The sequence below is a fragment of the Marmota monax genome, unplaced genomic scaffold, assembly GCF_021218885.2.
Source record: "Marmota monax isolate L192 unplaced genomic scaffold, Marmota_monax_Labrador192_F-V1.1 WCK01_AAM20220418_F8-fsc00112, whole genome shotgun sequence".
In the NCBI taxonomy this organism is placed as follows: Eukaryota; Metazoa; Chordata; class Mammalia; order Rodentia; family Sciuridae; genus Marmota; species Marmota monax.
This window is the reverse complement of record NW_026692073.1, coordinates 5,210,815-6,364,247: the sequence shown is the minus strand read 5'-3', so window position 1 is coordinate 6,364,247 and position 1,153,433 is coordinate 5,210,815. Positions and strand designations below refer to the sequence as shown.

At 35.8% G+C, this 1,153,433-nt stretch overlaps 5 protein-coding genes, 1 long non-coding RNA gene and 1 pseudogene across 10 annotated transcripts; 3 read left to right on the top strand and 4 right to left on the bottom strand.

Moving 5' to 3' along the window:
* Window positions 1-88,723: 88,723 nt before the first annotated feature.
* On the top strand, window positions 88,724-190,261 carry Prkg2 (protein kinase cGMP-dependent 2). Of its 2 annotated transcripts, none has more exons than XM_046458525.2 (19): window positions 88,724-88,886; window positions 99,602-100,075; window positions 118,349-118,515; window positions 121,654-121,767; window positions 123,151-123,256; window positions 126,811-126,874; window positions 134,062-134,139; window positions 135,937-136,031; window positions 138,789-138,857; window positions 142,881-142,979; window positions 144,540-144,606; window positions 146,541-146,677; window positions 148,237-148,326; window positions 150,320-150,461; window positions 170,187-170,350; window positions 174,610-174,732; window positions 175,644-175,706; window positions 186,036-186,102; window positions 187,621-190,261. In XM_046458525.2, exons 2-19 carry the CDS (start codon window positions 99,615-99,617, stop codon window positions 187,714-187,716), a joined length of 2,202 nt encoding a protein of 733 aa, XP_046314481.2. In that variant the 5' UTR covers window positions 88,724-88,886; window positions 99,602-99,614; the 3' UTR covers window positions 187,717-190,261. The 2 variants fall into 2 exon arrangements, with proteins under 2 accessions (XP_046314481.2, XP_046314499.1); XM_046458543.2 differs by having other exon boundaries at window positions 88,725-88,886; window positions 144,540-144,693.
* A 32,583-nt stretch (window positions 190,262-222,844) lies between these two features.
* Bmp3 (bone morphogenetic protein 3) lies at window positions 222,845-251,215 on the bottom strand. The gene is made up of 3 exons (XM_046459292.2): window positions 250,159-251,215; window positions 233,808-234,718; window positions 222,845-227,321 (listed from the first exon to the last, which is right to left on the bottom strand). The coding sequence occupies exons 1-3, from the start codon at window positions 250,517-250,519 to the stop codon at window positions 227,130-227,132; spliced, it is 1,464 nt and encodes a 487-aa protein (XP_046315248.1). The 5' UTR covers window positions 250,520-251,215; the 3' UTR covers window positions 222,845-227,129.
* Window positions 251,216-313,603: 62,388 nt separating this feature from the next.
* Cfap299 (cilia and flagella associated protein 299) lies at window positions 313,604-957,796 on the bottom strand. Of its 2 annotated transcripts, none has more exons than XM_058584388.1 (6): window positions 957,663-957,796; window positions 942,179-942,309; window positions 734,917-735,001; window positions 427,784-427,926; window positions 331,526-331,655; window positions 313,604-315,580 (listed from the first exon to the last, which is right to left on the bottom strand). In XM_058584388.1, exons 1-6 carry the CDS (start codon window positions 957,771-957,773, stop codon window positions 315,485-315,487), a joined length of 696 nt encoding a protein of 231 aa, XP_058440371.1. In that variant the 5' UTR covers window positions 957,774-957,796; the 3' UTR covers window positions 313,604-315,484. The 2 variants fall into 2 exon arrangements, with proteins under 2 accessions (XP_058440371.1, XP_058440370.1); XM_058584387.1 differs by having other exon boundaries at window positions 313,605-315,580; window positions 734,911-735,001.
* On the top strand, window positions 376,441-392,306 carry LOC124102320 (eukaryotic translation initiation factor 5B-like; annotated as a pseudogene).
* A 45,314-nt stretch (window positions 957,797-1,003,110) lies between the features above and the next one.
* On the bottom strand, window positions 1,003,111-1,023,967 carry Fgf5 (fibroblast growth factor 5). Of its 2 annotated transcripts, XM_046458493.2 has the most exons (3): window positions 1,023,131-1,023,967; window positions 1,015,117-1,015,220; window positions 1,003,111-1,004,624 (listed from the first exon to the last, which is right to left on the bottom strand). In XM_046458493.2, the coding sequence occupies exons 1-3, from the start codon at window positions 1,023,492-1,023,494 to the stop codon at window positions 1,004,277-1,004,279; spliced, it is 816 nt and encodes a 271-aa protein (XP_046314449.1). In that variant the 5' UTR covers window positions 1,023,495-1,023,967; the 3' UTR covers window positions 1,003,111-1,004,276. The 2 variants fall into 2 exon arrangements, with proteins under 2 accessions (XP_046314449.1, XP_058440368.1); XM_058584385.1 differs by lacking the exon at window positions 1,015,117-1,015,220 and having other exon boundaries at window positions 1,004,469-1,004,624.
* A 56,862-nt stretch (window positions 1,023,968-1,080,829) lies between these two features.
* On the bottom strand, window positions 1,080,830-1,088,609 carry Prdm8 (PR/SET domain 8). 2 transcript variants are annotated; one of them, XM_058584373.1, is made up of 5 exons: window positions 1,088,500-1,088,609; window positions 1,087,181-1,087,318; window positions 1,084,722-1,084,942; window positions 1,083,538-1,083,769; window positions 1,080,830-1,083,167 (listed from the first exon to the last, which is right to left on the bottom strand). In XM_058584373.1, exons 3-5 carry the CDS (start codon window positions 1,084,938-1,084,940, stop codon window positions 1,081,543-1,081,545), a joined length of 2,076 nt encoding a protein of 691 aa, XP_058440356.1. In that variant the 5' UTR covers window positions 1,084,941-1,084,942; window positions 1,087,181-1,087,318; window positions 1,088,500-1,088,609; the 3' UTR covers window positions 1,080,830-1,081,542. The 2 variants fall into 2 exon arrangements, with proteins under 2 accessions (XP_058440356.1, XP_046314440.1); XM_046458484.2 differs by lacking the exon at window positions 1,088,500-1,088,609 and having other exon boundaries at window positions 1,080,830-1,083,164; window positions 1,087,181-1,087,447.
* LOC131424783 (uncharacterized) lies at window positions 1,087,583-1,091,470 on the top strand. Its single transcript, XR_009228320.1, has 3 exons — window positions 1,087,583-1,087,775; window positions 1,088,695-1,088,801; window positions 1,091,016-1,091,470. It is a non-coding gene; the product is annotated as an uncharacterized LOC131424783 (long non-coding RNA).
* Window positions 1,091,471-1,153,433: the final 61,963 nt, after the last annotated feature.

The window sequence follows — 1,153,433 nt, the reverse complement described above, 5'->3', positions numbered from 1 at the left end:
GGCAAGGGAAAACACGACACAGGATTCTTCTTTCAGTAGTTTATTCAGGCCTTGTTTCATGTATCATCTTCTAGTGATCCCCCGCCGAGCGCCCAAGCACAGCCTAATAAAGCCTCCCGCATACCAATCCCAAGCTGCCACGTGGATCTCTCTCATAGGGTGGTAAGGGATTGCGCACCAACTCTCCAAAAAAGGAGTTGTTTATCACAGGCCACAGTGGAAGCTGGCGCCATCTTCTAATGGCGGCCACGGTCTATAAGAATGGCTTACCACAGCTATACCATTTTATATTCCCCCCAGCAGCGTATGCGTTCCAAGTTTTTCATATTCTCATCAATACTTCTTATTATCTGACAGCCCTGGTGGGAATAGAGTGGTATCTTGTAGTTTTGTTTACATTTCCCTGATAGCTAGTCATGGGAACATCTTTTTATATATTTAGTGATCATTTGCATATCTTAGATACATGTCTATTCAAATCATTGGTCCATTTTTAAATTTCATTATTTGTTTTTTTATCACTGAATTGTAATAATTTTTATATATTCTAGATACAAGCCTCTTATCAAGTTGATAATGCGTAAAACTTTTCTCCCATTTCATGGATTAACTTTTAACTCTCTTGATCAGATCCTGTTTTGATTTACTTTTGATGATATCCAGTTTATCTATTTATCTATTTTTATTTTGTTGTATTTTTGGAGTAGGGATAGATTTTTTTTCGAATTAGGAGAAAAACTGATTCGAAGTCCAAGTAACATTAGTTATTACTGCAAGATAAAGCATAAAATGAAGAACTGTTTCAGAGGATAAGTGCACAATGGATTTTACATTAGGATAAAAAGAAAAAGTAGAGAAACACAAAAGGTAGAAAAAGGGGTTGATAAGGGCTAAATATTGAAATAAGTTGCAATAATAGCTTGTTATCAGCAATATTTAGAGACCTTTTTCTTTGTTGTATAAATACATATCAGCAAAATATATCAATCAAATAATATATTTTATATTTGTACTTTTCTACATTTGAATTTTTCATGTTTGTCTAGAAATGTAAACAATTATGATTGTATTTTACCTTTTCCTTCAAAAAAATGGTATAGATCAGATGAGATGTCAATATATGTTTGTGTAAGATTTAATGATTCCTTTTAAACTACTTTTGTGTTTATATCCTTACTAAAATAGCACCTTGGTTTATATAGAAATCTTAAGCTTCCTTTGAGCATAATATAGTTTCCTTATGCAAAACAAGATATATGTATCTTCTACCTAATACACAATTAGATTTCCTTCCTGTTCTGTTGACAGGTATTTTATGAGTAACATCTGCAATATCCAGTAATCTGCTGCAAGAAATAGTGTTGATTTCATTAGAAAATAATTTGCCTTTCAAAAACATTTCTTCATATACTCCACACACTCTCTAATAATATAACTTAATAATATGTCATATAGGAAAATGCTAGGCATACCAAAGGAAAAACAAGAATATTCAATTCAATGTTGAAAGGAAAATTGGAAAAATTTATCTATGCTTTTTTCCCCATACATATATTTTTATATCATCATGGTGTTGGTGGTTGCTTTATATCTAGGCTTGTAGGTAGGTTTAATTTTATTTACTTGTCAAAATGAAATTTCGAAGTGTTGATGGGCTGTATAATGGAAATGTTAGGATGTTACAGACTCTAAATCATAGTTTTAAGCTCTTAATTAAAGGTTTAATTAAACTACTCCTATAGGGTAAAGATCTCTTTATTAAATGGTTTAAACTTATGCAAGCAATCACTATATTTAAGAACTCAGTTCAAGGATAACTGAAATAAACCAAGTTTAGGCCATTTTTTTTTACCTTTTCCATTTTCAATTTTTTTCTCTTTTAACTAATTCCAATCTTATTTTTATACACTTGTTTTTACTAGAGGTTCTTCTATGGCTGACTCTGCTTGTCTAATGTGAAACCCAAATCTTCCTAGAATCTGAGCCAGTTTCCCAGAACTCAGGATATTTTGGTAACTAAGTGACTTTATGATTTTTTTCCCCTCACACTTAGAAGACTTATTTTTTTCCAAAATTTAACTCTGTTCATGCCAGTTGTACCTGTTATAACTACATCATTCAGTTGGGAAATCAAAGAAGAAATGAGTACAAAGAGAAAAGTGTTTTTGTTTTAATGAAAATAAAATTAAAAATTTTGGGAAAGGGTCTAAAGTTGAGTCACTTTAAAATTAGTATTCGAGGTGAACAACAATAAACTTACATAAAAGTCAACAAAAATTAGCATTAAAAATATCAACCATAAAAGTTTGGAGAACAGACAACAAAATTAGAGATGTTTAAATTTGAATTAGAAAGCAGCCCAATTGTGTTCTTTCATACACTTATTCATTTATCCCACAAATGATTATCAACTACTAGACAGCTGCATAACTAGGATTGTGAAAACAAGTGAATCTCAGAACTTAAAATCTAGCAGGGAAAAAAAAACTATGTGAACATGTATATTGCAAGAAAAGTCATGATCATATCAAAGTATTTTTTTTAAGCCTGAACCTATTTAAATAAGCACATGTTATTGGCTCCCAAGGAACATTTAAGAGTAATTGCTTTTCTCCTCTGTTAATATAAAATGTGTTATAAAGTAAAATAGTTTAAAAAATATAAAGAAGAAAATAAAAATTATCTTCAATTCTACTACCCAGAGAATTATTATCAATTGTTTGGGGCTAATTTCCTTCTCAACTTCTGTCTCTCACTATATATATATATATATATATATATATACATACATATATATATATTTCTATATTAATTATGCTGTATCATTTTATGTATTATATTATTTAATACTAAAATCATATAATATATATACTTATACACAAAACCTTTTTCTTTCACCTTGTTGCAATCATTTTTCTCTCTTTAATAGTCCTTAAAAGGATTTACCAATAAAATGTCCAAATATTAAATTTTTTCAATATTAAATATCTATAATGAGTATAGTTAATCAATATTAGCTTTAAATAAAAATGTCAGCTCAGGATAAAATGTTTTTAAAAATGGGTGTCAAGTTTTAGAAATTCTTAGAAGTGTCAAGCATTCCAACTATTATATAGAAAAGTCTGCTGATATTTTCATTCCAATTGGCCTTTTTGAAGTAATCTGAGTCCCAATGACATGGCAAGATGTTACAGATTGAAGCAACTAACAGTATTAGAATTTAGGAAGGTGTTTCACTCCTATAAAATAAGTTAAATATACCATTGGAGAAAGGTCCTGCTGTAGATTAGTGCCCACCCCCTTCCTGGCATGTTCTCCTCCATCTTGCTAAAGAACAGCATCAAACACAGCAAAAATGGGGCTACCACAAAGGTCTGCTGCAAGACATCTGTGGAATGGGGCAGGATCCAGAATGAATTTGAGGTTCATTGGAGTTGGGGCAACCCATGGCCAGCAGTCTCACGTTTTGTCTCTCAGAAGGACTGCTCTGAATTTGCCCATCTGCCTGGAGTGTGCTGAGTGGAATTTAATCTGGTGATACTATTAGCACAGATAGCATTTCTGTGAGATAATGGAGGCATACTTGCTTTGAAAGGCTAAGTCCAATGCCTTGTGGCTTACTAATAAGGAGCAGACAGAACAGGGACTTTTTCTTTCGTGTTTCTTTATTCCATTTTCCTTTGTAACATTATCCTGTTCCACATGTGAAATTCACTGAGGCTTTGACCAGGGTTTTATCTGTGTCCATGAAGAAATAATGTGAGTCAGAGCCATGCAGATTCCAGGTAGGTTTAAAACAAGGCTCATCCTGCACTAGGGGCCTGCAGAGCTCTGGACCTGCCCCGACTCAGACACCCTGCACACTGGTATATGATACCACAATGAATTGGTGGGCTTTTAAAACCAGCTCAGCCCCCTTCAAGTCTCTTTCTGGGAATCCTCTGCCTCCTCTTCCTGGATCTCCTCCTTTTATCTTTGCTGCTCTTGACTTTGTTCTTTGTCTCCACCTCTGCCTGGAAACAGAAGCTCTAATTCTTCACTTGATTTCCTGATACTCTCTCCCCTGGATTTGTTCCATGGTCAGAGATGACTTCAGGGGTATGTGACCCAGGCAGTTGCAAAGGGCCCTGCACTAAAAATGTCCCTGAGCTTGCTTTACTGTTCTGCTGTTCCTGTTTTGAAATTTTTAATAATTTTTGAATAAGGATTCTATATTCTCATTTTGTACAGGACCCTATAAATTATGTAGCCTCTCCTCCTCTCTTTACATATGACTATGAGCCAACTCAACCCTCTTCCCCCTGCCAGTGTAAAACTCTGGAATACCAGCCTGGGCTAAGACCCTGCAAGAGAGGAGCTGCTCCCAGGAGACTGAGGTAGGTATTATATTATTTAATACTAAGATTATATTTTATACATACACATATGTATGTGTATATATATATATATATATATATATATATATGTGTGTGTGTGTGTGTGTGTGTGTGTGTGTGTGTGTGTGTATAGTCTTTCTCTCCTTGCTAGAATGGGCATGATTTTACCCATAAATGGAATCAATGGCATCAATTGTAGCCACCATGGGGACAGGAGGGGCTGAGATTGAATTTAATAAGATAATTTGAATTGAGTTGTTGGGAGCTAACACCAGCATAATCTTTCCTTCTCCCAGACAGTGTTTAATGAAGAATGAGGGAAGGAATGAGAGAAGCAGCCAGTAACATCCTCCACCTCCTCAGTCTGGGAGACCTAAAGGAAACCTGAGCTGGAATGGTAGAGACTGAAATTGGATGTGAGTTTGGAGTTATGTAGTTATAGGAAAAGATTAGGTTTTTACTTATTTAGTAGTGATTTTTATTGAATAATAATCAGGAGCATAATGAGGTAAAGAAGGAACAAGGTGAGAGAATGTCTTTAAAGAGACAGCATCAAAAGGAAAAAAAGTTGCTGGTTGCTTCTACATTGAATCCAGCTTATTTAATAAACTAAATTCAGGAGCATGTTGCCCCTGGAAAGATGAGTAGGCAGATCTTGAGGACATAACCCATGTAAAGCCCCAGAGCCTACCTACTCTTCTTATTCATGAGGTTAGCTCTGAAATAATGCAGGGCTAAATAGTCCTTCCTAATAAAATTGCTGCCACTTTTTGGTGTTTATTACATGCTTTATGAATAATATGATTGCAGTTTCACAATGAGGGATTCTCAATGATTATAGAAGAGGAAATTGTGTCTTAGAAAGATTAAAGTCATTGTATATTATAGTAGGTAAGTAGAGGAGCCACTCTGAAAACCAGTCCTCTCAAACTCCCCGAGCCCTGGACCACTATCTTACCCTGTTCATAAAGGAACTAAGAAACTGAGTTACTCAGATTTCAGCCTGCCTTTTCAGGCAGTGTTCCTTGCAGTAATACTCATATGAAAATCACAGAAATAGCCACATTTCCAACCAAACAAAAGCAATGATATAACTTTCTCACTCTTCTTGCCCTATTCGCTTGCTCTTTCATATTTATACATAAAACCCATGTATACATAACCTCCTCCTTTCTTGCTCTTTCACATTTATACATAAAAACCATAAAACAAGCAAACCGCCCCCCACCAAGTGATTAATTACACTAAAATTAAAATTTGACCATCTGTGTAGTTTTGAAAGTCCCATTCAGCTAAAAAAAGTAAAAAGAAAAAAGAAAAAAGTTCTTAGTCTAGTTTATTATCTTTATCAAATTTCAGATGGTGAAGGAAACAATGAGAATTTTTATTCTAAGACAAAAATATGATTGCTAAGAAAGCAGTACTCAGAGAAGGCTGTCCATGGTCAGCTGTGTCCTCAGAGTTCAAGACAACAGAATATAGCTAAGAGAACGGAAGCAGAATCTCAGAATTGCAATTAGAGAACTGTATCTGAGAGAGATCATGTAGCTGTCCAGAGCTTTCTCTTTCAATCTTGGCTTTGCAAGAGCTGGCATGAGATGTGAAAGAGGGAATACTTGAACCAGGAATCATATGGACCCAGAAAAATGTGAAGTAGTCTGATATGTATTAAAAATAAGGTCAGTGCAATCTCCCTCCAATCACAAGTCAAGTGCCAGAGACACCCAATGTAGGTATTTAAAAATAAGGACTCTGTCCAATTCTTAGACTGTGGTTGTAAAAAGGGTATGGACTTTTGAGAGTGGAAAGGCTACTCACCTTCCTATTCTTATGAATGACAGGGACAGTAGGGGGCCAGATGATGCAATAACTGTCCACCATCCTGGGAACCTTATAATTGTTTGTGATTCTCCCACAAACTTCAGGTTGCCTTGGCCAGAGAAAGGCAGCATCTTCAGAGCACTGAATAGGATTTAAAAAGTGACTTCTGATAGTTAGAGAAGAAGCGTATTTACCCTCCATCTATGACTGATACTTCACAGAATGTGGTGGGGGAAAAATTGTATTGATCAGAATTCCCTTAGAGCAGAGTAATGTGATTTTGAGAGAAAATCTTTAATTAGCCCTTTGATAGAGGGTGATATCCTAAGAGAGCTGCACAGTGAGGATCTGAACTAACCTTGCCTCAGAGAACTGTTGTGGGCCTAAATGAAACTCTGAAAGTAATGTCTGATGGGCAGTAAGGATGCTATCATGATTTTCTATTATTGTTTCCTCTCACATGTTGTTCAGAAAGAATCTTAAGACAAATGGTATTTCATCTGTATCTGCCATAGCCACCTTCTGTTTCTCTAATGAGGATAACATCTTCCCATCTCCAGACTCCCCATATCTGTTCTCTTTGTCATTCCCTATAGGACTACATGTGCACCTGCCTTCCTGTCAGTGCTCCACATTCATTGCAAGCAGGACAAAGTGTTATGGGTTGATTTGAAAATTTGAAAAGCCTAGACTTACCTTATTTTGTTCAGGTACCTCACCCTGTGTGAAACTGGCCCCCCCCCACATGACCCTACTCACATAGAAGCTAACACGTCCATCCTACCTACTTGCACCCTGATCACAATATCCTAGCTCTATGAAACTAACCCAAGAATGTTTTTCTGAGAATGTAATTTATGAGAAGATGACTATCTGACTCTTTTTATTTTTGGTAACTTTCCATTTGTATTAAATGTACTTGTGATTATAATTGCTTCTCCTGCCTGTTGCCCGCCACCCCCGCCCCTTCTTCCTTGTGATTTTAGGCCTTATAATCATTTTCCTATTCCCAATCAGGGTGGAGGGTTGCAGAACTGCTTGGTCTCTGTGCCCTTGACCCTGGTCAGCAATAAAGCTTTTGTCTTTACTTCCAAAGGACCTGGAGAATTATTTGGAAATTTGGGAATAGCACCTGAACAAAGGTGGCACATGAGGGCTGTTTTAGTCAACTTTTGTTGACTAAATATACAACCAAAATAACTGAGAGGAGAAAAAAGTTTATTTGGGCCTTATGGTTTCAGAGGTCTCAATCCATAGACAGCTGACTCCATTCTCTGGGTGGGGCAGCACATCATGGGGGAGGGGTCCAGCAGAAGAAAGCTGTCAGGATCATTAGCTTATGGCGGGGTCAGGAAGCAGAGGTGGTAGGGAAGAAGTCACAGGAAGAATAACCCTTCCAGGGAATGCCCCCAGTGACCTACCTCCTCTAGCCCTGACCCATCTTCCTAGTCACCACCCAATCATTCCATTCAAACCAGGATAGACTGATTAGGTCACAACTCTCATAAACTATATTCCTGCATTACCAGGAACTTTTAGAGGACACATTGTATCCAAGCCATCACAAGGGCCAAGAGGGAAATTGCAATTTAGCATTTCCTCCTTTATTTGGAACTTCAATATTTTTACTCTCAACCTTGAAATTGCTCCAATAATCACCACTTTTACAGAAAGAAGATTGTGTGAAATGTATGGTTCATCCCCAAGACTGAACTTATGTTTTCCTTGTTGTTGTTCCTGCTCCAGAGTTTAAGTGACATTTTTATAGCTCTTACCATCTTGTAGGATGATGTCTAGGGCACACCATTCTACTTGCCATGCTGCCCCACCCCTTTCCCCAGGAGGAATGAGGACCTCTAAGAGGAGCACTAGATGGAAGAGGAGTTTATATAATGTCCCTTCATCCCCTGAAAGGTGGCCCCTTTTGCTAAACCAAGGGATGGAAAGAGCAAGTGAAGAGTTGAGGGCTGATTTTCCTTAGCTCAGATCTAGAGGCCAGCTTCTCTCCTCACCTGCCCCTCTGCCCCTATAGAGCCTATACCCTCTCCCCAGCTGACGGTTAGCGATATCTCATGATGGTTTAGCTCAGTACAATTATGGAGGAAAGACTGAAATTTACTAATAAAAGAAAATCTGTGAAAACCAGTGTAGAATATGGGGAAGTACAAGTTTCATGAATGCCAAATGCACAAGTCAAAGCTTGGTCAAATATGGGAGAAGTTTCCTGCCAATGTATCCTGCAACAATGCAAACACACACAACACACAACTGGAATGTGGTGCTTGTCCTGGACCCACCACTTCTCTCATTTGCCTAACCTCATCCTAATAACACATTGTGCATGCTTGAAAATTTTTTGGAGCTCATTTCTTAATATTATTAGTGGGTCTTTTTAGTATAGTTGATTTATGGATTTATTAATTTTGTGTCCATGAAGTAATTTTCCATGAGCATTATTGTGCTTTGCAGGATCTAAGCAATATAAATATAGGGATTATTTTCCCCATGGACTTTAAACTATGAACAATGGAATAAAACAAAGGGGGAAAGCATGGTTTCTACTCTTAGTCTTTTTGTGTTGTTATAACCAAAATATCTAAAACTGGGTGCTTTATAAAGAAAGAAAGTTTATTTAGCCTAGATTGGGAGATGGAAAGTCCCACATCAGGCAGCCCTGACTGTCTGGTGAGGGCCTTCTGAATCCATCACAACCTGGCAAGTGACATGGATGACATCACACAGTGAGAGTGTGTGAGAGCAGCTGTGGCATGTGCTGCGATCACATGGCAAAGAGAAGAGGGTGAGCCAGGGAAGTCAAGCTTGCTGAGTAACAACCTGCTCTTTACTGACCAATCCAGGCCCTCCAGGGGGAGGACTTATACCTAATTACCTCTTAAGGTTGAGTTGCTATATGTCCACAAACTATATTCAAACCATAGCGTACTCCTTGCTTGACCTAAAATTGGCTATATGATGTTGGGTCAGTCAAGTAATCTCTCTGGGTCTCCATATCCTTCCTTGTAAAATAAAAAAGTGTTAAATTATGACCTAAGAGTCTTTAACTATAGTCCATTCATTACAATGGCTATGTCCTTTTTTCTTGTTCAAACATATAACTTGATATTTTAATTTAGTTTGTATTTTATGGCAGTGCTTATAATTAAATTCAGAATCTTCCCCTTTTTGAAAATGACTTTATTTTGTTTATTTATTTTTATGTGGTGCTGAGAATCTAAACCAGTGCCTCACATGTACGAGGCAAGTGCTTTGCCACCGAGCCATAACCACAGCCGGAATCTTCCCTCTGAGTGCACTCTTTCTCCCACCTCTTTTCTCTTGGAGTGGGGTTTGTAGTAGTTTACATTATTGCAGATGAATTTATAAAACAAGGGATTCAAAATCGGTCATGTCCTGATGTTTAAGTTATGCTTGCCTCATTGATTTCCTTCCTTCCTCTCTCTTCCTTCTGTCTCTACTCCTTTCCTTCTCTTTCCCCCATTGACTTTCAAGCTCTTTGATGGATTTCTGTGTGGAAGAGTGAACATAGGCAGCCTGACTACTCTTATGAATGACTTGCTTACAGAGTGGCCCTTGAATGGAGTCTGGGAACTTGGATTTGGGGAGAGTGTAAGCTACCCTAACTGGGAAGAATGACTCACTATCTAAACGGTAGAAATTACTTAGTTTACACAAAATACCTATTTTCCTTCTGGAAGTATAGAATTCTGTTAGGTACTAGGCAGAAGATGCTCATGGTCCTGTCCCCTAATAAAAATCCTGGGACATGGAGGCTCTAAGGAACTTTTCTGGGACACAGCATTCCACATGTGCTCTCAGAACTCGTTCTAGGAGAATGAAGCTGTATTTTGTGACTGTTGGAGAGGACTCTCAGCTCCTGTTTCCCTCCAGACCCTGTTGATTTTTCCTTTATTGATTTTGCTTTTTATCTTTTAGCTGTAATAAATCATAACTATCAGTATCATTGTATGGTGAGTCCTATGAGTCTTTCTAGGGAGATACTGAACCTGAGTATTGTCTTAAAAATCCCCAACCCAAGGTCTTTGAGATATTCCCTGTTCCCTGTACAGGCAATAATTTATCACAGAAATATTTTCAGTAAGAACAGGAAACTGTGCCCATATTATGCACTGACTTCAGTCCTGCATAAACCAAACAAGAAGGGTGGCCATGTTAATTGACCCAGATGGTAAAGATACCATTGCTTTTTTATCCAAATGTTCTCCTGAACTTAAAAACTATGTATGAGTGGTTTTCAACTTTATTTTTCAGCCACGGAATCCTTTGTGTATAGAGAAGCCCGATGGGAAGTCCAACATGTGAGACATTTCAAAGCAGGCTGCTTGGTTGAGGAAGCCCTCAGAGACTTGCCTACTATTTCCTCCCTTTCTGACACTAGCTAAGAAATGTGACTTGGAGATTACTTTTTAAAAAATGCATACCATTTGGCATTGCACCAGTTCACATCCTCACCAAAGTTGATAGATGGTAAAATGATTGCCTCATTTACTAGCAAACTTGTAAATGGAATGACAAAATTAGATTATGATAATATCACATTTATCTCTTAAATCAAGAAAACAAACCTGAGCATTAAAAGTCATAGTTGCCTTAGAAAACGGCGTAGCTGAGGTCTCCCTTCTGTTCCTGACTAATTTCAAGGAACTAATTATTTTTAAAGCATCTATTGTGAGAACACTGTACTTCATTATAATTTTTACAGACCAAAATTGTCACATTGTTGCAGAGTTGAGATTTGAATCTACCCCTGACTCTGCTACATTGTGTCCGTAACAGGTCATTTCTGTTGGACGCAGTGGTGCAGATTACTAAATTTCAAGTTCCTTTCTCTTGTGGTTGCTGAAGTCCTTTTATCTGAAGGAAGCCTGGTTTGGAAGGTCCCATTTCTAATGCACTGCAAAATAGATGGAGGGATTAGGGGAGAAACATATGGTTGTCCTTCCTCAAAGAGAGGCATTGAAATCAGCATGAGCATGTAGCCAAAAATACTTTCAATGGACCAATGGCCCCTGCTAATCTGAGCACACAGGAAATGTGCTTTAATTACCACTGGCCATAGTTATGCGAAAGATATTCTGCTATTTGTGACCGCTTCCTAGTTAGCTTGATGCCTTTGTTTAAAAAGACAAGTTGCATTCCTGATAGCTGCTTGTCAGCCTGAGTTTCCTAATTGTCTCCAGTTTTTCTGTTTCTTGAAGTTGCGCTTCAGTGAATCCTTAAAGCATTTCCTCTTCCCTCCCAGTTCCTGATTATCCCACTTCAACTTGCCCTACAACAGCTGCCTGGGATACAGCTGTCACCCTCCAGTGCACGAAAGGAGTCCAGCAGAACAGCATCACTGTGTACCTGGGCTTCACTCCAAGACCCTGGGGTGATACTGCTCTCCCTGGAGGAAGGAGGACTGAAGAATGAAGAAATCAGGACAAAGTTCACAGTTGTAAATACCCAATCCATCAGCAAGGAAGGTATGGTCCCAATAGGTGACACATATTTGAACAGCAGAGATAACATGTGCTCTTATTTTAATTCATTTCCTTTCCCAAATGGTGAGACAGTATGCGCTTCCCAACACTGGCTACCAAGCATGCTGGATTAAGGGAATTCTATTCCAGACAGAAAGAAGGTAGGGCACAGGAACCCAGTCAGCACTGCATGAGGGTGGGATTGTAGTCAACAGAAAAAGTATATATTTGCAAAGACCAAGAAGAAACAAACCAGATTCACTTTGGGTCCAGATTGAGCTCAGGAGGTCTGCAGAGAGATTTTATATGTAACATGTTACATTATTTTACATATAGATAAATTTATAGATACATATACATAAACATATATACATACAAATATACATACTGTGGATTAAACCCATGGGAGCTTTACAACTAAACTTCATTCCCAGTCCTTTTTTAAATTTTTTTTTATTTTGAGGGTCTTACCAAGTTGCTGAGGCTGGCCTCGAACTTGCAATCCTCCTCTTGTAAGCCTCCAGAGTCACTGGGATTTACCACTGGGCCCAGCTTGTGCAGAGATTATTAAAAAGATTATCAATTTAGTTACTATTTTGTATTTTAACACTTAAAATCTAAGAAATATGTATCCATTAATTATCTTTAATATTATTTATTTGTGTTTTGCATTGCTGGGTGTTAAACCAAAGCAAGTGGTCTACTGTATTTCATTGGCTCCATCAACTCTATATTTTTGGACTGAGGAAATCATCACTCTTAGATTTTTAAAAATTTGCCTAAGGTAATATCATTCATAAGTGGTAGACTCAGGATGTGAATTCCTCATGTCTATTAACTATGCCACATTGTGATCAAAACCTCATGTCTATTAACTATGCCACACTGTGATCAAAACCAGCACAGTGATACCAAGTTGCAGTTCCAAAATTGCAGTTACATCATGCTTAAATCATTGGTACCTGAGCAGAGAAGAGTTAACATAGCTGGCCTTACTACTAACTTATAAATGGCACCCTGTCTTTTCCCAGAAATTGGGCCTTGTATGTTTATTCTCTATCTTGGCTAAGGGAGGCATGTTCATGAATAGCATTTTTCAGCTTTTTGTCACTGTTACCAAAATATCTGACAAGAACAAGGTAGAGGAGGAAATATTTGGGCTCATGGTTTCAGAGGATTCTGTACAAGACTGGCTGGTTCCAAAGCAGAAGCATCATGGCAGAAGTGTATGGCAGAGGAAAGCTGCTTAGCTCATAGAGCCCAGAAGCAGAGAGGAGACAGGGAAGGTTCATCTGCAAACAAGATGAACCTTTACAGAGCATGCCCCCAGTGACCTGCTTTCTTCAACAGGATCCCACCTCCCAGTAGTCATGCAGCTATCAATTTGATGGATTAACCAATCCACTTGATAGATTAACCTATTGATGAGGTAAGAGCCCTCATGATCCAATCATTGACTAAAACCCACCTCTGACCTTTCCTGCATAGGGGACCAGGCTTTCAATACATTGCATATTCAAACCACAATAAGTACCAATCTGAAATCCAGAACTTATCTTGCTGACTTCTCTTCATGGCTCAACTCATGTACCACCTACTTTGCACACCTTCCAGAACCCCCAGATAAACCCTCCTCTACTAGGCACCCATACCATCTCCAGTATAATGTAACATATTATGTGCTCATATTATATCCTTCCCCCACTTTAACTGAACATGTCCAGAGGGTAGGGACATTTTCCACCCATCTTTGTATCCGTAATGCATAGCAAATGACTCTCCCATGGTCAGTACTTTAAGTGAATCATAGAAATGAAGTAAAAAAGAGATTAATGAATAGATACCAGAATATCAAGTAAAGTGTGGGGGTGGTTTTTTTAAAATTTTTAGTTATTTACCTTTTAGTGCTAACTAGAAGAGAATTTTTCACTCAGAATTATTGACTATTACAGTAATCATTGTCTTCAGTGATAGTTTAACAAGACAAGCACAGTATGTTATGGTTTTAATAACACTAATTAAGTGCTTCAAATGGACCTACGCCACCAGATATTAGAAAGAAAACAGTAGTTTCTCTAAGATATTTCTTCAAGCATTGTACTGTGGAAAACTGCTCAGGGCATTACATCAGGATGCCAAAATTCATGTTGAACATTCTTAAAGTGTTGCTATCTTTTTTCTTTATTTCCCCCTAATGTGGACACTGGAGAGACGGTGCTTTCTGAACCATGTCCCTTCATGTCTGCCCAGCGTGGCACCCACAAGGCTCAGGGCTGAGGTTGATCAACTCCACCTGTCTGATTGATATCTGAGCCCTGTGTAATTGTTACTACTTACTTCATTAGGCTGGGGACAAAATGTGATTGTACTTTTTGCATTTTTTTCCTAATTAATCTTTTTAGAGGAGGATTTTTCTTTTTATCAGGAAGTCCAGCATCACTTAATCTATCTTCCACTCCACTAACCAACAACCTTGAGGGTTTGGTTAATTTGGGAAAAGAGGCTGCAGTCAGCCTTGCTTCCAAGTGCCAAGTACAAAGACAACAAGAAAAGTGCATCAGTGCCCTGATACATTGCTTCTCACCACTGCTATCAGTTGTCTGATGGCTGTTGAATGGCTCACTGTCTGACCAGGGCTCACTGTGCCCTCTGTTTAGACTCCTAGGCTGAAGCTCCTTTTAGTTCACACCACATGACCAGTGGCTGTTACTCCAAGCTGAGTGCCTAGGCTAACCTGCACAGTGATTCTGGCTCCAGTTGAGCCCTGTGCTGGAACCACCAATTCCTGAGAAATTATACAGAATAAAGGTCATTAAAAGTACCTTCCTCTGGGCCATGTGGTGCCTTCATTGATCTTTCCTACCAGTATAGCTTCATCAAATGTTGGAGTCTGTAAACAAGTCAAAATAACACCTGGAATTTTGCCAGGGGAATGTTAAAGTTCGTAAACAAGTCTGGATGGTGCCTGGCAAAATGCCAGAGGGAGTGGTTTGAGAAGTAACAAAAGCGAGCCATTAAGTGTGGAGATTCCTTATTGGTTGACTGATGTATCTAGTTTATGCTAATTAGATAAGCTGTGTGGAATGTATAAATACTGCTCCTGTCCTGCAATGAACGGCTCCCTCTTCTGCTGTATCAATCTACACAAGTTGCTCGTCACCCCCTGGTTATTTTGCTGCAGCCGGACTGCGGCAATCAAAGCCTCTTGGCTCTCCAGGTTTTTTAAACTTACACTCTTAGGTAACTAGGGGTTATTTTCCTCCTTGCTTCCAAATCCTTAAGGCTCAATGTACAAGTAAATCATGCCCTTTCTTCAGGAATCCTTTTGGATTTTCAGGGTATTTTTCCAGAGGAACTTGTCTTGTTCTCTCCTGAGAGCAGCAGCCACTAACTTCAGTGCCATAAATAAATATAGTAGTACCCCTTATCCGCAGTTCTGTTGTTCAGAGTTTCAGTTACCCACAGGCAACTATGGTTCAAAACTTTAAATGGAAAATTTCAGAAATGTGTAACTCAGAATTTTTAAATTACATACTGTTCTGAGTGACATGATAAAATCTCATGTATATACCTGGAACAACCATCATCCCCTTGTTCAGTGCATCTATACCATAAGCACTACCAGCCAGTTGCTTGGTAACCATCACGGTTGGCATATGATTTATAGATTAAAAGCTGAGTTTCTACATCACTGTAGTACTTGCCAGTTTACTTTGTAATTGCAATTTTATTTTTATTGTATGTTTTGCAGTGTACAATGTGATGTTTAAATGTACCTGTATATAGTGAAATTATTGCTAAAGTCAAACAAATTTCCATCTCCTCACATAGTTATCTTTTTTGGTAGTAAGAATACCTGAAATCTATCTCTTGTCAAATGTTCTAGTATAGAATACAATATTACTAATTATAGTCCTCACTCTATGTATTAGATTTCTAGATTTATTCATCCTGTATAACTACAACTTTTTATTCTTTGACCTACATCTCCCATTTCCTCCCTGTCCACCCCTGGTAGCCATTATTTTACTCTGTTTCTATTTATCCAATTATTTTTGATTCCACATATAAATGAGATCATGTAGTGTGCTTCTTTTTGCTTTTGGCATATTTCATATATCAATGTCTTCCAGGTTCATCTGTGTTGTCACAAATAGCAGAATCTCTTTTTTTAAAGGCAGAATAGTATTCTATTGCAAAAATACCACATTTTCAATATCCATTCGTCTGTCAATAGACACTTGGGTTTCCATATTTTCGCTACTGTGAATAAAGCTGCAATGAATATGGGATCTCAGATACCTCTTCACGTCCTGCTTTCATTTCCTTTAAAATGAACCTCTCCAGAAGGATTCCTAAGTCATATGGTATTTTTATTTTTTTTTTGAGGAAACTTCATACTGTTTTCAATAATGGCTGCACAAATTTACATTCCCATCAACAGCTCACAAGGGTTCCCTTTGCCTTATAACCTTGCCCATACTTGCCATCTCACATCTTCTTTTTTTTTTTAATTTTTTATTGTTGGTTGTTCAAAACATTACAAATTTCTTGACATATCATATTCCACACTTTGCTTCAAGTGGGTTATGAACTCCCACCTTCACCACATACACAGATTGCAGAATCACATCAGTTACACATCCATTGATTTACATATTGCCATACTAGTGTCTGTTGTGCTGCGCTGCCTTTCCCATCCTCCACCATCCCCCCTACCCTCCTCTCCCCTCCCCTCGCCTCCTCTCTCTCTACCCTCTCCACTGTATAACCCTGAGGGTCTCCTTCCATTTCCATGCAATTTCCCTTCTCTCTCCCTTTCCCTCCCACCTCTCATCCCTGTTAAATGTTAATCTCCTTCTCATGCTCTTCGTCCCTACTCTGTTCTTAGTTACTCTCCTTATATCAAAGAAGACATTTGGCATTTGTTTTTTAGGGATTGGCTAGCTTCACTTAGCATAATCTGCTCTAATGCCATCCATTTCCCTGCAAGTTCTATGATTTTGTCATTTTTTAATGCAGAGTAATACTCCATTGTGTATAAATGCCACATTTTTTTTTATCCATTCGTCTATTGAAGGGCATCTAGGTTGGTTCCACAGTCTTGCTATTGTGAATTGTGCTGCTATGAACATCGATGTAGCAGTGTCCCTGTAGCATGCTCTTTTTAGGTCTTTAGGGAATAGACCAAGAAGGGGAATAGCTGGGTCAAATGGTGGCTCCATTCCCAGCTTTCCAAGAAATCTCCATACTGCTTTCCAAATTGGCCGCACCAATTTGCAGTCCCACCAGCAATGTACAAGTGTACCCTTTTCCCCACATCCTTGCCAGCACTTGTTGTTGTTTGACTTCATAATGGCTGCCAATCTTACTGGAGTGAGATGGTATCTTAGGGTGGTTTTGATTTGCATTTCTCTGACAGCTAGAGATGGTGAGCATTTTTTCATGTACTTGTTGATTGATTGTATGTCCTCCTCTGAGAAGTGTCTGTTCAGGTCCTTGGCCCATTTGTTGATTGGGTTGTTTGTTATTTTATTGTCTAATTTTTTGAGTTCTTTGTATACTCTGGATATTAGGGCTCTATCTGAAGTGTGAGGAGTAAATATTTGTTCCCAGGATGTAGGCTCTCTATTTACCTCTCTTATTGTTTCTTTTACTGAGAAAAAACTTTTTAGTTTGAGTAAGTCCCATTTGTTGATTCTAGTTATTAACTTTTGTGCTATGGGTGTCCTATTGAGGAATTTGGAGCCCGACCCCACAGTATGTAGATCGTAGCCAACTTTTTCTTCTATCAGACGGCGTGTCTCTGATTTGATATCAAGCTCCTTGATCCATTTTGAATTCACTTTTGTGCATGGCGAGAGAAAGGGATTCAGTTTCATTTTGTTGCATATGGATTTCCAGTTTTCCCAGCACCATTTGTTGAAGATGCTATCCTTCCTCCATTGCATGCTTTTAGCCCCTTTATCAAATATAAGATAGTTGTAGTTTTGTGGATTGGTTTCTGTGTCCTCTATTCTGTACCATTGGTCCACCCGCCTGTTTTGGTACCAGTACCATGCTGTTTTTGTTACTATTGCTCTGTAGTATAGTTTGAAGTCTGGTATCGCTATACCGCCTGATTCACACTTCCTGCTTAGCATTGTTTTTGCTATTCTGGGTCTTTTATTTTTCCATATGAATTTCATGATTGCTTTCTCTATTTCTACAAGAAATGCCGTTGGGATTTTGATTGGCATTGCATTAAACCTATAGAGAACTTTTGGTAATATCGCCATTTTGATGATGTTAGTTCTGCCTATCCATGAACAGGGTATATTTTTCCATCTTCTAAGATCTTCTTCTATTTCTCTCTTTAGGGTTCTGTAGTTTTCATTGTATAAGTCTTTCACCTCTTTTGTTAGGTTGATTCCCAAGTATTTTATTTTTTTTGAAGATATTGTGAATGGAGTGGTTGTCCTCATTTCCATTTCAGAGGATTTGTCGCTGATATACAGGAATGCCTTTGATTTATGCGTGTTGATTTTATATCCTGCCACTTTGCTGAATTCATTTATTAACTCTAATAGTTTCTTTGTAGAGCCTTTTGGGTCTGCTAGGTATAGAATCATGTCACCTGCAAATAGTGATAATTTATGTTCTTCTTTTCCTATTTTGATGCCTTTAATTTCTTTCATCTGTCTAATTGCTCTGGCCAGTGTTTCGAGAACTATGTTGAACAGAAGTGGAGAGAGAGGGCATCCCTGTCTTGTTCCAGATTTTAGAGGGAATGCCTTCAGTTTTTCTCCATTCAGAGTGATGCTAGCCTGAGGCTTAGCATAGATTGCTTTTACAATATTGAGGTATGTTCCTGTTATCCCTAGTTTTTCTAGAGTTTTGAACATAAAGGGATGCTGTACTTTGTCGAATGCTTTTTCTGCATCTATCGAGAGGATCATATGGTTCTTATTTTTAAGTCCATTGATGTGGTGAATAACATTTATTGATTTCCGTATATTGAACCAGCCTTGCATCCCAGGAATGAATCCTACTTGATCATGGTGTACAATTTTTTTGATATGTTTTTGTATCTGATTCGCCAGAATTTTATTGAGGATTTTTGCATCTAGGTTCGTTAGAGATATTGGTCTGTAGTTTTCTTTCTTTGAAGTGTCTTTGTCTGGTTTAGGTATCAGGGTGATGTTGGCCTCATAGAATGAATTTGGAAGTTCTCCCTCTTTTTCTATTTCCTGAAGTAGCTTAAAAGTATTGGTATTAGTTCTTCTTTAAAGGTTTTGTAAAACTCTGCTGTGTACCCATCCGGTCCTGGGCTTTTCTTAGTTGGTAGTCTTTTGATGGTTTCTTCTATTTCCTCAATTGATATTGGTCTGTTTAGGTTGTCTATATCCTCCTGACTCAATCTGGGCAGATCATATGACTTAAGAAATTTATCTATGCCTTCACTATCTTCTAATTTATTGGAGTATAAGGATTCAAAATAGTTTTTGATTATCTTCTGTATTTCTGAAGTGTCTGTTGTGATATTGCCTTTTTCATCCCGTATGTTAGTAATTTGAGTTCTCTCTCTTCTTCTCTTCGCTAGCATGGCTAAGGGTCTGTCGATTTTGTTTATTTTTTTCAAAGAACCAACTTTTAGTTTTGTCAATTTTTTCAATTGTTTCTTTTGTTTCAATTTCATTAATTTCAGCTCTGATTTTAATTATTTCTTGCCTTCTACTTCTTTTGCTATTGTTTTGCTCTTCTTTTTCAAGGATTTTGAGATGAAGTATGAGATCATTTATTTGTTGGTTTTTTCTTTTTTTAAGGAATGAACTCCAAGCAATGAATTTTCCTCTTAGAACTGCTTTCAATGTGTCCCATAGATTCCGATATGTTGTGTCTGTGTTTTCATTTATCTCTAAGAATTTTTTAATTTCCTCCTTGATGTCTTCTATAACCCATTGATCATTCAGTAACCTATTGTTCATTCTCCAAGTGATGTATGCTTTTTCCTTCCTTCTTTTATCGTTGATTTTCAGTTTCATTCCATTATGGTCAGAAAAGATGCATGGTATTATCTCTACTCCTTTATATTGTCTAAGAGTTTCCCTGTGACATAATATATGATCTATTTTTGAGAAGGATCCATGTGCTGCTGAGAAAAAAGTGTAACTGCTTGATGTTGGGTGGTATATTCTATATATGTCAATTAAGTCTAGGTTATTAATTGTGTTATTGAGTTCTATAGTTTCCTTATTCAACTTTTGTTTGGAAGATCTGTCCAGTGGCGAGAGAGGTGTGTTGAAGTCTCCCATGATTATGGTATGGTGGTCTATTAGACTCTTGAACTTGAGAAGAGTTTGTTTGATGAACATAGCTGCACCATTGTTTGGGGCATAAATATTTATGATTGTTATGTCTTGTTGGTGTATGGTTCCCTTAAGCAGTATGTAGTGTCCCTCTTTATCCCTTTTGATTAACTTTGGCTTGAAATCTATTTTATTTGATATGAGTATGGACACTCCTGCTTGTTTCCGAAGTCCATATGAGTGATATGATTTTTCCCAACCTTTCACCTTCAGCCTATGTATGTCTTTTCCTATCAAATGCGTCTCCTGTAGGCAGCATATCATTGGGTCTTGTTTTGTGATCCATTCTACTAGCCTGTGTCTCTTAATTGGTGAGTTTAAGCCATTAACATTTAGGGTTATTATTGAGATATGGGTTGTTCTTCCAGCCATATTTGTTTATTTCTGTTACTAAACATGGTTTGTTTTCCTCTTTGATTATTTCCCCCCCCCCTTTACTGTCCTACCTCCCACTGTTGGTTTTCATTGTTATTTTCCATTTCCTCTTCCTGTAATGTTTTGCCGAGGATGTTTTGAAGAGATGGTTTTCTAGCTGCGAATTCTTTAAACTTTTGTTTATCGTGGAAGGTTTTAATTTCATCTTCCATCCTGAAGCTTAATTTCGCTGGATACACAATTCTTGGTTGGAACTCATTTTCTTTCAGTGTTTGAAATATGTTATTCCAGGATCTTCTAGCTTTCAGAGTCTGTGTTGAAAGATCAGCTGTTATCCTGATTGGCTTACCCCTAAATGTAATCTGCTTCCTCTCTCTTGTAGCTTTTAAAATTCTCTCCTTATTCTGTATGTTGGGCATCTTCATTATAATGTGTCTAGGTGTGGATCTCTTATGATTTTGCACATTCGGCATCCTGTAGGCTTCCAGGATTTGGGATTCTGTCTCATTCTTCAAGTCTGGGAAGTTTTCTTGTATTATTTCATTGAATAGACTGCTCATTCCTTTGGTTTGGAGTTCTGTACCTTCCTGTATCCCAATGACTCTTAAGTTTGGTCTCTTAATGTTATCCCATATTTCTTGGATGTTCTGCTCATGGTTTCTTAACAGTCTTGCTGAGCTGTCTATGTTCTTTTCCAGTTGAAATACTTTGTCTTCATTGTCTGATGTTCTATCTTCTAAGTGTTCTACTCTGCTGGTAGTATTCTCCATTGAGTTTTTAAGTTGGTTTATTGCTTCCTGCATTTCTAGGATTTCTGTTTGTTTGTTTTTTATAACCTCTATCTCCCTGTATAGTTGATCCTTTGCTTCCTGGATTTGTTTGCGTAATTCATTGTCGAAGTGATCTTTCATTGTCTGATTTTGCTGTCTAATGTCTTCCTTGATACTCCAGATCATCTGAAGCATGTATATCCTGAATTCTTTATCTGACATTCCATCTGCTGCAGCTGTTACCTCTTCTAAAGTTGCGTTGACCTGCATTGCTTGTGGTCCTTTCTTTCCTTGTCTTTTCATACTGCTTGCGTTTCTTTCCTGCAGGTGCGGGCGGCGGCTCTGCTCTCTCCTTATTCCAATTGGGGTGTCGTGACTACCACGCTGGCAGGTCACTGCGCCTGTTCTGGGTGCTGGCGGCGGCTCTGTTCTGCCCCTACTCCAATTGGGGTGACGAGTGTACCACGCCGGCAGGCCACCGGGCCTGATCCGCTGGTCGGTTGCAGGTTTGCCTACCCTGCAGGCGCGGGCGGCGGCTCTGCTCTGCCCCTACTCCAAATGGGGTGTCCTGTCTGTCGTACAGGCAGGCCACTCGGCCTGTCCCGCTGGTCGGTCGCAGGTCTGCCCAAAACGGGTGGTGGCTCTGCTCTGCCCCTACTCCAATTGGGGTGTCGTGACTACCCCGCCGGCAGGTCGCTGGGCCTGTTCCTGGCACGGGTGGCGACTCTGCTCTGCCCCTACTCCAATTAGGGTGATGTGTGTACCACGCCGGCACGCTCCTGGGCCTGATCCGCCGGTCTGTCGCAGGTCTGCCTACCTTGCAGGAGCGAGCGGCGTCTCTGCCCTGCCCCTCCTACCACGCCTGCGGACCACTGGGCCTGATGTGCAGGTTGGTCACAGGTCTGCTCACCCTGTGGGCATGGGTGGCGGTTCCGCTCCGCCCCCACTCCAATTGGGGTCACGTGACCACCATACGGGCATGGCCTGATCAGGGCGTGGGCGAAGGATCTGCTCTGCCCCTACTCCAGTTGGGGTGACGTGTGTACCACGCTGGCAGGCCGCTGGGCCTGACCCGCCAGTCTGTCACAGGTCTGCTTACCTTGTAGGCGCGGGCAGCGGCTCTGCCCTGCCCCTCCTACCACGCCCGTGTACCACTGGGTCGCGGGTCTGCCCACCTTGCGGGAGCGAGTGGCGGCTCTGCTCCACCCCCTCTCCAATTGGGGTCACGCGATCACCACGCCGGCGAGCCACTGGGCCTGCTCCGGGCGCTGGCGGCGGCCCAGCTCCTCCCCTCTGGCTCGACGACAAATCGAGAGAGACTCGGGTGTCTGTGCCTCACCCCCCCTACCAGGAGACCCCATCTCTCATCTTCTTGATAAGAGCCATCCTAGAAACTCTGAAGTTAGCATTATTGCACTGTGGTTTTGATTAGTTAACTTTCTGAAAACTAGTAGCTTTCTCTTCCTGATGATTTGGGAGTTTGAACACCTTTTATTTGTTGGTTGTCTTGATGTCTTCTTTGGAACAATGTCTGTTCAAGTCTTTCCCCCAATTTTTGAATCAGGTTATTTGTCTCCTTGCTATTGAGTTGGATTATCAACTCCTTATCAGATACATGGTGTACAGATATTTTATCTGTAGGTTGCCTTGTCACTGGTTGTTTCTTTACTGTGCAGACTTTTAGTTTGACATAATCTTTGTTTTTTGCTTTTGTTGTTTAAGCCTTTTATGTGATATTAAAAAAAAAAAATCATTGTCAAGGCCACAGTTGATGAACTTTCCCCTCTGTTTTCTTCTAGGAGTTTTGCAGTTTCAGGTCTTATGTTTAAATCTAATCCATTTTGAACAGAATTTTTTTGGGTGAATATTGTAAGATAAATGTCCAATTTCACTCTTCTGCCCATGAACATCAAGTTTTCTCCTTGCTACTTTGTTTTCAGCTGTTTCCTGATGAGGAAATTCTCTAAGGATGTGTGTGTGTGTGTGTGTGTGTGTGTGTGTTGGGAGTGGGGCATCCTTAAGGGGATCAGAGTCCCTATGGAAGGTAAGGCTCCTGTGTACCTATTTAGGAATGTTAAAAAGAAAATAATTAGAAACCCTGGTGTATATTGTTCTATATTAATTGTACCTTTGGGTTTCCTTTCTCCCAAGTGGGATTTTTATGGAGGGCACTGTTCACCTGAGAGGGCTGGTCAGGAGGATTGTTGTACAGGTTGACTGTCCTTTATCTGGAATGCTTGGAACAGAGGTGTTTTGTGTTCTGATTTTTTGGGTTTTGGAATATTTGTGTATTCATATTGAGGTGTCTTGGGGATAGAACCCAAGCTTAAAATTCACTTGAGTAATATGCATAGCCCAAAGATAATGTAATATAATACTCTAAATAATTCTGTGTATGAGACAAAATTGGGGGGGTTGAGACAAAGTTTTATCATGTGAATTTCTCTACCTGTGGTGTTATGTCAGTGTTCTAAAAGTTTCAGATTTTGGAACATCTTAGATTTTGGATTTTGGATTAGGGATGCTCAACCTGTATTAAAGCCTCAGCTCAATAAAGGCCAAGGACAGAATCCCAGTGGTATTTCCATTCATTGGTACTGCAGTCACTGTAGTAACCACTTTAACTAACATAAAACACTGCAGCAGGAACATTACATATGTCATACATTATATCCCCTGTTTATTTTGAGATTACAGTAATCTTTGCATCAAAAATTTATCCATTTTTGGAACATAACTTTAAATAAGCTTAAGTCTAGCCTACTTTGGAACCATCCTAATATGGAGTAGGGTGAAAAGCAGAATAAGGTGGGGCACATATGTCTTATTTATTCATGAATTCAGAGGGGAGCTAGGAAAGCGCTGAGGCTGGATGGAAAGAAATAAAATTTGATTCCACTGGGTTGGTGACTGGTGACTGCAGAATTCTTACTTGACAAAAATCATAATCCATTTTAACATTTTGTTGGCAATTGACACCATCTTTGAAAAATATATACATATATATCCAAGTACATTTATCTTCTTTCATTTGGAATAGGCAACTTTTCCACTTCTAGATTCTTAACATCGCCTCTGTTTTCTGTAATTATGCAAAAATTACAAAAGCGAACAATGTTTACATTCTCAAATTCTGTCAGTACTCTGGGAGAGAATTCATCTCCCAGGGAGATTTCTGTTTATTTAAAGTCACTTAGAGCTTCCCTCCCAACAGCTTTTGGCTGATCCTGGGACTTCATTCCCTTGCCATCATGTTCATTCAAGCCTTTCAAGCTTAAAAAAATTGCTCCTCTTGGAGGGTTATAAAGTACTCTATATGGAATAGATAGATCATGCTTATTTACTGTCAGCATCAGTAGTGGTTGATAGATGAGGGTTTGTGCTATAATTAAATGCAGCCTTTAGATCATACCATCCAAGTGAAGGAGAGAACTAATATAAATATGCAAATGAAACTAGCCAAGAACATTTTTTTAATTGATCTAAATGAAGTGGTTTTGCATCTTAAATTATTTACAAACTCTAAGGGCCTCATTTTGCTCCTTTATAACCCAGCATAGACAAAGTGAATTTGCAAAAAAGTGGCACTATGGGAAGATCCTTAGATAATTGACTGTTAAAGAAAGTCTTAAGTCAAAAAAGTAATGAAAGATTTGAAATCCTAATAATGTTTAAAATATACTTTTAAAATGTGAATTGACATAATAATGTATATATTTTTGGGGAACAGTATGTGACGTTTCATTACAGGTGTACAATTGCAATGGACAGATCAGGGTAATTGATATATCCAGAACCTTGGTTATGGTGTATCCATAACTATCAGTAGTTTCATTTCTTTGTATTAGGAAAATCTGGAATTCTTCCGACTAGCTATTTTGAAATATACAATTAATTGCCATCAGGCATAGTTATCCTATTGTGCCATAGAACATTAGAAGATATTCTTCCTATCCAACTGCACCCTTTTACTCATTCACCATTCTCCATCCTCTCCTTTCCCTGTCCCCTAAGCCTTTCCAACCTCTGGTAACTATTATTCCTACCTTCTATGAAATCAATTATTTTAGCTTTCCCATGTAATGAAAACATGCAGTACCTGTTTTTCTGTGCCTGACTTATTTTAGTCAACATAATGTCTGTTAGACTCATAGATGATGGGATTTGTAGACGATGGGGTTTTATTCTTTTTTTGATGGGTGCATAATACTTCATCATGCAGTGTATATATACTACATCCATTCATGTATTGATCCATACCAAGGTTGATTCCATATCTTGGCTATTGTGAGTAATGATGCAGTAGATATAGTAATGTGAATATTTCTTCAACATACTAATTTCCTTTCTTTTGGATATATAACCAGGGGTGAAATGCTGGCTCATAGGGTAGTTCCATTTTTTGAAGAACTTCCATAGTGTGTTCCATAATGGCTGTACTAATTCACATTCTCACCATGAGGGATGCAAGAGGACACATGGCTACATTCTTGCCTGCATTTGTCATTTTTTTTTTTTTGTCTTTTTAATGATAGACATTCTAACTGGGAAGAGATATCTCCTTGTGGTTTTAATTTGCATCTTCCTGATGAATAGTCAGGTTGGGCATATATTTTTCCATGTATTTATTGGCCATTGGTGTGTCTTTTTTTTTTTTTTTTTTTGAGAAATGGTGATTGAGGTCATTTGTCCATTTTAAAAAATCAATTTAATTTTTTGCTGTTGTATTATTGCTATATATTCTAGATATTAATCCCTTCTGTGAAGAGTTAGCAAATATTTTCTCCCATCGAGTAGCTTTTCAGTCTGTTGATTATTTTCTTTGCTGGGCAGAACCTTCTTGGTTTAATATAATCAATCTCTTTTGTCAATTTTTGTTGCCTATACTTTGGGGATCATATATAAGAAATCTTTACCCAGACCAACATCCTAAAGCATTTACCCTATGTATTCTTCTGGTAGTTTCATAGCTTTGGGTCTTAGATTTAAGTCCCTGATCCATGTTTAGTTGATTTTTGTGTATGGTGACAGACAGGGGGGTCTAATTTCTTCTGAGTTTGGATATTCAGTTTTCCAGCATCATTTTAGAAGTAAAAGTCATAATTTTAAATTTTTCTTCAAACTCTTCTCTCCCACACTTCTCAGGAGACAGAACATCTCACCATAATGCTTTGTGAAGCTTTGCACTTCAAAGCCCCTCACTGGGACAGGCCCCTTCCAAGGCCCTGGAGGGAGCCCAAGCAGTGGACATGTGATTTTGTAAAATTTGCAGAAATGCAATATCCAACTGCAATCTGTTTAGGACTCTGTCTTGTTCTTCTTGATTTTTCTCTCTGCATATTAATTCTTGCCAGGTGACCCTTGAAGGATTGTGAGCATTTTGGGGAATCTTGAAATAAGAGTAGGTTTAATTAGGTTAGCATCTCTGGTGTTTACAGTCATTTGAATTATTCTAGTTTTTCTTCTCCGAAGGTGGTTTTCAGGTGGTTGTGTGCCACATAAAGAAGTGGGACCAGAGGCATATTGTGACATAATTAGTACCCAGCACTGGAAGCATGTGGGTGCTGGAGGAGAAACAAGGCTCAAACATGTAGATATTTGGTAGAAAATTATTTCAATCAGATGGGAAGAATTGTGAAGAGAGGATTTGGTTTTTTGATTCTTAGTCAAAATCAATGCAGTTTTGTACTGGGGACACACTCAATAATGCCATATACATAACCAACAACCCATTCCACAGTGTTGATAATTTCCAAAATAGAACTCATCAGAGGATTTATGTCTGTAGGACTTAATCTTGCAGCAGTTTGACAAACACTAAGAAGGACTGTGTGTGAGGTCATTTCTATAAAAATAAACAGGGTTTAGTCAGTCATGTTAGAAGGAAGAGTGAGTTACCTTTGAATTCTCCTTAGGTAATATTATTTAAAAAGCATGATCATCCAAAGAGGTAATAAAGGATTATGCAACCAACAATGTAAGGAAAAGCAATTATAGAGCTATGCAAACAGCTTTGAAGTCTTACTATTTTCTAGAATTCCGCAATGTTAGAAGTATTTTTCAGCTTCTTAAAATTTCTGATTTGTGGTGATTTGTTTTCTCATTCTGAACAGATTTTGCTTTGATACATAATTTTACATTTGCAGTTTTATCTTCTTCTTCTTAAAAGTTCCCCCACAAATCCAAAACATCTCTTTTCACCATATTTCAAAGTGATATATTCTTTTTCTTTCTCACAGACTAACACATTTCAAGTCTTATTTATTGAGAAGTTGTGATGTACAAAAGTATTTCAGAGCTATGGTTTTCCTTGGGGAAATTTGCTCAGCCTCCCTGGACTGACAATTCTTTATAAAATAGAAAGAACAGGCTGTCTCATAGGTTTGAGTTTAGGATTCAGTGTGGTCAAGTGACATACATATAAGTGGGTTCTAAATGATGAAGTCTATTTAGGCAGCCAGCCTGGTTCACAAGCTTTCAAACAAGGCCACCCTCTGCTTTATTCTCATTTTTGGGTCTCCTCATTTCCCCTCCTATAAAATTGAGGGGAAATGTATCCAACTTAAAGAATTGCTGTAGGCTTCAAAGAGGTGTATCTTCCTCATTATCCATTATCTATGTCAAATAATGTCTTTGAAGAACTATAGGAAGTTAAAGAAACCTTTTTAAATTAACTTGTTGCTTTTGACTAAAATGTATTATTATATTTGTAATTTCATTTGTTCAAGATTCGCTTATTCTACAGCCATGAATATTATACTGACTTTTTGTTATTGATGGTATTCTGATTTTTTGAGCTTGAGCATTATGAATAAGAAATACAGCATGCAGCTGAGTCTTGAATACTTCGTCACATCATTCTTACTAGGAAGGCACACCAGGTCAGAGAAACAATAGCAGGCACTGTTGAATTGTAGGGACTATATTGCATTGTATTATAGGGATCATAGACTTTGGTGAGATGAGTTAATAAAGCATCTTTATTTTCTATCAGATTAAAAACGCATAGAGTTTTTCTTATTCTTTCATAGCCCTTCATTTATTTCCAAAGAATAAGTTTAAATAAGAATAATCTAGAAAAATGGCTTTCCCAAATGTGTGCTCTTTTCCCTCCTTCTTACCCAGAAGGACAGTTTTCTCCTCACATATTTGAAATTTTTTTCCCTTACCTCCTGCATCTCAAATGGAGATAATTAGGGAAATTACCTTGGAGTCTAAATTTTGGGGATGCTTAGCATAGCTCCAGAGATCAGACAACAATATAGAGGCACAGGATTAAGAGGAGACTGACAAGATTTGCTGGCAATTAACAGAAGAAGATAGGAGATAGGAGATTATATATATAAAAATAAAATAAGCTCTTGAGTCTAGTTTCCTGGCAACAATGTTCTTTCATGCACATCTACAGTGTGTGTGGATTCTTTTTTTTTTTAACTGTGCATTTTCAACTTGAAGCTTCCCTTTGGTTCCAGTTACAATAGGTGCATAACAAACCACCCCTAATTTTGTAGTATAGATAAACCTTTTATCATGCTTATACATTTGGAGGGTCAGGGATTTTGACAGAGCACAGTAGGAATTTCTCTGCTTCATGATGTCTGGCCCTCAGCTGTAAGGGTGAAGACTTGAAGAGCTAAGGGCTGTAATCATCTGGAGACTTCTCCACTTACACGTCTGACTACTGGGTTGGGAGGACTCAAGTTTGGCTTCACCTGGAACTATTGACCAGAGTCTATTGTTGGCCATATGGCTTGGACTTTCTCAAAACACGGCAATCCATGGCAATTTAGTATTTCAATGGAGAGTGTGCCCATGAACCAGGGGAAGATGCAAGCCTTTTATGGCACACCCTCAGAAGTAACAAGTGTCCCTTCTGCTATCTATTTATCCAGGCACCCAGATTACAAGAAAGGGGACATAGACTCAACTTCTCAATTGAAGAGAAGTTTCAACCATGTTGTAAGACTGCCTCACTATACAAGTTTATCTTAACAACTAAGGATCAACAGCAAACAAACACAATTGTTTTTCCCTGGAAAATATATATCAAGAAAGAAATCTTGGTAAGAAAAGTGAGGTGAGATATCATACCATCTGTGAGAGGCAGTGTCCTATATTGAAAGGCTTTGTGCAGTGAGGAGGAATGAGCTGTTAATCTGTATTCGATGCTTGAGCTTTTCAACCTCCAGGATCAGTTTCCCCATGAAGGCTCATAAAATTTGTCAATCTTGTGTTTGGCATGAAGACCCAATGAGATAATTTGAAGACCAACATATTGCTTTTGTTAACATACCAGATCATCAAGATAAATCTGAGGCAAGGCAAAGATCAGAATTCAGCTGTCGCATAATACTCAGCTTGAATTGACTTAATGAATCACAGGTTACACCCAGAAGGGAAACTAACAATCTGACAGCACTGTGAAGGACAATTTTTGTGACTGGAATATATTTCACCTTTTAAAGATTCAAGTCACCCTTCAGGTCAATCCTGTATCATGGGCACATATCCAATTTATTTATAACACAACTGATAATAATATAACACCAAACATTCATTAAGAACCTACTCTATGTCAAGTATTATGCTAAGCACATTACATGGATCTGATCCTAACAACAGTACTATACTGTCTGCTTGTTAGTATAGGGAAACTGAAGGATATGGAGCTTATATACTTGGTGAAGTTCTAGAAGTTCATAAGGGAGATGGAGCTGGCATTTGAATCCAGTTTGTGTAATTATTACCTGATGATGCAAAGCTTTGTGTATTTAATAGCCCTTTTAGGATTGTGCCTACATAACACCAAATTAAATTCTGATTCAATCTAATTAATTTAATTTAATAAGTATGCATCAAAAACTCTTCAATCTAACTGAACTAATATTTAGTGAGGGATTAACATAAAGCAGGCACTGGCCTATAGAGCTGACAAGCTGAACACTTTACCTTTGAGGAGAGGTCAGTTTATTAGAAGAGAAGAACACATAAATAATTGTAGTACTCACTCATAAATTCCTACCTCATTTTAAGCTCTATGTTGATGTGATACTGGTTAGGAAAGCAAGGCAAACATAGACTCTGTCCTCAAAGATTTGTGATTTTTTTTTAAAGAGAGAGAGAGAGAAAGAATTTTTTAATATTTATTTTTAGTTTTCGGTGGACATCTTTATTTTATTTTTATGTGGTGCTAAGGATCGAACCCAGCGCCCTGCGCATGCCAGGTGAGCGTGCTACCACTTGAGCCACATCCCCAGCCCAATTTGTGATTTTTCTTGAAAAAGTTAATTCTGTGACCACAGTGTTGGCAGATATAAGTATCACTTGTAGGTACAGCTTTATGATTTCTGAGAATTATCAATGGTTTATTTAGATTCAAGAGAATGCCATTTGATGAAATGTCTCAATTTATTTTTGTATGTGAATGTGACCAGAACTGTTGGAAAAATTAGTGTGTTTGGTTTGTTTTGACAAAGGAACAGCTAACAATACTTGACTAGAGCCACTACTTAGAGTGATGTTAATGTACATATATTATCTTCAAATTTCAAAGTGATAATCACAGAAGAGGAAACTCAACTCTGGGAGCTGCCTCTGGATAGATAATCATTCCTATTACATTTTGATCCATCATCCATCCATGTATCCTTCTATCCATCTAAAATCCATCCCACTCCTGTGGAGTGTGGTACCATGTTGACGCCAGCTGCCAGTCAATTACTGAAGTTGGCTTATACGGGCTTGCAAGTGATGATTGTTAAATTTCCAGAATTTTCATAGTTTAAACATAAACACTAAAAAATTAAATTACATAAACTTAAAATTAGGGGAACTTTGTAAGTTAATAAATACTCAAAATATACCCCTTCTGAATTATTTTACTAAATTTCATACTTCTGTGCTCTTGAGGATAGAAATACTACAAAAAGTCCAATAAATAGTCCTACTCTGTATAGTAACCACTTTAACCATTTTTTAAATTTATTATAATTAGTTATACATGACAATAGAATGCATTTTGACATATTGTTCACAAATGGAGCACAACTTCTCATTCCTCTGGCTGTACATGGTAGAGTCACACTGGTAGTGTAATCATACATGTATATAGGGCAATAATATCCTTCTCATTCCACCATCCTTCCTATCCCCACACCCTCTCCCCTATCCTCACTCCCTTTCTGCACAATCCAAAGTTCTTTCATTCTTCCCTACATCCACCCACCCCCATTATGGATAAGTATCCTCTTATCAGAAACATTCAACCTTTGTTTTTTGGGGTTTGGCTTGTTTCGCTTAGCATGATATTCTCCAGCTCCATCCATTGACCTGCAAATGCCATCATTTTATTCTTCTTTAAGGCTGAGTAATATTCCACTGTGTATATGTACAATGTTTTCTTTATTCATTCATCTATTGAAGGGCATCTAGGTTGCTTCCACAGCTTAGGTATTGTGAATTGAGTTGCTATAAACATTGATGTGGCTTTGTTCCTGTAGTATGCTGATGTTAAGTCCTTTGGGTATAAACCAAGGAGTGGAATAGTTGGGTCAAATGGTGGTTCCATTCCAAGTTTTCTGAGGAATCTCCATACTGCTTTCCATAGTTAACCACTTTAATTTTTAACTGTTTCTTCTGATATTTGTTTCATGTTTAGAAGCACTATTATTACATTGCTTTTCATTGAATTGCCAATTTTCATCATTATCTATTAACTCCTAATATATAGATGAAAAAATTACTCTTTTAAACTCCGTCCTTTCTTTGACACCATCTTCTAACTAAATTTGTGACATAAGCATTTTTTAACAAACCTTTGATTGATGTTTATTTTATTGTTACTATGTGTAGCTTGTTAACTGTCAATGCGACCAGTGTACACTAAAACTCTTTTTTCATACAGCATTTCCCCTAAATTTAATAATTGATTCCTTGAATATTTTTTTTGTTTCATAATTCTCCCTATACTCATAAAATTTAGTTCAATAATTATTGACCATTATCACTGTTGTTGATCCTCTTACTATTCTCCATATAACCTAAATTATATTGAAATATTTTAGCATATTATCTATTTGAACAATCCATGTAGTTCTCCCTCCTGGAGCCTTTCAATCTTCCTCCAATTTTTTCTGGTTTCTCTCTCGGCTTGTATGCAGATGTCATCCTAAGACATATTTAGTCTCTTTTTGTGCTAGGAGCTGCTACGTTTAGAAAATATTTGTCTTCTTTCTTACTTAATTCTGCTGCTTTACTATATTATATCTACCAGTAGCTCCCTAATAGAGAGTGCATAAGAGAGATTTTATGAGACATCAAAATTCTTTATTCTACCACATTTGATTCTAGGATGTGAAAGAGACATTCTCCTGTCTTGGAACTCTGAGGCACTTCTTTGTCTTCTAGCAGCCAGTGTTGCTGGTGGGATGTCTGCTGTCTGTTCCCTAGTATTTGACCTTCTTTTCCTCTCTGCAAGTTTTTTGGTTCTTCTCTTTAGTCCTGATATTCTAAAATTTAAAAAATAACCTTCCCTTGTGTGTTTTTAAAAATTCAGTGAGCTGGGAATTCATCGAACTCTTTTATTTTTAGTAGGATTTATTAAAGAAGAGTTTCTTACCTTCCAACCATGTTATTCATTTTTATTATTTTTTAAAATTTGAGGAACCATACTTTTCAGTTTCCTAAAGGTTTTTTGAAATCACCTGTTTAAATGTATCAGGTGCCATGCTTAGTTGGATTTTTACTTACATCTACTTGAGACTTTTTTTATGATAGCAGATTATTTCTATACCATTTGTTTATTGGTGTGATATATATTCAGAATTAAATTTGCCCATCTATTTTGTTCTGCTCTTTAGTTTTCGTTCATTTTACTGAGTACTTGATGGGACTTTTCAAGCTGCAAATTGGTGTTTCAGAAATATACAGAATATTAAAACTTGTTAACTTCAAAACCTATGAACCAAAACATATTTTATTTTTTCATACCTTTCCTTCTAGCCCAATAGAATTAGAATAATGATGCTTATTGTGTATTTTATATTGTTTATTTGACATTCCATTGTGTTTGCTATAGGGAAACTGTCAAGGGCTTAATTTATTTAATTTCCTCCAGTTCTTGGTATTATTAGGCATTATGAAAATTATTTATTGAATGAATAGATAGTAGGATTAACCCCTCCAGAAATAGTTTTTTTTTAAATGACTTCTTGTTCCAAATTAACTTTTATTTGGGCAATATATGGTACAAGTACATTTGAAAATCTGACTTCTTGCCCTGCAACATTATGATCTACAGGACAGAAGATCACTGTAGTTGTGATCACTTCTAAGATTATATGTTTTTTAAAGGAGCTGCTTTTCTCACTTATTACAATAACAGAAAGATCCATTACTGGATATTTTTAAAACAAGAAATGGTTAAATGACACCACAGCATACAGTAAAGCCTAAGACCTTCCCAATTTATGTCCGCTTTGCTTTTTGAGGGGTTCCCTTTAATTTGCTTACTAAAGTGAATTTGAGATCCTATTTGATGTGAGCCTTAGCCAGCTCTCAGCTCATCCATGTCTCAATATTTCCAAGTACTCTCCTTTAAATATAATGCATAGCAAACATTTTTGAAAGGAGATCTCAAAACGATGCAGATTGGGCTTTTAGTGGATCCAAAGTGATAAGCTTGCAGAGTTTATTAAGGCTTATTACATGAAAGTTGTTGAGCACTGGTGACAAGGCAGATGCTAGACAAAGTTCCACTCAGTAACCTCCAGAGTTGACCTAAACAATTCTTTCACATGCCTTGCTCTTACTTTCTTTCACATTTTTTTTCTTCTTTCTTGTATAGATGGGAAGGGACAAATTAACCCCCATTTCAGCCTCTGACGATGTCTCCCTTGCTTTTCCTGACATTTGATGTACTCTCATTGGGTGATAAGGTGAGAGAAGGAAGTTGGCATTGAGGTAGGAGTAAGGTGAGTGGGTTGCATGTGTGCCAGTCTTCCAAAGAGTCAGCAGGAGCTCATGCTGGTCAACATATAGTTTAGTATATGTTAAAAATTTAAGTGAACATTACTGCCTTGGGATTGCCATCTGGTTCTAACACTAGACAAAAAGATCCTTGAGATTACAGAATCAATCACCATTCCTTCCTTCCTTCCTTCCTTTCCTTTAAACACTACTATGAGTCAGGCACCATTCTGATGAACAAAACAGGTGGGTGCACACTGACGAAGATAATGTAGACATCAGATATTTTATCTATCTAGTATTTTAGTAAGTGTTCAAGTGTTGTGAAGAAAAATAAAGCAGAGAAGATCATAGGGCATGCTGGACACCAGGAATGAAACTAGAGACTCCATTTAACCTACCAAGTCAGCATATCCAAGGGTGTGGGGAGTGGATATCTGAATTATAAACAAGCTTCCCCAAGGATCATGATGCATTTCAAAGTTTTCAGGTTACAGAAATAAATAAAATTCCTTGTGCTGCAAATGTCTCACAAGCAGAGAAAGAACATCTTTCTCCAAAATTTTCATAGATTTTGCTGTTCATTGAGGCTGTTTCTCTCCATTTAATTTTCCTTTGAACAATTGAACACTTCTTAGCAACCCATGCTTTTTCCTTAGCTCACATGCTGGTATCTAAGGGTTGGCTTTCAGAGGAGATAGTAAAGAATACTAGAAATCTAGTCTATAAGATAGCCTGATTGGTTTCAATAAAATAACCTAGAGAAGATGATACTTAAACAACTATAAATTACCATAACAAAATAATTAACTGTCATATTACTTTATTCAATTACATAGCAGTGCTTTTGTTTGGACATGAAGATTCAATTCAATTTCCTTTTGCTAAAAACATGCAGAGTCATAAATTTTTATTATCTTTATCTATGGAAACAGAACACTGTGAATGGCTGTAACATCGTAGGACCTGTTGACTAAACATTTAGACAAGGCAATAAATCTTGATGAACTTTGTCCAATGCTCTCATTAGTGGAAGATTTAAAACTGAAAAATAAGGCAAATGATTTAACAAATAACCCCTGCTCTTCAGAGGTAGAGGGATTGGAGCTTGTGATAAGGAAAAGCAAAGGAAACAGTTCTTTGTCTTCAGATTTTCTAAACAAACTCAGGTTTCTGTTGTAGTAGATCCTGGAGTCTTCACATGTTTGTGCAGGACATAAGAAAATACTCTCTTTCCTGACCTCTATGTGAGCCATGGGAAATGGCATAGAAATGAGGGCAGGAAATGAGTTGGACATTTCCCATTCGTTTTACAATTACAGCAAATTATTAATTTATTCCTTAAAATTATCATACACCAACATTGTTTTTATATTTGAAGCATATAACTTGAATTGGCTCCAATTTAACTTTGGCTGCAAGCAAAGAGGACATGTTGGGATTTAAATTGATGAAGCATATATATGCTTTTCTCTTCAGAGAGCCTGGTCCTTTTTGAATGATTCCTAATTTTGAAATTGCTGGTATTTAGTTAATGAGGTTAGGAAACTAAAAGTGAGAAGCATCTTAATATAGAGTTCTGAAGTTGGATTCAGAAAACCTCAGTTTTAATCCATGTTATTTCTAATTGCTTGTACATTCTTTTTGAACCTCTACTTTTCATTTGGGAAAAAAATGAGAATACTATATAAATCTCAGGACTGTTAGGAGTATTAAAATAAGTGCAAAATCAGCTGGCACAGTATCTACTATTGAGAACGTGCTCAACTGTGGTAGTTCAAATAATGTGATATGCATCATGTCTAATCCAAGGATCAGTGTACTTTACCTAGTCTGTAAAATTTTTATACCTGTAGGAGGAACTTTGAATGAGAGAATTTATTATCAGTGATTTTAGTGGAAATATTGCATGCTGTTTTGGATTCTTCATTTACTATCCATGATCATACAACAAAATCCAAGACCCTTTGCAGCAATATGCCACAAATATGCCATCAATGTGTTTTAATAATACTCTTCATAAAGTGAAGATATACTTCAAAAGATAACCCCAAGACTGTATCCTTGATTCTGTTGGTTCAGACAAAAAAAAATGCTGGTGGGTGTGTGGGAGTAGTTAGTGGAAGAAACGGAGGTGTGTGTGGCTGGGGAAGGGTTTGGAAAATTGGTCAGGATTCTCATTTTAAAGCCTTTATAAATATTTGAAGAACTGTAAGAGCACAGTGCCAACTTTGAGAACACAACTGTTCTTAGCTTAGAGGTTGTGAGCTAGTTGGGACCCTGCCCTGGGCAATAGCAGGTCTGCTGTCACTAGATGCTTTCGTCTCTGGCTGCCAGAGGATTTGTGACATCGGATCTGCAATTTATCTCCAAAGGCGTGCCAGATGGGCTCTAGATAGGACTTCTGGGGGACAACAGAGCATGTGTGTACTTTTTTGTTTCTCATAATACAGAAAATAAGCTTAATCCCTAGGACAGAACATCACTCAGCTTCATGTCCCCTATGTCAGACTCAGAAGAAACTGTTTGTAGTGTGAGGGCAACTTACAAATTGTTATTTGTACCAAGAATAGTGTCAGGGACTTTTTCATAAAATATAATTCCTTTATTAATTTTATGAAGAATTGAGCCAGTAAAGATATTTTAAAACTAGTCATTAAATATTTCAACAATCTTTTTCAATGTGAAATCTATAAATTCTAAGTAACTGGAAGAAGAAAATGACTTAGTGTGTTTCTAAGCAGTATATTATTCCCAAATCAAATAATTTCAAAAGTGTCACTATTATATTTGTATAGCTCATTTGTAGCATAGCGTTGTCCATACAGATTTGATTTTTAATTGTTCCTTAGAAGAATGTTAGATAGAATTGTGTTCTTTTTTGAAAATTTTGCCCTTGAGACTAGAATATAAGGTTATAGAATCACAGAACCAGTTTGTCTCAGGGCGTTTTTTTTTTTTTTTTCCCCTATAGGAAAGATAGTTCTATTCAATAAAACAAATTCTAAGCAATTTACTCCAATGGTACACAGGCTAAAGCACTGTGGGAAAGGTGAAGGGATTGGAAGGGGAAGCATACAGCAAAACCAAGGTCTGGACCCATGGCCTGACAGGCCCTTGGACTCCCTGGGGAAGGCAATGCCTAAATAGGATACAATTAAACCATAAAGCGAGGCAGTGTTGGAAAAATGTGCCAGAGAAATCATGAAGGCAGCAAGAGATCTAGGAATGGAAAGTCAGCCAGTCAGTCAGATTAGGCTCCTGGTGTAAGCAATGATCTCCTGAAGCCTTTGGGCAATACTTAAAAGTAAAGGAGAATGGACTGAAGCAGGTGGAAAGCGTGAGTTTTATAGACTTGAACTTGGCACAGCCACAACTCAAGGGCTTGACAATCGAGAACACCACAGAGGAAGTTCTCCTTAAGCTGTGCTTCACACTTGTGAGTCTCCCAGAAGCCTGACAAAAATCCCTTCATGTACCTAGATTGGGATCTGTTTTCTTTAAAGCTAAGTCTGTATTAATAATTAACTGAATAATACAGTGGTCCCCCCTCGCCCCCTCCTCTCTACTCACTACTAATAATAGGGTGAAAGATCACTCTGAGTCCAGCTCTTGAAAGTAAATATTCTAGGGCATGGGAATGAGATAGCAGGGTTGATTCTCATTTTCTTCCATGTCAGGTCTAAAAGCAAATGTGCAAATATCTGACATGGCAATAAAATGTGCATGAGGCAAAGATGAGCCCTGAGAGCACCCTTTAAAAATAAACAAATTAACCCAAGTTACTCTCAAAGTAAAATTGAAACCTCTCTGGATTCATCTCTAATTAAAAGAAGTTTCCTTAGACCAAATCTGGAAGAAATGCTTCCTCTCCCTCTCCCCGTCCCTCTCCCCCTTCCCCCTCCCCCTCCCCCCCCTCCTCCTTCTTCTTCCTTTTTTCCCCAGATCTGCGATCAGTAGAGTAAGACCTTTATTAGATACATTTCAGAGGTTGGCAAAAGTTTAAACAATCAGGTGATTTTGAGACTTGCCGGGTCCTTAAGAAGATGGTTTCTGCTCAAAGGTGCAGACAATGATCCCTTTCCTTCCAACTTAATATCTCTTGCCTTGACCTTGACTCAGGAAGAAGGTCACACACTGTTAGTATGAAGGAACATACAGCTGCATCATTCTGGAATAACAAAACAAGGTGACAATGGTCAAAGTCATTAGATAGCAACTGAACCTTTAAAAATTCCTTTTCAATATGCCACATCCTACATGGACAGAAACCTTTGAACAGAGAAGTCACCACTCCACATGCTTTGTTGTTACTACTCTGCATCTGGAACTTTCTGCTAAGCTTTCCTGCTTTTGCACATGATTTTTACTCTTCTACAACTTAAATTCATTCAGTACTTAAGAAGCCCATTCCATTTTACATTTGTATAGTACTTAGTATAGAGTAAAATAAAAATTGGAGAACTTTTCCTGCATTTAAACAAAACAGTTTTTCTGCAAATGAAGAAAAATTAATGAAATTCAGTGTTCTACTTGATTAAAATGAATATATAGAGAAATATTTATTTCACATGTGTGTGTGTATGTGTGTGTGTGTGTGAATTTAGAGATTGCCTTCAGGTGAATTACATTATCAAATTTTCAGTGTCATATTTTCCTCACAAAATTTTGTGTCACCATGAGGGAGTTGAAAGATGAAAAAGCAAGGAAAAGAAAGAGAAAGAAAATTTATGTCAGTAAGTTGCTGAAAGAAAAATCCATAGCTCACATCTGGTGGTTATGTGAACAAAAAAAAATCAAACCACTTATTCTCTCCTGTGGGTCATTGAAACAAATTGTTGAGAGCAGGATCTTATCTTGGTAAGAGGAAAATATATATTCTACACTTTAGGTAGAAGTTGAAAATGATAAATAATATGCCTGAGGAAGAAGTGGGAGAGATTTTGCTGCTTCAACGTGAAGAGGCCGTATGTTCATGCCATACAGATTGAGGTTGGGGGAGGCACAGGAGAGAAATTCCTCTAGTATCAGGGGCAAGACTCTTAACGACATTTACTGGCACACATAATGGTGAGACAAGTGTTGACTTTATGAACTCTGCTTCTTGGGGAGCATGACAGATATAGTATTTCTCCATATATTTGTCCCTCAACTTCTGTAAATTTATGTTCAAAGATTAATGATCCAACACATAATCTGCCAAAACAATGGATTTATTTTTTAAAGTCTTACTGGATGATTCTAATTTAAGTCATTTGCCTAAAAATCTAATTTGCAGTCTCATTTTGACTGTCAGCATAGAACCACTGGGTCATCACCACAGCTAAGGCCAATAAAGTCCTTTCCCTTTCTCTGCTTCCATGTCCACTGATCCCTTTGGGTTGTAGCCAGGCTGACCTATGGCCGATTCTCTCTGACATAATACTTGGTCAACAAACTAATGTTTCCATGTGTGAAACCTGTGACAATTCAAACCTCACCTGTTTGTATTAGATTAGCAATACATTAGAATTGTTAGTATGTTAGTGTTATTATACACTTCTATACTAGAGTATTAGAATGATAAGTAATACTAATAGTAATACTAATAGTAATACTATATTAGAATTATTAAGAATGCATTACTTATATATTAAGATATTTATAGTGTATTAGTTGTTCACTCAGCAAATAATATTTGAATACCCATTATTTTCCAGACATCGTTTTAGTCTTATGAACAAAGCCATTAACAAAGTAGACACAAATTCTTGTGAATGTAGAAGGTCACATTAAAAGGAAGCAAACAATAACTGTAATAAAATAAATAAATTAAACGGTTTCCAAAAGCTACGTAGAAATAAGTAGAACAAGATAAGGGAATCAGTAGGGCTGGTGGAGGGTATGGAGTGTAGTTTGTAGGTTTAAATAACCATCATCAAGAAATTGAGCTTTAAACAGGCTTTGAAGCGGTGAGGCCATTATCTGTGGGACAAGAGAGCCAGGTAGAAGGAATAGCCAGTGCAAAGACCCTAAAGCAAAGAGCCATTTGCTATTTAACAAACAGCAAGGAGGTTGCTATTGCAGGAGCAGAGGGAGCTAGGAGAGTGAGAGGAGGTCCAGTTCTAGAGCAGGAATTAGAAAAGGAGGGGGAGGTGCACAATGGGGAAGTAGATCCTGGGTGTCTTATAGGACATCATTAGGATCTGGTATCTTGCTATAAGGTTTTAACCAGGGAAATGATATAATCTATGCTGTGGAATGAATATGTTGTTCCCAAATTCATGTTGAGACCTAATTTCCACTGTGGTGGTATTAAGAGGGGGTAGCCTGTGGGGAAAGGGTTCACCTTCATGACAGGATTACTCATTTGAAGTACCCATATAGAACACAGTGAATTCTATTGAATGATTATAGAGGGCCCTGCAGTGCTCTCTACAGGGTGGTGTCCTTGGGGAGCTACTCTCTATCTGTTGGTAGCTCACAATGAATATGGCTGTAGCCACATTCCTTCACTCTCCTCTTGTTCATCTAGTTCTCATTGTATATTTGCTGTCTGTTATTTTTTGTTGATGTCCTTCTTTCTTTAACATTTAGGGAGAAGAAGAATGAAAAAATAACATTTGTTTAAGAACTGTAGAATTCAGCCCATGTAGTATTTTAAATGCATATAGTGGATTCACTAACATTTATGGAATGCTTACTATATACCAGACACCATGTTAAACACTTTTGTACAGATCATACATTTTATTTAATCCTCTCAACAATCATGTGAATATAGTAATTTTACCCCTTTTTACAGAGGAAAACATTGTGCACTCATAAAAGTTAAGTTACCTGCCCAGCATTATTTCCAAAGTAGCAGATCAGGAATCAAACTCAAGTTTGTGTGGGGCCCTTGGTATTTTGCTTAATTTTGTTTAATACTCAGTCTTTAATTGCCCAAAAGGTTGTGAGGGAAGAATCATTGTCCCTACATAAGTTAAACGAATTTCTAGTCAACTCTTGTTATTTTCTAGTATCAGTCATCCATTTGTATATGTGTGTAGACTTTTCCTAACTGGATTATTAGTTCCTAGCATAAAGAAAATTAAGTAAAGGCATATCTTAGAGACATTGTAGGTCCAGTTCTAGACCACTGAAATAGCAAATATTGTAAATTAAATGAGTCACACAATTTTGTTTTCCAGTGTACATAAAAGTTACATTTATACTGTATTTTAGTCTATTAGGTGTGCAATAGCTTTATGTCTAAAAATGTGCAGACCTTATTCTAAAAATATCGTTTAAAATGCTAACAATCATCTGAGCCTTTAGCAAGCTATAATTTTTTGCTGATAAAGGATTTTGCCTTGATGTTGATGGCTGCTTATGTGATCAAGATGGTGGTTGCTGAAGGTTGGGGTGACTGTGACAATTTCTTAAGAGAAGCAATGATGAAGTTTGCCTGATTAATTAAATCTTCATTTCATAAAATATTTCTATGCAGCATGCAATGCTGTTTGATAGCATCTTACCTACAATGAACATCTTCCAAAATTGGAGTCAATTCTCTCCTTTCTTACATTTCAATAGGATTCACAGCATCATCACCTGGAATAGATTTCATCTTGAGAAATTACTTTCCTCATTCATCCATAAGAAGCAACTCCTCATCTGTTAAGAATTTTATCATGAGATTGCAGCAATTCTGTTGAATCTTCAGCCTGTGCTTCTAATTCTAGTTCTCTTGCTACTTTCACCACATCTGCACATCTGCAGTTACTTCCTCTACTGAAGTGTTGAACTCTTTAAAATCATTTGAAGGGGTTGGAATCAACTTCATCCAAACTCCTTTTAGTGTTGATATTTTGATCTTCTTCAATGGATCACAAATGTTCTTAATGACTTCTAGAATGGTGAATCCTTTCCAAAAGGTTTTCAGATTGCTTTGCCCAGACGCATCAAAAAAAATTACTAGCTATGGAAGTTATAGCCTTATAAAAATGTATTTCTGACTTGAAAGTCAGAATTGCTCCTGGACCCATAGGCTGCAGAATGGACGTTGTATTAGCAGGCATGAAAACAACCTTGATCTCATTGTGCATTTCCATCAGAGCTCTTGGGTTACCAGGTGCACTGTCAATATTTCCAAGGAATCTTTCTGATCAGTAGTTCTTACCAGAAGATGTAAAATGTGGAGTAAGCCATATTGTATACTGATGTGATGTCGTCTAGATTTTGTTGTTCCTTTGGAGAGCTCATAAGTATTTAGAGCACAGATGCTGAACTTAATTGATAAATGTTGTGTGTGTTCTAATTCTTAAGGGCTCTAGGATTTTCAGAATGGCAAATTACCTTTGGTTTAAAGTCACAAGCTTCATTATCCCCTTACAAGAAAGGCAGGCATTGACTTCTCCTCACTAGCTATGAAAGTCCTAAATGATATCTTCTTCCAGTATAAGTTTTTTTTTTGTCTACATTAAAACCTGTGGTTGGCACAACTGCCTTCTTCGATGACCTCAGCCAGATCTGGATCACTGGCTGCGGCTTCCCCCATTGGCATCTCCTGCTTCACTTTGCACTTGTGGTTATGGATACGCTTCTCTCCTTAAGATCCATGAACCATCTGCTAGCTTTGGGCTTTTCTTCTGCAGCTTCTTAACCTCTCTCAGCCTTTGTAGAATTGAAGAAGGTCAATTAAGGCTTGGCCATGGTATTAGGCTTTAGTTTAAATGGATGTTGTGCCTGGTTTGATCTGTCAAGACTAGTAAATCTTTCTCCTTTTTTAGAAATAAATCTGTTTTGCTTTCTTCATTCATGTGTATTCTGGAGTAGTGATTTTAATTTCTACCAAGAGCTTTTAGTTTGCTTTCACAAGTTGACTTTTGGCACAAGAGGCTTGCTGTCAGCCTGTGTTGGGTTTTGACAGGCCTTCCACACTAAGCTTGATCGTTTCTACCATTTGGCTTAAAATGAGAGATGCCTGACTCATCTCTCACTTGAACACCTAGAGGCCCCTGCAGGGTTGTTAATTGGCCTAGTTTCAATATGCTGGTGTCACAGGGAATACAGAGGCCTGAGGAGAAGGAAGGAGAAAGTCAGTGGGTGGAACAGTTAGAACACACACAACATTTATCAATTAAGTTCAGCATCTTTTATGGGGCATGGTTATGGTGTCCCAAAATTACAACAATAACATCAAAGATCACTGATCCCATATCACCAAAGCAGAAATAATAAAAATTAAACATGATGTATTGCAAGAATTACCAAAATTTAATGCAGAGACATGAATTTAGCACATGCTGTTAGAAAAATGACATTGATCGACTTGTTTGATGCCCGGTTGCCACAAACCTCCAATTTGTAAAGAGCAAAATATCTGTGAAGTCCCATAAAGTACAGCAATAAAATGAGGGATGTCCATATACATGTAGTACCAAGTATGATGCTTGAGCATGGCTAGGGTTGAATAAAAGCTAGTTGACTGATTTTGTGCAGTGTTGTTTCATGAGATCATCTCATACTACGCATAGGGTCAGATTCTACTTCCGTGTGTGCTTCAGAAATGTTATTCACAACATATGTTTGTTACTTAATCTATTTCTATCTTGGTGTTTCTTCAATGACTCTTTCAGCTTTCACCCAGCAATTTTGTCTGCTATGACTCTTATAAGGAAGAAAACCACTCTTTTTTTCTAGAACATTTTTATTGTACTCCCACTTGGGCAGATAAAAATGAATCTGACATCAGACGTTGAATGACGGCAGTGTTCACATAGATGTACTCTTTCCATCTTTGCCAATCTCGTGAGATCTGTAAATTTATAGCACTCTGACTTCCTTCAAAATGTCCTGAAGGGGAGTCAGAGAGACCCAGACTGTCATTCTAGCCAGGTCAAGAAAACATGGACAGGTATCAGGGCTGATGTAAAGAGGAGGCACGGGCATCCTATCTCTTAACATGGGGTCAGCTCTCAGGGTGAGTTCCTGAAGAACATAGATCTTGTTAAGAGTGTGTGTCTCATACACAATAGTTCATGGATGTCATTTGAATATTCATTTATAGACCATGGGGATCTCTGATTCTGGAAAACAAATAAGCAAACAGCAATTGCAAGAAGATATTAGGAAGTGCATTCACCCATTACTTAATAAGGTATCTTCTTTTTCCTCCCCTCATTCTTCTCTTTGCTTAATCTATTTTAAGAACATTAATTTTTCTTCTCCTATCCTAGGGTCTATATTAGTCCACTTGGGTTTCCATAACAAAATCCCACAGACCCAATGGTTAAAATAACAGAAATGTATTTCTCATAGTTCTGGGGGCTGGAAAGTCCAAGATTAAGATGTCAATCAATTTGGTTATTAGTGCAGGTTCTCTTGAGTTTTAGATGGTCAACTTCTGGGTGGGTTCTCTCCTGGCTTTTCCTAAGTGTGTTCACATAATGGTCCCTTCTTCTGCTTCTAAGGACATTAAACCCATTTGATATAGATTAATTATTGTAGTTGAGGCACTATCTCCAAATGCAGTCTCATTGGGGTTTCAACCTATAACTTGGAGTGGAGGAGGAATAAGGAAGAGAAATCCTGAGGCCAGGTTTATCTTTGTGATTTATCTCAAGTCTAGGATTTGCTATTTATTGAATTACTGAATACAAAGTTTATCTGTAGAATATTGCTGCTACTAGTAATTATTTAGGAGTGATAGATCTATTTCTGGAATATTTCAGTTTTGCATTATTCCTATTTTAAGATGGAATGAACAATAAATTCAATGGTAAAAGCAGTTGCTTATTACTGACCATGGGCAACTGATTGCTACTATTTAGTGTGCCATCAGAAAACCTTATTTACAATTTAGAAGGTTCCTGAAAGGAGGAGAAAAATCCATTCTATTATTACTGCTATCAATAGAACAGAGAAAATCATTTTCGGATATTCTAATTTCATTACTTGAATAGATATTATATAGCAATATTCCAAACTAACTTATAATATCCATATTATTAAAACCACTAATGTTCTTTGTCTTATAAGACAGTCAAAATAAAATCATGCCATTGAGCTGTCAATGTTAAGAGGAAAAAAGTATTATTTATCCCTATTTAGATACTAACTTACTAACTTACTAACTTACATCTTTGCCTCACCTAAATCATCTATATGATTTTTACAGAGCACATTGGTTTTAGCCAATTCAGGAAAATCGCTGACCAATTTGATAAGAGGGAAAAAAAAGTTAAACCAGTTTTTTTGAATCAGAACACACGATAATGCCTATAGTCCTTATTATTCCGGAGTCCAACACATAAACTGTGATTTAAAAAGCGCATTTGGGAGATAGAATGCCAAAATCCGATGTTTTTGATAGAATCCTGGAAGGGGAAGGAACTTTAGAAATCTTCAAGTTTGACCCCTTCTGGGTGGTCAAGGCCATTGCTCCAGATGGAAGCCCCCAGAACCTGGACTACAAGGTGACTCCTTGTCTGTCAAGTCCTGTCAGGCTTCTCACCCATTCTAAGTTTAGATGACTTCCAATATGCACCACAACATTCTCTACTTAATAAAACATTGCCAAACAAGTAATGCCACAGACATTTCTTGACAAAATCATCTCAAACCCAGAGAAGTGTTTGATCTTTAAAGAGCACGAGAAGTAGCCATCCCTGAATATCCTAAGAACTGTGTGGGTGTGATGCCTGTAACACGTTAGATTTTTTTTTTTATTAAAAGATTTTAGTTAGAAAGAATTATAATTTTTTAAGTTTAAAGGATTTTCCTGAATGTCTTAAGTTTTGTTATTTTTTTTTTACTAGCTGTACTTCACCATCTCAACTGCTTTGCTTTACATTCCTTTCTTCAGTTTGTGAAATTGCTCTTCCTTCTCTCACTAGCCCTGAAGAATATCCTCTTATTAACCAGACAGTGATTAGTGAAGGTGAGAAAAGCCGTGTGTACCTGTGCATATGTCTCCAAAAAGCAACTAGTGAATCGTCACCATTCGATTTTGAAAGTTATAGAAATACAAGAATATATCTGTGTGTCATATTTTTAAACCAATATCACAGTCATTTCCTATTTCCAAGTGGCATGTGATGTGAGACAGCTGAAATGTTTCAAAAATAGGGAAAATATCTTAGAAAACACATGTATGTGAAACACATTTTGTGTTGAGTTTGATAAATAGCATGAGAGCTTGGCAGAGTCTGAATGATTTATTAGAGGGCTGTTATTTTTATGTAGCTGTATGCTCAAATCGGAGCATGAGAAATGGCTTGGTTTTCTCATGCAAAATGGTAGGATAAAAATGTGTTATTGAATTGAATTAATATAATAATAATACATATATGCATTTACATATATACGCAATATAACTATACACATACATATAAATACTAATCTACTTATACATGGAAATTTATATCACTGGCTAAAATAAGGGCAGTAGTTCGGTGATAGCTACACAGATGAATATGACAATGTATGAGAGAGGAAGTCATGTAAACATTTAAGCTACATTGGTTAGACAATGATCAGGGTTATGATAAGAGTCAGGACCTCTGCAATGGGTAAGGAGGCACTAAGATCAATGTTACCAAACAACATACCAACCCTCAAAACAGAATCAAACAAAACCAAATTATCTGTGTCTCCTTCCCAGTTCTTGTCTAGAAATTTTCATCAGCCCAGATAAGTACAACTCTTACAAGTTCTGAGCCTGGGTTTCAGAGCCAGAGTGTCTGGGATTAAATCCCTGCTCTGCCTCTTCTTGATTGTGGGATCTGCGAAAGTTACTTGACTTCTATTCCTTGGCATTGTCACAAGGGCTAAGTGAGTAAGTCTGGAGCATGTAAGTGACCCAGCTGAGGGTCAGCACGCAGGTGATGAGTGAATTTGGGGTACAGAGGAGGGAAAAGGAACTGTGTTTTTTGCTTTTCTGAAGAGTGATATTATTTTCTGATTTAAAGTCTAAAAAAAATAAAGTGAGAAAAACTACATTGATTAAACATCGTATCAAAAATTTCAAAATTAAAATGTCCTAGGAAATGTGAGCTCTGTGGACTTCATCGTAATAGCCTTTTCACAGAGGCTCCCTGGATTTTTATTGGACATGAAAATCCGTTTTCCAAATCAGATTACAGAGGATCAAATGAGGTAAAGTTGTCCTTTAGACTTTTCACTTCCTGCCTGGGGGTCACAAAAGAGAACCACCCTGCCTTTCCTCTATGTCATTCCTCCCCTCCCCCGCCATCCAGCCATGATCTCAGGTTAGTAGGGATCTTCAAGTGTTCAAACTGCTCCCTGAGAGAGTGGAAACTTTCAGAAACAGCATTTAGGTTATCATGGCAAAATACAATACGATGTTTTTTTTTAAGTACCTCTCAAAAAACTTTGTAAAAACTGCTTTCGTTTTACGCTGTCAATAAGACATCAGAGTGCTTACCTTTTGAGATTTTTCTAGAGTGCTCTGGAAAAATATAAGAAAACAATGACAAACTCTTAATAATTTCCAGATCAATATTTGCAGAACATTTGTGTTCAGGTCTTTAGGGCTGTCCGTAAAGACCTGGGTGGTCACTCTAAGCTATTCTAAAATGGTGGGGTGCTCAGTAATTTGGAACTGTAGGAATTGGGGGAAGAGTCTTTGCACCAAGGAATTGAAAGAATGAATCACCTAAAGGACAGAAATTGACTTTTGTAGTAAATAAGAAATTGTTTCTATGTCTCCAGGTCTGACTTTGTACTGCTAGTACCTTGGATTCCTTGAAGTCCCTGATTACCTGGGCAGGCTGGAAGTAAAGGGAAATAGCTATTTCCAGGAAAGGGGATTTATTTCCTTCAACCAATCAGTGACAGAAATTGGTGGAAAAATGCCCAGTTCCTTCACATCTCCAGGGATGACTCTGAGATGAGCATCCTAAATCAATGGTGAGAGCCCCGAAATAGGTTGAGGTCACCAATTGCCTACAGTGGTAACTGGTGCCACCATGCCCTCTTCTTGTCCAGGTACCACCTCCTGTCCAAATTACTTGCACTTGCATCTTATCTCAGGATTGGAGAAAACCAAACAAAGGCAACTCAATACAGCAAAATACTTTTGGAGAGGAGGAAGACACTTCATGTCAGAAGATGAAAAATGGCATTATCCCCAAATTTTCTTCGTTCACTCCAGGAAGAAACAAGTGGTTACAGATGGAAGTTAATTAATAGTATAACAAGTTTAAAATTTTTTTTAAATTTTTTTCATCTTTGCTGAGGTATGATTAACACACACACACATATATTTAAGATATACAATATAATATTTTGTTGAACATATATATTGTGAAATGATCATCACAACAAGCTAATTACCCCAGTACATGACCTTATATAATTACCCCTCCCCTTTTGTTGTGAAAGCACTTAGGATCTACTATTTTGGCAAACTTTAAGTATCTAACACATTTCTACTTACTATAGTTATCATGCTGTACAATAGATCTCCAGTATGTATTCTTCTTATAACTGAAAGCTTGTACCCTTTGACAAATAACTTCCCATGTTCCACCCATTCTAGCTCTTGGTAATCACTTTATTTATGAGTGTAATGTGTTTAGATTGCACATGTAAGTGATATCATGCAGTAATGTGTGTCTTGCTTATTTGACTTAGCACAATGTCTTCCAGGGTCATCGTGTGGATGAAAATGGCAGGATCAACTTTCTTTTATTTTATTTATTTTTATGTGGTGCTGAGGATTGAACCCAGCGCCTCGCACGTGCTAGGCAAGTGCTCTACCACTGAGCCACAACCCCAGCCCCAGGATCAACTTTCTTAAGGTCGAATAATATTCTATTATATATAGATTTCACATTTTCATACCTATATGCACATATTGATATCTATAGTTACATTTTCTTTATTTATTCATCCATTAACAGATACTTTAGTTGATTCCAAATCTTCATTATTTTGAATAATGCTTCGATAAACATGGGAGATGGGAACTGTTGGGAGTACTGACTTAATTTCCTTTGGATAGATATTTGTAAGTGGGATGGATGAACCTTATATAGTCCGATTTTTAAATTTTGAGGGGCCTTGGTAAACTGTCAATTTACATTCCCATGAACAGTGTACCAACCAACCAGGGTTCCTTTTTCTTCACATCTCACCAGCACTTGCTTTCTTTTGACTTTTTGATTATAGCAACTTAACAGTTGTAAAGTTATATTTCACTGTAGTTTTGATCTGCATTTTTTTGATGTTATAAAGATGTCAAGGGCCTTTTCATATACATGTTGGTCATTTATATATCTTCTTTGGAAGAATGTAAATTTAGTTCTTTGTCCATTTATTTATTGGTCTTTTTGTTTGTTTGTTTTCTATTTTGCTATACAGTGTATGAATTCTTTGTATAATTTGGACATGGGCCTCTTATCAGATACATGGTGTGCAAATATTTCTACTATTTCATAGGTTGCCTGTTAGGGTTTGAATCTCACATGCCCCTCCAAGCCCCATATGCTAAAGACTTAGTTGCCAGCCTGTGGTACTATTGGGTGGTAGTGGGACCTTTAGGAGTGGGACTGTGGGAGGAAGTAAGGTCACTGGGGCATGCCCTTGAAGAGGATATTCTCTTTCTTCCTTCCTAGCCACTGCAAGATGAGCAATTTCCTCCACCTTGCATTTCCACCATGATGTGCTGCTTTGCCATCACCCAGAAGCAATAAAGCCAAGTGAACTATGGACACAAACCTCTAAAACCATGAGCCAAAATAAACCTTTCCTCTTTTAAGTTGATTTATCTGAGGTATTTGTCACAGCAATGGAGATTCTGGCTAACATGCTGCTTTTACTGTTAATGTCCTTTATGGTGTGATGTTGTCCAACTTGTTGATTTTTACTTTTGTTGTGTGTGCTTTTGGCATTAAATCAAAAAAATTGTTGCCAAGGCCAATGTTAAGGGACTTTTTCTTAATGTATTTTTCTGAGATTTTTATGGTTTCATGTCTTATGCTTATCTTTAATCCATTTTGTGTTGACTTTGTATTTGGTATATGGATCCATTTATTTTTTCTTCTGCTTCTTTCTTTTCCTCCTCATCCTTCTCTTTTTCTTTCTCCTCCTCCTCTTCCTCCCCCACTTCCTCCTCCTTCTCCTCCTCCTTCATGTGGATATCAGTTTTTCCAGCACCATTTTTAAGGCCATCTAATTGCCTGTGCTTTCCTCCTTTGGTGAAGATTTGTTGACTCTATGTGTGTTTATTTTGATGTTTTCAATTCTGACTATTAGCCTTTATGTCTATTTTGATGCCAGTACCATATTGTTTGGATTACTATAACTTTGTAACATAATTTGAAATCAGGAAATATGATGTCTCCAGATTTGTTCTTCTTTCCCAATATTGCTTTAACTATTCAGGTTGTTTGTGATTCCATATGAATTTCAGGATTATTTCCCCTGTTTCTGTGAAAAATGCCTTTGGAATTTTGACAGGAATTGTATTGAATCCTATCAAAATGACTTTGGGTGAAATGGACATTGAAAATTTATCAGTTCTTCCAATCTTTGAACAAAGAATATCTTTCCATTTATTTCTCTTCAATTTCTTTCATCAATATTTTATAGTTCATAGAATACATCTTTCACTTCCTTGATTAAAATTATGCCTAAGCATTTTATTCTTTTTGATGCTATTACAAATAGGATTTTTAAAAATCTACAATCCTTTTAAATTTCTCTCTTTGGAACAAAAGGACTGACTTCCCCTAGGTGCCACTCACCTTCTCCCTTCCTTTTGTACCTAGTTGGCTCAGGGATGCTTCAGGCTGCCTGTCCATCAACTGGGGAAGCACATGTTGCTGCCTCTGTCTTGATACTATGTCCACTTGCCTTGAAGGACAGGTGTAGGTAGGACCCACAAGGATTTATGTGACTGAGAGAATAGGTTGCTGTTTACTTCTTTTGCTTCAGATCATCATGTCCCATCACATTTCCATGAGGTTCTGTGGCCTCTGTTCCCTGAAACCAGGGAGTTATAACAGACAGAGGAAGCTGGAGATGTCTTCCACTGCTCCTGAGTCAAACAGTCAAAAGTCTTATAGACCTGTCCCTGTATAGCAGCTCTGAAAAACCCAGTGTCTGGCAGGCAGAGTATCACCTATGTGTTCTTAGGATGAGGTTGTCTGAAGCTTCTTCACAGGCCTGCATAAATTTTCTTCTCTTAACCTCTCCCTGAGGTATCTGTTATTTGTCCATAAACAGAATGACAACATTGATTAGAAGGCACAGATGGCTGCCTGTGATGGTGTTTGGTTATGTCACTTCACTGTTTATTGACATTGTCACAGTGTAAAGAGAACTGTCACAAGTTTCAGTATTATCTCCTTGATTTCATGCAATTTGACAATTTTGTCTTTGTTCAGTGAGATAAAGAAAACATTTTTCCTCTTTTGGAACTATAGGGGAGGATGAAGAAGGCTATGCTCCTCTCTCCTCAGTATACTTATATCTAGGCCCCTCCCTCTTGTACTCCCTCATGTCACCTCCCTTGGAAAACTTTCCAAAGTACTCCACCTCCACATATGGCTTCCATTTGGAGTTCTAGGCAAGAAGATCATGTATGCCTGCTCAGGGTTTGTAGTGTTAGCCAGAGATGAGCAGATAGCCGAGGACCTGACAAAGGCCACAGAATTGCTTTTGGTTCCATGGGGAAAGGGGTAAAGTGGCCAGATCAAGACCTGAAGGAGCTGAGGAAAGTGTATGTGGGTACAGCATGGCAGGACCCTAGGCAAAAGACTCCTAGGAGAGAGAGGACAGTCATTCCAGTATTGCATTTATAAGGGATCTTAGTAAATAGCACCCCATTTCCTTCATAAACAAGTTGAGAAAAGAAATGAGAAAGATAAAAATGTAAATTTGGTTTCTGGTAGAACTACAAGAACATCATTTCTGTCATATACAAAGTATAGTTACCCCAAAACCCACATGGAAAGACCACATAGGGATAAGAGATAGGGTGATACCCAGATCCAGATGTGTGAATGAGTGAGACTGCAGCTGATTCTAATCCAAGCCACCGTCTGACTCTAGCCAGATGAGTGCTCATAGCCAAACCCTTTCCATGGTCTTGATTTGCAAAAACAATAAGTCCTGTTAAATGATTATTATTTTAGCTCATTAAGTTTTATAATAGTTTATTATACATCAATGGGTAATTGGAATCCTACTTTTTCATTTTGAAAAAAAGGTTAATTAACATCACTTATCAGATGGTACCTTCTGCAGTTACCATTAGCAAGTCCTCTGTGTGTAGGTGTGTGTGTGTTTACATGGGTATGTGTATATATGTGTGCTTAGATGTTTCCCATTTTAGTGCATCTTTTCTAAATTACCACTATTTTCTGTTTTATAAGCTTTCTAGCAAATAGCATCTACAACTGGCCTGAATATCTGCATTTCTAACAAGCTCCTAGGGGATGCTGATGCTTCAGGTCAGGGACCACACTTTGAGCAGGAAGGCATTAAACTATATTGCTTCAACTACTAGCTTCTGGGCTGGATCTGTCTGAGCAAGTTATAGGTCATGGTCCTCTTGGAATAACTAATCCTTGCTGCCTCACCAAACTGTACTATAGGGTTTACAATTAGATCATAACCTCTGATAACCATAAACCTGCCTTACATCAGAGGGCTTTTCAGGCTCTGCTTCCTCTAGGTCTGTTGGTTCTGTTACTTTCAACCCTCATGCCAGGCCAAGTTATAAGAAATGACGTCTCAGTGTGACATGGCTCTGAATTGTGGCCAATGTGTTGTTCTCCTGTTCCTGTAGGCGAGATATATTTAAAATAAAAAGAAAGGTTTGTGTTGATTAGGATTTTGAGGACTTTTTATAATTCTTAGAAATTACCAGATGTTTTAGGAAGTTGTAATTGAATTTTCCATAATCTTTCTTATAGGAGAAAGAACTTTATTATCAATATCCAAGTAGCCAATAATCACAACATTAGGTTTATATCCATTCTTTTTTCTTATTTTGATTTTTATATTTTGGTCCATTTTCTTAAAGCTAACATCTACATAGTCATGCATTCCTGATGTAGGTGTTAGTAGAGGGAAGCTGAGCAAGAATTTAAAACTATGGTATCAATTTAATACTTAAGAAATGACTCTTCTATACACCTGTGTTTGGCAATGGATTATGATAAAAAAGCAGGAAGGCAAATTTATAAGATACCAAGTCAAGCAGAGCTCCAGCTAGTCACCTAAATGTACAAAAGAAACAAGACTTCAAACCATCTCTGTTAGTCTAACCCAGACAATGTTGCAAACCTTGTAAGTTTAGCAGCTTGATCAATTGAAATAGCCTCCCCTGAAATGTCTGTAGTATGACAATAGCTACTATGCAATAAAGAATAAAAAGAAAGAAGGAAGAAAAGATATTTGACTAAATTGGGGGAATACTGAAGACAATTTGAATTCTTTCTTGAAGGATGTCCTAAGCCTCTAGGATATCAAGATGCAATATGAAGTCTCCAGAGGGAGTTAGCTACCGTATGCCTATATGTTTTTTAATTTCAAAATCTCATTTTGGTTTCTTTGTTTTCTGCTTGAATTTAGAAAACATTTGGCTTGGGAAAATTCTTTAAAATATGCAGCTTCCATTGCACATCTGGTGAAAAGTCTTATATATGTTGTCATTTCAAATGTCTTTATGACAGTCTGAGATGGGTGTAACATACTCAGTAGCAGTAGAATCAGGGACAAACTACAGGAGAGGTGTTACTATCCAAATCTAAATCAATTCAACTTTCAGAAGACATTCTTCTGACCATGCATATTAGTTGTCTATTGCTATTTCTACATAATAAATTGCCCTATTTAGCAACTTTAAACAAATGTTTTGGAGCTCACAGTTTTCTGTAGTTTGGGACCTTTGGGACAGCCTAGCCAGGTGGAGCTGGCTTAGGATCTTTCATAAAGTTAAACCCAAATTTTAGTCAAGGATACAGTTATATGAAGGCTTGGCTCTGGCTGGAGGATGTCTTCCAAAGGTATTCATATGGCTGTTGGCTGGAGGCCTCAGTTCTTTGCCAGATGGGCCTCTCCATAGGACTGCTCACAACATGACAGCCAGATTTCTCCAGAGCAAGCTATGGAAGAGAGATAAAGAATAAGCAGAAAATTGCTGTACCTTTTTATGTTGTTTCCATTTTTCTGCAATTATAAAAGAGTGCAATTAACTTGACAATGGAATATTTTTAGCACATTGTTTTTCTTCACATATGTTTTTAGAGCTAGAATTATTCTCATACTGCTATCATGACTCAAATATCATCTCCTCTGAGCGGTCTTATCCAACTTGTCTAAAATAGGCCCTTCTGTCACTGTTTATTCAATTACCCTATTCACTTTTTGTAATATTATCACTGCCTGAAATTATGATAAGCTCCATGAATACAAAGATTTTGCTTAACATTTTCCTGGAATCTAGAATAGTGCCTGGCATGTGGTATTTGCTTGATAAATATTTCACTAATAAATAAATGCATAGGAGTCTCTGCTTTACTCTGTCTCCCTGACATTGGTATTATCATTTAAAATAAATAGGTAACTAACTTATATTTTTGACTAAGAGAGTTATTTGCCAGATAGTTTGATATAACAATTCTTTATATATTGACTTATCACCTGCTACATATGTTACTGAGGCAAATTATTTCAAATGAATTTCTTTATCCAGGTCAGATCACTTGTAGTATAGACTTCCTGTTTCCAGATGATATGACAGAGCCTCATAGCTTGAATAAGTATGGCTGAAAGGATTCATTCTGTTCTTGGAAGTGTGGTTACAGCTTCTATTTGCAGAATGGGAGACTTTTGCTTGCTCTGAGTTTCCTGAGTCAGCCTAAGGTCTTTAAAAGCACATCCCCATTAGACAAATGTGACAAAGCTGGGGCTCATCATTTGAAGCTCCTTCAGGGAATCCTTAAAATAGTTCTCTTGCCCCATCCTGCCTGTGGCTGCCCTACTTTTGCTCACTATTATGAAAGTTCCCTGAGTGTCTGGTGGTCATCTGTTTTCCAAATGTTGTCAATTCCATAATGTCATGCCAAGATGAGTGTCACTTAACTGTTGTAGTCCCTAGCTGGCCATTTCCTGTTTAGTAGGTTCACAGGGAATGCTGTTGGGATGTTCAAGCAAGAAGTGAGCTCTCAATATATTCAGAGTTGGGTTTTAAGTTTTGAAGCCACAGTCTGTCTACGGGTATCTCAAACAGTTAACTTTCTTGGTTAGGTTTGCTTCTTTGTCTATCTTTGCAATATTGGATTGACAATTTTCTAACTCTCTGCAGGGGTTTTTTCCATCTTTACATGACTTTTTAAATATGGGTGGAGTCTCCTGGAACAGTTTAGATAATTAATTCCATCTATCTATGTATCTATTCATCTATTCATCCATCCATCTATGAAGAAGACAATGGATTATGGCGATAGAAAAAATGTGAGTAAATATGATATTGTAACTCTGACCTATATTTCTGTTGATCAGGGACTATATTTATTTCATGTACATAAAATGGGCTTAAAATGAAACCACTATAATATTGCCTTCTTCTATTTAATATAGCAGAAAAAGAGTAACATCTTTTATTTCATCTTTGTAGTAACGTTCTGGATTATAAAACAGGATGACTGGTGTCAGGTAGGGATGGACTAGAGAAAGAAAGAAGGTCTTCATGCTGTCATTTAATTGGGTTGACCTCATGCTGTTCACTGAACTCTATAAGGACATAATTGAAGTGTATAAATGTAGCACATCAAAATCAAAGTACACTTCTATAAAAGTTCTGTGTGAAAATTCAGAAAGTCTTTGTTTTGTTGTTTTTTTTTTTTTTAAATTGACTTGGCTTTAGTTCAACATATAATTGAATTTGGCCAGTGATAGAATCTTCTATTCACAGATGACTGCAAAATTGTTCTTGAATTGTTAATGTAGATGTGAAATTGAGGTCATGCTGTTAATTCTTTGTTGTTGTTGTTTTTGATTGAAAACAGTATGACTTTCTGGTATTTTCCTCTAAGAAAGAGCAATGTTAGTCATAATCTTTTTATTTCATTCTCTGAGAGAGCACCTTAATTGGGCCATGGTCATTTTCATCTCCACTTGGGCTATAGCTGAGGATCTGAATGTATGCAGAACATAACTTCAGAGGCCCCAGTGGAACACTTATTTCACAAACTACTAGCTGTAAAGGATCTCTGGGCTTCTGTGGCTTGCAACTAATATACCCTTCAATCAGCTCAGGGGACACAACACTTTTTCTTTTAATATAAGAATGTTACCAACTTTTTAATTTTGATCTTCTCTCTTTTACAGTGGTATAAACAACTGTGCCTCCTTGTGTGACTGACAAGCTAGTTCCTAGTACAGAAGAGTTCTGTGAGTACCCCGTACCATAGGGCCTTTGTAGACCACTATCAGTAAAGCCATACCAGAGACCTCTGTTTTAAACTATGCTACAGTTGGGGTCATTATGGCAAAAATCTGAAAGTAGCAGGACTATTGTTGTGTCTTTTAAAAAAATATATGACAGTTACTTACCATGGAATGTACAACTAGCTTCTTTGTCAACACTTCTCTGAAAGAAATGGACACTTTTCATATTCTATATTTCCACTTCATTTTTTCTCATTTGTACTTAAGTATTGTATTTGTTCTTTCTATACTATTTGAAATTGTTTGAGGGAAATCATACAGTAAAAAGTAATAGTCCAACAACATTTTTAAGTGAACAAATGGTAAAGATTGAATGGATCTTGACATCACATTTCACTTCAGTAGTTGTGTTCAGATGTCTTGTTCTGTCTCCAAAGAGCTGACTGTGCCAGTCTCTTCCTAATTCTACACTTAGTAGCATCACATCGGTTACTCAAAATTAACCACAGTAGGGTGTTTATGTCACAAATATTGGCAAATTATACATATGGTTTTTCTCCCATGTAAATGTTAAACATTTCTCAACACATTGATGCCTTCACTCAAGAAATAGAGAGAAGTAGGGCAAAGGCTAATCCTGAGAATCCCCAATAGAAAGTCTTTATGATTGGTGGGATTATAGCAGCTCCTGGTGTTGTGTGATGATCCATATAAACTAAGACTATGAAGTTTTGAGAAAATTGTTTTGAACAGGTGCAACAAAACAGGTTATCTAAGTGTATTTTTTTTTTCAAAATAACCAGTATAGGAAATGACGCACTTGTTCCTCTTAGTTGTCATTGCGCAAATCAGTTTGGAAGCCCCTTCTTGAAGTCAGTTTCAAGGAAATGTTTATGAAGTGTTTATAGTTTTAATATGTGATAATATGTAAAGTAGCTTCGTTTTTTTCACATTCCGATGCATGATATTCTCTGATTTCTCTCGGCCCCCATGCTGCTGTGATTCCCTGCAGGCTTGTACCCTCTGCAGTCTTCTGTAGTATCCATCATCTACTAAGTGTTGGTGGATGGGGACAGATCTAGTCCTGGCTGTCTCCAGGAGGCTTCTCCATACACTGCCTTTCCCAGAGTCCCACATTCCTTGGTTGAGGGGCACTGGGCAGATGATCCAGCCCAGTTCCTAAACAGATATGTAACCAAGGAGTGAAACACCAATCTCCACTTTCTGTAGTCACCTTAAACCTTACCGGAATTCCTGTGGGGCTGCCTTCTCTGGGGTTCAGGGAGGGAAGAAAAGTCCCCTCTTTTCAGTAGGGGGAGCTGCAGGAAGGAAGTAGTTTCTTTTTATAAAAAATAACAGTGCTCTGAAAATGAGCTCTCTCTAGCTCCCATTTCTCACCTTAAAATGTTGAGGGGTGGGAGGAGGGGGAGTAGAAATGCCTCATACTAACACCTCAAGCCCTCAAGTTGGTCTGAACACAACTTCTCACAGTTCTTTTAGGAACTTAGCACTTCCCCCCGCCTCAGTTGGGGCCATACTTGTTTAAAAAGGTTTTCTCATCCAGCACCTAATACCAAGAGTCCTGTTGCAAAAATAGATTTTTCTTTAACAGCTTTTATACTTGGGAATTCAGTGTGTGAAAAAAAAGTAGAGACAGTACAGCACACCGGACTTTTAAATGCTATAGCAGAAGAGTAAATGGTGAGTTTATGTGTGGAACGCGCCTGGGAAACCATGTGCATGGAGAAATTAGGATTCTCCTTTTTGTTCAGAGGCTCCTGGAGGTCTTTTCAGGGTTTCTTATATCTTATATCACTGTTCCCTCATTTTATCAATACTTCCTAATTTTTGGAGGAACACTCTATCGTATTTAAAAATCTTATCTTTTAGCACTCCTCTTGCTACTTGGAAAGAAAATGTGGAAGGTCAAGAAGAGGAGAAAAGCTTTGAGAAATTGTGTGATAAGTAACATCTAACTCATTTTTATCCCTTTGGGAGAATCATATTCATTTACCATACGCCACTGATTCAAAACAGATGGACCTGGCTTTAGAAAAAAATGGTAGGAATGTTAGAAATTTGGTTCCTATCATAATTTCTCCCTCTCGGTGAAGTCAGTATTGGCATCTGAGGGGATATGCATTTCACTTAGAACTAGTTGGAATTTGGAGCTGGGGTCAGTGGAGCTTCACTGTAGAATGACTAGAAAGGAAAGAACAGAAAAACAGGGAGATAAGACTAGTGTAGTTTCTGCAGATAGTAAAAACAAGGGCAGAGGAGATGGATTTGAGGGTCACCTGTATGAAAAGGCAGGATGACAGGGGCAGAGGGCACTGCTGGTAGGGAGGTGCTTAACTCTAGAGTCCCTGCAAACTCCAGTCAGTCCCTGGGAAATGCTGACACAGATAGAAGTATGATCGACTCTGAAATGCAAATCACTGTATAAATTATGAGAAACAAATAGAATAACTCATTATTCCAAGGTCTTGAAAGCATGCCTGATTAGTGTTCACTTTCTTTCCCTTCCTGCTCTTGATGGTGCTACCAGGTGGCACATAAAACACATTGTGTGAGTTTGGGTCAAAGCATCATTGTGACAACATTGTCTCAGCAGCATTTCCAGTGCAGGTAAAAGTTGAACTCAATGTGTGAAATGGCTGAGTGAGAAAAACAGCAGAGTCACAGGTCAGACTAGAAATAAAACTATAGCCCTACCTGGAGTTGAGAAGGACATGATAGCAGTCGAGTGTCCCTTAGGGAAGCAAGAGTAACTGTCGGTCCCTAACTATTGTCTCTAGAGATCAATCTATGAATCAGTGACCATGACTGTGAGAGGCAAGCTAAGCCTGTGAAGAATGTTGGGAAGTCATAAAAATAAGCAGGTGATGTGGGAGTCCAGGGATAATGAACCTTAGCATTTGGAACATGTTCAAGAATTAAATTCAATTTCTATCTAAGAAGGTCAGGATGCATAGGGCAATTAAAGAGCAGAGATAGGAAGGTGCCTCCTCTGGGAATGACTTGAGAGAGAGGTTGGGCTCTTGGGATCCTCTGCTAAATCATTAATTAAAAAAAAAAAAGGAGGGGAGGCTCTTCACATGTATTTGAGCCTTAATACCTAAATCAGAGGTCGGCTTTAAGAAGACTTTTCTGACTCCTTTCCTTAGGTATAAGGAAATAATGCATCATAACATTTCAGTACTGCAGAAAGCATTTGTTTATGTGGTGGACCTACAAGACACTCTTGAAAAAATTTTGATTAATTATCTTTGATAGTAATTTATTGTTTTCTGCCATTCACAACCCATTCCTCCTTCCTTTTCTTTTTTGATAAGTGTACCTTATTTTCTTTTGGGAGAATTATCTCTCTTCTATTGTGTATACAGTTTTGGTGGGGTTGCCAATCAGCATGTTTAGTCCTTCATTTGTTGAAAAGTAGATGCATAAACCACAGTGGTCATTTGGATGCAACTGGAACTCTATTTATTGAAACAGAAGGGGATTTATTAGCAGAGGACTAGGGTCCAGGAATTATTTGCAGAATGAAACTGCTCTGCAAAGAGAACAGTTTCCATCAGGAAGCTGAGGTTAGGGACCACATTGCCAACTTCTGTCTACCACTGCAACCATTGGCTCCAGGAATATGCATCTTAGCTGTGCTTAGGGGATTTGAATCATTGCCTCCATAGTCATGACATGTACCTACAATTTAGAAGATCCAGGCCATACCTCTCAAAACCTATTAAGCTAACGATTGGATTTGGGGACTTCAGTTAAAACTATTGCAGAAAAATCAAACACTTTGACATCATACTCTACATCAGAAATTGCAGAAGGAGCACAACAGTGGTCTCTGCCTCACATCTGCCCTCTGTTCTTACACAAAGGCATGTGATTATCTAACTATTAAGTACCTTGAGCATCCTCAGCTTCTTCCTGAATTAATGCATTAACTCTGCATGGAGAGCTGCCTGTGATTCACCAGGATGAAGAGCACTCCTGAAGTTCTAGTTTAGAGCTCAAAAGTCAAGGATATCTTCCGACATCATCTAAACCAACCTCTCCTTTCTTTCTAAGATGAAGAATTTCTAGTACAGAGAGGCACTAAGATCATTTCTTTTCTCATCAGACATATTCCTTGATTACTAACATTATAGGAATTCTTCTTGAAATAGTTCACTTATATAACAAGTACAATCCTTTTAACAGCATAGAAATATCCTTGGGGAAGAGAAAGTATATAAACAACTTTTTTGAAAAACTAATTTAGAGTAACATAGGTTTTAAATTACTGTCATTAGGTAAGAATTTTATTATAGGAATTGTAGCCAGACTTTTAAAAATCTTTAAACATCTTATTAGAAGTTTCTTTGATAAGGAAAATCATACTTGGTGGAAAGCTCTTGGGGTTTTGAGTCCTCAATGGAAAGGCTTTGGGGATTTTTAATGCAGCAATGATTTCTTTTTAAGATTTAAAACTATGATGGGCCTGTCAGTCAGGATCTTCTTAAATAAACGCTTTGCAAATGATCCAGCCACATTTTTATACCCTATGCAGATTCCAAAATGCACTCCCACAAAATGTCGTCTGATGAATAATATTTAACTATTTTTTTAAATAGGAGTGGGCCAAAGACTTTGAAAAACATCCTTAAGAAGCTTCATGGAACTTCCAATTTAGTGAATTTTAACAGCTGTTTCTGCCACTAGGCCTGTAAGTGGAACTTGATTTCCCTTGAGGCAATTCCATTAATTTGTTTTTATTATTTTAGGAGAGCTAATATGCTTTAGCTGGCTCAGTTCTAACACTAGGAATGGTGTGGGTGGTATGGCAATTCTGGTTCTAATCTGAGGGTTTTATACCCTATGTCTGAGGGTTTTCCCCGAAGACCACCCAGATGGGTGATGGGTCAAGAGCAAGCAGGGCTACAGTGTGAGTTGCACCACGTCGTGCCCATACCTCACCCAGGAAAGGGCATTCCTGCCAAGCTCTGGGGGGAAGTTCTCAGGAGACCTGGGCACTCAGCAGTTTCCAAGGTGATAAAAGAATGTTATTTCCCCTGAGCTTCAAATGTGCTAACCATCCCTCGTATTTATTCTCATACCTGTTAGAATGCACCTATTCAGAAGAGCTCTGTTCCATTTACAGCAGGCTTCAAGAGGATTGTGTAGTGGCTTCAGATATTTATTAGCAAGTTAAGTGGAATATCTGTCCTTCTGATTTCTCAGTGTTCTTCTATGTATAATATGTTCATATAAGATGAATGCATTTTGAAAAGAAGTATGCACTTACCAAATGTTTTCTTTTAGAGTGTGGTATAATATGAAACTTATCTAAAACATTATGGTTTATCTCCCTCTCTATACAATGAGTTTAAGTTCAGATTTTTAAAAAATTCTATTACCAAAGGTGGAGGGGAGATACTAAGACATTTTCTTGATTTTGAGCAGTTTGTAAAGTAGGCATTCTTTGATTGATTTATTTCAGAATTAATATTTCTGTCTATTTAAAAAATTTACATAATGTGGTCAGTTCTTTTGGACGAATTAATTTGTGAATTTTTTTTTACATAAGCAATCTAACAAGGATTAAATGTTCAAATTTGTCCAATTTGTTCTAAGGCCGTGGGTTTTGGAAGAGTATCAGGGAAGGAGTTAATTCATACAATCAGATGGACTCTGTGTGGGTTGTTTGCATCTTTGTCATAGTCATTGCTTTGTTTTGCCTGACTCATAAGATCAAGTTTTCAGAAGCCAATTTCTCTGCAATTGATTGAATTGTAAACAATTTCTCAGTGAGTAAAATAGCTATTTTCATTATTGTTCTCCTGTACATAACCCTAACTAAGTACATGTTTGATTATTATTGCTGAGTTTTGGAGTAGGCAGAGCTGCTAAGATGTGGACATGCCTAGAAAGTTTTAAAAGAAATTCTTTGCTGCTGATTTCCAAAATTGAACGTGTTCACTACAGGAAATATGGAAAATTCAACAAAGAATGAAGAAGAAAATAGAAACCACCCCAAATTTTACCTTTCAGAACCAGCCATTTGTAACATTCTATATTTTTTAAAATTTGCTATGTACATGTATATTTTAATTGTATAAATATATATAATTCTATGATCTATTTTTTCTTGTCTTTAATAGTTACTTATTTGTCCATCTGATGAATATTTATTAAGTGCCTTCAATTGCATATTTCTAAATGGTTACAAGGTATTCAACATGGTCTGTGTTTTAGTAACTTATAATCAGTAATGGATAGGAAAAGATGGCTTTTTTTTTCCTTTCTGTTATGTGTGCTTCTACTGATTCAGCTCAATGATCTATCTGAATTACCCTGAGCTGAATAGTTTCTAAAAAACTCACAAAAATCAGAAAGTATTATCATTGTCAATGAGTATATGATATATAAGCACTACTTTATATTAATCGCTTTTAATTTAAGGAATGGCTAACCATCATCACTGAATATGGAATGACCAAGACAATAAATAAATGTCTTATGGCAGAAACTTATTTTTTATAATTTCAATAACTCTAAATCATGAAATATTTTAAAAAATAATGAAAAATCATCATGACCACTTTTTCCTTTATATGCAAATAAATTCAACAAATACTTTGTTGAACACATCTAAGACATGGAGTGACAGAACACAGGATGAATATGAAATAATTCCTATTTAGAAGAGCCCACATGCCAGCCAGGAACTGGATCAGTCTTCCAGGCCTGCCATTACAATGCCACAGTCTGGGTGTTATTAAACAACAATACCAGTCTTAAACATCAGAATTTTATTTTCTCAAATTCTGGAGGCTAGACATCATGGATCAAGGGAATGGCTGACACAGTTTCTGGTGAGGGCTCTTTTGGTTTGCAGATGGCTGCCTTCTGACTGTATCCTTACAGGGCCTTTCCTCTGTGGATGCTAGAGGAGAGATCCCTGCAATCTCTTCCTCTTGTACAAGGACACTAGTATTATTGGATTGGGACCCTATTCTTATGATCTCCTTAAATCTAAATTACTTTCTCAAAGACCCTATCTCAATTACAGTCACATAGGAAGTTAAGTTTAACATAAGAATTTGGGGGAGGGCACACTTCAATTCATAACAAGGACCCAGTCATAAATATAATGATCTGATATTTAATTGGTGCTGTCATAGAGATATAAAGTGTTATCCTTGCTTAGAGTAATTATAGATTAATTGGGGCCTGGGGGTAGCTTCATAGCATTTTGGTTTGTCTTAGAATTCCCCAGGCTTAGGCCCTGATATGAGCATTCCCAGGCAAGAGATTCATTGAGGAAGTGTTCCCAGGGAAACTAGTGAGGAGATAGGAGAAACAGGTTGGGGAGAGGAAAGAAGACAAGCACAAGGGTGAGAGTCCAGGCAAAGCCCTGCAGAGGGTAGCTTCAACCTGATGTTGAACCCTATGATCTGAGTTCTATGTGCCTGAGTCAAAGAGGAGAGAGCTGGGTTTTTATATTCCTATAGCAGTCAGCCAGGGACTAAGGGCTGCCCTGGAGCTGGGTTGGGGTGAGGAGCAGGCCACAAACTCCCAGACCCTCTGAGCCCTGCTGCTGCATGCACAATGGATCCTGTAGTAGCAAGAAAGTCCACTGAAGAAAGTCATAGGTTGAAGCCATTAGAAGCAAAGCTGAGAGGCCAGGGACAGGCATACAGAAGCAGAAAAGGGATCTGAGAGCCTGGATGGAACACTAACTGTGTTCACTACGGTGTTGGACATCAAAAGGAAAAAAGTAACATTTCGACAGATTGGGAACATGTGGCTAGTGGCTCATTACTGGGCCATGCAGCTGGAAAACAAGTTCATGCTCAGAAAATGTTCAATTGAACAGCACTGTATTTAGATTGAAAATAGTATGGATGAAAATCATAGAATTGTGAAGGAAGAAATAATAAGGACAGAAGAAAGGTAGACTGCTGGAATATAGATTATGGTCAAATTGTAAAATAGTTTTGGAAGCCTTGATCCACTAATTACAGTATCTAAAAATAGGAGTTGTTCAATGGGATCTTATGATTTTGAGGACCCACCCTGAAAAAAGATATAAAAGTAGGCAGTATATGTGTTTGCCATTCATGCCAATACATATTGTCTCCATACCTGGCCTAATAGTGTGTCTCTGTGCATTTAACTGAAGACCTTTCCTCTTATTTGGTCTTCTGGCCTCTCTTTTCTTTGACTTTTTTCTCTAAACATTTCTCTATCACTTGTTCCACTGCCTCTTTGACATATCCAGACTTGAAGCTTTAATCTTAAACGTTTAGACTTCTTTCTAGAATTTTGAATCTCCTACCCTTTTTTAAAAATTAACTTTCTTCCTGTCATTGTCAATTATATATAAATCCCCAATTGTATATACAAAACATTGTATAATGAAAGGATGCAGACTAAGGCAAAATCAGGTTAATAGATGCAGAAGTCCTGAGCCCATTGGATGATCTTTGGGCAGAGTCCATGGGGGTATGGATAAATGAAAAAACCAAAACAGAAGGGGATATAATTAATGAAATAAGAAAACTCCAGGGACAAATTCTTTCAGCTTTCTTGATGATCACCTCTACTTTGAGTTCTAGGGAAAAGACTGTATTTCTCATCAACACTATCTGTAATAAAAGAGAAACCAAGGCTCCTATAAGTCCTGTTGTTCATGCTTCCTGTAGAGTAAAATCTTCATACACTCCATCCCACCAAACTATATTTTATTTTACATATGAATTATAAGAGAAGAAAATTATCAGATGCAAGCTTTAATCATGGATATTTAAAATTTTTAGTTTAAAAACATTTAATTATGGTAAAATATACATAATATGAAAACATATATGAAAATATGAAAACAACTATCTAGGTTATTTTTACCTGTAGGTAAAATTCAATTGGTAAGTACTTTTACATCATCATGCAAACAATATCCAGGACTCCTTTCATCTTGCAAAACTGAAACTCTATGCTAGTTAAACAGCAATTCTGAAATGCCACTCATCCCTTGACTACCACCATTCTACTTTCTGTCTCTATGAACTTGACTATATGAGGTACTTCATATAAGTAGAAGCATACCATATTTGTCTTTGTAACTGACTTATTTAATTTAGTATAATGTTCTCATGGTTCTTCCATATTGTAGCATGTGTCAGAATTTCCTTTATTTAAAAGGATGTGTAATATTCCACTTTATGTGTATGCAAATTTTATCCATTTATCCATTAATGGACATTTGAGCTGCTACCATCTTTCAGCTATTTTGAATAATGCTACTATGAAAATAAATCATGTAATTTTTACACAGATCTTCTAGATATATCCTTAGCTGGTATAAGTCATCATATTCTTCCACATTGCTTAAGATATAGATCCAATGGTCATGTTAATCAGAAAGCATATCAAGATATTTAAAACCATCAAATCCATTTGTTTGGAGGCAAGATTCCTTATTCAGATATTTCCATAATTTATTTGTTTTATTTATGTTCTATGTCCTGGACCCTAAAATCATAGTAATCATAATCCAGAGGCTATTTTCAATGACATTTTATATCTTGTTGCACTTTTATGTTACTATTAAGAGACAATTAAATTATATTCCATAGACTGTGATTTCTAAACCAGAAAACTAGTCTAGCACATAAAGGTATGATGCTTAATAAAGATTGAAATAAAAACTGATTATAGATAACATCTAATCCATCCAGAAAATTCACTTAATCAGGATTTACTAAGAATTCCAATGCTTATTGACCATATTGCAACTATAAAGAATTTTGCTTCAAAGGATGTGAACCCTTGACTTAATCGAATGTTGACAGACTAAAAATGGAAATGGCATTTGTGTGTGGTTAATTTGGGGAAGGATGTCCTCAGCCAGATGTAAGAACAACATGATTTCAAATAGGCCCTTTCAAGGCTGAATTTAACCCCAATACATTAGGTAAATCTTTTTAGAAAGATGAATTCCTCAGTCAATTCAGCCAAGTTTCACCAACCATAATTTAACTGTCATGAATGCCTTCTCTTAGGATTTTTGCTCCTTTTTTTGGATCTGTTAAATTGCATGGTGAGGTCTTTTTTGTACCACACATTCACTTGTGGTCCCAAGCCCACTGAAGGCCTTGCAGCAGGTCTATGTAGCTGATAAATAAGTTCACAAAACAGTCCCAGTAAACAGCAAAAAGTCCTGATTTACTAAGTGAAAGGGGTAATTTCAGCATGGGAGAAGGAATGTGTGATACTGTGTGAAGTAGTGATTATTCAGGCATCCAAATGAATCACTAGGGGGGAATGGGATTGGTCTTGTTAGTTTCATTAACCAAAAGTGAATTTCAGAATAACTTGAGTCACAACTTTATGTCTTTTAGACTCATCAAGGTAGTTGTGTTTGATCTGTAATTCCCTCTCCACCCTCCTCAAGGAGTGGTTATCATAATAGCCTGAATTTATACCTCTATGTTTAAACTCCCCAGTGTGAAGACTGCAGGGCTACCTTTCTATGGAAAAGGACTGTGTTTCCTATTTTTCTCAGCACTCTTTAAAAAGGAGCATGACAGACACAAAGGAACAAATGCAAAAATCCGAGTCTTCAGGCAAACCTTGTGACTGTGGCAGGCAGCTCCCGCAGCTTCCCACATGAAGACCCTTCCATGAGAGAGTAATATCTGTTCTCTCTCATTCCAGTTCCTTTCAGAGAGGTATAATTTTGTCACATGGGCACTGTCCACTAAACCAGCTAGAACAGACAGTGAGTTGTATGACTGTGTACATGGGCAAGGGACATGGGAGGAATTTGAGGCTGTGGTACACAGTGACCCCAAATGGGGAGAGATTTCCTGGAAACTGAACTTCAGCTGAAACCCAGGAGTTTAAAAAAAGTAAGAAAGTAAACGTCAGTTTATGCCACCGTAATAAGTTATTGACAGTGGATTAGAGCTAAAAAATTCATAATAATTATCTACATTTTCCTATCAACTATGTTTTCTTCATAATTTAATAATATCTCTACAGGGTTTTAAAATGGTTTCCTCAATGCTCATATTTATATGTATGAAAACAGAATATTGAAAAACAATATTAAATAGCTTGTTTGTCTACTTAGTTTATTTTCTTGCCTTCCTTTTTTTGGTTTCACAAATCTCAATGGAAACTCTGTCAACTAATTTGTCACATGATTCTTACTGACTTGAGAACTGCAAATGAAAGATAATTTACAAAGGATGAAACATACCATGTTTTTTCCCATCTTTTCTCTACTTTAAAATTGTATTCTTGCTTTTAAGAAAGAGCTGTTATTTCCTTCCTTCCTTCCTTCCTTCCTTCCTCCCCTTTGGCCAATGAAAAATGGAGCCATATGTGAGTCCTATCTTACATATTATCATATAATTCTTCTTAGAACATTTCAGAAGAAGGTAGGGGAACATGAAAAGTTATGGCAGAGACCTTTATTCAGCAGATCTGGATTCAAGTCCAGACTCTATTCTTTATCAGCTTTGTGATCTTGGGTAAATCTTTCTGCCTTTGTCTGTAACCCAAGGGTAATAATATCTGTCTTTCAAAGTTATTTTATGGATCACATGAGCTGATGGCTTGAAACATATAAATGTTATTAAAAGCAATGTGTGGCTTACAGAAGCACTTAAATTATGTTTCTTCTTGGGAGCTTTATCTATATCTTAAATAGCTAGTTGAGAACCAGTATAGAACAGTGGTTTAGACCAGTGTTGGAATCCTGATTCTGTCACCTACTAGACATATAACCAGGATCACCTGGCTGAGTATTTTTCTCTCTGTATCAAATGGGAGAACATAACCACCTCCCAGAATCACAGTGGTGATTAATAAAATCATTCTTTGAAGAGAATCTAGAGACTCTGAATAAATTATTCATGTCTATTTATCATATCAGTTCAAAACTTATAATCCCAGAATCGGAATTCATTTGCTTAATGTCTTTTGAGTTTACCTACCCTAAATCTTATTTGATAATGTTTGCTGAGTAAAGTCTTTTGCTCCTTAAGTCCTTTTCACCCAACAAAAGTAAGGTGTCCTTTAAAACCATCCTTATTTCACAATCGAGGGAACTATAACCCAAACAGGCTAAGTAGCTTTAGGAGCGACAACAGGGATTTGACATTCCCCATCTGGTCCAAGATGCCCATTACACTGTGCCTTAGTGGTCTGTGCATGTGAAAGCCTACCCACAGAGCACTCAATCCTGATGACTGTACTCTAGTTTTACACACAGAAGGCTACTACACTGTGTCTCCACCTTCGTGAGACGCTGCTTCACACAACGTGTACATCATTGTTCTAAGCCCCTAGCATACTTGGAAAATAAGTCATGTGGGAATTGTGACTAAGATGAATGAATCCCATATCCTCGCTTTTTCCTTTACTGCTGCTTCCTAGGAAGCCTTTGGATAGAGGAGGACACAGAAACCAGAAACCAGAAACCCCTTTACAACCCTGACTGTAGCTTGCTTGCCAGGGCACAGTGTGGCCTTTGGCAAGGAGTGTTTGTCCCTAAGTCTTAGTTTTCTCATTCATAAAATAGAGTCATAACACTTACTTAAAGGAGTATTGTGAGGAATAAAAAGATCATTATGTAAAGTGTCTCCCTCAGAGTAGATGCCTAATATTGATTCTTTCCATTTTGCATTTATTGGAATGTGTTCCAGTCACGTAAGCATTTTAACATTCTGTTTTTAAAATCCCTAAAAACCACAATTTCTCTGAATTTATCAGGATATCTGATGCCTAAAAAGGTTTTGAGGACACATAACTATTTAGTGATCTTTATATATCTAGCAATACAGGGAGTCATTGGGGATTTTGAGGCCCCAAAAGGTGATCTCATGACAAATACTCCCTGAAGATTATTTGGAATGTCTCAATAACTGGTTAGTGTAGCTAACAGCTACGTTTTTTACTAAAACTGTCAAAATAATTTTTGGGGGATTAATGTTCTCTATCCTGGTTGCTAAAATATAGTGATCACAAACTCAGGTTGTTTTTCAAATGTAGAAGCTGCTGTTATTGAAAATACATTTTATTTGTTTATTTGTTTTTAAATATACTGATGCTCAGTGACAAAGAAATATGATCTCAAACCTGTAGAACTTTGTTGAACAGAAAAGGCTGAGGAAACCTTGGGGAAGGGGATTCGTGGAGATTTTTGCAAGAATATACATCCATATCTCTTTAGTTTTGAAAGTTTTAGGGAAAACGTGTCTAATATGGTCTGGCACACAGACTTTCAGCTTGGGGGACTACAACAAGAAGTACTTCCTTGTTGCTTCTGGCAAAATCAAAGAAATCAGATTATGAAAGAGACTTCTGAGGGAGCGAAAGCTTTTCCAGGGTCAGAGGGAAGTACAGCAAAACTGGAGAATTCTCATGCTCTCCAAAGATGAAAGGGGAATTTGAAAAAAGAAAGAAAACTTCAGAAATGTTGTTCCACCACTGGAGATGAAAGAAAGAAAAAGTCCCCAGGCAGTGAAATGACAACTATCTGCTAAACCAACTTTCTCCATCTATGGACTATAAAAAGGTTAAAAAGCACAAAATAATTTCTGGACAACCCAATAATGTTGAGGTTAAGGCTCTTTTCTGGTATGGCCAATTTGCAAACATAGACATTGTCTAGGACTTAATCTGTATCCATAAACCAGATACACTTTGCATATTAATGAACTGAATTAAAGTCAAGTCGAAGCTAAAGGCTCCCTGGAACATAGGAAATGGCAGAAACTGATTTAAAGCCAATATAACAAGGAAAGCCATGTGAAGAACAAACAGTGTCAAAAATCTATCCATTTCCCAATACAACCACAAGGCCCTTAATATAGAGCTCAACATAGTGGGAAATCATGGTGGTAGTGTAGGCACAGTGACTTTTTATTTTTGGATCAAATCCAGGGCTTGGTGCATGCTAGGTGAGTACTTCACCACTGAGTTACATCCCCAGCCCACAGTGATACTTTTGAGAACAGATAATTTTTTTTCTGTGAATTTTGATGGAGCATCCCAAAGAAAAATAATTTCTGCAAAATAAAAAAATCTTCAAAAGAAAAATTAAACTACATGTAACAATGACTTAGGGTCATTTTAGGGTCTGAGTAATGTTCCTTTAAAAACAAAAACAAGCTGTATGTGGTGGCACATGCCTTTTATCCCAGAAACTCTGGAGGCTGGCACAGGATTGCAAGTTCAAAGTCAGCCTCAGCAATTTAGTGAGGCCTTAATCAACTTAGCAAGACCCTGGTTCAAAATTTTTAAAAAAGGGCTGGGGATGTGGCCCAATGGTAAAGCCCCACTGGGTTCAATACCCAGTACCAAAAGAAATAAAAAATCTTAATTCTCCCAGCATTTTTTCACAAATAGGTGCTCAGTTCTTCATGAAGGTGGACAATGAGAAGTATGCAGTACAGGCTTCTGAAGGATATTAATCCAGTTAGAATTTTTGAATGAGATTAATCCAGTTAGAATCATGAATTATTAGTTTCCCAGTATGAGGACAAGAAGACTAATTAACTCAGCTAGGATTTTGTAAAGTGCATTGTGGTCAAAAGTCTAATTGTGCTTAAATGTGTAAAAAATACAGAAAGAGGAAAATATGGAACTCAAGAGGAAAATATGGAGCTCTAAGTAAAGGCAAATTAACTAGCAAAACTTCCTGCCAGGTGGAAAAAATTGCTCACCATAGTGATAGTTGGCTAGGAGATTCATATGAGCTTTGAGATATTGCCAGAAACATTTGGATACCCTTTGAAATACTAAGTCAAATTTGATGACCAAACACATTTAACACTTTCTGTCAGAAAGTGAAGTTGTGCATCTCAATATTTACTCAGTTGTGGAAACACTTTTGACATGCATGAAATTTAACTTCACAGAACTAAGTTTATTCTGGTGAAAATATCAATATTCAGAGATGAAACATTCACATAAAATAAATAAACCATGTTTTTTTTCTGTCTATGTGAGGAAGCTAGTAGGTGTGCTTGATTTGATTTTCTTAGAAAATAGGTCATGTTAAACTTGGACAAGAACATACTTTAAAGAACACACTTTTGGCAGAGACATTGACTGACAAGCATTAAGTCTGTTTGATGAGATGATGGATGCACTTCCCAGAAGAACAACCTGAAGGAAAAAGTAAAACAGTTAAGGTAAATTACCTGCTACTCATCCTGGGGCACTAGAGGGGCAGGTGTGTTTTCAAGGAATGTGGATCTCAGTAGGTTTCCAGGTGGGCTGTATAGTTCTTGTAACTCAGTACTATCTGGAAAGTCCACAGTCTTAAAAACAAGTAAGTGTACTGAAGTTGAATAAATCTGGCTTTTTCCATTAAATTTGCTAGGTAATAAACTACTTTAGAAATTACTAACTTAACAGCTATTGATTTTGACTCTGCTTTTCACAGGTCAGAAGTCTGGCCTGGGCTTAGTTGGGCAGTTCTTGTCTTTGCTGATCTTGGGTGGTGTTATAGTCTGGACTGTATCCCTCTAATGCACTGACAAAATTATATGTTTATGTCCTAACTCCCAGTACCTCAGATTGCTATGATATGTGGAGATACAGTCTCACTGAAATAATTAAAATAAAGGTCTTAATCCAATATGGCTGGTGTCCACATGAAAGTAAATTTAAACAGTAACCTGAACAGAGGAAGATAATGGTGAAGATACAGGGAGGTGACCCTGGGAACCCTAAGGCAGATGTCTGTAAGCCAAGAAGAGAGGACTTCTTTCCTTCCCAGCCCCCAAAAGGAGCCCGCCTCCAAATGTGTGAGAAAACAAGTTTTTGTTGGCTCTGTCCAGGCTTTGGTGTGGTGTAGTCTTTGTTACATCAGCCCTAGGGAATGAGCAGAACTGGGCTCTCACATTCCTGCAGGCAGCCAGAGGGTTGGCCAGCCTGGCTGATTGTGAAGCTTCACAATCAATATCCAAATAATGAGTTGGTTACTGAACATCATAGATGGTGTTGAGTGTATTATATTCCCATGAACAAATGGGACATTTCAAGCAGATGCTAACACACAAGACTGGATCACTGATTAAAAAATGAAAGCAAAATCTCTGACTGGTTGTAGATATTAATTTTTATGGATAGAATTAAACAAAGGCATCATAGTAAATCATTACTTGTTGAAATCTGCCTTTTCCAAGCTTAGATCATTGAAAGCAGAGTTCACTTGTTTCACTTCAATACAACAGACTGTCTGGAACTTTCAATGGTACCTTTTAACGTGTCTCCAACAGATGGATGATTATTTAATTTACTTGTTGAATAAATATATGCTAAGAGTGTTATTACTTGTAAAGTTCCAGAGAAATAATAGTGAGCAATAGAGACTGATTTTCTCTTAGTAACGGAGCAAATATTAATAAGAGCTCACACAAAAATAATTAAAATTGTAAAAATATTTATGAATATAGCAGAAAGTGTGCAATAAAATATTGCTCACATAACAAGCATTCATGAATCGACTTATTAGCAGCTGGTTAATGTGCTGGGTACTGGCAATGCCAAGCGAGTGAGTCAGACACATCCTTTTCTTTATTTTAGCATGATAGACCAAAAGACCAATTAGTTAATGAATTAGAAACAAAGAGTTATGATCATTATAACTTGTGATAAGTATAATGAGAAAATATATGAGCCAAAAAAAAAGGATAAAAATAAAGTGGGGCTGTCTCTACAGGCCATGATCTAAGGCCTTGCAAAGAAGGTGCTATTTTAAGCCAAGATCTAAAGATGAAAGAAGTTATCATTTTAAGGTGAGGCCAACAATCTCCAAGCAGAGGAAACAGGAAATGCCAAGCCCCAAGGGGTGAAAGATCTTCATGTGACAAAGCAGGAAGAAATCTTAACTGAAAAATTGTCTCCAGTACTGTTGGAGGATCATGTGCCAGGTGGAGCAGGCACTAGATCATACAGTACTTGATAGGACAGGTAAAGAAACTTGGATTTTATTTTAATAAAATGGAAATCCATGGAAGGATTTTTACGAGATAGTGTCATGACCTATTACAGAAATAGTGAAGACTGATTGAGTAGTGAGACCAAGTTTAAAGTTGCTGCATTAGCCCAGGTAAAGGAGGATGATGGTCTAGACTAGGGCTATGGGATGAAAGGATAGAGGACAGATATTAGATTTTAATGGAAAGGCATGAAATAAAGTAGGAAGGGAAGGGAAAGCCCTAAGTTTTATATCTTGTGAGAATGTCAGTGAAGGGTTAAGAGAGAAGCTTTCCTCCACCCTGTAGAAGCAAGGCTGAATTAAGACCTAACCAAGCCTCACATTCTGAAAGGATTATTGCTCTCCTTTCCCCAGAAACACACACATCCCCAAGTGATTCAAAACCAAAACAGTGTTAAACCATAAAATGGGTATACACAAGTTCTACCGGATTCCATTTTTTTCCCACCACAACAGTATTTTTACTTTTGAACTTCAAACATCAAATCACCTTATGTGGTTCTGAGCATATACTGTGTGAAATCCAGAGCATATACTGAGTTTGTTTGATCAAGTGCATCCTCTTACAATGTCCCTAAAAAGCAAGTGTTCCAAGTGTTTTAAACCAGAACCAGGCTGCATCACAGACCTAGAGGCCAGATCCTGCAGAGATCACAAGTTCTTTGAGAACTGGGCCTTAAATGAAGAGCAAAGAAGGAGCTCTGATAGAATGTTGGAGAGCAAGAGGAGAGAAGGGAGTTCAGCTAGACACACACATCATAACCAGGTGGGAAGCAGTGTGGTTGGGTGACAGGTGTTGATGATGGTGCAGGAAAGTTCTCCATCAGTCAGAAGCCAGGTCAGAGGTTACCAGGTCAGTCTGATCAGAAAAGAAATAGCTTGCCTATTCTAGGTTCCTGCCCCCACAATACATTTATTTTTATACCATGTATCTATTTTGACTGGAGAAAAGCAGAGTTGAGAGTTACTTTGCTTGGTGAGAATAAAATGTCAAAGGCAATGCATCAGTCTCCTACTCTTTTCAAAGAACTAAAACATGTCAGCATTGTTATATTTGGAAATTCTCCCTTTGTTCAGACTTGATCTGTATGGCTTGCTTTAAAGATAATACTGTAGCTTCTCAGTGGCTTTTAACCAAGCACAATAAATTCTGACCTCACCTATAATAATTCAGTTTTGACTGTTCCAACTTACTTTTTTCTTTTTAGGTTCTAATTTTTCTTGACTTTCCTATTAGCTACCAGCTCCTCTTCAATATCTGAATTATCCAATTCCTTGGTTCACAGATTTTAACTTGAGATGCAAAAATACAATGTATGAAACAAACTATCTGCTCAGTCTGCTTGTGGGATGGAATTTAGATAGCTCCTACCCTAAAGGGTCTTGTAGGTGAATTGGAGAACTAGCTGTATTAAAATTGACACATGAAGGTTTTAGGACAAGGTTCTGAGGATTGAACCTAGGAGCACACTATCACTAATCTACACCCCAGCACCTCTCTTCTCCCTCTTTTTAAAATTTTGGGACAGGGTCTCACTAAGTTGCCCAGGATGGCCTTGAACTTGTGATCCTCCTGCCTCAGCCTCCTGAGTAGTTGGGATTATAGATATGCACCTCTGTGCCTGGCTACACATAGTGGTTTAAATTTAACAGGAGAAGTGTGAGAATACAGAAGTAGACAAGAAAAAGAAAGAGTAGTTAGTTGTGCACAGAAGTATTTAAAGAGGGCATTAAAGGGCAGGTGATTCCAGAAGAGCAGATGGGAAGGACAACTGAGGAGGAAGAAATACCAAGCACTTCATAAAGTTTCAAAACCCTTAAATATGCTGGGATAAACTGAGAAGGAGAAGAATCCTAGAGACAAGCAGGAGCAAAACATATAGGGTTTGTGGGTCATGTTATGGAGTTTGGACTTCATTTGGTAGGGAATGGCATGAGGAGAGTGAAAGGTCTTAGCATGAAAGCAATAAGATCAGGCTTTGCATTCTACAAAGTACACTTTGCTATAATGTTGGAGGCAAATAGACTTAGTTTGCTGCAACGGCAGTAGAGCAGTTCAGAGAGGCTAGGCAGAATTAAGCTACTGACAAGCTGGAATGGACGAGACTTGCTGACTGATATGAGACTTGGGTGAGGGGCAGGCATTGGGAAAGATTCCACATTTATGGTTTAGAAGACATCTAAATGGTATTGCTACCCACCAGAGGAGAAAATACAAGGTTGGTTGTGGGGGTGTGCACCAAGTTGAGAATAAAGGGGAAAATCAGTCCTTTGGGACATTTTGCATGTAGGGTGACTGCAGACTTTCTAAGAAAATATGGCAGCACAGTATGCTTGTAGAACTCCCTGGAAAAAATCAGTTTCTTATAAGTGTTTTTAATAAGGCTCATGCCTTTGTAATCCCTGCTTAATATCTTATATAGTATTATTCTGTTCATGCCTTCAGAATTCTGCATTTTCTTCTGTGCTTTCTGTCCTAATTTATGGTGACACATCCCACCCACTTAACCAAGCTCATCACCTCAGAGTCAGTATCAATTTATCTCTTATGAGTCACATCCAACAGGTCACTCAGAATGCTTTCTAATCATTCCCTCCTCTCCTCTCAAGTTCACAGTGCACCTACTGCCACATACACACATATCCTCAGACCTCCACAGACAATTTCTTTCTCCAGACTCTTGCAGTCATTTTCAGTTTGCCATTACTGCCCTTCATTTTTTCCTTGACCTTTGATATTCACACTATTGCCAGAGAAACCTTTCTGTAACACAAGTGTAATCACATTTCCTTGTTACTTGAAAACATCAGTGGCTCCTCAGTACCGACCTGGCCATGCAAAAACACATTGGTTTTTCATAATTTGTTTGAAGCCTATTTTCTGGACACAGGAAATTACTCCTCACTTTATAAATGATACCCCAATTGACATTAAATATTGCAATTCAAAGGCACTCTGTTAAACAGATTTTATGATTCTGTATGATTTCAGATAGGTTTTGGATAGGTGGAAAGAGTCTCAACCCACTCTGACCACTACCACTACCACCACCACCACCACCACCACCACCCTTAGTTAAATTCAGTTCCAAAATTAACTGAAGATTTACTGTTTGGGCTCAAATCATGTTCCTTCATCAGATATGTCAAAACCCTAACCCCTGGTACTTGTGAGTGTGACCTTGTTTGCAAAGGGTTCTTTGCAGTTGATTTGACATGAGGAGCATGATATGGGAGGATAGGGGCAGAAACTCTAATGAATCATAAGGAGTGAAACATTCAGCCATGAGGTAGACAGAATACATTTATTTATTTATTTATTTATTTTGGTATTGGGTATTGAACCGAGGGGCACTTAACAACTGAGCCACATCCCCAGCCTTCTTTTTTATATTTTACTTAGAGATCCTGTCTCACTGAGTTGCTTAGGGCCTTGCTAAGTTTTTGATAACTACACAATAAGAATGACAAGGATTGGTGGCCACCACCAGAAGCTAGGGAGAGGCAAAGATGGATTCTCCCCCTCTAGATTTTAGAGGGAACGTGGAACTGCCAACACTGTCAGACCTCTACCTTCTAGAACTATCAGGAAACATATTTCTGTTGTTTTAGGCAACAAATGTATGGTCCTTGGGCATAGCAGAACTAAGAAATTATACAGATGCCACATTTAGGGGGACAGACTGTGGCCACATGGCCTTCTCCAGGCTCAGGCTATCTAGTGGGGCAGCTGCTCCCCTGGCAGAGGTACCTCAGATTTGGCAAAAGTGCTACTATTGTACTTTTATGTGTAACCTTATAGTACCACCCCTGAAAAATTTACAATCTAGGCCCTTCTGTCAGAGAGAATATTTACAAACGTAGTACTCCTCTGGTTCTTAATGCAAATTTGATATTGGAAAAATCACGATTTCTAGAAGGGAAGAAATTTCAGTGTGTGCTCTGGTATCTCTGATTCATACACTTACTCCGATTCAGACACTTACTGCTTGGTCTCTTTTTTAGCTTTGTGATTTACTCTATCAAGGCGTTATGTTTTACTTTTTTCTAAGTGTTAAAAAGATTGATATTTAAATAAAAGCTATGGAATTCTGATCTTAATAAGGACTTCATGGTGTGTTACCATACTTTATCAAGTTTATTTCCTGGATATGCTGCAAATGTATGTTTGTTCTCACCTAGAATATATGTCCCATTCATTTCCACCTGGAAAACAGTATCTGTTTTCTAATGACAGCCAACATTGTGATGGGTATTGTACAGGTACGATCATGTTTCACAACCTTGATCACAATCCAGTGATTTAGGATTAGGGAGGTTAGAAAGTGACCACTGTATCAATGCTCCTGCTTCTTGGCTTCTTGCTGAGACAGGAATCTTTCTTAATACCTATCTCCTCACCACCAGATATGCACTTTCTCTCCAAAGTTTCTACAGAGCTCTACACTTAATTTTAATGTGACTTAGTATGTTTTAATTATTTATTTAGGTTTTCAGCCCACTGAGTTGAGTTTCACATGACATGTTTCTTCTTTGTATCTGTTTCAGTAATGGCACATAGTAGCATATGTTTGCTGAATGAATTACTGTATGCTGAACAAATCTATGCATGAATTATAGAATTACAGCATTTTCTCTTTTATTTGAAACTTCTAGAATGTAAGCAACTTGGCCTTATCAGTTTTGATTCCCCAGGATAAAAGCTTATTGGTCAAATGAATGATTTGGTGAATGAGTGAATACTTGAAGTATGCAGATTAGAAGCCCTGCATATGGCAGTGTGCTCTCTGTATTTTGCAAGGTATGGGAGCAAGTAATAAAAGATCAGACAAAGGCCTCAAGGTCTGTCTAAATCTCTCTTATCCACCAGTTGAGTTTAGCTAATACAGCTTTCCATATTGGTAAAATAAAAATATTAAAGAGAGAAACAATCCCCCACTCTTTCTTTGTGTAATTGTAAGCTAGATCTTGGGAAGTTAATTGAGGCATTGGCTGAAACTTGGAGCCGCAGTAGTAGTTGCTTTTGGGGGTCATCTATGTCACAGGAAGTAGTATGGGGGCTCATACCTAAGAGCAGTGGTTGTTAAAGTGTGGTTCAGGGACGCATAGGTGTCCCCAAGACCTCTTTAAGGCATCACAGATCAAAATGACTCTTATGTTAATAGAGACCCTACTTGTTATTTTTCATCTTATTCAGTGGCATTTCCCAGATACTGTGTCATATGTGCTATAACAACAGAGTGAAAATAGACATCATTATGCAATATCCAGATAGCTTCTATTATGCTAAACATTAAAGAGATTTGCAAAAAATATATATATAAAACAATGCTTCCTTTCACTATTTTTCTTTGAAAATATTTAGTTCTTATATTAATACATAATGGTTGTATAGTAATTATTTTTGAATGAATAAATATTTATAAAACTGTATGTTTTGACTTTGAAAATGATAAATATTGATAGATATAATATACATAAACAAGCATATTTTAGGGTCCTCAATAATTTTAAAATTGTAAAAGTCTTCTGAGACTAAAATTGTGAGAACCACTGAATTAGACAAATATAGACTCATGAGCTCTTTCAAACCCTGTGTCTTCTCTGGAAGCACCCCCTCCAAAAGGTTTCCTTCTTGCTGGAATAGAGGTTGGGTACAGAGGATAAGGGTGATTACTTACAGGGTTTAGGACATCCATCCACTCCTTTCTTGCCTCTAACCTACTCCCTTCCGAACAGAAGTTCTCTAGCTCTCCAGAAACCTGTAGCTAGAACCAGATATTTCAACTCGATTCTAAGGACAGATTCTGGTGTCCATTCTCCGTAGGACAAATCCCTTGAAGTATTCCTCTCCCAGAACCATGGGACCTCAGCTCCCACACAAAATCTGTTCAAGGGAAAGTCACTACAATCAGCTACCAGAGGGTATGCTAATTATGTAGTTTCTGAAATGTTCTCTCAATAAATGAGCCGTTTAGTAATGGGAAAAATAAAATAACTCTTAATTGTAGTTGTAGAATTTCTAATAAAAACTATAATTAAAAATGGATACACATTGTTACTTTTATTAAATTGCTAAATAGCTTAGAAATATTAATTTATCCATTCAAGAAATGTTTATTAACTACTTATTATGTGTTAGGTACACTTCATGAATGTTTATAAATACCCAGTCTAAAAGCTGTTGTATATTGTGTACTGGCCCCTGATAGTTAGTCACTAAATCTTGGCTCTCTGAAATAACCAAGACCAGGGCTAACTGTTCATAAAAATTTTATTTTATTAACATAGGAACCTCTCTTAAATGGAACATACTGGACAATTAAATTGGTAGTTTACTCCCAATTATGGTCTCCAAAGGGAAGCTAGGTGTATAAGATGCAAAGTCAGTAACAAATAAAACAAAGGAGAGCATCATGAAGCTTAGGTTAATCTGTAGTTATTCCCATTGGCAAGGTCACAAAATGGAAATAGTGGCTTTTGACAATATGCTAAGACTGAAGACCATGTAGTTGTGTTTTAGAGGCTTCCTCATGGGACATGCTGGCTTCTCATAGGTAGGAAATGATTTATTATTTGTTGTCTCTGAGCAGATGGTTCTGCCTGGCATTAGGTCATCAAATGAGCTCACTTAGTGGGGCACAGTTTACATGGACCAAGCAAAGTCTGAAAAATAATTTGACCCACCAAAGGATTGATACTAAACAGGATTCTCAATTACCCTTATTTCAGGGAGATACTGCTTACTGATTAAATGAAACCTTTGGTGTCTGGAGGACTTTCTGGGAGCAAGAATCGGTTACAGACAGTCTGAGTTTGGGAAATGATACAATTTTATATCTCCAATGAGGTCATAATGGATTTAGTTCCTCTTGAATGGTTATATGAAGAGAGAAATGAAATGTAGTTGAAGCCAGGTTTCTTCTGGGTAAATGCAAGGATGGGCAAATAATAAACCATATCTATATGGCATAATACTTTAAAAGTGTGGAATGAAAATAGATAATAACACTTAAATTATTTTCATTAACTTACCATTACTTTGGTTGTTAAATTGTCACTGCTTCTAATATATATTAGTATATAACAACATAAACAACATACAAAACAAACCAACAAGCAAAACACCAGCCACTATTAAAAAGCAGTTATGTCACTTTAGCTATTGCTAGATGGGCGTGAGCATTCTTTATAAATTGACAGCTAGGGCTTTCATTTATAGAAGTGTTGCAACATGGTATTTCTATTTGTTGGGATATGTGGCATCTGGGCATCAAAACAGCTAACCCATCTCTGGTTACTGAACACAAGGCTGTGCAGTGGGTTAAAGTATTTCCCAGCATTCATTGCATTCTGATTGGAAGCTATGGTTGAACAGAGTTTTTTTTTAAAAACATCATTCTTTTATTCATGGATATTCACAGAGTGATTACCATACAGAAAAGGTCATGTCTGCTGCCAGGAGTTTGTAGTTTGATATGGTCAGCTATATGCACATTGGATTATAAAACCCCTTGATAAACCTTGTGATATAGGTAAAGGAACCACCATATTCTAACACAGTGGAAACAGGCCTGGGAACAGAACCACAGCTTTGTGAGTGGGTATTTAGAGCCCAAGTATCTATCTCTCTTCTTTCTGTCTCTCAAACTCACCAAGCTCCTTCCTACTATTGCATTTGCTAATCCCTCTGCCCTCTGCTGGCAAGATCCTCCCCTATAGCATCCTGTTGTGGCTTTGCCTCATTTTCTCAGAGTTAAACATTCTCCTGTACTTATTTTATATCTTTTAAAAGATATACAGTTTGTGTGTTGTTTGTTTGTTTGTTTGTTTGTTTGTTTATTTATTTTTGCAGTACTGGGAATGGAACTTGGGGCACTCTACCACTGAACTACCATCCCCAGCTCTTTTGTTTTCTTTTGCGAGAGGGTCTCTCTAAATTGTGCAGGCTGGCCTTTGAACTTGCCATCTTCCTGTATGAGCCTCCCGAGTTGCTGGTATTACATGGGTATGCCACCATACGAGGCTTTGTGTATGTGTTTTTGAAAAATGAGTATTGATGTGTTTCATGCATGGTTGTTTCAATTAATGCAAAAGATATTGTGTCATATATACATATCTCATTGTATACATTTATCCACTAGAATACACACACATATATATTTATATTTGCTACTAAGGTTTGAACCCAGTGGTGCTTTACCACTGAGCCACATCCCTAACTCTTTTTATTTTTATTATTTTTTAAAATTTTAAAACAGGGTTTTGTAAGTTGCTGAAGTTGGCTTTAAACTTGCAATCCTCCTGTCTCAGCCTCCAGGGTAGCTGGGATTACAGGAGTGCCTGCTGCACCTGGTTTACACACTCTATTTTAAAGATACATAATTTTGCTTTTTAAATATCTAATCTGTTATTTCTGAGTTTTGTATAATTTTCTGTGCCATATATCCACAAATAATGTGTATACTCATCCTTTCAGAGATGGATACCCAGGTGGCCTATTTCCTTAATCCTAACAAAAAAGAAGTTGCAATAGCTGCAAGGACAATGTCCTTGTCCATGTCCCTTTGTGGATCTGTATGAGAATTTTACAGTATACTCAGAAGCAGAACTGCCAATGGACTGTACACATTTTTTAGTAAATCCTGCCAAATGATTGTCTAGAATGGCTTTACCAGGCTAATCCACAACCACTGACCCAGAATTTTAAGTTAATGATCCTAGGGTCTCTATCCACGTTGTCTAAATATTAGAAAGAGAAGGTGAGAAGTAGGCTCCCCAGGAAGAGTGTTGCATCTAGCTGCTGTAAGACATAGGATTGGAACTAGGTAGGATTGGAACTAGTTACCAAGACTACTATGTACTGCATACTAAACTGTAAAGGAGCAGAGTAAAGATAGGGAGGAAGTAAATAGAGGGTTAAGAAACTAGAGGTCCCTATGAGGTCAGAAACATATGAAAAGAAAGTGACTGAGAAAATAAGCTTGAAGAATGCAAGACTATAGTCACAGCCTATAAGATCTTATCTTAGCTTGGGTTCCCTAGGTAATGAGCCTGAATTCACATGCTAAAACTCTATTTAGGGTATGATCCTAGGGTTGCAGGGGCAAGTGAAAAAAAGGGAAATGAGAGAGAAGAGAAAAAGCAGATTTAGGGTGGCACTTCACCAAACTGTCTGCAGTTTCTCTAGAAAACAAAGCTGCCTGCTGAGTCATGATAGAGCAGCCATAGTACAGAACCATTGCATCTTTGAGCAGCTCCTGGGTGGGCAGGAAGGGTGAACAATTTACCTGTTGTCTTCTTCCTGGCTCCTGTCACTCAGTGGTCAAAGTCAACTCTACAGGGCATAATTTCATGTATTTCTGGGTTGTGTTTTGGGCCTTTCCAGGCAGCAGTTAGGGAAACCAGAATTTCTGTGGATTCAGTCAGGTCACCTCAGAGGCTAGAGCTACTGAGTCTTCCTTTATGTGGGTGTTACAAAGGCCCTGCTGGCCTGACCCTCAATCCAAAGAAGGTTGAGAATAATAATAGTATTAGCTGGGCTTTACAACAATGGGGAGAGCATGAGCCATTGCCAGGGTTTGTGGCTGAGAAGCTGAACAAAGGGATGAAATCTTGGGGGCAGGCAGGTCCAAGCTGATCTGGGGTGTATATACACCATTACTATCAGTAATGTTAATGGAAACTCCAGGTGTGATGGTGGAGGCTGAAGTTGAGTGAGATGTAGGTTATTTGATAGGGGAAGACTGAAGGGCTGAGAGGCAAAGTGTTAGATGGGTGGTCCATGTTACTTTGAAATAGCACAGAATGGTGGGATGCCAGAGGCAGTAAGCCTGGTGCATAGTTAGTATACACTGGCTATATTACTTAATGAACACCCATAACTAGAAAGAAAAATCACTTGCAGATCAAAGTCAATGCAGATAACCCCCCCCCAAAAAAAAACCCCAAAAAACCAAAACATTGTTTACACTTTGGTGTTTATAGTAAAATTTACTATTATCTTATTATTAGTTATGTAGATTATTAGTTAATAAATTAATTATTATTATTTCAAATAATTGTCTTATTCCAGAAGGAAACTCAACAACACTCTCCAAAATTTACAGAATTTCAGAAACATAATTCTTTCGGGTAATAAATCATGGCTCTCTATCACCTGGAGGATTTAACCTGCTGTGGGTGCTGGGAGAGATGAAACAAAGATGAATGAGATCCATGTCCCCCTGGTGTGCACAGTCCGGCAGGGGAGATAGGAAATTTAGATGGATAACAACAACATAAATGTAGAAAGTGATAAATAACCATAAGACTGGCTAAAATAAATGCAGTGGTGGAAGAGGGCAGGTTCTGGAGGAAGAACAGGCATCTGGAAGTAAAAACTAAAGCTACAAGAAAGAGACAGGAAGAGAAAAGGGTACGAGAGAAGGAAAAAAAGAGGAGGGAAGGAGAGGAGAAAAAGAGGAAGAATGGGAAAGAGACCAGGGAAAATTTAAATGGAGTGGAAGTAGAAGGAGAACAGGGAGAACCTTCAGGATGAGCATGAGTGAGAGACTGGCAATTTAAAATGTGGGGACACATGGAGGCTCTGGCTGTTGCCTGGAAAGGCTGGGAACCAGCTCAAATGTGTTAATGCCCAAGATGCTCACTCTCCTTCCTACCAGGAATCACTGGGGAGAATTTGGCAAATGAAAGTCCATTGGCCCCTTGGAAAGAGAAGAGAGGAACGGAGAAAAATCCCAATGCTGGACCTGGGAAATTATATAACATTAGTGATGAAATTTCACGAAGGAAACAGCCACCATATATATGGTTTTCTTTCAAGTCTCCTGTATCTTGGTAAACAGTTTTAAAATAAGAAAATGGAGACAGTAGAACAAAGGGTACATTAAATATATACATTAAATATATTTGTGTACATTAAATATGTGTGTGATACACATATACACACACATATGTATATTTATATATATTGTGTGTGTGAGGGGTCTTGCTGTGTTGCCCTGGCACGTTCTGGAGATAACATAGCAAACATAACAAATTCCCTGCTCTGAAGCTTAATAAGGAAGACAGACAAATTAACAAGCATTTGAAACTCAGAGCAGCATGTTACCTTGGGATCACAGAGGAGAGAACCACTATCAGTCAGTGGACTTCAGGGAAGTCGTAAATGGCACTGAGGTGAATAAAGGGACTATGGGCTTCAGTGAGGTAAGATAACATGAGAATTGTGGTGGATCAATTGGCCCAATTTCATAATCATATTAAGTGTTGCTGGAACCTGGATAGCAGAAGCACTAAAGGCAAATGGTATTTTTTTCCTGGGTCAGGATTTGACAAAGCCAATCAGAAAGAGGGGCACAATAACCAAAGACTTGAGCTTTTGTAGTTGAAATGGCTGCTCATGGGACCAGATAAGCAGGTCTGAAAAGAAGTGAGAGTACAGGAGAGAAGGGAACAAAGCCCAGGAGAGGGTGAGAAAACCTATGACTCACCAGGATGATAGTTTTGTCCCTCTCATGTTCCCAGGAAATCTGCTGATACATAGAGGGGAGCTTAGCTTGGAGGACTCTGAGCTGGAGTCCAAATGCTATGAGCCCAAGGCTGATCCTTTGGGCAAAGGTAGCTGACTGCAATTATGGAGCCTCTTGTGTGGAACTTTATCTGGAGAAAATAGGGCTATGGTAGATGAGCTTGAACAGAAATAAGCAATTCATGTGCTTAAAAAAAAAATCTAAATTCAGCATGGAAGCATTATGGAATCTGTTCCCAGCTCAGCCCAATGGATGCAGTTCCTTGTGAAAAAAACAACGTAGACAAAATAGGTATCTCTGTAAAACCCAGGAGCTGCTTGGGGACTTCTCTAATGGTTGTAAAACAGAGAAGATGATCCTTTCATCCTCCCCATCTCTCTGAACTTACACATCAGAAAACCTTAGTTTTCTGGTAATAAGGCTTAGCAGAGAGCAGGACACCAAGTGGAGCTGAGGTACTCCTAGTGGGAGAAGGTTTATTCATGAACCAATGCCCAGTGGCCCAAAGATACAGCCCAGAGGGAGCTTGGAGTGGGGCTGCTCAGTCAATGGCAGAGACAGGTCAATAGAGAATGGTTCTCATTCTCTACTGTACAGGCAGAAGAGCTTAAGCTTTTAGGCTCTGGAATGACATAGTTTAGTTCTGTAACTTACTAGCTGTGTGAATTTGGTCAACATATTTTAACTCTTTGAGCATGTTCCTGAGGTCCACTGCTTCCTCTAGTGGATGAAGTAAACGAGACATTTCATGCAGTCCTTTAACCCAGTCAGGCTTCAGAGAAGGAATTCCCTCTCTCTGATGGTGCCTCCTCATCCCTTGTCTCCTTCTCACTCATCTTAAGTTTAAATGTCATTTTCCCACCCTGGCGAAGGCATCCCTGAGCACTGTAGCAGACTCTAGGTTGCTACCCAAATTCTAACTACATCTTACTTGGTTTGAACATCTACTTCTCAAAGAATACAATCCTAAAGAGTCTGGGGACAAATCCTGAAGAACTTAACCAAACCAGTCATCATAAGCCCCTCTCTACTCCCAGCATTTAGGGGTGGGGGTGTGATTCAGTTTTGACTAATGTCAGGTGAGAAGTCTCAAGCTCCTGAGAAAGATTTCCCCACTCTTGTAAAGAGACACTCTCTGAACTGATGTGATTCTGCAATTTGTATACGGGGTAAAAATGGGAGTTCATAACCCACTTGAATCAAAGTGTGAAATATGATATATCAAGAACTTTGTAATGTTTTGAACAACCAACAATAAAAAAATTAAAAAAAAAAGAGAGAGACACTCTCTGTTACCTTCAGGCACTGTTCAGTTGCTCCAGCCATTCTGAGAGGTGGATGGGTGGCTCTGGACAGGGACAAAGCTGACAGGCTGGCTAACACAGGGGGAATAACGGAAACAGCCTGGGGCACTCCCTGACATTGCTGAATTGCTGAATTCACCAGGGAGAGCCTCCTGACCTTGGGCCTTCTTGGTCATATGAAACAATAAATTTCTTTATCATTGATGACGTTTTAAATTGGGTTAATTATTAATGGCAGCCTCCCACACTTAAATTATGACGCCATATTTTTTTCTCACATATTTTCCTTCATAGTGTTTATCACATGTATGTTTACTTTTATGTTTATTTGTCTAATGTCTGCTTCTCCACAAGATAGCAGATTCTAAATTAACAGAGGTGACAGTTAATTTTGTTACTATTGAATCCCCACTGGGCCTGAGACAGAGGAGTGGTTAAAAGCATTTTATTGGAAAAATTAATAAAAGACTAAAAAATGGTTACTAGCCTTCCTCCTCCTTTTTGGGTGATATGGTTGAGATGACAGTACAGAATTGCTGGGAGAAATGTGAATTCGCATACTCTGAGGGGTATGATCATAGGTGGCAGTCTGTACCCCATGAATGGCTTTCAAGTTTTCTCTCAATTAACAATAAGAAGTACATACTACATGTTGTCCCAGGGCGTGCGCGCGCGCGCGCGCGCGGGCGCGCACACACACACACACACACATATATATATATATTTAACTAAACTGAAAGATTTATAAAACATTTTTGCTCTTCCTATGTGTGACATACTCAGATATTTTATTGTACTTTTTCTAAAAAAAAAAAGATGCTAGCTTTGACTCAATACATCAAGTTTATGACTCATTAATTAGCAACCCACATTTCAAAAACAACCTGGATTAAATGAAATGTAAGAGCTTCAAAAATTCTCTGCCCCCCCCCCGTTTGTCATTAAATTGTTCACATGTTCACAAAACTTCAGTCCCTCAATTTACATGTCCTTTATTAGAAGGACATAGCAAAGACTTAATTATTTCCCCCTTTCTTGTGGAATTCTCTTTCGCCCCATGAATGTACAGATTCTGGCTTAAGTCCAGGAAAAAGTAGTTTGTATTTTTTTGCTTATTTTTCTCTAGTTTGCACAAAACAGAACTACATTCTTCTTCCTCTAAACTTAATGGCCCCATTCAACAAATTTCCCCAGGCCTCATTTCTATATACGTTTATGTATGCAATAGTGCATGCTGGTGTTACATGAGCCCCACTGCCACCGTGTGGTTTTAAACCCAAGGGAGTCGGGTTCTAACATTCTGGATGCTCATGGAGAATAGACCCTCACTGTACTTCCCATTCCTCAACATAGAAACTGCCCTTGTCCTCGGTAGATCTGCCAGTAGAATTCCTCTGGGCGCAGGAGGAAAAGGGGAAAAACCACATGGAGATCTCACAACTCCAGTCACGGCAAATAGAGCGGTGGGTGTATGTATATATTTAGAAAACCACAACGCACGCCTCAGGAAAAAACATGTACTCAAAAGGCGACGGCAGAGTATTAAATTAACTGCTTGAGTGATCAAGAAAGCTCCCTGTTAGAGACCTGCAGATGCAATTCCGGAGGTACAATCTCTGTCCCTTGAAACTCGGTTCACCCACTGCCCCTAGCGTCACGTGAACTGGCAAACTAACGCAAGTTATGGCTCCAGAGTTTGGGAAAAGCGCGTCGCCAATCTACTCTGGGGTCACACGTCTCCTAGAAGGGCACTGGTGTGACGGAAGAGAACAGGTCCAAGATGCGTACGCCTGTTTGCGCTCTGGGAGGGAAGGCATGATAGGGGGAGCCTGCAGAAACAGACTGGAGGGATGGGGGATAGGGAGGGAAGAAGAGACGAACCCCTCCCCCCGAACTTTCCTCTCCCCTCGTCCCACACACTTGAAATAGAAATAATAATAACAGAAATATGCTACAACCACGATGTTATCGCCCTACTTAAGTTGCCTGGCTGGATGCTATGGGGTATAAAGTGCGGACTGCGGCGGTTTCCACTGGCTTGTCTGGGGAGTAAAGGTTCGGGCTGGTGCGGGCGCGCGCGCCGATGACCCCACCTTTGGGGAAGCGGGCTCCCTGCGGCTCGGCGCAACAGCCCCGACTGACCCCCGCCCTCCTGCGTCCCTCCTCTCGCGCTTCCTCCCCCTCCTCCCCCCGCGCGCCGCCTCTGCACCGGCCCCCGCAGAGGAGCTGGGCGGCAGCACCGACGCCGCCGCAGCTCCTGCCCGCCGCGCGCTCGCCGCGTCCCCGGCTCACACGCAGTCCGAGCGGCGGCGCCCGCGGCCCTGTGCCCTCCTTGCGCAGGGTGCCGCCCGTGCTGGCTGAGCTGACCTGCGCTCGGCTCGGGCGCCGCAAGCGGCTGGGGAGGGCGGCGTGGGAGAGGACGCCGAGACACAGGGGCAGCCACACAGAGGTGACAAGCTGCGCACCTGGAAAGTTACCCGGCTGTCTGGTGAGGTTCGCGGGCTGCGGGGTTTGGGCACCGGCACTTGTGGGGAGATACGCGTGTGCATGCTGTGAGTGCGCTGCGCGGTGCGCGCCTCGTTCCCCACCCAGCCGGTCTCATGCTGGTGCTGACTGCGTGTAGACGTGTGCACGCGTTGCATTCACTCGGTGTGGCAGCGGTCGTTCGGTGTGGCACCTCGGTGTGGATCTCGGTGTGGATCTCCGTGTGGCAATAACAGCCTTCGCTGCTGTTTGGGCCTGGGGGCTTGACGATGCTGTCAGGGTGCTTTGCTTTCCTGAGCTCTTGGTCCCTCTTAGGAGACCAGCACTCAGGCAAGGACTTTTTTCCAAGTCCTTGTAAACTTGTGTGGGTGTCCTGTGTCACTCTGGGCACCCTGAGGCACTTGCACATCTCTGTATTTCCTGGTGAAGAAGAAACAAGAACAAACAGAAGAAAATAAGAAATCAGCCGTTTTGGGGAAGAGAAATGGGTGCAAGTCTGAGAAGAGCCATTGTGCAGATGCAGAGCAGGTTGGGTCCAGAGTTGAGAATACAAAGAAACAAGGCAGGAGGAGTAGTTAGGCAGAAAGGATGAAGCTCAGACAGATGCCTCGGTTTCCTGATCATCATGTTGTTCCTAGGGGCATTTTTTTTTTCTTAAATAAAGGAAGAGAGCAACATACACCTGCTCACCGCCACACCCCCATACATACTGTTCCTTAGGAATTGTCTCTTCTCTTTGCAAGTTTCTATTTAACTCATGGAGAAGGCGATCATCCCACATAACATGCAGCAGCTGTTGCCAGTATTCCTGTTTAGTTTTGCACAGGAGGGTATGAGCTGATATAGTGGAGAATTCTCTTTAGAAAATTAGAGACTGTCCTCTCTATTGGAATGCTGTGTAACTAAGAATAAGTGACATTCAAAGATGATGCCTCGAAACTGTATTGCGTTTCTCCCCTGCCTTGTCCCCACTTTTTTTTTTTTTTGTACTAGGGTTTGAACCTAGGGACACTTAACCACTGAGTCACATCCCTAGCCCTTTTTAATTTTTTTTTTTTAAATTTGAAACAGGGTCTAAATTGCATAGGGCCTTGTTAAGTTTCTGAGGTTGGCTTTGAACTTGCCATCCTTCTGCCTCAGCCTCCCTAGACCCTGGGATTACAGGCATGCGCACTGAGCCTGGCAGGAATGTTCCCCTTTTACATAAAATGTTGATCTCTGACACCCTGAAGTCAATAGAAGTGAGACCAATGAGAATTCACATAACAGTGAAGGCATGTGTTGCCTGGATATTGCGCAAGTCCTGTAATCCTATATTATCTGGCTTCCTTTGGATTATTTCTGTCAGTTATCCCTTCTTCTCCTATGTTTTAATTTTCTCTAATTTCAGTGGTTTATTATCCTGGGTTTATACATTCTCTAATTTCTATCCATGAACCATGATACCATCTTGAAGTCCCTACCCAGCATCAGCTGTTTCTGTGGTCCTTTGTAATAGTTTCTATCCTCACTCTTTCTCTCCCACAAATAATATTCATAGGTGTTACTAATATGTTCAGATACAGCAGTAGAGGCCTTCCTTTCTCTTTCCCCTGGGTGATCTAATCTGCTAATAGGACTTCAAGTCTTACTTCTGTGGAACAGTCTCTTACCTTGACTTTCATCTTTGTATCTTGGTAGACATTCCCACCTTGACAACCCACAGGCATCTAAAATTCAACATTATATAAATGCAGATCCATTAGTGTCTCCATAAAGTGTGTTCATTCTCCTTCCTGTAGTCAGTGTCATGATGGCTTGCTCACAGATGTGCTCTCCATGTCATGTTTGTCGTGTTTGAATGAGTGAAAAATGTAGAGTGGAAAGTGCTGCCTTCCTTCAACATTTCCAAGATCAAAACATTGGAATTATTTTGTCTTCCCTTATGTGCACACCCATTTATTTATGACATTGAGACTCAACCCTGCAGTGTTCCTCCTATCCTCTTCTTTGGATATTAAATTCTCTACATTCTTTCTCACTTTAATGAAAGCAAGAGCTACTTATCACATATCTTTAGTTTTTTTCCCAACCTCATATAGACTTATACACTCTTTCTCTCTTCATTACCAGTCTCCAAAGTTGAAGCACTTTGTCAACTTCAGCTTTTACATGTGTCAATTGCTACATAATTTTAGCTTCTCCATTTAAATTTTTTTTCTAGTGTCTTTTTATTTATTTATTTATTTTGGGTCCCAGGGATTGAACGCAGGGGCACTCAACCACTGAGCTATATCACCAGCCCTGTTTTGTATTTTATTTAGAGACAGGGTCTCACTGAGTTGCTTAGAGCCTCCCTTTTGCTGAGACTAGCCTTGAACTTGCAATCCTGTGTCAGCCTTCCAAGCCTCTGGAATTATAGGTGAGTGTCACTGTGCCCAGCTTGTCTCTATTACTGCTTATTAAACTCTTTTCTACCTTAAATTTCCACAGGTCCCTGAAACTGAGAATTGCCCAAATTAAACTAGAATCACATTCCTCTAGACTGTACCTCATTTTGTTTAATGCTATAACCTCTTACCCAGATGCCACATATGACCTTGCAAATCTTTCTTCTCTTTATTCCTATCACCACTTAAATTCTATGAGCTATCATCTCTGACCCACTCCTATGGAACTATATTTCTGTGTGTTTCCTATTTATCTGTCCATGTAGCTCCCCAAAATAACTGAATGGAATGCTACCAAATTTGGCAGTGAAAAATATAGGATATGTGACATTCATAAAATTCACTGTGAACATTCTGCTAGGAAGAGGGATACTTCAAAGATAATGTTGGGGGTAGATGAAACTTTGGTACAATAAGCCCATATGATTGTGTTCCAAGAGAAAATGTTTCTCCGCAGGATACTATGGACAGAAGAAACAAACAGCATGTTCAAAACTCAGCCAATAGTCACAAGTCATATGGACAGCAGATTTTAATTGTTGCATTGATAAAGAGTTTAGATGTTTCTTACAAGGGCAACTCTGTTTTCACTTCAGTTTTGAGGCATGAATTTATGTGTTCAATGATGGTTAATTATTTTCTAAAAGAACTATGGTGAGACAAGTTAATGGTAACACCACACTGATATGCATTAGTTTCATATATGCTTAGAATTTTATTTAGAAAGACAGTATTATCCACTCCTCTCATTTCAAGCTAAACGGCCCATATCACAAAGAAGGATCTTTTTTTCCTTTATGATTCATCAAAAAGAGGAAGCTGCAATTACCTGTAGCCATAACTTTAAGACATCCTTCTGATTACCATGGAGATGGTCCTTTTTTCCCCCAGTCAAGATGACCAAGTCATTAGAATAGGGTTGGGACTCTGAACCGGCCTTAGTCTGGTACTTATCACCTCTTCCTTGATTGGTGCAATGGCCTTATAGTCTGTCTTATTTCCTCTATGCTCATTTCACTCCATTCCATAATTATTTCCAAGAAAATTATATTTCTACAGGACAGATATGACCATATAACTTGAAAAAAAAAAAACTTGGCTTACATTAAAATCCACATCCCATAACATGGCATATGAAGTTTTAGTGTCTCCCTCCAGTATCTTGCTTTTTTAGATTCATTACTCATCACTTTCCTTCCACCCATCATGCATTTTATCCTGTTCCCTGAATGTACCATCAGCTTTCTTGCACTCATTTTTTAGTACATGTTCTTTTTTTAATTAATAGACTTTCTATTTTAAAGCAGTCTTAGTTTTATAAAAAAAAAATTGCTGAAAAGTACACAGAGTTCCTATATTCCCCCTCCACTGGCTTCCCCTGTTCTTAACATCTTGTAACAATGTGTTATATTTGTTACGATTGGTGAACCAATATTGACACATTACTATTAACTAAAGTGCATAGCTTATATTCGGGTTTATTCCTTGTATTGTACTCCATGGAGTTTTGACAAGTATGTAATGACATATATTTACCATCACAGTGTTACACAAAACAGTTTCACTGTCCGGAATATGCATTTTGTTCCATCTATTCATCTCTTCTTCCCTCTCCCAGCCTTGTGGCAACTTCTGATGTTTTTGCTGCTTATAAGTTTTGCATTTCCCAGAATGCCCTATAGTTGGAATCATACTATATGTAGGTTTTTAAGATTTGTTTTTAAAAATGTCTAGTAAGGCGTTTAAAGTTCCCCTATGTATTCTCATGGATATACTTTTTATTATTGTATAATATCCTACGTATGGCTGTACTACCATTTGTTTATTCCTTAACCCAAACTAAGGTCGTGATTGCTTCCAAGTTTCAGCAATTATGAATGAAACAGCTATAAACATTCATGTGCGGGTTTTGGTGAAGACATACATTTATTATTAGTTGGATAAAAACCAAGAAGTAGGATTAGCTTTGTAAGCAGCTGCCATCTTGTCTTCCAAAGTGGCTGTATCGTTTTACTTTCCCACCAGCAATGAATGAGTTTCTGCTGCTGCCTATCTTTGCCAGCAGTTGTTGTTGTTGGTGTTTGGGATTATAGCCATCCTAATCTGTGTATAGTAGTATCTTATTGTTCATTTTATTTTCAAATTTCTTCATGACATATGATGTTGAGCATCTTTTCATATGCTTATTTGCCATCTGGGAATCTTTGGTGAAGTGTCTGCTCAGATATTTTGCCCATTTTTTTTTTCAGTTGAGTTGTTAAGAATTTCTCCTATATTAGGTAGGTGTTTTGCAAGTGCTTTCTTCCAGTCTTAGTTTCTTGTTTTATCTTAATTCTTCTTTTTTTGCAGAAGAGAAATTTTTAATTTTAATAAATTCCAAATTATTAATTTCTCCTTTCCTGAATTGTTCTTTTAGATTTTTACCTAAAAAGTCATCACCAAACCCAAGCTCATCTAGATTTTGTACTATGTCTGTCTTCTAGGATTTTTATAGCTTTGTGTCTTATGTTTAGGTCTATGATCCACTTTGACCAAATTTTTGTAAAAGAAGTAAAGCCTCTCTCTAGACTTTTTTTTTTGGGGGGGGGGGGTGCGGATATGAATGTCTAGTTTTTCGAGTGTAATTTCTTAAAGACTACCCATTTTTCTCCACTGATTTGCTTTTGCTTCTTTTTCAGGTAACTGTATTCTTTGAGTCTCTTTCTGGGCCTTCTGTTCTGTTTGATTGAATCTATTTACCTGCTTCACCAGGCCCTTCACAGCCACTTTCACTTTTCATACTGTTTTTGACTATCGTAGCTTATACTAAGTATCTAAGTTAGGTAGTGGCTCACTAAGCAGCCCCGGAGGCTGAGACAGGAGGATCAGGTGTTCAAAGCCAGCCTCAGCAAAAGTGAGGTGCTAAGCAACTCAGTGAGACTCTGTCTCTAAATAGAATATAAAATAGGGCTAGGGATGTGGCTCAGTGGTTGAGTGCCCCTGAGTTCAATCCTCAGTTCCCACCCCCGCAAGCCCCCCACCCCCAAAAAAAGTTAGGTAGAGTCAGTTCTTTGACTTTGTTCTCCTATGAAATTGTGTTGATGTAGTACATTTTTTATCAATATGTTTTTCTACTAAGATGCATTATTTTGAAGGGTAAATCATGTTAGTAATAATAAAAGTGTCCAATATTAATTAAACAAGTACTGTATGCGAGATATTGTTGTGCTAAATTCTTATTGTGGTCTATCTCATTTAACCCCCAAATAACCTTAAATGATTTGCAACATTATTTTATCTGTATGTGCAACTATCAGTGTGTCTCTCTTCTGTGACTGGCTTGAAGCCCAGTACCTTGCCCCAGTGCATAGAAAAACCAAGTGAAAGTGCCTAGAATGGTGGCTCCATAGACTTAGTCAGCACTATACCAACTCCCATATTTACAGATAAACAAGTAGTTAGATGCATACATAAACCAGTGTGTGCATATGAGTGTATTTATATCAGACTCCAGATGGGTAGAGAAAGAAACAGATATTATTTAGATCAGAGCCAGGATTTTGGTTTCAAACTACTTTAGTGCTAGAGGTAAAAACAGACATGGAAGCCCAGTCCCTCCCCTATCTACTGCCAGGCATAAATGGGAGGGCAAGGGCCTTCTCAGGAGCTATCACTTTCCTTGGGTGTCTCCTCTTACCATTTGGTGGATTGCGTTTGCTAAATGGTGAGAAAATTAATGTGATAATAAAATTTCACAAAACTACAGTTTTGCTCTGTTCAGGCTATGTGTCACTACTCACCCGATTCCCCTTTCTCATTTCTGTTTTCAGAAGAATACTCCCTTCCCAGTGAACCAGATTTCTTTGTTACCTTCAAAGATAATTAAGTGGGACTGGGTGCAGTGGTGCATGCCTGTAAGCCCAGTGACTCTGGAGGCTGAGGCAGGAGGATGGCGTTGTTCAACTTAGCAAGACAGTGTCCCAAAATAAAAAGTATTGGGGATTTGGTTCAATGGTTAAGTGCTCCTGGGTTCAATTCTCCAGTACCAGAAAAAAAAGAAAAAGATAATTAGGTGGATCTTTTGATTTAAGAAGTTCACAGCACTATAAGAAAATAACTAGGGACTGTTCCATGAAAGAATGCAAAGCCCAAGGAGTCCTTGAAGTTCTGGAACAGGCTTGTCGTTTACAATGTTTTTTAGATTCCATGTTTTGATGGGGCTTGTTACCTAGGCTGTTGATATAGAATGGCATCTTTTCTCAGTGGAAGATGCAATCCAGCCAGATTCAAATTCCTCTTCTCCCAAAGTGATATTTGAATCATTAATGATTTTTTGCATGGAAGGCATCTTGTTTACTAGACTTCTGCCCCACCTGGAAATGATCACCCTGGGCTCTTCTCAAACCAGGACATTAATGCCTGTCTCTGGTCCCATAGTATTAAGAGAGCTTCTCTTTTCCTCATGTCTACTAGATGTCAGAAATTGCATCAGAGACTTTACAAATGCAATCTTCATAATAACTCTATGAGATGGATTCAAGGATATGCATTTTATAGAAAAGAAGACTAAATCAGAGATTCCAAGTAATGTATTTCTATTGGGAGAGGGCAGATTTTTTTGAACCTTGAGTAGCCTGATTGTATTGCTCATGTTAAATTTGGATTTTCATCTCTAAAGCCATTTCTTGTTACATCATGTACTGCCTTCTGAATGTAAGAATGATTTTAATAACCTGTAGTTGCTAGATTGATGAAGCAACATCCTGACGTTTAATTCACCTTGTGGCTAGCAATCCATATTTGAGAAATATCTGAGTGACTGATATAGGAAACAGAATGAATCTAATTAGATTTTATGAAGCCAGAGACTTGAAACCTTGGCTTCAGGGACAACAGAATTTAAGCAGGTAAACTAAATAAGAACTCAGACTAGTATTGAGCCACTTAGTAATTTACTTATCTCAAATTAGTAACTTGAAAGATGAGTTAGCTACTCTCATTTCACCCCTCTTTGAAATTCTAAATAGCTTGAAAGATTTGTACAGCTTCCAAACTGACTTCATTAAAACCAGAGAGTAGTTGGTGTTTGGGGAGAATTTAACACCCTCTACCTAATTGTGTTTCATGTTTGTAAAGTTATTGGATTGGCATAGATTTTTTTTTTAAATGTTATTCATAGAGAAAAAAAATGATTCTAAGCTGTTTAATATTTAGAATGCTAAAATTGTTTTCTCTGTCAAGTTTGACTGTAAATCCATAAAAGGATATGCCCCCAAACATGACACTTAGTTAGATCTTAGTAAACAATTGTGCCATGAATGAAGAATGAGTTGTTAGTTTAGTATTACATGTAAATGTGTTTATGCTGGCTTTTATTTTTTATACAGCATTTCCTTTGTCTTCGTATTCCTCCTTGGCCAAAGAATGCTTGTCCATGAACGAAAAAAAAAACTGTCTAAAAGATGCTTCACTGCTGCATGTTCAAAATTTGTGCAAATGTTAATTTAAGATACCTTTGAGAGCACCTTTTATATGCCTGTAATTTAGAATCTCATTTAAGTTTATTCTCATGTCCCAGTCTCACATCTTCTGATTGCTTATTCAAGATTTAACTATTTTCAGGGCCCCTTCTTTTGAATTCCAGTTTCCTCAACCTTTTAATATATTTTTTAATATATAAGAATAGTAAATGCTGCCAAGTGAACAAAAACGTAAAGGTTGAACCTGTCACATCACTACAACATATTGAGGCAATTCTTTGAAAGTTAATGTATTTCAATGACTATTGGGAACCCAGATTCTATGAGGGACAAAACTTGTCTGTCTTATTTTTTTGCTCTCTTTTTTAACATCGTTTTTTAATTTTTAATTTTAATTTGTTATATGTGACAATAGAATGGATTACAATTCACATTACACATATAGAGCACAATTTTTCATATCTCTGGTTGTACACAAATTAGAGTCACATCCTTCATGTCTTCACACCTATACCTAGGGTAATGATGACCATTGTATTCTACTGTTTTTTCCTACCCCTATGCCCCTTCCTTCTTCTCCCTCCCCTTTTCCTCTTTGCCCTATCTAGAGTTCATTTAATCCTCCTACCCCACTGCCCCCACTCCCAGCAGCATATTATGAACCAGCATCTTTAAATCAGAGAAGTCATTCAGCATTTGGTTTTTTGGGATTGGCTAATTTCACTTAGCACTATATTCTCCAGCTCCATCCATTTACCTGCAAATGCCATGATTTTATTCTCTTTTAATGCTGAATAATATTCCATTGTGTACATATGCCACATTCTCTTTATTCATTCATCTCCTGAAGGACATCTAGGTTGGCTCCACAGTTTAGCTATTGTGAATTGTGCTGCTATAATCTATTTCCTTATTTTAGATAACCAACAGTAATTCAGGCTTAGTTTATAAGTGTTACAATGCTTGGTTATGACTATAAAAAGTTGCATATTATGGCTATCCAAAATTGTACAAAAGTATGAAGTTTGACCAGGTACCTAAAAAGGTTTAAACCTATGGCAATTTTTTTTTTCAGTTTTAGTGGACACAACATCTTTATTTTATTTTATGTGGTGCTGAGGATCAAACCCAGCACCCCGTGCATGCCAGGCGAGCACGTTACCGCTTGAGCCACATCCCCAGCCCATATGGCAATTCTTCAGAGCATTATTTCCTAAACTTCATCTATTTGAGTTATACTTTTTGATTTTGTTCATATGTGCTTATTACCTACAGATGGTTTATTTTTATTTTCATTGAATTGGCTCAGTAAACCTAAAATAATGAATTTAGCCTCCACTGAAGTAATATAAATTTGTAATGCCAATAGTTTATATTTCTAATAAGTGTTAAAATAAATACATAGTTACTGAACTAAAAAAAAATCTCAATCAATTAAAATCATCCCTCATAACCCCTGATCTTCCTAATCACATCCTGAGACTCACTGGTTTAGTGATTGGTTTGGGGTTCACACTGAGCATATTCTTAGTGGGAGAAGGAGAGAACCTGGCACCATAGGTCATCAGTTTTTGGACACCTAACTTTAGGACAGAAAGTAAAAGATATAGAGGAATCCTCATGCCTCTGTTTACTTCTAAGGACCACAATCCAGAAGTTGTTAACAGTGAGCAGCAGTATTATTATTATTATTATTATTATTATTATCATCATCATTATTATTATTTTGTATTCGGGATTGAACCCGGGGGGGCTTAACCACTGAGCCACATCCCCAGCCCTTTTTTGTATTTTATTTAGAGACAGGGTCTCACTGAGTTGCTTAGGTCCTCACTACCTTGCTGAGGCTGGCTTTGAATTGCTGGGATTACAGGTGTGTGCCAGTATCGCTAATAAAGCCTCCATCTTGTGAGGAATGCAGATGTGTTGTATTCCTTTTTTAAAAAATTTTATGTATTCTAATTTGTTATGTATGACAGCAGGATGCAATTATGTTACACAAATAAAGCACAATTTTCCATGTCTCTGGTTGTACACAAAGTAGAGTCACACCATTCATGTTTTCATAAATGAACTTAGGATAATGATGTCCATCTCATTTCACAGTCTTACCTACCCCCACGCCCCCTCCCTTCCCCTCCCTCCCCTTTAACAGAGATATCCTTATTACATGAATGGATAAAGAAAATGTGGTATATATGCACAATGGAATATTACTCAGCATTAAAACAGAATAAAATCATGGCATTTGCAGGTAAATGGATGGAGTTGAAGAATATAATGCTAAGTGAAGTAAGCCAATCCCAAAAACCCAAATGCTGAATGTTTTCTCTGATATAAGGATGCTGATTGATAATGGGGATGGGGGGAGCATGGGAGGAATAGATGTGTTGTATTCTAAATTTGGGCAAGCCTTCTTACTGTAACCATGCAGGGAGCTGGAGAGTTGTGACATTCCCAAGCCTCTGACTCTGTGGCTGCTTCTTTGAATCTTATCTTTGCTGTGCTAACATCCAAATAGCAGTATTGTTGGGATGCTTTTGACAGCTATCCAGAGAACGCCCAAAGAGAACAACAGAATGCTTAGGTGCCATATTTGTGCTTGCAAAGGAAAGGGGAAGAGTGAACCCAAATGCCAGCTTCTCTTCTTAGAGGGATAAAGGAAACTATCACTAGCTTTGCTTCTGGATGCATGGGGACATTTGTTGCTCATTGAACGATGATGAATGCTGCGTGTTTCTATTTATGAAACAGAATGAGAGGGGTGGTAGGGACTGTTGGAAAATGAAACCTCACTTGGTTGTTCCTGATTCTGTGCCTCCTCGTCTCAGGTCCCTGAGCAACATGGGAAATGGTTCAGTGAAACCCAAACATTCCAAGCATCCAGATGGCCACACCGGGAATCTCAGCACTGATGCCCTGCGGAGCAAGGTGACGGAGCTGGAGAGAGAGCTGAGGAGGAAGGATGCTGAGATTCAAGAGCGGGAGTACCATTTGAAGGAGCTGCGGGAACAGCTGTCGAGACAGACCGTGGCCATTGCTGAGCTCACGGAGGAGCTCCAGAACAAGTGCATCCAGCTGAACAAGCTTCAGGATGTGGTGCATATGCAGGGAGGAAGCCCACTCCAGGCCTTTGTGGATAAAGTGCCTCTTGAGGTCCACCGGAAGACCTCGGGATTGGTCTCTCTCCATAGCAGAAGGGGAGCAAAGGCCGGGGTGTCTGCGGAGCCCACAACCCGAACCTATGACCTCAACAAGCCCCCTGAGTTTTCCTTTGAGAAAGCGAGAGTCAGAAAGGACTCCAGGTAAGAAGTTCCATGCCATTTTAACTCAGATGGCCTTAATGTTAAGAAGGACCAGAGTGATAACTATGAAGGCTTTTGAATGGTGAAGAGCATGTAAACTCTCAGATGTGGGGCTAGAGGGAATTCTCAAATGGTTTTGTTTTACAAAAGTATCTCTCATTAAGTAAAAATGTTCTTTAAAGCAAAAATTGCACTTTATGTGGACTTTGAGGTATAGAGATATAAATGCAGACATAATGAGTTGCTGAGTTTACTAAAAGCCCTTTCCATTATCTTACAATCCCTGGAGGAGTGAGGAGGTAGGTTTAGGAAGTCTATACTTCTTTTCTTTTAGAGTAGACCTAAAAATGTACACAAATCATAATAAAGTATGAATATGTATAGCAAAAACCACTTCTGAGTAGTTAAAAGGAGGCTGACTTCATTCATTCGCTATACAGTTTATGTTGAGCACTGTTCTCTGCCAGCCACTGTGTTGATTGCTTAAAATAAATATTCCCAGATCCTTTTTTGTGGAGGAGATTGTATACCCAGAAACAAATAAGAGATGTATAATTATTAATTGGGTTAATGTTGTGATGGAAACCAGCAGTATAATGGGTTGTGTTGAGGGTGAGGGGGAAAGGAAGGAAGCAGGAAAGAGGAGCAGAATTGTGGTGAAGGCCTGGTTGAGGTGGTGACCTTGAGCTGAAATACAAAGGTCAAAACCAACCAAGTAGAGACTAAATGGAAAGAACGTTTTAGGAAGAGGGGACAATTAAAAGCTAGAATGCATTTTAAAAGTTAGAATTTTTTTTCTCTTTAAAAATTTTTTAGTTAACATAATTGTGCATATTGATGGGGTACAGTGTGATATGTCAACACATGTATACCGCATGTACTGGTCAACTAAAGGTGATTAGCATTTCGATTTCTTTATCATTTATGTTTGGAGCAAAAATTAGAAATTTTAAAAGAACATATAAATATCACAACAGTCTTGTGTGTATATGAAAATATATATATATATATATATATATATATATATATATGCATGTATATATTTTTCTGGCTTAAGTTTGATTTTCCTGCCCAGGAAAGATTGATTACAAATATAAGTTAGGATTCTCCTTTTGCATGGTTTTTAAATAAGTAAATATTTATTAGCTGAAATGAGATCTTTTGCCTTACTATTGCTGTGGCTGAGCCTGAATCACTGTGGCAAAATGCAAGAGATTGTGAAATTAAATCAATTTTTAATTTTTTCATAGACACAAGTAATATAAATCAGAATAAAACTTTCAACCTAAGCAAATAAAAGATTGATTTTGACAACAAAATTACAAAGGGGGGTTTAACTCATCAATTTGTTGACAGCATTTGGTGGCATGTATGAAATTATTGATAAATATTTGTTAAGGAAACTAGTCATACTGGATTATTAATCATAATATTCTATGACTGAAAAATATGATTAATATTAGCTTTCAGGAAAGTTTTATTAAGCCAAATGTTTTATTATTAATTGGTTTAGAAAGATCTTATCTACTCTCCTTTAAAAGTAATACTTGTCTTAATGCTGTGTCTCTCACTTGTTTTTCAAAATTGAACAGCATCCCGTGTTACTTTTTGATATATCAGAGACATTTGAACTTATAGTAATATTGCATATTATTCATTATGCTACATATGTGTACATAAATATATTATGACTAGCAATATGCTTTCATATGTAGGACAATGTGTCAGAGACTTTAGTAGCAATTCATCTTCTTTGACCTTATCCTTACATAGGCTACTAGATTTCTCCTCTTGAATGAAGATTTTGTTCAATTACTTTGTTCAAAGAGTTATGCGTATTTTAAGACAAAATACCATTTTCTTGGTGCTAAATAATCTGAGATAAGCATATTTCTTTGAATTTCTTTATTAGCTCTTTTATAACCAGGCAAAGAAAATCAGTAATTACATGCTGTCAATTTCTGAGACAAACTGCATTCCTTTTCTTCTGTCTAGTGAGGGACACAGGAAAGACATCATAGCTTCTGAATAAGGATTATCAATGACTATTCTCACCCTAAAGGCAGACCACGTGGGTACCAGTCTATGTTGAGGTCAGAATGAGGAAATGAACTAATTTGTTTCTTAATGATTGGTCCTAAAAAGAGCAAACTAGATCATTCATGCCCTAAAACGTTTCATCTGCTTTCTCAGAGCCTTGTGCTTCTAAATTAAAAAAAAAAAAAAACAAAAAAAAAAACAGAATATGGAGTCATTCTGTTTTCATTGACCGATATGTACCACGCTTTCCCTTGAAAAAAGTATAACTATGTCTCTTGAAATAATTGCTTAAACACAGCTAATTTCATCAATTCAGAGACTGAATTTTTTCGTTTTTCATTTCTAACAATTTGTTTTTCATTTCCAAGAAGTTCTAATTCAGAAGAAAAACAAATGTAAAACTTGAATATTTTTAATATCTCTTTTATGCAATATATCAAAATTTTGTAAGGAACAATTTTCTAGAAGTTAGAGCATTAAGAAGATGGGAGCATCTTCCACCGCTAAAAGGATTATGCACTTTATGTAGTGGTTTAGCTACTCTATCAAGCAGGGCTTGCTAGATATTAGAGAATTTAAGAGCCTCAGTCAAAATGACTTCTCTGTTTATTCTTAGTTCTCATGATTTATTTGTCAAACTTTTTATAAACTTTACTAGCTGAATCTAAGATTAAATCTTGTTCCTACTACATATGTATCAACTACATTTTGGATAAAGTTTACCCTTCACACTGGGTAAATAGAAAGCCATTGGATGGAGTTTCAGTAATTTTGTCAAAAGGAATGAATGTCTCTAGTAAGTATTTATCACAGAGCAAGAAACTGAGGGGAGACTACCAAGTCTCCCACAATCAACAATTATTAGGGAAATATGAAGCCCTGATAGATGGCAGAGTATACAATTTGATGGAATGACAGATTCCAAATTTGAGGATTCAGATTCAGTAATTCACAAGAAACTCTAACTCATGAACATCAGTGTGTGATTTCCTGAGTCTCCTGTGATCAAATGTATTGTGAATGATGAGTAACATGCTTCAGCTTCAGGGCTGCCCCCAGCTCATCCCAGCTTTGTTGTCTGATACCCAACAAGTAGACAGTTAGTGTCCAAGGGAATAACTTAAACTGTGTACTTGTACCTCTGTTCTTTATAGAGAGGAACATATAATGGTACTTTAATGGTACTGGGGAATCTGGACATTTGTCTCACAAAATTCTCAGGTTCACTTTTTAGGATCTGGTTCTAAAGTAGTTCAGTGTTGTGCAGTTGAAACTTCTGCAGTGACAGAAATTTTCTGTAATCTGTATTCAAAAAGATGGTAGCCAAAACCCAAATTTGGCTACTAGGTAATTAAAAATTTGGCTGCTATAACTAGGGGACTGTATTTTTAATTTTAATTCATTGGAAAATTAAATACCCACATGTCTAATGACTGATGAACTAGATATTGCAATTCTAGACTATATGGTTTAGATGGCAACTGCTATGGCATGAAATGAGAATTATGATCTAGTGCAGTTTGGGTATACTTTATGGACAAAGTAAGACCAGTGTGAAATTTTATGAAGCCACAGAAAATAAGAATATGACTCTTAGATTGTGGTGGGCCCTAAATGGAATTGCTGGGAAGCTGCACTGGAATCTTCATAATCTTTTGTAGTGACTTGGCCTTGTGCCTGTGGACCATTTTAGATCATCAAAAGCATATAGCTGTGCAGACATGTAGCCTGTTTCTATTATAGGCACTCAGCTTTTTTGCATTATTATAAAATCACATGACAAGTCAGAGTACTAGCAAATATTCTGATCTCTGATTTAAATGTAATAAGGTGAACATCAGAAGACTTTAGAACTAGAAGAAAATTAAACATTATTTCATGCTACCCTCCTGGAGATTGCAGAAACAGGTGCAGGGGAGTTATAGAATACACCATGAAGGGTGGTAGAGCCAGAATTGGAATATAAGACTCCTGATTTTGAAACCAGTTCTCCTTCTCTGCAGTCCTGCTCTAGTGTTTTCAGATCTGCCTGCAAAAATGAAAAAAAAAAAGGCCTCTAGTCAGACCAGTTTGGACACCAGTCTACTTTTTGATGATATACCCAGTTGACTGGTAATAAGAACAATGGTGCTCCCTGCATCTTCCATGTGGAGCTGAGCTGAGCTGAGCTTGCCCTTTGCATAGTTGTCAACAAGAGCTGCAACCTCAGAGCTCTGACTGAGAGGAAAGGACATGGAGAATGGATTTGATCTATCTGATGGCCAAAACTGTGGTGTATATGGAAGGTCACATATGTGTCACGTATAGTGCTTCTTAAGGCTGAAGACTGGATATCAGTGGTAAAGAAGGACAGGGAGAAGAGCAGATAGCTTTTCTGTCCATCTCCAACCTGCCTTGAGCACGGAGACAACCACACATCCAGAGGTCAGACCTTTTACTGAAATTAAGTTTTCTGTTTATGTAGAGATATCGTTTAGCAAACTTCAGCACTGGCAGAGCAAAATTACAGGCTCATGCTGAATGTCTGGTGGAACACAGGAAAATTAATCAGAGACATCTGGCAAGTAGCTGTATGACTGTTCTTTTTTTTTTGCTAAGAATGCTTAAACTATCATTTGAAACTATTGTTCTTTCATGAAAAGGAAAGATAAAACAAAGACTTGCCATCTGACTTCAGATGTTGGCTCCAGTTTTAGGAAGGACAATTAGTTGTATTTGTCATTCCCGCCCCAGGAGCAGGATAGGTAAAAGTGGAAAATGCAAGTGAGTCACACATTTAAATAAGATGTGGAAAAGGAGTGAGGGAGAGTATGTTGTTATTATTTGTGCTCGTTTTCTAAAGCAGCACTGATAGTGCATTGGAGAAATGTGTTTCCTTTATTAAATAAGAAAGTTTCTATGGAAAGAAACAATATTTATACATCGCTAATCTGTGCTAGCCCATTCTGAATGCCTCACAGATATTGAGTCATATAATTCTCATGATAAACCTATAAGATAATAGATATCACCCCCCTTTAAATTTTTTTCTTTTGTAGTTGTAGTTGATCAGCATGCCCTTGTTTTATTTGTTTATTTTTGTATGTGCTGTTCAGGATCGAACCCAGAGCCTCACCTGTGGTAGGCAAGTGCTCTGCCACTGAGCCCCAGCCCCAGCTCCATTGTCCCCTTTTTATATATGAGAAAACTGAGACATGTCGAATTACATAACTTGTTTAAGGTTACACAGGTTTTAATTTTGGAACCAGAATTCAAAACCTGAAAACCTGCTATCAGGTTCTACTCTAACCAGTCCTATATAATTTTTTCAGAGATGAAAATTAGAGGAGGACTTTTCACATTTTAGTGGGAAAGACTTGGCACAAAAAATTAAATATGTAATTAGAAACAGATTTTTAAAAAATGCTGTGCTTAGAAACAACTGCCTACTATTATTTTTCCCTGAAAATTGTGCTTCCAGAAGTGCCGCTATGGTCTCAGTTTGCAAGTTGAGGGAAATTTTGCTGGGGGGAAGCTCTAGGATTTGTTGCCCATGAATTAGTAACTTACATGTTGCTGTATGAAAAGTTATATATCTTGTTTTGATAGAAATATTTTTAAGAGTATATGTACAGACTTATTGAATAGTCAAAAAATTGGTGCATGTACTTATAAATATTACAACCTTAACCTAAGTCTTTATTTATGTATTTATCCATTTGTTTATTTATTTATTTATGGGTACTGGGGATTAAACCCAGGGGCACTTTCCCACTGAGCTACATCCCCAATCTTTTTTTTCTTTTCTTTTTCTCTTTAGTGAGACAGGGTCTTATTAAGTTGCTAAGGGTCTCACTAAGTTACCAAGACTGGCCCTGAACTGGCAATCATCCTGCCCCAGCCTCCCGAGTCACTTGAGATTACAGGTGTTAGCCACTGTGCCTGGCTTAATCTGAGTTTTTAAAAAAGGAAAAAGAAAATGAAGCTCTGTACAAAGAATGAAAGAAGAAAAAGGTCCAATCTTGTGGTAATCTGATAGCTAGAAGCTATGGGTGAAGGAAGCTAAATGATATGTCTTGTGAAAGATAGATGTTTGAAAACAAACAGTTATTCTGTATAGCAATAATGTGTGTAGAGGCATTCAGATCCGAACTAGCTGTGGAGGGATGGGATGAGAAAGCTAAGTTATCAACTAATTATTAGACATTGATTGTTTCCCATCCATCATCTACTGGGGTTTTAGACTTGTGGAATGAGGTGGTGTTACTTTTCCATCTTACCTAAAGGGAGTCATTCATCAATGTGCTGAAGGTTGTAATGTGGACAGTTTGTGGAACCCGGTTTCCAGTGAGTCTGCCTGATGTCCAGTGTGTGTTCTCTACCACAGTGTACACATATCCAGACTGTGGAGCCTCCAGTGTGAATGGATGCCCTTGGGGTTGTGCAGCCGGGGTTGGGTGGGTGAGAGTTGCTGTTAAACTTCAAAGAAAGGGAGAAATCAAAAGTAGGGAGAAGTTAACAAGGTGGCTACAGTTGAGTGGCACCTGCCTTGTCATCTAAATGTGGTCCATTAAGCTTTGGCAGCCTTTGCAAGTGCTGGCATCTGGCCCCTCTCAATTCCTGCCTCTGCCCTTTCTTCTCTCGAGGAGTCAAAGGACACACTCAGCCTGCCCACCTCTTCCCTCTCTCAACCAGATGCTGTGCTTTGTTTATATCTGCCCTTTGCTCCTCAAAACTTCCAGTCTGTCACTAGGTGTTAGGAAATATGTTTAAGGAAGCCTCTGAAAACACTCAGGACTGATACCTCCCTGCTATGAATAGTCAGAAGTGCAGTTCTCCCTGTGGGCTACATTCCTAAAAGGACACTTTATGCTATTTTTATGCTGCAGAAAACCCATAGCAATTTTTAACCCTATAGCTTCAACTACTAGCTAGAAAGTCCAAGGTTCCCTTTACTCTTTCAGACTAACACATTCAGGTCAACATTTACCAAATATCGAATCAGCAGGCTCATTTTTAAATCTTATCTTTTTCCCCACTTCTTCCCTTTGTCTTCCTTGTCTCATTTTTTTTTCATTTATACTTTTATTTTTTTCCTTTCGAATCTTCCTCCATTCTCAGTATCAGAGCAACTCTGAAACTGATACTCACTTTATTTTGCTTGCTATCTTCTTAACTTTTAAGATATTAACAATAGTTTGTGAATCTGCTTGGCTCCATGGAAGTTTGGAATTGAGCAGTGCTGGCATCGTACCACTGTCTTGGAGGCCTGGGCAGGAGCTGCCAGCTCTCCTCATTTGTATCTTCTAAGTGTCCTCTGAGATGGGCTCCTATTTTCTGACCCAATTTTTGACTCAAAAACCTTCCATGCTATTCCAGATACTGCCTATTTCATTGCTAGATACCCAGAAAATACCATAACAGAAATAGTTGAGTTGAGAAGACAGCAGCCTTTATTCTGCTTGCGGTCAGGTCAGAAGGAAGCAGGGCCCCTGGCCTTTGCCTGCTCATAAGCTCTGCAGTTATGAGAACCTCCCTTCTTTCGATAAGTCAGCTCAGCTCCTGTCATCTGACTTTTTCTAGGGTTCAAACTACAATGAAATTCTCACAAAGGGGAAAAGATCTGAAGATTAGGATAAAACCGTTCAGGTTTTTAGACCCTTTGGGAGGATCTAAAGACCCTCATTGTGGAAGATACATTTCTTACAATTATTCTTTTAACTAAAACTGTTGCTTTACTTTAAAGTTTTACTCCAAATTAATTTGTCTTTAAAGTACTTGTTAGTTCAAGGTTTTTCAGCACAGTCTTGACAGTTTTTAATTTTTAAATATTTTTGTGAGATCTATACCCAGGAGTAGATGACCAGGGGATATTTTATATACATAATTTATACTAAAGCAGGATTGATCAAGCACCCACTAACTCCATTTAATCTTTCCAGAGTGATTTTTGTTGTTGTAGTTGCTATACCAAATCAATTTTGATTGGTAAATTTCAAGCAGCAGCTTTGATGGTCCTTTTGAGATTTACAGATCAAACTCTAGAAAATATGAGGGAAATAAAAAGCTGGAGCTTCGAGTCCCCTCTCTCCAGATGAGAAGAGGAAATAAAAGTGAGCAGAACAAGGCCCTATTTAAACTTCCTGGGAATAGAAACTCAGGGAAATCCAGATATAATAATTTTTTATTGCTGGGTAATAAATTACCACATGATTAGCAGCTTAAACAATGGACACCCACTATCTCAGAGTGTCTATGGATTGGGAGTCCAGGTATGCCTTATTTAGTTCACCTGCTTAGTCTCACAAAGCTGCAAGTCAAGGGTTTGGCTGGCTGTGTTACTTTCCAGAACTTTCTAGAGGGACAGGTCCTCTTCCTAGCTTCTGTTATTGTTGGCAGAATTAAGTTCCTGTGGTTGTAGGACAGCAGTCCCCATTTCTTTGGCTATCAGCTGGGGCGACTCTCGTCTTCTAGGGCTGCCCAGAATTTCTCCCCTAAGCCCTCTCAACACAGGGCAACTTCCTTCATCAAGACCAGCTGGGGAGCTGCTTGATATTTGGCTAAGACAGGTATTGTACTGGGGGTGGCCCTCCCATCACTGTTGCTACACTTCGTTGATGAGGACCATGTCACCGGCTTTGTCCCCACTCAAGGTGAAGAGGATATACAAGGATATGACTACAGGCATAGAGCTCATGGGGCCATCTTGGAATTCAAAAACACCGTACAAGGCTCTTTGGCTTCCATGAAGTGAGATTCCTTGGTTGAGAATGCTGGCTGTAGTGGTATGAAAAGTCCATGCATATGGACTTGAACATCTGTGTACTTCGCATCATTCTTCACAATAGCTAAAGATGGAAGCCACCCAATATTCACCAACAGATGAAGGGAGAAACATAATGCAGTATGTACATACAATGAGATATTACCCAGCCTTAAAAAGGAAGTTCTTGACCCATATACAACATAAACGAACCTTGAAGATGTTATATAAAGTGCAATAAGCCAGACTCAAAAAGGACAAATATTTTATGATTCCACATACATGAGATATGTAGAATAGTCAAATACATAGAGACTTGAGTCTCCATTCTAATGGAGGTTACCAGTGGCAAGAAGCAGGGAGGTAACAGAGTTAGTGTTTAATAAGTACAGGAATGGGAAGATAAGAAAAATAAGTACAGATGGCTGGTGGTGTTAGTTGCGGAACAATTAGAATATACTTAATGTTATTGAGCTGTTCAGTCAAAAATAAACTGTATATTTTAGGTATGAACATTTCATCAGGAAATTTTGAAAAAATGTCCAGAGTTTTAGGGATGACTTGACAGTGTATTCCCAAATACCCAGCCATGTTTCAGGATTTACATTAGGATGCTGAGAAGAAGAAGAGGAGAATAAGGATTTACTCATTTTTTGTACTTATTTGTAATATCACAAAGGAGAATAGGCTATGTCAAAATCCTGTGACAAACATTAATTAATTGTTGTTAATCGGTTATTATTACTTAGTATTAATTGATTGAGTTCTTGGTGAGTCATCAATTAAAGCATTTTCCCAGTTCAGTGCTGTGGAAATAGACAGAAGGGACAACTTCAAATTCCCTTGTGTTTTCTTGTTTACAGCTATATTTCTTAATAAATAATCACCAGGGGAATATTAAATAATACTGATGCTTAGGGAGTCTGGTTAAACAATATTCCCCTAGGGAGTTTGGTTAAATTGGTTTGAGGTGAGAGCCCAGGTGTATGGATTTATAAAACCACCATTGAGGACCCTTGTGTCATAGGAACAGCCCTCCCTGCAGCTGATTCTCAAAATATTTAGTTTGATGATCTAAGACCAGTACTAATTACTTACACTTAAAGGAATGATTTTCCATTTATACCAAGTTGCCATGCCACACAATGATGATTATGCATATCATTGAGTGTGTCAGATTAATTTCCTTGTAACTTTTGGTTGTTTTCAACATTTCATTATCAAACCCTGTTCTTTGATGCTCATGGGAATAGGATTATCTGCATAACCTTAAGAAAGAGAGAGAAATATTTGTTGTGAGCATGAAGTAACAGCAAACATGATTACATTACAACTGTGCTTGATCACATGGGCAATAGGTAAAAGAACTGACAGGAGTAAGTCATGCCTATTTTCTGATTATCCACAGAATGACCTCATCTTTCTCATGCTAGTTTCTTCATTTACAAATCTTTGCTTTCATTAGATATTTTTTTGTTGGTTTATCACTCATAAAATTTTATTGGGGGGAGGATAAGAAGTAAAGAGATACTTTGCCTGTTTATCATCTATTCCTTATTTATCAGGTGATTGACATTTTGGCTCAGATTCTTGTCCATTTACCGAGTTTATTTAAATAAAGAGAGAGAATTTGAATGTCCTTCAGCTTTCTTGATTTTGTTAAGTTCCTAATGTGTGCCAGGTACAGTTCTAGTTGTTCATCTTCTTAGGTAATAAAAAGATGCAGAAAGCATAGTTACATCCAGAGTTGAAGATCAGAATTTCTTCAGGAAATTAAACTTTCAGTCTTATGTGATTAATATTCTAAAAGACTGGCATTGGAAGGAAGAAGGGAATACTTTTTAAATGGCAGGATCAGGGAAACCTCCATAAAAGAGAAAATCTTGAGCTGTTTTGAGGGAGGAGTAGACTGCAGGGTGACAAGGTAGGTTGGCATGTTTGGGGACAGTTGTAGTTCAGTGGGCCTGGGAGTACTGAGCACAGGGAGACTGAACAAGCAGAGGGACTAAATTGTTAGGAGTTTTACCCACATTTCAAAGGATCTCCCTTGATGAAGACAGGTTTTAAGTAGAGAGAATAGAGTTTTTACAGCTGTACTAACACTGTTCTCAAGTTTCTGGTAACTTTCAGATTAATCAGTAATAGCTAACCCTTACTTAGGTAGTGTATATTATGTTTTAGGTGCTGTCTTTAGTGCTTTATGTTGTTAACTATTTTAATACTCTTTGAAATCCTGTGACCTGTGGACTATGTGTATTATTGTTTTATAACTGGAAGACTTAGAAGTTAAGTGACTAGCCTCAGGTTCCATGTTAGTATGTGACAGAACTTGGACTCAAACCCGAGCATTCCAGCTCCAGATCGTGTGCCTATATATAACAAATATATGTTATCCTGTGCTTTATACTTTTACATATAATCAAGCTATGAAATACCATACAAGTAAAGCTGCTACGTGCCCTTTGCTCACAAGAAATTCTTGATAGATATGAAAGAAGGCAGAGTCTCCTGGCCCCCAGCTTTGCACTGAGACTTATGCAAAGAAGGTTGCAAGATAACATGGTTTTACGTGACAGAAACAGAGAACCCAGACTGGTAAGATACCGGATGGAAAACAAAGATTGAGAGCCTCACACTACAGGAAATAGAAGTGAACTTTGACATCAGAAACTTTCTGAAATCAACTTAGGATGGGAATTTATTGCTTGAAGGAATGTTGATTATGTAAGTTGGGGGTATAAAAGGACTAAAACATAATTACTGATATTGCCTCTGATGGGTATGAATTTGAAATCCAGCTCTACTGGAGGAACTTTGAACTGAGTAGAGGGTCTTGGGAAGTGTCTCTCTGTTGCTTTGTGATTTCCAAAACTTTTCATGTCCCATTCTTTCCCCCAGAAAAAAAAAATCCTATAACTACTTCTAGTGCTAACTACTTAATACTATTATCATTATACTTAATACTATTAGTACATAGTAAGTATTTAGTGCCACATTTTCTAAGTTCAAGTGCTTAATATTCCTGTGAAGTAGGTATAATAACTGTGCCCAAGTCATAGATGAGAAATCTGGGATTCAGAAAAGTTAAGACACTTGTTCATGATCATGAAGCTAGGAAGTAGCAGAACTGAGATTTGAGCCTAGGATTTTTTACTCCCAAGCCATACACTTTAAAAAATATTTTATTGAAGTGTATCAATAATAAAATGAATACATCCATGTAACCCCCATCAAGAAATACATTACCAGAATCTCAGAAGTCTCCATCCCCCTTCCAAACTCTATCCATTATCCACACTGCTACTAGCTGTATTATTATTGCTCTAGACTACTTTGTTCATATTTTTGAACTTTATTTTAATAAAAATGTAGAGGATCTACTCTTCAGACTCTGGCTTCTTTTGTTTATATAGTGAGATTCATTTATGTACTTGTCCACAGCAGTGTCTTATGAATTATCATTACTGTATAATGTCAATTGTACAACTATATACAATTTATCAATTTTATTATTGATGGACATTTTGTTGCTTCTGGTGGTTAACTAGGATGGATAATGCTGCCATGAACATTTTTGCACACCTTTTGTTGCATTTATGTATGATTTACAGTAGTTATAAACCTAGAAGTGAAATAGCTGAGCAGTAGATTATTTCTAAGTTCAAACTTAACATACATTGCAAAATATTTTCCTAAGTTGTTGAAGAAATATTGCTACCATCAATAGCATTTGGCATCTTCAGTCTTTTTCACTGTTCTGGTGCATTTGTTGTGGTATGTCATTGTAGCTTTAGTTTGCTTTTCCTTACTAGTTAAGGAAAACTACTGTGAATAGTTCACAGTGTTATCTTTGACTGAAGCCTGTTTTTCCCTTCATAGTTCAGAAGGACAACTGTTGTTATACATAGGTATCTCTGTATGTGTAGGACAGTTTCTGGACCTTGAATTCTGTACCAAAGGTCTTTTTCTCCATTCTTGTGCCAATAATATATTCTCTTAATTATTTTGTTCTTGTAATTATTTCATTCTATTAATTATTTATATTTTAATGATTCTTGATATTCATTATCTGATTTTGTTGTTGTTCTTCAATTTTGTGAGGCTATTCTTGAGCCTTGTAGGTGTTTAACAATTTTAGAATCATCATATCAATTTCCATAGATGTTTTATCAGATAAGATTTCCCTCTATTCTTATCAGCTACAATATTTTAAATTTAAAAATAATTGCAGGTATTTAATTTTATCAACTATTTCTGCATTTAATTAGATATTCGTTTTTTCCTTCTTTAGTCTTTTCATGTGGTTAATTTCATTCATTAATTTTCATTCTGACCTAGAATATTTATTTTACCTACTTTTTCTTGATTTTGCTTTTGTATTTATGTTTTTAGGGAATTAACTTTCAGTTTTCTTTCTGTTAATTTGTTTTTTTATTATCAGGCTATTCAGGCACTATAGCATGAGTTGAGAAAAATCCTTCTTTTCTGTTTTCTTGAAAAGATCATGTAATATTAATATTATTTTTCATTAAATGCCTAGAAAATTTAATGGTAAAGTTCTCTGGATCTAGAATCTCTTCTTGGAGTAGTTTCATTTTAATTTAATTTCTTTACTGCCAATCAGATTTCCTATTTCTTCTTGCATTTTATTTATTATGCTGTATTTTTCTAGGGAATTTTTTCATATCATCTGAATTCTCAAAATAGTTGTTGATATTATTCATTCATTTTTTCACTTCTGTAATATCTATAGTAATGTCTTCTCATTTCCAGTATAAGTAATCATATTCTTTCCTCTCCCTTATCTTGCCAAGAATTTATCAGTTTTATTAATCTTTTCATAGAAATATTTTGGTACTGTGTGGATTTTCTTCATTGTATTATTCCTTATTTTATCATTCTGTGCATCTTTTTTGTTATTGCCCCCTCTTTCTCCTTCTTGGTGTCATTTGCCATTTTCTAACTTTTTAATAGGAACAGTTAGGTAATTTTATTTATAACTTTTTTCCTTTCTGTTATATCTACTTAATACTAAAAATTTCTAAGCATCATTTTTATTACATTTTATAAGTGTTGATATGTTATAGTTTACTACACTTTATTTCAAACATTACTTGATTTACCTGGTGATTTAATCTTTGACCAGTGGGGTCTTTAGAAATGTATTGTTCAATCATAAAAAATTGAGAATTTTATATTTTTTGTTATTGTTTCTAACTCATTCTACTATATTCAAAGAATATATTCCATATTATTTTGATCTTAAGAAATTCATTGAAACTTTATGGTTCTTTATGGATCACAGTATGGTCAATTTTCATGGAGGTGTATATACACTTGAAAAGAGTATATATTTCAAATATATTAAATATAGACTTTAAAAATATCAATTGGATCAGGAAATTAAGTAAAATTTGATAATCAGTTATTTAGATCATCTAGTTTCCAATGTCTGCTTATTTCTAGTTACTTGGAGATATTAAAATTTCCCAAAATTATTGTGGAAGATTAATCAAGTTCTTTTACTTTTGTCAAATTTGCTTTATATAGCTAACTAGGTGTATAGATAGAATATTTGCATATTCCTGGTGCTATCAATATGAAATATTACTATTTCTAGAAGTTTAATTTTTCATTAAGGTCTACCTTCCTGTAGCAAAAAAATTTTTCTCTTTAGTCAGTGCTTAATATATCTTTTTCCATTTTTTACTTTCAACTTTTCTATACTAGTATCTTTAAAGCACTTCTCTTTTAATTAACGTTCATTTGGTGTGTATTTTTTGTTTTATTTTGTCAGTTGGACAATCTTGTTCAATTTAGTTAGCTCATATTTAACACAAATATAAAATATTTGTGTTTAAATCTATTATCTTTCTATTTATTATCTATTTGTCGCACTTCTTCCATTTCTTTTCCTCTACTTTCTTGCCATTTTCTTGGGTTAAGCATATATTTTTCTATTGTATCTATTTTTTGCCTTTGTAGTTAAGCATTCTTTGACTAATATTATCACTCTAAATTATTTGTTCATTACTCTATTAAAGTTCTAATATAGATTAGTACCTTTATCAATTTCTGGACCTTCCTATTGTGTTAACTCCACTTATTGTCTCCCTCTCCTGCAGTTTTTGGCTATTTTCATTCATTTATTCATCATATATTTTAGACTCCACAACATATTGTAATTGCTCTTTCATAAAGACAGGCTGCCTTTAGTTACTCACATACTTCCTTTTTTCATTGCTTTTTCTTTTGCCAGTTTTCATCTGGGATCATATTCCTTCTATCTGGCGCTCTCCACTCTTACAAGTCTATTGCCAATGCAAAAACATTTTTGAAAGTGTCTACATTTTGCTTTCATTTCTGAAGGCTATTTTCACTTGGTAAAGATTTTGAAATAGGCTCTATGAAACACTTTGAAGATATTCTGTTGTGTTCTAGCTTCTGTTATTTCTTAAGGTAGATTTATTGGTGGTCATTTAAAGGCAATGTGTCTCTTCATTTCTTGTTGCTTTTTTGAGTTTTCTTTTTGTATTTTGTTTGCAGCAATATGGTGGGCCTAGATATGGTTTAATTGTATTTATTTGGTTTGGAATTTGTAGTACATCTTGTCTGTGGTTTGTCTTTTCACTGATTTAAGGAAATTCTTGAATATGATTCCCTACTATGTTGTTTTATCCCAATTATTTCCTTAGTGTCAGGGGCCCAGATTATAACATTTAATTACTCTGTCATGCCTCCTATGTCTCTTACTTTTTTGGGGGGGAGGGAGGTTGCTTTATTTCCATTCTGTATTCTCTCCAGTTTGCCTCATAGTTATATTATTATTCCTGTAATATTTAGTTTCTAATTCTTTCTACCTTTATCTTATTAGATTTTAAAGCCATTTATTGAGTTCTCAGCACCAGATACTAAATTTTTTAGTTTTAGAATTTCCACTTGATCTTTTAAAAAGACTCATGTTTCCTGTTCACATTCTTCATTTTGTCTTTGATTTTCTTAAACATACTGGTTATGGTTATATTGAAGTCTGTTCCCAATAAGTACAATATCTTATCTACTCTGGATCTAATTCTACTATTGTTTTTCCTCCTGGTCTTTAGACACTGGATCTTTTGGTCTGCTTGGTAATTTCTGATGTCATGTCAGATATTCCTCAGGGAAGAACTATAGAGGAAATTTGAGATTTTTGTGAGCTTCGTGCAGAAAAGATTTACCTTTGCTTCTGGCAGGCAATGGGGCTGGGGAAAATTATTTTAAACAAAATAGGGTTTTGGTTTTTGGTACTTGATTTACGGTTTGGTGCTAGACTGTTTTGATGAGTCTGGTTTGGCTAGTCCTTACCCCTAGGTCATAGCCCTTCATTGTCTCACCTGAAATCTTAGGTGTTGATCAGGGCCCCTCCTTCATCATGTGGCTTGAATGCCAGCTTTTGTTTTGCTTAAGGGGAGAAGAAATTAAATCAAATTAGAAGAGAAGACATGCTCCAAGCCTTAAGGTAAAGCTGGCAGTCTTAGAAGACAGGATACCAGCCTCCCATAGAAAGCATTTGTTTTGGGTACTAATGGTACTAGATGGGTAGAGTGGAGCTATGGTATGGGAAATGGTGGATACTAGATCATGGGATATATATATTTTCTTCTCTGGAAGAAATGGTATTTCATGGTACCTCCATGGAATGTTAACAGAAGTTAGACAAAATGAAGAAGTTAAAAAAGACACCAAGGTTTGGGAAATGTTGTTTTAAGCATATTTGTTTACTGCTAGACTTACTTGATTTTTTTTTAAGCGTGCTTGTATCTAAAACTGCTTAAACTCAGCACACTTTCCCATATAATGAAGCAGTGTTTCTTGGAACATACTTCTGGAAATTGGAATGTGTGGGCATCAAGGAAATATGTGACTGGAATATCATATACTATCGTGAAAAGGCCACAGAAGCATGAGCTTTTTATTTTTTGGTATTGACCAAAATTCTACCATTTGCACCAAGAAGATGATCTAGCAAAAGTTTTCACTCAGTATCTTTTAATTGAGTGAACTGTTGCTTTAGTGGATAAAAGAAAAATGGGACTAGGGTGAAATGAGAATGAAATTTGTTGGTCATTTTTTTTCCCCTAGGAAGATCCATCTGATAATATAGTACAAGAGGAACTGTAAGGAAAAGAGGGTAGACACTGAAAACCCGGATAAAGGTGTTAAATTTCTCTAGACCTGGGATTTGGTTTTGGACTATGGGGTCATCTTTGAAGATAAAAAATGAAATGGAGACTGGTGATACTTTGTTCAGGAAATCAACAACATTTGTTGGTTTTTTACATGGAAAGGAAGTTCTCAAGGTCTTGAATGAGCTTGGATGGCTCTGAGGATGATTGGGTCACTGTGGGGAAGAAGGACAGTCTATGCATGAGACCTCTTTCTGTTTCCTGCATGTAACCAAATGGTCTGCTGATGGGATCTGAAGACAGTGACTAATGCCATGAAGAAAAAGATCACTAGTTTTCAAACAGTAAATCTAGTGTTCAAAGCATTTGGATGAAATTTTTTTTTAAAAAAGCTATTTTAGAAAATTAGATAGTAAGTACATTGTGCAAAGATTCTGAAAGTTTCTAAAGCATTTTTCCTTCTAGTTCAATAATTATGTGATATCTACAAATAAAGTGTGTATGTGGGTTAAAACATTTCAAACTGATGATAATTGCTATTTTCAACTACCTTTTCCCCTCAATAGAAAGCAGAGTGTTCTAGAATGACCAAGCAAGTCTTGAATTTGGGGAATGACTAGGGTGTGACATTGCAAATATAGGTTCAGTCTAGATGTACTTAGAGTGGAATCTAAGGAAGTAAAGATTTTCACCATTACCCTCTATGTCTGATCAAATCTAAAGAGCCTCACAGGAGCCAATTCTCCTCAGAAGAGGCAGTGGGTGGAATGGAAACAGCATAGACTTCATCACAGACTTAGATTTAAAACATCCAAGGAATAAGTTGATTTTTACCTCTTAGTTTACTTCTCTATAAAACAGGAATAGCATTTACCTCATAGGATATTTGTGAGGATTAAATAAGATATAAATAAAGCTGTATGCATACAACAACGAATGAATACTGTGTTGTAGTCCCTTAACACAACTTCTTCATATTCACCAGACTTGCTTTTCATCTGAAAATTGTGTGCCTTTTGGTAGGGTTATTGAGAGATGCTACATGTGTGGTGATAGAACTAAAAATAATATTAAAATTCATGTAATAATAACTACCAGAAAAATATGGGAAATAATTTTGAAGAGTTTTACATGTAAGATATTAGGAATCATAAGGATGAGATATTTTGTGGGGCTAAAATTATTTGTGTTCTTGCAGGAAAAGTATTAAGTATATTGGTAATGATATGGAGAATCTGAATGAATTAAATCTAGATAGTAAAGCTTGGTTTTAATTAATAAAAAAAATAATTAATTGTAATTAACAATTCTTTCCCATTACACCAGTGAGAAGAAGCTCATTACAGATGCCCTTAATAAAAACCAGTTCCTGAAGAGACTGGATCCTCAGCAGATCAAAGACATGGTGGAATGCATGTATGGGAGAAACTACCAGCAAGGCAGTTACATTATTAAGCAAGGAGAACCAGGAAACCATATATTTGTGCTTGCAGGTGGGTTTTGCAGATTTTTTTTTCAGTTATCCTATAACAAATGTTTTGCTTATTGTCTTGTGTTTTTTTTGCAAATATTTATAAAAGTACAAAACCAGTTTCTCTATTTGTAGAAATCTAATAGGGTTCATGAAATGGCAACATTGTTAATCTAATCATCATGATGGCAATAGTTAATATTTACTGAATGCTTTCTATATATCTGACATTCTATTCAACACTCAGTTGGGAGGTCATGTTTCATTTTCTTACCAACCCTATAATGCAAGTGCTGTTATCTTTATGTTACTAACAGAGAATATGTCCCAGGAGGTTAAGTAAGTTATCCAAGGCCACACAGCTCATAAGTGGTGAAGGCAAAATGCAAATTTAGGCAATCTAACTTATGAAACATATTTTTAATTACAGTGCCACCTGCAAAAAAAAGTGCTTCCATTCAAAATACAGCTGCTTATGTTTAGTTTTAGATAATTATACCAGGAAAAAATATCGTGGTTTTGGAAATGATTTTGGCTATATACCAATGACTTCAAAGGATAATTTAGGTACATTTAACCAACAGACAAATCTGTAGAGTGCCTTACAGTAACAACTGGTGTTTTTAGAACTAATTAAATGGCTTCCTTTATCTGTGATCACTTGAACATGCATACATGCTAGAAAGTTATATAAGGACTACTCAAAAAAAATTTTAGATATAGAAGCGAGAAATTATCTGAGCAGGGATTATGGTTATTGGATGCCTTGTTAAATTCTGAATTGCCCCAAGCCTAGGAAAGAAAGTTAAATTGGTTTACCCAGATGGTGTGGTGAATTGAGATATGATGTGATCTATTTTATGTTGGAAGTTCTTGATAAGCTAAGCAGTTGCCTTTATTCGTATTTCCTTGGGGCCTTAGGTGTGGGACATAAGGTGCCTTTCTAAACAATCTAATAGTTATGTATTATTCTATTTATAATGTACAAAAGATCATTTTCATATACTTTGATTCTTTAAACATGCTACTTTTATAGTTATTTGTGTATTATTTGCCATATATTTTTATAGGCAGCTTTAAAGTCATATGGTCATTCCCAAGTAATAATTCTATTCAACTAATGCATTATAGCCTTAATTTAGTCAGTCTTTATTTTTTAAATTTTAAATTTTTTAATTTTTTAAAATATTTATTTACTTTCTTAGTTGTAGTTGGACACAATACCTTTATTTTATTTACATGTGGTGCTGAGGATCGAACCCAGGGTCTTGCACATGCTAGGCGGGCGCTCCACCGCTGAGCCACAACCCCAGCCCATAATTTTTTAAATTTGAATAATTTATTTAACCAAGTATATCTAAAGCAGCCTTCAGCTTTATAGGACAGGTGATCTGGAGCAATTTTTCTCTCATGCAACTTTTCTCTTGGGCATTTTACATCTGTTTTAGCCACACTAGAAAATTCTGGGAAGAGAAGATAGGTCATTAAGTAACAAATATTTGTGGAACTTGCTAGGAGAGCATGAGAAACTCATGTCAGCCCATCTTGTTCCTTGCCAGTTAACTCTGATGAAAAACTTGGGGAGGGAAGAGGTTGAACAGATGTCAGCATCTATGTTGCTATTGAGATCAGAGATATAGCACACATGGAAATGGAAATTGGATGTTTTTTTATTTGAATTAATTATGCTGTCATCTAAAGAATGATTTGCCTGGTTTAATTATCTGGTTGAGTAAATTAATTTGATGATTAAAAATCCCCCTTTGTAGAATATAGCATGAATAGCAAATAGTACAAGCATATTAACTTAGAAATTCGGTATTCCGTTTAAATTCTTCAGCATTCCTCAGGTCCCATGAACCATAACCAATTAGGGAAAAGGCTTAAAATGCACTAATATCTGTAATATCAACTGGACAGTTCCACTAAATGGCTTTGATAGAATAGAATTAGCTGTAATGGGAAATTATTACATTGCATATCTAATCTGTGGGATTTTGAACCAAAACAGAGATTGCTTTTTGTTTTTCTTATGAATTATAAGTTTTATCAGAATAAGAATCTTTGTCTCTTTTGTCCACTTTGTTGTTGTGGCATCTGAAACAGTTCCTGGAACAATGAAGGTACTCAGATCAGATTTGTTGAATGAAAGGATGGACAGAGATGACCCAGATCTACACAGTGGTAACTTAGAGAAAGAAACTAATACTTTAAGGGAAGGGACATTACCCTTTAAGAATTTGTGTATTTTTGGCTTATGAGTTTGGTTAGATAAGATTTCATGTGAAGAGGAAAGAGATGAGACCTGCCAGGGTAAAAGAATTGTGAATATCTCAGTTTTGCCTCTCCCTTCCTTTCATCTTTGCCTAAGTATAGACACGTGCCAAACACTCTTGCTAGTGACTTGCTTTTATGATTAATAGTTATTCCATTTAAATGCTGGAAAGGCTAGATAACAGGGAGGACCATGAAGCAACTTGTCCAAGGTCACGCAGCCAATAGTTTAGTAGAGCCAGGACCCAGAGCCAGGCAGTCCGACTGCAAGACAAGTGCTTATCAGGTATGACACACATCGTCCTTCTGTCACTGTGAACAACTGTTCTGTGTTTTCAACACCATGATGGTTGGATTCCTAATAAGAAATCAATTGTTTCATGTACTACAATTTGCATAAGGTAGTATAAACTTTAAACAAAACACTCACCATTCACCACTTCAGGGAAGGAGTTTTGTTAGAGTGATAGCAATCAATATTAGAAATGGCTGATGTAGTATTTCTTATGTGCTACCCATCATTCTATGTTCCTTCTTGATATTAACTTATTCTCATGACAAATATGTGAAATTATTATCTGGCTGAGTAACTTAATTTGATAATTAAAAATCCCCCTTTGTAGAATATAGCATGAATATTTCCCCATTGTTAATAATGGGAAATATTATTGATATCCCCATTATTGATAAGTAACTTCAGGCAGAAAAGGTACCTTTTTCAAGGTGAGTGGCAGTGCTGGTTTCAGCTGTATTTTTAACCACTGTATTACAATGACAATAATAAGATATCTTACCTGGATGCTTTTCATACATTTGGTTGTTGTTTAATTTACAAAATACATGTTGATTTTTATTATTTGTATCTGTCTTAAATTCTACTTGATAGAGGGTCGACTAGAGGTGTTCCAAGGAGAGAAATTGCTGTCATCCATCCCTATGTGGACCACATTTGGGGAACTAGCCATTTTATACAACTGTACCAGGACTGCCTCTGTGAAAGGTAACAGAAGATGAAATGATGTCTTTGAATTTTTGCGTGGTGCTAGAAGATTATCTTGTTAAGTCAGGTTTGCATGTTGGTCCAACCTTTGTCTTTTAGTTTCCCCTATATGCTCTTATTCATAGAAATGCTATGCCTATGATAGGATTTATATGGAAGCATTTCTCTAAACAATTCAAGTTAAAAGAACTTTTCTCTCAGGTACCTGTGTATACAATTGAAAAATGGCTTTAAACTAAATGATTCCAACATTTTAAAAATTGCCATTTCATCTTTTACTATGCAGACATCATTCAGAATGTTTGCTTTTTAGTTTCCATAAGGTTCTGATCAGAAAAATTAATCAAACCAAATTAATTAAATGAAAAAAATTAATCAAATGAAAAAAAATGTAAGTATCACAAAGGATAAAGAAATGAGAGTTTGCATGAATGACTTTTAGGATTTGTTTAAGTAGTTCTCCTACTGATTTTATTTTTACTGATTTTATTCATGCAATCTTGGATTTTCTTCAAAATTATTTAGATGTGGTGTATCTCAGTGTTTGAGACTGGGTTACATATATTAACATGCTGAGATATTTAATGAAAATGCAGACTCTGGGGCTCCACTCCAAATATGAAGAAGAATTTCTGGTCATGAGGCCCAGGAATCTATATTTTTAGGAAGAATATAATGGTAACTCTAATTCACTGTAAAGTTTGATAAACTGGATCTTTAGTTCCCGATCTATTTTGTAGGCTCTCATTACTCTATTTTTTAATCTTACAATTGTAATTTCATTTAAATTATTTTTAAAGCTGTTACTTCTACTCTACTTCTTTTTGGGATCTTATGCTTGCCTTTAATATCTTTCCTATTAAAACTGTTTTTTGTAAAAACTGTCTTTTGTAACTTCTTTAAAAATTATTCATAAGCATTTTATGTGAATAACTTCAGAGATCCTTGAAATATGTAGGCTTTTTTTGTGGCAACGAGATCTAAACAACATAAAAAGACACAAAAAACGTAAACATACACACAGAAATCCTTAACTTCAGTTTACCTGCTTGTGAATTCTTCACTCTCTAGGTTGGCCACAGGTTGACTGGCCTTCTCTAACATGTGTCCTGATGAGGTAGTGTGTAATTAGAAATTGCAAACTCATTTGAATATCATCTTAACCGAAAGATAATTAGAAAGCAGATCTTCCAATTCCAAATCATGGTACACTTCAGAGCCAAAATGATTTATAAAATTAGTATTTATTTTGATGCTTCCTTCCATTTGCATGTTTAAATAATGCATTTTCCAAGAAATGCAAATTCACCCTATTAACATTCTGGAAAGTTTTCTTGATGTGATGCTAAATAATGTTTTGTTATTTTCTCCATTTTTCTAAAGCTATTACCAATGTTAAAACATGGGCATTAGATCGAGAGGTTTTCCAGAACATAATGCGGAGGACAGCTCAAGCTAGAGATGAACAATACAGAAACTTCCTCAGAAGGTAAGAATAATACATTGGGAGAAAGTGCAGCCAATGAGGTAGCCATAATGTGGATATGACTGTTTTATCAGAATATTTACTTTAATATAGTTTCTCCCATTTTCCACATTATTAAACCAAGGAGAAAAAGTATTTCCTTGCAATTAATGCTAGTATCAGTAAAAAGTATTACATTTGATTCCCATTAGCTTTGTGTATTGATTTATTTCTCTTGCTAATTTTTCCCTTGTATTCATGGAACCATAGTGTATAATATAGAAAAATGTACAAAAAATCCTAAAATATTCAACAGAGTGTTCACTAGACTGAAAGATATATGAAATTTGAAAGAGACTAGCAAAAAGTTAACCCTTCTAATATTGCTTTGCTTAGAATAATATTAAAATTAATTTAATTTACTATCCTTGCTTTAAATGAGACATTCTTTTTTTTATTCACATAGCCACACTGTCTTCCAAATTATTACATTATTTGTAGGAAATTAACTTGCCAAAAACATTACTGTACTTATCGTGATGACATAGATCCTTGAAACATAAATCATTTTGTGAAATATTCTGTACCTCAATGACTTACTTGAATGCATCAATTTATAGAGAAACAAATATCTATGTAATTTAAAAAACCAGTTCCAAATTAGATAAAGTTTTTGAAAATCTAAGTTTCTTAAACTACTTTTGTATCATTTGTGAGAGTTTTGATAGTCTCTGAATCTGTAGTACGTTCTGTAATGAAATGTTACTTATAAGTGTTAATAATACATTGCATAGTTTCCAAAAATAAATTCTAAGTTCTTCTAAAGTACAGCATAGTGATTTCATCTTGCATTATAAGCCTTTGAAGTCAGTGATTTGGGGGCCTAGCATATACTGAGAGCTCAATAAATCCTGAAGGAACACATTGTTAATCAGTAGGATATTGCAAGTATCAGTTCTCATATAGAATTGTAGTGATTGACCCTTTCAAGGGCAGTAATGGCTCCTGGCAGAGGGGCGATAATGACAAGCAGGTGCCTTATCTGATAGCCAGCCAGTGCTTAGTCATCATTTTGTGGGATCTCCCTGAATATAGGTGATCTCCAGTCCAACAACTGAGTGACACGGGTCAGCATTTAAAGCTAATAAGCCACACTTATGCAAGAGCCAATAAAGGATACATAAATAACTAGTGCCCAAAGGTTATGTTTGAACATCTGAGATAAAACCTAAACCACTATATGCAGAGCAGTTAATTCTCCCCCAAGTCCAGTATGTTCCTAGTGGAAGGAGCTAAGATAATGTACTAAGATACATTCCTTCTTTCTTTCCTTCCTTTTGATACTTCATTCATTCTTTCAATTTATTTCCAGGTAGAAAATATTGTAAACTCAGATGGTAAATAAGATAAACCTGATGCCTGCCTTCATAGACATACTAATATTTCCCCTCATATCTATTTCCTCACCATACCCCTAAGGTGACAGACTTACTAATGTTATAGATCCCAGTTTGGACCAGAAGTTAAATTTTCATACTAAGTATGTGTTAATCAAAGACAAGTTCTGGTTATCCTTTTATCATTTCATCAAGAGGGAGACAAACTAGCAAAATATATTTTTCTTTGTTTCATAATGTACAGTAAGCTCTCTTTCTTCATTTCCATTTTTATTATAAAATCTGATATATAAGATATGTGGTCCTTATGTAAATTACAAAATATTATGACACTAGTCATTTGATGACTGGGAATATAGTCAGAGGAAATGAAATAACTTTGTCAGAGAGACATGTGCATTTCCATGTTCATTGAAGCACCTAAGTGTCCACCAACCAATGTACACATAAAAAAATGTGGTACACATGTGCCATGTAGCCATGAAAAAAGATGAAATTCTGTCATTTGTGACAACATGGCTGGAAATGAGGATCATTATGTTAAGTGAAATAGAAAAACAAGAACTACATGATCTCACTCATGGACTTAAGAGTTCATCTCATAAAGTTGAGAGTAGCATGGAGGTTTCCAGAGGCTAGAGAGGGTAGGAGAAGGGAGGGATAGGGAGAAGTGGATCAGTGGTACTAAGGTATAGGTAGATAGAAGCAAGAAGTTATGGTGTGCTGTTGCACAGTAGGCTGACTATACATAATGAGAATGGAATAAGTATTTCAGAAAGCTAGAAGAAGGGATTTTGAATGTTTTTAACCATAAATAAATAATAAATGAGAAGATAAATATTTTCCCCAACTTAAACATTGTACAATGTATATACATGTACTGAAATATCACAGAGTACCCATAAATTTGTAAAATTTTTATGTTTTTATATATTCATTAAAATTTTAAAAATTATAGCAGAATAAATGTCCATGAAACTATTGCCCAATATAAGGAAAAGAAAATTAGCAGCATCCTTGAATTTCTCATGTGCCTCTTTATATCATTTCCTCCTGAATCCTCTCTCCTTGAAAGTAATCTGCATTTGAAAGTTTAGTGATCATATCTTTGTTTTTGTTTTTTTTTTAATAGTTTTGCCTATGGCTTGAACTTTATGAAAATTGTGTTATTGTTGCAACTCAATTTTTCACTAAGATTCATTTCTCCTATTGTAGAGTTTTATTACTTGGCTCTAACACTGTGTAAATGTCTGTTCTACACTGAGGTTTCTTCAGTGTTTTGCAATTACAAAGGATTCAGGTGCAAACCTTCTTATACATGTGTCTTGGCCTGTGCCTCTGGTGTATGTGTGCAAAAAGTCATTCTAGAGCTCTCTGCCTTTACAAACTCAGATCCAATTGTGCATTTTTTGGAGTAGCATTATTTTTTTCCTGTAGGGGTGTCACATTTTAGATGGTAAGAATAATTTATTTTTCTTATAGGAATTATATTAACAGTCCTGAATTAAAATGGGCAAAATAAAAGAGAAATTTAAGAGAACAATTGAATCATGTTGATAGATTAATCATACTGAAATTTCTGATATTTTAAAATAGTAGTTTTCAGCATTCTACTTCTCTCTATATTGTTATCTGTAACAATGTTCCTATTACATGCCTCTGGCTACCATTGATTTTTGAAAGGACAACACAGTATGACTAGTAATCAAAGGGCATTTCAATGTTAATTCCCCTGTTCCTCTGAATTCAGTCTTTATTTAATCACAAGGTTTTGGATGAAAATCTGATCCTCCACTGGAAGCAGAACTCCTCACCCAAACTAATAGAAAAGATACTGAGATATGGAAAGGAACACATTTATAGATGCTATTCACTTTGAAAACCAAAAACGACAGTCATGTGATTTTTCCTCTGTTAGAATATAATTTTCCCCTTTATCTTACTATTTTTATTTATTTACTTATGAAATTATACATATCATATTATGTAATTTCTAATGTGTATAAAATTCTGTTATTTATGTGTTTTCTGTTATTTAAAGGTTTACCTTGGAGAACTAAGAGCATTATAATTTTTAAATAAATATAAAAACTTTAGAATCTATATAATGTATATTTGTATATTTATAGTTAAACTCAGAAAGATATTTATATTAAGGAAAGATTTGTTTTGATTTTGAAGTGTATCCTTGCTGAAGAATTTACCAGAAGATAAACTGACCAAGATCATTGACTGTTTGGAAGTGGTAAGACATTTAAAGTACATTTCATTAGAGTTTAGAATCTGGTTGTGTTATTAGCACTGTAAATGAATAAAAAGGAAAAGACAGTAGATCACTATTCTGTAGAGACCAGAAACATTTTTCTTTTGTGAAAACTTAGGCTAACTCATGCTGAAATAAGAGGCTGGGGAAGAGTTAGATTCTTTTGAAATGTATAAAAGGAAATTGGATTTGCATGTGTAAAGTGAAATTTGATTTACATATTTTAATCTTTTTAGTATATTTTATAAAACTAATCTGCCTTACTGAAGAGGCATTTGATTTTTGTGCAATTAACATCACAATCCCTTACAGAGTTTTCGTAGTAGAAAGGAGTCAGTGAGGCATAATTAGGAAATGGAGCACAGAAAGGGCATGTTGGTGCTTCTGGTGACAAGCCTCTGAATCAGACTATGAAACATTGTATACTTGAACACTCTAGGCCAGGAAAATACATTTTAAGAAACTGTACTCAAGAAGCACTTTACCTATATTAATGTCTGAAGGAAAACCGCATTTTGGAATGTATTCAAAACTCATTTTAGGCATCACCCAGATGGTTGGTTCCAGTCCAAGACTCTTCACGTCTTTTTGTGAATAATACTTCAATGACACATACCTTGGATGCTAATGATATGCATCTTATGAAAACCTCTTCGGATTTCAGAGATTAAAATTCAAAGCAAATAACCTCTCTAACTTTCTTGGGGGTCAATTTCATTGAAACTAAAGTGGGTTTTATGGAATTTAAAGGAGGTAGGGAATGGCAAAGAAGTCACATGTAGACTTTAAGCTTTAATAGAGCTGTTCTCAGTGGGAGGAATATAAAAAAGCCCTACAAGGCTGATTGTTGACAGATTCATGCCTCTGTCAATCACAATATGCAATGTAAAATAATATCTGTTGAGAAGGGAGTAGGGACCATTTCATCCTTAAGTGTAAGTGACACCAGTAATGTTTCCATGTACAATTCATGGAACCCATCCAGCAGTTTATCTGGGACAGACCGTGATGACACAATGCCTGGCCTTGTGTCCCCATGGGGGTCAGATATGAAGTCATTTTCAAGAAGACTGCTTATCCTGCATCTCTTGGGATTTCCCTAATGTAATATAAACCAATCACAGATGTTATAAATTAATAATTCATCCCAATTTCTGAGGATTTTTTTTTAAAGCTAGAGAGGCCCTATATTTTTTTGTTAACCAAGGAAATCTGTTTTTAATATAAAACTAATAGAGTAGAGTCACCAGAGGGGAATTCCATGCTGACAGCAAATATAAAAATTTAGTATCATTAAAATTAAATGGTAAATTAGACATATTTAAAACAGCCATAGGCAATAGCTACAGAACATATAGATAGGTACTCAAATCCAGTATTAATTAGCACACAATTCAAGTTTGAGTCTCATCTTTTAAAACACCTTAGAAAAGCTTTACCATATCTAAGCATTTGCAGAAAACAGCACGTTTTATAAAAGGCTCTTTATTCATTACCTGGCAAACAAATGTGTCTCTGTAATGTGTGAAAATTCTCAGATGCAAAAGCAATGAACAAGGGAGTAATGGAATCTCTTTAGCTCTCAGAAAAGCACATACCTTACCAGCATAGCTTGGACTAATGACCCGTCCACATGGTCCGACAATGATCTATTCCTAATGCACCCAAGTTATGACAGAGCGCCTGCTGAGTTCTAGGACCAGCTGTACCACAAACTGGTTTCATAATCCTTGAGAAAATAGAATCTGTCATGCTGTTTAGGAGTTGATAAAGGGAGTTTTTAATCCCCATGTATACGTGTTTGGGAGGGTGTTGGGTGGACATGGGGGTGGGTATCAGAACTTTCCATCAAGAAGCAGTTGGCCTGATGTGTTTAAGATGTAGACTGTTGAACACTGTTGAGTTTCCAGACCCAATGGCCCCCATTGTGCAGTGCTCCAATAGCATTTCTGACTCTAGCTTAAGTCACTCAGATCATTTGGTTCTGGAGGCAGACATTGCCATTAAGCCTTTCTTCATGTTCTCATGGGGGAATGAGTGGGAATAACAGTAACACACTCACTGAGGTGCTTAAGATCGTGAAGTCATAGAGCATGATACAGATTTGGGATGGAGATTAGTGATTAATGATGCTGGAAACCATAGTGTGACTATTCCCCCTGCCATTATGCAGGACTATACAGGAGAGGAAGGGGTTTCTCTTCATATTCACAGATCAGTCCAGAAGCGTGGGATTGACTGTGCTGTCTGAGTTACAAGCCCCGTGATGAATCATGAGGTCACCTCACTGTTTGTTACAGAGCTCTGGTATTTGACCTAGTGGCCTTTCACAAAGTCATCTTTCACAAAGTCACAGTTGAGAGGGGGTGAGTGGATTTAGAGTAGTGTGGAATGTTCTTATCCTTCCTTCTTCAGACTTTGGGGGCCCTTTGAAAGTTAAAAGGCAGGTTCCTGGGTAACATCCTTCACTTACTGAATCAGCAACTTTGATAGAGGCCCCCAAATTCACATTTTTAACTTTTAATGTTGCGATACTTATGCTTACTAAAGTTTGAGAAACACATATATGTTTATGACTAGAATACATGTATTCAAATTTCCCCAGTCTGCCACTTCATATAGGAATTTTCCATTTTTAATCATTTTTTTCAAAATTTAGTCTTTCTTTCTTAAAGTTCCTAATAACAGTTGGATAAGCCAGACAGTTTTCCTCATTTTAATTATTATATCCTGAGTCATAAGAAAGCTGAGATCATTGTGGATTTTGCCAGTTTATGGACTAGTGAGTTAAAGGTGGGGCTGCTGGGAGTTGTACAAAGTTCACCAGTCCAAAGTCTGGAGACTAGAGTTTGTGGTCCTTTCTCTGTCACTACCAGCTGTCCATTAATCATAATGAACATATGTAATGAAATTTCTAGCTATAGTGTCCTCTCATTACAAAACAAGAGGGTTGTGGACCACATCTTTATGGGCTCTTTCATTGTTTATATTACTGAATTCTATGTAGTTGACTTGCTCAAATAGAAATAATTTCTGCTGGTTTTTATTTTGTAGGATCTAGTTCCTTGGCAATAACAAACCAGGTGCCAAATTAATGCTGAATGGTTGATAGGGTCCAGCTGATCTAGATGTATTTCCTTTAATATTTCAAAGATCGTAACTATTGTACTTGGAAAAAATTACTAATTCTCTATGTACCCAAGTTTGTTTAAACTACTTATACTCAAACAACTGTAAGCAGTTTTTTAAACAAACTTGAGAAGTAGAGGCACCGAGGGTGTGCGTGTATGTGTGTGTGTGTGTGTGCATACTACATCTTGTTGTAAATCATCAATACTTAATTGTAATGAGATTTCTAGCTATAAACTATATACCCTAAGGAAGTCTAAAATGCTTCTTTTTCCATCACCTTTGAGTTTCTTCTGATTTTATATAGTATTTTTATGGCCACTATATTTAGACTTTTGCTAGATTATCATAGCATAAGCATTTTATGTACAGCAAAAATAAAATCTTTCCACCTTTGGCTGTTGCTGTTTGTATAGTTGTCTTGGGATCTCTACCTATTATTCTATCCTGAAATTAATTGATTTTTTTTCCACACACTAAGTACCTACTCTCCAGGCTTCTTGACATCTTCTTTTAAAACATCTTATTCAGACTGTGGGTCACGAATCATTGCTCGGTCATGAAATCAGTTTAGTGGGACCTTTAAAAAAAATCAGAGTAGTAAGTATCATTTTGAAAACCATGCTTTAGTTTCATATAAATGTATGTGTTCATGGTATTATGTGTGTATTGAGTGTATATGTAAAATATATTTCTTACTGAAGGTAAGAATGAAAAATGCTTGAAAACTTTGCTCTACAGGTCAGGGTCTATGGCTTCTTGGTCCTCTGAGGGACCCCTCTGCAGTGTAACCACAAGGACAATAACCACACTGTTTGCATTTCTCTTTTTGGTCTTGGTGACCACCCTGGCTTGACTGGCGACTCTCCCTGGTTGACAAACACTGGGCAGTCCGGCATCACAGCCAGTACTTACCACTGTATATTTTTGGTCTGACCTATTTCCACAGCCTTTTCTGATCTATGAAGTTACTGTCAATACACTGGAAGGTATTATTTATCTTCCTCCCATGGTTTAGGGTGACAAAGAATCATCCCTTGGAAAAATACCACGAGGAAATTTGTCCCTTAAGAAACAATGAAGCTCTATCTCAGGTATCCTTTCAAGCTTTTCACTTCAAACTTACCTGGTTGACAGGAGTTAAAGCTGCACCTCTGTATGTACCAAAGGCTTAATAATAATAGAAGAAAAGCCTAGCAGCACCTCAAAAATTCTCCGTGTCCTTCTGCTCCATGTGGGCAATGGAGACTGAGATTGGGATGTGGACAAGAGAGACTGAAGTGCAGACTATTAGAAATGAGAATATAAAACATGACTCCAGCAGTTTTATTAAAGAGAACTGAACATTAGTTCGATAAAGACGGCGGGACTGTGGGAATGAGGTCATCCATAAGGGTCATAGTCATTGCCATTTTAAATTTAAGCTTGTCTACAGTGAATGTTTGGGATAAATATAAAATGAAGAAGAATGAAGAGTTAGAGTAAGTAAACTGATGCAAAGAAATTTACAAAATGGCAGGGGGAATAGTCACACTATGGTTTCCATCATCATTAATCATTAATCAGACAAAAATTTTGGTCTGACAGGTGGATAAATACAATTCTGCCTCCTGTTCATTTGACAGTCTAGGGAAGATGGCCCTGTGGACTCCACATAGTCATTCAGGACCAGGCTCATGACTACAAAGTCCTTCTGGGTTATACCATTAAAACTGGGGGAAAGTAGGAAGATACATACATGAAAGGGTTCTTAGACCTTTTTGGAAAAAAAGGTATACATCACCTTTGTTTTGATTCTTTTAGATAGAAGTTAATTATATGGCTGCAACTAACAGCAGGAGTATAATTTATCTGGATAACCATATATTCCTGTGGAAGACTCTGATAACTACCTTGCACTCTTTTTATGGGAATTAACAGTCACCAGGTGCCTGTTCTGTACCAAACATTCCACCAGATATTTTAGTACACTATGTATCTATAGTAGATATACAATATTAATTTACAGACAAGGGAACTGAGGTCCAGAAGATACACTAACTAAGCAAACATTATCCTCCTCTTCCTTAACATGGCAATTACTAATCAAGCATTTGCCATGTTTAAGATTATTTTAGTACCTCAGAAAACGTTATCTTTCATTGGCTTATTATGGTAGGCAGAATGGTTCCCCCAATATCCAGACTCCAATCCCTGAAATGTGTAAATATGTCACATTATCTGGCAAAAGAGACTTTACACAGGTACTAAAGGTTTGGGACTTTAAAATAGGAGATTACCCTGGATGGGCGAGGTGGGGTGAATATAATTCCATGAGCCCCAGAAATCAGAGAATTTCTCTGACTAAAAGCAGAAGTGGAAATCTGAGAGATTTCTGGGGTAAGAACTGGACCTGTCATTGCTGGTTCTGAGATGTAGGGGCCCCAGACAGGGGGACAACAGAGGTCTCCTGGAGATAAGGGTAGCTTCCACAGATAGCCAGTGAGGAAATGGGGACCACATCCCCAAAATGAATTCTGACAATGACCCGAATGAGCATGAAAGCCAATTCCTCCCCTCGCCCCTGGCATCCAGAAAGGAACACAACTCTACAGACACTTTGATTTTATGCCATTTCTGAGCTATGCTGTGGCTGGACTTTCTGACCCACAGAACCTAAGATAATGAAAGGGTATCATTCTAAGCCACTAAATTTGTGGTCATTTGTTTTCACAGTAGCAGAAAACTAATGTACTTTTTTAAATCTTTGAAGGTAAATGTTCTTATTATAATTTTATGGATTGATGAAAGTAAAATTCAGGGTAGAACTAGGATTTGAGTCCAGATCTGTGTGGCTTCAAAATACTTTTCTACCCTAAAATATCATGCTTCTTTCTATGAAATGTTGAAATGTCTTGTAAGATGTACATTGTGCTATGAAAATAAAAGGTATGTTTATTAATATTAAACAGTATTAATAAATATTGATATTTATAAATATTAAAATTAATAAATAATATTTAACAGTAATAATAAATATTTAGCAATGTTTATTCCATACATGTAAGTTGAGTTTAAGAGTAAATGACCAGAAAGGTATTTAAAAAACAAACACAGAAGTTGTTAAGTTTGAAATTATTTTCAAGTCTAAAAAAAGAGACAGGGAGCTATTATGTGTTAATTATATCTTTTTAAAAATTTAAACAATCCCATTTTTGTTTGTATAAATAATTAAGAGATCCATTTTAGTTGTATGATTTCCAGACAAGATACAATTAAAGCAATATAGAGACAGACAGTTTAATCTATCTTTTGTTTTCTCGGGTACTGAATTGCTCTTTTGGTCTGACAGGTGGATAAATTACTTTTCCCTACCCAATAATTCTCCAATCACACAATCATCTATAAATAAAGGAGGCATTCATACATAAAAAGAAGTAGGTGGTCATTTGAGATTTCATGAAGATGGAACTACATTTAAAAATAGAATTTATGTGTAAAAAATTCCAGTATCTTTATGATCTTTTATGATGATGAATCTTTGGAAGTAATATGTATAACAGAGCGATTTAGTGTGTATGTGCAATCGTCCCAGCAGATGTTGCTCTCCAGGAAATTAGAAATTGAGGTTGATATTCCTAATACCCATTAAGGGTGTTATTTTCAATTTATTATGTGATTGTTTGCTCTTTTCTAAATCCTGGACCTCGTTTTCAGACTGTTACCCATCACTGTGCGGTTTGTATTTAGATTATGTAGGTGAAAGTGCACCAGTGCATAGAGATCGCTGCCCTGCTTTTGCGTCTCCATACCTGAAATTCAGTATTCCAGGTGAATTTTTTTTCTGTGAAATAAAACATACAAGTGCAAAAGTAAAGTAAAAGTCACCTCTTGTACAGTTTATAATGGCGATGTAAGAAAAACAGATACGGTAGGCCAAAATTTAGAGAAACAGGTGTGGAGACTCATTTCAGAAACCCAAAGAGTCCTGTTTCCCTGTGTCTTCCTTCAGTTGTAATTTCTGCTGGACCTCACATCCTCTTTCTTTCTCATTCCAATAGGAATACTACGACAAAGGCGATTACATCATTAGAGAGGGCGAGGAAGGGAGTACCTTTTTCATTTTGGCAAAAGGAAAGGTAAATATTAATTAAAGCTTACTTAAAATAAATTTTTTAAAAATTAATCATTTTGCCATAAATGCAGCAATATTCTGTACTGCAGCATAAGATAGTCTACATTGAATGCATTTGGCGCTTCCTCCAAAAGAATCTTCGGGGGTCTGCCTGAGGGCTGGGTTTGAAGGTGGGTGCCACAGGAAACTTACGATGGGTTCCAGGTGAGATAGTCTCCTTTTAGTGACCTTATGCAGGTCACTTGACTTTCTTTGGATCTTGATTCCTGGTGTACAGTAGCTGGATGGTTTCTGAGGTTGTTTCTAGCTATGAGTATGTGATTCTCAATCAGCTCCAGGGTCCAAGAACAGGGCTAGAACATTTTTCTAACAGATGTGACAGGTGGCAAGTGGAGGGGAATGAGCTCAGCAGCTGGGGGTGGCAGTGGTCAGGCATTAAACTATAGAACCAATAAACTTGGAACTTAAATTTGTATGCAGTAGCTGAAATTGACTTAGATGCTGATGAAAATTTTATTTTTATTTACTTTTTTATTTATATAATTGTGGATTTAAATTTATTTTTATTTATATATTTTATAATTTTATATTGTTGATTTATAATATTTATATAATTTTATTTATATATTACATATAAAATAGGTATTTTTCTTTACCTAACTCTGAATAGATAAACTGTTGTCAGTTGTTCCTATGCTGACTCTTAAGGTTTGTCAGAGACAAAAAGCATTTATGAAATACTGAAGGAATCAAATCTCTTGAGCCCCTGTGTCTGTCAGATATTTTGTGTATGTTCCCTCTTCCATGAAAGAGAGAATCGGGCACTGCCTTTTGTAAACTGGTTTGTGGGTGAACTTTGAACTGGGCCCCCAATGAAGAAAAAACATGAACAAAATAGTTTCAAACCTCTTATTCGTCAACAGTGAGAACCACATCTTAACTACTTCTCCCCTACTTGGACCTATGCTATGAAAGAATTATTGCTAATTAACATGTTGTACTTACTATCATTATTTTTAATTTTTTAAATTTATTGTAACATACATGAGTGTCAATCAAAAATTCTAATCAGCATGAAACAACATTTATTACTGTGTTGAATTAAAATAATTCTAGCCACAGATATGAAATATTAAAGTTTTGTTTGGCTGTGCTAGAGGGTTTTTACAGTTTCCTGGGCCATGGGTTCACTTGGAGATGCCCACAGAAGCTGTGAACCATTTCCAACCCACATTTTGTGTCCAGTTTTAGTAGGTACATAGGATTTGGCAAATCTGTGGACTCCTGACTTAGGACTCCTGATATTCAACCTTATTCGTTTTTTGTTTGTTTTTGTTGTTGTTTGTTTTGGTGGTACTGGGGATTGAACCCAGAGCCTCATGCATGTTAGGCAAGTGATCTACTATTGAGCTACATTCTCAGTCCTCAACTTTATTCTTGATTAATTTGTCAATTCTTTTTAAGCTTTCTGGAGTAACAAAAGTTCCCACAGGACCATTATTATTTCCTTTGAGAATGTCTTGGAAGGAATAACTAGATTCACTTTCAAAAATTAACTTTAGGAGGTAGGGTTTAAGTGGAGAATCTTCTTCTTTCAGAGGGTAGTCCTTTGTGTTAAACCACAGGATCACTCATATCCATCAAAATGAGCTGAGTGTAGTTAATTGTCTTACTACTGTAAAATTAAAGGAAAATCTTATCTTTTCCCCCTCATTTATCAAGTTTATCTAGGTCTGGAGAGTTTGCTGGAATGGATGTGTCTGATTCTCCCCCTCCTTTTTAATCGATTAACATTATTTAGGTTAAAGTCACTCAGAGTACTGAGGGCCACGATCAACCACAGCTGATTAAAACACTGCAAAAAGGAGAATACTTTGGGGAAAAAGCTCTGATCAGGTGAGCCCATGAATCTATATGCCATACCTACATACAATGCTTAGACTGTTTTCTATGTGAAACTAGTCATTTGAAGTTGTCCAATTGAGCCACCAAATTAATGGCCTCAGATATTCAGGAATTAAACAAAAATGTTAAACTGCCTTCTAAAATTATCAGCTCATTTTGCAAGTCTTTGAGCAACTCAAAATAGTGCATTTGAGATTTCTACCTGAACCTTCAGTCTTTGAGACATAAGTTGGTTTACTCTTGATATGATTTATGGAAGAAATATTTTTAATGGTTAATCGAATGACTTGGATACTATGTACTTCCTAAAACTCATAAAACCTCATGACTAAAGAAATATATTTTCCTAAATGTAAATAACTTCATAAAACCTCAAAGTTTGGGCAACATGATGTTTTGGAATTACATGTTTTTAAGTGAATATTTGGAATTACTGGGGAATCACTTAAAATTTATGTTATGACTTAATGCTTTTATTTCAAATTGGTGTTTGAAGGAATGGAATAGTATTTCTGTTCATTTACCTTCTTAATTTTGGTTTATAAATCCCCAGTTCTACTGATTTGTATGACAGATTTTACATAATTACAGAGCAAAGGAAGATATTACCTGAAGATAAATCTCATCATGAAGATTTTTTAAAAGAAAACCCAAGTATTAAAGCTTAATAAATTAGGTTATAGCTATTATGTAAGCAACTTAAAAGTAGAATTTAAAGCCAAGCTAAATTTTTCTTTCCCATTTTCTTGCTGGTAATGAACTTGATTCCCTAATAGGGAAATTATCTTTCTTTTGTGCACTATCATAATGTAATATCATTATCTAAGACTTCAATGTATTTGTTTTCAGCATTTATAGGCTATTTTGTCTCATACTTCTAAGCAAAATAGCTTAAAGCTTGAAAGTTCAAAGGCCTTTATAAATGTAGTATGGAGACAAAATAGTTCTTGAAAGGAAATGTGTCATCTATTTTTGTAAGACCTGGAGTGATTTATGCTATATGTTGTAGCCAGCCAATTATAGTGTTTTTCTATGGACAATATGGGAATTTATGTTTACTATGGACTCACAACTTACCAAGGTATTTGAAAGCATAAAGTTAAAACCAATGGGAAGGAAAGTGGAGACAAACATTATAACATTTTTGTGGGTTGCTGCTGACTGACTCAATTTTCCTTTTATTCTGTATATTTCCACAAGTTGACATTTAAAAGTCCCAGAAGTTCTTTCAGAATTTCGTATGCAAATATAAATCCATGACACTTACACAGTACTACGAAAGAAATATGAGTGTGTTTATGAACATTAATATTTGTAAAGTGTTTGCAGAGACTATTCTCAGTGCCAATGATGACACCAACGTGTGAAAGGAACACGATATCTCTTTCTCAGAACTCAGAGATCAAATAGCTGGTCCACAATCCAAGTTCGTGTCTGTGTCTGTTCTGTTTCTATATCTACCTGGCTCTGTCTCTACTACCTCTTTCTCTGCCTTCACTACCTCTATCTCTATCTCCACTACCTCTATCTCTATCTCCATCATCTCTCTTTATCTCTGTCTAAATCACATTCATACAAGTTGAGCAGAAACTGTCCTGCCTTTGACTTCAAAGTTCATGAAACTCAAGTGTCTTTACTGATGTCTTCTTTTTTTTTTGGGGGGGGGGGGTTATTTTTTTATTATTATTTTTTAAATTTTTATTGTTGGTTGTTCAAAACATTACATAGTTCTTGATATATCATATTTTCTCATAAAGATCCTTTAAAGGGATCTTGGTGGGATGGAAGATATGTCAGAATGTCTTTGGATATCAGCTAGGCAGAGGGCACTTCTTTGGAATGGTAGAGAGGGGCTGCCCAAGTTTTCTGTGTCCTACCACTAAGAAAGGTGAAGGAGATTTGTACAATACTATATTTGATGAAGTTGACAGGAGCAGTCCTAGTAAGGTATTCTACCATTTGCTGCTACTGGTAGGACATCTTATAAATCTCTGAGCACTGGGTTCCATGTGGGAGAACCTGTTTTCATTTTCTTTAATTTATAATGAATAGAGGGAGGAAAGAAATAAAAATAAATCTCTGAAGAATATTTGCCTGATGCTTAACAAGTTGATATTCATTAGAAAATTAAACTTACCATCAGGTCATATATGACTACTCATCATATCTAAGATATTGATTGTAAGGTATTACCTACTCTATTATGCACCATTAAGAAAGACGATACTGCTAATTATCCTATGACTCATCATTGATTTTCATATATAAATTGATTTCAGAGATTTTAATGGATTTTAATGTATAAATACACATTTTCATGATCTGATACTGAAAACAATTTTCTTGGGTTTTATTTTTGATGGTTTTCCCAATAAGTTTCTTTGATCAGTTCATTTCTGTTTTGCTTCCTTATTAATTAGTCTTCTTTGATCAGGGGAGAGCTCTTTTAGTTTAGCTATCACAAAGCTCAGAATGATATTCCACATGCCCTTGCAGTCAGCAATTCCTCTACATTCTCAGTGCAATTATCTTCTCCTCTGCATTCCTTGTGTAGATGACCTTTATTGGGATACATTTTAAATTCTTGTGGTTTTTCTTTTGGAACGGGATTGAGTATAAATTAAAATGTTTTTTCAAAAGTATAGTTTTGGGAAGATGCTTTCATACAAAGTAGCAGATTTCCTAATCAAATTGGTGGTTTTAATTTCTAACTGCAGTGGAAACTGACTTTCCTGCTTTTGTCTGCAGTGATGATGTCAGGTCAGCTAACATTATTGCTGAAGAAAATGATGTCGCTTGCCTGGTTATAGATCGAGAGTGAGTATCCTCATGTTTGAGAAGGCAGACTACTGCCACCTTTGAAGACTTGGCCTTCCCTTACTCCCAGGGCGGATCTGTTTTCTCATTCATCACCACTCGGAAATGCTAGCCAGTCCTCAGCTGCAAGTACATTCTATTAAAATTCATGAGAAGGAACAGGGCCTTCTGATCTGAATGTGTCTGTGGCAGTGGCAGATGCTGGCAGGCTAAATATTTTGTGTGCAGAGTTTGTACATAAATATCAGCAATTGACTGATTTAAATTCTGCATCTCCCAAAGAAATAAGTTTATTAGTGTTCTTATGGATGTTTTCCATACAACGTAGTGAACAATTTTGTGATTTATTTCTAAAATGCCTTTAGCAGTCAAAAACAGTTTTGAATAAATCCTCTCTCAATGTATAAAATAGTCATTAGCTATTTATATTTCCAAACAAATTTTAGTCATTTGTAAGCAATGTGTATCAATATTGATGTCTAAATATCTTGGATTATTTTTCAGAATAAGTTTTATTTTGTTTCACTCACTTCAAATCATACTTTATCCTGGCATCTTGGATCTCTCATTAACCATTTAAATATTTACTGATTAATTACAAGATACACTAAAGGAAATTCTAATATAGTAGAGCTAGATCATTATCCAAATAAAGTCATTGTGTAGTCAAAGAAATAGGTCAGACTCACATGAAATATTAACAAAAAACAGTAAATTTACAAGAGGCATATAGCCAACTTCTGATTGAATACAGCATTTATTGAACATAGAATCATAAAAATGTAGAGCTGGGAAGAACTTAAGAATGTTTAGAAACCTTTTTATCATGGAAATTTACAAACATTAAAAAATAGAATGGCATCAGAACTCTACAATTCAAGTTCAACAGTTATCAGTTCATATCTTATCTATACTCTTCACCACTCTGTGACATCTCCACACCATTTTTAAGCAAATTCCAAATATAAAATTGTTGCAAAAAATTGGGGGCACCTCTAAAAGCCAAGTATTGACTACAATAATATTAACATGTCTAAATAGTGACTATAATTTACATGGAATTATTTCAATTCTTTCCCTTACAGATAAGAAAAGCAAATCCAAAGTAGGTTAAAGAATTGTACCAACAATGCCATCTGTGACTGAGCAGGGGTTACTGCCCAGGTTTCCAGATTCATCTCAACTTTCTTTCTCCAGCACATTTGGCTCTCATAGCACCTGCTCAGAAAGAAAAGCAGTCCCTATGCAGTCAAATAGTTAAGAATTTATTTTATTTTTTTAAATATGGAAATGGAGCATAAAGAAATAATAGGATTTTTCTTAGCAAAGAAGAAATTTAAAATTCACCCCAGGTGAAGTAAAACTCCAGAGCAAAGGCAGACAGCTAGGAAGTGAAAAGTGTGTTCAGATAGCACTCTTTGAATGCCAACTCTTAAACGGAAAATGATTTGGTATATTGTCCTAATAATACATTGTTTTGTTTGAGTTCCTTAAAAATATGTGCATGTGCTGAATAGCAATAGCTGTATGGAATAAATGCTCTAAAATGTTAGCACAACAAAATCTGAAAGAAAGGAAGGACTTCTTTCCTTCATTATAATCTCATGTACCACACATGTATGTAATATCTTTTAATCCATGAAAAACATGCATTGACATTATATATTTTACAAATTACTTGCAAGCTTATAATTTTAGGATGTTTACTTTACATATATCATTGAGAGTCTATAACATACACTTGGCATAATGAAAGATAAAAAATTACATGGATTTACTCTGTGGGTGAGAGATGTTGACTATCTGGTATCGCTAGTTTCACCTATAACCTGGTTTTCTTGGGACAGTTAGGGTTATCCCAACATATTTATTATTGGTATCTCATTTCATTCTGGAAAGTATTTCAGTTTGGATAATAAATGTTAGGATCATCTTAGCTATGATTTGGAGTAGATTAAGACCCCACAACACTCCCATAGTCCACTGTTTTTACCCAAATCATACCATTATTCACACTTTGTTTTACTTACCATCTCTTGCTACTCTTTTGTAAGCTTCACGAATACAGAAACATGTAACTGCATTGCTGCTGCAGTTCCAGCATCTGATGTAGTCCTTGGCATGTGGGAAGTGCTCACCAGGTGGTGGCTCAATAGAGGGCATCATCCTTGCGATGAGATGCAGGCACGGAAAGTCTATGGATTCTTATTCTTTCCTTCCTAGTCCATGGTTTTAATACATGATTAGAATGATTATAGTGCAAGAAGAATTAGAATTTGAGGGTTTCCTGTTTTTAAAGTGTGATAAACCGTGAAATAACCCTGCTTTAAGATCTCTAAACAAATGGAAGGTGTATGGTGACACCACCATCATTAATTTTTGAGATAAATCCCAAAGGAGTTGGTTAGTTACTGTAACATCTGAATGAGTACAGGCTGTTTGTAAGTTACAGCTATAATGTTGCAGCTCTTGAAAGAGTGGTTTAAGATTAGGTAGGAAAGAACCTTTAGGAACCCATGACCCCAGTGTCACAACATGAAAAAAATAAGATTTGTTTATAACAATAGTCTAGTGGCAAGCAAAAAATTGGTAAAGGAAGAGTAAATTAAAGGAAAACAAAGTACAAGAAATATTTCCTTTATTTTATTGTTTCTTTATATATGACAGTAGAGTCCATTTTGATATAATTGTACAAGCATAAAATATATCTTATTGTAATTAAGACCCAGTCTTATGGATGTACATGATGGTGAGAGTCACTATGCTGTATTCATATATTCACATAGGAAAGTTATGTCAGAGGACTGGGGATATAGTTCAGTTGGTAGAGTGCTTGCCTCCAAACACAGGGCCCTGAGTTCAATCCCCAGCACAAGAAAGGGAAGGGAAGGGAAGGGAAGGGAAGGGAAGGGAGAAGTGTCAGATTCTTAACATTTCCTTTTTGTTTGAAAATTTCAATTATTAAGGAAGTTAGAAATTCCATAGCAATATTATTTTATGTCCCATTACTGTACATCAACAAAGGTCAGTTTATAGTAAAGGGTAGAAGAGAGTGGGGAGTACATCTGAGGAGAGGAATGAAAAATACCCATTCCAGTGTGTAACACATATTGACAAATGGAAATATTGATTGGCTGTCAGCAAAATGTGTACAGAGGCATTAAGTTGTGACACTGTATTATTGAGGTGTTACTGGTTTATTAGTTTTAGGTATGTTGAGGCCCATTTTATTCTTTTTATTCTATTGTGTACCAGACACTTAAAATGATACCACAATGGTGAAAGTGGGGTCTCTATCCTAATAATCACAAATCAAGGCAGATTGTTAGATACGGTATAGGGAAACTTTGGAAGGACATTCAATAAAACTATCCTTTCTCTTGTGAGGAAGGGGTTTCATTTTTCTCACAGACAGTGGAGTACGTAAGAATTTCTAAAGACCGTGAACTGGGACAGGGAGATTAGGTCAGGCACAGGACAAGGCTGTGGTCTATGAAGGATGAGTGAGGTCAACCAGATGAGCCTCAGACAGAGAACTATGAAATTCAGGTAAAAAGAAATTATGAAGGAATGCAAAATGGGGAGAATTATCAGAGACAAAGAACAAATAAATTTTGCCTTCGATTTTAAATTGTTACTTAATTAAGCAAAAGTATTAAAATCTGTAACCCCTATAAGCTATTGATTCAATAAACAGATCATGTAAGCTGTTTCTTCTCCACTGTCTTAAAACAAATGAAAAACTACTTGTTGGCAAACTAGAACTGCAAAGCAGAAAACAATAGAAATGCTGTCTCTTCTCACTGGTAGCCTCTTTAGCTTGCATGAACTCAAAAGCTCAGTTATAGAGCTTTCAGTAACTAGGCCACATGTTACAACAATGTTAATATTCCATAAATTATTGAAAAACAATTGACTCCATGGGTAACTATATACATATTCTTGCATGAGTTTAAGAAGAATGTCAAGTTACTTTGGTACTATTTTGCTTTATTTTATTCTATTTTATTTTATGTTATTCAGAACATTCAATCAAACTGTTGGGACATTTGAAGAACTCCAAAAATACCTGGAAGGGTATGTGGCGAACCTGAACCGTGATGATGAGAAAAGACATGCCAAGTAAGTGGGGGAACATCCTCCCAAGAGAGATCTGACTTGTTGGGAAGTCAGTAGATAAAGAAGAAGACATGGGAGTTCGATTGCCTACACAGTAAACAGTTAATGTGCCTTCACTAGAAACTTCTGGGGAGCTCTTTTTAATAATTCTTCCACAAACAAGATACTAGAATGTCACTAGAATGATGATTAGTTAAGTCTCTGAATAGTCAGCAGCTTTATTTTGCACAATGAATAGAAATTTTAGGGAGAAATTTCCTGGTAAAGGGAATTCTTTACGATGGTAACATCTCAAAAGGACATTTATACTAGATTACAGGTAAAGAGTAGGGTCATAGTTTATGTTTTTCAAAACGTAAGGGAGCTATTGCCTAGATAATTATATGTATGGAGGAGGAGTTGGGTAATAGGGATGTAGTAATAGGGATGAATTAATATTATTTGATAGAAAATCTACATTTTTAAATGATTTGTTGTTTTGTTTTTTGCTAAAACACTTCTTATGTTTCTTTGTTTATTTTTTGCTGTGTTGGGGATTGAACCCAGGGCCTCATGCATGCTAGGCAAGCTCTCTACCATTGAGCTGTACCCTCACCCCTTAAAACATTTTTTGAGTGAAAGCTTAAGCATATGTGCAGTAGATAGTGCTATTGAAACTGTATATTCAAAATTTCTAGAAGGCCGAGGTTGAGTTAAATTAGAGCATTCAATCAGTACCTAACAAGATTTTTTTTTTTTGCAAGGAATGCATTTGCAGTTTTTACACCAAAGGCCTATTGTACTAACAGCTTATGAATATATAACTGAGAGCAGTAAGTCTTAATTGAGGCATAAAATGGTTGTTTCCACAATTCTTAAGACATAAAGTGAGAAATGTACTTTTCACATTTCAAAAATCAATTTTTCTGGGTAAGCCATGGAAACTTCAATATCTGACAAAAGGAGCAAACTATGGCCAAGATCCTCAGTGTGGCATTGTCCTATATGTGCAACAAAGAGAATGGTTCTGTGGTTTTATTGCCTTCTATTCACTCCTTTTCTGGGTTGTTAATAGTTTTATTGTGGTATGTTTTAAATGCTATTCACTTTTATTTATTTATTTATTTTTGGTACTGGGAATTGAACTTGGGGGATTGAACCACTGAGCCACTTCCCCAATTTTCTTTTCTTTCTTTCTTTTTACTTTTTAATGAGACAGAGTCTCATGAAGTTGCTGAGGCTGGCCTGTAACTTGAGATCTTCCTGCCTCAGTCTCCCTAGTCACGGGGATTGCAGGCAAGTGACACTATGTCTGGCTAAAATTCATCAATTTTACCTTGATGATTCAATTCTGTTTTTGTCTATTTCTTGTTTTGTGCATATGAGGGTTTTTGGTTTGTATGTTCCATTGTTTTTCTTCCCAGATGTACCTGAATCTGATCCTATCAAAGTTGAGATAGCCTTCGAAGCAACCATAGGCAGTGTTGCGGGCAGTTGTAAGACTATTTAAGAGTGGAATTTATGAGAGGCATGGTGCCTGCCTGACTAAGGGTATGTGTGTAAAGTTTCACTTCTTTTGTTCAGGCGGTCCATGTCTAACTGGAAGCTGTCCAAAGCACTCTCTCTGGAGATGATTCAGCTGAAGGAGAAGGTGGCCAGATTTTCCTCATCATCCCCCTTCCAGAACCTTGAGATTATTGCAACACTGGGCGTTGGTGGGTTCGGAAGAGTTGAGCTTGTAAGGGGTTTACGTTTCAAGCATCTGAGAGAAGCCTGTTGACTTTTTTTGTTTTATATTCCAGCTTATCTCTGAGGATCATGTGAATTATTATTGCTATCTTAAATTTTGTTTTGAGCTGAAATTGAGAAAGTAAAATTTTGAATCTGCATATGGTATAGTGGCAGGTCTGTCTTAGTAACTTGTAGTAATGAGCTGTTATTTCCAGCTTCTTACATCAGATCCTTTAGTGAATTTGGTCTTGATGGTAATTATTGGAGAATGTACTAAGTAAGCATTCCCAAAGGCTGTAAAATGTAAAAACTGTATTTCCTAATGGCAAAATATGTATATATAGATATATATATAACCACAACACATGAGCTCTCTATACACAAAGGAAGAGAAGAATGTGTCCTGCAGAAATGCTATAGAAATGTGATCTTTAATATTATGGTTAGATCCCTTAGACAACTCCACTACCGTGTCTGTATTTGGCTTTCATTATCTTATTTTGGGTTGCCCCAAATTTTCCATCAGAAAAAAAGGAAATAAGATGAATGCAAAATGATGTTTGAAGAGCAGCCTTCTGCAGTGCTGAACAAACAGCTGGAAACTTACATCCTGATTTCAGTTGTGTCCTCCATATCACCACCTCTATGTGCTTAATAATCATCCTCCAAGTTGTAGAATAACAACAGATCTGGTATTCTGAGGAAACTGTAGAATGGAAATCTGTGACCTTTTTGGTTACATATGATTCCGAGCTCTTGGCAATTACCAAGCCCATCAGAATTTTAACAATGTACTGTGTATTGACATCTGGGTACTGTGCTGATGATGTCTCTGTCTGCCAGTTGGCCCTGGGCATGAACAGATCTGAAATCCTGCCAGGGACCCTGGATAACACACTTCACACCCAGTTCATACCTCATCTCTGACGAATGAGAGGGGAAATTGGTTTCTGAACAGAGGAAGAATATTCATGATGTCTCTTATGTCATATGAAGAGACAAGGGCAATATCCATCTGTAGTGTATTTTCCACCAAAGATCATGGCAAAAGGATTAAATTAGCAATGCTGAGATGTGTTTCCTCAGATAACAATTATTGAAGCAGTATTTCCCCCTGATTTAAAAGTTATAGGCAGTACCAATGGTAAACACAATAAAATATGGGAAGAAGCCATTTCTGTACAACCTCGTTACTTGTCCAGTATAGACCGTTTATGAAGTGTTAAACCTATCAGGAAAAATGTTTATTTTAAAATTTAGACTTTCCTCTTAAGGGAAAAGATTGATTTTATACCTAGAGTGGCACTTTCCAATAGACATTTCTATGATGATGGAAACGTCCTATATCTGTGCCATCCAGTCAGGTAGCCAGTAGGTGTATGTGGCGTTGAACTTTTGAAATGTGGCTATTGCAACTGAAGAACTGAAATTAAAATTTTAATTAATTTAAATTTAAATAACCTCATGTGATTACTAGCTACTGTACTGAATGGTGCAAATAGAGAACATGATTAAATTTGTTTTCCTTGGAAAATCAAAGAAATAAATATTAAGAAATAGGAATTTTTGGCCATTCTGGTCCAGGTTTTTTCTGTTACATGATCAAAAACAATTGATATCTAAAGATTAAGACTTCTAACCATGTTTTCTTACTTCAATACAAAATTTTAGAATCAGATATATGAACTACTTGAGAAATTGTGATGAAACTGAGTCCTAGAGACCTAAGTGGCTAAAAGCTTCCATTCTCTTTAAATGTGAAACAGGTTTAACTCTCAGTAATTATCATGTTTTAAACAGATATGGCAAATTATTGTTAAGTCAATGTTGAGGATTTTTCTATTTATTACATAGGTTAAAGTAAAAAATGAGAATGTTGCTTTTGCTATGAAGTGTATAAGGAAAAAGCACATAGTTGACACTAAGCAACAGGAGCACATCTACTCAGAGAAGAGGATTTTGGAAGAGCTGTGTTCTCCGTTCATTGTGAAGTAAGTGAGCCTTTGATCTCCCAGGACTTGGAGTTTTAGGCTCTTCTTTCGAATGTTTCCATATAAGAGGTCAGAAAGAAAAGGAGGAGACATTACTCTGAATTAGCCAATGAAATCTTGGATCAGAGTTTCCAGTTGTTTTTATTCTTACAAAAGCATGTTGTTTGTGTGTGTGAATACAAAATTACTGCAGAGTAACTTGAACTGATTATTTTATCCAGACCTATTGTAGAATTTGGAAATAGGGAATCAAGATGCTATAAGAAACCCCTCAGAGGGTGTTCTGATGTTGAATTTCTGTAGGAAGGGCACCGGAAGTTACCAAAGGAGAACATATCCTGGCCCTCAAATGCCTATGTGCCAAAGGAACCATTTTCTGATAGTTATTCTTTTTTCTGTAGCTATCCTCAGTGTTTGGAGGGGAATTTAAAATTATTCTAGGCCATAGCTCTCTTTACTTGTGAATTCATGGGTTAGTGATATTAAGCGAATTTATATTTTCTCTAAATGCCCCAAACTGTAGTTTTTGTGATTTCTGGGTGATAGACAGTGTCCGTATAATGAAGACAATTTGTACTTTTTGATCAAATACCCTGAGAAGATCTTTCTATTTATCCATATCCCTAGACCCATTTTTGCAAGGCTAAAAATTAAGTCTGAACTCAGGTAATATTAACAAAAATCATCCAATTACCTTTTATTATGCTCCCAGAATGCCCCTTTAAAATTAATATTTCACTAATGACCTATGATGACCAGCTTCAGGGAATGGATTAAGTTGTATTAAGTTTTTCATTTCTAGATCTTTGTGATATACCTGGCAAATAATAGGGCAATAATAATATACTAAGAATAAATATAAATGACAACATTTGTATAGTGAGAGATTAACATGCACCTCTTCTAAGCCAAAAATATAGGAGGAGGAAGTAGAAGAATCACAACATTTCCTTCACTGGTCCTTTAGGAGGATCAAATGAATATGAATAATTTTCAGTAAATATTTATCATCAACAATATATACAAATAATATATAGTCAAATGAATATATAATCTCTCTCTCTCTCTCTCTCTCTACATATATATATATATATATATAGATAGATAGATATAGATATAGATATAGATACAGATATAATTTTTTTCACTGAAAACCAGAGATCTGAGACTGCATAACTAATATGTGTCTGATCTGGGATTTTAGCCTGAGCCTCTTGGTTGAGCTCACTCTCTGAACCGCTTTGCTAGGTCTGCAGAATAATGAGCTGCTTTATTAAGAGGTATAGTCTTGCAGAGTAGATAAAACTTTTACAGTGAAATGGAAGACATTTCCTCTGTGGGCAGAGGGAAAGCAGTCTGAGTAAAGGGATCCATGAGCAAAAGCACAGCAGTAGGAAAGATGAAAGAAGCTTTGGCTAGAAGCCCAGTGTAGCTGCAGGACATTCGTATGGAGATGAGGGTCATCATTCAAAATGTTATTGAAGATAGTCTTAAGCGACTTTAAAGAGCTTTAAAAGCTATATTTCTAATCATAACCATGTTTTTATCTGTCTTTGCAGATTATATCGTACTTTTAAGGACAATAAATATGTGTACATGCTTCTGGAGGCCTGCTTAGGTGGGGAGCTATGGAGTATATTAAGGGACAGGTAATGAACAAGCATTATAAGCAAGAGCTTTCTTTACTCATGTCAGTCTAGGGATGTTGGATTTAGGAACATTTAAAGAGGCACAGAGGAAATGATTTGGAAATTATTATAAGAAAATGTTATCGCTTGATAAAGTATAGTAGGAATAGTCTATTAGCTGACATTGCAGTCATGTCATATGCACCCTGTGAAGTAGTCAGTTTTAGGCAGTAAAGAATCCCAGAGACGGAGAACTATCCAAGGTCTCATGGTGAGTACAGGGCAGAATCAGGGCATAAACTCAGATGTTTCTGATTCCCAAACTTAAAGAAATGGGGCCTGGTAGGGAGTCGTTAAGACCTCACAGAAAAAAAAAAAAAACAGTGTAAGATGTCAACAAAGGTTCAATTTTACTAAAGAGGTGGTTTCATGCACTCAAACCACAGATACATACTAAGCACCACCTCTGTAGAAGACTCCATAGCAGACAGTATGGAACTTTTCTAGATGATATAGAGTTTCTATCATAAAGAATAAAAAGTATTAACTGTTTTTCTGACACATCAAGAGTTCATTTGGGAAATTATATGATTTTTAAAACGTTTCATAAATATGAACACTAAATAGTAACAAAGAGGTTTGGCAAATTGTAATTAAATAGCAAATGAGTTTTGTAGACTGTCAGCTCAGAGGCGGGGAGGGAGAGAAATGCATGATGACAGAGGAAGGTTTTGAATTAAATTCTAAAGATGACAAAATCTTGGAAAGTCAGAGCAGCAGGAAAATACAAAGTAGAAAAGTTGACTTGGTACTAGGTCTCCTTATAGTTAATGAACAGAATTTCAGTAGGAAATAAGGGTAGTGAAAGAAAATGGAAAGGTAGGCTGGCATTAGATTGTGGAGGTTACTGCCCAGCAGACATTCTGACAGCCTTACCTGGGCCGTGGACCCCAACCCCGGCTACACTTACAATCATATGGGGGAACTTTTACAAGGAAAAATGCTGGGCCATAATGCCAGATGTTATGATTTCATTTCATCTGGGATGGTATCCAGTAATTTTTTTTTCATGCTTGTTAGACAATTCTAGTGTACATTCATGACTGAGAATCGCTGACCTTGGAACATATATTGTTGGATGGATTGGGGAAAACCTGGAAGGATGAGGAAACTTTAATGATGCTGCTGCAAAAACATTAGTCTTTGCTTCAACAGTGGAATATATATAGAAAATCTAAACCTACTTATGAAAGAGAGTTCCTACAACCTGTTAAGTACCATGCTCAATCCTAAAACCAACATTACTAATTAAGGAGTAAGCCCATTTTACTGCATAGATTCTGCATCTTAGAACAGTTAAACAACTTGCTCAAGGTATAGTGAGCAAAGGAAACAGGAATCAAATCCATTTTCTCTCACCCCAAAGCCATAGTCTTCTGATATACTAGGGGGTGAATCACCACCATGTTTAAAAAGATTCAGAGTATAATTTTGCTTCTCACTATGCTGGTACAAGGTAACTCTACTAAAAGATTGAGAGACATCAAACAAGAAGAGTTATGGCCCCTTTCTACCTGGGTTAGTATTGTGTGCTGTACCCACAGGAAATTAAAGTGACCACTTGAGCCATTCTTTAGTCAAGCAATAAATTGCTGAAGTCTCTTTTAAGCTCTCCACTGAGATAGTTGCATTTTCTCCAGAGTGTTCCACAGAGATCTAAAGAACTCGTTGTTTCCTTGGTTTTCTATTTTATATGTTCATGTATGATTATCAGAAACAAGTGCTTGGATAAAGATATTTTAACTTTAGTAAAGTTGTTTAGTTTGCCTCAAGTAACCTTCTCAATTTCTTTATCACCAGTAAACATCCTAATTTTATTGACAGTATAAAATACATTTTGATATTGACACAAAATATTTATATTACATATTTGTACTAATATAATAATTGAGACCTAGAACAGTAGAAAGGACATGTGTCCAGGATACTGAGAATGAAAATTATTTCATTGCAGAGGCAGCTTTGATGAAGCCACCTCCAAATTCTGTGTCGCTTGTGTGACAGAGGCATTTGATTACCTGCATCGACTAGGTATCATCTACAGAGACCTGAAGCCAGAAAACTTAATTCTAGATGCTGAGGGTTACCTGAAATTGGTAAGATAAGTTCTTTCATTTACAGAGTCACATGAGATATTTACAGAACAAAGTTGTGTTACAATTGCAATTTTCTTTTTAATTTTGGTACAGCTATTATTTTCACTATGGGGGATATGGCCTTTGAAGTTGGCACACTTAGTACTGGGAACACTGTTATGAGTACATTCTCTTTGTCCTGTGAATTTAATGTTCAACCATATTTATGACTCCTACTGAAGATTCTCATAATAGAATGCCCTTAATATTGTATTTTATTAGTATTTTTAAAATAATTTAACTAGGTTTTAATTTATTCATATAAGGACTGGCTATAAGAAATAATGAAAGAAGATAGTATATCACTTCTGCTCCAGGACACCTGCTGTCTATATAAGGAGAAAAGATAAACATAACTGTTGGTAGTCATTTTGAAATCTTTCCAGGCAATTCTAATGGGCAACCAGGATTGAAATCCTGTTAGACTACAGGCTTCTGAGGACAGAGACTCCCTTGCTGTCCATCTTTGTGGCCCATTGATGTCTAACAGGAACTTCCTTATATGTTACAGTAAAGAATAAAAGAAAAGTGAAACTGCTTTCAGTGAGAAACTACAATACATCTGGGTGGTGGTAACTGAGGAGAAGCCAAGGCACTTTGGACCTAAGAAGGAAACCCCACAGGGTGGGGAACCAAGGCTGAAGTTTTCTAGGTCTTGATAGTCTCTCAAAGACATTCAAACCATCTCTGAATATTAACAAAGATATCAAAAGTCACCCACCCGAGACCTTTTATATAAGGAAATAATAACATTATTTACTGAGCAGTTATATGTGTAAAGATACTATACTAACCTTTGACAATTAATCTGTTAACAATCTGTGAGACAAGCTTTATCACCAATACGTTATAGTTGTGAAATTCAGCCATAGGAATTAATTTTGTTATGTGTGATGGCGACACCATCTCTCCCCATGGTGAAGGAGGAAAAGAGAAGCCCTTTCATGTGATATTTGGCTGACTTCCAAGAGATATTTTGATCTAGTCAGGTTTTATTTTATCCATGAAAGACAGCTTTGAGAACTGGTGAGGTACTAACACAAGGCTTCAATCATTCTTATTTGTGATTCCTTCATTGGTTGTATCTCCTACAGCTCTTTAAGAAAAAGCTTTGGAGTATCCTAGAAGTAAAACCATCACAGGGCTTGAAGGCTCTTGTCCTTCTCAGAGCTGTTTTACAACAAAAATTGGTAGCATAATCAGTATTTATAATAATGAGTCTGTTCACCATTGTGTCCATTCTGCTAATTCATTTGCCAATGACCTAAACAAAGAGTAAGAACTAAAGCCTGCAGAGGTTAAAGAGTAAATGTTGAATGTTTCCATTTCTAGCTATATATTAATCTAGATATCCTGAAATCCTCTTTCTACAAAATGTCTTGATGAGTGGTGTTTAATAAGCTTTAATAAGTCTGAAAATACTAGGTGAGACATGGAAAGCAATGTTCCAACTGCATGATTGTTCACAGCACAGCATGGGAGTTCCCTGGGGCTGGCAATAGTGGGTGGTGGAGATCCAACACTGAAGCTGCCATCTTGTGTGCACCAGCAGCCTTGGGTCGCCTAGAGGTTTGATTTTAGTAGCTGTGTCTTCTGGGAACAGCAGACTAAGCTTTGGACCTGGGCAATGTGGGAAAGTTGAATCAGAGAACATTGTATAGAGCCAGGAATCACACAGATTAAACTCTAAGAGAAAAAGAAAATAAGAAACAAATATCAAATTTACAAAGACAGAGTACATGCAAGGAAACATGCTTTTCTCATTATTGGCTCTTGGTAGAGGCACAGGAAGGGTCTCGTCTAAGAATTCTTGGCCACAGGCTAGTCTTAATGGAGAGATTGGGGTCCAGTCTTCAAGGATGGAAAAATCCAAGTAAGAATCTAAATGAAAATAGATCCAGGTTGGTGGCATGCCCAAGTCCCAAGAACCAGTGTATATTCTCTTTGGAAGAATATACTTTTAACTCCAGTCACAAAGAACTCTTGTAGATAAAGTTCCAGGGAACATGAGCTCACATTTTAAAAATAATAAAATAAATGTATAAGGAGGAAAAAAGCTACCATGAGCATTAATTTTCCGAAACAAAAAGAGCAGAAGGAAACACATGAACTCCTCCTATATTGGAGTAACTAGGTACAGAATGTACAACGAATACATCTGATGTGTCTTGAAAATAAGAGTGGGATAAAAAATGAGTGAGGAGCAGATGTTTCCAAAAAAATATCCAACAGGTTTTTGGGGAAAAAAAACTAGCAAGTAAAGCATCTATTAATAAATTAAGAGTATAATAATTGAAATTAAATGTGCAATGGAAATTTTCATTAATGGTTGAATAGTTTGCACTGCACTGTCCTCTTGGTGAGATTAATTATGCATATAAACATGTATGAAGGCATTGGAGAACAATAAAAAGTAGATAATCAGACCTTGAAAAGGGGCAACACACTAGGTGAGATCCACAGTTAAACAATTTATAGCCAGGCTTGGTGCACAAGCCTATAATCCCAGCAGCTCAGGAGGCTGAGGCAGGAGGACAGAGAGTTCAAAGCCAGGCTCAGCAAAAGTGAAGCGCTAAGCAACTCAGTGAGACCCTGTTTCTTGTTTTTGTTTTTGTTTTTTAAATACAAAATAGGGCTGGGGATGTGGCTCAGAAATCTGAGAAGCCGGTTTTCAGAAATGGAGTTTTTTCTGAAATTCCCATGAAAATTCAGAATGTTTAGAAGTGTCAATAACTACTTTGTAAAATAATAAAATTGAAGAATTTATATTATCTGATATGAAGCCTTACTATAAATATAAAGCTGTAGTAATCAAAACACTATGGTACTGGTATAAAGATAGACAGATAACTCAGTCTAGTAGAATAATGTCCAGAGATAGATACACATAGTCAGCAAAAGAGGATATGTTAGTGTCTTCAGAAGGCATTGCTGAAACAACTGTAAAGCCGTAATAGCAAAAAAAAAAAAAAAAAAGAAAGAAAGAAAAAGAAAATGACCTGATTGTACCTCTTACTATATGTAAAAATTATTTCAAGATTGTTCATAGACCTATAAACCATTTAGAAAGTAAACATAATATGTATTTTCAAAACTTGGGATAAGCCGAGATTTCCTAGAACACAAATAATATTAATCTTAAAAGAAAAAAAAAGATGAATTGAATTTCATTAAAATTAAAAATTTCTAGCTGGGTGCAGTGGCACATGCCTGTAATCCCAGCAAGTTGTGAGGCTGAGGCAGGAGGATCACAAGTTTGAAATCAGCCTTAACAAACCTAGCAAGGACATAAGCAATTTGTAAGAACCTATCTCAAAATAAATGTAAAAAGGACTGGGGATGTGGCTCAGTGGTTAAGGGTCCCAGGTTCAGTCTCTGGTTCCCCTCCCAAAAAAGAGTAAAAAAACATTAAAAATTTATGATTGTGAAAATACATGGCCAAGAAAATGGATTATCATGTCATAAACTAGAAGAAAATATTTTCAATATATATTTAATTGACAAAAGGCTCACAGCCAGAATACATAAAGAACATCTACAAGTAAATAATAAAAACTTGAGCTACTGTATTTTAAAAATGGTCATGAACCTTGAAGAAACACTTTATAAAGGAAAGTATGAGCATGATCACTTAGCCATATCACTAATTATCAAGTAAATAAATATAAATTAAAACCACAAAGAAATACACTTCACACCTAGTAGAATTGTTATAATTAAAAAGATTGACAATATCAAGTGTTGGTAAGGATGGTCCCCTACACTTCTGATGGGGATAAAAACTGAAATCACAAAAGAACAGTTAGTTTCTCATGGAGCCAAACATACCTATTCTATGACAGAACATTCTACTTCTTAATATTTACCCAGGAAAACTGAAATCAGAGCTTCAGATATATTGGGAATCAATGCCCATAATAAGCTTATTCCTAACAGGCCCCATACAAGAAATAGCTCACATATCCATCATCAATTGTATGTATTTACATACAGTAGTACCTTCAGCAACAAAACTCAGTTTAGTGATAAAAAAGGAGTGAATTTCTGTAGGCAATAAAATGAATGAATTTTAAAAACTATGTTAATAAAAGAAGCCACACACATACATGATTACTATAAGAGTTGTATAGTATGTGTTAGAAAGCAATATAATAGATGTCTGTGGGAGGAGCATTTGATTGGGAAAAAGCATGAAGAAATTTTCTGAGATAATGGGAATGCCTGTATCCTGAATGTATATATGGTGGCTGTGGTTATATGAGTTTAATCTGCATGAATTGTATACCAAAGATGTGTGCATTTTATTACCTGTCAATTGTATTCAATTTGGAAAATGTCATGGAAAGGTTAAATAGTAGATGATTAGCACAAACAGAAAAATCAGGGAAATGAAAGAAAAAGTGATTTATATAGAATGTAGCATAGAGACATAATAGAAATAAAAGAAAGGAATGAAGAAACTTAGAAAAGTTTCTTTAAAAGTTTAATTGTACTCCCAGACAAAAATAATATAGAGAATGAGGGGAAAGCAATATTTCAATAAACCATGACTGAGATTTTTCCAGAAATCATAAAAAGACAGCAATCAGGTAAAGGAGTCCAAATTCCAGATCATATTTCTTCAAGCTCTTGTTTTGTTTAACAAGTCACTTCAAAACTTAATGACTTAACACAGCAATAGCCTTTTACAATCTCACAGTTTCTGCAGTTTGGGAATTTGGAAATGTTTAGCTAGGTGATTCTGACTCCAGGTCCCTCATGGAGTCTTGGTTAGATGTTGGCTGGGGCTGCCATCACCTGGAGGCTTGCACATCTGCTAGGGCTGGAGGATCAGTCCCAGTGTAACTCATTCATATGGCTGGCAAGTTGGTGCTGGATGTTGGCTGGAGGCCTTCATTCTCCAACAGGCCTCTTCACAGGACTGATTGAATGTTCTCATGGCATGGCAGCTAGTTTCTGTCAGAGTAAATCTTCCAAACACTGAGGAACTGCTACCTGCCTTTAAAACCTACTCTCAAGGTCATATACCAGCACTTCCACTGTATTCTGTTGGTCTGTTGTGGATGGGCATACCACTCATTACAAGGGGAAGTGGCTCACTGGGGTTCCCTTTGATGCTGGCTACGGTAGTAGTAAAAGTATAGAACTAAAACAGAGAGCATCTTAAAAGTCAACAAAAAGAAAGGGAAGTTTATGTAAACTGAAAGGAGCAAAGGAATAAAAATTGGACTCTCAGCAGAAATCTCACTAGTAATAATAGAAGTCATAAAGCAGTACAATATCTTTAACATTTTAAGTGAAATAACTAAAAACTTCATTTGTAAGCCCAGAAAACAAAGTTTAAAGATGTTTACTCCTGCACACAAAAGTTATGCTTAGGGGGCAGAAAAATGATCCTTCATGAAGGCTCTGGGATGCCACAGGGAGTGACGGCCATAGAGAAATGGTAAACATGTCACGTCATTTAAAAATTATGGTATAAATTAATAATCTTTGTAATATATACTATTAAAATGATAAAATATTAAATACCTGAAAACCAGTATCATATAAATAGAATGTGAGAGTAATTGAAATTGAAGCAAAAGGAGAAAAATGTCATTTTAATAGAAGGCAACAAAGAAGAAACAAATGAAGAAAACAGAGAAAGCACAAAATAATAAAGTAGGAAGACATCTAATATATGTAAATGCACTTAACTCTCCAGATAAAAATGATTGTCAGATAGATTTATAAAATAAAGATCAGCTTGATGGTGATTATAAGAGAGACACCTAAAATAGGAGGATGCAGAAAGGTTGAAATTAGGATAGGAAAAGATATTTCTGGGAAATATTAAACCAATTAAAATACAGGTTTCATCATGTTAATATCAGGGAAGGTGTATTCCTAGAGATAAAGGTGTAACGTTATGATAATGAAAGGCCCCTTTCAGCAAAATGATGTAAATATCCCAGTCTTTTATATACCTAATAAAATACTTCAAAAAATAAACAGCAGAATTTGGCAGAATAAAGAAATGTGAATAATTGTAGACTTTTTAATATGCCTGTCTCAGAAATTGCTTGTATATTTAGACACTAAGTCACTTAAGCTATAAAAAAAGTATATAACAAAATTAATAAATTTAATCTAATAGGGCTTGTAAAATATTCAATTCAGTGAGTGACTCAGCTGTCACTCATCAATAGGTAGAGAATGCACTTGAACAAAATTTGGTTTTCTACTGGGTCATTAAGCAAGTTTCAGCAAACAGCAGAAACAGACACTGTCTGTTAGCTGAAAGCCCAGCAGAGCTGAGCTGAGAGTTCCTGAGGGGGCTGCTGTAGGGATGGGTGGTAGGGTACCTGGTGACAGCACAGCAGTAATGCCATCTGGGTGATGGGCCCTGGGCAGTCCAGCCTTGGACAGAAATGTCTTTAAGGATGAAAGATGCCTTCTGAGAGTATCTTAGTCTCATTCTATTAACTCTTACAAGTAACATTTTCTTTTTTTTTTTTTTTTTTTTTTAATTTTTTTTATTGGTTGTTCAAAACATTATAAAGCTCTTCACATATCATATTTCATACATTAGATTCAAGTTGGTTATGAACTCCCAATTTTACCCCAAATACAGATTGCAGAATCACATCGGTTACACATCCACATTTTTACATAATGCCCTATTAGTAACTGTTGTATTCTGCTACCTTTCCTATCCTCTACCATCCCCCCTCCCTCCCCTCCCATCTTCTCTCTCTACCCCATCCACTGTAATTCATATCTCTCCTTGTTTATTTTCCCATTCCCCTCACAACCTCTTATATGTAATTTTGTATAACAATGAGGGTCTCCCTCCATTACCATGCAATTTCCCTTTTCTCTCCCTTTCCATCCCACCTCATGTATCTGTTTAATGTTAATCTTTTCTTCCTGCTCTTCCTCCCTGCTCTGTTCTTAGTTGCTCTCATTATATCAAAGAAGACATTTGGTATTTGTTTTTTAGGGATTGGCTAGCTTCACTAAGCATAATCTGCTCTAGTGCCATCCATTTCCCTGCAAATTCTATGATTTTGTCATTTTTTAGTGCTGCGTAATACTCCATGGTATATAAATGCCGCCCTAATATCCAGAGTATACAAAGAACTCAAAAAATTAAACAATAAGAAAACAAATAACCCAATCAACAAATGGGCCAAAGACCTGAACAGACACTTCTCAGAGGAGGACATACAATCAATCAACAAGTACATGAAAAAATGCTCACCATCTCTAGCAGTCAGAGAAATGCAAATCAAAACCACCCTAAGATACCATCTCACTCCAGTAAGATTGGCAGCCATTATGAAGACAAACAACAACAAGTGCTGGAGAGGATGTGGGGAAAAGGGTACTCTTGTACATTGCTGGTGGGACTGCAAACTGGTGCGGCCAATCTGGAAAACAGTATGGAGACTCCTGGGAAAGCTGGGAATGGAACCACCATTTGACCCAGCTATTGCCCTTCTTGGACTTTTCCCTGAAGACCTTAAAAGAGCATACTACAGGGATACTGCTACATCGATGTTCATAGCAGCACAATTCACAATTGCTAGACTGTGGAACCAACCCAGATGCCCTTCAATAGATGAATGGATAAAAAAAATGTGGCATTTATATACAAGTAACATTTTCATCCTTCTTCAGTTTCCTGCAGTGCGTAGGAGGGGTGAGAGACCTAATGGAAATATTTTTTTTTTCCATCAGTGATAAAACAGGAAAAGCTTGGGGCAAACTTTTCCTAAATAAGAGAAAAACCTGGATGTTGGAATTGTGTCTCTAGAAGGCTGTAGAAGTATACCCTTTTGTGATAATTACAGACAATGGGCTTATGGGGAGGGCTGAAGACCTTATTCCACTCTTTCTGCCCAAGTCATGATTGAGATTGGCTGCTTTATTCCTAAATGAATCCCCTCTGGGACCAAGCTGTCTTCATCAGAAACTGCAGGGGTGTAGATTAAGAATTAAAGAACTGTAGGACCATGAATACTCTCACATCATCATCTTTCACCTCCTGTCCTATCATTTCTTAAATCATCTTTCTCAACTTTCCAGGCCAAGGAGAGCTGATAAAGGCAATAGCATTTTTGAGTCCTTATTCTGGCTAGAATGAATGAATCAAGAACAGCATTAAGATGTAGGACAGTACATAAAATGTTTAAAGAAGACTTGCCTTGTTCTCAGTCCAGGCAGAGTATGTAATAGTTAACCCTCTTGCAGTTATTCAGGAGCAAACTTCATAGTAATCAAATAAATCTCAGCTGTCACTCACCAGTGAACATTTGTTGTGACTGTGGAATTAACTGCTGTGTATAATGCCCCTCAGCCAAAATGCAAAGTCTGCCCAGATGCTTTTGCACAGGGTGCACTAACAGAGCAGATTAGTTTTACTTATATTGAATATTATTACATAAGAAAGTATAGTATAAAGCATGTTAAATATTGATATCATTGCTCATTTTTATGATCTATCTGCTTCCTTCTAGCAATAGCCCCATGACAACAACTAAGAGAGTTAGCTGCTGGACTGAGCAGATTGATTAGCATGTAAGAATGAAGGAGGGACCTAGGAGGCAGCCCTTCCCTCACTCTCAAAATAGGCACAAGTAGTTCTTGTAAACTGACTCAGTGTATTTAAAGTAGAACTCAATAACAACAACAAACAGGAAGAAGCCACAAACAACACTCGAACTTGTCTTGGTGGAATTTTAAAGATAATGCGCAATGACTCAACAAGCAGTGAAGAAAACTTTAATGAATATTTAAAAACGACGCCCAAGGGAGAGTATACTATATATCAACATATATGGGCTGCAACAGCTACAATTATATTTAAAACCTTAACCATTTCAGCTAGGAAATAAGTACGGTTAAAAATCGATGAGCTTGGGGTTGAGGATTTATCTCCGTAGCAAAGTGCTTTCCCAGCACACACAAGGCCTGGGTTTTGTCCTCAGCCCTGGGGGTTGGGGGGATGAGGAGGGATGGAATCAGTGAGCTAAATATCCAGCTTAAGAAGATAAGAAAAAGACATAATATAAAAACAAAGAAAGGAACAAAATAAAGAGCATGAGTTAGTAAAACAGAAAATGATATATCAGCAAAATGACACAGCCAAAGCTGGTTTTCTGAAAAAGGTAGATTAAAATTAAAAAATCTGTGTGAATACTGTTCATAAAAAAGGCTATAAAATAAACACTTTTATGAATGAACATGATTACTTAAAGCAGAGATTTATGTGAGCCAGAAAACACTATATAGGAAATCTTAGGTTAAATGGAAAAGATGTACAAAATGCCTAACCAAACAAAAAGAAATAGAAAATCTGAGTGATCTTGTACCTTTGAAAAAGCAGTCACTTCAAAGACCTTTAATGTTAAAATTATGGATATCTTTCTAAAAATAGTAAGGGATAACTCTTATTTTATGGGGCTAGTTAATATGAACTTAATTCTCCAAAGAAATCTCCTAAAAATGACAAATTAATATACAGTCTTATTCATGAATTCAGAGCATAAATCAGGAGCAGAACATTAACAAACTGACTGATGCTGTGAATACAGATTCATAACAATTCGTCATACAAGGTTGGATACGTCCAGGAAATACAAAGCCATTGGGCCAGTTCCACACATAAGGAGCTTGATGTTGCCACTCTCACCTCGTGAGGAAAGAGCTGAACAGACTGAAAGAACAACTCTTCCTGGATCTGTAAGAGAGAGGAGAGAACACAGGGAAAACTAATGCTTCCCCTTCTGGAGAGAGAGTCATGGGAATACAGGGAGTGGCAGCTCACAGGAGCAAGGACTCCCCAGGGGAAACCTCCATGTGCTGCAGAAGGAAACCTTCACAGTAACCGATGAGTTGATCTGCAGAGTTCTAAACTCCAGCAACTGCGGAAGGTCTAGACATGGGCAGAAGGGCACACTTTTGTGAGTATTCCAGGAGCTGCACTAGATTCTCCCAGTAGATATCACAGGGGCAAAAATAGTTTTGATGGGTGCAATAGTAGACTGGACATAGTTAATTTAAAAATCTCTAAGTTCGAAGATATATAAAAAGAAATCTCCAAAACTGAAAAAACAGGAGAGAAAAAAAAAAGGCTGGGCAAAAAAATATTATATATATATAAATTACATTATATATATATATAATTATATCTCCAAGGACTGTGGAACAACTACAGAAGGGAGAATGCAAGCACAATGGAATGGGAACAGAAGGAGAAGACAGAGCACAAAAGGAATAGAAGTAATATTTGAAAGAGCAATGACTGAGAATTTATCTAAATTAATGTCAGTCACCACTTACATGTCCAGGAAGTGCAGAGCATATTATGCCTCTATATATAAGTGAAAAGAATGAAAGCAGTAATCCACACAGGGATGGAGAGTAATTAGGATTATTTTGTTAGCATACCTCTGAAGTGGTTTAGCATCATTTGGATACCTGAATGTAGACATTACCATGTCTGCTTACAGCACATGGAAGGAACCTAGAAATCGATAACAGAAAGATAACTGGAAAATCCCCAAACACATGGAGACTAAGCAACACACTTACAAATAACACATGGGTCTAATAGAAATATCAACAGAAATTTTAGAGTATTTTGAACTAAATGAAAATGAAAACACAGTTTATCAAAATTTCTGGAATGCAACCAGAGCAGAGTTGATAGAGAAGTCTCTAGCATTGAGTACTATATTAGGATCCAAAATACTTTCCTACTTTAGGAAACTAGGAAAAAAGCAAGTGAAATTCAAAGTAAGAGGAGAGAATAACTAATAATTTGTGCAGAAATTATTGAAATTGGTAACAAGAAATGGACAAAGAAAGTCAATGAAACCAACAGCTGATTCTTTGAAAAGATCAATAAAACCAGTACATCTCTAGCTGTAATACTTAGAAAAGAGAGAGACATAGAGGGAAGGCACAGATTACTAATATCAGAAATGAAAGAGTAATACAATGACAGAATTCATAGATATTAAAAGGATAATAAAGGACTGCTATGAATAGCTATATTTCTACAAATTTGATAACCTGGATGTAGTTAACTAATTCTTTGAAAGATAAAATCTCTTGAAAGTCAAAGAAGAAATAAAACAATCTGAAGAGGTTTATATCTATTAAAGAAATTGAATAAATAATCAATAATCTTTCAAATGAGAAAATATCAGGCTCAAATGGGTTACTGGTGAATTCCAGTCAACATTTGAAGAAGAAATTATACCAGTTCTCTATAGTGCTTTTCAGAAGATAAAGCAGAGGGAATTCTCCCTAATTCATTATTTCTTATTAGTGCATTATAATTATACATAATAGTGGATCTATTGTTGTATGTTTGTACATGCATACCCTTGCCCTAACATCAAAAGCAGACAAAGATTTTATAGGAAAAGAAAACTAGAGGGAAGATCTCTCCTAAACATAGCTGTAGAAGTCCACAACAAAATATTCGCAAATTGAATTCAACAATGTATAAAAATAATTATATACCAAAGTAAAATTAACTTTACCCCAGGAATGCAAGGTTTGGTTCAACATTTGAAAATCAATCAATGTAATCCATCACATCAACAGGATAAAATAAAAACTACACAATCATATCAATAAGTATAGAAAACTTAGACAAACTCTATCACAATAAGATTTGTTAAAAATTTCTCAGTAAACTACGAAAAGAGAGGAATTTCCTCAACTCAATATAACAAATATCTACAAAAACCCTACTTCTAACATTATACTGAATGGTGAGCTACTAGAAGCCTTTTCTCTATGATCAGAAAAAAATAAAGATGTCTCTTCTCATCCCTCCTTTTCAACATCCTACTGGAAGGCCTAGTTAATGTAACAAGAGAAGCAAATAGAAGATATGCAGAGTGGGAAGAAAGAAATAAAAATTTCTCTATTCACAGACAATATGATCATCCATGTAGAAAATCTGATAGAATGAGTAACAACAAAAAAATCTCTTGGAATCAGTAAGCAATTACAGCAAGGTCACAGAATATAAGGTTCATATACAAAACTCAATTGCTTTCCTAGATACTAACAGTGAACAAGTGGAATTTGAAATAAAAACACCATAGTATTTACATTAGCACTCCTGAAATGAAATATTTGGGTTTAAACATAAGAAAATGTGTAAATAATCTATATAAGCTAAACAACAAACCCTGCTGAAAGGAATATTTAGCTGTCCTAAATATATGGAGAGCTGTTTGTTGTTCATGAATAGGGATACTCTATATTCTTCACAGTACCAATTCTTCCCAACTTGATCTGAGATTCCTGGAAATCCTAATGAGAATCCCATCAAGTTACCTGATGGATAGTGACAAACTGATTCTAAAGTTTATGTGGGGAGGCAAAGACCCAGAATATCAACACAACATTGAAGAAAAATGTCAGAGGGCTGACAGTACCTGATGTAGCTCCAGTGAATAAGACAGTGAGATATTGATGGAGGAGTAGACAAAGAGAGCAATGGAACAGAACAGATGGCCCAGACATAGATCCACATAGACAGAGTCAACTGATCTTTGGCAAAGGAGCAAAGGCATACATAAAGCAGAGTCAGTCTTTTCAACAAATGTGCTGGAGTAGCTGTATATCCACATTCAAAAAAGGAATCTAGGCAGACCCTGTAACCTTCTACTCCCTTCACAAAAGTTAACTCAAAATGGATCATAGACATAAATATAAGACCCAAAGCCATAAAACTCCTAGAAAATAATATAAGAGAATAACTAGTTGGCTTTGTGTATGGTGATGACTTTTAAGACACATATCAAATGCCATGGCCTATGAGAGAAATCATTGTTTAGCTACACTTCATTTAAATAAAAAACTTGCTCTGTGAAAGAAAATGTCAAGAGAAGGAAAAGACAAGCCTCAGAAGTAGGAGAAAATATTTTTAAAAGACACATACAATAAAGGACTATTATTGAAATGTATAAAGTACATTTAAAATAAGAAGAAGAAAATTAAGAACTTTATTAAACAATGGGCAAAATACCTGCACAGACATCTCACCTCAGGAGATCTACAGATGGAAAACAAGCACATGAAAAGACGTGTACAATCTAAATCATTAGGGGTTTAAACATTAAAACAGCAAAATAACACTTCTCACCTTCTAGAGTGGTTACATCTGGAACACTGACAACACTAAGTGCTGGTGAGTATTGGAGTCATGACAGACATGCAAACGGCACACACACTTTGGTGGATGGTTTTCTGGTTTCTCAACAAAGTTAAACATACATCAACTATATCATTTAGTAATCCCAATCCTTGATATTTACTCAAAGGAGTTGAAAACCGATGTTCACTTCAACACCTTCATGCAAGTGTTTGTGGCAGTTTAATTCACAATTGCCAAATCTTGCAAGATGCCCTTCAGTAGGTAAATGGGTAGATGGCTGAATCCAGACAATGGAGTTTTATTCAATGCTAAAAGGCAATGAACTATCAAAACCATGACAATACATGGAGGGACCTTAAATGTATATTACAAAGTGAAAGAAAGTCCAATCTGGAAAGGCCACATAGTGTTTCATTTCAAATGTGTCACATTTTGTGAAAATCAAAACCACTGGAGACAGTGAAAACACCAGTGGTGGCCAAGTTTTGGGGTGTGGGAGAGAAATGAACACAACATATTTTGGGGGCAGTAAAAATACTTACATGATGTATAATGATTGACACATGAAATCATATGTTAGTTGAATGGAAAGTATGGACTTTGGGTGATGTGTCAAATGTACCACTCAAATGGGAGATGTTGACTATTGAAAGACTGTATGTGTGTGTGTTAGTAAGAAGTACATAAGAAATCTCTGCATCATTCCTCTTAATCTCACTGATTGTTCTAAAAGTCTTAAAAATTTTTTAAAAGCTCTGTTAAAGTAAACCACCACCATAACAGATTAAAGTAGAAAATCTATTATGTAATCACTTCATAGTTGCAGAGAAAATTTTGATACATTCAGTTATAATAAAATATCTTAGCTAACTAAAAATAAAAAGAAATTTAATGAACCAAATGAAATATACCTAACAAAATTTAGAGCAAGCACTGTACATCATGATTAAACATTTGAAGTATTCTCTTGAAATCAGTGATCTATGTACCCCAATTCAGTATTTTATTTACCATTGAACTAAGATAGAGATAAACTTAAAAGACAGATGGAAAATCAAAGGATAAAATCTACTAGTTGATAATAATTAACTATATAGAAATCCAAAGTGGAAAACAAATGTTAGAATTAATTAGAGAGTTTTTAGTGTGGTTGCAGCATGTAAAATTATTAATATAAAAAACATATTTTAAAAATACAAAAACAGTGTTATTTAAAAACCAGAAAAATAGTTGATAGAGCAAAAAAATGCCATTTATGAAAAAAAATCATAACCAAGACTAGCAAAAATGTGCAACAATTTTATTGAGAAACTTAGAAAAATCATATTTAAAAGATATTATAAGACTTAAATTAATAATTAATGTTGTTCATTCTCTCTTCTGGGCACAGAGCTAGACAATCCATTTCAGCCATTTTTCTGGGTAGTTGTGACCATGTGGCACATGTTAGCAAATCCATGTGTACTACTCACACACCTGGCCTGTAAAATTTCTGTGCAGTGGGTCTCTGTACTCTTTCTGGCTTGTTGCCAACAAACATAGCTGATTTGAAGTTAGCAGAGCCCTGAGATGGAAGGAGCCTGTCTCCCTAAATCACTGTTAGTGGAGATCTCCTCACTCCTCAGGAAAACCCAGAATGTAAGAAAGAAGTACATTAATATAGAGTTTAAGCTTTTATACCTTCTTTGAAATATTTAGTGCAGCAACTAGCATTATTTACCTAACTCAGAAGGATGCACTATATTTCAAAACAAACAGACTGAACATCCTAAAGATATCAGTACTCTGCAAGTTGATCCACAGATTTGATACACTTCCAGTGGAAATCCCAGCAGAGCTTTTCCTGAAAGTTTGGCAAGCTGGTTCTAAAATTTATGAAGAACACCCAAGGGCCAAGAATAGTAAGACATTTTTGAAGACAAAGAGAACAGGATGGAAGGAAATTGCTCCCTCAGATATGAAAGCTAATTATAATGCTATAGCTCAAACTAATTACTAGAGGAGGAAATACAAGTTAAAACCACAGTGATTTTGTACTCACAGATGGCAAAAAGGGAAATGTTTATATTATTAAATCATTGTGAGGATGTAGGGCAATTAGAATTTTTATACACTTCTGGTAGAGAGAGTAGCAATATAATATAATCCCTTTGGAAAATGTAGTTGGCAATATCTAATAAATTTGAAAATGCCATCACATCTTTGACCCAGCATCTCTACTGTCTTATACATATCTATTAGATAACATGGAAAACAATATCAGTAGAAGAATTTTGGAGTGGCATGTAGTTAGAAATAGCACAGATGTCCACCAACAGTAGAATGGATAAAAATCATTGTGTGTTAATTAAATGGTGTTATGATACAGCAGTGATAAAATGGACTTCAGGATGGATTAAATTAACAGATATAAATTTGACTGATAAAAAATGCAGTTTGCCCCAAAATAGATAAGATCTACCTATAGTTTAAAATATAAAAGTTTTGTCATACTTAGGTATATTAGATATGGGGCAAAATTAGAAATGAATGCAAGCAAGTGATAAGTGTAGATGTCAGGGGAATGATGACCTCTTGCCCATTGGGCAAAAGGACTCCCTAGGAGAAGCACGTGGACCTTCCATGTTGGCTTTCCTCTAGTTATTTAACTGGTGGGTGGTACAGGGAGTTTTATTCTCATGCTTTATAACTTGTATACATGTCACATTGTTTTATAAATAGACTTTATGTATATAAAGTATATATACTTGTTATCGTTCTCTTTTTAGTTTCTCTCTCTCGATATATACATATATATATATATATATATATAGATAGATAGATAGATAGATAGATAGATATAGTATTTCCTAACTTAAAAATAAAAATAATTATCAGCTCCAACAATATTCTGTTGCCAAGAAATTATTAGCTGTACTTAGTAAGTGACAGTTTTTCCCATCAGTGTGCTTAACATGGGCTACTGCTTCTCCTTTAAATACCTTCTACCTCCTCATCAATTTACCTGTACAAGGTTCCCTTAGAGCCTGGTTCAAGTCTCAGCTCATACAAGTACCCATGACCTTCCTAGACCTCATGCTGATTATATCTTATTGAAACCTTCCTAGACCTCATTCTTATTATATCTTATTGAAACCCATATGAGCAGTTATCTCTTCATTTTTTTTCTCACTAAACACAAGTTGAAAATCTGTTACAAATGCTGTAAGGTACAAAATGAATAGATACAATGTCTTTTCTTAAGGAGCTAGATTTACTCACACCCAATTGATGGTACTCCTACTAGGGATGTAATTGTGGAATATAAGCACTGTTAGAGATCCTTATGAGAGAGGAATTGGTTCTGTGATTCAAGAAAATCTTCAAAGAGCCTCAAAGAATTTTTCCAGTTTGCCTTTGTGCATGCAAATAATCCCTTTTTTGCCCACCTTCTGCTAAATACTCTGAGCATTTCAGCTGAATCTCCATACCCCATAAAGAACAGGCCATTGTTATGAACGATTCATCCACACATACCTTAGCCTCTCTCTAACTTGATGGAAATCACCTATTGTTTCCTATTTAGAGGATGGACAGACGTATCTGAAGGACATTGAATCAATTTTGGTTGTTGGCAGACAGGATGAACAGATTCCATTTTACCCTTGTCTAGACTTGGGTAAAAAAAAAAGTGCCCTAAAAATGCCACATAAATATTATTTTGGAATGTTATGTCTCCATGAATCATCTGGCTTAATTAGACTGGTCATTTTGTGTCCATATTTATGTGACTGAGAGAACCAGTATCTGACAGATTTTCTGACCTAGAGCGAAACTTCTGGGAACAAGCTCATACTTTTTGGACCCAGCTCCAGCAAGCCACAGTGCTAATTTTTCTGTTTCTCAATGATGCAGTCATGGCTACAGATTTGGAAGTATCTTAAAACCTTCTCATTTATTAAAGTCTTTAGATACTTAATGATTGTAAGCTTTTAGCTTAATTTAAGCCATGTTTAATAATAGAAATTTAATAGAGACAAGGAGAATCTGCAGTCTGGTTCTCTAGAGATTCTTCTTGAAAGCCTACTTTTGCTAGTAGAATGTGAGGGGAAAAAAAACAGGGGTCTATTTTCTTATTTTTTAGACTGATCCCTTTAAGATATAAGTCAGGCCATAGCATCATACATCTTTCCCTTAATCCTACAGTAACTCTTAGAAGAAAAATCCAAAGTTCTTTCTGTGGCTTACAAACCCACTCCAGAATCTGCCCTCACTTCCTGCATCTCTCCCTCTCCCACATTATGACCCAGCCACACTGGCCTTCTTCCCAGGCCTTGAACTTACCAATGCACGTTCCCATCTCAGAGCTTTCCTCCTGACAGAATCACTATTTACAGAACTCTCTCTAATTCCACTCAGATTTCTGCTCAAACCTGCTCAAATGCTTTCTCCTTAGCATGGTTTTTCTTGGTCACCTTATTTCAGATACAATTCATATTGCTCTCTGTGCCTAATTCTGCTGTATGTTTCTTTATAGCATATGTCACCATCTGACATTCTATGATCATCATGGCATTATATTTATAAGCTTGTTTTCTTTCTCTTTTTCTTAATATAAACTCTGCCAGAACTCTTTCTTTATCCTGGTACTTGGTATATGGTGATGCTCAATGAATGTTTATTAAACAAAAAAATTAAGTAACTTCCTTTTCATTGCCCAGATGGGATGGGGTAAAGAAAAGGTGGAGGCTTGTTTTAGAATCCATGGTGGTGTGAGACAGAGGGAGCTTGATTTTTATAGAAAACATACAGAATTTGACAGAAGATGTAGTCTTCTCTATTAGGCATGTAACTTTGGGTAGGTCTGAATGTCCGTTTCTTCTCACCAAATGAATTAAACCAAAGTTGATATGATTTAAGAAGATAAAGAAAGTGATGAGTTCATAAATCCTAAAAAAATTATGTAGTGATTACCACCTATGGCTCAATATGCAAATATGATAAAAGCAGAACCAGCAATTTAAAATATACCACCTTAGAGCCAGAAAACTTCTTTTAAATAGCTATTAAATATTCAGTCATTCTTTTTTTTTATAAAATAAACCACATACATACTTTTTGTTTAGATCATAAAAAATTTATTTTTAAGTTTAGAGTGATGAAAACTTTTCTTAAGCAGAAGCTAAAGGGAAATTAAATGCAATTAAAAAATGAGTTGAGAAGCAGTTATAAACCAATAAAACGTAATATTTCCACCTATTTGTGCATACAAATGCAGCTATAAATGTTGCTTTCTTATCTCTTAAATTTCAGTCTTTATAAAATTAGCTACAATTTTCATATTGGTTTCTTCTCTGAGGAGTAAGTAGATGTGCTGATCTCAGCTGGTTACAGGTTTTAATTCTATAATATCCCTAGTTATCTCCTACATATAATCTTTGTGAACTGTTCTGTGTGGATAAAAGAAAACAGTAAAAGCCTACTTTGAATTATGTTATGTAGATTCCCTTTTCCCAGTAAGGAAATTCTTGCTATTGTGGGATAATAACAAAGCGTGTGTAAGATGGTAACTTTCTAAGAAATTTAAGGTAAAATAAAGATTTTAAATATTTGAATAAGTAATGGGGCATGGATTTTATAACTCACTGGCTTACACTTTTTTAGATGAAGGCTGATTTTGATATGCTAACTTTGTTTATTTAATTCTTTAGAAAAGATTAATGCCATTTGAGATCATCCATGTATAATGAAGTTGTTAAAATGTGCATGTTACAGTCCAGGAACAATTGCCGTGCTGTTTACTTGAGGGAACTGGAACATGGTTTTGTTAAAATAGTATCTGTATATATTAGAGATGAAAACTATGTGCTAAGTACCCCTACACAGGTCTAACCAACTGTTTGTTGTACAGGGCGGGTTTGGTTTCAGTTACTTACACTGCCTCAATTCAGTGATGGGGCCTCTACAGCTCCAGCTTTCTTCCCTGTCTATTCTGTGCACAGAGTTAATTGAGCAGAAGCTAAGAGAGGTGGGAGAGCCCATTTTGAGAAGACAGAGAAGTGGGGGTACTGATTCTTTACCCTGTGAGAGTCCCTCCTTCCCTCTCTGGGACATTCTCAGAGTCATGGCCCAGCAATCTCTCTCCAACCCTATTCCCCCAACTGTTTGTATTTCCATGATGGAGCTTTCTGCACCCAGAGTTGTATCACTTCCCCTTTCTCATTTCTTCCCACTGAATACCACCATCATATTTAAATTTGCTTTTGGCACTGCTTGTTGGGAGCATATTACCAAAATTGAATTATCTTCTAAGGGTGATGAGAGTAGAGGTGCATGCAACTAGATTTATATCTGATCCTGCAAAGAAATATGTAACACAGAGAGAGAAGAGACAGAGACTGTGTGTGGTGTGTGTGTGTGTGCATGTGTGCACATAGGAAAGGGTGGGAGTGTAGAAAGATTTAGGAAGTTACTGGAAGACTTAAAGAGGAGCATAAGTTTTATAATCTCTGACATTTTCTTTGATTCCTTTCCAGGTTGACTTTGGATTTGCTAAAAAAATAGGTTCTGGACAGAAAACATGGACATTCTGTGGGACTCCAGAATATGTAGCTCCTGAGGTCATTCTCAACAAAGGGCATGACTTTAGTGTGGACTTTTGGTCCCTGGGAATTCTAGTGTATGAGCTCCTAACGGGCAAGTAAGTGTATACCTTCCAGTTTTATTTAGACACTTTATTTTAGAGAAATGCCAGAGTAACTCACTAATGATAATAATTTGTAATTCAGGAGTTTAAAATATTTATGAAACATCTTTATTAAGTATGTTGCCTTTTTCTCTTTATATTGTTTCAAATACAGTGAGGTTGTAAGCTTATAGCATGCCAGAAAAGATTCAGGAAGTTGAAAGAAAGGAGTATAGAATTGCTATGTTTTACCTAAAATGTCAAGGTACCTTATTGAAGATAACATTAAATATGGGAGGGCTTTCTTTGATGATCCAGCATTAGACTAAAAGAGGGAATGAATGTTTGTAATGAAAGTTTTGAGTGATTGTTATCATTTCCTCTTTTTAAAATTTGTTAAGAAGCTATTTTCCTAATTCAATTAAATTCATTGATCAAACAAACTAAATTTAGCCATATTCTTCCATCTTCCCAACATATCATTAACAAGAAATGCTAAGAGAAAGCCATACTGCTGGATTTAAATTCTCATCCTCTTGCCAACTCCTTTCTAGAGGTGTTAATGAACACAGACAAGACGCATCAGGGGTTTTAGCAGTTAAAATTGCATTGTAATTTCCAAAGAGATTAAAATACTATATTAATGAATTCAGGGTCCCAAATATTTAACACACATACACACATACAGACACATGCACATGCACATACATCATAGAATCTATGTGATATTTGCTCACATTTATAAAATGCTTCACAGTTTACAAAGCACTTATGTAAGCATTATCTAGTTTAGTCTTCATAAATTGGTATGGAAGATAAGGCAGGAATTTTTATTATTATTTTATGATTCAAGTTTTATTATGATTATTTTATGATTTGAATTTTATAGATTAGAAAACCAAGTGAGAAAGCTACCTGCTGAAGATCAGTAATTTAATCTCAAGTCTTCTGGTTCTAAATGAGGTGCACTTTTTGTCACACATGTGGCATTGTATCCATTTATGATGTAACATGTGGACACACACAGAATTCAAATCAGTTTTCTACCTCCTTTTCTCATTAAGTGATTGTATTATCCTTATAACAATTTATAACCAAATATTTCTCAATCTTAATTTCAGAGAGGATTCACATATGGAATGATTTAAGAAATACTGGGATAGGTCTATTGGGGGGTGGGATAGAAGTCTCAAACACTTACTTGAGAAAGAGAGCTTAGTGGAATCACAGAACCTTCTTGATTTTTTTTCCTGTGCTGTTGAACCACTGCTCTACCCTGCAGCCTTTCTTGAACTTTTTATACTATAAGCTTCAATATTAGCTTACCTGTGTCTACATTCAGCATTTTCTTTGAACATACTGGGCAAACAGATATGAAAGATGGTTTTATATTATCAGTAATCATTTTCAAATACTCATTGCTTTCAATTCTGAAAGAAAGAGGGGAAATTTTCCAGGGAGTCATTAAGAGAAGAACATTGTTTAAGGTTTGGGGCATAATGAATTTTATTTCAAGAGTTTGTTTCACCATCTTAGAAGTTTCAGCTGTATTTCTGAGAGATACAAGATGGTACCTGTAGGTGACTGGAGATATACATTTCAATCTTCAACAATTAGAATAAATTGTTACAAGAAATAGGGAAATAAAGTGAGAAAACAAGGAAGGAGGGAAATCCCACCACCTTGGAACTGCTTAAGTGGCCATGAACTGTCATGAACAAGTTGGGGAATTATTTTTGCAAACGTTTTTAGGGTAGGGCAAGAGAAAAGTAAATTTCAAATGCCCTGAACTCTAGAGAGGCAGGAGGTAAGCGAAAATGAAAAACATCTAAAGAATAAGACAAAACAAAATAATATAGTTGTAAATGTATGTATCTCTCTGTGTGTGTGTTTTTTTTTTGTGTGTGTGTATGTTTAAATATCCTACTAATGTTTTTTTTGTTTGTTTGTTTGTTTGTTTTCTGTCTCCTTCTCTTTACAAGTGAAAAACCTAGATTGTTTAAAAAAAAAAAAAAAAAAAAAAAAAACCTGGTACACCACCTTTGTTTCAAGTTTATTAACAAGGGTGGGGAACTCTCAGTATCAAAAGTTCTCCAGCATGGCTAAAATACAGCAGAGTAGCAGAAATCATCTTTAATTTTAAAAAATTAAATGGCATAACAGAATAGACATGAAATTATTTTTTAAGAGCAAAGTGGATTGTGAAATGTTATCTAATGTCAGTGATCAATTCTCAATTGTTTTTTTACTCATCTCAGCTGTAACTTTCCTTGAAATATTTCCTGCACAAGGATTCTAGGACCTTCCTCTTTCTCCTTATCCCACACTGGTGGCTTCTTCTCAGTCTCTATGGCTGGACACCTCCAATCTTTCCAACATCTCAACATTGGACCTTTTTAGCCCTCAACCTTTCTTTTATCTACCACTCCCTATGTGACATCATTACGTTCCATGGCCATAAATGCTATCTGATGACCACAAATCATACTTTCATCCCTAACTTCTTTCCTGAATACTAGACTCATAAATCCAACTGCCTGCTTAGCATCTCCATGTGGATGTTCAAAATTTAACCTTTGATTCCCTTCCTCATAACTTGCTCTGCACCCTCACTGTGTTAGTCAGTTTTCCATTGCTATGACAAAATACTTGAATAAACAACTTACAAGGAAGAAAAGTTTCTTTTGGCTCAGGTTTTCAGAGGCTTCAATTTAGGCACACTTGGACCTGTTACTCTGGCATGTGGTGACACAATACATCATGGCAGGTACATGTAGCTAAGGAGGCCTATTCACATCACGGGTTCTAGTAAGCTAAGAAAAAGGAGACCAGCATTTCAATATCCCTTCCAAGAGCATGCCCCCAGTGACCTCACTTCTTTCCAAAAGGCCCCACCTTTTAGAGTTTCCACCACCTTCCAATTGCACTATAGGCCGACAACTAATCCTTTAACACACAAGCCTTTGGGAGTGCATTTCGGTTCCAAATTACCAACTACCACCACAGCCTTTCTTCTTTTCGTGATCACAGCTCCACTTTATAGACATTTAAACCAAAATACTTCAACATCATTTTTGAATCCTTCTTTTCCTCCCACTCACCACCTTCATATTAGCAAATCTTATTGTCTTTACCACCTGTCTTAGTTCAGGCTGTTATAACAAGACACCATAAACTGGGTGGCTTAAACAGAAAACATGCATTTTTTATTGTTTTAGAGGTCTAAATTACCAGATCAGCATGCCGGCATGACAGAATTCTGATAAGGACTCTCTTAATGGGTATAGATTTCTAATTTCTCCTTTGATCCTGATATGGTGAAAAGATGGCCAGCCAGCATTCTGTCCTCCTCTTAGAAGGGCACTAATCTCATTTGTGAAGGCTCCACCCTTATGATTTAACTACTTCCATAGGCCCCACCTCCAACTACCATCACCTCGTAATTAGGGTTTCAACATATGAATTTTGGAGTGGTCACAGACACTCAGTTTATTTTATAGTCTAGATAGATCCAGAATCCAACCAGGTCTCACACCTTCAATACCATTGTCCTCTGCCAGGATAGCAGGCCTTCTTATTGACCCCACCCAAACCCCATCATAGTTTATTCTCCCTGCATTGAATAAAGCTAATTTCTTCATTAAATCACCAAATATATACATTTCCAGATCCTTATCATAGCCCAGTGGATCTACATGATGTTGCCTTCATCTCTTACATTCCTTAGCTGTTGACTCATGCCACCAGCCACACTGCCCACCTCACACCTCCAGAACACCCAGGCCTACTCCCGACACACGATCTTTGTTCTTCCTGTCTTAGAGCCTTCTGCCCACAGATTACAGTGTAGCTCATCCACTTCCTCTCTTCACTCATATTTCAGCTCAGGAGAGAGGCTTTTCCTATTCACTCTGTCTTAAAAAAAAAAAAAAAGCATCATCTCTCTCTCTGTCTCCTTTCCTTTAGGTTTTTTGTTTGTTTGTTTGTTTGTTTTTTAAGGATCATCACTAACTGACAGATTACCTGTGTGTGTGTGTGTGTGTGTGTGTGTGTGTGTGTGTGTGATTTAAATGATGTGAATTTAGTGAAATGATTTTCTAGCACATATCCAAATATGTGCTGTAAAATGACTAGGGGGACAGGGGAAGAGAGAGAGAGAGAGGAGGGAAGGAAGGAAAGAATGGAGGGAGGGAAGAAAAAAAGTAAGAGAGAAAGAAAGAAAAAAGAAGCCCTGGACTCTGGTCTTAGTGTGTCCTATTTTGGATTTTCCCTAGCCCACCCTTTTCTGGGGTTGATCAAATGATGACCTACAATTTGATTCTCAAAGGAATTGAAAAAATGGATTTTCCCAGAAAAATAACAAGAAGACCTGAAGATTTAATTCGTAGGCTTTGCAGGTGAGAGTGACCATAAGTATAACCCCTTGTTTTGGATTAAGTGTGAAGGCTTTCAGGTTCTCTCTTTATACATTTTTAAATTAGGTATACACTTACTTTTTAAAAATGTTGCTAATTACATTTAAAGAAAATTTTTTTTTCTGTTATGAAAACTAAGTTAGGAGTTTTGAATTTACCTCATGTGCTGTAGAATCCAGTAGCAATGTATACTTTAAAAAGATCCAAATTTCACAGATTATCTTCAGGAATCATCTTCATCTGTTACAGGGCAAAATAGAATCACAAACCTTGGGTTAAAAATAAAATTATTTATTTATAACCTGGTTGTTTTGAGAGAAAATTAGTAGTGTTGATGCCTTTTTTTCAACTTTTAATTTTTAAAAGGCATTCTTCTGATCTTACTTTAAATTACCCCGATTTTTTCTACTTAATACTAAAATCATTTATCAGAAATAGAGGGCTTCCAGCTTTTTTTGGTTAAGTTCCACTTTGTTGCTACTTTCTTTCTTTTTGTTTTGTGCACTTGAACTTTTTTTGAATCATTAAAATTTAGTAAATTTAGAACATGAAACCTAGCTGTGGTGGCCAGAGGAATTCCTGCCTGTTTCTAAGAAGATTCCAGCTTCAATGTAAATGATTCTCTGGAGCTTTCCCTGGTTTTCTCAGTTGAGTTGGCAAGATAGTACTTACTAAGTGTTTATTTATAGCTCCGTTAAAGAATTCATACAAATACATTCCTAACTAGTTCAACTGTGCCTCTTCCAGGAGGGCCACGTCTTTTTCATCTCCCTAAACTCAGGTGTCTGACCTACAGTAGGAACTTGATGGATACTGCTGAATGAATGAATGAATGAGACTCACTCAAGTATCATTACTGTAAATTCTCTTTTTTAAAAAAAATGTGCTTTCAGGCAAAATCCAACAGAAAGACTGGGAAATCTGAAGAATGGAATCAATGACATTAAGAAACACAGGTCAGTAGTTACTTTTTTGCCCAGAATAATATAGAAATTATGGGAATTTCTATATTGTGTAGATTTTCCATTTTTCCTGTGTGTGTGTGCAAGCGTGTGCGTGTGCAAACTTGGGGGGGTTGGTTTTGTTTTGTTTTTCCTCCTTTGTTTTGGGTGTGGTCAACCCAATCAATCTCAAGGAGATTTTTATACTGTTGGAAATTCATATTGAGAATAGATGAAGTTATAAAACAAGTAACAAAATCACATCTTCAGGTCATAGAAACTTAGCTTTGTACTCACTATTTTCATTGCTTTTTATGATGAACTTGGAGTCTATAAGGAAATTAAGTTCTGTTTTCAACACTGACTTTTTAAATAAAATAGACTATAATCATTACTGTCAATATTCAGGAGAAAGTGTTAGCTAAGTAGGTAGTAAAATAGCACCAACTTATGATGTTTTAACTTTATGATTGTGCAAAGTAACACACAGTCTGTAGAAGCCATATGATGAGTTTTGAATTTTGATCTTTTCTGGGGTTACAGATATGTGGTGTAATATACTCTAGTGATTTCTTGCAGCTGCCAGGCACAGCTCCTGGACAGTCACGTGATCATGAGGGCAAACAACCAATACTCCTTAAGGGACTGTGTTGGTAAGCTATAATGTTAAGTAGGGTAGGTATATTTTAATTTAGGATATTTTCAGGTTATAAAGGGCTTATTAATATGTAACTTCATAATATTTCATCTTATTCTCTTTCAGTTTTAATATGTTTAAATATAATTTTCCTTAGAATATTTCTCCAAATTCTCAAGTCTCATGTTGATTTTATTTATTTTGGTGAAGAACATAGATTTATGCAGAACTTCAAGCATCGAGTTCTCCTTGTGCTGTAATTTAACATGCAGTTAGATTTTTCAGTTCTATGAGTTTCTAAAAATGGTCTTCAGCGCCATTGATAACTTCCTTAAGACATCCTCTCTGATTTGATTAAATATTCAAATGTGGCCCTTCAAACCTGGAGGATTTCTGTTTATTCAGTCAGTACCTGGCTGTGTCCTGCAATCTTCAAGATGTTTTTACTTTGCTTATTATTTATAGATAGAAAATATCACTTATAAAAAAACATTGATAGGACTAAAATAATTTTGAGAATTTCATTAATTGAAAACCTTTGAATCCATTGATGCGGTCGCTGTTAGAAATGAAAACGACTCTCAATAATTTATTACTCTGTGGATTTTCCTTTCTTTTTCTTTTCTTCTTTTCATGCTGGGGATCGAACCCAGGGCCTTGTGCATGCGAAGCACACACTCCCCTACTGAGCTACACCCCCAGCCTTCTATAGAAATTTTCACTGAAGAGCTGGGGACACATCAAAACAGTGTGAAAATAAAAGGAGAGACATGGCTACCGATAAATAGAAACACTATTCATTTTCCTAAACAGTAGCAGTACAGCTTAAAAAAAAAAAATCCCCAAGCTGCCAGCCCTGCTCTATGTATTCATGAACTTACTTGAAATAAAGCCATGTATTCAGCATTCTAAACTCATATCAAGCTCTGCCTTAAGGAGGAAAGAGGGGAAGGAGAAAAAGCAGAATGAGGGAGAAATAAGAAAGATACATCTGCGAATTTTATAGACATCAAAATGCTTGTAGTATTTTCATGTTCTTTCTTGGATTGCCTTCAGTTGTAAAGCTCATTATTTAATCTTAGATTCCAATTTATCTTCTCCCTGCATTCCATGCTATTCTCACAGTTTCTTTTCTCATTATAAAATGACACATCAACACACCATTCACATGGCAGAAACAAGTGTCCCGTCAATTAAAGTGATTCTTTCAATATATTTTCTCCCTTTCTCTCATTAAAATGTCTTCAGGTTTGGCTCTGGGGTAATTGAGAACCAGAAATGATATAATTGTTAACTGCCTGCAGCTCTATCTTTTACTTATTTCCCCAAGTCCATTTAAATGTAGCTGCCAAATTGTGATTGGATGCACATGGAAGTTGATGGTAAAGAACTTCCTCCCCTGGGCATCTTAATAAAGAATTCTGAATTTTATTCCCTGTGGGGAATAATTTGCCTCTTTTTCCTAAGAGGCAAGGTGGTCTTTGCTGTGGGTAGATGTGAAGAAGTCAGAGTATAATGTGTAGAAAAGAGTTGACCAAAAAGATACACCAGGCTTACACAGTGCCTTCTGGAGAGAGCTTAAAACCATGATTTCATTCTATATTTCTGTTTTCATGCTGTTTTTATTGAAAGTTTGGTGGGGGTGGGGGGGGAGATCTCCATATTTTTCACCAAACAGAAGTGTTTTTCAACCTTCCCCAAGTCTCCAAGGTATACAGCTTTACTCCCCAGCATATTCTTAGAATATTAAGGAAAAAAAAAAGTCTGGCATTAGATTTTCCCTTTCTCTAAAGTAAAAGCTTCAATGCTCTTAGAGACCTATTCATGTAAGCATTTCATTTAAACACAATAGAGTTAAACATGGAATATTGTTATATGGATTTATTCATTCGGTGTTTAATTATCTTTTCCTAAAAAATTATTATAGAGCTCCTCTTTCCCATATTTACGAGCTAACTTATAAACGAGGCATCAATCACATCTCCCAACACCTATTTTTAAAAGAAGAATAATAGACTTGTAGGGTACTATTAAATTTTTTCTGATAAGAAGAGGAATAATTTGTTTCAAGTATTTTAAACATTGGTTTTACTTTTAAGAATAGCTTCTACAAGCCTTCTGAAAACAAAGAAGCAATTTATGTGCTCTTAATGCCAATATTTCCTTGGTGAATGTTTTTCACCCATGAGTACATGCTGGCATTTGCATTACTTAAAATGTGGTTAATATCAAAAGGCTAAGTATGAAGTGAATGTCCACTCATGTTAAGTAAACATTACCATAAGTCAAGTTGTAGCAAGTACTCTGTAAAAAACGTACAGTCTCTTTGATTGAGTAATGGTAATGATACAGTCTGAGTAGAATAATGGTAATGATTTTTATTAATGTTTGTGGAATACTTCTGGGTAGAGAGAATTAAAATACGTTAAATGTATTGTTACTGTATTTGGTGGCAAAAGAAAACAATCTACAGAACTATGTACCCAGAAATCTCTAAAAATGGAGCCTCTGTCTGTGGGAAGCAGTGAAGGGTGGATCCAGGAGAGAAATGTGGTTTCTGTTCAGAATTGCAGGGCAGCGGAGGGCGATGGAACTCCTGGTGATGCTGCCTGGAACTCAGTCTTTGGCTAGAGTTCCAGCAGCTTCTACTAAAATGGCACTTTGGTTTAGGAATGGCATCTGAAATGGAATGTACTAGCACTTGCCCTCTCTGTTTTTAGTTCCTACTCTTTTGCTAAACTTAGGCTTGGATTAGGAAATGTAGTCAAGGACTGAACCAGAATCAACTCTGGGGTCCAGAGAGACTGAGAAAGGTAGAAGCACTGACTTGGCTGATAGAAGAATATGACAGCCTCCTGAGAATCACCTTGCCTTCCATCTCACCTCACCACACCATCACTGCCTGACCATCCTGGTCCCCTGTGGTTATTCCCTACTTAGCCAGAATTGTCTTTTGAAAACTCGATTGCATCATTTTCTTACAACTTTGTAATGGCTTCTCATCACACTGAAAAATCAATTTCTTATTGTGCCCTAAAACACACTAATATGATCTGGCCTCTGGTTATTTCTCAATACCTTTTTTTTTTCTTTTTTTAGTTTTCTCTGCTCTCACCACATTTCAGTTCATTTCTGCCACTTCCTTCCATCTGGAAGGCCCTTGCCACAGATGTTCTTGTGGCTTCTTCACCCTTCTCTTCATTCTGGCCTTAATTCTAATAATGCTTTTTAAATACCACCCCAGGTAAAATCCTCTCCTCCTATTATTTCCTTTCCAGCCATCATTTGTTGCTGAAAGCTCGGTCCTTGTCCCCAGTGCCAATCCAAAATAAGGATATGGTTCTGAAAAAAAATGAAAAAGAAGGTTTATTGCTTTGTTAGTAAAGGAGAAACACAGGGGACTCCTGTCCCAAAGTCTGTGATTCTGCTCAACAGCAGGAACAGGGGACTTTTAAAGAGGTGATTCAAAGGCTACATTCCATTCCATGTGTTCTCTGTTGGAGTTATACTTCATTTGTTAATTTTGGAGACAGTCATTTCTGACATCTTCTGGTACCATCCCCAAAGTCTGGATTACTTCATTCCTATGGTGAGTGTGTACCCAAGGACAGATTAACTCTGTCTAGGAGGGGGAAGAAAGGTAACCCTGTTGCCCCAGAGATTAGGGAAGGGGAGAGACTAGGGAGGAGCAGGGAGAGAGGAAGTGAAAGAAATGTCCATTTAAAAAATGCTCTGCAGTGGCAGAGCAACAAGGGTTTTATTCAAAGCATAAAGTGGACCACTGTTACATTTCCCCACTGTCAATTTCTACATTCCATTTCTGTGGAAAAATGGGAGAGCACATCTCCAAACTGCTTCCTGCTGAAAGGGGGCAAAGTTGGGGTAAGTAACCCAAAGTACTTATTCTGTATCAGGTTGGCCGTGGACAGTTAAGGGCATTCAGCATCAGAGCAGTCCAGAGTTCCACAGTGGCAGATGGCAGGTAACTGGACATAGGGCAGAGATCATGCTAAGACACCAATAAACAATACAGCAAAGTATTACTTTTTTGTAAATAATTAGCACAAAAATACTTAGTATTTCAGCAAGTCTCTGAAAACCATGAGGATGGTATCACAATCTTATCAGTGAAAAGCAGATCAAGTTCATCAATGTAGGAGGTTAGGAAGATTTGTGGGTCTATGAAATCAGACTCAAATTAACTCAGGACAACTTTGCAACTCTTGTGATCATTATTATTAGGCACTGTCACACAAGAACCCTTTCTTTATAGCCTCCAGATTTACTTACTTTTGGTAGAGCTGACATAAGAGTACATCTTAAGTTACATTTTAAAAAAAACAAAACATTGTTTTTCCTTTTAAATGTCCATGTAGGACTGTGCTTTTAGTATATATTCTCCTGTCAGGTGTTTAAGACCAAGTTGGTCAAAACTAACCTTCTTCCTATCTCAATTAAGAGTCAGCTGAGATTCCTCAAAGATCACACTTGGGGACGTATGTGAAGCCTCCTGGCTCCTTTAGCTTTCCTCTACTAGTGGTGCCACCTGCCAGGATAAGTCAGGGTCCTGCTGACCATATGTGGCTTCTCTTGGAAGCACCAGGAACAGTTCCTTCTCCAGTGATCCTCCTCTTTGCAGAACTTACACTAGTTGGCTTCCTGTGCTCTAGGGTCCTGTCCATCTCCCTAATCAGCAGATCAGGTGACTCACCAGAGTTGCAGGGCCCAGAGAGGTCCCATCATTCTCTGCATCCTATCTGACCTTAGAGGGGCAAGGGCCAAAATATTGGCTGTTTTTGTCTTGGCCCTTTTTCTTCCTTGACTTTGGTCTTCAAGTTTTTGGTTTTTAACATCCAAAAAGCCAGTTTCACCAGTCTTAAAGAGGGAGTAACAGATTATAAGTTCAATATCTATAATTTTACATAGACTTCTTTCATTTAATTAGGGTTAGTATTAGTACTGGAAGTCATCATTATATACTATCTGTCCTGATGGTTTATCATCTCAAATTAACTCAGGTTTTTTAATTTTGTTTTTTTTTTTTTTTAGAAGCAGTACCTCTGCAAAACACTAACAGGCAACAGTTATAAAGTTTACAAGGAAAATACAAAGTGAAATTAACAAAGAAAAAAAACATATTCAGTTTGTGTAGAGCTATGAACCAAGAAAAGACTTTTATGATCTTGAACCTTTACTTAGTTATATATTATATCCCCTGTTTGAGATCACAGTAATCTTTACAATAAAATTCAATCTTTTGAACACAACTTTAAATGAGCTGAAATCTAGCCTATTTTGGAGCCATTCTAACATGGACTAAGGTGGGAAGCAGAGCCTTATCTCAGGTAAGGCAGAGCTCTTCACAAATAACACAATACAACATTACATCTGAAACATGAATCAAAGAAATGCTGAGAGAGTTTTTAACTTTCTTTTTGTGGAAAAAATGGCAGAATGCTTCCATGTTTTACAGTGTCACTTTTAAACAGATCAGGATCTCCTTGTTACCTTCCAAAAATGTATTTAAATTCCAATTTCAGTGTGAAGAGTAACACAAAATTTTATATATATAAAACTTATTGACAATAGGTTATTTTATCCAGCTATAGAACATCAAATGACATGAATAAATACCAACCAAATCCAAGACTTTTGGATACAAATCGAAGATTTTGCTACAGATTATTTTAGTTTGGATAACACCAAATTGGCAAAGTGCTCTCCTAAGCTTTACATTTAACCAAATTTAAAGTACAACTTAGAATCCAGAGTGGACAGTAACAATAATTACAGTCTGCATGGATTAACAAAAATCAAAAGATAGTTTTAAATCTCTTATACATTTAGGAAATAGTGTTAATGAATCAGAAACTGACTTGGTTGAAGCAAACAGATATAAGACAGGTCTTCAAATGACAGTGTGGCCATTCTATGTCAAACACAATGTATAAAAGAGAGCACTTATTGGTTATCTTGCCTGTAAACTTATATAAACTTTCATTTTATAAACTTTTACATTACACTCAGACAGATATAGTTCTCAGATGCATACATATACCTAGTAATGTTTTGAGTGTCAACAATAGTGTCATAATCTAAATAATAGTTTTTTGTTAAACCAGTTACAAAGTAATCATTTAAGAATTTAAAATAGGTACAGACCCTAATTCCTTTAAGGCTTAATTTCTCCAAGTAATAAAACCTAACAAATGTAAGAAAATTATCTCAATAGATAAGAACAAATCAATGTTTCAGATTTTGCTTCATATCATTACATTAAAGTTTAAATAACTTTGTATTAATTATAGCCAATTAAACACAAACATAAACATTATAAGATTTACCTTTTGCAAATCTTCTTCGACTTACTAAAACATTCACCACTACTTTATATCCTTAGTTTTTCTTTCATCTTGGACTTCAGCACAAAATATATTACTTTACCTATCAGACAAAATACTTTCTCATCCAGAAACATTTCTTTTACCTTCTAATTTTCCATACCTATAACTTTCTTTTCTCTTTTCTAGTTTTGAACCCTTCCTTAAATTCATATTCTGAAATGAACTATTTTAGTCAGTTTTTTGTTGCTGTGACTAAAAGATCTGACCAAAACAATTGTAGAGGAGGAAAAGTTTATTTAAAGGCTCATAGTTTCAGAGGTCTTAGTCCATAGAAGGCTGGCTCCATTCTTTGGGGCTTGAGGTGAGGCAGGACAACATGGAAGAAATGTGTGGCAGAGGGAAGCAGCTCACATTGTGATCAGAAAGTAGAGAAGGAGACTCTACTTGGCAGACAGAAATATATACCCAAAGCCCACTCCTCAATTCCCACCTCCTCCAGCCACACCCCACCACTGCAGTTACCACTCAGTTAATCCCTATCAGGGGATTAATTCACTGATTGAGTTAAGACTCTTACAAACCAATCATTTCTGAACCTTGTTACATTGTCTAACACTTGAGCTTTTGGGGGGATACCACATCTAAACCATAACACATACCTTATGAATGTTATCTGTGTATTTAATTTATACAACAAATTTTATCCTGGGAGGAGGTGGACAGTCCAGTGTATACTAATAAAAAAAAAAAAACAGGCTTAATCTTTTTCCTCATAGGTTGTATTTAAAAGGTTGGAACACAGGATTCTTTTGAGCCTGACCTGTTTCTGTTATCATTATCACAGTGTCATCAACTTTTAGTGAGTTCCCCACTGTCAGTTGTACCCAGAGGATCCTTTGGGACATTTTTGCTACACTAGGCATATTGATATACAATGCATCCTTTTCTTTGGTCTTCCTTGAAGATCTCTTTGCAGAGGATGCCTTCAAAACACAGGTTGGCCTTCTTTTATGTCTTTTTCTTATCTGGGTGCAGTTATTTATTCTGCCAGTCTCCCCAGCCATTTTAGTTTGATGGGCTACTATTATAGCAAGAATTGCTCTGCCCCAGTGATGAATATCCCCTGTCCAAATGGGGTGTTCTGTTAGATTTTAAAAGAGGAGACTAGTCCTGTCCCTAGGTCATAAACTGACAGTGCTGGAATCTACTGCACATTTTTTGTGGCCAGCAGCCTTCACCTCCCATGGGCAAAATAGGGCTGAAAGGAAGGGCAGTTTCTCTTTGGACATTTTTCTACAGCTCAGGCAGATTTTATGGGATTTTTTTACCCAGATTAGGGCTAGTGTCCTTGACCACATGAGATGATCTATGCCTGAAAAACAGTGTGGGGAGTGCCAGCACTGGGTGTCAAAGATTTAAATCTTTTTAAAACCCTTTTTCTGGTATCTTGCTCTCCTTGCACACCAGAAGCAGTGCCTTTGGGCACCTTCAACTTAGTTCCTGATGGTTCAGATCCCTATCATGCAACTGCATAAATGCCTGTATATACAGAATCTCTTTCATAAACTTTATCCCTGACAGACAAACTACAAAGTCAAGATTGTATAATAATCCAGAAAAACCATTAAAGGGCCAGTAAACTGTCTTTCTCTTAGTCTTACACCTGTAGGTGGCCCATTCAGTCAAGATCTCTCTACTCAAGAGACTACAGGTAAGATCAATGCAGCATGGCTCTTGTCTTAAAGGGCCAGTAATAGACCAAAAAATCAGACAGAAAAAAGGATCACCGAAACCAGGGCTGTCAGAATGGAACCTTTAAAATAGACAGACCCACACATACAAATTTCTTTCACTTACTTTACTTTTGACAGACCAACTTCAACTGTAAGATTGTATAATAATCCAGAAAGCTATTCAAAAGCCAGATCATTACAATAAAACATTATCATAGACTTATACCACTATCAGTCCTTTCTTCAACTCACTTTACCTCTGACAGACCAACTCCAGTTGCAAGATTGTACAATAAAGAAACACAGAGAGGAGCCCCAAAACCATGGCCGATAGATGGGAACCTTGAAATTGACCAGCCAAGATCTTTTCCAAGAGATTACCTGTAGAATCAATGTGGTACTGGCCAAGTCTTAAAAGAGGCAGTAGCAGATTCAAATAAAACAGATAAGCGGAGGGAATTCTCAATCCTAAGGCCAAGAAACAGATGAGAACCTAGAACAGATCAGAAGGGAGTACATATCCCTAGGTTCTAGAGTCCATTTTAACTGTGACTCCTACATCAGTGGCACCACAAATGTCCCCAGAAGGAAGGACCAGATGTTCCCACAAAAAATGAACCAAGTATATAAAATCAAGGGGCTCAGCATGCACAGCCGAAGACTTACCAAATGGCCAAAGTTGTTGACACTATCCTGAGTTCAGTTTCCTTCTTCTCAAAGTAGACCATGATGGAGCAACCTGTACTGTTTAGGGAGAGGAGATGGGAATTGCCTGAAGCAAAAGGAGCTTTGGCAGCTGGTGGGACATTCCTCTGGTCCCTCCCTTTACTCACAGGAATGGCTCCTCTGTTCAAACTCACAGGTCTCCTAACTCTCCTGAAGTTGACTCTCAACAAGTTCACCAACACCGTGACTCCTCAGCATGGAAGTGTTGGGTTCCTTAGAGAAGCAGGCCTGACCAAGAAAGCTGGAATGGTAGCTGCTCTCAGGTCCCATCTGGGTGGCCAAATTTGTTGCTAAAAGCTCAGTCCTTGTCCCTGATGCCAATCTGAAATAAGGACATGGTTTTGAGAAAAAGGAAATAGAAGGTTTATTGCTTTGCCAGCAAAGGTGAAACACAGGGGACTCCTGTCCCTATGTCTGTGATTTTGCCCATCATCAAGAACAGGGGGATTTTAAAGAGGTGATTCAAAGGCTAAAGAGTCAATGAGATCAATCATATAGTGGAAGCACTGAGCTTAGCTAGAAGCAAAGGCAGTTATTTCATGGTATAGGAAAAAAGGTAACACAGAATCTGGTGGGCATTGTGGAAAGGTTTTGTGTGTCTGTATATGTGTGTGTGTGTGTATCTTTTTTTTGTTGTTGTTGTTGTTTTGCTTCAGTTTTCTCACTGAAATAAGAAGCAGGGACATCTGGAGGATGAGAATTGGAAGATTCTGGAAATTTGGAGAGAGTATAAAGGGAAATCTGGATGATACTTGGGTTGTATTACCTTCTCACATGTATTTAATTTAGCCAGATCAAACAACCAGCATGGATTTTCCTCTGGCGGCTTGTAACTGCCCTGTTGCAGACAGATAGCTGGAAACGAAAGGAATTGACAAGTAATATCCCCCTTCTCATTTCTCAGGTGGTTAAATGGTTTTAATTGGGAAGGACTGAAAGCACGGAATCTCCCATCACCCTTACGAAGAGAGGTATGGTGTTTACTATATTACTTATTTTTTTCCTGAGGATTTATTTTTGTAAACAGATTTTAGGGGTGGGTGTGCATAGGCATGCACACACATGCGCACAGATACATAACAGTTTAGGTGGTTTTTGACAGTAATTTTGATCAGAGGGACTAACTACTGTTTCCTATTTGACCAGCATTAGCTGTCCTCTCAGGAACTGTTTACATGTCAGTGCCACCCAAGTCCCAAGGTACTCGATGTTCATCAGGCTAACAGATGGAATATCATTTCTGTAATAGTTACCTTTAAAATTTTGTATTGTATTTATATCATCTGGTGCTGCTGCATGCCATTAAAAATGTAATTATAACGGAATCCAGAAGAAGTATTTGTGCTATCACAGAAATTTCTGTTGTCACAGAAATTTTTAAAAATATGTTAAAATTCAAAGCACTTAATTATAAAGAAAGATAAATAATAAAGTTTAACAGCAAAAAAACCATTTTATATTAAGATGAATTTTATAGGAAAATGGAAATGGAGGGAGAAAAGTGATGTAATATTTCTGACTTTTAAAATTGGTTTATCAAACTTCAGTGATCACTAAAGTACAGTAGACTTGTTTAAAGGAGTAAAGTAACAATAACATTTTATCTGGAAATGACAATATTTACAACATACTAGAAATTGCATTCTCCACAACTATGAAAACTTACATGACAATTTAGTAATCAGTCTGCAAATGTGCAAAGAGAAATAGCCTTTCGCAATTGTTTCAGAGACAACACTAGCAAAATGATAACAGGGCATTAACCTGGGAAAGTCTTTCTTCCACCCAAGTCAGCTTATGTTCTGCTTCCTCTAGGACTACACTGTCCAAACTGCGTACTACTAGACAATGAATGATCCCCCCACCTGGCCCCCAAGCTCCAACACATTATGATGATCATTAACTATATTTTTAATGATATTTTAATCTGATTCATCAGTTGGGCACTGTATAATTTGTCTGAAAGAAAAGAATTAGAAACTACCTGATTTGCAAACTAATTTAGTGCCAGAGACATTTTATTCTTTCAACAGGATCACTAATATTTTGAATTGTCCCTTTGGCATCATGGATACCCGATAGGGATGAATTAACCATATGAAAATTCAAGATTGGCAAAAAACTTAAGTAGAAGAAAGACTCTGACAAACTTTGACTTTTACATATTTGCTTTTAAAATATTTTTCAATTTGATAAAATCATAGGTATTATTTCTGTTACTTTTTCTTTAGAAAGTAATTCCTCATGCCAGGTAGCAACTAATGAATATAAGCCACTGACCACCGATCATTTGCTTCTTAAGAAAAAAATCTCAGTAAGCTGAGACTGTGACTCAATGATGATATTTGGCCCATATTTTCTTAATGTGTTCTTTACAAGTGGTTGTGGCATTGAATTAGTGTTCAGGTAGAAAAAAGATCACCTGGGTGCAATAGCATGCTTAATCAACATTATTATTCTCACCTTTGTCGTAAAACTTTCTATATTAGCTCAGTGGACCTATAGATCACAGCTACTTTGACAAGTATCCTCCTGAAAAGGGAGTGCCTCCAGATGAGCTGTCCGGCTGGGATAAGGACTTCTAACAGAAGACAAGATGATTATTGCCTATACGGAAGAGGACAATAAGGATCAAAAATCTGACACTGATTATTTCTGTCTTCAAAGTATTACAATATCTTTTGGAAGACCATTAGGGAAAAGAAATCCCTGTGCAGGAGGTGGAGGAGAGTGGTATGGATGTGGTTCTGAATGATAATGTCTCATTTAGATGCTGTGAATTATTCATGTATTCCATTCTATGCTTGTGTCAAATGCTGAAGGCCATCCCCTGCCCCTTTTCCACAATCAAACCATTTTTGTTGAAGTAGCATAGTTTTCTCTGAAATCTACTGCTCCTTCCCAGTCATACTCTTCTCTTTTGAGTCATAATAAGGGCTTAACAAGGGCCTTGCCCTTGAGCAACTAAGTTCTGCAAGTAAGAGGAAGAATCTGAGTAAATTTTGGAAGATTTCCGCAGCTCTCAACAACTCTATGTAGGCATGGTGGCATCTTAAAAGGTGTTATGTAAAAATCTTGGTAATCAATAGTTCTTGACTTCTTTCAGCCTAGAAATACACAAATATGCTTCTGAAACTAGTCTGGAAACTGTGAGTGTGAGTATTAGAGAGTGATACTCCATAAAGTAAATAAGTCAATTTATCCATTATATTCTATTGAGAAACTTAGAAAAATTAAACAAAGCAAAACTATTTTTCTTTCTCCTGTGACCAGCTATGAATGATACCTCAGAGATTTTCAAAAACTCTGCTAAAAGTGGTTATAATTTATGGTTAAATGAGGACCTTTAGAAAGGTTTTATCTGCTAAAATGTTTTCACTACCAAAGTAGAAAATATATTAAAATGAAATCATGAAAGCTTTTCCTCCCTGTTAGAGATAAAGGAGAATATATTCCAATAGGTAAAGTTATGGACTCTTTGAAACTCTGAGCTATTTTGGTCAATTCTGTCAGTGTTGCTATTAATAAACCAAAAAGGGATAGAGTGGCTACCATTAATTTTTAATGAGAAACCTATTAGCAAATGTTGATGCTTTGCAATCTCTGAGGAGTTAATGACTCTTTTTAAAGACATTTGAGTCCTGGATGTGTTTATAATTACATGCCATTGAAGAAGTCATAGGATTTTAGAAGTAAAAGAATACCTACTACTGGTTGCAGTGGCTCCTGCCTGTAACACCAGTGACTTGTGAGGCTGAGGCAGGAGGATTGCAAGTTTGAGGCCAGTCTCAACAACTTAGCAAGACCCTGTCTCCACCAATTAAAAAAAATGTGCCTCAAAATAAAATAAAAATGAACCTAGGGATGTAGCTCAGTGGTAGAGTAACCCTGTGTTGTATCCCCAGTACTGCAAAAACAAAGCAAAATGAAATGAAAGAACACCTAGCATCTGGCCTCTTCCTGCCTCCTCCTGGAAATCTTCCAAATAATGATTAGAATATTTTCAATAATGTTGGATACTAGTATCTAAGAACATCACTAGTAAGTGAATGTTTATAGGGATTGACCATGATCACTTTATTTCCACTTTTTAAAATGGATGGGAAGCAGAGCTTTCTCTGTAGTTTTTTTTTTTTCTTTCAGTCTGACAGAGTGCAAATGATATCCAAATTCCAGCATTATTCAAGTTTCTGGTTATATTTTTATATTATAATAGTCTATGTGAAACACAACCTCCACCTGTTCTGCACACCTGTTTCATCATCCAGAGAAAGTCAGTTATATGCTTCCTGAAGACTTTAACCTGATAAGTGAGGCCCAATCCAAGAAAGTGCATCCTTAACAAATCAGATTTCCACACTTACAGTCCTTTTGCTGAACCAAAGAGTTTTTGTTTCCTGGAGTAGTATTTTTAAAGATTATGTATTGTACATAGAAAAACCATTTTTAATAGGATTAACATAACCTGCTTAAAGAATTTCTAAAGTTTTTAAAATATTTTTATTTGCATTTGGTTTGTATGTACTATATGTTTTTCCATGTATATATTTTAAAATTACCAACATATACAGGTAGAAAATTTATGTATTGGATGGATATTAAAACTGTACAGTTATAATAGCAATGATATTCTCAAAAGGAGATCAAATGATTGTAACTTAAAAAAACCCTAAGTATATATAGAGATAAAAACCTGTAAGACTACTACAGGTTTATTTTTCCTGTGGTTGGTCATATCATATGTAATTCCCTCATGTGATTTTATTGTGTTTTCTTTAGAGTACTTTATAAAGATGAGGATGTAAGAGATTGAACCATCCTATAATTCCAACTCCACTATTTCCTAGCTGGGTGACCTTGGGGAAATGATTTACTTTTTTGAGTACTAGCTTTCTCACTTGTAGAAAAAAGGCAAAGTAATATTTACTCTAGAAGCTTGCTTTGGGGATTATAAAAAGGTATGTAGAGTCCTTTGCCAGGTATCTGTGAAATAATCAATGTTGCATTGATGGGAGCTATGGTTACTGTCTCTGTGAAAATTAAAGGGGCCTTAATAACCAGTTAGTCCTGAACCTTGTGCATCATTGATGTCTGTATGCAAAATTGTACTGATTAAATCCCATATCTGTCCTTGCTTTTTCTTTGAAGTAAAGATGGTTATCAAACCTTAGTCTATAAAATGAAGGCTTAATCCTCACCAAAATGAAATGCTTTGTTAAGCTGACCTAAATTTTAATTTTTATAAATTAAAGACACATACACACACAGGGAAATACAGAAACTTATCTTCATATATAAACTCATCATATTTCTAACCACTAAATCATTCCTTATCTCTCTTTTCTAGGGTGTAAGGTTAACTTTTCATTCTGACACTTCTTCAATGGGAGCAACTTTTCATAATTGAAGTTTCTTAATCTTTTCTCTAGACATTAAAATGTCTGGGAGGAAGAGAATATCGTAATGAAAATAAAACTTAGAGTAAAAAAAAAAAATCTAGGTTTGAATTCAAGCTCTGCCCAGATTTGCATGACTTTGAACAATAAACCACATCTTTATTCATATAAAATTTGGAAATATACTTTTAAAGTTTTGGAACATTGGACCAGAAGATTATTACTAGCAGATCACTTGATAGTGATCATTTAGAAGTGTATCTACACATGTATTTCTTTTGGCACAAGAATAAATACTTTCTATTACTAGGCATGGTAATAGGAGCAATTACATTCATTATCTCATTTACATAAGATCCAAAAAAATTACAAACACACTGCCTATTGACTGCTCCAAAGCTAAATTTTGGCCTCAGATTCATTTCATTCACAGTTTAGCTGTGATGTTTTTGCTTGGCTTAGTCCCAGATACTATGACTACACCTCAAACAATCCCAACACTTAGTTTTCATTTTCCTAAATTGTTTGGGTCAGGATTTGGACAGAAAAAAGCAAGGATGGTTTGTCACACTGTACCACAATACCTGGGGTATCACATTGAAAGACGGAAAAGCAGGGAGGGAATGTGATTCAAAGACTGGGAGCTAGAACAATCCAAAGGCATGTTCGGGTATATAGTTAGTACCTGGACTGGGATTGCTCAATGACTAGGACTGTAACCTGGTTGCCATCACATGTCCTCTCCATAGCTTGGACTTCACATCATGGCCTCCTTAGAATAGTCAGACTCCTTTTGTGGCAGCATGGGGCTCCAAGAGCAAGTGTTCTAACCAGCAAAGCAGAAGTAGTATCCCATAGGAATTATCCTTTGTCATCTAAAGGTCACATAACATCACTTCTCCCTTGCTCTATGGGGGGAAACATAAATCAACCCAGATTACAGAGGAGGGAACATAGACTGGACTTCTTAGTGAAGAGTATGTCAAAGAACTTGCAAGCAAGTGTTAAAACTGCCACAGTCCACTTTCTTAGCCACACATTGTTTACATTCCTATGATCTTCAAAACAAATTTCATTTCATCCCAAGGGTCTCCATAAAAGCATCCATCCAATTCATATGTGAATGATGCTCCTTGGGTATCATTCCTTGGATATATCCCTTTAGGTCTGAAAACCTATTAAATAAGTAAGCAACTCAACTGCCCCACCACTCCCAAGATTGGTGAAAGGAGTAAGGGATAATTACAACAGATAACTTGCATTCAGAGCCTGGTAAAGGGAGGCACAAAGCAGCCACTAATCTGTCATAATTCTGAAATCTGGCCTGACACATGTTACCATTTCTCTGTTTGAGGCAAATTCCTGCCCACTGTGGATTGTTCTCACAGCTCTGGCTCCATCACCCAGAGTCTTGATTCCACCTTCTGAACTGTTCTTTCTTTTCCATAAGATATAGCCAGTATTTGCAACAGAGTAGACTTCCTAGTCATTCTCCTGCCTATAAAAATTGGATGACAGAAATGCTTCTTTCAAGTTTGCCTGTCCCTGTGTCTCTATTCCACACCAATTCATTTTCTTTAAAAAATTTTGTGAGTTTCCCATGAATGAATTCCTAATCTACTCCATTAGTTATAAGTCACAGACACAAATCTTTTCCATTAAAAATACTGTGAGAAAATTCTAAGATTCTTAGAAGTTCTATTAATTTTTTTAAAGAGAAGGTCTGCATAGCACTTACTTAAGCTTCGAAGATCTGTTTGGGAGGATGTGGTAGACAGCTTCAAAGCTGACATCTAATGATCCCTGCTTATGGTATGCATGCCCTTTATAGTCTCCCTCCCTTGAGTGATAGCTGAATCTCATGACTTTCTTCCAACAATAAGAATACAACAAAAGTGGTGGGCTGTCACTTCCCAAAATAGGTTACAAAGTCACTGTTTCTGTCCTTCCTACTAAGTTGTTAAGGAAAGAAGAACATAAAGTTTGGGGAAACAAGAACAAAGTAGACATACCAGAAAGATTGTATTCTTAAGGCAACATTGGTCTATGGGGAGAGATCAGAACCTATCAGTTCAAACTGGAATATCATTTGTCTTTCAGGTTTGCCAACATTAATCATATAGGTGACCTGCAAGATAAGCTGGTGTACCTTCACATATGCCTGATTTAGGATTTGAAGATGCTAAAGGAGCAATTTGGCTGGAGCTAGAAGAGTCATAGGTCTTGCTGTTGCTCTCCACCAACAAGGGGAACCCCTCAGATCAGCAACAAATACTGCTACTTTTGCAGGGTACAGGGGTGCATACCTGAAATCCCAGGGACTCTACCCCAGAAGTTGAGGCAGGAAGATGACAAATTGGAGGTCAGCTTCAGCAACTTAGCAAGACCCTGCCTCAAAATAAAACATAATATTAACAAAAAAGGGCTGGGGATGTAGCACAGTGGTAGTACACCCCAGTATTGCAAAATCATAATAGTGTAGCTGCTTTTCACATCTCTGCCTTACAGATCTTATGTAGAAATCTTCATGAAAAGGTTTAGCTCAAAAACTACTGAGAGGGGCTAGAGTTGTGGATCAGTGGTGAAGCACTTGCCTAGCATGTATGAGGCACTGGGTTTGATCCTCAGCACACATAAAAATAAACAAATAAAATAAAGGTATTGTGTCCATCTACAACTAAAAATTTATATAAATAAAGTTAAAACATAAATAAAATAAACAAATAAATAAACGGAGAAGGGAATTGTGGGAAACATATCTGGCTTAGTTAAATTAACACAGTACAAATTTGCTCCGTTTTGAAACTCATAATGCATAATGATTCTTATGTAGTTATTTAGTTTGTATTTTTAATTAATAAGATTTGCCTTTTCTCTTTCTACTCAATATTTATCAAAATGTATTTAGGGCTCAAGCCACATAGCTCAATAGAAAGTTGCAATCAGAATTCGTATCAGGTGATTTACAGGTAAGCTCTAAGCTGAATTAGATCCGGAGGCATTTTCAACTGTGGAAGGTCATAAAACCAATATTTTAAAAAATGTAATTGTTGGTTGTTAAATTGAAGATGTACAGTGAAAAGTAACATGAAATATGTTTTGGTAAGTATAAACTTCCTCAGTGAGGGAAAAACAGACATGCATTCAGGGGGGAAAGGAGAAGAAAATATGATGTGATAAAGAAAGAACACTGGCAATTCACCAGCTCTGGAGCCCAAGCACAGCAAATGGGACTTCCATTCTAAGTAGGTGGGAGAAAGCTAGGTGTCACCCTGGAACACGAGTTGACAAGGAGCCAAATCTCTAATCCTGCTATTTAAAATTCAAGGAGATCCTCAGATTGTAAATGGACCATAAAATGCATGATCTGGAACATTGCCCTCATCTGTATTTTGCTTAGACAGCCCTTTTAATGTCTTGTGTTCAGTTTTACATTTAGGAAGGATAGTCAAAATATTAAAGTATGCCAAGAAATACCTAAAAATTAGATCCATGAGTCAAAGCTAAAGAAAGTAAGTCAAAAAATATTTTAAATATGTTTTTTTCTTCGGCAAGGGGTGGGGGACACGGGACCAAAAAGAATAAGGGGAACCTCTTATTCAAACGGGTGATGAATGTGAAGAAAAATACACAATGCATGTCTTAATTGATTCACTCAATAATTATTACTTGAGCACTTATGTTCCAGCCCTTGTTTCAGGTTCTACAATATAGCAGAGAGACAAAAACAATAGTGCTACTATATACTCATATTTTTTAGACAAATGTGTTAACAATGATGATCTCTGTGTACTCTGATCATGAATACTTTTTTATCTCTATTTTTCTAAGTTTTATGCATTGAGTTTGTATTTTGCAGTGAAGAATGAAACCTCCTTTAAAAAATAAATTTGAGGTCCGAGGTTATGGCTCAGTGGTAGCACACTTGCCTATCATGCATGAGGCACTGGGTTCAATCCCCGGCACCACATAAAAATAAACAAATAAAATAAAGGTATTGTGTCCATCTACAACTAAAAAATTATATTAAAAAAATAAATTTGAATCGGAGGAGTAGCCTCACTATCAGAAAGGTCATTGGGGGAAAATAAAAGGAATGTTGAACATTTGTAAATTTCATTACATCAAATCTGTTCATAGGCATCTGACTGCTATAATCTCTCCCAGGCTGCTACAGCAGTAAGCACATTTACTTGAATCTTTGAGTTAAATTTTTATAGAATTTCTGATGACTCTTTACATGTAAGAATGCAAATTAAGTCTTCCACTTGATAGCAGCAGACGATTTGCTTCTTCGGGTACTTTAGGTTGTGTTTTTTTAAAAAATAATTAGTTTTGCTTCTGCCAGATTTCCTATGCCTAGTTTCTCCACCTTCTCCTTCATCCCTAGGCAAAGTAACTCCTGATATCAAATTCTGTCTACTGAATACATGTGAATAAATTAGTTAATTAATTAACTGACTTATTTTCTCAACTAATATTTGTGCAACTACTCTGTACAAATTGTCAGGCACAATTTCAGATGCTGGTGCTTAGCAGTAACTAAAATATGCATCCACAATAAGGCATATATTCTAATTGTCAGAGATTTATAGCAAATCGTTAAACAAAAGAAGGTTAACTCAACATAAAATGTGTGCATAGAAAAAAATTGAATAGTGTATGGTTTGGATATGAGGTATCCACCCAAAGCTCCTGTGTTAATGCAGGAATATTCAGAGGTGAATGTTTGGACTGTGAAAGTTATAATCTGATGAGTTCATTCTAGATTGGACCCATTGGGTGGAAACTATAGGCCAGTGGGGCCTGGCTGGAGGAAGGTCACTAGGGAGTGTGCCCTGGAAGGGTGCATCTTTCTTGTGGCCCCTTTCTCAATCTCTCTCTCTCTCTCCCCACTCTCTCTCTCCCCCATACACTCTCTCTCTCTCCTCCCCCTCCCTCCCTCCTTCCTTTCCCCTCTTCTCTCTCCCTCCCCCCTTTCTCTCTCTCTCTCTCCTTCCTGGCCACCATGAGGTCAGCAGTGCTCCTCCACTGTGTTTTTCCGCCATGATGTTCTGCCTCAGTGTGGTCCCAGAATGATGGACTTGGCTGATCATGAACTAAACACCCAAAACAATGAGGCAAAATAACTTTTCCAGCTCTAAGTTGTTCTTGTCAGGTTTTTTTGGTCACAGAGATGCAAAGTAGTTTAACACAAATAGTATCTGTAGCTTTTCTCATTCTCCTTTGAGCTTCCACCTCCAAGTTAGTGGGGGATAGGGAAGAGAGGGAGTTGAAAGTCTCAACCAGTTTAAAGTTGATCTGATCAAATACCTTAATCATTTCCTCCAGGAAAGAGCTTCTCAAATTTTGGTGGGTATCAAAGTTTTGCAGGGAAGTTGATAAACATATAAAAGTCCAGGCCCTATCCTGCTTGGAAAAGCCTGGGTTTCTGTGGGCTTTATTGACAATGCAGGTGAGTCTGATTAACCTCAAAGTGTGAGAACTACGAAATTTCTAGTCTTTCTTAGATAAAAATGCTTAGGCTCTCATTTAACATTTCTTCCAATTATATTCCTTCCCAAGACGCAGGAAGTATCCAGGCTCTAAGGCAAGATGTCTACTTGGTTGCTGTTTGGTCAATGTTTTTAGTCAAAGTCTATGGTTGGAGAAGCCCATCATATGCTCTCTGGTTGGGACAGGGCCTAAGGCTATTCTCAATGGCTCAGATTCTCCTTGGATTTTGCTGGCACTAGAGACATTTAAGATTTGACTATGGTCCTTTTTATCTCTAGCTAAGATTTGCTTTGCACAACCCAATCCTAAGCCTCCTGCTCCCTACTAAGGTAATCTCCTTTGATCATCTCCTACCAGAACCTCAGAGGGTACAAGTTCTGTTTTCACAACATAGGAGCCAAGGGGTATTAGGATAACTACAGCTCAAGACTTCCTACTGCCCAGTTGTGCAGGGACCCAAGGTTACTGTGCTGCTGTCTGCTCCAGGGAAGTTTGTGAGGAGCCACAAAATGGGAAAGAGGTTATTTCTTTCCCTCACTGTTTCTTTCCACAGCTCCTTGAAAGGGAAGTTTCTTTTCTTTCTGTTCTGTCAGGACTTCCCTTCTAAACCTAAAACTCTATGGTATTTTCCAGAAAGCCTGATCATCTAAAAGCTAAATGAGGAGATACAGGAATTTAGATAATACTTTCTCAGGATCAAAGCTTGGCCTTTGAATTTCAAAAGCTTAATGTCACCTAAAGCTTTCTCAGGGCAACCGCACTGCAATTAATCCTTGCTGGCAGGTAGATGATCTGGAAAAGAACCAAGATTTACTCTCAGAAAAAAACAAGATCATATTAATGACTTGAGGAGAATTATTTCTCTTTTGCAAAAATAAATAAACCAGAGACTTTCATCACAGTGATAAATGCTGTAATGCAATTAAACGGGATCTTAAGACAGAGCATGGCCAAGGAGCGGTGAACATTTTGAATAAATGGTAAGGAAATGCCTTCCCAAGAAGGTGACATTTGAGCTGAGACCTGAATATTGAGAAGGAAACAGGCTTGAGACGGTCTAGGAAAAGTAGTCCAGGCAGAGAAATCAAATGCAAAAGCAGCAGGGCATTAATGAATTTGGCATGTTGCAGGAAGAAAAAGCAGTCTTTTAAGTTTCTAGAATAGTGAGAGCTCAGAAAAGTCGACAGGTCCTGACTGTGAGAGTCTTGAAGGCCACAGTAAAGAGTCTGGTTTTTATCCTAAATAAAATATGAAGATATTTTTTTTTCCTTTTGGAGCATAGGAACTTGATCTGATTTATATTTTCGAATGATTACTCTGGTGGCTCTACTTTGGTGCACAGATCAGGGAATAAAGGAAACAGGCAGACCAGTTAGCAAGCAGTTGAGTTACTTAATTCAGGGGAAAACCAATGGGGGCAGGCTCAGCCTGGAGAGATGAGTGGGTCATGGACAAAGTGTAAGGATTAGACGGGGGCTGTGTTTGGAGAGAGAGGAAATAGGATTGAAAATGAAAGAAAGAGAGGATAAAAGCAAGGATGATTCTTAGGGATCTCAAGAGTCTAGGTGAGTAATTTTATGTATATGTGTATCCACGCACATATACACATGCACAAATATATGTATGGGTGTATATGTGTGTATAATATGTGTGTCTTTGTGTAACAGTGTATAAAATACCCTTTCCTCTTCTAATAACCATTTGCAGACTGTGGTTTCATCTATTTTCAGTTAGAGTTGCCAGATATCGGTAATTTCAACAGCATGAGGTTAAAAAAGAAAGAAAGAAAGAAAGAAAGAAAGAAAGCAAATTCTGCTTTTAAGCACTTACTTGGCAGGCAGCCTGCCAAGTGCTTTATATATCTTACCTCACTTTAGACTTGTGCAGTTATTGTTTCTACCTGTTAACATATGAGGAGACTTGACTCAGGAGGAAAAACAAACTAACACACTCCAAAATTATTGAACTAATGTTTTACAAGACATACTGTGTGTGCTATATTCACTGTTGATGAGAAAGGGTAATGTCATTACCTATGGCCACTTATGGTGGGGGCAAGAATTTTAAATTCTCATTGTTGTATTATCTATTTTCTGGATCAACGTTACATTAAAAAAGTCCTTGCCCTTTATGAATTAATGAATCAGAAGTATCAGCCATGATTTAAAAAAAAAAAAAAAAAAAAAACACCAATAAACATTGTACCAGGGCTGGGGGTGTGGCTCAAGTGGTAACACGCTTGACAGCCAAAGTATTTACATTATCTCCAAGTAATGTTATAAAAGTTTCAAATGATGGAGTGTGCCAACATGGGAGTGTCTTAAACTTAGCTTTTTATCTCTCTTTAGGTCAAATTCAATTTCTGCTACCTTTTAAGTTTTCATTTGAACAAACCTAGAGTTGGAGACACCAACTTGTATGTTATTTAGTCTATTATTATTATTTTTAAAATATTTATTTTTTAAATTTTAGTTGGACACAAGACCTTTGTTTTATTTATTTATTTATTTATTTAGTTAGTTAGTTAGTTATTTTTATGTGGTGCTGAGGATCAAACCCAGGGCCTTGCATGCACTGGGCAAGTGCTTTACCACTGAGCCACAACCCCAGCCCCTAGTCTATTATGTTTTTCATTGAAGTCTGATATTCATTTAACAAACATTTTTGATTACTTACACATACAATGACCCATAGAGCGACTGAAATCAAATACCAAGAATTTATTGGTTATAATTGTTTCCCAAGCTTCTGTGATTTTGAATTATGTATTCATGACTTGGCATTGTTTCAGGACACTTTTTATATTATGGAGGACTATTGGATATCACATAAAAAGAATCATTGTATAATGCTAAAGGAAGGGAAAATGTTAAAAACTTTAGGATTTCTTCAGATATTTTAAATATATTTGTGTAAAAAGAGAAAAAAAACAAAAGAACATAGCAGTGAATGTTGACCTCTGAGTGGCAGAAATATAGGTTATTTTCAATGTCTACTCCCTTCATTATATTTTTCTAAATTAGCCAAAATTTCTGCAATAAACATTTTGGTAATGAGCAATCTTCCTTCCTTCCTTCCTTCCTTCCTTCCTTCCTTCCTTCCTTCCTTCCTTCCTTCCTTCCTTCTTTCTTTCTTTCTTTCTTTTGTGGTAAGGTCATATAGAGGGTAGAACAGGAGATCTACCCTCCTAAATTTTTAAGTGGGTAATGGTGTTGCTAGCTATAAGCACAATGTTGCGTAGCAGATATCTAGAACTTACTCACTTTATATAACTGAAACTTTATAGCCGTTAAACAGCAACACCCCTTCCCCTGTCAGCCCAGGCTCAAGTAACCACCATTATGTTCTTTGTTTCTATAAGTCAAATTCATAGAGTATGAATCTATGAGTAATATGAGTAGAATCATGCAGTATATGTCCTTCTGTGACTGACTTATTTCACTTAACATAATATCTTTCAGGTTGGCACCTGTTGTCACATATGGCAATATTTTCTTCACTTATAAGGCTGAGTAATATTCCATTGTATGTACACATCACATTTTCTTTATCTATTCATCCACTGACAGACATTGAGGTTGTTTTCATATCTTTATTACTGTGAATAATGCATAATAACAGGAATGCAGATATCTCAGGTTTTAATTCCTTTCCATGTATACCTAGAAAAGAGATTTCTGGATCCTATGGTAATTCTATTTTTAATTTTTTGAGGAATTTTTGTACTGTTTTCCAGAGAAATTGCACCATTTTGTATTCCCATCAACAGTATACCAGGGTTCATATTTCTCCATATCTTCACACTTGTGATTTTATTTTATTTTATTTGTAATAGCCATCCTAGCAGGTTTGAGGTGTTATCTCATTGAGGTTTTGATTTCCATTTCCTGGTGATTAGTGAGATAGAACCTTTTTCATATACCTCTTAGCCATTTGTATATCTTCTTTGAAGAAATGACTATTCAAGTCCTTAACAATTTCTTCAATGGGTTATTAGTTTCATTTTCTATTAAGTTGTAGGATTCAAATAGCTAAAATCAGAAATGAAAAAATCAGATGATGCAACATGCCACAGAAATTAAGAGATCATTGTAAATAATTATGCATCAACAACTTGATAACCAAGAAAAATGGATAAATTACTAGAATTATACAACTTACCAAGATTGAATCATGAGGGAATAGAAAATTTGAGCAGATCAATAATAAAAAGGATATTGAATTAGTAATCAAAACCTCCCAATAAGGAAAGCCCTGAACCAAATAGCTTCACTAGTAATGCTACCAAACCTTTAAAGAAGAATTAATACTTGTCTTTTTCAAGCTCTTCCTAAAAAATTGAAGAGGGAATACTTCCAAACTAGTTTTGTGAGTCCAGCATTACCCTGGTGTCAAAACCAAGCATACCACAAGAAAAAGACAACTAGAGGCCAATACTTTGGTGAACATAAATGCAAAAATCTTCAACAAAATACTAACAATCCAAATCAGCAGCACATTAAAATGAGACCATGCACCATGGCCACATAGCACTTAATATCTGCAGAAATCCTGAAGTTTTTAACATTTTTCCTTCCCTTAGCATTATACAATGATGTATAATGCTAGGATGGATGCAAGGATGGATCAACCCACACAAAAGTTAATTAATATGAAACACCATGTCAATAGTACAAAGGATAAAAATCACATGATCATCTCAACAGATGAATAAAAGAATTTGATACAATTCAACACCCCTGGAGAGTAATGAAAAATAGAAGGAATTTATCTAAACATAATAAAGGACTCAAATGACAAGCCTGCAGCTTATATTATACTCAGTGGTGAAAAACCAAAACGTGTTTCTCTAAGATCAGGAACAACATAAAAAGCTCATTTATACCACTTAAATTCAATATAGTATTAGAAGTCCAGCCAGAGCAATTAGGTGAGAATAATACATAAACAGCATCCAAATTGAAAAGGAAGAAGTGAAATTATATCTGTTTGCAGATACATGAACTTATATTTAGAAAACCCTGGAGACTTCATAAAAACAGAAAAAAAATCTATTAGAATGAACAAATTCAGCAAAGTTGCTGTATATAAAATCAGGATATATGTTTATTAAGAATTGTAATGCAAAAAAAGAGTACATGTATAATGGCATAAGTTGGTGAGAACATACTTTATATATTAAAATTGTGCTGTATATGGGTAATAATGAGCATTGTAATGCATTCCACTATGTCATGTATTTAAAAAATAAAAAAAATCAGGATATAAAAAGCATTTTTATTTTTATACATTAAAGCAAACTATTCAAAAAAGAAATTAAGAAAACAATCATTTTCAATAACATCAAAAAGGGAATAAATTTGGAATAAATTTAACTAAGGAACTGAAAGATTTAAACACAGAAAAGTATAAAACATTGATAAAAAAATGAAAAAGACAAATGAACGGCAAGATGTCCCATGTCCATGAATGTCAAGATTTATTGTTAAAATGTCCATATTTTCTGAAGCACTTTACATAATTAGTGCAGTCCCTAACAAATTAACAGTGGTATTTTTTATAGAAATAGAAAACAATTATCCTGAATATTTCTGTGAAACTACAAAAGAATTGAATAGTTAAAGTAATCTTAACAAAGAAGAAAGACTAGAAGAAACACACTGCCTACTTTCAAATATGTTACAAAACTGCAATAGGTACAACATTATTGCTGCCACAAAAAAAAGACAGATTGACCAATAGAATAGAGTAGAGAGCCAAGAAATAAACTCGTATCTAAAAAGGCAACTGATACTCAGTAAGGGTTCTAACAATGTACAATAGGGAAAGATAGACTCTTCAATAAATTGTGTTGGAAAAAACTGGATATGTACGTGCAAAAAAATATGAAGTTTTTTATTTATTTCAAACACAAAAAAACATTCAAATGGATTAAGGGTTTCAACATAAGACCTGAAGCCATAAAACTCCTAGAGGAAAATAAGCCTTTATTTCTGGGATCTCTATTCTGCTCCATTGGTTAAAATGTCTGGTTTTATTTCAGTACCATACTGTTTACTTATTGTAGCTTAGTAATACATCTATAATCAGGACATGTGTTACCTCCAGCTTTTCTTCTTTTTCAAGATTACTTTGACTGTTTAGGTCTTTGCTAGTTTCATGTGATTTTTAGGATTATTGTTTCTATTTCTGTAATGTTGACCTTGGCAATGATTTCTTGGATTTGACACCAAAACACAGGCAACAAAAGAAAAAATTAACAAGGGAGGCAACAGCAAACTACAAAGCTTCTGCCCAACAAGTAAACAATCAACAGAGTAAAAAGGGAATTTGCAGACTGGGAAAAATTATTTCAACGATATAACTAATAAGGGGTTACTATTCAAAATAGTTAAGTGATACCAGCTGTTTTCTGCAGCTACTCTAACAATTTTCTTCAGTTGCGGGTTACATCATGTCTTTCTTATACAGCAGTCTCTAATACCTCCCTCTTATGAAATACATCTAGTACACAGACGCCAGTGAAGCTTGCAGAGTCCTCATTGATTAACTACACCTTTTCAACTGAAATTTAATTCTGCTTATTCCCAGCAAGGCTGGACCATCAAAGTCATCTTCCAATTTTCACATAGGGTTTTATTGATATTTTTGCTCCTGCGGGTTGCCTTCATGGTGTGCAAGTATGAAAATAAATGAACAAGATTTTTTTTTTTGCGGGGGGTGAGGGTGGGTACCGGGATTGAACTCAGGGGACCTTAACTACTGAGCCACACTCCCAGCCCTATTTTGTATTTTATTTAGAGACAGGGTCTGACTGAGTTGCTTAGTACCTCACCATTGCTGAGGCTGGCTTTGAACTGGTGATCCTCTTGCCTCAGCCACTGGGATTACAGGCGTGCACCACTATGCCTGGCAAGAAAAAAAAAATTGTTTTCTTATAAGCTAGAGAAATGACAAAATCTTGGTGTAAGTATGCAGCCTCTCCAAGGATGTTACTTTAGGCAGGGAGGATGGCTTATGCTTATGAAATAAATACTGGTTCATTTTACTCTATTTACACTTTCCTCTATCCTTTTCAGGAGTTGACTCATCTTTTATTTTTTTAAATATTTTTTTAGTTGTTGATAAAACGTTATTTTTACTTATTTATATGTGATGCTGAGAACCAAACCCAATACCTCACACATGCTAGGCAAGCACTCTACCACTGAGCCACAACCCAGCCCCTTGTCTTTCATTTTTAACAACCACATTAAAGTTTACCTCCACTGTTACTGTTAAATCAAATTCTTGGCATTCATATTTTCAACTTCTAATATATTAGATGTTTTTGCACATGCTGCTAAACATGTCTAAAACACGTTTCCTCATTTTTCATCCCCCAAATTCTGTTCTTCTTCCTACTTCTGTGGGAGAGCCAAAGAGCTACCAAACTCAATCTCCCTGGTCTATAAGGCCAAGTAGCCCATATAAAGATATAAATACAGGGTAATTCATTGAAGGGGAGTAGGTTAGTGTTAGGAGTCATTCAAAAGAGTGCTTAAGACCAGGCATGGTCGCTCACGCCTGTAATCCCAATGGCTCAGGAGGCTGAGACAGGAAGATTGCAAGTTCAAAGTCAGCAGCAAGGCACTAAGTATCTCAGTGACTTGTCTCTATATAAAATACAAAATAGGGCTGGGGATGTGACTCAGTGGTTGAGTGCACCTGAGTTCAATCCCTGTTACTAAAAAAAAAAAAAGAGTGCTTAAGATTTATTTCCCTTTCCTCAAAGCTACTGAATTTTCCTCTTCCTGTGGTTCCATAAATAGATGTATATGGAGATAAAAGCTAAATGAAAATATTCTGTATATTATATAACATTACTAGAACTTGAATATGGATTGAATACAGGATAACAGCATAGGAGGAAATCCAGGAATGATTCAGGTTTCTGGCTTGGACCATTGGGAGCAACACGCAAAGTTCCCTAATACAAGGAACAGAAAGAGAAGCAGATTTGGGGGAAAGAGAAGATTTAGTCATACATGTGTCATGTTCAAGTTGTTGTGAAAAAATAAATGGAGTGTCCATTGTGGGTTGAATTTTAAATCTGGAGTTCAAAGAAAAGACTTATTTTCCACTTATTTCTTTAACTTTATTATTTTTATCCGTTAGCCCCTTTGAATCACCAGTCCATCAATCTCTCCTGGTTTCACTTTTTTCCCCATAACTTGATTATTCACTTACACTCATGTTTTGTTTTACATTTATCACATTTATCGTTTTAATTTTCTTCTGTACCAACACAGCAGAATCCTAGAGTTGAAACAGTGTAGTTGTGTACTCAAGTCTTATACGTGGGCAGCCATGTGCACCAGAGAGAAACACTATATGCAAATTATTGACAGCTCATATTCCAAACCTAGCTGGGTTTTCAACACTTTTAGTTCAATATTTAGGACATTCACTCAATGTGTGTGTGTCTCTCTCTTCATTTTTCACAATTGTTCTATGAACTCCATTATACCTCTCAAGGCCTTTGGCACATCACCTCTCACAAATGACTTCACTTCCTATTTTATTTTTTGCATTGCCCCTATAACTGTAGCTCCAAATTCCCAACCTCCAGACCAGAGGTCTCTGAATGTACTCAACTGAATTTTCTAGTTACTACAAGCTCAGTTAAAAATTTAATGTCTAAAATAAAACAAGTGAACAAGCAAAAACCCTTTATATCTTCATTGTATCTCTTCCACTAACCAATATCCCTGTTCAGGTTAACACCATCTCTTGCATGAATTATTTACCTATTAAGGTTTTTCTCCTTGCCTCCAGCTCAGATTTCCATTGTTTTTCTTGTATTCCTGTTAGAACATTTTTTTCCCCAAAACACAAATTTAATAGGACAAAGCCATTTTGTCTAAATACATTTTTCTTAAAAGGACCTCATCCAAAGTAAACATTTTATGTTAAATTTTGTATAAAGCGTTTTTTTTCCTTTATTCATCAGAGAAGTACTTAGAGTTCTCAAAAGTACTGGGGGGGAAAAAGCACACAATGAAATAAAACTAGAATCAATAATAGAATAGCCCCCAAAAGCTCTTCAATAGGAAATTAGGTAATTTCTCTTAAATGATTGTATTTTAACAGGAAAAACAACACAAAAAATATATTATATGCCCAATTATGCAAATTTTAGACTCCAAGTTTTAAAAATAAGTTTACAATGTAAAATTTCATGATAGAAATAGACAAGAACATGAGAAATACATTTTAAAAACCCATATTTAGTCAAATAGAATTTAGAGGAAAACAGTTATTCTTATGTGCATTTATTAAAACACTAGAATATTTTTAAATAAGTGAACTCCATATTTACTTAACTTAAGATGCTAGAAAATACAAAGATTTGGGAGAAAATATTTTATTGAATAATACATAACCTAAAGAAATAAAAGAACTCTTACTTCAAACAGAAACTGATTTAAAAAAATAAAAACAACCATGAGAGAAAACTTATGTAAGGCAAATCAAGTAGAAAGAAACAAAACATAAATAAATGATACTAGAAAAAAAAATGTAGTCATTACAGATTTAGAATAATTTAAATGAGAAAACAAGTTACAAGTCCAGACTAAAAAGATAATTTCCAAGAGCATGTAAATCACTAAAATCTCAACTCATTTAGAGGAAGAATATCTAAATTAACTGAAGTGGAGTGCTAACTGCCCATCTCTACAAGGCAGTTAGTCCAGATAACATAATAGGATTCAGATAATCCCTATGAAACAAACTCTTCTTATACACTCCCAAAAATATTTCCCAATTCACTCTCTATAGCTAGTGTAAACTAGATACCCTAGTATAACATAACAAAAAACTATACCAATTTTATTTATAAAAACGAATGACACATGCATGATTAAATAACATAACAACAAATTAAATCCAAAGCTAAATGTTTTTGCCATATGTATGTTTGCCATGACCAGGTAAATTCAACCTTAGACTATTTAAATATATACTAATGTCATTTATAAGATAATTAGATTAATGGAAAATCATATTGATAGGACATTTTAAAATAATAAAACATAAGATCCATCCTGGAAAATTTTATTTACAATAGAAGCTAGATAGTTTTTAAATAAATTTGACAAATTGTTTCTAAAATTGATCTGGAATCGCATATGCTTAAGAACAGTCAAATATTTTAAAAATAAAACCTGAAATTACTGTTGTCTTGTGAAGAAATGTACAACTTTCAAATCACTCTTACCTGAACTATGAAATTTGATTTGAGACGTAGACGGGACCTGTATTGTTACCTCATGTTTAAGGCATCATTAAGTTCTTCCTGCCTTATTGAAATTGTCACCTGGTTGCTTTCTACTTTGTTTCCCTTTCCATCTATTCTCACTACTAAGAATAAGTCTCACGACTAAGCAATCCTGTTAAATATAGAACAGAAAATGTCACTTCCTTCCACAAAATCCTAAGAAAAATCCAAAATCATTCATTAAGTATAAAGCAATGGGCTTCTCTCCATTTTTGTTCCCTCCCTGGTTTCACCTCTCTCTCTCTCTCTCTCTCTCTCTCTCTCTCTCCATTCTAACTACATGGCCCTCCTTGATCTTAAACAGGTATTCTTTCACCTCAGGATCTCTTCCAGGAACTTAGTATTTACCTCCAGAAATTTACCTTCTTTGGGTTTTGACTTAAGCTCACCATCATAGAGTGTTTTTTTCCGGATGACCCTATTTAGAATTGTAAGTGTCCTGGTACTCCACCACTCTTCCTCATGTTACTATATCCCATAATGTTTATCTCTAATATGATAGACATTTTATTTATTTTGTTTATTTTCTGTCTCCTGTCCATGTAATTTTGGTGAGGACAAATTGTGGTATCTCCAGTGTCTAGAATAATATTTGGTATATCATAGGCACTCAGCAAATATCTCTTGGATGAATAAATGAATGCCTGGATTACAGATGTGGTAACCAAATTCAAAAGAGTTAATAGCTTCACTTGGTGTTCATAAAACTTCATTAAACCCTCCATCTTCTGATTCTGGAGTGCCATATGCTTTTCCAGCAGACAGCCTCATGCCTATGATACCCATATATTAAATTAAATTTTGGTTGTTATAACTTCATTTTCTTAAAATTTAAAAATGAACAGATTTTGTCTTCTCATGCAATAACCTTAGAATTTAGAGTATAGATCCGATTTGTAGATTTCACAAATAATCTCTCTTTAGGCTTTGATTGCTTTTTTTAAAATCAAAGATCTAACCTAAAACAAACCTTAAAATGTTTAAATTAGCATGTTAAAGTGCATATTCAATTCAGTTGTACAATATGCAAAATCCCATTTTATGAATGTAATGGAATACTAATAAACAGGTTATCCAGAAATACCCCAATTATAGAAAATTGAGGGATTATTAGTTTAAATTTTTATAAGAGACCATTAACAGTTTTCCATAGGACTAATGTTCACTTTTAGCTACAAGGTCCACTCTGTCTTCATACACTGTTGCCTGAGAATTTTAGTGTTTACTAGGGAATTAGGAAGAGAGAAAACAAATGTATTAGATCATTTTTCTACCTGAACTATATATGCTAAAAGGAAACATAAAGAGGTAGGTCACAACATCATATATATTTTTAAATGTCCAAGATATCTCCAGGGGACTTTCCTTTTAACCTGAGACCTTATTCTGTTTTGCAGGTCATACTTACAAACTTGTTAAAAGATTGGTCATTTTTCTAAGCCTGTCTTAAATGTCTCAATCATTCTCCAGTGAAGCTAGGTGAAGGTTGATTCAAGTGAGCCTTATAACATTTGTTATGAACTTGAGCTCTTTGGTGGGGATAATATTTAGACATGTTATAAATGTGGAAAATGATATTTTCTCTATTTCAAATGAGGATTTGTTTAATGTGACTAATGGAGAGCCTCTTGGTGAAGCTTAGGAAATTCATTTTTTTACAAGTGAAGCAGAATAATCTTGAATTTGAAAAAGCATGACTGCTCAGGGCTATAATTGCTATTTCTAGTTCCATCTCATTTTTCAGTCACATTTCACGTGTGTTTATATCTGATGGCTTTTCATGGGTTTTTCTCTTTGTTGTGAACTAATTATCCCTTTATTAAGCTCTTTAGGAGAATTTTGAAGTTGCATTTATATGTTTATAGAATACACTAATCTCTTCCTCTGTTTCTTATCTTTACCGGTTTTAAAGAGAGAAAGCAAGTGTATATCTATACATCAGATAGTTCTTTATTAGATGGGTTTGTTACAAATAGTGTGAATTTAAGAAACATTCAAAGCATAGAAAAAGACAGCAATTGGTAAATTTGCTGTGTCCTCTGTGAAAATAAACGGAACACTAAATAATGTGACAAAATGTATCTTGAATCTTCTTTATTGAAAAACATTTTAGCTGAACATAAGATGAAGTGAAATTCCATTCTAGATCCATTTGGCATTTAATCCTCTAGATTAAATTAAAAAAAAAATGAAACTATGTTTTGATGTTTCCTATTTGAGCATAGCAATATCTCTCCTGAGGCAAATGTGATAGCTCAGAATCTTTTTCAGGCTGAAATATCTAACTGAGGATAGGGTTGTACAGAATGCTCTTTCTTTGTAGAACAATAGATAATGAAGAAAGACAGGTTCAATGAACATCTAAAAGCAAGTTTAAAAAATTCCACTGAAGTGTCTCACAAATGAATAATTATGTCATGACAAAGAGAAACACAATGTTCTTGGTTTCCTGATCTCCTTTCTGGAATTGTACCCACGGAGAGGACTAAGCAGTGTGCCCACACAGTAAGGGCCACATTCTGCTTTGTCCCAGGGCTTTGGGGTCCATGCCACAGTCAGGATGTAATAAACCAGCCAGCTTGCCTCTCTTCAGGCTAAGAGCTGGACTCCCTCTAGTGGTCATGGTAGCAAACAGGGGTCTGGCTGCTTGACTGAAAATTAAACCAAAGCAAATTAGACTGGGACCGTTCTTAATATGTGGATGCTGTCAGAGAATCTGAGGGTGATTAAATAAAACACCCAATGCAGAGCTTCAGGGACCTTCCATATCAGGTCCTCTCTGATTCCTCCCTTTGGCCAGGACTGTTGGGGCTGAGCCCTTGGCAGGCTGGAGCGCTTTTGTTCAAATAAGTCAGGCTCAGAGATTGTTGTGTGTGGTACATTTTCTTTTATTGAAATCAAGGGAGGATAGTGAAAAGAGTACAGGGGAGAGTGTCAGGAGGACTGTCTCTGCTGTGTGACTTTGAGCAGGTCTTTGGGACTTCACCTTGATGGGACAGTTTCCTCCTGACTGAGTTGAGAGGATGGCACACAAAGCTTTCCTCCTGACAATCACTTAATACCTGCCAAGTGCCTGGCTGGGTGCTTTGTGGGGCTCCAGGATTTTCAAGTTCAAAGAAAGGGATAAAATTTTAGTGTAAACACCTAAAGTAAATTAGAGAAAGTGCTGAATTTCATAACCAGAAGCCACAATAGATTTACATACAGAAAACTGAGGATTCGATAGTTACTTCTGGATGGTAGGAATGAAGCAATGTCACAAATATCTGTCTTATCCATCCATAGCTCTATCTGTATCTGTATCTCTTCCTTCCATGTGCGTATGTATACATATAAATGTGTAGATAAATATCCAATGAAATAGAACCCATAATCAATAAGACAGACAACCACTTGGGGAAAGCATATGCAACATGACTGACAAACCTAAGTTTCATATTGTTAATGTTTAAAGAATTTAAAAAAATGAGCAACAAATATACCAACTCCTTAGTGGCAAAAAAAATTAAAAAAGAAACTAGAGAAAACCAAAAATATGTAACAAATACATTTACTAGCAATTACACCAATTAAATCAACTCTTTTTTTAAAAAAATATTTATTTCTTAGGTGTAGATGGACTCAACACAATGCCTTTATTTTTATGTGGTGCTGAGGATCGAACCCGGTCCCGTCGGTGCTAGGCGCTCGAGTGCTCTACCGCTGAGCCACAATCCCAGCCCCCAAATCAACTCTTAATTAATTAAATCAATATTAATTACTATTAATTATTCAATTCACTAAATCTAACTGTAAATAACAATACATTTCAAAATTATGCCTAAAGCAGCAAAGTTTAAAAAGTTTGATTATAGTTACTAGTATTCAATGAGCCATGTAGAAAATGAGCTCTTAGACACCAGTGAAGGGGATATATATATATATACATATATACGTTGGTAATCCGTCTGAAGCAAAGTTTGGCAATATGAATTAGACTCTGATTTCTCAGAAAGCTTAAAAGGAACTACCAGATGTGCAACTATGGAGTATCGTCCCTATTTATATAGATCATCGTTTATAAAAAAATATTTATAATATGTTACAGATAAAACACCTTACAAAAGAACATGTCCTATATACCATAGTTTTATTAAAATAGTAAACTATGTGTACATGTGAATTAACATGGAAGAATATACACAAGAATACAAATTGAAACATTACTGGTGTTTACCTGCTGAAATTAAAGGTAATTTTCACTTTAATTTTGTACCTTTTCCTGTGGTCTACATTTCCAGTGCTTATGATAAATTATTTTATTGGCAGATAAACCAATTAAGCAATTTTTATTGAGGATGGGAAAGCCTGAGCAAGTAGGGCACATTCCCATGACAATCTCTTAACTACATTCCCCATGATGTTTCCTAATCTTAAATTTTAATTTCCTGCTTCAGTTTATAGTACTGTAGAGCTAAATAAAGGGACTAACAAAAGAGAGGCTTCTTTTCACAGACCATAAAAGTTCTATCTCGCTGGTGACAAATTCTCTTTTCATACCCCTTAAGCACTCTATTAAGTATTCATGTGGGAGAAGGTAGAAAGGAAACTTATAAAGACACCAAGACCCTCTCTCGAAGGAATAGGCCAACAGAGAGCTTATATGGTCAGGACATATCCCTTCTGCTAGCAGTCAGCCTGCTAGGAGCCTGCATATGCTGTGGTCAAGTGTGAGAGCTGAAGAAATGGTTAGCAATAGTTAGACCTAGACAAGGATAGTGTGGGAATGACTGAGAAATACAGGATGAAGGGCTCAGTGAAATCCAGGGACCTCCTGAGATTACACTTGTAGTCCAGGTCCTGATTGTGTCCCCCCTAGAATTAGCATATTAACCTCAGCTTCTCTGTGGACAGTTTTTTTTTTTTTTCTATTCTTTAATATTGTTGTTAAACTCACTCTCTCTGCCTTACCAGTACAGCCACACCGACTTGTGCTTGAAACCTAGTGTTGCCGTCAGCATTATGTTATTTTAGTTGGGCAAGTAAATGAACTCTCTAAAATTTCAATTTTCTTATCTGGAGCAGGGATAAGATCATTTCGTTAAATTCTGGTGACGGATGAGGTGACATAAGTATAATGCCTTGCATATAGTCAGTGTTCCAGAAATGAAAATTCAGCCATTTCCTGAATATCAAAGCAGAGCAGGTATTAGCCTCCATTAGTCACAAGTTGGCTGACCAAATAACTTATAAAACAAACAAGACAACTTTTGACAGTGAAAAGGCATTGCTTTAGTTATGCCAAAGCAAAATGTAATCTGTAAGTGACCCTCAGAAAATTAAGATGGATGATCATTCTGCTGACAAGGTTCTTAATGTGATATCTTCAAGTGTACGTTTACAATGGTTAGTGCATCATTAGTAGTTCTGAATATGGATGATTTGTTTAGGGTTCATGGGTTTGGAGAATCTGACAATTCCCTGAGCACATAACTGTTGTGTACATATGTTGCATTGCTATTATTTGCATGATGGAGTCCCCGTGGTATGTTATTTACATCCCTGGTGCCTAACATATTGTACGTGGTCAATAAATGTTTAGTGAACTCATGAGTAGATGCCCTGAAACTAATAGTTTCAGCTGCCAGGAAATGGCCCCTGTGCTTTCTGTGTGGTTCCTGGCAGTGAGCCCAGCTTTCTAGCCATTGGATAATTGCACTCCAGTGGTCAGCCTAAGGCAGCAACAATCATCTCTGCTGCCTATTGGGTCAAGAATAGAAGTTGCTGGCTATTCACAATAGCCAAGTTATGGAACCAACCTAGGTGTCAGTCAACAGATGAATAGAGAAAGAAAATGTGGTATATATACATGGTAGAGTTTTATCAACCATTAAGAAGAATAAAATTATGTCATCTACAGGAAAATGGATGGAATTGGAGATTTTGTGCTGAGACAAGACAGCCTCCAAAAGTCAAGGGTCATACATTTTCTCTCATGTGAGGAAGCTAGAGAGAAGAAACAAAAGAGACCCCATGAAATTAGAAGTGAAACCAGTACTGTAGAGAAAGGGCATCAGAGGAGGGAGGAGGGAGAGAAAGGGGAGGTACAGGAGAATAAAATAGAGCAATTTGTGCTATATGTATGAATATATCACAATGAATCCCATTTTATGCATAATTATAATGAGCCAGTAAACATATTTTTTAAAAAAAAGGAAGAAGAAAGTTTGTTGATTGCTGCTGTCCACATCAGGTCCTGGGATTTTCTGAGGAAATAGGATACCACCTGGCTTTCTTGTTGTGCTGTAGAATCACTCTGCTTTGCTGGTCAGTCACATATGTGATCTACTAGGCTATAAGCCCCTTGAGCACAACAAGAAGACAGGCTTGTTTATGCAGTAAAGAAAAATAATAAATGGGAAGAGCATTTTAACTTTCTATGTAAATTTAGAAATTTCACCTTTTTTGCTCTTATTTTCTATAGCTATGGAATGAGAATGATAATAGTAACTTATAACAGTATGGCATCACACATTTTAGTCATCACCATAATGTATGAACATTAAGTCTATAAATTATACTGGCTATGCTATTAGCTTTGGGTTTGGAAGGCTTGGAGTTTGAATACAATTTTTATAACTGTTAAATCTTGAAAAAGTTGGTTAGCTTCTCCAAGTCTCAGATTCTGATGCTCTAATGATGAAACTAAAATGTTGGTATTGTCTATTGCTCAATAAATGAAAGCTATTATTAATATCATTACTCATATCTGAGGTTTTCTTAAGGTTTTAGAATTTTATGGGGTTTTTTGTTTTTATTATGTACAAAACATCTATAAAATAAGAATACCATTATCATTCTTATTTACAACTAGTAAACAAGGAAGATTTTTTCGATTTGGATTATTGGGAATTGACAGTGAATTGATAGATACAATATGTAGAAACCAATGCCAATCAAAAATTGCATAGTATTTTATGATGCACAAAGTATTTTTACAACCAAAAGATTCACAAAGCTTGAAATAAACTATGGATTGTTAGTATGTTTTCATTCATTACTGTGAATTGCATTTGTACCTTGCCATATTATTTGGGAGTTCCTGTGAACACTAAGAGCCATGTGTAACTCATTTACCTGGTTGATTTAAGAGGAGTTTGATAGTTTCCAAAAGTTTCCACTCTCTCTTTCTACACCAGAAAAACAGAATGCAGGTGCATCCGAGTGATTGAAGGGAGTTGAGGTAGATTTGTCGGGTATGGGGAATGTATTTGGAGAAAGGCTTTCTGTAGCTGTGTGTGTATGTGTGTGTGTGTGTGTGAGAGAGAGAGAGAGAGAGACTCACAAAGGCACAGGCACATCTGTGTGTCCCACACCACTTGGGAATGAGATAATGGGATGACTCAAGGGAGAAAGAAACCGAACAAAGATAATCACACCAACTCATTCTGCACTTCAGAAGAATCTTATAGCGAGTGCTTAGAACACTTAACTTTCTTTAGAAGGCTCTCATGTACTCAAACAGAATTTATGAACACTTCTCAACTTCAACACTGTATATCCACAAGTAATTACGTTATCTTCTTCTTGATCACATATCATTGCTCACAATTTCAATTTCAAAAACCTTACTTTATTAAATTTTCACTCAAAACTGTGTTGGAAGCAACAATGAATGATTCAGTTTTCATTTTTCCATTCATCTCTGTAGATGGAATACCAAGAAAAGAATCTAAGAGCATTCTACACACTTTGATTACCAAGATACATTTCATGATCTGTGAGTCCCATTCTAAGTGTCAGACACATTAACAATTCCAGTCAGTTGACAAAAATGTTTGCACCTTGTAAAGCTAAAGAACTCTTTTTTAAAAGGTTTAAAGGGTCATGAGTCCTTCAGGGAAAGGGATGGAGAAAACACAGCAAGAATATTCTCCTAGTTATGGAGACTGAAGACTTCCCCCTGAAAACTGTGGATTTCCTGGGCAGACACCCAGCTTCACATGGAGAAGCAGCTGGAGAGTCAAAAACTGACTGCTTTTGTCTAGTTTATACCCACAATTTTCTATTTAAGCCTAGGAAATAGCTACCTTCCTGACCTAGTTATTTTTAAATGTTTATTAATTATTTTGATAGCCACTTATCTATTTCTAATAAGGGGAGGCTGAAGAGAAATTTGGAGGAACATTTTATCTTTTTATATGATATAAATGTGTGCTATAATTTAAATCATGCTACTGTATAATATTATGACTTTCTTCTACAACATTTTACATGATTGTAACTAATGTCTTTGATGTGTTAAGTCATTTGCCTGTAGAAGAATTATTGAAGTGAGTTATGAAAAGAAGTTTAAATAATTGCTGATGAAAAACAGCAAGATGATTTGATGCTATTTAGTTAACTTGTTATGTTATCTTCTTTTGCTTTATCTGTCTGTCTTCCTATTTGTCCATCTACACATATTCTAGATATTCATAAAGAGCAAAAGATCAGTTTCTTGCAAAAGTGTACCCATGTGGATGAATTAGTAATAACTACAGGCAGATTTAGTATCATCATAATAAGTTGTTTAGAATCAAAGGAAAGACGTGTTGGGAGTTTTCTTCATCATGTAATGCTGGAATGAGCAGCACAGCTGTGTTTGAATGGTCATGAACATCTGTATTATAAACCACAGTTGAGTAAAAACTGGTCCCAGTGCCAGAAGAAATGACCTGAGGCAGCTTATACATCAGAGAGTGATTAACATATAATCTTAAAGAGTATGGGTTATAAATCTGTAATAGTTTTTCAATTTTTAGTCTGCCAGTAAGATGCTGAGACTTTTATCATCTGTTAGGGGTCACATACTGGCCAAGGATCTCCCTTTCGTAGAGTGTAACTGGTTCAGATAAAGAAAGCATGTTTTGCAAAGAGTCAAAGGGAAACTTCTTCCTGCTTACCCCTTAGGTCAGTGCTGTCCAAAACTCTCCATAGCAATGGAAATCTTTTATATCTGTGCAATCCAGTAAAGGTATTTATGTGTCACATGTGCTTTTGAGCACTTGAAATGTGTGGTTAGTTGCACTGAGGAACTGAATTTTTTATTTTATTCCTTATAACTAATTTGTAGTTAAATAGTCACATGTGGCTAGTGGCTATGGTATTAGTACAGAGCTTAGATTCAAACCCTTCCAACTTTTCTGTCCACTGAGGGAATTTTTCTGAGTTATTAGCATTATCAGATGCTAAATATTTAAATGCTAGGCCAAAAGTTAAGTTCAAACTCTCTGTCATTCAGACTACTAAAGAACTACTTATTTAGCATTCCTCTACTTTCTGCCACTGCTATTCATGTCCCCTCATGAATAAATTACTATTCAGGATCTCTTGTCTCAGGTAGTGGTCATGGTAACAATCTTCGAATTCTCAGTGGTTCAAACAGATATTTTTCTTTTCTTTCCTTTTTTTTTTAGTAAGAAATTTTCAGTCAAAATAAGTATTTGACATTAGTTGTAAAAGTACAAGACTTGGGTTGGGCCCAGTGGCACACACCTATGATCCCAGCGACTCAGGAGGCTGAGGCAAGAAGATTGCATGTTCAAAGTCAGCCTCAGCAACATAGGGAGGCCCTAAACAACTTAGTGAGGCCCTGTCTCAAAATAAAAAATAAAAAGGGCTGGGAATGTTGCTAGGTGGTTAAGCACCCAAGAGTTTAATCTCTGGTCCAAAAAAAAAAAAAAAAAGTATAGGATTTGGGCCTGTCATTTTTTCATAAATTCAACAGACAAAGAAATCTTTTCAATAAATAAATCTTCAGTGGTGCTGTGGTTTGGACAAATGCCCCTCAAAGGCATATGTGTTAAAGCCTTGGTCCCCGAAGTGACACTATGGGGTGGTATGGCTTAGTGAAAGGTACTTAGTCATTAGGGGCAGGCCCCTGAAGGGACCCCCAGTCTCTTCCTCTTTCCATTGCTTCTGTTTCTTGGCTCATGTGGTTAGGAGTTTGCTTCATGAGACACTTCCACTGTGATGTGCTTTGTCAGAGGCCTAAAGCAATGGGTCTACTCAGTGTTGGACCGGAACCTCCAGAACTGTGAGCCAAAATAACCCTTTTCTCTTTTAAGTTAACCATTTCAGCTATTTTATTATAGTAACAGGAAACTGACTGATGTAAATGGGTGGTAGTTTCCTTTTTCCATTTACTGTGTTTTTTCTCTATATTCTAACTCATTTGTAGACCATTGTCCTTATGTGTCTGATAATCACACTAGAGGTTAATGAGGTTTCTCTCAAACTCAAATTTTATTTCAGAAAACTGCATGAGAAAGATTAACAAAGTTTAAGATCCTTTAGGATTTTTAATTTAAATGAAATTTGCTTTTTTATTTAAATCAATATATGTACTTATATTTGAGTGACTTCTTTGTTCTTAAGGCATGAGGTCATTTCTTATGTGCCCAACAGGGTGTTCAAAATTAGGATGCATGGAGGACTCTACCATCTACAAGACAGAAATATTGCATCCAATGATGAATTGTATATCTCAGTTCTGTAGTTGGAGTGGGGTTGAATTTAAAAACATCCACTATGACACCTTGAAAGAGGAACTGGAAACCACTGTGACATTTGAAGCAACTAACTTCAAAATGTTCTAATATTAGTCTAAATCTGAAATCTCTCTTTGCGATATGTTGCTATCTCTTGGAAATGATAGGTGAGCTTCCAACCAAAGGCAATAGAAAGCTCAGCCCCAAAGAGTCTAGCTACTTCTTGATGCACTCCACCACCCACAGCCAGGCATGCCATCTACCTCTGCATTATAAAACCATGCAAAGATCACCCGCAGATCTGAGTCTTCTTATTCTTGCTATTGACAGCAGCATATAGACTCCAGATTCCATCCAATATTTGTCTATGTGATTGTTTCAGTTGCCAAAATGTTGATATTGTGTCATTAAATTCTTACATTTCTAACAAATGATTTCATGAAATTGCATACACTGGACTCATTTTTTTAAAATCCATATTTATTCATGTGTCTATATATAAGTGTTTAAAGTGATGGGAAATCTCCAGAAAGCAGGACCAAAGTTCTATAAACATCAAACTGTTTCTCCTAAGTAAGTCCATTTTAGGGAAAGCTCTGTCCCATGGTTCTTGGACATAAACGCCTCTCCTCTAGACCACTGCATTTCCATCTGGCCAGAGCCCCCATGAGGTAGGGGGCGATTTTGACTGTAACCTCATGGCAGTTTGCCAGTGTGCTAAGTCTGGCAATGTAGTTGGCTGATATTCTGAGCAAGGGGCTAGATCATGATCACACTTGCATCAAATTTTAGTGATGCTGTTGGCAGAGTGCTCTCTCTCTCTCTCTCTCTCTCTCTCCCTACCCCCTTCTTTCTCTCCCTCGCTATCCCTTGTTTGTGTGTGGAGTGGAGGGATCTGGGAGGAAGAGAACCTGAGGGATAAAAATACCTGCTACTCACTGATTTAACTTTTATGGAGACTGGAGTACTTATTATCTTCAGGGCATTTTTTTTTTAGTGCCTCAGAAAAAATGTGGACTAAACCCAAGTTGTCACCAATTAAAATCGACAACATTGACCAGAGAGGGAAAAGTAAAGGTTCACATTCTGACCTAGTGCATTATCAACAGCCTCTGATCATCTCTTGAACTGAGTTTGTTTCTTTACAGACAGTAGCTAAAACCCCAGACAATATAGGATTTGAACTTGAGGAAAACTAATGATGGATTTTCTTCCCACATTTTCTGATGGGCTTGGATAAAATAGGAAAAGTATCTTAGGGAACAAAAACAAAATAAAACAGAAACAGCAACTACCCGAAATGATTACTCATAGTGTTTGCTCTTTGGGGGTTCGTAATAAATGTTCATTTTAAAGAAAAAAGTGATAGGAGGCATTTTATATCACAATATATGTTATCAGAATCACTTTTACCCCATTCCTCCCTGTTCCATAAAGAGTGCTCAACTTCCACCCTATTCACTACGAGATTAAGTAGAAGATGCTTCCTTTCTCTTCTCTCACAGCTCTTCCTTATGGAAGAAGAAGTAATGATCCTGTTGGTGATGAGTGGAAATGGCTCATTCCTCCACTGATCCACATTTCTCAAGGAGGCTTGATGAGATTTAAAATTATGGTACCTGTATTCTTGGTCTGTGGGTGTCTGCAATCTTAATGAGATATAGGGAAGATCAGTATTTCCCCTATGGCAGGATTACAGGGAGTGTATGAATCCATTTTCCATTGCTAAAACAAAATAACCAAGGCTGGATAACGTATAAACAAAAGAGCTTTATTCATCTCACAGTTTTGGAGGTTTAATGTCCAAATTACATGGTGCTGGCTCTGGCAAGATACCTCCTGGTTGCATCACATCATGGCAGATGGCATTATGGTAAGAATGCATACAAGAGAGATCACATGGGGAGAAATAAGTCAGAGAGAGCAAGGAGGGACCAGTCTTGCTTTTAATAATAATCTCCTCATAAGAATTAATAAGGCTCCCTGGAGTACTACCTTAATCCCTTCCTCAGGCAACATCCTCAATGACTAATCCCCTTGTGTGAGGCTTTGCCTCTCAAAGGTCCTTCCTCCTCCCACTGTAACCACACATGCTGGGGACCAGGCTTCCCACATATGAGCCTTTGGACCCCCAACCTGTAGCAAGGGGCAAGGAGGAGGATCTTATTAATAACTTACTTCTAGTCTTCCCAGACAGGAACAAGAGTTCCCTGCACTCTTTAGGAGGAAACAGTATTGGAGCAACATTCTGTGCCCTTTTTCTTGATTAAGGACATTAGGAAATGGCAACTGAGAATACACAGGATAGCCTTTCTTTGGCTTTCCCCTTTTCAGAACTTTGTATTCAGAACTTATTTTTCCATCTTCCAAGAACTGAGATAACTAGTACAGCCTTCTCTACCATCCAAAGTCATCCTAAAAATTATCAGGGAAGTTCAACTCAGGAGGAAAGCCCTCAGATCCAAACACCAATCGAACATTGCCATTATTCAAGATTACTTTTTCTCCATCTCTTACACTTCTATTTTCCAAAGCTTCTGAGAACTCTGAGGGAAGATGAGATAATAACTCTGATAATTTTCTTTTTTAAAAAAAATTGTTCTTTTTAGATATACATAATAGTAGAGTGTATTTTGACATGTCATATTCCAATTTTTATCCCATTCTTGTGGTTATATATGCTGTGGAGTTACACTCGTCATGTATTCATGTATGAATTTGGGGAAGTTATGGCCGATTCATTCTACTGTTTTTCCCATTCCCATCCCCGCCCCTTTCCTTCATTCCCCTTTATCTAATCCAGTGAACTTCTATCAGCATCCACATATCAGAGAGAACATTTGGCCTTAAACCAAAGGCCGAATGTTCTCTCTGATGACTTTCTTTAAGCAGAGGCATCTGAGAGAAAATGGAAATGAATAGGTCAATCAAGGCAAATCTACCACTGAACTCCAGCCAGACAAACCTAGCATGGCTCTGACCTAGGATGGGTCAGTTATTGTCTTGGATCAGTAACAGGAGCATAATGCTTTCCATTACTCAGAGTCCAGTGAATACATTCCCGGAATATAAGTTCATTGAATGAATCAAATAGCTAACTTTATAGAACATTTACTTTGTGCCGTGAACAGTGACATGTTTCATGTGTGATAACTCAAGTAACCCTCACAAGACTATAGTTCAGGTTCTATGTTTTGTTCACATTTTACACATGAGAACAGAACAGGGAAACAGAGAGAGATTCAATAATTTGCCCAAGGTTGCACAGCTCACAATCAACAGGGTTTGAACTCAAATGCAAATTGTTTCGCTGCAAGCCTGAGTCTCTAACTCCCATAATATACTCTCGAATTAATAATAGGTAAAATTCAGATATTTTTAAAGTATTTTCACAACTAAAATGAGTGATAAATGTTTTAAATAGGGGTATGAATGGTAGAAGAGTCTCACAATTTCTTGATAGAATTGAGATAGAACCTACAATCTCCTTCTAAACTGAGAAAAGATGATCCAGTCTCCTGGACCTCTCTCCAGTTCTTATCACTTTCCCTTGTATCATGACTAATGTTGTTGTTTTCTTCCCCTAAGATGATCCTGATCCCCTAAGGTGATCAGAACAAAAGTGAGTTGTGAATTGTGATCTAATATGGATGTTTGGATCACAGAATCTGATATGCTAGAGCAAGAGGTGATTTTGAAGATCACCAAGTGAAAATAATGAATGCCAGGAGTCAAAAGATCTTAGAAAAGTGCACAAGCCCAGAACTTAGCATTGACTGGTATCTGGGGGTTGTACCAAATGCAACTGAAAAACAACTATAACTCAAACTCAATTTTAAAGATTATACCATAAGTCGTGCATGCTTGTGTGTCTGTGTGTTTGTTCAAAAGAGCAGCAGGTAAAAACTCACATTCATAAATTTTGAATGCTGTGGTTCTAAGTATATAATTTTACAAAATTATGCCTTTTCCTGTTGTACGTTTTCATTTCATTGGTCAATACTTACTTATTTTTAATTATAAACAGCTAACTTCCAGTTTCTGAGACTGTGGACAGTTTAGCTTTTGATGCTTTATATCATCAAGCTCATTTTCATCAACAAAAGTAGATGTTTGTACAATGTGGAATGTGTTTGTTAATACTAAATAACTTCTAGAATGATGTGGATGCAAAGTTCCAGATCTCAACCTTGAGCTGCACCATGCTTTCTAATAGCTATAGAGACCAATCCCAAGAGATATTTCAGGGAAATCCTCTGGCATGAAAAATAAGGCACTTATTGCAACAGTGACTCTTTTGGAAGTATTCATTCATTACAGATTGACCACCCTGATAAAATGAAGATCTCATCAATATTTCTCAAAGGCACACATCACTCTGGTGGTAACCAACAAAGTCAGGACTCAAACTCAAGACCTCAAAGATCATGCTGTATCCATAATGTTTCAAAGGGTTCCAATACCAATTTTTTGGTAGGTCGTCCTATAGCACTGTACATACTTAGCAGTTCAATTGAGGGCGTGTGTGTGTGTGTGTGTGTGTGTGTTTATTTGTTTGGTTGCAAATTATAAACATTGTTCCAAACCAATTTTAGTAAGAGTGGATACTTTGTTTTTATGAATAACTAATGTAATCCAAGGGTGGGAAGCAGAATTTATGAGACAATATAAAAAAATTGGAATATCATCATGAAAGAAGGCAGCTACTCTCTTTTATCTGCAAGGCCAAAGCTTTATCTATACCCAATTCATTCTTCAGTCTACAACTGGCTTCAAACTGTTCAATGTGTAGTGAAAAACAGGGCTTCCATCACCATCCCTGCTGTTAAATAACCTCCCAGCTTCACCATTACTGGTCCAGCTTCTGTCAGGTGCCCATCTTTGTTATGTGTCAAGGAACCCTTTCCTGTTGTGGCTGGGGGGAGACCAGTTTCTGAAGGGGGCATGATGGGTATAGACATCCAAACAGATGTCTATCAGCACAGGTCTGCATTTCCTCACTTGGAGAATGGAAACACTAGATAAGATAGTAATGATAATAAAAGGAAGGATTAATATTAACAAAGTTGTCATTCTGTTTTGGGCATTTGGTTACGTTATGCATGTGTGTTATCTCATTCAATCTTGTAAGGACCATATGAGGCAAGAATTTCATTGCCTCATTTTAAAATGAAATAATTGAAGCCATGAGAGGTTAAGGAATTTGCTCAAAATAATTTTTCAAAAATGTCTTGTAGTTTTGAAAAGTTATGATTTTTAATTAAGCACCACAGTTTGATAGAGATAGATTAAGACATTAAAATAATACAAAAGCATATTTTACTTTTAAACCTCTGTTCCTCTTTTCCTTAAAGAGAAATTGATAGCCTGAACAATAGCTCAGTGATCATATTAGTGACATTTAGATCCTTAGTCTAAAATGGACAGGACATGGTAATAAACATAATATTTAATATACAATATTAAATATTATATTATATAATACATAATAGCATAATATGTCCTCAATACAATAGAGGTTGAATGATGGCTATAAAGTCACCTGGAAAAAGTTACCAGTGAAATCTATTTCCATTGCTAAGAGACTTTCCAAGATCTTTCATTAGGTAGTAGTATCATCATATCAATTGCTACTTAAAATAATGGAATAAAATTATTGTTAAACAAAGTGAGTCCAACACCCAGAAAAAAAAACCCAAATCTCCAAGTACAAAATGTGGTAACAAAAGAAAAGAAAATATGAAACAATTCAAGTTTCATTTCTCAAATTAGAAAAACATAAGATATTTCTCGTTATGGGTATATATCAGTATTATTCCACAGGGCTAATCATGTCATGTTGATAGTAAGCTACCAGGCCCCATTCATGATACTATCTCAAAACGTTCAATTATGTGCCTAAGCAAATGACCCCTTTTCAAATGTAGCACAGTCTAAACCATGTAAGAAATACAGTCATTCTCAAAGAAGAGAAAGAAAAGGAGAAATATTCAGTTAAGCAATTTTTATTTCCATATGATATAATGAAAAGCTCTTCATTACTGGAGAAAAGTGATACAAATTCAGCAAAGCTTAGCACATCAGTAGTGAAGTGTCCTTCACAGTTTCACTGCAATACACCCTTTAAATGGATTTGACTAAAGAACCAAATTTCATGTTGCATCTAGGAACTATAGTAAAAAAAGATTTTTTTTCTCATTTTCTAATGATGAAAATTATAACCATTATAGGAAGGCAACAGTCATTAAATAAATTAAAAGCATCTTTAAAGTTTTTCCATATACATATAATATATATATATATTTTTTTAAATTGCCATTTACTGTACAAGCATTTCTCATCTAAAACATTTACAGAAACTAGTGTGAAAAGCTGAAGGGAAAGCTTCGTTTTCAGAAAAAGGGGATTATTTTATCACTTATTAACTACATTAAAATACAGCTCTCAAAGGAAGAAAAGTTATACAGAGAAGTCAGACTTACCCAAGATTTCTTATTTAATCACTTATTTAATCTTATACATTAAGTGTGCTGAAGCTATTCTCTAACCCAACCTTGATTCAACGAGAAGCCAATGTCCAGACATTACTTGTTAGCACAGAGAAAAGTGAAAGTAGCAAGATTAAACGGAATAGTATAGTTATATCTTAAAAATTATAAGATGGCTGATGATAGTATAACTCACATATGATTATCTATGAAAATATTAAATGGACAATGAGTCATACAGAAATATTAGGTAAAAATTTATCTTACTGAATAAATGATCCACAGTTAATATATAGCTAGGTGAATATAAAAATTAACCTGGAATACTGTAGTCCTGAGATCTGAGGAATCCAATCTTCCAGTTTAAGTTCTACAACCCCAATTCTGTAAATTGTATGTTATTTACATAGGTTACAATAAAGTATTCTTAAAATACTAATCAACATTGGCTGTCCCTTAATTGGAATTCCAGAGAACAGTTATTGAACAAAGAACTCCTTTATAAAATGACGGTGTGTATGTGTGGGGGGGGTGGGTTCCCACACTGCAGAATGGCTAGGGGAAGGTTGAGAGTGGAAGGGTTAAAGGGAAGAAGGAAAATAGGGAAAGAGAGAGAGAGAGATGCATGAATTTTAGGACATGGCATTTTGTAAATGTAATTTCTTTTCTCATCCATGCCAATTTTTTCTTTCTTTCTTTCTTTTTTTCTTTCTTTCTTTCTTTTTTTTTCTTTTTTCTTTTTTTGGAACAGGGGATTGAACTCAGGATCACTCAACCACTGAACCACATCCCCAGCCCTATTTGTATTTTATTTAGAGGTAGGGTCTCACTGAATTGCTTAGCGCCTCGCTTTTGCTGAGGCTGGCCTTGAACTTGCAATCCTCATGCTGCGGCCTCCTGAGTCACTGGGTTACAGGTGTGTGCCACCACACCCAGCAATCTTTCTTTATTCTTTGGGAATAAAACTTTTTCCATAGATAGCATAATATGTCCTCAATACAAAGGAGGTTGAATGATGGCTATAAAGTCACCTGGAAAAAGTTACCAGGGAAATCTATTTCCATTGCTACGAGACTTTCCAAGATCTTTCTTTAGGTAGTAGTATCATCATATCAATTGCTACTTACAATAAATTGTAATTAGTTGGTACTTAGAAATTTTTATTACTTAAAGTATTTTTTGGCCATTTGGTATTTAATCTATATTAAATACGCATTGATTCACATTAAGAAAGGCAACAGACTTTAATTTGTATATGAGGCTGAGAAGTGATACTAAAAATTGCCAGCCTTTTTCATCAATGCATCTGTAAGAAAAACTGTTAAGAATTTAATCAAATATACCAAGGAACAAGAAATTTTCTTTGTAAAAAGACAGTATGACCAGGAGATATGGCAGTGACACTCTGGTTCATTTCTGTCTTTAAAATTTGGCATTCAAATGTATAGGAACATTTTTTTTTGGGGAGGGGGTGAGAGGTACTGAGGATTGAACCCAGGGGCACTTAACCAGTGAGCCACATTCTCAGCCCATTTCATATATATATATATATATTTTAGACAGCATCTTGCTAAGTTGCTGAGGTTGGCTTTGAAGTTGAGATCCTCCTGCCTCAGCCTCCTGATCCACTGGGATTACAGCTGTGCACCATCACACCCAGTGATAAGAACAATTTTTATAAAGTAATTTCATCCCACATCTTGGTTTGAATCTTTAACTTTATGGTACCAGAACAACAACAACAACAACAAGGAAGTGAACTAGAGGAAACAGGGTTACTTAGACACCACAACTTCATTCATTTTTTAGACCTGTTATATCTCATTCAGAGTTAAAACACACCCACACCAGCTTTTGTATATTTCTAAAGTGGCAAAGAGCTTCTCTTCATATCCTTTTAATAGGTTCCAATAAAATACTACTTAGACTACAGAGAATGCCACACTGGTTTACCAACACTGAAGTGTGGGGATGTTCCTTCATCTGGCTAATGCACAGAGATACTTGCAGTGTTTTCACATCCATCACTATAGTCCCCTCAAGGAAGATGTGTACAGAATAGCTTATAATAAAAACCCAAACCTTCAGTGCCAATAGGACTTCCAGCTCAAGTGGTCAGTCTCTTCATTTTACCAGGGAGGACACAAGACACACAGTTAACTTGAACCTTCCACAAAATAGATAGATGCTCAATAAATATTTATTAGATGACTGAACCACCATAGATAGCTATTAGCAAAATTCCATGGCTTCTGATCCGGCACAGCTTCCAAAACAGACTAGTTATTTCTATTCACCAGGTAATACTCAACTAAGACAAGGACTAACCACAGATAAAACACTAACAACCATCTACAGCCTGAAATGGCTTCTTGTATCTCAAGCAAATATAGCAAGGGAAAGATTTATAAAACAATATTCTAGGACAAAAATGAGATAAAAGTATGTATGATAAATGGAAATGAAACAAAAACCAAATAGTATCTACATTTGACTCCTTTTCCTGGTGGATAAACTTTGTGAGCTTTGCTAAAGTGTAGATTCCATGACTGAGGCAAAGGCCCAAATTTGTGTGAAAAAGGTGCCCTTGATCCAGATGTGGTTGATGAATGATATTCAACCAACGTGAGAGTGTTGATAGTCAAGGTTTATGGGCAATTCCACAGGAAGGCAAGGCATTAACAAGCAAGTAAAATTCCAATGGCCTCAGGAAGAATTGTTGCTATTCTTGTGTTTTACAGGGAGTTTCTTTTTCTTTTCTTTTTCTCTTTTTGAGACAGGGTCTCACTAAGTTGCCCAGACTGGCCTCAAGCCTGCCATCCTCCTGCCTCAGCCACCCTCCTGAGTGTCTGGTATTGGTATACACCACAGCATCTAACAGGAAGGACTATAAAATTAATTTTAGAAAAGACATATAAGAAAGAAGTGCAAAAGATGAGTTGCATCTGGGATTTTTAAAAACTGAGCTGCTGACTCCCTTTTCTGGAAGGCAGAAAACTGAAAATGGCAATATTTCCAATATAATGGAGGATCCAATGGCAACTCTGTATATGCTCTTGAATTGCTCTACCATTTTAGTAAATTTCTCATACTAAAATGGTGCTTGCCAGAACATGAAACTGAAAAACAAGGAATCCTGTGTAGACTGAGTTACAGAGTCATATTAAGTACACTACCTATAGAGGACACAGACCCAGGCACATGTACACACACACACACACACACACACACACACACACACTCAGCATACCCTCACTTCAATGCACACAGTGACTTGTGTAAAGAAAACAAGGGTAAACAAGTGAAGAACTTCTAATATAAACATTAACATTGACTGGAATATTTAAAACATGTTGGGTTTTTTCAGAAATCTAAGGCAACAAGCCTACTTAAAAATATGAAATTACTGTTTCCCCTAAGTTGTTAGAATGAGTAGAGATAAATGATAAGCTACTGCTGTTTCTCCATTCTATTTTTAAAGCCCCTTACAAAAATAAATCAGAATGTTCTTTAACAGTTCTAAAAACAGTTTGATACTTTTCCTCATGTGATTTTTTTCAAAAGAAAGAAATATGTGTCCATATTTACTACAAATTTATTTTTAGTTACATTCAGGAACAAATGCAGTCCAGTTCTGCATGGTAGAAATCTTCAATCTATTTGCTCATTCTCTTTTGACTATAAAACAATCTTTTGGAACAAAATGCATTGGCAGTGCAAAAAAAAAAAAGTCCATAAAAATAAACTAATGATTGAATGAAGCATTCAAATGAGTTCTTTGCCAGGTTATCTGCAAGCACAAGACTCTACTGTCATGTTAGGATATACCTTAAGCACTACATTTTTATTTTCATCGAAGAATAAAATGCTGAGTGAGGACATCTTTTCTGGCACACAGCAAGGCTCAGGAATCCCAGGAACAACCCCCACAGCTCTCACTATGCTCTGGATGGTAGCGTGATTTGATGGTTTCAAAGACTAGAGAAAAGAAATGAGAGAACACATGTTAGGTGGAATGGTTATTCTACTCCTCATCACACAAAATGCCTATATAATGAATTTGTTTCAACAGTTTTGTAAAATCCTGACATAGTGTACTATGTCACATAGTGTGCTATGCCCAACTTCTGCTCCCCATTGCCCCGAAGTGATAGTCATTTGCTGAGAACCTGCTATATTCCAGGCATTTTATACAGACCACCTCTAATCCTTATAACAAAAACACTGTTTCTTACATTTTGCAGACTCAAAAAGCTTAAATGACCTGTCTGAAGTCAAATAGCTTATAAGTGGTAAGAATTTGAGCCCATTCTTTCAGCAGGAATCACTTAACTTCAAAGAATTTAATCCCCAACCATGGAATTGATATATCAGTGATGTTTTCAACAATAGGTTTGCAATAAAAAAAAAGTCTTTGTTGTTGTTCTTGACCCTACATTAATCATGAAGAACCCTAAAAAATACCCTATTTAACAGAGGTGCCTTAATGCCACTACTATAGTGATGTTTATGCATTGTTATCAAAATAAAACTAAGTGGGACAGAGGAGCATTAATTTCTTTACTAGTTGCCAGGAAAATGAATTGGATGGTGACTGTTTCATTAGTGTAATTATTCAACTTTCAGAAGTGCAAATTGAGGTTAAAAAATACCACTCCATTGGCCACTGGGGGTCACTGTTGCTCCATAGGTTTAGACTTGGTAGAGTTGTATTTTTAGGAGTAGATCTTGTCCTGTGGGAATAAACTAGAGGGTCCAAGGTCATCCCATGGATGTCAGACATTTGACCAAGGAAGCCTGGGTTAAATCTCTTCCCCGGGAAAATCCAAATGGGATCATTACCTTCCATGTGAAACATGTGGTTTTATTTAGAAAGCCCCATACAGCTCTGCTCTAACTCAAAGCATTGAAGGGAGGAGTCAGTTTTGCTAGCCCAGAGTGTTAGGTCCTGCAGGATGGCCAGAAGACCTCCATAAGAGATGCCATGCTTTCAACAGCACTTTTTCCCCCATGGTCTCCTTTGGGTGGGTGAAACTGGTTTTGTTTCAATCATATTTAAAAACAGAAATTTGGGGGTTAGGAATGAGGCTCAGTGGTAGAATGCTTGTGCTTGCATAGCATGTGTGAGGCCTTGGGTTTGATCCCCAGCAACACACACACACACACACACACACACACACACACACACAAAGAGAGAAGGGGGAGGGGAGAGGAATCTGGTAATTTGCCAGCCTTCAAGTCAGGAATAGGATTTAAGTCAAAACTCTCACTCTAATTTCAAGATTTTGAGCAATATTTCTTATGGCTTAGAGGCACCCCTGCCACAAAGAATTGGGATTTTAAATTCAAACTCCTAACTCCAACATGGGAAACTGGCACAAGTTACATAAAAGTCAAAGGAGAAGAAAATAATACAGAAAATCAGCATATTGTGGGGGGTGGGAAAGGATTCCTTTTGGCAGAGAAAGGGAAAATATTTTGTCTCATTGCACTTTTCAATTTCATTGTAAAAAAAAAAAGAGTCCATACATTTGACTTCAACTTATTGTGAATAAATATAAATAATTTAAAAATTAGTCTTAATTTTACTCTTACTTTCGAGGGACTTTATGTATAAGTTAAAAGGAGAAGTCAAGTTTCAATTCACTAGCTTGGACTGATTGCAAAACAGGGTTTCGCCCCTTAAGTGAAAAAAAAAAAAGTCCAGGCTATTCTACTTTGCATTTTGGGTGCTCTACATCATCAATAAAATATGTGAACCTCACCCAAATTGCAACCAGCATTGAACCATGGATGTCAATAGGCTTTGTTTGTTATCTTAGCAGTATCAGTAATTTCTAAAAAGAACTTTTGCAGACATACAATTTTCTCTATTGATTTAAAGTTATTCTGAAGACTCAATCATCCAAACAGCTTGTCATGAACCCCCAAAAGATTTTTAAAGCCAGATTTTCTAACATAATTCTATTATTGTTAATGTCTAATGATTCAATATTTACATTTTACACAAACTTGTTCTATTTAATTAGATCAGCCCTTGGGCAATAAATATGCTGCACATTGCTGTCCTCAGTGCCTAGAACACTGTATACTCTTGACACTGAAGAAATATTTGGTAAATAGATGAAATACTTACAGGAAACAGCATACCCTTCATTTTACCTATTTTTGTGGGAAAAAAAATTCAACACCAAAAATGAAAGGTTCTGCCGGAGATATGGAAAATATTCATGGGTGTTTCCTAGGAAAATTCCTATCCTTTTTCCCCCCCTTAACCTCCAACTCATAAATGATGGAGTCAGAAACTATGAGGGTATGAGTAGTCTCTAGTGAGCTCGCGGGAATTCAGCACAAGCCCTTGAATGGTGGTGGTGTTTTCTTATCAGAACCTCTCTGATTACTAGGGAGTTTCCCCTTTTTTCTTACTATGGAATCCTCTGATCAAGCTCCCCTTACCAGGAATAATTATGTCATGCACAAATGATCCATGCTGTAATTTTCTGGGGTGAAGCATATTGCCTGTTCACAGTTTTGGGTTTGTTTCTGAGTTCAAACTGTGTTACTCATGACTCTTTTTACTGAGATTGAGAAATGTTTCAGCCATAAATGCCAGCCTGTTCTCCTACAGTCACCAGTCTCTCTTTTAAATGAGGTTGAAACATGTCTTCGACATCAGGTCAGATAATTTTTTGCTTAAGAAACACAGCACATCACAATTCAATGTTTTTAGTGTTTATATTCATGACCAGACATTAGAATTGGAAAATTCAGGCAATTCATTGAGGATGTATGGTTTTGAACTAATTAATGTGAATTTTTTTCATATGGGATATTTGGTGCAACATATTTGGATTATTTGCTGCCTAGTTCTGTCTTTGCTATCCCTAGTTTTTGCATAATTCCTTGCAAAAGTAACTTCATTCCTCTAATCCTTGTTTGCTTCTTGGAGCTCTGTCAGCAACAATGGCTCAACCATTTTCATTTGAAATTTCTGTTTTCCATCTCTGCTAAGGTAGTGAGGGAGGCAAAGAACTTGGCTTTGGCTATGTTGGTATTTTTCATCTCATGGCAGAATTCCAAGAGTCTCTCTCTCTCTCTCTCTGGGAGAACAGATTGCCTATAAGGGCTAGAAATTGGAAAAATCCAAACTGCTCTGTCTGTGAATGAAATCTACAGTGGTCAGGTTGCACCTGCCAAGCTGTGTGTGATGTCCTCAAGTTGAATTTGATTACAAATACATTAGCAGGGGGAGAGTATGTCATCATCGGCTAGGAGCCTTCATTCCTGACCCAGACCTTGAGGTTTTGCTCCCCACTCTTCCAGTCCAGCCCACATGGGTGTGAGGGCCCAGAAACTATCTAATTGGAATCAGTGAAAGGGCAAAGCCTGGAATTTGGGAAAGGCAGAGCACAGCTGTTCTGAATTATGGAGCAGGTTGTCGACTTTAGCAGAAGAAGAGACCTGCCATATAGAGCGGGCTTTTGCTCAGGAGACCCAAAACAGGAGAGCAGCTGAGCAGTCTGGCCTGGGAGAACTTTTCTCTGGGGCAAAATGAATATCTAAAGTCTGAAGATTCTTTGGTGCCTCCATTACTGCACGTGTCATGCTGACCTAGTTGCAGACCCTCATTTTGTTCAGCTGGTCAGGCTGCGTTTCTATTTAAGTAGTTCTCTCTGGTTGCCATATTCGACACTATGCTGACAAGGGACATACTTGCCCCTTGCCCTTCCTTCGGCTTTATGTTTCCCATCCCTTGGTTACTGTACCATTGGAAGACTTAAAGGAAACCACTAGAAAGCTTTAAAAGTTAAGCATATCCACACAAGGTGATGAGAGATTGAAAACTCTTTGTAACAGCCAAACCTCCACTCTCCACTTGGCAAAAGGAAATATCAAGCTCAGAGAGAAAGCTCCATGCTTATCCCTGTTATGTCTCCCTGGAGCTCTGATGCCATTCCAAGTTTTGACAAATATTATGATGAGTCCAGATGCTGCAATGGATGCTCTCCTTATTCTATTACTCTCCTAAGGCACCTCACTGGAAGAGCTCACAGGCTGTTAAACCCGCAGGGAGAATCCTATTTTCAATCTTGTGATATTTGTAAAGGAACCTGAAATACAGAACTTTTTCTTGCTTTACAACTTTTATTTTCTTGCTCCCTTTCCCTACATAGTCTTTCTTCAGCACCCCCACACTTAATTTTCTGTTCTCCTCAGACTCTGCAATGGTCACTAATGATAACAACAATAACAGCAAATACTTATTGAGCACCTACTGCATGCAAGTTGCTCTACTATCTCATTTCCCCCATCTCATTTTTGTTATGAGGTACTATTATTACTATTTTTACCCATTTCCAAGATGATAAACTAACGTGTAGAGAGTTTGAGTAATTTATCTAAAGAACCATAGTTGGTAAATGGCAGAATCAAGATTCAAGCCAAAAGCATTTGCTTATCAATGTCACTACTCCAAGTACAATTTGTGAATCAGCAGCATTAGTATCATGCTGAAGCTTGTTAGATGTGCATAATCATGGACTCCAGCCCCAAACCCACTGGATCAGAGCCTACATATTTAAAAACCCCAGGCAGTTTGCAGACAAAGTAAGGTTTAAGAAGCCCTGTATGATTAAGCATGCATATTTAATTATTCTGCTATGTTAACATACTTCTTTCCTCAAATTTATCCTTTTTGTAACTAATCCCTTATTAGCTTTTAAATAATTATTCTTTAGATAACTGAGGACCATGGTGAAGCTCTTCTGGAGCAATACCAGGTTTAGGATGAGTAAAAGCAGGTGGCACCAACAGAAGAGAAAGACACAAGTGAGGAGAGTGGTGGAAGGCTGGAGGCTAAGACCCTTCTCCAGAGTTAGGGAATGAAAAGCAAACCAAAAAGAACATCTCAACATTCGTATGGCTTTCTGGAACCTGCCTGGAGTCAGGAGGGAGGGAAAAAACCTTCTTTTTCAGGTTACCCAAGTGACCTATTTATGAGGGTGAGAGAGATAGTTTAGAAAACCCTCAGCCTATCTAAAATCAGTCTTCCTGAACTTAACAGTAGAGGAATCCATTCTTGCCTCTGGATGCCACAAGGCAAGTCATATGGTAAAAGATTCTTCTCTGCTTGTGACAGGTGTCATGTTTGTTGTGTTTGTAAGTGTCATCTCTGGTGAATGGGTTTTTGTTTCATCAGAAAAATGTACTCCATGAATCTTTAGACAAGATAAGGTGCTTTTTATCACTGTAAATGTAGATAATCCTTACTTTGTATTGAGTTTACAAAACTTGATATCATTCAAAATCCTTGGGAAACATAAGGTCTTGGAAAATGTGAAAAGCTTATCTTTCTGAGATATCCTAACAAGAAAAACAGGATGTCAGTTAGCCCCTTTGTTTTTATGTGCATAGTACCCAGTGATCACAGGACTAGAAACATAAAAATGCTATCATAAAGGTTTATAAACAGAAATCAGTCACTCTTTGAGGTGAAGGATCTTATGTCCCCATTATCAAACTATAACAAAAATTGATTCAAGTATTTTAAAAAATCCACTTTTTTTCTCTGAATTCTATTCCTTGGGTCACTTCTCATTGTTTAATACAGATTCAGATTATTTGAAGCTAAGAATGAAAGCATGGCAAAAGCTGAACCGAAGGATGGAGGGTACCTCTCTATTTTACTATTTATACCATACATCGAAAGAGAACTGTCACTTGGACTTGCTGTGCAAAAAAGAGGTGAGTGTTGGAGAGACTTCTGAAAATATATTTGTCATAATACTCAGTAGTGATATGATAAAACGCAGTCCTAACTGAGTTTGGAAGAGTCAGATAATTTCTGAGAGGTTAAAATGGGTCTTGGAAGACATTTACAAAGTCATTATATTCTATTTTGCCTTATTTTTTGACATTTAGCAGAGAAGCAAATGAAATAAACATCTGGAAGATCAAATGAGGCCAGTTTACCTAGCCAAACCCTGATCTTAACCTCTGTAGGGACAACTCTTCTCAAGAGTAACTACTTATCAAAAAAAAAAAAAATGTTCTGCATCAGGGCATCAATCCCATTAGCTTGTCCTTTTGCTTCCACCATCTCTATGCATTCCATTTCCTGAACATCTCTCAAAGACCAGTCTTCTACCACCTGGGGTTTGATTATCATAGATAGGTATAGATAACTAGTTGAATATGCACCATGTTTGGAAGCAACACAAAAGGCATATTTTATGCATACATATTTTTCGTATTCTTCATATTCATTTTGACCTCATATTACTTTAACACCATTAAAGTAAAAACAAGCATAACCATATTACCTATTACACTTTAGAATGTAATAAATCAGGGTCCAGATGGATTCTGTAAATGAAAACATGCACTGACACAACATGCACCTTCAACTTAGTGTGGCTTTCTACTCTGTGGAAATAGAAAGAACAAGGCTAAAACAATGGCTACCTTTGGCATGGGGAACTGGCAGGCTCCGGAGCAATAATAAGCATCAAAAGACTTGGGGGAGATAATCCATTCACTCCAGCCAATATCCGCAAAGTCCACTTTAAGGTATCTCTTGGCACAATTCCGAGGTTCAACCCACTGCTTTCTTCTTGCCTTCTTCAAGGTCTGTTCATCAAACTGAAGCGTCTGACTCTTTTGGTGAGGTCCTTTTCTCTGTTTCTTCTTGTTCTTATTCTTCTCAGGAGGCTGAGTCTGAAGGGTCTTGTAAGGCTTCCTTTCTTCCCATACCCCTTCCTCCTGGTACTGATATTCTGCCCCAGGAAGCTCATTGTTCTGCAGAGGCAACAAGATACCTGTAGAGCGTTTCTTCCTTCGTTCCATAGAAAGGGCAGCTCTGATGTGGCTATCCAGTTTGGGAACAGCTCCAGTGGGGAAATTCCAATGTCCCTGTAAGCTTGACACTACACTTTCTGGCTCAGAAATGGCAACATCGTTGGCATACACCAAGATATAAGGCTCCGGAAAAGGAACCATCCTTTTTGGCAGTTGCTGTGCTTTGGGGGTCATGTTAAATCCTATGAGGAAGTCCTCATTTTCCTTGGCCTTCTTCAAGAGCTGAGTGATATCTTTAGATAGCCAAGACATGGTATCTCGATGAGGTTTGGCTATATCTACTGACAGATGACCCAGGAGTTGGCTTTGGTTTAGATTAGCTTGGAGGCTCCACGCAGAGAGTTCTATCTGAATGTGTTTTCTCTGAGCATGATGTGAGCATCTTGGGGACACTGGACAATTCCAACTGATGTTTACTAGCTCTCCAATATAGAAATACAGTGTGGCAGACAAAATGTTTTCAGACTTGGTTAGGGAAGTCAGATTAAAAATATGCAGTCCTTTGCTTTTAAGGTCTCCTAGGAAACAAAAAAGACAAAGAGTAAATAGAAGTAAATAAGACCTCAACCATGTGAAAAATTTTGACTCAAAATAAATCAGTGCCCGAAATATATGAGATAAAAGCCATAAAATTCTCCAATGAAAATAGAGGAGTAATTCTTCATGAACTTGGATTTGACAATGAATTCTGAGATATGACACTCAAATGTGAACAACAAAAGAAAACACATAGATATATCAATAAATAAATTTATAAATCAGATATAGTGAAATTCATTGAAATTAGTAACTTTTGCATCAAGGGACATAATCAAGAAAGTGAGAAGACAATCTTCAGAATGTTAACCATATATCTGACAAATCTAATATCCAGAACCTAGTACATAAGTGGCAGCTATAACTCAACCACAGTTATAACTCTGTATAAACCAATAAAACATGAGCAAAGGGCTTGGATAGGCACATCTCCAAAGAAGATATACAAATGGCCAACAGGCACATAAAAAGATACTCAAAAACATTAGTCATTAGGGTACTAGAAATCAAAACCACAATGTACTAGTTGAGACATACTAGTATGCTATAACAAACCAACCCTAAAACACCAGAGAGTCAGAGAGGATGTGGAAAAATTGCAACTTTTTCACTTTGTCAGTAGGGAGGTAAAATGGTTCAGTTGTTGTGGAAAACAATTCGATAGGTCCCCAAACATTTAACATAGAATTACCATATGATCCAGCAATTCTACTCCTAGACATATGCCTCCAAAACTGAAGATAGACACTCAACTGAGTATTTGTTTATAGCAGCACTATCACAATGACCAAAAGGTGGTAACAGCTCAATAGATCGTCAGTGGATAAACAGATAAGCAAAGTGTGGCATTTCCAAAAGATAGAATATTACTGTTATGAAAGAGAATGAATATCAATACATTCACAATGTAAATAGACCATGAAACATTATGCTAAATGAAATAAACTAGAGATGCAAAAGTTCACAAATTGTTTTGTTTCATTTATGTGATATATTCAAAATAGTAAAGTTCATAGAGACCATAGTGGTTGGTGTTTGCCAGGGACCAGAGGAAGGACCAAATGAGGAGAAACTCCTTATGGAGTTTAGAATTACAGAAATGTTTTGGAACTAGATGCGGCTGGTTGTTGCACAACACTGCGAAGGTATCAATTGCCACTTTATTGTTCTCTTAAAAAGTTAATTTCCTATTTTTGTGAATTTTACTTCAATTTAAAAAAAAATACAAACCAAAAAATTTATGCAAACTCTTGCTTTTGAGGGTTTCTAATAGGGGTGGGGAGTCACCAGGAGTAATTTTAAAAGCCAGAAAAAAAGTTTAAAGCAAAAAATAGTCACTTTTATGATTTGTTGTTTCCTTTACTGAAGCACCATAAATGTGTGAAAATGATAACACCATAGTAAACTTAGTGCAGGGGTGGGGTGGGGCAGAGCTGAGCATTCTAGAGATGATACAGATCTGCACATATAACTTTGACAAAGTACTGTAATAGCCTCCTATCTGAGGCACCCAGGCCTACTAGATACAAGCACAGGTTTAGAATTAGACTCACCTTGACTTAAGTGCTGGTTCAGGCACTTAATTAACTGGGGGAGCTATTGTTCTCATTCATAAAATAGAGATAATTTCTACCTCCCATGTCATCAAAATTAAATGAGATAAGTTTAAAGCATTTCAAAAAGGATCTAGTTAAGCGTTTCTTCTTTTTTATTTATATATGACAGCAGAATGCATTCCAATTCTTATTACACATATAGAGCACAATTTTTCATATCTCTGGTTGTATACATAGTATATTCTCACCAATTCGTGTCTTTATACCTGTACTTTGGATAATAATGATTATCACATTCCACCATCATTAATTACCCCATGCCCCCTTCCTTCCCCTCCAACTCCTCTGCTCTATCTATTCATCTATTCCTCCCATGCTCCCTCTCCCTATCCCACTATGAATCAGTCTCTTTATATCAAAGAAAACATTCGTCATTTGTTTTTTTTTTTGGAATTGGCTAACTTCACTTAGCATTATCTTCTCTAACTTCATCCATTTATGTGCAAATGCCATGATTTTATTTTCTTTTATTGCTGGGTATTATTCCATTCTTTATATATGCCACAGTTTCTTTATCCATTCATTTATTGAAGGGCATCTAGGTTGGCTCCACAGTTTAGCTATTGTGAATTGTGCTGCTATAAACATGGATGTGGCTGTGTCCCTGTAGTATGCTGATTTTAAGTACTTTGGGTATAGACCAAGGAGAGGGACAGTTAGGCATTTCTTAAATGTAAATCCTCCAGTGTAATTAATGCCACTATTCACAGTATTGTGGGGATTGTATCTCACACCTGCCTCACAAAATGTAGGGTGCAGGATATGTGTTGGATAGGCAGGGTGAAGTAACTTAATATTCAGAAAATATATTAAAAAATGAGCCACCCATTCAAAAATGTTTTTAAATTTTTTTCTTGTATAGTTTGTCTGAAATCTGATACTACATAAATTTTGAAGTTAAATTTCTATATGGCTCAACAACAACAACAAAAAGACTGAAATTGTTTACTTGTACTTCTAGTTCTTCATATCCAGAATAAGAGATAGTAGAGAGAAGGAGACAGATTTGTCAAGGCAGAACATGGCTCTTTCTCATGAGATCATCTAACAAGTTATTGGTAAAGCTGAGGTTAAAGAATGTCCAGTCCTGGGATTGGCCACCAAAACCGAGGCTTTTCTTCATGCACTTGTTCCATATACATACTTGTTTCAGAAACACACGCAATCATGAAATTATGTTCTTGATCAAAAACATGTTTCTGTAAAAACAAAACATTTTTATAAAGATGTGGAAACTTAAAATGAGTTCACTGAGTCCCCAAGCACAGAGGAAGTGCAATGGGAAACACATTTTACTCATTTTTAACATTGTGTGAAGCAAAAGAAGGAAACTGCCATTTGTGCACATTTGTATTATCCATGACACCAGGATAATATTTTGCAGACCTTTATAACAAAGCCATGGCATTGGAGTTGTTCAGAGACTCTGACCTTAATTCATCCCAGTCACCATAGCATATACTTTTACCCAAACTTCGTGTAGCAGAGGGAAGTTTAAAATGGAAGAAGAGAAGTCACTCTGTTCTAAGTTTGTGGCAATAGAACAGCTGCCAAACTTACTGGCAGTGAATGAATGAATTCCGAGGGACAAGGGTGGCAGAGTCTCATTGGGTAAACTAATCCTGCTCCTTTCCCCCACATTTTGCTTCAAAACATTTCCTTATTTCAGACTAGTTTCCCATCACCTTGTTACCTACTCTTGGTCAGCCTCCACCCCTGTGTCTAATCTTCAATATCTTCTCATGAAAATTCTCAGAATCTGTCACACCACCTGGTCCCACCACTCCCATTTCAGTTCAGGCCATGATTTTAAAGTTTAAGCCCTGTGACCCAGTACCTATTCCACTACACTCAATAGGGGTTCTCAGACAAATTACAAATACAAACAAATGTATTTTGTTCTCAGACAAATTACCTAAACAAAATCCCAGTCTGCTCCTCTATAAAATGAGCCCAGTAGTATCAACTGCAGAGTTGTTGTGAGGATTAATTAAATGAATGCAAGTAAAGTCCACATAGGAAAGCCTCCTTAAATGCTAGAACTGCACTGCCAGGATGATAGTGACCAGCTACTTCAGTTCAAAGTGAGGCGTGCTGTATACATGTAAAATGAACCCTGAGTTTCAAAGATTTGCTACAAAAATAAATGTACAGTATTTCAGAAATATATTTTATATTGAGTATGTATTAAAATGATAATATTTGAGTATATTGGATTAAATGTACTATATTATTAAAATTAATTGCTTTTGTTACTTTTTGCATTTTTAAATGTAGCTACTAAACTTTTAAAATTATATATGTGGCTCACATTTGTGGCTCCTATTAAATCTCTATTGGATGGTGGTGGTCTAGAATAACCACTAGTTTTATAGTCATATGGCCCAAAAGGAAATTTTTTAAAGCTTGTATTTCCAAAGGCAGTAAAGAATGAGGATTTTGCTCAACATGAATAAGCAAATAAAACAGTAAATTGGGCAAAAGATTCCTTTCTTGAAATGCAACATTCTTTCTTTATGAAGGACATATTAGATAAAGATAATCTTGGTGATTACTTTAAAAATTTCCCTCCAGCTGCAGTTAATCATTTCAATCTGCAACCGAAAGTCTAAGACCAACAAACTGCTCTATTCTAGAGCTAAAAGGGCCTTGTAACACAGAGATTATATACATAGTTTCCACTGTATTATTTGTGTATTACACACATAAACATACTACAACCAGCCATGAACAGAGACCAAAGCAAAATAAATGATTTACTTTAACAAACATGAGCTGAACATCCACCAGGTGCTAGAGCTGGGGCTAGATCATAGGGTTTCACAAATAGATGCTCCTATTCACGCACCCTGGTGAGAAAGAGGAACGTGAGTAATGTGCAGGTAGTTCTGCCACTTTAACACTAGCTGTCCAAGGTGTTAAGGATCTTGGAACAGAAGAGGAAGCACTTAACTTTGTCCAGATAGGGGACAGAAGAACACGTGGGGAAAAGTTGCCCTTTGAACCACACTAAAGATGAAGGCAGAAGGGAATGTTGGGAGGAGAAGGAAGGAAGGAACATGTTACAGCAGTGTCACAGCTGCTGTTATAGCAGCTGAAGATCTGGAAGCTTTTCCACAAGGAATATTGGCAACATTTTAAATATAAATTATAATAATGCTTAAAATTAACCCAGTTATATTGAATTCTAGCAAACAACTAAGCCAGCCAAATTCAGACAAGAAATGGCTAATTCACATCTAGCTTCTAACCAAAGGGGAGTTAAGTTATACCCAGCACTTGATGTCTTTGCTCTTGTCATTTCTGCTCAAATCAAGGAAAGTTCTCTTTCTGCCTACTCTAAATCCCTACTCTCCTTCCTGTTTTTAAAAAGTAAGCTTGAAGTAGCCACCTTCTATAAAGCATTCCTTCTTTGACCAATGCTTACTTTTTGTTTTCTCTGATTTTTAAGTTATTTAATTTCTGTGCAAGTCAATGCTCTTTCCTCAAAGCAACCAAATAAACATTTAGTGAACATTTACAATGGACAAATACAGCTTTAAGACAGCTGCATGGAATTTAGCAAGTTGGGTATGAGCAATAATTAAGAATGAGATAAATGCCTCCCTGAAATAGAAACACATGACAATAATATCTATTAAATGGCTTTCAGGCATTTTATATTTTTTTTAGATTTGTATATTAATTTAGCTTTTAAATAAGCATCTTCCTGTACTTAATAATGGGAATTTTGCTTTAGAGTTCTCTCTCTTCCCCCATGAGTTGTTGCAAAGATTTATCTACGCACACCGATAACTAAGTTTAAATACCAGTGAAAGAAAAATGCCTTAATGTTCACTTTTTTTTATTCATTTGAATTATTCAGATAATTATCTATTTGGAATGATTGAATAAAACATCAGGTATGTTTTCTGATTAATAAGAAAAAACTGATAATAATGATACTGGTAATGATAATATGAGAAAGAAAGGTGGGCTTCTTGATATTACCAAAAATAGTTTATGAATTATTTTTAGGCTCTGGATAGCCTAAAATTTTGAATACAAGATAATACTAATTATATGCTATTCCAATCTAAAAATATCTAGAGCAGCATGCCCAATTCTGGGTGTTTTCATCTTAACTGTTTTCTGATATGTCAAAAACAACCAGGAAAGTAATCAAGATGTAGAGAGGTCTAGAAACTCTTTCATAAGTTTGAGTTGAATAAATAAGAATAGATGACCTGGGGGTGGAACAGTTTAGCAAAGATATAAAATTATTGTGAATTATTGGAGGGACTTCAGAGAAAGCAGGATTTTTCTTTCTAGTGTCAAAGATAAGAATAAATCTAAAGGTGGCAATTGAAAGGAGGACAAATCCAGGTCAATGTAAGTCATGACTTCTGATTGTTTGACTCAACTTGGTAAGAATGGGAAAAAGTCCAGATTATTGCAGGAGGATTCCCTTGTGGTAGGATGCGGTGTGAAAAGTAAGCTACAGAATCCCTCAGCTCCTTTGCATGTAACATGGGGCTTTGTTTCCAGCTCTTCCCCAAGACAAATTTATGATGCCAAAATATAGCTACCAATAGGTGGTGCTATTTTCTAACTGTTTGCTGGCATTCCAACAAGCCCAATTTTCTTGCTGGGAAGATATCTATTGCAATCTAGTTAAGGTTTGCCATTGGCATTATAATCTTACATTCTGAATTTTCAGAATCATAATATCTGAGAATTGAAAGGGAGATTGGAAGTCAGGTGAGTTTCTGAACAAGCCAAACCTCCCTCTTGCTTGTTGGGACTCTGACCCACTTCTCTGTGGAAAACTTTTTCCTACCCCTTTCCAACTTGATAATATGGATTTGTTTGTTAAGGTAAAGCAAAGGCACCACCTCCCAAGGCAGGGTGGTCTTGACAATCCACTCTCTTGACTGGGACGCTGCCTCTATTATTTTAATTTGGTGTTGCTCCTTTCTAAAACCATAAAAACACCTTAAAGATGAGTTCCTGTTTTACATTAGATTCTCTAGCTCCCACAGTAGGTCCTGACCCTTAAGCAATATTCAATAAATGCTTCTTTTATGAACAGATTTAATTCAACCTATGCATTACAGAAACGCAAAAATGAAGGACCACAGAGTGAGTCAGCTGGTTACAATTGATTTCAGGTCACTGTCTATCTATGTAGATTTATGTAAGGAGTTTGACTGTTTAAAGGTAGAAGATTTATTTCTGTTTTTATCTGAAAACAGAGCACCTGCACCTGACAAGGGCAAGGATTCAGCTTAAGCAGCTGGGATCTGACCTGGGGACTCAAGACTGGCCATGCTATGCAGCAGTTCAGCCCCTCTCCAAGAGTAGCAAAGGCAGTGTCCAGGGAGTGGTGAGGGGAAGTTCACCTTTGTGCTGGCCCACACAGAATGAATTCAAAGGGAATTAGAACATACAATGGAAAGCTTTCTATGTAAAGTCTGATTTTAAAGCAAATAGATTAAATGAAATCTTGATGATTAGCTAAATCCCCAGGAAGCAGGGAAAACATTTTAGTCATACAGAAAATATGTAGCTAAGAACAGTTCCTTACTACCCCTCCCCCACAACTCCTTTGTCCAAACAAAGTTCAGCGGCCAGAACTGCCAGGGGTACCTAGGAAGAGGTTATATATACTCTACACCCGCTGCCACTGGCTGAATATATGCTCTGGATTTCTTAGCTGGGGCTGTAGTTTCTCTCTGCTACCTTCCACTTTCAGGAAGAGGGAGATGAAAAGGTCACAAAATTTTATTTTTCTTGCAGAGTCTGAATCAAAATGTCTTAAGTTTTATGAGAACTCCAAACAACCACTTTCTATGTCCAAAGTAAAAACATGGCCAAAGATGATATAATGTATGTTTTTCTAGAATAGTCAAATGTTCATTAATCAGTTTATCTGCTCTTAGCCTCCGCCCAGGGGCATTCCTAGACTGTGAGCTCTTGGAGGGCAGACTTGTGTCCTATAAATCTTTGAACTTCTAGTCCTTCACAGGGTCTGGAGTATTTACCTCCTGAAATAGGTGTGTATGTTCGTTTGTTGAATGAACAACTGTGCAAACTTACCAGATTCAAAAGTTTAACACCATAATGAAAAAATTTTCAAGTAGGTTCAAGTTCCTTAAGTTGGCAATAGCCTTTCTTCAGCTGTTTCCTTCCAGTTAATTAGAGATGAAGAATTATTAGATCAGTTGTATATAAAGTAAAATATGATCTCCATTTATATATAAATGATAATATGCCTCAGGGGAAATTCTTTCAAGACAAATTTGTTTCTTAAAGGACTCATTACCTGACAGCTTTTCGACTATCTCTTCTTATTTCATCTCTGAATATTGAATTCAACTCAACTGAGTTCAAGCTGCATGTCAAACTATGCCAGGTCTTCAGAATGTGACCATGAAATGAGATAGACTTCCTGCCCTCCAAGGACTTTGTTTGGAGGCCCCTGCTCACATCAGTCTTCTAGCAAATCTATTAGGTCACAAACTCTCTGCAGCTGTGAGTAAAGGGCAAGCAGTCTTGATTAACATACTTTGAAGCCTTCTCCAGGGCAAAAACTGTCATAAAGGCAGCAATATACCTTGCAAAACAAAAGAAGCTTACCATTACGTAAGTTAATAAACCATTTGTCCATGGAGACGCCCACTGAGGGCCAGGAATAGCACGCTAATCAATCCTAGATTTCGAATATGGGTTATGATGCAAAATACTCAAGACTCTAGGGATAGAAGCTTAGAGCAGTGTTTCTCAGACATGGATCAGAATCACTCTGCTGGCTTTTTAAAACGCAGATTTGCTGAGCCCTACTTCAGATTTAACTCAGAATTTTGGTGTGGGCTGGAAAATTTCAAATAAGATTCCAGGTGATTTTGATGCTGCTGATTCAGGGATCATATTATGATACTAAATAACTTCATGAAATCTCTGCAAAAGAGTACAACTCTGCTCCACTCCATCCCTGGGGTCCGGATAGTAACTTGTTGAAGGTAGGTTGGGAAAATCATAGATTATTTTACAAGATGCCTACCATCTCTTTATATTTACATTATCACTGCAAACAAACATATAGTATCAGCATTTGAGATGTGTTTAAGGCTTTGTGGGAAGCTAGAGGAAGACAATCTCTCAAAATATTAAGAATATCTTGTTTAGGGTTTTTTAACTTTTTTTAAAAAAAATCTTTATTTTTGTTTATTTATTTTTATGTGGTGCTGAGGATCTAACCCACTGCCTTACATGTGTGAGGCAAGTGCTCTGCCACTGAGCCCCAACCCCAGCCCGGTTTTTAAACTTTTGATGTATCTTTCTATTAACTTTCTCCAATGGGTTTCACCATTGTTCTATAAGAGACACAGTAGGTATGATTTAACCCACCTTATAGATGAAGAGGCTGATAATAGCAATAATCAAGGACTTTATTACAGCAGTTTAGCTAGGATCGGAATTTAAATCTCCCAATGCTCAGCCTTAGGTAACAAAAAAAATAAATAAATAAACTCTAATGATCTTTTTTTTTTAACTTGAAAACCATTCATCTTAACCTATATCTACCCACAACAATCACTCAATATAGTCTCTAGGATTAATTTCATGCAATTAAATTTTTTAAAAATCAAAGGAAAAGTAAATAAGAGTGTGTTGGACCTCAGCTGCTTTAATTATACAATGAAAGGCTGGACAAAGAACCTCGAATTTCTGAAGTTATTGGATGTAATTATTACATAGAAGGCATATTTGACAGTACCTTTTTTAGTAAAGTGAGATCATTTTGCTCAACACGTTCATTTATAGTGTTCCCAAATATAATCAAGGCATTTACCGTGCTTCTGTTAACAAAAGAAGATAGATCTTTAAAGGAGATCATTGAAGAAGTAAGTCAATAAACACACCATGGTAATTTCACTTTATGACCTACTTGCAGATGTTTTTAGATAAAGAGAAATCCTTGCCTTTAAAAATAGCACCACTGAAAGTGTGTGTTACCAGGGCACTTTATCTACAGCTTTATATGCCAATATGCCAAGACACAATTCCTACTAACATGTGAATAGACTAGCAATTTTATTGGTTGCTAAATATGTATGAGAAGTTTGGGGTAATACTGTCATCACTTATTACAGTCCAAAGTTGACATTATCCAACTTTAGCATGCATCAACTGATGCATATATCACTATATATATAACATATATGCCATATATAACATATATGCCAAGTTTTTATATCACTATGTAGATATTTCCATTTAAAAGTTCTATTATCACGGATTCATGACATTATCATAAAAATTGACTCAACTGAAAATTGACATAGGGAAAGCTCTATCTTAGACTATTTCTGATGCCAATTTCTTTCCACTACTACCACCAAAATAAAATTATTAAGATTACTGATTACAGCCGGTGCAGTGGCACATGCCTGTAATCCCAGCAGCTCCAGAGGCTGAGACAGGAGGATCAAAAGCCTTAGCAATGGTGAGGTGCTAAGCAACTCAGTGAACCTCTGTCTCTAAATAAGATACAAAATAGGGATGGGGATGTGGCTCAATGGTCAAGTGCCCCCTGAGTTCAATCCCTGGTACAAAAAAAAAAAAATACTGATTACTAGGATATGCATTTTTTTTTCTTTTGGTACTATGGATTGAACTGAAGGGCACTTTACTATTGAGATATATTCCCAACATTTTTTATTTTTTTGTTTTGAGACAGGGTCTCACTAAGTTGCTGAAGGTAGCCTTGAATTTGGGATCTTCCTGACTCAGCCTTCCCAGTCATTGGGATTACAGGTGTGTACCCCCTTGCTCAGTAGGATATACAAATTTAACAAATGAGAAAACCATCTAAATTTGGGGAGAAAATTTCTGTCTTATATTGTAGCACAAAAATCCTGACTAGTCAATAGAACATATATGCCAAGTTTTTCAAAGTTTTTTTATGAGGATTCTTGAGGGGTATAATTTTATTTTATCTATTAAATACAGCTAGTTCAGGGAATTATATAAGGGAGTTGATGGATGTCTTGAGCAAATGTGTCTTTCATATAGGTATTAATGATGGTAAAACATTAACAAAATGATATGTACAATCTCCCAGTGTATTTTTCTGCAAATAAAGTAGCTTTAAAACAAACAAACAAACAAAAAATAGGTACTTAATCATGTAGAAGAAGACAATAAAGAAAAGTTCATAAAGAGGCAGGGAAGATAAAATTTGGTGACAGAGAGACTCTAAAATTATATTCAGAGAGATTTTCAACATAAAAGCAGGAAGACGGTAAAATGTCAATTATAACCAAGTTCAAAAACTAACAATATACATAAGTATCATGAGATAGGTACTGAATGGGAAATGAGAATGAAGACGGGTTTCATTCATAGTAGTCACTGAACTTGGCATATCTTCTTTCTTGCTAAATTAGGAAGGTTTTATTTATTTATTTTTATGTCGTCCTGAGGATCAAACCCAGTGCCTCACACATGCTAGGCAAATGCTCTCCCACTGAGCCACAAACCTAGCCCTAAATTAGGAAGGTTTTAAACTAGTATTTTCCCAACTAGCAATCTTAGAACTAAAATTCTCCAAAATTCATGTAGAGAAGAATAAATTATCCTCTCTCCAAAAAGTGTGCCCCTCTTAAGGAGCCTCATTAGCATCTAAAGGCACTGAAAGGTCCCACAGCAAAGAAAACAGATCCCTTCTTCCAAATTTTTTGACCATGGAATCCAATTTTATGTAAGCACCTTTTAAGATCTTCCAGGGACCTCTTTTTGTGAAATTTTCTCCTAGAAAATTAGATCAGGTCAATAGAAATAACAGATTTTTTGATGAGCTCAGTATGTTTGAAAATTGTCTAGCAAATATATCATGATGCCCATTTATGCTTCCATTGAAGCAGGTGAACTTGTTTCCTTCAATGACTCTTCCAAAAACAAAATTCAACCATACCAAAATAGTTAGAAGTAGATTGGGCATGTAGGTGACTATTTATTTTGAAATCTGAACTCATTCAGTCAATTACTTGTGAACTTGTACTGCTTAGGTAAAATGTATGTAAACATCTTAATTCATTTTTAATTATGCATATATTTTATTATACAAATATTGAGTGAATTATTTGCTTGAATGAATTATCTGCTTATGGTTTTTATTTTTCATTGACCTTCATGGTCTCTTGGTTTCTCCAAGTGTGTCTAAATGTACTACAAAGCTAAATTTGAATTATTTTTTATGTGATTCATTCTCTTTCTCCTTTCCATCGAGCATGGATAATCAAGAATTCATGGTATTATGGATTTTTAAATGTCAGATATTATAAAGCTGTCTTGCCTATTACAGTAAAAACTTCATTAAAGGCTATCATGTATTCAAAGTGGTGTGTAATTCAAAGCAGCTGCACATCCAATTCCTCCACATGTACTATTGTCCTTTAAATAAAAACAACAGATAAAGTACTCTTTAGTTTCAAGCCTCATTTCTAGGTGCTAGGCATTTCAAGGTAAGTATATTCTAATAAAATAATTATAGTTGCTTATCATTAAAAGATATGATGCTTTCCTTGGTCCACATATTATACAGAAACAGCTCCTATTGTGTGATGATCCTTTTATCATATACTATTTTTCCAAATTCTTATATTTTCACCTTGCATTTCAGAAACATGTCAAAAATCTTGATTCTTCATTTTTAAAGTTTTTGCTTCCTAGTAGAAAAGAATCTTTCTTTCCTCATTGAAGGAAAATATTCACTTGTGGATCTGGGTTACTTCAATATCATTCTCTTTTATTCATGAAATATGTGTGATTTTAAAAAAGACAATGCATAACCACTGAAATGTAGTCTTTTTGTACTTGTATGTCATCGAAAGTGATAGTTTCCTAATAAGAACATATGTGCTTTAATTGGTTTTCCTAAAGAGGTTACATTTATGACCAAGAAAAATGAAATTAAGTTACTATGGGAATAAAGATAAAGTAAGTAACATAAATTATCTATCTTGAATGATCGTGATAGAAAAAAACATCATGTAAAAGCCAAGAACAAACTTAAATCAAGATTAAAACAGGCGAATTTCATATCCTTCTGTCCTCCTTCAAGATGATGTGTTTTATCAGGCCAAACGTCTCTGCCATCAATAATTTTGTAAATCAACTTTTACAAAGGGAAAGATAAAACCTCTCTTTATGTAAACTCTTACACGTCACAAAAAAAGCTTATAAGTGCTCCAAACTTACGGTTTTGGCACACCAGCTGCCTTGAGTTGAGGGAGGAGAACAGGGGTTAGCAGAAAGTGTATTTAGGATGGATGCCACCCACCATCAAGTAATGGTTTAAGTAGAAAGTAATCAGAGGGAGACCACAGCAGCTAAATTTCAACCAAAGATATTCTAGGTTTAGAACAATAAATAATTTTAATCAGGTATGTTCCAAAGAGCAAATAGGTCTCTAAGGCTATAACTCAGCCTGAATAAGCACTTGGAAAGTCTGCCGGATCAGCAGCCACTCCGTGTACATAGCACACCACCTGACTTTCCATTAAAATCTGGAACATCTTTGGTACAGAGAAGCCCATATGTTGTGAAACACTTTGAACTGAAAAACATATCTAATTTATTAATGCAGACAGCATCTTTCACCCACATCAGAACACAGGTCACAAGGTGAAGGGTGTCATGAAAATGCTAATATGGATGAAGCGAGAGGGACACACGTGAAAACCTTAGCACTTTTCTGGAGTCCTGCCTCATTACAGCCAGGACTGCCTTATAATAAAGTCTTTTCAGTGTGTTAGTAACTAAACACTCTTGGAAGGGGTCCAACATGAACCACCTCTCAAGGAGTCTCCAACCAGGTAACATGACACTTAAGCTTCCACAAAAACCAATGTCTACATTTGATGAATAAGTCATTAAGACAGTCTCTAGGATGCTAAAGGGATTACCTTTCTTATCAGGGCACACAGCCTTGTATATATGCTTCAAGCTTCAATTCATCATTTCAAGGGAATGTCTGGCCTCTGCATCAGAGTTTATCATTTGATGCTAGAAGACCACAGTGGGGCTGATAAGGGACACTAAAATTATAATGTGCAGAATGAATTGAAGCCCCAAAGTATACTGTGCCTGAGTTATTCAAATCCTTACACATAGTTCACCCAGTCTACAACAACAACAACAAAACTATACAATGTGTGTGAATGAAACAAACTCAAATTCTACCTCCAAACTTGTGGTTTATACTAAAAATGAAACTTGTCAATACAAAAAAATAAATTGTTTGTCTCTCCAGTGCCTCAGTTATTCCCTGGGCTTATAACAAAGAAAACAAATATCAACATAAGAGTTACTTGAGTATCTGCAGTATTGCCTCCTGCCTTGCCCACCCAACTTCCTTCTAATCCTTGTTTCTTCCACACTGCTCCTTCATTCAGCTCTTCCCCCAGAGATGCACTAAAGTAAACCCATCATTCACTGTCAGGACAGCTTCCTCAAGGATCTGGGGTGTTGTGGATAATGCAGGGCAGGTTTCTGTTTCCCTAGTGGAAGCGAGCTCCTTACAAGTCATGCTTATGGTTCTAAGAAGAAAGTAAAACCTGGTTCAGCTCAGCCTCTAGCTAAAGACTTCTGCATTAGAAAGCATAATTCACATTTATTGTAAATGTCATCATGCCTTTGAGCTCTAAAGTTTATTCACAGTTTCAACCTTGGACTTTCCTTGATGGATGTGTTAGTTTTCCTTTTTTTTTTTCCCCAGGAGTCCTACATATCAAAGTTGGGGAAAATGTATCAGAGCACTGAGGCATAGTTTCCTTTCTTGAAGATTCTTTGATGCTTCACTAAAGATGGCTTTGCATTCACGTTTTTCTTTATCATGAATGTAAGGAAGGAAAAATCCTAGTGCATCCTCAAAGCATATAAATAGGGTTTGGAAACTTTCCCTCAAGCCATTAGCACAAGAGGGGAAGACTGTTAGCATCTAAGTTATTCACTTCACCACAGGGGCTAAGCGAAGAAACCTTGTTAAGCCATGAATTTCAGTCTGCAGTGATCTGCGTTGAAAAATGGGATGAGCAGATTCTCGTGGGCAGATTCCAAGAGATGTTTAGGATCCGCAGCTGCTCCACCCCCAGCCCCCAACTCCTCCCAGAGTGGATGGTACAACTCCTATTTGCCCAGATGGGTTTTAAGTAATGTATACACTCAAGCACCTGGTTTTATTTGGGTGTTTGCCACGTAGGGACTATCAAGTAGAAAGTGTCAAATATAGTAACACAGAGGGCGCGAGGAGTTAAGAGCCCGTGCAAAATCTGGAGAAGCGAAAACCTAAAAGGCAAGGGGAAGGCGTCTAGTTCAAGTGCGCTTTACTCTCTGGGGCCCTTTCGGCTGGCATAAAATGGCATCTGCTTCTGGGTAAACACAGGTCGAGCCTAGCCCAAGGGAATTTCCCCTGACCAATTTAGGAATCTTCGGGATAAGGTCCCCTAGAAGTACTCCAGGCACCCAGAGCAGGAGGGCTACGCTGAGCATAAAATGTCGCCCCCAACCCCCTCTATTGCTCTGAGCTCTTCTCTAGACTCCCACTCACTTGGGATTATAAAACTGGGCTTATCTAGATTGCAGCTGGAGAAATGCGAAGTGTGACAGGACAAGGGACACAGAGGGCAGCTGCGAAGGGCGGGGAAAGGTCCCTAGGTAGCACTACAGAGCCAAGGGCTGACAAGGAAGCTGTGGAGGGGCCCTGGGAGAAAGCCAAAGAGCGAGCGACAGCAGGAAGGGGGCTCCCCTCGAGCACTCACCTGCTGCTCCCGCACGAAAGCTGCGAACTGTGTTGCCTTCGCGCAAGGGCTGAGGGCGCCGGGGCTGCGAGCTTCGTTGTCGGGAGCTTGGCTTCCGTGCCGCCTCCACTCTGCCACTGTCGCTGTACCTGTCATAGAGCCGCAGCATATGCTCCGACACCTTGTCAAGAGGCTGCAGCTCTGGGCCCGGGCCACCACCTGCCGTGCGGTCTCCTGGCATAGCTTGGTGGAGCTCGGGCAAATGTTGCTTCGGTCTCTCTCCCTGCACTAGGCTCACGCTGAAGAAGCCCAGCCACAGATAGAGCAGGATGCGCGCCCCAGCCATGGCGAGGTCCGGGTGCCGCGCGTCGGCTCGGTGCATCGCACGGGAACACTCCCAAGGCGCGAGGGGCCGGCGACAAGGCTGAGGGTTGAACTTCTAAGCCGCTGCGGTAAGGGCACTGGGAGCCCAGGGCACAGCTGGAACCGGACAGCGGCAAGCCCCACTTTCTGCGCTGATTGAGCGCGAACCCGCAGGTGGGCTCTTCTTGGGCAGCGACGCGGATCTCACCCGCGCAGGGCGCTGCAGGCGTTGTCTCCAATCCAACGCTGAGGAAGAGCTGTAGGTCGCCGCGTGTGTGGCCCGGGTGTTTTCAGGAGCTGCCTCTACCCTCCCTCCCCACTTTATTTTCGGGAACACCCGGCCAAAGCGGCTGCGCTGGGGACGCGGGTTAGAGCTGCCTTCAGCGCGTGCCGGAGCTGGGGTGGGAGCAGTGTTCTGGAGGGCGCTCACTAGCTCGCCTTTTCCAGGGACTGGAGGAGCCGCGGAACCGCCAGTCCGAGTTTTGAGTGTAAGTGCGTGGTGTGTGTGTGTGTGTGTGTGTGTGTGTGTGTGTGTGTGTGTGAGAGAGAGAGAGAGAGAGAGAGAGAGAGAGAGAGAGACTGAGACTCTGACTCTCTAACTTCGTTCCTTCTTCCTCTGACTGATCTGTTCAGTTCGCTGCCAATTTCGCCCTCTCCTTAGCCCTAGTAGGCACTCGGACCTGGCAGTAGCCAGGAGAGAAGTGAGGAGGGAAGTAACCAGTGAACCAGCAGGGGGAGGGAGAGAAGAGGAAGTAGGGTGGGGGTGCCTAGGGAGAGGAGGGAGAAGGTAGAGGAAGCAAAAGTAGGAGGGACTTTTTTTTTTTTTTTTTAATCTCTTGGAGAACAGTGGCCACATTCCCGCTAGCAAGAAGGCAGAGGAAAATAAAAGAGTTTCTTCCTGGGTTTTTAATCTTCTGACTCCGAACAGAATCGCGATGTGAATTCTGTTCTCATTTCCTTTCCTGGGCTTCTTGTGTCTGAAGCTATGGACCCTGCACCTGTGCCTCTTGGCCATAGCTACCTGTCATCCTGAGAGCTTCTCATCATAGCTCCCCTCTCCAGCTGCAAAAAAAAAAAAAAAAAAAAAAAAAAAAAAATCAGTGAGAGCCTATTCCTTGCTACAAACATGCTAATTCACCCACCCTCACCCCCCTATACTCCCTGGAGAGGTTTCCCTGCAGAATTGAGCAGTGGTGGTGACACTCAGGGCTTCTGGAAGATCCCAGAGTGCAAGCAGGCTCCTGGAGTTGCTAGCTTCCATATACTTGCTAATTCTCTATTTTTCTGGGGCTGTAAATGGAGATTAAACTACTACCCAATTTTTTACCCCACATGAATCATATCCTAGGTGCTTTTTTTAAAAAAAATGTTCCACTTGTACTATTTTCAAAGAATTTTCATGACAAAGCCCGTTTTACAGACTAAAAAACTAAGGCAAAATGATACACAATCAGTGTAGCATAGATGAGCTCTAAAATCAGGGAGTCTGACTTCTGGGCTCAGGCCCTTAATCACCACAGTATCAATAATAAAACTAGCATTTAAATTAAAGTTTAAAAGTACAACTGGTGGATCTTATGTTCTTGTCCTTGTTCCTGGCTAATGAAGTAAACTCTCCATGTCTCTTGCAGCTCCCTGCTCCCTCTGTGGGGCCTTGAATTTTATTGAAAATAAGATAGGCCCAAGGGTTACCTTGAGCTTCCAGAATCTCTGTTTCTTCTTTAATGGTGAATAACAGCGCATTCCTTTCAGAGTTTTGTTTGGATGACATTAGAAAGCAGTGTTAAAGTGACTGGCACACTGACTAGCCTTTACTAGGGGCTCAATCCCTTTTTATCCCAAATTTATCCCAAATGCAGACTATATTCTCCCCACTCAGTCACTTCTCATCCCCCTGTGGTTTGGATTTTGCCCTTAGCCACCCCAGGAACTGTTCTGCAGATAATAACACATGCTTCAAGTGTGTTTGAGAGGATTCAATGGGATCATGTGGGTGATCTTTGCCTGGCATAGAGAACATAATAGCTTTTGTGATTAATAATGAAGACCTAATTGCGAAATTCAATAGGCCCTGGAAACTCACTCCCTCTTTGATTTTTCCCTGTGAATCTTTAGTTGTGTTCCCTCCCCTTTCTGCTCTCTCAATTCTGTGAGCTGCCTTCCCTAATGTTTCTCACATCTTTATACTCTGCCCTGGGAGAATGACAAATCGAGAAGATTCTTCTCCGCTCCTGCTGTTGAGGTGGTCACCTCTGACCTTTCAATATATAATTCTGGGTCTCCTACAGCCCTAACCATCATTGTCAAAAGTTCATCCTATTCCCCTTTCAAAGTGTCCCTGAGACTTGCCTCCCTTAAACTCCTGTGTATACTTCTTTTGAGACATTTGTCACTCTGTTCTCAACATAATTCATTGTTTGTAGGAAGCTGTGTTGTGGGGCTGCAGACAACTGTGCATCCTCAGTGCCCACCTTCATCTCTTCCTAGTTCTGTATAGTCCTTTCTCAGTACCTTTACTTTCTCATTAGCATAGTGCCTCCAGCATTGCAAAAGCTTAAAGAGAGATAGTGGAGACCTGAGAGAATTATGTGTCAGTTTTTTTTTTTTTTCTAAAGAAGACATCAATTTTAGTGACCAGTCATTACATTCAGAATAAGCAAAGTAATGAGGTGATGTTAAGCATGTAGAATAATCTCTAGCAGGACTCTCAGCTGTAACTGCAAGATGGTATAAAGAGTCTGGATGTGGAAACCAGTTAACTGAAGATTGCATTTAGGAGCCAAATCCTAAACCTACAATGGCACATTTGCAACTAATACACCCAGGAAGATGGAGCAATGGTTGAAATGGATGAAGCCAGCAGCAGCATGACCAGCAATGCAAATAAACCTACTCATTCACAGCTGTCTGAGTGACCTTTTGGGGAATTGAATTGAAAGCAAATTGAACTGGGGAAAAAAAAAAACCCAAAATCAAAAATCCAGTCTCTAGTCTGTCAGAACACCTGGAGATGCCAGTTGAGATACTTTAAGAGAGAAGCACACAGAGTCTTAGATCTGGATGGATTAAATGGTTTCCGAATACTGGAATATTTAGAAGCCTCCTCCCTAAAGCAATTAATTAATGAGTAAATAAATCATAGGATTCAAAATTTTGGCTGAACATCAGATTTCTTTGATGCTCAGGACCCCTGAAAAGTGCAGCTTTTCAGAAAGAGTAACTTCAGAGATGAAGGTATTAGTAGTACAAGTGTCTTGTATCTAAATTCTCCAAAACATCTGATTAATGAATTAAAGTTGCTTTAATGTTTTAATAATAGAACTTTCCTATTTTATATTAGTGCTACTGTTACAAACAGCTATTAAACCATAGGACATACCTCACTCTCTTTTCCTAAACACAAGAAAAGTTAGAAAGACATGAGTTGAAAACAGCAGCAAACACAAATTTAGGATATTACTGGATTCTGTTAAGTTTAGCTCTACTTTTGTCAGCAAAATCCTCTGCGTATATGTTTCTGTGAATACTCTGTATCTTTATTTCCATGATTTACATTCATTGTCTAAAATCTTCTCACAAATGAGACCAAATTCTACTTATGTACAGGTGCTAATATATCACAATAAAACCTACTGTTATATATAATTATAACTTGCCAATAAAAATAAATTAAAAAAAAAACTTATAGAAATGCCAAGAACACCTTTCCTTTAATTACTATTGAATATTCATGTAAGCCTGAATTAGTAGTTGTGGGCGCTCTGGTTCCTTCTTATCTATTTCACTACTGCCTTGTTTGTTTCATTCATTCAATAAATATTTAGTAACTATTGTGATCTTGACATTTAATTTAGTATTGAGAATGTAGAGGTGGAATCATTTGGTCCCTTCCTCTGAACTTAAGCCTACTGGGGATATAGGAACATCTTCTTAATTAACTTAAGAAATCTTAATATAATTTTATCTGGCTGAGCAATTTTGTCTGCTAATCAGAGGAGGGAAGCTGTATGGAAGAGATAATACTTAAACTGAGGGGTAATAGTTTAAGCAGGTCATTTCCCGAGACTGTTCCAGATCAGATATTCCACACAGAGGAAGGGTATTATCCACAGAAGTGGGGGTCGTCTTTCTTTGGGGACCCTCTTCCAATTTCTACCAATCTTTCTTTTCACATGTTTTCTCAATTAATTCACTTGAGCCATGTACTTTGATTTGGTTATCAGGAATGTGACAATTGTTCTTTCTTTCTTTTTTTTTTTTTGGTACTGGGGACTGAGCCTAGGGGCACTTAACCACTGAGCCACATTCCTAGCCCTTTTTTGTACTGTTTTTAGAGACAGGGTCTCACTGAATTGCTAAGTGCCTCACTAAGTTGCTGAGGCTGGCTTTGAACTCATGATCCTCCTGCCTCAGCCTCCTGAGTCACTGGGATTCTAGGCATTTGCCACCATGCCCGGTGACAAATGACATTTCTAACCTTAATTTCTTTACAGAATTGCAGCTCCTTCATTTTGATGAGTTTATGGATTTGCTGTTGATATCATAAATTCAGAGCATTTGAAATAAAACTGATTATCCCTGCTTCCCAGTCTTATTCTGGGTTTCCAAGCTTTTATAAATGACACCATTATCCTTTCAGCCCTCCAGGTTCCTGTCTTAGACTCATATTCACTCTCTTTCCTCTGGCCTCCATCTGGAATCCATTGCTGTCACATAAAGGATGTTTCTTTGGTATTTTTCCCATCTGACCTCTTTATTTTTATGGTAACTTTTTTATTGAGGTACTAATTTGTTTTAATCTAGGTTAGTTTCATAATCTAAGTGGCTTCTAGTTCCTCCCCCACCAACTATATTTGATTTCTGTTGCCACATAACAAATCACCACAATCTTAGAGGCCTACAACAACACCCGTGTGTTTTTCCACAGTCTTGCAGGTTAACCATCCAGGTGGGCTCAACTGAGTTCTTGGCTCATAGCCAAGTAGTTGGCAAAGCAGTGGTCTTATCCAAAGGCTCTGGGTAGAAATCCTCTTCCAAACTCATTTCAGTTTTAGCAGTTCCTTACAGTCCTAGACCCGAGGTCTCATTTTCTTGGTGGCTGCTAGCTGAGGTCTGTTATTGGCTACTAGAAACCACCTATCATTTCTGCCATGTGATCCCCTCCATCTTCAAGTAGCAATGAAGAATGTCTTGCACATTGAATGTAATACTTTCTCTTTTTCCAGAAGGAGCCCCTGTCCTTTAAAAAAACCTTACCTAAGGTTAGGCTCATGAAGGAAAAACTTTTCTTTTTTATTTTTTTTAAACAGTTGGCTTTGCTAGACAATGTAAAGCTAATCACTCCAGTGATATCCACTCATTCCTTCAGCTTTTTCCCACACTCAGAATGGAGGGGATTGTACAAGATCCTAGGTTAGCAGGAGTCCTTTTAGAATCCTGCCTACCTCATGTATGGGGTTGCTAAGTTTATCCTCCTAGAACTTTGTCCATTCCTGCTATAAATTTTTCCCCCCAAAAGACAAGTAGCCATTTATTACCCACTAAATTTAAAAAAAAAATCAAAACAAGACCTCAGTTCAATACCTGTATCCTTTCATACTTTCCTCAAGCTAATATTTTGGTGTCCAGCTCTCTTTTTCCTCATATTGCAATGCTCCAGCCATACTACATGGTCTGGTTTCCTTCACTACCATTTTTATTTGCCTGGTTTAACCTCCTTAATACTCATCTGCAAATGCTACCTTTTCCATAAGTTATTCCTCATAGGTCCAATGGATTATGAATGCTTAATCCTTTATTGTGTTGCAGCATTTATTACTTATATTACTTAAGAGATTCTGTTATATGTTGTTTTTGTTTACTTTTATAAAGAGCTAACTGCTGCTTTAATAAACCCCAGCTCCCTCAGGCTTAGCAGCAATAGGAAAATAGCCACCTGGGGAGGAGTGGCCAGCCCTCTTTGATTCTTCTTCCCCAGACACTTTTCCTCTGTCCTTTCTCTGATTCCTAGTCCCATGATTTGAAAGACAGACATAAGAAGGTCTGGAAGAGAAATGTTCCAGAAACAGGAATAGCAGTTGGGAAGAACAACCTGCTCAGAGGTTTTAGCCAAAGGTTTGGTGCTATTTGCTCTCTGATCCATGAAGGAAAATAGGACAAAAATCTGAAGCATAGACTGAGGTTTGGGAGAGGCAGAAGTATCACTACATTAATTTATTTCTGTTCTGATGCAAAGACCCTCAAGACAACTATTGTTGTTCAACTTTTCCTCTCACTGCCTTCCCCAAATTTCCTTATATATCATTGCCTACTTAATAAATATTTGCTAAGCTGAATCCAATTGAATAGTGGTGAGCTAAAGGGGTGTTACAGCAGATATCTCCTGTCCCAAATCCCATTTCTCTATATAAATAAAATAAAAAAATATATTGAGAATCCTATGGAATAAAATAAATTGATTCAGCATTTTCTTATTTCCTGTTTTTAAAAATTTGCTTCAACTGTTTTTCAACTAAGATGTTCCTTAAAATTTTAATGATATGAAAATCATATCATATGATGACTAAACAAATATAATAAGGCATAAGAATTAGTCAGTTCCTTGAGGGCAGAAACTGTGTTTTATATATTTTTGTATCACCCATAGTCACAGGACTCAAACAAAACCAAAATTAGCATCTTAGGATATAGCTTCCACTCTCTCTTTTTCTCTGCCTTGGGTGTAGAATATTTCTGTGTTGATTATATCTTTATAATCATGCAGTATTTTGATTTTTTCTCTGCAATTAAAAATAAATTATTTAATGAGGGGAGTATATGCTATTATACTATGGTCTTTGTATGCTATTTTATATTTTCATAATTAACAAATCAGAACAGGGCGAACACTGTTTTTATGACTAATTAACATATCTGGTTTCCCATGCATTAATTAATTCCACTTTTACTAAAATTTTCTACTGATAATGGTGCTATGAGAATTTACCACTATGATATATATATCTTTTTCCCTTTGTGGAATGCCTGGAGTCATACTTGAATCACAGCATGTGACGGGTGTTCAGCTCGTCTTTTATTTGATACCAGGGATTGAACTCAGGGGCACTTGACCACTGAGCCACAGCACTAGCCCTATTTTGTATTTTATTTAGAGACAGGGTCTCACTGAGTTGCTTAGCGCCTGCTTTTGTTGAGGCTGGCTTTGAACTCGAGATCCTCCTGCCTCAGCCTTCTCAGCCCCTGGGATTACAGGCATGCACCTTCATGCCCAGTGTGACAGCTCATCTTGACAGTTTTCCTCTCACTGTCTGTTAACTCATTAATTGATTGAGACTTGGAAGGGCTCCTGAGGTGCTCTTCGTGTTCTTTCCCTCGTGAAGCTGACAGTCTCTGCTCTGTGGAGCTCTTCTCACCCTCCAAGTCGGTTTTCCTCCTTTAGTTCTTACAGGTGCCATTTTTTTTTTTTTCTTGGCAGTTGTGTTTAAATCCTCTGGCCTTAAAAAGACCTTCTTTTTACTAGCAAATTTTCAGATTATTCTCATTGGGTCTTATCAGCCATTGCTGTACAGTTATTTGAGTCTGACTTTTTAAAATTTATTTATTCTTTTTTGTAGTGCTGGGGATCAAACCCAGGGTGCTTTACCACCAAGCTACAGGCCCAGCCCTTTCTATTTTTCATTTTTGGCAGGGTCTCACTAAGTTGCCAGTGCTGGCCTTGAACTTGCCATCTTCCTGCCTCAGCCTCCATAGTCATTAGGATTATATGCCACTGAGCCCAGTTTAGAATCTGATTCTTGCCATTTGGGAAAAGTTACTACATTGAAAAAGTCTTTTCTTCTTAAAGCCCACCTTTTTCCATCTGATCACTTTGATGATTATTTTCTGAATTGAATTTCTAAGAGCATAACACGTAAATATTTCATGTCCTGGCAATTGTGCCTCACACAATTTAATGAACACTTCCGTTATATTTCTGTGTTCATTTCTTGAGTTATCATGCAGGGAAGACCCACAGGTAAGGAAGAGTTGGTAATGCTGAAGTACACAGCCTCCTTTTTAACTTCTCCCTCTTCCTGATTTCAGGTCCACTCTGCATCTCTCCTAAACTTCTAACACTTTCTTTTCTCGTCCCTCTTCTTTCCTATCAAACACAAATCTAAATGAAGGTCATAGGCATTGGGACTGTGGAGAGAAGTTACTGACCCTCCACTGCCTGGAGCTGAAAGTCCCATGAGGGAGGTGGATCTCATTTGTCACCTTGGCCACTCAGAGATCCATTCATCAGAAGGGATTCATTGCATCATTGCAAGCATCTGCCTTTTCACCCTGCAAATTTTCAGGTGGAGCTGGAAATCAGATGACCCATGTAAAGCCTTAACAGGATCAATTAAAGTTGGTTAGGCATAGTGACGAATGCTTTAAAAATACGGACAGATGGGAGTGTAGAAATGATAAATATCACCACTGGGGACTAATTTTATTCTTTACTTTTGCTTCAGGGTTTCCAGGTGTTTTTCTAGCTTTTCTTCCTTGAGGGAAGTCGTTTTAAACTGCCCCTGGATATCTGCCCATGGAAAAGCAAACAGCTTTCTTTGACCACAAATGATCACCTACCAACAACTCCTCCACCCTGTTTTTCAATTTTTGAACTCTGGGGTTAATTCTTGCCTTATAAAATTAAGATCAAGATTACTCTGGCAAGGAGCCAGTCCTGCAAACCAGTTCTTTTACTGGGCAATGAAGAGTGATTGCATAAATGCTACATAAATATTTCAAGTATCCATGTTGTCAATCCTGGTAACTATTGCTGAGCTGTAAACAGAGCTGCAGTGTCTGGATAGTGCTGGGGGAGCCGAGTAGGATTTGACCAGACAGGAATTAAAACAGAATGGAAGCTAACAGACCCTGAAGTAGGCAAGATTCAGGGTTATGGCTTCTTTGCTTTTGTAATCCCAAATTTACACTAAGTACGCAACATTTTTTTAATTGAATTGCATATTTTGAAAGAAGTGCAAATAGAAAGAGATTGATGTTTACCTGTATAGCTAGTTCAGCGTGTATTTTTGAGTTCTGAGGCATTGACAAAGAATAACCCCAAGGAACATCTTGCAGCCCTATGGAAGTTGTCCTTGTCTTAAAACACTCTAGAGCAAGTTTCTTGGTAATATGACACAAACCCAAACCAACATGTTAATCTTTTCCAGATCAGTAAACTTCAGATTTCATTTGATCACAAAGCCTTTCTACATGACTCCAGACCTTTATAATTTGATGTACCAACACGCAACAGGAAAATGACAATACAAATAGGCATTTGAGAACATTTACATCTCTATATGAAGCACAGCTTCTTTTTTTTTTTTAAAGAAAGAGTGAGGGAGAAAGAGCGATAGAGAATTTTTAATATTTATTTTTTTTTTAGTTTTCGGCGGACACAACATCTTTATTTGTATGTGGTGCTGAGGATCGAACCCGGGCCGCACGCATGCCAGGCGAACGCTCTACCGCTTGAGCCACATCCCCAGCCCAAGCACAGCTTCTTAAGAGCAAGAGTCATGCATGGGCCCAAAGAGCTCTTTGCCTAGAGTAGGTAATCTGTAAATACTCTTTAAAGAGTGAGGTGCAGTTAGTGAGACCCTAATTCTGTCACCTAAGATGACAGGAAGATGAAGAGAGTCCCCTCACCTCCTTTTTAATTGTAAATTAACCTGGCCCTACTCTATCATGTTGAGAGCAGAAATTTATTTTCCTTTTAACAAAAAGGCAGCAGCGCTTTTCTTTTAGTGATGAAATTATGGGTTACAAAATGTTTTCAGTATTTTTCTTCCTAAGTTCAGCGCTTGTTCATGATGCGAGTGTGATTGTCTTCTTGAAATCTCTTGAGTGACTCATGTCATAAAAGACAGGAAAGTGATCCGTAGCACACCTCAAGCCCTGACTTCCTACGCTTCCCTTGAATCATACATAGACTTGCTATTTGAAATTAATTCAGGAAATCAGATACAAGTCCCAACAAAGAGCAGTTTGCAGCCAGGCATCTTCCTGGTGGTTTCAAATCGTTCCGTTTCTCCCCACTCAGGTAGGAAGAGATTTTCAATGTTGTTGATCTCCTCTGAAAAGCTGTAGAAAATATCTGTCCTGCTAGGTGAAAGAAATCCCACCTGGTGGCAGTGTTTGGATTGTATTCCCAGCAAATGTTGGGAACACAGCTCCCTTACAAACACTAATGGGCTCAAAGAATGGAGGCGCAAAATGTTAGGGACCTTGCCTCCTAATATGAAGATGGCTCTGATAGAACCAGTCCAGGCCTGTTATCAGAAAGTTCTGGGCACAAAGGTGAATCCTTTCTTTCCACCTCTGTCCTTAAACAAAGCAAAACCTCAGTGTTCTGACTGACATAGTAGGAGAGGAACTTTCTCCCTGAGGATGGTCTCCAGGGAGGCAGAGTGCAGAGTGCATGGCCTGTGGGTAGTGCACTTGATGAGTTATGAGATGGGAGCAGTCTTTTCATCAGCAACTCAAAGAGCTTCTTTCTTTGACTCTTGACATTCAGCCAGGCTTCAAGAGCCCCCTAATAAAATGTAGATATCCCTGGGAAGGCTAACACCTTGAGCATTATCAACTGGTATCAGTTAACACCTTAAGGGAAACTTAGGAGTGTTGCCAAAGTGGGCAGAGAAAGAAAGGGGAAGGAGAAACGGTACCCATTATCAAGAATTGCTTACTTTACTATTTTGTCCAGGGTCAGCCCTGCCTAAGTTTGCAGAACAAGTGGACTCTGTCTTACCTCAGTGGCCTTGGACAAGTCCTTCAGCTATGCTAGTTGCTAGTTTACCTGTTAATTGGAGAGCATAATTATTCTTTATCTCGTGAAGGGTGTTGGGAGAATTTATGGTCTATAAAACATTTGAGATTTTTAGTGTGAGGCAGTTCATAAGTACAAAGTATTATTATTGGTTTGATTACAGGACTGTAAATGTGATATAGGTAGCATCATAATAGTGATGTTATGTAAAAGTACTTATCTCTAGCTCTACAGAGAGGTGGGGCTATTTGTATCTATTTACTAAGCCATAGTAGAAGAACTACTAAATATTGATAAATATAGATTAGGTCCTGATACAATGAAGATGTTGTTGGATTTTATTACCTAACACAGGTGTTTTATGGTATTTCTTATCTGAGAATAATATCCGAATGTGTAGCCAAGCCCCGATCAAAGTCAGTGTGGGTATTTTTTTTTTTTAATCCTGTGAAAATATGGAAAGGTCTTCTTTTGTTTCCGTAGATATTACTATTATCTTACTCTTCAATGGCAGGATGTACTCATATTCATGCTCTTTTAAAACTCTTACTGCTATGTGGCCCCTGTCTCTTTCCACACACAGAAGCAGAACTAGAATAGCCAATGGTGGCTTTTCACTTGATACTTGTCCAAGAATCTATAGTGATTCTCCAGAGATTCACATTCAATATTTGAATTCATCAGTCCAGAATTCAAGAGCTTCTACCAATCCAATCCATTAATTTCCATTTCCATTTTTCCATGAATTCAATACATTTGTCTAATCTGTTTGCCACTAATAGCCCCTCTTGAAGTGTAGATTCTATGGCACAAAGAGTTAGAGGGACATAGCAGATGTGAAGTAAAGTTGTTTAATGCATGAATAAATAATTTAATCCCTGAAATACTTTTCTTCATTCTCCCCTCTAATTTTTATTCTTTGAGTTTTCAAAATCTGGCTCAAAATTCAATTCATTTATGTAATCCTTTAATTCAGTGTACATATTATTAACTATCCGTTGAGTTGAGTACTTAATACCTCCTTGACCAAGCCCATCTGATTAGGGTTGTCCTTACATTTAGACTCCATATTTAAATTGAAAGTTAGCTCCTCTGATTTGCTGCTTTATAAAAATGAGTGTTCATGATTTAATGTATGCTTTATATATAAGAAAATGAGCTTAGGTATCAGAGCAGAACCCTGGATTTGCCCTTATCTCATTGCAATATTCTTAATTTAATTATCTCTTACTTGAGATAAGTACTTAGTTTTAATTATCTGAATTTCCCTAAGCCTTAGTTTCTCTATGTAATTCTTTCTCTCTTGCTCTCTCTTCAGTGCATTGCCAGGTTGTTTTCTTTTACTTCTGATTGGCTGGATAACTTGTGCCATAAATACTTGGAAGAATGATGAAAATCTTTGCAACACTCATTGTGTTACCTTTCACCAGGAAATTTGCTGCACAAAGAACTACTTTAATATAGTGTGACCAACTTGTCTTGATTAGCTCGGCACTATCTTGGTCTTAGCATATTCTGCACAACTTCTCTGTCCTGAGCAAACCAGAATGGTTGGTCACTATTTTAGCTGGGTTTTTCTAGGGAATTAAAACTACTAGGACACACACACACACACACACACACACACACACACACATGGGGGTGGGGGCGGAGATGGTGTATCCTTAATCTGAAAGTCAGAAGTCCAAAATGCTCCAAAATCCAAAACTTTTCGAGTGCAAACACGGCTCTCAAAAATTTTTCTATATTGCAGGTTTGAAACATAATTCCTTCTTCCTTTGAGAATCTCAGTCTTTGCTCTCAAAATGGAGCATTTCAGATATTGGATCTTCATATTCGGGATACTCAACCAGTAAAATCAATGCCAGGATTACAAAATATATATATATATATATATATATATATATATATACCTGTATTAGTCAGCTTTTTGTTCCTAGGACCAAAATACCTGCCAAGGACAACTTAGAGGAGGAAAAGTTTATTTTAGGCTGAAGCTTTCAGAGGTTCATTCCTATGTCAGCCACCTCCATTGCTCTGGCCTGAGGTGAGGCTGAGCATCATGGCTGAAGGATATGGCAGAGGAAAGCAGCTCACCTCATGGCAGCCAGGAAGGAGAGAGAGAGAGAGAGAGAGAGAGAGAGAGAGAGAGAGAGAGAAAGAGAGAGAGAGAAGGGAAGAAGGAGAGAGAGAGACAGAGAGACAGAGAGAGAGGAGAGAAGCTGCTACATGGAAGAGGAACCAACCCTTCAGGGAGTATCCCTCAGTGACCAACCTCCTCCAGCTATACCCCAACTGCCTACAGCCCATACAAAGTAGGATGGGCTGATTAGGTTACAGCTCTCACAATCCTATCATTTCACCTGAATGGATATTTCTTCATCAACACAGAAGATTCTTTTTTGGGGGGGGAACCCTATAACCAAACAGATACTTCAGATAAAAGATACTCAATGTATGTGTGTGTGTGTGTGTGTGTGTGTGTGTGTGTGTATGGAGAGAGATCCCAAGAGATTTATTTTAAGAATTTGGCTCATGAGACTATGGGGCTGGCAAGTCTGGGATTTTAGGACAGGCCGGCATGATGTGAGAAAACTCAAAAAGGATTTTCATATTGCAGTTTTGAAACATAATTTCTTCTTCCTATGAAAATCTCAGTCTTTGCTCTCAAGATCTTCAGCTGATTAGATGAGAGCCACCTATGTTTTGTCTCTTTAAAGACAACTGATTGTTAATGTCACTCACATACACAAACCCCTTTAGAGCAATATCTAGACTAGTGTTTGATGAAACAACTGGGCTCCATAGCGTAGCCAGATTGACACATAAAATTAACCATTCAATTTAGGAGACTTTCTTTAATGCCTCTTGAAAGTTTCGATGTCTATGATATGACAATCTTGAGAAAGTAATGGAAACAATATATTTCAATAAGAAATCTAAGACAAATATGGATATTCACAGTGTATTTTAAAGGATACAAGATTTGAAGATGAGCTTTGTTTATAAATTAGACATAAAATTGTGAATAGTACATTAGTTGCTCAAATAACTGCAGTTTTAACAAGACGGTTCTGATTAATCTGAAACTATATATAATGGTACAAGGTGAAAGGAGGACTGCATTTTATACTACTATGTATATCATCACTGTTAAATACAGGACCTGCAATGATGAACCCAAGAGCAGTTGGGGTGGAGGGGCCATTAAGAATACACCTGCTGGTGTTAAAGTGTTAAATTCAAATTTGGAATTTTCTCTTAATTCCTTAGAGAAACTCAGAAAGGTATTAATTTTATATGAGCCTCAGTTTACTTCTCTTAAAAAATGTGTGTTAAAATCTTTAAAAATATTTTTATTTTCAAATTTATTAAATATTTATTGTGTCTATACAAAGCAAATGTTCACATAAATAAAGTGAAATGTGATTAGATTATTTTTATAAAATTGACCCATAGCAATTTTCTTTTTTTTGAAAAGAAATTGTACTACCTAAACAGTACAATTGTAACCTACCATTCAATATTATTTTTATTGATCTATGATTAACATACAAGAAGTTACATGCACATATTTTATGTATACATCTTGAAGTAAGGATAAATATACATCTGTGAAACTGTTCCCCAAGGCAATGCCATAAATTTAATCAAAATCTCTACAAGTTTTTTCCCTTTTCTTCCTCCCTTCTCCCCTTCTTTTCTCTTTTGCTTTTTAAATAGTTGTAGATGGACATAATACCTTTATTTTATTTATTTATTTTCCTGTGGTGCTGCAGATCGAACTCAGTGCATCACATGTGCTAGGCAAGCACACTACCACTGAGCTACAACCCCAACCCCTTCTTTTATGCTGGGGGTTGAACCCAGAAATGCTTTACCATAAACTACATCCCCAGTACTTTTTATATTTTATTTTGAGACAAGTTTTCACTAAACCACTGGTAGTCTCTCTAGGTTGCTGAGGCTGGCCTTGAACTTGTGAGCCCCCTGCCTTATCCTTCCAAGTTGCTAGGATTACAGATGTATGCCATAGCGTCCAATATTTTAAGACCTATCCTCTTAACAAAATTTAAGGTTTAGATATGGTATTCTTAACTAGTACACCTTGTATACTATACACTATATACTAGGTCTTCTGGATTTAGTCATCTTGCATAGCTGGAACTATGTACTCTTCGATCAACACCTCTGGACTATACCTTGTCATAACATTGTCTGGGAGTACATACAATACTGTGTTCCTGGTTTTGTGTTTGATTCTGTGGGTCCTCAATGTGTGGAGGCTACAGAGAGGACAATAGGGAATTTAAGTAGTTAACATTGACTGCACACTTTCATATACTAAGATCTGTGCTGGTCACTTTATAAGCATTATTTATTTAAACATCAGATTAACTCAATTATGTGGTGATTGCTATTGTCTTCCTTTTATCAGTCAGATAATCAGTTTGGAGGGGTTAACTGATATTTCAAGGTTAAACAGCTAGTGAATGGTAGAATTGGCATTAGAACCCAGCCACTCAGATTCCAGAACCTATATACCTAATCCTTCTATCATGCAATTTGGAACAATGAATTAAGATTAAAATCCTTAGATGAGATTATATTTGAGTAATTATTGAGAAAGTACCTTCCCAGCTTGGGGTAAATTATGTAAGCTCTTGAAGGTCTCTATTTCCCTAAGAAATAATGGTAAGAATCACTACAACCACAAACCTTATTCCTCACAGATTCCATATTTGTAAATTCACCTACTTGCTAAAATGTATTTGTATCCCGGGACCCTCTTGCTGCCGTTTTTTTTTTTTTTTTTTTTTTTTTCATGCACAGAGGGGGGAAAATGTGAGTTTGCTGATGTGTGCATTCCCAGCTGAGGCTGACAAGGCCACTGTTTCAGCTCTCAGACTATAAACAGCTGTCCCTTTCACAGTCTATTAAGTGCCATGGTTTTCACATTTTTTTTGTGCTTTTGTTGGTGCATTTGCTACTTAAAACAGCCCCCGTGCTTGAAGTCTAGTTTCCAGAAAACTGTGATGTGCCTTTTGGAGAGGCTGCCTGTGTTAGGCAAGCTTCATTCAGGCATGACTTAGAGGGCTGTTGGCATTTAAGTTCAACATGAATGAACAGGCAATGTATATTAGATAAGGTATTTAAATAGCAACACAAATAAAACAAGGTTGTATATTGATTGCTTGACCAGAGACTCCTGGAAACCTAATCCTCTCTTTCCTGAGGATCAATGATTTAGTATTCACTAATTCAGTGTTTACGGTAGAACATAACTAAAGTAGAATTGGCTCTATCTCCTAAGGGTGAGAATTAAGATAATATACTTGGCACAAAATAGAAACTAAATTGTAGATGGTTTTGTTTTTCAGAACTATTATATAACTCTAATTTAGATATTGTTTCATGCAAATCTTGATATATTGTTCTAATATATTATTTCTAAAAGACACCTTTCAAAATACATTTTAGAAACAATATCTTAAAGAACTCAAAGAAAAAAAATTTGGAATGTGATTATAGGAGAATATAGAGTAAAAAATATTTTTTATGATATCCATTGTGAATCCTCATGTGCAGATAAATAGAATTATGGTATGGAATTGAGTAACTGCCATTCCAAAAGTTAATTTCCATCGCTCCTAATAATAAGAAGGAATTCTCCTAATCCTAAGAATGAAACATTGAAAAAAAAGAAGCTAATATAAGTTTACTTAATCAGAATCTTCTAAAAGCTCATACAATTGAATAGAATATTTTTTAGAAATATTTTTTAATTGTTGAAGGGCTAGTATTTTCGTCATTTATTTATATGTGGTGCTGAGAATCAAATCAAGTGCCTCACACATGCCTGAATGGAATCTTTTAATTTTTTTTAAGTTAAGATCATTAAAACCTTCTCAGTAATGAATCAATCAATCAATCAATAATAAAACATTGAAAAAACATGGAAGAAATCATGTGCATTGGAAAATCTTGATTTTATAAGTCACTATATTAAAATAGCCTTTATCTGTCCACATTTCTTAGATATCCATGTGGGAATGTGAACCTTGCTCAAGTCTTTTAAGCTTTTGTTACATTTCTTAAAAAAAATTTCTCCCAAAGAGGATAATTTCTTCATATCCTCAACTCTCTTATCCTTTTCTGAAAAAAAAAAAACCAAAAACTAAAAAGAAAGTTTCAGTTTAAGATTTGCAAGATTGGCTTCAAATTCCAACATTCAAATGCCAATCCAGTGGGTTCTTTTTTTTAATATTTATTTTTTAGTTGGACACAATACCTTTATTTATTTATTTTTATGTGGTGCTGAGGATCGAATCCAGGACCTCACACGTGCTAGGCAAGTGCTCTACCACTGAGCCACAACCCAGGCCCAATCCAGTGGGATTTAATGGCTGATGACTAGTTAGTCCCTCTTGGGAAAGGTCCTCAGCAGCTTTGTGTGGCAGACTCCTCCTGCTCAACCCTTGAGACTGAGCTTGGTTTTGACTTCTCCCCAAGTTTCTCTAGCCCAGAAAAGCCTGCCTGGTTTCCTGGTAGCATTCTCAATACACAGTTTTGTTTTGTTTTTCACTCTTACCACAGACATTGTTACCTTCTCTCTCTTCCCCACAGGGTTATGAACAATGCCTAGCCCAGAAAGGGTGTTCAAGAAAACTTGTTGAATGAATGAAAGAATGAATGTGTGCAGGTTCCCAGTTTAGTGTGTGTATTTAACTACAGCAAGGTGCCTATCACACTGATGAAGATATCTTCCACCAATTGTAAAACAGACCATCAGCTCTAATACAGCATATGTAGACATTAATGATCTTACTGATGAATTAAAGTTAAGTACCATTAAAGTCTAAGCCCCACTTTGACCTCAGTGCCTTGACATTTATCTGTGAACATTCTGGCATATTTTATCAGATATATCACTGGTTTGAGGAAAACTTGATGAATTTACTATTTTCTTGGTTTTTAGAATGATTAGGTCATTAATACTAGGGAGTCTTTTTTTTTTTTTTTTTTTTTTTTGGTACCGAGGATTGAACCTACAGGTGGTTTACCACTGAGCCACATCCCCAACCCTTTTTATTTTTATTTTGAGACAGGCTCTCACTAAGTTGCTTAAGGCCTTGCTAAATTGCTGAGACTGGTCTCAAACTTTTGATCCTCCTGCCTCAGCCTCCCAAATTCCTGGAATTACAGGAGTGCACCACCAACCCAGATTAGGGAGTCATTTTCTGTCACATGAACTTTCCAAACTAATCCCAGCATTTGCACTATGTCCTTCCTCTTTTATTCTCTGTCACTTACTATTTACTACTCTTGTCAGTTCTTAAGGCAAAGATCTTTTTTTGTTTGTTTACTTTATTCTCATTGACATCACCTCTAACCCAAATCTCTCTGTTCTCATAACTATGCTAATGCAGCTTTCTCAGGAAACAGTTTCCAAACCTTTCAAATTCTTGATTTTCCCTCCCATCCATCTGGTTTGGAAACAGCTAATGCATTCATCTTTATGCAGTACAAATTGATTCCGACTGTCTTCTGAGAAAACCACATTTAATGGCCTCTCATTGTCCATCTCATTAAGGATAAAAGGCCTGGGCACTTCATGGTAAGACATTTTGGGGAGGCTCATGAACGCTCTTTGCCATAAGTTGCCTGTAGCTGATGTTCTGCCCATCTTTGCTCACTGCTCTAACCTCGGGACCCAATGTAGCATTGGGTACATCAGTAAGCACTTACACATCATTTGGGGTTCAACAAATCAATTAGAAAAACTAATTTCATTGAACTTGGATTTCTAAATGAGATGTGGTTCTGTGATACTTCCTATTAAGGTACATGGACTCACATACAAAGGGATCTCTAAGAAGCATGGCATTGTGAACTTAGATGTATCTCTTCTTTCCATCCAACCTACATATGCTCAAGTTTCCTTGGCATTTTGCCTTTATATATTAAACTTTCCAGAAATAGCAAGAGTTCCTTGATGATGATTGTGTCTAAGTTTATAAGCTTTTCTCGATGTTTTTATTCATATTCCTGAGTACCTTGGGAATGGAGGAAGCCATGAACGAATAGGAGGTGTGATTACTTGGCTTTTGCTCATTTTTATCCAGGCCCATTGATAGTTAAGTCTTCAGCTTCATTTACCTTCATTCAGTGGGTAGAACAGGTGAGTGGGAAATCTCCCCAGCAAATGTGACCTCATTCCGCATGGCTGTCCTCTGCTGCATCTCTAGCGTTATTGCTCTTCTGCCCCAAGGCTGTGTCATTTACAATCCAGCTTTTATTGCAAGGCAAGGGACTATCTGGTCCTTATCTCAGCAGGTGCAGCATTATTTTACACCACAGCAGCAGGGATCAGATTTACCACTTTCGCTTTTACTGGGAAGCCGGCCTTCAGTCCTCACTATTCTGTCTGCTCCAACTGTTAAATCTTGAGAGTTCTTTCCTGGATGGTGACAAAGGCTGGGCTCAGCTGTGAATTTTTAATCAGCTCTCTAGGGACCTCCAGGCTGGCCTTTTTCTGCTTCTTTCTGGTCTTTTTATTACTGGTTCTTCTCTTCTTCCTGTCCTCCCTGCATGTTTGTGCTCTTGCCCAACATCTGCCCTTGGCCCAGGGGGCAATTTCCAGCTCTGGGTATTGTCTATATATTTTTAAACAACATCTCCCTCATGGTGGTAAATACACATTTGCATTTCAATAGCAATTCCTGGATATGTTTAAAAAATACCACCCACGTATAATGAATGGTTAACCTAGGAAATTCTGGTTCCCTTTGTTTTCTGCCTCCCCACCCCCACAAAATCCTCTACTCTCTCACACATTGGGAGCTGTGAATGCAAGTGAAGGTAAAGCAGCCATGCTTGGTGGCTTGTGCTTTTCACACTTCGAACTTGTGATGACTGTTCTTCAACTGAAGTTTCTCACCTTTTCCCCTGGGGCCTCTCCAGACTCTGTCTCATATAAACCACTCAGTGCTTGACTTTCAGAAGGAAGTTGTGAGACTCCTTGCTCTCACTCACACCTTCTCCAGACAAGTCCTCTGAGAGACTGTCCCCATCACAGAGATAGGTGACCCAGGACTCTCCAGTTCCTTCTCGTAGGGCAAAGCTCATACCTCCCTTTTCCGTTCTACCCCTAGCTTCATCCCACACCTGGGGCTTTGTACAAGTAGACTGAGAGAGAGAGAGACAGCTGGGGAAACCCATCAGCAGCTTATTTTTCTCAAGGAAATAAAGTGAAATAAAAATAACCTAATCTTTGCATATCATTTACAAATTTCTGAATACTCTCATTTGACAGTTACAACCCAGGGAGGATTATTAAATTATATTATTTTATAATCATTTTTCTAAAGAAGAAACTGATTTTCTTTAAAGGACTACCATTCTACCAGTGAACAAACAGACAAACCAACAAAATACACACCCCACAAATTACTCTGCAGATCCCATCCTCTGGTAGAACAGGAGCAAGCTCATTCATTTGTTCATTCATCTAAGCTAAAATTTCCTGAATCCTTTCCATGAACGAGGCTTAGTGTTGATTGCCTGACTGGGCTATGCTTGTGTTAGATGGTCTAAAGTTGTTCTATTGATATTTTAATAAACCTTTCTTTTTCTGCCTTTTAATGTATTGACTACTTCAGTTCTGTAAGTTGATTCTCACATGTTAAGTCATCTATTTTTCCCTTGTGGATAAATGGGAACTAGTTTTCTACAAGAATCAGGGGCTTTATAACTTTATTTTGTAAATTTTACTTTTTAAAGAATGAATGGATTCTTTGTTCCTCTCAGATTCTACTGCTCATATACATTTCTGTTTGAGTCAGGATTGAGGCTCAGAGTTTGAGATGTCTCAGTTCATAGATGGCCAACTCCATTGCTCTGGGCCCAAGATGAGGCAGCAAGCACATCATGGGAAAAGGGCAGAGAGGAGGAAAGCTGCTCCGCTCAAGGTAGGGGAGGAAGCTGAGAGAGTGAAAGAGGGGAAGGGACACAGGGAAGCTGCTCTGTTATAGAACACACCCCCAGGAACCCACCCCCTCCAGCCAGCCATGCCCCACCTACCTACAGTTACCACCCAGTTCATTCTAACAGGATGGGCTGAGCAGAGTACAGCTCTCACATTTCAATCACTTCACCGCTGAATAGTTCTATAGAAACACAGGCATTTGGGGAACACCTTGTATCAAAACCAGAAAAAACATTCATACATATTCTCTTAAGAATCAGAATTCTTAAAGTCTAATAAGATGTAGAATAAAATGTGTATGTGCCCTGTCTTATACTTGGGATAGGAAATTTTTATACATAACTCCCCAATAGACAACCGAATTGGTGGTTGTCTATTGGGGAGTTATGTATAAATGTTATGCACATATGCATTTTATTCTACAACATCTTATTAGACTTTAAAAATAAGAATTCTGATTCTTAAGAGAAGGTACCAATATTTAATAATAGACAAACCAAAATTGAGCCTAGAAAACCCATATGTCTTTGATGTGAGCCCTGAAATAATTTGGTCCTAGTATAATAGACTGTTCCATTCATTTTAATACATACAGAGACATATAATGATGATGTGATATTGCCATCCTGAGGGATTTTCCTTTATGAGCAATTAAGGAAAGAAAATATTGGCATTGCCTAGGACATGGGCAGGAATGTTTTCTCACATTGCAAAGGTTCTTATACAACATATGATAGTGATACATTATAAACTAAAAATAAGGTAAACAATGAAGCAATTTTCCAGAAATGGGTTAAATTATACTAACAAATCCATAGCACTAGTACAAAGTGAATATCCTTCCTATTCAATAGAGTCTAACTTTGTGTGTGTGTGTATGTGTGTGTGTATGTGTATGTGTGTATGTATGTATATGTGTGGTGCTGGGGATTGAACTCAGGGCCTTTAGTATCCTAAACATAGGCTCTAACACTGAGCTATACCTATTGACCTCCAATATCATTTTTGAGGTAAAATGGCAATATCTTTGTAAAGACTTCATCCAATGGTCTGCTAGATAGATTAATAGTTAGCTTAGATAAAATAGTTAAAATGAATTAACTTATGTTGCACAGTTAGTACGTAATGAGGTAATGAGGATTATTCTAAGAACTTTACATTTACGATCTTATTTAATTTTATTTTAACAACCTAATGGAGCAGGTATTATTAATACCCATTTTGCAGATGGGGAAATTAAGGCTCAGTGGGGTTAAATTATATCCACTGTTTCACTTAACTAGTAAGGCGGAAAACAATTGGGTCTTAGAAACATGAACTCTTGAAAGTTGTGCCTTCAAGTCCGAATTATATCAGATATATATTGAAAGGCCACGCTCAGGAAGCTCATTAATGGTAGAAGTAATTATTCTGACCATAGTTTTCAAACAAAAACTTAGGACACGCATTTTGATAAACAGAAATGTATTCTATATGGCACATAAAAGACATTCAATAATTTCATGAGGTAAAGAGGAAATGAGAATTGTCTGAATATCTTGAAAATTTTGTATTTATTCATGCCTTTTAAGGTGATAGCCAAAGACCTATGTATAAGACGTATGTTTGATATTCCTTCTTCATATAGTCAGAATTGTTGTGTACCTCTAAAATTCACAATGGACCTAATCCCCCAGTGTGACAGGATTAAGAGGATGGACTAAGCTATGAGGGCTCCACTCTTATGAATGTGGTTAGAAAAGAGGTTGAAGGAAGCTTCCTGGTCCCTTCTGCCATGTGATGATACAGCAGCAAAGTGCCATCTATGAATCAGGGAGTCTTTATCAGACACCGAATCTGCTAGTACCTTGATCTTGGACTTCCCATCTCCAGAGTTCTGAGGAATAAATTTTCACTATCTGTAAGTTACCCAATTTAAGATATGTTGTTATAATGGCCAGAATGGACTAACACACTCTTCTAGAATGAAAGATTTTTTGATGTGATGTTCTTTTACAAGGACTATTGGTGCCCAGCTCATAATTTACCTATAACACAACCATTTAATTTTTAAAAAAATTTGTTGTAATATTTGATTTCCTGGTGACATGTGAATTGATTGAATGCTGAACTTACTCAATAGACCAGGAAACCCCAAATTGTTCTCATTTCTCTTATAAAATGTTAATTAAGTTTTGATGCAACATTATACTATATTTTTCTAGCTCAATTAACATAAGTTGCTCAGAATTTTCTCCAAAATGAAATAGTATAGACTGGACCACCATTCCGCAACCAAATATACAATCAAAGCCAAGATGCATGTGGGAAGGAGAAAAATTCTTGTACCTAATTTGTTTATTGAGATAAGGCAACCATTTCAAGAAGAAACATTGTCTAATTCCAAACTCCAAGACCACATCTTCCTAAATCACATCTTTGGAAAATTCGAGCCACTGTGTCTCTCTATCTGAAAGGGACTCAGCAGCAATCTAGGTGAGTGCCCTGTGTGGACATTTCACGCTGTTGGGTGGGTAAAGTTTTCACAAAGAAGCAAAGCTTGGGTTTGGCCTGTTATCACTTGTTGGGTGGGTAAAGAAGCACAAAGAAGCAAAGCTTGGGTTTGGCCTGCTATCACTGGCAGACCATCCCTTCCACACTCTCCCTCAATGCCATGGATCTCCAAAGGAATTAGCTGAAAAGTACATTTCACAAGTATAATTAGCTTAATATTATGTTGTATACCATAAACATGTATAAGTTTTATTTGTCAGCAAAATAATTGGATACTCCAATAATAATGATAATGATGATGATGGTGATAATAATAAATCCTATTGGAACATAGTTTAGCATGGAAGCCATCTTCAGCATTGGCAGCAATGTGATAAAAGTAATATTATAAAATGCTAATTATAATATTAAGTTAATTAAAGGTCTCATGATTCAAAATTATTTATCAATAAAAATATCCATGCAAACATCAGCTGAGTGAGGTAACCAGAAGAGAGAAGAGATATATTTATAGGTGCCTATTCCACTCAGGTTTACATTCCCAGTGACTTTGTGTCTAGAATTTGCATCATATAATTTTAAAATAACCACTGAATGAGGGTTGGTATATGCTTATGCAAATATGAAAAGTGGATATTGAGAAATAATTTTATTTTTACAGATCATTCTATGTGTATATGTTACAAAATATAACATGGAGTCCACTGAACTTTTGTTAGATACATAGTCTTTTTTTCAATGTAAAGGTAAATTTCTCACCATCAAAGAATAAAACTGGCAAAAATAAGCACAAAAATATTCCTAGGAGCGGTAAAGCAGGGCAGCTGAGAGCATGGCCCAGGACCAACTGCACATGTTCAGATCCCAGCTCTACCGCCTTGGGCTGTTAGACACCACATGCTTATGTAATCTCCTTTTGCCTCAGTTTCTACACCTGTAAAACAAAGGCAAGGAACAAAATTTCTTTCATAGGGCTGTTGTGAAGATCAATACATATAACAGAAATCAAGTTCTTAGAATCTGGCACAAGATGTATCTAAGTGCTAGCTGTTGTCATTATCTATAAAACTGTGCCCTGCTGAAGAAATAGTCTGCAGGTGTGCAGTTAGTGGAGGTGATCAGAAGCAGGTCTCACTCTTATTGAGGTATCAAAGCTGAACTTTTCAGAAGCAAAAAACAAGAACAATAACCCAGTCAATGTTATTGCACCGGTGACTGATTAAAAGTGTACCAATGGGAGATTGGGGACAGCCAGAGGAGACAAAGAGCAAGAATTTATCAGTGTAAACTTAGACCTGGCCAGCTTACAGTGCACTGTGCAAACTGGTTGCCTTGCCAGATTTCAGCCCACTGTGGAAACATACATGATGACAGGTCTTCATTAATCCAAAACCTTTTCCACTTGCTCCATGCTTGCTCTCCATGTCTGCTTCTGAGAGGAGCTGTTTCTCGTGTCTTGGGAAAGAAATTGACAGGCTATTCAACCTGAGAATTACATTGTTTTTGGTATCTATATTTCTTGTTACAATTCTTTCTATATGTATTTCGGATTTATATCATTTTCTTAAACAGGCAATATAATATTTGCAAAAGTTCTCAAATTTAAATATGTAAAAAAAAATCACTAATTTTTTGAAAATCTAGATTCTTGCTTCCTCTTTTCTCATTACACACACACACACACACACACACACACACAGATAACGATTAGGAAGGTCTGCTCTGGGGTCCAAGAACAACAGCAGTGAATCTAATGCAGGTATTCTTTGGACTACACTAAATACTGAAATATTGGGGCAGATAAGTTTTGTCATTAGAGAGACCAGGGTTAAAAACCAAGCTCTGCTTCTTCGTAAAACCTGCATTAGTTTGGGCAAGTTAAACATTTCCAAACTTCAGTTTCCTTATCTCACAAGATGGAAGTAATGATGCTCTGCTTAAAATTCAACACTGTCAAGAAAAGTGTCTTTCATGTATGGCAATTATTATCTAATCAGCATGAGGCAGGCTGTCTGAGCCTGTTCATCTACAAGACAAGGGAAACACACATGAAAATACTCAAAGCTGTGAATGCGTAAATAGTGGCTCCTTTGGAGACTCTACCTTTCCTGGGTATTTACTTAAAGCATCTAAGCCACAGTGTATACTCAATGGATGTCAAGTCCTTCTCCCTTGCATCAATCCCTTGTTTTGAATTTCTAAGAAGGCCAAGCAAAATTCCAGAGCACACATGGATGGGTACATCACACTTTTTCCTATTTAGGGCAAATGACTCAAAAGCTGACATACTTTGGCTTTTTGAATCCTTGCATCCTAACTATGCACTTCAGAAAGTAAACCACAGCCTGCTGAGGCCTTATTTGTGTTATAGAGAGGTTGGGGTGCAAATGACCTGAAGACCATTTGGTCCAAATCCTGTCTAACATAAAGATGAAGAAACAGAGCCCTGGAGGCACTCAGAGCCAGGTGTCCATTCCTGTTTCTTGACTATTCTGTCACTCCTTTTCCAAAACAGGACTCTAGATGGAGGTGTCACAGCTACTCAGCATTCTGTAACACAAGCATGGTTCAGGAGTGGCGAGTCTCATGTAGGCTGGATTCTGTTCATTGTACAGGAATCAGCTGTTCGAGGGACTCCAGACAGCTTTGCTTTGCTTTCCAGATGAGAACCTGACAGAGTCCAGGCATGTTGGGTATTGCTGTGTACTGACAAATGGCTTGACAAATGGGGGATGTGAAGAGGGTGCTGGGAGAGGAGGCCAATTCTCCCCCTGGGAATACTTTAGGCCCAAAGCTAAGAGTTGCAAAATGACTCTTGAGTATGTGACTTTTTAAAAGCCTCATTTGATTTAACTGGAAGGGCTGTTTTTATTTTTTCCCCATGAGTTGTTTTCTATTTCTCGTGATTTACAATGGTAACTGTCAGAATTGGTCCTTGTTATTATAAAGGCTAAGTTAGAGAGTAATTTTAATGTTAAATTGTGTATCAGGCAAATTCATTATGGGAATAAGAGGGAATAAACCTTGTCAATTGCTTATAGTACTTATTTTATTCTTCTGTAAGACATTGGGGTCTGAGTTACATGCCTAAAAATTTGCTCCTTAATATTGATTTGTACGAACCAAAGGGAATCAAAATACAGCTTGGTATCCCAGAAATCAATGTTTTTTTTTATTCCAAACTTTTAATGGGATAGTTTTCTATGCTTCTGGGTAAATCTGTTTGGCTCTCACCACTCACTTGTATACATTCCATTAACAGATCCTGACTCTGACCACTGTTTAATGTGCTATGTAAGCAAACTACTTCCCTGAAAGTTCAGGATGAATTGTTTGATGTGTACCATTGGAAAAGTTATCATTCTATGACCTTAATAACTAACTAACTAACTAACTAACTAACTAAATAAATAAATAAAATAACACTAGAAGAAGGAATCAAGCAAGAAGGGAAGGAAGAATGAAAGTAAGGAAGGAATAAAGAAAAGGAGGGACAGAGGGAATTTGAGGCACAGAGAGGGTGGGGAATGGGGAATACAGAAGACCAGGCAGAAATCTGTTGCGTGACTAGATTAATGGACAAAGGAAAAATGTGAGTTTCTATAAAAGTGAGGGGTTAAGGTAAGTAGAGGAAGGATCATGTAAAAAGGCAAACAATTCTTGTGTTCTCTCTCTCTCTCTATGTGTTTTTGAGAATCATCACTATATACTACTAAAGATTTCTCCCCTGTTGGAGTCTTTTATTGAGGATCTGTGTATCATGTGGGTCTTGTGTTGTTTCTCTACTCCTGGTAGAAACAAAGGGATTGAGGGATGCATATGCTCATTTTCCCCAATTCAATAACTTGCTGATGCAGTCCAGAGAGTGTTCTCTAGCAAAAAGTAGTGGGATTTGTAATCTCATATATCAGACCAACAGCATATCTCTTCCATATCTCTACTGTGTGATCTTACACATTACTCTTTCTTCATCTGTGGAATGGAGATAATAATTGGCTGTCATAGTAGTGTGCTTGAGGGGCCAGCCCCTGCTTATGAGAGGCAGGTGCATATGTGTCCTCTAACTCCATTATTAGAGATGCCACAAGAGTAGCTTAAAATTGAAATATTAGTAGAGAAAAAATACTATAGAAATTAGTAAGTACTACAAATCAGGGCTTTTTTTTCTCCCAGAGAGGCTATTATTAAACTTTTATTATTTCATCTCTGCTTATGGATGAAATAAGATTATAAAAAGGAATCTATCATTTGTAGGGATGCAATATCTATTTGTCCTCACCTCAACCATTCCTATAGAATATATGTATCTAAAAACTTTTGATGTCTATATTCTTCTAGATAAAAACAGAACAACACTAGATATTTACTTGGAAACTCAATTTCATGTTCTAATCTCCATGCTTATTTTATCTGACTCAGTATTCTTCTGTTTCTCTCTCTACTTCAGTACTGTCCAAGAGTGTCTCTTTTCTTAAATTTTCATGACATCATGTCCAATGTAGTGTCCTATGAAGGTATTATTACAAAGAATTTTGATGAGCTTTTAAATGTGAATAGATAGTTCAATATCTTAAACGAACTGTGGTAAGAATTTCAAGTTTAAAGTAAGAACTATAACAAGTTTAATACATATTAAAAGTGGAAAAATAGTTCTATGAAGGAGATTACCTTTGTACTGATCTGTGAAATATAGTCGGACATCCTCGTGAGAAGGACAAGAGTAAAGGGTAAGATCGATGGATCGGGGAAGATTTAATTGCATGACAGAGGGTAGAAATCTGGGCTACAGCTGGAGAGGTCAGTCTCAGTGAGGGGTTGGAGAGACAGTTGGAAGGTCAGGCTAAGATGACATCTAGAAAGGCCCATGGAGGAGTGTTTACTTCATTTACTAGACAAGGGAAGGGCACTGGAGCATGAAATAATCAGAGATACCTGTTGGGAAGAATACTCTGGCAGTGTTAAAAATGACTTTGGAGCTAGATCCATGCCTGGCCACTGTGCATAAGGATGTTCTCTTCTAGGAATCAGGAAGGTCAAATGAAGCCATCCTGTATATGCCTGGTGCCAGGCCCCTGGCATAGAGCAGATCTCCAGAGGAGCTCTTTTCCTTTTCTAAATCTCCACTTTCTATTGTTGATTTTTCTTCCTACAATATGTGCATGTCTCACGTACAACTGGGAGCTGATAACATACAACTGGATGGAAAAGATGCCAGCAAACTATAGAAGCAGATGTAAACTGTTTTCCTTAAAAGGATTTAAGGATGAGAAGAAAGATTGCAGGAGTCAGATGGGCTATAGAAATACTGCTGTAGTATACACACTCTGATTCTCCAGATTTAAGTAATTAGCACATCTTGACCCGGTGAAAGCAGCCACCCAGCCTCTCCCTTTGAAGGGGCAGAGGTCATTGACAGCTGCTACTTGGGCCTTTGGAAGGGATATTCTTCTTGAGACCAGCTGGGGGAAATGGATCCCTGGGAAGAGTGGTCACTCAATGATGAGAGCTGTGTTCCTTTTTCCTGTAAACAGTGGACACCCTTGAAGGCCCATCTGCACTGTTCCGACACATTCTGCACCTGGGTTTTTGTTTTCCTTGCTGAAGAGCAGTTGCCTGGTGTGCTTCAGGAGTTCCCATCTGCCTCACAGACCCGCATGGAGCAATCAACCTCATGCTTTTTTTTTTTTTTTTTTTTTATCAGAGAACGAGAGACTGGTTCATTCCCACTCTAAAATAAAATCCCATCCCGACTCCAATTCTCAATATTATGAAAGTTTCAGTGGCAGAACCAGGTTGTAACAGACAATGAAAAAACTATATATTTACACAAAAACGTAGAAATGATATGCTTCTTGCCTGGTGATTTAATTAAAGTCTCATGATTTTTCAAACTCCAACTTTTGAATTTTTGGCAAACTGCTGTGCGCCTCTGAAAATTCCAAAACACTTTACATTTGTCACTTGGTGAGACATACTGAAATTTACATTTTTTTTTTAAGTTAAAAATGTAGGATGCCAAGACGCATTTGCCAATACCCCTTTTGAAAGCCAGGGAAACAAAAAGGCAGGGATTTCATGCATTCAAAAGCCTCTAAATCCTAATTTAGTCTACTCCCCCTTGCAGTGTCTCTCTGCAGGCTGTGCCTGCATGGTTTTGTCACACACAGAGCATTATGTCTTCCCCAGAAGGCAGCAGCATTTGACCGATAGTGCCCTTTTGCCCTTTCCTCAAGGAAGGGAAAGCCAAAGTGGTTTCTTGTCCTCCCTAGAAACTCAGCCTAGTAACTCTTCATCATGAGAATGTGTCTCCTCCGATCATTGGAAGTGGTTGAGCAAAGCTGGGACCCCACAAAAAGCTCAGGGCAATACAATTTAAAGCCAGTTATATTGTCCAAATAAACAATGGACTCCAAAATTTTTGCTAAGCCTTACCACTAGGTGGCAAATTCTCTAGTCCCAGGAAGGTTGATTGCTGTTCTCACTCTTTGGTTCTAATATAACATTGGCAGTAAAATGTGGAAATCTAATTATGCATCCTCCGCCATGACATAGTGAGGTCCACAGCACCTTTCCACAATGAAGAGAGTGTCACTGAAAAACAGGTTTTGACATTTACTGCCCAGTGTGCTTAGATGAGCAAACTAATTCCATGAAGTTAAGGATGACAGAAAGCTTCATTGTTATCAACAGAATCTTACTTAGTTTGCCTTTGTCCAAATATCTTTACCTTTAAAATGGGAATTAATATGTACCTCACAGTGTGTCATGAGGACATGTGAAATGACACTTTAAAGGGTACCTGGCAAGCCAGATGCAGTAGCCCACACCTGTCATCCCAGAGATTCAGAAGGCTGAGGCAGGAGGATCTCAAGTTTGAGGTCAGCCTCAGCAACTTAGTAGGACCCTGTATCCAAGTAAAAAAGGCTGGGGCTATGGCTTAGTGTTCCTGGGTTCAATCTCCTGTGCCTTAAGTAAATAAATAAATAAGTAGTAGCTGTCATAGACCAGTTCCTCAATAGGCATTTGTTCAGAGTGAACAAATCAGTCAATAATCAAAAACAGAAGTAGATCATTTTTCTGAAATGCCTTGAATTGAACATCACCTTGCCCACAGAAAGGGAAATATAAATTATTATAAAAGAAAACAGATAAGATCCTTTTATAAAACAACAAAAACAAAGAAAAATCCATTTATAATTTAAAATACACTCTTCCAAAAGTTTGTACTAAAGGGTGACTCACTGTCTGGAAATTCTATTAGACAAGATTGGATTATCACTTTAGGTCCTGGTTGAAGGGCCTAAATGCAAAGGAACATGGAAATTCACTCTTGGTAGATCATTTTTCCTTTGAGCTTTCTGTGGGCAAGGTGATATTATAGTTGTATATGATGGAAAATAAAGAGTAGAATGCTTCGGTAGTGTTGAGCTCTGAAATAAAAAAATAAAAATTTAGGTAATTATCAGTAAATCCATGTCTGAGTATTTTTAAATACTAAATAAGTCCACTCCATGCTTAAAAGAGCTTTCCTGGGCTACATTTAAATGTCAGCCAACCTGCTTCCAGGACCCCCAAGGTAAGAAGTTCTTATTCTACCATTAAAAAGCTATATAAGTGGAAAGAGTAGGGCATGTGCTAGACATACAGTCATTGAAAAAGTATTTTTCCAAATTCTATCTTTTAGATAGAGTTTAGATATTTACATTTTACTAAAAAAATTTATTAAAAATCAAACAAAGTACTGAATACTATTGTCCATGTATCTAAAAAGTGCATTTTCATTCACTTTGGATATGGTGTAATTACAGCATAGTGGGTTTTTTTTATGTATTTCAAGGTAAAGGCTCCTAAACACCTTCCAAGTGAGGCAAACTAGACATGGTTTTTGTTCCTTCATTCCTTTGATAAGAATATTCTATTCTATTTGACCAAGTCTACATTTGTACACCATCTTACATTTCTCCATGCAATATCCCTGCAAGATTGCTTCATTGCGAAAATGAAAAAGACATGACTAAAAGGCTATTTGTCTTCAGTAACACAGTTATTACGTACGTGTCCTCAGCTAAATCAGGATCTGAATGTAGGTCTTTAGACTACAAGGTCAATACTTCATAAGGCAATAGAAAAGGTGGTTTTTGAAAAAATGAATGTAGATATGAATTAAGTCAGTCTTAGTGACAAAGATGACTGCTTCTCAAATCCTATATTGATTCTAACTCTGGAAATAGTGAAAGAATTAGGCTGGAAAGGAAAAGAAAATATAGATATTTGGAATAAGAGATGACACAGAGAAAAGACAAAAGTAGAGGAAAAACTTCTATTCGGCATGGTGCTTGAAACTCTAGCCAGAGTAATTAGACAGAAGAAAGAAATTAAAGGGAAACAGATAGGAAAAGAAGGAAAATCATCCCTATTTGCTGACAACATGATTCTATATTTAGAAGACCAAAAACTTCACCAGAAAACTTCTAGAACTAATAAATGAATTCAGCAAAGTAGCAGAATATAAAATTAACACCCATAAATCAAATATCTTCCTGTACATCAGTGATGAAGCCACTGCAAGAGAAATTAGGAAAATTACTCCATTCACAATTTCCTCAAGAAAAATAAAGTATTTGGGAATCAATCTCACAAAAGAGGTGAAACACCTCTACAATGAAAACTACAGAACACTAAGGAAGGAAATTGAAGAAGACCTTAGAAGATGGAAAAATCTCTCATACTTTTGGATAGGCAGAATTAATATTGCCAATGTGGCCATACTACCAAGAATACTGTAAGATTTAATGCAATTCCTATTAAAATTCCAGTGATGTTCTTCATAGAAATAAAAAGAGTAGTCATGAAATTCATTTGGAAAAAAGTAAGAAGAAGAACCAGAGTAGCCAAAGCAATCCTTAGCAAGAAGAGTAAAGCAGGAAGCATCTCAATACTAGACCCTAATTTATACTACAGAACCACAGTAACAAAAATAGTATGGTATTTCACCAAAACAGACGTGAAGACGAACAGAACATAATATAAGACACAGACACAAACCCACATAAATCCAGTTATCTCATACTAGACAAAGGCTCTATGAACATACATTGGATAAAAGATACCTTTTTCAACAAATGGGGCTGGGAAAACTGGAAATTCATATGAAGTAGAATGAAACTGAACCCCTATCTCTCACCCTGAACAAAACTCAAAACTCAACTCAAAGTAGATCAAGGCCTAGGCATTAGATCAGAGACCCTGTGCCTACTAAAAGAAAAAGAAGGCCCAAATCACCATCATATTGGCTTAGGAACTGAATTCCTCAAGAAGACTCCTAAAATGCAAGAAATAAAATAAAAAATCAATATATGTGATTTTATCAAACTAATAAGCTTCTTCACAGCAAAGGAAACAATCAATAATGTGAAGAGAGAGCCTACAGAATGGGAGAGAATCTTTGCTACCTTTACCCAGCCATAAAGAAGAATAAATTAAGACATTTTTTGGTAAATAGATGGAACTAGAGATCTTGCAACATTAATTACCATAAATAAAGAGCACAAAAAATTTAACACCAAAACAAAACCAAACAAACAAAAAAACCCAATTAATAAATAGGCAAAGGAACTGGACAAGCACTTCACAGAAGAAGAAATTTGATCAGTCAACAAATATATGAAAATAATGTTTGACATCTCTAGCAATTAGAAAAATGCAAATTAAAACTACACTGAGATTTCATCTCCCTCCAATCAGAGTAACAACTATAAAAAATATAAGCAATAATAAGTGTTGTCAAAGTTGTGGGGGAAAAGTATACTCATACATTTCTGGTAGGACTGAAAATTGGTACAACCACTTTGGAAAGTAGCATATTCAAGATTCCTCAGAAAACTTGGAATAGAAACACTTTTGATCTAGTTATCCCACTCCTCTCTATATACCCAAAGGACTTAAAGTCAGCATACTATAGTTACACAGCCACATCAACGCTCATAGCAGCTCAATTCACAATAGCTAAGTTATGGAACCACATTAGATGCTCTTCAACAGATGAATGGGTAAAGAAAATGTGGTATATATACACAATGAAATATTAACTAGCCATAAAGAAGAATAAATTAAGGCATTTTCTGGTAAATAGATGGAAATAGAGACTATCATGCTAAGTTTAATAAGCCAATCCCAACAAACTGAAGGTCGAAAATTCTCTCTGATATGAGGATGCTGACATACAATAATGGGTAAAGGAAGGGAAGAATAAAAGTTCATTGGATTAGACAAAGGGGAATGAAGGGAAGGGATGGGGAATGAATAGGAAAGACAATAGAATGAATCAGCCATACCTTTTCCATATTCATATATGAATACATGACCTGTGTAGCTCTACATCATGTACAACCACAAGAATGGGAAGTTATACTCCATTTATGTATAATATGTCTAGAATACACTCTACTGTCATGTATATCCCAAAATAACAAATAAAATCCTCAACAACCATATATATCTTTAAGAGGTTCAATGTTATGAAACGAAACTAAAATAAATAACAAGTAGAGAAAAAATGGCAAGAAAAATGGGGAAAGAGTCATATCCACTTCAAGAGCACTTTGGAATCCGTTCCATACTCACAGACCCTAGGACATGTTTAGTTGCTTCTGTCCTATGCCTTCACAGAACACTGTATGTCTCCAATTATTGTATCTATTGCATTATATTATAGTTATTTGTTTAATCATTTCCTGTATTATTAAGTAGTTTGCATAGAGGTGGTTATATCTTTCATACCATTGAGGTTGGCATATAATATGTGCTTATTTGACATTTTTAGAACATAAATAAATAGGGAATAATATAAAATCTCAGACTGCTTGTATGCCTAGATTTTTGCCCACATCTATTCTACATGCAAGGAATCCTGAACCAGGACAGTTTGATTGAAAATGAATAAAAAAATAGATCTTTGTCAGGCATGGTAGCACATGCCTATAATCCCATTGGCTCAAGAGAGGCTGAGGCAGGAGGATTGCAGGTTCAAAGCCAGCCTCAGCAACTTAGAGAGGCTGTAAGCAACCTAGTGAGTCCCTATTTCAAAATAAAAAATAAAAATGCCTGGGGACATGGCTCAGTGGTTAAGTGCCATTGTGTCCAATCCTTGTTACCAAAAAAAAAAAAAAAAAAAAAACAAAAAACCAAAAAACAAACAAACAAAAATTCTTAAGGACTGGCCATTTAGATTGATTCAATATTTGCACTATTCGAATTGTAATGCAATCTAACTAGTACATGCAACTGTATTATAAAGCTGTAATTTTAAAAAACCGTAATGCGTATTGAGTTATTTTAATGAGTAAAGAGGACACATTTCTTTTTACTGAGTTCTGGAATTTTTTCTGAATGATCATTCATCATTGTTTCTTTATGGTAGAGTTTTGAAATTACATAATTGGACATAATTCATTATAGACTTCTATTAGAAAGTGGGTTCATTTCATAATACTGAATATGTTTGGCAATGGGAAGTTTATTTCTTTTTCGCTAATTTGATTATGAAGCCCCTGTTTCATTCTCCTATAATAATAATGGCTCTAATGTTTTTTGATCTGTGCCCGAGGTCATTTATACCTCAGAGCCTTTGTGCATCTTTTCTATCTTGTTTCATTTCCTGAGTTTCAGGACCACCTCTATTAAAATATTAGGTAATTAAATAAGAAAATAGAGAAGAAAAAATAGCTCTCTGGGGACAAAAACAGTTTCTTTAATTGAATTTTGTTATAACTTCTAAGAAATATTTGAACTTTATAGAACCCCAGGAAAAAAAATTAAGGGCTTATCCTTCTCCCTTGTATTTAAATTTTACTTAAGCTGGAAAATGGGCACCTGTTTTTAGACCACAAAAAATCACAAAATGCAACTATTCAAATAACTTGCATTGATTTCTTTGAAAAAAATGTTTAATACAGATCATGCTATGAATATCAAATTCAAATGAATAATTTTGTTTTTCCAAAGCTTAGCATTCCTTGAATTCTTTTGTAAAATACCAGTCCTACTCTATCTGATGAATAGTCCAGAAATGTTCCTAGTCTTTAAATTATGTTAAATTTGAATTACAAAACAGTTGTATATATGTGTGACCATGTGTGTATGAGTGTGTCTTCTTTTACATGCATTTGAGTTGTTAGAACATCTTTCAGAGGGCATCTTCTGGTTGTGTTTGAGAACATGGAGCCTGCTAAATGGAGGTAGAACAATGGCTAAGCTGGGAAAGGATCTGGGACCTGCCAAGAGATAACAGTAACCATTTGTAAACAATAGAATTTGGTCTAGTGTATTTTTCTTTTATATAGTGTATCAAAGTTAGCCTGTTTTTTGTTTGTTTGTTTGTTTGTTTGTTTTTGGTCTTTCTTTATCTACCACACACACCCGTTCCTCCTTTTACTTCTTCCCTTCTCTTTGCTATTTTACAGATTAATAATGCCATCTCTAGGTATTTAGTAAATACCTAGTTTAATGGGTTGGTTTGTTACCAACCAGTCCAAATGCAATAAGGGAAGACATGGATATACACTAAGGCCACATGGCTGAAGGAAGGGCAGTGTCCCTGGAGGCTGATGAAGTGATAGCCATCATGATTGACAGCCATTCCCATGAGAATGTGAGCCTCAGAAGATCCAAAGCCCTGTAACCACACTGCCTAGTCACTTCTTCCAATGTGAAGATTATTTTTGTATTGCCAAGTTTGAAAAACCTTATATATCCAGAAAATGAAGAGTCTCCCAGCCAATTTCTGAGCCATAAGTTGGACCTTACACAATAAACAATTAAGGCTGAGCACTGTGACACATGCTTGTAATCCCAGAGACCAAGGAGGCTGAGGCAGGTGGATTCCTAGATGAAGGAAAGCCTCAGCAACCCTAACAACTTGTCAAGAACCTGTCTCAAAATAAAACATAAAATAAAAAGGGTCTGGGGATGTGGCTTAATGGTTCAATCCCTGGTACTTAAACAAACAACCCTCCCCCCCCCAAAAAAAAAACACCCCAAATGAACAAACAAACAAGAAAGAATAAAGTGTGGTCCTATAATTTAAGGAATTTGGACTGAGAAGAAAAAAAGTTAATATCTCCATCATGTTATATTTTACAAGAAATTTAACACATGTTATTTCATAATTCTTAAGGAATATGTATTTATGACTGTCTTCTTTTTACAGATTAAGATATGCCTACTGATTGATGTCAGCCAATAGACCTCCTGTTGTTCTGACAGCACAGAAAATGTTTCTTGTTCTGACAGCACAGAAAATGTTTCTTGAACTATTATTTCATGTATAGTTTTAGAAATTCCAAATTGTAAAATATTCAAACATACGAAAAGTCTATAAAATTTTACACATGTATGTGTGTGTGTATCACTAAGTCAAATGAAATGGAATTTTTTCCTTGTATTTTAGTTTTCTCCTTTTTTTTAAAAAACTCTACAATGTAACACATTGTCCAAATTCCCAGATAAAACAACAGATATACATTTTAAAATGTTGTTCCAATTTCCCTTTATGTTATGCCCTCCTCCTGTTGGTAATTACTTCTATTAGCTTCTATTTTTCTGTTTATTACTTTTGTATCAGCAAAGAACATTTAATAAATGTTTAATGCTAGGGATATACCTTACCCTTTAACAGTGAAGCAGCCAGTAAAGACACACATGAATAATGAGATTGTTACAAGTTGTAATGAGTGCTTTGAATAAGATAAGAGTGTCTTGTTGAAAATTCTTTGATCCTCAGACAGTGGTTCCCAAACTTGAATGAGTACCAGAGCCACCATTTATTTTTTGTTTTAAGTCATACATTCATAGTGTAAAAACATATGCTGGGGCTGAGGTTGTGGCTCAGTGGTACAGCACTCACCTAACATGTGTGAGGCACTGGGTTAGATCCTCAGCACCACATAAAAATAAATAAATAAATGAATAAAATAAAATAAAGGAATTGTGTCCATCTATAACTAAAAAAAATGCTATAGAAAATTGTAAAGTAAAAAAAGCACATATATCCCCCAAATACCTTCCTCCAGAGATTGTGTGTGTGTGTGTTTTGCTCAAGATATTTTATATATAAATTCAAACATACTTATAGATACATATATAATATATAAATGTAATATTCTTATTATCTTGGAATTCCTATTAAGTCACTAAAAATCTAGAATAATAAGATGGGTACCAACAACTCTCCATATTATAAAGCAAGATATTAGACTGTCTATGTAGGGTATACGTACATGCCATGAAGCTTGTGTAGTCCTACTGGACTACTACTGTCCCCAGGCTAAAAGAAAAGACAATTTTGGGAAAGACAATTTTAGAGAAGATATTTATGTTTTATGAACTCCTTTTCTCAGTGTAAGAAACTTGGGGGATTGTTTTACAATTAGTACAAGTGGAAGAGAGGCCCTGAGAGACAGAATTAGAGATTTCTGTGTTGCTATAGTCTGGAGGGCACAGGGAGCAGTAACTGACTCATGCTCTGAAAGTCAAGGACAGGAGGGTCCTGAGAGACACCAGATAGTGTGAGCTGCAAGTGGCTGCTTTCTGAGGGAGAAGATGGAGGGTGAAGGCAAATGTAGGGGAAGTAGGAGGGATCATTTAAAAAGGGATCTCATTTCAGAAGATGGCTTGCAGGGGCCATGCAACCTCAGCAGAAGGCTGGGCCCTCTGAGTCCTAAGGCTGAGAAAATGACTTAAGCAGTCATCCAGAGGAGTGGCCAGGGACCAGCAGTTGAGGCAGCCTGGGTCTGGGAACTCTGTCCTCAAAAGAGACCCACAGGAAAAGGAGTATAGGGAGTTTACATTCCCCAAATCAGGGGCAACCCACCAGATCCCAACTGCAACAGAAACTAAAACTGTGATTTTTCTCTAACCTACTCTCCTCTAAGACACAATTCTGGAAAGACAGAGACGGCAGCTACTAAGCAGGAAAAGAGGACTATAAAATCAAGAAAGGAGACTATAGAAGAGGCTAATAATGTTCTTTTCTATCATTCCAACTCTCCAAGCTCACAGCTAGCCTGCACACTGAACTTAGTTGATACTGAAACTGCATTGTGGGCTGGTGAATGAGTGGCAAGTTATGGCAGGAAATCATTTTGTGAAGGTCATGCTTAAGCTGACAGCTTTGAGAAGCACACATTCCACATCTTCATCTCCTCTGGAGGTGGCAGCAAATATTGTCATGGGGAAAGCCTTTGAAGCAAGCCTTCAAAATAATGTGTCCAGTGAATTCCCTGCTGAGATTTCTGTCTGACAGATGGTGGGAACTGACATAGGGTGGGAGCAGAGTAGGGCAGGGGCATTTTAGTGCCTTGCAGCTTGGTGCTTACCCCCATCCTCAGGGTGCACACACACACTCATTACTCACCAGGGAGTGTTCCGCCCACCAGGCCAAGAACTCTTAAGTACGGTCACCTCTGCACAAGCAGGAGGCTCTCCAGTTCCTGGGCTGATAGCAGAGCCCATAGGGCCACCTTAATAGCTTGGAGAAAGGCAGGTTGTGCTCTGTGGCTCTTGAGCATGCAAAGCAACTGCCCTTGCCCCAAAGAGGACATCCCCTCTATCTCACCAGAGAAACCCCAGTGCTGGGGCCAACACAGTGGTAAAAAAATCTGCAGAAGTGAGCCTCAGAGTTGGGGATGGGGGTATGAAGACAGCGAAGATAGCTCAGGAGTTCCACTTGCTGCTACTGCTTCTTCCTGTTGTCCTCCTTCTTATTCTCCTCTTCCCATCCTCCTCCCATTCTCTTTCTCCTCCTCCTTCTTCAGCAGCTGATCTAGGTGTGGGAAAAAGTAAATACACAATGCTCTACCTCTGTGCAATGTCAAGCAACTTTTTCACTTCTCAACACCCAGACCTTGAGAGGACAGCTGCATCAAAGTGTCCCACACCAACGCCTGGCACATTTCACATCTGGAAATGCCTGAAAAGTCCCTCTACTTTAAAAACCTTGGTGAGGAGAAATTTTAGTATTCTTAATGTCATTTTTTTATTCCAATGATATTTTTTTCTGTGTTGGTTTATTTTAATTCCTCTCATTATTTCTTATTGCATACCTTTATAAAATGTTGTTTTTTCCCTTTTCTTCCTTATTTAAAATTAATTTGTTAATTGGATTTATTCTACATTCAATTTTTATTTCTTATTTTATCCACCCTCTTCAATTCTTTCTTCCAGTGCTCATTTTTTATCTCTCTCTTTCCTCTCCTTTCTCTTTCTTTCTTTTGCCTTTTCTTCTGTCACTATTCTTTTTATGGTCTATATATTTTAATATTAATCTAACATTCCTTATTGCCCATTTTTAGCCTATTCTATATTAATACTCCTTTTTAGTAAGTGAAGTTTTAAGAATTTGTTCAATAAGTTGTCATTATATTTTATTATAAGGTTTGCTTTCAAGTTGTCATTGATAATTTTGGTTATTCTATTCTCTCAGAGTGGTGGTAGGGATGGAACATAGCACTTTATTGGGTGCTCTGATGCTGATATACTCCTAGTCTGGTGCACATTGTAAAGAGAAAGTAACTCACTAGAAAGTCCCTCTTTTAACAGTGAAAATATCCATCCCAACAGATGCACAAATTTCAATAAAGACACACAGGAAACATGAAAAAACAAGTTAATAAGATACCTCTAAAATTCATAACTCCCCAATAACTGAACTAATAGATACCAAAGTGGAGCAAATGACAAAGAATTTTAAAAAGTATCAAAATTAAAAATGCATTAAAAGAACTAATAAAGATAGTATATGAAAGAGCATTTCAGTAAACAGACAAATATTCTGAAAAAGAACTAAACAGGAATCTTGGAAAGGAAACACTCAGTGAAACAAATGAAAACATTCAGTGGAGAGACACATAATAGACTAGGTCAAGCAAAAGAAAGAATATCAGGACTCAAAGACAAAGTGGATGAACTAGAACACTCAGACAACAGCAAAGAAAAAAAAAGAAACTATGTAAAGGACATACAAGGGCTCTGTGATTACATTATAAGATCAAATTCAAATTTGAGACTCATAGGTCTTGAGAAAGGAGTGGAGATACAATGGCATAGAAAACTTATTTAATGAAATAATAGCAGAAAATTTCCCTAATTTTGGGAATGAAATGGACATGTAGGTACTGAAGATATTTAGAACTCCAGACAGAACCAGAAAAGCCTTCTCTATGAAAAATTATTATTAAAACGCAAACAATTCAGAACAACAAAAGGTATTTTAAAAGCTATGAGTGAAACATCAAGTCAGGTATAAAGGGAAACCCAACAGAAAAAAATATTAAGAGAAATTCTAAAGGCCAGGATGGTATAGAATTATGTATTTTGAGCCCTGAAAGAATAAACAACAGAAAATAACTACCAACATAATAAGTTCCAACATTATTATATATACCAAAGTTGTCCTTCAGAATAGAAGAAATAAAACTATCCAAGATAAAAATGAACTGAAATAATTCATATGCACTAAGCCAGAATTACATACAATACTTCATACAATTATATACAATACTTAATCCTGTAAACAGAAGAAGAAGATGAAAGTAACTATGGGAAAGAATAAATCTCATTAGAAAAGTAGATAAACAAATAAGGATTATGAATAAATCAAAATTTAAAAAGAAATGACAAGAAGATATATTTATCTATTTATATAGATCTATTCATCTATATAGGTTGGTCTATCTGTCTATTGTTCAATCAATCTATCTATATTAACACTGAATACAAAAGGTCTTAATTCTCCAATTAAAAGACAGACTGGAAGACTTCAGTTAAAAAACAAGATCCAAGTATATGTTGTCTATAAGAAACACACCTTACCATCAAAGAAATTCACAGATTGAAAGTGAAAGGATGGAAAAAACAAATGCACATGGAATCTGAAAGCAATCAGGAGTAGCTATTTTCATATCTTAAAAAGAAGAGTTCAAGACAGAATTAATCAGAAGAGACAAAGAAAGCCAGTACATATTGGTAGAGAGAAGAATCCACAAGAAAATATAACAATTGTAAATAAATATGCCCTGACTCTTGATGTACCCAACTTTATATAGAAAACATTCCTTGACATAAGGAATAAATAGGCCCCAATATAATAATAGTGGGTTAAGTATGCCACTCTCTCTAAAGGTCATACAGACCCCCTTCAATCAACAAAATTATTAGAGTTGAGCTATACTTTAGATCAAATCGATGTGAGAGAAATCTACAGAATATTTCATTCAACAGCAGTTGAATATACTTTCTTTTCAATTGTTCATGGAACTTTCTCCAAAATATATCATATATTAAAGCAAGTATTAGCAAAACAAACAACTTGAAATAATTCCTTGCAACTTACTGAATGCTAATGGAATAAAACTAGAAATCATCAGCAAGAAAAACTTGCACACTATACAAACACATGGAATTGAACAACACACTTTTATTTATTTATTTTTTTATGTGTTGTTTTTAGATATATACAACAGTAGGGTCTATTTTGACATATTATTCACACATGAAGTGAAACTCATTCCAATTTGGATCCCATTCTTGTGGTTGTACATACTGTGGAATTACACTGGTCATATATTCATATATGAGCACAGAAGAGTTATGTCTGATTCATTCTGCTGTCTTTCCTATTCCTATCCCTCCTCCTTTACCTTCATTCACCTTTGTCTAATCCAATGAACTTCTATACTTCCCCTCCCAACCCTCCCTACACAGTTTTTTAAAATATATATTTTTTTAGTTATACATGGACACAATATCTTTATTAGAAGTTCAAAATAAATAACCTAGTGATGTATAACAAGGTCTTAAGAAAGTAAGAATAAACCAAGTCCAAAACCAATAGAAGGGAAGAATAAAAATCAGAGCTAAAATTAATTAAATAGTAAATAAAAGAACAATACCAAGGACATATGAAATAAAGAGTTGATTCTTTGTAAAGATAAACAAAATTGAAAAAAAAATCCTGAGCCAAATTAACCAAAAGAAACTGAGACATAAATTAATAAAATTGGAGATGAAAAAAAGAGATATTTCAATAGACACCGTTGAAATCTAGAAGATCATTGGGGATTATTTTGGAAACATTTTCCAACAAATTGAAAAATCCAGAAGAAATGGATAAATTTCTAGACCTGAACAACCTGGTGAAATTGAATCAGAATATAGAAAATCTAAGCAGACCAATAACAAGCAACAAGATTAAAAAAGTAATAAAAAGCCCATAAACAAAGAAAAACCTAAGATCAGAAAGAGTCATAGGTGAATTTTGCAAATTCTTAAGGAAGAACTTATACCAATGCTCTTCAAATAATTCCATGAAATAGAAAACAAGGAATGCTTCCAAATTCATACTACAAAGTCAGTATTATCCCAATTTCAAAATGTGACAAGGGCACATCAAGAAAAATACATGCTAATATCCTCAAAGAACATTCATGCAAATGTCCTTAGTAGAATACTTGCAAACTGAATTCAACAATACATTTAAAAGATCATAAACTATGATCAATTTGGTTTCATAGAGATGCAAAAATAGTTCAACATGCATAAATAAAAAATATATATATATACCCTGAATAGATCAAGTGAAGAAAACTACAGGATTATCTCAGTGGATGTGGAAAAAAGCATTTTGAAAAAATTCCACATTTCTTCATTATGAAAACCTTAAAGAAACTAGTGATAGGAGGAACTTAATATGAAAAGGCTACATGACAAATCCAAGCCAACATCATACTGTATGGGAAAAGCAATTTCTCCAAAACCAATAAAAGCAAATTCTCCAAAATAAAGAAAAAGACAAGGATGTTCACTTTGACCACTCCTATTCAATTTAGGCCTTAAAATTTTAGCGCAATTAAGCAAAAGAAGAAAACAATAGAAACACAAGTAAAAAAGAAGTCAAACAATTCCTATCTGCAGGTGATATACTCTTTCATTTAGAAGGCCCTGAAAACTACACCAGAGACTTTTAGAGCAGTTAAGTAAAATCAGAAAAGTGTCAGGATACAAAAGCAACATCCACAAATCAATAGCTTTCCCATGCACCAATAATGCATCCACTAAGAAAGAAATCAGGAAAACAGTTAATGAAAACAGCTAATGAATAATTAAGTATAATTATAATATACCAATATAAAATATAAAAAAGAACGCTTCATATATGAAATCATACAGTAAAATATAAAATTAAATACTCAGGAATAAACCTAAACATGGAGGTGAAAGACCTCTACAGAGAAAATGACAGAACACTGAAAAAAGAAACTGAAGACACTAAAAAATAGAAAGACTTCCCATGTTCATGGAAAGACAGAACTGATATTAATAAAAATGGCCATATTACCAAAAGCAATCTGCAGATTCAATGCAGTCTCCATTAAAACACCAAAAATATTCTTCACACAACTAGAAAAACCAATTCTAAAATTCATATGAAAGAACAAACACCAGAATCACCAAAGCAATAATAAGCAAAAAAACCAAAGCTGGAGGCATGAGAGTACCCAATTTCAAATTGTTACAGAGTCACAGTAACAAAAAGAGCATGATACCAGCATATAAACCAAGATCAGTGAAACAGAATAGATGACACAGAGACAAGTCCACACACAGTCATTTGACAGAGGTGCCAAAAACGTACATCAAAGTCAGCCTTTTTAACAAATGGTGCTTGAAAACTGAATGTGCATATGTAGAAGAATAAAACTTGATCCCAATCTCTTACCCTGCACAAAATTCAACTTAAAACTGATCAGAGATCTAGGTATAACACGGAAACTTTGAAACTACTGGAAGAAAATGTAGGGGAAACTTTTCAACATATAGTTACAGGCAACAAGTCCTGAATAGAAAACCTATAGCTCAGGAAATAAAATTTAGGATCCATGGATACTAATATAATCCCCAAGCACATCTCTCCACAGCCATATGCCTACATTTCTTCATTGATTACTTTCAATGAATACAATAAGTTATCTAGAAATAGTGTACTATGCAAACTCATTAGAAACTGCCTACAGAAAAAAATTCAAATGAAGATATACATAATATTATAGAAATGATTTATTTTATTTTATAATGCTTTGTTTAAACAAGTGTATCTGCTACTCAAGAGAAGACATGATTATCTTCAATCCTAACCGTTTTGAAAATTAGAGGGCTTGAAGTCCAATAAAATTGATGTTTTCTGAGATTTTCTTTGTAATTTGTAAGAAAATTTTGTTCTTATATTTCAAAATCTTCCATACTTCTCAACAATCTCAAGAAAACACATGAATCTTTACATGAAATGTAAAGAAGATGACATTTGATTGTCCTACACATATTATATAGTTTTTGGTGGGGAACACGTTTTTGCTCTTGGTGCTAATTTGTTTTGGGGTATTTCCCTGTACATTTAAGAATTATCCTCCTGCTAACAAAGAGAATGACAGCAGGGTTTGACAGAGCAAGATGTCATAGATTACAGCATGTCCTTTCTGGCTTTAGTGCACTGAACTTGCCCTGACTCCTTCAGTCGAGTACAGTTCCTAATGCTATTTTCTCTTATTGCCATTTTAAGGCACTGCTTAGGAAAATGGCTCGGATCTGTGCTTTTATGGCACATGACTGGCTTGAGTGATTTAGTCAATAGCTTTGATTTTCAATATATCATAAAGGCCCATCTCCAAAAACTTGAGGCAGTGAGAAATTTTTCTTAGGGTTTGGCCCATGTAATCTCTGTGGGGCTGAAGTATTATTTTCTGAAATTGTACAGTCTGGCTGTAAGTTGCATCTTAAGTCTCTCAAAATAAAATAAAGAAACAACAAATATCAAAATATACATAAATGTATATCCATCCTTCTTTTGGATACAGGAGTTCTTTGTTTTTTTATATGCAGAAATAAATCAGATGATGGTTACCTTCTACTTTATTTCCACATACCACCTTCCCTTTCTGCTTTAGTGCCAAATTCCAACCAGCTGATCCTGTTATTCTCATTCCTTCTCTTTCAAATTCCTACTGTACGGGCTAGGGTTGTAGCTCAGCAGTAGAGTGCTTACCTGGAACGGATGCATGAGGCACTGGATTTGATCCTCAGCATCACATTACAAATAAATAAATAAAGATACTGTGTCCAAATAAAAGGAGTTTAAAAAAATTCCTAATCTAGCATTATGCTGCCCCAAATATACCCATATAATAAAGAATCCACAGATCCCTTTAATATAGGGGTCAATGAAACATATTCAGTGGAATATGCAGATGCTGTAGAATTATTGATTCTTATACTTCCCACCAGGACAGACATTATTGGAATGTGTTCAGGTTCTTAATTTCATTATAAGAAAACTTAATTTTGGCCTCCTGGAGTTAATTTACTATGTGTATTTTTTCCATTGAGGAAAATATTATTGACCTATTATAAGTGTTTGGATAAATTGACTGGCAGGTTCAACCAAATTGCCTTTTCTATTTTTTATTGGCAAAACACCACACAAGGCTCAGAAAACCAGATACCAAATAAGATTTCAGAAATGAAGTTTTGTTTTACACACCCTGTGTGACGGTCTGTGACCTTAGTCATGGAGAGAAAATAATTTTCAAAGTTAAGGTTTGGGCTCTGGATGTGCTCAGAATTGACTCAACCTGTACATTACATGACCTCTCTAAGCATCATTTTCTTCAAATTTTGTGAGTATCAGAGGACAGAGCATTCAACAATATTCAAAGCAGTGCTTGTATATCTTTTCCTTCCGTCAACTAAATATAAATAGAAACCACTCCAAAGGTGATATAAAAGCCTCTTTCGTGAGTTTTACATTACATGTGTATTACATGTTTGGGGAAAATCATAGAGGTTAGTTTAAGTGCAATACCTGTTATAAATTTTTAGTCCTCAGATACATTTAAGCTATTCCAGGAAGACTCTGAGCTAATATGTACAAGTAACATAATAGAAACCAAATTCCACCCGGCTTCTTCCACAATTAACTCTGTTCCACTTTCACAAGGTTTGCTATTGTTGAATGCCATCATCACTTCTCAGTTTTTCCAGGCTAGGGAGCACTAGTTCATCTGCAATCTCTTCCTTCTCCATGGCCAATAGGTCTCTAAATCACATTAATCCTGCTTCCAAAATATTTCTCACACTTGTTTTCTTCTTTCTCCATCTCTGTCCCTGCCTGGTGATTTCTTGCATGTATTATTGCATTGCCTCCTTAATGAACCCCAGTTGCTCATCTCTGCAGTCTAATTATTCATTACGTTGTACAATCTAATCACCTCTTTGTGCTGCCCCTAAACACACCAGCTTTCTCTCTTTCTCTTTCTGCCTTCTTATTATCTAACCTGAAAACTAAACTGCTCTTTCTTTCATTTCCTCTAAATGCTGTTGATATTTCAACTTTTCCTGTATCTCTTTCCTTGGTTTTTCAAAACAAAACACACATGCTTGGGCAGAGTGCACAGACCTCCTGTGATCTTGTCTTTTCCTCTCCTTCTTTGTATCTCACCATTCAGACCCAACCTCAGACGTTTGTTCCAACAAGCCTGACTTACTTACAGTTCCTCAGCCATGTCCTGTCCTCTCTCTGATATTTCACTGTTAAATGTGTCCTTTTTTTCCTGTTATTTTCTACTCCTTTTCCAGGACTTAACTCAGATACAGAAAGCCTTCCAAATAATCTTTTAGTTTCTATAATCATTCATTCTGCCATATTATTTATTCCACTTCATTAAAATAGTTTAATTATTTATTCCTACTATTTTATTCTCAGCTCTAAGAAATTTTTTGAAGTTCTCAAAGGAAGGTCAATATGCCAAAAGTTAAATAACTGAAAACTAATTGTTGAAAGCCAATTAACCCCTTGATGAATTGATGAACTATGAATTGGCTTAGTTCTTAAGTGCTGCAGTCTGGCTGGGCACAAAATAACCAAGCCGCCACAAAGCCTTGTAGGTTCAAACAGCAACTCTTTATTCCCGCACTCTCACTGGCACTCTACACACACTTTCTGGGAACACACTCCCTCCACCGGGCTCCGGCCTCACTGGGCTCCGGGCTCAGCCTGCCAATTCTCTCGAACCCTGCGGGAACTCAATGGGAACTCCAAAGTAGCAGGTGCCCAAGGCAGCAGGATCCACCCTAATCCTGGAGCCACCCTATTCCCAGCAGGATTCGCCCTAATCCCGGAGCCAGGTCACTTTTCAACCATTCCCTCTGGCAAAAATGCCAGGCGTCATTCCGACTAAACTGTGGCTCTCAACATCTCCCCCCTTCTGTTTAATTAAACAACAAGCATGTGGCTTAGGGACCATGCCTGTCTTAGGTTGTCCAATACTACATATGGTTCTTACCCGTCATCGGATGAGCTGACCTCAAGGCGTCAGCCTCCTGTTTTAGGTTGGTACCATTATAATTGGATCTTACCCGTCATTGGCTACTGGTCCAGCATACAGCCATACTTATGGATAGGCCTTTGCACCAGTGTGGGGGGGTGAGGTTCTTTGCCTCACCTCTGTTGGCCCCCAAATTTGGACTTTGCACCAGTGGGCGGTGAGGTTCTTTGCCTCACCTCTGTTGGCCCCCAAATTTGGCCTTGGTACCAGTGGGGGGGTGAGGTTCTTTGCCTTACCTCTGTTGGCCCCCAAATTTTAGACCGTCACAAGCAGAAGGGAGGAGGATGCAAAATGCCACGGCACCAAGCCAAATGACGGCTCTTTTTGGAAAAATTGTACCACCGATGACACCATCAGCAAAGATACCCCAGCACTACCACAATTCACTGCACCAACAGATAGTTCACAATGCATGCAAGTGATACATAGTCCAGGCAAGTTCTGCAAGCAGTTCAAAGCAGAGGAATCCATCAATATGTCCATTTCCTCCCAAAGTAAATCAACTCCTTGATTGAGCATCACTTGTTATTATTCATTGATGTATCTCAGTTTATACAGTTTGTTGTGATAACTATCGCAGAAGCTGTAGTTTGGTTTTATCACTTAAGCTTTTTGAGGACAAGGCCAAATATAATCAACTCTGTATCCATAATTCCTAGTTTAGTGCCCAGCTGAATGGCTGTTTAATATATGGTCTCTCCAGTAGAATTTAATCACTACTCTTCTTATGTTCCAACAACAGTTATTTTCTTTTTCATTTCAGTACCACTTTCCAACAGTGCCAGTTTAGAAGCAGGGTTAGTGTTATGAAGGAATAATAAAAACATTTTGGAAATCAAGTAGGAGATTCTCTTTTCTACAAATACTGAGGCAGCCAGGCCTGGTGGAGCCTGCCTGTAATCCCAGCAACTTGGGAGGCTGAGGCAGGAGGATTGCAAGTTAAAGGCTAGCTTCAGCAATTTAGCAAGGCCCTAAGCAAGTTAGCGAGACCCTGTCTCAAAATAAAAAAAAATTTAAAAAAAGGGCTGGGGATGTGGCTCAGGGGTTAAGTACCCTTTGGTTTAATCCCCAGTACTAAAAATGAAGACAAACAAACAAACAAACAACAACAACAACAAAAAACTGAGGCAGTTTCTATATCTCTTCTTTTTATATGATTCCTACTTCAGCCCATATAAATTGCAATTCCTAAAAATCCTAAAGCCCAGGAGGACTTTCTGAGATCTTTTGTGTGGTTACCATTTCTGGAAAAAAACATTGCCCTGTCGTCCCTATGTTAGGCAGGTTTTTCCCACTATCCTCCATCTAGGGTTCTGAGAAAGCACAGTCCAGAGAAAGCAAAATAATCGGTTTCAAAATATGGAAAAATAACCAAAGATAATAATGAGAGAATGGAGAAACGTTAGAACATCCTTAAAGGAACCATATCAACACAGAAAAACTATTCTGACTAAAAGAATGTTTGTAATCTAAAGATTATTAACAATGTTTATTGCACAGTATGTTATAGAGCTACATAAATGTTATAATTGTATCAGATTTTCATCATGACTGTCTTCTAAGATGACAATATGATATTTACTCTTTAGTATCAATAAGATAGTTTAATAAAATTAGTGTTTAAAAATCCAAAGTGTTCCATCTAAAGCAGAGATGATATGCTATACCAGGTGTTTTTAAAGATGACCCACAGGGAATGTCACAGATGAATGAGTTTTATATAGTTACTTATTGATTCATTAATTTACTGTCCTTTTTTTGTCCAATAAAGAAAATCTTGTATCATTTATTTAATGTGTGATGTGAACTTGACACTTTAGAGATGAAAATCAAGGTTCTATGTACTGAAAAGCTCATGGATTTAATAAGGATAAAGCAGCATCTCTGAATAAATAAGGTAGAAGAAGATAAACAAAATTAAGAGACATAGACAACAGTTAAGAAAGCACATTAGAGAAAGACATTTCACTTCCAGCTAGAGAAATCAGAGAAGACCACTGCAGGAGGTAGTATTGAGTTTCAAACTTAGAAGGACAACACAAATTTCAACACATGTGTATGTTAAAAGCATGTTATACAGAGATCTTCAAAGACACAATGCCCAGAAAGTGAAAGGCCAATTTGGAGAGTGACTATATACATATCTTCGGTGCATAATGGTGAAGAGAAACAGGAAGATATCTGCAATAAAATTATAAAGGCCTTTGTATGTAAAGTTGAGCTATTTGAATTGTACTTGGTAAGTAAAGAAAGGGCAGATGTGAAGAATCTTGTTGAATAAGTGAGTAGAGTTGATCAGTTATATTCTTAAACTGATGAACCAAAAAGCACATGGATATTATTCTACTGCTGTAAAAGTTGTCACACACTTTAATATCCTAAAACAACATAAATTTATTGTCGTGTAATTTTGTAAGTCAGAGTCTGATGGAGGGCTCATTGGACTAAAATCAACGTGACAGCAGGGTTGTGTTCCTTTTTGGAGGCTGTGGAGGAGGATCTGTTTCCTTGCCCTTTTTAGTACTAGAAGCTGTCTACATTCCTTGTCTAATGATCACTTTCCTCCATTTTTAAAGCCAGCAATGTTGCAATTTTTTGGTTTTCTTTGGGTTTTTATTTACATTTCTCTATGATCATATGAGGAAGGGTTCTCCAATTTTAAGAAATTATGATTAGGTTGAGCCCACTCGAATAATCCCTAACCATCTCATTTCAAGATTCTTAATCACAAGCATATCTTTTGCCATCACAGTGACAAACATAGGTTTTGGTGGTTAGGACTGGGAGATATTGGGGTCCATTATTCTGCCTTCCACAATGTAGGTAGATGGAAATTAGGCGGAGATGTGTCTTGAGCAACTAATGTTGTGGCTTCTGATCTGGTCAAATTAAGAGGAAGTATAGAATTGAGCCGGGGCAGAGGTAGTGAGAATGTAAGTAGGGGGTTCATGCAAGGTTGATGATATAAAGGAATGTGAAACTAAGTGAAAGTTTCTGGATATTGAAAATTGATACCAATAGAAATAGGAGTGTTAGGATAAGGACAAGATTTGGAAAGAAAAATGGCAAATTCACTTTCAGTTTGTTGAGATTGATGTGCCAATGAGTTAGACAAAAAAAAAAAAAAAAAAATTCAACAGGCAGTTGAAACATGCATCTGAATCTTGGGAGACAGTTTGAAGCCTAGAAATATTATTGTAAAGATATATAGATACCTGTGTCAGAGGATTAAATCTACTCCAAATGATTTATCAACTTAGATAAAACATCCTTGCATAATTGTTGTTATAAAAATAAAGAAACCTGTTGCATCTTATCAAATCAATACAATTAATGGGGCAAAACTGATGGCCCCATATTTAATTCTAACTTATAATATATAATCATTTTATATTGTAAGTGTTCATATTGAAATGTAAAAGTAGGACTTGGCATTTAACATTTTCCCCCACACTTCATTTTGTTTAGTGGATTTCTTTGGCATTTTAAAAACATGGTTATATTTATTTAAAAAAATAAAATTGTCCAAAATATCAAGGGTTGTTATTTCAGGCTAACATCAAAGTATTAAGATTTGCTTCTCAAAAATACTAACAGTTGACACAGAATCATCTGCATTTAATTTGGGGGCTGAGACACCTCTTTCCTGGCCCTTTGCCTGTGTTGTTCTGCCACTAACTAGTGATGTTGCACTGAAGTTAACAAAACACCAGGTTATGTTTCATAGGAAGAATTCTGCACTATTAGGTGTTTTAAAATTTTTTATGTTTCGTTCCTGGGTTTTGGCACCAAAAAAAAATTGTTCAGTAACCATCAAAAAAACAATTAGTAGGCATATTAATGCTAGAAAAAGAATGTACTACTTAAAAATGTAACACTAACTTTATAAATATTTTCCTCTCTTTTCAATATTTGGTTACAAGGAGTAACTTTAGGCATTATATCAGTTAATTCTAACCACAATGAATATTAGGATCCCTATTATTCATGTGGGGAAACTGAGGGTAAGAAAATTAAATTATAATTTAATTAAAATAATCCAACTAAAATGTGATTTAATTGGCACACAACGCAGATTCTGAGTCTAAAATTATTGCTCTTTACACTGTACTAGAGTTATCTCTCAGTTTTAAGAAGCAGTTTAAAACAATATGTAGGACAATGCTATTGGTTGTTTGTCTGTTTTCTCCAATCCTCATAGGAAGGGTAAGATCCTAAGCACCAGGAAATATGACTACAGTGTTTACTACTCTAGTCCCAGGTCTTAGGGGATTTCCTGTGTGTCAGGTAAAGGTGTTTAGAGTTTGTTTAGTGAATAGTAAATGAATACTTGGGTAATTGTTACGGTTTGGATGTGAGGTATCCCCCAAAAGCTCACGTGTGAAACAATGCAAGAAGGTTTTGAAGAGAAATGATTGGGTTATACCCTTAACCTACTCAGTGAATTAATCTCCAGTAGGATTAACTGAGTGGTAACTGAAGTGATAGGGTATAGCTGGAGGAGGTGGGAATTGGGGTGTGACTTTGGGATATATATTTATATCTGGCAAATGAAGCCCTTTATCTCTGCTTCTTGATCATTATATGAGCTGGTTCCCTCTTCCATACTCTTCCTCCATGACATTCTGCCTCATCTCAAGCCCTGTGAAATGGAGCCAGCCTTCTATGGACTAAGACCTCTGAAACCATGAGCCTTCAAATAAACCTTTCCTCCTCTACAACTGTTCTGCTCGGATCTTTTAGTCACAGCAGCGAAAAAAGCTAATACAGTAGTGAACGTTCATTCTTTCAGGTATAGGACAGTTTCAAAGCAGGCCTTTAGATACTATTAGTTACATAGTGACTGTATCAGGAGACGTTGGCAGAAAGCTCACAAACTAGTCTTAAACTCATAATGAGTGAAAGGCCCTGCATAGTATTCTATAAGGTGTTTGATGACAGTCAAAGAATTTTGACATGTTAGCATTGCACAGCTAAAGAAATGAGGGCCAGATGACTTAAAGAACTAAAGCAAATTGCAGGGGATAGAAAAATTGGAAGACAAACTTGGGTCTTGTAAGGTTAGTGAAGAGTTCTGGGATATGTTGGCATCTCTGCAGTAGAGAATCAAGTCTTTGTTTTTGCATTTAAATTCATAGTATCTTTTATTTTTTTTAATTTTTCTTTTACATGATAATAGAATGTAATTTTACACATTCTCATGGTCATACATAATGTGGAGTTATGCTGGTTGTGTATTCATGTATGAATGTAGGAGAGTAATGTTCAATTAATTCTGCTGTCTTTCCTATTCTAATAGTTATCTTTGTGTCATACTTTGTATAATACTTTGTATGAATGGTATGGCTGGGAAGGGTCATAGTCAGCAAGAATGGTTGCAAAAGCGTTTGGAAAATTTACCTTTAGTTGCACAAATTCCTAATCATAGGTTTTATCACTTAGATTTCCAAGAGCCTCTTGAAGGTTTTTATTCTCTCCTGTGTGTCTGATTTTTTAAGTCTTCAGCTTCCTTAACTATTTCTTTTATATAACTTTTGGACCTCACTGGAATTTCTCATTAACGGTAAATTGTTCTAATGATGATAATTTGAAAGAAATAGTGATGATTTTAAAATAACTGGAAAATTATAAAATAAAAATTAGGTTTGCAAATTCACTGATCCTTAATCTTTAACATGTGTTTGTAAGCTTGCATGGTAAGTGCATGTTTTCTACATTGTTTTATGCCAGCTACAGAATGAATAAACATCCAAGAAAAAGAAGACATTATTTTGTGATTTTAAATATTACTTGTTACACAATCAAATTAATAAATAGCTATTTATTTGATTTCCTGAAAGAAAAAAACACGGCATGTTACTAAATATTAATATTTCTTAAGAAGGAAATTATTATTATTTCTTAGAAGAGGAAACTGTTCTAATACTGGTCTTTTAATTTTTTTTCTTACAAGTCATTTTTACATTAAATTAAACATTACTGTTCCTTGTAAACTGACTCTTGTGATCTTTAAAAATAGGTACTATTAAAATATGAATCGCCTGTGACAAGGATAGAGAGAGCCAAAGGAAGACTTGAAATCTGGCATTATCTATTGATCCATTTTCCAAAGTGTAAAAATAGAGAAAATAATAAATCAGAGAAGCCAAGGATCTAAGTTGACTAAGTAGAAATAAGTGAAAGCAATCCAAAGACTGACTGGAGATTAACATCAGTTATCCAGTGTTGACTTCTTGTGCAAGACTAGAGGCTGAAATACACCAAGGAGAAATTGCTGTGTTTATGTTCATTGGTGGTCCTCCTAACTAATACGAAATTCTATATTACTGTGCAATTTATAGTCTTCAAGGAGATTGGTTATAAATGTTATGACACTAGGAAGATGCAGCTCTTCCTAGCTCTTTAGACATGTTTTAAAACAGTGAATTTAAGAGACTCTATAGGAAACCTCAGTTAAGTAAAGACTGACAAAGTAGACTGAAAAAACTAATTTGTTGTATCAAAAGCAAACTTGACAACTTAAGAAAGATCTGGAGGTGGTTTATGCATCCACTATTATAGGCTGATCTATACTGGAATTCTGAACTGGTTACAATTTTGCCAACCAGGGAATTTTGGGCAGTGCAGTGTCTGTAGACATTTTTTTTTTCTTGCTGGTAGTTAAAGACTGGAGATATTGCTGAATATCCTACAACACACAGGACATCCTTCCTGTACAACAAAGGATTATCCAGCCCAAAATATCAATTATGTGATGTTGAGGAACTCTGGTCTATACTAACCAGAGAGCTGGACAAGAGTCTCTCTGACTTGCCCTCCTTTCTCACCTTCTTCATTTTAAAAACAATATTATCTTTTGTCCAAATGAAGTATTTCTTGAAATGTAAAGGAGACCTACCTGTTCTGGAGTCTTGGCATTCCACTAGCTCTGCTTCCCATTACCATTTGAGATGGACCCCAATTCTTAAGCATACCTGAAGAATGCAATTTAAAAAGTGTTGCTCTTGGACATGTGTAGCACCATTCTACCCCTCCCCCTAAAATAATGACAAGAGGAGGAGGGGTTCCTTGTCATGGTACATATACCTCAGGAGTTCCAATATTCTTGGCCAGTGATGGAAATAACCTGGGTTAAAGTGCTTGGTAGGAATACAATTTTCCTTATATCCATCATGGGCAGAGGAGAAAGTCCTACCTCAGCTAAGAAGAGTTGCAGTAATATAAATGATTTCTAAGGACAGTTGCAAAACAGCTGTGGTTGAGGAATAGATATGAATAGAGAATTCAAGGAATCCAAGGGAAGAGAAATGGGAACAATGGAAATTTCACCAGCTTCTCTGGTAGCACACACAATGTATAGATAATCTAGACTTTATTTCAGATCTTATTTATTTAAGAAGCTAAAATTGATTGAATACATACTACATGGCAGATATTATTCTAAATGCTTACCATGATTGCCTAATGAATATTTATATTCTATTGTGGAAGTTAAAAATGTTAAAGAAAATATAAAAACATCAATATAAAAAATATCATTGTGTGGCTGGGGATGTGGCTCAAGTAGTGGCGCGCTCGCTTGGCATGAGCGGGGCACTGGGTTTGATCCTCAGCACCACATAAAAATAAAAATAAAGATGTTGTGTCCACCAAAAACTAAAAAATAAATTTTAAAAAATTCTCTCTCTCTCAAAAAAGAAAAAATCATTGTGTGAATGGTAATAAACTGCAATGAACATGATCTTGCCCGAAAAGATATCAAAACCTACTAAAAGGAAAAAAAGATTAAAGCACTTGGTGGTGACTGAGCAACAAACAATGATAAAGATACTGGAAATAAACTAAGGAAATGACACCTGATAAATATGAGATCGCAAATGAAGAAAAAGTGTGTAGTTTGAAAAGTGACTTGGGAAATAATGAATAGCTATTTGTGAAAAAAATATATGAAACCTCTGCACCATTCCTCATATGAAAATAAATCACAAATAGATAAAAATATACTTATGCAAATCATAACAAAAATACCAAAGAATGTTAAAAGTTATCATTTTGGACTGAACTACAAACACTGTTAATAAAGGTACAATTGAGTCTGAGAAAGCAGGACAGGTTTGGGGTGAAGTGAGACCTCCAGGGCTCACACTGGAGCAGGTACCCTGAGACTGTGGCCTAAAATGCTGGCTTTGAGTAACTCATTCACCTCCTCTGATTCTTGGCCTGGGAGAATGGGGACTCTACTTTCAATTTCCTATTTTTCAACTGTTTGGATGATTTGCCATGAGAATATAAAAGCAATTTTGGTTAAAAAGAAAATAAATTACTTGATAAAATTGAAGAATAGGAAATTCACAGCATAAAAGGATAAAAGGATGGAGGTGATATATAAGCACCTTAAAACTAGATCCAAGTAAAACTACCATAAATATTGCTACAAAATGGATTTTAAATTTCAATAGAATATACTAAAATAACAAAAACCCAGGACTGTATCTCTAGATAAGTTAATAAATGTTTAAAAAAATTGGGAGGGACAATAAGATAGGTACTCACTTAGCAGAAAAATAAAGACAGAAATAAAGTAGGTTAGTATTTTAAATGTCAGAGGGTGGGGAAAAATTGAAATTTAAAAATTGGAAACTTAAGGTTCTTTTTATTTAGTGGAAGTGCAATCCATGCTGCAAATGACCACTAAGAATGACAAAAGAAGAGCTTCAAAATCGATCAAGCACACATTGTTATGCTTACCAGGATTTTATTTATTTATTTATTTTGCTGTGCTGGGGATTAAACCCTGGGTTAGGCAAGTACTTTACCACTGAGCTAAAACCCCAGCTCTTACTAGGACTAAAAAAGACTGTTTTGGAGAAAATTCTTCCATATCTCTAGTAACCTTTGATGAGCCAAAATATGTGCATAGATAAATGTTTATGTATGTGTGTGTGTGTGTGTGTGTGTGTATATATATATATATATATATATATATATATATATATATACATATATATATACATACATACATACATATATGTATATTCATTAAATAATATACAAAAGGACTTGGATAATATACTAATAATGTTTAAACACATTAAAATATACAATATTCAGTTTTCTTTCAAACATCTGTGCAAAGTTTTAAATTAAAAATTAAAATCTAATTGTATATTAAGTTACAAAGAAAATATCAATAAATTCCCACAATTAGAAAGTGTAAATGCCAGACCATTTGACTACAATGCAATTAAACTAGAAATGATATGCATTTGATTAGATAAAACTAATTAGGATTCTTTGAAAAGTAAAAAAGAAAAAAAAACCTACATCAGAAATCTTAGGCTAGGTAAACAGAAATCTACAGGTATGGAAATTTTATAAGATACAAAAAATGAGAACAATAATTCCCCAAATTTGTTGATTGTAGACAAAGTTCTATTTGGAAGGAAAGATTTGTGTTAAATGGTTTTATTATTTTAAAAAAGGACAAATGAAAATAATGACTAATCTCAAAGAGTTTGGATAAAATAACAAAATACACCCAAAAAAAGGAATGAAGAAGGACATGATGAGGAATAAAAATAGGAATAAATTTTTAAAAAATCAAATCACAATTGAAAAATGCAATAGTAAACCCTTTAAAGCCAAATCTCTTATAAGAAAATTATGACAGAAGATACAACACAAATTTTAAAAAGAGGAATTAGAAGGGCTGGGATTGTGGCACAGCGGTAGAGCGCTTGCCTAGCATGTGCTGGGTGCTGGGTTCAATCCTCAGCCACATAAAATAAAATAAAGGTATTGTTTCCAACTAAAAAGAAGAATTAGAAAACTGATCACAAAAAGTATAGACAAAATACATTACAAAATATATTATGTACTATTTTATGAAATATATTAGAAAATTTCAATGAAGTAGATTATTTTTCTGATAAAAATTAATTAAAAGCATGGATTTCTTTCAAACAACAAGTAAAAGTTTTTCTTTGAAGGCTTTGGAGCAATATGATTTTACTGTTGAAAATTATGTCAAAATTAAAAATATAGATAATTCAAATTCTACATAAAAACTTCTGGGATATGGAAAAAGCCAATTAATATTAATTTTTCTAAAGAAATTTGTTCAATATAGCATTTAAAAAGCTATATACTTTAAGAGAAGGAAAAGACAAGTCACCTACTGGGGAACATGTTTGTAAAACACATATTTGTTTAAAACAATTATATTGAAAATATACAAAGCATCTCTTAAAACTCAAAAACAAATAACCCAATTAAAGTAGGTGAAAGATATAAATAGCTCCCTCACCAAGAAAGATTTACAGATAGCAAATAAGCCTAGGCAAACATGCTCAATCTCATATGTCTTTAGTACATTGCAAAATAAAACACTGAGATATCACTACCCACTTATTTGGAGGGCTCAAATTCATAACACCGACAACACTAAATGCTGACCAGAATGTGGAGCAAAAGGAACTCACATTCTTTGCTGGTGGGATCAGGAAATGGCCCAATCACTTTCTGAGACAATTTGGTACTTTCTTACCATATGATCCAGCAAGCATGGTTCTTGGTATTTACCCAAACAAGTTGAAAATTCATGTCCTTACAAAATCCTGTACATGAATGGTTAGAGCAATTATATTCATAATGATCAAACCTGGAAAGAACCAGGATGTCCTTTAATAATTAAATGGTAAACAGATCATCTAATTCATAAAAAATATTATTAAGCGATTAAAGAAAAAAGAGATGAGCTATCAGGCCTTGAAACATCAGGGAGCAAACTTAAATGCATTGGTAAGTGAAAGTAGTCAGTCTGCAGAGGCCATGTACTGTATAATTTTAACCATCTTATATTCTGAAAAAGGCTACAGTCAATAAAAAAGATCAGTGGCGTTGCCAGAGGCTTAAGTAGATAGAGGGGTTGGAATGAGTAGGCAAGCAAAGAATTTTTAGGGCAGTAAAACTATTGGGTTGATAGTTTAATAGTGAATTACAAAACAGTACTAATTTGCTAAAATTCATAGAACTGAATAACACAGAGTTATCTCTAATGTAAACTATGAACTTCAGTTAATAATTTTTCAATATTGGTTCATCAATTGTATACCACATTAATGTTAGATGTTAACAATAGAGGAATCAGTGGGAGAAGAAGTATATGGGAGCTCTCTGCTCTAAAAAAATAAAGTTTACATAAAATGACTGAAATTCAATATTCAAAATCTAGTGTCAAAGTTTTATTGGCAAAGAAGAAGGAGGAGGAGGAGGAGGAGGAAGAGGAGGAGGAGGAGGAGGAGGAGGAGGAACTACATATGTAGAAAGTACTCCCATAAATAGAATTTCAAAAATCTCAAATCATTGATGAGCAACCGAATTGATAAATTTTTGAAGAAATCATTTAAGAAGCATTGTTACTTTAAATGCATACCCGAATTCACATACATAGCAATATCATATAGCTTAATTTTATTTATAATAGTTTCAATTCATTGGCACAACTTCATTTGGAGGAAAACATGGATATTTTGCCCAAAAGAAATGAAACAAAAGTATATTTTCCCCCCCAATAAAAATATTAATATTAAATCAAGACTCAGTATCATAGTTAATGGTATTTTTCAAGGAGTGATGCACAATATTGATTTCAAGAGATTTTACAAAGGCTATTCTTGGGTGTCACCCCAACTAATAAAATTCCCTTGAAGACAGGCCTAGAAACACCACCCCCTGAGACATGAAGATGAGCCTTCAGGTATTATGTCTACCATCTGCCCCTGACCATTGTTGATTGATCCAGGAATGGATATTTAACCACAGTGTAGGCAATCAGATTTCCTCTCTTGAGAATTTGAAATGTGGGATTGAGGGAGAAACCACAGAGTAGTTGGAGGTCAGTTACTTGGCAGCACTTGACAGAGAGGCTTCCAGAATTCTTCTGTATTCTTTCCTTCTCAAGTCTCAGTTATCAGCTCTTTGGATTGCAGTACATTCCTCTTTCTGCTTAAATATGTGATTTTTTTTTCTTGGCAGATACTTTAAAAAGACTAGCACTCCACAGAGCATGCTTTGGGAAATACTTTCTTGGTGGTATTCCCAACAACCAGCATCATCATCATGATTGAATATGGTTCTGCAAAGTCTTGGATAATGTAATAAGATATGGAAATAAGGCATAATCAGAGGAAAGGGGGAGTAAAACAATTGTCACCAAGTACAATGTATATTTATAAAATCTTAGGGTATCATCTGGAATCCTTTGAATCTATGGTTTGGTAATGAGGACAAGTACAATATAATATTTAAATTCAACTATAATAATATACGATGTACAACACTCTTTTTACAGCTGTAATTGGGGTGGGGGATGGAATTTACTCCACCACAGCAGCAGCAACAGCCAATAGCAATAAAAACACAAGAATGCTTAGCTTTTATAAAATTCTGAGCTGGTGACTTTATTGAGGGAAGTATTTATTCATTATTGTGCCCTAGGAAGAGTAACTCACTCATGATGGATACCCATAAATAAGTAGATATTTCCTTTTAATTTCCTTGAGATTAAAATAATCAATAGCTAGTTATCTATTATTTTAAATCATATTATTTTGGAAGATGTGATACCATTGAAGAGGCTAGTCATATATCAGGTGATTTTTACCATATACTTGCTCTTAGAAAGTTGTATTATAAACAAGACACAAAAAGAGACACCTTATCTAGTCACATTACCTTTATTCTATTGTCACCACCAGTGAAAAGAGGAAGAAAGAGTTGCTGCTTCTGTGATGTGGGGCCTGAGCCAGGCATCTTCTTGCAGCCCTCCCCTGTACCACTTCCAAGCTCCATTGTTTTGTGACAGAATCTGCCCACATTTCTGAAGATGCCTATTCATCCACAAGGTTATCAGGACTGCTGTAATTATGGAAAATATAATTTCAGTCCAAAATGGCATAGCCTAACCATATTAGATTTTAAATTTTAATGGGGGCTGGCCTCCTGTTTGAAGTGTCTGTTCTCTGGGATTCTGGAAAAAGAAGGGGGAGTGAGGAAGAAAATTAGGGGAGAGGGAGAAGAGAGACACAGAGACAGACAATATGAAACTCTAGAACAATTGAAACCATATTTTATACCATAAGACAAGGTCTGGAGAAACACAGATGCTGGTTTGTTGAAAGAAAATGATGGCAGAGAGGAACTGAGTAGTGAGTTAGAAATGGATTTCTGAGGTTGTTCAAGTTTTTCTTATATTATTCCTGGATACAGACCTATTCCTTTCTTTTTGTTCTAGGAGACATTCTTATGTTCTTAGGATAGAGATTCACATTAGCTTTCTGTCTCACCTATCCAGAATCCTGAGTAATATACTTAAACTACCACTTGGAGGAAATTATACTTAACTTGCAAGACTGTTCTCTTCAGCTGAGTCTATAATTAGTTTAGAAAAACAGCAAGGAGAAATCATAGAAGTTTTGGATTTTGAAGGGATCTTTAGGAGCCAAAGTCTGGAGAGATAAAGTGATTTGGACGGTTACCAACTTCAGTTTGCCAAATAGTCTGGTTCTCAATGCTCTTTACTCTACTGCCTTGCCCAGTTTCTTGTTTCATTTCCCTTTAGTTGGCTAGCTCAGTTTTGGTCTTGTGTCTTTGGCCCACTATTCTTTTTGCTGATTTCCACATATCCCCTCTCCTGGGCCCTGCATTCCACCACCAGCCTCAAATAAATTACTTTCTTCGTTTACCTGTACTCTCAGGTAACAGTTCGCTAATTGATATCTCTGCTTTATTGGAAAGAAGTCATTTTAATGAACTTCTATGAAGGGGATTTCCAAGTCTCAGTAGTTTCATTAGTGTGACCTTAGAACTGTGACAACAGGGCAAGGCAAAACTTGAGCAATATGCTCAACACAATCAGATGTCATTTAAATATTCCTAAGAGTTGTGGACCTACAGATAGAAAGAATGTGAAAGCAATTCAGAATTAGTATGAAGCTGTGCATAGAGTCACTGAGTATCATTCACCCTGTGTAGATGCTGCAAACTGAAGTTAGACAAGAAAATTAGAATCTGAAACTTGAATCCAGGGCATCTGGACAGCAAGCCAATTCCAATTTTAGAGGCATGATGTTAGAATTCTCCAAGGTCTAGATTTGGATTAGCATTGGCTGAGATGGTATAATCATAAGAAAATGTCCTGGTTGTTACTAGTCCACATCCCATGTTAAAGACTAAATTGTGTCCAACCAAATTCATATTTTGAAGCATGTAGGTTCATATGTTGGACATAGGACCTTTAAACAGAAATTAAGTGAAAATTATGATGGGCCCTAATTCAATCTGACTGATTTTCTGTGCACAGAGACACTGATACATGCATGCATAGAGAAAAAAACCATGAGGACACAGTGAGAAGGTGCAAGACAAGGAGAGAAGCCCCAGAAGAACCCAAACTTGCCAACATCTTGATAGAGTTTCAGCCTCCAGAATGATGAGACATTTCTGTTGTTAAAACCACCCTGTCTGTAGTAATTACTATGTAGCTCAAACTGACTAATGCATCCCATAAGCCAACTCAAATCTCCAATCAGCATTTACTCTTAGTAAGTACAGTTCAGGAGATAAAATTTCACTGGTGGTGATATGAATTTTTTTTAGTGTTTCAAATCTTGGCATTAAATATAGGAATAATCTAAGAATATATTAAGCATTTTAAATATTACAAATGCCTATTTTAAAATAGTTGTGTTTAAGAGAAGCTGGTGGGCTAGGATTTTGGCTCAGTGGCAGAGCTCTTGCCTTGCACATATGAGGTACTGGGTTTGATCCTCAGCACCACATAAAAATAAACAAATAAAATAAAATAAAAAGAGAAGCTGGTATATTTATATCAATGCTTATCAATTAGATAGTTAATAGATTCCAATAGATAAGCACTGATATATTATTAGAGTCTATAGAATCTATAGAATATTCTATAGAATTTATAGAATATGGAATCTATGGCAACTATAGACTCTAATAGGTAAGCATTGATATATTATTTAAAATGTGATATTTGAATTCATTCAGACATGATTTTAAGTTGAAATTTTGTAAATTTATAAACCAGAAATCTAGTCAAATCTATAAATAAATACATCATGCTTAAAATAAAAGGAATTAGGGTTCTGAATTTCTAAATTTAATAATTAAAATATTTATTTTATTATAAACAATCTCAGGCTTAGAAGTTGCAATTATAACACAAAGACCTTTTTTCCTTGAGTTGTTTATAAATAATCAGCTGATACGATACCCTTTGACTCTTAGATGCTTTGGAATAATTCCTCTAATCAGCAACATTCTGTTTTATAATTACAACATAATCACCAAAATCATACAGTAAACATTTTTGCTTTACTACCATCTAATCTTCAGAAACCATTTGATTTTTACCAGTTGTCCCCAAATGCCCTTTGCAGGATATGGATTCAACTTGGAATTATGTGCTATAATTGGTTGTCATGTGTCTATTCTTTGGTCTGGATGGTCTCTCAGTCTTTCAATTTCATCATTTTGACACTTTTAAAGATTACAGACCAGTTATTTTGTATAATGTCCCTGGATTTGGGTTTGTCTGATTTCATTTGATTACATTCAGAGCCTTATGCAACTTTGCTGTCTTTCTCCTTTGCATGAGAGAAGCCTTGCTAGTCCAACTTAAGATGTGATATTTGACTAATATTGATTCAGTCATAAATCTTATTTGGTAGGGCACAGATTCAGTTTGCCTCATTACTGACAATATTCTTCATCACTTCCTGTAAGTGGTATTTGCTAGCCATTTCTCTTGGTCCCTTTAGAATCAATAAGTGTTTGTGGAGAGGTAAATATCCACTTCCTCATCATTGTTCTATTTATTCATGTGTATGCATCAGTATGGGTTCTGGATTCCTATTTGATTCTTGCTGTTATTGTTGCTTTGATGCCCACTATCCTTGATTTGGCCAGTGGGAGCTCCTCCGAACTGGGTTCTGTGTCCTTTTAATAAATCTTCCTTATTTGATGAGTACTTCTTTGCTTTCTGGAAAAGTCTGTTCCAGACTCTTGAATTTTCTCTTCCATGAACCTGAAATCAGTTGTTTTCCCAAGGATTCTGCTTATTTTTAATGGAAAATGCTTCTGAGAAACTAAGACACTGATCCTGGGGTGTTGCTGCTGCTGGGCTCTCTCAGTGGGCATGATAGCATGCAGGTGAGGTGTGCACATGCACACACACAATCCATTGTATATATTGAAAATTATGAGATCAAACACATGCAATTGCAATTTAAGCTGTACTCCACTCACCCTGCTTGGGATCTGACATCTTGTGCCATTCTACAGCTTCCCACATGGATACACCCTTCTCACCTCATTTGAATGGACACTGTCTGGGACTCTCCCATTGCCACACACCAAAGAGACTCCCACTTTATTTAGCCCCATCTAATTGCCTCAGGAATAAGTTGTTTAGAAATGAAAGGGAACTGAGTGGGAAGAAGATCCAAATATTAATTTTAAATAAAAAGTGGCCTCTGCATAGTATCTTTTCTTCACGAAAGCTATGTGAAAGGCACATTAGGAAAACATGTTCATTTCCATTGTGATGCAGTCATTTTTCTAAAATCCTCTGGTTTCCTTTAGATTTCATCTCCTCAGCTTCATTGTCCTGAGATTCGTGTTGTCCAGGCACATAAACATATTAAACACTTTCATTCATTTTATGATCATGTCACAAAATATTTCAGATTTTATTTGCTCATTCAGCACTTGCATTAGTGCAGCATTTCCTAGACCGGTCCTCCTACTTGAAATCCCTTATCACTAGCCATTGATTTGGGGAGACAGCACTGCCAGCAGTGCCACACGACATCATTTTGGTCTACTAGATTTGGCAATAATGGGACCTGGAACATTTTTGTTTTGGAAAATTTGAGCTACACAATATGTCACCAATTAATGTATCTTTGAAGTGGCAACAAGATTTTCTTTCATGAACTGTTGCAATTCGCCTCAGTGTTCAAGGGGGAAAAAAAGAAAGAAAAGGAAAAACCCCAAATCACATCAAGAGGCTATCTGTACAATACAAAGACAGGCAAGATGACAGTTTTCTAATTTCTATATTAACTTTTATTATTCTAAGGATCAGGACCAAGAATCATTTATCTGATTCTAATTTGCTTCTGATTACAGGATCAATTTAAATTTACCAAACAATGAGGAAACCACCTAAGAAGTTGGTGCTTAAGTCTTCCTCCTGGAAATGTGGTCGAAAATGATCGCTTGTATGTAGAGATCTGTCTGGATGGGGATTCTAGTGGAGTTGTCACCTGGTTGAGCCTAAAATACACAACAAATTACACTGTTAGTTCAATCAATAAAATAAGTGGTATTAAGTGAATTGTCTGTTTGCTTCAATATTGCAGAAGACAGAACTAAAAAGGCTGTTTCCATGGAGACAGTTCCATGTTTCCTCCCCTGACTCTTTCTCAAGAGCAGTGATGATTCCTATTAGGAGCTTTGTGGCCCAGGGTTGTGACATTACCAAGAATACCTGGATCAGAGCAGTGTCTCAGGCTCACAATGGCCTAGATTCTGTTGAACCCTGTGAGTTATTAACTCTGTAGAAATTCTAGTGATGGGTTTTACAAATATATGATTTCAGGACCATAATTCAAAAACAATGCTATCTTAAACTCCATTTTATCAAATAAAAATCTCTCAAATGTGGAATGGTAGACCTGTCCACAGTGAGTTTCATGAAGAACTGCTTTCTTATCTTAAAAGCCATTTATCTGCTTCTCTCCCCCATTCAAATTGTAATCTACAAAAAAAAAGTTTGGTCTCTTTATCTTTATTTGGCATTGTCAATCATATTTACAATATAATTAGCTCCTAAGGAGCTCCTATGGAAATAACTATTTGGTGATGTGGTATTGATAAAGAGAAGAGAGAAGTGTAGGTGAAACTAATTCTTACAGAGGGAAAAAAATTCTCTAAAAGAGTTGCATGATATGATAATTGGAAAAATACAAGCCATTGAGCCTTTTGTGAATTTAATAATGAAAATATCATGCTACTTGTTGTCTCTTCTATTTTAGAAATAAATGGTAGGAAACTTAGAACTGGAGCTAGAGAGAAACCTTGGTATTGTTTTTCCCACATAATTTTTAATTTCTTATACCAGTTGAAAAATTATATTTTGGAAATTTTGAGCTACACAGTGTGTAACTCAAAACAATTAAACAATCATGAAAACTATAGTCATTAAAATGGGTACAACAAAAAGAATGAGTTTCTTGACTCACTCACCCAATCTAATGCTATTCATTGGACCAAATGTATTGCCATGTGGCACTGCTGACAGTGCTGTCTCCCCAAATCAATGGATAGTGACAAGGGATTTCAAGTAGGAGGATGGGCATAGGAAATGCTGCACTAATGCAAGTGCTGAATGAGCAAATAAAATCTGAAATATTTTGTGAAATGATCATAAAATGAATGTAAGTGTTTAATATGTTTATGTGCCTGGACAACATGAATCCCTTGACAATGAACCTGAGGAGATGATTCATTTCTTGTGTTAATTTATAAGTTTTTAAAAAATTATCATGTCATTATTTCAATACAAGAGATTTCCTCATACTTCTTCAATCTTGAATTTTCAATCTTTATTACAGTTCTTGCACTTGTACAAAACTGATAATAGTAAAAACAATATTATATTCTTGTCTAAGATGCAAATTAATTGTGCCCAGTGAAATGCAATTAACTATTGCCCTTTATAAGGACCTGTTTTGAAACTATTTTACTTCAATTTTCCTTATACCTTATATGTACATGTTTTCTACTCTTTGAATATTCTCCTTTGAACTGGTTGTAATATCTTCTGGTTCCTTCTATGATTAATTAAATGAATTTTTTAATATGTTCATGTTATATCTGTAGAAGAGTTACAATTATGCTGTTTTTAGAAAAGTCTCTTGTAATTGGAGTGTCTCCTGCTGATGCCTAGTGGGTTCCTCTGATAGCTAAGTATTCCTGTGGTAGGGTAACGAGGTACCTCACTGGCCTCTTCTACCATGGCATGTCTTTTCTGAACCTCCAGAGGTAAATTTTAAGTAGCAATAGAATGTAAACTTTGCTGATCCTCTATTTCTTTCTATTTTTTTTCCTGATATTTTTTGTGTTTTGATTTTGTCTTTTAAACTTTTACAATTGATAAATTATTCCCCCACTAGTAACAGCAGTGATTCTGAATTTGGTTTTATGGTCTAATTTTTGTAATTTCTGTAAATGGATAATAGAGATTTATTCTCTGTTGGAAGACAGAAAATAAATAATCTAGTTTTTTAGTATTTTATTTTCATTATTTGTATACTTATATATTTTAAACATAAGTTAAAAATGCTGTGCCTATTGAAAAAATGTATAACTCTTTGACATATGGACTGGTGATTCTGTGTGTTTGTTTTTGACCTGTGGATAATTCTGAGACCTGATGTTATTAGCTGTTTTTGTGTCTCTGTATGTAAAATATTGTAATTTAGGAAGACCTTTATCTTTTGTAGTGTGAATGCACAATATTTTCCAATCTCTGGAGTATAATAAATTTGGTTAAAAAGTTTCTCATAGAAACCCTTTTGTGATTGCCATATAAGAAAGTTCTGATATAAATAATTTATTTTATAAAGCAAATACCCATAAAATTCTTAGGAAATGAGGAAATTAAAATTATAATATTTTAAATGTGCAATACTTAAAAGTTATTCTTAAAGAAACTCAGAATTTTTAAAATTTAAGTTCAATTTTTAATTCAAGTCCAAGGTAGTAATTTTGTATTAATAAAAAAAGCTGCCTTCGCTGGTTCATCATTGTTGGGTATAACATAAAATGAGCAACATTTTATTCCACTAGGTTTTATTTTTCTTAAAATTATGCAGGTATGCTCATCATGTCAACTTTACTCACATATAAAATTAAAGATTATGAGAAATGTAAATTTGTATTCAACTAAATCAAATCATTATTCTGACCATTTTATTTTGACTATAATTATGTTTTACCTTTTTAAGTATGTCAGTTTGAATATCCTTCCCAATATCTTTATGTAACATAAAACATTAAACTGATATTACATTGAATTATATAATGAAAACTTATTTGATATTTAGATAATTTCTAACTAAGACTACTGGAAATTTGATACCTATTAGGTATGATTTTGAGTTTATATATATTTTTTCACATGATATGAAAAGTGCTTGTCTTTGGGTTCTGTTAATGAAAATGTCATTTTGTCTATTTAAAAAAGTTATGTGTGTGGATATAGAAAGTTGCAATATAAACTTTGCTAGTCTGCTAAAATGTGTGTGGAAAAATAGTTCTAAATTCTCTACCTCCAGCTTTCTCTGTGAAATGGAAGTTACTTTGGTTAAAAGTCACTATTAGTATGAATAATTGAGGCCATGCTAGGAATAATAGGAATAGATTCATAATATGTGTGTTTTACATCTCAAAGACAATACAGATTCGCCTTATAGTGGCTGTTGCAAAGTAGTGTATAATAGTGGAATGCTAATATACTTTGGTATATAATAGTGGAAGAAGGGATAAGGAGAAAGACAGAAAGAGAAAATGGTTTTTTCCTACCATCTCAGAACCCCTGTAAAATCTTGGGACTTATTGTGGACCCCAAGAAACTTTAAGGTATGTGGGTGACAACTATCAATATACCATATTGATTGAGAAATTTAAGAATATTTACTGACTTATTTGATCATAGAGATGCTGAATTCATTGAACTGTTAACAGAATATCATGTTAAGTATTAATGTAATTTTTTTGTGTGCAGTTATGGTGTCAGTAAGAATTTCTGTGATATGAAAAGGTGAAATGAAGGACAAATTTTGGAAGGACATTTTACTTGACTTGGTGTATAATACTGGAGTCTGAGAAGAAGCTGTTAAGTACTAAAATTTTAGTAAAGTTGGTTCAATTTTATGCCTGGGGTCCTAGGTTCAATTCCCAGGGCTACACACCACAAACAAAATGTTGGCCCAATCTGATGAGCTTGCTTTCTTGGCTTACTGATTTCTTTTCTTTGCCTATTAAAGAAAAGACTTTAAAAAAACTCTCTATGTTATCTATCTAAACAGCAAAGATTTGGTCTTACAAGAATAATTTTTTTTTGTGCTTTGCAGTTGAATTTTTTTATATCCTTGATTATTTAAGAGAAAGAAAAATCATAAAAAAACCAATGAACAAAGATTTCTTAATTATAAAGAGCTCAGGCTCTTTACAAACATATTAACTTCTATGTTTATTTTTAAAATATTTTATTGCTTAAAATGTTTAAATAGCCAGGCACAGGGATGCAAGCCTGTAGTCCCAGAAACTCAGGAAGCTGAGGCAAGATAGGAAGATCATGTTTGAGGTGAGTCTAGACAACTTAGATCCTCAACAACCTAGCAAGAGCCAATCTCAGAATAAAAAATATAAAGCACTGGCAATGTAGCTCAGTTGTAGAGTATCCCTGGGTCAATACCTAGAACAAAACACACACAAAAAGAGTTTAAATATTTAATACAGTATTTCCCTGGCACCCTCGTCTTATATTATTCAAGTTTCCAAATACATTCAGACAAGTTTTTTTTTTTTTTTTTTTAACCTTCTGATTTCCGCAGTTCCATAATTGGGTCCTAACTATAAAAGAAATTAAACTTTCAGGATGTCTTTTATACTTAAAAGTTCTCAGAGGCCCCTGGTGAAAAAAAGTCACAAAGAATGAGTCTTTCACTTTTGAAAAGAGGTGCTGAAAATACTTAGATTTATTTGTAGAATTCCTCAGGAAGTGGTTTAAAAAAATTTAAAAAAGAGATGCTGAACTTAACCTACGTAAATCTGTACAGATATAATGCTATTGATATAAATATGTTAGAAGTTTTGTAAGCTTTATGGAAAATCCTTGGAGTTTTGTCATTTCTCTTAGTATCTTATATGATTTTGCTCTCAGGGAAATCATTGCAACTCTTAGGAATAACTCTATCAGGTTTTTCTGTTTATTATAGTTCTAGAGGTGCTTTGTCTGATATTAGATAATAATAGTGCAATGTTATTAGTTATGACTTCAGCTGCTTTAAACATACAGATGTTGAGTTTTTTTCTTTTGACTTTCCAAATTTCTTGGTATTCTTGGCATTAATAATTATGGCTCAGGATTATTATAAGTCACATTTCAAGATTTTCTCTTCAATTAAAATTATTTTAATTAAATTAATTTTGAATCAGATATGTAATTCATAGATTTCTTCTAAAATAGATTTAATAATTTTCCTTAGAGATGTTTGGTCCGATTTTTCTCTGTAGTGGCTTTATTATCTTTGTTTTGTATACCACGGAAAGAACTAAACTTCCTTGCGTGCTGCATTATTGTTATGAACCTCCACCTGACAGTCCACATTTAAAATTGTCAGCAGTAATTCAACCACAGTCATTTTCAGTCCCCATCATCTACAGATAGAAATATTTTACTCTGATGCTTCTCTAAAGTCTCTCATAGGTTATAGGACAGAACTTCTGTCTTTGATAAGGAGATACAGCCTTAGAATTTTGTGGAAAAGGACTCTACCAGATATTTTAAATATTGACACCTCAATACTGAACTCAGAATTGTTAGACAGCTTACAGACTGCTTCATGGATGAGTCAAGATTGCCAGGAACATTTTCAGGTCAAAGAAAAGAGTGGTATATGGTGACTATCACAGGATTCAGAGCAGCAGAAATTCATTGTAGTAATTGTAGTATGACTGAATGAACTGATGAGAAAAATCTTGTGGTTATTTGCCTAGAATAACATTGATGTTATTTTCCTGTTCTGTTTTTGGATATATAAGAACAACTTTTCTCAATACTACAACCCATAGAAATCTAATATATTCTACTTAAAATATATATATATATCTTTATTTTACTCATTTATATGCGGTGCTGAGAATCAAACCCAGTGTTTCATACATGCTAGGCAAGTGTTCTACCACTGAGCTACAATCCCAGTCCTGGATTCTACTTTTATAAACTAAAAGGAACCATTTAAAAATGGTTCCCATTTATTCTCATATATTATTCTCATTTATCCCTCTAGGAGACAGAAATGCTTAGTAAGTCTCCTTACCCTCAATGGCCATTTAGTAATTTGCATAAATTCAGTAAGAAGCTATTATCCTTTTTACCAGAATGTAATTGTACATGCTTAGAATACTTAATATTATGGGGCTGGGGATGTAGCTCAATGGTAGAACACTTGCCTAGCATGCACAAGGACCTGGGTTCGATCTCTACCACCATTAACACAAAATAACAACAATAATATTTTAAAAGCCCACTAAGAACTTATAAGATAAGTGGTCAGAAGGAAGTAACAATTACAGAATAAAAATACAATATGCTCACATTCATAAGAAAGAAATGTTCATTTCCAATAACAATAAAAAATGCAAATAAAATGACTCCAAATAAATTTGGACTGCAAAATTAATAGTTTTAAAAGGATGTAAAATAAATAGAGCATGAAGAATAGGGAGTCTTAAACAGTTCGGGGATAACTGTAAGTTGATATGGTCTAATTATAACACAATTTGACAGCATCTTTCTAAAGCTTTAAAGTATACATTATTTTTTATATTTTTCTTTTAATTTATTTTTGTTGTAGTTGGACACAATACTTTTATTTTATATATTTATTTTTTATGTGGTGCTTAGGATTGAACTTGGGGCCTCGCATGTGCTAGGTGAGTGCTCTACAGCTGAGCCACAACCGCAGCCCCCCAAAGTATACAACTAAACAATTTCCATGCTATAATTCTGTCTTAAGGAGGGTTGAGCAGAAATTTGGTTGTAGAGACTTGTTAGTTAAACTTGGTTGTAGAGGATCGCTTGTTAGTTGATGGAAAACAGAAACCAATCTTAATGTTCATAAATAGGACATTCTTATGTAAAATTATGACTAACGCATAGAACCGAATGTTACCTATACTGTTTGACAATTTGCTGTTTTTCACTTAATAATGTATCTTGAACATCTATCTATTCCCAGTAGTACATCAATGACAGTAATTAGAGCTTTGATGTTTTCAACTACTACATCCTAAGATAGGAATTTGAAGATACAGAAAAGAAGAAGATATACTGAATCTCAAAGATAGAGCTCAGAAACCACTGAAATGTAAAAATATCTATGAAAGGCTGCAACTCCTGAGTGAACTAGCCCACACCCTTGGTCCGTGCCCTTGATCCTTACCTGCAAGGAGCAGCACCTTCTAAATATTAACACCCCACACCAATGGGTTTCTGTTTCTCCTTCTAAAGGCAGCCCACATTCTCCATTGAATGTGCCTCTGCTTTCCTTAACAGAAATATGTCCATGTCTCTGACTGGCACATACTGAAATTCCTCTCTGTCATATACCAAGAACCCTAGCCGTCTGTGTTGAGTTTCCCCTTCCCTCTGGGAACTCCTTCAACCCTTCCTCTGAGACATTTCTTCCCCTATTACAATACTATAAAATTTCCTTTTGTGGATGTATCATAATTTAGTTAACCACTGCCTAGTCATGGACATATATTTTAGTTTTTAACTTTTGCAGTGAAAAATTATTATCTTTCTAGAACTTCCATGTTTATAATGTAATGCACCATCAGGAGGCAACATTCATCCATTAAGCACTTACTCAGTAGTAGCAGGCATTTACACATGCTCACTTAATCATAATAGATTTTTTTTTTACAGATAAGAAAACTGAGGTAGAGAAGTGCACAACAGGGTTAAATAATTTTCTCCAATTACAGAGCTGAAAAAAAGCATCTGAAACTCTAATTTGTTTTAAATTTTGCCCTCTCTAAAGATTTTTCCCTGCCTGAGCCATAGTGGCATCCCTGAACCCCTTCCAAGATGTCCTGGAGTTCTTCCAGCCCTTTCAGCTACTCCCAGGTATTGGAGGGAGTGGGACTGATTAAGGGACTTAGGCAGGTTTGAGTATCCTAAAATATTAGTCTATTACTCTGTATTCAGGCATATCTGCTTGTGTGTATGTGTGTTTCAGATAAATCTATGGAACTTGTCAGGTTTAAAGTAAATTTTTTTGTTTCCAAAAGGTTAAGAACCTATCCTTTGGAGCAATCTCATGTACTTGAGAGGTAGTTTTTTGAGCTACCAAGTGGAGGCTGCCAATTCTTTGTTAGTTTCATTTGTTATTAGCCAGCAATGACTGCTTATATGTTGTCAAAATAAGGTTTTTCTTCCTCACTAATGGCCTCAAACACGCTTCATGCTGTTGTATTACAGATTCTAATAAACTTCAACATCTCTAATCTTGCTTTGGGGTTTTAATGCTTGGAAATTGTAAGCATTTCCCAGGGAGAATGGTTGAGAAGGAGTCATGGGAGGTGACTACTTGTTCAGTCCCAGAATTCATGCTCTCTTTTTGAATTAGAAATATCCTTAACTGAGGCCTTGCACCTGCAAGAACTGTGCGTGGCTCATGTGTTTTCTGGTGTCTGCTTCTTTCTGGTGTCAGGCTTTGTGATCATGGAGGAAACATTTACTTTGTGTGTACTCCATCATTTTATCTACCAGGAAGCTGACTTTCCACTCTTTCCCACATTCCTTTGCTGTTGGTAATACATTTTGTGAAAAAGTTAGCAAGAACTGGGGCTAAATTCTTCTCCAAACCCCTCCCTCCTCATTTCTCTGGGTCACATTTTTCCTCCTACTTATGGCATTGTGTTTGATTAGGCTATCTTTATAATCAGAAGCTGAAACAGTAATTTTTCTTTGTCATGTATACCATATGGGATATGTATGACTCACAATAAGGGTTATCATTGATACTCTCTTACTACTAAACATTACAATACAGGTAAAAATTCAAAATTATATATTTAATTTTTTTTTCTGCAGCTCACTTTTCTTATGCTATACTTCATATATAAGTTCATACACTGGACTCTTAACAGCAATGTGCTTATCTCCAGGGGTTGTTCCATAAATACTGTGTATAAAATTAAAATCAGTTTTCCAGGTCAAGAGGAAGACATGGCATTTAAATTTTAGGAGTTTTAATTCATAAAAGCCAAGCTCTATTATATAATTTTTAATGTATTCCTTAAGGTCATTGATTTTAGCAGTAGTTAGTTGAGTAAATACTTAATTTATATGTGGTGGACTTTCAGTTCAGATATACCAGGTGATTGCCCAGAGGAAAAAATGTTTAAAAGCTACTTAGTATGTGGGTGTTTTAGGGCTATAATCAAGCAAACATTTAGTAATTTGGGCAGCAAAACCAGAAAGTTGGCAAAACTTCAGTTTTACTTAATAACTGTGACTGTGCCACAGTTAAAAAGCAACTTTTACAGGAGGCCTCCAAGGAAAATCCAAGAGCCAAAAAAGTAGTGTTGGTGATTTAGTAAGTGTCCCCTGCCCCACTGGCCCTGCGTCTTCAGTTCAGTTTTGCACTGGAGTTTTAGGAGGCATTCCCAAAGATGTTGCAGAAACCATAGCCTTGCTGAAACTAGGTTATTTAGAGTGTTCTTTTTCTTTTTAGTGTTCAAAAGGAACTCTACATGTACCCTGCAGAAAAACTCCCCCCCAACTATAAAACTGAGGACTTTCACTGGGGGTGGAGCTACAAGAAATTAAACTTGAACCATCTATTTAATAGGCTTCCATTTTGAGAACAGCAATTTCAAAGCTGTCACAGGTTGAGATTTTAAGGTCTGGGTGGTAAGGGAAATGAAGACTAGTCAATGAGCTCAGAGACAGGCAGAATGAAGAAGGTCATTAACACCCTTCCTTCTAATAGCAGCAAGTGCTTGGGTGGGAATTGTTGGAGAGGAAGGAACAAAGAAGAGAGGAGGTGTAAGAAGGTGTTATTGAAATCTTCCTCCCAAATAAAGGAAAAAATAAAAAGGAAAACCAAACAGTTCTTTTATGGGTTGAATTTATTTTCAATTGGTTTACTTAAATAGTCTTCTGCTCATAGAAAAATAAAGTGAAATTTGGCATATTTGTTTTTAGTATCTGCACAATATACAATAACATGTACACATTTATTTTAAAAATAATAAAATAATTGCTATTCTCATTCATTCATACACCTAACGCATTGCCTGGACATCCAGGGTCAGTATTTCAAGGTTCAGCAAAGAACCCTGAGGTTTAATTCACCTACCAAAGAGAAAACAAGGCACCAGAGTCAATTATTTTGGTCTGTTCTATCTAAAAATAGCTTTAGTTTTACATATGTTTCTAGTGCCTGGTTTCTTAAAATACATTAATCTCAAATTTTCCATGATTATTTTTGACCCTACTATTTACTTCCTTAGCAAATATTTAATATTCAATATATTAATTGCTCAGATGTTTATTGAACACCCTACCAAGTACCAGTATGGTGTTAGCATTGGCAATTCAATGGTAAAACCAGAAAGAATCCCTGCCCTACTTGGCACAGTTAATGCTTTAAAAGTTTTTATCCCTATATAGTTTCATTTGAGCCTTTGGACAATTGTACTTCACAAAATTATTTTTGAGGAGGCAGTGATAGTAAGAAGGGGTACCACTGCCTAGCTCCTCTTCCCCTAAATTGATTCAAAGACATCTAGTGCAGTGGTATTCCTGTAGACATTGTCCAGAAGTCTTTGGTATATAGTCTGTACTTTCTAGTTCTTTGTGCAGTCCCAGGAAAGTGCAATTTAAATGAATTAAATTTAAAATGGTTGAAGTAAAACTCATTTTAAAGGAATGAAGATTGATTCCTTTACATGCATACAGTGAGGTGAAGCAATAGCTAATAAAATGTTACTGTGTAAAGCAGTTGAATATCAAATTCAGCTAATCTTTAGGATCACCTGGGGAGATTTAAAAATATAGATTCCTGTGCTTCACCATGGATGGGTTCAGTTTTGACTTTCCAGGGGTGGTGGAGCCTGGATTCTCCTGAGTGGCCAAGATGAGTTGAAGGGAGGACAAGGAAAAGCTTTACTGACTCGACAGGAGTTGCTCCTGATCAAGCAAGCCATGGTGAGCCAGAGGTTGATGAAGAGCCCTTGTCATGACAGCTTGTGTTGTAAAGTAGCTCTTTGTTATGGATGAGTGCTTGTGAACAATTTTCAAAAGGAGGAGTTTGGGCTCCGCTGGACAGTAAGGGGCACTGATACATAAAGAAAACAGAAATACATCTTACTAAATCAGCACATAATTTGTATTGCACATGGTTTCCAAGCTTCCTGACACTCAAAATGCATCCAGAAAGGTTTATTCTATAAAAGTGTTTTTCATTTCACCAATATTCTCCATTTAACAGAAACTGCACATCTCTGAGATCGTTAAACATGTTTTTTGGGTTGGTTTGCTTGTTATCAACCATTTTTCAAACAACCATATTCCAGATGTGCTCTAGTACATCTTTCTTTTTCTGGGGTGAAGTGAGATCTTGTCCAGATGCATATATATTCTCTAAGTTTTGTCTTTACCTATCAGGTAGTTAGAATACTGGAAGCATCAAATTAAAATCTGCTAATTATATCAGGATCCCTACCTAATTCTTATTCTCCTTGCACTTCACCTGAATTATTGTTATTGTGCTCACCTTCTTCAGTTTTTCCTCCTTATTCTGAACTATTCTACACCCTTTAACCACCTTAAAATATGCCTTTCATCCTGCTGTTTCCCTGTACAAGAGCTTTGGCCCTTTCGTATCTACTCTATTCCAAGAACCCTATCATGCTGGACTCAAGGCTTTTCATGACTTCTCCACACTTAATTCCCACTTCACTCCTCCAAGACAATGCAGCAGCCAAATTGAACTATTTTCTTTTTCTGTTTTACTCTCAAGAACCTTGGCTAATAGATTTCATTTCTGGTACTGACTGCCTCTTTCTATGTATGGATTCCTGATCATCCTTTGTTCCCAGTCAAATTACCTCCTCCATCATTACCTAACATATTTCCCAATGCTACTCCTCACCATTCCTCTTCACTAGCTCCTGCTCCAGATCAAAAGTCATCCCTCTTCCACTGAATTCCCAAACTATTCCTCTTTTTTTAACAACTTATCACTTTCTACAGTATACTGCTGTATGTTTATATATGCCTATTTCCCTAAAACAAAACAAAAACACAGAACCAGACCTAAAAGCAGTTAAAGCGCTAGAGTTGAAATTTTGCTTGTCTTTGCCTCCCCGCATGGTGTCTCATAATATTTAACTTTAAGCTCTATTGTTATATTCTACTAATAATTACCTATGTGACCTTGAGCAGGTCACTTGAACTGTCTGAGTCTGTTCATACATAAATGAATGTTTAAATTTAATACTTTCATTGAGACAATTTAAATTACAAATTCTCAGGACCACACAGGAAGACATGAAAGCATAGACCAAAATAAAGATTTCTCTATAACCTCTACAAAACCTCTTTCCAATGATAATTTCTGGCAATTTTTTTTCTTAATTATTTGGATCTATTTAGAATGGGATGTTCACATACATTTTTGGTCTCACTGCTAGTGAAATACTAGTAATGTATCAACTTTTGATTGGTGTGGCATTATTGTTATTAACAATATTATTTGCTTTGGGAGAGAATCATTCATTCAATGAATAGTTTTAAATACTTATTAACCAAGTATTTTTCCAAGTTTTATGGGCTCTCATGGCCCTTTTCCATTTTAGTGAGTGGAAGTGGGAAGGGAAGAAAAGCTGATGTAATTAAGAAAGATTTTTGTTTCCTATTTTAACTCTTGTACAGAATCTCTCTTTCTCTTGCCTTATTAGTAGAACATGCCAGTTTAAGAGCACCTATGTCATGATCAGACTCAGACTCTCCCATGATTAATATTTCCTTAAAGTAAAAGAGAAATGCTATTTTTTCCATTAGTCCAGATACTAGAAGGGGGTGAGTGTGAAGTGCTCCCACTCAGTCCCTCTAAAGATAATACACTGGAAACATTTTGGTGGGTGTGAATCACTCAGACAAGCATTCTTCACTCAAAAATAGAAACTTGTCTTATTTGTTCCAGATGTTCTACAGCTGCAGGGAAGTTAAAACCAGTGGTCCTGTTTTTCAATGCAACCAAACTCTTATTGCATTTGGAATTTCTTAACCAATGAACTCATATTACTTGTTCTAAGACCTGCAGAATTTTCTTTTTTCCATGTTACCATTCACAAACAACTGTTTCATGGGAACTATACTTCAGAATTAGGGAGTCTGCGTCTGCGTTGTACAAAGGAAACACATCCTGTTTACCATTATTTCCACCTTTCATTTATCTTGACCTCTTTAATTTTAAACATAAAATCTTCAAAGGGAACACTTGAAGAAAAAGAAAAGGAGGGTTGGGTTGTATTGTTCTCATAATATTTTACAGTACTCCAACAGTTGGAGTTATAAGAAGATGTTTGTTTTAGGAAGAATTTTTGGCAAAATTATTTTTAAAAATGAGTATAGAAATGTGATTCTTCACACTTGCAGTTATTAAAAAATAGACATTTGAGATTATTTCTTTTTCCAATAGGTCCATAAAAAATGTATCGGATGCATAAAATTCAAAAAAAAACAATCAGAGATCTTTGAAGAGGGTAAATAAGAACTTATGTGAGAAAAGCACATGCTAATTTTATATTAGTCCACAAAAGTTAAAATCTAGAAATGTTAGTTTACTTATATTTGAGAACAGAGTGCCAGATTTCTGAAAGTTATTGTCTTCTTATGGAGAAGGTAACCTTAAGTTGCAGTTCATAGACAATTTGTAGCAAAATCACAATAATTTCATGTTAAAGTATGTACTTCAGGGCTCATTTGAGACTAAATCTTTGAAAATTGAGCCTGGTACATTAGAAGGACTCCAGAAACCAGAAAAGCCAAAAACCAAACCAATGAAAGAAACAAACAAATAAATGAATCCTTATCTTCCAGTTGTGAACATTTTTTAAAAACCCATGAATGTGAAGTGAACTTAACAAGGCCATGCAAACAATTAATAGTAGTAAGTTAAGGCCTAAAAATATGTTTTCTAATGCTGAGACTAGAATTTCTTTCCAGAAAGGCTGTCTTTAATTTTTATTTTCAAAAATAACAAAATTAAAGTAAAATTTAAAAACTATCATGAATACAATTTTAAAAAAATATCCAAATAGCCTCAGGTGTCTGACCGAATAATTGTTTACTCTTGTTACTCATTAACAAAAACCTTGTTTTTTCTCTAAGATTTAGAAAAATTTTCCTTCAAATTCAACTTACTTTCTTCCAGAAAAAAGAGGAAATGTTACATTTTAGGCATTGTTAACATAATCTTTGAGACGTCATGATTATTTTGAAAGCGATCATTTTAATTAAATTACTTGAATCATACTCAAGTAATAGTTTGTATTTAGTAATGGTTCCCCACAGTTCACAAAAATTACTATTCAGGACATACATGCTTCACATATGCCATTAGTTAAAACTGAGCCTAAAGTAGAGTAAGTATGATGTCATTCAAAACTGATTCAAAGCTGTTTCACACACCTTAATGAGGCAACTAATAATTTTAAACTTCTTATTGTATTTAGTTTAGCTTTAAAAAGGAAACTAATTTGTGAATGCTATTTATTAAGTTTTCTGTACTTGCCCCAACTGATCACAGATTTAAACCTATAAGCAAAGAGGTACTACTAGAGAGAAGGTGTATTGATAAACTTTTTTGGTATTCATTGATTCATAATAAATGTGATCAGGGAGATTTCCTGATTTAGGACTTTATTTTACCAATGAGTAAACCTGAGACTGAAAATGATCTGTGTTCTTTCAAAGGAGATAGCATTGGGTCGGCAGCTGCTAGTTGTCCATCCAAACCTCTTCCCTTCCCGTTCCAGAACTCCTGCTTTTTAGCTGGCTGCATGACTACCTGAAGAAAGGTTATACTTCCCAATCATGCATATCACTGGACATGGCCATATGGCTAAGCTCATGCAATGGAACATGAAAATGTTTGTGTGGTAGCTTTTGGGGAAAGCTTAAAAGGCAGGAAGGGCATGTCTTTTGCATCTTCTTGCCTTGCCCTGTGTGTTCCTTTTGGAATGTGGTTGTTTTGGCTGGAAATCTATTTGGCTTCTGAGAATGAAGGCCACCCTGATCCAGATGATCTTGGATCTGCCATCCCAACCTTGGATGCTACTATCTAGATTCCCATATGAGAGAGAAGGAAGCTTCTATCATGTTTAAATGGCTATCTTGGGATTTATGATACTTGCAGCTGAATCTGCAGCAGTAATCTGTTGAATTGCAGACAATAACCTATTTCTTGGTATAGAATTTCATTCACTCTTTGGACTCAATTATTGAGCACATTTTATGTGCCAGGAATTGTACTAAGAGGATATGAAACAAAGATTTTTATTATTATTTTTTTAAAATTTGAATCTCTAAAAGCTTTGGAAAAAGATTTGAGAACCCAAATCCCCCTTTCCTTTGGCCCATCTTTGCCTCTATCCTGTGTATATCACAAAATTCTTATTTTCTTCACTTTAAAAGGAATATTTTCCTGTCTGGATTTTAGACTGATCTTGTCATTTGAAAGTGAATAGTATATTTTTCAAAAGTTAAGAAAACCCCCAAACACATAAACAAACCAAGCACATAATGATTCAACTTTTCATCCCTAGACATACGACAGGTCATGATACAAAGTTCCGATAGAATTGCAGTCTTTGAAAGTATGTAAAATGTAAATATATTTCCCTAAATAAATTCAAAATATCTTGGGTCATATATTAAAATAATAATAAGTCAACACTTAGAAATATACTAATGGCATATTTATATTCAGTATTAGTTACATATACTGAGAGATATTAGAATGTCGGGTACAATTGTGAAGTGAGAGTCCCTCTTCCCTAAATAACTCACCTCCCCACTAAGAGCAAAAAATGACCAGTCATCTCCAGATTAAACAGATACAATGACCATTGGCTCCCTAATCTAATCCTGCTGCAAGACATGAACTGTTCCTACTCTTAAGGTCTAGGTAGATTCCTCACAAATTCTTTCTTATTAATTTCTGATAATTTATTAAGCTTTGGAGGTTTTCTTTAAAAAAAATTAAAAGAGAATAAGCTCTATGTTTCAAAGGAGATTTTGTTTATGATCTAAAAATACTCCAGGGTGTCAAATATGTAATAGATTTTTTAATTATAATAAAAATACAATAAAATCTGAAGAGATATATAAATGTAAATCAGAATTACCTTTGGGTCCACGTTGAGAATTTTTCTATCTCTTTTATATTTGAAAAGTAAGCCTTCTGGATTGTCAGCAATCACTTGATAATTGGGAGTGGAGTTACAAACAGCAGTGTGACTGTCCCAGTTGTAAAAACTACAAAAATAAACATTTATTAGGAGTTAAGATGTGTAATACATTAACAAGTGTATTTCAGAGAATATTTTGGATAATTTGGTGTCAAGATAAAGGAATAGGGACAGTATGTACAACCATGTAGAACACATCTGAGATTCAAATTCTTACAGAAGAGATTAGATATATTTATAATGATTTTGCATGATTTCCTGGTTTGGACACTAAGATCTAGGACCTATTCCAGTATTAAATTCTCAGGAAGTCAAAAAGAAAATTGATGCAATTTAAGGTTATTTATTCCATTGTAGACTTGTCAGGGTAGAAAGAATCTGTTTGCTGGAAGGAAAAGCAGGCTAAGTCACTTCTTTTCATTTGAAATCATTTCAAATGAATTTCTTCCTTCAGACTTTCTTTTTCAATATGTTTCCCAGGGAGCAGGAGAACTATATATGTTTGAGTGGTTATCATAGGGAAGACATGATGTGATGTATTGTAACACAACAGCCCTGTGAAATTGCTCATTTCACAGACAAGGTAAGGAGATGAAGCCAGGTCAACTAGCAAGGTTAAGGTCTCGCAACTTATATATCATGTGGATAATATTTCAATCCAAATCTGAAATCTCAGTGTTTCAAAGCATACATGTGCTCTTTCAATTATTCAACATTTCTGTGTAGCATTTTTCCTTTATAAAAAAAATCTTCTATGGAAACTTCCTATTTTTCCACATGTTGTTTTGTACTTACTTGTCAAAACTGAATACAATGCTGTCATTTGAATTAGTAGAATCATCAATGTACTTTTAAAAAATATCTTATTCTTAGTAACATTTCTTTTTTATATTCTTTAAATATATTATTAAATGATTTTAAGTATTTTTACACGTAAAATGTTAAAAAATGATGAAATTTTAACATTTAGAATTAGATGAACATTAAAAAGTAAGAAATATATACCTCTGGGATCTTTTTTAGAAAGTAATTGTTACATTATTACATATTTCCTTCTATTATGCATCAGTTTTTTTCTATATCTCATAAATGTATTTTTTATGTCAAGTGATTTTTCTATATACATTATGGATCAAAACAATTACTTTTCTCTTATGCTAAATACCATGAATTAATAATGATAATGTTGAACTATATTACAGAATGAACTCATGAGCTTAAAAAACAAATAGCAGCTGTCTCTGCAGAAACTAAAGTAATGGAGAGGCAAATTTATCAGGAGGATGCTGCCATAGAGAATTCCAGACTTCAGTGTGGAACCATGGAATCTCAAAACAAGTCCTTATATACCAACAATGTGAAGCTTAAGTTTGATATCAAAATCTCCCAAGAAAATTTTCAGGAGCACATGATAAAATATAAGATTTATTATGCAAAAATAAAAGCACATAAAGATATTTTGGGGGAGATAGAAAGCCAATGGTCATTTATGATTGAACTCTGTGAAAAACAAGATCTAGTTAAAAAACTAAAGACAATGAAAGAGGAACTTATGCAAGATCTCCAAAATCTAGGAGGGAACCAAATGACACAAGTACATGTTTGAACTGTTACTTATCAAAACTAGTTGTTATCTAACTCATGTACTTATTGAAGTACTTGAAAATTGTGAAAATAGTTTCTGAAGGTTAATAGAGAGCATTTTACTAACTTAATAATAAATGTATTATTTAATATATTCTTTTTTTTAATTGTTATTGTTGGTTGTTCAAAACATTACATAGTTCTTGATATATCATATTTCACACTTTGATTCAAGTGGGTTATGAACTCCCATTTTTACCCCATATACAGATTGCAGAATCACATCAGTTACACATCCATTGATTTACATATTGCCATACTAGTGTCCGTTGTATTCTGCTGCCTTTCCTATCCTCTACTATCCCCCCTCCCCTCCCCTCCCCTCCCCTCATCTCTCTCTAGCCCCTCTACTGTCATTCATTTCTCCCCCTTGTATTATTTTTCCCTTTCCCCTCACTTCCTCTTGTATGTAATTTTGTATAACCCTGAGGGTCTCCTTCCATTTCCATGCAATTTCCCTTCTCTATCCCTTTCCCTCCCACCTCTCATCCCTGTTTAATGTTAATCTTCTTCTCATGCTCTTCATCCCTACTCTGTTCTTAGTTACTCTCCTTATATTAAAGAAGACATTTGGCATTTGTTTTTTAGGGATTGGCTAGCTTCACTTAGCATAATCTGCTCTAATGCCATCCATTTCCCTGCAAATTCTATGATTTTGTCATTTTTTAATGCAGAGTAATACTTCATTGTGTATAAATGCCACATTTTTTTTTTATCCATTTGTCTATTGAAGGGCATCTAGGTTGGTTCCACAGTCTTGCTATTGTGAATTGTGCTGCTATGAACATCGATGTAGCATCCCTGTAGCATGCTCTTTTTAGGTCTTTAGGGAATAGACCGAGAAGGGGAATAGCTGGGTCAAATGGTGGTTCCATTCCCAGCTTTCCAAGAAATCTCCATACTGCTTTCCAAATTGGCTGCACCAATTTGCAATCCCACCAGCAATGTACAAGTGTACCCTTTTCCCCACATCCTCGCCAGCACTTGTTGTTTGACTTCATAATGGCTGCCAATCTTACTGGAGTGAGATGGTAACTTAGGGTGGTTTTGATTTGCATTTCTCTGACTGCTAGAGATGGTGAGCATTTTTTCATGTACTTGTTGATTGATTGTATGTCCTCCTCTGAGAAGTGTCTGTTCAGGTCCTTGGCCCATTTGTTGATTGGGTTGTTTGTTCTCTTATTGTCTAATTTTTTGAGTTCTTTGTATACTCTGGATATCAGGGCTCTATCTGAAGTGTGAGGAGTAAAGATTTGTTCCCAGGGTGTAGGCTCCCTATTTACCTCTCTTATTGTTTCTTTTGCTGAGAAAAAACGTTTTAGTTTGAGTAAGTCCCATTTGGTGATTCTAGTTATTAACTCTTGTGCTACGGGTGTCCTATTGAGGAATTTGGAGCCCGACCCCACAGTATGTAGATCATAGCCAACTTTTTCTTCTATCAGACGGCGTGTCTCTGATTTGATATCAAGCTCTTTGATCCATTTTGAGTTAACTTTTGTGCATGGCGAGAGAAAGGGATTCAGTTTCATTTTGTCGCATATGGATTTCCAGTTTTCCCAGCACCATTTGTTGAAGATGCTATCCTTCCTCCATTGCATGCTTTTAGCCCCTTTATCAAATATAAGATAGTTGTAGTTTTGTGGATTGGTTTCTGTGTCCTCTATTCTGTACCATTGGTCCACCTGCCTGTTTTGGTACCAGTACCATGCTGTTTTTGTTAATATTCCTCTGTAGTATAGTTTGAAGTCTGGTATCGCTATACCGCCTGATTCACACTTCCTGCTTAGCATTGTTTTTGCTATTCTGTGTCTTTTATTTTTCCATATGAATTTCATGATTGCTTTCTCTATTTATACAAGAAATGCCGTTGGGATTTTGATTGGCATTGCATTAAACCTATAGAGAACTTTTGGTAATATCGCCATTTTGATGATGTTAGTTCTGCCTATCCATGAACAGGGTATATTTTTCCATCTTCTAAGATCTTCTTCTATTTCTCTCTTTAGGGTTCTGTAGTTTTCATTGTATAAGTCTTTCACCTCTTTTATTAGGTTGATTCCCAAGTATTTTTATTTTTTTGAGGATATTGTGAATGGAGTGGTTGTACTCATTTCCATTTCAGAGGATTTGTCGCTGATATACAGGAATGCCTTTGATTTATGCGTGTTGATTTTATATCCTGCCACTTTGCTGAATTCATTTATTAGCTCTAATAGTTTCTTTGTAGACCCTTTTGGGTCTGCTAGGTATAGAATCATGTCACATGCAAATAGTGATAATTTAAGTTCTTCTTTTCCTATTTTTATGCCTTTAATTTCTTTCGTCTGTCTAATTGCTCTGGCCAGTGTTTCGAGAACTATGTTGAACAGAAGTGGAGAGAAAGGGCATCCCTGTCTTGTTCCAGATTGTAGAGGGAATGCCTTCAGTTTTTCTCCATTCAGAATGATGCTAGCCTGAGGCTTAGCATAGATTGCTTTTACAATATTGAGGTATGTTCCTGTTATCCCTAGTTTTTCTAGAGTTTTGAACATAAAGGGATGCCGTACTTTGTCGAATGCTTTTTCCGCATCTATCGAGATGATCATATGGTTCTTATTTTTAAGTCTATTGATGTGGTGAATAACATTTATTGATTTCCGTATATTGAACCAGCCTTGCATCCCAGGGATGAATCCTACTTGATCATGGTGCACAATTTTTTGGATAAGTTTTTGTATCCGATTCGCCAGAATTTTATTGAGGATTTTTGCATCTAGGTTCATTAGAGATATTGGTCTGTAGTTTTCTTTCTTTGAAGTGTCTTTGTCTGGTTTAGGTATCAGGGTGATGTTGGCCTCATAGAATGAATTTGGAAGTTCTGCCTCTTTTTCTATTTCCTGAAGTAGCTTGAAAAGTATTGGTATTAGTTCTTCTTTAAAGGTTTTGTAAAACTGTGCTCTATACCCATCCGGTCCTGGGCTTTTCTTAGTTGGTAGTCTTTTTATGGTTTCTTCTATTTCCTCAATTGATATTGGTCTGTTTAGGTTGTCTATATCCTCCTGACTCAATCTGGGCAGATCATATGACTTAAGAAATTTATCTATGCCTTCACTATCTTCTAATTTATTGGAGTATAAGGATTCAAAATAGTTTTTGATTATCTTCTGTATTTCTGAAGTGTCTGTTGTGATATTGCCTTTTTCATCCCGTATGCTAGTAATTTGAGTTCTCTCTCTTCTTCTCTTCACTAGCATGGCTAAGGGTCTGTCGATTTTGTTTATTTTTTCAAAGAACCAACTTTTAGTTTTGTCAATTTTGTCAATTGTTTCTTTTGTTTCGATTTCATTAATTTCAGCTCTGATTTTAATTATTTCTTGCCTTCTACTTCTTTTGCTGTTGTTTTGCTCTTCTTTTTCAAGGATTTTGAGATGAAGTATGAGATCATTTATTTGTTAGTTTTTTCTTTTTTTAAGGAATGAACTCCAAGCAATGAATTTTCCTCTTAGAACTGCTTTCAATGTGTCCCATAGATTCCGATATGTTGTGTCTGTGTTTTCATTTATCTCTAAGAATTTTTTAATTTCCTCCTTGATGTCTTCTATAACCCATTGATCATTCAGTAACCTATTGTTCATTCTCCAAGTGATGTATGCTTTTTCCTTCCTTCTTTTATTGTTGATTTTCAGTTTCATTCCATTATGATCAGATAAGATGCATGGTATTATCTCTACTCCTTTATATTGTCTAAGAGTTTCCCTGTGACATAATATATGATCTATTTTTGAGAAGGATCCATGTGCTGCTGAGAAAAAAGTGTAACTGCTTGATGTTGGGTGGTATATTCTGTATATGTCAATTAAGTCTAGGTTATTAATTGTGTTATTGAGTTCTATAGTTTCCTTATTCAACTTTTGTTTGGAAGATCTGTCCAGTGGTGAGAGAGGTGTGCTGAAGTCTCCCATGATTATTGTATGGTGGTCTATTAGACTCTCGAACTTGAGAAGAGTTTGTTTGATGAACATAGCTGCACCATTGTTTGGGGCATATATATTTATGATTGTTATGTCTTGTTGGTGTATGGTTCCCTTGAACAGTATGTAGTGTCCCTCTTTATCCCTTTTGATTAACTTTGGCTTGAAATCTATTTTATTTGATACGAGTATGGACACTCCTGCTTGTTTCCGAAGCCCATATGAGTGATATGATTTTTCCCAACCTTTCACCTTCAGTCTATGTATGTCTTTTCCTTTCAAATGCGTCTCCTGTAGGCAGCATATTGTTGGGTCTTGTTTTGTGATCCATTCTACTAGCCTGTGTCTCTTAATTGGTGAGTTTAAGCCATTAACATTTAGGGTTATTATTGAGATATGGGTTGTTCTTCCAGCCATATTTGTTTATTTCTGTTACTAAACATGGTTTGTTTTCCTCTTTGATTATTTTTCCCCCCTTTACTATCCTACCTCCCACTGTTGGTTTTCATTGTTATTTTCCATTTCCTCTTCCTGTAATGTTTTGGCGAGGATGTTTGAAGAGATGGTTTTCTAGCTGCAAATTCTTTTAACTTTTGTTTATTGTGGAAGTTTTTAATTTCATCTTCCATCCTGAAGCTTAATTTCGCTGGATACACAATTCTTGGTTGGAACCCATTTTCTTTCAGTGTTTGAAATATGTTATTCCAGGATCTTCTAGCTTTCAGAGTCTGTGTTGAAAGATCAGCTGTTATCCTGATTGGTTTACCCCTAAATGTAATCTGCTTCCTTTCTCTTGTAGCTTTTAAAATTCTCTCCTTATTCTGTATGTTGGGCATCTTCATTATAATGTGTCTAGGTGTGGATCTCTTATGATTTTGCACATTCGGCGTCCTGTAGGCTTCTAGGATTTGGGATTCTGTCTCATTCTTCAAGTCTGGGAACTTTTCTCGTATTATTTCATTGAATAGATTGCTCATTCCTTTGGTTTGGACCTCTATACCTTCCTGTATCCCAATGACTCTTAAGTTTGGTCTCGTTATGTTATCCCATATTTCTTGGATGTTCTGCTCATGGTTTCTTAACAGTCTTGCTGAGCTGTCTATGTTCTTTTCCAGTTGAAATACTTTGTCTTCATTGTCTGATGTTGTACCTTCTAAGTGTTCTACTCTGCTGGTAGTAATCTCAATTGAGTTTTTAAGTTGGTTTATTGCTTCCTGCATTTCTAGGATTTTTGTTTGTTTGTTTTTTATAACCTCTATCTCCCTATATAGTTGATCTTTTGCTTCCTGTATTTGTTTATGGAATTCATTGTGGATGTGATCTTTCATTGTCTGATTTTGCTGTCTAATGTCTTCCTTGAGACTCCAGATCATCTGAAGCATGTATATCCTGAATTCTTTATCTGACATTCCATCTGCTGCAGCTATTACCTCTTCTAAAGTTGAGTTGACCTGTATTGCTTGTGGTCCTTTCTTTCCTTGTCTTTTCATACTGCTTGCGTTTCTTTCTGCTTGGTGAAACTGTTGTGTTTTTTAAATTTTCCCCCTATATATTTATATTGCTCTTGTATAGTTGAAAAGTCTTGTTTACAGGGGTGGGCAGCGGCTGTGCTCCTCCTCCAATTGGGGTGATGTGTCTACCACGCCGGCGGGTCGCTGGGCCTGTTCCGGGTGCGGAAGGCGGCTCTGCTCTGCCCCTACTCCAATTGGGGTGACATGACTACCACGCCGGTGGGCCGCTGGGCCTGTTCCGCCGGTCGGTTGCAGGTCTGCCTACCTTGTGGGCGTGGGTGGCGGCTCTGCTCTGCCCCTACTCCAATTGGGGTGACGTGACTACCACTCCGGCAGGCCGCTGGGCCTGTTCCGGGCACGGGCGAAGGCTCTGCTCTGCCCCTACTCCAATTGGGGTGACATGTCTACCACAACGGCTGGCCACTGGGCCTAATCCGCCAGTAGGTCGCAGGTCTGCCTACCTTGCGGGCACGGGCGGCGGCTCTGCTCTGCCCCTACTCCAATTGGGGTGACGTGACTACCGCCCCGGCGGGCCGCTGGGCCTGTTCTGGGCGCAGGCGAAGGCTCTGCACTGCCCCTACTCCAATTGGGGTGATGTGACTACCGCGCCAGCGGGCCGCTGGGCCTGTTCCGGGCGTGGGCGGCGGCTCTGCTCTGCCCCTCTGGCTTGATGACAAAATGAGAGAGACTCTGGTGTTTGTGACTCACTTTCTTTACCAGGAGACCAACTGTTTCTGTCGCCGCTGGTATCGATGAAGTTCTCTCCTCCGCCGCTTTCTGATGACATCAGATGTCTGCCATGTTGGTATCCCATGCGAATGGCAGCATTTCGTTCCCTTTGCCTGGTGACCAAAGCAACGGGTGAGTCCTGACCGGCCCTCACAAGCCCCGTCTCAATCCTGTTGCCACTGCCTATGAAGGCTCAGTTGGTATTTACCTCCACAGTATTCAGCAGGACCCGGACGGAGAAGCAGTTTCCGCGGGTTCTTTAGCCCTGGGCCAGAGCAGTTCCGGGAGCCGGAATTCGGCCACTCCGGGCTCGGTGTATGTTCTGATAGGAGCAGGCTCCAAGAAGCAGTTTCCGCGGGTTCTTTAGCACTGAGCCTGAATAATTTGTAGCCGCAGGCGAATGACAGCCTGAAATTACCTGTTCTATGGCTGAATGAGCTGCGATCAGTAGAAAACACGGATGGTGATGTCAGCTCTCCAAGATGGTGGCCGCTGGCTTCCTCTGTGGTCTGACCGGTGTGGAGAATCGAATTGGACCGCTTCCTTCCCCTGTCTCAAACCCAGAATTCAGCCCTGAGCACAATGATTGCACAGCTGGCAGAAGCCCGCAGAATCCGCAGCGCTGTATCTTTGTGTTGCTATCTCGTCGTTTCCCAGCGCACGCCGCAGACTCTAGCCGCGGGGCGATTTGCTGAATAAGCAGCGTGACCCTCCATGCGGACAAATCTCTCACGTTTGAGCCCCCATAGCTGATCCTCGTGCGATGGAAATCCTTCCTCTAGGTTTTGGAGCACCCCAATTTTGCTGGAAATTCCTAACAAGATAGCTTTTAGCCGTTCTAACTCGTCATTCTCCCGCACAGTGACGCGGTACACGGGGCTGATGCACTCCCTTCGCCGCCATCTTCCTTAGCAAGTTAATATATTCTTATAATATGAATAATAGAAAAAGTTTTGATAAGTAACATTTCTAATACTATATTGATTTAAAATAACAGTAACAGAGATAACCCATGTATACCTTATAGACCAATCTACCTCTCAGATATTTGTCACATTTATTTTTAATCAGTTTTACCTGATCCTGTTTCTGAGTTGATTTACCCTCTATTACTTCTTTTTCACCTTTTAAAAGAAAGGATTTCATTGATTAGACTCACTTTGAATTATATTGTTTTTTGAAGCATCAATATTAACACTTTTGTGTTATTATATGAAAATGTAATATGTTTACCATCATATTTTTCAATATTCACATGATTATATAAATCATATATTTAAGTCACTGGCATGGGGGATTAGAGTAAGAACTATTTGCTCCCTTTCCCCACTATCCTTTCTATGGCACCAATAAGAAAAATTGCTTTTCCAACCATCTCTTTCTGATTAGTCAGTCCTCTGTAAGAAAGCAAGGATGAGCATTGGAGAAAAGGAGCTGAAGGTCCTGTGGTTCTGATGGTGAATTCAAATCAGTGGTGAAAGAATTCTTAGCTAATTTGACTCTGCATCTATTCAAGGTGGGTTTTCTAATTCAATTTAATAAATAAGAAAGAAGATAGTTTGTCTGCTATTTTAATAACTATTCAGTTAGGAGATTGTTAAATTGGAAGAGGGGACATGGTGTGATTTTCAACTTGATATATATGTCTAGGTAATTGTTTACAAGATATGTAAATATGGATAATTCCAGCAAAATGCTTTAGTCATAGCTCAAGTGGCATGGTTTATATCATACGTTTCTATCTTGTTGCTCAGCTCTTGGATTGAAAGCCTTATGGAAATCCAGTTGGATTTTAATAAAAATTGCTCTCTCCATATATGTGTAAGAAAGCAAGGATGTGTATACACACACACACACACACATACACACACATATGTATATACACTTATACAAATGTATATATAAATATATATATATATATAAATATAAACATAAATGTATTTGTATATATACACATATATACAAATTATATACAAATATAGACATTTATACATTTTTATACACATTGCATACATATAAATATATACATTTAATACATATTCTTTAATTTTAAACAAAAGTTGTTTTCTTTTTTTTAAATACCTTGTCAGTTTTATTCCTATCTCTATACCTGTCACTTTTTGTTTTTGTCAGCTTTTTCACTGTTGTGACTGAAAGATCTGACTAGAACAATGAGGAACAGGCTTCATTTCATGTGCCAGTCTTTTTAAAAAAAATATTTATTTTTTAGTTGTAGTAATACCTTTAATTAATTAATTAATTTTTATGTGGTGCTGAGGAGTGAACCCAGTGCCTCGCACGTGCTAGCCAAGCACTCTACCACTGAACCACAACCCCAGCCCATGTGCCAGTCTTAATAACTAACAATTATTTTTATTTAGTAAAGCCAACTAATGATTATTTAACAACTACCATATGCTGTGTAATACACACATTTATATGTATATAAGCATATACTATATCACATATATAATATATGTTATATAGTGTATGTATATATTTTATATATACTATATATAAACATATACTATATAATATACATATAAATGTAAACATAATATATATACACATATATATTGCATATCTATATTATATACATTTATATTTAAGATACACATATATTAAAATCTAATATTAAATATTCTAGAATGCTAGGAAAAGTTAATCAATTTAGCACTGATATTAATATAAACAGAATACAGGTAGCCTAGAAACCTATACTATAATTTTTAAAACAGTCTATAATTAAAGAAGCATCACAAATCATATATATATCAATTTGTATAGCATATGGCATCTTTGAAGAAGAAATTTTTTTTGGTTGATGCTTTTCTTGTCCTATACAGGGATGATAAACAAGCTTCATTTCATGTGCCAGTCTCAATAACTAACAATTATTTGTATTTAATAAAGCCAACTAGTAATTATTTAGCAATTACCATGTGCTGGGTCCTATTGTGAGCCTATTGAATCATCTACCTCATTTAATCTTGTCACCAATTCCATGGAGTAGGTATAAAACTAAACATTTTATACATGCTGCATTAATAGGGAAATGGTGTCACTTGGATTCTAACTTTTTTTTGCTGGACTCCAAAGTCTGCTCTGTCAAGCACACATGCTAGTTTTTCTCCCGCATACTATTTGATGTGGCTACCTAAATTTCATCCACTATTGATGAAAACTGATAACCAGATCTTCAGAATACAATTCAAGTATTCCTTGCCCTGTAGCCAAGTAATAAAAATTTAGCTGATGGACCATGAGCGGGAATGATATTTGCCACTTTTATCCTGGACCCATTGAAGATTTACATTTTCTGTTCTTCTTCCAGCCATCTGAAAAGGAGATGACAAGGTTGGAAGAAATTTAGAGTTGGGTTGGGGATGTGGCTCAAGCGGTAGCGTGCTGGCCTGGCATGCGAGTGGCCCGGGTTCGATCCTCAGCACCACATACAAACAAAAGATGTTGTGTCCGCCTAAAACTAAAAAATAAATATTAAAAAATTTAAAAAAAGAAATTTAGAGTCATTCTGAAATGAGGATGAGAGTTGAGCTCACTGAGAAGATACTTGTTTAATTACTATGACATCTAAGTTGCCTGAAAAAAAAAAAAGGAAATTATACATACTCTAGGGCCACAACATAAATGTGGACCATTAATTGTTTCTGCATTGTCAACTAATTCCTCCCATATATAATGATTTGTGATGCTTCTTTAAATATAGACTATTTTAAAAATGATAGTACATGTTTCTAAGTTTCTTGTATTCCATTTATATATATATATATCAGTGCTAAATAGATGAATTTATTCTGGAGTTCTAGAATGTTTAATATTACATCATAATTTATATTATGAACCTTGTGAACAATATTCATCTAGTCTTACCTGCTAATTTTATTCTGAAGAAATTTAGAATAAATATATAATCCACCAATCAATTGAATTTTTATTAAGATATTGAAACATCAGTGTCAAAAATAGTACTTAGCAGAATAAATAATCAACACATAGTTAAATGAATTAATAAATTTGGAAGATTTATTTATTTTAGATTATTCTTAGGAGTAATAAGCTACTGATATTATAAAGTATATATTTATTATATTTTCAAGATGATGAATTAAGAAACATTTTTCCTATAAGCATTTATTTTGAAAGAAAACTTTTTCATTAGTTCCCACCATTTTATTCCCCAATTGATCCTCTGGTTTCTTAAGTACTAAACTAGTAAATCAATAATAATAGTGGTACTATTGATAGAAATGTGGTGTCCTCATTTTCAAAATGAGTCTCCTAAAATTTTCATATCATATTGAATTGAGGAATAAACTAGAATAAAAAACCATTGTAAGATCAAAAGTATGAGGTTAAGGTAAAGAATAATAAGGCATTAAATTATACTGAGTGAATTTTCAAGTTTTATTGATTATTCATTTGATGGATTTTGGTGAAAATTAAAATTTTTTTTCAATACCCTGTCAGTTTTATTCTTATCTCTATACCTGACACTTTTTGTTTTTGTCAGCTTTTTCACTGTTATGGCTGAAATATCTGACTAAAACAATTTTAAGGGAGGAAAAGTTCATTTGAGGGATCACAATTTCAGAGGTCTTAGTCCATAGAAGGCTGGTTCCATTTCTCTGGGCTTGAGGTGAGGCAGAACATCATGGCAGAAGAGTGTGGCAGAGAGTAGCAGCTCACATGGTGATCAGAAAGCAGAGAGAGTTTCTATTCTCCAGATGCAAAATATATACACCAAAGTCCCACCTCCTCTAGTCACAAGCTACCACTTCAGTTACCACTCAGTTAAAATCCTATCAGGGAATTAATTCACTGATTGGGTTAAGACTCTCATAACTCAATCATTACTCCTCTAAACCTTCTTACATTGTCTCACACATGAGCTTTAGGGGACACCTCACATCCAAACCATAACACTTTTTTTTTTTCCAGATAGCCAATTTAAGTTGACATTTCTATAAAATCTGGGATAAGAAATCAAAAAATCGGTAGCACTTTAGATAGTTGGAATCATATTTCTTGGTTTATTTTTGGTGGATGGGGATAAAAGAGTGAATGATAAGATGTTAAAGGTGAGGGAGATGGAGAATAGAGATGACTCCAGACATTTGGGTTTCATGAAATTTTTAATCAAATAAACATTTAATTAATACCTAGTATAATCCAGTTAGGTCTGAAATTATATATTTCTGAAATAAAATATTTTCTTGGGATACAACACTCAACACAGTGTTTCTTGAAGTGAGATCCAGAGAAAATTCCTGGGAATGTGAGTTCTCTCCGATTATTCTGATATATCATCTCAGTATCCATCTGCATGCTTGTATTTATCTTTGTCTTGGGTTAAAGTGTGAATAATTTAATCAACCTTCAATTGATTATTTGTACAATATTTAAATAGAGCATTTATACTTTCAATTAAATTCCAACCTCTGAAAATCTTGTTCCTTGTACACGTCTAATATTTAGTTAAACAAAGGGAAACATAAAAACTATGAATAGATGGGGAAAGATAGTAGAAAACAAATGAGATAGAGTTCTTGTTCAATATCAAATGACAGAAGACATATCTCAATTATATGTGAATTCTGTTCAGGAAGCATAAAAGAGCAAGTACTGCTTGGACCCAAAGTAAGGGCCTGGGAAGACTTTACAGTGAAGCTATGGTAAGTCTTGATAATTAATATGCGAGGAAGATAAGCAGGGAGAAGGCATGGAAACTAAAATATTATGACACTTTTGTGAAAATGTGAATATTCAGTTTAATTGAATCATGGAAGGCACTTTAGGGAAGATGATTGTAGAGGGCAAACATATCTCCATGGACTTTGTATGAAATGAAACAATGGTTGGACTTATTCCTAGAAGATAGGGATCCACCAAAGAAGGTGTTAGCCATGAAGTCATTTGATAAAAATATAGTTTTAGAAAGATAAATTTGGAAGCAACAGAGAATTATTCTGAGAGTGAGAAAACTTTACAATGGCAGAGGTAATCCTGAAGTATTCTTATGGATGAAGATGAGGGACTGGATTTGAAAAGACACTAAGCAGTGGAATGGAAGGTGTTAGTGGTTATGTGAGAGGTAAGGACAAGAGTCTAGGATTACTCTAAGATTGATGGTTTGGATTCCTGAGTAGGTGGAATCATTTACTAGGATATAAAATACAGGAGAAGGAAGAGATTTGCAAAAGGTGTCGGATGGTTCAATTTGGGATATGTTGAACTTGAAATCCCTGTGAAACATCCATGAAAATGAAATCAGGATCTTGGCTTGTGTTGTTTATTGTTTCATTTCCAAGATTTCCTAGTTCATGCCTGTCACATTGTAGATGATGAATGCACATTAATTATATAAATAGATAATGGATGAATTTGTGAAGCTGTAGAGTGTTTTCTAGAATGAAATAGTGGATCCTGATATATTAACACACATAAATTTGAAGAGGTGACTGCCATGTCAAAGAACCCACTGGAAATGACGAAATTTGGAAACACCAAATTTCCTTTACATGGAAGGACAAGGAATCAGCAGAAGAAAGTGAAAAGAAATAATATGAAATGATAAAATAATCTGAAATCAGAAAGAATCAAGGACAGAAGATAGAATGGGGATGTAGCTCATGGCTCTACAAGTGTGAAATCCTGGTTCAATCCCAGCACTGCAGAAATAGGAAATAAATAAACAAACAAAGAAGAAGAAATGTATGAAGCCATACAACAGTGACAATTTATCCACTAGGTGAGATATGAACAGTGCCATCAAAATTGGCACTTGGAGGATTATTTATTAAAGAGAGATCAGTTGCAGTAGTATGGTAGGAGAAAAATTCATGTAATAGAGAATTAAAGGGAAGATGAAAAAAGATTACTAAATAAAAATAGTTCTTTTAAAAACTTGCCTGTGAAGAAAATAAGAAAACTAGCCTAATACTTGGGAAGGATATAAAAGTTAAGGAACAGAGTTTTTTTTTTTTTTTTTTAAAGATGAACTATTCTTGAGTATGCTTTTATGGTATGAAAATGAAAAGTCATGGAAATTAAGACTCTCAAGATATAATATCTGTAAAAATACTTAATAGAAAATTATATGAGTAGATATAGCTAATATGCAACATTCCTATGCATTTCTTCATGTGTGTAGAATAATTTAATTTTAATAAGAGCATTTCACTTTTATTACTATTCCTTCTACATAGATAAAGGAACTGAAGCTTGGAAAGATTAATTAAAATTTTCAAATACATATAGTTAATATTACTAGAACAGCATCTCAAACATATATTTTAGAATCTAAAACAAATGCTCTTTGTATCTGTTTTCTATGATTAATTTTCATTGGCAGAATAATTACTATTCTTTGTTAGTTTACCTACATTACTGTTTTGACTTTTGTGGAACTCTAGGCTCTTAGGCCCATTCTTTTGCTCCTATAATTTATAGCCATTTCCTTATATCTTATTTATCCCTGATTCACAAAATGCAGACATTGAAAAATACCCATTGCAGATCAAATGTCTATATTTCTCTAGTCATCTGTCTCTACCATCCATTACATTGTTCATGTCTCTTATTTCTTCATTTTCCTCCTTACTCTCTCTCAGAAGATGGCTTCACTTTTTCTTTCACATTTAAGAAAATAAGGGACTTTAACTAGAAACATGACCAATATCCCATCCTATTATTAAGAAATTTATTTAATATTAAAAATATCTTTTGTACCCTTCCACTCAATTCAAAGGTTTGGATCCCTTCTTCCTTTCCAAGATAAAAATATTCTTCTCTTCTTGCTTCCTTTTTTTGTGGAGTTGGGGGACCTAGGATTGAACCCAGGGATTCTTAACAACTGAGTCTATCCCCAGCCCTTTACAATTTTTTTTAAACTGTGAAACAGGATCTTTCTAAGTTGCTTAGGGTCTCACTAAGTATCTGGGGCCAACTTTGAACTTGTGATCCTCCTGCCTTAGTCTCCCAAATACCTGGGATTAAAGATGTGCACTATTTATGTTGCTTCTTACTTCAAATCATTATCCAAATTTTCTCTTATATAATCACTCATATCAAGCATTCTGATCCCCCCCCAAAACATGTAAATGACCCCATCTAAACAAAGAAAAGAAAGGCTAGAGAAGAACAAAGGGAAATACAAGAATGAAAAAGAGAAGATTAAAAAAATTCTCTAACCCAGATTCTCTCTAAACTAATACATTCCTTCTAATGCACTACAATTAAATCCATATACCTTATGTTTACTTCCCCATCCTCCTGCTCCATTTTCTCAACTGAGCAGCTTATCCATATCACCTTCTCAAGTATACTTAGCAGCATGAACCATGGACACCTCAGGCTCAACATAACAAAAACTAATTTTTTTCACACCTTCTATTATTATCCTTGCTATACTCCCTATATCAATAATTAACAACAAATGTTTATCAACTAAATGAATGATATGTGCCTATCTAATCCAATTGATTGTATTATACTTAGTTATTATAGGATTAAAATAAAGAAGCAGCAAAAAAATTATTTTAAAAAGAAACTAAGAGAAATGATCTAGAACTTCTATCTGGGACTTAGAATATTGAAATCCTAATGTAATGGTTTCATTTTTCTCTTGTTTAAATTTTAAAGGTTGAACAAACTTTCTTTACAATATGAAATTCTATGATAATAAAAGCATCTTTGATTTGAGTTTTTCCACATTTGTTGGATTTAAGTCTCACACATAGTTCATATTTATTTTTACTTCTTGAAAAATTTGCAAAAACTTCACTCCTGTAGTGGAAATATCTACTCTGGATACCATTTATACCTATAATAGATATAACAATGCATGATAAACCATTGATGAAATAATTTAAGGTTTTGGGAATAAGAGAATACTTTTCCATTGATTTTCTATGATAAATCACTTAGGAATTAGGCTTTATAGTGAATAGGTATAAAAGTGTACTTATAAACGATTTCTGCAAATAAAATGTCATAAGAAAACTATGCATGAAATCTTGTTTATTGAGTGATAAGGGGACTTAATGCATGTTCTTGGAAACAATTACCTGTTTGCCATCTCTTTTATATGATAATTCCTGACACTAGGAAAGATGTTTTAATGACATCAAGGGCAGCAGAACTTTGGACTGCCCAAGAGGGTAAATTCTAAAGCCATTGCCTCCAGAATAACTTCTGTGCTCTAATTTTGCTTAACAGATTTCTTCATGTGTGTTGAAAATGATATAATTATGAGAGTCATGGAAGCACAAAAAGGATAATGTTATTAAAGATTTTAAAGATTTGCATCTAAAAATATAGCTAAAGGAAAGCTGAGTTCTTAGGGGTGAATATGGAACAATAATAATGATTTCACAATTGCAATCTCTAGCATGTTTAACATAGAGAAAAAGTAAATAACCCATGAACTTCAAATTTGACATCACAGAAAATACATCACTGAAATTAAAGCTATCACTAAGAAATTTCTCACACAAATATAATCTACAGTTTACAATGATTAGAAAGTTTTGATTTCAATCTCCACTAATAATGGAGATATTTTGGGTTTTTATATACTTGAACCAATACTTCATAGTATACAAGTCTGTGTATTATTATATTTCACATAATTATAATGTTATACATAATTTACTGTATTTAAGACTTTCATATAATTATAAAAATAAAACAAAAATATTTAACTTGAGAGAAAAAGAAGGAATATGCACAGGATACAAGATATAGTTTTCAGGATAGAGAGAGATTACTATTTTAAGGAAACTTGTAAAAACTTTAATAAATTAAAATATCCTCAAAGCTAGCTTTTTATAAAGTCAGAGGATTTTACAGAAAAGTGAAAATGCTGTGAATACATCATCAGGGTGGTAAAACAAGAGAGTCTACCCCCACACTTCTACAGAAACATTAATTTTAATAGTTGTCCATGGATACACAGTGTATCTTTTTGGGAACCTGGGACTCTGGTGAGAGATTCCAATACTCTTTTCAAGAAAAAAAAATTATGAGGACAAATACATTGAAGAAGGAAAGAACTATTTTATTTCACCCACATTATCCCTGTCCCAAGGTAGCATAGCTGAGTCCCAAGAGAGACTATTTTGATCCATGATTTTTCCCACTGGGGGAAAGTGAGAGCTGAATGAAAGATTGGCTTGCCCATAAGGTTCATTTTAGTCCTGTCTATTCCAGATCACTGAGGGTATCTGCATGACTAAATTGAGTGGGGTGAGTGAATGCTTGGGTATGGAAGCAAGGAAAAAAAGTATTGAGGTTCATAGAAATCATCAGGCAGATCTCAAAAACCAGACATAGATTTTATTAACTGGCTTATGAACTCCACCAAGAGGGCTACCCACAAACCACATGGAAAACCTTACCTAAGGATCACTCAATGTGCTGACCTGAGCCCTCGGCATTTTATGTGTACCCTCAAGATGGCATGTGTAAGAATATCCTGGGGGTCAAGCAAATACCCACAGACAGCATGTGGATATCAGTAGCTAGTTCAACTTTTTAAGAAAATGGTAAATTAACCTTGAACACCCCAAGGCATTACTATGGGGGAAAAATGGCAGGTACACAATACCTGTCCTAATTTAGCCACATCAAAAGAAAACATACAATCTTAATACATCTACCTCACTCTCTGAGAGAAGGAGACTGGGTTGGGTGCACCCATAGAAAAGAACTGAGTGACCTTTAAAATCTCTAGTTGGGATGACTAATAATATTCTTTAATGATGATAGTAGAGACTGAGAAATAGGACTACTTCAATTAAAAAACAGCAATGCCAAATTTCAGGGAACATAACAAATTTAAAAAGCATAGCATCATTAAAGAAAAAAGAAATAAAGCTCAAATGGTTGACCACCCCCCACCTCAATTGTGAACTGTAAATTGCCTGGAAAATAATTCAAAATAATTACTGTAAAGAAATTCTAGCAAACTATAAGAAAACATAGATTTACAGCTGAATAAAATCAGAAGAAGAATAATTAAACACAATGAAAAATTTAACATTTAAATTTCCTTTTTAAGAAAGAGGAAAACATACGGAAAAATAAAACCAGTCAAGTATGGTGAAACATAACTCTAATCCCAGAAATACGAGAGGTTGAGGCAAGAGGATTGCAAGTTCGAGGCCAGTCTGGGCAATTTAGCAAGAACTTCAGCAACTTAGTGAAATGTTGCCTCAAAATAAAATGTAAAAAGAACTGGAGATGTAGATTAGGAAAAAGTGCCCTGGGTACAATCCACAAGATACAAAGGAATGAAGAAAGGAAGAAAGGAAAAGAGGGGGAAGAAATGCTGAAGCTGAAGACTGCAACTACTTAACTGAAAAATTCAGCACAGAATTACAACAGTTGACTCAGACAGAAGAAAGAATAGATAACCTTAAAGACAATCATTTAAAATTATCTAGTCAGAAAACAAACACAAAGAAACTAAAAGAAAAATCCTGTGTGATTTTTGGGATGCTGTAAAATGAAATAATAGAAATAATATCTCACCTAGATTAGGAAGATGGCGGTGAGGGGAGTGCATTGCCCCCGTGTGCTGCTTCACTGTGTGGGAGTATGACAAGTCAGGACGGCTAAAGGCTATCTTGTTAGGAATTTCCAGCAATAGTGGGGTGCTCCGGAACCTGGAGGAAGGATTTCCATCGCACGAGGATCGGCTACGGGGACTCAAACGCGAGAGGTTTGTCGCACGGAGGGTAAAACTGCTTATTCAGCAAATCGCCCCGCGGCTAGAGTCTGCAAGGCGCGCTGGGATAGAGACGCAGGGTTACAGTGCTGCAGTTTCTGCCAGCCGCGCAAGCACCGCACTCAGGGCTGAATTCTGGGTTCGAGACGGGGGAAGGAAGCGGTCCATCTCGGTTCTCCACACCGGTCAGACCACAGAGGAGGCCAGCAGCCACCATGTTGGTAAACTGACGTCACCATACCTGTTTTTGACTGACCGCAGCTCATTCAGCCATAGAACAGGTAATTTCAGGCTGCAATTCGCCTGCGGCTTGCAGACAGATTGCTAGGGTTCAGCGCCTGGGTGCTTCTTAAAATCTGATCTTATCGGAGTGAACACCGAGCGCGGGGCGGCCGAGTTCCGGCTCCCGGAACCGTCCCGGAACCGCCCTGGCTCAGGGCTGCGGAGCCTGCGGAGGCTGCTTCTTGGACCCTGCTACTATCAGAGCAAACACCAAGCACTAAGAAGCCGAATTCCGGCTCCCGGAACTGAGCCCGCGGGGACTGCTTCTTGGAGCTTACACTTATAGGAGCTTACACCGAGCACGGAGCGGCCGAGTTCCGGCTCCCAGAACTTCCCTGGACCGGGGCTAGGAGCCCGCGGAAACTGCGTCTCGGTCCGGGTCCTGCTGAGGGCCGGTCAGGACTCACCCGTTGCTTGGGTTGCCCGGCAAGGGGAACGAAATGCTGCCATTCGCATAGGATACCAACATGGCAGAGATCTGATGTCAGCAGAAAGCGGTAGAGGAGAGATCTTCATCAATACCAGCGGTGACATAAGCAGTTGGTCTCCTGGTAAGGGGGGTGAGGCTCAGTCACCCAAGTCTCCTCAATTTGTCCTCGAGCCAGAGGGAAGGAGCCGGGCCGCCGCCGGCCCCCGGAGCAGGCCCAGCGGCTCGCCAGCGTGGTGACCGCGTGACCCCAATTGGAGAGGGGGCGGAGCGGAGCCGCCACCCACACTCGCCAGGTGGGCAGACCCACGACCCAGTAGTACATGGGCGTGGTAGGAGGGGCAGGGCAGAGCCGCCCTTCGCGCTTGCAAGGTAAACAGACCTGTGACAGCCTGGCGGGTCAGGCCCAGTGGCCTGCCAGTGTGGTACACACATCATCCCAACTCGAGTAGGGGCAGAGCAGATCCTTCTCCCACTCCCGGATCAGGCCCTGCCGGTGTGGTGGTCACGTGACCCCAATTGGAGTGGGGGCGGAGCGGAACCGCCACCCGTGCCCTCAGGGTGAGCAGACCAGTGATCAACCTGCAGATCAGGCCCAGGGGTCCACAGGCGTGGTAGGAGGGCCAGGGCAGATCCGCCGCCCGCGCCTTCAAGGTAGGCAGACCTACAACAGACCGGCGGATCAGGCCCAGGAGCCTGCCGGCGTGGTACAAACACCACCCTAATTGGAGTAGTGACAGAGCAGAGTCGCCTCCCTTGCCAGGAACAGGCCCAGCGTCCTGCAGGCGGGGTAGTCACGACACCCCAATTGGAGTAGGGGCAGAGCAGAGCCTCCACCCGTGCCCGAAAGATGGGCAGATCTGCGACCGACCAGCGGGACAGGCCCAGTGGCCTGCTGGTACCACAGACACGTCACCCCATTTGGAGTAGGGGCAGAGTAGAGCTGCCACCCGCGCCTGCAGGGTAGGCAAACCTGCAACCGACCGGTGGATCAGGCCCGGTGGCCTGCCGGCGTGGTAAACTCGTCACCCCAATTGGAGTAGGGGCAGAACAGAGCCGCCACCAGTTCCCAGAACAGGCCCAGTGACCTGCTGGCGTGGTAGCCAGGACACCCCAATTGGAATAAGGAGAGAGCAGAGCCGCCGCCCGCACCTGCAGGAAAGATACGCAAGCAGTATGAAAAGACAAGGAAAGAAAGGACCACAAGCAATGCAGGTCAACGCAACTTTAGAAGAGGTAACAGCTGCAGCAGATGGAATGTCAGATAAAGAATTCAGGATATACATGCTTCAGATGATCTGGAGTATCAAGGAAGACATTAAACAGCAAAATCAGACAATGAAAGATCACTTCGACAATGAATTACGCAAACAAATCCAGGAAGCAAAGGATCAACTATACAGGGAGATAGAGGTTATAAAAAACAAGCAATCAGAAATCCTAGAAATGCAGGAAGCAATAAACCAACTTAAAAACTCAATGGAGAATACTACCAGCAGAGTAGAACACTTAGAAGATAGAACATCAGACAATGAAGACAAAGTATTTCAACTGGAAAAGAACATAGACAGCTCAACAAGACTGTTAAGAAACCATGAGCAGAACATCCAAGAAATATGGGATAACATTAAGAGACCAAACTTAAGAGTCATTGGGATTCAGGAAGGTACAGAGCTTCAAACCAAAGGAATGAGCAGTCTATTCAATGAAATAATACAAGAAAACTTCCCAGACTTGAAGAATGAGACAGAATCCCAAATCCTAGAAGCCTACAGGACGCCGAATGTGCAAAATCATAAGAGATCCACACCTAGACACATTATAATGAAGATGCCCAACATACAGAATAAGGAGAGAATTTTAAAAGCTACAAGAGAAAGGAAGCAGATTACATTTAGGGGTAAGCCAATCAGGATAACAGCTGATCTTTCAACACAGACTCTGAAAGCTAGAAGATCCTGGAATAACATATTTCAAACACTGAAAGATAATGGGTTCCAACCAAGAATTGTGTATCCAGCGAAATTAAGCTTCAGGATGGAGAATGAAATTAAAACCTTCCACGATAAACAAAAGTTTAAAGAATTCGCAGCTAGAAAACCATCTCTTCAAAACATCCTCGCCAAAGCATTACAGGAAGAGGAAATGGAAAATAACAATGAAAACCAACAGTGGGAGGTAGGACAGTAAAGGGGGGGGGGAATAATCAAAGAGGAAAACAAACAATGTTTAGTAACAGAAATAAACAAATATGGCTGGAAGAACAACCCATATCTCAATAATAACCCTAAATGTTAATGGCTTAAACTCACCAATTAAGAGACACAGGCTAGTAGAATGGATCACAAAACAAGACCCAACAATATGCTGCCTACAGGAGACGCATTTGATAGCAAAAGACATACATAGGCTGAAGGTGAAAGGTTGGGAAAAATCATATCACTCATATGGACTTCGGAAACAAGCAGGCGTGTCCATACTCATATCAAATAAAATAGATTTCAAGCCAAAGTTAATCAAAAGAGATAAAGAGGGACACTACATACTGCTTAAGGGAACCATACACCAACAAGACATAACAATCATAAATATTTATGCCCCAAACAATGGTGCAGCTATGTTCGTCAAACAAACTCTTCTCAAGTTCAAGAGTCTAATAGACCACCACACCATAATCATGGGAGACTTCAACACACCTCTCTCGCCACTGGACAGATCTTCCAAACAAAAGTTGAATAAGGAAACTATAGAACTCAATAACACTATTAATAACCTAGACCTAATTGACATATATAGAGTATACCACCCAACATCAAGCAGTTACACTTTTTTCTCAGCAGCACATGGATCCTTCTCAAAAATAGATCATATATTATGTCACAGGGCAACTCTTAGACAATATAAAGGAGTAGAGATAATACCATGCATCTTATCTGATCATAATGGAATGAAACTGAAAATCAACAATAAAAGAAGGAAGGAAAAAGCATACATCAATTGGAGAATGAACAATAGGTTACTGAATGATCAATGGGTTATAGAAGACATCAAGGAGGAAATTAAGAAATTCTTAGAGATAAATGAAAACACAGACACAACATATCGGAATCTATGGGACACATTGAAAGCAGTTCTAAGAGGAAAATTCATTGCTTGGAGTTCATTCCTTAAAAAAAGAAAAAACCAACAAATAAATGATCTCATACTTCATCTCAAAATCCTTGAAAAAGAAGAGCAAAACAACAGCAAAAGAAGTAGAAGGCAAGAAATAATTAAAATCAGAGCTGAAATTAATGAAATCGAAACAAAAGAAACAATTGACAAAATTGACAAAACTAAAAGTTGGTTCTTTGAAAAAATAAACAAAATCGACAGACCCTTAGTGATGCTAGCGAAGAGAAGAAGAGAGAGATCTCAAATTACTAGCATACGGGATGAAAAAGGCAATATCACAACAGACACTTCAGAAATACAGAAGATAATCAAAAACTATTTTGAATCCTTATACTCCAATAAATTAGAAGATAGTGAAGGCATAGATAAATTTCTTAAGTCATATGATCTGCCCAGATTGAGTCAGGAGGATATAGAAAACCTAAACAGACCAATATCAATTGAGGAGATAGAAGAAACCATAAAAAGACTACCAACTAAGAAAAGCCCAGGTCCGGATGGGTATACAGCAGAATTTTACAAAACCTTTAAAATAGAACTAATACCAATACTTTTCAAGCTACTTCAAGAAATAGAAAAGGAGGGAGAACTTCCAAATTCATTCTATGAGGCCAACATCACCCTGATACCTAAACCAGACAAAGACACTTCAAAGAAAGAAAACTACAGACCAATATCTCTAATGAACCTAGATGCAAAAATCCTCAATAAAATTCTGGCGAATCGGATACAAAAACTTATCAAAAAAATTGTGCACCATGATCAAGTAGGATTCATCCCTGGGATGCAAGGCTGGTTCAATATACGGAAATCAATAAATGTTATTCACCACATCAATAGACTTATAAATAAGAACCATGTGATCATCTCGATAGATGCGGAAAAAGCATTCGACAAAGTACAGCATCCCTTTATGTTCAAAACTCTAGAAAAACTAGGGATAACAGGAACATACCTCAATATTGTAAAAGCAATCTATGCTAAGCCTCAGGCTAGCATCATTCTGAATGGAGAAAAACTGAAGGCATTCCCTCTACAATCTGGAACAAGACAGGGATGCCCTTTCTCTCCACTTCTGTTCAACATAGTTCTCGAAACACTGGCCAGAGCAATTAGACAGACGAAAGAAATTAAAGGCATAAAAATAGGAAAAGAAGAACTTAAATTATCACTATTTGCAGATGATATGATTCTATACCTAGCAGACCCAAAAGGCTCTACAAAGAAACTATTAGAGCTAATAAATGAATTCAGCAAAGTGGCAGGATATAAAATCAACACGCATAAACCAAAGGCATTCCTGTATATCAGTGACAAATCCTCTGAAATGGAAATGAGGACAACCACTCCATTCACAATATCTTCAAAAAAAATAAAATACTTGGGAATCAACCTAACAAAAGAGGTGAAAGACTTATACAATGAAAACTACAGAACCCTAAAGAGAGAAATAGAAGAAGATCTTAGAAGATGGAAAAATATACCCTGTTCATGGATAGGCAGAACTAACATCATCAAAATGGCGATATTACCAAAAGTTCTCTATAGGTTTAATGCAATGCCAATCAAAATCCCAATGGCATTTCTTGTAGAAATAGAGAAAGCAATCATGAAATTCATATGGAAAAATAAAAGACACAGAATAGCAAAAACAATGCTAAGCAGGAAGTGTGAATCAGGCGGTATAGCGATACCAGACTTCAATCTATACTACAGAGCAATAGTAACAAAAACAGCATGGCACTGGTACCAAAACAGGCGGGTGGACCAATGGTACAGAATAGAGGACACAGAAACCAATCCACAAAACTACAACTATCTTATATTTGATAAAGGGGCTAAAAGCATGCAATGGAGGAAGGATAGCATCTTCAACAAATGGTGCTGGGAAAACTGGAAATCCATATGCAACAAAATGAAACTGAATCCCTTTCTCTCGCCATGCACAAAAGTGAATTCAAAATGGATCAAGGAGCTTGATATTAAATCAGAGACACGCCGTCTGATAGAAGAAAAAGTTGGCTACGATCTACATACTGTGGGGTCGGGCTCCAAATTCCTCAATAGGACACCCATAGCACAAAAGTTAATAACTAGAATCAACAAATGGGACTTACTCAAACTAAAAAGTTTTTTCTCAGCAAAAGAAACAATAAGAGAGGTAAATAGGGAGCCTACACCCTGGGAACAAATCTTTACTCCTCACACTTCAGATAGAGCCCTAATATCCAGAGTATACAAAGAACTCAAAAAATTAGACAATAAGAGAACAAACAACCCAATCAACAAATGGGCCAAGGACCTGAACAGACACTTCTCAGAGGAGGACATACAATCAATCAACAAGTACATGAAAAAATGCTCACCATCTCTAGCAGTCAGAGAAATGCAAATCAAAACCACCCTAAGATACCATCTCACTCCAGTAAGATTGGCAGCCATTATGAAGTCAAACAACAACAAGTGCTGGCGAGGATGTGGGGAAAAGGGTACACTTGTACATTGCTGGTGGGACTGCAGATTGGTGCAGCCAATTTGGAAAGCAGTATGGAGATTTCTTGGAAAGCTGGGAATGGAGCCACCATTTGACCCAGCTATTCCCCTTCTTGGTCTATTCCCTAAAGACCTAAAAAGAGCATGCTACAGGGACACTGCTACATCGATGTTCATAGCAGCACAATTCACAATAGCAAGACTGTGGAACCAACCTAGATGCCCTTCAATAGACGAATGGATAAAAAAAAATGTGGCATTTATACACAATGGAGTATTACTCTGCATTAAAAAATGACAAAATCATAGAATTTGCAGGGAAATGGATGGCATTAGAGCAGATTATGCTAAGTGAAGCTAGCCAATCCCTAAAAAACAAATGCCAAATGTCTTCTTTGATATAAGGAGAGTAACTAAGATCAGAGTAGGGATGAAGAGCAGGAGAAGAAGATTAACATTTAACAGGGATGAGAGGTGGGAGGGAAAGGGAGAGAGAAGGGAAATTGCATGGAAATGGAAGGAGACCCTCAGGGTTATACAGTGGAGGGGGTAGAGCGAGAGGAGGGGAGGGGAGGGGAGAGGTGGGGAGGGGGGGATGGTGGAGGATGGGAAAGGCAGCGGAGCACAACAGACACTAGTATGGCATTATGTAAATCAATGGATGTGTAACTGATGTGATTCTGCAATCTGTGTATGGGGTGAAGGTGGGAGTTCATAACACACTTGAATCAAAGTGTGGAATGTGATATGTCAAGAAATTTGTAATGTTTTGAACAACCAACAATAAAAAATTAAAAAATAAATAAAATTAAAAAAAAAGTAATAATATCTCTATTATGGTAGTTCTAGAAGGAAGAGAGAACGAGAAAAGGACACATAGCTTTTTAAAAGAAAGAATGAAGTAAAATTTCCCAAATCTGAGAAGGGAAAGGAATACTCAGATTCATGAGACTCAAATAAATCAAAATAGGCTGAATATCAATTGATCCTCTACAAGACATGTTATAACAAAACTGTCAAAAGTCAAAGACAAAGAGAGAATTTTGTAAGCATTAAGAGAGAAATGTAATTCATTGTAAAAGGACCCTGCCCCATACTCCATAATAAGACTACCAGTGGATTTATCAAGAGAAATCTTATGAGCCAGGAGAGAGCGAGATGATACATTTGAACAGCTGGGGAAAAAAAGGAAAAGATAACCAATAATACTTCCTTTGCACAGCTGCCCATCAAAAATGTGAGAGATAATTTAAAGCTCAGGAAATAATATAAGAATTAATAGATGGATGGCACCAAATTAATAAGATTCTCCAGTGCAAAGAAACTAAAAGAGCATGAAGAAAGATTTCACAGAATGGGAGAAAATCTTTGCAAGCTACTTTTCTGACAGAGCATTATTATTTATAATATTATAAAGAACTAAAAAAATTTGCCACCAAATCCAAAACAACAAAAACAATGACCTACTCAAAAAATGGGCAAATAAACAGGTAATTCTCAAAAGAAAAAAATACAAATGGCCACCAAATATATATAAAAAATTTCAACATTTTTATCAATTAAGAAAGTGCAAATCAAAACTACACTGACATTTTATCTCATTCCAGTTAGAATGGTAGCCAACAAAAATATAAACAAGAATCAGTGATGGAGAGGATGCGGGAAAAAGGAATACTTTTAAACTACTGGGATTGTAAATCAGTACAACCACTCTGGAAATCAGTATAGAGGTTCCTCAGAAAAGTAGAAATGGAATTGCCATATGACCCAGCTATGATGTTCCTTGGAATTTATCCTAAAAATTAAAATCAGCATACTACAGCAATACATGTATACCCATATTTATAGTAGTACAATTTCAATAGCCAAATTTTGGAACCAACTTAGATATCTATCAATAGATGAATGAATAAAGAATATTTGGCATATACACATGATGGAGTTTTATTCTGTCATAAAAAAGAATCAAATTGTTTCATTTGCATGAAAGTGGATGGAACTTGAAAACATTATGATAAATGAAATAAGCAAAACTCAGAAAGTCAAAGTTCATGTGTTTTCTCTCAAATATATAAGCTAGAGAGAAAATTAAGGGAAAAGAAAGTGCAAGGGATCTCATGAAAACATAAGAGAGACTAGTATATTTAAGGAAAAGAGACCAGGAGGAGAGAAGAGGAAAGGGAAAGGGGACATACAGGAGAATGGTACTGACCAAATTATATTATTATAATGTGTGCATGTATGAATATGTAACAACAAATCCCACTATTATTTGTAACACATTAATTTAAATGAAGAAAAAAAAAACTTTCCCAGACAAAAGATGAGGGAGTTCATTTTTTTAATGGTAAAGTTAAATACTTTCAGAATACTCTTAATACTGTAATGGTGTGAAAACCACTTTTAGAGCAGTCACAAAAGTTAAAAGACAAAAGTATTAAAAATAACTATAGCTGTAATAACCTGTCAATGAATACAAATTATAAAAATATATTAATACTGACATAAATGACATCAAATGGGGGAGAAGAAAATCTTTGCATGTTAATAAGCTTAAATTTTTAGAAGTTTAAAACAGGATTTTTTTAAAACCTATGAGATGTTTATTTAAGCCTCATGGTGGTTGCAAAGAAAACACCTTTTACAGACATGCACAGATGAAAACAAAATTTTGTTAATGGATACAAATTATAAGCAGATGTAAATAGTGAGACTGTTAACATCAGAACTACAAAAAAAAATGACAAAAGCAACAAGGAAAACATGAAGAGAGAAAAGAACAAAGAAATTACAAAATAGTTACTAAACAATTAGTAAAATGACAATAAAAATTCTCACCTAGATATTAGACAAACAATAGAAGAGATCAATGAAACTGAGAGTTTTCTGAAAAGATAAAGCTAACAAACATTTAGCTAGACAAAGAAGAAAAGAAAGATACTCAAATAAATAAACTATTAAAAAGAGACATTAATAATGACATTATAGAAATACCAAGGATCATGAGGATATTACAAACAATTTTATGCCAACAAATTGAATAACATAGAAGAAATAGAAAAATCCCTAGGAACATACAATTTGTCAAGATAGAATCATGAAGAGAGAAAATGGAAACAGACTAATAATGAATGAGAAAATTAAATCAGTAATTAAAAAAACCAACAGATAAAAGCCCCAAACATATGGATTCACTGGTGAATTCTTCCAAATACTTAAAGAAAAATTAACATTAATATTTTGTGAAATCTTCCAAAAGAGTGAATAGAACACTTCCAAGTTAATTTTATGAGACCTGCTTCATTCTTACACCAACCCAGACAAGGACTTCACAAAAAAATAAAGTTGCAAGCCAATATCCCTGCTGGACTCATATGCAAAATTCTTCAATAAAAAACTGGCAAACTAAATTGAATAGCATATGCAAAGAATAATTTACAATAACCATGTGGGTTTTGACCATGGGATATAAGGAGAAGAGAGGAAGAATGAAAAAGAAGTAATTATGTGAAAAGATGAGTATGTTAATTAATTTGACTGTAGTGATCATTTCACAATATATACATATATTTCATGGCTGTACATTGTGTATCATAACAATATTTAAATATGAAACATTACTGTCTCCTTTTTCCCCTCTCTATGGATAGTATATAAGTAGGAGGGCGTTATAATTTTATTTTCCAAACTAGGATCATTTTGAGAAAGATAGGGGCTACGATTAATGGCTACGCCAAGACAGCAAGAGTTAACCTGGACTGTCCAGACAGCATTGAGATGTGTGGTCTCCACACCTATAAACTATTTAAACTTTTCTGATTTAGAGTTGATTTATCCAATGTTTGTGTAAAATGCTTCCAAAGTTTAGCCATAGATTTGCCAAAACTATGATAATGATGTTTTAAAAATACTAAAACATGTTTTCTTATGGTTGATCTTTTTTATTTTATTTTATTGCTGTGGAAAAATCATATTACATGGAATTGTAATTGTGGTACAGAGACATGAAATTTAATCTAGAATAATAAATATTTCTGTTCTTTTTTCTATTTTTCAAATAATATCAGAGCAGTAAAATATTCTATAATAAAAGTTTTCATGAAATATCATATTGCGTGTAAAAATATGTGTGATCAGTTATTTTGGTTGGTAAGAATATGAAATTGAAAGTTTAGGGTTTTATGTTAGTTAACTTGGCTCCTATTCATGGATATATATTGTATCTGTAATTTCAATCAGCTGTTTAATAAATGCATATGGCAGTTTGTAAAATATAGATCACTGTTGAAAAAATCCACTGTAAATGTTAGAAAAATAATTATGAACATAAAGAGTACTAGTGACAGACAGTCTCAGAAGTATCATTTTGTTTAATTCAATACAATTCTAAACATGTATTCTATGCCAGTAATGGTCCTGGGTATATAATGATGAAAGGAAACACTTCTTACCTTCGAAGAATTCAATAGTCTATATATTGGGAGTAAAAATTTGAACCAAGATTATAATAAAGCAAAAAATTACACAATAGATATTTGTGGCTGGTACTCTTGGCACATAGGGGTTAAAAATAGTGTGTGTTTTTGTAAAATTATTTCTCATGGGATTTTTCTTATGGAAAGCTGCAGGACCAAGCATTTTAGATAGAAAAAAATAATAAAAGGTTCAATAAGAACTGGAAAATGTACATACATCAATGCCATTATGAGAGTAGAGAAGGAAGGGTGAAGAAGAAGGTGAATCAGCATGGATTGAGAATTAAGTGTGAAATGTGGTTTTAATTGTCTTCTACTAAAATGAAGAAACTTTAGGTATATCTTACCTTTAAGGAAATGGCAGTTGGTAAAATATAGATCATTGTTGAAAAAATCCACTGTAAATGTTAGAAAAATAATTATGAACATAAAGAGTACTAGTGACAGACAGTCTCAGAAGTATCATTTATTGATATTGTTATAACAAAGTGAAGGAAGGTGAGGTGGAGCTGGCTTTCCTATCATTTAAAGGGAGATGGAGCCGGCTTTCCTATCATTTAAAGGCAGATAAATTGAAGGAAGATTTCATTGCTTGCTGGATATCACCCCAAATTCTCACCTGGGTAAAAGGGCAGATGGGCACCTGTCTGGTTTATTTACCATATCTTGTGTTCTGAACCAAAAGTGTAGTGTCAGGTAGATGGGTGGTTGTAGAAGACAATGAAGGAGAGGTGAATGAACTATATAACATCTGGGACACTTGACTAATTGCAGGACCTTAGAGATAAAGAATACTGTAACCCAATGAGTAGTAGCCCTAAGCAATGGAGGAAGGGTGAGCAATAATAACAGACATACCCATTCCAGAGTTCCCAATTGTAGACATATAGAGATAGATTTATGATAACATAAATCTCCTTCTAATTTTGCAATTGAAAAGTAATTGGAAACATCCTGGATTGCTTCCCAGTTGCAAATGAGGGAGTGAGAACCTAAAGTCAAGTGAGAATGCCACTGACTAGTACTATAGCAGTTGAGTTATATGGCTATTTGTGGTCAGAAAGAATAGGAAGCCTCTTCTCAGAGCAAAATGGGGGTGGAGTGAGGGAAGAAATGGGTGTGGATGTCACAGAAGGCCATACCTTAATCTCAGTCTCTTGATATTGTTATAACAATTGCTACTAATTTTACTTTACATTATTGTAGTACATTATCATTTACAAGAATGACTTTTATACAATAATGTCTACAAAAACAAAGGAGAATGGCAGGGCATTCAGGTATGTGGCTATTATTTTATAGAAGAGAAAATTGCAAGTGAAGAATATTGTATGTATTCTAGAGAAAGTCGAAGTAACAGAATATTCAGTCTATGATTTTATGATGATTTTTTTTCATTGCTGGTCTTTCTCAATTATTACTATCAGTCAGGTTTCTCATGCGAAGCCCAAAGTTCTGCTATCCCACAGAAGCAGTGAAGATTGTCATCTCAGTGCAAACCATGCAGAGAGGATGGCAAGGATTAAATTCCAAAGAGAAGATTTTTCAGCCAATCGTCCTTTACAGTTAAAAGAGCAACAACTAATAAAAGGTTATTTTTATCTTAGGGAGTATAAGGGCGATTCTCTTGACAACCATGCCAAATTTACCACATTGCTTACAGCAAGGATGGAAACCTCTGAGCTTTGCTTGGATCTATCAGGACAGGGGTAGATGTGTGTTTTGGATAGGGGATGTTACAACTCAACATAGATTTCCATGCTAAGCCAGAGTGGCAATTGAAATAAGCCTCCTGGTCAGTCTCCTTGTTCCAGAGCCCCATCTTCCCTTGTACTGATCCTTATCATGTTATGGATGTGGAGTGATTCTTGCAGGAACAGTTGTTTATGAAAGTACCAGGGTTGTTGCCCGAGTGATACAACGGACAGAACTGATGATCTAGTCTAGGCCATCTCCAGACACACAACATCCTTCATGGAAATTCCTCCAGTTTTCTAGATTGAATGGAGTACTTCTTACACCTGACACCATTTCCCTCCCCTTCTCTTACTAAACTAGGCTATATTAGAAGTTAGGGTAAAGGAAAATTTCAAGTAAATAAGGCTCTCTGGAGGTTTTCTGGCTCCAAGGCAACTCTTTTGTTCTATTTCTGCCAGCAGACCAAGAGGAAAGCCCGTCTAGAGGCCACATGGCTTACAGCAGACAATGAACTGAGAAAAGTGCCTGTGAAGTCACAGCCATTCATTCTCTTTATATCTGTCTCTGTCTCTCTCTCTCTCTCCACTTAACATTAATGGGGAGGATATATTATATGCCCAGGGAACAATTTTATGTGTTTGAAATAGAATGAGTAATGACATACAGTCCCTGCCTAATGAACTCACTAATAGAAAACTAATAAACCAAAAAGTACAGGAAGACAGAGGAGGGAAACTTTACCCAGACTGAAGGAGGAGAAAGACAAAGGATAGCTTCCTGACAGGAATGATACTACAACTGGATCTTAAGCAAGTAGTAGAACCTAGCCAGGGGAAAAAATGGGATCAAGGATGGATAAATTCTCTTTTCAATAATATAGCATGGGGAATCTTTCAACAATTGAATGGAGAATTCTAGGGATGGAGTGGCTGACGATTCCTTATCAATGGAACAGAAAGTGAAAGCAAGCACTAGGATATGAAACTAGAGATATACCCTGAGAACACGTCACAGAAGCCCTTGTTCAACCATAACAAACATGTGATCACTAAACTGCAGTCAATGGGAATATATGATGACTGTCAACAGGAAAGTGGCCTGGCTAGACTGGCAATTCGGAAGAACCATCCCATCCCCGCAGTGGTGGGGAATGGATTTAAGGGGCTGTGGATGGAGAGTGTGAGAATCCCAGGGACAAGTTCATAATCTCTTTCAGTAATCAAGGCTAGACTTAAAAGAGATTATAGGTTATGGACATGGAGAAAAAGATATATTTTAAGGGAACACACAATTAAATAAGTCATTAGTGAGAAGTGCTACAAATGACTCTTATGTTCCTAGTTTGAGAAGTTGGGTGGATAGTGGCACCACCATTTGGAGTGTTTTTATGCCTTTAGTATCTATGAAGGGGAATATTTCTTAAGCTTGACTGACCATTTCTCTACTGATTTGGTGTGGACTATAAACAGTCCCTGAGAATATATGCAAGAACCTGAGAGGGAGACAGAGACACTCAAGTGTAGGAGGAAAGTTGAATATCACTGTTACCATGTCAACCAGAAGGAATAAAAAGTAGAAGAAAAAAAATGAGGAGATAAACACTGTCAAATACAAAAAAGGAATGAGAAAATGAAGACCAAAATTTGGTGGTCATTATTGATAACTGTCCTCCTATGGGTTAAGGTGTATTTATCTTAGGCTAAGGAGATTTTATAGATAAGTGATTTTTGCTGCTTCTATCAGAATTATAAGACTAAAATTATGTTCTCTAAAAATAACAAACATACGTTGATTTAACATATTCTCCCTATCCTGGAAGTTCTTGGCAATTCAAATTTTGTAATTTGAAAATATTTTGAGCCTATTGCACCAGCACCCTCATCCCTCATTTTTACATTATGAAGATTGAGATGCTATTTAGGTTTACTGATGTTTCTACATGAAGTCACAAAGTCTGCATTGGAATCACCATACTTTTCTTTTGCATCTAATGTTTAAATTCTAGGCTTTGCTAGAATTACAATTTTCTACTCATGACTGTGATGAGGATTTTCCTTACAAGAAGTTTGTATACTAAGAGAGGACACCAAGGTATTTTCTGGGTCCTAGAGATAAGGAAGGGGAGAGTCGGGAAGAAAAGCTTGGGGTATTATAGGTATATTTTAAGGGAGACCAGCCACTTTTCCAGGCTCAGATACTATAATTGTGTCTGGAGGTATAAACTTTGTGAAAACTGGAAGATGTGCAATTAGCTATACTCCTATAAATGAGTATTTGACATGAGGTTTAGGCAGTTTGGAGGTATGATAAGGAATGTTATTGGAGCAGAGAAACTTCCTATACTACTGCTGTATCTGGAGAGATTTTACCAGGTTAGTGGTATAGCACCTTTCTTAAGTGGGCTGAAGTTTTGCAAATTTTGGTGGTAGTGATGGATAGACATATCAAGAAGAATTCAAAATATTTCCTGTAATGTCTACCCCATGATATTACACCTGTGAATATGCTATGTTGCTGGGCAAAAAGAACTTTCAAGACATAACCAACACTACTAGTTGTTTGACCTCAAAATAGGGAAAATACCCTGGACATAATATAATCATTTGTGGTTTTGAAAGCAGACGAGGAAGGGAGAAGTCGGGGAAATTGAAAACATTGAGAAGAAGTCAGTATGTTGTTGATAGCTTTAAGATGAAGGGGCCATGGAGACTACAATCATATATCCAAAAGGAACTGAATTCTGCCAACAATCTAAATGAGCTTGGGAGTGAATTCTTCCCCTAAGTGTCCAGAAGGAATTTCAGCTCTGCTAACACTTTGATTTCAGCCTTGTGAGACCTTGAACTGAGAACCCAGCCCAACCATGCTCGACTTCTGACATGCAGAACTGGGACATGAAAAATGATGTTATTCCAGGTTGCTAAAGTTGAGGTAATGTGTTACTCAGTGATAGAAACCTAGTGTTAGGCATAGTAGGGACTTTAAGGTACCTTAAGGGAGCATGTTGAAGAGGAAATTAATGTTTTAGGATAGTTGGGATGCTGGGATGGACTGGAGGCTCAGAATCTATTTTGAATATTGAAAGGAATGTGACCTCATTTTGTACTCAAGGTTGGGGAATCAGGAGTATAAGTTATAATTATAATGTAATCTAGGAGAAATAACAAAAAAATAACACTGGAACAACACAAGCTAAAGTAGTGAGAATTTCCACACAGTAAGAAAAACAACCTTAGGCAAAAAGAGAAGCTAACATATTCAGAGCCTTTGACTTTTCACTGGACATTTTTGTACTTCTGTACAAGATATGAAAAACTATCTTTTAAAAATGCCTACCTGAACTATAAGAGATAAATCAAGGAAATACATACTGGTTCAGTCTGGACCAGAATTAAACTGGAAGTAGCTGTTTGTAATAGCCCACTGTGGTGTTATAGTAAGAATCAAGGGGGGCCAATATTCAACAGAAGGAGTTATAGGAGCTCATCCAGCTAGTCTTTCACATCTGACACATCTCCTTTTCAAGGACTTCTTCATTTACATAATACTTTTTTAATGTTCTTATTAGTAAAACCACTGCCTTATATTTCACTCCATAAATTCCTATATTGAAACTCTTCACTATCCTACAGTGCTCCACAATCTCTTCCTTTGCAACTGAATTTTCTTCTTCCTTTTTTGCATTTTCATAGCGAAACAGGAAGAAGCAAAGTCTTATCATGTTTGTGAGTCATAATTTGATGAATATGAGTCAGAAGCAAATGATCCAAATATCCACTATCATCCATTCTAGAAATCTGAGTCATCCTAGGCTTTTCCCTTTTCTTTACCCTACATCTTGCCAGATCAAGTCTTGTAGACTATCTCTTTAATCTCTCTTATACCTATATCCTTCTTTCCAAATGCTTCTTTGCATGCTTATTCTTACCTGAATTAATAAAACAGCTTTGTGATCAATCTTCACTCCTCTGTCACATTTGGTCAGCATTACCTCTCCTCTTTAACCCCCCTCAAATTACACTTATCTTCAATAATATCATGTAATATACTATATCCATGCTCAAAATACTTTCCCCAAACCAAAGGCTTTCTGAACATAGTCAATAGCTTAACACACAAACTTCTTGAAACCCGGAATTTGACTTCCTAGTCATCCAGTATACTCTCAACTTTTTAAATTTTTCTACCATGTTCATTATTTTAAATATACCATTCCAGGTTCTGTGATGCTTCCCTACCTGTGGACATACTGTTCTCTTTGACTGACCTGAACTGTCCTCTCCATGTTTTTTTTTTTTCTTTTTGTCCTGGTAAATCCTTCTCATACTTAAACTCTCATGTGACACAGTACCTCCTCTGTGGTAATGTACAACCCTCAATCAACAAAACTTATATCCAGTGTCTTGGATGAATAGATATTCTACTATAGAAACTAAGGTTCTATAATCAATGATTTACTATTCTGTCTTCTCAACTGTCTATGAGCTCAATTTGGCTATTCCTACAGTTTACTGCAGTACCTGTTGCTTGGCCATTTCTGATGTTTGTTGCTATTATTCTAATTAATAATACATTTTTCTTCTGGTGCTATGAGATTGCAATAAGTGATATAACTTGATATTTATCTTCATCATTCCTCCTCTTTTGCTTTTTTTCTGTTTTCATATTCTTTTTTCTTTAGTCACCTCCTTCCTCACTAAGAACTCAGAGTTGGACATTATTAAACACTTACACATTAGTACAAAATAATCTGCCTTCTCTTTTGTTTGCCAATTATATAGGCTTCTATAGTTACAGAGGTATTTATGCTCTATCACTTTAAGGGAAGTTATTTTTGAGTGGGAACTGCAGATGTGTCCCTTCTCCTTCAATCACATCATATACTTGACAACCTATTTTGTGGGTACAAAAAGTAACTAAATGTTAGTGTGACAGAGCATGAGCCACCCCTATGGAAGTTAAATTGTAAAGCTCAGCATAGTTGCATAAAATAACTTGTATTTAAAAATTCATTGTTCCACACTTGAGGAGCTCGTAAGATATTTTTTCAGCACATTAAAACTTAATAATGATGATGAAACCTAGAAAGTACGCTAGAAATATTTTGTAAATTTTAAAAAATGTAATGTGAAATATTTCAAACATATCCCTAAGTAGAAAGAACAGAATAATGCTTCCCTGGGTACTCATCATCGACTTAAAATATTACTCACAAATGACCCATCACTTTCATCTCTTTCCTCCTACAAACTCCTCTCACCAATGAGATTATTTTAAAGCAAATTCCAATTCCAAACACCCATAAGGTTTCATCTGATAAAACTTCAATATGGTTCTCTGAAAGATAGCACTTTAAAAAGTATATAACTATAGTTTTATTATCATACCTTAAAATTACAGTAATTCCTCAGTATTATCCAGTTCCCATTTATTATGCAAATTTCCCACAACTATTTCATATATTTCTTTTTTATAGATGTTTTGACTAACTCAGGGTCCAAGTGAGATTCATATTTTTCAAGAGTTCTGACACTTCAACCATTGGAGGATAAAGCCATTGAGAGAACTGAAATAATTTTGAAATAATGTTTGACAATAGAGAATTGTCTAACTAAAGAGTAGTAGTGCCAAGTGTGGTGGTACACCCCTGTAATCCCAGTGGCTGGGGAGGCTGAGGCAGAAAGATCGCAAGTTCAAAGCCAGCCACAGCAAATGTGAGGTGCTAAGAAACTCAGGGAGACCCTGTCTCTAAATAAAATACAAAATAGGGGTAGGGATGTGGTTTCAGGGGTTGAGTGCCCCTGAGTTCAATCCCTGGTACCCACTCCCCAGAAAAAAGAGTAGCAGTATACTCACAGTTATGGTAACTGATATTTATAAAGAATTTTCATAGAGGTTCTTAAGATGGTGGATTAGTATGAGGCAGCATTTCTCTTAGCTACCAGTACCCATAACTCAAACAGCAGGAATAACACATCTCCCTGAGGTTTAGAGTGAGAATTCATGATCCTGGGAGGCAGTCTGTCCTAGGATAACCAGAGACTGTTCAACTCATTAATCGGAGATATCTATCTATCTATCTATCTATCTCTCTCTCTCTCTCTCTACTGGTCAGTGATCCGGAAGCCATCTTGGGATTACAGGTGGCAGAGCCTAAGGAAACTGGAAACCCAGATCCATGAGTTTGCATTTCACTGTGGGAATACAGGTTAGAGAAGCTGAAGAGAGCTGGGCTCTTCCCAGCTCCAAGAACCCAGAGGCTGACAGGGGCTGATGGGACTGGTTACAGTGGGTCAGAGTCAGAAAGTTGGAAGAGGGTGTGAGGGCATTTTTCCCTCAGATCACCCAGCCAGTCAATCCTCTGCCCTTCCCAGGGCATACCTTGGGATAGCACTTGCTGGGTCCCAGCACCAGCCTTGTTTCCAACTCTCTCACCCCACAGTGTGGCATCCACAGGTCTCTGTGTCCTGGCAGATCCAGAATCAGTTCATCACTCAATAGGGCTTTCCTGCTCCCCAGTACCCATTCTCCAATTCCTACCTGGCACCCAACCCTGCCCAGGTCTCATAGCTTATTGACTGGCCCACATTGACTTCAAATGATCCAACCTTGATACACTTGTAGGGAAATAGCTGGGTCCCCTGATGTGGCTAGGTCCCCAATTGCCCCACAGCTACTTAGCCACTGGACCACTCAGTGTGCAGCTTCATGGTCGCCTGCAGGCCTGGCCTTGATACACCCTGTGCAGAGCAGCTGATGGCCCCAGGTGGCTACTGAGATGGGAAGCTGAGAAACTTTTGAGCATGAGCAGAAACAATTGTTCAATTTTTAATTGAGTTTTTTCTCTTTTCTTTTTCTTTTTTTTTTCTCACATTTCCACCAATTTTGAAAGCAACTACTTTTCATGCATCAGTTTATTGAGGATTGAGATGTCTGAGTAGTATATTTCAGTTTTGTTTTTTTCATTCTTTTATTCATACCTTTTTTACTTTTAAAAATTTCATTATATATTATATATACATATATGTGTAAATATATATATATATATGTGTGTGTATATATATATATATATATATATATATATATATATATATATATATATTTCTCTTCCATATTTGTATCCCTTCTCTTTCCCTTTCTCCTCCTGGTAGTCAATCTTTATTATTCCCTCTTTCACTCTTCATTCATCCTTTAATTTTTTCTCCTCCTTCCTTATGGGCATCACATTCTGAACCACTCCTGTTCTCTCTTTGTTCACCATCTAAAATTGTGAACCCTTTTTGCAAACTTAGTGTTTTTCTTGTAGAGATTATCTAAACACATCATTTCTGTTTACTACAACAAAACTGTAGACGTCAAAGAAAGGGCTATTTGGTTTAAGGCTGTATACTGTTTGCATTGGTTGCTGTTATTATTTGTCTCCCCCTTAAGTGGAGGGTGCTAGAAAACTTCAGGGACATTATAAGTCTGAAGGGTAGAAACTGCTGCCTCAGATCCACAGTGCTAGAATAACATGAATAAACAGGTGAATAAATCACTCCAAACAAACCAATATGTGCCAAAATAGAGTAACAATGACAGCACAGTAGAAAAAATGTCAGAAAAGGAGTTTGGAACTACATAGTTAAATTGACCTGTGAGGTAAAGAATGAAGAAGGGAGTGAAATCAGGGATAAAATTCAGGAAGTAAAAGATCACTTCAATTCTAAAAAGGAATCAATTATAAATCTTTAAACTGAAGTAATCAACAAATCAAATTAAAATTTCAATGGAAAGTATCACCAACAGACTAGACCACTGGAAGACAGAACCTCAGGCAATGAAGGTGAAATATATATATATAATCTTGAAAATAAAGTTGACCACACAGAGAAGACAGTAGGAAACCATGAACAGAACTTCCAAGAATCATGGGATAACATGAAAAGACCAAATTTAAGATTGATCAGGACAGATGTATGTACAGAGATACAAACAAAAGGAATACACAATCTTTTCAAAGAAATAATATCATAAAACTGCCCAAACCTAAAGAACAAAATGGAAAATTAAATACAAGAGGCAATATGACAGACCCACCCACACCAAGGCACATTATAATGAACATGTCTAATATACAGAATAAAGAAAAATATTTAAAGGCTACCAGAGAAAAACAACAGGTAACATTTAGATGGAACCAATCTGGATTTTAGCTGATTTCTCAACCCAGAGCCTCAAAGATAGGAGGTCTTGGAATAATATATATCAAGCTATGAAAGAAAATGGATGCAGCTGAGAATAATATGCCTAGAAAAATTAAGGTTCAAATTTGAAGATGAAATAAAAACCTTCCATGACAAACAAAAATTAAAAGAATTCACAACTAGAAAGACTGCTCTACAGAACATACTCTACAAAATTTTCCACAAAGATCAAATGGAAAAAAATAAAAAAGGTAAAAACCAGCAAAGGGATGAACTACACAAAAGGAATAATCTATCAAAGGAGAAACTGATTCAAATTAAAAACCAGAAATAAGCCAAAATGACAAGCAATACAAATCATATCTCAATAATAATCTTGAATATTAATGGCATAAACTGATCAATCAATAGACATAGACTAGCAGATTGGATTAAAAAACAAGACCCAATAATATGCTCTCCCCTAAAGACTCACCTCATAGCCAAAGTCATCCACAGACTAAAGGTAAAAGGATGGGAAAAGCATGTCACCCTCAAGAATCACATAAACAAGCATAAACAGATAAAGTGGACTTCAAGCCAAAGTTAATCAGAAGGGACAAAGAAGAACATTTTATATGGCTTGTGGGAATTATATAACAGTAAGACATAACAATCATATTTATTCCCCAAACAATGGAGCATCTAGGTACATCAAACAACCCTTCTGAAATTCAAGAACCAAATAGACCATACACAATAATAATGGGTGACTTTAATACACCTCTGTTACCTACTGGAAGGATCCTCAAAATAAAAACTAAACAAAAAAAACTATAGAAGAAAACAGACCTATAAAGAATATTTCATCCATCAACAAGTATATGTAATTTCTTCTTAGCAGCACATGGATCCTTCTTTAAAATACACTGTATCTTATGCTACAAAGCAACTCTTAGCAAATAAAAATAAAAATATAGACATAATATCCTGCATTCTACCAGATCACAATGGAATAAAATTAAAAATAAATGATAGAATAAAAAATAGAAGCTACATTAATGCCTGGAGACTAAATAATACAGTATTTAATGATGAATGGATAGCATAAGAAATAGGGGACGAAATTAAAAAATACCTAGAAGTAAATGAGAATAGTGATACAATATATCAATATCTCTGGGATGCTATGAAGGCAGGGCTGACAGGAAAAGTGCATTAAGCTCCTTCATTAAAATAGCAGAAAGTCAATGAATAAATGATCTAACATTATATCTCAATGCCCTAGAAAAAGAAGAACAAAACAACACCAAATGCAGTAGAAGATAGGAAATAATTAAAATCAGAGCTGAAATTAATTAAATTAAAACAAAAGAAACAATTTGAAAAATTGACAAAATCAAAAGTTGGTTCTTTAAATAAATAAATAAAATTGATAAACCCTTAGCCACACCAATGAAGAGGAGAACAAAAACTCAAATTATTAAAATTCATGATGAAAAAGGAAATATCACAATGGATATTAATGAAATACAGAAGATAACCAGAAACTATTTTAAAAATTTATATTACAATAGAAAATCTTGAAGACATCCACAGATTTCTTGAGACATATGAACTATTCAAACTGAATCAGGAGGACATACACATTTAAGCAGATCAATTTCAAACAATAAAATAGACGGTGCCCTAAAAAGCCTACCAATTAAGAAAACTCTAGGACCAGATGAATTCATAACAGACTTCTACAAGATTTTCAAAGAATTAACACCAATACTCCTCACATTATTCCATTAAATTGAAAAAGAAGGAACCCTTCCAAACTCATTCTATGAAGCTAGTATCACTCTGATACCAAAATCAGATAAAGACATGTCAAGGAAAGAAAACTTCAAACCAATATTCCTGATGAACATAGATGCTAAAATTCTCAATAAAATTCTGACAAATTGCATGCAAAAACATGTTAAAAAGATAGGCCACTATGATCAAGTGGGGTTTATCCTAGAGATCCAAAGTTGGTTCAACATACAAAAATCAATGAATGTATAAATTAAATAGACTTAAAGGCAAGAATCGTATGATCATCTCAATAGATGCAGAAAAAGTAGTTGACAAAATGCAGTACCCCTTCACCACATTTATTCAAAATTTCCCTTGAACCTCTAGCCAGAGCATTCAAAGAGATGAAAGTAATTAAAGTAATATGTATAGGAAAAGAACTCCTCAAACTATCATTATTGGGTGACAAAATGATTCTATATTTTGAAGACTTAAAAACATTACACCAGAAAACTCCTAGAACTAACAAATGAATTCAGGAAATTTAATTTAATCAAATGTGCTCTATATATCAGTGATGAGTGAACTAAAAGAGAAATTAGGAAAACTGCTCTATTCACAATAGCCTCAAAAAATTGTGAATAAATGTAACAAAAGAGGTGAAAGACCTCTACAGTGAAAACTACAGAACACTAAAGAAAGAAATAAAAGATCTTAGAAGATGGAAAGATCTCCCATGCTCTTGGATAGGCAGAATTAATAGTGTCAAAATGGCCATACTATCGAAAGTGTTGATTTAATGAAATCCCTATTAAAATTCCAATGACATTATTCATAGAAATAGAAAGTCAATCATGAAATTCATTTGGAAAAAGAAGAGACCTTGAATAGCTGAATCCTTATCAAGAAAAGTTAAGCAGGAGGCATCACAATACTAGACCTTAAATTGTACTACAGAACAATAATAACAAAAAAATAATGGTATTGGCAACAACACAGACATGAAGACCAGTGGTATAGAATAGAAGACATAGAGACAAACCCATATAAATCCAGTTATCTCATATTAGACAAAGGTGCCATAAACATACAATGGAGAAAAAAATAACCTCTTCAACTAACGGTGCTGGGAAAACTAGAAATCCATATGAAGTCGAATGAAATTGAATGCCTATCTCTCACCCTGCACAAAACTCAACTCAAAGTAGATCAAGGACATAGATACTAGACCAGAGACACTGCACCTACTAGAAGAAAAAGTAGGCCCAAATCTTCACCATGTTAGCTTAGGAACTGACTTCCTTAACAAGGCCCCTAAAGCATAAGAATTAAAATCAAGAATCAATAAATGAGATGGAATAAAACAAAGTTAAGAATTAATAACAGGAGGAGAGAGCTGACAGAATAGGAGAAAATATTTACCACTTGTACCTCAGATAGAGGATTCATCTCCAGGATATATAAAGAGCTCAACAAACTTAACACCAAAAAACAAATAACCCAATCAATAAATGGGTTAAGGAAATGAACAGACAATTCACAGAAGAAATATAATCAATTAACAAATGTATGAATAAATGTTTAACATCTCTAGCAATTAGAGATATCCAAATCAAAACTACACTGTGATTTTATCTCACACCAGTCAGAATAGCAATTATCAAGAATACAAGCAAAAATAATTGTTGGTGAGAATGTGGGGAAAAAGGTACACTCATACATTGGGGATGGGGCTGCAAATTGGTGCAACCACTATGGTAAGCAGTATGAAGATTTCTCAGAAAACTTGGAATGAAAACACCACTTGACTCAGTTATCCCACTCCTCAGTTTATACCCAGAGGACTTGAAATCAGCATACTACAGTGACACGGCCAAATCTATGTTTATAGCACCTCAAATCACAATAGCTAAACTATGAAACCAATCTAGGTGCCCTTCCACAGATGAGTGGATAAAGAAAATGTAGTGTATATATACACAATGGAATATTATTTAGCCTGAAATAAGAATTAACTCATGGCATTTGCTAGTAAATAGATGGAGCTGGAGAATAGCACGCTAAGTGAAATAAGAAAATCCCAAAGATTCAAAGGCTGAACATTTTCTCTGATATGTGGATAATAATTTACAATAAGGGGAGGGGACTTGGGAAGAATAGAGGTACTTTCAATTCCACAGAGGGGAGTAAAGGGAGAGGAGAAGGTATGGAGGTAGAACAGATAGTAGAATGGATCAGATATTGTTACCCTATATGCATATATGATTACACAACCTGAGTAAGTCTGCATTATGTACAAGGAGTATAATGAGAATTTGAGGAAAGCCATCCATGAATTACATGAGGATCTTCTCTCAGCATGGAAGCCAGGGAGATTTAGGCTCCGCCTTGGGAACTACGCATGGCTCGCCACAGCAATAGATTGACCAATGCATGTGACCTTTTTCTCTGCTATGCTAGGATGATCTCTTATAGTAGCTCTGGAGGTGGCCATAACCCGTTGGGAACTGGACAGTCCACCTTTAAAATAAAGCAGGCAGAGGCTCCATTTTGACAGAGTCTAGAAGATCAATCTATTGGATCATCTTGCTTGTCCTGCCGCTGCTTTTGAAACTACTTTCTGTGTTCTATGGGGGGGGGGGTTGCAGTTTTATTTCCCTTAACTTTTATTTCTCAGCCAGCCCATTCCACCCAGGGGGACCCCATTCTCTCCACCCACACTGGACATGGGTAAGAACTTTAATCCTTTTATGTTTTAATTATAAGAGACAAAAAGAAAAAAGATAAGAAAGCAGAAAAGGAAGAAAAAGAGAAAGAAAAAAAGGACATAACAAAGCAATTATTAAAGCTATGTAAGAAGCTCTGGCTAAGCTTAAAGAAAAAGAAGAAAGACAGAAGATGGCAGAGGAGAAATGAATAAAATGACTGGAAGAACTAGAAGTGACGTGTAAAGAAGAGGAGTGATTAGAACAAGAAAATGAGAAAGGAAAAAACAAAAAGGAAAACAAAAGAACATTTAAAAAAAGAAAGGAAGCTTTTAAATAAATCCCAGAGAGAAGCCAGAATCAAAGCCAAAGCTACCCTTAAACTTCTACAAGCTCAGGGTGTGAAAGTGCCATCAAAAGATTCTTTGCCAAAGAAAAGGTAAATTTATGAAGGTAAAATAAGAAGAAAACACCACAGCAACTAGAAAATAAAGAAGTATCCGAACCAATGGAATTAAGGGCTGTTGTAGAAGTTTTAGAACAAGAAATTGTTCTAAATTCTTCTAAAGAAACAGCATCCTCTGTTGAACCAGAATAAGAAGAGGAAACTGAGGATGGTGGATTGGATGATTGGGAAGCTATGGCCAGTGATGAGGAGAGAGAAAAAGAAGGAAACATGGTTCATAAAGAAGTAAAAGAAAACCTAGAAGAGGAGGAGGAGGAGGAGGAGGAAGAGGAGGAGGAGGAGGAGGAGGAAGAGGAAGAGGAGGAGGAGGAGGAGGAGGAGGAGGAGAATGAAGAGGAAAAAGAGGAGGAAGGAGAATGTGAAGGCAGTGAAAGTGATGAGGAAGATGAAAAGATGTCAGATGAGAAAGATTCAGGGAAAGCATTAGATAAAAAGCCAAGTAAAGAAATGAGCATTCCACAGTCATTTATTTTTTTAAAAAATCAATTAAAAAAAAAGAAATGAGCTCAGACTCTGATGATGATGGAACTAAAAACAAAAGGGCTTATGACAAAGAAAAACAGAATTGAGAAATGGTGACTTGAACATAGTAAAAATGTAAATACAGAAAAACTAAGAGCCCCTTTTATCTGTGTACTTGGACATGTGGACACAGAAAAGACAAAAATTCTAGATAAGCTCCACCACACATACATCCAAGATGGTGAAACAGGTGGTATCACATGCAAATCAGGGCAACAAATGTTCCCATGGAACTAAGATGATTAAAAAATTTTGACAGAATGTTCGGATTCCAGAAATGCTAATTATTGATACACCTGGGATTTCAGTAATCTGAGAAACATAGGAAGCTCTCCTTGTGAAATTGCCATTTTAGTTGTTGATATTATGCATGGTTTGGAGCCTCAGACAATTGAATCTATCAACCTTCTGAAACCTAAAACATGTCTCTTCATTGTTGCACTTAATAATGCACAATATATGATTGTAAAAATCTCTGATGTGGCTGCTATTTTAAAGAAGCCAAAAAAGAATAAAAGAGATGAGTTTGAGGAAAGAGCAAAAGCTATTATTGTAGAATTTGCACAGCAGGGTTTGAATGCTGCTTTGTTTTATGAGAATAAAGATCCCTGCTCTTTTGTGTCTTTGGTACCTACCTCCGCATATACTGGTGATGGAATGGGAAGTCTGATCTACCTTCTTGTGGAGTTAACTCAGACCATGTTGAGTAAGAGACTGGCACACTATGAAGAGCTGAGAGCACAGGTGATGGAGGTTAAAGCTCTCTCAGGAATGGGAACCACTCTCAATGTCATATTGATCAATGGGCATCTGAAGGAAGGAGATACAATCATTGTTCCTAGAGTAGAAGGACCTATTGTCACTTAGATTCAAGGACTCCCATTACTCTCTCCTATGAAGAGAAGATCCTCATGTAATTCATAGATGACTTCACATAAGAAATTATCCTCCATTTACATGTGATGTATCAAAATGCATTCTATTGTCATGTATAATTAATAAGAGGAAATAAAAAATATGTAAGAAAATAATTTTCAGAGAAAAGATAGTGTTTGCAATATAATAAGATGAAGAGTTGTATATGTACAATAAGACAGCTAATAGATATATTTATGTATATATAGTTGGTTATTTGCCAGTCACATTTGAGGCAACTTTTTTTTAATAGTATGATTTGTGAATGAAGAACCAGTATGGAAAGCAGAAAGAAGTAGAAGGAGTTCAGGGGGTAAAGATTCTTGGAAAAGATCTGGAGAAAACATTATCGTAGCTGTATACATTTGTCTTTGTGTCTTCTATTCTGTTCTACTTGGTTTACCTCTCCTGGTGGCTTATAAAGAAAATGAAGTCCCTGTTCAGGTGCTGGTTCCTGCCTATGTCCCACGTGAGTGGTGGGAATAGGGTTTCCCTTTGTGGAATGGGCTGACTGAGAAATAAAAGCTAAGAGAATAAAACAGCAAAAAACCCCATAGAAAACAGAAAGTGGTTTCAAAAGCAGGGACAGGACAGGCAAGCCAATTGGATAGATTGAGCTTCTAGACTGTGGCAAAATGGAGCCCACACCTGCTTTATTTATACTGGGAAACATGAAAGGCCTTCCATAGTTTGTTCTTCATCAAAAAAGGTTAAAAGTGGGCTGTTCAGTTCCCAACAGGTTACTCCCATCTCAGAGCTACTATGAGGGATCTTCTTAGCAAAGCAGAGATAGTCCATTGAACAATCTTTTGCAATGGGAGAGAGTCATGGATATTTCCCAAGGCCAAACCTAAATCTCCCTGCAGAGATTTAGATGGAGTTGTATATGTACAATAAGACAGCAAATTGATATATTTATGTACATATATAGTTGGTTATTTGCCAGTCACATTTGAGGCAACTTTTCTTTATAGTAAGATCACAGAGAAGATAGGTAAATAATTTCTTGAAATTTGTCTTTTGGCCCTTAGAGTAGCATATTATCTATCTGCAATTATATATAAAGAGATAACAATGAGAAATTAATGAAAGGAGAAAGTGAAAGTTTAAGACCATATCATTTATTGGTTATTTCCTGAGCTACAGGAGTTCTGTTGAGGAATTTGTTGCCTGTGCCTATATGTTGGAGTGTTTTCTTCTAGTAGTTGCAAAGTTTCTGTACCTAGGACTTTGATCAACTTTTGCTGGATTTTGGGTAGCATAAGAGAGAGATCTAGCTTCATTCTCCTACATATGAATAGCCATTGCACTTAGCACCTTTTATTAAAGAGATTGGCTTTTCTTTAATATATGTTTTTGGCAGCCTGTTAAGAATCAGATTATTGTAGCTGTATACATTTGTCTTTGTGTTTTCTAGTCTGTTCCATCTGTCTGTTTTTATGCAAGTATCATGCTGTTTTTATTATTGTTGCCCTGTAGTATAATTTGAAATTGGGTATTATGAGCCCTCTAGCATTGCTTTTTTTTTTTTGCTCAGGATTTGCTTTGGCTATTCTGGGTCTTTTGTTCTCTCAAGTAAACTTCAGGATTTTTTTTTTCTAGTTCTGTGTAGATGTCATTGGTACTTAGATTGCTTTTGGTAGTATTGCCATTTTAACACTATTCATTCTGCCTATCCATGAACATGGGAGGTCTTTCTATCTTCTAATGATAAAAACAATTGCGGATTTGAAGATACAGTATATATAATATATAATATGTATATAATATATATAAAAGACCTTTGCTAGCTACTTTTCTGAAAGAGAATTAATATCCAGGATACATAAAGGGGAAAAAAAAACAAGCAAACAAACATACAAAACCTCAATAACAAAAACAAACCACAAAAACCCATTCAATAAATGGTCAAATGAACTAAATGGACACTTCTCAAAAGAGGAAGTAAAAATGGCCAACAATCATATGAAGAAATGTTAAACGTCTTTAGCCACCAAGGAAATACAAATTAAAAGGAAATCAAGATTTTTTCCTCACCCCAGTCAGAATGGCAATCATCAAGAATCCAAACAACAAAGGATGTAGGAAAACAACTCTTATACACTGTTGGTGGGAATGTAGTTTAGTCAAGTTGCCTTAGAAATCAGTATGGAGTTTCTTCAAAACAATGAAAGTTGAATTACCATATGATCCAGCTATACTACTTTTTGGTACCTATCCAAAAGAATTAAAATCAGCACACTTTACAGATACATACATACCCATGCTTATCAGTTCACAATAGCTAAGTTATGGAATCAGTCTAGGTTTCTGTCAACAGATAAAGGCATAATGAAAATTATATATATATATATATATATATATATATATATATATATATATATATATACACACACACACACACACACAAAATGGAGTTTTATTCAGCTACAAAGATATAAGAAATTATGTCATATGCCGGAAAATGAATAAAACTGGAGAACACCACATTAACCAAAAGAAGTCAGGCTCAGAAAGATAAATGTCTATGTTTTCTCTCATATATGTAAGCTAGAGGAAAAAAAAAGATGCAAAGTAAGTAGTAGGGAGACCATTAGGGCAGAGTAAGGGGATCAAAGGGAAGGAGGAGGAGAAGGTAAGAAGTATCAAAAAGTAAAATTGATCAAATTTTATGTATGTCTAAATATGCTAAAAATGAAACACATCATTTTGTATAATTAACATCCATCAATTTTTTTAAAGAGTTGACAGTTTGCAAGAATAGGTAATGTAGTTGTAGTGAGAGGTTTACAGCTTAGAACTCAGTTCGATTCAACTCTAACTCAACAAAGTGGAGTGAGCCTGAGAGTATCAGTAACTTCTCTGCTGACTGGCTGTTGGTGAACTCTTATGTTAGGTGGTGAAATCCTTTGAAGGAATAGTCAGGAAGACCTGCTGTTACTAGTATTTGTCCCCCAGAGCAGATTACCTAAAGATAAACATTTTTGCAGCAAGTAGATGCAAACTACTGACTATATAACATACATTTGTCCTCCAGTTACTGACCTGTTGAACACAATTTTATCCAATAGTTGATGCCTGTCTCTTTCTCTCTAGATGTGTGTACGTATGTGTGTGTGTGTGTATGTGTGTGTGTATATATATATGTACATATACATATATATATAATTTGTATGTATATACATATGTTTATATTTATGGTATTTCAAAATCTATCTAAAATACTTATATTCATTTTGTATATTCATAACATTTTAATATTTACAATACTTAAAATTTTTAGTTGGGAGCTTAGGAGTAATTTAAATGTTCTATTTTATAATTTGTCCTCTTTTTTAGTTAGGATATTTTCCCTAATGACGATTTGCTATTTTTAAATATAGAATGATAAATTTTTAACCAGAAGAAACAGAAAACCCTTTATTATTATATATAAATATAAATATATCTCAATTTGATAAATAAAATATGGGGCTTTTTCTTTTGGCCCCATATTGTAGTAGTTGTCTTTCAGTATTTTTTTTTTTGGCTTTAAGTATTTGATATGCTTTGTAAGATTATATGAAAAAGCTTGGTGTATAAATTGGAGATGATTTTGAGAAGCATAGTATCCTTTAGTTTTTATTTGGGAGAGTAAGAATTAACAGAAATCCATCTGTAAACAGTGAGCTATTGCTTTACATTTAAGAACAATTTAAAAATTATACCTCAAGTTCTTAGCTATAAAATAATGAAAAAATTGTACATATCTCTTTACCTTTATATATTTGTAAGTAAAAGTTTAAGTGTATCTGCCAGTTGCACATTTTAAAAAATAGGTGTGATTCACATACATACAAAATAATATCAACAGTCATCCTCAAAATCAGTAAGGAAAGCTGCCAGTCCTTTAAGGAACAATATTAATTCAAATATAAATAACAACCTCCTTAGAAAATACCCTTTTGTCATTGTTTAGATTTTTCATTGTTATTACTTACATGCAAATAAATTCTACATCCATTTATCCTTCCCTAACTGCATTGAACTGTAATGTACTGTATTATAGACATTCCATTTTAAATTCAACATGTCCTGAATTAGTCATCTGTATTGTCAGCCTTACATGTATTGGTACATCTCTTTATCGAGAAACATTTTAGACTTAGAATCATGCTTGGCTTTTCCCTCTCCTTAACCATTTTCTCTCAGCAAGTATATATGCCACTTTCCGTCCCTCAAATTTTTTCACATTGGGCCCCTTTTTATATCTGCCTTCCACTCTTCCCCTAATCCAGGCACTCAGCAGTAGCTTGTCTGTCTCCTTGCCTACTGCCCTGTATGTACTCAATTCCTCTTCCATGCAGACTCCAGGGCTGTTGCTGAGATGTAACTGTGTTTCTCCCTGGTACAAATCCCTTTCAATGACTCACCATCACCTATAGCATAAATTCCAAGCTTCTTAATTTGTTTTACATGGCCCTTCATGTCCTATTGGTCCTGGTCCGAGGTTTAAGCTGAAACAACCTGAATTGCCAATAGTTTCTCTTTTATGTACCATGCTGTCTTTCAGGTTTATGCCACATTCATGCTATCCTCTATGCCTAAGAGCAATTTCCCCTTCTTTTTGCCTGGAAATGTCTATGTATTCTTTAAGAATTAGCTTTGGCCGCATCTCCTCTAGGAAGGCTGCCTTTTCCCCTAGCACTAATTCCTTCTACATTCTCCTCTATATTTGGAAACATATCTATCTCCTTGTATTTCCCAATAATTTAATAATTGTTTAAGTCTACCTTTCTCCAAAACAATGTGCTCTTGACCAAAGGAATTGTCTTATTCATCATTTTTTAAATCACTTAATACTGTGCTTGAAACATAGTAGGATCATAATAGAAGTTTAGAACATAAATTAATAATGTGTGGGAGGATACACTGAATGGTTTCCCCAAACCTCTTGGAGATAAAGAATGTGATAATCCTACTTGGTGCTTGTCTTTGTCAAGTACTGTGGAGGAAACTTGGTCATGGCAATTTAGAATTGAAGAGGATACATCTAGCTTTAACAAATAAGAAAATGGTTCTTAGTTCATAAAGAATAGAATAAAAGTCAGGTTAATATAGTAATGTGTGTTTTTCACAAGGACAAGATTGAGTAACCCTTAATGGGAAAATGATATTTCTAGTGGCAAATTTGATTTTATTTCAGTTGCTCTTAAAAAATCAACCACAGCCAAGGATAGATATCCCCACTTTACCTTGACTACATCTCAAACCATTCATTTCTAAGTCCCCTAATGTACTTCAAAAGGTAGTAGAAACTGAGACCAGAGCTCATCCCTTCATGCTGCAGCAGCCAGTCATTGACATTCAGAGGACTTCTGGGCATTATATAAACAACAAAAAGCAGGTGGAGGTTGAACTGTCATTATTTTGTAGTAAAAGGTGTTATCTTAGGATAGGCCAGCTAGGGAATACCACATAGAAAAGAGCTAAAAGAAAAATGTGTGATGGGAAGGAAAGCAGGATGAGACTAAAATCAGGAAAAAAGAGGATAAAAGTCATATGACATGCCCTTTGAAGACCCGTGGAGAATCTGTGGTGGACCTCCTGTGAGTGCCTAAGTGATGAGTCTCTCCCCTTTCCATGGTACAATGAAGCAGGTTAGGTATGCAGACCCTAGAACCTGACCCAAACCCTACACTCCCTCACCCCCACTGCTCTGCTTAGCTATGGCTCAATGTTCCATTTGGTTCAGTTAAGAAATGCTTGGGTCTTAAATAGACCTAGTATGTTCAATCGACGAAAGGGAGGTGAGTTTGGGTTGCATTCAAAGTGAGGATCTGCTAGTCCAGGTTGGTCTGATGGGTAGAGACTAATCGTTATTGTGACTATTTGTTGGGAAGGCATTTTGACCAGGTTATTTATATCTGGCACTCTAGGTTTGAAAGTAACAGAATAGGGTAGAAATAACTTTCAGTGAAGATTATTTGGTGGGAGTGGAAAGAATATACCATACAAGAGTAGTATTTTGCATAAAGGAAGTTCTGTAAGTTTGAATTTTTACTCAGAATTTTTAAAAAAGGTCAGATAATACTTAGTGGATTATTTTTTTATATATGATAGTGGAATGCATTATAATTCTTATTACACATACAGAGCACAATTTTTCATATCTCTGGTTGTATACAAAGTATATTCACACTAATTCATGTCTTCATACATGTACTTTGAATAATAATGATCACCATGTTCCACCATCATTAATAACCCCATGCCATTCCCCTCCAACCCCTTCCTTCCTCTGTCACCCCTCTGCCCTATCTAGAGTTCATCTATTCCTCCCATGCTCCTTCTCTCTATCCGACTATGAATCAGCCTCCTTATATCAAAGAAAACACTCAGCATTTGGTTATTTGGAATTGGCTAACTTCACTTAGCATTATCTTCTCTAACTCCATCCATCTACCTGCAAATGCCATGATTTTATTCTCTTAGTGGATTATAAGAAAATATGATTGACATCATATTGTGTATCTGGATCTGGTATCCAAGCAAGCCCTTATATGCTAGGCACCCTAAAACCCTGCCTCTGCAAATGATTTGATGTATATATTCAACTTTTAACAACTGAAGTGTTAGAGTGCATATAAAAAGAATTACAGCTCCTCTTAATTCCATCTGTATGTTGATTCTTGCAATAGTAGTATCTAATGTAAACTTGGAATTAAAAGACACTTAATAAATTTTACTCAAATGAACTTGATGTCCTGATTCTATGTGAACCAGATAAGTTTGGATCAAAACAGTATAAAATGATATTCACCTCATAAGAAAGTGATCCAAACATATTGAATTTGTGAGTCATGGACTTAGAAGAAAAACAGTTTCTTATGTAGTTTGGACATAAAAAGGCTATTTTAGTTTAAGCAAAGGATAATTCAACTTTACCTGAGGATTTCATACTAACATTGAAAATGGAAAACATTGTAATAGCCTGAAACTATAATAGAAAATTCCATCAACTGGAATTATAATGTGCAGATGACTGCATTTCTGCCTTAGACATGATTGTGACCAGAGGCTAAATTCTTGAACTTCATGTACCACATTTGTCCAATAAGTTGAATTAGAGGGTTGCATGGTAATTCAACATGGTTATTAAAACATATGGAGGTTAAAATACCAATATAATACATTGGATTATAACCTGAATTGTGGAATCTGGAAACCATTCTAGGTTTGAAATATTCTGTTTTATAATTTGCTCAACTTGTAGCCTTGTTTAGAGCTAGTATTTTGGAAGAGCTAAATGCATATTTATGGAAATAGTAAGAAGAAAATAAATTCAGGTCCTCAGGGTTGTGGGTTCAGTACCAAATTGTGGAAAATATAGACAATCACTGTTTTTATTTGTTTGTTTGTTTGTTTTTTGTTTTCCTATAACACTGAAAAACAGCAGTTAAAAATGCTCTTTGGGGTGAGAGGTAGGGGATCTCTCCCTTTATTTTCCTCATTGATAGGAGCTCTTGATGCTTCAGGATATCTCAACCACTATCACATTCTATAGATTGTTTATTTTCAGCTTCCTAACGGATGAACCCTGTAAATAGTATATGGAAGTTCCTCAATAAAATTAGAGGGGGCTGGGGCTTTAGCTCAGTGGCAGAGCACTTGCCCAGCATGTATGAAGCACTGGCTTTGATCCTCAGCACCACATAAAAAATAAATAAATAAAATAAGGGTATTGTTGTCTCTCTACAACTAAAAATATTTTTAAAAAATTAAAAATAGGATTATAATGTGATCCAGCTATACCACTCCTGGATATATATCAAAGGAAATGAACTCAGAATTCTTTTATAAGGGATAGCTGCATACCCATGTTAATTGCGGAAATATCCATGATAACTAAGATATGGAATCAGTCTAAATGTTCATTAATAGATGAATGGATAAATAAAATATAGTATATAATACATGTATATATACTTATTATATATATGCATATATTATACATATGTATGCACAGTGGAGAATTATTCATGCATAAAGAAAAATAAAATCCTGTTATCTGCAGCAAAATGGATGGACCTGGAGTACATTATGTTAAGCACAATAAGCTAGACAAAGAAAAGACAAGTATCTCATGTTTCCCTCATATGTGGAAACTAAATATAAGCTGAATTGAAGGTAGAAAAGTGTTCTTGGTGTTATTTGTAGGGTGCTGGAGGGGAGAAGAAGGGTAAGGTTGGAGAAAGGGTGATGGATATGATCAGCGCATGCCAGATTGTAGGGAAATTTCACTGTGAATTCATATAATATGCACATTTAATACATATTAATAAAAAAGAAAATTGAAACTGAGACAAAACAAAAACTTTTCCCTGAACCCAGAACTTCCTTTGACACAGTAGCTGCCAAAGCAGCCCAAACAGTAGTGTAGGGTTCCATGGACCTTTCCTCCTGTCCTCCCCAGTATTCCTCTACTTGTGCAACCTGTGTGTGGATAGGGGTAGGGAAGTTCCCTTTCACCATTGGGGTTGAAGAAAAGATATTATTGAAAACAAATATTAGAACTTACAAAAGATTTTATACATAAAACAGTATTATAAAAAAAAAGTAATCATCAGTTTACCCTTAAAATGTACACTAGCACATGCATGCATGCATGCATGCACGTGTGCACGCGCACACACACACACATCATAGAAGTAATACTATCAAAAGCCTACCTAAAAGACACAAATAAGCTTATTAGGAATTTTATTTTATTTTATAAGCATTTCTAAAGGCCAGCTTGCAAATTTCTGCAATTTGTATGTTGGAGGCTACAAGGATATGACAGATATGATTATTCATGAATCAGGATGTATTTATTTGTTAACTTTCCCACCATTTAGGTTGGGGCATATTTTACTTTGTTATTTATTCATAGCCATGGAAACCAGAAGTTTATCTCATAATCAGAGTCAAGGCATGTAGTAACAAAAAACATATAAGCAAATGCTTGTTTTAGATGTGTTATGAAATCAACTGAATCTTTGAAGGCCAATTGGAGATTACCCAGGGTTAACCAGCTGCTTTGGGAGTGTAACAGAAACCAGGAAAACTGAAGATACTGACACTTAAGTTGAATAAACCAAGGGAATTGTGCTTGACTGGTACCTTTCTATAGTAAGAGAAATTTTTAAAAGTGTTCCCAAAGGAGCAGAGGTAATGGAATTTCAAGTAACGTTGAACAGAGTATTATGAGATTTAGTTCTAGTTCTAAGTATGTCAATGATCTGAAGAGATTACTATTTTGTTTCATAACAGTACTCTCTACATCTGCAAAATAAAACAGCAAGGTGATTTCTAACATGTCCCAGAATGTTACAGTTCATGTCTGAAGCAGCACTGAATGGTTTGCTAACCTAGGAAAATTGTTTGTGGAGAAGAGACAATTATACAATGTATCTTGTCAGTTGTCTGCATCACAAAATGAACAAAATATCAATCTGTTGTGTTTTGAGAGCCTATTTCTGCTGTATAAAATTTTTCATCAAAACACAAAAAGCTCAGATTCTTTGGGAAATGTGCCATGGAAAGGAAATGAAAGCATTAGCCTGGCAACTGCTGGTGGTGACTATTGGAGGCTTGTTTATCTGAAGGTTAGCCAAGATTCTGGTAAAGAATATGGGCTGGAGTTCCCTCAAACACAACATTTTATGTGAGGCTTCCAATACTTGTGTAAGTAATTGCACAAGCTTCACTTGCATTATTATGATATTTCTAATTCCTTTTCAAATCTAGAAACCAAAAGGCACTCAAATATCTAAAATAGAGAAAACAGTATTAGATATTCTCTTACTCAAGACATGAAAATAGAATTCTGAACTGCAATATATTTGAAAAGCCTCTAAATTTTCCCTATTGACTGACCTTTTTTTCCAGATTTATTTCCCATGCCCAGATCTATTATCTGTGAAAGATAGCATGAGATTTTGATGGCCTGCAGGACACTGATACTTGGATATGCTGCTTTCATCATAAAACACAGATCCAAAGCTTACTCATCTTCTCCCATTTAAACCTGTTTTCCTCACCCATTGCTTTTAGTATCACCCTCGCTTGAAATCTTGGAGTCATCTTTGACTCGTCCCTTTCCATTCCTAATATCATTTTCTCCAGTTTGTCATCATATTCTTCCTTCCAAATAATTTCTTCTTTCCAAATATTTGCTCATATTGACCATTTTTTCCTTTTTCTACAGCTCTGTGTTCATCCCTACTGATTGCTTCTAGATTACTGAAACGATTTCCTAATTTATCTCCTTATATCTAGAGTTTCTTTTCTTTAATACATGGAACTCTAATAATTCACCCCAGATCCTAATCCTTGTGTACTGTATCACCTCCTAAGAAATGAATAGTTTTGAATCAAATAGAAATTTGGTAGTTTGGCCTGACTTTCAATGTCTTTTATAATTTATATTCTCCTATGCATGTAACTGTAATGTAAACAGCAATTACTATTCCCCTTTCATTTATCATTTTTCTGGAATATACTCTGGCTATATTGATGAAATAAAGAATTTATTGAAAATATCAAAGGAAGAATTACCAGCAGTTATACAGTGTTGGAAACAGATTAATTTTCCACACACCAGAGTGCAGAGAAATCTCATGACAGGTTACAGGGAAAGTTAATAGGAACAACCTAAACCTAGACTGTGTGTTCTGAACCTGACCAAACATATCTTAAAACAAGTGGCAGAGCAATCATATTCCCAATATCTTAATTACATTTTAAGACAAAGTACAACATTCTTTAAAGGATACAGAAATATCTGGTACCAAAAATGAAAAATTTACAATGCCTAGCATCCAATCAATGTACTACCAAAACAAAGAAAGAGGAATATATGATCTGTAACTGGAAGAATGTGAATTAGTGAAAATCTGTAAAATACACACTGGTTGTTTAACACCTGACTATGAGTCTCATCATCTTTGTCATTTCCAAGTCTGCCTTATAGATATGCTCAAATATGTTCATGGAGGGAAAAAGCATATTAAAAATGACAATTGAAATTTGAAAGGAAAAAGTAAGTGAAATAAGAACTACACTTGATGGGATTAAGCACAGATTAAAAATTGCAGAAGGAAAAAATGAGTAAGCTTAATCATAGCAATGGAAACAATAAAAAAATATATGTATGAATGGGATTCTACAAAGTGAGGGAGAGGAAGGGAAGATTTGAATGATAGGGAGGAGGTTTAGGGGGAAAACGGAAAGAAACAAAGATCTAAAACTATTTAAATTTAATAAAAACTATGAACCCATAGTTGTAAGAAGGTCTATTAAACCCAACTAGAGCAAACATTAAAACTAAACAAAACCAACCAACAAACAAAAACAATAAAACAACCAGGCCTCAAATACACCAAATTGTGGAAAATCATTTGCAAAATAGAAAAAAAAATCTTAAAATCCAGAGGAAAATAATGTTAAAATGATAGAAAATACCTTATCAGAAACTAGAGAAAATGGAGTGGTCTCTTTCAAGTACCTAAAGAAAAAAATTGCCAACCTAGAATTCTATGCCCAGTGCAAATGAAATAAGGACGATTAGAAATGAAAATGATTGAGAGAAATTTCTAAAAACTTTCAAGTAATTTATGGGTCAAAGCAAAATATTACAAAGGCATTTATAAATATTTGTAATGAATGAAAATAAAAATAATAAACAAAAATTTGTAAGATGAATCCAAAGTTGTGTTTAGAGGAAATTATAGTGATAGATCCTTCTATTAGAAAAAGAAAAATGGACCCAAATCAATGAAGAAGATAAAACATAAAGGAAATAATAAAATAGATAGGAATCCAATAACACTGAGGCCAGAAAAACAATAGAGAAAATTCTTTGGAAACAAAGCCTTGTTCTTTGAAAAATTAATAAGCCAGATGAACCTCTCTATGGCTAGGCTGAACAAGAAAGAAATAAAGAAAGCCTAAATTTTTCATATCAGGAACTAAAGGGAAAACATCACTATGTTTCCTACAGATGGTAAAGGGGATAATGAGGTTAAAAAAAATGAACAATTTTATTTTAATACATTAAGACAATTTGGATGAAGCTGACTAGTTCCTTGAAAGACACAAATTATTGAGGCAGAAAGAAAACTCCTAGAGCCTATACAGAAACTCATGCAAAGGTGAATACTGCTATTTATCTTAGGAAAATGTAAATCCAAGTTATAGCAATAACTGGGGTGGGGAGTAGTTGCTTTCAGGGGACTTTGGCAATGTCAGGAGTCAGTTTCGAATGTTAAAACTGGAGCAATATTCCTGGCATGCAGTGGGCAGAGGACATAGATGCTATTAAACATCCAACAATGCTCAGCACAAAAATTATCTTGCCCAAAATATTAACAGTGTTGGGGTGAGGGTAAGAAATTTGACACTACACACACAATACAATAGGTAATATTCAAGACAACACTAATGTTGTCAAGAATGTAGAGAGAAAGGAATTCGTAAATGCTGGTGGGAAGTTACAGAATCATTAAATAGTTTGGTAGTAGCTTATAGTGTTGAACATGGGCATGCAAGCCTAATGACAGGTATTTACCCAAGAAAAATGAAAACTTGGGTCTACTGTGTGAGTCCGCTTCCCATTGCTGGAAAAAAATATTTGATAAAAACAACTCGAGAGAGAGAGAGAGAGAGAGAGAGAGAGAGAGAGAGAGAGAGAGAGAGATTGCATGCCAAATTAGGAAACCCCTTCTGTAACTATGGATTTCAGAACCACTTAACCTTTATCAGAGTCAGAAAGTCAAAGTCAGAGAAAAACTTATTTTAGCTCATGGTTTCAGAGGTATCAGTACATGGTTGCTTGGCCCCATCATTTTTTTAGGCCTGTGGTGAAGCAGAAACTCCTGTTGGGGAAGCAGGGGGAGGGCAAGGGCCAGGGATAAAATATACCTTCTGGGGAATTCCCCCAGTGACCCACCTGCTCCAACCAGGCCCCACACCTCCTCATTTTTCCAAACTTTCCCAATAGCTTCAGAAGCTTGGGACAGGCCTTCAATATAAGAGCCTTTGTGGACATTCCAAATCCAAACTGTAACATCTACACAAAACTTGTGTCCTTTCTTGACCACTTTATTTTAATATCTGAAAAATGTGAAGAGCTCAAATGTTCATCAACTGGTGAATTAATAATCAGATTATGGCATAGCTATATAATAGAATACTACTCAGCAATCAAAAGGAATAAATTAGATGCTACGGTTGTGGCTCAGTGGAAAAGCACTTGCCTAGCACATATGATGAACTGGGTTTGATCCTTAGCACCACATAAAAATAAACAAACAAAATAAAGGCATGCTATTCATCTATAACTACAAGAATTTAATTTTTTTGTAGTTATAGATGGACAGAATGCCTTTATTTTGTTTATTTTTATGTGGTGCTGAGGATTGAACCCAGTGCCTCATGCATGCTAGGCAAGCGCTCTGCCACTGAGCCACAACCCCAGCCCTACAAGAATTTTTTTAAAAGAATAAATTACTAATACATGCAATGACATGGATGAATCTCAAGAGCATTGATCTAAGTGAAAGGATCCATACCATAGAGTTCATATTGTTTAATTCCCTGTATACAAAATTCAATAAAAAGCCACACTATAATAGTCTGCTTTTGCAGATCAACGGGTCCAGGGTGATGAAAATGTTCTAGAGTTTGATTGGTGATATTTGCATTACTGTGGATGTTTGCCAAAATTCATGGATTATATAGCTCAAAATCAGGAAGTTTATATGCAGATTGTACTTCAAAATAATCAGATTAAAAGAAAACAAAGAGAGTAACTGCAAACCAAATAAGGGAAACCCCTTCTTCAACGTAGGTGTCAGAACCATTCAGAGTTTATCAAAATCAGGAAGCCTCCTGCCAACCTGGAAGCCAATTCTAGGATGTCAGCTCAAGTCTACCTCGTCAGCTATCATCTGGACCCCCAAACTAGACACTGCCAGCCTGCCTCGCTATCAAGACCTTCCAAATTGAAGCAGGCAAATCTATTTCTCAGTCAGAATCCTAACTGTGATGGAATCTGAGTGGTTTGAGTCTGGAGTGTTTTATTAGTAAGATTCCATGTTAAATGGAAGTTGGAACCAAAAATTAATGAGCCACTCCAGAGTATATACTATAGTTCCCCGGCTCATCTTCAAGTAGTGACTAGCTAGTATCCTCCCTGCTTCTCCTATGTAATGTTTACTTCCTTCTTTCTTATTTGGGATCACTGCCTTGAGCCTTCCAACTTTTCCCTTCTTCTTAGTATCAAGGCCTCCTCTTATCTGGATCCTTTATCTTTCAAAGCTTAGCTCCAGCTCCTTTTTTTTTTTTTCTTTAAAATACTGCCTGTAGGTCCAGAGAAGCAAGACTTACATCTCAGGGAGCCTATGTTTTGGGGGTTCATTCCTAAAAATGTTCTACATAGCCTTACAATGGTACATAGTGGTGGAGACTAAATGGAGGTAAACAGTGCTCTTTGGATGGGAAATCAGATTGGACAAAGACCTCTCTGTGTTTCCTTTCAGTGTGCTTGTTTACCCTCTTCTAATTCCTGGGTTCACTAGAAAACTGAAGGAGCTCAGAACTCAGCCACTGGAGCTATCCTATATCCTGAGATTGGGCTCATGTTCTAGAAGAGTGATATGATCAGTATTTGTGCTCCCAATGACTGTTACAGTGTTTACCCTATAGGGTTATGTGAGTTTGTACCACTAAAATTGGGATAAAAATGTTGATTTGGAGCCATTTTCAGTTATGTGAAACTTAGGACTGTAGGTTCACAACTCAGGGTAATTGCTAATGTTTGGGCTTAAGATGCATATGTGATCCAGTGTCAACTCTTTCCTTTATTCCAGTTGCAGCCTATTCAGTTCTATAGTATTCCAGCTTCTCTGAAGACCTCATTATGGTGAGGGATGCAACAGCCACAGGTGACCAAGTCTATCTTTCTGAAAGGTGTTCATCACCATTGTTCTACTGTGCCAGCTGGCTCTTCCACTGGATGCCTCCAATGGATATAACAATATGGTGGCTCAGAGGTCCATCCTAGCTGTACATTAGGGCTGAATCTTCCTTGCTTGTTTTGTCTGTGGATCTCTTGTTTACCCTCCTGGTGCAATGTGTGAAGACAGGGATATGGTAATAATTGAACACTTAAGTGTTCTCTAACAGTAGCCTAAGTGTTGATTGGTGGAAATTGTTTAAGAACTGGAAGAAACACCATCCATATTTTACATTTATTTTGCATTTTCCCCTGCACCTAGATTTCTGTTAGACACTGGCATGTGATTATTATTTCATTTGTTAGATTTTGTCTCATAGATTGAAAAGCCCATAAAATACTCAACTTTCCCAGTAAATCAAATATTTCATTTAAGGGGTTGAATGCTTAATATTTTCTTTCTAAAAAATGATGCTATTAAATAATGTTGACTTAGTGTCACAAGGATATTATTCTTCAAGTAAAGAAAACTAGAATATGTATTTCTTCTTTTGGATGATTTTAGACATAGTGGTGGAGACTATTAATTTTGAAACTGAGTTCTATGCCTGTTATATGGTTAAAGACTAAGCCAGTTTTTGATGGTATGAAAAAAAAAACAAGCAAACAGACACACATTTCTTGAATGTAAAACAAGTGTCTCTTCCTTTTTGTAAATTATTTTCCTTTGCATAAAGTATTTCCCAGAGCATTGTGCTGATGCTGACAGAAGCAATTCTGTTTTTCTTTCTTTGGTATGTAGTATGGTTTTAGAGGTCGATGTGATGTACTTTAGTATGACATGAAAGTCATCGTGAGATTTATGGAATTGACCAGAATTTTATTGCAGCCAGATTTTTTCCTAATAACCTAAGCCTGACATCAATTTGGATGATGAATGCACTCAATTTAAATTTCCTTTTAGAATGCATACAAATAAATGTTAAAAAAATACAGAAAAATCTGCATTTGGAATAGATACCCAGTTCCAAATCTATCATAAACTTGCGTTAGTAATACATTTGAACAAGAAAATGTTTTGAGTATTGTTCTTGTTAAATCAATACATTTACCTGTACTTTTGGGGTAAAAATTCTTCTAAACTGATTTGTATTTATGTCAGAAAAATGTCTTCAAATGTGAGTTTGCCTAAATACAATGGAAGGAATGCATGAGAAAAAAAAGTATGAAAAAAGAGAAAAGAGAATGGTTATAATATAAAAAAGAACACATATAAAAACAAAACAAAATTTAAAAAGCTTCAAAACAATAGAGCAAGCACCTCAGAGACATGAGAACATGTCTCTGTTGTTTTATTTTGTTTAAATACTTTGAAGCACTCAACTGTAAAAGCTTTCAGTATACAAAATATAAATACACTTATTTGAAGAATAAAATAGTAAATTTGGAATTAGTCAATAAATGAAAGCCAAATATTAGAAAGTAAGTTTAGTAAAGCAGCGCATTTTTGAATATCTAATAAATTATCTAAATGGATTTTTGCTTTGGAAACATTTCCAGTAATCTGTACTGAATACTGGGGAGACCAGAACAAGCCTTTTTGAGAACTCAATTTTATGTATTCCAGACCAATCTATTTATGGAATAGACAATGATGACAATGACCTGTTTTTAAAAAGTCTATTATTTATATTAAACAGACTATCAATTCTGTAGTAAAGTTTAGAAGTAAACTTTGGTGTGCTAATCTTCTCTGCTAAGAGAGCTTTTGGGGATAAAACATATTCTGTCATTCTGAAACATTTTCTTGTGTACTGAACTCCGATGTAATTATCCATTTGTGAATTTTTAAAAGCATGAATTAATTCAAGCAATTGTTACTAAAATACAGCTAGTCAATATTAACAGTTAGATTTTTCTAATTGTTCAATTCTTTGACTACATACAATCATTTAAAAAAAAACTTTTTTGTCTTAAGTTTGTTTCAGAAAAATACTGAAAATAAATAGAATCTTAAGCATACTGTTTTCCAGACATTACATTGACCTTATGTTCAATTGACCTTATGACCTCATGTACATAGAAATTTCATTTGTGATATTGGACTGTTAAAATATTTCATTTTTTAAGAGAATAAGCATTTTTAAGTTATATAAATCCTTTTTCCATTTGAAGTTTAAGAAAAGCAAGGATTAAAAAAACTGTCTCAGAATGAAAAATTTAGAACTACAAGGCATACACATTGCATATAAAATTTATAGTTTAAAGGTTTTTAAATGACATATTACTAAATGTTTTAAAATTTATATCTTATTCCTCTGGAATCACTTGACAATTACATAATAGGTTGATTTCTCATATCTGTTTAGAATAGTTAATTTATTATTTTATTAAACACATTATTATAGTAAAATTACAAATTTTAATCTAGTGCCAAAGCCATAAATTAAATCTTACAACAAATCTCTGGATAAGCTTTTTTAGAAAAGAATGAACTTCTTTTTATAAAAGTTTGGGGAAGACCAAACTAAATACAGTTAATTGTAAGTAGTCAAGTAGTGGAAAAAATAAAGGCAATCAATATGATAGATCTGAATTCAAATTCATGTCCACTACCATAGAGGTTTGTTTTAAGTGAGTGACTACAGGTTTTGTATTTGTAAGCTTTCAGTGAATTGTCAGAATTAACAAAATTGTGTATCCTGTATAGTACAAAGAATGGACCATGGTACAGAATTCCTAGAGGTTTGGAGGCATAATCTCAGCCTGGACATTTGAGCCAAACATATGACTCTCATTACCTGGGGGTTCAAATCAGGAGGAAATAAGGCAGAAGGTGTGTGTGAGTGTGTGTTTGTGAGTACATGCTCATGGGAAGTTGTGTGTGTCTAAAATGTTTTTCCAAATGTTTGGATTAAATCCAGAGTTATGTTTTTGATATATATCAAGCACAAAAGGTATGAAATGATGAGAGAAGTGATTAACACATAAAGGTAAAGTGAATAATCTTGCAATCTGCTTGAGCAAATATTTATACTTCTGTGTATTGACCATTGCGCATCCTTAGACATATTACCTGAGGCCTGGTGCATAAATACTAATTAGGCAATTTGGTGCACACACTTACTTCCAAAGGACATTTTGATGTGGAGATGTAATGAGAAGCAGCAGCTGAAGGACATGCTTTCCTTCTGGTGACACTAATGTGTAGGGGCAGGTGCATCACCAAAACAGAGTATGGAAGAGTAAAATTTTGGCATGTGAACAAAACTATTTTGGATCACCCCTCCAGTAATTTTTTCCAAACTTTGTTACTTAAGCAGGTAGGAATGTCATGTTGAATTCATATTCTGCAAATATTAAACAAGGAATGGGAAAGAACAAACCTGAAGTAAAAAAAAAAGGTTTTTAAAGTTTAAACTCTATGGGACATTCTATCAGCAAGATAAATGAAGTGTTATTGACTTTGTATTTTGTGGCTATTTTTGCAGCTCTGCTAAATGGAACTCACAAGATTTGTCCACCACTATCTGAAGTCAAATTATGAACTGATTTGAATTTATGTCAGAAAAATGTCTTCAAATGTGAGTTTGCCTAAATACAATGGAAGGAATACTTGAGCATTCAACTGCACCACTACAGTTCACTACATGCTTGCTGACTTAGTGAATATTTTGGACCACTTAGAGACTAGCAGAAGAATTTAAAATTCAGATATCAAAAAACAAGACATTTTAGGCTTCCTGAACAAGGTTTGAAATCATTTTGCATTTGTCTGAAAATTTTAAGATGAAAAGCACAATCAAAAATTGCAAGGGCAAGCTCTTTGTCACAACAAAACTCTGCATGGAAAGCAAGTGGGAACTAATGATTGTTTCTCCTTTGCAGCAACAAGGGGGTGTAGGGAGTCCTTTAAGCTTTCTGGCAGGTTTATTTTGGTGGACTCAATGCTTTTAGTACATCATTCTAGGTGAGGGAAATTCCTAGTAAAATATGTTCAGAAGATTTTCTTTGAGCACTAAGAATATTATTGCTGGGCACATGCAAATGTTTGGAATTATATTCTTTTTTTAAAGATATATTTTCTGGTTATAATGTATTTTAATGATAAGAAGGAACAGTGAGAATCAATCTTGCTGCCTCAGTTCAGAAGCAGCAATCACATGACTGTCCATATTAATGGTCAAACTCACCCGTGAGTGTAGACTAACAGTTTTTGTTTGTTTGTTTTTGCTAAATGAACCAGATTTAAATGTATTGAATTGGATGAAATGAAATAATCAAATGGTTGAAATAGTAAGTTGGCAGTCAAATAAAGGATAGTATTTTCATTGCAAATGAAGAGTATTCTATTAGTCTAAGCTTTTGTAGTTTTTCCCAAACTCAATAAACGCAGACCTTTAGTGTTAAAAAAAATGTGAGGGAGTGAAATTCCAATGTATTTTAAAAAGTGTTTTATTGTTATACAGTTTAGATTGTTTTTATTATAAACTTTTGTCACTTAACATTTCATTGGTATTTCATAAATGCTTTTAAATACTGTAAGATTCAACATTTGAAGATAAGATAATCATAATGCAAACCCACCTTTCATTCATCTTCTAAAATACAATACATTTTCCCTCACATTATACGTATGCTTTTATAGATTGTGACAAGGTTTAGGACACTCATTTGCTGCTTGGGTCAGACATCTGGAGGCTTCCTGAACAGCAATACAGTTTCACTGAACCTCAGAAAATTCATATCTTCTCACTAAGATGTAAGCATGGTTGCTTTCCATCACTTGACTTTTCCCCCACATTTCTCTCTGAAGTTAGGGGAGACCCTGGGGAAATACCAAGGATGGCTTCTTCTAGAGCAAAGACCTGAGGCCTATGGCAAGCATGCTGAACAGCTTCCTTGTCCCTGTTTTCAAGACCAAACACTTGTATCAATCCTTCATGAACTAACCACACTAATTGTGAGGAAAATCAAACCCCAATGAAGAATACTTCAAGAAAAAATTTAAAAGAACTTTAATTTTGCCAGAGTATTAAAAAAATAAAATAAAATTACTCATTGTAGTCTTTCTGAAGAAGTGCTCAACGTCCCAAGCACAAGGTCCCCACCTGCCAATTTAACAAAGATCTCAGGGTGAAGAAAGGCAGGTCTTTATTATAAGCAGGAGGCCTCACTCATTAACTTGCTAATCTGTGCTCCAAATTTCTAAGAAGAAACTATTCTTAATCTGAGTTGACTCAGATTTTTATGAAATTTTGCTAGGATCTATTATTCCTCACACCAAAAGTATTCATTTCATCAATAGGATCAATGTGGGGACTAATATCAATACTGAGATCCATGCCTCTAGGTAGAGAGCAATGAATGTAACATTTCCAAATGTAATACACTTGCAATAGGTAAACCTTAAATTTATTTAAAATCCATAGATAATCAACTAATTTTACCATTTACAGTTTTAAATAGAGCCAATGCATACAGGAACATTATGAGAAGTATTTCAAAATTATGTGTTTGAAGTTTATTCTCAAATAAACAATCTAATGATACATTTTTTAAACTAAATGTCTAAGTTTTGTAAAACTTTACAAGAACTTTCTATGTTCCTTATCAAGTGTGAATTTAATTATATTTTTTATAATTTTTTAAACTGATGAACTTTTTTTTTGCTTTGTTTTTGGTGCCAGGGATTGAAACCAGGGGCACCTAACCACTGAGCCCCATCCCCAGCCTATTTTTATGTTTCATTTTAAGACAGGGTCTCACTAAGTTGCTTAAGGCCTTGCTAAGTTGGCTTTGAACTTGTGATCTTCCTGCATCAGCCTCCCAAGTCACTGGGGTTACAGGCATGTGCCACCAATCCCATCTATAATTCTTTATGTAAATAAAGAATAAAAATCTCAAGACCAATAACTATGTATTATATTATTGCATATGTTATAGTTAATCAAAATTATTTAGTAGACTTCATTGAACTAACTTAAAGCTACTTTTTAAAATATATATTTGAAGGACTTTTTTGAAAAAAAAAGAATTTTATATGACAGTATGATTGAAATATTGAAGGAAAGCTATCTTAGCATCTATGTATTCATCTATATCAAAATCAACTTTGATATTGCTAAATATATAGCTCTACACATAAATGGATACTAGAAGAAAAATAAGAAGTCCAAATAATAATAGTAAAATCACAGGTGATTTTAGTTTCCTTAATACCATTAAAAGACAAAGTTACAACAAATCTAGTTTTGCAGATCTTAGATGCATTCTTTAACTGAGCAGCAGTCTGGACCAAAAATGATTCAGAATGCTGCATCCACCCAACCACTTGTGCAATTTATATTTATAGCCAGAGAAAGGAAGTGACATACAGAAAAGGGAAGTGAGGTACAGAAACACCTGGATTAGTTACATCTCCATATTTGCCTTCTTACCATAGTTTGAATAGTTGGCTGGCTATGATTGACTGAAGTGCAACTTCTGTGTTTGGCTGACACTCACCTATTTATTACCAAGGCAAATTTCAAGTCAGGTTTTCAGTTTGTGTACTAAGTTAGGTTGCAGTTAATTATGTAAGGACATGACTGGAGCCTTCCTCAGGCCAAATGTAGCTTGATTTAAGAATAATTTTGTATACTTTCTTCATTGCTTCAATAAAGGTGAAGTATATTTATAATTATAACAAAAATAATGCTATCATAAAAATAATTTCTTATGAAAAATTTCTTTAGATTTGATTTCAATATTTTTTTATATAACAGAAAGAACAACAAATGTACCCATAAGGATAATAGAGATTAAGCCTTTCCCTTTTACAGTCTCCAATTCTCTGAAGTTTTAGGCTCTTTCCTGGACTAGTAGCAAAAATTCTCTCCTGAGATTCCTGCAGACTAATGACATGGAGATGAACAACACAAAACACTTCTTATCCCTTATCTTTTTGTATACAGATACAGTCTGATTTCTGAGGTCAGGGTGGTCCAGTGTAGGCAACAAGCATCAAAATGAAAGATGTGTTGTCAACATTTCCTATCCAAAAAGGATGGAAGTTTCGAAAATCTCACCAAAGATTTAGTTATCCTGTTTTGCTTTTATCAATAAGTTCACTTAAAAGGCTTGTTACCTTTAATTCAGGATTTCTAATAATCTACTAAATTATAATGATCTAGTTATACTGTAACACTTTTTAAGAAATTATACTTAAATAGATGAATAGATGTTCATCAAAGGATGTTTATAATAGTTATACATTTACAACATGTGTACAATTCAATAAAACACTAACATAATGTCCTATATATACTGTTTTGTCCCTTAGGAGTAATTTATTTTCTGATGTAAACAGTGAGAAAACCAAATTGGAGGCACAAAGTAGTTTATGAACTTCTTCAAAAATTGCTTCTAGAAGTCAGAATTTATTTTTAAAAATGTTGTCTTGAAACAATATCTTACAACCAACTCTTCATTACTACAGATAGATAATGTAGTATGAACTAGAGAATCCCTAAATTAGATAAAAGAAAGAAGGAATGACACTAAAAAGCAGGAGACATCATTTGCCACAAATATACCATGGGCACGTAGATGGTTAGAACAGAGCTTGTTCCCAACTTTTTCATTACATGCCTAACTTCTTCTCCTACTTTAGGAAAAATGTTCAAACTTTTCTCATGGAAGGAGGATGAGTTCAGGGCATCCTTCAGTGAGAAAGAAGGAGGCAACGGATTCAGTCAGATAACTAAATTATTGAATAGTGCAGCTCTTGACTTTGAATTCCTCAGGGTGTGTGAGTGTGTGTGTTGTGTGTGTGTATGTGTGTGTGTGTATGCAAAAGTGTATAATTTTAGAAATTGCAAGATCAGAGTGTGTGGATAGGGAAACAAACTTTAGCCTAAGCCAAGAGCTAGTTGGCTCACTTGGAGGAAGGGGAAGAATTCAATTGGCAATCCTTAAGAAGAAAAAATGAAAACTATTCTAAAACTTCAAGAGAAGATTTAACTTAGAGTTCTCTTTGGAAATTTTAGGCTTAAAAAGCTTCTAGTCATAATCAAGCTAAACTAGGCATCCCTATCTGAGAGAAGTGAGGAATTGGAATAATAGCTGGCAATGACTGATCCAAGAGATTAAAATGTTAATAATTATTAAATCTGCAGTCTGGAAATCTGTTATTCTAGGCGGTAGAATATGATGAAAATTAGCATAGTAATTCAATTTCAGCTGGTTTTCAAGTTCCAAGTTGATAAAACAGGCTGCCATACATCAGTGGCAATGACTAAGGGTCATGAAGCATCTTAGAATTGCTAAAGGGAAGCCAAACATATTTCTAAAAAAGTATTTACTACTTTGGATGCCATGAGAGCAAATGACTTCTGTTTTTTTTAACCTTCAGAGGGACTGGAATGTTTAATAGGAATATCTGGCAATATTCATTGCATCTTTATAGTGCTTCTTGAATGATTTGCACAAAGGAGCAAAGAATTTTTCAAACAGATCCTAAGATCTGCTAAAGAAATAAATCTGTTGATAAAGTAATGAATTGGAAAAAATAAGCTGTGTGTGTGTGTGTGTGTGTGTGTACTAGATCTAGTCAGATGCTACAAGAATAAATTCAATAACTGAAACTATATTTTATGTTGTGCTAGGTATAGTCTGTTCCACCACATCCCCTTTCCATGTTGCTTCATGAGCAAGGGAGAATCCTATCTCAACAAGCAATCTTGGCCTCTGATTTAAGCACAGTTGTTTTCTATGTTGGTGAGTTGCACTATATGTGCTTCAGCTGTCTTTTTTTCAGCTTCACAACCAAAATTATTTTAGTACTTTGTTTATTTTATTTCAAATATAGTTTGTTATACATAGTTTATAAAGATATTCATTTTATTTGCCATAAAAATTCTTTCTATTCTACCTTATCTTTTAAAATCAGCTTTATAACTTATGGATAATCATTCTTACTAAAGTGGTAAGAGTACCTTAATATACTAAGCATTTTTTATGGGTTGGCTTTTGTCCTAGCTGTTTTACATGTAATCTCATATTGAGGACTCACAATAACAAACTGAGGTAGATGTTATCTAGATAAGATGTAGAAACTTGTGTCATAGAGGTCAAGGAACTTGCTGAAGATGATAAAAACCAGAATTAGAAATAAGATGTAATAGATTCACAAACCTAGGTTGTTATTGTTGTTGATATTATTATTATTATTATTATTATTATTATTATTATTATTATTTTATTTTAACCAACTATTTATTGAATCATACTAAATAGTGTTGTTTTTTTCCTATGGAGTACTATCATTTAAAGTTGAATCATCATACATTGATTCCTATTACTTCTAACATTTTCCTCTAAGACTTTTCTACTCTTTTGTTTGGAAAAAAAAAAAAACATTGTCTTTTCAATTTCTTTTTAAATGTATGTTAACAATAGCTGATTAGAATGTAGTCATCCTAGAAAAAGATTCACTTGGAAGGCAGATATATAATTCATTCACTGATAAACCAAAGGAACAAAGGAACTAGTTAGTTATTAATCCTGATAAACTGTTTTTACACATGTTGGCCTGTCTATTTTACAGGTTCTTTAAATATACGACAAAATAAAGGCATTGTGATTTTGATTAGCTCTATTATATTTATTGTATAGTTACCCAACATAAAAGAAAATAAAAACATGAGTTGATTTAAAATGTCATGGGGTGGAATGATTTGAATACATTCACACTTTCTTTGTGCTCTTATCTCTTACACTATGACTTTTTTAGTTCCCATATCTCTCTTCCATAATAGACTCCTGTTCCCATTTAATCTCACAACACATTGCGCTCTCGCGCGTTCTCTCTCTCTCTTTCTCTCTCTCTCTCTTACAATTTCTTCCATTTTCATTTCTATTCTTTCAAACTTCTAGACTTTCTCTACTGATTCTAGTTCTTCTCCACCCCTAAGTCTCCTTTCAACTCATTACAATAGAGTTTACTTGACCCAATTTCACCATCACTTGACTGAACTGTTCTTAACAAAGGTCACCAATGATTTTCCTGTTTCCAGATGTCATGGGCATCATATTTAATGCTCATCTTAACTCAAGTGGCCACTTCTTTGTTTTTGCAATACTTTCCTCTCTTCAGTTATATGAAATTATTGCGTTGTGCTCCTTTTATACTACTGGATCTGACTTCTCACTTTAATTTTCTGTGTTCTTTTCTTTTTCCCAACATCCAGATTATGCTGTTTTTACCTTTTACCTCATCCCTTCCCTAGATAGCTATATGCCTTCCCAGATATCTAAGCACTGACTTTTAATTTGTATTTCTCCATCTATCATCTCTAGACATACCTATAGAGAACAAAAACTTAACATGTTAAAAAATTAATAATAGAAAACAATTTCATTGCACATGCAGTATGCTGGTCAGTATTCTAAGTGCTTTGCATACATTATCTTAAATAATCCTCACATGGCCTTCTATATAGGTATTATTGTTATCCTCATTTTACAAATAAGTACAAGTGATAGAGTTTGATTAACTTGCCCAAGATCACCAAGCAAGTAGGAGATGGAGACAGATGAACCCTGTTCTAGAGACTCTGCTGTTTAACTACTAGACTCTGTATGGCATCTTTATATTTCCTTACATTTCACATAGGAAGTTGGTAAGCTCTTCTCATCTTTTAGGAATCAACTTACATTTGACATCTTCAGAGAGGCTGTCCTTAATCAGTTTGTCCATAATAGCTCCTGGATACTTATCCTCAGTCTTGTCTTTGTGTTCATTTCCCAAAATTGCCTATTAAAAGTTGTTAAGTCAATCAGTTCACTCATCACTTTTGTCAGGCATCCTGGATCATTTTGCTCAATACCCATTTCAGTCTCTTTCTGGTGTGCCTTCATGTACTACAGAGATGAAAGTTAAAGTTTTCTAAGTGTACCTTAATGCTGAGATTTAATTTTCATTAATCAGAAGCTCTCACAGAAGACTTTACTTTGGAAGTAAGTTATGTGGGAAGGATGAGGGACATAGGAAAATTTTTTCTCAGATTATGTGAGAAAAGACACAGTTCTAGAGCTGTCAAGTGGCAGAAGATAGGGGTAATGGTGGTTCCTGATTGTTGCAGAAAATGTTTGTGAACAGTGTACAGTGGTGGAAGCTTCATGATTATGCAGTTTCCTGCCTGTGATAGAAACTGTAGCTTCATTACCAGCTCAGTTATTCAGTGGGACTTTTGGAATTATGAAAGCGCGATACACAGCCAGTTTCTTCAGGCTTCCCAGTGATTTTGTGAACTTTTCATATCTTTTAAAAATATTTTTTGTGCTCAAATCAACATCAATAGACTCTTATCTACAATTAAGGACTTAGACTAGTACATCTAATTACTTTTGTATCTGTCTTGTCTATCAGAATGTAAATAGTCAGACGTTAGCCTTTTACTCTCCTTTGATGAATTTACAAGGACAGACAGCTTAGCTCATAGTGGATGTTAATATATAATTACTGAATTTCATAACTTAAAGCTTTAGAAAGGTTTGATCTCTTGTGTAATGTTTAAACTTTTGAAATACCCTGTTAAATACTTCTTATATCCTACGATTCTCTTTTCCTCTGTCTTAAATTACATTTCAGCTTGGTTCTAGAATATATCTAGGGTATAGAGATTGCTGCATAGTTATCAGTTGCTCATGGTTCCTAAAATCTGTCCCCATTTCTGCCATGCTTTGGCTTAGATATCCAATGCCTCACCTTCCTCCTTTCTGTTGGGAAGATTCCTACTTATTTTTTAAGGACAATCTGAATTTTCCCTAATACTTCTCCCAAATGATCAATCATACCTTAATTTGTGTTTCTGTAACACTTTGCAAATATTTTATCATAGCATTTCTAGAATAATAGAGTATATTATTTTAAATCATTATAATAAGTGAAGCAAAATATCTAGATGAAGGTATATTAAAATGACAAAATTCTTGTTAAAATGTGCTATAAACTCAAAACGTAAATCAATATCTTTATTATTACATGCAGAAGCAGAGAAAATTATGACTCAATTTTACTTTTCAGGAAGGTAACTTCTGACTTATTGTATTTATCATCTTTTTATTAATTTGCTTGCTCTATACATGATTTGACTTTTTTTAAGCCCTAGAAAGAAAAAACAGAAGACTGAAAAAGCCACATTTCAAGCTGTGTGACTGATGTGAACAGCAGAAGGCTCTCTTGGAAAATTAAAATAATTCTATTTCAAACTGATTCATTCCTGCACAGAGATGTCACAACACCATCCTCAAACAAATAAATGTAAATGAATCATATTTCTTTTTCATTTCCTCTCAAATGAAAATCATGCAGTATAACATGGATCCTCAAATACTCCACTAATCACTTTAGAATTTGAAAAAAAAATTATTTTATATATCATTTTATGTATAGTTGATTCCAATTTGACCAATATAAGTAATTATTGTTAATGTTTTTGGTTTTTATTCAAAGTTTGCAGTAAGAATGTGTATGTAACAGGATGTAATATTTTGTTTTGAAGATACTGTGTTTGAAATATTAAATAACATATATCTCCACTGTTTTTTTAATTCTACTTTTGTTAATGATCCTAAATTTACATATAAATAAAATAATGAAAGCGTTAGTATTTACAATATTAAACATAAACCAGATGGAGAAGTATGTTTTTCCAGATTAAACATTTACTGAGTTGGCAGGAAAAGAACTTCTTTTTTATCCAAGTGTGTTTTGGTTTGAATAGATTCTAATTTCTCATCCCTTTACCCTTTTCACCATTTTTCTGTTGCTTTGTGTACTAATAGTAGTTTCCCTACCACTGCTGTCCACAATTCTGCACAGCTGCTTCCCACATGAGCTAAATAGCTCATCTAATCTTAAGACAAGTGTAAACTATGGGCAAATCCTATATGGCTTTCACATAAGAGGTGATGGAAATCTCTTTGGAAAAGTTATCATTGCTACACTGTATTTATTTTCGTATTAAAGGAAATTTGACTATAAAAAAACACCAAACATTACCTAGTTATACATTCTTTAAATTATGTATATTAATTGAAAACTAGTGAAGAGAAAGCCTAGATTTGAGAAAAACATAAAGATGTATTTAAAAAAAATAAGAAAGAAACTTGACCTTTCTAGAACAATGAGAATGTTTTTAGATTTTTTTCTTTACCACAAAAAGTTTAATAAACAACTTCAACACAGTATTTCATCTAGTATGAAATAGGAAAACTACCCCATTCACAATAGCCTCAAACAAACAAACAAACAAACAATAACAACAACAACACACCTTGGGACTCAACAAAAAAAGGTAAAATACCTCTACAATGAAAACTACAGACCACTAAGGAAAGATATTGAAGAAGACCTTTGAAGATGGAAAGATCTTCCATGTTCTTGAATAAGCAAAATTAATATTATCAAAATGGCCATACTACCCAAAGTACTATAGAGATTCAATGGAAACCAAAAAAGCAATCATGAAATTCATTTGGAAAAAATAACTCAGAAAAGCCAAAGCAATCCTTAGCCAGAAGGGTGAAGCAGGAGGCATCACAATACCAGACCTTAAACTATACTACAAAGCTATAGTAACAAAACAGCATGGTATTGGCACAAAATAGACATGTAGACCAATAGTACAGAATAGAAGATATGGAAACAAACAAACATGAGATAAATACAGTTATCTCATACTATACAAAGGCACCAAAAACATACATTGGAGAAAAGATAGCTTCTTCAAAAAATGGTGCTGGGAGAACTGGAAATCCATATGTAGCAAAGTGAAAATAAACCCCTATCTCTCACCATGCATAAAACTCAATTCAAGATAGATCAAGGACCTAGGAATCAGTCCAGAGACCCTATACCTAATAGAGGAAAAAGCAGGACCAAATTTTCATCATGTCAGATTAAGCCCTGACTTCCTTAACAAGACTCCTAAAGTATAAGAAATAAAATCAAGAATTAATAAATGGGATGGACTCAAACTAAAAAGCTTCTTCTCAGCAAAAGAAACAATTAATGAGGTAAAGAGAGACCCTACATTTTGGGAGCAAATTTCTGCCACACACATGTCAGATAGAGTACTAATCTTCAGGATATATAAAGAACTCAAAAAAATTAACTCCAAAACAAACAAAACCAAACAACTCAATCAATAAATGGGCTAAGGAGCTGACTTGAAATTTGACATTTCTCAGAATATATACATTTGATCAACAAATATATCAAAAAATGTTCAACATCTCTAGTAATTAGAGAAAAGCAAATCAAAATTATTCTAAGATTTCATCTTACACCAGTCAGACTGGCAGTTATCAAGAATTCAGACAACAATAAATGTTGGCGAGGATGTGGGGGAAAAGGCACACTCATACATTACTGGTGGGACTGCAAATTGGTGCAATCACTCTGGAAAGCAGTATGGAGATTCCTTAGAAAATTTGGAATGGAACTACCATTTGACCCAGCTATCCCACTCCTCGGTATTTACCCAAAGGATTTAAAATCAGCATACTACAGTAATGCAGCCATATCAATGTTCACAGGGCTCAATTCACAATAGCTAAACTGTGGAAGCAACCTGATGCCCCTCAATAGATGAATGGATAAAAAAATGTGGTATACATACAAAATGGAATATTGCTCAGCATTAAAAGAGAACAAAATTATGGCATTTGTAGGTTAATGGATGGAGGTGGAGAATATCATGGTAAGTGAAGTAGGCCAATCCCCCAAAACCAAAGTCCAAATCTTCTCTCTGATAAGTGGATACTGATCCATAATGGGGAAGCGGGGACACATGGAAAAAATGAAGGAATTGTGTTTGGGCAAAGGGGAGGGAGAGTGGGGAGGGTGCATGATGGCAGGAAAGATAGTAGAATGAGATGGACATCCTTACCCTAGGTACATGTATGAATGCACATATGGTGTGATTCTATATCATGTACAACCACTGAAATGAATAGTTCTGCTGCTGTTTTGTACAATGAATCAAAATGCATTCTGCTGTCACATATACTTAATTTAAATAAATAAATAAATTTAAAAAAAAAGAAGTGACAAGTCAATACAAGGAACTAAAGCAATGATTTTTCCCCTCAGTTTTACTGAGGCATAATTGACAAAATTGTATATATTAAGGTATACAATATGATGTTTGGCTATAAGTGCACACTATGAAATGATCACCACAATTGAACCAATTAGTACATCCGTCAGTTCACAAAGTTACTTTGTATGTGTTTGAGGTGAGAACACTTAAGATCTATTCTCTTAGAAAAATGCAAATATATACAATATAGCATCATCAACTATAATCCCCTTGCTGTCTATTAAATCTTCAGAACTTAGTCACCCTGTTTTATAGTTTAGATATGAGGTGTCTCCCAAAGGCTAAAGTGTGAGACAATCCAAGAATAATCAGAAGTGAAAAGATTAGATTATGAGGGCTGTAACCCAATCAGTGGATTAATACACTTGAGTGTAATAATTGGGGGGTAACTATAATCAGGTAGGGTGTGGTTAGAAGAACTGGCCTTTAGGGTTTTTGTTTTGTCTGGTGAACTGAGCTCTCTCTGTTTTCTTGTTGCCATGTCTTCGGCTCCTTTCCTCTGCCATTCCCTTCTGTCCTGATGTTTGGTCTTACCTGGGGCCCAGAGCTATGGAGTTGGCCAACTGTGGACTGAATCTCTGAAACCATAAGCCAAAATAAACTTTTCCTCCTCTAAGGTATACTTGTTAGGTATATTGATCACAGTGACATAAAAATGACTAAAACATCCTGAATAACTAAGACTTTGTGCACTCAGACCAACACCACCCATTTCCATCCCCAAGTTCCTGATAGCTACCGTTGAATTTCCTGATTCTATGAATTTGGCTTTTTAAACTTTACATATAAAGTGAGATCATGTAGTATTTTACTTCCTGTCTTTGGCTTATTTCACTTAGTGTTATGTCCTCCAAGTTTGTTCATGTTTTTTCCAAATGACAATGTTTACTTCTCTTTCAGGACTGAATAATATTTTATTGCACACATATATACAGAATCCCATATCAATAATGTTGCAATGGATGAAGGAGTGTAGGTATCGTTTCGAAGTTCTGGTTTAATTTCCTGTGGATAAGTATGTATAAGTGGAACTGTGGAATCATGCCGGAGTACGGCTGCAGCAAAATAACCGGGGGGTGACGAACAACTTGTGTAGGTTGATACAGCAGGAGTAGGAGCTGTTTATTGTAGGACAGGAGGGGTATTTATACATTCCACACAGCTTATCTTAATTAGCATAAACTAGATACATCAGTCAACCAATAAGGAATCTCCACACTTAATGGCTCGCTGGCATTACTTCACAAACCACTCCCTATGGCAAAATGCCAGGCACCATCCAGACTTATTTACAGACTCTAACATTAACCACTCCCTCTGGCAAAATGCCAGGCGCCATCCAGACTTGTTTACAGACTCTAACAGGATAACATGGCAGTTAGATTTTTAACTTTCAAGGATTCTTTATACTATTTTCAATAATGATGATTCCAATGCTCATGTCAATAATGTAGAAAGATTTCTTAACAGGACATTTGTTTTGGTTCCTTATATATTTTAAATATTCCCTTTTCATGTATGTATCTTGTAAATATTTTCACCCACTCTGTAGGATGTATCCTCATGCTATTAATTGTTTCCCTTGCTGTGCAAAAGTCTCTTGGTTTGATGCAATCCCATTTGTCTATTTTTTGCTTTGGTTGTCTGTGCTTTTGCCTGGACCAATATAAAGAAGTTTTCCCTGTGTGTTTTCTTCTACATACTATTTATTCCTTGAATCTATTTTGAGTTGATTTTTAAATACTCTGCAAGACAAACATCCAATTTGTTTCTTCTGCAGTTATAGGTTCAGTTTTCCAACATAATTTATTGAAGTAACTTTTCCTTCTCTATTGTGTGTTCTTGGAATTTTATCAAAAAAGAACAATTGACATAAAATGTGTGAATTTATTTCTTGGCTTTCTGTTCTATTCCACTTGTCTATATGTCTGTTCTTATGCCAATACCATGCTGTTTTAATTACTTTGTAATGTATTTTGCAATCAGGAAATGTGATTAAAGATTACTGTGGTTATTCAGAGTCTTTTGTAGTTCTGTGGAAGGACTTGTTAGGAAACCAAACTGGTGGCTAGTGGGGAGGTTTTAGGTCATTAAGGATATGCCCTCAGAGGGAATTGTGGGATCTTGGTCTCTTCTTCCTCTCTCACTTCATAATCATTATGTGAATGCTGTGGTCTACTATGTACGTGTTGTGTTACTGCCATTCTGTGTTGCTTTGCCATAGGCCCAAAACAGCAGACAACCAATCATGGACTGAAACTTCCCAAACTGTGAGTCAAAATAAACCTTATCTCCTTATAAGTTGATCAACTCTGGTATTTATTACATTAACAAAATCTAACACAAATAGTATTGACATTTTATCATATGGACCTAGGATATATTTCTATTTATCTGTAACTTCTTTTATCAATGTGACTTTCTTTTATCAATGCTTTATAGTTTTCTGTGTATAGATCTTTCACCTCTCTGGTTAAATGCATGTCTAACTATTTTATTTTTTTTGGTGCTTAAATACATAGGACTATTTCCTAATTTCTTTTTCAAATAAGTTGTTGTTAGTGTATATAAATGCAAGTAATTTTTACAAATTGATTTTGTATGCTTTAATTTTAGTGAATTAAATTCCTTTATTAGTTCCAACATTATTTGAGGGAGTGTTTAGGGTTTTCTGCATATAAGATCATATTTTTTGGCAAACAGGGGCTATTATATTTTTTCTTTGCCATTTGTATGCCTTTTATTTATTTTTCTTGCCTCATTGCTCTGGCTAAGACTTCTAGTTCTATGTTTAATGGACAGAGTGAGCATGTGTATCTTTGTCTTGTTCCTGAACTTAAAGAAAAAGCTTTCAGTTTTTTAATCATTTAGTATGATGTTAGCTGTGTTCTTGTCATACATGGTCTTTATTGTGTTGTGATTCTTTTTTATATTCCTTATTTTTTTGAGTTTTCTTCTTTTTTTTTTTTTGCTTGTGGTGTTGGGAATTAAACGTGCTAGGGAAAGTTTTTACAATGAAAAGATGTTAAATTTTGTCAAATGTATTTCTTCATTTATTGAGATGATAAAATGAATTTTAATCATTCATTTTATGAAGGTAGCATATTGCATTTATTGATTTGCATATTAAGTATACTATCATAGCAATTAAGTCCATTTGCTCATGTTGCACCTTCAGGTGAGCTTTCCAAATCAAATTGCTAGTAGTTTATTAATGATTTTTGCATGTGTATTCATCAGGGATCATTGTCTGTAGTTTTCTTTTTCTTTTTTTTTTTTTTTTTTTGGTAATGCTTTTGTCTGGCTTTGGTATCAAAGTATTGCTGGCCTTGTAAAATGCATTTGGAAGTGTTCCTTCCTCTTAAACTTTTGGAAAAGCTGTGAGATTGCCATTAATTCTTTCTTAATGTTTGATAGACTTCAACAGTAAAGCCATCTGGTCCTGGATTTTACTTGGTTGGAAAATTTTGATTCCTGATTCAATCTCTTTGTGTATTATAGATTGAAATTTTCTTATTTCTTCATGTTTATGACTTGCTAGATTTTATGTTTCTAAGAGTTTGTTCACTTCTGAGTTATCTAACTTGTTGGAATATATTTTTTCATATTAATCTCTTATGATCATTTGTGTTTCTATGGTATTCATTATAATGGCTCCACTGTCACTTAAACTTTTACTGAGTGTTCTTTTTTCTTAGACTACCTAAAGTTTGTCAGTTTTATCATTAAATAAAAAAAAACAGTTAGTTTTACTGGACAGTTTCTTTCTCTATGTAACTTATTACTGTTCTGCTATTTACTATGTAGGGATTCATTGCTATATACTTCCCTCTTAGAACTGCTTTTGCTGCATCCCATAAATTTTGGCATATTGTGTTTCCATTTACATGTGTCTCAAGATGTTTTATTGATTTCCCCTTTGGATTTATTCTTTTCCCCAGTGACTGTTTAGGAGTAAATTGTCATATTTCCACATATTTGTGGGTTTTCTAAAATTCTTTCTATTTTCATATTATTATGGTTGGAAAAGAAATTTGATCTGATTTCAATCTTCTTAAATCTGTTGAGACATTTTTGTGATCTAACATATGATCTATCTTGGAGAATTTGGAGAATGTTTTGTATGCACTTTAGAAAAATGTGTATTTTACTACTTTTGGATGGAATGTTCTATAAATGTCTGTTTTATCCACTTGGTCTGTAGTATTCAAGTCTACTGTTTTCCTATTGATTTTCTGTCTGGATGATCTATCCATGTTGCAAATGGTGTACTGAAGTCCTTGCTAATTTTCCATTGCAAATGGTGTATTGATATCCCTTGCTAATTTCTCCTTTCATTTATTTTGCTATTTGCTCTATAGATTTAGGGGCTTGGATATTGCATGAATATATATTATATCCTTTTGATTAGCTGATCTCTTTGTCATTCTTTGATAACATTTTTTAATCTCTTATGACAGTTTTCTTAAATTTTTTTTTTTAGTTGTTGATGGACCTTTATTTTACTTACTGATATGTGGTGCTGAAAATTGAACCCAGTGTCTCACACGTTAGGCAAGCACTCTACCACTGAGCCAAAACCCCAGCCCTTGTGAAGTATATTTTGTCTAACATAAGCATTCCTGCTTTCTTCATCACCATTTTCATGGAAGTTTCTTTAAAATACTTCACATTCAACATATTTGTACTTTTAAAGCTAAAGCAACTCTCTTGTAGGTATCATTTTCGGGCTTTTCTTTACCCAATAGCCACTCTTTTGAGTGGGGAATTTAATTCACTCATGTTTATAATAATTAGTGAAAGGTAAACATATCTTATTGTCATTTTGTTGTTTTTGGACAGTCTTGCTGTTTCTTTGTTCCTTTCTTCTTTTCCTGCTTTCTTTGTGATTTGATGGTTTATTTTTTACTGGTGTACTTTGATTCCTTCTCTTTATATTTTATGTATGTACTACAGGTTTTTAATTTTTGTTCACTTTGAGGCTGATAAATGCACCTTATCATTATAATAGTCTGTTTCAAGCTAGTAAGAAGTTAACTTCAATCACAAGAACAACAAGCACTTTTACCTTCCTTCTCTGCATCTTACATCCTTTGTCATTAATGTCACAATTTATGACTTTTGAACTTTTGTATATCTATTAAAATTGTTGTACTTAGGTATTTTAATTCTTTTTTTTTCTTGGTATCAGGGATTGAACCTGCGGTGCTTAAATATTGAGCCATATCCTTAGCCCTTTTTGAGACAGGGTCTTGCTAAGTTGTTTAGGTTGGTCTTGAAATTGCAATCCTCCTGCCTCAGCCCCCCAAGTAGTATTTTAATTATTTTACTCTTTATTTTTTACATAAGAATTAAAAGTGATTTATGTAACACTATTATAATATTGTTCTGTATTTGACTATATACTTTTAACAGTGAATTTTATGACTTTATATGTTTACATGAATCTAATTAGCCTCCATTCATTTCATCCTGGAAAATTCCTTTTAGCATTTCTAATGAGGCATGTTTAGTTTTGTGATGAACTTCCTCAAGTTTTGTTGTTTGGGAAAGTCTTCATCTCTGCTTCATTTCTGAAGGAATGTTTTGTTGGTATATTATTCTTGGCTGACAGTTTTTCTCTTTCAGCTGTTTGAATATGTCATCCCATTCTTTCTGAGCCTGCAAGCTTCCTACTGAGAAATCTGCTTACAATTTTATGGGGAATTCCTTATACACAATAAGTTACAATTCACTTGCTGCTTTCAAAATGTTTTGTCTTTGATTTTGATAATTTAATCACAATATATCTTGGTGCAGATTTCTTTAAATTCAACATTTTTGAGTTCCTTTGTTCTTCATGAATTTGTGTATCTATTTTCCTTCACAGACTGGAGAAATTCTGATCATTATTTCTTTAAATAATCTTTCTACCCTTTTCTCTCTCTTCTATAACTTCCATAGCATATATATTAGTTTTCTAAGTAGAGTCTCATTTTGCCTTAGCCTTTTGATTCTTTTTAAATTCTTTTTTCTTTTTTTGTCTCAATGAACAATTTTAAAGGATCTGATTTTTTCCTACCTTGATCAAATATGCTTTTTGAGCCCCTCCAGTGATGTTTTTACTTCAGTTACTCTGTTCTTCAGCTTTAAACTTTTTGTTTGAATCTTTCTTAAAGAAAATAATTTTTATCATTTTGTTTGACTTTTGTCTAAGTGTTGCTTTTCTGATTGTCTTTAGTTGTCTATCCATGTTTTCTTGAATATCTTTAAGATAATTATTTTGATTTCTTTGGCAACTCTAAGATTTCACTTCAGGGTACCAACCCATCAGGCAGTATCTTGGAAGACTGGCAACAAAGCTTCCTTCACCTCTTTTCTTCCCTCTTGGAGGAGGAAAACCCTCAGTTCTATGCTTTTTACTAATCACATAGAGCAGTGCCAGCTGTAGGAGGACACCTGCCTTTCTTTTTGTTGTTGTGTAAGCTCTTCTGGATATTCTGTACTTGGTATTAGTCAAGATAGAAACCTGGCTCATGGAGGGCACTCTGAGTCACAAGGGATTTATCCCCTTTTTTTCCTTCCCTCCCTCTGGAGGGAAAACTTCTGTTATGCACCTTTTCCCAAACTTGCAGAGTAATGCTCTCGATAACAGGATACTCTCCTCTTTTCTTTACTCCTCTTTATTCAGTAAACCATACTCTTCAGGTTGTTCAGCTGTCAATATGAAGCAAGTTTGAATCAACACTAGGGAAGGCACCCTGAGAAGGCAGGAAGCCAGATAGCTAGCCACACACTCCAATCTTGTTTTCCCCAATGCTGAGGAAATTACATGTTTAGGTGATCTTCTGTGCTGAGCTAAGCTGGTTCTGGAGAGAAACTGAACAGTAAAGTGAAATTGCTCTTCTTACCCATTTAAATATGAATGTTCTCAAGTTTGTGATCCTCTGAGTGCTTCTATTTAATTGAGTTCTGAATTTCTCTTCTAAGGTATTTTAGTACTAATATTATTGTATTGGTCCTGGAGGAACAAGTAATAGACTTTATACTCTGCAGTCTTGCTGATGTCACCCAAAATATCATTTCTGGTTTTCAACAGACTTTCTTCATGTATTCATACAGAAAAGATTTGAAATTTCCTAATTTAGAAATATTTCGATAAACTTTGAGCCATTTCCTTTCTTCTGCTTTCTCTTTTTCATTCCTGCCTACCTTCCTTTCTCCATGATTTGGATAGATTTTCAGCTCCCTTGTTCTCCTGCCCTCCTCCTATTTCTCCTTTCCTTTTCATTCTTTCCATCTTTATGATTATTTTCTCAACTTTCATGACAATGCATCAGACTCAAAAACTTTAGCACCAAGTTTACACTGAAAATTGAAAAGTAAAATCCCAAAAATATGACTTTGAATACTTTTACTTGCATGAAATGCAGTGGAAAAATATTATGCGAAGTGTTAAAATGGTATGTTAGCATTCTCAAATTACCTGACTTTTCATGTTTAGACTTGTCCTTTGCTTTACTTATTTGAAGATGGAAGTCAGAAAAAAGACTGAATTGTCCATTGCTTTACTTATTTGAGGGTGGAAGACAGAGAAAAGATTGAATTGTGTTATGACTGAAGAACTTAAAGTACTTAAGAAAATGCCATTACTCCATTTTGTTAAATTTTGGCATTGTGGTACATGCACATGTTATGAGATTGTAAAATGTGTTCACAAATCATAATTACACTGCTGGAGGGCATATCTGGTTCACACTCTTTCTTTAAATGAAGATTATGTAAAATATAAATAAAAATAAAATATAAATTTTGATAAAAATTCATAAGTCAGACTTATAACATTAAAAGAAAAAAATATTGGATGGGACACTTATAGATTCACGTCACTAATGTGACAATTTTCTTCTCTGCTTTTACAAAATTTCAGGTAACTGAATATAAATGTCTAAGAATATTTATGTTACTGAGCCTTTTCTTTCTCCCTGTAAGAGTTTGAATATACATGGCATTCTGCCATTTTAATCACTAAATAATGTCATTCTTCTAGTGTGTGAGAGGTAATTAAACAATTATATTACTCACTCCTGAAATCAAATGCTCAGGAGAACTGCAGATAGTTGAATGTGCTTCAAGTTGAATGTGCTTAAGAGTAGGTATAAAATCCATGTTAAGGACCTGAATCTGCTTCTAGAAATTGACAAGACTGAGCCATAACTGAACCACATTTTTGTTTCATTTTTCTCAAGTTGGTTCCTGGAAAGAAAAATGAGAGGTCATATATTTGAAAGGAATTGCTTAGTTCTTTTAAGAGACTCAGTACTTTTATCCCTAAAAGCAGAGGTAGGTAAAGTCACTGGGTAGATAGTTGTCACTGGTTGTTCTCTTTACAACAAAACTGGTAATGACAATTTGATTTTGCAAATTATTATTCTGGCTTTGAAATTTTTTATGTGACAACTATTTTGTAATACAAGAAAATAAAATCATACATTGTTCAAAGAAAGTGATTGTATATTGTATCATTCAATTTCACAAATTAGTAGAACCAGAATAAATTTAATTTTATAAGTAATTTGGCAGTTGAATTCCTAGTTTAAGTAAGTACAAGCTCCTTTATCCCTAATTTACTGCCCAATGAGCTCCTTTTAAGTAGCAAACTAGAACCAAACCAAATTGATAATATGAAGGAAAATAATATGAAGGAAAATCCTTTCTATATTAAAACTGAAGGGAAACTCAGATGCTTTGTGCATGTCGTGTACTAGGATATTTGTGAAAACAATGAAAGCACAATTATACTAGAATTTTAATTATTCTCTAGGTTTACATCATGTGGAGAGATGAAATTTTATCTGGAGAACACTTATAAATAGGTTTTCATCTAACAGTCTGAAACCAATAAAAACTTTTTCCTGTCATCAAAATAAACTTAGTGAATCAATGGCAAATATTCAGAGTTAAACTATAAGATAAAGTATAAATATATAGAGTATATAATAATGTAATCCTTTGACAAAATTGCTGTGGTATCAATAAAAAGGATAATTTCAAAACTATTATGTTCAGGATTATTAAAATAATTATCAATTGTGAGTAAAAATGATATACAACTTTTTGTTTGTTTGTTTGGCACTGGGGCCAGAGGCATTTTACCACTGAGCAACAGAAACAATTTCAAGGAGAAAAAGTCTTTTTGGGGTCTCATGGTTTCAGAAGTCCCAATCCATAAATAGCTGGCTCCACTCCTCAGGGTTCAAGGTGAGGCAGAACAATGTGGTGCAAGAGTGTGGCAGACTGAAACAGTCAGGTGATGATCAGCAGCAAAGAGAGAAACTCCATTTCCCAGCTACAAAATATATACCCCAAAGGCATGCCCCTAATGACTCAGCTCCTCCAGCCACACCCTAACGCCTTCAGCTGCCACCCAGTTAATCCCATCAGGGGACCAATTCACTTATTGAATTAAGGCTAGCAGGGCCCAATTGTTTTACCTCTAAATCTTCTTGTATTGCCTCACACATGAGATTTGGGGGGAGACCTCCCATGCAAACCATAATAGATGCCCTCAAGTTTCTTCTAGCTACATAAAATGAAATTAATTTTTCTGTGGGAAAAATTGATTTAGAAATTTGTGGGCCAACCTGCCAAAGTAATTATTTCTGATATGTCAACATCTCTAGAAAAATGGTTCTGTGTTCCAAAAAATAAACAAATGCAATTTTGTTGCCTTTTTTTGCACACCAGAAGTTGTCTGTGATGCCTGCTAGCTCTGCTCTATAAACTTTAGCATTATTTGGATTAAGTTATAAGACATACCATCATTTCTTCCAATTCAGAAAATTAAATGAAAATAACTGGATAGCAAGATTTATTTGCTACTAATATTTTTAAATATATACTTTTTAACAAGAAAGATAAATAAATAAGTTTACATAATTAGTTCATACAAGTTTAGGGACTATAAATTTTTTTTTTCCATACGATGAAACTATACTTTTTAGAGGAAAGATCCTGCAATTCCTCTTTAACTCAAGGGTTGAACATCACTAATAATGAGACAACTTGACATTAGATGCCTCCTGATACAATCTGATATGTAATTACTTGTCAGTGGAGAATTCTTTTTCAAAGAAATATTCACACTGAACATTTTCAACATTTACTGTTATTTCCAGTTTAAGTAAAGTACAAAGATAATAGAAATAAGTCAACTGATACCACAAGGAAATAACCTGAGAAGTCCACAGTATAAAACAATCTGAAAGACAATAGGTCTAATCTCTTTAAAAATGTCAATGTCATCCCCCCCCACCACCACAAAAAAAAATTGTGAAGTATGGAAAGGGGCTTTTTAAAGCAAAAGACAGGCAAGAGGCACAAGCAATGTAATTTTGATATGTTGATTGGATGATGATTCATAAAATTTGTTGTAAAACACATTTTTGGAATAATTAAGAAAATTTGGAAATGAGCTGAATATTAGATAATATGAGAGGAAACAATTATTTTCTCATGTAGGAAAATGGTGATGCTGTAGAGAATATCCTTATCCTTAGGCAGGGTAAAATCTATAAGCTATTTTCAAATACTATATGGACATACTACCCCACACCACACATATCCATAAACACCATATCCACATACTCCCAAATACTGAAGAGTTGAAGCAAAGTTGGAAAAATGTTAACAATTGTTTAGTCTAGGTTGTAAGCATATTGGTTTTCATGATGCTGTTCTTTGAGCTTTTCCAAAACTTTATATATATATATATATATATATATATATATATATATATATATATATATAATAAAAAGTTGGAAAAATTTCATAAAAAATTAGATGTACTTAATGTCACTAAACTGCACACTCAAAAATGATTAAAATGGTAAAATTGATGGTGTGTCTATTTAACAAAATTTTTTAAAAGTTGGGAGAGTTTGCTGAAGAAATTCTGTTTCAACCACAGTTTTGTCAATAAACAAGAGGTTGTGTTGGATCACTAATTAAGGTTTACCAGAGACATTATCTTCAAGGAAGCACATTCTAGACAACTTAAGAGTCTGCCATTTGAGTGTTCTGAAATTCTGTTTTTTTTTTTTTTTTTTTTTTTTTTTTTTTAGCAACCAGCTTAATGGGGCCTGGATGAAATTCCAGCACTGGATGATACTGATACTTGAGTAAGGATTTGGGAGGAACTGCTACTCCTCAAATATTTGGGGTTTATAGACAGGCAGAAGGAGGTCCATCTCTATACAGCTTTTAGGATTTCTATTCTATATCCTTTAGTTTTTCATGAGAGATAATATTTATTGTTTAGTTTGATATAAAGAGAAGCTAAAATGAGTTAAGTGTTGGAAGATTAAATTTATCTATGAAAGAATTCCAAGAAGATATTACAAAAATTATGGGAACCACAGTTCAGAGGATATGAATAGATTCTAAAAGCATCCTGGGACATAACTGAGGTTCAACAAGTCAGGGCCAATTTTCCCCTAAAGACTTTTAGACTGAATCCACAATTATAGGCCACTTTTAGTTCTGTTCATTGCTCTTCCACATACAAAGCTGTGGGACACTGTAATTCTTACTCACAGTGACTGTAAATGAAAGCCTGGTTAAGTACAAAGGGTTGTTTTTTGCCAAACTCAATGAAAGAAGGAAGTGGCAAGGGTGGATACAGGATGGCCAAAATTCCCCAGTCTTAACTGTGGACAGCAGGGTTGCTTGATGTTTTGGAAAACAATCCCAAATTAGTTCTTGTCAAGTGAGACGCACATCTGCAAAAGAAATATATGACCTAACAAAGACTGGGATATGGTATGACCAAAGGAGAAAATTATATCTTTACATGACAAAGTCCTAAATAGAATAAAATATTGATTTAAAAAGAATTGTGGCATTTGATCTTTATTTGTCCTGAATTTCTAGTTTTTTTTGTGTGTATATGGGTCTATGTGTAACTTTGGTCAAACCAACTAACACCTCTATAATTCAGGCTCTTTGGAAGTTAAAATGTGAAAAAAGATCCCTAACCCATAGCCCATATGGTTGTGGTAAAGAGAAAGTGAAAGCATATACATGTATTGAGATAGATAGATAGATAGATAGATAGAATTTTGCATAGTGTATTGTGTGCAGTAAATGCTCAGATGATTTTCATTATAATCATAAAGTCATCATAATCACCTAAGACTTTGACTTGGTCTAGGCTTCCTGACCACAGTGGTACGAAACAATCTGGGAGAGACCAAGGATTGAAATTAAACCCAATTGGTTGAGCAGTGGAGATCATGACCCAGCTAATGGCAAATATGACTTCCAGAATCCAAGACAGTCACAAACTTAAATGCATAGAACTTGACAGATTCTAAATAGGACTGAATCAAAGGTGATAGTGCTTATGCCATTAGGTAGGAGTTAATCAATTCTGTTAATCTGGTGAAAATAAAAGTACGTCTCAATCAGAAAGCAGATGCAATTCAATTCTAGTTGATGGTTGGGATGAAGGAACGTAGGACCAGCAATGGAAGAACTTGTTAAGTTTTTAAGAAAATCTTTAAATCCAAGACATTTTATATAAATTTTCCTTTTTCTAGAACATTGATACAATTAAATACATTGTGTAGGCAAAATAAAATATTCTGCAGCCAGACTTGACCCAAATGACTAACACATGATCTTTGGCTTATGGTTTCTTATGAGACAGAAATTATGAGCCAGAAATGTGTTATAGATATGCAGTTTTGAATCTCCAGTAGTGTATTAAAAAAACAAAACAAAAATAAATAGGTGAAAATAATTTTAATAGTATGTTGTTAATCTTATATAACCTACATATTATTTTCATATGTAATTTTAATTTCTTAATAATATTTTATATTATTAGGATAAGTCTTTCAAATCAGGGGTATATTTTATATTTACATTATATCTGAATTCAGTATTACCATATTTCCATTGCTCAGTAGCCATATTTGGGTAGTAACTATCCTTACAGAATGGAGCATTCTTCTCGAGCTAACATTGCTATGATTTAAATGTATTCCCTCCCAAATTCTTGTTGAGACTTTGGGAAATTATTCAGTCATGAAGCTTGGCCCTCATGAACACATTGGTACCCATACAAAGAACGGAGAAAATTATCTCAGACTGCTTTCTGCCTTCCTGTCCTTTTGCCATGTGAGGACACAGTGTTTCTCTCTTCTTGAGAATGCAGTAATATGGCACCATCTTGGAAGCAGAGAGTAGTCCCCACCAGACTAATCCTGCCATTCCCCACCAGAGAACAATCCTGCCACAATCTTAGACTTCCCAGCCTCCAGAACTATGTGTAATAAATTTCTATTGTTTATAGATTATATAGTCTAAGATAATTTGTTATATTGGTATAATGGAGTAGCACATATATACATATGGAAAAATTTGAAGATTGTGCTATATTATGTGATAATTCTGATGCAGTGGTTGGGACTGAGCCCACAATACTTTGGGGCCCCAGGTGATGTCAATGCTAGTAATTCATGAACCCCACTTTGCAAAGCTATATTGTAGCAAATCTCCTTTGATCGATATCTTTTGTTATCCAAAATATTTCTCTATCTTTAAAATTTAGTAAGCATTTGTTGAAGAGACTGATACTCTAATGATTACTGACCATATTTGAATACGCAACATTTTAATAACTTTAAAAATAAGCAACATTTAACATATCTTTTGAAGGCAGGGCTGTGATCATTTACTCCTTTTTTTTTTCTTTTTCTTTTTTTCCTTTTTAAAGGTGAGAAACTGCCAGTATGTTACCAGAATGCTTTCTTAAGATTGTACTTAAACACAAGATAAGTGCTTATAATCTAACTGTAAGGGTTTGGAACATTTAACATCTTAATAAAGCAGGGCTGCAAGGAAATTTGATGGTAATACCTCATGAAACTTTAGTATTAAGGGCACTCTTTGGTCAAGGGTATGAATATTTCATAAAATCTCCAAAAAAAGAAAAAGACAAGAGAAAATTTTCATTTCCCCTTGATCATCATATCAGCGGGATAGGTAGAACGTTACAGGTTGGTCTTGGATGTATGTTCAAAAAGCACATAAACATGTAAGCAACTATATGTGGGGCACAACATAGCTTAAGGATTCCATATTGCACTTTGTCCTTGACATATAAAAGTTTAAACCCATAATTGCAATGACTTAGAATGCCTAAGAACTTGAGATTTCTTCATACTGATCACAGTTTTGCTCCTGAACTTTAGCATGTGGTTTACTTTTTTAATTTATCCTCTCACAGGTGGTAAGAACAATGCTTGTTGTACTTCTGTCATGAAATTGGAGGGGAGTATGAAGAAAGTTGGTAAATGATAGAACACTATCTGTTTATAAGTTGCTCACAAGTATTCAGAGAAGATATTGAACCTTAAGGACACCATCAATCTGAAACAAGAAGATGATCAAGTTCTGCTGCATCTCAAAATAGTTGCAGCTCTCTGTTGACATTTATATTTTCCATAGTAAAAATAAAAGGCAGGATTCTAATCACAGAAATGTCTCTCTACACAGCAGAAAATAGCTTGTTGGAAAATAAAGAACTAGAAAGAGAACTCATGTAATTTTAAATTTTAAGATATTTTCTCTAGTTCTGAATCAAACTAAACATGAAACTATATATAAAGGAATTTTCCCCCACATTTCAATTGCCTCAACATATATACAGGTTAATTCGGGTAGGTTAAAGATAGAAAATGATAAAAGCAAAACTATATCACTCTATAAACAGTGTCCTTGTGACCTCCCAAAAGATGAGGATTTACCAAATAAAATTCAAACAGTGCAAACCATAGAGGAAAAGACTGAAATACATGAATCTGGCTATTAAAACTTCTTACTTCAGATTATAAAAGTCAGTGTAAAGGAAATGAAAGATGATACTTTTTAATACATGTGACAAGCAAAGGATTAATCAGCATCTAAATTAAACAAAGCAAATTCCTGCAATTTACAAGAAATGAAAGAACAAACCAACTGAAAAAGAGGGGGAAAGTCTTAGTAGATTCTTTAGAGAAAGGAATTCTGAATAGCCAATAAAAGATGTCCAATCTGATTGGTAATCATGGAAATTAAAACCACAATGAGAGACCATTTATACATATTATGTCACCATAGCGAGAAAAACATTTGTTAATGCTGTGTGTTGGTGAGGATGTGGGCCAACCACATCATTAACATGGTACTTCTTGTTGGTACAAATTGGTATAATCACACTGAGAAACAAGTTGATGTTATCTATGTATACTTCTGTGATTCTTGTTTTGCATTTCTTTTCATAAGAAAAATAGTTAAATATTTATTTTGTCTTTCTATATGAATTATATTTCATATTAATGAAATAGCTGACAAGGAAAAGTTACTCTCTCTGGAGTAATTGTAGTTTAAAAATGCTAGATAAATGACAGAATTAGAAAATCACCCTTATGTAGCACTTAATAAAATTATTTATGTAGCCTTCCTTAATGGATGCTAAAAGCACTGGCCAAAACTTGATGGGGAGCCCAATGATGGAATGATTAGGCTGAGGCTACCTCAGGTGATCTAAAACTGGGTCAATAGGAAGTACAGTTTATGGGGAATAAGGAGTTAGAGATAGATTGTAACAAACAACATGAGAGTCATCAGTCAAGTTGAGAATGCGAGATGTTTGGGGATAAAGGTTTCTCTAGCAAATCAGTAGCACAGAGGATAAAAAGCAGGAGGGGAACATGTTGTAAAAAGGTTGAAGGCCATAGAATAAAAAACACAATCTTATTTAAATTTTGGTTAGTCAAATCCATTGTAAAAATTTGAGACAATCAATGAAATATGAACAAAGAGTAATTAGGCACTAGGTGACATTAATTAATTGTTTTGTTATACATGATAAGATCATGATGTTTCTTGTAAAATGTTATCAGATATAAAGACAGAAGTGTTTGCAAGTGAAATGGTATGCTTTAAATTTGTTTTTAATATAAACAAAGCTGTTAAGGTAACAATATCTAGTGTTTTTAATAAATTATTAGTTATGAGGGTGTTGATGGAGAGGAAGAGGTCTGGAATAGCATCTGAATTTTGCTTTCATTAATATATTTTTATGAATTAAATTTATTTTAACTGATGTATAAAGTACAATTGTACATATAATGGGAAAGCATGTGATATTTTGATATGCATACATTGTATTAAGCTTAAATATATAAAGTTTATAACTATTTCTTTGGCTATTTACCATTTCTTTCTGAAGAAAATATTCAAAGTACTTTCATATAGGCTTTTGAAATATACAGTGCACTACTGTAATCTGTAGTCACCCAACTGTGCAATTGTACAACAAAATTCTTATTTCTAATTCTAACTTAGTACCAATGCTCAATCTTTTCCAGACTTTAGTAACCACCATTCTACTTTCACCTTCTATGAAATCAATTTTTTCAGACTGCATATATGAGTGAGAGCATACAGTACTTGTCTTTCTGTGCCTGGCTTATTTCAATTATCATAATGATTTCCGGTTCCATGCATGTTGGCATAAGTGACAAGATTTCATATATTTGTGGATGAATGGTACTCTACTCTATATATGTAGCACATTTTCTTTATCTACTTACAGGCTGATAAACACTTCAGATATTTCCATCTCTTGCTCTTCTGAAGAGTGCTGCAATACACACTGGAGTGAAATGTCTCTTCAATATACTGATTTTATGTCCTTTGGATAAAGGATAAATATCCAGTAATGTTAGATCATATGGTAGTTCTATTTTAAAGTTTTTGAAGAACCTCCATACTGTTTTCCAAAACAGATGTATACTAATTTACATCTCTATCAACAGTGCACAAGTGTGGGCTTTTCCACATCCTCATCACATCCTGTTTATGTTGACAGCCTACAGAATCAATTGCTGATAGTGAAGGCAACTTTAGATAAGAAGAAAAGACATTGATGAAGTCAAGATATTGAAGAATGAGAAGAAGCAGGGCATGTTAAGAAGTAGAATAGGAGCCTATGGGAAAAAGTGGGTAGGTAGTACAGACCCTAAAGAGGAAATAAGGCAGTGCAAATGGAAGAACTGTAGTCTTTCCCTTCACAAATCCAGCCACTCTTATTGCAGTAAGATTGATATATTTTAAAATATTTTTAGTTGTAGATTGACACAATACCTTTATTATTTTTTTTTTATTTTTTATGTGGTATTGAGGATCAAACTCAGTACCTCGCACATGCTAGGTAAGCGCTCTGCCACTAAGTTACAATTCCAGTCCAAGGTTGATGTCTTGTGATTTTGATTTGCTTTTCCATGATGATTAGTGATGTTGAACATTTTTTTCATATACCTGTTAGCCATTTGTATTTCTTTTTTTGAGCCTATTTAGGTATATTGTCTATTTTAAAATTAGGTTGTTTTGTGCTATTATATTTTTAAAGTTCCCTCTATATGCTAGATATTAGACCTTTGTAGATATATGGTTACCTGTATTATTGGGGTCTTATTCAAAAAATGTTAGACTACTGCAATGCCCTGACACATTTCCTTTTTTTTTTCTAGTAGTTTTTATAGTTTCAAGTCCTAAATTTAAATCTTTAACCTGCTTAGAGTTGATTTTTATAACTGGTAAGAGATAAAGGGTTTGTTTAATTTTTCTTCTGCATGTGGATTATCCAATTTTCCAAGAATAATTCATTGAAAATACTACCCTTTCTCCAATGCATGTTCTTAGCATCTTTGGAAAAAAATCAATTGGCTATAGATGTGTGGGTTTACTTTGGGACTCTTCATTATGTTCCATTGGTCTATAAGTCTGTTTTAATGTCAATACTATGCTGGGTTGATGCTTTCAGTTTTAAAGGTGGCTCCATTTGCTAAGATAGGCTTTACAAAAGACACAGCAGGCTCCATGGCCTATAATGAGTTTAATTTTGAACTTAAACTTTAAGCACCCAGTGGAGTTTGAAAACCATATGTTATTAGGAGCAGCCATGCACATTTTTGTAAAGTTTCCAAAATTTTCCTTCAACACTGTCCCAGGGTACAGCTACAGGTTCAGTGAAGAAGTGATCTAGATCAATCTGCTTTGAGATGCAGTCACAGATACAGCCAAAGGACAAAAAGACATGGGCAGTGGAGATTATTGTATGAGAGAAGTTAAATAATGTGCTATACACTTAGGTTAGATAGGAAAGTAAGAAGTCCATTAAAGTGGTGATGTAACCCATCACACTTTAATGGACTTTTTACTTTCCTATCTAACCTAAGGTTAGCAAATCATTAGATAATAGCAAGAAGGATAAATAGAGTGTCACAGGGTTCTCAGAGTATACAAGTCTCAAACAAAGGGAGGGAGGGAGGGAAGAGAGAGAGAGAGAGAGAGAGAGAGAGAGAGAGAAGAGAAGAGAGAGAGAAGAGAGAAGAGAGAAGAGAGAAGAGAGAAGATGTGATGTAACCCATCACCACTTTAATGGACTTTTTACTTTCCTATCTAACCTAAGGTTAGCAAATCATTAGATAATAGCAAGAAGGATAAATAGAGTATCACAGGGTTCTCAGAGTATACAAGTCTCAAACAATGACCTGAATACAGTTTTGGGAGTGAAATGAGAATGCTGCTACTATTTTGGGTTTCTATGGTTAGGTAGAAATAGTTGAACAAAAAGCTTTTGCTTAAGTGCCATTTAGAAGGGGACAGAATGATCATTCTGTCAATGACTGACAGTGTAGAGTAGGTCCAGGCACCTGGGATGAGGAAGCCAGAGGAAAGGGTAAGGGCCTTCAGTTAAAAGAAAGTTAGGCTGCCCTCTTCCTCTTCTTTCTCTCCTCTCTCTGCTCTCTTTCTCACACTGTATACTCTCTTTCTCTTTCTCTCTGCTCTCTTACTCTGCTCTCTACTGTCTTTCTCTCCTTTTCTTCCCCTTCAGGCAGCCCCCCCCCAAGGGGGGGGGAAGTTAGATGTGAAGGAGCTCTAGAATAGAACTGTGATGAGAAAAACTAGTTGAGGTGGTCAGTGGTCTGCACTTTGGCTGCTGACCAAGAAAGTGGGATGATAACATATTTTGAGGCTTCTAGGCAGAATATCCCACATAGTGGTAAGAGACTTATGAAGCCAGAAATTTTTAGGCTCTTCTTAATGTATAAAATGAATGTTGCTGAGAATTGACTTACCTTGAATCTGAAGTGTTATCTTTTTCAGACTATTAAAGGGGGAAAATGTATCTATGCTCATTCCCCATTTTAGAATTTTTTAAAAGTTCATAGTCATCAAATTCCTTATATATGTACATTACCCTTCCAAGTACAATATAGAATATAAAAGCAAAATCCTTCATCCCTGCCACTGAAGATGCAAGGATTATGTATACAATGTACCTCAGATCTGTGGGCCTTGGAAGAAGTCTTCTTTTCCCATTAAAGTAGACTTCAAAATCTTGAGTCTTGAGTCTGTGGGCGTAGTCAATATATCCTGACACTTCTTGTCCATGAGAATTTTTATCACGAATGAAGATCACAGACTGGAAGAAAGAAAGAGAGAAAGAGAGAAAGAGAGGAAGGAAGGAAGGAAGGAAGGAAGGAAGGGAGGAGGGAGAAAGGGAGGGAGGGAGGGAAGAGAGAGAGAGAGAGAGAGAGAGAGAGAGAGAGAGAGAGAGAGAGAGAGAGAAGAGAGAAGAGAGAAGAGAGGAAGGAAAGGGAAAAGGAATAAAAGTCATTTGAGTACACTGCATATTATAACAGAAGCTACAGTTGCTGAGCATTGCATATGCCAGGCTCTGTTTCAAGTGCTTTATGCTTCATCTTTACAATGGTGTTAATGGATAGGTACTACTCTTTTCTCCCAACACTTGTAAAACTTAACTGAGTATGCACATAATGCACATTTATAGTAATTTTGTAAAGCAATATCAAAAATACACTTATAAAACTTTTACTAAGAAGACATTATTTCAAGTGTTTGAAATATATAAATTTATTTACTTTCTCTTCAGTATTATTATCTTCATTTTAGTCATTTCTTTACATAAAAAAACTGAGATGCTCAATGTTTCAGAGCTAGTAAATTGCAAAATGGAGATTCAAACTCAGGGTCACAGATTTGTCCTTCTAACTATTACATTTTTTTTCCATTTGAAATACTATAGATTTTCTGTTATCAAGGTGTAACAGAGAATAAAACGTATCATGAGAATAAAAATATCATTTTATAAAATAACTTCATAGGTCAATATTCCATAGTACGTTGTATTCTCTGAAATATTTCTCATTCATATTTGTTTCTTCACAAATATCATTGAGCACCTTCCACATGTCAGGCACTATTATAGGTGCCAAGATAGACAGAGTAATAAATAAAACTGACAAAGTCCAGACCTCCCGTATTTTGTTATGAGAATAAAAACAGAAAGAAAACTTCTGGTAAGTAATAAATGCAATTAAGTGATGAAGAAGGAGATCAGGGACAGATTGAGTTGGTAATGAAGGCAACTTTAGATAATGAGAAAAGACCATGAGGAGGGCAAGATGTTAAACCAAGACTGAAGAATGAAGAGAAGCAGGCCATGTAAAAAAATAGAATAGGAGCCCATGGGGAAAGGGGGATAGATAGTACAGACCCTAAAGAGAAAATTAGGGAGTGAAATGGCAGACCATAGTCTTTCCCCTTTTAAATCAACAGTCTTTTTTTTTTATCTCAAATTCAAAGAAAACAAGACCACCACCAACAACAACAAAAGGGAAAATAACCCTATTCTAACTGGAAAATTTCAGAATGCATTTATTTTCAAATTTAGAATGAATTATATAATTTCATGGTAAAGTTCTATATTTGGAAGAAACTATGAGACTCCTTTTTCTCCTCAGAAGTAACTGGGTTGTTTTGTGTTGGTTTTTTTGGGCAGTCAACTGTAGGAAAGACTAAAGTGGGTGATGTTAGGAAGCAAAGCTACCTACATAGTGAAGTTAGAAGACAGAAAATGTTCTTTTTTCCTACTGCAGCTACAGAAACATCTTATTAACAATATCCCCACTGAAAAATGACAGAATAGAGATACAATTTTCTGCTGATAGATTTCATGTTGCCTGTCTGGTTGTTTGGAATTGGGCACTGGAAATACTGTTCTGAGAAGGATTTTTTGAAGCAGGTCTGGGATATCAAGGGGACAATGTGTCACTTTCCATAGATTTTGCAGGAGTGGTTAGCATTCATTGTTATCCCTGTGTGCAATGCTGTACAGATTCCAATCCTTAGTCCTTGTTTTCCCCACATAACTCATGGTAAAGTAATTTAGATTTCCCTGTGCTTTTAGCCATTTATTTTTCAGTTTCTGCAGCACAATTTCTATATTAATAGTGATCCAAAGAGACTGCTTGGAACTCTCATACGATTAAATCAATAACTAACCCTGCTGTCCACATGAGAGTCCTAAAGGTGCTTGACCTCTTCTCACCAAGGATGAGAGAGAGAGAGAGGTGTGGGGGGGATGAGAGAAGAGAGAGAGAAAAAAAGAGAGAAAGAGAGAGAGAATGAATTATATAATTTCATGGCAAAGTTCTATATTTGGAAGAACCTATGAGACTCCTTTTTCTCCTCAGAAGTAACTGGGTTATGAGTTACATGAGCCCTATACTTCCAAAATGGAACTCCATTAACAGAAAAACTCTTCTTTCTCTCTCAATGAGAGATATATCAGCAGAATGGCAAAGTATATATTAAAACTACCTTTGTACTAAAAATGAATTAAATTTTGGATGAAACCTAAAAAAAAAAGCACCACCACCAACAAAAAACTTTTAAAGGACATTTATACCCTGGCAAGAAGACAAAGTAAAAAAAAATAAATAAATAAAGGTAGGAACCCTGAGAGAAGAGTAGAACCCTAAAGTTGGTTTTGTCCTGCAGGCATTTGTCCAACCTAAGGAAAATTTAAGAAAGGATTCCATGTCCTTGTGGTCATGAATTCCAGTCTTTCAGGTTCAGAGGCTTATAGGACTTATTGACTCAATATAAAACTGAGAAATCCAAAAAGATTGAAATAATGTCTTTGATGTACCCAGAGAAAATAAGAACCATCCCAGAATTGTACTCCCTGAGAAAACATCTTTCTAGTGAGTAAGATATTGACATTTTCAAATGAAAAAAAAATGTGAGAGACTTGACTAACAGAAGTCTCTGCTCAAAAAAAAATTCTGCAAGATATATTTCAGGAAGTGATTCCAGCTAGAAAAATCAAAGATAAAAGAATTAAAATTGAAGAAAGTTATGAGTATACAGGTAAATAGAAACAAATCTAAACAACATAAAACAATAATAATTACCTCTACAATAAGTTATGTCAAAAATTTTTGAAATAGTCATGTATGTTTGGAGTGAACAATTATGGTTAATGTGCTTGCTTGTCCTTGAATTCTTCAAAATGAGGGTACATACAGGAATTAACTTTAGAATCTGATAGAGATGTTTCTATACGTTTAAGACTATCATTAACAAACAGGATCAAATGTACAAGACCTTCCAATTATTAAAGAAAGATTCATTTGACAAAACATAATGAAATATAAGAAAGAAGAGGAAAAAATATAGAAGAGGCAGGACAAATAAAACACACAAAATTTATTGACAGTGTTATAGGATGCATTTTGTCCTCTCCAAATTTATATGTTTTAGACCTAACCACCAGTACTTCAGTGCATGATTTTATTTGGAGATAGAGTATTTAAAGATGTGAGTAAGCTAGAATGAGTCTGTTGGCATGGGCCCTATTCCAATCTAACTGGTGTCCTCTTAAGAGAAAATTTGGACGCAGATAGCAGGGTTCATGTGCTCAGAGAAAACCACTATGTGAAGTTCCAGCAAGAGGGCCATCTGAAGTTTAGGAGAGAGGCCTAAGAAAAAACCAAACTGCCAAAACCCGGATCTACTTGAACTTCTAGTTTCCAGAACTGTGAGAAAATAAAGTTATGTTGCTTAAGCCAAATAGTCTGTGGTATTTTATTGTGGTAGACTTTGAAAGCTACTGTTGATAGGAATAAGTTAAAATAATTAAGTAATTACAATAACTATTAATGATCAAATGTTTAAGTTAAAAATAAAGGTGTGGGAAATATGACAAAAAAAATAAAAGCACTAAAAAGCTGAAAGTTGAATGATCAAAGGATGTCTATGTGAATTTCCATCTCAAAGAGAGCTGCTATCAGTATTTTAATGTTAGACAAAAAGTACTTTAATGCAAAAAGCATTACTAGAGATGAAGATTCACTACAGAATGATAAAAGATTAAGTTCATAAAAATATATAACAATTCTGAACTTGAATGAGGCTTTGAAAACCAAACCTCAAAGTATTTAAAGCAAAAGAGACATATCTACAAGGATAAATAGAAAAGTCATCATCAGTATGGTAAATTCCTCGCTCTTATTAATTTCTAGGATATGCAGGGAATAAATGCATACATATTATAATATTAATATAGATTTTAAAGAATTGAAAACACAAGCCTGAACACATGGAGTTTATCTTAGGTAACTACCTAAACATCTTTTCTCTTCCATGTTCTTATGGATGAAATGACTGACGAACTAAAATTATATACATTTCACTATTTATAATTTCATGATTACATTATTATGTATACAAAGCTCCCTTTCTATGCAAATCTTATTAAATGTATTTCCAATCTTCTGCTCCAGTTCTGAGTGTTAAGGGATTATTATGTGGGTTTTGTGTGTGTGTGTGTGAATATTTGGGTTTTCTGATGCTAGAGAATTTCAAGTGAGGCCAAAATGAGTAAAAATGTTGAGTTCCTCTAGGTTCACTATACATCTTGGGGCAAGTCAATCAAACTTCTAATACATTTCCTCTACTTATAAGTTCTATGCCCTGCAGGCATGGCCCAAGGGACCCAAGATACTGCTGACAGACCAGGCTACTGAAAAATTCAACAAGTTTCAATCATAAATAGAACAAAGCAAAACAAAAAAATAAACCACCAAAATTTGGCTTGGACTCAAGAATTTAGTTAACCAATTTTGCATATTCTTCCTTCTTTCTGTTCCTCACTAAACCCAATAGAGAAACAAAATGAGCCCTTCCTTTTGTCTCCATGGAATTGCTTAACTCAAATTCAGATGCTATCAGGGTCTTATCTTCTATCTCATACTGTTTCTTTCTCAATTGGAATTCTGGTGTTAAACCATAGTACCTTGTTTCTTTTATTTTCAATAGGAAAAGATACTTCAAGTGAAATTTTTTTATAATTCTAAACCAAGAAAAGATAATCAATCACATGGATTCCTTTTCACACAAATTTGTACAGGGCAAATAAATTTGTCTTTCCAAGAATGTGAACACAAATGTATAAGTATACTTTAAAAGATATTTTTAGTGAAATAAATAAATGTTGGTGTTATGGTTTAAATATGAGGTGTTCCCCCTGAAAAAATTTCTGTGTTGAGCAAATATTCAGAGTTGAAGATATTAGATTATAAGAGTTATAATCTTATTAGTGGATTAATCCATTTGATGGATTAACAATTTGAATGCACTATCTGGGTGGTAAATCTAGTTAGGTAAGGTGTGAATCCAGGATATAGGTCACTGAAGGCGTGCCCTTAGGAATTATATTTTTTTTCTCTCACTTGTGCTCTCTGCTTCCCAGTTAACATGAGCTGAGCAACTTCCTCTGCTACACCCTTCCACCATGATGTGCTGCCTCATGTCAGGCCCATAACAAGGGAGCTGACCGACCGGGGATTAAACCCCTGAAACTTTGAACCTAAAATAAACTTTTACTCTGCTAAGTTGTTAGTGTCAGATATGTTGGTCATAGTGATGAAAAGCTGACTAACACAGAATTTGGAACCAGGTTATTGCTGTGATTAACCTAACCATGTGGTTCAGAAGCTTTTGGAACTGGTTCATAGAAAGAGTTTGGAATAATTGGGAGATGCAGGCTGGAGAAGCCTTAGAATATTGAAAGCAGAGCTTTAATGGGTGATTTTTGTTGGTTGTCAGGGTGGGGAGGGTGTTAAAAGACCAGAATTCCAATAGGACTATAGATAGTAAGGACTCTGCTCATGAGGTTTGATAGGAAAATGAGGACTGTATTGGGAATTGGACTAGAGGCGTTTCATGTTATATTATGGCAAATAACTAACTTGTCTACATTTTTTCCCAAGTCCTGAGACTTTCTTGGAGGCTAAATTTAAAGGAGATAGACTAATTAATCTAGATGAGGAAATTTCAAGGCAGCACAGAATTTAGGAAGTGATATGGATATTGTGGAAGTTTTTAAACTGTTTTACTGTGAAAAATCGGAACACAAGGCAGGAAGAAGATTCAAAAAAACTTGCAGTTTGGTCAGAGAAGTAGTACATGTTCAAGGAAGGCATGGTTTCTGAAGATAGTACCAGCACTAAATAGATACTAAATACCCTTAATAGAGACAACAGGATAAGAGGTAGTGAGATCATTTCAGGGATCAGTACAAAGCTACCCACAATAGCTTTAGAATGTAAAAGTGAAAAGTAGTTTGAAAGACTTTGCTTTCAGAAGGGAATCCTGGCACCAGAACCACCTTGAAATATGTTTCTCCAGGGTTCATTTCACTATACTCCATCACCCAGGCACTCAGAAACCACTGTGGGCATGGTTCAACTACTACATGAGCTGGTGGCATTTACATGTTGCTGGTTTTGCAGGAAAGCTGGATGCTGGAGTTAGGTGTCTTCGAGGTTTCCCTTGAGATTTCAAAGGAAGGCCTGGGAAGCCAAGCAAAGTGTGGCCAGGTCAGAATCCCTGCAGACAGCCTCTGAGAGGGCAAAGTGTGAAGTTGTGAAAAGGAAGCCAAGGCTGGAATGAGGGTCCCCAGAATTATGAAATACCAGTAATGTGGGATGCCTGCCAAGGAAAGACAATGGCCATGGACAGAGCCAGTCTGAGAGAGAGGACACGTGAGTTACAATCAGCAAAGTCATAGAGGCAGGGCTGCCCAAGCTCTTTGTTGATCACATCTTGCCTCCATGTGCCCCAATGCCAGACATGGGGCTGCAGAACTTTTTTGCACAGTTGGGTTTAAGTCTTGCTTGGGTCCCATCCCTCATTTATATGTCCCTATATCTTCCTTTGAAATGGGATTTTTTTTACTGTGTCATTGTACATTGAATGTATATAGCCTGATTTTGATCTTTGCAGAAGTTCACAAGAGTTCCTTCAATCTCAAAGGAGACTTTGGACTTGGACTGTTGGGCAATCCTAGAACTGTTAAAATTATGGGAACTCTTGGAGATGTACTAAATTCATTTTGCATTGTGAGATGAACACAAGCTTTTGGGGGTCAGGGGCAGAATGCTATGGTTTGGATATGAGATGTCCTCCCAAAATCTTATGTTACAATTTGTGAAATGATTAAATTATGAGAGCTATAGCCTCAATAATAGATTAATCCATGTGATAGATAAATAATTTAGATGAATTACTGGATGGTAACTGTAATCAGATGGAGCATGGTTGAAGAAAGCAGATTAATAGAGGCATGCCCTTGGGGATTTTATTTTTGTCTCTTACTTATGCTCTGTCTGATTACTGACAGACATGAGCAGAGCAACTTTTCTCCACTGTGCTCTTCCACCGTGATGGGCATGCCTTACCTTAGGTCCAGAGCAATGTAGTCAGCCGACCATGGACTAAATCTCTGAACCATGAGCTCAAAACAAACTTTTCTTCCTCTAAATTGTTCTTGTTAGGTATTTTGATCACAGGAAGGAAATCTTAAGTAATATAACTGGGTAAAATGAAATATCTTCCTAATAAACAAAATATTTCATGAAATTATTTCAAATTTGATTGGAAGTATTGATGTGTAGTAATTGCTGATGAATGTCCGGAGATTAAACCTCAACATCTGAATTTAGAAGTACATCATTATAAAGGAACAGTATGGGCTTATGGGATTAGAAGAAGTGACAATACAGTATCAATAATGGAACAGAAGAGGTGACGGTTGTAAACAACTGGCAGGCTAGTTGAAATTTTACTCTGGGGTTTATTTTGTACTTTGTGAGTTGGCTGATAATTAGAATAAAGCTAGCTAGCTAACAATCTTGGTTAACTTATTTAGTACATATTTTCCTCCAAAGTGAATTGCAGTTATTTCTACTACAAATATTACTTGCTATCATTAAGAGGCCACAATGTTCTGAGAAAAGTATTAGAATCTTTATCTTCATTATTTATTTAATCTTCTAAAAAATTCTATAATATTGAGAAAGTATCATTATCCTCATTTTATAAATGTTGGAGTTGAAAGCATTGAGAATTTGAGTAAAGGATATACTGATAGAGAGGGGCACCTGTGTTCTAACTGAGTGTATAATGAACAGACTTGGATTCAAATGCTGGCTCTGCCAACTACTTGTTGCGTGACATGGGTAAATTATGTTTTTTATGATTTTATTCCCTTTATTATAAAATGGGCATAATAACATCTGCCATTAGAAGTGGTATTTGAATAAAATAAATATATTTCTGCTAAGCATTTAAACTTGCTTGTCACAAGGTAAACAATAAATAGTATATCTATTGCTTTTTAAAACTTCTGCTATTTCTGGTGCTATGATTGATTTATACTATGATAAGTTTTATCATTTCCTTAGGCATATGGAAATGGAATAATCCTTTCAGAGTTCTATTTTGCCTAGGTGAGCCACAATTATGTTTAGTGTGCAATACATGGTTCCATTCTTTTTTTTTTAGTCATTTTAAATTAAAACTTTGGATGTATTTTTAAATTAAAATGGAAACGTGCTTTTCAGGTATTATTACATACATATAAACAGTATGAACCTAATTGACAATAAAGCCTTGATTCTGGTATCCAGAATGGGCAAAATAGGTCAAGAGAGCCCTTGATGAAGGAGGTTTATATCAGCCCAAGTGTGGTCTAGTTCAGTAATGAAGAGCTACATTATTCAGAGACCTACACTGTTTTCAAATAATTGAGAAAATTTAGATACATTTAGGTTTCTCTAATAACATTTTTTTGTCCTTTTTAATGATAGTTTGATTGAGGCATAGTTTAGGTGACATAAATGTTCAATAAAATTATTTTTAGTAAATTTATGGAATTATGGAACACTATGCAGTTTTAGGATATTTTCATCACCTCAAAAAGATTCCCTATGACCCCATGCAGTAATCTTTATTCCCACCTACAGGCAATCACTAATCAATTTTCTGTCTCTATAGACTGACTTTTGTGGATTTTTCATACAAACAAAATCATAAAATATATGGTCTTTTTCATTAGAATAACAGTTTTTAGCACAGTTAATTTCCCAAGAGGCATATAAAAACTATACATATTAAAGGGATCTTTTAAATGATGTTAAATTTATAAAATAAAACTTCAAAAATGTGCATTTTTCCCTTAGATTAGTCTTTTTAATCCTCTCTAGAACAAGTTAAGGTTTAGCCACAAAAGTATTAAGAAATCAGATAATATTCATTTGAAGCTAAGAATACTGATTCACATTTACTAGAAAACCACAAAGGAAGTACTAGTTTTTGTTCAACCACTAAAAGAAAGTAAAAGGAAACAAAACAAAAATCCCCCACAAGAAGAAGCAACAGAGAAACATCAAGATACATTGCTACTGATACAGAGGTGGGGCTAGGACACTATGGAGTGTGTAGAATCTGAAATTTTACTGAGATCGGCTGTGACCTTAATAGTGAACCAAAGTTAGTTGAAAAAAGCTTATGGAATAAGTACTTAGGTCCTCATTACATTTTGTGCATTGGAAAAAGATGAATTAAAGTAAAATTTAGACCATTAATATATCATTGAGATCTTTGGCTGCTTGTCTTTTCCCAGAAGTGGATTAAAATACAAATTCATAAACTTGTTATAAGTTGAGTACATGTGTTGCCTGATTTCTCTTGCCAAATACTAATGAGGAGACATAAACCTGATACATTGAAATGGGACTTTGACTACAGCAAAGCCAAAGTCACAAGAACAAGAAAAAGCATACTAAGCAGTACGTTGCTTTGCTAAAACTGAAACATCCATTTTGGGAAAGGAGAGCTGTGGAACAAAGCTAAATTCTTGTGCTGCCCCTCTGAGACTGCCCAAGTGTTCTCTGAAAGAGACAAATGAAGGAATTTTTATCTCCTAGAATTTTAAAACTCTGAAATACTCTAATGAATCATTAATTTTAAGGAATCTTCTCTTCTTTTCTGAAGAGAGATGATTTTGCAAATGGAGTCTAAGTTCTCTGGGGACCAACAGTGGTTTTTTACCATTTCAAAAGGTCTGTCATTATGAATTTCTCTGAAACAAATTATTTTACGAAATTTTCATGCTGGTAATTACTTTTAAATTCTATGTCCTCTTATTCAATTGCAGTTGGATACATATATTTTCACTATTCATACAATCTTCCAGGCTATAAGACCTTTCTTTCCTCTTGCAGGTTCAGGCTCAGAAAGAGCTCACTATTTTCCCCATCCTGTTGACTAAGGCAGGTCAAAAGCCAGCCCAGATTCAAGAGGCTGGGGAGACTGACCTGATCTTCTCTTGATGGGAGAAGCTGCCAAGCCTCTGGGGAAAGCAGCATGGATAAGGTATGAGGTGGAGAATTGCAACGACTTTTGCAATCCACAGTAATTCATCATGAAGACTTAGAAGTTTGCATGTAGCTGGCTTTTTAATTTTGCAACAGCTGGGGATTTTATTTCTGAAAGAAATTATTTTTTTCTCTCCCAGTTTGTAAGATATATCCATAGTTGAAATGTCAGAAATTAGTTTTTTATTTGTTTCTTTACATTTTTGCATTAACTGTGAGGACAGGAATAACTTGAGAATATCTGGCCCCATCATTAGCATCTAAAATCTTCTGGAAGTTTTAGTGAATGAAAATAATATGAAAAAAATAAAAAACCAAGTCGAAGTATTTGAAAATAGAAAATGAAATTATTATATTGTTATGTAAACTGATAATTTATTTAGAAAATCCAAGACAATGAACTGGAAAACAATATAGTTCAATAAGTTGATCTAACACAAAATATCTATACAAAAAATAATAGCTTGGTTTTACAGTAGTAATATATCATTAGCTATTATGCATATAATCTTTATTCATACTGTACCTTTTACTTTTACTAAAATTATAGCATTTCTCCAAATATTTTTTGTGAAAAAATTTTCTAAAATAACATAAAAAAAACTAAACCAAGAGACTACATAGATGAAGAAAAGAAGAAAAGTTACTGAAGAAAAGTTACCATAAAATAAATATACTGAAATTCTAAGCAAAATACCACAGGGTAATTTTTTTCCTATAAGGGATTGAACCAAGAGACCCTTTAATGCTAAGCTATATCCCCAGTCCTTTTTTAATTTTTACTTCGAGACAAGTTTGTGCTAACTTGTTGTGGTACTTGCTAAGTTGCTGATATAGGCCTGAATAGCTGGAATTACAAGCATATCACAAGCATGTGCCACCTCTCCAGGCTTTAAAGGGATATTTTTGATTACTTAAAATTGTACCTTGAAGAATAAATGGTTAAGAATATCAAGATAATTTTGAAAAGGAGGAAAATAGTAGAACTTGTATTATTAGATATAATAAAGTTATAATAACTAAAGCATACATCATTGGTACAGTGGTGGATGAATTAATTAAAACTAATGACTTCAGAAATATACCAGTATATATAAATGGGTATTTATTTGGCACAAATGCTTTTGCATTGAGTGATATTTTTCTGTATTTCCTATAATAAATGTTTTTTTCTTTATGGTTCTATATAGTTCTTTATGGTTTCTATGTGGTTCCAAAATCTTGTCTTTCATCTTTCTGACATCCATCTCTGTACTTTCTAACTCACATAACTCTAGAAACATGCAATAATCCCTTTGGCACCTGGGAACCACTAACTCTTTCAGCCGTTATGATTCCCTATGAATTACAGTTGTCCATTCTAATCCACTGAGGAATTCCTCTACCATCAATATATGTGGTCAGATCCTTGCATATCCTTTGAATCTCAATTACTACCACTTTCACTGTATCTAACTCTAACTATATTGGGCTCTGGTCAAATTGTTTCTGCTGTTGTGCCCTTTTGTGTGATATTTTCTCTGCTTAAAATAATCTTTCCCAGACATTTAAAAGCTTGGTCTCTCACTTCATATAGGTTCTGCTAAAATTCTGCTCTTCATGGAGTCTTTCCTGATCGTTCTAACTAAAATAGCACACACACCCCAGGCTGTCTTTGTCCTGTTTCATTTTTGTCATAACAGCTTTATGTATCTGTTATTTATTTTCTTGTTTTAAAAAGTCCTTTCCCCCTCTTTTTAATTGCAGGGTCCACAGAAATGGGGACTTATGTTTAATTTGTTCTAACTTTATTAGCAATATCCTGCACAGTGCTTGGTATGTGCTAGCTTCTTGATAAATATTTGCTAAGTGATGAATTGAGGGTGTTTCCAGCATGCATGGACCAAAGCAAAGAGAGTAGGCAGTTGTGTTTCACGTTGCTGAAACTTTGATAAGATCCATAATATGGATCATATTTTCAAAAAGCATTTTTAGTAGATGTTGAAGTCAACTGTGATGGATTAAAAGTGAGTTTGGAAATGAAGAAATAAAAACATCATCTTTTTTTAGATAATCTTTGAGAAATTGTTCTACTAAGAGCAAGAGAGAAATGGTGTTTTAGCTTGAGGAAAATGTAATATCATGGAATACTATAAACTGATCATGTTTCCTTCTTATTCTTCTTGATGTGTTAGAAAACAGAACCAACTGTGTTTATCATAAAAGCAATTTCTAAGAGCTTCTCAGTTTGATTTATTTTGCTATTTTTTTTCTTCCTTTTTTTTTCTCTCTGATTTCTTCATTTTACTGAGTGGTTCTCTCAATTTACATAAGAATCACCTGATGAACTTATTAAACAGATAGCTGTGTCCTACCCCAGAGCTTCTGATTTAGTCAGTCTGGGATGATGTCCCAGAATTTTCATTTCTAGTAAGTTATGTGATGATGTAGATTCTACTGCTCTAGGGCAGTGCATTTTGAGAATTACAGTTCTCTTGTGAAATGTGTGTTCTCTTCTGTGTTTTAATGCTGACTTGGCACAGAAAAAGAATGATCATTTGTCATTAGTAACTCAATGAAGGAGAGATTTGCAGCTCTAAACACAGGTAGCCAGTTACAGAGAATAATTTCAGAGATTTTCAGTGACACACTAGCTCAAAATATCTCTGCCATTCTTTTTCTGGAAGTTTAATCTTTGTTCCTTTTACTTAAGAACTTCATTCCTTTACAATTGAAAAGTGTTGTTAAATTCTACTATTCTGCCTTCCAATTTACTCCTTACTTTCTTCACTGTCAGTCACTTCATCTGTTCACTCACCAAATGCTGACAATGTCATCTTCAAATATTTCATGAGTAGTTCTTCTCCAGTTTTAATGTACACATATATCACCTAAGGATGTTATTAAAATCAGGATTCAATTTCAGCAGGTGAAGGGGCTAGTCACATTTAATAAACCAAAGATAATTTAGTGTAACACCCAAATTAAACAACAATAATGGAAACTGTGGGTGCTACTTATATTGTGAAGTTTTTGTAGGTGTAATTATTAAGAGTGTTTAAATGAACAGATTGTCTTGGATTATTTGGGTGGACCCTAAATGCCATTGCACGTGTCCTTATATGAGAGGCAAAGGGAGATTAAAAACATGTATGGACTGGCCAACACCTTGATATAGAATTTCCTGCATCTAGAACTTTGAGAGAATAAATTTCTATTGCTTTAAGGCATCAAGACTGTGGTAATTTTTATAAAAGCATTAAGAATCAAATGGACCAGTCTTAATTCCTTTTTAGATAAAATACCCCTCATTTCTTAGGGTGATTAAGGGATATCCTTTTCTGAGAATAGCTTTTAGGAAGCCAGGAGATAAATACAAAGTACTTTGTTTTGTTTTGTACTTTTTTCAAAGGACAGAAAAAAATTATTTATATATGACAGTGGAATGCATTACAATTCTTATTACACAAATAGAGCACAATTACAAAGTACTTTGTATCTTTAAATTACTGTGTGATACCATTTGATCATTTTTCTCCATTTACTTTTCAATTTCTGGTGCCTTTACATATTTCGAACTGAAAATTTTCTCAATAATTGGGCCTATTTTCTTAATTCATTATCTATGTTAATTCTTAAACTGGTTCAGCACCTTTGCACTAAGCCTAAAGTATTAATTATTCATTATTTATTATTATTAATATATAAATATACTGTTTGATTCTTCAAAGTAATTCCTGATTATAGTATTTAAATAACTCCTTATAATGAGTAATTTAAATTTATTATTGTATTGTTTTCTATGCTATTTGCAACATATTATTACCAAATTGGCAGCTTAATAACAACACAATTTATTATTATAGTTTTGTAGATGAGAAATCTGGCATGGCTCTTTTATTTAATTTTGGTATTGGGGATTAAACCCACTACTAGTGGAGTTTGACCACTGAGCTATATCATACCCAGATCTTTTTTAAAATTTTGAGACAGGGTATCCCTAAATTACTGAAGGTCTCATTAGATTGCTGAGGCTGGTCTCAAACTTGTAATTCTTCTGCCTCAGTTTCCCAAACAGCAGGGATTATAATAGGTGCCCATCACTATGCATGGTTCTTTTCAGGCTAAAATCAACATCATCAAGGCTGAGTTCTTTCTTATAAACTCCTGGAGGGAATTGGTGTTTTTGCCTTTCCTGGCTGCTAGAGGCTTCCCACATTCTTTGGCTCAGGGTCACTTCCTCTATGCAGTGCCCAAAGCACTGCATCGCCCTTCTTCAGCAGTTACATCTCTCTCCCTGACCTCAACTGGGAAGGTTTTCCTTTTTAAATGACTCAGAATTACATTGACCTGACCCGGATTACCGGGGATAATCTTTGCATCTCAATGTCTTCAAACTTCAAGCACATATGCAAAACCCCTTTTGCCAGGTAAGGTAATATATTCACAGATTCCAGAGATTCATACATGGTTATTTATGAAGGGCCATTGTTCACCCTACCTTATTTGCTATTGCTATTGTCTTTGAGATTCTACATCCTAGATGTGATATCTAGAAGTTTTTTGTTCTGTAGGAGTTGAACCCAGAGACTTGTATATTTTAGGCAAGTGCCCTACCACTGAGCTGTATCCTCAGCCTCCTATTTTAGGAAATTTAGTTGTTTTTGGTTTTTTTGCATAAGGGATTGAACTCATGCTTTACCACTGAGCTACATCCCAATCCTTTTAATTTTATTTTAAAATAGGGTCCTGCTAAATTGCTGATGTTGGACTCAAACTTGTAAACTTCCTACCTCACCCACCTCGGTGGATGAGATTACAGGTGTACACCTGTAATGTTTCATATTTCTCTTAGAAAACCAAATAACTTTATCGTTTGTTTTAAATTTTAACTGCTTTTACTTTGTAAAATTGCTTGCTTAAAAAACAAAAGTTAGTTATACAAAATTACATACAAGAGGTTGTGAGGGGAAAGGGAAAAAAAAACAAGGGAGAGAATTAAATTACAGCAGATGGGGTAGAGAGAGAAGATGGGAGGGGAGGGGAGGGGGGATAGTTGAGGATAGGAAAGGTAGCAGAATACAACAGTTACTAGTATGGCATTATGTAAAAATGTGGATGTGTAACCGATGTGATTCTGCACTTTGTATTTGGGGTAAAAATGGGAGTTCATAACCCACTTGAATCTAATGTATGAAATTTACTGACTCATCACCTTTTTAAATGTATTAACTGGATGTACTGCCTACCCGCTAGAGAAAATAGTGACCCCCATTTGCTGAACTTAGGTATTTGACCAATTCTACTATCTCAAATCAGTAAATTAAAAAACCCATTCACGTTTCCCTTTGCAATGTGCCTTTCCTGAGCATCCCAGCCCATAGCAACAGGCTGCTTCTTCCAAAGCCTCTCACTGCTTACTGGATGGACTGTTCTGGTGGTGCCTGTGAATTGCCTTGAGTCCATTGCCTTTTCCATGGAAACTCGTTTTCCTCTAAATGAATTGTGAATTGGTTAGTGGCAAATGGTACAGCTTCATATCCTTTTTGGTTTACTATACTTTCTAGCTGTTGTAATTAATTATTCTTGTTGGTCAATCATCATAGCATGTCCTCATCATGTGCATCATTAGGAAGTATTTACTAAGACAATGACAAGTCCTTGTCTGGCACAGCAAAGAATGTCCTTGACAATGGTGAAAACATATTTTTCTCCTGTCATGTCTAGGTAAGGAAATACTGTTTTTTGTACTGGTGAGTTCATGGGCCATGTCATCTCATGTGAATAAAGCTGTTGCTTTGTTTCTTTCATCTGTAAAGTGGGGCAGTCTAGTAAGTTCTTTCCTATGTACTTACTGAGATATAATATAGCTCAAACAAAAAAGAAAGTAAGGTAAACTTACAAAAAACAGATTGTTGCTCATGGTCATTTTAAAACTACCTTTGGATGAGAATTCCCAAGGGAGAATAAATGGTTTTTAAGATAGATTCTCCTTGGAATTCCTGTTTGAAACTCCCTCTGATTGTATTTCAAGGAAATAATAAAGTGTCCAAGCTCCTCTTTGCACAGTGATACCAGAGCAGCTCATTTGATTTTCTTGCTTGCAAAGTATCAGCAAGGAAAATCCCGGCCTCCTCTCAAGCCTGATACATTAGAGTTATCATTGTTGTTCCCATTTTACAGATGGCAAAACGATTGCTGTGAGTTGCAACTGAGATAACTTTTGTGAAAACCCTTACACACAGACTTATTTATTTTAGTAGCTTAATTCTGGAAAATAGATAAAGTCACTATGTTAGTTTATAAGCCTTGTTGGTATTAATAAGAAGTATTGTTTTCATGAAAATTCATGAATTTGACATTTACTGTTACCCACAATCAAAATATGAACTAGATGGTAGACGTTGTATTCTATTAAAGTATAGTATTTACTACTTTCATGGTTATGTCTATCAAAAATGTTCACATTTTGAAATTTGTGTGTAAAATGGGGAAACAGATTGAAGAGGCAGAAAGGATTTATGTGACTTGGTATTTTGAATATCATTAAAAGTAGATAAGATAGTATTTTGTCTTAAAGAGAAATGCTACTGGGTTATTGTGGATTAGTTATCATGGGATTAGGAACAAAAGTATTTTACATGGGCAGATAAAAAAGATAAACATACATTTATTATTATTATTTTAATAAAAATTGAGAACACAATTCTGTATTTGCACACTGTCCTTAAACCACATCCTGCATGTTTTGGATATTAGAGACTCTAGGATTAAGGACAGTTCTTTTTATCTCATGCTTACTCTTAGGGTTTGTTTGGACTTTTTTTTTTCCTCCTAACATGATGCATAAGAGTTTTGAGTGGTTTAAAGATCTTTCAGGATTTAGGAGCACAGGAAGGAGAGGATTAAGATGATTTTATTTTAATTTAATATTTATTAAGCACACAAGTTATTCCAGAATTATTGGAAAACACCAAACTAGAACAGCCTCAAGACAATTGGTTTTGCCTGTTATATTTTTAGAACCATTCACGTGTCCCATCAATCCTTCTCCCTTCCTTTCACAAATGAGGTAATTGAGTCACAGAGAGCCTAATTATTTATCTGTGGTTGCATCTGGATAATGGCAGAAATGGGAGCAGACTTTGATGTTTCTGATCCTACCCTGTCCAGACTCTTTCCACTACACCAAATTACCACTTACAACAGCTAAATATGTAAATACATGTTAGAATGTGAGATTGTTTCAGGCAGGAATGTGTCTTGTTAACCACATAGCTAGCACCCAATAACAGTAAACACTTTATAAATATATAAATTTTTGCATAACCAAGATCCTTACCAGTACCCACTTTACTATATTACATACCAAAGGGAATCAGTGCACCATCTTTGATGGTAAGCATCTCAGCTGAAGACCAAGCTATTCAATTTGCCTTGACTCTGTGGTCAAATCACTGGCAGTAACTTCTCCTACCTAGCAGGAAATATCAGTCTCTATATTGGAGGTCTTAAAAATACTAAAGCTTGAAGTAACCATACCAAGGTCTCTATGCAAATATCATTTAAAAATCCAATGTGATGTTCCAGTACAACCAGTGAACATATTGTTATGCTGACCAGGTGAGCAGTTAAGTCACTCAGGCTCGGCAATTTATAGCATAAGCAAGTAATATTTTTAGAAACAAAATAATTACAAAATTGTAAAATCACTATGATAAGTGTAAATTACATCTAAGGTGGTATTAATATTATATTTGATTCAAAATTATATCTTCAAGCAACTAAAACTTGCAGAATAACAATCTTTCTCAAAAAGACCCTAAGAAAATAATTCAGACAACTGGGCACACTCTTTTAAAATGAGTCATTTTTTTTTTGTTGTTGTTACAAGATCCATAGTTGACCTAAGCTAAACCACATAAATGACACCTTTCTGCCTGTTCTAAATATTGACCTAAGTGATTGACGATACTCATATAGGCAGAGAGGACCTTGTCTCCCTCTCCTTTTCTCTCATACCCTCTTCTAAATCTTTGTTTACTAGCCTGATGATAAGAAAGTCTTGCTAAGAAAACAAGCCAGAGTATCTTTAATAGGACCAAGATGAAAGAGCCTAATCTGTTTCCCTCAGTCTTTCTCAGTGTATGAGCAAGAAAAAGAGAAGGAATGGTGTTGTAGTCAGCTTTTTTTTTTTCATCACCTTGACCAAAAGACCTGACAAGAACAATTTTAGAGGGAGGAAAGTTTATTTGGGGTTTCAGAGGATTTAATCCCAAAGATGGCGACTCCATTGCTCCAGGCTGCAGGTAAGACAGAACATCATGGTGGGAGGGTGTGGAGGAAAAAAGAAGCTCAGGACAAGACAAAAAATCAGGAAGCAGAAAGACTCTGATACACCAGGGGCAAAATATAAACCCCAAAGGATGCCTCCAGTGACCTACTTCCTCAATTCATACCACACCTGCCTGGTGTTCCCACCCAATTAATCCATTCAATGGATTAATACACTGATTAAGTTAAGGTTCTCATAACCCAATCATTTCACCTCTAAACTTTCTTCCATTGTCTTATGTGTTAGTTTTTGGGAACACCTCACATCTACACCATAACAAATGGCCAGTACCACTCGTGCTAGTTACATATCCTGAGACCTGTCTTCACTTCTCCTTTGGAATAGGATGAGGGAAATGGCAGAGGAGGGGTGGTGGTGGAAGAAATGGGAGATACCTTTGAATTTTCTGCTAGATAATAAAAAAAATTATATGCAAATGAAAAGAGTCTGTAGCCCATTATTGGGCAAATATCCATAAGCTAATGACACTGCAGACTGGTGAACTTGGACAAGTTACGCGCTGGTTCTACCTTATATGTTGGCTCACGATTGGCACCTTTTTTTTTTTTTTTTTTTTTATGTATCACTGGTTGATGACCCCTCCAGGATTTCTTCACTTTCAGGATGGTAGCTAACAGAATGGTAAAAAAAAAATGGGCTCAAGAATCTGAAAAATCTTGGCTTTTTACTTCAACTCTGTATTAGTTAGCTTTTCATTGCTCTGACCAGAATACCTGACAAGAACTACTTAGAGAAGGAAAAATTTATTTTGACTCATGGTTTCAGAGCTTCAGTGAATGGTCATCTGAATCCTTTACTCCAGGCCTAAGGTGGGGCAGAGCATTACAGCAGAAGGGCATGGCAGAGGACCACTGCTCACACCAGGCAGTAGCCAGGAAGCAGAAAGAACAAAGGAGGAGCTGGGGACAAGATATAATTCCCAAGCTTATGTCCCCAGTGACCCACCTCCTCTATGCCAAGCTTATGTTCCCATGCCCCACCTGCCCACAGTTAATAGCCAACACAATGTTCCTTTCAAATTACTAATCCATCAAATGGATTAACCCACTGATCAGGTCACAGTTACCATAATCTGATCATTTCAGCTTTGGTGGGACACTCATATCCAAATCATAACAAGCTCTGTCACAAAAAGTTCTTTTCTTGGGAAAATTACTTATCTTTCTTTAGTCACTTTTCTAATTAGCAAAGTAGGGAAGATAAGTGTGTTGCTTGTTCATTGTAAATATTAGGTGTAATAATACATATAAAGTGTTTAATACACTACATGATTCAGTTTAATCATCAAAAAATATTAGACTTTTAATAACTAGAATCAACAAATGGGACTTACTCAAACTAAAAAGTTTTTTCTCAGCAAAAGAAACAATAAGAGAGGTAAATAGGGAGCCTACATCTTGGGAACAAATCTTTACTCCTCACACTTCAGATAGAGCCCTAATATCCAGAGTATACAAAGAACTCAAAAAATTAGACAATAAGATAACAAATAACCCAATCAACAAATGGGCCAAGGACCTGAACAGACACTTCTCAGAGGAGGATATACAATCAATCAACAAGTACATGAAAAAATGCTCACCATCTCTAGCAGTCAGAGAAATGCAAATCAAAACCACCCTAAGATACCATCTCACTCTAGTAAGATTGGCAGCCATTATTAAGTCAAACAACAACAAGTGCTGGCGAGGATGTGGGGAAAAGGGTACACTTGTACATTGCTGGTGGGACTGCAAATTGGTGCAGCCAATTTGGAAAGCAGTATGGAGATTTCTTGGAAAGCTGGGAATGGAACCACCATTTGACCCAGCTATTCCCCTTCTCAGTCTATTCCCTAAAGACCTAAAAAGAGCATGTTACAGGGACACTGCTACATCGATGTTCATAGCAGCACAGTTCACAATAGCAAGACTGTGGAACCAACCTAGATGCCCTTCAATAGACGAATGGATAAAAAAAAATGTGGCATTTATATACAATGGAGTATTACTCTGCATTAAAAAATGACAAAATCATAGAATTTGCAGGGAAATGGATGGCATTAGAGCAGATTATGCTAAGTGAAGCTAGCCAATCCCTAAAAAACAAATGCCAAATGTCTTCTTTGATATAAGGAGAGTAACTAAGAACAGAGTAGGGTCGAAGAGCAGGAGAAGAAGATTAACATTAATCAGGGATGAGAGGTGGGAGGGAAAGGGAGAGAGAAGGGAAATTTCATGGAAATGGAAGGCGACCCTCAGGGTTATACAAAATTACATACAAGAGGAAGTGAGGGGAAAGGGGAAAATAATATAAGGGGGAGAAATGAATGACAGTAGAGGGGGTAGAGAGAGAAGAGGGGAGGGGAGGGGAGGAGAGGGGGGATAGTAGAGGATAGGAAAGGCAGCAGAATACAACAGACACTAGTATGGCAATATGTAAATCAATGGAAGTGTAACTGATGTGATTCTGCAATCTGTATATGGGGTAAAAATGGGAGTTCATAACCCACTTGAATTAAAGTGTGAAATATGATATATCAAGAACTATGTAATGTTTTGAACAACCAACAATAAAAAATTAAAAAAAAAAAAGTGTTGTGAGGAGGAACAGACGTTCAGGGCACTAACGTGGGGTCAGGAATCCCACGTTCCAGTGCAAGATCTTTCATTTTCTTGTGCTACTTCACCCAAGTCCAATCAAGTTTCTGAGACTCAGGCTTTTCATCTGCAAAAGGTCATTTCTAACACATACAGAATTTTGATACGATTTTGTGATTTTAATCTATTACTAATGAGTAAACTTCTACTGCATTGAAAAAAAATATTAGATTTTAATGACAATAGCTGAAATTTGATTGTGACCATTCATGGCTGGTAGAAAGATGAAGCCTGTCTTTCAGACAGTAGTACTTCTTACACTCAAGGTCACCTTGAGCACTTAATAGCAGTTGTCCCTTCACATTGTTCAGCTTAAGTCCTCAGGCTATGACAGCAGGTATTTCCAACAGAACCTCTAGGTCACACTACTTTCAGTAGCCTGAAAATTTCATTTAGCTTCTGTGCAGTTGTGGGTGCTCGATAAAGTTTGATTGTCTAGAATATTCTTGCTAAATTTAATCTTACTACATACTTTTAATCATACTGTAAGTTTAATGCCAACATACTGCCTGAAACATGAATACATAGAATTTATGTCGACTTTGCTTGTCTTGGCTGCAGAGTCTTTGAATGTGAAGGGTTGGGCAAAGCCTTCACCCTATCTCCACACCTCAGCAATCTTTTTACTCCATTCATATCATAGCTCCATCTAGTCAAGCCCCACTCTGTTTTTCCCAGAAGATCTTTCAACTTCTTCAGTGATGTTATTAAGTTAAAAACTTAAGTTAAATAAAGCTGCTCAATGACATCCTATTATATTTAAATAAAATTGAAAGCCATTTTTAGAGTCTCCTTGGCCTATACAACCTCCCTACTCCCTTCTCTGCTATCACTATAATCCAACCACATTGATCTTCTTTCTACTTCTAGAACAGGCCAGGTTATTTCTTATCTTAGATCCATTATACTCGATGTTCCCTCTGCCTGGAATGTTCTTTCCTAATATCTTCCCACGTCTGCCTTATTACTCAAGTTTCAGAGTATTTCCTTCTCAGAGAGACTAATTCAATGCCCTATCTGTTGGGTTCCTTCCACTTAATATCAACTTTATTATTCTCACAGCACAATACCTCTGTCTGCAATTATTTGTTTACATATTTATAATTCTGGTTTCTGTATTGAAAAGCAGTTTGTTGAGATAAGCCTGTTGTCTTATTAACCATTTATTATTAATGTCTACAACACTGACTTGCTCATGAATGAATGCCCTGACATGTTCCTTTAGCAGTGAGATAGCTTCAAATGAAAACTATATCTCTCTGAAATCCACTCAGTGCTGAATAATAACACAGCAGCTATCTTTACATAAACCCTTTAATTCTCCACATGGTCATGATGCATTTCACATTCCAGCTAATACTGTAGTCTTCTCTGTCCATTCACTTGCTGATTACTGGATGGGGCACCATTACCTCTCTTTCTGGATGGTGGAGGGAGAGGTCAATTACTTATTAAACCCTTGAGTAAACATAGAGTTTCCACCAGAAGAAATTCTCTTTCAGGTAGCCTCATTTGGAGATATCTGACCTCAGAAAACACAAAGACCTTTCTAAATTCTTTGAGTTTCTTCTTTGAGTTAAGCCATGCCAAACTGCAATGTTTTACATAATGCTTTGTGCATTATTTATTTGTTCACTACTATGTTATTACTCATAATTATATTTATTCCTTTCTACTTTTGGTTGGATTTTCTATGTACCTCAAAATGTAGCACTTAACAGGAATTCTACCTAATTGTTATTTTGTTTATTCATTCATTCATTCATTCAACAATTTATTGAATGCCTAGACTGTTCAAGCCCTAGGGATATACTAATAAACAGGATATAATCCCTGACCTCAGGTAGCATATATTCCAGTAGATGTTGACAGTAATAAATTTAAAATAAATTATTATATGTATTACATATACATAGTAACTATTATATTTAAGCTTTTAATACATTCAACTTGATTATTCATCTTTATTCCTAAGTCTTAATATTGTATTTTGTGGTAAAGTAGGCATGATATATGTGAATGCTGATGTTCTCAATTAAATAATGACTGTTGAAGTAAATATGCTGCTATGCTTTAATAAAAGATTGGACAAGCATGTCCTGTCATTATTCATTTGAGAGTTTTCTTATATAATGTGAATTAACAGTGAATAAACAAGAAATATGCTATCCACTTCTAATAATATCAAGGTTCTCCTGGTGTGCCTCCCCATTCAATTCCAAACTATCACAAGTTTATTTGCAAATTCAGATGTGATGGCATGATTTTAGAGGTATTTTTCCTGAGCCTAAATATTTGAAAGATCTAATTAAGGTTAGGGGAAAACAGTTACTTCCTTCAATCTTTAATTAGATGACAGTATTTTAAAAGCTTATACTATCAACTAAAGTAAGGATTTTAATATTTTCTCTATGAGTTCAAGAAAAAAAATAAGTCACCCTATGCCCTAAGTGGAAGCCCCAAGAAATGAAAGATGTAAAGTGAAATAAAAGTTTGAGTCATTCCTTTAGAACACACACAATTGTATAGAAGGGCCAGTGTGAGTTTTTATAATTCTAGTATGTTACCAGTCTATACATAGGATTAAGGACATCTTCCCAGAGAATGAGCTCATTATCAAGTCAATAATTTAGAACTCATTTAGAATCATTTGGAATTGCTTGTGATCAGGGACTTTCCAGTCAAGTATCATATCTAAAACAGAGAAGACATGCAATAATGTTCATGATTAAATGCATAAATAAGCAACAGAAAAGAGAGGACAGAGATACCTTTCTCCTACCACCTTCCTTATGTTAACCTCAAAGTGAGTTTCTTCCATGCATGCTGGAATGCAAACTGAGTTATTAGAGGAAGCAGCTGAGTTTATGAATATTCAAAGTTCCAACTCGGTCGCCTAGCAGATATAGGTATTTGGACAAAATGTTTATTTTTTTTCTGAAGCCATTAAGAAACAGAAATAGAAAAAAGCTAACTAGATGATTATCAATAAATTATGACATACTTAGTAATAATTTATTATTATTTATTTAGTATTGAGAAATTATTACTTCTTGCCATAAATCATGCAAATGACTCAAACTCACTTTGAGGTTAACACAAGGAAGGTGGTAGGAGAAAGGTATCTCTATCCTGTCTTTTCTGTTGCTCATTTATGCATTTAATCAATGAACATTATTGCATGTCTGTTTTCGATAGGATGCTTGACTGGAAAGTCCCTGATTGCAAGCAATTCCAAATCTAGTTGGGTGGGGGAGGAACAACTCAGTAAAGAAACAAATATGATACAATGTGATGGTGTGAGGAAAGAGCTGAAAAGATGGATCCTATAAGAAAACTACTTGGGGGGAGTAGGGAACTGGTCCACAAAATTCTCCCAAACAATAAATCTTAAAGGATAAGAAGAAACAGCCATATGGGAAAGAAGAGGAAGGTCATTCCTTTCTTCCAGCAGGAGAACTCATCCCTCCTCTCACTAGACTGTAAACATCATGAGATTAAGTTCTTATTTTCTTCAATATTGTATGTCTATCACCTAGGGCAGCACTTGGTACATAACTGTCTTTCAATAAGTATCCTTGAATGCGTCCCTATAAAACAGTACTACTACTGTAGTACTGTAGCTACTCAGGTGTCTGTATTAAAATATACAGATTATTTAAACTCAGAATTTTAGGGAGCAAATGAAAGGAGTTTTTAAGGTTGACAAAATCTGGCTTATAATAAAAAATATAAATAATTTACTACACATTCATATTCAATGAGTTAGAAAGCCTATGTAATGGGTTAAGATATCACTTTACAGTTTCTCCTCCCTGAGGAAGTGGTTTTAACCAATGATTGGTTTTGTTAATTCATTAAATCCTACTCTGGTTTGGTCATATCCTCTATTGTTTGTCTTAGGGTGCTCTTATCCCTCTGGAATGACCACATGCTTTCACACTTCCTGATTTCTGAATTTTTTAAAAGTTCTTTCTTGTGCCTGAAATGCTTTGATACAAACCAATGGCTTCTGCAAATTGCTGAATGCCTAACTTCCTGCTGCTGAAAATGCCTGTCCAATGGTGAAGTCCTCATCTTGTTAGGTTCCAAGATTGTCCCCCATTTTCCCAGTCATGTTCTTCCTTAAAGATTGATGCTACAAAAATATCGATAGTAGAATGGAAATAAAAATCCCTTTGATCAGAAGAATCACTTTGTTCTTGGAATCCAGGGTGAAAACACAACCTCCCTTCCTCCCTGCCACCCTGCAAGCACAGTAGGGAAGAAAGATCACAGGCTCACAGAAAATGCCCAGGTGGAAATCAGAGCATTAACTCTATATTTTCCTAGTAACCTTGTTTCGCTACTCCAGATACCTTTATACCCTTCTCCACCCTACTTTTCACCCAGGGAGGCTATTTCAATCAAGTACAGATCTGATATCAGAGTTTTAGTCCCAGTCAGATTTGAATGGTATGAAGTTCCTGCAGGAAGAAGATTTCATGGCATTTCTTCTTAGAATCCTCTGTAGTTTTCTATGCCCCACAACGAAGGTCTCTGCTCTTCCCCAAGTTCTTCACCATCTATATTTCTCTCATTCCCTTTTGAGTTCTGGTAAACTCTCTCAGGAATGGGGTGAGGGAGAGGCTTGTGGCTGGGATGGTGCCAGTTTCACAACTGGTAGCCCTGGCGGTGACTGTACTTCTCATCCATTAGTCCCCATGTAAACACACAAGTGTTGCTATTGTTTTCTCTTGGAATCCTGACTGACACACTCACCACATAACCATAGGCCAGTTACTTAACCTTCTTTGTTTCAGTTTTCTCACCTGTAAAATGAGATAAATAAACGTACCTATATGGAAGGTCTTGACTTACGATTAAACGAGTGAGAATCCTAGCACAAAGGAGACACTCAAAAAATGTTAGCTTTTAGTGCTACTAGTAGTACTCTGCTGCATGCTGATGAAACATAATTGAGTAAATAACACCCTAGAAGAATAAATAACACCCTAGAAGAAGATTGTCTTGTTGACCTTTAATTACTTCAGTTCCCAAACTATGATGGTAAAACTGTGCTCCTGCCATAAATGAGGAGCCAGAAGATAAGTAGAGGATATGAAATGACATAAGGATGTGGTCTTGAGTCAGCAAGGACCTCAAAAATTACATATGGAAATATGATCATAGCAGGAAGATTAAATACCTTGACCTTTCTGATTCTATAGCTCAATAGTAGCTAATGTTTAAAAGATACTAAAACTGTGTTTTAGTCAGCTTTGCATTGCTGTTATGGTTTGGAATGAGTTGTCCTCCAAAAGTTCATGTGTGAGACAATGCAAGAAGATACAGAGGAGAAATGACTGGGTTGTGAGAGTCTTAACCCAATCAGTGAATTAATCCCCTGATAGGGATTAAGTGCATGGTAACTAAAATGATAGGGTGTGGCTGGAGGAGGTGGGAACTGTGTGGTGTGGCTTTGGGGTATATATTTGTATCTGGCAAGTGGAGACCTCTCTCTCTGCTTCTTGAACATCAGATGAGCTGCTTCCCTCTGCCACCTTCTTCCTCCATGATGTTTTGCCTCATCTCGAGCCCTAAGACCTCTGAAACCATGAGCCCTCAAATAAACTTTTCCTCCTCTACAATTGTTCTGGTTGGGTCTTTTAGTCACAGTAGTGAAATAGTTGACTAAAACAATTGCTATGACCAAAATACCTGATAAGGACAACTTAGAGGAGGGAGAGTTTATTTGGGCTCAGAGTTTCAGAGGTCTCTGTTCATAGACAGCAAATTCCATTGCTCCGGGCCCAAGATGAGATAGTATGTCATGGGAGAACAGCCCAGAAAAGGAAAACTGCTCCCCTATTGAGGTCATGAAGCAGAGAGAAGGAGGGGAAGGGACCACAGGGAAAACACAACCTTCTAGGGCATGCCTCTAGTAATGTAGTTTTCCAGCCCTACCTGCCTACAGTTATCATCCAAACTAGGATGGACTGATTAGGTTACATTTCAAACTAGGATGGACTGATTAGGTTACATTTTCTCACAATACAATCATTTTACCTTTGAACATTCATGTATTAATAATACAAGAGCTTTTGGGGGACACCTTACATTCAATCCATAACAAATACAGCTCTATTGGAGAGATGAGAGGAGGGAAAGTTTAGGAATGGTTTGAGAAAAAAAATAAAGGAAATGGGTAAGATAAAACAATCATCATCTTCTACAATAAGAAGTAGCCAAAAATATTAAGGATTATCAGTATTAATATGTTGTTTAGTAGCAAGGTTTGATGAGGTGGTCTGAGGGAGAGATATAAAGATTAGGGAGGAGAAAAGAAAGTAATATCATATTTCCTTTTTTTAAAAAAAGGTTTTTTTAGTTGTAGATGGACATTATACCTTCATTTTATTTATTTATTTTTATGTAGTGCTGAGGATTGAACCCAGTGCTCACACATGCTAGACAAGTGCTCTACCATTGAACTACAACCGCAGTCCCAATATCATATTTCTTGATAAGCTTTGAGGGACTATTTTGCTTTACAAAATATGTGAATGCATTACTGAATAAAACAAATCTAAATGTGAGGTTGAACATAAATCTCTTGCACATGAAAAAAAGAGGTGAGTACTCCTGAAATGTTAGTTTGGCATTATGGATAATCTACAATACTGAAGAGACCACACTTCAGAACTTTACATAGCTAAAAAACCAAGGAGAAATATATTCAGATTTATGTTTACAGACAAATGTCTGGGATAATTTTGAAGATGGCTGGAATGAGAAGTGAATGATGTCATGGAGGTTAGTTATGTTTTTTTTTTTTTTTTAAAGAAAGATGAGGTTTGAAATAAAATGTGAACACATGGTTTGAAGAAGCTCTCAAAGGCAAAATTTTTAAAAGGTGGTAATTAAATATGGGAAGTGAAAAAGAACTCATTAATACAGAAACTTCTATGTTTTGGTTGTGGTTAAGTTTATTGCTGTTGTACAAAGCACAATTAAGTGCAAATTTACAGTACAATATGATTTTACAAACCAAGATGCCTGGATCACATCCAGTTAAAATAATGTAGCACACAGAAACACATAAAATTTTGAAATTCATGGGAAGTCTCAAAGCTGAAGATAAAAAATGTGAAGGCTTCCGGTGTACAAGTAATAGTTGAAAGCATTGCTTCGTAAAATAGTTGTTGGACAATCTAAGGAACATCTGTATTTAAAAATGAGCTAGTAATGAAGTGTTTAAAACATTCATTAATTCACTTATTGATTTAATCCTTCTTTCGACAACCATTTATTAAACATCTAGTAAGAGCTAGACTCTGATGAAAGTTTCATCAAAGTTTTCCTGTTTATAAGAAAATTCTTTTAAGTATCAAGTTTTGGGGCACTTGTAGAAGAATGAAAGAGAGGCATGTGTAAATTTTATTATTGCATAATTATGTCATCTTACATTTATGAAAATTTAGGAAAAACACAAATGGAAGGAAGGAGAACAAAAGGTCAGGATGCATGATCAACTACATAGGGGATGAAAGGCAACAGAAGGAGGGCTGGATATGTGGATCAACCCAGTTCCTTGAATTGATCCATGAAAGGTAATGTATCAGTGGTTTAAAGTATGGACAAGCCCAGTTAAATCATAAAAACACTCAGAGGAATCAAGTGAAGCCTAAGGCCATGTAGGAATAATAATTTCACTATAAAAATGTGGGACAAGATGGGGCCATTTGTTTCCAAAGATATCCAATGGATCTATCATTTTGATATTGTAATGATCTCATGCATCTCTGCTGTTAGTACTGTGTTATGTTAATTATAGTAACCCTGGTTTGGGAATACAGATGAATTACTATCACTAAAATTCTAGTGGTATTGCCAGGAAGGTTCAGCTGCTATTTTTTATAGATCAGAGAGTGTGTTACTAAATGTATGCTGGCTTCTACAAGGATGAATTTGGGCTTTCTTTGTCAATTAGGAGGATATCAAAAGGTGTCAGGTGACAGCCTGAATTTTTAAATCCAGACTTACCTGACACTTTAATCATTTAACTTTTTTTTTTTTTTGCTAAGTCTAATGCTAAGTCTTTCCTTTTTTGCTTTACTTCATTTTTCTTCTGATCCTTTTTAAAAAATCTTTCTCTTTATCCTTGTTTGATAAAATCATTGACTTAACCAGTTATTATTTTATCACAACAGTAATAGAAAACATATTCTCTAAGTTGGGACTCAACTTCAGTGATCAAAAGCACAACTGCTCTGCAAATAAACTAGTGATCATCTGTTTAAAGAGAGATTAAAATAAACACACATTTATATTTATATTTCAAATTAAATCCAAATGGAGAAAAAATCAGAATTTTTATATTTATGCTAAAATTTAATATTTAAAGAAATTGTATAAGCATTTTTCTTTTGAGCAGTTGCTATAATCTTTATCACTTTCTTCCTGAGCCAAATCATCAATGATATCATTTTTGATTCATATATGTCTTACTTTTTTTAATTTACCAATATGCTTTTAAGTTACTTTAATCAATGAATTTGCATGTAGCATATCCAGCACTAGACATTTTTTTCCTAACATGACTTAGATAAAAGCAAGACTTAGTTTAGAATTTTAAAACTCCCTTAGGATATAACTATTGCCTCTGAGCAATGGTACTATGTTGCACATCATACAGAACATGATCACCCTCTGGAGTCACGCAATGCATATCTTGTATCACTGCATAGGACAGGCGTAACAGACACATGGGAGGTCAGCTTCATGGGGGACTATAGTCCTTGAACATTAAACAGTATTTTGGAGAATCAAAGGAATAACCATCCATTTATATTGTGTTCATTGTTCTGACATGGAAAAAGAAATCTGACACATCTTATCTATGTAAGCCTTATTTGGAAAGAGCTCCTATAAATGTGTCATAGCCTAGATTTATAATAAATGGCATAGTATGGTACTGACATGCAAAATTGTTTGGAAAACCATTAGAAACTACCAGTTCCTGATAATTCAAGGATTATGTTCTCTCTTAATAATGACTAATTCAGGAAGGATGAAAATGAAGTATTATGTTTTTATACAGTTAACAGGAACAGGAAATTATGCTAAAATGATATACCTTGATTGAGAGTGTCAGTATTACACATTTGGAAGATTAAAGCCTTAGCTTTTTATTGTTATCTTTATAATATGAATATAGATAAATACCATAGCTGTCAAAATTTATTGAAGGTAACTCGCTTGGAAATCAAAATGCATTTTCTGGGCCCCACTCCTAGAGATTCTGATTTAGAAACATGGAAACGGGCCTGGAATCTGCATTTTAATAAGTACTCCTGGATCCTGAATGCCATCAGTCCTGATTCCTATTTTAAGAAGCACTGTCATAAACTGTATATGATGTTGACTCACAGAAGAGTTATCTCTGAGAAGTTCAAGAAAAAAATACTTCACCATATACCCACTGCAGGGGGTGAAATTTAAACATGTACACTTTCAAAATTCTATATGTGATTCTAATTTGCAGCTATGCTGAGAAACTCTACTTAATATAAGTATTCTACTGCTGCTTATTATTTATTTTAGTCAGCTTTTTTTACTTCTGTGCCAAAAGATCTGACAAGAACAAATTTTGAGGAGGAAAAGTTTATTTGGGTGTTCACAGTTTCAGAAGTCTTAAAGATAGCTGGCTCCATTTCTCTGAGCTCAAGGTGAGGGAGAACATCGTGGCAAAAGGGTTTGGTGAAGGAAAGCAACTCAGAACATCACCTCAGGAAGCAGAGAGACCCTACTCTCCAGGGACAAAATATATACCTCTAAGCCAAGCCCCCAATGACCTTCCTAATCAAACCACACCCTACCTGCCTTCAGGTACCACTATATTAATCCCTATGAAGGGATTAATTCATTGATTGGCTTAAGATTCTCATAACCCAATCATTTCACCTCTAAATCTTTTTGCATTGTCTCACACATGAGCTTTTGAGAACAGCTCATATCTTAACTGTAACACTAGTAAATATTGGTTTAATATTTTTTTAAGAAACTGCCATACTGTTTTCCATAGCACCTTATGCAATTTACATTATTAACAACAGTACAGAAAGGTTTCAGTTTCTCCACACTTGTTACTTTCTATTTTCTTTGATAGTAATATTAAAAGGTGAGAATTTATCTCATTGTGGCTTTGAGTTGCATTTCTCAAATTATTGGTGACCTTGAGAGATCTTCTCATATAACTATTGTCTGTTCATACAACATCTTTGAAACTGTTTCTTCAAGTATTTGTCAATTATTTAATCAAAACTTTTACATGTTTTAGGAATTCACTATATATTCTGAATATTGATTTCTTAACAAATACATGATTTACAATTATTTTCTCCTAGTCTGTGAATTGCCTTCTCACTCTTCATAATGCCCTCTATTTTGCAGTTTTAGTTTTCCAGAAATCTAATTTTTCTTTTCTCTACTTTTTTTCTGTTTAATTTCTTTATCTTGCCTAATTGCTCTGCCAACACTTCCACTATGATATTAGATAGAAGTAATGAAAATGGGCGTGTAGAGCTTAGAAGATCTAGATCTTAGGAGAAAAGGTTTAATTGTTCCTTCAGTGATACTTTTCTTTCTATTCCTTGTTTGCTAAGTATTTTCATCATGGAAAAGGGTTGAATTTTGTCATATACTCTTTCTGCATCCATTGAGATCATTACATAATGTTTCCCCTTCATTCTGTTAATGTGGTGTATAATATTAATAATTTTTTTTTGTATTTTGAATCATGTTTGAATTCTAGGAATAAATCTCACTTGGTCATGATATATAATGTACTGTTAATTCAGATCACTAGTATGTGATCTAAGAATGTTGAGAATGTTTGTATCAACGTTCAAAGGGATATGTGACTGGACTTTTCTTGGAATGTCTTTGCCTGGTTTTTATTTCAGGGTAATACTGGCCCTGTAAAATGTGTTTGGAAGTATTCCTTCCTCTTAAAATTTTTTGGGAAAATTTTGAGATAGATTAATATTAGCTCTTTTTGAAATGTTTGGTAGAATTATCCAGTGAATGCATAAGATCTAAGACATTTCCTTATTATGATTTTTTATTATATTTTCAATCTCTTCACTAGTCTTCTGGTTCATGATTCAGTTTTTGTAGATTCTGTATTCCTAGGGCCTAATCTATTTCATGTGACAATCCAAATTAGTAGCATATATTATTTTTAGTAATCTCATAATACTTTTAACTGCTATAAAATTGGTAGTAATATCCCCACTTTTATTTTGGATGTTAATAATTTGAGACTTCTCTTTTTTATTAGTTAATCTAGATAAAAGATTGCCAACTTTGCAGATCTCTTTAAATAACCACTTTTCTTTTTACCAATTTTCTCTGTTGTTTTGCTATTCTCCATTTCATCCTGCTGTAATATTTATTATTTTCTTCCCTGTGATACCTTTAGGTTTAGTTTGTTCATTTTCTTCTTCCTCAAGCTGTAATATTAGGTTGTTAAGCTGAGCTCTTTCTTTTTCTAATGTAAGCATTTACAGGTCTAAATTTCCTTTTTAGTACATTCTCTGTGTTTCATGTCTTGAGATGCTATGTTTTTATTTTTATATGTCTGTAAGTATTTTCTAAATTCCCTTATGATTTCTTCATTTACCCATTGGTTGTTTAAGAAAGTTTTTCTTAATGTCCACAAATTTACTGAGAATTTTCTAGTTTCCATATATTCTTTTTAGTTATACATGACAGTAGAATCCATTTTGACATAATTATAAAAACATGGACTATATCTTGTTCTAATTCTGTCCCTATAACCTCTCCATCCCCTTCCCTCTCCTCACTCCCTGGTCCCTTCCTTCTTTTGATCCTTCTGCCATTTACAGAAGAAATTACAGAAGAATTTTTAAATTAATTTCTTGTGGATGATTTCTCCACGTCCATGATGGTGAAATTCACTTTGGTGTATTGATATATGTACATGGGAAATTTCTGTCAGATTCTTCTTTATGACTGAGTAATATTGTGCTGTGTATATGACCACATTTTCTTTATCCAATCATCTGTTGAAGGGCACCCAGTCTGGCTCCGTAGCTTAGCTCTTGTGAATGTGTTGCTATAAACACTGATTTCTAATTTCATGGCATTGTGGTTGGGGAAAATATTTTGTGTGATATTTATCTTTTTAAATCCACTTGAGACTCAATTTGCAGCCTTCCGTGTGGTCTACACTAGAGAATGTCCTATGTGCACTAGGTAAGAATGTTTTTTCTGTTGTTTTTGGCAACAGTGTTCTTATAAATGCCTATTGGCTTTAAGGTGGTTTATTTTGTTGTTCGAATCCTCTGTTTCTTTACTCATCTCCTCTCTGGTTATCCTATCCATTACTGGAAAAATCAGGTGTAAAGGTTTCCAATTATTACTGTAGAACTATTTATTTTTCCTTTTGATTCTGTCAATTTTGGCTTCATATTTTGATGTTCTGTTTTTTGGTAGGTAAAAATTATTATATCTTCTTGCTATATTGAACATTTTATTAATAAGTAATGTCTTTCTTTCCTGTCCCTATTTTTTTTTCTGATTTAATGTGAGAATTTTTTTATTTAGCTAGTATGTATCTTTTGATTGGAGTATTTAGTCTATTTCTACTTTGTTATCACTGGAAGGCAGGGACTAACTTCTGTCAGTTGCTATTTTCCTTTTAACACCTTGTAGCATTTTTATCCCTCATTTGTTATATTAATGCCTTTTGTACTTTGCTAGATTTTTGTAATTAAATGTTTTTATTCCCATTTCTTTTTGTGTATGTATGTTTTGCAACTATTTTGTTTGTGGTTACAGTGGGGATTACATCTAACATCCTAAAGTTACACCACTCTGTTTGAATATACATCAGCATAAATCCAATAACATATAGAAATGACTTAGCTGGGTGACCTTAGGCTAGTTCTTTAAACGCTGTGAACTTTAGTTTCTTTAGAAAATGTAGATAATGATAGTACTTACTTTATGCATAACTGCAATGCTTAGATGATATAATCTAGGCAGAGTACTCAGCCCAATACCAGACACAAGATATGGTATCACAATAATTAGTATTTGTTGAATGAATAAATGAATGAAACCATAATGAAGTTCCTGAAGATGCTTCTAAAAAAACTATAATATCTGTATAGCTTCTGGATTTAGAACAATGGTGTCTTTAATTAAGGACAAGTATGTGGAAGAATGTGAACATGGTTTTTAATAGCTGAACCATTGTATCTACAAAGAAATTGAAGTAATCCAGTTATTTACTGTTCTGGTTACATGCAAGGAAAGATTTCCAGTGCATCTCTTGGATTTATTTCATCAAAATAATAAAAAGACAAACTGGGGGAAATGCTCTTTTTTCTGATTTATCTCTATATGACACGACTATTAGCCCTGAGTTTCAATATTCTGTTGGAGCAAAAAGAGAGACAAACGGAGGGCCAAACTAGGGTGAGAGAGGAAATAGAAGCGCCTGGAACAATCTTGCCAACCCTGACTCTGTCCTAAGCCTCTTGCTCTCTCCAGGTTGCATTCCTGTCCCTGAGGAGGCCAAGGGCATGTGTTTAGGTTAAGGCAAGGAAGGTGCTAAGTAGGTCCAGGTGGAATTCTTTAAGGCAAACTGGCTTTTCTCCAGCTTTGGATCTTGCTCACATACTTTCTCCAGCTGCACTGCTGCTTAAACCACAGCTGGTGTGTTCTTGCTTGTCCAAGGATGGTTTGGACTATACCTAAAACTTGATGTAAGTGATTTTTAATTTCATCAGAAAGTTGCACTTTGCTAATGAGAAAAAAAAATGAGGCAAAACCAAAAACAATTTAAATATGTTAGAATCTCTAAGTCATAATTTTAGAGATTGTGCCCACTGTGGATCAATTCCTCAATTTTCTTATATAAGATTGCTCTATCATTGAAAATTGGACTATACAATATTCTAGAAAGAGTGCATTGTATTAAATACTTGAAATTAAGTTTCTATGCTCACTCTGTCCCAACCTCATGTGGTCCTTGATTATGTCATGTTGCATTTTTGGTTTCAATATTTTTCTATGCTTATGCATACTGATAGATCTTATCCAGTTCAAAAATATTGCAGTAAGGGAATTAATTTTACGTCTTTCAAATTGTGAAGTTATAAAATCAACTTTCTTTTATTTCTCCTGTCATGAAGAAACATTAATCAAGAACACTGATTTTACTGAACATTTTAAATTTAGCTCCTTAAAGATTTTAATTATTGTATCTGAATATATTTGAAATAAGTTACTTTCATTACATAGTGAATGTTATTCTATATATTCCCATTGATCCATTACAAATTTAAATCATATTTTCTGAACTATTTAGAAAAATATTTCAAACTTGAATTCAGAGTAAAACAAGATCTTTGTTGTCAATTCCAAGAAACCCAGTTCTGAAAAGTTTTCAAATGTTAGTGAAGGCTTTTCAGGTTACTTGAATGCACCTGCTTGATCAGACCTTCAACTAAGTATTTTCATTGGCAAATATGTAATTTATGAATAAATAAGAAGTTGGAGCCTAAGAAACTGAAGTAATAAGCGCAATGCCTTGAAGTTTTTTGTAGAAAGGCTTGCATGCAGTTTCTACCAAACTTTTGCAAAATTAATTTCAGCAAGTCCAAGTGCTTGGGCTACAAGGGATAACTGCATACAGAGGCCTTTTCACACATGGCTCCCACAGTCCGCGGTTCTTTTCTATTAACTCTCTTGGCAGCACAGCAGGCCCTCAGGAGGGTCCTTGGTAAATTTCTTTCAGGTGTGTGTGTGTTTGTGTGCGTGTGTGTGTGCACGCCTGTGTGTGTACTGAGCCAATGGATGGCTACCCATCCACCCCCAGTCAAAATGTTTCCCCCTGGGTGAACAATCCTGCACTGTGAATGTTCTGCAGGTGTCTCAGGGTGTCAGCTGGCCTGTGTTTATTATTCGTGTGGTGTGTACAGGGAGGCTGAGCTGGCCATCAGTAACAACTCTCTGCAAATGGGTCAAGGAAATGAAAATAAAGCCTGTACAGCAGGAACTTTTAGGGTCTGGGGTTTTGCTGGCAAACTCTGCCCAAGTTCCTCTTTAGGTGCTACTTTAAAATTGCTACTTGTTTGACTTGGCCAAAGCTTCACATGGTGAGGCCATGTGAGACTGTGAAGGGGGCCCCCGCTGGAAGCAGGTGTGCCACTTTTTCACTTTTACCAGAACACATCTTCTGCTTTCTTCTTCAGAAGCTTGTTTGTATAATGTGTTTTCCAAAAAATGAAAGAGGTGAGGGTTTACTATTAAAGAAGTTAGGAATGATTTGCTTGATTCTGAACTATTTTGCTTTTCAAATCTATTACTCATAATTGCATAAAACGAAACAAACACCTCTTAAAATTGAAAAAATTTCCTTCTCAGCTTACATTTTCAGTGACTCAAGAAGAAGAATGAAAGGTTTTTTTTTTTTTTTTCTTTTTAAATCAAGATTCCTCTGTAATGAATTTCCAAACACCACTAACATGCAGAAAGGACACTGGATTACTTAGTAGGCTCACTCATACTAAAGTGTAGAGCAAGTTTAATATCTTAATTGCAGTATTCAAAAATAACTTTTTTGGGGGAAGAAATTGTTAGTTTATACAAGTTTATATAATTGTTAGTTTACACAATATCTTGCCCAACAGCTACCCTAATATTATTTTGGACCCTATTTACTACACTTAGAGAGATCTGGTAAGTTGGATGGGGTTCAGGATTATTAATCTGAGAAACTTTTAACTGTTTCTTAGTGTTTAAAATTTTTCTATCTGCATGATGATCTATATTATGCAAAATGGCAACTTATGCAATTTGAGAAGTTGCTATTTATTAGATTCTTAAAACCTGTAATCCATCATAAAATGTCTTCATTGATCACTTATATACTTAATAAGTATTTATTGAACCATTCATATAAGCTGGAAACATGTAGGCCAGACAGAAGGGACAAAGAGAAAAATTCTGCCCTTCCAACCCATTCTCTGCTCAACTACTATACTAGCAGCCACCAGAGAAACCTTTTGAAACTGGTTAGACTATACCGTTGCTCTTCTGCATAAAACTGCTACAGTCATGCGTGGTGCTTTACATGGCACTGCCTCCTGATTCCCTCTCCAGCCTCAAGTGCTTTGACACCCTGCCCTCATCCTCCTCCTGCAATGCTGGCCTTCTTACTATTCCTCCAACACAATGAGCATCCGCTATCTAAAGTCTGTTCTTCAATCTGTAGTTGCAAACTTCTAATGTCCATCCTTTACTTCTGGTCTGATTCTGTTGTCAGTGACCTCTAGCTTTTGTCTCATCTCTTTAACCTTCCTAAAGCAGAGATTTTTATTCTTTCATTTTTCTCTCTTGTAGTTCCTGTGTGTGGAACTTGTCCTCCACAGACTAGAAACTCAATAGATAATTGTTGAGTGATAATAATAAATAAGAATTGGGTGAATGAAAGAACAAATGTATAAAGACTCAGTCTTTATTAGAGATATGTGAGTAAATAATAATGTGTCATTATAGCATTACAACTGTAAGATGGTAGTCATATACTTGTATATACTTTTTAAAATATAAATTCACTAATATGTAACTCCAGATGATATTAAAAATGCATTTGAAAGTCAAATAAAGCAATATTTGTTTCTAGGATTCTAATGATAGAGCCATTTTCATTTTTAGTTCGCTTATCACTTTTCAGACTCTGGAAACCAAACATAAAAACAACAAAAACACATGCACACACACAAAAAAAGATGATGACGAAAGAAAGAGCTCTCAGTTTTCCATAAATATTCAGCTGGTTCTCAAGAACTTTGGCTGGAATAGATCTTTTAGGTTTAGAGAAATGGAAATGACTAAAATCAGTGTTCATAGAGATCATTTTTGTAGCCTAGCCTAGCAAGGGATAATTCTATTGATTCTCTACTTGCCCTTTTCATAAGTTATATATAAATTCTTCTTCTATATCAATTAGCTATTTTTTTTCTCTTTTACTTGTTAAGAAATCAAGTTAATACTGATCACTCACCTGGTTCATTTGATCTGAAAACTTAGTCCCTATGGATATGCTTAGCTCATTAGTAGCAATTTTGTCTGTGGTCCATCTCTCAACTATCTTCAAACCTACCAGTTGATTTAATGTCTTCACACTCCTAGTGGGAACTCCTCAGTCACCTGCACTCACCTGACTAAGCCTGGCCTTGAGTGCATACTTTTATGATGAGGCTGTTATGACAGAGTATATTGTCCCTGCTTGAAGTTCTCACACATTTCACATGACTGTTTCTCTTAGCTGTAGTTTGATTATTCCAGTTTTATCAATTTCAATCTTCTCTTGCCATACATTCAATCATTTTCATATACCATGATTTCCTAATATATCTAATTTAAAAAAATTGCATTCCTCCAGTTCTCCTTACATTGCATATGTCCATCAATCCTCCCAAGTAGTTATCCAGGCCATTTGAAATTAATGCACAGACTTTTCAAACCCAGCTTATAACACTGTGAAGCGGAAGTGTTTTCTTTTCCCTTATGTGCCATTCCCTTAGAGAAAAATATTCTTAGCTGACCTTTCCTGAATGTGCTTAAGTAAGTTAGGTGTTTCTGATTCTTTCCATGCTTGAGAACTCTGCTTTGAGAACTCTAAAGTCACTTTGAAGTAAAGAGAATGTTTACATGGCTCAAGATGACAATTTAATGTGACAACTAACTATTCTTAATGCCTTATGTCTAGCTGTTATCAGGGTACCCCAAATATGGTTTGATAACTCACTTTAATTTGCTTTTTCCAATTTCAGCAAATTATTATACATCTAGATTCTTTTTTATTTTTTGATGGGTAAAGGATATTTGATAAAGCAATTCCTTGAAATAATGTAAAAATTTTTAATGATGTGCTAAATGAAGCAAGAGCAGCTAACTATAAATATAATAACTTACTAGTCTAATAATAGCAAAGATTTTGTCAGAGAAACAGAATGGAATACAATAAAATAGGCCCAAGAATATATAAAACAGAGTTTCAAAGAAGGATAAAGGACAGTTTATCCAAGAGACACTCTTTAAAAAAAATCTGGCATGCTTTGGAATCAAACAAAAAGAAAAGACCAAAAATAAAGAGAAATTAAAAACACTAGAAGAAAATAGAGTCAGTCTTGCATATACATAGGTTCCACACCCATAATTGCAATCAACTGTAGATTAAAAATACTGGAAAAATTTGAACATGTATAGACTTTGCTTTGCTTTATCATCATTCCCTAAACAACACAGTTTCACAATTTAGAAGTATTTAACCTATGGACAGAAATGGTTTTTAGCAAAAATAATTCTAATTTCATGCTATAAGACAGATTTATCCTAAATGAAAATGATTGCTGGTTTTTCAAAATATAGGTTTTTTGAGGCTTCTAGTCTAATGGAATTATATTAAAAAATACCAAGGGATCAAATTTATATTTTAGGTTTTAGAAGACCATGTTAAGGTTACATTTGTAATATAATTTTAATATTTCATACTATATTATAAAACCAATTAATTTAATTTATACATCAATATTTATAAAACATATGGAATATGAACTTTCATGTCAAATATATTACTACTTATCAGTTTGTATGTTGACATACTATGTATTCTAGTTTAATATGTAACTCTTCAGTTTAATACAAAAACTAGATTTAACCTAATAGAGAAAATGGGCCAGCAAATGGATAGGTAGCTCATCAAAGAAAATTCATAAATATTAAATGAACATGAAAAGCATTCGATCTTCCTTGTTATGAAAAAAAAATACAACTTAAAAAGAAGATGTTTTCGTGGCTTAAACTGCTTTAATAAAAGATGTGGTCCAAGCAATCTCAAAGATGTTTGGCTGGAAAGTTAGTGCAGTCTTTTTAGAGAGAGATTGAGCCATAAGAATCTCAAATTTGAGAATGACTTTTGCTCTAGGAATAAATATCATACTGAGAAAGACATCCTAAGAAAATTATCATGCATCACTACTAATTTGTACATGTGTACAAGTACATTTTCTGCAGAATCATTTTAATAACAGAGTTTTTAAGCCAAAAGTCCATAAGTAAATATATAATGCCTTGCTTCACTGAAACATTATGTAGCAATTCAAAGTGATGTAAGGATATATCATTTACAGAGGTAAAGTACAGGTTATGAAGCATTTGTATCACATTATTTTATTTTTGCAATAAAATAATTATGTATGAAAATGTCTAGAGTATCATGTTTATGTATCTATTTATTTTAAAGATCTTTTTGTCTTTTTATTTTTTCACTTTATTATAAACATTTACTACTTTTTTTACTTTTGTAAAAAAGTTACTTTCAAATGGAAATAATATTTATAGGAAGGAAAAAGCAAAGAAGGAAAACTAAACATTATTGAACTTGGAATGAGCAAGAGACTAAGAAGACAAGTTGTCTTATGTAGGATTTCCCAGTAAGCACATTCTAGATGAATATTTACATGGAGGAAATTTGGGGGGATATGTTCTAGAAATCAATACTTGTGAAAAGTAAGGGAAATAGGACTAGCCAGATAGAGCTATTGAACTGCAAAGCAGTTGCAACTGACTCCTCAACTATTTCTCTTGGGTGCTTTGGATGTGGATGTTCTTTGGAGATGTTCTAGTTGAGGCAAAGGGGATGGGCCTCTTGGGGTAAACACTAGTCAGTGCCAGGAAAGTTTGTTGTTCCAGGCAGTCAGAAAAGTAGGACACTGAAGAATGTGATAAGGAAGGAAATAGAGAGGGAAAATGGTCACCCATTTCCTTTGTCTCCAATCATTATGTGAGGATAAAAGCAGAGTGACCTTGATTGTAAGGTAAAAGAATGTACTCAAAAAACATCTGAAAATACCTGCATATTAGGCATGCAACCTATCTTGTATATTCACCCGGCTTGTAGGCAGGGTAGAGCCCTTCATTCTGTCCTTACTGCCACAGAGGAGCACATGAAAAATAAAATATCCAAACTGTTGAAGTCCTCCTTCTTCTTTGGATCAGAAAACAGTACACTAGGGTCTTTGCAGACCTGGGCTTGAAGAAGGCCTTACTCTGTTCTCTGCTCTCCAGAATGGATCAGTGAGACATAGGAAGCTCCCAGAGAGAGGGCGGAACCAGGGACAAAGCAGTTTCTTTTGTCTGAAAGCAATTCATGGGGTGGAAATGAGTGCTGGTATTTGGAGGAGTGAATGTTCCTAATTCTTAAAGCATTAAGTGGGGGAACTGTAACACTCGCAATCTTGGTGGTTTTCAGATGAGAATTATTGTATCTTGAAAGTGTCATTAAGGGTCTAGAGTCTGATACTCATCTTGAATTTATCAGTGAAAAGGAATTACAGATGAGATGAAAAGGAATGAAGTCACATCAACACAGATCGCTACAGAGTGACATGCATCCTGAACTCTAATGTATTAATTTTCATTGAGAAATATAGCTGTCATGAGGACCATAACATCTGTCCTGGCTGACCAATATATTCTCTCCTATGTTGGAAAACTATCCTTGTGAAACAAACTAAATACCAGAAAGTTTCTTGGCTTGTATTACATCAGGACCAAAGTAATGGTGTTAAAAGATACTGCTTTCAAATTGAGGTAGCTCCATTCTACCATGTCTATATTAAATTTATTTTTCTTTACTTACTTTCAAAGAAACACTATAAATTATTTTTTTCTCAAAAAATCTCTAGACTCAGAGTATAGAAACATTAGATATACAACATTTATAAATACATTATATATGTCAGTATATATCATATATACACATATAAACATTATATGTAACATTTAATTTATATCTATGGTAGTTTACATGTTGGTTCCAGATTTGGAAGAATCTCATCCACACCCATTTATAAGTGACCTGCCAGAGTAAACTGATTTTGGAAAAATTTTCCATTTGCTTTACATGAGCTTTTCCTATAAAGAAGGTAGTTTGCTTTGTAATCTTATGCTCAAATTTTGAGGTACTCTTTGAACACATTGATTTTTAAAAGTTTCTTTATAAAGGCGATTTCTCAAACAGGAGTATCATGATTATATGTATAATAATTTTCTGGGTTCAAAATATTTTGATTGATAGAATCATCTTTGAAAAACAGCCAAATCATTCTTATTTTTAATTCTACTATTATTGTTAAAAAATACTTAATTGCAAAACAAATATTCATTGCATTTCTCTATCCCTACTCCCAAACCTAGCTCAAATCCTATCATGGATGAAAACATTGTTAAAAATAAAAAAATTAGAGTTTATATTTCTAGTCCCTTACCAGTGTGTATGGTAATAATTTACATATTATTCTATCACTTGCTTTATTTTCACTTTCATGTTTGCATTGGAGAATATTTCAGTGTTCCACAGTTATAATCATAACAAATTGATGAAAATAGTATGTATTTTATAGACAAATGTAATTAATTCATATTTTCTTTGATTATTAATGTTTAATACCTTATTTTTCCTTCCATCTTAATTTTTAAATGAAGACCACATTATTCAATGCCATGTGTTAAGTAAAAGTCCTTCCTTGTCTCATAACTCTAACTGTATTCAATCTTTGTCTTCCTTGAGTTTATTTCATATTACTAGTATACACTCTTCTAATTATAGTAAATGAAAATAATAATAGGAAGAGTTTATAGTTAGTGACATTCTGAAAGCTGACTCTGAAAATTATCTTTTTTTTTCATACTTTCATGTTAGTTTGTCTGAATCTAGAAATCTAGAATTCTATGTTCTAAATTATTTTTATTAAAATATGGAAGGTAACTTGACCATTATTTCCTAACATCTAATGCTGCTGTTGAGAAGTGTGAAAATTTTGGTTTTAGGAAAATATCACCAACATTTTAAAATTCTAATTCACTTAGAATTTTATCCTTACTTTGGAGAATATATATGTATATGTATGCATATGTATATGATATGAATATGCAAATATGTATATGCATATACACATATGTATGTACATGAATATATTTAGTTTTTAATTTGGGAAATTTATTTTCTCTCTTTAATTCTTCCTTTGCATTTTCTCAGCTCCATACTGCAGAATTCCTATTGTAAAATGAGAGTACAGGTTGAGCATCCCTAATCTGAAAGTCTGAAATCCAAAATACTCTAAAATCTGAAAATTCTTGAGTCCCAACAAGATAATGCATATGGAAAATTCCACACTTGATCTAAAGTCACAGTGAAAATGTAGATACAACAAAAATATACTACTATTGTATAAAATTAACTTCAGGCTGTGTATACATGGTGTACATGAAACAAAGTGAGTTTTGTGTTTCAATTAGCATCCCATCTCCCAAATATTAAATTATATATATGCAAATATATTTCCAAATCCAAAACATCAAAAATAAAAAATATTTCTAGTTCCAAGCATTTTGGATGAGGGGTACTCAAATTCTACTTATAAATTTATCTTTCAGGCTTCAGTTTTTCTCTCACATTTTCCATCTTCATGTCTTTTTGTGCTGCACTGTAGATACAGTTTGAACTTCCAGTCCATTAATTCAATCTTCAAATGTATCTAGTTTGCTCTTTACCCCCCATCCTGGGTATAGAGTCATATTATTTAATTAACTATACATCAATCAGAATCAGTTGTAGTTTGGCTAGTTTATTAAAAAAATACTCTTTGTTAGATGGAACTGTATGTTTGCAAAATCATCTGAAAGTTGGGAAGGGTACGCTACATCTGGAAAGACTAGGAAACACGATATAACTGGCCACTGCTTCTGCCACTTTGCAGAATCTTCTACCAGGGCTGTTGTCTCCAGGTCCACCTGCCTCAGCCACAATCTGAGGATAAGGTACCTCTACATCCCCTGTTGACTACAAGACCATACAGCCTCAGTCCTGACATGTACCAATAAACAGATGTCAGGGGCTTCTTCTGAATGCCTATGAAGATAAAGTACATTCACTACGACTTCTAAAGCTACCACAGAGAGCCAAATGCCTCCTTGGTTGAACTTGCCAATAGGCTCAATAAAAGTTGCTTGAGTGTGGCCTCCATCTCAGCGCGTTCACTTCTGCCTTCCAAATCACACATCCTACATCTCCTTTGAAAAAACTGGCTGGGTCCCACACATAACCCAAGTAGTAGACAAAATGCAGATTTCCTTTCTCTCCTGTGCAACAGAGTATGCCACAAAGGAGTTGGAATAGAGTTGGGTAAAACAGTACATCTTGAGCACTTGCCACATCGTATTTTTAGTATTAAAAATTTCTATTTCTCTTTTTTTTAAGATTTTTTTTTAAGATGGACACAATATCTTTATTTCTTTTATTTATTTTTATGTGGTGTTGAGGATTGAACCCAGTGCCTCACAAGTGCAAGGCAAGTTCTCTACCACTGAGCTATAACTCCAGCCCTCTATCTCTTTTTTACAGTAGCCTAACTTTACTTTACAGATGTAATATCATCTCTATTCTTAAGTATATTAAATGCTAACTTTGAAATATTTCTTTACTTTTGCCATTAACTCTTTTTAGTTGTTTATTTTTTGCTTGCTTGCTTGGTTCTTCATTTTGGCTTTAGGTTTTCATCAGGTGTTTTACACCATTGGGTTATTTGTTCATATTTGGACTTGATAAGTCCACTTTGCCTTTGGTGAATGTATGGCTAGTTGTATTGGCCAACTTCATGTGATGCTTCTGGGTGTACATGTGTAGAATGTATCCCCAGAAGATGTCTTCTGGATTTTAGATCCCTTTAGGCACTGCCCTGATATCACGGGTCAGAATTCTAAACACAGGCTTTATCCTGGGAGCAAATTTTGTTCCTTAATTCTTTTTGTCCCTTGACTCTTCTTACAGAGATAAGAGGTTACCTCAGGCTTTGCTGTGTTTATTTTTCTAGTGTTAATATTCACTTGGGAGTTCCTCCCAGCCAAACTGTTTAATTTGTTGAGAAAGAAAACCAAGATTTTTAACCTTTATTTTAAATTAATAGCTGAATGCAAGTAAAAATAACCAATTTTGAGAAATGCTCCAAGGAAGTATTTTAAATCACATACTTAGAGTGCAAATTAGTCAGAGACATTCAAATTACTCCCAAATTACAAAATATCTTAGAAAAAAAAAAGAATCATATGAACACCAAATTCACTGGGGAGTTGATTTCTTACATACTTTTCTGTTGGAATGTGTGTTCTGGCTCAAGTATTTCTCTTTTATTGAAACTATCTGAAGGCCTTCAAAATCCACTAAAAACATGGAAAAAGTGCCTTTCTTATGGTTTTACTAATAACACAATGACATTCATGTCCATCTGTCTTTGATACCAATTGCTAGCATCATGTACACTTCCAGAGCACAAAAATAGGCACATGCTTTTAACAAGTTTTGGGGTTGCTGAGTAACACGTGTGAACATCTCGACAAATATTTTAAAGGGAAAGGATGTAATTAGCCCACTTCTGGAGGGAAGTGATGAAGTGTAATGGAGTTCAACCTGTTCAAACACACTTTCCAAAGCTTTAAGAAGTCATGTTCTTCTCAGAGTTTTGGGAAAGAGCAATGACAGAAACATAAAAAGAAAAACTATTGTGCTAAATAAAACATTCCAATACTTTTGAGGATTAGCTAACATAAATAATCAGAGCAGGTTAGAGTAGAAAGAATAAGGTACACTAACTTTTTAAAACATAAGTTATTAGTTGGTAAAGAAAAAAATCCAATGTAGCCTCTCTTAGCAACAATAATAAATTCAGATAAATTGATCAATCTGGTTTCACAATAAGCTAAGGACTTTTAAAACAGTCCTTAAAAATTTGCTGAGATTCTATTTTCCTTTTTTGGTAGGAAATCATACCAAATTTTTGACTACATTGAGATTTGGTATCAAGTCTACATTTAAACTTTTGCCAATAATTGAATGGCATTATTTTGGTTTCTCTTGTAATTATTATTGCTACTCACATATATTTTTTTCCTAAAAATTTAGATATTTAAATGAACTAATTTTCTAAACTTATGCATTAAACATATGAATTAAATCAAAGGCTTCTATTAGATAAGTTCTCTCTTATTCAGTAAGATACAGTTGATGAGTTGTACTTCTTATTCATAAGCACTAAAACCTTCCTAAGTTGAAAATATATCTACCTCTAATCATTATATATGGGTTGACAGAAAAAGATGTCCTTTCAGTAAATAAATATAGGGAATTAGGAAATTACTTTGACCCATTGTTTAATTTCCTTTATACAATTCTGCTTGATTTTAGCAAAAATTCCTTATGGAATATAATAGAGATTTAAGAATATCTAAGTTCCAGAAAAATTCCTTTGTTCTTAGAAATTTGCCTTTCATAAATCCAATTGTTGAGTGATAGAATATTGCTTCTAAACTTGGTATTTCTCTTACAGAAATGTCCAGACTTCAATAATATGTCTATCTATATTTAGTAATATCATTAGACTCAAAATGTGCGATATGAAATCAACATGTACTGCAAGTAAGTAATGTAGCAATCTCAATTGTATTTTAGCCATGCTTTGGGACCAAGTAATCTGAAAATCATGTATGAAAATTATGATCAAGTAAAGTTATTTCCTATTTAGCCAATCCATTTGTAGTTTGAATGCCCGATTTTTCCTAAGTGAACATTCTTATCAGCTGGAAAGCAATTCGTGCTAATTTGGCCACACTTGTTGTCTACACTCGGCTTCAAGGGTCAGGTTAGATTATAAAGTTGGAGAGGTTTTCAGTGGCCTTGAAAATAACAGATGGTTCAATAAATACTTCTGAAACAAATAAATGGAATTAATGACAGATATTTCTAATGGCATATCCAGTACTTCCACTGTTTTTAGAGATTCCTTCTTCATTTTAAATGGCATTTCATCTGAGAAGCTTTCCTTATACAATCCCAAGATGAGGGAGGGGACTTTCTTAGAATGTTAACCCTCCACATACAAACTCCTACTGAAACATTGGTCCCCCTGTACTTTAATAGTGCAATAGTGCAGTGTGCCCACCCACACTGAGGTCTCATGAGAGATGGGGACTGTGTCTGCCAAGGAATCTCTGGCACATCAGAGCTGATGAAACTTCAAGCCAACTGTAAGACAGAGCATTCCAATTGTGACTCACTGGTCACCTTACCTTAGTGGGCACCAATCAGACATACACTCTTCACTATTTTCACAAACTTAAGTTTTTGAAATTTATCATGTGTGAATATGTTCCTCTCTGTCTCATTAAAAGATTTCATCTTCTACTGTTGAAACTTTGTGGCTGCTATTTTAATTCCTTCTTACATGATCATTTTGTATTTTAGTTTCCCTTTATTTTGAATCCTTCCTAAAGCTCACATCTCTTCCTATATTATATTTTAGTACATTTATCACCTTCCTAATGTTCTCATTTTATTCCCAATTTGTACTATTCCCGGTTTCCTTCTGAATTCCTCCCCATGTGTGTTTCACTAAACTTCTTTCATCTGCTCTCCTTTCCATCCATTTGTGGCTCTGGGCCATCAGTTTACACCAAGATTAATCTCCAAAGCCTCAAGCATAAGATGCCTTATCTTCAGTCTTTGAAGTCCTTTACAACTAACTCTCTGGCCATGCAGCATCTTGACTCACTGGCCTTTGGATGCAGAGTAGACACATCTGACCCAGTACTGAAAGGTCACTTCTCTGAGTGACCACAGATATCTGAATCAGCCAGCTGTGGTAAAAGGGACGGTCTGTAGCTATGAAACAGAGTAAAATTAACCAGACCATCAGAGATCAAACCTACATCCTTGGCCACCATCCTCAAAGCATTAATTATTAACAACTAAGTGAAACATTCACCAATACACCTGCCATATTAAGTAAGTGGGAAATTCGGGTGACAGGCTTTGAAGCATGGAAACATTTTCATCTAATAAATGAAAACCTAATGTGAGAAGCAAATTATTACCACAGCTGATCACAGTTTATACAACTAAATCACGTTTTAAGGGATGGCTACATTATGATGCTCACATATTACATATAACATGTGCTTTTGTTTGGGGAACATATTTTTGCAATGGATATTGGATACATATGCTTCTAGGTGTCATTGAAACGAGATCACAAAGAAAGTTTTGTCATTTAAAAAATATAACAATTTGCATATTAGAAATATCTTGGTTAAAGAGTACTGCAACTTAAGTAACTTGTTTTTATGACTTTTTTTTAGAGTTCTGTACAAATATAAAGAATCACATTATTTCTAAAGTTCAGAAGTGGTTTAGATTAAATCAATTATCATATTAGTACTGAAGTCATTGTAGAGTATAAAAAGGTTATGAGGTTACGTACATACAAAGAATATATTCTTGCTGTAGAGATAAGACATATGTCCATGTGCAACAGGACAAGAAGGTTAAGAACCAAACAAGTGGGGCAACTGGCACATTTCAGTGAAGGTTCAGAGCATGGAGCATTTGTTTCAGGCTGAAATGATTTAATCATGAAGGTTTCACTACACAGGTGGGAACTGAAATGACTTTTGAAAGATGGATAGGATGATGCTTATATATTAGCTTCCTGAGGCTGCAATGACAAATGAACACAAATTGGGTGTTTTTAAAACAACAACAGAAATGTGTTGTCTCATAGTTCTGGAGGCCAATAGCCTGAAATAAAGTGGTAGGGCTAGTTGTCTCTGGGAGGTTACATGAGAAATTTTTCCATGCTTTTCTCTCAGGTTCTGGTTGCTGGAAAGCCTTGGCATTCCGTGGTTTGTAGATGTGACATGGCAATCTCTGCTTCCAGCTTCACGTTGTCATTGTCTCTTGACTCTCATTCTCTCTTCTTCTTAGAAGGGTAACAGTTAGTGGATTTAGGACCTGCTGTAGATCCAAGATAATTTCGTCTCAAGTTTCTTAATTCATCACATGTGCAAAGATCCTGTTTCCAAATAAGGCTGCATTCTGAGGTTTAGCACCAACAGGAAATGTGGGGATGGGGGCACTATTTAACCCACTGCAGATGGGTAGGATAATGCTCACCTGGGCAGAGAACCCTGATTAAATTCCTTCAGGGAAGGGTAGGTAATTAAAAAAAATGTGAAAACTACAGTGAGAGTCAGACACTGTTATAAGTGTTTTATGTGTGTTATTATATTAAAATTTCTCCAAAAACCCTAACATGTGGATGCTATGATAAGTCCCACTTCGTAGGTGAAAGTATCAAGCCTTGGAGTTATGAAGATGCTTAGCCCCAATCATATATCTTGTAATTGATGCTTTGGACCTAAAACCCAAACAATCAGAACTCAGAAGGCCAGGGAAAATTCCAAAAATTGTTGATGTAGCACAATAGGAAGGGATACAGGGAGAAGAGAAGGTGGCAACAGTTTGGGATGTTTTTGAAAATTAATTGAGGGGAGCTGGTTCATATTCTGTAAAGGGTGAGAGTCACTGAAAATTTTGAGTATATACATAACACAATGGGAACTGGCTAGGGAAGATTGAGCCAATCCTAGTGTTAGGATTGACTGAAGAAGGGGATTTTGATGCAGTGTTAGACCTTTGAACTAGAATGTTAGTTCCACAAATCATCAGGACAGCCTGCTGTAGGGTAGTGGTGATTATGACTCATCTCAAACATGTGCTTGAGGGATTAATCCTGCCTGTGTGAGATCCTTCTTCCCTCTTTCCATTTCTTTTTCATTTTTTAAAGATCTTTCTAAACAGGAAAGAGTTTGAAGTGTTATCATAGAACACTTGCATGGTTTATTGTGTGGACAATTTTACTTCCTAGGACAATTTTCCAATTTTCCTATTTGTCCCCTAGATTAAAACAATGCAATTCTCCTGTTCCCACCCAAAGGATTTAGCTATAATACACTATCAACCAAATCATGAGTGATCCCTTCCTGTATAATTATAGGGTGTGCCACAGTACAGATGTCTCCATGCAAAGCAGGAGTAGCCTGCAATTAGCAAGAATTCTGCAGCAAATGTGGTTAGAGGCAAAAGGTTTACTCTAAATTTGACAGCTACAGCTATAAATAGTTTGTTGGCTTTTTTTTTTCTTTGTCAAGGACATCTTTGCTTCATCTGAGTATTTTCTGCAAAATAATGTTACAGCAATGGATGCCATATGTAAAAGCTGTTTTTGCTTTGGACTGGTTTCTCCCTACTCAAAATGGTCTGAATAATCCATTATGAAAAGGTCTCTGCATTTTCCTTGCATCTGGAAGGTATGCATATGAATTTATAACGCTTATGTGAGGCATAAGTCAGTGGTTAGTTCATCTGATTGTAAATCATGTGACTATGTACCATGACCACATTAAAACTGAACCACAAATAAAAAGGGAGAATAGGCTGTAACCTATAATTACGGCTCTCAGAATCAAGACCCTCGAAAGCATTTAGTCCTAAATGTGTCACATGTAAGAGATGCTTGAAAAATCACATTAGTTAATGTCTAACATGTGCAGCACATGGAGTAGCAGGTTAGAAACTTTTGAAATGCTTATTTTATGAAAAGGCAGAAAAAATCACTATATATACTCCATGAAAATGCTTTATGGCTGACCATGTAACATATACTGAAATCAAAGACCTCTATTTGATCAATTCAGTAAATTCCCTGCACATCAAAATTTAGAATATTATTTTAGAGCATTTTGGAGGTTATATTTGAATATAAAATTAAGTTCAACATTTCATTATGTTGAAATATAGGAACATAGCTCCTATTCTATTGGAAAATAACTGAAAATATAGACCTATGTCACACACTGTGTTTGATATTTCAGGTTAGACTAATACTGTTACTGCATGCAAATATTCTCACAGAGGTCAGCCAGGGTAGCAGCATATTATCATCTATGAATGCCAAATTCCTCCTTCATATAGAAGTCTGATTAGTAACAAAAAGAATTCTGAACAGATATGGTTTTGTCATAATCAACATATATATCCTAGAAAACTTTAACAGATAAATTAATTGGTTTAACTCAGGGTTTATTGTTTTGGAAGCAAAATAAACAATATTAATTTTATGGACTTCTGAATGTTTACACAGGAAATTCTTTAACTTATGTATAACATTTTTTAAAGTTGTATCTCATGAAAGAAAATGCAATTTCCCCCTTTGTTTCCCTTACTAACACTAACTGTTTTTAAGTTGCTCACAGTCTGTGGGCAGATTTTCTTCTTAGTTTTCTCTAAATGTGATACCAGCATGCAGTTACTTTAAAAATTTTAGTAATTAATCTTTGCAATTAATTAGGTCCCCTTACACCTTCCTGCCCTAGTCCATTATATATACCTTAAAATGGATTGTTGCTATTTATTTTCATTTGTTTTCTTTCAAAATGAAAATAGTTTTATTATTTTTCCTGATTATAAGAGTAATCGTGTTTATTATTACAGAAATTTGAAGATTATTTGCATGAAAAAAATAGTACATATAACCTGAAACCTAAAAGGCCATAAGGGACTTCCACTTAAAAGACAACTCAGGCAGTAACTTTGATATTGTAGTTATTGAAAAGGAAATGTTGATGAGTCTCTTTTTAGTCATGAAGTTTTTGAATATGTGAAATTTGATATTTCAATGTTTGAAAAGGAGGAACATAAAGGAAGCTTTCTAATCTCTTATTCAGAACTGAAATTCTAGACTATACTCTGGCCTCTGGGCTTTAGGCTGCACATGACTGATCTAAGCATGCTTGGGACAGTATGTGAAGGGCTGAGTGGGCCCAGGAAGACTGGAGAAGCCTGGGAGCAGCATCGGGCCCTAACTGCTTGTGAGACTGGAAGAATGTTACAAAGGAAAAGGTAATGATATTCAAGGTATCTAAGACCTGAAGTCAAACCCTGCCTTCTGGGAGGTCACAGAGTCTGACTGCCATCTTTGTCCACCATCATGTTTTTATTTTAACTACAGATTATTAATGAACTGAGGCTCCCTAGTAAGAGAATTTTAAAATGGGTGAAAAATGTCATCGGTCAGGGGAATGTAGTAAACTACTATCGCAAATGTTTTATATGAATGCTTTTCATCATGTTTATTCAATGTGAAAGCTCTTTTTCAAAAACTAGTTAGAGAAAAAAATAGCATTTTTCTTGGACACCATGCCATGACTTAGGGTTGAAAGGTGCCAGGATCTTTACTGAAGGACAAGTTTGAAGAGTATATTTTCTTACTAAAGCTTATTTATTAAAAATCGGCACATTTTTACATATTGCTTTTTGTCAATGAACTTTTTAAAGCATTAAATAAATGCCCTTGAATAGTTTCTAATCATTTTCTGCTGCTTCATTGTGATAAAACAGAGTAAAAAAAATGTGTAAGGCATTGCATAGTGCAATATGTTAATTATTTCACACCTGGAAGATGTATTAATTTTTCATACAAAATAACCCTAAGAATTATGATTTATTCCTATGTTTTGATTCATGAGATGGTTTCACATTTGTAACATATACTTTCCTTTTAAAAAAACATATTTGAAGTATTTGTCTTTATTAGATGAAAAGGAGTGTCAAAATATATTGTACTTATTTACCCCTTTCTTAAAATTACCTTTCTTTCCAAATAAGTTTATGTATTTTTAAGAAAAGAAATCATCTCTTTAAAGTGCAGAACTCATTGCAGGTAGATAATTTGCTTCTAAGAGAAGCAGCATTTGTTTCAACTTTATAAATCACCATCCTTCAACAGACACTAATTCACCTCATGAATTAGTCTAAAGGTAATTCTTTCTCATTTTCAAAGCATACATAAAATAATTGGGCCTCTGCTTTTCTAATTATTAACAGAAAAACTAACATCTTCAGATGGTTAACAATTAACAAGATACATCCTAGAGTATGGACTGTGTTTAACAGAATTTAGAATTCTTCAATTTCTTACCATCTAAGAGGAAAGGAGTGTTGTGTGTAAGCAGGTACTGTGGCACACCACTACTTCAATGCTTTTAGAAAGGCTGCCATTTCCATGGTGATGTCCAGCAACTCCTGGATGACCCAGCAAATTCTAGTTCATCCTTCAAAGTCCACCCTAAACACTTTGATATGTTCATTGACTCTTAGTACTAAATCACTGGGATTAATGATGTCTTCATGGAAGGTACAATGGGACTGAAGGATAACTCACCAGAATAATAATTTTTGCTGGGTTTGTTTGTAACCTGTTATGATTTGGATGTGAGGTGTCCCCTAACAGCTCACGTGTGAGACAATGCAAGAAGGTTCAGAGGAGAAATGACTGGGTTTGGATTGGTTAAGTGTCTTAACCCAATCAGTGAATTAGCTGAGTAGTAACTGAAGTGGTAGGGTGTGGCTGGGGGAGGTGGGAATTGGGTTGTGGCTTTGGTGTATATAATTGTATTTGACAAGTAGAGACCTCTCTCTCTGCTTCTTGATCATCATGTGACCTGCTATCCTCTGCAACACTTTTTCTCCATGATATTCTACCTCACCCAGGACCCCGGGGAATAAGCTTGGTACATATGGACTGAGATTCTGAAATCATAAGCCCTTAAATAAACTTTTCCTCCTTTACAGTTGTTCTCGTTGGGTCTTTTAGTCACCGAGGTGAAAAAGCTGAATAAATACATAATGCATCTTTTGTGATATATCTTGATAACAGTGACTGCTCAAGGTCTGAGTTAAAAAATATTTGCCAAATGAATCTCTTTGCAATTTCCTTATAGACTTGTTTTCTATTTGTAGTTTGGTTCTGTATTTGATTATCACATTCCTCCAGGATGCCTTATAAATATAGATCCTAGCACAGGATCTGTCACAAAGTAGGTACTTATTAAATATCTAATAGATTGATGTTTAGTAACATGAATTTAGAAAAGCAAGCTGTGATGTTTAGTAACATGAATTTAGAAAAGCAAACTAAGTGTCTTCTTCTGAAGATTGTTAACAGATGAATAATATGAGGAATTATGGTTAAATCTCTTCATTGGGACTTAACGATAAATGACAACATATGTGCCATGCTTATTAATGAGTGATATACATAAATTTGCAATTTTCTAATTATGAAACCAATTAGCATGAATATTATTTATTTTAAAGATGTATAGAAAACATTGAGTTCAGATTGTCTCTTAGTTGCTATTGAGTGGCTTTTTAATACATTCTTCTCATATCCAACTCATTATTATTTTACTCAGTATAATTCTGCCATAGTGTATTATAGGATTCTTAATTCCAAATTTATCATATATCTCTATTCTACCAGAGTCTTTATCATTACTAATATTCCCTGAATAGGTATTTTAAAAGTTAGTTGCTACTTTATTTTCTAAATATGTTTTGGCTTTAATTTCAAAAGTTGTTTATTTTTTGAATGAAGAAAAATCAGTTCCTACATTCATGAAGCATATAATTCAGTGGAATGATCCTCATTATTTCACTTTCCTCTGAAAATCTGTGGTTTCTTTCTATTAAAGAATGTGTGATAAGAAGGATTCTACTCTCAGAATACTTAAAATTTAAAAACATTACTTTTATCCTTCTCAAATATTTTTTTAATAGATTCAATTCTCAAAACTTATTTCATATATGTGTATATATCCTAATATTATATATATATATGCATGTATACACACTAAATATTGTACCTATTTTATGCCTATGTTGTCAATAAATGGGAATTTCAATAAGGAAAAAATGGACAGTCCTGTCGCCTAGTGCTTAGTTCTCTCATTCATAAAATGTAACAATGGGATTGGTGTCAGATGAAGTGATAATACTATAAACCCTCTAACATGACAGCTATAATTACTTTACACTCATATCTCCTATAATTCTGTCTGTATTCAATTTGCCAAGGTCATCTGTAATTTAATAGAACTCCAAGATACTATTGTTCAAATGTAAAGAGAAGTTGTGCCACTAAAGAAAGATAATAAACATATAAGAGGGTAAAAATCAGCAGAAATAATATCTAGAGTGGATGAGAATGAAGCAAGCAATGATTATATGATAAATTTATATACCACCTATGAGAAAATTTCACAAACCCAACATAAGTCCATGTAATTATATGGCAAAAATAAAGTAATTTTTTTAAAAGTTCAACACATTTGCTAATATACTGACAATATATATTGCCTCTTTTATACTCACTAAATGGTGTATACTAATTGCTGGTGACACTGCAAATTGGTTCAACCACTCTGGAAAGCAGTATGGAGATTCCTTAGAAAACTTGGAATGAAACCACCATTTGACCCAGCTATCCCACTCCTAGGTCTTTAACCCAAAGGACTTATAATTAGCATACTATAGTGATGCAGCCACATAAATGTTTTTAGCAGCACAATTCACAATAACTAAACTGGAACCAACCCTTCAATAGATGAATGGATAAAGAAACTGTGGTATATATACACAATGGGATATTATTCAGCATTAAAAGAGAATAAAATTATGGCATTTGCAGGCAAATGGATGGAGTTGGAGAATATCATGCTAAGCAAAGTAAGCTAATCCCCCAAAACCCAAGGCCAAATGCTCTCTCTGTTAGGTGAATGCTGATCCATAATGGGAGAGGGGCATGGGAAGAATGGAGAAAGTTTGGGTGGGCAAAGGGGAGGGAGGAGAAAGGAGGGAGCATGGGGGCAGGAAAGATGGTGGAATGACATGGACGTCATTACCTAGGTACATGTATGACTGTACATATGGTGTGACCTTACATCTTACAAAACCAGAAAAATGAAAAGTTGTGCTCCATTTGTGTACAATGAATTGAAATGCATTCATATATACCTAATTAGAACAAATAAATAATTTGAAAAAGTGGTATATACTATTACTCTAAAAATATTCCCTTAAAATTACTACTTATCCCACTAATAGATTGGAAAGTATAAAAGAAAAAAAAAAGAAAAAGTTCAGCAAATTTTCTATACCTAGCCTGGTACAAATGCTATAGATACAAAGAAACATCTTTGCACTTACTACATTTATTTGTGTTCCTCTGCTGGGCTTTTAATTTTCTAATTCTTATCTTATTCCCTGGTGGTGGTAAATGTTTAATAGATATTATTGAACAAATGAATGAGTGAAAGGGAAGATCTTCAGATGGGAGAAGCAGCCTATTGTAGATCAGGAAGCATGAAGTCCTTCAACCTGTCTGAGGATACATAGGCAGTTTCAGTTGTTTAGAGTGAATGGACTAGAGGGGAATTATAAAAGAAGAGATAGGGATGAAGGCAGGGAAGAGACTGCTTTGGCAGCAATGTGGAAGGAACTCTGAAGTTAGTCCAGAGAAGAAGCAGGATCACTCAGTTTCCCAGTGAGCAGTGAAGAGGCCTGAACTAAAGCAATGGAATCTGGGAAAGAGAAAGGAGTTATGATGAGTTTTAAAGGCAGAACATCCAGGACTTGATGAGAATAAATGTGGGAAGTGATTGAAAAGGAAGTTGGAGATGCCTCTCAAACTTCTTCTTTGGGGAACTGGTTAATGGAGATGCTATTAACTGAAACTGAGAATTTGGGGCTGCCCACTCTCCTACTTAACCCTGTGATGGTCTACTCATTTGGCTCTCTTGCTCTGTTCACCTAATGTTGATGTTCTATGAGGACCATTCCTAATCCTCATTTCATCTCACTTTATGTATCTTTCGTGAATGATTTTATTTATTCCCAAGGTTTCTCATATCACCTTTCATTAATGACTCTCTTTAATTTGCTGCACTATTGCTTGTTCCATACTCACACATTTAACCATGAATATCTCTATTTCAATCCTAGAGAAGTCCAATAAAAACTAATTCTCCTACCTTTAAATTTCAAGTTTGGGTTCTTTAGACAGTCAACCATGAACTTGCCTATCTAAAAGCAGACATGATTCGTGGGATCTCCTGCTACCTCATAAACACTTCATATTGGCCAATAATGTCCATTCAGCTCTACCATGTCTCAATGGCATGTCCACAATAACCACTTAAGTGCAAACCCTTCTCATCATTCCGTGGACTACTTCAATAGCCTCTCAGCCAGTTTATTCACCCCAAACTACTCATTTTCATTTCATCTTTCAAACTGCCATCACAGTGACACAAAATGGGTCCTACCATTGCCTTGCTTAAAGTATATTTTCACATCTTTAGTAGAATCAATATGGTAGCCACTAACTCCATGTGGCTACTGAGTACTTCATTATATGACTAGTCCTACTTATGGTGTGCTATAAACATAAAACACACATGCGTTGTTGACAACCTGATATGAAAAATACAAAACATGTCATTAATAATTCTTATTTTAATTATATGATAAATTATAACATTTTGAGAAGATTCTGAAGAGATGGCAGAGCAAGAAGCATCATAAAACTCCCACTAGAAAAAATTTCCCTGGTAGAATCCATTGTCATAACTATTTTGGAATTCTAGAGTCTATTTAAGGCTAGAATTTACCATGTGAAGAATTTCAGCTCTTAGCACAGTAACAGTTACCAATTGCCAGCTCCTAACCTGGCCAGCCAGTCAACTATGCATATATTCCTAATGTAACCTGTTTGCAACTCAACACAACCAGAGTGGGCAAAGAGGATATTATCCTACAAATGTTAGGAAACTCTGCTCTGACCCTGATTGCTGGTTTTGATCACAGGTCCAGACAAAGAGGTGGGTGGTCCTTGTTGTTACCCCACCTGCTTATCTGAATTCCAGGAGACTTAAAGGGCTAGTACTAATCCTCTTTTCCCTTTCATTTTTCTCTTTTCCCCTTTTTGTGAGCCAGATAACAAGGACTTGGACATTTTAAAGCAACTGCATATTTGGGAAGAATTAGAAAGTGACTGTGTATACATAGAGAAAGGGAAAGATACAAAAAAAATATAAGAAGACTTGGAGTTTATATCTCAAACTGATCCTTGACACAGAGATAACAGTAAAAAGAAGCCAAAACAATAAAACCAAACAATAATAAAAACAGCAAACCCTAAGGAAGGGGAAAAATCCTAATTTCCAGAGTTAATACAGTGGTAGATTCAAATGTCAGGTTTTCAACAACAGCATCACAATGAATACAAAGAAACAGAAAAGTATGGAACACTAGAAGGAAAACAGAACAAATCAGCAGAAACTGTCAATAAGAGAGACTTGGAGCCAGATCTGCTGGATAAGATTCTTTAGAATAACTCTCAAGATGCTCAGAGAACTAAAGACGTGCAGTTAGCAAAATAAGGCCTCAGTAAGATGTAAATATCAGTTAAGAGAGGGAAAAAAAAACTAAAAAAGGACCAAAATGAAATTCGACAGCATAAAAATATAACTGAAATAATAAATGCATTAGAGGGATTCAAGATATATGTAAACAAAAAAAGATTCAGTGTATTTGAAGACAGGAAAATCGAAATTATCAAATCTGAGGAAAAGAAAAAAGATTAAGAAAAGTGAACAGAGCTTAAGAGACCTTTGAGGCACCATCAAGCGTGCCAATTTATATATTGTAGGAATGTCAAAAGAAGGAAAGAAAGAGAAGGCGGCAGAGATTATTCAAGGAAATAAGGGCTGCGTTTTTTTCATATCTCTGTATATAAAGTATGTTCACACCAATTTATGCCTTTATACACAGGTACTCTGTTTTTCTGCATTACAATTCTTAATACACATATATACCACAATTTTTCATATCTGTTTGTATATAAAGTATGTTGACACTCAATTCAAGTCTTCATACATGTACTTTGTATAATGATGTCCATAACATTCTACCATCCTTGTTAATCCCCTGCCCACTCCCTTTCCCTCCAACCCCTCTTCCCTATCTAGAATTCATCTACTCCTCCCATGCTCTCCCTCCCTACCCCACTATGAGTCAATCTCCTTATATCAGAGAAAACATTTGGCATTTGTTTTGGGGGGATTGGTTGACTTTACTTAGCATTATCTTCTCCAACGCCATCCATTTACCTGCAAATGTCATGGTTTTGTTCTTTTTTAATATGGAGCAAAATTCCACTGTGTATATATATCACATTTTTTTTATCCATTCATCCACTGAAGGACATCAAGGTTGGTCGGCTCTGCAGTTTAGCTGTTGCCCTATATATGCAATAAGAATTGTAATGCTTTCCACTGCTGTCGTGTATTTAAAAAACAAAACAAAGAAAGTATTAAGATGATAAGAAAAATAAACAGAAAAATGGAAATAATGGCTGCAAACTCAAAAATTTGATGACAGACATCAGTATAAACATTCAAGAACCTCAAGAATTTAAAGTAAGTTGAACTCAAAAGAGATATACATCAAGACACATATTAATCATATACCTTAAAACAAAGGCAGAGGGAATCTTAAAAGCTGGAAAAACAACTTGTATCATATAAAGGATGCTCAATAAGACAGTAAGCAAATTTTTCATGAGAAATTTTGGATTCCACAAGGCAGTGGGCCAGTATATTCAAAGAGATAAAAGAAAAAACAACCTATCAACTAAGATATCTTAAGTCTAGAAAAACTATCTTAAGATATCAACTATCTTAAGTCTAGAAAAACTGTCCTTCAACAGTGAGGGATAAATTAAGACATTTACAAAAGCAGTGAGATTACCATGGGGTATGGCTTGCAAGAAATGTTGAAGAGAATTCTGCCTGGTCAAACAAAAGTATGTTAGGTAGGGATTTGAAATTTTGTAAAGAAATAAAGCTCTCAATAAAGGTAAAATATGTGGGCTATTACAAAGACTAATATTATTGTAAAGAATGTTTTATAACTCTATTTTGTATTCCATGTGATTTAAGAGACAAATGCATTAAAATATTAGTCTAAAAGCTAGAATTATTGTTAATTTTGGTTTGTCATTCTTCATCATTTAAAAATAATTTTAGAGACAATAATGTAGAAAATGGAGGGCATAAATCTAGAAAATCCAGATATACAAAACCAAATAGAAAAATTATATAAATAAGTACTCGTTGTCACTCAATGTAAATGAATTAAACTCTCCAATCAAAATATAGAGATTGGTAGAATAGATAAAACACATGCTCTAACTGCTTTCTAAAGATATTCCTTTTAGATACAAAGACACAAATAGATTAACAGTGAAAGGAAGGAGATATTTTATGCAAATAGTAACCAAAAGAGCAGAGGTTGTTGTAGTAATATCAGACACAATGGACTCTAAATAAAAAATTCTTGATATGAGACAAAGAAGGGCATTAATTATGGAAAACATGGTCTTGAAGAGGTTTTTGTACACCCATGTTTAAACTATCATTATTCATAATAAAAAATAGGTAGAAGCAACTCAAGTATCATTGAAGAATGAATAAATAAGCAAAATATGATATATCCATACAATGGATTAAAAAGGTGGAAAATTCTGACATATGCTACAACATGGGTGGACTCTGAGGACATTACTGGTAAGCAAAATAAGCCTGTCACAAAAAAGACAAATATACTATATTATTCCACTTATATAAGGTATGTAGAGGATTGAAAATCAGAGAGAAGGTAAGTAGAACAGTGATTGCCATTGGCTAAGGGAGAAAAGAATGAGCAATTATTGCTGAATATAGAACTGCAGTTTTACATTAAGTGAGTTGTGAAGGTGGATGATGGTAATGGTTGCATAAAAATATGAATGTATTTAAGTCCACTTGTTATGGTCTAAACATGTACTATAATATGTTGAAACAATATCCAATGTAGTAGTGTTAAGAGGTAGGGCTTTAGAAGGTTATAGGTAGGTCATGAGGCCACCTTGTTCCTCAGTGAGATTAAAAGTTGTGTAAAATAAGCTTCACACAGGGTTTGGCCCTTTTATCCTGCTACCCTTCCACTGTGTGGGAAGACACCCTGCTGCTATTTTTGCCTTTCCATCCTTTCCACTGTATGAGGATACAGTAAGACAGCCCTCACCAGACACCAAATGCTGGTGCCTTGACCTTGGAATGCCCAGCTTCAATAACTATTAAAGAAATGAATTTCTCCTCTTTATAAATCATCCAAAGTCTCTCCTCTTTATAAATCACCCAGTCAGTGGTATTTTTTATAGCATTACAAATACTTAAAAATAGCTAAGATGGCAAGTTCATGCTATGTGTATTTTACCTCAATAAAAATTGGAAAAAAATGTAATATTTTAAAAATATTGAATTAAAAATATATTTTATGTTATTGTTTATGAATGTAGTATATTGTATTCTATATGCTAAATGTTACTAAAATTAATTTTACTGTTTTTTTCTACTATGGCTACTAGACAATTTAAAACTGCATAAGTAACTGGCCTTATATTTCCACAGGATGGGGCTGACTGTAGAAAAAAAGATGCAGTTTTTCTCTTGCTTTAGTTTTCATCTACTTCTTCAGCCTCTTAACTGGGCTTTGGATGAACCTATGGTCCAGCTTGAGAGAATCTGTCTGGTATCTGCTATGCAGTTCAGACTGGGAAGCTCTTGTACACATTCAGACTTCTAAACACCTTGGTTTCTTTGAGAGACATCTTTTCAATTTTTAATTTCCAAGGCAAAATCCTGATTTCAATTGTTTTCTTTGTGACTATTTCTCTGGTCCATGCAGACATCATTGACTCACCCCCGCCTTGATTTTTTTTTTAACTCATGATGTTGATATATATATATTTTTTTTTTTTCAATAATTTTCCTTAGTGAATTATAATCAATGGTATACACTTATATCCCATAACAGGCTATGAATTTCCCCATAGACTCTAGATATACTTAATAAATATTTGAAGAATAAAAAAACTTAAATGGGATTTTGAGTCAAATAGATTTGATATAAATTGTGTGTCTATCACTGCTTAGATATGTGAATCTGAAAACTTTATTTAAATTCTAACATGCAGAATATAAAATAGGTTGAATTAAATCCTTATTTATTCTGTTGCATACCATTTACACTTCTTTTCAAAGTATATACTTTATTTCAGCTCTCTTGCCATATAACTTTTTGTCAATAAAATACAGATGTTTCCACATTCTAAGGTTAGTGAAAAATATTAGTATGAAGAAATGATTTAAATTAATACAAGTATGTACCATAATTATAGAATTCAGTTTCTTACATATTGTAGTTTTTAATGATACTATTTTTCTGAACTTAGGAAATTCAAATAATTAAATGGACACTGAATGCTTAAACTATAGAATGGCTAAGGGAAAGAACAATCTTTTTCAGATTGCACTTAGGGAAATAAAATGAAAAGAAGTCATGATGGGGCTTATTTCAAATACTGATAGTTTTCCCAGCATGTCTTCTATGTGAAGGTTTCAAATATTAAAGACTATTTTGGATGGCAGAAAGAGTGATGTGCATCTGGGAGCTTCTAAGATGGCGGAGGGAATGTCTAGCATGCTCTGGATGACCTCTAATGAAACAGATCATGGCAGCTAATAAGGAAATCATTAAAGGCATGGATTGGAGAATACATAATTCTATTATTCTTTTAAGATGAAATATGATAGAATGAAAATAACAAGTGAAAAATAAACAATAAGATAATCACATATACCACAACTCAAAGCATTCACTCGCTTCTAAAAATATGTATTTTGAGTAAAGCCAGGCTGTAAAATGAATAAGCCTAAGTGTTCTAAAACCTCTGTCACATTGCTCTCAAAAATCTATTGAAAAACTAGTTATTACTCCCTCTTTCCATCTCTGTAATCCCTGCATGGATGCTTTCTTTTGTAAATTAAGCCAGGTGTTTGAGCTATGCATGTTTAATTTTTTAAATTAAAATTACAGCAACAATCACATATAGACAATTTTCAGAGAAATTCATTTTAAAGGTTTAAATTATGTTTTGAAAATATAGAGTGTTTTGTGCTTCATGCTAATTTGTGACTTCCTCTTTCAACAACCAAAATAAATGGCCTTCAAGAGACCAAAACCAAAATAAAATAGATGTTTCTCTGTCATCAAAAAGTGCTTGCAAAACATTGGTGTCCTGAATTAGTTAATGAATTAAAAAACAAAGGATTATATTTCTACTGAACTTTAACAGGAACTTGAACATGGAAAAAACAGAATGCCTTGGGTAAAACAAACTTGAGATTTTACTTAACCTATTCTTGGGAAAGCTCAAAGCACCTGTCTTTGTAGGTAGGTTTTCCTATTCCAAATTTATCAACAGTCTGGTTTTTCTGTCTTTTGTCTTTCTTTCTGGGTGAGTCTGTACATACAGAAGTTGACAAGGATTTTCAAACAACCTGCAGGGTATGATGGAACATGACTGACTCACCCGTCCTGATTTCTTCTGCTGACCATCAACCAGAAGAATTCATTATTTTATTTGTGTCACTCTTACATTTCAGTTCACAATGCTTTCTTTGGGGCATACATAACGAATTATAGGTAAAAAGTTATCAAAAACCATAGTTTCAAATACTGTTATTCACATAGCATGATGAAGATGATATTTGAAGCTCAAAATTATTTTTGGTTGCTATTGTACAAGAAATATGCCCCCTAATTACATATTCAGAAAACAAACAAATTTATTTACTACATTTGTACTTTTACAAAAGCATTCTGGAAGGACTAATCCCTCTAGTATAGTGAAAGATACACAAAAGTTTAGGTGATTAAACTTTCAGTTGGACTTAGTCTAACATGCTTTTTTTCTCTTTAGCCATTTTTTTTGTTGTTAAGGTAGGAATTCATAAATTAGCATAAAGAATAAAACACTGTATTTTTCAAAATATGACTTACACCTTCCAAATGAATAAATCTAAAAATTGACTAAATGTGATTGTCCTATTCATCATTTTAATTTGAATATTTGAAACATTCTTATCTTAAACACTTGGCTTATTTTGCAAAAGAAAGTTGTACATTGATTTGATATATTGATCCTGCAAAATTCAAATTTAACCATTGTGTTGTGCACAGGTTTTGTTGATGCCCAAATATAAATAAACGACATTCCAAGTATAGTTTACTTAATTTTGATCATTTGTCTATCAGTACTCTCTCGAACATATGATCACTGAAAGAATAACACTTAAGTGAAACCAGCCTTAAATGTGCAATCATTACAATGACAGCATCAAATGTCAACAACATGATTTCACACAATGTTTTGAGTTCTAATGCATTCCTACCTTCTCCAGAGGTTGTTTAAATTTTCATTATATCTGGGAGCTGTTTTTGTATTCATTTGTGTAGTTTATTATTCATGGCTTAGGAGTTTAATTCAAAAGTGTAATAAAGTCTACTCCTTCTTTGCCAATGATATACTCTTTCTCAGATTTCAATGTTAGGTTCTTTAACATGCATGAATGGTTTTCTTCTATCTTATCAACATAATTAATTCCCTGGAATGTCCTACAATGCAATAATTACTGTAATTGCTAATACATATTATTAAGGGCCTCCTGTGTATAAGAATGAGACTAAATACATTTTGTGGATTGATTTAATCCTTATTACTAGCCTTAAAAGTAGGTCTGATTATCCCCACTGATATCATTTTGATTGAGGGTTAAAATTGAATATTTTCCCAAGATGGCCCAGCCAAAAAATAAGAGAGCTAGGATTTAAATCTATTCTGTCTGACCTCAAAGACCACATATTTCAATATTTTCCCCTTAGAATTCCATTCATAATGGGAGATTTTTATCTTTTAATTTCACAAAAAGGAGACTTGTTAAATCATGTTTACTTTTTTCTGTAGAATAATAACAATGAAATCTGCAAACAGAACATTCAACTTAAAATTAGGTTTATGTGTCTTTCAGGTTATTTAAGATCTAGTCATAGAAAACTTGAAGTTTTTTTGTTTTTGTTGTTTTGTTATTGTTGTTTTTTGGGCTTTTTTCTTTAGGATGGGGAGTGGGAAGGAAATGTATGGTGTTAAATAACTGGAAAATAGCAAAGCCTCAGTTTGATGTTCATAGATGAGCACATATTCAAAATCCCCATTTGAATTATAACATGGAAATCATTTCTGCTTGTTATGGTTTGGATATGAGGTGACATCCAAAAGCTCCCATGTTAATCCAGGAATATTCAGGGGGAAAATGACTGGATCGTGAGAGTTGAAACCTAATTAGTCTATCCTAGTTTGAATGGACTGTTTGGGGGGCATCTGTAGGCAGGTGGAGCATGGCTGGAGGAGGTGGGTCACTGAGGACATGCTCAGAAAAGGTTCATCGTCCCTGTGGCCTTTCCCCTTTCTCTCTCTGCTTCCTGGTTACCATGAATGGAGCAGCATCTTCTTTTCCATGCTCTTCCACTATGATGTTCTGCCTCACCTCAGACCCAGAGTAATGGATTCGGCTGACCATGAAATAAACCTATGGGACCATGAGCCAAAACAAACTTTTCTGCCAAATTGTTTTTCTTGAGTATTTTGGTCACAGCATGCAAAGCTGACTCACATTTCTATTTAGGATTTTATGTGAAATATTTCTAATTCCATCATTAAGTAAATGTTTTTTGGTCACACATAATATTCATGATACCTTTACCAAATAACTCTCCTCAGTGTATCCAGAGTATTCTGCTGATGATGATTTCTCTTGGTTCAGGATGCTATGAAAATGTACCATAGACTTCGTGGCTTATTAAAAAAGTTATTTCTTCCAGTTCTGAAGGCAGCTTAAATATATTAACAGGTTAGTAGATCTTCATGCTTGATAAGTGAGATGTTGTCCACTCTAGATTTGTATTCAAGATTAGTCTGAACTCTGCTTCCTTAGGATTATTTTCTTGGGTAAATCTCTATTATTTGGTATTTCTGTTTGTTTATAGTAGTGATAAAAATAAGCCATGCGAACAATATGTATGTCAAAGAGCCTGAAGCAGTGTACATTTCAATAATGTTTAATTTTTTTCATTTACAGATGATGAAAGTAACTGAGCATCTATCTATATGGATGGTTGGGACAGAATGATTTATCAGATTAATAAAATCAGTTTCTAGCAATTGTATATCAGATAATTTTTACTGCTATTAACCTTGCCAATATTAATGAGGTTGTCTAAAGTAAGTAGAAAATGTTAGGTTCAAATCCAAATTAGTCCCTTTTACACTTCATGTTATTTCTTTCCTAGTCCTTCACCAAAATCTTCTGTCTGTTTCTTTTTGTTGTTTAAGTCTCTCTAGCATAGGAGTATGCTCACTTTTCAGGACTGTGATGGCCTCAATGGCCATCAGTCTATGACCTCATAGACTGAAGCACCTTATTCCCCATCCAATATGAATAAACACAGAGCCAGCTATATATGTTTAGGAAGACAATAGCTATTCACCTACATTTCCATGAATTTAAGACTTTTCATAACCAGAAGCCCTCATATTTTAGTTTGCCCATATGTAAAATCTCCAGATGGAAAAATAACCTCATGCTACATGTTAATCATTATTCAAAAAGTGTACTTCAGCAACCCTCAAGTGACTTGGCAATGTGCCAAAGAAGGCAGATACAGGAGACGAAGAAAGTATTAGATGTTTATGTTAAGCCGACCACACTTAATGTAAAGGCTTACCCATTCCAATGAAAGCGAAAGCTTTGAAAATCCAAGAACATATTGTCTAACCTAAAACCACTTTTAATAAACAAGAACTTTCCAGCTACCACAGAAATTGTGTTTCAGAGGCCTATAATGTGTCCTCTTGTCCTCCCTACATAACCACTTTTCTCTTCCTCCTGATTGTCCTGGCCTCCACCCATAGAAGGTGGCCAGTATAAACTGTGTACTTAATATGGTTAGCAAATGCAAGAGAGAGATTTTTTCAATAAAATTTATCCATAATTCTAATAAGGTATCACTAAATTTAAGATGTGCTGGCCAACGAGGTCATTACTACATGGTCGTGTGTATACATACACACACACACATATCCCATAGGAGGACTAACCAAATATATATATATATATATATAGTTTATTATTCTCAAAACAATGAGACATGATGTGGTCACTACTTTGTCATCCCCAGATGAAGATGAGGAAACACAGGCTCAGCAGGTAAAATCAGTTGCACAAATTATCTCACCATTAGTTCAGCTACTTACTAATATATTAAGACTATACATCTATTTTTACCTATCCCCCAAGCCTGCATGTAAGCTTTTATTTTCCAGTACTGACTGTTCACTGACTATATTCACAGGAACTATGGTCAGGTACTAAAGGTACACTTAAAGACAGTTAAGACCAAGTTCTTTGCCTTCCAAGTACTCACTGTTGTGTTTGGGAAACTACATATAATTAAAATACAGAATGGTGGTCCTTTAAGTGTAATCCCCAGATTAGCAGCATCTGCATCCTTAGGAATCTTCTAGGAACAGAGACTCTCAAGGCCCATGCCAGAACCACTGAATCAGAAATTCAAGTTGTGGATCCCAGGAACCTGTGTTTTAATAAGCCCTCTGGGTGATTTTGGTGCACAGTGAAATTTGAGCACCGGTACCCTAAAGAGAAAGGAGTTGGAAGGAAACATATAACTTTTCTTGACAAAGTGGGAAAGAACTTCTTGGAGGAAATGACACTTAAGCTGCCTTAGAGAGGGTTTACGTTTTTTTTGTTTTTTTTTTTTTTTCAGGTAGAAGGGACAATTTTAACAGAAGCAGAGAGGGAAGAGTTCTATATGTTGGGTATTTCTACAGAGTGAAGACCAGAATCTGGAAATGATAATGGATAAACTGAAATAAGGTTGGAGCTAAAGTTTTAATAGATTAGGACTTGTTTTATAAAGTGCTTAGCATAAGGGCTGTAACAAATAATTGGAAATAATTACTAAGAAAATGGCCTGAAATTTATGTTTCTGCAAAACTGGGCTTCCTGCTAGCCACATCACAGTGATTATCCACAGTTTCCTTGGGCTTCCTGAGGATGCTCTAAGGTAGTTGGGGGAGATGCCTTTTTGTCCAAGGATGCTAAGAAATAACAAGATAAAAAGAAGGACGCCTTCTTTTTACTCCAATGCTTCTTAGATGCTTTGGGACCCAGGTGGGCTATGACAAATTTAATGAAAGGTGACTAAATTGGAGTAAATAAAAGAAGATGGGTGGATGAATGAGAAGAGGTAATTTTAAGTAAGATTTAACTTTATTCCAATTTTTTTAAAAAGAAACATATATAAAACATACAATAATAACCAACACCATTAAAAGGGAAATTGAGATAAACAATGTAGATACATACATATGGATAGTGTACTTGTACTACACCTAACTGGTCTTGAAAATGACAGAATCAAGGATCAGCACGCTACATTTCCATTTATAATTTCCTGTATCTTGACAGCATTCTGTTGTTTAAAATTGGGAACATTATTTTCTAATCATTGAATCCATTTTTATAGTGATGATCTTTGAACATCTTATTTTTCTATGATATTGATCAAGTATGGCAGAAGGACAAATTTTGTTGTATAAATGGTATAAACATTTTGAACAGTGAAAGATTATATTTCAAGAAAGTATTTTGCATCCGTCACAGGAATCTGGGCTCCAGAATGTTGCTGACTTCAAGAATTGGTAGCATGGTAACAACTAGAAAAACCTTTAAAACTCTGGGGCCTCCAGTGGCCAAGGCACAACTACAAATTTAGCATTCTCTCATTGTAAGCCCTCCAAAATATTTTAGTGATTGTCTTGATAGAATTCCAGCAAAAAACAGCTGTCAAAATGTATCATATATTTGCAAACCTCCTACACAGCACTGTTACTATAATTGGTTGAGGTTTGTTTTTTTTTTTCATTTGACTTTAAAAAGGTTGTGGAAAGCATAATTTAGGTTTGGTCAAACTTTTATTAATGTTCACAGGAGAACTATATTCCATAATTAGACTTCAGTTTTTAAAGTATTTCATATTTGAAAAGCAAGAAAGCATGTAGGTGGCAATTTATCTTTATAGCTTCATTAATCTGAAAGTCAAACCCTCTTAGGCTATTGTGTGTACATACTGTGCTGTAAATCAACACTTTTTAATCTGTTGGATCTGCTACCTCAAATAGCCAAAGTAATTGGTCAGCAGTGTTTTCATTGGTTTTAATATCTCCTTTCCACACTAAACTACAACTTAATTGTATTAAGGTTATCCTTTCCAACCATGGCATGAAGACAGCCTGGAGTACCACAGTTGTTTCTGTATAAACTATAGCCCATGAAATACAGGATCTATTTTACTAGTTATGCATCTATCACAAGTATGTAAAAATTTAGAGTAACTAGTTTACCGGTTAGGCAGGAGCCAAAGACAATAGAAATTCCGAATTGCAAGACTTTTAGAAAATATGTGGAGGCCCTTTCTGATCTTAAAAATTTTTTTAAAGAAAGACCTTATAATATTTTTTATTTTGTTCTATTTGGCCCTGAACATAGAGTTTTATTGCCAGACTCAAGAAGTGTACCTCAAAAAATGTTATTTTAATGCACTGAATTACTTTAACTGTATTTTGAAGCAAGGTACTTTCTAATATTGATGAAAGTAATTATAAACTCATTTCCATTTTTTAAAAAAAGTTACACTCTGTGGAAAATGTTAAGTCCACTACTCACTAGGGGAAAAATATCCATTCATATGGCTTCAATAAACAGCTCTATAATTATGCTTCATAGATCAGAAGTTATATCCTGAACTCTTGCCCTCCAGGTAGTCTAATAATTCTTATTCTCTACAGAACATTTCTGTTTCATTGTTAAATAAAAATTTGTCTACACAAGAACTCATAATTTCAAATTTTCACAATTTCTATTTAATAAATGCTTTGGGTATTTAATGCATGAACCCAGCATGGAGTTGCCAGAGGGGATTAGAATGTGGGCTGAAATTATAGCTGTGAAAATGGAAAGGAAATGATGGATCCTACAATGCTTGGTGAGAATAATTGTAGAATTGATGGATAAGAAAACACCTTATGGTAGTACAAGTCTGTAATCTCAGCAACTCGGGAGGCTGAGACAGGAGGATTGTTGGTTCGAGGCCAGCTTCAGCAACCTAGTGAAGTCCTATGCAACTTTCTCAAAAAAATAAAATAAAATAAAAGGTCTGGGATAAAGCTTAGTGGTAAAGTGCCCAGAGTTCAATACCCAGTACAAACAAAAGAGAAAAAAAGAAAAAGAAACACTTTAGCTCAAGTGGTGAAATGGAATATCATTGGTAAGGGTAAAAGAGTAGAAAGCCATAGACCAATATCCATGAAAATATAGCTATAGTCTCCTCAATATGGTCCTGGGAAACTGGATTTCCACATGCAAAAATATAAAAAAGGACCCTTTTACCGTATTTAAAAAAAAATCTGATCAAAAGGAATAAAAGACCAGATATATAAAATTCTTAGAAAAACATATTCAGGAAAAGTTCCTTGATATTAGCCTTGGCAATGAGTTTTTGGCCAAAATTAAAAACATCAAAAGCTTGGGCTATAAAAGCACAATAAATAAATAAATAAATAAATAAATAAACTAAAAGGGTTTGACATAGCAAAGGAAGGAAATAACAAAATGAAAAGGCAAGGTATAGAATGGGGAAAATGTTTGCAAACAATGTATCTTATAAAGATTGACATACAAAATTCATATATAACTTATACAACTCAATGGCATTAAAAAAAACCAATGTTTTGGGTCTATATATGAGGTATCCTCCCAAAGCTCATGTGCAAAACAATGCAGGAAATATTCAGAGGTGAAATAATTCGAGTATGAGAGCTGGAACCTAATCAGTAGATTAATTCACTGATACCAAATAACTGGGTAATAACTGTGGTCAGGAAGGTTGAAACTAGAGTAAGTAAGTCACTGAGGATGTGACTTTGGGGTTTACATTTTGTTCCCCGGTGATCAGAGCCCTTTTTCTGCTTCTTGGTTGCTATCTCTGAGCTGCTTTCCTCGGCCATGCCTTTCTGCCATGATGTTCTGTCTCATCATAGGCCCAGGGCTATGAAGTTCTCTACCAGAAACGGAACCTTTGCAACTGTGAGCCAAAATAAAATTTTCCTCCATCATGTTGTTCTTATCAGGTCACTTTGTCATAGTGACAAAAAGTTGTCTCAACTACCCAATCAAATAATGGATAAAGGTCCTAAATAAACATTTTTCCAAAGAAGATATAAAAATGGCCAATAGGTATATGACAAGTGGTCAGCAGTACTAATACCCAGGGAGATATACACCAAACTCACAATGAGGTCCACTTCTTATCTCTTAGGATGACTATTATGGAAAGATGAGAGATAAAGTGTTAGTGAGAGAGAAAAGGAAACCACTGAACACTGTTACTGGGAATATAAATTGGTGCAGCCATTATGGAAATAAGTATGGAGATTTCTAAATAAAAAAACAGAACTACTGCATGATCCAGCAATCCATTTTTCTGCGTAGGAGATAAAATTACCACCTTGTCAAGATATCTTCACCACTGTTTATTCCAGTATTATTTACAATAGTAAAGATGTGGAAATAATCAATGTGTCCATCAACATATGAATGAATGAAGAAATTGTGGGGAAAACAGACACAAAATTATAATTCAGCCTCATCAAAGAGAAAGCCCTGATGAGAGAGAGTCCTGCTGACATGGCTCCCAGGCTGCTAAGATGCATAACCAGCACACTAATCCATGCATGTAAGGGGCACTAGAGTGTAGGAGGTGAGCATAGGCCACCTGGAGATTCTGACAAGCCAGGCCAGGCCTCACACTGAAACAGCCTGGCCCTGTCCAGTCTGGATGCCTACTCCACATGGCACCATAGCCCAGAACCTCAAACATCTATCATCCACAGACCTCAACTTCTGGGGAAGCTGGAATTGCAGGCAAGTGATGATAAAATGGAAGTGGATTAGAACTCAATGGAAGTTTAGACTCAAGGGTTAACCAATAGCATTTTAAAAACCTGATTAGCATAAATTTTAGCCAAGAATGTCTGTATTTTTCAAAATACTGATAACATAAATTTGGAACAATAGCATTGACCCATGTGCTATATAAACCCCTAGCCTACCACACTCAAGTGGGAATCCTTATTGGGTCCCCTCTTGCCTTGCAAGAGCTCTGTTTCTTTTTTTCCCACATGAATAAATCTTACTCTTTTGCACTCACTCTTCCTCGACTGTGGATTTTATTCTTTAAATCATAAGACAAGAACCTGGGAAGAAGTTGGTGGTGAGCTGCTGGGGTCTGCTGTAACATTGGAGGGCAGAACCTACCATTAAGAGTTATAACATGTTTTGGCTACCGGGACCTGCAAATGATGCAAACCTCAACTGCCAGCAAAAGTGGAGGAACTCTGGTTTCACTGCCATATGCCACAATAGGGATGAACTGGAAAACAATGATCCATGATGTTAAATGATGTTCTGTCCCATCATAGGCCCAGGGCTATGAAGTTCTCTACCAGGAACTGAACCTTTGAAACTGTGAGCCAAAATAAAATTTTCCTCCATTATGTTGTTCTTGTCAGGTCATTTTGTCATAGTGACAAAAAAGTTGAAGTAAGCCAGAAGCAGAAACAAAATATTGTATGGTCTCACTTATATGTAGAATTTTTAAAAAGCCCCAAGTACAGTGAGATAGAGAATAAAACTGGTTACCAGCAGTATGAGTGGTGAAATGGTGAAGTAATAATAATAGATGGCAAGAGGGAAAAGAAGGCAAATGGCTTTCAGTATTCTCTGTCTAATGCTGTGCTAGACAGTTGACTTACCTGGGTCTCATTTAATCCTCAAACCACCACAACAAAGTAGGCTATATAGCAAGTTAGAGGTTTATTAAGTTATGACCTAAACTCGGGGCCACAAAAATAACTTTTCTCCAGCAAAACTAGATAACATACTGAATAGAGGTATTGATTTAAAAACATCTCATTTAGTGCCTATTAAGAAGACATGGAAGGGCTGGAGTTGTAGCTCAGTTGTAGAGTGCTTTGCCTAGCATGTATGAGGCACTGGGTTTGAACATGAGCACCAAACAAACAAGTAAATAAAGGTATTGTGTCCACTTACAGCTAAAAAAAGAAAAAAAGCATGTGGAAGAACTGAAAACTGAAGTCATTTGTCAGAGATTACAATGCAGAGATTAAAGGAATAGACTATGAATCAGACTGCCTAATTCAAGTTTCAGCTGGGTGACCAGTTTGCTTGTTGATGCAGGAGTAAGGACTTGAACCTCTCTGTAATTCAGACTTTTCATAGTAAAAAGGCGATTCTAAATAGTGTCTACAACTTCAATGATCTGAGTATCAAATGAGTTAATATATGTGAAGTGAAGTGCTTAGAACACTGCTGGATATATTTTAAATTTTAACTACTAGTTATTATTTTGTAATAATAATTAAGACATAGTATCTGTACAAAATCACACAGGTTTTAATACTGCGTGGGTTAACCTATGTAGAGGTTATAGGTTAACCTATATAGAGGTTAAGCTGAATTTTTCTTTGTTTATGAATAGTTACTAATTTAGTATCTGCTCCTTCTTCATAAACACTGTTGGTGAAACTATTTTAAGGCCCTTAGTACATGACTAGGACCTAGAACTAAGTACATTAATGACTACAAAACTGAGGAAATCTAAATAAGATTGATGGACTGTATCAATGTTAATATGCTGGTTGTGGTGTTATGCTACAGTCTTGCAAGATGGGAAAATTATGGAAAGGTATTATTTCTTAAAACTGCATGTGAATTTACAATTATTTCTGAATACAAAGTTTAATTTTAAAGAGGTGTGTGTTGTTCTCTACCACTTTATAAATCTGTGGAGAAAATGGTTGCATTTATAGGTCACTGCTTTATATAAGGGGAAGATTGCATGTGATTTGGAGAGAAAAGTCATATCCTCAGGACCTTAAACTAGCTCGCACAAACAGTGCTTGTGAAGAAGGAGAGGATGCTAAATTAGTAACTATCTATAAAAGAAGAAAAAAATCAGCTTAACTGGGAGTGGATTCTGGCAAATAAAGAAAAGATTCAATAATAGCCAGGTTATTACATGAGTTGCACAAGGATACTCAGGTAAAGCCTCCACCAAAGGAATGTGTGGTTTTTGTTTTTTGGTTTTCTTTCTCATTCACACAAGGGATCTCTGAGGTACAATGGAGATTCAAATTGGTACAAAACAAAAGCACGGTTTATGAAAATTATTTCTAAATATCTGTTGCACTCCAGTTAGAAAGTCTTGAATAAGTTCCTAGAGTACAAACTAGAAAGAAAAAGAAAAATTTAAAAAAATTGATCCCTGACCCCCTATATAAGGATATGGAAACTTTAGAAGCTCAAATTAAGTTTTGACTTTTCATGTCTCTGAGAAAATACCTAGGATTTAGGTATAATAAAGTTCTGCAGATATGACTTTTTTATTGAAATACAAGCCAAGTTTCTTTAACTCCAAGAACTAAATAAGATTTTTTTTAAATTTTGGCTTTTGTATCATAGAAATATTTTAAAAATATAATGGTGGATATAATAGCACAATGAAATTCCTATAATCATTGACTAGCTTCAAAAATCACTAACATCAGTGGCTTGGGAGCTTGAGGTAGGATCACAAGTTCAAAACCAGATTGGGCAATTTAGTGAGGCCCTAAGTGATTCAGCAAGACCTTGTCTCAAAATAAATAAAAACAGGCTGGAGATGTGGCTCAGTGGTTAAGCACCTCTGATTCAATATCTGGTATCCCAAAAAAAACATTGCTTTACCTATCCATGTAGTTATACTTCCATTGAACTATATTAAAGAAAATCATAAATATCATAGCAGTGTCTGTATATTGGTAGGACATGTCTTTAAGAGGTAATGGTCCTTTATATAAATATCCAATATACAACTATTATATTAAATGTCTCTTATTTGTTTCAAACATGTCTTTTTCAAGTGAGTTTGTTAAAATTAGGACATAAACAAGGTTCCAACATGGCATTTGGTTAATAAGCATTTTGAGATAATTCTTCTTCCTTCAAGATTTTTACTAAACTGTCCAAAATCATACACGTATTCAGTGATAAAACTAAGATTTGAACATGAGTGTTTTACAGTTTTATTTAAATAAGACCTTGTTACAGTTTTATTTCTGTGTGACAGGCTGAGAAATTTGGGGGCTTGGTAATAAGTGCAGCACTCAAGTGACCTGGCCTAGTCTGAATGAAAAGTCAAAGCCAGCACAGGAGTGCTTCCATGGAAGGTGAAGTCACACAATTAAGTGACCTAGATAGAAAAGAGTAAAGCCAGTGAGTGTCAGGATAGGGAAAAAAATGGGAGACTCAAAATTTCATTATACTTCATGCAATTTTAACAAAATGGTATCTTAACATGTAAAGAAACAACATTTAAAGAAGATAAACATTTGCTATGCCTTTCTCCAAAAAGTAGATGTTTCTCTATTAATATAAGATTAATGTAGAGAAAGGGGAAAGATTAGTCCTTTTTTGGTATGATTTCAATCACTCCTGGAAACTACAATCTGAGAACGACCTTTTAACCAGTAAATTATCAAATTAGAATGTATATGTAAGAGAGAGGACTCCCTGTCATCAAGAAGAACACTTAAGAAAAAGGGAGTGCTTAGAGAAGTGGAGAACTTCAAAAGAAGAAGGTGAATGGCTTTTTTCATTTAGACAATTATAATTAAGTCAAGTGACTAGATCTATTTTCTGTCTTCCCAGAGGGGGCTGGAGAATAGAGAAGTATAAGCTATTATTGTACTACCATTTTGTATCTGGCTTTTCAATTTTCTGAGCTCTTAGAAATTGAATTAGCTCCCTATGCAGTGATTAATTATTTTGAAGTTATATAAGCTTTTTGAGAATCTGATTAACATATGGACCTTAACCTTGGCATCCGAAACTTTGCATATAATTTCAGGGTATTATTTAATCCCTGAAACTCACTTGGGACTTCTTTTGAATCTATGACCCCAAGTGAAGAACCCACAAGAGATTGAGAGTTCTCTGATGCAAGAAACATTCAAGGTGAGGCTGGTCAGCTACTATGGCATGACACCATGGAGCAAATAGGAGCAATGCTCCATGAACTTCTGGCAATGGTTCTAAAAGGCTTGAGAAAACTGCCAAGTTAGCATGATATATTTGTATCTTCCTACTTCTGATCACCTGTACAAGTATTTCCTTGTATCCTCAAGAGTTGTGAAAGCCTCTATTACCTTGAAGCACTTCATCCATGCCACCTTTTAATTATTGCCATGGTGTTAGAATTGGCAAGAGACTACTTTGAATCTGAGGGCAAAAATCTACATGGGGGGGGGGAAGGGAGAAAAAGAGATGCAAACTGAGCCAGAACCACCATCTGTTCTACAAGACAATTTCTTTTATAAAATGCCAATATCCTCAGATGGCATCAAATTGTCATATTTATTTTGTTGACTCAGTTGGTTCCCAAATTGCAATTCAAATCAGTTACTGGAATATTTCAATGTGTTAAAAATAATATCGAAGCAAACAAAGACTCATGCCTTTCTCACTTTATACAACCATTTTGTTTATGAATTTGCATCCCAGACAAACATATTTTATTTGGATGGCTAGTTTTTCAAAAATGTTCTCCAAAATTCTCACAAGCCTAAGATTCTAAGCCTTTGACAAATAATCTGAACTGAGTTTTTCCCCCTACTTTTGTGTTTTGGTTCTTCTTTTAGATATTTTCAAGTTATTTCTCATTTTACAGGGTAGTTTAGGGCACAGAAAACTTGACAGAAATTTGAAGAGTATTCTGATTTCACTCCTCAAACTTATTAGTTATGTAATCTAAAAAAAATACATCAACTAAACCAACTGCCAAGAAAATAAATACAGTACACTACTTATGGAAGAAGCCTGGTCATAAATCAGTGAATGCACTAAGTATATAAAATTAAGTATACATTATCTAATATAGTTTATTTTTTAAAAAAATTTTGATAGTTAACATAATGCTTGCTCACTGAAGTACACCTGGATTTAAGAGAAGCATAAGAAAAAATACTTGAGTTAGTAATTTTATTATGATGAGATATTACAATTATGTCATAATACTTTCTTGTCTTTTTTTATGCCTTACAAATATATCTCTATGTTAGGTACTTATTTTAAATAGAAACATATTTATATAGGTTTATATATGTAGCATACATATAAATTAGTTTTGTAATATACATATCCCCATGTCATTAGTCTTTGAAAAAAAGTTTTTAGTGGCTATTTTTACCCAATGTAAATACCATTTTTTAACTGAGTCCTTTCTTAATTTATTACAAATTTTAAAATTTTGTAACTATGTCTGATTAATATCCATTTTCACAAGTATTTAAAAACAGAATCACCAGAACAAGGACATGGGATATCATATATGATGAAGTGCACATTGCCCTTGTGGATCCTGAAAGTCTATAGGGTTTCTGTGGTATCATTCATGTAAGCAAGCATTCATTTCATGTCACTAATTTTACCAAGTGTTGATTAAATGATTGCAAAATTGACTTATGAAAATTATGCATTATCTTAATATATATGTATTTAATTGAAGGTGAGTCTGAACATTCTCGTGTATTTATTAGTCATTTCTAATCCTTTTAAGATCTTTTTAAAAAAGTGTGTTTTTGAAAGAATATAAAATAAACTTGAAGTATGTAAACATGTATGTGTACATATTCATATTTGCAAAGAGGAAAGTGTATGTGAACACACACCACTTTGGAAGTGCAGAAAGGTTGTTTATTTTTAATATATTTTAATTGATATTAATTTATTTTAATATAAAGTATCATTATGTTTGAACTAAAAAGATAATTTTGGTAATTCTATGGGTAATTTATGTGCTAGGAAAAAATTTTTATAGCTATTTGGAATTTTCAAATTAATATTAATAATGCACAGACCTATTTTACTTAAGGTTTTAAGTTTAAATTTTAAGTTATCCTACACTTTCTTCCTTATTGTTTTCATAAATTGGGTACTTTTTAGCAATTTATCTCAAAGGATATTTTGACTAATGTGTATTCATCCCAATATAAACAAACTGAAATTTATTAATTTCTACTATTTACAAAATTAATTAAATTTTTCAAACACTTTCAATCATCTACATCTCATTGATAAATTCAATATATTAACTTTCTTTGGAAGTAATTCAATAAACTACTTCTTTGAAAGTAATTTAATTAGTCTGAATAGGCAATTTGCTGGGGTAATTAAGTTACTTTAGTGATATTTGAGTCTAATAACATGAAAAATTATTTTATAACTTTTGATCTCAAAATCTAAAAATTATTCAACTGCACATTTAATTTCAAATAAATACTGTCTGAATACTCTAATATATTCTAATTCCTTTATTAAAATATTTAAACTATCTAATGAAACTGATTTTTCCAAATTATTACAAAGAAAAATTTCTATTTCTAGATTTGGGGCTTATGATTATAATTGACACTTTATTATCCACACTTGCAATTCTAATAATACCGGAGAGTTTAAAAGAAAATTATCCAACAAGGAAAATAAAATTGAGACTACCATCTCTACAGAATGAAAGATGAAGAATGGACAGCAGATAGCAGGTGGACTTTTACCTCAATACTAAGGGATAATGTGAGCCTCTGTCTCTAGTCATTACACTATGGCTTTCAGTCCATCCCCTCCAAATGGGATGGGCTAATAGTATTTATCTCACTTTCAGGAATTCAAAAGAGAGTAGCTGGGGTTTACATCAATAGCCCATAACCCAGACAATTTAGCACTTAGTATAGCACTTACTACATCACAACTAATCTAGTCCCTGCTTCATATTGCCCTGCATTTCTTTTAAATTCTTACAATATAACCAGGCCACAGTTCTTTGGATATTTAATGATATCTGCTTACATTCTTTCTCACTCCCAGGTTGATTCTGTGGTTAAATAACTCAAACTAATGACAATAATACAATATGTTAAAGCATGTTAACTTGTGCTTTCTCAAATGATTATAGGTAAAAGTTAATCTAATTTTATGTGAGAGTTTAGTTTAATGACTTACCTAGCTTCACTGTTCTATTTAGTATCTTCTGATGTGTTCCCTGAAATGGGACCACAACCTGAATCAGAGCTAAGTCAAATGAAACTACCAATTGACCCCATGTTGTTATGTTCTCATGTTCTATATGGTCAGTCATATCTCTTTTTCTTCTTAGCCCATAAAATGGTCAGATACCTGCACCATACTTTTTTTTTTTCCTGGAAACACATTTGTCACTGCACTCCAATATGCACTGATGTTCATCCTGCCCTTTGTACCACAAAGGATATCCACTAATCTCTTATTGACTACTGATCTTTACCATCTGCTTACTTGGCTAGCACTTTAAAGGTATTTCTCTGCCCCAAGCCAATAAAACTTTGGATTTTCATATCCTGTGTGATACTCCTGAACTTTTATTTGCTTGCCTCTAATCAACCAGAAAGGATAGGTCAAAAATGTTCATCATAATCTGAAGTACTGGCCCCAAATCTTTGGAAAGCAATTGCCAAACATGTGGTAGTTGGGGCTAGTGATCCTCTCATCTCCATTTTCCCTTTTTTTATATAATAATAATAATGTTAGCTGTGTCTGTTATTGTTGAGCAAAACTAAATTTCTTAGACTCTTCTGCAGCTATGAATGGACATTTGAATAAACTCTATAAAAAGGGGATGTGTGTAGAAGCAACCCCCACAACTACTAGTCTTTGTCTTTGGTAGAAATATCTGTGCCCTCTGTCCTTTCTCTTGTACGTTAGCTGGAATTATGGCTGGTGCTGGAGAAGCCACCTTATAGTATAGGATGGAAGGCATGCATTTAACATGTTTGAGCAATTACAGAGGGACCATGTATGCCCCATACTATATCGAACCTAGATGCTCTTACCTTCCATTTATTAGTAGTTGAATAGATTTCTAACTGAAAATATAAGCTGAGAAGATGCTCAGTAATATGCAAAACTAGCATTAAAAAGGGCTGAGGATGTAACTCAGTCATAAAGAGTCCCTGGTTTCAATCCCTAGTATCAAAACAAAACAAGACAAGACAGGTATGCTTTAAGTCAGAAAGAAGGCAAGCCTAAAGGGCCCATAGTGGGGCCCATGTGACAAAGACCTAAAAGCAGCCCCCAGGAAGCTGAGAATGGTCCCCATCTGACAAACAGCAAGACCATGGGGACCTAACTCCTGCAACCCACAGAACTGACTTTGTTGAATAATCTGAAGGAGGTCGGAAGCAATTATTTCTTAGATGATCTTCCAAATGAGTGGGTGGCTGGATGACACTTTGATTTCAAAGAAACATGTTTTTGAAAGAAATGAGAGAGTAAACTTTAGGTATACACATATTAGTATATGTTTACATTAGCAGATTTTTTTTTTTAACCGTGAAAGGATACACATTCCTGGAAAGGATGTTTGGAAGTGTAGAAATAGTAATTCATTTTTATATGGACCTTGTTTATTCTTAAAAGTATAGAGGAACCCTTGTTTAGGTAATGGCAGAATGCTTAGCAAAGTTGTCTGGTTATGTAGAAAGCATGGTTTTTAATTGATGAACCTGGATATAGCATTGAGATTTCCAAGATAAGTACTGCTTATAATAAACTGTCAGTATTTAGTCGTGCCAAGACAAATTCAAGAGATGGAGTTGCCTCACAGGTCTTCTCAAACCAGAGGGCCTCTAAACTGAAAATAAAGAGGCCATTATTGTGAAAAGTCTGGGGATGTGCCTTTTATCTAATGAATGCTGTGGAAAATCACAGAAGGCCCACAAAACCCTTGAGAAAATTATGTCAACAGAAATACTGTACACTTGAAAGGGAAAGAGAAAGTATACATGAAAAGATGTTGCCAGACCTCTTGGACTATGTTAGTTCTACTGGCACTGTGTTAGCTTTCTGTTACTATCACAAACTCCTGAGATAACCAACTTATTTATAAAGATAAAAGGTTTATTTTGGCTCACAGTTTTGGAGGTATGTTGCTTTTGGGCCTAAGAAGGAGCAGCATATCATTGCACAGAGTATTCAACAGAGCAAAGCCACTCATTGCTGGGATACCAAGGAATAAAGGAGAAAGACCAAAGTTCCACAGTCCCTTTGAAGGACATGCCTGCAATGACCAAACATCTTCAACAGATCCCACCTCTTAAAGGTACCACTCCCCAAGAATGCAACCTCAAGAAACAAGTCTTCAACACCTGGGCCACCAGGGTCCATTTAAGATACAAACTATAGTAGGCAAGAAACAGCTGAGAAATTATTTAACTTCAAAACTATGCTATTTTTCTTAAAAAGGAAGAATGACTCAGAAGGTAGAACCAAGAGACTAGAGGATGAAACTGAGAGCCACAGAAATTTATTCCCAGGCCTTACACATGAGTCAAGAAACTCCCATTTGTCGAGCTGGATTGCAGAACTGCTTTGGATTAGTCATTCTCTTTTACCTTCCACTTGCTCTTTTATGAACCAGAATGTGATGGCTATAGTCCTCAGCCTGTTTCACTATCATTTTATGGAATTCCTGTGGGTAATTTGTTGCTACATTTACTGGTCCACCAACAGAGAGAGATTGAGCCTCAGGAGTTGTATATATCAATAACATATAAGGAACCTCATCTAGACCTGATTTCGATGACTGAATTTTGAGCAATGGCTGAGCCCATAAAGGAATGAGACTGTATTAGGAAGGGTAGACCACACTAAGCTGAATTCTGAGCGAGGTTTCAAGATTTCTGCAACCAGTACATAGGCTATATGTTATGGTCTTTTTTTGAGTGTGGGTAGAACTGCAAATATGATGTAATAGTTGCTCATGGCTAAATTTTATGTCAAATGATGATGAGTCACTCAGTGATTATGTTATATTATACTGCTATTGTTGAAGCAGTCTGTGGGGAGATTTGGAAGTCAGAGGGATCAGTTCTTGCAGGCCTGGAAGAAAGCAAACTTCTACATGGAGAACTATCCATGGGGGTTAGGTGGCACAGAACTGTGAGTGGCCTCTAGTTGCTAAGTTTGGTCCCAAGCCAACAGCTAGCAAGAAGACAAGGATTTTAGTCACAGCCACACAGAATGAATCATGCAAACAATATGTACATCTAGAAGTAAGAACGACAGTGTTGATTTCAGTTTGGTGATGCCCTGAGAAGGATATGGCGCTAAATCCCACATATATTCTTCTGACCTTCAGAACTGTGAGATAAGTGAAAAGGCATCGTTCTAAGCCATTAAATTTGTTAATTTATCATATAGCAACATAAAACTAATATAGCCTTGAATAAGCCATATCACATTTAGTGAAAGTTTTGTAACAGACTTGCTATGCCTCAGTAAAACAAGATGATAATACCTCTATCATACCATAATAATGTAGTAAATGAAATAATTCTTATTAAACCTGAAGTAAAGTATCAGGAAACTAGTAAGAACTTAATAAAATCTATATATCATTCATAAGAAAAGTTTAAAAACCTAAATTTTCTTTCAACTGAATGTGTCAGTATCTCTCCGAGATTTAACCTAATCTAATCTGCTCCACTCCCCTACCTAGTTTCCACTTAGAAAAGCAGTGTTGCATCTCATGGATCAAAACTTTAAAAGTCTCCTTCTGCATAAGGCTTTTCTTGAATCCTCACAGATAGCATCAATCTGTGCATCCTCCAAGCTACCATAGCATGTGCTATCCGTAGCTCCCTTAAGGCACACTTCATCCAACAGACTGTTTGTATGTCTGTATTCTCCTGAAATTGAAGACTGTTTTAAAACATCTTGATTTCTCTTTGTATCTGTGACCTGGACTTTTCACCACAGAATCTAACAAAATGCCTTGTACATAATTAATATGTATTGGATTGAAATGCATTATGCTAAAAGAATTATAGACAATGCATTCAATTAGTACAACACTTTTAATTTCCTATGACCAAAAAAAATGATATTATAGTTCTTTGTCATGGATAAATATTGGACCTCCTTAGGCATGGTTAAAAATAAATTTATTCTCATGTTTTAAACATGAATCTGTCTTTAATACTACTACCAATTTATGCTAGTATTGATGCAGTATGAACAATTTATAAAGTTCACTTAAAAATCAAATGCTTTAGGTATATATAAATATACAGATTTATATATGAGATACATAAATTTAATACCTGCTTGATGCATTTGATTTTTCATATTTCCACTTATTTTCCCCTGCTGTTGAACAATCTCTATCTTATTGACTTTAGAGTGAGACTTTTATAATCAAAAGGGTAAACGGATACAAGTAACTATTAGTTGATGCCATCCTACCTCTCAGATGTATCATGCAAATTCTTGGGAACATCTGTGAAACCCTCTGTGCTTTTGAAAAGCTGTGTTTAGAAGTTTAGGTGTTATTATTAATGTTTGCTTACTGATGATTCATTCTTCCTGAAGGGAAGAAAATGGGTGCCAATAATGTTGATGACCTTACTTATTAAAATTCTTTTGCTTGTAAAATTGAAACACAGATGTATTTTTATATCCAAAGCAAACAACCTGTGTATAAACAGAAATATTGTGTTCTACTAGAAATTTTAACATCGGTGTTTTAAATATCTACATTAATATTAAATTCCTTGACAAAGATGTATATGGGGCAATTAAAAGAGCGTGAAAATTAACTACTGAGACCAAATACTCTATTTTGATAAAGAAGAATTGTGTTTGATAAATAAGGAGAAAAAAAATCAGCTTAAGTTCCTCAAAAGAATGAAAGTCATCCAATATTACAGCAATAAGTGATGACAGTCATAAGGAGGACACAATGAAATATTTAAAACCATACTAAATCACCTATTGGCTTTATGACATTATTCCATGTTGGAGAAATACAACATGTTTCATATCTGTTTGCAACTGAAATTTACTCTTTCAACACACACACACACACACTCCATTTTAACTACTTGACATTCTATTAAAATTTCTTAAATGGTTTCATAGCAATTTGTAAAGTAAAATTTGATGAGATTAGGTAGAATTTCAATATTGTAGCACATTATTGGCACTCACAAAATTACAACTTTCATGCCAGTTTGCTTATTTTTTTGTTGGTTGGTTGGTTTTAATTAGTAGGTTATAGTAAAGAGAGCAAAGGAGCTTGAATTGAAGGGCCTGGGGAAGCACATTGATTTTCAGAAACTCAATCTCACTGAAGCAGGAACAATATTCCAGTTTAGTATGTGGTGTGTGTGTGTGTGTGTGTGTGTGTGTGTGTGTGTGTCTGAGGACTGTATAGAAATATTGTTAAAGTGCTTTGTCAGTCACAAATATATCATCAATGATATAAAGTTAGTCCTTGGCCTTTGTGAATAAATTCTTGTAAAATCTATATAGAGATGATAAAATTCAATTATCTCCAGCACTTAAATAAAAGCAAATTATTTCCATCTGTATAAGCAGAATCTTGTGTTTAAATAATAGTTTAGCCAAGTCTGGAATGATACTGTAATATTTATTGCCCTAGGTTATTTGAAGCTATTTTCTGATTGTCTTTAATCATTATTGTTAGATATCCATATTAGATTGTTGCAGAAAATTTAGCTTTATAGGTGATTTGGAGTTTTTTCTGCAGTAGTTTTGAAGATCTTCTCTTTGTCTTTGGAGTCATACATTTTCATTAACATGTTTCTTGGTGGTGGTTTATTTTATCCTGCAGTTAATCAGTTAATTCATTAGGCTCGAGTGAAGATGTTTGCCTTTCATATATTCAGAAAATTTAGGCTGTTGTTTTGCCAAGAATTACCTCTGTCAATCTCCCTATCATCTCCTTCTGTGTGTTGTACCATCCCATTTGGTCAGATATGTTTCTTAACCTCTTTCATACTTTCCAAGTGTTATATTCTTTGTGCTGTATTTTTAGATTTCTTAAATTCTGCCTTCCAAATTAATTTTCTCAGCAGTTTGCATAGTATTTAACCTCTCGATTAAGACTTCCCCTTTAATAATTTAATATTCTTAATTATTATTATTTAAAATAAATAATTGTAATATTCAATATTAAAAGTCAATATATAATTTAATATTTTAACATTTAATATTCTAATATTATTAATTTAGAAATTCAATTCAATCTTTTAAAATTTACATTTTTTATGTTGTCATAATCTAAGGATCTAATTCTTTTAAATTTTATGCCTGTTCATCTTAAAATAAGTTCTCAATCAGATTATCTTAAGTTCTTAAAATTCTCATACTCTTAAAGCTCTTGAAAGAGGTCTAGAATTCCTTTTTATACCAGTGATGTCAGGGGTCTTCTCTGGTTGTGGACTGATTTTGTGATAATATTTCAGCGGGGCTTCCTGTCCCACACAGCTAGAGTAGATTTGGACCTCAACATGGGTGAGGCCATGCATTTAGATTTCTCATGTATAATTTTTTTTCTCCCTTCAGCCCAGGATGTTGAAAATGATAAACAGCCTCCATTAATGCAATCCTATACCCTTAGGCAGATTAGCCCACTTTTTCACCAAGGATGTATGCCACATATTTGGTTCTATGGAAAACAGGCTGAGAGTTTAGTGTTCAGGCCATTTTTTTAAGAGAATGCTCTTGGGATTAACATCTATGGAAGTAAAAGGAAGGAAACAGAATTGGATAGAGCAAGAAATAGAGCTAGCTGTAATGCAGTTATACCAAATGTCTTAGCTGGCCAGGTATCCTGCTCTGGAGTTGGTATGGCCCTCTTTGGTGGTTTCCTATTGAAGAACCAGGGAGAGACCTTTATGCCCCTGTGTCAATTAGTCCCTGGATGCTGGTTATTTTGGGAAAAGGTGTGACTAATTCTCTTCAGCTGAGTATATTCCATACCAGGCTGACAGCAAAGAATTGTTAGCAGTCACATGCCCAATGATTGTGATCATAAATCCTTGATACCTGAAGGGGGATCTAGCTGCAGTTGATTTAACACCTGCAGACTTGAAAGATCCCAACTCTTCTCTAGTATGTTCTGGGCCTCATATCCTGTCCCAGACAAGCATTAAACTTATGCACTAACTTACTAACATCAAAATTACAAACTCTTTTCCTACCACCCTTGACTCCAGGTGCATTAATATTCACAAGCTTCTAGTTTCTGTTTACAATTATTGGAGTTATCTAACCAAGATGCTTTTGGAAGTATTATTATACTTGACAACAGGGATGTTCCAGGCAAAATGTGAATACATTATTTATTTAGGATATCTTTCTTTCCAGTGATTTGTCAAAAGTTGAATTTATTGGTTGTTGGATACCCCCCACTGAATCATTTCTACATAAATGTGGAAATATTTCATATTATCTTAGTCCATTGACATATGGGAAAGGATATGTATTTTAAATTTTTAAAAGTTAACCTGAAGTTATCAATATTGTATAAAAGGCAACGTATGCATCTCTAATTACATTGCATACTAAGTTAAAATCTAGCATTATGAATAATTAATCCAGCAATAAAATATTTACTCATTTACCCATTGACTTAAATGTATATTTTTATTATGTTTGAATCCCAAATACACACATACATGAACACAAAATATGGAAAAACTGAATTGTGTTCCTGAATTTTCATACCATTAACCTGCTTGTCTTCTTCTGTCCCAGAATCATGTTGATTTGGTATTTGTATAGTTATAATATACTTTATTTATAAAGACTCACTCACTTACATTCTCTAATATTTTCTTAGACTAACTAGTTAGTAGTTAAATCAAATATCAAATGCCATTTTCTACCACACAAAGTTCCCATGAAATATTTGATTGGATCTTAGTAAATTATTTCACAACTGTATATTGATTTTTGTTTAGTTATTATTTACTTTCCTAATTATTTTATATTTATTATTTCTATAATGAAAAAATTTCCACTTGTACAGGTAATTGTTAGAGATGTAGAGGAAAGCACTTGCTTTTATGCTATACACATTTTTAGTCATCTACTGCATAAACATTTTAGTGTTTTTAGCTTGAATATTTCACTCTAAGATAAAGCCCTTACTTTCCCCTTTCCATACAAATACATCAATTTTTAGTTGTGAAGGATGCAGCAGATCACTATATCCAGAGATTGTTCATGCTAATAATAACCACAGGAAGTAATGCATGACTGTGGTTTCTTTACCAGTCTAATGCTAAGTAAAATTCCATTCTGTCTTAGTTTACAGGAGAGTCCTCCTGTATTTTCTTTTGTATAAAAACAAATACCGCAATGGCGACCACCCAGAAGTAAAGAACTATAGCAGGAGAAAAAAAGTTTGGTTAAACACATGTTCTTGTTTATGTTATACTTTTAGACAAACTTAGATTGAGATTTTAAAATAAGATCAGCTTCTGTCAGACTTAATTATTTCTAAAACATCTGCTGTGAGACAATAATACCTGTTAAAATACCCTCAGGCTCAGAGGAACTTCTAAAATGATAATGCTCAGATGACTGAATTACTCATGATAAGTATGGGGGATTGGATCTTGGAAATTATCTATATTTATCATAATATAAAAGAACCAGTAATATGGTCATCTAAGGTTTCCCATATCCTCCTGGAGGCTCAGAATTCTGGTTCTACTGAATGTTTTTCAGTTCTTCAACACACCATGTTGCCTTTCAGTTCTGCACATTTTGCACACAACTTTCCTTCCCTGGTTTCCCTCCCCATCCATTACTTCTTACCCATCATCTGGTATCAGCTTAATGTCTCATTTCTTAGAGGGGCTTTCTGATGAACTTATTGGAAGGGCTTCAGCTATTCTCTCAATTTTACCTAGGCTTCTTGCTATACTTAAAAAAAATCAATCTATTAAAATATTCCTTACATTTTTTACCCCTAAAATATGTGAACTTTTAGAAGAAGGGACATTTGTGTTTATAATTGTACTTTCAACAAATAGTGAGGAGCCTTATGAGTTGTAAGATTTTATGAGTGGCAGAGTTAATGAATGAATACATGAATTATTTTAAATATAGTAGTAGGGTAGTTTTATATTATATCATGTGGGCTAAACTGAAACCGTATTTCTCAGGATCCACTTTCTTCTATAGTTTCTGGTTAAATTTAGACATAAGGGAAATTCACACCAAATTTGGAAATGAAAAATTAGGCAGTCATCATCATTCTTTGAATATTTATTATGGTTAGATATGGTAGAAAAGATTCTGCAGTGCTGGTGGGGCCTTACTCTCCCTTGCTCTAGGTTCAGTTCTTCTTCCTTCCAGGTATCAAATTCCTCAGCTTCTTCAGCAATTATGTATGGTTTTACTCCTATAAAAAATCTATCACAGCCCTCTGCATTTCTTATCAGACTCTGATACAGTAGCAACAATCACTATTTCTTTCACAGCATTTCGTACACTGTTTAATTTTTAAGTGAAGTAAAAGATGCTAGACTTCAAAGTTGATTTCCTATTAAATTTTCATTGCAGGAAAAAAAATGTTGAACCTCTTTGGAAATTTAAAGACAACCTATCCTTACAAAGTTTACAAAAATCACAAAAATGACTAAATCAGGGTAAGCTAAATGGAAACTTTTCTCTGACTTTGGACACACTTCCTAGACTTGTAAAGAGACTGCCTGCAGCTGTAAACACACTCTTGTACAGCATAATCCCAAATAAAATATTGCTGTGATGGTATCTAGAGGTAAAAACAAAACAAAATAAAGTTTGAGGAGAGTTAGGTCTATATTAAGTGAAAAGGTGTGAAAAATTTGCCCAGGAATTAATTAGGTTACTAAATAAATTCAGTAAAAAGTCACACAAAATCATTATTTCTATTTTTTAAGTGTTTATAAAATGGACATCAAATCATTTCAGTTTGTTAGTTTACTCTAAACTCCATTCTATACTCTAAAAATAACAATTATAACAGTGGAATAATTCTACAAAGCAATAAAATAATGGTGGTGTCAAAGCTGTCACACATATGACAGTCAATGCTATTAATTTGGTTTTGTACTAGCCATTTTTCATAATTCTTAATATTGATAGGAAATGTGAATGGAATTCACAATTTAGGTGTTAATATTACAGAAACCAAGTTTTATTTTGTGTTCACGATATATTTTCAGGTAAAAATAATATAAAAGTATATTTCAAAATAGTTTTGGCAAGTCCCACTATTTCTTTTCCAGAATTGATCTTAAGAATAACTGCCTGCTTTGGTTGCCCGGCAAGGGGAACGAAATGCTGCCATTCGCATAGGATACCAACATGGCAGAGATCTGATGTCATCAGAAAGCGGCGGAGGAGAGAACTTCATCAATACCAGCGACGACAGAAACAGTTGGTCTCCTTGTAGGGGGGGTGAGGCACAGACACCCGAGTCTCCTCAATTTGTCGTCGAGCCAGAGGGGAGGAGCCGGGCCGACGCCAGCGCCCGGAGCAGGCCCAGCGGCTCGCCAGCGTGGTGACTGCGTGACCCCAATTGGAGAAGGGGCGGAGCGGAGCCGCCACCCGCACCCGCAAGGTGGGCAGACCCGCGACCCAGTGGTACATGGGCGTGGTAGGAGGGGCAGGGCAGAGCCACCGTTCGCGCTTGCAAGGTAAACAGACCTGTGACAGACTGGCGGGTCAGGCCCAGTGGCCTGCCAGTGTGGTACACATGTCACCCCAACTGGAGTAGGGGCAGAGCAGATCCTTCTCCCACGCCCGGATCAGGCCCTGCCAGTGTGGTGGTCACGTGACCCCAATTGGAGTGGGGGCGGAGCAGAACTGCCACCCATGCCCGCAGGGTGAGCAGACCTGTGACCAACCTGCAGATCAGGCCCAGGGGTCCGCAGGCGTGGTAGAAGGGCCAGGGCAGATCCGCCGCCCGCGCCTCCAAGGTAGGCAGACCTGCAACAGACCGGTGGATCAGGCCCAGGAGCCTGCCGGCGTGGTACACACACCACCCTAATTGGAGTAGGGGCAGAGCAGAGTCGCTGCCCGTGCCAGGAACAGGCCCAGCGTCCTGCAGGCAGGGTAGTCACGACACCCCAATTGGAGTAGGGGCAGAGCAGAGCCTCCACCCGTGCCCGAAAGGTGGGCAGATCTGCGACCGACCAGCGGGACAGGCCCAGTGGCCTGCCGGTACGACAGACACGTCACCCCATTTGGAGTAGGGGCAGAGTAGAGCCGCCATCCGCGCCTACAGGGTAGGCAAACCTGCAACCGACCGGTGGATCAGGCCCGGTGGCCTGCCGGCGTGGTAAACTCGTCACCCCAATTGGAGTAGGGGCAGAACAGAGCTGCCGCCAGCGCCCAGAACAGGCCCAGTGACCTGCCGGCGTGGTAGCCACGACACCCCAATTGGAATAAGGAGAGAGCAGAGCCGCCGCCCACGCCTGCAGGAAAGATACGCAAGCAGTATGAAAAGACAAGGAAAGAAAGGACCACAAGCAATGCAGGTCAACGCAACTTTAGAAGAGGTAACAGCTGCAGCAGATGGAATGTCAGATAAAGAATTCAGGATATACATGCTTCAGATGATCTGGAGTATCAAGGAAGACATTAAACAGCAAAATCAGACAATGAAAGATCACTTCGACAATGAATTACGCAAACAAATCCAGGAAGCAAAGGATCAACTATACAGGGAGATAGAGGTTATAAAAAACAAACAAACAGAAATCCTAGAAATGCAGGAAGCAATAAACCAACTTAAAAACTCAATGGAGAATACTACCAGCAGAGTAGAACACTTAGAAGATAGAACATCAGACAATGAAGACAAAGTATTTCAACTGGAAAAGAACATAGACAGCTCAGCAAGACTGTTAAGAAACCATGAGCAGAACATCCAAGAAATATGGGATAACATTAAGAGACCAAACTTAAGAGTCATTGGGATACAGGAAGGTACAGAGCTCCAAACCAAAGGAATGAGCAGTCTATTCGATGAAATAATACGAGAAAACTTCCCAGACTTGAAGAATGAGACAGAATCCCAAATCCTAGAAGCCTACAGGACGCCGAATGTGCAAAATCATAAGAGATCCACACCTAGACACATTATAATGAAGATGCCCAACATACAGAATAAGGAGAGAATTTTAAAAGCTACAAGAGAAAGGAAGCAGATTACATTTAGGGGTAAGCCAATCAGGATAACAGCTGATCTTTCAACACAGACTCTGAAAGCTAGAAGATCCTGGAATAACATATTTCAAACACTGAAAGAAAATGGGTTCCAACCAAGAATTGTGTATCCAGCGAAATTAAGCTTCAGGATGGAAGATGAAATTAAAACTTTCCACGATAAACAAAAGTTTAAAGAATTCGCAGCTAGAAAACCATCTCTTCAAAACATCCTCGCCAAAGCATTACAGGAAGAGGAAATGGAAAATAACAATGAAAACCAACAGTGGGAGGTAGGACAGTAAAGGGGGGAAAATAATCAAAGAGGAAAACAAACCATGTTTAGTAACAGAAATAAACAAATATGGCTGGAAGAACAACCCATATCTCAATAATAACCCTAAATGTTAATGGCTTAAACTCACCAATCAAGAGACACAGGCTAGTAGAATGGATCACAAAACAAGACCCAACAATATGCTGCCTACAGGAGACGCATTTGATAGGAAAAGACATACATAGGCTGAAGGTGAAAGGTTGGGAAAAATCATATCACTCATATGGACTTTGGAAACAAGCAGGAGTGTCCATACTCATATCAAATAAAATAGATTTCAAGCCAAAGTTAATCAAAAGGGATAAAGAGGGACACTACATACTGCTCAAGGGAACCATACACCAACAAGACATAACAATCATAAATATTTATGCCCCAAACAATGGTGCAGCTATGTTCGTCAAACAAACTCTTCTCAAGTTCAAGAGTCTAATAGACCACCATACCATAATCATGGGAGACTTCAATACACCTCTCTCCCCACTGGACAGATCTTCCAAACAAAAGTTGAACAAGGAAACTATAGAACTCAATAACACTATTAATAACCTAGACCTAATTGACATATATAGAGTATACCACCCAACATCAAGCAGTTACACTTTTTTCTCAGCAGCACATGGATCCTTCTCAAAAATAGATCATATATTATGTCACAGGGAAACTCTTAGACAATATAAAGGAGTAGAGATAATATCATGCATCTTATCTGATCATAATGCAATGAAACTGAAAATCGACGATAAAAGAAGGAAGGAAAAAGCATACATCACTGGGAGAATGAACAATAGGTTACTGAATGATCAATGGGTTATAGAAGACATCAAGGAGGAAATTAAAAAATTCTTAGAGATAAATAAAAACACAGACACAACATATCGGAATCTATGGGACACATTGAAAGTAGTTCTAAGAGGAAAATTCATTGCTTGGAGTTTATTCCTTAAAAAAAGAAAAAACCAACAAATAAATGATCTCATACTTCATCTCAAAATCTTAGAAAAAGAAGAGCAAAACAACAGCAAAAGAAGTAGAAGGCAAGAAATAATTAAAATCAGAGCTGAAATTAATGAAATCGAAACAAAAGAAACAATTGAAAAAATTGACAAAACTAAAAGTTGGTTTTTTGAAAAAATAAACAAAATCGACAGACCCTTAGCGATGCTAGTGAAGAGAAGAAGAGAGAGAACTCAAATTACTAGCATACGGGATGAAAAAGGCAATATCACAACAGACACTTCAGAAATACAGAAGATAATCAAAAACTATTTTGAATCCTTATACTCCAATAAATTAGAAGATAGTGAAGGCATCTATAAATTTCTTAAGTCATATGATCTGCCCAGATTGAGTCAGGAGGATATAGACAACCTAAACAGACCAATATCAATTGAGGAAATAGAAGAAACCATAAAAAGACTACCAACTAAGAAAAGCCCAGGACCGGATGGGTATACAGCAGAATTTTACAAAACCTTTAAAGAAGAACTAATACCAATACTTTTCAAGCTACTTCAGGAAATAGAAAAGGAGGGAGAACTTCCAAATTCATTCTATGAAGCCAACATCACCCTGATACCTAAACCAGACAAAGACACTTCAAACAAAGAAAACTACAGACCAATATCTCTAATGAACCTAGATGCAAAAATCCTCAATAAAATTCTGGCGAATCGGATACAAAAACATATCAAAAAAATTGTACACCATGATCAAGTAGGATTCATCCCTGGGATGCAAGGCTGGTTCAATATACGGAAATCAATAAATGTTATTCACCACATCAATAGACTTAAAAATAAGAACCGTATGATCATCTCGATAGATGCGGAAAAAGCATTCGACAAAGTACAGCATCCCTTTATGTTCAAAACTCTAGAAAAACTAGGGATAACAGGAACATACCTCAATATTGTAAAAGCAATCTATGCTAAGCCTCAGGCTAGCATCATTCTGAATGGAGAAAAACTGAAGGCATTCCCTCTACAATCTGGAACAAGACAGGGATGCCCTCTCTCTCCACTTCTCTTCAACATAGTTCTCGAAACACTGGCCAGAGCAATTAGACAGACGAAAGAAATTAAAGGCATAAAAATAGGAAAAGAAGAACTTAAATTATCACTATTTGCAGATGATATGATTCTATACCTAGCAGACCCAAAAGGCTCTACAAAGAAACTATTAGAGCTAATAAATGAATTCAGCAAAGTGGCAGGATATAAAATCAACACGCATAAATCAAAGGCATTCCTGTATATCAGCGACAAATCCTTTGAAATGGAAATGAGGACAACCACTCCATTCAAAATATCTTCAAAAAAAACAAAAATACTTGGCAATCAACCTAACAAAAGAGGTGAAAGACTTATACAATGAAAACTACAGAACCCTAAAGAGAGAAATAGAAGAAGATCTTAGAAGATGGAAAAATATACCCTGTTCATGGATAGGCAGAACTAACATCATCAAAATGGTTATATTACCAAAAGTTATCTATAGGTTTAATGCAATGCCAATCAAAATCCCAATGGCATTTCTTGTAGAAATAGAGAAAGCAATCATGAAATTCATATGGAAAAATAAAAGACCCAGAATAGCAAAAACAATGCTAAGCAGGAAGTGTGAATCAGGCGGTATAGTGATACCAGACTTCAAACTATACTACAGAGCAATAGTAACAAAAACAGCATGGTACTGGTACCAAAACAGGAGGTTGGACCAATGGTACAGAATAGAGGACACAGAAACCAATCCACAAAACTACAACTATCTTATATTTGATAAAGGGGCTAAAAGCATGCAATGGAGGAAGGATAGCATCTTCAACAAATGGTGCTGGGAAAACTGGAAATCCATATGCAACAAAATGAAACTGAATCCCTTTCTCTCACCATGCACAAAAGTGAATTCAAAATGGATCAAGGAGCTTGATATCAAATCAGAGACACGCCGTCTGATAGAAGAAAAAGTTGGCTACGATCTATAGTCGGTGGGGTCGGGCTCCAAATTCCTCAATAGGACACCCATAGCACAAAAGTTAATAACTAGAATCAACAAATGGGACTTACTCAAACTAAAAAGTTTTTTCTCAGCAAAAGAAACAATAAGAGAGGTAAATAGGGAGCCTACACCCTGGGAACAAATCTTTACTCCTCACACTTCAGATAGAGCCCTAATATCCAGAGTATACAAAGAACTCAAAAAATTAGACAATAAGAGAACAAACAACCCAATCAACAAATGGGCCAAGGACCCGAACAGACACTTCTCAGAGGAGGACATACAGTCAATCAACAAGTACATGAAAAAATGCTCAACATCTCTAGCTGTCAGAGAAATGCAAATCAAAACCACCCTAAGATACCATCTCACTCCAGTAAGATTGGCAGCCATTAGGAAGTCAAACAACAACAAGTGCTGGCGAGGATGTGGGGAAAAGGGTACACTTGTACATTGCTGGTGGGACTGCAGATTGGTGCAGCCAATTTGGAAAGCAGTATGGAGATTTCTTGGAAAGCTGGGAATGGAGCCACCATTTGACCCAGCTATTCCCCTTCTCAGTCTATTCCCTAAAGACCTAAAAAGAGCATGTTACAGGGACACTGCTACATCAATGTTCATAGCAGCACAGTTCACAATAGCAAGACTGTGGAACCAACCTAGATGTCCTTCAATAGAGGAATGGATAAAAAAAAAAATGTGGCATTTATACACAATGGAGTATTACTCTGCATTAAAAAATGACAAAATCATAGAATTTACAGGGAAATGGATGGCATTAGAGCAGATTATGCTAAGTGAAGCTAGCCAATCCCTAAAATCAAATGCCAAATGTCTTCTTTGATATAAGGAGAGTAACTAAGATCAGAGTAGGGACGAAGAGCAGGAGAAGAAGATTAACATTTAACAGGGATGAGAGGTGGGAGGGAAAGGGAGAGAGAAGGGAAATTGCATGGTAATGGAAGGAGACCCTCAGGGTTATACAGTGGAGGGGGTAGAGAGAGAGGAGGGGAGGGGAGGGGAGAGGTGGGGAGGGGGGAGGGTGGAGGATGGGAAAGGCAGCGGAGCACAACAGACACTTGTATGGCAATATGTAAATCAATGGATGTGTAACTGATGTGATTCTGCAATCTGTGTATGGGGTGAAGGTGGGAGTTCATAACCCACTTGAATCAAAGTGTGGAATATGATATGTCAAGAAATTTGTAATGTTTTGAACAACCCACAATAAAAAATTTTTTAAAAAAAAAAGAATAACTGCCTAGGATAGTATAAAAAAATCATTAATACTTTTGGTCTATTTTAATATTTAGAGGAATTCTTTTTGGCTTATAAAATTTGCCTTGGTTTTATGCACATTCAATAAAATTTACCTCTGCTTTTTAGTAATCTTTGACATATAAAACTCTCTGCTATTCCTAGAAAATTATCATATTTACCTGACAGATATGTATTTTTGCTATCAAATTAAAAGCTATTTTAGGAAGGAAAATGTTCATATTTCCTAGTATCATTTAGGTCCATAAGCTGATATCACTTAGACATTCCTTAGTATCTTCTATCGTTTATATTATAAATATGTTATAGAACATAGACCTATAAGGAAGCCTCAATTTAATCCAACCAATGCTAATTAAATAAAAAAAATGATTTTGTGAAATAATGAAACGATGTCCACATTAACTTGCTTAATGACTGGTACTAGATTAACAAACTTAGTAGTGAAATCTTAGCTCAGATAAAATGCTATAAAACCCTTGAAGACAGAAGCATTCTGTTGTCATATGGAAAGCATAAAGGAACATGAATTTGGTATAAATAAGTTAGCTCTTATCAAATATTTTGAGTAAATACATATAAATAAAGATAATATAAGTTTTTTTCTGAAAATTGATATTCTCATCGCTTAGGAATTCAATTGCTCAAAGTAATGAGAAAAACTATGAAGAAATTACTTTTTACTTTGGATATAAATTATTTGATCATTAAGACATTTTAACAATTAAACTTTAGTAGTTACTAATATCTCACATTTTAATCCTCATTTTGCTTTTTCTTTTTAAATGATTCTTTATTACTTCTCCTATGTGAGACAAAGAAGAGAGACCCTAAAAGCTGACTTAGCAGGAAAAAAAATCAAACTTTGATAGGTTGTGATTATAGAAAAGTAGCATTGATTTCTATGTATTTTGAGTAATCATTCTTATTGTTAAATTTTTCTTCACATGAATGGTTAAAATGCAAACCACGGTACATGTTGGGGGAGGTATCAATTTTAGCTGCAAGTAATCACAAATGTCAAATCCATTCGTGAATGTCCTACACATTTTAGGAAGCCATGAGTTCTGTGATAATGATGTCAACATCTACCCCTTTGCATCATCCACTATTTAATGCAATAGTCTTCCCTTGAAATTTTTCTGATCCTTATCTAGATATTTTACAGATGGCAGGAATCAGTAACTTTTTTTTTTTTTTGTAAGTGAACCAACAGTAAATATTTCAGGCTTTCTGGGCCATATAGTTCTGGGGCAACTACTCAACTCTGCCACTGTAGCATGAAAGCAGTGTGGATGTGTTCATAAAAAGATGAGTGTGGATGTGTTCCAATAAAACTTTATTTAGAGTGAAATTTGAATGTCAGATAATTTTCATGTGTCATGAAATACTGTCTAAATTTTTTAAACATTAAAAATTTTAAAAACCATTCTTAGCTCATGGATGGGATTTGGTTTGAGAGCTCCAGTTTGCCATACCCTGGCCCAGGGGACTGAAGAGCTATCAGCTGATATCAGTTGTTGGATAACAATTTTGATCTTATAAACGGTGGTCAGACATAGAAAACTAATTAGGCTAAACTTATGCTCAGACTTAGAGAATAAACCATGATATGTTTTGTAAAGAAAAACAGATGTAGCCACACTATATAAAGACAACCAGTCAATATCTGAACCATACTTCCTCCACAGAAAAAGATGGAAAAACTTGGAGTGCAGAATTTTGAAAATTAACAACCCAATGGAGTTTAATCTGCCATACTACTTGATTTTTCTGTTGGAGACCTGTTACAATTGTTTAAAGATAAGCAACATTCTATATATTTTTTAAATTTTTTTTTTTTTAGATTTTTAGGTGGACACAATATCTTTATTTTACATTTATGTGGTGCTGAGGATTGAACCCAGTGCCTCATGCATGCTAGGTGAGCACCACAGAGCCACAACATCAACCCCACCATTCTATATTGAAACTACCTAAAATGAAAAGCAGAGGCCTACTAATGCCTTTGAAAAGATTAAACTTGGATGAAAAATGAGGGGTCCAACAGGGTAATCCATTCCCATTCATACTCAAGAACCTGGGTAACTGATGTTTTCTTGTATGCAGAGAAAGCAGAGTCTACATATTGCAGTTCTCAGATCTCTCAGAGAGACTGTGGAAAGGATGGTGGGACTTCCCTAAAACCATGACGAGCTTTTGTTACCGAAAGCACTAAAGGAAAGGAACAGAACTGTCTTTGCCGGAGTCATTTTTATTTATTCATGTAAAAGTATAAAAATACTTCCTAGTAAAATTAATTAATTGGATGTTTCTGCTGGTCAGAGCATCCTAATGAAAACCGATCTACTCTTAACACAAAAATTAGAGCTCAGAAAAGGAACAATTATTTCTGAAGCATTGACAAAACTAGAATTCACCATTAATTGGATTTTGTTGGTTTTCCACTCACTGTCCAGTTGAACTGCCACTGTCATTATCCACCTATTGCCTTACAGGGTAAAGAGTGAGCTTAATAGTTGAATGGAAGAGTCTTCTGAGCTTTCTTCTAAGCGTTTGTTCTACATGATTTATGATCCTCTAATTTCACTCTCCTAATATTTTGCCATGATTTGAATGGAGAGAACATTGAAAAATGGTTTCAAAATCAAACAAAATGGGAAGAGGCACTAAATTTTAATGTTTTACAAAGAGTTGTTTAACATCTTTCCTTCATGATTTTTGTTTGTTTCTTTTCTTTTGTTAGCTCTGAATCCAAAGGATCCAATTTTTAGGTTTAGCCCCATGCCTCTTGGTTTTACTCATGTTTCTTAAACAGCAGATCCAACAATGTTACATTTAGGTTCTTTCTATAAAATAACCAGAAAAAAATCATAGGAAAATAATGACATCATTTATTTATTTACCTCTTCATTTGTGGACTGTTATAGACTTTATTCAATCTTCTTTGATTATTATTGGCCTAGGAAATCCTCAGACTGCTCTTCTACTAAACCCTAGATTTCTAGGATCTTTGTTTCATATTGACAACTAATGACTTTAAAATTAATATTCATTTCCAGATAGGAGATAGAAAGCTGAAAACAGCATTTTTCTCACCCTTACAACAACAACATTTTAAACAATCTGCAAATATACCAGTTTCCTGGAACTTACTAGAGAGTTGAAGTCACCAATAAATTAAATAACATGAAATCTAAGGAAACACAAACATCTCCATAGACAGACAGAAGCAAGCACCTTCTTACCTGGAGCAGATATTGATGAACTCCTGAAAGAAGAATTCAGTGAACATTTTAACAAACTGCTGAAGGCTAGACGTGGGGGAACCAAGAGAGTAAAAAATACTTGAGAAAAACAGATCCTAGGGAAATTCCTACCTGCTCTCAGCTTCCTCTTGCAAAAAAGACCAACAGGCACCCTGAGAAAGCCTCCCATAAAGTGCAGGCCTGTTGGAGTTTAAGAGTAGTCACTGAAGAAAAGGTACAAAACCTGATCAGATCCTTCCTGTCACTATTTCCATGGAGAGAAGAATATGAGAGGGGAGCTTAAATTGGTGAGATAGGACAACAAACATAGGATGCTTAGGCATCTTAGAATACGAGTATTTCTTAGGTAGTGGTGTGGATGAATTCTCTAAAGATCTAACTGCCAGATTACAGGCAAACTAAACACGATTGGCAAACTAACATGATTGCAATTAAGGGAAGTGAACTACAAAACACCACACCCATCCTGCCCTGGGAGAGGAAGAAGTATGCCCCTGTACCCAGGTCTCATTGAGCTGGGGCAGGGTCACTGAGACAGTCCTCCTTCAATTGTCACTGACAAGGCTTGCCTAAGACTAAGGCTTAATCAGTAAACCAAAATGAGTGTTCCACAGAGGTCAGCAAGCATCAACAGCTGTGTTCCTACTTTGGAGACAGAAACAAGGGCTTGCTGAAAGACATTCTAAGGCACGGGGCAAAGGGAAGACCTAAAGCTGAGGGTGGAACAAAGAAAGAGACAAAACCTCTAGGAAACCAACCCCTACCCTAAAAACACCCTAATATTAAGGAATTTGAAGACTATGGTGGACTCATGATAACTCCCTATTATGAAAAGCTATAGAAGGAAAGACATGCCCATTTCCAAACATAAAATCTGCTTACTTCTGTATTCCTATGCAAACTGTTAAGCTCTTAACAAAAGCAAAAACTAACTAACTAACTAAATAAATAAATAAAACCATAAGTCATACAAAAGAACAACAAAAAAAGCAATCAAGCGGTCTGAAGGCAAAGCAATCAACAGAACTAGACTGAAATATGACAGCAGTGTTGGAATTATCTAATAGTGGATTTAACATGACTCTGACCACCACGTTAAACTCTGAAATGGAAAAGAGGGAAACATGCCGAGGCTTCAGCAGAGTAAAAGCACAAGAGTCAAGTGAAAATACTAGAAAGAAAACAAACAAATACAGAAAGAGAGATTAAAAAGTGTTTTCAAATGGCACCTTTGAAGACAATCAATACAAATGTCCCTACTGAAAAAACAAAGGGGAAAATGAAACAATGGAGTATCCAAGAGATGCAAGCCCTTATCCAAAAGTCTAACAAGTAACAGGAAATTCAAAAGGATAAGAGAATAAAATTATATTAGAGGAAATATTTGACAAGTTAGTGGCTGAAAATTGTCCCAAACTAGTACTAAACACTAAATCACAGAGAAACTCAGAGTATACTAAGCAGTTAGGGTTAGGGTTATATACACACAATGGAATATTACTCAGGAATAAAAGAGAAAAATTCATGGCATTTGCATGTAAATGGATGGAGTTATAGAATATAATGTTAAGTGAAATAAGCCAGTCCCCAAAAAACCAAGGGCTGAATGTTTTATCTGATAAATGGATGCTAATCCATAATGGGGGTGCGGAACCTGGGATGAGTGTAGAAATTTTGGATGAGGCAAAGGGGAGGGGGAAAGGGGACACAGGGGAGTAGGAAGGATAGTGAAATGAGATGGACATCATTATCCTAGATACATGTGTAATTACACAAATGGTGTGACCCTACTTTGGGTACAACCAGAAAAGTAAAAAATTGTGCTCTATGTGGGTACAATGAATCAAATAACATTCTGCTGTCATGTATAACTTATTAGAACAAATAAATATATTTAAAAAAGAGAAATCAGTAACAAGATAATTTGCATTTGTTTGAAATTAAAAATGAATTCTAAATTTCTCATAGGACAAAATGGAAGTAAAATGGAAATAACAATAAAATATGTATACATATATATACACACAAGTATATATATATATGTATATATATATATATATATATATACATATATATATATATATATAAACTTTGAGATACAACTAAACAAACAGACTGAAGTATATATATTAAAATACAAAGAAATGAAAATCAATGATCTGTAAGTATTTATCTCAGAGAGAAAAACAACAGAAAACTAAATGAAGAAAAATATAATGAAGGAAACAAAAAAGATAAAAGCCAATAAGAGAAATCTCAGAGACAAATTTGAATTTTTGATAATAATAATGAAAACGTGCCCTGGTGATACTAATCACTGGGAGAAAAAGAGTGAAAGCATATACCCAACAGTAGGAATAGAAAAGGGAACATTGCTTCAAACCACACAGACTTCAAACAGATCATAAAATATTATAATTAAGTTTATGTGAATAAATCAAAAAATTTGTAAAGATATAAAATTTGGAGAAAAACATTCTACCTAATATAAGAAATTAATTTTTTTTGGTTTCATAAGTAATTTTGTTAATCTTGCTTCAACAAAATTCTGAATCAAATAGTTTCATAAATAAACTTTTCATTAATCATTTAAGGAAAAAAAATCATGCCAATCTTACATAAACTATTCTAGAATATAGAAAGGAGAAAATAATAACCAAATTTTTCTTATGAGGCTGAGACAATCTTGATGCCAAAATATGAAAGAATATTAAAAGAGTTCTATAAGACTATCTTATATGAATATATGCAAATATAGCTGCATATATTAATGTCAAAATATTGACAAAAATATACTAATATACAAAAGAATAATACAAGATTAGTAGGTTAGATGTCTTAATTGTTTTTTTTAATTTTTACTTTTTAAAAATGTTTTTATTTTTATTAAATTTATTTTTCTCAATTTTTTAAATTTTAATTTGTTATATATGGCAACTGAATGCATTACAATTCATATTACACGTATAGAGCACATTTTTTCATATTATCTAATTCTACACAAAGTACAGTCACATCCTTTGTGTCTTCATACATGTACTTAGGGTAATGATGATCAACACATTCCTCCATCTTTGCTACCCTTAGGATCCCCCTCACTTCCCCTCTCTTTCCTTTTTCCTTTTGCCCTATCTAGAGTTCATTTAATCATCCCATCCTCCCCCCCCCCCCACAACTGCATATTCTGAATCAGCATCCTTAAACCAGAGAAATCATTCAGCATTTGGGTTTTGGGGATTGGCTAATTTCACTTAGCATTGTATACTCCAGTTCCATCCATTTACCTGTAAATACCATGATTTTATTCTCTTTTAATGCTGTGTATAAATACCACATTTTCTTTATCCGTTCATCTACTGAAGGGCATCTAGGTTGGTTTCACAGATTAGCTATTGTGAATTGTACTGCTATAAACATTGATGTGGCTGTGTCCCTATAGCATGCTGTTCTAACTCCTTTGGGTAAAGACCTAGGGGTGGGAAAGCTGGGCCAAATGGTGGTTCCATTCCCAGTTTTCCAAGGATTCTCCATGTTACTTTCCATATTGGCTGCACCAATTTGCAGTCCTAGGAGCAACTTATGAATGTGCATTTTTCCCCATATCCTCGCCAACATTTGTTGTTGTTTGTATTCTTAAAGGCTGCCATTCTGATTGGAGTGAGATGAAATCTTTCAAAGCCCTAAAAAAAGAAGAACAAATCAACACCAAAAGCAGTAGAAGACAGGAAATATTAAAATCAGAGCAGAAATCAATGAAACAACTGAAAAACAAAAGAAACAACTGAAAAAATTGAGGGGGAGGCCCTATGGGTAGGAAAGATGGGTAAATAAATAAAATTGACAAACTCTTAGTCATGCTAATGAAGAGAAGGAGAGAGAAAACTCAAATTACTAACATACATGATGAAAAAGTAAGTATCACAACAGACACTACAGAAATACAGAAGATAATTAGAAATTATTTTGAAAACTTGTACTTCAACAAAATAGAAATTATTGAAGGTGTTGAAAAATTTCTAGAGTCATGATTTTCCCAAATTGAATCAGAATGATATACACAATTTAAACAGATCAATTTCAAGTGATGAAATAGAAGACACCATTAGAAGCCTACCAAGAAAAGCCCAGGACCAGCTATACACACAGCTGAGTTCTACAAGACCTATAAAGAAGAACTAATATCAATAATTCAATTTATTTCAGGAAATAGAAAAAGAGGGAGCACTTTCAAAATCATTCTATGAGGCCAATATCACCCTGATTCCAAAACCAGGCAAAGACACATCAAAAAAGAACTTCAGACCAATATCTCTAAGGAACATAGATGCAAAAATTATCAATACAATTCTGGGAAATCGAACACAAAAATATATCAAAAAGATTGCGAACCATGTCAAGTGGGATTCATCCCAGGGATGCAAGGTTGGTTCAACATATGGAAATCAATAAATGTAATTCTTCACATCAATAGACTTAAAGATAAGAACCATATAATCATCTCAATAAATGCAGAAAAAGCATTCAACAAAATATAGCATCGCTCATGTTCAAAAAACTAAAAAACTAGGGATATCAGGAACATATCTCAACATCATAAAGGTTATCTATACTAAGCCCCAGGCCAACATAATTCTAAATGGAGAAAAACTGAAGGCATTCCCTCTAAAAACTGGAACAGGACAGGGATGCCCACTTTCACCACTTCTATTTAACATAGTTCTTGAAACACTGGCCAGAGCAATTAGACAGACGAAAGAAATTAAAGGGATACATATAGGAAAAGAAGAACACAAATTGGCACTATTTGCTGATGATATGATTCTCTACCTGGAAGATCCTGAAAGTTCCACCAGAGAACTTCTAGAACTAGTAAATGAATTCAGCGAAAGTACCAGTATATAAAATCAACACCCATAAATCAAAGGCATTTCTGAATATCAGTGACAAATCCTCAGAAAGGGAAATGAGGAAATCTACCCCATTTTCAATAGCCTCAAAAAAAAAAAACCAAAAACTTGTGGATCAACTTAATGAAGAGGTGAAAGATCTATATAATGAAAATTACAGAACCCTAAAGAAAGAAATCAAAGAAGACCTCAGAAGATGGAAAGATCTACCTTGCTCTTGGAATAGGCAGAATTAATATTATCAAAATGACCATACTTCCAAAAGCACTATACAGATTTAATGCAATCTGATCAAAATTCCAATGACATTCCTCATAGAAATAGAAAAAGCAATCATGAAATTCATCTGGAAAAATAAGAGACCCAGAATAGCTAAAGCAATCCTTAGCAGCAAGAGTGAAGCAGGTGGCATCACTATACCAGACCTTAAACCATATACAGAGCAACAGTAACAAAAACAGCATGGTATTGGCACCAAAACAGACTGGTAGACCAATGGTACAGGAAGAGGACACAGAGACTAACCTACAAAACTACAATTATCTTATATTAGACAAAGGTGCCAAGAACATACATTGGAGAAATGATAGCCTCTTCAACAGAAAGAAACAGTTGATTTAAAAATAGTCCTGAATCAAAAGAATATCCACAGAGGAAAATATTAAAACCTGACTTCCGTATCTCATATGACAAATATAACACCATTCTAAGCAGTTGATAGACATAGATTCAAAAGGTAAAATAAGATAACATGGAAGAACATCTTCATGTCCTGGGAAAACTGGAAATCCATATGCCACAAAATGTAATTAAACCCCTATCTCTCACCATGCACAAAACTCAACTCAAAATGGATCAAGGACTTAGGAATATAACCAGAGACCCTGCATCGAATAGAAGAAAAAGTAGGCCCTAATCTCCATCATGTGGGATTAGGTACCAACTTCCTTAATAAGACTCCTGTGGCATAAGAATTAAAATCAAGAATCAGTAAATGGGATGGACTCAAACTAAAACGTTTCTTCTCAGCAAAAGAAACAATCTGTGAGGTGAATAGAAAGTATACATCTTGGGAACAAATCTTTACCCCTCACACATCAGATAGAGACTAATCACTCCAGTATATAAAGAATTCAAAAAGCTAGACACCAAAAAAAAAAAAAAAAAAAAAAAACAACAACAAAAAAAACAACAACCAGTAACCCAATCAATGAATGGGCCAAGGAATTGAACATACACTTCTCAGAAGAAGATATATAATCAATCAACAAATGTATGAAAAAATGTTCAACATGTCCAGTAATTAGAGAAATGCAAATCAAAACTAGGTTTCCTAATATTAAAAAAGCAGTTGATGCAATTTTATACATTAACAAAATAAAGGGAAGGAAAGAAAATGATCATCTAAAATAATATCCAAAACAAAGTATATGTAAATTTGTGATTTTAAAAAAATCTCAATAAATTAGGATTAGAAGGAAATATTTTTAAAAGGAAGAAATAAAATAATACTAAATACAAAAAATATGAGAAATACAGAAAAAAAGGAACAGAGGGTATGACATCTGGGGTAAATACCGAATACTGAATGAGATGGGTGATTTAAATCTAAATAAATAAGCACTTTCAATAAGTATAGGAAGACACTAGAAAAACATTCTACCCAATATATTACAAGAAATTATTATTTTTTGTTCCATAAATAATTTTATTAATCTTTTTTCAAAAAAAATTCTGAATCAGACAGTTCTGAATCAGATAGTTTCAATAAACCAAGCAAATTGTTATTTTTAATTGTAAAATATATTTTTTTCCTTTTGATACAGGAAGAAATCAATGTCCAATATTAACGCTTCTATTTCAAACTGCAGTGAAAAAATCTCATCAATGAAATAAGGAAAGAAGAAAAGAAGGGAAATATATCATTTATGAGTTTTGTTTATTTGTTAATGATATTATTATGTTCAGACAACATGCAAAAGTTTAGGTTAATAAAGTAAATTATCTTTAGCCTATTTGGCTTGATAGGAAATTAATATTTTAAAAATCTACTCATTTTCTTTTTTTTTTAAATGAACTATAGAAAGTTAAGAAACTGACAATTTCAAGTTGCAATTTATAAAATCAATTCAAATAGAAGTCAATCTAATGAAAATTTTGGAATATCATCTTGATGAACTAAGTTCTAAATAAATGGAAGAAAAATCATATTTATTAAGTGACAATATTATTTTTCACTGGCAGCAATTCTCTGAAAACTGTTGTATAGAGTAAATAAAACCCTATCAGTTTATTTTTGTAAAAATTGATTGATTAAATGATTGCAAAACAGTTATGGAAATGCAAAGATCAAATCACCAAGACAATCTTGAGAATCAAGGTGGGAAATATTGCTGAATATCAAGACTTATTATAAGGCTAAATCAATTCAGACAGATGTGTTTCTGCAAGGACAAATACAAGTGTGGGACAGAGAAGAGCCAAGAGTCTGGAGTATTCAGTAATCATCAAGAGGCCTCTGGAGCCAGGAGCAGTTGTGCATGCCTGTAATTCCAGCAGCTGGGGAGGCTGAGGAAGGAAAATGTCCAGTGAGTTCAAAACCAGTCTCAGCAATGGCGAGGTGCTAAGCAAGTCAGTGAGACCCTATCTCTAAATTTAAAAAAATAATAATACAAAATATGGCTGGGGATGTGGCTCAGTGGTTGAGTTCAATTCCCGGTAAACCTCCTCCTCACCCCCAAGAAAAAGATGTCTCTAGAGTGCAGAGTGGAAGGAAACAGTTGATTTAAAAATAGTCCTGAATCAAAAAAATATCCACACAGGAAAATATTAAAACCTGACCTCCATATCTCATATGACAAATATAACACCATTCTAAGCAGTTGATAGACATAGATTCAAAAGGTAAAATAAGATAACATGGAAGAACATCTTCATGTCCTTAGGACAGGAAAACATCTCTCAAACATGGGAAGAAACACCATAAGAAAAAATTTGATAAAATGGGCTACATTCCTATCTGTGCATCAAGACCTCATTCAGAGAAATAAAACACAAAAATAGAGATGATATGTTCAATCCACTTATATTAATTTCTTAACTGATTACCACAAGCCTGGTGAATGAAAACAACACAATATTCCCTCACAGTTCTTAATGCCAGAGGTCTGAAATCAAACTGTCAGAACCAAAGTGTCAGCAGGCCCTAGGGGAGAATCTGTTCCTTGCCTCTTTAGCTTCTGCTAACTGCATCAACCAGGCTCTAGCTCCTTATCATCTTTATCTGTTGTATCTGTGCCAACTCTTCCTCTGCTTCCCTCTTACAATAGTACATGTGATTGCATTTAAACTCTGCCTGTATAATCCAGGACAATGTCTTCATCTTAAAATGTTCAGTTCAATCACATCAGCAAAATATTATGTGAAGTAACATTAAGAATATCAAGGGACTAGTATCTGATATCTTTAGGAGGACTTCACAAATGTAGGGAGATCTTATATTTAGGAGGCCATTACTCTTCCTACTACACAATATAACTGAGAGAGGGCTCAAGTCTAAACTACGAAAAGAACTTTTACAAATCCATTAGAAAAAGGAAACCCAATTTAAAAAATCAGACATCGCTGAAACATGAATTCACAAAGAAGGCTTTCCAAATGATCAACAAACATGTGAAAAATACATTCAACCCCATCAGAAATCAGGGAAATCAAATTAATGCCACGGTTAAGCATCTCTGCAAATGCACAACCTCAAATTTTTATGAGAATATTGAGGAACTGGAAGTCTCACCCTTTTTAGTGAGGAAGAGTTAGTATTTTCTACTCAATGAGAAACTAACAACAGATGATCCAGCAATTCCACTGCTATGTTTATTTTCTAGTGAAATAAATGCAAAAGACAAGAAAGGATGCTCATAACAACATTATTCATAATAGCCTAAAGCTAGAAATCAACCCAAATGCCTGTCAACAGTGTAATGAATAAATGAATGATGATATATGTTATTTGTAACAGATTTTTCAGTGCTCCACCCATATCCTATGGGATCCCTCTGCCACCTTCATCAGTTTATTTTTGTTTTCACCAGGCAATGCTTGCATCTCTATCAAAGGCTGTCTTAAGATTTGTGAAACATAATTTACCACATACTCAGAAAGCCAGAAGAGCCTGAAAATGTATCTTCCTTTGGGTAACCTTTAACCAAGGAGTGACTAGGGTAAGAGGGTAAGCTCTGTAGCCCCTCAATGCTGGATCCAGATGCCAATGAAGTGCAAGCTGCACCCTGTCTAGATATCCCCTATTAGATTGGGCAAGTACTTTTCCTGGGAAACCAGATTTCTGTTGTGCCCTGGCTTGGCCTCCAACTTTCCTAATCCCACTCTCATACTTACCTACCATTTTCCCCCCTGAGATTTTGTAAGGAAGGATAAAATCATTTTAATAAAAATCTTTGTGTCGGGTTTTGCTATTGGGGAATACAACATGAGACATATTCAAATATGAAAACGAAAAAACTTACAACCCATAACATGAATGAATGCCACAATAATTTTAAGCAAGACAAATCAAACAAAGAAAATATACTATATGGTTTATTTATAAAAAGTTCAATGACAGGAAAAACTAATCTATGAAGTTAGAAGTCAGGGTACTGGTTTGCCTTGGGGAAGAGGAATAAGGAACCAATGGAAGGGTAAAAGGAGTGCCCCTGTGATGCAGGAGTGTTCTATTTCTTTACCTTGGAGTTACTTACTTGCATATGCTCACTTTGTGATAGGATGACAAACAGACTTGTATATGTTTCCCTATTTAGTAGAATATTTAAGTAAGCACTGTAAAAACTAACAACTGTGTATTTAACTGCCATAAATGATACAGCACAGAAAAGCTATCCATGGATCATCTATTTCTAATCTATATTGTAGCAGATCTCTCTGTCTCTCTCTCTCTCTCTCTATATATATATATATATATATGTATATAAATTCACACATACATACATATATGTAAATGTGAAATTTAAAAATATTTTCTAAATTTATATAGAGAGATAATCACTTAATAGGTCACAGATTAATTAGGTTATCTTAATTATAACTATTTAAATCAATGGATGTGTAACTGATGTGAATCTGCAATCTGTGTATGGGGTGAAGGTGGGAGTTCATAACCCACTAGAATCAAAGTGTGGAATATGATATGTCAAGAAATTTGTAATGTTTTGAACAACCCACAATAAAAAATTAAAAAAAAAAAAAAAAAAGAATAAGCTAAATGCATATATAAATTCTGTGAGAAAAAAGGCAAATTTTGGGAAATAATGTGATTTAGACATACTTACCTTGAGGGGCTACCATTTTGCCTAAAATTGATATCACTCATAGATATTTCATCTTAACAATATATTGGTTTAAATTGGACAAGAATTATTATCATGGTAGTGTAACAGAACTGAGGGACAGATAATATATTTTGATGAAAAGGAAAACATAATGTTGGAGAGCCAGGTACCAGAGATGTTGAAATTTAAACTGTTTTGAGTTCCCTGGTTCCTTTGGACTGTAAAGGATAAATAGGTACCAAAGGCAATTCTTAATTACCTATTTTGGTGAATGAATTTATAACAACAACTTCTCCTCCTCCTCCTCCTCCTCCTTCCTCCTCCTCCTTCATCTTCTTCTTCATCATCATCACTTTTCTTGTCCTAATCTTCAACTTTATCATCATCAGCATAGGATCTATATAAATCACAGTCTTATCTTATTTAAAAAGCATATTATATTGTATAATTAGGATTTTTTTAAAATTTAAAATATTTGGAATGGCTTTTGCCTCCTGATGACAAATTCATTTCCTGAAATTATTCTTAGTATCCAATTTTACAGAGTCATGATAAATTAATTAACAGAAAAAATAGCAGTAATCATTGTAGCAAACAGAATGATTCATTTATAGGTATAGATATAACTACAAATATTAGAAATTCAGGCTGAACTTAAACTAGTGTGATTATACTTTGTTAGAATATAATAGCATTTCTTTAAAAATAATAACATGTTAATAATTAACAAAATGAAATAACTTAAATCAGAATACTTCCTTATCATAATTTTTCACTTCCCAGCTAAGTTTTAAAACTAAAACAAAATGAAAACTCTTCACTTTAAACTAAGCCTTAGTACCTAACTCTTGTATTTCAAGTTCTTATTCCAAAACAATATCAAAGATTTAAAACTATGAGGGAAACATACTAGGATACATATGTTTGGAAGCAATTTTGGGAAACAGTTCATGTACATGCTTATAAGTAAAACAATCTTTAGTACAAAATATTTCTTTGTGCCCTCTGCATTAATGAGTTAATGCAGAGGCCTTGGCCTGTTTTAATATTACTCCTGCATAAATAGCAATGTAGTTAGGATATTATGCATAGCTTACTGTCCCAAAATTAATCTTACCCATACATAAGACATTAATATATTCAATATATTAAATAGTGATTTAAATTGCTCATACCCCTAAAATTCAGCTTATCATTATGTAATGACACTTACATAAACTTAACATTATATTCTTTCTACCATCAATCTCTCCCAGATTTTCTGGACTGGAATGGAAAGAATGTTCCATTCTTTTTGTATTCTGAGTTGCTCAGATTTATATCAGAGTACATGTGTGGGCTAAATTTTGTCTCCACTGACCCCTCAAATTCATATGTGGGAGTCTGTGGTAGTTTGTTATGGCAATATAGTACATAGGATGCTAATCACCTCTTCTTTCTCTTGTTCTTCCTCCCCTTTCTTTTATTCATTCTTTATATACTTCTTCCTCTTCTCCTTCTTCTTGTTGCCATCTCTCATTGTTTTATCTCTCAAACTTTTTTAAAAAAATATTTTTTAGTTGTCAATGGACCTTATTATTTTTATTTATTTATATGTGCATCTGAGAATCAGTGCCTCACACATTCTAGGCAAGTGCTCTACCACTAGGCTATAACCCCAGCCCTCTCAAACTTTTTAATAAATAAAAAATTTGTGAAAAGAAGTTCTTATATTTAGAGAAGACTGAGTAGAGAAAGTAATGGAAATATTTTGGGAAAATGAAAGTAATAAATATTAAGATGAAATTATCAGTTAATAAATCATAAATGACAAGGAAATTAGAAAGATGATCCTTTATATTTTGAAAAAAGTTCCTTCCTTCAACTTTTGTGACACTGAAGGCATGCTACCTGATATATGGTTATATGTGAAAATTTGCCATGCTGCCTGAGAATTCCCATGTTCCTCTTCCCCTCACCTCATCTCTCAAGTCTTTATTACAAGTTGACAAATAAAAGGCAAACCAAATTCTGAAACTTTGAACATGGTATTAACTTGAAACATGCTTTATGACTTTTTTCTTTCTTAAAGAATAGTTTAAGCAGAGGCTTACATAATCCAAAGCACGTTTTGTTTCTGATGTCTTTGCTACAAGATCAAACCATGTTTATTGCCAAAGTAATTCACACATGGGCTGCAGCTTTCAACATGACTTAAATCAAACCCAAAGCCTGTCCTGCAAATAACACTAAGGGTTCCCAGCCTATAAGATAATAAAAGAAAGAATATAAATAATGGCCACTGTGTTTTATTATCTGATGTACAGGTGAGCTTTCACTGGTATTGAAAAATTATGGCTGGGTTCTAAGACCATAAAGCCACAGGTGGATTCCTATTATACAAGATTTATGATTCTCATTCACAGATCTAATTGTTATCACTTATGTAATAAGTTTGAAGATGGCATTATTTCACATATAAACATACTGATTATAAATAAAGTCAGAATGCTACAAGGACTAAAGACAACACAAATAGAGTCTTTTTACCATTTAAATATGTAACACATTAGTTTATGATCTAGATATGTCAAATATGTTAGAAATACATTAAAATGCTACCATTTAAAATATTAATATTTTCAGAGAAGTGGTAGAGTGCTTGCTTACTTGCCTAGCAAGGAGAAAGGTCAGGGTTCGATCCTCAGCCCAACAAAAATAAATAAATAAATAAATAAATAGAAAAATTCTCTAGGAGTGGTAGAAAGACTTTTCAGTGAGTGGTAGAAAGATTTTCTTTATAATATACCTTTTTCAGTTTGAATCATGTTTTGTGTAATTTATTTTTATAATATTAAAATTATATGCTAGAAAAAATGAGTTAGTGGTATATGTCATCTTTGAAAATATACTTAAAGTATAAGCAATGGTTTCAAATAAAAGACTTACCTTCCCAAATTTTACTTTAGTAATTCCTATGTTTAGTAATTACTTGTTAAGTACAAGGTACTATGATAAATACTTTTTCTCTTAATCCTCACAATAGCCCCATACAGTGAAATATTTTTATTTTTATGTTACATATAGAAATATTTTTAAAAACTAAGAAAATAGGCTGGAGATATAGCTTAGTTGGTAGAGTGCTGTCCTCACATGCACAAGGCCCTGGGTTCAATCTCTAACACCACAACCACACACACACTCACAAAAAAAAAAAAAACTAAGAAAAACAGGAGAAACTAAAACTACATAAAAGAGAGTCAAGTAGTTTGAGAAGCTAATATGTAGTATAATAAATATTCAAATTCAGACTATAGATTTCAAAGCTTTAAACTTAATATTCAGTGCTGACTCCCAGGCCTTTGATAACATGTAGCAACATTAATCAGGATTCTCTAACTATTCAATAAATACATTAAAATAAATAGATGAATGTTCTCTTTAACAAGGCATAAAATAAATACATGTTTGAGTACATACAGAAATATATTTCTCTACATATATAAACGTGCATAAGTGTTGCCTATAAAGTAGTGATGGTGAAATAAATAAGAAAAAAAAAAACTATCACATTCTGCAGAGGCAGGGAATGTTTTAAATTAGATCATTTAAGTTAAATAGGAAGAGCTATGGTATTTATATGGTTGTTTTGTGTATGGACAGAAGACTATTTTTAATACTTGACTACAAAGTTTTTGTTAAAATAAAATAAATAACCCTGTCCATTGTTTCAGTGTAATAAAGAACATACAGGCTGAACACATGGTCAAAGGATGAGAAGATAACATCTCTCCAAGAAGGCAAAGACAGCCGAGGCCTGTAAGCAAATAGGGACAGAAATGCTGGAGTGAATATTGATAAGAAGAGCTCCCCAGAGAGACTCATGGAATAAATAGAGGACATGAAATTAATGTGACAGAATTCCTAAACAACAGTGTGGAAGTAAGCATCTGAAATTACCACCACCAACACTGACAAAAGAATGATATCCCAGTGTCAATGGCAAGTAGAAGAAATATCATGATACATTCTAGCCATTCAATAGAAATGTACAGAACCACTACTAGGTGACAGCAAAGAAAATCAGTACCTTCTCACAGTTCATATTCTTGTAGAGAGGGCATGTTTGTCTAGAGAGTGAAGACTGCCAGGATCAAGTCATGCTTGATTATTCAAGTCTCTTTAGAGAGTAGGGAGGTTTTTAATACCCTAAGACATGGGAAATCATGGAAGGGGATTAAGCACCAGAGTGTTGAGTTAATGTTTCCATTATTAATAGACAGCTCTTCAATTCAAGAAAGAGATGGAGTTGGGGAGTCACTGTAAGAAGACTAGTTAGAGGGCTGTGGGTGCAATCTATCTATGACTTGCTGGAGGTTTGAACAGAGAAATAAATTTATAAGTAGGAAGGCAGCATTAGGGTGACTTCATCAATGAGTGATGGTAATGAAGGTGGTAGTTCACCAGAGTCTGGGCTAGAGGATGCGGGTTGATATGATTTATCTGTTTGGAGAACACTGAAGAGTTGAAAAGACCTCATGTGTTCATTTTTGGACATGTTCACTGTGAGACACCCAGATAAAGATATTAATTACCCAGATAGGTCTAACAGCAGAAATTCAGAAAACATTTTGATCTGAAGATATAAATATGCAATTCTTTCAGCATACAGATGATAACAAAAGCCATGAATATGAAATAACAATACCTGAGCATTAGTAAACAGTGAGAAAAAAAATTCTGGGAAATAAAGCTCTATGAACTCAGCACTTCAGACTATACATTATAAAATCTAACAAAAGAGACTGAGAAATAGCAAGAAAATCATGTAAACATTAAGAGACAGTAACTACAAGTAAGTCAACTGTGTGATAGGTATACCAGTACCAAGCCATTACAGAAGATAAGAATGTAAACAACATTAAAAAAAAAGCAGGGCCAAAATTATTCTTATTGCTATCCATAGCTGCCCAAAAGATCTCCAAGAAAGAGAAAGTAAAAATAGTTTTCAGAACCATTCCCTGCCCCTCCCCTGTGTGTGTGTGTGCATGCGTGCTGATACGTGTGTGTATATATATGTGTATATATATGTGTATATATACTTATATACACATACATATATGTATGCACACATGCACACACACATACACACACACAAATTGGCATCTATACTGAGAGCTTTTAGTTCGTTAAGATATCATGAAAGAAATGTAAAGGCAAGCTATACAATGAGAGACAGATGGTACCTACAATGCATGTAACTGACAGAAAACCAAATCAACATGCAAAGAAAATTTAATTTAAAAAAAAGTGCGATTGTTTAAACACTTTACAAAAGAGATAGCAAAGTGGTCAGTAACCGTGGGGGAAAAAAAAAGTCAATCCCTTCAGAAATCAGTGAACTACACCTTAATACTAATATAAGGTACTTCTATAAACTCACCAGAATGATCAAAAGAGTCCCACAATCCTAAGTTTTGGTGAAGTGATGAACAACTGGAAATCTCACGTAACTTATAGGAGCATATAAACTGTTAAAATTACAATGGATGGGGCTGGGGTTGTGGCTCAGCAGTAGAGCGCTCACCTATTAGGTGCAAGGCACTGGGTTCAATCCTCAGCACCACATAAAAATAAATAAATAAGATTACAATGGGGATGTTCTGTAATATTTTCTACTAAATATGAAGCCAACCAAAACACATTACTTAGCAATTCTCCTGGTTATGCTCCATGTAGAAATGAATGCACAGGTCCATCACCAAAGATTGCTCATGTGGCATTATTTATAATAGTCAAAAAGGGAAATAACTGGTATTTGTCTATTCTTTCTTCATCCTAAACTTTCTCTTACAAAAGTTCTTCCTAGTTTTAAATCATATTTTGTAAGAACTCTTATTTTTATATACGTCAATCAAACTCACTGAAATTAAGGTTCACCATCCCCCCACTATCTAAATCAGAAATAATTTTAAGGAGGTGACATTTCTGTCAGAGTGGACCAGGCATCTGTTAAGCAATGTGAAGTATGAAACAAAATTAACTCTGATAGGTTAATAACTGCTGGTTGCTATCCTAAGACAAATTCCAGCTGCAGCCTGTGGCAATCTGGAGAGTGTCATAATAAAGGTTACATCAAGGAGATGACGACGAAGGAAAGAGAGAAACACTATCATAGTCATTTGTAGTCTTTGCTTTGGAGATTGGATTCTAGGCATCCAAACAAGTAGTCACTTAAACACCAGCAATTCCATTCATTGTGACAAATCTTTATTATCCCATCAATGTGGTAAATATATAACTACTATATACAGAGTCCTAAAGCACAACTCCCTGAAATCATTGATGACCCTAAGGTGTAAAACAACAAGACCCTTAGCTAACAACTGCACAGCAGAGAAGGTATGCCGCAGTGTGTGAAGTGCTCAAAGTCCCCAAACCTGCTTTTATATTTCAATGTGACTGCTCCTTATAAAAGTAATTTGATTAGTAGTGAAATAATGAACTTGGTTTAGAGCTATAGTCTTGGCAATGCATGTATGAAGACTGTTTTAAGGAACCACAGCTGGATGCCTGGGATATTGTCCATGGATATGCTGATGTCAGGGCATCTGGGTGAAAACTTTGTTTGAATAGACCCATCTGTAAGCTAGTTGGGTTCTGAACACAAGGCTGTTATTCTCTTTATTCACTCATTGATTATTTTTGAGGCCTTCTAGTTTCATGTGTCCAATCCCCAGAACCCCACCTCCAAATAAAAGTTCAGATTCAAGAGTATTCATTCATTCATCCATTCAGGTCTTTTGTTATTCCACCTTTGTAAAATGTATTTAGAAATATAAGAAATATATATATTTATGAAATATATAAATGTATATAGAAATATAAGCCATATGGGGAACTTTAGAAGTTATTAATTTTAATGATGTTTTGTTCTCACAAAGCAACAAATTGAACAGCAAATGAGTCCATATTTCTTATAACTGTGTAATCCAGAAATATATTCACATTTGAGGCTATGTTGAACTTTAATAGCTTGGGAGGAGTATGCTCCTTCAACAGAGAGATTAATTATACTTGCTTTTCATGGTACTTTACAGTTCTAAGCATTCTTATTTGAAAATTAGTGCAAATTAATTGAACTTGGTAGAGGCTCCAAATGAAAATGCATAGATTAAAACTATTCTAACTCATAGATGGTGTGGATATGAAAATGGCTTGTTCAAAATAAATTCCACTCTAAGCAAGAAATTCAGGATTCTGGTCATGCTTTCTTTTTTTTCCATTTAAAATTTGAATTATATATTTAATATTCCTAATGTGTGAGAATACAATCGTTATACCTGAATTATATAATCAACTCATTTGAATATAAGAAGCACCATTTGGTGGGCTGGGGTCTTAGCACAATGGTAGAGAGTTTGCCTAGCATGTATGAGGCACTGGGTTTGACTCTTAGCACCACATATAAAAAAATAAAAATAAAGGTCCATTGACTACTAAAAATATTTTAAAAGCTCCATTTGATTAATTACTATATGAATTGCATATCTTGTTTTGTTGTTTTTATTCTGTGGGATTGCTTCCATTAAAAAAAATTACATCCCCAGTCCCTGGAGCTGGGTGTTTTGCATTATCTGTTTATATCCTATTCACAAATTTCAATAATTGCTGAATTCAGAAATTACTGCCAATTGTTTTAACCTATTTACCTTTGAGCCCATTTTAGTGTTTGGCATTGGTATGCCCTTTTGCTTAAAATTTCAGCAATTTTAGTAAAAATTAAACACTCTCAGGCTAGTATTTATATTGACTGAAAAACTGAAGAGACACGGAAAAAGTTTATTTGTAAATTTCTTAGAAAGATATTGTGTGTGAGGTGGGGCTGGGGCTGGGGCTCAGTGGCAGAACACTTGCCTGGCATGTGTGAGGCACTGGGTTCCATTCTCAGCCCCATGTATCAATAAATAAAATAAAGGTCCATTGACAACTAAAAAATATTTTTAAAAAAGAGAAAGATATTTTGTGTGAAATTTTAGGGTTCCATTTCTGAGATTTTCTGATATTTTGTTTAGCAGAATCATGAAGTCTATTTTATCTATAGTCTACATTTATAAACTACTTAAATATATTGCTTGGGCAAATAAATTTTTATTATTACTGAATGCATTTATTTAGTTACTTCTTCTCTACCCCTTTCAATAAATATTTATTCCCATTTGAATTTACAGATCATTATACCAGTGTTTATATTCATGGTGTTGAAAATAAGTCTGGGCTTACAGCAACATGAAATAAGTCCTCCTTGTAGGAAGATATATTTTTGTTAATGTATGTTCTTCAATAGAAATGTATAGTGAATTAAACTATTAGTTCTATTTTGAGATCATTACAATCCTATTGTAATAAGGCAGGGCACATTAACTGAACTATGAAAAAATCCATTATCCAGCTCACCCAGGCCAAAGTTATAAATCCCCTGTACATTACAGATATCTGCAATGATTTCCATGGCCCATCTGATATTTACCAGTGGTGCCCTCATGTTTTTCTCCCATCCTTCTCCATTCTTCATCTCAGTAAACTTAAAACCATCATCCACCTGCTTCAGATAAACCTGAAATTGTCTCACAAATAGAGACTTCTTCCAAAACCAAATTAAATAGAAAGCAGAAAGGAGAAGCAAAGAACATTAAATTTCCTTTAGGCTTCCTGCCTAATTCTTCTTGGGCTCAGAGCCCAATTTCCATTGAACCTATTCTGGTTTCTTTAAAGCTATGTATAAAAAGGCCATTTCTTATTATCATGATCACTCAATCTTATCTAGCTTGTCATACGCAAAAGACCATTTCCTAGTTTCTAGTTAGTTTTTATAATGGTCTATATTGCAAGCACTAGCTTTGAATGGGCTTGATTAGGTTACTCTTCACTGGCTCACTGAAAAGTGCATTACAATTAAGAGTGCATACTTGCTCTTTGCTATTTTCACTATCTGTTTGAATACAAGTCTGTGAAAACAGCTGTCCATTCCAATGCTGATTATTTTCACTACAGAATTAACTATTGTTTGACTATGAATGTAATTTTAATCATCAGTTGCTGAAGGATGATCAAGCACCAAGGAGCAAAATCATCTCTACTACTAAAGGAAATCATGTCAACCCGATGCCAACCTCTCAATTCAATGAAAAACAAAGTAGGACTGAGCACTGTAAAAATATTATTTATTCAGGGAAAAGATTATTTACTCAGAGAAATGGTGTAATTCTAATGAAATCATATGCGAAATGTTACATCTCTTAGGATAATATATATTCCAAAATTCAATATTTTCACAACTTAAATAGGCTCGCTTCTTAAATTATTCATTTTAATAAGTTTCTATTAAGGACCACTCTGAAAAATGTTCTTTAAATACAGTATCTAATAATATTTTTAAAACCGACTATTTATTATAGCTTACATAAAGAAACTATATCAGAAATCTAGTTTGCTTCAATTCATTGTTTTTAGTTATATGTGACAGAAGAATTCATTTTGATATAATTATACAAGCATAGGATATATCTTATTCTAATTAGGACCCCATTCTTGAGGATGTACATGTGGTGGGATTGCTTCACTTCTTTTAATCTTTATAATACATCTAAGGGTTCTAGGAGATTAATTTTTGCTCAAGTCCCCTAATCTGAGAAGTGGTGAATCGCGACTCAAGCATAGGCCTCTTTGCTTCGCATAAAATTCCTCATTTTTACATGTGGGAAAGCCCCAGATCTGAAATTACTCGTACATTGGAGTCTTTACACCCTGATTTTCTAAACTCAGAAGGAATAGTGGAAAGACTGTAGAAAACTGGGATAGAAATGGAATTTCTTGGGAGATTTCTTAAGAAACACATCTAACAAATGAAAATGCTGAAAAATTAGGACACCTGATTAATTCTCTTCAACACTGTCAACTTCTTCAAAAGCAAGGATAATCTGAGAGTCCAAGAAAGGCAAGAGAAGTCTAAGGAGGCCTGATAACTAAATGTAATGAGGGATGCTATGTAAGATCCTGGGAGAGAAAAATAGCTACAGGTAAAAGCTTAGGGAATGTGAATAAAGTATGAACTTCAGTTGGTAATTGTGATCCAATTTTGGAAAATTAATTCTGAAAAATGTATCAGTCTATCATTAAGATACTAATAATACCAACTGGGGATGTGGTATGTGTGTACTCTGTACTATCTCACACATTTTTTGTACATCAAAGCTTAGTTTAAAAAAAGTTTATTTAAAAAGTAAAGCAAACACTACTGGGCAGTTCAATTTTACTGAATAAGATCTACAAAAAAATTCTCCAATTGAAAACAATATTTTTGCTGAAGATAAAGAAGAAATGCATACAACTTTGTTTAGTGCACCATATCCATTGTAATATTCCAACCTACAACTTAGTTGACACTTGGTACTTGTTCTGTTTCAGGCTGCTGGTCAATCTGGTCATGCTTTTGTACAACTTATACCATTATTTTCATCAGAAAGTCATAAAAAGTGAAGAAAAGCAGAGGCTCACATGCATAGAATCAGGTGCCTTTTCACATGCAAAATATCAGACCTGACTCATATTAGTAAAATGTACATGAAATTGTTCAAAAGTGGAGATAGGTGTCTAGCCACCTATTATTCAGCCCCCATCCACTCCTTGTGAACCACAGTAAACACTTCAGACTTGGCTGGAAGAGAGTCATAAACTGATACAGAGCACAGCATGGCTCACAATCAGGACCTGTGATGAAGGCACACTGTCCTTCAGTCCTTCCTAGGAAACCAATACAAGGGCAAAGCAGTAATAGCACATCTGCTAAGGTCGTTATCACTGTCTTTAAAATGAGACAAGTTTCTGTAACAAAGAAACTTCCATTTTATCCCCCCCACTTTTCTCCACCACCGTTTTTACAGGAAATTATGAATATTCAATTCTTCTAACATGAATTACAACAATATCATTATCATGCGTTTTTAGAGATAAATGAAATAATCTCATCTTTAGTTTTTATAAAAAAATAAATTTTATCTTTGTGGAACACTCACATCTGTAAAGAGTTGCAAACAGACTGAACTAAATCTCCCAAGGAACAGTCTGAGTCCATATTTACAATCTGGCAATGATCATATTTTCTATAAATGATGAAAAAGACCACTTGTGTTATGCATGTAGGCATGAAAGACCTTTAGATATATTTACTTTTATAGCTTCTGACATGTAGCAAATGAAGTCATATTTTATAGATTTCAATTCTACTCATTCTGAAATACTGCTGAACAGCTAAATAGTAGTCTCTTTTTATAATCCTTACTCAGAGTCTGTAAGAAACTAGTTTGTGAAAACCAAATCATCAGGTATAATGGATTGACATTCAATTTAATATTATTCGATATGTATGCTCATTTACCCACATGTACTAATGACCATTATAAAATTATTTCCTATTGTATCAGAGGTCAAAAGCAAGCCACAATATTAGATAAAACTGCCATGGTATGTTTATGTTTACGTAAGTTTCTTTTTTACAGACTGAGATCTTTAAGTCAAATATTTTGCTGAATGCTTTTGTGCTAGCCTTAGATCATCACCAGAGCCTCAACCTGTCAGGCTCTGGTGTAAGAGGAAGAAATGCAAGGAGGTAAAACCAAAGTGAGCATCTTTTATGTGGAAAGAAGCCTCCTGAATCACCACAAATGACAATGTTTACTTACTGAAATCAGATGGATTAATGAACTTAAATGCTTAATAGTTATTTTTAATTACAAATGAGACTATGGGCAATAATTTAGATTTTCTTTATAATAAAGAAATGAAAATTCTCTGATCTATCTAAACATGTACTTCCCCAAGCTAAGATTTACTATTTGTGTGTTTTTAATCAAAATCTCATAAAATAGAAGTTAAACAGTTTGGTTTACTGTTAAGAGAAAAGTCTTCTCAAACCCATCTCTTATCTACTGATGAAAAGAACAAAATTCTTGTCTAAAAACTTAACCAGCTCACAGAACTTGAGGAAGAAACACAACTGCTTAAAGCTGGCTCCTTCCTAGTAATAAAAGTAACAATCTTTGGGCTGGGGATGTGGCTCAAGTGGTAGCGTGCTCGCCTGGCATGCGTGCGGCCCGGGTTTGATCCTCAGCACCACATACACATAAAGATGTTGTGTCCACCGAAAACTGAAAAACAAATATTAAAAAATTCTCTCTCTCTCTCTCTCTCTCTCAAAAAAAAAAAAAAAAAGTAACAATCTAGCATTTGCTATTAGGTAGTTACTTGCCAAATTACTTTAAATTATTGCTAAACAAAATAATGATTGAAATATAGCTTGAACCTTTATATTGAAGAAATATAATCATATACAACTTAAAGGTATTTTGTATATTTCTATATTTTTATAACTTTCAGTTACCTATAAGATGAATATTAAACAATCAGGTTGAGTCAACTACAAAAGTAGTTAGAGCAACCAAGTCAACTGATATGACACTTTCTAGTAGAATTTTTTTCAAAATAACATCTAACCTTTTATTTCCACAAATAATATTGTTCACATATACATCTGAATCCCCTTTTCTTGCATGAAGTACCAAGATAAATTGCCATAATATGTATTACTGCCTCTACTTCAGACATAAATTCATATTGTTTTGAGCTTTCAAACACAAGCTGTTGGGGCTAACACATCAAATTGAATTAAGGACAACATTTGACTTTTGAACTTTGGCTTCCCTGATTATCCAGAACTAATCTTCTAATTATTATCTAAAATCTTTAAAACCATCTTATTTGTAGAAAAAAAAAATCAGATCTTGATTATCATCATTCTCCTAAAAAATTTCTATTTATTACTTACTAAAGAATTCACCCATTCTCTGTCCCCTTAATTTTCCTTATAGCACTTATCAAAGGCCCACATTATCCTGTTTGTCTATGTGTCCATCATCTATGATAGATCTGTGTGTGGTATAGCTCCACTACTAGACTGTAAACTCCCTCAGGGCAGGGAATTTATATTCTACTACAGTCTAATACTAGAGTGACACCTAGACTTACTAGAAACCCACTAATTATTTCTACTATAAAAGTGAATAAATAAATATAATGCCTTCCAATGGGTACTGCCTTATTTTCTCTAGAAGAATGAAACCTAGATACTCTTGGCCCTTTGTTTATCATCCTATGTTGTTGAAAAATATACACATTATTAAAAGTGGCAAAAATTGAAAGAGTAATTTAATACTTCTCTGAAAGTTCATTGATGTGCCCCCATGATTTTTAAGACACATTTAATATACATTCATCGATTTTTCAGTTTTAGTTCAATATGGTTGATACACCTCAGAATTATTGAAGGCAAAATTTACTGTACTATTGTCTCAAAATTATAGCCACATCCAGATGATCAGCATCAACAGTTATACTATCAGTGAGTCATAATTAATATTGACTAATACATGTATATTTCTGGGGATTTTGTTGATACAAAGCATTTTAATAAAGTTCATGCTCATCAGGAATTAGAAAAATTGGCTAAATTTATTTTCAAGGCTCTAGGCGAATGGTGAAAAATTGATACTGGAGTACTCTTGCTTTTTTTTCTAAATAACAATTGTGTGGGCCTATTAAATAACAAGCATTTCTAGCACAGGGTACACATAAGGAATGAGCTCAAATCTAAAGTGACAAGAAAAAAAAAGTAGAAAATAACAGTGCAATATGATAAGTCCTCAGTGTGGGTTTCCATGGCAGGGTATTAAGGAAGACCTTCCTGCAGGATACTGATTGATCTTGAAGTAAGAAGGATTGTTCAGGGAGAAAAGAAAAAGATAAAACCCATTAGGGAGAACTGTTTCTCTGCTTTAGAAAGCTGAATTGGAACAGTAAAAATTAAAGTTCAAATTTTTCTAATTGCTGATTATTTACTAAGTAGATGGAAGCTCACATCCATTTTAACTAAGCCTTGCATGCAACATCACTATCTTCTACACCTCTGTTAAAAAGCTGGGGAAGGGCCGGGGTTGTGGCTCAGTAGTAGAGCACTTGCCTAGCACATGTGAGGGACTGGGTTTGATCCTCAGCACCACATAAAAATAAATAAATAAAATAAAAATTTTAAAAAAGAAAAGCCTTCTTAAAAATAATAAAGCTGGGAAGCAAGGTTAATGTGCAATGGAAGAACAGTTGTTCTCCATGCATCTGAAACTGAGCAAAAGTGGAAGGTGTGTGATTATCAAAGCAAACTCCCAGAGTATCTATGGCTTTTCTCCAAGTAAACAGCAAAATGTATGAGGGGAAAACCATGAAATTGAACCATTTCCTTCAAATATTCCACCCTTTCTGAAACATTTCCCATCAGATTGGTCTTCTTCCTGCTTAGAGTGTCTACACTCAAAACACACAATATTGCTTTTTTTTTTTTTTAATACAGGAAAGTCTTTGCACAGCATTTTTAGGAAAAAGTACCCTATAATAAAGCAAAAGTTTAGAGAAACTTTTAATAAAAAGGCAAGTAATGACTGTTTCTGATCAAACACATGATAAAATGACATATTTATAAAAATAAATCAACCAGGGACCATGTTGAGGGTTGATAGAATTTTATTTTTTAAACTAGGGATTTTTCTAGAATTCAGTAGTTAGGAAACAAACATGTAATAATCGTGATATTATGAATAAAATCAAGAATAGCTGCAGAAAACCAACCTGGCCATAAACCTTATGACCTTAAAAACATAAGGCATTACTAAATGAGTGAGAGGATGAGGGAGAGCCACTGTTTGGCTGTAGGGAAATCAGGGAATTTGCTCCTCTGTGGCACAGTGCGTTTTTCATGGCATTACTAAATGAGTGAGAGGATGAGGGAGAGCAAGCAGATGGAGTTGCATTGGTAACTGCCAGAGATAAGGGGATTAAGTGAAAACAAAAACATGTTAAGAAACAACTGCACCTGCACCCATTAAAGCATGGTAATGGCCAGTGGGCCTGATAGAAACCAGAGTGCTTGACTCCAGTGTAATTTGAAAGTTATTTTACAAGCCATTATGGTGCATTTCCGCATGCATGCCTTCTCTTTTATTGTCAGTGGGGGTTTGAGGAAAAACTGCCAGCGGGCATTTTTTTAAATGCAGAAGATCTGGTGATTTTCCCATGCCTGTTTTTGTTTACCCACATATCTAAGTTAACATTTATTTTAGCAATATGGAACCACCTTTTACCAGTTTCAATACGTGCCCCCTCCACTCCCCACTCCCCCGCCCCACATGTTAAAGTTTTCAAAAGTAAGAAAAATAAATAAATAAACCAGGCACTGACTGCTTTCATACAGGTTTTTCTTTATATTGTCCATGAGGAAAAGCATCATCTTTTAAACATACACTCAGAGAAAACAGGCATAGGAAATTCATAAGTAATTCTCTCTCTCAAATAATCGCAATGTAATACCAGGTGGCCAAAATAACAGTAGGACCAAATACTGAGGAGGTACTATCTCTGAGAGTTAACCATCTCCAGGAGTTTTATCGACAGTGAAAATGAAGGTAGGGCAGGAGAAAGAGGCACATGCAGAGGAAGGAAGAAATGAAGCAGCATGCCACTTACAGAAATTTCTAAATATTCAGAGTTTTAGCAGTACGATGAAACTATGGCCGTCAGCACATTGCAAGGGGCTGGATGGTTGTAAAGAACAATGTATTAGCTATTTATAGGTCCGAATTTCCTTGTGCTTTAGAAGTTTAAAACAACAGATATCCATTATCTTACAGATTCTGTGGGTCAAGAATCTGTGCCTGGCTTAACTGTTGCCTCTGACTAAAGATTCCTCATTGTGTTTGATTGGGAACAAAGGGTCCACTTCTAAGCTCTCTGAAATAGGTCTGTTACCAAGGCTGTTTACAACATGACAGAGTGCTTCTCCTAGAGTGAGTGAACTAAGAGATGCCACCCAAAGAGGAAACCACAGTCTTTTTATAATCCAATCTCAAAAGTGAAATATTGCTATTATTGCTATAGATTTATTCATCAAAAAAGATTCACAAAGGCCAACCTGAGGGGAGGGAATTACATTACGTACATGAATAGTTGGAGACAAGAATTTTTAGGGGCCATCTAAGAGACAGTCTACTACAAACAGGTGTGAATTTATTTCTGGGCACAGGTTAGGGTGTCATTTAGCTGGCAATGGCATAAGCCAAAGCTTTCAGAGAGGTTCAAGTATGCTTCTTCCTATGAAAGCAAACCAGTGGCTTCAACTCTTCAGATGGCTAGGAAAACTATGAAAGTTTCACAGCAAACCCCAAGCTATAGACATGAACTTAGGAGAAAGTGCACAATTTGCATTTTAATTTTTTGTAAAGTCAACTTCACCACTGAAGAAGATAAATAATCAAGAGTAATCATTCAGTTTTACTTTTCCTCTAAGAAATATAATCTTGGTTAATCAAATTCCCTTTATCCAATCACAGGAGAAAGAAGTCAACCTCTTTTTGTTGAATGCAGGTTATGGGGAGCTTTCAGGCGTTATATCTTAAAAAACTGGTAACAGTTTTGGTGCAAAGGGCAAAGCAAGTCACTGGGAAGTTGGGCACAAATTATTGGAGATAGGCTTCATCTCTCACACTAAGGGGCTTAGATTATACTGTGGGTAACATGTGACTTCTGAAAGAGGTTACATTTTCTTTCTTTTTTTTTTTTAAGTTCAAACTTTTTACTATTAGGCTGAACAGACATATTTCAATAAATATAATCAGAATAAACATGACATAGGAAAACAAAGGATGATTAATAATTGCTATTATAGTTGTGATTTTACTGTGTTCCATAGTTGTTATTAAACAAAACTAACAAATTAAATTGACTTTATCTTAAATGCCTGTAGGTACACTTTGAATATATGTGTCAGATTTTAATGTGACAGATGAGCTTGGTTCATGCTCATTAAATTATTTAATTCTTGATTGGACTGATGATTATGCTGTCAGGGATAATGTACATATAAACAGTTCCTATGTTTTTCCTTAGTAATTCTCCTAATAGCAAAAACAGTCTTATGTCTGTTCAGAGGTATGTGGATGGGTATTTAGAAATGATTTTCAAGCAGTTTCAACAAGTTGAGGATGGTCATTTTATTTGAAATAAAGCAAGACTTGATATACTTTCAAAATGTATCTTTTCTTCAGTAACTAGGTCTAACAGTTATCCTATAAAATTATAAATTTAAATTTATCTTTTGATATAAAGAATGGATTCTAGATCTATGAACTTTCTATAGATATATCTTCTTTTAAGAAAACATTTTTTTAGTTGTAGTTGGACACAATACCTTTATTTTATTTATTTATTTTTATATGGTGCTGAGGATGGAACCCAGCACCTGGCACATGCTAGCCGAGCACTCTACCGCTGAGGCACAACCCCAGCCCCTATCTTCTTTTTCGATAGATATTAAAATTAAAATCAGTCTATCAAATTCTAAGGTACTTGGTGACAACCAAATATACAATGTATCAAGCTTAGTATTTACTTCATTGATAATTATTCATAATTATTGGGCAGTTTTTATCTTTCTTAGCATTAGTTGTATTTGATAAACTAAATGACTGTTACCATTAAGAGGTTGGACTCTATAATCAGACCACCTGGGTTAAAATCTCAGTTTAGCCACATACTACCTTTATGTTCCTGAGTAAACTACTCATCTTCTTTGTACTCTTTTTGTATCAATCACATGCAAATTAAAGAGTACTTAGCTCCCAGAGATGTCATGATGACTGTGTGGTGTAAAATTATAGAACTCTTACACCCATGCTTATTACACAATAATAGCTTGGGCCTATTCCTTCCTAATATATAGTTCTTTTGAGATCCTCTCGCTCTTTCAGCAAACAGCTCTGTATTGGAGTGCCTACTACAACAACCCTGAACATGTGAAGCTGCTTATCAAGCATGATTCCAATATTGGGATTCCTGATGTTGAAGGCAAGATACCTTTCCACTGGGCAGCCAACCATAAAGACCCAAGTGCTGTTCATACTGTGAGACGCATTCTGGTGAGTAGAAAAATGCTACTGGACCCGAATGGCCATTTTTGGAAAAAAAAAATCTCCTATGAAATATCTAATGTGTACAAAAGCATATATATGTTTATACATATTATAGAAAAAAATCATGAAGCAAAAGAACACAAAAAACATGTGGACTTATCCCCCAAGACATAGAGCTTTTCAATACCATTGTTTAAGAGCAGAGTTTTCCTGAGTTCCAATTTCCAAATACATTCAGTCCTCTGACGCTGTTCAGACTCCTGACCCCCATCAACTACTTTCCCGAATTTATATTTACCATTCCCTTATTTTGCTTTATATTTTAAATTAAATAATAAGTAGATATAAGCAAGTATCATAGAAATGCATGTGTACTATAAAGAATAAGGAAACAACAGAGTCATGTACTCACCACTGAATTTTTAAAAAGGTACACTACCATTACCATTGAAGTCTTCTGGGTAGAGTACCTTCCAGTACCATTCTATTCTCTGCTTCCTTCTACTGATTTTCATTAGTTTTAAATTTTATATACATGAAATCACATTGTAGATATTGTAGATATTCTTTGTAGTGTGATTTTACTTGTTGAGGTTACATTTTCTAAAAAAACTTTAACAGCAATGTGGAGAGAGACTAGGTTGAAGGAATATGTGGCAAAGGTAATTGTGGCCTCATGTCCTCACTTGGGAGATTGTGTAGGAACTAAGATAAAGGCAGGCAACATAGTTAGGGAATAGAACTGAGATATTCAAAAAAGAAAATCTATGGGACTTGGTGGTTGAAAAGAGTGTATGGAAAAAGCCTTTTTTTTTAATTTTGTCTTTTCTTTTTGGAACTGAGGATCAAACCTGGAGCTTCACACATGCAAGACAAGTGCTTTGCCACTGAAGCTACATCCCAGCCCAAGAAGATGGTTTTTAAGTTAGTGCTCAGGTTCCTAGTTTAGTTGATAGGATCAATTGAAAATATGGAAAAAATAAAACTTTGAAAGAAAAGATAGTAAGAAGTAGAAAATAAGGGATTTTAGCTCTGAAGTGTTCAGAAATAAAAGGTCCAAATTTTAACAAAGAATAAAATAAATTGTACTACTGGAAGAAAGTTTTGTTGTTGTTATTATTGTTGTTGTTGTTGTTTTAAAGAAAATAGAAACCATAGTAATATTCCTCAGTCTGTTTTGTTGATGCTGCCATTGTTGTTGTTCTCCACAGAATTTTTTGTCTATTTTCTTTTATCTTTGGAAAAATGTTAAAGCAAAATTTTGTGGACTTGAGATGAAAGTTCAAAGGTCTAATATTAGAACAAAGCGTATCCTACAGGTTTTGAAACCTAAGAGGATTTTTAAAAGGCTATTGTGCAACAAATCATATAAGTGGAAACATTATTTATTCAGTTTTGGAAACAGAAATGTTGCATGCCATATTCTTTCCAAACCCAGCCAGAAAATTTAATTGTTATTATTTCTAAATTGTAATATGTTTTGGAGAAAAACCCTTGAAGTTCACAATTTCAGATGTAGAAATTCTGCTTCTATTATTCATTAATATATAATTGCTGTTAGTTTTTCTTTGGTTATAAAATTAAAGTGATAAATACATTTGGAAATTTGTTAATTTTAATACATAAATACTATTAATAAGCTTATAAATATTCTATTTGCAAATATTAATGTTCCTATCGCTTCATAAGTATATGAAGAATTTCCTATCAGACTTTATCAAATAGTTCCTATTTGTTTTCTAGACTCTATTTTTTTTTATATAAAATATTTTGATTGTCTATGGAAGATCAAGGTCAGAAATTCCAACTTAGGGTTTCTATCCCAAATCTAATGATAGGATACATTTGGGCAACATCTTCAAATGAAATATATGAGTAATAATAACAATCATGATAGGTTATTATAATGATAATAGTTAATAGATATAATTTATTGGCTTCTTATAAGGCAATGACATTTTATGCTTTATATAGGGGTTATCTTTCTTAACACTCTTTATTTAATATTCATATGCAGAATCATTATTAAAATGAGAAACCCAGGGCTCATGGCTCCACAGACAATAAGTGTAGGATTCGAGATGGGAAGTCAGCCAGTCTAACTTAAGAGTCCATTACTCTTAAACCACCCTTACATGGATTTTCAGCCATTTGTTGCCCTAATAGCAACAGCATGTATTTGTAGCACATAGTTCAATACAGTTCGCATTTTATTCTCTTCATACTTTGGAAGGAGTAAAATGAAGTATAGGCTAGTTAAATTTTCTATGAAGGCATTTTAGCTATTTTAAAATATAAGTGGTAAAGCATTAAAAACAAATGTTCCAGAAGGAAACCAGGAACATGTAGGATACCTTCATTAAACGGCCTGCAATTCTGGGCTCTGTCATATTTTACTAGTGAGTTGAAATAAAAATATTTTTCCTAGAAAGGATACATAGATGTTCTTTCATATTGAAAGGAAATATTTTCTTAAAATATTTAAATGTTATCTTGGAATATGCTGAATATTACTCCAACTCATGATCTATTTTATTTACTTTTAAACTTTATTTTTGCTGAAACATTGGAGGTGGGGTGTGAAAAGTGAAAAAACCAAAAAAGCAAACAAAAAAAAAACTTTTAAGATATTTTTCTGAACTAAATTAGTGTACTAAAAAGTAATACTAATCATGAAAAAGTATTCCTGGATGAGAAAAGGCCAATTGATAAACACATACCTGTTTCCAACTGATTATATAATACCCCATGGGTATTGTGGTAATACTGTAAAAACATGACTCGTATCTTTGAAATATCAGATTTAATTCAAATCAGTTGCAAGCCAACTACTTTATTCCACCACTGGTGAGTAATACAGCCAGTCCCCACAATGTTTAAGTTAGTGAAGAAATGGAAAATGAGGGAAAGAACATATGCTGGTGTTGATCTGCTATGTATGTGAAATGCCAAGAGCATTACAAAGAAAGATAGCTCATAACGCATTTCAGCACCCGTGAAGTGTGGAAAAAAACTTCATCCCTTTTTGATAGTTTGTTTTTCCTTTCCTTTCCATTCTCATTATTTGATGGTTATTCATTTGATTCTGAACACAAGTTGTAAAAAATGTGTGTTTTATTTTTAAGTATATTTTAAATATGTATATGTAAAAAATAAACACGGGGCTCTTTTAAGAGATATTTTCTTTTTTTTTTCATTTAACACAGACTAAATTAACCAAATGTTAGTGATCACCTAATAACGTACTTTATTTAAAAAGGACAAAAAAAATCCAAATCCTTGAAAATTACAGGCATCTTTAATATATAAATTTAATGTTATTATTCTAATAGTGTCATAGGCAAAGAGTCTAAGCTTTTGGTTAAATATGACATATTGGACACACCCATTTGCTTCTAGTCCCTCTGGGAAGTCTGAAGAAATAACAGTCAAGGGATTAAACAGGGTATAAACTTGTACAGGCAATGAGAACAAGGGATGAAGTGAGAGAAAAATTCATAAAGTCATAGATGACATTAAACATTAAATTAATGCTTGGATTCCTGAGCATTAATTAAGACAGCAGGGAAAATAAAAAGAAACCCCAGTGTCTTATTTAGAGTAGAGAGAAAACTAGAGGTAGCAGGTGCATGAAGGTGCCAGTGGGTGGTGGCTGAAATTTCAAAACTGATGTGAAAATCTGTATGAAGACGAGTTAGAACGACCTTCCTTCTGTTCCCCAGCGTTGGCAGCCAGGAGAGTATCCTTCTCTTCCCTAGCACTGTAAAAATTTGAAGAAATCAAAGCATACAGGGTCTTTAGGACTTAGATTTCAATCCAGAGGGCATATTGAAAACAGGGTCATGAAGTGAAAGCCAACAAACTGGGACGTGTAAATAGTGAAATCCCAATCCCTTTTTCCATGAGATTGACATTGAGGTCTATACCTGCTTTTCCTTTTCACACCTCTCCTGGGCAGAAGATTAGAGAAATTCTTGGTGATGGCACTGACCTCTGAGGAATAAGAATCTGACTTTGTTGTGAGGTTCCCTAAAGAACTACATGCTTCTCCAGTCAATACCCCCATAGTGAGATCTACCCTTAGAAAGGTAACCATAGGGTTAGAGATTTTCTGTACTGCTTGTTTGCGCCTTCATTTAAATATAAACAACTAAGTATCTTCAGATATGGGAGGGAAGTTTCTAATATGAAATAAAGATGATAAAAAAGCCAAACAGAAAAGACAAATATAAAAAAGAGGAAATACAGTCCATGAAGAAAAAAAGGGAACTCTCCCCAAACATATAAAATTAAAAGTCATAACCTCAAAAGGTTAAGAGAAAGTAGTTCATACATGGTACTAAAAAGGAATACTCAGAGAACAAGGCAAACTTTTGAGAATTAGGGAAAAAAAAAGAGAAAGAATAAATATCCAATAGGAAACGTAGAGTAATTGAAGGTCATCATATGTCAAGGGTGGAGGACAATGAGATTAGTTGTCTGTGGATAGAAGCAATAAGGGGATGTACTGTATGTGGATAATTTTTAAAAATAATAAAAGAAAACTTGATGAGATCTGTTTTGTACTGATATCATGAGCCAACAATTCTGAACAACGTCAGTGGTAGAACGTTTTTACCCATAAAAAGTTTTGGTGTATTTAATTCTTAACAGTTGCTGCAGCTACTGTTAAGTTATAATGATGTATATGCACGTGTCAAATTGGTACATTGAAAAATCCATTTGTCCTTTAATAAACACTGAATTCTACACAGAAGTTTATCTGAAGAAACCCCAGTTATATAGTTTGTTTCTGACATAATACTCAGCTATAAGCATTCATTTGTAAGTAAAAACTTAAGTCCTGCTTTGTTCCTTGTGTTAAGATTACTGCCCTCCACACCAAATTTATTATTAAACACTGGAATATTTTGAAATTTTCCAAAATGTAGTATAAATTTATGGCAAATTTAATAGTAAAGGTATTTTATCGACAATTTTTTGTTGTTTTGGTACTGGGGATTAAAACCACGGGTACTTAACCATTGAGAAATATCCCCAACCCTTTTTTAAAATTACTTTTTATTTTGAGACAGGGTCTAGCCAAGTTGCTGAGGGCCTTGCTAAATTGCTGAGGCTGAACTTTTTTTTTTTTTTTTTTTAATTTTTTATTGTGGGTTGTTCAAAACATTACAAATTTCTTGACATATCATATTCCACACTTTGATTCTAGTGGGTTATGAACTCCCACCTTCACCCCATACACAGATTGCAGATTCACATCAGTTACACATCCATTGATTTACAAATTGCCATACTAGTGTCTGTTGTGCTCCGCTGCCTTTCCCATCATCCACCCTCCCCCCTCCCCACCTCTCCCCTCCCCTCCCCTCCTCTCTCTCTACCCCCTCCACTGTATAACCCTGAGGGTCTCCTTCCATTACCGTGCAATTTACCTTCTCCCTCCCTTTCCCTCCCACCTCTCATCCCTGTTAAATGTTAATCTTCTTCTCCTGTTCTTCATCCCTACTCTGTTCTTAGTTACTTTCCTTATATCAAAGAAGACATTTGGCATTTGTTTTTTAGGGATTGGCTAGCTTCACTTAGCATAATCTGCTCTAATGCCATCCATTTCCCTGTAAATTCTATGATTTTGTCATTTTTTAATGCAGAGTAATACTCCATTGTGTATAAATGCCACATTTTTTTTATCCATTCGTCTATTGAAGGGCATCTAGGTTGGTTCCACAGTCTTGCTATTGTGAACTGTGCTGCTATGAACATCGATGTAGCAGTGTCCCTGTAGCATGCTCTTTTTAGGTCTTTAGGGAATAGACCAAGAAGGGGAATAGCTGGGTCAAATGGTGGCTCCATTCCCAGCTTTCCAAGAAAACTCCATACTGCTTTCCAAATTGGCTGCACCAATCTGCAGTCCCACCAGCAATGTACAAGTGTACCCTTTTCCCCACATCCTCGCCAGCACTTGTTGTTGTTTGACTTCATAATGGCTGCCAATCTTACTGGAGTGAGATGGTATCTTAGGGTGGTTTTGATTTGCATTTCTCTGACAGCTAGAGATGTTGAGCATTTTTTCATGTACTTGTTGATTGACTGTATGTCCTCCTCTGTGAAGTGTCTGTTCAGGTCCTTGGCCCATTTGTTGATTGGGTTGTTTGTTCTCTTATTGTCTAATTTTTTGAGTTCTTTGTATACTCTGGATATTAGGGCTCTATCTGAAGTGTGAGGAGTAAAGATTTGTTCCCAGGATGTAGGCTCCCTATTTACCTCTCTTATTGTTTCTTTTGCTGAGAAAAAACTTCTTAGTTTGAGTAAGTCCCATTTGTTGATTCTAGTTATTAACTTTTGTCCTATGGGTGTCCTATTGAGGAATTTGGAGCCCGACCCCACCGACTGTAGATCGTAGCCAACTTTTTCTTCTATCAGACGGCGCGTCTCTGATTTGATATCAAGTTCCTTGATCCATTTTGAATTCACTTTTGTGCATGGCGAGAGAAAGGGATTCAGTTTCATTTTGTTGCATATGGATTTCCAGTTTTCCCAGCACCATTTGTTGAAGATGCTATCCTTCCTCCATTGCATGCTTTTAGCCCCTTTATCAAATATAAGATAGTTGTAGTTTTGTGGATTGGTTTCTGTGTCCTCTATTCTGTACCATTGGTCCACACGCCTGTTTTGGTACCAGTACCATGCTGTTTTTGTTACTATTGCTCTGTAGTATAGTTTGAAGTCTGGTATCGCTATACCGCCTGATTCACACTTCTTGCTTAGCATTGTTTTTGCTATTCTGGGTCTTTTATTTTTCCATATGAATTTCATGATTGCTTTCTCTATTTCTACAAGAAATGCCATTGGGATTTTGATTGGCATTGCATTAAACCTATAGAGAACTTTTGGTAATATCGCCATTTTGATGATGTTAGTTCTGCCTATCCATGAACAGGGTATATTTTTCCATCTTCTAAGATCTTCTTCTATTTCTCTCTTTAGGGTTCTGTAGTTTTCATTGTATAAGTCTTTCACCTCTTTTGTTAGGTTGATTCCCAAGTATTTTATTTTTTTGAAGATATTTTGAATGGAGTGGTTGTCCTCATTTCCATTTCAGAGGATTTGTCGCTGATATACAGGAATGCCTTTGATTTATGCGTGTTGATTTTAAATCCTGCCACTTTGCTGAATTCATTTATTAGCTCTAATAGTTTCTTTGTAGAGCCTTTTGGGTCTGCTAGATATAGAATCATATCATCTGCAAATAGTGATAATTTAATTTCTTCTTTTCCTATTTTTATGCCTTTAATTTCTTTCGTCTGTCTAATTGCTCTGGCCAGTGTTTCGAGAACTATGTTGAAGAGAAGTGGAGAGAGAGGGCATCCCTGTCTTGTTCCAGATTTTAGAGGGAATGCCTTCAGTTTTTCTCCATTCAGAATAATGCTAGCCTGAGGCTTAGCATAGATTGCTTTTACAATATTGAGGTATGTTCCTGTTATCCCTAGTTTTTCTAGAGTTTTGAACATAAAGGGATGCTGTACTTTGTCAAATGCTTTTTCCGCATCTATCGAGATGATCATATGGTTCTTATTTTTAAGTCTATTGATGTGGTGAATAACATTTATTGATTTCCGTATATTGAACCAGCCTTGCATCCCAGGGATGAATCCTACTTGATCATGGTGTACAATTTTTTTTATATGTTTTTGTATCCGATTCGCCAGAATTTTATTGAGGATTTTTGCATCTAGGTTCATTAGAGATATTGGTCTGTAGTTTTCTTTCTTTGAAGTGTCTTTGTCTGGTTTAGGTATCAGGGTGATGTTGGCCTCATAGAATGAATTTGGAAGTTCTCCCTCCTTTTCTATTTCCTGAAGTAGCTTGAAAAGTATTGGTATTAGTTCTTCTTTAAAGGTTTTGTAAAATTCTGCTGTATACCCATCGGGACCTGGGCTTTTCTTAGTTGGTAGTCTTTTGATGGTTTCTTCTATCTCCTCAATTGATATTGGTCTGTTTAGGTTTTCTATATCCTCCTGACTCAATCTGGGCAGATCATATGACTTAAGAAATTTATCTATGCCTTCACTATCTTCTAATTTATTGGAGTATAAGGATTCAAAATAGTTTTTGATTATCTTCTGTATTTCTGAAGTGTCTGTTGTGATATTGCCTTTTTCATCCCGTATGCTAGTAATTTGAGTTCTCTCTCTTCTTCTCTTCACTAGCATCGCTAAGGGTCTGTCGATTTTGTTTATTTTTTCAAAGAACCAACTTTTAGTTTTGTCAATTTTTTCAATTGTTTCTTTTGTTTCGATTTCATTAATTTCAGCTCTGATTTTAATTATTTCTTGCCTTCTACTTCTTTTGCTGTTGTTTTGCTCTTCTTTTTCAAGGATTTTGAGATGAAGTATGAGATCATTTATTTGTTGGTTTTTTCTTTTTTTAAGGAATGAACTCCAAGCAATGAATTTTCCTCTTAGAACTGCTTTCAATGTGTCCCATAGATTCCGATATGTTGTGTCTGTGTTTTCATTTATCTCTAAGAATTTTTTAATTTCCTCCTTGATGTCTTCTATAACCCATTGATCATTCAGTAACCTATTGTTCATTCTCCAATTGATGTATGCTTTTTCCTTCCTTCTTTTATCGTTGATTTTCAGTTTCATTCCATTATGATCAGATAAGATGCATGGTAATATCTCTACTCCTTTATATTGTCTAAGAGTTGCTGAGGCTGAACTTAAACATGTTATCTTCCTGCTTTAGCCTCCTGAGTTTCTGGGATTACAGTTGTGTGCCACCATGCCTGGCTTTTAGTGACAGTTTTTGCTGCCATATTTCAAATGAAGACTTTTGAAAGTCACTGGAGTTGAAACCAATGAAACAAAAATTAAGAATAGTATCATATTTTCTGGAATTTATTATGCAAACAGATTATTTACATGTTTTAGTGGTTATTTTATCACTTTTTATTTTGTATAGTGTTTCTTCTCTTCTTCTTTTTCTTCTTCTTCTGATGAAATTAATTGACAGTTTGTCTACTTTGTTATTTTTTTTTAATTACAGGCTTTTTAATTATTAGTTACACAGATAATTTTCTATTGCCTATTGATCTCTTCTTTTATGTTTAACAATTCCTTTCCTGAGTTTACTTTATTGTTTTTTATGTAATTTGTTTTATTTTTCTTTTTTTGTATTTGTGGGTTTTTAAAAAATTGTTGGTCTCTGTATTTTATCTGTTCATTTTATTTTATAGTTTGAATAAGCATAACTGACATACAATAAAATGTCCTCTTTTAAAATGTATAGTTTAGGTTCTACTTGTATACATATTCATAAGACCATCACAACAGTAAAAATAATGAATGTATCCATTACTCAAAAAAGCTTTCTTGTTCTCATTTGCAATATCTTCTTTCCAGTTCTCTTCAACTTCTCATCCTGGGACAACCACAGATTCCATTTCTTTCACTATAATTCACATTTTTTGGAGTTTTTGTCTAAATGGAATCATCAATAGATTGTTAATCTGGCTTCTTTCACTGAGAATAATCATTTTGAGATTCATCCACATTGTAACATGTATTAGTAGTTCATTCCTTTTTTTTGCAAAGTGGTATTCCACTGTTTTTCATCCTTTATTCCACTGATGGACAATTGGGTTGTTTCTAGACTGGGGCTGTTAACAAGTAATGCTCCAACAGTATTCATGTATAAATCTTTGTATAAGAATATATTTTCTTTTTTCTAGGGTAACAGGAGGAGTAGAATAGATGGGCAATACATTAGGTGTACATTTAACCTTTTAAGAAACTGTTGAGAAAATTTCACCAAAGTGATTGTACCATTTTACATTCATACCAGCAGTATAGAGAATTACATTTTCTCAAAATCCTTGCCAACAAGTGGTAGGGTCAGTCTTGTTTATTTATTTACAATATAATAAGTATGTTGTGGTATCTTTTCATGATTTTAATTTGCATTACCTAATGACAAGTGACATTGAACAACTTTTCAAGTGTCTGTTTGCCATCTGTATATCTTCTTTGATGAACAGTTTAAATCTTTTGTCTACTTTATTATTAGATGGCTTGTTTTTTGATCATTGAGTCTCAAAGGCTTCTAAAAAATACATTCTGGGTATAAGTCCTTTTATCAAATTTATGCTTTAGAAATTTTCCCAGCCTAGTTTTCTTTTCTTTTTTTATGTGGTGTGTGTGTTTGTGTGCCTTGAATTTGTACTCTACTAATAGTATCTTACGAGGAATAGACATTCTTAGTTGTGATAAACTACAATTTATGGAATTTTACTTTATGATACTGTCAATATATGTCAGTAACTCATTAATTTTGCTTTGCATAGTCCATTATATCTTAAATATATCTGCTTGAATGACCTCTTTAACAATCTCTTTAAAAAGGTATAATGGTAATGAATTATTTTAGCTATTTCATGTTTGACAAAATCTTGATTTTGCCTTTGTTTCTTAAAGGATAATTTTGTGAGAAAGAATTCTAGGTTGACAGTTTTTTTCTTGTTCCACAGTCTCCTTCCTCACTTATATTAGAAATTTCCCAACTTCCTTATCTGTGTTTTTCTCCACATAGTGTATCTGCCCCTACCCTTCCGGTTGCCATTAAGATTTTCCATTTATCACTGGTTTTAAGCAACTTGATTTTGATGAGTTTCCTCAATATTCAAATGTTCCATTTCTAATCCCCAAAACCTTGGAATATGATTGTTTTTGGAAATGGGACCTTAGCAAGGTAATTAGGTTAAAAGTATCCAGTATATTTTTCATTTCTTAGAAAGTTTTATCACTAGAAATTCCATTTGTGTCATTTTCAAAAGCTCTTCCAACTATTTTTTTTTTCAAATAAACCTTTTCTCTTCTATGATTGTGCTGGTTGGGTCCTTTAGTCATAGCAACATAAAAGCTTATTAAAACAACAATTCTTTCCATGTTTTGTCTAATTCTGTAATTGTTTAGTGAGAGATGATTTTGGTTCCTGTTACTTCACCTTGGTCAGATGTGAAAATCCTCTATCCTTAAAATATAAGAGGCTGCCTACTTCACCTACTTCTCTACTCTCTTCTCCATCCACACACTGAGACAGCAGTAGCACTTAATTCATTAATTTTTATTCTTTCATTCTAATGTTAAGTGTTTTTAGTGCTTTGAATTTTCTTCTGACTACTGTTTAACTATATGCCATTGGTCCTGATACATAGGATTTTTATTATCATTTCTGGTTAGAAATTCTGTAATATTAATTTGTTTTTTCCTTTTATTTTGAGGGTTAATTTTTTTAACTAAAGGTGGAAGAAACTTTTTGGTCTAGCATTTTCAAATGTATTGCCTTGTGATTGAACAATATATTTTAACAATACTTTGAGTCCCATAAAATGCTTTTTTTGACTAAATATGGAATAAGTCTTTAAAATATTTATATGTTGTTAAGTATAGTTTTTATTGTTTTCTTTATCTCCAGCGCTTTTCAAACTTTCTCTCTTTACTTTCATTAAACTCCTTAAACTCCCCCTGCCATTCATTATTTCTACTTGACCACTGTTCAAAAATACTTTAGAGACACTACTCCCATATGTTTACACTGATGAAAATAATGGTGTTAAGCACATTCTTTATTGAAGAGACCCATTATTTACCATTTTTATATTCTTCAATTCTCTGAAAATTTATTGAACATAATTGGATACCACAGATACCACGTTGAAGACATGGTTGTTGTCCCAGAGAAAGCATGTAATCTCTTGTTGTTTTTTCCCTTGTTAAGTTGTGTTGGAATCATCATGGTTTTGTTTCCATATTTTTAAGCACAATGTTCCATAAGCTTCAAACTCCTTGTGCAACGCACCCAGAAAACTGACGGCTGACCACTGCTAAGAAGAAAGTATACCATTCTCATCTGTCCTGTTCTTTCTTACCTTTTTCTGAACACAAAGACTTTGGCTTCAACAATTAGTAAGGCATTACTATTAGCAAGTATACAATTACAGGAAAATCCAGACAAAAGTAACAGATACAATAAAATTCATATGCAACTATAACTGTAAAGTGAAAAATAGTCATGGAGGTACAGTAATTAGGAATGAAAAGGTGTTTGTGAAAAGCAGAAAGTCCACTGTTTCAAGCACACGCAATATCTAGTATTTCATGAAAGTATAATTTTATGATTAATAGAATAAAATGATAATTAGACTAATTTCACTTCAGCTCATGTTTAACTGTTACAAAATGGTGCTAAAAATATCAACCTTATTGGCATTTTGATAAGATTAAAGCTAATGAGACGCCATCAATATGTACAATTATTATGTATCAATAAAATCTTTAAAAAACTAACAAATATAAAAAAAGTCCCTGAGATATTATAGGCATTGGACATACAGTAGTTCTTGTTTTCATGACAATTAATTTGTTTTCATGTAAAGACAGACTTTTTTTTCTTATTAAGCAATTATCCTGAGACATAAATAATTCAAAGGTGTTTCTAACATACATTTTGGGGAAAAACAGGGCTTCAGATGTTTTGTCTACCAGTAGTTGGAAAGAAAGAACAGTCATATGTGATTTCTGCTGGTCTGAATTTATTTCCAGTAACAGAGAGTGGTCACAACAAAGCATTCAAATATGACTTTGTATATCTCAAATGTCATGGGAGAAGCTGGAACTAAACAGGAGAAAATCATTGCCAGACATTCTGGTTCTCTTATTTTAAAACAGTCTAACTCAACTCATCCTTCAGTTTTCTGCTCATACATGCTCACTTCCAAAATTAGGCCATTCCCCCTTAGGCTAGGTTAGATACTCCTCAAAGTGGTCCTGTTCTCCCACTCCAATTTTCCTTGTCATAGTATTTATCATGGGTTGTCATAATTATTTTAGTTCTATTTATTCTCCATGTATTATAAACTCCATAAAAAGAAGAGACTGTGTGTCTTATTCATTTCCATAACCCCAGCACAGATGGACTGTTTGGCTACAATATTGGTTACTGAATAAATATTTATTAACTGAATGGGTAAATGCCTAAATTCCCCAATAGATGAACAAATTTAAATGTAAGGCCAAAGAGAGCATTAGAATCTGGGTCTGAAGTAGACACCAGAGAACATGCAAACACATTCCTCCAGAGATACTAGGTAGAGTGAGAAAATATTTTTTGTAACTCCAAGACAACCTCTCTATCACTGAAAATCACCATGTACACTCAAGAGACCTTCCAGCTGGGCATAGCTTTGGAACCAGATAGGATATAATCTGTAGATACATGATGAATGTACACATATTCAGATACAATTAAGCCAGTTTGTGGAAAAGCAGACATGTAGTGGGCTAAGAGCTGGTTGCTTTATCAAGTAACTTCATTCAATAATGCAGACATTTATGGAGCAGGATTTTTTTTTTACTAGTAAATAAGGAAATAGACTATAAAAGATACAATTGAAACTGTTATCCAGCTGTCAGTGGAAGAACCAGAATGCATATACAGACAGCATGTAAGCTTATACACCAGGGGTAAGACACAGTGGTTTGATTGTGTTCCCAGTGTTTTTTCATGGTTGTAAGTAGGTCTTCATGTATCATCAATGAACTCAACTGAAGTCCAATCTGACTTTTTTATAGCATATATTAGAAGTCAGAGCTGTGTTTATTGACATTCACTTACTATCAGGCATTACATTATCTAAGTTTTCTAAGTTTCAATTTCCTCATCTGTGAAGTGGAAATACTGGTTGGTGCCTTGTATCTTCCTTGGGGTCAAATAAGCAAATAAGATACCCATATAGCCATCACATTCCCTTAATACAGCTAAGGTTTAAAGGAATTATTTATACAATTGTCTCTATTTTCTTGTCCTGTTCCGATTTGACTGGGAAAACATTGTTCTTTATTTGCAACTGGGGCTTGATAAATTACAGGGCAACAACCCCTGCATTCATTTTGACTTATCAACATTATCCTAGTAAGTTTACAGGGTTATTTTCAGCTTCTAATATAATAAAAATCAAATCAGTTTCCCAGAAAAAATTTTTTAAAAAATGCTTACACTGAAAGTTTACTGTGTCATGGTTACCATTAAATGGGTACAAATTTAGGCTTGATGCAAACAATATCAGACTTGCATTCTTATACAAAGCTTATATTAGCATTTAAACCTCTAACTTGAAACTTTCATCAAGAAAATTATAATTATCAACCCAAACCTTCTTAAAATTACCAAAACTCCATCAAATTGACAGGAACAATGCCATAGTTTATGTTTTACTCAAATAGTCAGTATTTAAAGGAGACAAGTATTTAAAGAAAAGATGCACATTTTATATATTTTAAACCAGTTTTCACTTGTTTTTTAAATAGAATTTTTTTGTTGTTTCTGAAAAACAATACCATAATTTTCACCAAACTGATGAGCAATGGAATATATTTCTTTGACAATACAAACTGTAAATGCATTTTGGTCTTTTAGAAGTGCAATATTTATGACAACCCTCAGAAAATTAAAAAGTTTACTATTTCCACATCAGAAACAAGAAAAATTATTGATGCCATTACAAAATACAAAACAAACGCTTTTGTGGGAAGAATTGCTTAATCTGTTATATCAGCAGCAAGCAGAAATAAGCAATGCCAGGATTTGCAGAGAGATCAAAATATCTGGGGTAAGCCAACTTGTTTTTATTCCCCCCTTCTATTAAACAAGGTTGGGTCATATAGAGGCAGCAAAACTCTTTGTGTTTCTTTACTGTGTTCCACCCAAATCACACAGCCAAGTTTCGGAACCAGTATGTTTATGTAGTGAACTTCAAACACCTATGTCCTAATATGGATTGATCAGAACATCTTCAAAACATCTGCCCAACTTGGTACACTGCCCAGGAAGTCTAATAACCTTTGAGAAGAGAAACGGAGATTTATTGGGTAAGACAGGGAACTACCTGGAAAATTATGAGGTTTTAGTAAGACTATCGGTACTCCTAACTTTGCCAAGAGTCAGCCCTGTGGAATGTGCAGTAAAAACTCTAGGCAGCTTTAAAATAAACTCTTTGATTAAATGCAATTATAAGAAATTGTAATCTGTCAGAATTGATATTTTTCCTTGCGATAATGTACAAAATAGTCAATGTAGGAAGTATGATCAGTAGAATTCCAAACTGACCCAATTTTCCTACATGGCTTGTTCTGGAGGTAATGAGAAATCCTGCTTTCTCAAAGCTCTACCTCCCTTCCAAAGTTCTGGGATGATTACAATATTACTCTCTAAACAAGTTCTAAACATGTCCAGAGGGAAGTAGCACATAGCTCAGAAAGGTTATAATATAAGAAAAAATGGACTATTGCCAAACAGTGTTAAAGGAGAATATTACTCCAGATCTTTCAGAATGATAAATTTTATTTGTGAGCATTACAGAAGTGGAATTGGTCTCAGGAATTGACTCTCATTAACCAAAACTCATGGTGATGCTATAGATAAAACCATATGTTTTAAGAATTAGTATCAAGAACTATAACTGCTCTTGAATCTAGATGGGTACTTCATCCTTTACCCAGAGAAGTCCAATCACAATGAAAGTCAACTGATACATACTATTGACATTCACTTGCTATCAGGCATTACATTATCTAAGTTTTCTAAGTCTCAAGTTCCTCATCTGCAAAGTGAAAATTACTAGTGCCTTGTATCTTCTTGATAAATTTGAAAGGACAGAATGTGAATTAAAACTTTTTACTGTGTGATTTGAATGTTTAAATTCATCATAGCACATGCTTATTAAAAATTAACATTAGTCCTTTCAGGAGGCAGTCCTTTTCAAGTACTTTGGAACCCCTTTCTCTCTTTGCCTCTTTATTCCATCCACCACCCCCCACTCTTCATATTAAAACAGTCCCCTAGGAGTGATATTTATTGCTCCATCAACAAACATTGCTATTTGATTAAGTTTGTCAGATAACATTTACACCAAGAGGCAGGAGATAGCATTAGATTACAGATAAATGGGAGGGGAGAGAAAGATAGGATGTGTATTAGTCAGGATTCTCTAGAGAAACAGAATCAACAGGAGGTATGATTATAAAAAGGGGATCTATTAGATTGGCTTACACAACCAGAATCTGGATGGTCCACAGTGGTTGTCTGCAGAGCTGGAAGAACAAGTAGTTACACAGTTCAAGATGCTGAAGCTTCAGAACAAGAGTGATAAGCGATGTTACTCCAGTCTGAGACCAAGGCTTCTAGGAACTCCCTGAAGAATCACTGGCAGAGTCTGCTTTGGAAGTGTGAAGAAGAGTCTGATATCCTCAGGTGATCCCAGCAGCAATCAAGAACCCATTCATGAAGAATGGGGCTTGTATCTGCTGCTGCTTTCTTGTTCTTTTTTTAATCCATCCAAGCCTCCAACATATTGTATTGTGCTGCCCACACTTAGGGAGGGTCTCCACTTCAGTTTGCTATCCTACATGCCAATCATTCCTAGACATACCCTCAGTGACACACCCACAAGCCTCTGTGGCATCTCTTAATTCAATCAAGTTGACGGGTTTGAATTAATCATTATAGGATGCAATAATAAATAAGGGCGAAGAGGCAAGAGGTGCTGAAAATATACTCCATGTCATCAATTTAAAGGGGTCTGTTGAGTGTTTTACTTGTATCTGGGGATAAGAAGACTTCTTCTTTGGGATTGAAGCACTCATCAAAATCACTATAAAGAAGGAGGGCACATGCTGCCATGAAGCATAGGCAAAAGCAGACACTAAGTCCATTACTTTGATTCTTTTAGGAAAGAAATTTATTCAATTTGTATTCTATTTTTTTCTATAGTCATCTCCCTTTATTGTTTTATGTGAATTTAAAGTTTTAAATTTTTAAAACTTAATTCATAGCATAGTAGTTAAGGTCATAGCTCTAAAAATATCTGGCTTTGAGTCTCAACTCACTTATTGCTTTGTTGTGTGAACTTCTCTAAACATAGGGATAAGAAGAGAACCTAACTCACAAAGTCATAGCCTGAATTTCACTGGAACGTGTAAAATGCTTGGCAGAATGCCTGGTGCATAACAAGTACTCCATAAATTCTGGTTGCTACTGATGTGGCTACTAATGTTTCTGTAGTTGCTACTGTAGTTGACTTTTTGGGATTCCTCTGATAGCCTCAAATTCTTCCCACATTATAGAAAACTACTTCTTGTGGAATATGATGGAATAAGAACAGTACAGTTCAGACTATCATTTCTTGGATGGTCTCTTGCCTTAAAGTCTGATAGTTTGCAAGATCAGACATTGCTGCCTGTGGCACTCTTAAATGGCCCCCTACAGGGCCTGATCCATTTTAGGGTCTTATATCAAAGCATTCACTCTCTGGCCTCTTTCCCCTTCCTCATTACACTTTATCATCCATGAACACCAACATACTTGCAGTCCTTTATAAGTTCTTGCACTTCCACATATGTGTCCAACCTCTCTGCTCTACTAAATGCACTCTCATACCCTGTCTACAGGGTTAGTGCCTAAATATCCTTAAATTGTCAATTTTACCACCCTCTCCTAGTCACTCAGTTCAATAATTCGTTCATCACTGTCCCCTACCATCCATCATACTGCTTGTCACAGAGCAAGCTCTCAATGAACAAGTGGATGAAAGAATACCCCTCTAGATGGTCTGAGAGGGCATGCTTCTACAGAGACTTAAGGAAATGTTGGAAAAGAAATTTTCCATTTGTAGGTTTGAAGTACCATATTTCTCAGATTGTGAAAACCAGTCTTTACAATATGGCTGTACTTACAGTACAATTTGGGTTAAATCTAAAAGTCAACTGATCATTTTTGTATATAAGTTTCACTGATGGTAGTGAATTAATCAACTCATTGTAGAGGAAGAAATCATACGAAATTGTTTCTGTACTGATTTTTTAAAAAGTCTTTATATCCATTTTAAGCATTTATATTTGTTGATTTGAAAGTTTACTCATGTTACCGAAGAAAATAATTAAAAGTATTAAGTATGGATTATACAATTAGTCACCATTATAGACTTACACACTTAAGTTGTTGAAGTCAAAACAAGATTTTTATTTTTTTCATTCAGTTACCACTACATGGTCAAGCTAGTATCTGAGAAACTAAATTTGCCCTTGTTAGTTGGTCTTTGTCATACTTTATGTTATTACATATAACCTAGATTCTGGAATTAGTACTTATCTGGTTTTTGTTGAAACTTGAAGCAAACTTATGTATTTTAAACTTATTTTAAAACTTTTCTATTTTACCCCAGCCATATTGGCTTTGTAACGTGAATAGTTGTACAACTTTTTTTTTTCCTCTCAATATACTAAATTGTCACTCAGTACATAAGAAGCAGATGTTGGAAAGGGGTGGCTATAAGGAGTGTAGGGCTGTAGGGAAGGAACCAAATGCTTTAAACACATAATGAGGCACATTGTCAGGGATTTATACCATTAGTCTTTAATCAGCTTACCCCATAACCACAACCTTAGCATATATAAACCCACCAGAAGCTTGGATTAATTAAACTTTTGGGAATAAATATGCACTTGGTTGTATATTTTAAACCAGGTAACTATTGCCTTATTATCACTAACATTAAAATTTAACCACAAAGGATGCTTCATTTTAGTCACACAGGCAAAAAAAAAAAATGCAATTTTAAACCTTGGAATGATACTCCCATTGCACACTTTAGTCTATTTTAAAAGAGTAAAGTCAATTTATAAAACTGGTGTTCCATAATGGGTGAAGTATGTTTTAAGCTTACTTAGAAAGTCCAATCTTGAAATGGCCTCATCTTGATAAAAGGGAATAAGTTTTCCAGTAAAATATTGCACTCTGGATGAGACTATCTCCCAGACAACTAAATATTTACCTTTGTGCACCCATAATTAACAAAAAATTACAATAGTAAGCAACAGCAAAAGGTAGCATGGTATAATGAGAAGAACTTTGGCCTTGGGTCTAGGTCTACCTACCCTGTAAAGTTGTGCTGAAGGTTAGAGATATGACTGTGAGGTCCCAGGTACATGATTGTGGCTAAATAATTACCCAGTATTATTGCTTAGTCAGTATTTATAGACTGATATGCAGATGGATGGAATTTAGTGTGAAAAAAACAATAATTGAAAGAGGGGTAGAGAAATAATCTTCACATCACGTACAGCCACAATAATGGGATCCTAATTAGAATAAGTTATACTTCATGGGTGTATAATGTGTCAAAATACACTCTACTGTCATACATATGTAAGAAGAACAAATAACATTAAAAATGAAAAAAGAAATCAGTTATTAAAAACAAAAGAGTCAAGCAAGGAAGTGAGGGGAAGAGAAAAAGGGTCCCTGGAAGAATTAGAGGATATATGCTTCTCTTTAAGGCTTTTAATTCAAAATCTTTCAAAACCATAGTTTTAAAAAAAAGAAGAAGCAAAAATGCTTGCTTGCTTGCTTTAGTTATTGTTATTTGAATTTGAATTTGTCCTAGGCCATCAATCTGTGATGCTTGATATCCCAGCATACTTATTTTAAAAGAAGGAAAGCAAATGTTGAGGGCAGTAGTTACTTATTCTAATCACCCAGCAGCTTGGTGGTAGCATTGAAATCAGAGTCTGCTTCTCTCGTATGTTTATTTGAGCTTTCTTTTTTTTTTCAATCCCAAATCTGTCTCTTTCTGGAATCCCTACAAAATCTAATTTTCTTTTCTGGTTTCTGCACTTTGCTTTCCTTGGACCAAGCTTAACCTATTATCCTCAACCATCGTGACCTATGAAAAACCAAACGCTTTCACCATCCTTCACTTTGGGCCTCAAATAATGAGGTTCAGATGGAATGCTCCCCTAGCTCACGTTTCTGATTGTTCTAGCCTGGAGACATCCAGTTATAGACCTTTCTTCCCTCTTTAAATCCTCAATTTCTGATCCTACCAGTTCTTTTTCAGATATTCCTCTGTCATTACTGCCTTATCGAATTCAACCTTGATTTATCATTTGCATTGTCTTATATCAGTATCTCCAGTTGGCATTCAGATAAACTTCATTTGTACTTAACAGTCATTAACTTGTACTGTGTAGCAGAGATGTAATGAGAAATCAATCAGGTATGTGACTTTTATTGCATATGTACAGCTATAAACACCAAGAATAGCAGAGGTAAAATGCCCTGGTGTGTAAGTTGCTAACATTCATTATATTCTTATAATTGTAATAGGGACTTTTAATATATTAACTTTGTGTTAGAGGACGTTGATGGAAACATTATTACCACTCTACAGATAGGGAAACTGAGCTATATGGGTATCAAGCAGCTTCCCATAACTCTCAGACATGAAAATGCCTCAAGAGCCTATGAACATATTTCAAGAAATATGTTTCACCTCTTGAAATATGTTCATATCACTCAAACTAAAGTTCTACTAGGGTAAAAAAAAAATTTAAAGGAAATTAGAGGAGCCAGTATACACTGGCTCCAAATCACTCTTTCTTCTTTTCTTCCTCAGATATGTTGCTTCTATAATATTGAATCAATGTACCCACATCTTTTTGCACACTGCTGCCATGTAAGTGAAATCTGGGTGTTGACTTAACAAGTTTCTTGTTCAACCAAGCAGTGAAAACCTGTGCCTGCTGACCCCAAGACCTGGTCTTTGTTTATGTTGTACTTTATTTAGCTTACAGATGACAGAATACAATGGGCCTTTCCTGAATCAGGTTCCCTATCATCTGCAATACTATAAAGCAGGTGAAGCACTGATCCATTTAGGTTGCAGTAGCAATTTAACTTGGGATGAAAATGTTCTGAACCATAGAAACAGTGATTTATATGAGGAAATTCTGACAAGCCTGATATTTAATCCAGGTTATTTATATATATTAGAGATTTATACTTGATTGCAACCTTGGCAAACTTTTATCTTTGCACTTTACAACAGAATCATTTGCTTCCATTTACTCATACAAGAGAAAGGATATGAGCCAAATGTCTTTCAAAGGAGCCACATCCTTTCACAAATGTAAAACATGTGGAAGAATAAAACAGTTAAACTTTGAAAATATTTTAAAAATGGGATTTTTTTTTCTCTTTACCAACTGATATCTAAATTTTAAAAAAAATGCTTTTAGACATATATCTTAGTTTTTACATTAATTTGGCTCATTTTTATTTAGTACACTTTCTCCAACTATTGAAAAAAGGTAGAAGTGTTAATGACCATAGTGTTTGTAATAGTAAAACCAGATCTGATATCTACTTTATGTCACTTTTATAGTTTTAAGGCTGACATTCTATGGATTAGATAGCAAACTAATAATATCCTGATCACCTATATTAAACTTGTTTTTCCCTGCATTTGTAAACTATATATATATATATATATATATATATATATATATATATATATATATATATATTTAATATTTCATGTTACACTTTTGCATATTGGTAACTAAAAGTTTAAATCAAAGGGTATTTTTCTCATGATGTGGCAGCCTTAAATATTTTTTTTTTGTTTTTAATAGCTGTATTATAATTTGCATTGCTTGTTTGTGAGTGAGCATAAGCAGAGAGAACTTGTAGTATAACAACTTTGAGTACTGCCCAAGTGACTCTGTCTATTGAAAGGAAGCCGTTTGGATAGGTCCATATGTATGCATCTTCAGTATGTTAAAATATTAACATAACAGGCATTTTTCATAAATATTTTAACATTAATTTAAAATAGACTCTTAACATATAAGAAAAATACCAACCAACAGTCTTTCCCCATTGAATTTTTCTATGAAGAGTATAATTTAAACTGTAAACAGTGCATTGAATCTAATAAAGAAAATGCCAGGCATCATGTGGAATGTTGTACTCAATTTTACCTACACTTACTAAAGCTGAATGGATCTGGAATACATTTGCATAAAGAGTAGAAGAAAAAAGAATGTCTCTGTTTCTTACTGGAATTGGGTTCTTATCTAGGTGGTCTACAAAGAAACAAAAATGTAAGAACATAAAAAGCATGGGTCAATTAGTTCTTTCTTTCTAGGAAGCTCAAAAAGGGAGAACTGATTGGCATCTAAGAGGGAAACTTTTTGTATCCATCAAATAGTCAAATTATGAAATCACAAATGAAACAACTTAACTGAAAAATATGCCAAAAGTTTGATTTGCTGGTAAGAAGCTACTGAAGTTACCATATTCCTTACTGCTACTGATACTGGTTCCAGATTTCCTGATTTGGAACCAATGTTTCAAGCCTTAATTACCTGCCCTTCATGGATAATAATAATCAAAAATTTTCTGATTTGTGTGAGGGACCTTTAGAAACTTCCTCATCAGATTCCTGAATTTTCCTGCCCTGAAAAATCATTTAATTTGATCACAGCTAGAGTTACCGTGGCAAATGGCTACATGTGTAATGTTATTTTCTTGAACTAGAGTAGAATACTCATTTAATCCAATTTTGTGTTTGCTACACAGATAGTTATAATTTAGCCACATGTATGAATCACACATTGAAGTTTTAAAATAATCAAAGTCAGAAATAACAGAATTACTGCCCACATGAAAGGCAAAAAGTTGAATGAAACTTGTGGGACTCTAGAATTTTTTCTCTATGCCTATGACCAGAAGAATGGGAATTAAAGAGCATTATGAAAGAAACAAATCCTAGAGGTGGTGAGCTACTGAGCTATAGTAATGGTGAGTTTGTTTACACCCTTTGTGGTAAACAACTTTAAAAGTCAAAGCCAATGCAATATAAGGCATGGTCTAAAGTAGAAGCAATCTCAATGTGAAAGTGCTGAAAGAAGATTATTGGTGATAATCAAGACTACTGAAATAGAAAGATATGATGGACACCTGGCTTGCAAATTGAGAGCATTGCCTAAATGGCTGCTTAATCATGTGGTTAAATGAAGAAAACAAGTTAGTTCAGAATGAGGCTGATGACACAATACAGTAGGCAGGAAAAACAAAGCTGTAATGGCAAAGGCAACCATGATTAATGACTAACCATGTGGAAAAGCTGAAAATATAGGAGCTAATAGTTATAAGAATTTGGTACTACTGGAGATAGACAGTTCTTAAGTGATATGGGAACAGCCTTGCATGTAAATGCCGTATGATGACTGGAGATCTTAGAAGATCAAAGCAGGAAAGAAAAAAAAAACGGAGATAGGAACATTCAGACTATCATTTATATGAATGTGGAAGTTACTTAAAGTAAATGCAACTGATAGGTGAAGAGGAAAATGAGTTTTCTATTAAAGCACTTGAGGAAAGGAGTGGGAATGTAGCTATATGGTAGATTTCTTCCCTTGCATGCACAAAGCCCAGTGCCCAGAAACATACACATATACACACACAAAGACACTAGAAATAGGCAAGTGTTCTGTGTTACAGGACAGAATTTGTATTTAACAACTATGGGCATCAAAAGAAACCCATATAACTCAAGTATTCGGAATCTCCGTTTAATAGAGAACTTAATTTTATCATGTCCCCTATTTTTCTAATGTTTATATTATAAAATAAATATGTGACAATATCCCCAATCATTGAACTTCATGAAACATCTCCTCATTTAAAGCATAATTGCAGGACTGTTTTGATGTTTTTTCTAAAAGTAATCTACATTGGAATTGGTAATTGGAATCTGATATTGTTTAGCCATTAGGTATCCCCCAAAAGCTCATGTGTAACAAAATGCAATAAAGTTTAGATATGAAATGACTGGGTTATACAAACCTTAATTATCAGGACATTAATCCCTGATAGCCTTGTTGAATTTCAACGTAGTAACTGTAATAACTGTAGGCAGTAACTAGGTAGTAACTGTAGGCAGGGTAGGATGTGGCTGGAGAAGGTGGGTTTCTGGAGGTGTGTCCTTGGGGTATATATTTTGTCCTTGTTGAACAGAGCTCTCTACTTCTTGGTGGTCTAGGCCCCAGCTGCTTTCCTCTGCCATACCCTTCTACCATGATGTTCTGCCTCACCTTGGGCCCTGAGGAATGGAGCCAACTGTCTAAGGACTGAGACCTCTGAAACCAAGAGCCCCCAAATAAACTTTTCCTCCTCTAATTGTTCTTCTAAGGTCTTTTGGCCAGAGCAGTAAAAAGCTGACTAGAACAGAATCCAAGCTCTTATACTTTTTTGTTTTAGCCAAAAATATTGAAATTATTTTGCTTCCAACAGTGAAAGTGATTAATTTTTATAAATCAATCAGTCACCTTAGTTTATTATTAAAAAGTAATAATAACTAAATATAATATTAGGAAATAAAATATTTGATTTTTCTTTATTCTGATGACATTTTCTGAATAGCTACTATGTGCCCTTACACAGTGAAAGAATCCAGAAATATAAAAATGAATAAGACTCAGTTTATATTTAGAAATTTTATGTTCAAGTTATTGGAGACTAATGCAAACATCTGATGTAGAGAATGGAATATAGTTATACCAAAGTTATAAGAAAACTGCTGGAGAGGAGTGACTAAATCTGTGAAGAGATTAGGGAGTTTTCAGAGCCTTAAAGCTGGATCTTAGGTGATATTAGGGGAAAACTGAAGAAAGAAGGGGGATGTCTGAATCTTTTAGGTAGGAACAAAATGTATATGTATGTACACGCATGGAATGCAGATTTTGGCATGGGATATTTAGGGAATGAAGAAAACACTTAGACAACTGGGTAAAGGAGTGGACCACACGGGTGATAATGATGTAATTAAGGATCCTCTCAAATATTAATTCAGGACATCATCCCATATCTAAAATTCTTTAATGACTTACCTTTTTTTAACTCTTAAGAATAATTTTATTGATTTTTTAGCATACAAGTTTTTTCAAACTGCCTACATTTGAAATGGTAAGATCACAGCTAGAGAACTTATCTTCTCATTTAGAATAAATCTAATTTCCTTTTGAAGCATTCAATGCCCACTTTAAGAATAATCTCTCTTTCCCTTCTGATTTGTAGCTTCTCAGTTACACAACTAAATGAACATTTTATGTATGGAAATTTCCTTTATACTTGCACTGAAGCCTGAAAACCACAATCGGATTTGTAGTGGGTTCAGAAAATATGACCACTGCAAGCTTGTGTAGAAATGGCAATCTCTTTTCATTTTAAATGTTGAGAGCTCAGGAAGTGCATAAAGCACCTTAATATTACTTGTGTATGGAAAGCACAATACTGAGTTGACTTTCCACTTCCTCATTTTCAAGATCTAAGTGATGAGAGCACCACATACAACTTCTGTGGTGGCTTCTTAGTTTTGTGATTGTAGTGCATAACAGTCATAGAAAATGCATAAAACAGATGTGCATATCCTGTATAATCCCTAGTACTATGAATAGGATGAATTTTATTCTTATGATTAAGTCTCACCAAATAAGCCTTTTAAATTTGATCTAGAGGCCAAAGATGATAGAAATCATAGATTCCAATTCCAGGAAAGAACTGATACATTTGTTTCTGGCTTGAGGCTGAGGAGGACCATGTAGAAGAAATATGGAAAAAAAAAATTTAGAAGCTACCTGTGAGCTCTAACAATCAGTAAGAAAATCATGGTCTTTGGTTTTGAAACAAATTGAATTCTACCAACTACAAGAACAATCTTGGAAGTGGATTTCCCCCCTGAGCCTCCAAAAGAGAATTCAGCTTGGCTGACACCTTGATTGCACTGTACAGAACTGTGAGTTAATAAATGAATGTTTTAAGCTGTCACATTTGTGGTAATTTGTTATAAAATAATAGAAAAGTAAAATATTTAATAAAAATGATATAAGCTGTTAAAAAAGACTTTACTGCAGTAGAAATTTCACATATAAGCACCACTTTGCTTGTACATTCAGGTATCAAGTCTGAGGCAAAGCTGGAATATTTCAACTAGTGGTTGAGGGTTGTTCTTATGATTTGGAAAAATTCCAGTCTCGGTCCTGAGTTAAAAAAAAAAAAGAATTATAATAAAGCATGACCACCACTAATCCATAGAACTTCCAAAATGTAAGGTTACGAGAGATATTCTGTTTCTGAGAAAAAGAAAATCAAATCATAGAATTGACAAGGTTAAGGCCTCAAGAGTGAAGGAAGGTCATCATTGACACTACTGGTCCAACAACACACAATAGACTAAAACAGATTTTTACAAAATTCTGGGTGATGTATAATACTTTCAATACCTTTCCATTTCCACATGCTTCATAGGTTTTTACAACCAATTCCTTTCTTTCTCTATAGGTAGTTTCCACACCATCAGTTGTAACATCTTAGCTGATACCACTTCAGGTTGTACTCTCTCAAATTTAAATTTCTTGCCTATAGTTCTTTCACGATGACTGTTTATATAGAATGATTCTTCAGTTACTTTACACTCAAGATTGACTACTCAAATAAATACCTTAGCAGTATTTGCAATATCTACTATTAATCAAGATCCATGAAGAACACTCTAAATCCCTTGCATATATTTTCAATTAACTATTGATGTTATTCTCAACAACCTCAATTCTTGAGCAATTGTTTATATGAAAAGAAGAATTGTTATAAATAAGTTTATTTTCCATGGACAAATATTCTTGGTTCCCCACTATTAACCGTGATCCAACTAATTTAACATCAGCAAGTAATTTACTTGGTTGACTAACAAATGAGTGACTGAGAAACTTTGACTGAATCATTTTCATTTTTTATTTTTGTGAAGAAATTCTGATATAATGAGTATTCCACCTTAAATTTTCAAAAATTTCTTGACTATACCTTTCTTATGAGTTGGTAATATTATAACGAGTGCTTAATTAAAGATATCAGTGTTGAAATATGTTGTATTATTTTAATAATACTAATTTCCATTGTATAATGCTTTGCCTATATCATATTATAACTATATATGTGGCACTTGAAATATTGTTGGAATTCATAAGTATCACTTTTATTGGTAGTTCACCTAACAGAATTGAGAAATAATAAGAGCACCATATACAGTCTCTGAAGTGATTTTTTTAGCTTTGTCTTTGTAGAGTATAAACAGCCAGAGACAATACATAAAAAGATAAGCATGGGCATGTTCTAACAGAACTTTATCTATGGACACTGAAATATGAATACAATTCTCAATGATAAATTACTCTTTTGATTTTTAGTCAGTCAACAATTTCAAAATGAAAAGACTATTCTTCATTAAAGGGCCCTATGAAAATAGGGAGTAGGCCCCAGTTTACAGCTCCTGTTTTAAAGTTTAGATGTTTCATGATTAACAAAATAAAAATAAAAACAAACAACAACAACAAAAAAAGAAACCTGGGGTATTGATCAAGGTCTCCATGTATCACTATACAATTTATATTAAATATGAATCTGAAGTGACACAAATTATTAGTTTCAGAGACACCATTTATCATAAGACATGATGTAAGATGATAAAAAAGTCCAACAGGGAAATATTACTTTTGTGCTCCTTACGGCAGCATTTCTCAATGTGTGATCCATGGGTATGGATCGAGCAATTTATGGGGAGTGATGCTTATTAGAAAATATATATTTGTGCTTCTCTCCAAATTTATTTCATTAGAAATCTAAACTTTTAATCAACTAGCCAGTTAATTCTTGTGTATGATAAACCTCAAGAGCAACATCCTCAAGATAGAGGTATGTTGGTCGGGATTATAAATTATCAATTCAATGTTTCATTCTCAAGCATAAAACCAGAGGAGCCATATGGGTATAATTATGTGTATAATTATCTGTAGAGTATCAAAACTGATTAGAATAAACACTTTCAACCAAATATCACTCCAAAACTTTTCTACTAGGACAAAGGGAAAACTGGAAAATTCAGTCTTACATGCTTACATGCCAAATACACACACACACACACACACACACACACACGCACACACACACTACAGTCTTCTGTTTCTTAATAGGAAACAATTTTATGTATCTCTAAAATTTTAAAAAATTATCCATATATCATGTAAGTTATAATTTCATGTTTTGATGTGTATCATTACTAAGAGTTTGTGTGTTCTAAAATACTTGGAAAGAAAAGGATAATAATTTAAAAACTGACTTAAATTTTTGTTTCCCTCCCAGAAACCTTTCCTTTGGTGACACCATTATTATTTGAACCTTTGAAGCCCTTGTTAACTGCGAAGGCCAAAATTAATATAAATGATTTTTAATTAATCTTTAGATGATACAGTGTTTTGGAATATCTTCATTTGCTTGAATTAAAATTTTAAAATACAAGAAAAAATAAACAACATTTATTTAAGCCATAGCACAGACTACAGAGCAACAAAGGCCAATGACAATTTTTAAAAGAATGCATTTAGTTACACTTGCTTATGAGGACCCACATTTGAATTAGGATTCTAAACAAAGTAAAATCTTAATTTTGAACATTTGCTAGCAGCCATGAAAAGATAATGCACACATTGCCATACCTTAACATATTCACTTGAAAATATTTGAGAAACTTGCACTCTGACTTTAGAAAAACAAGTTTTTATATATTCCATAAATAATATTCCACAATTGCAAAGTATTTGTAATGATAATAAACATTCAAAATATCATCAACCTTAACAAATCAGTATTCCCATGCTTCCTAGTCAAGGTACATTCATTATTTTTACTGTGACCAATAATACCAGGAATAAAACTATTCTGTATTAATACCAACAATTTTCCATGTTGCTTCATTATCATCAGAAGGGTCATTTATTGTAATAGCATTGTGTTGGTGAATTCTCATCATACCCATCAGACTCTGATTGTTAGATAACTAGATTAATTGCTGACCTCTTAATTCAAAAATATAATTCAAAGAATAACTAGAAGGAAACCAATAAACTGTTCACAACCAATATGTAGAGATATGGGTTGACCAGAGCCAGCTTTTCTTATTGGATCAATCTGCCATGTGCTATTGCCACACCTCTTAGCCAACGGTATATCTGGGGTTAGGGAACAGAGTTGTTCCAAACCCTTTTCCCTCTTTTTCTGGGCATGCAACTATATTGCATTCCCAGTTTTCCTTACAACTAGATTAGATCTGGCTATGTGACAGGGTTCTGGACAATGGAACATTAGCATAAGAAGTTAAACACTTTCAGGCTAGCCCATTAAACTTCCTATATGTCAACTCTATGATCTTCCTCATTCTCTTATTGAAAGGAAACAACTACACAATCTTGGAAAGCATAATGAAAGTGATGGAGATTCTATTAACCTGGGTCTCTGAATGATCAAACAGAAAAAAAGTATTCCCCACTAACCTAAAATTGTCTGAGGGTGGAGTGATTGTGAGCAATAATTAAGTTTCTAGTTGTATAAGCAATTATAAATGTTGGAGCCAGTTTATTTCAATGTTTCCTAGTATTTTATTTAGTTTAATTGGGAATATATACAAAGAGGAGGTTGTGTTTTTTATCTTTCTTCTAAGATAAAATTACTAGCATCTAATCCCTCCAACGCCAGCACTACTCCTAACTTCATTGCTATCATCAGTATTAACTTGAGCCCGGAGAAAAGCCTAGAAATAATAAACAGTCCCATGCTCTTCTGCCCCTACAAAACCTGGGTGAGCTTTATCCAATTTCTATCAATACATCTAAGCTGGTAAAAGTGACTATTTAACTTATATGCTCAGTTCTTAACTGAAAACTTCCATGATATAAAATCATGGATAAGAACATTTTCAAGAACATAATGAATTAGAATGAACTGAAAACTCCAGAATTACTTTCTATATCTGCAGATATAGTTTTATCTAAAGCAGTTAGGGCTGGTATAACATTAGATTACTTTAGAAACCAATATTTATCCATTTTATTATAATTAAAGGCTTGAAGAAAGAAATGCAGCTTCTGCAATTTCAGGAATGTTTGATCTTTTGCCAACAATAACAGTGACATATAATTATGTCCATTATCTGCTATATCTATCATGAACCTAACCATAAAATGTAACTGTACAGCATCATGTCATATTCTTAGAAATTAACAAAATATGAGATTTCTTTACATTTAACTTGCATCATTTCTCTATGTATCTAATCTCAAGTAGGTTTTCACTTTTAACTCTGCATTCCTTAAATTCAGCTCACAACCTATCCTGTTTCCTATGATAGCTCTTCCAGAACTTTTCCATTCCTCTGAATTTCTCCAACCCTGTATTTCTCATTTTCAGTAGTTATGTACCAAGAAGATATAGGCCATTTTTTGTGTTTGCTCAGATTCTTCACCTTTCACCTACCTATTTTTTTGGTGGTGGTGGGGAGGACCAAGGATTGAACTCAGGGGCACTCGATCACTGAGTCACATCCCTAGTCTTATTTTGCATTGTATTTACAGACAGGGTCTCACTGAGTTGCTAATTAGCACCTTACTTATTGCTGAGGCTGGCTTTGAACTCCAGATCTTCCTGACTCAGCCTCCAGAGCCATTGGCCCCTTTCACTTATCATTATCTTCATCCATAAGTTCCTCCTTACTTCCCCTAGCAAATGAATAATATTCCACTGTCTTTCAAGCCTTATTACATGTTAGGTGGACATCAGATAGTCCTCCATCCTTATTTTTGGTTCTGTTAATATCCTTACTTTTGATTCTGTTAATTTCCACTTCCTCCAGGTTTACTCTATCTAGCTTCCTATTTTCTTCCCCAGCACATAAATCTTCTCTTCCTTGCTGGAATTTCTCTTTTTCAGTCTAAAGCAAAATTCCACATACCCATAAGGACAAGTGTGTGTGTGTGTGTGTGTGTGTGTGTGTGTGTGTCCCACACACATCTAAGAAACCTTTCACCGTGCTTCTTAATGCCATCCCATCTTTCTCCTCCTCTCTCCTAATAAACATTTAAAAAGAATAATATATACTTTCTGCTTCCTTTGCTTCTCCTATCACTGGAATCCTATTTTGTCTTAATCTAGATTTTTTATATAATGTGCTGGATATTGTAAGTTGAAGATGGGTTAAAGACTGTTATAGAAATAGAAGAGTAAAAGGCAAGATGGTATAAAGGACATGATTGGATGAAAATATTCTTGCTAGGTGGTAGAACTCTGTTCTTTCTGGGGAAGAATGGGAGGAAGGGCTGGACAAGTAGAATATAATGGTGGTGTACAGGGCCTTTAGGTCAAGATTTGCATACCATTTTCAGTGGATTCATTGAAGTTAGTTTTAAGAAAATAAATACCTTACAATCTCCAAAACTACTAAAATATGAGCAAAATGCAATTTGAATTTAGGAAAATGAGTAAGGAAAGAAACTCAGCTACTCTTCTCAGTTCAATTTCCTAGTATTTTCTTTATCTTGTCTCTTTGTTATTATACTCTTCTTCATTTAGACCAAATCTAGTGATCAATGTCTCCATCACATTATGACAAACTTCAAAATTTTATTTGCCAATATCAGAACTGAAAATTTCATGTTACATTTCACATTACATAGGACAGACACTGGAGAGAAATCTGAATACGTAGGTGAGCCATTACTAAAGGATACTCTAGTTACAAGCATGGGAAATAACTGCCCAACAACATGTCCAAGATTTATTATGGGCTTCTTGAGAAATGCTTAATTCTCAAGTTTGCTTGAAATATAGAGAACTTTCCTTTTCTTTTCTGTTCTTTCTTTTTTCATTTTCTTTTTTTTTCTCCTGGAATTGGTGATTTAACTCGGGGCATTGTAGCATGCTAGGCAAGCACTCTACCACTGACACTGAACTGCACCTCCAGCCCCCTAAAATAGGGAACTTTTTGAGCCACAAATTAAACTTTAAAAGCAGATGTGCTATTGTTACTATTTCTTGTGAACAGTCATAGAGTTATGATGTGTAATGATATTTCCATTGCCTGTTAAAGTAAGTTCATGGCTGACATGATATGTGCATAAGTATGTCCCAGAATTGAAAATGTGACATTTATCAATGGCTTACTAAGTATAAGGACTGAATATCTGATATTTTTCAATTGCTTACTATGTCCCGACATTTTTCTGTAGGCTTTATTAACTATTTAATTTGTAAATAGGAAAGATGGCCCAGAGAAATCAAGGGTTTGGACAAAGACTATATGGATAGTCAGTGGAAGAAGCAGGCTTTGCCTGGCCATGAATACCAGGCCCAGGCTCTTACTGTGACATCATCGGGCTTTCCCTATGGCACCAAAAGCTTCAATGTATATGTACAACCTATCCTAAGTCTTAAGTACAGTGAATACACACTGTGCAGACAATAAAGACAAAAAATACTTTCAGAAAAATGCCACAACTTATGAAAAGTGACCAAAGAAAAAATGTTATAATTTTCCCCAGTAACACGTGAGCATGGGTTAATTTACTTGGTGTCAGATTAGACAGCATATGGCAATACTCTGTAATAACTAAACAAAGACTCAATTATTTTTTTCTGGATTGTAGATAAGGGCCAAGATTAGTTATGGACTGAGCATGACAGAGAGACAAATGGTCTGCAGGAGACAATTATAATCTCCCCACAGATGTCAGACACCTGAGGGGAATGAGAACAGAGAAATGAAAGGCAGAGACAGAGATATCTATGTAGGTATTTCTAAAGTTTCTAGAGATATTTCAACTTTGTTTGTAGGGCTTCCTTTCCAGAGTTTAATCTAGGCCCAAACTACCTTTTCCTTGGGTACAAGAAAGATGCTCCTATAGACTGAATGTGCTTTGTACCCAAGGAAACTCAAGTTGAACTTTGATTGCTGTTGTGGCAATTTGGAGGCAAGGCCTTTAAGAAGTGATCAGGTCATTAAGAGGGATTAACACAACTCTCCTGGGATTGGATTAGTTACCACAACATCAGGCTGTTATAAAGCAAGCCTATACCATGTGTTTTGTCTCTTCCACATGCTCCTACTTACCTTCCACTTTTCCACCATGTTATGACACAGCTGAAGACCCTTGCCAGAAGTAAAGCAGATGCCAGCTCCAAGTTTTGGGCTTCCAGCCTCCAAATCATGAATCATGAGATAAATAAACTTGTTTCCTTTCTATGTTATCCAGTCTCAGGTCTATTATTATAGCAACAGAAAATGGACCAAGACAGATGCCATTATTCAACACAGAAGAACTAAAGACATGCTGATAATCAATGCCAATTCTAGGATCTAAAGGCTATATTAGTACTTCATTGTTTTTACGGAGATACACAGGGCAAGGTAGATTATTCTTTTTATTGGCCTTTCAGACACTGACTTTTCCTCTGAAGTAACAAGAGTATTAGTTACAGGATCAGTAAGTCAGCAGATCCAGGTCCAAACCAAGACAGTCTGATGGGCAGAAGGATTTCAGTGTGATGAACAGGAATTCTGTACCTGTTCATTGGGGTTAACATTTAGCAAGTGAGACTTTAGAAACTACTTTATTAAATAGACATATTCTATGCCTATGTTAAGATCAGGTGGAGATTCCCCTCCAATCTTACTAGGCTCAAGAAGGGTCATGGAAGGTGAAATAGATTCAAATAGGAAAGAGCTGAATATATGAAGAGCTGGAGGCCAATCTAACTATGAACGATGGCATTAACACAGTTTATTTCCATGGTATCTTCCCAGAAAGTTCAGCATTTTTTCTTCCAGTATGTCACTTTTTCCAAGATGACTACAGAAATACTCCATGAATCAAAATACAGACTCAACTGGAATAATTCTGAGTTTTTCTGAGATTTATTTGTTAACATGATAAAATATTTTAAATTTTGCTATCAATTAACTAGGATGGAATATTTAATATAAGAAAACTTTATTGTGACTCCATATGTTTTCTTTAAAAATATGAAATGAAAAATGTTTGCAGGGATACATTATTTGACATAGTTGATGGTGTGAGACAGGATGGACGGGGAAAAAATGCAATAAAAGTCCAGAATTTACCCAAATAGTAATATCTTTAAGAGGAATACATAAAAATATTTGTATGGTCTTATCAGAGTACAATTTTTTAGAATGACTTAATCTCCACTACAGACATGCAGATTACTCTGCAGTGATGCCAACATTTCAGACATTTGGTAAGGTATTTACCTCCATATTCCACTTAAGAGAAAGCTCAGCACTATGTATAAAAGTAGAGGAACAATTTATTTCTTCAATGTTTCCAAGAGAAATGTTCTGTGCCATAAGTTTTCTTAAGTGATAAATGCCTTTCCAACAGAAGAACAAAAATCCCTGACTAAACCAAGTAAGGATTCATGAAACTCATGTAAAGAGAGTATATGGAAAAGAAAAGTTACAAACATTGAAATATATCTTCTATTGAGTTAAGCAAAAGGAGACACAAAGATGAAATTGAGAACTTCCTAATCTTGTAATTCATCAGAATTCACAAAAAATGCTGAGATTTTTAAGGAATATTATAAAAATAAACCTATTTATGCATCTTTCCAGCATCATGGTAATTTTTCCACCCCACCTCATTTTCCCACCTGTTTGGAAAAATACATTCTGGCAGCATGTCCAGGACTCAATATCATTCCTAACCACATAAAAATTGAATTCCTGTCTCACTGTATCAACCCTCTGGGGGACAAAATCTGGCCACATAGAAAGAACATAAACTGTTCCTTTGCAAGATGGCAGGTATTTGGCACATGCCTTGGGGGTTGTTTAAACAAGCTGATTAGTAGTATCACCTAGGCAAGTTCATTGTTTATAATTGTTCTATTTCATTTGCCTATAAAAAGTAGAAGCACACATTTTGCTCTATAAGCCTGGAATGAATCAATAGCTGCCCCCATCCTAGAAAAATAGTGCATACCTAAAAAACAACAGGGTAAAATGATTACTGCACAGGACTTTAAAGCCCACCAACATTGCTGCAAGAAGGTGGTTTCTGCTTACAATTACCCCACTAACCACACTTAAACTGTGGTGGAAAAAAGAATAGAGACAGAATAAATCTTACTATATTTCCTGCCTAGAACCAGTGTGGAGAAGTGTATTCACGTCTAAGATTATTACTTTTAAATATCACTTTCATGTCTTTCCTGCTTAAAGAATCTAAGCACTTTCTTAAGAGAACATACACATTCAGGTATTTTTGAAACGGCAATAAGATAACTAAACTTGTTTCATAAAAATCATGACATTTCTCTTTTCAGAGAAATCACTAACTTATTATCTTTTAACAGATATTGTCTTTTTACTTATTATCTTTTCTCTTAATCCAACTCTAAAGATTCATAAACATATACTCAACTATCTGATCCTCCTGATTTTTATACTTATTTTCTCAATTCTAGCTCCTACTAATATTTTTGGGATATTAATCCATTATCCTTTTATTTCAAGTATGAGAGGATAAAGAGTACTTTGCTTAACAACATGAAATTGAATACCAGGCAGTACTGAAATCAAGGCCACCCACTATAGCTTAGCCTCTCACACCCCATGTTTCCTCTTATAGGACCCATCTGGTTTAATTCCGAGGCTTCAGAAAAAAAGATACGTGTAAGTGCATTGAACAGTGGCTGATACACAAATGTATATTCTTTTCTATTACTAATCATTAATTTTTAAAGTTTGTTTTAGTTATACATTATAATAGGATTCATTTTGACATAATTATACAAGCATGAAATATAATTTGCTCTAATTCAGACTCCAGTACTTCCCCTTATTTCTCTCCCCTCTTTCATCCACCAGTTCCCTTACCTCTATTCTACTAAGTAAAACGATCATATATATTATCTTTCATTATGGTTTTTGTTTTTTCATTCTTGACTTACCTTCTTGTGGCTTTGTATAAACTTAGTCTTTAAATATCAAATCTATCCCATTTTTATTTAAAAAATTAAAAAATATATTGACATATCCATTTGCCTTTTCAACAACAGTTTTTTTTTGTTGTTGTTATTGTTTTGATAAGCTAAACATTCTGTCACCACATTCTCCATCACTTATTCTTGTATGAATGGGAGATTCCACTTCTTAACCAACTCCTTTAGAAGGAAAATTTACATATTCACTTTCTCCTAGCTAGGGTATCACTTGAGTTCCAGGTCTATCCTACTGTATACTACTACCTGAAATATATGACTGGCACCTCAGACCAATGAGTCTAAAGTTGAAATATCACCTTAGCTTTCAAATTTGGTTTGCCTCTTCTATTGACTATTCTAGTTAGTGGCAGCACCATCATCCCATTTATAATATTAAAATAATAGGTATTATCATATTAATTACAAACAATTACAATAATTACTAAAACTTACTAAATATTTCTTATATGCCAGATAACATTCTCAGAATTTACACATACTAAATTGATGTTGACAGAAAAAAAAAATCCCCAAAGTAATTACTATTATATTATCTAATGAAAAACAAGCATAAGTAACTTATTCCAGGTCAAATACTTTAATAAGTATGCTCATGTTTTATGCCTTTGGAGCTACACATTTAGTTACTTCATTATATTATTTTGTAGAATTCAGCATGATAGCTGGAAAGATGGATGTTGTCTTTACCTTCTAAATTTCCTTTGCTTCTTTTATTGGGTTACTACCAACTTCTGTTCATTTTAATTCCTTATTTCCCTATTAAATAGATCTCTTCAGATCTTCTTTGTCTCACCTATATAATGGCTATACTCTTTGCTTCTAATTCTTTCCAATCTATCCTTCCTAATCCTGACCCCCCCCCCAAAAAAAAAGAAAAGGAAAGATCCAATATTAATCAATATTAATTATTTATTATGAATTAGTTTTCTGCTTTCACTGATTCTCAATTATTTTCTGATAGAAACTTTAGCTTCAGAACACAGTAGTGTTGAGTGAGTGTTAAGGAGCCTAGCAGTGGAGACTTCATGCCCAATAGATGCAGAACCTGTTTAGAACAGGACTTTTTAAATTTTTATTGTTTATAAACATGTTTCACACAGTACTTAACTAATCTCAGACACAACTATGTTGTCATGCCTATCTCTTCAAAGCAAAAGATGGTCACTTTTCTACCCATATATAATGTTACAGGATAATCAGGATCCCAAACTAAGTCTAGGCTTTGTCCAAGGCTAAACTTCAGGCATGTGTGACAACCTAATAGGGTCTCTTAACCAGAAGAATTAAGAAGTTTCTGAGATAATTCCAACCTAAGGCCCCAAACAATCAAGTACTGGCCAAATTCCAAAATAGGACCTTAGAAGTCAAAGTGAGTTTCAGATATGACACAATGGAGTAAAATTTGCAAATACGGGATTTGAGTAGCCAGTGAGGCTCTCAGTATAACAAATGAACTTGTCCTAGTGTTGAAGAGTGGAGAAGTTATTTCAAACACAGCACACTGACTATCTCTGAAATTTTCCTTTGAATTGATTAGCTAGCAATACTTCTTGAGACTCTCTAATTAAGTGTAACCAGAACAGAGATAGTTCGCTTTCCTTTTCCCATTTGTCACAGATTGATTCCCACCTTGGGCACTATGTGAATTCAGGGTGTCTCTAGTACTGCCTTTTGGAATAGTAACTGTGCCTCATGCATCTGGAAGAAATGTGGCAGCTGATGGGAAATTGTGGAGTCTGGAGAGGCAACACCAGATAACATGGTGTCTGTTAGAGTGGCAAGTAGTGTTGAGTGAGTGTTACAGACCACCCACAGCCCAGCAGAGGAGCCTGCATGCCCAATAGATGCAGAACCTGTGTAGAACAGGATTTTTAATTTTTAATTTTTTTATAAACATGTTTCAGATACAACTAAGTTGTCATGGGGTGTATCAGTTAGAAAGTCTAGGAGCTCTAAGCATTTAACTATGAAGGAGGAAGAGGCAACAAAATTTGAATATTACTGTTAAGAGAAATTTTTGGTATCATCAAGCTTATGGGGGCAGAGAACATTCAAATTATGCCAGAAATATTAAACACTTGGCAATTTTCCAGATGTATTTCCTGATTACTCTTTTATTAACCCTTATCTGTGTTGGAAATATTTTGCAGTGCATATTGTAAAATCTTTAAAGGTAATGTTACCTAACCCAAAGTAGTGCTTAGTACACATAAGGCACCTATACATATTTACTGCACTGGATTGAATAAGAATGGAAAACAAATTTAATTTTTCTAAGAGACTGAAATGTAGTAAATACATTTATTTATTCATAAATCTTTTTATTTGTTCAAAAATGTTCATTGACTCTTAAGATACTGGGTTAGATTCTGGGGATGTAGTGGTAAAAAAGATAAGATTATTTCCTTCCAGGAGCCACTATAACAGAAAAGAGTGGTGGCAACTACTAAATTGTAGTATTTATTATAGAATAGAAATTTATGATTTTTAAGTATACTTGAATGAATCAGCCTATTTAATTCTCATAATGTGCTAAAATTTATACACATTGCCCATTTGATAAGAAATAGTGTCTACCACAATCACATAGATAAAATATTAGGGAGTAAGAATTTTAATTTCAAAGTCTATATTAGGTCAATGCTAGCATTCCTCATTTTTCATCAGTCAGCTATGATACTGGCAATTTTCTGTTTTATCAGGTAGTATTTTAGTATAGATAGATTGGTTTTGACGTCGTAGAACATGGGTATCTACTAAATCCTTGTTTTGATCTTTTACTTATTTTTTTCATGATATGAATTAAAATTAATGTATATCCAAGTGGAAAGTTCATCCTCATATCACCACCAACTTTTCTGAGTGTTACTTTAAATGAATACATCTTGGGATATATTGCCCTATGCCATGTTACCTCACCGAAAATTGGAGGGCCAAAGTGAAAGTGGGGTGGTGGCATCCCTTGTTTATTGCCAGTCAATTAGATAGACAATTTAATTGTAATGATCACTATTACCTTTCACCATGACAAAATTATGAGAAGGTCATCATCCATCCAATATTCAACAAAATTGAGATGGTCATGATCCTTCATAGGAGTGGTCCCCAACACATCATCTGCTGAGGCTTAGCCTAAATTTTGTATGTGTAGACCACCAAGACCAAAAGTTAGGACATACTGATTTCTCACTTCATTCTCTCTTTTTCTATTCTTGCTTTGCTTTGTAGGGAGATGAAGGTATATGTGGCTCTTCCACCTTTTTATATAGGACAGGAGAGGTGAGGCAAAAAAGTTTCATATTAAGAATTTCAAGGAGAGAAGATCCAACATGATGACCGGCGGGTAGGCAGCGCTTTCAATACCCCCACAATAACGGGGTCAGAGAGACGCATTAATACGATTAGATTCTACCTGCTAAGAATCTTCTAGCAAAATTCCACTGAAGAGAGACCGGCCGGGAATTAGTAAGATTTTTGAAGGTGACAGTTTGCCCCAGAAGAGTGAATCTCCTCCACGCAGCACGGAGGTCCAGATCTGCCAGCCGCACGCGCGACCCGGCGACCAGCCTCTGAAGCGCAAGGACTCTAGGAAGAGGTCTCTAGCCAAGCCTTCATGAAATAGCGAACTGGGAACTGAAACCAACCAGAGACAGATCAGTCCCACCCCTCCCTTCAGACACTCCGGCAAGGAGCCTGGGGCCCGCCATAGCAGAGAGGTGACATCATGGACGGAATTCCTTCCCAGCGGAATCCACTTTAGCAGGTGTGTGACTCCCACCCCCTTCAGATACAAGCAGCCAGGAAACCTCGAGAATCTCTCCTGGGGCGTGTCTGTAGGGAAGCAGAGGGGATTCCCGATCCCCAACTCCCCTCCACCAGCGGCGACACCCAAGGTCTTAGCCGCCAGTTTCCAGGGACGTGCCCACCAAAGGGGTCCGAAAAAATTAAACTGTTGGTTCCCAGATCACCGCACCACAGCACTGGGGCTTAGATGAATGACAGAGAGAGTGCTCAGTCGTTCAGGAAATAGGACACGTGGTGGGGCTACAAGTGTAACAAGATCCTTGGGGAACCACCTCTGGTGAACAGGACCTGGCTGGCTGGCTGGCAGGAGGAAAGGGGAGAGGGGCCGGAGAAGTGATACGGCTCTGGACTAACAGGATTGAGAGACTCCCAGGAGCTGCCTTATAGGGATTGCTGTCGGCACATAGAGGGCAGAAGCTCGGCTCGGAGGGCACAGCTCCGCCTACTGGAGGAGAAGAAAATGGATCTCTAAGACTTCAATTTTTTTTTCTTTTCTTTTTTCTTTTTCTCTCTTTGTTCTTTTCTCCCCTTTTCCTTCTCTCTTTCTTTCCCGTTTCAAGTGTTATTGTTCTTTCCATTCTCCCCTAACCTATCTATCTCTCTCTCCTTCTTCTTTTTAAGAGCACCCTCCTTCCCCTACCCCCCAACTTTCATCCCAAGCATTATGTCTTCCATTACGTGTAATTGTCTAAATGCAAATAGAAATAGGTGAAGGTTTCCAGGCTGTATATAGGGCTTCTAAATACCTAGCTACTACCAAACACCCTGATCCAATCGCCTGTTAGTATCCCCCTTCAGTAGAGCAATCTTCTAAAGTAGCCAAGAATACTAACCCTCATACCATCATAGCACCTAACCTAAACATAAAGTCCTAAGAACAAACAACAAATCACTATATGCATACAGAATCCAGAAGCCTTTTATGAATTGAATGAATCAGCTTTAAAATACAATAAAGCCCAACATTTCTAGGCATAGTCTCCCACCACAAAGGAGAGACAACAGAGATATACACAAAACCAAAACAATTTATAGGAGAAAGCAGAAACACAGCAGTCAAACAGAGCTGGAAAGTAACGTGAACAACATGAAAAAACAAGGGAAAAAAAAGGATTACAAACAATAAAGGACAACTTAAATCTACAGGAGGACCTAGAAGCATCAGAAACATGGACAGGGAAAGAACTCAAGGCATACCTAACTCAGATGGAACGGAATATTAGAGAAGACATGAGACAGCAAGTCCAAGCAATGAAAGTATACTTTGAAAACGAATTAAACAAACAAATTCAAATGGCAAAGAACGAGCTTTACCAGGAGATAGAGATTTAAAAAAAAAATCAAACAGTAATCCTAGAAATGCAGGAAACGATAAACCAAATTAAAAACTCAAATGAGAATATTACAAATAGACTAGATCAAGTAGAAGTCAGAACATCAGATAATGAAGACAAAGTTTATCAACTTGAAAAGAATATAGTCAACACAGAAAGGATGCTTAAATCTCACAAGCAATCTATCCAAGAGATATGGGATGTCATAAAAAAACCAAACTTGAGAGTCATTGGGATAGAAGAAGGTATAGAGGTTCAAACCAAAGGAATGGACAACTTATTAAATGAAATAATCCTAGAAAACTTCCCAGATATGAAAGATGGAATGGATTGCCAAAACCTGGAAGCCTACAGGACCCCAAACATTCAAAACCATAATAGACCAACTCCAAGACACATAATTATGAAGATATCCAACATACAGAACAAGGAGAGAATATTAAAAGCTAAGAGAGAAAGGAGGAAGATTACATTCAGGGGTAAACCAATTAGGTTAACAGCTGATTTTTCATCACAGACGTTGAAAGTGAGAAGATCCTGGAACAACATATTTCAAACGCTGAAAAATAATGGATTCCAACCAAAAATACTGTATCCAGCAAAATTAAGCTTCAGATTCGACAATGAAATTAAAATATTTCAAGATAAACAAAAGTTAAAAGAATTCGCAGCCAGAAAACTAGCACTGCAAGGCATTTTGAGCAAAATACTACAAGAAGAGGAATTGAAAAATAGCACCCAAAACTAACAGTGGGAAGTATCTCAGTAAAGGGGGAGAAAAACAGCCAAAGAGGAAAAACTAGCCAAACTAAAATAATAAATAAATAAACATGACTGGAAGTACAAACCATATTTCAATAGTAACCTTAAATGTTAATGGCTTAAATTCACCAATCAAGAGACATAGGCTAGTAACCTGGATTAAAAAAAACAGATCCAACAATATGTTGCCTTCAGGAGACTCATATGATAGGAAAAGACATACACAGGCTGAAGGTGAAAGGTTGGGAAAAATCGTACCACTCACATGGCCCTCCGAAGCAAGCAGGAGTGGCCATACTCATATTGAATAAAATCAACTTCCAACCTAAGTTAATCAAAAGGGATAAAGAAGGACACTATATACTGTTAAAAGGAACCATCCACCAACAAGACATAACAATTATCAATATGTATGCACCAAACAATGGTGCTGCAACATACATAAAACAAACTCTCTTCAAGTTCAAGAGTCAAATAGACCACAACACAATAATTATGGGTGACTTCAACACACCGCTCTCTCCATTAGACAGATCCTCCAGACAAAAGCTGAATAAAGAAACTACAGAACTCAATAACACAATCAATAACCTAGACTTAACCGACATATATAGAATATATCAACCATCATCAAGTGGATACACGTTCTTCTCAGCAGCACATGGATCTTACTCAAAGATAGACCATATATTATGCCATAGGGCAACTCTTAGTAAATATAAAGGTGTCGAGATAATACCATGCACCTTATCTGATCATAATGGAATGAAACTGGAAATCAATGATAAAAGAAGGAAGGAAAAATCCTTTATCACCTGGAAAATGAACAATATGTTACTGAATGATCAATGAGTTACAGAAGACATAAAGGAGGAAATCAAAAAATTCTTAGAGATAAACGACAATACAGACACAATATACCAGAATCTATGGGACACAATGAAAGCAGTTTTAAGAGGGAAACTCATTTCCTGGGGTTCATTCCTCAAAAAAAGGAAAAACCAACAAATAAATGAACTCACACTTCATCTCAAAACCCTAGAAAAGGAAGAGCAAAACAACAGCAAATGTAGTAGAAGACAAGAAATAATTAAAATCAGAACGGAAATCAACGAAATTGAAACAAACAAAAAAAAAACATTGAAAAAATTGATAAAACTAAAAGTTGGTTCTTCAAAAAAATAAATAAGGTGGATAGACCCTTAGCCATGCTAGCGAAGAGAAGAAGAGAGAGAACTCAAATTACTAGCATACGGGATGAAAAAGGCAATATCACAACAGACACTTCAGATATACAGAAGATAATCAAAAATTATTTTGAATCCTTATACTCCAATAAATTAGAAGATAGTGAAGGCATCGATAAATTTCTTAAGTCATATGATCTGCCCAGATTGAGTCAGGAAGACACACACAATTTAAACAGACCAATAACAAAGGAGGAAATAGAAGAAACCATCAAAAGACTACCAACCAAGAAAAGCCCTGGACCGGATGGGTATACAGCAGAGTTCTACAAAACCTTTAAAGAGGAACTAATACCAATACTTTTCAAGCTACTTCAGGAAATAGAAAAAGAAGGAGCCCTTCCAAATTCATTCTACGAGGCCAACATCAGCCTGATACCTAAACCAGACAAAGACACTTCAAAGAAAGAAAACTACAGAACAATATCTCTAATGAACCTAGATGCAAAGATCCTCAATAAAATTCTGGCGAATCGGATACAAAAACATATCAAAAAATTTGTGCACCATGATCAAGTAGGATTCATCCCTGGGATGCAAGGCTGGTTCAATATACGGAAATCAATAAATGTTATTCACCACATCAATAGACTTAAAAATAAGAACCGTATGATCATCTCGATAGATGCGGAAAAAGCATTCGACAAAGTACAGCATCCCTTTATGTTCAAAGCTCTAGAAAAACTAGGGATAACAGGAACATACCTCAATATTGTAAAAGCAATCTATGCTAAGCCTCAGGCTAGCATCATTCTGAATGGAGAAAAATTGAAGGCATTCCCTCTAAAATCTGGAACAAGACAGGCATGCCCTCTCTCACCACTTCTATTCAATTTAGTTCTTGAAATACTAGCCAGAGCAATTAGACAGACAAAAGAAATTAAAGGCATAAAAATAGGAAAAGAAGAACTTAAATTATCACTATCTGCGGATGATATGATTCTATACCTAGAAGACCCAAAAGGTCTACAAAGAAACTACTAGAACTAATAAATGAATTCAGCAAAGTGGCAGGATATAAAATCAACACGAATAAATCAAAGGCATTCCTGTATATCAGCAACAAAACTTCTGAAATGGAAATGGAGAAAAACACTCCATTCACAATATCCTAAAAAAAAAAAAAATAAAATACTTGGGAATCAACCTAACAAAAGAGGTGAAAGACTTATACAATGAAAACTACAGAACCCTAAAGAGAGAAATAGAAGAAGATCTTAGAAGATGGAAAAATATACCCTGTTCATGGATAGGCAGAACTAACATCATCAAAATGGCGATATTACCAAAAGTTCTCTATAGGTTTAATGCAATGCCAATCAAAATCCCAAGGGCATTTCTTGTGGAAATAGAGAAAGCAATCATGAAATTCATATGGAAAAATAAACGACCCAGAATAGCAAAAACAATGCTAAGCAGGAAGTGTGAATCAGGTGGTATAGGGATATCAGACTTCAAACTATACTACAGAGCAATAGTAACAAAAACAGCATGGTACTGGTACCAAAACAGGCGGGTGGACTGATGGTACAGAATAGAGGACACAGGTACCAATCCACAAAACTACAACTATCTTATATTTGATAAAGGGGCTAAAAGCATGCAATGGAGGAAGGATAGCATCTTCAACAAATGGTGCTGGGAAAACTGGAAATCCATATGCAACAAAATGAAACTGAACCCCTTTCTCTCGCCATGCACAAAAGTGAATTCAAAATGGATCAAGGAGCTTGATATCAAATCAGAGACACGCTGTGTGATAGAAGAAAAAGTTGACTACGATCTACATACTGTGGGGTCGGGCTCCAAATTCCTCAATAGGACACCCATAGCACAAAAGTTAATAACTAGAATCAACAAATGGGACTTACTCAAACTAAAAAGTTTTTTCTCAGCAAAAGAAACAATAAGAGAGGTAAATAGAGAGCCTACATCCTGGGAACAAATCTTTACTCCTCACACTTCAGATAGAGCCCTAATATCCAGAGTATACAAAGAACTCAAAAAATTAGACAATAAGAGAACAAATAACCCAATCAACAAATGGGCCAAGGACCTGAACAGACACTTCTCAGAGGAGGACATACAATCAATCAACAAGTACATGAAAAAATGCTCACCATCTCTAGCAGTCAGAGAAATGCAAATCAAAACCACCCTAAGATACCATCTCACTCCAGTGAGATTGGCAGCCATTATGAAGTCAAACAACAACAAGTGCTGGCGAGGATGTGGGGAAAAGGGTACACTTGTACATTGCTGGTGGGACTGCAAATTGGTGCAGCCAATTTGGAAAGCAGTATGGAGATTTCTTGGAAAGCTGGGAATGGAGCCACCATTTGACCCAGCTATTCCCCTTCTCGGTCTATTCCCTAAAGACCTAAAAAGAGCATGCTACAGGGACACTGCTACATCGATGTTCATAGCAGCACAATTCACAATAGCAAGACTGTGGAACCAACCCAGATGCCCTTCAATAGATGAATGGATAAAAAAAATGTGGCATTTATACACAATGGAGTATTACTCTGCATTAAAAAATGACAAAATCATAGAATTTACAGGGAAATGGATGGCATTAGAGCAGATTATGCTAAGTGAAGCTAGCCAATCCTTAAAAAACAAATGCCAAATGTCTTCTTTGATATAAGGAGAGTAACTAAGAACAGAGTAGGGTCGAAGAGCATGAGAAGAAGATTAACATTAAACAGGGATTAGAGGTGGGAGGGAAAGGGAGAGAGAAGGGAAATTGCATGGAAATGGAAGGAGACCCTCAGAGTTACACAAAAGTACATACAAGAGGAAGTGAGGGGAAAGGGAAAAATAATACAAGGGGGACAAATGAATGTCAGTAGAGGGGGCAGAGAGAGAAGAGGGGAGGGGAGGGGAGGGGAGGGGGGATAGTAGAGGATAGGAAAGGCAGCAGAACACAACAGACACTAGTATGGCAATATGTAAATCAATGGATGTGTAACTGATGTGATTCTGCAATGTGTATATGGAGTAAAAATGGGAGCTCATAACCCACTTGAATCAAATTGTGAAATATGATATATCAAGAATTATGTAATGTTTTGAACAGCCAACAATAAAAAATTAAAAAAAAAATCCCAACGGCATTTCTTGTAGAAATAGATAAAGCAATCATGAAATTCATATGGAAAAACAAAAGACCCAGAATAGCAAAAGCATTTCTAAGCAGGAAGAGTGAATCAGGAGGTATAGTGATACCAGATTTCAAACTGTACTACAGAGTAATAGTAACAAAAACAGCATGGTACTGGTACCAAAACAGGCGGGTGGACCAATGGTACAGAATAGAGGACACAGAGACCAATCCACAAAATTACAACTTTCTTATATTTGATAAAGGGGCTAAAAGCATACAATGGAGGAAGGATAGCATCTTCAACAAATGGTGCTGGGAAAACTGGAAATCCATATGCAATAAAATGAAGATGAACCCCTTTCTCTCGCCATGCACAAAAGTTAACTCAAAATGGATCAAAGAGCTTGATATCAAACCAGAGACTCTGCATCTGATAGAAGAAAAAGTTGACTACGATCTACATACTGTGGGGTCGGGCTCCAAATTCCTTAATAAGACGCCCATCGCCCAAGAGTTAATAACAAGAATAAACAAATGGGACTTACTTAAACTAAAAAGTTTTTTCTCAGCAAAAGAAACAATAAGAGAGGTAAATAGTGAGCCTACATCCTGGGAACAATTTTTTACACCTCACACTTCAGACTGTATATTTATACAAAGAACTCAAAAAATTAAACAATAAGATAACAAATAACCCAATCAACAAATGGGACAAGGACCTGAATAGACACTTTTCAGAGGAGGACATACAATCAATCAACAAGCACATGAAAAAATGCTCACCATCTCTAGCAGTCAGAGAAATGCAAATCAAAGCCACCCTAAGATACCATCTCACTCCAGTAAGATTGGCAGCCATTATGAAGTCAAACAACAATAAGTGTTGGCAAGGATGTGGGGAAAAGGGTACACTTATACATTGCTGGTGGGACTGCAAATTGGTGCGGCCAATTTGGAAAGCAGTATGGAGATTCCTGGGAAAGTTGGGAATGGAACCACCATTTGACCCAGCAATCGTCCTTCTCGGACTATTCCCTGAGGACCTTAAAAGAGCGTACTATAGGGATACTGCCACATCAATAATCATAGCAGCACAATTCACAATAGCTAGACTGTGGAACCAACCTAGATGCCCTTCAATAGATGAATGGATAAAAAAAATGTGGCATTTATACACAATGGAGTATTATGCAGCACTAAAAATGACAAAATCATGGAATTTGCAGGGAAATGGATGGCATTAGAGCAGATTATGCTAAGTGAAGCTAGCCAATCCTTAAAAAACAAATGCCAAATGTCTTCTTTGATATAAGGAGAGCAACTAAGAACAGAGCAGGGAGGAAGAGCATGAGGAAAAGATTAACATTAAACAGAGACGAGTGGTGGGAGGGAAAGGGAGAGAGAAGGGAAATTGTATGGAAATGGAAGGAGACCCTCACTGTTACACAAAATTACATATAAGAGGTTGTGAGGGGAAAGGGGGTGGCAAGGGAGAGAATTGAACAACAATAGATGGGGTAGAGAGGGAAGATGGGAGGGGAGGGGAGGGGGGATAGTAGGGGATAGGAAAGGTAGCAGAATACAACTGTCACTAATATGGCATTATGTAAAAATGTGGATGTATAACTGATGTGATTCTGCACTTTGTATTTGGGGTAAAAATGGGAGTTCATAACCCACTTGAATCAAATGTATGAAAGATGATATGTCATGAGCTTTGTAATGTTTTGAACAACCAATAAAAAAAAGAATTTTAAGGATATAAAAAGAAACCAAAAAGAATTATCATACAAACATATTTGCTTCTGAAATTATCTCCAGACCTTATACCATCCTTTAAAGGAATTTATCTTCTTCTATACCTCATTTAAACAGATACTTCAATTATGAATGAACTCTTTCAGATAATTTCTCTGATGACTAGATGTAAGTCGTATAAGAAATGACAGAATGAATTAGTCATTATTACCCTATGTTCATGTATGATTACACAACTGGTATGATTCTATATCACATACAACCAGAAGAAAGAGAAGTTATACTCCATTTACGTAAAATGTGTGAAATGCAATCTACTGTCAGGTATAACTAATTAGAATTTTAAAAATAATAAAAAAATAAAATGGCTTTTTAATAAAGATTCAGCTGCTTTGATTCAAATCTGTATGAATGTGTCAGCCCTATGCTGCCATTCATTTTTTCTGCTAACAACAGAATATAATCCAAATTGCTTATCTGTATGCAAGGATCACATCTGATTTGTTCCTGGCTACTTCCTGAATTTCGTCTCATACTATCTGGTGCTCACCAAGGTTCAAGCACAAGGCACTTCTTAGTATTCTTCACACACATTAACTCATCACTGATGCTTCAATATCTTTACACTTATACTTAGACCACTTTCATTGTTTCTTCATATTGCACTTCTACCTAATCAGACCTCACTTCAAATGCCACCTCTTCAGATAAACATTCTATAACCATTGTTTAAAGTTTCCTGAGGAAAATCAAGATGGTGATTAGCCACAATCCTAGTCACTCCATGGCTTGGTATTCAGGCATCAAGAACATTGCTTCTCTGTGAGGTGGGTGAAATAATATCATTAAAACTCAAAACTGGACAATCAAGCTGGGCACAATAAACACATGCCTGTAATCTCAGTGGGTTGGGAGGCTGAGGCAAGAGAATCATGAGTTCAAAGCCAGCTTCAGCAACAGTGAGGTGGCTAAATAACTCAGTGAGACCCTGTCTCTAAATAAAATACAAAATGGGATTGAGGATGTGACTAGTAGTTAAGTGACCTCTTCCTGGTACCCAAACAAAACAAAACAAAAATTGAACAATCAGAGGGTCTTAGAGACTCAGAAATTTAGGTATATTAAACAAAGAAGAAAGACTACATGGTTGCTGAGCCAGTTACAGCAATGGCAGATGTAGTGGTGCTGGTTTACTACAGGAAGGAAGAACACAGAGAAACAAAATGGACAGATTTAGTACAGAAAAACCTGAGATCAGGAAAGCAGCCTGCCCTAAGCTGATCCAGAGACTTCACTGGGCACTGGTGCATGTTTCCAAATTGGCTGCCGAGAGCTAGGAGACCAGAGCAAACCCTGCCATACGTCCCAGCAAGCATCCACTGCTTGGCCTAGGGTGTGCTTCACCAAATGAGAGAGAAATAGGCACAGAGAATATTTTACCCAGAGGGATTCAATACCAAAAAGCAAAGGGTTGACCAATTTGCTCCCTCCCTTGAGTTTGGCAGCTCACATGAGCAGTTGAAGCAGATAAGGAATCTAAACAGGTAGGTGAAAATACACTCAGGTAAGCTGTGTTCATGGATGAAAAATTGGCTCCCCCACCACATTAGTAGAATCCTAGGGAGAGTGCTGACAGCCAGACTCTCAACAGAGATCAAGTTGTGTTGATTTAATCTCCCCAGAGCAGAAACAAACCAGCAAAGCCTCTGGGGCCTGATTAGACCTAAGCCCCTTCTCCCAGAAGTCCATTCATGGAACTTGTCATGGCTCCACCCTGGGAGTGCATCCATCTGGTCTGTGCTGACAAAATTCCAACTGACAGCACTTCCCATCCCAGCCTACCTCATACTGGTGAGAAGAGAAATGGAGACTTATTTGAACCAGCTTTGTCTTAGGACACTCCAACCGGCAGCTTGGTGAGCAACACGGAAATAGGAAGGGGTTAACAACCTTTAGCCCTTGCTTTTGCTCTCAGTAGCTCAAGAAGAAACAAAAAGAAAGACAGTTGGGCACAGACAGTGACCATCTATTCTTGCTGACAATTTCGACCACCTCAGTAGAAATAACTCTATCATTTTTCATTAAGAAACTCTCTCTCTCTCTCTCTCTCTCTCTCTCTCTCTCTCTCTCTCTCTCTCTCTCTTCCTCTTTTTGTTTATGTGATTTTTCTGTGTTGATTTGTTCATAGAAATGTATAAATATTTCTTTTTTTCTCATTTTCAGCATTTTTAAATGTAGTTGTTTTTCCTTACTTTGTCTTTTGAGGATTAGTAATATTTTTTAAATCTTTTTTTTTAATATTTATTATTTTTAGTTGTAATTGGACACATTATCTTTATTTCATTCTTATGTGGTGCTGAGGATTGAATCCAGGGCCTCACACGTGCTAGGCGAGCATTCTACCGCTGAGCCACAACCCTAGCCCCAAGGATTAGTAGTTTTGATGAGTATATTTTTTTGTTGTTTTGAATTGTTTTCATTTGTCTGCTTCTCTTTCTCTCCTTTCTTCTCCTACTATCAGCCAAATCCTATTGTTCTCTCTTTTACTCTCTTTACTTTGTTACTTCAATTTTTTCTCCTCTTCCTTATAACCATCAAATGCTACATTTCTTCTGCACTCTCTCTGTTCACCTTTTGAAATAATAAACTCTGTTCTACTTTCCCATCACATTTTCTTTTCTCTTAATGAACTATAATATTACCGTCTTTTAGCACTAATAGGTTTATATAACTTCTCCCCCCACCATTAATACTGTTACAATTATTACTGCTGTGGATGATATAGTTGACACCTGTTATTTGCTTTAATGTTAGATACAGTTCAGGATTACATATTGTTTTTGCTGTTGGCAATTGCTAACCACCTACCATTTCTATTTTTTGTGGAAATTAACATTGTAGATTTTACAGTTTGGAACCAGGTATTTAGTTTACTGCAATATATTATTTGCCTTGGTTGTTGCTATTTTTCCCCCTTATTCTGTGAGGTGCCATCAATCTACAGGGACACTGCAAGTTCACAGGGTAGAAACTCTGCTTCTGAACTAAACTCAACCAAGAGATAGCACAACGTGCTCCACACACAAATTAATCACACTCAATCTTCAGCTGTAACTTTAATACAAAGAAAAGACAAAAACAGACTCACAACCAGGCCCCAAGTAGAAATGGCTAGGGATAGGCCCCCAAATCTCACCTATGGACATCCATGGCTACGTCAAAAACAGAAATAGCACAAAGCCTGTAAATATCACACCTATGAGGGGGGGCCTCAATCTAGATAATCCTAGAACACTTTAAAAAATAAAGACTATGCCCTTAAAAGTCTCACATATGAGAGCAGAAGAGAAATCCTTTCCAATAGATGCATAAAAACCAACAAAAAATATGAAAAAAAAGCTAAACACCACCACCTAAAGTTCATAATTCAACAACAAATGACCCCCAAAATATTGAAGTGCATGAAATATCAGATAAAGAATTAAAAAAGAATTATTATAAAAATGATCAATGAATTCTAAGAGAACACATGAAAACAACTGACTGAAGGAAGTCAGGACAGACTATGAATGAGAAATTCAAGGAGATTGAAATATTGAAGAAAAAACAAACAGAAACCTTAGAAATGAAAGGTACAATAAATCAAATAAATTATTCAGCTGAAAGTTTCTGATAGAATAGACCATGCTGAAGACAGACTCTCAGAGTTGGATGAGAAAGTGCCAACCTTGAATACTTAGACAGTATTAAGGGGGAAAAAGTAACCATAATCAGAATATACAAGAATTTGGGGGCTATATAAAGAGACCAAATTTAAGAACCATTGAAATTGAGAAGGGCTGAGAGAGGTAGGCTAATAGAATGGAAAAACTCTTCAGGAAAATAATAACAGAAAAATTTTCAGACCTCCAGATACAAGAGGCATGTAGACAAGATTAAAAGAAAAAGAACCTCTCTATAACACAACAATTAAAATGCCTAATATACAGAACAAGGATAGAATTTGAAAAGTCTCAAAAGAAAAACATCAGATCACATTTAGAGGCAAGGCAGTCAGAATCACTTCTGGTTTGTCAACACAAAGTCTACAAACCAGGATGGGTAGGAACAATGTGTTCAAAATCCTGAAAGAAAATAATTGTTAACTAAAACTATTAAACCCAGCAAAGCTATCATTCAAAATCAAAGATGGAATAAACAACTTTCAAAATAAGCAGAGATTGAAAAAATTCATGACAACTAACCTGGCACTACAGAACTTAAAGAAATACTGCACAAGAAGAAATAAAAAAAGAACTTGAGTGGGGAGAAAGGTACATTCATACATTTCTAGAGAGACTGCAATTTGATGCAACCACTCTGGAAAGCAGTGTGGAGATTCCGCAGAAAACTTGGAGTGGAACCACCATTTGACCCAGTCATCCCACTCCTTGGCATGTACCCAAAGGACTTAAAATCTGCATACTATATTGATACTACCACATCAATGTTCATAGCAACTCAATTCACAACAGTTAAGCTATGGAACCAACCTAGGTGTCCTTCAGAAGATGAATGGATAAAGAAAATAAGGTACATATAGTCAATTGAATATTACTCAACCATAAAGAAGAATTAAATTATGGCATTTGCCCATAAATGGATGGAACCAGAGACTATAATGCTAAATAAAATAAGCCAATCCCAGAAAAACAAAGGCTGAATGCTCTCTGTAATATAGGGATGCTGACTCAAAATAGGTGGTAGGGAGTGAGATGTAGAGGTTCACTGGATTGGATAGGGAAGCATGGGGGAAGGAAGGAGGGATGGGAATAGGAAAGACAGTAGAAATTAATTAGACATAACTTTCCTATGTTAATATATGAATTCATGACCAATATAAACCCACATCATGTACAACCACAAGATTGGAAAGTTATGCTCCATGTATGTATGATAAGTCAAAATACATTCTACTGTCATATATAGCTAAAAAGAACAATAAATAAAAAAATAAACTTCAGTCCTCACAAAAGAACAAATCTCCTTGGAAAAGTAGCTAAGCAAATGAGATAGAACCAAATTAAACATGATAAAATGGCAGGAAATAGTAAACTTCTTTCTATAATTACATTGAACGTGAATAGTCCCAACTCTACAATTAAATAACATAGTCTGGCAGAATAATTGAAATATAAGACCCAACCATACAGATAAAACTGTCACAGGTTGAAAATGAAAGAATAGAAATTCATATACCATGCAAATGGAGTCCCAAAGCAAGCAGAAATAGCTATTCTCATATCTGACAAAGATGATTTCACACCAAAATTAATCAGAAGAGACAAAGAAGTTCATCTCATGTTGGTAAAGGGAACAATCCAACAAGAAGATATATAATAAATATTTGTGACCTAAATGTGGATGAATTACATAAAAGAGACACTACTAAAACTGAAACCCCAGGTAGACTCCAGTACAATAATATTGGGTGATTTCAACACAGTCCTTTTACCATTAAGTTGATCATCCAGACATAAAATCAGTAAAGAGTTTTTAGATTTGAAAACATTATAAATCAAATGAATCTAATAGACATCTATAGAATATTTCGTCCCAAAAGAGCTGAATGCTCTTTCTTCTTAGTGGCTCGTGGAACCTTCTTTAAAATAGACAACATTTTAGGCAACAAACCAATTCTTAGCAAAGACAAACAAGTGATATAATTCCTTGCATTTTATTAGATCTTAATGGAATACAATTAGAACTCAACATAACAGAACCCTACAGAAACTATATAAGCATATGGAGATCGAACAAATACACTATTAAATGATGAATGTGTGATAGAAAAAAATCAAGGGAGAATTTTAAAAATTCTTAGACTCAAATGAGAATAGCGACATAACATACCAGGACCTTTGGGACACTATGAAGGCAGTTGTATAAGGAAATATTATAGCCATGAGTGCCTATGGAAGAAAATCAGAAAGGTACCAGGTAAACACCTTAATGATGCATATCAAGGCCCTTGAAAAAGAAGAACAAATCAATTATACACAAGTAGAATTAAGGAAATAATTATGATCAGAGCCAAAATCAATGAACTTGAGGACTGAAAAAACAATATAAGGGATCAATGAAACAAAGAGTTGGTTCTTAGAAAAGATAAACAAGATTGTAAACCTTTAGCCAAACTAATGAAAAGAAAAATAGAGAAACCTAAAATTAGAGATTAAAGAGGAGAAATTATCATAGACATCTCAGAAATCCAGCAAATCATTAGGGATGAGGTTGAGAACTTATACTCCAATAAATTGGAAAGCCTATGAGAAATGAATACATTTATAGACAAATACAATCTGCCAAAACTAAATCAAGAGAACATAAATAACCTAAATAGACCAATAACTTGTAATGAAATACAAGCAGTAATAAAAAGCCTTTCAACAAAATAAAAAGCTTAGGACTATTCTCATCTGAATTCTACCAAACCTTAAATAATAACTATGGCCAATATTCCTCAAATTATTCCATGAAATAAAAAGGGATGAAACACTTCCAAATTCATTCCATGAAGCCAGTATCACACTTATACCAAAATCAGATAAGGACACATCCAGTAAAGAAAACTATAACCCAATATCCCTGATGAACTTAAATGTAAAAATGATTTATAAAATATTAGCAAATCATCTTCAACAACATATTAAGAAGATCGTATGCCATGACATTAGATTTTATTCCAGAGATGCAAAGACGATTTAATATATGCAAATAAATCTAGTTCATCACATAAACAGAATTATGACAAAAATCACTTGAGATGTCAATAGATGCAAAGAAGGCCTTTGACAAAATTTAGCACCCAGTCATGATAAAAAAAAAAAAAAAACACTGAAGAAACTAGGAATAGAAGGAAGCTACCTCAACCTCTTAAAGGTTATATATTAAAACCCAAAGCTAACCTCATAGTAAATGGAAAAGACTAAAAGCATTTACTTTAAAATTTGGCAGAAGACAAGGGTGTCCACTTTCACCACTCCTTAAGATAGTGCTAGAAATTCTATCCAGAACAATTAGGCAAGAGAAAGAAATAAATGGGATCAAAACAGGAAAGAAAGAAGTAAAATTATCACTATTTGCAGATAATATGATCATATGCATGCTATACCTAGATCCAAAAATGACAGAATTAATAAACAAATTTGGCAAAATAGTAGATTCAAAATCAGCATACAAAAACCAATTGCTTTCCTATATATGAACAATGAATCTGTGACAAAAGCAATTGAAAAACAATTCCATTTAGTATAGCCTTAAAAAATAAAATATCTAGGAATAAATCTAACTAAGGAGCTCAGACCTGTATTAACGTAAACTATAGAACATTGAAGAAGGAAATTAAAGAAGATTTCAGAAGATGAAAAAAAATCTCCCATGTTCATAGATAGGCAGAATTAATATTGTTGAAATGGCCATACTGCCAAAAGCAGTACACAGATTCAATATAATCCCCATCAAAATACCAATGACATTCTTCACAGAACAGGAAAAAACAGTCCTAAAATTCACTTGGAAGAATAAGAGACCCCGAATAGCCAAAGCAAGTGAAAAATCAATGCTGGAGGCATCATATTACCTCACTTCAAATTATACTACCAAGCTGTAGTAATAAAATATTTATTATACTTACATAAACACAGACATATAGACCAATGATACAGAATAGAAGACAGAGACAAAGCCACACAGATACAATCATCTGACCCTTGACAAAGATACCAAAAAATACACTGGAAATTAATCTTTGGGGTTTTTTTTGGTAATTTTTAAAATTTGTTTTAATTAGTTATATATGATAGTAGAATGTACTTTGACACATCATATACAATTTGAGTGTAATTTCTCATTGTTCAGGTTGTACATGATGTAGAATCACACCGGTTGTTTAGTCATATATGTACATATAGTAATAATGTCAGGTTCATTCTATTAGCCTTCCTACATCCATACTCCTTCCCTCCCCCACTTCCCTCTATCTATTTCAAAGTAACTCTATTCTTCCCTAGCCCCCCACCAATTGTGAATTAGCATCCACATATCAACCTAGGTATCCTTCAACAGTTGAATGGACAAAGAAAATGTGATATATATACACAATGTAATATTACTCAGCCTTAAAGAAGAATAAAATTATGGCATTTGGTAAATGGGTGGAGCTGGAGAATATCATGCAGAGCAAAATAAGCCAATCCCAAAGAATCAAACACTGAATGTTTTCTGATATTGAGATGATAATTCACAAGATAATCCTTTTAAAGTTGGCCCTAATCTCCATCTCATGGGGTTTCGGGCTCCAAATTCTTTAATAGGACACCTATAGCACAAGAGTTAAAATCAAGAATCAACAAATGGGACATATTCAAACTAAGAAGTTTTTCTCATCAAGAAAAATAATAAGTGAGGTAAATAGGGAGCCTACATCCTGGGAACAAATTTTTACCCTTCACACTTCAGATAGAATCCTAATCTCCAGAGTATACAAAGAACTCAAAAAGTTAAACAACAAAAAAACAAATAACCCAATCAACAAATGGGCCAAAGATCTAAACAGACACTTCACAGAGGAGGATATACAATCAATCAAGAAGTACACAAAAAAATGCTCACCATCTCTAGCTATCAGAGAAATGCAAATTAAAACCACTCTAAGATACCATCTCACTCCAGTAAGAATGGCAGCCATTATGAAGTCAAACAATAACAAGTGCTGGCGAGGATGTAGGGGAAAAGGTACACTTGTACATTGCTGGTGGGACTGCAAACTGGTGCAGACAATTTGGAAAGCAGTATGGAGATTCCTTAGAAAGCTGGGAATAGAACCACCATTTGACCCAGCTATTCCCCTTCTTGGACTGTACCCAAAAGACCTAAAAAGAGCATACTACAGGGACACAGCTACATCAATGTTCATAGCAGCACAATTCACAATAGCTAGACTGTAGAACCAACCCAGATGCCCTTCAACAGATGAATGGATTAAAAAAATGTGGCATTTGTACACAATGGAATATTACTCAGCATTAAAAAATAACAAAATCATGGCATTTGCAGTGAAATGGATGGCGCTAGGGCAAATCATGCTAAGTGAAGTTAGCAAATCCCTAAAAAACAAATGCCGAATGTCTTCTCTGGTTTAAGGGAGGTGACTCAAAACAGAGTAGGAAGGAAGAACATGAGAAGAAGATTACCATGAAACAAGGAAAAGAGGAGGGAGGTAAAAGGAGGGAGAAGGGGAATGGCACGGAAGATGGAAGGAGACCCTCATGGGTTCACAAAATACATATACGATGGTGTGAGGGGGAAGGGAAGAAAAAAAGAGAGAGAGAGAGAGAGATAAGTGTCACAGTAGAATGGGTAGATAATAGTGATGGGAGGGGACGGGAGGGGGGGCAGGAAGGGCAGCAGAATACAACTGACACTAGGATTGCTGTATGTATATACATGGATGTATGACCAATGTGATCCTGCAATCTGTACACGTGGAAAATAAGAATTCATACCCTATTTGAATCAAATGTATGATATGTCAAGATCATTGTATTGTCTTGAACGACTAATAAAAAAACAAATGGTACTAGGAAAACTGATTATTCATAAGTAGAAGAATTAATCTAGACCCTTATCTCACACTTTACAAAAGTCAACTCAAAATGGATCAAAGACCTAGGAATTAGACAAGAATCTCTGCAACTCCTACAAGAAAACACAGGGTCAACACTCTGGCATGTAGGAACAGGCAATGACTTTCTCAATAGGCCCCCTAAAGCTCAGGAAATAATGTCAAGAGTTAATAAATGGGATGGCATCAAATAAAAATCTCTGCACAACAAAGGAAACAATTAGGAATGTGAAGAGAGAACCTACAGAATGGGAGAAAATCTTTGACAGATACTCTTCTGATAAAGGATTAATATCTAGACTATATAAAGAGTTAAAAAAATCTTTACACTTAAAAAAATCAAATAACCCAATTAATAAATGGGCAAATAAATTAAGTAGCCACTTCTCAAAAGAAGAAATACAAATGGTCAATAAGTACATAAAAAAATGTTCCACATCATTATCAATTGGGGAAATGCAAATTAAAACTACACTGAGATTTTCAGCTCATACCAGTTAGAATGGCAGTCATCAAGAATACAAATAATAATAAATGCTGGTGAGGATGTGGAGAAAAAGGAACAGTTTTACTCGGTTGGTAAGATTGTAAGTTAGTACAACTGCCTTCGAAAAGAAATAAGTATGGAGGTTCTTCTAAAGAGTAGGCATGGAAAATACCATACAACCCTGCTAACATAAAATTAGAGATTATAAAGGAGAAATGGAATGTATGTATGATAAGTCAAAATGTATGATAATTAAAATACATTCTACTGTCATATATAACTAAAACCACAAATAAATAAAAATTAAAAATAAAAAAATAAATGGGATGGCATCAAATAAAAAGCTTCTGCACAACAAAGGAAACAATTAGGAATGTCTCTAAAAAAATAAAATAATACCTCTACTTGGTGTGTATCATGAGGGATTAAAGTCATCATACTACATTAATACATGCATACTTATGCTTATAGCCGAACAATTCATAGTAGCCAAACTATGGAACCGGTCTAGGCGTCAATCAATAGATAAAGAAAATGTGGTATATAGACACATGAAATTTTACTCAGTCATAATGAAAATGAAATTATTATTTGCAGGAAAATGGATGGAACTAGAGACCATCTTGTTAAGTGAAGTAAGTTGAATTATCTCTCATTTGCAGAAGATAGAGAGAAAAAAAAGAAAAGAAAGGTGGGAGTGGAACTCATGAAAATAAAAGAGAGATCAGCAAAGGAAAGGGACCAAGGAGTGAGGAATGGGAGGGGGGAAAGAAGGGAGAAGTGCTGGGGAGTGTTATTGGTCAAATTATATTCTTAAAACTGTATGCACATATGAATATGTAACAACAAATCCCATCATTATGTACAACTATCATGCATCAATAAAAAATGTCAGGAAGAAAAAACATTTCCCTTTGTGCTTTATCACATAACTGATTTTAATTCCCTTTCGAATTTATTATATGAACTTATCAAGTTAATTTTTATTTATGTATTATTAATTTCCCTGAATAGAATGCAAATTATTTAGGATGAAAAACTGTTTTACTAACTGCTCTATGTCCTAAGTGTCTCCTATATTCACTGCTATATATATATATATATATATATATATATATATATATATATATATACCTAGCATGTAGAACATACAAGATAATAATTATTCAGAAAAAATTATCAAGTCAAAGTGATGAAGTTCATAGATTCTCTACTTATACAGATCTTATGCTACTTTATTAATTTTTACGCCTCTTATCCTGGAATTTAATTCCATGTGCACATTTATCAGGGTGTTTACCTCTTGCATGGTGTAGAAAGACTACCCCTATTCTTCATAAATAAAACTTCTCTTCCCATATATTGTCTGAACAAGTGAATCATTTGAAATTAGTATATTTAAGGCACACTGGATTAAATTCTTCCCTTTAAAAATTCTACATATATGAGACTTTTGTCTATGCCTAAACTTTTGTAGCATTTAAGAAAACATTATTTTAATATAGGTATCAAAGTAAAAAGTTTTTCCTCATGTCACCCTGAATTATTCTGTTCTGTTTTTCTAATACAGTAGAGCATATTACTAGTTCTATTGATTGATTGATTTTTTTTCTTTCTTTTTAAATTTGTTCTAATTACTTATATATGGCAATAGAATGTATTTTGACATATCATACATAAATGAAATATAACTTCTCATTCTTCTGGTTGTACATGATGTAGAATAATATCAGTCATGTAATCATATATGTACATAGGGTAATAATGTCTTATTCATTCTACTATCATTACTAAGCCCAAATGTCCTCCCCTCCCTCTGCCTGATCCAAAGCACCTCTATTCTTCCCTAGCCCCCTTCCCTCCTTATTGTGAATTAGCATCTGTATATCAGAGAAAACATTTGGCCTTTGGTTTTGGTGGGGGATGGGCTTATTTTGCGTAGCATGATACTATCCATTGTTTGATTTCTTATAGTCAATTCTAACTATACAATAGGAGATGATCAATTGGGGATGTGGTGATTGGGAAATTTAATATTTATGCAGGTCCATATCCATTTGGGCCACATTCACATTTTTTTTAAAAAGTGAGCATATGATAGAACACAGCTTTGTCACATCTGTGTTAATGAAGGTATCACTGAGGATGGTAAATGGACCTCCCACTGAACTTCAGGTGTGGAAGTTTTCCTTGGAATAAGTAGGAAGAGACTGGGGGTGGGGGGTGCAGAATAAAACAAAATGAAATAAGACAGTTCTAGCAGTCCATAGGTAATCACTAGACTACTTGGAAAGGATGCCAAGAATCTATTGGGATTATATAACTAAAAAATAGATTTTCTAACATATCTAGAATTTTAAAAAAATAGTCTATTCTTGCTAGTATTTAACAACATATTGACTCCCTAAATGAATGATGAGGTGTGAAACTGGTATAGAAACACCATCCTGTGCTCAGGTATGGAAACCATCTGCACAGTTGTTTTATCTTGGCTTTCAATATACTTAGTTTGTTTTAATGATGATACCATGAGACATTTCCAGATATTTCAGTGTATACAGGGTTTGCTGGCAAACTCTAATGATCTGGTCATAAATGGAATAAGTTCAGCCTAAAAAATCTGGCTTCTAAATCTAACAAAAAGTCAAGTTATAGAGACTTATATATGATATGCAAATGAAGCTTTTATTTCTGCTTTGAACTCTCACATTTATAATGTATTTGTCCTATACAATTAAATTACAGTAGTTTTTACGAAGTGTCAAATCCATAACACATTCAAAACAAATCACACCTTAATTCATGTTGTAAAAAACCCGAAATAGTAAACATGCTTCATCCCTACAATTGACCTTTTAAGATAAATAGATATCATAATTTCTACTGAAAGGTGAAACATTTGAAAGAGCACTATAGACAAATGAGAATTAAGGGAATTAAAGGCCATTTTATTTTGTTAAATAATAATTGTATTCACAAACACCATGCAGATTTTGGTGGCTCTTCTGCATACCTGTTATTATATATTGTATTGAAATTTAAATATTCAGAGTATTTGGTAGGGCAACCACTCTACAACTATGTTGGTAAGCAAAGTTGATAGATGAATGTAATATAAACTGTTCATTATAACTAGAAAACAATACTACATGTAAAGAAACTGGTGACCAAGAGCTGGCTTTGCAAACACAGAGTGAAAAAACTCTGGATCAGGTGGCATGAGTGCTGAGCTTTGTGCTTTTCATTAGAATCAGCAGGGAAAGAACTGAAGAACGCCTGTCCTGTGAGACATATGTATTGACCTCAAAGGGTGAAATGCAGGGCACTATTTATTCAGGTGAAAAAATACAAAGCTTTGCATGTTGTTCAGCAGTGATCAAACAAAGAAGATTCCAAAGAATGTACTGCACATGTGACTTTCAGAACTCAACTGCTGTATTTCCAATATGGAGTGGTAAACAAAAAACACTAAAACTTTAAAGGTCAATGGCAATTTTACCCAAAATAATTTTCATAGACACAGTTTTTATAGTTTTGGTTTATAAACAATAGTCAAAACGATTATAGGGCTGATTTCTTCAATGACTAAATTAGCTTTTTATGGCAGACATAAGGGCAATAATCTGCTAAATTGACTAATTCTACAAGTTACTTTTTTTCAAAGTTTCTAATGACAGGAGCTAATACTTTATGTTTAGGATAGTCTCCAAATGACTAAAAATGGTCACCAAGTTCAGGATATCATCTTTGTATTATTTACAGAGTACCCACTACATGCTTGTTAGGTAATGGATGTAAGACTCAAAACCTAATCTCAAAGGATATAAAACAGTAATGTCCACCTACCTCAGCATAAATCTCCTTGTGTAACGTTCACATATTCTGCAATAGCAGGCTAGTACTTTTGTCTTCCATGTGTCTCATTTTTCATATAAAATAAGGATATATTAAAATAGATCATTTACAATGCTATTTTTAAGTACAAAGTTCTGAGATTCTATAATAAATAACTTCAAAAGTTTGGATGTTAAGGAGATACTTCGTGGTATAGCTATAGTTTGAAAATAAGAAATATGGAGCTTTAATAAACAGAAAAGAGGGAAAAGTGCATCCAATAGAAATGAAATTAAGCAAGCTCAGGAAAATTGATGTAATAGTCTAGTGATGGGACCAACTTGATTGAATGGAGACTCACACTGAAGAGCAGGAGAGAGGTGACACGTAGGGTGGGCCAGATGGTAGAATGACCTGATGGTCCGGTTGGGGGATCAGGTTCGATTTTAGATATAAAAGATTTTTCTAAAGAAAAGCATGACTTTTACAAAATATGTTTTATTGGGATTTATAAAACTGTTAATTATGAATATGTTTGAGGGGTAAGTCTAATTCAAAAGCTATAGCAATATAGGAATAAATGTATAAAGAACTTTGTTTAGTTTCAGCCAGAAATGTAACAAAAGCATTATACCCAGCACATGTCTCCAAATTGCTGAACTGGAGGTTGGAAATCAGAGAGAATTTGTTTATATTTTCATTTGTTTTAGGGTAGATGCTTCATGCCACAGTAGAAATCTGAGCTCAAGAAAGGCCATCTTCATAGTTAATGCTATGATTAATACTTATATTCTTTAAGAACCTGTGTGCCCCTTGGAATTAGGAGTTGCATTCATGTCCTGCCACTGCCACTGTACAGTATCTCATAGTTGCTCAATAGAAAACACAAAGCAATTAGAGCTGGGTCACTGTTTCTATGTCTAATTAGATGTCAAAATGTTTTCTCACATACATTTGTGTGACTATAATGAATTTAAGATTATTTAATTCTCAAGATTTTTTTAAGAAGTCAAAGAACAATATTTGTAACAATGTAGCCTTAAAAAGAAGGCAAAAGAAAAGCACAAAAAGAGAAGCAAACCAGTCACTAAAGAGTAGAAGGTTGTGAAATGTGCATTTCACTAGATAGGCAGTAATCTAAAACATTCTCTTGGTTTGATTCTGACAGCATGAAAATGAAACTTTCATCCAAGTTGCCAGGGATTTAAATATCTTAACATGTAGGCTATATTTGGTTGGTTAGTGCAAATTTGCAATTAAATTGTGAAAACGGTTCTTAGTATGTTACCTCTGGGGTCCTTTTTTCAACTTAGTTCCCACAAGAAGATGAAAAATATTAAGAACTTGAATCATTTGGTATTACTTCTGCCAGACACACTATGTAGATCCCATGGCAGGCATATTTAATGAGGGAGTCAATTGCTGCCTCAGTTCTAATTTGGCCTTTCCCAGTGTCCAATATGTTTCTCTCAAATGAACTGGTCCATGGGGAGCTTCAAAAAGTCAGGGTGTGTGAAGAGAAGAAACAGGAAAAAATTCAGCATTATGACAGTTTTCTGCAAACTTCATTTTTTATGAAGTTATGTCAATTGAATTCTATGGCTTAAATTAACCAGAGCATAGGAAACTTAATTAATCAAAAACTTTCACTTAATACCACACACACACACACACACACACACACACACACACACACCATTCCACTGTGGAGTAACATATTTCCGCATTGTCCCGCATATGGTCCAAATTAGCACCTGCATAGTTCAGTTATTAAATGAAAAACAGCTCTTTACTTGACCTATGGAGTTTTTGTATACAAGAACCTATCCAACAGCATTATGTCTTCCCTTATCAGATGTGTGTGGTATGACATAATGAATGTAACACTTCAGTGCAGTTGGCAAGATTTCAATTCCCAAGCATAGGGTCAGATTTCCCTGCTCATTGTTTTGAAAGCAGACATTATGCAGTGGGTAGCTAATGTTGAAGCCCTGGATTTTTTTCCCTCAGAGATCTCAAACCAAACCTGAGAAAGTAGTAACCCAAATTTAATAAAGGTCTAAAATGTATTTATTGAATATGAGCTTCTTAGAACAAGTGATGAATACTTCAAAGAAATGTTAGGTGAATGTGTGGGGCCAACCCAAGTGACACTGTTCTAGAAATTTTAAAAAGAAGATGGCATTGCATAGAATATTAAATTCTGACTTTAGGATTAAGTTTCTTGTTTGTTGCCTTCATAAAGCAACATCTTGATCCAAATTTTAGAAGATTTTCTAATATATTTAAAATTCTAATTAATTACGCAAAATAATACAGGGCAATATAATCATATTGATTATTTTAACATCACTTTTTAACTATTTCTATTTATTAAAATAAAGTTGCTGTCCTTTAAATTGGGACTAACGTAATATATATCACATGTGTCTAAAGTACCTGAGATTAATGAACAGAGAAACAGATTTGTAAACAGGTATAAGAGAATATAGGAAAGATTTAATTTATTTATTCATACCATTTTATGATATGAAATATTAGTACTTCTAACAAATAATGGCTAAACTTTTATCAACAAGGAAACAGATTTCAGTTAGAAACAGTCTAGTTAAGATAACATAGTGACTTCATGATTCTAATGAATTAAACCATCATGTAATTGGTAGAAAAGTTTTAAAAGTAGACATTTCAGTGTGAATAACAGAAAAAAAAATCAAACAAACATACTGAACAGTTTAAGATGCTTCCAAACAAGAATCAATGGTCATGTACACCTGGAAGCTTAAATCCTGATTAAGCAGCTGTAGAATAAATAAGACAGAACTGATTTAGTAAAGAGTTAGAACTGGGCAAATACAATAAGCGAGGCTGGTGTGTAGCTGTCATGAAAGACAATCCTTGAAATAACTGGGATGTCAGTTTAGAATGTGAAATTTAAAAACACTTTTGAATTCTATGAAATACTAAGTTATTAAAAAAGTTTTTCCCTGACAAACATGAAGATATCAGAACTAATGTATACTCCTTGAAACTTCAAAAAGAAAGTTTTACAATATAGAAATGCAAATGCACTAGATTTCCATAACACTAAAGCAATTTAAGCAAATATTTATTGAGCATCTGCTATGAATAATATATATTGTAAATAGTACATGCTCAATAAATCTCAGAATTTCATTATATCTCAATTCAATCATATCTTCAGAAATGCAAAAACTGTGCACGGTTAAAGCATGATATAATGTTACTGGTTGCCAACACAGGTGCTATTTCTATTTTCCAAAACTGGCATTATAAAAAGATTCTAAAATACTTACTTTAAGCAATTAAATTGCAAACATATGGAACTCATTATCTTTAGCTAAAAATGTAAATGTAAATGCGTTCAAGACATATTACACTAAATTCAATATTGATAGACCCATAATAGGTTAGTGAAAGAAAATAGAGATTTTCTAGGTATTCATGTAAGTTTTCTGTTATTAAGTAAATATCAATATTCCCAAATAAACATCCATCAGAAGTAACAAAATAAGAAAGTATTAGATCAAATAACTGAAGGAAACATATGTAGGGTCTTTGCCTTCCTGAAAATTTAATGATTAGTCATTATATTTTGTTATCAAGAAGCAAGAATACCTATAGAGATTAAAAATTTGAATTAAAATATTAATCCATGTATAGAAGAGAAAATATTAAGAGATCTTTGTAGATATTTCTAGCCTTGTCAATCTATAGTTTACAGGGGCTTCACACTTACTTTGCATTCTGCAGAGCTCTCCCCTTCCTACTACCATCATCCCTCCAGTCTATAGGATAGTAAAACCATTCTCCTGTTATGTATGTGATAGAGGTGATAGAAAAAGGATTTGACAAAATCTGTAGACCAGATGAAGAAAAAATAGACTAAATTAGAGGTAATTCCCAGCCCATAAATCAGCTTCTATCACGGGATGCTGAATGATGAACTCATGGCATAGGGGAAGCTTTCTGGCAAAGGACCTCAGAGCTCCGGGCTTGGTACCAATCTGATCAACATTCTTAGTGAAAATTTTGATAATGCTCTTCAGGTACTGTCTAATGGCAGGTTTCATGAGGTAGGAGGACATTACAGAATGTAATGTGGGATTACAGAAACAAGACTGGAAGGATTCCAACATATCAGAAACATGATGTGAAATGTGAACAATGAAATCTAAGAACATACCACCATGCCTTTGGTCAAAATTAAGGGTTGGGAAACATACCCAATTTAAAAAAAAAGTGAAAACATGACCTTCAGGAAAGGGAGTTAACCTTATAAGTCTCTGTCCCCCATCTATGTGATAGAAGCAATAGTTAGGCTGTTACAAAGAACAAATGTGCAATGCATATAGAATGCACTGTTAGCATTTAGGGAGGGCTTGATAATTTTAGCCACTAATTTTATTAATACATAATGGAGAGAATAATTAAAATCTACCAAAAAGTGAATTGAGATACAAGAACCTAACAATAGCATTATGTGTATAATTGAAATCTACCAAAAATCTCATTGTGACTTCATGGCAAACTAACAAAATAAAACACAACAACAAATGCTATGTGCTGTTCTATAGAAAACGTTGGTTCTCTTCTAATCATTAAAATTGTATTACTATTAAGAATATGAAATGTTGGTAATATTTCAAATCCTTTCGGGAGAAAAAGGGGCAACAATTTGGAGAGTGTAAACATGGGCTTTGAATTGAGATTGATCATCTATGTCCCAATAACTACTCTGCTTTGGGGACCATTACTTGAGATTCCTGTGCCTGATTTTTTTCATCTGTAAAATGGGAATAATAATGATAACTAAATCACAAGGTTGTTAGGGGAATTCCAGAGACAAAATGGACAATATTCTTAGCACAAGTCTGGTTCACAGAAAGTGCTCAATAAGTTTATATATTATTAATAATGTATGTTTATGATCTAAATTAAATAATTTAAACTTAGGAAGAACTAAAAAGACCTTTGATAATATTTTGTGTATCTTCATAATAGATCTTGGTGTTCAACTCAAAGAAATAAACAATGGGTGAGTGAATATATACTTTTACACCAACTTAATGAAATTAAATTTCAGTACATATAAGTCAGGCTAGGGAATGCCTTATTCCAGTGCTTAAAGCTCATATATATTATTGACAAAATATTTTCAATATTTTCCACATTTTGAGGAATCTGATAATGCCTCCTATGATTAGCAATTTATTTTTATGAAAAATCTTGTACTGAGGCCTTGAATAGATACTCATTGAATGAAAACTACCTCCTCTTTTTTTCTCTGTTTCTTGATTGTCAAGTCCTGAGCTGCTCTCCTCCACCATGCTCTTCTGCCATCATGTTCTACCTCACCTCCAGCCCTGAGGAATGGAGCTGGATGTCTATGGACTGAAACCTATGAAACTTGTGAGCCATAAATAAAGTTTTTCTCCTAAAAAATATTGCAAACTTCATGTCAGGGTTAGTCTTGGGAAAACTACAAATCGGCCGTTCTCCATATTTGAGCTTTCCTGATTCTTCCTGCTAACTCCTCTGTACCACAAAGTCCTTTATCTTCCTACTTTTGTTTGAATGGAAACTAACACCTATTAAATTGTTATTATTGCAAAAGGCTGATTCCTTGACTATTTTATACATATTAACTTTTATCAAGAACAGAAATCTGAAAGCAGAGGGTTAAACCTGTCAACCTAGATTGTCTGTGCAGTTCTTCAAAATCCACCCTTCCATGCAGTCATCTATAACTCTACCTACACGTTGTATTCACCTAGTACATGAAAAGAACCTAGAATGAGGGGATCAAAACCACTATATTTCAAGGGCAATTTGAGACTTTCACTTATTAAGCTCATAAGTCAAAGTAAAATGAAGTTAAAGATAATTTTAGAGTGCTTTAAGGACATTGAGGATTACTGGAATATAAAAGTGATAATACTCATTTCTTCTCATTTCCCTTGCAGTTGGTCAAGAAGAAAATCAGGAAACTGAAGAAAGAAAGCTTTTTAAATAGATGACGTGTATTTAATTTCCCAAAATATCCTTCATGTATTGGAGTAAACAAAGCATATTAACAATTTGAACAACTAAATTTTTCACTCAGCTTAAATTCATTTTTAAGTCCTTTGTTTTAGATTAAAATGAATTCTCTTTGTTTCTGAATCTTTGTAACAGAAAATTTAAAAGAATAATTCACCATGATCAAGTGGAATCCATTCCAGGAGTACAAGGATGGTTCAGTATACATAAGTCAATAAACATAGTGTACCGCATCAATGTGATAATGAACAAAAACCACATGATCATCTCAATACATACAGAAAAGGCTTCTGATAAAATCCAATACTAATTCATAAAAAAATTATGAACAAATTAGGTATAGAAGGGACATTATAAATAAAAGAATTTATAATAAGCCAACACGTAACCTTACATTGAATGGGAAAAAGCTGAAAGTTTTCTCTTTAAGATCTAGAACAAAACAAAGATGGCTGCATTCATATCTTTACCCAATATGGTTCTGGAAGTACTAGCTACAGCAATTGGGCAAGAGAAGGAAATAAAGAACATCCAAATTGCAAACATAAGTCAAATTGTCATTTGGAGATGTCATTTGGAGATGACATGATCTTATATAAGAAAAACCTGAAATACTTTATCAAAAACACCTATTAGAACTAATAAATAAATTCAGGAAAATTATAGTATAAATCTACACACAAAAGTTAGTAGTGTTGCAATATGCCAATAGCAAATTATCTGAAATAAAATTCATGAAAGCAATTCAAATTACAGTATCTTCAAATAAAATAGCTAGAAATAAACTTAACCAAAAAGATGGAAAATCTCTATAATTAAAGCTACAAAATAGTGATGAAAAAAATGAGAAGACACTAACAAAAAATGGAAAGATATCCAAGGTCACAGACTGGAAGAATCAATATTATTAAAATGTCCATCCTACCCAAAGCAATCTATAGACTCAAAGCATCCCCTATTAAAATACCAAAAATATTCTTCAGAAAACTAGAAAAAAAACAGCCCTAAAATTTATACTGACCCATAAAAATCTTGAATTGTCACATTTAACACACATAGGAGAAAGGGCAATGTTTTCAATAAATACTGTTGGAAAATGGGATATCCACACACAAAAGCATGAATCTAGACCCCTCTTTATCAACAGTTACAAAAATCATCTAAAAATAGATTGAATACTTCAATGAAAGACATGAAATTGAAACTATAAGCAGAAAACATACAGGAAGTGCTGTAGCCTATTGGAATAAATAGGCAAGCATTTTTTTGGACAAGACCCCAAAAGTATAGACAACAGAAGTAAAAATATAGAAATGCAATTATATCAAACTAAAAAGCTTCTACATAGCAAGTGAAACAACAGAGTAAAGGGACAACCTCTAGAATATTTGTATGGTATACATTGGTTGTGGGTTAATACTCAAAATATCTAAGAAGCTCCAAGATCTCAATAAAAAAAGGAAAAACCCAAAATCAAAAAACAAATGATCCAACTAAAAAGTGGTCAATAGACCTAACTAGTCAATTCTCAAAAGAAGAAACACAAATGGCTAATGGGTATATGAAAATTTTTTCAATGTTACTAACCATTTGGTAAATGCATGTCAAACCCACAAGCAGACATCACCTCACTCCAGTAAGAATGGCTACTGTGAAAAAGACTGAAGATAAAAAGTTCTGGCCAGGACATGGATAAAAGGGAAAACTTGTATACTACAGATGGAAATGTCATGTAGTACAGTCATTGTAGGAAACAGTATGGAGGTTCATGAAAAACCTAAAAATGGTATGATCCAGGAACCCCACTACTGGGTAACTAGTCAAAGGAAATGAAATCATGCCAAAGAGACATCTGCATTCCTATGGTTATTGCAGTACTATTCACAATAGCCAAGAAATGGGAACAACCTGTTTTCATCAGTGATGAATGGATAAGAAAAAACATGGAACATATAATCCATGGTATGCTATTTCACCATTAAAAAAAAGTGAATGAAATACTATTTGAAAAACCATGGGTAGAAATGGAGATCATTATTTTAAGTGAAGTAAGCCAGGTACAAAGGGACAAGTAACTCATGATCTCACTCACATGGAATCTAAATAAGTTGATCTCACAGAAGGAGTAGAATGGTGATTGGAAGAGGTTGGGAAGAGTTGAGGGCAGAGGAGATGAGGAAAGGTTGATCAATGAGTACTAAATTGTTGTTAGATAGGAGCAAGAATTCCTAGTATGTTACCCCACACAATGGAAACTACAGATAACAATAACACAGGGTACATTTCAAAAAGCTACAAGAAAAAATTTTAGAAGTTTTTAACCATAAAAAAATGATAAATGTCTGAAGAGATAGATATGTTTAATCTGATGTATACATCATACAATGCATGCACATATCAAAACACCATGTTACACAACTAATTCGTAAAAATTTTATGTTCTTACATATCAGTTAAAAAATAAGTTTAATTTTAATATAAAAAGTTTTAAAAGTAAATGTTTTGGATGGGGATTAAGAGCACCTTTTAGGATTTTCTCTGATGGCTGTTAGGATGTTGTAGGAAAATGTCTAGGAAACAGGGTTCCATTTCCTTTTTTTGCTGCATTCCAACAGTGTCTCCACTCAAAATTCAAGAAGTCGAAATATTAAACAGCAATAAGCATTTTTAGTCCCACCAATAGTATTTATAACTTCATAATAAAATAAATTCATTGAGAGGGAATCCAAGATGGTGGGCCAGAGGGAGACTGCATTCTGTGTTGCTCCATGACCCTGGTCTCAACTAGTGGAATTACTGCTTCTCTGAGAGTGATATGGGACCCCTATACAGCTGCTGTTGTGCAGAAATCACCAGCACTGTGCCCCCATGAAGAGCTCAGGCCTCAGCATTCCAGCAGGACTCCTGACTCCTGACACCCAACTCCTGAAATACTAGCCCACACAGGGCAAGTGCCTCAGTGGAATCTCCTATCAGCATTGCTACAGAACTCCCAAATTCCGCTCCACTCCCATGCAGGATACTCAGCTGCTACCTACCCACAGGAACTCTGGCCACCACTCCCCTGTGGATCCCCATCTACAAATGAGGGGCTTCTCCAGTCACCTCAATCTTGTGACTCAACTCCAAAGCTACTATCAGAGACCCCTACATGGTAATCTACCTGCACCTGGGGCATCTCAAGACTCTGAAGGCAGCCAAAACCGCAGTACTGAATGTCACAGAGATCATTTCTGAACACATCCCACAATGCCATCGCCCAGCTCCTCCCTCACCCAACACCCTGGCACTGGAGGCAGACTGCCTCCATCTTGGGTCACCTTCCTAGCCATATTTGGTGGGGGCAGCTCCCAGATAGAAACTCCAGCTGGCCAGGTACCTGGTTTCCAGCTGCCTCTCTCCTAAGCAATGGTAACCCAGCACAGTAACTTCCCAACACAAAACAGCTTTCAGTGGGACAGGCACAGTGCAACCAGGGTGCTGCTCACAGGAGCTCTGGTGAGAGAGGTCCCTCAATTGGGAACTGCTAAGGGAGTGGGAAACAGGGCAAAAGTTTGGAGACTAACAGAGACCAGGAACTAAAGATTTTTTAGGCAAGATAGAAAGAGAGGATTGGGCACTCAAGTCATATGAGTAGACCCAAAAAGAGACCCTTGAGGTACAGTCTCCCTGCAGGGACTGGTGGGTGCCACACCTTACTTCCAGGCACTCTGCTCCAGGACCAGCCTTCCCACCCTGGTAATCTTCACCATCCTGAGGGCAGAGATACCAGCTAACAACAGACAACCCCACCTATTGGATGAGCAGGGAAGGGGGAAAGATACTAATCTCTAAAACTATCAACAATCCTGGTGTCTTCCTTTGAGAATTTTTTTTTCTCATTTTATTCTCCCCCTCTATCCTCCCACCCTCACATCCCTAACATATGTGAAACCAAGAACTTTGCATGAATTAGGATTTGAGGATGGAAACATCTGAATAATATATTATAAGTGTGTTGTATATGCCCTTTTTTCTTTCTTTTTTCCTTTTATTTTTCTTTTCCCCTCCAATTCTTACTATTTTAACATCATTTATTTTCTGAATACATATGTGTGTTTGTTTTATGTACTCTACTGTCTTCCCACATACTTGTCTACCCGAAATTACTTCCTGTCTCTTCTCTTACTACTAAACCCTATTCATTAGATTTCTCTTTTGCACTTCCTAAGATATTAACTCTATATCCTCACATCCTATCTCCTTAGCATATCATCCTACGCCTCAACCCCAGTTCATTGTCCACCATCAGAAACAGTATACACTTTTAGCAACCTACTGATTATACTATAGATAATAATTGAATTCAACATTTCTGTATGTTGTGACCAAACTGTAAATGTATTAATAGCAATGAATTGTTCATAGGTGGTATATTGTTGATATTGAGATCTGTTAATATTGTCCTTCCCCACAAAGGAGAGGTATTGGAACCCTACAGGAGCCCTACAAACCCACAGGGTAAAAATAATAATACCCCGGACCCACAGAGCTAGAAAGGAAGACACACGGGCAACATGAAAAGACAAGGGAAGAAAGTGCCTCAAACAAATCAAGATACCACATTATAAGAATCCATGGCATCCACAGCAAAAGGAATTACAGAAAAGGAGTTCAGGATTCACATGATTAAAATGTTCTATGAATTGAAGGGTGATATAAAAGAGCAAATACAGGCAGCAAAAGATCATCTCGACAAGGAGCTACATAAACAAATACAGGAAGCAAAATATCACTTCAACAGGGAGATAGAGGTTATTAAAAAAAAAAAAAAACCTAAACAGAAATCCTTTAAATGAAAGAAACAGTAAACCAAATTAAAAGTTCAATTGGAAGCATCACCACAGAAAATAATGTAGTCAGAATGGCAGCTATTATGAAGACAAACAATAATAAGTATTGACAAGGATGTGGGGGAAAAGGCACACTCATATACTGCTGACAGAACTGCAAATGGATGCATCCTATATGGAAAGCAGTATGGAGGTTCCTTGGAAAACTGGGAATGGAACCACCATTGACCCAGCTGTCTCTCTTCTTGGTCTATACCCAAAGGACTTAAAAACAGCATATTACAGGGACACAGCCACATCAATGTTTATAGAAGCACAATTCACAATAGATAAACTGTGGAACCAAGCTGGATGCCCTTCAGTAGATGAATGGATTAAAAAATGTGGCATATATACACAATGGAATATTAATCTCCAATAAAAGAGAGTAAAATCATGGCATTTGCTCGTAAATGGATGAAGTTGGACAAGCTAATGCCAAGTAAAGTTAGCCAATTCCAAAAATAAAAATGCTGAATGTTTTCTCTGATAGAAGGAGGCTGATTATAAGTGGAGTAGGGAGGGGGGAGCATGGGAGGAATAGACAAACTCTAGGTAGGGCAGAGGAGTGGGAGGGGAAGGGAAGGGCATGGGGTTAGAAATTATGGTGAAATGTGATGGACATCATTATTCAAAGTACATGTATGAAGACACAAATTGGTGTGAACATACTTTGTATACAAACAGAGATATGAAAAATTGTGCTCTATATGTGTAATATGAATTCTAATGCATTGTGCTATTATATATAATATTAAAATAATAATAAAGGTAAAAATAAATAGATAAATAAATTCATTAAGATCCAACCAGATACTTGTAACAGAACAAGGGATCAATTAGTTGGGTAGTAGTTTCCACCCAATGCTTCAAATGCAATGTTGAGGACTGAACCCAGGGCTTAGCACATGATGGGAGAGTATTCTACCATGATGCTGCAACCCAGCTCTCCTTAGGTTATGAACAGTGTTCAAAACATTTTCGTTCATAAAATATGCCTCTATACTCTTCAGAGACCCATTCACTGCATCACAGGTATACCCACTTTACAGTGTCCTAATAATTTCAACTCATTTTATTTTTTGCATTACAATCCTTATTACACATATAGAGCACAATTTTTCCTATCTCTGTACATACAGTATGTTCATGCCAACTTATAGCATCATACATGTACTCTTTTTTGCATTATAATTCTTAATATGTATATATACCACACTTTTTCATATCTCTGTTTGTATATAAGGTAACATGTTGGCCTCAAATTCAAATCTTTATATATGTATTTTGTATAAGGATGGCCATCACATTCCACCATCTTTGTTAATCCCCTTCCCCCTCCCTTTCCCTCCCATCCCTCTTCCCTATCTAGAATTAATTTAATCTTCCCAGGCTCTCCCTTCATACCCCACTATGAGTCATCCCCATTATATCAGAGAAAACATTTAGCATTTGTTTTTTTCAGATTGGCTAGCTTCACTTAGCTTTATCTTCTCCAACGCCATCCATTTACCTGCAAATGCCATAATTTTGTTCTTTTTAGTGCTGTGTAATATTCCATTGTGTATAAATGCCACATTTTTTAATCCATTCATCCACTGAGGGACATCTAGGTTGGCTCCACAATTTAGCTATTGTAAATTGTGCTTAATAAACATTGATGTGGCTGTGTCTCTGCAGCATGCTGTGTTTAAGTCTTTTGAGTATTGGTTGAGGAGAGGGATAGCTGGGTCAAATGGTGGTTCCATTCCAAGTTTTCCAAGGAATCTCCATACTGTTTTCCAAATTGGCTGCATCAATTTGCAGGCCCACCACTAATTTATGAGTGTACCTTTTTCCCCACATCCTCGCCAACACTTGTTGCTTGTCTTCATCATAGCTGACATTCTGACTGGAGTGAGATGATATCTTAGAGTAGTTTTGATTTGCATTTCTCTGATTGCTAGAAATGATAAGCATTTTTTCATATATTTGTGGATTAATTGTATATCCTCTTCTGAGAAGTTTCTGTTCAGGTCCTTGGCCCATTTATTAATGGATTATTTGTTTTTTAGTGCTTAGCTTGTTGAGTTCTTTATATACCCTAGAGATTAGTGCTCTAACTGATGTGTGAGAGCTAAAAATTTGCTTCCAGGATGTAGGCTCCCTGTTCACCTCACAGATTATTTCTTTTGCTGAGAAAAAAACTTTTTAGTTTGAATCCATCCCATTTGTTGATTCTTGGTTTTAATTCTTGTGCTATAGTAGTCTTATTAAGGAAGTTGGGGCCTAATCCCACATGATGGAGATTAGGGACTACTTTTTCTTCTATTAGACGCAGGGTCTCTGGTTTAATTCCTAGATCCTTGATTGCTTTTTCTATTTCTATGAGGAATGCCATTGGTATTTTTATTATAATTGCATTAAACCTGTATAGTGCTTTTGGTAATATGGACATTTTGATAATATTAATTCTGCCTATCCAAGAGCAAGGTAGATCTTCCCATCTTCTAAGGTCTCCTTTGATTTCTCTCTTTAGGGTTCTGTACTTTTCATTGTATAGCTCCTTCACCTCTTTTGTTAAGTTGATTCCCAAATATCGTATTTTTTTTTTGAGGATATTGTGAATGGGGTAGTTTTCCTCATTTCCTTTCAGAGGATTTGTCACTGATATACAGAAATGCCTTTGATTTATGGGTGTTGATTTTATATCCTGCTACTTTGCTGAATTCATTTACTATTCTAGAAGTTTTCTGGTGGAGTTTTTTGGGTCTTCTAGGTATAGAATCATATCATCAGCAAATAGTGCTAGTTCAAGTTCTTCTTTTCCTATACTTATTCCTTTAATTTCTTTCGTCTGTCTAATTGCTCTGGCCAGTGTTTCAAGAACTATGTTGAATAGAAGTGGTGAGAGAGGGCATACCTGTCTTGTTCCAGATTTTAGAGGGAATGCCTTCAATTTTTCTCCATTTAGAATGATGTTGGCCTGAGGCTTAGTATAGACAGCTTTTTTTTTTTTTTGAGTCCATCTCATTTTTCATTTAGAGACTGGGTATCCTTAAGTTGCTTAGGGCTTCTCTAAGTAGCTGAGGCTGGCTTTGAACTTGAAGTCTTCCTGCCTCAGCCTCCCAAGCATCTGGGATTACAGGTGTGCTCTGCACCTCGCATGTGGTCAAATTTTTGCAAGGGCACCAAGATCATTCAGTGGGGTAGAGGATAGTGTTTTCAACAAATGATGTTGGTAAAACTGGATATCCATGTGTAACAAAATGAAGTTGGATCCAAACTATAAGTGAAAGTGAGCTCAAAATAGATCAAATAGCTAATCACAATAGCAAAACTATTAAGCTCTTAGAGGAAAATAAAGGGAAGAAGACTGATGACATTGAGTTTGGTAATGATTTATTCTATATGATGACAAAAGCATAGGCAACAAAAGAAAAAGATATAAATTGGAGTTTATCAAAAACTAAAAATTTTGTTAACAAAAGGACACTATCAATAAATTGAAAAGTCAATTCATGAAAAAAGAAAACATATTTACAAATATAAATAAAGGATTAATATCCAGAAGATATAACCAAATACCTACATCTCATCAACATCAAAACAATATCAAAAATAAACAATCCAATAAAGAAATAGGCTATGGACTTGAATAGACATTTTTTGAAGTAAGATACAGAAAATGCCAATAAGCAATTAAAAGATGCTCAGCATCAATAATAACTAGGAAAACATAAAATTAAAATAGCTGTTCACACTCATTAGGATGGTTACTACCAAGAACATAAAACAAAAGCCAAAACAGAAACTAATAAGTGTTGCAGAGGATGTGTAAAAATTTGAACACTTACGTATTGTTGCTGAAAATATAAAATAGTGCAGTCACTGTGAAAAAAGGTATGGCCATTCCTCCAAAAAGTAAACATATAATTATCATATAATGCAGCAATTCCACCTGGGCATGCACCCCAAATTACGATGAGCAGGGATTCAAACAAATATTTGTCACCTGTGCTCATAACAGCACATTCACAACAGTCAATTGGTAGAAGTAACTCAAGTATCCAATGACCAATATACATGTAAACAAAATGTGGTATACACATAGGATGGAATGTTATTCAGTCTCTAATAGGAATTAAAGGTTGGCATATGCCGCAACATAGATAAACCTTGAATATGTTAAACTAAATAAGCCAATTACAAAAGAAAAAGGAATATGATTCCACTTTATATACAGTACCTAGTCAAACTCATACAGGCAGAATATAGAATGGTGGTTCTCAGGGATCATGGCTAATCATTGAGGGATAGAAAATTATTATTTAGTGGTAAAGAGCTTTGGATCAAGATGATGAAAGGGATGGACATTGGAACCACACAGATATGAATGTACTGAGTGCCACTAAACTGTACAAGTAAAACTGTTTAAAGTAGCAAAAATTATCTACATTTTACTAGAATTAAAAAACTGGGGTTCATAATTACATTCATATTTCAGTAATCCTTAATCAAAACTAGTCATTCCCTCAAAATATTCAAATGTATAAAGTTGAAAATAAAACCCACAAACAACTACAGAAATATAAACCATACACTATTCTTAAAGAAAAAAAAAGAGCCCCAGGCCTAGGCAGGCCAAGCACTGGCCCACAGATCTGCCCACTGGCACCAGTGCCCAGGCTTAGCCCCAGGACCAATCACTGCACAGAGCAGAGGACTGAGCTGTGGCTCCCCAACATGTGGCTCCACCCAGCTTTTCTCCATCTTGGGACATTACAGCCATTACCATATCCCTCCCCATATAGTGTCATTACCCTTGGGAAAACTGACAGGGCATGGAGGCAGCTGACCCCAGCAGCACCACACACCACAGCCCACAGTACTACATCTGTGACCGGGCTGCCCAAAGCCATCTACTGCCTGTCCTTTCAGGCCCATCTCTTAAAGCGATTGTTTCCATCTTGGGACATCTCCACTGCCATCTTGGGTTACCCCTCCTCTGTGGACACCACCATCTTCAGTTGTGACAGCTTCCATCTTGGGACACTGGTGGAAAACTGGCAGCTCACCACCAAGGTACTTATAGGTTTGTCACTACTGCCACCATTCCATCTTAGGAAATCTAGGGAAGTGGCTATTTCTGTCTAGGGACAACAACCCAGAAGACCATCACCAAGGTCTCTGCAGGCCTCTTATATCAGAGGTATCTCTGCTAGGTATGCTAATAGCCACTATTTTGTTGCGGAGGCAGGAGAGACCCTTACACAAGGTCACCTCTTTCTCTCTTTTCTCCTGTTGACAGCCAACTGCTTTTGATTCATTTTTCACTCTGCGTATGATCTAATACCTCCATATTCTCACCTCCTACCTCATAAACATCACACCCTAAACCCCTACCCTGCTTCTGTCTTTGTCCACTAGTAGAAACTGTAGACCCTTTTGTAAACGTACTATTTATATCACAGATAATAAAGGAACACATCATTTCTGTTTGTTTTGACAAAACTGTGTCTAAACAGGAACTAGTTGGATTAAAGCTGTATATCATTTGCATTGGGAGTTGTTAATATTGATCTCCCCCGTAGAGACGAGACACCAGAAACCTGCAGGGACACATTAAGATTATAGAATAGAAACTGTAATATGTAGGATCTGCACTGCTAGAGGGGGAAGACACATGGAAAGCATGAAAAGACAAGGGAAGAAAGTGCCCCAAACAAATTCAGATGATACAATAATAGAATTCTTTGACAGCTCAGTAGATGAAATGTTACAGAAGGAGTTCAAAATATACCTAACTAAAATTAACTGCAAATCAAATAATGACATAAGAGAGCAAATACAGGAAACAATTGATCACTCCAACAAAGAGATAAGAGAGCAAATACAGGTAACAAAAGATTACTTCAAGAAAGATATAGAAATAAAAAGAGAAATCCTGAAATGAAATGAAAGAAACAATAAACCAAATAAAAAATTCAATAGAAAGCTTCACCCCCATCACTTGGAAGACAGTACCTCAGACAATGAAGACAAAATATATAATCTGGAAAATAAAGTTGACCACACAGTAAGATGGTAAGAAACCATGAACAGAACCTGCAAAACTTATGGGATAACATCAAAAGACCAAATCTAAGTTATTGGGATAGAGGGAGGCACAGAGATATAAACCAAAGGAATGCACAATCTCCTCAATAAAATAATATCAGAAAATTTCCCAAACATGAAGAATGAATTGGAAAATCAAATACAAGAGGCTTACAGGACACCAAATGTACAAAATTACAACAAATCTACACTGAAGGACGTTATAATGAAAATGCCCAGCATACAGAATAAGGACAGAATGTTAAAAGCTACAAGAGAAAAAAAAATTCAGACTACACATGGGGGGAAACCCTCTGATATGTTATATTGAAATTCTCTTTTATCTCTAAGAATTTTTTTTTTATCTCCTCCATGATGTCTTCTGTTATCCATGCATGATTCAATAGCTTGTTATTTAGTCTCCAAGTGTTGGAGTTGCTTCTATTTTTTTATTTTATCATAGATTTCTAATTTCATTCCATTACAGTCTGATACAATGCAGGGTAGTATCTCTATTTTTTTGCATTTGTTAAACTTGCTTTGTGGCATAACATTTGGCCCAAATCTTCATCATGTCAGATTAGGCCCCAACTTCCTTAAAAAGACCCCTATAGTGCAAGAAATAAAATAAAAAATCAATAAATGGGATGGATTCAAACTAAAAAGCTTCTTCTCATCAAAAGAAACAATCTGTGAGGTGAATAGAGAGCCTACAAAATGGGAGGAAATTTTTACCATACACACATCAGACAGAGCACCAATCTCTAGGATATATAAGAACTCAAAAATCTTAACACCAAAAAAATGAATAACCCAATTAATAAATGGGCCAAGGAACTGAACAGACACTTCTCAGAAGGTGATATACAATCAATCAACAAATATATGAAAAAATGTTCAACATCTCTAGTAATTAGAGAAATTCAAATCAAAACTTCTCTAAGATATCATCTCACTCCAGTAAAAATGACAGTTATTAAGAATACAAACAACAATAAGTGTTGGCGAGGATGTGGGGAAAAAGGCACACTCATACACTGCTGATGGGACTGCAAATTAGTGCAAACAATATGGAAAGCAGTATGGAGATTCCTTAAAAAACCTGAAATGAAACCACCATTTGACCCAACTATCCCACTCCCTGGTCTATGCCCAAAGGACTTAAAAAATAGAATAATACAGTGACGTAGCCACTTCAATATTTATAGCAGCACAATTCACAATAGCTAAACTGTGGAACCAACCTAGCTGCCCTTCAGTATATGAATAGATAAAGAAAATGTGGTATATATACACAATGGAATATTACTCAGGAATAAAAAGGAATAAAATTATGGCATTTGCAGTAAATGGATAGAGTTGGATAATATATTGCTAAACAAAGTAAGCCAATCCCCAAAAACCAAAGGCCAAATTATTTCTCTGATAAGTGGATGCTAATAATATATAATGGGGGGGAGTATGATGAGTGGAGCAACTATGGATTGGGCAAAGGGGAGGAAGAATACAGGAGGAAGCATGGGGATAGGAAAAACAGTAGAATGAGATGGACTTCATTACCCTAGTACATGCATGATTGCACAAATGCTGTGATCCTACTTCTTATACAACCAGAATAGTAAAATATTATGTTCCATTTATGTATAATGAATTGAAGATCATTCTGCTCTCATGTATAACTGATTAGAATAAATTAAAAGTTTTTTTAAAAAATAGGACAGTAAATATCCTCATATAAATAAATAATTCTAGTGAAAAAGTAAAAAAGAGAATAAATGAAAATACCAGAACACTATTATAGTTAAAAAAATAAATTTAATTTTTGATCAAGGTAGTTAGAAACTGCTTCAGTGAGGCAGTAGAATGGTTTAGAAATATTACGATTGTATTTGTAGGGATAAGACTAGGACACATATGGGAGAATATAGCTTACTAGAGGCAAGGCCACAGGAAATGAAATATAAATAATAAAGGTAGTGCTGTTTGTTGTACAGAATAACATCATGTATGGTGCTTTCTCTGACTATGCTGGTTGTTTTAATACCCCCCCCCCCAGACCTCCCTGACGAGAATTCTTAGTCTCAGAACCAGTATTGGCATGGCTCTATGCTACACACCCCACCCACCCTCTTTCTAGATTCCTGACTAGGTTTGTAGCCTCTTCACAGGACAGAACTGAGGAAAGCCAGGGAATTTGCATCTGAGATACTCTTACTAACCAGAGTCAAGATCATGTTTTCTTTGATGTCTCCATCTTGGGCTGGTGTAGGGATAACCCTGGAACAAAGTCCTCCCAGAACAGAGTTGAAGTCTTTTTTGCTTGCCATCCATTTACTTATTATCCCTCTGATTCTTCCAAAGCCAGCTCACACCCTCCTCAGCACTGGCCCAGCATAAGAGAAAGAATTCAAAACATGACCCCGATTGTAAGGTTCCTTCCTTCTGTATGCATCTGATTTCAACAGTCCCCTGAAACAGCCTTCTATTTCACATGCTTTATATAATAATCTTCCTTCTGAGTTTTACTTCACAGATAAGCCTGAGCAGCAGAGCAGTGTGCTATGGGAGAAACTGTATGATTGAGTTTTCCAGGACGGAGTCTTAACTATGCTAAATGGAAACAAGGAATTTAGAAACTCTCCTCAAAATTTGTGTTTCAATTTTTACTGTGAAAGTTCCATGTAGAATATCAGAATATTATTCTTTTCCTCTTGGTGTTTTCCTAATCCTCCAGAAACCATCTTTATAAAAGAGTGAGACTCTTGTCTCATGTACTCAGAAAGGCAGCAAATAAATACTCATTTTTATTTTTCAAGATATTATCTCTATTGCAGAATAAGCAAATGTGACATGTCAGTGGCTATGGAGGAGAAGATATTGACATGAAAATATGTAAAGAATGCTCTAAGATCTGGGCTGAAGTGCTGACTGATGTATCATTTGAAAGGAAATAAAGATGTGGTCCAAAGGTCGACTCTCACTGCCAAGAGACTGCAGATAATAAAGAGGAGTAAGGAGGCACTAGATGGATGAAAATATCTACATTAGAAAGATTTGACAGTAAAAGAGAAAATAGCTAAAGCCACATAGACATAGTCTTAAATGATAGAGAAAACCCTCTAATGTATCAGAAACCATCACAGGCAAATTTTAAAATTGAGGGTTGACTTCTGACTGCAAATAAGATGACATAGAGGATTCCTCTCTTATTCTCCACCTTATGGCGGCAATCTCCAGGCATAACATAACAAACAAACATCTACTGCCATTAGGTTTAGAGTAGCTGCCACATTTTGGAAGGAAGGAGTGAGAGGAAAACAAAAGCACATTTAAATGGGTGGTTCTTTGCCAATAAAGAGAAATAACAAAGGGCAGGTCTTCAGGGCCTCTTAGGGATGGATTTGGGGAGAGGTAAAGGAGGTTCTGGGCAGAATATGCCTAAAAATGGGAGAAACAGTTTGTGGAGACACTATAAAAACTGCCTACTACTGTATTCAACAGAAGAACAGAAAACCCCCCAGAGGAGAGATCTAGATAATGCCTTAGAAGCTGAGGATAAATCTGCTTTTCTGGAAGGTACTTTGGATTGATTTTTGAGAGCTTTTACCTGCGTCCTTCAGCTCAGTTCTCTCTGCAGGCCTCAGTTTTGAACACTCTTTGCACAGATTTATGCTCTTGCCTAAGCTGGAGTAAGCAGAGAGTTCATCTGTTAGCTTTTCTCTTCAAGGTCTTCTGCTTTGTGCATGTCTTTTACTTCAGAACTGGAAGCAGCTGCTGCCGTTGGGGCACAGATAAAGCAATTGCTCTGCACAGGTGGTTGAATGAGTGAAGAGGACCAGAATAAAGGTCTATGATCAATCAAACTAAAATAAACAGCAGGATAGTAACTTGAAGGTCTGAGAGGAGGTTCACTTGTTCATTCTGGACAGAGAAGAGCAAAGAGGTTTGTGAAGAAATGGAGACAATTAAAATAAAAAGAAAGGAAGGAAAAAGGGAAAGTTAATGAAAAGTTACTAAATTTTAGCATTGTCCTAAATACAAGGAAAATAAGGAAAGTCGCACATTATTTCACATAGCTTTAATAAGACCAAATGACTACCATCAGCATTCAAAAATAGAAATAATAATTTGGAGTGATAGCCATAAGAGATTAAATAGAATTTTAAAAGAAAATTTGGAGACAAATTTCTCTAGCTTTTGTCAGAGGTTGCTAGAAATTTCCAAGGTACTCAGGAAATAGCTTAAAATACATCTCAAAGGTCTCATAATAATTTACTTAGCATCAAACTGCAACAATAATTTGTTCTGTATCAATTTTTTCAAAGTCTTAAAACTTCAATACAAACACAGACACAGACTGGAAGATGAAAATTACATTTTTTTTTCTTTTAATCTGAGTTGAGCATTGGTCTATGCATATTTAAAGTGATGTTGAACAATTTGTGCAGCTGCTCATTATGGGCAGATGAGAGGAAATCATTAAACAACTTGCAGCTACCAGACATCCACCTTCAACTATAAGAAGCAAGAGAAGCTCTTCAAAGAGCAGGGAGAGGGTTTGCATCCCAATAAGGGGAGGAGGGTGACAAAGTGTTAAGTTCCTTTGTGATATATGTGAATGGGTTTATAAAATGAAGCTGGCGGCTTTCCAGTTTTCCTCTCGGGATTCATGTTTATAATTCCAGTAGCTAACGCTCACATAATTACGATTTCAATTTCACTTTGAGAATATTGTTGGGCTTCTTTTGTGCCTGATCATCTGAACAGCTGTGTCTTCAAGCTGAGTGTCTACTAACTGTTCCAAAGATTTTAGGAAAATAAATTGAAAATCATATCTGGAACCATTATTAAAAGGAAAAAATATCCCATGCCCTTTGAAAGATGAGGGGATTGGCTTCTATTTTTTCTTTAAGAACAAAATATTTGTGAAGCTAAGACAGCTGCAGGATCCAGTTAAACCAATTCTGTCTGCCCAATATCTTTCTAGCTTTTATAGGTTCAAGCTTGAAGCACATAAAGTAGATTTATGGCTGTGATTCCAGAATATTTGTTTCTAAAGCTGATATTTTGGTAAGTTTGTATGAGGTGCCAATGGAATATAGTATTTTTCAGTTTATCTTTAATGTATAGTAAATCCTTTCTTCCTAGCCATCATTGTAGATAATCTACTTAGCAAAATGTTAGAGTACTAGAATATACAAGTGACAAATTACCAATAATTTAATTAACACTTGTTACACAAAAATCAGTTTCATTGAAGAACTTGACTATCTTCATTAATTCTGTATATGTACAAACCCCTAGGTCATTATTTGGAGATAGATACAGGTAATAAATTAGTTATTGTTTACTATAGTTTTTATAAAAGACATTAAGTACCTCATACTTAATGTCTTTTATAAAAATGTTCCATTTGGGATCCGACTAAGAGACTAGGAAATGGATATCTTGGAATACTTCAGGGAATACTTAGAATACATAAAAATATCTATTTTTTCTTAAAAGACAGTAATTAGAATAATGAACATAGAATTAAACAAGTTAATAAACCAGAGCAATATAGGAAGTTTATCTGTGGACATGCTTATGGTTGTGTGCTTAATTTTCAGTTGACATTTTTCTTCGAATAATCATTCATTCACATATCTGAAATTCATTTTAAAATAAAAATGAAGTTGTTCTTGATACCATCACGAATACCATTCTTGCAATATATAAAGAGTTGTGTAATTGAGTTACATTCAAACAATATGAATAGATGTGCTAATACTTTCTTCATGCATTCTACTTGCCCATCTTGTCCAATGTCTAACTAAGGTATATGCTTTGGAAGCTACTGTTGAGGACACTGAGGAAACTCTGATTTTTTTTTTTTTAATTTAATTTAATTTTATTTTTTTTAATTTTTTATTGTTGGCTGTTCAAAACATTACATAGTTCTTGATATATCATATTTCACAATTTGATTCAAGTGGGTTATGAGCTCCCATTTTTACCCCATATACAGATTGCAGAATCACATCAGTTACACATCCATTGATTTACATATTGCCATACTGTGTCTGTTGTATTCTGCTGCCTTTCCTATCCTCTACTATCCCCCCTCCCCTCCCCTCCCCTCCCCTCCCCTCCCCTCCCCTCCCCTCTTCTCTCTCTGCCCACTCTACTGACATTCGTTTGTCCCCCTTATATTATTTTTCCCCTTCCCCTCACTTCCTCTTGTATGTACTTTTGTATAACTCTGAGGGTCTCCTTCCATTTCCATGCATTTTCCCTTCTCTCTCCCTTTCCCTCCCACCTCTCATCCCTGTTTAATGTTAATCTTTTTCTCATGCTCTTCGACCCTACTCTGTTCTTAGTTACTCTCCTTATATCAAAGAAGACATTTGGCATTTGTTTTTTAGGGATTGGCTAGCTTCACTTAGCATAATCTGCTCTAATGCCATCCATTTCCCTGTAAATTCTATGATTTTGTCATTTTTTAATGCAGAGTAATACTCCATTGTGTATAAATGCCACATTTTTTTTTATCCATTCATCCATTGAAGGGCATCTAGGTTGGTTCCACAGTCTTGCTATTGTGAATTGTGCTGCTATGAACATCGATGTAGCAGTGTCCCTGTAGCATGCTCTTTTTAGGTCTTTAGGGAATAGACCGAGAAGGGGAATAGCTGGGTCAAATGGTGGCTCCATTCCCAGCTTTCCAAGAAATCTCCATACTGCTTTCCAAATTGGCTGCACCAATTTGCAGTCCCACCAGCAATGTACAAGTGTACCCTTTTCCCCACATCCTCGCCAGCACTTGTTGTTGTTTGACTTCATAATGGCTGCCAATCTCACTGGAGTGAGATGGTATCTTAGGGTGGTTTTGATTTGCATTTCTCTGACTGCTAGAGATGGTGAGCATTTTTTCATGTACTTGTTGATTGATTGTATGCCCTCCTCTGAGAAGTGTCTGTTCAGGTCCTTGGCCCATTTGTTGATTGGGTTGTTTGTTCTCTTATTGTCTAATTTTTTGAGTTCTTTGTATACTCTGGATATTAGGGCTCTATCTGAAGTGTGAGGAGTAAAGATTTGTTCCCAGGATGTAGGCTCTCTATTTACCTCTCTTATTGTTTCTTTTGCTGAGAAAAAACTTTTTAGTTTGAGTAAGTCCCATTTGTTGATTCTAGTTATTAACTTTTGTGCTATGGGTGTCCTATTGAGGAATTTGGAGCCTGACCCCACAGTATGTAGATCGTAGCCAACTTTTTCTTCTATCAGACGGCGTGTCTCTGATTTGATATCAAGCTCCTTGATCCATTTTGAATTAAGTTTTGTGCATGGCGAGAGAAAGGGGTTCAGTTTCATTTTGTTGCATATGGATTTCCAGTTTTCCCAGCACCATTTGTTGAAGATGCTATCCTTCCTCCATTGCATGCTTTTAGCCCCTTTATCAAATATAAGGTAGTTGTAGTTTTGTGGATTGGTTTCTGTGTCCTCTATTCTGTACCATGTCCACCCGCCTGTTTTGGTACCAGTACCATGCTGTTTTTGTTACTATTGCTCTGTAGTATAGTTTGAAGTCTGGTATCGCTATTCCGCCTGATTCACACTTCCTGCTTAGCATTGTTTTTGCTATTCTGGGTCTTTTATTTTTCCATATGAATTTCATGATTGCTTTCTCTATTTCTACAAGAAATGCCGTTGGGATTTTGATTGGCATTGCATTAAACCTATAGAGAACTTTTGGTAATATCGCCATTTTGATGATGTTAGTTCTGCCTATCCATGAACAGGGTATATTTTTCCATCTTCTAAGATCTTCTTCTATTTCTCTCTTTAGGGTTCTGTAGTTTTCATTGTATAAGTCTTTCACCTCTTTTGTTAGGTTGATTCCCAAGTATTTTATTTTTTTTGAAGATATTGTGAATGGAGTGGTTGTCCTCATTTCCATTTCAGAGGATTTGTCGCTGATATACAGGAATGCCTTTGATTTATGCGTGTTGATTTTATATCCTGCCACTTTGCTGAATTCATTTATTAGCTCTAATAGTTTCTTTGTAGACCCTTTTGGGTCTGCTAGGTATAGAATCATGTCATCTGCAAATAGTGATAATTTAAGTTCTTCTTTTCCTATTTTGATGCCTTTAATTTCTTTCGTCTGTCTAATTGCTCTGGCCAGTGTTTCGAGAACTATGTTGAACAGAAGTGGTGAGAGAGGGCATCCCTGTCTTGTTCCAGATTTTAGAGGGAATGCCTTGGAAACTCTGATTTTTGAACAGGAGGTTGGCATCAATAGATCAAAGTGAGACAGTATCCTCTCTGTCAAGAATAAATTGAGTAGGAAACACGACAGATCAGTAAGGAGACCATTTGTTATTTTTTCCTACATAAGTAATCTAGCTGGGTCAATTTTGAGGTTCTAAGCTACAACAGAGAGAAAGGAGGAAGGAAACGGATAATGAAAAATGTACCATCACTAAAAATGAAGAGGTATGGAGGGGATGGCTTTAGGGTAACTGCACCACTGGTTAGTAGCCCTGCCGTTTCCCATAGCTGGGGACAGGAAAAGGAGGCTAGAGATAGGTGTAAATAATTCTGAATTCAATTCTATATATGCTTATATATAAGTGCACATGCAGTTGAGTATGGAAATATGGTGCTGAGAAAAAGACTTGGGATGGAAATTGAACAGCAATTCATACTTTTAAATAGCCAGAGAAGGTAGGAGGCATCGTCTCTAGAGGCCATTGACATGAGATAAAGGGAAGAAAAGGCTCTATTATTAAAAATGTTTGTAGATTAGTTTATTGAACTCAATGGTTCTCCATTTGGAAAACAAGGAGCATGAACCTGAGAACGGCAATAAGGCACAGGAAGTCAATTCTGCTATCGGAAGGGAGCCAGGTTTGGAAGCTCATTTGTATGCTGCTCAAAGAAAACTTACCTAGGGGTTTCTGCAGAGAAAATTCTGGACAACAAAATAAGTGAAGTGAGAGAGCAGTAGCAGCATAACAAAGACACAAGAAGGGTAGGAGGTTCATAGGCTGTGAGGATACAACCAAAGAAAGGCATCCAGGACTTGAGGGGAGTGCCTGGTTTATAGGATATATTCAGTATGTATTAATCATTATTGTATTCATTGTTAAGTATTTTGTACTTTTTGGAATCAATTATTAAGACATTTAAATAACTTATTCAAACAAAGGCTATGCATAAACATAAGTAGTACTACAAAAAGGACCAGCGTAACCAACAGCCAATTAAATATTCCCTGTCCTGTTCTTGCTCCGTATTTGCCCTCCCTTATTATACCCACCTCCTTCTCTCCCTTAGGTAACAAATATTCTAAAATTTATGCTTTTCATCTCTTCCTTTTCTTTATAGTTTTTCCTAATATAGAAATATATTTTATAAAATTAAATTATTAAATGTGGTGAAATTTTACCTCATGCAGAGAAACTACTGAAATATTTTCAGCAACACTGAGGTTCTACATTCATTAACAGTGTTTCCTCATCTAAAATGTACAGTGTCCTTGATATGTAATGTTTTGAACAACCAACAATAAAAATTAAAAAAAAATAAACCTCAGAAAAGATATGTAAAATAAAAAATAAATAAAATAAAATGTACAGTGTCACTTCAATGGGAAGCATTTACTGGTACGAGCTTCAAGTTCTCATCAGATAAAAATTTTGTTGTTAACAATCATAACCTAATTTGTCTTCAGTGTTTTGAGAATCATTGTAGTTTTTTAATCTTCTAGCATAAATGCAGCCTTTCATCTTCCTGGGAATTCTCTCTTCTGTATATTTAAAATTATCCACATACGTTGATTTTAAGCAGGTTATGTGCTGGTTTCTGTTTGTAAAAGCAATATCTTCCTTTTGGGGAAAATTTATTTGCCCCCACAATATTTTCAAGGCCTCACCCTTGCAACTTAAGTGAATCCTAAAACTTATAAACTTTTGGACTGATCACAAAGACTCTTTAGCTTTGTCCTGACCAAGATTTAATATGTATGGTGGATTAATGTTTTGCAATTTTCCTATGTGCTTTTCTGTGCCCATTTACAATAGTACCACACACACACACACACACACACACACACTCACATGTAAATGCACACCTAACAGCCTAGAGAGGGTAGTGAGATTGTCACATTTTACTCATCAAATTATAAATATTTTCATTTTAAAATTATTAACAAAACTTCAAAGCAACTGACAAGAGAAGAAAAATATCTACAACCTAAATGACAATGACACCTCTATAAATTGACAAAGTTCATTAATACATGACTTACCAAAAAATACAAAATAACAACAACAAAAAAGGTCTCTATCTCAAGGAAATGATCTTCCCAAGGAGAGAACTACAAAGCATATTAAAAAAAAAAAAAAAAAAACAAGACAATGATACTAGCCAGGATGGGAGGATTGGGAAAAAGTAGCACATGGATTAGAAAACTATTTCACACTGTTAATTAAAAGGCTTAAGATGCCTACTGCCTATCCTCTCTATAGTTCTAAGATATGAGTACAGACATGGAGGTACCAGGTAGTTTACTCAATGGTTATGTTAGAGGCAATACAAACCATATAAATGCCAACTACAGATGATTGACTAAATAAAGATTCATCAGTAAGGTGATATTTGTGTACGTCATTAGGACCACTTTCCTGGGAAATTATTTAGAATATTAAAAGATTCAAAGAGATATGTTAAATTCAAACAAAATTGTATCAATGTAGTTTTTAGAAGAAAAAGGTAAAAAATGTAGTTTACATAGTTTTATGCATATATAAAAGGTATATCCTACCAAGCATTTCTGTAGGATAAAAAGTATTTGTTTTGTTTTAGGTTATATATTAATTTAAAATTGTTATTTAAAAATAACCTAATATATCTAATTAAAGTTCTCAATATAAGAATATTAAATTCTGCAAATTGTTTCAAACATTGATGACCTTCCTAACATGCTTTTGAATTATTTTACATATAAACATTATTTATATTTTCACACATCATACATATATTATAAAGTAGTTCTGCATTATATTACTATTTTGTTGTTATTTTGCTTAGTTACAAGCAGGCTAACTCCCAACTAACTGAAAGCTAATATAGCATTAAAAAGTTGATAACATTGTACTTCTTTTTCTTATTAATCATGTATAAGAGAAATCCATTTTTAAAAGAACATATTCTTCAATGATTTATGGAGAGAAACCCCTAATACCTAAAGAAGAAATTTTTCTTAAATGCGCAGGAACCTGAAACATATGATGACAATCTGAAATATTTAAAAAATATTTGAAAATGCTATATTAGTGTCCTTATTTATGGGGAGTGGGGCAGGGAGGTGTACCAGGGATTGTACTCAGGGCACTCAACCACTGAGCCACATCCCCAGCCCTATTTTTTATTTTATTTAGAGACAGGGTCTCAATGAGTTGCTTAGTGCCTTGCTGTTGCTGAGGCTGGCTTTGAACTTGTGATCCTCCTGCCTCAGTCTCCCAAGCCACTGGTATTACAGGCATGTGCCACTATTCCGGTATCCTTTTAATAATGATGCAATTTTAGCAAACATTTTGTTTTTATATAAAGTAAAATAAATATAATTTATTTTGCCTTTCATTTTACATAGGAATAATGATTCCATTTTTTAATCTAAAAGTTTATTTATGTTTCACTTTAAATGAGTCAAGTTACCAATTTAATGATGGAATTTCTGAAAATAAGGGAATGGGACTATAAAGTAGAAAGCAATGAACATGTTTTAATTTAAATTCCACAAATTTATAATTTACTTTTTAAAATTAATGGAAATTATCAGAAAACTATTTTACTGACTTGATGAAAGAAAACTGTTTTACTGAGTTCACAAATTATTTTGTGTTGCACCATTTCAGTATTGATGTCTCAGCCCAAACATGCATCCTTCAAATGAAAAGGAAGAGTCAAGTCATCTTGTCTATGAAGAAACTTCCTGTTATACAGAATTAGTTCTTGTTTCAGTTTTCTCAGAGCACTTTATATGCCTCTTGACAGATGTTAATAAATGAATAATTGCTATCATTTCTAGACTGATGATCATCAGTGCTTAAAAAAAAAAAGCCACCTTTCTTAAAAATTCCAATGCGTTGGCCTTCTGGCAACTCCCTCCTGAAGCTTCTGCCCACTATAATATCTTCTGCTCTTCTTGTGTTGCCCTGTGATCATCCAGTTTGCTTTATCTCTAGCTCTCTGCCAGAAAGCTGCTTTCTTCACACTTTTTAGGTGAAGTTACCTTTATCGCCTTGGTGAGAAGTAAGCTCATCATGCCTAACTTCCTTTGTGTCAATGTGATGTCATCCTTACTTCTATTGTACCAATTACTTAGCCATATTTAAACTTCCTGTCATAAATATAAAATGCAGAAAACAATTAAAGTACCTATGTGTTGAATAATGTGACTGAGCTCTCTGCAAATGTGCTGAAGTCAATAATTAACTAACTTAATAAATATTTCTTGGCTCCTGAACATGTAATACTCTTCATAAGGTTCTGGAAGAATCATGAGTCAAAAGATCCATTCCTTTATAGAATTTATAATGTAGAGTAATAGTCTCTAAACTTTTTGTTCACATATCTCAATGAATAAAACTACTCATCTACTATATCTATATATCTATTTACCTATTTAGATACATACAAATGTATATTTATATAAAAATTTATATTTATAAATTATATACATGTACTTATGTATGTATTGTTATGAGATATGCATATTTCAACTTTCAATTGCATGGTTCTAAATGTCAAAAAGTTATTTTTATTTTCCACTAGTTTATATAAAGAGATGCACAAAAGGGAGTTTTTTTCTTAAATGTGACCACTGCAAAGATATAGTAATCAATTTGATTTTTTAAAATTATAAGAATATCACTTATATGCAAAATGAAAATTTATTTCATAGTCAATCTACTCCCAAATATACCTGTCCTCATAAATTAACAAATTGTTTTACAGTGCAGTTTTAGAGTCTTTAAAATTATATTTTAAGGACTATGCATGGAGACTTTGCAAAATCCTAGTACTCACCAGTTCATATTTTGAAGATCATTTATCTAATCAGTAGCATCAGGGACAAAGTCTGCACTATTTATGGCATGATTAATGCTATTTTAAGGAGTAATACTCACATACTTAAACAACAAAATATGTTCTTACAGTTTTCAAAGAACTGAAAAACCTAGTTCAAACCTATTTTTAGCCCTCTGCAGTACAAAAACATCATCAGTATCAAACTGATATGTGTTATAAATATAAATTATTAATCCATTCTTCACTTGTGTCACTTCATTAGCACAACTAGATATGATTTATGTCTTAGGAGGAGAAAGGAAAAGAGGAAAGGGAAGATAGACATAGCAAGAGAAGAGAGAGAAAAAGGAAAGTGGAAAGAACAAAAACAATGTCAAGATATTCCATTTTATCTGGCATATTGGACTGAAAGAAGACAGTTTGTTCTGAATAAGAATCAGTGCACTATTCTGCAGAAGTGAATGTGCTGAAGCTGTGACACGTGATTTTGTTTTCTCATAAAACTTGAAAGATGATTTGGATTTTTTCCCAAACTTTTAAAGACTTATAAATTGAAGTGGCTCATGCAAGAGAATTAAAGAATTTGTAAACATGAAACAGAGCATAAAGCTTCCATTGGAATAAATCGTAGTACTCTTGTTCTGCACAGTATGTCTATTGTAATTAACTGATTAGAAATTAGGATAATAAGTCACCAGCAATCATCAATTTAAATTGGACACAGGAGACTAGCCGTGTAGATACTGTTTGGTGACAGTAAAGCCATGGTGAAAGAATTTCCAGGCTGACTAAATATCACATCTGGGTGAAGCATGTCTGTTCCTTTCTTTTTCTTTTATTTAACAAATATTGCATGGGATGAAGGAATGTCAAGGCTAACCTCTGGAACACAGATGCAAAACACATGCATTTGCACCAGCTCAAAGCCAGATTACAGACACTGGAGGCACTGTTGTGGTTTGGCAGCTAAGAGCATCCATTTTCATTGACTTGTGGTTCAAAGATATGACCACATTTAGGAAAGGATGCTGCCTTTTCAGTGGCTGGTGTGTTAAAAACTAAGTCCTGAAAGCGGAAGAGTAGAAAGAAACATGTGTTTTGAGATCAAGCTTAATTTCAAATATTACAAACTGGGAGAAATTTAGTCATGGTGAAAACACAGGTTCTAAGCAAAAATGCTTTGGAGCTATGTCTACCAAGCACTTTCCCCAATTTTACTTGTTTATAAGAAAACACACAACCAGCACTTGACCTTCCAAGTCATAAAGACTTTGGAAAATACACCAAGTAAGAGAAGGAGCACCACATAACAGAAGCCAAACATCTCTCCCCAACTCAAAAATAATCCATGTGATGGGAAGGCTTTCTAACTATTTATATTTCTGTCAATACTACCTTTTTTTCCTAATTATTTCAGATCCTATAAATTAGAGGGCATGCAATACAAACACTAAATTCTAAATTCTATAGCAGATCTCCTGAAGGATTGATGCAGAAGTGACCTAAGAATACATATAAAAGTCACTTAATATAATTTACTTTAAATTGATCATAAGTCTAGGCAAATGAAGCCAAACTTCTTCTCGATGTTCTCAGTATCACCTATTTGAATAAGGATATTTCATCTACTTTCATGGCAAAATATGAGTCATACTACATTTATGATACAGTGTGGCACTTTTCCTAGTAAAATGATTCTTGCATTGTACATACCATAAAAATCATAGAGCCTTAGACAAAGAATAGAATTTTTCATTTTCTAGATGGTAGTTTGCGCCCAAAAGGGAGATTTTTCAAGGCAGGATCAGGTGTCTAGTACCACACTGCTAAAGCTTCCATCTGCACAGCTGTGGCACAGTGTCCATGCCACAGAATGGACATATACAGGAATGAACAGTAACTTGCTCTAGTAAGTAATTTATTTTATCTCTTCATCTACTTTATTTGCACATCCTTATAAACACATCTTATGAGTGTGATTTTGGTTGAAAACTTAACATATCAAAACAAGGGATATCTCTGATCCTTTGCCACTCATATCATAGTTGTTCTCATATTTTCTCTAATTATTTTATAAATATTTGACATCTAAACTTTACCTCCTTTACTGTGTGTGTGTGTGTGTGTGTGTGTGATTTACATACATTTCCTAGGGTAAAATTGTGTGTTAGAATAATGGCCCCCAAATATGTCCTAATCTTAAGCCTCAGACTGGATGTTAGGTTACATGGTAAAGGGGAATTAAGGTTGTAGGTGGAATTAAGTTTGGTAATGCACTGAGAGAGAGGAAGATTATCCTGATTGTGCAGGTGGGCCTCATGTAACATAGGGGAACTTTTAGGTGGAAGGCAGAAGAGGAGGAATCTGCAATGGTAGCATGAGAAAGACCAACATAACACTGCTACAGGGGTCAGAAGACAAGGAGTGTAGAAGGCCTAGAGGAAGTAGAAAAGACAAGACAAACAGATTCTCCTCCACAAAGAATGCCACTCCGACAACAGCTTAATTCTATCCCACTGAGACCTATTTTATGCTTCCAACCTCAAAAATTGTAAGAAAATTAATTTTAATTAAAAACAGCCCACTGAATTTTTTAGTAATTTGTTACAGCAGCAATAGAAAACTAATATTGTCTATAAAAAACTGGGCAAAGATCAGAGTGGGTCAAAGATGCCGGGCATGGGAGCACATCTGTCATCTCAGCCGCTTGGGAGACTTGGACAGGAGGATCTCGAGTTCAAAGCCAGCATCCACATCAGTGAGACACTAATCAACTCAGTGAGACCCTGTCTCTAAATAAAATACAAAAAAGAGCTAGGGATGTGGCTCAGTGGTTAAATGCCCCTGAGTTCAATCCCCCGTATAAAAAAAACCAAAAAGTGGGTCAAAAGATAAAGATACACACACACACACACACACAAACACAGGCATATATGTATGTGTATATATATATATATATATATATATATATATATATATATGCATATGCATACATATATGTGTGCATATATATGCATATATATACACATATACATATACATAAACATAAATACAAATCACACACATATATACACATATATATGCAATGTAGATATACACACACAGAAAATAAGTAGTTAAATGACCTACTGCTATTATAGTTGTTTTCTTTAATTTATGTTTATCACACATAGAGTTATTATACCCTCTTAGTGGCTAAGGACATCAAAACTGCCATCTAATAAATATGAATTCCTCTAAACTTCATTCTCCATTCTCAAATAAAACCCTGTGAAGAACAAACCCCCAAACAGGGTCCCAAACATCTGGGTATAACATTTTTCAATGTTTCCATGTTTCCTACTGTTTGCTGTGTCAGCTAAGAACTAATATCTTTTCTTTCTGAAATGAGATGCATAAAAATTCACCCAGATAATTTGATAAATATTGACCAAAATTAATTCTGTGAATTGCTTAAAATATTTACTCCTGGAAATCTTAATAAATTATCATTTGTGAAAATATATTTAAATTGGAAAAGTGTATCAAATAAAACTTAGCATTTCATGATGTCCCATAAACATTTTCAAATACTGAATACATGTAAATATTAAGATAGCTAAAAACAGTGCTTTAAGACTATATCCAGAAGTTGGCATTGTGCTATGTGTTTTAATTTAAATGCTGGTTACAATTTTGTGTATTTTTCTGTATTGTATATTATACTGCAGTAAAAAAGTCTTTCAACATCTCATAGGAAATATGGAATACTGCCTGTAATATATAAGGCATTATTTGTGCTCAAAATGAATACAAATGTATATATGCATGTGTGTATATGTTTTGTATATGCTATGGACTAGGTATTTATGTTCCCCTAAAATTCATGTATTGAAGTACTCATGTTATGATTCCTGGAAGTGGGGTCTTAGGGAGGTAATTAGATCATGAGGGCAGTGTCCCTAAAATACTACTAGTATTCTTATAAGAAGCTAAATTTTTCTCTTTCTACCATGGAGATACACATCAAGAAGCTGGATGTTTTTAAATCAGGCGGAGAGCCACTAAGAACCAGACCATGCTGGTACTCTGATGTAACATTCATAGGCTCTAGATAAGAAGCTGAGAAATAAATGCTTGCTCTTTAGGCCACCAAGTTTATAGTATCCTGTTACACCAGTCCAAACTAACTAAGTTACTATAACGTGAAAGCGAATGGATAATTTTCATAAGGATTCATTCATATGTAAAGTTATCAGATTTGAAGAGATAGGTGGAGTTTTTCTCTCTCAGGCAAGAGATAAGGGAGTTAATGTTTGGCTAATTATTTTGAATTTTATATCATGTCTCTGTATATATGTTCAAATAATTAATTTTGGCAGTAATAATCTCTCCAAACATAAAAGAGCATTTATGTAATAGCATATAAAGACAATTCTTGAAAGTATAAAATATAAAATAAAATGACTAATGGTAACCTGAGAATAAATTCCCAGGTAATAGGAAGCAAGATAAGGAATTAAGAGGGAGTTGACAAGTATACATACCAATATTTAACAATAGCTTCAATTTTAAACAAGGAAGGTCAAATATCCATTTATCTTTACACTTATTATGTAACAGATATAATATCTAAATGTGCATTATCTTAGTTTTTAACATTAATGCTATAATTATAAATTAATAAAAGAATATTGATAAACTTTTGAATTTGTATGAAAGTTTATCTCTTAATGCACTTTTGACCAAATACTTATGAAATCTTAACATGCTTTACTGAAGACACTAAAAATACAAAAGCAGTTGTGAACCCTGCTATCAAATAGAGCCATAAAAATAAATTTTAACTTTTATTTATTACAATAACTAAGGAGAGGTATATGGTGTAATGAGAACTTAACAGAAAGTTGCCTAGTCTGAAACATCCAGAAAGGTTTTTCTGAGAAAATAATCCTTGAACTGACATTTTAAGATGGAATAGAAATTAACCAGTTACAGATTATGAGATAAAACATCCCCCAAAGTAGAAGCTATGTGTTGGTTTTTCATTGCTATGACCAAAATACCTGACAAGAAACAACTTAGAGGAGGAAAAGTTAATTTGGGGTTTATGGTTTCCTAAGTTTCAGTCCACAGTTGGTGGGTTCCATTGCTCTGAGCCTGAGTTGAAGCAGAACACCATGGCTCAACTCATGGCAGATGGGAAGCAAAGAGGAATTGGGGACAAGATAAAGTTCCCAAGAGCATGTCTTCAGTGACTTACTTCCTACAGCCACATCCCCACCTGCCTCCAGTTACCACCCAGTAGCAATCCATTCAAATTATCAATCCATCAAATGGATTAATCCACCAATGAGGTCACATCTCTCATAATGCAATCATTTCCTAAAAGCCCCACCTCTGAACCTTGCTGCATTGGGGATCATGTTTTCAACAAAAGCTTTCAGAAGACATTACTGATCCAAACCATAATGTATTATACATGCAAAATTCCAGAGACAGCAGGGCCCTTTGTAAAGACATGTATTAAATGAAGGTCAGTAGCTAGAACACAGAGAACAAGAAAAGTAGAGACAGAATTTAGAGCCTCTTGTGACCATATTATTTTAAGAGTGATGAGAAATACACACACACACACACACACAGCAACCTCATAAAGACTAATCTGATTGCACTCCAAAGAATGGAGTGGGTATAGAACAGAAGGTAGGTGGATCAGTTAGGAGGCAAAACACTTAATAATAGTAATAGAAAAGATCAGGAGTTTAGTTTGAGAAGTGTCCAAAGTGGTCTGATCTAACAAAGAGGATCTGCAAAATAGGTTCTTTGATACTCAGGGAGAAAATCTGTGCTGGAAGACATGGATGTGGGCAAGATTTCTGAGATAGATTATGCATCATGGAAACTAAAGAAGGGTATGAAGAAAAGCTACAAATGCTGCTAAAAATCAGCAAAAGTAGAAATTAAAAATAACTTATATTTAACATCATTCTCATATTTTTGTTATGAATTAGTAATTTTAAAATTAATTCTTTTCACTGAGGAATATTGCCCTGTGAAGTTAGGCAATAAGCCCAGGGTCTCACATAGAACATTACAGAGAAAGCAGCTGTCTCTGGCGTAAAAGTCTTCCAAATATGGTGCAAAATCTACTCAAGGAACAGGAATTGGAAATCTCTAAACATTCTGATCATCTGAATTTGCCATCATAGAATTACAAAGACAAATATTATGATCTCCACTCCAAATACTAATGGATCTGAAATTCCACTAGGATATAAGAAGAATACACCAATAGTATGAAAAGCTCAACATATGCACAGAGTCAATAGAGAATTTTATTTTCTATGAGAAAAATCACCAATGGGATAACTAAATCTGGGTTCCACCATATTGATTTTGTTATTTTAAAAAGGGTATTGATTGATCACAGAGGTTCTAGATCTATATGTACTTAGTTTTTAGTTTAAAAACATTCTTTTCATCAAGCAGTGAGAATATCTATAAAAATAAAGCTCTTGATCCTCCCATGATAATTTCACTCACCCTTCAAAAATAACCAATGCTAATAACCTAGTATGTTTCTTTTAATGTTTTTTTTTCATAGTAATAGCATGATATACAAAATCACACAAAGCACATGTTTTGTTTGTTTTTATAAGATTGAAGATCACCATAAGTACATAACTTTGTAACTGGCCTTCACACTTGATGAAGACAAATTGAAGATCCCTAGAGATATAGATCTAAATAAAATTTATATTTTAATAACTATATAATACTCCACAGTATATTAGTATGATGCTGCAACTATTTCTCAAATGATAGACAATAGGGTTATTGAAATTTTTATTTTAGAATTCATATTGTAGAAATTAATGTCCCATGTAAATATTAGGCCTTCTGAAATGTCTAATGTTGCAAATATTTATCAAAAGAGCATATACAACATTATAAAATAAAGTTATTCTAAAGATTTTCATGTCTATTATAAAATGTTTCTGATTATTGGTCAGTTATACAAAACCTCATTCTCAGCTAATTTCCTTGATTCTTATTCCTGGATTGAAGAAGTACTAAAATAATAAGAACAGAGTTTTCACAAGTTGCTATGATTTAATCTACCAGTCCCTGCATCTGGTCCTATAAATAGGGCTTCCCCTTAGCATACAGGATGAATCATCCATCTCCCTAAGAAAGTTGTCCCATTTCTATGCTAGATGCCATTTTCTCTCTTAGACTAAGAGTCATTACTCTAGAAATTCTTCCCTGTACTTACTTCATCGATTTTTTTCTCCAGTGGATTTTGCCATCAACATACAAATAAATATCCTACAATTCCACCCTCTTCAACAATGTCATTGACAACCCATGGCTCCTTCTTCCTCTGCAGCCCATTTCTCTGTTCTCCTTTACACAAATGCCTCTAACAAGTGGAATAGTTCTCTACACTCATTCCTTTTCTTTCCTTTTTTCTTGATCCCACTTTAATTAGGCTTCTATCACCATCTCTCTCTCAAGCCTGTTCTTTGCAAAGTCACTACAAGAAAGATTTCCATCCTGCCAAATCTAAAGGTCATTTGTCTTCCTCATAATTCACCAGCAGATTAGAACCAGTCGATCTCTTCATTAAACAATTCCTTTACTTCTCTTTCAGCTTAACATCTCTTTTCCTTCTAATTCATTAGTTACTTATTCAGTGTCCTTTGCTGTTTCTGCACCCACCCACCACCATGAAAATAAAAGCTTCAGGGTAAGATGGCTATTGTTTTGGGGTTTTGTTAACTGCTTAATATCCCAGCATATGGCATCTACTAGACCATGAACATCTACAGTATGATAATAACACTATTGATGTCTCACTAATTATCAAGGTAGATATTGATAATTATGGCAATATTGATCACAAGAGTCTCTACTACAAGTTATAAAATACCTAAACAATTAAATATATTTTTTCTCTCTCTCATACACACACACACACCTAAAAAAATTCTCCACATTTTCCTAGTTAAAATTAGGAAGACCATCATTCATTTTCCTGACCAACAGGATATTTGTAAACATACCTAAAACCTACAGATTTAGACAAGTCCTGACAGACTTGTCACTTATTCCTATGAGGTTTCATGTTTAACATATCCCCTCTATTGAATCCGTTGGCCTCCATTCTTTCATAGCTCAAACTCTTCTTTACACTGTTAATAGATGAGTTATCCCAAACAGAAGACTGAGAAAATTATTTTCCAATTTATAAAAGTTATATCTAAACTTCATAATCTTATAGTGTTATTGATGTAAACTTCTCAGTCTGAACTTCAAGGCTGAATTAAAAGCAGAGCATCCCTTCCCCATTAGCTTTATATAGCTTCCCCTAAACATCCACAAAACTGAACCATCCTTTTTTTCCTGAAGTAGCTACATGCATTCATCTAGCACTGTCATTGATTTTACAGAGTCCTCTCAACCCAGAATGACCTTTTCATTAAGCACTTACTGAATTTTACTTTACTTGACTTCAGTTATAAAGAACTATCCCAACTCTACTCGCTTCTCTCATGTGCCACCATTTTAGGAAGTGCACCTGTTCATCTCAGTCATATGTGAATGCCATCTGCTCTATAGCTATGTAATGTCCTTTCAGACCACATTCATAGATGTCCTCTCTACTGTTTGAGCTCTTGTATGTAACCTAAGTTGCGGGTAGATTTCTTATTAATGATTAATTTCTGTACTGCATCTCACACAATACCTTTGTCTAAAATACACTTTAAAATTAAATTTCTAACTTGATAAGTAGAACAAAAGGTAGTGCAATTTCCACCCAACTGCCATTTTTAATTGGATTTAAAAGAAAAATGTGTGACTTAGGTAGTGAAATGGTTATACTTAATTTTTATGGCTAAATGCTATGATAAATATATTAATTTCACAGAAATGACTTTGGAAATATAGATAGTATGATTCTTTTCCTGTATAGATAGAAAGATTGAATTATAAAAATAATCTTTGGTGATTCAATAAAAAAGAAGTAATACACTAGTCTATATAATAAAATTATTCAAACATATGCAAATCATCTGATATCATATTTAGAAGATACTAAATTTTTTTAGTGATACAATTATCCAGAAAAATTAATTAATGGAAACAGCATATTTATTTGCATATCACTCTAACACTTAAACTGAAATGTAAAATATTTTCATCTGGATTTTGTAGAGCAAAGTATTTGATGATGTTCTCCAGTGATAAATTACAGATGCTGTCATTTTCTATTCACAGGGGGACACTAATTTATCTTGAGTAACCTTTTCAGACACAGAATATAAGCACTTGTGCACACAGGAGGGAAATAATAATTCACCAGAAAATATGCACAGAGAAAAAAACAGACTACATTTCAATAAATATAATGAATATTATAGGTGATAGCTAGTGTCACTACTGGAGTTTACTTTAGGGGAATTATGAAATTTCCAGGACTAATCCTGGAACATGGTTTTATGAATTTCCCAGCATTCTATGGAGAAAACATAAGAGAGTTATTTGGAGCTGCTGTTGAACCAACCCCTGGCAGTGGGAATACTCTAAGCATTGTTCTGTTTTCAAATACTAATCAGTATTGTGTTCTGAGCTGGAGACAGAGTTACTTTGCCCCAAAGAATATATGTGAATAAAATAGGTGGCTTATTAAGTGGAAAGAAGAGTGAACCTCTTTGGTTTGGGTAGGCAAGCAATGCTATCACCTGGATATACCCGGTCTATGTCTACTATTCGAGTTTGCATCTCTTGCCAGCCCTGACACACCCAAATGCTAGCTTCCAGTTTTCTAGTCATCTCTATTGATGAAACATTCACCTAGATTTCTGCAAATCATAGCAGGCTTAATAGACTCCTGAGGAGCCTTATAGTATGCTAATGCTGAACTCAAATATGCCTTTGTACTTGGTTCACTTATTTATTTTTGTTGTAATGCATATACATATCACCAAATTACCATTTTAAGTGTACAGTTCAGTGGAATAAAGTACACTCATATTGTTGTGCAACCATCACCACCATCTATCTCCAGAACATTTTTATTTTCCCTAGTTGAATGTCCATACTCATTAAACAAGAATTCCTCATTGTCTTCCTCAGCTCCTGGTAACCATCACTCTATTTTCTGTCTCTATGGAACTTAACCATTGTACGTACCTCATATAAGCAGATCAGACTGTATTCACTTGTTGTCCACTACTGTAATAAAATAAGGAGGCTAGAAACTTACCGAGAAAAGAGGTTTATTTAGCTCACGGTTCTGGAAGCTTAAGGGCATGGCACCAGCTCTGGTGAGGACTTAATGGTACATGATATGATGGTGGAAGTGAAAGTGTGTGAGAGAGAGAGGTTACATAGTGAAACAAGAAGCCAAAGCAAAAGTTGCCCTTTTTAGAACAATTCACTCTCCTGAGAACTAACAGAGAACTAACCCTCCAAGGGCTATGTCCCTTATGATCTAATGACAACTCACTAGAATTCACCTTTTAAATGTCCTGTATCCTCTTCACATTGCCATACTCAGGGCCAAGGCTCCAATACATGAACTCCTGGAGGACACAGTCAAACCACAGTCCATGCAGTATTTGTCTATTTGCTCATACTTGGTCTAATGCTTTTCCATCACTGGCTAAACACTGTGAATAATTTTAGAACACAGAACTCTCCATTTTCATTTTGCACTGGGATCCTCACAAATTAAATAGTCCTGTGAATGTTTATAATCCCTACCTTATCTATGTTGTTTTCACATCAAAAACATCTTTGTGGCCTGAGTACACCCGAATTTAATCTTCTCTGTGAGATGAAGAACAGATGCTATGGACTTCTAAACTCCTGGGAACATTTGCATTTTAATCATTATTGGCACATTTTATACTGCATCATAGTTCTTTGTTGTTAAACGTGTCTTCCCTGCCATAGGAACTGTTTCTGTCTTACTGATAATCCTTAATATTCCTTGTGCCTGATATAGTACTTGGGCTATGGACTGAATACAAAATTCCTAAGTAGCAGCGTCAACCTTCAATATGATGGTATTTGAGGATGAGGCCTTTGGGACATATTAGATGTAGATGAGGTTAGGAGGTGGAACTCTAGTGATGGGATTAGTGACCTTATAAGTGATACCAGAAAACTTGCTCTTGTGTTTGGACTCTCTTTCACTCATATGAAGACATAGTTACAAGGTAGTAATCTAAAAGCCAAGAAGAGAACCCTCACTAGAAATCTCCCATCTGGTATCCTGATCTTGGACTTCCATCCATCCTCCAGAACTATGAGAAAATAAATTTCTTTTGTTTAAGCTGACCAATCTATGGTGTTTTGTAATGGCAGCCCAAATAGGCAACTCGATATATAATAAGCATTCTAAATTATTTACTGAATACAAGTATGTCTGCATGCATCTACAGTGAATCACTCTGGCATCACTGTTGTACTTCAAATTTAATAGGAATCAAAGGGGAATGATATTATTTCCCACTGGGAAATGTGATCATTTTGGTAATCTAGAAATTCTGGACTTGATCCAACCAGTAAACTGAGAACTGTAGTCTTGGTCCTTACATTCTCAGGAAGCATGACCCAACTCAGTGTTTTAAATAATCCAATAGGCTTGTCCTAATGTTTCTGATTCAGAAAACTTTTTTTTCTGAAATAAAGCTACCTTATTTGTTTATATATTTCATGTCAACCTTTACATTCCCATATGTGGATCTATGACTAGACCCTAGAAGAACAACTAAATAGGCTTCAAATGTCATAGAGTATCACAAAAGCCCAAATAAATAAAATTCATCATAAGCCTTAAGTGCTGAAGGAGATGTTTTCAAGTTGGAGCTCTTGACATAAACTAATTTCCTTCCACACAATGACAGTAAAACTGAATAGAAGTTGTTATGGTGTGGATGTGGGGTGTATTCCAAAAGCTCATGTGTGAGACAATCCAAGAAGGTTTCCAGGAGAAATGATTGGGTTATATCCTTGAACTAACCAGTGAATTAATCCCTGGTGGGATTAACTGAGTGGTAACTGGAGGCAGGTGGCTGGAGGAAATGGTTCATTGTGGGTGTGGCTATGGGGTATGTATTTTGTATCTGGAGAATGGAGTCTCTCTCTCTCTCTGCTTCCTATCGACCATTTGAGCCACTTTCCTCTGCCATACTCTTCCACCATGATGTTCTGCCTCACCTCGGCCCCAAGGAGCAGAACTGGCCTTCTATAGACTAAGACCTCTGAAACCATGAGCCCTTAAATAAACTTTTCCTCTACTAAAATTGTTCTGGTCAGATTCTTTAGTCACAGTGGTGAAAAAGTTGACTAAAACTGAAGTTTTCCAAGTAGTGCAGTAAGGCTGGCACTACCCAAGCAGCCCACAAAAGGAAGATGAAGTCTTTTGTTTCTGGCCTACCAGCTTTGCTCTTACTTTGCTGTGTGACTTTGGCCATGAGACTCAGTCCCAGTTTTTTTTTTTTTTTGCTTGTCAAGGAAAGAGGATTTGGTGATGTGGCTTTCCTTGAACTCTGGACACTTGAAAATTCCCTGTAGCCACCAAGTTTCTTCACTCTTAAATACAAGTAGCAAGTTAACTACAACAGAATTCATCTTATTACTAGAAATCAAGCATGATATTTTCAATGAAATATTGTAAGATAGTCAATTTTGTGTGACAGAAGAAATACAAAGATTATACTAACATTAAAAGTGGCTATTTCAGGGCTGGGGTTAGAGCACTTGCCCAGTACATGTGAGGCACTGGCTTTGAACCTTAGCACCATATACAAATAAATAAATAAAATGAAGGTATTGTGTCTATCTACAACTAAATTTTTAAAGTGGCTTTTCCAGTGAAGAGCTAGAGATAAGCACATGACTATTAGTTGAAATACTGCTTGGACATGTTGTTTTTTAAAAGACATGATGGAGGTATTATACTTCTGTTAATCACTCCTATCTCCTGTTTTTTTTTTTAGTGATCTAATGGACTTGTTCTAGTGTTTCTGTTAGCTCCTTTTCTATGGAATGAGACTGACTGGCTTGCTTGTATGGCTCACATCAACCTTGTGTTCTCATCTGGGTGCCTGTGACAAGTAAACGAGGCTAGCTGCTGGAGAGCTTTATATAAAATGAAATGTTATAGTGCTGGGAATTCCTCTTTAATTTTAACCTTGAACTTGATCTTTTGGTTGCATGACTGACCACCTTATTATTACCTGTACAGAAAAAAATTCCCATTGATAGTGGATGTCTTAGGTCCACAGAACAAAGACAAATGCTGCCATTGTGCAGCATGGTAAAATCTGCCAAGGAAATGCACAGGCATTGACAACCATTTCTTTCCAAAATAAGGGCATTTCATAAGAAAAAAAATACATGTCCATCACTTCCCCTTTCTACTGTACCTTATGTTATACCTATGATACCTTGCTGATATGGCATTTTTTCTCATTTTCCATTTATATTTTTTGGAATACAGTTTAGGGAGTTTTAGCCATATCCATTCACTGATCATCCATAACAACATTTTAACTTCACTAAAGATAACAGAACAGGCCTTCTATTCCTTATCATTAAGAAATGAATAAAAGCAATTCAGGACAGAACCATCCACAGTATCCATAGATGAAAGATTCAGAGTGAAGTTTCAAACTATTTTTTGATAGGTACATTCAAAAATACTTTTTTTAAAAAGTTCCATTTTCCTATTATTTTCAAATACACCTTCATTCTCTATACCGGGGTGAGCAAGATTTCTATAATGTACCAGCAAATATTTTAAGCATTTTTGTGCCTTCCAATTTCTGTCACAATTAGGTAACTTTGCCATCTAATACAAAAGTAGCCACAGACCATGGGCAAATGAGTGAACATGGTTGTGCTCCAATAAAATATTTTCTATACAAACAGAAGACTGAATTTCTCTCATGGACAGTAGTTTGTTCATTTTATTCTCTTCCATTCCATAAGTGGGACTGTATAAATCATAAATACAGAATGCTATGACAAGTTGATTTAGAACAACCTTTTCTAACCACCTTTGTCACTTTGGGCATGTCTCTTAATCTGAGCTTCCTCATTTGTAATTTGAAGGAGGTTGGTCTACGTGAATGCTATAAAATTCTTATAATTCTATCGTAACCTAAGCATATCTTTGCCTATTTGCAAACACCTACAAAGCTAGATGCTATAACTTGGGGAATTTTTTTATAATCTTAAAATTCCTATTTGCAAAATATTTTTATTGCTTTCCTTTGGAAAGCCATTCAATAAAATTTCTGAATGGTTATGAGTGAACTGCTCCATTCACTTCTAGATGAACTTCTAATGTTAGAAAAAAGGCCTTTGAGGATGAACTGGTTCTGAGTCTAACACCATATGAAGGTCAAGGATACTTGAAGGTTAAAGCTGCTTATCTGCCCAGCTAGGCAGATGTTCCTTTTCTTTCTAATTTCTGTCTGTACCTCCAAAGAAGAGAATGAATTTTCAGGAAAAATATGAGTCTTTATTTTTTAAACTTTCAGAGATATATTAGTGACCACTGTTGCAAATCTCCGAAGGTTTGTCCTTTTGGAATAACATGGAATTCCTATTATCTGAGCAAAAACACTGATAAAATTTGCATTTCATGGTACATTTCCTCTGGTTATTAGTGAATTTATGTGAAGTTCTTCTAGGAAACAGATTATTTCTATTCCTATCAGAATGTGAAACTACCCAATTATCAGCAGGATATATTTAACAAAAGATCTAAGATCAAATTCTGTGCAATTGCCTAAGGTAAGAAAGTTGAATAAGAGGGGGCCCGTAACTTTTAGAATACCACTAACTAACCAATGACTGCTGCTACTTTCCATACCAATACGGGTCATAAAAATTGTTTCCTAGCAAATCACTGTTGTAATACCAGGGAGGAATATCAGGGCTGCTGTGGAAAGGGAAGTGGGCACATAAAATAATGAAATAAGCTGCTGATTTCATCATTACATTTTGTTCTTATTAATTTCAAGAATAAGTCACAGTCAAGAAGACTTTGTACTATCATATTAAACGTGCTCAATTTTGCTTTGAAGAATTTATATTAGAGTTTAACAAATGTTATATTTTCACAAAATTTAAAAAGTAAGTATTTTCTTCATCATTTATTTAGGCAAGGAGTTAAGGAATTAAGGATACTGAAAATGCTCGTGAAAATAGAAGAGAGATTAGTTGAGTAAAGGAAAGAGACCAGAGTGAGGGAGGAGAAGAGGGAAAGAGGAATGTTGGCCAAATATATTATTATTTGTTATATCGTGTGCATGAACAAACATGTAACAACAAATCCCACCATTATACATAATTATAATAAACCAAAAAAATGGAAAGAAAAAAATCCTACTTCAAAAAAAAATTAAAATTCATTTTTGCTTTAAAAAGGGGAGACTGAAATTGGTGATACATTATTATGGCAATTTGTAAAAGAAAGGAAAGGGAAGAAGAAAAAAAGCAGATTCTACATCTTTAATTTACAGCAGGGAGATTTCATTCCAGAACCTTATGATTCTGTGGGTGTCTTTCTCATGAAAATGCTGCATACGACCATCTCTGTTCCTGCTGTTTTCAGTTCTATTCTACTTATATTAAGCACAAGTTAAGCTGGAACTAAGAGATCCAAACCATTATAAATGAAAATGTTCTAAACATGCACTAAATTTGTCTACTACTTTATAGTTTTAAGTTATAGATAAGATTACATATAAAGTCACATTACTTTACTAAGTGAGATTAAGCTAAGAATGCATGTACTAAGAAAAGTACAATTTTTGAATTATTAATTAGGTATGTATTGAATTCCTCTGGGAGACAGCATACGAAATGATTTGTAATGATCTCAGTAAAACAGAACATTAATTTTATTTCACTATTTATGTTTTCTTCATCTCAGGCTAGACAAAGGATATTCCACATCTTAAGTTGTAGAAAATTCTACTTTAACTGGCATTCGCTAATTGAAATCTGTCAACCAAACTGTAGTAAACTACAATTAAATGATAGCAGATATTCATAATGATGTGCTTAAAAAACGAAAATCTCAAAAATGCTTTTAGAAGCTCAAAAATTCAAATTAGGAGATGCAATGTGGTTTATTTTTTAGTATATTTTAATGATCCATTTATATTACCCCATAAGAAACCTGTCTTGTCATACATCTATTTCTCTTGGAAAATATATTTTCTCTGAGTTCTATTATGCTTAAATGTTGAATATTTGCACAAAAACTTGAGAAAAAGCATCTTATCATCATAAGATGGTTTGTATAAGAAGTAATAAATGCACATATTATCATGTGTATATGTATAAACTACTCTGCTTCTCAAAAACACTATTATTGTTGATCATTATTTCCTTCATAGTATTGTAGCTATCACTATTTTTATTCATTTTTTTCTTTCTGTAATTCTCTCCCATACAACATTATTTTCCATGATGTCACCTTTACATGATCTTCAAGTAGGTGCAGGGTCTCTGGTTCAATGCTGAGATCTTGATTCACTTTGAGTTGAGTTTTGTGCAGGGTGAAAGATAGGGGTTTAATTTCATTTTGCTATATATGGATTTCCAGTTCTCCAGCACCATTTGTTGAAGAGACTACCTTTTCTCCAATGTATGTTTATGGCACCTTTGTCTAGTGTGACTATATTTATGTGGGTTTGTCTCAGTGTCTTCTATTCTGTACCACTATTCTTCTTGTCTGTTTTGGTTCCAATACCGTGCCATTCTTGTCACTACGGGTCTGTAGTATAACTTAAGTTCTGGTATTGTGATGCCTCCTACTTCACTTTTCTTGTTAAGGATAGCTTTGGCTATTCTGGGCCTTTTATTTTTTCAAATGAATTTCATGATTGCTTTTTCTTTTTCTTTTTCTATGAAGAACATCATTGGACTTTTAATAGGAATTGCATTAAATCTGTTTGGCACTTTTGGTAGTATGGCCATTTTGATAATATTAATTCTGCATATCCAAGAACTTGGGAGATCTTTTGATCTTCTAAGGTCTTCTTCAAATATTACATGAAATAAACTATTTTATAAGATATGAGTTTTAAGGGCACCAAAAATGACAAATCTATGAATAAGCTCTTAAAATAAAATAGCCATCCGGAGAGAATTGCATTATGTATAGTAGTAAATTTATGTAATTGCTTAAGTGTTACCACTCAGGCCAATGTCATGAAGTTTTTCTCCATGTTTTCTTCCATTAATTTCATGTTTTGAGGTCTTTAATCCATTTTGGGTTGATTTTTGTGTATGACATGATATAAGGATTCAATCTGACCCTTCCTCAGGTGGATATCCAATCTTCCCAATAACATTTATTGAAGAGGCTTCCCTTTCCCAGTTTTGTGTTTTCTTTTCTTTTCATGTTAGATTTCTGTCACTGTGTCAAATATCTGAGATAAACTATGAAAAAAAGAGAAAAGGGGTTTTGGGGGGATAATGGATTAGAGGAAGGGTGTACTCTTCAATTGCTATTCAAGTCAAGGTTCAAGCAACAGGAGTAGTGCTGAACCCAGCAATATGGGCAATTGAGGGAATTCACTGAAATTCCATATTGGGCAGTGAAACAATCATAGAGACACAGAAAGTTAGAAGCTTTGAACATAAAATAAAAAATAACACACTAGAGATGCATCGACTTGCATGGTGGTAGCAGTGCCAGTGCCAGTGCAGAGGGCAGGGAGAGCACAGACAGAGAGGAAAGCACAGCAAATGAAACTTGCTTAGGGACACCTTTGGGTTAGAGTAGGAGGGAGGCTGATCTTAATGGAGTCAGATAGAGTGGGACAAGTTGACGACTGAAAAGTTACAGAATCACTTGACCTATGAGCAGAGTTATGGAGGAAACCTTATGAGCATTTGGGATGAGACCAGAAGCTGGTCAGACAGGTGCTTCTGCATTCTCAGTCTGATCCTGGATAATTCACATCCATGGAGGTGAAATATAGAGACATACAGAGGGTTAGATCCCCCAGTCTAAGAGTGAAGTTTTGGTGAGGTCTCTGAGACCCAGACATCCAGCAGAGACTAGCATCTGACCAGCAATAGGCAGTGTGAACCTAACCTCAAATACCTTCTGACAAAGGTACAAAGTAAAGCCAGCACTAGACCCCTGCTGCTGAAACTTCCATTCAGAATTCTGCATCAGCTCCACTATGAAAGTGAACCAATTGTTGGTACTCTTCACTCTATCCCATCCTATACTGTCAGATGGGAAGCTGAGCACTACTACAACCAGTTTTGGCTCCTGGATACAAGGCTGGCACCTTGATGAGGAAAACAAATAACTCAATTGAACAACTTCTACCCTTGATTAAATGTAGGAAGCCCCCCTGAATGAACACACCTTCAAGTCTTGATGCAGGGGGCTTTGACCAATTACTATATTTCATAGTGACTTGGGGCTTGTCCCAGTTCAGATAGCAAGGTGTGGATTCAGGTGTAGGCATACCCCTAGGGTTGAGTTACACTCACTTGTTCCCTTGTAATCCTATCCCTTCTGCCTTTTTGGGATAGAATTTTCTAAGAAACAGAATCTCCCCAAATAAAAGCCCACTTCTGAATGTGCTTACTCTCTCTCTCGCCAGCCTCTTCTCTTTCTTGCTCTCCTTTTTGGGGAGCTTAAGGCCGGGAGCTGGGGAAAGCCATCCTGAAGATTGTGTAAAGGTATTTTGTGTCTGCATTTTATTTTGCATCACCCCAAATTCACACAAGTGACTTTAGTTCAGCCACCCATGCTGGATGAGGGCGGTCATTAAAGAGATACAGAGCCCAAAAAGAAGTGCAAAAAATAACACAACAGCAGCATAAGCAATGAACATCCATCTTCACCATCTTTGCTTTTGACCACCTCAGCAAACACAAATGCTTTATTTCTCATTAGGAATTTTTTCCTATTTTTGTCTCTTTTTTTAAATTTAAATTTTACTTTATTTTTACTCTTTCATTTTGTATGATTGTGTGCGTGTGTGTGTGTGTGTGTGTGTGAGCGTGTGTACATGCCCACATATATTCTTACTATACTGAGAGGTTTGAGAATACATATATTTTATATACATATATAGTAACAAATCATAACATTATTATACTATGTATGTATTATATATAACATATGTATAAATAATACATACATTCATACAATTTTTCTTTCATTTTAATTGTCTTTATATATTTGTTACATAGCCTAGTTTAAGCTTTGGTGGAGTAAGATTTTGTGTGGGTTTGATATGGTTTAATTTTCTTTGTTTGTTAGTACTTTTGTTTTCTTTCTCTTTTAACTCCTTATTCATTTTCTTTCCCCTCTAAAATGGCAAAAAAAAAAAATCTTGTTCTTTCTTCCTCTTTCTCTATTTATTTTATTGCTTTTAGTTATTTTTTATTCCTTTATCTTTATAGCCATCATCTGCTAGCTCTCTCTCTCTCTTGATTCTCTTCTTCTCTTTTTAAATGTCTCTTACTTTCTTGTGGCTTCCTACCTTATTTTTATCATGCTGAAAGAACTGTAAGTCCACTATGAGAAATAACTCTTTAGTTTATATATTTTAACTTCACTCATGTTGTTGTGGCTATTGATACAATGAATCACATGGTTGATACCCACTGCATAATGTCTGATCTAGTTCATAGCTATTTATTATTGGTGCTGATGTTAACAGCTAAGCCCACCATTTTTTGTCTTCAGGTGGCAATTCATCTTACAGATTTAACAGCAGGCACTGAACATTTATTTTAAGGCTCTACATTGGTTGCTACCTTTATTGCCACTCCTTGCCCTCCCCCTTTTTAAAAGACGATTGGGACACTACAAGTTTACAGGGTAGTGATTCTGCTTGTTGAACTATACTCACAATTCAGTCAAGCAACTACAAACCTCACTTCTCACACAAACTAGCCCCACTCAAGCTCCAAAAATACTTCAACACACAGAATGAGAGAGACAAAATTCCCAGATCAGGGATCAGACTCTGAGAGTAGGAACAGCTAGTAAGGCACCTCAGTTCCCACCCCTGGATATCTGTTCACCATACATCAAAACCAGAGAGAAATTCTGAGAACAAAAGTGACAACTATACACCAAAGGGAACATGAATAAAAGAAGAATAATCCATCTTAATCAACATGGAAGTCCAAGACCTCTGAAGACATGAGGAAATAGGCAAATGAGTCTCCCTCCCAAATTTACAACCTCCTGAACAAAGGAACACACAGATATGAAAAACGATGAAGTTCCAAAAAATACAATCAAAAACTTATCATTAAAATGTTCAGTGAGATACAAAAATATCTAAGGAAGGAATTAAAGAGGTAATGGACATGTCAATAAAGAAAAAGAAATACTGAAAAGAAACTAATCCAAACAAATAAAAATGAAAGTCACGATGAAACAAATTAAAAATTCACTCGAAAATATAATCAACAGATTAAGTTACATAGAAAATATAAATTTGGGCCTTGAAAATGGAAATTGGGCTTTGAAGACAGGGTAAATAAACTTGAATACTCAGCATTCAATAAGAGAAAATAAAAGACTATCAAGAGATCAAATTTGGGAGTCACTGGGATAAAGAGAATATAGAAAAAAAAAAACTAAAGACTTTAAGAATCTTTTCAGTTAAATTATAACAAAAAGTTTTCCCAAACAGAAATTAAATGGACAAACACATACTGAATTCGAGATATGGATACACTAAAAAGAATTCCTGACCACTAAGCCAGCACTACAAAAAAACACTCAAAGAAACACTACACACAGAAGAAAACTCAAAAACAAACTCTAAAACATGCAATTTGGAGGAAACTCTCTAGAAGATCAACTAATTAAATGAAAATTAAGTTTGAATTAAATATAGAAAACAAATCAAGATGGTAGGAAAGAATATTTTCAAGATAACACTGAATATAAATGGTCTCAACTCCCCCAATAAAACAACATTGGTTGAGAGAATGTATTAAAAAACAAGATCCATCTATATGCTCTGTGCAACACATCTCATAGGCAAAAACACCCACAGGCAGAAAAGGAAAAAAAAAAAAAAATATATATATATATATATATATATATATATATATATATATATACACGTGTGTGTGTGTGTGTGTGTGTGTGTGTGTGTGTATTTGTATGGCAACTGGAGTCCCAAAACAGGCATAAATATTTATTTATTTTCATATCTGACTAAACAGATTTCAAGTAAAAATTAACCAAAAGAGAAAAAGAAACTTACTACATATTGGTAAAGGAAACAATCCAACAAGAATGTATAATGATAATAAATATATATGCTCCAAATATCGGTATACCTAATTACATTAGAAAAAAATCCTTTTTGATATTAAATTTCAGACATACCTTGATGCAATAATCCTGGGTGATTTCAGCACACCACTTTCACTTACAGACAGGTCATCCATAAGTCAATAAAGATATTTCTGACCTGAATAATACTACAAATCAAATGGATCTAACAGACATGAATAGAAGATTTCATGCAAATGCAGCTCAATTCACTTTCTTCTCTGCAATTCATGGCATCTTTTAGAAAATAGACCTTATTCTAGTTTACAATGTAAGTCTTAGAAAATACAAAAGAAAAACTATTATAACACCATGTATCATCAAATCATAATGAAATTAAATTAGAAATAAATAGCAAGAAAAATTAAAGAAACCACATAAGCATATGGAGATTGAACAACAATGTTTTAAATGAGTAATGGCTCCCAGAAGAAATAAAGAAATTCTAACAAACAAATGAGAACAAAAATACAATGTAGCAAATTCTCTGGGAAAGTATTAAAGCAGAACTAAGAGGAAAGTTTTTAGCACCAAGTGCCTACACACACACACACACACACACACACACACCAGAAAACAGAGAGATCCCAAATAAATAATATAATATTCCACTTTAAGGCACTAGAAAAGGAAGAATAAACTAATTCCAAAATCAGAAGAAGATAGGAAATAATTGAGATAAGAGCAAAAGTTAATAAAATTGAAAATAAAAATACAAAGGATCAATACAAGAAGGAGTCGGCTCTTTGAAGGGATAAACAATATTGATAAACCCATACTAACCAAAACAAAGAGAGGGAAGGCCCAAATGAACAAAATTCAAGATAAAAAAGGAGATATCACCACAGACAATTCTGAAATCCAGGGGTTCATTTGAAAGTATTTCGAAAATTTATACTCCAATAAACCGAAAAACTAGAAGGCAGTGACAAATTTCTAGATACATATGACCTGCCTAAATTGAGCCAGGAAGATATAAAAAACCTAAACACACCAATACCAAGCAATGAATTTTAGGCAGCAATTAAAAATAAAATAAAATAAAGAAAAGCCCAGGATCAGATGGATTCTCAGCTGAATTTACCAGACCATTAAAGAACTAATGCCAAGCCTCCTCAAATTACACTATGTAATAGAAAGGAAGAGAACAATCCCAAATACATTTTATGAAGCCAGTATAACTTTAAAACCAAAAACAAAGAAACATCAAGGAAAGAAACCTTCAGACCAAAATCTCTAATGAACATAGATGTAAAAATCCTTAAATAAAAATGTTATCAAATTGTAATCAACAATATATTAAGATTGTATTCTATGATCAAATGGGTTTTATCTGAGGGATGCAAGTTTGGTTGATTGGACCAATATACACAAATCAACAAGTGTAACACACCACACAAATAAATTAGTAACAATAATAATATGATCATCTCAATAGATGCAGAAAACCACTCTTATTTGATAGAGTTCTTAAAACTCTAGACAGAAAAATCACACAAGAGAAATAAATTAAGGGTTACAAATAGGGAAAGAAGAAGTCAAGTTAGATCTTTTAGCTGATGCCATTATCATATATTTGGAAAACTAAAAAACCTTCACCAGTAAATTTCTAGACTGATAAAAAAAATTCAGCAATTAGCAGGAAACAAGACCAACATTCATAAATCAATATCTTTTCTATATTCTAATAGTGACTCGGCTGTGAAAGAAATCAGGAAAACTATCTTGTTCAAAAATAAGATAAAATATTTGGGAACAAATCTAACCAGGGAATGAAAATCCTGTACAATGAAAACTAGAGAACACTAAATAAATTGAGGAAAAACTGAGATGATTAAAAGACTTCCAAAATTCTTGGATGGGCAGAATTAATATTGTTAAAATAGCCATATTACCAAAAGCATTATACAGATTCAATGCAATCCCTATCAAAGTACCAATGACATTCTTCACAGATCTAGAAAAAGTTCTAAAATACATAAATAAAAGACCTGAATAGCCAAAGCAATCCTGAGCAAGAAGAGTGATGATGGAGGCATCAAAATACTAGATGTAGAATTATACTACACCATTATCATAACAAAAACAAAATGGTGTTGACATCAAAATACACATGAAGACCAATAAGAATAGAACAGAACATACAAAGACAAATCCCCACAGTTATAGTCATCTGATAATTGACAAATGTGCCAAAAATATATGTTGGAGAAATGATAGCCTTTTTAACAAATGGTGCAGGAAAAACTGTATATCCATATGTGGAAGAATGAAACTAGATTCCTAACTCTCATCCTGCATGAAAGTCAATCAAAGAGGATAAGAGACATAGGAATTAGACCAGAAACTTTGCAACTGCTAAAAGTAAACATAGATTAAATACTCCCAACATATTAGTGCTGATACTGACTTCCTCAACAAGACCTCTAAAGCTCAAGAAATAAACCCAAGAATCAATAAGTGGTATTATAATCAAATTAGAAAGTTTATTCACAGCAAAGAAAATGATTTACAATGTAAAGAGAGAGCCTACAGAATGTGAGAAAATCTTTCTTAGCTACCCCGCCAACAGGGAGTTAATATCCAGAATATATCCAGAACTCAAAGAAATATTTAACACCAAAAAAATAAAATAAAATAACCCAGTTAATAAAATTGGTAGAAGAAATGAACATATATTTCTCAAAATAAGAGATACAAATAGCCGACAAATATATGAAAAAATTTTCAACATCTCTGCAATTAGGGAAACAAAAATCAAAACTGCATGGAGATTCTATTACACTACTTTTAGAATGGCAATCATCTGGAATAGAAATAATTACTGGAAGCAGTGGTGCATGTGCTGTTTTTAAGCCCTTTGGATATAGACTGAGGAGTGGGATAGCTGGGTTAAATGGTGGTTCCATTTCAAGTTTTCGAAGGAATCTCCATACTGCTTTCCATATTGGTTGCATCAATTTGCAGTCCCACCAGCAATGTATGAGTGTGCATTTTTCCCCGCATCCTCGCCAACCCTTATTGTTGTTTGTCTTCTATAATTCTAGTGACTCAAGAGGCTGAGGCAGGAGGATCACAAGTTTGAGGTCAGTCTCAGTAATTTAGTGAGGACCTAAGCAATCTAGTGAGACCCTGTCTCAAAACAAAACAAAACAAATAAAATAAAATAAAAATGGCTGGGAATGTGGCTTAGTGATTAAGAGTTCAATCCCTGGTACCAAAATGAATTTTAAAAAGGGGAATACAAGTAATATACAAATAATCAATCTGGTGAGAACATGTGTGTGGGGGGAACTCATACATTATTGGTGGGACTAAACATTAGTACAACCACTCTAGAAAATACTATGGAGATTCTTCAAAAAGACTAGGTATAGAACCACCATAGACCCAGCTCTCCTACTCCTCATTATTTATATAAAAGAACTACAATGGGCATATTACATAATACAGGTACATCAATGTTTATAGCAGTGCAATACACAATAGCCAAGTTATGGAACTATTCCAGGTGCCCATCAGCAGATGAGTGGATAAGGAAAATCTGGTATCTATACACAAAGGAGTTTTTCTTCTTTTTTATTAAATTATTTATTTACTCTAATTTGTTATACATGATGGCAGAATGCAATTCATTTCATATTACACATAGTCACTGATTGTACACAAAGTATTTGCACACCATTCATGTCTTCATACACGTACTTAGGGTAATAATATCTAACTAATTCCACATCATTACTACCCCCTTGTCCCCTCCCTTCCCCTTCCTCCCCTTTGCCCTATCTAAAGTTCCTCCATTCCTCCCATGCTCCCCCGACATCACCATTATCAAAGAAAACATTTGGTCTTTGTTTTTTGGGGATTGGCTTACTTCACTTGGCATTGTATTCTCCAACTCCATCCATTTACCTGAAAATGCCATTATTTTATTCTATTTTATTGCTGAGTAATGTTCCATTGTGTATATATATACCAAAGTTTCCCTATCCATTCATCTACTGAAGGGCATCTGGGTTGGTTGTACAATTTAGCTATTGTGAATTGTGCTGCTATACACAATGATGTGGCTGTGTCCCTGTAGTATGCTGTTTTTAAGCCCTTTGGATATAGACTGAGGAGTGGGATAGCTTGGTTAAATGGTGGTTCCATTTCAAGTTTTCCAAGGAATCTGCATACTGCTTTCCATATTAGTTGCACCAATTTGCAATCCCACCAGCATTGTATGAGTGTGTATTTTTCCCCACATCCTCACCAACAATTATTGTTGTTTGTATTCTTGATAGCTGCCATTCTGACTGGAGTGAGATGAAATCTTAGAGTATTTTTGATTTGCATTTTTACTCAGGCATAAAGAAAAATGAAATTATGGCATTTGCTGATTAATGGATGGAATTAGAGAATATCATAGTAAATTAAATAAGTCAAACTCAGAAAGTCAATGGTTAAATGTTTTCTCTCATATGCAAAAGCTAGAGCAAAGAAAGAGAAATGGGATGGAGTGGATCTAAGCAAAGTAAAGGGAGGATCAATGGAGTACAAAAAGGAGACTGAGAAGGATGCAGAAGGGACAGGAAAAGAGAGAAAATGCAACATGAATTTGACAAAATTTTGCTGTATACATATAGAAATATAACAGTGAATTCCATTTATATGTATATGTATAAAAGACCAATAAAAAATAAATAAATGAACAGAAAGAAGAAGATGGGCATGGTGGAGCATGCCTGTAATTCCAGTGGCTCAGGGGCCAACACAGTGGGATCACAAGTTCAAAGCAGCCTCAGCAAATCAGTGAGACCCTGTCTCAAAATAAAAAATGAAATGGGCTGGGGATATGACTCAGTAGTTAAGTTTCCCCTGGGTTCAATCCTTGGTACCAAAAAGAAAGAAGAAGAAAAAAGGAAGATCAGTGGTGTAGAGGAAGAAAAATAGCAGGAAAGGGAAAGAGGAAGTGCTGGGAGCCATTAGCCAAGTAGGTATGACAATTTCCTTGCCAGCGTACCCCATGTTGCTTAGTGGAAGGACTCGTGGAAATAGGACATTTTGCAGTGACATTGCATGTAGGTGACCTTGCTCAAGGACCAGGGCGGATCCGGGTTTAGGGTGTTCCCTGTTTAGGATAATCCGGGTTTAGGGCATTCCCGGTTTAGGACATTCCAGGTTTAAGGTTATTCCTGCTGGGAATAGGGCGTATCCTGCTGCCTGAGTTCCCCTTGAGTTCTCACGGGATTCAGACAGTATTTTTTGGGAGAGAGAAGCCCAGTGGGGGTGGATTTGGGCAGAGAACGTGGATTTCCCCAGAACGTGATTGTAGACGGCTGGTGTGAGTTCGGGAATAAAGAGTTGCTGTTTGAATCTACAAGCTGTGTGGTGGCTCGTGATTTTGTGCCCAGCCAGACTGTGGCAAGGAAGCACTGAGAAGTGCTGGGAATATAGCTCAACGGTGAGATGCACCCAAGTTCAATTCCCTGTATTGGAAAAAGAGTAAACCCATATGCATCATACTACCTGATTCACAAAATATACTACAAAGTTACAGTAAATAATCCAAACATCAAAATAAATTCCACGCATGTATGATTAACCAAAATAAATTCCATCTGTATATGATTGTGTCCAAATTAATGCCACTTATGTGTAACTATAATGCACTAACAAAAGCATATAAAAGGAGAAAAGTTTTATCTTGATTCATAGTTTCAGAGGTTTGAGTTCATGGTCACTTTTCTCTATGCCCTTTGGGCTTGTGGTGTGGCAGCATAATAAAAGCATATGGCATAGGAAAACTCTTCACCTCATGGTAGTTGGGAGGCAAAGACAGAGAAGATAAGGATTTCAGGCCTTAAAATCTACTTCAAGGTCTTTTTTCAATGACCTAACCTTCTTCCTCTTGGCCCCATCTCCTAAAGGTTCCACCACTTCCTGGTAGTGCCATAGTCTGGTGACCGAAATTTTAGCATATGGACCTTTAAAGGGCTTTTAATGCCAGTACGATGATGTTTGGTTATTTACTATAACTTTGTAGCATATTTTGAAATCAGGTAGTATGATGAATATCAGTTTACTCTTTTACCAATACTGAGAATTGAACCTAGGGGCACCTTACCATTGAGCTCTATTCCCAGCACTTCTTTCTTCACTTTTTCTTTTTCTTTTCTTTTCTTTCCTTTTTTTTTTTAAATCTTGAGACAGGGTTTAATTAAGTTGTCAAGGCTGGCCTTAAACTTGTAATCCTCCTGACTCACTCTCTTGAATAGCTGGGATTATATGTATGGACCACCATGCTGAGCAAGTTGTGTTCTTTTTGAAAAAAAAAAAATTGCTTTGCTATTCAGGGTATTTGTGGTTCCAGATGAATTTTAGGGTTTTTTTCCCCCCATCTTTGTGAAGAATGACTTGCTTTTTGATAGAGATTGTGATGAATCTGTACACTACTTTAGGTAGTATAGACATTTGATTTTTTTAACAGCATTGATTCTTTTAACCCATGAAAATGGGGTATCTCTTCATTTATCTATGTCTTCATCAATTTCATTCATAATGTTTCATAGTTTTTAATGCAGAGAGCTTTCACTTCCATAGTTAAATTCCTTTGAAAGTTTTTATTTATTTTTTAATCTATTGTAAATGGGATAATTTTCTTGATTTTTTTCCCAGACAGGTCACTACTAGTGTATGGAAATGCTGCTGATTTTATTTTTCTTGCAGTACTAGAGGTCAAATCCAGAGTCTTGTGCATACTAGGCAAGCACTTTCTCTCACTGAGTCATGATGGGTTTTATTCTGAAATTTTACTGAATTTATTTATTTGTTCTAACAATTCTTTTGGCAGAATATTTAGGATTTTATATAAGCCGCAAAAAGGGATAGGTTAACAAAAAGGTTAACTTCTTCTTTTCAATTTGGATGATTTTTATTTCACTCATCTAATAACTCTGACTAGAATTCCAGTACTAAGTTGAATAGGTATGACAAGAGTAGGTATACTTGATTTATTCTGGATATCAGAAGAAAAGCTTTCAATGTTTCCCTCTTTAGTAGATGTTAACTATGTGTTATTGCATATATGGTTTTCTGCATGTTCAAGTTAATTCCCTTCATACCTAATTTGTTGAGAGATTTTATGATGAGTTGACGAATTTTGTAAAATGCCTTTTCTACATCTATTCAAATGATCCTGTGGTTCTTACCCTTCCTTCTGTTAATGTGATATATCATACTTGCTGACTAAATATGTTGAACCATCCTTCTATTCTTCAGAGGAAACCATTAGATCATCTTGAGTGATATTTTTTAATATGCTTCTAAATTCAACTTGATAATACCATTGATAACTTTGCATTTATGTTGATCAGAGATATAGGGATGTAGTTTTGGAATTTTTTTCTAGTGGTCCATTCTCAATTCAGAAAAGTGTGTGTCCTATTATACTTAGTTGGAATGTTAAGTCCATTTGATATAGAGTGTAATTTAGGTCCAATGTCTCCTTATTGAATTCTATTTGGATGATCTGGATCATTTTTTGAAAATGAGGTGTTAAAGTTTCCTACATTGTTTTATTACAATTCATCACTCACTTCAGATCTATTAATCTTTTATTATTATACAGTTACCTTCTTGTCTCTCTCTCTCTTTTTTTTTTTACTTTTCAACTTAAAGTCTATTGAATTTGTTATAAGAATAGTCGCATCCCTTCTCTTTTTGGAAATTTTTGAAGAAAAGATCTTTTTGCCATGTCTTTATTTCTAGTTTGTGTATGACCTTTATTAAGTAACTCTTTTAGTCAACATATTGTTCAGTTTTGTTTTACTTTTTTTTTTAATTACTCAGCTACTCTGTTATTTTATTGGAAAATGTATCCATTTACATTCAAGGTATTTTTTGATAGATTAAAAGTACGAGTACCATTTTGTTGCTTCTAGTTGCTTTTAGATCCTTTGCTTCTTTTTATCTCTCTTGCTGTCTTCCTGTGTGGCTAAGTGATTTCTCTGGGTATACTTGACTTTTTGTTTTTTTAATATTTGTGTGTGTGTATATACTATTGAGTTTTGTGGTTACCACAAAGCTTACAAAAATATTTCATTGTTAAATATGATATTTTAAGCTAATAACAACTTAACTTTGCAAAAAATAATCCCTACTTTTACTTCACTACTACAGTATTTTTAATTTTTGTTATCCCAATTTACATTTTTTTAATTTTGCTTATTAGTGTAGCAATTATTTTAATGATTGTTTCTCTTCTAACCTTAACGCTGGAGATACTAGTTATTTATATACTATAACAATAGAATTAGAGAAGCCTGAATTTGACCATATACCTACTTTTACCACTGTGTTTTAGACTTCTAGATGCTGTTACTCATAAGCATCCTTTTCTTTTAGATCAATGAATTCCCTTTAGCATTTTTTATAAGAAAGTTGTGATGGTGATGAACTTTATTAGTTTTGTCTGAAAAAGTCTATCTCATTTCAGTCCTCAAGACTTCCTCCTCCTCCTCCTCCTCCTCCTCCTCCTCCTCCTCTTCTTCTTTCAATACTTTGAATTTATCAACCCACTTATATACTTGCTAAGAAGTCTGCAACTAATTATATTGAAACCTTTGTGTTATTTGCTCCTTTTCTCTTACTGCTTTCTGGATCCACCCTTTGTCTTTATTTCTTAGAGTAGCATTATTTGGATGACATCTTATTGAAGACCTTCGAACTTCTTGTACCTGGAAATTTACATATTTCTAGAGTCTGGAATGCTTTCTGCTACTATTTCTTTAAGTTTTCTACCAATTTATCTTTCTCTTCTCTTTTTGGCATTCCTATGACTCAAACATTTGCTCTTTGGTTGCTGTCCTATAATCCTGAAAATTTTCTTCATTCTTTGTTAATCTATTTTTATTTTTTCTGCTCCAAATACATATTTTCAAGTAACCTGTCATTACATTCACAAATTCTTTTTTCTGCTGTTGATTCTATTACATTTTTCCTTTTTACTTACTTATTAAATTTTTTTCAGCTCAGGATGTTTTTTTAAAATATTTTTTTTAGTTGTTGATGGACTTCATTGTCGTTATTTTTATGTGGTGCTGAGGGTCAAACCCAGTGCCTCACGCATGCTAGGTGAGCACGCTACCACTGAGCCACAACCCCAGCCCCAGGATGTTTTTTTAATTACTTGAATCTCTATTAAATTTATTATTCTGGTCCCATATTGCTTTTATCATTTTTCTATTGTTTTTTATTTTTTATTTTTTTGACTAGGAAAAAGCTTGATTTCTTTTTTTTTTATTGGTTGTTCAAAACATTACAAAGCTCTTGACATATCATATTTCATACATTTGATTCAGGTGAGTTTTGAACTCCCAATTTTACCCCAAATACAGATTGCAGAATCACGTCGGTTACACATCTACATTTTTACATAATGCCCTATTAGTAACTGTTGTATTCTGCTACCTTTCCTATCCTCTACTATCTCCCCTCCCCTCCCCTCCCATCTTCTCTCTCTACCCCATCTACTGTAATTCATTTCTCTCCTTGTTTATTTTCCCATTCCCCTCACAACCTCTTACATGTAATTTTGTATAACAATGAGGGTCTCCCTCCATTACCATGCAATTTCCCTTTTCTCTCCCTTTCCCTCCCACCTCATGTCTCTGTTTAATGTTAATCTTCCTGCTCTTCCTCCCTGCTCTGTTCTTAGTTGCTCTCATTATATCAAAGAAGACATTTGGTATTTGTTTTTTAGGGATTGGCTAGCTTCACTAAGCATAATCTGCTCTAGTGCCATCCATTTCCCTGCAAATTCCATGATTTTGTCATTTTTTAGTGCTGTATAATACTCCATTGTGTATAAATGCCACATTTTTTTTAATCCATTCATCTATTGAAGGGCATCTGGGTTGGTTCCACAGTCTAGCGATTGTGAATTGTGCTGCTATGAACATCGATGTAGCAGTATCCCTGTAGTACGCTCTTTTAAGGTCTTCAGGGAATAGTCCGAGAAGGGCAATAGCTGGGTCAAATGGTGGTTCCATTCCCAGCTTTCCCAGGAATCTCCATACTGCTTTCCAAATTGGCTGCACCAATCTGCAGTCCCACCAGCAATGTACAAGTGTACTCTTTTCCCCACATCCTCGCCAGCACTTGTTGTTGTTTGACTTCATAATGGCTGCCAATCTTACTGGAGTGAGATGGTATCTTAGGGTGGTTTTGATTTGCATTTCTCTGACTGCTAGTGATGGTGAGCATTTTTTCATGTACTTGTTGATTGATTGTATGTCCTCCTCTGAGAAGTGTCTGTTCAGGTCTTTGGCCCATTTGTTGATTGGGTTATTTGTTTTCTTATTGTTTAATTTTTTGAGTTCTTTGTATACTCTGGATATTAGGGCTCTATCTGAAGTGTGAGGAGTAAAAATTTGTTCCCATGGTGTAGGCTCCCTATTTACCTCTCTTATTGTTTCTCTTGCTGAGAAAAAACTTTTCAGTTTAAGTAAGTCCCATTTGTTGATTCTTGTTATTAACTTTTGTGCTATGGGTGTCCTATTAAGGAATTTGGAGCCCGACCCCATAATATGTAGATTGGAGCCAACTTTTTCTTCTATCAGATGCAGAGTCTCTGATTTGATATCTAGCTCCTTGATCCGCTTTGAGTTAACTTTTGTGCATGGCGAGAGGAGGGGATTCAGTTTCATTTTGTTGCATATGGATTTCCAGTTTTCCCAACACCATTTGTTGAAGATGCTATCCTTCCTCCATTGCATGCTTTTAGCTCCTTTATCAAATATAAGATAGCTGTAGCTTTGTGGATTAGTCTCTGTGTCCTCTATTCTGTACCATTGGTCCACCCGCCTGTTTTGGTACCAGTACCATGCTGTTTTTGTTACTATTGCTCTGTAATATAGTTTTAAATCCGGTATCGCTATACCGCCTGATTCACACTTCCTGCTTAGCATTGTTTTTGCTATTCTGGGTCGTTTATTTTTCCATATGAATTTCATGATTGCTTTCTCTATTTCTACAAGAAATGCTGTTGGGATTCTGATTGGCATTGCATAAACCTATAGAGAACTTTTGGTAATATCGCCATTTTGATGATGTTATTTCTGCCTATCCATGAACAGGGTATATTTTTCCATCTTCTAAGATCTTCTTCTACTTCTCTTTTTAGGGTTTTGTAGTTTTCATTGTATAAATCCTTCACCTCTTTTGTTAGGTTGATTCCCAAGTATTTTATTTTTTTTGAGGATATTGTGAATGGAGTGTTTTTCCTCATTTCCGTTTCAGAAGTTTTGTCGCTGATATACAGAAATGCCTTTGATTTATGTGTGTTGATTTTATATCCTGCCACTTTGCTGAATTCATGTATTAGTTCTAGTAGTTTTTTTGTAGACCCTTTTGGGTCTTCTAGGTATAGAATCATGTCATCTGCAAATAATGATAATTTAAGTTCTTCCTTTCCTATTTTTATGCCTTTAATTTCTTTCGTCTGTCTAATTGCTCTGGCCAGTGTTTCAAGAACTATATTGAATAGAAGTGGTGATAGAGGGCATCCCTGTCTTGTTCCAGATTTTAGGGGGAATGCCTTCAATTTTTCTCCATTGAGAATGATGCTAGCCTGAGGCTTAGCATAGATAGCTTTTACTATGTCGAGGTAAGTTCCTGTTATTCCTAGTTTTTCTAAAGTTTTGAACATAAAGGGATGCTGTACTTTGTCGAATGCTTTTTCTGCATCTATTGAGATGATCATATGGTTCTTATCTTTAAGTCTATTGATGTGGTGAATAACATTTATTGATTTCCGTATATTGAACCAGCCTTGCATCCCAGGGATGAATCCTACTTGATCATGGTGCACAATTTTTTTGATGTGCCTTTGTATCCGATTTGCCAGAAATTTATTGAGGATTTTTGCATCTAGGTTCATCAGAGATATTGGTCTGTAGTTTTCTTTCTTTGAGGTGTCTTTATCTGGTTTCGGAATCAGGGTGATGTTGGCCTCATAGAATGAATTTGGCAGAGCTCCCTCTTTTTCTATTTCCTGAAATAGCTTGAAAAGTATTGGTATTAATTCTTCCTTAAAGGTTTTGTAAAACTCCGCTGTATACCCATCCGGTCCTGGGCTTTTCTTGGTTGGAAGTCTTTTGATTGCTTCTTCTATTTCATCTATTGATATTGGTCTGTTTAAGTTGTGAGTATCCTCCTGATTCAGTCTGGGCAAATCATATGACTTAAGGAATTTATCGTTGTCTTCAGTGTCTTCTATTTTATTGGAATATAGGTTTTCAAAATAATTTCTAATTGTCTTCTGTATTTCTGTAGCGTCTGTTGTGATATTGCCTTTTTCATCCCGTATGTTAGTAATTTGAGTTCTCTCTCTTCTTCTCTTCGTTAGCATGGCTAAGGGTCTGTCGATATTATTTATTTTTTCAAAGAACCAACTTTTAGTTTTCTTAATTTTTTCAATAGTTTCTTTTGTTTCAATTTCGTTGATTTCCGCTCTGATTTTAATTATTTCTTGCCTTCTGCTACATTTGCTGTTGTTTTGCTCTTCCTTTTCTAGGGCTTTGAGATGAAGTGTGAGCTCATTTATTTGTTGGTTTTTCTTTTTTTTGAGGAATGACCTCCAGGCGATGAATTTCCCTCTTAAAACTGCTTTCATTGTGTCCCATAGATTCCGATATGTTGTGTCTGTATTTTCATTTATCTCTAAGAATTTTTTGATTTCTTCCTTTATGTCTTCTGTAATCCATTGATCATTCAGTAACATATTGTTCATTTTCCATGTGATATAGGATTTTTCCTTCCTTCTTTTATCATTGATTTCCAGTTTCATTCCATTATGATCAGATAAAATGCATGGTATTATCTCCACCCCTGTATATTTACTGAGGGTTGCCCTATGGCATAATATATGGTCTATTTTTGAGAAGGACCCATGTGCTGCTGAGAAAAAAGTATATCCACTTGATGATGGTTGATATATTCTATATATGTCAGTTAAGTCTAGGTTGTTGATTGTGATATTGAGTTCTATAGTTTCTTTATTCAACTTTTGTTTGGAGGATCTGTCAAATGGTGAGAGAGGTGTGTTGAATTCACCCATAATTATTGTGTTGTGGTCTATTTGATTCTTGAACTTGAGGAGAATTTGTTTTATGAACGTCGCAGCACCATTATTTGGTGCATACATATTGATAATTGTTATGTCTTGTTGGTGAATGGTTCCTTTTAACAGTGTATAATGTCCTTCCTTATCCCTTTTGATTAACTTAGTCTTGAAGTCGATTTTATTCGATATGAGGATGGCCACCCCTGCTTGCTTACGAGGACCGTGTGCGTGGTATATTTTTTCCTAACCTTTCACCTTCAGCCTGTGTATGTCTTTTCCAATCAGATGTGTCTCGTGGAGGCAGCATATTGTTGGATTTGTTTTTTTTAATCCATGTTACCAGCCTATGTCGCTTTATTGGAGAGTTTAAGCCATTAACGTTTAGAGTTACTATTGATATATGGTTTGTACTTCCAGCCATGTTTAATTATTTATCTTCTTTTTTTTAATTTAATTTAGTTTGTTTCTCCATGGTTAGCTTTCTCCCAGCCCTCTGTTTTTATAGAGGCACTTCCCACTGATGGTTTTGGTTATTGTTTTTCATTTCTTCCTCGTGTAGTGTTTTGCTCAAGATGCTTTGCAATGCTGGTTTTCTGGCTGCAAATTCTTTTAGCTTTTGTTTATCATGAAAGATTTTTATTTTGTTGTCGTACCTGAAGCTTAATTTTGCTGGATACAGAATGCTTGGTTGGCATCCATTGTCTTTCAGTGTTTGAAATACGTTGTTCCAGGATCTTCTCGCTTTCAGCATCTGTGATGAAAAATCCGTTGTTAAACTTATTGGTTTACCCCTGAATGTAATCTGCCTCCTTTCTCTTGTAGCTTTTAATATTTTCTCTTTGTTCTGTATATTGGATATCTTCATAACAATGTGTCTTGGCGTTGGTCTACTGTGATTTTGTGTTCTCGGTGTCCTGTATGCATCTAAAATTTGTATATCCATTCCCTTTTTTATTTCTGGAAAGTTTTCTGTAATTATTTCATTCAGCAGGCTACTCATTCCCTTGGTTTGAATCTCTGTACCTTCTTCTATCCCGATGACTCGTAGGTTTGGTTTTTTTATGTTATCCCATATCTCTTGGATGTTTCTCTCGTGATTTTTAACCAGCCTTTCTGAGTTGGCTAGGCTCTTTTCAAGATGATATATTTTGTCTTCATTATCTGACGTTCTGGCTTCTACTTGCTCCACTCTGTTAGTGATACTCTCAATTGAGTTTTTAATTTGGTTTATCATTTCCTTCATTTCTAGAATTATTGTTTGACTTTTTTTTTTATAATCTCTCTCTCCTGATAAAGATGCTTAACTTCTTCTTTTATCTGTTTATGTAATTCATTTTCAAAGTGTTCTTTCACTGTTTGGATTTGCTGTCTCGTATCTTCTTTAAGGTTCCATTGCATCTGTCTAAGGTATTCCTTGAGTTCTTTATATGACCATTTTTCTGCTGACTCTAGGTCCTCCTGAATATTTAGGCTGTCCTTCATTGTTTGTACTCCTTTTCTTCCTTGCTTTTTTATGCTGCTCATGTTACTTCTTGTTCTGTTTGACTGCTGAGTTACTGTTTATTCTTATAAATTTATTTGATGCTTGGGAGGAAAGATATTAGAAGGGAAGGGAAGAAGTCACTAAAGAGAATGAGAGTAGGCAGGTAGAATTCAAGGAAGGGGGAATAAGAAAATTGAAAAGAAATGAAAAGACAAAAGAAACAAAAACAAAACACACACAAAAAAGTTAGAAAATAAAGAAAGAAAGAAAAGAAAAAAAATTTTTTTTACAAAAATAATAATGATAATAAAAATAATGAAAATTAAAATTAAAAAAATTATAATAATAATAAAAATTTTTTTTTAAATTAGAAACATTAAAAAAGTTAAAGAACAACAACAATAAAAAATTGAAAATGAAAGAAAAAAAAAGAAAAAGAAAAAAAATGATAATAATAATAATAATAATAATAAATGCAGTCATAGAGTTTGATTAATTTCTCTTCCAGTAGGTGGAGCTGTGCCCACTGGGAAAAGCTTCTCCTCTCACTAAGTGGGAACCAATCACTGTGTAGCAGCTCTTCCTCACAGACTGGGCGGGTCTCCAATCCTGAGTGCCTAGGGCCTTCTCTTATGTTTCCTCAAGCCAGGCCGCACTCACCTGTGAAGCTCACCACAATACTGGCTACACGCCATGTCTGCTGCTCCTGGGAGCCCTGTTGCGCTGGTTTCAATGCAGTTATCTCCTCTGCCCGTGACATCAGTTCTCTGCCAAGTTGGTATCACATGTAAATGGTGACCATTCGTTCCCTTTGCTGGGTGACCAGTGCAACGGGTGGGTCCTGACTGTCTCTCCCAATCCCCGTTTCAATCCTGTGGCCACTGCCTATGAAGGCTCGGTTGGTTTTTACCTCTGAAAGTTCCTAAGGGCCAACCTGTTATTTCAGCGGGATTGTTAGTGCTGAGTCACGAGAAGCAGGCGAACCGGAGCTTGGATGCAGCCGATCCAGGCTCAGTGTGTGTGTTCTGAGGGGCCCAGACTGTACACCCCAGATCCACGTCAGCTCAGCATTGCCTAGTTATCCTGAGCAAACAGCATTTATACAGTTTACAGCTCCCTATGCCCGCGCAGTTGAAGAGGTCAGAGACTTGATCTCTCCCCGCCCGCTGCCATGTTAGATCTCTTCAATGATATTCATGTTGCCCTTACAGCTTCCTGGCATAAGCAAGTTCTTGGGATTATACAAACTGCTGCTTCTGTTTCCAGTCCAGATTTCTAGAAATTAAACCCTGCCTCCATCGCCTCTTCCCCGGGGCCACGCTTAGGGGCGCCGCGCTCGTCCGCGGCTCTCCGGCTCCCTCCTCTGAAGCACAGGTCCCCTCGCAGGGGCATGCAGAATGACCCCAGAGCAGGCTCTGCCCGAGGGTGCAGCGGCGAACAGGCGACCCAGGTGCTCAAGGCTGCGGTCCAGCCTTTGGAGGACAGGGCTCGGCACGCAGCCCAGCTCCAACCTCTAGGTGCGGCTGCCAGACAATGTAGCCATAGCCATCAAGACAGCCGGCAGAAAGCATATGGCGGCTCCCGCGGAGTGGATTTTCGGCACAGAAACCGCAGCCCAGCCAACGATCCCAATCCACAAACTCTCCCTGTATAAAAAATATTAAAAAAAAAAAAAAAAAAGGGCGGGGCGCACTGAGCTTTCTTTGCCTAGGGTACTTACAATCCACTGCTGATTACGCATTCACCTTTTCTGCCCGGAGCGAAGCGAAAGAGGAAGCCGCAGATATCATCTTAAGCAGGTGATCAAAGCTGTCCTGTGGCTGGGGCCACCGCTGCCCCAGAACCCCCGAGGGTGCCGTCGGGCTGCCGCTCGCGGTACAGAGCCCAGAGCCCCACGTTGGGCAGGAGGACCAGGGCCGCCAGCACCAGCGCCACCGCCTGCAAGAGCCGCCTCATTTTTCTGTTGTTGTTCTGATGTTTGTTTCTTTTCATTTCATTGAGCTTTCTTAAAACAATTATTCTGAATTGGTCATCGACTCATTCATACAGCTCTATTTCTTTAGACATGGTAACTAGCTTTTTAATTTTCCCTTTGATGATGTCATATTCTCTGTTTGTTCTTGATCCCTGTGGTTATGTGCCAATGTTAGCACATTTAAAGAGCTAGGTTCTTACAGGAGTCTTGGCAGAATTTCTTTGTCCAGGAGAACACTGATGCAGCACTGAGGCATGTCAGAAATCTGAGCCTGCTCTGGTTAGTACAATGCTAGAGTGCTGCCCAAATCCTGAAACAGGTGCAGCCAGTGCAGTGCTGGTGCAGGCCAGAAGCCCAAGGCCACAAAGGGCTGCCTGCTATTAAAGGTTCTCTGGAGTTCAGGGTTACTGACTGAGCAGTAGTGATACAGTTCAAGAACAGACTCTGCCATGGGGCTAAGTGCCTCCCTCCACATGAGAACAAGTCTAGAGGGTCATTCTACAAATACAAATTTGGTATATTGGGACAATGAGAGGATCTGCCTGGGGCTGGTTTTCATTGTAGTGGGGCCAGCTTTGGAATCCAAGGCAAAGTTCTATGCTCATTTTGCTCTTTCCCAGAAGGGCAATATCTTTAGCTACATCATGCTGCCTGGTATTGATGTGGATAATAATTTCTACCTTCTTTTATGTACCTTTTCTTATTCTTGCACTACAACCAGGTACTGTGAACTTTCACCTAGTTTGATTGATTGATTGATTGATTGATTTTAGCTCTTCTGAAGGCCTTTCCAAGTGTGGGCAATTATTCAAATTGACATTTTTGTGGGAGGATGTTTGGTGGAGAGTCCTACTCTACCATCTTGCTTCACCCACCTCTTTCCTTGACTATCTATTTAGGCTGTTATTATTTTTCTGTCTTTTTTGCTCTATAATTTCTCTTCTTTATTCATGAATATGTTATCAGACTATTCCCTAAAAGTTAATTTTATATTTGATGCATCCTTGTGCATGCTGCCCAATTTATGGGTCATCTTTCTTAATATCAATTAGTTTGATCATGTACATGAGAATCATAGCTTCCAATTTTATTTGAGTAAAGAAACCTCCCTTTTCCCATCTTTCCCTTATTATAAGGCCTCTTTGTTCTTCTGTATTTTAGTTGCTTCTACTTAGTCTCCTAATGAATCAACTCCAGATACGAACCATGAAAAGTATTTCCCTTCTTAATGGTGACATCAGTGATAACAGATTCTGTCATTAATCCAAGGGACAATTTAACTAAGTTTCCAATTTTAAAAATCTGATATGTTGGCTGGGGGGCTGGGGATATAGTGCAGTTGGTAGAGTGCTTGCCTTGTATACACAAGGCCCTGAGTTCAATCTCTAGCATCACCAAAAAAAAAAAAAAAAAAAAGGATATATTGGTTCTCTTGTCTACTTTGTCCCAAGTGTCCTCCAAATTCTTAACCCTAGGATCACAGAAAAATTCTAACATTTCTTGAGAAGCAATGGATTGGGCAAGAGTCATTCCCGTCCTAGAGCTGAAGTAGTAAGTGTATTAACTCTAGTTACAAGTGCTGTATAGAACTTTTAAAAAATATATTGCTGAATAATAACTATACTAAAGAATGGGTTCTATTGTGGTATATCTGTATATACATATAACATAATTTTACCATTTTACTCCCCAATACCTCCTTTTGCCCTCCACCTTCTCCCTCACCTGGTGTCCTCCTCTACCCTAATGGTCTCTCTTCTGCTTTTGTGACATACCTTTTTAAAAATTTGCCTCTAACTTCCACATAAGAGAGAAGACATAGAACACTTATCTTTCTGAGTCTGGCATATTTCACTTAACATGATGCTCTCCAATTCCATTCATTTTCTTGCAGATGACATAATTTTGCAGATGACATGTTTATAGCTGGATAAAGCTCCAGTGTATATATAGTTCCACATTTTCTTTATCAATTCATCCACTGACAGACACCTAGGCTGGGTCCACAACTTGGCTATTGTGAATTGTGCTGCTATCAACACAGGTCTGAACATATATAAAGTATACTGTCATTAATTCTTATGGATAAAGTAAGTATAGTTGGATCATGTAGTACTTATTACATTTTTGGATTTTTGAGAAAATTCCATACTGATTTCCATAGTGGGTATACTACTTTACATTCACAACAACAACATATAAGCTTCTGTTCTTCCCAGCATCCTAGCCGGAATTTATTATTATTTGTATGCTTGATCACTGTCATTCCGACTGAAGTAAGATGGAATCTCTGTGCAGTTTTGATCTGTATTTTCCTGATAAAGATGTTGTATGTTTTTCATATAGTTATTGACAATTTGTGCTTCTTTTGAGAGATGTCTATTTAGTTATTTTGCCCATGTATTAAATAGGTTGTTGTTTGGTTGATTTTATTTTGGCACATACATTTAAAAAAAAAAAAAAACACCACATTATTAAACAGCTTTACTCTAGCAGGTTTTAGCTTTGTAACCTCACAGCTTTGTTGTCTGGTCTTTAGAGATACAGATTTTGATTATGACTCCAGTTGTATCTTTTAGGTTTTCTTCAATTTTATATTTCACTGCCATTGATTGCAGCACAGATGGTCCTTTAAATATAAATTCATTGTGCTATCCCAACTACAAATACCAGGTCACTATTAGAAACACATTGCTGCCATTGTATTCTGCTGCCTTTCCTATCCGGCAGTATGTAAAAATGTGGATGTATAACCTATGTGATTCTGCAATCTGTATACGGGGTAAAAATGGGAGTTCATAACCCATTTGAATCAAAGGTATGAAATATGATATGTCAAGAGCTATGTAATGTTTTGAACAACTAATAAAAAAAGAAACACATTGCTGAGAAAAATTATGATGGCCATGATATTAACAAATTGTTGCACAAGGTGGTTTTAGAAAAGATGCCTGTATACATGTATTTATCCAAGGAAGAACATTTTTACATATTGAAATTGGCAACAGAATGTTAATCAACATTATCTAGCTGGGTATGCCCCAATTCAGCTCTCAAGGCCATAATGTGGCCATACTCATTCTGGGTTGATCTGGAAGGGGAAATAAGGTTTCCACATAGGTGAAACTATGTATGGACTAATACATTTCTTTTTGCTGCTATTGCCCTTTTCTTAATTCATTTCACATCCTCTTTCATCTGAATTATTGCAACAGTCATCCAGTTAGTCTCTTATTACTGGTTTCTTTTCTTCCATGACCAGAATAAGTATTATTTTAAAAATGTAATCATGGAAGATCTTTGCAATAAAGAATCTAATAGTTCCCAATGCTTATAGGAAAAAATCTGACTTCCTAAGCATAGCATCAAAAACCTTTATGAGTTATCCTTAACTACAATCTCAGCTTGTTCTACTGAAACTTAAGTGCCTTCTCTGTCAGCCAAAACTCTGCCAGCACAGTAACAGAATGTCATTCTATTACTACAAGTCTTTCTTTCTACTGGTTCCTCTACCTGAAATATTTTATTTTTTCTAAAATACACCTTCTCTAGTGGTCTGGAAAACTCTTCCTTTCTTTAATAAGCAGGCTAAAGATCTTTTTCTGTATTTCCAGCACTTGATTAACAGTTCAGTTGAAGGAGTTATCATGCTGTATTATTTGCTGAGGTATTTATCATACTTATTACTTATAAATAATTTTATAAACAAAAGATTAATATGACTGCTTCTTTCCAGAGAGTCTTGTTTCACTCATCCATGGACCTTCAATGTATAGAACAGTGTCTTCATATAGCAAGTACTTAATGTTGGTGATAATCCATATTCAAACCCAGTAGTATATTCCTCCTCCAACCCAGTAGCTATAATGCTTATATAAAATCAAAATGGGACCTTATGTCTAGACGGAGTGCTAAGAAAGGGAAGAAAGTTTTAAATATACTCTATAAACTTGAGAAAAAAGAAAAACGTTGATCCTAGATAAAGAACAATTTAAGGAAGACAGTTAAGTTTGTCTTTAACTAGTAGTTGAACTTTTTATACAGAGAGTCAAAAGACAATTTTTAAAGGATCCAATATGTAGTCATTCCTAAGTTTTCATAAAGTAACTACTCAATCAAAGTTTTCAATAGTACAAGCCTACCCACTGAGAAAAAGGCAAGAAATTATCTTCAGATGAGAACAGTTGAATAGTCTTAGATTAAATTAAGTGTGGTTTCTCATCTGTAACTGAATCCTTTCTAAAATTTCATTTTTTTAATGGCAGACCAAATATTTAATGTAATAATTAAAGAAAAGCATCTACTACAAGTATTCCACTAGAGATCATTAATAAAAGGTGTTGTGACTTTGCTAAAGGTCAATAAGTTGGTGATTAAAAAAAAAAAAGAGTTGTTAAGAAAGTGGCAGAACTAAGACGTAGCAGTCACAGAAATAACAACTTTAGTGGACTAAGCAGTCACCATCTGCCCAGAACTCTGTGTACTTTTGTTAATTCTTTCATCCTAAACCAACTCCCCAAAGGCAGGTGTCATTTATCTAATTTTATGGACTGAGTTCTAGAGGTTCAGTTGCTGAGAATCATATAGGTAGAAAATGAGTAGGCCAGAAATAGTAAGCAGATCTACCTTATTCCAAAGCTCCAGTGACTCCCCACATAGAACAGATTAAACAAACAAAAGAAGAAGGAGAAACTGTCTTTCAGTATAAAGTTGATTAACGATGACCTCAAAGAACTAATTAAATTAAGTACTGAGAATGATGACAGGAACAAAGAGACTGAATGGAATCTCCCCAAATGGCACTGAGAATCAAGCCATCACTCTGAAACAATGAGAAAGTAGCTTAAGTTCACCCCATTATAGAACAAAAAATACAAAATATAAAGATTTGTGAAAATCATTTCAAAACTGTTATACAAACAGTTTTATAGAAAGTCATAGTGGCTCTCAATCACAAAGCCTTCCCAGAAATCTGGTGATGATTCCTGAAAGTCAAACAACACCTTTCATGACCATGCCATCCCTGTAACCTACCCTTTTCTTTCCCTTCTCATTTGTCTCTGGAATCATTCACTGATTAACTATTCAAACAGAGTTAGGTGTTATACAATTGCTCTTAGTGTATCAATAAACAAAGATATGGCATACACTCAACCATAAAGATTCTGGTGTCCATAAATTCACTGCACACAGCACTGAATGCTGTGCTATGTATAAAGATGTCAAATCAAGTATGTGCTGATAGGTGGGCTAATATTGTTTTATTGTGTTCTATGCATGTAACTCATGAAAATATCTAGTACCCAGTCTTACTAAGGACAAAATGATGCCTTATATTTTATATCACATATTTGAAAAGTGTTGACAGAACTCTATGTTATCTTATTCTGTCAATACCATTGATTATTGCTGGATATGTCATTAATACATCAACATTTTTATGGAAATTAAAAAACAATAATATTAAAGATGATTTAGTTAGTTTCATACTGGTAAGTGAACAATTAAATAGCATGGTGACAAATTCAATCTCAAATTAGCCCATTACCATGAAGAAAGACAGAATATAAATTATTGCATTAGGCACAATATATAGCTAGACATAAAATACAAGTGTGTACAGATATTTCAGACAGGTAAACAAATCAACTGTCTTAACCAGCAAGAGGTGTCTGGAGACTAAGGGAGTGTTAATAAGTACTTAGTAAGTACCTCTTCATTGACTGCACCATGTTTGGAGATGAGGAAAACTACACTACTGAATTCAGTCTTTCAAGAGCATTAAATATGGTCTGATAATTTAACTATGTTCTAGATTCATACTTTATACACACACACAAACACACACATATGACATTTAATAAGATGACTAGTACTTAATATTCATTAAATGTGTCTTTTCTTCTTTCCTTCTTGTAGTGTCGAAAAAAGTAATAAAAATCACAGAAATGAATTATTTCATGTTTTCCAACACTTAAGTGTATTCTGAAAATTCCACATCTTACATAGGAAGTTTAATTATTAAAAAGTCAGATGGAAATAGAAGATTAACTCTAAAGAGATGGTCCTTCAGTACCCTCCATGATGACTCTACCTTGAGCAGGCCACTGCCACCTTGGGGCTTTTTGATTCAATGGTTTTGAAATATGATTCATTCCTAACCTATCAGAATCAAGTTTGAACTAAAGGTGATTATCTTTCTCAAATATTTACTTTGGGAGTAAACTGTTTCTAGTTTTATTTTAATTCTGTAGAGATAACTCCTTTCATTCTTGCTTCTATTTTCACATGCTCAAACAGAACAATACCATTAATAACATAAAATAAAATCTTGAACTCCTTAAAGTTGTCTGATGCCTAAATTACTTTAAAAAATTAACAGGTAACTAAAGGTTACTTAAGTAATAAATATTATACATATAGATGTCACACTTCTTCTATCATTTATTGAATTATTTTTCGTATGGTTTTCACATGGGCTTAAAACAAAATCTTTGTCATTTCATTTCTACTGTTATGAAGTAGAGCCTTCTGAGCTTTCATAATTAAGCTCATTTTTTGTATAATATACTCTTCTCTTATTACACTAAGTAAAAATCCATTTGTCATTAGCCACCTATCCTCATTTGCATTGAGAAGAAATTGATTTAATGCATCATTTAGTTAAATAGTAATAAAAATCATGGAAATAATTAGAGTTCATGTGGCTGACTAGACCACAGATACTTCAGAGAAAACTCCTTGTCTTCTGCCTCAACATTTTTTATGTAATTTTTATATGATTTTGATTAGTATCCATTTTTTTCTAAGAATTCATTGAGTTTTACTTTATATCATTTTCTCTCTAATTTATTTTTATATATCTCTTCCCTGACCCAGTAAAAGTTGTCAATTTTTTTTTTGTATTCATGGCACATTACTGAGTAGAAGAATGCTTGATCACAAACTTGAAAGGATAATATTACTATCAAATTACTCACATTAAAGTTTATTCCTTCTAGCTTCATTCTCAGCCATAATGAGATACTTCATACATTATCATTGTATGTGAGATCCTTCATACACAATCTTTGTTTATCAACTTTGAAGACCATCTATGCATATATAGACTATCATTTTTTTTTTATTTCTCAAACATTGAGTATTATTTTCCTTCCATAATTGCTTTGAGTTAATGTCTACATGCCCACTTTTGAAAGTATGAAAGTGAGCCTACATGGTTTTTAAATGTTTTGAGCAGACTTTTAAATTGCAGTTATTGAATAGATTCAGATGTGTCAAAAGAGAAGAAAAAACGATTTCAAATAACATTCCCTTCTATTTAACATTCTGGTCATACAAGCAAGTAACTTGTCAATGTGCTTAGCCTACATTTTAAATATGGCATGAAGGACATGCTTGTTAACCCTCAGTTCTTCCATCTATGTGGAGCTACAGATGTTTCATTCCCATGGTTTCACTTATCATTATGATGGGGACATTTATGTAGGTAATGTGTGTCTCTTTTTTAAGTTACATGGCTATTGTGAATTGCTATTATAAACATTGGAATGCAGGTGTCAATATAGTATGAGGATTTCAGTTCTTTCGGATAAACATCAAGGAGTGAAATACCTGGGTCATATGGTGGTTCCAATCCTAGTCTATCGACGAATCTCTATGTGGATTTCCATAGTGGTTGTACTAATTTCCAGTTCCACCTACAATGCTTAAATCTTCCTTTCTCCCTACATTCATACAATTATTTATTATTTGTATTATTAATTGTTGCATTCTAACTGGAATAAATAAAATCTCAGTGTAGTTTCAATTTGCATTTTCATGAAAGCTAAGGATGTAAAACATTTTTTCATATATTTGTTAGTCACTTGCATTTCTTATTTTGAGAAACATCTATTTAGTTCATTTGCTCATTTATTGATTTGGGTGGTTGTTGTAGTTTTTATTTTCTTCTCCTTATTCTTTTTTTTTTTTTTTGGTGTTAAGTTTTTTTAAGTTCTTTATATAATCGGGAGAGTAATCCATTGCCAGAAGATTAGCTGGCAAAGATTTTATCCCATTCTATAGGCTGTCTCTTCAGACTTGTTTTCTTTTCAATGCAGAAGCTTTTTAAATTCAATTCCATCCTATTTATTTATTCTTGGTTTTATTTCTTGAGTTTTAGGAGTCATATTAAGGAAGTCAATATTTGTGCCAATAATGTTGGAATGTTGACCCTATGCTTTCTTCTAGCAGTTGCAATTTCAGGCCTAATTCCTAGGTCTTTGATCCACTTTGAATTGATTTTTGTGTAGGATTAGATATTTATAGCAACACAATCTGCAATAGCTAAGTGATGGAACCAGCCTAGATGTCTGTCATCAGATGAATGGTAAAGAAAATGTGGTATACATGCACATGGAATTCTACTCAGCTTTTGAGAAGAAGGAAATCATGTCACTTGCTGGTAAATGGATGGAAGTGGAGAACATCATGCTAAGTAAAATAAGCCAGATTAACAAAGTCAAAGCTCAAATGTTTTCTCTCATATGTTGAAGCTATAGAGAAAAAAAGAAATAAAAAGGTGGAGGTGATTTCACAAAAAAATAGAAGGGATAACAGTAGAACACAGGAAGGGGACTAAGTGGAAAGGAGGAGGGGAGAGAAAAGGGAGTAATTATGGAATAAAATCAATCAAATTATGCTAAGTCCATGTAAGAATGTCACAATGAATCCCACTATCATGCATAATTATAATGAACTAAGAAAAACTAATAAACATGTTTTTAATTAGGGGGTGATTTATGTCTGTCATTCTTTATAGATGTTTGAAATAACTTTACTGCAGTACAGTATTAACAGTATTTGAGAAGGACATTTGCCTTTGGGCCAGAGACCTCTTGAACCATCTGAATGATCTTATGAAAGTAGACAATGGCATACCATGAACCAGATTAATTGTTTAATGAGTTCACTGCAAATCATTCATCCTTGCTCTACAAAAGAACAAAAAGCTAGATTTATAGCAGGCCATGAAACATCTCACAGAAAGAAAGCTGGGGCTGGTAGCCAGGCCCATGGAAAACTTAGGCTCTAAAAGAGGAAGGGAGATTCTTCAATTAATGAAGTTATCTATCATAATTTTGAGCAAGTCAAGGCAAAGAAAACCTACTTCATAGAGACTGTGTGATCAATGAAAGGTAGATACACTCCCAAATCCTTCCAATTCAGTACTAACCTCCAGTTTTGTGTCTCCAATGCTCTGATTATTCATAGTACCATTATTTTAGAAAATATCATTTCATAAATGATGAACCACCTAGCCTTTCTCTATTGTCTTTTCCTTTTTACTACCACAAAGAGTGGCTTAACACTTTTTTTGACACAATTCCATTTCTACAGTTTTAAAGAGTAGAACTGCTGGATCTATGTGCATTTTAGTTTGCATAGACATTTATAACTTTTCAAAATGTTATGTTCAGGTATTGTGGTTTAGATATGAGGTGTCCCCCAAAAGCTCATGTGTGAGACAGTGTAAAAAGTATAAAGTTGGGTTATGATTTAAATGATTGGGTTATGAAAGCCTTAACCTAATCAGTGCATTAGACTACTGATGGGGATTAACTGAGTGGTGACTGTAGGCAGGTAGGGTGTGTCTGGTGGAACTGGATTGATGGGAGCATGCTCTTGGGATTTATACTTTGTCTGTGGTGTGGGGAGTGTCTACCTGTTTCTCTCTCTGCTTTCTGGTTTCATGTCCTGACATCCTGACCTGCTTTCCTTAGCCAAACCCTCACACCATAATGTCCTGCCTTACCTCAGGCCATGTGGAATGAAATCAACCATCTACAGACTGAGATCTCTGAAACCATGAGCCCTAAACAAAATTTTCCTCCTCTAAAATTGTTCTTGTTGGGTCTTTTGATCACAGCAGTGAAAAAACTGACTAAAACATCAGGTGTTCTTCCATACAGAATACATCTATGCATCTTTGCCAGCCCTGATAACTTATTAAGCATACATATTCATGCATATATAATTCTATCTCTCTTAAGGATATTCGATTTTCTACTTTTTCCTCAATATAGTTGTATGTACTTATTCATTTAAATATTTGAATTATTGTTCTGACTGGTACAATGTACCATTAGCATCTCACACAATTTGAGAAGTGCCATGAGTATAAACTTAAACATACATTCTTAGGGCCCCCAGAATGTGGTAAAGTGGGACAAGTTTTGTCTGGGTTTCAGGAGTCCTGGCTGCCTCAAATTAGCAGTTAACTCACATTAAGACTTTGGGAAAGTCACTTTTCTTAATCAGCTTGTGAATTTTCATCTATAAAATAAAGTTGGAACTATACTATCTCTATGGTCTTTTCATCTCAGGGATATTATATTTAAAAATTTATATATGTGTATTATGCATGTTATTTAAAACAAAATATTTGGAAATCTGTATTATTTATAGTTCTTTGCAGTCCTTGTATTATATTAAGTATTAGCATTCATAGTTTATACTCTCATCTTCAATAAGCATCTATTTTGTATGTTCTAGTACAGACAGAAGGTCTGGGGTCACAGTTCCAATCCTAGGCTCCAGAATACACAGATAACTAACATTTAACAGTTATATTGAGAGGCCACTCAAGTGAAAATTTAAGTGAAAATAGGACATGATAAATAAGATATTTTTTATAATTTTAAGTGAAGTTTAATTCTTGATATCTAAGGTTGTATTAATCAGTGAAATTAAAGAGTTCCCCTCTCAAAGAAGGATAGTAACAAAGAAGAGGGTAATTAAGGCTCATTACCAGTTCCCTAAAAGCCAAAGAAATGAAGCTGAGGGTAACCCCTAAAATACTAAATTTTGAAGGTGGTACTTCACCAGGGCCCAGAAACCCACTGTATTCCACAATCTGAAAAATAATGTAGTTTTTTTTTTTTTTTTAGAAGTGGCTAAATATCTCCTAAATGTTTTGCGGAGGTTGCTGAGTAAACCAAGAAAGACATAAAGTCCCTCTGAGATACTGTTGCCAGAAGTATCAAGATGCATGCCTACCTTAGCATGAATCAGTAGTATGAGTTTTCTAATCCAATACAGACACACTACCATTGAGTAACAAAATATTCTTAAAGCTTTACTCTGCAAATAAGTTTAAGTTCCAATACCTATAACATTTGTTTTAAATAGATAGAATTATTAGAAAAAGTACACAAATTGTTATTTACTTTGCATTTGTACAAGTTTGCTTCCATATCACTGTTTACCTAGCCAATGAACAATATTTAATCAGTAGAGAGCCAGCAATTTCTAAATTCTCCTCTCTGTTTACAGTTCCCTAAGTTCAAATCAGAGTTCCCAAAGTCTAGTAAACTAGTTTTCTCAGATTAGTGAATATTAACATATCTGTAATGTTCCCAGTACTACTGGGAACTACTAATATGTGTTCGTGGTACTACTCAAAATTTAGCGGCTGCATAGAGAGCAAGAAAGAGTTAATGTAATAAAAACATGGAGTTTTTCAAATATGGTAGATTGTTAAAATGTGAATTAATACTCTTTGTCACTTAAAAATCCATAATTTGGTATTAAAATATAATCAATTGATAAACATTTAAGTACATCAGTGAATAACTAGACAACCTGGGGCTATAATTAAATATACTGATTCACAATGTTTTGGTACTAATATAACCAAAGGTGTCTCCCATATGTTGACATTAAAATCATGTTTTTTCCTTCTGATCAGATACTATTTCAAAACATTTCAACTTCAAACAACATTTTAACAGCATGTGTAAGCAATGTTTTAAAAAAAAAAACTTAATAAATTGGACTAACTCTTTGAAATTTAAAACTTGAAACCACATTTAGAAAGAGCCTCATTGCCAGCAATTGTTAGTATTTAATCTTTCAGTTGGAAGGAAGGAAAAAGGGAGGGAAGGAATAAAAGAAGGAGGGAGGGTAAAAAGGAAGGAGGGTGGGAAAGGGGAAGGGAAGAGGAGGGAAAGACCACTGCCCCAGGTCTCATTTCTCCTTCAGACAAACTACACGAACTTTGCCCCCTCACCTTTTAGCAGGCAGCTAGGCTTCCAAGGACACACACATGATACTACAGCAGAGTACGTGGTCAGGGTTCTTCCTCATTACCCACCTCAAATCAGAGCCATCTTCTCTAATTACAGTACCTGTGATTTCTATTAGAGGTACTATAATGTCTCCTTTTCAAAAGAAATGCCTTAATTTACAGTTGATGCCTCACCACTGGCAGGGACTGTCATCTCTATTCAATATCTCACTGTGGGAACAAGTCATTATTAGTCTCACAAGTGCACCTCTTAGGACAATTTCTGTCAGGAAAACATTTTCTCTTTGTTTTGAAACACAACAATAACACAGGCATTTGAGAGAAGAAATTAAGCATCTGCCTGTCTGCTTTTCAGTGCAAGGGTATAGGAAGAACAGTTGAGAGCCATCAAGTTATAAGTTGCAGAAAGATGTGTTTTCCCAATCATGTTTGTCTGAGTCAATAGTGTTTGGACCTAGCAATACTTTGTGCAGGTATAGACAAATGGTGGAGCACTGCCATATTCATATGCAAAGGGAAGTGAGGTTGACCTAAAAGGCAGTGGTTCCCAATATTTACTGAGCCTAACCCTCCAATTCCAGACTTCCCAAGACAGCAGTTTTCTACGAAAGCAACATTGGACTACACTTTAAAAAACACTGCTTCATGGTATGTAAGCATATCAGTTGAACATAAAATCAGCTGAAATTTTGGAGAAGGAGATGAGGCAGGGAAGAAACAAGTGTTTCTTTTTATTTTGATTGACACTATGTATAGGACCCAAGTTTGGAGAGCAAATGAAAGAAATGTACTTTTTGCTTATAATGGATTGAGTTGGTTGAAGTGTTTTTTTTTAAATATATTTAAGATATCATAGGTGTTACATCATATTGAATTAAATGATTTGTAGAACAATTAAAAATTTAGTAATGTATTCATAATCCTTAGAAAATGAGAGGTTCCACAAAATATACAATGTCAATAACTTCAAGTGTCAAAGCTCTGTACACCTTTGTCCAGTGAATTCTCTGCTTTTTGTTATGGCAGAATATGCTAGACTCACATCAGCCCTGAAGACACTGCTCAGTTGAAATACCTTGAGTTAATAACCCACCCTGCCACTCACTGGCTTAGGAGAAAGGGTAGATCTCCACACCTTGGCTCACTATGGAGTGAGGAATGCCCCTCATCCAGGGCTGTCAACACTGTGCAAGACCACAATAGTTCAGCACAGCATGGGACATTTTCCTTCTTTCTGGGGCTCTTAGCCTTTCTTTTTTCACTGCTGCACTTGATTCTCTTGGAGTGATATGTCTTATTTATTTGAAGATGAATAAAAAACGTTAAGAACCCTGTGCTAAATGGAAGAAGACCTTCAATGAAAGCTCAAGACCGCGAGTTAGGCACTTTCAAAGGCATTTCGTGTTTAGTTGAGAATGTTAAACTTCTACTTAAATGGCAGTATTATTGGAAAACTTTAAATTGAACCAGACAATTATTTAATATAAAGATAATTTGGGTACATAATAGGGATAATTCTGTTCTCAAATTATTTATATAGAGCTTTCACAAAACACAGTATTTAATAATAGCAATTCATTTTTCAGCCTTGTATATGGATGAAGGTAATTCTTAACTTAGGATACTGGTTAATTAGGCTTGAAATACACACAGTAGGTTTTTATCATCAAATTATAATGATAGTACATGTAATCATTTCTAGAGGAAATTAAATCAGCAAAGTGTTTTTGAAATAAATTCTTTAGTAACAAGCTGGATTAATTCATTCTTCTAAGTTTTGGGCTGTTTTAAAATTTATTGAGCTATTTTATTTCTTAAAAGAAGAACGGGGAAGACAGAGTATGCAAATATATACAAATAGCGAAATTATATACTTCATTTGCATTCTGGAAAAAATAACATAAGTTTCTGCTAATAAAATTGTGTGTGGCTAATTGTTTTCATGTATTAGCAGCTGTTTCACCAATCTAAAAACAATCAGCACATAATTTTTTTTGAGGAACATAAACAAGTTTTAAAATATAACCATCATGAATGATTTGTGAGATACACACACATTCATTAAATTCAGTTTTAGGACATTAATCAAAACATTTGCCCTCACACTCAGGTATATCAAGCCCAATACATTTATATTTGAATAATTCTATGCCTTGGGACAGTGTATGGTGTGGGTGGTAATGACACAATTCAGTTACTCTTGTTTCTTAAGTCAAAACCTAGCATGATTAATGGTGAGATTTAGAGATAATGAACTCAGTCTTCCAGTTCCCTTTTTATCCTTTGGTTAATGAAGAATTAATAGACCAAGTTCTCAAAACTTTCAAGAGAACTCTAGAGAGTTTGCTCAATGTAGTTCAAATATCAGGCTAAAAAGCAAGTGGCAATTCTGATTTGAACCCAGCTTCCTACTACTGTTCCAACCCAGGTGTGGCCTGGATTTAATAAAACATTAACTTTGTTCTCTATGTAAATAAGATGGTGGCTGCACAGGTGCACCTGCTGTATGGTGTTATGGGCAACCACAAAGTTATCAGAGTGTAACTTAGAAAAAATAAACAGAACAAGTGTGCTAAGGGGCACATTTAGATTTCCACTGCAGATTGTGTATACAGCCAAATCTTTCTGTCAAATAAGTTTAATGTAGTTATTGAATTTAACAACATATACCTCACAAAGAAGCTATAGGCCCCCGATTTATTGAATATTTTAAAAATCTGCACAACAATTACATAACTGGAAGGTATTTCAAAATACTATAGAAAAGGGGAAAAAAGTGTTGCTAACTGCATACGGTATAGGCTAGGCTTACTTCCAATTTCTTTTGTGAAATGACAGAATGACACAGAGCACTGGGAACATTTATTACTGACAGGTGTAATTTCACCCCTACTTGAAAGGCCATGACTTTAAAAGGAGATGAAAGCCTCCAGCTGATGAATGAGGGAAGAAAAGTCTGACAGGAAAAACACGACTGTCTCAAGGGAATTGAGTCATGTGGTCCTGCGGTTTACCATTTGGCCATGGAGTTACAAAGATTTACAGTGTGCTCTGGAGGGGTTTGGAACCCGTTTATTTGCATTTACTTCTGGAGAGCTGATAGAACAACTTGGTGAAACTACAAACAGTGACCAGCTCATCCCCCAAATGATAATGACATAATGGTTACAGGCCACCCAGTGCAACCTGACTGTGACTGATGAAACCATCCTGCCAGCAAGTTTCTGGGCTAATAACAAGATTTGAGATAGTGATCTGTATATAAAAGCCTTTATTATTATCACTAAACATGAACCTTAGGATTTAGAAAGAGGCTTTTGTAGATTTTTATAGTCTTGAAAATAAGGTCCCTGTGGACATTATAGCTTCAAATCCAGTTGCATAGAAACTTAAAATAAAAGTTGGGTGAAGAAATTGAATTTAAGAAAGTTGAAAATACAAAAGGGAGCAGATTTAAATGTGAATTACTGTAATATCAGGAAGAATACGATGAATGTCAAGGAAGGACACAGATAAAACAGAAGGTAAAAACGAGAAATGGCTATTTCTTGTCGGCACTAAGTTTGCATACCATTTTAGAATCTACTTTCTTTTTCTTTCAGGTGAATATTTTCAACACTTCAGTTCTAAGTCCAGGTAGTGGATTGGCAGGGGTGGGGTGTGCTGGTGAGTTCAGTGGTATTCGCTCCAGGGAAATCAGTGTAATGTCTTCTGTGAATGGAAGGCAGACTCACTCATGTCCTCTGCACCTCAGAGGGCCATTTGTTTTCATTAGCACTTCTGTTAAATTAGTTTTTAATATGATCAAAGAAAGATACAAAGGGGAATTGGAATCTTTTCAATTTATAAGTTAGTCAAAACTAGTTCACAGAATATGAAGGTAAAGTAAGCATGTAAATTGTATGAAAAATCTATATATACTAATGAGCATTATTCAGCTTTTTGAAAAGTCTTAAGAAGTTTCCTACAGGTGGAATGGTGCTCAGACAGAATTACATTTGGTTTGTTCAAACACAGTGTAGAATTTTTGCCATCTTTTCACTGTACCATACTGAGGGTTATTTATGGACTATTTAAGTACAATTATTACTGTACCACACAAATCTACTAGTAAGCACAGTGATATGAAGACAGAAACTCATAGGATATAGAATCTAGCATACTAACATGCATATAGATATGACAGCTAGTACTGGAAAACTACCAAAATATACAACTATACATAAAATAGCAATTATAGGAAATTCTACAAATTTCATACTAACAAAAATTAGGAAAAGTTGTAATTATTTAACATACCATGAAAAAATCAAGACATATTCCATTATTACTTCAGTCCATTACAGAAATAAAAAAGAAATAAAAATGACATTAGCATTTGTTACTCTGTATTACTTGAAATTCGCATAATCTTAAAGCAATATTCTGTTGTTCTAACCCAACATCAAGAAAAATGTCTAAATAATCTTTGTACTTTAATAAATAAACTCTACAGATCAAATTTTGCAACACTTTTATAAAATATAGTCTCCCTGTATTTCCTAAATAGCTTCCTTCTCTCACCACATATTTTCCTGACCTTAAAAATATTTGCATGAACAATATGACATAATTATCAAAATTACTTAACATAACTAAATAATACCACACAGAAGAGCTCATAAATAACTACAAATATTATGTAGATTTCACTTTAAATATGAAATATGAACAAGGAAAGAGTCCTATTTATTCAGTCACAATATTTGATATAGTGAAAATTATTTTTTTGAAAATATTATATTTCTGAATATAGTAAGAAATTCAAGTAGCAAATATATATATAATAAAAACCTTGGAAACTTTTCCAAGGAATTCATACACACATTCTTTATACTGGGTTATAAACTCTAAGTTAAAAGTCCCATGTACTATGGGAACCACAAACACTCAATTAACTAAGTGTAAATGCAGGTAATTCCAAACCATTTGTAAAATTGGACTTCATGATGAAACACTGTCATCTAATGTTTCCCTCTTTCATCTCCTTTTCTTCATCCTCTCCCTTTGAATGTGCCTGTACACACACACACACAGACACACACACACACACACACACACACACACAGGCCCACAAGCCTTACTCTGTTTTATACAAGAATTCTTATCTATTTCTGACCTTCAACATGATTATTCTATTTCTAACTCTATTATTTTCATTAAGCCTCCTGGCTTCATCCTGCTGGTAACATCTGCTTTCTATCAATGCCAAGGAGGACGGGTTCTTTAAACAAACTTTCTTTGAAAAACAAGAATAAAACTGCAGGACGTGTATGGATTTTTTAAAAGTGGAAATCTAGGTTCTTCTATTACTTCCAAAATGAGTTTTTTCAACATGAAAGACTTCCATTTACTCCAAGAAAATCATGGAATATATCAACATCTGTACATTGCAATAAAAGCACTACTTGTTACTACCATTCGTCAAACCAGTGAGTAATTCGGAAAACAGTAGCAATAGACCTTGGAGCAGAGTATATGTGTAGGATGAAGCCAAAATGTTTTCCTAGCTTGTAAAGGAAACTTTTCCATGAGCAATACTTGCTGCCAGTTGCTTCTTCAAGGTATGAGCAGCATCGAGCTTCTGTTGATTTAATTTCAATGAATTAAGAGAGGAAATCCAAGTGAGGTATGTTCCATATATTAATAAATCCTCCTAAGTTTAACTTGGATCCTACCTCTGGTACTATGAGAATCAATTGTCAATCTGGAATATTGATAAGTATGAGACTATTGATAAGTAAAATAAACAAAAACCTGGCAAAAATTTATTGTTAGAATTTCAGCTAATTTTCTTCCATGAACATACTTTCCAAAGTTGGTGAAAACTTGGTCCAAAAGGAGTGAAACAGATAAAACATGAAACCTATACATTTAAACATCACTTTCCTAATTATTTAAGTTTGGTGACACTTAATTAAGACAACATGTCCAATGTGAATATCTTCATATATTACAATACACAAAAAAGGAAAAATAAATTTTAGCTAGGAAATTCTTTGTATGTCCATTGTATTATATTCTAATCTAAAATAAAAATAAGCAAGCCTACTTCATGAATATAATAAGAAGTAGTTACTTCATGTTACAGGCTTCAAGTTAATCCACTTTCCAAGCTGGCCCCACTGTGAAAGAATCAGAATTATAATTAAATTTCTATTTTCACAGCATTAGGGAATAGAAAGCAAGTATTTATTTACTCCTAACATGACATAGTTCTCTTTGTACAACTTAAATCATGAAATAAACCCTCAAAAAAAAATTCTTACCAGATCCAGGCCCTCCCAATGCTTTTACCCAGCAGCCAGAAGCCAAGCTATCAGCCTATCATCAACTCCTTCAACTTTCTGGAAAATGACACAATAGTTACCTGATTATAGAGTCACAAAACTCTGAAATACTAAAATTTTCATATCTGAGTGATTTCAATTGTTTTCTATAATCCATTTTTGCAAACGTGTTCAATGTCTATAACACTAAACCCTAACACCATTCATCTTTCTCCTTTCTCTCCTCCCCCCTCCCTTCCTTCCCCTTCCAAGTTTGTCTCTTTCTCAGTTTCTTTTTCTCCTCTTTCCTTTTTGCTTTTTTGACTTGGTGTTTTTTTTCTTGTTCGTCTGTCTGTTGTTTTTGTTTTGGGTGCTGAGGGGTCTTTTAGTTTGCTTTAAACAAATTCTGCGCACCTTGACATCTTTATGAGGTAGAGAATACATTAACTAACAAGACAGACAATGTCTCTATCTTTATAGACCTTCTTGGTTTTTGTCTAAGACACTATTATTGAAAAAAGATGAAAACTTTAGGATACTACAGGACCATACAATAAAAATTATATTCTAGTTGTTATATTCTTCCCAAGGAAGTAATATTTAAGCTGGCCTTCTGAAGGACACACAGAGTTCACAACTGGATATTGGTAAATAAAGGCAATCATGATCTTGACCAGAAGGTTCCTGTCACCTTCACTTGTATAAAGAAACCATTTCCTCCCCCCCAAATTAGACTGACTTTATTCCCATTGTTAGGTTTGGATATGAGTATCCCCCAAGAAGCTCATATGATAGACAAACCAGAAATGTTCAGAGGTGAAATGATTAGTGGATCAATTCATTTAATGAATTAATAATTTGAAAGGGCTACACTGGTTGGAAACTATAAGCATATGGGGCATGGTTGGAGGAAGTAGGATTCTGAGGGTAACGCCCTTGAGGATAATATCTTGTCCCACTGGCTCTTTCCTTTCTCTTTTTGTTTCCTGGCCACTATGAGCTTAACTGCTTTCCTTCACCATGCCCTTCTGCCATAATGTTCTGCCTCACCTCAAGTCCAATAAATGGAGGCAGCTGACCATGGAATGAACCTCTGAAACCATGAGCTAAAATAAGCTTTCTTTTTTTTTTTTTTTTTGCCTCTAACTGGTTCTTGTCAGGTATTTTGATTACAGCAACATAAAAAGAACTAGCACACCTATCTTCTATTTTCCCTCCCACTTCTTTCCTTCTATGTGTCAAGAGACAAAAATTTCAATTAAAAAATGACTTAACAAATTTATTTAATTGCCAAAAGTATTTTAAAATCATAATTACAATCTAAATGCAAAAAAATTTAGGGAATTAATTTTACAGAAAAAAATCTCACTTGAAAGGAAGATAGAGAAAATCTTTGTAAATCTAAGCTTCATACTTTTATAAGAGCAAAAATTAAAAGGAGAAATTAAATGCTTATCATTTAGCATATGGATTAAAATTATGGCATATTTATACAACAAAATATTATTCAACTTTCTAAAAAACTGAAGCACTTCTATATGAAAACTAATATTATAAAATAATTCAGGTACATTGCTATATGAAAATAACAGGCTATAGAAGCTGTTATATACACTGGTAAAATATGGAAAAGTATATCTAAATTTATATTTCTAATTTAATAGAGGTATTTGTACTTCTGTCTGTTACTCAGTACTGATTAGTATAGTGATGGGTACATGTCTTTGTATACTGCACATACTTAGAATATTTCTGGAAACATTTATAAAATGCCATTTATCCAAGAAAAGGACAACAAAGATTAAAGAATGAGGCTTTCACTTTTAAATTTGCACCTGTTGTTAAGATTTATTTGTTTTGTAGTATATTCATTCATTCAGTCAGTCATTCACTGGAATATTTAGGAGCTTCACTGACTCTTCTCTCAAGAAAGTGGCCCCTCACAGGAATACAAAAGTAAAGCAATTTGGACCCTATTGTCCTAAGAGGATTCCCGTGGCATGGAAAAAACTATATTTCCCTAAAAACTGTGTGTACCAGACATGCTGCCCTTAAACACACACAAAATTGTAGCTTGACTAATTTTATTAAAGTACTCAGTATATTTTTTAAAAAAACTCTAGGTATCATTCAAAGTGATAGGTGGCAATAATGATAGGTGAATCCAGGTAAGGAACATATAGGTGTTCTTTGTATTACATGTTTATCTTTCATATAGTTTAAAATTGTTTCTAAATGGAAAGATTAAAAGAAAAAAATGGTGCAGGAAGCTGGCAGAATGATGTTGACAACATCAATAGTTGACACATAAACTGTTTTTGTTTTTATAAAAACAAATAAATATCTTCTTTTTATTTTATTTGCAGGTTATGCTTAGAACCAGAATAAAATACCACAAACTAAAAGCTCATTCTTGAAAACACATTCCTAACATTTATTCCTATTTCTTTTATTTAAATGGATGTAGCAAAGTCAGAAGGAGCATTTCATAATGTCATTTCCTCTTGGCCATATAATCCAGGTTTTCAGTTTTCCAGTCTGTATTTAGAGTAAGATGTATTAGTGCAATTTCTTTTATGTTTAAGGAAAAATGATTATTACAAAACACTTTAGGAAAATCATTTTGGTATTTTCCTTCTCCTCCCATTAGGCTACTTTTTACTTTTGGAAAATAAGGTCATAGACAGCCCTACCAAGCATCTGGTTGAAAAGTAAATGTTCAAAAGAAAATATATCTGTACAGAAGCATTGCCCCAGTGAAAATCATCCAGCTCCCACTTTCTAAAATCAGAATAAATTATTTCAACAAGACCTCAAGTACAATTACAAATAATAATTTTTCTTTTAATTGAAGTATATATTTTACATAACTCAGGCATGAAAACTGTAGCTTTTAAAATTTTTCTCTATAAGTGAACTTAACTTCCCTTGGGTGGCAAAACATGCTATCTTGCCAATGTAAAATAAACTCAGTTACTTTTTACTTTTCTAGCTTAAACATACTTTCTTTGAAGAAAATATCCGAACAGTTCAGAATTTTCCTCCTCATTCTCCTTTTCATCATTGCAGGGTTCAATTTTTCTTTCTGGTATCACACTGGCCTCTGGGACAAGTGTCAAATCCAAAGTCATTGATACCTATCTATACTGCTGTTGGGATGTACAATTCCTACTTTTGTAATATTCATACTGGTGTTCGATTTTTTTGTCCTCACATTTACCTTGAAGCATGGTTATCCCACTTTGCTTTCCAGTTACCAATTCTATTCCAAGTCATGAACTTAAGACCTCTTTATGTCTGCCGAGGTGACCTTGATTTTGGGAGCCACCTATCCAGGCACCCCCATCTATCTATTCATATCTACCAACCAGGCACCATGCTGAACTCAAAGCTTTTCTTTGGACCCTATAATCCAATCCAGGATACAATTTGGAAGGTGGGTAAAGATCCCTCTGCTCTGAGATTTCCTAAAACATGTGTTGAGTTTCAGTTGTCTTGATGTGCTAACATGTCAAGGTTTGACTACAAAATGAGACACTGAACCATTTTCTAGTGTCTAAGGTTTAAAGAAAAAAAAAACAAATGAACAAAAATTTCCAATTCTTTTACTTCCCAGTTAATCCAACTACTGTTGTAGTATTGAGCAGGAAAAAAAAAAAAAGCATCAACTTGCATTCTCCCAACCTTATTATTTTGCATAGATGCTCTCAGTCTCTCAAAATTTTCATATTCAAAAGATATCTCCACCCCCAAACACAGCTGTGTAGTCAACTTTTTGTTATTGCAACAAACACCTGACTGGAACATGCTCGCCAGAAAAGTCTTCTTTGATATAAGGAGAGTAACCAAGAACAGAGTAGGGACGAAGAGCATGAGAAGAAGATTAACTTTAAACAGGGATGAGAGGTAGGAGGGAAAGGGAGAGAGAAGGGAAATTGCATGGAAATGGAAGGAGACCCTCAGGGTTATACAAAAGTACATACAAGAGGAAGTGAGGGGAAAGGGAAAAATAATACAAGGGGGAGAAATGAATTACAGTAGAGGGGGTAGAGAGAGAAGAGGGGAGGGGAGGGGAGGGGAGGGGAGGGGGGATAGTAGAGGATAGGAAAGGCAGCAGAACACAACAGACACTAGTATGGCAATATGTAAATCAATGGATGTGTAACTGATGTGATTCTGCAATCTGTATATGGGGTAAAAATGGGAGTTCATAACCCACTTGAATCAAAGTGTGAAATATGATTTATCAAGAACTATGTAATGTTTTGAACAACCAACAATAAAAAATTAAAAAAAAAAAGATTTCTTTTGGCGTAAGGTATCAGAGGTACCAGTCCATGGACCTCTGGCTCCAAAGCAGAAACAGCTTGTGGGAAGGACCAGGTGGAGGAAAGCTGTTCAGATCCTTGCAGTTGAGGAGGTGAGGTAGGAAGAAGGGCCAAGGAAAATAAACCACTTCCAGGGTATTCCCACATTGTCCTTCCTCCAACTAGTTCCCACCCCCCAGCAGGGCACCCAGACATCAATGGATTAATCCATTGATGAGGTCAGAGCCCTCATGATCCAATCACTTCCTGAAAGCCCACTTCTAAATATAAGAGAATTTGGAAGACATTCTAGATCCAAGCCATAAGATCAGCCTTTGAAATATAAGTTCTTTTAAGACAGGGTTTTATGAGTATTCAAAATTTTCTTTAGATTTGAGCAAAATCTTGATGGAATTAAATCCAGTAGTGGTAAGAATAATAGATCCAACAAATAAAAATTCTGAGAATAAAACCTCAAAATATCAGTCCAATATATAATTTTATACTCCTGTTTGATTTTTAAGTACCCATTTTGTTTTTGTGACTACATGAAATAAACATGTTAAATTGGGGGAAAAAAACAAGAGAGTCAGAAAAATAAATTAAAGTCCTATAATTATATCACCCAGAAATAATCCTAAGATTGTCTTCCCTTATAAGAAAAGGAGCCTTTTGTAACAGTCTTCATGTATAATAAAAGAAATAGAAATTTTTATTCTTAAGTTGTATATTGACAAGATTATTCATCCATATGTTTCTGAAACCTTATTAAAAGATTCATAATATTCCATATTACTAATGAATAATTCACTACTTAAATAATTGTGTGCTACTAAGATCTATTTACTATTATTTTCTAAATTTAAAAACAATGTACTAAATATTCTCATAGCTAAGTATTTAAATATATTCCGTGAGTATTTTCTTACAAACAATTCCCTATAAATGGTTAAACCATATACACATTTTCTAATTTCTGACACATATTACCAAAAAGCTCCCACTAATAGTATCAAGTGATCAAGTTATCACCTCCCTCAAACCAATGATAGCTACTATTTTCCCAACTTGAGAAGAAAAAAAAATCTAAGTATTATTTTAATTGACATATTCTACATCATAGATTTTAAAAGTGATCACTGAGCATTTGGGCCCATACATTCCTCTGCTTGTTTTTCTATTAAAGGAGACGTCTTTTAAAAAATTCATGTATAAACTCTGCTAACACGATGTTCACATTTGACTTTTTGGATTCTCATTTTGCTTACAGGAACTTTTAACATACAAGAGACTAATTTGATCACACCTATAATACTTTGCCTTTGCCGTTTTTAGCTTAGGTGTCACACTTGGAGATCTTTATCCTAAAAATATATGAACATTTGTTTATACTTTTCTTTTTTATATAGCATCAAGCACAGTGCAGATGTAGGATAGAGACACTCAAAAGAAAATTAATGCAGAGAAACAGTGAAGTTCATATCATTCCCATCCCTCCCCTCTCATTACCTGTCTATGGCCAACATTCTAACAAAGAGGGCTTTTGAAGGGTACACTTGTACATTGCTGGTGGGACTGCAAATTGGTGCAGCCAATTTGGAAAGCAGTATGGAGATTTCTTGGAAAGCTGGGAATGGAGCCACCATTTGACCCAGCTATTCCCCTTCTAGGTCTATTCCCTAAAGACCTAAAAAGAGCATGCTACAGGGACACTGCTACATCGATGTTCATAGCAGCACAATTCACAATAGCAAGACTGTGGAACCAACCTAGATGCCCTTCAATAGACGAATGGATAAAAAAAATGTGGCATTTATACACAATGGAGTATTACTCTGCATTAAAAAATGACAAAATCATAGAATTTACAGGGAAATGGATGGCATTAGAGCAGATTATGCTAAGTGAAGCTAGCCAATCCCTAAAAAACAAATGCCAAATGTCTTCTTTGATATAAGGAGAGTAACTAAGAACAGAGTAGGGTCGAAGAGCATGAGAAGAAGATTAACATTAAATAGGGATGAGAGGTGGGAGGGAAAGGGAGAGAGAAGGGAAATTGCATGGAAATGGAAGGAGACCCTCAGGGTTATACAAAAGTACATACAAGAGGAAGTGAGGGGAAAGGGAAAAATAATACAATGGGGACAAATGAATGACAGTAGAGGGGGTAGAGAGAGAAGAGGGGAGGGGAGGGGAGGGGAGGGGGGATAGTAGAGGATAGGAAAGGCAGCAGAACACAACAGACACTAGTATGGCAATATGTAAATCAATGGATGTGTAACTGATGTGATTCTGCAATCTGTATATGGGGTAAAAATGGGAGTTCATAACCCACTTGAATCAAAGTGTGAAATATGATATATCAAGAACTATGTAATGTTTTGAACAACCAACAATAAAAAATTTTAAAAAAACAAGAGGGCTTTTGAGTCAGTAAAGTCCAACATATTTACAAGCCAAGGAGAAAAGGAATCTATGTGATATATAGCACATGATAACTCCAACTCAGAAGACAGGCTTGTTAGAAAATGCGCCTCTGGGCCCGGGTGACTGTCCTTCTGCTAAATTAACTTAGACCTGCTGAGCAATCTTTTTACTCAGCAACCAAGAGAAGGAAAGAGATTATCCAGCAGGACCATCTGGATTTGTCTCTCATCAACCTAACTAAGGACTGATTAACTTCTATATCTAAATTTTTATCCTGAAATTATTCTTTAGCATAAGGCAAAGATTTAGTGTCTAATCTCAAAGAAATTTCTTAGTAGTTAAAATGATGTTTCAAATAATTGTCTTGAACTCTGGAAAAAAATTACATCTTCATCCACTATGGATACTTTGGAATCATTCCATGTTTATTTATTTTTCTAAATTTTGCTGTTTCTTCTTAGGCTATAGCCTCTAGGATTATTATAATCTTACACAAATGCTGTGATTCCAAGTGGTTTGACTTCAGCAAGCATGCATCTCAGGTTTCACCTCTGCCTTCCCCTAATTTTCATTTACTTGGAAACTGGTGTCTTTTTTATTGCATTGTACTATCCTAACTACTCTCTATAGAAAAAGACATGGCAGTAGTCCATACTTCTTGCATACTGGTGGAGCTAATCAGGTAAAAGCCGCGAGCATGAGGTGATGTGATCCTAGGAAAACACCCATGCTACACAACAAATTTTCCTTTAGGCCGGCTGTCCCAGAGTCTAGACAAGGGAAAAGAAGGGCGATGGCAAGCCCATTAGCTTACACCCTGAGCCATATAGATTTATGTGTTTTAGAGTTAATGTCATTTTCTCCTTCTATATTTTATGATCTTCTATTAATGAGTTCCAAATTTAAGTGGGGCCACAGAAAAGTCATAACTAAGCCCTCAGGTATCATCAATGCTTATTATCCATCCTATTTTTATTTCAAAATGAACAAAACATGGTGCGTGCAAACAAAATCCATGAAATAAAAAAAATTAAGAAGCATACAAGTCAGTTAAACTTAACATTTACAGAAAAATAAGTTATAGTACTAAAAATGTTCCACTTTAAATAATATCAAATGATATAATGATGAGATTAGAAGCTTAATTTGCCTGATTTATATTCTGAGGTAATTAAGATGAATATGATAAACCATTGTTTTCTTTAAGTCTCAATTTCATTATCTGTAAACTAAGAGAAATAGAACTTTCAAAGTTTTGTTTTCCCCAGTGATTGTTTTTTTCAGCCATCTGGGAAAGTTGCTACATTATATAATAATCTTGTAGATAAGAACTAATACTTGTTACGCATCCATCATGTACAGACACCATACTAAGCAAACCACCTTTCCTATTTTGCTTAAAGTACTTCATAAATTATGGAGTGGGTGTCATTATCACTCCCATTCTGCAGGTGATTAAACTGAGGCACAATAAGGGTAGACAATTTTCTCAAAGTGCTACAGCTAGTACACAGCTCAACTAGTAGTTGGACTCCAGGGATAACTACTTTTACCACAGAAAAATTCTATATCCAAACATCAGAAACCTTTTTATTTTGGATATACAGAACCATTCCTTTAGGAGTTGTCCAATCCCATAAAAACAAATATGGCTTATTCAATGAATAAAACTAAATAACCAGGGTAAGCAATAATTGTCATGAGAGCTATAATACAGATTTGATAAAACATTCTTAATTTTGCCACTTTTTTTAAGCTAAAAAAGACCATACGACAAAGTTTGTTTTTCCTTTAAAATCTCATGACTAGACAGGGAGTCCAACCTATATTGTAAAACATTTGCATTCAGAAAGTAAACTTACATCATCAAAGGACAAAACTGACTTAAACAGAAACTGATTAAATGTTTTAAAATAATTCAAGGCACTATACCACTGAAGTGATTCCCAAAAGTGACATGGATGTAATATAAGATCCTGAACTACATCAGAAACTACAGAATTTAGCAAAAGGATAAGAGGGGAGTTCATTCATGTGGAGGAAGAGAACATTTTCTTTGGACTAGTTATATCAGATAATATGTTTGTTTAAAGAAAAATAAACAGGTGGGAAAAAATTCTGCATGCCTAACATGGAAGGAGAGCATATTTGTGCCTAATATATTGCAGAAACTGTTTCAGTACAGCTCATACTTCCAAAAATATTGCCCTCATACAGTAGCCACAGTTAGTTTGAATTTGGTAATCTGCTATATATAGGTGTGGATCATATGTATTTAACTGATGTCATTGGTATTCAGACACCCTACCTTTAAATAATATTTTCTCTATTTATTATTCATGAATTACTGATTTTTCCCTTTGAGATCTGGTAAACTTTAGCTTTCTGTGTGATGTTATACCACAATTTTTTATTACTTCCAAGTCTCCTACTGATAATGAACAACCTTCATGGCTTTATTGCTAAAGGCACATATTATGATTTGGTCACATGTCTTATGAAAACACTACTGTAAATATTTCAGAAATAAATGAACCCTTACAACTAAACAAAATTTTCAGACATTGAAGGCTTCCTGAGAGTGTAACAGTAGTAGCCTGAAAGATCAGGAGCAGTACAACTTCATTTTATATGAAAATTTTGACATGAGAGCTATAATACAGATTTGATAAAACATAATCATAATCATGAGGCATACCTAAGAGACCTCTGAATCTTCAGTTATTGCTAATATGGGTCCTTAAATTTGATACCTCTGCAATTTGGAACTCAGATTTTATGGACTAGGTTTTAAACAGACACAATAGAATTAGAGATGAGGGAACTAATTTTCTAGACCCACTGGATCACTAACTACATGGTTTAACTTACCTATCACTACCATTCTTATATATAACAGTAGAGAATCAAAAAACAAGTCACAGGATATAAATATTAGGCATATCAGTGTAAGGAGTGAAACTGTGTCATTACTAGTAAGTTAGAAGAGCATCTTGCAACAGTCAAGGGAGATGTTATAAGAAATCATGCAATCACAGGATATAATCTAGGAATAAATTGTGTCGAAAATAAAGAAGATTATGAAGTTGTAGATTCCAAAGTAATATAAAAATAGACTTAGAGATTAGATATAAGATATGAAGGCAGGGACAAATAATTCATTTTATGCCCTTATAACATTAAAATAGTTTATTACATAAAATAGGTACTTCATAAGTCTTGCAATTGAAGTGAATACACACTTAGGGACTTTCTTCTTGAATGTGGCTAAATAAAAACTACTCTATTCAAAGCTTTTACTTTTTAGAGTTAGAGATAGCTAGAGGCCAAAGTGTGACAATGTGGGAATGCATCATACCACCTTGTGGATATTCTTTTACACAAAGGTAAAATAAATCAATCTTGGAAGTAAATTCCTCTGACAAGAATATGTCCTAATTTCCAGAATTAGTTACACCATCAAAAGAAAATATGAATGGAAATTCAGAGAAAAAATGGCTTCCCTTATGATTTCTTTACTAGAAACATGAAGATATATTTTCTAGATGATAATTAGATACAATTGAACAGCTTTGCTTATGCAAAATTTAAGATTGGGACACTAACAGCTAAAGAAGGAAGAGGTCTCACATATTAAGATTTTAAAGTATGATTCTGCAGTATCTAATATTTGTCACAGTCACTTGCTTATTGAATATTCTAATGTTGACTATACAGATGGAGTAAGCTGTTATGTTGCTTTAATTATTTTGAATTCTACAATAACATGAAAACACAATAAAAGGTTCAAGAAAAAAATCATGAATTGCTGTATTTTGTATTCAAACTGTCAATTCCACTAGTATAGAATGAAGGACATGGCTTAGTAACTACTCATATTTTTAACTCTTACTTTCTTTTTTTACCATACATGGATGGGATATAATTTCTCATTTTTCATTTTGTAGAATCACATTGGTCATACAGTGATATATATATCACACACACACACACACACACATACACATACACACACACAGAGTAATAATGTCTGATCATTCTACTATTTTTCTTATCCCCACATCCCCTGCCTTCTCTTCCTTTCACTTCCCTCTGCCTAATATAAGGTAATATTATCTTTTTTGCATTACAATTCTTAATACACATAAATTCCACACTTTTTGTATTTCTGTTTGTATATAAAATGTTGACATCAAATTCAAGTCTTCATACGTGTACTTTGTATAATGATGACCATCATATTCCACCATCCTTGTTACTCCCCTACCCCCTCCCCATCCCTCCCACCCCTCCCACCCCTCTTCCCTATCTTGAATTCATCTATTCCTCCCATGCTCTCCCTTCCTATCCCACTATGAGTCAAACTCCCTATAACAGAGAAAACATTTGGTATTTGTTTTTTGGGGGATTGGCTGACTTAGCATTATCTTCTCCAACGCCATCCATTTACCTACAAACGCCATGGTTTTGTTCTTTTTCAATGCTGAGTAAAATTCCATTGTGTATATAGCCACATTTTTTATCCATTCTTCCACTGAAGGACATCTAGTTTGGCTCCACAGTTTAGCTATTGTGAATTGTGCTGCTATAAACATTGATGTGGCTGTGTCCCTGTAGTGTGCTGTTTTTTAAGTCCTTTGGGTATAGTCCGAGGAGAGAAATAGCTGAGTCAAATGGTGGTTCCCTGCCCAGTTTTCCAAGAAATCTCCATACTGCTTTCCAAATTGGCTGCACCAGTTTGCAGTCCACCAGCAATGTATTAGTGTACCTTTTCCCCCACATCTCCGCCAACAATTATTGTTGTTTGTCTTCATAATAGCTGCCATGCTGACTGGAGGGAGATGATATCTTAGTTACCTCTTACTTTCTGATTTACTATAATATTTACTTAAGTCTATACTGTGATTTGACTGTAGCAAGAGTCAACGCAACCAATAAATACAATCAGGGCTACATCACTGAAAGCAGTATGCAGACTGTAAGAAGCTACAGACTCTGTGCTTCGTAACAGTACACCATACTATACCCTAGCATGCTGTGTACAAAGTGCACCTTGAGGTGTTATGTTGGAGTGCTCCAGGACTTTGTTCTCAGGACTGTTCCCAATCTATATTCATTCCTTTAGCATCATATCCAACCTCATAGCTTTAAATAGCATTGTACACTGAAAACTTCCAAATGTTTAACTTCAACCTAGACTTCTAATTTTAAATAGAAGATTTGGGGGCTTGACATGTTTGCTAGGATATACAATACATATCTCAATATAACTTGATCCCTACTTTACACTATATGCAAAACAGTAATCTCAGGGAAAATAAACATTTACTGTAAGTAATAAAACTTCTAGAAGGTAACAAAAATACATTTGTGACTTTGGTATAACAAGAATACCTTTAACAGAATAGATAAGTTCTATCTATAAAAGGAAAAATAAATTGGGTAACATTAAAATTAGAAACTTTCATTAAGAGAGCCAAAAGACAAACTAGAGAGTTGGAGAAGATATTCACAGTACCTATAGATAACAAAGACTTTTTATCCAAAATATTAATAAAAATGCCTTAAATAAACAAGAAAGAGACAAAAGAAACAGAGAAAAATGGACAAGAAGCTTGAATAGTTGTCTCAGAAGAGGTCATCTCAATAAACACATGGAAGACTTCATAAATTATCAGAAAAGGGAAAATTTAAATACTTATATAATATTACACACTTATTAGACTGAGTAAAATTTAAATTAAAATACCAAATATTAACCCAGCTGTGAAATAGTAGGGATTCTTAGTGGTTGAAAATTTAAACTAGCCCAATCATTTTGGAAAGCATTTTGCCATTATGTACTAAACTGAAATACACACACACATATACACACATACATACAAATATCCTAAATATATATCTATATATATCCTAATAATTTCATGTGTAGGTTGTACTCGTTAAAAAGCCATATATGTATGTACACAAAAACACATAAAAAGTGCTTATAATGGCTTAGATCTAAAAATGTCCCCTGAAAATTCAGGCAATACATGTTTAGAGGTGAAATGGTTAGATTAGGAGAGCTATACCCTCATCAGTAAATTAATCCTTTTGATGGATTCATAATTTGGAAGGACTACTGGGTAGTAATTGTAGGCAGGTAGAGGGTGGCTGGAGGCAGTAGGTCACTGAGAGTGTGAGCTAAGACTATATCTTGTCCCTATCTCCCCTCTCTCTCTGCTTCCCGGCTACCATGAGTGATCAACTTCTGCCATGATGTTCTGCCTCATCTCAGGCTCAGGGTGAAGAAGTCAGCAGACTCTGGACTGAACCTCTGAAACCGTAATACCCAAACAACTTTTTAATCCCCTAAATTGTTCTTACCATTTGTTTTGATCACAGCAACAAGACGGTAACTAATATAATACTTAAAGAACCATTATTCATAGCAGCCCAAAATTGTAAATAACCTATTATCTATAATAGTAAAACAGATAGTAGTATTATAAATAAATAAGTAAAATAAATTGTATTATCATGCACTGCAAAATCACAGAAAGAAAATAATACAAACTACAACAACATACAAAAACATGGTGGTTCTCACAAAATATTTACTGAAATAAGACAATATGGTCCTGTTTATATAACATTTCAAAAGTGTCAGAACTCTGCTATGATGTTGGAAATCATAATAGTGATTATTTGGAGGGGTAGGAGAGACAAACTAAAAGGGCATACATGGGGTTATTTGGTGTCAATAATATTCTTTTCCTCATTCTTGGTAGTGATCAAACACTTCTTCATTTTTTTATTATTATTTACAGAACAGCACAGTTATGGGTTGTATACTTTCATGTGGATGCTGTTCTTCAATTTAAAAGAGAAGTTTATTAAGGGAAAATTTAGGGAGTATCAAAAAGGAATATTCAGAATGACAAAAGGTTACATAGTGATTGAAGGAACTTAAAATTTTCATCTAAAAAAGCCAAGAAATTTAAAAGAAAAAGTGAAAGTTATCAAGAAAAATCACAGTGGGGCAGCACTTCAAAAGTGCTTCAAAAGACCAGTATCTAAAAGAGGGTAGATTTCCCCCCTTACACCCTAATTATTAAAACTTGTTGAAATAGAAATAACAACCTTCAAAGAAATTAGCTACCTGTCAATGAAAATATTTAAACTATTTAAGCAGAGGCTGTATGGCTCTCAGAGAAGTTGAAAAAGGGATTCCCATAATGGAAAAGAGGCTGAAGAAGATAAACTCTGCTCCCTTCATTTCTAAGATATTATGGTTCAGGATGAAATTATAATCAACATGTATCTGTCCCTCTTTTCATTTCTCCTTTCCTTTCTTTCTTTCTATCTCCCTCCTTGACAATCCTTCCCTACCTCCTCTGGCTACAAAAGTATGATAATAGGGGATGTGATCTTTCATTTTCTTAATTCTGTTTCATTCAGGAGAGTTCCAAAAGACCTATTGGTATGACAGAGACCGTTACCAAGGGTCAGAGTAGCCTGCTATGGATTCAATGCCAACTCCACTTCCCCCAAAGGAGAAAGTATTTTGGAACTGGATGTTCTTCCTCCCCAAATATTTTCCCAAGAATCTTGGAGCACTCTAACACCTCAAAAACACACAAGAAAATATGTGCACAATTTTCCTTGCTAGATAACCTAATAAATATTGCATGCCTGATTACAGATGTCAAAGTGGTGTGCAGCATCCTTACAAGGACAACTTCATCTGTTTGGTCCACAGAAACTCCCCAAATAACAGCAACTTGTAAAATTATACAATAGATAGTAGTTCTCAAATAAATGTCATTTTACTTTATTACTTTTTATCACAGTCCATTAAGATACAAAGCATTTAGATCAACAGTAATCTTGTTACCATCAAGGAGCACCAACTGCAAAGCAACAAATGCATACAATATTTTGGACATGCCAATTTCCAACATTACTAATAAAAGGGAAGCAGTTGGGCTTACTTCATGGAGGAATCAAAGAAGATTTCTTTTCCTAGAAGGAAAGCAGTCTTATAAACAGCCTCAGAGAAGCTTAGAATTCAGGAATTCAGTGATTTGGAAGATAAGGAGTGTGAAATGGGGCCAAGATAAGGTTAATTTAAAATGTGTTTTGCCCTCTGTGTTAGTCAGCTTTTTCATTGTTGTAACCAAAAGAATTGACAAGAAAAATTTTAAAAGAGAAAAGATTTATTTGCCACTCACAGTTTCAGAGGTCTCAGTCCTAAGTGTCCAACTGCATTGCTTTGTGCCTGAGGTGAGGCACAACATCATGGTAGAAGGGTGTGGTGGAAAAAAGTAGCTTGAACATGGCACCAGGAAGCAGAAAGAGAGACTCAGCTCAGCTCACAAAACATATACCTGAAAGACATGTTCCCAACAACCCACCTCCTTCAGCCACACCCTGCCTGCCTACAGTTACCACCCCATTAATTCCAATCAGAGGATTAATGCATGTATTAGGTTAAAGCTCTCATAACCCAATCATTTCAACTCTAAACTTTCTTTATTGTCTCACATGTAAACTTTTGGGGGACACCTCATATCTAAACTATAAAACCCTCATATGCAGAATTATCAATAGCCAAGTAGTCATGCCTCTCAAACAACCAAGCTAGAACTGAAGAATAATATCTAAAGAAACTGAGTAAAGTCCCTAAGAATAGAGCAAATAGCTTGGGACTTGGTGCTGAAAAGCAAGGCCCTCATATTTAATAGTGTTTCTGCCTAACAGCAAGTTTCTGACCAGTCATAGATAAATGTTAAACTTATCAGTCAAAACTAATTGACCTGAATTAGGTACACAGAGATCATTGTCAATTTTATAGTACCTTTTTCTTAAATGTGAAGGAATAAACAAGGATCACTACATATTTGAAAAGAAATTTTACAATATTATATGAATAAAAGTGTGTAAAAAGAAAAAATTTACCTTTGAAGACAAATAATTGATCCATGTTACAGAAGAAACTAAAAATAAACAAGGCAAAACAAAAACCCTAGCCTCCTTAGAGACCAGAGAAGAACACAATACAGAGGTGAAAGAACATCAAATAAATAAGTGGTATAAGAACAAAATGGCATATGAAGTAAGATATTTCTAACATAATGTATATTCTAGAGAAGATAAATAAAGAAAGGAACAGTTATATTCTGGCTCAGCTTCATTCTAAGATAAATGATAAGATTATGGCAGTAAAGAAAGAGCACGAATGGATAATTGAAATTAATAGGCTGTAATCTCACATAAATTGGGGAAATCTTAAAAGTTGGAACATACACAAACACAGAAATTGAATAACTTTTAGATAATTCATACTTTACAAAGAAATCAGAAATAAACTGGAAAGCAATTTGAACTATGTGAAAATAAAGACAATTCCTATCAAAATACCCGATGAGCAAAAGCAGTGCCCAGAGGGAAATGTTTGGCACAGTAACAACTATATTAGAAAAAAAGAAAGATCTCAAACTAATGATCTGATCCTTCACCTAAAAAACTTAAAATTCAAAAAAAAATTACACCCAAAGTAAGCCAAAGGAAAGGATAACAAAGAAGCAGTCATTAGTGAAGTAAATAATACCAAATCAATAGGCAAAATCAATAAAGCCAATAACTGGTTCTTAGGCAAGATAAATAAAATTGATAAACCTCTAGCCAGACTACTCAAGAAAAAGAGAATATCAGGAATGAGACTGTGGATAGCATCATGGGAGCTACATACATTTAAATGATAAAGAATACTATGGATAAATTATTCAATAAATTTGGAAAATTATAATGCCTATACATTTAATAAAAGACAACTACCTTAGTTATAACTGTAATTATCGACATTGCAAAGGCCCTAACTTGGTCAACTAAGAATGAAAAGGAGTAAAGATTTCTGGGGGGGGGAAAGACAATTAAACAATTAAACTAGTCTTTCTGAGATCACCCCACTCCCATCTCTCAAGAAATTAAACAATAAAAAGGCAAAAAAAGACCCCCATCACACTCAAGGGGCACTTTTGTTCTCTTAACTGTAATAAAATCCTTGGTGCGTTATACTCCTTTTAGCCTCTGTACCACAGATGAGTAAACACAGAGACCAGCAATGATGAGGCATCTAGAACTGGTCTGAAGAAGAGCTCCTGTCAACAGAAGCACTGTTTTTCTCATCTAAAGGGCCACAACCTTGTGAAGAGCCACCTGTACAATCCATCCTTACCGCAGGACTCAGGAGTGGGGCGAAAGAATGAGAAGGCTCAACTGTGTTCCCTTTTTAGTGAAAGCATGTAAATAAACAAGAGTACTACCTCAAAATGTGGATCGTCAAGAGTGCTTTAGAAATTCAAGATTACTAAAGTTAAGATGGGAAGGAGATCTCAATATGACTGAGTTTGTTTATAATACAGACCATTCTGAGAATATTATATATGCTAATCTTAAAGTATCAAATTATATATCCACCTGGAAAATGAGAAGAAAAGAGCTTTTCAATATGAGGTAATACATTTTTCTCCTAATAGCACATTCAATTAGAACTGTCGTGTATTATAGCTTCAATTTTTTCATCATGTTATAGATTAGACTGATAATTCATCATCATGTTATAGGTTAGACTGAGTGATAATTTTCATACATTTTAAGAGTAATTATAATTATATCCTACCTATTGCTCTGATGGTTAACTTTATTACTAGTAGTACACATCTTTCCAGAGAAATGATTTTTCACTAGGATCTTCCTTATAAGGTCCATTTCATGCATCAGGAATTTCTTTGATTTTCCCATTGATTATTTTGTATCATTCATAATTTGAAAACCATGATATTTAACAATAATCACTCAGAAGTTTTTTCTACTATTTATGGATTGAAAAAATAAATATAATAGCCCCCTGGATTTATTTGACCCTCATTCCACATGTCCAAAACCTGAACAATGTATAATATTTCCTTAGTTACATAGAGTAGCAGCTTTTGTAATTTCATTAACATAAAAGTTATTTTTTAAAAGTCTACATACATCATAGCAATTAGCATGTTTACTAATTTTTAAGACCCCCATCCAGTTTGCATTGCATTTTCCCAAAATTTGTAGCAATTTTCCAATAGTTATTAATTAGTATTTGTATCAATTAATGGAAAGAGTATATAGAATTGGTTTTGGAGAAAGTAATAGCTTTTTAGAAGCACCAAAGTATTTGGAGCTTTTTACTGGATGAAACTGTTAATAATCTGTTTTCAACAAAGAATTCTGGTAACTATCATCTCTGTGTTAGAGGTAAACTTCACCAATTTAAGGTGGTAGTTCAAGTTTCCTAAGCTGTAAACCAAGAATTGGAATCTAATTTAAACAAAATGAAGGATTTATTGGAATGGCCCTACCACTCCTAGATTCAAAGGCCACAAAGGGGTTAGTGTCAATTACTCCTGTGGCTCTATGGCTCTCAGTTTCTAGTGCTGCTTCCCAGCAGAGATAATCCTATTGGCCCAACATGAATTGGTCATTGAGGTGGACAGTTAGATGAAATACCCACCACCATCAGAGGCCCTCTTCTGGACCTGAGTTCTACTCACAGAGAAAAAAGAATTGTGAGATGTCACCCCACAGTTTGACCTCTTGCCTTCATTTTTTGTTTATTTCTTTATAAAATTTTACTAGATATAATGAATTTATTAGTAATTGTTCATTTAATTTTTTCAAAAATACTATTTCTTTCCTTCACTTATGGCTCTGAAATATTTTAAACATAAAAAATTATAAACAATATAATAACAAATATTAACATAATTAATATAAACAATATAATATTAACACAGTTAAATATAACATAATTAATACTCATGTAGCCAATATCCATCTAAGTAGCTTACTTAAATCTTAACAATCTCTATTGGCATTGTGAATTTTAAAGAATTAAAACATAATGTTCCTTGATTTTTTTTCTTTCCCTTTCCCCTCTTCCTAGTTCACACAGTGTAACCAACTGCTCTCCTAAAGCCAAAGTGTATTATCCCAGGTAATTTTTGTATGATTAGAATATGAGTGTATCCGATGGCATATTACTCAGCACTAAAAAATAACAAAATCATGGCATTTGCAGGAAAATGGATGGCATTAGAGCAGATTATGCTAAGTGAAGCTAACCAATCCCTAAAAAACAAATGCAGAATGTCTTCTTTGATATAAGAGGAGGGCAACTCAAAACAGAGCAGGGAGGAAGAGCATGAGAAGAAGATTACCATTAAATAGGGACAAGAGGTGCATGGGAATGGGAGAGAGAAGGGGAATTGCAGGGAAGATGGTAGGAGACCCTCATTGTTATGCAAAATTGTATATAAGATGGTGTGAGGGGGAAGAAAAAAAGAAAGAGAGAAACGTGTCACAGTAGATTGGGTAGAAAGAGGTGATGGGAGGGGAGGGGGGGGAGGGAGGGATAGGAAGGGTAGCAGAATACAATAGGCACTAGTATGGCCCTAGGTATAAACGTGGCTGTATAACCAATGTGATCCTGCAATCTGTACACATAGAAAAATAAGATTACATACCCCATTTGAATCAAATGTATGATATGTCAAGATCATTGTAATGTTTTGAGCAACTAATAAAAAAAATTAAAAAAAGAATATGAGTGTATCCATAAAAATTTTGTATACTTTTAAACTTTATGTAAATATTTCAGTGGTATTGACTATTAAGCATTACCATATTCCAAACAGTGTTCTAAGCACTTTACTTCAATTAGTTCCTTTAATGATCACACTCATTATACTAACTTGATACAGTTATTAATGCAATCTAGAAATAGAAACTGAGATGGAATGGGCCATAGCTTGTCAAAGACTGAGGATTATTCTTCACACATTATTCCAAAATGATTTTTTTCTTTTAACTTATTTTCTTTTTCTTTCTTTATTAAGTACATGACAGCAGAGTGCATTACAATTCTTATTACACATATAGAGCACAATTTTTCATATCTTTGTGTAAAGTATGTTCATGCGATTTCATGTCTTCATACATGTACTTGGGTTTTTTTTGCATTACAATTCTTATTACACATATATACCACAATTTTTCATATCTGTTTGTATATAAAGTAGGTTGATACCCAATTCGTGTCTTCATACATGTACTTTGGATAATAATGTCAATCACATTCCACTGCCCTTGCTAATTCCCTGCCTCCTCTCTTTCCCTCCCTCCTCTCTTCCCTATCTGGAATTTATCTATTCCTCCCATGTTCCCCCTCCCTATCCCACTATGAATCAGCCTCCTTATATCAGAGAAAACATTTGGTATTTGTTTTGGGGGGATTGGATAACTTAACATATTTTCAAGATGATACCATTTTATATAAAGAATACTTCTGGTTGTTTTCACATTAATATTGCATAATAACTCCTCAATGTATGAATGGGGGTTGTTCCCATGATTATGAAAGGGACCAACCATTATTATAAGCAATGCTACAATAACATACTTGTATCTCTTCATGTATATGCCTGTTTCTTCTAGATATATATCTCCTAGTTTAAAGATTAACCACATTTTCTATTTACTCTAGGTGCTATTACACTGCTCTTAAAGTGTGCCTTACAATGTACTCTCCTGACTACAATGAACATCATTTTTACCTTCTGCGCATCTCAGCTAGATTTGTTTTCAGTCTTTTTAATTTTTGTTCATCTATGGGTGTAAAATAAAACTTATTTAATTTTAATTTTTGATTATTAGTGCAGTTGAGCAATTTTTTTCTATTCATTAGCATGTTTGGCTACCCTGTCTCTGAATTGTCTGTTATTTTCTGTATATCTTTACACTTGTTGATGGGTTGGTCTGCTCTATTGTTTTTTCTTTTTTTTTTTTTTAACTTGTAGAAATTCCTTTTGTTGTTGTTGTTCCAGGGATTGAGCCCAAGGGTACTTTACCACTTCACCACATCCCCAGCCCTTTTTAAAAGTTTTATGTAGAGATAGGGTCTCTCAGTTTCTTATGGCCTCACTAAATTGCTGAGGCTAGCTTGGAACTTTCGATCATCCTGCCTCAGCCTCCCACACCTGGCACTGTAGGAATTCCTTATAAATTCTTAATATAAATTATTTTTAGTTAAAAGTATTAATATAGATATAACTGGTCTTTAAAAATTGTTAACTATCCTTTGACAAAGTTTGTAGTTATTTTTCTTTTTTATTTATATATGACAGAAGAATGTATTACAATTCTTGTTACACATATAGAGCACAATTTTTCATATCTCTGGTTGTATATAAAGTATATTGACACCAACTTGTGTCTTCATGCATATACTTTGGATAATAATGATCATCACATTCTACCATCATTTCTAACCCCATGCCTCCTCCCATCCCATCTAACCCCTCTGCCCTATCTAGAGTTCGTCTATTCCTCCCATGCTCCCTCTCCCTATCCCACTATGAGTCAGCCTCCTTATATCAGAGAAAACATTTGGTATTTGGGTTTGGGGGATTGGCTAACTTCACTTAGCATTATCTTCTCTAACTCCATGTATTTACCTGAAAATGCCATGATTTTATTCTCTTTTACTGCTGAGTAATATTCCATTGTGTATACATGCCACATTTTTAAAAATCCATTCACCTATTGAAGGGCATCTAGGTTGGTTCCACAGTTTAGCTATTGTGAACTGTGCTCCTATAAACATTGATGTGGCTGTGTCCCTGTAGTATGCTGTTTTTAAATCCTTTGGGTATAGACCGAGGAGACAGATAACTGGGTCAAATGGTGGTTCCATTCCCAATTTTCCAAGGAATCTCCATACTGTTTTCCATATTGGCTGCACCAATTTGTAGTCCCACCAGCAATGTATGAGTGTATCTTTTCCCCACATCCTCGCTAACAATTTTTGTTGTTTGTCTTCATAATAGCTGACTTTCTGACTGGAGTGAGATGAAATCTTAGAGTGGTTTTGATTTGCATTTCTCTAATTGCTAGAGATGATAAACATTTTTTCATGTATTTGGTAATTGATTGTATATCCTCTTCTGAGAATTTTCTGTTCAGGTCCTTGGCCCATTTATTAATTGGGTTATTTGTTTATTTGGCATTTAACTTTTTGAGTTCTTAATATATCCTAGAGATTATTAGTGCTCTATCTGATGTGTGAGGGATAAAGATTTGCTCCCAAGATGTAGGCTCTTTATTCACCTCACAGATTTTTTTTTTTTTTTTTGCTGAGAAGAAACTTTTTAGTTTGAGCCCATCCCATTTATTATTCTTGCTTTTAATTCTTTTGGCAAAGGAGTCTTATTAAGGAAGTTGGGGCCTAATCCCACATGATGGAGATTAGGGCCTATTTTTTCTTCTATTAGGCGCAGAGTCTCTGGTTGTATTCCTAAGTCCTTGATCCATTTTGAGTTGAGTTTTGCGCATGGTGAGAGATTGGGATTTAATTTAATTTTGTTGCATATGGATTTCCAGTTTTTCCAGCACCATTTATTGAAGAGGCCATCTTTTCTCCAGTGCATGTTTTTGGCACCTTTGTCTAATATAAGATCACTGTAACTTTGTGGGTTAGTCTCTGTGTCCTCTATTCTGAACCATTGGTCTACTGGCCTATTTTGGTGCCAATACCATGCTGTTTTTGTTACTATTGTTCTGTAGTATAGTTTAAGGTCAGGTACAGTGATACCATCTGCTTCACTCTTCCTATTTAGGATTGCTTTAGCTACTCTGGATACTTTATTTTTCCAGATGAATTTCATGATTGCTTTTTTCTATTTCTATGAAGAATGCCATTGGGATTCTGATTGGAATTGTATTAAATCTGTTCAGTGCTTTTGGTAGTATTAATTCTGCCTATCCAAGAGCAAGGTAGATCCTTCCATCTTCTAAGGTCTTCTTTGAATTCTCTCTTTAGGGTTCTGTGGTTTTCATTGTATAGATCTTTAACCTCTTTTGTTAAGTTGATTCCCAAGTGTTTTTTTGTTGTTGTTGTTGTTTTTATTTTTGTTTTTGAGGATATTGTGAATGGGATAGTTTTCCCCATTTTCTTCTCAGAGGATTTGTCACTGATACACAGAAATGCCTTTGATTTATGGGTGTTGATTTTATATCCTGCTACTTGCTGAATTAATTTACTAGTTCTAGAAGTTTTCTGGTGGAGTTTTTTGGGTCTTCTAGTTATAGAATCATATTGTCAGCAAATAGAGCTAATTTAAGTTCTTCTTTTCCTATACATACCCCTTTAATTTCTTTTGTCTAATTGCTCTGGCCAGTATTTCAAGAACTATATTAAATAGAAGTGGTGAAAAAGGGATCCCTGTCTTGTTCCAGACTTTAGAGGGAATGCCTTCAATTTTTCTCCATTTAGAATGATGTTGGCCTGAGGCTTAGCATAGATAGCCTTTACGATGTTGAGATATGTTACTGTTATTCCTAGTTTTTCTAGTGTTTTGAACATAAAGGAGTACTGTATTTTGTCAAATGCTTTTTCTGCATCTATCGAGATGATCATATGATTCTTATCTTTGAGTCTATTGATGTGATGTATTACATTTATTGATTTCTGTATGTTGAACCAACCTTGCATCCCTGGGATATATCCCACTTGATTATGGTGCACAATCTTTTTGATATATTTTTGTATTCGATTTGCCAGAATTTTATTGAGAATTTCGGCATTTTTGTTCATTAGAGATACTGGTCTGAAGTTTTCTTTCTTTGAACTTTCTTTGGTTTTGGAATCAGGGTGATATTGTCCTCATAGAATGAGTTTGGAAGTCCTCCCTCTTTTTCTATTTCCTGAAATAAATTGAAGAGTATTGGTATTAGTTCTTCTTTAAAAGTCTTGTAGAACTCGGCTGTGTATCCATCCAGTCCTGAGCTTTTCTTCGTTGGTAATCTTTTGATGGCTTCTTCTATTTCCTCACTTGATATTTGTCTGTTTAAGTTGTGTATATCTTCCTGTCTCAATCTGGGTAGATCATATTACTTAAGAAATTTGTTGATGCCTTCAGTGTCTTTATTTTATTGGAGTATAAGGTTTCAAAATAATTTCTAATTATCTTCTGTATTTCTGAAGTGTCTGTTGTGATATCGCCTTTTTCATCACATATGCTTGTAATTTGAGGTCTCGCTCTCCTTCTCTTCCTTAGCATGGCTAAGGGTCTGTCAATTTTATTTATTTTTTCAAAGAACCAACTTTTAGTTATGTCAATTTTTTCAATTGTTTCTTTTGTTTTGATTTCACTGATTTCTGCTCTGATTTTAATTATTTCTTGCCTTCTACTGCTTTTGCTGCTGATTTGTTCTTCTTTTTCTAGGGCTTTGAGATGCAGTGTGAGGTCATTTATTTGACTTTTTCTTCATTTAAGGAATGAACTCCATGCAATGAATTTTCCTCTTAGTACTGCTTTCATAGTGTCCCAGAAATTTCAATATGTTGTGTCTGTGTTCTCATTTACCTCTAAGAATTATTTAGTCTCATCCTTGATGTCTTCTGTAACCCATTGTTCATTCAATGGCATATTTTTCAGTCTCCATGTGATGCATAAATTTTTATGTTTTATTTTGTTGTTGATTTCCAATTTCATTCCATTATGATCTGATAAAATACATGGTAGTATCTCTACATTTTTGTATTTGCTAAGAGTTGCTTTGTGGCATAGTATATGGTTTATTTTAGAAAAGTATCCATGTGCTGCTGAGAAAAAAGTGTATCTGCTTGATGCTGGTTGAAATATACTATATAGGTCAGTTAAGTCTAAGTTATTAATTGTGTTATTGAGCTCTATAGTTTCTTTATTCAACTTTTGTTTGGAAAATCTATCCAGTGGTGGGAGAGGTGTGTTAAAGTTACCCATTGTCGCGACCCCTCGCCGGCAAGGGAAAACATGACACAGGATTCTTCTTTCAGCAGTTTATTCAGGCCTTGTTTCATGTATCATCTTCTAGCGCCCGCCCCGCACACACCCAAGCACAGCCTAATAAAGCTCCCCGCATCCCAATCCCAAGCCGCCACGTGGACCTTTCTCATAGGGTGGTAAGGGACTGCACGCCAACTCTCCATATAAGGAGTTGTTTATCACAGGCTACAGTGGAAGCCGGCGCCATCTTCTAATGGCGGCCATGGTTTATTAGTACGGCTCACCACAACCCATGATTATTATGTTGTGGTCAAATTGACTCTTCAACTTGAAAACATAGTGTTTTAACTGATTAATCTATTCATTTCCAATAGTTATGTTTAAAACTTTCATTGACTGTGGATTTATTCATTTGTACTTGCAAGTCTGTAAAATTGTGTTTATATGTGCTTCAAAACTAGTTATTTGGTGCATAAAATAACATCATTCTATATTTTATTTTCTTGATGAATTGTTTATTTTATGAATTGATTATTTTATGTATTGTTTATCTTAATCTTTGCCTTAAATTCTACTTTGTCTCATATTAATAGTATTGTATTAATTTTTTTATTCTTATACTGTAAATCTTTTCCACTAAATTATTGTTCTCGTTGTCATGTTCCTTTTCTTAAACATTTAGAAGAACAAAGATAGACAGACATTCATACATCTCTCTTTCTGTATGTGTGTGTATATATATGTACATATTGTATGTGTATATATGTACATATTGTGTGTATATATTTATATGTTTTATATATGTGTGTGCCTATATATACATATATCTCTCTGTTATTTATGTATTTATGTACATATATACATGAGGGAGAGAAACAACTCAAATATAGAAATACACATACACACACATACACACACATACACATGTGGTAATGTAGCTCTTTTGCAGATGTTGGTATTATCCTTCCTAGATCATCTTTCCCATGCACTCAGCTCCAGACCTTGTAGGTGTTCATAGCTGATAGTTCTTATCTGCACCCTTCTTCAGAAGGTTCTGTACTACTTCCACCTCCCCCTCTGTGATGTCTGATGATTGATGGAGAGAGAAAGTGGGAGTATATACACACATATTCCTCTTCCTTAAGGCAAAACAAAATGTGAGACAGTTTATACTCTGAAGCTTTATGTATGACCAGACTGAGAGGATCTCCACTAAAATCACATCTCTACCTAGCTTTATTCTCTGTAGTACCATGCTTTCCTTATGCCTTTACAGGTTTCACCTGAGAGAAATTTCCCAAAACTCACTTGCACTAAATCTGTATCCTAGGGTCTGCTTCTAGGGAACTTGACCTAACACAGCACATGGTATTTATAATTTATTAAATACCTACTAATTGTCAGGCATATGTGTGCTTTTCATATTATTTAATCATACTGTATAAATATCTCAGGACTAATTAGTCCCCCACCATTGGTGGAGAAACTCAGACTGAATAAAGATGAAGAATATGTATTTAGTTTGTAATAAGTGGCAAATCCAAGAATCAAACTCAGATAATATCGTTCCCTAGCCTCTGCTCTTTCCTTTATGTTTTGCTCTCCATGTATCATATTTTTATCCAGGAAATTTAAAAATTAAATATCTATTAAACTATACTTTTTCTAATGAAATGGAAATTGATATGCATTTTATTTTCCAAACACTGATGTAATATGTTTCAGATGAAGGTAAGATTTTATGAGTCATATAATTTCCATGCAGGTTTATGAGTGGACAAGTGTGGGTTCCATTAAAAAGGAAATAAACATCAGTATAATACCCTCATTTTCTTGAAGGGGAACATTTTATAGAAGTTGGAATATATCAAGGAGGGAAAAGATCATGTCAGCACAATGTTATTGGGCATATACAACACAATCTTATGTTTCATAGAGATTTCAACACAGGAAATGGGTATATTAGGAATAGCCTAAGTCATAGTTTTCCTGACTCAGGTATAGTGGTTTCTTTGAATGATTCTGAAGGAAACGTTGTAAGTAGTGTTTTTATACCAGTTTCAATAATGCATATTTCAAAACCAAAATTAGTCAGGTATGTTACTGTTTACAATGTCAACATTCAGTGGGAAAATAAGTGTCAACAGGTCCCACCCAGAACAGCATGTGATCTTTCATTATAATCCTCATGAGTCTCTGATTAGGTCAGAAATGCTTTGCTTTTGTTCTTTCCATACAACAAATCAAAAATTCTTAGTTTACTGCCATCTGAAAAATAACATCCTTACCTCTCATTACTTAGACACTTTAGAGTCCTACTTAATAGCATTACATTAGAAACACTGTAGGAAGGGCCCATGTCTTATCTGTATTTATTCATGGCAACTATAAAAGTGGTTTGCACAGAGCAGAACATTAGTAAAATGACTGAAGTCTCCTACCACATGAATAAGCATTTCATAAAGCATTCTTAAAAAATATTCTTATTGTTTATGTAATTGCCTATTGATTTGTGCATAAGTTGTAAACTGAAAACATGAGCATCAGTTTTCCCCAACTTTTTGTGAGTATATCTCCAAAGTTTATTTATTTAGTGAAAGAAAAATTTTTACAGTCAGAGAGTACTCAAAACTTTCTGTGATTTGAGTTTATTTCTATTTTATTAAGTTAAACTTAAAATATTCCAAAATACTGATATCTTGATAATAACTAACAATTTTATACCTCTAATAGAATCCATAAGCAACTGATTGTCTCAAAGAACCATTTCAACCATCATTTCTAAATAGAAATTCAAACCTACATAATGCTTCCTTGAAAACTCTCTGTAAAAGTACTGCATATTTTCTATATCTATTTTATTTACAATTTTATCTTTAACAGTTATAAAGCTACATTAGAAATCAGTTGCCTCACACGTGTGAGACACCAGGTTTGATCCTCAGCACCACATTAAAAATAAATAAATACATAAAAAGATATTGTGTCCATTTACAACTACATAATTTTTTTAAAAAGTTAAGAGGAGGGTACTCTTTGAGACCCCAGATTACAGAAGAAGTCATTGTGCCTTAGAAAACAGGACACAGATTTGTAAAATCATGCTAAGTGAATTAAGCCAATCCAATAAAACCAAAGGTCAAATGTTTTCTCAGATATGTGGAAGCTAACCCACAATAACTGGGGGATGGGCTAGAGGAGAAATAGAAGTTCAGTTGAGTAGACAACAGGGTAAAAGAAGGGAAGGGAGAGAGGATGAGAAATGGAAAGACAGCAGAATGAATCTGACATAACTTTCCTATGTACATATATGAATATACCACAGTGAGTCTCAACATCAGCACTACCACAAGAAATTCATTGAAAAAAAATAACTACAGGTAAATGACAGAAATATCAACAAGGAGAAGGGAGCCGGAGGTGGGGGAGAAAAGGGAAAGGAGAGGTACTAAGGACTGAATTAGAACAAGATATATTCTATGCTTTTATAATTATCTCAAAATGGATTCTACTGTTATGCAAAACTATAAAGAGCCAATAAAAAACAAATTAGCAAGAAAAAAAAGATTTGTAGTACTGAGGAGCAGTGAATCTGAAATTTGAGTCTCTTGCTATCTACTGACAACTTCTATGTTTTTTAACTGCTAAACTATACCAAATCCTCTAAAGTCAGTATCATGCTTCTCTTCCCATTATTAAAATTATCATTGGCTGCTCAGTCTCTATTGACTCCATCCCCCAAATAGAAACACACAATTTCACAACTCTTTCTATTTTCTACATCAAAACAAAGCACTTGGGGATGGAAGTGTAACTACCCAATGGAAAAGCACATGTTCAACATGTGTGAGACCCTGGGTTCAGTCATTAGCACCAAAACAAACAAACAACAACAAAGAAGCACATGGTTTGCAGATTTTATTTCCTAATAACTACTCAAATCCATCTTTTTCTCATCATATTCTGTCATTTGTATATTCTCCTCCTTTCATTACCTATTGTCTGAACTGCTAACAACAACCTCTCAGTTGACTTCCCTGTCTCATCATATCTCTTTCTTCATCTCTAGAGATATTTCCAGAATACTCTTAAAAAGCATGTTCAATCACATCAACCATTTGTCTAAATTCTTTCAAGGATACCCATTGTCTTCATAACATTGTTCATACTATTGAGTACATCAACACACTCCTTAGATCTGAGTGTTGCTCATCCTTATGGCTTCCTCGACTCCACCCCCAATATTTATTTGAGAGATAGTTACAAAATAAAGCTAAATAGGCTTGGTTGCTAAGTGGATATGAGAACTGAAAAATGGAAGAAGGAAATTGATTGAGCTATCCATAACCTTTAGTTTGTGATGTAATAACAAAGTGAGGATAAACCTTAGGATTCGGGGGATCTTTTAATTAGCTAACTACTTGACAATTCAGCATTTTATTTTTGATGAAGTAACTATTTCATTTTATTTTAATTGACTAAAAATAATTGTTTATTTCATGAGTACAATGTGTTATTTAAATACACGTATACATTGGAGAATGATCAAATCAGGCTAATTAGCATATCCGTCATCTCGAATACTTAAACTTTCTGTTATCAAAGACAACTCAAACTCAATAACTCCACAATCAATCACATTAGCTCCAATCACGTGTCCAATTCCCGATCCTTCAGTGCATCATATTTCAAAGAGAGACAGTGCCATCTATCCAGCAGTAAAGACCAGAGTTAGTCATGGCTACTAATAACTCTCAAATCAGCTCTCTTCTCTTTGTCTTCCATTTCACCTTCTTGATACCATCTACCATCTTATATATTATCTAATCTCACAATGCAACTGATGGCATCTGCTTTATCCTCTTTCATCTGTTCTCTATACTGAAGGCATACTTATATCTGACTATACCACCCCATAACCATTTATAATCAGAAACTGTTGGTTGCTTTCATAGCACCTTTACAATTGTAATTTTACTTTTATTTACATGTTTACTTGATTGTTCATTTTCTTCTCAAAGAACCTCTAGGCCCCATAGGCACTTGCCATTGATTGTATCCCCAGAAGTTAGTACAATGGCTAGTATAGAGTCAATTGTCACTATTTGATTAATGACTAATTAAATAAACTAATTTATTGACAGAAGAACAGCAAAATCTAGGCCTCTGTTTTGGTATCAAGAAGAATATTGTCAGTGATTTTATGAGTTGGATAATTCACTTTGGGAAAAATGGGTTGACTGGAAGAAACTCAGGTCAAGTAGGGGTATAAGATGTTTAGCACAAGAAAGACTGAGATCAAAAGTCAGAAGAGAGTAAGAAAGCTAGAAGATAATTTTGTTATGAACAGCAAAGTAAGAGAGAACACAAATTGGTCAACTATGCAAACATCTCAGATAAGTCTAGAAATGAAATTGAAATTATTATCTCAGAATAATTCATTTACATTTTTAATTTCTACCTCATGTTTTCTTTGTTCAAACATAACATCTGAACCTCTATCAAATGCTCTGAAGATATACATCTTCATTAAAGAATCTCCTGTAATTCTTTCATTTCTATTAAAACATTTCTGGAAGTTAAAAGAAATAAATCCCCTTTCTTCACTTCAATCTGTTACATTGATTGAAGTGAAGAAAGGGGATTTATTTCTTTTAACTTCCAATCTCTTACATTGATGCAGTGTGTTCTGATCTCTATGAATTATTATGTGCACCTGCATCTCTGTCATCTACCTCACATAAGGTGAGTTCTTAGATAGCTAGATCCAGACCTATTTAACATGCTTCCCCAAGCATGAGCCACAGTATACACTTTGTAAAAACTGCCTCAATGTGATGAAAGAAGTTAAAAATTCAATAACATGGACAGTAAGAAAACTACACTTTCTCAGTAAACAATAAATATGCTTGTAAATCTCTCTCTCTCTTCTCTCTCTCTCCCTCCCTCCCTCCTTTCCCCCCTTTCTCTCTCTCTCTCTCTCTCTCTCTCTCTCTCTCTCTCTCTCTCCCTCTCCCTCTCCCTCTCCCTCTCCAGTACATTGAAGATTTTGTCTACATATGAAATTTTTAACAGACCTGACAGTGAGGTAAATCCCAATTTTTATTGAGAAAACATTGGTAAAATAGACTTCCTTGTACACATACTTTTCTGTGGCTGTAAATTTTTCATCATACTATTTCTGATTATGTTTCTGTAAGTCAGTCAGTTACTACTTCAACAGTATTTGTTGTCTCTTTTATTAAATTTTATTTCGAATATCTCAAGACTTGTGAAGATGATTATCACTGGTATTATTCCAAATACAGGAAATTTTAATATATTTAATCTAGTGCACATTTTAAAAAAGCAAAACCATGTTCTCTTTGAATGATTCAGAATTATGTCCTTCCATTATATGTTTTCTATCACATCTATCAAAGCAGTCCTATGAGGCAGCCAATACTACTATCTTCTAGAGGTCCCATAAAGTCAGGTACGCAGGAGGAGTTGAGTATAGATATGAATCAAGTCTACAAAAAATACACATATCTACACCAACACTTGGAGGCTAGTGGGTAGTGTAAGTTGAAGGGTGTAGAAGGAGGCTGGGCTGAAAGAGACTGTTTCAAACCAAGGCTAACACAAAGTTGGAGATGACAACCAGTCTGCCAAGTATACACATTGTCTCTGCTACAGATATTTGGAATCCTATTATTTTTCACCATTTGGTTAGTAATACAGATGCAAATGGGAATAAAAAGAAAGATTACCTATGTTCCTATAGTACACAAATAATAGTCATGTGTTATCATTCATGAATGGCCTTTTAGGGAGGATGTTAAAGGTTATGTTGCTGATATTGACAATGCCTTCAGCATATACATTCTAAGCTCTGGGCTAAAATGTACTCACACTCACTTTCCCATTGCGATTGTCTTCTTCTCTCACTGCCAGGGCCTTCAAAAAATTATCTTTCAGGTCTTTTCCAGCACTTGTTAGTGCTCTGTAAAAAGAAGGTCTTCTGTTGTAACATGTTAGATTAAAAAATATGTTTAACACACTCTGGAGCCAATCATCATGCTTATTTTTTCCATGTAACAATTTTCTTATAACATATAAATCACACACATACATTATTTATGGTCTACTAGATCCCTCTATTTAATTTCATATAGTTACATATACTTTATATGAAAATAAGTAGAATCAAGTCTACAAAAAATACACATATCCATACCAATACTCATGCAAGATACATTATTTTCATTTGCATGCCCATGACCATGAAGCATTCACATTTTAATACTCCTTACTTTCCACAAAAATTTTAAATTGTCTATAACTTAAGTACAGTTTATTTATTAATTTAAGGAAACTTGAATGGATGCAACTAGTGGAATAGAGAATTAATTTTATCTCTAAGTAGAGACAAGCAATCAAGACAAGAAAGAAAACTAGATTGAGATATCTGTCAGATAAAAGGAAGCATTAAGAATTCAAGAGAAATAAATTTTAAAGGAAATTTATCACAAAGATCTCAAGCAGCATTGAACCACATCATGAAGAGAAATCAGGAATGATTTGTGAAAGAAAAATCTTGTCTTCATATAGCAATTTTCTACATAGTTGATAAACTTCATTACATGCCTTTCATGTACCAGGGACTATACTTGGGCACAATGATGAAAAGGCACAGTTCCTTCTCTCAAGTTTCCTGTGGTCTCATAGATGTAACCCAATGTGTAAACATGATAGCATATTATGTGATAACTTTATTAACAGAGATATGGACAGAGCATTTCTTAGAGGAGTTTGTACGAAAATACATTACCTACTCAAGGAAAAGTCACCTATTCTTAAATTTTAAAACAATTATCTTTAAATCAAATGTTAAAAGATGAGACAGTATTAGCCATTCTGGAAGCGGGAGAAAGATATCAGTAACTACAAAGGAATAATATGTACAAAAGAATACAGATGTAAAATTGGAAGGCAACCTTAGGTAATGGCAAAATAGAAAGTTAATGCAGGAAGTGAGGGAGAAACCACATATTATTAATGAGAGCTGACTTTTCTAGATATACTGTTATAGATGTTAATAAGGCTACACAGCTAGTAGGAGCATAATCTTAGTTCCAACCCAGGCAGTCTGGTCCTGGAACTCATTCCTATACCTTCTGGACTGTGATGTCTTTCAGGCCCTGCATGCTACTGACAGAGTTTGGAATTTTCTTCCAGAAGATGCTAAACCACAAAGGGTTTATGCAAGGAAAGAAGATAGTAAATTTTGTGCTATGGAAAAATATTCAGCAGCTATGAGAGATGGAGCTGCAGGAGAGCAACACTGGAGTGATTTATTAGGGAGTTCATTCAAAGTTTTAGACAGGAAGGAAAGGATAGATTGAGAAGTATTTAAGAGGTCGGCTGGACCTGGTGATTGCTTTTGGTGAAATGTTAAAGACCGATTGCTATCGGGTTTCATTAAATCAATATAAGCAGGTATAATATGGAAGCTACTGATGATCCAGAAATATAATCCTTTAAACTGATCCTAACTTGTCTGTGTTTGCTTCTCTATTTTTATGCTCCTTGGCTTGTAATAACAATACCAACCAACAATCCAAACACTTAAATAAACATGAAAAACAACTGCTAATTAGTACTAGTAAAAAGAAACAGATATTTTGAGAATCTTTTAAGCCATTGTTTTTTTCTAAAAGTGAGTCTTCCATTATATCATATCCTAAACAATGCTTTAACACTAAACGTCTAAAATATGAAATTCATTTTCTCAAGTACTTAGTCAGAAATATGTATTATTTCTCCATTGCTCATGGGATAAATTTCTAATCATTTGGTCAATCCCACCTAATTTCCTGCCTAAGGTTTGTTTAAAACCACAGCATGTTGGAAATTCTCTATGAAGTTTCAACAGAGAATTACTAAAGGCCCAAAAATATCTCATTGGTTTACAATTACAATGAGTTATTTCTTAAAAATACTATGGTCTATTCAACTTTGTCTTTGAGTCTATGATGATCAGTAATCTTCCAATAAGTTCCCTTGTTTATTTAGTTGATTAGAATTTGTTTCTCTTGCTCATAACCAAAACCCATAATTTGATAATGGCTAGCCAGTTAAGCAAGTCCAGAGTTCCTGAGTTTCCAAGTGATAAGCCTACTACTCCCTATTTCTATCACCTCCCCAACATACCCTGTTTTATTGGAAATTTTTAGACCTTCACAGATAAAGTCCAATTTGATCACCAACCTCAGTTTCGTGACATAAAAAGTAACAGTCATTACTAGTTTTGCATACATTCCTCAAGGTTATTTCTACAGGTTTCACATATATATTTGTATACTCATAAGATGACATATAATATTATATAGAGAGCTGTTCACTTTACTACATATTTTACAAGTTTTCTGCAATTGTTGCTCTCTTTCCTATTTATATTTATAAATATTTATAAGAGTATAAACAAAGATCAAAATTATCTCCATGTATTCCAGGAATGAAATGCCAGAAGAACTGATACCTAGATATCATTTGCTAACAGGGAAGCAATGCCAATATTCTGCTAGGTCGAGCTTTGTTGCTAAAGGTGGAGGTTTTCAGCAGATACTTGGGCAAGACCAAAAAAAAAAAAAAGAGTTATTAGGCAGCAGAACTGTTGCTACTCCTGGACACTTACTATGGCAGACACTGTTCTTCCTTCTTCCATTAAAATGTATGCCTCAGTATTTACCTGAGTGTGTGTGTGTGTGTGTGTGTGTGTATGTATGTGTGTATATATATATATATATATATATATATATATATATATATAGATAGATAGATAGATAGATATAGATATAGATATAGATATAACTGTCTGGAATAAAGAACACATTTCATAGCCTTTCTGCAGCTAGCTGTCCATGTGACTAACTATTGCACAATGGAATCCAGTTGAAAATGATGTGCAACTTCTAGGAAGTGTACCTAAAAGGGAATAGGTACTAGTTTTTCCTGTGGCTAGATTACAACATGATCATAGTGCCAACTGTAATCTTGGACTTCAACTGGAGTCTATTTTTATGGAAAAACAAGAGAAAGAAGCAAGGTCCCTGATACCTTGGGACAACAACACAGCCTTGACTTGACTGACACTTTCTAGAATTCTTCAATATGAGATGGAAAAGAATTTATATTTCGTTTGAGTCACTGTCATTTCTTACTGTTTTTAGCCAAACCAAATTGAAACAGATAATTCACCATATGAAATTCACTCACCCTTCTGAAAAAGATACTATTGTGTGATTGGTCTGGTGATCAAGTTGGCCTTTTTCCTTATTTGTTATATTCTCAAGTTTCTTAGAATATTACTACTTTCAAAATTAATACATTACTTTTTAAACAGAGGTTAAACTTTTTACATGGAAGCAAGAAATAATCAAAATTAAACTGAACTATAATAAGGGACATTTGTCTGTAGTTCCTACCCATCTTTCATTGGTTTGAGATACTACAGTTTTCTGAACCTGGGTGTCATGGCGGGTTAAATCATCTTTTAAGTCTTCTGCTAGAAAACCTGGGATTTAAAGTGATCGTACAGTATTAGCAACTACCTAACACTATTAATGTGTAACAAGTCTAAGAAATGTGAATATCATACTGGTAATACATAAGATCATACTGTTCCTTTCTATTATGTCTTATGTGCACACACATACGTTTCCTATAAACTCTATAAAGACGACAGAAGTTATTTTTATCAAATAAATTGAGAACAGGCAGGGTAAGGGTCTGGCTCCAAAGCTATTTGCAGCAGAGAAAAAAAGTTACATAAATAATCATTCTTACACCACGCTATATCTGAGACCCTGAAACGTCTCAGCAGGAAAGAAGGAAAGTTAAGGTAGTGTGTGGTAAGGGATTTTTAAATCTTCAACACGCATTACTCTTATTTAACTAGGTTTATTTAACAGCCAGTGACCTGAGAAACCTTGCTTAAGTAAATATTACAAAAGGAGTTACTTCCTCAAGAAGTGAAGTAGGACTCTTACAAAATCTTAGCCTCCTTATGCTTAAAAGTTTTATAAAGGCAAATACCCCATCTTTAATTGTTTATACTCCACTATACTTTCAAAGTGGGATAAAAGTTACATGAATGAGTTAATTTTTGTCCACTGTGTTTAATCACTAACTACAGGTATTTATATAATCCTACATGAATGACTAATATAGTCTTAATCCTGATTGGGCTACTGATTTTATGATTTAAGTGTATTGTTTCTGGATTCTATCACACCTATTCACATTATTAGATTAACACTTGAAAATAGAAAATAAAAGAGAAAAGTTCTGGAAAGCTGTTAAAGTAGAAACTTATTTTCAAGAGTTATTTAAGAGTTTACTTAAAGATAAGTTGTTTCAATAAATATTTGTGACTTATTAGTTGTCTTAAGATTTTAAATGAATAATTGGGAGTGTTCTAATAAATAAGGTTTGAAAAATCACTAGGCTCTGTTCTAATAAGCAGTTTCCAATAATCACTAACTTAAATCTGGGATTAATTTTAATAGGAATACTTTTTAGCTATTGGACACTATCTTTGTATTATTCTCCATGTTAGGTATTTGCAAACACTTTCATTTATCTCCAAATTGAGTCCTAAAGGGGAATGTATTCATTTTCACTTCAGAGATAAAGATTCAGTAAGGCAAAGTAATGTGACCATAATCAGCTGGTATTCAATATTTAACCTGGATCTTATTGATTCTAAGTAATCATTCTTTATTCTGAAGTCTCACAACATATTATTAAAATGCTGTATTTGTGTCATAATATTTTAAAATTATGAAAACAAAGAGAATTCACTGGGGTAAAGAAACTTGACTTAGCAGGGATATGGGGGGAGTGGGGCAGGGCAGGGGGGAGTGAGGCATGCAGCCTTCACCTTGAGCCATCTGAGGAAAGGTAATCAGCCACAACCATCATTCTAGTTGAAACTGGAATTCTGGTCAACAACTCTGTTCAGAGGTAGTTTTCATTGCTTTTAAACCAATGAACTCTGACATAGACTACATTTCATATTTCTAGAATTTATATTCAACTCGTTAGCACTTGTTTAAATATGTAATGCAACTTCAATATGCTTTATTTCCTTAAAATGATGTTTTGTATACTTACTTTGAAAAAAAAATTGTTAAATAAATTTTAAAATAATAGATAAGTAGAGAAGTGTACTGTAAAAATTCCATGATGTTATTTTTGAGAAATAGCTTTTTTTTCCCATGGATAAGTAGCCTCAGAGACTACAACATGCAGTTCTATTTGTATGGTCTCAAATACTTTAAATTTGATTTTTAGAGGACAAGATGGAAAATAATTTGAAAATGTGTTAAAAATGTGAATTTATTTACCACGATGTGTAGAATTTTAGACAAATCATTTGAAAATTAAGTATGGGAGATGTGTTTTTACTGCATTTTCATGTTCTCTAACAAAGAGATGATCTTTATGTCTATTTTCTCCAATAAAACATACCTTCTTACTTTGTTCTTAATTTAGAAGAGAAAAATTCTTATTCCCCTCAAATAAAATGTTTCATAAATAAGTCTAATAGAGGTAAATCTTCAAATTCCTTCTATTAATTATTATGTATTTGCTCTTTATTAGTCATTTAGGGTTGCCATAGCAAAAATACCATACATTAGATGGTACAAACAACATAGTTATTTTATCATAGTTCTAGAGACCAGAAGTCTGAGATCAGGGCACCATAATGGCTGGGTACTGATAAGGGTCCTTGCTAGGCTGTCAGGCTGCCACCTTCTTACTGTGACCTCACTTGGCAGAGAAAGTAAACTAAACTCTGGTGTCCATTAGAAGAGAACTTATCCCCATCAGGAAGGCCCCATATGCATGGCCTCATCTAAACCTAATCACTTCCTAAAAGCCTCATCTCCAAATTCCATCATAAGTGGTGGCTGGGGTTTTAACATATGAATTTTGAGGGAATACACCTCACTCCAAAGCATGCTATTTTTTGTTTCAGAATTAATTTTCTACATTTTATGTATTTATTTGCCAAATTCCAACTTGCTCACCTAATAATGTTTTTTGTACAACTTGGAACTACTTCTGGTTTTCTTTCATCATGTGAGGTAATTAGGATATTTTCACCTCCTGACACATGCAGGATTAAGTTACTGAAGTTAGCTGTTTGTTCCTATCTAGCTCTTTTTCACAAGGTGCAAACAATTTTAAGTCAGATAAGCACAAAAGGACCCAAATGAAACAGGACATAAAGATATATCTCAAACAGCATGGAGAAAAACTTCCTGTTCCTTATCTTAAATCTGAAATTATGTTAAAATAATAATATTCTGATGATTGAACTTTGTAAAATATAAGCAAAACATATACCAAAGCACCTTACCACTTAATTATAGAGGCTAATAAATTATTACAAATCAATCCCTATTCACCTACATCAAGAAAGAGAACAATGACTGACTACACCCCAGGAGTCCTCTTCACTCTTCCCTGTTCACAACTCCATCTTCCCAACTCCTCCTCCTCCAGAGGCAACACTTCCCCACATTTGTGGTGCTCACTCCCATGATTTTTCTTTACCTCAGTCTCCAACAGGTGCAGTCATTACTTCCTTTTATCACGTAAGTATGTATCTCTAAACAATATAGTTTAATTAGGCTGGTTTTTAAGCTTTCCATAAATGGAATTAAAAAGTCCATAATTGTAATATGTCTTTCATAAATATTTTCGTGTTCCATATAATTGATCCATGTAACTGTACCTCATTTTGATTGAATTCTCTTGTGTGAATATGTAACTACTTATCCTTTTTATTATTATCGACCTCAGAGTTGTTTCCCATTTGGTTCTATTATGAACATGCTCATAGAATTTCCTGGACATGTATCCTGAGTATAGATTTCTCTGAGAGAAATGACAAGCAATAGAATGGGTGTGTCATAGGATCATTTATAACTTAAAATTTACAAAATAATGCCAAATTGTTTTCAAAATCATTGAATCAATTTAAATTCCCACTACCAGAGCATAAAAGCTCCTTTATGCCACATCATTGCCAACATATGGTATTTTAGAATTTAAATTTAAGCAAACTAGTGTGTACAGTATACTAGTATCTTTATAGTCCTTTTAATTTGCATTTTCCTGATTATTTTAATATATTTGGCCATGTAAATTTCCTCTCAAATGAAATGCCCATTCTAATTTTTTTGTCCATTTTCTATTGACTTATGTATATCCTATGGATTTTAAGGAGTTGATATATTCTGTATATAAGTATATAGAATAACATAGAATTTGTGCATTATTTTGCATCACACACTTGTGCTAAACTCTCCCATGGTTATTACTAGTACAGTCAGCCCAAAAATCGCATATGTTCTAAATATGTATGGACTCTTTTCTTATTATTTCGTTAAAAATACAGTACAACAACTATTTACATAATATTTACATTGTATTAGGTATTATAAGTAATCTAGAGATGATTTAAAGTACACCTAAGGATGTACTTAGATAATATGCAAATAACATACCATATATAAAGGACTAGAGCATCCACAGATTTTCATATCTATGTGGCATCCTAGCACCAACCTCCAGGGATACCAAGAAATAATTACAATTTTAATTCCCACCCATCTGTTCTCTTTTATTTGATGTGCAGATTTTAGTTTTCTCAGCAGTCATTCACCTCTCACAAATCACTAGATTTCTACCAAACCTGAGAATAAGTTGAAATTTCTCAAAACTTTTTCTGTTCTCAGATTATAACAACAGCAAAAAAACTAATCAGTGTTTATTAGAGTATTTTTAAAGAAATTTATTAGTATACCTTTATAACATAAATGGCCAACTATATGCAATCTTCCTGTATATCAAAGCCAAAAAGATATAGTATTCTCTGAGACCTTATTTCTTATTGTCTATATCCAGTTTTCACTGTAGACAATGAGAACTATAAAACAGTTCTCTTTGTCTAGATTCAGTTCACAATTCATCAGAAAACAAACTGAACACTCAAAGGGCTTAAGGGAAGAGGGATTATAAAGAAAGATATCAAAAGGACTGAGAAGGTTCATGAGGGGTGGTGACAACACTGAGGAATTAGACATAGTAAGCTCTTACTTACCCCAGACCTAAAAAGGCAAGGGGAGGGAAGTGGTGCTATCAACCACACAGCATTGGCTGGCTGCCTGGTAGGTACTTATGGTAATCAGCAGAGGAACATGGCCACCAACAAGGTCATGGCCCACCCTCCATCTGCTCCTGCCTTCCAGTTTCCTTGTTGAATATGCAGTACACAGAGTCTTTGGGACCAGAACCTTATTTCTTGATTCACCATCAGTCTCCTTTCATGGTGCACTATAGTCATGGAACTGCTGCCTGTGTCTTTGACAGCCCTCACCCTTTAGTCCAGAAGGTCCTTCTTCCCCCTTCCCTCATAGACCTTTCGATTAGATTCAAAATCTTGTTCCCATAAATGCTTTCCCTCTTGCCATCCTTCCTTTCTCTATCTCTGCCCACAGGAAATCAAGAAAAGTGAATACTTTATATTCTCACTTAATCTACAGTAAAGTCTCAATAAATGCTAATGGTTTTGCTATCACCACAATATATTATAAAAGCCAAAGATCAACTAATATACTCTACCACATCATTATTTAAAGGAGAAAAAACAATAAGATCACCACAATAAATCTTTAGGAAGCCTTTGAATATCATATCTCTATGTAAGCAATTTAGTTCCTGATTTTTTTTGTTATGGTTGCTATTATTTTCATTTTAGTTTTCTTGGATGTGAATGGAAAATTGATTTAATTTACAAAATTTTGGTTGTGATTTTTTCTGACATTAATCAGGAAAACAATGATATAAAATCTTGATATTTCCCAATTTATTAAACAATAATCATAAATCATTTAATATTTAATAAATACATAATTGTTGTTTAATAAATAATAATCAATAGATAATATGCTTATTATAATAAGCTCCAATGTAATATTGACATCTTTCAGACCATCAAAATGTACAATAATTTGAATTATGCAAATATTTCTAATAGGGTGTTTGTATCATATCAATTGACAAAAATAACATACTCAATTATCTTAACTTTTTGAAAATAATCTATTTTTGTGCAGTTCTATTTAATTTTACATACCAACATGTTTCTCTTAAAAATTTTAAGTTGTACAATTAGCAAAAATTAATTTTATATTTATACAAAAACAATTACATTTTAAAATTGAAACCTTCATTGACTTAATAATAATGTATAGTACATTTCAATGGACTGTGGTTTATGTTGGATTGGAAAACATATAAACTTTTAAAATGCTATAATGTATATTGTTCATATTTTACAACCTAAACTCTTGATGTATAATCCAGCATCATTTTCCTGGACTTCAAATGGCTTTTTTTTTCCATATACATATATAGAAAAATGCATATGCTAAGTACAGAAGATGCTGAAAGAGCATTTTTAAGCCAAAATGGTATACAAGGGAAATAAAAGCAATCAGTGAACATGTTTAAGTCTTCTGAGCATCAATTCAACAGGATATTCTATCTTTAATCTCAGAGTGATTGTTTTTTAAAGATCTACAGGTAGTGTGGGAGAATAGTAGAACTAAATCCTACCTATGATTTTTGAGTCTCCTGTCTTTTCTTATAAACTATTCTTGTTGGCTTTTCATTTTCTTTTAATTTCATTAAAACAATACTCCTTAAACGTCATGTTTTAGTCAGCTATTCCAGCGCTGTAACTGAGAGATCTAACCAAAACAATTTTAAAGGAGGAAAAGTTTATCTGAGGGGTCATGGTTTCAGAGGTCTTAGTCCACAGAAGCCAACTCCTTTCCTTGGGGCTCAAGGTGAGGCTGAACACCATGGCAGGAGAGTGAGGCACAGGCAAACAGTTCACATCATGATCAGAGAGCAGAGAGAGGTTTCCACTTGCCACATATAAATATATACCCCAAAACCACTGCCCAAATTCACCACTTCCTCCAACCACACATCCCCCCACCTCCAGTTACCACTCAGACACATTAGAGATTATGTATGGATTAGGGTAAGGCTATAACCCAATCATTGTTCCTCCAAACTCGTGCATTCTCTCATACCTGAGATTTTGGGGAACATCACATCCAAAGCATAACAAGTCATAAAGTCATGGAATTTCTAGGAGGTCATCAATTTTTATGCCAATAACTTTCAGAAAAGGAAATTATTTGAGAAATGTGATTTGTTTCTTGGTAAGAATGAGGATCACATTTCCATTGAGAAGAAAAATGGCAGCACTTTCCCCATCCTTTGCTGTGTGAGAGAGTTTTAAAATTATCAAATGTATGGAAAAGGTATTGGCATCTCTGGGAAAATTTTAGACCATCAGAAACACACAAGAGTAAGCTGAAAAGTACTAACATGTACACTAGAAAGCTGTTTCTTTTCATTTTCTATGTTGAGGAAGACTCAAGTCGGAGCCCTAATATCTGTAGTGTCTTAAATCGGTCAAACTCCACTCCCCTTGGATAACAGCTTTTCTTTTCTTCTAGGAGACAAAATGGGTTGGCTTCTGTGTGAGAAAAGTGTCTCTGAACACCTCCTTTTTTGTGCATTTGGCAAGTATATATAGTTAATATTTAAATATGGTAGGTTAAGATGTTCTCACACTTTGCAGAAGAAAAACATTGCTTAGGATAAAATGTTATTTGTCTATGAATGTGTTTGATTCTATTCCTAAAACACACTGAAATATAACTTCACTTTTATTTTCTTTGGGTAGGCAGATATATCTTTTAAACTGACTTAGAATGTACTTTGTGAACTTCTGGTTGTATTTATATTAGTTAAAGCCAATGAAAACCAAAATAAAGGAACAAGCACTTGTATGGTATGCCTCCCTCCAGACCCTCTACCTGTGGAAACCCATCCTGTTATTCTATAGAACACTGAGACTGGTCATGCAAGCACCTTGAGCAAATAAGGCACTAGAAAACTGAAGGTCTTATGCTACATATGTGTGGTCTTTGTGTATTTCTCGAATATTGAAATAGCTATATAAGGAGATGGAGAATATGATACAATGAAATTCCAGGTTTCAACTCATCACCAGAGATAAGCAGTCAAATTGGAAGCCTCTACTGCATTTCTCAAAAACTAAGTAAGATAGTAGGAGCTGCCATGCATCTGGAAGAGTGGGCACCAGAATATTCAGAGCAAAGGAATATATGGAGGAGGGAAGGGACTATGTGAAACAAGAGGGATTTCAGTGTAGGATTTTGTAGAGAAAGATACTTGAAGAAGATTATTAGAAAGATTTGTTTCATGATGCCTTTTTTATACATCCCTGTGTTAACACTTAAAAAACTACAGTCCTAGGATATAAATCTGACCCCAAGTAATAAAGAGAAAGAAAAACAATGGAGCAGCATTAGAAAAAGAAAGGGAAGACATTTGGCATTTGTTTTTTAAGGATTGGCTAGCTTCACTTAGCATAATCTGCTCTAATGCCATCCATTTCAGAACAGGGAGGAAGAGCATGAGGAAAAGATTAACATTAAACAGAGAGGAGTGGGGGGAGAGAAAGGGAGAGAGAAGGGAAACTGTATGGAAATGGAAGGAGATCCTCATTGTTACACAAAATTACATATAAGAGTTTGTGAGGGGAAAGGGGAAAAAAAACAAGGGAGAGAATTGAATAACAGCAGATGGGGTAGAGAGGGAAGATGGGAGGGAAGGGGAGGGGGGATAGTAGGGGATAGGAAAGGTAGCAGAATACAACAGTCACTAATATGGCATTATGTAAAAATGTGGATGTGTAACCGATGTGATTCTGCAGTTTGTATTTGGGGTAAAAATGGGAGTTCATAACCCACTTGAATCAAATGTATGAAAGATGATATGTCATGAGCTTTGTAATGTTTTGAACAACCAATAAAAAAAAAGAAAAAGAAAGGGAGAGGAAAAGGGAGAGAGGGGCAAGGAGAAGAAAAGGGAGACTGAAGCATCCTAGATTGCTATGAAAGATTCAAGAAGTCATATAGAAGTCCTTGAGCAAAGGTATGTCAATAAAGAGCTGTGGCTCCCCAAAATGGGTCTGCTTAAGTGGAACTGCACCATGGGTTTCAAACAGTATATGAAGCGACCCCTCAATCAATATCAATCCCTACATAAGAAGTATTCTCAGACGGCCCAATTTTCTTTCATCCATATAAAAATTCCTGAGATTTACAAACACCATTTATCACACAGTCTCAAAATAAAGTTGCCAGTACTATCATCAAGAATATGCTTATTGGAAAAAAAAATGAGACTTTTTACAGATCTTTTATCTGCAGTGTATATGCTACTGGGGATATACAGTTATATGACAGTGTTTTAACATCCTTTCACTTGGAAAAGTTCTCTTTTTTAATCCTTTCAAGGGAACATCCTCAGTGACTTAACTTCCTTCCACTAGGCTCTACCTTCTAAATGTTCCATCACCTCCCAGTAATTCCACAGGCAAGGAATTAAGCCTTCAGCACGTGGGCCTTTGAGGGACATTTGAGATGCAAAGTATAGCAACTAAAATATGACCTCAATACAAATTAAGTTCATTTGGTTATTTATAAAACAAATTTTAAAATATCTATGGCATTTTAAAGTTAAATGGCTACAATTGAGAGAAGATTTAGAGAAATCTGTTAAGGTTTGGATCTTGAATGTCTCCCCAAGGCCCATGTGAGAGTTGATTGCTAGGCTAGCAATTTTGAGAGGGGTGAAACCTTTATGAAGTGTGGCTTAGAGGAAGGAAGTTAAATCATGGAAGACTTGCCCTTGAAAAAGATATAGGAACCCCAGTCCTTTGTACCTTCTTGCTTCCTGGATGCCATGAGGTAAGTCACTTCTCCCACCCCAACCCCCCAATATGTTACCTAGCATGGTGCTCTGGGCTACAGGCCCAAAAAAGAGGCAACTGACCCTAACCCTAACCCTAACAGTGAAACATCTGAAACTGCAAGTCAAAATAAACCTTTTCTCCCTATATGTTATTTATCTCAGGTGTTTTTTCCTATATTATCTTATTGATGCATTAGAGTCATACAAAATGGTGGGATCCATAATTACATGTTTGTGCATGCACACAACATTACAATATAATTTGACTGATATCATTCCCCAGTATTTTCTCTTTCCCTCCTGTCCTCCCTCCCCTTGGTCCCTTTCCTATACTGACAACCTCAGGTATTTCTTCATAGTAATGGAAAGCTAACACATCTAATTTGCAAATTCCCTGGTTGACTCTACCTTAATTCTATTTTCCCTTTTCTATACGGACCATCATTTTTTTAAAAAAAGGATTAAAATTATGTTGTTTTTTAAACCACTGTTATTATTTTAATATTTATCCTCTAACTAGAAGCTTTATATGTATTTAAATAATAGTACCCTATATATATTTGTTTTAACCTTTTAAGTTAACATTTTATTCAGAGAAGTATGCCTAATAAGTAAGGGATATTTCATTCCTTGTTTTAGTTTCATAGTACTTCATTATAGGAATATATCATAGTTCAATCACTTTACTACTGATGGTTATTTGGGTTCCCTGTTATTTGCTACAACAAACATTGTTTCAGTGTAGAACTGTGTGCCATCCCTCCTCTCTTGAATTTGATTACTTTGAACAATAGAATACAGTGAAATACTGTGCTTATTCCCTATTGGGACAAACTTTGTGAGAAAATCAACTTCACTGAGACCATAATGCCATAAAAAGCCCAAACCATGTAGAAAGGCCCTGGAGAATGAGCTTCCCTTGCAGAGAAGATGACCAATTATTAGTGAGAGTAGTGAGGTCCCACAACTGAATGAAGGAGTCAGCTTGGAAGTGGACCTCCAGTGCCAGCCCCGCAGGTGATAGCAATTGAGCAGAGGCCAGAGCTCATAGTCAAGCCCTTTATCAAGTCCTGATCCACAGATTGGTAAGCAAAATAAAAGGCACTGAAAGCTGTGGTACATGTTGAAGAAATACATAACGAGAACAGCTAGCTATTTTTAAAATATATAATGAAATTTCTTTTCAGTGAAAAAAACAATTCTAAACCTTTTTCTTTATGGATAGCTGAAATACATTCTTTTCACGTGTAAAAAAGAGAAAATGGAAAGTAACATTCCATTTTGTCTTTCATTTCATAAATTTGCCCATCATTCATAACAAGATATTCATTCACATATACTTTAGGAATAAAAATACTGCATATGGTAATAAACTCTTGTTGAAAATCAATGTAAAGTTAGCTTTCACGTTAGCAGAAATATTTTCCTTTTCCCATAATTCTTTTCCTTTCTACAGTTTCCTTTGTAATATTCTGAACCATACAAATACTTTAGAGACATATTAGAAGACTTTCAAGTCCAGATAATAAAATAAACCACTCATTTCCCATAAAAAGCATTATGGCCTATGCTGTTCCAGTTGAGAATTTCACCTGGCTGGCTCAGGGTTGATGGCACAATTACATCTGTGCTATGAAAACATTTAACAGGTCAGGACCAGGGAAAGGATATTTTTCTTTTTCATTTCCATTTGAGGGCACTCTTTACTTCAGTAAAAGCAGTATCTATTTAAATTTTCCCAATTACACAAGCAATTGTGTTTGGCATCGATTGTATATGGCAGCCTTTGTTAAATAGTGCCAAATTTCCCATTTAAATCGGTGCCATTCAATATTCTTCATTAATTGATATTCCAGGCAGCAAATATTTATTATTTTGCCCTATGGAAAAAAAAATGTAGATTCTATTCTTTGACTATTTGTAATGAAATATTTCCTTAAAAAGTACAGAATTATTTTTTTATCTTACATAAATTAATTAATTTAGCTTCTTTAGAACTGTCAGTAGGTGGGTTACTTATGTAAAAAAACAAGTATTCAACATGTGAGGAAATCTTAATTTTAATATTGGAATTGTACAAATAAATTTTCATTTGTAAAACTAAAATCCAATCCAAGAAAAAAAAAAAACATTTAGTTTTGATAGTACCATGGTATTATTATACTTGTATCTGTAGTTGAGTTAATTGATATCTGGACTTAGTAGATATATGAATGAAGACTAACAATGTATTTGTTATAATAAATATATTTTATTTGGTATATATCATGTATTTGTTTCCCAATTAAAGAACTTTTTGAAATGTGGTGTCCTTTAAAAGAAACAATTAGATTAGGAAGTCATTTTTTTTTTAAAGCATGGGCTGTTAGTCATTCTGACACCGTTGGCATTCTGTCAGCTGAAAAATCTACTATAAAAATTTGATTGTGACTTACATAATCTGATATGCATGAAATGCCTTTGTAAGGATCTTAATAATTACTGCATATTTTATTGTTCAATAAAATGAACAAGTAATAGTAAAAACTATACATACTACATGATACTTGAAACTCCACAGAGACAATGATTTTTTGAAAATATTATTGTTGCTCCTATACTTCAGTTGAACTGTTTCCATGGTTATCAGCGTTTTGGCTTACAGGAAAGTCCACACCTGACTAAATATTGGCATGAATGTTTCAAACAGTGAACCGAGCTACCAGCAGCATGGCCCATGTCACTTAGCCAGCATTAACAATATAGCTTTTAAAGTTTCTTTATCAGCTTTTTGTAAGTTTGTAAAACCTACTACTTCCACAAAAGGGGAAAAAATGTAACCGAGAGGCTCTCCTGGTAGTAATAGCACAGTTCAGAAAAATATGGAAGGAGGTAATTTGTAACCTTTGCATTTCATGATTAGAAGTTTGTGTATTTGCATGTGTTCAGAGATTAAGAAAAAATTCCAAGTTACATACTTAGCTCCTCCCTGAATCATATGGGAAGTTGTGGTAGAAAAAATATTAACGCTTAGAGAAAAAAGGTGGGAGATTAAAAGAAAAGGTATCAGGGTCAAGCTGTGACATTATTTTCAATACAACTAAGGAATAGTAGCAAATAAAACAATTTATTTTTAAGACATTTAAACAAGGAGATGTTGGTGCCCAACGAAAGACCTAAGATATTTGAGCATTAAGATGATTTTTGGTTAATGTCTCCAAATGTATAATCTACTTCTCTGATATCAGCCAAATATATGTAAATAAAGGCACATGTGAATGTAAGAAAGACAGGTTGAAGAGTTGGATATGGTGACTAAAAATATAGCTGATTCAATTAAAATACAAGAGGATAGCCTACATGTAATATCAATCAACAAATATTAATGCTGACTAAAGGTGTGCTAGATATGACACTATTACCATGTCTTATTCATAATTTTATGTGCCACACATGCTCCACCAGTGATTACTATTATAGGAAAATAAAATCTATAGCAATGGGAAGATTCAAACTATATCATGAAATTTCAGGTAATCTCAATTTTTTAATCCCTATTATCATATACAGTAATAATAATATATTAAAATTATAAAGGCAATTCATAGATAAATTCAGCATAATACAGAAGTAATAGTTAATGAACTTGTAACATTTATGGAGTGTAAATTAACAAGGAAATATTTGACAAGGAATAATTTTATATAGAAAAATTTCCATATTTAACTTTTGTAGCAATGAGACGGCAAATTTTGTAATATTCAAATATATTTAAAAGTTCTTCACCAAATTTATATTTACATTCTTTATCAAAATTAAAAGCTTCTTTTTTTCAAAATCATTTCTCAATTCCTAGGATATATAACAATCAACTAAATAATGAATTCATTCAAATACAAAATTTAATCTGAACAAATATATATTTTTATGGGAACTCATTTACTTCTTTAAGCAGTAAATCACAAAGTATGTTTAAAAAAAAAGTAAGCCTACAAGAACTTCATCAAAAACAAAAACATTTCTGTAATCACTGCAGTTCCACACTACATAGTAGTATATTAAAACCACTGAAATTCATAGTAAGAAACTCCAACTTTACTGAAATCCAGTGTTTCTAAAATTTATCTGACCACAAAAATCACTTTTTGTGATTTCACCAAACATCTATGAACACATTTAACAAGTATGCTGTAGTACACATTTTGGAAACACCATCACAAATATTTCAAGAGTTTAATTAATGTGGTCTTCTTGCTCACTCTGCACCAAATCCCACAGTCTCCCTCTATAACATACCAAGAATCCATTCAATTTCCTCTCTTTTGCCACTATCCAAAACCCAAACCACCGTCATCATTTATATTAAAGATTACAACAGACTCTTAGCTGGTGTCTCCAATTTTACTCTCCCAATCAGCTTTTTTCATCAAAACAAAGTACACTAAGAGAGAGAGAGAGAGAGAGAGAGAGAGAGAGAGAGAGAGATTATTTAAACTCATTAGCCAGTTGTCTGCCATAGTACTTAGAATAAAATACAAAATCCCAAACATGTCCCAAGGCTTTGACATTATGTAGTTGTTGACATTTGTGATGTTTTCCCCTACCTCAGGTCTCCAGACAAGCTATTTCCTTTGCTGAAGCTCCCTGGAACTTTTCTTTTTTAGTTTATTTCTTTCTGTCTTTCTTTCATCATCATTATTACCATTATCATTATTTTTGTTTCCCTAATTCTTGCTGCTATCATCATCATCACCATCACTAAGTCCTGCGTATCATCATCATCACCATCATCATCATCATCATCATCATCATTGACTCCTTAATTCCTGCTTATCTGTAATTTGTGCTTAAATGTCATGTACTCAAAGCTCTCACTAATCTCCATTCTAATTTAGGGTTAGTAGTGTACCATCTTACAATTTCAGTGAAAGACAATTAGCTGAAAAACGTAGCAGATTAACACTAAAGTTCTAGTTCAGAAGACAATAAACGTACAGGGAGAACCAGTTAGGTGAATCATCAGAGCCCTAGCTCACACAAACACATTGGGGGAGGAAGAGATGGTAGAGCCTCTGCAGTACTCACTGCGATAAGATAAAAAGCCATTGCATTAACTGACCTTAAGCTTCTCAAGTATGAAGTTTCTATAGTTATATAAATGGATATTTTTAGAGCCTAGTACGTGTGTCTTACAATGGGGTTTTCTTATTTTGCTCATGAATATGCCATCTGTCCTTGATTCCCATGTCTGTTCCCATGCCTCAGTAGTGGCCTATTATCAGCATAACAGGCAAGCAACCTGAAATTCATACCACATTTTGTTAGGGTTCCCATAAATTCCAATAGTGTCTTTTTGTTTTTCTTGATGCACTTGAAATATTTATTTTTGTATTTTGTTATCAAGTGTCTACTACCCTAAGTTAAATCCAGTAAGAGACCAAATTTTATCTCTTTTGCTTAACTCTGTCTGCATACCCAATAGGTAGCAGAGTGCTTCAATGAATGTGCACTATATGAATTATTATATGAAACACTTAATGTATCAGATATTGTAGTAAGAACTAAAGGTAGAAATGTGATAGTATGTAGGCCCTATCCTTGAAGAATTATAAATGCTGTGGGAAAGACAGAACATTAAACAGATCATTAAAGGAAAGTTTGGTAAATGTTGAGATACAGCAGGTATCAAATAAACCTACATAAAATGCTATATAGCTGGGCACAGTAGCACACCCCTGTAAATCCAGTGGCTCGGGAGGCTGAGGCAGGACAATTGCAAGTTCAAAGCCAGCCTCAGCAATGGTGAGGCACTAAGCAACTCAGTGAGACCCTGTCTCTAAAAAAATATGAAATAGGGCTGGGGATGTGGCTCAGTGGTTGAGTGTCTCTGAGTTTAATTCCCAAAACCAAAAAAAAAAAAAAAGAAAAAGGAAAAAAGAAAAAGAAAGTGCTATATAATACTACATCAAAATAGTCTACACTTGTCTAAACTAACATATACTACTCAGAAGAAAAATACAGATACACACATATACATATATACACACATATAAATACATACACATGTACATACATGGACATTTTTAACACATTTACAATTTTGAAATAACCTGCCGGGTTTCTGTTCTCACGACTAAAAGGCTCAGGGGTCACTCTAGTTAAACTGGGCTAACTGGGCTGCACAAAATAACCACACAAGAGACACAAATACCTTTTTCTTTGGGGTTGCTGTGACGACTCCTCTGACCTTAAGGGTCCGCAGAAAGAGAGAGAGAGAGAGCACGCGCTTTCCCCTTTTATTGAGGAGAAGCTACTCAAACGAGGCAAGGGGTCAGGTTTCAGGGGGCTGAGTCCATCCTCATGATGTCCACTGTCAGCAGGTTGACTGACACCTGGGTAGGCCACACCCAAGGGCACAGTAAGAGGAGGGGACACACTCAAGGAACCTCCATGGAAGATTCTATCCTAAACAGGGCAAGGGGTCATACCACAAAGGAACAGGTGAGCATAGCTTCACCCATGGGGATGTAGCAAGACACACCCATTTCTGTGACTGAGCACCTCAGCACCCAGCTGGGGAGTGTAACTCAGTCACCCATAAGCTTGGCCTCCCACATATTCCCCTTTTCTTAATATAAAAAAAGAATGTAACTGGGAAATTTTCTTTCAGTCACTTGGCTCTTGGCCCAAGGTCATCACAATCTGCTATTGAAACACAAAAAGAATTAGTAGAAAACATATTATCTTCATAACAGTCAACACAATAATCTGGATTATTATTACCTTGCCAAACACTCATCAGAAGATTTTTAATCTTTTCCCAATTTTATTGGGACGCATTGTTATTGGCCATAGTAACAGACATTTTCATTGCCATGGCATTTAGGCCTCTCCATAAACCATAGAGCAAAGGGCTCACGCACATTATTCATTACATTGTCTTCTAGAACATCATTACTTAGTTCTCATCCTTCCATCAGCACTTATCTGACCATGAAGGAAGTTGGATGTAATTTAAGTCAAACATTAAGAAAATCCATACATTGTAAGTTTTAAGACATAGCTACAAAGGCCAAAATTGAACAAGCAAGGAATAATATTTAAAGTAGTCACTTTAGGGATTATGAGATCAGCATTTTGTCTAGGTCTGGTTAATAGACATACACCTGTTTCAAAGCCTGAATATTAACTTCAGCATACTATAGTTCTGAAATATTAGCTGGCAATAATTAATGAGGCAATAAGTTGTATTTTTATAGGCTACAGGATATTTATCATTTTTTCTCTTTACTCTCATATTTAAGGAGTTAATTAGGTCTGTCAGTAATACAAATACCCTTGGAAAAATCTATTTTAATAATCTTTCCAACAATTGTTCAAAAAGGTAAATGTAGTCTTAGTCACTAAAGTCCAGCATAATTGGCTGGCTTGGGTTTTTTTATCTGCTGTCTAGCATAAGTTTCTGTGTGGTCAATTTGTTGCTCGGCTATTTGGCTACCTCAGTCACGGGAGCTGGTGATAACTGACTGGTGACAAACCTCAAGTCAATGTCCAGTAGCTCAGTTTCTTTTTGGAATGTACACAACTGTTATAGGGTTTGAGTGGGGAGTGCCTGTCAATCTATATTAGCAAGATAATATCCATAAGCCAATCATCTTCTGCCTAATGTAACCATACTGTGAGGAAACTCTATATGCTCGTAGCTGTTAGTTGCACCTGAAGGCTTTTCTAACATTTTCTCCTCTTCTATTAATTTTATTGTCAAAGGAGAACCCTGATGAGAAAAGAAAGGAAAAGAAAAAGCATAGAAAAAAATGAGTACCAAGAAAGATAAAAGTATCCAGACATGGCCCATTCCTGTAGCTGCATTTGTCTCCTGCTGTGGTGAGCAGGCAGTCACTGTTGACTAGGTCTCTGTCACTAGGGTTCTGATCTGAGCTGGATGTGGGGAGCAAAGCAGCCATGGGGCAGGAGACCTCTCTCAGAAGGGGAGAAGAATTAGGCCTTTGCACCAGTGGGGGGGTGAGGTTCTTTGCCTCACCTCTGTTGGCCCCCAAATTTTCTCCTGATGGCCCCTCTGCGACTGTGCCTGTCTTAGGTTGTCCCTCCCTTGAGGAATCTTACCCGTCACTGGCTAACCAGCCATTCTCCGGGGCCAAACAGGGTGATGTGGAGTGTGCATGGCATCGTCCCCAAGAGGGCTCTCTGTCTCCTTGATAGATAATGCCCCCGTGGCCTCCACACCAGCATTTACCCTAGGATCAGCAAACTCAGGTTTCTTCTCCATGGAGGGCCCAGCTCACAGCACTGGGCTGGTGGGGATGCGTTCAGGAAGGAAGGAGACAGGCCATAGACAGACAGTAATATAGTGACAAAGCTGAGAGAGACAGATGAAGAGGAGATCCCTCATACAGAACTGGCCCTTAATTGGTGTTACTCACATCTGGTCCATAGCTGCTATCCATACGGATGCAGAACAATCCATTATTTCAACACTGTCTTTTTCTCAAAAGATACTTCCAGACAGTCTGTTTACCATAGAATCAATATATAGGTATAACTGACCATTACAGTCAGGACAATTAATCTAGTTTCATGGGTGGACTTTCCAGTCCACACTGCAAGACACATTAAAGGTGGACCTGGGAAATGAGTCCATACAAGCCTTTTCATGATTTTTATTTACCTGACAAGCTCGTGGAGCTGCATGGCTATAAATTCTATAGCTGGAAATTGACCTTCCTGGACCAGGTTTCTCAGTCATTATAATGATGACTGGTTTAAACTCTCCTTTGATATCAGATTTAATTTACTGAATCATGTTCAGTAACATTAAGACTCTCAATATTACAATTTAAGAAAAAACTTTTAAAGTATTTTGTAAAATCTAGTGTCTCTCTGGGATCCTGTATTCCCCCTTTTCCTTATTTAATAAAATTGAGTAAAGGCTTGGCATAAGTCATAGTATTATTAGTTTAAGTTATAGATAATAGTACAAGTACTTAAATGACTAAGAATAGATTTACCTTTTATTGATTATTAAATTTTTTTAATATAGACTAGTCGATCCATCCTAACATTTTGGAAAGAATCCTCAATCTTTTTGAGAGATTATCCTTTAAATAGGTATCTCTTAATTGCCTTTAAAAAATATGATTAAGGTTATTTTTTGTGTAGGGAGCAGTGTATAAATCTTACTGTAATTTTTATGGACAATAGATCTAGCCAGAGAACTTATATAATATCAATGAATTTTATTGTTTAAAATTAATATATAACTTTAATTTGGAGAAAATTAGTCTTAATAAAATGTTTATTTTAATTTTATAATTATCTAACAAACAAAATATGTAAAAATTAGTATCTCAGTGTCTTAGAATTAATCAATTTTAGTCTCTAAGGACAATTGTTAAAATCGAGATTTAAGTTAGTAGTTCAATATACTTAATGTTTAATCAACAATGTGAATTTATTTACCAAAACTAATCTTTGTCTTAAACAGTAAGAATTATTAGGCAATAAGGATCTTATTTTAAAGAAATAAACTTACATTTTAATAGGTTGCTTATCATGTCAAAATATGGACAAAATCTTAGCTCACATTAGTATAGTTAAATTAGGAAATAACCTGAAATACCCTTAAATTAATTATAGTCAGTTTAGTATATATAAATCTCTTTTTTAATCTTTCTAACTTTTTACATCATCTGTTTAGATAACAATATAAAAATCTTTTTTACTTAGGAAAATACTTTTATCATTGAAATATGAATATAAAGACCTTGTTTTACCCAAAGATGATTTCTTTCCTCTTTTTAGGATCCATGTGTGTTTTTTCTTTGTTGAAGCATCTTTTTCTTTTAGAAAATTTTTTTTTGGTTATACTTTGGAACAATTTCTGAAAACCTTAGACTCCATAAACAAATTATTATACTTTGATAAGAAATATCAATGAAAATATAGTTAAAATCCTTAGATATTTTGTAGACATAATTATAATTATTTATCATCTTATGAGTTTGAACAGTAACTTTGAGATTTAGAAACTACTTGAAGATAGAATTTTTACTTAAAAGCAAATTTATAGTAAACACATTTGTCTCAAATATCTGTAACTGAAAAGGCAGAGTATCTGATAAATATAAATATAAAACATAAATTATGGGTTTTCTGTTGAAGAAAAACAATTAGGCAAATATATATTAACTAATCAATTAGGCATGTGCTGATTATTTTATAGATTAACAAATATAGGTTATCTAAATATCTAAAAAAATATATATTAAGAATAAGAACATAACTTATAATTGTATTAACTTTATGTAACCACATGGTCTTAAAATATTTGGATCCATTTTAATTTATTTTTAACTAGGAGTGCACTCTTCTATGTGACGTCACTTGATGTAACTGAAATAAGATCCTTGAGTATACATATTTATTTTTTATAGTTAGGAATGAGAATAAGGATTTTTTGGTCATCACAGGAACATTGCCGGCTTTGTTCCTGTGGTGGGCAAATGCATCCTCATAACCTCCAAAATTAAAAGTAAAATATAAAGAAGCATGTTTGATATCGCTCATCAATAGAATATTATTTAGTAACACAACTATAGAGAAAAGTCAGGTTATTTAACTCAGAACTAACTTAAATTTAGGACTGCAACATAGAAACCTGTGGAATTAAATTTTGTCTGAAAAAGATATCTTTCGTTAGCATTTACAGGTAGGCATTCTTAAAAATATAGGCTCTGAACAGCTCCAGTAGAAATCTGAAACACAGTAGTACAGGTTAGTGGCTGGAAGACGGGACTAGAAGACCTGTCTGAGTGACTGTGGAAGAACCAATCGGAAGCCCGCGAAAGTGTGGGAGGTGGGACCAGGAAGCCTGCCAGGCACCCCATGGTTACCATGGTGATGTAAACAACATGGAGTCTGCTGCCCATTTTCGGGGCAAAAGTTTTCCTAGCCGATTGCATTTTGTTTGATTTTGTCTGCATTTCCCCCCGCCTGGCCAAGATCTTCCTGCGGTAGCAGCTTGTTCTGTCTCTGCGACCTGCAGTTGCAGCTCATGTACATCCTGCACTTTTTTCTGTGGCACGTGGGTGCTCCAAAGGTTTTTTAGCAGCAAACGCTAGCATTACCATCAGATCTTAAGTTAGTCTGTGTTTGGCATTTAGGTCAAGTAATTCAAGGGTTAAAAGCACTGCTGGACGCAGGGGCTAGGACCCCATAGCGAGCAGCAAGCAGCAGCGGCTAAAGTCTCTTGTCCCCAGCGGCTGAGTTACAGCCATTCTGATTCATAGGACAATCATGTAGTAAAAAGGTCCATACATACTTTCTGAGTATTGACAAAAACAATAGAAAATTGAAACTTATTTCTCTCCAGGTAAACATCACATTTTCTCTCCCTTTTTCTCACTCTCCTAGCACAAACTTCTAGAACATAAAGGCCAAAAAATCTCTCTTCTTTTTTTTTTTAAGCTTTTTTTTTTTTTATGAGATCCTGAGGATCGAACTCAGGTTCCACTCATGCTAGGCAAGCACTCTACCGCTGAGCAACAATCCTAGCCCCCAAAAAATCTTTTATAAAGATTTATAAAAACAAGTATAAAAAATCCACAAAAGCGCGCTTTCCATGGAGAGGACTCAACTCAACAACATAGCCCATCAATCATCTTAATAACTATATTTATTTAGAGTCTCTACAATTATACCAATATTAAAAATTTTAATGTCACAGATTTTCCTTTTGTCTAATTCACTTACTTTCTACAATTTTGCCCACAATACTCTGCAATCCTAAGCATGCTTAACTTCTGGAGAGAACTTTCAACTTCACTAACTTTCTTTAATATTTAAATTGGAGTCCCCTTAGGAGCTAGCATTTGTCGCTTTTGTCCCGGTGGCTTAAAGACCTTTCGCCCCACGTTGGGCGCCAATTGCCGGGTTTCTGTTCTCATGACTAAAAGGCTCAGGGGTCACTCTAGTTAAACTGGGCTAACTGGGCTGCACAAAATAACCACACAGGAGACACAAATACCTTTTTCTTTGGGGTTGCTGTGACGACTCCTCTGACCTTAAGGGTCTGCAGAAAGAGAGAGAGAGCACGCACTTTCCCCTTTTATTGAGGAGAAGCTACTCAAACGAGGCAAGGGGACAGGTTTCAGGGGGCTGAGTCCATCCTCATGATGTCCACTGTCAGCAGGTTGACTGACACCTGGGTAGGCCACACCCAAGGGCACAGTAAGAGGAGGGGACACACTCAAGGAACCTCCATGGAAGATTCTATCCTAAACAGGGCAAGGGGTCATACCACAAAGGAACAGGTGAGCATAGCTTCACCCATGGGGATGTAGCAAGACACACCCATTTCTGTGACTGAGCACCTCAGCACCCAGCTGGGGAGTGTAACTCAGTCACCCATAAGCTTGGCCTCCCACAATAACCCATTTCTCTCTTTGAAGAAATGCTTAGTCCTTATATTGGTCATAATTACCAACCACAATGAAGCAACATGGAAACAGTTCAAATAAACTTAACCATGTTTATACAAAGTACTCATATACAGAGAAATTATATTGCTACAATGCTAAAGAAAGTTGGGAAAAATGCATGTACACTATTTTTCACAATTATCATTACTGTCATATAAAACATTTATTTTACATTCATAATATGTCTAACTCATATAAAATAGTATCTCCATTATGTTTCTGGGTAAAAGCAAACGGTATCATTTAATGTCTTAGGGGAAGCAAGTTTCTCTATTGTAGCGAGGTTTTAATCTGATTAGGACACAGAAATCAGAACTGAGTCATCTGCTTATTTCTATGTGGTTAGAAGCTCTGATAATTATCAAGAAAAAAATCCCCATCAAAGGAACAGATGAAAGTGTTGCAAAAGCTGAAAGGACTTATTGGATAGTGCCCTTCTAGTCATTCCAAAGGTTTATTATATGGCATAAAAAAATTACTTGGTGTCATTTGTGGTACGTTAAGAGCTCTTTATTACTTCTACATTTCAAAGAATACAATATTTGCTTTAAATCATGAAAATAAAACCTACAGATGGAGAAAATACACATTTTATCCTTGTTATATGAATGAGAAGTTTTGAACTTCTTTTCCATATGTAAAGATGTGCCAGAACTCCTGATGCATAATCACCAACTCTGTCTTATCTTTCTCTACACACAGACTTTGTTTTGGTTTCTAGCTAAAGCTACTCCATATACAGGGTCATTATCGTTCAAATCACTTTACATTATCAAGAGTCATGAAACTACACTTATAATTATACTTTGTAAAGTAATTTGCCTACTGTTCTGTCCTTATTGGGGGGGGGGGCTGTTAACCAAAATTATAAAACTTTGCAACATATTATTTAACCTACTTACAATTCCTCCATTACATCATGTAATAATATAGCTACTTATGCCTCAAATCATGAACATTCCATTGAAATTCATACTTGAAATAGTTTAAAAATATTTTCAGCTATTTGGATTAGTGTCCTCTATTTATTAAAATAAAATTAGGAAAAATTCAAATCCTAGAAATTCACTATAGGCTTCATTGTTCTTACTTGCAGCCAACAGAATCTGCTCTGTATAGATAAAGCATAAATGGAATTATGGAAACACCTTAGGGAGCTCCCTGAAATTCCAAGAAGGCCACAAGCCAAACTCAGAAGCTGCAGCCTTGGAAAATGCTCAATCAGAGAATTAGTTGGTTGGTGAAAATATCATTGCCTTTGTACTTGGCTAAGACATTCCAGCTTTTATAGATGCCACAGTTTATACCAAAAAGACTAAAATTAAATTTCAGAAGATTCTCTCCTACTGGCCCCAGCTAGATGCTCTGTTCACTAAAAGAAGTGTACCCAGTATGAATGCATTCCTTACTGTGGAGCCCCATAAATCTAAATCTCCTACAAATACACCTATTAATCAATCCAAAGTCACAGGCCTCTGGTCTCACAGAAAGAGAAGCTGGAATGATCTCTGTCCTTTACTTTGGGAAAGGATTCAGACTTATGTTGGCTCAGACTTTGAATTTGTGTACTCAGCATCCATTAATAACAAGGCTCAACTAACACCAAAGTCTTTTAGTCTCTCCTGTGAGTCAGCTCAAGCAGGAGTATGAAAATTATATCACAAACACTCTAACCAATCCCAACTCCATACCCCACCAACTACCTTCTCTATCTAATCCTTATATCAAGCCAATTTTCCTCCCAGCCAACATCACCCAGGGATAAGAAGTACACAAATAGAGACTGACTATGAAGTTCACAGTTAGCAGATATCATCAGGCATGCACAACTGTTTGTTTGTCTGTCTATAGACATGGTCTTGCTAAGATGCCCAGGCTGTCCTGGAACTTGCAACCCTCCTGCCTCAGTCTTCTGAGTAGTCTTACAGGGATATGCTTTCTGAACAGCATTCTTTATCTGTATGTTAAAAATTGAGGAAATTTTCTCTAGAACTGCAGGCTCTTAAATGTAATATTTGGAGAAATTCTCTCTTGACCATGCTACAGCCACCTTAGTTTTTTATTTCTACATCTTCTAGTGTAATGTTTCCATCACCAAATGTCCACTTGTCAGCTGTTGATCCATTCCATAACATGGCAAGGGACTGACAAGAAATTCTTTAATCTAAAGTTTCTAAAAGTGCTTTCTTTTTACATTGGAAATAATGGGGAAGGGTCTCCTTCCAGGTTTCCTGGTATTTTTCCATTCTTAGAGATGGCTCTGGAAAGAGCATGATCATCTGTTCAACTTCCTGACATGTAAATTGTTGGGGCTGAGAAACAGGAAACAACAAATATTTCTTTCTCTTTTTATATTTTTATGATGGGTGCTTTGCCCTATACAACTTGAAGATGTTTCTCTGTAACAGAACCAACACACAAGCAAAGGGAGAAAGCTTTGAGTTTCCCCTCTGTCAGAAAATTACATCCCATTGTCTTATACAGGACAGGAACAGGATTGGGTGACAGTTGTTTTTTAATCCTATTGCTATTATTGTTCAGAAACATGATGAATCAGGAATTTTAAAGACTCCTTAATAGTCTTATCAGTTCATCTCTGATTATTCTTAATGACCAACGGTTTCAATCAGTCTTAATATTTTTAAAAAGTGAGAGAGAAGATGTCAATTTTCATGAAGTTTTCAGGGTAACTCAAAATATTTTTTGTTTTATTACTTTGCTCCTAAAAAAAAAAAAAATGTCTTTATTATCACATGAGCCTATGATTTACTCTGTGAAATAAGAAAATGTCTTTATATTACAGACACAAAAGTACAAAATTAAAATTCTAATTTTTATATTGAACTCCTTATATGCTAGTTTTATTTGTGTAGATAAACACAACAAAGTAAATTTATTAAACTCTAAAAGAATTATCAAAATCTTAAGGTAAACTGGGCCTAGTGTGGATGCTTGTAATCCCAGCAGCTCAGGCAGGGGATTACAAGTTCAAAGCCAGCCTCAGCAATTTATCAAGGCCCTAATTAATTTAGTTGGACCCTGTCTCAAAATAAAAAATAAAAAGGGCTGTGGAAGTGGTTCAGTGGTTAAGCACTCCTGGGTTCAGTCCCTGGTACCAAAAAAAAATGTATGACTTTTTTATTTCAAATTATAAAACTTATTATGACTATCAATAATTATCAGGATTGAGTATTATACTTAACTGCATGAAACAACAAAGACCAGAAAATTACCAAAAGCTAGATGGAATGAAATGGCTTTGTATAGAAATGTTAGAAACATTATCTGAATTTTATAAACCTTAACAAAAGAATAATAGCAAATTTTTGTTTGTATAATAAATTTACTGCTTAATTGGTTGATAATTTATGTTTTTAAGAATCTTAAAAAGTATATTATTCATCTTTTTCAGTATTGCAAAAATGAAAAATTCATTTTCTCAACAGTTGGAAAATCAGAAATAAATAAAAATAAGAATAATAAAATTCCTTTTAATCTCACCTCCTGGAAATAATTACTTAGACTACTTTTTGCAAAAAAAAAAAAAACAAAAAAAAAGAAAGAAAGAAAGAAAAGGAAAAAAAAAGAAAGTTTAAATAAATAGCATTGAGAATGTTGGTGTCCTCTCCTTTACCCATGGCAGATGCCTGTTCCAGTGACTATAGTATTTGCCTTCCAATTCTTCCAAGACCAGAGTGAGGAGAGTGGAAATAGCAAGACATAACCAGATTTCAGACATATTTTCAAGGTAGCTCTCAAAAATTCCCCATGTATTAGATGTGAAATGTAGATATTTACATGCATTCACTTATATTCCCATTATATGTACATAATTTCAAGCAACCTATTGTTTTTATTTCTTACTTAAGAAATCCAGAACATATTCCTAGGTCATAAGACCTTTTCACGTATCCTTTTATAGGACACTTGAGCATTCAAATGTATGTGGCTTATATGAAAGCCTTCAGGCTCAGTGATGAAGCATGTGTGCACATGATGTAAACTTCATTGCACTAGAAGGCTTCTAATATATTTTGGTAAATTGTTGTTATAAGGCCTTTAAAAAAAAAATGTTTGTTTCAAATGTTAAGACTGTGGGAAATGCCTGGATGTTAGATACTTAGTTTGTAGGATACTTTCCTAACTTTTTAAAAAGTTTCCCTGAGGCAGGAAGCAAAGTGGCTTTGTTTTGTCAACAGTTAAGGGTCTTCTATAATTAAATTGCAAAAGGAACCTACCCTGAAAAGAAAAGAAAAAGGGGGGGGGGGAGTTTAGGGACAAAAACCTTTTTTTCTAGCTAGAGTGGTAAAAAATAAAGAAACTGGGGCATTCCAGTAAAAGAATTTATAAAGGAGAATCTTAGAATTCCACACCTGTGTATACTAATAAATGTTAACATTCATTCAACTTCTTCAAAAGTAAAAGGTAGACAGATTTTGACAACTACCTAGAATGCAGTGTTTTTATCTTTTGTGTTTAGCCAGATAACCACTGACAGCTTCAATTACCCAGCTACTATTATGCAAATGAAATTGAAGCCAGAAGTCCTGCACCTGTGCTTGCCTCTGGATTTAATATTTCTAATGAGTTCTTAAATCCTGTTCTGCAGACATGCATGTGAGATTGCTCAACTCAGATTACAGCAGGGCAGGTGAAAAGCTTTTCGAAGGGAGACAATATTTTCAAGGAATTCAATAAACCATAGTATATGTAGACACGGTCAGATGGGATATAGACAAAAGAACAAAAAACTTATTAAGATATTTGTTAGTATTGAGATGCTTGGCCTATGGACATCAAAGTAACTAGAATAGAAAGGTAAGGAAAACATCTTAGGTATTCACCAAGCTTTCTCCTTGTAGGAGGTCCTTTGTATGCCCTGGGCAGCCACCCCCAGTGGAAGTAAACCAGATCTTTGGTTGTCTTTAGCTCTGTGGATTTTTCTATTTGATAAATGATATGTGCAACTCAAATTAATTGTAACCTATTTCACTGTGTTACTCTAATGACTAACACATAGCTCTATGAGTATTAGTAAAAATAGTAACAATAACAAAAATAATAGCTATTAACATGTAATTGGTACTTACCTTGTATCAGATATAGGTTATAAGGTTTTGTGAGATTTATGTAACTTACCTGTAGCAGGTCATTTCATAGTGGACATCACTATTTAAATTAAAAGAGGAAAAGTCATATAGTTTAAAAAAAAAAAAAAAAGAAGAGCCACATGCAGTGGCACATGCCTGTAATCCCAGTGGCTGTGGAGGCTGAGGCAGAAAGATGATGAGTTCAAAGAAGCCAGCCTCAGCAACTAATCGAGACCCTCTCTCTGAATAAAATATATAAAAGGGCTGGGAATGTGGCTGAGTGGTTAAGCACCCCTGGGTTCAATCCCTGGTACAAAAAGTAAGGAAAAGAAATGGGTATGGCATAACGGAATGAATTTCATTTGCTTTTCTTTTTCTTTTGCCTAAGATTTTTATAATTTATAGATTTATAGTCCAGGAAATATCATCTTGTAAGGAAGGTACTCATAGTATCCCCTAAAGAAAAGTTAGAATAGTAAAACACCATGTCCCTGAGTTACCCCTTTTCTGTTACCCAAAACCTAGCCAGGTTAAGGGAACAGTGAGAGCAAGCCTGAGCTGAAAAACCCAGATATCTATTATCTTGAAAGACACACTTTCTCCCACGCACACTGGGATCTAAGGCAAGTTAGTATTATCTGTGGAAACCCACCTTCTCCTTGGAATGCAGGTCATACAAGTGAGCTAATGCTGACTATGTCACTGCTTCTGCAGTCGAACATGTAAAACCCTTCTGAGTAACCTGGGGATGGAACTGAGGACACCATGAAAATAATGTCTCACTTGGCAGCCTGTAGTCACTGGACAAAACACTAGGAGGCCCAGCTTGGCAAAGTACTGTTGAGGGACACAGGAGCTATATGTTCAGCCTAATGAAACTCAATTCTTCAGGAAGCAGTCACTGATCTCTTGTAAGTTCTCCCCAATAAGTCACATGTATTGCATGCCACCTCCAGGCATTTTCTTTGACCTGTCAGCAACCTATCCCCCACTGCCTTGGCACAACTGTTGACAAGACAGTACTCATTATTTTAAAGTATCTTTAAAATCATCTCACCTGACTATGTGAGAAATTTTTGTATCTTACAAATTACACACACACACACGTATACAGAAGTGAAAAAAAAAATTATACACATCTGTTCCCAAATAGCTCTCTAAACAATTCCCTACTAACAGAAAAAAATGTGTATTATGGTAGTCACTCAGAGGAGTACTAATTATTGCTGAAGCAATAATTAATCCACATTAGTGAGCTCCAGCCAACCATTGGCACAAATTGAAAGAAAATATCATAACACATCACCCAATAGGATTGAGTAGTTTTTAAAAATCCATACTATGGCATGGATTCTAATACTATTTTTTTAATGTTTAGAAAAATAAAGATATAACTGTCTTAATGATCTAGTGTATTCTAAAAATGAACCAGGGAAGGCTTCTTATGCTGTTTATATGACTAAACTGAGATCTGAAGGATGAGTCATATTTATTAGCAGGAAAGGATTGGAAGGGAGCCTCTGAGACAGAGGAAACAGCATAGGGAAAGGAGAGGACCTGAGAGAACACGGTGCTGGCAGGGGTGCAAGTGGTGGTTTAGATCTTCAAGGACTCAACAGGGAAAAAAAAAAGGAAAGGTCACAGAGGGTCTAGACATGACTGACTTTGGGGAAGATTGCTTCAGAAAATAAGTTGAAATGGAAAGAAGCTGTAAGATCAAGATGGTCCAATGTCTTGAATGAGACAGTGAGTGGGTAGAAGTAAATGCATCTGGGATTGTTAAGGTGGGGAAAATGGGAGGACCCAGGAGTTGTTTGGGCATTCCCAGAAAGGACAGAATTGTAAGAGTAAGGGAGTTGCCCTTAGTGATGGTGATGACATTCATTGAAATTTAAATACTGGAGGGAAAGTTGAATCTGGAGAGAAAAGATTTCATTTCTTTCAGGATATACTGACTATGAGATTACTGTAGGATATTCAAGGCCAAACCCAGGCTTCCCTCATCCAATCCATGTCAAAATCCTATTGGTTTTAACTTCAGAGAATATGGAGGATCTGATGTCATCACTTCCCACCATTCCTCTGCTTTTACCCTACTGCAAGCCACCTCCATCTTCCTCTAGGATTATCACAACCATCTTCTAATTGGCCTCCTTGTATTCTCTCCTGTTTACAACTGATTTTTCAATGTAGCCACCAGAGTAATTCTCTTAAATTGAAGACAGAATGTGTCACTGCTTGGCTCAGTACCTTCCAATGACCACCTATTTCACACTGAAGAAAATCTGAAGTGTTTAATATGGCCTCTAAGTTTATTCTTCCCACCCTTAGTCCTGACCCTTAGATCAACTATCTAACTGCATCTCCTCTTTCTCCTCCCTACCCATACTGAGACAAGCCAAGGATGTTCCCATCTCAGGACTCTGTACATATACCTATTGCCCGGGACACTCTGTACCTGCCATCTGCATATCTCGCTACTAGATGCCACTTTAGCAGAAGCAGCAGCTTCCCTGACAAAACTGCCTGGAATATCATCTTGACCCTCTCTAGCCGTTTAGTCATCCTCATCTTTCTTTACAATACTAATCATTGCCTGAAATTATATTATGCATATATTCATTTGTTAATTGTCTACAGCCCCCTGTGGCATGTAAAATTTATGAAAAAAAAAAAGCCTTGATAGTTATTCCTATCAGTTAGAACTGGTCCTGGCACAATGTAATTGTTCAGTAAATATATATTATTTTTAATGAATTCAAGTGAAGATGGTGATGATATCCAAAAGGCCATTGTATATATTCATATGAAAAGATCCTGGAATAAGATTGAGAGGCTAGCATCTGGTAAAGGTCCTCTCGCTGTAATTATATGGTAGAAGGTGTAAGAGCAAGAGAGAAGGAGGAAGGAACCAAACCAACCCTTAATAATGAAGACACTCCCTCAATAATAGCATCAGTCCATTCATGAGAACAGAGACCTTGTGTTCTAATCACCTCTCCAAGGTCTCACTTCTTAATGCTGTTAAATTTCAACATGAGTTTTGAAGGGACATTCAAACCATATAAGTAGCAATTTGTGAACTGGGTCTTGAAATATATTGAGAATGTCTCCACAACAGAGGGAGATATGGCATTTCAGAGCAGAAGGAAAAAGAGCAGGCTAAGGTGTAGGAATCGTGAGAAGCTCCTCATGATTCTGGCATGACAAGTAGTTAAACTGGCTCTAGTGTATGGCATGAGGGACGGAAGTGGCAGGAAAAGCAGAACTTAATGACAATCAGCAGAAAACAAGAAAGTGGAGATTTCCCTCTTCACAAAAAGGAATGTTGTCAAGAGTAAGAGGCTGAATTCTCTAAGAATCAGACTTTGAACTTCTGAGACTTTTCTTGGGAGTCTTGGTGGGCACAACAGAACTGGGCAAAGGGAATGTGTAACTGATGCAAAGTGACAGAGGTCTCAGAGCTGGTGCAGCTCTTCAGAGTTGTCCGATTTGAGGCTAAGATTCCAGACATGGATGTCCTGTCCTGGCATCAGTTATTGAATGTGGGCTGCCCATGGGGTGTGAGCAGAGGCTGGGAGGTGAGGTTTAACCTTGAGCTAGCAGCTTCTTTCTAAAAGGGCAATTCCTGGAGAGGAATTCAACTGTGAGGCTACTACAGCCAATATCTCCTGGCAGATGGAGAATAAGTGCCTTGTTGTAAAGGAGGCTCTAACCATTTCTCCTTGGTGTCTAACACATGGTGAGGCACCAAAACAGAAAGAGCTAGAGGGAGAAACAGGAAAGCATGTTGCCTTTTCCTTTTCAAACAAACAGGCATAAGTATGTTTTAGGGAGAGATCCAGTAAAAAGATTGAGTTTGCAAATCTAAAAGAGAAGGTCTACTGAACTCAAAGAATGGCTCCAAGAATTCTAAGAATAGAATCAGACATGAAAGATCTAAGAGGTACCAGGGTAAGATTAAAATTTATCTAGCACCTTCTGATCTAGCTTTTCCCATTAACTCATGAGAATAAGACACTACAAAAAGGAAAAATATAGCTACACTAAAAACCAAGAATATTGATTATCTCTCAGATACCAAGAACAGTGTTCATCTAAAGTGTGGGTGGAGCTTTGGATCAGGACCAAACAGGAAGATGTTAGGGGTGATGAAAGTGAGGGGAAAAAGAAGCAGCTATTCTCTTCTTCAATATCTGAAGTCACTGGGCCCATTTAACTGACCTTCTCCAATCACTTTGTTTCTTTATGTAACAACATCACAGAGTATCACTTCTTTTCAATCCTATACACAATGTTGACAAAAGCATTCATAAGAAGCTATATAGGCCTAATATATTTCAAAACAGAGGGACCACACCAGGCAAGGATCTCCTCGTATTCTGTCAATCTTCTCAGATGCAGGAAGACCTCAGTACCTTCAGAACCTGTATGCCTTTGGGGCATAATTTGGTGAAGATGTAGAACAGCTGAACTACTACTGTCTTATGGAGAATATTCACTGATGATTCTTGGGAAATGCATTGACATTTCCATGTTGAAGGTGAAGGAGGAGACTTTAAGGACAAAAACTCTTTAATGAGAAGTGGATTCTTCCAGGAATGAAGGTAAAGTTTAACCCTCCCTATTTTGTCAGAGAAAGTTATCACAGAAAGAATGTTGATCAAGAGCAGGACCTGGTGAACTCTAGCACACTGCTATTGGATATACTCCACCTAGCTGGTAAGGTCAATATATTGTGCTCAGGGGAGATAAAGGAGTATAAGAATACCACTCCCAGAATACCATTTTAGGCAGGTTTATTTCTTTCTTTCTTTTTTTTTTTTTGGTGATACATACTTCAATGAAACAATATATTTGGCACTCAATACAGAGTTTTTAAATGAAAAAAAAATTAAAAATTTAAAAACTAAATAAAGAGCTTTAAAAGTCATCACCTGCTTTTTTCCAGGCTGTCTCCAAATATGTGTTGCCAACTCTCCAGAGAGACCTCAAATTATTGTTTGCCTCAAATGGAGATGAGGGAGGCAGCGAGGCATACAAAGCCTTTCCTCTATAGTGTTCTCTGTCCTGGCCCAGCACTCACTCAATGAAGTTCTGACAAAACAATGGGAGAAATCCTAGTGGAACACACTTTCTTAGAGTCACTTTGTGAACCTGTAATCAAAGCTCTCACTAGTGCTAAGGAGTGAGTAAGAAGTCACAATTCCCCTCTGCATGTTCTCTTCTGAGAGCAGCACTTCACAGATGAAATTCTGTGCTCAGAACTAACTCAAAATTAGGCTCCAGGTACAGCCTGAATTGTAAAGGCTACAGGGCCCTTAACCTCTTTTCTTTGTGACTTACAGTATGCAACATACATTTATGTGCCCAAGATTTTAGTAGTTAGGTGATGGTGTTGACACATATCTGGCTATGTCAATTAAAATCCCTATATTTCCTAGTACTGGACTGCTGATAAACCTGACTCACCACCAGACCACAATCTCCATTCTGCACTTAGGTGGCTGACTTTCAGAACTTAAAATCTAAGATTTTCTAGAATTGTATCTCATTGTTTGGGGCCCATTCCAGGCTGTTGTCATATTTTTTAATTCCAATTCAAACATGTCAATTATTCTTCAAAGCTTTAAGTCACTGAACTTATATTTGTTCAACAAATATTAACTGAGTGCTTTCTGTGTGCCAGTAACTATGCTAGGCAATGTAGTTACAGAAATGAGGATGAAGTAGATTATTTTATTAACGCCAGTATCGATGAAATTATTGACACCTCTCTGAGCAGGACTTCTGGTATAGCTCCCACCCACGTGTCCCATCGCCCTGGGCACTTGACATTTTGGCATGCTGTTCGCTTGTCCAGTACTTCTGGGCTTGTGTATGTTCATGTGTGCTCTTCTTTCTGCCTGTCATATGCTCACTGGCTTCTTCTTTAAATATTACTTACTTCTTGAGGTCCTAGCTCCAGTGTCAACACAGGCCATGGGTGACCAACTTCAAGTCATCTGAAGGCCACATATTCACTTACCAGGCAGGGAAACACCTTGATGCAAAGTTGGTGCACTTCACACATGCTATTACCTTTCCCTGCTCACCAATGTGTGCTTATGCAGTCATTTTCTCTTCCGTGAATCCATATCTGCGTATTATTCTATTATTCCTCATATCTGACCAAGATCTTCAGAACTTTCCTCCCTCTCCAAACAAAAAAAAAAACAACACTTTTTTTTAATGAAAAATAAACTGACCTGCATTCTGAACAGCTTCACTATTATCCCTATTTCCTTGCCCCAATTCAAACCTAAGTTCTCTAACAAATAACTAGCAAGTGGATGAGTGGATATCATTGTTCTAAATCCTCAGTGATGCCTCTAGATCCTCAGATCTGTAGAAATCCATGAGAGTTATTGATCTTTTATAGCTTATACAGCCCTCCAGCTTTCCACCCTGTCCCTCCTTGCTGTTTATATACCAATCTCTTAGGTATGTCCCCACTTTCATTGAAGGTTTTTTGTTCTTAACATCATTTCCTACATAAATATTAATATCAATCTGGGTGTCTTCAAAGTTCATACAGACAGATCTTAATCTCTCATTTCCTCAACCTTCTGGTCTTCATTGAACCTTACTTCTATCCCACTATACAAACCAACTCTCGCATCCACATCATTGACTTTGTCCTCACCTGTGACTTGTCCACTCCCAAATTCTTCAATTCAAACAACCAGCGCTGTCCATTATCCTAACTTTACCGCTCAGTTTTTCCATCCTGTTCCTATTCTTAGATTGAAGCATGACACCCAACTTCTAAATGCTTCTACTTTCTTCCTATCAAATAGCCTACTCATGTCCATTCTCTCTCATGTTCACCTCCATAAGTGCAATACCAATCGCTGTCTTCCATAACCTCAAATCCCTTGCTTGTAATATACCCTGATTGATTTAAATTAAATGTCTGCCTCCTATGTCTGGAAGCTGAATGGTACTTGGGAAAATATGTAGTGTATATCAGTGCCACCATGGATCTATGGCCCATAAGATCAGCTCACTCACGACTGTCTAGGAATAGTTTTGGTTCTCACTATAAACACTCCATTCCTCATAAATCCACTTCAAAATATCTACAGTCATCTCTCAACGCTCCATCTGCATCTTTTGTCAGTTAAAACAATAATCTTAACATCGCACAGCAAAAATTAAGACAAGGTAATTTTCCAGCTTTTCTTGCACACATCTGATCTACAAAATAGTTGTGTCCACGTGCATTTTTACTTTCTGCCTTCTCTCCTGCTATGGGTGGAGAGAAGTCCAGTCTCCCAGATAAGATCATTTCCCTTCCCTGGTCTGTATCACACATCTGCCAGTTTCTTATAGCCCACCTCTATTAACTTCTTAGGAAGTTAATAGGACCAGCACATCAACATGCACAGATCTTTCTGATTTAAAACAACAAAAATCCTTACTAAAACTGGTGACCATTTGTTTTGATTTCCTATCTCTTTCCTTCCTGCTCCATCATCACATTTTTTACAGTGTTACTGTATATAGATTCATATTTAAACATCTCCCATTTACACAACAAATTCTGTACCTAGACATTTCACTGAAAACTCAGATCTCATTAAAGTTACAAATGAGCTACTTATTGATAAACCTAATGGAAGCTCATCTGTCTTTATCTTACTCCACTTATTCACTTGATAAGAATTTATGGAATTCTTCTTACATCAAGACCTGAATTATGTGCTGAAGAAAGTTATACAAATATGAACTCAGTTGTTGCTCTTGGAAATATGAATTCTGAGGGGTTATTCTGATAATAATCTAACAATGCATTGAAAAATATGCTTCTTGTTCTTACTGAAAGAATATCTTTTTACTTTATTCCCAACTGACCTCTATGTCCACACCCTCACCTGCAGCCTCTCCACTCCCAAACTCTGGAACTCAAGTGCTCCATTCCCAAATCTATGAGAGCTCCTGATAAGCTCTAAGATGACAGCTATTTTCTTAAAAATCAAACCAACAGATTTTTGGTGTCTGAAGAAGGTTTTCTCTTTTCTCCAATCACCACACCTTCCTGTGCCATCTTCACATGGTAGGAGGACAAACAAGCCCCTTGGGCCTCTTGTAAAAAGACACTAATCTCACTGAGTTCTGCTCTGGTGACCTAATCACCTCCCAAGTTTTCTGTTTCCTTCTATCTGTCACGCCCTTTTCTCCTACAGCATTTCTTACTTTTTCTCCTTTCTTGTGCTATGATCATGTAAATTATCCATTACATTTAACAAGAATCTCCTTTAGTACAAGCTTTATAGGAAACTTTCTTTTTGTCTTCTAACTACATCTCAAAGCATTGCATTAAAGATTTCCAAAATATTGCTAAATCAATGAAAAGACAAAAGATTAAATGTATGTGCATAAAAATAAATGACTCAGAATTAAAGTCACAATTATGCATATACCCCAACACCTGGGTAAGTCTGTTAGGGATACTATAATAAGATATCTTGGGCTAGGTAATGTATAAATGATAGAAATGTACTGCTCATATTTCCAAAGTCTAGAAAGACCAAAATTAAAGTGCCAACAGATTTTTGGTGTCTGATGAAGGTTTTCTCTTTGCTCCAATCATCACACCTTCCTGTGGCATCTTCACAATAGTAGGAGGACAAACAAGCCCCTTGGGCCTCTTGTAAAAAGACACTAATCTCACTGAGTTCTGCTCTGGTGACCTAATCACCTCCCAAATATGATCACTTTGGAGATTAGATATCTATACATAAATTTTAGAGACCCAAACATTCTGGCCATAGTATTCCCTTCCACAAAAAGGCAGTTTTATTCATGTCTGTAATTCCATGAGGCACAGAAATCATCCATATAATTTCTGAATCATAGCCTGTTTTCCTACTGTCCTGTGACATCATATTTTAACTCCAAGAACAAAGTTAAACAGAAATAAACTTAAAGATCTGTCCTTCATTGTTGACACATAAACTAAACAGAAGTTTAGGTTCTGTTTTTTTTAAAAAAGTATACAGAAATATGCAAGCTTTTCAAAACTTAGGCATAGTATTCTGAATCCTGCTAAGATTTTGCTAATTTCCTTCCTTCCTTCCTTCCTTCCTTCCTTCCTTCCTTCCTTCCTTCCTTCCTTTCTTTCACCATTTATTTCAAGGACAATCTCAGCTTTTAATTAATTTCATATTTTAATGGTTCTATGCACAGATATATTTCTGGATGTTTTCCTTCAAGCAGTCACCTGCATAGCTCCAGAAATCCAGTTCAATGGGAAAGTAGTTTTGGGGACATAGCAACAACTGCTGTCTGATTTAAAAATATCTCTTTAAGTATTAAGTTAAATGATTCCAGTAATCCCAGTGGCTCAGGATGCTGGAGCAGGAGGATTGCAAGCTCAAAGCCAGCCTCAGCCACTCAGAAAGACCCTAAGCAGCTTAGGACCTGTCTCAAAACAGAGAAAAAAAGAAAGAAAAAAAGAAAAAAAGGAATAGAGATGTGGCTCAGTGGTAAAGTGCCCCCAGGTTTGTCCTCAGAACCAAAATAAATAAATAAACAATTCTAAAGAAATTTAGCCATTTTGCTTTTCTGTAGAATAAGATTAAAGTTCAGCATACTGTTTTTGATGTTTGAATCAAAAGAAACTTAAGCAAAGGAGCTCATGGTACCAATTTTTTTTTTATCTTTTCTATTACAATAGAATAGTTCTAGGTGGGTTGATGAGAATCATTACTATTTTGTGCACTTTATACTAAGAAAACTTTTCTCTTCAAATGAAGTGTAGAAATAAGACAAATTAGGCTTAAATACAATAATTTGAGATATTAAATCTTTTTTTCTTGCTTAAGCCAGAGATTTCATGACATACTTATTGAACTTTGAAGTGGTCCTGCTTTTATCCCCATTAGATTTTTTTTCTAAAGGAGATAAAATGATACTTTTTCTAATTACCAGAATATATTCAAAGAGGTAGGTAGGACAAATAGAAAGGACTGAGAAAGGTGGGATCATGAGGTTAGTAATGACAAGAAGCTATAAAGCTTAAGTCTTTGATGTGATGCAATTGTTAGATCAAGGGACTATTGGGCTTTAATCATTTTAATTTGGTAACAGCTTGCCAGTTACCAATTGGTAATGTACCTGAATCACCCTATTTTTATACCAATAATTCTCTTCCTATTGACTTGAAGAACTAAAGACATTTAAAGTCTAACCCAGTCTATTCTTGGCTTTCTCTTTACCTATTGTCATATTATGGACACTTAAAATTTATTGCAATTATTGACTACCTCTTAAAAAATAAAATTGGCTTAGGTGTTATTAAATTCCTGAAAGTTTAATAACATGATCAAAGAGCAAATCCCATCTCTTAAAAGGTAGCTCTCAAACTTTGATTTCAAATTACTGTCTGAAAAGTTCATGGCCTACCATTGTCCCTATCTCTATGTTTTGTTTTTGTTTTTAAGGATATTACACTGAAATCACATACCATCCATCTGACTGGGAAAGGAATTTGCAACAGAACATGGGAAGAACATTTCTTAGGAACTCAAAAATGATAAAAGATAGAATTTCAATAGCAATTCTATAATAGAAATTCATCAGAACACCATTCAAGAATTCCCGTTATCTCCTGGTACTTAACCTTCTTTTCCTCCTTCATGTTTAAACATATATGAATTTAGATTTCTCAGCTAATATTTTACATGATTGGTTTAATTAATTTTTTGTTTATATGTATATTTTATCTCATCTCATAAATATGGCCGATGATGAGAGATTCCCTGAGTAAAAGTTTATCATTATCATTGTTTGAAAGACTAAAAAATACTGTTAACTTATAACATTCAAATTAATCTCTAAGCACTTAAGAACATCACTTATCGCTATACATTCACTCATTAAACATATCTATAGGTACCTAATGAATAACAGAGATTGTGCTACTTTAGGGAACAATTTTTCAGAGTTTACTTGGGGATGAGATTATCTAACAGAGACTTATGCTCCAAAATATCTGTATTGAAATAACCCAAACTCTTGAGTATTGTGCAAATTAAAACATTTAAAGCACTGAAATACATGACCAAAAAAGTGGGCTTGAATTTTAGACTACTGAAATAAAATATGCTAGGGCAGCAGGACACTTTTTTTTTACTTGAAAAAATTGAACTGGAAAATATTTAGAGAAATTCATTATAAAACAAACTACTAAGAATCACAAGCCAGAAGAAATTGCACTTGCTTTGAGTGGACACAATTTTTAAATCTGTGTGGATCATAGCATCCAGAGTTTCTTAGGGTCTAACAATACTTCATATGCAAATTCCCTCTATGAGGTAGTATAGGTATATATCAACCAAAGCACAACCTTTTTGAGAATAAAAAAGTGTTATGAATTATTATACTGGGACAACTGACAAACTCAAATTATCCAAACCAAGCCACATGCAGATGATCTCCTTAATATCAGGGGATATAAGAACATAACAATTGTCTTTAAATGTAAATTGAGCAATATTAAAACTAGAACTCAATTTAGATTATAATTAGAAATATTCTTGACCTACTATTTATTTTGGGCTTTAATTAAAAACATATTATTATAAAATTTATTGGACTCTTCATCATTAATCATTTATGTGGAGAAAGATAGATACAAAGAAAGAAATAGGGAAATTACAAAAATGCCAAATACAGGACTATATGTAATTAAAGTTAATCTTACAGAAGGAACTACAAAGCGTTTTTCCCCCCTACTATTATTATCACTTAATCATCTAATAGGCTTTATTACACTTCCTTGATCTTGGCAGCCAGAGATACTTTTGACTCAAGAGCTCCAATGTGATTTCTCTGCAGCTAGACAGTAAGTTACTAAATATATTAGTTAAGAATTGACCAAAGGTATTTATCAGGAGTTTATATTACAAACAATCGCTGCTTAAAATGATGTATTTTAATATTATAGCTCCACTACTTGCCCCCAAAATGACTCTTGTTGTGAGGTTAAGTTCAAAGTGCTCTTCAGAGGCATTTATTGGACCTGGCTATCCCAGAGAAGGCCGATGACAACCTCTCTGTGAGATGTTAAAGCACATTTGTGTTGTCCTGGTTTTGCACTCATGTATAGTTGTACTAACATCATTAATGAATTCCCTTCAGGCTCTTTGCTGGCCCAGGAATACTGTAACTGCAACCAGGGCACAAGTCTAAATCAGTACTGTTGAGAATGCAGAGCTGTGTTGGAGGGGGTTTGGGGAAGTGCTCTCTGCATTATGGATTCTCATTGAAAAAGGCCTCAATGAAAGTATTATTTAAAAACACACCTGCTGAAGCAAAATATCCGAAAAAGAAACAAAAATGAAATAGACCCATTTCTATTTATTTTATTCACCATGAATTTCCTGGGCACTGCTATGGTTTTGTCGGGTTGCCCCCAAAGCCCATGACTGAAGGCTTGATCTCCAGGGTCACACTACTGGGAGGTGGTAGAACTTTTAGGAGGAAATCTTAGTGGGATATCTTTAGGTCACTGGGGATATGGCTTCATAGCAGACTGTCAAAAACTGATCTCATTCTCTCTCTGATCCAATTTGAGAAGTGACTACTCTCTGTGACACATTGCTACAGTTGCTATCAATTACTATAAACTGAGGTCAGAACAATACTCACTCCTACCCCCTACCTAATTTTGGATGTTGAACCTCAAAACTGTGAGCTAAATAAACCTTTTATTTTCTTATTTGGTATCAGAGATTGAACTCAGGGGCACTCAGCCACTGAACCACATCCCTAGCCCTATTTTGTATTTTACCCTTTAAGACAGGGTCTCACTGAGTGGCTTAGCACCTCGCTTTTGCTGAGGCTAACTTTGAACTCAGGATCCTCCTGCCTCAGCCTCCACACCACTGGGATTACAGCATGAGCCACCACACCCGGCAAACTTTTCTCTTTATAAAGTTAGTTGCCTCAGGAATTTCACTGTAGTAACCCAACACTATTGGCACCTAGCCTATTACAGGCCCTAGAAATAAAATGGGGAAACAACAGGCACAAGAGTTCTGTTCTCAAGCTTTCCTTTCAAAAAATTACTCTAATACATGGAAGTATACTAAGTATACTAAGGTAGTGCCTTTAGGAGCTGTTAAGATAAAGAGCAATACTATGTGTGAGACAGTGACACTAAATAAAAAACACTGATATCTACCTATCTTAGTCTCCACATTTTTTCCTTATTTTTAAATGACATTTATTTTCACTAAATATTAGCAGTACAGTTATCTATTATTCTTTACTATCTGCCCCACTCCAAGAAGGTGTCATCACCTCTCCAACTACACAAATCCACTAATCCCAATCAAAATGCACAATTCCAATGCACTATCCCAGTGAAGGTTCTTTTCATCAAAGGAAGGGAGTAAAAAGTAAAGCTACTTAATAATACACCTTTATATCACAATTTATCATATCTTTGATTGTATATAAGGTATGTTGAGAATTGTAATGCAAAAAAATAATAATAGAGCTCATATATAATGGCATAATTTGGAGAGAACATACTTTATATACAGAGTTATGAAAAATGGTGTTGTGAATCGATAATTATGATTGTAATGCATTCCACTATTATCATGTATGTAAGAAATTTAAAAAAAACTATTTTAAAACAATTTTAATATTATAATAATAAATGTAATATAATTTAATATAAAGTTCAAATAAATTTAATATAAATAATATAAATTTAATATAAATGTAATATAATTTAATAATAAATAATTTCAAGATAAAAAAAAGTAAAGCTACTAATCAGTCACAGTTTTACAAGCTGATTACTTAAAAAGGAGAAGTCTTGAACTGATTGCAAGGGAAGGATGGATCCAAAGAGGAAGAAGTTATTATTTTGCTCCTTTGTGATAGGGCAGATACAAGAAAGTACTAGACAGGGCCCCTGTAGACACCTTAAAGCATTATCTTTACAATATCAGCTGAAATTAGATATTAGTTTCAATTGCTGGGCAGAAACTAGAGTTTCTGGAGGCAAGAATGAGAATAAGATTAGAAGGCAGAGTATGGGGATATGGAGATGCTTTAGGCATGCAGATACTTTAGACATGCATGCTTATTTGTGTTTGTGTGTGTGTGAGAGAGACTCTAATATTCACATATACTCTATGAAGTTGGAACTAGACCCTGCCTCAAAATTAAAAAATAAAAAGGGTTAGGAATGTAGCTCAGTAGTTAAGCATCCCGGGTTCAATTTGTTCCACAGATTATGAAACTGAGGCATAGAGTAAATAAATTTCTGCAAATCCACATCACCCAGTTGGCAAGTAGAGGAGCTAGGATTTGAATACAGGAAGTCCAGCCCTTGTCCCGGGGCTCTTGACCACTGATATCTGACAGGTGTGAATACTGGGCAAGAAATGAGGATGCAGACACATCCAGTTAGCCTTTATGTCTACAGTTGTATTTTCAACTTTGAACTTTATATACTATAACTTCAAATGCTCCCTGAGTGCATCTACTAAAAATCTTAATTACATTAAGTATGTTACTTTTATTTAAGCATTCAATTTTTTAAATAAAAACATTTTGTAGTGCTGGGAATGCACTACAAACCAACCAGTATTGCATTTTATTTTCACAAGCTAGCTTTGGGCATGGATTTAAATACTAGGATTATGTTTGAATGTGAATTTGGCCTTCTTTCTGGGCTTCCTACATAATGTATCTTGCCATTACAGTAGTTCTGCGGAGCTAAATATTTGTGACTGTATTTAGTTTAGAAAATCTGTTCTCCTTGTGCAATGACTTTGAAGCTACATGTTAAAGATTCATAGCATCTGGTTCCTGTTTACAAGTTCAGTCTTCCAAGATATATTTATAAGAAGCATAATGAAGTAAATTGGATGTTTACAAAGTTATTTTTACTAATAGACATTCTGCCTGATATAAAATGACCAAGTCTAAAAATTGTATGGATTACAAAATATTTCAAATTCCTTGTTTTTAAATAATGCAATAAATGTAGAAAACAAGAATGAAAGGGCAACAAATTGTGAAAATTTTCTTATAACAATAATTACTCCAAAGTAGAAATCACAATGGGAAAGTTTTTATTTTGGATTCGGTATAAAGAGTTCATTACTAAATTGCTGAATAATAACAATAAAAATAGTGAGCATGTATTGAGTGGTTGCTAAGTAGTAGGCATCTTTCTAAGTATCATAGTTGACTTAATCCTTATAAAAACTCTATCAGGAAGTTATATGAGCATCACGTTTGAGATGAAAATACAGAGGCAGAGCAGTGGAGCAATTTACACATAGGCCACAGCTGGGAACTGTAGAAAGGTATTTAAACCCAGGCAGTTTGACTCCTGTACTTCACATCTTGCTGTTTTCCTTCACTGCGTCACTTCTGAAAGGCTTGAGGAAAAAATATGTTAATTTCTTTACATGGATGTCTTATACATAATCCATGTGATAAGTTTCATGATATATATGTAAAAGTATATATTTTTCTAAGTAAAATTGGTGAAAATAATGTTTTATTATTTTTCTCCTTCAAGGTTGCACTTAATATTTATTTCAATCTGATTTAACAGAAACCTAATTTTTGGAATTTGGAGGTGAACAACTTAATATGTCCAGTACCTGAAAACTCAAGTGTAGGAGAGGAGGATTCTTTTTTAAAAATTCATAGAAGTGGATTGATAATTTCCAAAGCCTGAAATTTTTTTAAAAATCAAATTTTAGACTGGCAGGGTGGTGTACACCTATAATCCCAGTGGCTTGGGAGGCTGAGGCAGGAGGATCGCCAAGTTCAAAGCCAGACTCAGCAAATTAACAAGACCCTAAGTAACTTAGCAGGACCCTGTCTCAAAATAAAAAAATGAAAAGGGCTGGGAATGTGGCTCAGTGGGTAAGCACCCCTGAGTTCAATCCTCAATACAAAAAAAAAAAAATCAAATTTTAGACCTCCATGAATCTCTCAGAATCTCATATGAAATCTTAGCCTTGGTGTGTGGTGATTTCTATAATTATCCTAAAGGAAAGTAACAATGGCATAATACCTGGGTTAATATAACTTTAAAGAGAAGAGGACCTGTTATTTTATGCTTGGTTTAACTATAGCTATTGAACATATCATTAAAAGATATAAAGATTCTTTAGTCAACCTTTGGGTCATGTGATGGGCATGGGGTCAGTAGCTTTAGAAAATGCCATAATATAGTTTGTTTGAAGATTCTGGTCTTTAATAACGTTCAAGGAAAAGAAGCACATGCTAAGTGTTGCATAATGGCCAACTTTATTATATATCCAAGGCCATCACCTTCATCATCAGTAACTACTGACTCATGTTAAAATAAAAATCATATCTATTTTGGTAGAAAAAATATGAAAAAGCAATTTTGAATATTTTAATATTTTATAATTATATTAAACCAAAAAGATTAGCTGAACTAAAATATGTATTCATTTTCTACATTCCAGTAAATTTTGTTTACTAGAAAGCATTAATTAAGTACAGCTACTCTGCCCTCCAAAAGTCTGATTCCATGTGCATCTCTTGCATTTCATGTCCATAGTAACAATCATCCACAAATATTTAATGATTCCTATTTCCTCATTCTCATCTTTTCAAAAGTACTCACCTAGTGCATCTTTATAATTACTTCATGTGGTAGGTAGGTAGGTGCTTTTAATGCATATAAAGGCAAAAAGAGATTAAATAGATTGCCCTAGATTACATACAGATAAGTAGAAATGGTAGGACGTGTAGCCAGATAGCGCAACTAGAACATCCACACTCTTGACCAACACATTGTATTGCTTCCCCAACAAATAGGAACATTAAAGATCAGATCATGGGGAGACTGAGGCAGGAGGATCAAAAGTTTGAGACAAGCCTCATCAACTTAGTAAAGCTCTAAGAAATGTCATGAGACTGTCTCTCAAATAAAAAATAAAAAGGGCTTGGGGCATAGCTCAGTGGTAAAGTGCCTCTGGGTTCAATTTCCAGTACTCAAAAACAAAAAAAAAATTAGACCAAAGTACTAATAAAAACTCCTATTGAATCCAAATAAGTTCTTCTGTAGAGAAATATCAAATTTATTCTCATTAACTGGTTAAAAAGAAGTCATAGGATGGGACTTTATTGGTTATCCATCTGAACAAAGTGTTGAATGCCCATTTTTCTAAGGCAATACCAAACAGATCAGGTGGCTAGAAAGTATTTCCACTCATGCAGTTTTGTAACTAATAGTGTACATATTACAAAGGACACATAACTGGAGTGCTATTCACTTTGCAAACCTTAATTTGTAAGATTTTGTTTCTACAGATTTATTATCAAATTTCACCAATACCATGTTGAAAAACTTCCTACTTTGAACAGACACATATTAATCTTATTTTAAGATCTCAATGATTCTTGTATATGTATATCAAAACATTATGTTACCCCATAATTATGTACAAATTTTATGTGTCAATTAAAATAAATAAATAAGAAAAAAGAATATTCACCAGAAGGTATGGGAATGGAAAAAGAACCATGAAACACTCATGCATGTACATATACCCTTCACAAAAAAATTACAAAAAAACTTTAACATATGAAACACTTTAAAACATGGATAAATTATCTCAATCCTATAGATCAAAAGGTCCTATTAAGTTATAATTTCACCTGTTTTCCTTGCTATTGGATTTTACAATGTGTGCAGTGAGGTGTTCCTTATATCAAGACTACAAACAGTGATTAAAGATACGCACACCTTTTTAAGAAATGCACACATTCTCATAAGCAAAATTGAAAGGGGAAAGGTTAAAGGCTACCGTAGATTGTTCTATTCTGTGCCAAGTTCTATTCTATTCCATCTTCTACTAAATAGTGGTTTTTAGGCTTAATTAAATAAAGACCCATGTAAATTCTCAAAAAGAAAATTCTTCCTCGTAACAGTACTCAAAAAGAGCTGAACATTCTCCCCTCAACACATACACATGCATTTACATACTAAGAACATCAACAGCCCCATTTCATCAAAGGATTTTATAATTACAAAAATCAATATATTCTATACCTTATAACTAGACATACAAATAGAAATATAATAAACTGCCACTATCCAATTCCATAATAAAAATTTATAGACAAGCAATAAATTAAACATTAGTACTATACCATATATCAAATAAGACTAAAGAAAATATTTAAATTTTGAATTAAAGTATTGTTCTTTGAATTTTTTCTGGCATGTCATTGAAGACATTTTTATTGAACAACAATACTGATGAGGATGTAGAGAGAAAAGGAAGTCTTTTAAATCTATATTTTTATGGGTACATTATAGTTGTACATAATGGTGGAATCTGTTTTTACACATTTGTACATGTATACAATATAATAATATAATTTGGCCAATATCATTCTGTTGTATTTTCCCTTTCCCTCCTCTCCTCCCCACCCCTAGATACTTTCTTCTATTCTACTAATCTCCCTTTATTTTTCATGAGATCTCCCCTACCTTTCTTTTCCTTTTTCCTCTCTATCTTCTACATATGAAAAAAAAACAAAAACTGACCTTTGACCTTCTGAGTTCGATTTAATATAAATGGTCTCAACTTCCATCCATTTTTCCCACAAATGACATCATTTCATTTTTCTTTATGGCTGAATAAAACTCTATTGTGTATTTATCCACATTTAATTATTCAGTTACCTGCTGATGGACACCTAGGCTGGCTCCATAATTTGGCTATTGTGACTTGAGCTGCTATAAACATGAGTATGCATGAAGCACTCTAGGATAAATACTAAGGAATGGTATTGCTGGGTCATGTGGTGGTTCCATTCTTAGTCTCTTGAGAACCTCCATATTGATTTCCATAGTAGTTGTAGTAATTTACAACCCCACCAACAGTATAAATGTGTTTGTTCCCTTTTATCCACATTCTCCCCAGTGTTTATTATTGTTTGTATTCTTGATAGCTGCCATTCTGACTAGAGTGAGATGAAATCTCAGGATAGTTTTGATTTACATTTCCTGAATTGCTAATTATGTTGAACATTTAGGGGGAAAAAAGGAACTCATACTCTGTTGGTGAGATACTTTGGAGAACAGTTATGTAAGTTTCTCAAAAAGATTAAAAATAGAACTTATCATGATCCAGCTATCCCACTCCTAGATATATATACCCAAAAGAAATGAAGTCAACATACAAAAGAAATGCCTCCATGCTTACATTCATTGAGGCTGTTGTCACAATAGTTAAGATATGGAATCCAGCCTAGGTACATGTTAACAGATGAATCACTAAAGGAAATATGATATATATATCCCTTTCCCTCCTCTCCTCCCCACCCCTAGATACTTAGATATGGAGATATATATATATATATATATATATATATATATATATATATACATATATATATATACATACATACAAACAGAATATTACTCATCTTAAAGAAGAATTAAATACTGCAACAAAATGGATGGAACTGGAGGGTCTAATGTTAAATAATATAAGCCCAACCCAGAAAGTCAAGTATTACATAGTCTTCCAAAAAAAAAAAAGTCAGCCTGAAAATATGATTACTAGAGACTGGAAGGGGTACTGGGGGAAATATGGGGTTGAAGTTGGAAATTATCAATGAACCCTCTATATAATCAATGAACCCTCTATATATGTATGGAAATATCACAATTAATCCTATTAATATATACCCTGAATATGTATTTTAAAAAAGGAACTTGAAAAGCAAAATAAAATACTTCCCTGAACCCATAACTCCTCCCCCTCAAAATAGCAGCTGCCATTGAAGAAGCCCAAACACCACTGTAAGATTCTATCAGCCACTCTTCCCTCCACCTCTTCCCTTGTTCTTATACTGGGACTGTTATTGTACAACCTATGCACATATGAAAGTATCACAATGAATTCCCCTAATATGCACAATTAATATGTGTTAATAACTTCTAAAAATCATTTAAAAAATAAATAAAAGGACCTCACCTGATTCCTAGTGTAGCCATTTAATGCTCTTACCAGTACTCTAGCAGTATCCCATGTTTGGATGTTGTATGTTATTTTCATTCAATTCTGTTTATTATTTAATTTCCTTTTAGTTTTCCTCTTTGGAATATGACATTCAGAAGTATTTTGTTTAATTTGCACATGCTTAAAGATGTTTCTGTTTTCTGTCATTGATTTCTGGTTGGGTTATATTATGGTCAGAGAACACTGTACCAATGATTTCAATTTTAAGTTTGTTAAGATTGTTTTATGTTGCAGATACTGGCCTCCTGACTAAAATAATTTTATTCTGTTGTTTATGGGGTGGAGTGTTTATATACTATTTCTTTGGGTTTGTTGTTCAGACTTCTTTGACTTGATTTTATGTCTAGTAGTTCTATCAGTTGCTGAGAGATGGTGCAAAGTCAGCAAATTTAATTGTAGGTTTGTTCATTTTGTTCCTTTCATCTCTATCAGTAAATATATCTTGCCTTTTGAGGCTTTACTGTTTGCTGTGTACACATTTAGGATGATTATGTCTTCCTTGTAGATTGATCCTTTTATCAATATGTTCCTCTTTAACTTTAGTAATCTTTTTAGCCTTAATGTCTACTTTATCAGCTATTGATATAATCACTCCTGATTTTTTAAATTAATGTTTTCATGCATAACTTTTTCCATACTTTTAATTTCAACCTACACTGGTTGTTGGATTTGTATTGAGTTTCTTGTAGGAAGCATGCAGTGGGGTCATGATTCTTTATCCATTCTAAATATTTTTGATTGATATATGTGAGGTATTATTGACATTTTAGAACTTAAGTCCAACATTTTATTTCATTTGTTTCCCCTGAATCTCATTTTTCTGTTTTCCTTTTCCTGCCTGTGAACTACTTACACATATTTTATAATTTAGCTTGACTTAGTTATAGTGCTATTCAGTGTGTTTCTTTGCATAATATTTGTAGTGTTGCTCTGGATATCACAATATACATATCTGACTTAGTTTACTGGTATCAACGTTTTTACCACTTGTAGTAAAGGGTGGAAACCTCTCTTCCATTTTAAGTCCCTCCATTTTCTTCACTTTAAAATAGTATTGTCATGGCTGTGGTTATAGCTCAGTGGTAGAACATTTGCCTAGTATGTGTGAGGCCTGGGCTCAATCCTCAGCACCACATAAAAATAAATAAATAAAATAAAGGTATAAAAATACAATACCTTATAAAAATATATTATTGTCCATCAAATATGTTATTATCAAAATATGATTAATAAAACTTATGAGGAAAAGAATAGCACATCATATGTACCCATATTTCTAATCTTTGTTTATTCTTGCTTCCACAGACTCTAGGAATTTTTCTTTTACCATTTTTAAGTCCAAGAAAGGAGACAGAGATAATCCACAGCTGAGGCTCTGCCAAGAAAGAGCATACTAGGAAGCTAAAGAAAAGTGTGTATCAGGGGATCCATGAGGTTGGGCTAGAAGGAGGCTGCATTCCGTGTTGCTCCGTGACCTGGGATTCAAGTAGTGGGAATATTGTTTCTCTGCCAGTGATTAGAGAACCTCGACAGCTTCTCCGGCACAGGAATCATGGCTCCCTGTGCCTATGCAGGTCTCCAGGCCTCAGCCTCAGCATCAGCACAGGACTCCCAGCCACTCACCCTGCAGGACCTCCAGCTGCCTAAGCAGGTCCACCAGCACCAGCACCCATGCAGGACTCCTGGCCAGTGCTCCCACACAGGACACCCAGCCACTACCCAAACACAGAACCTCCAGCTGCCACTCCCCTGTGGACCCCTATCTACCAATGTGAGTCTCCCCTGGTCACCTCCATCTTGGGACACTGCAACCACTTCCATAGTCCCCTAAACATGGTAGCCTGTGCCAGCAGACACCGCACAGGGTATAAAGACAGCCACAGCCACAACACTGCACACCATAGAGCTGCATCTCTGAACATGCTCCCCAACACCACCATCCAGCCCTACCCAAACTAACACCCCATCGCTGAGAGCAGCCTCCTCCATCTTGGGACACCTTTGTCGCCATCTTTAGTTGGGCCAACTCCCAGTTTGGGACTCAAGCTGGGGCTTAGATGCAACATCAAGGAACCTAAAGTCCTTGGCAGCCACTAACCTGGCATAGTGCTTGCAGCTACAGGACCAGTCCTTGGTTTGCAAAGCCTGGCTCTGAACTGCCCAATACAAAATAGTTCTCCCTACAGGTGCAAAGTTACCAGAGCACAGCCCTCTGGAGAGAAAGGTTCCTGATTGGGAATTAGAAAGGGATGGGATGAGTGAGATAAAGTTTGGAGATAAAATTAGAGACCAGGAATTGTGAGGTCTACAGGCAATATAAGGAGATAACATCAGGTCCCCACATCACAGGAGCAGGCCTCACAGGAGATCCTTGGGGTGCAATCAACAGACAACTCTACCTGTTGGATGAGAAGGGAAGCAGGAAAGATACTGATCTACAACAAAAACAGTCCTTGTACTTTTCTTCAAGATTTTTTCCTCTTTTCTCTATTTCTCTTCTCCCACCCTCACATTCCCAACATTTTTTAAACCAAGTACTTTTCATAAATTAGAGTACTAAGAACTGGGATTTCTGAATAGTATATCATAGTTGTGTTGTATATTCTTTTATCTCCTATTTTTACATTTTTTATTTTTCTTAATATGTATGTTTGTTCGATTTTTGTACTGTCTTCCCACACTTGTCTCCAAAAAAATCACTTTCTGTCTCCTCTCCTGCTACAAACCAACTTCTTTAGATTTCTATTTCATGCTTTCTAAGATCTAATAACTCCATATCCTCACCTCCTACCCACTCAACACCTCATGCTACACCTCACCACCAGTTCGTTGTCCACCATAAGAAACTGTAGACCCTTTTGCAAACCTACTGTTTATATTATAGATAATAATTGAGCTTACCATTTCTGCATATTGTGACAAATCCATAAATGTCTTAATGGAAGCTATTTGGTTTAAGATTGTATATTGTTTGTATTGTGATCTGTTCATATTGTTCTCCCCCTTAAAGGAGAGATACTGAAAACATGCAGGGACACTATAAGCCTATAGGGTAAAAGTGGTAATGCCTTGGATCCGCACTGCTAGAAGGGAAGACATACAAACAACAAGAAAAAACAAGGGAGGAAAAAATATTACATTTTAGATATTACATTATTAGAATCCATGGCCAGCACAACAGAAGAAATGACAGAGAAGGAGTTCAGGATGTATATAATTAAAATATTCTGTGAATTAAAGGATAATATAAGAGAGCAAATACAGGCAGCAAAAGATGATTTCGATAAAGAACTACACAAGCAAATACAGGAAGCAAAAGTTTTATTACTTCAATAAGGAGACAGAGGTTCTGAAAAAAAAAAACAGAAATCCTTGAAATGAAAGAAAAACTAAAACAAATTAAAAGCTCAACAGAAAGCATCACCAACAGAATAGACCACTTGGAAGACATGACTTCAGACAATGAAGACAAAATATATAATCTTGAAAAGAATGTTGACCACACAGTGAAGATGGTAAGAAACCATGAGAAGAACATGCACGAATTATGGGATAACATAAAAAGACAAAATTTAAGAATTATTGGGTAGAGGGAGGCACAGAGTTACAAACCAGAGGAATGAACAATCAATTCAATAAAATAATATCAGAAAATTTTCTAAACATGAAGAATGAGTTGGAAAATCAAATATAAGAGGCTTAGAGGACACTGAATATACAAAATGACAACAGATCCACACCAAGGCACATTATAATGAAAATACCTAGCATAAAAAATGAGAATTTTTAAAGCCACAAGACAAAGGAATCAGATTTTACATAGGGAGAAATCAATTAGGATAGCTGCAGATTTTTCAACCCAGACCCTAAAAGCTAGAAGATCCTGCAACAACATATACCAACCTCTGAAAGAAAATGGTTGCCAAACAAGAATCTTATATCCAGCAAAACTAAGCTTTAAATGTGATGATGAAATAAAAATCTTCCAAGATAAACAAAAGTTAAAAGAATTTACAACTAGAAAGCCTGAACTACAGAACATCCTCAGCATAATATTCCATGAGGAGGAAATTTAAAAAATGATGAAAATAAGTAGAAGAAGGTATTACACTAAAGGAAAATCTAATCTGAGGAGAAACCAAGTCATGTTAAATACCAAAAATAAACAAAAATGACTGGGAATACAAATCATGTCTCAATAATAATCCTGAATGTTAATGGCCTAAACTCACCAATCAAAAGACATAGACTGTCAGATTGGATTAAAAGAAAAGGACCCAACAATATGCTACCTTCAAGAGACTCATCTCATAGGAAAAGATATCCACAAACTGAAGGTGAAACGCTGGGGAAAAACATACCACTCATATGGATTGTGGAAACAAGCAGGGTGTCCATCCTCATATCAAATAAAGTAGACTTCAAGCCAGAGGTAATCAAGAGGGATAAAGAAGGACATTTCATACTGCTTAAGGGAACTGTACACATCAATTATAAGTGACTTAACAATTATAAATATATATGCCCCAAACAATGGAGCATCTACATTTATCAAACTCTTCTCAAGTTCAAGAGTCAAAGAGACCACAACACAAGAATTATGGGTGACTTTAACACACCTCTTTCACAACTGGAGAGATCTTCCAAACCAAAGTTTAAAAAAAAATAAACTGTAGAACTCAATATAATCAATTACATAGACTTAACAGATATATAGAGAATATTTCATCCATCAACAAGTGAGTTCACTTTCTTCTCAGCAGCACATGGATCCTTCTCTAAAATAGAGAATATATTTTGCCACAAAGCAACTCTAAACAAATACAAAAAAGTAGAGATACTAACCTGCATTCTATCAGATCTTAATGGAATGAAATTAATTATATAATAAAACTTAGAAGCTATATCCAACATATGGACACTAAATAATATGCTATTGAATTAACAATAGGTTGCAAAAGACATCAAAGAGGAGATTAAAAAATTCTTAGAGGTAAATTATTACACTCTAATGCAACATATCAAAATCTCTGTGACACTATAGAGGTGGTACTAAGAGGAAAGTTCATTGCTTGGAGTTCATTCATTAAAAGAAGAAAAAGTCAACAAATACATGACCTAACATTACATCTGAAAGCCCTAGAAAAACAAGAAAAAATCAAAACACAAAAAGCAGTGGAAGACAGGAAATACTTAAAATCAGAGCAGAAATCAATGAAATTGAAACAAAAGAACAACTGAAAAAACAAAATGTTGGTTCTTTCAAAAAATAAATAAAATTGATATACCCTTAGCCATGCTAATGAAGAGAAAGGGAGAGAAAAGTCAAATTACTAATATCCATGATAGAAAAGGAAATATCACAACAGATGCTACAGAAATACAGAAGATACTTAAAAATTATTTTCAAAATTTGTACTATAATAAAATTTGTACTAAAATAAAATATTAAAGGCATCAACAAATTTCTAGAGTCATATGATTTGCCCAAACTGAATCAGGATGATATACTTAAGTTAAACAGATCAATTTCCAGCAATGAAATAGAAGATGCCATCAGAAACCTACTAACCAAGAAAAGCCCAGAACCAGATGGATACACAGCTGAGTTCTACAAGATCCTCAAAGAAGAACTAATATCAATATTCCTCAAATTATTTCATGAAATACAAAAAGAGGGAACATTTCCAAATTCATTCTATGAGGCTGATATCACCCTGATTCCAAAACCAGACAAATACACATCAAAGAAAGAAAACTTCAGACCAATATCTCTAATGAACAAAGCTGCAAAGATTCTCAATAAAATTCTGGCAAATCGAATCCAAAACCATATCAAAAAGATAGTGTACTGCAATCAAGTGAGGTTTATCCCAATGATGTAAGGTTGGCCCAACATATAGAAATCAATGAATGTAATTCATCACATCATAGACTAAAAGATAAGAATCATATGATCATCTCAATAGAAGCAGAAAAAATATTCAACAAATATGGCACCCCAACAAGTTCTAGAAATACTATGATAACAGGAACATATCTCAACATTGTAAAAGCTATCTATGCTAAGCCCCAGGCCAACATCATCCTAAATGTAGAAAAATTGAAAGCATTCCCTCTAAAAACTGGAACAAGACAGGGATGCCCTCTTTCACTACTTCTATTTAACATAGTTCCTGAAACACCAGCCAGAATAATTAGACAGACAAAAGAAATTAAAGGTATACTGATAGAAAAAGAAGAACTCAAACTATCACTATTTGCCAATGATATAATACTATACCTAGAGGATCCAAAAAAATTCCACCAGAAAACCTCTGGAACTAATAAATGAATTCATCAAACTAGCAGGATATAAATTCAAAACCCATAAATCAAAGGCATTTCTGTCTTTCTCTCAGTTACAAATCCTCTGAAAGAGAAATTAGGAAAACTAATGCATTTACAATAGCCTCAAAAAAATTAATTCTTGAGAATCAACTTAATGAAAGAGGTGAAAGACCTCTACAATGAAAACTACAGAATGTTAAAGAAAGAAATGAAAGAAGACCCTAGAAAATGGAAATCTCCCTTGTTCGTGGATAGATAGAATTAGTACTGTCAAAATGACCACACTACCAAAAGCACTATACAGATTTAATGCAATTCCAATTCCAATGCAATTCCCAATGACATGTTTCATAGAAATAGAAAAAGCAGTCATGAAATTCATCTGAAAAAATAAGACTTGGAATAGCCAAAGCAATCCTTAGCAAGAAGACTGAAGCAGGTGGCATCGCTATACCAGACCTTAAACAATGCTACAGAGCAATAGTAACAAAAACAGCATGGTATTGGCACCAAAACTGACTTGTAGACCAATGGTACAGAACAGAGGACACAGAGACAAACCTACATAAATACAATTATCTCATATTAGACAAAGGTGCCCAAAACATGTATTGGAAAAAGATAGCCTCTTGAACAAATGGTGATGGGAAAATTGGAAATCCAAATGTAGCAAAATAAATTAAACCTCTATCTCTCACCATGTCCAAAACTCAACTCAAGGGATCAAGGACCTATAATTAAACCAGAGAAAGTACACCTAATAGAAGAAAAAGTAGACCCAAATCTTCAGGATGTCAGATTAGACCTCAACTTCCTAACAAGACTTCTACAGTACAAGAAATAAAATCAAGAATCAATAAATGGTATGAATTCAAACTAAAAAGCTTCTTATCAGCAAAAGAAACAATCAGTGAGGTGAATTGAGAGCCTATAGAATGTGAGGAAATTTTTACCACATCTGACAGAGCACCAATCTCTAGGTTATATGAAGAACTCAAAAATCTTAACACCAAAAAATCAAGTAACCCAATTAATAAATGGGCCAAGGAACTGAACAGACACTTCTCAGAAGTTGATTCTGTTAATATCTCTAGCAATTAGAGAAATTCAAATCAAAACTGTTCTAAGATTTCATCTCATGCCAGTCAGAATGGCAGTTATTAAGACTACAAACAACAATAAGTGTTGGTGAGGATGTGGGGGAAAAGGCACACTCATATATTGCTGGTGGGACTGCAAATTGGTAAACCAATATGGAAGGCAGTATGGAGATTCCTTGGAAAACTGGGAATGGAACCACCGTTTAACTCTGCTATCCCACTCCTTGTTTTATACCCAAAGGACTTAAAAACAGCATACTACAGGGACACAGCCACATCAATGTTTAGAGAAGCACAATTCAAAATAGCTAAACTGTGTAACCAACCTAGATGCCTTTCAATAGATGAAAGAATAAAAAAATGTGTTATATATACACAATGGAATATTACTCAGCATTAAAAGAGAATAAAATTATGGCATTTACAGGTAAATGGATGGAGTTGGAGAACATTATGCTAAGTGAAGTTAGCCAATACCAAAAAACCAAATGCCAAATGTTTTCTCTGACATAAGGGTGCCGATACATAATGGTGATAGGGGCAAACAGCATGGGAGGAATGGAGGAACTTTAGATAGGGTAAGGGTGTGGGAGGGGAAGGGAAGGGGCACAGGTGTAGGAAAGATGGTGAAATGAGAGGGACATCATTTCCCTAAATACCTGTATGAAGTGTGACTCTGCTTTGTGTACAACAAGAGATATGAAAAAATTGTGCTCTGTATGTGTACTATGGATTGAAATGCATTCTGCTGTCATGTATAACAAATAAGAATAATTTCTTTAAAAAGTGTGTATTTATGAAATAAGAATTCCCTCCAAAAATACATCTTGAATAATATTAAACTAAGAGAAAGTTACCATTCAAACCCTGAAATCATACTAGAAAGGCCTTTTATGAAACATTATGGGACAACTACAATGTACCAAGAACTGTTCTAGGTGCTTGTTTCAATCTTAGGCTGATTTACAAAATATCATAACCTAGTAGTAGCTTATAAATAATAGAAACTTCTTACAGTTTTGGGGCCTCAGAAGTCTAAGATAAAAGTAGGTACTAACAGATTCTGTGTCCAATGAGGACCTACTTTGTGGTTTTTAGGTGACATCTTTTCAATGTCACTTCACAATGGGGTTTCCTTGGGGTCTCTTTTATAAGAGTACTAATCCTATTCATGAAAACTCTGTCTTCATGGCCTAATCATAACCCAAAGACCTTACCTCCTAACACAATTCATTACCTTGGGGGTGAGGTTTTCAAAATTCATATTTTTAATTTTGGGGGAACACAAACATTCAGACCACAGCCATGTTGAAGAGGCAAAAGTGAATTAGACATGCTGCCTGTGGTAATTCATGACTGGCTTAAGCAGGAGCATTTAGAGGCAGAGTCTGGGACAGGGATTAGGTACATGTATACTAGTGAGAGAATACTCAGAGGGGAAGTCAGTGAGAGAAGTGGGATAGGTGAGAGGATAAAGCAAGGCAAGGATGTGATCTCAGCCACAGTCTACCTCAGTGTCATCCCATGGAGACCACAAGGCATGCTGGGACATGAACAGCGCCACACAATGGCCCCACCTTGAGGCAAAGGGTCTACTGTTTGTATCTCTGCAACAGCACAATTGTCTAGAGAAGACCAATAGTAGGCCATGAGCAGCCAGTACTCAGAGCACCTAGAAGAGGGTAAACTGATGATAAAAGAGATCTAGATGGGTATCAAGAGCATCCCCTGCAACATCTGGTAAAGAAGGTAGGTGATAATTAACTTGTATAATTTGGTATCGTAATTTAGACAGATATTGTAAGAAACATGAATAAGAAAGAAAGAACAGATTTTATCTGGGGGCAGCTAGAGAAGGCTTCTCACATAATTTGTGGAACCCAGCACAAAAAGAAAATGTGGAGCATCATGTTCAAAATAATCCAGAAGTTTAAAATGGTGACAGAGCATGAAATTGAACATGTGGCCTTCTACGATGAGGCTTGGTGCAATCTAACAATGGCTTGCCAAGACATTGACCTAATGGTGAGAAATCTGTAAGCAAAGCTGTATTTGAGAAAAAAAAAAAAAACAAAAAACCTCTGGCAGCAAGGCAGAAATATTCAAGGAATAAGTTTTGTGATAAATCCATGGTATTTTCTAGGCAAATCAGATGCCTTAACATTCATCTCAATGAAGCAAAATGTTCAATATCTTTGAAATGTATGGCCATTTTCTTTTTTTGACTAGCTAACAATAACTTCTGTAATGGCCAATTCTATGTGAACAAGTAAAAGTATAAGCAATATATATTCCTAATGAAGAATATCCTTCAAATTATTTACAGTCTGACAAATTCTGCTGCTCATTACTATGTTCCAGAAACTGTAATTTTATAACAGCACAATTTAGAGATCCAGTATTCACACTCAAAGGTCAAGATTCAAAACTTGAAGAAGGAAAACTACTAGGAGTGCATATGGTGATATATTCTTGATGACATACCACATTCACACATGAAGATGACAAAAGATTTTGGTATTTATTCAGCTTTTACTTTTGGCCAACTTCACTTAAAAGCAAACACATCTTAAAACTTTGTTTCCTCTATATGTAGAGTACAGCCATCAATAAATGCATTTAATTCCACTATATATATTCAAGTCTTTTCTAAAATACTTACACATAAATTAGAGATTTAACAATATATTTTTAGTATGTTGTAAGCTAATAAAATATGGAGTGCCAATATTTTTATAAGGTGTTTAAATCCAAAATTAAACAATTTCATGTATTTCATATATTTATAATGTATGTTCAAATTCTTTATTTAATTGACACCAGCCGTACTTAGGCATCTATGTCCAACTATTCTATATCCTATGCTTTAATCATCTTCCCTCATTCTCTTCATTAGTCATTAAGATTAGCATGGAAACATCTGGGGGGGGGAGGCAATTATGTTAGGATTTAGATGTAGGAAAGGCTAGACTTCTAGAGCTGAGCTTCAGCTCTGGAAGGATGTTTCTAAGTCTTAAAAGGCTCTTAAGTATGTCCCATATTACTGTTGGCAGCCTGTCATTTGGCATATTTGGGTGTCTGGAGAGCTATGTTCCAGAATAAACCTATAAACATTGAAGGGAGAAGGCAATTAACCATGAACTTGGGAATTACTCAGTGTTGGGTCTGAAAGCCTAGAAATCTCTGGGTGTGGCCTTTATCTACTAATTTCTGTGGATAATAGATGGGAACTTTTCACTTATGACTGGGTCAAAGCCTTCATCACTTATTTTACTTTCTTTCTTGCCATGCCCATCCATAACCCTCCCAAGTCAAAGAACTCTCTTGCTTTTCCTTGCTGTTTTTCTGAGTACTGTCTTCTCTAGATCAATGAAGACAGACTATCCAAATATCTTAAATAGTGGGTGGATCACAGACTATAAAGATTTCTTGGAAAGGAAACGGGTGTACTTTTAAAATATACCCACCACACATGTAAGGCTTACAAACTAATGTGCCAACATTATGTGAGCACAGCTATTTATGCACATTTTAACATAATATTGTTGAGTCTAAAGTTACTCATGTTGATATGACTTGAATATTTTTTTAGGTGGAAACTCAGTGGCATTTTATTTTGTGCAAAAGATTAAATCACAGATATTACATTGACATGACATTTTACATCTTGACCTACCATGCTTTAGTATTTACATAAGTTAAATTCAGTAAAAGTGTTTCCTCTTTGTATTTTATTTTTTTATTTTATTTTTTATTGGTTGTTCAAAACATTACAAAGCTCTTGACATATCATATTTCATACATTAGATTCAAGTGGGTTATGAACTCCCATTTTTACCCCAAATACAGATTGCAGAATCACATCGGTTACAAATCCACATTTTTACATAATGCCATATTAGTAACTGTTGTATTCTGCTACCTTTCCTATCCTCTACTATCCCCCTCCCCTCCCTTCCCATCTTCTCTCTCTACCCCATCTACTGTAATTCATTTCTCTCCTTGTTTTTTCCCATTCCCCTCACAACCTCTTATATGTAATTTTGTATAACAATGAGGGTCTCCTTCCATTTCCATGCAATTTCCCTTCTCTCTCCCTTTCCCTCCCACCTCATGTCTCTGTTTAATGTTAAACTTTTCCTCCTGCTCTTCCTCCCTGCTCTGTTCTTAGTTGCTCTCATTATATCAAAGAAGACATTTAGCATTTGTTTTTTAGGGATTGGCTAGCTTCACTTAGCATAATCTGCTCTAATGCCATCCATTTCCCTGCAAATTCCATGATTTTGTCATTTTTTAGTGCAGAGTAATACTCCATTGTGTATAAATGCCACATTTTTTTATCCATTCATCTATTGAAGGGCATCTGGGTTGGTTCCACAGTCTAGCTATTGTGAATTGTGCTGCTATAAACATTGATGTGGCAGTATCCCAGTAACTTGAATATTTATACATTTTTTCTAAAAAAACTACTCTTGTATTAATTTTTTATGTCCACTATATAATTAGAATAAAAGTATAAAATGACACTTCCTACATGCAACATTCCCAAGCAATGATGGTTCTATTTGTGTATATTTATCAGCCAAAATGGTGATAAACAGTTAAACATTGTTTATAAAAAAATATTTTTATGAATATATTCCTAATATATAATATGTACTTTTACTCCTTAAATAAAGATATGAAAGTAGGTTAAAAAAATACACTTTATAATCAGGAGATGGAAGGAGGGGAGAGAGGTGAAATGCTAGAAAGGGATAATGATGAAATTATATTGTTATATCATATACATGTACAAAGATATAACAATAAATTCTACTGTTATATACAACTATAATGCACCAATTTTAAAATGTGGGAAGAAAAAAAGATACATTCTAAAGTGCTTCCCAAATGAGAGTGCAGATTTATTGGTTTTAAAATGTTGATATTTCATTAAAAAGTTTAAGTTCTGAATTATATATGCAGTGGTGACAATATATAACTGATATTCATATTCTAGGTAATAAATTTCCAACAGTTTTGTTTGTATGGGGACTATTTGGAGATATTATGAGACTTTTTAAATAAGCAAAAGTATAAAAAATGGGCCATGTTAGAATGATATTCTGCTACATACATCTTCAGATAAAATGAAAATCAATTTTTACTTTTTTAAACATAAGGATAGTCAGCACTTCATTTTTATAATTACATATAAATTCTTCATTAATCCAGTAGTTAGTTGGGAAGTATTATAAGAATGTAGATTCATTCAAAGCAATATACTTGACTTCTTTCTTCCAAAGAAAATATATGAAAGTAAATGATTATTCAAGAATTGAAGTTGTATTTTATCTAGAATTTCAATCTGACAATGGGCAAACAATTCTTAATTCTCTGAAGTTTAGAGGTTATGGATTGAAAATTAATTAAATAAGTAAGTATCTTATTAGAAATACTGGGGGCCTGCGACCCACCGGCAGAAGAGGAGCAGCGGCCTGCTGAGAGGCAGAGCCGCCCCCTCCCCCTGCACCGGCAAGGTAGAGGGAACTGTGACCACGCACAGAGCAGGCCCAGCGGCCTGCTGAGGGGCAGAGCTGCCCCCCACCCCCCGCGCCTCCCAGGTAGGTGGAACGGTGGCCACCGACAAAAAAGGCCCAGTGGCCCGCGGCGGGACAGAGCTTCCAATCACTCCTGCAAGGTAGGCGGGCCTGTGACCCACCGGCAGAAGAGGAGCAGCGGCCTGCTGAGAGGCTGAGCTGCCCCCTCCCCCTGTGCCAGCAAAGTAGAGGGAACTGTGACCATGCACAGAGCAGGCCCAGCGGCCTGCTGAGGGGCAGAGCCGCCCCCCACCCCCCGCGCCTGCCAGGTAGGTGGAACGGTGACCACCGACAAAAAAGGCCCAGTGGCCTGCGGCGGGACAGAGCTTCCAATCACTCCTGCAAGGTAGGTGGGCCTGCGACCCACCGGCAGAAGAGGAGCAGCGGCCTGCTGAGAGGCAGAGCCGCCCCCTCCCCCCTGCGCCTGCAAGGTAGACGGAACTGTGACCACCATCAGAACAGGCCAGACCTGCAACCGAGAGACAGAACAGGCCCAGTGGCCTGAGGAAGGGTAGAGCCGCCCCCCCCCCCGCGCCTGCAAGGTAGGCGGACCTGCGACCCACTGGCAGTACAGCCCCAGAGGCCTGCAGAGGGGCAGTGCCGCTGCCTGCGCCTGCAAAGTAGACAGAACTGCGACCACCGACAGAACAAGCCTAGCGGCCCGCAGAGGGACAGAGTCGCCGCCCGCGCCTGCAAGGTCGGCGGACCTGCTACCAACCGGCAGAGCAGGCCCAGCGGCCTGCCGGCGTGGTAGGCACATTGCCCCAATTGGAGGAGGGGCAGAGCCGCCGCCCGCGCCTGCGAGGGAGACTTTGCAACTATACAAGACCAATATAAATATATAGGGGGAAAATTCAATAGCACAACAGTTTCACCAAGTAGAAAGGAACGCGAACAGTATGAAGAGACAAGGAAAGAAAGGACCACAAGCATTGCAGGTCAACTCAACGTTAGAAGAGGTAATAGCTGCAGCAGATGGAATGTCAGATAAAGAATTCAGGATATACATGCTTCAGATGATCTGGAGTCTCAAGGAAGACATCAGACAGCAAAATCAGACAATGAAAGATCACTTCAACAATGAATTACATAAACAAATCCAAGAAGCAAAAGATCAACTATACAGGGAAATAGAGTTTATAAAAAACAAACAAACAGAAATCCTAGAAATGCAGGAAGCAATAAGCCAACTTAAAAACTCAATTGAGAATACTACCAGCAGAGTAGAACACTTAGAAGACAGAACATCAGACAATGAAGATAAAGTATTTCAACTTGAAAAGAACATAGACAGCTCAGCAAGACTGTTAAGAAACCATGAGCAGAACATCCGAGAAATATGGGATAACATCAAGAGACCAAATTTAAGAGTCATTGGGATACAGGAAGGGACAGAGTTTCAAACCAAAGGAATGAGCAATCTATTCAATGAAATAATACGAGAAAACTTCCCAGACTTGAAGAATGAGACAGAACCCCAAATCCTAGAAGCCTACAGGACGCCGAATGTGCAAAATCATGAGACCCACACCTAGACACATTATAATGAAGATGCCCAACATACAGAATAAGGAGAGAATTTTAAAAGCTACAAGAGAAAGGAAGCAGATCACATTTAGGGGTAAGCCAATCAGGATAACAGCTGATCTTTCAACACAGACTCTGAAAGCTAGAAGATCCTGGAATAACATATTTCAAACACTGAAAGAAAATGGGTTCCAACCAAGAATTGTGTTTCCAGCGAAATTAAGCTTCAGGATGGAAGATGAAATTAAAACCTTCCACGATAAACAAAAGTTAAAAGAATTTGCAGCTAGAAAACCATCTCTTCAAAACATCCTTGGCAAAACATTACAGGAAGAGGAAATGGAAAATAACAATGAAAACCAACAGTGGGAGGTAGGACACTAAAGGGGGGAAAATAATCAAAGAGGAAAACAAACCATGTTTAGTAACATAAATAAACAAATATGGCTGGAAGAACAACCCATATCTCAATAATAACCCTAAATGTTAATGGCTTAAACTCACCAATCAAGAGACACAGGCTAGTAGAATGGATCACAAAACAAGACCCAACAATATGCTGCCTACAGGAGACACATTTGATAGGAAAAGACATACATAGGCTGAAGGTGAAAGGTTGGGAAAAATCATATCACTCATATGGACTTCGGAAACAAGCAGGAGTATCCATACTCATATCAAATAAAATAGATTTCAAGCCAAAGTTAATCAAAAGGGATAAAGAGGGACACTACATACTGCTCAAGGGAACCATACACCAACAAGACATAACAATCATAAATATATATGCCCCAAACAATGGTGCAGCTATGTTCATCAAACAAACTCTTCTCAAGTTCAAGAGTCTAATAGACCACCATACAATAATCATGGGAGACTTCAACACACCTCTATCACCACTGGACAGATCTTCCAAACAAAAGTTGAATAAGGAAACTATAGAACTCAATAACACAATTAATAACCTAGACTTAATTGACATATATAGAATATACCACCCAACATCAAGCAGTTACACTTTTTTCTCAGCAGCACATGGATCCTTCTCAAAAATAGATCATATATTATGTCACAGGGAAACTCTTAGACAACATAAAGGAGTAGAGATAATACCATGCATCCTATCTGATCATAATGGAATGGAACTGAAAATCAACGATAAAAGAAGGAAGGAAAAAGAATACATCACTTGGAGAATGAACAATAGGTTACTGAACGATCAATGGGTTATAGAGGACATCAAGGAAGAAATTAAAAAATTCTTAGAGATTAATGAAAACACAGACACAACATATCGGAATCTATGGGACACATTGAAAGCAGTTCTAAGAGGAAAATTCATTGCTTGGAGTTCATTCCTTAAAAAAAGAAAAAACCAACAAATAAATGATCTCATACTTCATCTCAAAATCCTAGAAAAAGAAGAGCAAAACAACAGCAAAAGAAGTAGAAGGCAAGAAATAATGAAAATCAGAGCTGAAATTAATGAAATCGAAACAAAAGAAACAATTGAAAAAATTGACAAAACTAAAAGTTGGTTCTTTGAAAAAATAAACAAAATCGACAGACCCTTAGCCATGCTAGCGAAGAGAAGAAGAGAGAGAACTCAAATTACTAACATACGGGATGAAAGAGGCAATATCACAACAGACACTTCAGAAATACAGAAGATAATCAAAAATTATTTTGAATCCTTATACTCCAATAAATTAGAAGATAGTGAAGGCATCGATAAATTTCTTAAGTCATATGATCTGCCCAGATTGAGTCAGGAGGATATAGACAACCTAAACAGACCAATATCAATTGAGGAAATAGAAGAAACCATCAAAAGACTACCAACTAAGAAAAGCCCAGGACCGGATGGGTATACAGCAGAGTTTTACAAAACCTTTAAAGAGGAACTAATACCAATACTTTTCAAGCTACTTCGGGAAATAGAAAAAGAGGGAGAACTTCCAAATTCATTCTACGAGGCCAACATCACCCTGATACCTAAACCAGACAAAGACACTTCAAAGAAAGAAAACTACAGACCAATATCTCTAATGAACCTAGATGCAAAAATCCTCAATAAAATTCTGGCCACTCGGATACAAAAACTTATCAAAAAAATTGTGCACCATGATCAAGTAGGATTCATCCCTGGGATGCAAGGCTGGTTCAATATACGGAAATCAATAAATGTTATTCACCACATCAATAGACTTAAAAATAAGAACCATATGATCATCTCGATAGATGCGGAAAAAGCAATCGACAAAGTACAGCATCCCTTTATGTTCAAAACTCTAGAAAAACTAGGGATAACAGGAACATACCTCAATATTGTAAAAGCAATCTATGCTAAGCCTCAGGCTAGCATCATTCTGAATGGAGAAAAATTGAAGGCATTCCCTCTAAAATCTGGAACAAGACAGGGATGCCCTCTCTCACCACTTCTGTTCAACATAGTTCTCGAAACACTGGCCAGAGCAATTAGCCAACAATAACAAATTAAAAAATAGATAAATAAATCATAACACCTTTTAACTAGTCTCTCTGCAGCAATGCTGACTTTGGACATGCCAGGTAAGATGTCCAAAAAATAAATGCCAAATGTCTTCTTTGATATAAGGAGAGTAACTAAGAACAGAGGAGGGTCGAAGAGCATGAGAAGAAGATTAACATTAAACAGGGATGAGAGGTGGGAGGGAAAGGGAGAGAGAAGGGAAAATGCATGGAAATGGAAGGAGACCCTCAGAGTTATACAAAAGTACATACAAGAGGAAGTGAGGGGAAGGGGAAAAATAATATAAGGGGGACAAACCAATGTCACTAGAGGGAGCAGAGAGAGAAGAGGGGAGGGGAGGGGAGGGGAGGGGAGGGGAGGGTAGGAGAGGGGAGGGGGGATAGTAGAGGATAGGAAAGGCAGCAGAATACAACAGACACTAGTATGGCAATATGTAAATCAATGGATGTGTAACTGATGTGATTCTGCAATCTGTATATGGGCTAAAAATGGGAGCTCATAACCCACTTGAATCAAATTGTGAAATATGATATATCAAGAACTCTGTAATGTTTTGAACAGCCAACAATAAAAAATTTAAAAAAATAAAAAATAAAGGTATACAAATTGTACAAAAAAAAGAAATACTGAATAATTAATTGATTATAATCAAGTTGCCAAGATGGTTAAATGTATTTTTAAATTTAATTCAAAGGGACCTAGAATACTGTTATAAAAAAGAGGGGCTTTTCAAAGAAGAGCTTTGGAAGCACCAGACAAATCTTAGGTTTCCATGAAGACAATCCTCAGGAAAATACTGAATGAATGACAAACATTCCGACTTCTGTGATGCTAGTAGAACTCTAACAGAGAACATTTGTGTTTTCAGTTATGCAATAAATATTCGTTTGAGTGCCTGTTATGACGCAGGTTCCACAGGTACAATGGTAAATGCCTGGTCTTTGCCACCCTCCCTTCATGAGGGCACATATAAAACTAGGAAGGAAGATAAAGTGAAAATATAAATTAGCATAAAATGCAATGAATGCAGCTAAGAAGTGAAGCTAATTTACTCTTCTTGAAGGGGAAAGAGAGGCAATCTTCCTGAAGGAAGTGTGGTATAGAGTGAAACCTGAAGAATGACTAAAAGTTAACAGGATGAAGATAGAGACCATTTATATTTTGTTTCAGTCATTCCTTCAATACTTAATTGCTGTAGTCCATACAAATGAATAGGGGGAAGAGTACACTAAAGTTTCTATCCTCAAGAGTGTATTTTTGACCAAGAATATACAATCAAGTAATATATGCTGGGAGGTAACAAATGTTCTAGCAAGCACTGCAGAATGGTAAAGTAGTCAAGATTAGTCTCACTAAGAAAGTACTGTCTGAGCAAAGATACAAAGGTAGTAAGGCTAATATTCATCAGAAAGGGCATCTTTTGGATGAAGAATGTTTCAGGCAGCCAGAATAGCAAGAATCCAATTCTTGGACATCTTGACAATTGGTGGGGGGCGGCTCTGCCCCTCAGCAGGCCGCTGGGCCTGCTCTGTGCGTGGTCACATTTCCCTCTACCTTGCAGGTGCAGGGGGAGGGGGCGGCTCTACTACCTCCACTTTAATCAGAGTCTCCATTTCCCCATTGACTCCCTACCTAGTTAAGATTCCATGCCCCATCATTATAATTCTTCTCTTGCAGCCATTATCAGCACACTTCCTCCTAGTTTTTGCTTTTTTATTGTTGCCTGGCAACCCCTCCTAGCTCTCTCTTCTACACCTGAACATGTCTGGAGAAAACCCAGCAAAAGTAACTGGTCTCACATTGAGCTCTTGACCACTAAACGGTGTGCTGCTTCAGCCCTGCCTCCTTTCCCTCATGCATTTACTTTCTTTCCTATTGTTCAAACCACTGGTCTTCACACATTGTTGTAGTTACTCCCTCAAAGTGTTTTGAAAAAACTATGGATCCTTTCATATATTTTTCAAGTTTACATCTAATGTTTTTCACCATAATTTAAATAGTTTTAAAGGATGTTACACCTGGTACATTGTATGCCACCTTTGAAAATGTATCCACTGGGAGCTAAAATCACAGATGTTATCCAATGTTGCTTGTTTAAAACCAGACAAGCTACTTTATAACATGTTTCTTCTTTACTTCCATTCCACTTAACCCACAGAATTTTATTCAAATGTAAATATTTTGTGCTTGATAACCTTTCATTTATCACCCTACCATACTAATCTATAATAAAATTAGAGACAGAAATGAAAAATTATTTTTTCCATGAGCATAAATCTCTAGCAGTTAAAACAGTTAATGAATCATCATTGCAATTATGTTTCTTAAACAATTGATCAAATAGGAAATTTGTTAAATATTATGAAAAAAGAATATTAAACCTAAATAAAAAAATGCAGAACATTCATTCAAAAAGTGCCTGACTTAATTTTTCCAGCCTAAATAGGCATGTTGTACCCAATGAAAGCATTTTGTTTCTGAATGCAACATAGTTGGTATGAGTTGATCCTATTTCCTTATGTGTTCCTTACAGGAAAGTTTAATGCCTTGTCTTAATAAAAAAATGAAGTTTAATATACTTTTCTTTGAAAGACATTGTTATAGTGGAGTGCTGTGTTGGTTTGGGGGAGTCATAAATTTCACAGAATTCCACCTTGACAAGGAAATCTGAAGCAATAACATTAGATAAGTCTAAATCTTTAGAGTGGCTTCTGATTCATGGAGTAGGTAATATTAATAAGACTTGTAGTCGTGATGTCAAATGTAATCATCACAATTTAAGATGATTACAGATATTTTAAAAAGATAGAATTCCAGAAGAATGATCAAATGGGTATAAATTGTGATTTATATGGAAAAAAATGGCCAGACTTTGGTCTGTTTAGTCTAACAAAGTGAAAAAAAAAGATGATATAACAACTTTATAATGCCAAACAGAGTACCTTAGTGCATTTACTTCATTGAGCTGGATTACATAAGAGTTGTGGTTATGTTTGCCAGTTTATCTGTTCTCTATTGAAAGAGAAAGGGGGAATCAAAGAAATAAGATACAAAGTAACTAAAGTACAAATATATAGATTTTGAGAATTTGTAAACTAATTGTTTAAGAATTAGTAATATATATATATATATATATGTGTATATATATATATATATATATATATATATATATATATATATTAAAAACTTGGGTATCTATCTTTTCTATTTCAAGGCTTTTAAAGTATTTTCTCCATGAGGTAGTAACTTTTATGGGACGTAAGAATTCCATGGCCGAATGATGGTAAAAAATGCTTGATTAAAGAAAATCAGACTCATTTTATTATTGCAAGATTTTTCAGATGATTTAATACGTTAACATGCATAAGAAAGCCAGACAAGATTTTTCTGAGTAATACACTGGGCAAAAAACACCAAGTTAGACTATCACTTATTGATCTGTACTTGTTAGGTAAAATGAAGAAACATTATGGTCAAAAGTGTGAACATTGGCAACATAATGATACAGTAGTGAATTATTTGTTATGAAAACTGGTTTGTTTTAAATGATAGGGAACATTGTGAAAAATCCATTCATTAAATAAATTCAAACAAGATTTTTTAAATTTAAGTAACTATGTAGACTCTTTTAGCACAATAAATTTGTTTAGTTCAAGAAATTAGCCTTATTCTTAGAGTTTGAGATGGGAAAATAATCTTTATATTGTTACTAAGTGAACTAAATGGACACCTGGAACATTAACACATTTTGGGAAGCCTTAAGAGACCAAGTGACAAAAAGCTTACAACCTATTGCCATAAAATCAAAACACATGTTCTGATTTACACAGGCCAAGTATCTGCTAATGGTTATATCCAGTTTTTTTTAATAGTTATACCCAGCTGTAGCAACTTAATATGGACCTGGGAAATACCTAGTTAATATACTCTTTTTCCTCATGTACTAGGGCATGTTCCTTAAAAATAAGTTAATGCAAAATTTTTTTCTTTGAAAGTTGTTCTAAAGCTTCCATATGGGTTACCTAGTACTCTAAGAATTTTCATGTAAAGGTGCCTAAGTGGAAATTGTGAAGATTCTGCTGGTTATTGTTTCTAGTGTTAAAAGGTACACTGAGGCACAATGAAAATTTAAAAGAGTTTATTTGAGCAAACAGCAACTCATGAATTGGGAAGCTTCAAATCAGAAGTGGTTCAGGAGGTTCATCAAAAGGGTACAAATAGGAGTCTTATTAATAGGAAGAACACTGAAGTAAAGCAAAGCAGACATTTGACTGGTTGCAGTTATAGGATTGATTGATTTGGCCTATCATGTAGGAAAGTTAAGTTACTAGTTGGTTGCTTTTGATTGGTTGAACTTAAGTTATGTTTTTCTCTATTATAAGCATTTATAACAAGTAGCCTAAGTTAAGTTTTGCTTACCTTTATAATTTGTTAGGTTAAAGTTATTTTCAATACCTAATTGACTTTGTTTTATTCAGGTATTTTTCAGCTCTGGTCTCCATTTTAATTTAACAACTAGATAAAATGTTTCCATTCTGAAGAGTGACATTTTCTCATATATATGTATAATCTAGCAAAATGAATTTCAAATGGCAGTATAAGTATTAAACTAAAATTCTGGTGCTGGGTTTATTCTGATTGTTTATAGCTCAACTCAGTTTTAAAAAGTTTGCAATATAAAATACACATTGATAAAAAAATATTTTAAAAATCATTCTGTATTAATTTAGCTCACAAGTAATCTAAGTGGGCCAAGTAACATTATTAAGGATAAACCAATGTCCAAAAAGGTGTTCTTTATTCCTGGAAAAGTATCAAAAAGCCCAACAGGCATATTTTTAGACTATTCTCTCTTTAAGACACACAAACAGAAATGACATGTTATAAGATGAAGATGTCATTATATACAGTAGCTGGGAAAGCATAGTCATAATTATTTTTTAGAAGGGCAATGTCATTAAGTCCTGCTCTGTGGATTTAAGGTTTTACTTGTAAAGAATTGTAAAGTCCAAATAAGAATGCTAGTATTTCATTGAAAATGAGGATGTTGTTGTGAAGTTCATAGCTAGTAGTTTTTGGAATATTACCCTATGTCATGGTTTGGATCCTAAATGTCCCTCCCAAAACTCATATGTTGAAGGTCTGATCCCCAGCTGAGGGTGCTATATTGGGAGGTGGTGGAAACTTCAGGAGGTATAACCTAGTTGGAGGGAGTAGGTGATTGGGAGTATGCCCTTGAAGGAGTTATTGGGACTACAATCCTGTCTGTCTCTCTCTTCCTTCCCGATCACCAGGAGGTGAGCAACTTTGCTTCACCATACACTCTCCACCATGATTCTAACTCACCACAAGCCCAAAGCACTGGGTCAAGTGAACATGAACTGAAACCTCTGAAACTATAGGCCCAAATAAATCTTTCCAAATAAATTTAAGTTGATTATCTTAGGGAAGGAAAGTTGACTAATACGTGCTACAAAACAAAATAATTTGCTACAATGATCAACTGCCTCTAGTTAAACTCCTTTAAACTCATAGCAAATAATATTTTAAGATTTATTTATATGTGTGTGATTTTTAAACTTAGCATGCCTGACACTCATTGCAGAATATTTTACTCAACTTAGCTAATGGCATATTTTTAAATTCTGTTGAAAGAGTAAATTCATCTATTTTCCGGGATTTTCAAATAACATATGAATTATTTTGTTGACATGAAATTATTTTCTTGAGAATTTGGATTACTGATTCTAGCCTCTGAATGCTGATAAAAATTTAAAACTGGAAAGGAATGTGGAGACCTTGTCTTTACTTTCCTCATTTTATAGTTTGAGTAAACTGTGAATGACCCTAAAGGTTTAAAAGTGACTTGTTTAAAAATTACATACTAAATAAGTGGCAAAGCTAAATATAAAATAAAGGTGTCCATACTTCTAAACTTGAAAATAGAAAATGTATTTGATATCCACCTTTTTGGACATCAGTTTATCTTTAATAATGACACTTGGCCCACTTAGATTACTTATGAGCTAAGTTAGTACAGAGTTTTAAAAATATTTTATGATTAATATGTGTTTTATATTGCAAACTTTTAAAAACTGAGTTGAGCTGTAAATACTCACAACAAACTCAGCAGCAAAATTTTAGTTTAATACTTATACTGCCATTTGGTATTCATTTTGCCAGATCATTCATATATATATATATATATATATATGAAAATGTCACTCTTTGGATCATAATAAATTATCATACATTTATTATTATTAATTATTATATATTTATTAACAGTTAATATATGATGATAATATATATGATAGCAATGCAGCCATGTGTTTTTCTCCATGTTTATACTGTGCATCTAAGAATTTTCCAGTGTAAGCCTGGTTTATATTTAGGACCGGATACATGTCTAACTGTTGATATCAAACACTTAATTTTGATATCCCATTTCAAGAAGTGGAGAGACAAGAGAGATTTGTTCCTGGCATATATGGAATTTGAAGATAAAGGGATGCACATATTTTGAGTTATTATATGCAAAAGAATTACTATCTAAAACTGTAGTAATAAAAGAAGCAGAGGAGCTAGAAGATCTTGTAAAATGGCTCCATAACTGCACAGGTGGCAACTCTATCTGGGAATATAGAATTCAAGGAAATGTGTTCATTTTGGAATTCTTTTACCAGAAGTGTGTACTAGATCAATAAGAAAGTACACATCAAACTCTTTGCAGTACTATCAGTATGGCTCTTACCACCTTTTTTCTTTTCTTTCACCATGAATAGGTATTAGAGATTGAGAGTAAATTTATAGTGAAATATCACAAATTATCACTTTTGTCTAATGATATTTCTATCATTTATTTAATTATATCACCAATAAAGTATTCTTTTTGGAATGATTAAAATACCATTCAAGATTAGAGTTCTCCCAAGAAATGTCTTAAGTCAAACAAAAAATGAGAAAGTTTCAGCACATACACTTAATAAAATGTCTTGGCATGCAGGCAATAGTGACATATATGTTTTTTTAAACTGTTCAGGTTACAAAAATAAGGAGCAAGGCGGAAGAGAAAAAGATGAATCGGTTTTCCCTGGACCAAAGTTAGAAAAGGTAGCAATACTACATGTTTTCAATAATCTAACAACATTTGCTCACATTTTACACTAAGGCACTGTGTGTCCAGTCTTTTACTAATTTACTTTTGTCCTCACAACAATTTTGTAAAGTAGTATTGCTGTATTTTTTCCAAAAACAAACTCAAAGAAACAGTCATTAAATGACAAATATAAAATTTAAATTGGGTCTCTTGCTGAACACTTTGTTTTTAACAAACTTTGCTAAATATTGTTAATTTCAGTTACTCTGTGACTATAATGCTCTATTACAATGAATAATTAGAGAGATCATATATAAAAAATTATTTTTACTAAAAAGCCCGAAATCATATTCATTGAAGATACTAAAAAAACAGCATCATCGTGTTAATCAATATGTTTTATAAAAGTAATTTAAAAGTAGTATGTGGGTATAAATGAAGTAAATACCAATAACATATTATGTAGTCACAGTCATTTTTACCTTGTAAATTTACCTTTCTCAGAAAAAAAATTATGTAACACGTTTTAATTTTTCATTATAAATGGAATTTTGTTATAGAAAAAAATTAGATGAGAAAAATTATTACAGATGTCAGTATCAACTAATGCAATCAGTATAGACAGTACTCTCATTTTTGTGCTTATATTTTTATATATCTTTCATAGAGGACAATAAACATTTTTCTTGTGAATTGTTGAGAGCCACAGCTGAAGGAGCCCTTTCAGACCACGGAGCTGCTCATTGGGGGACTCTTTTGGCTCTGCCCACATAACCCAGCCAATTGGCCTCAAGAGCAGGAGGAGTGGGGGGGTTGAGAGGCTTGTGGGAAGCTGGTGGTGGCAGTTGGGCTCTGAGGGAATTCCTGAAGAGCTTGTGTGGTGCGTGTGTATGTTCTAAAAATAAAGTTCGTTTCTGCTTGATAAGTGGCTCCTGAATTGTGCCCAGCCAGACCGCGGCAGTGAATATTATACAAATTGTATCTCAGGATAAAAATGGCCCCTGGTGATGAAAGAACATTCTTTACAGAAAAATTCCATCTAAAATTTATAGAAGGAATAACAACACTATCAAATCACATTTGCAATGTTATTGAAATAATTGAATTAGTCATTATCATCAATGAATGCTAAAACCATTAAGAGAAAGCCTGTAATAGAAGGACCAGGTTGTTGTACCAGGTAGGCTTAGCATCATTAAGGAGATAGCTAGGCACCAGATGTCTCCTGAGGCTGTATGTATCTAATAGCACCACCTATAAAATAATGTTGCTAAGAAGCTGAATCTGACCCTGACAAGACCTTTATCTATAACTATAGTTTTCATGATATATGGGTGATAAAAGAATAATTTGAACTCTGAATGAGGAAGCAATCAGAAAAATCCAGGATGGGAGATATTTTCAAGACAATCAACACAATTTCTCCAACAAGTTAAAGGTATTGGTAGCTAGGTGGGAAGGGAATTATTCTTGATTAAAGAATTTAAAAAGCTAAATTAAATGTATGGACTTTTATGATACCAACTTTAACAAACCAAACACAAAAAAACATTTTTGGATTGTGGACTTAATATTAAATGATATTAATGAAGTTTTGTTAAAGTTTTAGGTATAATCATAATTATGTAGCAATATCTTTTCTGTGATATCTATAGAAATACGGTAAATGACATGGAGGGGTTTGGTTTAAAATTAATAAAAATTAAAAAAGGAAAGAAAAAAGGGATAGATCAAGCATATATAGTAAATGTTGAACCAAATTTTAGTCTTTATTCTTTTAATTTCATTTATTGTAATTCATTTTTATTCTCTTCAAAATGCCTTAGATAATGACTCTAAATTAAATTTCATGATGAAGCATTGTAGCCCTTTTATTGTTCTAACCTAGTCACCAAGTTCTAACCTAAGCACATTAGTGACCATTAAGTTTTGTTTGTTTAATCTTAGGTAATATTTAAATACTTGGTGTCTATAAGCCATCCATGGAAATGGGGACAATGTACAAGTTTCCTCGCTAGAAAGGCACTGAGTACCCCTCTACCATTGTTTGCTAGAGGAGGTCTTCAAATTCCAATGGCTTCCATACTCATAGGGCCCATGGGCCAAATTCTACCAGTGTTATCTAGGTCATGCTTGTGAGATGCAAATTCCAAAGAAGCAGGGTTTCTCCTTCAGCCCTTGCTCACCAAGTTGGGATACAGGGTTCAGGTTTGACTGCTGGAGGAAGAAATCATGGCTCTAAAGTAATAGGACAGTAGATTGATTTGTCTTTGGTTGACTAAAATGAAAGTTATGCCCTCAGCTTTTTTCTCTTAAGAAAAAGGCATTGATTGGATTGATCTGTATGGATATAGTGCAATAATGGGGGGAAATTTTGTCTTCTTTTGCTCTGCCAGGTTTCCTGTGTTTCTCTGCAGACAAGTGTCCTTAGTCACTGTGTTTGTCTCTGTGTGATCATACCCCACCAGAAGTTTGGAAAAGGTTTTGGCTGCCTAGAGACATGAAAACAGATGAATGGTTCTGCCTGGGCAGCTCTAATACTTTTCTTAGCCTCAGTTTGTATAGTCTCTGTAGGGGGCAGCATTGATCCATTGGTCCATTAAAAATCCTACTGCAATTAGTTCATTGGCCCTTAATGGCTGGGGCTCTCATTAGTTGGGCTGAGTTTTTGCACAGTGTCCCAGGTGGTGTGAGATAAGATGTTAGGCATGCATGGAGGTGGAGGCAGGGCTCAAAGTGGGAGGAAGTTGTGTGTTGGGAGCCATACAGTTTGTCTGAGTAGTGCAAGGTTCACAACCTCTTCTACTCCTGAAGACCACTGTGAATTTAATGGAAATCAAGGCCAATATGTTGTATTTAAAATACCTTAACAATTAAATTAAAAACTGATTGAAACTTATTAACGCTTTAACCTTTACAGAACTTGCAATAAAATACTTAGCTTCCCATAATAAGAATTTCCATAGTATAGTTTAATATACTCCTTTTCTAATGAGAAATCCCTTAAGTCTTTGAATTGCTTTCTTTAATTTGCTGAAGAATATAAAACTGCAAAATGGGTCTTACTTCCCAAGTATGTAAACCTATTTTACTTTTCTAGAAGTATTTTTAATTAAGAATTATGATATTTGTGAGATTTTATTTAAATATGGAGACTCCCGGTTTTGACTAGTTAATAAGACCAAGGAACATCAATCTCCAGTTATCTTGCACCATATTTTTGTTTGATTCTTCACAGTTGGCAGTTGGAAAGAAAAGAGAAGGGAGATGAATTCTCATCTACAATGTTCTCAGGTACCTTTTCATTTGATTCTAGAAGGAAGAGAGGGATTCTAATTTAAGCCCTTTTCAGCTAAACATCTTGGTTATTAGCATCAACAGCGATGATACAGAATAGAGCAGGCTTAGAGGTTGAGGGAAATCAAGCTGTCTGCCTAGCAGAATTGATAAAATGTGCAAGTATGGAAGCTCAGGACGTAAAATGCAAATTTTGATATTTCATTTATAATTAATACTCATAGGCTTTTCCTACATTGCAGTTATCAAGATGCTATAATCATATATTTAGGTCTTTAAAATCCTTGATGGAAGAGAGATAGCCAGTAGGGAGCCATATTCTGTTTATAATTCATCCATGGGAATATGAGCTAGATGGTAATGCCATGATGGCTCAATACCTTGTCTGTTTTCTATGATTATGATGGAAAATGATATAACACATAGCTATATACCTCCAAGCTCATACATGTTAATTTTTAAAATGACATGACCACAATAGGCTTGACATAAAATATTAAAAACTTTGGACAAAATACTAATATAATTTTGGTACATATAAAATAAAAAACAATAATTTTGAATAAAAATACTATTGACTATAGAATATAAACAAATATGTGAAGAGCACTCTTAAGAATATTAAAACATATTAAACATTTGTAGGTATAAGTAGTAAACCGGACACAATTGCAACAACCCCTACAGAATAACACAAGAGACTGGATGGATGAGTCCTGATGTATTTTGAAAACAAAATTCCCATTCAAGGGTACTGGAATATTGTCTCAGAGAATTAAGAATAGACTGTGATTGCAATTGAGATGTTGTAAGCATCACCAGTTGTTCATAAGTGTTTATTGATTGTGCTTTACCATGTGCCAGCCTCTGTGCTAGGTAAGAAACAGAGCAACAAACCAACTGTGTGGTAACCACTCTTTTTTTAAAAAAATTTAAGTTGTCACTGGACCTTTATTGTTTATTTATATGCAGTGCTGAGAATTAAACCCAGTGCCTCCCAGATGCTAGGCAGGTGCTCTGCTGCTGAGTCACAACCCCAACCCCATGGCAACTACTCTTAATCAACTGAATATATGATATTTTCTCTGAAGGAAATACCCTGTTGAAAGCAAGATGTTCAGCTTGGAATCTGGAGTTGGATGATGACATAATGTCATTTCTCATCACTGTTTGGAGGGGTGAGTGCTATGAGGCCCCATGCTGTTTGCTGCCCTCTTCTGGGGCTTCCAGACAAAAGATCTTCTGCCTTAAGCGTTTATATAGGTTTTTATTTGTGGTTGCCATATTTCTTGTCCTTAAAGAGCAATGAGATTTATTTAGATTGAAAGAAAGGGTCAGCTGGAGCCAATATTGTTCTGTCCTACCAGGTTTATTTTCTACTTTTTCCATATTCTTCCTGGAGATAGACCTATTAGCTTCCTGCTAGGTGGAAGATGTAAACCTTAATTCTTCAACAAGGTTATTCTAAAGGTACTTTTGCTATTAAAAACAAAAACAAAACAATTTCACACTACTGCTCCTTCATCATTGCTTGATGTTGGTAAGCACTGAAGTCGGCACTTTTCTCCATTTGCCTACCAAGTAGTTCATCTTAGCATTTTGACTTATGGCAGCATAGAAATTCAGAGTACATTGCTGGATGAAATTTCAACTTTGGTGTGTGTCACAAGAAGGCAGAAGATACTATGGAAGACAAGGAGCACAGATGTAGAAAGCAAATACAATCCTTCATTTAGCTTGGCTGTGTCACAAATGTCGTGGGGACATTCATCTAGTGAAAGAAGTACAGGAGGCAAGGTTACAGATAAAGAAGGACTTTTCTTCAGACTGCTGGCCTTTTCTTTATTGCTGGTGTGAGGAATCAGGGTTCATTTTTCTGCTCTTGTACCTACCTGATACATTAGTGCTTTAATGTAATAAATTTCAAAATTAAGTTCTGACTACTCTACCATAGCACTCAAACTTTCCTGTCTACTTTGCAAATATATCCTATAGGTACAATCTAATTATAGCTTTCTTTTAATTGACATTTAAGTTTATTTAGTTATCTGCTTTTGTTTTAATCCATGGCCAGGGAAGCAAACTTCTGATTTTTGCTTTATTGCTATAATTTCCTGGTTAAAGAAGCAAGATGATTACTTGCTGATGCAAAGTTATTAGTTTACTTGGCAGTCTTAATTCCCATAACAAATTTGCTGTCTGGTTTTACATCCTTCTCTTGGGGGGTTTGGTTAACAGAAATTAGTATCCCTTGTGCCTGATCACCTGTGACAACCTGCTGGAGTAACCAGAAGATGCTGCAGACATGAGCATGTTTCTAATTGCAACTTGACTTTGTATATATCTACATGTTGTTGCTCTTGTGTACTACAACATTCTGTTGTGCAGAGCTGTCTTCTTGTCCTTAGTGTGCTTTAATATTTCATGTAGCTTGGCCTCCCTTCTTCCTGTTTCTAGATGCTGCTTTGCTGTAGCATTATTTTAGTTTTAGTTATGTCACTATGGTGGAAAAATTGACTGAACATACAAAAATAATCAATTTAAGCTGTTATTTAGTGTGCATATAATACATGCCTATTCTTGTCTGTCTGATTGGGCACCTGACATTGATTTACAAGTCACACCTACATTTGCTTCTACTTTCTCAGCTTCCTTAGAGTGTAACACCTATGGTTCTAGAAAACACCACTGTCTTATACCCAGCAGAATTCCTGGATGGAAACAGATGTTAGATACTGAGTAATTGCTGAACCAATGGGGTACACATTCTATTATTATTATTCCATATAGTATAGTTTATAGATTCTAAGAATTTCCTACTTACATTCTTTGCATTTATTAAACTTTTATAGATATCAGGGTGGTTTTTTTTGCTAAAATTGACATTTAAAAAAATCAAATACATTTGTTCTATAATACTGCATTTTTAAATCCAATACATTAAGAAGTGATTATACATAACATTGCAACCATCACAATTATCTAGTAGTTCAGAAAATGATTCTACACAGTAATTATTGCCATTTCAAAGACAAAATCTTATCTATAATTTTTATTATATAAATTTAGTTTTCCTAGTATTTTTTTTAAAGAGGATTTTTCTTGATTAATTTGTCTTATTTGCCTCTCCATTTTGGGAAAGACAAATTATTAATTTTAAAAGTACACAAGTAGCTTGTCAATCTCCTGGCAAGTGTTAAATTTAGCATTTTACAATTTTACCAGGAGTGAAAGTATTCTGACATGTAATGCTTTGTTTAATAGTTTGTCTAATATGGATGTCATTTAGCTATGAATCAAAATTATTTAACTTTAATAAAAATAATTATTATATGCTTTTCAGGGAAGACCATGTGTTTTATGTAATGATTGTTTTAATGAGCAAAAATTTATAAAAATCCTAAGGATAGTTTCATGGTTTAAAACCAGAATTAGTGTAGATGGTATGCCAGGTTTTCTGTAAGTTTAAAATGTTCATTAAAATAAAAGCAGTAAATTAGGGTTAGAATTCTGAATCCCATTTGATAAAAAATTTAATGAGTTTTGTTCCATTTTTTTAAAAAAGGGAACAATTTTCTAGAAAACGTGTTATGTAAGAGGAATATATATATACCTTTGTGTACAAATACAGTAGTTAAAATTCACAAATAGTGGCTCAGTGGTAGAGTGCTTGCTTAACATGCATGAGGGACTGAGTTTGATCCCTGGCACTACATAAAAAATAAACAAATAAAATAAAGATATTGTGTCCATTTACAACTAAAAAATAATAGTAAATAGGACACAAGGTAACAGCTATTTTTTTCTCTCCAACTAAGGAAATGCTTTGTTGGTGGTTCAAACATGATATTATACAACTCATATATTTGTATAGTAAATTTAGGAAACTTTTACTTTCTGTTCATTCTCACCAAATTTCATAGATTAAGGTCTTTGTTTTTTTTTTTTTTTTTGAGCAGTACAATACACTTTATTATTATTATTTTTATTAGTTGCTCAAGACAATACAATGATCTTGACATATTATACATTTGATTCAAATAGGGTATGAATTCTCATTTTTCCACGTGTACAAATTGCAGGATCACATTGGTTATACATCCATGTGTATACATACAGTAATCCTAGTGTCAGTTGTATTCTGCTGTCCTCCCTATACCTCCTTCCCCTCCCCTCCTATCACTATTCTCTACCCATTCTACTGTGACACTTATCTCTAAGAAGAATTAATGATGAGGATTTTTGTGAAAAATAAGTACATCATGATTCATTAGGATAAGCTAGTTCTTTGGGGACCCAAGGAAAATAATTGTTAAAGGCAGAGGATCATTTTTGTAGGGGGAAGTAGAAGGATTTCGAGAGTGTGTGTTTGGGAGCCAAAGAGAAGTACAGCTTGGTTTAGTATGATATCATTTTTTCTTTAATAATGCTAGAATGTTTGAATTTAGAATTTCCATGGCTTATGGATCTTTGTTTTAAAGTGTAGGTTTTACTATTACACAGGTATGGTGAGGTACAAAGATCAGGAAACAATTGCATTGAGTAGATAATTTTTTACTTTCAGTTCCTATTTGGAGGGGGCCTCTTTGTCATGTCCCAAAGCATCACCATGGTCAGGAGATGGAGGAAAGGGAAGACAAGGGCAAAGCCTTTATTGTACTTCCACAGGAAAGACAAAACAAGGCAGGGGAAGCAGGACTGGAATTAGCTAGTTTGAAAAATTTCATTAGGCTATAGGGTGATTAGGAGAGGGGATAGTGGCCTGGAATGTGAGAGCTAAGTAGGAATCCCCAAAACGGGCATTAACCATAATTTCATTCTGCTTTATGGTTGATTAGAATTCATATATATATATATATATATATATATATATATATATATATATATATCCCAGTTTCTTAATCCATTCATCTACTGATGGGCACCTGTATTAATTCCATAATTTGGTTATTGTGAATTGTGCTGTTGCAAAGTGGAGGGATGGGAAGGGAAGACAATGAGGAATGGATTATTTAAAAATTCATGTTATGTGCATATATAACTATACCACAGGAAATTTCATTACTGTGTATAAGTAAAAAGAACCAATCAAATATAAATAAATGGACAAGTGAAATAAAGTCTAGCAGAGGAGAAGAATGAGAACAGGGAAGCGGAGGGAGGAGGAGAGAGAAGGAAAAGGAGTGGACCATGAAATGAAATTGAATTCCATGCATGCCTGAGTTTGTTGGGATTAACCCAAATACTAGGTATAACTATAAAGCTCTAGTAAGAAAACATTTTTAAAAAGAAAGGAAGAAAGAAAGAAAGAAAGCATTAGGAGGAATCTGGGTTTTGAACTGGCTGGTTTGCACGTAAAAGGGGTACTTCCAGATGAAGATTTTACTATCTCTCATAACTGGCTGATCCTAAGAGGATCAGACGTTCCAGTGTCAGCCAAGCCCCAGCTGTCAAAATATCAGAACCAAAAGACTTGCTCAAAACAATCTTTCACCAGCAGATATGATATTTGTAATTATCTTTTCTAATTGTACATGTATGCATTCCCATGGTTTTAAAACCACAAATGTGCTAATGACTCAGAAGTTTATGTCCTGCTCTTGCCTATCTATGAGCTGGAGTCTGAATCTCTGTCCTTGTATACTGCAAAATCTATATACATCATATTTCCCAAGGTAACAGCTCGGTTGAGTCCTGCTCCAATTCTTCATCCAAATCTCTTCCTCTTCCTCTTTTTCCCAATTCAGTGAATGCCATCAGCATTTCCCGAGATCACAACCCTCAAGATCAGCCTACCAACAAGATCTATAGCTTCTACCTTCAAAATGTATCTCAAGCTGTTCCCATTACCCCCAACTCCACAGTCCTAGACCACCTCACCTTCAAAGTACCCTAACCACTCCCATTTTTTGTTTTCCTGTAGTCCTTCACATATCAGGTAGCACGTGTGTATTTAAAATACATATCTAATAAGATAACTTCCTTGCTTAAAACCTTTGTTTGATTTCCTTTATATGTAGAGTAAAAACTCCTTGCATGCTGCTTTGTCCCGACATGATCTGACAGTAGCCCAGTCTTCGAGCTGTCTCGCAGCACTCGAAGCTTGCTTGTGGCCCTCTGGCCACCCTCGCTTCCCATCCATACTTCATGTGTCAGGTGCTTTGTCATTTTACCTGCACTTGCCTCTCCTCCTTCTTGGACTGTTCTGCTGCATGTCCAACAGGTATGGCTCCTTATTCTTCAGGACTTGGCTCAAAGGTCAGTGAAGCTTAGCAGTCTTCTTTGTCCATTCAAACTAACTAAGCACCCTCTTCTTTTTAACTTTTTGCCAGTTATGTTTATTGCCTTTTTTTAAAAAAAAAAGCACAGTAGTTATTCATATATTTTGTTAGAGCTTTCACTCCATTGTAATAAATCTCTAAAGGAAAGTTCTGGGACCTGGTTGCTCTGTCTCTCTCTTATTCTAATGCCACCTCTATGTTTTAGTGACGAGACTATAACAAATCCTCCATGTTTGTGGAATTAAAGACTATATTAATGTATGTGGTGAAAACTTGGAAAGTCAAAATGGTCATATATGGCAGGGGAGAGTGTTAATAACAGTAGATCTGACTCCAAGCCCAGCCCCTTTTCCATTATAGTCTAAAGAGAGAACTGTGTCCATTTCACTGCATATGTTTTAAAAGAAAACAATTCCAGTTTATATTCTAAATTTTATTTCATTCTGTTAAAGAATATATAAATAGGCTAAAGTTTATAGATTTGGTATCAATCTACAGCATTAAAATTCAGTTATTAACTTATGTTTTATAATGAAGGTAGCAAGAGAAAGAAGAAAAAACTATTTAATTTGGCTGAAATGTATACCTGCATGGCTTACTTTTCTAGCAAAAAAGGATCCACAGCAAGAACACATTTTGCCTATATATTTAAAATAACATTTTAGGAAATCATATAAAGAATGATTTAGCAGCCAATCTTGGTCATTGTGAAATTTTTCATGTGGGTTAAAAAATGAATTATAGTTATCCATTTTTCTCTTTATTTAGAAAAAAGTCCCCATTTTCTACTCAAGTAATTTTACAGTTCATACCAACTAGTTTGTCGAGAGTTTCTCAAACTAATTGTGAAAGTTTTGTTAATTAACAAGTGCCTTCTATAATTATTTTGATTTAATTTTCTTACTTGACTTTGATAAGACATTTGAAATAAAATAGAAATATGCTACTTTTAAAGGATATATTATTCAGTAAAATAAAATCAATACTATTCTAAAAGTAACTTTTTATATAAATGACATATATTTCTTTATAAAACATAGCAAAAATTATATTGTCTACCAGCAGGATTTTTTATTTTTATTTTTTGTAGTTGTAGATGGACAGAATACCTTTATTTAATTTGTTTGTTTTTATGTAGTGCTGAGGATTGAACCCAGTGCCTCATGCATGCAGGCAAGTGCTCTGCCACTGAGCTACAGCACCAGCCCTCTACCAGTGTTTTTGATATTTTGATATGTTCCTTACCTCTGAGTTTTTCTATATATATTAATCTATATTTTATATACTATTTAAAATTTGGATAACATCATATCTTCCATTTTGAACCTTACTTTTTTAACCTGATAGTATATTATAGACTATGTTATAAGTCATTGAACATTTTATGACAACAGAATTTTTAAATTTATATGTTTTTATGAATGTATGAAAATATAAATATTTATGTTTATGCTTTAATATGTTTATGTTTAATGCATACTAGTGGGATACCATGGAATAGTATACATACACATATAATATATACATTGGGTAATGTTTGAATATCTCTTCCCAGATATTTATCATTCATTATGATGAAAACTCTCAGACTCCTTTTTCTAGCTTTTTGAAATGCATGGTATATTATTGTTACCTAAGACACCCTACTATGCAGAAATTCTTGCTACTATCTAACGGGTAACTTAGTACCTCTTGATTAATCTTTCCCTACACTTTCCCAGTCTCCTACTCTCTCTGGCCTGTGGGATAGACCTTTCTACTCTCAACTTCTATGGAATCAACTACTTAAGATTCAACATGAGTGATATCATGTGGTACCAGTCTTTCCTTGGCTGTTTATTTTACTTAACACAATGGTCTCCAGTTTTATCATACCATTGCAGATGACAAGATTTCATTTATTTTTCATGGCTGTCTCGTGTTACATTGTGTATAAGTCCCATTTCTTTATGCATTTATTGATTGATGGACACTTAGATTGTTTCCACATCTTGGCTATTGTGAATAATGTTGCAACAAACATGTATGTAATTTTTATATGGCACATCATAATTTGGCTGCACCATATTCATTTGAAGAATTTTATTGTTCTGTATGTTTTACTAGGCATATTATTCTAATAGTATGATAATATGATTTAAATTGAATGTTCTTTCTATAGCATTGTTATTATTTACCATGTAATAATTTAACATTGAATCTAATGTTTCTGACATTTCTACATTGCTGAACATATTGCTACTATTTAATTCATTTACCTTTTTAAATCCTTTATCTTTATCTTTTTGTATTTTGATTTGTGTATGTATCTTATTAATAGTAAGTGCTCAGATTTTTTTATATTCATCCAAGTGTAAAATATTTAAGAGGGAAAACTTAATGCATTTTAAACATTTTTTTTGTTTAATTTCTATTAAAGTATGTAGGACCATTGTATGTGGGGATTTAGGTACAGTAACTACTTCTGCCATTTTAGTTCTATCTCCTCTTAAAGTCTCCCCCCATAAACATTAAAAACAATACTCTCTGATTAAAACATCTATTCTGGAGTATGTTGGCAAAATATGTCTTGTATCTTTCCACTAAACTTTGCCATTTTATATCTTACATTTTACTTATATAAAATAAATATTAATAGCTAACAGTTCCAAGGAATTTAGAAACCTGCTTATTTTATTGACTTCATCTATTGTTTGTTTAAATGAGACACTTTGCATTTTTGTTTCAAAATAAGTTATTTTTTGGATTGAAATGCTCAGCTACACATCCATCTGCATGCTTAGCCTACCATAGTTGGAGGTTTTCATCTTAACTAAACCTGCCTGACCAGCATCACTAGTGACTTCTGGCTAATCAATACATTAATAATTTAATTTTGCTATCATAACTATTCTCTCTTGTGACGTCAGTGAGGGATTCCCAAAAGGTGATGGGAACCCATGAGAAAATGGTGTCCTGATGAGTAAGTAGCCTTGGAGTGGCCTCCCTAGTGGCCTCTCCACTGCATGGAAAACAGCTTCACTCTTCTTTCCTTCTGACTTATTAGATTCTTCTTGGGAGAGCTCATTTGAAAGCTGTTTCCTAATTTTTCACATACAACAGCCTGATGTCTTTCATTAAAATAAAATCCTTAAGTTTAAATCCGTGCAGACTGTGCTGTATTAATAAAATTAGGCTGTACCAAACCATCTTATTTTAAATTGCAATAACTCCACCAGCTCAGTGTACTTAGTCTTCTCATTTGTTGGATTAACCTGTTATTTTGTTGAAACTGCTGTCAAAGCAATAGTAGATTTATTATAGAATGGTTTAATATTTGTGGTATTTGGCAGTGTATTCAATAAGTGTTTAATTGCATCTGATGGAAATACAGTTCCATCTGTCTCACACGTGCTTTCTACTCAAAGCATGGCACCAGTGCAAGTCTGTTTCCGATGCTCATAAATAAGATACCAACAAACCCACCATATTGGTACAGACTGTTCTGGATGGGTTCTAAAATGTTAACCACAGGAAGTGATTTTAGTTCTTTTTTAAAAACCTTTCTTTTCCTCTCCATCAGTCGCCTACGTGCTCAATGTGGCACTTTAGATTTCCTGGATCCTTAAAGTACTCAAAATTACTGGAATAACCAAATGGAAGGTTATCTTATTTACTTAAACAAAATGTAGACAAGTAACTGCTAAGTGACAGTCATCTAAGCCTAAGATTATTCTGATTGCTTAGTGGGTTAAAATCCACTGAAGCTTTTTAAAACGTGCTGTCCTGGGACTTACAGATCAATGCATGATGATGAACATTTCTGATAATTTGTAAGATAATTTGAGCCCCTGTAATTCTACCTTACCTTATCACTGCCCTTGGTTATTTCTATTTACAATATGAATTTGTGCTTATTGAGTTTTAAATTATTTTAAATGGTTGGGAACAAAAGTATCAATAATCAATTAGTGCAATCTGTTTAATGGTGGAATCAATTTTTTTAACAGTGTTTGCTTCTATAATTAAAATAATATGTTATCTATGAATTTGATTTATAAATAAATCTGCAAACTTATATGAATGCATTTTTATATATAGGTATTTATGTTTTGGTAAACTTTTATGATCTATAAATTCATATTTTATATGGAAATATATTAATTTATTAAAATGAATTAAAATTTAAGAAAATATTCATGTTATCTTAGATAGGGCTCTAAGAATTTTATGAACAATTTGAGTTTTTCTCATCTTTAAATACAGAAAAAAAGTGTCTATAGTGTTTAAAGGTGTCACTGTTTTTTTTCTTTTTTATACTATAGTAGAGAAAATGAAACACATTAAGTGCAGTACTTCAGAAGGTGTTATTCTTCAGGATGAATTTTAATTATTATTTTATTATTATTATTATTTATTATTTTAATTATGATGATTATTTTGGCATTCTGACATTTTCAGTATCTTGGTTCTGCTCTACTCTATTCAGCTGTGTAGTATTTTACCACAAGGTCAATAATTTGAAATTCTTGAATGTTTTGGGTGGTCCATTGTTAATTATTCTTGATCATTGCTTTTATAAAATGCTGTAATGGAATCTTTTTCTCACTTTTTTCATAGTATAAAATGTTTAACTCTAGATGAATATGTGTAGTACTACATCACTATTATATTCAAGACCATTGTGGGGTCAGAATCAAATTTTACCAATATTTGCAACTTATTTGGAGGTTTCCATGAGTATCAGCTTAGCAGGTGATTTGGTAAATAAAGTAAGGGGGAAATAAAATATTGTGTTTTGTACTTTAGTGATATGAGATAAAAATCATTGAGGCTAATGATTTAAAAAAAAATATTTATTGTTTAGTTATAGGTTTACACAATATATTTTATTTTTATGTGGTGCTGAGGATCGAACACAGTATCCTTCCAGATACCCTTAAGGCTACTTTTATACATTTCTTTGAGATGTAGTCTGTGTTTGCTCCTTTTATTTTCCATCCTTAAATAACTCCCATTATTTCATTGGAGTTATTCTGAAAAAACCCAAGTTCAATGCTGATCTTCTCTTAATGCTGCATGTTCTCTGCTCAGCATTGATCATTTAAGACTAACGCCTCCTCTAGTTTATCTACGTTCTTGCCTACTATTACACACCTCTTCCTTGGTTTTTCTTCTGCTTTCAGGAATCCTTTTTGACTATTTCCTCAAATCTTCTCCTAACCTTACTATGATGGTATTCTATTGGTCTCTCACTTCTTTGTCTTCCTCTTTGCTTTTCTCATTTATGCCTATGGCTTCGATTACTGCATATCTAACTCTGTTCTTGACTCATGGATTTACCCGGGAAACATAATTACAAGCTGCAGTAGGTGTAAGAATAATACTCTAGAGGAGCTATAGAAAAAATGATTTTTAAAAACAAAAAGGAGACTCTGATCTAGCTGGTGAGAGAAGTAGTTGGGGAAGGCTTCCCAGAGGAACTGTATGAGGTGGAATGTGAAGGTCGTGGAAGAAAATGTCTTGGAGAGGTAGAGGAGCAAGCATGATTCTTGCATATTTTTCTAAAACTGAACTTTTCAGACTTCATTCTAATAATACCGCTACCTGATCAAAACCCTGTAGTGCTACCTCATCATTTACAAGATAAAGTTAAAACCCTTTAACCTAGGACTCAAAACCCTTCACAGCTTGGCCTCCAGTTAATTTTTGTGATTTCTAGCATTCCTTCTGATCTAGTGGTTGGTCCCTAAATATAAGGGCACATTTAATATCAATTTGTTTTTTTGTGGTTCTCATTGTCTGGATTGACCTCCTCCTTCCACATTTTTTTCCTGGTGAGCATCTCTTGCTCATTCAAAGCCCAATAAAATGTTATTGTGCCTTTGCAAGTTTCCTATCCAGTGGGTTTCCATGGAACTTTTTATATGACTTTATTATGTTCTTGCTGTTCTCACGAGAGGCAGTGTCATACTGGTCCTAAGAGCAATGGTTTTGGATACAGAGACCCCTAGCATTAGGAACATGATTTCTCTGTTTATTACCTGTGTGATCTTGAAGGAGTTAATGAGAGTACTTCCTTCATAGGGTTATTTTAATGTATGGATTTATTAGAATACTGGATTATTATGTGATTTCTTAGTTGTTGCTATAAATTTTATATTATAAACCTTCTACCACTTTCAGGCTACAAGCCCCTTCAAGGGTAGATGTTGTTTTATTCACCTTTTTGCTCTCCACACAAAGAAGATGAAAAAAAAGATACTTTTTAGATTGATTTGAAAGGGAAACCACAATATTAAAGTTGAAGCTTCAATTTGCTAATGCATCATAATCATACATTCATTCAACAAATAATTTGTTGTGTGTCTACTCTGTGCCAGGTATAGTGCTAGGAACTAGGAGGTGACTTTTTGAGCAAAGAAACATGATTCATACCTGTGTGAGCTTTATAATACAGTGGAAAAATAAGATACTAATTAAACAATCACGGAAGTAGATGCATAATTTAAACTGTGTCCATTGCTGTGAGGGGGTGGTATATGGAATTATCATGGGGAGGTTGCCTTGGTTTGGGAGGTTATGAATGCCTTCTGTAGGCAGGTGACTGCGGTGAGGTGAGGTGATTGAGTAGACATTAACTTGGTGGTAGACAGATCCTGGCAAGCATGAGGGAAAGATGCCAGCAACATGGCTGGGGCAGAGAGGGCAGGGAGATCCAGGTAGGAGATGGGGCTGCCCAGGTTAGTCTTCCTAGAAGAGGACTATGTTTTATATTTATGAATAATGGGAAACTATTTAAGTACTAGGTACTATCCGTTTTGCATTTAGGAGAAAAATTCTCTGCATGCAGTAGAGAGGTCAAATTGATACGTAGTCCTGGAAAGGATAAATTGATAGTCTAGGAAGATGATAAGATGTTTGTACTAGATTGATGACAGCTATGTTGTGTTAGGAAGCCTGAGCTACTTCAATGAATTTGGGGGAAAAATAGAAGATATTACACAGGTAATATTATTACACAGGCTCCATGAAAATCTGGTATTTCTGTGCTGGAATATATGTCCAGAGAAAGCCTTAACAGCACACCAAGGAGATGCTTGTCAGTGTGGTAAAGGGGCTTTCCTGCCTAGCATTTTTACTTTAATTTTATACTTTACTTTTTGTTTATTTGTTCTTTCCTTAAATTAATTTCTACTCAAAGTTTGCTTAAAATCTTCCCATAAGAAGTTTTTTTTCTTTGGAAGAATGGAAGGAATTTAAAAAAAAATCCCTTTGGGAGAATAAAATAAAACTTCCCTTTAAAAAAACATATGTACTACATTAAGATATTTTAGTTTACTTTTATTAAGATGTCAGTTTCTAAGATTTGGGGGGAGTTTGTGGAAAATGGGGGACAAGAAAGCAGAGTGGATGTGAGTGATTATGTGACATTTATTATTTATTTTTTTTAGCAAAGTCAGGGGTACATGGGCTGAGAAGAGGATGGAAGGTGGTTGCCAAAGCCTAAGAAGCACAGGAGTGAGAGATAAAGAAAGAATATATATATAAGAGAGAGAGAGAGAGAAGGGGATAAAAATACATACAATCTTCTCCACATTTTTGCATAGGGCAGTAATAGATTTAGTACTTATGATGTGCAGCTTTGATTTCTTTCATACTACTTGAGGAATACTGAACTGTACTGGTGAGTTATATGTGTAGTGACTAAAACTCAATCCAGTTTTTCTCTGACTAGAGGAATTAACTTGGTACATTATAAAGAACATTATAAAGAAATGTTCTTTCGCCATGCTAGCGAAGAGAAGAACAGACAGAACTCAAATTACTAGCATACGGTATGAAAAAGGCAATATCACAACAGACACTTCAGAAATACAGAAGATAATCAAAAATTATTTTGAATCCTTATACTCCAATAAATTAGAAGATAGTGAAGGCATCGATAAATTTCTTAAGTCATATGATCTGCCCAGATTGAGTCAGGAGGATATAGACAACCTAAACAGACCAATATCAATTGAGGAAATAGAAGAAACCATCAAAAGACTACCAACTAAGAAAAGCCCAGGACCGGATGGGTATACAGCAGAGTTTTACAAAACCTTTAAAGAGGAACTAATACCAATACTTTTCAAGCTACTTCAGGAAATAGAAAAAGAGGGAGAACTTCCAAATTCATTCTACGAGGCCAACATCACCCTGATACCTAAACCAGACAAAGACACTTCAAAGAAAGAAAACTACAGACCAATATCTCTAATGAACCTAGATGCAAAAATCCTCAATAAAATTCTGGCCACTCGGATACAAAAACTTATCAAAAAAATTGTGCACCATGATCAAGTAGGATTCATCCCTGGGATGCAAGGCTGGTTCAATATACGGAAATCAATAAATGTTATTCACCACATCAATAGACTTAAAAATAAGAATCATATGATCATCTCGATAGATGCGGAAAAGGCATTCGACAAAGTACAGCATCCCTTTATGTTCAAAACTCTAGAAAAACTAGGGATAACAGGAACATACCTCAATATTGTAAAAGCAATTTATGCTAAGCCTCAGGCTAGCATCATTCTGAATGGAGAAAAATTGAAGGCATTCCCTCTAAAATCTGGAACAAGACAGGGATGCCCTCTCTCACCACTTCTGTTCAACATAGTTCTTGAAACACTGGCCAGAGCAATTAGACAGACGAAAGAAATTAAAGGCATAAAAATAAGGAAAGAAGAACTTAAATTATCACTATTTGCAGGTGACATGATTCTATACCTAGCAGACCCAAAAGGCTCTACAAAGAAACTATTAGAGCTAATAAATGAATTCAGCAAAGTGGCAGGATATAAAATCAACACGCATAAATCAAAGGCATTCCTGTATATCAGCGACAAATCCTCTGAAATGGAAATGAGGACAACCACTCCATTCACAATATCTTCAAAAAAAATAAAATACTTGGGAATCAACCTAACAAAAGAGGTGAAAGACTTATACAATGAAAACTACAGAACCCTAAAGAGAGAAATAGAAGAAGATCTTAGAAGATGGAAAAATATACCCTGTTCATGGATAGGCAGAACTAACATCATCAAAATGGCGATATTACCAAAAGTTCTCTATAGGTTTAATGCAATGCCAATCAAAATCCCAACGGCATTTCTTGTAGAAATAGAGAAAGCAATCATGAAATTCATATGGAAAAATAAAAGACCCAGAATAGCAAAAACAATGCTAAGCAGGAAGTGTGAATCAGGCGGAATAGCAATACCAGACTTCAAACTATACTACAGAGCAATAGTAACAAAAACAGCATGGTACTGGTACCAAAACAGGCGGGTGGAACAATGGTACAGAATAGAGGACACAGAAACCAATCCACAAAACTACAACTATCTTATATTTGATAAAGGGGCTAAAAGCATGCAATGGAGGAAGGATAGCATCTTCAACAAATGGTGCTGGGAAAACTGGAAATCCATATGCAACAAAATGAAACTGAATCCCTTTCTCTCACCATGCACAAAAGTTAATTCAAAATGGATCAAGGAGCTTGATATCAAATCAGAGACACGCCGTCTGATAGAAGAAAAAGTTGGCTACGATCTACATACTGTGGGGTCGGGCTCCAAATTCCTCAATAGGACACCCATAGCACAAAAGTTAATAACTAGAATCAACAAATGGGACTTACTCAAACTAAAAAGTTTTTTCTCAGCAAAAGAAACAATAAGAGAGGTAAACAGGGAGACTACACCCTGGGAACAAATCTTTACTCCTCACACTTCAGATAGAGCCCTAATATCCAGAGTATACAAAGAACTCCAAAAATTAGACAATAAGAGAACAAACAACCCAATCAACAAATGGGCCAAGGACCTGAACAGACACTTCTCGGAGGAGGACATACAGTCAATCAACAAGTACATGAAAAAATGCTCACCATCTCTAGCTGTCAGAGAAATGCAAATCAAAACCACCCTAAGATACCATCTCACTCCAGTAAGATTGGCAGCCATTATGAAGTCAAACAACAACAAGTGCTGGCGAGGATGTGGGGAAAAGCGTACACTTGTACATTGCTAGTGGGACTGCAGATTGGTGCAGCCAATTTGGAAAGCAGTATGGAGATTTCTTGGAAAGCTGGGAATGGAGCCACCATTTGACCCAGCTATTCCCCTTCTCGGTCTATTCCCTAAAGACCTAAAAAGAGCATGCTACAGGGACACTGCTACATCGATGTTCATAGCAGCACAATTCACAATAGCAAGACTGTGGAACCAACCTAGATGCCCTTCAATAGACGAATGGATAAAAAAAATGTGGCATTTATACACAATGGAGTATTACTCTGCATTAAAAAATGACAAAATCATAGAATTTGCAGGGAAATGGATGGCATTAGAGCAGATTATGCTAAGTGAAGCTAGCCAATCCCTAAAAAACAAATGCCTAATGTCTTCTTTGATATAAGGAGAGTAACTAAGAACAGAGTAGGGACGAAGAGCAGGAGAAGAAGATTAACATTAAACAGGGATGAGAGGTGGGAGGGAAAGGGAGAGAGAAGGGGAAATTGCATGGAAATGGATGGAGACCCTCAGGGTTATACAAAAGTACATACAAGAGCAAGTGAGGGGAAAGGGAAAAATAATACAAGGGGGAGAAATGAATGACAGTAGAGGGGGTAGAGAGAGAAGAGGGGAGGGGAGGGGAGGGGAGGGGGGATAGTAGAGGATAGGAAAGGCAGCAGAACACAACAGACACTAGTATGGCAATATGTAAATCAATGGATGTGTAACTGATGTAATTCTGCAATCTGTATATGGGGTAAAAATGGGAGTTCATAACCCACTTGAATCAAAGTGTGAAATATGATATATCAAGAAATTTCTAATGTTTTGAACAACCAACAATAAAAAATTTAAAAAAAAAGAAATGTTCTTTCCTTGTTAATTTATTTGTGTCAATGCTAATTGATATATGGCATGGTGTTCTATTATTATAAAGCAATGGCATAAAATTTCATCACCTGCAAGTACCATTGTATTTGTTTTGGCAGAGACCAGGAACGATACAAAAAGTTCTTAAAAGTAACAGTTGAGTTGAGGTGGCACATGTCCATAATCCCAGTGTCTCTGAAGGCTGAGGCAGGAGGATTGGAAGTTCAAAGTCAGCTTCAGCAACTTAGTGATGCCCTAAGCAACTCAGTGAGACCCTGTCTCTAAATAAAATACAAAAATAGGGCTGTGGATGTGGCTCAGTAGTCAAGTGCCCCTGAGTTCAATCCCTGGTACCAAAAAAGTAATAGTTGAAAGATAACTATTTCTATAAAAACTTAGAAATCATTTTATAAAATGTGAATATTGTTTTGAATAATGACCAAAGTAAGTTCCATTGCTTTCTTTTTTCCAGTCAAGGCTTTTGCATACTAAGCAATGCTAGAAGGAAACCTTCTAAAACATAAGCATGTGTAATTATATATATCAATGGAAAATAGCTCTGTTTTAATGTTCAATCTTAGAGAGATTTTATCCAAAGGGATAATGTATATACTATATAAAGAAAAAGATTATTATTTTTTGCCTCAAAAGGAAATCCTATGGAATTTATCTTTTTATTCTTAATAAAAATCTGGTAATTTCTGCTTGTAGTTTAACTTAAATGTACTTAGTTTATACATTTTTTTACCCTTATATCAATGTGGAGATGACATTTAGGTGTAAGTGATAACTGTTACATTTTAACCTCTTCCAACTTTAAATATGAAACATTGTCATTCATTCAAGCCCAGCATGATGGCACACACCTATAATCCTAGTGGCTCAGAAGGCTGAGGCAGGAGGATCGAACATTCAAAGCTAGCCTCAGCAACTTAGCAAGGCCCTAAATAACTTAGCAAGACTCTGTCTCAAAAAAAAAAAAAAAAAAGGTACCTGCCAATACAAAAAATGAATGAATAAATAAATAATCCACTGCCATTCATAAATCTGTAGACTGAATTATGATGAATAGGCATATTTTAACATCAGCTGTCATTTTAAGAAGTTATGGTTATACTAAATCCAGACGAAGCTCTTTGAAACAGATAACTAAATAGGAAATTCCTGGATGTGGGAAATCTTATTTTTCCATATTCATGTGGTAATAATTGGAATCAGTGGGAGCTGTGTACATGCAAAAATAATAACACTAGCTGAGATAGTGTGTTTGTCAGAAGAGAAATATCATTGAGGTTAGACTAGCTAAATAAGTCTGGTTTACTGTTTCTAAGAAATGCTTTGAAGGAAATTTGTATTTCCAATCTTGCTTTAGTTTCCATTCTGTGATTTTGTAGGAAAAGGAAAACTTGGGTGAATTTTTATTTCTCAGTTATTCGAATCAGTTGTCAATATATTGACCAGCATGTTGTAAAGAATCTAAATTGATGTAAATTTCTAAATTGTGAGGTAGGCAATATTTTCTATTGTTCTCCTGCATTTTCTTTATTGTGCTTCAAAAGCTCTTCTCTACTTCTAATCTCACATAAATATTCTTTATCCTTGTCACATAAACTTTAGCTCTCAGTTGTTTCAGAAGCAAATTTAAGTAATGGGACAAGAGAATGAACATAGGTAAATATGAATTGTTGTCAATGTAGAATTGGTTGTTAATTCCATGGAATTTCAGTGGAATATAAATAAAGAAAAGAAAAGCTGGTCATGGTTGATCCATGGTGATTAAACTAATTATATGAACTAAAGCCTGTCTAACAATATTTTTAATTTTTACATGATAAAATTATACATCCTAGGGTTATTTGCATTTTAGTTGAGAACTGAATTTACTTCATTGTAAAATGAATCCACCACTTAAACATTTAAAACCCAACTTCAGATAATTTTGTTATTTGCAGCTCTGGAGATGCTGATTCTCCTGTTTCTTATGTCTGTCCACACTCTGTCATGAAAATTTTCTTCATATTTATAGCAAGTGTGGATGTGTTTGAATGTGGGTGGTCGGGGAGGGGAGCTGTCATAATGCCACAGAAACCTGAAGACATGGGTAGTGGTGAAATTTCAGAGAACCTTTGGGCGATTGTGATGAAAATTGCATTCTTTGGGACATCACATGATCTTTTTACTCCATGTACTCCTAAGGTAGGTATTCCAGTTCTTGCTAATACTTATTTTAAAATATTATTAGCCTTTAGAATTATATCCTATAAAATGGATTTGGGGGACTTTTCAATATAATACATTCAATGCTGCATTAATTTTATAATACTAACTTTAGAATTGCTTTCCTAACTCATTTACAAATCATCTTTTGGGAGGCTCAATTCTAATTGAAATCTAATCTGTCACCAAATCATGCTGATTCTATCTCACAAAGAGATGTTAAATCCACTGGCATCTTTTGGTTTTCACTGCCTCTACCCCAGTCTAATCTCTTTTCCAGTTTCTAAAATAACTTCAGCCTCCCACCTAGCTTGAGTGCTTTTACCTCTGTTCCACCTTCTCTACAAGCCCTGTGCTCTTGTATGCGAACATAGTATGGCTGCAAACACCACACCTTGGAAACCTTGGTCTCAGGCTGTTAGGTGCCAGAATCTCTACTCATTGGGAATTGATATTATTTCTTTCACTTGAAAGTAATAAATAATAATTGATTTCCATATAAAGACACATGGCACTTAAAATAACAGACATGTCCTTATACTATACACTATAATCATTCAGACCCAAAATAACCTTAATTATACTACCTAGATATGTTTTTAAAATTAGTCTCAGCTGCTATACAAGAATAATCCATAATTGAGACCTTAAAAACTATGTCATGTCTACTGTACCCTAGGAAAAAAATAAAATGAAAAAAAAAAACCCTATATTTAGATTGTACCGAAAAGGTGTTATTTCTTTCTAAAGGAGTTAGTGTGAATTTGATGTTTTTTCCTACTGATTTATTTATCTTCTGAAATTTGTTGCCCTTTTGCTTTTTAAATTTAAATATCCAAACTGACTAGTGTGCTGTAAATTGCTTCACAGGAAAGGCTGTGAAATGATACTCTTCTATCAGTATCAGAATTACATAGTTATTTTTCTGTGATATAGAAAAATAGAAAGATGATTTATTTTACTGATTATAGACAATTTATGGAATGGATGGACTCATCTAAATGATTTTTCTATTTTCTCTTCAATAAAATAATAAACTCAATAAGAAGAACTGAGTTGTATTAATCTTATAATGCCTCTATCCTGCTATCAAGTGGTTCTTAAGACTCTCCTTATATTTTTAAATACAACAGTCCAACTGACCACCTAAAGTAAATTTACTAGAAGATGGATATTGTGACACATGTGCATGAATTCACACACAAGCGCATGTGTGAAAGAAAACACGAGTCATCGAGATAAAGAAGACCAAGGTTGATATGGGTTAGACATCTCCTGTATTCTTTCTTCTGCCATTACATTTCAAGATTTCTTGTTATAAAGCTATAACTTTCTTGTTATAAAGCTGTAACATTTCTTATACTTGTTAACTCACCACATCATAGCTGGACATGATCTATACATGATCTATATATAGATCATATATATATATATATATGATCTATACTAATGAGTGGAGCCTTGCAGTCCAAGGTTGTGGTTTATATTAGTTCCTATATTTTCAGACAATTTCAATATCTTACACACTGCAGCCTACCACATACTTGGTCTCTTCCAATTATATAATTTACCTCATTCCCAATGTCACAAGCCTGATATTTTTAGTAACTTCAACCTGTCTATAATCTCAGTTTCCAGGAGACCAATCTCTAATCACTGTATGTCTTCATTGCGCTTCCTTCATCATATCAATTCCCAAGAGCCTTCAAACTCACCAGGATGCATATTCCCCTTATTTTTTTTACTCTCTATTCACTTTTTATTTTAAATTTCACTCATGTTTTCTATTCTCAATTATCCAACTAAGATTCCATGATCTGTCACCACAATCATTCATTTATAGATTCCCTTGCCCCTTTCTCATTCTTTTATATCACCTGGAAAAATCCAAGGCTTGGTAAAACCCAATTCTCAGTGTACTATGTGTCTGTACTTGTGATGCTGAATATGTCTGGAAAAAATGATACAAGCTATGCCAGAACTCACTACAAACCCATGATCACTAACTGGGGTATCTTCCATTCCCCTAGTATTGTTTTGTTCTCTAAGTCTGCTGGATGTGTTTGTATATCTTCTGCATGCTGTTCAAAACACTACCAACCTAACATCCTTCCTCTAGGCTGATGACCCTTCTTCCCATCTTATTCAGAAAATTGAAGCAATCTGAATAGAAATTGTAAAAATTTCTATCTACTCACATAAATTTTTACCTATGTACTTTGGCTGTCTTCCTTCATTTGTCAGTTATCTGATTACTTCAATTAAAGGCTAATCTCTCCTCTAGTAAACTCGACCCATCCCTTCTTGCTAACTCAAGAACATTGCTTCAGGACCACTTATCTTCTTTCAGCATAAACTTTTCTCTCATTATGAAATCATTCAGATCAGCAGAAAAACATGCTATTTATTTTCTCATCTTATAAATCCCTATCTTGAGACCATATTTTACACTAGATATCTCATTTCTCTCTTCCCCTTCAGAGCAAAATTACTCTATATGTTCATGCTTTCTGTGTCCAAATTCTCTCCTATTATTTCTCACTTAAAATTATATTCAAATTTATTGATCAGCACTATGTAGTCCCAAAGATCTATTTTATTCTTTTGTAATTTCTAACACTGGAAAATTTTATCCAATTCTGTCATTAAATGAATGAAAATGTTTTGGTTTCTGTTGTCTTAAAAACACAGGCACTAAAGAAAGTCCCTCTTTACTAAGTTCTCAATGAAATTTACTTAAATATGATGTTTCACTTTATTTTTATTCATGAGGCATTTTGGAGCTTTTTGGGGAGAAAGAAAATTACCATTTTACCCTAAAGTTAATTATGTTTTTTTTTTTTTGAGCAAATTAAGTAGTTTATTAGCAATGCTTTCTGGGATGGTATAAATGCAGGATGTTCTGGGTAGAAACATACACCATTGCTTTTTCTATCAAAAAGTTGCAATACTGTCATTACTGAATTTCATTGTAATGAAACTTATTTCTTTCCTATTCCTCTTCTGTGATTCCTCTTGTTGAGGTCACCATTAATCTCCATGTTGCCAAGCTCATTGTTTGAACTCAGTCTTGTCCCAGCTGGTATGATCACTTTATTTTTCTTGAAACAACTGTGGCTTGGCTTCCAAGATTCTTCCAGGAGACCACAGTTTCTGTTCTACTTCACTGATGACTTCTCCTCTGTCTTAATGACTGATTTTGCTTTTAATATTTCATGCTTATAAATGCTAGGATATTTCAGGGTTAAGGCTTTTACCTCTTCATATACAATTACATGTTGAAATCTCTAATTTTATATCTTCAATGGAGTCTTCTCCTCTAAATCCAGACTTTTAAACTTAAATGCCTACTGGACAGCTCCATTTAAATGTCTCCTAGGCAACTCAGATTACCATGTCCAATACTGACCTTCTGACCTCCCATTCTACCACCAACCCTTCTTCTCCCACAGCTTTTCCTTATCAAGAATTGGAAAATTCATCCAGTTTCTGAGAAGAAAAAATAATAAAAAATCTTGATTATTCCTTTCTCTCTCATTACACATAAATCTTTTGGCAAATAATGTAGGACCTAATTCTAAAATAATCATTACTCATACCTCCACTGTTACCTCCCAGGTACAGACACCATCATGGAGGTCTGGTTACATTAAATGTGTTATATTAAACCTCCTAGCTGGTTGAACTGCTTATTTGCCCTTCCTGCTCCCCTATTACATTTTTTTTCATCTCCACAGCCAGATTGATTGTATTAAGTCAGATTAGTTCAACTTTCCACTCAAAACTTATAACACATTTCCTTCTCCTTCACTTGATAGCCAAAATACCCACAGTGGCTTATGAGGCCCTTCCCAAACTAGTTTCTCAACAACTCTCTAGCTTTACCTTTTGTTTTGTTCAGCTTCTTTCCATTGCTGCACTCCAAAGACCTGATAACAATATTACAGGAGGAAGTTTATTTGGCACTCTTGGTTTTAGAGGTCTCAGTCCATAGATGATCGACTACATTACTTTGTACTGGAGGTGAGGCAGAACATCATGGTGGAGGGGTGTGGCAGAAGAAAGAAGCCCAGAACATGACAATCAGGAAACAGAGAGAGACTGCTCCATTGACGAGGGGCAAAATATAAACCCCAAAAAGCATGTCCCCAAGTGACCTACCTCTTCTAACTAGAACCTACCTGCCCACAGTTACCACCCAGTTAATACATTCAGTTGGATTAATGCACTGATCAGGTCAATGCTCTCCTAATCCAATCATTTCATCTCTAAACTTTCTCGAGCTTTTGGGGAATGCCCCATATCTAAATCATAACACCTCAGAGCCGCCCCCTCCCACTGCGCCGGCAAGGTAGAGGGAACTGTGACCACGCACAGAGCAGGCCCAGTGGCCTGCTGAGGGGCAGAGCCGCCCCCCACCCCCCGCGCCTGCCAGGTAGGTGGAACTGTGACCACCAACAGAAAAGGCCCAGTGGCCTGAGGCGGGACAGAGCTTCCAATCACTCCTGCAAGGTAGGCGGGCCTGCGACCCACCAGCAGAAGAGGAGCAGCGGCCTGCTGAGAGGCAGAGCCGCCCCCTCCCCCTGCGCCGGCAAAGTAGAGGGAACTGTGACCACCCACAGAACAGGCCCAGCGGCCTGCTGAGGGGCAGAGCCGCCCCCCACCCCACGCGCCTGCCAGGTAGGCGGAACTGTGACCACTGACAGAAAAGGCCCAGTGGCCTGCGGAGGGGCAGAGCTTCCAATCACTCCTGCAAGGTAGGCGGGCCTGCGACCCACCGGCAGAAGAGGAGCAGCGGCCTGCTGAGAGGCAGAGCCGCCCCCTCCCCCCCGCGCCTGCAAGGTAGACGGAACTGTGACCACGCACAGAGCAGGCCCAGCGGCCTGCTGAGGGGCAGAGCCGCCCCCCACCCCCCGCGCTTGCCAGGTAGTGGAACTGTGACCACCGACAGAAAAGGCCCAGTGGCCCGCGGCAGGACAGAGCTTCCAATAACTCCTGCAATGTAGGCGGGCCTGCGACCCACCGGCAGAATAGGAGCAGCGGCCTGCTGAGAGGCAGAGCCGCCCCCTCCCCCTGAGCCGGCAAAGTAGAGGGAACTGTGACCATGCACACAGCAGGCCCAGCGGCCTGCTGAGGGACAGAGCCGCCCCACACCCCCCGCGCCTGCCAGGTAGGCGGAACTGTGACCACTGACAGAAAAGGCCCAGTGGCCTGCGGAGGGGCACAGCTTCCCATCACTCCTGCAAGGTAGGCGGGCCTGCGACCCACCGGCAGAAGAGGAGCAGCGGCCTGCTGAGAGGCAGAGCCGCCCCCTCCCCCTGCGCCGGCAAGGTAGAGGGACCTGTGACCACCCACAGAACAGGCCCAGCGGCCTGCTGAGGGGCAGAGCCGCCCCCCACCCTCCGCGCCTGCCAGGTAGGCGGAACTGTGACCACTGACAGAAAAGGCCCAGTGGCCCGCGGAGGGGCAGAGCTTCCAATCACTCCTGCAAGGTAGGCGGGCCTGCGACCCACCGGCAGAAGAGGAGCAGCAGCATGCTGAGAGGCAGAGCCGCCGCCTCCCCCCCGCGCCTGCAAGGTAGACGGAACTGTGACCACCATCAGAACAGGCCAGAACTGCAACCGAGAGACAGAACAGGCCCAGTGGCCTGAGGAAGGGTAGAGCCGCCCCACCCCCCGCGCCTGCAAGGTAGGCGGACCTGCGACCCACTGGCAGTACAGCCCCAGAGGCCTGCAGAGGGGCAGTGCCGCTGCCTCGCCTGCAAAGTAGACAGAACTGCGACCACCGACAGAACAAGCCTAGTGGCCCGCAGAGGGACAGAGTCGCCACCCGCGCCTGCAAAGTCGGCGGACCTGCTACCGACCGGCAGAGCAGGCCCAGCGGCCTGCCGGCGTGGTAGGCTCATTGCCCCAATTGGAGGAGGGGCAGAGCCGCCGCCCGCGCCTGCGAGGGAGACTTTGCAACTATACAAGACCAATATAAATATATAGGGGGAAAATTCAATAGCACAACAGTTTCACCAAGTAGAAAGGAACGCGAACAGTATGAAGAGACAAGGAAAGAAAGGACCACAAGCATTGCAGGTCAACTCAACGTTAGAAGAGGTAATAGCTGCAGCAGATGGAATGTCAGATAAAGAATTCAGGATATACATGCTTCAGATGATCTGGAGTCTCAAGGAAGACATCAGACAGCAAAATCAGACAATGAAAGATCACTTCAACAATGAATTACATAAACAAATCCAAGAAGCAAAAGATCAACTATACAGGGAAATAGAGGTTATAAAAAACAAACAAACAGAAATCCTAGAAATGCAGGAAGCAATAAGCCAACTTAAAAACTCAATTGAGAATACTACCAGCAGAGTAGAACACTTAGAAGACAGAACATCAGACAATGAAGATAAAGTATTTCAACTTGAAAAGAACATAGACAGCTCAGCAAGACTGTTAAGAAACCATGAGCAGAACATCCGAGAAATATGGGATAACATCAAGAGACCAAATTTAAGAGTCATTGGGATACAGGAAGGGACAGAGTTTCAAACCAAAGGAATGAGCAATCTATTCAATGAAATAATACGAGAAAACTTCCCAGACTTGAAGAATGAGACAGAACCCCAAATCCTAGAAGCCTACAGGACGCCGAATGTGCAAAATCATAAGAGACCCACACCTAGACACATTATAATGAAGATGCCCAACATACAGAATAAGGAGAGAATTTTAAAAGCTACAAGAGAAAGGAAGCAGATCACATTTAGGGGTAAGCCAATCAGGATAACAGCTGATCTTTCAACACAGACTCTGAAAGCTAGAAGATCCTGGAATAACATATTTCAAACACTGAAAGAAAATGGGTTCCAACCAAGAATTGTGTTTCCAGCGAAATTAAGCTTCAGGATGGAAGATGAAATTAAAACCTTCCACGATAAACAAAAGTTAAAAGAATTTGCAGCTAGAAAACCATCTCTTCAAAACATCCTTGGCAAAACATTGCAGGAAGAGGAAATGGAAAATAACAATGAAAACCAACAGTGGGAGGTAGGACACTAAAGGGGGGAAAATAATCAAAGAGGAAAACAAACCATGTTTAGTAACATAAATAAACAAATATGGCTGGAAGAACAACCCATATCTCAATAATAACCCTAAATGTTAATGGCTTAAACTCACCAATCAAGAGACACAGGCTAGTAGAATGGATCACAAAACAAGACCCAACAATATGCTGCCTACAGGAGACGCATTTGATAGGAAAAGACATACATAGGCTGAAGGTGAAAGGTTGGGAAAAATCATATCACTCATATGGACTTCGGAAACAAGCAGGAGTATCCATACTCATATCAAATAAAATAGATTTCAAGCCAAAGTTAATCAAAAGGGATAAAGAGGGACACTACATACTGCTCAAGGGAACCATACACCAACAAGACATAACAATCATAAATATATATGCCCCAAACAATGGTGCAGCTATGTTCATCAAACAAACTCTTCTCAAGTTCAAGAGTCTGATAGACCACCATACAATAATCATGGGAGACTTCAACACACCCTATCACCACTGGACAGATCTTCCAAACAAAAGTTGAATAAGGAAACTATAGAACTCAATAACACAATTAATAACCTAGACTTAATTGACATATATAGAATATACCACCCAACATCAAGCAGTTACACTTTTTTCTCAGCAGCACATGGATCCTTCTCAAAAATAGATCATATATTATGTCACAGGGAAACTCTTAGACAATATAAAGGAGTAGAGATAATACCATGCATCCTATCTGATCATAATGGAATGGAACTGAAAATCAATGATAAAAGAAGGAAGAGAAAAGAATACATCACTTGGAGAATGAACAATAGGTTACTGAATGATCAATGGGTTATAGAAGACATCAAGGAAGAAATTAAAAAATTCTTAGAGATTAATGAAAACACAGACACAACATATCGGAATCTATGGGACACATTGAAAGCAGTTCTAAGAGGAAAATTCATTGCTTGGAGTTCATTCCTTAAAAAAGAAAAAACCAACAAATAAATGATCTCATACTTCATCTCAAAATCCTAGAAAAAGAAGAGCAAAACAACAGCAAAAGAAGTAGAAGGCAAGAAATAATGAAAATCAGAGCTGAAATTAATGAAATCGAAACAAAAGAAACAATTGAAAAAATTGACAAAACTAAAAGTTGGTTCTTTGAAAAAATAAACAAAATCGACAGACCCTTAGCCATGCTAGCGAACAGAAGAAGAGAGAGAACTCAAATTACTAACATACGGGATGAAAGAGGCAATATCACAACAGACACTTCAGAAATACAGAAGATAATCAAAAATTATTTTGAATCCTTATACTCCAATAAATTAGAAGATAGTGAAGGCATCGATAAATTTCTTAAGTCATATGATCTGCCCAGATTGAGTCAGGAGGATATAGACAACCTAAACAGACCAATATCAATTGAGGAAATAGAAGAAACCATCAAAAGACTACCAACTAAGAAAAGCCCAGGACCGGATGGGTATACAGCAGAGTTTTACAAAACCTTTAAAGAGGAACTAATACCAATACTTTTCAAGCTACTTCGGGAAATAGAAAAAGAGGGAGAACTTCCAAATTCATTCTACGAGGCCAACATCACCCTCATACCTAAACCAGACAAAGACAATTCAAAGAAAGAAAACTACAGACCAATATCTCTAATGAACCTAGATGCAAAAATCCTCAATAAAATTCTGGCCACTCGGATACAAAAACTTATCAAAAAAATTGTGCACCATGATCAAGTAGGATTCATCCCTGGGATGCAAGGCTGGTTCAATATACCGAAATCAATAAATGTTATTCACTACATCAATAGACTTAAAAATAAGAACCATATGATCATCTCGATAGATGCAGAAAAAGCATTCGACAAAGTACAGCATCCCTTTATGTTCAAAACTCTAGAAAAACTAGGGATAACAGGAACATACCTCAATATTGTAAAAGCAATCTATGCTAAGCCTCAGGCTAGCATCATTCTGAATGGAGAAAAATTGAAGGCATTCCCTCTAAAATCTGGAACAAGACAGGGATGCCCTCTCTCACCACTTCTGTTCAACATAGTTCTCGAAACACTGGCCAGAGCAATTAGACAGACAAAAGAAATTAAAGGCATCAAAATAGGAAAAGAAGAACTTAAATTATCACTATTTGTAGATGACATGATTCTATACCTAGCAGACCCAAAAGGGTCTACAAAGAAACTATTAGAGCTAATAAATGAATTCAGCAAAGTGGCAGGATATAAAATCAACACGCATAAATCAAAGGCATTCCTGTATATCAGCGACAAAGCCTCTGAAATGGAAATGAGGACAACCACTCCATTCACAATATCTTCAAAAAAAATAAAATACTTGGGAATCAACCTAACAAAAGAGGTGAAAGACTTATACAATGAAAACTACAGAACCCTAAAGAGAGAAATAGAAGAAGATCTTAGAAGATGGAAAAATATACCCTGTTCATGGATAGGCAGAACTAACATCATCAAAATGGCGATATTACCAAAAGTTCTCTATAGGTTTAATGCAATGCCAATCAAAATCCCAACGGCATTTCTTGTAGAAATAGAGAAAGCAATCATGAAATTCATATGGAAAAATAAAAGACCCAGAATAGCAAAAACAATGCTAAGCAGGAAGTGTGAATCAGGCGGTATAGCGATACCAGACTTCAAACTATACTACAGAGCAATAGTAACAAAAACAGCATGGTACTGGTACCAAAACAGGCGGGTGGAACAATGGTACAGAATAGAGGACACAGAAACCAATCCACAAAACTACAACTACCTTATATTTGATAAAGGGGCTAAAAGCATGCAATGGAGGAAGGATAGCATCTTCAACAAATGGTGCTGGGAAAACTGGAAATCCATATGCAACATAATGAAACTGAATCCCTTTCTCTCGCCATGCACAAAAGTTAATTCAAAATGGATCAAGGAGCTTGATATCAAATCAGAGACACGCCGTCTGATAGAAGAAAAAGTTGGCTACGATCTACATACTGTGGGGTCGGGCTCCAAATTCCTCAATAGGACACCCATAGCACAAAAATTAATAACTAGAATCAACAAATGGGACTTACTCAAACTAAAAAGTTTTTTCTCAGCAAAAGATACAATAAGAGAGGTAAATAGAGAGCCTACATCCTGGGAACAAATCTTTACTCCTCACACTTCAGATAGAGCCCTAATATCCAGAGTATACAAAGAACTCAAAAAATTAGACAATAAGAGAACAAACAACCCAATCAACAAATGGGCCAAGGACCTGAACAGACACTTCTCGGAGGAGGACATACAATCAATCAACAAGTACATGAAAAAATGCTCACCATCTCTAGCAGTCAGAGAAATGCAAATCAAAACCACCCTAAGATACCATCTCACTCCAGTTAGAGTGGCAGCCATTATGAAGTCAAACAACAACAAGTGCTGGCGAGGATGTGGGGAAAAGGGTACACTTGTACATTGCTGGTGGGACTGCAAATTGGTGCAGCCAATTTGGAAAGCAGTATGGAGATTTCTTGGAAAGCTGGGAATGGAGCCACCATTTGACCCAGCTATTCCCCTTCTTGGTCTATTCCCTAAAGACCTAAAAAGAGCATGCTACAGGGACACTGCTACATCGATGTTCATAGCAGCACAATTCACAATAGCTAGACTGTGGAACCAACCTAGATGCCCTTCAATGGATGAATGGATAAAAAAATGTGGCATTTATACACAATGGAGTATTACTCTGCATTAAAAAATGACAAAATCATAGAATTTACAGGGAAATGGATGGCATTAGAGCAGATTATGCTAAGTGAAGCTAGCCAATCCCTAAAAAACAAATGCCAAATGTCTTCTTTGATATAAGGAGAGTAACTAAGAACAGAGGAGGGTCGAAGAGCATGAGAAGAAGATTAACATTAAACAGGGATGAGAGGTGGGAGGGAAAGGGAGAGAGAAGGGAAAGTGCATGGAAATGGAAGGAGACCCTCAGAGCTATACAAAAGTACATACAAGAGGAAGTGAGGGGAAGGGGAAAAATAATACAAGGGGGACAAATGAATGACAGTCGAGGGGGTAGAGAGAGAAGAGGGGAGGGGAGGGGAGGGGGGATAGTAGAGGATAGGAAAGGCAGCAGAACACAACAGACACTAGTATGGCAATATGTAAATCAATGGATGTGTAACTGATGTGATTCTGCAATCTGTATATGGGGTAAAAATGGGAGCTCATAACCCTCTTGAATCAAATTGTGAAATATGATATATCAAGAACTATGTAATGTTTTGAACAGCCAACAATAAAAAATTAAAAAAAAAATAAATAAAGTGGAGGTAGTAACCATGGGTTATGGTCTCATGGGAGTCAAAGATAAATCTAAAGAAGTAGAGGAAGAGCTAAAGAAAGGTCAGTGGAAGTGGTGAGAAGCTAGGATGTCTGGAATTGAGTATACAATATTAGGAATTCAAGATCTGGGGTGTGACCGTGGCATGGATGAGGCTGGCTGAGAGACAAGCTTACTGGAGAAAAGGCAGTCCAGGAATTTTGTGATCAAACTGGAAGACTCATCTCCATGAATATGGAGATCGGGAGCCCTTTCTAAAGTCTCCAGATAACATCAAGAAGCAGAGGTGGTGGCTGTTTTACTCTGAAGACATGACTTTCAAAGCAGGAAGACTAAGAAAAGGGAGAAAATTTGTCTGGAAAAAAAAGTAGGCCCAGTGAAATCTACCACACACCAGATGACTGCTGGGCAGTCAGTGGGCGCAAAGAAGAACCAGCAGATAATGGAGGGAATATCCAGAGGACAGCTCCAGAGTGTCACAGTGGAGGAGATCCAGAATTGCAAAGAGGTGGAAAAAGAATCAGAACAGCAGATACACAAGTGAAGTGAAATTCCAAGAGATAAGAATCCTGAAACCCCAAGATTCTATATAAATACAAACATTGATAAAGAACACAATGAAATTCATTATGGTGCTATTGTGGAGACCTCCCGAATTAGTATAGAGATCGTTTTTAAGAGTAAATATTTGAGCTAAAAAACATGGAGAAAGAAATCTTCTTCAAACAAGGCCTCCAAAAAATACAGTTGCCATTACATCCTCTCCCCAAGTTTCCTGTGACTGCCATGGAGATAGACTGCACATCCCATTGGCATCAAAAGGCCCAACAGAAACTTTCATACCTTTCCACGAATCCCAAGCCCTCCCCATCCCATTAAATTTAATGTGTAACCTTTTATCTATAGCTATTGAATTACTCATCACAGATTACTCCTGTGTACCTAACGCATTTATAAACAAACACTGTCTTTTCTCCTATTAATCTATTATCAGTTCTTTGCAGGCCCCCATCACTGGACCCAATGTGAAAGCAGAAACCCTATTAGGGCAGGAGGTGGTCATGAAGATATGAGTGGGAAGGGGACAAGTGAATGGATTTAGAAGAGTCCTTCTAGGAACTTGGAGAATCAAAACACTCCTTCTTTGCTCTTGCCATTGACGCTGAGAGGTTGAAGGGGGGTAGCACTATTACCCCAGAGGTCTTCTTTGTTTGTATAATTAGTTCCATTAAAGGAACAGACTTCTTAGCCTCAGTAGAAACTACTACAAGTTTAGCAACTTCTTTTTTTACTGGCCTCTAGGACATGACATTCTCCTGACTTTCACTCTGCCTCCTTGACTCTCTCTCTTGGTCCCTTTGCTAGATCATTCTACTCTCCTGATCTCTAAATTTTAGAGTGTTCTCAGGATCAGTCCTTGGCTGTCTTTGCTTTCCATAGCTCTGCGCACCAAATATTCAGTGGTGAAATGTGTTTGCTTCTAAATGGCCAACTGTAGCTCTGACTTGGTCTTACGTTCCAAACTCACACATCAACAGCTGAACTAACATCTTCACTTACATGACAGAAAACATCTCAGTGTTGATACATTCTTAATCCCCCACCACAAGCCTCAGAATAGCCCATCCCTCTGTCTTTCTCCTCTTCCCAGCTCCTTTGATGGCAGTACAATTACTTGGGTGCTCAGACCAAAAATAACTTGGTTGTCTCAGCTGATAGTGCTGTTCACTGTACATATCTCATTCATCAGTGTCTCCTGCTACTTTATTTTCAAAGTGTTATTCCTAATGCTGTCAAACAGCATATCCTCTACCACTTCCCTCATCCTAGCTTCTACTATTTCTTGCCAAGGGCCAGGGCACTCCCTCTTACCTGATTGGCCTGCTTCTATTTCCCTCTTGTATTTGCACTCCATAACACAGCCAGAGGGATCTTTTTAAATGGAATGTGTTCACATGAACTACCCTATTTTAAACACTTTTCAGTTGAGCATTTTCCAAAGCCCTTAGTGGTCTTTAGGTCAAGTGGACCTGCGTGGGCACCTGTATACCTTCCTGGCTGCTACTCCTCATTTCCTCTGCTCCAGCCAGACACACAGACTTCTCATTACTCCCCAAACGTGCAGCTCTCATGTTGCTTTAAAGTTGTTTCCTCCATCTACACTCTCCTAAATCTCTCTAAGGCTCAGTTTCTCAGCCATCAAGCCTCTCCTGGGGCTTTCTTTGAATACCCTGTGCAAAATAATCTGCATGACCTCAAGTCACCCAGACACTTCCCATTGTGGACCAAAGCTGCATTTTGAGTTGACTGTTTACTTGTCTACTGTCCCTCTTCCTAGCTAGAAGATAAGCCCCATGAACACAGGCACCAAGTCTACCCTTCTCATCCCTGTATCTTCAGGACCTAGGGTAGTTCCGTTCACCAACAACACTGCCAAATGAAATGATTAATAGTCAATTTATAAATAGATTCTTTATTCTCCTTTTTATCACTGTGAATACTACATCTCAAACTTATATTGATTTATACAACTTGGTTGGATTCTTCTTTGTATCCTGCAAAATATTTCTAACCTGATCTATATCCTACATCCTGCCATATATAATCATATCTAAATATTTACCATAGTATATGGGTGGCAAAATGTGGGAAATTGTATAAAAGTCCATTTTGTAGCCTTGTATTCCCCATCTTACCCTCCATGTGAAACAAGAAAACTGAATTTACAAGTTTTGCTTTTAATTGACAAAAATGACAATGATTTAACATCTTATTAACCTTCAAGTGTTCAGAAACTGACTTTAATTTACTGTCAACCCAGGATATTTTTAGGCAGAAAAGTCAGATTATAATTACTGCCATTTTATTTCAATTTTTTAAATAAGGTATATAATTTGTTATATTGGTATCTCCCTTCTCAGCTCTTTGAACAGACTCACAAATCAAGAAGTTTACATGTGATTATATATGTATACTTATATATAAAAAGTCACAATTATACATGTTTAAAATTAGTGTGCAAATACATACATTATTCTTTTTATTCAGTGTGTTCGTTTGCCTAATGAGAATGCTGATAACATGGAATTCGAGGAACTTCAGACAGTCATGTCATGATTCAACAAGTAATTGATATAAATTCCAGTTTTACAGTCATGGTTTTTAAGTAGTCAAACTATTTTAAGTAGAAAAATAATTATTTGATATCAAAAGCTTTTAATAGAAATTTTTAAATAGCAAAATGATGTTGAGTTTTAGTGAATCATAGTTTATAATCAACTTCTTTTTGGTAGTTTGTTGACAAAAACAAATCCTAATTTTTTAGTAAGTTATACTCTTTCTGTTATTCTAAAAAAAATGAATACAGAATCTCTAAATCAAAGCTATACTCCATGAGGGATAGTTCACCTCCTTAGAAAAGTTACACATTAGAGTTTTTTTCTTTGTTTGTTTTAGAAAATAAGATCATTTAAATATGTCAAAAACCATAAATGTTAAAATTAAACTTTAAAACCACTTGAGAAGGATTAATGACTCATTTTACTCAGTTTGTCTCAAGGAAATAAGTTACTGGCTTTGAGAATTCATACATGGTATGCCTTTTGCAGACTATTAGGACTATTCTTTACCCTGACCACAACCTCACTGACCCCTCCTCATCTATAAAGTCTCAGCCGCCTGGCCGTGTCTTCCTCTGCCGAGGCTTTCCTAGACTCTGAACAGTGGGAGTCTGGGTCCCTCCTGTATGTATGCATGGTACCCTGCACTTCCTTCTTGCATTTGTATCTTGTTATAAAGGTTTATTTGCTTGTCTCTAACACCTAATAAATTTTAAGCTCATTGAGGGCAAAGGCTGATTATTTTGTTCACAATGTATCTGCTGCACAGCTGGTACTAAATAAATCACATTCAATTTTCATGAATCAGGTGAATTGAGTATCAATAATTTCATTCACATTCACTGTACTTGAAAATAGTCACAGTACCCATTATTTCCTATAAAATAAAGAGGCCAATGCACTCCACTATTCATCTATTGAGTTCTGGAAGGGACAGTGTAATTTTTCAGGAAAAGATTAATATACATCAAATTTTTCATTAAAAAGGTAGATCTCTTGGGGCTGGGATGTGGCTCAAGTGTAACGCGCTCGCCTGGAATGCGTGGGGCGCTGGGTTCCATACTCAGCACCACATAAAAATAAAATAAAGATGTTGTGTCCACCAAAAACTGAAAAATAAATATTTAAAAAAATTCTCTCTTTAAAAAAAAATAGGTAGATCTCAAATCTTTAACTGTCATTGCAATGTGTTTTATAGAATACTTCTGGAGTAATACATTCAACTTTGAAACCTAAGAAGTATCAAAAAGCTATCACTTCACTTTCCTCTTGCTATCTACTTTAGGTAATAAGTAATTAATTTTAAATCCAAGAGATGCAAATGGGGAAAACATCCCAAGCCCATGCAAAAGCAAAAGGTTACGTGAAAATTCCCTTTTCTGCTCCCGTTTTTTAAAGTTCAACAGTATTTGCAAGACATAATTGATTCCAGTTTAGGATTTAAGGAAATGTCTGTGTAACCTTCTAAAATGAGTAAGATTCAACAAAGTGATTTCTATTAAATTCCAAGCTTCGGACTGCTAAGTCAACACTGGAACAGCGCTCGCTAGTGAAAGCGCAGGGCACTGTGGCTCGACATGGTTGAAAGCATACGGAAAGCTGTGAGTGAAGGATGGCTGTGGGTCAGGTGCTGCCAGGGCCTCAAAGTCAACACAGGTGTGTGGGAAGGAGGGCAAGGGCTCTCCCAGCTCGTGGCTGTAGGAACATTGGTGGTTATGCGCTGTGGAGTCTAAATGCTCGGTTTTGAAAATGTCTTATTTCAGTAAAATTGTTACATCTTTATTTCAGGTGTTAATACATCCTCAACCTAACTGGTTCATGAGGTGCACCTGAACCTCATATCACTGTTTTATACTGAAAAATCCAGAGATTTGAAAGTAGATTTTTATCCCCCTTTGAAATCCTGCTAAGCAAAGTAGTCTGAAGTTATTACCACCTCATTTGCTGGCATTTAGCAAGGATTCTTTTTATGGTTCCATGCAATTAATTCCACTAGAGGATTTTCTCTGCCAAAGTCTGTTAAATGGCATAGTGGTGCTATTTTAAGGTATAATATACAACGAATATGCTGTACATTATCAATGAATTCATTAAGAACAACATTTGTTAAAAAGTTTGGGCTTAGGATGCTTTTTTGGTTTTCATTTTTAGTGGTTTGCTTTTCTGGTAGTTGTTTTGGGTTGGTTTAATAATTTATGTTGATGCGGCTAAGTTGAGCTTTCTGATTTATCTATTATCAAAAGTAGTGTTAAAATAGTGTACAATAACTTTAGGATAGCCAATGGTTATGAATACAGGCTGGCAGCTGGGGTTCATATTTTAGCTAAACAACTCACTACTATAGAGGTTATAAACTACATAAAAATCTCAAGCATCAATTCTTCCTTGTAAAATGGGAATAATATGCTATCTCCCTGTAAAAGGTTGTTTTCAAGACTAAATGACAGAATACACAAAAAAATGCCTAGTACAGTTCCTGAGAATCACGCAAAATAACTATTACTATCATTGCTACCACTTCAATATTAGTATAAGCTTATTTCATTTAGAATTTTAGTTCATTGGATGTGGTTTCCAAATTTTTGATTATATAATTGACTAGTTATAAAATATAAATAAAGATATCTGCAATTACTTTTTCTGCTAAAAATGTTTCCCCAACTTTATCCCATTGCTTGTTCAAAACATTTCTCTTAAGGGAGGCAATTTTCTGGTGGATGAAAGATGGCCCTTGGATAACAATGCTTTAAATACATCCTAGCATTTCATCAAAAATATGCTGTACCAATTGTCCTGACTCAAAAAATAAGTGACAAAATTCAAGTCAACACAATCTCATAAAATTGAGACAACTCAGTTGAAGAAAATAGGAACAAGCATGAGCCATTAAATGGCACCAAGTGACTCAGTAATGAAACATACAACAAATATATTTACCTAAGGTCTTTAAAAGCAAACACATTAAAGTGATAGCCACATGAATTAATGCTATGGTCTTTAGAACAAAATGAATTTGACTTATTAAAACGTTGTCCTAAACTGTATTTTGAAAGCCAATATAATCAAATATAACACTAGGAAGGAAAAGAGAAGGTAAACTGAGAATTCATTAATTTATGTACTCAACATAGTATCTATATGATCATCTTTGTATACACAAGCTTAAAATTGCTTGGTGCATGGTTGTTTATCAAGCATCATTACCTTTACATCATTAACTTATCTTACTTAGTCTTCACAGTCCATTCAAGAAATGAGGGAACTGAACATAAGGCTTTAGTAACATGTACAAAATGACTTAACTTGTTCTTGATGTTCGGAGATACTGTCTAGTGCTCTATACACTACTCTATGGCATTAGGAAGGTGCTTTTCACTATGCTGAGAAGAAGTAGAGACTGAGAAAGCGAATGACCATGAAAAGGACACAGGCATTCCTTCAGTGGGAGATCTTCCCAATACAGGTATTAGTAACCAAAGTTCTCTTGTTAAATCAAATGATATTCCTAGCATTTTTCATCTTCCTTTTAAATTTTTTTTTTAACTAGGGAAAAAAAGAAAAGAAAGTGTGAGATAACTTATTGGGGACTTATAAAAATAAGGCTTTTTTAAATGAAAGAACCAAGAAGGGCTGGGATTGTGGCTCAGCAGTAGAGCGCTCGCCTAGCACGGGCAGGACCCAGGTTCAATCCTCAGCACCACATAAAAATAAGGGCATTGTGTTGTGTCCATCTACACCTAAAAAATAAATATTAAATAAAAAAATGAGCCCATATTAAGAATAAAGAAAAGTAACAAATATACAAGACTTACATAATCTATGTAAGGTCAAATTTGGCCCCTGGAATCCCAGAACCCAAAGCAAAAATGAAAATATAATCAATTATGTAATTCTTCTTGTCAAAGATGAATAAGGGCATGTTTTTCTTGAGCTACAGGACATTTTTTTCTGGTATTGAACTCAAAAAGGGAATTTGTCAACTGACCTATTCAAGGATCACCCATAGATAATATACTAAAAGATGTTCTTTCCTAACATCAAAACCTAGCTAGCATCTTTCTATATCTTGATAGCTATTATTACTGCTATCATATTATATGTATACTAATACATAATTTTTATGCTTTCACAAGTTTCTTTTAAATATATCACTAAAGAAGAGCATAGTGTCTAACACCTTCTCCAGAGCCTTCAGCTAAAAAGCGGACTCTAGAACCTTGCTATGTAAAATAAAGATTCATCACTTCTTTGTAACTGATAAAGGCTTGAGATTGCCTCAAAACTGAGCTCTCAGGTTACATATTTTGAAATAAGGCTTTAAATACTTTTTATCTATTTTAGATATTTCTTTAAAAAAATAAAAGCTTTAGAGAAACCTTCTCATGCTTCCTTTGTTCAAGCATTTATAACAATTCACATAGAATTTTTAAAACCTGAAAATACTTAGTTCCTAGCTGGGTGTAGTGGAGATCGCCTGTAATCCCAGAAATTTGGGAGACAAAGAGGGATTGTAAATTTAAGGCCAGCCTCAGCAATGCAGCAGTGAGGCCTATATCAGAAGAAAAAAAAAAATTAAGAAGAGCTGGTAATGTAAATCAGTGGTTAAGCGCCCCTAGGTTCAATCTCCGGCACAAAAAAGAAAAGAAAAACTTAGTTCCTTCTGTTTAAAGGAATGTAACAATGAGTATTTATGGTATTATTTCTAATACTTGTGCTTGTTATTTCTTTTCACAGAAAAGTTCTAGAAAGATCTTGGTTCAAAAGTCTAACTTATACTTTGTGTATTTTACATTTAAATAGATGCCAACCAATCAGGTCTAGGGCAAACTACCTGAAAACTATTTTTTTTCATCAGCCATTAACTGATATGCACTTTAAATGATCAGAAAATAATTTTTCAAGGGACTCTGAATATTTTCCACTTGTCCTTGTACATTTATTTAAATTTTAAAATTGCAACCAGAAATCTCAAAACCCAGAAACTGCTGTACTCCATAGACCTCTGAGAGGATTGGTTTCCTCCCAGAAATTATGGCTGCTGAATGAAAAAGGGTCACATTTGTCCCTGTGTGGTGAAATACAAGCTGGAGCTGCCCAGCCGCAATTCTCAAGGTTGAGAATATTAATCATAGGAAGTGTTTATTCCTGAGGCATTCCTTTTTTGTTTTCTTTAGGACTGCCTACTTCAGAAGTCCAGCTCAAGTATGTTCAAAAGAAGAACATTCCAAAAAAGGGTTAAAATATTGAGGAAAGGCCCAAAGCGTGTGGAAGGCTGTGATTCCTTATGTTTGCATGTTTACTTGGTTTGGTTTCTTATTGCATCACTGTTTCTTATCTGAATTTTCCTTCTTCCATTCTCAGAGACACAGAGTAGTAGGGATGAAATGGGGAGGGCAGGAATCTATTGATTTTCTCATAATACAAGCACAGATTTTAGAAAGTGGAAGACATGGAAGGCCAGTGAAGGATACAGAAGGTTGGAACCCCTAGTTCTTTCCCTCTTCTCTCCAGACATAACTGCTGTTTGCTCCCAGTATCTGTGGTGCATTTTGGAATCTTTGCTTCTGCAAACCTCTACTATCTCTCCTCAGAGGGGCCAAAATTCACCCCTTTCATAGTGCCCCTCTCTTATCAACTTAGTCTGTATCTCTAGTTAGAGGTGTTTATTTATTTTTTAACTTAATAGAGTTATCAGTTTTATTTAGATTATTAAATTAGGATATCATGTCAAATTTTATTTTTTCTCTTTTCTTGATTTTCATCAGCTGGAAAATAATGTCCAATACATATAATAAAAAGGTAGTAATTTAACAAAATAATCTGTGTCATTTAGGGTCTACATATAAGAATTATATTCCATATAGACTAAAGAATTACAACTTTTATTCTTCTATTAATTGTAAATAAAGTGTGATCCATACCTTTAAGACAATTTAGCTGTAGAAAGATATTTTAATTTCACATTTTAATACCATTCTATTAATAAGTATGCTCATCATAGAAGAGAGGAAAATGGCTGTTTTATCTTGCCAGAGTAGCAAATTAAATAACTGAAAAAGTAAAAGCCAAAGAAGTAGTCTCTGAAGTTCACAGGATTCTTGCTTTTCTATTAATAATTTTCCAGGTACCTTTTTAATATGAAGCTCACTAGAAGATGTCAAAATATTATGACAAGGTAGAAGAAGCTATAAACTTTCTGGAGTTTACAGTTTGCATGTCATTTGGTCCAACACACAGAGAGCTTAACACATTTAGAATTTATTAAAAATGAATTATTTTAATACTACTAACTCTATCTACAAATGGCAAGTGCAAGAAAGAGTGTGTTTTAAAGGAAAGGTTAGAAAAATAACAGAAGTAAAACAAAAACCAAAACTTTGCTAGTTTGCAGTTTATTTTTTAAGTCTTTGAAGTTTGGAATCCTGGAGGATATAGGCCATGTGTAAAGCTCTGAAATGTTAGGAGTGAAGTTTCAAATACTGGAAAATTGAAAGACACTCATTGTTTTAAAAGTTCTTCATCATACACCATAGCTGAAACAGTTAGCTTTTCAATGTTTTGAATGGCCAATGAATGCCACCTTTTCTCACTTTCAGGTAAAAATCTCTCTTTTTCTTAGTGAATGCTCAAAAAAGTAAAATGCAGGGAAAATACAGCATGCAGTTTCCCATGTCTTGCCTGCAGCTTCAGTACCAGTGATGTAAGTACATACTACAGCAAGCAACTGATGGCATAGCGATCCTCATTTTTAGGGAGTTATAATTCAGTCTCATCACTTGTTCCAGGCTTAAACTTGGCATAGAAGTTCTTGATTGGAGTGTGCAGTTTTTTGTTTTACAAAATAAAGTCAAAATTAGTTTTCTTATTATTTTGTCAAAGGCAGCCAAAAAATAACACAATTTTGGCTGAACATAGAAATTTTTATGCATCTCTAGTTTAAAATCAGTTTTAACTTTAAAAATGAGATGTTGCAGATATGTGTGGATAATGAAGACCAGGCCCAATTGGCAGAGCCTTAATGTTTGTGCACATGAGGCTATGCATAGACTAATATTAAACAGACAGCAAGACATCACATTAATGTACCTCTTCTCTGTTTAGAATAAAGTTATGGACAGAACTGTAGCCCCCAAAGTTTGTATGCTGAAGCCCTAACCCCGAATGTGACTTTATTTAGAGATAAGGCCTTTAAGAAGAAAATTATAGTTAATTGAGGTCATAAGGGTAGATCCCTAAACTGATAGGAACAGTGTCATCATGAGAAAAAAAAAAAGACTATGTGAGGATTAAGAGCCATCTACAAGCCAGAAAGAGAGATTGCACCAGAAACCAACCCTGACCAAATCTTGGCCTTAGACTGCTACCCAATAGAGCTACAAAATAAATTTTTGTTGTTAAAGTAACCCAGACTGTTGTGTTTTCTTATGACTGTCCAAGTAGACTAATACACATAACATAAGAAAAACTAAAAGGATTTAGATTTATTACCAAATTTGGTAATAAATCTAAATCCTTTTAGTTTTTCTACTTTAAGTTCATTTGCTTTCATACAATTCTTCAAAGAGGTTCATTTGGTGACATCTTATATTCTTCCTCAAATAAGTTTGTAGTAGTAAGTCCAAACTGATTCATTGCCATGATGGTATTTTTATAATAGCCATTTGCTAAAGAAAATTTTCAGAAATTTGCTTTTCTTCTGAGTGTTTAGGCTGAAGATGTTCCTTTTCTTTTGTTTTATATTAGTCTCAAGTCTTATGTTAACAAGACTTTAAAATTATTTAAATTATTCAGAATCATAGTTGCCAAAGGTAAGTGTTAAAGTTGGTACCTAAAATACTGTTTTGAGGGCACAGGCAATTTCTTCCAAAGATCTACAATCTCAAAACAACCTGATGTTCATAGTTCCTATGCTACTTCTTGTTTTGCTCAGGTATTTCCGTAGTCCTGCTCTGTTGTCCTGAGGGATCAAATTTAGGGAAATTTACTACTTCATTCTCCAATGCTATAGACTGAAATAGCTTATTCTTTTTAATCCCCGCCCCAAATTTCCCATATGTGTCATTATTACGACTCTGCTATTCATTGAGAGGAAAACAGGAAGAGAAGGTCTTGTTGGGTGAAAGACCGATGAGTCTATTTTGGGACATGTTGAATTTGAAGGATCTATGGATTATCCTGTAAGAGACAGTCAATGAGTAGATGGGTAAAGGAATCTGAAAAGGGAAGAGGTTGGGGCTGCTGTAAATTGGGAAAGCAAGGGTAGGCTGAGATCACTTAGTCTATAAAGAGAGAAGATAGCAAGCGGGTACTACAGCAATTAACAGATAACTTGGTGGGATTTGGACAGGGACAGGAGATAAGAAAACCAGAACTATGTATCAGATAAACATGTTGGATGAGGGCAGTCAGTGACAGCAGTGTAAAATTCAGTAGAGAATTGAAGCCAGATTTAAAGATAGGTAGTCAGTGTAGTTAGGTAAATCCGTCTAATATGGAGTAAAATCGAAAATGGAGCCCATGTTAAGAATGAATTCCGGGAAAATCAGAACAACTCTTGGAATGTTAATCAAGTCCAGGAAAAGCAGGACAACTCATGGAATGTTAATGTCCCTAAGGCCCAGAGCCCATCCCAAAGAAATGTTAATGAAACAACTCCCAGCAAACTTTAAGATGCTGACTCAAAAGTCCTTCCGGCCCAGATTACTTCTTTGGCCCACCTGTGCCCCACTCTTCAGGCCTTCCCACCTACATTCCATCACTGAAGGAACTATAAAATGGGGAGACAACCGCACTCCCATGGATTCCATCTCTTGGGTCCCCTTCTTCCTCGGGGAGAAGTCTTTTCTGCTGTCTTTTAATAAAGCCTCTACTTTCCACTCTGACCTTGCCTCGGCATGCTTCTCTGGTGTTATTCTTCAACATTGGGAAAACAAGGACTCGTCACTGGTCAACAGTGGTAACAGAATGACCTGAAGAGTGTGGATTTATTTCTTCAAGAACTACAAAGTATTTGTAGGAATAGAGAGTAAGGCAATGGGGACAGAAGTCTGGCTACAATGGACAGAGGAATAGAGTGCATATCAAGTACTCAGATTGTTCATGATCAACAAAGGAAGCAAGCAGGATATGGAGGAATTTAAAGGTTGAAGAAGGTTTATTTACTTCATTTTTTTAAATAGGGGCAGAATTTATACACAGAAGGGATAGTAATAGCAGAGAGGAAGATGTTGAAAATGCAGAGGAGAAAATGCATTTATTTTTTTTTTAAGAAAACTGTTTTGAACATCAACTATGTATCATGTACTGTGTTACTGAGGATCCAAGGATGGATTAACTTATCATGACTGATCCCCTACTATTGAATATACCAGATAAACCAAAGTTTCCAAGTTAGTGAAATTAGGATCCAAGTGGAGTTATTAGCCTCAAGAACGAAGTAAATTGGTTATTTGACAGATTGGAGATAAAGTGGACATGATGAATGACACAGACATGTTTACTTTCAAGGATGCAGTGGGTGTTATCATCCAGCTGGTAGATGGGGGCAAGTAGAGGGTCATGCCAGGGGTTGATGGCACAGGTCAGTTCTCATCCCAGAACACAGGCCAGACCATGACAAATGTCAGAACCTAACTGCATGCCTAAAAGAGGAGGAAAAAAATCAACTAGCCAGATTCTGACACTGGAAGCTGTCAAGAAGTTAGGTTGAGCAAACAAAACAAGCAAACTGAATGAATAAATTGATGAATAAACAAATGAAACAAGAAGGGAGGGGAGAAGAGGAGAACACATAAGGAGGAAAGAAGAGGAAGGGAGGGGAGAGAGAATACAGGAAAATAAGGGTTTAAATTATAGAACATGAAATTACTTTAGAAGGGAAAAGAGAGACTTGAAGTAAAAGCAGCTAGGGAAGTGAAGATAAAGGTTGCAAAGTAGGAGTAAGAAAGCTAGAAATTATTAGAGATGTGTCCAGAGGTAGAATTTTGGAGTTAAAACACAGAGGAAACCTAGGAATGGGAGAGTCTAGAATGTAGCCACAGCAGGTTACCAGAGTATAAAATGTCTAAGAAATAGGAACTTTTAGGCTTGCATGAGCCCCCAGGAAATATGAGGAAGGATGACAGCACTTGAAGGGACAAGTAAAACTGGGAGCCTGGTACCAATGTCCTTGACAAACGGAAGAGAGGGATTGATATCCATAGAAGGACTGAAATGACATTAGGAGTAAGTCTCAAGATATAATAAGGATTTTTACTGGAAGATACAGGAGTGATCCTCCAGAAAAAATCAATAGGTAACTTCAAACTATGTGAAAATGGTATGAATAAATAATCTATTGTAGATGGTTGCCAGAAAACTCCTGCTCTTAGCGGGGGTAGGGGAGGGCACTAGTTTTAGTTAGGGCAAAGGAGTTGCATGGAGCATTCTATGGTAAATGAGTGTTAAAGCCAACGTGGCTATAAGAAGGTATGGAAGACATCTGAAAATGATCCACAGGGTAGTAAATAACCAGCAAAATCGTGTTGATTCAGGACAGCAATTATGACTACGAAATCTTGGAGTTTTGAACAGTAGCTTAGAAATGAATGGCAATATTGAGAGGTATGATGTACCAAATAGAATTTTATATATATATCAGCACCTCCTGAAGGTAAAAAAAAAAAAAAAAAAAAAAAAGTTGGCATTTGTTGTCACTCATCACAAGGGCCCTGGAAGCTGAGGGCTGTCCTATAGCACAGGTGAGGAACAGAATCTCTGGTTTGAGGGTACCCTCCACAGTTACGGCTCAGCCTTCCTTAGTCCACTATACAGGGTGCTGCTCTGGAGCATGGATGGACTCCTTGCTATACAGATCTAGCAATTCTATTGAGTTGGGAAGAAAAATCTGTTCTCTCCCCTTAATTTCAAAGGCTGTGCTCTTGGAGTCCCTTTCAGGATTCCAAGCAGAAACCATAAGAAAATAGATGTGGTAAAGAAATTCAAAGAACCAAACTACCCAAGAGATTGAGATAAAGAGGAAATGTAGGGAGAAAAAAACCCAAGTACTGTTTTAATAAATTAACTTACATTATAAGTAGATTAACTTCGTATATAATATTGTATTATAATTATTAATATATTTATAATAAATTAAATACTAATCACACTCTAAGTACTTAAAGAATATATTAAAAGAAAGACTACTTCCTGCTGCTCTGCCAAACCATCCAAGTCAAAAGATTTAGTGGATAAAACATCTGTCACCCCATTTAATTTTGCACACATGTGAAAATGCAAAAGAATTTGTTTCCAAATACCACCAACATGGCAGCCTCTTTGACTTTTTTTTTTTTCCAGATCAGGGAAATTAGCAAAAACAACTTTCTAAAATGCCCCAAAGGTGATTTCAGGTTTCAGATATGTTATCAGAACATAGGCTAATAACAAAGTTACTCAGTTTCCCATATAACTTCTTGTTGCTGGAGAGGAAAACACTGCATGTGGATCATCAAATATTGCAATCCTTGCCTTTCAATTAACTACTTAACTGAACAATTTATTTCTATTCTTCTGACTTCAAAGTTTTATTTGAAGTGGCTGCATTTTGGTATAACTCTTCAGTTTTTACATGGTTTCATAGTTTCATAAAATAATAAGAACATTACCACTACCTATTTAAAGATGAAAACATTCACAATTTTCTGATTGAATGATTGATTACTTCCCTAGTCCTCAAAATGCTTTCTTGTTATCCAGAATGCCACACTTCTTTGATCTAATTAACCCTTCTCTGTCTTTGCTAATTAGGTCTTCTTTATCAACCAGACCTATGTGTTACAGGGCTTATTCCCTGGAAGTCTTCTCTATTTGTCCATTTACATGATTTCAAATACCACTATACTTGCATGACTCACAAATTAATATCTCCAAACCAGACCTCTTCACCAAACTCCAACATGGATATCCAGCTATCCTCTCCATCTCCATTTGGATCTGTACGTGGTATCTCTCTTGGTCTGTTATCCATTGCTCTAACAAAATATCTAAGGCTGAGTAATTTATGAAGAAAAGAGATATACTTAAGCTCAGTTTTGGAAGCTGAAAGTCCAAACTCAAGAAATATAGGGGGAAGAACAAGTATTATCTTAACAAATTAACTTACTTTATAAGTAGATTAACTTAGTATATGTTAATATAATAAGAAAATATTATATTTATAATAAATTTAGTACTAATAGCTCTATAAACTCAAAGAATATTTTAAAGGAAAGAATATTTCCTGCTCTAATGAGGGCCTCATAATGGATGACGTCATGGTGGGAAAGTATACAGAAGAGATCACATAGTGGAATAGAAAGTCAAGAGAGTGGGATGCCATCAGGTTCCCTTTTTTATAATAACTCATTTTCATGGGAACTATGAAAAACCATCTTAATCCCTTCTAAAGGCACCATCCCCAATGGCCTAATTACCTTACACTAAGCCCCTCCTTTTAAAAGTTCCACTACCCTTTCAACATCATCACTTTGAGGACAAAGATTCCAATACCAAACCTTTGGGGGAACACACTCAAACAATGTTCTAACTGTAGCAGCATCACAAATTTGGTATGTCTAAAATGCAAACTCCAGATTCAAACTCTGTATATGCACCTCTCACAGTCTTCTCTAAGTGAATGACTATTTCATCCTTAGAGATACTTGGTCAAAACACCTGAAGTCATCCTTGAGTCATTCTCTTTCTTATACCTGATTATCCCCAAAATCAGAATGCTCTTTTTCCTTTATTTTCAAAATATACCCAGACAGCCCTCAGCATCCCCACTATTATCATCCCTAGTCAAAGTGGCATCATCCTTTAATTGGCTTATTAAATAATTGCTATCTGTGCTTCCATTCTTATTCCTGCTACAAACCATTCTTATTTCATCCAGAGAAAGATCCTTTTTATTTCAGATCTTGTCACGTTTCTGAGCAAAGCCCTCCAGTGGCTTCATATCTCAAAAATGGAAGCAATGTTCTGTAGCTTTTCCTACTCCTTTTATGTCTCTAACCTCTTTTGCCTTTAAGTCACTCCCCTAGGGCAACACTGGCCCCTCAGTGCTATGCCCCAAGCATACCCTCTTTGACACTACCTCAGGGTACTTGCTCTTGTTTTTCCCTCTGCATGAAAGCACCTTTCCCTACATAGCCTCATGACTTACTACCTCAGTTTTTTCAGTTTTTTTCTCAAATATTATCTTGTAAATGAGGCTTTTCTTTCTTACCCTTTTTATATACAATTCCACCTCTAGCACCAATCTTCCGGCCTGCTTAATTTTTTTCTCTAAAGAATCTGTGATCATCTATCATATTATATATTTTTATTAACTTATTGTCTACCTTCCTCAACTAAAACAAACTCTGTTGACAGGATGGGGATATAGATCAGTGGTAGAGCACCTGTCCAGCATGTATAAATCCCTAGGCTCAATACCCAGTGCTGCCAAAATAAATAAATAAACTCTGTGGGTACAATGATTTTTATGTTGTGATCACGACTATATTCTTTGATGCTTAGGGTAATAATGGCTATGTGGTGGGTACTCAATGAATACCAGATAATGAATGGATAAAGCATGATTCATTGATATATGAGTCACTGAATATTATATACTTCTGGCTGCCAAATTTATATCTGAAAATATTAACTTTAAAAATTAAAAAGCATTTCAAGGAGATACTTAGTCCCTGGGACTACATATGACAAAATGTAATAGATCATTCATCACCATCTTTTTTTTCTTTTCCTATTCTCTAGGAATTATCTTCAACTTTGCTAGTCCACTTTTGAATTTTTTTATTGCACCTGTCTTTTTGTTAAATCTCATTGTTGCTCTCCAAGTATTGCTTTTACATAGCATTGTATCCTTGCTTTTAAGAATACTGAATCATGCATAAAAGTATAAGGAAGGAGAGAGAAGGTTCAATTCAATTCTCATGTAATCTGAAGAACTATTATTTTCAATTGTAACTTTGTATTGCTCTTATAGGCATTTTCACATGAATATCTTAGTTTTTCTTTCTTCTGTTTCCAGTTTCCTCAAATGTTTGCTAAACCTTGGTTATCTTTATACATTTAGGAATCAGGCAATAAAAACCTTTTGTGCAGGCAGTGGTGCTAAGTGGGATTTGTGTGTGTGTGTGGTAATCTGGTCCTTATGTGCCTATATTCCAGAAAGTAAGTAATTTGCTTGGATACCAACTCCAATACCAGCCTCTCATGTTGAATCCAGACAGTGACATATTTCTGAAGCAAAGAAGATGCTGATATTTTGCCTTAGTTGAGGCTCCCTGGTAGACCATATCCACCACGGAAGCATCCAATTATTATGCATTCCATCTATAAATTTATAACCAATTCCCTTTCTTTCCAACTCACTTTTCACTCCTATCAGACCTTCATCCCTAAAAGTCATGAGCCTCTTCCAAATCCAGCAGGCAGATGAACTCCCCCCTAGTTCCTAGACCCCTCTTCTCCTGCTTCCTCCAAACTCTCTCTCCAAATTGCTTTCTGTCTGCCATAAAATTGTTGAAAATTTTCAACTACTAGCAGACACCTGCTGTTATTTCTTAGATGGGGTGTGTGTGTGTACATACATGCATGTGTGTGTTTATATATTTATATATTTTGATTTGGGGAACTGGACGCAGGACACTTTACTATTAGGCTATATCCCCAGCCTTGTTTGTTTTTTGAGATAGGGTCTGACTAGTTGCTGAGGGCCTTACTAAATTGTTGAAACCTTCATGCCTCAGCCTTCTGAGTTGCTGGGATTACAGGCATGCACCACCACACCCAGCTGGTGTGCTTACATTTTAACCCCTTTCACTGAGGGTCTGAGATGGTAAAGGGCATAACACCATGTGATTAGTGTGCCATCTCAAACTAAAAATAATTTGAGGTGGGTGCATGAAAATTATGTTTATTGTTTTATTGAAGCACGTGGAAAACTTGTTAAAATTTAGATTACTGAGCCACACTACAGACTAAAATGAATTAAGATTTATAAGACAAAATATATTCATACTAAAATTTAAGAATAAATTAAAGAAATCAAACATCTCATAGTTTGAGCACTGTTAATGGAATTTAAGTGTCTAACCACCTGAATGCTGAGAGAAAATTCTGTTGCTTATCAAAAACAGTGATGTTTTGTAATATGCAAGTTTCGGTGAACAAAAGCATGATCTCTCCTTATAGTTTTATCATGTTTCAAATCTTTTCTTAAGTAAAGAAAAAGGACTACCTATTCTATAACCCTGTAGAATAACAGGTGAATGCATGTTATGTCAATCACATGAAACTTGATAAGATTATTGTTTCCTTGAGACTTAGTCATGGTTTATGTTGACTCTTCAAGTCAGGCATGTTAATAACTTGTGCCAGTTTTAGTTTCTGCTCTGCTCTAAATCTCTGTGCAGACACCAGGGGCTGCTTTAATGTAAATATTCAAAGTACCACATTCATCATCATGGCCATCTGTTTTTACTCCCATTTCTCATGGTGTCTCTGACTTCAACTAATAATGCAAACATCATTTTGAAATTAATCATCGACAGAGTAGTGTGAATTGTTTTAAGTTAAATTAACATCTCTGAAGATGACAAATGGAAAACACCAATGCGAACAGATGTTTTCATTTGGGGAAATGTGTTATATCCCTTCAAACAAATCCCATAATCTACCCCCACAATTTCTACTGCTTAACAAGTAATCAAGTAAAATATAATAATTTAATTACATTATTTCTCAAACTTATTGTTGTACCACATTTTTCTCACCCAGATTGGTTGGATGGCTCCTTTAATGTTAGCAATATTAACAATAGTGGCTTTATCTCCAAAAGGCATTAAATTTCTATCATGTAAAGTGTATGTGATTGTTGGTTTATTTTACAAAAGTCTTTACCCAAATAGCAGCATGTTAACATAACTTAGCTAGTTCCATATAGGATACTCATGGCCTTTACAAACCTAAGAGACCAATAAATTCTCAGAAGAAATTCTAAAAGTAATTTTATCCTCCCTTCTTTCCCAGAAATGGCAGTAGCCAGAAGAAAGTAATTTGGACTTACATGTCCTATAATTTATTCTGTGGGTGGGTATCAAGATGAACAAGTAGGAAATGAAATGAATAACTGAGAGCCTGTTGGCCCCAACAGGATGATGTAATTGACTAAAAGACAGAGCCAGGCAAAAGCCCCATAAAGCATGAGGCAAAGATCTACTGAGGTCTTCTGGAAATTACCCTTTGTAGTTCTTCTGGTGGCTTTATCCATTTTAACCCCATCAACTGTTCTGAACTCAACCACAGCCTCCCTACTGGTAGGAGAAGTAACAATCCTAACATAGGTCTGAATTGTCATTGCAGGATGTTGCAAAAGCCCATTTCCCAAGAAAAACCTTACAAGTAGCAGGCACAAAATTTACACATGATGGGTTCTAGTCACTCACTGGATCATTATCAGAGCAATATTGCCAATCTTAAATTAGGTTCCATCTTGTGAATAGCTTAGTTTTTTTACAGTAATAGGTGAAGAAGATGAGGAGGAGACCAAGCTAATCTAAACCATCTATTACTGAAACTTCTTTCCTTCAAGTGTGTAAGATATCATCAAAAGAGAGAAGGAAATGTGCCGCAGTCTGGCTGGGCACAATTCAGGAGCCACTTGTCAAAAGAAACGAACTTTATTTTTAGAACCACACACGCCAAACAAAACCGCTCCTCAGGAAAAACCCTCAGAGCCCAACTGCCACCACCGGCTTCCCTCAAGCCTCTCTCTCAACCACAAGCCTCTCCAAAGTTTGCTGGGGCCCCTTCGGCTGTGGCTCTCAACATCTCCCCCTCTCTGTTTAAACAACAAGCATGTGGCTTAGGGACCGTGCCTGCCTTAGGTTGTCCAATAGTACATATGGTCCTTACACGTTATCGGATGAGCTGACCTTAAGGCGTCAGCCTCCTGTATTAGGTACCCTCCTCCTATGGGGCAATTCCTTTTAAAATGTCCTGTTTGTTCACAATTGTAGCATGTTCTTGGCCTGGCATCTAAAGCCTGTTTTACTGCAGCTGCCACAATTTGCCCTTGTTCATTAATGTCTCTGGCATCTAAAGCCTGTTTTACTGCAGCTGCCACGACTTGCTCTTGTTCATTAATGTCTCTACATAATTTAATATATGTGTTTAAATCTTCATGTTTCCATGGTCTAATGATATCTCTGCACCAACGATTCGCTTGCTCATAAGCCAGTTGTTTTATTAATGACATTGCTTGTTCTGTATTCCCAAAAACTCTGGTAGCTGTTTTAATAAGCCTATCTACAAATTCAGCTTAAGATTCACTAGCTCCTTGTATTACCTTAGATAACTGACCTTGTAAACCTCCATGTCCTTGTAAAGTCTTCCATGCCCTAACCGCCTCTACAGCAATTTGTGCGTATACGCCAGGATCATATGCAATTTGTTGCTGCTTATCCTCATAAGGTCCCTTTCCTAACAACATATCTAGATTTCTCTGAGGATAACCAGCTGCTGCATTTCGCCTAGCCGTCTCCTTGCAAAACTCCTCATTGGCAACCTTCCATAACAGGTATTGACCTCCATTTAGCACAGCTTTACACATATTAGCCCAATCTGCTGGCGTCATGTTCAAGTTGTTAATGGATTCGACCAAGCTTACAGTGAAGGGTGCTTGAGGACCATAGGTTGTTACAGCCTCTTTTAGCTGCTTCACTATTTTGAAATTTAAAGCATGGTGAATTCGCTGCCCTCCTACCTCAAATACAGGGCATGTTAATACTTGAGATCCTGTCTCAGAATCCGAACTATCAACTGTGGGGGTTGGGGGCCTCCCAGCATATGGAGGTGGCCTTGTTAGTTGGACATTTACGTCCTCTGGTGATAGAAAGGTGTTAGTAGCAGTCTCCTGTAGAGGTGGCGCTGTTGGTTGGACACTTATGCCCTCTGGTGATAGAAAGTTGTTAGTAGCAGTCTCCTGTTGTAACTTTCCCCCTGATGGCTTTTTCTGCTCTAAGCTTTCTTCCTCTATCTTTGTCTGAACTGAAGGCTTTGGACTAAGCAAACCAGATACAAACGTCCACAATGGCAATGTGCCAACTGGCAGAGTCCCTGGGCTGTTCTTTTCTATTCTTTTTAAATCTTCACCATGGTGGTTCCATTGTGATATATTTAACAACTCCTCCTTAAAAAGCCATGGGCTACATTTTTGTATTGTATCAACATATGCCCTGACTGTTCTTGATTTTACTGAGATGCCTCCTTCCTCTAACAATTTACTTAACATTCTTTCAGTTTGTTTTTTAGTAATTTCTGATCCCGTATTTCTACTATAATACAACCCAACAAGATGACGCCAAACAAAACCGAGACAGAATGAAATAAAATGGGAACAACAAAAAGTCATTATAGCCTTTCTATCCTCCTGACATGTGCATCCGTCCTTTCTCCCTATCTGTTCCTCAGACGTAAATAGTTTTTCCTCAGATGTGAGCGGTTTTTCTTCCGTCTCACTCATCTCCAGGGACAGGCAACTTAAAACAAAAGTGAAGCAAAACAAAAGAGGAATCTTAAAACGGCTACCCATCCTCTTGCCCTGCCCTCAGGGGCGAGCAGTTTACCTTATCACTTACCCTCAGTCGCTCCCCATGTGAGCCACCAAATGCCGCAGTCTGGCTGGGCACAATCAGGAGCCACTTGTTAAAAGAAACGAACTTTATTTTTAGAACCACACACGCCAAACAAAACCGCTCCTCAGGAAAAACCCTCAGAGCCCAACTGCCACCACCGGCTTCCCTCAAGCCTCTCTCTCAACCACAAGCCTCTCCAAAGTTTGCTGGGGCCCCTTCGGCTGTGGCTCTCAACAGAAATGAATCTACTATGTTGTCAAAAGATTGTTAAAAAAAAAAAAAAAAAAAAACTTCAGCATTAAAAAAGTTTACAATGAAAATATTTTGGTAGGTAATACCATATTGATCATGTATCAGTCAGAACTATGTTACATTTATCAGTATTGAATAAGAAAGTCACTCCTATACTGAAAAACAAACTCAATTAAAATATTTTTAAGTGAGTTGTTATAATGTACTCAATTGCTGTGTTGGCCCTCATTATAAACTGCACTGTACCTTCCCAAAATTCATTTGTTGAAGTCTTAACTCCCAAATCTGACTCTACTTGAATATAGAACCTTTGAAGAAATAATTAATCACCTAATCCAATCCTTATAACAAGAGACAATTTGTACACACTGAGACAGACAGGATGAATGTACACCGAGGAAAGACCGTGTGAGGACTGAGCAAGGAGGTAGATATCTCCAAGCCAAGGAGAGAGGCTTCAGAAGAATCCAACCCTACAGATATCCTGATCTTTGCCTTCCACCTCCAGAGCTCTGAGGAAATACATGTCTGTGGTTTAAGCCACCCAACTTGTGGTATTTTGTTATGACAATTCTAGCCAAATAACACAACTCCTACTCACAGGACAGGTACCATGGGCTGAATGAGTTGAGCAGTCTGCTGAGAGCCCTGCTCCCTCTTCCAGCTGGTGGTTCACCTAGTAACACTCTCAGTGTTCCTCTCGACTACTAGAAAAATATATTGAAATCCACAAGGCTTTTCAACTTCCTACTAAGAACAGTCATCTTCCTTATTTTTGTTTCAGATTGACCAAGTTTGGTTTTTATTCTGATGAAAATTATAGAATTTGTTTAGTAGGCTTGAGGAAAGATTTTAGTCATTTCACATACCTGAAAGTTCGAAATTGGCACCATAAGAATGGTCATTGTTTTATTTGTTAATAATAAAAAGTAAGATAGAGAAAAGAATTCCTCCCCTCACCCCCGCCCCAGTGCTGGAGATTGAACTCTGGGCCTCCTACACGCTAGGTGAGTGTTTTACCACTGAGCTAAAGAATAAAGTGTTATAGAGTGTTATAGAGCACCCTTGACAGACAATTTAAACAGGTTAGAAACCACTGCCTTCTCCAATGTCTTTTCAAAGGTGCTGCTTTTGTTTCAGCTCTTGTCATGGTAACAGCTACTAATTCACTACTCTTCCCTGATGAACTGCAAAAAAAAAGCTGGTTCCTAATATTTTTTATTTTATGACTGAAAAAATAATTTTAAAAAAAGTGAATTTGGGAGCATCTATATGGTACTTGGTGAAAAAATATTGTGGCATTTTCTTTATATTTTATGATTACAATAATAGGTAAGATATTGTAATATTGAATGAGACTTTCTGAAAATTTATTTTTAAAACTTTTAAGAAATATGAAACTTCTTCTGTGGATGTAAAAGTTTTAGTAAATGTAAATGGCTTTCTTATAGAAATATGAGAGGCAGATAATGCTTTGTTTAAATTGTATTTTAAGGATACAATCAATCTTTAAATTTAAATTTTCTTCCTTCTTTTTCTGTGAGAAATAGTGAACATTCTTGTGGTAATGCTAATTTTGAACCTTCAAGATTTGAAATTACTAAAGATTATCCTCAGTCCTACACAGATGTTGCTTTGCTCTTCTTAATTATTTAGAATTGAAATGTCAACAGTAGCTTTAAAAAAATCCTGACGGGTGAGACACTGTTGGTCTCATTTCTTTACTACTCTATTAGTACATGTTAATACATCTTAATTAAGCTCCTCAGAAGCTGAAAAAAATATCAAATGTTCTGTTTTGAAAGTCAATTAACAATCTGTTCTAAAAATATGCTAACATGCAAAGTATGAAACCAGACCTCCCTCCCTCCATCCCTTGCCCACATACATGCACAGGCACATGCTATTAATGAATTATTTTGCAAACTCATGCAGAATTCTACTTGGGCAATCAATGTACTGCATTATGAAGTAGTGTTATGATCATAGTTCTTTGAATAAAAGTTGAAAATATTATTTTAACAGCATGACTTATTATTATATTCACCATTTTATAATATTTTTAATGTGGAATATGGACCTATGAACAAACACATATACAAACATCTCCCCATTCTGAAGAGTAACATTTCTGGATTCCAGGGTTTAAAAAAAACTCTTGATATAAGTCTTGTACACTTTCCTGCAACCTATCAGTATTATCAGTACACAAAGATACTCAATGTTTCCTTAGTATTTTATTTGCTTCAAGTATTCTTTACCACTGTGAGTATTTTATTTTCTATAATTCAATTTGGAACTTCTTTTGAAAAAATGAAATTATTTTAAGCATTTTTCTTAGAATTTTAGGTACTGTAATACCAAGCAAGCATAATTAAACCTCTGTGGAATCATCCATCTGCAGTGAAATCATTTTTCATGCACTAATCTGGATTCATGTTGTTTCTTTTGTATTTGGCATAAGTGTTAGCACATTTACCGATATTATTATTATTATTATTATTATTATTATTATTATTATTATTTGGAAAGGGAAGCTTTTCTATTTTCTATTCTCTTTCCTTCTTTTCTCTCATATACAGAATTTGTACAATTAACATTTCACAGTTATATGAAGTCACCCCTGCTCTGCAGCCTTATTCATTAATCCTGCTTCTAGAATCATGAATTCAACTTAACATTGTGGTAAGTGATCTCTATGCTTTTTAAAAATATGTGCCAACATAGTTTATTTGGCTTTACTTCTTTTACTGCATATTCTTTTCAGAAAAATGAGCCATTTATCTAGAAAAAGAGAAAAATAATTGGGCATGATGAAAACAAAAATATTTGAGTTATTTCCCATTATGTTATTCAATTAGTGAGTAACAAGATATTTCACTTTGTGAATCAGATAATTTTCTAGCTTTGAGAAAGAAATTATGCACATTATGGCGAGAAAAATATTTAAAATTAGTTAATCAAATATAAAGTAGTTAAGGAGATCATGTGCCTTTTGTGCTTCAGAAAATTAATTGCTTGTTTGTTTGTTTTTAGGTTTGGCATTCTTAGAAATAACAGAAAACAAGACACATAGAAAATTAAAAAATTAATTATATAGTAAGAAAAATAGAAACTATTAACACCTTATTTTATTCAACTTTGCTGGAATTATTTAAATTCAGAAAAGGTAAACATAACATCATAAATGATTTTTTAAATAATTTTCTGAATCCATTAAGGCATGTACTCTCCTTTAATAAAATTGTTCAATTATGTTCAGTTTTTATTTTTAAATCTTTTAAACATCTATATAAAAAACTATGAAATTCTATGAAGAATCAGATGTGAATAATTTTATTTTTATTAATAGCCAATAAAGAAATAAGGAAAGCTAAAACGAAAACTCAAATAATTAACAAGTCAATCATTTTACTTACCAATAACTAAAAATGGATTATTAATAACAATAAAATTAAAACTCAAATAACTTCAATATGAAAATTTGGAGAAAAATAAATATTAAGAAAAACTTAAGATTTCACTTGTTTCTACAAAAACAATAACTTCACTTATAAATGTCATAATTCAAATAATAATCAGACTGAGGTAGAAAAGTGAGGGAGACAATTTCCATGTCATCATTCAATATTTGCCTAAAAATCAAAATGAAATAAGAAGCCAGGTGGTACATCTTGGCCCTATGTGAATATATGACCATCTGCCAAAGGATTTGGTATAATTTGTAGAATGTACCAGAGGAAGATGCAGAATTTCTTGTCTTCACCTAATCCTCCAAGAAATAAGTACACTATTTTGCCTGATACTACTGAGTTCTGCTCCTGGGGAGACAGGAGATTAAATAATGGCTTAGAGTATGTGTCTGCCCCAGGTTTATAACTGCCGCATCATCCAGAGCCCAAACACTCTCATTTAGAAGTATGTTTTGTAAGTTTCTACAATCTACATATCATCCTTTTTTCAGAATATTTTTAAACCCTACAATTTGAACCCTAAAAAATTATTTGTGGAAGCTGAAATTAAGTATGTTACTTTCTGACAATGAGTCCAGAAACATTCACTCTTAGGTTCAATGCCACAAAATCTATATGCAGCAGAAAACTCGTTGTTCTTCCAGTCTGAGGTACTGGGGATGGTACCTCTAGATCAGAGGCAGTATCTAGATCTCTTAGCAAAGGAAGAGTAAAGAACTTTTCCAAGTTACCTGTATCCAAAACTATCTTAAACATTAAGTGTTGAGCATTTGATGTTTAACATTAAATATCATGTTTACATAAGATACAAATGTGTACCTATGATTAAAAAGTATTATATTAAATAGTATCTCAAAGATAAACCCAACCAAATATACCATTAATTTTCAACACTTTCATAAAACTTCCCAAATTTACTGTATTAACAGAATGATTATTAGAGTTTGTAATCAGATAAATAGAAGGAACTAGACATTCTTAAATGCTATAAGTAATAGTTATAATACTATAAGCAGTCAATAATATAGCCCCCAAGATATTCTGACACTTTCACCACAGGACACCACAGATGCTGATATAAGAATAATAAAAGAGGTAATATGGTTTGAATCTGGAATGTCCTCCAAAAGTTCATGTGTTGAAGGCAGAATGTCCAGATGTGGGGCTTCTAGCAAATGACTGGCTCATGAGGAGTCTGACTACATTAGTGAATTAGTAATTTGAATGGACTACTAGGTGGCAAATGTAGGCAGATGGGGCATGGCTGGACCCTGTGGGGACCATAACTTATCTCTGGCTCACTCATTTGCATTCTCTCTCTTCCTCTCTTGCTCCCTCCCCTGCTCTTCCTAATTGCCAAGAGCTTAGCAGCTACCCTTTGCCACATTGTTATGCCTCATCTCACATCCAGAGTTAAGACCCAGCTGACTATGGACCAAAACTTCTGGAACTGTGAGCCAAAATAAACCTTTCACCTTTCCAAGTTGTCTGTTTCAGGTATTTTGGTCACAGCAATGAAAATCTGACTAACATAAGAGGCACTAACAGTAAATAAAGAGGCTGTCCAGAAGAAAAACACTTCATTTGACTGGAGATAATTAGAGTCTGTAGGATTGCCACAAAATGGGGAAATCCAAACAAAGAAAATGCCATTCACAGAGCTACAAGATACATAAGACAGATATGGACCCACTCTACAGAGTGCAAGGTTGTTGCTACCCAAAGAGAAGGAAGACAGGCAGCAGGAGAGGATGCACAGGTGCATAAACATTAGAACATACAAAGACTGTGTGACATGCTGAGGAGCTAGAACTCATCCCTGTAATCCAGTGTAATACTCAACTGTATTAGAGGAAGGTCTTGATATAACTGGTACTATAGAAAAATTAAACTGGAAAGAATATAGAATACTGAACAGGAAAGAGGAGGAAAGGGTAGGGTAGGAGGATGATGTGAAATATAAAATCAAGGTGGCAACTAATATAACTACAGTCACTAAGCCCTACTAGAGAGGATAAGAATCTAGTAAAAGAAAGAAGTGTGCATTTATAAGATATCAGTAGGCATAATCAAAAGAACCTCAAGATTAATTTTATAGAGGGTATATAAAAATAATAGTAGTAAATTATAAAGTTAATATATAAATCAAGTTGCTTTTCTAAACACCATTGAGTAATTACAAAAGAAAATTCCAAAAAAAAAAGAAAATTCCACTTAAAACAGCAATTTTAAAAGGTCTAAGTGTAAACCCAATAATGAAAAAGATACATAACCATATTTTAAATACTTATTGAGAAAAATAAATAGTAAGTACATTTGTAGACAAATCACATTCTTGTATAAAATGACTTAATACACAATACACTTGCCAATTTTTCTATCAAATACAATATAAATTAAAAGACCTAGACAATATTGAAAATGTGAACAAGCATTGTAAATACCAATTTAAAAAAATAAGAAGGAAAATGTAAGGATTTCTAAAAAGAGAAGATGCTATAATTAAATCAGTGTGTTAATGGATTAAAAAAAGACAAACAGACAAATGGAAAAGACAGTAAAAAATAAAACCTAATCCAGATGGGAATTTATTTTATGGCAAATTAACATTTCAATTCAGGAATAGTTTCCTGGCTTATTAATTCCTATCAGGTTTTTATGCAAATGTTACCTTCTCAGCATGGTCTTTATTCTCAAATTGCACCTCACCCTAATCTCCCTATTCCTTTTACCTGTATTAATTGTCTCCTTATTACATGCCACCACCTAATAAATTACACATCATTTTTACTTATTTTTTATCCAATTTCCCCATCTAGATTGCAAGCTTCCTGAAAGCAAAGATATTTCTTATATTCTTTCACTTCTCAGTGCCTACAGGACTACCCGGAACAAACCAAGACCTCAAAATGTATTTGATGAATCAAAGAAAGAATGAATAAAAGGCCAAAGAGGAAAATGTAGAGAAAGTGGTGTAATTAGGGCAACCAGGAAGGGTGGAATGACAGTAGCACTGTAAATTGCAGAGGGGCCTAGTTAGGTAAGTAGTCAAAGTGTCCATAAGATTAATCATTAGGATGTCAGAAATTACTTTGGCAAGAACAGTCTGAGAAACAATCATCTCCTTCATCTCGTGCATTTCCACACCTATTGCTACCAGAGATACTGTCTTTTGTTCTAGAATATATTTTCAAGGATGTTTGGATACTGAATAGTTTTGAAAGATGTAGTATCTATCTGTAGTGTAAAAGGTAGGTTTGCTTATAACCTTGGAACAGGTGCATGCTTGCTTACTGGCCATTAGAAACAATCAGGGGCTCTCTGTCCCTCAGGACTACTCTTCTGTAATGCAACCCACTGAGTACACAGGGGTTACTTTCCCTCATTGTGTTCCCTTATGGAAACTGTGGTTCACAGAACAGATGCAAAAGATGTGATACTCTTGCTGCTGTCTTTTTGGTCAATAATAAATTGCCCTTCAACTCTAATCCAGGAATCTTGGTCTCCTGCCAGCATCCACTAAATTGTGGCAGGCTAACTTATCGGTGTGAAAGTGGAGTGAAATCTCAGATCTTTGATAGTTCTAGAGAGATAGATGCCAAAATGACAGGAGTCTGTATATACACACCAATACTAGCAGTGATGTAGTCAGTCATTTCCACTCAATGTAATGCCTTAGAAACCTCACCCCCTCTTTCTTTTTTTTTTTTTAATTTTTTATTGTTGGCTGTTCAAAACATTACATAGTTCTTGATATATCATATTTCACAATTTGATTCAAGTGGGTTATGAGCTCCCATTTTTACCCCATATACAGATTGCAGAATCATATCAGTTACACATCCATTGATTTACATATTGCCATACTAGTGTCTGTTGTATTCTGCTGCCTTTCCTATCCTCTACTATCCCCCCTCCCCTCCCCTCCCCTCCCCTCTTCTCTCTCTGCTCCCTCTACTGACATTCGTTTGTCCTCCTTATATTATTTTTCCCCTTCCCCTCACTTCCTCTTGTATGTACTTTTGTATAACTCTGAGGGTCTCCTTCCATTTCCATGCATTTTCCCTTCTCTCTCCCTTTCCCTCCCACCTCTCATCCCTGTTTAATGTTAATCTTCTTCTCATGCTCTTCGACCCTACTCTGTTCTTAGTTACTCTCCTTATATCAAAGAAGACATTTGGCATTTGATTTTTAGGGATTGGCTAGCTTCACTTAGCATAATCTGCTCTAATGCCATCCATTTCCCTGTAAATTCTATGATTTTGTCATTTTTTAATGCAGAGTAATACTCCATTGTGTATAAATGCCACATTTTTTTTATCCATTCATCCATTGAAGGGCATCTAGGTTGGTTCCACAGTCTAGCTATTGTGAATTGTGCTGCTATGAACATCGATGTAGCAGTGTCCCTGTAGCATGCTCTTTTTAGGTCTTTAGGGAATAGACCGAGAAGGGGAATAGCTGGGTCAAATGGTGGCTCCATTCCCAGCTTTCCAAGAAATCTCCATACTGCTTTCCAAATTGGCTGCACCAATTTGCAGTCCCACCAGCAATGTACAAGTGTACCCTTTTCCCCACATCCTCGCCAGCACTTGTTGTTGTTTGACTTCATAATGGCTGCCAATCTAACTGGAGTGAGATGGTATCTTAGGGTGGTTTTGATTTGCATTTCTCTGACTGCTAGAGATGGTGAGCATTTTTTCATGTACTTGTTGATTGATTGTACCCAACAGCATTTCTTGTAGAAATAGAGAAAGCAATCATGAAATTCATATGGAAAAATAAAAGACCCAGAATAGCAAAAACAATGCTAAGCAGGAAGTGTGAATCAGGTGGTATAGCGATACCAGACTTCAAACTATACTACAGAGCAATAGTAACAAAAACAGCATGGTACTGGTACCAAAACAGGCGGGTGGACCAATGGTACAGAATAGAGGACACAGAAACCAATCCACAAAACTACAACTACCTTATATTTGATAAAGGGGCTAAAAGCATGCAATGGAGGAAGGATAGCATCTTCAACAAATGGTGCTGGGAAAACTGGAAATCCATATGCAACAAAATGAAACTGAATCCCTTTCTCTCGCCATGCACAAAAGTTAATTCAAAATGGATCAAGGAGCTTGATATCAAATCAGAGACACGCCGTCTGATAGAAGAAAAAGTTGGCTACGATCTACATACTGTGGGGTCGGGCTCCAAATTCCTCAATAGGACACCCATAGCACAAAAGTTAATAACTAGAATCAACAAATGGGACTTACTCAAACTAAAAAGTTTTTTCTCAGCAAAAGATACAATAAGAGAGGTAAATAGAGAGCCTACATCCTGGGAACAAATCTTTACTCCTCACACTTCAGATAGAGCCCTAATATCCAGAGTATACAAAGAACTCAAAAAATTAGACAATAAGAGAACAAACAACCCTATCAACAAATGGGCCAAGGACCTGAACAGACACTCACCCCCTCTTTCACAGAGACAATATTCAGCTACATTTGTAACACCTATGCAGGACAGTTCAACACAGTCATTTATCTAGCTATCATAACTGTTAACTACAAGTAATATACTCACTCTGGCTAGCCCTATAGTTTCAGGAGAATGTAAGAGATATGGAACAGAAATTACCAGACTGTATGAACATGAAACAGAGTTATTTGAAGCAACCCATAAAATAATGAGCAGGAAATAAATACTTTTGTACACAACTGAGATTTTAATGTAATGTGTTATGCAGCACTAGCTGTCTGATACCAGACTTAAACTGTCAATCCTTTGGATTGTGATAAAAGCTTACTTCTTTATGCCACATTCTAGAGGTTGGCAACACAAGACTAGTATGGCCGCTCTGCTATAAAAGTTACCCAAGAACAAAAGCTACTACTGTTTTGTTGCTCTACCCTTCTCCCCACCCCACCCCAAATCAACTTTACTTTGTTTTCCATGATAACTCAAAACCCTTACTTATGTTCCAAAAATAATAATGTAAAGGAAGAGCAGCAGAACAACCAACTTCCCTAGATTTCACACCCACCAAGTTTCCTCACATCTCATCAGCCAAATATAAGACATGTGACCACAACCAACTTCAAGGGAGGTAAGAAAACTTGTTTTATTTTTGGCAATCTTCTACATAGCTAAAAATCAGGAGCCATCTCACTATGAAAACAAGAAAAAAGGGAAATTTGATTAGACTAACAAGCTTTGTTACCGTTTATCCAGGTGGCACCCCAAATATTCATGCAAAACCTATTGAAGTGCATATCTATCACCTCCACAAGGGAGAGGTCCAATTGATACTGCACCCAGCTAAAAGTCCCTCTTTCTAGTGATATGTAGTCTCTTGCATTAAGGATAGATATGGAGACTCTGGTTTAGCAATCTATAAACTAAAATATAAGTTTATCTGTCTCTAATATACTCAACATTCAAGGCTTATGAAGAAACTAAATATGGCAGTCTAAACTGCCCCTCACCAGCAAAGGGGAATTGGGAAACACACAGCAGTCACTGGGCCATGGCAGTAATTCACTCCCACTAGGTGGGAATCACAGTATTACTTAATCCAACCATGGAGTAAATCCCTTGCTTAGGCCTTTCTGGAAACCCTGAAGAAATGACTGTTCTTTCCCAAAGCCCTTGCATCTACCTTCTGCAAGGTGCTTTCCTATCTTTTGTCCTCCATTGCCATAAATCAAGTAGGCATCACAGAGATTACTCTTCTTGGAAACTGAAATGTTGTTGTAGCCTGCTTCTTGCTGATCTATGGTTTGGCAACCCAAGGATTTCCTTAGAGGTTGAACGATTACAGGCTTTTGCAGGCCATGTTGTTGTTCTTTATCCACACAATTCCCTCAAAAACTTAGTAAGCTTCCAGGCAATTTGTCTTGGATTAGTTCCATATGTAAGTAACGATGGCCAAAGATCTAATCTAGATAAGTTTTTTAAGCCTAAAGATGCTTGCTTTTCCTTATTACCCTACGTGCTTCACTCAGTTCCTCTTTGGAAAGAAGCTACATCCAGGCTATCTGAACCATTTTGTTTTGAGTGGTAAAGCAATACCCTTAATTTGATTTTGCCTCTGGTCTGGCTCCCAAATCTGTCAGAGCATCAAGCTTATCTCCTACTGAGGTAGTGGCTTTGAAGCCACCAATTGCTATTGCATTGGTTTGAAATACAGAAGGAGTTGACTTTTTCAAACCTAAAAAGCCTCAAATTATAGGACTCTCACTGCAATCATTTTGCTAACCCAGCACAAAAACTTTCTTAGCAGAAGTGTTTCCCTCTCCTCCTTTGCTTGAATACTGTTTAACTCTAGTCTGAGTTCATCTTTATCATAGGATTTTGTGGATGAGCAAGAAGCAGTCAACACACATCAAGATTTTGCAACTCTTTTATGACTTCCCCTAATGTCATGGTCTCAATTGGTATGCACTCTTTCTTCTGAGATATTTCAAGCTAGATGATGCCTATACTTTGTCTCACCGTCCTTAAGAATCAATCATGGTTTAGCCTCCAATATTTGTGTTTCTTCCTTCTGTTTCCCAAATGCTAAACATGATATGCCACATGTCTAGGTTACATCTCTTTACGTCTCTTTATGTGCTCTACTTTTGGCACAAAATTCCATCCTAGGGTGTATGTCTGGAATGTGCAATAGAGATTCAAATATAACACATAAATAAAACAGAGATTTAGCCTCTCCTCATTATAGTCTGAAGGTGGTCCAGAGCTCTTATGGAGACACAGGCTTTACTGTGCAGCGCTGTCATCTCTAAGACATAGCTCTTGCGTACATGTGCAAGAGAACTTATCACCACACCTTTCAAAGCAGTAGGATGAGGAAAAGGTCAACAAAACAGCTGACCCTTTCTCCCTTTGAAGACATGTCTGGAAGCTGCAGAAATCATCTGAAAGGAAATTTATAAAATGCAGCCTTTATTCTGTAGCCACATGTCTTGCTACAAAACAACAGTCCTTTCATTATTGGAGAAGGGAGAAATAGATTATTAGGGAACAAAAAGTAGTTTTTGCTATAACCTTCGAAGGAAAAACATTTGTTTGGATCTAACATGATTTTCTGTGAACCAATATTTGTAACAAGAACAAGTACTGAGTTGACTAGGGCATTTCTTAAAAATAACTGTACTCTAGTGATATTTATATAAAATTCAAAATAAAATTCTGGGGATAAATAAATGTAAACTTACAGTTTAACTTTTGCATTAAGTGCTGATACATAATAGACATTTGACAAAGAGTTGTTGATAAAAGAATGAATGAATTGATCAATTAACAAATATTTATTGAACACTTGTTATGAGATCATACATGTGCTATACATAAAAGATATTTAAAAAGTAAATTATAATCTATGGTCTAATGACAGAAGAGGTCAGCAATATCATTTTACCTTAATATTGATACTGGGAAGCTGAAACACTGGGTTCAGCTAACAAAAGTAATAAATCTAATAAAGAAATTTTTGGTGGACAAGATAGCAGAATAGAGGTACTTAGTTGTCACAAAAATCAACCAATGGGTGTATGGCAGCATATTTAGGCGAGTGACCATGGAGAACACTGGAATTCAATAGTAGAGCAATAAAAACCTTGTGAAATCCAGAAACTTGAGACATCAGCACAGCAAGAGAAACAAAATATCCCCTTAGGGAGAGGGGGTTTAACACCCAGCAGAGGTAAAGGTAAAAAAGTATCAGTGCAGATACTAACAACCTGGGCTACCAGAAAGTTTCATAGCACTTATAAGCTTACAGCCTGAATAAGATAGGAGGCCTGAAATCTACCTAGTATACTAGCTTTTGGAAAGGAATTAACTTATCTCTTAACAATGCCCCTGGGTGTTACAGCCAGGAGCCATATCAAGAGGGGACCTATTGTCTGAATTCAGACTGTTTGAGGGGTCAGAAAGCCCTGCATATTCCTGACTCTGGGGCCCCACAGACATTCCACTGCACTGGCTCAGCAGATGGCTCACAGGCCAGACTTGGCTAAGTGGAGTGACTCTGACGCAAACTTGCTGAGAATGGTACACAAGGGGAATGGGTGTTTCAACCCTGAGGGGAACAGAGGCAGTTATCCATAAGAACTAGGGATGGTGAAGCCTGGCCTCTAAGACCAGGGCTGTGTCCAGTGGTGTGTGGTTTTGTATGAATGCCAGGACTAAGGGAGGTTACCCACAGTTCCCACCATCCCTCTCCCAGCTCTGTACAAGGGCATTTGTTGCCAAAATATTGAAGAAAGAAACCCAGTTTCCCCTGCTCCCACAGAACCATGCTGGGGCACTTTTGAGCAATGCTCTGGAGCCCTGACTCTAGCCCTGCACCTGAAGCACACAACTTAAAAAGGTTCAGAAACTCTGCCCAACAGTGGGTGCATTCGGCTCTCAGAAAGCTTCTGAATTTTACCCCACTGCAGCCAAGACCCGCTCCAGTTTGATCACTGGTGGGCACTGCCACTAAAAGAATGATGAAGAATAAAACCTCCCAGCTGTCATGTTATTCCCAGGTTTACATACCTGGCAGGTGGTCTGAGATCCCACTCCTGAGCAGGCATACTCACAATAGCAGCACAACCTTTGCTAACTCTGCACCTACATGGACCCCCTGCATTGGTCACCCCTAGTCTTGTCTGAGCATGCACTTCTCACAAAACTGGGTATAAGTGCCATCACAGAAGGGGTGTGATGATTACTGCCCTGTCTATTTGAACCGATACTAGTGTCTAATCAGAGAACAAATACTTCATTCCCCTAATTACTGCTGGAGCAGCCACTACAGAGGTCCTTAGAAGTAACAGAGCCAATATCAATAGAATGTAAAGAAACCTATCACTTGATACTGATCAACACTCTGACTGTAAAATTAACCACACACAAAAAAAAATAATAATAAAAACATAATCCACACAAAGATACACTGCTACCTATACACACCTGCCTGAACTGCTAATGTGTCCCTACTCTTGCATAAGCCACAAAGACAATGGGAAAGATTGTGTTATTTAACTCCAAAACAGGACACATTGTGCTCAAATTCACTAGCCACAGCCAAAGAAGCTTCAGGAAGATTACAGCATGGTGCCTAGTTGGAAATAAACTCAACATTGCATAACAAACCTCAACCTCAATGCACAAATTTAAAAGAAAGCTCCTTGTTAAAAGGGTTATCCATAAAAGAGGTAGAGATATCCATTTCACCAGATGCACAAATATCAACAAGAGAACCCAAAAAATATGAAAAAAAATAAAGGTAATATGACACCTCCTAAAGTTCATAACTCTCTAACAACAGGTTCCAAAGATACCCAAGTAGATGAAATAAAGAATTCAAAAGAATGATTATTTTAAAAAATTCCACCAAATACAAGATAATACAGATAAACAGGTATACTGGGAAGACAATGTGGGTAAAAATGATAAATTCAGCAAGGACAGGTTTTGAAAAACAATCAAAAATCTTGGAAATGAAGAGCTGTGTTAGATTAAAAAAAAAAAAAAAAACTCAGTTGAAAATCTCGCCAACAGTAGAAGAAAGGATATTGGAGCTTGAAGGCAAATCCCTAGAAATATCACATTCAGAAATTTTTAAAATAAAAAAGAATGAAGAAAACAAACAAGATCTTTGAGACTCCGTTAACTTATCCCCATCATCAACCAACCTAAAGGGGGAAAAATAAAGGTTAAGGGCATAGAAAAATCTATTCAATGAAAACAATAGCAGGAAACTTCCTTGGCTTGGGAAAGACTTGGACATCCAGATACAGGAGGCCTATGGACCCCAAAGAGACATGACCAGAAAAGATCCCCACCATTACACAGGATTATCAAACTGTCAACAGTTTGGGACAACGAAATAATTTAAAAATATGCAAGAGAAAAACATCAAGTCTCATTAAAGTGTTTCCCTATTAAACTAACAACAGATTTCTCAGCAGAAGCCCTGTAAACCTGGAAGTCATGAAATGCTGTCTCTCAAGACCCAAAAGAAAATAACTGCTAAGCAATATTACCATATCCAGAAGGCTATCTTCTTGAATTAAAAAGAAATAAAGACCTTCCAAGATAGATAAGCAAAAACCAAGGGAATTCAGAATAATCAGACTAGTTTTACAAGAGAAGGTTAAGGGAATGTTATAACCAGAAGTGAAGGAAAGATAACTACCATCATGATAGTATGTGAAAGTGTAAATCCCACTAGAAGAACAGATACACAAGTGAGAAATAAAAAAGAATCAAACATTATCAATCAATAAACCACCAATTAATGAAGATGAATGAGAAAGGAAGAATCCAACAAAGAATATTCAAAACAACCAGAAGAAAAATTTTTAAAATGACACACATGAGTCCATGCTTCTCATTAATAACTGTGAATATAAATGGTCACAATTATCCAGTTAAATATAAAGACTTCTAGATGGATTAAAAAAACTAAACCCAACAATATGTTGCATGTGTGAAATTCAGGTGACTTATGAGAACACACAAAAATTGGAAAGGAAAAGATAGAAAATAGTATTCTAACAAATAGAATCTGAAAACAAGCACTGAAATATGGCAAATAAGAATCAACAAAATGGTTACAACATAATGATAAAGGGACTGAATCATCATGAAAAAATAATGACTAAAATTTTATATGTACCTAATTCAGAGCATCCAAGTTTATAAAATAATCACTAATAGACCTACAGGGAAAGATAGACTCCAATATAATAATAGTTTAGGATGTCAATACCCTATTCTCACCAACACATAGATAACTTAGACCCCCCAAAAGAAATCTCAACAAAGAAGCATCAGCATTAAACACACTATAGATCAAATGGATTTAACAGATGTTTAGAGAACATTTAATGCAATAGCTGTATAACATGCATTCTTTTCATCAACACATGGAGCTTTCTTTGGAAAAAAACATATCAGGCCTAGAAAGCAACTCTTCAAAAATTCATAAAACTGAAATCATATTCTCTGTCTTTTCTTCTCACATGGATCAAAATTAGAAATAGATATTAAGAGAACCTTTAGAAATCATTCAAACTGATGAAGACCAAATAACACATTTTTGAATGAATAGTGGGTAACTGAGGAAGTCAAATAGGAAATTTTAAAATTCCTTGAAACAAATGAAATGGAAACACAAAATACCAAAACCTGTGGGCTACAACAAAAACAGTACTAAGAGGGAAGTTTATAGCCATGCGGGCCTACATTAAAAAAAAATTCATACACACACACACACACACACACACACACACACACAATGTCAGAGAGGCACCTTAGAAAAGAAAGACCAGAACCTTTGCAACTGATAAATGAAAACATAGGATCAACACTCCAACATATAGATGCAGGCGTTAGCTTCCTTAATAAGACCTCTAATGATCAAAAAATAAAACCAAGAATCAAGAAATGTGATTACATCAAATTTTAAAACTTCTATACAGCAAAGGAAACAATAAACAGTGCCTATGGAATTGGAGAAAAATCTTTTCCAGCTACTCTTTTGACAGATTATTAGTATTCAAAATGTATAAAGACTCAAAACACAAAATTAATGAAATCAAATATCCTTATCAATAAATGGGGGAAATGAACTAAACAGACATTTCTCAAAAGAAGAAATTCAGGTGGCCAACAAATATTTTTTTTTAAATGGTCAACATTCTTAGCAAACAGGGAAATGCAAATTAAAACTATACAGAGAACTCATTTCACCCAGCTAGAATAGTCATGATCAAGAATATAAATAATATATGCTGGTAAGGATATGGGGAGAAAGAAAGCTTATAAATTGATGGCAAGACCACAAAAGTATAACCACTATGGGAACCAGTACAAAGATTCCTTAAAAAGACAAGAAATTAAGCCACCATATGACCTAGTTATTCCATTTGTTGGTATTTATCCAAAAGAACTGAAATCAGCATACTATAGAACAACATGTACTCCAATGTTTATAAAAAGCACAATTAATTCACAATAGCCAATTTCTGGAACCAGCCTAGATATCCATCAACAGATGAGTGAATTAAGAAAATGTGGCATACATATATAATGGAGTTCTACTCAGCTATAAAGAAAAAGGATGTTGTATTATTTGCTTGTAAATGGATGAAATTGAAGAACATCATGCTAAGTGAAATAAGCCAGACTCAGAAAGTTAAGGATGAATATTTTCTCTCATATTCAGAATCTATAGGAAAAAAAATGAATTTTAAAAAGGGGAATCTCATAAAAATAAAAAGAACAACAGTAAAGTACAGGAAGAGGATCAAGGAGGAGGGAAGGGATGGGGAATAAACTGAAAAATGAAATTGACCAAAATATGCTACATTCAAGAAGGAATATATCACAACAAATCCCACCTTTATGTATAATTATAATGTACCAATTAAAAGATGATAAGTAGAAGGAGGACCAGTAGAGGATGGGTATCAGGGGAGGGAAGAGAGGAAGCAAAGGAGAAGTACTGGGAAGTAAAATGGAGCAAATGACGTTATGTGTACATATGAATGCATTATAATGAAATATAAAAAATATTTGCCTGATACTCATCCTGCTATTATGTATAATTACAATGCACTAATGAAAACATAATAAAAAAGCAAAAAGAAATTACAACCAAAATTGGAAGAAATAATAAGTATCAGAGCAGAGATAAATGACATAGTCTAGAAAAACAATTTTTTAAAATTCAAGAAATTAAACAACTGATTCTTGGAAAAGATAAAATTGACAAACATTCAGCTAGACTAACCAAAAGAATAAAAGTCCCAAATAGATAAAATTAGAGGTGAAAAAGGAGACATTACAACTGATCAAAGGATCCATAGAGATTATTTGAGAAAACAAGATGAAAAGGGAAAATATCTGAACACATATGACCTAGCAAAGTTGAACCAAGAGAATATTGAAAAACAGAGTAGACCAATAGCAAGCAATGATCAGTAATAAAGAGTCTCCCCCAAAAAATATCCATGGCACAGGTATCCTTCCTAGGACCACAAAAGTGCTTTGCCTAGATAAATGTCATCCTAGACCTAGGGCATCACCAGTATTATAACGTTATCAGTTTTCTGTGTGTGCTTCTAATTTGCATGTTCTAAAAATAAACTAAAGATTTTATACAAAAAAAAATCCAAGACTGGATGGCTTCACTACAAAATGGTACTACTTTTAAAGAAGTACCACCAATGCTTCTCAACCTGTTCCACAGAATTGAAAGGGAGGAAATGCCTCCAGACTCATTCTATGAGTACAGAATTAACCTGTTAACAAAACCTGACAAAGACACAACCAAGAAAAAAAGAAGAAAAAGAAAATAATAGACCAAGATCCCTAACAAACACATATGTAAAAATCCTCAAGAAAATACTTGCAAATTGAATTCAATAGCATAGTATATATCAAAAGGCTATACTGTGATCAGTTGGTTTCATTCCTAGCATGTAAGGATAATAAAACATGTGCAAATAATAAACAAAATATATCACAATAATAGAAGGATAAATATCATATGATCACCTCAACAGATGCCAAAAATTTCTTGATAAAATTCAACATTCGTTCATACCTGAACAAATTCGGTATAGAAGAATCATATTTCCACATAATAAATTATATAACTGACAAACCCAAAGCCAACATCATATCAAATGGGAAAACTAAAAGCATTTCCTCAAAGATCAGGAACAAGACCAAGGCATCTACTCTCACTTCCTTTATTCAATATTGTACTAGAAAATTTGGCCAGAGTATTTAGGCAAAAGAAAAAAAATTATAGTCATACAAATAGGAAGGAGGAAGTCAAATTATCCTTGTACAAACCTAACTCAAAATGAATCAAAGACTATAACATAAAACTGAAAGAACTGAAACTACTATTATATATGGGTACAGGCAATTATTTTGTGCATCAAACTCCAAAAATACAGAAAGTGGAAACAAAATTGACAAATGGGAATACATCAAACTAAAAAGCATCGATACAGCAAAGGAAATAATCAACAGAATGAAGAGACAACCAACAAAATGGGTAAAATATTTGCCTGATACTCATTTGGCAGGAGGCTAATATTCATATATAAAGAACTCAGAAAACCTTACCCACAAAAAAACAATAATCCAACTTAAATATGAATATATTATCTGAATAGATACTTTTACAAAGAAGAAAACAGTCAATAAATACATGAAAAATGATCAATATCATTAGCTATCAGAGAAATGCAAATCAGAATAAAAAGATACCACTTCACACTAGTTATAATTAAAAAAATGAAAAGTAACATGCCGGTGAAGAAGGGGAGGTAAAAAAAATCTATTATGCATTCTTGGTAAGAATACAAGTTAATACAGCTACCATCAACTTCCTCAAAAAATTAAAAATAAATCTATATATGACCCTGATATCCCATTCATGAGTATATATACTGAGTGGAAATGAAGTCAGCATACAAAAAAGATACTGCATGCCCATATTTATTGGGACTCTGATTCACAATAGCTAAGATATGGAATCAGGCTAAGTGTTAGCCAACAGATGAATAGATAAAGAAAATGTTACACATACAGAATAGAATATTATTACGCCATAAAAAAGAATAAAATTCTGTCATTTGCACCAAAGTGGTTTGAACTAAAAAAGATAATGTTAAGCAAAATCACTCAGACAGAGAAAGACAGTATCATATGTTCTTTCTCATATGTGGAAACCTAAAAAAAATTTAAAAAACTATCTCAAAGTAAAGGAAGGATTACTAGAGAGTGGAAAGGGTATTAGGTAGAGGGGAGAAAGTAGGAAAAGTGAGGGTAGAAAAGAGTAGATGCGCATGATGAATGTATGATGTTAATACATATGAAAATATTGCAGTAAATTCCACTAATTTGTACAATTAATGTTATTTACTATAATAAAAGATGAAACAGAGACTTCTTTTTTTTTTAATTTTTTATTGTTGGCTGTTCAAAACATTACATAGTTCTTGATATATCATATTTCACAATTTGATTCAAGTGGGTTATGAGCTCCAATTTTTACCCCATATACAGATTGCAGAATCACATCAGTTACACATCCATTGATTTACATATTGCCATACTAGTGTCTGTTGTGTTCTGCTGCCTTTCCTATCCTCTACTATCCTCCCTCCCCTCCCCTCCCCTCCCCTCCCCTCCCCTCCCCTCCCCTCTTCTCTCTCTGCTCCCTCTACTGACATTCGTTTGTCCCCCTTATATTATTTTTCCCCTTCCCCTCACTTCCTCTTGTATGTACTTTTGTATAACTCTGAGGGTCTCCTTCCATTTCCATGCATTTTCCCTTCTCTCTCCCTTTCCCTCCCACCTCTCATCCCTGTTTAATGTTAATCTTCTTCTCAAGCTCTTCGACCCTACTCTGTTCTTAGTTACTCTCCTTATATCAAAGAAGACATTTGGCATTTGTTTTTTAGGGATTGGCTAGCTTCACTTAGCATAATCTGCTCTAATGCCATCCATTTCCCTGTAAATTCTATGATTTTGTCATTTTTTAATGCAGAGTAATACTCCATTGTGTATAAATGCCACATTTTTTTTATCCATTCATCCATTGAAGGGCATCTAGGTTAGTTCCACAGTCTAGCTATTGTGAATTGTGCTGCTATGAACATCGATGTAGCAGTGTCCCTGTAGCATGCTCTTTTTAGGTCTTTAGGGAATAGACCGAGAAGGGGAATAGCTGGGTCAAATGGTGGTTCCATTCCCAGCTTTCCAAGAAATCTCCATACTGCTTTCCAAATTGGCTGCACCAATTTGCAGTCCCACCAGCAATGTACAAGTGTACCCTTTTCCCCACATCCTCGCCAGCACTTGTTGTTGTTTGACTTCATAATGGCTGCCAATCTAACTGGAGTGAGATGGTATCTTAGGGTGGTTTTGATTTGCATTTCTCTGACTGCTAGAGATGGTGAGCATTTTTTCATGTACTTGTTGATTGATTGTATGTCCTCCTCTGAGAAGTGTCTGTTCAGGTCCTTGGCCCATTTGTTGATAGGGTTGTTTGTTCTCTTATTGTCTAATTTTTTGAGTTCTTTGTATACTCTGGATATTAGGGCTGTATCTGAAGTGTGAGGAGTAAAGATTTGTTCCCAGGATGTAGGCTCTCTATTTACCTCTCTTATTGTATCTTTTGCTGAGAAAAAACTTTTTAGTTTGAGTAAGTCCCATTTGTTGATTCTAGTTATTAACTTTTGTGCTATGGGTGTCCTATTGAGGAATTTGGAGCCCGACCCCACAGTATGTAGATCGTAGCCAACTTTTTCTTCTATCAGACGGCGTGTCTCTGATTTGATATCAAGATCCTTGATCCATTTTGAATTAACTTTTGTGCATGGCGAGAGAAAGGGATTCAGTTTCATTTTGTTGCATATGGATTTCCAGTTTTCCCAGCACCATTTGTTGAAGATGCTATCCTTCCTCCATTGCATGCTTTTAGCCCCTTTATCAAATATAAGGTAGTTGTAGTTTTGTGGATTGGTTTCTGTGTCCTCTATTCTGTACCATTGGTCCACCCGCCTGTTTTGGTACCAGTACCATGCTGTTTTTGTTACTATTGCTCTGTAGTATAGTTTGAAGTCTGGTATCGCTATACCGCCTGATTCACACTTCCTGCTTAGCATTGTTTTTGCTATTCTGGGTCTTTTATTTTTCCATATGAATTTCATAATTGCTTTCTCTATTTCTACAAGAAATGCCGTTGGGATTTTGATTGGCATTGCATTAAACCTATAGAGAACTTTTGGTAATATCGCCATTTTGATGATGTTAGTTCTGCCTATCCATGAACAGGGTATATTTTTCCATCTTCTAAGATCTTCTTCTATTTCTCTCTTTAGGGTTCTGTAGTTTTCATTGTATAAGTCTTTCACCTCTTTTGTTAGGTTGATTCCCAAGTATTTTATTTTTTTTGAAGATATTGTGAATGGAGTGGTTGTCCTCATTTCCATTTCAGAGGATTTGTCGCTGATATACAGGAATGCCTTTGATTTATGCGTGTTGATTTTATATCCTGCCACTTTGCTGAATTCATTTATTAGCTCTAATAGTTTCTTTGTAGACCCTTTTGGGTCTGCTAGGTATAGAATCATGTCATCTGCAAATAGTGATAATTTAAGTTCTTCTTTTCCTATTTTGATGCCTTTAATTTCTTTCGTCTGTCTAATTGCTCTGGCCAGTGTTTTCGAGAACTATGTTGAACAGAAGTGGTGAGAGAGGGCATCCCTGTCTTGTTCCAGATTTTAGAGGGAATGCCTTCAATTTTTCTCCATTCAGAATGATGCTAGCCTGAGGCTTAGCATAGATTGCTTTTACAATATTGAGGTATGTTCCTGTTATCCCTAGTTTTTCTAGAGTTTTGAACATAAAGGGATGCTGTACTTTGTCAAATGCTTTTCCGCATCTATCGAGATGATCATATGGTTCTTATTTTTAAGTCTATTGATGTGGTGAATAACATTTATTGATTTCCGTATATTGAACCAGCCTTGCATCCCAGGGATGAATCCTACTTGATCATGGTGCACAATTTTTTTGATAAGTTTTTGTATCCGAGTGGCCAGAATTTTATTGAGGATTTTTGCATCTAGGTTCATTAGAGATATTGGTCTGTAGTTTTCTTTCTTTGAAGTGTCTTTGTCTGGTTTAGGTATCAGGGTGATGTTGGCCTCGAAGAATGAATTTGGAAGTTCTCCCTCTTTTTCTATTTCCCGAAGTAGCTTGAAAAGTATTGGTATTAGTTCCTCTTTAAAGGTTTTGTAAAACTCTGCTGTATACCCATCCGGTCCTGGGCTTTTCTTAGTTGGTAGTCTTTTGATGGTTTCTTCTATTTCCTCAATTGATATTGGTCTGTTTAGGTTGTCTATATCCTCCTGACTCAATCTGGGCAGATCATATGACTTAAGAAATTTATCGATGCCTTCACTATCTTCTAATTTATTGGAGTATAAGGATTCAAAATAATTTTTGATTATCTTCTGTATTTCTGAAGTGTCTGTTGTGATATTGCCTCTTTCATCCCGTATGTTAGTAATTTGAGTTCTCTCTCTTCTTCTCTTCGCTAGCATGGCTAAGGGTCTGTCGATTTTGTTTATTTTTTCAAAGAACCAACTTTTAGTTTTGTCAATTTTTTCAATTGTTTCTTTTGTTTCGATTTCATTAATTTCAGCTCTGATTTTAATTATTTCTTGCCTTCTACTTCTTTTGCTGTTGTTTTGCTCTTCTTTTTCTAGGATTTTGAGATGAAGTATGAGATCATTTATTTGTTGGTTTTTTCTTTTTTTAAGGAATGAACTCCAAGCAATGAATTTTCCTCTTAGAACTGCTTTCAATGTGTCCCATAGATTCCGATATGTTGTGTCTGTGTTTTCATTAATCTCTAAGAATTTTTTAATTTCTTCCTTGATGTCTTCTATAACCCATTGATCATTCAGTAACCTATTGTTCATTCTCCAAGTGATGTATTCTTTTCTCTTCCTTCTTTTATCATTGATTTTCAGTTCCATTCCATTATGATCAGATAGGATGCATGGTATTATCTCTACTCCTTTATATTGTCTAAGAGTTTCCCTGTGACATAATATATGATCTATTTTTGAGAAGGATCCATGTGCTGCTGAGAAAAAAGTGTAACTGCTTGATGTTGGGTGGTATATTCTATATATGTCAATTAAGTCTAGGCTATTAATTGTGTTATTGAGTTCTATAGTTTCCTTATTCAACTTTTGTTTGGAAGATCTGTCCAGTGGTGATAGGGGTGTGTTGAAGTCTCCCATGATTATTGTATGGTGGTCTATCAGACTCTTGAACTTGAGAAGAGTTTGTTTGATGAACATAGCTGCACCATTGTTTGGGGCATATATATTTATGATTGTTATGTCTTGTTGGTGTATGGTTCCCTTGAGCAGTATGTAGTGTCCCTCTTTATCCCTTTTGATTAACTTTGGCTTGAAATCTATTTTATTTGATATGAGTATGGATACTCCTGCTTGTTTCCGAAGTCCATATGAGTGATATGATTTTTCCCAACCTTTCACCTTCAGCCTATGTATGTCTTTTCCTATCAAATGCGTCTCCTGTAGGCAGCATATTGTTGGGTCTTGTTTTGTGATCCATTCTACTAGCCTGTGTCTCTTGATTGGTGAGTTTAAGCCATTAACATTTAGGGTTATTATTGAGATATGGGTTGTTCTTCCAGCCATATTTGTTTATTTATGTTACTAAACATGGTTTGTTTTCCTCTTTGATTATTTTCCCCCCTTTAGTGTCCTACCTCCCACTGTTGGTTTTCATTGTTATTTTCCATTTCCTCTTCCTGTAATGTTTTGCCAAGGATGTTTTGAAGAGATGGTTTTCTAGCTGCAAATTCTTTTAACTTTTGTTTATCGTGGAAGGTTTTAATTTCATCTTCCATCCTGAAGCTTAATTTCGCTGGAAACACAATTCTTGGTTGGAACCCATTTTCTTTCAGTGTTTGAAATATGTTATTCCAGGATCTTCTAGCTTTCAGAGTCTGTGTTGAAAGATCAGCTGTTATCCTGATTGGCTTACCCCTAAATGTGATCTGCTTCCTTTCTCTTGTAGCTTTTAAAATTCTCTCCTTATTCTGTATGTTGGGCATCTTCATTATAATGTGTCTAGGTGTGGGTCTCTATGATTTTGCACATTCGGCGTCCTGTAGGCTTCTAGGATTTGGGGTTCTGTCTCATTCTTCAAGTCTGGGAAGTTTTCTCGTATTATTTCATTGAATAGATTGCTCATTCCTTTGGTTTGAAACTCTGTCCCTTCCTGTATCCCAATGACTCTTAAATTTGGTCTCTTGATGTTATCCCATATTTCTCGGATGTTCTGCTCATGGTTTCTTAACAGTCTTGCTGAGCTGTCTATGTTCTTTTCAAGTTGAAATACTTTATCTTCATTGTCTGATGTTCTGTCTTCTAAGTGTTCTACTCTGCTGGTAGTATTCTCAATTGAGTTTTTAAGTTGGCTTATTGCTTCCTGCATTTCTAGGATTTCTGTTTGTTTGTTTTTTATAACCTCTATTTCCCTGTATAGTTGATCTTTTGCTTCTTGGATTTGTTTATGTAATTCATTGTTGAAGTGATCTTTCATTGTCTGATTTTGCTGTCTGATGTCTTCCTTGAGACTCCAGATCATCTGAAGCATGTATATCCTGAATTCTTTATCTGACATTCCATCTGCTGCAGCTATTACCTCTTCTAACGTTGAGTTGACCTGCAATGCTTGTGGTCCTTTCTTTCCTTGTCTCTTCATACTGTTCGCGTTCCTTTCTACTTGGTGAAACTGTTGTGCTATTGAGTTTTCCCCCTATATATTTATATTGGTCTTGTATAGTTGCAAAGTCTCCCTCGCAGGCGTGGGCGGCGGCTCTGTCCCTCTGCGGGCCGCTAGGCTTGTTCTGTCGGTGGTCACAGTTCTGTCTACTTTGCAGGCGCAGGCAGCGGCACTGCCACTCTGCAGGCCTCTGGGGCTGTACTGCCAGTGGGTCGCAGGTCTGCCTACCTTGCAGGCGCGGGGGGGGGGGGCGGCTCTACCCTTCCTCAGGCCACTGGGCCTGTTCTGTCTCTCGGTTGCAGGTCTGGCCTGTTCTGATGGTGGTCACAGTTCCGTCTACCTTGCAGGAGCGGGGGGGAGGGGGCGGCTCTGCCTCTCAGCAGGCCGCTGCTCCTCTTCTGCCGGTGGGTCGCAGGCCCGCCTACCTTGCAGCAGTGATTGGAAGCTCTGTCCCGCCGCGGGCCACTGGGCCTTTTCTGTCGGTGGTCACAGTTCCACCTACCTGGCAGGCGCGGGGGGTGGGGGGCGGCTCTGCCCCCCAGCAGGCCGCTGGGCCTGCTCTGTGCGTGGTCACAGTTCCCTCTACCTTGCCGGTGCAGGGGGAGGGGGCGGCTCTGCCTCTCAGCAGGCCGCTGCTCCTCTTCTGCCGGTGGGTCGCAGGCCCGCCTACCTTGCAGGAGTGATTGGAAGCTCTGTCCCGCCGCGGGCCACTGGGCCTTTTCTGTCCGTGGTCACAGTTCCCCTACCTGGCAGGCGCGGGGGGTGGGGGGCGGCTCTGCCCCTCAGCAGGCCGCTGGGCCTGCTCTGTGCATGGTCACAGTTCCCTCTACTTTGCCGGCCCAGGGGGAGGGGGCGGCTCAGCCTCTCAGCAGGCCGCTGCTCCTCTTCTGCCAGTGGGTCGCAGGCCCGCCTACCTTGCAGGAGTGATTGGAAGCTCTGTCCCGCCGCGGGCCACTGGGCCTTTTCTGTCGGTGGTCACCGTTCCACCTACCTGGGAGGCGCGGGGGGTGGGGGGCGGCTCTGCCCCTCAGCAGGCCGCTGGGCCTGTTCTGTGCGTGGTCACAGTTCCCTCTACCTTGCCGGTGCAGGGGGAGGGGGCGGCTCTGAAACAGAGACTTCTAAGAAAGAAATTTTTTTCAACAAAATTCCCAAAGTTACTACAGAAAATAAAGTATTTCCAAATTATAAAATCTATTTTAAGAAGTATTTAATTTAAGTTAAATACAAAAATTAAACATTCCATTTTTAACTTGATTGAATAAGAAACTTACTCCAGAAGTAAATTAATTAATTGGTATTTATTTATATAATCTTTATATCATAATAAGTTGGTAACCAAATACTCTTTTTTTAATATTTTAGTAAAAAATTACATGTCATGTGAAATTGTGTCATGTAATTATTTGCTTAGTTGGAATATTTTTTCAAGTAATTTAAATTAATGACAAACACATGAACTATTTGACTATAACCATCAAAGTCATTTATGCTTTTATTTGAATAAAATGATTCATTTATAGTTTGAGAAAAGCAGAACTTGGAGAATTATTTTTTTATTTTTTTTAGTTGTAGATGGACATAATATCTTTATTTTATTTATTTATTTTTATGTGGTGCTGGGGATCGAACCCAGTGCCTCACACGTGCGAGGCAAGAGCTCTACCACTGAGCTACACCCCCAGGCCAAGGAGCATTACTTTTTTAAGTACAGTATTCTCTCAATTTTCTATATTTCTCTTTTCTATGTTTTTATTATGAAAAGCAGAATTTATCCATTATCAGATAATTTTCAGAAATATGTAGCTATAGATGCTGAGATATATTATTTATAAAGCTGTAAATACATTAAGAAGAATAAAACAAGCACTTTACATATGAAAGATGAATCATCTATGCATATATGAAAAAGTGCTTGTTTTAATTTCTCAAGTACATGGTACATTCATTGCTTCCAAGATGCAACACCTTAGGAGAAATCCCACAACTTTTACTTACTATGAGTCTTTTTTGTCCCTCTTAGCTTTGCCTATTTCAGAATTAACTGATGAGCAAAATAAAGGACAATGGGTGTGAGAAAACAACTGCTTTATACCTGCTATGCCACATCAAGAATTATTTCCTTAAAGTTCCCTTGATGAGGGTATGTTTTTGTTCCTTCGGAGTGGAAAAAGCCATTCAGTGCTCTATCTAGAAAACAGGATGAGTAAATAAGGTGGGAAGTATTATTTTCTTTAAAAATACCGATGAAAATATTCTGGGAAAAATGTTAACCTAAGAACACTTATTCTCCTACCTTCAACTCCAAGTCCCTCTCAACATGCCCAAAAGTATACTAAAAAACAGGGAATAAGTTGTATAAGAACCAGAAATCTTATACCAAAAATTACAGACTTTCTTTTAAAAAGAGAATAAATAAAGCAAACAAAAGGAAGAACTAAGTGCTGACTTCCAATATTTTATCATCATAAAATAGTTTTTATTTGTATTTTCTCTTAGATATTCATGTGTGTGTGTGTGTATGTGTGTGTGTGTGTGTGTGTATGTATATGAGATTCGGATATAACATTCATTCAAAAAGTAGTTATGTGTGTGTGTGTCTGTGTGTGTGTGTGTATGTATAAACTAGTCACTGTTCTTGGCCTTAATATTCGGGAAATGGTCCTATCATTATGCAGTTCACAATGCATTAGCATAAAGAACAATAAACTGTCTTGTGAATAGAGCACAGTATCACAGGATGTAGAGGAGAGCTATCAGAAATCATGCTGGTTTACAGCAGCTCAGACACTCACTACAGGAACAAGCCATTCTCAAAATAGAGTGATTTTCAGAGCTACATATCAATGGCATTCCTGAGCCAGGAAACAGAATTCAAATAGTGGGATCAATAGGCGGGGACTCTCAATGCCCCAGGCAGCCAACACCTCAGGGAGACTAGACACCACTCTTCCACATAACTGCATGGCTTCCAATCCAAACACAGATGTGGAACTAGAAAACTGTCCCTAACTCAACTTCTCCAAGCCTGTCCTGAAAGATAAAAGAAGGCTTGAAAGATAAAAGAAGAAGAAAGGGGAAGGGCCAAAGGGGATGGGTAGAGGAGGGGGAGGATCAGGAGGAAGAAGAATAAGAAAAAGGGGAGGAAGACAGGGAGAAATGGAGTAAGGGAGTCAGGCAGAGAGTGAAGCAAAGAAGGCTGGTAGAAGGCAGGTCGGAAGACCCTACAGAAATGTGGCTCCTTTGCTACTGGAGCCCCATATTCCCTTGAGAAAAGACTGCATGCCAAATACTATTCCAAACCCTGAAAAGAGCAGATAAAAATTCTTGCCCATAAACTCCCATTCTAATGGGGTAGGATCTACCAAGAACTACAAATAAGAACAAATATATAGTATTTTAGGGATAAATACAATAAAAAAAAAACTTCTGGAATTATACAGAAGAGGAAGAGGCAGCTTCTGTCAAGGATGGGCAATGAAGTGTTTTAAATGAATTGGTCAGGGAAGGTCCCACTGACATAAATTGAGAAACAAACCTTTTGGATTGACGAGTAAGCCATCATGACATTATCTGGGAGAAAAGATTTCCAGACAAAAGTCTCTGAGGCTGGACAATATCTAGAGTGCTAGAGGAACAGCACAGAGGCTAGAATGGCTGGAGTCCAGAAAGCAAGAGCTAATGAGGTCCAAAGGCAATGAATTAGGCACGTGTAGGGAGAGAAAGAGAAGGAAATGATTCCTAGATGTGTAGCTGGGATTTCCAGTCACTTAAACAGAAAACCTGCAGGATAAACATATTTGGGAGAGACTCTCAGGAGTTCATATGTACTCAAGAGTCAAGAAGATATATATATTGAGTAAACTATTGTAAAAAGTCTGGAAATCAGAGAGGTTAAGTGGAGACTAGCAAGTAGGCAGTTAGTAGTGTATTTAAAGTTATGCTAATAAATACATTATTATATATTCTTGTGATCTAAATCATCAAGGATGCCATGAAGACAAGCAGGAGAAGTTCAAGAACTGAGCCACTGAGTGATTCAATATCAGGCAGCTGGGAAGACCAAGAGGAACCAGCAAAGGACACGGAGAATGAACAGCTCAAGAAGAAAACCTGGGAAAATCCCAAAGCTAAGTGGAAAAAAGGGTTGTAAGTTAGAAAAAAATATCAGCTGTATCAAGTGCTTCTGGTGAATCAAATAAGATGAGAACTAAGATTTGACCACTGGATATGTTTTGTTTATTGTCTTCAGTCTCATTGTAAACTCTATTGCAGCAATTTTGTTTGGATTGGTTTGGTTTTTGTCTTAGCCATTGATAAATTCTCAAGGACTAGAACAATTTCTGGTGTATAATTCATGTCAATTAAAATATATTTATAAATGAATGAATTTGTGAATATAGACATAGAAATCTAAAATAAGATGGAAAATATTTTATAATGGTTAAATGCTTATAAACATTGCTAGATTAAAAAATGTAGAAAACTGCTATAAAACATCATGTTCTAGATGGCACCAATATGAATATACTCAGGATTTTCAATATATAGAAAACTTGGAAATAAAACAAAATATATGCATTCTTAATGTTGTGTGCATCCACATTATTATACCTAACCCTTGCACATTTACAAACATAGCCATTTTACAAAAACTTACAATGACAAACTACAAATTATAATTTTTAATCCCAAATCAACTTCTTTCAAAATGGAATATTTAGCTCTATTTAAAAAGTGTTAAAGAACTCCACAAGAATCATATTTCTCAACACTTCATAGCATGCTCACATTCTTAAACTCAAATTTTATGATCATGCCATAAAAACCAATCTGAATCTACACTGTCCAAATGTTGTATAAAATTTCAATAAAGCTGTGTTTATAGTTCAAAATAATATAAAATTTCAACACCATATCAAGCAAAATAAATTACTAGGGAAGAACGTTGATGGCCCAATAAGAATGCAAGAGAAGCATGTCATTAAATGAAGTTCAAGCAGAAATATATCTGTGAAGTTCCTGATTAGATTTTCTACTGACATATATGTATTCCTACAATTTACAAATAACATAATTTTCTAATATATTTCATAATCTCAAAAATAAAAGTCTAAAATGTATTCTCTCCATGTTTTTAGACAAAATAGTACATACTTTTAATTATGTGCCTATATTGCTTAAACAAAACTCAAAGTCATCTTATTCAGATAAATAACTCTAGAGCAACTAGTTGGTCCCAGTTGATGACTGATTTTATAATATTAGTTGAATATAGGGTGGAATATATGGAAACCTACCAGAATTTTCCTAGGCGATTTGCCAGAGAGCGCTCGTCAAGAAAAACAGCACTGTGATTTCAACTTTGAACTCTGAACTGTACATTGTGTGAACTTGTCAAACACTCATCCCACAAATAACCTCATGCTCTTTCTGAAAATCTTGCCAAACAGAGTGAATCTGATTTAGTGGAACAAAAAATGTTTGCAGCCAAGAAAAACACACACATTGTGTATAGAGTGTCAATAATTCGGGAAATATTAGTTTACCTCTACTCATGATTTCACTTGCAAAGAATGCTGTTTTTGCTGAAATATTTTTACCATAATTATATTTCATTTTTCTCCCAAGGAAACATTTTCTTCACATGTTACTATATTTATGCATTATTTCCCTAGAGTAATTAATTTGTCAGGTTAAAGCACGATGCCACTAAGATCTAGGATTCAGATTCTGCACTCCAGTCACACCCTCCCACTCACAAGTTGATTCCTTAAATAATTCTCATTACATGCTATGTCTAAATTCTGCCCATATCACTCTATGTGATACAGATAAAGAACACCCCCTGCCTGTTTTCACTTTACAATGGGCTTATTAGAAGATATTGGATGGATACCAGTAGTAACAGAATGAATGCAGAATCTTTATAGAATTCAGAATTAAACTAGAAAGAAAAAGACAGTCATTGAATGAGAAGAATTATAATAACAGAATGAAGAAATAGCATCCAAATTGATGCCAGAAGAAATATAGGGGCCTGGGAAACATGTAGAACCACTCCACAAACTCTGCTCAAAACTCATCCCTTTGAGTCTTGTTACATTCGATGGGCATTGGTTCCTGCAATGGATTGCTGTCTAACAAGTTCACGTTTTACTTATCTCCTAAGAAACGAAACAGTTCAAATTAAGAGTTATTCCTTAAAATCATCTCCTGGTTCTTATTATTTCTTTTTACAACATCTAATATTCGAAACATAGTATCAATTTAATTTGACCACTTAAAAAACAATATTAATAGATAAAAACTGACACATTGAAAATCTGAAACAGTAAAGAAAAATAAAGCCTAAACCTATTATTAAATATCTAATAACAAAGATAGTGTTTTTCCCTGCCTTTTCATACAAATTCTAAGCATTAGACATTGGTTTTTATTAAGCATTAATATTCTGAAAGTTGTTAGTTGGTGATATGCTGAGTGAAATAAAATGTTTGTAAAAAGGAACCGTATGGTTAAATAAGCTTGGGAAATGTTGAAGTAAACAAAATTAAACAGGTATTTAATATACAACTTTTTGGTCGTTGCTATCTAAATATATATAAAAAAAGGGACAGAGCCTGTAGCATTTCCTTGACTTATTTTGATCAAACATCAACTGTAGTTGGAAATTATTGTACTTGTGATGATGTGACAAGAGATATGCCTGCTTTAATTAATATTCAATTTTGAATGAAAATATACATTTTTGTCCCTCTTGAAAGACACCTAGATATCTGTATGAAGTAAAATGATATCTGAGTAGATTCCTTAGAAAGGTCTTTTAACAAAATTATTTTTCATATTAATACACCATTAACAAAAAATATTTATTCATATTGATACACCATTAATGTTACCTCTGAAATACCTTCAAAAAATAAGAGGAGTAAGACAGGGTCCCAGATAATAGTGAGGCAATTTGAGCCCAGCAGAAACAGGCTCTGCTGAGAAGTTTAAAAAATCCAATCTACATATATAGCTATGAAAAATGGGTTCATTTTTGCAATTCTTTGCCTGATGAGGATATTTTCCCCTAATTTTCCCAGATTATGTGTATTTGCATGCAGCCCTAAAAGAAAGGTAAAATTATTGAAAAAAAGAAACTAACTTTTTAGAATGTCATGTTTGTTGTTGGAATAAATTTTTCCCCTATTTGAATAAGAGGGGAAAGTTCTTTTAACCAAAAAAAAAAAAAAAAAAAGACTTTCTTCCATCTCATAACCTCAACAAAATAAGAAACTTGGTGAAAAACAATTGATAGGATTTTAAATATAACTTTTTATATCTGACTTATACTTTATAAGTATGAAGTGGGGTAGTTTAGCAGTAGTGAAGCCAGATTAAACAGGGAAACATAAAAAACACATGGATATTTGATGATTTAAGTAAAAGTTTTAATATGGTGTGTTTCTAAATGTATGTAGAGCAATAAATTTAGGACAATCACATTATAACCAAAGGAAAATAAAACGATACAAGGGGAGATAAGACTTTTACACTTTAAATTGGAAAACTGATTACATCACTACATTACCATAAGATATCATGTATATCACTTAAAAAGCCATGCAAAAAAGATATACTTAGATACAATACAAATAAATGCAAATGGAATTCTAAAAAATGTTTTTTAAAGCACACTATAACCAAGTGGAGTTTATTCTAGGGATGCAAGGCTGGGCCAATATTCAAAAGCCAAACAAGTAATATACCATGTTAACAAACTACAGGGGAAAAAAAAACTATATGATCATGTCAATTCATGTTGCAAATCAAGGACAAAAATTCAATACCTCCTGGGCACAGTAGTGCATACTTGTAATCCTAGCAGCTTGGGAGACTGAGACTGAAGCAGGTGGATTACAAGTTCAAAACCAGCCTCAGCAGCATCAAGGCACTAAGCAATTCAGTGAGACCCTGTCTTTAAATAAAGTACAAAAGAGGGCTGAGATGTGGCTCAGTGGCAAGTGCCCCTGAGTTCAATCCTGGGTACCAAAAAAAAAAAAAAAAAAAAGAATTTCAACACCCTTTTCTAATATCAAGCCCTCAAAAAATAGGAATACAGAGAAACTTCCTTGATAAAGAGTAATCTAAAAATCTACAGCTAACAGCATCCTTGCTGATAAAAGACTCAACACTTTTCTCCAAAGATCAGGAAGGGGGCGGGGGTATTCTCCAACCACTCTAACCACTCTTGCTTAATTTAGTGATGGAGGATTTAATTAGTGCAATGAAGCACAATAGCACTTAATAATGCTCAAAGTAAAATTAATGTAAATCTAGTCAAAGATCCTTAAAACTTGTATTCTGAAAACTACATAGCACTGAAGAAAAATTAAAAATCTAAATAAAAGAGATATGTATCATAGTATAGATTGGAAGACTCAGCATATTAAAGATGTCAATTTCCATCAAATAGATATACAGATTTTACACAATTTTATCAAAATCCTACCAAGGTACTTGTAGATATATACAACATTATTCTAAAACTTATAAGGCAAAGGCAATATAAAAAGTATAACCATTTTTTAAAATTTTTTAAAAGTGAAAGGAATCAACAATACCATGTGGTACTACTCTAGAAAGTAGTTTGGAGATTCTTCAAAAAACTAGGGATGGAAACACCATATGATCCAGCTATCCCACTCTTGGGTATTTTCCTAGAAGTTCTAAAATCAGCATAGTTTAGCAACACAACCATATTGATGTATTATAGCAACACAATTTACAATGGCTAAATTATGAAAAGCATAATTATGAAAGCAACACAGATGTCCATCAATAGATGAATGGATTAAGAAATTGTGATACACACACACACAATGGAGTTCTACTGAGTTATTAAAAAGAATGAAATCATGGCATTTGCCAGGAAATGGGTGAAAATGGAGAACATAATGCTAAGTGATATTTGCCAAACTCAGAAACTCAAAGTCAAATGTTTTCTATCATATGTGAAAGCTAGAGTAAAATAAAGAAAAGGGAGAGGGAAGGATAAGATTGCATAAGGAACCAATCAAACAAAAATTAATAGATGACAGAAAGGAAGTCCAGTAGACTAGAGAAAGGAGAAGATGGGGGAAGGATGGGTGGGGAAAAGGAGAGGGAGAAGAAGGAATCATGAACTGAAAATGATTTCTATCTATGAATGAGTATGTCAGGATGAATCCAACTACTATGAGTAACCATAAAGCTCTAATAAAAAAAAAAACTTTTAAAGACTGTGTGATACTGTTGGAAGAAAGTACACATAAGTCCATGGAATGGAATACAGACCAAGATATGGAACAACACAAATATGTCCACCTCATTGTTGACAAAAGTGCACATGCAATTCAAAGAAGAAAAAAAATAAGCTTTGTGCTAGATAATTAGAGGTCCATGAACAAAAAGAAAGAAAAAAGGAAAGGTGACCTAAGCTTCACTTATTATAAAAATATCCACGCAAAATGGATCACAGATTATAATACAAAGGTAAAACTATAAAATTTTTAGGAAAAAAAGACAAAAACTTGGAAATCTAGGATTTCTAATGTTCTTAGACTTGACAGCAAAAGCATAATTCATAAGAGGAAAAATAATAAATTGGAACTTGTCAAAATTTAAAACTTTGGCTCTGAAAAAGATCACATTATAATCATAAAAGGACAAGCTACAGCCCAGGAGAAAATATTTATAAATCATGACTCATAACAGACTGATTATCTAGACTATACAAAGAACTCTCAAAACTCTCAAGAGTACCTTGCATGGTGGCACATGCCTGTAATCCCAGCTGAGGCAGGAGGATCACAAATTCAAAGTCAGCCTCAGCAACTTAGCAAGACACTTTCTCAAAATTAAAAAAAAAAAAAGTGTTGGTGGGGGTTTGGCTAGGAATGCAGCTCAGTAGTTAAGCTCTCATAGGTTTAATCCCTTCTACAAAAATAAATAAATAAATAAATACTTTCAAGAATGGGAAAAAAAAATCCAATTGACAACTGAGCAGAAGACATGAAAAGATGTCCAAGAAAAGGATACACAGGAGAAAATTCAAGATAGTGAATTAGAAGAAGGTCTCATTTCTAGTTGATCCATGACTCTGGATTCAAGCAGCAGGAATACTGGTTCCCAAAGAAGTGGGTGAAAGAGAATTCACTGAAATTCAACATCAAATACTCAGAGTCTCTTAGAAACTCAGAAATCCAGGTACATAGAGCAATGAACAAGAAAGAGTACACTGAAGCCAAGCTAGTTGTGGCAGCACTGGCAGCAACTCTGGATTTCCATAGTTGGGATAAAAAATACAATCAGAGAAAAACAATAAATTTAGCATACAAAACCCTGTAGATCAGAAGAGCAGTCTGAACTTAGATGATCCAGAGGCTGTATAACAAACTGGTGTCTGGAACATGCTCTGTATTTCTCAACTGGCAAGCAGAGAGCTTAGGTGGGAGCCATCTTGAGGAGGCCATGCTGCAGGGTACTGCTATGGGAACCTGAGGCTCACAGCAAATATTGCCATATTGTCCTAGCAACACCTACCATGTGCCCTAGAATGTATTTAGCAGAATGTGAGTGAAATAGGCACAAAGAAGATTGCACCCAGGGGGATTCAAGTCAGAAATACCAAGGAGGTACAAATTGCTTTCCCTTTGAGGATCAGCTGAAGAGGGTCAGGAAACTGAACAGACAGGTGTGAATATACTCAAGGAATAAGCCTGGGAAGGCCATATTTGTGATAGCAGAGTGTGTGAGATCCATGGGGGATTGGCTGCCCTGCCCACTGAGTAGAATTCTTGGGAGACTAGTGAGATCCAGACTCCCAGCTGAGATCATCATCTGCCTGGCCTTAGGGGTGTGTTGATCTAATTTCTTCAGAGCAGACTCCACACTAAGGTGGTATTAAACCTAGGGTATCACACTTATTAACCTAAGCCCCAACCACCAGAACTCCCCTTTTAGAACTCTGTTGCAGGCCCATCCTGACAGTGCATCAATCTGGTGTCTCCAGACAAAATTTCAATCACCAGTTCTTCCCATCCTATTCTACCTAATACTTGTGAAAAAGGAAACTGAGATTCATTTCAAACAATTTGATTTAGGCCACTGATGATGTCAGTGTTGGAAGCAACACAAAATGTAAATCACAGCCCTTTATCTCTGTCAGTACAAAGCCCAAGAAGAAAGAGAAAGAAGGACAGTCAGGCACAGGTAGTGGCCATCCATCCTTGTCAACAGCTTTGGCCACCTCATTGGAGACAACTCTTTCATCTTCCATTAAAAATAATTTTTCCTTTTGTGTATGTGTGTGTTCTTGCTGTGCTGGTTGGTTGTAAACATATATACCCACAAATATACAGGTTTCTTTTCTCATTTTTAGCATTTTTTGTTTATGATTGTTACTTTTTCTTGTCTTTTGAGGATTAGGGATTTTGTTTTGTTTCCATTGTTTCTTGTTCTCTCTTTTTGTGTCCTATGACAGCCAAAGTCTCTTTTTCTATCTTTCTCTTTCCCTTCACTTTGTTTTTTTCTATGTTTTCCTCCTCCTTTAGAGCCATCCCTTCAGTGTCCTCTCTGTTTATATCTTGAACATTCTAAACTGATTTTTTTGTTTGGTTGGTTGGTTTGTTTTTGTTGTTTTGCTTGTTTGCTTATTTTTGGTGCCAGGGATTGAACTCAGGGGCACTCAACCACTGAGCCACATCCCCAGCCCTATTTTGTATTTTTTGTTTAGAGACAGGGTCTCACCAAGTTGCTTAGCAAACTTCGCTTTTGCTGAGGCTGGCTTTGAACTCACAATTCTTCCACCTCAGTCTCCCAAGCCACTGGGATTATAGGTGTTAACCACTGCACCCAGCTGACCAAACTTTATCTTCTTAATGAACTATATTTTTACCATATTTTAGAACAATTTGTTTATATACCTCCTTCCCCCATGATTTATGCAATTGTTAGTATTCTGAATAGCATAGTCGACACCTACTATTGATTTTAATATCAGATCTAGTTCATGGCTATTTATTGCTTTTGCTGTTGGCAAATCCTGGCCCCACCATTTCTATCTTTGTGGTAATTAGTGATATAGATGTCAGAATAGTGACTGGACATTTATTTTCATACAGTATATTTTTTGCTTAGGTTGTTCCTATTATTCCCCCACCCCCACTTTTCTCTGAGGTGCTGGGAATCCACAGGGACACTACAAGTTCACAGGTTAGAGACTCTGCTGCTGAACTAAGCCCAACCAATCAACAGCACAACTTACTCCACATAGAAATTAAGCACGCTCATCAGCAATACTTAAATACAGAAAACAGAAGAGATTAAAAATTCAGAACTAATGACCAGGCTCCAAAGAGAAATGGCTGGGGAAGGGGGAGCTCACAGAACCCCCTCCTACAGTAAAAACAGAATTAACACAAAAGCTCAATCTAGACCAATTAAAGACATATTGGCAAGAGAAGACTGTTCCCTAAAAAGGACCACATGTAAAAGTGGAAGAGAAATTTATCTCAGATAAATAAAACCCAACAGGGTAATACAAAAAAATATGAAAAAAAACAAGATAACACATCCTGAAGTTCATAATTCATATGCACTGATCCCAAAGATATTGAAGTGGATGAAATGAATTTCAAGAGAACATAGAAAAACAAGTAAATGAATTAAGTAAGCCAGTATAGGATATGAATGACAAATTCAATAAGGAGAGAGACATTGAAAATGAACCAAATAGAAATCTTGGAAATGAAAGACCCAATAAATTAAACAAAATGTTCAGTTCTAAAGTTCTATAAGAGAGTAAACCATGCTGAAGACATAATCTCAGTGCTGGAAGACAAAGTGGCCAGCCTTAAACATTTAGATGGTGTTAAAGAAAATAAGCAAGGATGACCAGAATATACAAGAACTCTGGGAAAACACTAAGAGGACACATTAAGGGATCACTGGGATTGAAGAAGGTTGTGAGATGCCGCCTAATGGCATGGATTACTTCTTTAGGGAAGTAATAAGAGAAAATTTACCAAATCTTGAAAATCAGATGGATATCCAGATACAGGAGGCATTCAGAACAGAATTACTTCTAATTTCTCAGCACAAACTCTAAAATCTTGGAAGTGTCCTTGGAATTATGTGTTCCAAGCCATGAAAGAAAATAAATGTCAACAGATTTGCTATACCTCGCAAAGCTATCCTTCAGAATGAAAGAAGAAATAAAAAACCTTCCACGATAAGCAGAAATTAAAAGTATTCCTTATTACTAAGTCAGACTGCAGAAAATACTTAGAAAAGTACTTCACATAAGAAGAAATCAAAAACAAACCCCAGAGCTCATGAACAGACATATCTCATTTTGAAGAGTAGCTAAACAAATGAGAATCGGAACCAAATTAAACATTAGAAATAAATCAAGATGGCAGGAATTAATAAACATCTCAATATCTAAGTGGTCTCAACTCTCCAATTAAATCACATACACTGGCAGAATGAATTAAAAAAATAAGCCCCAACTACATGTTGTTCTCAGGAGACTCACCTTACAGGCATCAATAGCCACAGGCTGAAAATGAAAGGATAGAAAATGTTATACCATGTGAGTGAAGCCCCAATACAAGCAGGAGTAGCTACTCTCATAATCAACAAAGCAGATTTCATGTCAAAATCATCCAGAAAAAAAACAAAGAAGGTCACTTCATACTACTAAGGGGAACAACCCAACAAGAAGACATAATGATAGTAACTATGTATGTGCCAAATATTGGTACACCTAATTACATAAAACAAATGCTATTCTAATTAAATATTCAAATAGAATTGAATACAATAATACTGGGTGATTTCAACACAGCTTCTTTATAAATAGATAGGTCATCCAAACTTAGTAAAAACCCTATACACATAAAAAATGTTACAAATCAAATGAACTTAACAGACATCTATAGAATATTTCAACCAACAACAGTTGAATATACTTTCTCCTCAGAAGTTCATAGAACATTCTGTGAAATAGACCACAAAGTACCTCCTAGAAAATACAAATATATATAATCCCTTGCATCTCATATGATTATAATGAAAATAAAGTAGAAATCAACACCAAAAAAATCCCTATAGAAACTATATAAACACATGGAGATTGCACAATACACTTTTGAATAATGAATGAGCAATAGAAGAAATCAAGGGAGAAATTTAAAAATTCTTAGAATCCTACAAGAATAATGATACAACATACCAGAACCTCTAGATGATTATGAAGGCAGTTCTAAGAGGAAAGTTTATAGCTATGAGTGCCCACATAAGAAAACCAGAAAGAACCCAGATAAACAACTTAACGATGCATCTCAAGGCCCTGGAAAAAGAAGAGCAAATCAATTCTAAAACCAGTAGAAAGAAGAAAACAATTAAGATTAGAAACAAAAATCAATGAAATTGAAAATAAAATAATAATACAAAAGATCAAAGAAATAAAAAGTTGGTTCTTTGAAAAGATAAACAAGCCAAACTAACAAAAATAAAAAGAAAGGAGACCCAAATTAATAAAATTACATGTGAAAAAAAAGAAATCACTACAGAAATCTAAAGGATCATTAGGGATTCTTGAAGCTTATACCCTAATTAATCAGAAAACCTAAAAGAAATGGGTACATTTCTGGACACACACATCCTGCCAAAGTTGAATCAAGAGGACATACAAAACCTAAATACACCAATAACTAGTAATTAGATAGAAAGAGGAACATAAAGCCTTCCAACAAAGAAAACCCATGACTAAATGAATTCTTGACTATAATCCACCAGTCCTTTAGAGAACAACAAATACCAATGCTCCTCAAATTATTCCATGAAATACAAAGTGGTGGAACATTAATGATTTCATTCTATGAAGCCAGTATCACCTCATATCAGATAAGGACACATCAAGGAAAGAAAACTATAGACCTGATGAACATAAGATGCAAAAGTCCTTAATAAAATATTAGCAAATTATATTCAATAACATATTGAGAAGATTACACATTCTGACCAAGTTGGTTCTATCCAGGGTTGCAAGGATAGTTTAATACATGCAAATCAATAAATGCAATTCACCACGCATATAGAATTAAGAATAAAAATCATGCAGTTATTTCAATAAATATAGAGAAAGCCTTTCACAAAATTCAGCATCCATGTATGATAAAAATGCTTAAGAAATTAAGGACAGAAGGAACTTGCCTCAATATCATAAAGGCTGTGTACAAGAAAACCGAAGCCATCGACACGGTGAATAGGGAAAACCTGAAAGCATTTCCTTTAAAATCTGGAATGTGACAAGAACGTTCATTCTCACCATTCCTATTCAATATACTACTAGAAATCATCACTGTTTGCAAATGATATAATTCTATACTTAAAGATCTAAAAGTGCCACTAAAAGACTGCTAGAGCTAAGAAACAAATTTGTCAACACAGCAGGTTATAAAATTAACATACAAAAATCAATAGCTTTCTTGTACACCAATAATGAGTCCTCTGAGAAATAAATCTTGAAAACAATTCCATTCACAATAACATCAAAAAAAAAGTCTAGAAATAAATCTAACCAAGAAGGTGAAAGACCTCTACAATGGAAACCATAGAACATTGAAGAAGACAAAAGAAGATGGTAAGACCTCCCATGTTCATGGATTGGCAGAATTAACATTGTTAAAATGGCCATATTACCAAAAGCAATATAGAGATTCAATGCAATTCCTTTCAAAATACTAATGATATTCTTCACAAACTAGAAAAAAAAAACAGTGTTAAAATAATAAAAGACTCCAAAGAGCCAATGCAATTCTAATCCCAAAAAGCAATGCTGGAGGTATCACAATACCTGACTTAAAATTATACCACAGAGCTATAGTAACAAAAACTGCACAGTACTGACATAAAAACAGACACACAGACCAATATTACAAAATAGAAGACACAGACAAACCCACAGAGACACTGTCATCTGATCCTTAACAAAGATAGCAAAAACTACACTGGAGAAAAGACATCCATTTTTAACAAATGATGTTGGCAAAACGGGTTATCTATATATAAGAAAATGAGAGTAGATCCTTATCTCTGACCCTGCAGAAAAGCCAACTCAAAACCTAACAATTGATTAAAAAAAAAACTAAAAATTAGACAAGATATGCAACTCCTAGGAGAAAATAAAGAGTCAACACTCCAACATACTGGTTCAACCAAAGAATTTCTAAATAGGACTCCTAAAACTCAGGAAATAATACCAAGAGTTAATCAATAGGATGGCATCAAATTTAAAAGCTTCTGCATAACAACAACAAAAAAAAAAAAAACCAAGAATGTGAAGGGAGAACCCACAGAATGAGAGACTGCTCTTCTGACAGAGAAATAGAATCCAAAATATATAAAGAACTCCAAAAACTTTACACCAAAAAATAATAATAACCCAATTAATAAATTGGCAAATGAACTAAACAGAAACTTCTCAAAAGAAGAAATGACCAACAAATGTAAAAAAAAAGTATTTCAACATTATTAGCAACAAGTGAAATGCAAATGAAAATTATACTTAGATTTCATCTCATTCCAGTTAGAATGGTAGCCATCAAGAAGAATACAAATATAATAAATAAATGCTACAGAGGATGTGGAGAAAAAGGGACACTTTTACATGGTTATTGAAATTGTAAATTAATTCAACCACTATGGAAATCAGTATGGAAGTTCCTCAAAAGACTAGTCAGGGAACAACTGTGTGACTCAGGTATACTGCTCCTTGGTATTTATCCTAAAGAATTAATGTCAGTATACTATAGCAATACTAACATACCCATGTTTAGAGCAGCCCAATTCATGATAGCCAAACTATGGAACCAGCCTTGGTGTCCATCAATGGATGAATGGATAAAGAAAATGAGGTATGTATACACAATGGAGTTTTTTTCATCCATAAAGTAGAATGAAATTGTGTCATTTTCAGGAAAATGGATGGAACTTGAGAACTTTATGTTAAGTGAAATAAACCAAACTCAAGAAAATCAAGGGTCATGTTTTCTCTCATGTGGGCAAAGTAGAGAAGAAAAAAGACAAAAAATATAGTAGTATGAGATCTCATGAAGATGGAAGGGAGATCAGTAGAGGAAAGAGAGCAGGGTGAAGGAGGAAAGAGGAACTAGAGGGGAATGATATTGGTCAAATTATGTTGTTATATAAAAATAGAAGAGATATTACCAGCCTTTATAATCAACAGAAAATTAAGAGATGCTTGTGGAAATAAACACAGGGACCTTAGTTTCTATGGTCAGTCCATCACCCGTCTCAGTTCTATCTGGGTTTCAACTCTGAGTTTTGTCTCAGCCTCTTCTGGTAAAGGCCGAGATCAGCTCCATGCTTTTACTTACAGCTTGTGCATGGTATTCCACAGGCTGTTACTTTTTCCAACAATGTACTGGGTTCCCAGAAGACAAGAAGTGTATATGCATTTTAAGTATTTGCCAACTTTTGTCTTCTGCGAGGGTGCTATTCTAAATATTGTTTTTTAAACCAAAGGGTCAAAAGAATAGACACTAGACCATGAAAAAAGAAGACATTCCCAGAAAAAAAAAAAAAGTACAGAGGTACACCAGTACATATTTAACCATCAGCTAGGGTGGGGCTGGGGAAGAGTGTACCACTTGACAGTTTCAACTTGTGAATAGTCCTGCCATGTTCTATCTCAAGCTACCAAAAAAAACTTGAGGTGGGATACATATATTTGGCTTCTGTCATTGAGGGAACCCATTTGGACATACCACCAAATATGATAACTGAACACTGAAAAAAAGGAGTACTAACCTCCATAAGATTTTGACCAAAGAGTCTGAAAACTTATGGTGAAACAGGGTTTCATAAATAGAAGTAAACTGGTCCCTCAAGATCTTTCTAAGTAGCCACAAATGATTGAATGTGTGTAAATGTCCTACCATTAGTGTACTTGCTAAGCACCTCCCCACTCCAGCCAATTAATTACCATTAAATCAGACTTCTCTTTGTCCTGTTGTACCTCACCATTATCCATCCATCTCTTCATCAAAACTAAGCATGAAAATACACAAGTTCACCCTTTTTTTGAGTCTTCAATTTTGAAGGCTCCTGATTCACATAAAACTTACATTGAATATATTTTAAGCTTTTCTCTTGTTAATGTGTCTTTTATTATAGGTACCTCAGTCATGAACCTAGGAAATATAAAGATGGGTGAAGAAAATTAGTATTTCCTCCTCAACAGCACAAACTTGATTCTGAAAACTTGGTGAAATTTTCACTTGCCCTTGGATTCTTCACCAAATTTCTCACATACTAAAAGATCTGGAGACAAAAACAGCTTTCTGGAGGCAGAATTAGCTGAACCAAGAACCTAACTGAATCAAGCAATGGCACCTGCTATAAGGGGTAGAATAAAGAAGTGAAGTTTCTATATCTGTGTTACCTAAAAGGATTAAGCTGCCTAGTGCTTTTAATTTTTCTACTCCAACCATGCAAAAGTGGTAGTGCCAATATAATTTCTACCCATTTCACACGTCTTGAAAATCCTAGTTTCATCAATAAAAAATTATGTTTCATGTTACTTACAGTAATTGATAAACCTCACATGCAGATAAGTGTCTCTCTTCCAAATGCCAACTTTCCCTCGACTATGGATTCCTGTTTAATCATTTTAAATGTTAACATACCCAGGGAGTAAATTAAAACTAATTTACACATAAATAACACACACTTTTATGTATAAGTATTTAAAGTAACTTATTGACGATATTTTTTAAATCACATTGCAATGTTATTCCATTTAAAAAATTAATTTTCTAAATGCTGAAGTATATGTGGTATAAATAGGACTTTTCTTCAGGAAAAAGCCCCCAAAAGACTGAATTAACATCATAAAGCTGAAAGATAGCATGTTAGTTCATTTGATTTCCATATTAAGTAATATCCAATCTATTTAAACTAGTGACTTTTATAATTTAAAATTTATTTGAATGTGTATTAAATTTTACACTAATACTAAAGAATAGCTAATATCAATTGAATGTTTACCTTGCTCCAGGTATTATATAAAATACTTGACCGTCTTTCATCTCCTTTAAGCCACTCAGCTCCTGAATAGGTTTCACCATTTTGTACTAGAAAACTGAGGCCTACACCTGTCAAACTTTACCTACCACAGAACCTTATTAGGAAGTGATGAAAACAAGACTATACATCAATATTCTGGTCTGAAAAACCTGGTCTTAACCACTACCCAATGATTGTTGAATTTGCTTGAACTTAGGAATCACCTGAAGCACTTCTTAAGCTTACAGACTCTGATTCAGTGGAGCTGAGGGGAACCAAGAAGTCAATCTGGCCCACCAGATCTTTATGATTAGGCAAAGTTGGGAAATCCCAAGTATGCTATACTGAATCTCTGAAAATTCTAACCCATTGTGTAACCTTAATCTACAGTCTAGCTTTTAGATTCACTTTTTTTCCTGAGGATGAAGAAGAGCAGACACTCTTTTATCTTTTTTTTTTTTTTTTTTTTTTAGAAACTGTTAGAAAACTCCATGTCCCAACGTAAGGACTGTATTCACAGCCTTCTAGAAATCACAGCAAAATATAGTGTAATAATATGTGAACCTATACAATAAAAGTCAATACCTAATAAATATAATGTCTTTTATCGTTTTCATAATTCCCTTAAAAATTAACTGAGAAAGGAAGTAGTGCTGGGTACTAAAATGTTATATGCATTTATTGAATATGTTAAAATGAACCCCCTATTATGTATAATGCACTAAAATATTAAAAAACTGATATAATCTCTATCTCTATTAATTATAATAGTAACATAATATGTTATATTAATAATTATACTAAATATAGTATATAATATTTATAATATAGTATGTATATTATAAATATTATATTGATAATTATTTAAGTAATGACCATGTCCAGGTAAATAAATGTAGAAACGGTAAGCATGTTAAATGTCAGGCTTGTGTTTCTGAAAAAATAAATTTTAAAAAAAAGAAAGCTAAAAGCTCTGAGACCTCCATCAAGCTATATTTCTTATAAATTTAATGTACTATAATTATATGACCAAATTTTTAATATACATAGTTGTTGACTAAATGATCCTTTTCTTTTATGTACTTGGGCAAAAACCCAATTTCATCCACAAATTTAGACTCACAGACACACACGTCTAAAGCATTTCTGGAGAGATCAGCTTTCATCCAGCTTGTTTACCAGACTTTCTCACTTTAACCTAAGATTCTGCTATTTTTATACAAGACCATAATCGTTCCCCAGTGTAAAATCACTCCCTGAGCCATTCAGGGGCTTAAATGGCATCACCGCCCTTTCACTAACAACTCCACAATAAAGGAAGTGTTTTTAAAACAGTGAATATGTAACAAGGCAACAAGTGATTAAAATTCAGCACATTATCTCTCTCAGATTTTATTGCTGCAGGTGCAGAGCACAACTGTTTTGAGGCTTGCTAAGGGCAAGGTTCCCTTTAAAGGAAAACAATTCTATTTATACACCTGCATTTACAAAGATTCCAAATGAACCAAGCTAGGGGCAGAGACAATGAAACAAGAAAACAACACTAAACACTATCCTCACAGAAGCCCAACTCACACCTTCCCCAAGAAAAAGGGAGAATAATGCTTCATCTAACAGAGACATCCCCAAAGCTACTTGTGTTCTTAGAAATTCATGTGTACTTATGTGTGTTACATATGGGGGAAATATTTTTTTACCAGCCCCAATAGCGTAATAGTTACCAGGAGCAAAAGCAAAGAATTTGCTCCATGTCACTTTGTTTTGCAGTAATGGCTTTCAATTCAACAAGTGTGTGCTAAACATCTATTGTACATTACACACATATTTATTGACAGTAAGATATTGTGCTGAGTATACAATATGAAAAAAGGATCATGTAGAGATTACAGTGTAGGCCTAGGAAAAGGTAAAGAAAATGACTAATAAACAGACATACTAATTAGCAACACATACAATCCAGTCACTACCAAAAAGCATGCTATCCACCAGGTGTCCAGTCATACAGAGAGTGAGGAGAATTCAGGAGAGGAGAGGAAGGACAGGCACATTGATTCAGTAAGGATTCCCTGTGCCTGATAGGCCTTAGAGTATTATATGTCAACTTGCTTGCTTGCATCTTTTTTTTTAATTTATAAATTTAATATACAAGGGGAGAAGTATATTGCTTACCAATCACATACCACCCAGTGTCCACTATTATGAATATTCCAACAATCTTATCAATCATCTCATATTCTTACCTAGCACTGAAGTATTTTAAAGGCAATTCCACATATCTTATTATTTTTAATTTATCACCAACAGCTCCAGTCTTGACCACATGTATGTACACACACACATAATACAATTATCACACATGAAAATTTCTTTATGCTATATAAATGCTATCTTCCTGTTAATGTTAATTAGCTTAATTAATTTAATCTCATTTTCTATATGGACTTTGTTATAGAATTTAATTTACTTTTTCTTTCGTTTTGCTTTGTTTTTGTTTTGCTTTTTTACTTCTACACAGAGAAAAGGACATTTCTTCTGTCGCTCTTTAGGTGTCCATGGCTATCTTAATTTTTTTGTTCTACTTTAAAAGAATACCTGACATGGGGTAATTTATAATAAATAAAAATGTATTGGAGCTCACAGTTATAAAAGCTAGGAAGTCCAAGATCAAGGTGTCTGCAGATGACAAGGGCCTTCTTGCTATGTAGAAAAGCAAAGACAGGACAAGAGAGAGACAAAAGTTCATCCTGTAAGAAACCCCTCCCCATCATGACACAATCGTCTTTCATTAGGCCTTAGCTCCCAACACCATTGCTTTGGAAATTATGTTTTCCTCACACACTTTTTGAGGTTGAGACATTCAAACCATTGAAATGGCCACAACCTGGGTAGGGCTTATAAATTCTCAGATCATTAAAAAAGATGGCATCCCTCCACAAGTAAATAAGCACTGAATGGCCTCCTGAAAGAGATGGACACCATTCCTTCTGGACTAGCCTTGGGCTGTGGGCTGGTTCTGACTCGGCTCACTAGAGTGTGCAGGACCCCTGTACATATAAACAATTTGATTTAACAATGAACTAAAAATCCATTATACATGATGTTTAATGCTTGATGACAATTTAATAAAATGAATAGAGAACAGGTAATTAAGTATTTTTTTAAGTTACTTAATTGGTGAATGTGAAGATTCCTCCTAATATCTTGGTGCCTACCATCTTTAACAGAATGAGTCTAGAAACTATCTTTTCATGTCCTTTATTGTTATGTGCTGTTCCTAATTAATTCTCTCTCTCAGCAAGGAAAAGGTAGCAAAACTGTTGTTACTTGTAATTTCATGGCTTAGAACTTGAAATTGTTCCAAGAACAAAATTGAAATTTGTTTATACTGAAACAATATAAATCTTTTTATTATTATTAAGACATACTAATTATGCAAATTAATGGGGTACACAATGATATTTCCATACACACACATATATAAATATGGTTCACTGATCATTAATTATGTCCACACACCCTTCTTCTATCCTTGCTCCCTTTACCCTGCACCCTTCCCAATTATTACATTTAGACTTTCAGTTCTACTTTTTTTTTCCTTTTTCATTTTTTTAAGTTTCCATGCATTAGAGAGCCTACAGTTCTTCTGTGTCTGGCTTATTTCACTTAGCATTATATCCTCCATTTCCATCCATATAATATACATCTTTTTGCCTCTGCTATTCTTCAATGCCAACTTTTTCATGCCAGTTACATCCTTCCTTAGGAAGGTGCTTCATCCCTGATACTGTCCTGGCTGCCAGTGACTATCAAGAGATAACACTGTACTTTATTAATGATGACCACAAAAGCAAGTCTTATTCAGAACATGCAGGAAACTATGAATGATAATTCCCTTTTTTTGGTTATGCTAAAATAAAATGTACCTTTTGAAATTTTATAACATAGAACAAACATCTTCCAACAATGTCTCTCCTCAGTTCATAATCATTGCATTCCTAGGATGTGATCTCTTTCTATTTTTTATTAATTTTTATTTGTTTTAATTAGTTATACATGACAGTAGAAAGCATTTATGCATTTTTGTATATCATACATAGATGGGATATAATTTCTCATTTTTCTGAGTATACATGTTGTGGAATCATATTGGTCATGCAGTCACACATATACATAAAATAATAATATCTATTTCATTCTACTGTCTTTCCTATCTCCTCCTTTCACTTCCCTCTACCTCATCTAAGGTAATGCTGTTCTTCTCTAGTGCCCCCTGCCTTATTGTGAATTAGAAACTGCAACACTGGCCTTGACACACCACCAAAAATGGAAGTTAATGAGTTGAGCTGGGTCAGAGAAAGAGTTCCATTTGAGAAAGAAATATCTATCTCTCTTATAATATGACTTAAAACTGACTGGGAGGACATGCATCCACATAGATTAGGGGTAAGAGAGAATATTAATAAGGAGGGCCCAATGGTGTTACAGAGCCTCAGTTTCTAAAGTTCTCAAAGGTCCTGTGATGTGACCACCTGCAGAAGGGTGGATGCTTCCCTGTCTGCCAGCATGGGGATATAACCTATCTCTCTGGTGCAGTAGACTAGAGAGAGCACTACCATTGGAACTCATGGGCAATAATGTGGTTCCTACAAGCAGCTTAAACTCAAGGTTCCATCTCCCAGAACCCTTCATTCATCTGTTGGTCCTATGGCATGGTAGAACAGAATGGATATTTTAGCAGTTTTAAGAGCTGACAGACTGTGGTTTTGCATGCTAACACACAGCAGCTCTGCTTGTTGACATTTAACCTTAGAGGCCTGCAGCAGTTAACAGGTACCTGTAACAAGATAGCCACAGTAGCAGAAGCAGTAAACAAAATAGCAGGGAAAAAATGATCCCCCTTTAGGCTGAGTGCATTAAAAGTCCCTAAGCTGTATGAGCTAAGAATCCCTAGGCTGTTGACAAGCTTGTACCCATATCCATATAAGGAATGTAAAATGCACCCTCTAATAAAATTGTACCAACTCCATTGCCTGATGTACCTCAAACTTGCTTATATATAGAAGTAAAAGCCCTTCTGTGCTCGGGACTCAGACTTTGGGAATTATTCCTCTGGGTCATGGCGCCTCTAATAATGTGTTGCTTCCCAATCTCAGTATCCTGACCCTCATTTCCCTCTACAATGGTAGATAAGTCAGCCATAATCAGTGTATCAACACCACTCTGGTGGACCAATCTTGTGCAAGATGCAGGAAAGAAATACTGTGCCAGCCAGGATATGCTCAGCATAATGACCCCTGTATATCTGTCCCTTCTGTAAGCAGAGGCCACCTCACAGGTTCCAGTACTAGTCCTGGGGAAATCTGTTTGGCTCCCTGAGCACAATAGAAGGTTATAGAGCTCCTCCAGCTGGAGACATAGGACTGAAACCCACACTGCTCAGATCTCAGCCAGGTGCCGCTCCAAAGCACAGCACTGGTGATTTCACTGCAACAGGGGTCCTAAAGAGGTCCCCCAAAAGGGAGGTAGACTTCCACTCAGGCCTAGAGGATCCCAGACATCACCACAGAAAGGAATATAAAATGCACCCTCTAATAAAATTGTACCAACAGAAAGGAATTTAAAGAAGGGTCAAAATGAGGCCTAGATTGACTTAATTGAAAAAAAAAAAAAAGCATATACTCTGAAAGGGTAGGATACAGACATTGCAGAGGAATGCTACATCTTAGCTAGGCATATTTATATATGTAAAATTTAATAATTCAGAGGCAGGATCTAAAAGGGTATCTTTAGTTCTCCTTTATGTTCAGAACTGGACATGCTGACCATTCACAGGAAAGGGGTCATTTTCTGACATACTGACCATTACCAGGACAGGATCAATTTCTCTTCCCTGCTTTTGATGCATTCTGCTTTGTGAATTTTAAAAAAGTCATATGCTTTTTGTGAAATTAAGCTATATGGTGCATGTGTAGATAAGGCCTAATAATTTATTTAATAGTGCTCTTTGTGATCCGAGTGTGTGAAAGTGACTTTTAGATCTGGACTTTAAATTGTGGCCACTCTTGTGTTGTCCCACTTGTTTCCTTCATGCCGGTCCTTATCTCTTCTATCCTACCCCTCGGTCTCAGCCAGTTCTCACCCTGGAGAAGGGCTTGGAAAATTTGAAGGAAAGGACTTTCAGCAATGACATTTAGCTGGATGTGTTGTATTTTTATGTGCTAAATCTGGCAATCCTATCTTTATAACAATTTATTCATTTCAGAAATGGACCAACAGTGCATTTATACTGTAATTTAACCATTACTTATTTTGATTATTTATTTTCCATCTACAATGTCTTAAAATGATGTTTTCAAGAAGAGCACACAGGCAAGAATTCTTTCTACACCTTGGCATGTGCTCATATCTCCACTATTCTTTACAAATATATGACAGGTAGAAATGAACAAAGATCTGTCTCATATAGGATTTGAAGTAAAGAACCTTTTTTTCTGCCTAGGTACTTGCACCTGTGTACCAAACAGTGATCACATACTAACACTTTATTCCTCTTTATATGGCAGAAACAGATCATTACCTGCCTAAAGACAGAGCTCTCCTTTACTCATTTTTGAGTGAATAAGTATAGTCACTGAATATGCATTTTCTTACTTGTGCTCAATCTCTAGAACTGGTTTAAGGAATACAAAAATTCAGTAATCCCATGTAAGGAAAGAACAACAGATGAGGAAGAAGAAAGCTGAAAAGTGGGAGACACAACAATGGTGCACCTTCTTAGAAACTTAGGGTCTGTGTATGATACATTGGGAAAATGGATTTAGAAATGTAACTCACGACCATGTTGTGGAGGGCTAACCCAAGGGATTATTTTTTTTAATATGAGCAAACTGAAAAACAATGTTTTGAGGTTAATGAGGGCACAAGCTACTATTTAATAACTACAGAGGCCTGCTTCCCATCAGGTGTGTTATACCAACAGCTTTATAGAATACTGAGTGATGGTGCACAGTTTTAAGTACTGAGCCAATAGATTGCTGGTCACCTCCAGAGTCACTGTGTTCTCTGTTTCTCCAAGACTTGGCCAGCCTTAAACAAGGCAGCATTTTTTTCTATTTATTTTAGGTTTGGGGGAAAAAATCATGTTTTTTTCATAATTACTCATCAGCCTTTAGAATTTTTGACTTCACATTTTTGTATTCTATCTCATTTTAAAAAAATAAAAATAAAACACACATTCACTCAAGTCTCTTACTCCTGAACAGTCTTTTAGCAAACTGTAGCAAATGACTGTTTCTACAGCGTGGTGTTTTACTTACAACCATGTTAATCTCTAAAAATAATTTTTATAAATAACTTAGTTTCTAAAAAGCCTTTCATATATAATGACATTCCTCGAAATGCCAGGATAAAGTAAATAGATGAAGAAAGCTTAGAAGAACAGTAGGGTTTTATTTTTATATAAAAGATCTCTCTGAGAATTGGATAAAAACTACCAGCGATACCCACCAGATTTACATAAAAATCTCATGGAGTTCCAAGAAGCCTGGATAACTCAAGTTCAAAAACTGATTTGATCTACATTAAATTATGTCCTCTTGTATTTGTCCTTATTCTTTCCTTTTATCTAAACATTTTAAATAAGGAAAAGCCTGAGGGAAATAAAAATTCATGGGACTACAAGATAGGAATTAAGTGCTAATTATTTAGAAAGCTTCTGTACCAAGACCACAAAACATCATAAAGTAAACGCATTGGTTGCCTAATTTCTCACCATAGAAATCAGCCTGCACTAAACTGGTTTTAGTTATTTATTTCACAAACATTTATGAATACCTGCAAAGTACCATACTGGGTATTATGGGGAAAGCAGAGGAATTTTAACACAGTCTATGTTCTCAAGGAGACTATGACCTAATAAATGCACTAAAAGCCTTGCATGAGTAATAATAATGCAAAGCAGAATGTGACTCATCTTATGAAAAATACAGATCATGTGGTAATATGTCATGAGATCCCAAAAGAAGAGTAGAGTAGTAAGGCTATCAGGTCCATCAAGGAAGGCTTCTCAAAGTATTCCAGCCTGGCTATGCATAAAGAATAAGATAATACATAAGAATAGGAACATTTTTTTAAAAGGGGGTTATTCTTGGTGAAGAGAATGAAGTAGTGTCTGGCACAGAGTAGGCCCAAATATATTGTTATTCCATGAATTGAACAAGCAAAGGAGCAAGAAAAGGTAAGAAGCAGGGCAGTTGAAAGCCTTCATGAGGCACAGTGAGCAGTTGGCTTTGGTGAAAATAAATAGGAAGGGGAGCCATGGGGGAGAGAAATGGGAATAGTGGACTAAAGCCCTAGAAGGGGAAGTTGGGGGGACTGTTAAAGGGTTTGGAACTACTGTGCAGCAAAACCTCAGCTGTGTTTCAGTGGGAACAGAATAGGATATAAAATTGAAGGGCAGAGCTGGGCCCTGGGAGCCACAGACTGGTGGAGCACATCTCAACCATTCCCTCCCAAAACCTACTCAAAGCACAATGTGTCACCCTAAATCTCGAGTAAAAAGCACTGAAATACTCCTAAATATGACTGTATTCCAAACTGACACCCCATGGTGAAACAATTGTCTTGGAGCTAATTCTTCTGTCACAGTAAAAATGGCTAATTATCCTCAAATCAGAAAACTGAGAAGACAGTGAGTAAGCACTTCCAGGAAAGAGCCACCACAAGCATGTCAGAGCACTCATGTTTGTTCTCATGACCACATATGGGACTATTTTACTGATGGTGAGCTGCTGTGGTAGACCTCCTGCCCTAGCGCCTTCATTTTCAGAATAACAATGTCATAGGCCTTCCCAAATCCCCAAGGCTCCAACATTTACATGCAAAGAAACATAAATTCATCTTCAAGTCAATAGTTATAATACAAAGATGCAATTCATAAAATATCCATCTATTATCTGGATTGCTCATTATACTAGCATCTTTTTAAGAGATGTCCTCATTTGACTAAAATCAGTAACTGGTATGATTAAGTTCATGGAAATATTTTGAGTTGGGTATGGAGGAGCATGCCTGTACTCCCAAAAACTCAGAATGCTGAGGCAGGAGGATCACAAGTTAGACACCAGCCTCAGCAACTTAGGCCTTAAGCAACTTGGCAAGATTATCTCAAAATAAAAAACATAAAAAGGGCTGGGGATGTGACTCAGTGGTTAAGCACCTCTGTGTTCAATCCCTGGTACCCCCCCCCCAAAAAAAAAAAGAAAAGAAAAAGAGAAAGAAAGAAAGATCTTGAAATGCCAGAAAAACTTGCTATGTTGATTTTATTCCTCGTGAGAAGAAATATATAGATATACAAGCTCAAACAAATAAGTAGGCCTACTTTTTACACCAAGATAAGAATCGATATTACCTATGTTTGCTTTTAACACATTTTCAGCTATGTTCTAAATTATAAACTTCAAAGTAAAGACAATAGGTTCACTGTCAAAACCTACCAAAAATTAAATGAAATAATCTAAAATATATATATATAATATACAATAGGTAATAATCAGGACATGAATTCATAACAAGTTTGTTATATAACAAAAGTACAATGTCAAGGGAACCATCATAAACACACGCTACAATCAAGATTTTTTTCCAATATAATCCTACTTTTTAACAACCCTGAGGTGCCAGGGTTTAAAGAGGATAGGTATCAACTGGTTTACTCGCATTTATACTTATTATAATTTGTACTTACTTTCAAAAACTTTTCCATGAAAGGATGCTTTTCAAAAAGCAATTCTTTCTATTTGCTTTCTTATTGTCTATTTCTCCAGAAATTGCATGACTCAATCCTGCCTATAGAGTATAATACCTAACTCACTCTACTGCTCAGTATAGTTCTGCAATGAACTCTATGAAAAATTAAACAAAACAAACTAGCCAATTTCAACCTAAAAACCACCTAATGGTACTTCAGGTTTTTGAAATTAGCTTTTCACAATTTTTATGAGATTTAAAGGGTCAGACTTACCTGCTACAAATCTTATCAGTGGAGAAATATTCCTATAATACAATGCATCCTAAGAAGTCTAACCTTTACTGGGGAATTTTAGTTCATTTATGTTCAAAATTATTTTACAAATCTCCATTTATGATGTTTGAATTTTCATTGAATTTTTATCTACTAATTAAATCATAGTAAATGTAACAAACATCTATGGCATTAACATGCTTAAACTTCAAATACCATCACATGTATGCCTATTGTTATCATAAATATTATTTCATAATTTGCTAAAAAATTAGCTTAAAACTTAGCAGTAAAGACTTTGATCGAAATTTATAACTTAATAAAGTACTATGGTAAACAAGAAGATTTCTCTGCTATTGTCCATAAAGCATAAACTTAGAGAATGAATAAAGAGAAATGATGATGACATTTAAAAAAAAAAACATGCATAAACTTTTCACAATGATATGTTGAAAAGTGAAACAGTATTTCTCATGTCAAAATTAATGATTTTATAAAATAAAGCCATGTTAGCAATTTTTTTAAAATATGAAAAACAAAATTCAAAGATTCATTTCACTTAGACTAAATATCCTGAGATAGAATCATACACAAATTAATAATCCACTATACAAGAGGCAGTTAATTTTTATGCAAATGGTAAATGTTTACAAGAGTAATTTTTACTGGATCTCATTTGCAACATAGGTTTATTTGTGGGAAAACTCAGAATCAAAAATAATAATTATTATTATTAGCAGCTTCTAAGCTCACAAATAATTTCTCAGACCTGAATCATACATTAGCTAATCCACAAAGACTGCCAAGTTTTCATTAGATGCCACAGCCACAACTCTAATATTATCAAGTTATTGATATATAAGGTCACATTTTCATTTTTAAGTTGATTCAATTCACCAAATGTTTGTTGGACAACCACTAGACTTTGGTTAGGAGAATCTTTTTAAAGGTGTGACATGTTGCTGTCTCTGTACTTATCCCAATTCACTCAATACACTATTCCTTCAGCACCTGTTTCAGGCAGTGGATAGGCAGGGTCATAGTGCTGAACCAAAAATCAAAGTCCCTGTCCTTCATGGTACTTAACACACACATGCACAAAACTCTCACATAAAATATATGTGCCAAAAATAAGAGTACAAATTGCTGAACATGTCATGAAAGATAAAAGTCCCCTAAGGAAACACAATTGTAGTTTCATATGGATGCTGTGGGTGCAGAGGGGTTAGAAACAGAAGTGGAAAATGGAGCCTATGAAATATAATACATATCCTTTGGAGGATGAGCAGGATGGGTTCCGGGCCCATGACAATACTTTAACCACTGCATTTCACCCACATCTGTTTTATCTTGCAAAGTTACATATGAAATTTCTTTTGGAAAAAAAAAAAAAGATTCTGTTGAAGGAACAAAAGGAAAAGCTTTGAAAATCACTGACCTAATTACTGAGCTTCATTTTATTCCTTAAACTTGATGAAAAGCTAGAACTGTATAAAAAATCCTTTGATGTTCTGGGTAAAAAAAAAAAAAAAAAAAAAAAAAAAGTTTAAACTGTTTTCTATTTAAAGATTGGATTTGGAATCATATTCTTCTCTAGTTGCATTTTCCAGACATGTCCCGCTACACCAGAGATGCCCACCCATTTCCTGCATGCCCCTCACACCCCTCTCCAAGAAGACAATTGAGTGTCCATTTCAGGGATGATATTCGTGCTTGTTAAGATGACCCTGCCCTCTTCATCAGAAGAGTCTGGACTTGGGTCAGTCATATTTTTTTTCTCCTAGAAATGTGCAATTATGACTCACCACTTTTATCAGTTTCTGAGTGCTCAGACAGACATATAAGACTGCAAGAATCATTTTATGGCATAAACACTGAGAAATAGAGAAGCAGGTTTACAGCAAAAGACAGGAAAGAATGACACAGACATGCAGACAAGGGCAGAAAGGAGTGACCGGCTCTGGAGAGACGGAGAAAGTCAACTTTATTTCTGATTCTGAGTTCCTAGGCTCTGGTGTCTCATGAGACTCAGATATAAAATGGATTCTCTTTCTTTCATCTGGAATCAGTAATAATCCATTATCCACAGTTCCTCCATTTTCTTGGTAATTTCACTGTCAGATTTTCCTTCCTTTTTTTTCTAATATAGAATAATTGTCATCTTTAAAAGACTGTAGGTAAAAACAGAATTTCATTAAAGGTAAGTAACCACATTCATGAATGCTAACCCTCTCTCCAGAGCTGTAAATACCTCCAGTGCCCAGTTCCCACCCTTAAAGGTGCCACAGGTGAGTTCACATGGTATTGTTATCATCTTCCACTCTGGTCCCTCTCAATCACCAAAAGGTCACAGTCAGTACCACAGTCAACACCCATGTAATGACATCGTCTAGGTCTGTATAATTCCACTCCTCACACTCTCTCTTAAACTCACTCGAATTAAACTTTTACCCATACTGTATTTGTCATTGCCCAGGTGGCTTTGAGGTGCAAAGAAGTTTATTCAGATTCAAACCATGTTCTTCTCTAGCCTATTAAATCATGCTGATAAAACTTATTTAAGATCTTCTTTCCAATGTTCCAATACAAGATATAAACTTAGAAACATTTATATTGAAAATCAAAAGTTGAAATCAATTACTCAACTGCACATTTTTAAGTTACTATACTGCCATTCCAAATGGCCAAAATTTTTACTTCTTTGAAGCATATATAATAAATATAAACAAAGCCTTCCTTAACACAAATATGAATGCCATAATTCTGAGTATTGAACACTTTTATGCTATATTCTAAATCTTCTTGAAGCCAAAAAATGTATAGCCATTAAGGAAGATATCTCCATCCCTAGGAACTGATATTACTTTAACCAGAGAGTTGGTGACAGAACAGAAAAGTGGATAGATACGTTTCAAGGTGTCATTCCTGGTGTTCAAAATCCTCCCATTAAATGAGACACATCATGTTACTGCATTCCTCAGAAGCCTCCACAAACTGAAGCTACTGGAAAGAATGTCCCTTTTTCCAAACTGCACAATATCTATGCCCACATGTCTCATAGTTATCCTGCTTCCTACAGATCCTTCATCTCCTTCTCCCTGAGGCAAAGTCCATGGCCCACCACTTGCCAAGTGAGAAAGAATCTCTCCCTCCTCTGTGTTTCTGGAGTATGTTGTTTATGTTTCTCTCTTACCAGTTAGTACATTCTGCTTTGAGATATATTTAGTTGAATGCATGTGTTACTCCTTTCTCAGAACTGTAAGCTCTTTAATGAAAGGCACTGTTTCTTACTTAACTTCATATGCCAAAATGTGTTCTGAAAAGCATTCATTTAGTAGTAGTTTGTACTAAAATTATACTTTTTTGAATTGTAAAGCTTTTATGCATAATGTTTAATGAGCAAAAAAAATAAGAACTATACATTGATTCAGACTGTGGACCAGAAATATGCATAGAAGCATAGAACAGTTGAAATGACCCTTATGAGATTTTGCACAGGCAAGTGGCCACAAACAGAGAGGTAAAATACTATGCAAGATAATGTATGATCAATCACTAAGTTGCCTGGGTATAAATCCTATTCCATTTACTAGCTGAGTTATCCACACTTAACCCCTCTATGACTCAGTTTATTATTCTATGCAAGGAGACTAATAAAATCCTCAGTTCACAGAATGATTATAAGGATTTGGAGCAAGAAAGGAAGTCCCTGTAGAGAAACATCTTAGAAGATGACCTCTGGAGGTACTGAGAGTAATGTTATCTATTACTATGACATGAACATACGGCATATGAAGTTAAGTAAGAAACAGAGCCTTTCATTAAAGAGCTTACAGTTCTGAGAAAGGAGTAACACATGCATGTAACTGTTGTCTCAAAGCCTAAATTATGAAATGCAAAATAGGAATTTTGAGTAAAGAGAAAACTTATTTGAGAAAATAATATTCAAGGGCTCTTAATGTCTATTTGTCTCATAAGTTTTCCAAGAATCAGATTTCGATATTATAACAAAATAGTAACAAAAATGAAAAATTCATATTTTTACTATCCCAAAATCAAGGGTACATAATTAATAGTCCCGGGATTTCAAAAGTTGTTTATTGAACAAATAAATAAAAAAGATAACACATTTTAAAAAGCAAGATAAATGTTATAGAATGTCAATTGCTAGTTTTCAATTTAAATTATATTGTTCATATTCCTTTTATCCATCTGGATTTTTCCCAGAAATATTTTTTACTTGAAATGCAAAGACTCAGATTAATCTAACTCTAAATAAACCTTAGGCAGTGATAAAAAGAAATGAAGTAATGAGTAAGAACAGTTAAAGATCAGTGAATGAAGTACCAAGATATACATATGAATTGTTAAATTTCTTTAAGTTTTCTCTAAAATAGATATATCATCCTTTTGGGTCTAACTTAACCATGGAAGTTTTCAATATCCCATATTGTTCATACCTCTGGAAGCCTACATGCTCAAACTCCAGAGATTACCTGAATTGTAAAACTTTTGATTCGAGAGATCACAATTCAATTATTGCAAGTATGGGTAAATTAGCCAAAGGAAATAAATATCCTTGGTTATATACAGTGCTGCTTTGGTCAAGGGAGCAACTTAATTATGATACCTGTATCATAATACATTACCAAACTTAAACCCAAACTTTAATCTTAGTCCTCATTCATTCAGCACATATTTCTTTATGTTCTCCTAATGTAGATTATTACTTTTTGGACCTCATTCTAATTCCTAATATTTACAAAAGCTGCCAATATCAATAGAGGATGCTTTTAAGTGTGTACAACTTCTCCCTAGAATAGGAAAAAGAAACAGGCAGGCCAAAGTTTGAATTCTGCATTAACCTGTTAAATGACTTACTAACTAAATTCTCCTAAGTTTCAGTTTTTCATATAAGAACATGGAAAATATACCACCTCCCAATTATAAAGTGAGATAATTTAATGCAATGTCTGATCTTCAATAGAAAAGTACCTATTATAATTCACGACATTATCATTACAGATCTATAAAGATCAGTAGAACGGGCCACATATACAGATAGACAGGCAAGAAACACTTTCTCCTCTCAGATCCAATCACTAAGACCTATAGAGTTAAAAGGAAATCAGAGACACCCTCAAAAACACCAGGCAGCCCTTTGATCTCTGCCTCTGCTGAATTCTAGCTTCTATCCTTGCTATCCTTGGATAAATGTGCCTGTCTTTCAGATAACTCCACAAGAGTGAAAACAACATGCATAGAATCTCAGAATTGGAAGAGTTTCAGAAGGAGACATAGGGTAGCCCCCTGCACTGAGGTGGGAGAATGCTTAAATCATCCAAGGCAGATGGCTATCTATTCCTAGTTTTAAAGATCTCTAAGGACTGAACTTCCCCAAATACCTTGGTTACCTGTCTCAATGTTTAATCCCTTCTTTCTACTTATGTCCATCTTTATGTTCAACTCAACTTTTTCTCTTGCTACAATTTAAAAGTATTTCCTTTTATTTGGTCTCCTGTGAAAGTAAAGAACATCTGTTCTGCATCTTCCATATAATAACCTTTCAAATACTTGAAGACAGTTAAATCACCCCTTAGTCTTCCCTCCTCCAAGTTAAACAGTCCTGATCCCACTGAGCCCTCTCTTAGGACCAAGTCCCCATTCCTTACATCACTTTTGCTGATCTTCGCTGGACGTGCTCCAGAGTCTCCATATTCTTTGCCAGATGCAAAGACCAAAATCGAACACAGCAATAATGCCAAATAAAGCAGAAGGATTACTTTTCACTTCTGTATCCCTCTCTTGATAAAACATTCCAAGTGGTGTACTTGCCCTTTTTTCCAAAAATATATTGCTCTCTCTAAGCCTCTTTGCTTTATAATCATGTATGCTATCATCTTGTGGTACCTTTCTCCAAGGCTCATATCAGATTTCAGGTTCTTCAAATAATTCCTGTCAGTAAGGACCAAATATAGAAGCAAGCTGCTTCAGAACATTTTCTACCTTCTATAAAAGCTAAAATATAAAAGCTGTGAAAACAAAATCAAAATTCATGCAATCCATGAAATAACCATCCACATTTACATCTTGATGGCATACAAAAAAACATGATTTTTTTTCATGATTTGTATATAAAAATTCATCTATTTCTACTTCAAGGATGATATAATCTAACAAATTCTGTAGGAGTGTCTTATAAACAAAGAACAACAAACAAATTAAAAGTTAAATCAATAAGTTTGTGAAAATGTTGAGTTCCAGATTTGAAAATCTGATTGGAGTTTTATATTTAAATTTACAATAATATACACTAAGCATACTGTTTTCTACAAATAAATATGAAAAGCATAAATAATCCAGTAAGAAAAAATGGGCAAAAGACATGAACAGGCTTTTCATAAAAGAGAAACACAAATGTCAAATAAACAAATGAAGAAATTTCAATTCAGTATCTTTAGAGAATACAGAACAAAAATCAGTATTACAGTGAGAAACTCCTTTTAAAATAGTTGTGTGGCAAAAATAAAACAAATTATGACAAGTTTTGAATAGGATGTAGAGTCGAAAGATACTTTATTAATATTTGTTAATTAGTAGTAGGATAAAACCTGCTTTAGCTACTGTGAGGTAAGCTTAAACATTTATAAACCCCACAACTGACATATCCAGTGTATAATACATGCCTAAGAGAAAGCTTCTGTGCATTAGGAGACATGTTCACAGCAGTTCTCTTCACCACAGCAAAACCTATAAGCAATCCAAACCCTTTTACACATCAAGAATGTGTGAGACTCCATGGTGATACATTCAATAGAATGCTATATGCAGAAAACAAAAACAAATGAACTCTAGCAGCATACACAGCATGAATGATTCTTAGTAATAAAATATTACACACTCATAGATTGTTGGTGGGAGTGCAAATTGGTGCAAACATTATGAAAAGCAGTATGGAGGTTCCTCAGAAAACTTGGAATGAAACCACCTTTGACCCAACTATCCCACTCCTTAGTTTATACCCAAAGGACTTAAATCAGCACATTACAGTGATGCTGCCACATCAATGTTTATAGCAACTCAACTTGCAATAGCTGAACTATGGAACCAACCTAGTGCCTTTCAACAGATGAATGGATAAAGAAAATGTAAAAAAAAAAATATATATATATATATGTGTGTGTGTGTGTGTGTGTGTGTGTGTGTGTGTGTGTGTGATGGAATATTACTTAGTCTTAAAGAAGAATAAAATTATGGCATTTGCCAGTAAATGGATGGAGATGGAGAATATCATGCTGAGTAGAATAAGGCAAACCCAAAACACCAAAGGCCGAATGTTTTCTCTGATGTGCAGATGCTAATTCACAATAATGGGGAGGGCTAGGGAAGAATAGAGTTACTTTAGATTAGATAGAGGAAAGTGGAGGGAGGGGAGGGAGTATGGGGGTAGGAAGGTTAGTAGAATGAATCAGACATTATTACCCTATGTACATATATAACTATATGAGCAGTGGGATTCTATATCATGTACAACCAGAAGAATGAGAAATTATACTGGATCTATATATGATGTGTCAAAGTACATTCTACTGTCATGTATAACTAATAATAATAAATAAATAAAAGATAAAAAAGATGATGCCTAACAATATTTCTTTGTAAAGTGAAAACAATTAAAATTGAAAATATACTCTTAGGGAATATATATATATATATTATATTTACATATATACATATATATATATATATATATACAATGAAATTATATAAAAAGACAAGCAAGAGGATGACGAGCACAGAACTGAGGATATTGGTCAATTTGTGATTGCAAAAATAGCCCTAATTTTATACACACACACACACACACACACACGTATACCTACTTATCCATAAAATATATACATTTGTTACATAATCATTGACCCAGGAATCTCAGGAGCAATTTCCCTAACACGTAATTACACAATAGAAATGAAGTTTTTGAAAGATATATTAGGTGTAGATTTTTGTACTGTGACTTTGAAATAACATAGATTCAGACTGCATGAGTTAAATCACCCAACTCTTGGGCCAGGCCATGAGTACCAAACTAGACACCTATAACTGACACTGGATAAACATTCACGCTATAAACAGAATGACAGCTCATCTTACTGCTACCTTGTTCATAATATAAGCAGCAACTAACATCTCAAGCCTGACTTAAAAAGCCATTTATTCAACTAGAAATTGACAACTTAATATTTACCAGGCATTATGACTGACTGATGAGACAGTGATGAGCAAGGGAAAATACAGATAACTGCCCATATGTAGTTCACCAGTATTAAAGGAGAAAACATTACATATATTGATATAAACAAAAATACAACAGGTAATGAGACCTCATAGAAAAATAAAATAGAACAATTAGAAAATGATTGGTTGACTAGTTTAGATGGGCAGTCTGGGGACAACTCTACTGAGAAGTCACAAGTGGACTAGGATCAGAATAACAAGGAGCCAGCTGTAGAATGATGGTCAGCAGAAGAACTTTCCAAGCAGAAAGAGTAGCCAATGCTAAGAGTCTAAGTTAGGAACAACCTTCATGTTCACAAAGGAGAAAAATCAGAAAGATTAGTTAATACTGAAGGAGGAAAGAGGACAAGGATTCAAAACAACGGAATCATTTTATACCTATTTATAATAGCCTTGGAATCCACAAATTGTTTACTATACTCTAGTATCTTTCCTTAAAAATCTTTAACTTGCAAATAGTAACAATCTCTATTAAAAAGAAATGTTTTGCAGCACCTATGTAAACAAATTTTATTTATTTATTTTTGTGGGCTTTTCCAAAACTGTTTAGAATTCAAGTATTTTTAAATTACAGAAAAAAATTAAATGGTAGTCCCAATTTAGTCTTAGACCAAGAAAGTTTGTCATCACTATCCAAATCCAGGTGCAAAAACATTTTTGCTAATGTTACAAATTCACTACTTAGAGAGAAAAGCTCCACAAACACACCTGCACCTTTTCAAAACTGATCTAATATTGTGTTAAAGTAAACATATTAAGGACATGAATGTTTAGTCATCAAAAAGCTCCATTGCCCAATCTGCTTTTTAAAGTAAACTAAATAGGCTACTTGGATTCTGATAAATGGCATTTCATGGTACCCTTTCCAAAACCAATATTGTCAGGAAGTACCTGAATATTGGTTTGGTCCGATGACTTAAATAATTGAGAATAAATTAAATAATGTCTAAAGAAGACTCTACATTTGGAAGATATAGCATTGAACACCATATTTTCTTACATGAGGTAAGAGAATATAGTTGTTAAGAACCCAGACTTTAATACCACTGCTTGAGTTCTCTTCTTGCTTCTGCCTCTTAGAGTTGTATAAATTAGTTACAAACTCTATGTGCTCAGTTTCCCCATCTATGAAATGGAGACAATAGTACTTACATGCACCAAGATGGCTATGAGTATTGAACAAGTTACAACATGTACAGCGCTCTCCAGTTCCTGACATATATCAGCAAATAATAGTTATAATGTTACTATTTGTTATTAAGTCATTCACAAAACACACACATCATTCTGCTGTCTGAATTTCACACTCACTAAAGTTAATGTAACCAATTACTTATGTATTAACAGACACATAAAGAAATATATATATATATAATAAAGTATATATATAAAATATATATAATATATATATATAATATAAATATAGTATATAAAATATATATATATATAATAAAGTAAATAGCAAATAAAGAAAAATATATAAAGTATCAATTGAAAAAAGTCATAAAATTTGCAAGGTGATAAAAATAATCCAACAAAATAGGGATTAAAATTCAATTTTCAATGTCTAGCATGTCTGTAATGTTAATTCATTTCAGGGAGATACCTCACATTCTTTTAACATCATAAACAAAATTTAAAAGGAATCATACTAAATATGTTGAATATAATCATCTTGGTTAGAATAATTCTACTAGCAGGTGGTTTAGGTATACTAGAAAGAATTAATTACATATTACCCATCATAAAAAAATAATGCTGATCCTAGGATAATGCTTACATAATTTTTAAAATTCGATTACTGAATGTTATAAATGTAAAATATATATTACACGCATACTATTTTCTCAATGAATGTTTACAAATTTTTGTTTGAGGCAAACAGGGATGTGTAAGGTTATATTGTGCTGACTTCACTCATAAAAACCTAGAAGAAATCCTTTTGATCCATCTCTGATGCTCTCCATATTACACATTGAGTACTGAAAATTACCATCTCTAACCCTAAATGAACCAAAGTACTATAATGATGGTATTTTGCCATCTTTATGAAAAATATGTGTTCACATTTTAAAGAACATTCCCACTAAATAAAAATAAAAACAAACAAGAAAAATAATTCATCAACTAAGCGAATTGAAAATGTTGACAAATTTGAAAGGAGTGTGTTATGTGGTGGAAGACCTCTACTACTCTATTTACTTGTTTTCCATAAGTAGTGGCTCTAAACATTTTAAAAGAAGGAAAGATAAAATAGAAACACATTTTGTGTGTGTGTGTGTTTGTGTGTGTATGTGTTTGTGTGTGTGTGTGTGTGTGTAGAATATAAAAAAATGTTGTAGGTTCTTGAGGCTCAATCATATTTCATTCACTATGCTGTATTAGTGCAATGAATAGAGTTAAAGGAGTCATTAGATTGTGAACAACATCTATCTATAATGATAACAGATTAATTCAATGACAATAAAAATGAAGGGGTTTTTGATGGTCTTAAATTTAGTTTTAGAACTTTATTCAAATTGGTAAAAACAGCAAGAAGTTATTTGCCCCAGGTTTATTTAAATCACTACATTTCTTTTATAAAATCTTTTATCTAAAATCAAAATCTTTTATCTAATACCAAAACCTTTTAACTAGTATCAAACATAAACTGAAGGTTTCTACTTTAAGGCATGATCCTTCGAAAATATTTTTAAATCTTTTTCTGATAAAAAGCTCTCAACAAATTAGATATAGAATATATCTCATATAATAAAGGACATATGTGATAAGTCCACAGTTAACATCATATTCAATGATGATTGCTTCCTTTTAATATCAAGAATAAGACCAGAATTGCCCTCCTTGCTAGATATTTTCAATATAGAAGAATTAGTCAAGAAAAAGAAATAAAAGACATTTGAATCTTTCTGAAGAAGAAAAATTATCTGTTTACAGACATTATTTTCCACATTAAAAAAAACTAAAAATTCCATCAAAAAAATGCTTAGAATAAAAAACTCATTAAATTTTCAGGATAAAAAAATCAATACATAAAAATCAATTGTATTTGTATAGACTAGCAATAAAGTATCCAAAATAAAAGAAAAAAGTCTCATTTACTATATATTTTTTTTAAAACTCAGCAACAATTTTTACCAAGTGAGTAAAATATCTATATACTAAAAACTATAAAATATTAGTGAAAGATTGGAGAAGACACAAGTAAATGGGAAGATATCAAATGTTCATGGATTGGAAGAATTAATACTCTCAAAATATCCAGACCATTTCAAGTGATCTACAGATTCAGTGCAGTTCCTCTAAAAATTCCAATGGCATTTTTCACAGAAATACAGACACAATCTTAAAATTCATATAGAACCACAAAATGATCCAAATAAAGCAATCTTGAACAAAACAATCAAAACTAGAATCACTGTACTAGATAATTTCAAAATACACTACACCAAGGTATAACAATCAAAACAGCATTTTACAGGCGTAAAAACAGGCATACAAACTGATGAACCAGACCAGAGAGCCTAGAAATAAATCCATGCACTGTAATCATCCTCAATTAAGATGAGAAGGACACACAATGGGAAAAAGACACTTTTCTCCAATAAATAAGATTTGGAAAATTGAATATCTACATGCAAAAGAATATAATAACACCCACATCACCCTATGCACAAAATATAATCAAAATGGATTAAAAACCAATGTATGACCTAAAACTGCAAAGCTACTGGAGGAAAACAAAGGTAAAATGTTGAGACTGACCTGGGCCACAAATTTTTGACATGATCCCAAGAACTCAGACAGTAAAATCAAAAGTGTACAAATCGGGCTGCATTAAACTGAAAAGGTTCTGCACAGAAAGATTCAACAGAATAAGAGACAATCAACTGAATGGGAGAAAATACTTGCAAACCTTACCTCTGAGAGGTATGGGTTAATATAAAATTATAAGTAATTCAACTCAATAGCAAGAAAGTAAAGAACCCAATTATAAAATGGCTAAAGTCTCTGAATAGATATTTCTCAAAAGAGGATATGCAAATGGTCAACAAGTATATGCAAAAAATGATCAACATCGCTGGTCATCAGGAAAATGCAATTCAAAACCACAATGAGATCAAACCTGTTAGAATGGCTATTATTAAAAAGACAATGGCAAGTGCTAACAAAGATATGCAGAAGAGGGAAATCTCCTGTACTTCCATTGGGAATGTAAATTGGTATAACCATTACGGAAAAGAGTATGGAGGCTGCTCAAAAAAAAAAATCAAACTAGAATTACTGTATGATCTGGCAACTCCATTTCTGAATATACACCCAAAGAAAATGAAATCAGTAGGTCAAAAAAAAATCTGCACTCCCATGTTTACTGCAGCATTACTCACAAGAGCCAAAATAGGAATCAACCTAAGTGTCCCCTGATGGATGAATGAATTAATAAAATGTGATATGCATGTGCACACATGCGTGTATGTGCACACACACATATATACTCAGTGGAATATTATTCAGCCTTAAAAAAAATAAGAAAAACCTCTCATTTGCAACAACATCAAAGGATACGAAGGAAATTATGCTAAGTGAAATAAACCACAGAAAAACACTACATGATCTCATTTGTATGTGAAATCTAAAAAAGCCAAACTCAAAGAAGCAAGAAGGAGAATGGCAGTTGTCAGGGACTCCAGGAGGAAGGAAGTAGATTTGGTCAAAGAATACAAAGTTTCAATTATGCAAAAATAAATAAATTCTGGATATCCAATATACATCAGAACTATAATTAATAACACTGTGTTACATGCTTAAAATTTGCCAAGGTAGCAATCTTAAATATTCTGACCATAGTGGGGGTGGGAGAATAACTATGTGAGGTCAGGGATATGTTAACTAGCTTGATTTGATAATCATGTCACAATATAGTTGTATACCAAAATATCACACTGTATACCATAAGTATACACAACTTTTGCTTGTCAATCATACCTCAAAAAAGCTGGAAAAAAAACATCTCTAGTAACCAATTCTTATATCAGAAAAACCATTGTGGAGCCACTGTGCCTGGATTTTTATCCTAGCTCTACTATGTACAAGCTGAAGAATTTTAAGCACATTTCTTTAAATCTCTATGCTTGGATTTCATCATCCAGAAAGTGGGTTTAAAGGTCAAATAAGACCTTATTTAAAAAGATGTTAGTACTAAGTGTCTGAACATTAGAATGTGAGCAATTGAGCAATGGAGAGACGAAGTAAAAAAATGCCTCTATCTAAATCAGTTTGTCAATGTAATATCAGAACAGGGGTTATTCAGTCAGCGCGTTTTGTTTTCTCAATGACTAAAGCAAGCATTTTTCCTCAAATAAACATTTTTCTGATAAAAATCTTATCAATCTACTTATCCCTGGTACTCTGATGCAACATGTTCTCTCTGATATGCAGATGCTAACTCACATAAGTATCAGGGAGGGAAGAATAGAAATTCACTGGCTTAGACAAAGGGGAATGAAGGGAAGGGAGGGAGATGGGAATGGGAAAGACAGTAGAATTAATTGGACATAAATTTCCTATGTTCATATATGAATACATAACCAGTATAACTCCATATTACGTACAACTACAAAAAATGGAAAGTTATACTCCATGTATGTATGATATGTCAAAATACATTCGGTCAGGCAAAACTAAAAACAAGCAAATTTTTTAAAAAATTTAAGTTAGATTTTTTTTAAAAATGGTATTGCCAGCACAAAAATCAGCATTTTTGTCTGAGAAGCAAGATTCAGTAAAAGGACAATAATGAGAATTTTTTAAAGGTATTTTGTTACTGTTTGACAAATAGCAATAAATAACAGACATGGAGTTGGAAATCCAGAAGAGCAGTCAAGCTTGCTTCTTCACCCAGGTTAACTGAAAACATAAAAGTGGGCAAGATATGAAAGTAGTAGTAGAATACACAAGCAGTACAAAAACCAAAAATTCATCCTTTGTGGGTGATCCAAGTTAGTAAGAAGGGAGAAGTTACAGAAAAGATGGCAGACATCTTCAAGTGTGGAAGACAAATGAGAAGTTATAAGTTAATATAAATGCAAAGAAGGGAACATTTTAAGAAGTAGATGACCCCTCATTGCTATTAAAGACAGCAGCAGAGGTCAGGCATGTGGGGTGAATTTGAGAAGAGATCCTCAAATTTGCCTATGAAGGGATTATGAATAACTATTTAATGAATAAACAAAATTTAGGTAGAGAACTAAATTAAGAACAAAATTGAAAGGCAGAACCTAAGTAATATTCTGAAGAAAATGGCATAACTTTTAAGAACAAAATTGAAAGGCAGAACCTAAGTAATATTCTGAAGAAAATGGCATAACTTTTCAAAAACTTGAATTTTATTTGTGCTTTGATTAATTGTTAGCAGAACTATCATCTTTTTTAAATTTCTTCTGTGTTATTTTCTCTTTAAGTTTATTCTAATCTAGAACAGGCTAAAACCTGAAGTTGGGAATGTTGATGCTTTCTTGTAATCCCAGCTACTCAGCAGGCTGAGGAAGGAGGATCCCAAGTTTGAGGCCAGCCTGGGCTACTTAATGAGATCCTGTATCAAAATTAAAAAAAAAAAAAAGACTAAGACCTAAAACTACATGTGATTATGGTGATAATGTGTCGACTATTATGTAGATCATGTATACACTTGGTCTCTTGAATTAGAATTAACTGCATAGATGAACATGTTCATATAATTACTCAGCAAAGGAAATACGATATAAAATTGCTTTTTGCTGGATAGAGGATAAATGCATGGATAGATATTTTCCTTGAAAATATCAACATTATCAAATATCATTAACAATCACTTGCTTGTTGTTAAATACATACAGGTTTTGTGTGCATGCATGTGTGTGTGTATGTGTGTGTGTGTGTAAAGAGAAAGAAGGAGGGAGGAAGGGAGGAAGAGAGACAAAGAACAGAGAGAACAAAAAAATTAAAAAGAAAAGAGTGAAAACAAGGGAGAAAGGAGGGAAAAGGGAAGAAATTCAGGGTGTGTTCTCAGTGGTGTTACAAAATCCAACTAGTTAATAGTGAACATTAACTGTCATATGATTTGGGGAATCAGTAAGTATATCTGAACTATTTTTAATGTAGTCCTACCTTTAATTACATGGGGAATGCTCTCGATGAGTCAAGAGTTCATCCAGTATAGCTGTGCATATATCTTATTAGGAAAAGGTTGCATTTGAAATACTTTTTCAGTAACAAGTACACACTAACATTTATTGAAAAGAGTTATAACTCTAATAAAGTAAGTTACATCTAATAAATAATAAATAAAATAGAAAGAACTTAGATACAAAAAAAGAATCTCCACTGACAATACTCATGCTTACTTAATTGGATATGGGAATTTAATGAGAGATTGGAACATACTTCTTAGAAACAGCAAGCTAATTAAACTATACTTTATATTGCCTAGAGTAACAGAGCTCACTTGTGGTACTTAACTCCCCACAAATCCATGAAGTAGAAATGATTTATCCTTTTAAATGAAAGCCTAGAAGACAATCGATAAAGCTCACACAGCAGAAAATGGCAACTTCTAGAACAAAAATTAAGAAAATAATCTATCAAACATTGAATTTCAACCATAGAACCGACAAGAGACAGACCAGAGCAAGAACAAAGAGTGAGAGAAGCCCATCCCCACTACCAAGACACAGGTATTCAGGGATTGCTGGAACCTCAGCTCAAGATCCAGCAAATCAACTTTTAAAAGTTAAAGCAAAATACTCTTATAGACAAGTTGTAGATGAGAAAATTCATTACTAGAAGATCAATTCATATATATATATATATATATATATATATATATATATACACACATACACACACACACACACACACACACATTTAAAAGGAATATAATACCAAATAAAAGAAAAGATCCCCACAAAGAAATTGGAACTTATCAGGGATGGGGAAAAATTAGGATTATAATTTTTTTATTTTTAATCACTTTTAAAATAACTGTCTTTTGTGAAAGTACTAAGAATGTCTTACAGGATTTATAAATATTTAGAATAAAAAAAAAGGTGGCAAGATAGTACAAAATGTAGGAAGAATAACTGGAACTATAGTAAGACTCTTAAATTCATGAAGAGGTTAATATTATTTGAAAGGAGACTGTTATATTTAAGTTAAAGATGAATGTTTATAAACTCTTTAGCAATCACTAGTTTAAAAAAATAATCACAAAAAGTTTGCAAATGTATAAATCATAAGTTATTGTTGAAGATTATTATTAACATGTTTTTTAAAGTCTAAATTCAAAATAAGACAAGAGGAATAAAGAAACAAAGACCAGATTTGATAAATAGAAAACAGCTAGAAAGATGGTAGATTTAAATCCAAACATATCTATGATTGCAAAAATACAGATAAATGGCCTAAATACACCATTAAAGACAAGGATAGGCATATTAAATGTTTAAAAGCAAGATTCAAATATATACCATCCATAAGAAATCCATTCTAAGCATATAAGAATAGGTAAATTAAAAGTAAAAATGATGGGGAAAAATATATGAAGACTCTTTAAGAGGGGCTATCTAAGAAAAAGTAAATTTCAGTAAAAGAAATTTTGCCAGGAATAAAGGTTTCATAAAGCAATGATAATAAAGATTTTATAAAACAATGGTATAGAAGTCCATTTTATTTCAAAAAGAAATAAAATCAAAGTAGATGCATCTAACATCAAAATACATAAATCAAAATAGATAAAACAAAATAAATAAGTCCATAATTATAGCAGGAGATTACAACTTTCATCAAGAAGTAATGTCCAGAATGAACAAACAGGATACAGAAAACCCAAACAACACATAAGGGATCAGATAACAAATGGACTCCTGGCCAAGGGTTAGCCCATTGTAATAGGACTTGGATGTCCATGGATTCACTCAGGCATCACTGACCTGAATGTCTAATTCAGATTGTCATGCCTGGCCATTGGCACAATCCCCCAACTAAGTTCTGGAGAATGACTGTAGACTACCCCAAGCTCATGTAGTCCTGATTGCAGCTGCAGTGCCACTTGAAAGAACAGAGTTATGTGGCTTCCGGTAGATGTCATGTGGCTCTTGATTTGGTACATAACTTCTTTCCTATCCCAATCAGAAATTGTCAAAATCAGTTTGAATCCACACAGAAGAGAGCATAATATTCACTAGCAGTCATCCTCAGGGCTGTATAACTCTCCTGTCCCATTATAATGGACACCCCACAGAACTTCACAATGATTAATTCCATCAGTGCTGTCACCTAGCTTGGAAAGGAAGAACAAGAGATGAATGGTATATGGCTCTATAAGACATGTGCACTCCCACAAGCAAGCAGATACAACCTAAGATTTGGGGGTCAAAGCAAAACTTGTGCACTTTTCACTCTTACTGTCACCTTCCTGGAGATGTTGATCTGCAACAAATCACAACTGCATTATCTGAATTTTAAAAGAGAATAACTTTTAACATACAACTTTTAAGAAATATGATATCCGAAACTAAGCAAAAGATTGAAATCATTTCACAGAACACTTATATAAAATTTCTCATTTAATTCTTAAGTATGTGGTTGTTTTTTATTATAAAACCATTAAGTAAAGATAAAACTACTAGATGGGATAAAGCCATATTACATGAAACCCATTTTGACCTTTTTTTCAACTTCACCTCCATAAAATAAAAAGAACATTTTGTCAATTAATAGATATTTCCATTTCCATTTCCAAATGGAAGGAATCAAGTACAAATCATACCAGAAAGTGCAAGTTAACAGATGGTAAATTGATGAGATTGAATACTACCAGAAAGTCTGGGGACTTGTCCAGCTTTTACATTTACTAGGATCCCCTAAGATAAAGGGCACAAGAACCTTACACTAAATAACCATACAGATCCTCTTCATTCAGTACAAAAGATCACACAGATCCCTGCATATTTGAATTCGAAATTTATATAAGGGTATTTCTTACAGGAATTCCTAAAGGTTAATCATAAAGTCTTCTGAGAAGATGGCAATAGCCTTCCAGTATAATTAGGACCTTATCAGGACTACCACATATTCCTACCATCTGTTTCAGGTGTCATACTTTAGTAAAATATGATCATTATCCCAGAGATAATTCTAAGAGGGGTGAATTCATTTCCTAATAGGATAAACTGACTTCAAGTGAGAACACTGATGGTCTTACAAGTTCACCCAGAAAAGTGTCCCGCCTGAGGGATGACACAGTTAAAATTACAAATTAGAAGGAACCCAATATTCAGCTGGTGTAGCTGTCAAGGTCCATCTCTCCTACATTATGGAGATCAACTGAACTTCTCACTGCAAATGGAAATTCTCTGGAGCTTCTGCTTGGCAGCTACCTTAGCCAGCCCCTGAGACAGAGAATAACTCTGTCCTGGCAAAAGGGCATCAACTAAACAACTACCATTCACCTTTCCACACTTGGTAGTTTCTGTCTTGTGATTAATAGAAAAAGATATCATGAATCTCAGTAGAGAAAAAATTAGATATGTTCACGTAATAGTGGAACTTCCAAGTAAAGCCTGAGGAAAAGGCAAAACCTGCTCCACCTTCACTACCCCATCCCCACCCCATACCAATAACAACAAAACCCAACAAATGTTGAAATGAGTGCTCTCTAGCAGTACTGCTTTCAGGGAGGAAATGCCTTAACAAAGGAATTACAAATTAAGACAGAGATACAGACCAGGATTTGTAAAGAAGTGGTTTTTATAAGCAAATCGAGGCATAATGATATATTCATCTTAACATCCTTCTTTACCTGATTATCTCCCATCCTATGAGTTCACTTTAGCAGTTGTACCTTAGGAAAAGCTTTCCCTATTCTTCAACATCCTCCCTAAACCCTGACTTAGTGTTACTTCAGGGTGCTGTCATAGTACATATAATTGCATTTCTTATCTTCTGTTGTAATTGACTTTTTATTGAAATATAAATAACATAATATAAAATTTGCCCTTTTGAGGTATACAATTCAATGGTTTTTAGTATATTTACAAAGTTAAACAATCATCAATAATATCTAATTACATATTTTATCACCCCCAAAAGAAACCCCATATCCAATAGCAGTCATTCTATCCCCCCCCTTCCTTCCCACCCTTGGTAACCATGAAACTACCTGCATTTATGAATTTACTTCCTTAGGACATTTTATATAAATGGAATCTAGCTCCTTTCACTTAACCTATTGTTTTCAAAATTTATACACAGTGTAGCATATAACAGTAATTCATGCCTTTTATGATTCCATTATATTTATATACCAGGATTTTTATCCATCTGTCAGTTGATGCGCTTTTGAGATGTTTTTACATTTTTGCTCCTATGAATAATGCTGCTATGAACACTCAGGTTTGAGTACTTAAGTGAACCCTTTGGTACATTCTTAGGTGAATTCTTATGTACATTCTTGAAATTGCTGGGTCATATGGTAACTCTTTTTTTAACTTTTTGAATAACTGCAAAACTGTTTTCCATTTCCCATTCCCACCAACAATATAATTTCCCTTACTTATCCAGCACTCAAACTTCTTAGGGCAGAATCGTGTTCTATTGTATCCCACCAACCTAGCTAGCATAATCCCAATGCACTATGTGAATAATAGAATAAAACCTAACTTTTTTTACTTTTTGTCTTCTTCTGAGGCCTCCACTCATTAAAATATCTCCCTCCAGTATTGTTAGCTTTCCTCCCTCCAGATTCTCTTATAAAGCTGCTGGAAGGAACATACTTCTGGATACTAGCACTTCTTGAAATGTGTGCTCTGTGATTACGAAAAGATTGTGATCTACTTGAAGTTTCTCATATGCAGTTAATGTAAGTCTATCTGGGAGTAGAATAAAGTGTTTCTGAGTTGGTATCAATACACATATAGTCAGATACCCATGCATATTTTCAGTTATCCTCCAATGAATATAAGCACAGGACATACTTGGCTCTAGGACACCCTCTGCTGGCCATGCTGTCAACAACACTTGACAAAGAATAGCAAAAGACTCCCACAGCAGACAAAAAGCAACATATGGGACCCATCCCATTGCAAAGGCAACCAGAGAAGATCTGCAGATGAAAGAGCCTTCCGATCCTAGAAGCACTGGGTAAGGATTAGCCTCCCATGACTGGCACTTAAGTAGCCTGATGACTTCCAGCTCTGGACAGTTAAAAAGACCATCACATAGAAGAAATACCCACTTTGATCCTTAAACACAAAATGGACTTATGACAAGGATAGAACTTATAATTTAAATATGACTGACTACTCTTGATTTAAACTGGTTATATCTCTTATAGAATCATATATGAATATACATAAATTCCAGACAAAATCACACAAAAATCTTTGCATTTCTATTCCTGACAGGCATGTATTGATCCTCACAGAAAAATAGAATTACCTCTGTTTTTCATATGAGACATATAATTATACCCATACAATTTGTATAATTTTGTTAATAATAAAAGAGTAACTATGTTCAATAAGTTATTGAAGTTTTATATAAATTTCCTGTGATAAGCAGAATGCTCCTTCAAGGATATCCATTCCCCAATCCCAAGAACTAAAGAGTATGTTAGATTATATGCCAAAAGATTTAATGAAAGTTTTAAACCTTAAAATGGAGAGATAATTCTGGATCATTTTAATGGGTCCAGTAAAAAAGCCCTTAAAGATACTTCCAATGGGGAACCTGGAGATATCTGAAGGGTAAGGGGGTCTTAAACCCACTATTGCTTAAGAGGAAGGGGAGATGGAAAGCATGAGAAGGAATGTGGGCAGCCCCTAAGATCAAAGATCAGCCCTCAAATGACAACCAGAACCACAACTGGTAAGGAAATGGGGACCTCAGTCCTACCACTACAAGAAACTGAACTTGGCCTACCCTCTGGATAAGTGTGAAAACAGGTCAGTCTCAGAGCCTCCAGACAAGAACTCAGTCCAGCTGACAGCAGATTTCAGTCTTGTGAAATACTGAAGAGAAGATCCAACTAAACCACAGTGTATGTATAGAACTGGGAATAAATAAATTTGCGCCATGTTAAGCCGCTAACTTTGTAGTGATTGTTATGGCAGCAATAGAAAACTAATAAATTCTCAAATGTTAGTATGCTAAATTACAATAATCTATGGTTCTGAAACACAATAATCACTGAAATACTTCAAATTCCACATTCCCAGGACCAATTCACATCTATCAAATGTTATCATTTATAATGAGTAAAGGGGACATTTCTAGTTATAATTACCAGGTACTTTTAAAGATGCTCTCTAAGACTAATATAATGATATCTACGTAAGTATCCGTTTCAACATTAACAACTTAATAGTTCAAATAGATGATCACCTTGTCAAGTCTTCTTGAACTTGTTTTACCAGTCTGGTGTAGTTCACATTAGGAATACCTCTCATTCATTATATACCTAATGTATGTTATTAGAGTCATGTTTATTATAACTTTTTATTAGTCACATTAACAAGACTATTATTAATACAGGTAAATGAATCAATATTTATAAAAATGTTAGAATATAAATGATGTCAATGTTTATAGGCCTCAAAAGTACAAACAGTGCTAAGGCAAAAGTCACCTATATTTTTAGTATATACATGCATAAAACCAATAATATTGAGTTACTTTTTAACAGGACTTTATTGGTATGATTATCACATTTTGGTATTTATATTTCTTAAATTAGTAGCTCAAAGTTGCATGTAACTTTATTGCAAGAAGTTACAGTTCCTCCAGTTCCTGATCTGCAAAACACATGATTTAGGGCATTCCAAGTTTAACCTGCTCCAGCCAACTTTTCTGAATTACAGCAAAGCCAAAAGGAAAAAAAAAAAGGAGAGGAGGGATTTTTCCAGAGACTCTAGAATATAACAAAATCTGGATTTGGAAATGAGCACTTACTTTTTCTGAGTTCTTTCAGCCAGCCTTGCAATCTCTATAGCTGCCTTCCTTGCTTCAAAATCTGCCCTTTTTATTATCTCTCCAGTCCCTCGGTAGCCAAGCTCCACCAGCTGGCGGGCCAGGCTTTCATCCTAAGGAGAAAATCAATTAATAGATATGTGAGCAAGTGAGATATTTTCTCCAGGGTATACCAAGGAGTTGTTTTAAATGACAAATTAAATGTTTTGTCTTAAAATGAGACACAGCTATTAGATATGAAAAGCTAGCTTTCTAACAATGCATTTATACACATCTGATTCCGTCTGTCCTTGACCATGTATATGAGACTAAAAAAAATGAAACAATGTTAACCACTAAATTTTCTTTAAAGGGTTGGAAGACAAAAGTCTGTAGGTCTTTAATCAATTTATGAGACCAACAGTAGACAATTAATACAGTATCTTTAAAACAATAAAATTAGAAACAATAGTGCTCATAGAAGACTAAAAATCAATTGCACAAAAAGAGAATAGGGTTGTTTTCACAAAGTTCAATTTTTCAGACTTACTTCCTTGAAGTCAATTAACTGATGACAGAATATTATAACTTCAAATACAGCTAAAGAGGAACAGATGAATTTCCTACTTAACTATAAAGATATTGTTTCCATATAATGTTGGTAACAATAAAAACAGTAAAGTAGACACCCAAGAAGATAACCACAAAAAGCTTCAAGTTGAAAAGAAATTTTTTTCCCCATAATATTTTTAGGCCTTTTATATTTCAGTTACTTGAAGAATTATCTCATATATTTTTGTCACTTGTATGGCATATTCAGAGAGAATATTTGTTTTCCTATTATTTGAAGAAGTATCATTTTACATGAAGTTACTGCCATAAAGCATTATATATAAAAAAATATTTATCTAATACTCATCATCATCTTAAATAAAATATATTTAAAATAATAATTAAAGCAGAATATAGACCTTTTATTAATATATCACTATTGAATGCATAAAGTGTCTAACAAATAAATGAGACACTTAAGAGGCTTGGTTTACAATTGTATTCAACCTATAATGGCTTTTTTCAGGTTATAACTGTTAAACAAAACCAAAAAAAATTAGATACTAGAAACCAGCTACTTTCCTTTATGAGCATCCATGTAGCAATGTGTGTACATTGCCAAGCTATTACAATACAAACCACCAGACCTTTTGGCTTGTTTCTGAAATATTCTGCTTAATATGTTATATGTGTTAGTGTGAACCACAAAACTGAGCAAATGCCTCCACCTAGTGGAACTAACCTTCAACAGAAAACGCAATGCAGATTGGGGTTTGCTTTACAAAAGTGAATGGATTTCTTTATTTGAATTAATTTTTTAAATTTTCTTAAATATTTTACTAATAGAGCTTATAGAAAGGATTCAGTTCAGCAATACTGTAGTATTCTTCCATGGGAATATAAATTCCTCAAATTCAATATAAAAGTTTCTGTAATAGAAACCATTAAAGTTTCTGTATTTACTTTGTAGATGAAATGAATTTGATATCCTTATGTGCCTTACCTGGATCACACAAACTCATTTGGATTGTTTTGTAACCAGAAGAATTAATCTCTGCTAATAAATGGGCAAAAATCTATTGAGAAAACAGGCAGAAAGTCAGCCTTGGTGGCTTTGTATACCATTATCATGCTCTAACTGGTTGAATCACTATTCATCCCTCCATAATGACAACACTTCTTGCAAGCTAGTCAAAAGCAAAACTACCAGCTCAAAAGAAGCACAATGCTCTAGATTATCCCAGGGATATGCTCCTTTTGGGGAGGGGTGGAATTTGGTTTAAAATTGAATCTTGACTTGAAAATTCTAACCCAACTTTTTTCCCCAATCCTCAAAATAATGTCTTTTAGGAGTACGCAGAAAGTCTCATTTAATGCAAACAGTTCCCCTATTACCAGTATCAAGAAGAATTTTCTGCCTCTTATAAGGTGGATTTACTTGAAACAGAAGATAAAATCAGAAGGTTCATTGAAAGTTTTAAAATTCAGTACATTCTTTCTCCACTTTCTGTCCTGGGATTCAGAAACACAAAATCTATGATAGAATGCTAATTGCCAGCCACCCACCTCGAAACAAAATGGGTGCTATTGGTTTCATTCTATCTTGCCCTTTTTATGAAAGTAATAAGATTATTGTAGAAAACTCTGAGGCATACTGACACAGCTCCCTGGCCACCAAGCCCACAGCTGGTTACTGTTCCCTTCCAAGAAGCAGCAGTGGATTGGTGGAACAGCATAATGTCAGCCCTAGTGGATTGGAGCTCTCTGGGCAAGCACTGGTGAAGGCCATGTAGATGTGGCAGTCCTAAGGCTCTGGGAGTGCCTATCACCCTTAGGCGGCTAGGCCTGGACATGGTATGGTTACCTGCTGGGGAAGCCCAATCCACACAGCACTGCAGCCCACATCCTGCTAAAATAGACCAGCCCATAACCTCAACCTCCTACTTTGTGATTCAAGGTGAGAAAATGGAAGTGGGGCAGACCTGAAGAATGAAGTCGAGACTCTGGAGTTGCCAATAGCATTAGTACATTTCCAAACTCTAATTAGCATAAATTTGGACCCAAGTCCATGCAAATAGCGGTGACCCAAGTCCATGTAAGTTCCTGGTCTAGCATACTCAGACAATTCCTGAACTGGCATACTGACCCCTCTTGCACTGCAAAAGTCTGTTCCCGTTTCTATTCTTCAATGAATCCCACTCTTATATTCACTCATCCTGGTCTGTGGATTTCATTCTTCCAATTCATGAGACAATGAGGGTGAGCTGCTGGGGTCTGCTGCAACATGGGAGGGCTTGGCCTTCCATTAAGAGCTGCAACACCTCTTGGCTGCAGAGGCCTGCAGCCTTACACAGACCCCACCTGCCAGCAGAAGCAAAAAAAAAAAAAAAATGGAGTTTTTTTAATCTCAAAACTCTGGTTTCAACACCACAAACATATCACACATTGATATGTCATCCATTATCTTTCCAGAGATGATCACTGACATCTTGGGTTATCATCTTTCAATCCTTCCTCTTAATGTATATATTGGTTGTGCTAGATTTCTTTGAACAAAATCATGCTGTGCAAAGTTTCTCATGGCCTACTGATTTGACATTTAATAATGCATCTTGAACACCTTTTCATTCAATAATAATAAAATAAAATTTTAGCTACTACACATTTCATAAACTCTGTGTGCACAAGTATTGTGTGTAGTTCACTACTGTGGCTTTAGCTCCTTGCCTTTATCTGACAGTGAAAATGATTGAATCTTATTTTGATTTTGTATTGCTTTAATTACCAGTGAGGTTCACCATCTGTTCTTACAGATGTTATTGGTCATGTATATTTCTTCTATTTGAATTATCTGTTTTGAATTGTTAAATGAACCCTTTGGTCATTTATTCTTAATTTGTAAATACTTTGGACATATGTTAAATGTATTAACTAAATGCATGCAAAACATCTGCAAATATTTTTTCTAGGTCAATGTTTTCCTGTAACTTTATATAGCTTTGTGTTTATACCTAGATGTTTAGAGCATTTGGACTATATTGTGGTGTCTGGTGCTTCTATTTTTATTCAAATTTCTTTATTCCAGAAAAGATAGCTGTGACATTAATTGTTGAAGACTGCTTTCTTTCTCTGCTAACTTGAAATTATACATTTTTGTGTACTTACATCTCATATACATGAAGATCTATTTCTGGATTCTGGTCCCACTCTATTGACTGGTCTCTCTGCTCTCTCAACTGTTACAAAGGTAATACAGATACTTCTCTACCTGCCTAGGGATAAAACTCCACCACAACTCTGTCTTAACATATTTAAAGTCTTACCTTCCCTGAGCTACCTGCTTCCATGAGGAGCTGCTTGACTCAGGGAGGTCAGAGAGTGTTGGAAAACAAGACATATTCAACCAGCATTTTATATTGATTATGGAAATCTAGATAATTTGAAACAGCAGGCATCCTGCTATTAAAAAATATATAACATTTTTTGAATAAACCTATTGGAGGTAGGTTCTCTAGAAAACAGATTTGGGAATGTAGGTTTATGTGCAAAAGGTCTACTGGAGAGTTTCTTGGAATTTGCCATTCTGTGAGGTTGAAAGACGCAGGATTGGGCAGCAAGACCTCAGCAGCTCTGGAGATGGGCTGGCCCTGCAGAGTTTTCCTAAATTGATGTAAGGTGACCAGACCAGACCTTTATAACCTCATAATAAACAGTAATTTAGATAAGAACTGACCTAAGAAAGGGTATGACTTTGGAAAATATGAATGTTTTAGATGAATAGTCATCTAATCAGTCTAGTTAGAAGTTTGTCAATTTTATTGATAGTCAGTGAAGCAACTTTTTATGTCTTTGATCATCTCTTATTATTTTTTCCTTTCCATTTCTTTGATTCCTGCTGTTTGTTCTTCTATTTATTTATTTGGGCTTAATTTACCCTTTTTTCTAGCCTGTCACAGTAGACACTAAGAACATTATTAGATTTTTCTTCTTTTCTACTGTAAGTTTTTCAATCTCTAAAGTCTTCACTAGAACTCCTTAAAGTGTATCCAACAAACCTAATACATTTCATTTCCATTTTATTCAAATGAAAATATCTTCTATTTTTCTTTTTGTAATCTCTTCTTTGATCATGAGTTATTTAGAACTAAATACTTAACACCCAAATATCTGAAAATTTTCCAGGTTTATTTCTATAATCGATTTCTATTTTTCATTATGTTATTAGAGAACAGATTTATGATTTCAATATTTTTAAATATATTTCTTTTGTTTTATGACCTAGTATAGGCCCCATGTGTATTTGAAAAGAATATGCATTCTGTTGGTTTTGTGTGTACTAGTCTATAAATGCTAATTAAATCAAGGCAATTGCTAGTCTTCTCCAGTCTTTCATGTCACTGCAGATTTTCTATCTTCTAGTTTGGTCTGATCAATTACCAAAAAAAGGAACACTGACACCTCCAGTTACAATTGGGAATATAACTATTTCTTTTCATTCTTAACCAATTTTGCTTTATGCATTTTGAAGATCTGTAGTGAACTACATTACTTAGCACTAAAATATTTATTATGATATCTTGATTAACAGACTCATTTATATGTATATGAAATGTCCTTTTTATCCCTGAAATATTTCTTTTCTGAGCTCTAATGTGCCTGATATTAGTACAGTCATTCCAAGTTTTTTTTAATATGTATTTTTATAGAACATATTTTTCTATCCTTTTACTTTGAATCTATTTAATCTATCAATATGTTTATATTAAATTGTGTTGTTTGCCTTTAAAGATTGCAGCATATTTAGATCTGAAACTTTTAGCTATTCTTATAACCTCTGTCTTCTAACTGAGCCTTTGAATCACATTTACTTTAATTTCCAGTGTGGATGGGTCTTAACCTACTACTTTGTTATTTTTTATTGGCTTTATTTGCTTTGATTTGGGGAGGAGGTCTTTCTATTGGAATGAGTCTTTTCTTTAAGTATTCCATGTATCTCCATTATGGGATTATTAGTTATATCGGTTAACTGCTCTAAAATTTACAATAGGAATTATTAGCATATTGCATTCTACCTTCAATAATATTATACCATTACATATATAAGAACCACTACAACATTACCCTCTCCCATCCTTCATGCTATTGTTGTCTCACACAGTTATCCTTTGGTATCCATGATAGATTGGTTCCAGGACCCCTTGCAAATATCAAAATCCATGTTGCTCAGTTCCTTACGTAAAATGGCATAGTATTGCATATACACATATCTTCCCATGTACCCTAAATTATCTCTAGTTTACTTATAATACTAATAAAATGTAAGTGCTCTGTAAATAGTCATTATACTGTAACATTCAGGGAATAATGATTTTTTAAAAAAGATCTGAGGCTGGGAGATAGAATGTGTGCTGTTTAGCATGTATGAGGCCCAGGTTCAATCTCCAGGACCAAAAAAAGAAAAAGAGAAAAGGAGAAAAAAAGAAAAAGCCTTACAAATTCAATACAGATTAAATTCTTTTTAATATTTGCAATCCATTATTGGTTGAATCTGTGGATGGTATATCCTGCAGATATGGAGAGTATTTTACGTCCATATAATAAACCACAGAATGCGTCATTATTTTTTCTTTAAATAGTTAATAATCTCAAAAGAAATTCAAAATTAAGAAATAAAATATTTTTATTCACCTTTTAGCCTTTCCAGTGCTTTTCATTCCTTTGTGTAGATCCAAGTTTCCTGTTAATAGATGCTATTCCTTCCACCTGAAGAACTTTAATGTTCCTTGTAGTATAGACTTAAAATAATAAATTTCCCTGGCTTTTGTTTTGAAACTATTTATTTCATCTTAATTTTTACTTTTTTGCTGAGGCATAATGTTCTAGGTTTATCTCTTTCTTTCTCTTTCTTTTCTTTCTTGGTTTTTTAGTACTTCCAAGATGCCATTCTGTCGTCTTACAATTTGCAGTGTTTTTGAGAAGTGTCCAGTAATTTCTGTCTTTATTTTTTTCTATAATGTGTCATTTTACTTTGGTTACTTTTAAGATTTTATCACTGGTTTTCATGATTTTATTAAGATTTATTCCTTGATGTGGTTTTCTTTGTGCTTATTTTGCCTGGAATTCAATAAACTTGGTTTTTATTTTTCATAAAGCTTGGAGATCTTTTGGCCATCATCTTTCAAGTATATTTTATTCCATCCTTCCCTCTGTTCCTTTTGGACTCTGTTTGCATGCATATTATTAGCATTTGATATTAGCCCATGTGCCTGAGGCTCTGTTCATTTTTGTTTAGCTTATGTCTTTTATTATTATTACATTGTTTATTGCTGAGTTGTTTTAGCTCAATCTTAGATTTCTTTACTAAATTCATTTATTTGTTATTATAGGACTTCAGCTAATTTTTCTTGCATTTTCACTGTAGATAATAATATTACCTTTTATAAACAACATTCTGACTTCTTCCAAATATTTATTGCACTTTCCTTAAATTGCACTGGTCATAAGTCAAGAAGAATACAAGTGAATTAATCCATTCATAGCTGAATAGACTACTGGGAGGTGAGACCCAGTTTGAAGAAGTAGGTCACTGGGGTCATATGCTGGAAAGGTTCATCTTCTTCCCAGCTCCTTCCCCCCCTCTTTTCTCTCTCCCCCCCACCACCACCTTCTTTCTCCCTCCCTCCTTCCCTCCTTTCCTCTTTGCTACCAAGAGCTGATCAGCTTTCCTCCACCACACCTTTCCACCATGATGCTTCTGCCTTGGAGCCAACCAACCATGGACTGAGACCTTTGAAACAATGAGCCAAAATAAATCTTTGCTCCTTGTTCTTGTCAGGTATTTTGATCACAATGACAAAAAGCTGACTAATACAATACATTTCTGAATTCATTTTAAATTTTTTCATTCAGTTCATAAGTAAAATTAGTCTTTTGTTTTCTATTTTGTGTTATCTTTTTCTGAATCAATATGCAAGTTCTGTGAGATTGATATGGCTTGAGTATGAGCCCACAGTAAGCAGCATATAGCTCACAATGGTAGGCTAATAGCATAATCAACATGTGAGACTGGGTTGGTCACTCCCAGAAGTGATGGTAAGTTTACCTGGCTTAAATCCTTGGATAGCTAGTCTCTAAACCAGGCTTAGAATGTATCCCAAGGTAAACTCAGAGAGACAGACACAAGCCATAGCAAATTTCAGCAAAGAGTAAGGGTTAGATCTGCAACACCCAGGAGTTTATAAGCAGTGATCAGGCAAGCCCCAAAGCCCATCACATGGACCTATATAAGAAGAAAGGCAAACCACAACCTTGTATTTCTACTGAACATGGCAGCTGTCCCCACCCATCCAGATCAGCTATTCCATCTAACAAAAGAGCCTCTCGCAAAACATTGTCCAACTGCTGAATTACCAACTGGCTAAGAAATACAACTAGCTAGGAAAGATATGCCATGCAACTGAAAACTAAAAGAGAGCAAGAGTAGCTTTTCTTCTGTATATGAAAATAAAACAGCTTTAAGTCAAAAACTATAAAATGAGAAAAAAGGAGCATTATATAATGGGGTCAATCCATCAGGCAGATATAATAATCATAAATATATGTACTATATATATATATATATATATATATATATATATATATATATATGCACCTAAGAATATAAAGCAAATATTAAAAGTTTTTAAGGGAAAGTTAGATTGCAATAAAATAAAAGTAACAGACTTAAATACACCCTCTTCAATAATGAACAGTTCATCCACACAGAAAATAAATAATAAAACACTGGACATGGATTCTACTGTAGACCAAATGGAAACACAACATATCAAAACCTATGGGAACCAGTAAAAGCAAAGGTGAAAAGGAATATTAAAGCAACAAATTCCCACTTACAAGATCTAATCATTATGGGAATGCAAACTGAAAACACAATGAGATATCACCTCACATCTGTCAGAATTACTACTATAAAAATAACAAAAGATATATGCTGCCAAGGATGAGCAAAAATGTATACCTGCACTTACTTGGTTGGAATAAATTTAGTGTAGCCATTATGAGAAAACTACACAGAGGTTCCTCAAAATACTAAAAATTGAGCCACTGTATGATCCAGCTATTCAATTTCTTCTTATTTAACCGAAAGATTTGAAATCACTATGTCAAAGAGAGGTCTACATTCAAATGTTCATTGCTGGTATTCATAATATCCAGGTTAGGGAATCCACCACCTAAGCATTTATCAAAGAATGAATAAAAATATGTGGTATATATACACAATGGAATACTACTCACCTGTATAAGAAAAACCTTGCCATTTGTAACAGCATGGAAGAACTGATGAACATCATGCTAAATGAAATAAGCCATGCACAGAAAGACAAGTATCATTTGTTTACTCTTTCATGTGGAATTTAAAGCCAGACTCCCAGAAAAAAAGAGAGGATAATGATGGTTACAAGAAGCTGGGAGGCCTGGGATGGAGGAGAGAGTAAGGAGATGGTTGTCAAAGAGTACAAAGCTTGAATTAGACAGAAGCAAATATTTTTTTAAGATATATTTCATAGTGGGTGAATACAGTACACAATATATTATACACTTCAAAGTTATTAAGACAAAATTTCAAATGTCACTATAAAAATATTTGAGGTAATGGTTATGTTGATTTGATTAATTTAATTATTCCACATTGTATTCATAAATATTTGTTTTAATTCACATCTCCCACTGTTCCTATTCATTTCCTAGCCAGTGAAGAACTGTACAGTTCCATCAATAGTGTTTCCCACCCTTTGGGTTTTGCTGAATTCCTACTCATAGTACAGGTCAATGTGTTCCTCAGTCTTGCTAAATGTCCTGAAAATTAGCAACCGGACACAAGGACAAGATTGGATTTAGTTCTGATGTCTTTAGAAAATTTGTTAATGGTGTTTTATTCCTTCATGCACTAAAATCTCCAATGTGTCCCTTTGTGTAACATCAGCAGTTTTGAATGCTCAATGTTACCAGTCCTTATGTTGATACCTCTTAGTCAGACTGGTTGTCTGAAGCTCATTCACCTTACCTAACAAGAACCCATGATCAAACTGAGTTCTCACATATTGATAACAATTTATTTCCTTCATAGCTGAAAGTCAGATTTGCTGGACATAAAATCCCTTAGTCACATTTTCTTTCCTTGAGTATCTTAAACAAGTGATTACAATTTGCACTGGTATAAAACCTTTGCTATTTAAAAGTCTGATTATTTCATTTGCCTTGCCTTATAAGTCACTTGCTAGTTATACCTAGATTCTACATGACTTTTTTTCTATGTAGTTCAAATAATTTTACTAGAATATGTGTCTTGGCATTGGTCATACTGGGTTAAAATTGTCAGATACTAAGTGTGTTAAGCCAATGTATAGATTTTTTTAAGTAACTTCGTTTTATTTATTAATTAATTTATTTATTTTAATGTGGCACTGAGGATCAAACCCAGTGCCTCACATGTGCTAGGCAAGCGCTCTACCACTGAGCTACAATCCCAACCCCCAATGTGTAATTTTTAATCTCTTACGTTGTTCATTTCAAAATGTTTTTCTTGAATTATACTTTTCATATTGTTCTGTTTCCTTGCTCAAATTTGAAGTACTTCTTCAAAAGGATGTCTATTAACAGGTACTTGATCTTCTGTCTTCAATAATTATTAGTTTTGCTTAAATCCTTTATCTCTTTCTTCATATTTTTAATATTTTAAAAATTTCCTCCTTTCCACCTTCTTTTTCCTTATGATTATCGCCTGTTGGGTTTAACCATTCTTCCATTTCTTTTAGTTTAGTTTTCACTTCTAAAGACTTCCTTTGGCTCCTAATTCTTTCCTGAATTGTCACATTACTTTTGAAGTTTTTCATATATATATCATTTTCTCAATGCCTTTAGTTTGATTCGAAATAAAAGTCACAGCTTTGTACACGGGTCTTTATGATCTGCTTCCTTTGTCTAGAGGATGTTATTCTGCTTCTCATTCTCACAGTAATTTTAAATGAGCTTTGACCTCAATGCTTCTTTATAGATCATTTCCAGTTTCACTGAACTTTCAGAAGATATGGCTCACAGAGCTTTGCTTTCATTTTTTTTTCAATATAATCCTTCAAAATATGGCACTTGCTTTCTGATATTTTCTTTTCTTTGTTAAATTCTTTTATTCTCTCACTTTTACCTCAACCTCCTCTTTCAAATTTTCTCTCTACTATCCGTATCCTTCTCAATATTGATTCCACTCCTAGCAGCCCCTCAGCACTGTAGAGCACCAACCAAAAGGGGAGGTAATTTCAAAAGCTCCCAGGGCAGCAGACTGTCCATCTTGTTTATATGCATCTGGGAACCTCTGCACTCATCTATTGATGGAATGGCCAAAGCCCCTTCAGAGTCTGCTGCTCTTCTCAAACTATACCACTGTCCTTCCACTGAATCCCTATTGTCTTTTTGGCAGCTTTCTTGGTTTGGGACCCTTTAGATTCCCATTGTTTTGTTCTGCTTTTCTCCTGCATGGATGCTGATGCCTTCCAGTTGTTATAGCTGTGGATGGTTGTTTCCATCTGCCTTTATGTTCAGATTCTCAGGAATAACACTCCCTTATTTTTGTGTAAATTTTGTTCATGGTTTGAATTTTGCTCTCCAACTTCTCTTGGCTTCTGGATCATCCTGTTCTCCTTGATTTTCTCCTACTTTTCTGACCTCCATCCTTCTCCTTCTCCTTTGTGCATGCCATTTCCATGTCCATGCCTCAAATAATGGTTGCTCTTCCACAATTTGTCATAAGCCCCATTCTTGTCTCACTCTGCACACTCTACTTGTGAATCCTTCCTACTTCCAGTCATCCCACCTGTAGCTTCTGAAGTCAATATAAATAAAAGTTGCATAGAACTTGCTGTAAATACACAGAATATAGATGTTAGGGAACTGTTTGAGATACAAACTGAGACACTGAGGAGGTCATCAGGTTCTTAATATTTTAACTTTACCATTATGATAAGGTTTTAGAAGTATTGAGAATACAGTATTCTTGATTACTTCACCTCTAATCAAAAGAACTCATAAGCATGAGGAAATTCGATATTTTTACATAGAGGAGAGTACTGCTATGAAGCTACTGAAGGAAAAATTTAAGATTCCTCTTAAATGGAGAGAAGTTAATGTAAATGCCAGTTTTTCCCCAGTGGATAAACAAAAGATTGTACATGATTCTAAATATATATGAATTAAGATTTTTCATAGGGAACAGTATTTTGGTGCAATAAAAATGGAAAAATACAATGGATGATTGTTAGTTTGACTTATCATATGATAAATTGTTACTGTATTTTCCTTAGAGTTTTGCCTAATCAATATCTGCTAAATAATTTTAAGGTTATATACAAAATAATTTATTTTCTAAATAATTAAAAGATAATGCTTTAACTAAAACATTAAATGATTTAATAATGAGTAGAAACCAACTGTCTGGGAAATTTTTAAATAATTCTATAACATCCCTATATCCCTTACCTGAGAAAAGAAATTCACTTAGGAGTAATATTTTTCCAGTGGTCAGAGGCAGCCACTGAAATGAAGGGACTATGTTTAGTCAAATGGAAAGATTACCAAGAAAGAACTTGGAAAATTGTAATATAATAATTTTGCCAAAGCTTTTCAACTATTTGTATATTGATTTAGGTGATTAGTTTAATTTGGGTTAGATAATACTAATTTCCAGAACAAATATTGTTATTTGGGTTAGCAAAGATAAGCCTAATTGCTGATATTGTGATAAAGTTCTTTGAATGTTTTATTGCTATCTAGTAAAACAAGCAAAGCATGGTCTGCATTAAATAAAGAGCTTCTTTTATCCTCCTGAACCAAGTATCATATTAAAAACATAGTACTTGGGGTTGGGGATGTGGCTCAAGCGGTAGCGCGCTCGCCTGGCATGCGTGGGGCACTGGGTTCGATCCTCAGCACCACATAAAAATAAAATAAAGATGTTGTGTCCACCAAAAACTAAAAAATAAATATTTTAAAAATTCTCTCTCTCTCTAAAAAAGAAGCCACATAGTACTTATTATATTCACAATGATAAGTATATTTGTATACTTATCATTGTCTGAGAAGTTAAATGATTACAAAGAGGTCAGGTTCACAGCAGCAAAGAGCTGGCAAACTGAAAAGGGAAAATTTAAAAAAATAAAAGAACTTACTTACAAAAAGATGAACAGAATTCATAAAAATCAGCATGGACTGATAAAGCATCCTTGGGTTAGCAACAGTGGGAAGCCATTAACACCACTAGGCAAAAAAGAAGATGGGAGAGGAAGCAATATCTAGAACAGGGAAGTGCTGCCAGACCCTGGAAAGAGTGCTGGAGCGGATGGAATGAGAGGCTGGCCAAACATAAGGAATGCAGCCAATTCCAAACCATAGCCAAAAGGGAGGTGGCAGGGAATAAATCCTCTAACCACTCTCACCCAGCCTCTGATCTCCTACTGGTATCTTCTGCTGTCTGAAACCTACCTAAAGCAAAAGGGCCTGATTAATGTCCACCAACATCAGCTGCCAGGAACACAGACACAGGATCCAGCACAGATAACATGGCAATTTTAAATGATTCATTGCTACTAATTTTTATGGTAACTAACTGAAAACTTGGCAATGGGAGAATATACTACTCAATAAAGGAGTAGACAGTACTAACCGTACTCTTGAAAAATGCTAAGAAGGTAGCTTTTAAGTGCTTTAATCACAAAAAAATAATAATTATGTGAGGTAATACTTGTTAATTAGCTCTAGCTATTTATGACATATACATAGTTCAGAACAACACGTTGTACATGATAAGTACATATAATTTCATTTATTGATTTTTTAAAAAATTGTTTTTTCAAAATTGTCCCATTAAACCAAAGTCAATTGCTAACGAGGGAGGGAGACAAGGATTGCCTCACAAAGCATAATCCATAACTTATGATATATGCTGGCCATACAGTTGAAGGGATTCTGAGGAGTCCACTTGTTTCTGTGTGTCCTAAGTAGGCAATTAACTTGCATCCACAAAAAGTATTTGAAAATTTAAATAGAGCTAATAGCACTTTAAAAGTTGTAATTAATACATATATTCCTGCCTTAGTATCACTGTTTAGCTAAATATTCATCTCACTTTTTATAAAAGTACAATAATCATATGGCTAACCAATACCAACTTAAAAACAAATTTATAATTCTCCTCAAATCAAGTTAGCATCCTCCATTTTAGAGACCTTTAAAGTTCTGACTGATGAAACACAAAGTATTAATTTCTCCCCTCCAAATAACAATATTTTTAGTTTCTTGCTCTCATGAAAAACTGTAACAGTTAAAAAAAAAAAAAAAACACTGAAACATTTCTCAATGATACTAGGCTTAAGTGTAGTAATGTTCCACCCATGCTACAAAGATGATTTTTTTTCTATCGAGTTGATTATTGTGTACATTTCACTTTTTTTATTTAAACATTCAAAAATTTGAATTCAGACATTGTTTAGAAGCATTTCTTTTGCCCTTCATTTCAGTGTCTCAGATGCAAGGCATAAAACTGACTTTCAAGACTTTAAAATATTATCTATATAAAATATTTAAAAGTTGTTGATGAATCCAAGGGTTGTGTTGGAAATCCCACCTACATTTATTTTTAAAAGACAATTTCAGGAAGAACAAATCACTTGTCCAAGGTCCCACAACTTGTTCGGGGTACAGGTACTAGAATTAGATGTTTCTGTTCCCTTAAAATTATTTTCATATCTACCAAATGAATGTGTTTTGAAGGATAAGAACTTTTAAAATCTGTAGTCCACGTTTAAGTGAAACTCCACCCATCCGAATTGGGGAGTCCAAAAATTTCAATGCGCAAAATTACCTTATTCCAGATTAGAAATGTGGAGAGTTGGTTACAGGGTTCTTTCCAGACTTGATGAGCTTTGGCGCCACATAGTGGCGTTTGTTCTCTCTGCCATTAATTGGGAGGTGGCGGTTCTGCATCACTTCCAGGACAGCCGAATCCCCTTACTACCCATTTAATCTGCTGGGTTGGGGAAGATTGGCTGGGAATAGATAGGGTTTGAGGAACTCACTGGCCACCTCCTAGCTTCACACGACCTACCCTAGCCCGTGATTTTCCCGCCCATCCGGGTTTTCTTCGCTCTGGACGAGAACTGTATCCTGCACCACACTCCCTTTAGCGGGAGTGGATGGGATGCTGGGCAGAAGAGTGTAACCCATTAAGTCCAGTTTCGCACTTTTTTCCCCCTTGCATTTTTACTATGGGTATTAATCGCGATTATCAACTGTATAACACAGAGACAGGAATATACCGGCACAACTACCAGCGATTAGTAGGGGTGAGGGTAAGGGGGGCGGGGGGGGGGGCAGGTGTTTCAAGGACCCAAATACCCAAAATAATATCAAATGCACTAGGTTGGTGTTGCCACTTGTCCTGGAAACATACTGTCTTCTGCTCCTTTAACAAAGATTGACAAAGGAAAGCGAAATGGTGTATGTTCTGAGTTAAAACTCTGCTCAGCCTTCCTTTCTCAAAGTAACTTTGGAACGGGACTGGCCAGGAGAAGGCAGAAAGGCCGAGATGTAGAAATTCAAGAGTCCCCTGCGTGCGTACGTGCACGGGCGAGTTTCTGCGCTGGGTGACTCGAGAGGCCAAGTTCCGCCAGGACAGGGCACTGCAGGGCAGGCAGGACCTGCGACTCACCTCAGCAGGTGTTCTGCGCGGCTACCCTGCGGCCGCCGAGCCTGACGTTTCGCGGTCCACCGCCAGGGGGCGAACACCCCACGACGCGTCAGATGGCCGAGGGACCTAGGGACGCGAAGGCGGCGGACTCTGCCGCGCCGCTGCCCTTACCTCCAGGTAGTACAAGTCCACGGCCCTTACCTCCAGGTAGTACAAGTCCACGGTTGTGATCTGCGAGTCGAGGAAATCTTCGTAAGTGTTGAACTGAGTGACAATATTGTCCAGGGCCATCAACGCCTCGTCCTGATCCATCGCGGTTGCCTTGGCCAAAGCGTCCCTAGCGACAGAATCTCGAGGGCAGGATCAGGAAGTTCCACCCACTTGGCTCCATCCAATCAGTTGGAGGGGGGTTGAGCTCTGAACGTTAATCCCGCCCCCATGTTTTACTACTGGGTTTCAGGTTCCCGCCTAACTCTTGGGAACTATGTTAAATTACCCACTCCAAATTCAGGGGCGGTATCAGTCCACTGACTCACACCTTGGGGAAATGTGGCACAAGGGGAGAGATGCAAATGACAAGCCAAGTTAAAGAGTATGACGCTGCCAGAATGTTTAGACAAAACGTTATGAATAAGTTCTTCCAATCATATTCTAAAACCACCTTAAGCAGTACAAAAATATAAAAGTATTTTTCAAGGAGAAAGAGTATCTCAAAAGTCTAGGAAAATGGTCTTGTGACCAAGGCCACATTAATGACCTTTTTGAATTATTTTTTTTAAAATTGTAACTCAAATCTCAGTTATCAATATCGAGTGCAAAGAACCATTTACGAATTTACCAAAACAAACGAAGGAATCTCAGCAATAATATCTTTGAGCCCCAAGTTATTACATTTTAATTTTTTTACTATGTATTTCAATAAGCACACAATGAAAAACCTTGCTCTGCAGAACCAGTCTTTTTTTAATGAATACCTGTGGAAACTTAAAAGGTGAAGGGTTTTACTCAAGATTTTCTTTTTACTTTAGAATAAAATTTTTCATTTTTTAAATATAAATGTAAAGGAATCCAACAAGCAGCTGTCAAAACTTTTTCAGAACTTATTACGGTTTTTAATGTTTTTCAAATCATCTTTGAGAATTTAACACAGTTTTCTTTCTAAATATTTATGTAATTGATTTAGAAAATTTTCACAGATGTGCTAAAAAATATTTTAATAAAAAATCTCAGAAGGTTAATTTCACTTTTGGTAAGCTTATATAATTTTAAAAGTTCATCTCAAATATCAGGATGTCTATGAAAGTGTAAATTTTACGTAATACAGAGACAAGGATCTCTATAATATTACTAACCTTTAGTTAATAATTGTATCCTAACATGTTTTAAAAGGCATTTGGTACCTTATTTTTTAAGCGTATTTTAATCATTAAATTTGGAGAAAGAGAAACATCACATATAACACAACAGCTGTAATAAAAATAGTAACAACAATATTTGTTGAGTGCTCACTGCATGCCAGGCTCACTGCATGATGGGCACTAAGTGTCAAAAATCATTGTACTTAGCTGGTATTTACATTAAAAGTAATAACCACCAACAATTTGATAGCATCTCATATCTGAAAAGATAAGTAATTTGAAAAGCCAAGAATGGAGATGAAATCCATGTTCCTTAAAAGATTCTAATAGGTGACAAAGTTTTCATTATTCTCTATTATCTAGAGGGTTCTGTAAGTCCTTCCTAAAAGATTCATATTCTGAGTGAACTGAGCACATGGAAAAGCTTTAGAAAGATTCAGCCACTTATGTACGGAGAATATAAATATTTCCTTTAGTCCAAAAATATTTTACACAACCTTATCAATGTTGCAGCCGTGTTTTAAACATTTTATATGCATTATCTCATTTAATCTTCATGATACACTCACTGGGGATATAACACTAGTATTTTTCTCAAAATAGAAGCAGAATGAATTTAAATGACTTAGCTAAAGTCATTAAAGTTCCAAAGACAAAACACACACACACACACACACAATCCATTATTTCCAGTCTCACAAAAAGAAAAGGCAGAGGTAAAGAGAGGTTTTGAAGAGCCCCATAGAACTAATTACAGAAGCAGGGTTTTTTGGGGAGTGGGGGTGGGGGTGGGGGTGGGGGTGGGGGTCGGGGTGGGAGTGGGGCCAGGATACTGAGGATTGAACTCAGGGTCACTCAACCATTGAACCACATCCCCAGTCCCATTTTTTTGTATTTTATTTAAAGACAAGGTCTCACTGAGTTGCTTAGCACCTCACCATTGCTGAGGCTGTCTTTGAACTTGCGATCCTCCTTCTTTAGCCTCCAGAGCCACTGGGATTACATGTGTTCACCACCACACCCAGCCTGTTTATTTCTTACATAAAAAGACAAGTTGCCTTGTGACAGGGATGATGGATTGGTTCGAACATAAAGAACAAAAGGAATGGCATGTTTGGAGTTGGGCAGATAAGAAAGATCAGATTCTATAAAGGACAAAGCAGTCAATGGTCTTCACAGTTGTGTGAGGCCAGCAAGGACAGCAGAGGGAAGGAAGCCCACTAGAAAGAGGGGGAACAGGAAGCAAAACTTTGAGTGGTAGGTTGAAGAGATACAAAATGCAGCAGCTATGTCCTTGAGCAAGAGAGGAAAATGGCTTCGGTTGCTGAGTGCATACTACTGAATAGAGCTCAAGCCTCCTGTTTTGAAGTCCTCCTACATCAAGATTTCATCACTTTCAAGACACAGCAAAGCATCTAGGGAATGTTTGAGTTCAGAAATCTGTAGCACTTTGATTCCAAGATCATATCTCTATATTAATAAAATGTAAGGTCACTATTTATCTATACATCCTTCTAGTAAGATCCATCCATCTAATATGATCCATTTTGATCGTGCATTTTCTGGGAAATCTAATTAAATTAACCAGATGTTCAATAGCTCTTTGTTGGAGTAATCCCTAAAGCATCTACATTTAAACAATTATAAAAATATTTTCAGTCAATGAGTCCAATGACATCTTCCAGCAAATCATCTTCATAACATTGAAAGAAAAATATTTATAAATTTAGCCTTGTTCTACACAGAAAGGCTAGAATTATAGAAAGTCTAACTCAATTGTCTTTTTTCTAAACTTTTGATTTAAGTTCAAAAACACTTTCAGACCTGTGCCTAAGAAATTACATGGAAGAGTGACAACAAAGAAATTAATGAGCCACAACAATTCTCTCTTTCCTATTCTGAGGCCTTTGTTATGATCAGAAAATACTTTATTTTGGATAGCATGCATTCCTACTTCAAGATCTTAAAAATATTGAATCCTGGAATTTAACACCAATCCCAGATATTCCAATCTTTGCCAAGAGACAAGCAAAGATCATGTATATTCACAACAAAACCCCAAGATGTAAGAGAGAGAAAACATATGCTATGGAAGGAATAACAAAATATATGCCATATTTAGCTTAGTTACTGAGTTTTTTTAAAAGACACAATGTAAAAATAAAGATCATAGGCAAAACAAAGCACAAGTATCTCTTTGAAATAAACAGGCTTTGGTAAATACTTACCTGGTGGAAAGGCATAAAATAATTTCAAATTAAGCTCTGTATTTCTATTCCTAAGTATTTAGCAATATCATATGATAGTTGAGAAAGTGACAAAAAACATACATTAATATGTTGACATGATATGAAGGAGAATGCCTTGCTTATTATGGAAATAAGATGCTAAACCTTCTGAGTAAGAACTTGAGGCTCTATTACCATGGACTTACTACATTACCATATTATAGGAAAGAAAAACATATGCTCACTGCAGTAAGATAAGAGATTCATGTCTAATGTTACCCAACTGCTTATGAAGTGTCTATGATTGCAGAGGGCTATTGCTTAATCCTGAGTCAAGGAGAGATCCTTAGCACTTTGTAATAATGATGACACTGAATTTACTTAAGCTCTTTCTTGTGATGAGATCACTGGGCTTCTACACAGTCTCAGTTATCCTAATATGCTGGAGTTCTGGTTCCACTGCTTCTCACTGATGAAGACACAGTGCATTCAAATGTCATAATTCATAAATTTTCTCCTTCCTTGATTTAGTGAAAGGAAGAGACCAGAAGAAATACAATTTAAGATGGAATTGCACCAAGGAGTGAAGTTGACAGGTGTCAGCAGCTGAAGAAGAAGAAGAAGAAGAAGAAGAAGAAGAAGAAGAAGAAGAAGAAGAAGAAGAAGAAGAAGAAGAAGAGTAGTAGTAATGAACGAATACTGTGTTATGGGCAGATGATGGGTATGATTGCCACAACCCAGTCTTTGTAACAGAGAAAATTTCAGTGGTTCTGTGAGGCACTCCTAACAACCTTACTAAAAAATTTCCTCAACTTCTTTGTGTACCTGGAAATCAGACTGGACCCTAAAACACCACTCCCCCGAGTGGCCGAACACTTAGAAAACATCACAAGTGAATAGATAGTCACCATGATTAACACAGAGCTGCCAATGTCCAGAGGATGCTCAACACTTCCTACAATCTATGCCTTTTCTCTTATTTTTTACAGTAGATTCTCTTCTCTCTTTGATCTTATACTCTCCTGTCTCAAAGCAGATAAACTTTACTCCTACTCCAAAATAAAGCAAAAGTTACCAGAGTGAATTTACTGCTCTCCAACATATAAGCTTACTCACTCCCTGTCCTACCAACATTTTTCTTCTCCCTTTATGTTCAAAGGAATAATTTATGTCCTCCTATACCTTCACTCTACACTGGTTCTATCTCCTCCTTCCTTCTCAGAATTCCTCATTTTGATTATCTTCTCTCTCCCATGTTGTTATTCATCTCCTCTCTGCCCCAAACCACCCCGCACCCCTGTTTCTCTCCCCTAGCTCCTTTCCTGTTTAAATAAATAAATAAATAAGCAAGCAAGCTAATGAATCCAAGAACAACTATAGGCTATAGGCTCCCCAGCACTTCACAACAAAGCTTCTAAAAAGAGTTATCTATGATCACCATCTTCACTTCCTGCTCAACTCATTCCTACTGGTTCCATACACTGTGCCACTGAAATCACTTTTGCCAAAATCAATTTTGACGTCTTTGCCATAACAGCTTAGCCATTTTTCTGTCCACATAATACTTGACACTCAACAGCTTTTGACCCAAGTGACTACTCTCTTCAAAAGTCTCTCTGACTTGCATCGCATTATTTTCCCTGAGGTTGGTTGGTATTCCATTAACTGTTTCTTCTTGGTTTTCTTTCTGGATTCTCTTCCCCTTACCATGCTTTTCAAAAGTTGGAGAATCTCAGTGTTCTTTCCTAGCCTAGGTCCTTTTCTGCTCTTCATTCTCCTTACTTGAAGAACTCACATCCATTGCTTTACTTAGATCCTATGTGCATATGGTTCCCTGATCTGTAACTAGCCAGGCCACTCTCCTGAGTGTCAAACCAACTGCCTAGCAGACACACTTTGATGCATAAGACGTATTAGCCTGCATTTTTCCTCTCCCAGTCTTCCCTCCTTCAACATACTGGCTCCTCTCCTCTCAACGGTTCATGAAAGAAACCTCCAAGGCAGTCTTGATCCTTGTCTCTCCCTCACGGCTGAAATATAAGGCCTATATTTTGGTCACCCAAGTACATCTTTTGGAGGCTTTAATTTCTTTCCAAACTCATTGACACTGTTTTCTGGCCTGAACTAAATTCTGATACCTTAACTCCAAGAACAGCATCTTTTCTGGTTTCCAGATATCTCTTTGGCCCTCTCTTCAGCCCACTCTTCATGATGATGTCAGAATGATTGCTTAAAAAATACTAATATGATCTTATCTTGTCCTTCTTAGAACTCTTCATTGGCTTTCTATTCCTCTTAGGATAAAGTATTATTTAATTTGGTTAGGTTTGGTTTGGTTTGGTTTATAATATGGTTTTCATGACCTTCTACATTTTGCTTTTCATCTAGTACTTTCTGGTCTCACAGGATACATATTCTAGCTATACCAGATGCCTTTCAGTTTCCAGAGAAGCCACCTATTTTTGTCACCAGATCTCAAAAATGCTGTCATGCAGTTCCCTCTATCGAGAATATTCTTTCACAGTACATATTTTTTCTATTCACCTATTAGTTCCCTATTATACATAGAGGTAGAGAGAGGAAGAGGGAGACATAGTTAGTATGTGTGTATACACATACATATATATATGAGTGCTTTTGATAACCCACACATACACTATTTGTCATGAATATCTTGTGTATAAAATATTTAAAATAGCAACACTCATTAAAATCTATGAAAGCAAAGACTAGATCAACACTCTTCGTCATTATGTTCCCAGCATCTGACATGGTTCCTCAAAGTTTTTGCTAAATGAAAGTTTTCCTATAGGTTTTATTCATCTGTCTTAGAAACTACTAGGTAAAAGATTCTATACTTAGTGTGGGGAACATAAAGATTAACAACCTGAATTTTAGCACCTAAGTTTTGGAAAGGTACTTAACAATACCAGTGTTATAAGACAAGAGAGCTATTTTTGAAGTGCTGTGCAAATTCAGACAATTGTTCAGCAAAAGGAATAATGCAGGAGACATTATATTACCTGACTTTAAAATAAATACAATTTAAAAATTCAGAGAAGTAAAAAATACTTCCAAGTGGAGGGACTCAAGGAAAATTTAAAGGGTGACATGGCCTTTGTGCTAAGCTTGAAGTATGGAGAAGGGCAACTAGAACTCTGAATAAATGCCCTTATGAACAAATCACATGTGCTCAAGTTTCAAGGTCCAAAAACAAAAGATGTTCAAGGAGAAGTGATTGGATAAATTTTATGATAGTGCATGGTGTGTGCAAAAGGAAGAAAAACGGAATGGTAAATCAGAAGCAGACCATCTTGCAGTCTGCCCATTTAAGATTTAACTATATTCTCCCCCACGAAAGAGAGTCAAAGGACTTGCTTGGGAAAAGAAATCATCACAACTGTAGCTTAAAAAATGTTCCCAACAGTAATAAATGGCTTGAGAGGAGGCACAAACATTCTTAGGTCAGAAGACAGAGGAAGGGGAGTCTGAGAATAACTGCAGGGGAGATGGATTCAAGAAAACTTTGGGGCAGGAATTTTATAGACAGGAGACCGATTTCAAGTTGAATACACATTTTACCCTTAAGCAAGGATCAGATTTTCATTTCAAACTTTTGCCTGCTCAAAATAAGAAATACAATGGTGTGTTTGGTTTTTAATGAGAACTTGCTGGTACTTAACTCAAATAATGAGGCACTGACTTGAGGGTAAAAAGGAAATTCAGATGAAGTTTCAGGAGAAAATAAAAAGTGACATCTTTAAACTCCAGAGACAAGGTGGAAAGAGGATGCCTCTCTGAGGAGTATATTTAGACCCTCAAAAATACACAGTGACCTCTATAGAATTCCTAAGAGGAGAGGCTTGATCTATTTTAGACTAGCATCTTCTTTTTGGCTCCTGAGTATAATGTCAGAGCTCATCAGGTACTCAAGTACTATTGCAGCCATGGTAATAATCTAACCCCAGTAACAACTAACCCAATACAGAAAGGAGAAAAAATAAGACCACTAGACTTCTAAAAGCCTCATTACAGGAAGTGGTGCCAATTCCATTAAGAGCTGATTCAACTCACAAGACTCAGCTCTACCTCTCCAGGACGACAGACACTCTCTAACAGCAGAAGAATTGATCACAATAAAGATGTTTTTGATCTTTCCTCACTGACTCTAACTTACCTAAGTGTTATGGCTTGGATGTGAGGTGTCCCCCAAAAGCTCCTGTGGGAGACAATGTAAGAATGTTTAGAGGAGAAATGATTGGGTTATAAGAGCCTTAATCTAATCAGTGAATAAATTCCCTGATAAAAATTAGCTGAATGGTAACTGAAGGCAGATAGGGTGTGGCGGGAGGAGGTGGGTCATTGAAGGTAAGCCTTTGAGGTTATTTATATTTTTAATATTTATTTTTTATCTAGTGAATGGAGTCTCTCTCTCTCTCTCTCTCTCTCTCTCTCTCTCTCTCTCTCTCTCTCTCTTCTTACTGATCATCATGTGAGCTGCTTCCCTCCACCACACTCTTCCACCATGATATTCAGTCTCACCTCCAGCCCCAAGGAATGGAGCCAACTGTCTATGGACTGAGACCACTGAAACTGTAAGCCCTCAAATGAACTTTTCCTCCTTAAAAGTGTTTTTCTGAGGTTTTTAAGTCACAGTAGCAAAAAAAAAAAAACGAAAAAAAAAACTGACTTAAACATAAAGCAAAGGCCAAATGTATTCACTTCAATCATTTAAAGTCACCAGAGTCATGCACCATGTCAGGCCCTGAGAGTGACATGAAAAACAACACCTTCTTATCTTCAGGGATATTCCAATTTAGGGATATAAGAAAGAGGGTTAATACTAGTAGTTGGTTGAATAAAGGAAAAGAAAATGGCCTAAGCAGACGTGGGGGAACAAATTTGCAACTAATTGAAATAAATAAAAATGTATAAGAACTATGAAATACTTTAGTTTAAAGTATATATGGTGTACAGAATGGAATGTATGTGAGAAAACTGATTCTATGTGTGAAAAATATACTTACTAGGAAATATAAGAATGATGTATTTTCAAGAAATCAGTAAGAAATATAGAAGACTGCGTAGTTTCTGATGTCACATCTAATTTCAGAAATCTGTGACAATCTTCTAAATTATACATTCACCAAGTGTCTAGTTTTTTGGTTTTAGGTTTTTGGTTTTTGTTTTGTAAAGAAAATGTCTCGGAAGAAAAGAAAAAGTACGACTGTTCTTCTATCCTGTGCTTTGCTGAAAGAAAGCACTGAATTTTACTGAAGTGTTTCAGGACCACAAATCTCTGCATGCTTGGGAATACTGCTATACTCTCTTAGTGTGCTTGCTTTCTTATTTCAAAGATGTTTGTTTCAGATTGCATTAGCCAGGGTTCTCTGGAGGAATAGAACCAATAGAACAGAATGTATATATAATTATAAAAGGAGATTTATTTGGTTAGTTTACAAAATCAGAGGCTGGATAGTTCCACAGTGTCTGTCCCAGGCTGGAGAGCCAGAGAATCAGTAGCTACTCAGTCCAAGAAGCTGGAGCCTCAGAACAAGAAGAACAATGATGCCACCCCAGTCAAAGGCTAAAGTCCTGGAAGGTCCCCAAAGAGTCACAGGTGTGAGTCCTCATTAGAAGAAGGTAGAAGCTAGAGTCTGATATCCATGGGTGATGGAAGCAGCAAAAAATGCACCTGCTCAAGTGGGTAGGCTTCCTTCTTCTTCATTTTTTGTTCCATTTGGGCCCCAAGTCTATTGGATGGTACCACCCAGGCACCCAATTGGTTGGGTCTTCCTCCTGAATTCACTGATCCACGTGCAAATTGTTTTTGAAAATACCTTCACAGACACACCCAGAAGTGTGCTTTACTAATTTCTTAGGCATCTCTCAGTCCAGTTAGATTAACCATCACACATATCTTTACTCCTCTTTAATATAGTTGCCTTCCTTTCCCCTTCCTCTGTGCCACCATCCACTACCACTCTACACTGCTTTCTATCTACCAATACCTCCTTATCTACAGTTACTCCTATGTGATATTTTTGCCCACATGAAATCCAGACATACCAGCCATCCTCCCACAAACCAATCTACCCCTTACCATACCTGTGCTAATGCCTCCTGCCTTCTTTTCCTTTATGGTGGATACACTGCTCCTATGAAATGCTAGCCTTATCCTTTAATGCTCTGGATACCATCCTCTCTCACACCCTCAAAATATTCATCTTGCCATTAGGCACTTTCTTCCTGGCTTAGTTCATTTCTCTCACTCTGTGAGTCATCCCTGACAGTATATAAACAGGTTCTAAGATCCCAGATCTTTAAAAGAAGCCAGTTCCTTCATATTTTCAGTTACTGACCTTTTTGTTCAAGGGAAAAAAATCTACTTGAAACGCTAGTCTATAATTACCATCAGTATTCCTTCACCTCTCCTGAGATTTCTCCAGACTTCTTCCCCACCACTTAGCTAAGACTGCTCTATTCAAGGTCACCAATTTCTTCCTCACAGTCAGATCTGAGGATGTGCTCTACTTCTAATATACTTGACCTCTCCCAGCTGACTGGTCTGTCAGTTGTGAAGTACTTTCTCATCTTAACTTCCATAGCTCTGCACTCATACCACACTGCCCATTTCTTCTTAGTATACCTTGTGAATTCTGCCACCTTGGTTAAAACTCCACACATTTGGATGTTCTAGAGCTTAATTTTGGGCCCCTATCTCTTCTATTTATAAGTTATCTTATCCAATCCCATGGCTTTAAATAATTTCTCTGTATTAGAGACTCTCATATGTGTATCACTAATATTGATCTCATGCCAAAATCACATATTCATACATCTGTTACCTGACATTTATACTTGAATATCTATTAGGCATCTCAGAGTTAACATGGCCAAACATACTGACTTATGTACACACCCCAATCCCTCATCTCAACAAAGAACAACACCATTCACACCATTGTTCAGGTCAAGAATTTAGAAGTTAACTTGATTCTTTTATCCTACACCCAACATCTAATCTATAAGCAAGTTTAACTGTGTCTACTGCCAATATATATAATTTCTAATCTATTAATTTCTTTTCAGCTTTACCACTTTAATACTTTCATCATAATGCAAGCCAGCATCAGTTTTTCCTGGAAAACTACAATAGCTTTTTAAGTGATCTCTTTTCTTTCCTTTTTGATTTCTTTCTTAGTCTAGATTACATATAGTAGAAGATTTTGTTTTAAAATGCATAGCAGGCTGGGTTCAGTGGCACATGCCTGTAATCCTAGCTACTCAGGAGTCTGAGGATCACAAGTTTGAGGCCAATTTTGACAATTCAGTGAGAATTGTCTCAAAATAAAAAGGTCTGGAGATATAGCTCAGTGGTAAAGTGCTCCTAGGTTCAATCCTCAGTACAGGGGAGGGAGGGGGCAGGGAACATCAGATGATGTCCCACCCCTGCTTAAAAATCCTCAATAATTTCCATTAAACTTATGAAAAAAATACATATAAAACCCTTTTCCCAGATGTGTACAGAGCACTAGATATCACTTTGCCATTTTTCTGGTCTTATATCTTACTTCCGTCTCTATCAATCCCTCATTACTTGATAGCCACTCCGGTTTTCTTTCTGTTCCCCAAATCTATTATGTTCTTCTGTCATGTTCCCTTGATCCAGAAGGTCATCTCTTCCTCCTTGCCCCAGTTATTGCACAATCAGATCCTTTTCACCATTCTGATCAGATTATCAGATATACATTAGGGCATGTACTAAATTCCCAGTCCAAAGTAACCAAGTTCATCACATCACATTATCTGATTCTATGAATAGTACTAATCATTTACACATTTTTATGTTTATTTTTTGTAACATAGATTCTGTGTAGGAAAGATATTGTCTTCCCAGACTTTACCACTATATTCTCAGCATGAGTAACAATGCCTGGAGCCTACTAGGTAGGTACTCAATAAAGATTTGATGATACAAATAATGAAAGTTTCATAAAAATCACAATTTTATTAAATTAATCATTTAATATTTGTAAAAGGCTAAGAAAAGGAATTTAAAATCAAAGAGAATGTGATTGAAACCAAACACTGAGCACACATGCATTCATTTCCAATGGGCCTCACTGAGTCCACTGAAACCCATAAGAGAGCACTTAGTGCCTCAGAAAAACTACAGAAAGTAGTCAGAAGGGACCACAGGCTAGGCTAGCTGTATTTTGAAAGTGCTTTCTATTGTGATTGGTCATCCTGATAGAAGAATCTTGAGTGGCTTGTTATCATCTTTTCTACTCCCAAGTACTTGGCAAGCATCATATAACAGTAAACACTATGGCCCAGCTCACCAGAATACATGATGAATCCATGCATCTCATCTGTGAATCCATAGTTGAAACTTTACTTCCTAGTCTTTCCTATCACCCTTTCCCCCATTTACCTCCTTCATTTTTTTTGTTTTTTCAAACTTCTCAAGGATTTGATATAGGCAGACAAGGCTCCTTGTATTGGGGTTCTCTAGAGGAACAGAATCAACAGGAAGTATTATAAAAAGGGAATTTATTAAATTGGTTTATACAACCAGAAGCTGGACAGTCCACAGTGGCTGTCTGCAGGCTGAAGAGCTGGAGGATCCAGTAGCTATGCAGTCCAAGATGATGTGTAGTCCAAGATGCTGACACCTCAGAACAAGAGGGATCAATGATGCTACCCTAGGACTAAAAGCTTCTGGAAACTCCCTGGAGAATCTGGTCAAGTCCACTTTGGAAGAGTGAAGGAGCAAGAGTCTGATATCCTCAGGTGATCGCAGCAGCAAGCAAGAAGAATAGAGCTTGGACCTGCTGCTGCTTCCTTGTTCTTCCAACTTTAAATCCATCCAAGCCTCTAGCCTATGGGATGGTGCTGCCCATGCTTAGGGAAGGTCTCCACTTCAATTCACTATCCCACATGCCAATCATTCCTAGCCACACCCTCACTGACACACCCAGAAGCCCATTAATCTTTGGTATCTCTTAATCCATTCAAGTTGACAATTCAAATTATCCATTACATTCCTACATCATAGGACACACACACACATACACACACTACATTACCACAGAGATACAAAAATAAATGCAAGTATACAGTTCAAGGGACATTATTCAGGAATACAGGGACACGTTATCTTGATGAGAGGGAAGATAAGAAACTAATGAGAGAATGAATTACCTCCCAAGATCTGCTAATGAGAGTTTCAGAAGGGATATCTTTATATGCAGTTAATTAAAATAAATAAAATGGAAATACTAGAAATAAATAGAATGATCATTTTTTGAAGAAAACTACCCTGTGAAACTGCTTGAATAGATTTTAGCCTATAGGTAGGAGTCTAGACGATTACCACATCAACCTTTGTCTCCACTTCTCACAATTTTGAGACTGCAGCTGGCTTTCTTTTACTTCTTGAGACATCTTCATTTAAGGTGGAGGGCCCTACAAGATAATTTAAGAAGATACTCTCTTTTGCATCCACATAGGCTTGGGAAATAGGGCTATTTTTTATACTCTGACTGTCAGGGATAGCATTATTAAAGCATTCTTCAACAATATATGTCCAGATTGCCAGCCAGTCACATAAAAAGGGTAATTAAATTTTCCAGCAACATGGTATGACTTCTGAGAAACAATGTGGCAGTGGAATTTAAGAAGTTAATTTGGACCAAAGATGTTACTTTATCAAAATAGAGAAGGCCTTTCAAATATTACCTTAGAAGGTCATTAATAGTAGTCATTGCAAGAAAAAAATATTTAGCATCTTCAGCTTAATTTTCAAATGCAAAAACAGATAAAATGGATATTATTTTTAGGAAAATTCAGACATGACTAATGGTAACACTAGTCAAAAAATCTGAACACTAAACAAACTGATGATACCTTAGAATGTATTTGTGGATAAAAATGAAAAGCTTTTATAAGTCCATAAGCCAAAATGATGTGTTTGACATTAACCAAATTAACACAAAAATATTGATTTCAATAACCATTCTGTCACTTAAAAAGATAGAAAAATAGGGTATAAGAGAAATGGTAAGAGAGAAAGGGAGAGGGAGAGAGAGAAGAGAGGAGAGGAGAAGAAGGACAATTGTCAAATCTAAAATGGCCCTGGTCACATGCAGTCTCTTTGCTGCAGAATTAGTGCTTGATGTCTATCAAAGGATAAGGCCGCTGTGAAATTCCTCACTGAGATTTCTTCTCATTCTATTCAGAATGACAGCCATCAAGAATACAAAAAATAATAAATGCTGAAGAGGGAGGATGTGGAGAAAAAAGAACACTTTTACATGTTGGTAGGATTCTAAATTTGTACAACTACTATGGGAATCAGTATGGAGGTTCCTCAAAAGACTAGGAATGGAAACATCATATGATGCAGCTATATTACTCCTCAGGATTTATCCTACAGAATTAAAGTCAGCATACTATAGTGTATTAGTCAAGATTCTCAGGAGGAACAGAACCAACAGAATCACTTAGGGTGGATCTCTGATACAGTTTGCTGTGCCACATGCCAATCATTCCTAGAAACACCCTCACAGAGAAAACCAGAAGTCTTTACTCATTTATTAATCTAATCAAGTTGACAATTTGGATTAACCACTGAATATAGTGGTGCATGCATACTCATGTTTATAGCAGCATAGTTCACAATAGCCAAACTGTGGAACGAGCCTAGGTATCCATCAGTGGATGAATGGATAAAGAAAATGGGGTATATATACACAATGGAGTTTTATTCAGCCAGAAAGAAAAATGAAATGCTGTCATTTGCAGGAAAAATGGTTGGAACTTGACACCATTATGTTAAGCAAAATAAACCAAACTCAGAAGGTCAAGGGTTGTATATTTTTACTCACATATGGAAGCTAGAGGAAAAGAAAGGAAGAGGGGAATAAATCTCATGAAAATCAGAGGGATTAGTAGAATAGAGGAAACAGTCCAGGGTTAGGGAGAGAGGGGGAAGTACGGGGGAGTTATTTATATGGAAGAAATTATATTATTATATGGTGTGCATGCACAAATATGTAACAACAAATCCCATCATTATGTACAACTTAAGGCACCAATAAAAAATGCAGAAAATTAACGAAAAAAAAAAGAAATTCCTCATTGAACTGAGCAAGGTGTCACACACCTATAATTCCAGCTACCTGGGAAGCTAAAGAAGGAGGATCACAAGTTTGAGGGCAGGCTGGGCATTTTAGCTGTACCCTGTCTCAAAATAAAAAATAAAAGACTGGGGATGTGGTTCAGAGGTAGAGTTCAATTCCCAGAACTGAGAGACAGAGACAGAGAGAGAGAGAGAGAGAGAGAGAGAGAGAGAGAGAAGGAGGGCAGAGGGAGGGAGGAAAAGGAAAAAAGGGAGGGAGGGAGGCAAGGAAAAAGAAAAGAAGTTCCTTATTTAACACAGTAGAGGACACAGCCTTTAGGGGCAGGTCTGAAGTTAGTGTCAGACATGCTTCCCAGGCTGTGTGTGAAGCTTCATTGCTGAAAGAGTGTGCCATTCACATGAAGATAGTCAACAATTGGATTTTGTGCAGCCAGAAAGTATCCAACATGTCCACCCTGATTTAGGCCTACTAGTACTGCCTCCATGACCTCTATCAAAGCCTGTCAGGAGCTGAAACCTTAAGGACTGAAGAAAAGAACCTAGGGGGTTCTTATCCTAGGGGACAGGCAATAAGACAGAAATTATACCCAAAACGAAGACCAAGAGTGAGTATTTCTTGTTATCACTATGTTTCAACAGTAAGTACTTTGACTAAAATTTATTTTAATGGACATGACACATGTTATTTTAAATAAATTTGTACCTATGTGACAATGTTAAATAATGCCCATTTGTTTCCTTTACTGTCACTATTTCATTAACACTTTTGTTTTTACATTTTTTTTACCTTTTCCCCAAAATGGGCCCTTTTCCACACCCATTAAAACATCTACTGTCATGTGAATATTCCAAGATATAATTGCTAACCCACATCCTTTTCTTCTTCTTCTTCTTCTTCTTTTTTAATTGTAACTACTCCCAGATTTTCTCATTTGTTCAAAACTGGCTTTCTCCCAAGGCATATCAGTGTTAGTGTTCCTGAATTTCCATGATTGAACACTGAGACAGAATGAGATGATAGCAGCCACACAACTGAATTAGCTATTAGTGAGTCTGAAAAAAAAATTAAAACTGAAGTTTTAAAATGTGATTCTGAATGCAAGTTTATCAATAACTAAATGCATTAGTAATGATGAATTAGGCCTCTGTTTATGATACCATGTATAATGTATCATGCTTCTTAATTTTTTCCCCTTTCCTTTTACTATTTGGTTTTATGAGCTAATTATTGAACTTTGAGGGTTTTTGCAAAAGGCCGATAATAAAAATTGATTGCAGAATGCTTTGAGAGCCTTTCATGAGAACCATTCTGGAAAGCAAAACAGTTATTTACCTTATGTCCTTTCATAATGTTTCCCTGTAGATTATGTATTCCAGAAAGAGCACATGTAGTATAAAGCCAGTTTGGGAATTTTTTTAAAAATATAGTTTAATAATATCACCCTTTACTTCAGTTAAAAATTCGGTACTCACCTTGAAGCATTGTTGCAATAGAAGCTATCAAGAACAACTAACTAGTGATAATCATTCCAATCAACCTAAATCACTTAAAGGTTTCAAACAATTACTGATACACAGGGGAAATTTTACTTGTTAATTTAAAACAAACTAAAAATATAATTTAAAAATAAACTTAAACTACTGATTTCTAGAAATTTGAGCTAATAATTATTCAAGAATGAAGAATGATTTTTTAAAAATATTTGCACACTTTCCATTATAGGCCTATATAATTTATTGACCATTATATTACATGTGATTACATAACTAATTTGTTCCTCCACGTGTTAATGTTAATTAATTGCTTTTCTAAGCTAATGTGATTTTTATGTAGGTCTCTGGATACTAACAGAAATAAAAGTAATTAAATCTTTTGTTTAGGTCAAGAAAAAAATATTCAAAGCAATTTTTTCGAGAAGCAAACATTTAATAGATAAATACTGTGCATTTAGATTTTAGAAAATCAAGGCCTAATTTTAGTTCTTACATTTATTTAGTTGGGAACCAGGGCAAATTCTATAACCCCTTTGTATCTTTATTGAGAAACTGTGATAATGAATTATAGCTTCCTTCAAGTTACAGTTAAACAGTGAAGTTAACTGGAAGAAATTAGCTACACAAAACAGAGACCATGTTATCTGCTTTTTCTTTGAAGTCATGTGGTTCTTGGTTCAATAGGTCTGCACCCAAAATATTCCAAAGCAGCCACCTTTCAGTCACGCTGTTCAGGATCCTGGTCCAGAACCAATTGGCCTGATCTATACAATGTGGTCCAGCCAGTTTTCAACCTTTCTATTCCTGATAAAGTCTGTAATTCTTGCATTTACAGTCTGACATTGGTGTTTTGCACCATATTATACTCTCCCTTCCGAGCTAGGACCTTGACTGTTACTTCTGGCCTAGGGATGTATTTTTTTCTTCTGTACTGTATATTGCTTAACTTTTTCTGAGTAATGCATTTAGCCCAACTTCCTGTGGGTGGCGCTCCTGCCTGAGTCTCCCCTCCCCAAAAGCAAAATCCAGTTGCTGCTTCTCTGTCCAGGATGCCCTGCAGGATTAGCTTTTCCCACAGGTGAAAGAGCCATAATATGCTATGGTTTGAAGGGCATCAGGCCTGCCAGCCAAAAACTCCCCCGCCAGTTTACCTGAAATTCCAGCCAAGGATCATTAGTGTTGCTTCTTAAAATAACTTTGTTGTTTTGAATATGAACCCTTCTGGCCCCCACTCCCACCTTCTCCCACTGAAATAATTGTTTTCTTACATGATTACTGAAAATTCAAGGTATCTTAAGATTTCAACAATTGGATGACAGCAAAACAGACAGTACTTGGTAAGCAAAGATTTTGTGTTTCTTGTAACCTGTTTACCTCCCTTGTATTCTACTTTAGTGTTTAGGTGGGAAAAAGCGTTTTAAAATTTTGGCTTCCTTGCTAAGAGGAAAGGATCATACACTCTCAGGGGTGATGGTAGCAGATGCAATGACAACTGTAATTGAAATGAGAAAAACCCAAGCAGACACAAAGGGACAGTATCAAGCAGATCTTATCAGATAATTCTTCTCCCTAAAAGCCAGGATATTCTGAGTTTCTTCTTTACTGTAGAGGCTATTCTCCTGCTAAATGACTTATTAGCAACTTGGATTTAAACAAGATTAAGCCTTTAATTGCCTAAAAGAAAGAACAAATGAATTAGTAAATAGATCATCAAAGCTTCATTTAGTTAATTGATCAAACCACTTGTAACAGTATAGTATTTCCTGGAACAAATGGAATCCTGGGTGATTCGGAGTAAGAAGAAAAGGGGGATAGTAGAGGCTAGGAAAGGCAGCAGAATACAACAGACACTAGTATGGCAATATGTAAATCAATGGATGTGTAACTGATGTGATTCTGCAATCTGTATATGGGGTAAAAATGGGAGCTCATAACCCACTTGAATCAAATTGTGAAATATGATATATCAAGAACTATGTAATGTTTTGAACAGCCAACAATAAAAAATTTTAAAAAAAAAGAAAAAAAAAAGAAATCTCAAACTTAGCATGAAAAAAAAAAATAATAATCCAACTACAGAGCACAGTCCAGGTGAGAAAACCTGTTGTAGTCAGGGACTAAGAGCAATCAAGGGCAAACACGGGAATTTGGTATGATTGTTTAGGGTATTAAGAAGAAAATTCCAACAAGAGTGAAGAATGTATAAAGGAAGGCACAGAAGACCAAAGTGTGATCTTAAACACTTTTATACCATTTTGCCTTGGGTTTACAGTTAAAAATTGCTCTGAAATAAGTATCCATGCTCCTTGCAGAACAGAGGGGGCAATCATGGAAACATACATGATAAGAGGATGTTTGCATGACATAGTTAATATCTACTTCCTGATCGTCCTCAATATTTGCCTGGCTTAGAGCTCACTCTCCCTTTTCCAACCTTGTCCTGAGCACACCTCAGGCAGAGTTCACACACTTGCAGCCTCATAGAAGCACTGTTGACAGAGAATTTTGGAACCTTGTGTTCTCAAAAGCTAGTAGAGAAAGATCTGGACCAAGGAGGACAGGTCCTTTGGCCATGTGAACTCCTCTCATTGGGAAGGACAGGACAGGGAAAGGAGGGGCCAGAGCTACTCCTCATCTCTGTCTCCCATACAGTGAAGAAACACATTGACAAGGTCACAGTACCCACAACCGATGTTGAAGAGCACTTTATAAAATTGTTCACATCGCCATGATTTGTATCTACAACAAGAACATTCCTACATTTTAATCACATCACAGCATGTGGTTGTAGCCATTGATTACTGGGCTACCAACACACTGTTCCTCATCTGCATGTGTTTTGTTTTTTGTTTTATCTTCAAAAGGGGGAGAAATGTAGTAGAGTAGGGGGATCAAATCTAACCATCTTTCAAAACTACTAAAATAACTCATCTACCTTTTATTAAATGAGAATGAACTTCTCAGCCATTTTAGAATCATGACACCATATGATAAATTGCCCAATGTCAGAACTCAGTTGGTGACCTTGTGTAGTGCTATACTCACCCACACAATTTTCACGTTTAAAATTATTTCAAATTTAGTTTAAGATGTTATGAGACTATTAACACCACACTGCTTACAAAAATGGGATATCTCATTAAGAAAAGATTGTACTGAAAGATGCAAATATGGATGAAAATTTTGATTTCTTTGGAGAAAAGTCAGTCGAATGTGTTAACCTCTGTTCTATGGATCATAGCCAAACAGTCATGTTTAGAGCCTCATTCATGTTTCATTTTACAGATGAGGAAGCTGGGATAAAATGAGTTTAGATCTCTGGACAATAGCTTGAATTTGGTATGTACTTAAAAATATTTGTCGAATGAAGGAACTAGTATTCAAGGTCAGAGCTAGTGGCAGAGGCAGACGCAGAAGCCAGAAGGATTCTTGACCAGTTGCTCTTCCATTACTTATTGTACATTTTCCCTAAACATGTTCAGTAATATATGGAGACATAATTCATGTAGGTCATGTGGGTCCACAATTCAATCTGTGAAAGGAGTGGGAAAAGCAAAAATAAAAGCCCAAAGAATGAACTGCCAATCGCAGGAATGTGTCTCTGTGCATTTCTAGTTAAGATAGCTTCAATGCTAGTTCTTTTAATGGGCATACATAATGTCCTTGCTTAATATTTCATGGGCACAAAACCCTGGCAAACAGGAAGTCATTCTTACCTTCTGCTTAAACAGGGTCAGAGGAAGTATTTCAGCCACTTTAGCCCAGATGCACCTCCGTACCAAATAAAAAGGTACTAAAGTATTTGTAAGTGCACCTAAAATCTTTCTCCTCTAAAAAATAACTAAATAATCTGGAATATTAAAACTATCTAGACACCTTAGCAAATGGTCTAGATTATTTTATTTTATACTATCAAATATTTTATCTAAATACAGTAGTTAATTGAGACCAGGAACTGGATTCAATGAATCTTTTATTAAAAGCTCATTTTTCCCCCCTAAATAATACAACTGCAGAGCTGCTGAAAGCATAGAGTCATTCCCTACCAAACCAGCGCTCCAAATGTAATTCCATCTGCCTGGTACTTTGACATTTTAGGTCTGGAAAATCACAGGGTGAAAGATGGCAAAGAGCAGGAAAATTTTAGTTCAGAAGTGAAACAGCTTTAGGAAAACAGAATCCAAACCACTGTGACTAATACATTTTTCAGATTTAAGTAGAAAGGCTTAGAGGCAAAAAAGAAACAAGAAGCAAGCAGAATTGGCTCTCACGCCAGCTCTTCAGGATTCTGGTATGATGCCCTACAATTATTTTCATAGGTAGGTAAGAACAATAGGTTGTAAATGTATAATTCACTGGCAAGAAAACACTTTCTGAAAATAGCATTTTCTATTGAGATATCAACAACCAAAAAACAGATCTAAGGGTTATACCAACTGTTTCTCGGGCAAGAGTGCACCTGTTTTAAAAAGAAAAAAAAGTCTAGAGAATTTATTCTATTTCACATCTCTCGACTTTTTCAACCATTCATTTCACAATACTTATAAGTGGCAAATCAAGTTTACACAAATCTGAATTTCGGAAGTTTACTGGATATTTATTCACCCAGCCAAATACATTCAGTTCTCTTCAAAATATAGTCTACAATTGCACCCAACTTTGCTCAGGTGTAACTGGAAACTACATGATGAAAAGGTTGGATAATTCAAATTAAAAGTGTGCAACCTAAAAAATAAATTTATTTTTTTTAAAAAAGTGTGCAACCTTTGCACAGAAAAAATACTTTTATTGGCAATAGCTTTATTAAAATATAATGCACATTTATGCAATTCATAAATTTGGAATGTATAATTCCAATTTTATATAATTCCAATGTATAATGCCTTTAGTGCATTCACAGACTTATACAATCAATTAATATAATCAGTTTTAAAACAGTTTTACCAAACCCTCAAAAAAGGTAAAAAATATTAGATTTGTTTTGTATGTCTGATAGTATGTCTTTTTTTTTTTTTTTGGAGAAATATGTCTTAATAGCCTTTGCCCATTTTTAACTGGGTTATTTTATTATTGAATTGTAGGAGTTTTTCTATATTCTAGAAACACTCTCCTTATTAGATATGTGGTTTTCTAATAATTTTTCTCATTCTGAGAGTCGTCTTTTGATTTCTTTGACAGTATCATCTGAAGCACAAAATTTTAAATTTTGATGAAATCCATTTAACCTATATTTTTTTCTGATGCTAATGCTTTTGGTAATGTATCTAGGAAACCATTGCCAAATCTGAGGTCATGAAGACTTACCTTTGTGTTTTCTTCTAAGAGTTGTATAGTTTTATCTTTTATACTTAATTCCTTGATAAATTCTGAGTTAATTTTCATATGGGGTACAAAGCTTCATTCTCTTTCCTGTGGCTTTCCAGTTATCCTAGAACTATTTATTAAAAAGATTTCTCTCATCTTTCAATGGTTTTGATATTCTTATTGGAAATCAGCTGGTCATATCATATAGGTTTGTTCTAGACTCTGAAGGTTATTCTATATATCTATGCCAGTACCACATGGTCGTGATTATTATTGTTTTGTATTAAGTTTGGAAATTGGGGAGCACTAGTCCTCCTACTTTGTTCTACTTAGAAATTGCTGTGGCTGGTCCATATGTCTCCATCTCTATGCATTTTACCGTTCGTACCTATAAAGAAGCCAGCTGGGCTGCTGGTAGGAATGGTGTTGAATCTCTACATCAATTTTAACAATACAAACAATACTTGCCATTTAAAAAATATTAAGTCTTCCTATCCATAAGCACAGGATATATTTTTTGTATATACAAATATTTACTTTCTCTCAACAATGTGTAGTTTTCCAAGTATTAATTTTGTGCTTCCTTTAACAAAGAAAGCATTTATTCACTTTGATGTTATTCTGAATGAGACTCTCTCAATGTTTTTTGGACTATTTGTTGCAAATGTGTAGAAATAGGATTGATTTATAGTTTGATTTTGCATGCCATAATCTGCTGGAGTTGTTGTTCTAATAGTTTTTCCATGGGTTCCTTAACATTGTCCAGCTGTACAACCAAATCATCTCAAATAGAGAGAGCTTTACTTCTTAATAATGCTTTAAAAAAAACCAATAATTTATAAGACTTTAGCTTTAAATGAAACGGTTAAGTGTATGATATTCAGATGTGAGAAGTTAAAACACTTATCTGGATTTTTTTCATCTTTATGAAAATCTAATTTTTATTATTATCTGATTACCTATGACAAAACATGCCTTTTCTCTCTTCTTTTTGTTTTCTGTTCTTTAATATAAGTTGCTTTCACAATTATTTCTACTTGACTTTCCCACAGTGAAAATGCTACTTTTCTGCTTATGATGTTTAAAAGTATATTATCTAACAAATCATAGAGTCAGTAGTCTTTGATTTAATAAAATAAGACAAATTTCTTTATAAGATCATTTTACATGGCAAAGTACAGAAAAGCATTGTGACATCCCTATGGCAGAAAGTTTGTAGTTATGTAAATAATACGATAGAACATCTGTCTTCAAAGACCAATTAATTCCTTAATGTATATGTGCCATATACATTAATGTAAATACTTGCCATATATGTCTACTTTTCTCCTCTACATAGAAAACTGCTCTCATAATCACTTTGTAACACATTAAATTTAAAACAAAATTTAAAAAACATTGCCAGCATCTGGTGTATGTCTGATAGCAAAGTAATAAAAATTAGTCAAGAATTATATAATGATTCTGGGAGCAACATGAAGATTTCAACATATCTTTCTGTTTCTATCCAACATCCATCTATCAACCACATATGGTTGTCTGCATTGGAGCTGTGTTTCTGAGGCACTCATTAAGCAGATCAGCTGACGGGCTAGTGTTTTACCACAGAGGGGACTGAGTGCAGGGGCAACCTCTTGACCTCAGACCATAGCCTCCAGAACCCAGGGCATGCTACATGGAGTACGGCCATTAAGTTTCTCTGTCAAAATATTGTCTCTTTTAAGGGGTTTTATCACTGACGAAGAAAGGAAGACAAAAAGAGACCAAAAGAGGTGCTACTCTTAGGAAAATGTTGAGCCCTTCACCAAAATAAATGGATTAGTCAGTGATACAGCTTTAGCTCTCTTTCTAGACAGTTGGCAGTATGTGCTACTATAAAGGAAATGTGTGGAATCATGGGAAAAATGAAGCCATTAGTCTTCTAGCCTGGCATTTCGTACTTTTAACAGTTACCCACTCATGCATATTTTTAAGACCAACTTTTTAACTGTTATAAAAACAGTTATTGAATGTATATTAAAATTTGGCAGAGTTGATAGCCTAAGTTATCATTAATTCATAATAAGGCAAACCACAAGAATTTTTTTTTTTTTTGCAAGTGACTTATCCTAACATGCCCAGTTAAATGGTACTTAAATACTGCTGATTTTAATCTCAATGATTTTAATCTCAGTGAAGCACTGCAACATTCATATTAGTAGACTTAGGAAAATCAATGTTAGGAAAATCAATGACTTCCAAACCTATTAACTGCGATGATCTGGATTTAAATGTTAGATCTGCAATTCTACGGCTATGTCATACTGGGCAAAGCACAAAATTTCCCAAGTCTGTTATCTTATTTGTAAACTGGGAAAATAAAAGTACCTAACTTAGAATATGTTTTAGTAGGTTAAATGAGAAATTGATCATAAAAAATTGAGCATAGTGCTTGGTACATAATAAGTTCTCAAGTAGATTCTGAATTCTACTTACCTGAAAATATTAACTGATAATTTATATATATTGTTCTCATTAATTTTAATTATAATAGAAATCTAATAGGATTATACTATAATTGCCTCATTTATACATATCCATTGATAATACCTACTAGTGATATCAATGAAACACTTTAATTATTATATAAATATATCTGCACACACATATGTATGTGTGTATATATGTGTGTCTCTATACATATATATGATCTTCAATCTTTTCTAATATAGCATTTGGTTTATTTCCCCCTTTACTTCCAGGAAGATGGTACTCTCTGGATGGAGGACAAGAAGATAATAAACAGCCTACATTGAACCATATGCCCACATTAATTTAACAGCTGCTATTATGTCTAGGCTGTGTCTTTTTCAGAGGCACTTGGCACACACAAAATGACATATGACAATCCTACTTAATTTATCATCTAGCCTAGTAACTAGGACACAGTAAGAATTCAAAAAGTGGTCAGTGAGCAAGACTTACACATCTCCTGATGAAAGAAGAGTAGGTAGATTACAAAGCTGACTATCGCAAGGGAAATATGCCCTTAGACATGCTGTAAGGCAATATGAAATGTTGTACATTGTTCTAATATATTTTTCTGATAATTACATATTGCTAGGGTGGTATTTACATATAATTTATAAATGAATATATAAAGTTGGGATGTGGACCCAAATAACTTTGTATTAATAGGATTAACTTTAAAAGGTATGAAGACTCATTCAGGGAGTGGGGAGAAATGTGCTAAAATATTTCCCATCCCTCTGCCCACTGATCTGTTGATCTGTTGATCAATTGATCATTCATCTTTTCTTTTTTTTTCAGCTTGAAAGTTCTGTTAACTAGATATGATGGAAGAAAGGCACACAGGAGAATTAGTGATGATCAGTGGACATAAAATAGATTGTGAGAGTCTCTTAGGTATCCAATTTCCCAAGTTCCATAAATACCACACAAATTATTTCATCAAAGTAACTATTTGTCAAATTCTGACTATTTTATTTGAAGTCCTTCAAAACTCATAGTTGGAGAGCTTGATATGAAGTTTACATCTCTTTTTTGATAAAAGCAATCATCTCTTCATTAAACTCTCATTAAAATTTGTAGAGGTGTTTGTTACTTTTAGATTTGGTTAGTTGTTTTTTAAGGAAAGGAATACAGCTGCCTTTTCACATGGATTGTCCCAATACTGTAACTCATCCACTTAGGATCTTCTTTTGTTACTAAATTCTGTCTTAGGTCATCCCCGGGAAAGGTGGTCTTCCTTTACAAACATGAAATGTCAATGTATAAGCAATATATTGTATCATATATTACATGTAATGTGTTGTAAATATACATGAGATGGAAATTGAAAAAGATGAGACAAATGTAACCCATGTTTTAAAAAAATTGTTGCTAGTTATTGAGTTGAGATAATTTTGCTCTAATTATATTAATATTTTATTGAGAGCAATACGACTTTTTACTCTTGATTTAACCCTAAGTAGTATAACAAGTTAAAGCTATATTTGTAAATTCAGATGTTTCAGTATTTATTTTGAGGTACTGAGGTTAGAACCCAGAGGCATTTTACCCCTGAGCTATATCCCCAAAGCTTTTCTCTTTTTTTAAAAAGCCTTTACAGAGTTGCCCAGACTAGCCTCAAACTTGAGGTCCTCTTGCCTCAACCTCCCAAAATGCTGGGATTACAATACACCACCACACTCAGGCGCAATATGTTGTTTTAAATAACAGAAAAAATATTATTTACAAGCCGCAAAGGTCTAAATAAGAGCAGTGTAATGTAGGTTCTGCTTACTAAATTGCAATACCATTTTTCATCTCATCTGCCAACTATGTAATCTTTTTGAAATCCAGAAAATAAATTTCTGTCTTCCCTGAAAAAAGTTACTATCTCATGCTTAATAGAAGGTTGTGTGCATCTTTATCTAATGCAGTCTTTCTTTCCTCTGGTGCAGTACTTTCCAGTTCCCCTCTAGAAGTGGGCCATGTGATTACTCCATGGCCATCTTTTAGTTAAAGAGAAGAAAATGGTTTACTAAGGAAGCTGCAAATACGTACATGGTACATCCACATATGTATATATGCATATATATGTGTGTGTGTATCAAAGTTCATCCAAACCACATGAATGAAAATTGGCATTTGTTGATTGATCTGTGCTTCAACAAAAATAAGAGTTTACAAGAAACTCCAAAATGAGTTTTAGTTTAATGGTTGGAAATGTATTAGAGTGAGAGGGAAAGAAGGAAGGGGATGAGAAAGATGGAAAAAGAAAAAGATCTTTTATGCTGCGGCAGAAGGAATATTTACAACATGAAACACAAGAGAGATAGAGGGATAATAAAGATAGAGGCTATATCTGTCTCCTTCCTAAGTACTCCATTTAGAATCTGATCCTTCCAAACCCAGCAGTTGAAACGAACCATGATGAATGGAGTGTAATAATTGTGTGATACGCTTCATATGGTACCTTTCAGAATCACATACTATCTGGAGCATCATTTATGAGAGGAAAGGAATGTGCTGCTGTCAAGCTCCTCCCAGTCTCTGTTTCTAAGTTTGCTTCACAATAAAAAAGAGTCATGAAATAAAATGCAAGCACTCTAACAGTAGTCTCAAAATGCAACTTGAACAGAGTCTTGCTTTCTGTGGGCAATTCCACTGCTTTCACAAAAACTTGATTTTAGAGGTAACTTAATGGGTTTCTCCTCTTTTATGATTTTTACAATTGGAAGACATAAAGTGGATCCTCTCGGTTCACATGTGGACATAATTCTGGCAATATCTGCATTTCCCTTAGAACATCAGTCTTAATTTATTGAAAAGTGGTAGGTTAACTATAATAAATGAAAAGGCTAAAGGAATGAGGCTCAAGGATCAAGATTTGTGGTGCAATCGACTACGTGATCTCATAATAAAATATATATATAAAATGGTCACTTTGCATGAAACAAAAAAAAATCTAGGAGTGCAGCTTTTACTTCAGAGCTAAAGGAAGTTTACTGAGCGGTATAGATGAGGAAACAGGTGCAGAAGCATTTAAATTTAAAGACCCAATTTCAGGGCTTGTTAATGGCAAGGAAAGTACTCCAATGTCGATTTCCTCACTGAAACCAAAGCTCTTCCCGTGCACTTTACTGGTTTCCCTTCACACAGAGATGGGGATACTGGGCTTGGTTGTAGGATGGCCATCTCTACTTATGTGTGGGCCCAAATGCCCTATAAAGGCTACATACTAGGTCCTACTAGGAACAATGGCAGTGGCCTTGTAGTCTGAAGGGTCCCCTCATTGTGACAGGAGCTCTGATTACCCTGCTGAATAGAAGCTGTTGTCATCTAGTACTTAATTAAATTGTGCTTTAAGGAAACATCACTTTTTTTTTCATGGTAGTTTAAATTTTGTGGTGTTCCAAGACTTAAGTCCATACAACAGTGATTCTCAGCCCAGGTCACATTAAAGTCAGTTGAGGAACTCCTACATACATGGAAATTGTGGGCAATTCTACTTCATTTACAATTCCATCTCAGGACAGTAAAAGAATTGCTAGGAGGTGGCCTGGAATGGTACAGTGATGTGTCACATGATTAACATTCTGGTCAGCAAGGACCAAGTATACGGTGGTGGTACTCTAAGGTCATGATGAAGCTAAAATGCTCCTGTCACCTGGTGACATCATAGTAAAGTCAAAGCACAACACATAACTCATGTTTATGAGTGCTGGGGTAAACAAACATATGGCACTGCCACTTGTATAAACGGAGAGTATATACCATTGTGTACAGTGCATGACACTGGAGAATGGTACTAAACAACTGTTCCTGTTTTATGTGTTTACTAGAATCTTATACTCATTTTAGAATATACTCCTACTTATAAGTTCTCCATAAAGCAGCCTGCCGTGTGATGCTAACTGCAGCCTCACACATATTCTGTTTATTTCATCTCTTGGTGGAGTCATTTTCTTTCTCTTTAGCTTGATTTAATCTCATGCTGACTTGCTCATCATGGCCCTAGAAGCAACAAGTGTCTCTCTTTCAAACACGCACACACACGCATGCAAACACACACACACACACACACACACACACACACCATATAGTCTGAGTGAGTAGTGGGCTATCCAGTCTAGGTTTGTGTGAGTATACTCTGTGATGTTCACATATTGACAAAATTGTCGAATGACATATTTTTCAGAACCAACAGTATCCCTGTTGTTAAGTGTTGCATACCTATATTTACTATTGTAGTTAAAAAGAAAAGAAAAAGAAACTCACCAGAATGGTGTTTTTAAAAGCACCTCCATGTGATTCTACTGTGCAGTTAAGGTCAAGTGTTACCACTTTCCAGAAGAAAGTTGTTTGGAGTTTTCTTTTTGCCCTTCTTCTTGTTTAAATGTTCTTATAAAAGACTCTACTAGGGGTGGCAGAGTTACAGCTAAAGTCTTAAGTCAATGCCCTTTCTAACCTTTTTGGTACTTTCTTTAAAAGTTACTCTGAGCTCAGATTCTCCAACTTTTCTGTTCATCAGAATCCACTGGTGGACTTGCTAAAACAGATTTCTGGGCCTGCTGCCCAAACTTTCTGATTCAGTAAACCTGGGATAAGACCAGAGAATTTGCATTTCTGACAAGATCCCAGGTGCTGCAGCTGCTGATTCCGGTATGGCAATTTGAGAACTCTGAACATTTGATAAAAGCTCACCAGTTTCCTTCTTCCATAATGATTTTTTCCAATGGAAGGCAAGACTCTGATAACTAACACTCCCAAACCCTGCATACTTCCCTCCTCATTGGTGCCCAACCTCCAGCAAATGGATCCACCGATCAAAACATCAATAAGCTGTCAGACCATACTGGTTAGACTCTGCCATTTGCTCTTAGTTACTTGAGAATAAACCTCTTTTCCTCAAAATATCTCAAATGCATTTGAAATGAATGATTTTCTAAAGGCGTACTATTTTCTACATATGTAACACCACTATTTTTACACTACAGTATCTTTTCTCTGTGCTGTATGCACATGGGTGGGTACAAGCATGTTTTACTTCTTCACACGGTATAAATAAATGGGTAAAAAACAACCCCTGATTTTCTTCTTTCTGAATTCATTAATTCAAGGGAACTGCTAGCAGCTGGAAAATGGAAACTGAAGCCCAAAGTTTGGGAAACACCAGGATAAGCTACAATCAGGAAAGTACTTGGAACATCAGAGATTTACAGTAAAAAGGGAACTAACATTTACTGAATTCCTACCGTGAGTCAAAGAATTACACTGTGAATTTTTAATTCACAAGACAGTGATCTGTGTTCTCTCAAGCCCTCCTGGTGATTCTTAGCAGACTAGAGTTTGAGAAGCACTGTTCTAAGAAAGGATGTATTCAAATGTTGATGTTTCCAAAGGAAAAAATAAACAGACACTGGATTTTTAACTGAGCTGGTGAAATCTTTCCTGAATGAGAAGTACCCAGTAAGGGAAGCAAGATGACTGGGAACTTGGGGGGGTGGGGGGGAGAATAACCCTAGGGGATGGGAACAATGCCCAAGAAGACATGGAACTGGCCCCTGTATCAGGCAGGCTGCACATGTACAAATACCCTACCATGGGCTTGTCCAGGCAGAATAAGCCAGGAGATTCCTTCAGGGAGGTGGAGGAGGGGTTTTCAGACACAGCCTGACTGGGACTTTAGGATCTCTTTCACCACAAGAGTTCCACTATTCTAAATGTTTCTAGTATTACCTCAAAATGTAAGTGAATTTGTAGATAAAGTTAAGGAAGAAATCAATTCTGTAGGGGGAAGGGAATACAGCAGGAGATGGAGGGAGAAGCCTGAGTCAGACAGATTCAGACTTAATCCTGATAGTCACTTCCTAGCTGGTGATCTCAGGCAAATTACTTAATCTAACTCAGGTTTTGTCCTTATCTATAAAAGGGGATAATCATACCTACCTCAGAGAATTGTTGTGAGGATTAAAAGAGATAATGACATGCTTGGCACCCAGTAGGAACGCAATTGTTCAAAAGCAGCTGGCAGCCCCAGCTCTCCCTCAGGCATAATGGAAGCCATCCTACCTTTTTTCCTTAAGTAGAAGCTTTTTCTGCTGAGTTTTTGCTTTTCATTATCTGCTTTGTGTGAATAGAACTGACCAGAGAGAAGAGTTGTTGCCCTCTCAGTGCTGGTGACTGTCAGCCTGGTGCCTTCATCCTACTCCCAACCTTTCAGGTTTTTCCCTCCAGCTCTGTGGGGGTGGCTGAAGATAGGGGTGCCGCCCCAGGCATGTTAAGTACCCCTCCAACATTCAGTCAGCTTTGCTTGGAGAATCAGTCTTAATTAGTCATTTACCTAGCATAACTCAGCAATTCTGTGTTTGAAGTAGAAGTATCCTATGTAGATTTTAATTTCCTTATTTCCTATGTCACCTTAAAAAGAGGACAAAAGTTCTCGTCAAGTCAGAAGAGGCTTTTGGTCTCTTTTTTTCCCCCATCTGCCTGTTTTGGATTTGTGGATTTTAAGAGTAAATACCTCTTAGACATGGATGAAGTCTGCATGCCAGCTACCTGTCAAGTGCAGCAAGTATTCAGCCAGCTACTACATTAGGTTTTGGTTTAAAGCCACTCTAAATGATTTATTATTTTTAAATTATTTACATGGCATTATTCCTTTCTTGTAAAATGCTGAAGTGCTGTCAGGAACAGCACGGCAGCAAGGTTATGAATGGTACTACAAGTAAATCAAGGTAATTAGGCTTCAAGTTGCAAATACTGACAAGTTCTCCACCAGCCACCACTTCACTGACGATAATAAAATTTGCATGATTTCCTGACATTATATTCACCACATATTTTCACTGCACGCTCACTGTAATTACTTAGGGCATGATCTCACGCTCAGAGCAAGCAGAACTCTCACTGAACCCAGCCGTGACTATTACAGATGCTTAGAAATGAAGCGGATGGAATTAAGGGGAGAGTTCCCTACATAGCTTTAGGGATCTGTGATGTATCAACTGAATCTTGACAGCTAAGAAAAAGGGGAATATTCTCAACTACTCCTAAATAAGATCAGGTCAAATTATAATGAGGCCAAAGTATCTCAAAGATACCATTTGGGTCTTGGGTTTTGTGGTGATTGATTGCTGCAATTTATTTTCTGGTTCCTTGATGTTAAAAAAAAAAAAGGTAATTTTAATCTGTGATATGAAAACACATCTAGGCATAGCTCTAGGTGTAACTTTGCAAAGAAAATTCTGTTATTTTTCAAAAATCAGAATGAATTAAAATTAATCAATGTACCAAAAAATCAGTAGGCACCTTTGGAAGTACAGGGGAACTAAAGCAGATCGACTTTAATGTCTATAACCCATTTCCAGCCTCTCATTTAATCATTATTCCTCAGTGCTGGGTGCACGTCTCCTATATGCTAGTGCACAAACCATTCATTTTCCATGTCTAGGCTCAGCAAACCAAATTTACATCTGACCATTTACTTTTTTTTTCTAAACCCTAAAGCACCCCCATAGCTGTCTCAAAAAAAGAGGGAAAAAATTATGTTTTGAACTATGTAATATAGGTTCAAGGATTAACACAATGTAGAAATTAAAACTTAGTCTAGCTAAATTTTTAAGCTGAGTTTGACTCTCAGCTCTGCTTTGCAATCCTGTGAGGTTTATGTAATGCCTCAGTTTCCTCATCCTAAAAAAGGGGAAATTACTATATATGTGCAGTAATTGTGAAGATTGATGAAATGAGGTAAAAGTGAGCTGAGGCACAGTATCTGGCCCACAAGAAATACTGGTTGATGGGAACAAAATGGAGTAAATTCAATTCCAGGCATGTATGATTATGTCAAAATGAACCAAACTATTATGTGCAACTATAATGCACTAAAAAGAAAAAAAGTATGAAGATTGATCCATATCATTGTTGGATTTCAACAACTATCAAACATAAAGAATAGCATGTACTTTAGCTATAAAATAAGGAATGAAACAAAAAAATAAAGAAAAGAAATTTTGGTAGAACATGAATGAAAAGATTACAAATTTTGCAAAAATGTTCTACCCTGTCCCATGTGTCTTTTAGTAAGTCCTCATAGAATTAAAGGTTTTCCCATGGAAAATAGTGTTTGAGCTAGGAACACGTTAGGAGACAGCGAGAAAAGGAGCCTTATTTTCTAGAATTTAATAGCATTGTCAGACCTGAAGAGAAGGAGAATTTTAGGAATGAATCATCTCTCTCTCCACCAAGGAAAGCAGCTGGTAGTGAAGCAATAAAAACAACTGAGTTGCAGCAATCAGATCTCAGGCATCGGATTGCTCCAGATCATAGCATGGCCACACCCAGAGGTATCTACTGGTGAATCCTTAAAATAATGAACTTCATCTAGGATTCCCACATCTTGGGCTGGCTCTGATCACAGTTAACATAGTTATTCCTCCAGATCTGTTACAATACAACTATCTCCTGTCTTTGTCCAAATATATTGGGGAGCAGATTTTTTTGTGTGTGATGGCAATGTCTATGAACTTGTAGTAAGGTATGTGCAACCTTTAGAAACGTGGAATAAGTCTGTTGTAAATAGCTTGTGTTAATTAGCTTAAAGATTACATCAAGCACTGCGGTAGGTTTACTCATGGTTAATTATATCCATTTTTAGACCAGTAGTAACTTATGAGATTTCTGGAATGTGTTTAGTAATCCACTGAGGAGACTGACTCAGAGTCAAAGAAGAAAGATATCCAGTGTGTCCAATTGCCATGACTGTTGACTTGTATCATTTGTTCCCCACGCTTCAACATGAATAGGGAATGCATCAAAAGTACATAGTTCAATTAGCACAATAGGGAGTATGAACCTATTATGTAGAAGTGACACATTTTACACTGAATCATATGAGTGGTCATAACTTCTGCTAAAAATACACGTCATTTTTCCAGTGCCCTTTCTTTTGCCATTGATGGTATTTTGAAGACAAAACAAATCATCTTTTGTAGAACTCAGAAATCTGCTTGTTTGGTTGTTATTGATGATGGTGTTCTCATTTCTCCTACTCAAGATATGTAGGAAATAAGTCTTATCAAACCCCTGAGAGACAAGATCATAAACTTTCTGAATAAATGAGTACCTTATTATTGAATGTGTGGCATATCACCAAAATATTGAAGCACATTGTTAAGGTTCTAAGTGCCATTACTATGGTATTCCACTTTAATATGCTCTTGATCAAATGACTTATAATTAAGGTAGCAGCTGGTCAATCAACATGTTTATGACCTAGTGAGTACATTTTTATGTGTTCTTTTAAAAGCTAAGATTGGGATAGTGCCTTAGCAGCAATTTAGTTCAACTTCCATCTTCATTGTGTGCATCTTTATGTCTTTGCCTTGGTTTTTATCATATTTATAACTATTATATTTTTCCCCTCTCCCTTTCTTTTCATTTGGAAAGAATTCTCTCTGAGAAAGAAAGAGCTTTAGAAGAGAACTGGGCTTCTGTATCAGAAATTAATGGGAGCCACACTAAGAAGAACGATCTAGCTTAGGAGGGTCAAGTTGAGCCAAATGTTAAATTTAGTAAGAACAATGAAAGGCTTTGGTTACCTCTAAGATGGAATCATTGGTTGTCCCCACCTGGACATCATTTGGAATGATGTTAAATCACCTTTGAGAACTAATGTCCACTAGCAGAAGAGATGAAGTATTTGTTGATCTTCTCAACCATTCATTTAACTACACTGATTACAGTAGCCATGTTTTATTGGCATCCGACCCTTCTCCTCAGTAGTAGTAGTCTGTAATTGTTAAATAGACCTTTTCTGACTGCAGAACATTCAGTGTCTGGGTATTATAAGAGAAGTCTTTCCCTTATTCATGTCTATCCATAGGGTCTTTCTGAAGGGAGCCTGCAGCCACAGCAGAGTTATGGTGGGGGAGCAAAGAGTTCATCCACACTGTGGAGAACTCTTTGTATCCCTAAATGCATATAATTTGGAAACTGGCTGAAGGGGAAACCGCAAACCCAGATCACATTGCTGGGAAATTTTACAAGTTATCAGGCTAAATCCCAATAAGATGTCTAAGGCCTTCCAGCTAATTCATAGCCAGGCTAAGTCCAGATACAGACTTCTATTTGCCAGTTAGCTTTCCCCAATATAGAGAGGGCATTGAAATGGCTCCCCTTTATAGAACTTATATGACCAACGAGGTGACACAAATATACATGAAGAATAAGTCATCGTTTTTACATATCTGTATATAGTAAGTTTGATAAATAGTATCTGATAAAAAATGTATGGCTTCTTAAAGGTATATTTAAAATGGTTATTTATATATTAATGGACTTTATTTTAAAATGCTGCTGACCTATGTGACTTGCAACTGATATTATTTAATAATTAATGTATATATGACCTAAAAATAAAATGAGGCATGCAACAAGCAATTGTCAACTCAACTTATTGAGCCCAGTAACAATGATATATCATTTAAAAATTCAATCTAGAATGTATTGTTAATCATAGACTTTAGACCTAAGTAATATAAGCCTTATCTTCATTTCTTTTTGCCAAGGTAAATATAACACAAAGAGAAATTTACTTTGAGTATGATCAGATTAAAACTGGTAGCATTTAAAAATAAGAATTAACATCAGAAGATGCATGACAAAAATATATTTGGTGCAGAACACATGGTGGCTTATACCTAATACTTCAATCTTATGCTTCATCTATAAAATAAGAATAAAACTAGCTCACTGAATTTTTGTAAGAATAAAAGAATATAGCAGTCATTTCTGCTATAGCCCAACACACTCATTTCTAAATGTCACTACTGTATGTAAAATTGCTTAATAAAAGCTAGGGGACCCATGGGGAAATTAGGTTAAGAGAATAACATTCAGATAAAAAGGATTGGAACCCAACAAAAATACCAGCACATTTTCGCACATGTTAAATGGTTAAGAAATATATGAATAATATGGTAAGTATGAGGTCTTGCCTTTAAAAAGGGCTGAAGTTTGCTTGCATTTAAGCTTTAGTGTATTCTGGGTAAAAGATGAAGAGAAGAAAACCTAGAAGGGAGACTAAAACTTTTATTATAGGGAAAAAGAGAGTGACAGAGCAGAGAATAGAAAGATTCAAAAAGTTTGAAAGAAGAAAAAATTAAAAGGTGGGAAGGTGTTGGGCCACAAGTCCAGGGTGGAGCTGGAAACAGGGCTGTAGCCTGTGAGATGTTCTCAATTGTTTTTCCTTCATCTGTTTGAGCTGCCATAACAAAATTCCAACATCTGTGTGGGTTAAGCACCTAATTTCTTTTCTTACAGTTCTGGTGACTAGAAGTCCCAGATCAACTTGCCAGCAGAGGAGGTTTCTGATAAGGTTTCTTCCTGGTCTGCAAACTGGCTTTGTCTTTCCTTTGCCTTCCTCCTGCACATGGGCAGAAAAAGAGCTCTGGTGTCTCTTCCTCCACTTTTAAGGACTGTTGGACAGTCTTATGACATCATTTAACCTGAATTACATCTGTAAAGCCCCTATCTCCAAATATAGTTACATTGGGGGTTAGGGCTTCAACATATGAATTTTAGGGGGAGACACAATTCACCCCATAACACGGCTAAAGGAGAGTTACCTGAAAGCAGGTGGGAAGTTATAACACCAGGTGCAGACAGCTGTGGCTCACTGATCCTGGGAGGTGTGTGTTTGTATTCTGTGAATTCATAGACAGCTTAGTCCAGCAGAAATAGTGTTTCTCACAGATGAAATTGCATAGAAGCCAACACAAAATTCACATCACACTCAAACTGCTCCCTAGTTTATCAAATGTGTTGGAAGAAATTAGTGTTGTCAAAAAAGTGTTGTGACCAAACTGAGTGTACTCATTCTTTCAATCAATAACTTTGGGGTGTCTTCTTTGTGGCATGCACCAGAGATACTATAGTTAAGCAGGCAAACAAAGTTTGTCCATTTTATTGGGGGGAAATAGACCATTTACATGCCCTGCCCTGGGGGAACCAGTGAACACAGAAGTATGTAAGATTGATTAGGAAGCGCAAAAAAGGCTCTGATGAAAATATGGAGAAGACACTTCAGACCATCACCAGGGAAGGCTTCTCTGAGCAGTTGGTGAAGAACCAGGAAAGGTAGGACAGAGTTCCTGAGGCTGCAGAGAGTAGGAAATGTTAACAGAAGAATGAGGAAAGAATCAGATCCATTCCAGTGGGCAAGCCACTTAAGGGTTCTAAGCAGGAAAAAGATGGGAATTCTCTGTAAAATTCACCACAATGAAAATAAGGGAAGCTATTTAAATAGACCAAGCTAAAGATGAGGGTGATTTGGACTAAGGTTGCAGTGCTGAGAGAGAGAAGTGATAAGACTCAGAATTTATTTTGGGAGTTGTGGTAGATTGGATGAGGGTTATGAGAAAAAGAGAAGACGCAAGGATGATTCCTAGATGTTTGGCTCAAGTGGCTGTTTATTCAACTGCTGAAGACTGGAAGCTTAACCAGTTTGGGAACAAGAGTTGAGATAGAGACGTGCTAGGTTTGAGATTCCCGTTAGACATCTAAACAGCAGTTCAGAGCAGGCAGTTGATGATGTGGACCTGGAGCACAGGGAGAGGCTGAAGCCAAAGATTTGAACTTGGGAGTTATCAGCCCACACATGGTATTTAAAGTGAAGATGAGATCACAGGGAAGTGAGTCTAGGGAGTGAATAGAAAAGCAGCAAAAACTGAGCCCTGAGGTCCCAGGGTTAGAGGTCAGGTAGAAGAGGCATTAGCCAAACAGATAAGGAAGGAACGGGTAGCCGAAAGAGCAGGGGCATGTGCATTTTTTTTTGGAAGACAAGTAAAAGTTGTGTTTCATGAAGGACGGAGTGAGTCACGTTTTCAGAGATTTTCAGAAACATTGGCAATAAGTCACAGATTGGTGACATGCCTTGTATATTTGAGGAAAATAAACTCCATGTGCGCCAATATGAACACATACTCCCACCTATTGTTTGGGAGATGGAACAAGGAGTTAATGCTTCAAAATCTTGCTTTGGATAGATAGTATTGTATTTTACAGTTTGTTATAGCCACTGAATTTTTTAAATTTGATGTTGTGTAAAAATTCTTTATGCTCACAAGAATGTTGAACCATGTCCCCCTGCCAAATATAAATATAGAATCCTTTTCTTACTCTGCTTGAAGTTGTCAGTCCAGGGTAGTCCCTTGTTTTCATTGACCATATGAGCCTATATGAACAGATTCCCTAGAAACATGAGGCTGAAAGTAGCCCAGTGAGGTTTTCTGGGGAGTACTCTGAAGAGTGATACTTATAACAAGGGTTGTCAGACTCAGCAAATAAGAATAGAGGCTGCTTATGCAATATTTAGAATATGCTTAGGCTGTAAAATTATTAATCATTTATCTGGTGTTCAAATTTAAACGGGAGTATTGTAGTCTACCTGTGTCACTACCCATAAGGAAGGGAAAAGGACAGGGCAGAGGGGGAAGGTGATTTTGCCTGGTTGCTACGGAGATCTTGGCGTCTCCTAGTGGAGTTTAAAGCTGGGATAGTCCTTCATATTTATTGAAAAGTGTGATCATAAGGCCAGGCCACTGTATCTCTGAATCAGCCAATGATCTCATTGCCTCCGGTGCGGGTGTAACCATACCCACAGCAATTCCCCAAGAAGAAGAAGCACAACCTTCAGTAGCTGTGTTTTCAGCAAGTGGGGATGGAGTGTCACACTTTGAAGAGGGAATTTGGACCAAGCTCCAAAGTATCTCAGGTTTGAGTGCCAACACCTTAGAAGCTATCCACTTCCTCTCAGATGACTTACTTCTACATCTAATTAGATAAGAGACAGTATCTATATTCAGAAACCTAAAAGTGCCAAACTTTAAAGGACAGTCCAAATGTAGTCATAATTATAGTAGTCACGTTACTAAAACTAGTATTACTAACTATAAATCCCAACCCCTCCACTATAGAATAGAGCTCACTTGTATTACTGTATATGTTCCTATCTAAAACCTTAAGCTTCTTGAGGGAAGAAATCATGTCTCATTTATCTCTGTGGTCTCCAATATTTAATTCTGTATTTGACATATAATAAGGATTCAACCAATGTCTATGGAAAATAAACAGGGAATAAATAAGGAAGCTATACAAACTATAATTCACAACAGCTAAACCTGCCCTTTTTGAGAATGGTGGGGAGCTGATATTAGGCCCCCAAATCAATATGAGACACGATTTTCATTTTTCCTCTGATTTTCTTAAGTGATACAAAACTGGCTCAATTCTCCTCAGCCTCTGAGTTTCTTTACTAGGCAATTAGATTCTTGACCAGTCCCGGAATCATTCAGTTCATTAGATGTTCATTTAATGCATTATTGTTTTGATGGATGAATCATGACTTGTTTTCAATGACATGTTTTAAAGAGTTAAGAAGAAAGGGGTCACTTGGAGCCCTTTTGAAAACTTTTGGAAACTTTGAGAATCTCCTTCCTAAAGGGAAGAAGACATTCAGCACTGCCTGGTGAGAAGTACAAGAGGCCTCTATTTTTCTCTCACCCTGCAACCTCACCTCTTATGAATGTTTCCTTGCATTAACCCTTGAGTGAGTCACGCTGATGCTTGATGATAATCCTCTGGTGGACATGCTTCTCTTCCCAGAATGAGTGTTGACATGAAGTAGGCTCCAGATTCCCTAAAGCCAGACCAGTGATCCCGAATTTTAACCACACTAGATCCTGCCTGCACATCCTGCCTCTGGCTCTACACCCACCTTTACGCCCACAGCCTGAAGCTGTGACCACAGAGGCAGACACTTGCAGGGTGGTCCTCTGAGCACACCCTCAGGGAAAGAGACGTGAAATATTTATTGACTGTAGGCCAAAGTTACAGGAACGCTGGCTGAAAGCACTGCAAGGGTGCCTCTAACACCCAAGGTAGACACAGCAACATTTGCCAGCCACTCAAACGTCCTGGGGGAGGTTGCTTTGCACTAATCCTACCAGTCCAAAGAGCAGCAGCTGTTCTCAAAGGGAGTCTGATATCTAATCCTTTGTTTAAGACCAACACTGGGAGGTGATGTTTTATTAAAAAAAAAAATGTGCTAAATTGTTAACAATTTTCTTGCTTTCAGCAATCAGATAGAAAAAGAGCTGAAAAGTCAAGTCAGACACAGGGCCACATTCATGCCTTGATTTTTTAAATTCACTGTTTCTATGCTATAGGCATCCTTGTTTCGGAAAATAAATCAGAGTCTGGAAAGCACGGGTCAGTTTTTCCAGTTTCTGAGAAACCCTATGGTCATTGATTTACCATTTCTAGCTATCAGGTCAATGTTGTTTATAACAGATGGTTTGAGGTCTCCTTCAAAAACCTACATACTATTTTCCTGTACTCTGATGGATCCTTAGTTATCTTTAAATGAACACAGGGGGAAAAATCTTGAACAGTTGACAGCACCCTGTATGTCAATAACCATGGAAAACATACTATAAATTCCCAAAGGGAGCACCAAAGGAACTTGTGAATTAGTACCAATATATGTAAAGTAACCTACAACATAATTTTTTGGGTCTATTATGGTAAACAGTGTCCTAACATAATAAATTTCTTTGACAAAAATAAGTGTCATTTTGACCTACTGAGAACTGGACATAACATTCAATGATATGATTCACTGGCTTGATAATATAAGCAAGATTATAAATTTCCCTCGAAACAGATATGATAGCAAGGTGTAGAAACACGTATCTATAATCCCAGTGTCCCAGGAGGCTGAAGCAAGAGGATCTCAAGTTTGAGGCCTGTTTGAGCAACTTAGTGAGACGCTATCTCAAAATAGAATTAAAAAGGCTGGGGATGTAGCTCAGTGGTAAAGCACTTGCGTAGCATGCATGTAGCCCTGGGTTCAATTCCCAGGACTGAGGGTCGTGTGTGTGTGTAGGGGGTGGTATTATATTTAATTCTAATCCAAGAACCCTAGCACAATGCCAGGCATAATGAACTGAATGAACTGAATATGTTTATTAGAAATGTATTAGTAGTTTTTGTCATGTATTATTAGTGACCAAGAAATCATTATTCTTTTAGTTTAAGTTGACTCCTTGGGACCTCAGAGTTTTGCTAGACCCAGTTGATTTCACATCATTAAACATTAGACTCCCTGGACTAATAGATAAATCTTGTTTTCTGTGCACTGCACCAGCAAGGTGGGATGTATGTATTTCTCTCATTTGCTCTCTTGCTCTCCCAATAGGAAAGGCCAAGAATCCTGGACAACATGATTTCTAAGGTGGAAACAAACGATCTCAGACTGACCCAGTTTTATACACAGTAAAACAACTAATGTCAGAACTTAAATGAGTACGACTTTCCCTCCTAATCATCTTTTGCAGGAAATCCAGGCCTCAGAAGCATTTTATAATAGTCATTGTGATAAATATTGTTCTTTCACTATTTAAACAGAAAACATGCTCTCAGGCCTTTTTAATGATCTTTTATGCAAAAAAAAAAAAAAAAAAAGGAAAAGAATTCACTGAGAGCCTACTACTTTTATGCTTCTTTTCCTTTCCAAAATTTAAACTCATTTTCTCAAATGCTCTTTTTGGATGGGGACTGCTATGGTAGTCATTGTATATTCTCCTTATACATTTAATATGCTAGTCTACAGATACACGTACTCTCAGGGGCCTTCTACTGAGGCAAATGTAGGACAACTAGCAAACTTTTAGAAATGTAAATATATAACTTGGGTCAGAGTATGGAAACAGGCTATGGAATGCACACATACTACAAAGACGGCCCTATCATAAAATGAAGTACTGCTGTTGGAAGCACAGCCATAATTGCTCTCTGGAGAGTAAAAGACATTGTGTTGCCTCCTCAGCAGAAATTCACCTCCCCATATGAAAATCTGATAAATTTTTCCAGTTTCCCACAGAGGGGACGACAGAGAATTTAATGAGAAACACATTGGAACAGGACCTGTCACAGTGTGATTATGCATTCACTAATCTCTCTGTAGGGTACAGAAAAAGTCCATCTTCCCTGAGAGAGTTTATCTGAGAAAAGGGAAAAAAAAACACATCTAGAAATAAATTAACAAAAAGAAATGTCTTCACTCTCCCACTGACACCTACTGACATCCCACTGGACTACTTGTTTGGCCTACAAATAGCAAAACCATAAGGATTTGCATAGTAACCTATTTTTATGACTGCCAATGAAATCTGAGTATTGTAAGATGACTAATTTACTGATACATAAATGCAGCTTGCAAGTGTCTCATATTTTTTGGTTTGAACTCAGAATTTGTGTTTAAGAAATCCAAGTATAATGAGAGGGGCAGTGGATATTCTTATGGTAGGAGCTATCTCATGCCTAACATGAAATTCTCTTCCTGTCATCCATCATATTCATCAAATAAATCTTATTCAGCAGTTATATCCATCCTAAAAGCATTTTTGAGCAACTGAAGTACACCAGGGACATAGAAATATAAGCATACACTAAATTCTATGAACAAGTGGAATATCCAATAGCCTCTAGAAAGTGTTTAAATCAGAGGGACACATAATTCAAAAGGGCTATCAATTAAGAGCATGGGTAATCCTGATATTAGGTTGGGCAAACTGCAATTTTAGAGAAGATATACTCCCTCCAAAAATTCAAAATATGAGAGTACACTAATGTAAACATTATAAAGAACATATTGAGCAAGTATCAAGCAAATAAAAGATGCCTCACTAGTTGTGTGCCTTGTGCCTGGCAGGGCCTTAAAAAAAAACTTTCAGAGCCAGGTGCAGTGGCACATGCCTGCAATCCTAGTGGCTCATGGGGCTGAGATAGGAGGATGGCCAGTTCAAAGCTAGCCTCAGCAACTGCAAGGTCCTAAGCAACTCAGTGAGACCCTGTCTCTAAATAAAATACAAAATGGGGCTGGGGATGTGGCTCAATGATTGAGTGCCCCTGAGTTCAATTCCTGGTACCCCCCTTCACCCGCCCCCCAAAAAAAGATAAAAAAAAGAAAAAAACTTTTCTGAATTATTGGGAATGTAAGAGAAAGGCAATAGAAAGTTGTGTCATGAACTATCCTTATTTGAAGGAGTGATATCAAAAAGAAATTTATCATAATTCTTCATAAATTTCTGGAAGGCTTCTAGAATTTTAATCACAAAAGAGGTGTTCAAAAATTACATGTTTAATTAAGATTCTAGATCTATTTGTTACATGCAATGATACTCTGCTGACCATTCCTTTCTGGATTAATTCAAATTTTTGATGTCCTTTATAAAATGCTATGCTCAGGATTGATCTCAATTTGATCCAACCTTACACTTACTCAGTTATTTCTGTGCTGGGGATCAAGTCCACACATGTGCTAAGTAAATGCTCAACCACTGAGCTGTATCCCAGCTCCGATCCTGTTGTCATTCTAACTAAGACAAACATCTTTTTAAAATACCTGTATTACTCATTGGAAGTTTATTTCATGTGGTTGTCCAGTTTCATCTGGACATAGAATATTAGTTTCATCTGGGGAAGAACCTTGTCTCTATTTTGGACATTAATAACTGTCAATATATTAAAACTCAATAATTGATGGTAAAACTGGAAATGATGCTAGAGATCAAATGATAGAGTCCAAAATTAGGGCTAGAGAGTGACTTGTGATATCTATGGCAGAGTCAAGACAGAAAAAATATATAATTTATTAAATTAAAAATATATGAGCCCTTGATTTCTAACTAAGATACATATGCATTTTTTAAACTTAAAATTGCTTAAGTGCTGTTTGATGACTCATAGCTCACTTGACTGATCTCATGCTTTGTGTGATTCTTGGTTGTGAAAGGCCTCTACTGACTTTGATGGCTTCTCTCTCCTGAGACTTTCAAACAGAGCAAAGAGTGTGACAAATAAGGAAACTTTTTTCTCTGTGAATGATTCATCACATGAAAACCTTATTTCAGAAACTGGCCAGTACAACTGAAATAAGTGAGCAATATTCATTTATCTAAAAGTTCCTGTGTTTTAAAACTTGTTTTAAAAAATCATTGACTTAAAAATCAATTTTACATGATAAGAATTTAGATGCTGCAAGTAAATCTTAAAGGAGGTCTATAATTCCATTGATAAGTCATTTTTATTTGCTTCCCATTGCAGCTATGTCTACAGCATTCTTTTTATTATTAAAATTAGCCTATAGACAATTTGTTGCAACTATAAAAATCGTGCCAGAATTTGAGTTTTTGGTCAGTGCCATGCTTTCATTTTATTATTAAAGTCGTGGCTTTGTCTTTTCCTCCTTTTGAAAGGTAGAAATATTAATGGTGGGCTGGGGATGTGGCTCAAGTGGTAGCGTGCTAGCCTGGCATGCACGGGGCGCTGGGTTTGATCCTCAGCACCACATAAAAATAAAATAAAGATGTTCTGTCCACCGAAAACTAAAAAATAAATATTAAAAAATTCTCTCTCTCTCTTAAAAAAAAAAGAAATATTATTGGTAAGAAAATCATTCAGTTTTGTCTTTTAAAATCAATTTTATGGTAAATTTACCTATGTAATTTATGGTGTTTTATAAATGTATTTATAATATATATGTATATGTACCTTTATATACATATACATTATCTGGCAATAAGTTATGTTTATAAATATATACATACATATATAAACATATACATACTTATATGTTTATTTAACATAGTATATACATTTATATATTTATTAATATATATTTATATACACACATAGCATGTGGAAATAACTTTGGCCTGTATTCCTTATTAGATCAAACTGCTAGATTACTATAACTAAGCTAAAAGAACTCAGATAATTTTATATATACCATACTCACAAATTGGTTTCTTTAGAAGAAAGTAAAGGTAGATTTTGTGAAGTAAAATCCAGTGTTATTACATTGGAAACCTCTGTTTATCTCTATAGATGTTCCTGATAAAGAACATCTTAAATTAAAAATTATATATAATATAATTAATAAATCTGAAATATCAGTCTGAAAATGTTTGTCATCTGTCTTTGAAACAAATTAGGTTCTTAAATATTAGTGTAAAATTCATTGATATTTTTATATTAACATAATGACTAAAACTTTATTTGAGTTTGGTTAGATCTAGTTACTTAAAAATCATCAAAAAAAATCATCAAAAACCACAAAACCATGAACTTTTAGAAAGTTATGTAAGGTATTATATTTGTACATGCTACCTGTGCATGAGTTCATTTAATTAATTAATTTAGGTGACTTTATGCTTCACTGAGTATTAATTAAATATAATTGCATATGACCAGTAAACTTAAGTGTAATTTATTTTTTTTAAACTTTAATCTGGCTTTAAATTTTGAAATTAATGAGTCCTCACTTGCATAATATATATTTGGTAGCCTATTTTAACCCTCAGATGTTAATCAAATCAAACAAGGAGGACCAGATAAGCTAATATTTTTTAACTTGGTGTAAACTGTATCATTTAGCCATATGCATGCATTAGTTTAATTTAGTTTGCTGTTAATCATCATTATCATTATCTTTTCCTTGCTCATTTAAACATGTTTACAAGTTTCCTGTTTTACAACCTAAATTCTCCATGCATCCTAAGTAAGAATTTGATATTCAGTGTATGAAATTTAACCACAGAATAAAGTAAACTAGAATAGTATTTATAGCTTTATACTGCATGCCTAAGATGATATGCCACTTGAAAAGCAGTTGGGCATATCTTTATTTGTAAACCATTATTTAACTTAGGGGTATTCTAAAGTCTAAACTAATTAAAACTTTCGTAGCATTTCATTTTCTATTTTAAAAAATCATGCATTAAAACAAGGAACAATAAACAGATTGTTGGCTTTATAATAAGTGATTAAAAGTATATGTAAAAGTACATGCATGATGTTTTAATTCATGGGTAGATTTTCATATGCTACATATAATATACACATAAATAAGGCAATCTGTGTGTATGGTACTAAATTCAATATTGGTAAGTTTGCTCTATTTATGCACCATAATAAGCTGAATCTTTGTTTTAGGAAAATAAGTTTAACATTATTATGATTATGATGTGCATGCTGGGGAACAAACCCAAGGCCTTGTTAACGGTAGGCAAGCAAGCACTCTATCACTGAACTATACCCCCAGTCTTATCAATATTCTGTAAACATACTTCAGTGCACACTACCAATTTTCTATGAACTATTTGGCTCTTATTATGAAAGACATGTTTCTAACCATTAGCTATGCTTTTTTTTATTACAACATTTCCAAATGTAAGATGAACATTTGTATTTTATAGCACTCAATAAAAATGATTATCCAAGAAAATAAATTTCATGAGTTATATTTTCTGTGATTTATGTTCAGCATTCAGTACTTGGGTTGAGAATGAAGTGCCATTTCAACTCATCAAATTCCCAGGTCTCACATATCACAAGATGAGATTAAATATATATTTATATCAGATATATATATATATATATATATATATTATATATATATATATATAATGTATATGTATCTATATATGTATGTCAGATATATAGATAGATAGATAGATATACATACTATATATATCTATATATATGTATCATAAAATTTCCTTGTAAAATGGCAGATCTATTCACTGGAATGGTTACTTTTAGGATATGAAGCTCAAAGCATGTTTGACTGAATAATAAGAACATTTTTTGACAACCAGACTTGACATGGATAACTGTTCAACGATTCATCTCCTTCAGTTCTCCATCGTTTTCCTCTAAGTGGTTACTCCCTGTGGATCTATACAACAAGCATTGCAGAGAGTCACAGAAGTATTTTTAAGCACTCCGATTTCATAGTGTATGCTTGATGGACAGAATAAAATGTATTCCTTCAGCTGTTCCAGAATGAGGGCAGGGGGTAAGATAACAGGAGAAGCAAAGGCAAGACAGAATTAGATCTCAATAAATGCTACAAACTTAGAGTACTTTTACCTCTAATTATTTTCCTTACCTACAACTGTTAGTTTCCTCCTTAATTTCTAACCAGCCATTAAAGGGGTAGGTTTTCACATAATGTCATAAATTTACACACGCATACACACAAATCCAAGCTGAGCCTTTGATGCTGTGGAAGACAATTTAAACATTTTAAAACGTCAAACTAAATTTACATTAACTGAGGTATGGCTAAAAAATAAAAATAAAATAAAAATAGTGCAGTGAATAGAAAATTGCAAAAGAAATCCACGTTACAAATAAGCTATAAACACATTTATAATTCATAAACAGTATTAAAACGATTGCTTATGTCATATTAGTTAAAATAACAAAAGTAAGAAAATATGAACAATGCAGAGGTAATTTAAAAAAACAAAAATAAAAAGTTAATAAAATATTTTATCTGCATCAAAATATTCTTTGGAAACCAAAAATAAAAAATGTATCATGTATGTTCTTTCAGGTTGAGCTGAAAAAGTCAGAAAAATACATAGTCCAGGCTATTTGACTTTCTGAAAATGTGGAATTCTAAATATCCCTAAGTATAAAGCGAAAGGCTTTCTGAACTGAAGTGCTGTGCTCCTCCTACAAGTACAAGGAATTCCAGTTCCATTCCTATCAAAAAAAAAAAAAAAAAAAAAAAAGTTTTTGCTTCAAACTGAAACAAATGACCTGACTTTTCATACAGAGTGAGTCCAGCCAAAGCTGTGACCGAAGATTTTTCTCCAGAGCTCTGAAGACACCTGTAGAATCTCCTGAGGGAAAAGAATGCTTTCTGGCAAGGCCTAGATCAGAGTTATCCAAAGCGAAACTTGAGTCTGTATTTCACTGTATTGGGACTTTTGCGAGGTGTAGAGAGTGGAACCTTTGGCTTGACAGGGGTAGGTGGCTTTTTCTTTTCAGGAACAGTAACAGTGAAAGAAAGTTCGGGCTGCTCAGACTGCTTGAATCTTGGTAGAAAGTGGGTGGAGATGTGCTGGGGTTTGACCCGAGGACTGCAACCCCGTTTAGCTTTGCCTCGTTTATTCAGGGCCACATACCACTCCCGCCCTGTCCTTTCAGTTCTGTGGGTTGCCGAAGCATAGGTATTATAGCTGTTTTCTTGAAATCGCTCCCTGAACTTGCAGTCATCTGTAAATTTGGCCTAAATGGGGGAAAAAGAGAAAATTTAACTTGCAATATTTTCAGCATGTAATGAAATATGACGTCTCATACCAAAAAAGAAAAACCAAGAATTCTATTGATCTCTCGCTCTCCTACTTTATTCCCTTTTATAAAAACATATTTGCTTCTTTTTAAGTTGCTTTAAAATTCCTGTTTTTATCTACATATTTCTTTTTTATTCATCTTTGTAACTATGATTTCTGTTCACAATGTACTTGGTGACACAATGTTAATATATGTATTCTAATGATAACTTGAACTCTTCATTTAAACATTAAGAACTCCTAATACATTAAAACATTGTTACTATTTAAATAAAACTTTGCCATTTATAGTTGATTTTTTAAAAATCATATAGATAAAAAACTGTAGATAGGAATTTCCCCCCTCTAGGTCACCAAGAAAATAAATAGAACTATACTATTAAGAAACAATTGCCTAGTAAAACATAAATTTGTGTTTGGAGAAATGGGGTCAAACTGTTCCTTTGAAACAAGCATCCATTTTCAATGTTATCAGTGTAATTCATGCTGCTGAGTGAGGAGTAGCATATGGCCCTATTAATATTGCATGTGTTAAGAGATCTTTCGGAAAAATATAGCTTTAAACATGTGATACAAGAGAGTGTAGAAAGAAAACCATACTGGAGTCAGTATTAACACCTTAGCCAAATCTTACACACACACACACACACACACTATCTGACCTTGAAATGTTCACACAATAGTGGAAAAGCAAACAGACAGACATCATCATGGTGCAGCTTAATAAGTGGAATTATGAGTAGAAAGTCTCCAGAGGTTACAATGACAACTTAGAGGAAAGGCATCTAAGAGGGCAGAGGTGAAGGGAAGAGGGCAGAAAGTCTTCCTGGAAAGCTGACATTTGAGCCGATGTCACGGAGGCAGGTGAAATGAGAAAGAATTTTCCAGGAGCAGGAACAGTATGTTCAAGGGTCAGCGTCACATTTTGAATACCTATTAAGCAGTTTGGTGTGACTTCCGTGTGGGAGGCATGAGGGAAAAAACAAGAGACAAGGCTGACAAAGTAGATCAATACCAGACCAGAAAGGGCTTGGTTTGCTGAACTAGGGTTGGAAGGAGTATGGTAGGGGAAAGAGTGTGAGTGTGGGGCCGGACATGCTACCAAATACCAATTCTGCCACTGGAGCTCTTAGCCTTAGGCCTCTTGTCCACAAGCCTTACCCCACAGGGCTACTGTGAAAATAGAAATATTTTAGTAGGAAAGGGATCTTTACCTTTCATCAAACTCAAGAGTCCATAATCTTCAAGGAATTAAGAATGTGTCTACCAGTCTAAATTCCTACATTTTATGGTTCATGGAGCTCCATGGCATAGAATACTGGGGTTAGAAATACCAAATATTTTGTCCCCCATATATAAAAACACTAAAAGCTGTGCATTTCTATTTCAGGCAAGATGTTCTATGCTGGAATAAAAGAGTCCTTTGCTCTTGCTTTTTCTAGTAATGTCAAACTTTGCAATGTAGATCATAACACCATAACCCAAAAGTCCGGATAATGCAAAGCAATTTACTAGGCACACTGTTGAAGTACTCATGGACTTGTGGACTTGTACTGACAATTACAGAAGACAACCTGGATCAGAGCATTTACAACAGCACATTTATCTTATGTACAACACTCACCAGAGCTATTTACATTTAAGTGCAATACAGCTCCTTATTTCCGGGCAATGAAGCTATATACCTAGGTCTTCTCCACGTCTTCTGGTAGATCTCCTGGATTTGATCTCCAGCAGGCTAGGAGCAGGTGTGTTAAAAGAACCACCTCAAAGTGTGGATTTTCTCTCTTTCTGCCTTACAACACACTAGCCTATGCCTAGGCTAAGAGTGCAAGGATGATGTCACTTTAGAAATCATAGTTATTGTTCTCATTTTTTATTTAAAAGATCTTCTTACAAGTTAAATATGTGTGTATATATCTGTCTATAGCTGCTGCTTAGCTCTTAAAATGGCTCTTCCATTTAATTAGATAATCTTAAAGTTTTATTTTAAAATAAAAATTGTAGCCATCTGGAATATTTCCAGCTCCTGAACAGGACAAGCATTTTAGAAAGGCAAAGAGCATTTCATTAAAAAGAGAATAGGGGCTGGGCCCATAGCTTAGTGGTTAAAGGGACGGAGGTGGAGAGTTTTTCTTAAAAGATAGCTGTATAACTTTTTTGAATATGTATAGATAATGCATTATATTATGTACTATGTATATATACAACATTATAACTTGACCTGACTTTTACCTCTGTTTTATAAAAATAACAGTAATCGCTTTATCCAATGTTGACAGATTTTTAAAGGTATTACATTATTTAACCTTGTTTATCCTTATGTTAAAGAACATGTAATTTTTCAGTTAATGTGGCTGATGGTCACACACACACACACACACACACACACACACACACCATCACACACCATCACATATTTTCAAAAAATGTCAATTCCATCTTAAAGTGTCTCAGAATAGTGAAAAATTTAGCTACCCCACCCACTAAAATTGCTCTATCTAAAAAACGTTCTCCTTTTTTCCTCAAGATTCTTATTTTTTAAGTTCTTTCTTAGAAGGAGCCTTTTTAGGAGGAGGCTGGTCAGACTATCAATTTTTCAAGGGTTATCTAATTGTCCCACAGAGTAGAGATATATTCAGAATGCTAAGGACCCACACACTCACAGACCCTCAGCCACCCCAAAGCCTACATGAAAACAAGAGTAAAGCGGTCAGACTGTTTTGGCTTTCTTAATTGGTTTCTAATTTAATGTTTTGTCTGAAAAAGTCTACTAGCTCTGATGGAACAGAACCATTTGAGAAAACTACTTCAGCTAATTTTTTTTTTTTTTCACCAAGAGATCTAGTTTCTTCTTGAAGGATTGACTGATCTTGTCAGCATTTGCAGTCTTGCTCCAATAAGATTGTGACCCTCAGCAGTACATCTTTGCATGTAATGTCATGCCGGGAGCATCCTTATTGCAAAGAGTCACCAAGAAGCATAGGTATTAGGTATAAGTATTAAAATATATACATTTACCACTAGATAATTTTGCATAACAAAATTTCCAGGCTACTTCTCATATTTAAATTGTCCTTTGACTTTTATAAATTTCTTTAATAAACCATACACTTTAAAATAATAAAGATGCATTATTTCCATAGAAAAATAAGGATGGCATACAGACTTTTTCTGTAGTTAAGATGTAAAGTAGGGAGGTGATCAAATTTCAAATAAGCTACTGAAACCAGAACTCCCATCATTTTGCTTTATTTCAAATATAATTTGAATAAGTTTTAATAATAAATATAATAGATATTTATTGACTATGTAACACCTAAGCACTATGGTGGTTTCTATCTTTATAGAGGTATGGTCCTTCCCAGGTTCTTTGATGATTTAAATGATCTGTATTTTGTCTTTAATTTTTCCTTCATCTCTCAAATTACCTTCAACAAGTCATGCTTATAAAATTAAAATAAAATGTTGAAATCAATGAATTTTAGGTAGCTTCTTATACTCCAAATTATCAAAACAAATAAAACTTAAACACATTAAACTATGTTTCCTGGAATAACCAAAATACTTCAAGGTAGGGAAGCACACTGCTAAGGGAAACAAAAACTTTTTCATCAGAAGATACTGTCTTTTCCTTTTTTTTTTTCTTTTTTCATTTGGTGGTACTGGGGATTGAACCCCCAGGGGTGCTCTACCTACATCTCCAGCCCTTTCTTATTTTTACTTTGACACAGGATCACACTGTTGCTAAGGCTGGCCTCAAACTTGTGATCCTCTGGCCTCCACCTCTAGGATTACAGTCATGTACCACTGTGTCCAAACTAAGAATCACTTTCTTGATTCTACTTATCTCTTCACAGTGAAGAATATATTTTAAACAATTAATGTTTTTTAAAAGTTCAAATTCATTTTAAAGAAAGCAAAATTTAAGATTACCTAGGATATTTCATAAAAGACTAGTTCTACAAAATTGGAATTAAACAGAGGATCAATTAATCCAAGTAGAAAATCTCTCTAAAACAACATTGTTTTAAAAAAAACTCCCTAAAGCCTTAACATAGTTTTGTTCCTTAGTAAATACCATGTTCTATGATGATTGAGAATCTTACAGTGAATGAATTGAGGCTCTGCAAATGCCAATTCTTATTTATGTGCAACTATAGAAGTAAACAGGAAGTATATGAAAGTGGTTTGGAGATAGGAGTGAATTTGCATTAATGCCTGTATAAATCATAGACTGTGAAGTTTTCTATTTCACTATTTTTTTCTTTTGATTTGCCTCTTTCTCTTGAAAGAACTTATAAAATTAAGAAATAATCAGCTAAATCTAAATAATTAAAGTGTTATGAACTAACACTATTCACCAATTCAAATGTTATTATAGAGTGTAATAAAAATGATCATTGTTCTCTAAGCAAAGTTTTCTTGCAGCATGCATTACTAGTTCTGGTTTTTATACTTACATTCATTGCTCCTTGATTTCTATCCCTAACCCCACCAATGAGGTTGCCCTGAACAGGTACCCAAAGCCCACTCCATTTTGTATGGTTTTGCTCTGAGGGTTTTGCACCCTCAGGGCTGCTTTTTGCTCTTTACCACCTAAGCCCCACATGGGTCAGTTGTAGCCCTATCCTACCATGATATCTCCAGAGCATGGCCATAATTCCTGCTTGACATTAGACATCTACCCATTCTACATCTCAGTTCTTCCTATTAGACAGCCAAAGAAATATAGACCTGGTTTTAATAACAACCAACATAATAATACAGTGAGGAATACCAACCACAGGATCCTTCTTCTGAACTTCATGAATTACTAAAATTATTAAAGAATCCAGTTCAAAATGCAGATCCTATGAGTTATCTCCAGAGATTATGTTTTAGTAAGTGTGAGGTGAGAGCCTGGGCTTTTATGGTCAACCAGCATCCCAGCTGATTTTGATGCAGGTGAGGTAAGGACCACATCAGGAGAAACATGGTAGAAGATGGGACCTTTCTTTCTGATGTCTTTAATAGCTCTATAAAACCCGGGCTATTGAAGGCTACTGTGTGTCTCACGGCTTATCTATATTACTTACCTCTTCTAATAATTCATGACTATTAAAATACTATTATGTGATTGTCAATCAGAGAAAACAGTTCACTTAAAGTCCACATTTATCCAGTGCCAGATTGGGCCTGTGAATTAGGTTTCATCTTTTAATTCCTAGACTAAACCTCTTTCTATAACAGTATTCAAACCAAGGTTGTCACCCCAGCTTTTATGGGATCTTATTGGCTCAGAAGTTGTTTCATGTTAAAACAATTGTAAATAACAAGTGCCATTTCCCAAACCATCAGAGAAATGTAACACCATCCCTTGCTTTAGGCAAACTTCCTCACTAAAGTAGGCTCTCTCTCCAGACTTACACAGGGCAAATTTAAAGGAAGCGAAGATACACACACACACACACACACACACACGTGTGTGTGTATATATGTATATACCCACATTTAGTTGTAGATGGACACAATATCTTTATTTTTTTTAGTTTATTTATTTTATGTGTTGCTGAGGATCGAACCCAGTGCCTCATGCATGTGAGACAAGTGTTCTATCACTGAGCTACAACCCCAGCCCATAGGCAAAGGTCTTGATAAAGCTCATGGTCTTGACTGGAAGAGAGAAGCTTATTAGGTTATTTTTTTAAGGATGAAGATAAGTATTGCTCAAGCCTCCATTTCCCCTTCCAGTAAATGTGCCCAACTTTAGGGGCTGCTGACTCCTCCTCACTCTGCCCCCAGCACAGGAAGTCCAGCCCAGATTCTCATCCTAGCAAGCCAGCTGGCACCCTCTGAAACCAGGAAAGGAGGATGTTCTAGTCCTTGCTCAGGGCTGATCAAGCATACATTCCATGCCTGTTTCGTAAACTCTGCAATTAGGTTTCCTTCAAAACATGATCCCCTAAAACCCTGCGAAACAAAAATAATTCCAACACATGCTTCTCTCTGGATCTTTAAAATAAGCTGACATGTTTTCCCCCAATAGACAGTGAGCTATCACACATAATTTACGAAAATGCCAAAGAATACATGATAACCACCTTTCATAGGATTTCATTTTGGCAGGGGCCGGAGGCAGGGGAGAAAAGATGGACACTAAGAATTACAAGATTATGACTCTAGGAAATCCTCGCCTTTTAAGAGCAGAAACTTGGGAATTTGCTTTCAAATTAGGTTCCTTGGAAAAAGGAAAACTCAGTAGGTAGATAAGGATTCACTGTATGTACAAAAAGTCTAGATACAAGGGGAATAACTTCCATGATAAATAGGACTGGGGTCTTCTCTAAATAACTGACCTCAAAATCCGAAAGAAAGAGACTGAAGATCGTCCACCAGCTGCCAGGAAGTTCTGTTTAAACTTTTAAGCCCTGAACACTTGTCCAGCACTACTCTCAGCGTTCTGTATGTATTATCTCATTTCACTTAATCATCCCATAGATTGCTACTGTAATTTTCCTACCATTATTGGTTGGTAAAGCCAAGCAATAGAAAGAATAAGCACCCTTGTGCTTATTCTTCACAGTAAGGCAGTGGAGCAGGGTTCAGCCTTGGTGATCTAACCACATTCACAGAAGAATCTAGAAAGATTCTCTAAGGGGTCTTTGCGGTAAATATCCCAAACCTGAGGGAGAGCAGAAACAGACAGAGAATGACAGACTCAGAAAGTGCCTCAGCATAGGAAAGTGTTGAGACAAAGAGCAGAGGCCACAGTGATGGCTCTGACTAACCCTCATGGCTCTCTGGGAAGCAATTATCTCCTCCTACTCGCCATGATTCCTGACACATTTTGACAAGGTGAAGACCATACACCTTCATCCTGTAAAGAATGCTGAAAATACCTGCATGGTAGGAATTTGACTGTGTTGTATATTTAGAGTAAACCAAAAGTTTTAAGGAAAGTTAGATGTGAATGAGAGACTCGAAAGAACAGCCAGCCCAGCGTATTTACACAACTAAAGTTCAAATGAAATTTCTCTTACAGAATTTAAAAACTCAGCATAAAAATGAAATCCGCATCCATGTTGCCTAAATCTACTCACTCTGGGCTATTTCAGTTGGACATCTTTGGGTCCACTGATGATAGATGAAGCACTTACTAAAAGATTTCTGTGGACAAAACTGATCTTTTCTGTTTTGAAAGTTCAAACTGAGAAGGTTCCCCTAAGCCACACATCATCACATTGGATAACCGACATTTGTAAAAGTCTCTGATACGTTCTGTGGCAGACACATCTCTTCCTCTCTGGAAGAGAGACGTAAAGGGGGGCAGAGATGGAGGGGAGTCAGTACAATAAAAGTGTTTGGAATCAGAAAGAGAGAGCTAGAAGAAAATGTGCAACTTTACATATCCAAAAATTATTTACTTGTTTAGTATTTTAAAAATACTATAAATATTCCAAGGATATGCCATAGTATTCATTTGTTATAGGTTATGTGAAAATATCATTAAGCCATGCACTTACTAATCCTTGTAAATACATGAAAACAATGCAATTGGTTCCAAAATGTAATGTCTTAGTTCAAGCTAACTTTTATATTCCAAGCACTACAGTGTTTAAAAAGAGACAGAACATTGTAAGAGGATATAGTTCTGGTTCAATAACTTGTTAACTGTGTGACCTTAGGAAAATAATTTAACATCTCAGGTTCTTTCCTCACCTCATTATCTAATGAGATAATGTGAGTGAAAGAGCTTTTACAGGACTCTGAAAGTCCATTATCCCTGCCTGGTAACTAATTTTTAATTATCTGATTGTTACTATAAAAACCAAATTGAAAACCTACAACTATCCATGAATATTTCCCAGTGCAGTGGGGGACTACTTTCCCCAGGATTATATGAATATTTTACATTTCTACACTTACTCTCTACATTTACTTTGTGGATAGAAATTTAAAGGTAACTCTTAAAATACTTCTGCACAATTATTAGTTTAAAGTAACTCACAAATTATACTTCTAATCCTAAAAGTATGAGTTGTTGGCCTTTAGGATGATGATGTGATTTTATAAAAATCAAAACTCCATCAAATAATCATATTTAAGTTATGAAAACAATTTTTAAACATGTTTATTACCTAGAAGCTGAAAACAGGAAAGCTGGGCATAAAAGTGATAATTGCTAGGATTAATGCTATTTCTGAATTCAACTTCTTTAAAAATAAATCACTTTATAATTTAATTAGGTTTCCATATAGAGAGAAAGTGCTAATACAAGCTCAGATAAGAGAAAGTGGGATTGAACAATTGGTTTAAAAAGAATCCACATAATCACAGGGCTTAATTTTTTTTATCTACAATTCAGCTCAAAGTCATCAGAATGACTTTTATATCAAAGAGCTTCAGTGAGTGACAAGAGCAAGACTTGCTTTGTACTGTTTAAAAGTCATTATTCCATGAAATAACTTTAGCCTGCCAAGATGAAAAAGAATAACAGATGCTGTTTTTGCATTATCTGCATTATTTCCACCAGTCATCCTTAGACATTTGGGTCAAATTTCTAGAAATTTGTTACTTGCATTTGACAGAGGAATCATGTATCCTAACCTCTCAGTTTGACCTTTCTAATTGGCATCCATTTATAATACTTTGCTTTCTGTGGCAATTATCCTTAAGCTGGTCCAAGTTGAATCTATTTTTTGCATGTATAAATGTGCATAAATCAGAATATTTTCAAAGTTAAAATTTTCATGCATAACCAACAAACCAATGAGAGAAAATTTCCTTATGTACATCATATATTATTCTGATGCTTAGATTTTGAAGGTGTTTCAATCTTTTACAACCTTAAAGTAGTCTGGGGAGAAGTTACTCTGTCCTGAGGCATTTAATCATTATTTTCAAAATCTGTATGTGGATTTTTAAAAATCAAATGTTATTTTTTAATAAAATGAAATGTTTGTCTTTTTCCACAGTAATGCAGAATTTTGTCCCTTAAAATACATAAATACAAAAATCAAAGATTTTTAATTGCTCCATCAGAACAATTATTTTATAAATACTATATTATAGCTTGCTAGAGCATAATAATGAGTTCAGAATATGAAATAGGTAAATAATTTTATAATTCTTGCAATGAATTATTAAAAAGTTTGAAACAAAGGGGTTTTCTATGTATCTTAATAAGCTAAGATTTTAGTAGTTTATTATATTTATACTACTTTTAGTTTATTACATATACTAATAGGTAGTGTTTATTCAACACAATAATACCAATATACAAACACTGTTCTAAGTACTTTATATGTATTATTCATTTAAACCTGAAGTGACTATAGAAATTGCTCCAACTCTAGAGAATCCTTCAAAATTATTAATAAATCACCTTTATCTAAAGGAAAGAAAAATTATAAAGGTCTTACACATTTAACAAAGTGCAACTCTCAAAAGTCTACATAAAATAAAAATAATAAATAGTAATTTTCAATTAGCTGCATTCAACTAAAAGTTCCATATACTTTGAAAATAGGAAAGGTAATATTTCAACAATTCATTTATTAAGAATTAAAAAGAATATGAGCTAAAGAACTAATTTCAAAGAAAAATTTTTAAAATTATTTAATGTGAAAAAAGCTAGTATACCACAGAGAAAACATAAATCATTTTTAAGTGCCATGTATACATAGTAATATAAATAAACAGAATCAGAGTGGGAAAGCTAAGCTACATGTATTTTATTACCTTTAAAATGTTTTAATATTTCCCATGTGAAGGGTGTTTTAATAACAAAGCAAAAAAATAAATAATTTATAAATTGATGCCAAACCTTGTAAGTGATGTGAAGCAATTTTTAAAGTGCAAAATTAGTCTTTATAGCATTAAGAAGTCATTATATTTGATGTGACAAAATACAAGGGAAAAATTCCTCAAATTCATCAAATAAAAAATTTCCATTGAAGTTTAAAGACTTCTTATTACCGGCTTCTTCCCTTCCTACTTGTTAATATGAAAATATGTTATGCTACTTAGATTCGATTTTTTAACATTGTAAATAGTTTGTAAGATTAAACAAGAAATTCATTTACTGAACATCCACCATCTCCACAAACATGAAAATTTTAAATGTTATGCAGTATTGTAATACTACTCCACATTTGGGCCCTTCTATAAATAAAAGATGACAACCACTTTGAAAAAGTTATTTCCAAATACATTCACCTTGAAAACTTTTTATAGACTCTAATACCTTTTCAAGTCAATAAAATAGTAAATGATTAGAGACCCACATAGAATTCTCTTGGTTTTATGAACGTATAATTTTACCAAAAACCAATACTCTAAGCAAGGCATTTGTCTTTTCTACCAATTTGGAAGATCAATTGATTCTTTGTTTCAAATGTAAAATCTCCATAACACCTTGAACAAGTATAAAGTGGTTCTACTTACACTTGCATGGAGTTTTCCTTTTTTTGACATCGCTAAAAATTTGTTGCTGAAAACTCCTCGTATTCCTACAATCCCCTGAGACACAGCAAATATTTCCAAAATACCTAGGATGACAGAAATCCCAAAATAAAACACAGACTCTTCTATATATCATTGCGAAGAATTAAATTTCTACATAGATTCTTGCCATTCTTTATTACTGCTGTTAAAAAAAAGAATTTAGTATTTAACATTCTTATTTTTGTGACATTCACTTTGTTTAAAAAAACAGCTAGTTTATGATTATCATGCACCAATAAAAATACGGAAAAAACAGCTATCATTCAAGTATTCGTTTAAAATAATTAATTTCAAGATTCAAAAAATCTGATTTTGCATCATCAGTAATCCTTTTTCTTTTTTCCAAATGCAAACTGCTTTTAGTAGACTATGTTTGGCAATAGAATCTTTTCAGGTTCTAAAAGAATCAGAAAGGCACGTTTGGTAAATATTTTAAAAAATAATTCTTATCCATTATTTTTCCATCAAAGATAACATGCTATTTTTAACATTAAAGTCATAAAGTGCTCTCAAAATTAATATAAACCATTGGAAAGCCTGGAAAACAATATTTATAAAAAAATAAATCCTTCTTCTCTGATCATCACAATTTGAGTGTAAATAAATAAATATATACAGTATTCAATTATTTAGCAAGTAGCTCATTTAAAGACTACACATAACAAGATACTGAAAACGTTATGAATAACATTGGCTTAACACATGTTTTATGGACTATGTTTTTAAACATCTTGTACTTGAATCATTTCCTGAAAAAAATTAATGAGATATTTTATTACATTATTATTTATATTTTGTATTTCATATCTAGCATTATCAAGTCAATGTCACTCTCTCTGCTACAATACTTTCTAAGTCCACACTCACTGAGTCAAAAGAATTGCTCATCACAGTTCACAAGAGTATTTTAAAAAGATGAAACCTATAATATGCATACAATTGAAAAGGCTACCTATTTATCATAAACTCACATATAATGTATTACAGAGATGAGAAAAACATAATGTTTATGTTGGTTACCTACATCAAATTGCAGAGAAACAAAAAAGACTGAAATGATGTAGTCCACTAGAGCTAGAAAAAGATCTATCCTAGAGAAGAACAAAGGAAAAGAAAAAAAAAAAAAGAATAAAGCAAGGAAGAAGAGAGGAAACAACACCTCAACACTCCAGTCTGTACTGTTCCAAGCATACATATTTATTTAGGATAACCATAAAACTCTGCTAAGTAGAAAAGTTTACCTGATTTCTTGCAATAGCAGTCTTTCTCTGGAGTATTTGAAGTACATGTAAAATTATTGAATTTACAAGAAGGAAAATAAGCACATTCATATGAAAAAATTTATTGAGCAAATACATTGCACATTGGAAGCTGAGCACCTCTAATTGTAACAAATACTGCTGCTTATTTATTCAATTTGGTTTCTTTAAAATATTTGATTAGAAAGCTCATCAGGAAAAGGGAATACCTGAAAAACTATTTTTGTTATAAACATTTTTAGACCAAAGGAAATAAAACACAGCTCAGAAAAACTGAAGCTGCTGATGTATTAGTGTTTCTTTTAATATATACAAATAGAAAAACACAAAACCGTTTTGAAGGAAGTACTTTTGCTTTTAGAAAGAAAACATTAAAGAAACTTTTTTCCCATACATTCTTTCCTTCAAAATGTTTTCATCTATTTATAATAGATTTTTCTATAAAAATTATTGGACTGAACTACATACTCAAAGGTTTAGAAACATTGACATTTTATTGAATAGTAGCAAAGCACAGAAAATGCTTGATAAAGGTAAATTTATAAACTACATGGATAGCAGTATACATAAATATATATATACTGCTTTAGTAAACATGTAGTGCAAAAGTAGTATGTTTAACTTTACAGAGTTAATTTACAGAGATGCAATATGTTTTAATATTATTACTAAAATGTAACTGAAACATCTGCTATAAAGTTTTATTTCTATCAGAATTACAGAATGATATTAAAAAACATCATTAATGCATTAGTTATTGTTGGGGACCTGCTTGTGAGTACTAAAATAAAACAAGAAAGGGAAAACATGAGAAATCAAATATGTAGGGTGATAAATACAAAAGAGACAATTTGGAGTTGCTAGAGAAAGAGACTTGGTTGTGTTTCTCCCAATTTACTCAAGGTTTTGGAGTGTTAGATGTTCTTGATTCCATTCTCTGTGATATTACATGGTTTGTTAAATGCAAACTGATTGTATATTAATAAAAAATGTATGTTAGTATTAAAGATAAAATTTTCAGTACAATATGAGTTTGAAGCCTAACTTTAAAGATGTTGAGATAAAAGAACTTTATAAATATTTACTGAATAAAAATACTACTGCTTTGCCTAAGTAAACTATTGCTTTCTGACAGCTAGTATACGCTATTATTTAAGAAAGACCCATTTTGACTCATTTAACTTGTATCTCAACAAAGAATACATTCTGTATGCACGTTATGCACATTTTGCATTGCAATGAATTTTAAATATGGGGAAGATAAAACAATATTTGTGAAAGTTATTATTTTATTACATATTGCACAGTTTATTTTCTTACAAAATGAGGTGTTACCTAAGAATGGAAAGATTTTATGATTTTAAGAAAATTATATTTAGGGGCGAGGGCTGTGGCTCAATGGTAGAGCGCTTGCCTCGTATGAGTGAGGCACTGGGTTCAATCCTCAGCACCACATAAAAATAAATAAACAAAATAAAGATATTGTGTCCATCTACAACTAAAATAATATTTAAAAAAAAGAAAATTATATTTTTACCTTCACATATACCATTCTATTCAATATAATGAAGAAGAAAAGAAAGAGAAAAGATGAAATTAGATGAAAGAATTGTTTTTCAAACAGGCAACTTTGGTTTTGACCTTTTAAATTTCAGTGTAATTAAGGACTAACATTGGGGACATGTTAAGATTATAATTTCCACATTAATGTCAGCAGTGAGTTTACAATGCCTTATTTTCTTGAATACTGAAACAAATTCTACAGGTATCACATACACCTTAAATTCTTGCTCCCCTACCCCAAGAGGTCACAAGCCTATTTTATCTATTTTACTATGCCAAATCTCAGTAACTTATTAAAGAATTCTACATATTTTATAGCCATCTGCATTAAATCACATGTAGGTAAATCCCAGGAAACATTTCTCTAACATTGACCTTTTTTTAAAATATTTCAGTGATTTCCAGACCCTTGTCATTGGGAGTTTGTGATCATAAATTTGATGGAAACTTATGGATGCCAAAACTTTATCCTTACACAAAATTGTGGGAAACAAAACTTGTGTCGCAGATCATAGATAGTCAATGAGTGTCTGCTACATTTAATTGTCTTCTTTGACCACTGGCTATCTCTCTTTTTCTTTTGATAGAACTCCTTTTGTGCTCATGGAGGGACACACTCTTCTGTTATTGTAGCCCACTCCTATGGTGTGGGGAGATGCTCAATATAAATTATCTCACATTACTAGTAGACGGTGTGTTATTTTTATACTATGATGTTCCTATTTAAGTGTATTAAAAGAAGAGGGCAATGCTTAAAAGAAGGAGGTAGTCTCTTTTGGTAGAATTTCATGGTTGACATCCAGGTTGAAGAAAGCAAGAATTTCTTGGTATCTCTCAGATGATGCTCACAGTTTAATCCACTTACCTACAGGGATAGTTATTCCTAAAGAAGTAAGTTTACTTCAATAAGAAAACACCTATCTAGATTTTTAAACTTAGTCCTCTATAGATTTTTTAATATAATACTGCTGTATTGAGCAGATACAAGTATTAGAGTTGATGAATAAAACATAGAAAAACTTAGGTATCTCATCCCATGTATTCAGAAGCTTTCAACAACCCATCAGAAAATTCCCAAGGAAAAATATTTAAAACTGAAGTTTCTCTACTTGTATCCTTACAGCAACAGATATTTTGTGCAAAGTTATCAATGTGAATCTTGAAATATTCAATTTAGTAGTCTTTATTGATTAAATTTGTAACAAAATCTCTACTTGAGTTTTTCTGCACAGATAATACAGATTCTGGTTTATCTAGGCTTGACTGACCCTCTAGTTTGTATGACTCTACATAACACCAAAATTGATAGTAAATTCAGATTTTTTAAAAAGTCAGTAAAATCGAGTGTTCAATTAGTCAAAATATGTTATTATAATTTTCATATTTTATGTGATTGCTTTGGTTTTGTGTGGCTCCAGCCTTAAACTTTTCATTTCTGTATTGATTTCTTATTCTTCAGTGACCTAAGAGAAGTCAACAGAAGCACTGTATTAAAACTAAATTTGAAAACATATAAATTAGAATGGGAAAATAAACAAGGAGAGAAATGAATTACAGTAGATGGGGTAGAGAGAGAAGATGGGAGGGGAGGGGAGGGGAGATAGTAGAGGATAGGAAAGGTAGCAGAATACAACAGTTACTAATAGGGCATTATGTAAAAATGTGGATGTGCAACAGATGTGATTCTGCAATCTGTATTTGGGGTAAAATTGGGAGTTCAAAACCCACTTGAATCAAATGTATGAAATATGATATGTCAAGAGCTTTGTAATGTTTTGAACAACCAATAAAAAAAGAAAAATAAAAAAAAAAGAAAACATATAAATTAAAGCAAACCTTGTGTTTCTGTGTAATGGTTGCATCTTATCATTTGTCTTGTCTTTCTTCATCTTTTCCCATTATTTCCTTATAATAATGTTTCTATACAGTAAGTTTGATTCCACTTCCTGTCTTCAAAACTTGGAATTATCATCTCATAAGAGAAACTAGGACTGTATTAATCGATACACTTAAAGAAATTATGTTTCAAAATCTACGACCACAGAGTGCTTCTGATAATTAAATTAGGAAATATTCACAATTTGCAAAAGTATTCATTATCAAATGAAAATTATGAAACATATGTTCCATCTAACAAATCTTATTATATTTAAAAGAATCAGTTAAATGAAGTTTCATGTTAAAACTTTGGCTTTTTTCCTGAAGTAATTGGTTTATAGCAAAAAGAATTTTTTCCTGTCACTGCCAACTCACAGACAATAGAATTGGATAATAAAGAAAAGAGATGTACCCCATATGCCCTTGACCCAGCTTAGTCTCTCTTGTGAGACTTAGACAAATGTTTCTTCCTATGTTCTAAACAATAGTTCAGGACCAACACCTTAGTTTACATAAATATCAGGAAACCACCAAGTGCTGCCTTCAAAGAGGTAAATGATCAACAGCAGTTAGCAAGATGCTGTTTCTCTTTCACAGCTATGTAAGGGCAGAGACCCACTTTAAATTTCCAAATTACCTGCCATTCTACAAAACATGAGACATCCTATACACATTCTTAATTGAACAATGGTAGCAAATTTTACAAAGTAGGATTAACATTCCTGCCATGACAAAGCAGCCAATCACTAGGACATGAATGTGTAAGTTGTGCTTTCCTCTGTGAGAAGAATCTATGGAAGGCAAAACAAAACAATAATAACAAAACTGCACAAAAGTAACCAAAACATCCTGCTTAGTGAGGTAGGCATACCATATTGGGTGCATAAATGAATGAATAGTGAATGAAAGAAAGTCATATGAAAGACATAGACTAAAACTCTGAAAGACTGTTTAAAACTGGCATAAATTAGGAATTGTTATCTAAAGTTTTATTTAGAAACTGTTTAGAAAACATTCCTGCTCTTTTGTAGGTAACTTTTGACATGGATTTTAAAATGAATTATACCTTGGAAATTACAGGTAGTGGTAATTTCTTTACCTTTGTTGATCTGTTCTCATTTCCCTTCCCACAACTTTCCTCTACTAGCAAGGCCTAAACTTCAAAAAAAAAAAAAAAAAAAAAAAATCTTTGACTCCTGTCTTGTCTTTGAGGAGAATAGGGTGATTATCTAGGGAATGAATGTTACTCTCAGAGATCCCTAGCACACCAAAATCCACCCTAGACACATTTTTTTTAAGCTCCCTGGGCTCTAACTTATTGCTTACTGCCTGCTAATTTGGGAGGTAGAGGGTCTTCGCCTGAGCACACAAAGATTATCCTGCTCGTGCTGATTTTCTGCATAACCTGAAAGAAGAATGGAATAGAGAAAGTTTTCCGTTTAAATAAATAAATAAGAGGAGGAAAGATTGCTGGAAGTGGAGAATAAGCTCTGATGTCTGATGAAACAGAGTCAAATTGGACCAAATGAGAAGGATAAATAAAAATACTAAAACAGGTATAACTCTAGCTGCCCCTGAAATTTCAGAAAATTTGCCTTCACCCCAACAGACGATACCCTTTATCACCAAAAGTGGGAGTTATTTGATCAGAGTAAAATGAACTCTAAAATATGAACATAGGCTCCTCTGAGAAGCGTGCTGGATTACCTGGGGTGTGTGGGTAGAGCCCTGTGGACTAGGTGCTCCAGACATCTCACCACGTGCGCTGCAGTCAGCTGGAGTCCACCCCAAAGGATTAAAGAGGTTCAGGAGTCAAGCGTGGAACCGCTCCTGTCCTGGAGTAAACCTCCAGGTTTTACACCGGGCCCTCTAAAACCCACCGGAGGAGGCTTTTCAACCAGCCACCCGCTGATATGTGCGCTTCCAATCCTGCTACACAGGCCCCTGCCACATTGTCAGCCCGGTAGTGTAGCCTGCGCTCCTCCACAGCCTGAGGAGTCTACTGGCCTGTGGGGTCTTAGGTCTGAGGCAGAACAAGTCAGATACACCTGAGAGTAACCGACTGACTCCAGGGCCAGGTGAGTAGGCAGCGCTATCTCCTGGTCACTTTTCAGCTCTTCCTGGATATCTCAGAGGCCACAGTAATGGATTTTTCTGCTGAACAAACCCCCTCTGGAAAAGCAATTGGAACCTACCATGGAAAAGCCTCGCAGAGGATTGCTCTAATCCACCCCCCTACCCCGCACAGCCCCAAATCACCTCTTCTCTTAGTTGCCTAGTAGCGGGGAGGCGAATACGTGGAGTGGCTGTGATGGTCTGGAAACTCAGATGGAGTGGAAGGGAAGAATAGATAAGAAAGGAGGAAGAAAGAGAATGCTAATGAAAAAAACTCATAAAGAAAATTAAGAACTTGATTAAAAAAAAATCCTGCACAATTTGTACCCACAACAAATGGAACCTCTCTGTTTCTTTTAAAATACTTTCCCCTAAATGTCCTTCAAGACCAAGGATGTCCACACTTCTAAAGAGATATTGTCATGGTCCCAAGACACGAAACTGTTAAACATCACTGGAGTTAATACTTGCAATGTCCATCACATCTCCCTCTCCAAACGTGTCCAGTTTTTCAGATAGCCGCCTTCTTCAGGCAAAATCTCTGCCCTCCCCCTGCCTCTTTCCATATATATTTATATGCACATATACATGTACCTATGTATATACATATGTGCAATATAAACATATACTATATTAATTCGGGATTTATGGTTATGGCTGGAGAAGGGAAGTATTTGAGATTTGATTCCTGTAAAAAAAATTAACTTCAGCTATGTACAGGGAAAAGCAATGCACTTTGATGCCTAATGAAAAATACCAACATAGTTCATAAGCAGAAAGTAAAGAGAAATTGAACACGGAAAAGTAAGAAATTTGGGGGGATTTTATGAAGGCATGGCCGGAAGATCAGCTTGGGGGCCCAGCATCCTGGAAACAAGGTGCCTGTCTGGGCACCCGTCTCTGGGTAACCTTCACCTCAGGAATCGCCATTCCTCATGCCCAGCCCAGGAGAAGAGTGCGTATGAATGTGCCTTGTAGATGCACGTACACCCAACCCACCCGGCTGTTCTCAGGACCAGCTGCGTACCAGGAGATGGGGCTCCAGAAGGTGCTCCCGTGGCCCAAAGAATACTGGTTGTCCCTCTGGAACCTCCCATAGCCCGCCTAGGACATGTGCTGTAGGCGATCAAGCAACTTACTTAACATATTGGCTTCGTGGGAGCCATTGACTTTGCCATCCGGGTAGATCTGCAGATGAAAACCAATGCCCACTCTGCAGTAGAGACTGCCAGTCCGGCGCCCCGAGGGGCTCCACTGGAAACTGCTCTGCTCCAAGCCGCTTCCTTGGTTGCCCAGAGAAGCCGCTGGGGAGGAAGAAGAGGCAAGAAAAGACCTGGAAGACGTCGTGCCACTAGTGCTCTGGCGGCTGCCAGAGTCTCCCGGGTTCCTATCAGTGGCAGCGGGTCCGGATTGCCCTTTGGGGGCAAGATGCTTCTCCCCGTGAGCCCAAGCGCTGAGGATCAGGTGGCTGAGGAAGAGGAGGAAGAGGAAGGACAAGCTCATTCTTCCAGTCGCGGGGGTCCTAAGTGCATCTTGTTGGGCTGCTCCTGGGCTCTGTAGCCCCCGCGCGGCTGAGTGCCTCTGGCGCTGCCCCCCTCGCCGCACGGGGTGGACATAGCCTCGGGGAAGAGAGAGGGAGTGGGGGGAGAGAGAGAGGCCACCGGAGCGGATCTCGGCGCTGGCACCGGGATATTTATAACGCCAGTGATCTCACTGCTCTGTGCACGCCTGCGAAGCTTCCCCTCACCCGCCGCTTTGTGTACTCACTGGCCGGTGCGGGGAGGGAGCCTAGCCGTCCCGGGGGCGGGGGTTGAAGGAGGGAGGAGATGGGAGAGAGTGAGTGGGAGGAGAAGCCAGGCTGAGAGAAGCTGCACCCCGGACGCTGGGTGCGCCCACACCAGGGCCGAGAACCCCAGCAGTTCTCACGCGCCTCACAGCCCCCCCGCAACTGGGGCCAACGCCGCGCAGGATTCAGCTCCGCGCCAGCAGTTCAGTCCTTCAGGGACACCGACCGGAGCCAAGGGTCGAAACGTGGAAATGGGTTTTCGTTCTCTTCCACGTCTCTAGCGCACTCGGGTCCCAGCAAGACACTCTTGCCTACCCGAGACCCGAATTTCAGGTTTCTCACCTTTGCCTAGCAGACCCCAGTAGATTGCCCCTCCCCGGGGGACCCTTCGGACAGCTTCAAGTGATTTCCGCGGGAACCCAACAGGGATTCGCAGCACAACTTGGAAAGGCTTTTGGTGTGGCGCGGTTGGGAGAAAATGCTGGTTACTGATTCATTAAAGAGCTAAGGAATGGGTTGATTCAGCATTTGAAAAGCCACCCTGGATCATTAAGCTAGGACTTGAGCTGCTTTCCGGTTACAAACTCTTGATCGCAGCTGAACATTATGCTTAATTTGTTTTTACTTCTGGGACTGTGTTCTGATGGGTAGTTGTGCTGTTACACACGCGCGCGAGGGAGAGCCCTCAGACCCAGGGTAGGGGTGTTGGATTTGGGCACCAACACAAGTGACTGGCTGCCCAGTTGTCCTCTCTCGCCCCAAGATCCCCTTGGCAGGAAGGATTAACTAAAGGCTCGCTTCAGCTTACTCAGAGCTGCCATTGACTGAAGGACCTACCCCAATGAATGATTAATGACGCGCGCGCTGGATTTCAACCTCAGGAAACCTGAGAACAGGGAATTTCCCTGTTCGCAATGCCCCGACTTTTATTTATCTGAGAAATATACCTGACTTGCATTCTTGGAATATTTCTGTCTGAAAATATATCTGAAGGTTTAAACTAAGTTGATACATTATTCATTGATCATTTTAATGAAAAGGCTGTGATACTGACCGATAATGTCAATTCGCATAAGCCAAGGTTGATGCTAAGATATGGCCTTATCCATTATTAAGCATCCGCTTAAGATTTCCTGTCTCAATAATGAAAAGCATATCAAACATATGTAGATTTTTTAAGAATTGGAAATTTTCCATGTTCAGAGTACTTAATATCAAGGAAGCTGTAAAACAGACCACAGGGAAGCCACTGTGGGGAAGAAAGTGCACATCACATACAGAGGTACATAACATGGGGCACAGTACCCCTGGCATGCTATATAAATTCTGTCCAAGGCTGAACATTCTTTCTACTGTTTCAAGTGCAAGCTGTGTTTCTGGCTTAACCAGGGTAATAGATCCTTCAAGGCAAACCTAAAGTGAACATTGAGAACAGTAATATGATCCCTGAGGATGGTCCTCTTGACTGAAGTGACTCTTTCCAGGATGAAGGATAGATCATAGGATGCCAGACTTGGGTGCTATGCATTCTAAAACGATGCCCTTGTGTCTGTGATAAAGCTGTCAAGGTTTAAGGCATGTTGGTGCTTCTGAGTGCCATCACTAAGTCCCCTCCTATGTCACAGTCTACTGCACTTGCCTAAAGTGGCAAAGATTTTCCAGAGTAAATCTGGTCTCTTGTTTCTCCCTTTCCTCCTGCTGAATGAGTTCCTGTCCCAAATACTGGATCAATCCCTTCTCTAAAGTAGAGTGGAATGGAGGGACAAGAGAACTCTGAGGTCCTGGTTTCCAGAGCCGATTGATCTCTTGTCTTTTCTCCTTTCTCTTAGCTTCTTGAACCTCACCTGCACTGAAACAGCAGTCTTTGTATCAGTCTGTTCCCCTGCAAAAGCCAAGTTTAGGAGCAAATTCTTGTCTGGGGCTGGGAGTATAGCTTGCCAAGTTCCTAGGTTCCATCCCCAGCACAGAAAACAAAAACAAAGACCTTGTCTCATAACCCAGGAGGGTCAAGACACATGCTGAGGCTGTAGTCTACCTCAATATGGAAGGTGAAAGGTACACTCTCTGGAACCCAGAATGTAAGAAGAGGAGAATCTCCGCTGATGGGACAGGTAGCTGTTGTGGGCAGGGATTAAATTTGGCAAACCAGACCTAAACACTCAATTCTTCCACATATGCTTAGAAGTGAACCTCAGCATGCCCATAAGCAAGTAGAATGAATGCCATTCAATTTTCAAAATTTCTTACTGTGAGTGTAATGCAAACGTTTGTAAATCACTGCTCTAATTTATCTGATTCCTCCCAAGAAATAAGTAAGCAAGTTAGTCCGATGGGTTTTGCATATCTTACTCTTGTTATAGCAAGAGGATGAACAGGAAGAACATGAATTGGAGTCATATAAAAGCCCTGCAAAAGCTGAACAGTGGAAATGAGAAGACAACAGCCTGCCTGTTGGTGATCTGAGCTGCCCATCCCCTCCTTCTACAGCTCCGCTGAGATAGGAAGCAGTCGCCCCTGCATTCCCGAGCTTTCACTTCTGGCCTACAACCTGCCTAACTTCGGTAGCTAGTCTCCGCCCAACCTGCATTCACAGCCAGTCTGTAGTGGGGTATGTGTGGGCGATTTTATTTCACTGTCTCATCTTTTCCAGACTTTACTCCCGTAAGTTCCACCCAAAAGAGAGCGCAAACCTGTGCCACATTTTCTTTGGTGACTTTCCGAAAGGGAAATCATTCAAAGCCCCCTACTGGGGACATTCGGGTAATCCACTTACAAATCGCAGAGCCTGGTCAATGTCCACAAGATTTACAGGATTCGCACCTATAGGGCAAGTGCGCAGCGCTGTTTCCTGATTCCCACTCTGCCAGCGCTTGAGCAAGGTCATGGAGAAGGCACATGCTTGCTCCTTGCTAGCTGCAGAGGTGAAGCTAAAGATTCTCAAAGACAAGTGTGCACACATCACACCTAACAGGCTATCCCCAAACTAACAGAGAGAGTAATGGGTTTCACCTGTCTTCTAGGCGCCAGCCTTTGTGCTCAAGTCACTTTGGCCCCTATTTTCTCAGGTTTGACGTCCACAGTTTCATCCCCTAGGGCTCACCTGTGTCAGCTACGTGACTCCCTGGCTTCACATTCCCTAGCCCCACCACCTCAGGTTCATCTTTCCTAGACCCCAGCAGCTGAGCTTTTTCCTTCCTATAAGGCCTTTCCTAATTCTGTGAGAAAAACATAGCCATGAATTCCTCTTACCTTTTCTGTAGCTACAACTGTGATCTGGTCACTAGCAACAGGAATCAACTCAAAGGAAGACAGAATTGCCATATCCTCAGGCTGGAACCTAAAAACCTAAGAAGAGAGAGGTCAGTGTAAGGGAGTCAGTGCCCATGCTTCCCTTCACCTAAAGGACAAACTCACTCTCTACAACCTTCCTTTGGACTTAAGCTTAAACCAGGGCTCTGAAGGTCAGGCCAGGGCTTCTACATCCTATAGTACATCATGCTGGGATCAAGAGGAGGCCAAGAGGTCCATCCTTGGGTAGGAATAGCAACCCTGTATAGTGAAGCCAATCCTGGGAGACTCTGCAGCCTGTGAAGCAGGCTGCTGCCCTGTCCAGTGGATCTTGCATAGGCTTCTGCTTGAAAGCCTCAATCAGGCCTCTCTGCTCCTGGAGATACAATCACTATGAGATTTGTCTATCTCAAGGTTTGTTATGTTGTACAGTTGTAAGGCAAGACCTGGTTTTCTTCCTTTGATCCAAGTAAACAAAAGCCCAAAGGTTTTTAGAATGTTCTGAACAAGCTGCTTCAAACCTAGTTTTAAAGGACTCTGTGGCCTTCCATTTCCTTCCCTGCCACCTTTCTACAATATGGGAGGCCGTGCCCAGGTCGCAATATGTACCACCTTTTGCTAACCAGGTACCTGGCAGACCCACAGTGACCTCTAATGTCATACCACTTTTAATGGAGGTTATTATGGAATAAATGTTGTGTTTTCCAAAAATCGTGTTGAAACTCCAGTCTCCTATGTGATGGTATGTAGAGATGCAAGTTTGGGAGGTGATTAGATCAAAAGTGTGGAGTCCTCATAATGAAATTAATGCCTTATAAGAAGAGATAGGAAAGACCTGGCTTTGCCCACCCCTCCCCCACTCCATGGGAGGAAATCAGAAAGAAGACTCTCATCAGAGCCTGTCTGTGCTAGTGCCCTGTCTCAGGCTTGCCAGCCTCCAGAACCGTGAGGTATACATCTGTTTTTTTAAGCACCCAGTCTATGGCGTTCTTGTTACAGCAACCTGAGCTGCCTAAGACAAAAACCTGTAGCCTTGTGGGAGGAGCAGGAGCTGACCTGTGGGATGCACAGTCCATGCTCATGCCAGGACCCTCTACTTCCTCCAGGCCTGGCATTCCACCAGCCCAGTTGGCAGTAACTACAACAGCAAATAGCCTGTGGCTAACGGAGCAGGCTGAGCAGGTTGAGAGGGTGGGAAGGGTGGGAAGGGCCTGCTGTGTGAGAAGAAATCAGACTAAGAGGGGCAGGAGAGGACACATGCAGGTGATTATGGTGTGGTTAAAAGGGCACATCCTGAGCTTAGGACTCTCACTTTCTCCAGGTTCTATTACTTTCCCCTGAGGAGGGAGCTGTTTGGAAATAGCCACCAGTAATTTCTGTCTTCTACATCTGTTGAGTCAGAAAATAAAATAGCCTTTGCTATTTTTTGCAAAAAGAGATCTTTATGACCTGAATGAATTCAATGAAATCAATTATTTGTCCCCCAAAATCTCAGCTCCTGTGCTTTCCAACTAGCCTACTCACTACAGAGCCAACCATGGAAGATAGAGCTCCCTGTGCTTGTTACACAGGGGTGCAAAAGTCATGATGAAGATCATGCCACCAGTCCTCCCCCAGAGCCCACTCTACCTTTTGTAATGGGTTTTGCCACTGGCATAGTCTATTTCTAATAATATGAATATGAGTATTCTGGGTATATGAGAAGTGCTGTATGTCAGTCCTAATACCCTATAAGCAGAGTGCATTGGGAGGTAACAAGAAGGAGAAGAAAGAAGAGGAGAGGGTCTATTAATCAAATTGCTTTAGCATCTGGATGTTTGGTTTGTATCCAGAGAGACAGGCTATAAGCAAGCAAGCAGGCATTCATTCAAGAAAAATGTGGGTGGAGGATAAGGAGAAAGGAAACACAGTGTCCTCCTCTAGGCATCAGTTTTATGCCAAATAGGAAAGGCGGGAAGAAAACAGAAGTGAGACCAAGGCTGGTACCAGCAATAAACAGATAGGAAGCTGCTGAAATAGTAGTGCATGTACTCTCTATTCACCAACCCATTCAAAAGCCCTTTGTTCAGAAAATAATTTGATCAAAGCTGACTACTCAGACAGTCTGAGAGCCTGTACACACAAACCATGTTTTATTTTTTCCCATGGCAAGGTACTTATTTTTCTTCAGTGTTAAACAGTATTAAAAGGGAAGAACCAAAACTTGGAGATGCAACTGTTAGGTCAGGGAATGCAAAAAACTTGAAAGATGTCTTCAACAACAGCACATTAATATTTGCTTCGGTTTAGCTTCCCAACCCCTGCCTCACCCAAGGAAAGTATAGATGTCACATTCTAGAGATATATTCCTTGTATACATTTTCTGGGAAGTAAAAAAAAGTGATTTTGGCTAACTCAAATGTTCTTTTTTTTTTTTTACTGCAAATTCCTTTATTTATTTATTTTTATTAGTCGCTCAAGATAATACAATGATCTTGACATATCATACATTTGATTCAAACAGGGTATGAATGTTCTTAAGAAAAGAAATTTAAAAAAGAAAGCATGCCTTACTATGGCCTCTAGGAAGAGAATAATTTGTGAACAGTCCTTTTTTGATTCTTTCAATTTTTCCCCTTTCACAATTAGCTCAAAAATATCTTGGACTGTTCATTCAGTAGTAATACAAAAATGTTTGATAAATCATAGTATGTAGCAACTAGAATTGAACTTTTCCAAAATGCCACCACTCCTACTCCCACACAAATACACACAAAATAAACACAGAGACCTAACACATGTAACTTATTTTGATCTTATATACATAATCTGAAAATAATGTGGATAAAGTTTATGACTTCCTATATTTGTTTTTAACTCCAGTAACTGACTCAGATCAGAGCAACATGAAGAACTTCACTTAGCTCTTGATTTAAACATGGGTGGGGATAGTACACATTTCCAGATTTTTTTTTTTAAAGGAAGAATTACCTAATGCAAATCATCTTGCTACCTGCCCTACTCTTGAAGCTCCTGTGCAATCCTTAAGGGAAGGATTGAGAAACATGCAACATATAATTAAGACTTTTTTGGTTGTAAATGAAGTGATTTCCTGCAGAGAGCCACAGGGGCACGCCATGAGACACAGTCATAGGGTCATCAACGAATGTAGTATTGTGATCTGATTATTGCTTAGTTGCTAAATTGTTTCTCATGGGTGTATATGGTCTCAAATAAACCATACGATCCTCAAAGGCAATCTTTTTCAGCATGTGCTGCATTATAATTTCCTAATGCACAATGATGCAAATCCTTGATGAAGATCTTTATTAGGAATGGCTTCAAAAGATGCTTAATAGTTATTTAAATATCTCCCCAAAAGAAGTGAGAAGTTTAACCTTGAAAAGTATGTTGCAGTGCTAGCTGATTTGTTGTCTGTCATTTTCTCAATCAAGGGGCCAGAGGATTCCAGAATGTGTGCTTGTGTGTTTGTGTTTTCAATGTTTGCATTTCCATAGCTCTTAATTACAGTAATCATTTTTGTAAACGGGCTTTGTTTTCTACTCCAGATCCCTGGTTTTTGGCAGGCTGTGCTGGGCAAACACCTGTTGTCTGGTTATACAGAGAAACACCTGTCAATGGCGCCACTAAGTTCTGACATAGGGGCTGTCATCCAGGTCTTGGGAACCTTTGCGATTGTCAGAAGAAAGGAAGAGCACCTGCCTAGGGCCCAGGAGGGACAAATGACAGCTTACTGACTTCTGACAGAAGATGTCGATGAATCCGTTCTCCTTCCTCTGCCTACTCCAGAGAAATGCAGCCTGGGGCTGCAACATCTGTTAATGAGTGAATAAATGTGGTCAGATTCCAGGAAAATTGTTTTTTAAAAGAGACAGTAGTTTAACAGATATGAGCACTTTTATGTGTGAATATCCAGCTGATAAGAGTGGAGGAGAGGGCACAAGAAAAAGGAGAGGAAGCAAAGAAATGCTGACATAAAAAATGAGATAAAGAAGTATATTTCCATATGATAATTTCAGAAAATAACCATTTGAGTGCATTGGTGGTAATGGCACTGCATAGAGACAGGTAGATTCAGTTTAGTAGACCTCACTGGAAAAGTCAGAATCAATTCCTGAAGTAATTAGTTTTTCTTTGACAGCTTAGATATTTGGATATGGCTTATACCCACATATGGAGAAGGAAGAGAACAAAATGGAAAAATAGTCTTGGGAAGGATAAAGAGCAAAAATAAGAAGCTCATATTTTTTTTTCAAAGATAGATTTTAGCACCACCAATTATTTTTAGTTACCCTAACCTGTTATTCCCCAGGCTCACGATATATAGAAAATCATACACACTCAGGGAAACTTCTGGAACCTGCCTTATCTTGTGAAAGATTACCCACTGAGCTGGGTACCATAAGGATCCATCTGTATCTCTTTCCAGTTGGAACTGCTCTCATGGTACTCTGTGGGAGGACCTGCCAGCCTGCCTTCTTCCTCAGGATGGATGCTGCTGCTCTCTTCTGCACCATTATCTCTCATAATACCATTCTCCCTTCCTGATATTATGATTTTTTTCCTGGTTGGGGATACTCTTAGCATTGGAGGCAAATGGGAAATGGGGATGGATGAAGAAAATAAATATTAGCAGGAAGAAGAACAGAGAAGAGAAATTATTAAGGGAACTTTTAATCTTGGACTCATCCTCGATTTTCTTTTTTCTGTACTCCTATATGCAATTCATGAGAAACTCCTTTCAGCTTTATCTTCCAAATATATCCAGGATACAGATCCTTTTTACCATCTCCACTGCAATCACTCGGGTTTAAGACACCCTCACCTCTCATGTGGGTAACTGCAATTACATATCTCCTTGCTTTTGGCCCTGGCCTCTTACAATTTATTCTCAACACAGCAGTCAGAATCATATTTTTTTAAAAGATAAAAGTCAGTTTATACCACTCCTTAAAATCATCCATCACTTCTCATTTCACTCAAAATAAAAGCGAGAATTTTCCCAGTGACCTTCAAGCGCCTACCTGGTCTCAGACTCACTCCCTCCAAGCCATGCTGGCTTCCCTGCCGTTCTTCCAGCTCAGCAGCCACACTCACCTCCAGTGTTCACAGAGGCCACTTCCTCTGCTGGGACTGCTCTTCCCCAATATATTTGACTGACTTCTTCACCTCCTTTAAGTCTCCATTCAAATGCTTTCTTCTCAAATGTCACCCCAGCATGCTCTGTAGAACTACACCTTCAATACAATCCTTACAAATCCTTATATCCATGCTACTTTTTTAAAAAAATTCTTTTTCTGCAATGATTATTTTTTAATAAATAGCTACAGAGCCCCTATTGTAAACCAGGAATTCTGACCAGGTATGAATTTATTTAATGCTCTTTAACAGATATGAACACTTTTATGTGTGAATATCCAGCCGATAAGAAATACCAAATGTCGAATGTTTTCTCTGATATAAGGAGGCTGATTCATAGTGGGGTAGGGAGAGGGAGCATGGGAGGAAAAGAGGAACTCTAGATAGGGCAGAGGGGTGGGAGGGGAAGGGAGGGGGCATGGGGTTAGAAATGATGGTGGAATGTGATGGACATCATTATATGGAGTACATGTATGAAGACATGAATTGGTGTGAATATACTTTGTATACAACCAGAGATATGAAAAATTGTGCTCTATGTTTGTAATATGAGTTGTAATGCATCCTGATGTCATATATAAATTAAAAAAAAAACAATTTAAAAATATAAATAAATAAATAAATCTAGAATTCCCTTAAAAAAAGAAAGAAATAGGAAATAGGCACTATTGTCACTTTCAGATCATTTGAAAATGAGGCACAGAGAGGTAAAGTAACTTATTAAAGTCACAGAAATAGGAAGTGGTGGAGCTGAGGTTCAGACTCAGCTCGAGGAGCAACACTCTTGCAACTTCAGTGCACTTTATTAACTCCTAATCTACTATAGGATATAGTTCTGTATTGTGAGCACTGTGTATTGGTGTGAATATACTTTGTATATTCACATTGTCTGTTTTACTCTACCAGCATGTAAATTCAATGGGAGTAAGACTCTTTCCTCTATTCACAGTATTTACCAAACTCCTGCAGTGATGCTCCATACATTGCTGGTTCCCAATGATTTGTTGAGTGAATAAATGAACTTGATAATGAAGAGTCTCTTCCCCAGCTTGAGACATATTATTTCAGGCTCATGGCCAAAACATCCACTTCCCAGGTACCTCAGTGTATACTCTATGAAACTTCAAGCAGAGTGAAATAGGGAGAAATGGCATTTTGATGAAATGATAGATCTAAATATTATTGCACACTATAATTTTTGAATGTGTGAAACTGCCCCAGAGATGCTGATTTGATTTCTCTCTGTTTTTGTTAAGTTCCTTTATAACTGTCTCACTCCTTCTACCCTGTAAATGGAGAAGGCAAATTTGAGAGGAACCCAGGAAGGAAAGGGCAGGTGGGGCGGGAGGTGTTCACTCTTGTTCTTGGGCATTCATACCAAACACCACTTAGCCCATGAAACCCTACTTCCTGTGTAAATTTCATAGTAATGACATGCACAGAGAGGAATTTGAAGCCAGAAGATAGGGACTGTGTGATAGGATTGTAGCTAGCTCTTTCAAAAGAAAACAATATTCATGATCTCTTTAAAATCAGCAGAGTAGAAGCCCACACTGCTTCATTCAAAATTTAGTGTTTAAACACAGCAGAGGGTAAGAGTGGAAAAGATATCCTAATAAAAACCACTGAGCATGAATTCGAATTCTACAGACCACTTCCTCGTACAAATATGCAAGCATGTTTATGCACATGCACCTCTGTCAAATCTCAAAGCCTTATCCTCACATCTGTAAAAATGAGGGTAATAGTTTCTCTTCTGATGTCCTTTGCTTTTAGAAGAAAGCTAGCACAGGTGTTACTGTGAATGTAAGATAATTACACAAATGTAATTTTACTATTAAGTATGTAAAAATCATGTATTTTCCCATTATATAAAAAGTCTAACTAGTGTACAAGTATAAAAGTATTTTATTTATTTATTTTTATTTGTTTTACTTAGTTACACATGACAGTGCAATGATCTTGACATATCATACATTTGAATCAGATGGGATATAATTTCTCATTTTTCTGAGTATACAGGTTGCAGAATCACATTGGTCATGTGGTCACATATATACACACAGTAATAATAATGTCTGTTTCTTTCTACTATCCTTCCTATCTCCCCAACCCCTTCCGTCCCCTCCCATCACTTCTCTCTATCTAATCTAGGGTAACGCTATTCTTTTTTTTTCCCTCACATCTTCATACATGTATTTTGTATAAAAGTATTTTAGTCAGTTCATTTTGCCTTAAAGAAATGCAGACAGTAAAACAAATAAAATTAATGATCTTTTATGCCATAATTTGTGTCAGAAAGAGTTTAGTCCAGTAGCTTTTTACAATGTTGGATTATGCATCTCCAGGTATTTAAGCAGCTGAAAGACAATTGTAGTGAACATTGATGGTTTACAGAATGCTGGAGACATATCTGCCTTATTCTGAAGGACAGCACTAAAGGAAAGGAAGGTCACTGAAGTGTAGAAACCCATCTGTATTTTGAACCATCTTCAGATAGTGATCATGTTTGTACTATATAAAGGCAGCAAGAATCACTGGTGTATCATCTTTTCTCACTCTCAGGCCTTCAGCAGGTGCAGCAATTTGCAGGGCCTGTGGATCTAGGGAGATAACTTGTCCACGCTTTAAAAGAAAATGGTTTTGCTTCAGGTTTCCATGTCATAATATCTTTGTAGTAACCATGCTTGTGTCATGATAGTTAAAGCTATGTGTCTTAAAATAAAACAGACAACCTCTGTTGTTTGTCTACATCAACTGAGAGTGTGTTGCTAGAGAAGAGCAAACTGTAACTCATTTTCACCTGTATTGCTATTAGAAGAACCAAGAAACTAACTTACAACTTTAAAAGTTGCCCTCACATATGATTAATTAATAAAGTTTTTTAAAAGTCTTTTAGGGCCTCTCATTGGATTGTTTGATCTATAATGTGGTTTGCATTGTGTTTGATTTGTTTGGAGAAAGATGCACAACAGGACCAGGTCACATTAGTGAAAGTTTTGATCACATTAAAGATAACAGTTTAAAAGGTCAATATGTTTAAAGACAAAAAATAATCATAAAGTAATTGTTCATTTCAAGGTTAAATTTTGTCATTGGTTTGTTACTAACATTTGAAATTATTATTAAGAATCTTTATTACCCTTTTATTTATTAATAAGGAGGGGAAAACTTTTGCACTGTCCCTTTGCAATTATTTTGTAGATAATATATTACCACTGAAAGCAAGATACTTAACTAAACAAACTCAGGGGACTCTTTGGTTACAGCTTCTTAAAAGGGATCACAGGAAGCTGCTGTCTATGTAAATGCTGGGAACCAGAAATTCTGAGATCTTAATATGAACTGACACATCTAACAGGAAGAAATCAGCATTATAACTAAGCATCAGCGTTAGAAGCTGCTTGGGTGAGCTACCCAGTCTGGTCCCTCTCCACCAGCACACCTGACATGAGAACATACAGCATACAACCCTCTAAGAGGCAACGTTGTCTCTAAATTGTAGGCTCTGCAATCTGGGCCACATTTATTATTAACCTCTCTCCATTTTGTAAAATGGAGACAGCAATAACTTCTGCCTCATTATGCTGTTTCATTATTAAGAAGTTAATGCACATAAATGAATCAGTATTGTCCATTCCTGGCACAGTGTAAGTCTCAATATCATTGCCCACCAAAATTCAGTTCCTTTACCCAACTAATAGATTTTGCAAGAAATCATTTTAGAGGAGAGGAAGTTTCATATTCAAGATAACAAATACATCAAAATGGACTTCTCTAAGTCAGATTTCTTTACTTCTTTAAAAAGTAAAGAAAATGTATTTAACCTAAGCAGTAAAAATCACAAGTGATTTCTTTTGTCATAAATAACAGAGAGAATGCCATCAGATGACATGCAGAGAAATGACAGTCCTCCAATTTAACAACAATAGTACATGAGTTTTTACAGGTTATGAAATAATGATCTCTCATGTCTTCTTGTTGCTGGAGCGATGACATCCAGACACCTATATCATGTGTTCTTCCAGTGAGTGCAGTCATATCTCTGCTAGATAACAAAGGCACCTGTCATGAAGTGACACCCCATTTGTCAAATCAGTATATCACAAAACACATTTTTCTTCTGGGCATTTCCCTAGCCAGTCTATATATTAAAGCCATATTCTTGAGTTAGAAACATAAAACAATCAGACAAACAAAAACAAGAGCAAACATTCCATTCACCAGGGAAAGATTCGAGTTTCCCGGAAGCACACATAATCCCGTGGCACTTACATATTACTTGTTACTTTTCAACTCGAAGTTGAAAGAGCAACTGGACAACAGTAGTCAATGATATACTTAAGTTGTATTTTTTTAAATTTACATACAGTAAAATTCATTCTTTTTGATGTACTTATTTGAATTTTGACAAATGCATGGTCATGAAACTTATTAAAAATTTTAATTTGGTTTTAGTTGGCCCTGGGAAAGATGTAATGACACTTAAATGACTAAGTGAATAAAATTTCATCCTTTAAGTGGAGAACATAAAACACTAGGGAAAATATTAGAGGAATGATCCCTGCAATTCTGTCTTCTAAAATAAATCTTCCACTCCCCACAAATTCTCTTTTACTTATTTATTTTTCTAATATCTCCGCTTAAAATCTGCTTTCTCAAAAGAACTTTCCCCCCTATCTCCCACCCTAAATCATGATCGGTTTTCAAAGTATTTCACTCTTTTTAATGTGTCTCTACTTACCACAATGGTATTTATATAGTGTTTTTTCTACATAAGTTTTTATTGGCTAATTTGTCTCCACACTGCCTATGCTAAGAAAAAGTTGAGTATGTGATTGATCTGTGAGTCTTTCCCAAAACCCACACTTGTTTCAACATGTTTTTTTCCTCAGACACTAGATTAAAATAAGCCCAATTTTTTAATTAAATTCTTAGCCATAACATACCAACATATCTCTAATGATTAGACAAAAGCTATGTGAAGTAAGAGTCAGTGTGTCCAAACACAAATTGGCAGTCTGATTTATGCAGTACATAAGGAAGTTAAATGTGGAAGCTCTTTTTTTTTTTTTTTCTTTTTGAGCTTATTTCTCAAACGACAAATGACACAAGTCTGCCTAGGGCGAGACTCCATTGTGTCTTTTATACTTTTAGGCTAGTGGGGAGGACCACATTACTGCTCAAGATTTTACATACTAGGAATTCTTGCTTTTCCCAAGTTCCCTTTCTTATGTCATCACGTGATATACAGTAGCCCAGCCATGGCCTAGGAAGAACTTCATGGGAATGGAGAACTCTGCCTACTTTTGGTCCCTAGTGAATCAAATTCCCCACACGCAGCATGATTCTTGCAGTAGAAAATGCACACAGAAAGCATCTACTGCATGGTTGAGTTAAATGAATGAATGGTTCTGGCTCTGTCAGTTATTAATCATTTAATCAGGTAAGTTACTTGTCTTTTTCATGTAAAATGTAAAGTCCATAAAGATGATTACATTAGATGATCACTAATGTACATAGAAAAAAACTGAACAGATATCATAAATGTTGGATCAACAAGAAAAAGTAATTTAAGAGTACTCAATCTCGGGCTTTATTGCAATATTTTAACCTGCTTCAATCAAACTACATTAAATGATAGAGTATGTTTTAGTACTCCAGCATCAACATGCAATTATTCTAGATTTTTTTTACATGTTTTCTTTAAAGTTGTGTTTTTTAATTAAAATCCGTAAATTCATGTGTTTTCAATTATCAAGTTTCCAATGATACTCTTTAAATTTAAGTCAAATTAACAAGTCTTTAAAGTGGATAAACAGGTTAAATTCAATAGGGAAAAGTTATTTCTGAAAAAAGACAATGGAGAGTAAGTATACAACTGGGAGAAACAAAGTATAGGAGAAAATAATATCCAGGAGATGGGGTCGTGGTGCTTGTGTAAACATTCATATAAGGAAGCATGATCACAGCATTCTTTGTCATACATAGAGGAAGAGTACCCTAACTTACAAGAGTAGATCAATTCTCATGGCATCTTTCAAACTTGTCATTTTTTTTTTCTCTTTAATAAAGGAATTTTGATTCAAGCTGAACCCTTTTACTTCTTTCAAGACACAAATAGCTTTCTATTCTGGAGGATTTCTTTTAGCCTTTGGAAAATTTTTTTCAGATTTCAATCACATTTCTGACACTGTGCATCAAATAGGATATGTCACCTGGACAGGATGGGTTCCTAGAGGTATTTTAAAAATTAAAAAGAAAGCAAGAGAAACCCACCTATTTGTTACAAGAGCAAACCTCTCTTAGACTGGCAAGACCGGGCAGGGTCAAAATATTTTTATTATGTTCTTTCACATTCTATTTAAAGAATACTATTTTGTATTGATGAAATAAAGGTGGAGAAGATTCAATTATTCAAAGCAACTAGATTGAGAAACTCAAAAGGGACAGAAGACTCTGAAAAAGAAACTAGAGCTGTTTACAGTCACAAGGAATCTGTTTGAGAAAGAAAATATTAAATTTCTGTCTATTAAACTTTCTTAAGGTCTCAGACTTAAACAGTAAAATAGTACAAAGTGCCCAGTAATAATGACAATCAAAAATGAGTGACAGAGAGCTGGGAATATAGCTCAGTTGGTAGAGTGCTTGCCTCATACACCTAAGGCCATGGGTTCAATCCCCAGCACCCCAAGAGGTAAAAAACAAACAAACAAACAAAAACCACAAGTGACAGAAAGAACAGTCTTTTGCCACAGTGTTATCAGGGTGTTATGATTTAGATATGAGATGTCCTAGCTGGGGGATGTGGCTCAGTTGACAGAGTGCTTGCCTAGTTTAGGTTCAATCCCCAGCACTGGAAAGAAAAAAAAAAGTGTACCATTGTGAGAGAGAAGTCCCCCAAAAACTCATGTATGAGGCACTTCACAAATGTTCAGAAGTGGAATGATTCCATTATGAGAGGTGTGATCTAAGCAGTGGATTAATCCACTGGTATAGACCACTTGGGTGGTAATTGTAGGCAGTAGGGTATGATTGGAGCAATAAGGCCACTGGTAGTGAGCCTTTGGGACAACCCAGGTAAGCAGAGTTCTCTCTCTTTCCTGGTTCTCATGTCCTGAGCTGCTTTCCTCCACCACGGCCTTCTGCCCTGATGTTCTACCTGACCTCGGGCCCAAAGATATGGAGTTGGCCATCTACAGACTGAGACTTCTGAATCTGGGAGCCAACTTTCCCTCCTCTAAGTTGCTCTTGTCAGGTCTTCTGGTCACATCGACAAAAAGCAGAGATATCAAATTACAGATCTGATTGTGTCATTTCTCTACTTAAAATCTTTCAGTGATTTTCCAGGGTCTTCAGGATAGAGTCCAGCACTTCTTCCAGTTAGAATGAAGAGCCTTTCACAAGCTGGCCCTTGCTTATCTGTGCAGTCTCATTGTTTCTTTCATAATGAGCTCTGCATGCTATCCTAAATTCCAGGGCACTTCCTGTCTCATTTCCTCTACTTGCTCCCTTTGCTTACACCTTTCTCAGTCCCCTTTGCCTCTCCACTCTTTCTCTTCTTTCAGAATTTCTACTGGTTGTCTGTTTCTCCCAGAAGCATTTTCTAGTCTTTCTGTCTTCCTAGTTTGGGTATGTGCCACTCCACCATCTGCCACACTGTCACACTGTCTGGTAATTATGTGTTTATTGCATGTTTCCCTCTTGAGAGAAGACACTCCTTAAAGTGAAGTGACTACCACTGATGTCCAGGAATTCTAAAGGAGGTGTCAAGGGTTTTCAGAGAGTCTGTGGGTTGAAACTTATCTTGAGTGCAATGAGCTCTTAACCAAGGTTTTTCATAATATATTTGTAGCCAAGATAGAAAACAAATATATGTCTCTGTGCTTGGCTTTACATTGCTCATCACTTCAGCTCAGCAATCACTTCATTAATTGCTTGGTGCCACACTGACAGTATTTTTGAGTGATCCAAAGCTCAAAAGAATAGTTAGCATTATTCATTGACACCTATTGGAAACCAAAGAAGAAGTAAGTTGAGAATAGTTTGTTGAAACAAACAAGATAAAGGTTGTTTAAAATTTTTACTGCAAATAATATGATATTTAATTTATCATTTAGATATCATTTAAGAAAATTAGGAAACCACCAAAAGGAAGGCAGAGCAAATTACCTGTGGTTCTAATACATAACCTTACTCACAGTGAATCATTTTGTTCTGTTTTATTTATTTCAACAAATAGGTAATTTTTTTATATAGATGTAACTATACCATATGTAAAATATAGTTCCTTTTTTATTGTAACATGGTGAAAGTAACTAAATTCATAAAGGATAATGGCAAAGTACTGCATTTATGCAAAAAAAATATTAAGATGCTCAAGTACAATATAGATATAGAAGATCTAATAAATTTTGGGTAGAAATATTTGCAAATACACTACAATATGTACTTACCACACTCTCAATATAAACATCAATAAAGACAATATTTCTACAATATTGGATATTTCTTTTTAAAAAAGGTATAAATATTTCGAAGAAGAATGACATATCTTACAATAGAATTATGGAATGATAACCAACATGCTATAAAATATCTGAGAGTATTATTGAATTGTTGAAATATCTGGGCAAGTTCATCACAGAAAACAGAAGAACTGAGGGATTATACCTGTTTTTATTTTATATATCAAATAACACATAAGTTGTGCTTTCCTCACATAAAAATATACTAAGGATAGCCCTTTTGAACTTAACTTTTTTGACAACATTTGCTTGGATATATTCCTAATTTTAACCCAAATATAAATGTTTGTACTTCAAAAGTGGCAGAGACCTTAGTGCCATAAAGCTATTAAAGTTGAACAATTATTGACAAGATCCTGAATGATTTATATATGAAATAAATAAATCAAGTGTCCCTTAGGTAAATATGTCACCGTGACTGGGAAAAATAAGCATATAATTTTCAAACCAAAAGAAATCATTGAGGTAACTATAATGTTACATAGTCATAAAACATCATAGATTGAACTTACACTTAAAAATACATGCCATGTTTTAGGTATTCAATAATTTCACTTTAAAGAAATGAAAGCATTCAGTTTTCTCTGATATACGGAGGCTGATTCATCGTGGGGTTGGGAGGGGGAGCATGGGAGTTTAGAGAACTCTAGATAGGGCAGAGGGGTGGGAGGAAAAAGGAGGGGCATGGGGGTAGAAAAAATGGTGGAATGAGATGGACATCATTACCCTAAGTACATGTATGAAGACACAAATGGTGTAAATATACTGTGTATACAACCAGAGATATGAAAAATTGTACTCTATATGTGTAATATGAATTGAAATGCATTCTGCTGTCATATATAACAAATTAGAATAAAAAAGAAAGGAATGAAATCATTCAAACAAAGTAAGTATATATTTTTAAAATATAATTAGTGTTAACAGTCTGTAATATGTTTCATATGTTTTTTCATGCCTTTCTTTTTCTATGCTTTTACAGACATCTACCCCCCCAATAAATATTTGTGTCATTTTTGATAGGTTGAAGAAATAGTATCAAATAACACACAAGTTGTGCTTTCCTCACATAAACATATACTAAAGACAGCCCTCTTGAACTAGGTTAATATGTATCTAATTACTTTTCTTAAATATTTTCTTTGTGCTACATAGAATAATATTCAATAAATGCATATTCTTTCATAGTTATTCAAGTTCTTTCCTTTTTTTTTACCCTTTACTTTTGATGCACTAATAAACCTTCAAACATACCAATAAATTTGTTTTTGACATAAGTTCCTCAAACTAAAATAACTGAGTCAAAGGTCATGTGTATTTTTTATTTTGATGTGAACTGCCAGATTACTTTTCAAAAGTACAAAAAGTACAGACTCCTCCAGCAATGCATGAAACGCTTGATTCTTCTACAGGAACATGGCAATTCTGAAGACTACAACTATATAAAGGGTTTTCAACTACTTAAATAGATATTTGTGAAAGAAATGAGACTCCTTTGTCATATAAAACATAGAATTAATATAAATGAAAGTAGCTTTTTGCTTAGTGTACTTTTTCTAGCAATTAGAGGTACTCATAAATAGAGCACATTGCCTTAGGAAGAGGTCAGTTTACTGTTTCTGGAAGCTATGCTTTGGAAATAACCTTCCTTCTGGGGATGTAGGACAGTGGTAGGGCATTTTCCTAGCATATATAAGGTCCTGGGTTCAATCCCCACCACCACCACCAAAAAAAAAAATGTGGAAACAACCTTCCTAAAAATAATCCTCATATTTGCATAATAACTTATTGCTTACATACCACATTCATAAGTTTTGATTTCCATTAACCTTTGGGTCTCTATTAATCTATTATGCAGTAGGGGGTCCCTTTTAAAATGATCTTATTTTAGTGTTTATTGATATAAGTAAGAATTCATATTCTTTCAAATTTAGTCTCTGATTTTCCCTCTTTCTCTCTCCCCTCCTCTCTCCCCAGTATCTCTTTGGCATGTTAGAGAGAAGCAACATTATAGAACATACCATTCATCCAGGAGTGTATGGTTTCCTTACCAATATCCTAATTCATTATATTTTACAGATAATTTACTAATTTAATATTCACTTTAAAACCTCAATATTTGTTTCAGACCTGCAAGTAAATAGAACAGGACTTTTTGTTTTATATTTATTTCTATGATCATTGCTAATGTCAGTGATACTGGAACAAAATTTTTTGTCTAGCACATACCCCTCTCTTTTTCCCAATAACCAAATTTTTATAGGAGAATCAAAGGAGGAATCTTTAAATATTTTAAAACACTTACTGAAGCAATTTTAACTAAGGGTTAGAATTTATTTTGGGAGGGGTTACATCTTAGAAATCCAGGAGTAAGAAATATTCTTAGAACAGAAAATACCACAGACTCCAGAATTTGGTGGTTAAATGTCTTGGCAACAATGAGAGAAATACACCATCTCAAGGACAGATGACTTGATATTTCCCAGATGTCACTATTTAGTTGTGTCACTGTCCAGCAGCAGCCACTGATTAGGAAAAAAAAAAGAAAAAAGTCCTTCCTCCTCCTGAAGGAGCATGGCCAGCACTGAAGGCAGTGGGGGAGATGTTGGCAAGGTACCTGAACAGGTGGCAGCAGCAGGTGTGATAGGCTAGAGATGACAAGGGCACCGAGTGTGCTGTTGGCAAGCTGTCGGAACCAGAGTTCAGGAACTACTGATTGCAGAGAAATTACAGAGATGGTGGGACAGGGACAGAAGAGCAAGGCAGAACAGACTGTCATAGCAGGATGACAGGTCCCCCCTGAACAAGCACAAACAGGGAAAGTGATGAGAGTGGAAGTGGTGGCCTGCAGCCCCAAAGTGGCTTGGGAGGATCACACCATGATGACAGGGAAGCCTGCGGAACTCCAGCAGACCTGAGAGTTGCCCAGAGCTTAACTGCCAGAAGGCAGCTGATAGGCGACAGCCACCATGGGGAGGAGAAAACAGAGAGAAATGAATCTTAGTGATATTTATTTTTCATTTATTGTGGATGCTTTTCTTTTTTTAACTCAAGAACAACAATCGGAGGGGAGCATTATATGAGGAGGCATCCTCAGAGAATCTGAAAACCCAGAGTTCTTAGGCTGTGAATCAGAGATTGCACATCTTGTTAAAGCCTGATTTTAGCAGCTCTATAGCCATGTTAAGACCGTATACCAAGATGGCTAATTACGGATGATTGTAAAATTCTTCTCTCATATGATTCAATTGAGTAAATATTTACTGATGCCAGATTGCTGCAGAAGTTCTAAAAGACAGTGAGTCACCGAGGACTGCTGTATGCTGGATTTTGATACTGCCTTGACACTACGGTGTGAAGACATTTTAATTCAATGTGATAGCATTCCATCAATATTTTATCATGTTTGCCTTGACAAATTGTCTCGTACAGGAGGTATTCCTCTAGGAGGATAGTATTCCAAAAATGTCAATGCTGCTCAGGGGAGAGTTGACTTGCAAAGCACAGCTTGATTTCAATATATTACAGTATGTACCTTATGATACAGATTATATTTTGTTGTGTACTTAATGATAATTTCAAAGATGATGTTTTAAAATGTAAATGTGTGGTTAAAGAAAAATTAATTTATTCATTTTTTAAAATATTTACTTTTGGTGTTTGCTTTGCACTAAATGCTATTCTGGGTTCTAGTAATATGATAATAAACAACAGTGAAAGAATCCTGAACTTTATGTAACTTTCATTCCAATGAAAGGAGGCAAATGATAAATAAACACTAAAAAATAAAATATTAACATAATAAGTAGAAAGAGATATCAGGCAGGAAGATAGAAAGTTACTACTTTATATGGAGTGATGAAAGGAGGACTTTTTGTTAAGTTGCCATTGGATAGAGACATGAAAATGGGGGAAGCAAGCTGTGCAGAACGTTCTGGAGAGAAAATGCTTGGTGTGATCCAGGAAGAACAAGAGGCCAATGTGATTGAATAGCGTGAGAGAGAATTTGCAGAGAAGAGGTCAACGTGAAGTGGATGCTTATGATGTGTGACCTTATTGATGATGGCAAGATTGCAGATTTTATTCTGAGAGATAAGGGAAATCATTGAAGGAGTCTGAGCAAACTTGTGTGGTCTGATTTAATTTTCAAAAGAATCACTCTTGGATAAAGAATAGACCTGAACTGTGAGGAACACAGGTGTCCAATCTAGAGGTTCTGAAATTATGTGGTTTGGACTATTATATTTGCATTAGAGGGAAGTGAAGTTGTTGGGTGCTGGATACATTTTGATTATAAATCACAAGGAATAGACGATGGATAGAATGGATACAAGGGAAACAGAGGAAGCTAGAAATGGCACCCAGTTTTTTGAACTAAACAACTGACAGAATGAATATCTCACTAATTTAAATAGGAAAGACTGCTGGAAGAGTGAGTCTGGGAAAAAAATGGGCAGTCTTATTTTGTCTACCAATTAGCTGACCGTGTGAAAAAATGTTGAATAGGTATTATTACAAAAAGTCTGGAGTTAAAGAGAAATTGGTCCTAGGGATAAAAATGCAGAAACACATCAACATATAAATGAAATTTAAAGCTATGAGACTAGAAGAGGTCACTCAGGTAAACTAGTGTAAATTGAAAAGAGATCTAAAGACTTCAAAGTTAAGCTGTGAATAAAATGAAAGCAAATGGCACTGAAAATCACCAGTCAGTAAGGTAGAAGCAAAACTGAGAGAAAGGTGGCCAGAAATCAAGGGAAATAATTATTTCAAGAGGAAAAAAGGATCAATTATATTAGACGCTGGTAGTCAAATCCGATGGAAACTAAGAATTGGCCATTAAATTTGACACGATACTCTACTGTTGTGAATGGTGAGAAAGAAAGTTTGATTGCAATGAACTCGAGAGAGAGAAAAAAAGATTTAGAGGTATCTAGAGCAGAAAACTCACCCTCATTTATAAATATTGTTGTTTAAGGGAATCAGAGAAACAGGAAGGTGGTGAGAAGGGACTGTAGGGACGAGAACAAAGATTTTTTTTTTTTTAATTGGAGATATTAGCAGTATGCCTGTATCAGAATAGGAATGATACAGTAAGGAAAAAAATTAGATGGGAAGAGGTGATGAAAGGGGGATTTGGAGTACCAGTATGGGGCAGGGCTTCTCAACCTCAGTACTATAGGCATCAATTCTTTGTTGTGGGGAGTGTCCTGCATATTGTAGTGTGTTTAGCAACACCCCGGGCTTCTATGCATCAGGAGCCAGAAGCACCCGCTTCTGCACAGTTAAGTTGTGACAACAAAAATTGTCCTTGACTTTGTCAAAACCACTCCTGGTTGAGAACCATTTGTGTAGAACCTGGTCTTAGATAAGTGGACAGGCGTTTCATCTTCTTGTTCAGGAGGAAAGACAGAGTAAATGATTATAGATACAGGCAATATTAAAGATGGGCTGCTGGAAATGTTGTATGGAATTACTTCCAATGGATTCTGTTGCATCTGAGAGTGGGAAGAGGAAAGAATGCATTGGAGATTGGAGCAGAGAGAAGCAGCACCCCGGAGAGTGGGAGGTGAGCCATCTAGGGGAGTATAGTTAGGTCATCAGAGAGCACTAAAGATACTGGTAATGTATTTAAAGCAAAACCAATTGATGTGGTTAAGGCATTAAGATTGTGAATGGAGCAGAAGCTCATCAGGGGAAAAGAGATCAAGTAACTGAGAGGCAAGGATATTGAAAGATATGTAATATGGATGTGGAAATAATTAATAAGAGAAAGGACAGAAATAACATGGAGGGGTGAACCAGGAGATAATATCATCAAGAGATCTGGAGATTTGGGCATCTGTAGGTATCTCCAACAAGGAGGGCAGCAAGATGTGTGATCTGATTATGAGCAGCAAAGCTGGGGGTGTTAGGAAGAAGTGAAGGACAATGATCTGGAGGAACACTTACTCTAGTTCTGGCCCAAACAGCACAAGGAGCATGAGAGTAACAGCTGTGACTTGAGAGAGCTATAGAGGAAGCAAGTCTTCAGAGGAGAGTGAAGATTGAGTTAGAACAGGAAGATGAAAGGAGCATTTTAAAATGCAGTTGAAGATATAATGGAATTTCCTCCTGGTACAATGTGAGCTCCAGATGGCACTGTAGGAAGTATTTAAGAAGAAGAAAGAGAATAGTAGGTGAGATGAAGGAGTGTATGGAGTTGTATAGAGATGAGAGTTTTCCTATGATGATGCAGTAAGCTGGAATGTAGGGCATGATGGGATATGTCTGAATTGTCTTGGAACAATGTCTTTAAAACATTCTGTATTGAGTACATTTTACGCAGCATTGGCACACACTTTTACCAAGTTAATGCTTAAGCTAACCATGTGTGATGTATTCTGTGTATTCTTTTTATTATCTGCACTGTTCTTTTTAAAATGTTGTGACTTACTATTTTGATTTCACAACCCACTAATAGACCATACTGAGCATGTTGAAAATGCTGTATTAGATTGTGTGGAGTTGAGATTGTAAATGGTCTTGAAGAGCAGCTTTTTCCTAAACACTGTTCAGTAGTGAGGATTGAAGTACAGCCCTCTCATAATGAATATGAATATCTAACTTCACAAGTGCAAGAAAAGTAATTTTTAAAATTTTATGCAACCATTGAATTTATTTCCCTTAGTTATTAGCATATCAGCTTGGCAAAATATTAACATTTTTATTGGGCTCTCCATTCCTGGCACCATATTTAGAGTAAGGTCAGAGTAAGCTAGGAGACCTTGGTTATTAGCTCTTCATTAAGATAGCATACCAACAGAATGATCATTGCTTCCCTTTGAGATTATTAAACTATGTGTGGTCTGCTTCTGCAGTATGGATTCACTAGACATTTTCCTCTAAGTTCTTCATTCCTAATAATACTACCAGTGCCTCTCAGCTCTGAGATATCTTTATTCTCATATATCTGTCTGCAGATTGCCCACTCCTACAAAATTGAAGGCTGTCTTTTTAATCTCTGGGTGGGAGGGACCTACTTCTGCCCTTGAGTCTCTAGATACCCTATTTATACCTGTGTCCTCAACTTTCTGCTGCTATGACAAAATACTTTAGAAAAACAACTCAAAGGAGAAAAGATCCATTTGGGCTCAGTTTCAGAGATTTCAATTCTTGGTTGGCTGGCTCCAAGACAGAAACACCATGGCAGAAGGATGTAGCAGATGAAAGCTGCTCACTTCATAATAGCCAAGGAGCAGGGGGCAGGGGAGAGGGAAACTAGAAGAAGGAGCCATAGCAGATATACCCTTCCAAGGAGCACAGCCAATGACCTACTTCCTCAGACTAGGCCCACCTTCTACAGTATGAAACAATACAAGAAGGTTTAGAGGTGAAATGATTGGGCTATTAAAGCCTTAACTGAATCAGTGAATTAATCCCCTGATAGAGATTAACTGGATGGTAATTATAGGCAGGTAGAGTGTGGCTGGAGGAGGCAAGTCTCCAGGGGTATGCCTTTGGGATATATATTTGGGATAAATATTTTGTATCTGGGAAGTGGATTCTCTGTCTGCTCTCTGATACCACGTTCCCAGCTGCTTTCCCTGCCACACTCTTCTGCCATGATGTGCTGCCTCACCTGCAGTGCTCAAGGAATGGAGTGGGCTGGGTATGAACAGAGACCTCTGAATCCATGAGCCCCCAAATAAATTTTTCCTCCCCTAAAATTGTTCTTGTCGGGTCTCTTGGTTGCAGCAGTGGAAAAGAATGAAAAAGGGCAGTGGAAAAAAAAAAAAGCCTTCAACACATGGGCCTTTAGGGGAGAGATTCCAGACCCAAACCATAACAGTACCTGAGAATTCACTGTATTATTTTATCTTTATCCAAATCCTCTGAGCTCTCCCACGTGTTTGCATATTGTATGGTATGTATTCAGTCCTCTAGCTCAGTGAAGTATAATCAGCCACCTGCTTGGCTGGAGATCAGGGGAAAAGGCAATACAAAGATAAAATAATTTAAATTAATAGCTCAAACTATTACTCAATCATATTAGAAAGTAATTTATGACTATTTGTGGTAAAAAATACTTCTAACTTCTAACAAAAATCAAATTTTAAAAATTGGAAACATAGATTTCTCTTTCATCTTTCTGATATATGACCTTCATCAAGCTTGCTCCCAATATCCAACTGCCTGGGAAGGAAAGGATGACAAATATTTGACAGAAAACATGAAGAGAAAGAAGGAAGTAATATTTGGCTTCTGGCATGCAAAACAGGATTCAGCAGCACGGGCAATTAAGGTTAGCTTTGTAAATCAGGCTACTGTCTTGATGGACCAGGGTTTCTTGTCCTCAGCACTTTTGAAACTAGGGAAGGAATGATTTTTGTCATGGAGAACTGTCCTGTGTATTGTAGGATGTTTATTTAGCAGCATCTCTGGTGTCTGCCTAGCAGCACGTCACCCCACATGGTGACGTCAAAAAATGTATCCCAGTTCTGGAAAGTGTCTCCTGGGGAACAACATCGTCCCTAGTTGAGGACCCCTGTTGCTGAAGATTTAATAAATTTCTTTAAGTTCTAGTTAAAATATCAAGCCAGGACTGAAGGACAGAGAACATCCCCCTTTCACCTGATGTAGCTGAGCCATAGAATAAGGATAAAATCTGAATAAAGAAGAAAATGTATAATTTGGCAGAAGATTTCCACCAGGTTTTGCTATGTTGCCCAGGCTGTCCTCAAACTCTCCATCCATAGTAGTTGGGATTACAGGTGCTATCTGGCTCCTTACTTTCTTTATAGCAGTAAAAAATATTCTGCTTTTGATCCAATTGACATCCTCGGGAAATAAATGTAATTATTTATTTAGTTGCTATATCATTGAATAGCACATCAGCCACTTAAAGACCATGCATGCCTCCAGTTCTTCTGGCTTTGAGTGAATAATTCCTGATGCCAGGCTGTGGATGTTTCTTGTGAATCATTTTCATGGGAGCCCTAGAGAATAAAGTGTAAGTGTTTTTTTCTATGTGTGAATTAAAACAAGAATATATATCTTCAAGGATTTTTTTTAATGCTCAGTAGATATGCTTTTTAAGACATTGACAATATCCACAAACAATGGACAAAAGAGAAGAAAAATTCTATTTCTTCTACTATAAATTCAGAATATTCTTATATAATATTATTTTCATGACAAAAGCAGGGTACTCCTTTCTAGTGTGGATTTTGACAGTGGCAAGTCAGGGTCCACCATAATGAGGCTTAATATTCAAGAAGTATGGGTCCTGGAACTGTTTGGGAAGGAGGTTGCCAGTCTCCACCCTAGGCTGCGATAGTAACTGTCAGCAGGACCCGTACCCAGTGACTTCTATGTCTCACGTTCCTTTTTTTAACAATAATTGTATCTTTTTATCCCTAAAGCTGTAACATGGTAACCATCATATAAAGGACAAGGGAAAGTAAGTATTGATTGCAATAATTCCAGTTGTAGTTACAATAAATTATGAAAGGCAGAAGAAATAGACTATACTAGAAAAGGAATTAGCAGCTAGAGAGGAAGGTGGAGTTTTGTGGAGGTGGAAAAGTGGTGGCTTAGGGAACGGGCTGGAGACTGAAGGAGAACGGCAGCAGAGCAGCCATAAAGTATGGATATGAATATGTCTTCTTGTTCCCGTTTTTGGAATCTGATGTCTTCCTAGCAGCTATACCAACTAGAAAGAAGGGGCAGGGAGGAGGGGGTATGGAAGAACCTGAGAATAGAGAAACTGAACACCTGAAAGGAAAAGGAAGGAAAGTGAAACCACAGAGAGAGGAAGTATGAGTGTGAAAAGGTATTCCAAGTATGGACGTGTCCATGGAAGCATGGAAAGCTAGCAAAGGAAAAGAATCTGAATTCAAAATAGAAATAGGTCATCGGAATAAAATTTAAAGAAGACAGCAAGCAGTAAGATCTTTGTTGAAACTTCCTTAGGAACAGATAAGCTAGAGAATCCGTCAAATTACTTTAAATGCAATTGCAAAGGGATATTTATACATTATGTTTGGTGTCATGTAATTGTAAATATAATGCATTACATAAAAATACTTTCTAATAAATTTAAAACAGGTGATAAAGTAAGGATAGGACCATGTTTAGGATTCTACCGTGTTGCTAGGTAATGAGAAACATTGATTTGTTAAAGTCGAGCAGTTCTCAAATTCTTTTTGGATGTTATCATAGTAAGAAAGAATAGTTTGCAAAAATTCTGACATAAGAAAGAGAATATGTAATTTAAAATTTGGAGAAAAATAATATGTGAAATATTTTCAAGGAAATGGGTGGCTTGAGTTTAGTTTTAGGATATTTTTTGTACCTGTGTTTTGCAACTCTAAAATGCTAGATTCCACTTAACCCAGAGGCCTTAATGAATGGCCTAATTTACTCCACCTCCTCTTTTACTGTGCTCTCTATTTAACTGAGGAAATAACACAGGGAAAATTAAACATGCATTAAGGAAGAAATTGTTTGTTTTAAAGGCATTCAATTGTGATTATAGACTGTGACCGAGTGAACTATGCTACCAACCTAACTGGCTATAGTGAACCCAAAATAACTATTTTATTTGTTGCCCACAAAAGCCTGTTAGAGGTGGGAAGGCAATGTGTAATTTCCAAAGAAGTTCTTATAAAACTTTAAACCTTAGGATGAAAGAAATAAATGTGTTAATATGCTATTTAGGCCTTATTTATTGATTTGAAGACTGAAAAAAAAATTTGTGGGTCATTATTAAGGCCACCATGAAGATCAAGTGAGAAAACGTATGTGAAATGTTCTGATAACTACGAGACCTTAAGATAATTTAAGCTCCATTATTATTAATATTTTCCTGAAATCAGAGTCATAAATGTGCATTACTGATAATTTAAGTAAACAGGAATAGTAAGTGATAAAGTACATCTAAAGAAAAACAATGCATTCTTGCACATTTAGAGAGGAAAGACACATTTAGAAGACACTACAAATATTTAAAGAGAAAAACCAAGGAATGTTGACCAAACTTCCAAGATGCAAAGTATTTATTGCAATTGTTCTTCCAACATTGAAATTTATTAGGTTTACTTATGAGAAAAAAAATTGTATAGATGAAGCCTGTATTTGTAAGACACATTTCAGGAAAAACATTAAAAATAGGCAAACAAGAGTATTGTTATAATATTCAATACTATTAAATGATTATGAAAAGATGGACAAGTTCAGTAAAGAGGGGGCTTCAGATAATTTATGACTAGTAAATAATGATCCTAAAGATAAAATAAAACGTAAAAGGTTAGTGTGCAGCAGAAACTCTGTAGAAGATGAGTATAAGATGTGAAGAAAGAGTTTCTTTGGATAAAAGCTGCTTGAAGAAGGGAAGCCAGATAGCTTTGTCCCACTGCATAGGAAAGCCAGGTATCTGCCTGACTGATTCAGGAGCATTTGAAGTAGGGTTTCATAGACATGCAACTTGTGCAGTTCATAGGGTCCTAGATTTGGAAAGACCCCATGTTCAGTTTAATGTTCTGCTATCTTGAAATTCTCAATAATTTTATCATCAAATCATGCTTTGGAAATGAAGTCTGATGGGACATATGAGAGAGCAAAGGAGATGTGTGCATTGTAAGCATCTTTCACTGTTAGTGGCTGCCCCTTCATATGTAGTGTTTGTAATGCCTCAGGAGCACAGAATTCTAGTGGACACACAAGGTGTAGGAATTCAGTGAGACTCAAAGTCAAAGAAAGTCAGTTTCCTACTTCTAAAACTGAGTAAATATGGAGGGGGGATTCCTGACTTCCTGACAGACATGGGAGGCCATGCTTTCAGGTGGAACCATAACTTGCTTTGAGTGCAGAAAGAGGGCAATGGTACTGAGCTACTTTCCTGGTCTGCCAATCACTTAAACTAAAAGTTTAAGACATGGAAGAAAAAAGAACAATAGAACAACTTACAGTTCCTTTCCCTTTCTTTCCTTACTTATTAGTAAGCAAAAAGAAGATGATATTGAAACTTGTGTATCTCAATAAAGGTTAATTTTGTGAGATTTCCACTGTCTTGTAAGGGCAAAATATGTACCAGGTAGAAAAGACAATTGTGCTGTTTCAATGATTTTACATACTAGTTAAATGCTCTTACATTTATAGCTAAAACTAGCATTGTATGATGTGAAGATAAACAGTAAAATATATACTAATAATTTAAAACTTTAATTTTTCCTTAGTTAAAACAGCATTAAGTAGTTAACATAAAAGGGATGGAAAGGGAGGGACCAAGGAGGTAGGAATGATGGTGGAATGAGTTAGACATCATTACCCTAAGTACATGTAAGAAGACACGAATGGTGTGAAAATACTTTGTGTACAATCAGTGACTTAATAAATTGTGCTCGGGCTGGGGATGTGGCTGAAGCGGTAGCGTGCTAGCCTGGCATGTGTGCGGCCCGGGTTCGATCCTCAGCACCACATTCAAACAAAGATGTTGTGTCCGCCGAAAACTAAAAAATAAATATTAAATAAAAAATTCTCTCTCTCTCTCTCTTTAATAAATAAATAAATTGTGCTCTATATGTGTAATAAAAAATAAAATGCATTCTGCCGTCATGTATACCAAATTAGAATAAATAAGTAATTTAATTTAAAAAATAGTTAATGTAAATGCAGCATGACACATTGAGAGGGAGAAGCAAGGGAAAAGAAAAAGAAAAACCTTAATTTGATTACCTTTAGTAGCACTCACCCTGAATTTTGAACATTCCTCTTGCACTAGACCTTGTAAATTATGTAGCCAGATCTGTTCAAGATGTCTGTATGTACCACCTCCCAACTGGAACCCAAATCCCCCTTCCACATATTTACTGGGGCCTCAAGTTCTGTTAACATAACAATACAGCTGGTCCTTTGACAACTGAAAATGCAAAAAGAAGACAGTGAATTTGACGTCAGGAAAAGGGATTGAGTCCCAGCCCTGTAACCATGTGCATTGGGGGAAACTATTTACATTTCCTGACTGTTAAATTTTCTCACTGTAAAATGACTCGATCATTTATCTGTAGATAGATAATCCTTTAAGCTCAAAAGAAAGTGTAATTAAATCCACAGTAAGCATATGTAAATGGCTTAATTACAGAACTACACAGATTTTCATAATATTACAGAAAAAGTCATTGATACCTCAAAGGTAAAGGAATTGGGATGCAAAAATGAGCTGCTTCATTTTCTGCAGAACCACTTCTGTGAATAAAATTCTATTCTCAAGAAGAAGTTTAAGGAACAAGTAAACAGGGGATAGAAAAACCTACCTATGGTGTAAAACACTCTTGCTAAATACTTTTCATTTTATTCCTTTAACATCCCATAACAAGCCCATGGAGTATGCACATAACTGTCATTTTAAAAATAAAGAAAAAGGAAAAAATAATAAAATAAAATAAAAATGGAGAAAAATAAACTTGGAGGTTGAATGAATTTTCTGAAGCCATGCTGTTAGTAAAATGTAGGATTTTAAACATAGGTTTGGGTGCTGATGCAGACCATACTCTAAGTCCTTTGAGTACAGACCCAGGAGAGGGATAGCTGAGTCAAATGGTGGTTCTAGTTCCAGTTTTCCAAGGAATCTCCATACTGCTTTCCACATTGGCTGCACCAATATGCAGTCCCACCAGCAATGTATGAGTGTAAGTGGTAACTGTTTTCTAAAATTAAACCAATTCCTTTTATATTTCTAAAATCAGCCCTTTCTAAACCAGCCCAAATTTATTATGTGAATTTCCCAGACTGATTGCCTTAGCATGCTGGCAACTGGGTTTCCTTCTAGTTTTTGAATCATATTCTCAGCAAAAAATATAACTAAAAAGTTAAACTATCTTTTTTGTTGTTGTTGTTTGTTTGTTTGTTTGTGTTTTGTGGTGCTAGGGATTGAATCCAGTGTCTTGTGCATTTGAGGCAAGCCATCTACCAACTGAGCTATATCCCCAGCCCTAAACTCTCGTTTTTAAGATATCCATAATTTCTTCATGAAAAATTAAGACAGAGAGAACTTCTTGCCTAAATCCTCAAATCAAACCAGGAACAAACATCTAAGTTTTATATTTCTTGTATTACACACTCTGATAATTATTTCTGCTTGCTCATTCCTACCCCAGCTATATATCCTGTAGCCCAATCCTGACCAGTTGACATTCGGAATATTCAGGTATGCCAAATTAGCAAGGATGATTAAGTGATGTTGCACATGCATATCCTTTGACTCACTCATTCCTCGTGTCCACAGCAACACAACTAGGAATACTGGCAACATCATAGTTATTTATGACTAAGTCAAACAGCCTTAGTTTACTCCCACTTTATGATAGTTAAATGTTTAAAATTATGAAAGGCAAATATTTTTTAGTTCTTCACTCATAATATAGGTCAATGCTACTTAAACAGACCAGCTTGCTGTGTGTGAGGAAGAAATTTGAAATCTAAAAGGATCATTTCAATTTAAAAAAAATCATGGAAAATCAACAAAATTACAAAGCTTATAGTTACATTTGAAATTATGAGGCTTCTAGAAACTATAAAGTTTCTATTGGTTTACAGAAATGAAGTGAAATTTGGTATTTCTGACAGCTTTCAGAAAAAACAATTTGAGTAGACATTTTATTGTATTATTTTCTTGTGGTCATGAAATAGTCTCTATTATTTTATGTTCTTTCTCTGTTTAAATATTAAGCTAAGATCGCCCATTCTAGAAATACCTTTACCTAAAAAAATCGATTGACCTTAAATTAGCACCTCTGTGGTCCTTTCTTTCTTCCATCTTTTGGCTCCACCATCTCCCCTTCCCAGGTTCCCATTTATATCTCTCCTTGTACCTCTCAAAACACAGCGATGACCTCCTAATTGTCAAATTTAAATATTATTTTTTAATCCAGCCTTGGTATTACCAGGTTATAGTAGTTATCCGGCCCTCCAAATGTTCTCCAGCCTTGTTTGCCAACATATTCTCCCATGGCACTCTTAGTAAAATACTCTTTGCATCATGTAGGAGTTGTATTTTAACTTGCCTGCTTCTTCCCACTCCCAAGTGCAAATGTTCCCTAAGGCTCTCCCTCAGTCTTCTTCACTAATAATGGTATAATATGGTGAGAAGAATGGACTTCTTTATAATAGTGAATCTTCTGTTGTATTAGCATGGTATATTTCTTCATTTGTTTTTCTCTTACATTTCTTAATACATTTTTTAAAACCATTGAGTCATAAACTTTAAAAAATTTTTTTGATTCGTAAATGGACACAATACTTTTATTTTACTTATTTATTTGTTTGTTTGTTTATTTATATGCTGTGCTGAGGATTGAACTCAGGGCCTCACACTTGCCAGGCAAGCACTCTACCACGGAGCCACTACTTCAGCCCCACTCTCAATACATTTTGATATTTTTTTTCTCTTAAAGGTCTTGCACAATTTTTTATTCACAGATATTTGATGTTTTGTAAAAATGCGTTTTTGTTAATTACATTTTCTGACTCTTGCCTGCAGTATGTGGTATATAAGAGTGCAACTGACTTTCTATATCTTACTCTGAAATCCAACCATTTTTATACAAGTATCTATAGTTCAGTAAAGGACCAAGAAGAGTCGAGATGCTCTGAAAAGTGAGGAGGAGGAAATTGCTTTATTAGATAATAAGATTTATTATTAAGTTATAGTATTTAAGACTCTGCAGTACAAGCCCAGGCATAGATAAATGAATCACTGAAATAGAATGGTCATACATATACACGATCCAGTTTTATGCTTATTCCCAACATACCACTTCTTTTAAGATCACTACTGATGTCAAGTTGCTAAAAATAGCACACAATTCTCAAGTTCTGATCTTTCTTGCCTTTTCTGCAACACTTTTTTTCTTTTGGTGGAGGGTACTGGGGTTTAAACTCAGGGGCACTCGACCACTGAGCTACATCCCCAGGCTTATTTTGTATTTTATTTACAGACAGGGTCTCACTGAGTTACTTAGCCCCTCGCTTTTGCTGAGGCTGGCTCTGAACAATCCTCCTGCCTCAGCTTCCTGAGCCCCTGGGATTAAAGACATGCACCACAGCGCCCTCCCTTGTTGTAACACTTAACACAATTAGTCACCACCTCCAAGGAGAAGCACTTTCCTCATCTACCCTCTAGAATACTACATTGCTCTGCTAGGAAACACTCCCTCTGGGCTCTTTTTTCTGGTTCCAACTCCTTTCACCAACCTCTTATTTTTGAGTAAGAACTATGTGGGGTGGGGACTCAATCACTGGTCTTTCTCTCTCCTCTAATTATATTTTCTTTGTTAATGAGGTCAAAAATTTTCATGATTCTCAATACTATACATATGCCCAGGAATTTGATCCAGGTTCCTACATCCAATTACGTATTCACATTTAAGTTTCTAATAGAATTGCAAACTCACCATGTCCCCATCTAGTTCCAGCTTCACTCCCTAGACCTGCATGGCCTGCAGCCTTTCCCGTCTCACTTGGAGATTCAAATTCTCTAGTTAAACAAACCAAACATCTTAAGGATATATTTTTATTACAATTCTTTTCATTTGTGCTCCACATCCAGTCCTGTTGCTTTTGCCTTCAAAACATATCCATAGCTAGTAGCCAAAAAGTAATCTCAAAATACCCTTATTAGAAGAATTTGTGCTTCTTAGAGATCTGGCTGATCCCAGGTCTAGAGCAGAAATTCTGCTCTCTCGTTAAACCTGAGTGTAAGGCAGCTATCAAAGACCATCAAAGACTCAGGAGCCCACTTGAAGAAGTGATCATTAGTCAAATTTATAGCAATATCTCATCAATAGAAATTATAAAAACATGATGTTTTGTCCGGGGCCACGACAAACAGGAGCTGCCACACAGGAGCTGAGCACCCTTAGCCTTGAGCGACGGAGGTGTGAAACTGGCTTCTGCTGCTGTCAAAAGCAGGTGGACCTCACCTCTGCTTGGCAGGGGAGTGAAATTCTGGGAGTGGGTGTCACCCAATGAGACTGGGCTACAACCCCCTGAAACCCAATCCCTTGACTCATTTGGGCGGAACTTTCTTGAGTGTCTTCCCCTCAATAAATAGGGTTTCAGGCATTCTCTCTCTCTCTCTCTCTCTCTCTCTCTCTCTCTCTCTCTCTCTCTCTCTCTTCTCTCTCTTTCCAACGGACCCTGAAGATAGAGAGCCGGCCCCGATTCCTGCAAGCAAAAATTATTTCTGTGTGTTGTGTGCTTCCTTCCCTGTTTTCTGAGTTATTGATGTAGCCAGCTCTTGTGAACCCAGCTCAGGTAACCAGCCCGGCTAGCTGGCGAAATGTTTTATCTATCAAATATGCTTATATTAGCAATTCATTGTGATACTTTAAATATATATATATGCAAGTGCGTATACACACACATACACACACACACACACAGGCTAACATACCTGAATCATCTTTAAAGGTTACTGAAACAACTCGTTATTTTGAAAGCAACTGAAGGTACTTTCGTTGTACCTTCAGGTGATCAAATAGGAAAATTTCCTTTTAGTGTAATTTTTTCGTACTGCCTCATAACCTCTTACTGTATTGTCTTTTCTAGCCATTACTTAGGATTGCACCAAGCAGCTGTAACCTGAAAACACATTGCTCCAGCCAAACACAGAACTCATTCTTGACTCTTTCTTCCTTTTTTTTTTTTTTTTGTATTAGGGATTGAACCCAGGGGTGCTTAACCACTGGGACACATCCCCATCCTTTTCCCCCCACTCAATTTTTTTTTTTTAATTTTGCAACAGGGTCTGGCTAAATTGCTTAGGGCCTCGATAAGTTGCTGAGGCTGCCCTCAAACTTGTGATCCTCCTGCCTCAGCCTTCTGAACCATTGTGAGTACAGGTGTGTGCCACTGTGCCCAGAGTGTCTTATTCTTTCTGCTCTGAGGGGCTTCAGTCATTTTAGTGTGGATCACTCAATGAAACTCATTCAGTACATTGAGTATACACCCTAGAAATGGAAAGCAGTTAATACTCCATGGATCAGCAATGGGCTAGTGAGAGACCAGAACTAGGAGACAGATTTGCCTGTCCTGTGCTTGACAAAATATTTGTGAAGCACATTCTACACAGCTATTCAGGAAATCCCAGTGTTATTGTAATCTTAATTGCCTACAGTGGGTGAGCAATTCAACACACCATTGTATTGACTTTTTCTTCTCCCTTTTTTAATTCTTCCCAATCCTGTTTCCCAGAATAACTATCTATAAATTTTCTGCATTTACACCTTTGACTCAAGCTCTATACCTTGGAGTAAATGCAGAATAGATAGAAATATTCCAGCTAACTGAAGAAGAAGAAGAAATATTAGAATAAGAGCTATAACCATTTTTTTAACATCTAAGGAAATAGTGGGTCACAGCAGTGACCATAGATATCACTGTTATTCTTAAAGGAGACAACCACACTCAGGGGTGTTCACAATACCACCTATGAAAAATTCTAATCAAGTCCCTAGAGATCTAACTGCCAGATTACAGAAAATAATGGTGATTTATTAGCCATGATTTATTGATATCACAGTAATGGAATAAGGAGAATATAGAATGTCAGATATTTTATAAGACAAATTTTCCAGTTTCTTCATGAATTAATTGTAAGGGAAAAAGTAAAAGGGAACTTGTATATTTTAAAAGATTTAATAGAACTATAACTGTGTCTAGGTCATGTAAATTTTTAATTGTCTATGACACAACCAAGTAAGATGTCAAATAAGAGTTGGACGTATATGTATCTGGACTTGAGGAGATTGGTCCAAGCTGGTTTAACCATCTGTGAGTTATCAGTCTGTGAATGATGTTTCAATGTATAGAACTAGATGAGAAAGTGGAAATAGAACTAGATGAGAAAGTGGAAATAGAACTAGATGAGAAAGTGGTGTAAGGACTGAGCCCTGGAACATTTCAAAGTTAAAAGTTCAGGAAGATAAAAAGAAAAGAACAAAGGAAAATGAACAGCTGCAACCAGTGAAGGCAGGGGAGTTCTCAGAGATGGGCATTCCAGAAGGCAAATGAAGAAAACACTTCACGAGAGATGCTTTCTTTAATGGAAGGGGAATTGCAGCTTATATATGATCTTTCAAGAGCCACTCATGATTAGCACCCATACTCTCTTGGGGATTTAAACTAAGGAAGCAGCTGAAAGGTTTTAATACATAGATTTGTTAATTTGTACTGAAAAATCAAAGAAAAACAATTATTTATTAATAGGGAAAAAAAGAAGAAAATGTCTCATGAAACAAGTAGTATATAAACAGTGTCAATAGTTTAAGTTAATTAAAAACTGAGAAATAACCATTGGATTTTGCAATGTGGTGTTTGTTAGTGTCCTTGCCAAGAGCTGTGTCAGGGAAGTGGTGTGGAAGAAAGCCTTATGGACTGGAGTCAAGAAATCATGTGAGAAGAGAAAGAGCAAAAACTAGTATTTCAAGGAGCTTTGTTGTAAGAGAGCATAAATATGAGGTGGAGGTTAAAAAGGAATATGGACTAAGAGAGAATTTTTTTAAGAGATATGTTGACATATTTTTGTTTATTGAAGAGAATGATCTAGGAGTGGAAGAAAATTCGATGATTAGAGAGAGCAATAGAACAATTTCAGTAGCAAGTACATGAATAGATAAAAGAGAATGAGAGCCACTAGAGAGTTTATCATCAGATAGTTGTATAGATAATTCATCAAAAGGAACAGCTACAAGGCAGGATAGGTGAGCACAGATGCAGATAGTTTGTGTGAGACAATGTACGTATGAATTCAAATCACAGAAGTAAAACAGGATTGCAAGACAGCACTTAAACCATTGGAGATTAGAGCACCTAAATTTAAAGTGAGATCAGTCAGCATGATTGTGTATTTTTTCCCAGACTTGTTTGGTTGTATACATATGTACTGGTATGCAATAAGTGGGGCACTGAACTTAACCCGTTAGGATTTTTCCAGTTGGTAAAACAAATGTTTATGTCTACTTCTAGAATAGGGCAATGACCACTGAATGAATTTCTTACCTTTTCATAGAGTCATACCTTCCCTCCAACCTTCAGTACCTGTTTTCTGTGCTTAGCACAAAATAATCATTTTTTAAGTGTTTGTTGAATGAACTACACACTCTCTATACTGTTATTATTTATAAGAATTCATTATAGAAATATCAATATTGGGCAGCATATTTAGTTGAATTTCTTAATGAACTAGTTGGTAAGTTTTAAACACTGCTTTTCTTAGAAAAACTTGAAGAATTTATTTGGAAGTATACTTTATTTGGTATTTTAGTAACAACAGTGATATATCCTTTATATTTCTAGCAACGGTTTTCACTGACAGGTGGTCTTACAAAAATGAATTTCAATTAAGAGAGGATCCACAGGTTTGTTGCTTTATCTCCTCTGAATATTTTTGAGGATTTGCCCCAGCTTCACTCACATTACATGTCTAATAGAATAATTTATGTTGTGTGTAATTTATTTGGAGTACTGAGTAACAAAATAATCCATTATAGCCCAACACTTTCAAAATAGTAATTATCCTGTTTGACAAGAATGATGTTTTATTGTTAAATGTAAATTTAAAATTAACACAGTGTTCCCTAACTCAATAAAGGGTGGCTGTCAAAAAAAAAAAAAAAGCTTCATGAAATCATAATAATGAGATATTAAATTTTTTTCATTAAAGTCAATAAAAGACAGGAAGTCCAATAATCCTTCTACTCAACACTTTTAAGATCTATTCATGCAATAAACCAGAAAAATAATCAAGAATTTCATATTTTAGGAAGAAACAAAATTGTCATTATTTGGTGATGATATGATCATTGAAATAAAGACCGTCCAAGAGGATCACCTGACAAGCTCCCAGAATTAATACTTAGAATTAATTCTTTCAGGTACACATATAAAATATCATTTTAAAAAACATCTATGGCTTTCTTTACACCAGCAATAATCAGAAATGGAAAAAGGATAAAGGATTTCATTTACAGTAACATGACTTACACAGCAGGACTGGCTTAAAAAAGAAAAAAAAAAAGACCAGTCTATTAGGAAAAAATAAAAGTTAACTGAAGAATGTTTATGACATATAATGTCTAAGATATACTATATCTATTTGTGGGAGATTCTCTATGCCACCTTTTCCCAGATTAATATGTGAATTCAGTGCAATTTATACTTTCAGTAGAATTTCAGTAACCTTAATAAGCCAATTCCATGGCAAAGATTTTGACAAAAATTCAGAAGAAAGTGCTGGATCTACCAGTTAGCAAAATATGTACTAATTTTGAAAATATAGTATTACACAGGGATACTTGAATAATAATGATAGTAGTAGTAGTCGTAGTAGTAATAATAATAAATTAAATGTAGAAAATTGTATACATTTATAAAAATAAAATATACCAAATAGTCAGATGCCCAAAAGTAACCCTGTGAACATAAAAAAATCCCATTATAATAAAAGTAAAATTTTAAATCAGTAAGAAATATGGCCTATTCATCAATGTCAAGGATATTTGTTATCTATTTGGAAAAAAGAATGAAATTAGATGCATGTATCATACATGAAAATAATCCTTAGAAAATATGAAGATCTAAGCAATAAAAATAACAATAAAACTATTTTTAACTACAAGGAAATAAAAAACATATATTTTGTTTTGAGAATAGAGACAGTCTTCTGAAGCAAAACACTAAAAGCAAATTCATAAGAGGAAGAATTGATAAATTCAGCAGCATTAAAATAACAACTTCTTTAGAGCAGAGAAACCATGACCAAAGTGAAAAATCAATAGGTGGACTGGAAAATATATTTACATGAGTGTAGCAAACAAGAATTTGTATTCCAATTATTTTAAAACTAGAGATTAAGAAAAAGAAAATGGTACAATAGAAAAAGTGGGGAAATATGAATAAGCAATCCACAGAACAGAAAATACAAATATTAAATGTAGGAAAAGATGATGACTCTAACTAGTACTAATAACTAGGAAAGTTTCAATGTGAGGTGCCACAGAAATGACAATAAATGTGAAGTTTGAGAGTGAATGCTGACAAGGGTGTAGGAACTTGGCACTCTTCAACCACTTCTGATGGAGAAGACATTGTGCACCACTCTGGTAGCTGTAGGTGGCTTCTATTAGAATGTTAAGTGCCTCTTCTCTATTATCCAGCAATCCTATCTCAGTGTTCCTGTACAGTGATGCTGGACCATGCACACAAGGATGTGTAGACAGCTACACTGTAAGAGGGGAAAGACAGAAACAAACTGAATGTTGTTCACAAGGAAAATGAGTAAATTGTGGGTGTGTTCCTTCTCAGTGACATTATATGTAGTTCAAAGCAGAGAGATTTGTGAGCAACATCATGTAAATATCTCCAACATCAATTATTAAATAAAAAAATTAAACACATAGAAGAACTTGTTCAGTGTTATGTAACATTTATTTAAAACTCAAGTGTTTTAAATTTATTTATTTAACATTTATTTAAAACTCAACAAAATAGTATGGCATATATTTGAGATATATACACATTTGAATATAAATATTTGTCAAAAGATCTGGGAGAATATACAAATAGAATTACCTTTGGGAAGATATGGAGGTTAGGGCTAGTAGAAAGCAGAGACTATATACTTCAGAATTTTATCTGAAAATAATTATAACAAGTAATACTGTTAAAGTTAGATATTATATGTATAATAGTTTAAAGCACACCTGATATTTTAACTCTCTTATTTATTTTCAGATACAAAATTAAATATTTCTTTCAATAACATCTTTCCAAAAATGATAGAAATTTTGTTTATATGATATAGGGCATTTAGGTGAGTGGTAGATAAATGACATAAAGATATAGACTTTTTTGGAAGGAAAAATAAATTTCTGCATGTGATTCTCTTATGAATGCTTCCACTTGTAGGAAAATGAGATATTAAACTATTTCTGAGTTTAAAAGACTGCTGATTTTAGTTGAATTTTAAGAGGTAGCTAAGAAAATGTTTTAAGATCAATATGGTTATGGATATAGGACAGATATAATGGGCATTTAAGAAGCCAGGGAATTGTAACCTTATGCCTAATGGCCTAATAGAAAACACACAAAATTATGTTGTCATGCTACTTTTCAACTCAAGGAGTGAAACTAACAATACAGCTTGTGAACATATCAGTCCAAGTTTAAGAAAAAAATGATAAGATGCCCTTCAGTCCAATCAAGTACATCAGGCATTCACATTCTAGAGTAATATTTTTTTTAAAGTAGTTTGATGGGTCACTAGGGAAATTAAATCAAGAATGATGAATTGCAGAGATTCATTTCAACAGGTGTTGATGTTGACTATTTTGCAGCACCACTGGTATTTGTTGCATGAGGCAGAAATTAAAAAGGCTGTACATTTTCTTTCCTGCTAACATAGCATTATAAAGTTCATTACAACTTTACGAAATAGACACATTTTACATTTATATAATAGCATTTTAATAATCAGAAATATACACAAGATCATTTTTAAAAGTCACTACAGAAGTTGTACTTGAAAAATAAGAATATATGATCCGAGGGAATAATTGAGAGTAGTTTAGAGAAACAGCAGAAGTTTTTTTCTGGGAGGAAACAAAAGTTCTAACATGAATGCCAAATCCAACAGGACTTGTAAGAAAGATTCAGTGACAAGAATCAAAGCCGAATTTTCCAGTTATTAAGGGAAATAAGTTGAGAAAGTGACCTCTAGTGGGCTCTTAGCTTTGCTCATAAAGTTGGTTCTTTTCACTTTGGGAAAAAAAAAAAAGTTTTTAAATTATAAATATAAATCAACAAGGGCATAGAATCTGTATAACATTTAAAAAACACAATAACATTTATTTTGATGGCTTTCAATATTTAAAAATCATTATTTCAAAATGATTTCACAAATCCTCTTGAGGTCATCTAATTTGTAAGACGAGGTGAACTTTAATAAGAACTTTTCACACATAGCATGGTGTTTATTGGTCAAAAGTGCATGCTTAGTCAACCTATGACAGATACAATTTTGATTCATGAGAAATGAATGATGGGCTTCTCATCAGCACATGCATTTGCTCGGACTGATGCTTCATTTCTTTTACCTCCCACATAGCTGGTCTAGAGCACACCTCTCCAAAATTGACCAGACAGCACACAATGGTTTCTTAAATTTTAAAATAAGGCTAATTTCTGGCAGTGGCCCAGATCCCCTGGTGAACTAGTACCTTGACCCAGCACCAGTTGTTTTCTGACTTCAAGTGGTGAAAGAAATTCATTTAAAAAGTAAACATAGTAAACAAGATGTTGATTTATGGCTGTATAATGAAATAGTGGAAGTAGAAGACATTCTCACCAAGTTATAAGTCCAATTTCTCTGAAAGGAACCATAAAGAATACTGTCTTTTAAAAGGATAGTTGCTTTTCCCCAAAGGTTAAAAAAATTCTAAGATGAAATCTATTGAATAAAAAGGGAAATGTATTCAGAAACTGTTTCTATGCAAGCCTACAAATGCTGCACAAGTTCCAAAGGGCATAGGAAAATACCCGGATAGGCTTACTTTTTCTAACCCAGGAAAATTGTCCCATAAGTAGTTTTGTTGAGTTAAGGAATTTTTAGAAGCCAAACTCCTACAGGTCTTCTCCAAACTAATACAAAGCCTTTATAGGACTAATGAAACTTCAGCTGCTAGTTCAACACCACTCTATCTAGGGAAGTATGAACGTGGAATGGGGGCAAGCTTAGTGCTATTTTTGTCTGCTTTTCACATGTCCTTTAAAACTTCATTCAGGCTAAGACTGAATTAAACAGACATAAAACATTCCCCTCTCTTCTGTGATTTATTTTTTCTTATACTCCACTCCCTTTTATGCCATGAGTTCTTCATTATTATAAACAGCTTCTTTGGTTGAGATTCTTCTAGCACCTTGGTAATTTAGAAAAGAGGAAATCTGAAGGGCGATTTTAAAGGATTGGGTGATTGATTTCCAAAGCCACATAGACTTTAAAAAATATTTTATAAAGAATCATTTTAGGGCTTTCATAGGGTAATATGCTAATAAAATTCATGCTTTTATTATTATCAATTTTTTTTTTACGATACAGACTTCTCAAGGGCCATTTGACAACTTGTCTTACCACTGTACACAAATGTTCAGAAAGCATCTTACACCCATAAGTAAGTAGCCAGCTTATCAGGACCTCCCATGCTGCTCGCTCCAAGCATGAGTGAGCAAACAGGTCTGGCCTTGTGCCCTAAAGGCCAGCATTCCTGGGCTCCAACAGACCACCAGGGAAGGGAACTAGGGAGTACTGAGCCTCCAAACCAGGATCTTTACCCAAGATGTTTAGGGAGGATAAAGAATCTACTGGGGGGGGGGGGCGTGGAAGAGTTCAGGTTCAGAGAAGACTTTGTCTTAGTTAATTTCACATCTACCATTCTCAAGAAAAAGAACAGTGTGTATCCTTGAACATTTTTCACAGTTTTCCAGCAGCAGCCTCTTTCTTGTATAGTGAGAACACCAGAAATGCCTCTCTTCATTCACAACTGGAAGAAAAGTGTTTTTACCTCTAAATTTGAAAAGTATGCAGGTAATGGAAAATTCACAAAACCCTGTAAAGGGGGATTGTGAAAATAAGAATTTTTAATATATCTAGTGCCTACAATGTGACTTAAACTTCCATAGTTTATCTCCAATCATATATGGTTTCTAATATTCCAGGTTACAGGGGAGCAAAAGGAGACTCAGAAAAGTAAGGTGACTTGCCAATAGTACATATTGCAGCAGAACAGAACCACTGAGTGGTAGTGCCAGGATCTGTCTCCAGTACCTGCTTCTACTCTGCCTCCTAACATAGACTAGCAGGGCAAGAAAGGAAGGTCACGGTTCCTCCTTAAGTATCAGGAATCTCAGTAACTGAATAGTCATTCTCATTAACTGCCTAACCAATAATTTGGAACTCTGACTAAAGTTTTATCCCAATGTACTAAAAAAAATTTAAATTAAATTAAATCAACACTATGACTTGTGACTTTTTTCCAGCTATCTATAAGTCAAATATATCCACTCAAGTACACAAAGTTATTAAAGATATCAGGTCTAATTCCCAAGTGAAATCTCTACCTACAAGGTAGATATGGAAATCAAGGAGTAGCTTGTATTACCTGCCAATTACTATACTTTTTAGAATGCAGCAACAAGAGGACAAAGAATTGTTATGCTTTGCAATATTGAAAAAGAAACAAAGACTTTGAATCTCTGAGGCATTTGTTTGACTCTTAGAACACTAGAATATTCTAGGCTGCTTGCCAAATGAATGTTTGGTTGAATATAAATAAGCTTATTATCATGCGTATGTACAATTGACTACAATAGAAATGAAGGTTAAGAGAACATTTTATACCTAAACAGAGCAATATTTTAACAGAAAGAACCAGTGTCAGTTTGTGGATGTTTCCCCAACATTTTTCCATCTTAATGTTTTCCAAATTCCAAGTGCCTACAGCATTTCAAAGTGCTTCATTATACTAAAACTTCTATTAAGCCATAGAAAACGCCTGGAATTGAACATTTATGACTTCAGAAATCTTTTCTCATTTATTATGAAAACCACCTTTAACTTTCTAAGTGCAGCTTCCTTGAAATGCTTATCAAACAAATGTGCATGTGGATAATAAAAAGAAAAATAAATAATACAGTCAAAACAAAGTTACCTTTTCAAGCATCCATTGCAGGGATCTGCATTTAACATGTCTTCTTTAAGACAGAATGTTGTGATGGAAGGTTACTGGATAGGCATCGTCTCCTCATTGTGTTTATTGAGTACCGCTCTGCTACAATGCAGAGGGAAATGCCATCTTAGGAGAATAATAATGGTAATCAGTTGACAGATGTATCTGTTCAAGGAACAGATATATTAAATCATGTTGAAATTTAAGTCATAGATCAATCTGAGAGGTTGTTTTTTTCAAACCTATAGAAATTGTTTCCCTAATGACATGTGTCATGACCTTTAATTTGTCCTTGTCACCTCCAACTGTTGTTTCAGGCCTGTAGTATCCCTCTGCCATGTTTTATTGCTGAAGCTACCTGCTTAATTGAGAAATTAGACAATATGTAATTGGCTGGTGACATTGATAATGAAAGTGATGTGAAGCAATCATAGAAGCTGATAAAATAGAGAAAATTTAACATTGTAAACTAAAACTTCAACCTCTGAAACTAGGTGAATATGGTTGCTGACGTATTTGCAAAGAAAACATAATAGAGGAGGGCTGGGTTTGTGGCTCAAGTGGTAGAGTGCTTGCCTAGCACCCATGAGACACTGGGTTCAATCTTCAGCACCACATAAAAATAAAATAGAGATATTGTATCCACCTAAAACTAAGATATATATAACGCAATAGGGGAGAAACAGACATTCTAAGAATGCAGGTAGGTAGTTTTTAGCCTTATATTTGGAACTTAACTTTTTTCTGGTATTTTGTTAGTTTGAAGAAAGAATAGGTAAAACAGGCAATAAATACTATAGACATGCACCTAAGAATCAATTATTACCAAAATAACACACAAAAATAGTTTACAGGAAAAAGTGAGACCCTTTCTGTCTTCTTTTTCAGAAGAAATATTTCTGGAATTTATTCAGAGTGAATAATATCTAGAAAATTTACCATTTTTCTCTTTCTTTTTCTTTGTCCTCCTCCTCCTGACTTTTTTTTCTCTCTCTTCCCTCCTTTATTCCCTCCCTCACTCCCCCCTCAGTTTCATGGTAATTGGATAGAAGAAAGGGGAAGTAAGTTATCAGAAATATTAGAACATCAGTCTTTTTCATGTCCCTATTTTATTAATGGTCATGCAATATGCAGGTTCTCACAAATTATTTAGAACTTAAGTGATTTTATCCAACTAACTATCTTTAGTATTTTATGACATCTGCTAATTTAGCATACATTCTTATTTCCCATAGATTTGTTCTTATTTTCACACTAAGTCTCTCCTGTTTGAAAGGGAAGCCTTGTAGTGATAATTCTATCTTGATGTACAAGGGATATTTTATCCAAAATTTGATCCAAAACAATTTGATAACTTAAGTTCCCAGTGTTACATCATCTGAAATAAGACCTCTCAGAGGGCATCCACATAGTATGGTTAACTAATTAAGGATTGTGACATTCTTGGGACATACCAAGGACTACTAAAAGGGAAGTATTTTTAAACTCTCCTTTCCTTCCTTGAACTACGGTAAGAAAGGCTCTTGTAGAATTACCAAGGAGTTAGTATCACCCTCCTTGCTTGTTAAAGGTCAGGAACAGTAAATCAGTTAATAACAACTTCCTAAAACTTTAGGACAGGAAACAATAAAGAATGCTATATCCAAATAGAAGTTGCAAGGATAACTTAGCTGGACAGAATGTAATTGCCGAAGTTAAAATTAGCCAGGTCACCTTACTCTTATGGAAAAAAACCACTGGAAACCTGGCAACCAAATAAATAGATATGAACTTCCTTCCCATTAATAAGCTGCTTTTAGTTCTATGCTGAAATGTTATTCCAAAGACATACACATATTAACTCATCAACACTAGTTGCTAAACCAAGTCTGGGTACTCACCTAATTACTAAAAAAGATCTTGAGCTTAAAAAATGTAAGCATATAGTATAAATATATTATCTAATCATATTAAAACTGCAAATATAAATGATTCGGTCAAACATTATTTTTTCAGATGAGGAAATATGTCCAGAGATGTGACTTGCCCAAGCTCAGTCAACTATATTTACAGTGGCTGTTTACTATACTATTTACCTTCTGTGGGTGGTAAACACTTTTTGAATTTCCCTATAAATTACTTTGTAATTTTAGCTAAATGTCTTTGAGAAAGACTATGTTTGACTTTATCATTCAACATGTAGCAGTAGCACATGCATCTGAGGTTAAAAATATTTTTAAATAAATTACTCAAAAGTCAACGGTGACAGAGAAGTTAAATGTGGACCACATCCTTTAATCAACAAAGCATCATTGTTTACAATAAAAAACCATTTAAAAAATTTTTTTGCTCTACCCATTTTGTGGTTTAAAACTTGAATTACAACCAGAAGATTCTGCGTATTTTCCACTAGGTGGCAATATATCTTTTTCTTTGCAATCAATGTTTTTTCCTGAGGGTATGATGAAAAGACCTATTTAGTATTTTTTCCCTGAGTAGACCAAAATTAAAAATTAAGATTAAGAAAATCTTAACAAAGGGACATTGGAAATTAGGGATATATGAGGCCTGGGAATAGAAATATCTTATAAAACCCAGTATCAAAACTAAAATAATTAATTCTTCACGTATGCTCATAATTAAAATTTATGTTAAATCTTAGGTGATTATATTAAAAAATTGATAGTGATTGTTTTAGTTGAAATTAGATTTGTTATTATCATTGGTAACAAAACTCACCAAAAATTTCTTAGGCCTGCTCTTCCTTAGTACTATTACTTAAACCATCCTCAAGAATAGGTCATAATAAGCTAGGTATGGGGGCTCATGCCCGTAACCCCAGAGACTTGAGGATCTGAGGATGGTAAATTCAAGGCTAGTCTCTTCAACTTAGTGAGACCTTGTCTAATAATAAAATATAAATAGGGCTGGGGAGGTAGTTCAGTGGTATAATGCCCCTAGGTTCAATTTCCTGTACCACAAAATAATAGAAAATAAATAAATAAGAAAAGGCCATAATATTTGGAAATGATTTACTTATTTCCACAGCATGTTTTTAGTATGACTTTGGCAGGGGGAGCCCTATTAAATCACATTCTTTATTTTTATATAGTTTAATTTTTTTTTCTTTTTTGTGTTCATATTTAGAAATATGTTGTTTCTGAATAAAATGAACATTATTTTCTTTAAAGTCCAATGAGTTTCAGTAAACTAATTGACTTTGCTAGAGCTGCTATAACAAAAAAGTTTGCTAGAGCTGCTACAACAAAAAAAGCATAAATGGTGTAATTTAAACAAAAGAAATTTATTTTCTCTCAGTTCTGGAGGCTAGAAGTTTAAAGTGTTGGCAAAGTGTTGGCAGGTTCACTTTCTCCTGAGGCCTCTCTCCTGGAATCACAGGTGAGTGAATCCCACTGTATTCTTCTCACAGTGTTCTTGCATAGTCACCTCCTTGTCTGTGTTAGTTGTGTCCTAATTTACCTATCTTGTAAGGACATTAGTCATATTGAATTAAGACTTACTTCAAGGACCTCATTTTATAGTAATCACCTCAAAGGCCCTATCTCCAAATAAGTCATAATCCAAGGTTCTAGAAATTAGGACCACTAGAGACAAATTTAGGGAGGGGACACAATTTAGCTCAAAGCAATTAATAAATCTGCATGTACAACACACCTCCTATTTATAAACTGAGGTACTATGATCTAAAACCTAGGTTGAAAATTGGACTTCGAAAGATTAGGAAACTTCTTAGAGATTATTAATCCATTCTCAACCCTTGCTGCAGAAAAGAACTTTTGAAATATACCAAGGCCCTAGCCTCACTCCCAGAGAGTCTTTTTTTTTTTTTTCTGTGTACTTTCTTAGTCCTATTTCAAGGCATATCTTTGGTTTTTTTTTTTTTAAATTTTTATTGTTGGCTGTTCAAAACATTACATAGTTCTTGATATATCATATTTCACACTTTGATTCAAGTGGGTTATGAACTCCCATTTTTACCCCGTATACAGATTGCAGAATCACATCAGTTACACATCCATTGATTTACATATTGCCATACTAGTGTCTGTTGTATTCTGCTGCCTTTCCTATCCTCTACTATCCCCCCTCCCCTCCCCTCCCCTCCCCTCTTCTCTTTCTACCCCCTCTACTGTCATTCATTTCTCCCCCTTGTATTTTTTTTCCCTTTCCCCTCACTTCCTCTTGTATGTGCCCGGAGAGTCTTATGTGTTAATTTTCAGTGGAACCAGTCAAAGTACTTTTTTTTTAACTTTCTGTATGTTCCTAATACGAGATTAAATGGAGAACCACTGATAGAAAGATTTCTCAAACATGGTTAGAGTATCACCCAGAGCATTTACTAAAATCTAAATACCAATACCCCAGCCAATGTCATTCTTATATCTGAATCTCCAAAAAAGAGAGAAAAAAAAAAACCAAAAAACACATTTATCTAGCTTGCTAGTAGTTGTTATGAACCCGGAAACCTGAGACGCTCTGATCTCATGTTCTTATTTTACAGGTGAGAAATCTGAAGCTTAGAGAAGTTAGTTCTTTTAAGGTCACACAACTAGTAAATGGCAGAGGCACAATGAGACCGGATATTAGATCTCCTGATATCTGATGTGACTTCATTTGTTTTTTTCAGAATTCTCTATGCTTATAAAGAACGGTGGGGACTTTAAAATGAACTCACAGCTATTATCCCAGTATTAGATTGCACCTATCTTTTCATTTAGGCATGTTCTGACATAACCAGAAGCCTAGGGAGGCAGGATTATCATAGCTCTGTTGATATAAAAGATGCATACCAGGGGCCTGTAGTGTCAGAGAGTAACGGGCAGCATTACTCAGAATTGATGGGAATTGTGCAGGCTATATTGCATTAGCCTCAGTGTTGCTAGGTTCTTCTGGCCCTGCCTCCCCAGACTAAGGCCTGAGTCCTTCATGGAAAGAGACTGCAATAAAGCCTTGAGTACATGAAGTGAATAGAGACTTGCTTCCCTGGCACTAGGAGCTTCTGCAGCAGATGTTGGTGGCTTCTGAATCAACAAAGACTTAGAACCACTCACCATCACAGAGTGGCAGACTCTGTGCAGGAATCACAGCTGACAGAGAAGCAGAAGTGGTTGACTGATGGCCTGGTGCTGAGAGCAAACTGGAGCTCAAGACATTTCCTATTCTGCTGCTATTAGCCATCCAAAAACCATGGGCTGGGAAACATGGCTCCTGGAAGCTTGGAATCAAAGCCTGGATTGGTGAAGGTCATAAACATGTACATACAAATAATTTTTAGATAATTTTAGAAAGGATCATGTATCAAAACCCAGTGATAAAAAGGAAATTCCTAGGAGGGTAATGATACATGAATGGTTTAAAAATTTCCCATAAAGATGTCGTTTAAAAGTTTCTTTAAATAGGGGCTTTCTCATATATTTACAATTTTTATTATTCAAAGTAATGACTCAGACTTCAGTGGGAAAGGAAGAGTAAAATGTGAAAGTCAATCTGAAGCAAAGATAGAACATCACCAAAGATTTTTAAAATGAATCCAAGTGGGCAGTGGTGGCACACACCTGGAATCCCAGCAATTCAGGAGGCTAAGGCAGGAGCATCAAAAGTCTGAGGTCAGCCTCAGCAACTTAGTGAGGTCCTAAGTAACTTAGTGAGACCCTGTCTTAAAAAATAAAAAGGACTGGCGATGTGGCTCAGTGATAAAGTACCCCTGGGTTCAATCACCAGTAACCCCCATCTATATTTATAACATATAGTTCAACTTATCCTTAATTTCTGATAAACTCCTACATTTTAAGTCTAATTCTAACCACTCAGTGTTTCTCAAAGTGTGCATCAAGAACCACCTACTCCAGAATCATCTAGGGAAGAGTGCTGGAAATGCAAGATTCTGAGTCCTCAAATTCTGATGGTACCTTTAGGAATCTGCATTTGTAATAGCTATCCCGGTGATTTGGGGGGGGTCTCTTCCTCTAGAACCTCTATAATGTCTTATACATATGATTACTTTTTCTTTCCTTTGTGAGCTAATAGCTCTTACTCAAATAAAAATTTCTGAGAATGAGAGTCTTGGGGAAAATTATCTCCTTTTTGAGTCTTTTCCTTATTGAGTCAATAAGCACTTGAAGTCATTATCAAAGGTTCCCTCTATCAGCATCTTCATTTGATTTTCCAGTTGACTATACTCCTGAGCTCCTGAGCAGGCTGTGGTAAAAAGCTAGTGTGATGGGGCTTAGAAACTGTACATATTGCATTTTAAATTTCTTTTCTGAAAAGTGTTCAAAGGGAGGCCCTTTTTCCAGAGAAGAAAAAAAGTAAGATATTTATATTTATGCTGACAAATAGATATATGAAACCCCAAGTCTTTATTTCTGAGTCATTATAAATAAATGTATTTTGAATATTTAAAGGATTTAAGAAATTCAGATCTGAGCTGCTGGCAAGCATATAGCTTGATGAGACTTGTTTTACCCTGCTATTATCTCCATGAAGCATGGAATTAGATTTTTGAAGGCTAAGTTTTCTAAACATCTCTCCTGGTTTTAAGTTTAGACATGTTTAGAGGCTTAATAAACCACAGCCCCCAAATCAAGGGCTTCTAATTTGGAAGCAATTTTAGGCATTATCACCTAGGGTGGAGAAATACCTCTGCATACCAATGTTTCATTTTTAGTTAAACTGTTCCAAAATTAGAAATTGAGACCAAAAAAAAGCAATGAAGGAAAAATTATCTTCATGTAAATTCAAACATTTTTATTTATTCACATAGGTGAGGATTTTGGATCCTACCTCTTTGCTAGAGGGGAAAGGACTAAGAAAGATCTAAGAATGCCTAAAAGTAGAACTGAGTTCCTGAAGATAAGCTTCTTGACATTCACTATTTATCTCTACAGGCCGTCCTAAAGCAAATAGTTTAACTTGCACTCTCTCTGAAAGCATTTAATGGAAAAGTTAATTACCCCTCCTAGAATGCTTTTATCTTTCTAGGAGAGACCCTGCAGTAATATTCCCTTTATTTTCTTTCTTCTAACTTTGTTTGGTTGCTATGCTGGACCCTTGATCCTAGAGAAGAAATTAGTTTTATGGATACTAAGATTTTTCTAATTGTATGACTTACATGGACTTCTGGGCTGGGTGTCGCTGTTTGGCTGTGTTTGTCTTTCTCAAAGTCCCAATGAAAATCTTGCCAGAGGGGAAAACATCTTAATTTTTTTGTTTGGCAGGAAAAAAGTTATCAAATGTGTTTTTGTAAAAAATCCTGGAAGCAGTTGTGTACAGAGATCTTGACCAAAGGTAAGAAGTCATTTCTGCATCTCTCTCTTAAAAGCCACAGTGATGTCTTTCTCCAGAGAAAATGCAAGAAGGGGTTGGGAAGAATTCAGAATTGCTGGCTGGACATTTCTGGGAAGAGAAGTGAGGGGACAAAGAAGTAATACTTACTTTTATTCCATAATTTTTTTCCTGACAAATCTCATTCTTTTTAGATGTGCATGCTGTTTCTCCACTTACAAAGGATCTTATATTCCCCCCTAATTTTTTCTCCTAAAGAATTTGGGAAGGAGAAGAAGATGTAATATACATTCCTCAAATTTCTACTTTACAAGAGTAATATAGAGATACTTATGATAAAACAATGCACTGTAGTTCAAAGTTTATTATAAAACATTACAGTGCTTTAGTTAAAGTCAGAAGTCCCTTTGGATGATATTAACCAGTGATGAGTATTAACCAGGATCACCATGATCCGCAGAGGGAACACTGTCATCCTCAACCACTGATCACAGCATAGCTTTCTAAGCAAGGTACCATGGTGCTGTTTGAGAAATGAGTTACTATTCTGTGTTGACCATCCTTTCTGCAGCAGGGCATATTATAGGGAAGACTCTTATTTGGGGCCTTTTTATTTCGGCATCACACTCTCTTATAATTTTTAAGTACTGGAAATGCAGCTGTACTTACAATTTAGGATTATTACAGCTAAGCAGGTTAAAACTACATATAGGATTGAGGGTATAGATTAGGGGTACAGGGATTGCCTAGTATGCATGAGGCCCTGTGTTCAATCCTCAGCACTTCAAAACAACCACAACTATACACACACACACACACACACACACACACACACAAACACACACACATATCTATAGACTTGTTTAATTTTATGACTGAAGTATTTTTTCAGTGATCCTCATGAAAGTTTTAAACACTGGGAGAATTCTCAAGAAGCTACATACACATACACAAAATTGAACCAGCTATAGTTAAAAGCCAGCAAAGATCATTAAAGAAAACCAGGCCACAAAATTTCTTATGGCAGCACTAGAGCATCCTGACCACCTGAGAAAGATAAGTTGAGACCAAAAACATATCATTTTCACCAAGAGGGAAGTCAACCTTGTATAATAATATGAAATATTCTGCACATATAACTTTATTTGCTTTTCAGGACTCTGCTAGGCCATAAGTCCACAGGTGATATTATTCACATGTTCAAGTAAAGGAAACAAACAACAAAAACAAAACAAAAAAGAACTAGAAAGCCACAAAATTTGGAGCACATCTTCTTACTTAAGAGCCAATAAACTTTCCATTGCACTCTGTTATTTTCTTACCTTTCTGTACTAGGGTGATAGTCATACTAACCACACAATACTAAAACGTGATGGAGTGAGATCCTTAGTAGCCATCCTTTCAAGTAGGTTATGAGAATTAAACTAAGTCAACATAGGAAAAGCACTTAGGATAAAGCTTTTCAGTTATGTGCTTGAGTGTGTGTATCATACATAGATTTTTTTATATATGGACATGCACAAACTTGCATAAATATTCTAGTACACACACACACATACACACCTTGAAAAGGGAAAAGTGACTAATAATTAGCACAAACAGGCTAGTAGGACACCTGTATCAGTCCTCTAACCTTAGAGATCCCAAAATAAAAAGAAGTTTTTCTTCAGTTTCTTCATCCACTGGTCCTGGAGAATAAATGTGTTTCTTTAAAGTCCTAAGTCTGGGGGTGGGAGTGGAGGCGGGGATTGTGGCTCAGTGGTAGAGTGGTAGCCTAGCACATGTGAGGCCCTGGGTTCTGTCCTCAGCACCACATAAAAAATAAAATAATAAAATAAAAGTGTATTTAAAAAATAAAGTCCCAAATATCCAATCTAAAGTGGGAAAAGGAGAAGTTACTTTAGGAACTGTGATATTATTCACATGTTCAAGTAAAGGAAACAAACAACAAAAACAAAACAAAAAATAACTAGAAAGCCACAAAATTTGGAGCACATCTTCTTACTTAAGAGCCAATAAACTTTCCATTGCACTCTGTTATTTTCTGTGAAGTAGAGATACAAAGAACTTCCCCAGCCCAGCCCAGCACCTACCTAGGTTACACAGCCAGGGGCATTCTGCAGGCCCACCAAGTGTTTCTTTCTCAACTTTGGGTCCACAGGACACTCCTATCAACTAAAATGCTTTCTGAGGAGGAAAGGGAAGTGGCTCAACTTCTTGACCTATTTCCAGGTCACTTCTTGTTCAGGCTCAGTTCTCAGGTTTCTATACCATCTGGAGGTTGTTCTTTCACCTTGTTCCCTAAGTAATTTGGGGGAATTTCTAAGCTAATAGGGAGGGATGTGTGTGTGTGTGTGTGTGTGTGTGTGTGTGTTTGGGGGTGGCTGGCATTTGCCCATCTCTTCCAGTATCAGGGTGCTGCAGGAGTCCTTAATGCCTGATAAATGACAAAATGACAATGTATCTCCTGCTAGGCTAGTGTAGTCACCATATAAGTCAGTTGTCTGGATAGTGGAGAGTCACCAAGGGGACTTATTAAACGACGGGAAGGAACAAAGTGTTCCAGAAGGAATTAAGAGACAGAAAGACTACAAACAAGGAGCTGAGGGAAGGAAAAACAGGAGATACTAGAGAAGAAGTCTAGCCGGTTCTAGAACAAGATGAAAGAGAAAACCTAAAACCTCTTGGTGGATGCTAACAGTGCATTGGCAGTGCTGGCGCTCGGGCAGCATCTGTGCTGGGGCTCCAGCATTGACGTTGGCCGGGTGTTCTCCTCCACCTGAGCCTGCAGCACCGCTCGGGCTGGCAGGGCGTGGGGTTGGGAGAGTCCGGACAGGCTGAGACTTGGGAGACAGAAGAAAAGCGCTGGACCCCGGAAGCGAGGCTGCTCTCACGGACTCCAGCACTAGGAAGAGCGGGGGAGGGGGTGTAACTGGGGGAGATGGCATTTCCTGGCCCCTTTTCTGGGTGTTTCTTTCTGGTCCTGGTTATTCAAGATTTCCCCCTTGGAGGTCACGTTCATCGGGCAGGGCACCCAATGAAACATGCTGCGGGCAAGGAATTTTAATAGGGAACAAGCCACGTGGTTCGGAGGGCCGGAGTGGGAGCCCCACATCAGCGAACTCGGGCGGGATTTTCTGCCCCTTCGCAGTGTCAACCCTGGGCCACACGTATTCTTGCAACTAGTCCTCCCGGCTGAGCTGTGAATGCAATCTCTAGGCTCTGGGTGTTGTCGCACCACAGAATCTAGGAATGCGTTGCTGGGTCCTTGAGAACTTTCTCATGGAGAAATGGATTTGTCTCTCCAGTGCCGGCGAACTCGTGCAGAAATGTCTGTATGTCCCTTCCCAGACCCTATGGTTTCCGCAGGCCTGTGGGCATAAGCGGTACCCCGCAAGTACATCCTGGAAAATACTAATGTCTCTACCCACGAACGCCTCGGAGAAGCACAGACAAATGAAGAGAAGAAATAGGAATCTGCTTGACTGTACACCTGGAGTTCGCAGATTCTAAGCGCCCGGTCAATCCTAGGTATTATTCCACTGATTGGGACACAATAATGCGCGTGATGCAATTGGCTGGCTTTAGGACCCGCGGTTCTGGCACTTCATGCTTGGGCCACCTGGCGCGGACTTTTGGGATTAGCTTGACTCCACGCCTACATGACCCTGTAACCTTGCTTCTCCAGCAGCTGTGTGAAGACATTTACCTTCACAGCTGCAGCCAGTGACCCCAGCAAACTCGCAAGATAGGCGGGATCATAAAATACGAGAAACTTCCTTCTGAGAAGGTCGAAATACAGGAGAGGATTACTATACATCTGAAGGCTTGAAAATGCAGCATTAAAATAAAACATTTCTGAGTTTGCCTTGGCTAAAGGAAAAACTAGTCTTGGAAAACCTTTACCCCTACTTCCCACTAAAATGGTCTTGTGGGCCGATTGAGCAGCACACCTACCCAGCCGTAAAGTACCTGCCAGGAACACACCTACCAGGATCTCCTGGGCAATAGCTTAGCCAAAGCTCTGCGTCCTTTCTGATTGTATGATTCAACAATGGGAAGGAACAAAGTGCTCCAGAAGGGATTAAGAGAAAATCTACAAGTGAGGAGCTGAGGGAAAGAAAATCAGGAGACACTAAAGAAGAAGCCCAGCTCCTTCTAGAACATGAGCTTGTGAAGAACCACACAAAAGAAAACACAGGGGCTGCTCTAAGCGTCTGTATTCATCCTTCAGAAAACGTGATTCCAGACCATGAGGAAATTCTTGACAAAAAGCAATATTTGTCTACCTTTGTCCAGAACCCATTTCATTCCTACCTGAATCCCTAGCAGATAATGAAACTGCCTTGCTGAAAGAGATTCCAGAAGAGCCAGATGGAAAAGAAAAGGGATTTCCAGGGTTTTTTTGAAAGTTAGGCCCCAGGACAGCACACACTTGTTTGTTTTTTAATGGATTTTTTGCTCCAGAGACCCGATAGTGTAGACAATGTAGTCTGCCTATTGGGTATTATGATTTATGACTCTCTTGAGGCCCATTTTTCGTTCATCTTCAGATATCTTTCTCACTTCTTGTCATCCAATTTTCTTCACAACCAATCTTGGTCTTTCTTTAGAAAGCTCCCTTTAGGTTCAATTGGTTAGCTTATTGGGAAAAAAAAAAATTCTTCAGGGCTAAAAGTAATTTAAAGATCGTAGAACATACCTTACTTATTTTATAGGTGAGAGAACCAAGCTGGGGGAAATCATATGATGTGTCAACCAAGATGCAGGGTCACACTAGTCAATAGATAGAAATGGAACTGTTCTTCTCACCACACCTTGATGGGAATGAATGTAACAGGTCATCAAACTGTTGATTAGGAAAAGTGAAAGCAGGACTCAAAGAAACATAGCACCCCCAAAAATGTATTTGGATGATCCTAAGGACGCCAATGCTTTTAACCAAGATGGTCAAACACCCTGTAAATACATCTCTGTGCCCATACCTTATCTTTACCTGCCCCCTACTCTAAATCATAACTTGTTTTGTGGTGCCTTAAGAAAATGAAGGTTTTAAAATACTTTAAGGAAAAGCTATTGAAAAGTCTGTAGAGACCTTGTGTGATTTCTGGATTCAGACTTTTTCAAAAATGTCTCTCAGACATAGGGGGAGGTAGGCAGGATGTGAAATAAGGAGGGAAAAAATAGGAGAGCTGGCACCTATGACAGCTAAACCAGTGCACTATTTCTAGAACATACATAGAGTCTTTGGAGATGCCAATAGATTATGAGCAAACTACCATAAGACCTAAGGGATCATTGTTCATTTGGTTTTGTGTCTAATAGTTACTGGATATACCACTGACACAAATATGTTCTATTTAACTATGAATATTGTCAGCATAAAGAGTGCAGAGGAACTTTTCATACAGGAAAAGGAGGAGAGTTATCATTTCTTCTATATGAGAATGTTTCAGGACCAGTTTTTTGCTTGCTTGTTGTTTCCATAAGCTGTGTGGATGGTGAAGTCTTTAGAAGGAAAACTGTGTCCTGGACTCAAACCAGGATCTTTTCATCTTGATTTCTAGAGAAACTCTCTACCAGGGCCTCTTAATAGATAACAAAAGATTGAAGGGTTTTGGAATATGCCATACTCTTCCACGTAGGAATCACTACTAGAACCTAAAGTGGGCCTTTCATCTGTTTTCCCACATACAGATCTGAAAATTATCTCCCAGCATTTATGAAGATGCTCTTTACCCTGCCATGAAAAGAATGCAGACATCCTAGTGACAGGTTAGTTGCATAGGGCATTTTGTCTAAATGAGTTCTTTGCTCAAGAAGCCCAAAACTTTGCAGCTAAATATTTTCCATAACTTATCTTCTTTTAGACTCAACTTGACTTACAGTAAATAAATTCAAATGGGAAAAGGCTATTATCCCTCTCTTCTGCTACCTCTTTCCCTCTTTTCAGTCAATGAAAATAAATGGCATTTATTCAAAAGCGTAGTACTTAGCTACTAAAGAATGTTAAAAACTTTCCAAATAGTTGCTTTGAAGAAAATAGTCATTTATTGTCAAAGCATCCAACATACCCGGATAAACTATAAAGTTTAATAAATCTTTTCAGGGATAAAAGAAACACATAACTATTCAGACTCCATTTCACTGGCACAAAATTACACTTTGTATTAAAAGGAAATACATATTTACATAATTGATGACATTCTTCATTGAAGTCCATAATCATTTCATGATACATGCACTTTCCCCTGGAAACTTAAATTGAATGGTGACCCCCTTTTTATCCATTTTGTTTACTTTTGTAAGAACACAAGCTGTCATCAAGAAATGCAGAAAGCATCTCACCCTCCTCCATTACTTTATATCTAAAATAAATTTTGCCCTTACATATAATATTATATCTAAACCGTAAGTGCTTAATAATTTAAGTAGAAACGTATGACAAATGCATCAATATGTTGCAATATATGACATTTTTAAAAATGTACTTTTGTTTTTGGGAAAGTGAAAATGCGTGCATTCAAAAGAAAAACCCCTCCATCAAAAATCCACCATCGTGTGTGTGTGTGTGTGTGTGTGTGTGTGTGTGTCTCGGGTAAACACTGAATGAGAAGGCTCCTGGGGTTGGGGCACGTTTGTGTGTGCCCCCGTATGTTGGTGTAGTGTTTGGGGGCACAAGGAAGTGGTGGATGTCCTCTCGTGTACTCCTGCAGGTGGCTAGACTGCCCGCCAGCGACGGGAAAGCTGAGGTCCTTTCCATGTCAATTATGCGAGGTCATGTGCCTAGACAGGTGGTGGCGCTCCCTGAAGGACTCATTGCAAATGGGGCACTTGAGTTTCTCCTCCCGCCGCCGCTTCACCAAGGGCTCCATCGCATACTCCTTTTTGTGGTGCGACCTCATGTGGTACACTAGGTCGGAGGTCATGCGGAAAGAGGCGTTGCACTTGGCGCACCAGTTCTGCGCGGGCAGACACAGCGAGGTGAAGGAGGGGGGCAGCAGCGTGAGCGCCGACGGCAGCTGCAATTGCAGGGGCCCAGCGGCCGCTGCAGCCGCAGCTGCAGCCGCCGCTGAGCTCTTGGGCCAGAAGGCTGTGGCGTAGAGGAAGGGGCTCTGCTTGGGCAGGCTGCCACCGCTACTCGGCAGGGCCCCGCAACCTCCGTTCAGGTCCGCGGCCCCCTGGAGCTTCACCGCCAGAGGGTCAGCAGCGGCCGGGTAGAGTCTGGTGGGACCCACGCCGTCGCCAGGATGGCAAGGCTCGAGCGCTCCCAACTTCTGGCCCAGCACCAGCGGGGACAGCTGTGAGAAGGAGCGCGCCGGCTGCGAGAAGGCGCTTTTGCGTTCGTCGGATGCTGCGCCCTGGCCACCGCCCGCACTACCTGAACCTGCTGACCCCGCGCCGCCCCCTGCGCCGTTGCCTCCGGAGCCGCCCAGCTGTGGCACCGAAGTGAAGGCGCTGCCCCGCGAGGGACTACCGCCCTCCAGCCTGCTGGGCAACGGGCCCCCGGGCCGCGGGGCCAGCAGCTTCTCCGCGCCTGCCGGAGACGCAGCCGCCGGCGTGGAAGAGCAGCCGCCACCACCTGTGTCGTGGTCCTCGGCAGTGGTGCTCCCACCATCCACAGTCGCCTCCTCCTGCAGGCCGGCCCCGCGGCCAGCCTTCTTCACCTCCACGAAGGCGCTGCGCTTCGCCTCGCCCGTTTCTGGGCTGGGTGGCGCGAAGAGGCGGCCGTTTTCTTCCAGGCTGAAGTAGCTGCCAGAAGCGCGGTACTGCTGCGGCGTGCAGACCAAATCCTCCTTGGAGGCTGGCAGGGGCCGCTCGGCGAAGCGCGCCCGGCCCCCCACCAGCCCGGCCCCGCCGCCTCCGCCGCCCTCCACAGCCTCCTCCGGGAATTTCCTCTTCCCTTTGCAGACGCCGGTGGCTATGCCGTCGGGACTCAGCTCCGCCTCCTGGTGGCCTGCACTGCCGCTGCTGCTGCTGCTGCTGCTGAGACTTTGGGCCGGGGAGCAGCTGCTGCCTCCCCGGGAATTTTCCAGTTCCCGGGCCAGGTTGTGAAAGTCTGTGGATGGCTTTGCGCTGCTGCCGCCGGCGGCGGCGGGTGGGTTGCTGCTGTCCGGAGAGGGGGCCGGGTAATGATGGATGGGGCCAGCCTTGCAGAATTTGGGACCCGGACCCAATGACGTCTCCTGTTGCTGCTGCTGATGGTGGTCTTTGCCGCCTCCTGCGCCCCCGTGGTCTTTGGTGCCCACACCGCCGCTTTGTTCGTCGTGGGGACTCATATCAGCGCTGTGAAGTCTCTTGGGGCAGCGGAAACGCAGATGCGCTACGTAGGGGAACTCAAACTGGAAACGTTGGCTGCATTCCAGGCATGTGTAAGGGGACGACCCTGCTTAGTGAGCAAACACCACACACGCACAGCACATGATTACTCAGCATCTCTCGCAGGCCACTTTGCCATCATCCCCTTCACAAATCCACTTTTATCTTTCAGGGTCTGAAGGCCCGAGAAAAAGAATACACCATCTGACCTTATCTAACTTTGCCTCCTGATTTGGGGGAGTAGATTATTCAAACACGTGTGCCCCTACCTATCCTCGCCTGTCTGTCCCAGTTTCATTCTGTACTACCCCTCAGAAGCTTCCTGTAAGAGTCGCAAAGGTAGAAAGGGCGCACCAAGGCGCCCGGGTGAGACTCCGCTGTTCCCAGCACCTCTCCCCAGCTAGCGAGGGGCCCTCATGCAGGTCGCAAAACCAACCTACCATTCATTTTGTTGTGGGATCTAGAGGGGCAGAGTAAGAGTAACTCAGTCAGTTCTTTCCCGTACCAAACTAGTAATTCCTCATCTTTGGCAATCCTGCGGAGAGAGCGGTAAAACAGCTGTCCGTTTTTGATATAGGCTTCAAGGTTCTGTTCTTCTTTATCTCTGGCTGATTGGACCAGCCGCAGCCACATGAGACCTTCTGAGGAACCATTTGCCGCTGAAGTGTCTACCTACAGTTCAAAATAGAAGAAAGAAGACAAGAGGGAGGGGAGAAGGATACCCAATGAGAGAGAGAAACTAGGATAATTTCCTATGTCTTTTCCAAAGAATCATCTGAGTCCAAGCTTCCAAAACTTGACTAAGTTGGAATACATGCCTATGTTTTTAACCAGTAGACAGGAAAACTATCCTTTGAAATTTTACATCAATCATATAGATTATTTAAGTGATCGTTTCCACATATTGGTTGAATACTAGATGAGGAAATTCCTTTTTACAATATGAATTAGTGTCCCTCTCTTCAGAATTTATTTCCAAATTATCTTACATTACTAAAGTCTGGAGAATTTTGTTTGGGGAAGTAAAAGGCAAACTTAGATCTTAGAAATTATTCTGTGGCACTCATCTTCCTAATTTTGGCATGGACAATTAATGGCTTTTCTTTGTAAAGGAAGAATAGGAAATGAGAGGCCTGATCAAATTCAAACATATGGACTGATGCTATGCGGTCAAAACAATTAACATTTTTACCTAAATACAAACTCTGGTCACTAGCTAATGTTATCAAAAGAAAATAATACTTAAGAGATGGGGAGGCCTCCTAGGTTGGAAAGTAAAAGTACTCACAGAAAGTACTTAGTATGCAAATAGTTTCAGTCCCAGTGAAATCTCCCAAAGAATTTAGGAAGTCACGTTCATCAAGAGGAAAACCCAGAACTGACATACTGATTCAGACATTTCTAGCATTCCCTATCAAATTTTGTCATGTATTCCAGAAAAGCAGTTGACAACAATTTGAGTTTAATTTTTCTTCTCTAATTTTAGGTGTATAAACCAATATTGCTTGCATTATTGCATTTTCTACATTTAAAACCTGTCTCTACTTGTCATTAAAATGATTCTTAGTCCATTTTCAATAGGACTTTATCCTCATACACCTACACAACACCAACGGAGACTTACCCGAAAGATATAAGGTACTGTTCTCTTATCAGTAGACTTGAGAGCTATGAAAGCTATGCTGTCATACAGGGAAGTATGGCTCAGAACACAGGGACCGAATATAGCATTCTCAGGGATGTCGCAGGTTGTGTAAACACTGGTAAAAATATCTGTCAGACATTGTTGGACAGCCTTGGCATCTCCATCCCAGATGCCCCGCTGGATGCCTGAATCCTCCATCACTAGAGAAAGATACACAAGATAGGGAAGTGAGTTACATTATTGCTTTTCCTGCTATGAACCCAGGCAGAGCACTTCCACTACTAGACAGATTTTTCTTGTACTTGCCTGATTTTTTTCCTAGCTCATACGTTTAAAAATAAAGCAGATTAATCTGCCATATATACAAGATGCCAACTAAGAAGTAGTTTCCTCTTCTTCTTCTTTTTAAATTTAATAATCAGAATGATAGGAGATCCCCAAAAGAAAAGAAAGAGCTAGGAAAGACTAGATCATTTATTTGTGCAGTACTTTGGCAATAGATGGAGTTTGGGGTGAAGATAAGGAAAGAAAAACATTTTTTAAAACCAACCTATATCAGATTTCTTAAGTGAAAGAAACTTAACCCTTGAAGAAAAGATCTTATCTTTCTATATATTGAACTGAGTGTCTAAGAGCTGTTTTTTTCCTTTTCTTCCAAAGAGGGAAGCAGCATTAGCAAGCAGGCGGAGACAGCGGAGCATGGCGAATGGATTTCAAGTGGAGTGTCAGGGCCACTAATTCCGTGTCAGCTAACCTTTCTCTGCAGCCTACAAGAAGGGACGTATGTCTGCTCATTACCATAATCCAACACTGTCCCTCCGAGGCTTTAATTAAAAGCAGCAAGCAGAGGTAATTATTTTTTTCTCGACATGCTTATTTATGGATGAGGGTGAATCCCAGTTACCTTGTTATACAAGAGGGTGTATTGAGTTGCCTGTGGCCCATGAAGTGAGGAGGTACAGGGCAAGTCTGAGGTGTCCCCTGTCTGAAATACCGTGTGTAATGACTGGTGAATTCTTTTTTCCCCAGATACGACCCTGTTTGGGCAAGAGGGGGCAGCCCTGCTTGAATAGTCCTCAGTGGGCTCTCCAGCTGTTTAATCCGCAGCAGTTTAGAAAGTAAAGCCCCAATGGAAGGTTCTCTATTAAGCTGTCATAAAGGGACATTTCCCTTCTTCTGTCACTGGACACCCCCTACAAGGCTTATCACTTAAAAACAAAACAAACAAACAAAAAACTCCAGATATTTAAAATTTTAGACTAATTCTGAAGTAGCTGCATTGTTTGCTCTTTATGACTAATCAAAATATTTCTCCAAGTTGGTTTTCTCCTAATCTAAAGGTAGTTTTCCCCCACCGTTGGCAATGATCTGTTTATATTTTTGTAGAATTTAAGTAGCGGGAAAGAGTAGACCTCATTCTTTTCCTGCAAAGCTATACATTAGGTAATAATATTAGCAAAGTCTATTTTTATCTTAATGTCTATTAACCAATTAGTCTTTCAAATGTGATGACAAAGTAGTGTCTTTTTCTTCGTCTTCCTTTTCAGCTAGCGGAGCCTAAAACTTTGGTCAGCCTTTTCCTCTTATTCCCCAAATGGCAAGTGCTGGTCTGTATCTGCCAGACAGCAGAAATAAAGAAAATACCCATAAAGTACAAATTTTATTGTGCTACACAATTTATCCCCGTGCATTTTAAGCCCACACGAGGTAGCCTTCCTCATGTCCAATTGCAAATTAAAATGCATTTTTTAAAAAAGGACTTATCATCTTTTCAAGCGAATCCTATTTTCCCTTTCTCAATTTCCTCCAGTTTAGCATTTTATGTTCTAATTTTTCTCTTCTTTTAAAAGTCTCTTTCACACGAGCGTTTCATTGTGCCTGGAGGTCGCCCGCCACTTTGGGCAACAGAAGGGACGCAGTCATTAAAATGCAGTTCTACCTAACAATACGGTGAAAAGGTCCTCGCTATGCCGTGCTAATAGCCGTCAGCTTAGCCACCGCAGCCGCCACGAGCCTCGAGCCAGTCACAATAACCCGTGGGCAAGAGCCTGGGCTCGCTAACCCGCGCAGTCGCCTTTGCGACCCAACCTTTCACAGCTCTGCGTCCTGCTCTAGGCCCAGGGTTCTGATCCACCAGGGGGATCCTCCCCAGAGCCAACAGGACTAGCTGAAAGCTGGTCGCTGCTGCCGGTCGCTCGCCCTCCCCTCTAGGCAGGCATTGTCTGGCTGCCGCGCTCTGCCCAGTCCCTTGCTTCTCGGGCAAAGTGCTCCCCAACAGCTCCTCCCTTTGTATAATCTTATTGGCAGTAGAGATCCCCTTTAATAATCATTTTCCCCTGCTCTTCTAGAAAACCAGGAGAAGAGGACAAAAATTTCCACTCTTCCCACCAAACCTGCCTTCTCCCATCCCCCTCCCACATCAGTGCAAATAGACTTACCAGGAATAAGGTCAGAATCTAATCGCCCAAATAAGGCCACCTGGACCAGGAAGATGCAATCGAGTGTTTCTTTTTGCCTATTGTATCAGTGTATTTCCATGTCAAGAGGTGTTGGTGTTGCTGTCTTATAGGCTCTTCCTAAAGAGAGGAGAGATGGAGAGATGGGGAGAGAAAGATGAGGGGAGGGTAAGAGGAGAGAGAGAGAGAGAGAGAGAGAGAGAGAGAGAGAGAGAGAGAGAGAGAGAGAGAGAAACGGAGAGAGTTGTACAGATGGACCCGATGCAGTGACTGACTGGCACGCAGACACACACTTTTTGTTTGCTGCACATAATCTGCCCAATGACGCGTGACAGCCCACGTCCCCTCCCTTTAACTCTTTGCTGGGCTGGGCGCTCCCTCCGGCGCCGCCTGCCTGGAAGCCTTCTCTCCGGCCTGCTGGAAGCCTTCTCCCGAGTCTGCCCCGTGCCTCAAGAATCCAGAGCACCTTCCCGAGTGGCAATGCTTCTTCAAGAGCGGCCGGTCCAACTCTACCTAAAAGCTTGGGCCCTCTGGGACTGCTAGGAGGGGGAAATCAGTTTCAGGATCGGAAAGAAAGGTATCCAAAAGACTGTAGACGGGCTTTTTCCGTTTTGCTGGGAGTTTGGAGGACCTAGGTCAGAGAGCTGGACATGTAGCATGTGCGTGGCCCCCGCGCATGTATCTCCAGAGTTTGAGTTCTGTGGACCAGAGAGGGTTGTGGGATTATTCAGGAGGGATTCTCGGGCCACTGAGCTGCCGCTGATATGCGAAACTATTGCCTGGGGTGGGGGGTGGGGGATGATAAAATGGGGTGGGGGTGGGAGCTGTCTTTACTAGTGCTCACACTACTAATCCCTCCCCTGCAAAATTGGAAAGGGCCATACTTGGGTGAAAACTTGGCTTAAGCTTTCCGTGGCCCAGGAGATGGGTAAGGGGATAAAGTGGGGATGTCGCCAGACCTCCGAAAGGGTACTTATACTGGTCTTCGGGTCCCAGTACACTGGTACCTGGGCAGGGATGGGAGGACATTCACGGGAAGAGCCCAAGTTACCGGACAAGATGTTTCTGCTTTTACACCCTCTGTGTTTTGGGTTCTGAGTAGTCCCCGAGGGGGTCCCATAATGGGAGTAGCCAGTACTGTAAGACGTCGGTGTGGGAATGATTTAGAGTAAAAATTATTACCGAGATGGACTCCAAAGAGCTTTTTCACGTCCAGTCGGTGATGGAGGAGTGGATGGAGTTGCTCAGGCCGTCTCCGGAGCCTCGTTTGTGCTCTAAGCTACTTAGAGGTTCCGACTTACCCTTTAGTGCAGCAGCTGATGCTAATGACTTGAGGTCTTTAACAGCCTGAAAGTTGACAATTTCACAGGGGCCTTCGGGGCTCCTTTTCACTGTTCAGCTCTCTACTCCTAAGGGAAGAAAGACCTTTGGGTGGTATAGCTGATCCCTCAATTCCCACCCACACTATCACTACATTGAAGTGGGCAATCTGTCAGCTTTAGGATAAATCGGATTGTGTAGCCGGCTAAAGGGCAAGAGGCAGAACCACGATTTGAAGAGGAGACAATCTCGGTCAGGCTCCCACCCCCGGGGTTGAAATAAGGTGAGTATAATAGGGGTTGGCAAAAAGCCTCTTACTGTGTTAGTTGGATCCATTCACAGCTCTGAGACCTCTCCCAATAACCCAGGGGTTAACAAGGCACTGAATGTCTTTCCTTGCAGGCGCCTGCCCTCCATGGAGGCAGGAGATGGAAGGATCTTGCAAAGCAGACGTGAAGTGTAGGGAATTTCCCAATGAGTTCATTTCCATAGGGTCTCTTCTCCCAGTTTATCTTACCTGGTCAGCACCCCACACAAGTTTGCAGTCCTTCAGATCAGACAGAGCCTCTACCTAGATTAAGGTGGGAACCCAATAAGGAAAGGGCTACAAAAATCTCCATGTATGGGAGAAAGGGCAGAATTTTCCCTTCTCTTGCAGGTTAGCTACTGATTTTTCAAAGAAAGCTTCTTGAACTGCAGTTTTTTTTTTTTTTTTCATCTTAAGGTGTCATTTCTCTTATGCAAATATATGCAGTTTTAAGTAGTTTGGCTGAGTGACCCCTAATAACAGAGGCTCAGTACAATGAAGGCTAGCATGTCTGCATATGAAAATCCGCAGCTGTCTTTAGTTATCTTGATGGCTGCTCTATCATGTCTCATATTCAACTGTCCTCTCCCCATCCCAATCACTTCTTTAAAGGATGGGTGGGAGAGTTACAAATGTTGAAAAGATTGCTTCAAACATCTGGGGAAAAAACACTCAAGATTGAAGAATAATGGCAAGATTCTTAAGTGAAATGAGAGAAGAGGAAAAAAAAAAAAGAAAGAAAGAACAGGAGGAAAAGGACAGCAAGTTAAGAGAAAAGTAGCCAAAACAGAAGTGTAGTCCTGCAGAAACCACAGCAAGATACAGCATGTGCTGGGGTGGTGTGAGGGTGGTGTTCAGGAATTTAATTCCATTAATCTGAGGAATAGAACACTTCTTTGTGCCTGTTTTAGCTATTCTTTAGAAAACACACAGTTTGTCTTTTTCAGAAAAAAGTCATCTGTCCATGCAAGCCACTTTTGTAATCCTATCACACACAGTAAATGTAAAAGCATCCACTCCAGAAGATGGGCATTTAGAAAAGAAGCTCTAAATGGAAGACATTTTTCTTGTGCCTTGCTTTTTTTCTTAAGTATAGAGAATGTCTCCTTTCTACTTTATACTATGTCTCTTTTACATATGAGACCTTGTCTCCAGTTTGTATAATACAAAGAGTGTTTCTGGTACTTAAAATGGGGGTGGGTAAACTTGACCTTTAAATCTCAAGCTAGAAAAGGACTACAATTGTATACATCAGAGAAAGGAGAGGTTTATTGAGAATCTGGCCTTCAGATGTTTCATCTCAGTTTCTTTTTCTTCTTTTTCTTTCTTTTTTCTTTTTTCTTTTTTTTTTTTTTGCCTAAATTAAGATTCCTTCTCCTGCTTTTTAAAAAAATCCTCAAATTATAGGGATCCAACCAACTCTTTGTTTTATGGACCAAATGACTAACTTAACAACAGCAATAAAAATCAAATATGGGTAAGAAATTCATGCTTGGAGAGTTTTCCAGTATTTTAAGTAGTACACATTTTACATGGCAATATAAATGGTGTAAATGACAATCATTAATAGTAGATTTAAAAAAATCACAAATTATTTTTATTTCTCTAGAACTTCACAGGTTAGAACAGGTTAGAATGGTGCATAAACTACTTTGAAATCACTTACTGGAATTCAGTGATACTAAATGAAGGGTTGAGGAATTTATTCAGTCTCAGACAGTACTATAAAAATATACCTCAGTCAATAGTTTTATGTAATTGACACGGAATGATGGGTTTATGCATACATTTGGAGCTCTTTTCCCTGGGATTTTATTTCCAATTAAGTGGTTAGAAGAATGACAATGAAGAGTATGCTCACCTTACTCTGCTTTAGCAAGACTTCTTGTAATCATGGTAAAAATACACATGTAGACAACTGCAGTGTTGTTGGGAAGAGAAGTCTGAAGAGAAGTTGATGAATGATTCTGAAGTGGTGCCTTTTATGACTTAAGTGAGTGGGTGGAGAATGAGTGAGAAAGGAAATCTGATTCTCAGTGAATATCAGAAGAAGAATGCTCTTTCTCTTCCAGGGTCCAGAAAATATCTTAACTTCTGTAATAGGAAACAAGTAAAAATAACCCTGCAAATAATCTTACTTTGAAGATTATTATCCTATAAGAATGAAAACACATTGTTTTCCTATTCCAGGTCCCAGTTCATCCCTTCTAATTATTTTTCCAAAGCAATACACCAGCAAAGGTTTGCTTGTCAAAAGTGTGGCAATACATAGTGAAAAGAAAATTGCACTTGAAGACAAGAGGATGCCAATGAAGCAGATGAAGCAGACGGTGGCAGTTCTTCCCTAAGTTTATTAATTTCCCACAGAGAGGTCTGTGCATGGGGCTATTGGGAGTTGTGGGAGACAGAGAATGGAACTTCATGGAGAAGTATTGCATTACTTAACCCTGACATCCAGAATAAGGAACTTTCTAAGGGATAAACTTGACTGATTACTTGTACATGAAGGAGAAACAGAAATAATGGTTTGGTGGGTAGGGAAAAACTACCAGTCTTGTGCCAAAAGTGTTGTTCAGAGGGTTGTTAACTCATTTCTTTTCCCTTTTGTCAGGAGAATGATAATTGGGAGTTTAAGAAGGGAAAGTGGAGAGCTGGGGATAGAGCTTGCCTTGCATGCACAAGGCCTTGGGTTCAATCCCCAGCACCACACACACACAAAAAAAAAAAAAAAAAAGAGAGAGAGAGAGAGAGAGAGAGAGAGAGAGAGAATCTTAATCTGATTATTTCTTTATTATATCTTGATGAGTAAAGAAGAGCTGCTGCTGAACTGCATAAAGGTTTATAGGGAATGAGGGGGGCACCCTATATTTTTATAAGTATATAAGTATACATGACAAGCTCTGTTTAGGTCTGGTCATTACACCAAGTATTTGGGTTGGTTCACTGGGTGATAAATGAGTGGATGTTACCCAGGCTGGTCCTGAGAAAGCCAGAGACTCAGGAGTGGATAATTCTGTAGCCTTGAAGAAGGTCTTCAAGTTTCTGACTGTAGAAATCATGATTCTGGATTCACTTTTGTCTGCTTCTCAATAAACACTACTGTTTTAATGCTGATGATGATACCACTAGTATTATCATCATGATTAAAAATCTCCCTTTCTCAAGTTTAAAATCTTTCTCTGTGAGGAATGATAATTCCATTTACATTTCTTTTGGAGTTCATCATTGAAAGTTTTGTGTTGCCCTCTCCTGTTAACCTCTACTGGATCTGACTTGTAGTCAACTGGCTCAATGGCTTCAGTGTATGACTTTCAGAAGAGCTAACAAACTAAAGTGATCTACTACAGATCTGAAATCAATGCCTCATGCTCATCTATGTGTGATTTCTGAACCAAATCAAATATCCTGATCTGCTAGAGTATCCTAGCTTTTATGCCCCTCCCTAAGATAAATGTCTAGAGATATAGCAAGGAACAGCTGGTTTGCTGTCAGTCTCACACATTCAAAAACTCTTCTCAGACTCAGACACCACAGACATTGAGCAGATCTCAGAATAGGGTTGTGGGGAGGAAAAAGAGCCAAGTCAGTCGGTCAGTCAGTCAGTCAATCATCACATCAAGCCTCTTCATTCTCTGGTCCAGGTTTTCCATACAAAGGGATCCTGGGGGTTTCTAGAAGTATCAAATGTGATTTTTGAGAAGACTGACCATAGGCCTTGGGAATGTCACCAACATGAGAGGCTAAACATTAAATTTCTTCACTCAACCAGGAAGAAAAAACATTATCCCAAAATTCAGCACTTGAGTTTCATCCCTTTTCTTCTCCAATTTAGGTTTGGTATAATTACTGAGTTAATAAGAGAGGCACTGATTTACAGGCAGTGTGTACTTCCTGGGCGGACTCTTCCCTAGCATTATATTCCAACTGGCCTTCTGAGTGAGTTGTGCACTTTGACTGTGAGAAATCAGGTTGCTGGCAATGAGGGGGCAGAAAGCTTTGCTCTCCTGGGGAAGGGGTCTAGGCAAAGGGAACACATGCTCAGGCCTTTTGGGCTTGGATGTACCCCTGGCATACTTCCCTGAGACCTGAGGAGACAGGAAGTGATATGAACTAGTAACCACAACGATGATAATTTACATTGCTTTGTAAATATCCAAACACCCAAATTGCTCCCCTGTTTATATTGCCAATTAATCTATTTGAATTGAAGACCATCTTTCATAATTTCAATTCAAATGAATTGTGGGTGTTTCATAAGTTAGCATCAGTGGAGAATGTCTCCCTAAACATTATATAGAAAGCCTACTGCTTTCATCAGATTTTTCAAAAGCACTTAAAACTATCAGTGTGAGTCTTTTTTCATTGCTAATACTTGGAGAAGTAGTCTCCTAAAGAATTCACAAACAATAGTAACATCATAAAGTCTATAAATAATACTGGATGTACCTTACCAAGTGGAAGAACTAATTGACAGGAAGGATCAAAACTTATATTTGTTCTCTTGAACTTGAGTGAAAAGCTTCTTACCACACTGTTGTGATAGTCTCTGGCAATATAATAACATAACTAAGATATCATTCATAATCTCTAATATTTTAAGAAAAACCTATGATTTAAAAATGAATACTATCCAGAATTTCCAAATAAATCCTTCATAAATTCCTAAGAATAAACACACTAAATATGGTGACCAGGATATTGATATTTTCTAGGCCTAGAACTCAATTTAAATACAAATATCATTGTACTTGAGAAGATATAGTCTTGTGTGTTCACATGAGCACATGTCTGTGTTTAAGACATCTAGAGGTAAATATTGTCAAAGGTAGTCCTAAAGAAAAAGAAATTTCAGGACTGTAATTTTCCTTGGCTGCATGTTCAAAAAGTAGCTAGTGCTCCTGTTTTCATGTGAGATGGTTTTGAGAAACTAGTTTGTGTGAAATAACATGGTAGAACAATGGGTCCTGGAAAGGCAAGTGGATAGAGTATAAAGAATATATTGAGTATAATTTTACTGTCTAACACCTTATGTGTGTATGAACAGATGTCCCTCAAGCATAATTTAGAGTTTACCTAGGCCCTAGGAAATTAATCTTTCCAGATAAGAGGCTGGTGTTCCCCTGAACTTGTGAAAATATCCCAGAGAAAAAGTGACTGCTCTCAGAGTCTGTCTCCAAGACCCCTAACTGCTGAGTGGAGCCCAAAGTTTGGGTAGCAAGGCACGAACTGCTAGACTGGGCAATTTCTGATGCCTGAATTCCATGGTGCCTATGTCTCAGTAAAATGCCCTGCGACAGAACTAAGAATGCATGGCCAAATGCCGGGCTTCAAAGTAAGCAAACAGGTCTCTCTAAGAGAGACAAGGCATCTGGCAGTACCTTGAAGGGCACACACCTCTTCCACTACATTAGCGTTCATTTGCCAAAGAATGCAGAGCACTGATTTGGAATGTGACCCAGGCTGGACTAGCCCCCATCAGCTGCCGAGATCACCTTACAGAAACAGCGTGGGCAAACCGTGAACTCAAGGCAGGTGAAGGCCACGTGGTGCACACAGTGCATTCCAGATGCAAAGCAAGAAGGAAGTTCAGTCCCCAAGGGCCAGCCTTGTTTCCCACGTTCTCTAACCTATCTCTTCCTTAGGGTGCCAACACTTGCTTCCCGCTTGGCGACCACTTTCCGCGCAGAAAGACGTTCCCAGGGCAGGGTCTGAGAGAACAGCAATGCTTTTCACCCCAATACTACCCTTTACCTGCCCCTGCCCATGACTTTTCACGATTGGTCACCCACGTCCCTCTCGCAGAGCGTTCCTCCCTGGTCCCGACTCTTATTAGCTAGGCTGCGGGTGACCTAGCTCAGCCTTGATTTCCCTCCAGTGGAACTAAGGCTGGCAAGCGCTGCCTCCAGCATCGCAGTGAGGACTCAGTAAGGCAACCAGGGCGAGAGCGTTTTGGAAAGCCAGTTGCTGAGCAGATGGTAAGGGATTACTTCCAAGAGCCAGGGTTACTTTCATTTCAGTCTTGTACATCCCGGGGAGGCCTCAATACCTTTGTTAACGAACATTCTCCTTAGTTAGAAATCTAGGGAACTGACCAAGGGACCAGCAACTCAGGCTCCGGCAACCCCACAACTCCACCAAGGGAACCGGACTGCCTGGGTTCGACTGGAGACCCCTTAACGGGAAGTTAACTGGTGTATGCTGTACGGGTGGACTGAAGGCAAGAAAGGAAACCATTTCATAAAGTTATTGTGAGGGCTGAGTTGCAACTTAGCAAGCACAGAGACCTTCACTGCCTTCACTTTTTTTTTTTTTCACTAGAAAATAGGGGAAGCTTATTGAAGCTTTTTAAAGCTTCACCGAATGAAGGCTGAGGAGTTCTCCTTGTTGCTAGGAGATCAGATGGAGGTACTGGTGGATAAGTAGGCAGGTGGAATCTGTTCAGGATCCCTACTACCTCTGAAAGACCTCAAAGTTCCAATGAGCATTTAGCCATTATCTTGTGCGTCGCTCCACCCCACACTGGCTTAAAGAAAGAGCAACCAATTTGCTCTGAAGGTCCGGCCTGGCAGATAGAGGTAGGACTTCTCTCCCCAAACACACCCCCAATGCCCATTCTAGAGTCCTTTCTTTGGGCCTCCTTGAGGGGCCCGATTTGCGGCTTTGGAAACTCAGGATGGCAAGGCCTGATGCAGGGCGACTTTGTGGAATGAAAAACATGTGAAGGCGACCTTGGTTAACTCAAGCTCAGTGGCCAGAAGTCAGGGACTGCGAAAGACGCGGTTCAGAACAGAAGCTCACAAAGGAGCGGGCCTGTGGTCCGGGAGGGCGGCTCCGGCCGGCCCTCCCCTACACAGGGGGGCCTGCGGAGGACCGCAGTGGGGCCTAACTCGCCAGCCACGTGGTTCTCACTCGATCCCGAGTAGGGCTACTTTTTCGCTCTCAGGCTCCCCTCCCCGCGCCAGCTCGCGGGCCACACTGGCAACACTGCTGCAGAATCCGCGGACCTAGACTAGTAGGGTCCAGGGAGCCTGGCAGAGCCGCGTCTTCCAATCCCACGCCTTTTCTGCGCAAGCGCAGCCCGGAACAGACCAGTTGCTTTAGCCCCCACGCCCCTTTCTCAGGCTCTGTGAAATCTCCAGCCCTGCCCCGCGACCCGGTCACAAAGTGTCTGTTGTGGGTTCCCAGTACCTCCTTCTTCTAAAGGATCCAAGAAGCAGTAATAGTAGAACGCGAAATTTGGGGTTCTGAACAGTTAACATTTGAACTCCGGATCTGAAGTCTACTAGCTGTGAGTCTTTTGAGTTAATCACTTAACCCCTCCGAACTTGTTTTCTTTCTTTGTAAAGTCCTTAGTAAAAGCATCTAACTCATAGAGTGAATATTGCAGGAGTAATCCTTGATTCAGGTGCCATTGGGTGACTTATTCTAGTTAGCATCGCTGGACTGCCTTTCCTGTGAAGCAGAGGGCTTTGTGATAATAGTAGCACTTAAGTCAAATGGTCATTAGACGACTTAAGTGCTATAAGGCTGGCACAGCATTTGGCCTCGCACACAGGAAGAGCCCAAAGTTAGTCATTTAAAGCACCTGAATGCATACCTTTTATTTTTAAGGCTTATCTCCCCTGTTACACCTTTTCTCTTCTTTAGAGAGAAGCAAGATACAAAGGTGCATGTTGGAATTTGAGGTGCCAATGTTTGAAGAGTTGGGAGGAAGCTCTTTGTGGCAGAAAACTAGGTGACCTTTTGAGAAGCTGTCAGCCTGGCTTTTGCTCTCCAGTTTCTAGGGACAAGGTAAAAGAATTGGAAAGGCAGGGGAGAGGGGCTTGGAATAGGAAGGTGCTCAGCAAATGTTTTTCTTGATTGAAAATGGCATTTCAAAAATCAAGGAGACAAGGAGTCTGGACTGGGAAGGGAAAGCCAGAGTTGGGATTGGCTGCCACCTCTTGGTGCCAAGCTGCCAGTAGGCATGTGGGTCTCTCTGCTAGGAACTCTTCTGTATGATATTATGGCCTCTGGGAGAGGAAGATCTCAAGGGGACAGGTTCTGAGGGCAGGAGAAGGGGTGTATGGGGAAGAGACACATCTCAGCAGCAGACAGAGCACACCTTCACACAAGAGAAGTGAAACTCAGGTGAGAGGAAAAGATATGGACATATCTTGGGGGAAATTAGGCCTCCAACAGAGGGTTGGATTTTGTATATCCTCCATAAGTTGAAAATTAAATTTGGAGTTCAGCATGTTAGGCTCACAAGCATCCCTCAATCATCTCAGAGGTCCGAGCTTTCAGAGTGGGAAGCATGCCTGCTTCACCATATGCCCCATCATTTCCCCTCTCCTTCAGCATCAGTATCCTCCTCTAACTTTTTGAATAGGAGCACTTAACATCCTTTTTCCCCTTTACTGATAATAGGATAATGGATGACGATGTTTTACCCAGCAACTAACAAGAGGTCCAGGAAAATATGGCCCCAAAGAGCATTTAAGACCATACCCTTCTGCTCTTTTCCTGAGGGCAGAGAATGCTGATGCAGCAACCACCGAGGGTGTTCTATAAACTTTTGGCTTTTAGTCTGCTCTGCCTTCAGACCCTGACTAAAATGTGTTGTTACAGAAAGGAGAATAAAATAAAATAAAATATAAACCAATTCCTCAGCATTTGACCCCCAGGGCAAAGGAGACACTGGTGAGAAGGAGCCACAACTTGGAAAAAGATTTATTTTTCCTGGCCATAAATCTTATCCCCTTGTTCCTCTGCCCAACGAAGCATGATAAAGTCCTTTTCCATAAAGTATTCAGCATTAGAGCCACAAAGCTCCCCCAATCAGTAGCCATCTGCTTCTACCATAACTGCTGCTCCTGAAGCAGGGAAAGCAGCCACACAGAAAGGGCACCACTGTTAGGCTGCTGGACAAATGAGGAGCCTGAATAGCTTTGGTTTTCCTTGTGTATCTGTATCTATAGAGACAGGAAAAGAAAGGCCGCATTATATTGATACAACAATTGTAAAACAAAACACGGAAGAGGCATCTAAAGGGCAATATCGCATGCATCAGGGGTCCCCAGATAAAAGGGGCTCTAACAGATTTATAGAAACCTTTAATTGGTTTTCAATTGAAAGCTAAAGAGGCTGGAGGGAAGCTGTGAAGAGTGGCAAAGTGCTCTCCTTCAACCGTCTGGAAGCATGATCGATTTCATGGAGGGAGAAAAGAGGAACCCCTGAACCGCCCCACCGTTGGGCTTTCCTCTTTGGCCACTGATGTGATCTTAGAATCTCTCAAACACATTCTCCCGCTTTTCCTCCTTTCCTTCCTCCCTCTTTCAAACTAGTAGGCAAGTAGAGGAGGGAGAAAATGCAAAAAATAAATGTAACTTACTGGATCTGGGGGTGGAAAAGGATCCAAATCCTTGTAAAACCCACACTTTAAACCTAATCATCCACTTAGTAATGCGAGGCCTTTTTGAAAATAAACAAGAGTACCCTCAACCCCGCCCCAATTCTTTCTATTTCTAGACTCAAACCGGAAAAGCTAAGCATCCCAACAATCCTTCCACTTGGTGCGTAGAGAGGTCTTTACTTGCGCCTGTGGGATTTACTTCAGTGCGGGTATCTCTACTTGGTTCGCAACACGCGCCTCATCCTTCACCCCTCCCTGTGCTGCGGCCGGCGGGGACCCCACCCCCACCCTCACCCCAGCCTAGTAGGGCAGTGCCCACCCACGCGGCAGCTCTGGGCGTGGGTCCGTCTGTTCCTAAAGCTAATTTATTGGCCCGACCCTCCATTATCATTTTCAGCTTCTTAATTAATCAAAGATAAAAGGCAATGGCGCAAATTACGATTATGAGGGAACTGGAAGACGGTTTTGAATAAAATGGGAGAAGCGAAATATGATTAATTGAATGACATGATAGTGAAATCTCAAGTGCGAGGAACAGGTCGGTGGTGGGAGCAAACTCTTTCACGGGTGTTGCGGGTGAGCCTCTCCTCTGGCCCTAAAATCATCCCAAAGGGACAGCCCCCCAATGAGGTCTTTTGGGTCCCAAGCCTTAGAAAGGGAGAAAACGCCTTTCCAACTCTGGTCTCAACCCTACTCAGCGTCTAACGCCCAGCTAACCCTCTCTCCAGCTCTGCAGTAGCGCTGGCGACCCCATAGAATTTGACTCCTGTCTAAGCAGCCCGCGCCCCTGTAAGGAGTGTCCTACTCTATTATTAAGCGAATGTACCAGGAGTTTCCTCACTGTTTCCTTCTGTCCCATCACTTTCCTCTAACAGAGGCTAACTCAGTGAAATTGCAGGAAAACAAGTCTAGTAGGTCAGTGATCGCATGGACTCCTGTAAGGGATTAATAGAGCCCTTGTCTGATGCTGCTTTCCAGAATTACGTTTGGGATTAAAAGGCAGACACCGCACGGGCACACATTTTGCATCCTCTGGTCCTTGTGATTAATGTTTCCGAGGGGATTTATTTTGGAAGCTTATGGAACGTGCTCGCGGGGTCTAAAGCCCCATAGCCGCATAGCAGGAGCCTGTCTGAGGGCACAGTGGGCACGCGACAGCACGCTGGCAGATTAGAGGCGACGTCAGATGCGTGCGGAGATATGAGGAACCTTTTGGTGTCCCTTTCTTCATCTTCCCAACCCCTAGAGTAGCTGCTTCGGAGGAAAACTAAGGACTATAGGGGAGACTGACCTTAGGTCTTTCGGGGTGTGTATAAGGGATACCCTGGTGTGTCCTGACTTTCTGGTGGGAGGTAAGGGCTGAGTACCAAGCTATTGAACTTCATGCATCCGTCCAATAAGGGGGAACCATCGATCTGTATTTTGGGGGAAGCGCCGCACCCCAACATATCACTCACTCACATAGCAAACTGTTGCTGTTCCCTATCCCCGGAACAGAATGACGTCAACCTCCAATAGCTGCCTTCCTCGGGGCTGCTTTCGGGGCCACCCAGGGAGGCACCTAGGGAGAGGGGCCTGAAACACATGACCTCCACGCCACCTTTTAGGGGCTTATAAAACCTCACAGAACCGGTGTAGAAACCCAAGGGGGAAATACAATATGCAAGGAGAGAAGGAAGGAAACCAGAAAAGAGAGAATGAGGGTAGGGAAAGGAGAGAGGAAGAGAGGAAGAGAGGGAGACAGGGAGAGAGAGGAAGAGAGAGAGGGAGACAGGGAGAGAGAGAGAGAGAGAGAGAGAGAGAGAGAGAGAGAGAGAGAGAGAGAGAGAGAGAGACTATGAAAAAGAGCGAGCGCCTGCGAGGGTAGTGTGAGCAGTGAGATGAGAGGAGAAAAATGGGCAAGTAGGTGGTCGCGGCTGGCGGTAGGCATTACTGCTCTCAGGCAGAAGGGGGCATCTTTCCGGTCGAAGCAGCCTTCGGCTGGGCTGGGCGGGACGCCCAGGCAGAGGCCGCCTCCAGCCCGGGTTCTGGGGTGCTGGGCGCCCCCTTCTGGCGTCCGCGAAGCCGCTCCCTGCTGTCGCATGGGTGCTCTGGTCCAGCAATTGACCCTGGCTCCGTGGTTGGGATGGGGGAAAAAAAGGTCAAGGGAGACAGTGGGGGTAGGTGGGGGTAGTCCCCAGTGTCATGCTTCCCCATCTATTCCCTGAGCAGCTCCCTGCGGCTTCCTTACCTGCGGCCGCAGGGCTCCTTTACCCAGAGCGAAGCTCCCGCGGGTCCCTCGGCATCCCCGCGCCACCCGCGGCCACACTCCCGCCCCAATGCGAGCTTGCGGAGGAGCCCGTCTGCCTTGCAAAGCGGCCCGGCTCTCCGCCGCAGCAGCTGGGAGGGAGGGAGCGACCGCCGGCTGCTGCCGGGCGGCGTCTGGGGCCCGCGAGCCGAGCGCAAGAAGCCGCCATCTGGAGCCTCAGCAGCGGGCGGGGGTGGGAGTGCCAGGGAAGGGGCCTGGCGACAGGGTCCCCTCGTGCGAGGGGCAGGGGTGTGCGCGTGGGAGCGGCGCCTATCGGCTAGATTGATGGCGTGTGTGTAGTGGGAGGGCGTGTGTGAGGGGTATGGCCCCTGCGGAGGAGGAGCAGAGGCCTGCCTCTCGCAAGGGCCCCGGATTCGGGGGCAGCCCCAACTCCCAGGTTGAGAGAAAGTGCGAGAGACCAGCTTGGCATCCTCTCCCGGGTCCCCAGCTAATCTCTTTCTGGGATTGGCGATCTCGCTGGGAGAGGAGAACCGAAACACTCCCACAGGCGCACGCACGCCTGGTCGGTCAGAAGCGGTTTTCTCATTTCCCTTTCCTCCCACCTTGTCCATCCCACTCCAGGAAACATTCCTTTCCAAAGGCAAGGATTTTTGGACACCTCCAACCTAAGAAAACTACTTCAGCCAGGACGTGGGACAGGCACTGGCAGAATATCACCCTTGGGGATAAATACTGTCCAGTTTCCAGTGGACTGTGGAAAAAGAAAGAACAAGGGATGCTGCCAAAGGGAGTGGGGTGTGGGCAGCAGGTTAGCTTGGAAGAAGAGAGTAATGGGTGGGGTGGGGGAAGATGGGAAGTGTGGTATCTATCTACCCCTCCTTCAATTTCAGGTCCTTTCAGTGTTTTTATTTCTTTAACCTTTTAAACAAATTCCCTTTCTTGAGTCTGGGTGGGGGTGGAGAGCAAACTCCTGGAAGAGTGTGGAGGAGGCTAGGGGAGATGTTTTGGGAACTCAGGGTCTCCAGTTTCTCTGAGGGAGACATCCTCCTAGGTGTAAGGAGAGCTGGTTGGGTATATGGACAGTGGCGAGTGATCTGAGTACAATGAATGAATGAATGAATGAATGAATGAATGAAGAGGCAGACTCACTCTTACCCGAAGGCATTAAGAGACACCCCCACCCCCAGCTGTCTCGTGTCCGGCAGAATGGCATTATGTAAAAGATCTGGCATGTCACCCAGTGGCACATCTGGTAGGTGTAGATGGCATTCATTAGCACGGGGCTTCTACTCTGCAGCATGCCAAAGCTCTGACAGAGATGCCCGCTGCCAATCATTCATTCGCTGCCAATCCCAGAGCGCGGTCGGGCGGGATGGCTCCCTTCCACTCTGGCACCCGGACTGGAGGAAACAATGTGTTGAGATATGAAAAAGATGAAAGCGGAGAGCTGAGGATGCGAAGCACCCAACAGATGTATCCCGTGAGGAGATAACGGAGTGAAGAGTCATTTAGCAAGAAAGCATATGCAGGATCTCAGGAGGGAGGCTTGGGCAGGGGTCTGCCTTCCTAGGAAGGCAGGGGAACCCCTTTAGATATCTGGAAGTTGAGGTTGTTTCTCTGAAAGCCAACTCCAAACCCCCTAGCTGCAAGACTTCCTTCTCTCTCTCTCTTCTTGTTTGTCTCTTATACCTATGTCTATCAAGAAACCTACAGGACTCTGAAAAGATCAACACCTCTACAGTTGTCATAGCTTTCTGATGACCAAGATAAAAAGTGACTTCTTGTTTTGTACACTTTGCAGCATTCTCTTGGACAAGTAATTTATGTTTGGAGAGGAGAATGCTGGGTTATCTTTACTGTACTTGAAAAGACAAACACGTTTTTTCAGTTCCTAGCCAGTCAAAGGGAATAAAGATGAACAAACAAACAAACAAACACATTGGTTTAAAGGCACAGGAAAATTAAATACAGAATCTAGGCTAGAGGTTATCTTAAACTGAGTGGTGATTAAACTGGCATTGGGTGTATTGCTTTCCTTTTGCCATACACGTTGTATATATTCTTTTTATCCATACAATATTTAATAAAACAACAGCAACAAAACTCAGTTTTTAGAATTTGTGGGACTCAATATATAAGTTGAATATAAGCTAACAGCTTTTTATTTTACATATTTAGCAACTTTTAATGCATTGGCTCATGGTCATAATATAACTGCAATATAGACATGTGTGTATTATATATAAAATTATGCATTTTAAATATAGGCTATAAAATATTTGGGGCATATGCTACAAATTTATTCATAATTTACCTGAAATTCAAATTTAACTAGCATCCTATATATTTGCTATCTAGCAACCTTTATATTTATCTAACAACCTTGAATATGTCACAGTAAAACTGCAATGATTCCAGGCATCACATCATAATTTTAAGCACAAAGAAAGGGATGGGACAAAGAGCTGTGATTGTTGTCTTTTATCAGCAAAAGGGATACTTTCACTTTTCATTAGCAGGACCTGAGTCATCTAGCCATTGCTACCTTCAAAGTAGCCTTGAAAGTGTAAAAGGATACGGAGGACTGGGAAGGGTTGTTGGGTTACAACCAATGGTATTTATAAAAAAAAAAAAAATGAAGGGAAAGGAAAATTAATGTTTGCACAAAACAAGAGTTGATTAGCAAGCTTTATTACAAGTAAAAGTCTCAAAGTTATTTTTTTAATTAAGTCTTGTGTTTTTCCTTGTAGTCATTAAAGGGATACTGTACTTGAATTTATTTTTTAAAAATATTTAGTTTTCAGTTTTAGGTAGACACAATATTTTACATAGATGTGGTTCTGAGGATGGAACCCAGTGCCTCATGCATGCTAGGCGAGCACTCTACCACAGAGTCACAATCCCAGCCCCTTGAATTTAGATATTCATGAATTTCATCAAATTTTATTTCAAAATAAGGACTTGGGCTTAATCAATACATTCATCAAAAAGCTAAAAAAGTGACTTATATTTAAGTAAAATTAGTCTGCAATAAAGTATGAATAAAAGCTGTTAAAAAAAACTTAAATGAAATAAAGAAAACAGCTCTCGTTAGAAATACTTGAGTTCAATTCCAATTCTGTGTCACTAGGTATATGACTTTGGGTGTTTTACTTGTTTAAAACATTTTCTTCATCTGTAAAATGGGTTAATAATGTTAATGCCTTGAAGAGTTATCATGGGTTTTCAAGATCATGACACACATTGAAGAAATATGCTAACTCCCAGAAACCCAGCAGGAAACAGAATTCAGCCCTCCTGCAGCATACTGATACTACTTACAAAGCATAGCAGGGTTATGAGAACAAATGACATGGTGAGTGCTATTGTGTATCTCATCCAAAACTCCTGTAGAAATTTAATTCCTAATCTAATGGTATTGAGAGGTGATAGGACCTTTGCAAAGTTGTTAGATAAGTGTGTGTGTGGGGGGCACCACATTCATGAATGCGACTTTAGGGGAATGGGCTCAAACTCATCAGAGTGTATTGTTATACAGCAAGCCAACCCTCTCTTGCTTCCTCTCCTGTTCAGGCCTGTTTGCCTTTCTGTTTTTCCACCATGTTACAATGCAGTTTCAGGCACTAGCCAGGTGTCAGTACCCTGCTCTTGGATTTCTCAGCCTTAAGAACCAGGAGCCAAAACAAACCTCTTTCCCTTAAAAATTTACCAGTATCAAGTACTTTGTTATATAGAAAATGGACTAGTGAGGCACACAGAAACTAGCATAGCAAGACGCTCTTAACATAGTAAATAGTATTTCTAGAGCTGGGTAAGGACCAGGATCTTGGAGGAGGACCCCAATGAGAATATATAGAGACACAGCTACTGTCAGAGAGGGAGTGGTATAGCAAGAAAGGATCAGTTTATTTTCTCACATGCTCCAATTTCATGTTAATGTTGGAAACAACTGTCCAAACCCAACTAGAAACTGAATAGCAAGGTGATGGAGCATGCAGTGAATCTGCATCGGTCAGCTTCTGGGGAAGACAGAGCCTGGCACAGGAGGATGGAGAATAGATCTTGAACAGACAAATGAAGACTAACCAGCACAATACTATTATTATCCACAAATAAAATTCTCTGAAAATGCCTCCTACAAATGTCTCTTTTGTATACAATTCCAATTGGAAGTTCAAATTTAATGGGCTTTGTAAACTTAAGCATCCAAAGTTTTAAAGAGCCATTAGGCTGAACTGTTTCCTATTAGCTCTCATGAAAGATTTCCAGAAGTCTTAGAAGGCTTCCTAAGCCAAAACCTGGAAGAATTTTGGGGCACGCCCTTACTGACTTCCTTCCTTTTGGCATACCCAGGTCTCTCATCATTTTGTGGCTTCCTGTGTCATAACCAGTCTTGCTGTGCATGGTTAGTCACTTGCTGACTGTTATTTTCAAGGAAGCTAGACAGGCTTCAGCAAAAGATGACTACCTCATAACAAATCAAGCCCACAGCAACAGGAAGACCTGCCAATGGCTTCCCTTAAGTTCAGAGCCTGTGCGGACTTCATATTGTAAAAACTTTTCCTCTTTTCAACTTCGCCATTCCTATCTTTTCCTCCTGAATCTAAAACTAACCCAAAGGCAAAATGATGGAAAAGGGCAGTGGTGGAGAAGCATATTCTCTTTCCTGAAGCCTTAGATAAAAATTATAGCCAGTTGGGGCTGGGGTTATGGCTCCGCTTCATGGTAGAGCACTCACCTGGCACATGTGGGGCACTGGGTTTGATCCTCGGCACCACATAAAAATAAAGGTATAAAAAATTATAGCCAATGTCAGAGTCTTGAATGTTCGCTCTAGATGTTAGTGCAAAAGCCTCATTTCTGAATCTTCTAGGAACTTGGAGTTGAAAATGGGAAAGAACTTTTATAAGGTTGGCAGTCATTGTTTTAATGGAAACAAACAAAGGAAGTTCAGAAAAATTAATAACAAGAAGTGAAAAGCAAAGATTTGTCCTCCTGGAAATTCCACATGTAATTAATGAATATAAGTGTCTTTTGGAAAGACAGCGTGGGGAGCACTAGAGAAAATCACATCCAAAGGAGCAACCACTGAAATCACCTGGAAATAAATGGTCCTAAGGGCAAATGGCAAATGAAGAAGTATCTGTTCAAGGAAATCTATGAACATTTGATAAGAAAGGGGAGTCTGTGGTATTTGCACCAAGACCACTCCCATCCTTGCTATTCCTAGGTCAGAAAGGCAAATACTGTACTCCAGATTGCTGCTGCCAAGATCTCAGCTATTTTTGTCCCTTGGTCTTAGCTAGAGGACTTTCAGTGCAGAAGAAGGGCTTCAGCTTTTCTCATCCTGCCCCCAACTGCCTGGATAGACAAGAATGAGAGAATCTGTTGTGGGTGTGCAATAGTGAGAATACTGGGTCCCTGATATCCCTTCCATTGGCCCTTGAAATGAAGATTCCATGAGAGGAGAAGAAAGCTAAGAGGACTGCAGGCTTCTGCCCTCCACACTCTTTTCCCATCCTGCCCACAAAGCACTCAACTCCTAGTTAGGTGTCACTTGGAAAAACGTTTGTTATTGTCTCTACCCCCAGCTCTAGAGCTCTGGCTTAGAAATGTTATATGGGGGAAAAATCAGGTCTTGAAGCACATAACTCCGAATCTCCTCCAAAACAGCTGACGTTATTTGAAATCAAATGTAGATAAGTTTAAACTCAGGTGTACTCTCCAGAATCATAGAGACTGTGATGAGAGGCAATTGAGAGAAGATTGGGGAATTGAAGGAAGATACAGCCTAGGTGGTAGGCTTGCTAGTTTGTAGGTGTGAATCTGGGAATAAAACAGGTGGGAAGAGCCCTCCTGGGGTTAACACAGACATCAACACTGACCTCAGAAAGTATTTCCTCCAAAGAGAGACAATTTGATTGAATGTGATGTGGAGGAATTTGTGCTCCAGGGCACTGTTAAAAACAATAGACTCATAGGCCAGAAACTAGTGGAGATTAACAGCTGTATGTAGGCAGGGGAAGGTTGGAAGAGAATCCCACTAATATTACTGTCATCCCAAGGGAACTGCAAAACTGTACCTGCCTGATCAGAGAGCATTAGAGGCTTACCACTATTATGAGAAATAGAAATGTCAGTGATCCATTTTAAAAATACAGTATTTAGCTTTAAATGTAAAACTATTTGGGATGTAAGAAAGGCAGCTGAATGAAAAGTTACAAGCAATTAACACCAAGTGTAAAACTTTACAGCCCCTTGACAAACAAGAGGGGAGAAAGAAGATCCCTTCCCTTCACCTCACCAACAGAGATAAACTGTCCATGCCAAAAGGCACTTAATCCAAGGACACTGTCCCACCACAAGAGAACAAAGGAAGGTGAGGACAACTAAAGGTACCTTCCTTTAAATAATCCAATAGAAGACAGTGAAACATTCAGGAAGATTGTGCACCCCATAGTACTCAGCCAATGAGGAATGGAGTGTGGGGGAGGGGGCTTGTGCTCTAGGGGATAAAATGCTGGTTGTATCCAATCTGGGGGTGCCTGCTCCCCTCAATCTTGCAAGACACCAATCTTTAAGTAAAACCTTGTTTGTTGCTATGCCTTGTTTCTTAATCCATTCTCTTTGGGTTTGGACAGGTTAGTGTGTTTCTCATGCTGTGTGAGAGAGATGGGGAGGGAGTGGGCAATGAACTTCATTAAAATGACCAACAGTCCAAATAAGTAAGAAATAAACAAGAAGACAATGAAAAACAAGACTGAGGAAGGGAGGAAGAAATTCCCAGAACTGCTATGATGTATTATCTAATACATCCAATTTCCAGCAAAAAATTATGAAGTATGCAAAGGAAAAGGAAAATATGACCCATATATTGGATAAAGGCAAGCAATAAAAACTTCATGTGAGAGTAAATTAAAAATGTAAAAAAGCAAAGATTATCAGGCTGGGTTCAAAAAAGTGACCTAACTGTATGCTGTCTAAAAGAGAGACAGTTTGAAAGTAAAAGGGAGAAAAATCAACCAGCAACCACAAGAAAAAGCATCACAGTCTTTAACACAACAATAACAAATGTATTTAGAGAGAAAAAGAGGGAAATTTAAAAATAACAAGAGGGTCAATCCTTTAGGAAGATATAACAATTATAAATATATATGTATCTATACTTGACCACCATATTATGAGAAGCAAAAATTTATAGAAATGAGGGAAGAAATAAATAATTCAACAGTAATGTTTGGAGCATTCAATATTCCAATTTGAATATTGGATAGAAAAACTAGGTAGAAGATCAACAGGAAAATGGCAGATTTGAACAGTGCTATAAACTAATTAGATAACAAGTGGAAAGGAGATAGTAAAGATTAGAACAGAAAATAATAAAATAAAAAATAGAAAATAAATACATTAATGAAACAAAACCCTGGTTGTTGAAAAGATCCACAAAACTTATAAATCTTCAGCATATTTGACTAAGGAAAAAAAATGAAATCTCAAATTTCTAGAAACAGACATGAAAGAAAGGACAATACTAGTGACTTTATAAAAATGAAAAAGATTACGAAGAAGAAAAACTCTAAATAATTGTGTGCCAGCAAATTAGATAATTTAGATAAAATGGGCATATTCCTAGAAATAACATGGTTATGATTTGGATCTTAGAAGTCCCATAAAGGCCATATGTTGAAGGCTTGATCATCATCAGACTTCATGATGAAATCCAGATGCTTTCCTGCCAATCAGGAACAACGCAAAGATGTCCACTTGTGCTGTTTTTGTTTGATGTGATACAAAAGTGGTACAAAATAGGAACAAAAGTCTTTGAGATTGGCAATAAAGAGGTTAAGCTATCAGTATTTGCAGAAGACACAATCCTGTATATAGAAAACCCAGGGAAGCCACTAAAACTATTGGAACTAATAACTAAATTCAACAATTTGCAGGACACAAAATCACTATGAAAGAATAAGTCTTACTTCTATGAACCTGCAATAAACAATCTGACACTGAAATTCAGAAAATAATTCCATTTATAATAGCATCAAAAAAATCAAATAGGACAAATTTAATAAGTTGAAAATGTATACTCTGCAAACTACAAATCATTGTTGAAAGAAATCACAGAAGATGAAATAAATGGAAAACCATTCCATGTTCATGGATCGTGGGACTTAATTTTGTTCAGGTGCAAATATGCCCCCATCTAATCTACAGATTCAATACAATTGACATTAAAATAAAAGTTGACATTTTTGTAGAAATTGATAGATAATTCTAAAATTCATTCAGAATTTCAAGGGATCCAGAATACCAAAAACAAACCTGCAAAAGAATTAATTAGTAGGACTTACAGTCTTGATTTCAAGACTTACTAAAAAGCAATGGTAATCAAGGCAGAGTGGCACTGGCATGATAGATGTACATTAATGTGTATTAGTCTGCTCAGTTGCCATAACATAATATTTTAGACTGAATGGCTTAAACAACAGAAATATATTTTCTTACAGTTCTGGAGGCTGGTAGATAAAAGTGCCATCAAGGATTATTTCTGGTGCAGACTCTCTTTCTTTAAAAAGTTATTTATTTATTTATTCTGATTTGTAATACATGATGGCAGAATGCAATTCATCTCATATTATACATATAGAGCACATTTTTTCAAGTCACTGGTTGTACACAAAGTATTTTCACACCATTTGTGTCTTCATACCTGTACTTAGGGTAATGCTGTCTAACTCATTCCATCATCCTTCCTACTCCCTTGCCCCCTCCCTTGGTGCAGACTCTCTTGCATAGTGATTTTGTGTCCTGCAAACTGTTGAATTCAGTTACTAGTTCCAATAGAGTTTTAGTGGCTTCCCTGGTGTGTGTGTGTGTGTGTGTGTGTGTGTGTATGTGTGTGTGTGTATCAGATTGCTGTCTTCTCACTGTGTCCTTCCTCAAGCCTTCTTTTTCTATGCATGCATGTATTCCTGGTGTCTCTTACTATTTTTCTAAGGACACAAATCCTATTAGATTAGATCCTCCCCTTTATGGCTTCATTTAACCTTAATTACCTTCTTAAAAGCTCTGTCTCCAAACATAGTCTTATTGGAAGTTAGGACTTCAACATAGGTATTTGGGGGAGCAGGGGACACAACTCATTACTTAACACAATGCAATAAAATTGAAAATTACACAATAATCCCACCAATCTCTAGTTAACTTATTTTCTACAAGGGTTTCCAGACCATTCAATGAAGAAAGAATAGTCTTCTCCACAACTAAATAGACAAAGATCCAAACCATAAACACATATTTCTTTTTGTTCTTTTCTCTTTTTTGATGTTTTTTAGTTGTAGATGGACATAATACCTTTATTTTCTTTATTTAATTTGTTTACATGGTGCTGGGGATCGAATGCAGTGCCTCACACATGCTAGGCAAGCGCTCTACCACTGTGAAACAACCCTACCCCCCCATAACCACAGATTTCTAAATACATAAAGAATGAGGTTAGACCTTTACATCACACCACATACAGAAATTAATACAAAATGGATAAAAAGAACTAAAAACTGTAACATTATTAGGTGTAAATACAGGGGTAGAAATATTTATGACTTCAGATTTAGCAAAAGATTATATGACATGACACCCAAATCATGAGCAACAAAGAAAAAAAGAGAAGTCAAGAATTTGCAAATCATATACTCTAGATACATATCTTGTATCTAGAGTATAGAAAGAGCTCTTACTACTCGATAAAAAAAATACTCAAATAGTAAGCAAGGGATTTGAACAGTTTTTTAAAGAAGATAGCAAAATGATCTGTAGGCACATGAGAAGATGCTCTATATCATTGGTTGTTAGGAAAATGCAAGTCAAAACCACAATGAGATAACACTTCATGCATGCTAGGATGGTTAGGATAAAAAAGATGGACATAACAAATATTGACAAGGACATGGCAGTTCTTCAAAAGCTAAACAGAGTTGCCATATGGTTCAGCAATTCCACTCTTAAGATATATATTCAAGAGAATTAAAAAGATGTATCCACACAAAAACTTGTACAAATATGTTCACTGCAGCACTATTCACAATTGCTAAAATGTGGAAATAACCCAGGCATCCATCAACTGATGAATGATAAACAGCAGATCTTATATACATATTATGAAAAAATATGTAGCCAGATAAAAGCAATGATGTACTGACACATGCTGCAAAAAGATGAACCTTGAAAACTTTGTGCTGAGGGAAATAAGCCAGACACAGAAGGACAAATATTGTGCAACTCTACTTATTTGACTTAGAATAGTAGAATAGTGAAGGAAGAGGAAGAGAGATATGGTTTAATGGGTACAGAGTTTCAATTTGAGGTGATGAAAAAGTTCCAGGGATAGATAATTGTGAAGTTTGCGCAACGTGAATGTACTTACTGCCAATGAACCACACAGAATTTTTTAAAAAGTTGAAATGTTAAATTTTGTGTTATGTTTATTTTATTACAAACAAACAATGAAAGTGAAGATGTATTTTCTGATGGGGTTTTCAATGTAGAGAGAGAGTGAAGACACACATGATGATAACATATCTATCCTATAAAGTGGTGAAATATTCATTCTAAGTAGACTGCAAAGTTCACAAGTTATCTTATAATCTCTAGAGAAATCAACTAAAAACTATACAGATAGGTAAAAAATGGATGAGTCAAAATCATGAGATACCATTTCAAAATTCCAATATGACTGTAAGAAAGAAGGCCTTAACAGGTGGAAACAAGGATATGTTCCTCAAAAAGTGAATGTTTACTATATGATCCGGCATACTAAAAATGTTTTAAAAATACTCAGTAAGTGAGGACGGGGGAAAAAGAAGAACAAAAACTAGATGTGCTATAAAAAAAATTAGCTCCAAGTGAAAACATAATGATTATATTATGTTCAAAGGTTCTACAAATACCAATAGAAAAGACAAAAGGTCAGGGTGCATTAATGGAAAAGACACTACAAATCAAATTTATGGTGTCTAAAAGTCAGTCATTTCATATGTAATGATAGAGAAATATTAATAACAGAAAGATAAAAAATGGATACCTGAGAAAGCAATAGATTTTTTCTTTTAATAGCAGACATAAACTTTATAGTTTAAAAAATACCAGGCATAAAAAGATCAGTGTATAATAATAATAGTGTCAAATTATCACTATGACATAACCATCTTAAATCTATAGGCACCTAACAATAGCCTTTAAATTAAACAAAACAAAAACTGACAGAAGTAAAAGGAGAAATAGATTATTATACAAAAGTAACTGGAGTCACAATTATTCCTCTCAGTAATAGGAGAACACGTGGACGGAAAATTAACAAGAATATAAAAGAGTAAAATCTCCACTAAACAACATCAGACTTGTGTGGTCTTTCCAGTTGCTCACGGAACACTCACCTAGATACATCCTATCCAGGAACCTAAAACAAAGCTAACAAATTCAACATACTCAAAAAATATGGATTATACTCTTTATCCACAGTAGATATTAAACAAGAAAAAATATTGGCAACTTTGCAGGAAAATCTCTATTAATAAGTTAAACAATATGTATCTAAATAATGTGTCAAAGAGGAGGTCTCAAGAGAAATTAAAAAACAATTTTAAAATGTAAAAAGTTTTGAATGCTATGAACACAATGCTTAGTTGGAAATTAATAACATTGGGATGCTTATATTAAACAAGATGGAAGATCTCAAATCAACAGTCTAAGTTTCCATCTTAGACTAGAAAAAAAAAAACAAAGGGAAAAATAAACCTTCAAGAAACAGAACAAAAGAAACACTAAAGATAAGAATAAAAATCAAGTAAATGGAAAAACAAATGTAATAAAGAAAATCAATGAAAACACAATCTTGTTCTTTTAAAGGATTCATAAAATTGGCAAACTTCTAGCAAGACTTAAAAAATGAAAAGAAAGAAGACAAAAAAATGAACTCACAGTTAAAAATTAACAACTTTCTGAAAAAGAAATCTCTATGTTGATGTGACCTTATTGGTGAATTCTACTAAATGTTTTTTAAAAAAATAATACAAATTCTACACTATTTCTCTCATAAAGTATAAGGGAAGGAGATATTTCTTAATTCATGTTATGAGGTCACGTATGAAATTCAGAAAAATACCAAAAAAGAAAAAAATCCCACAAACAAACATCTTTCATGCATGTGGATACAAAGTCCCAAGAAAAATATTAATAAATTGAATCTAGGACAACATAAAATGAAAAAAACTAAGAGAAAATAGAGTTTATGCAAGGAATGGGTCAATTTGGAAATTAGTTTGTAACAGGTAATATTAACATTCTAAAGAAGAAAAACCCCACATGGGGAGGGGTGTAGAAATTGGAAAGACAGTAGAATAAATCAGATATAACTTTCCTATGTTCATGTATGAATGCACCATCACAGAAACACCACATCATATATAACCACAATCCTAGGGTCTGGGGCTGGGGCTCAGCGGTAGAGTGCTCGCCTAGCATGTGTGAGGTGCTAGGTTGGATCCTCAGTGTCACATAAAAATAAATAAATAAAATAAAGGTATTGTGTCTAATTACAACTAAAAAATATTAAAAAAGAATGGAATCCTAATTAAAATAAGTTATACTCCATATATGTACAATATGTCAAAACACACTCTATACTGTCATGCATATCTAAAAGAACAAGTTAAAAAACATTTAATCTGATATAATATTAATCAAAACAAAAATGAACTACTGATGCACACATACACACACACACACAAATAAAACCCCACATCAACTGATTTTGAAATGGCATTTAACAAAATTCAAATATATTATTTAATTTTTTATTATATTTATTTATGGAGTATGACACAATGTTTGATAAATGTATACGTTGTGCAATGATTAATAAAGTTAATTAATATATATGTAACATCACATAATTATCTTTGTGACAAGAATATTTAAAAACAGAATTTGTATTGAAAATTGAAATACAAAGTATAATTTGCTAACTATGCTCACCTTGCTGGATAATAGATTGCAGAATTTATGCTTGCTTCTAAGTGAACGAATTCCCTTTGACCAGCAGTGCCCTATATATCTCCTCTATCCTTAACCAACCCATGGTAACAAGTATTCCTTTTAGTTTATCCTTTTAATTTCCATATGTAAATAAGATCAGGCAGTATTGTCTGTTTGTGTTTGGTTTATTTCACTTAGCACAAGGTTCTCCAGGCTCATCCATGTTGTTGGAAATGTCAGAATTTCCTTCATAATAGAGTAGTATTCTATCATGTATATGTAGCCCATTTTCTTTATCCATTCATCTATTGACAGACACTTAGATTGATTCCATATATTAGTTATTGTAAATAATGCTGCAATCAAAGTGGAAGTACAAAGATTCCTTCCATGAACTGAGTTCTTTCCCTTTGGATATATATTCAAAAGTGGAATTGCTGGAACATATGGTAGTTCTATTTTACACTTTTTAACAGAACTCCATAATGTTTTCCATGATTACTGTACTAATTTACATACCTACCAACAGTGTACAAGTGTTTCCTTTTCTTCACATTTTCAACCATGCAAAACTTTTTTTCTTATCTTCTTGATAAAAACCGTTCTAACAGATGTGAGGTGATGTTGTGGTTTTAATTTCCATTTCCATGATGATTATGTTAAGTACTTTTTCATGTAACAGTTGGCTGTTTGAATGTCTTTTGAAAAATATCTATACAGATCCTGTGTTCGTTTCAATTGGGTTATTTGTTTTCTTGCTATTCAGTTATTTGAGTTTCTTATATATTCTGGATATTAACCCTTTATCCAATGTATGATTTGCAATTTTTTTCCCATTTCATAGGTTATCTCTTCAGGTTGTTGACTATTTCCTTTGTTATGCAGAACCTTTTTAGTTTGACATGATCCCATTTGTCTATTTTTGCTTTCTCTGCCTGTGTTTTTAGGTACATATTCAAAATCTTTGTTGAGATCAATGTCAAGATCTTTTCCTATGTTTTCTCTTAGTAGTTTTACTAAGACTTACTTTTAAGCCCTTAGTCCTTTTTGAGTTGATTTTTATATATTTGGGGTGAGATAAAGGTCCAATTTCATTTTGCATTCTTGATAAAAATGTCTAGCAAACTTGGAATAGAGGGTAACTTCTTTGACCTAATTAAGAACATCTACAATCTGCAGCTACATTGTACTTACTGATGATAAACTGAGTTTATTCCTTATGACTAGAAAAAAGCAAAAATTTCACTCTCATCATTATTATTGAGTATCATCCTGGAAGTCCTATCAATTGCAATAAATCAATAAAAATGAATAAAATGTTTACGGGGTGGAAAGGAGGAAATAAACCCTGCTTATTTGAAGATGACAGGATTTCCAATATAAAACATTCTCAGGAGCTTATTTTTAAAATCCAAGGATAAACATGAGTGAAAGAAAGTCAGTGAACACAGATTCACAAGATCAACACACAAAACAATAATTATTCTTCATTCTAGCAATGAACAATTTGATATCAAAATTTTGTTTAAAAATTTAGAAAAGCTCCCAACAAAAAAGATGAATATCAAAGAATAAACCTAACCACATTGCAGTATCTATGCAATGCAAACTACAAAATGCTGACAAAGAAAAATCAAAAAAGATTTACATAATGAAGAGATACTCTTTGTTTATGAATTACAATATCCAATAAAATAAAGTTGTCAGTTCTTCCCAAATTAGTTCAAAGATTTAATACAATTATAATAAAAATTCAGCATTTTTTGTAAACATAGAAAAGATGATTCCCAAATTTATATCAAAAGGCAAATGAACTAGAATAGCTATTAAAATCTTGAAAAAGAAAAATCAACTTAGAGAGTTAGTAGCACCTCACTTCCAGTCCTACTATAAAATTATTATGTTCAAGATTGTTTGATACTGGCAAACAGATAAACTCATAAAACAGTCTACAGCAGTTTGGAAGAAAGGATAGAAATTCCAGAAATAGATCAATAAAAAATATAGCCATTTGATTTTTGACAAAGTTATGAAATAATTAAATGGAGAAAAATTAGTGATTTTTTCAGTAAGTATTATTGGACCGTTGGACATCCAGATGCAAACAAAACAAGACAGTAAAGTTCACATTTTATACCAGCAGTAACAAAATAAATCACAAATTTAAATGTAAAACTTAAAGTAAGACTTTCAGAAGGAAATGTAGGAGCAAATCTTCATGACCTGAGTTCAGGCAAGATGTCAAAGAGTTCTCAGACATGACATCAAAAGAACGATTCACTGAAAAGTGATAAATGGAATTTTACAAAAATTTATAACTTACTTCTTAGCCATAGGACACTGGTGACAGGATGAAAAGACAAGCCAGAAGAAAATATTTGCAAGTTTCATATTTAACACAGGACTTGTAACTAAAATAGAAAAAGAACTCTCAAACTCAACAGTAAGCAAATTAAGAGCTCAGTTATGATGTGGGTAAATAATTTGAGCAGATTCTTACTAATAAGGATGTATGTTTGCCAAAGAAGCACATGAAATAATGTTCAACATCTTTAGTCTTTATGAATACGGAAATTAAAACCACAATGATTTTCAATGCAAAGTAGTTAAAATTAAAGATACTGAAAATACTAAGTGCTGATGAGGATGCAGAGGAATTGCAACTCTCACACTTTGCTGGTGGGAATGTGAAATGGTTTATCCACTATGGGATAATTGGCATTATTATTAGAATAAAGTTAAGTATATGCTTTATAACCATATTTTGGGTACTTACCCTAGAGTAATACTACATATTCACAAAATCTTATTCACCAATATTCATAGTTCTAATCATAATTGCCCTAAACTGAATACAACCAATTTATCTTTGATAGGTGATACATCTGATAAATATATACAATGGAATACTACTCAGCAAGAAAAAGGAATGAACTAATGAGATAATACAAAACAAAAGTGTGAATTTCAAAGGCATTAAGCAGAGTGTAAAAAGATTATCTAAAAAAGTTATATAGTTTTATTTTTATTTATATAACATGTTTAAAAGGACAAAGTTACAGTACTGGAAAGTGGACAAATATAATAAGCACCTAAAAATATGGATGTGGCTACGCCATCCTCATCACTACTTAGAAGGGGCTGGAGGTATTTAGGGGCCAATTAAGGAAAAGTTATGACCATGAGATGGCAGTAGCACATGCAGTGTAGGACTCTACTGGGACATATTTGCATAGTAGAGGAAGTGTTTCCCAGCATAACCCTGTTCAGAGGTTGTGGTGTGGGGCAACTCCACTCAGAAAGAGAGGAGGGCAAGGGAAGTCTTGAGGCAGAGAGCTTGGGAGAGAAAACGTACGTGTTTAGGTGATGTCCCTCAGCTGCCCAATGGGGGTTTCTCCAAGTCAGAGGATTCTAGAAGGCAGCAGCAGTTTGGGGTCTTCACAGGTGTGGAGTTTATCTTTACTGTGGCTAGCAGATGTTTTGTTCGAAGATAATGGGCTCTACAAAGCAGGCAGCCTCTAAATAGGTAAAAATCTGCTCATTTAGAGTATACTTAAAACAATTGGGTATGTTAAAATTTTAGTTTGGAGCTCTCAGGCTTTTTAATTAATGGATCTTAACCTGCTCTGAAGTAAACAACTTAAGGACAGTAGATAGAGGCCACCTGTGGTTAATTTTGTGACACTTGGGTACCTTTACCCAAGTAAAGGCTGGAAGAAATCTGAGTATGTAATAGAAAAAGCCTGTTGACTTGAAGAGACTATGAGCAGAAAGGCGTGATGAACATGTTATTGGACACTAGAGGAATTTTACATATAACAGGAATTGTTATGTAATGAAAGAAAGCCAGACTGAATCATGTTTTTCAGTAGTGGGGAAAACAGAAAAGGCACGTGACAAAACTGGACAAGTAGCTTCAGAGATTTCCAGGTAAAGCATTGAAGGTGTGGTCTGATTTTTCCTTTCTGCTTGGTAAAATTCAGTAAGAAGGTAATGATTTAAGGAAGGAACTGGTAAGCAAAAATGAATCAGTGCTTGATGATTTGAGAGGCCTATCTTGGCTTATCCAGAGGGTAAATCATGCTAAAATGAGAAGATTCACTATTAGAGACTGTTCTCTGGAGAGAAACCCAAAGGTATAGCTGGATAAACTTTTGCTGAAACAATTAGGCATGTAACATATGGATCCACTTTTCATCTCAGAAGATACCAGGAATTGAGATGAGGTAATCCAGGAAAGATCTGTGAGGGACTTACTTTCTTATCTAATGCCATGGCCCCTTGTGACATATGTGAGAGACAAGGTTTTTTTTTTTTTTTTTTTTTTTTTTATAATGTTATATCAGCAGAGATTCTATTAGTTTAAACAAAAAGGGAAGGAGAAAGAAGAACATGAGAGAAAAAAATTGAGTTTCCAAAATTATACAGGCAGGAAATTGAAAGTGTCATTCTTTCAAGAATAAGCAACAATGTCTCCAAAGTGGAGCCCCTGCAGCTGGGGTAGAGGCTTTGGGCTACTACATTCTCAGATGGCACAATTTTAAGATAGAATGTTATTCACAGGCCTTGAAACCTAATGGAATTTTCCTTTATGTATTTCAAACTTACTTGGAATTGGTGACCCCTTTATTCCCTTCCATCCTGTCATATCTAATGTTTATGTTTTATCTCCACTGTATTCATTGTATTTTAGAAGCAGATAATTTGTTTTCTTAATTTGTATGTCCACTTATGGGGAACAATTTTGTCCCCAAAGGTATCAGACCCAGAGTCTAGCTCATGCCTGATTTAGATGATGAGCTTGGGACTTTTGAGCTGATGAATTTAGTTAAGTCTTTGTACCTAGAGTCCATGCTATAGTGTGTTGAGACTTTGGGAAACACTGGGATGGTGTGGATGCATTTTACATGTGGAACAGATGAATTTGGGGAGGGGAAGAGGATGGACTGTAGGTTGAGGGTGCTACCCTTAAAAGGTATTTTCACATCTTAATCTCTAGAACCTGTAAGTGTTACCTGATTTGTAAAAGGGATATTTGCTGATGCAACTAAATTAAGGATTTCAAGATGAGATCAGCCTGGGTTGCGTGAATAGACACTAAAACCAATGATAAGTGTTCTAAAACACACACACACACACACACACACACACACACATGAGTGGCACATAGTAAGTTGAGGAGAAAGCCTCAGAAAGACAAAGGCAGGGTGGAGTTATGCAGCCACAAGTCAAAGAACACATGGAGCCACTAGGGAGAAGTAGGGAAGGACTCTCCTCTAGAACCTTTAGGGAGACAGCACTTTGGTTTTGGACTTTTGGGGTTCAGAATTATGAGATAACTTATTTCTGGTGTTTTCAGCTACAAAGTTTGGGATAATTTTATGGTACCCCATAGGAAAGAAATGCATCTACCTTGTTATTCTTTAGGCTTAGAATTTTGATAGGGAGGATAACACTATCATTATAGAGGAGCACTGACATACACTTGGTTTATTTGTGAACCTTTGGGAGCCTGGGATTCTTGATTCTGAAATGAATGAGGCAGGGAAAATACAGCCCTAAGTTACTCAGACTTCTTGATAGCACCTGTGAGCAGCAGATTCTTAGGAAAAACTTAAGATTGTGCCTCATATACAATTTTGGCAACAGATACTCATTGGGAAATTGATACTTGATTTGTTTTTAATCTCCAATTTGTGGCAGGATTACTTTAATCAGGGAATGCAATTTGGATATATGGGAAGGACATAAGGACAAAAAGACAACCTTTCTGAGCTAGTTTTGTCCTCTGTGACTTGGGAAATCATTGATGTCCAACTTATAGAATTGTTTATTTTACGTGAAGAAGACTTTGAACATGCTTTTAAATCTATAAAGCTCTACAAAAGTGCACTTTAGATCTATTAATATGGTTAGATGATTTTAAGGTGGAATATGACAATGTGTTTGTATTACATAGACATGTTTCTTCCTCTCCTATTTTGTTTAGGCTTACTCATTCAACCACAGAGTCAGTTGTCCTAACACATTATTGATTTCCACAGTGTTGGTTTACTTACCTATTCCCAGCCACCATCCAGATTTAGGCTAAGTAGTGGTGTCCAGTTTTTGACACCATTTAAAAAAATAAACTGCATTTGGAAAATTGTGAATAAGCCTTTTTTTTTTTTTTTTGCTGAGATTAACATATTCACCAAGTCAGTCCCATTGGGGTGACCTGTTACATACCAGACCTATCCAGTTATTTTGATGTTTTTCTTATTGGGGAAAAAAATTGGACTGGGATGTTTTGCTTGTTTTCTTGTTTTGAGAAAGCTAACTATTTAATCATGTCAATTTATAATTTTAGAGTCTTACTGCTTATTAGGAAAAACAAAAACAAAAAACTTAGATGTTAACTGAAAATCTTGGTTAAAAACTTGAATAAGTATTGCAAAAACCAATCCTGATACTTGCATTCTTCTGTTTTTACCCTGCATTCTGGATGTTGCTGATTAGAGCCCTGTTGCTAATTAGCTTCAATCAAAAGAAGACTATGATTTTAGCAAGAAATGTCAAAAAAATAAAGTATGAAAATATGTCAACCTCTACTCTTCATGTTGCAGTGTAAGATCCAAAATAATAGAATGAAAGGCTATGTAAATTTGTTTATGCAAAACAATTACTTCTCATATCTGATTCATTATCATATAGCCATGTTAACTCATGGTAGATTCATTTCCTTTATTTGCTTTCTCTGAAGGCATTTTTTTCACTTTACTGTTTACTGCTTGTCCAATATTTTGTTTTTTCTACTATTCTTTGTTCAAACTGCAAAAATCTGAAATAAAAATATAATATAGAAGTATAGGCATCAGCTAACATTTTCTATGGCATATGGTACTTCAGATGCCATATGTACCAGTGTTTAGTGATTCTGGCAAAGAGGCATAGAATGGTGAAATCCAACTGCCAGGATTGCTGAAAACAAATATGTAAATGCTCCAGGGCTTTTGTTATTCATAACATACCTCTAACACAGCACATACAATATGCTGTTCATTCTGTAACTAGTATAACTAATAAACCACATTTTCCTCTCTTATATTTTAAGGCTTCTCCAAGTTTGTGTGGTCTTCTGCCTCTAACCTTGAATCTCACTCCTGAACCCTGTGTTTCATGAGGCTCATATTAATGAAAGAGGCTTAGGGGAATATATTCATTCATCCTTTCTCAAGGGCATCTATTTATTTTTCAAATTAAAATCCAAACTCTTCTGCCGGCTTCTTCTGTGAAACAAAGAAAATGTACTGGGCATGTTCTCTAGATGACTGTCTTAAGGCAAAAGCAGGTAACACCAGGAAATACAAATTTAGGTAGAAGAACAAGAAAAGTGGCTTCACTGTCAGGCTGTCCAGGGGTCTTCCCAACACCGAAGTTCTGTAGGATGTAATGTGAGAATAGGTGTGTGGGAAAAACTACTTTGAAAAGGGAAATAGTAACAATTTTAATAGCTTTGATGCTGCTGTAAGGATTTAAGGATTCAAACCTGTATACACATATACACAGTGTTGAGATAATCACAATCCAGGGAATGAAAATGGACCCTATTTATTTATTTATTTTCCTGATGAGTTGGACACAGATGAAGGGCAAGAGAGCTAAGCTTCCCTTTCTGTTTCATGGACCGGCAGTCCACACCAGGTAGCAACCTTGCTGCTGTACTAAGAGGTCATTATTTTCCACATGTCATCACAAGCCATTGAACCTCTTTGAGCTTGTTTCCATATGTAGGATGAGGATAATATCTTCCGTGGGGATATTACTGTGAGGATAATATGCCATAATCTTTGTAAAAGTATACTTATCTAGCATTATTATTATTTAAAAGGAAGCATTTTAAAATTTCCTGGTAGTTTAGAGACCTTGTACTACTTATCACTGAGTATTTTTCTGTGTGCACAAAAACCTAGGTGGAATCCTGGGAAATGGAAAATTGTGAATGTACCAGTGAGATGGTCAATGATAACTACTCCCTTTTGATTTAATTCTTTTTGATTCAAAATTCAAATAAAATTGCCATTTTTATATGTTGAAAATGGGCTACTGTAAGAACATCCCATTTGGTTTTCCTTAGCCGTTTAATGGATTCATCTCCCTGATGCACCTTTTCTTTTCCACGTACTGTAAGTACCAGAGCGGTCTGACTTTCATTTCTGCTAACTAGTTTCTTTCCTTTCCTTCACACCAATGGTTACCGAATTATTTTGATTGTAATCTTGAAGAGTTTCTCAAATGTGAACTTTTCAATTCCACTGCCACTGCCTCAGTCTAGGCATTCATTTCTTGCTGAGATCATTGAAATATTCTTCAGCTAATATACAACTTAATAACTCTCCTAGGTAGCAGCAAGGATCATTTGAGAGCACTGGGAAGGGAAATGGGAATGTGTTCTGCAGGGTCAGAAAACTTTTTCCAGGTTTATTCTGAGATCCAAGATATGACCTTGAACAGATGCTAAAGACATTAAGAGAAGGTTGGGAGGATAAACTGAATAATGATAAAAAAAAATTAGGGAGCTCTAGTATAAGGTAACAGAACTTTCATTAAAGCTGCTATTCAAATTGCCCACTATAGTCCTGTTGTCAGTCACTGGAGTTGGGAGACAAACTTCTTACCTGTGGGTGAAAACTGTCTGGAAGGATTGATTCCTTGGGACACTTGAAGGCTTGGACTGTCTAACAGATGGAGTTAAATTATGAGATCTCTGGACTGCTACCACGTAATAATATTTTTTCCTTCCCATGGCTACAGGTAAGACTGATAAATTCTGTTTTTCTTAAGATGACCCAGGTTGCTGAGCTCTTTTCTGTAAAGTTTTATCACTAAATTGAAAGGAAAAAAAGTGAATAAAATTTATTTGCAATTTCTTTTGGCTTAGCAATTATGTTTTATTAGCATTTTGATTTGTTTAGATCCACATATGAAATAGGGAAAAAACATCTCTGAATTCCAGCAAGACAAAAGGGAGTTACAGTTGAGTTGCAGCACTGGTAAAACAGCTCCAATTGTTCCTGGAAAAAAAATACATATAACAATAATTTCTCTTATTTCAGGTATGATAGATCAAACAAAACTTCAAACAAGGGCTGGGGATATAGCTCAGTTGGTAGAGTGCCTGCCTTGCATGCACAAGGCCCTGGGTTCAATCCTCAACACCACAATTGAAAGAAAGAAAGGAAGGAAGGAAGGAAAGGAAGGAAGGAAGAAAGAAAAAATTCAAACAACCAGCAATTAAAGATGAGCAATCCTTGCACGGTGCGGTGGTGCACGCCTGTAATCCCAGTGGCTCAGAAGGATCGCAAGTTCAAAGCCAGCCTCAGCAAAAAGCGGGGTGTTAAGCACCTCAGTGAGACCCTGTCTCTAAATAAAAAAATACAAAATAGGACTGGGGATGTGACTCGGTTGTTGATTGCCCCCCAATTCAATCCCCAGTATCTCCCCCATCCCGCCAAAAAAAGAATGAGCAATCCTCTACCATTAGGCCCCACTTATGGAAATAATGCTGATTTAGGGACCACTAAAAATTATTTTTTTCATCTTCAAACAGATGTCTGGCTTAGAGAGGAAAGCATCCTCAAACGCAATAGAAACAGCAATAAGTTTCTATTCTGATTTTATTATTGACTTGGATCCAGTTAGATTATCTGTTCTACTAAAGAAGTCCTTTAGTCATACATAAAAGAAGAGTAGCAATGTAAATTTTCAAAATAACTTGTCTCTGATTTAGAAGGAACCAAAATAATGAAGACATACTCAAGATATAATCACTATCAAGACAGATTCATTATCGACGGATATGAGATGTGACCCCAATACCTTTGAAGACAGACTTCAAAGAAGTGCAAACTATACTCATCAACTTCTAATAAATATATTTTGGAAGTTCTGAAATGACAGAATAAAATAGGCCTTCAGAATAAAATAGGGCTCCCAAGAACAGTCAAGAATCCAGGACAGTCACATTGATTAATGGATTAATAAATTGATGAACCTATTAACACCCCAGAATCAATTTCCATAAAAGGCACAGAAAATAGAAAATAAATATGATACAGTATAGAGGAAGAAAAGGAGAAAGACCAAAAAAACTAGGTAAGAGTTAATCATGGTATGAGATAAAGTGATTCACTCTATTTGTGTTTGTCAGAGAAGGCTTCACAGAAGAATTATCCACACTTAATCTTGACGGATGTCAGATTGCAAAGGGAAAATAGACACTGCAGTCAAAGGACACAGCATTTAGCGGACTTAAAAGGCCTGAGTCATATTAGAAAGAGGAGGGAATACAAATTTGGCATTTATGGAAAAGATGGGTTGCAGTAAATATGATCCTGTAAGATGAAGTAAAAATTGGAGATTTTGGAGACAGAGAATTGCAGTTACTAAATTTCATTATTAATTTAAAGAACAAGAAAATTATTGGTGATCCAATCTTTGTGCTCTTTCAGCTAATAAATGTAAAGCACAAATTTACTTAAAAGCAAAAATTGGGCTCATTTCCAAATGGTAACTGGTTAGCATATACTTGTAATTCTGAATTTCTCTCTTATCCCCCCATTCCTTTTATCCTCAGATCCTCACCTCACTAAATGCCTACCAAACTTGTCTATATGCCACTGTGACAGAGTTAAACCAGCCAGGAGTTGAAAATCATCTAACTTAATCACACTGTACTGTGCACCACTCCAAGGAATACACCAGTGGCATGTTGTAGATGCCCCAAAGTTGCTTGATGAGGTTCTTATTCCAGCCTGATTATGTTCATTCTTGAAATGGCCACAGGAGAGAATCTCCTGGTGAATTCTGGTCAAGAGAAAAATGTTAAGAAAGGCAATAGCATCAATTCTTCTTCAGATGTAAGAGAGAAATGAATTGAGTACAACTTTTGTTCATCAATGAGAGTAGGAAGTTATTAATACTCTTGAATTTTAAAACATATTTTCTCTTTCCCACTATGACTGCTCCTATTCTTGTGTATCATCATATTCTGAGACATGTAGACTTGATGGGGAGCTCATTTTAAATATAGAGAAATTCTATGGTGAGGAAGAAGGATTTTAGCACTATTCCATCAATGTGATGCATTTTCTAAGTAAATAATTATTTATAATTATAATGACATATGCATAAAAACTCAGGCACACATGTTACCAGTAAAGATTTTTTAAAGTATCTCTATGTATCCATCTATATCTATATATTCTGTAGAATATTTATAAATACATACATACACATATATGTGCACACATACTCACAAATACTTTAGAAAAGAGCCAAACCTTTTTATGACAAATTTGCCAACAGAATAAACAATCTTGAGTATAATGCAAAGCTTGCCAAGTCCTGTCAGAAAGCTCTTGTGGCTTAGTGCAATTCTTGGATGGTAAAGAACCACTAAAATAACCCTTTCACTCCGACTCCTATGATTCTCTGCAGGGAGCTTTCTCTACAGTTGTCACTGTGCAAAAGCAATCAAAATTAACATATAGACACAGAAAGTGAAGGTGTGTGAATGTTTATGTGTGTGTATAGGAAGACAGCTGATGTCTTTGAGATAATTTAATATATATATATATATATATATATATATATATATATATATATGAATAATTGGAAGAAGGGATCTGTTAGGATTTCACTTCACTCAATAGAGTTAAAATTTTGTTACAACTAGTGGGGATTTTTGTTCAATTTATGTTTGTGGATTTTTAAGTCTACAACCCATAGGACAAGACAATCGTATAGAACAGTATTTTTCAAATGGTAAAGTGTGATCTATTAGGAGGTAATAAAATCAATTAAATTTATTAGGAGGTAATAAAATCAGAATTTTTAAAATGAAATTAAATATAAGAGAAAACTATAAATAAGTATAGCATGTAGTATATACAAGTACTGTTCTCTGAAACCTTCTCTTTGTGTGTGTGTGTGTGTGTGTGTGATTACCATCTCCACTTTAAAATGTAGATTGTAATAAAAACAACATTGAAATTTACTAACAGGGAGTTTTCTCTTAATTTTATATTCAGTACATTTTTCTCAAGTGAGACTGTGAACTCCCTGAGGGCAAGTGTGAATGTACTTCCTCTTCATACCCTCTACGCCCCAGGAGTGCCATGCACTTAGTGGAAGATCACTAAATAGTTGCCAAACAAATGTTGAGAGCTACAGATGCTTGTATTTAAAAGGATAATCAAGACAGTAGTTTGTATTGATAGAGCACTTATTATTTTCCAAAGTGCTTTCCCATGAAAGATCTCATTGATAATTCAGAACTATTCTGTTGGAAGGAAGCATACATAATGTTACATTAATATATTTAACTATCTCCTAATGTGCTTCACATTTCAATTGCACACAATAGACATTATTTGAAATAGACCCTAAAATTTGTGTTTGGGAAGGATCCAGGTTTTGTAGGGTCTGAAGCTTTTAGATTTTAGAAATCTTCATTAAGAAAAAAGCATATAAAATGAATAGAAAATTAGGTGCAATAGTGAATATTTATTTAGAAGGATAGAGGAGATTGCAAAACCAAAAAAATTGAAAAATTGACAAATATCACAAAAATCACAAAATACAGAAAAATATAAATAATATGATTTTTAAAAGCAATGGCTGACATATTATTTTCTTTTTTTGTGCTAACACTTTGTTTCTTTTATGACAAAAATAATGTGGGGTCACTTTAAATAAAGAGAATAGAATGTTTCTTTTGCATGAATGTTTGAAATTCTTTTAGAAAATATTTTTTTCTAATTGTTGATGGATCTTTATTTTATTTATTTATATGTGATGCTGAAAATGGAACCCAATGCCTCACACATGCTAGGTAAGTGCTCTACCACTGAGCTATAGCCCCAGCGCTGAAATTTGATTTTTATTATTAGCAAGTAGGTGCATAAGTATCAATCTCTAATTCCACATAGCCATACTTGCTATCTGCAGTACTGCTACAGATTTTTGCCCCTCAAATACATGAATTTCTACACATTCTATGAAGTACAATTTAATTAAAAATAAAAAGAGATATGGTGAATTTATAATTGTATAAATTTCATTGTTGAATATATTTGTCAATGAGGATAATTTTATTTAGTTTATTGATGAGTTTAGTTTGTTACTCCTCTGTTTCTAGTATTACATAGCTGATGTGTAGTGGATATTTCCACAGACTAACTTCTTAGTCAACATCTTTTGCTCTTATTTTTCTTCTGTTATTCTTCTACTTGTGGTGCCAAATACTGCAGGGCATTCTCACTTCCTGATCTGGGCTCTCATGTTTCGATCAGCACACTGGGGGTGTGGTATTAATGGTAAAGCATACAAGGGGAGGGTTAGTAATGTATTAAACCCGGCAGTGACTCTGAACATTAATAAATCTTACAAAAGCCAAACTAAATCTATCCTTGTTCAACTTTCTCTTAGTCAGATTTCAAAAACTTTATGGACACTATCAACCAGGGAAATTTTATGGAAGGTTTGGAGTGGAAAGATGCAGAAGTATTTAAAATATCTTCTTTTCACAAATTTAACAAAAATATGTCACTATATATATCTATTTTCTATACCTTTCAATGGTACTTGGACCTCTCATGTAAGTAAGAGGTCCTGAAATTTGATATTCCTTAGCTTAATCACAAGTCTACATCTGCTTTTTGTTACACTTAGAAGAGGGCTACCCGTTCTTTGTGTGATTTGGGGTATCACTGGTTATATTGATGTTTGACTGTATTCTCCTTCTATTGTGATAGGAAAGATTCTATATTTACTAAGTCTATCAAACTGTTGTCTGTTTACTTCATATAAGTAATATGACTTAAAAGTCCACTAAAGATCCATGCTCCTGTTAGTGTTGATTATTTATTTGTTGCTACTCTGATCTACAATGCAGGGGGCTCATTTCTTACCAATGGATTTCAAGCTAAACTTGACCAAGGGGAAGCACAGGCTGTAAGCAGGGAATAGAAGGTGGCAAAAAGGAAAGCTAAGATAGTTCTGCTGTTCTCTATTTTCTTTAGGTGAGTCTCCAGGACTTGCAGCATGTATTGGACAGATTAAACAGATTCCAGCTTTTACAGAGAGCTCTGCCTCCTGGACATCAACAACACTGCTTCCTTCCTTTGTTCCTTCAGCTTCAGGGGTGTAGAAGTACTTGCACTTTTGTGTGGTTGCTATTCTCAGAATTGCCTACTCTTAACCTTTTTTTTTTTCCCAGCTTTTCTCACCCCTTCTAATTAATTGCTTGTATTTAATTCCTGTTGGATAATCTATCATGAGTTTGGTGTTTATGACTGACTCGTATACTTTCCTTGGTTGCTGTTGCTGAGAAGCAGCTGTTCATCCACAGGCTACCATTTCTCAGTTGTCCCATTATCATGGTGGACACATGGGATTGAGTTTTGCCCAAAGGACAGCACATAGAAGTGATAAATATTATTTCTTTTTCTAGACCATAAAATTATTTTATAGTATCTGCTACTCTTTGTCTTTGCTGGTTGCTGGCTATATGTCATGGCCTACAATTATTAATGGAGTCATCAATGGAAGATTACTAATACTCTGTCAGCCTGATTACATGCAGAAAGTCTTGCCTGACCTGAATGGATTTTATTTGTGTTGGAAATAAACTTAGTTTTTGTTAGTCATTGAGATTTTAAGTTTATCTGTTATAAGAGCTACTATTACCTTACCTATTAGAAAGAGACCCTATTAATGAGATGTATTCTTAAGGGGAAACTTTTGTTTCAAACTTTCCAATTCAATGGGATATTTTCAGAAATCTTATGACTGGCAGTGAATATGCTTTGGTTTAATTTTACCTTTGAATGTCAAAAAGAAATGAAATGGTTTTTGAAAAATGTAGTTTTTTTGTTTTTTTTTTTTTGTTTTAGTTAAGAGCATATATAGATCAATACTGATTTTTTTGAATTTTGTTTAGAAGCAAATGGTAAAAAGGAAGTCTGTAGCAAAGAGAGAGAATACTCCATAAGACTTGGTAAGGATCTGGGAGAGAAACTCTGACAATACTTGAAAGTTCTTTTTAGTGATTGTTCATCATGTGTTCACAATCCTAATCCAGGAAACACATCTCCCCATTGGTACTGACTTGATCAGAAATGCTGGTACCTGGAACTGAACATTTTTCAGTTTATGCATTCCATCAGAATTTCTTAATATTCAAGCATGCATTTATAATTTTTAAAATAATGTTTTTGTATTATAAGAGAATTTATATTTACTGCTTTGCATTATTATTAAGAGAACAGGATCTGGAGTAAAATTATCTGGAATTAATTATTCTTTAACTATTTGCTCGGGCAGATTATTCTTTTTCTTCACAAGGTACTTACTGATGCCTGGTTTCCTCATTTTTAAAATGGGGAACATAATAACATTTATATCATAGACTGGTTGAGAGGACTAAAATGAGGTTATATATGTAGAGCGTGCATTTCGCAGAGTGAAAGATTAATAAATGTCAGCTGTCATCACCATTATTATAGAAAATGTACATCAATAAACCACAAAAAGAAAATTAGAAACCATTGGTTATCCTATCACCCACAAAGAACTGCTAACATTTTGGTTTATACTTGCTTTGATTAGGAAGACTGTGGTTGCAAGAAACAGAAAGAACATTTTAAATTGGCTTAAACCATCAAAAAATTATTTGTTTATGAAATGATAAATTTAGAAGTGACACCTGAGGCAACATCTATGGTTCCATTTTTCTGACATATTTTTTCAGCTTTTTGTCACTTCATTCTCAGGGAGGGATTGTGGCTGAAGGAACTCTTAACTCATATTCACATACAATAGCATGTTTTAAACAGGGCATGGTGGCACATGCCTGTATTTCTAGCAGCTCGGGAAGTGGAGCAGGAGGATTCCAAGTTCAAAGCCAGCCTCAGCAATTTAGCTAGGGCTTAAGCAACTTAGCAAGAACATGTCTAAAAATAAAACATAAAAAGGGGTAGAGATGTGGCTCAGTGGCTAAGCACCCTTGTGTTCAAACCCTGGCACCTAAAATAAACAAACAAATAAACAAAAATAGGTGTCTTAATATTGATGTTTGAGTAATTTATTTAAAAAAAATTTTTTTTTGGTATCAAGGTTTGAATCCAGGGGGATTAACCACTGAATCATATCCTCAGCCCTTTTTAAAATATTTTTTTTAGAGACAGGGTCTTGCTGAGTTGCTCAGTGCCTCGCTACACTGCTGAGGCTGGTTTTGAACTTCCAATCCTCCTGCCTCAGCTTTCCAAACATGCTGGGATTACAGGTGTGTGCTACTGCAGCAGGCTAGAGTAATTATATTTATTTATTTATTTATTTTTTAGTTGTAGTTGTACACAATACATTTATTTATTTATTTGTTTTTATGTGGTGCTGAGGATCGAACTCAGGGCCTCGCACATTCCAATTGAGCACTTTGCCACTGAGCTCCAGCTCCAGCCCCTAGAGTAATCATTTTTATTTGTACTTTTTGTGTCTCTAATAAATCTGCCTAATACACCTAGCACATATTTCAGAAGTTTTATAGTTTTTGTTCTTATATTTCAATCAAAAATTCATTTCAAGTTAATTTTTGTATTCATTAAGATGAATAGGCTGGGCACAGTGGTGAATGCCTGTGATTCTAGCAGTAAGGAGGTGGAGGCAAGAGGATCCCAAGTTCAAAGACAGACTCAGCAACTTAGTGAGATCCTACGCAACTTAGTAGACCCTATCTCAAAACAAAAAAAAATGAAAAATTGGACTGGGGATGTGGCTCAGTGATTAAGCACCCTTGGTTCATTCAATCTCTTGTACACCCCCCTCCAAAAAAAGATGAATAGGTCAAGATTCGTTTTTGTATGTAAATATTTAACGGTTCTAGCTGTACTTATTGAAAAGGCTATCTTCTACCCATAAAACTGCCTTAGCTCAGTGTTTCACAGTCTCCCTACTATGTATACTTTGGGTCATGTAATTCTTTTTTTGTGAGGAGCTATTCTGTGTATTATAGGATGTTTAGCAACTGTTAGAGTCTGTAAACAAGTCTGGATGGCGCCTGGCAAAATGCCAGAGGGAGTGGTTTGTGAAGTAACGCCAGCGAGCCATTAAGTGTGGAGATTTCTTATTGGTTGACTGCTGTATCTAGTTTATGCTAATTAGATGAGCTGTGTGGAATGTATAAATACCACTCCTGTCCTGCAATAAACTGCTGTATCAATCTACACAAGTTATTCGTCACCCCCGGTTATTTTGCTGCAGCCGGGCTGCGGCAAGCAACATCTCTGGCTTTTAGCCATTAGGTGACAATAGTACCTTTCCATTTCAGCCAACCAAATTGTCTCCAGACATTTGCAAATGTTCTTTGGGGGGTTGGGGGGATGCAAAATAATTCCTTTTGAGAATTACTGATTTAGTATTGTGGACTTAATATTTTTATTTGTATTTTTGAGCTCTGTTGTGTTTCACTGATCTATATCTTTGCCATTACACCTGCATTAGTATAACTTTATATATAATTTTGAAATTGGTAATGAAAGAATTGCTAGCTTTCAATTATTTGGGGGGTTATATATAATTATGTATAATGTGGGGGTGGGTACCAGGGATTGAATTCAGGGGCACTCAACCACTTAGCCATATCCCCAGCCTTATTTTGTATTTTACTGAGAGACAGGGTCTCACTTAGTTGCTTAGCATCTTGCTATTGCTAAGGTTGGCTTTGAACTTGTCATCCTCTGGTCTCAACCCGAGCTACTGGGATTACAGGTATGCACCTCCATGCCTGGTTTACATATTGTTTTGATTAGATCTAATTCTGAGTATTTCTTATTTCTGGATGTGAATGTAAATCATATATATTTTTAATTTCAATTTCTAAAAGTTTTTGTTGCTAGAATATAGAAATAGAATTGATATTTGTCTATTAACCTCGAATCCTGTGACTTTGCCTCACTCAGCTCACTTGACAGTACTAGTAGATTTTCTGTAGAGTCCTTGAAATTTTCTATATGAGCTATGTATCCTCTATGAAAAAAAAAAGAAACTTAAAAATTTTTTCCTTTCCAGACCACATGATTTTATTGATTTTTGTTGCCTTAGATTACTGGCTAAGATCTTCAGGACAATGTTGAGGAAAGAGTGCTGAGATGTTCATTATTATTTTATTCTAAATCCACAGTAAATGTGACCTTGGTGATAGGTTTTTCAAAGATACTCTTTTGTTTGAATTGATCAAACAATTTTTTTGCACCAATTAAAACAATCATTTCAGTAATTTGATTTTAATGTGCCTTGCCATGAATTTCCTCAACTTTGTTCTATTTGGGGTCATTGAGTTAGTTGGATTTTTGGACTTAGAATTTTCATCTAATTTGAGAATTTTCTGTTATTTTTTAAAATTGTTTTATTTCTCTACTCCCTTACTTCTTTCTCAGTCTCCAATCACTTCTATGTTAGGCCAGAGTTCTGAGGTTCTTCTCAGTTGTCTTTCAGTATATTTTTCCTTTATTATTTTACATTTTCAGGATTTTTATATTGTTCTGTCTTCTTCAAGTTCAGTAATACTTTCTTCTCCAATAACTAGTTATTGTTGACCATATTTTATTTATTTTCTTTTTCATTTCAGATTTAGTACTTTTTCATCTCTGGAAGTATATTTTAAAAATATATTTCCCACTTTTCTTTTTATTGTGGTTATGTGTACCTCCACTCTTTTAAATATATGGATTCTTTTACATGAACTGTTTGAACATCCTTTTCTGCTATATTTATGCCTTTCTGCATATATTTCTAAAGTATGATTTTTTTCATGGCTATGTTCACATTTTCTTGTTTAAGGGTATGCTTTATAATTTTTATTAGATACCATATATTGTGAATTTATGTTGTTGACTTATAGATTTTGACTTACTGTTTTAAGTAGTGCTGGATTTTGTCTAGGAACAGTTAATTAGTTGTAACCTTTCACAGTTTTAAACTTTGTAGGTATAGAGAACCCTTTGGTGTAGGAATAATTTAGTCCCATTACTAACATGATGCACATTTGAGATGTTTGATGATCATGTATTTTCAGCTCTTTCAACCATAGCTGGTGGGAGGACTGCTGGGAGCCATTAGCCAAGTAGGTATGACAATTTCCTTGCCAGCGTACCCCATGTTGCTGACATGTTGCAGTGACATTGAATGTAAGTGACCTTGCTCAAGGACCAAGGCAGATTAGGGCGTTCCCGGTTTAGGTTCCAGGTTTAAGGTTTAAGATATTCCTGCTGGGAATAGGGTGTATCCTGCTGCCTGAGTTCCCCTTGAGTTCTCACGGGATTTAGACAATAGATTTTGGAGATAGAAGCCCAGTGGAGGTGGATTTGGACAGAGAACGTGGATTTGGGCAGAGAACGTGGATTTCCCCAGAACGTGATTGTAGACGGCTGGTGTGAGTTCGGGAATAAAGAGTTGCTGTTTGAATCTACAAGCTGTGTGGTGGCTCGTGATTGTGTGCCCAGCCAGACTGTGGCATTTGTGCCCAGCCAGACTGCGGCAGAGGACAAACTGTTTCCAGCCTTCTATGAGTCTAGAATTATTTTGCCTATTCCTTTTTGGTGTACTATTCCCTGATTCTTCACACTTTCTCCTTATACATTTATAAATCAGAGTTCAGCCAAAGACTCGATAGGATTAATCTACACACCTATGATGTTCTCTATGGAGCTTCTTTGTTTTCAATACTTAGCCCTCTGTATTACAGCTGCTTTGAATTCCAATCTGTATCTCCTCAAGAAAATTATAAGATGGTCTATGTTTGGGTTCTTCCTTCCTCTCCTGGTGACAGGAAACTGTCTCCAAGCAGTAAGCTTTTGCAAGTGTAGGTCTCAACTGGTTTGTTTTCCGTCTCTCAGAGGTCACAGTCCTGCTATGCCTGTTGTCCCATGTTTGAACATTGTTTCTTCATATATTTATTCATGTTTGTAGTTGTTTAAAATGAGAGGATAAATCCAGTTTATTTCACTTGGTCAGAATTTGAAATCTACAATATTATTATTAATTTTTTTGTTGGTGTAGAAATAATTTAGTCCCATTACTAACATGATGCACATTTGATTGAGGATTGAGCCCAGGGGAATTTTATCACTAAGGTACAACCCTGATCCTTTTTATGTTTTTATTTTGAGACAAAGTCTTGCTAAGAGTCTTGCTAAGTTTCTGAGGCTGGCTTTGCAATCCTCCAGCCTCAGCCTTCAGAATCACTGGATTTACAGTTGCATACCACTGCATACAATATTATTTTTAGTATTTGCATATTATTCTACTGTATTAAATCTTTACCCTAACTTTGTATAGTGAATATTATTATTATTATTTCATTTTTGCAAGAGATGCTCAAGGTCTGTACAGGGAAGGATCTAGAACTACTCAGTAGAGTATACAGCATTTCTTATGTGGTTTGCTGACCACCTGCACCCAAGGTACATAGGGAGATAATTTTTATAAAGCTTTCACATGATTGGATTTAATTTCTGCCTAGATCCATTGTTCCCAATTGATGACATAAAAATAAATCTACTGACATTTAGTTAAGTCCAGGAATTTATGGATTATTTTGTCATTGTAGCTTTAAATTTATTCAGAGTTCTACTTCACTCCCATTTTAGGAGGTTGAATCTAAGATCCAGGTATTGCCTTTTGTAATGGTTCTACATCATCGGGGGTTTAGTCTAAACTATCCTTGCAGCTTCTTGATCTTTGCTAGTCAAGAATTCCACATTCACACCCAGTTCTACTCTCCCTCTGCAAGACTCCCTTTCCTTCAGTTGGGCATCACATCTTGGGAACAGGGTAGAAGGGGAATGAGGCAATATTTGGCCCTTTCCCAAATCTATTGTTTATGGTACAATCTTTGTTTTTCCAGTTCAAAATAAGTCCTCCCAACTCCATTAAAGCTATGGGCTCTGTGGAATTTAAAGGTCTATTGAAAACTCATCATTAGATTCTTGTTCTTTTTTTGTCCCAAGATAATGGTGTTTTTGACTGAACAGGAGAGAAACAAGAAAACTTAACAATAGGAGTGAGAAATGGAGAGGAAACACTTAGTTGTCTCAAAATGATAGCTTCCTTTGTGAAAATGAAGTAGGACGTTTTGAATCAGAGCCTCTGGGCAAAGGCCTGAGAGTGATCATTATAGCTGATTTTCCAGTTTGGACATGATCTTAGGTGGACTCCTAGGATCTTGAGGAGGCTGTAGCTGGCTAATAGGTGTCATGATGATGTATATATTTGGCTGCTCAGCCTAGACATGGAAATTACTCTGAGTTATTTGAATACATGTGCTAGAAAACCAAGGAATCTTCCAAAAAGTATTTTGCTCTTTCTGTACTTTTCCTTGAATCTCTATCTTTTCTTTTTTTCTGTAAGTTTGGTCTTATTTACCTTAGTTTCCACTCCTCTCTCTCCTAGAGGTGGGAAGTAGGTTTGAATGGGGTGAGAAGATTAATATATTGGGCATCTTTGATGTTCCTGAGATTTTATATAATCTCAGTTGATCTGCACAACATTTAGTTAATTCTCAGAAAGGTTAAATAAGTTGCTAAGATCACACAGGTAACAGGTGGCAGAGCCAGGATTAAAATCCAAGCCCATCTGGTAGCAAACCTGGGCTTTAATTACTTTATTTTGCTGCCCTCATTGACAGCATGCTTAGTGACACCCCCGATTCCCTTATTTTCAACATTTCCTCTACTTCCCAGTCATACGGAAGATCGAATCCTCACTGTCACCTTCCCCCTTGCTAATTATTAGATTGAGTCAGTAAAGAAAATTTTGTATGTGGTATTATTTTTTCCATTTTAGATTTCTAGTAACTGAACCCTTTTCTATATAGCACCTTGAAAAGCATTCTGTGTAGTCATGCTTGAAGGTATTTTGTTTATTATCAAAATGGATTTAGAGCTCAGGCTATCATCAGTTGTGTGAGCAAGAAACCGCTGAGATTTCCATATTTCTCTTTCTCCAATTTCTGTGTTAGGACCCATTCCATGGTTCAAAAGAAGATTTTAATATGCAAATACTTCTTTCTTCTGAACAGATTTCTTTAGGTGTAAAGTAGAAAGAGATTCCCTTGATGTGGGACAATCTTTCTTAATAGCATTTTGGTTCAGAGTGGCTGAATGGTAAAGAGAAGACTGGACAGACAATGGAGGAGTGAGTAGGGGGTCAAGAGTTTCTAGAGAGAAGGTGACGGGACAAGGAAGGTTATTATTTGCTATTTGGCCTCCTTTCAGGTTCCCTGAGGCCCAGAATCTTCCAGCCTGTGGCCTCACCTTGTTTCTTGTCTCAGGCCAGTGCTGCTGACTGCATCCCACAAGCTCTCCTGTCTGTGCAGCCTGCAGTGCCAACACATTTGCCTTTCTCTTTCTCTACGAATCAGGAAAGTGCAAGTATACATGTATCCTTTGTGATGTTGCTAGGGCTGCATTTTATAAACATTATATATCAAAAACATTTTCCCTAAACAAGTGAGGGGAAGTGTTGATTCAGATATTCTTTGAAGATATTAAATCTCTATGTAGTGACATTCACTTAAGACTTCTTGAGCCCCTTTTGCTGGATGATGTAAGCTGTGTTGTGGCAGAATTTAAACTTGCCAGTTAAAATTATCACAGTTTCTTCTGATTTAAAAGAATCTAACTTTACATAAGCTTTCAGATATTTCAAAGTTCAGCTATTGGAGGACTCCTTTTCTCCTATCCTACTTGAAAGATGACATCTGGGGTCAAGGAAACGCACATGTCTTCATGGTTCTGGGAGAAATGAAGGTTGATCTTCATGAGGCTTTAAGTTCTTCTTGGATTCTGGGTAAATTCTTTTGTCCCTCATAACCACTAGGCAGCCTTCTGGAATCACCTGCAGAAATCTGTATCTGATAAAATGTGTGTCTGGGTCTCTTGGCATGGCCAGGGCACAGTGATCCTCCACTTACAGAACTGGCCCCACTTTAAATCTTGGCATTACTGCTGATCCTCAGCAGCTTCAATAATGATGTCACCTCATTTATCATTTTCCCTAGCCAGCCTTTTGGTTTTTGACTCATTTCCACATGAGGGTATCTAAATCTCTTATAGGCTTTGTGTCTAAAGAACATATGATAAATGTTAATATCATCAGACATCCTTGGTTGTGATGTGAAACTGAGGTGATCTTCCAGAATCCTAAATATGAAAGGGAAGAAATCTTGTGTTTCTTTTTCTGCTTACTTATAGAGCTGAATATGCATTCCTCCCCCCAAAACGAACACTTGAATACAAATAGCATATCTGGGAAAGAATCTGTGGAAATGCTGGTGGAAGAGTGGGGAAGTGAGAACAGAAAGGGAAGAAAATCAATAAACAGTGTATTATTGAGTAACTTGTAATGTGGAATTAAATGGAGTAGAGCCAAAGCCTTGCGGTTATCCTGCCCAAGGTAGGAGGGAGATGGACTGTTTATATACCATGCCCAGTGGTCCTTGGTTGAGGGTTGATCTTGTAAGGCATTTGTTTTCAAGAACTCCCTGTCTATTCTGTGTAGAGGCAGAGCAGACTTCAGTGACCAGAGAAAGCCATCAGGCAAAGAGATGAAGGTGCTGCAGTGGGGAGCCAGGCTGGCATGAACAGATGGTCAGGGCTGAGGGGATATGGCTGGAGCATCAACAGCGTCTGCCACAGTCTACTCCTGGCACCATTTAGATGCACTCATGACCTGTAATATGTGATGAGTTTACTCTGTAATATTACTGATTCTTCAAAATTGTGGTCTCAGCTTTGGAAAAACAAAGTAATGATAAGACTCTAAATAAACCATTTAATGAAAGAGAGTTAGTGGAACATAGTAAATACCCCATATACTGGTTTTAACACAGACTGTCCTGTGCTTAGGATCTATTTAAATACTGACATCAGAGACCAATTCCTTTCTCATTCTTTTCTGAGTTGGTGGTTGATTGATCTGACTTTTCAATTTTCTTCCTTTATCATATCAATTGCACAACACCCAAATACCTCCCAGGTCTTATCTTTACTGTCCTCCTGTCTCTCAAATCTGAGAGATGTTGTATATGCTGTTTATCCTCTTCCCCTTGTAGTCTGACTCAGTTCACCAGTGGTAAGACATTGCGTTGCTACAGTATTATAAGAATTATTCCTCCCAATGCTGTCTTAGTTTGGGTTTCTCTAGAAGAATACTGTGACATAAGGATTAAATTGCAGGTAGACTTAACAGCTCCTATCCCATTCCTTGGAATAGTCACATGGTAATTGCATTGTTGACCATTCAAGTGAGAACTTAGTTTCTTACCTGCTATAATTGGAGACAGCAAGAAAGGAGTGGGACAGAGGGGAATATTAGCTCAATCAAACAGCAATGTTTGCTGCAGAAAGTATGTAAAAAAAATTAGAGATTGAAATTGATCAGATTATGCTATACGCATGAAAATACCATAATGAAGTCCAGTATTCTGTACCAGTAAAAAAAATTACCTTCATTGTGTGCATGTGTATTTTATTTTAGTTTCTATAAATATAATAATGGTCACCTTTTAAAGTACAGAAGTAGTAATGGATAGAAGGGTGGTTGTTGGAGGAGATGGTAAAATTATGAAAATTGGAATACTTGTCTATATTTAGGAGAAGATTTGGAGTTGGTGGTATGCTTTCCAATATTAACATTTGTTCATGGGGTTGCAGAAGTTCCATATAGACCCAGTTCTATTTGAATAAGTGCAAAGACTTTGCATAGTAGATCACTGAGAAGCTGCTAAATCACAGAGAAAAAGAAGTCACAGGAATGAATACTCAACATTATGAGAAACTGAGAGGGTGAGTAAAAAGATTGCTCAATAATGATTATTAACTTGAAGTGAGTTTTAGGGTTCTGTTGACGTGAGTTGCTTGGACTAATTCAGGAAGTTCTTTACTTCCTGTTGGGAAACTACATACTGTGAATCTTACTCATCAGATTTACATTTTGAGTAGTAAAAATTGTTAGTAGTTTGTAAATTTTCTTAAATACATAGGACAAACAACAGAATGCTAAATATAATGTTAGATTAGAAAAATCAAACTTGACCTTAAGAAGAAAAACTTATTCCATATCTTTTTCTACAATTTAGCAAATATTAGCACTCTTTTACAACAGTGCAAATATGTGTACTCCTAATATCCAGAGGGTTTTTTTTTCCCCTTCCTGATATACCATTTTCCACTAAAGAGAATCATGACTTATTAGAGGGTAATGGTTTCATTGTTTTAAGGCAGGAAAAAGTTAAGATTTAAAGCAATACATCTGAAACATGTAGTTTTCAACAGAGAGGAAAGATGTTTTTGACAGTGTTGAGGAAAGACCTGAAAAGATAAAGGACCCATCTAAGGAAAGATCAACTGTTCAAGTTATGAAAATTTGAGCATTAAAACAATGATAATTGTTGTTGATTTGACATTACTGAATGTGTGAAAGTCCATGAATTCAGAATGACACATCAAAGAGAAAAAATTTATAAGTGTGGAAAGTTTGAAAATAATAAAGTAAGAGCATATAATAGAATAGGATTACTTTTAAATAAATTATTCTAATAAATAGACAAAGTTTTGCTCCTTCTCTTGTGCATATGAACTTGACAAGTTATAGTTTTTGTTTGTATGTTTGTTTGTTTCTCTCTGGTTAAATATAGAGGAGTAACACAGAGAAGAGTGACTAAAACAAAAGGTTCATGAAAAAGTAGAAATATACCAAAAGCACTGATCAGTATGGGTGATTGCCCATAATCTGCACCACAGTCATCCTTTACTGTCTCTCGAGCTTTGTTGGTTCTTTTGCTCTGGTGGAGCCAACTGCCATGTTGTGAGCCGTGCTATGGAGAAGCCCATGCAACAAGGAACTGAGGGTAGTTCTAGTCAACAGGAAGTGAAGAAATGAAAATCTCTATCCTGCTACCCAGGAGGAATTAAATTTTACCCACAGTCAAATGAATAAGCTTGGAAACTCATTCAGTTGAGCCTTGTAACTGGCTTATCTCTGAATGTCGTCTTTTGTTTTTTTTTCCTCAAAAACATTAAAAAAATTTTTTTACTTAGATATGACAGCAGAATGCATTACAATTCTTATTATGTATACAGAGCACAATTTTTCATATCTCTGGATGTATACATAGTATATTTACACCAATTTGTGTCTTCATACATGTACTTTGGATAATGATGTCCATCATATTCCACCATCATTAATTACCCCATGCCCCCTCCCTTTCCCTCCAATACCCCTGCCCTATCTAGAGTTTGTCTATTCCTCCCATGCTCCCTCTCCCTATCCCACTATGAATCAGCCTCCTTATAGCAAAGAAAACATTCAGCATTTGTTTTTTTGGGATTGGCTAACTTCACTTAGCATTATCTTCTCTAACTCCATCCATTTACCTGCAAATACCATGATTTTATTTTCTTTTATTGCTGAGTAATATTCCATAGTGTATACATGCCACATTTTTTAAATCCATTCATCTATTGAAGGACATCTAAGTTGGTTCCACAGTTTAGCTATTGTGAATTGTGCAGCTATGAACATTGATGTGGCTGTGTCCCTGTAGTATGCTGCTTTAAAGTCCTTTGGGTATAGACTGAGGAGTGGGATAGCTGGTCAAATGGTGGTTCTAGTCCCAATTTTACAAGAAATCTCCATACTGTTTTCCATATTGGCTGCACCAATTTGCAGTCCCACCAGTTGAGTATACCTTTTCCCCCACATCCTCACCAACATTTATTGTTGTTTGTATGCATAACAGCTGCCATTCTGACTGGAGTCAAATGAAATCTTAGAGTGGTTTTGATTTGCATCTCTGAATGTCATCTTGATAGTAGACTTGAGAGAAGCCCTGAGCCACGGAATGAGCAGTGCCCAGATTCTGACCCACAGAAGTGATGAGGTAATGGATAGTTTTGTTTTAAGCTATTGTTTCAGAATAATTTTTTCAGCAGAAGTAATAATAATAATACATCAATAATGATTGTTGAGAAAATAAAGTGCAGGTACATCTTTGTCCCATATCCCAATCAGGAATCTGTGCCAGATAATCCATAATTTACCTCCTAAACTAGAAATGAAACTTTTTTATTTTTGTCTATCAAGGTTGTTGCTAGGAAGATACCTATGCTAAACTCCCAGTAACTCATATAAAAGAATAAGAACATTCAACAGGTTATGAAGGAAGTTAATAAAGAAAAGAATATAAATATATGGTTTTGAATTCCAGAAAAATTTAACTGATTTCACTGAAAGTGCAATAATAAATTCATATTATTATCGTTTAATCCATGTGTTTGTCCTACTACTTAAAGAGTTTAAAGCTTTAGAACATTAGATTATGAAATAGCAGGTTTGTGATTTAAATTGAATTGTAGGGTAATTCAAATAAATAAGTTTGTAGTCAATGTTCAAATGTTTGGAGAAGCCAAACTGTGTGTTTGCATATACTTTCTCTGCATGGCTAGATCCCAATAAAAATCAAAGTTGAGAGGACTGTAATATACCTGCCCAGTTTCTCCCTCCAAACTCCATGATCAAATATAACTCTTCACTCTGTAGGAAAGGAATATGGACATGGAGACCATAAATGTTGCACTAGTTAAACATACTATGTGGAATGAGACTCAGGACTGGGGAAAACAAGACACATATGTACTCCCAAAAGATTGAGCACAAGTTGCTGAACACAAGTTGCTGAGGATCTGTCATTATCTGAAATATCACAGTCTCCTATAACCCTTGCCATTTTCTGCTTCTAGTTTCTATTAGATAATCAAATATTTGTTTATTAAGGTGCATTTGAGAATGACATGACTAGATTCCAAAATAAGTACAGACCATTATTATCTATCTAAAATGTACTCAAGAATCAATTATTCTGAATTCTTTCATTCATATTAGAGTTCTTGTGCACAGGGAAGCCAGCTGAGAAATACAAGGATGCTGGAAGGCAACCCTCAACCAATAAGAAAGAATCATGAAATAAAAGCTTTGGCTTCTTCTATTTTGGACAGAAAAGTTCAAGTGCATTCTACATCAGTCTGCAAAGGATCTCCAGTGGGTTTGGGTTCAGTCACCCATAGCAGTAATCAATTCAAAAATACAATCAATATAAGAAACTCACCTTTGACTTTTGTTTGTTTGTTTTTTTTTTAATTTTTTTTTTATTGTTGGTTGTTCAAAACATTACATAGTTCTTGATATATCATCTTTCACACTTTGCTTCAAGTGGGTTATGAACTCCCATTTTTAGCCCATATACAGATTGCAGAATCACATCAATTACACATCCATTGATTTACATATTGCCATACTAGTGACTGTCATGTTCTGCTACCTTTCCTATCCTCTACTATCCCCCCTCCCCTCCCCTCCCCACCCCTCTTCTCTCTCTACCCCCTCTATTGACCTTCATTTCTCCCCCTTGTATTATTTTTCCCTTTCCCCTCATTTCCTCTTGTATGTTCTTTTGTATAACCCTGAGGGTCTCCTTCCATTTCCATGCAATTTCCCTTTTCTCTCCCTTTCCCTCCCACCTCTCATCTCTGTTTAATGTTAATCTTCTTCTCATGCTCTTCGTCCCTACTCTGTTCTTAGTTACTCTCCTTATATCAAAGGAGACATTTGGCATTTGCTTTTTAGGGATTGGCTAGCTTCACTTAGCATAATCTGCTCTAGTGCCATCCATTTCCCTGCAAATTCTATGATTTTGTCATTTTTTAATGCAGAGTAATACTCCATTGTGTGTAAATGCCACATTTTTTAAATCCATTCGTCTATTGAAGGGCATCTGGGTTGGTTCCAAAGTCTTGCTATTGTGAATTGAGCTGCTATGAACATCGATGTAGCAGTGTCCCTGTAGCATGCTCTTTTTAGGTCTTTAGGGAATAGACCAAGAAGGGGAATAGCTGGGTCAAATGGTGGCTCCATTCCCAGCTTTCCAAGAAATCTCCATACTGCTTTCCAAATTGGCTGCACCAATTTGCAGTCCCACCGGCAATGTACAAGTGTACCCTTTTCCCCACATCCTCGCCAGCACTTGTTGTTGTTTGACTTCATAATGGCTGCCAATCTTACTGGAGTGAGATGGTATCTTAGGGTGGTTTTGATTTGCATTTCTCTGACTGCTAGAGATGGTGAGCATTTTTTCATGTACTTGTTGATTGATTGTATGTCCTCCTCTGAGAAGTGTCTGTTCAGGTCCTTGGCCCATTTGTTGATTGGGTTGTTAGTTATCTTATTGTCTAATTTTTGGAGTTCTTTGTATACTCTGGATATTAGGGCTCTGTCTGAAGTGTGAGGAGTAAAGATTTGTTCCCAGGATGTAGGCTCTCTATTTACCTCTCTTATTGTTTCTTTAGCTGAGAAAAAACTTTTTAGTTTGAATAAGTCTCATTTGTTGATTCTAGTTATTAACTTTTGTGCTATGGGTGTCCTATTGAGGAATTTGGAGCCCGACCCCACAGTATGTAGATCGTAGCCAACTTTTTCTTCTATCAGACGGCGTGTCTCTGATTTGATATCAAGCTCCTTGATCCATTTTGAATTAACTTTTGTGCATGGCGAGAGAAAGGGATTCAGTTTCATTTTGTTGCATATGGATTTCCAGTTTTCCCAGCACCATTTGTTGAAGATGCTATCCTTCCTCCATTGCATGCTTTTAGCCCCTTTATCAAATATAAGATAGTTGTAGTTTTGTGGATTGGTTTCTGTGTCCTCTATTCTGTACCATTGGTCCACCCGCCTGTTTTGGTACCAGTACCATGCTGTTTTTGTTACTATTGCTCTGTAGTATAGTTTGAAGTCTGGTATCGCTATACCGCCTGATTCACACTTCCTGCTTAGCATTGTTTTTGCTATTCTAGGTCTTTTATTTTTCCATATGAATTTCATGATTGCTTTCTCTATTTCTACAAGAAATGCCTTTAGGATTTTGATTGGCATTGCATTAAACCTATAGAGAACTTTTGGTAATATCGCCATTTTGATGATGTTAGTTCTGCCTATCCATGAACAGGGTATATTTTTCCATCTTCTAAGATCTTCTTCTATTTCTCTCTTTAGGGTTCTGTAGTTTTCATTGTATAAGTCTTTCACCTCTTTTGTTAGGTTGATTCCCAAGTATTTTATTTTTTTTGAAGATATTGTGAATGGAGTGGTTGTCCTCATTTCCATTTCAGAGGATTTGTCGCTGATATACAGGAATGCCTTTGATTTATGCGTGTTGATTTTATATCCTGCCACTTTGCTGAATTCATTTATTAGCTCTAATAGTTTCTTTGTAGACCCTTTTGGGTCTGCTAGGTATAGAATCATATCATCTGCAAATAGTGATAATTTAAGTTCTTCTTTTCCTATTTTGATGCCTTTAATTTCTTTCGTCTGTCTAATTGCTCTGGCCAGTGTTTCGAGAACTAGGTTGAACAGAAGTGGTGAGAGAGGGCATCCCTGTCTTGTTCCAGATTTTAGAGGGAATGCCTTCAATTTTTCTCCATTCAGAATGATGCTAGCCTGAGGCTTAGCATAGATTGCTTTTACAATATTGAGGTATGTTCCTGTTATCCCTAGTTTTTCTAGAGTTTTGAACATAAAGGGATGCTGTACTTTGTCGAATGCTTTATTAAAAATATAATGATCTTTGTAATCAGTTGACCTGAGCTTCTGTTCTGTTCTTCCATTTGCTGTGTGACCTTGAGCAACGGGCTTAATTTATTCTAAGTCTTGTTTCTTTCTTCATAAATAGAACATAAATAATAATTTGTGAAAATTAAAGAATATCAGTAAGAAGAATTTTGTAAATATCACCCATGCTATCACTACTCTGGGTCAATTGTTGACATGTGCCATCTTCTCCATGAACATATTCACAGGCTAATTAGATCAGTGCTCTTTCCCTAAATGAGAAGAAAATTAATCCAACTAGGATTTGGCAGTACAATCTACTTCACTAAAAGAATTAAATTACTCATTAATCATAAGGTTTTAAGAAATGCACATTTATAGAGAAAAAGAAATCCTAAAATAGATAAAAAGAAGAAAATAAGAGAAGTTGCAGTAGCTGATATAAATGATAACAGGAATTCAAGAAGAAAAGAATGAGAAATTAAAAGAATGGAAGATGAAAGATAAATCCAAGAACAAAACCAAAATAGAGCCAACAATGGTAGTTTAGGAGGACAAACAACAAAGCCAAATTAATGAAAGTAGGTCTAGTTTAAGGTATTGGGGCCTACAGGCAAATCGGTAATAGGAAGTTTGCAGGTCTGGGTTTGTCTGTCTCCATTACTGTGGGGACCACTTTAACCTCCTATATTTTTCTTTAGTTATTCCACTTGAGAGCTTACCAATTGTATCTGTCCTCACTGACAGACATCTGAAGACAAGGTCGAGGGAAGCATTTCAGATAATAGCCCTCGGTTCTATTGGTTCTGCATTTCTAATCAGAGAAAGCTTCCTTGAAAAAATGATGCCCGTGTGCCCTGATTACAAAATGAGTTAAGATAATAACAGACTTGTTAATCAGGATTTGGGGTAGACTTACATTTTCACAGTCCATTTTCTCGCTCTCACTTTCTCGCTCTCTCAAGCCTGTGTTCCTGCTTATACATTCTCACAACACACATGCACACCCACGCACGCCTGTCAAACTTTCTCTACCCAGATGGATAAAACGGACTGAAGTTGGGTGCACCAATGTGTCTTTTATAATCAGTATTCATTGCCTCAGAGTCAGACAAATGAGGAGAAAATAAAAAGCATACTTAAAAAAATTATAGAGAAAATACATTCCTATTTTTCTTCCTGTTATGACTCATACTATCCTACCCAGGTACCACATTCATGTTAAGGATATTCAGTTCCACCATCTGACAAACAGAAGGTTAAAAGTAGGACTGTTGAAGGAGAAACAAACAAGGGAGTTTTATTTTCATCTCAAAAAGAAGGTATTTAAAATATGTCTTCCTACCCCCAAACACAGTTATTTTCAGTCACTGGAGTTTATGTAGACTTGGCTATGCCAGCAAAAGTATAAAACCACGCTTAAGAATTATCTTCTTTGCTAATTTGCAATTTTAGTGGATTCTGAAGATTGGACCCACTCAGAAAGGAAGGACAATTAGATCTTGGGAACAAGTAGAACTGTTGTAGTCTGATAGGAGAAAGGTATTGATTGCTTTGACGAGAATCATTTTGAAAATTCTATGAAATATGTTCTACAATTCAAAAAAGGAGAACATATTTTCTGAAAATATTAAGAACAAAACATTAATGACATTTTAATGTATTTTTTTAAATTTAGTTATAGTTGGACACAATATCTTTATTTTTTTTAAATTTATTTTTATGTGGTGCTGAGAATTGAACCCAGCACCTTGCACATGCTAGGAGAGCGCTCTACCGCTGAGCCCCAGCCCCATTTTAATCTATATTAATTTATTATTTTAAGAATAGAAAGAATGTGGAGCTGGGATCAGTGGTAGAGTGCTTCCCTAGCATGTGTGAGGCACTGAGTTCAGTTACCAGCACCACATATAAATAAGTAAATAAAATAAAGTTTCATCAACAATTAATAAAAAATATATAAAAAAGAATAGAAAGAATGTGTTTTTGATACTTTCTAAAAACCTGGGAAGGAGAAAACTAATGTCATGGTGGTAGAACTATCTCTTTTTGCTCTATTTTCAATAATTTAGGTATTATTAGGATTGATGATGCACTTCTTCCAGGCCCCAAATCTCTCATCTTAATAAGAAAAATTGCTATGTATTCTTCTTTTACAGAATTATCTTTCCTTTTCTGAATCCAAACTTAATTAAAGTCCCTTCTAGCCAAAGAAACAAGATTTCTAGGACTATGCCTTCAGTATGCATACTTCCATAAAGGCTAAAATAGTCTATCTAAATGCCTTTATTTTTAACCCAGTTGAGATGAACCAAGAAAGAAACATAGTGTTACAGGTTGCCTGCAGGACTTTCTTTTCCCCAGATCAATTACAGCTGCTACCACCAAATAGAAATAGAATAGGTAGATGCTTTGGCCTTTTAATTTTATTTTTTTATAGTAGGCCCTCATCAATTATCCCAGTCCACAGAGAAGCAGTGGTTTCCAAACATGCCCAAACCATCATTTTAACCGGTAACTAGCGACATGAAGATTGAAGGAATGACCTGAATTGGATTGAAATTGGTTATATCTAGATTGCTTTTTAGATAATTATAGATACCTGAATTAATCAAAAACATGCACTTAAGCTGTGCAGAGCAGCTTGTCAAAGTCTGCTTGCTTAAGAATACCCTGTTTTTGCTCTTTTTTTAAATTCACTACAGAAGAAACACTCTACTATGGTAACATATGATGAAAGTGACACTGATTTGGAATGTAAATATATGCAGGGTGTTTTAAACCGACAGCATTTTGTATGTAAAAATACTTTAAAAATATATACTCTCTTTGAAATTCAGTTGATGGAATAAAATAATAACAATAATTTTACTCTAAATTTTAAAGTGTACATTGGAAAAGGATATTCACATACATAGGAAAAGAATTTTCATTCAATGATATAATTAATTTTTTTTACTTTGTAAGAGTAAATAACTTATGTTTAAATACTTGGAACTTGAAAATTGATTTTTCACTATTTCTAATCATATAGAATTGCTGATATGTGATTTTTTTTGACCTATACAGAGGGTAATTTATTTATTTATTTATTTATTTTTATATTCTCTTTTTTTATTGGTTGTTCAAAACATTACAAAGCTCTTGACATATCATATTTCATACATTTGATTCAAGTGGGTCATGAACTCCCATTTTTACCCTTTATACAGATTGCAGAATCACATCGGTTACACATCCACGTTTTTACATATTGCCATACTAGTGACTGTTGTATTCTGCTATCTTTCCTATCCTCTACTATCCCCCCTCCCCTCCCCTCCCCTCCCATCTTCTATCTCTACCCCTTCTACTGTAATTCATTTCTCTCCCTTGATATTTTTCCCCTTTCCCCTCACATCCTCTTATATGTAATTTTGTATAACAATGAGGGTCACCTTCCATTTCCATGCAATTTCCCTTCTCTCTCCCTTTCCCTCCCACCTCTCGTCCCTGTTTAATGTTAATCTTTTTCTCATGCTCTTCCTCCCTGCTCTGTTTTTAGTTGCTCTCCTTATATCAAAGAAGACATTTGGCATTTGTTTTTTTAGGGATTATCTAGCTTCACTTAGCATAATCTGCCCTAATGCCATCCATTTCCCTGCAAATTCCATGATTTTGTCATTTTTTAGTGCTGAGTAATACTCCATTGTGTATAAATGCCACATTTTTTAATCCATTCATCTATTGAAGGGCATCTAAGTTGGTTCCACAGTCTAGCTATTGTGAATTGTGCTGCTATGAACATCGATGTAGCAGTATCCCTATAGTAGGCTCTTTTAAGGACTTCAGGGAATAGTCCGAGAAGGGCAATAGCTGGGTCAAATGGTGGTTCCATTCCCAGCTTTCCAAGGAATCTCCATACTGCTTTCCAAATTGGCCGCACCAATTTGCAGTCCCACCAGCAATGTACAAGTGTACCCTTTTCCCCACATCCTCGCCAGCATTTGTTGTTGTTTGACTTCATAATGGCTGCCAATCTTACTAGAGTGAGATGGTATCTTAGGGTGGTTTTGATTTGCATTTCTCTAACTGCTAGAGATGGTGAGCATTTTTTCATGTACTTGTTGATTGATTGTATATCCTCCTCTGAGAAGTGTCTGTTCAGGTCCTTGGCCCATTTGTTGATTGGGTTATTTGTTTTCTTATTGCTTAATTTTTTGAGTTCTTTGTATACTCTAGATATTAGGGCTCTATCTGAAGTGTGAGAAGTAAAGATTTGTTCCCAGGATGTCGGCTCCCTATTTACCTCTCTTATTGTTTCTCTTGCTGAGAAAAAACTTTTTAGTTTGAGTAAGTCCCATTTGTTGATTCTTGTTTTTAACTCTTGTGCTATGGGTGTCCTATTAAGGAATTTGGAGCCCGACCCCACAATATGTAGATCGGAGCCAACTTTTTCTTCTATCTGACGCAGAGTCTCTGATTTGATATCAAGCTCCTTGATCCATTTTGAGTTAACGTTTGTGCATGGTGACAGAAAGGGATTCAGTTTCATTTTGTTGCATATGGATTTCCAGTTTTCCCAGCACCATTTGTTGACGATGCTATCCTTCCTCCATTGCATGCTTTTAGCCCCTTTATCGAATATAAGATAGTTGTAATTTTGTGGATTGGTTTCTGTGTCCTCTATTCTATACCACTGGTCCACCTGCCTGTTTTGGTACCTGCTGAGGGCCATTGCTAAGTAAGAATGACGCATGGCATGACCCAGGTCATTTGCAGTGACATTGCATGTAAGGTGACCTTGCTCAAGGACCAGGGCGGATCCGGGTTTAGGGCAGATAGGGTTTAGGGCGTTTCTGGTTTAGGACAATCCGCATTTAGGGCGGTTCCAGGTTTAAGGTGGTTCCAGGTTTAAGGTGTACCCTGCTGGGAATAGGGCGTATCCTGCTGCCTCAGGCGCGCCTGCTCCTTGAGTTCCCATTGAGTTCTCGCGGGATTCAGAGAGTATTTGGGATTTCGCCCAGAACGTGTGTAGAGTGCCGGTGTGAATTTGGGAATAAAGAGTTGCTGTTTGAATCTACAAGGTGTGAGTGGCTCGTGATTTTGTGCCCAGCCAGACTGCGGCAGGTACCAGTACCATGCTGTTTTTGTTACTATTGCTTTGTAGTACAGTTTGAAATCTGGTATCGCTATACCTCCTGAATCACACTTCATGCTTAGAATTGCTTTTGCTAGTCTAGGTCTTTTATTCTTCCATATGAATTTCATGATTGCTTTATCTATTTCTACAAGAAATGCCGTTGGGATTTTGATTGGCATTGTATCGAACCTATAGAGAACTTTTGGTAATATCGCCATTTTGATGATGTTAGTTCTGCCTATCCATGAACAGGGTATATTTTTCCATCTTCTAAGATCTTCTTCTATTTCTCTCTTTAGGGTTCTGTAGTTTTCATTGTATAAATCTTTCACCTCTTTTGTTAGGTTGATTCCCAAGTATTTTATTTTATTTTTTTTTGGATATTGTGAATGGGGTGGTTTTCCTCATTTCCAGTTCAGAAGATTTGTCGCTGATATACAGGAATGCCTTTGATTTATGCGTGTTGATTTTATATCCTGCCACTTTGCTGAATTCATTTATTAGCTACAAAGGGTAATTTAATGTGGTTCAATTTAAATCATATGGCTTACCCAGAGGCATAACATGTCCCCCCTAAAGGATACCCTAAAAAATAAAAATATCTATTCTTTAAGTTTTCTATATTTGGAATAGCATCTTAAGATTTTCAATTATACAAATAAATATTTGTTCATACAATTTCCCAGTACTGCTTTCTGGAAATAGGTGGAAAATTTGGATTTCACATGAATTTAAGAGTCTAGTGTAGACTTCTGTCCTCAACATCTCTAAGGTCTTTAATAATGCCAGGACAATTTAATGAGTTTTGTTATATTTGCACACCCACATATTTAGTACCATAATCAAAATGTAAAATGTTTCCTTTATCCTATATTTTGCTCCCTAAAACCAAAGTTCCCATATTTCTAGGTAACCACTAATCTGGTTTCTGTCAGGATAGATTAATTTTGTCTTTTCTAGAACTTGTAAAATGGAATGACACAATGTATACATTTTTGTTCCTGACTTCAGCTAGCATAATATTTTGTGGTATGCCCATGTTATTACATCATAGTTTCTTTCTATTGCTATGCTTTTATATTCCAATATATAAAATTCTGTTTGTTCATTTACCTATTGGACATATATGTTGTTACAAATTTTGAGTTATTATGAATAAAACTACTATGAATACTTTAATACAAAACTCCATTTCTCCTGGGAATGTACTTAGGAATGCAATTGTTTGATCATGTAGTAAATGTGTGTTTATAATAAATTCCCAAATCATTTTTTGAAGTAGTAATATCCTGATTTTTGTTTCATGTCCTCTGTATTAACATCACTACACAAACTACTATACATTTAGTGGTTTAAAACAATACACACTTATCATCTGGAGGTCAGAAATACAAAAGGAGTCTTCTGAGGCTGAATTCAAGGTGTCGATAAGGTCTGGTTCCTATGGAGTCTATGAGGGACAAATCTTACCTTTTTCAGTTTCTAATGTCTGCCTGTATCCCTTGGTTCATGATCACAATTAGTTGTTTCTGAATTTATATTGCCCATTGTCTTTTCCTCTTTCTTATGATTACCTGAGACCCCTATGATTAAATGCATAATCCAAGACAGTCTCTTTCGTTAGTCACCTTTCTATCTTCATGACAAAATACTTGAGAAAAACAACTTAAAAGGAGAAAAGACTTATTTTGGCCCGTGGATCCAGAGGTTTTAGTCCACTTGCTCCATTGCTATGGGCCCATAGCAAGGCAAATGGTGGGGAGCAAATGACAAAACAAAGCTGCTCACCTCATGATGGCTGGGAAGCAAAAAGAAAAAAGAAGGGTGCAGGGTTCCAATATCCCCTTTAAGGTCATGTCCCCATGACCTACTTCCTCCAACTAGGGATCACCTCCTCAAGTTTCTACCCCCACCAATAGCCCATTAAATTATAAATTTATCAATGGATTGATTCATTGATGAGGTCAGAGCCCTTGTCACCTAATCACTTCCCCAAACCCCACCACTGTACACTGCTACCTCAGGGACCAAGCTGTCAACACACAAGTTTTGGGGGACTTTTCCAATCTAAACAATAGCATCTCTTATGTCAAGATCCTTATCTTGGGGCTGAGGCTGTGGCTCAGCGGCAGAGCGCTTGCCTCGCATGTGTGAGGCCCTGGGTTTGATCCTCAGCACCACATAAAAATAAGTAAATAAAATAAAGGTATTGTGTCCAACTACAACTAAAAAAAAAAAAAGATCCTTATCTTAATCCTATCTATAAAGACCCTTTTGACATATAAGGTAAGAGTCTCAAGTTTTGGAAATTAGAACATAGGTATCTAGATTGGCCATTTTTTAGCCTATCACAGCTTCTAAACTTCTACTCAATTTTAATCAGAATTTGGCTGAAATTCTGAGGTATATGCAAGATATTTTGTATCACCTCCCTAGACTTAGTAGCTGCAATTAATTAGGGGTAACTTTGTGCCAGATACTGTGCTAAGCAGTTTGCACACATCTTGAATCCCCATAACTATCTTTAGACTGTACAGACTTTTGCACAGGTCACATAGCATGGTGGGACTATGATTTAAACCTGTTGCAGTTTTACCTGATGTAGATGCTGTTAACCAAGATGCTACATTACATTTATCTCATTCAGCATTTCTTAACAATCTTTTTCTCTGCAACTTAGCTACCTCTCTGAGAGATGGTTTTCTAAATTGAATTCAATTGCATTTATTTATAATCTCCTTATTATGAAATATTACAGTAGATAATATAAGAAAAGAAAAAGCAATGGGGGTAAATAATCCAGTTGGGAAGAATACACAAATAAAAAGATCATAATTATACAATATGCAATAAGTTAAGTACCACATAATGGATAGAAACAGTTGTAAGGAATTCAAAGAAGAGAGATCATGTTCTTTCTTTCTTTTTTTTTTAATTTGGAGGTGGTGTGGTGGAAGGGTATTAGAAATCTACAGGAAGGTACAAGGTATTAATCAGAGAAGACCTCATGGAGTAGATTGAGCTTTGAGATGAATTCTTTTAGATTCATCAAATGTAAATGTAGATAAATCTAGGTACATTTGAAAAAAATTATAGCCTGTTCTCTATTACTGGGCCCATCTTATCCATAATAACAACATTAATTATGTTCTGCATATCTAAGTGATGTATAATTTTGGTTAGAAAGGTACTTGATTTTATTCATTACAGCTGGATAATATGCTTGAATGTTTCTTTAAGTAGGCTGAGATTACTGCCTTAATATAAGAAACACAAGAGAACCTAATAGGACCTAAGTCAAATTATTGATATTTTAGATCTTAAGTAATAAGAATTTTAATGGTAAAGATAAGTGCTTACGATTTTTGCCAGATGCACTTTAACAGTAAAGATAACTGCTTACTAAATGCCAGACACTGTTCTAAGGGCTTAATGTCTTTAATCACAGGAACCCTTTGAGGCAGGAACCTTTGTTATGCCTATATTTCTAGATGAAAAAATATACTACAGAGAGATTGATACAAGTAATGTCAGATAATTGGTAAAATATTTGAATCTAAGTATTCCTGCTCTTGAGACCAAGTGTCTAACCATTATATATTACTAATTCTAAGAGAGACTAAGGAGACTATTACTAATCTGAACCAGAAACCAAAGTAATTAAAAAGTCAGTGTTTTGATTTGTCTGAGTTTTTTTGAAAGACTATAGTTTCTCCTTGAAATTTTAAAAGTTGGGTTTTGAGCGTAAAGAGGGTGAAGAATATGTGATTTATCCTATCAGTTATAGAGTTGGCAAAAATGCAAGATGATTTACAATCAGGACCTTTTTTGTTACTTAAAAGACATGAAAATCTGATCAGCTTGTAGGAAGAAAAAATCTGAGAGGGACCGACTGGATCTTTAGTGGACACCAGAAAGGGTCTTTCCTCCATTCCTTGGCATCTAAACCCCAGTGAGAGGGCAAAGGAAAGCCTGTTTAAGTGCTGGGGATCCCTGAGCTGATGGAGCCATGGTGGAGCTCCATGCCTGCTTCATTCCAATCGCAGAGAAGTCCTAAGCCTTTCATCATGGCTGAGCTGGAGACAGACTATGACAGAAGGAGGTTTC

Excerpts from the sequence above, each read along its gene's own strand:
- Cfap299 (XM_058584387.1), bottom strand. The coding sequence starts at position 957,773 with ATGGATCAGGACGAGGCGTTGATGGCCCTGGACAATATTGTCACTCAG. Across the intron at positions 942,310-957,662 it reads TGGACTTGTACTACCTGGAG|GATGAAAGCCTGGCCCGCCA; the intron begins GTAAGGGCCGTG and ends TTTTCTCCTTAG. Across the intron at positions 331,656-427,783 it reads CCAAGGCCCACAGATCTGAG|TTTTTACAACTGGGACAGTC; the intron begins GTACATTGTATA and ends TTATTTTTGTAG.
- Bmp3 (XM_046459292.2), bottom strand. The coding sequence starts at position 250,519 with ATGCACCGAGCCGACGCGCGGCACCCGGACCTCGCCATGGCTGGGGCG. Across the intron at positions 234,719-250,158 it reads CTTTCGTGCGGGAGCAGCAG|GAGACCTTAAAAGCAAAGGA; the intron begins GTGAGTGCTCGA and ends TTTGTTTCCTAG. Across the intron at positions 227,322-233,807 it reads GCCAGTTCCCCATGCCAAAG|TCTTTGAAACCATCAAATCA; the intron begins GTAGCCATTGTT and ends TCTTTTCTCTAG.
- Fgf5 (XM_046458493.2), bottom strand. The coding sequence starts at position 1,023,494 with ATGAGCTTGTCCTTCCTCTTCCTCCTCTTCCTCAGCCACCTGATCCTC. Across the intron at positions 1,015,221-1,023,130 it reads CCACGAAGCCAATATGTTAA|GTATTTTGGAAATATTTGCT; the intron begins GTAAGTTGCTTG and ends CTGTCATCCTAG. Across the intron at positions 1,004,625-1,015,116 it reads AAGGAAAACTCCATGCAAGT|GCCAAATTTACAGATGACTG; the intron begins GTAAGTAGAACC and ends TCCCCCATTTAG.
- Prdm8 (XM_058584373.1), bottom strand. The coding sequence starts at position 1,084,940 with ATGGAGGATTCAGGCATCCAGCGGGGCATCTGGGATGGAGATGCCAAG. Across the intron at positions 1,083,770-1,084,721 it reads CAGTACCTTATATCTTTCGG|GTAGACACTTCAGCGGCAAA; the intron begins GTAAGTCTCCGT and ends TTTGAACTGTAG. Across the intron at positions 1,083,168-1,083,537 it reads ATCCCACAACAAAATGAATG|CAGGGTCGTCCCCTTACACA; the intron begins GTAGGTTGGTTT and ends TTGCTCACTAAG.
- Prkg2 (XM_046458543.2), top strand. The coding sequence starts at position 99,615 with ATGGGAAATGGTTCAGTGAAACCCAAACATTCCAAGCATCCAGATGGC. Across the intron at positions 138,858-142,880 it reads TGCCTGGTTATAGATCGAGA|AACATTCAATCAAACTGTTG; the intron begins GTGAGTATCCTC and ends TATGTTATTCAG. Across the intron at positions 142,980-144,539 it reads GATGAGAAAAGACATGCCAA|GCGGTCCATGTCTAACTGGA; the intron begins GTAAGTGGGGGA and ends TCTTTTGTTCAG.